The following is a 1,153,433-nucleotide window of genomic DNA, read 5'->3' as shown; positions in this document are numbered from 1 at the left end:
CATTTGTTGAGCACCAACTAAGTGTCAGGCATTATATACATATTAATTGCTATGCTCACCATAATATTATAAAGTAAATATTAAAATTCCAGTGTTTTGGGATTAAGGGACTGAAGTTCAGAGAGGGTTAATAACTCGTCCAAAATGACAAGCAATTCAAAGCTAAGTCTGACTCTTCGGAGCTCATGTTATTTTTACCATGCTATGCGGCCTCCTCTGAAGATTTTTCTTCTGAAAATAATGAGCCCATATTAAGAGCTAATATTTATCATTCACTCACTCTAGGCCATTTGCACATGCAATTTTATGTGCATTGTCTCATTTAATTCATTAAACATACCTATGAAATGTGGATACTCTTACATGCATTTGAAGTACAGTGGGGCCTTGACTCACGAGTTTAATTCGTTCCATGACGGAGCTCGTAACTCAAATTACTCATATGTCAAATCTTAAAGTGAACGAGTGAGACACGTGATGCTGGGCTGATGTTGTGCCATTCGCTGTGACATTCGCTGCGCCAACTAGCGGTGGGGTACCTGAAGCTGGCTCTTAACCCGAATTTTAGCTTGCAACTCAAAGCAAAAAATCGGCCGAGAGACTGCTCATATCTCGAAAAACTCGTTAGTCGGGACACTCGTAAGTCAAGGCCCCACTGTAATAGAAAAACGGGGGTTCAAAGGGACTATTACCTGAATATACAACAGCTAGAAAGCAGTGGAACCTGGATTCAAGATCTTGGTATCAGTTCTGATTTTTCTTAATTTTAATTTTTTAAATTTACATAGAATAAAATTGACCTTCTTGAAGTACAGTTCTAGGAATTTTAAGACATGTATAAATTCATGTAATCAGCACCACAATCATTATACAGAACATTCTCATCACCCTAAAACAACCCCTCTCATAACTCCTTTGTAGTCACACCCTCCTCCCATACCAAGCTCTGCATTCACTGGTCTTGTCTCCGTCACTGGACTTTTGTCCTTTTGAGAATGTGATGTAAATGTAATCATGTAGTATATAATCCTTCAAAATGGCTTTTTTCCACTCAGTAGAATGCCTTTGAGCTTCATCCATGCTGTTGCTTCCATGTCTGTCCCATTTTATCGCTCAGTAGTTTTCCATTGTATGGATGGGGCTTTTCCATTCATCTATTGAAAAAAAAATTGGGATTGTTTTCAGTTTTTGGTAAGTATGAATAGAACCACTATAAACATTTATGTACAGTTTTCTGTGTGAACATGTTTTCATCTCACTAGGGTAAATACATAGGCCTGGGGTTATTGAGGCACATGGTCAGTGTTTTTCTTTTAATCTTATATTTTTAAAAACCTGTCAAACTATTTTCCCGAATGGCTGTGTCATTCACTCTCCAGCAATGCAAGAGAGTTTCAGTTCCTCCACAGCCTCCTCAGAAGTTGGTATTGTTAGTGGTTGCTGTTCTTTACTTTTTTTTTTTTTAATTTTTAGCTATTCTACTAAGGGTGTCACGGTATTTCATGGTGATTTAATTTTCCTTTTCCTATTGCATCCCTTTATGTGCTTATTTGCCATCTATATTCCCCCTCTGGCCAAATGTCTGTTCAAGCTTTTTGGCCATTTTTTAAATTGAGTTGTTTGCTTTCTTACAACTGAGTTTTAAAAGTTCTTTATGTATTCTAAATGCAAGTCCTTTGTCAGAAATATGATTCACAAATATTTTTATCCAGTCACTAGCTTGTCTTTCATTATCTTAATAGTATCTTTTACAAAGTCCAAGTTTTTAACTTGTATGAAGTCCAATTTATCAACTTTTTAAATGGACCATGTTTTTGATGTCGTGTTTGAGACTGCTCTGACTGGAGGGTCAGGGGTGGAGAAAGAGAGGTTGGAAGAAGCTGTGGTGCTCGCTTTGACGATGAGTCAGGAGTCAAGAGCCAAAGAAAGCAGACATCCTCCAGAAGCTGGAAAAGACAGGAAAACAGTTCCACCCTAGAGCTTCCAGAAGGATTGCAGCCCTGCTGACACCTTGATTTCAGCCCAGTGAAACCCATTTAGAACTTATAACCTTCAGAAATGTAAGATAATAAATTTGCATTGTTCTAAACCACTAAAGAAAAGACACTGCCATACTTCAGGTCAAACATTTTTTTATCCGATGATTTCTCCCCCAGCCCCCATCTTATAGTTTTATGTTTTACATTTGGCTCCATGATCCATTTTGAGTTTTCTTTTGTATAAAGTATGAGGTTTGGGTCAAAGTTCAGATTTTTGCATATGGATGTCCAGTTGTTCCAAAATCATATTTTGAAAAAACAATCTTTTCTTTATTGAATTGTCTTTAGAACTTTGTCAAAATCAATTGGCCATGTTTGCATGGCTGTTTCTGGGCTCTGTATTCTGGTCTATTGATCAGTGTGTCTATAATATCACCAATACCACACTGTCATGATCACTATAGCTTTATAGGAAGTCTTTAAATCTAGATTTGTGCATTATTCTTCAACCAGTTCCTATTCCGAACCAACAAACTCAATAAATAGCACAGGTGGCTCAACTTCAGTGTTTTCTTTTCCTTTGCCACCTGGAAACAGTTAATAAAATATTTTTGGTGTACAATGGGGTAGAAAAGCAATGTGTCTGGCTTACTTTCCAGCTCAAGGGAGAGAGAAAAGGGCTGTCATTTGAAGTTTCTCCTCTGCTTGAACCACCTGGAAGCGCCCCCTAAACACACAGATAAACAAGTAAAACCTAAACACAAGAACAGAACCAAATGGTTATTCACCAGGGAACCAAAATTAGGTAAAGTGTAGAGAATGACTCAGGTATCTTAGATCGCATGCCCACAGAATGATTCTCTGAAGAGGTGACATCTACACTGAGATTTGAATGCCAATAAGAACCAGATGGGTGAACACTGAGGAAAAAAACTGTTCTGGGCTGTTAGTCTGAAGAGCCTTAGATGAAAGCGCGTTTCGTGTATTTGCAAAACAAACACGCAAACAGACAAATGCCTGATGTGGCTACAAAGAAGCGATGCAGAGGCAGGTTGTAGAAGGGCTTTGCAACCAAAGAGGTTGGGTTTATCTGGAGGTCATTAGAGAGTTTAAGCCTAGATAGGTCATGTGACCAAAGACAGAGCTATGCTCCCAAACAAATGGGGAAAGGGAGTAGAATGAGTCTTCCCAACCTCCATTCCCACACAAAAAAGTGCCCCGCCCACATTAAGCTAGTCTCTGCACAGGAGCAATGAGCACACAGTTCTAAATAAGCCATGCTCAGGGCTTCAGTCATCATAACATGCTTGTCACTTCTTCCTCACATAGACTCCAAGGCCACTGAGAGGAGAGGGAAGTCCCTCTCAGGCTCTCCCTAAACTGGTCATGTGCAGAGGAGGTGAGGCCCTGAGTGGGTTGGGAGACAGACATCTCAGCCCCATGAAAGGAAGAAGTGGAGACCTGTGTTTGCAGGTAGAATGAGTTCTTTCGTCAAAACTACTGCCCCGTGATTCCCAATCATCATAAATAATAAATTAAAGGAAATTGGCTTAAAACTACACCATAAAATAGTCTTGCATGGAAGGATTTTTCAATTATGAGGAGTCATAGCACTGGATTGTATTTCTGAGCAGGGGTGTGTACAGTGTCCCAGAGACCATATTCATTCTGTTTACCTAAACTCCACTTTGGATCAATAAACATCTGTGAGGAAATATAAACATGGCACCTCTTCCCCAGAGTCACATTTTCCAGCTCGATGTCATCCCTTCCATCACCAGTGTGTGTATATGTACTTTTTATGGAGTTATAACCCATGTGATGCTTGCTTCCTAGTGTTCTGGTTTTTGCTTAACATTGCTCCATGTAGCAGCATAGTCTAAATATTTACCATTTGACAGAATAATGCAGTGATACAGTATAATAAGAATAGTTCACACTTACATAGTAATTACTATATGTCACGCACTCTTCTAAGCACTTTACCTATTTTTACTCATTTACTGTTTCCTCACTACCACCCTCTGAGGTGCGTATTGTCTGTCTTAGTCATCTTCACAAGAAAGCAGAGCCTGAGGCCAAGGGTTCCTTCCACACACTACTTTATTCTGAGGGCAATCCCAATGAAGCAGGGGTGAGGGGAAAGTGAAATGAGGCGAGGAAAGGGAAAGAGTCAATTGAGGGTGTGTTGTCAAGCTGGTTACCACCAGGTATGATGGATTGCTTCATCTCAAAAAACCCTTCTCCTGTGAGACCACCCTGCAAAGAGCTGAATAAACTGCATCTCAGAGAGTCATACAGGGAGGGAGGGAGGAATTGTTTATCTGCCAGTTTTCATCTGCCCCGTGAAAGTTCTTATCCACACCACCACCACCTGGACACACACACACACACACACACACACACACACACACACCTCACAATTATTTCTGTCTGGCACATGCCACAGCTCAGTATCAGCAGGGAAGTGCCATGGGGCAAGTGACAAGAGGAGGGCATGAGTCTAGGTGCTCTGTAGTTTGCCTGCACAAAGTTGTGAAGTCGATCGCAGCCCACATAAACCTAGAGTGGAAGGCGTGCTAAAATACACAAGAGGTTCTATTATTGCACTGGTTTTACAAATGCAACACAAAAAGATTAAGTATCTGCCCTCAGCTAGTACTGGTGGAGTCAGGATTCGAACCCAGAAAGACAGATTCTTAATAAGGATGCTGAACTACTTCTTTGCTTTGGAGAGGTCTCAGTTGTTTTCAGCTCTTCAGTGAAATGCTTCAGAGCATAGTGGAAAGATTATTGGACAGGAATAGATTCCACCCCTGGCTCAGAACCTTGGGAAATCATTTAAGACTCAATTTGCTCATCTCTTTTTGAAAGAGCTCAGACTGCATGAACTTAGAGGTCTAAAAATTCTGAATAACACTATTCTAAAAATCATTGAACAAATAATATATTTTTTAAATTTATAAATTCTCAGCATGTGAATCCAGAAAATAGACTACTGGATCATAGGGTAGAACCATTTTATGGCTTGTGGTTTAGATGAGCAGATTGACTTTGAAAATGATTGTGTTAATTTAAAGCATTTATGACATCTCCAGTGCATGAGTGTGTCTTTTTCCTTGCCTCATCTTCATTGGTATTAAATTATATTTAACATATTTAAGTTTTGGTGACTTGATAGACATAGAGTAGTGTCACAAAATTATTATTTTTTATCTCTTTAGTGACTAAATAAGTCAAACATCTCTCCAAGTGTTTTATATCTTGTGCTAATGTATTTTTAGCAAGTTATTTCCCCCTCCTTCGGGGATCAACTCTATCATCTCGAAGATGGTAGGGTAGACTGAGATCTCTAAGGCTGTTTAAGGGTTGAGACAATATAGAGGTAGTGCCTTCTTACGTACAATCTCAATTCTCTAAATAAATATTGAGCATTTCTATGCGTCTAGAAACCGGAAAGCATGTTCCTTGAACAGACACCAAGAATGTCATCTGCCAGGTTCTCTTCCCTTCTCAATGGTTTATATTTTAGTCCTTCCTGAAAGAAGGAGAGATGAACTTCAGTGACCTGCATGTTTTTCCCCCAAGTCCAAACAGTTTGTAATGCTATTGCACACTGAGAAATACATACCAAATGCCTCTAGCAAGGTAGTGGGGTTTTTTGTTGTCTCAACTGGCTAACACTTCTAGTTTTGCTCTAATGAAACATCTGACACATTTGTTCTGAAGAGTGGTGCCCTACTTATTCTAAATTTCAATCTTTCAGCTGCTGAGATTTAAATGATTAAAGCAATTAAGTCATCATAGTCATCCTTTGGAGACTGAAGAGAAATAGGGCAGCACTCTCAGACACTAGGGGAGTTAGGGGGCTGGGGAATTGGGAATCTGCAAACAGATAACCATGTTCCCATCTTAAGAAATAACTACAGAAGAGGTTCAGGCTATCATACAGAATGAAAAGCCTCTTTATGAGTAAAAAAGAGTTGCAATTAAGAAAACACAGATTCAGGTAGCAACCCAAACTGTGCTCAGAAGAAAACTCAGAAAGGCAGGGTTTATAATGGCAAAACCCACAAAGTATAATTCTTTCATGCAAATGATGGCTTGCTGGCTAAATGAACAAGAATTAGTTAATTCCAATATGCAAATGAGGGAGGGGAAACAACTAGGAGGAGGAGGTAAAGGCTGTACGGTCCATGCAGCTGTTCCAGAATGTTTATGGCTCAGCCTGGAGCTGAGTTTAGCAACAGGTTAGCAACGTAATAGCCGCTCTGAGAACTGAGGCACCAGCTGTGCACTGGCCCCACTTCCTTAATCGCCTCACAACTCTATTTTAAGTGATTCTCTTAGCAATGCTTGTTCCATTTTATTTTGTCCTTTATCAGGACAGAGTTTAAAAAACAAAAACAACCCACAACATGCAGGGTCTGACCCTTGAAGATCCTTGAAGCCTCCTTTTTCTAAGCCTCTTTCTCCACCCACAGTCCTCCTTCTCTTCCTTCGCTTTTACTCTCCTATGAAAATCTGTCTTCAAAACTCGACTAGGGAGCAGGATAGATAGAGTCAAGACCGCTTTATACTCCTGTGGGTTTTAGTAAGTCCCCGCTCTTCCTTGAACCGGTTTCCTTGTCTGTTCACATTGATTATTCAGTCTCCACTAACTAGTATGTAAGATTCTTGAGTTAGGAGAGTAAATTGCTGATCTCCATGTCCCCCACAAAAGCCCACTGTGAAATTTGTCATACAAAGGTGCTTTATCCTCATTAGTGTACTTAATTTTTAGAAATCTTTCCTTGTCCCTGAGGGGTAACCACTACCATCCAGTCTAAGGTTGCCCCAGTAATTTTACATTAATTTTCTAGAGCTGTTGTAACAAGCTGCCACATACCTGGTGGTTTAAAACAGTAGAAATGTGTTCTCTTCTGGTTCCAGGGGCTAGAAGTCCAAAATCAAGGTGCCCACAGAGCTGTGTTCTCCGAAAGCTTTGGGGGAGGATCATTCCGTGCCCTTCCTGGATCCTGATGGTTACTAACCATCCTTGGTGCTCCTGGGTGTGTAACTGCATCACTCTGATCTCTGCCTCTGCTGTCACATTGCCTGCTTCCCTCTGTGTGAGTCTTTCCATGTCGCCAAACCCCTCTTACCCTTATAAGAGCACCAGTCATTGGATTAAGGCCCAACCTAATCCAGAATGACCACATCTTAACTTGATTATGTCTCCAACGATCTTACTTCCAAGTAAAGTTACATTCACACGTTCTAGGTGGACGTGAATTTTGGAGGAATACTATTCAATCCAGCACATCAGGACATCTCCATAGCCTTACTCCTCCCAGCGCACAGCTTTGGACCTTGAATCCTGCCCTCATCATGAAGAATCCTTCCCCCAGAATGACTCCCCATCACTGGCATCATGATGGTCATCTTCACAGTTCTCCTCAACGGGAGCTCTCCCTGCTTCAATCCATGTCCCATAGGACATGCTCTCAGGCTAATCTCAAAAAAAGGACAGCTTGGTTATCTTAACTTCCCTGCTCAAACTTTTTTTAAATATATATTTTTATTGATTTCAGAGAGGAAGGGAGAGGGAGAGAGAGATAGATCGAAACATCAATGATGAGAAAGAATCATTGATTGGCTGCCTCCTGCGTGCCCTCCACTAGGGATCGAGCCCGCAACCCAGTCATATGCCCTTAAGAGGAATCAAACCCAAGACCCTACAATCCACAGGTTGACGCTCTATCCACTGAGCCAAACCAGGTAGGCCCTAGCTGCTAGGGCCATAATGCATTTTGATGAATAAAAATTCCTACACATATTTTGGTTTCATTTGGTTCCCCCAAATTATATTAGTTTTAGATGCTCACTTTTTAATGGAAAAAATGTAGGTTCCAATATACTACTGAATATTCTACCTTTTTGTACACTGAAATGGCAAATAGCTTGTCCAGCAAGATCCCGTGTACATGCATCTTGCATATATAACCCAGCTGTAAGTCATTCTGGATGGAACACCTGGTGGTGGAATAAAACTTGCACCCAGCTTTGAGGATCTACCTTCGTGTGTCTCCCACTTCACCAAGTGGATGCTGCTGGAGACTTTCCAACTCTAATGGCCGAGTGTCATTACCAAGTAAGGGCTTCTAGCTGAGTGCTGCCACTGAGATACAACTTAGTTGTTACAACACCATTGTTCTCAAAATGAAAATGCATGTTATTGCCTGGCCAGCATGGCTCAATGGTTGAGTATTGACCTATGAACCAGGAGGTCATAATTCAATTCCTGACCAGGGCACATGCCTGAGTTGTGAGCTTCGATCCCCATTGGGGAGCGTGCAGAAGGCAGTCAATCAATGAGTCTCTTTCATCATTGATATTTCTATTTCTCTCTCCTTGTCTCTTCCTCTCTGGAATTAATAAAAATATTTTAGAAAAAAAGAAAAGAAAAATAGATGTTATATTAGTTTGCTAGGTCTACCATAACCAAGTGCCATAAACTGGGTGGCTTAAGAGAACAGAAATTTATTGCATCACAGTCCTATATCAAGGTATCAGAAAGGCCACCATCCTCTGAGACTCTGGGTAGAACTCTTTCTTCCTTGCATCTTCTATTGTAAGTTCTTTGCTGTGTGGTTACTAGAGCTTATATAAAACTTCATCTAGAAATAAAAGTCTATTTTACACTGACTACAACTTTGATTTTATACAATAACTTCCCTTTTATAACCTCCCCTTTATGTTTTTGTTTTTTTCTGGAAATACACAGACATTTTTAATGGAAGCAAAATGGGCAACGGCGTCACAGCCAAAAGGGATTGAGCTCCGGCAAGGCAGGGCCAGTTCTGTGCCTGGGTCATGGAAGCCACAGCAGCCTGGTGGCAAAAGGGCGGGTGGGGGGGGGGGAGGGACCTGGCCATCGGGGGCCTGCAAGGAGCCCAGGCTGCCAGCTTCATCCCTGGGGAGGAGCGCAGGCTCTGGCCCAGCTGGGTATGCGAAAACCTCAAGGGTGGGCACCTCCAGCTCCCACCCGGCCCACCTCCAGCTCCTCCCCAGGGATGAAGCTGGCAGCCTGGGCTCCTTGCAGGCCCCCCATGGCCAGCCTCCCCCACCCCCACCCCCGCTCCATGCTGCCAGGCTGCTGTGGCTTCCATGACCCGGGCACAGCACTGGCCCTGCCTTGCCTGAGCTCAATCCCTGTTGGCTGTGAAGCCGTTGCCCCATTTTGCTTCCATTAAAAATGCCTGTGTATTTCCAGAAAAACAAAAAACATAAAGGGGAGGGAATAAAAGGGAAGTTATTGTATAAAATCAAAGTTGTAGTCAGTGTAAAAGGGACTTTTATATCTAGATGAAGTTTTATATAAGTTCTAGTAACCACACAGCTAGAGGTGGGCCGGGTGCGAGCTGGAGCTGGGCCAAACTAGCTAGGGCTCTCTTACTTTATCTCTATTGTTATGTGTGTTTTAGAGGATCACTTTAAGTTGAGAGAGAGAGAGAGAGAGAGAGAGAGAGAGAGAGAGAGAGTTAGAAATATCAATGATGAGAGAGAATCATTGATTGGCTGTCTCCTGCCCATCCCACACTTGTAGGGGATCAAGCCTACAACCTGGGCAGTGCCCTTACTGGGAATCAAACCGTGACCTCCTGGTTCATAGGTCAATGCTCAACCACTGAGCCATGTTGGCTGGGCCCTACTCAAGCTTCTTGATGTTCCCTTTTATCTATGGAATAAGGGCCACACTTTCTCAGAAAGACATTCACAGACTTGACCACCTGACATCAACTCACCTTTCCAGTCCTCCTCTCACTACTCCCCTCCAAGCACAGCTCAGATGGATTGTCCTTTAGCTCTGTCATCTGCCCTATTTCTCCTCCATCATCTTGTCTTCCCCTAGCCATTCTCTTTATCACAGCTTGCATTATTCCCACCACTCTTGAAAAACAACCTCTTTTTCAAAGTCTACCAAGATCTGCACCCCATGCCCAGCCAGAATAATCACTCCCATAATATTTTGTACTTCACTTGATACTTTTTATCCTTAGATTAATTGTGATCATGCTATGTCTCTTTTGATTAAGACATGAGCTCTTAAGAGCAGGGTCCCTTTCTCATTCTCCCAGTTTTTGGTACTTAGAAGAAAATGGTTAAGTGCACCAACATTTTAAAGAGAGGGAAGAAGAGAAGAAGAAAGGAAGGAAGGAAAGAAGAAAGGAATGAAGGGAGGGAGGAAGGAAGGATTCTAAAGTAATACTTTTCAGAAGGTGCTTTAGGGTATATGCAAATATTTTGCATTTCATTAATAGTCAAACTGATAAAAAATTAAAAGGCCAGCTTTCTTCCTAATTTCTAATTTTCATATTTTTTTAAAAAAATAGCTCACTTCTTTCTATTCAGCAAATGCTATACATTTGAATTGACCAGGTAAATAAATGTACATTAATAAAATGTGTTTCTGTTTTATATGTAAGTTCTGGGTGAGATTGTATTGCATTACAAATGATGAAAACCACGATAGCAATGGGGCCATGCATTGTCCTTGGCAGATGAAGTATCTATGTTCCTCTTAGACCCTCTTAATCCCAGGAGCTATGATCATGACTGAGTTTTCTATCCTAAGTGTGACGTTAAAGGAGAGGGATGCTATAAGGTCAAGAAGCAGAGCAGAACAGTAATGAGTTTTGGAGTCACAGAGAGTGAAAACTCTGCCATTTATTAACTGTATGACTTGGAGAAATTACTTAACTTCTCAAAACCTGTGTCTTTCTTGTTAAAATAGAGAGTAACTCTAACTGATAGGATTGTTGAGAGGATTAAATAATATATGTAAAATGAATAACATATGAGGCACTTAATAAATGACATCTACCTCAATTACAAGGGTTAGTTCTGGTGGAGAGTTGTCGTATATTTTTCACGGGTTTGGTGAATTGTAGCAGTGATCCTAAAAGCAGCTGAGAAAGTGAATGAGTCTGGCTATAACCTCTAAATTGCCCCAAGGGAGAGTTAGCTAATGAAAAGCCACAGGAGTAAATTATCTGCTGACTATACCCTTTTGCTGAGGTATAAAATTACTTTTGTATAGATGTGTAGTTTGCTAGTTATCTTAAAAATCAAATGAGAGCTCTGTCTAAAGTCCTAGTGGTGACCAAGAAAACATATTAAAGAAAAAGCATTGGATTTTACCCAAGAATCAAGAAAAACTCATTTGGAAATTAAATAAATACTTATATACATAGTATTTGGTATGAATCTGGATTAGGTAAAACATTTTCTTGACTGTGCTCTCCCTTCTTAAAGATTTGGGTGAAAAAAACCACATATGACTCTGAACAATAGAAAAAAAACCCAAAGATTTTCTGAATCAATTTGGATCTTTTTAAAATATATATACATATTTTTATTGATTTCAGAGAGGAAGGGAGAGAGAGACAGAGAGATAGAAACATCAATGATGAGAGAGATTCATTGATTGGCTGCCTCCTGCACGCCCCACACGGGGATCAAACCTGCAACCCGGGCATGTGCTCTGACTGGGAATCAAACTGTGAGCTCCTGGCTCATAGGTTGACCGACACTCAGTCCCTGAGCCACACAGTCCAAGCTGACTTTGGACCTTTTAAAGGAAACCAGTGACCGATGTTTTTCTCTTACAAGTCAGGTTTCAAATCTCACAAATTTGGTTTCAAATGCTCTGTACTTTCCAGGAAAGGGCTCCTTCTAGGTTTGACTCATTAGCCCTAGAGGCTTTCACCCACACAGTCTTCTAGGGGTTTTCAGGAACCTGGCTCCCACTCTGTGTACCTTCCTAACAGTAAGTTCTTGGGCCATTTGTCAGGCCTGGGATCTTTTTATCTTCATTGCCTTAGACTTCAAATAACTTGCCCTACTGCCTCTCCCCTTCTACATGTTACCACCAGGCCCCACTCTATTCTTTGGCAAAGCCACCGTGGGTCTAATTTTAAAAGCTCTACTACCAATCAGAATAGGAAACAGATGTTAGCTAACAGAAACTGTATGGGAAAGATGGAAATTTTCTAGCTTCTTACAAAGTATGTAGAGCCAGTGTCCAGAGCTAGGATTGAGATTCCAACCCTTTGCTTCCCATCCTTTGCTTTCATTATTCCAGTAAAGCATAATCCAATTTCTACACTGGGAAATTCCCCTACCACTCCTACACTCACACACACACACACACACACACACACTGGAAGAATAAGAAAGACAAAATAGAGGCTCCTAGCTCTTAGGAGTATAACTTTGTTTCTGAAAACTGCAGACTGAGCATCTCTGAACTTTTCACAGGAATGGTTGACATAGGACATACTCAGTACTGTGAAGGTAATAAAAGTAAAATAATTAGGAGAGTCATATTATTTGGTGGAGGGTCTTTATTCTGCTTCTTCTTACACTCTGATCTCTTGCCATCCTGAAAACCCCACCATCAAGTTTGATTTTGAATCAAGCTGGTCCCTTTCTGATGGCTTTTAAGCTGCCTAGCCTGTGTCTCTGAGAGGTTTGTTGCTTTTCTCCAGACTTCAACTTGCCAGAGAGTGCTCAAAGCCACAGGCTGAACCTGGTCTTTAATTCTAGTCACAGATAAGGAATTTGAAACACAATCTTTATATTAAAATAAACACATGTATATTGTGAATAGAAAGTTTTTATGTTAGGCTGAAACATAAGACATTGCCAATATCCAACCACCATTTTGGCTTATAAAAATAACAATTTCATTGGCTTTATCTTAATACATTTTAAAGGTACCAGAAATGTATTTTTTCCTTCATCCACAGGCCCATGGATAAAACTTCTTTTTCATTGACATTAGGGAAATTGAAAACAAAAGTTTGAGAAGCAGTACTTTACGCAGTTTAATTTATTCAATGCTATTTGGAATATTCATTGACATTGGGGATAATTTGCTGTAATTCAGAAATGGTCATATTTCCAATTAATTAGCACTGCATTCTTAGGGTAAAGATGAAAGTGCAGGTTTCACTTTTTTAGTTATCTCAAAAGTGTCCGCTCCTTCAGAGTCCTTCACTCTTTGACCCCACACCAAAAGTTTCCCTTGTTTCTTTCACAGATCTTGATCATAGAGACCTATTCCATTTTTCCGATATTTTCTCCATTGCCAAGAGCCTAAGAAATGATCAAACATACACGAATCCAAATCATGTCCTATGTGTCTCCAGGGGGATCTCTCTTTCTCTCTCTCTCTCTCTCTCTCTCTCTCTCTCTCTCTCTCTCTCTCTCAGCTTTCTCCCGTGAATTAGGCAAAATATACTGTTTTTTAAAACAACTGAAGAGAGAAGCTGCGCTGGTGAGAAAAAAAGTCTTTATTAAAAGTTGATGGGGTTACTGGAAGAAATATAGAAAACCCTCATATATCAAATTCACATTTGCAGTAAATTTTATTCATGTAATCAGGAATCTGATACCCTCCTTTCTCATCCTCTCTCTTTCTTTTCCTGTATAAAATGCAAAATTTAACTGGATGAATAACTCTTCTAGGTCTGGTATTCTAAGATTCTGCAACTTAAGAATATTCACGCATGTTAATAAAGAACAAGGTAAAAATGCAGCCTTTTGGCTCACCATCAACAGAAGATATTAGCTATTGTCATTGGTCATAAAGCCAACATATTTTTTCATATTCTCCTGCGTATTTGCTTTATGTGTCTAGGTTTTGAGTTGATTTGCAAAGATTTTTAATCCATAATAGCCAATAAATGCAAAGCCAATGAAAGTATTGAAAATGCTAATAAGAAGAGGCACATGATAATTACCTAAATGAGGTAGGGTATATTTAAAAATTTTAAGTAGCATGATTCACTAGACTGCAGGAAAATGTTTAAAGACAAAGAGCTATTCATGAAGCAGTTGCAAGGATCTGTCTATACCTTTGTAATCAGCAATAATCATTAGGAGCAAAAGAAAGTGATCAATCAACCAGAATACCATTTAAGTGTAAATAGCAATAATTCAGAACAGAGAAGACCATGAGTTTGCCAAAGAATTTTAGGGTGAAGCTTGCTAACCCTGCTAATGAGACCTGTCACAAGCTATGAATAGTTTGTGGGTTTAAGAATCTTAGTGAAAATGGAGTAAGTGTAGTAACTAAAGCACTAAAGGATTTCTCATAATACTCAGAGGAATTACCAAGGGTGAAGGAGACCTGACTCAACAGATTTCGAGCATATGAAGTAAACTGGTTATTGTTGGAAAACATGTTGGAAGAAAGAGATATTCCTAAGGAGAAGAAGTGTGAATACTTGGATTGAACTATCGAAGGCCACACTCAAATGTGGGTGTAGATGATAAGACTAAACCCATCTGAACTTATTTAAGTAAGACTCTAATTCTCATTGGCTTCACATAATAAAGATATATTTTTCACGCGTGTAAGAATTCAATGTTAGTGATGCATTGGGCTGGCACTTCATGTGCAGGAAGCCAGGAACTCTCTATCTCATGGATCAGTTGTCCACCAGGTCCTAGGAACCTTTCCATTCACCTAACAGATAGAGAAAGGGGCTGTGGGTTTACAGAGATGAGTACAACTTCACTGGGCCAATCAGGGCACACTAGGGTGCCTTATCTTACCATCCACCCAGAAGGGACAAACATCACTCCTCATACCTCCCATCAGCAAGAACTAGCAGGAGCAGGAGCAGGAGAGGGAATTATCATCCTAGGCTGGGCATCACTTTCTAGCAACAACCCTGTACTATGAAAGAGTCTTCAGCGGCCTGCTACCCAGCTGTGCTGCACCTTCTGATTCCAGTTACCAATAAAATGATTTACAACCAACTTTCAGAATCTAACTTGTTTACATATAGAGACATAGAGAAACTTCTGTGTTAGCTGCTCAGAAATGGGAGCTATAACTCACAGTATTGAGTGCCTACAAAATGAAAGTAAAAAAGTAATTTTTAAAGGGGCAAGCTACATTTTAAAGAAAAGAAAGGTGCTCTATTTTAATTTGTAAATGTGTTAAAGTTAAGCTTGGGTAATGTGTGTGTGTGTGTGTGTGTGTGTGTGTGTGTGTGTGTGTGTAAATACAATATCCTGCCTTTGAGAAACTACTCTGCCCTCATTCTGTAAATATCTTGCTCATAGTTTGCAGTTAAAGGAGGTGGGGGAAGAACTGACCAAAGTCGCCTCCCTACCTTGGGGATTGCCTACGACTAGGTCCTGACTAATCAAATACCTTCACTCCCCGGGGTACTGTGAGTTTGCAGGGAGGAGTACAACCTCACTGGGCCAATCAGAGCATACTATCGTGCTTGTCTCCAGAGGCTCTTTCTCAGGGACCAAATCTCTGAAACCTACCTAAGACTGGAGCTGTTGAGAGCCATTTTACTACTGCATGAAGACAGCCTAAGATGAAGCCGATCAGAGAGCTGAGGGCATTAGTTCAATGCCTGGACCACCGTGACGAGGTCCACTACTTGCACTTTCTAGTTATATGATCTAATACATTTCTCCACTTACATTTATTTTTTTATTTGCTTCATTTGATTTATTTCTGATAATAAAACCTTCAAAACTAAAAAGGTCCTCAGTAAGATGCTTGATTTGGATTTTTTATATCTTTTCATGATGTTCAAAGGTTCTGTTCTAAAACTTTAATGGGCTCATTAATTCCTCACAAAGCCAAATTAAAGCTCCTCTGCTTCACTTTCAGAACATTCCACAAAAAGGATTCAGCATCCTAATCCACGAACATAACCCTTAGGATGCCCAAGCACTTATTTCTTATACTAACATCTGGTTTGAGTCCATTTCTGCCTTAACCTGTCTCAACCTCTAAAATCTCACATATGTTAGCACAGTTTGGTGGAAATTATTATCACTTTGAGGGTAGGGACCAGTCTTATAGACAATGGTGATCAACATTATCATCTGCACTTCTCCCCTTTACAACAATTTTTAGCAGGGGAAAGAATCCTTAAAGCACTCAGAAAATACTTGTTGAGTTACATTTCCACAGTGATATTTATTTGGGTAGTAAACTTTTAATTTTGTAGGCTACATTTTTTTTCTTTCTGAAAGGGGAAAAGCTACCTAAGTAGACCAGTTGGGGAGTAATTTACAGCTGGAAAAAGGTGCTAAATTGTCCAGAGCCTTCTTGGAGGCCAACATTAAGGTCTTTTTTAAAAATTTCATTTTCAACACAACTATAGCTTGGGCAGCAATTCAGAGATGATTTCCCAGTAACTGATCTAAGTGGTAGTCTCTTTTAAATGTGAAAAGGAGAAATTAAGTTCTTCACAGATCTGCTATCCTGAAGCTGTGAATACCTGTTCTTCATTTTTCCTGGCACACTATGGTACATAGCGTTTGTTGAGTGAATGAATGATAGCCTCCTTCCCTTGGATTCTTTCCACCAACCCCAGTCCTCATTAATTCCTGAAAATATTAGGAAAATGTAAAATTAAGGTGCAACAATCCCTCATATCTTTTAAGTACTAGGTGTACCAGTTAATAATGCAGATTTTTTTCAATAGATGGAGTTACACATATGTTGATATATATGCAATTTGTTACGTATGCATTTTGTTGTATTGACAACAAGCTTCAAAACTTCATATGTCAAATTTGCTGAAGGTGTTAACATCATAAATATTTTTACACTTAAAAATGTTGAATTTCATGCCAAAAAAAAAAAAGAGCATTTGTAGGAAGTTATAATTCATTACTTTATTTTGAAGGAAAAGTGCTGCTGAATACTTCGGGAAGCTTATGGTGAACATGCTCCATCTCAAGATACCTGTGAAAACTGGTTTAAACACTTTAAAAAGTGATGATTTCTACGTGAAAGACAAAAATGTCCAGGTCAACCAAAAAAGTTTGAAGACCAACATTTACAAGCATTATTGGATGAAGATGCATGTCAAACTCAAAAACAACTTGCAGAAAGATTAAACGTTGCTCAGCAAACAATTTCCGATCACTTACAAGCAATGGGAAAGATTTTAAAGGAAGGAAAATGGGCGCCACATCAACTGAACGCAAGACAAATGGAAAACTGAAAAGTCATCAGTAAAATGTTGCTTTAATGGCATGAAAGAAAGTCTTTTTTGCATCGAATTGTGACTGGCGATGAAAAGTGAACTTATTTTGAGAATCCCAAATGCGCAAAATCATGGGTTGATCCAGGTCAACCATCAATATCGACTGCAAGGCCAAATAGCTTCGGAAAGAAGACAATGCTCTGCATTTGGTGGGATCAGAAAGGTGTGGTGTATTATGAGCTTCTAAAACCAGAGCTTCTAATGGCAAAACCTTTAATAATGATCACTACCAACAAAATAATCAATTTGAACCACGCTTTGATCGTGAAATGACCAGAATGTTCCAGAAGACAAGGCAAAGTAATTTTGCTTCATGATGACGCACCATCACACACTTCAAAACCAGTTAAAGACATGTTAAAAAATCTTGCCTGGGAAGTATTAACCCACCTGCTGTATTCAGCAGACCTTGCTCCTTCAGATTGCCACTTGTTCTGATTGATGGCACATGCACTTTCTGAGCAGCACTTCAAAACATACGAAGAAATGGAAAATTGGGTCTCTGAATGGTTTGTCTCAAAACAAGAAAAGTTCTATTGGGACGGTATCCACAAATTACCTGAAAGATGGGGAAATGTGTAGCTAGTGATGGACATTACTTTGAATAAAGCACTTTTGATGTTTCTCTTGAAATTATCATGTTTTCTTTGATTACAAAATCCGCCATTATTAACCAGTACACCTCGTATTTGAACAGTTTTATTCACATTCCATCTTTTCACATTCCTTCTATAAAAACTTTGTAGATAAGAAGGAAGAGTAATATCCATTTTACAGAGAAGGAAACTGAGACTCAGAGAAGCCAGAAAACCTAAAGGTCATACAACTGGCAAACAAGAGACCCAAGGTGTCAGGCCTCATAACATAGCTGTACCACTTTCCACCAACACTCCACCCTGTATATTGTCAGAGATTCTGGAAGGCGACCAGGAAGGCAGACCAGGGTGGTGGTCAAGATCATAGACTTGGACTGAAGTAGACATAGGTGAGATTTCAGGTGTTCTGCTTACTACCCCAGGGCCTTGAACTAGTTACATGATCTCTTCAAACCTCTTTGTTCCTCTTTAAATGGGAATAATCCTACATCCTCTTAAGGAGATCCTGAGGATTGAATGACATAATGTCTGAAATTTGATAAGTGCTCAGAAAGTACTAGCAACTAAGGACAAAGTTGTCGGGACATTGGGGAGCTAGCCAGGTCAGAGAGTGATTACCACAGGTCTGAAAGTGACTTTCAGCCCCATTTGGATTAAATACACTAGTTATCTGTCTACCTGATGCACTGTGAAGGACCACCACTGGGGAAAATACTCCCTCTTTGAAGAACATCAAGAATAGATTGCTGGCATTTGGTCTCCAGCTCCATGGGTTTATCACTGAAATATTATCCCTGGATGAACATACAAGGGAATCACCTGAGTAAACCCAGACTAAAATCTCTCAAGGAGGGCAATGGCAAGATTAGAATCCCAGAGTGGAGGGAGGGGCTGGATGTCTGCTCATCCTGTGCCTCCTGAGATTTCCTGTTACCAAAGACATTGTTTGCTAATGCGCTATTGCACTCTCCCATCACAGCAGCACTTGCTCCTTTAATGGTCAGCCACACCTGCAGCGTTCCCAATCTCACTTTGTGGTGTGGTCAAGCTCTGGATGAAACAGATGGATGGCTCTCCCTGCTGACATACCTCCACCCACCCCATAGCTGGCCAAATGGAACCTGAAAGTGACTTTTGACTTTTCATGCTCTTCAAGTTCCAATTCAAGTGAGTGAGGCTTCTTCTTAGGTACTTTTCTGAGTCCCTGTCGCTGCCATGGTGCTTGTCTCTGAGGATGTCTACTCTTTTGAGGGGACACTTTTCTATGCAAAGTGATAGAAAAGTAGAGTGTCCATCCTGAGACTACAGTGAATCACCATAAACTAAGCCTTGTTATAATAGATTATTACCCACTCTTGGCGGGGGGGGGGGGGGGGAGAAGGGGGGAATTTTATTTAACAAAGCTCATCAGATAGTGTGATCACCATTTATCTTCACAAGATGCCCATGACTGCCTCTCCACATCTGCCCTCTGACATACACACAGGCACCCTCCTGGACACACACCTACCCAGGTGTTGTTCACATGCTGTGGAGGGATGACCTCTGCCCTCCAAAGTGTGATCCAGTAGTTTATGAATCTCTGGTTTCACTGTCAGGCAGGATTATTGTGGGGATTATCATTAAAATGACACCATATACAATAAATCTACAGCATTATGTAAATTAGAAGTAATGTGGCTCTTAGCTTTTATATACTTTCTAGGTGTCCTCACCCTTGGAAAAGAGAAAAGAACATCACCACAAGACAAATACTCAGCTCTCCTCTGAGGAAGTTGAACTTTGATCCCCCTTGAGCATTCCACACATCTGTGAACACCACTCCTTGGCGATGTCCGTTTATTTAATACCTCTGATCAATAACCTCATTTCTCCCTAGTGTCCCTTTTACTAGTCTATTTGGTAGATTTAATTCAAGTAATGTACTTTATGGAGATATGAAACCAGGCACTTGAAGATGTCATTTCCTGATTTGGGTCCTCAGCTTCCCTTTCATAAAGTGGAAGTAGAAGGGGCAGAGGGGGGAGGAGAGTACAGTTTTCTTCTGTCCAATTCACAGTGGTATGAAGCTGAATAAAGACTTGTGTGGAAACTGTCTGGAATTTCTCTAATTCCTATAATTATCATAATTGTTGAAATGTTACAGTATCCTCAAAGCCAGGCACATTGTTTTGAGTGCCATAAAACCATTAGTATACGGAACAAACTCATGGTTGGTTAGTTCAGTAGCAGAAAAACATAAATTCCTATGTAGGCAACAAGATGATTGAGCTTAATGCAGGGATGGGGGAAGCTGGCTATGGAATAAGGTGTGGGCCACATCTATTTAATACTAATTTGCTAACCCAACAGCTATTCCTTGAAATGAGGGAGGCACGTAGGTCATGGAAACAAGATGGCTGAAAGGCATTGCAATAAACATAATATACAAAGCATACAACTGCGAAATAACAGGAGCCCTAGATGAGAATCTGACTTTCTTGTGAACCCTGAGGCTCCTACATATCTTTTCTCTCTGCATACCATCCCCCAGACAATAGCAATTTAATTATAGTGCAAAAACAAACAACTACCCTTCCCTGAGTGGTGAAAGTGATGAAGTTTTAACTTTACAACATATCATCCCTGAGTCTCTTGTTTGGGGCATCAATACCTGTATGTTCATCGAAAGTTAGGGCCTAATAAATTTCTTTCATTTGTCAAAGAATAATGTGATTGTTTTCAAAGACAGTTAAACGGACACAACAAAGATAAAACATAGTCTCCTTTCTCAGGGATGGGAAAACTCATTTTTGAAGGATCAACAGTATCTAGAATCTGAAAGAAAATGGCACTGACTTGTGTGTGAAGGTTTTCTGTGTGACTTTGGAGGAGTCACTTGATCTCTCTGTTTCATCTGCAAATGTTTTAATGTCTTTAGAACAAGTACTTGAACAAGCACTGAGTAATCCCTGGCTCAATAAAAGAGGTTTTGATGAATGCTCTATATTTCCAGCCCAACTGAACCACTTAATGTTTCTATATGCATCACACATCTTCCTGACTCTGCACTTTGCCTTATGCCATTGCTTGCACTAGGAATTCACCCTCCTGTTTCCCTTGTTCTAATTTTACTTATTCTCCAAGGACAAGGTTAACTGTCTTTTGTGTTATCAGCTCTTCCTGATTTCTTTACCTGGAAGTATCTTTCTTTTTCAAAGCCTCAAATACAGCTGCTGTTATCTATCTCTCTTATGACTTTGTAGATCCATATATGTAGATTCTTCCTACTTTTATGTATTTACTTAAGTAATGACTTATGCCCCTCTTTAGAGGGCAGGGACTGTGCATGATTTATCCCAGAACTTGGCATGTGATAAGCACTAAATAAATGTTTATTGAGTAAATTGTGTGATGGTTATTTTTATGTGTCAACTTGGCTAGGCTATACTACCCAGTTATTTAATCAAACACTAACCTAGGTGTTGCTGAGAAACTACTTTGCAGATGTGGTTAATAGCTCCAATCAGTGGACTTCAAGTAAGAGATTACCCTCAATAATGTGGATGGGCCTTATCCATCAGGTGAAAGTTCTTTAAAAAAAAATACAAAAAACCCCAGAGTTTTGTAGAGGAAATTCTATCTCAAGACTGCAACATTAACTCCTGCTTGAGTTCCCAGCCTGCCAGCCTGCCCTATTGATATTGGATTTGCCTGCTCTACACATTTTGAGCTTTTCAGCCCTTACAATTGCATAAGCCAACTCCTTGAAATAAATCTCTTTATATATGTATATGCTATTGGTTCTATTTCTCTTGAGAACCCTGAATGATACAGATGGAGAGGTTAATTGTAGCTCAACATATCCAGTTTATCATTTAAATTAAGTGACTTGAACTATAAGCTCAGGAGGACATGAGTTTTTGCTTTGTTCACTGCTGCCTACAATAGTGCCTGACACATCATAGAAGTTTAATAGATATTTGTTGAATGAATAAACAAATAAAAAAGACACTTCATGGAAAATAAAACTTTGGCTATTTACTGGACTTAAATTTACCCTCACATACTTTGGCTCTTTTGTTAACATGTTATGACAGAGAAAAATCCCGGTCCTGCATCTGTGTATTCCCAAAGGCAAGTCACTTCCATTCTCTGCACCCCATCTTCGTCATCTGTATTCATAAGATTTTAATTAGGTAGAAATCTGATTTCCTTCCTACACTTCTTTGATGTCAATGACTTTTATGCGTGACTATGATATCCTTAATCTTGCATCTATTTTTGCCATCATCATGCTTAAATATTATTTATTGCACGATGATTGTAATTACTTTTATTACTAATCATGCTATCACCCATTACTACCTGAGATTTATAAAGTTACTCTTTTCCAAAGCACTTAAAGAAACATTTAGCCTAGATTGCTAGGATCAGACTTCATGGTTGTAAAGAAATGAAAGGACTCCTTAAAGCTTTTTGGCTAAACTACAATCCCTTGTCCCTAAGGGCTTTATAAGCTGGCTATAAAGGCCCATAAATATACATTCATCCTGAACCTGGGCTTCAGAAGATCAAACCTTGCTTTTACTTTTAGGGCCAGGAAATTATTTTATAACTGTTTTTCAGCTTCTTATAAATAAATACTTCCTGGGGTACTTTCTTTGGGTAGCCTTTGCTTCCTCTCATTCTGTGGGAAGAAGGATTTCTGGAGTCTGAATATACCTGCTGAGCCCTGGCTGGGCCTTAAGAACCCAGGGGCCATATACCCAAGGGCCAAGCTGCTGAGTGAATTTCAGCAGCAGGCTTTGCTTCATCCCCCACCAAGTAGAGAATGAGAGGCTATTCACCAAGATGTGCCAAGGAGGGGGTCTCAGTGCACTTGCAGATTCTCCTCTCTTGATTTGAGGCTAATTCTTTCAGAGCTGAGATCCTACAAAAATAATTCTTGGAACATCTTATTATGGAATGTCAAGATGTGCAAGGATAGACTGGGGAAAAATGAACAAATAAATAAAATGTGTTAAGAAATTGTACTGAGCACAAGATTGCTTTATTTGTCTTTTTATATCAGTCACAGTCTCAGAATGTCACACCTGAGTGACACCTTATTCTGTTCATTTACACTTGAGGAAAAGGAGTTTCAGCAAAAGGACAGGATTGTCCTCCGATCATGAAACTAACTAATGGCAAAAGCCAGGCTAGAATCAGTCTCCTGGCTCCCAGTCCACTGCTTTTATCTGAATTTATTTATTCATAATGTATATCTATATACCCCAGTCCCCCCCCCCCCCACACACACACACACCACCTTTCCCAAAAGAAAACAAAACAATTCTGAGTCAAGTCACAGTAAAATGCACAGACTCATATTCCCAGGATAGTTGATATAGACATGAATCATTAGAAATTAAATAGAGTAAGGAGGCTGTGTTTTTTTTTCTTTCTTTCCTATATTTCTTTTCTTGTCTGTTTTTCCACAAGATTATGTAGAACTGGGGAAATTAAGGGGACCGAGGTTTTATGGGTTTTTTGTCTGTTTGTTTGTTTTCGTTTTTTTTTCTTCTTAGAAACTAACAGAGGAAGAATTAGAAGGCATGGTCCAGAAAGTATATTTATGGTTGTGTGTGATAATGCTGTCAGAGCTGAAGGAATGTCAGCATTTTCCTCAAATGCCCTCCCTCCAGGTTTTGCAACTTAGAATTTCAAATGAGCTTTGAACCACAGCTCAACATACCAGGTCTCAGATCAGGGGAAACAACTCCTTCTATTCAGGTAGCATAGTTGCGGGGTAGGGGGGTGGGGGGGAGAGGGGGAAGAGAGGGTTGGGAAGGAGGGAAGCCAAGTTTTTCAAACAAACTTGTTATAGTATAGGATATAGAAAATCAGTTTTTGACAAGCTTTAGAAAACCAGCAGGCATTACTACCATTCCCTAGTCAATTGTATATTTCTGCTCAGAGAGCCAACTTCTATCATCACAATAGGAGTGTGTAAATAAATGTGTTATAGGGAATACCTTTTGTTTCTTTTCCTGAGAGCTCCTTTGAATGCGAATTTGGGTATAGAATATGTGTGTGATATCTGTGGCATGTGTTGGCACCACAGCACTTTGTATGGGGTAGAATGAAATAGCCCGCTAGAACTGGACAATAGAAAAGCCAGAAGCAATGAAATATGTTTCTATTTTAACCCTAGAAATCTTTGATCATGGGACCTTATGTGAAAATGGATATAAAACACTTTTTATTTAGAGTTCTGTTGTGAGATGGATGTTTGTAGGGAATTGATTCTCAATTATTACGTTCACTGAGAAAGAATCATAGAATCGTAGCTTCTCAGAGCTGAAAGGTACCTCTGGACTCAGAGTCTAAGCTCCTTACCGACTCAGGAACTCCCTCCAGCGTAAGCCTGACAGATGAATAACAGGGTTCTGAACACCTCCCGTGACTGGGAGTTTATTAATTCATAAGGCAACATATTCTGTGCACAGTAGCTTTCGTGTTAGAAAATGCTTCCGTATCCTGAGCTAAAGCCTGCATTTCTCTAACTGCCACCCATCTCTCCTGGTTCCATCCTCTATAGCAGGGGTGGGGAATGTGCACCCCTGACCCTGCCATGGCATTAAGGGTGAGTTAATTGAATGTTTGACCAAATACAGCAGGCGAATTTTTAAGTTGATAATTTTGTATGACCCTCGAATGATGTTATAAATATCTGAATGGCCGTTGGCAGAAAAAAGGTTCCCCACCCCTGCCCTATAGTCACCCCTGTGACAGCCCTTTGTTTAATTGCTCACAGCAATGCAAACCAAATATCTCCAGTCTTCACTGACAAGGTATTGCACTCCAACCTTGGCACCTGATCCAGCACCCAAGGTACATACAAGGCAAGATATGAATTGGTGTAGAGGACCTACACCCAGACTTTTGGCAAGTTCAAGGGCTAAAAAGGGATGGAGCAATGTCAAGGTTTTGGTAAGAGGCTCTCCGAAGTTTTCACCATTTAGTGAGGCTAAGGCATTCTAGAAAGAGGATTTCTAGAGCGATTAATCAATTTTCTTTTTCTCGTCTGATGTGTAGAAGTCAGGTTGACTGGGTTTCCCAAAAAGAAGGAGAATTGAAAATTTGGACTTAAATTTTTGTTATTTTCCCATACAGTTTATTGAGCAAATGACCTGAGCTGAGATTTTAAGGTAGCAAAAAGAGGAACAAAAGGCTTTGTTTGCCATTATGGAACTTGAATTGAGCTTTGGGATCAGCTTGTGCACGTGAAATGCTGGGCAAAGTGTATAGCTCTCCAAAATGTAAGAGACTGTTGGTGTTTTTCTGGATATTCAGTGGTTGCTAACAACAATCAGTGAAGTTTGATGAAAAGATCCTGGGTCATCAATCAAGACCCGAGTTGGGAACCTGAGCCAGCCATTTTTGTTGCATTCATTTACTCCGTCATTGATCAAACATTGATTGAACAGTTATTATGTTCCAGGCTCATGGGTATATATCTATGATCAAGATAGGCTGAAACCGGTTTGGCTCAGTGGATAGAGCGTCGGCCTGCGGACTGAAAGGTCCCAGGTTCGATTCCGGTCGAGGGCATGTACCTGGGTTGCGGGCATATCCCCAGTGGGGGATGTGCAGGAGGCAGCTGATCGATGTTTCTCTCTCATCGATGTTTCTAACTCTCTATCTCTCTCCCTTCCTCTCTGTAAAAAATCAATAATAAAAAAAAAAAAGATAGGCAAAGTCTCTACACACATTAAGCACACATTTGTTAAGGAGATATGAGTCATTAGGCAGCTACGATGAAGTGTGAGGAACATCCCTGCGAGAGTCCACTGGCGATGAGAGGCTACATGACCCAGACCTCGGTATGTGGGCCTAGACGTTGGTATGTGGGGTAGAGTTGGCTCAAGAAAAACTCTTTGCCAGAAATTACATCTAAATAGAGAGCAGAAAGATGACAATTATTAGCTGTTGACCTCAGAAAAATTACCATCTCTCTGAACTTTAGTTTCTCATCTCTAAAATGGGAATAATAGTAACAGTTCAGATTATCCTGCTTGTCTAGGAGGTTGTGATGATCAGATAAACAACAGATTTTTATGATAAGTCGCATTTTTATTTGTTGAATCCTAAAGTGCTCTATCCTTGTCAGGAATGACAAATTGTGAATAATTGTTATCAGATACTGTTATTGCCAATCCTAGAGTCTAATTTTTTCCTTTCTACTTCTATGGATTTGGCCCCCCTGAGAATAATAGGAGTAGAGAACCATATGGCAGATTTGGGTAGAGATTTATATTGCTACAGTTTCTTCACAGCTAGACTACCCAGGCCCTCAGCGTTGGGGAGAGTGTGGCAAAAGGTGATCCATGTGAATGTGCCAGATGGGATGGGCTTCACTTGGAGCTCACCTTGTTAGACAGGAATAGCTGTGTCAAGAGGCTTATCCCCACTGTCCTGGGAACCTCACTAATGTTACATGGTCTAATCTCACCAGAGGTAAAATGACCCAATTTGCCCAGAACAGGGCTGTGTGAAACTTGCATGACTTTGTGAGATACCAAGGAGATTTCAGCTCTAGTCCTGCTTATCCACCTACTGGTGGAGAAGGGTGGTGGTGTTGCAGGGGGTGGAGGGGGGGTGGGGTGGTGTTGAACAGGAGCCAAGTAATTCCAAATGTCAGAAACTCCAGGTTTATTGACATTTAACTGAGTACAATGAGTGCATTTGCCCAAGGCCCACTCTCCTCTTTGGTCTTTGCTAGAAATCTGGTTAAATTTCATGGCATTTTTCACGTTCCCTCTGGTGTTCTGGAAACACCATAAATATTTACTAAATTTGAAGTCAGCATGAAAAATAGAAACAGCACTGTCTCTCCTATTTAGGCGAGTCTCCTTTTCCTTTCTGTGTCTCAGTTCTATCTGCAAAATGAAGGTGGAGGATAAAATGAATTCCTCAAGCACCTTCTACTATCAGCATTCTACATGTCTATGATGTTTGCCTCTCTTTTTTCTACCTACATTTTTCAAATCATAAGAAGTTCTGGCCACTTTCTTTTGTTAGACTTTTATTGAAAATGTAACTGCCCCCAAAGGCCAGATCTTGTAGCCTGGGCTGCTATTTAAATCGCTCTGACCAGAGAATCCTTGTTTAAAATTACATTTTGTTAATTCATCATACGGATGTGGAATTTGCTATTTTTAATCCATGCTCTGCACAGTCCAGTTATTCATGGCTGAGAGTTTGCCACAGAACTTTAGAGCCGTATTTAAAAACAAACAGTTCCAGAGAAGCCAGAAGAAGGCTTCTTTCACAGGTTAATAAAATTTGGGAGTGGAAAGTAGAGGGGCAGTTCTACCTCTAAGTTTCTTGGTCTGTTTGATGTTGCAGGAGCAAGTTTAATGCTCATTTAGATAGTAGACTCCATTGACCTTTCCTGTGTCATCTGTCAAAACTCTAAAAATGTGCACTTTTATTGCAAGACCCAGACACTCTTTAATATCTTCTAATAATTATGCTCTCTCTCTCTTCACTTTTCCATTACCCTTCCTTCTCTTAGGCCATATAACATGCAGGTCCCCTGGGTGTAGGTCCTTTATACCAATTCATATCTTCCCTTGTATGTATCTTGGGTGCTGGGTTAGGTGCTGAGGGTGGAGTGCAATACCTTGTCAGTGAAGATGTTTGGTTTGGTTTGCTGTGAGTGTTTAAACAAAGGACTGTCACAGGGGAAAAAAGGCATAAAAATAGAAGCACTTAATTAAACTCAAGCATAGAAACCTATATTTATAACAACTCATAAGTTATTGTTGGGAGACCAGAGATAGCTTATATTGATATATTTAATTGTAGCAAATGCTGCCTAATGCTGGCTTCCTGGACTTTGAGAGATGGTATTAGTTTGTTCATTCACTTATTCAAGTATATTAATTAAGGTCATAAGATAGGCCAGAAACTCTATTAAGTGCAGTGTTTACAAAAGACAAGTGACGCAACACTTGCCCTTGAAGAGCTCATAGTCTAAGGGTCCAGAGGTTAAAAAGTCTCCCAAGAGACCAATCCAGGAAATTATGGTTTCTGTCTTACTTATTTTGCTTGTTTAACAAGGGATATTTATACCATCTTACCGGACTTCTATAAGAGCATATAAATTTATCTAGCTAACTATTCAGTACATTCTAAATATACAGGTTCCTGGAAGGCTAGTGATTCATAGAATTCTGATCTGGCTGATGGAGAATAGGACAGACAATGAAGAAGCACAGAGACTTACTCATTCAAAACATTCAAAACCTAGGACTAAGGCACAATCAGAAAAATTCCTGCTAACTACCTATTTTCTCTCTATGAATATAAGTAGAAACAGGGAGGAGTCATGCCTCATTCATGCTTTTGGAAATTAACAAAAAGTGTTTTGACCTTTTTACATGAATTATTTCAATTGTATTATGTAGGTTGGAGGTTGTTGCTTACATAGATGAACTAGGATCCTTTTAATTCATGGGAAGACTGGGCCTCAGCCAGTTGTCTCACAGATGTATTGATCATGAGAGAAGCATTGACAGATGGTAATGGATCAATTTCTGTTGAAGTTCCAACCACTTGTATAGCTTATATCCCTGCCTAAGTAATGGTAATACCCTCTCAGATGAAAAGCTATGGCAAGTGCAGCAGACCTACAAAAGCCAGAGGTTTTTAGAAAGCTTCCTCATTAGTTCACTAGCATTTATCTGGGTACATATCCCTCCTCTTTAATATTGAGTGGGTGAGAAAGCTTGTTTCAAAGAGAAGCATACCAAAAGCAAAATAAATTAATTGGTTATGCCTAAGTTCTTCACTTGTTTGATTCAACAAACATTCATTTAGCCCTGGTGCAGGGCTAAATGCTGTGGGGAAAAAGTTTATAACAACAATAGTAGCAGTTAACATTTAAGTACCTATTGTGTCAGGCATTGCACTGTTTTACCCATTTTAGCTCATGTAATCCTTAAAACAATCTATGAGACAGGGATTATTATTATTATTATCTTCATTTTATAGGAGAAGGCATAGCAGAAAACTGGACTAATTTCTTGGTCTAACAAAACAGTTTGTGTTCTTGGCCATGGGAACCCAGGTTAGAAAATAAACAAGGTACTATCTAAATCAGGGACTGTGGTAGAGAACAGATGGATATCGGAGAATTACCTTTATTTCTAAGAACCAAGAAGCCTCCTAAGTGTTTGAGTCAAAAACCTCATAAACACTAAAAACACCTCTGAGATCCTATTCTGTCCAAAGGACTGACTTAGATGGAACCTGCCTTGTCAAATACGTATAACTTATTTGCAAAAACTATGTTTTTTGACTTACCACTGTGCACCAGATTCTGGCACTCTGCCTGGCAAATAGTGGATGCTCAAATTGTATTTATTGAACGAGAGAGAATTTCACCTAGTCATTCAACATACATTGGCACCTGGAGCAATTCATCCTGTTTCCCCTCCCCCACACCCACACCTACACTTTCGTTTCTCTAGCTTTATATTGGAGCAGGTTGAATCTTATAAACTTATTATATGTTAAGTTGAATAAGCTGTTATCCAGGAAAATTAATTACCTAGGGCAAAGGTAAGGGATACTTTAGTGACTAATTAAGGTGTCTATACAGGGTGGCGTGGGCACTCTCATTTTTGAGGCGCTTAATTCTATCTTACTTGGCAACCTATTCGGAAAAGGGCAGAAGACTGGTTTCATAATCCTTAAGGCAGGTTCCTTCACCATCTAAAGACACTAGGGTTCTTGAGATGGAAACTCTCCCATAGAGATGTACTCGCCCAGGACACAGCCCTTAACATCAGGTTGAGGAAGGCTCCCTTCTCCTAGAATGCTCTTGGCCAGCCCAGCCAGCTCCCCAAGGGCGTGGAGGTAGAGAATGAATACGTCCACACCTCGCACGTCTGCCTGATCACAGATTGGCAAGTGGCATAGGCGCGCAGACCTCTGTCATTTATTTTTCTTTCCACTGGGTGCGCTGTCCCTTTAAATGGGGACGCTGGTGCTGGCTCCCTAACACGCGAGCCGGCAGCTTGTTGATTTCAGAGCTGGTGAATTTCACATTGTTTCCACTTCACTTTCCTCGCCCCGAGGGAGGCTCGGTTGGCGCTCGGGCCGCGGTCGCCGCTGCCAGCGAGGGCCAGGGGAGGGCAAGGACCTGCAGGACCGGGGCCGGCGTGGGGCGCAGGAGAGGGTGTCGGGGCCACACGCGCACTCGCGCTGCAGTCCAGCTCCTTCCGAAGCCGGGACGCCCGGAGCGCACGGAGCCGGGACCGCCCGCCTAGGCGCCCGCCTTCCAGCCCGCCCACGGTCCCGGCCGCAGCCCGGGAGCCCGCGAGGGGAGGAGGCCCAGGGGGCGGGGTGGGGGGCGGGGGTGGGTGCCGCTGCCGCCGCGGAGCTGCTGCTCGGCGCGTTTTGCATGAAGATGGCGGCTCCCACCGCCAGCAAGGCAGCCTCCCTGGGCTGCAACAACAAGCCGACGTTCCCGGAGCTGGATTTCAGGTCCGGCGCTCGGGTGGAGGAATTGAACAAACTCATCCAAGAATTCACGAAGCACGACCAGCGGGAATACGACGACCAGAGAGCGCTGGAGATCCACACAGCCAAGGATTTCATCTTTTCCATGCTGGGTAAGGAGGCAAAAGGGGGAGGTGTGGATGCGTGTGATGGCAAGCGGGGTAGAGCACCCGTTCCCCCTTCTCGCGCTCTCTTTCCCTCTTGGTTTCTTGCCCAGAGCCGGGCGCCTGGGCTATAACCATCTCTGTGCCGCCTCTCCTCCTCTTTCTCCGCTGCCAGCAGAGCTGCCTTATCTCCTCACCTTACTCTACTTTGCACCGGGTGCCTTTCCCCCCCGGTTCACTGGCTCTTTTGTTAATTGCTCTCCGGCTAGGACCGGTGGGCAGGTGAAGTGTTCAAGGAGAAAGGTATCCCTGGTGGGGGAAGCCCCTGGAAGCTGCGCGGTTCAGGTGAGACGCGGCGGCGCCTTTCAATGAAGGGATTTGACTCCGGAGGTTCGGACCCGCGCCGAGCCTTGGGTCAGCTCCCGAGCTTGGGACGTGGGGTGAGCTTGGGGCATGGGGATAGCTTGGGGCTCTGGCTCGGCGCCCGAGCGACAAGTTGCTTCTCTGGTCCTGCGGCGGGGAGCTGTCATGCCAAGCCCTGGCGGCCAAACTTGTTGGGTGTTCCCTAGTAACCCGCTCAAGTAGGCTGGGCGCCCGGAGTTGTTGCAACTTCGATCTGCAAAGCGACTGCCCTTTGAAGCGGTCGGAAGCATTTCCGGTGCTTCCCTAGGGTCCTGGCGGAGCTCGGAATGGCTAATTCCCTCCCCCAGGGAGCGCCAGCCCCTCCTCTTTGCGTGCTGTCAGTGCGCTGGCCCGGAGAGGTGCCCTGAGATTCGAACCCGGGAGACGTCCGGGGGCGGGGGGCGGGTGAGAAATATGCCGCCCACTGCTACCCCTTAACCCCGCACCGACGGGTCCTTAAACTGATTGTTGAATGGTGAGTTGAGTAAGAGAGCCTGGCCTGGGAGACCGCGCCCCTCCTCAGGTGTCCCGTCGTTGGGATTATTGCTATTGATCTTGAGTGTGAGTGGCCGCTGCCGGGAGCCTCCCTCGTCACCTGCGGCTCCACCAGCGCCGCCCTGCCCGGCACGCAGTCTGTGGCCTGGCGGGGAACGTCCCGCAGAACTGGGATCCCAAGTGTGGCGCTGCCCTGACGCGGATCTCTCCCCGTGCTCTCTACAAATACATCCTCAGCCAGTGTTCCAGGCAGTGGAAAATTTGATTGAAGAGGGAGACAGAACCCTTGCCTTTCTCCTGCCGTCTCCTGGCATTTCTGCCGGCTGTCTGTTGCTGGTTCTGCCCGGAGTACCTATTTTCTTCCTCTCCGCAGCCCAAGTCGGGGGTAATGCACATTGAACGTGTGGACTCCAGTAGTAGTGATGCGTTCAGAAGTTGGATAAAGCATGTTAAAACTTGGGGCTGCATTTTACCTTTTGGTCCCCACTCCCCACGTGTATCATAGATGGTGGATGGGGTTGAAAAGCTCTCTGTTGACATATTCAACCATTCGGCTCTTTAGATGAATTGAGTATGTTTTTATTTTTTTAAACCACGCTCCTGCATGTGGGAGTGAGCTTCCAGAGGGCAGCTTACAAGCTTACAAAGCTACCAGATCTGAAAACCAGCACAGTGATTGTCAGGAGGGCTGGGGACACACCGAGTGGGTTCAGAGCAGTTACTTAAGTTGCTTAATGATGGTCTTTCTCTTTGGCATAAATAATGCCAGTCTGCCACTGTGTTGTGACAGCCCCTGCATCAGTTCTGATGTCTCCTGCCCTAGGTGCTTCACTAGAAAGAGATGCTGGATCACCAGCAGTCAGGATAGTCTTGAAACAGAAAATGGGAGGATGTGGGGAGGGGTAAGTTTAAATGCCTAGCACATTAGGAACCTCTGTGTTAGCCCCGCAGCTGATACACTGACTTAGCAAAGCCTTTACCCAGGTATGTCTAATTCCTGGGTGCTTAATGGCTTGAGTGGCATTGTGTTGACAGGTGAACTAAATTATCTTCTATTCCTTTTTACCCATTTGACCTTGCAAAAGGCAGCTTTCTTGTTCCCTAGGGATTTGATAGTTCCACCTGCCGGAGACAAAAATCGGGAGAGTGTGTCATAGAAGCCTTTGGCCCCTCTGGACACCAGGAGGCAGATGGCCAAATGAGCTTGCCGGTCAGTGGTGCTGCATTCATTTGTGAGTTCCTTGCTTTCCCTTAATGAGGTGCTGGCTGCTCTGGACGGCTGGAGGTTTGGAGACAGCAAGGGTCCCTGTGTGGGTTTACTTTTTCTAAAGCGGATTTTCGCTTGGCTGAAAAACCAAAACCTCTTTTTGTGCACTTTGTCTCACTTGCCACTGCCTTGAGTCTCTCATGAATATGCGAATGAGGTGTCTTAATGACCCTCAGCTTGTTAAGGTGCCACTGGGTGGCACCAGGCCTTTTTTTTCTTGGAGAGTTTTTTTTTAGCGGGAGGGGTGGGTCCTCTTGGCTTTGTTCTGCCTTTGAGCTGTACCTGAGGATTGCCAGCAGCTTAAAGACTTTATCCCCTCACACGGAATGAAATGGCAGAGCAAGCCTCTTTAATGGAGCTGTGGATGAGCTTTCTCTGCTTTTTGGCAGTTGAAGTCACTCTTGAGCCACTGTTACGTATGACTGTTAGCCCCAGCTACAGCCCTCCCCCCCCTCTCCCCCCCAGCTTCCAAACCTTTTTTTGTTTCTAATTTGGAGACAACTATATGCAGAAGAGCAAAGTGGTGGTAGACATTTGTCACACTCAGTGACCTTTCAGCAGCAGCAAACTCCACTGCCCTGTCCGAGCTGGGCTCCGCATGGACTGTGCAGTTGATCTGAACCTGCTGGTGGTCCCTGTGTTCTCCGTGGCCTGTCCTGACAGTCTCTGTTTGTACAGAGATTCTGATTCTTTCGAGGGCAGGTCTTATCTGGAATCAGCTAGACTCCTTATTTCTCTACGTCTTGGTCTTTGAGGAGAGTGGTTGCTGTTATTATCTGGTTAATATTTGAGAGCCCAGATTGTGTGAGAGGCTGGCCATGCATAATACACACCATTTATCAAAATTCAGGGAAATTGCCAGAGTTCATTAATGTTTTAATAATATTTAGTATTTGCATAATGTCTCTGCCAGCTCCTTTGTTATCTTCATCCTCTGGCGAGGCTGGTTGGAGACTGGTTGTGTCCCCACTGAACAGATGCAGAACAGGGAGTGTGCAGAAGTTAGAGAAGCCAGGAGGGAGGCAAGCAGTCACTTGGATTGCCTACACTCTGAATGGATGGTCAGTACCACGGCATGGTGGTTAGAGTAGCTATAAATGACTGCTTGCCTTCTCGATGCCAGAAACGTCACACAACCTTAGGAGTAATGTTGAAATTTACTGGGGTTAAGAATCACCCAGGGCCCTATGGCTAATAAATGGTAGAGATGTTGCTAAAACATATATCAGCCTGACTGTGACGTGTTCCTCTCTTACTTGAGACTATTCATAATAGATGCATTAAGACCAGAGGAAGGTCTTTGTTTAAAAATTATTACTGCCTCTGCTTTCAGGATTTTGTTTCCGATTTCAGCTGTAAATTTTAGGATGATCCACGCAGCATCTAAGGTGATTTTTAAAGCCATCTGAGTTGAATTATTTTATTCAACAATAAAATTACTTGTTTGAATTCCTGGTTAAGAAATGATGGCCGTTATAATAAAATGTTAAAATCTGTGCCAATTCCACTTTGCCTCTTGCTGGCTGAGCAGTCTTAGTTCTTCCACCTACTGAACATGGATAACAATAAGGCATCATTTCAGAATTACGTGTGAATGTGAAGTTACTTTGTAAACTGAAAAGGAATGTATACATGATTTAAATATTTATTTCAAGAAATGGGCATTATTAGGAAATCTAGTGAACTTAATCTAGAATTATAACTCAGTTTGCTATCAGAAAGACTATGGAGTACAATTAGAGGTAGCCTAGGAGAATATAGGCTCTGGCTTTAGAGGGCGTGACTAATTCTAACATGCATTGCCACTTGTTAAGCTCATACTGTGTGCCCACCATTGTGCTAGTAGCTACTTTGCATAAATCCATTAGCTCATATAATTTTCTTCCTACAGCTTTGTAAGGATAAAAATTATCATGCCTGTTTTGGAGGTGAAATAGGTGAATGAGGTATTATCTCTTTTTTTAAGGTGAGACGCTGAGGTTCAAAGAGGTCTAGTTCTTATGCCAAGATCACACAGACTTTGAATTTGAACCCAAATTCTCATGTTCCTTCCACTGTAGTAGTAGTCAGTTTCCATGGCTTTTGGTTCGACAACTAAAAAGGCCCCATTCCTTGGGGAATGAGGTACCCAGTCGCTTACTTGGCCTCTAGAAGCAGGGAAGGTTACTCTTTGTCTACCTAGTCCTTTCCCTCTCTTACTTTCATGCATTGAACAAATATTTACCGAATGTTATACTGCCTACAAGCAGTATGCAGGGTCCTAAGGACAAAATACTGAGCCAAAACGTTCAGAAATTAATATGGGCCTTTGGAGACCCTTCTCTCTTTTCTGGTCATCAATTCAAGGAAAATGGTTTTTCTGGCTCTTGTCTTTTTTCAGGCCCGTACATACCACATGCCCACTTCTAAGTTCTAAACTTACGGTGTGGTACTTGGAGCACTGCCAGACAGACCTACCATATATTTAGACACCTTCTGTATTTTCAGAGTAGGCCATTTTGAAGCCCTGTCTTTCTAGTTTTTGAATGGGACTTTTCTCTTAATTCATTCAGCAATATTTATTTATTGAGGGAATTTATTGCGAACCATTGCTTTATGGGCCTCCAAGTCTTGACAAGTTCCTTAGAGTTCAAATTGCTAATGTGCTGTGTCTGTATAATGGACAAGATCATCTGTGAAGTCTGTTCCATCTCCGACAACAATATGTATCTAGGGCAGGGAGGTGCCTCAGAACATTTATTTTTGCTGCTAGTTTGGGTTGATTTTAATTATCCTCCATAGCTCTGGGCAGTTGCTGTTCTTTGTCCTTGACAGAAGAGCCTAGAATTGTTGATGATCCTCGTTTTCCCTTGATGTCCTTGTTGTGTTGCCCATTGGATAATGCTTTGCTCTAGATTAGACTGGGACCCTTCTGTATTCACAGAAATGTGAAATTCTCTCTTGTCAAACTGAGAACTCATTATTGAATGTTAGCTCTTTAGACCAGCGGTCGCCAACCTGTCAGATAGACCTCACGGACCACCAGTGGTCCACGGACCACTGGTTGGTGACTGCTGCTTTAGACCAAGCATGCCAAACTCAAGCATGCCTCATTTATTTGGCCTGTGTTAGCCTTTGAGTTTGACATGCTTGCTTTAGACCACCAGTGGTTCACAACCTTCTGGCCCTTTAAATACAGTTCCTCATGTTGTGACCCAACCATAAAATTATTTTCGTTGCTACTTCATAACTGTAATGTTGCTACTGTTATGAATCGTAATGTAAATATCTGATAAGCAGGATGGTCTTAAGCGACCCCTGTGAAAGGGTCGTTTGACCGCCAAAGGGCTCACAACCCACAGGTTGAGAACCACTGCTTTAGACTCCCCTGGAGCTTTTTAACAATTCGGAATCTCTGGTCCCATATCAGATCCATTGAATCAGAATCCCTAGCGATTCCCAAACTGGCTGGTCAGCGCTCTGACACCCTGTGTTAGCCTTACTGTTGTGCATTGCCCATTCAATAGAGCTGCTCCTAGCACAATGAGCATAATCCCAGTTGACTTTGGAGACTAGAATTAGGCTGCTGAGCCTAATGAGCAGATATGTCTGCTGGCTCCTGGAACTGGAGTTCTTGTACCTGGGGCAGAGGTGGGCGGGGAAGCATAGAGATTGAGATAATTGGAGTGTACTCTGTTTCAGAGGTTGTAATAGGTGTTTACATCACTGTGTTATTTAATCATAACCATAATGCTTAGAAGTAAAGAACTATATGGAACCATAGGAATGAAAAAATTTAGGAATTTCCTAAGTTTCCCAGCAAGTAATGGCACAGCTGAGACAGACTAATGGAAACCCTTGCTTTTAACAATAACACTACTATTCTTGCTCTCAGGAGTGGCAGGCGACCTGGATTCTAGCCCCAACTCTTCCAGTTACTTGCTGTGTGACTTTGGGCAAGTCACTAAACAAATTCTTAACAATGTCACTTAACAATGGCGTCTGTTCTGAGAAATGCATTGTTGGGTGATTTCGTCTTCATGCGAGCATCATAGAGTATACTTACAAGAAAGCTAGATGGCATAGCCTACTGCACACCTAGGCTATATGGGATAGCCTGTGGCTTCTAGGCTACAAATCTGTATACTCTGTTACGGTATTAAATACTATCGGCAATTGTACTTGTGTATCTAGACATACCTAAACATAGAAGAAGTACAGTAAAATACGGTATAAAAGATAAAATATGGTCCTCCTGTATAGGGCCCTTACCATGAATGGAGCTTATAGGACAGGAAGTTGCTCGGAGTGAGTCAGTGAGTGAGTGGTGAGTGAATGTGAAGGCCAAGGACATTACTGTACACTACTGTAGGCTTTATAAACACCCTACACCAGCATGACCACAAACACATGAGTAATGAAAATGCATTGCACTAACACGTTAAAACAGCTACGATGTCATTAGGTGATAGGAATTTTTCAGCTCCATTATAATTTATGGGACCACCATTGACTTAGACGTTCTTATGCAGCGCATGACGACCTACCTCATGTATGCAGGTACATTAAATTCTGAATCTGAAAACTTTTGTGAAGTATAAAAAAGGACATTTCTGAGGTCTAGTACCAGCTCTGTTTTGTACTGTGTGGTGTGTGTTACCCTGGATAAAGTCTCCTAACCTCTTTTGGGCCTCTTTTTCAATGATAGAAAATACAAAGATGAAAGTAAAATCACTTCCAAATTTTAATTACGTTAATATTTGATGTACATTTTTTTAGACATCTGTGTTTATAAACACCCTTACACCCACTCATTCTCATGTGCATAAGGTTTTACATAACAGTATTCATATTGGATGTGTGCTTTTTTTTGTCAATTTATGACTGTGCTGTCATCCACAACACTTTTAAAAAGAAGCTATAACTTGAAACCTTCTGAAAGATGTTTTCCTAGCTTCTCTTATTCCTCTTTTATTCCAAAAGAAGACATTGTTCTGGAATTTAGAGCACATTCTGTGATTTAATAATTGAGGATTATGAATCTTCATATTGGTGACTTCTGAAGGTTTTACCGTCTTTTCGATGTCATCTCCTATCTGTGTCTTTACATGCTCTGCATGGTCACAAAACACCACCATATTTTTCACTTTCTTCCTGTGCTTTAGGCTGTTTTCTCTATCAGGATTTCTTAACCTGGATCCATGGTAACAAGAGCATAAACCCTGTGAACTTGAATGGGAAAACGCTGCATCTTTATTTTTATGAACCTCTAACTGAAATATAGCATTTCCTTCCATTATAACAGTAGGTAACAAACCATAGAAGAACCTATGTTTTTTTGCTTTTGCTGCTTACAGAAACACAATACTTTCACATTAAAGCTGTTACTATGATTTGATATCTCCAATGATTTATTGCTGCTTTGAAATTATGGTGGCTATTAGACTTGCTATTGGATTTTATTTACTGCATTCATAAAGAATCACATGGAACTCCATCACAAATTTATTTTTTAAATGCATTTTGTGTTTCACTTCTATTTTTTTTGAAGCCCTGTGTAATTTTATCACATTAATTTAAATACACTTATTTTTTGCAGGGGTTCATTGGCTTTTCCAGTTTGTAAAGACCTGTCACAGAGGCAGTTAAATCTCAGCTTCGAAAGATGGCCTTCTGACACCTTATCTCTACTTTGTTTTTTTTTTTTCTCCCAGTTCAAATGCCACTTGACTCATAAGATTTCCTCTATCTCTCCGAGTGGAAAATAATTCACCTTTCCTCTGTTTTCCTAACGCCTGGACCCCTTTTGTATCTCTTAGCACATTCTTTCCCATGCCCTAGGTTAAAGAATCCCTGGCTCATTGATCTTTGTGGCACCCATTGGGTCATGTACATAGTAGGTGCTCACAGAGTGTTCAGTTACTTGATTCACTTTAAAAGAGCCCTTCTGTGTGAAGCTTATTTCAGGCTCTTTTTAAGGAATGAGCACTTTCTGATATTGTTTCTTTATGATTTTCCTTTTCTGTTAAGCCATGCTATTTCATCTTTGCTGGGGTCAAGAGAATCTTAATCTGATCTTATATAGTAGCGGAGTTTTTTTCTTCATTCCAAGAATAATGCCCTTAAACTTACCATAGGGCAATTTGAGAAATGTCCCAAGTGATTACTATAGTTTGTTGACTGAGAGCAGTAAATAGTAACTTGGGGCAATGTCCCTTTCTTGTAGACCCTGACTTTTCTACCACACAAATACAGGGTACTCGTGGTCTCCTGCATGCCTACATGTGAGGCCTTGCAGAGACAGTATAAGCCATCTTTCCCATGGAGGTGTTCCATGTGCTTACCAGTCCACCTGCAAGTTTTCAGTTGCCTACTCTGGAGTTCAAATTGTAATGATATGTGGAGAGCGGCCACAGTGTTTGGACAGGTTCGAGCCTCCGACTAATGAGAGGGCACAGTCCTCTCATTGCCACGTGCAAGTCCCAGCTTGGAGGGCAGAGCCCTCCCAGTACAATTATAGCCAACAGCTATAGTTGTAAGCTTGAACCTATGTGCCTGAGTGATGTGGGCTTGATAGAGTTCAGGTGCATGTAATTGAGTAGTATTGAAACCCATGAGAATGTTGTAAACATCTTGACCATTCACTTACTTTGCCTCGTGAAATCTGGCTATAAAATAAAGACATGGCTTGTAGTCCATGGCGCTGTCACTAGCTCTCCATCAGAGAGGACAGCGTCCCACCCAGACCCAGCTTTCTTCTCTTGTCTATCTTTTCTCCATCCTTCACCACCCCCTCTCAGGGTCACTGAACCTGGCTGAGCTGGCTCAGCACATAAGACGCCCTGGGGCTGAGTATGCCATGACCATTCTGGCTCACCACAATGATACTTCATTATTATAAACTACTATTACTTGACCTCAATAACTCACCTTTGTTCAGTGCTTTACAGATTATACATATTCACATCTGGTATGGCATGGTATCATTCTTTGGACAGGCCTTTGAGAAAGGTTGTATATGAACTCTGAACCCACATTACAGATGGGATTAGTTCTGAGACTGATATGACAGTTGGAGATTGTAGAGTAAAATGTAGAATTGGACTCCCCCAGATCTGCGTGTCTTCTGCTGCAGCACACTGCCTGCCAAGAGCTTGTAGGCTTTTTTATCTTTCGTGGGTTGCTGGGGTGTGTCTGTATTTTCAGACAAGGCCATGGTAGCAGCTTTCATTTCTCTCTGGGGTTTTCTACCTTCCCCCTGAACCACAGGTATATAGCCCTTGAGGCTGCCGGATGGTGGAATGGGTAAGTACATGCCCTAGAGGTATGCATTCTCCACATCTGATTGTTAGGCCCTGCCCAACTGGTTCTTAGAGTCCCTGTCAGTTTCACAGTGGACTTGGGTAAGCATTTGCCAGCTGAGTCATTTCTTTAAAGACTGCCTGTAATTATGCTATCTCTTCAGGAAACAGCTATCTGTTTTTTGTCCACTTAAGTGCCTTTTCATGAATTCCCTCTATACAAGATAAAGAGATAGATAACTAGGGCCAGTGCTGCTATGCATAAAGGTGGCATGGGCAGTTGTTGCTCAAATTGTTTATTTTTTATATTTTTTCCTCAATACGAGAAGCCATGATTACTATTTGTGAAATGAGTTAAATCAGTAGTGAGAGTTGGTATAAGTCTTGCTTAGATTTTTGTTTCTTCTAACAATTATTTGAATATCTACAATATTCATGGAATGTCATTAAGCATTCACTCTTTAATTCATTTATTCATTCAACTTCTGTTGCAGTGCCTGTCATGTACTGGTGCAATTACTGTGCCTCAATTACAAGATAAGCGCACAGAGTGGTGAGTAAGAGAAGCAAAGTCACTATGTCTATAGGACTTCTATTCTCTGGGGCAGTGGTTGGCAAACTGCAGCTTGAGAGCCACATGCGGCTCTTTGGCCCCTTGAGTGTGGCTCTTCCACAAAATACCAACTTCTGCGCATGGGCCACGAAGTTTCAATCACACTGTACGTGCGTGCCAGCACGTGATATTTTGTGGAAGAGCCACACTCAAGGGGCCAAAGAGCCTCATGTGGCTCGTGAGCCGCAGTTTGCCGACCACTGCTCTGGGGGAATTCAACAAGGTTTAAGCACACAAATAAATAGGGATGTGTGCTATGAAAAAAACAAAGCACAGAGTGTTATGATGGAGGATAACTAGGTAGAATGGAATGAAGACCGGTAGAGAAGACCTCTTTCAAGAGACATTGAAATGGAAGGCTAAGAAGGACCTGACCATCTAAAGACGAGATGGAAGAGTATTCCAGATGGACAGGGCACCATGTGCAAAGGTGCTGAGGTGGGCTTCAAGCTTTCAAGGCTGCTTGAATGATAGCAGGTCTGATTTGGCCTTACAGGGAGGAATGGTCTATGTTCAGATTAGGCCCAAGGTGGAAGGAATGGGCTGTGTGCCTTGGAATGTAGTGACCTTCTTGCAGGTGAAGGTTTTCCATACCAGGTGGGGCCACCCTTTGCTTGGCTGTTGTTCAGGGCATTCAGGGATTGGTGGGGAGGGAAGCAGAGTAGGAAGGTTGGGTTGCAGGTCCTCAGAAGGCCCTTTGTAGTCATGTGATTCTCTGATTTCACCTGATTGTCCCTGGCTAGAAACTGAGTGCTATATTAGATGACTTATGGGTCAAACAGCAGTTTTCATGGGATAATAATAAGACTTTTATCTAGTTTTCTACAGTTTACAAAATACTTTTATATGAATAATCTAATTTTGACTTCTCTCAACAACCATTTGAAGTAGATATTATTTTATCTATTTTAACATAGAGAGAAACTGATGGTCAAGAGAAGTTAAGGTCACCAAAAGGTCAAGGTAGGATCAAACTCAAGTCCTTTAAAGGTTACCCCAAATTCTCTGTGTTATGCTAATTCTAAGAACCTTCTCCCCTACCCACCTACTCTGTCCCAGAGTGTGGAAGAAGGAGGATTTCCGGTCCAGAGAGAGGCAGGGAAGATCTGTAGGAAGAACCAAGACAACAGATTACAAGTCTGCACGTGTCTGTTATTGGTATTGAACTTGTAAGCACTTTTCTAGGCTGCTTCAAGATCACCCTTTTAGCAGCTGCAGCTGTTCTTACAGCAGCTGCTTGTGTGGATTGTGATTAATAAAGGAGACTCAACAGTTTGTTCTTTTAACTGTGCCCTTGGTGTGGGCAGCCTGTTGTCATACAGGCTGTGGTTCTGATTTGGAATAACATAAACCTACTGGCATCAATACCCGAGGGGCTCATAGTCCTGTTGTGAGAAGGCGTGGTTCATCCAGATACGAGCTGGTGAGCCAAAGGCCCACCAGGGACTGGACAGTTAAGGAAAACGACAGTGGTGGACAGCCCCTACTGGTTTTTGGGTTCAGAGTCAAGGACACCTAGGAGTGGGGGAAAGGGGGTGTGCTGGGGAATGAGATCAACTTTTACATCTTTTTTTCTAAAAGGGGTCACTGCTCTCAGACCCTGCCAGCTGTTCCTTCACTGCAATGGCATTAAAACAGGTTGCCAACCCCACTTCTGGAGTTTCTGATTGAACAGGTCTGGGATCCAAGAGTTTGTATTTCTACTGAGTCTCCAGGTGATGAGCTGCTCCTGGTCTGGAGCCCACCCTTTCAGAACCATTGCTTAAAGGGGCCAGGACTGATAGAACTTTGGATGTTTTAAGAGACCCAATTAATCTGGATATTAATGGAAAATCTCCAGATTTTTAAATACTTAGAATAAAATCAAATCTTAAAGGAACACAATGTTCTGTAAAACTACAGGTTAAACAGAACACTGTGGCTGTCAGAATTTCACCTCTGATCTGAATACTTTTAGGGCAACCTTGTACTGTCTACTCTGGAAATTGAGGCCCAGAGAGGAGCTGTGGTTCCGTCCATAAGCATACAGCTAGTTTGGGGCAGAATCATAACTGGAACCTAGGTTTCCTGTCTGTCTGCCAAGTGTGTGTGAGCGTGCGCACTGGTGTTAGTCCTAGCATACTGTCTCCCAGATAATTCCCTTTGAATAGAAAACGATGTAACTTTGAAAATAATAGCCACACTAGGCACAGTCCTTAGTACATTATACTTTATGTATATCAACTGAATTAATCCTAACACCAACCCGATGAGGAAGGGTTATTCTTCCTATTCTTACTTACTGATGAGACTTCCAAAGCATAGAGAGGTTAAGTAATTTGCCCAAGGTCACAGAGCTACTGGTAGACTGGGGATTTGGACCCAGAAAGTCTAGGTTCAGGCAGAAAACAGCAAATAACTACGAATGTTATTTTTTATCATTTAAAACAAATCCTTTCCCCCTGCAAAATGGAAGTCATGGATAGGAATGTGACAGTTTTAATCCTGCTAGGAAATTTGGAAATTAGTTGAGCAGAGTTCCTCCCCGCTCCATTTTACAGAAGTGGAAACTGAGGCCCAGAAAGGAAAGGGGATTTGATCATCCTGAACATTGATCTTGCTTTTGGGCGGGTGGAGATGAGGCAAATGTCCAGCACGTAACTGCTTCCTGAGAAAGCTGCTTGTACCTGAGCCCATCCCCTCTAAAGAGTTTGCTCCCCAGGGAGGGCCGCCTGGGTTTGAAGGGGGGGTAGTCCCTCTGAGCGGACTGTACTTCAAGGTAAGGAACAGGCCCCTGCTCCAGAGCTGCCTGTGTAGTTTGAGGTTCTCTGAAAGACAAAGCATGCTAAATAAACAACCCCACGGGCACTGTGTTTCTGGTTTGTGGTGTTTGCTTTTGTCTTGATTGTTCCTCGTCTCTCCCTTTGGTTTCTTTCTGTGAAGTGTGTCCTTTCCTCACACCTGTGCTGTTTTCACAGCTTTGAGGATCACGACGAGTATTTTCATCTCTGAAAATATGGAAGTGTGGGCTGCAGGACCCCGGGGCCAACCTGTGGTTGGAAGGAGCTGAAGCTCAGAGGGCTAGAGAGCTTCTGGGACCTGACGGAGAGCCAGCACTACCTTCCCCCCCTGCTGCCGGTGGGAGAGCTCAGCCTGAGCAGGAGTTAGAGCTGTAATAGGATTCAAGCCTTTATAGAGGAGCTGAGCCATTGGGGATCTTCCTGAGATCAGTCCATCCACCCATGATTTCACTGGCAGGGAAATTTAACCCCCCAGTGGACGGTGACTTGCTGGAGGTCAGACTGATGGTGGTTGGTGGTAAGGATGACTATGATCTTGGGAAACTCTTCCCCACTGTGTGCCAGGTATTGTTCCAATTGTGCTAGAATCATTAACTCATTTATCTTCAAACAATCCTGTGATGAGGGCGTTGTTGAGGGGGTTGTTACTTTCCCTGGCTTTAGAGATAAGGAAACTGTAGAGGAAGTCACTTGCTCAGGCTGGTGATAGAGGCTGCATTGAAACCTAGGCAGTCCAACTCCATCCCTTCTTCACCTTTCAAAAACCTGACGAGAGGGTGGTTTTTCCTGAGCAGGATGCAAGGGTGATTTCTTTCCCGGGTTCTTGTCCAGATGGATTTGAAGAATGAAGCCACGGACAAAAGGTGGTAGCTGAAAAGGTGGATATTTATTGGAAACAAGTACAGACTCCCACACAGGGAGGGGGTCCCAAAGAGGGTGACCCACTCAGCTCCTTTTTCCTAAGGTTTATAAGGGCTGCCGTTCTTTGTTTCTGGATGCTGCCTTCCAATTGGTAGAATGTTAGCTCCAAAGTTCAGACCCCACGTGGTGCCTCCTTCCCTTTCTCCCCCTTCAGTGGTAGAATTCTCTATCTCCTGTGAAAATCTGTTTTCCTCTTTCTCCCATTTGTCAGCATTTCTCTGTCCTCTGAAAGTTTGTTTCCTCTTTCTCCCCATACCCTGTGGCTTTTCCCTATCTTCTCTGAATGGGTGTCTTCCTCTCCTCTTATCTGGTGGCACCTTTTGTTCTCTGTGAATGTATGCCTTTTGGCAGCTCCAAGCCCCAACCAACTATGCCCCCCTCCTCCATGGACCCCCTAATTCCTAAAACTCCCTAAACCTGCCTATTTTACCCCTAAAAACTCCTTTCAGTGAGTACCACTGCAATGCCAGGCTCTGTGTTGGTTGCAGGCATATAAACACAAGGTGGTGCTAAACCTTGAGGGGGAGGATGGAAGTGTGGGAATAGTGGGCAGTGTGGAAAAGATGATGGTTTTACTGTCCTGGAAGCCAGGTGCTAACATGAAACTATGGCTCCTGGCCCTGAGTCTTTCCATTCCATCATTTGGCCTCAGCAGCCCTCAGAGAAAATATTCTCTGGGTGATTGTGCTTTATGTTTATTGAAAGTCTTTTGTATGGAATCATATCTTAGCCACAGTCTCTTCATTTTGAAAGTAAGGAGGTGTGTCCTAGCTGCCTGATTGATTTAAGGCTGTATAAAGGTCAGTTGGGCCCTTGATGCTAAGTAAATTAGGGCAGTCTGATGACGCCAGGCTCTCTCCTCCACTCCTCCCCACCCCAAGGTGGGTTTCATTCCAGATTTAGAAAGTTTAATTAGAACATAGCTAATGTAGTCTACCATTGTGGGGAGAATGGGGAGCAGATCTTTTTTCAGTGAAAGGCAGAGGCGAAAATGTACTCTTGAGAAAGTTACTTTGAAACCAAAACTTATAAATTGAATTGGGGTTTATGTGAACTAAGGGATCTGCTTCTTTAGTGCTGTAAGTGCCTACTTTTGAAAAGTGAATATTTGTTAAATAACCCTGTCCAGTTGCCCTGCTTTTTAAAAAATAATATGTATTTTTATTGATTTCAGAGAGGAAGGAAGAGGGCGAGAGGGATAGAAACATCGATGAGAGAATAATCAATGGGCTGCCTCCTGCGCCCCCCACACTGGGGATCCAACCTGCAACCCTGCCATGTACCCTGACCGGGAATTGAACCGTGACCTCCCGGTTCATAGGTTGACGTTCAACCACCGAGCCACACTGGCTGGGCCAGTTGCCCTGCTTTTTAAGGGCAGACGCTGGTACTTTGACTTGTCTTAAAGCATTGAAGCACGTCGGCATCATGCTATGAAATCTGTTGCTGGGATGAAATAACTTCTTGAGATCTTAGTGCTGCTCATGATTCAGAGGCTTGGAATTGGAATGCTCAGAGAAGCCTCATTTCCAGCCTACTGACTCATGGTTTTCCTGCAATAAAATATCAGTGGGAATGGAAACATCTGGAATTGGCAAACCTATCTGAATAACGTAGAAAATCAAGGGAGGGAATTTTTTTTCCCCCCACATGAAAATGTTCTTCAAGTGTGTCTTTGTTCAAATAAATTTTAGCTGACATTTAAGTGAACACTGACATGTCAAAATAGTTAATAACAGCTACCAATTGTGTATCACTAATTTACAGAGTGCTTTTTGCAGGTTTGTCTCATTTGGTAGCCTATTCTATTTGGACAGGAACATTTCATGGAATGTTGTGTTTATAAACTGTCCCATACCACAGTTTGTTACTAGACTAGAACCATTATGGATATGGCGTCTGGACTTTAATTCTGAATATACCAATGCCTCTTCCATTTTGTTTTTGTGGATAATTTTTTATTAATTTCAGAGAGAAAGGGAGAGGGAGAGAGAGATAGAAACATCAATGATGAGGGAATCATTGATCAGCTGCCTCCTGCACGACCCCTACTGGGGATTGAGCCTCCAACCCAGGCATGTGCCCTTGACTGGACCCTTCAGTCTGCAGGCCGATGCTCTATCCACTGAGCCAAACTGGCTAAGGCAAGGGAGGGAATTTTATAATCTCTGGTTCTTGAGGAACAGGATTGGTGGGAAATGGTTTTACTAAGTATCTTTGTATAATTCAAGACCAACCAACCCCTGTTCCTGTCTCCTGAATCCCATTCTCTCTCTGCTCAGACACCCCCCCCCCCCCCCCCCCAGGGATTACTCCTGCCCCTTCACCTGCCATTTTTCCTTCATTACTTATTCCCTCCTAAACATTCCAAAGACCTTGAAGAACCTCCGTGCAATGAGTCCTCTGCTAGATAGTAGCAGCACAATGGGGTGCAAACCTTCATCTTGTTTATGCATGTCTTAGAAGAAGATGGACAAAGAAAAAAAAAAAGTACAAATTATTGCCTGGCTGTGTAGCTTGGTAGTTGAACATCAACGCATGCATGAACCAGAAGGTCACAGTTTGATTTCCAGTCAGGCTTGATCCCTGGTGGGGGCGTGGGGGGCGGGGAGGGCATGCAAGAGGCAGTAGATGGATGTCTCTCTCTTATCATTGATAGTCTATCTCTTTTTCTCTCTCCCTTCCTTTCTCTGAAATCAATAAAAAGGTATAGATTATGATCAATGCCTTGAAGGAAAAACCAAAACAAAACAGAACGCGGTGCTGGGTTTCTCATTCCTTCTCCAAATTGACACTGTTGACCATTCTCTCCTGAACTCCCCGCCTCTGGCTTCCATGGCAACATACTTGTCCTATTTTTCTTCTCTTCCTCAGTCTCCACGAAAAGGACAGACCTATATTCTTTTGTCCAGCCCTTGATGACTGCTTCTGTCTCTTCTCTCCTTATGCTTTTTCCAGTCCATCCTTTTATAGCAGCCTTTCTGCTGCTACCCCCAAACCTGTGTCCATCTGGACCTTTGACTACCTCTGTGACAGTTCCACTTGGATGTCCCAGAGGTGCCCCAAATCAGGTGTCCAAAGGGAATCTTTCTGCGCTCCAAACGTGTTCCTCCTTAGCAACCACACCACCATTCACAGAGTGCCCAAGACAGGAGCTTTGCAGTCATGCAGCTCTCCCCACCTTCCTATCCCAGTGCTGAGGAGGAACTGAGGCCCATCACTTCTGCCTCTTTCTTTAGACTCTGTTTTCTTCTCTCCATTCCCACTGTCACCACCCAGGCCAGGCCACTGCCATCTAGTTCCTGGATTACTGCAATAATCTTCTTCCAATCTTGCATCTGTTCAACCCATTCTCCATGCTAAGTCATCTTTGAAATATGCCTAAACCCTCCAGGGCAGCCCATCCTTCTTCACATGAAGTTTAAACTCCTTAGCCTATTTTATTAGGCCTTCAAAGACCCAGCAACTCCTGCTCACTCTCTCCTGCCACCGTTCAGTTTCACCGAATGTTTCTTGCGTACCTTATATGAGCTAGGTGCCACGTGAGGTATTGACATTGCCCAGACATTCTGAACATGATTAGAAGGCCCCAGTGCTCTGACTCCTGTGGCCTCTTCAGCCTCAGCTCAAACCTCAGAGGCCCTCACCCTCTTGGTTTCAGCCACACTGGCCTTTCAGTTTGTTGGAAATACCACATCCCCTCCCACTGAGGCCTTTGGCTGGAATGTCCCATCCCTTCTACCACAGCCCACACAACTTACTAACTTCTACTTACCCATAAGATCTCAGCTCAGTCAGATCAATATTTCTTAAAGAGGCCTTTCAGGCTGGCACAGAATAGGACAGTTTCTCCCAAATGGGCATCTTGGCTTCACAGGTTTCATAGTTGCACTGATCAGTTCTGAATTTGTCATTATTTGTGACTGATGTCTGACATGTCCCATTCCTATAAAAAATCAATTATAGTCTATCATGTATCTGTTTGTTTGTTTTTTTTACTTGCCTGAAATGTGATTATTTAATAAATATTTGGGAGGGGCTCAGTGAATATGGCTGGTCTTGTTGGTTATTTTGCTTTTGTTCTTGAACTTAACAGTTAGGTGGTGAATAGTTTATGATGACGGCCATGTGTGTACTGGGTTTTAAGTTTATACATTAGTGTGCTCAGGAGGCTTCTTTTCCTTTCCTAGTGTCCCATCTCTGCATCATTTAATCAAGGAATTATAAAAATGTGGACTTTAGAAGTTGTCTAGTCCAATCCTTTCCAACTTTTTCTAAATATAAGGAACTCAAATGATAGTGGTTATATTTTTACTGTCAGTTCAGTGGGAAAAAAGTAGTAGTTATAGAAAGCTACTATGAATTTAGTTAATCATGTAAGTGACTTTGAATTTTTTCATAATAGCATCTACATATATTTGAAAAATAGTAGTCTGTACTCATAAGAGACAATGCATGGTGGGCATATGGATTTATAGCATCAATAACTCCATGCCCCTGGGATCTCTATCAGGAACCAGCCTTTGATTTGGGTCTTTGTGACATCTACATCAGATTTAGAACTGGTTACCATGAGCTCCATTTCTTCTGTACATGCATTTGATTTGACCCGCATGGTGTTTTTAAAAATTTAGAGCAAACATTTCAAAAAGTTGGGAGATTTTTCACAGCACGAGATTTCCAGCTTAAAACGTTAGAAGAACTAGGCCTTATTTCCTGTGTGGCCCAAATCACCTGGTCTTGAACGGTAGCTGCCTCCTTTACAAATGCCACACTTTTAAGTTTGTCACAGTCCTCACCTATCTCTATTGCTACACAGCAAGTTGCTGGTATGAAAGGTAACAGGCAGCTTAATGACTTCACCCCTGAGTGGGAGGCCTTCTGTCCATCTCTCAGAGGCTTGTGAGCAGAGAGAGCTGTCCAGAAACCTGGGTCCTTGTATTCTCGCTGTTACTTGTATTCTCGCTGTTACTGACCAGCGTGGGGACCTTGAACAAGCTATGAACCTCTCTGAGTCTCAGTTTTGTCATGTCACCAACTTGTAATAAATACCTTCTGGCCCCCAGAGAGGTGTTTGATCTATTGAGGGAAAATTATATAGAATGGAACATGTTTGCTATTAACTACCCCATCTTCTCTTTTCTTATCATGTCTGTTTCTCATGGAGGGGATTTATTATTTTTGTTGCACCTTGATGTTCCGTTAAGAAATCAGGGTAGAAAGGAGAGCTATTGGTTCTCCCTTGCTTTCTCTTCCCACTCATTATCTGGAGGCAGCTCTGCTCCCTTCATCCCATGTCCTCTGTACCTGTGGGGGTCCCACAGCCATATGCAAGCACCTGCAATGATTCCCAAGACCCCCCAAAGTTGAATTCCGAATATCAAAGACTTGTAGCTTCATTATTTCCTGTTGAAATACTCAGTAATTAGCCAACTGTGGTGTTGCCAAAATCCGTGAAATGCTAACAGGACACCAGGCCAGTGTTCTGTAGGCAAAATGTTCGGTTCTGCGTAAATTTATTGTTTGAGAGGAACAATACCAGTGCTTTTGTCCTTCTGAATAGGGAAGGGAGGGCAGACATCAATGCCACAAATAGGAAATACACAGGCGTGTCTGTCTCAGAGGTGACGGAAGCAGGGTGGGGCAGTGGGAAGAAGGAATGTGGACTTTGGAATCAGGCAGATCTTAGCCTGTGAGGGGATAGCTGTGGGACCTTAGGGATAGCTGTCCTATCTGAGCCTGTTTTTTCTTTAATAAAACAGGAATAAAAGATGTCAGGGAGCTTCATGGTGAAGGTGGCAGTTCTGGAAAAGCTACTGGGGATGCGACTGGTGTTAAATTAAATCCCATTTATGATTTTAAAAAAAATGTGTTTTGTTTTTTAATTTTATACTGTTTTAGTTTTTAAAGATTTTGATGAGAATGCCAACTTCATGAAGCTTAAGGATTAAATTAGTGGGTGTGTAGTATATTAAATGAGCAACATAGTACGTGAAACTGCCTTTCCCATGTTTTTCTGAAAATCCTTTTTTCTTTTTTTCTTTTTTTTTACCTCCTTGAAATAGGCTTAGTGGGTCAGCTGGTGAACAGAGAAGTGGGTAAAAAGTTATCTGACTAATGGCCATAATGATCTAGTGTCTAGTGTGATTCTTTGTTCAAACATATTGGCTCAACATTGTCTTGTGTAGGTAGAATGGAGCTGCTACTGATTTTTTTTCCCCATTTTGTTTTGTAAATAAATGAAAGCTAGATTTTCCAGGAAACGGAACAGGTATTTCTTCTACCTTAATATTTTCCCAGACATTTCAGAAAAGTGTATGATTGACCAAGCAGGACACTTACCCAGTCACTCTGTAAACCCAGCTCAAGGGGCCTGCAGGAAGGGACAGAGCCTACCCACTCCCCGCTCCACAGTGATGGGCTGCATGATTGAAAACCTCTTCTCTGGCTGGATTAGAGTAATTGATGCTTATACTAATAATTGTCACTTAGAAGAGAGGGAGATAATTTAGGGAGACCTGACTTGGAAATGATGGTAGTATGTATTCAGGTGTGGGAGAATGTGGAATTCCCACTCTGAAATCTGATGTGGAGTTAAAGATTATACCAATTCTTGCCCTAGCCAGTTTGGCTCAGTGGATAGAGCATTGACCCGTGGACTGAAGAGTCCTGGGTTCGATTCTGATCCAGGGCACTTACCTCCGTTACAGGCTCCATCCCTGGCCCTGGTCGGGGTGTGTGTGGGAGGCAACCAATCCATGTGTCTTTCTCACATAGATGTTTCTTTCTGTCTCTCCCCATCCCTTCCACTCTCTCTAAAAATCAATGGAAAAATAGCCTTGGGTGAAGATTAACAACAAACAAGATTGTACCAATACTCTGAAGAATTTAGGGTGGGCTGGAGAGTGGGCACCTGCTGTTGAAATGAAGAAGGTGGGCCTCAGACCAGAGTAAAGGTATTAAGAAGGCACTCTGCTCTTCCAGGGCTCTTGAGAAGTAGAGGCCATGGAGAGTTAGTTCCCTAACAGCCCCCACCCACCACCCAGTTGCCTTCATTTCTTGTTTCTGTAGGACTCAGTGACTGGCGGGTTGTGTAGAGGGCGTTGGTGAACTTGATGATGAATTGGATACCAAAAAGAACCTTGGAAAGACTGAGAAGAGCTTGGGAATGTGTTCTAAGATGCTAGACAAAGAAGAGATTTCTTATTAATGCTTATCTTTCTTCTCAATCTATCTTTTTTATTGTGATTGGATGAGAACAAGCCTAAGGAATCTTTACCTGGAGGAATGGCTGCTCTGTGAGATGGGTGCATCACTATTAAGAATGCTTGTTCCCATTGCTCAGGTGGGAGATGGAAGGATGAGGTGTTGGGTGGAGAGAAGAGGGCGTCTTAAAGATGGAGTGTTGGAACTTTATCAGGAATAGAAGTGGAAGCTCTAACAACTCTCAGAAAAAATTAGACTATCCTTGTGGACTCTGGGCAAAAGTTTGTAAGATTCTGGCAGCTTTTAGATGTTCTTGAGTTTATTGCTCCAATTACCTGTTGCTTCTCTGTTGTGATGAGAGGTAGAGATCTCCAAGATGAAAAAGGCTCTGTACTTGTCTTCAGAGGGCTCAGGTAGAAGGCTGGACAGGCAAGAAAGTTGGGGGTGGGGGTGGGGACCATGCTCTACTCAAAACTCAGTTGGGGAGGAAAGAATCCGGGCATAGGGAATGCCTGGGCTGGGCCCTGAGAGATTGTCAGGGGAGCCTGCCTCAACAAGGCTAAGAATTTTTAGGGATGTTTCCCAGGTCTTTCAGGAAATGGACTATTGTCCTGTAATGGGTATTTGGGACCCTATTACATCATCTTGAGCAAGTTACTTCCCCTCTCCAGCCTTCACTTTCCCCTTCTGTCAAATGAGGAAATTGGGCTGTCTTACTCTATGATTTTAGGATTTCATAAGTAGAGTCATCTTGCTCTCAGTGATGTCAAAGCTTGCATCAAATTGCTATACCTTTGAAATTCCTGGAGTAGATAAGGAGATTTGCTGCAGTGATTGGTTTTGGGGGCTGTTATTTTTCGAGGGAATGTCTGTAGAACAGTTTCTGGTCTCATTTGAGGAAGTCATGGTGTCAGGTCATGAGACACAACATGTGGGGAAGCTCAGATCCTCTCCTATGGCTTTCAGCAGGATGACTCATTAAGCTCCAGGGGAGTTTGGCTCAGGCTAGGAGGTTGGTAACCTGGCCCCTGCTGCTACTGGTGATGCAGAAGCTCAGGGCTGCCCACGCAGCTGCTGTGACTGCTCCGTGGAAGGCACCGAGAGGGCCCTGAGCTGTGTACACCGACAGTGACAGCCAAATATTTTCGTGCAAATTAAATAGCACACCAAATGGGAAATGCTTCTTAATCTTCTTTAAATACTTACTGCTCATTTGCCAAGGTTTCAAGTAATGCAATTTCAAAGGTTCAGAGGCGTCTAATACAATTTCCTCCCCTCTGTACATAATTCTATGCCCATTGTGTTACTATTAGAACCATTAGGGAATTATAGAGTTACTTTCTGCTTTTTCAGTTGCTGTAACATTAGCCTCGAGTCAGCCTGTACTGGCCATATTAATAAGCAATGACTGATAATTAAAGAGAATTCAGTAGACTCCTAACTTAAGACTTTTCTGAGCCTTTCTACCTAGAGTTTATGGGCTACTACAGGCAGGTAGGCTGATATATGGGGACGTGCTTTGGGTTAGATGTTCAGGGACTCAGTTACTAAATTCACATCTATAAAATGGGGACAGAACTATCTGAACTCCCAGTCAGTGGCATACTTGAGTTCTGGCTAGGAAATAATTCAAGTCCCAAACTATAAGAGAACATCTATCTATATATATAAAAACCTAAGCAACTGAATGACTGGTTGACCAGTTGTTATGACGTGCACTGACCACCAGGGGACAGACACTCAATACATAGGATTGGGTTCCCTCCTGTCTGGATTGGGCCTGTGGGGATTTGGCTCCCTCCTGTCTGGATTGGGCCTGTGGGAATCAGGCCGAAACTGGCTACCTGACATCCCTTGAAGGGTCCCAGATTGCGAGAGGGTGCAGGCCAGGCCGAGGGATCCCACTGGTGCACAAATTTATGCACCGGGCCTCTAATTTATTTATAAAATCACAGAGGTAGAAAAAGTAATTTGTAGAAAAACAGGCTTAGGAAACAAGGTATAGAGGTAAAGGAAGGGCCCTTGGAGCTTGGGAGTAAGGAAGCTAATGGTAACTACTGCTACTAATAAAAGAATTAATATTTCTTATTTGCATACTAGGTGCCAGGTACTGTGTTAAGTAATGCCCATTTAAAAACTCATTTGGTGGCACACTAGCCCTGGGAAGGAAGCTCTTAGAAATATCCTGCACATGGGAATTCTTGTCATCTCCCCTTTCTCACAGTCCATTTTCAAATACTTGCCTTTTGCTTTTCTCCTGCCCATTTGGAAACAGCCAAAGTTGGTGCCTCTAGTGATGCTTTTCTTACTCTCCCTCTTTCAGTCATTATGCTAATCCAGCTGTTAACATTTTGACTGTCTGCAGCCTGAGTTTATCTTGTAGACCTGTCATATTTGGCCTTGACTGTATTAAAAACACACGCAATTGAATCTAATCAGCCCTGAGCTTCTGCACCACCAGTAGCAGCAGGGGCCAGGCTACCAACCTCCTAGTCTGGGCCAATTCTTAGCAGCATCTAAGAATTCAGGTGACTATTAGAAAAACTGGATGTATACTTTCTTATGGAAATGTGGCAATACAGATCTGCTTACTCACATACCAGCATCAAACTACTACTCCCTGTAGACAGGAATGATCTTCAGTTTTTCTCCCAATCTCCTTTTCTTCATTCCCTGTGTAACTACCATACTGAGATTGCTAGGAGCAAATACTCTTTGTAAGATAGAAAAAGAAATAACCTTTGGGAAAAAGAATAAATTCTGTATGTGTATGTTGAATTCAAGTTGGTGGTTTAAGAAATAGGCTTAGTTTGGTAACAGAATATTTGGTATTTGTGAAGTAACTTGTTCTCATGGTACTTTTTGCATCGGTGGGCATATTATCTTTTTAAAAACTATATTTTTATTGATTTCAGAGAGGAAGGAAGAGGGAGAGAAAGGTAGAAACATCAATGATGAGATGGAATCATTGATCAGCTGCCTCCTGCACACCCCCTACTGGGGATCGAGCCCGAAACCTGGCATGTGCCCTTGACCGGAATCAAACCTGGGACCCTTCAGTCCACAGACTTACGCTCTATCCACTGAGCCAAACAAGCTAGGGCAGGTGGGCATATTATCTTAATCTGTTATGCTTGGAAGAAGGGCTCTACCCCCTACTTGCAGGTTTGTGACTTGTCAGAAGTTAAAAGGTGACATACTTAGATCTACTCTTGATAAAATTATTTTTATTGTACTATCCTATCTAATAAAGATGAAATATGCAAATTAACCATAACTTCACAACAAAGATGGCAGCACCCACAGCTAATAAGGAGGGAATATACAAATTGATGTGACAAGGTGAGAGGCGGAAGGCGGCTCCAGGCCAGAGCGAAGGTGGTGCCAGCAGCCAGGGGAAGGAAGGCTTATTCTTGCACAAATCTTCATGCATCAGGCCTCTAGTTCAATATAAGGAAATAGGAGGAAACAATATTTTCTTTAAAACAAATGATAGCCCAACTGGTGTGGATTAATGGTTGAGTGTCAACCTATGAACCAGGAGGTCATGGTTCAATTCCCAGTCAGGGCACATACCTGGGTTGTGGGCTCGATCCCCAGTAGGGGGTATACAGAAGGCATCTGATTAATGATTTTCTCTCATCATTGATGTTTCTATCTTTCTCCCTTCCCCTTCCTCTCTGACATAAATAAAAATACATTAAACAAAAACAAATGATAGATTTGATGAGTTAAGTGAGATAATGTATATGAAAGCACTTTGTGCATTCTTGAGTATTGAATCAATAAGTTATTGGAGATGTTTTGAGAGCGTCATCACCTTATCATCATTTTAAGCTGAGACTTTTTATATCTTTTCTTTCTGTCTCTCTGTACCTGGCTGGACAAGCCACTTGCCCTCTCTGAGCTTTCTTCATATAGTACATATAAATGCGGCAGATCTTATCTCCAGCACCCAGTACAGTGCCTGGCATAGGGAAGGTTTTCAATATTTTTATGCTGAATGAGTGAGTAAATAAACAAGGGGATTTTTGTGGCCTAACTGAGCTAATGCACACACAAGATTAAGCAGGGTATCAGCATGTATTAAAAAGCTTGCAGCTTTTAGTTTAGCCTGTTTTCTAAAACTTTCCCCTGGGCACAGGCTGGAGGGTGCCCTGTGCTCTTGGACGGAGGGAACCCAGGGCTAGCAGGTATGGCTACAGAACTCCATACAGAACTCCATACAGGTGACAGGAGGCCACAGAACTCCAGCTATGTGTGAGACACTGGATGGATAGAAGCAAACTCACATATGTGCCAGAGCTGCCCAGATGCTCTGATCCTTCCACCCAGAGCATGCTGGAGGCAAATGATCAAGCAGGGACAAGGCAAGTTCCTATGTATGGGATTCTGGACCTGGAGATTAGGACCATCGGAAATAACACGTCAGGTCCAGAAGTCATCAGGCCAGCCCTTTCTTTTTCCTGGTGCCTTATAGAGATGTGGAAAGAACAAAGAGCAAGGACTTTGGAGTTGGGCAGTCCTCGGTCTGAATCCCTGCTTTGCCTTTTCCTATCTGTTACCATGAATCTTAGCTTCCTCGGCCCTCGTGGCTATTTATTGGCTGTTTGTGGGGCTTAAATTAAGTATAAAACATTTTTAGCATGATACCTAACATGCATCGTGTTAATGACTGCCATCCTGTCACAGAAAGGAAAGGGAAGCCCAGCGAGATAGGAATGGATGGTCAAAGGTCCCAGCTATGGGGAGTGGAGCTGCTGCTGACACCTCCTGATGTGGGTGTGTGGTGAGGAGAAGGGAAAGGGAGGGGAAGAGATGTGTACTTATGGCCAAGACTGAGCTGCCTCTTTCTGGGATGAGAGCAAAGACAGCAGGCTTAGGAATATCAGGGCAGGACCTTACCTCCCTCTTTGAGATAAAATAGCCCAGCCAATTAATTTGAGCAAGAAGCTTCCAGCGAGCTTTATGCAAGTCAGAAGATGATGTGTTTTGTATTCTAAATAAATCTTTGATTTCATCTTCCACAGAGTGGTGTTGTTTTTCTTTGAGTAAGCTGTTAAGAAATGATGAAAATGACCTCTAAAAATACAACTTTGAGCATGTCACTACCGTTTCCCCCCCCACTCAAGACAGATTTTGAATTTTTATTAGGTAGTATTTTAGGACTGCCATTCTTTCTCCCTCTCTCCATTGCTTTGCCTAGACCTGGTACTTAGGGACTTCCAAAAGGCACACACACCCTATATCAGTAACCACCTGCCACTGGGGATGTGAGGGCAGCATTATGACCTTATGCCATTGTCTCACCCTGTATATCATTTTTGCTGAAATTCACTTGTTCCAAGGGTTTTCACAAGATAGCTCCATGCCTTTCAGAATTTATGAGTTTGTACCTGTACAGTTAGGAAGCGGCATGGAACGCCAACTGCTAACGTTATAGGTGAGGTTTTTTCCTTTAATCATCGCTGACAATGCAGATTGCATGAGACTTTTTCAATACCTAGAAAATGACCATGCAGGAAGCTCCGATTTACCTTTTGTCACAATGCCTCACCAGGCATTGAAAGCTAAGCCCGCCATCTTCCCAAACCCAGGCTTTCTGTGAGGGGCAACTACAAGCTCTTTGTTTATTTTGAATTTTTAAGCTTCACTCACATCATGATCTCCTTAAACCTAAAATGTTGAAAGAACTAGGAAAAATATCCTTAGTTCTTTTATTTCTGCTGGGAATTCCCCTGGCAACTGCGATCTGGGGAAACAGACTATCTGCACACTGTGGAGGCTCTTGGTTTGTTTCTCCGCTTTACTGTTAACGAATTGCTTTTGAATATTTGATCCTCACACCTCCCCTGTGCTGGAGGCAGGGACATTCTTCAGTTACTGACTCCAAGGAGCTGTTTATCCAGAAACTCTGAAGGATGGCGGGAAAAGGTTGCTCTTGTTTCTGTGTATTCTAGGAATTAAAAAAAAAAGTCAAAAGAAACGTTTTTCTACTAGCTGTGGTCTCAGAAATAACATCAGCCATTTCTTATTCCTGAAATCCATCCTTCACAGAGACGATGTTTCTGAAATCCAAACTTTGGGTCTTTTGGGTTTCTTACTGACACAGCAGCATTGTTGTTATTTTACTTTTTAAAACTCAATGTTGTCTCTCTGGAGGCGGGTGCTCCAATCCCGAAGTCTTTCTGTCGGAGGGTTTGGGATTGCGTATAATGTTAGGAATGGTAGAGTTCTCATTGTGGATGAAAACCTTTATCCTAATATTTTACTGTTAGCTTGCACACTTGGCAAATTCTCTGTAAAACTCTTTCCAAGTCTTGGCCCTCTGGAGGCGTGTTTTTTGTTTTGTTTTGTTTTCTTTTCTTCTTCTTTCAGTAATGTGGATGACAGCATTGGCTTTGTGGCGAGCGACCAGGAACATGCCTATGGAAATTGTGTGTGGATGTGTTTCGCTATCACCCTGTGATATACTCTAGGCAGGTGGGTAGGCCAGGTAGGGCCTGGCTGGGCAGGTGTCATGTAGTTTTCCCACAGGCTACAGTCTCAAGGAAATGCTTCTGGGGCTAAGCACAGCAAAACTTTAAAAAAGTAAGCCATATTAAGTATAAATTAAGAATTAAGTGCAAAATTAGACATTCAGGGCCAAGAAACCTCTCAGGATTATCAGTTCATTGAATGCTCATCTCCAGGGAGGTCTGCAGCCCTAGTCTCTGTCTTCCCGTCATTCCAAGTGGCTCACTGGTCTAGGTCTCTCATGCTCCCGTGCCTGAGTTCATATTTTCCTTCTTATCTATTACTAGAGGCCTGGTGCATGAAATTCGTGCACTTGGGTGGGTCCCTCAGCCCAGCCTGCGCCCTCGCAGTCCGGGAGCCCTCAGGGGATGTCTGACTGACCGCTTAGGCTCGCTTCCCACTGGGAGCGGGGCTAAGCCAGCAGTCAGACATCCTTAGTGCTGCCATGGAGGCGAGAGAGGCTCCTGCCACCACTGCTGCGCTTGCCAGCCGTGAGCCTGGCTCAGGGCTTCTGGCTGAGTGGTGCCCCCGCTGGTGGTCAGTTCCTGCATTGAGTGCCTGCCCCCTGGTGGTCAGTGCACATCATAGTGACCGGTCGTTCTGCCGTTCAGTCGATTTGCTATATTAGCCTTTTATTATATAGGATAAGTACCTGCATTTTAATGCTCAGAATAAATTTTCTTGCTGGTGACTTTTCCACTGGATTAGATGTTTGTTGAAGGCAGGAACAGTGTGGGTTTCTTCTGTACCCCCTCCCTGTGGCTAGTCCCTGTCATGCCTATGTGAATGGTGAGAGAAGGGTATGGTGCTATCTATTTCTCTAGCCCAATGATTTTCAACCTTTTTCATCTCATGGCACCTAAATTGCAGTGTACATCAAAAATATATTTTTGCTAATTTGACAAAAAAGCTGGTATAATTTTGATTCATTCACACAGGACAGGCATTGTGTTGGCTGTTGTCATCTTTTTAAAATTTGGCAATCTAAGAGAAAAGAAAGAGATCAGTGCCCCTGGCTACATAGTCAGGTATTGCATGTTTTAAAAATTCTTGTGGCACACCAGTTGAACATCGCTGCTCTAGACTTTGTACAGCTTGTACTTTGAATAGGTTGGACATGGAGTTTGTGGGGCAGAGGGTATAGTGGCTTTTCAATTGCATCATACCCTGTTAAGAGAAGCAAGAATGAACATTTTAAGAAAAATGTTTCAAAGAGTGGAGGGATTTAGAAGTTTATAATTAGACTAGAGGCCCGGTGCATGGATTTGTGCACCAGTGGGGTCTCTCGGCATGACCTGCGGGGATCGGGCCAAAACTGGCAGTCCAATGCTGCCTGCTGCTCCTGCCTGCCGCTCCTGCTCATCCTGGCCCCTCTGCGCCTGCAGCCCCTTAGGCTTGCTGCTGCTCTGCTGTGGTCTCAGGGCTGCGGCAGCCAGCTGTGAGCATTGTGTCTGGCACCTGTCAGTCAGCTGAGTGGCGCTCTCACTGTGGGAGCCTACTAACTACCAGGGGACAGCTCCTGCATTGAGTGTCTGCCCTCTGGTGGTCAGTGCATGTCATAGCAACCGGTTCTACCAGCCATTTGGTTGCTTAGGCTTTTATATATATATAGATTTCAGAAAACAATGAGTAAAAACAAAGCATTTTGAGTGAAATAATTCACATAAGCTGTGTAGTGCTTACTGAGCATTTCACAAGCTCTCAACAAATGGAAACTGTATGATCCTGTGGCAACGGCTTAATCACATATTGGTCTGGCTAACTGAGGGAATCCTGAATTATAATCCCTGCCCTCTGAACATGGCTAGTCTAGCAGACAACAGAGCAATCTCTAAGGACAGAAGGTTTTGGTCCAGTCCACCTGATGACCATAACACCTCAGAGGAACTACTCGTGTTTTGTGGATAAGACTTTTCATGGGTAAAAATTCTTTTTTTGGTTCTTCAGAGATTTGATCATTGTTCAGGAGCATGCATAGATAAGTGGATTTTATTTCTTTATCAGGCAGAATTTACCAGAGTTTCTACAATATTTTGCTCTGTTAGCTTTCTTATAGTATGTTAATGATTCCCATGTCTTGCCTGGGCCTCTGAACTTTGCCTTCTGGACATGTATCTTTTGGTTTAGTCATTACTTAATAGATTTTGGAGCAGAGACTTTTTCATTGTTGGTTAATGAGTTTAGATGTACAAGGCAGACCCTGAATAAACAAACCCAGTTGCTAGGATTATGCTTCTGTGTATGTACCATCCTCCATTGGTAGTTGCCCCTGACTGAACAGTGATGCCTGGTGCTTGTGTGCAAAAGGGTGGGGAGACCTTTCTCCAGAACAGCAGCAGCGTCGGTGTGGTGCCCTTCCAGTCCCCAGAGAAGCGATCCTCAGAAAGCTTCCTTGGCTTCTCCTGTGCAAATAAATGCCTGCTCCCTGCCTGCAAGACCCCTACTGCCTCGCTACTTAATGGGTGACCCATGGCTGCAGCATCACCCAGGAACTTGTTAGAAATGCCACCCTTCAGGCGCTGCCCCAGCCCTGCTGAACAGCAGCCACATGTTAACAAGGCCCCAGGGTGAATCACGGCACATCAGGTTTAAGAGCACTCTCCATTCTGGAACTATAGCGGGTAAAGCAGGTCTCAGAACATTAGCGTTTGAAAAATATGCTGCTTTTTTATTTCTACCTAAAAGCCTAACAACTTGTTAATGAGATGAAATTATTTTTGTTTGTGCTAAACTCTTATTTAAGACGTTTTATTTTTGAGAACTTAAAAGTAGGGAGACTACTATAGTGGTCAGCAAACTGCGGCTCGAGAGCCACATGCGGCTCTTTGGCCCCTTGAGTGTGGCTCTTCCACAAAATACCGATTTCTGTGCATGGGCCATGAAGTTTCAATCGAATGTACATGTGCGCACGCACGTGGTATTGTATGGAAGAGCCACACTCAAGGGGCCAAAGAGCCGCATATGGCTCGCGAGCCACAGTTTGCCGCCCACTGACCTAGAACATAGCTGCAGCAGTTATCAGCTCAATTAATTTTGTTTTATCCATAACCCCCACCCCACCCAGGATTATTTTAAAGCAAATTTAAGACATGTAATTTACCCCTACATATATCTTTTGCCCTTTTAAATTATATTTTTATTGATATTTGAGAGGAAAGGAAAGGGAGAGAGATTGAAACATCAATGATAAGAGAGAATTACTGATCAGCTGCTTCCTGCACGTCCCCAACTGGGGAGCCTGCAACCCAGGCATGTGCCCTGACTGGTAATCAAACCTTGACCTCCTGGTTTATAGGTTGATGCTCAACCACTGAACCACACTGGCTGGGCCCATCTTACCCATTTTTAAGTTCATGATTAGTTTCATGGTGTTAAGTATGTTCACATTTTTGTGCAGCCAGCCTAAGAACTTTTCATTTTGCAAAACTGAAACTCTACAGATATTAAACAACATCTCTTTTTTTTTCATCATAACCACAGTGTTGTCACACTTCGAAAAAGTTCATGTTATTTCTTTAATAGCTTCCTATGCCTGGTCATTGGTCAAGTTTCCCAGATTGTACTTTAGCTTAAAGAATGGAGTTCAGTCCTGGCTGGTTTGGCTCAGTGGATAGAGCGTCGGCCTGTGGACGGAGGGTCCCGGTTCAATTCCTGTCAAGGGCACATGCCTGGGTTGTGGGCTCGTACCCCAATAGGGGGCGTGCAGGGGGCAGCCGATTAATGATTTTCATCATTGATGTTTCTGTCTCTCCCTCTCTCTTCCTCTCTGAAATATATATTAAAAAACAGAAAAAAGAATGGAGTTCAGCATCTTTCCTACAGGAAATTGGTGTCTCTGTTTGTTTGGTGAAGGACCTAGAGACAGTGGTGAGAATGGAAGCTCTTTTCCCCCTACCCTGTAGCCTGGCAGGATTTTGTATAAAGACTTTTTAATTTCCAGTCTTCTTCTATTTTTAGAAATCAAGTGTTTGGCTGGGAAAAGAGCATGAACTTCGTGTAAGAAGAACTAAGTCTGAGTCAGTCATTGCTTCTTAGAATTGGGTAACATATGTACTTTCATCATTTCAGGCACAAGGTTACTATGGAAATGGAATGAAATTGGAATATCATATGGCAATTAGAATGAATGAACTTGTCATATTTCCAACATGAGTAAATCTCAAAAGTATGAAGTTTAGAAAAGCAGGTTACAGAATGACTTGTACCACACAACACCATTTATTTATTGTTAAGCCAGAAAAAATACTATAAATTACTTATGACTACCTATGTATAGTAAAAGTATTAAAAAATGCTTGAACCAAAGGACTTGTATGCATGCATATTAGCATAACCAATGGACATAGCCACTGGGGTTGTGGGGGCTTGCCCGGGGTGGGAATGGTTGCGGGTGGGGGGGGGGGGTCGGTCAATTGGGAAAAAAGAAGACATATGTAAAACTTTAGACAATAAATTTAAAGAAATGCTCAAGAATGTTATCTGCACATTTCAGGATAGTAATCATCTCTCTAAATGACAGGAGAGTAGAACGGAATCATTGAATCTGTAGTTTTTTATTAATAAATTCTATTATTAAATTATTTTACCCCAAAGAAAGTGTGGCAAAGTGTCAAGATTCGCTAATGCTGTCTGATGGATACATGGGTTTCATGCTATAACTCCTGTTATGTAGTTTGGAAATACTGCAAAAGAAATACTTTTGAAAACTGATCAATTTGTGCGCAAATATTTTGTAAACGCAAGTGCGCAAAAATATTAGTGTGATTTATTTCTACCCTCAGCTCATCACGAAAACATTGACACTGTGTACAAAAATTATGAAACTGATTTAACTGGTATTGTTCCTGTTAGGATTAAAAAAAAAAAAAACAAAAAAAAACCAGACATTAAAAAGATTAAAAGGAGCCACTGTGAAGTGTTTGAGATGTCCAAAATTTGAACTCATCTGTGTGCCCTGCCCACCTTATCTATGAAGAGTCTGGTGAAGTTCCAGAGACAGGGCCAGGGCCATTTTTTGTTTCATTGGAATTTGTAGTTCTGCTTCCAAGGAGGAGTCGAGGTGCCAGCGTGCCAGCTCTGCTGTGGCCTGTGGCCTTGAAAGCACCTTACACTCCTGGAGCCTGCGCATGGCTCTCGCTTTCATTTGTTGCGGTCCCATCTGTGGATAGCACTACTTCAGAGCCATCTGAGACAGATGGTGGTTTTAAAGATGCCTGAGAATGGCATTCTTGGGGATTCCTGGAGGACTGTTGCGTATTTAATCACCTTTCCCTATACTCTGGCCTTGTGCACATCCTGATTTTCCTACTGTGTACGTGGAGACAACTGATCACCCGTCTCCTGATAATAATCCTTGCCTAGAGGGTGTGTTAAAGGTCACACATTGGATATTTATTCATGAGGATGGAACTGAAACCCCAATCACTGTGGATGTTCTTTTAGGCAATCAGGAAGATTTAAGCTTTTAAACCAATGTATATGTGCTGGGGGTGGGGAGCAGAAATGTTAATTAAGCCGCATTGACGAAAATAATAGAATACTCCTTGCCAAGAGGTTAAATGATGTGCTCTTTCTGCATCGAGATACCCTTGATTGTGGATGTTTTATTGTTAGTAATTAAGTTGAGCTTATAACCATAGTCACATCCGGTACCTGAAGACAGCCCAAAGGTCTGCCTCTGGTCTAATGTAACCCTTGCAATTATGATTTTATTTCCCTCACAGAACCGATTTCAGTCCCCTTAATCATATTTATTGCTCTTATCTCAACTCTCAAATATCTCTAATCTTCCAGAAACATATATAATTATCTTTTAAGGGTCTGGATTGTGCCAGATGCAGCAGAGGAATTGCTTCCTGGCTCTTGCATGGCACTAAATCTTCCTGCATCAGGCTTTACCTCTTTAGGAGTGATGCTCTGTCATTTTTTAAGTGATTCATGGATTTGTCCTCTCATCCAGGTATTCATCAGATATTTATTGAGCTCCTCATCTGTGTGGGGTGCTGTGGTGGATGCTCTCGGGGGACGGAGTCCTCAGTGCAACCACAGAGTTTTTGTTTGACTTTGATGAGGACGGAACAATCGCTGCTTTTGACACAAACCCATGTATCGCTATTTAACTCAACCTCCTACCACTGCTGTAGTTCGCTTTCATTTTCCATTGCAGATAGTTAAAAGGGAGAGAGGCTAGTGCAAAATCACAGAAGGATTTACTATATTTGAATGGTGGGGAAGTTAAGGATTGATTGGTTTGGGTTATAGCAACCAAGGAAATGCAGTTCAGTTCCATGCGAACATCATTGCATAGGCACTGGACCCTGACTTTGAAAAGTAAGGGAATGTCTCATCTGATATCTCTGATATATTCCCAGGCCAAGACTTTGAGTTTGGTTTTTCATGTGAGTGAATCTGTGTCCTTGGGAATCTAAGTGGCTTTGACTCATGTCCAGCTTTTTTGCTGTGACAAGGAGACTCAGATGCCCAGAGACAACCATACAAACAGACCAAGCCCGAGAGGAGTGAGATTTCATCCAGAATTGATTGATGCCTTTAGGCAGCAACATCATCATTAATAGAACTGATTTTTTTTTTTAAAGCAAATGAAAGACTCTCCCATCTCAGGTTAGCACAGTGAGATGCCTCTGCAGGGAATGAAGGTAGCTGCTCCAGAGGTGAATTAACTCCTTCAGTCAGGGAACTATTTAATAATCACATAGCTCTATAGCTGGGAACTGGGATTCAGAGAGAAGTGCCTCTCATTTTAAAACAGCATTTCTGAGCCCGGCCAGTGTGGGTCAGTGGTTGAGTGTCCACCTATGAACCAGGAGGTCAGGGTTTGGTTGCAGACTCGATCCCCAGTAAGGGGTGTGCAGGAGACAGCCGATCAGTGATTCTTATCATTGATGTTTCAATCTCTTTCTCCCTCTCCCTTCTTTTCTGAAATCAATAAAAATAAATAAATAAATAGCCATTATCAAAATAAACAAGCATCCCTGAGACTGGAACTTCAATCTACTGAACCCTCTCACAAAACCGAAGCAGAGATTACAGCTGCTGGGTAGTGTTTCTAATGGATTGCTTCCTTCCCTCCCCTCCCCCCCCTCCTTTTAGGGAATGTCAAAGATTTACACCCTTTATAATAAATGCAAAACTAGTTGTGAACTAAGCTAGAAGCAATTCTTTTAATTCCTTGTACTTTGGTATCTCTCTATATCTATCTCCGATACTACCCTTTTTAACCTAAAATGTACATGTTTATTAACACTTCCATGCTGGGCCAGAAACTAGATTTTTTTTCTTGCATTTCTTCTGTCAATGTATAGTGGTATTTTTTTAACTTATAAATATGACACGCATATAAATATAAAATTCTATAGCTGGGAACTGGGATTCAGAGAGGATCCGCAACCAAACCCTGACCTCCTGGTTCATAGGTGGACACTCAACCACTGACCTACACTGGCCGGGCTCAGAAATGCTGTTTTAAAATGAGGACGTCAAAGAAGTATTTAGCTTATAATTGAGGGAACCAGGAGGAAGGTAGAACTGGTTCAAAGAGCATTTGAGGAACTGTGTACTCACAGGAACTGAGGCATATTGGAAAAAGATTGCCAGGTCAGGTGCAACAATGGTTAATGACATGCAGGGCAATAAAACAATTACACTTGGGGCTCTCATTTCTAACATTCAGAAATCTTATGCATCTATAATGATAAAAATGGACAAGTTAACATGTAACTCTATAAAGTCTGAATCCAAATGAGTGGTACATTAAAACATCTCTTACAAATTAAACAATCCTTGAGTGTGTCTGTTAGTAATATTCCAGCCTGGCACTGAAACTGCCTTCCTTTTAAGCTTTATTTCCAAGCATTGCATAATGTTGTCTAATATCCTTAGAGTCATTGCACTTAGCCAAGGAGCCTCTGCATTCACTTATTTGTTTATTCTCTTTAGTAATTATTGAATGTCAGTTTTGTGCCAAGTAGTAGGGCAGGCATCAGAGATGAACCCTGAATGAGACAGATGCGCCTGCTCTTGGGCCTCAGAGGCTGCTCCATAAACACCTGAAAGGGAGGCAGGGGGTTGTTTTCAGGGATCAGAAGCAATGGGAATGATCTTTTGGGGCTCACAGTCCCTTTGGGCCCCAGTGTTTATAAGGCTAGGATGAAACGCAGATTCTACAGAGAATGACAACCAGAGCCCAGTACCCTCGGGGACAAGAGCAGACAAACACTGACGCCACGCCTTTCTATTCACATCTCATCTATTCCTTTTTAGTGACCACATTTCACAGGATCCGGATTTTGCCTCCCATGTGGGGGCTGCTCTTGGCCTGGCCTGCCAGGTTTCTCCAGAGGCCTCCCTCTGTTTGCCGCTGCAGGTACAGATGTGCTCACTCTTGATTTGACCAGTTTTGGACATAAACTTCAGCAGCGTCTGTAGCAAAGGCCTTCCAGAGCAGCGGCTTTTCCGCAGGAGGGTTTTGGTAACTAAGAGCTCAGACGGCCTGGCTGTCAGTACACGTTTCTTACAGCAAATATAGACATGCATTAAGGGTATTTTGGGTGTTTGTCAGTTCAGTTTATTATTTCAAAAAGTAATGGGGTGGGGGAGTAGCTGACATTGTCTTTGATCCATAAAACATTGAGCAGCAAGGAGTCGTGGAGCTCTTGGAGCTGCTCCCTGCCCCAGCTAACAGGTGGGGAAACTGAGGTACAGATCGGCCAGAGATTAGCCTTTGTTGCCTGTGGTAAGTCACTACTGGCTCGAGATCTCGAGATTTTACTGTAGGTTTGGGTTCCTTCTGCCGCGGAAGCTCTCACCTGGAGCCCACAGTGGGATGTGGAGTCCTCCAGAGAGGTTGCTGTGTTTTCAGTTTGCATCTTTGTGTCTGTTTACAAAGACTGATGCTTGTCACAGAAAATGCAATTAGTACTGAAGGTTAATAAGAAAGCAAAAGTCCTCTGAAATCACAGCTCCCAGAGATGATTATACTAAATAGTTTTGTAATATCCTTCTAGACCAGTGGTTCTCAACCTTCCTAATGCCGCGACCCTTTAATACCATTCCTCATGTTGTGGTGACCCCCAATTTCATTGTTACAAATTGAACATAATTAAAGCATAGTGTTTAATTACAAAACAATATGTAATTATATATGTGTTTTCCGATGGTCTTAGGTGACCCCTGAGAAGGGGTCGTTCGACCCCCAAAGGGGTCTCGACCCATAGGTTGAGAACCACTGTTCTAGACCATCCTCTATATAAATGTCTATGTCTGCATCTGTAATTGTGTATATATATATAATTGTGTAAATATACATATATGTGGTGTCCCCCAAAATGTATACATACACTTTGAATAATATAAAGACAGTGTTTATTAAAATACATTTCATTTTCAAAATTGAGCTATCAGCTGTTAAAGTGTGTATACAATTTTGGGGAATATATATACTAGTATATCTTTATAATTTTTAGATAATGGGACGAGCAACATTTTCTTATGATTGGTTTATTTTTTTTCTTTAATCAGAAAAATGATTGTCCACTTAAAAAGCACAAATGAAATTATTTCAGGTTATATCTCTGGAAGAGGTGAGTGTGCTGACCGCAGAGATGCCCCGCTCAGGCTTCCTCTGTGGGAAGGGCTTGCTGGCAGTTGGATGGCAGCAGGTCTGCAGACAGCCTTGTGCTAGCTGGCAGTTCCCTGAGGCTGCACCTGGGCTGCACTTGTGCAGAGAGCTGCTCACTGCTGACCGTCCCTTCCCGGGGCACCTGCCACTGGTGCCATCTGGCGATATGGAGTCTGAAGGCTCCCCGGACACCAGACGACCACACGCCTAGGCTCAGGCTCTGTCTGCTTGGCATTCTATCTCTTCTGCCCAGTCTGCTTCCAACTTCCTTTATGAAGGTCCATTCCTAATAAATATCTTGACTGAACACTCCATCTCAGTGCTGCTTCTGCACACCCAACCTGCAACAGTGGGTTTTGTCCTTGCTTGAGGAGTGGTTCAGTAGCCATTGGTGCAGAGAACTGGCTACTGCAGTCCCTCCTGCAGCAAAGTCCTGGGAGCCAGTGGCATCTGGAGCTTGATCTCCTTCCTAATCCCTCCTCCTCTCAGAGTGAGCTCACCCTGTCCTCCCCAGCCTTCCTCAGAGGTTTGGCATTTGAAGAATTTGGCCTCAGGCCAGTTGCTGAAGCTGACTGCCCTGGGGTTTTAAGGATGAACTTAAAAGGCTTTCTTGCTGTGAGCATTCTCTACAATAAATAACTATTTTAATTGTTTGTGACATTAATCAGTTAATGATTTATCTGCTTTGAGAGACATTTCTCTAGGACAGTTTGAAAGCTCCTGCCTAGGAGTTGATTAAGAAGTTTTTTTGTAGTTGTTTTTCTTTTTCCCCTCCAACTGATACCACTTTTTTTGGCTCTTACTTTCAACCTGCCACAAGATGAGTAGTTCCTCTCTTGAGCTCCCCTATTTGCATAACCTCTGCAATCACTCTTTAATTTCCAGCAGAAATTGTAATGTCACTAGCCAGCCTGAAATGCATAGGGTGATGGCAGGAGATGCCTTTTTGAAGCCTAATGGGGTTTTGTTCCAGTCACTGCATTTGCTCAGATGCTTTGTTGTCTTGGTTAATACTGGGAGCAGCAATGGACCCTGTCCCTGCATCTTCTCGAGGGCCCCAGGAGACCGTCATTTCCAGGCTGTTTGGGCTGCCAGCTCTTGTGCTGGTGGCATCTGGCTTAAAGAGAGCCACCGTGCTCTGGGGTCCCTTGGAATCTGTTCTCTCTCTTCATTAAGTACCATTGGAGGCAGAGAGAGTCATTCGTGATCTACACTCCTAATCCCCAAGACTCGGTTTATTTTGGTGCCTTTAACCTTCAGTCTTAGCCAGCAACTGCTGTGTGCATTTTAGAATCTGTGTAAGTTTTAGGGAGATAAGGAAGGCCTGCATTAGGTTTGGCCATTGCTTCTTTAGTACCTCGTTCTGTCCTTTGTGGGGGTGGGAGAGCTCCTTTAGGATTGTGCTGACACAGGAATCCCACTCTTCAGCACGAAGTGCCCACTTCATGACCAGCGTGCACGCTAGCTAGGACTTAAGAGGCCCGCAAGACACAGTTCATATAAATGCAGACATTCAAAAGCCTCACTTGCTTAATGGATGTTTTTTAAAGCTATAAAAAGTTATTTTTTCTTGAAAGGGCAAACTAGACCAGAAGATGCTGCTGAATAAGTTCTTATTCTGTAAAAGGTAATAGGTAAAGACCTGATATCAAAGAAGTTGTTAAGCTTTTTATTTCTTGTCCAATTTTCTCTACAGGGGAGAAAGGTCTATAAAGGCACTCATGTGTGTCCACCTTTTTAATGACTTTGTCCTCCTTGGAGGAAGAGAAATTGTAAGTAGATAATACACCATAGAGTCTAAAAGTCTTTTGAAGTCCTTTAGTTCACTGCCTTCATTTTGGGTGGTGGGGAAGGGAAGAAGGGCAGGGATGATAGAAGGCACACATTTGGTGGGGCAGTCCCTACCTCGGCCAAGTCGTCTCCTCACCATCATGCTGACACTTAGTGTTTTGTTTTTTGAGGTCTGTTTTCTTTTTCAGCCATAGGTTTCTGTAAAAGGGGAGGGTTATAGTTCACTTGAGAACCCCGGATTCCAGACAACACACAAAGATGTGCATCAGAACTTAGATATAGAGACTTCTGGAATGAAAGATGTGTGAAACACATGTGTCAATCTGGAATACTTCATGTGAGTTTGCAAAACCCTCACCCTCCAACCTGAGTAGCATGGTATCACTCAGTTGTTACTTATTCTTTTTAATAAAGATGCATTGGCCAGGAGTTTGAGCTAGATGTCTTGGGCAAACATTAGCTACAGATAAATCACACACACACACACACACACACACACACACACACACAGACACAAGGTAACTACAGATTAACAATGTATGTCTGAGTGATTACAGATGAACATATAGCCCATGGGAAGATCTCTGTTTGAAGAGCCATGGGAGGACAGTAAGGTAACTCTACTGTTAGTGTCACAGGCATGGATGGATAGGGGAGCCTTATATTTGAGATGGGCAGAGCTCAGAGTAGAGAGGTAAGTGTGGTGAGAAGAAAGGTTCAATATTGGGAAAGTGCATGCATGGCCTGTTTGGAGGGTACCTAGTTTGAAGTGGTTCTAATCACTTAGAATTGTTGTCAGATTTCATTACTTTAAAAGTTTAATTTCAGATTTTTAAAAAATTAGGACCTATATAGTTATGGCTGTTCTGGTAAGATGAGCTTGGAATCATCTGGAATGATTTGAGGCTAGTACAGCTGGAACACAAAATAATAAATATATTGGGGCTGTAAAATACAGCATAGGGAATATAGTCAATAATATTGTAATAACTATGTATGGTGTTAGGTGGGTACTAACCTTATTGGGGAAATTACCGCCTAAGTTATATAAATGTCCAGTAAAGGTTGCAATATAATGAAAATGGTTAAAAGAACAAAAATCCCCAAATAGATATGATGATATCTGGAACTCATTTCATCTCCTAAGTTAGAAAATTGAGAAAATGTAAGTGTGCAGTCAAGGCCTTTGTGGTCTCCTTGGGGTCCTGTGTAGTGCAGGGTCTTCGGCTTCCTTCCCTCTTTCTCTCCCTCTCATTCTCTTTGATGCATTCATCCATGGGCATATATTGATTACCTTGGGCAGACACTGTTCTAGGTCTTGGAAATAAACAATGAGCAAGTCTCTGCCCTCAGGTTGATTCAGAAAACAGACAACTACAATTCTGAGTAATTCGTATCAGGTGCTACAAGAGCACAGAGGAAGAGCACCTCGCCCAGTTTTGTAGTCCTAAAGAAGTTTTTGGAGAAAGCTGGAGCCCGAAGAGCCAGTAGTGGGAAATAGCTGGAACAAGGAGGAGACATGGGGAAAAGGAAGAGCATTCTAGCCAGAGAGCATATTATGTTCAATGACCAGGAGCCCAGTGAACACCCGCCCCCCTTTCCAGCCACATGTAGCTTAGCATGACTGACAGTGGAGGGAGTGGCAAGAAGTGAGGCTGAGAGTAAGAAGGGGCTAGACCAGGGGTGGGCAAACTTTTTGACTCGAGGGCCACAGTGGATTCTTAAACTGGACCGGAGGGCCGGAACAAAAGCATGGATGGAGTGTTTGTGTGAACTAATATGAATTCAAAGTAAACATCATTACATAAAAGGGTACGGTCTTTTTTTTTTTTTTTAGTTTTATTCATTTCAAACGGGCCGGATCCGGCCCGTGGGCCATAGTTTGCCCACAGCTGGGCTAGATAAATGAAGAGCCTTGTGCACCAACCTCAAAATATAGGTCATCATCCTCAAGATAGAGGGCAATTGCAGGGCTTTAATCAGGGGAGTGAAATGCACGTTAGCTAGAGCACTGTGGCTATAATGCAGAGACCAGACTAACTGAAGGCAGTGTGTAGCAACAACTGAAGGAGGGGTGTATTGCATAGTCCAGGAGAGAGATGATGGGAGCCTGTTAGGAGAAAACTGGACAGGTTCAAGAGAGAATTGTGAGGTAAAATTGATCAGTTGACTGTTTTTGATGTGAGTGGTAAAGGAGCGGCAGAAATCCAAGGTGGCAGCCGGGAGCAGCCAGGTTGCTCTCTTGGGCACAAGAACACTTGGAGGGGGCATTCACAGACCAGGAGTGGGGAGAGCAAAGGGAGCCGGTTTCCGGGTGCGATAGAGAACTTGGCACTGGGCTTGTTGAGTTGGCAGTGCCTGGGGAACATCCAAGAAATTATGTGGACACTCCACCTTTGCCATTGGGAATCCTAACACTAAGATAGTGAATATAGAATGTCAGAACTGTAGGGACTCCCAGGTTTGCCAAGGGACATCTGATTTTATGCAGAAAGAAAACACTTAGGGTCACACAGATACTTAATGCTTAACCTGGATCTCACGTCTCAGTCTCTGCCATCTGTCTCGGAGTGTTTCCACTCCTGTTTGGTGTTTGGTAGCATCAGAAAAGTGTGCGGAAATAAATGTATGTAGCCATGTTGTCCCTCACCTGGGAAGAACTGCTGACAGGAAAAATGTGGGCCATAAATCCGTGTGGGGACTGTGCCCCATTTACATATCATTTGATTCCATCTGCCCTGTGTTAATATGATTATGCCAACTTTGTTAGGCAAGTGGTTGCTTAACACAGTGGAAAGTCTTAATTACTCTTTAATAGCTTTGTACAGAGGGAGAGTCAACGTTCATGTTTAATCATTTGGTTGTCTCTTGAAAAAGTTTATTTTAAATGTGTTCTGTTTGTGTACCCGTAAAATATATAAATGCATCCTTTTTACATTTTCATTTTCATTCCAGATTTCAGTGACAAAATATTTTCTCTTTCAAGTATTATTGCTGTATAAACAAAGCAAATTTAATGAAAAATTAAAAATTAAAAATCCACCCACAGTCTTTACATAACAACAATAAAATTCAAGCTTTCTGGGTCTTCTTTTACAGCTTTTCCCTCTCCATATGGTAATCCTACTTTACATTCACTTTTCTAACATTTTATTCCCCATCAAATATTTTACCATATTATTTGTTTCATTTATTCATTCACTCATTCTTTTATTTGGCAAACTTCTGAATGTCTTATGGATGCTAGTACTCTGCATGGTATTATGAGGGTATAGTAATGTCAGTTTCTCATGAAGCTGACATTTGAAGAACAGGCTAATAATGGCTGGGTGGGTAACATATCCTATATTATAAAAGCCTAATATGCTAAGTGTCCAGTCATCCATTCAACCAATCAAAATGTAATATGCTAATGATATGCTAAGGCCGCTCACCTGCTTGCTATGATGTGCACTGACCACCAGGGCGCAGATAGTCAACCCATTAACCAGTCGCTATGATGTGCACTGACCACCAGGGGGCAGATGCTCCAACTGGTAGGTTAGCTTGCTGCTGGGGTCCGGCTGATGGGACTGAGCAAGACAGGCCAAACAAGCCCTGGAGCCCTCCCGCTGTCCCTCTCTGGCTGGCCAACCTCCCACGCCCCTCCCTGGTCCCCATAGTGCTCCAGTGGTGTCCCTCGGCCTGGCCTGCATCCTCTCGCAATCCAGGACCCCTTGGGGGATGCCGGAGAGCTGGTTTCGGCTCGATCCTGCAGGCCAAGCCAAGGGACCACTAGTTAACAGATAACAAGTAAGACCTAGTATTGAGTTAATAAATACGGTGCTTGTTGCTCTCATTGTTGATGTAACATAACTACTTTCTTGTTCAACTTTGTATCAGCCAGGGTCTCAGGGGCAAGCAGGTGGCACACCACATTAAGATAAATGGAGCAGGGCTTCCTGCAGGGACAAAGGTGTGGTCAGAGTGCAAGGAAACCTACCAGGATGGTGCAATTCTTAGTGCTTGCACCTATTCACCTAAAAACAAACACATGTGGTCAGTGCTAGAGAAGGGAGCTGATGCCTAGGGTAGTGGTCGGCAAACTCATTAGTCAACAGAGCCAAATATCAACAGTACAACGATTGAAATTCCTTTTGAGAGCCAATATTTTTAGACTTAAATTATATAGGTAGGTACATTGTTATAAACTTAATTAGGGTACTCCTAAGGCTTAGGAAGAGCCACACTCAAGGGGCCAAAGAACCTCATGTGGCTCACGAGCTGCAGTTTGCCGACCACTGGCCTAGGGGATCTTCCTCCTCCGGGGAGTAAAGTTCGCAGACCTAGACCGCAGGTCAGAGAGTGGAAGAGGAGGGATGATAAGGAAGAGGCACCAAGGAGGCCACCTGGTTCAGCTGTGAAATTGGCTGAACGGTGGGGTCGCTGAGGGGTGGAGGGGTGGGAAGGGAAGGAAGACTGAGTTGAACTCATTTGTTCCTTCAGGCAGAGCTTTCCGGTTTTGGGCAGTGGATGGGTGGTAGATGGGGAGGGGGAATAGGAGGGCGGCCTCCTGAGGCTGGTTCCTTCTGGCCTCAGAAGCCTCTTCCTCTTCACCCCAGTATCATACAAATGTCACTCTCTATGATGTGATAAAGTTGGGGGGCTTTGACATGATGAAGTTGGAGGTGTCCAGGGGCTCCTCCAGTTATCAAGTCCTGTCGTTCTGGAAATTCTCCCTTTAGTGTCTGAAGCTACACATGTGAGTACTGGTAATCATTATTCAACCCTAATCATAATCAATAGTAACTGTGTGTAGTGGCCATTCTGTTGTCAAGGTGTGGGGGAAGGAAGATGGGGCAGGGGGAAGGGTTTCATTTTGAAGAGTGAGGAGTGAAGCACATAAGCTCTCCCCGCTCTGGTTGGAGTATAGGACAGGGGTGGGTGTGTTCACTGGAGGAAATGTGTCCTCTAAACTTGTGAATTTCCTGTTTGTGTTTTGCTGAGTATTACCAATACTGGGATCTGTTGGGCTTGAGAGCTAATGAATCAGTCACTTATGCTGAGCTTCATAGGGGAAAAGGGAATGGAGGTCAAAATCCAATGTCATCCCCAATGGCGCTGTGTGTGTGTGCGCGCGCTCATGATTATGCATGTGTGTGTGCATGTCTTTGAATGAACAAAACCTTGGCTGTGTTCTCTGTTTTCAAAAGACATAGCGTTGTGTCTTGACTGCTGTCAAGTTATTCATTTTTCCATTGTTTTGTTCTCTTTGGGGGCTCTGATGGAGGGAGAGGGGCTTGTCCAGAAAGGAGTCTGGAGACTGATTCTTTGCCTTTATTTCATCCATCTCCTTACCCATGATTCTTTACTCTGTACTGAAACGTTTGGCCATAGACTCTGAGCCTTTTCCCTTTTGGTCACAAGGCCTCTGGGAGTGCAGAAGGCCAGCAGTGAGCTTCCCTTCACCTTGGGATACATTTGGTTGGTCTCTCTCTACCTTTTTTATTGTAAACTGCCTCAAGTCCTTTTTTTTTTGAAACCGATGGGGGTTTGAATAATAAATGAGTAAATTTTCTTTTATCCAAATCTAAACAGCCAGGAAAACTACGTAAGTTTTATTTCTACACTTCAATTTAATGAAAGATAAACTTGGATTATGATTATTAAAAATAATGAGTGAAATGTCTAAACTATGTCAGAAGATTCAGTCAGTCACAATGTTTGATTGTTTTTCTTCAGATCTCAGCACCTACAATATCTCTGTCTAGTGCCCAAAGGTATTTCTAGTTACTGAAGTACCTTTGAACCAGCCAAGACAGTCTAAGTTAATTGCTGTCCCTATCTTGTCACTCCTCTGCTTGAAACCTTTCATGGCTCCCATTATCATGAAATTAAAAATCATCCTGTTAGCGTGTCTTTAAGGACCGTCTTTAAGGACCGCCTGTGTCTTTAAGGATGGCCTCTGCCCATCTCCCAACTTCATCTTCTACCTGCACCCTCTTCCTCTGTCTCCGGACTCTGCATTCCTTCAGGGCCCTTTCACCTGACTGCTGGACTATGGACCTCAGACCATGGAACCTGCTCTCTTCCCTCTCCCTTTCCTTATTCTTCAGGTCTTTCCCTGACCCCATAGATGAAGCTAGATTTTTGTTAGGCTCCCAAATCTGTACCTCTGACTTTTACTTTTGTCAGTCCTTCTCCGTAGAAGATACTTCCCATGAGGACAGATTCTGTGTTCTTGTCACTGCCATATCCCTGGCATCCTGCTCAGTGCCTGGCAGGCAGTGTTTGCTCAGGAAAGATTTGTTGAAAAAAAAAAAAAGCAACATGAGCTTTCCCGTAGTCAAGTTTTTTGACATTAGTAGTTCATATTTAACAGATCCAATCAACTCCTAGATAACTATAATTTTTAACAAGTTAGTATCTCCCTTTTCAAATAAGTCTGCATACTTTCAATCTGCAGATATTTGTAATTTTTCCTGACAGAGGGTTGTCAGCAGGGTGGGGGTGTGTATGGAAGGTGAATTGTATGAAGTGACTGAGTCCGCCCGTGCCTTCATGAGCATGCTCACTTTCCGGGTGAACTAAAGCTTTACAATTGGGAATTTTCATTGGCACAGTCTCCATGACAACCTCATAATAACCTCTGAACTTGGCAGAGTTAAGGTCTTCATCTCCATCTCACAACTTAGAGATGTTTCCGATGATAGCTGAATAGTGTCCAGTCAAGAAGTTGCATGAGTATTAGCCCTGAGATGGAGATAACGAGTCAGGCCACACTGATTGGAAGGAGAAAGGCCCCGAGCTACAGCCAGAGGAGACCATTCTTAGTTTGGAAATCATGAACTTTGGTCTTAACAAGGCATTTGGACCTACCTGCTTCAGCGTGGATTTTGTGTTTTTTAAGTCCAAGGGTAGCGTGACTGAAACTTTTAGCTGATCCAGTGTGCTCACTCATTGCATTTATTATGCCTTAAATATCTTGGCTTATTTACCCATTTTACAGAGGAAGGTGCCATTTACTGGAGACTCAGCTGGGCAGTGGAGGTGGGATTCACATCCAGGTTTCCTGACTCAGGTTGGGGTGGTGCCCAGAGTGAGGGGCAGCATTGATTGCATGGTTTGGGGATCATTGTGTTCCTTAAGCATTTCTGGGCCAAGATCATCAGTATTTGATCGTGTAATTTATTTCGTGATGATTATTATTGGCCCTCTTCAGCAAGCCATTCTGATAAGTCTCAGGTCCTTGCTCCACTCAGGCATCATCCATCCATGTGCTGTTGCTGTACAATTTATTTTCCTTTAGGAATTGCGCCGTCTGCCTCTAACATAACGTGAGTTCTGCAGCTGCCCATTTCCTGCTGTTCGATTTCTGTTCTGAGCTCAGTTCCGCAGATTGTGGACAGTGCGGTGGTTGCCCGGAGAACAGCGGTCTTTTCCATTATTCACGGTGTTAGTGGCAGGTGGATGGCTTTGGCCTGTGCAGGCTGGAACAGGCTCATTGATGGCAGCAGGTGCAGCTACTCTTCCTTCCTGTGGAACTGGCCGTAGCCCCAAGTGCATGCTGAGGTCAAGAGCTGTGCGGGATGAGGTTTGCAGAGCAAAGTGTTTCATCTGGGTAGTTGGCAGCTTTCACTTTCCTTTGGCACTGCCAACAAACCCAACTGTACTTAGAACCTGGGTAGGGGCAGCCACATACTAAGTGAGTCTGAATAATTGTGCCTGGGGTTCGTTCTAGTGATGGGGAAGACAGGAGGTTTGCCCATCAGACCTCACTGGAGCCAGCTTTCAGATTCTGGATTGTTTCATTCACTGTGTCCATCTCTTCCACCACCCAATACTGCCATGTTTTTCTCCTTCCTCTTATTTTATTACTAAGTAAAGTACATTTATTTAACTAGTCTGTGGCATATTTAATCATTTAATGTTTCATTTTCTGAACACATTATTAGTTAGTAGCAGAGTCCCCAAACTTACCATTCATTCATTGGCTTCAGCATTTCCCACTGTGCTTAAGGTAGTTTACTTAGCTACCCATTAATACCAACATGCTGGGTTACCTCCAGTTTGACAGGATTATATGTGGCATGAATAGCATGGAAGAGTTGTACTCACAGAATCCTGGGGGTGTTAGAATCCTTTCTTCACTGGATACAGCTCAGTCTAGTCTTTTCATTTTGAAGACTAGAAATTGGAGCCCTGACATGCTTAAAATGTTCACCTGTAGATCTTTTCCTCCCCTTTAAGATTTCTTTCTTTGCCACTGATGACTGATTAAAGCCAAGTAGCAGAAAACACAACACAAATTTGCTTAAGCAAAATGTGAATTTATTGGCCTGCATCACTGACAAGTCCATGGGTAGGGCTGGCTTGATGAAAAGAGTCAAATGATGTCATCAGTCCTCATTTCTTTCCTTTTCCTGGCTCGGTCTCCCATTCATTATGTTGACTCTTTTCAGAGAGATTCTCTGCTGTTGCTCCCCTTGCCTCTTCTCTGTTTCAAGTCCGGTGGTGGTGGTGGTGGTGGTGTATTGGGAAGCTCAATTCTCTAGCATTCCTGGCAAAAGCCTCATTATGTCTCATTGGTCTGAGTAAGTCACCCACCCCTGAATCGATCACTGTCATCAGAGGGATGATCAGGCCAGTGGGCATAAGGGGTGGGATTACCGCTGGAGCAGTGGGAGGTGGTTCCCCTGTTATGTGGACTGAAAGTGGGGAAGGGGTGGTTCCTCACATGAAAATTGTGTTATATGGGGAAGACTCAGACAGTGAAGGTCCAACGTACACATGCACCCTGCCCTCTGACCTCTGGATCTGGCTGCCCTTGTGCGGATGGGGGAAGGCATGAAGGACCACAGAGATGTCTAAAGGTCATAGCTGTTAGAGCTGGAAGTACCTGTATAGGTCTCTGTGTCAGTTATTGATGGCTGTATAGAAACCACCCCAAACCTAGTGGCTTAAAATTACAACTTGTTAGGTCTGAGGCTCCTGTGAGGCAGGGATTCAGACAGGGCGTAGAGGAGTGGTGTGTAGTTGCTCTCTGGTTTCTGTACCTAAGCTGGGGGCTGGCAGACTTCTCTTTCCCTCACTCCTTCCAGTCTCTCCCGACCTCCAGTCTTTCTGTGGACTAGCTTGGCCTTTCTTACAGCATGGCAGCCTCTGGGTAAGTCAGACTTCTTATAGGAAGGTGAAAACTCCCAGAGACAATGCTTCAAGAGGCAGGGAGTAGAAGCTGCTAGCTTCTTAAGGTCTGGGCCCCAAAACCTGCAAAATGTCTTTTCCATGGTATTCTAGCCATCAGGCATTCACAGAGCTCACCTGGATTCACAGGGAGAGGGCCTGCTCTATTCACAGATGAAATACCCGAGGCCCCGAAAGAAGCAGCGATTGATCTAATTTCTCAGTGCCCTCTTTTCAGAAATAGCATGAAAACAAACAACGGCCAGGATGAAAGTCCTTACCTTATTCCAGCCAGAATTCCTGAACTCGCCACCCCTTTGCTCCTTCTCCCTTTGTTCTGTATAGTGAGCCACAGGGGCCCAGAGCAGGGTGAGCCAAGGTATAGATAGGGTTTCCTCTTTGCACATCAGATGCTGACAAAATGCTGCTTGTCAGTTTTTAGGGAGCTGCTTTGCATCAGCCCTAGGCTGCTTGACTCTGCCGGGACTCCTGCCTCAGCCAAGAACAAAGAGAACCAGGCTGTTTGGATTGGGTTGTGGAGTATCTCCCTTTGCTCATTGTATTTCTCCTCCATGGAGGTCCAGGTGGAAGGGGCTGAGGACTCCACTGCTTGTCTGAGCTGCTGCCTCCTCCTCTCTTCACCCCCGCCCTCCTCCCACAGGAACGGGCCGCTGGCATATTCCCGTTTGAAAGTCAATTTCATAACCTAATATTTCAATATTTTCTGGTTTATTGTTTCTCTCCAACCTGCAGGGTGATGCCAGCTGGTGTGCATGCATGCCCTCAAGAGAAATGGTGTTTTTCCATTCCTGCTCTGTTTCTTCTCTCTTCTGGGAGGAGGGAAAATTTACAACCTTTCCTCACACAGGACTTGATGTCCGTTTCTAGGTGTGTGAGGCAGGAGGAGAGACATGGTCAGAGAAGGTGATTGTGCAGGGCATTGAGGCAATTCCTCCAGAAACCAGTGAACTCTCCTCTACTAAAGAAAGCAACTTTCTTCTCTCCTCAGAGTTACCTTATATCTGGTATGAGGACAGATTGTTTTTTTATGTCCTTATGTTTCATGTAATCACCCAAATGCCTCAAAAGCGGGCACTGTCTTTGTGGAAATGCAAGACAATGAAATGAGTTGAGAATTCATTTACAACCTGGGGCACCTGGAAAAGAATGAATTACAGTTCAGAATCATGTGTGTGCATATGCATATGTGAGTGCGCCCAGGCATGCTGAGATGCACCATATAGTTAACATTATGGATCAGGAAAAAAGTCATCCTTTAAAACACAGATGTTGAGTTAGAGGGTAGGATGAGGTGAGGGGATTAATTCAATGTAACCTTCATTTATTGCCTTGAATTAATTTCCTTCTTAATCAGAGAGACATAACTAGAAGATGCTGTCTAATTTACATGTGTTGATTCTTGCAAAGTAAAGAGACAATGCCAGCAATGTTTTCAGTTCTTATGGGAAGAATATGATTCCTGCTTACACTCATGCCTTCTGTTTTTAAAGTTTACACTTGGTTTCTTTAAAAAATAATAATTTTATTGATTTTTAGGGACAGAAGAAGGGAGGGGGAGAGAAAGAAATATTGATGTGAGAGGGAAATATCTATTGGCAGCCTCCTACACACCCCTTACTGGGGATTGAGCCTGCAACCCAGGCATGTGCCCTAACTAGGAATCGAACAGGCTAGCTTTCGGTGCATGGGGTGTTGTCTAACCCAATGGTCAGCAAACTGCGACTCGCGAGCCACATGTGGCTCTTTGGCCCCTTGAGTGTGGCTCTTCCTAAGCCTTAGGAGTACCCTAATTAAGTTAATAACAATGTACCTACCTATATAGTTTACGTTTAAAAAATTTGGCTCTCAAAAGAAATTTCAGTCGTTGTACTGTTGATATTTGGCTCTGTTGACTAATGAGTTTGCTGACCACTGGTCTCACACAATGAGCCATACCGGCCAGGGCTACATTTGCTTTCTTAACCTGACCATTTGGGAGAAATTCTGAGTCCTGGAAATGAACAATTAGCTTAATATAATGCTATTTAAAGAAAAGTCCATAGGGTACAAGGGTCAGTGGCTTTGTTCTCTGGTTCTGATGCAAGAGTTGATTGCATCCTTACCCTTGATGTCAGCAACTTCTGGGGGCTTATTGTTTTACAGGAGGCAGATATATGTTGATAAAGGAAGAATGGTGGTGGGGGAGGGGGTCAGGAGGCATTGGAGGAGCCTGGTAGAGCAGGTCTCCTCCCTGAGATCCATCACCACTCACGCAGCCCACAACTTGAATTCCTATTTTACCCTTGACCCATTTCTTAAGACCCCCACATCAGGAATGCAGATGTGTGGTTATTTCAATCATGTGCATGAATGCCTCTTACTTGTAGGATGAAGGAAAGCAGGACTTTGCTCTTTTTGTCCTTCCACTGGAATCTTCAATCATGTGGTTGGAGTAGTTTCCATTTACTCCTGCTGAACTATTTCCCAATATACAATCCCAGAAGCCCTCTTACATGCTTCAAAAGAAATACACACAAAGCTATGATAGCAAGAGCATCCTGGGGGCAGGAGACTGAGATCTAATCTGGGTCAGCCTCTAACCTGCAGTTCACCTCACCCCTCAGCCTCATCGACACTGCTCAGCTCCCTGGGTTGCTATAAGAATAAAATCCAGCAGCATGTGAGAGCTCCCTGGAAGGGGGAAGCTCTATATGTGAGAGGTTGGATACTTGTGTGTTCGGAGGATGCTCACAGCTGTCAACTGTGACACGCTGACATCCCCTCATGCTCCTCCACTGTTGGGAAGCAGCTGTTAGTTTCATCTCCGCCTCTCCCTTCTCCAGATGCCGCAGTGAGGGGAAATGAATGGATTAGAAGTCTGTTGGGGGTCAGGGTACCATCTGATGTGTCTTCTGTCCAGCTTTGCATGAGCGAGTATTTTAATATTGAATATAAGTTTTGATATTCCCACTAAAACTGCAGGGTGGGCAAATAACCAGCGTAGGGAAAAAATGTAGAGGTGTCTGATTACTCTAAAATGAAACATAAAAGGGCCATGGTAGACTCTGGGTGAGAGGAGGAGTAACTGAACAGGAGTCTTAAAATTTGGACTCTAAAAGACCCGAGCACCTGTGAGTTTCCTGGACCAGTTCATGTACAAGTTGAGATGCTTCTACATAGCTTGCGAGTTTGATTTCTTTTCCCTCCTTGTACTCTGTATCTGCCTGTATCTGGAGGAGGTAGGCCAAGGCCTCTGAGCGTGGCGGCTTCCCTACCTTCTTCACTAGGAGCACACCTGTGTTTAAAGACCCAGTGCAGATGTAAAAGTCTCCCCTATGACGCACTGTCACGGATGGCCGCTCTTGTCTCTTTCTTATCTCTGTGTTTGTAAATGCTGCTGTTATAGGACCCATCACGGATGTGAAGACATCTGTTGTGTTTTGGTGGAAGGTGGGTAGTTAGCTCTTTGAAGGCAGGAATCATTAGTCCTTCATCCTTGTGTCCTCAGGAGGACTTAGCAGAATTTTTTGTCACGTACTAAGTATGCAGCAAATGTCTATTAAGTGCACGGATGAGTTAAAAAGAGAAAAAGCTTAAGCAGTTCCCTGAAATTCCTCTGATTCAAGAATTCATGCTAGTGCCTCAGCAAAATTTTCATTGAGAAAACCACCATCCATTCCTAAGGCTTAGACAGAAGGTCACCAGGTTCAGGTGCTGGGACATGTGTTAATTTCCCAGGGCTGCAGGGACACATTAGCACAAGCTGGGTGGCTTTCAACAAATGTATTCTCTCAGTTCGGAGCCTGGAAGTCCGACATCGAGGAGGTGGCAGCCGTGCTCCCTCTGAAGGCTCTGAGGGAGAATCTTTCCTGGCCTCCTGCTAGTTGCTGTGAATGCTGGCAGTCCTGTCTGGTCGCTGCATCACGTCAGTGTCTGCCTCCATCTTAACAGAGCTGCCTTCCTGCTGTGTGTCTGTGTCCAGATTTCCCTCCTCTTTGAAGGACACTTCTTCTTCCTGGAGTTGGGGCCACCCAAACTCAGTAGACCTCATTTTAACCTGAACATCTGCAAAGACCCTATTTCCAAATAAGGTCCCATTCACAGGCCAGGGAGTAGGGAGTTAGGCTTGAACGTATCCTTTTTGCAGGACACAACTCCACCCACAACAGCGCTTTGACCTGGCATCGTGGAGACTGGACTCATTCACTCCTCAGCCTCCCTCCCAGTGGTTGTCAGCCTTGCTTCAGCATCCCTAGCACCTAGGAGTTACCTCCTTCAGAGGCAGATTTTCTATATTTCAGTGGCGACTGTTGGGGAATTTTTGCTGTTATTAGACCCAATGCTACTTCCCTGTGGTCTCCTTCATTTTACAATCAGGGTGAATACGGAATAACTAGAGGCCCGATGCACGAAATTCATGCAAGGGGCTCGGCCCCTGCCACTGCCTCAGTTGCAGGACTCTGCCTCGGCCCCCTATCCGCTTTGGCTTCATCTGGATGGAAGGACATCCGGAAGGATGTCCGGTCTAATTAGCATATTATGCTTTTATTATTATAGATAAGCTTATTGCTTTTTAGGGAAGAGGGGGAGCTTTCAGATTTTGAGGATAGTGCTCCTGACCTTCAAGTCTCCTCCCCTTTAAATATCCCCAGTTTCTTCAAGTCACCCAGGATGTGATTTTATTACCAAGCTTCCTCCACGCGGATGGAACTGCCGATTTGCATATGTGTTGGGTGAAACTAAATGAGAATCTTCCAGGTGTGATATGAGCACAGATCAAAGCAGACTCATCTGCTTCTAGGAAACCCACTTCCTCAGGTCCACTATCTTGGTGCACACCTTGAATTGTTTGAACTTGCTCTTGGTGGCATGTGATGCTGTTAAGTTCTGTTTTTATAATTTAGCATTTTGACCCCAGGAGCAGGGCCTGGCCCTTGGATGGCTATACTTTTCTCTGTTGCCCTTGCCCTGTTGCACTGGGCTGTGACTGAAACAATTCTATCAGTGAGTTGTCATTGCAGGGATCATGATGGTGGGGGAGGGAGAGGGAGGGACACCCCTAGAAATGCGTCTGTGGTAGAGACCATCTTACTGCTTCTCTGTGCCCAGATAACTGGTCAGAAGAGAACCCAGCTATGCTTTGGGGCCAGCTGTGGGGAAGGCTTTAGAGTTTTTTGTTCTTACTCTGATTTGTACTGAGGTGGGGCAGCTCCCATTAAGTGGGAGGTCTCCTGTGACACGTGAGTGTTGGTTGGGTACCTGTAGACTCTGGTGGTCTCAACCCTTTCAATTTGAGTGAATTTACACAGATGAGTAAATGAATGCCATAGATGGTCAGAACCAAGGGGACTTGGAAATGATAACCTATTTATTACCAATCTGCTTTTGTTTACAGCAGTGGTTCTCAAGCTTCCTAATGCCGCGACTCTTTAATACAATTCCTCATGTTGTGACCCAACCATAAAATTATTTTTGTTGCTACTTCATAACTGTAATGTTGCTACTGTTATGAATCGTAATGTAAATATCTGATATGCAGAATGTATTTTCATTGTTACAAATTGAACATAATTAAAGCATAGTTAATTAATTCAAGCATAATTAATCACAAAAACAATCTGTAATTATATATTTTCCGATGGTCTTAGGCGACCCCTGTGAGAGGGTCGTTCGACCCCCAGGTTGAGAACTGCTGGTTTACAGAATAAAGAAAAATAAATAAAATCGGTATTTAAAGCTTTTCTCACCAGAACGGAGTTTCTCTGTTGTGTTTATGAATTTATTTCAGATGTGGATTACTGGTGGGAAATGGTTGTCCTCGGAGATGGGACATAAGTGAAGAAGTGGCCCCCTACCTTGGTAATGTTGCCCGCATCTGGTGGGCAGCCCTGGAGTGCTGGCCCCGGGGCAGGCACAGTGAGAGGCTGCCTGTGCAGGATCAGCGCCTGCCTGCGTCCTGAGGTCCTGTTATCTCCATTTACTACGCAACGTGGACTACATTTTCTCTCCATCTCCTGTGGATTGGAGAGGTGCATTGTGCCAGCTTACCTAAATTGCCACAATCAATATTGTGCTGCCTTCATTTTTTATGCATCCTAATGCCTTTTCTCCTTTGGAAGTGTACTTGTTTCCCAAACCAGTCTTTGTAACATTAAAAAAAAGAAAACTTAAAGAGAGAAAGAAAAGCCTCTACATCACCATGAGAGTTTCTGCCTGGTGGTTTGGGGCATGAATAGGGGTGGGAAACAGGACTCTGCAGGGCTGGGGAGGACCGACTGGCCTTTCTGGGGAGCCCAACCCAGAGCCAAGGCAGCTAGAAGAGGGAGGCGGGGTTTTGGCTCAGAGAACCTCTTGGCTGGATAACTTGAAGGCCGGTGCTACAAGCACTGGCATTGAGAAATCATTCCCCAAGGCCTACCCCTACCCTCCCAGCTGAATTGCTTTCTAAGGCCTCTGTTAGTTTGGGGGACACCAAAGTGGCCTCCTGAGATTGGGTGGTCACCTTCTACCCCTACTTATGCAGTGTCTTGTATATGTACTTTACGATCTCTGCTCTGGTTTTCTTTATGCATCATACATTTCAGACAAAGGAGCCCCTCACTGGTGTGATGTGGTACTGTTGCTGCCATGTGTGGCTTCTACTCTGGTCCCTACTTCATGGCAATGTCTGTTTTTTTTTTCTCTGAATACCATCTATCGTTAAGGATGAGATCAAATGTTGTCTTTTTCCTGAAGCCTTCTCTGATTTCTCTTATTCATTTATTCATTGTTTTCAATTATCATTTTATTGAGTGCGTAATCTGTGCTCCGTGCCGTGGATGAAACACAGGAGAAGACAAAGAACACTGCCCAAAGCCTTTAGCTTCTACTCTGGGGAGAGAGGGGAAAGGGGTATATATGGTTGTCCGATGGTGGAGTAGAATGTCCAGGTGGGAGGCTTACTGGGAAGGTGAGTTGAGTTAGGATCTGAGGATGGAAGTGCTGTCTTCCTCCTCTGGCTGACCTGTTTCTGGTGTTCGCTCAGCTCTGTTGTGGGCAGGGACTATGGCGGAGGGAAGGGACTGAAGGAGGAAGGAGAAAGAAAGATGTCAGAGGGTGTGTGTGTCTGTGCGTGCACACACTTTCTCATGGTGCTTAATGAATGACTCTGGAGCGAGCATTGTTGACCAGGCCTGTTTTACTAGTATTCCTAGTGAGGTGAAGCAAGAGTCATTCTGGACTCGGCAGTATTGCTCAAGGAGGGACCAGGGACTCCTCTGGGTCCATGGTCTTTGGTGATGGTGCTGCTGTTGCTCTCTGAGCCCAGCACCCGAGTCCCTTTGAAAGGCTTAGTCTTCTCAACCTTTAAATAAGGGAGTTGAATAACTGACTCCTAAGATCTCCCTCTGCTCTGGAATTCTTCCATTTTGTGTTATGAAATCCTGGTTCAAGTCTCATTCTGTGCGGGATCCTTTGCTGATGGGCCAGACCACAGCTGTAAGTAGCATCCGCAGGCGTCCTGTCTTCCCTGGGTCCTGGGAAAGTGGCTTCTCCAGCTAGTCTGTGAGCACTGATAGGACAGTCCAGGGAACATACCTCGTGCCCTTTATAATCTGCAGGAGAAGGCTGTGTTCAGGGTTAGTTGAGTCATAGCTCCATTCATCTCTGTCCACTACTTATTAAGTGCCTGGAAGGTCTGATTGGCCCTAGTAGACACTGGAAATACTTTTCTGGGCATTCTCTGAAGTTCACATGTCAGTTGAATAATATCTTTTGCTAAGCACCTCCCCCCCCCCCCCCATGGGACTTTGACATCTGTTTTACCATTTTGATCTTTAGACATCCCTATGATTGATGTAGGGCTATAATAGGATGCTATATTTTGTGGTCTTTCAATGATGGGGTGTGATAATATAACCTGGAAAAACTGAGAGAGCGATTTAAACGGTGCTGGTGACTTGGAGTGTGGAGTCCCACCATGAAGCAGTGTCCTTGGGAGCAGGAGGGGGCTGACAGGTAAGTCTGCTCTCTCCTTTGGCCTCAGGTCTCATGGGCCTCTCATGGCACATGGATAATTTTCGAGATTTCCAAAGCTTTTTTAAGCATATGTGATTTTTGTCTTACCCATTGACTTAGGCACTGGTTTCCTGATGTGATTCATTCCGCCTTTCCCCTGTCGCTGGTGAGGAACCTGTCGCAGGGGGAGGGGTTTCGCTCCCATCTCTCTGCATGAGAGGCAGGGGGAGAATTGACCCCCTGCCTTCGGAACCTGCAACGAGGGCTTTACCCTCATTAGCCTCTTGCTGTAATACCACGGGGACTAGGGGCATGTGGCCGAGTAATGCCTGTGGCAGGAAAGGAGACCAGAAGCTGGGTGAGATGTGCAGGCTGGGTGGGTTAACAGGAGGGGTTCCCTTCGAGTGTGTAGTGGCCCCCGTCTGCCTCGGGCTCTCCTGGCCTGGGTTAGAGATGCCTGTTCTGAAATCTGTGGCTGCTTCTCCCCTGTATCTAATGAAGTCAGACTGACTTTGAATGCTCCCCGACTACTGCAGTTCTTTAAAGCCCGTCTTCCACATGGAATTGGTAGGTTCACTTAATTGTCCGGGAGCCAGATAAAAATGCTCGGTTCTTTGTTCCTGCATTATGCCATTTCACAATATCTCTTCTCCCACAGATTACTGAGGCCGTTCAATTTGGGCCTTCAATTGCTTCTCTCAGAGCAGATCTTCCCATTTATATTCCAAGGCCTGTTCTTTTTGATTACACGTTTAGGATATCAGTTAGGTTTCTTAATCTATTCGTTCATATTTTTTTCTGCCTTTCTCATTTCTCCCTTTAAATGTGCTCTCTCCATTACGAAAAGCATGCGGTCATGTGGCTATAATGAAATGCAATTACTTTTTCTGTTTGCCTGCTAAAGTGACGGTTTTTTTATTTTTATTTTTTTGCCTAATTTTTCCTTTTGTTTTTGGGTTCTGGTAATAATTATGATTAACTTTTTTTTTTCTTTTTAAAGCAGTTCCTGGACTTAGATATCAAGTAGGCAGAGGTTATTAGTGGACATGAAAAACACCCAGGAAACCATGACCCAGATTTCAGAAAACGTGCGAAGTGCAATGCCAGCTGTGAGCCAGATACTGGGTCTCCGCTCATGGTGCTTAGAGTCTGGATTCCTGCATGTTTCCTCACTTCTCCGATGGGGCACCCACTGTGTCTCATCAGATCCATGAGGAAACTGGGAGTAGGGGTGCTGAAGTGATCTGCAGGGGCTCACAAGCTAAAAAGCATCAGCTGGGTTTTATTTTTATTTTTCATTGATTTTTTGAGTCACACAGAGAGAGACATTGACGTGAGAGCGAACCATCCCTGGGCTGCCTCCTGCATGCCGCCTTCTGGGGATCGAGCCCCAAATCTTTTGGTGCACAGTGACGTCCAACCCACTGAGCACACTGACCAGGTCTTAAACCCACAGGTGCAGGCTCCAGGGTGAGTGTTAGAGTCTGTTTGCTAAAGGAAGACATTCCAAGTCTTACCTGCTCAAACATCACCTCTGATAAGACTCAGTGGAGGCAGCCCTCCTGATGTAATCAGGGCTCTCCTGATTTCCTTTGTTCAGGGCATTGGAAACAGGACGGCATGTCGATCTCTGCTGCATTTGTCTTGCTTGACATCTTCTCCAAGCTCCATTTTTTTTTTTTAAATCCACTACATGGAAGGTGGTGGAGGCAGAGGAGGAAGAGAGGGAGAGGAGGTTAATATTCCAGAGAAGGGGTTCTGGAGTCCATCTACCTAGAGCAGAATCCGGGCACTGCTGTGAACTGACTCTGTGATCTTAGAAACTAGAACCACGGTTTACTTATTTGTAAAATGGAGATGATAGCACCTACCTGAAAGGCCACTTGAGGATTTAATTGAAAACAAATAAACAATAAAAAAAACCCGGAAACATATGTGAATCATTTAGCCTAATGGGAAGTAAATATTTGCAGGTATCATTTTTCTTTTTGGGGGTCATTTGTTCATTTACATACTCAGTGTGCGTATACCGAGCGGCACTCAGGTTGTCATCCTCTCACTATTATTATAACCCCAGTTCTGGCCCATCAATACAGGCTTTGTAGATAAGACATTGTTGCACTTGTGGTGACCTGAAACTGGGTGAGTGTCAAGTGGTAAAATGACATTGTATTAAAATGCAGTCTTAGTGTGGAAAACCGCTTGTCACAGAAGTGCCCTGTAAAGAAAGGAGTACTGAATTCTGATATGTCATTGTGGAACCAGTGACTGCTGGATAGCGTAGGGGAGCGGGGTGAAGTGGCCTGAAGTCGGACAAGAGCCTGAAGGCTGATGTGGTGGGTGGGCCGGTCCTAAAAGACAGTTTAAGGAGTTTAGGCTTCATTCCTTTGGGCATGCGTGCGGGCATCCAGTCATTTGTTATTTTGTTCTTTCTTCCACTTGTTCGATGGTAATGTTGGGGTGTGTGGAAGGTGGACAACGAGTCAAGAGACTAAAGATAAACGGGTCGGTGGGTATTAAAATAGTCTCAAAGGGAGAGAGCTGATGAGGGCTGGAGTCAGGGCACTGATAATGGGAAAGAAAAGTAGCTGAGAGAAATCAAAGATGATGAGGTGGTTTAAAAGCACTTAAAAGAACTTGGAGTTGGGTCTTGAAAGGAGAAATAGGAAGATCTGCGTAATGTGGAAAGATAGTAAGAGTGCTACAGGCAGAGAATATGTGCATCTTAATTAAAGTTACCGGGAAAGACTGCAGAGGGTGTACTTTGAGGATTGGCTGGACAATTGAGCTTCTCCTGCTCTTTATCCATCTCCTAATTATGTCAGTCTTACTGATACATTTTATTTTGTTTTTGTTGATTTGAATTTCCTATATTTACAGCCTTTCTAGCAAATGGCAAGAAAGAAATTTAATTTTTTTCTTCACCATAAAATGAAGAGACTGTTTTCCTTTTCTTATATGAGGCTATATCTCATTTGCCCTTCTGTTTTTCCCTCCTTTAAAAATCTCAGCTAAGGACATGTATATTGCACAGGTTGCAGGGATGGTTCAGCTGAGAGCTAGAATACAAAGAATTCTTTACTGTCTGCCAGCTCAAGCCAAGAAACAGTTGCTTTGAAATATGTGCCTGTTTGTTTCCCATGACATCCTCTCTGCTTACAGCCCTCCTTTCCAATTCATTAACTTTTGTAACCATTGCATCGATTAGAGAGAGGCTGTTGGAAATGGATGCTGTGCATGCCGATTGGATTGCCGTCTCTGGTTATGAAGCCAACTGAAAGGATGAGGTGGCCCCCCCACCCCCGCCCCGCCTTCTCTCTCCCTGAACTGGTTTGTCCAAGTTCTGCTTGATCACTTCCCTGTTGGCAGAACCTGCCTTTGCCCCTCGGCCACAGTGAACCAGTGTGCGCTGGCACTACTCCAAGTGCCTGGGGGAGAGACCTTTGCCCAAGTTGGCCAGTCCTTCCCCACAGCTGCTCAGTGGTTTAGTGTTTGTTGATATTTCCTAGAAAATTTTGGCTCCACATTTGTCATTGGTTACTTAGTTTATGTGACGCATAGATTGTCTTGCTTTTGGTGGGGGACTTTTGGGAACACGGTGATAAGGCTTGGGTACCGCCCTGGAGAAGCTTGGCGTGTGCGAGGAAGGAGAGGGATAATATAATTTTATTAAGTATGCAATTTAATGGTTTTAGTATATTTGCAGAGTTGTGCAGTGACCTCCATGGCCTAATTCCAGAGCATTTCATCACCTCAAAAAGAAAGCCCGTGCCCACAAGTGCGCACTTCCCATTCCCCCTTCTCAACAACCCCTGGCATTCCATCCTCTACTTCCTAAATCTATGGGCTTGCCTGTTCTAGGCATTCCATGTAAGTGGAATCATACAATACATGGACTCTGCATCTGGCTTGTTTAACAGAGCCTAATGTTTTTCAAAGTGCATCCATGTTGTAGCCTTTATTTCAGTACTTTATTCCTTTTTATAGCCAAATAGTATTCCACTGTGTGGATATACCATATTTTGTTTATGGGAGCAACATCTTGAGTATTTGCCTGGGTGTTTTCTGTGTTCATGTTCCATGAGCTTTACCTCTTTAAGTTCATTTGTCTTCACATTAAACCTACTTCGTTGGTACAGTTATAATTGCATTTCCTCGTTAAGGAAGTAGGCACCAGAAGGTCACACACTGATAATTGGCAGATAGACTTGGTTTAACCGCAGTCTGAACCACCACATAATCCCCACCCCACTTGCAAGTCAGAGGATATGAGACGTATTTAAAAATGATTATAAACATGGAGAAAGTTACAAAGGTCTTAAATGCAAGTCGCTCAGAGCTCAGGCCTGTAGGTGGGGGGGGGGGGGGGGGGGCTGATCCAATGTGATATTCTTACCTGCCCTTTGGATTTTGTGCCTTCAGGTTTCCACAAGGAGATGGGGTGGGGTTCCCAATCCACTGCTAGGGTTGGTCACAGCTGACTCAAGTAGTGGGCGGGGCTGAGCCTGCGCAGTCTGTGTACCTGGGTGGGGCAGGGACAGGCAGGGACTTGATAGCAAGTAGTGGTTTTCTGCTGGAATGTAGTGGAGGACCTGCAGGACTAAAGGTGGTGCCCGGCTCACCATACATGGGAGGAGTGACCGAATGAATGAGAGGTACCATGGTGGGTGCCGCATGAGAGCCTTACACCGAAAATTGAAGAGGGCATGCAGTGGGGTGCCTTGGAACGTGTTGAAACCTGCAGTGATGAGATACTTGCTTGTTCTGGTATATATCCTGCCCAGGTCTGCCCATATTTCTGTTGCCCTGCCTAAGCTTCTGTCCAGCATATGTCTGGGGTCCTTTCCGGGTCTTTCCTGTGGCATTCTAGGGTGAATGCCCTGGATATGGGACTCCTCAGGCCTAGCTTTTGCCCTAGTAGAGCCCCAGGAAATTTTTCTGTGATAGAATGCTTCCATTTCTGTCAGATCGGTTATTCATTCAACAAATATTTGAGACCCTACTCTGTGCTAGGAAGTGTTCTAGGTACTTGAGATACGACATCATTGAACAGAATGGAGGACTCCCACGCTCTTGGAAATTAGATATTTTATCAGGGGAAAGAGACCATAAGTAATTGACATGATAAATCATTATTTTATTTTTTATTTAATACAGTAAGAGTTATTTAAAAAAAGGAGAAGTAGAACAGGGTAAAAGGGGATGGGAAGAGGTGGACATTTAAAATAGAATGAGAAGGTGATGTTGAAGCCAAAACCTGCAGGTGGTTAAAGGTGGACTATAAGTGCATCGGGGAGGAGCCTTCCAGCCAGGACAGAATTCCGAGATGTTCATGGAAGAGCGAGGAGGCGAGTGTAGCTAGTGTTTGCATAGGGGCAGCGGTCGGAGCAAGGCTTGTCCCCCTCCGGTCATTGGGCGACTCTGGCTTTCCCTGAGTGGAATGGCAGCATTTGAGGACTGAACAGAAGACACATTTGCACATGTTGTTTAAAATGATCTCTCTGGCTGCGGCATTGAGAATCTTAGAATAATACTGAATCCATAGTGTGTTCAGCACACTTCTTAGAGTAAACAGATGAACTACTCATGCAATAAAAATCATGACTGTGGTGGATCCAGAATGTGGGGAATTCTGGAGTAGTCTGTTAGGCTCCCAGGGCCCTGTTTATTCATTTGCTTCTTTTCTTATCTTTGGTCAATCAGAGCATCAAGGGACAGTGACCACCTTCTACAGTAGAAGCTTAGCCATGCCATGGTCATACTGAGTGAGTTTTCCTGCTACTAGTTGGACATGACCAGGCCTTGAGTTTCATTTGTTCTAGGAAGATTTAGCAATTAGTATTGAATCAGTTATAGTATACTAGAGGCCCGGTGCACAAAAATTTGTGCACTCGGGGGAAGGAGGGGTCCCTCAGCCCGGCCTGTGCCCTCTTGCAGTCTGGGACCCCTCGGGAGATAACGACCTGCTGGCTTAGGCCCGCTCCTGGGTGGCAGAGGGCAGGCCCAATCCCTAGGTGCAGCCCCTGGTCGGGCTCAGAGCAGGGCCGATTGGGGAGTTGGGGCGCCTTCCCCTGTCATGCACAGAGCAGGGCCCATCGGGGGGGTTGGGGCTCCATACCCTGTCATGCACAGAGCAGGGTCAATCAGGGGGTTGGGGAGCTCCCCCCTGTCATGCACAGAGCAGGGCCGATCAGGGGGTTGAGGAGCTCCCCCCTGTCACTCACAGAGTAGGGCCCATAGGGGAGTTGTGGCACCGTCCCCTGTCACACACAGAGCAGGGCAGATCAGCAGATTGGAGTGCCGCCCTCTATCACCCACAGAGCAGGGCCGATCAGGGGGTTGGGGCGCCGCCACTGTCACACTCAGGGCAGGGCAGATGGGGAGGTTATGGCTCTACCCCGTCACACACAGAGCAGGGCCCGTGGGGGGCGAGGGGGTTGGAGCGCCACACCCTGTCACACACAGAGCTGCAGGGCGATCAGGGGGTTTGGGCACTGCCCCCTGTCACGCTGATCCCGGTGCCGGGAGGCATATTACCCTTTTACTATATAGAATAGAGGCCTGGTGCATGGGTGGGTCTGGCTGGTTTGCCCTGAAGGGTGTCCTGTATCCGGGTGGGGGTCCCCACTGGGGTGCCTGGCCAGTCTGGGTGAGGGGATGATGGCTGTTTGCAGCTGGTCACACACCCTTCAGGCTGGGGGTTCCCACTGGGGTGCCTGGCCAGTCTGGGTGAGTGGCTGAGGGCTGTTTTCAGGCTGGGACTGAAGCTCCTTTTTTTCTTTTTTTTTTATTCTGGGCCAGCTTTAGCTCTGAGGCCTGGGCTGCTGAAAACAGGTTTCTGGCCTTTGTTTACTGTCTGTATTTGATACAATGTTGCGGTCCGGCTGGCTGAAGCCCGGCTGAGTAAAGCAGGTTTCTGGGGTTTTTTTTAGCTTCTTTATTCGCAACATAGTTGCTTAGAGTTGCAGCTGAGAGGCCAGCAAGTCAGGCGGGGAATGTTGGAGTTCTCCGTCACTGAAGCAAGCAAGCCTCCCTGTTCGCATCTGCTGCCTGGCTGCCGGCCGCCATCTTGGCTGCCAGTTAATTTGCATATCTCAGCCCTACTCTGTGAGTGACAGGGGGATTAGCCAATGGGAAGTGTAGTGGTCGTACACCAATTACCATGTTTCTCTTTTATTAGTGTAGATGCTTTAAGAAATATATATGTGGCATGTAGCTTCCGGATGCTAGTGTATTAAACTGTTATAGGCTGGTTTATTTTATTTCACAAGGTTTTCTTCAGGTTAGAAATATGAAGTCAGAAGTGTACTTTTAGTCAGCAAAATATTGTGTCTCTTACACAGTGCCAACTTATTCCTTCGGGAGTAGGAAATGGGTCAAACACTAGTCACATTATCTACTATATGAATGGGCAGTGACAGCCGCTCCTGCATAAAATTATAGTAGTATTGTATAAGGCATCAATGTCACTTCCTTTATCTGCCTGGGTGTGGGGGCCTTCTCTGGGCCAAAATCTTTGGAAGATGCATTCACAGTATTTGAAATTCATGTTAGAGCTGTTGTACTCCCTTCTCTCCTCCCCATCCGAGATTTGTACGATAGCTCTTTGGCAAAATGTCAATTCAAATGTTTGCAGAGATGGGTGAATGAATTAAAAGCAGAGTAGGCATTTAACTGGCAGGCTAAACGGAAAATGTCAGTGTCTGTGGGTTAAGCAGGATCTTTGCGGCATATTTAGCACTTGACTTCTTACAAATTTGTCTACGTGAAATAATCTCTCTGTTTTCACACAAGAAATACTTGAATAACTTTAAAATATGTATGTAATGCTGGGTATGTGACCAGATGGAAGAGCACTTCTTGGCCAATAAGTGTATACAAGCTGCCACTAATGTTAATGTTAACAGCTGTGGACATAAATATATTTTTGTTGGTTATATTTTATTTGTAAGAGTGTATAGTTCTTTGAACCTAAGTCCAAATTGAGTTTCTATTTGAATTTTGTAGATGGAGCTTTCCTTTGTGTATTGATTTGATCTGCCCTTATTGGCTAGAAGATTTTAACTCCATGTGTAATGGAAGTAACTATTTACATTTTTCAGATGGTGTCCAAATAGCCATTTCTATCTCTAGTTCCTCTGGGGGAAATGCTTTGCAAACAGCTTTAGGATATTGTAGTTAAAGTAAATTGTCAGCTAAGGGGGTGGATTACTGAGTTTGCAAAGTCTGGCCACTGATCTGCTACTGTGTTGAACTGGGAATTGTTTGTCCTACAAGAACTTAGATTTAGGGTGTCATGTCATGAGGAATGGTGTCCCATTGTTGTAACTTAGAAATGAAGATAAAGGACTTACTATGTATCATGAACCATCTTGTCACCTGCCATCTCCTTTATTCCTAAATCAGTATGCCAGTTGATGTTATTCTTATTTTATAACTAGAGGCCCGGTGCATATATAATTCATGCACTTGGGTCCCTCAGCCTGGCCTGCGCCCTCTCACAGTCCAGGACCCCTCGGGGAATGTCCACCTGCAGGCATAGGCTCCCCTGGGGATCAGGCCTAAGCTGGCAGTCAGACATCCCTCTGGAAGCCCGGGAGCCCTTGGGGTATGTCTGACTGCGGCTTAGGCCTGCTCCCTGGGCCTAAGCCACAGTCGAACATCCTTAGAGCTGCCTACGAGGCAGGAGAGGCTCCCACCACCATGCTGTGCTGGGAGCTGTCAGCCCACTTGTGGCTGAGCAGAGCTCCCCCTGTGGGACACTAGGGGACAGCTCCTGTGTTGAGTGTCTGCCCCTGGTGGTCAGTGCATGTCATAGCGACCGGTCATTTCTGGTCATTCTGCCATTAGGGTCGATTTGCATATTACCCTTTTATTATATAGGATGTAAAAAATTAGCCTTTGAGAAACAGATTTCCCAAGATCTATAACTGCTAGTAAGTGGCAGAGTTAAGATTTGGACCCAATTCTTAGCTACTTAAAAGACTGAGCTCTTTTCGCTATCTAGTTGACTCTAAGGAGGGAAAAAGGTGATGTGTGTCAACATATCCCAAAGGATTGGGTTGGACAGATCTAGTATTTCTTAAACATCGATTGGTTGCCTCCTGAACATGACCCGACTGGGGATAGAACTCACAACCTAGATATGTGCTCTGACTGGAATCAAACCTGCAACCTTTTGGTTCACAGGAGGATGCTCCAACCAACTGAGTCACCTGTCCAGGGCAGATCTAGTGTTTCTTAACCTCATGGAGAACCAAAGCCTTTACCTGATGATTAATTTATTTTCAATATTTAATTGATGTAGTAATGTTGGAGCTGTAAGACCCAGTCACCTGGATCTTGTTTTGACAAGTGATTGTGTGATTATCTTGGGGACGAATGGAACCTTTAGCTTCTTCCACTCTGTGACCTGAGACCATGAAGACTCAGGGATGGCTTCTTCCAGGGTATTTCCAGAGCCTCTGCCTCCATCTGGTGGTTAGTCTTCCCCAACGGGCTTGAATTGCTATCTCCAAGTAAAGGGGTTCAGGGAACCAGATCACCTGGGAGATCTTAAATTAATTGGCTTTTAATAAAAATGTTTGCAGGAATTAAGGGTTGGTTCTGTCTTAACCCAGGTATGATAGAAAAGTGAAGATAAGTCCCAAGCAGACCACAGACTGAAAGGTTATAGTATTAGGCGCAGGAATGACAGGTGGTCTCTGGCTTTGTTATTCTAGGGAGCTCTTTGTAGCTGAGCTTGAATGTGGCTTGGTCAGGTGATGGCTATTTATCTCAGATTTTAAGTGAAACTGCATGGTTAGCTTGTTCAGGGGAGTTTGGCATGTTTCAATAGAAAGAGATTTGTCTTGGATCCCAAATCTCCCAAGTCTGTGAAAGAGAATGCTATGAGTGGCAGGGAGTGGGATGAGTAATACGAGGAACAGGGCCAGTGATGTGGACCTGCGTATGTGCATGGAAGCACATTGATCCAAGTTTGTGGTTTGTGGCATGGGGGAAGGAGAAAGAAAGAGTGGTATAAATCACAGGTTAAGGGGGACAAGAATTTCCTCACCTTTACGGCCCTTCTTTCTTGTGGTAGGAATTTATGATTAGGGCATATGGAGGATACTTACCAAGGCAGGGGATGGAGAGAAAACATTCTTCAATGGCAGTTTTGATTATAGACACAAGAAGGTCTCCACCTCGGACTCTGCACCGTGACAAGAGAGCCTTTGTGGATGCCAAGGCCACTCGCTCTGAGCTAGGGAGGGATGGTGCTTTGTTCTCCCTGGGAGTCGTAACTGATGCAAGTTACTTTGTTCCTGGCTCTTAATTATACGGGGAAGAAAACCTTACTCAGTAAATGATGTCATTTGAAGAAGACGTGGCGGTTCCCTGGAACTCGGTGCTTGTTCTCTTACAATTCTTTAGTGTTTTTTCACCCTTTGGTCTGCAACTTCCGAGCTTCCCAAGGAAATGGGACAATGAATACATGTGTTTCTTTTCATTCTGAATCAGATTTACTTAGCAGCCAAATCTATAGTGAGCAGAGGATCACTCTTGTTTAAGAGGCTGTTAATCACCGATTGTGTAAGTTCCAAGTGGGAACTACAGGCCTGAGCTTTAATCTTGTTGGCCTTCCTCTGGAGGAAAATAAGGACAGAGGATGCCAACCGCCTGGCTGAGGAATGGGAAGCTTCCAAATGAACTTTCTCCCGCAGATCAAAGGAGGGTCCTTTGCTTATTCCGGTGTCTCTTTTTCAGGCAAATGTGGCTGTGTGTGAATGGTGGGGCCAGGCCGGAACCAGGCCCTGAGAGTTGATGTGGGAAGGGGCCCTTTGGGGGGAGGGGTTTGGAAGCACTTCATCTCCCGCTGGACTCTCCACCCTGTTGGAATTTGGGAGCTCTGTTACAGAGATGTCGTAAGCCTCCACCAAATTTCTCTCAGTGGGTTTTGCCTGCTCCGTTTGCCAGCAGAGAGAAATGACCAGGAGCCCTCCTTGTAAAGAAGTGGGTGGCGCTGTTTTGTTTGCCCACAGCACAGGTTGGGTTGCATTTGAAGCTTGGGCATCAGGGTTGGTCGCTATGTGGCGTATCTGCTAATGTACCCATCGGTCTGTGGACGGGAAGGAGAGGGGAAGGTGGGGGGCACTGCAGGGAAACAGCTGGCTGGAAATTGCCAAAGCTTTTAGGGGAAGGGTGTTTCTGCCTCTGAAATAACATTAGTGTGGGCATCCAGCTCACTCCAGGGCAATGAAAACAGGGAGATTTAATGCCCATGAGCACTAACGAGCATTCAGGAGTAACAAACATTGTCTGAACGAACTCCCTCCAAGTCTGAAAGTAAAATAAAAATAAACTTGAATGTGGATGGGCACTGTATCCGGGCCCTATTATCAAAGAGGCAGGGAGAAGCTATGAGAGGGCCTGGCTGCATTAGTGATCGCTTCCAGCTGGCTGGGTCGGAGGGCCCCATTCAGGTGGCTTCTGTGTAGGTTTCTGGCCAAGGGAGGCAGAGCATTGAGCAGGAATCAAAATCTGGACAATAGCAGTGTATTTCATAATCGGCAGTGATGTGCAATGGTATGAAAGGAGGGGGTGTTAGTTCTGGAGTGAGGGTGGGGAGGACTTCTGGCCCAAGTCTGGCAGTTTGGACTCAGTATACAAATGGGGAGTAAGTTCCAGGGACTGCTAGTCTGGCTCCGCTTGGAGAGTGGCCGAGGCTACAGACAAGCCTGGGCTGGGGCTGGAAGCCCGTCTCTCCTGGAGTCTTCTTGAGTGGTGGGCAGAGTAGAGGTATTTGTTTTTATTTTTACTGATGGGGAAACCAAGGCTCAGAAAGTGAAATAACCTGCAGGTCACATGGCTGGGCGGTGGCAGAGCCAGGATGGGATACATGTTTTCTAAGCTTTTTCTTCCCTGACCCAGCTCTAGTGTTTATATGTACTGACGGATCCATTTCCTTTGACAGATTTCACTGTTTCACAAATAGATATGTTCTTATTTCTGTGAATGTATCAAGTTCAGTTCTTTTGAGCAAATGTTTCTACCTCTATTGCTTTTGAACCTAGAAGGATGCTTGTGTCTCTGTAGTCCCAACACAGTGGGTGCTTAGCAGAGCTGGCCCCTGAGCTGTGATGAGTCCTGCTTCATCATAGCAGATGGAGAGACAGGTTACTGGAGCTGGGTTTGTAGCGCCTTCCCTCATAGCAAAGCAAATCAGCATATTGTTCCGACATGTTAGCAACAGGAGGGAAGGAGGGAGCTTGCTTTTTGCTTTTAATTTTTTTTAATTATAGATTGCAGAGAGAGAGAGAGAGAGAGAGAGAGGGAGAGAGAGAGAGAGAGAGAGAGAGAGAGAGATTCATTTGTTGTTCCATTTATTTATGCATTCATTGGTTGTGTCTTGTACGTGCCCTGACTTAAGACCGAACCTGCAACCTGGCATATCCGGATGGTGGTCTAACCAACTGAGCTTCCTGGCCAGGGCTCAGGAGCTTGCTCGTGGCACTTGTCTTGGTAGTTTCACTGATATGACTCACTAAGTGGCAGTCCTTCAGCAAGTTCCAGATGTGGATGATTGAGCCTCTCCTTGTCCAGGGTTGAATCCTGTTAGTTACTGCCTAAGTAAAAGCATCCATGTCTCCTCACTGTCTGTGAGGTCAAGTTCAAACTTCTGGAATTCTCAGTTTCTGCATAAAGGCTTGGGCCTTCCTTTGCAACTGGGCTCCTGTTACTCTCCCTCCTAAGCCTCCCTAGAGCTAGGTTTCCAGCCTAGGCCCTGGCCTTCCCAGCCTTTCTGAATGATCTTTGCCACCACCGTCCTGTATCAGGACACTAACCACCTTTTGAATGTCACTTTCTCCTCTAATTCTGCTCCCTCTTCACTCTTGACCACTTTATCTGCTAAACGGATCCATCCCTGCTTCCAGAAGCTCATGTACTCATCTCTACCTCACAGGACCTAGCCGATGGCTCCGTTGATGCAAGTTTTGTTTCTGAATGCAATGGGTGTAAATCTCAGAGCATAGTGCATTCACTGGAGGCTCTTTGGGAGAACCTGCCTTCATCTTCTTTTACTCCATCGTGAGGTTAAGTGAAAGCAGAAAATTGCTGGGCTGGGGGTACAGAAACTGGGATGCTCGTCCTGATTGACTCCAGCCTGTGTCACCTGGGCTAGTAGATTTACATCTCTCTCAGCCTCATTTTCCCTAGCTGCAAAATGAGGGGGAGGGGGGCAGCCTACCCCCTATGCATGCCAAACCGGATAGACACTAGTGTTGGTGTCCAGGAAGGAGAGGCCACGTATGCTCTTTCCACCCAATGGCATGTTACTTCCTTTCCTCCAGGGCCTTACAACTCTACCAAAGACAGTCTGTCTGAGGACAGGGCCCTTATGTCAGTTTTCCTGAGAAAGTTTCACTAGAATAGCCAGACTCTCCACATGAGTAGTGGCTTTGACAGCCTCTGAGTAATTGGACAGTGTCCACTTCCCAGAGAACCTTAAAGATCCCCATCGAACCTCCATTGGCATTTTGATGATTTTTCTCCTGTTACATAGGGTGACGGGACAAGATTGATACTACTAATATTGTTTCTCAGTGCTTTCCTCCTCGGACCTGTCACCGCTGTGAGAGATTGGTTTTGGATTTTCTGTGTATCACTTCCACAGCGAGTCCTCTTTTATTAGTAGTTGACTTTACTTTATTAAAGATAACAGTGTAATTTGGAGTCAGTTCTTGCTGTTGAGGTGATCTAAGAGGAAACAAAGCTTGCACATTTACTCTGATTTCGTGTCTATAACATCTGCAGTATTTATGGCGTTAATTTTGTAGTGCGATATGTTGTATACCAGAACAGCATGTTATATGCATGAATGGTGGTGCTTTGGGGGAAGGATGTGTTCCTGGGAGCTTTGTCGTCAGGCATGTAACTAAAGATGCACACAGATTAAATAACCAAGGGAGTGTTCAGAAACCTCCAGCCCTGGCAGGCAGCTGTGGGAGGCCAGTGTGTGACATGGTGGACCGTACTCATCTCGTACCTCTCATTCATCTCTTCTCTCCATTCCTACTTCAGCTGCACTCTGGCTCAGCTCCTTATTTATCTCCTCTCCTCAGTCATTACAAAAGGCTCCTGTTTGACTCCCTTGCCTCTGTCTTCACGTAGCTAATCCATCTTCCACATGCCCACCATTGGGAATTCTCAGTCCTGGGCGCCGCCTAGTCATTTCCTCCCTCAAGGATCCTTGCTTGCTCTCCTGGACAAGCAGTGGTAGACATGCTGGCCTGGCATGTCTCTCTGCACTGCCCATGGAACTTGACTGATGTTTTGCTGCCCCTCTGCTTGGTTCACTCATGTCTGTGGCCTATCACCACTCCCTCACCTCTCACTAACTCCTCCTTCCTTCAAAACCTGCTTTTTTGACAAAGAACTTCCAGCCTCCAGGAATTTCTCCCTCTCCCGAACCTGCAACTCTTAGTGTAGCCTGATGTATTATTTATTGATTGATGACAACAGACTGTTTCACAACTTAAAACAGAGAATGTATATTACCACCCACAGTTTCTGAGGGAGTAGTTTAGATGAGTGGTTCTGGCTCAGGGTGTCTCAGGAGGTTGCAGTCAAGCTGTCATCCAGGGCTGCAGTCATCGGAAGACTTGCCTGTGGCTGGAGGAATCACTTCTAAGTTCACTCAGGAGGCTCTTGGCAAGAGACTTCAATTCTTCTCCCTAGGACCACTCAATGACATGGCAGCTGGCTTTCCCCAGGTGACGGATGAGAGAGAGAGAGAGAGAGAGAGAGAGAGAGAGAGAGAGAGAGAGAGAGACTGACTAAGATGGCATGTGTAATCTAATCTTGGAAGTAAAGACTATTACTTCTGTCGGTCACACTGATCAACCTGGCACATTGTGGCACACTGTGGGAGAGGGTCACTCAAGGATGTGACTACCAGAGGTGAGGTTATTAGAGGCTGGTTACTGGACCTGCCTTGTTTTTTGTTGTTGTTTGTTTGTTTTGTTTTTTATTTTAGAGAAAGGAAGAGAGAGAGCGAGAGAGAGAGAAACATCGATGTGAGAAAGAAACATCAATCAATGGACTCCCAAATGTGCCCTTACGGGGACTGAACCTGCCCTGACTGGGAATTGAACTCACCACCTTTTGGTGTGAGGGACAACACTCCACCCAACTGCACCGCAGCAGCCAGGGCGGGACCTGCCTTGCCTTTTGGCATGCATATATTCTCTTTTTCCAGATGCTCTGGGAACTATTTGAGATCAGAGGCTAGTCTCATTCACTGTATGACTCCCATAATCCATTCAGAGTGCTTTTCATGGACGTGTTTATTTTATCTTACCGTAACCTATTTGGCTTCTTATTTTTCATTTTTTTATAAACTGATACAGGAAAATAAGGCCGAGAAGAGTTATATGCAGAACATGTGAATTCAGTGCTAGGGTTTTCTGATCAAAAACCTATATTCTTTCCATTATCAAACCTGTACTCTTTCCATTATGATTAAGTCTGTGAGCTTTGGTGATAATTAAGAGGAGCAAATGGATGGCACCTAATGATGTGGGGACATAGTTGTATATTCTAGTTCCAAGACAGGAGAAGTTTCTAAGAAGTTGTTTAAATCAACTGAAACCTCATCTTCCTCACTTTTATTTATTCAGCAGTTATCTAATCAAAGCCTCCAACTCATCTAACTGTTCTACTGAACAGGGTGGCTTTGGAGGCTCCTAAAAGTATCATGTTTCAGCAGGATTTGTCATTGGTTATCTGGGCAGATCCAGTCTGTCACCTCCCACACAAGAAATTTCCTACCCAAAACCTTGCTCATCTGTTTCAAACAGGGAAGGCTCTTGGAAAGAGACTGGGTTTCCTAGATTTGGTGGGATTGGGCTATAGTTTAAATTGGAATATCTCCTGATAAATTGCCCTAGATACTCTGACTTAGCTTCAGAGGGAGGGGTGTGTGTGTGTGTGTGTGTGTGTGTGTGTGTGTGTGTGTGTGTGGTGTGCCGGGGTGTTTGGGGGGATGGGAAGAGAAGAAAAAAGGAAAAGTTCTTGCTATACCCTCAAGCTTAAACGTATGGTGATTGAATAAAAGGAGCTTTGATTTTCCTTTTGATTTTGAACAAAACTCTGGCCCCTTTCGTTGACTTTCAAAATGTGGGATGAGTATAAATGTTTCACTTTCCCTGTATTCTCTGTAGAAAGGGGGACACGGCAGGCGGCTTTCTAAAACTTGAACCCCTTGATTTTTTATGTTCCCTCTCATGATCGTCTTTTATGTCTGCAGGGGACATAAATGTCTTATGTTTGTAATTCTCCTTGGACTTTTTACGTCCTGGCTAAAGATACATTTTTAAAAAATTCTATTTGATTTAGGAATGTTCTCCACCCCTCAATGCTTCGAAAAGTAGTATTTTTCCCCCCCAAAATCTTTCCTTATCTCCGCATGGGCAGCCATCTTTTTCCCAGTAATAGCCATGGGGTACTTTAATATTACATGCCTTCCCACAGAGAGTTTCTCCCAAACCATGGGATTTCTTGGTCCTATAATTCAAAAAGTCCAAAAACACTGGGGGTTGGGGGTGGGGGGAAAGAGAATGAGAAGGGGATTTGAAAAAGAATTGGGGATGAGCTTTTTCAGAGACTTTCCTATTCCTGGGGGTCCTAGGGTTGTTTTGTGTTTTCATTGCCATCTTCTTAGCACTTGCACTCCAAACTCTTTTCTCTGGAGCTCTGAAGAAGATCCCATTCTGATGATGGTAGAATTCTGTCTCATTACTTACTTTTTATTTTGTGTATATCTGCTGATGGGCACTTGGGCTGTTTACAAATCTTAGCTTTTGCAAAGTGTGCTGCTATGAACACAGGGGTGCATATATTCTTTCTGATTGATGTTTCAGATTTGCTAGGATAGATGCATAACCCATGGACACAGACAATAGGGTGGTGAAGGCCTAGGAGGGGGGACGGGGGCAGGCTAGAAGAGGTCGATGGGGGAGAAAGGGGACATATGTGATACTTTCAACAATAAAGATTTAAAAACAAACAAACAAAACAAACAAATAAATATATTTTTTAAATGCAGGGGAGTGATTGTAAGTCCTCGAGAGGAGTTACCTTACCAGAGAGCTTGGGCAGTTGTGTAGGTATGTTTTGCAGAGCCCGTCCAAACATGATTGCTAGGAACACCACAGGTAGGACATGTCCACGAGGAAGCAAACAGTTTGGAGCAAGGAGGTGAGTGTCCCTGTGGGTGGGATTTCCTTAGAGACACTAAGGGGCTGCTTTGCCCTTAGAAAGAAGGTGCACTAGAGGGTATATGTAAGAGGACTTAAGGTGATCTGGTACAATGGCCGTCACCTTCTGATCTGTATGCCCTGGTTGATAATAAACATGTTAGTTCACAGTTATTAGTGTGTATAGCACTTAGTTATTGGTCCAGTCCTGGCATGGATCTCAACTTCGCTGGCTTCACCCAACCCCTGCCCCTAATCCCAACCAGACCCATGAAATAGAACGTCCTACAAATGGGGTTTTGGAATTTATATTAAAAAGAAAGCCCCCTTCGAAATGATTCCATTGCAAACAGCCAGAACGTGTCCAAGGAATACAATTGGGAACCATTGAAGGAGAACGCTTCCCTTTTCTATAATTCAGTGCTGATAATTAAGGTGTGCTATGGATAATTACACTTTAGTTCTTGTTCAGGTCCTCATCTTCACATCTGGTTCTTGGCATGGAGCCATCTGCTGGATCCAGCCTGTCTGTGACCAGGACTAGGCGATGGAAATAGGTTCCAATACAAATACTGAGTCTGATTACCTGGTATTAGTCTTGAAAACAGGCATGTTTATGTTTTAGTGTCTCTCTGTGTATACAGACTTCAGAGGCCCTTTGGGGAAAGTAAACATCATGGAGAGTCAGTGACTGTGGTGCCACTCACTGGAGGAACTTGTTGGCCTTCTGGGATGAAGGAAGAGGTCCTATACCTACTCTGGGCAGTAGATGCTGACAGAATGCTGGGCGCACACAGGGCATGTTTAAGTGTATGTTTTTTAGTTCTTTAATAAAATATCATAATCCTGATGTAAAATGAGTCCCTCCAACATTATGACTGCACACGGGGTAGGGTTTGTGATGCCCACCATTTGTACGTCAGTGCCAAGTTTAAGGTTGTATGGTCTGCATTTTATAAAAGAAAAGATTTGAGCTGTTGAGGGGTATCTGTTTCGCTCCACGAGCTCTGTTTTGGTAACTCTTCTGGCACTCAGTACCGCTGTGACTTTGGCAAAGTTACGCTCCTGCTTTAGAACTGAGTCTTTTCAATAGAGAAAGGAGAGAGAGAGAGAAGATGATCCAGTTCTCATCTAAACAGATGAATCAGCTCAGCATTGTCTTGATGGCCAAGGCTTCTGTAACAAAATACCAGGGACTGGGTGGCTTAAACAACAGCCATTTATGTTCTCGCAGGTCTGGAGGCTGAAATCCAAGGTCAGGGCGTCGGTAGGTTTGGTTTCTCCTGCGACTGCTCTCCTTCACTCGCAGATGGCTTCCTTCTCTCGGTGTCCTCACATGGTCCTTCCTCTGTGTGCTCACATTCCTGGTCTCTTTCTGTGTCTAACGTTCTGTTCTTACAGGGATACCAATCAGATTGGATTAGGGCTGTAAGGGGTTGACACTTTTTAAAGGTCCTATTTGACTTGACACTTTTTAAAGGTCCTATTTTTAAATACAGCCACATTCGGAGTCAGTAGGGGTTCGGGCTTCAAAATATGAATTTTGGGGGTACACAGTTTACCCCTTAACAAGCACCCCAATGATTTTTGTGTGTTAGAGGTCCGGTGCTAGTGGGTGCAGGGCACCTAGGGTGTCTATAACAGAGGTTGAACAGATAAAGTAAAACTGTGAAGACATTTGGACCTTGCCCTGATTTTCCAGAAACAAACGCCGAGATTATCTCTGTGTGTTAGAAGAGTGAAAGTTGGACTCACAGAATGCTGCTATAAAGGGGACTCTGAGTAATGCCCATATTAGTCTTAGAGGATGCTGAGTTCCAGGGAGGGATTGTGCTCTGTTTATAATTAAGGCTTTTGATTTGCAACCCAATTCCATCCACTCCAGGACAAATCAAAGCATGTAACCATACTTTCTGATCTCACTCCTGTCTCTCCAACACCGCTGAGGTACCCCAACTAGGAGTAGCATGGCATGTTTTCATGCTCCAAGGAGGGCAGGATATAATGGCACTTCACTGGGATTGTGCTAAGAACTTCTAAAAATAATGACATCCCCGAATCAAAAGCTTTTTGTCTGAGGGAGGGCTTCTTTTTTTAAAAAAAAAAACACTTTCTTGATCTTCCAAAGGAGTGTAGTTTTTTCATCCTGAGCTGTAGGATCAAGGCTAGTAAATCTTCAAACTGGAAGTTTTGATATATTTAAACAGATAAAGAACAGAGAAACAACAGTAGAAATGATCGACTTCTTAATTTCAGATTTAGGACCGGAAATAGTTTTTAATGTCTAAATAGTTGTAGATAGACCCAGTGGCTGTTACAGTGTTTTGAGAAATGACATCAAATTGTCATCCTTCTTTCTAGAATCCATAAGTGACTTAGGAATCAGAGATGTGACCTGACCCTTTCTCTGGGTTAAGTGGAATAAAATTTGCAGTTGTTGTGGGCTTTTAAGAATTTTTTAAAAGATCAATGGGGGCAAATCAAATTAGAACAATCCTCTCCAGTATCTGTACCTGTGGTCGAAAGCAACTGTCGACATAATCCCACAGATATTTCAGGTTTTTTTTGGAAAAGAAATGCTGTGAGCATAACATTGGTGGTCCCCGTTTGTCTTATGCTGATGATGAATAAGGAGCATTTCCTGTTACGAAGCCACTGAGAGAAGAAAGGCTGCCCACACATTTCCCAGGGTCTGAAACAGGGGCATCTGAGTTGAAGGCCACATGTTATTTATATAATGAATTACCTGAATGCAAAAACAGAAATAGCTTTCCATGTTGTACAAGAACAATTTGTGACTTTTATTGTACGTCAGTTATGCATGAGACAGAGTATTTGCACCACAAACCCACTCCCCAATTTTGGAGAGTTCTTAAATGATTCATTCATTCAATACATAATTCGTGAGGCTTCCTGTGCTTGGCACGAGGGATATAACAGTGAACAACAACAACAACAAAGATATGTTTCTACTCTCAGGGAGTTTTTATTTTAGTGAGAAAGCTAGGCCTTCAATTGTGCTTTTCAAAGTATAAGTGCATGTTGGGATAAATTCTCCAAAGGAATGTGGTTATAGCAAATGTGGAAGCAGATAACAAAGGAGCCTGCCCCAGCTGGAAGGCTTCCCCATGAGAACTGATTCTGGGTTGAGAAATGATGGATGAGGGCGATGCTAAGTTGCAATGTCTGAGAGGTGGTGACAGAAGACCAGGGTCGGACAGAGGAAACTGCACAGGCAAAGTGGTGACGTAATGGAAAAGCACTGGGCTAGGGAATGAGAGAATTGGATTTATTGGATTCTTGTCTGTCTTGTGTGTGTGTGTGTGTGTGTGTGTGTGTATAAAACTTTGGAGGGTGGGGAATCACTTACTTGGGCCTGTTGTCCTTATTTACATAATGAATAAATCTGAATCAGAGGTTTTTAAAGACTGCAAAACCCCTGAACTAAATTATTTTTTTAAAAAATATATTTTATTGATTTTTTACAGAGAGGAAGGGAGAGGGATAGAGAGTTAGAAACATCGATCAGCTGCCTCCTGCACACCTCCTACTGGGGATGTGCCCGCAACCAAGGTACATGCCCTTGACCGGAATCAAACCCGAGACTTTTCAGTCCTCAGGTCGACGCTCTATCCACTGAGCCAAACCAGTTAGGGCTGAACTAAACTCTTTAACTCACACAAATTGCAGGAGCACCGAGCTTGTACCAGATAATTGTATTGGTCCTGCAAGTCAGAGATGAATTAACTTGGATCCTTGACCTCAGGCAGCTTGGTCCAAGAGGAGAGACAAACAGATGAGACAACCAAATGAGGTGCCATGTTGTGAATGTCTGAGGGTCATGGGAAGACAGATGAGACTGGGAGGAGGGGGACCGTCGGGTGGACTTCACAGAGTGAAAGATCTTTCTCCAGAACAACAGGATGAAGTTAGATTGGGCAGCCAGGATGGTTTGGAAAAACTTGTGGAGAGTCAAAATATTCATTGGAACAACAATGAGTAACACTATTTCCTACTCCTAAAGTATTGCAATTAGTCATCTCCTTTTGGGACTATACATATACCTCGGTCTCCAAGGTTGATTATGGAAATCTTTGCCCTGGTCTCCTTGCTCCGTGACGCTGGGGAAAAGTGGAAACGGTTGACATGCTGAGCTTTGATTTGTTTTCCCATCTGTCAGGAAATGCCCTTTTCATAGTAGGGTTCTAGTGACTTAATTATATTGTTTGTGGGATATTCAGAAATGCTTGTCAAGGATGAATTTCTGGTGCAACACTGAAGGCACAGAGTAAGATGTTCAAAGTCAAAGTGGAAGGTTGTTTTGTTTTTGTTGTTTTTGCAGGGAAGGGTTTTATTGGTCTGATCTGCTGCCATAGTTGGGTCAAATTGTCAGAAAATTATTTTGTCCACCAGAGAAAGACAAAAAAGAGTCTTTTGAGGAGCTACTCTAAAATTTTCTATTGATTCTCTTAAGTATTGGGCTTGAGTAAGAAGTAGTTTCATTGCCAAGATAGGTTGGTGCTTTTGCAGTGTTGTAAAAGCTGACCAGGGGACTGGCATGAGCGGAGATAACCCACACAACTTGAAGAAGAGTTGCAGGAAATTGGGTCGTGGTTGCTTAGTCTAAATGTACTAGAAACAGAACAAAACAAAACTAACAGTATTGATTTTAAAATGTATTTCCTGCCTACTTCTAAAACAGTGGTTCTCAACCTTGGCTGCACATGAGAATCACCTGGGAATCTTTTTAAAATCCTGATTTCTGGGCCGCATCCTCCGGAAATTCTGTTTCTTTGTTACTAATGTTGTGGCCCCACCCCATAACAAAGAAACAGAATTTCCTGAGGATGAGGCCCAGAAATCAGGATTTTAAAAAGATTCCCAAGTGATTCTAATATGCAGCCAAGGTTGAGAACCACTGTTCTAAAAGGACTTAAAGGTCTTTAAAAAGCCATGACCATAACATGACCATTAAAATGCAGAACCAAACAAATACCTCACAGAAAGTTTTGTGTAGAAGCAACTGTGTGTGTATGTGTATGTGTGTTTTACCAAGGTATATAGCAGTAATATTTTTATTGTTTTGGGGCATACATTTTAGGTGAAAAATTCTGGGAAATCTAAGTGAAAAAAGAAATGCCCAGCAACTTTTTTTTAAAAAATATATTTTATTATTGATTTTTTACAGAGAGGAAGAGAGAGAGATAGAGAGTTAGAAACATCGATCAGCTGCCTCCTGCACATCCCCCACTGGGGAAGTGCCCGCAACCCAGGTACATGCCCTTGACCGGAATCGAACCGGGGACCTTTCAGTCCGCAGGCCGATGCTCTATCCACTGAGCCAAACCGGTTTCGGCCCCAGCAACTTTTATTAACTGATGAAAAAGGAAAACAGGCCAGCCTGTCAGGAGACATGTTCCTTAACATATTTATTATGAAGATTTCTTATAGTACAGAATTGAATAGTATAATTTTCCATTACTTCAGTAAGTTTTCCAGCCAATGGCAAGCTCTAGTTCAGCCATGGGCAAACTACAGCCCGCGGGCCGGATCCGGCCCTTTTGAAATGAATAAAACTAAAAAAAAAAAAAAAAAGACCATACCCTTTTATGTAATGATGTTTACTTTGAATTTATATTAGTTCACACAAACACTCCATCCATGCTTTTGTTCCGGCCCTCCCGTCCAGTTTAAGAACCCATTGTGGCCCTCGAGTCAAAAAGTTTGCCCACCCTTGTCTAGTTGGTAAGAGAGTTTGCTTGTTTGTTTTACATTGAATAAAATCTTATACTGAGGTGAAGGCGTTTTCTTTAAAAAGATTGAAGAATAGTTTATTGATTTTTAGAGAGAGAGGAAGGGAGAAAGGAGAGCACAACATCGATTGGCTGCCTCCTGCATGCCCGCCTCTGGGGATCGAGCCCTCAACCTGGGGGTGTACCCTGCCTGGGAATCGAACTAGCAACCTTTCCATGCATGGTACAATGCCCAATAACTGAGCCACACTGGCCAGGGCAGATGAAAGCATTTGTTTTATATGGGGATATTGCTAAGGAAACCAGGTTTATAGTTTTCTGTTATGATTGATGCAAGGAAAAATTTTAGTAAGTGGATGTATATTACCTTGTTTAGATCAGTGTTTTACAACTTGTGTGTTCATAAGAACTGCCTGGGGCTCTTGTTAAAATATAGATTCCATTGTCTGCCGATCCCAGATTTACTGAACCAAAGTTTCTAGCTAGGGGCCTGGGTGTATATTTAATAAATGCACTGGCTGATTTCTTATGGTCAAGCAAGTTTAGGCATTACTGCTATAGGTGTTTTCCCCTGACTGTTGTTGGGCTTCGTAGCAGTCATTATGAGCATACATTTTGATGGGAGCACGATGCAATAGCATTAACAGTGAGATGATGACCCCCAGCAAAACCAGCTTAATTAGCTGGTCTGAAACTGTAATGTCCTTTCCCTTTTCCAAGTTCTGGTGCTTCCGGATGCTGCCCATCAGGTCCCTCCAGGTGCCTTCTCATCCGTTACAACATTGAACCTTGTAGCATCTCTGTGTGGTGGGCAGGACAAGTATAAGGCCATATTTCATTGATTCTGTGATGTGCATCTTCCCACAATTTTTCTTCTCTAAATTGGTATGCATTTTAGAATCAATGATGTATAAATTTGATGACACCTTTTTCCTGTCTTAGTGATTTAGGAAATAATGATGCATCTGTATAGTCGAAGGTGCTGAAGATTTGATGAACTGTGGTTGCTCCTTTTACAGATGAGGAATCTGAGACACTAAGAAGGGGATATGACTGGAAAATCATTACTAATTGGAGGAGCCCAGTCTCAGACCCAGCTCTCTGTCTAGTTACTTATAGCTGAGTAACCAAGTACCTCAAACCTTAGTGGCTTAAAATAACATTAAGTGTTATTACACAATGTCTTGGAGCCAGGCATTTGGGAGTGACTTAGCTGGGGGGTTCTGGCTTGGAGGGTTCTTCGTGAAGTTGTAGATAAGGTGTTGGCGTGGCCTTTAGTCATCCGAAAGCTTGAGTGGGGCTGGTGGTTTCATTGACAGGCTGACTTACATGGCTGGCAAGTTGATGCTGGTGTCAGTGGGAGGGATTCCCCAGTTCATCCCCATGTGGGCCTCTTCACACATTCTTGAAAGTGCCCACAGAAGAGTGACCAGCTTCCTCCAGAGCACGTGATCCCAGGGACCAAGGCAGGAAAACATTGCAATGTCTTTTTAAAAAATTGTTTTTTTTTTCAATTGCAGTTTAAATTTAATTTTATTTTGTGTTAGTTTTAGGTGTACATGATAGTTGTTAGACAATCATATCCTTTACAAAGTGTTCCCCTCAATATTTCCAGTATCCACCTGGCACCATATATAGTTGTGACAATATGATTGACTATATTATCTATGTTGTACTTTACACCCCCATGACTATTTTTTGACTACCAAAATTTCTAGTTCTCAGTCCCTTCACCTTTTTCAGCCATCCCTCAACCACCCTCCCCTCTGGCAACCACCAGTCTGTTTTTGTATCTGTGAGTTTCTTTTTATTTTGTATGTTCACTTATTTTGCTCTTTAGATCCCATATATAAGTAAAATCATATAGTATTTGTCTTTCTCTGTCTGACTTATTTCACTTAGCATAAGAACCTCTAGGTCCATCCATGCTGTTGCAAATTGTAATATTTCATTTTTTTATGGCTGAGTAATATTCCATTGTATATACGTACCACAACTTTTTTATCCACTTGTCTATTGATGGACACTTGGGTTGCTTCCATGTGTTGGCTATTATAAATAACAAGAGGCCCTATATTCATTGCACTCGGGGGAGAGTCCCCTCAGCCCATTCTGTACCCTTTAGCAGTCCAGGAGCCCTCGGGGCCTGTGGGGAGCGGGCCTAAGCCGTCAGTTGGACATCCTTAGCACTACTGCAGAGGCGGGGAGACTCCCACCACCACTGCTGCACTTGCCAGCTGTCAGCCTGGCTGTGGCTGAGCAGAGCTCCCCCTGTGGTAGCACACTGACTACCAGGGGGCAGTTCCTGCATTGAGCATCTTCCCCCTGGTAGTCAGTGCGCTTCATAGCGACTGGTCATTCCTCAGTTCGGTCAATTTGCATATTACCCTCTTCTTATATAGGATTCTTGCAAATTAAATCCCACAGTAAAATGTCTTCCTCTCAGTAATATATAATCTTTCCAAATGGAATGAAATAGCTAAGTAAGACTCCTGTGCAAACTGACTTTGTGAACACACTTAGATGAGAAAAATCGGGATGGATCCAGTGTCAACTACACTATTTTATGGAGAAGAGATAATAAAATTCCCTTAGTCAACAGTTCCTAGCCTATAAAACTATGGGCTCATTTTAGAAAACCAGTTGTCAGATTTTCTTTTATTCCTATAAAAAGGGGCTTCTTTGGTAATAGAATATCTGCTAGTCAAGGAAAGAGTCTTCTTGTCTGGGCTCTGCAACTTACTAGTCAAGTGACCTTGGTTTCAAATTACATAAACTTTCTCAGCTATGATTTCTTCATCCAAAAATAGAGGAATTGTAGGAGATGACTCCTGAGGGTCTATGGCTCATCTTTCTCTTTCCCCAGCTCCTAGGAAAGTGCCTGGTACTACAGGGTGCCTGAAAACTGCTCAAAGAATTATGACACATGATACTGAGTGACTGTGATCTTTTCTGTCTTTTGCATTTTCATAGAGTAGCAACTATTGGCACGTAAGTGGAGCACAGTGCACTTTCATTGAAGAGGAAGTGATTTATTTGTAGTAGTAATAATGATGTTCAGATAATGTAATTCAAATTGTGGGTAATCTAGAGTAAAAATTTAAAATATATTAGTTCGAATGAATAGGTAAGAAAATCAAATAATTGTGACTTGCCCTTTCCTGATCTTTGCTCAAGAGCCCAGCCATGTGGTTTCTGGTTCATTGCCTTCACAAGGGGATTTTTTTTTTTTTCCTCACACAGAAGAGCTTCCCAAGTGAGCTCCAATCTGGAGATCTCCACATGGAAAAATCAGTGAGGAAGTGAGGTCTCAGGTTGCTCAGTGATTTCAGGGTTAATAATACAAGTGTCAAACCAAGAAGGAAGCTCTCCTACCACAACACAGGGAATAGATAGCGTTTATGATGTTCCATCTCCCTCCAGGAGAGGAGGGACTCCTGTGGCATTGGAGAAAGCCCCCCAGTGATCAGCCCAACCAGAGAACCTTAGAGCCCTCAGGTGGACGCAGTCTAGCCTAGAGTGTTGTGAAGAGAAACACTAATTTACAGTGCCTTTGCAGACACATGGTTTTCTTTATATGTCTTGATTTCTTGATATAACATATGGAACATCTTTGACTGTCAATCTTTTAGACAAACAGTTTCCCTAATAATGACCAACTGATTTGCAGATATAAATTGAGGACCTCAGCACAAAACCATTAATCTTTCTGTGTATGTTATGTGAGAGCAGCACATTTTTGGACTAAACTCTTTTTATGTATCCAACTGCTGCTTGTCATTCAAAGTCCGGCTCTCTGGTCAACCTCCTCTATAAAGCTTTCCCTAACTGAAAATGACTTTCTCCCCTTTTAGAACCCTACTCTCTCTGGCGGTCCTGAACATTTCTTCCTTCTGTTACAGTCACTTGGGCCTGAGTTTTTATTCTTCCACTAGAGGCTCAGTGCATAAAAATTTGTGCACTCAGTGGGGGGGGAGGGGGCGCGGATCCCTCAGCCCGGCCTGTGCCCTCTCACAGTCTGGAACCCCTTGGGGGATGTCCACCTGCTGGCTTAGGCCCACTCCCTGGGGGGATCAGGCCTAAGCTGGCAGTCAGACATCCCTCTGGCAGCCCAGGAGCCTTCGGGGGATGTCCACTTGCCAGCGGGGCGCAGGCCTAAGCTGCAGTCACACATCCTCAGCACTGCTGAGGAGACGGGAGAAACTCCCGCCACCACCGCTGTGCTGGCAACCATCAGCCTGGCTTGTGGCTGAGCCAGCTCCCCCTGTGGGAGCGCACTGACCACCAGGGGCAGCTCCTGCATTGAGCGTATGCCCCCTGGCTGTCAGTGTGTGTGTCATAGTGACCAGTCATTCCCAGTCGTTCTACTGTTAGGGTCAATTTGCATATTGCCCTTTTATTATATAGGATAGAGGCCTGGTGCATGGGTGGGGGCCGGCTGGTTTGCCCTGAAGGGTGTCTCGGATCAGGGTGGGGGTCCCGCTTGGGTGCCTGGCCAGCCTGGGTGAGGGGCCAAGGGCCGTTTTCAAGCTGGCCAAACACCCCAGTGACCCAAGCTCCCAGCCTCTCCTTTTGGGCTGGAAGCAGGTATCTGGGATTTATTTATCTTCTATAATTGAAACTTTATAGCCTTGAGCGGAGCCCAGGGCCGGCCAGGGCAGGCGGGAAACTTGGCTTCTTCCATCGCCGGGGGCAACCCAAGCCTCCTGCTCACTCCAGCTCTGTGGCTGCCGCCATCTTAGTTGGGTTAATTTGCATACTCGCTCCTGATTGGCTGGTGGGCATAGCTTGTGGGTATAGTGGAGTGTCGGAGTGATGGTTAATTTGCATGTTTCTCTTTTATTAGTGTAGATCAGGGGTCCTCAAACTATGGCCCGCGGGCCACATGCAAATACAAATATTGTATTTGTTCCTGTTTTGTTTTTTGACTTCAAAATAAGATATGTGCAGTGTGCATAGGAATTTGTTCATAGTTTTTTTTTTAACTATAGTCTGGCCCTCAAATGGTCTGAGGGACATTAAACTGGCCCCCTGTTTAAAAAGTTTGAGGACCCCTGGTGTAGATGCTGCAGTGAATATAAGGGGTGCATTTATCCTTCCTAATAAGTGTTTTGGGTTTCTTCAGATATATACACCCAGATGTGGAACCACTGGGTCATAAGACAGCTCCATTTTTCATTTTTTGAGGAACTTCCATACTGTTATCCATAGTGGCTGCACCAATCTGCAATCCCACCAACAGTGCACTAGGGTTCCCTTTTATCCATACCTTCTCCAGCACTTACTGTTTGTTGAAATATTGATGATAGCCATTCTGACAGGTGCAAGGATATTCCACTGTGGTTGCAACACCAAAAGAACAAACCAATTAAAAAATGGGCAGAGGACCTGAATAGATGCTTCTCTGAAGAGGACATACAGATGGCCAATAGATATACGAAAAGGTGCTCAATATCAGTGATCATTAGAAAAATGCAATACCTTTTATGGCCAGACTTGAGAAGCCTCACATTATCACTTCTACACATTTGATTTGCCACACAGACCACCCTGACTCAGTGTCCAAAGGGATGACACAAGGGCACCAGTATCAGAAAGTAAGGATTATTGGGGGCTGGTCGTTTCCTTCCCACCGCACTGCTTTTCCAATACAGTTTTATCTGGAGCTTGGCCATCTCATACCCTTAGGTCAAGTTCTTTTTTTTTTTTTTTTTTAATCCTCACCTGAGGATACTTTTCCCATTGATTTTAGAGATTATGGAAGGGTGGGGGTGGAGGGTGGAAAGAGAGGAAGGGAGAGGGAGCGGGAGAAAGAGAAGGAGAGGGAGAAAAACATCAATGGGAGAGAGACACGTTGATGGGTTGCCTCTCACATGCGCCCTGACTGGGCCAGGATGGAACCTGCAACCCAGATATGTGCCCTTGACTGGGAATCAAACCCATGACCCTTCATTGCAAGTGCCAACACTAACCACTGATCCACACCAGGCAGGGCCAAGCTCTTAAAATGCATGAATGCAAAGTCTGGGATTTCTATCCCATTCTAACACTTTTGAAACTTTATTGTGCCCACAAATTCCCAGACTCTGATTCAGGAGGTCCACAATTCAGGAGGTCAGGACACAAGCTCCCATATGATGCTCTTGCTTCTGGTCAGTGATCAACACTTTGAGCAACAAAATGAACAGAGGCAGCAGGCCTCCAGCAACACACTCTGCAGAGCTGCACTACAACCAAGTTCTCTCTCCTCAAGGGGTACTTGCCTCCCCCTTTTATTTTGGCAGAGAAAGAAATGGTTTGGGGAGAAGGAACCTGGGAGCCCAGCCTACTTCACAAGTTGGTTAAGGGAAAAAGAGGTTAAAGCAGAGAAGAGTCTATGCATTATTAGGCAGGCAGCCGCTGCAGCTGGCAGCCTCTTCACAGGGAAGGTCAGGTTTCAGACAGCAACAGCTGGGTGCTCAAAATGGGGAGGTAATTAGCTTGCAGGGGGTGGGGGTAGGATGGAACACAAACAGCGCTTAAAATGAAACGTGCCAATGCATTATTCAGAGCTCATTGCCATCAGTGGATTCCCCATCCGCCTTTCTTGCCTTTCTCTTGTTTCCCCTCTTACATGCGCTCGCTCTCTCTCTCTCTCTCTCTCTCTCTCTCTCTCTCTCTCTCTCTCTCTCACACACACACACACACACACACACACACACACACACACACACACGAGCACTCAGAACTCTAAAACCACAAACCCATAGATGCTGCCACACTTTAAGCTGCATGGCTGAGATCTAGAGGGCTGGCCCTGGCACTGCCTTTCTTCTGCCCATGCCCTGTGTCTTCCTTCACACCAATTAAGAGGGACATGTTGGACTGTAAGGTCCACACGAAAGGAACTAAGTCCTTTTTGTTATTTTCTCTTTTTCTCTGCAACACACACACACACACACACACATATGTACACATTACAAATAAATAGAACAATGAATACAGCAACATAATATGTGCTGAGCGGGGACTCCTGAACCCTGTGAAATTAGCTGGAAAACAAGGTGAGGTCTCCGCTGTGGGACACAGGGAACTTAATTTGCTCATTCTAGTGGTTGTTAGGGCCCTTGGGAAGGGGATCAAATTGATCACCTCCCGCTTCTTTCTCAGCCACGCCAGTCTACAGCTGTAGAAGCTAAAAGTGCTGTTTACTGAATAGGTACTACATGCCAAGCGGATACATGCATCGTTCACTCCAACAACCTGAGAGTAAGGTCATCATCACTTCCAATTCACAGGAAGCCAGGCCTGTGAGAGGGAAAGCATTTTCCTTACACAACTAGTAGGTGGTAGTTTTGCCGTCCATCTCAAACAGTTGTAACCTAAAGCTGGTACAGTGGAACCTTGACTTACGATTGTCCCGACTAACGAGTTTTTCGAGATACAAGCCATCTCTCGGCTGATTTTGAGTTGCGAGCTAAAATTCGGGTTACGAGCCACCTTCAGATACCCCACCACTAGTTGGCACGGCGAACGTCACAGTGAACGCCACAACATCAGCCCAGCATCACTCGTGATTTGACATACGAGTAATTTGAGTTACGAGCTCCGTCACGGAACGAATTAAACTCGTAAGTCAAGGCCCCACTGTATTTAGTGTGTACCGAGCAAGCTGTCCAGAGAAGGGAAAACAGAATAATGAGACAATCAAATCTGGGGGGGGCGTGGGGGGGGGGGCTCTCTCAGCATGGAGTGCAGGCACTTACTTTGTATCTGTCGTCCTGCTGGCAGAGGGGACGGAGATGCATTTCATGGGGCCTTTGCTCCAGAAGAGCCTACACATTAATGTGACATTGACAGGAATTAGTTATTATCTAAGCCTCCCCATTAAATATCAACCAGTGGGATGTTCCCACTATCGCTGCTGGGAATGCAAAATTATACAGCCACTTTGGGAAACAGTGTGGCAATTTATAAGAAAGTTAAACACATATCACACACTTAACAAATGGCACAGCTGCGGTACTCCTGAGTATTTAACTGGGAAAAAGAAGGGGGGGAATTTATGTTCACACACAAAGGCCTGTGTACAAATATTAACAACAGTTATTCATATTAGCCAAAGAACTAGCAACAACCCAGTTAGTGAGTAGATAAGCAAATTGTGTCACATTGATACAATGGGATACTGTTCCGCAATAAGAAATGGCAAGCTATTAATTTAATGAATTCAGTGACATGGATGAACCTTAAAAGTATCATGCTAAGTGAAAGAAACCAGTCATGAAATATTACATACTCTTTTATTTTTATGCTGTTCAGAAAAAGGAAAAATTATAGGGGTCAGAAATCAGATCAGAGAGTGCCTGGGACCTGCGTAGGCAAAAGGGCATGAGAACATTTTTGGAGTGTTGGAAATCTTCTTTGCCTTACTTGTGGCTATAGTTATACAACTGTGTTCCTTTGTCAAACTCAAACTGTATCTTTAAAAGGGTGGGTTTTATTGTATATAAGCAAAAAATCAGAACTTTAAAATATCTATCAGCAAGTTCAAACCCACCATTTTCTGAAGGGGGAAGTGACCTGCTACAGCAGGTGTGAGTCGGGAGGACAGGTTTGGCCCCAATCCTGAGGCAGAAGGGAGCCGAAGCCGAAACCTTGACCTCCTGCGTTGGTCCACCTCACATCTCAGGTAGGACTGATCCTCCATCTCAGTGTGGTTTTGTGGGTGACTTTTTAAAACTCACTGCGCTGTACTGCTCATCACACTGTTGACCTGCAGTTGGCTAGTGGGCGTCTAATTAGAAAAAAAGTAAATTTGCAGTCAGCCAGAATCCGAAGAACAAAAACTGCAGTAAGGAACGTCTATGTCCATATTCCAGTCTCCTTTCTTTGAGAGGAGGAATAAAGGCAAAACAGTGCCATTAATTTATTCAGAAGAGTGCCTTGTTGGACACTGCCACCCAGTTTAGAAAGAACAAAATGTCCCAGAGGTTGACATCAGCTTCTTGTCTCAGAAAGCAGGCTAGAGTTAAGGTGCGCCAGACCTGCTTGTAGTTTCCAAATCTTTTACTATCTGACTTCGAGTCCTCATGTAGCCACTTAACTTCTCTGTAAGATAGTGACAGTTCCTGCCTCCCAGGGTTATTGTGAGGTTCAAAACAGAGATTGGGAAATAGAGCACTTAGCTCACCTAAGATAGACTTCTCTGGGATGTTCAGCGCTGGGCTGCGCTTCCCATGCCTCATCGAAACCTTAACAGTCATTATCCCCGCTGTGGAGCCATCAAGCCCAGGGTGAGGAATCCATCAGAGAATAAGCTGGCCAGGGCCTTGGGCTGTGTGTAGAGTTCAGTAAATGATTGTGGACCTGAATCTATAAAGTAATCGGTTGGGGAGGTTGTAAGAATTGAAATTCTGTTTCTTAATTTGAGAGAGAGCCTTGTTTCGGTTTTGTTTATTTATTTTATTATTTTTATATTTTTTGCTTCTAAGGAAAGAATGGAAAAACAATTGAAGCCAAAATTAGAGCTCTGATGAGTGCCATACTCCAGGTTGAAGAGACAGTATCCTCTCCAATCACATCTTCACTCAGCCTCCTCTCTCCTTTTCCAGAAAAAAATATACCCCAAGGATCCAAGAGAACCTGTGCTACTTCGGGCCCAGCTAACCCAGAGAACCAGGGAGACTCCCCACTGCCCCCCAGCAGGCGACTCTGGGGACACGCTCTGTAATCTCAAACCCTGTCTGCCTTCTGAGATTTAGAGGCCAGTTTAACACTAACTGAAATAGGGTGGATTTTATGAAACTTAACCAAGTAAGTTTTCTTCCATTTTCACTTGAAAATATTTCTTACTCCATCACATAGCCAATAGAAGCCTGTATTTATAAAACACTAGCTAGTTTTAATAACCCAGGACACCTGGCAAATATCAATTGGCAAACTTACCAAAGACAATAGAATTGGTTTCTATACCGTGTATTGAAATCCCTTCATTACACACCGCTTGTGCCTGGGCTCAATTTTGCTTTCCTAACCGTTGTCTTCTAAGGTGAAGTGGCCAGTGCGACTCACAGATTCTAGTGCATCCTGTCAGGCACTGGGTGCAAGTTTATGCCATGCCCTCGTACTCAAAGGGCATAATTTAGGCTGAAAGTAAGCATGCTAGATTCCAATGTATAGAGAACTGGATAAACATTAAAGCGCTATATGGCAGGAGAGCACACATGGTTTAGGTGCCAGAGATTTCTCTATCGCCCGGGAGCGAATTATTATCCTCTTCAATAGCTTGGAGCCTGAGGACTAAAACACTGGAGTCAAGGCTAGTGGTCCAAGAGAGCCTTTAAAGACAGTCTCCCAATACCTAGCCCGGAGCTGTTTCCATTGGCCCACACCTCCTCTCCTTTGTGTAGGTTATTTAATAAATTCATTTCACAGCCCGCAGAGCACAGTAGGAAACAATGCAATTACTGAACCAACCGGAGGAACACAGCTGCCAGCATCTTGTTGATTCAGAATTGTCCAAACACTTCCATGTGGGGGTGGGACTGATACAACTTGCTGATTCAACAGTTGACATTGACAAATTGGAGTTTCATTTCCTCAGCCTTCTGTTGGAGGTGCTAATGAGCACTGCAAGGCTGCAGAAACACAGGAGGGAGAGGGACAGGGAGACTCCTTATCTACATGCTAACTAATTGAGCCTGGGTGATGGCAGACTTGACACCCTAGGTAATAGGTGGACACATTTGAAGCACTAATGAAGGCCAAATAAAATCAACACTGTGAACAGTTTTAAGTTCCACTTGCGGATTAAGTGGGCCGCTATCTTCATCTATTAGAGAGAATGTTTGCTTTTCCTAATATTCTTTTATATGTTTCCTGACACATTCTTTTGTATGTCTTGGGGCACTATGCCAAGATTCCTTGGTTTCTGGAAAATGGGGGGGTTGGACCAGATGATTTCTGAGGTCTCTTCCTGGCTCCATTTCTTGACTTGTTTGGCAAGAGAATTTGCCTGCAACGAATTGCATGCCCCTTTCTCCTCACACACATTGATCCAGACCTTCGCTTTCCCATTCATCTCCTCATTCATTCATTTTGGATGCTTACTCTGTGCCAGACTCTGTGCTAGGAACTAGAAATAAAATAGGGAATAGGCCAGAACACCACCAGATTCTTACTCTCAAGGGTTTACTTTCTAATAGGGAGACCGGTAAGTAAGTAGTGAATCAGGGACATGTTAGGAGGAGCCCCCACTAGTATGAAAGCTCATAGGAGAATCCCTACGTCAGACATACTCAAGGAAAGCGCCTCAACGATTTCACATTTTAAGTTGCTCCTTCAAATAAGAAGGTGAAGATTGGGAGGAAGATGGACTGTGCTCTTTGCGCCTCCCAGGAGGTCGAGCACCTTTTCTGTGTAGAGCAGAATGTGCTAGAACACGGGCTGTGCTTGGTGCGGAGAGAAGGAATGATGTTTGGAGAAGGGATGATAAGAGACTAACGCTCAAAGTGCTGACATTATAAAAGGTTAAAAATTTAAAATGAAAACTTTAAGAAGATATTTTATAATTTCCTCCTTAGTCTGCAGACCACAATTAAAGCCAAGCACACCTTTCTGAACATCAGCTAGTTTCATCAGATTGTTAGAGCTGAAAGGTATCTCGTGTCTATATTTATCATTTTACACATGAGGCAGCTGATGCTCAGAAAAGTTCATTCTTTTTTTCAGAAGTCAGATAATTGGCAGAACCAGCTCTAGAATCCCACCCACATCCTCAAATGCCTTCCTTCAAAGTTCAGCCAACGCTATCACCTCCTTTACGCTTTCTCTCATACTTGCTCTTTCTCTCTTATTTCCTAACAAAACCCAACTTTAAACTTTTCCTCATTTAAAAAAAAGTAACGTGAATTTTTTGCCAAAATATTTGAGGTCTTATTACACCTCCCAACATTCTTTCGTCATTTTTACTTTCTTCATCCGGCCAATGAGCCTTGGACTTTCACAGCGAGGGCCTCAGGCACTGGGAATATAGTTCCTGTCTTCAGAGAGCTTGCAGTCTAAGGGAGGAGATGGATGGCAAGTCTTAAAGAATGTCAAGTTCTCCCTTTGGGATTGAAGTCCCTCCATGATCTGACCCTAGTCCTGTCCAGGGTTCTCTTGGGAAAGCTGGACATATTGCCAACACAAGAGATTGCTGCTTACATTTACAGAGTTCTCGCAGAGACAGCTTCCTACTGAACGTATACCAGCATAGGGAGCAGGTGCAGTGATTTTTATGGTCTTTTGCCCCCAAGGTCATTAGGCTGTCACACGATATCCTTTTCCTAGTAGTATTTTTGTTATGTTTTGGCATAGGAGCCAACTAGTATTTCCAAGATTTTTATGTTTTCTCATCCTTTTGATCTGTCAATTTTATTAAAAAACAAATCTTATTTGAATAAGACAGTTTAGCCTGAGGACTGGTCTTTTAAAATTAACCTTTTACTTATGCAAATGTGTACCTAGTGTCCAAGCCAGCCAGCAGCAATCTTTTTCCTGTTTGTCCAGCTCTCAGAAGAGTGGACTTACCTTGGAGAAATGCGCTTGGTTGAGTTGGGAGTAGATAGACTCAGGAATTCTCCAGCTGCCAGACATTTCAGAGATTTTCAGATGTTTGTTTACTCGGCGTTTTTAAAGCAGATTGGATCCATATTTGTATGGCATTCATTAGATTTAACCTGTTTAAACAGATTTTCTTTACAGGTAATCTTGACTTTCTTTTTAAATGTGTTTGCTTAAAAAATGTGTTTGCCTAAAGCCATCTATAAGTAAGCCACTATAACACAGAATATTCAGTGTGAAAATATGTATAAAAATGCAAACTTAACTTTGCGTGAATACTATACTGGCTTATAAAGGTGTCCAGATGATTTCTATCATATTTTCATATTCTATCATATCTGTAATGGAAACTGTAGAAAGTGAATGTCATCTGATCGCTGGCATAATATAATGACCAGGCTGTCCTGTAAAGGATTTATGTTTGTACATTTATAGCCCATCCCGCCACCCCAACACTTGGCTCTTAGACCCCAGGGTATCAGAGCACTGGGGTAAGAATTAGGAGACCTTGAGCTAGTCATGACTCTGACACTCACTAGCTTTGTAGGTTTTAGCATTGTGTCCTCATCTACAGAGTGTAGCAGGTAGACTAGATGTTTTAAGGACCCGTGCACTTTTGAGACGGGTGAATTGCATCATAGACTATTTCCTTCCATTTTGCACACAGAAAATCAAAAGCCATATAGGATATGTGACCTGCTTATGGCCACAGAGAGTGTCACTGTCTCAAAAGTAATAGCTCAGGCTCTTTTAAATGTTTAGGGCCTCCCCATGCCTTTGGATCTCATGCACGGTCCCTCACTGTCACTCTGGTATTGAACTTTATGGTTTGGGAAGCCCAGTCATTTACATTTGCTGTTACATCTGTTAGGGATAACTTCTGGGTAGTTATTTAAAAGATGTGAGAGTAATAAAGTTAGATGGTACGATCCCATTTTATTAATGAATTCTGTCCCACAATGTAAATCAAAATTGGTGTCTAAAATGGACTTATATTACCTTTTCTATTGAATCTCATTTTGGGGAGAAACCAGAAATTGCAATGAAACACGAGAAGCCACTCTCCAGGGTGCTTCAGGCTTTCCTCTTCAACTGTATTTGGAAACAACTTCTATTTGGAATGAACACGGTTCCCACACCCCGTTCTCCTTTGGATTAATATTATTAAATAATTAATACTATTAAGCTTGTTTGTGGCTCTTATAATTAGCTTGTGACTTTCTGTGAATAATGTCCCTTGATAACCACACATTTAGGGATATTGTGGATATATAGGGTGGGGCAAATGTAGGTTTATAGTTGTTTGTGTGGGAAATAATACAATAATAAATAAGAATACAAAATAAACTCTGTTGTGTGTACTCACAACTGTGTACTTTTGCCCCACCCTGTATATTTGATTGCTTAGAAGCAGATCACATATTTCCATGTAAAACATCCTGAATCATTCGTAGGTTCACAGGTGCCACTTTAACTCAACTTGCAGCTCACCTGTAATACTTGTCTTATTAGCTTGTGTTTGGGGAGTAGGAGTCTACATAGGAGGAAGGAAGAGAACTGAGCACCATTTTTGAAATTAACAGGTCATCTCCTTGTCACTGCCTGACCTCTAACCTCTAACCTCTGTCCCCTGGGCCTCCGAGCACTCCTATGTCCCACTGCGGTCCCTTGTTAATCTGTAAATCAGTCCAACCTCCCCTTCCGGCAGGGCAGCTGGTCTCCATTGTGGTGAGGATAGGATGGCCCCTGGTGACTGAACACATTTATACGAAGGAGGAAATGGAAATTAGAACCTTAACTCCCAAGAAGCGATTTCTGTTTTCTTTTTTTGAATTGTGAAAATGAACCTGATGGGTAGAATGTCAGGCACAAGGAAAGGGGAAAGGCAGAAGATTCAGGCCTGAAAATGTCTCCAGGTCCAGTTCTCCTTGTTCACTTTGTATTTGCCAGGTTTTTTTCATTTCCTCTTTAAAAGCTGCAGTCACATTGCCGTCTCTCAGGGGAAAGAGTGAAGTTGTGGGGATGATGGGAGAAATGGGGGAAAGCAGACATGGACTGTTTTCACCACTTACCTGTGTGAAGTGTTTGTAAGTCAGCTCTGTCTTTTGAGTCAGGTATCTGGGTCCAAAGATCAGACCCACAGACTGTCTAACTTTGGCAAGTTTTTAACCTCAGAGTCTCCATTTCTTCACCATACTCAGGGCCATCATGAAAACGAAAGACAATTCATACAAAACCCTTCGACCACAGTAGATGCTCAGTAAATAGGTTGTTATTAAGAGGCCAGGAATGGTTGGATAGTAGCGTTAGCAATATCTGGAAGGTAGCAGCATCCAAGAGCATTTTCTAATAAATGATAGGTACAGTGTTATTTGAAGGATGGATGTCAGAGTTTTCTGTGTGTTTTGCATAGATTTCTGGGAATAGAAAACAGGTGGTGAAGCTGCATGATGTACAGTAGGTCCTCGGGTACGTCGGAGATCCGTTCTTACAGTGCGACCTAACGCGATTTTCGTTGTAAGTAGGAACCCACCTACATAAGCACCTACGTCACTCACATGGAGCACGTGCACAGCAGTAATGAAGTGAAACAGTAAAAAAAAATAAAAATAAAAATTAAAAGAAAGATAACAATTCCTGACCTTTACTTGTGGCAAATAAATAATAAAAAACATAAAGCACATATGTTTATACGTCGAAATGACAGAACTTTTTTTTTTTATAAATAAATGGGAGATGGCGGCGTAACCACGAAACGACGTATGTGGAGTCCCAGGTAACCCGAGGACTCCAGATGTGTGCAGATGAAGCCAGATGAGCTGCACTGAGGAGGGTGGGGCCTTTGCAGAGAGAGCCAGGCAGGATGCTGGAGGAGGTTTGCAAACCCAGCCAGTAGTCACCGGGACGTTGGCATTTTCATCAGCAGTCATCCATAGTGGGTCTGAGGCAAGAATCAATACCAGAAGGAGAAGGTGACAAATCATTCATTGCCCAGAGACTGGCTATAAATCCAGTGCCTGTTATTTTCTGTGTAACCACTTTAAAGAAACTTCCACAGGCACCCATTCCCTGCAACACAGAGCCTCACCTCAGGACTTGCAACGGTCCTTTGGGAAGATCTACAATTACCTAAGTGTTGTTAGTTGTTCTTTCAGGAGCGTGAAAGATGTACCCTGTTCCATTCTGCGTAAGCTCTATCAGCATTCATACCGTCTTTCCCTCCCATCTGTTCTTCAGGACTCATGGCTTTTAGAGAAATAATCTGCCTGGAGGTCTGCTTGCCTCTGCGTGTGTCGTAGGCATGTGCTTTACACCTATTGGCTCTGACTTACTACAGACTCACACTTGGTGCATCTCCCCCTCCTTCCCCTCCATGCAGAAACACGCTCTTTTTCTGTATAGCCTCTTGACGATCAGAAAGAACATGAAAGACTGTCTAGTCCAGTGACTTTCAGCCTTTTTCATCTCATGGCACATAAACTAATTACTCAAATTCTGCGGCACACCAAAAAATATATTTGTGCTGGCCTGACAAAAATCGGTATAATTTTGATTCATTCATAGCAGACGGCTATAGTTGTATTGGCTATTGTCCTTTTTTATTTAACAATCTAAGGGAAAAGAGGCCCGTACCCCTGACCGCTGCACACGGGTTGAAAATTGCTGGTCTTGTCCAGCCACTCCTGGTAGTGAGGCAGTGGCCAGGAGAGGGGAGGTGGTGCCCTTTCAGGGAGCACCAGGACTGGGCCCGGGCATCCTGCTTCAAGTTCACGGCTCCTGGGACTCCACCACTCCTCCCCAGAGCACAGGCTGCAGACCTGAGGCTCTGCTCCCCAAGTGCCTGCACCTCCGCAGGCTCCTGAGCTGCTGGAATGTCTGGAAAGGGGGTGAGATAGGCAAATGAGCCAGAGGGTTGACACAAGGTGAGCCTTTTTAGACAGCATTGGAATGATTAGAGCCGGGAGTTGGGGACCCCACAGCAGCGTTCTGTAGAGAGTAGATCTTTTGTAAGCACTGATTTATTTTTCTGCTGAAGGCCAGCCTCAGGCGGAATTGGGAAATAGCCAGCTAGCTGTGATGCAGTGATTTTCAAACCTTTTCCCCTCCCTTTTAAAACTGTCAGCCACTTACCTCAAATAGAAGCATCAGAGGAAGCCCAAGATGTAAAAGGAATAAAGGTGATTGGGGTGGGGGTGGGAGGCACAGTCTCCTTAGCTTCGCACCTGCCCACACCCTCCACTCATTGCAGGCTCTCAGGGAGGCTGGGCCCTTGGTACTTGTTGGGAAGCCACTGTTGCAGTGAAAAGCCAGTATCTGGAGCTCAGACCAGCCTGTTAGTTACCTTAGGCAAATCCTGAAACCACGGAGCCTGACTTTCTTTTCATGTCAATTGAGGATAAAGCCTCACATGGAAAGGTTTTTGCATGTAAATATTGATATAACAGACAATATACTTGGTTCATAGCAGACACTGTAAATGTTGACCCCTACCTTCCTTTTTATCTTTTTTCCCTTCTCCCCTTTCTGTGCCCTTTCCCTTAGATGTCCTCTGCCTCTTCAGGAGCCCAGCGACCTCTGGCTCTAGCGCTCTCCAGGGCTCAGCTCTCCAGGAAAACCACAAGTCACTTACAGTCTAGTGCAGGGGTAGGCAAACTTTTTGACTGGAGGGCCACAGTGGGTTCTTAAACTGGACCAGAGGGCCGGAACAAAAGCATGGATGGAGTGTTTGTGTGAACTAATATAAATTCAAAGTAAACATCATTACATAAAAGGGTACGGTCTTTTTTTTTTCTTTTCTTTTTTTTTTAGTTTTATTCATTTCAAACGGCAGGATCTGGCCCACAGGCCGTAGTTTGCCCCCGGCTGGTCTAGTGTCTGCTCAGGGCAGGTTGTCCTTCCCCGCCTGTCTGCGTTGCAGTTAGACCAGAGCTGACTTGAACAATTGACATTCAAAGGAATTGCCCAGAGGGACTTGACAATCAGCAATCATTCCCTTTCTGACCAGCAGGCTGACTTCTGTCCTTGGTTGAGACTAGTCTAGGCCTTTATGTAACAGTACAGATTTCACATTCCTGAACAGCGCACACATTCCTTAACCTCCTCATGTTCTGTGAAATCACCTTGTTAATGTAAAAACATTCGAACCTGTAAAGAATTGTTGTGAGTTTATTTGAGCCAAACTGTCGACAGTTGCTGGGAAGCAGCTCTGGAGAATGGCGGTTTTTCACCTTGTTTTATGCATTACAATCCAAGGAGGAGATGTAAGTGGGTTACATGAAATCCGTTGGTGGTAGATTAACCTCTGGGATTGAATAAAAAGTAAAATCATAGACACTTCTTTTACTTAGGGGGGTACAGGATAGTTAAGAGTCAACAATTAAGATGATAACAATAACAATGAAGGAATTTGTGGTATCTGTCCTGACGCCTAGGGCATATGGTTGTGTCCTGAGGGATCCGGAAAAAAGAGAAGTTACAAGTTATCCTGACATTTCAATGATATGTTATCTTAGGTGCAAAAAGACAGTAAGTTCAGTTAAGGTGAAGATTGACTTTATCAGGGAAGATACTACCAGGATGTTACCTTAGGCAATATACTTGGTTTCAGGATTTGCCTAAGGTAACTACCCACCTTAGCTGCTTTTAGTTAAAGTTTAATTTCAGACTCTCCTTTGTGATTACTTAGGTCTTTGAGTTTACAGACTGCCATGCAGGCCTTCCCTGAGCTTGTCAGGTTAGCATGTGGCCCTGTTCATCCACAGCTTTTTAAAAACAACAGTGACTGTGGGGAAAATAGGGTGATGAGCATATCACTCAAAACCCATTTGGAGTAATCCTGTTATTTGCAGATTTTTAATATTTCCTACAACTTTTGTGATAGTAATGAGGGCACCCTCAAAGGATTCTGAGCAGGTGAGTGATGTAATGAGTCATGCTTTAGGTAATATTATTAAACTTAAAATCCTTTTATTCTTGAAATATTTATGTATAGTGCATATTACACTAGTATATGTAAGATCATTTTTCTTGAATAATTGGTGTTTATTGCATGAAACATATTTAAAATGGTTTTTTGAGATATTAATGTTTATTGCATGTAACATTATTATATTTAAAATCGTTTTTCTTGAAATTAAAAAAAAAAAAAACTGAGGGGGAAAAAAAAAACAAGTTACCCTGACATTCCACAGCTGTTATCTTAGATACAAAAAGACAATAGGCTCAGTAATGATTGAGTTGATCTTTGTCAGGGAAGATACTGGCCCTAGGACATGACTAACCATTATAAATGGCTTTTGATGAAAGGTTTTAATTTCAGACCATCCTTTGTGGTTACTTTAGGTCACTGAGTTTACAAGGCTGCCACACAGGCCTTCCCTGAGTTAGTCAGGTTAGCATGTAGCCCCTTTTCATCCACAACTGACACTTCTTTTATTGTGCTGACATAATTGTACCATTTGCCAGTCTGGACAAGCCAGTTCACAGTACAACGTCACATTCTATATCAGGACAGTCTGTTCTAGATCTCAGTAGCCTAACCCCCAGATAGAGAGGACTCAGGAGGACACAGGTGAGTTAGGCTCCATCCCTGACCTCAGAAAACTCGTGCTCTTGTGTGCGACATAGGAATGTCTGTAATACAAGTCACACTGTAAATCCCATAAAATAGCAGGTGTTCCATTTGGGGGGGGGGGGTTAGAGGTAAAAGATTTAGGAGGAGAATTAGCAGGATTTCACCAGGCAAGGATGAAGGGCAAAAAGAAGAGTGAACCAAGGCTGGGAGCCAGAAAGCACAGGACATATTTGGGGAACCAGCATAGTCTGGGGGCTTCACCGTGGGGATGGAGCCACGGAGGGGCATGTAAAATAAAGGTTGAGATGGTAGTTGGCTCAGAGTGTGGGATGAGGGCACCATCAAAGGATTCTGAGCAGGTGAGTGATGTAATGAGTCATGCTTTAGGAAGCTCCTTTGGCAGCTTATGCTGTTATGCCCAGATTTCAGGATCCCCAAGAAACCACACCAGGGAGCCAGCCGTGTCCCTTGCAAAAGCATAAGAGTCTTTATTCAAGCCCAGGCTTGGCTCCCCTACCCTCCTTACTGACACAGCAGCAAGTGGCAGAGAGAGAGCTAGCCCTGTGGGAAGAGGGGTTTTATAGAGGGTTTGAGTAAGGGGAGGTGAAAGGACTGTGGGCCCTGCCGATTGGCCAGGCGCAAGTCAGTGTCTTGTTACACAGGATGTGGTCATATCTATGGCACGCACGTCCCTTGATTGTCATTGGTTAGTTTAAAGAAGTCCTGGGTGTGGCTAGCAGAGGCTTGGGCTTCCGGGAAGAAGCCTTGCCGAGCACATGGCTGCCCAAAAATGGAGGATCCATGGTAAGATGGAGGGTGTAGCCCTTACCCTGGGGCAAGATGGAGGGTGTAGTCCTTGCCTTTTCAATGCTGGTGAAGATGGTGAGGAGTAGAGTCCAATGAGGAGGTGTTGCAGTTGTCCCTGTGTGAGATGTGAGGGCCTGAGCTCAACTGTGACAACGATGCACAGTGGCAGCGGGGTGTGTGGGGAGGAACACTGTGCAGCAGACATTACAGAGACAGAACCTCAAGCATTTATCAACTGAGTGGGTGGCCTAGGGCTCTGGTAGTGCCTTTCTCGCGATGACAGGTTTGCTGTTTTTGCTTATGACAGCCAATATGGAGCTTGGTTTTGGAATGTTTGAGAGCTCATACTGAAGGCCAGCAGGGCCCACAGCACATTTGTGTGAGAAATGCTCACCTGTTCCAATTCAGATAACAGACTTGGAGACAGAAATATGGCGAAACGAGACTTTAATATGTTTTCGAGAGCAGAACGTGGGGCAGCGAACACAGCCTATTTATTCAGTCCCTTATCTGGTTGCTCATTGGCTGAGGACTATGGGGCCACCTGTTTCCTCATAGGTCACCTAGGAATTGCTGTCTCCCATTGGCCATTTAAAAAATTGGGCTGAGGCCTTTCTAGCTGCCTCCACCTTCCCCTGTCCAGCTGGGGCAGGCACCTTGGGGGTTTTCACCATGATTCTGGCCCCGCCCACAGTTCTTTGTTCCTATGTCCTCTTCCCTCCTCCCTGCATTCTGCTTGCCGGGGAAATTCAGCAAATTCCATCAAAAGCCAACCATGCTGGAGATGGATCACAGAGGTCCATTTCCTACACTTGGATTCTGTGATTGGTCTTTACTAAAATGTGGACAATCCTTTGACCCTGGGATTATTGCTGCGTGATCCATGCAAGCAGGTTGCCCTTGGTTCTGGGAGGGGAGAGAGGGTGTTCCATCTACTGACAGACCTGCCACCTGAGCCCCTATTCTTGGTCATGTCCGGATCATAGGACCATAGCATTTTTAAATTGGAAACACCTGAGAAATCATCTTATCTCTGAACCCTCTGCTAGATGTAAAACTATGGCCCCCACAAAAGGTCAAGTGTGTGTGCAGGGTAGGTAGTGGCAGAACCCAGACTAGAAACTAGGAAGGGCTGTCACTTCTGAGCTCCAGAAAATATTTTAAGTAATTTTGTTTATATTAGAGTTATCGAGAGAGACGGAACCAACGGGACAAAAAGGAGATTTATTATGAGCATCATGCTATTATGGAGGCTGAGAAGTCCCACTATCTGCTGTCTGCAGGCTGGAGACCCAGGAAAGCTGGTGGTGTCATCAGTCTGATTCCACAGGCCAGGGAGCCAGGGGAGCCAGTGGTGTGAGTCCCAGTCTGAGGGCAAGAGAGACGAGGAGATGAGAGGACCCAGCTCAAGCAGTGAGCTAGGAAAAAAGGGGGGTTGGGAGGGAGGGTGAATTTGAATTCCTATTCCTCTGCCTTTTTGTGTTATTCAGGCCCTCAAGCAATTGGCTGATGCCCACCTGCTCTGGAGAGGGTAGTCTACTGAGTCCAAAGATTCAAATGCTAGTATCGCCCAGAAACACCCTTCCAGACACAACCATGAATACTTGGCCAGAAATCTGGGCACCCTGAAGCAGAAAGTTGACAACTCACATGAACTCTCATAGGCTATTTGGAATTGTTGATCATGATATTTTGTTTTTACAGAGCATTTTCTAAGTTTGCAAAGCTTTAACGGACCCATTTCTTCTTTTGACCCCCATGTGACTTCACTGGTAGACAGACATTGCTCCTCCCTACAGGTGAGCAAATGGAGGCGTGACAGGTGTGACCTTTGCTGCCACACGGTGAATACGTGGGAGAAGATCAGGACCAGAGCCTAGGTTTCTTTTCTCACTATGATTCCAGTTCTTTCCCACAGCTGCATTGTGAATTCTGCGCTGTGGCAAACCAGTGGTTCTCAAAGTGTGGTCCTGAACCAGCAGCATCAGAGTCACCTGGAAACGGGTCAGAAATGCAGGTTCCCAGGCCCACCCATACCCACTGAACCAGACACTGGGGGCTGAGGCCTGGCAGTCTGTGCTTTAACAATTTCTCTGGAGATCCTGCATGCTAGTTAGAGAACCTTTGTGGTAACGGGGTGGAATCTGTTCACTGTTCGGGGTTTCACTCCATTTTGCTCATATATCAAATTGATCAGAGAACTGACCATGAAAATCTGCCTTTTACTCTTCCTCCTATTTTCCTTCCTCACCTTCTCCCTTTCCTTGTCACTCGCACCAGCCAACTACTTTGTGGTAACCTTTCATTAAAGTGTATCCTGTCCCTTACGAAGCTGGCAGAGTAGCCAAGTGCTCGCACTCATTCGTCCCACATTGGTTGACACTTATAAGCAGGGCGGGTACTAAAATCAAATGACAAAAACAAAGGAGGAAGGGAGGTGGTTGGATAGATAAACACTAGACTACTTCTTTTTTTAAAAAATATATTTTATTGATGTTTTACAGAGAGGAAGGGAGAGGCAGAGGGATAGAGAGTTAGAAACATCGATGAGAGAGAAACATTGATCAGCTGCCTCCTGCACACCTCCTACTGGGAATGTGCCCACAACCAAGGTACATACATGCCCTTGACCGGAATCAAACCTGGGACCCTTCAGTCCGCAGGCCAATGTTCTATCCACTGAGCCAAACCAGTTAGGGTAGACTATTTCTTAAAAAACAAAAACAAAAAAGTCACAGGCCCAAGTAGCAACATTAAAAACCAGTGTTACTGATTCACCTACAGATCTTTGAACAGAATGCTATTTTCTGAAAAGTACACTTTCTCAACATCTGTAAAGTTCCAGCAACTGTATTGGTAGCTTTATGTACCTGTCTCAGTTACATCTCATACTAGCCTTGTGAAAGAGGTAGTATTGTCGTAATTTTTTTTAAATGAGGGAACTAAGGTTTCAAAAAATCAACTTATCAAAATGTCATATAGCTAAACATCATGCAGCTAGGTTTTGAATTCAAGCTTTTCTGGATCCTCAATGCATAATCTCTCCATCACATTATCCACAGTATCTCTTAGGATATCTTTCTTTTCTATGTGCCTTTTTAAATCACAAAGCTATGGAATTTTATTAATGGTTATATGACATCCCCCTTTCCAATAGGATTGCTGCAAACAGCGTGTGGGCATTTGAGTTTCATCCGTGAGAAGCACTGTTTCTGAAACCCAAACTCATTTCTGACTTACTTTGAAAACATGTCAGTAAGATTAGGTATGAATTTAAAAATATGTATGCAGCCCTAGCTGGTTTGGCTCAGTGTATAGCGCCTCGGTCTTCGGACTGAAGGGCCTTGGGTTTTGATTCCAGTCAAGGGCATGTACTTCGGTTGCAGGCTCGCTCCCTGCCCCTGGACGCAGTGCGTGCGGGAGGCAACCAATCTATGTGTCTCTGATGTTTCTCTCTCTCTCTGTCCCTCCCGCTCCTTTCCACTCTCTCTAAACACCAATGGAAAAATATCCTCAGGTGAGGATTAACAACCAAAAAACATGTATTCAACCTTCAGGCCCTTTTCCTTTCTTTACTTTTTTGGATAGAGCCTGCTCAATAACTGAAAAGAAAAACTAGGAAGGCATCACCTCTAGTGGACTCACTGAGAACGTCGCTTTGGTTTTGTTGGAGGGTTTCTCTCTGAACACCCTTCCCCTGTTTCAGTGGAATTATTGCATTTTTCATCTGAACGTTACTCTCATGACCAGACTTGGGGCTGGGCACAAATGCCACTTTTTTCACGACCTTAAAAATGGGATTTCTGCATCTCAAATTCACACTGCACTTGTGTTTGAGTCCTTGAATGACCTTTCTCACAAGCGCCATCTTTTAACAGAATGCTTGTCAGTCTTTTTCTCACGCAACTATAAAACCTAATCTGACTGAATTTTTGGAAGGGACTGTTTGAATATGGGTGTCTGTGTTTAATCCATCGAGCCTAGGTTCACTTCCAGGCAGTTGATAGCTTTGGAAATTGTACACTTCTATTCAAACTGTGTGATCTTTGGTTTCAAGGACTGGGCTGTGCTTGTGCCCATCACCACAGGTTTATTGCTTGACTGCCAAGTCCGCCCCACAGCTGATACGCACTAACCCACATATGTGCTCCCAGGGGAGGGCTGGTGGGTGCCAGGAGCCCGTAAGGATTCTTGGTTGATTATGCAATTGCTTTGTCCAAGCTTAAGATGGAAGAGAAGGCAAAAATCAGCCTCTGTCTACTGGGTGGAGGGAGATAGAAGGTGTGAAAAAAAATATCTGGGGCAAAAAATAGATCTTTTTTATTCAAAGCAAAATAAATAGCTGGGGAGTGGGGATATTAATCTGTCTCCCGTTGTGAGGAATGAGAGATGGCACATCTTTCCTGAATCTCAATTACTGTCATGGTCCCAAAAGTTCTACCAAAGTTGTCTTTCCTGAGTTGAAGAGTATGTAATCTCAGCTCTTGAAAATTTTAGAGATTTACTGCACAGTGAGGCCTTCCCTCTAATTTGACAGCTTTGTCTTTCTTGAGTCCACCCAGTTATTAAACTTCTGCTTTGAAACTGAGGGAAGGAGCAGACAGTCTCAGTTTTTAAACACATTCATGTTGCTGGTTTAAAACACACATGTCTTCTTAGAGATGATGATGCTTGGGTCCTTCTGAGGTGGGCTATAGGACCTATGTTTTCCCCAGGCCCCTTGGTTAGAGATCCTTGGATATAAGCAGGTGGAGTGGAAAGAACCCTGGATTGGGGATCAGAATTTTGGATTCTCTTCTTAGCACCTGGGCCAGGTGATATGCTGTGTATGTGTCACCTTTGGCTTCTGGGCTTCGGCAACCTGGTCTGGACCATGACATTTGGAGTACATAACCTTGAAAGTCAGTTCTGGCTCCAGTAACCCATGATTCATTCATGTTTTGTGGAGGGAATATACTTCATCCACGGGAGTCCAAGAGTTACAGAATGGGCAACTGATTCAAACAGCATCCTTCAACGCTGTAAAGTTAAAAAGAATAACTAGGTACCGTTTTAGTACAGTTTCTGGCTAGGATATTGAATTCCCATTTTTACCCCAATCCTCTGATTCTTGGTCCATGTTTTGATGGTTGGAGGAAAAGTAGGAGTAAGAAGCCATCTCTCAAAATAACCACTCCCACTTCAGCATTAAGAGACTTTCTCTTTGACTTTTCTTATTGTGCAGGTGTGAGTTTAAAAAAGCTGCAACAATTAGCTCCTCTTTCAAATGCTGTACTCACGCTTTTAAACTGCAAATTTCAACTTCCCCATGGTGCTTTGATTGGTTTCTTTTGATGTGAACATTTTCAAGCTCAAACAATAAAGAGCTTTTTTGGCTCAGGAGTAGAGCCTGTTCTTCATTGGTCTCTCAGGCTTTCAGTACTTTTTTCCATGTCTGTTTTCCTAGGAAACACTTATTTGATCCCTTAGTCCTTCCTTTCATTTTGAGTATGGTTGTAGTTGCATTGACCTGAAATTTTATGGAGGATGTTCTAGCTTCGTACAGTGGAAAACTTTATGACCCCTTAACAGAGTTATTTTTTGAAATAGCAGACTTATTGGATGTTACTACTTTGTTGTTTGGAAATTTGATTGAGGATATTAGTGTTTGAAATAACATTTATTTAAATCAAGATAAAGACAATATAGGTTATCATGATTAATATACTAGAGGCCTGCTGCATGAAGATTCATGCAATAGGCCTTCTTTCCCTGGCTGCCAGCACCGGTTTTCCTCCAGCACCCGGGACCCAGGCCTTTGGTCCAGCAGCAGCAGAGAAGCCAAGACTTGAGGTTAGGCTTCTCTGCGCCAGCCACAACGAGGCTTGGCTTCTCCTCTGCAGCCGCAGCGGAGAAGCCAAGCCTCTTCATTCTTCAGTCGTCTTCAGTCTTCACTCCGTGCCTGCGTATGCAAATTAACACATTGTTTGTGGGTAGTTTTTATCGCGTGCTAACAGGTGGCGCGGGCCATTTTTGCTAATTTTTTGCACAAATGGCAACGTTCAGTAAAATTACGATAACTTTAGTTTACGTCTTTATACATTACCCGCATTCTACCTCTAGTCTATAAAAAACGTATTAATATGTGTCCCACGCTCTACCACCAGTCAACATAAAATGTATAAGTAAAACGTATAAATACGTTTCCTGCATACAATGTGTTAACCACCATCTTTGTTGGGTTAATTTGCATGCTCGCCCTGATTGGCTGGTGGGCGTAGCAGAGGGATGGTCAATTTGCATGTTTCCCTTTTATTAGTGTAGATTAGGTATTACAGCAATGTGTTGTATGGAAAATTGATTAATAACTGTTGATTTGACACATAAAACAAGTTATTTTCTAGGGGTGATATGTGGTTATTTTTCCAGCATAAGGAAAGAGTATCGTCTTGTCAGTAACCCAGTCAGTGAAGCCATACCTGAGACCTCTAGGTTTGCCATCTCTAGATTGTAACTTTGCATTTTGAGCCCTTTCTTGCCCTTTTCATTCCTCCTGCAAGAAACCTATTAATAACCTAGTGAAGAATCCAAGCGAAATGCTTCCTTCCTTCAAAATAATAGTGTGTGGTCAGACTAGTTGTCAGTCTAAGTTAAGCCAAAGAGCTATGCGGCTATTTTGTGCACTTAAGTGGCTAGTCGGTTTCCACATCTGTGCAGTGGGAACTATAAGTGTTCTTTGCAGAATTATTGCTGGGAACAAGTGAGAAAGTGACTGTGGTCATTCTCTGGGAACTGCAAAGCATCATGCAATGTAAAGCAGTGTTTGTTTTGAACTTATTGATTGAAGCCAGGTTTTAAAAAATCCATTTCCTTTTTATAATCATATTGGCTCCTAAAATCTTTCAGTGTATTTATTTGTAGTACAAATCAGTTTTTCAGAAAGAGTAGTGCCTCATCTTCATAACACCAGGGATTATTTCTCCTGCCTTTTCTCCCCCTTTTTCCTGGCACCTTTATTCATGTTTTTTTGTTTGTTTGTTTTTGTTTTGTTTTTTCATCTCAGCTGCAGCAAATGAGAGAGCTTGAAATTCTTTGTCTTGCGACAGGGTCTTCAATACACTCTGAGAATCAGTTGTCAACCGTACTACCTGCCCAGACAAAGCAGCTCTCAGTTTTGAGTCAGCTTAGTTGGAACCTGTCAGCTCCTGAGTTACTAAATTTCCTGTGGGAGACCAAAAGGCAAATTTGTGAGTCACTGGGTGGTACCTGGGGGCAAACAGGACCTTGGATGATGCTTTTAATATAGTCTTTGGTCCTTGCTAAGCCGCTTTCCCTGAGCTTTTATTCTAGGATTTTATGACTTTGGAGCCTGCTAGACTCTCCCAGTTAATGAATGGAGTGAGGCTGCCATCTCCTGGCAATTATTGGGAATTGCTTAGGAAGATGGAATCTGTTCTTGCACATCAAAGGGAATATGTACTGTCATAATCGTTTTTTAAAAATCTGGTATTAGACTTTGATCTCAGATCACTGTATAATTATATAGTCACTTTTCTCCTAGTCTCTGGTTATGATTGTTGACTGAAAATTGATGCTTTGAGAAATGTCCTGGAGTTATATTATTCTCAGAAAACAAGAGGAGATGCCTTTGTGTAGTTACCATAGAGGATCCTAGCTTCTCCCTTCTATCTCTTCTGAGTATGTAATATGATTGTCATATAATATGATAATTGCTCTGAAGTCTCTCATTATGTCTGGAAATGACAGTGTCATATTGACCCCGCCAATATAAGTATGTCACCCTGACAGTCTTCATTCTGGATGATTCCCGTAAACTCTGTCTTTATTTATTCCTTCAACTGACTTCTGTTGTGCTAGGTTTGGAGATAATCCACTGGTCATCAGACAGAGGGACGCTGACAGGTCAACAAATACAATACACTAAAGAAAGTATGGACAAAGGTCATTGAATGGAGAGATTAAATATGTCACTTGAACTGCCCCCCACCCTATACCCCCCACCACTGAGAGAAACAGGCAGAATAATCTCAAACAGAGGCTAAATGAGAATTGGTTATTTGGTCTTTGTATACTACCTGAGACGTTTACATATGAACGAGAAGGGTCCATTTGAACAATGCTTCACTCAAACTGGGAAGCTGGAGTTACCTATGTTTTAACTTCTCCTCAAACCTTGCTCCCCATTGTTTTCTTTGTAGTTTGGGGAAGAAATGCCTGTCTCTAAGTGATGTGTGAATTTACACCTGTCCAAAATTCTTCAGACCTGGAAGAGGTTTTAGAATGTCCTCTGGGAAATGAGAAGAATTGGGTTATCAACAAAGCAGAAATTGAAAAGGCAACGTGCTGACTCTGAATACATTGGGAAACACGTTTGCTGATTGGAGGAAGCTGATGAGCTCTTTTTGAGAACAGTGCTCAGAACTGGTTTTGTGAGATTCATATACTAGATCTATGACTTGATGTGAGAAAGAGCAAGTAATTCAGTACCATCGGCTTATGCTTCTGTTCTTATTGTCGATTATACATGAGAATTATTAGCAGAGATGAGCCTGTCTAGCACTGCTACACACACACACGCACACACAGAGTTTTAGAAACGAGAACCTCTATGGTGTGGCAGTTCATTTGGGAGGTAATACTGAGAACACAAGTGAGGGAGCAGAGCAGTTGAAACTGAGAAGCAAGTAAAGTCAGTAAAGGGCCTGTTGCTAAGCTGAGTGTACAGACCCCCTGGGAAGTTGTGGAGAGCCCATCTTAGAATTTTTCTTTTTTTCCATCTTAGACTTTTTCCACCAGAGTCCGGAGAAGCTGGGGCATTTGCCCACTGACTCCTGTCCTCTGGTGGTTGAGGGTTGCCCCCAGTGATGCCAGTTCTTCTGCATTGACTCCCCTACACGTCCTGGTTGTTCCTGGAGCAGAACCACTGCCATGGGGGAGAAGCTGCCAGCTGGCAGGTAACCACCTGCCCAACCTGCAAGTGGAGTCATGGGCGGGCTGGGGATGCAGGGCAGGGCATCAACAGTGTCTCCTCCACACACACCTGGACCACATGCATGGGTTCACATAAATGAGGAAACGGTAAAATCAAGTGAAGTCATTATAAGAAGGAATTATTATTAATTTTGTTTACATATGAGAGTGGTGCATATACATCCAATGAGAAGGGAATGTAAAGTGTAAACCACACTCAGCTGGGCCACAGGCAGAGGAGACTGAGAGACAGTTGACTTATTTGGAACATCTCCATCACGAGATTATTGCTTCTGAAGATGAGGAGAGAGGTACTCTGTTCATCGCCGATGCATTTCTGTATCCATATGAAGCCTTTTGATGCCATAATGGCATTACTCTTGCTTTTCACTTGCTATTGTTTTTTTTTTAAATCTTTATTGTTAACAGTATTACATATGCCCCCTTTATTCCCCCATTGACCTCTCCCAGCCTGCCACAGCCATACCAGCCTGAACGCACCTGATCTCAGCTGATCTTGCTATTGTTTTTATCTGTCAAGAATGAGCCTCCAACAGTGAGCAATCCTCTTGTAAATGGAAAATCTACCTTTTGTGTCCTGTCGGGACTGTGGGAAACTGCTAAGTGGGGCTCATTAGACTCCCCTTTGAGTCTTCACAGTAAGTTCTGATTGGCAGAAACCATTTGCTTTTAAACTATCCTAAGAGCTAAAAAGAAAGGAAAGGGCAAGGCTTAGGGGCGGGGAAAATATATTGACAGCACGTGCCCAGAACCCTCCACTTACTGACTGCCAGGTAAGCACAGGCCGCACACTGAGTGACTCGCTGTGCCTTTTCTTGTTTCGTTCCTGTGCCACCCAACCAACTTGTAGTAGTTATTCTCCAACTTTATTGAAGAAACGGAAGCCCAGAGCGGTTCATTATGTTGGCCATGGGTGAACTAGACTTGAATCCAGGCCTAACTCATGTGCACTCTCTGCAGAATAGCTTCGTAAACTTTTAAGAATGAAAATAATGAAAAATAAGCTTTTCTCCAAAACCTGACTTTTGGATTATTAGTAAGTAATTTTTTAGACATATGCTGACTAAAAAATTTAATAGTATACCCTGTAGCAAATTCCATGATCTCGGGGTTCTGGCTAAGGAGGTAGGTATTTGAGTTGCCTGAAACAAACGATACATTTAACAAGCAGTTGCCTTCTAACCCCAACTTCTGTATTAGCGGCTGCAGTAATAAAACCTTGACTATCTGGGCTTATAGACTGTTGACGATGATCATATCTTTCATCTGACAAGCCTCTTTGCCGTTTACTGTGCCAAATACTTTACATTGTTATCTCATGTAGGAGAGGAAATAAGCCGTGAACACAGCCCACTGCCATAATAGGTGTGGAAAGTGCAGTGTAATAATTCAGATCAAGACCCTTCACAGAGCGGGGCAGGTGACTCGTTCCACAGGGCAGCGGTCCTGAGGCAGCAAGGAGGCTGGCGTCCAGCCTGCCTTCTAGCATGGCCTCCACCAGAGCTGGCGTTCATTCCCAGGCCAGCGGCAGGCCGGGGAAAGAGTGCCCGTTTGTTTCCCTTCATCTAACCTGTTATGTGTGCCTATGTGTGCTGGAGGCTTTAGGTAGGTTGTCTTGTTCAGGTAAATCTTCAAAACCAATCTGGGGGACTAGGTGCTATTTGGTTAATCAGTTTCATCGGTCGTAGAGAAAGGGAAGAACATATGGGAAAATTAACCAAATATCTACCATGTGCTTAGACATTTTATATCAACCCTAAAAGGGCAATTTTGTAGGGTTTTTGTTTGTTTTAAATAGATGAGGAATTGGAAGCTCAGAGAGGTTAAATAACATGTCAGGCTTACGTAAGTAGTAAATGACAAACGTAGGATTCAGAGCCAAGCCTGTCATACTCTGACTCCAATGCTCTTGCACAGATATTAGTGTCAAAATGAGAAGAGATCAAGGAAGACTTATTGGAGGAGGCATCTTTTGAATCAGTTCTGTTTCTATATATAATTTGGTCAATCGGTCATTCACATACATGAATTAACACATTTTCTAAAAGATTTAAATTCCGTTATCTCAGAGACTATGCCAAATAAAACTGACTTTGATTTATAAAACACATTACTATAATTATTGATACTAATGTCTACGCTGCAGCTTATTGAAAACCTGGGAAGCTCTATGGTGTCTGTGTTCAGTATTTCTTATGTTTAATAGTACGTTTATTTGGGACCACAGTACTAACAGCTTCTTGCAAGTCAGGGCAGGCCCATTCTTTCTTATAGTAAATGCGGATGGTCAGGCATGTTCTGCTGCCTGTCCGAGGTCAGCTTTAACCAACGAAGCACAAAGCTGGCACTTTGCCTTGTGACCTCTGCCACTTCCCTTTAGCGCCATTCTGCATTCATGACAAGTTGGGTCATTGTCTTAGGAGAACAGTATGTATGTGCATTTTGACCTTTGCCACAAATGTGGAAATAAGACAACACTGTTAATCTGCCACTAGGGCTGTGTGACCTCGAATTAGTTATTTTTCCTCTTTGAACCTCAGTTTTATGTCACTTGTAAAATAAGGGACTTCATATATATGATTTCTGGTCATGACTGAGGGAAATGTTAAAATATTCCCCAAATTGAGGACATTAAAAACCCGTAAATGGGTGACTTTATTAGAAGAAGATGGCCATGCCTAATTCTCAGAATGTCAGGGAAGCTTGGCAAAAATATTTACCCCTTTCAATCATAAGTCATAATTTTGTTGTTGTTGTTGTTAATCCTCGCCTGAGGATATTTTTCCATTGATTTTCAGAGAGTGGAAGGGAGGGGGAGAGACCGAGAAGCATCGACGAGAGAGAGAAATATCGACTGGTTGCCTCCTGTACGCACCCCAACCAGGGCTGGGGATTGAGCCTGCAACTGAATTATGTGCCCTTGACCAGAATCAAACCCATAACCCTCAGTCCACGGGCCAATGCAGTATCCACTGAGCCAGACCGGCTAGGACCATAGTATTTTTATAGGAAAATTTTATATTGTCTATTAACAACCACGGAAACTGCTCCCTTGTGTGGGGATTGGTGGGGTGGAGAGTCAGAATCACAGAAGGACTTTGTCAGCATGGTCCCATTCAAGAGTCATTGTTATGATAGGTACTGTTGTTGGTATGCCACAAATTGGGGCAAAACAGCAAATGTTATTGAGCTATTCAGGTTTGTTTGTTTTTTTTAAAGGAATCTATATAAGCACTAATTTCATTTGGCTACTTAGTATTTATTAAGCTACCTGCCGGATTTCAAATATTACTTAGTTCTTGTGCTCTGTTGTTAGTTATCTGCATTCTGTGTTTGAGTGATGGAGGTTAGTAATTTGAAGTCAATGGAGTGTGCTAAAGTTTTATTTAGTAGCATATAAAGGAGTTAGGGACAGAGTTTCTTTCTGTACTTGATATTCTAAAAATAATCAGCAAAGGGCAAAGTGTATCACCAAGAATTCATTCCTTCAACTCAAGGCCCCAGTAATAGGAAGGTCTTCTTGAGTAGAAATTATGAAATAAACAGAAATCTAGGAATCAGTTACAGGAATTGAGGCAGTTTTACTTTGTGGTTTAAGAGCAGACATATGAAAATCCTTGAAAACAAGAGACCCACCCAGAGGAATAAGCTCTTTAGCCATATCTCCTTGTCTTTGCTGTAACAAGCTCAGTGGTCTGTGTGCGTTTTCCTTTTGTTGGGTAATTTACTAGTAGCCAAACAGGCAGAGTCACTTGATCTTACCCTCCTGCAATGCACAAAAATCCTTGGATCAGTTCAGAGGTGCACTTGCTGGAACTGATCACAGCCAAAGTGTACAACTGCATTTTTTCCCTCCTCTTTCTCCCTCCCAGCCCCTGGCTGTGTTTTAGTTGCATGGCAACCCATCTGCTGTAATAGCTGATGTCAGCTCATTTTCACTTAAACGTGGCCCAGGAAAGTTTTCAAGACGGGAACTTGAATTTGAATTTGCGTAACGCTGGGGAAGGCTCCAGCTTGTGTTACCAAATTATAAAACTGCGGACTAATGGGCCCTGGCAGGGTAAATGTGAATGTGGATCACAAGGGATTAGCTTCCAGAACAGTGTGGCCTTAGGGACTTGGTTTCTAACTTCTAGGAGCTTAGCAAATGAGCCTCAGCCATATTCTATTTGCTGCTAAAGTTCTCTATGTACTTTAAAGGAATAAGAGGCGTTTAAAATTACCCTAACTCCTCAGTGTTAGCATTTAGGCAAACACTTGATATGGCGTTTTTGAAAGAAGGGCCAACATGTTACCTAAATGCATCAGCAGCAATTGGGAGGAAAAGGAAGTTCTTTAGTGTGTAGTAAGTAGAAAAATGTAACTTCTTGAATCCAGCAGAGGGCAGAAGGGAGTTTTAGCTTTTCTCACCTGTGATAATCCAACTTTGTGACAATCCAAGGCAAAATTCAGAGGCACATTTGTAAACAAGTTATTCCCCAGCCGGTACTGCAGGAGTTATTCTGGTTGTAAAGGCAGGATCTAGCTTGTGTGCTCAGAGCCAGTTTGATCCCATCTATGCAAAAGGATGTACAGAATGTTGAGTTATTTATGCCTAGGGGGAGATGACAGTGTTGTACCCAAATAATACCACCACTTCTAATTGATTTAGGTTTTAATCACTAACCACAGGACAGCATTTTATGATTTTTCCCATTTCTGTTCATGGGACTCCAGATGCTAGAATGAAAGAATATTTGAAATAAAGAGGAGTAAATTATTTCATTATCAAATGTTTCTCTTTTAAAGGAACAGTACCTACATGTAACTCTATAAAATAGTGAAAATGATTCTCACAACCTATGCTGGCTTCTTAGAAGTCAATCTAATTTCTCCTCACATCGCTAAGCTGCAACTTGGGGTGGTAGTATGTGTGCCATTGTAAAGATGAGGAGGATACTGAAATATGGGGACAATTAAGAAATGACTCTTTGTCTTAGTGTTTACATAATTTTAAATCCTGGTTGTTAATGTTTGGCTTTTGAAAACAAGGAACGTAAATCTTCCATGACGATTTGTAGTGAAGGCTGTTTTGGGTTGCGGTATTTGTTAGTGTCTTTTTTATTTTGTGTGTGTTTTTTTTTTAAGTATGGTAGTGTCTTAAATCAGGTTCCTCAGGAAGCAGCCCCTGAGATGGAGTTAGGGTATTTAGTAAGGAGCAGCCCTGGGCTCTGTGCCTGTGGAAGAGAGGGGAGAAAGCAGTATCAGGCAAAGGGAGAAGCTGGATTTCCCTGCAGGCCCAGTGTCAGCCTTAGGGGAACTCTGGTTTCAGATGACTCTTCAGAGTACCCTGAACTGGGGATCCTCCCATGTCGATCAACTATTGGAGTACCTCCACCCCACCCCAATAGCAGGACAGGACTGTGGTTGCGGTGGCTCTTTGCAGCTGACACAGTCATTAAGGGGTTACACGGACAGCACTCCCAGTAGCTGAGATAAGCCATTCTTTATTGAAGAAGGAGCTGGGTGTGTGAGAGAGAGCCCAAAAAGTCAGGTACACTGGATTTTCTTTTTGATAAATTGTTGACTCTTTAACATTGGATAACATATTGATTGCTTTAAAAAGAAAGTAAGATCTTGCTATATATTTCAATCTGTGTAGAAGGAAATGGTACTAAATAAAACACTTTTTCATGGTTAATGTTTGAAAAATAGGATTTTTTTAATAAATGCGTGTTACATTCTGAAATACAGTGCTAGCATAAATACATATAAATGGTTTATTTATTTGCATTGGGATTGTCCTATGAATAACAAATGATGTTGATTAAAGGTAATTTCAGTGAATAATGGAATGAGTTTGTAGTAGTTCTTTGCAATCTGTGGGGAAAGTTGTTAAATAAATCACAGAGAGTGATGCTGGTAGTCTGTCCCTTAATAAAGCACAAGTAAAGGTATTATAACAGACAGGGGGCAGGGAGGGGACATTTTCATGTTGTTGGTAGAACCTTATGTCTAGCCTTTATCGAAGCACTTCAGGTTTACGCCCTGTTAATCCCATCTAGCCATTTGACGTTCAGTCAGAGCTTCAGTTGTGTGCCCACTGGATGCAGACCCCTGTGCCTGCTTAATACATATTGGAGACATGGTTCTCTTTCTCAAATAGCTCAGAATATCATAAAAAAAGTCACATCTGTTGCATTACCACCAGTCTCATCAGAAAAGTATACATACTATTTGGAAAGATGTTAAGTTCATGATGCGATGAGTTTTCTAAAAATTAATATTTTTATGGAAAGCTTTTTTTATGTCAATAAGTACTTAAGTCATTTTCATGAAGACAGGCTAATTGTGGTCATTTTAAATGAAAATGGCTATCAAATAACTGTCTGAATATCCATAGTTTATCAATTGTTTTTAAAGTAAAAATGGTGTTCCTTGAGCAAAGCAGCCAATTTAGGCCACAACTCAGAGTCACATGAGTGCTTTTCTTTTACTTTTAAAAATTATTTACAGATTGATTTTAGAGAGAGATGATAGGATAGGAGAGAGAGAGAGAGAAACATTGACTTGTTGTTCCACTTATTAATGCATTCATTGGTTGATTCTTATATGTGCCCTGACTGGGGATAGAACTGGAAACCTTGATGTATTGGGACAATGCTCTAACCAGCTGAGCTACCCAGCCAGGGCACATGAGCACTTTCCTTAAAGCAGCTTTTGTGTTTCAGCATGAAGAGGAAGTGCTTTACGGTTACTTCCCATTTCCTCACACAGGGTATCTGGATATAAGAAAGGTAGCTCAAGAGTTGGCATTTAACAAAACTAATTTTTTTGTTTCCATTGAGGATTTTCTTAAGTGCAACTGGATTTTTTTTATTTTTTATTTTTAATGCTAGTGCATGCCAATAGCACAGAATCCAGTGATTGCTCATGCAGTCGGGTGCCATTGTCTTGACTAGTACTAAGCAGCTTTGCCCTCCAATTGCTTTTATTCCATCAGTTCAAGTGTGACCACAGTGAAAAGACAATGTCTTAGCACAATGAAAAGAATTGTGACCTTCCCTAACTGGTTTGGCTCAGCGGATAGAGTGTCAGCCTGCGGACTCAAGGGTCCCAGGTTCGATTCCGGTCAAGGGCATCTACCTTGGTTGCGGACACATCCCCAGTAGGGTGTGTGCAGGAGGCAGCTGATCGATGTTTCTCTCTCATCAATGTTTCTAACTCTCTATCCCTCTCCCTTCCTCTCTATAAAAAAATCAATAAAATATATTTAAAAAAAAAGAATTGTGACCTCCCTGCCCTCTGAAAGTGTCCCACTTCCAGTGTCCACAGCCCACAGTGTCCTTCGCTGGTGTAGAGAACTTTTTAAGCAGGGAGAGCCTGGGGGAGGAGACTGCTTTGGCAAGAGACCGGAGAGCCTGGCTTTGTGTGATGGCAACAGAGATGGAGAACCGGGAAGGAAGAGTTGAAGCTTACTGAGGTTTTCAGCCTGGTCACTGAGTGTGGCAGTACCATTAGTCCAGGTAATGACTGGGGGAAGAGGAGTTTATGATTGAATGTGATACTGTTGCCACTGAGAGAGAAAAATCTATCATAATTCTCCCACTTGGAACAGAGTGGGCTCAAGGTGAGTCTGTGCAGGAGCCTAAGATTTCATTTTGTACTAAGAATGAGCAGTGGTTTTGGAGGCTCATTCTGTATTGATGCATAAGCCTATTGTGTCTGTGCTTCCTGTAATAGTACTTTCTCTTCCTGTTTCTAGGAATGGTGCAGAAGCTGGACCAAAAACTTCCAGTGGCCAATGAGTACCTGCTGCTCTCTGGGGGAGTCCGGGAAGGCGTGGTGGACCTGGACTTGGATGAGCTTAATATCTATGCCCGGGGGACTGACTACGATATGGACTTTACCCTTCTGGTGCCAGCCCTTAAGCTGCATGACCGTAATCAGCCTGTGACACTCGATATGCGCCACTCAGCCTTGTGCCACTCTTGGCTGAGCCTCCGGCTCTTTGATGAGGGGACGATCAGTAAATGGAAAGACTGCTGCACCATCGTGGATCACATCAACGGTGCCACCAACTACTTCTTCTCCCCCACCAAAGTGGCCGACTGGTTCTATGACTCCATCAGCATCGTCCTATCAGAGATACAGAATAAACCCCAGCGAGGGATGCCGAAGGTGGAGAAGGTAGAAAAGAATGGGACCATCATCTCCATCATCCTGGGTGTGGGGAGCAGTCGCATGTTGTACGATATTGTCCCTGTGGTGTCTTTCAAAGGCTGGCCTGCAGTGGCCCAGAGCTGGCTCATGGAGAACCACTTCTGGGATGGGAAGATCACAGAGGAAGAGGTCATCAGTGGGTTTTACTTGGTGCCTGCTTGCTCCTACAAGGGTAAGAAGGACAATGAGTGGCGGCTGTCCTTTGCCAGGAGCGAGGTGCAGCTGAAGAAGTGCATCTCCAGCAGCCTCATGCAGGCCTACCAGGCCTGCAAAGCCATCATCATTAAACTCCTGTCCCGGCCCAAGGCCATCAGCCCCTATCACCTGCGGAGCATGATGCTCTGGGCCTGCGACAGACTTCCCGCCAACTACTTGGCTCAAGAAGACTGTGCAGCCCACTTTTTACTGGGCCTCATCGATGACCTGCAGCACTGTCTGGTCAACAAGATGTGTCCCAACTACTTCATCCCTCAGTGCAACATGCTGGAGCACCTGTCGGAGGAGACGGTCATGCTGCAGGCGCGCAAGCTGTCCTCCGTCCGCTCTGACCCCGCAGAGCACTTGCGCACGGCCATTGAGCACGTCAAGGCCGCCAACCGGCTGACGCTGGAGCTGCAGAGGCGGGGGAGCACCACCAGCATCCCCTCCCCGCAGTCGGACGGAGGGGACCCCAACCAGCCTGATGACCGTTTGGCCAAAAAACTGCAGCAGCTAGTGACTGAGAACCCGGGGAAGTCCATCTCTGTCTTTATTAACCCTGATGATGTCACCAGGCCCCATTTCAGAATTGATGATAAATTTTTCTGAGCGTTTCTGCTGCCTTTTGGCTTTCCTGGTTCTAAAACTTGCATCATGTGTCTTGTGGTCCGTGCCGCTGTCTTTCCATTTTCTACACATCCAGCCTAGATCGGATCTGTTAAGAACACATCGGAAGTCTCCTGTTTTGCAGGGCGGTGCAGGCTCTGGAACAGTATATGACTATTTCATACGCTGCCTCTGGTTTTGTTTACTGTTTATAGTTCTTGTCACATAGTTCATTTTTGTTTTGTTTTTTAAGGAGACCTTGAGCCATAGACTGAGATGCCCATGAATTCTCTTGCTTTTTTTCTGTTTCATACTTTGTGCAAATTTGTTAATGGGGATAGGGAAACAGACCTCATGCTGACACGTAAGGATTCTATTATTTTTTGTTTTGTTTTATTTGTCTTTATTTTCTTTTCTTTTAATGAGCTATCTTCACTACAGATATTTGGGAGTCACCTGAAGCTGGGAACTACCCGGTATGCTAGCTGGATTGAATTCTTCTGACCAGTGGCCAGAGTAGTTTCCCCTTCCCACCTAGCAATGTCGACTTTGAAAGTGATAATGCTACAAATTCTGTTTTGGAGCAACTTCAGTGAATGTAATTGTCCTCAAATCAGAACTTCGGATGGTTTGGAGGGAATGTTTGACAGCTTTCCAAACAGAATTAAGGTTCCCAAATGGTAGTTTTAGTGTGCGTAATTATTTGAAGTCTTATTTAAATATTATTAAAGAACATACCATTATAATTGTTATTTGCACTAATGAAATCTTTGACATTGTCAGAGTTCCAATGTGTGTGTTTCAATATAAATTGACATCTTCTGTTGAAAGGCTATCATATTTTTTTTTTTTAAATTTAGCCCATTTCTTGCAATCAATGGAATGATTCTTTACATTTGTTTAGTCCTTTCATGATGGGCTTCTGTTTTGCCCTCTTTGATATTCCTGGTTCCTATCTTACTGAGAGAAGTTTTTAAAGCTTTATATCTGCTGAGTGACTTTATCTGAAGCTGGGTAAAATATATACTTGATAGAATAGGTGTCTTTGTATGTATTTCTTTTGGGGTTATAGAGGTTAGCTTTTTTTGTAAAGTCTCTTTGCTTCTACTGAGAGTTTTGAGGAAAACTGGCAGGAAGGATTTATAATCCCCAAATAGAAGATATCATGCCTGTTCCAAAACAGGTTTTGCTACAGAGCAGGAACCAGGACATGTCTGTGGGCACCAGCCTTGGAGGAGAGCTATCCTGTCTTCATGAACGAAGTTTCCTGCCGGGTTTAGGTGCCACATGGCATTGGCTCCGTTTTTGTATGGACTCATTGCCAGCTGTGGGGTTTGAGAGGTCAGGGGGCCTGCTGATCTCTCAAAGATGACCATGATGTCTACTACTGGAAAGGTCAAGCAACATTTTGACTTTGATCTTGAATGTCCAGACCTACAGGTTTGATCGAAATCAGGCATATGCGGTCCTGGGTTTTTGCATGGGAATTAATGTAATGTTTATAAATGAAAATGAAATCCTTCAACCATCTTAAGTCAAACACGCAAAAAAAAAAAAAAAAAATCATAATAAAAGAAACATACTGGCCTTGGAATTTTGTTGTTATTGCTGTTGTTAGTTTGTAATATGGAAACTATTTTTTAAAAATATATTTGTATTGATTTCAGAAAGGAAGGGAGAGGGAGAAAGAGATAGAAAGATCAATAATGAGAGAAAATCATTGATCGGCTGCCTCCTGCACTCCCCCTACTCAGGATCGAGCCTGCAACCTGGGCATGTGCCCTTGACCAGAATCAAACCCGGGACCCTTCAATCCGCAGGCCACTGAGCCAAACTAGCTGGGGCTGAAAAATGTTTTCTTATTAGTAATCCCAAGAGTAATTTTCAGTAAAGTTGGGGCTCACTATTGTCTTTGAGGCCAGATGCTCATGTAGGGAACACCCAGTGTTCTTTCTTCCCTTTCCCTATTTTTTACTACCAATACTACCTGTCCTCCACATAATCTATGTCTTTCTTGGGAAATGACTTTATCCCCAGCTCCAGACTCTACCCTGATTGGTGTAGGCCCATTGACACAACCATTTCCCTGGCCACAGTCATTAATTAGGGGTTGGCATGGAATGTAAGCTGCTCCCATCAGGAACATGCTCAGGATCCTCGCTTGGGATGCTGGGCAGAGCATGCATGCTGGACATGGAAGAGGAAGCACCTGGCCTCTGCCACTCTGACAGCTATCCCATAATCATGGCTAGAGCCAGCCTGAGGATGAAGCTGACATTGGATGATACTACTGAGAGATTGGGTGGGGTGGGGCGTAACATGAGTCACCAGACTCTGCCTCCTCCCTCCCAAGTCTGAGACCTCTCTCCCCACTGGACTTTCTACTTAAATGAGTCAACACTTAGTTCTTTTAGCAGTTTGAATGTGGTTCAATTCGTCAAAATTAATTTAAACAGGTGTACCAAACTATATCAGTGTATTTAAACTGTTTAAGTTACTGCGTGTGCTCTTTTTCTTTCTGGGGACATATATCAAGGGTATCCATATAGTTTATTTAAAAGCTGGTTTATACTTTCTGATTTCATTAATTCCAAAGAATAGCAAAGCCTCTATAACTAATAAATATATATCTGGTGAAAGTCTGTTAAAGTTTATTATACTTTAACCATTATGCTAGACTTCCTTGGTTAAAAGAAATGGTTACAAACTGCTGAAGTAGCAAGCATATTCAAAGGCATTGGCTCCTTTAGTCAAATATAAACTGCTATACCTGTGCTTGGAATTGGCATCTCAAATATGATTAGCAGCATTTTCAATATTTTAAGTGCTGTGTTTGCAGACAAAATTGAATTACTGATGTGTTAACCTAGCTTGAGTGATCCTCTTGGCACTTCCTTTCCCTTTGCACCTTAGTCCTAGTGAAAAACACTGTAGATTCTTGTTAAACTTCATGACAAGTCCAGAGGCCCCTGGGATCTAGTAAATTTTTGTAATCCTCACCCAAGGATATTTTCCCATTGATTTTTTTTTTCTTTAAGAAAGAGAATGGAAGAGAGAGGGAAAGAGAGAGAGAAACATTGATGTGAGAGAAACATATCAATTGGTTGTCTCCTGCATGTGCCCCAACCAAGGCCTGGGCCAGGAAAGAGCCTACAACCGAGGTACATGCCTTTAACTAGAATCCAACCCGGGACCCTTCAGTCCCCAGGCGATGCTCTATCCACTGAGCCAAACAGGCTAGGGAGGATCTAATTTTAAAACTTTTTAAATTCCTGGTACTATAAACCTAAGACTCTTAGGCCAGGCATTGTTGAAGGTAGGTAGAACTAGGATGGAGTCTGATATCTTTCCTTGTCCGAAACTTAGAAAATCATTGAACTACTAATTTTTCCTTCTGAATACTGGAAGATTGGTTAAAATCTCTTGTTTTAAGTACAATATAAAAAGCCTGAAGGATTCATGATTTCAGCCTTACTTACAACTGATTTCTTTGGTTGTGGGAATTCACCAGCTGGAACTGAACAGCTTTTCAATCCTCTGATGAGTCCTCATTTTACATATTTTAAGAGTAGATTATTCTCTGCCTCTCTCATCTGAACTGGAAGGTCCAAAGGTGCAAGTAAAGACTAGTTTTAGAGTGATGAAGCCAGTCAGGACCAGACATTTTAAAAATAGGATTATCCCCACAATCCTATCTAATAAAAGAGAAAAATGGTAATTAGCGTACATCCGCTACCCTTCCCATTGGCTAATCAGGGCGATATGCAAATTAACTGCCAGCCAAGATGGTGGCTGTCAGCCAGGCAGCTTGAAGTGAACATGAGGCTGGCTTGCTTCAGTGACGGAGGAAACCAACGTTCCCCGCCTGCCTTGCCGGCCTCTGAACTTGCAGTTTGAAACATAGTTACAAATATAGAAGCTAAACAAAACCCCAGAAACCTGCTTTCAGCCCGCAGGAATCTCAGAACTGGAGCTGATACAGAGTTTCGATTATAGAACACAAACAAACCAGATACCTGCTTTCAACAGCAGAGACCTTAGAGCTGGAGCCAGAGCTAAAGCTGGCCAGAATAAAAAAAGAAAAAAAGGAGCAGTTGGGAGCTTAAGTCACTTGCCAGCCTAAAAACAGCCCTCAGCCCCACACCCAGACTGGCCAGGCAACCCAGTGGGGACCCCCACCCTGAAGGGTGTGTGACCAGCTGCAAAAAGCCATCATCCCCTCATCCAGGCTGGCCAGGCACCCCAGTGGGGACCCCCACCCTAATCCAGGACACCCTTCAGGGAAAACCAGCCGGCCCCCACCCATGCACCAGACCTCTGTCCTTTATAGTAAAAGGGTAATATGCCTCCCAGCACCAGGATCAGCGGAGCCGCGAGGCCTCCCGGCACCGGGATCAGTGTGACGGGGCAGCGCCCAAACCCCCTGATTGCCCTGCAGCTCTGTGTGTGACAGGGGGCGGGGCCACAACCTCCCTATCTGCCCTGCTCTGTTCGTGACAGGGGAAGCCGCCCCAACCCCCTGATCAGCCCTGCTCTGTGCCTGATAGGGGGGAGCTCCCCAACCCCCGCCCCCCGCCACGGGCCCTGCTCTGTGTGTGACAGGGTAGAACCATACCCTTCCCATCGGCCCAGCCCTGAGTGTGACAGTGGCGGTGCCCCAACCCCCTGATCACCCTGCTCTGTGGGTGATAGAGGGCGGCACCCCAACCCCCTGATCCACCCTGCTCTGTGTGTGACAGGAGGCGGTGTCCCAAGTCCCCTATCGGCCCTACTTTGTGAGTGACAGGGGGGAGCTCTCCAATCCCCTGATTGACCCTGCTCTGTGCGTGACACGGTACAGAGCCCCAACCCCCTGATGGGCCCTGCTCTGTGCGTGACAGGGGGTGGCACCGCAACCTCCCCATCGACCCTGCCTTGAGTGTGATGGGGCGGTCCCCAACCCCCCAATCGGCCCTATCCTGAGCATGACTGAGTGTGGCATCACAACCTCCCAATCTGCCCTGCTCTGTGCATGACAGGGGGCGGCGCCCCAACTCCCCAGTTGGCCCTGCTCTGAGCCCGACCAGGGGTTGCACCTAGGGATTGGGCCTGCCCTCTGCCACCTGGGAGCAGGCCTAAGCCAGCAGGTCGTTATCTCCTGAGGGGTCCCAGACTGCGAGAGGGCACAGGCCGGGCTGAGGGACTCCTCCTCCCCCCCAAGTGCACAAATTTTTGTACACCGGGCCTCTAGTCTTACCTAATAATAGACAAACCTGTAAATTGACCATACCTTTGCTACACCCACCAGCCAATCAGGTGAGTATGCAAATTAACCAAACAAAGATGGCAGCTAATTTGCATATGTAGGTGCCCAGTGGAGATCGGAGCCTGTAATCAGAGCTGAGGGGTCCCCTGCCCAGGCCTAATGCCTTGAGGAGTTAGGCGTGGGCAAGGGTAGAGACAGCAATGGTGGGGATCAGGGGCAGAGTTGGTGATCGTGGGGAGCTGGGGGGTCCCCTGCCCAGGCCTAACGCCTCAGTCAGAAGCATTAGGCCTGGGCAGGGGCAGAGCCAGCAATGGCGGGGAGCAGGGGGGGGCGGAGCTGGTGATGGCAGGGAGCAGGGGCAGAGCCGGCAATCGGAGGGGTCTGGGGGTCCCCTTCCCAGGGATAATGACTTGGCCAGAGGCGTTAGGCCTGGGCAGGGGCCGAGCTGACAATTGGTGTGAACTACAGAGGAAACACCTTTTCTGACTGCTCATTGGCTAAGCTCCCTGTATGCCACTGGTAATATTCTTAGTAACTTGAGTAATAAGAATCCAATAAGGTGATCTAGGGTTTTTACCACACTCCTGGAGAAAAAAAGGAAGGTCCGCTGCTGAAGGGCTAAGAAATGTCATATCCTGCCCTAGCTGGTTTAGCTCAGTGGATAATACCTCAGCCTGCCCACTGCAGGGTCTGGGTTCAATTCTGACCAAGGGCATGTACCTAGGTTGCAGGCTCCTCTCTGGCCCGGGCCCAGGTCAGGGCTCATGCAGAAGGCAACCAATCAAAGTGTTCCTCTCACTTTGATGTTTCTCTCTGTCTTTCCCTTTCTCTTCCACATTCTCTAAAAATCAATGGAAACATATTCTCAGGTGAGGATAAAAAAAGAAAGAAAAAAAGAAATGTCATATCCTATGAAGGGCACACCTTAAAAATGCCTAAAGAAAGTTTTCATTTTTTCATGGTGAAGGGACTGGAGTCCGTGTTGATGAAAACACCTTGGTGACTGCGGTGACTGGCAGTGGCTGCAACAGCGGGGTGATGGGGCTGGTGCCTTCCCCTAATCAGCCCAGTCACCTCCCACAACGGGAGGCCAGACTGTGGCTTAGGCCCACTCCCTAAGGGGAGCAGGGACCGAGCCTAAGCCGTCAGTAGGACATCCCCTTAGGGCTCCCAGTATGTGATAGGGGGCAGGCTGGACGCCCCCTCTGCACAAATTTTTGTGCACCGGGCCTCTAGTTATCCTATATAATAAAAGACTAGGTGGCATCACGCCCTCGTGCGACGTCATCACAAGATGGCCACCTTCATGTCATTACAAGATGGCTGCCACAAGATGGCCAGCAGGGGAGGGCAGTTAGGGGCAATCGGGCTGGCAGGGGAGGGAAGTTAGGGGCAATCGGGTTGGCAGGGGAGGGAAGTTGGGGGTGATCGGACTGGCAGGGGAGGGCAGTTGTGGGTGATCAGGCCAGCAGGGAAGGGCAGTTGGGGGCAATCAGGCCAGCAGGGAAGGGCAGTTGGGAGCGAGATCAGGCCAGCAGGGGAAGGCAGTTGGGGGAAAGATCAGGACAGCAGGGGAGGGCAGCTTGGGGAGACCAGGCCTGCAGGGGAGGTCAATTGGGGGTGACCAGGCCTGCAGGGGAGGGCAGTTGGGAGCGAGATCAGGCCAGCAGGGGAAGGCAGTTGGGGGAAAGATCAGGACAGCAGGGGAGGGCAGCTTGGGGAGACCAGGCCTGCAGGGGAGGTCAATTGGGGGTGACCAAACCTGCAGGGGAGGGCAGTTGCGGGGATCGGGCTGGCAGGGGAGCAGTTAGGGGTGATCAGGCTGGCAGGCAGAAGTGGTTAGGGGCAATCAGGGAGGCAGGCAAGTGAGCGGTTAGGAGCCAGCAATCCTGGATTGTGAGAGGGATGTTTGACTGCCGGTTTAGGCCAAATCCCTACTGGCCCAAGGGGTCCCAGATTGGAGAGGGTGGAGGCCTGGCTGAGGGACAACCCCCACCCCCACTGTGCACGAATTTCGTGCACCAGGTCTCTAGTTGTACATAATTGCTTCAGAGAAAATGAGAGGCATTTTCTTACAGGGCTAATTTTATTTTCAGGCCGAGACATGGGGAAGCAGGGCAACAGGCAGCTTCTAGAGCTAGTTGAAGGATCCTTAGTGATTTCTGCACCACCCTTTACACACACACTGGCTTTCACATCACTGACTAGAAGTTGCTTTGCAAGGATAGGGAACGTTTGGCCCGTGGGCCATAGAAAGCCCATGAAATCACTTGGTCTGGCCCTGCCAAGGCATTTAGGGTGAGTTAATTAAATGTTTGACCAAATAGAACAGGCCAGTTTTCAAGTTGATCATTTTGTATGGCCCTCGAATGATGTTATAAATATCCAAATGGTCCTTGGCAGAAGAAAGGTTCCCCACCCCTGCTTCAGGGTGACTAACACTTCCTGGGAGGATTCCGTGCATTGGCTGGTTACAGCTAAGTGCTGATTATGTGGATCAGATCATTACCTTGCTGAGGAAAATTTCCTGACAAGATCAGCCATGGATGGGATGCTGGGAAGGAAAAGGAAGCTTGTGCTTGGCAGCAGCTGCTGGACTCTGAGGTCAGGCGGCTTCCTGCTGCTCGAGAGTTCAGCCTGGTCCTCAGGGAAATACCTACACTTTGTTCTGCAAAGCTCTCTGCAGAACCACTTCCTGGGAGCCGTCTAAGGCTGCTGGTGGGGCTGTCTCATTTCCAGCTGGTCATTCATAGGGGTCCGGGAAAGATTTTTATTACACACTCCCCGTATGCTGACCTGGAGGGTAAAACTTTTTGCCATTAAATGGAGCGTTAGCTACTACTTAGGCTAAAGGAAGGATGAGCATCACTTCCTGTTACTGTTACTTTGTTAATATCAGGTAAAAACACATTTTTAACTGATTGGATTGATGTAATTAATACTCCTCTCTGAGGAAAATAGCCAATTTAAAAAATGTACCTCTTATGCTGTAATTTCCTTAGTAGGTAAACAAAGAATATATGATCCAAACATTGTTTTGAAGAAATATTCGCCAGTGGAGGATTATTGGCAACTTGTCTAAAATTCTACTTTTGTTAATTAGCTGGAAAATAATATTTTTTACTTTTTAAGAAAACATGCATTGTATATGGTAGAAATCAAGCTGTAATAATTTACAATAATTGTGTCTCTCTGCTTTATAGTGATATCCTATTAGCAGTTCATTCAAAAGCATCATGTTTCATAGACTATTTGCTCCATGGCACTGAATTTTATACTAATGTAGTGTGATCCTGGTTTTCTGAGTTTAGATGGCAGTTTTCAATCTACAACTGGGTCCAGACATTCATTCATCAGCCATCAGAGAGCACATATGCCTGGGTCTATGTAGTTCAGAATAATATAGAAATTTCAAGAAGTCAAATGTCAATCTCCCATGTAAAAGCACTGTTGTTCAAAGATATTTCCAGATATGTTGAGCCTTATTTTGAAATGGCAGTTGAGATGAGAATGTTTGAATTTCTAGACCACTTTTCATTTGTTTTCAGGATAAACAAACTCTTCATGTGACTTGGGTAGAGACAGGCATTGAAATGTTGCATCTGCCATCTTCTGTTCCACCAGTTCATCATGGAAGCTAAAGGGGCTAGATGTGAGTAGAGGCTAAAACTTTGACTTGACATCCTTACCCGAGAAATTCAGAACTGAGGTAGCTGCTCACTTCCTTTCTGACTTTCCCAATCGAGGATTGCTGCTTCTGCCAAATAATCTCAACTTTAGATTTATACATTTATCTATTTACATGCCTGAAATTAATTAACGACAATTTATGACTTGAAAATGGGATTTGCAGACCAAGACTGAGGTGGATAGAAATGGCAGGGAGTGCTCAGCTGGGTGAATGAATGAGAGGATGTTGCTTTCGCTTATTCGCCTCCCCATCCTCCTCTCACTCCAGGGTGGCATTACTGTTCTAAGAGCTCCCCAAGGCCAGTCTCATGGTCATAGGTACAGATCTCTCTGTGCCCTCTGCACAGCTGCCTTTGTCACATTTTATAAAGCTGTGGCTTACAAAAGGATTTTACTGGAAAATGGAAGTTTTTTTTTTCCTCAGGTCACTAAGTATAGCCTGAGCATTGACCTTACTGAGCTCACACATCAGTTTCGTTCAGTATTTTTAATACAAAAATTTTGAGAAACAAAGCCATTCAGGGATTTGCATGATAAGACGGTAAGACTATGTTGAGTATATAATCTGCTTAAATTTGGTCTCTACCTACCAGGTGCACCTCGTGGTGGAAACCTTTGGGGCCATGTCTCCCATCATAGTCCTGTGACTCTGACAAGTCACAGCAGGACTCCAGCCAGCCAGATCCTTCCTGGCCATCTTATTGACCTTCCAGTCTTCTTGATTTTTTTTTTTTTAATGCTGATAGTGTGGAGTAGAGTCAAAGCAAAGTATAATACAGAATAGGACAGAGGAACATAGTCCAAGAATGGTTTTCTCATCTTCACTATGAGGGCCCTAACCTAGAAGATCCCTGAACATTGGCATTGACTGTCTGCTTATTTTCTATTCGCTTATGTCCAGACTCAATTCTCTATATTGTTTTAACAACAGCTTTGTAGGACATTGAAAGGCACCAAGTCATTACATGAAGTTCCCTGTTTAAAAAAATCCTGCAGTCTTTTGATAAACACAAAACCTCATGCTTCAACCTCTGCTAGTAAAATTCTCTTAGACGCCCCTTTTCATGTTCCTATTATTAGAGAATCACTGTCTTTTAAGTGTTCCTACCAACCAGCGAAAATATTTTGACATGCTTTCTAAGGTTTGTCTTAGGAAAATTATAGGTACCAGGGTTTGTTTTAAAAATAAATTTACAGACTATGTCAAACTATACATTCTCCTAAAACACTGTTTTGCAATAACATTCTTCCTATTAAGAATCATTTATCTACATGGAAGGACAAGTGGATATTAAAGGACTTCTCTAGTTTTTTTTCGGCCTAAATTGATTTTATACAAGTACCTGTCTCACTGGAAAGAGTGACTCGCGTTGAAATGTCTTTATACTAGTAGCTAGTTGATCCATAGATTTTGTTCAAGTCTTGAATCTCCATAGTAGAGAGGAGCCTCATGGAGTTTTAGCTAAGTGAAATGGAGGTGAATGTGTGTGCGGGGGATGGGGTGGGGTGGGGGCACCAACCCTAGATGCTCAGATGTATATGAGTTCTGACTACACACACATATGAGCATAGTATGTTATTAGGTTAGTTCAACAAAATAGGAACCTTTGTCCTGCCCTTGTCTTCCAGGGCACTTAATGAATGAATGCAGCTTCAGTTAATGACCTACCACTATCTAGCCTTGTGACTTGATTCTAGTTACCTTTGCTTTCTACTTCAGTTTTCTGAAGAGGTAGGATTTTCATTGTTCACTTTAGAGAATACCATAGAGTTATGGCCATTGGGCTCCAGATGATGGAGCATCTCTATTTTTATCCACTTTACATGTTAGAATCTCCCATAATAAGTTATTTAAAGAAAATGTGTCCTTGCTTTAAGTACCACAAAACATGTGATGATATCTGAAGGTCCTTAGATTTCTGAAGGGTCGGTAGTTCTAGATAGCAAGTGTTTAAAACAATGTGTTGTGGGGTGAGGGAAGAGTGGAAAACATTCCAAGACTCAGTTATATTCATTCAACAGATGTTTACTGAGCACCCAGATGAAAGAGGAGGACTGTTTTCCAGCCTGGTGAAGTTTTTAGTGAAATGGGAGTGAATGTTGAGGGAGAACATCAGGCCTAGATTTTCAGATATAAAAAAAACGAGTCACATGGAAATTTCATAATTAAGATAAAAACAAATATTGATAACTGTTTTCACATATGTCAGCCCATGCTGGCACAGTAAAATGGGGTTTCTCTACCTTGGTATTGTTGACATTCTGAGCCAGATGAATCTTTGTTGTGGACAGCTGCCCTGTGCATTGTGGGATCTTTAGCAGCTTCCCTGGAGGCCTGCAGCATCCTGTACCTCCCACTGTGACAAACACGATGTGTTCAGACATTGCCAAATGTCCCCTGGGGAGCAAAATTGCCTGTAGTTGAGAACCACTGCAGTGAATAATGCTACTTAACCTTTTATTTCCTGGGGGTAGAGACAATTTTAGGTTCATTTCTGTGTCTAGCTAAAAGTAAGCAAATACCTAGGATTTGTTGGTTGAATTAAATTTGTAGCAGTAGAGTGCGGATGAGTCTTTCCAGAGTTCTTCATCCATCACTTTCATCTTGCAACTATCAAAATACTTGCTCAAGCAGTTAATGAACCAACATTTTCCAACCTTTCAGCTATTGCCAACAGGGTCTATTGAATCGTAGTCTAAGATGTAGCTTTTTCCCTCAAGAAACTTATAGTGTTTATGGGGAAATATTGGTTGTGTAGGTGCATATATAATAAGCAGAAAAAGGTATATACAGAGAGGGTCAAATGTAATACCAGCAAATAGTTATCACAGGAATTGAGCTTAGAGACAAGTCTTGGGCTGGGATGTTTAGGGAAAGCTTTGAAGGTTACAAGGATTTATAAAACTATAGAGATGGTGGGAAAGTGTAGGATGAGGGAGGATCTTGGGGAAATACAGAGGGGCCACTATGGGAATGAAGTATAAGAAATTCAGGTAGTTCCATTTCTTCCTATATTGAGGTCTGAAAAATGCTGCTGGAACTGAAATTGAAACTTAGAAAATATATCTGCTGTAAATTTGTGTGGAAATGGAATCTCACTTCTTGTTTTAACTCTTGACAGCATGGGAAATCTATAAGCAGTTTGACAGTGCTTGAGATTCAAACATAAGTTGTCACTGAAGTGACTTTACAACTGAATAAGTTTCACATATAAGCACTGTTTTGTCTCATTATTTTTTGGTGGAATTTATTAAGAAGTATTATCAAGTTTGTAGAAACAGCTAATTTTCAAAGCCATTCAAAGCTCAACAGTAGGGAAGTTTTTCTCATCCAGAAAATTTGTAATCTCAGCCCTGTGCCAAAAAAGTCCCAGAAACAACTTACCAGTGCTGAGTCACTAACTTTCTGTGTGGTTGGCAGTTAAGACTATCCAACTTCTATTTCGGAACAAAAGTTCTCAGACTTGCCAATGGTTACATTTACAAGAGCACACGAAGTTCATGGTTCATGCCACTGTGTTTATAATACATGATCAATTCAAACATTGCCTCAGAATACCTGCTGATGAGCAGTACAATGAATAATCATAGATTTAAGTATTACATTTTTACAAGCCTTATAAATTTGTCGATCTAAGCTTTTGTTCTGCTCCACATATATTTTAACCTCCATTAGTTAACACATCTTGGCAGATTCCACTTCAGATTGTACAGAATCAATGTTTTTCTTAACTTCTTTGAAAATATTCTCCCTTATACTTTTTCCTTTTTCCACACAGACCAATTTTCAGTCACCTCAAACTCTGTGTTGATTCTCAAGTAAATAACAACTGAGCAGTATTGATAACACCTATGAACTCATCAAGAGCTAAATATTTTATCAAAATAAATTATCAAAATATTTTTAAATGACGATTGATTTTGTTCCCAATGTCATTTTGTCTTCTGTCTGGATTACCCATTCACATGTTTTCTCTTTGTGCTAGCATTGAAATTTCACATTAGGATACATCTTGGTTTGACCATTCTGGGAAATATTTAAGCAATTTTCTGGAGTTTCATTTCAGCATGATATTTAAGAACTTTTTTTTTTATTTAGAAAGTTTTCTGGAAAATATAGTTTTAAATATTTGTTTATGCTTTTATTATTTTTGTAGGGATTCTATTAATATCCATATTTCATTTCCTTTGCTGTTCCTTCATGTGTGCCATTGTCTTAAAATCTTATTTTTAAATTTTCTGTTTTTATTTTTTTTGCCACTTTTTATTTGCTTTGCTATGTGTCTATTCTCATCTCCCTTCTAATTAACTCTTCTTTTTTAAAAAACAGTGTCAACCTTACAGAAAATTTCAAAGTACACTACAAAGACATTTTTCCTCTGAATCTTTGGAGAGTAAATTGCAAATATGATGCCCCATCAGAACCAAATACTTGTGTATTTCCTACCACAATGAAATTTTCCTACATAACCACAATATAGCTGTCAAAATTAGAGAATTAACATTGATATATTGTTACTAGCTAAGCATTCAATATTGGTCAATTCAAGTTTGGTCAATATCCCTAGTAATGTCCTTTACAGCAAAAAAGTCCAGGCCAGATTCTCACATTGTATTTATTTGTCACATTTATTTAGTCTCCTTAACTGTCTAGAACCATTTTTCAGTCTTTTCTTAGCTTTTAGGGCCTTGGCACTTTTGAAGATTACTAGATAGTTAACTTGTAGAATGCCCTCAAGTTTAGACTTGTCAGTTTTTCCTGTACAGAATTAATTTTTGCTTCATTGGCAGTAAAATCTATGAGTTCTTAATGCACTTCATCCCGTGGTACATTATTTAGATTTTCCTATTACTGGTAATGTTAACTTGGCCATTTGATTAAAATGTTATCTGTTAGGTTTCTCCACTGCCAAGTAAATTTTTTTTTCTCAAAGTAAGGAGGTACATTCAAATTATGTAAGTATCCTATTACTCAACACATTATTGCTTAGGTCATTCGTTTAAATTAGGACAAACTAGTGGCTTTTTAAATTTAATGTCTTGAAATAGACACAATAAACTCTGAGAAAGTTTTAAAAAAATTTTAATGTCTTATAATATATCATTATCATTGTTTATTTTGATGTTCCAATTGTCCCAGATTTGGCTAGAGTACCTTAAAGATGGCTTCTTTGTCCTCTTGAATGGCCCCCAGTACTGGTTGAGCACTTCTTTATTTTCATGCTAATGAGATGTCCCAGGCTGATCTTGTCCTTTCCCTGTCCCAAGCAGGGAATCATTCCTGTCAACGAATTCTGGTTCCTTTTAGTAGAAAGTGGCATTTAGAAACCCAGATCTGAGTGCTGGGTGTGCTAATTGCTACTGATATGTCACTTTCCCCAGTCTCTCTCTCTCTCTCTCTCTCTCTCTCTCTCTCTCTCTCTCTCTCTCTCTCACACACACACTTACACACACACACACACACACACACACACACACACACACACACACACAAGCATTTATTTCTATATTCATCTATATTTTAAAAGCCATGAGGTCATTCCAATACCTCTAATTCCAGTCCACCTCGACAGGATTCATTTTAGTTTCCTACTTTTTTATCTTTTCATATTGTGTCTTTATTTCGTGAGAAACCTGTTTTTAATATATTTATGTATTTGATCAATTTCTCTGTTTATAAATAACCTTCTATTCCTTTTTCCACCTCTTGGCCACTCTTACTCCCCAGTGCGGGGGGCCATCCTTATCCCAGTAGAGCTCTGATATGACCCCCTGGGCTACTGCCCTCCCTCCACACTCTCCTCTCCTGCTAGTGCACCTTCTCCAAGCTAAATGCTCCCCCCTCCAAAAAAAAAACAAAAAAAAAAACCCCAAACAAACAAAAAAAAACACGCACAAGCCTTGTCTAATAGTTTTGAACTGAATTGTTTGAAGAGCGGAAAACTGTTTCTTATTTCTAAAGATCCCTTGGTTCTTGTTTTATTCCCTCCATATAATTTCCAATTAATTTCTGAGCTTTTCTATTTTTGATCTCTACTGTTCTATCAAAGGTGCAATAGTTTTTAAATCTGTTTTAGCACATTTTGTCATTTTAGTTTTTACTTTATTTCTGGGCCCATTTTTCTGGGTTCTCATAGTCAGAATTTAATAAGGTCCATTTTAATGTTTTTTTTTTCTTATAACTTGTATTTTAAGCAGTTAAACTGTACTTTTTGTGCCTTATGTTTATCTACTTCTTTTTTTAAAATATATTTTTATTGATTTCAGAGAGGAAGGGAGAGAGGTAGAAACATCAATGATGAGAGAGAATCATTGATCGGCTGCCTCCTGCACACACCCTACTGAGGATTGAGCCCTCAACCCCTTGACCAGAATCAAACCTGGGACCTTTTAGTTCGCAGGCTGATCCTCTATCCACTGAGCCAAACCAGCTAGGGCTGAACCTTATGTTTAAATAAGGTAAGTTTCCCTGGGCTAGCAAGAGTAGTTACTGTTGGTTGGAGGGATGGAGGAGGATATCTTTCCCAGCTTCAGAGCTCAATGGCTTCCTTCTCTTTTATCATGAAAAACTTAAAATATGGCCTCTCTGTATAGCTTTGTTGGGTACCATTACATTGTATTCAAGAGCCAAGTTGGATTCAATAACATTTTCTGCCTCTAGCCCTGTGTGCTCCAGCCTCCACTTCTCTGGACCTTGCTTCCAGGTTGATGCTGTCTGCTTTTCTCTTGCTTCCTGGGGTCTGCTTTCTCTTATTTTCACTGTCCCTGTTCTGCTCAATTTGTTCCCCATATTTTTCTTTCTGGAAAAGAATGCTTGGTAGTTATGTCTGAGATTCTCAAGGGCTCCTGTGTCCTTAGCACTGTTTGATTCACATGCCTTTTTTTTTTTTTTTTAACACCGCACCCCCCTCTTTATACATACCAAAACTCTGGCCTTGTCAGAGTATTTTCCTGTTGGTATTTCTCAGAACAATCTACGGTTGGCCATCAGGATGGTGTTTTCTCTTTTTGTGGATGAGCACTTGGTAAATTTTTTAGTTTCAATAGCATTTAGGATATGGTAGTGGATTTCCATCACACAACAATTCTTTCACGTGAGTCTTGCCACTATTGATGGTTTTCTACAAATGGCTTTTGGTGATCTTTAAGATGTTGTTCTTGTCTTTTCCCCCCTTGAATGGGTGAATGTGTTTCTCTTTCTGGAAGTTTTGGTAAAATTATAAACATCATGCAATGTCAACACATGGCAAATACCTTGGTTTTTTAATGCAGTGAATTCTTCCTGGGCTAGTTATATCCAATAGGATAGTTTGGAGGGGCCAGGAATTCTCTCTGACTCAGAATGAAGCCCCATAGAAACAGGGTTTGTGGTAATTAGGCATTAAGACCTGTTCTTCACTTTGGATGAGAAAGATTAGCAACTGCAGAGCTTCTTGCCTATCATAGATGCTCTCCTATCCACACTTAGTAGCTGGTGTGCTTGGTTAAAAGCTTCTTTTCTTTTGTTCCTTTCCTCAGTTATCCTTAATCAATATCTCTCTCTCTCTCTCTCTCTCTCTCTCTCTCTCTCTCTCTCTCTCTCTCTCATTAAAGGGGAGCCAGTGAGACTCCAAGATGCTACTTCCTCATCTCCAAGCAACAGGTCATTGATTTTGCCCCGCTTCACGTGCCTCACATTTTAGGGGCAACTGATCAGTGGCTTGCACTTGAGCTCTTTAAGGAGCATGCTTCTTCCACATCCTCCCTTCCCTGGTCCAATTTTTGCCACCCTTACGAGTTCTTCCTCAAATACACATGACTTGGAGCATGAATGTTTCCTAGTTCTTTCTCAGAAATGATTTATTTTTTCTCACTTCAATTGATTGCTACAAAATGTAAGCAAGGATATCTTTGCTTCACCGTTTACAACTCTTTAGCTGTTTATTGTTTTTTCACATACAGAAATATTGAGGCTTTTTATCTCAAATCTGCTAATCTTTTTATTTATGATTACTGATTTTACAGGTTTTCTTAGAAAGTTCTTTGCTTATAAGAATAAGTTCACATATAGTTCCCATTCATATTTTACTTTGTACATTTAGAAATATTTAATTTCCTAATCCTACTGAAGTTTGTTTAATGTAAGGGTTAACTTAAATGCACTTATTTTTATGAATGGTTGGTCTCTTTTCCTCCTACAATTTGTTTATATCTGTCCTTCCCCCACTGTTATGTAATACCACAAAATGTATTAAATTCTGATGTAGGTTTTCTGGAGCTCAATGTACTATTCTATTGCCATCATCTGTCATTCTGCTTCTATTTCATATCCATAGTGTTTTAATTATTATATAAAAAATAAGTTTATCTCACTCTGTTTCGAAAATTTGTCTTAGCTATTCCAGATATTTTTGAAGCATTTTGCTAAGTTGATTGATATTTTATACCCTTAAGATTCCTTTCAGACACATGGGATTCATTTCTTTTATGTCAATATATCAGTAAAGTTTTCTGATTTTCTTCATAGTTCCAAGTACGTGATTTCCACTCTTATTTCATTATATAGTTTTTTAAATAGTAACTATAGCTATAGAGAAAATTTAATATCAAGATAAAACTGACCTTATGAAATTAATTTAAAAGATCACCATTAAAATTTTATTTAAAGGGCTTAAATATTAAGAATGGTCTATTCCTTGAGTATTTAAAGAGATTCCATTAAAACCAACTAGGACTGATGTCATGTTGTAGGAGGACTGCATTTGCATTTTAAAAGGTTTTTAATAGGCTTTATAGGACATAAGAGAGACAAAACCATCCACTTAATTCAATCATATAATGAACATTATATGCCAGGCACTGCAAAGTATTGGGGTTATTGAGACAAGATATGTTTTTTGTTTCATAGTTTCTTGGGAATTTATTTTAACTTGTTAAGCTGGGAAAGTTCTGACATTAAATAACGGTTACACTGCAAAATAACCTGAGTTTAAAATTTTTGACAAATGCTTCTTTTGATGTTATCATTCCTTAAACTAATTCTAGAAGGTTGACTGCTATAATCCTAAAATGAGTTATTAATCAGCTTTCTATTTGAGTACCCACTATAACTTCTAGATCAGCCTTTGTTAGTCTCATCTCTATCCCAACCTAGAATATTCAAGGGCCCTTATACCTTACTATTAATGCCAGTGGTTCATTGGATTAATGTTTAAATTATTTGAAGAAACTCCATGTTGGTTTCCCACTACCCACCCCACACATGTGAAATCACCTTTGTGGAGTTTATGAAACTCACAGAAATCTTTTCCCTATGTGTAAGAGATACATATTTATATACATACTAGAGGCCTGGTTCATGAAATTCATGCACAGGTAGGGCCCCTAGGCCTGGCCGATTGATCAGGGCCAATTGGGGTCTTCCTTCGTTCCACGCTGCCCCCTGGTGGCCAGTGCACATCATAGTGAGCGATCGAACTCCCAGTCTCCCAGTTGAACTTCCGAGGGGGACAATTTGCATATTAGGCTTTTATATATAGAGATATATAAGATATTACCTTCTTTCCCATTTGCTTCTCAGAATATCCTATGGGATAGTTAGGGCAAAGATTATTTGCTTCACTTTGCAATTGACAAAACTGAGGCTTAAACAGAATGGATTTTCCTAGGCCACAGGGCTTGAGGAAGGGGGCTTGAAAGGTATTGTTGGAAGTGGTCATTGAGAGGAGTGGATTTGGGTTGACCTGAGAGCTGGGCCCAGGCAACGAGGCCATGATAGGAGGATCCTCATCTTCCCCTGTCCTTGAATGAGTATTCTGCCCAACGTTCCCACACTGGATCCTGATTTCAGAGACACAACCTTGAGAGAGTAACATGTTGATACCACTTGGATGGTATATAAACTGAATTCCATTAAGACCTCTAGTAAACTTAAGGTTCTGGCAAATGACTATGGAAATCTACTATCTTACTGAGCCAAACACAAGCCTTGACTGAAGTAAGTTATTGTGCTTATCAAACTTGCCACCTACCATCTGGAGCCCCTTTCTTCCAGTCTCTCCTTGCCCTTTGTGCATGAAGCCAGTTTTTAAAGCAACAGGCACAGATCCAGTTTCCTAACTCCAAATTTGGAAGAAAGTAACTTTCAATTGACATAGCTTCTACTACAGGGGGTGATGATATAATGGTTTGGGCCTAAATTCTATAGTGACTAAATTTGTTTTTGAATTCTCTTGTAACTGGATAGTTCTTCTTATAGGCCTAGTAATGTCTCTATGCTTCCTTTTTAAACATGAACTGAAAGAGCTGTTGGGTCAGCCTTCTAACTCAGCTATTGGGTCCTGAGAGGAAGTATAGGAGTTGCTTCCTCATGAAGATGTCTTGTTTCATCTTTCTAACCTTCTAGCTTTGTCCAATTTTATCCCAATTTGTTATTTGTAATATTTTTTCCTGAGGAAGATAGAGAAAATTAGCCTGTGTAATGAGAATAGTAGGGAGATGTAATTTTATGTTATTGAGATATAATTATTATTGAGATATAATTTTCTATTCAATTTTATATTTTATAATGAAAGGAGAACTTTAAAATTGTGTAATACCTTTGGGATTATCATCTCTAAATGAGTGAGATAATACTTCCAAGAGTAAGTGTGTAATTATAGGCAGTTAATGAAAATAGAGTTCATTTTTATGCTGTCTGTATTGTGAAATGTAATTCCATTCAGAAAAAAAAATGAATAAAGTGTAAAGATACAACCTAACTTTAACCAATTTTGATAAAAATACATACCCATATAATTACCACCCAGATCAAGAAATAGGGTGCCCTAGCTGATTTGGCTCAGTGGATAGAGCATTGGCCTATGGACTGAAGAGTCCTGAGTTCAATTCTGATCAAGAGCACATACATGGGTTGCAGGCTCAATCCCCAGTAGGGGGTATGCAGGAGGCAACCAATCAATGATTCTTTCTCATCATTGATGTTTCTATCTCTCCCTTTCCCTTCCTCTCTGAAATCAATAAAAATATATTTTTAAAAATAGGGTAACTTTGCTAATTTTTTTTATAATCTCTCCTTTGCTTTTCTTTATAGCTTTTTTTTATGCTACTGAACCATTAGATGATATAGTTTAGTTGGACTGTGGTTTTGAATTGTGTATATATGGAATCATTCTTTTGTGTTCAACTCTTTGTTTGTGAGATTCATCCCTGTTGTTTCAGGAAACTGTAATTTGTTAATTTCCAATGCTATCTGATATTTCATTACACAAATCCAACACTATTTATTTAATTATTTACCATTGGTAAATATTTAACTTGTCTCCAGATTTTAATTATTATAAACTAGAGGCCCAGTGCACAAAAATTTGTGCACTCGGGGGTTAGAGGGGGTCCCTCAGCCCAGCCTGTGCCCTCTCGCAGTCTGGGACCCCTCAGGAGATAACGACCTGCTGGCTTAGGCCTGCTCCCGGGTGGCAGAGGGCAGGCCCAATCCCTAGGTGCAGCCCCTGGTCAGGTTCAGAGCAGGGCTGATTGGGGAGTTGGGGCGCCGCCCCCTGTCATGCACAGAGCAGGGTGGATCGGGAGGTTGCGATGCCACCCTCAGTCACGCTCAGGGTAGGGCCAATTGGGGGGTTGGGGCACCGCCCCCTGTCACACTCAAGGCAGGGTCGATGGGGAGGTTGTGGTGCCACCCCCGTCATGCACAGAGCAGGGCCAATCTGGGGGTTGGGGCGCTGCCCCCTGTCACTCACAGAGCAGGGCCGATCAGGGGGTTGAGGAGCTCCCCCCTGTCACTCACAGAGTAGGGCTGATAGGGGAGTTGTGGCACCATCCCCTGTCACACACAGAGCAGGGCGGATCAGCGGGTTGGGGCGCCACCCTCTATCACCCACAGAGCAGGGCCAATCAGGGGGTTTGGGCGCCGCCACTGTCACACTCAGGGCAGGGCTGATGGGGAGGTTATGGCTCTACCCCGTCACACACAGAGCATGGTCCGTGGGGGGGCGAGGGGGGGGTTGGGGCACCGCCCTCTGTCACCCACAGAGCAGGGCCGATCAGGGTGTTGGGGCGCCGCCACTCTCACACACAGAGCAGGGCCTGTGTGTGGGGGGGGGGGGGTTGGGATGCCGCACCCTGTCACACACAGAGCAGGGCTGATCAGGGGGTTTGGGCGCTGCGCCCTGTCACGCTGATCCCGGTGCCAGGAGGCCTCTTGGCTCTGCTGATTCTGGTGCTGGGAGGCATATTACCCTTTTACTATATAGGATAGAGGCCTGGTACATGGGTGGGGCTGGCTGGTTTGGCCTGAAGGGTGTCCTGGATCAGGGTGGGGGTCCCCACTGGGGTGCCTGGCCAGCCTGGGTGAGGGGCTGATGGCCGTTTTCAGGCTGTCGGGTGACTGAAGCTCCCAACCGCTCCTTTTTTTTTTTTTTTTTTTATTCTGGGCCAGCTTTAACTGTGGCTCCAGCTCTGTGGCCTCTGCTGCAGGGAAAGCGGAAACCCTCGGGCCCAGACTTGTTTGTGTTCTACAATCGAAACTCTGTATCAACTCCAGCTCTGAGATCCCGGCTTGCTGAAAGCAGGTTTCTGGAGTTTTTTTTAGCTTCTATATGTTACTATGTTTCAAACTGCCCACTCAGAGGCCTGCAGCGGCAGGCAGGGAACGTTGGAGTCCGCCATCACTGAAGCAAGCTAGCCTCATGTTCACTTTAAGCTGCCTGGCTGCCGGTCGCCATCTTGGCTGTCAGTTAATTAATTTGCATATCTCGATGATTAGCCAATGGGAAGGGTAGCGGTTGTATGCCAATTACCATGTTTCTCTTTTATTAGTGTAGATAATGCTATATGAATATTTTTATCTATGCCTCCTGGTACTTATATGCACACATTTTTTTTTACATAAATCCAGTAGTAGAATTGTTAGTTATAAATATTTCATATATCTTCTCCCACTTTGTGACTTGCCTTTGCATTCTCTTAATCATATATTTTGATAAGTAGAAGTTCTTAATTTTATCTTCATATAAATTTATCAATCTTTTCATTCTGTTACAAATTTCTTTCTCATCTGATGGTTGAAGCCATTCTCTCATTATCTTCTAAAAGATTTATTTTTTTTTCAAATTTATGTCTACATCCATCTAATATTAGGATTGTTTCTAAGTTTTGCTTGTTTTCAATAGTTAAGATATAAAGCTCCAATGTACATTTTGTACATGTCATTTTATTGGATACTAGAGGCCCGGTGCACGAATTTGTGCACAGGTGGGGTCCCTCCACGTGGCTGTCAATTGGGGCCGATCATGGCCGTCTTGCCCAATCCCGACTGGGGCCAATTGGGGCCGATGGCTGGGGAGGGACCATGGGAGGGACCGCTGGAGGGCTCTAGGGTATGTCTGGCTCCATCTCGCCCAGTCCTGATCAGCCGGACCCCAGCAGCAAGCTAACCTATCAGTCGGAGCATCTGCCCCCTGGTGGTCAGTACATGTCATAGTGACTGGCCAGTCAACCGCTGAGTGGGACATTTCTCATAATAGGCTTTTATATATATAGACTAGAGGCCTGATGCATGAAATTCATGCAAGGGCTCAGCCCTTGCAGCCCGGCTGGCCCTCGCAGCCCCTTGCAGCCCCTTGCAGCACCTTGCACCCTGGCTGGCCCTTGCAGCCTCGGCTTTCTCTGGAAGGTCATTCGAATGGTCATTCTGCTGTTTGGTCTAATTAGCATATCAGCTCTTTATTATATAGAATTGTAACTCACAGCGCGGAATGCTCATCACGCACTTTCCCTCCAGCCCCTGGTCTTGGAGACCTCATGTCCTTCTAAGGCTCTGCTCAACCTCTTCAGTTGCCACATGAAGTAAATTGCATTGTGTGAGTGGAAACCCTTTGCAGGGTCCATGGGTGTGTCTTTACTTTGCTGCAGTTCCAATTACCCCAACATAAGGAGAGACACCCTCATTATCAGGTAACACCATCAGGGTAAGATCCCTGCTCAGCCTACTGCAACGGTTTTAAATAGGCCATGGGTTGCCCTAGATGGTTTGGCTCAGTGGATAGAGACATGGCCTGTGGACTGAAGGGTCCTGGGCTCAATTATGGTCAAGGACACATTCCTGGGTTGCAAACTCAATCCCCAATAGGGGGCATGTGGGAGGCAGTAGATCAATTCTCTCTCATCATTGATGTTTCTCTCTCTCTCTCCCTCTGCCTTCCTTTCTGAAATCAATAAAAATATATTAACAAAAATAAAAATAAATAGGCCATGAACCAAAGGTTGCTGCTCTCCATCCATCCAGTCCCCTCACACCCTCTTTTGTCTTCACCCCCCCCGACACACACACTCTGCTGGGGTCTGTAAAATGGGGTCAGGATTTCTACTTCAACCAAGGGCAATGCTTCCACAGGGCCCTCCTTCTCCGCCCATCTCTGTCCCCAGTCCTGTGGGGTCTCTCCCTCCCTCCCCTCCATCTAACTTGGTGGGGCTGCTCTGTCCCCTCCTCCTGCAACCTTTTTTCTGCAGCTTCCCCCTTTCTCCTCCAGGGGCAGAGCTCCCCAAAGTCTGTGTGAGGTGGGGGGAAGGGGGAGGATGGGGTGGGGCTGTGCAGGGCTGGCAGGGTGGTGCAGGCCAGGCAGTGCTGGCGGGGCTGTGGGGGGTCATGCAGTGGTGCTGAGCTGTGTGGGGCGAGCCCAGGCAGGGCCTCAGAGGAGAGCTGTGGTGATGGGTCACTGGGAGGAGAAGGGAGGGACCTGGAGCCTGTCCCATGGGAGATACTCTGGGCTCCTTGGCTGCCCCCACTGAGCAGATTTTCTAGGCCCCTGCGCAGCTGTCACCTTCTGCCCCTCGCTGTCTCCCACTTGCTTTCAAATTTTGGACTCAGTTTCTCCCACTCAGCCCCCCCATTCCCCATTCTGTTGTGTCCCCAGGAGCCTGAGGCCGCCCCTTGGCCTCGGGCAGGCTTGCCTGGCCCCTTCCCCCCTAATGGTGCTACCTACTCTCCTGGAGTAGTTAGTGAAACTTAAAGAATAAAAAGAAGCAGCTCTGAAGATTATAAATTGCGCACTGAGAATGCCACAGGCAGAGGAGGGCTGTGCAATCCAGCTCTCGGGTCACATGTAGTAGCCTCCTGTGGCACCCAGTCCCTCTTGGCTCCCGCCCCCGCCTGCCTCTGCCCTGGGCTCGGGTCAAACCCTGGGAGCTTCTTGACAGCTCTCACCTCACAACTCATTTTCCAGTCCAGCCCACCAGCGCCCGCAGCAAGCTAACCTACTGGTTGAAGTGTCTGCCCCCTGATGGTTAGTGCGTGTCATAGCAACTGGTCAAGAGGTTGAACTCCCAGCCGAGGGGACAATTTGCATATTAGGCTTTTATTATATAGGACTAGAGGCCTGGTACACAAAAATTTGTGCACTCGGGGGGGAGGGGAGGTCCCTCAGCCTGGCCTGTGCCCTCTCGCAGTCTGGAACCCCTCAGGAGATAACAACCTGCTGGCTTAGGCCCGCTCATGGGTGGCAGAGGGCAGGCCCAATCCCTAGGTGCAGCCCCTGGTCGGGCTCAGAGCAGGGCCGATTGGGGATTTGGGGCGCCGCCCCCTGTCATGCACAGAGCAGGGCGGATTGGGAGGTTGTGATGCCACCCTCAGTCACGCTCAGGGTAGGGCCGATTGGGGGGTTGGGGCACCGCCCCCTGTCACACTCAAGGCAGGGTCGATGGGGAGGTTGCGGCGCCACCCCCTGTCACGCACAGAGCAGGGCCAATCAGGAGGTTGGGGCACTGCCCCCTATCACACACAGAGCAGGGCGGATCATGGGGTTGGGGCACCGCCCCCTGTCACACACAGAGCAGGGCAGATCAGGGGGTTGGGGCGCCGCACCCTTTCACACTCAGGGTAGGGCTGATGGGGAGGTTATGTCTCTACCCTGTCACACACAGAGCAGAGCCCATGGGGGAGTTTGGGGTGCCGCACCCAGTCACACACAGAGCAGGGCCGATCAGGGTGCTGGGGCGCCGCACCCTGTCACATACAGAGCCGCAGGGTGATCAGGGGGTTGGAGAGCTCCCCCCTATCAGGAACAGAGCAGGGCTGATCAGGGGGTTGGGGCGGCTTCCCCTGTCACGAACAGAGCAGGGCGGATAGGGAGGTTGTGGCCCCGCCCGCTGTCACACACAGAGCTGCAGGGCGATCAGGGGGTTTGGGCGCTGCCCCCTGTCACACTGATCCCGGTGCCGGGAGGCCTCGCAGCTCCACTGCTCCCGGTGCTGGGAGGCATATTACCCTTTTACTATATAGGATAGAGGCCTGATGCACGGGTGGGGGCTGGCTGGTTTGTCCTGAAGGGTGTCCTGGATCAGGGTGGGGGTCCCCACTGGGTGCCTGACCAGACTGGGTGAGGGGATGATGGCTGTTTGCAGCTGGTCACACACCATTCAGGGTGGGGGTCCCCACTGGGGTTCCTGGCCAATCTGGGTGAGGGGCTGAAGGCTGTTTTCAGGCTGGTGGGTGACTGAAGCTCCCAACTGCTCCTTTTTTTCTTTTTCTTTTCTTTTTTTATTCTGGGCCAGCTTTAGCTCTGAGGCTTGGCTCCAGCTCTGAGGCCTTGGCTGATGAAAGCAGGTATCTGGTTTGTTTGGGTTCTATAATCGAAACACTGTTTCAACTCCAGCTCTGAGATCCCGGCTGGCTGAAAGCAGGTTTCTGGAGTTTGTTTAGATTCTATATTTGTAACAATGTTTCAAACTGCAAGCTCAGAGGCCGGCAGCAGAAGGCGGGGAACCTTGGCTTCCTCCGTCACTGAAGCAAGCAAGCCTCATGTTCGCTTCAAGCTGCCTGGCTGCCGGCTGCCATCTTGGCTGGCAGTTAATTTGCATATCGCCCTGATTAGCCAATGGGAAGGGTAGTGGAGGTACGGCTAATTACCATGTTTCTCTTTTATTAGATAGGATATGCTCTTGTTCTTCTTGGGCATATATCTCAAAATAGAATATCTGATTCAGATGACAATAGATAATTCCAAACAATTATCTAAAGTGTTGTGCCAGTTATACTTCTACCATCAATGTTTAGTATTTCCAGTTTTTCCACATATTTGCCAGCACATATATTGCAGTCTTTTTATTTGTGGTCATTTTGGTAGATCTGTACTGGTGTCTTATTGCCAATTAATTTACATTTTCTAATAAATAATGATATTGAATAACTTTTCCAATGCTGATTGGATATTTGTGTATCTTCTTTAGTAAACAGGCTTTTCAAATTATTTGCTCATTTTTGAAAAGTTTTTTTTTGGTTTTTAGTTATTATTATGTAGGAGTTTTCTAAATATTCCACAAATAAGACCTTTATTATATAAATGTAAACATATTTCTTGGTCTATATCTTGTACTTTCATTCTCCCAATGATGTCTTTGATGGACAAAGTCTTAATTATAACAAAGTCCAATTTCTCAAGCTCTTTTCTTTTAGGATTATTGTTACTTGTGTTCTGTTAAAAAATCTTTGCCTACCCCAAATGTCATGGACACATTCTCTTTTGTTTCTTATAGAAGCTTTATCGTTTCATCTTTTGCCATTTATATTTATACTAGTGGCCTGGTGCAGAGATTCATGCACTCTGAAAGGAAATTAATTAGAAGAAATATTTTAATGTCACTATTTGTCTTTTCTGTATAATAGAAGTGTCAGAGATGAAAGAAAATTAGTAAAATGTATATGAAAATAATATATAAATTGATTAATAAATAAACAATAACAACATGATATAACAACAAAGACATGATATAAAAATAACAAAAACATGATATAAAAACAACATTGATAAAATCAATGACTGATAAATTGATTAAACTTATTCTAACATCTCCCTGTATACCACATTAAGAGTAAAAACACTATCAGAGTGCTTGACTAATTTCTCTTGTGATGAAGTATGTACAACTTTAACTTAAACGTCACATGCTTTTCGAACTTGAGAGAAAGCAACATATAACTGACCATGTCTGAAAACGGGTGCAGGTAGGAATATTCCTACTCTGTCTAGAGTTTGTCCTTGTGATTTATTAATAGTCATTGAAAATGCTGGCATCACAGGAAACTGTCTTAGAATAAATTTAAATGGGAGGCCAGTGTCAGATGGGGACAAATCAAATTCTTGGAATCAGAACAACCTCTCCTTCTGCAGATCCTGTTAATACTTCAGCTTCAATTATTTTAGGTTGCAATCTTGTGATAATAAATCTGGTACCATTACAAAGACCCCATGTACTATTAAGATTTCATAGTAGCATGATGATTGCACCCACTTTCAATTTTAATTTATGACATGTCATTTCTGAAGGAGTAATACTATTAAGAAATTCGATGGGAAAATTTTCCGTTTCAGCATCATCCATTGAATTGATGGAATCATCACTCAATGCATGAGTCAACATTTATTTTTAAATTGCCAATGCACGTCATATGTACCAGCCCTGGTCGGTTGGATGCATGGGATGCCGCAGCTTTCTTTCAGCTTCAGAATGTCAACAAAAACAGCCAAATTCACGATCGACAATGACAGATAGAAACACACGTATGCGATTGGCACCAGCTTTATATGTGTCACGCATGCACGAGTCCACGTTTATTTTTAAGTTGCCAGTGCGTATCATATGTACTGGCTGGTTGGTCAGTCAGATGGTTGGACGGACATATAGCCGGTCACTTAGCCTTTTATATATAAAGATTATATCTCAAATAAAACTTGTAAGATAAAGGGGTTAATATTTATTTTTTTCCGTGTGACTATCCAATTGACCCAGTACCATTTATTAAAATATCATCCTAACTCCTCTGAATTACAAAGGTACAAAAATCAAGTAAACACACACACACAGATTTCTGAATACTTTATCCTGTTTTTATGGTTCATTTCTCTAACCTTGTGCCCAGTGTCAGACTGTTTTAAGTACTGTAGCTGAAATCTGGAGGTGTCTTTTATATATGTTCTTCTCTTTAAAACATAGTCTAGGTTTATGCATTTCCATATACATTTTAGAATCAGTTATGATCAATTTTCACACACAGTTTGCTGGGATTTATTAGGATGGTGTTGAATCTACAGATTAATTTGAGGAGAAGGACATTTAATAATTTTGGGAGAAGATGCAACTAAAATATTGCATCTTCCAATCTCTATGATATAGCTCTGCATTTATAAGGTATTCTCTAATTTATTTCAGCCATTTTCTTTGGTTGTAAGTTAAAGATCTTATATATATAGTTTATTAGATCTATTCATAGTTATTTGACTCTCTTGATGCTATTATAAATGATATTGATTTTTAAATCTAACTTTCCAGTTATGATTTTTATTATGTTTTTAGTTATATTCCTTTGGGCACATTAGAATACGGTGTTAAGTTGAGAAGAGTTTGTATTTTCTAATTTTTCCTAGCTTCAGTCCACTTTTATTTCATAATCTGCCTGTTACTTTGTTTTCTTCTATTTTGGGTTTTTAAATTTCTGAATTGAAACGCTCTTTCATGTCTGCAAATTTTTGTTTAGTTGTTTTAAGTTCACATTGGAGCAGTTTTGGTTCATTTTCCTTTACTTTGTCGTTTTTGTTTCATTTTGTAAATATTTTGATTATTACTTTCTGTTTTATACTTATAATTGCATTTTATTGGTGTGGCCTGCAAAAATTTGTTTATTTTTAAATGTCTTGTGTTTTCTTACATTAACTCAAAATATAGATAATGTCAAATTTAGAAGTAAAATATTTTCTCAGGTCCATATTTAAACATTACAACAATCTATTTAACTTATTTCTCTGCAAGTTTTATTGTGAAATTCTGGTGACATATAAGTGTCTCCACTCTATCTATATTCAATTCCTTTGTTTTTGTTCTTTCTGTGACAATTAATTGAAATGCATTATTTAAAGCTCCCAGTCCCCATAACAGTAACATATAAATTATTTTGCATTTCTGGACAGCAGTTACTTTTATTTGAGACCTTCAGAGCACTTTCTAGGCATTGCCTGATTGTTAATGTTATTAGACGGGATCAACAATTAAGATCCTCTCTGCATAACTTCATTGTACTTTTTTTACTTTTTTCTAACATGATAAGAAAAAGCTGAAATCTTAGGAAGGCTGAAAGACTAGTTGAGTGTTTTATTACTTATACTTCTTCTGGGTTCAAGAATTTTGGAGAAATTATTTTAAAATCTTGAATATTGACCAGAAAGAAAATATCTAGATAGGAAGTCAAACTGACACCAATTTATTGCAATACTATCTACAGAGTCTGAGATGCTCAGAGATAAACTTCATAGTATGGAAGCCAGTTTCAACCCTGAGGCTTAACTTACTATTGTATCTATTGCTTACAGTTGTTCATAGAAACAAACATTCTATTCTCACAGATCTATCCATCACTTGGATGCTTGCCTTGATGAAGTTCATTACATCACCAGTTGAACAAAGCCTGTCTGTGTTGGCTGAGATCCCCCAGGGGGCAGCAGAGTAGCAGTTGCCTTCTGCTTGACAGTAACTGGAGCCTGAAGGAGTCTGGTTGTGGAGAAACCCCTGCCTGAGAGGAAGCCCAGAAAACGAGCAGGAAAGTATCAGGATGTCAGGATCAAGGAAATATAGATATGCTCTGAGGGTAAAATTGTAACTGAGCTAGAAACGGGAGCTGGGTTTCGGCAGTTAAAAAGAAAATGTAGTATTTACTTTTCTAGGCAATGCTTCCTGAGGACCAACAGGCCCATGAAGGGTGTAGTAAGTTCTCTGCTCAATGTGGTGTTAAGACATATGAACAAGTAATTAAGTGCCATATATTAAGTGCCTTGAAAAAAAATGCACGAAGTGCTGTAGAAATCCAAGAACAGCGACTGCAGGGGTGGAGAGGTGGTGGTGAGGAGGGCTTTATTGTGAGTGACATTGATATCAGGCCTCAGAGAGTGCCTAGTGAGAGAGAACAGGGAAAGGCTAAAGTGTATCATTGTATATGTTGGTGAGCTGTTTGAGCTATAACCGAGTGTCCATGGGAGGAAGTATGGAAGTCAAGATATTCAAATTTTTATCTGTGCATCTCCCCTCTAAAGCATAATATCTCTGAAGAGAAGATCTATGAACTCCCTTCGCATCTCCCCTCTTAAAGCATAATATCTCTGAAGAGAAGACCTATGAACTCCCTTCATAAATATTGCTTGTTTTCATGCTTTTTGTGGTTTTTAAGAGAATGAAGATTAATTAAGTTTGTAGAAATTTGGGAGGCTTTATTATTTTGTTGAAGCCAAGGGAATAAATGAGCATTATGAGCCCTCACTCTACCACAGCATTGCAAGACAAGGATTTGGGGGCTGGGAGGAGAGTATGTGCTCTTATCCTACAACCTTTGTTCTTTGTTCCCGTCACAGCTTCTCTTTGTGACCTCTAGGAATCTTGAGGCTTAAATATTAAAGGGTTTGGGATTTTTCAGGGTCTTGACACTTGAGGACTTCCCTTCTCTTGGTATCAATATATCAAACAAATACTCAGAAAAGCATAGATCTTATATATCAGCTAATGGAGAGGTGACACATTCTATGAAAAAAGTAGGTGCAAATCCATCACTGATTAGATCGTTTGATATTTGATGTGATGCTTTATTCTAGAGTTAGAATTCCAGACTCCCAGTGCCTAAGTGAAGGATCCAGAACCTCTCCTCAATTCCATTTGCAACAATATTTAGACTGACATTGTGCCTGGCACAGACTAAGTACTGGGTCAATAGTTGTCAGATACAGAGATAATGAATTCATCAATCAGTCAGTTGGACTGCATGAAAAACAAAGGCATTCGTTCAAATTCTAGCCCTGAATTTGCTCTTTTGAGCCTTGTCTTTAAAAATTGAGAACATTTGTACTTGTGAAAGAAAGTCATAGAGATGTGGTAATTTTTCTCTGAAACAGAGCTTCCCAACCAGTGTACTCTGAACAGTTTAATGCATGTACTAGTACTGTGAGAAACTGATCAACTTACAACCGATCAAGCTCTGCAGCAAATGAGGCTACTAAGCTAGTTGCCTCAGGTCTGAGACTCCTTAGAGCAGTGGTTCTCAACCTTCCTAATGCCGTGACCCTTTAATACAGTTCCTCATGTTGTGGTGACCCCCAACCATAAAATTATTTCTGTTGCTACTTCATAACTGTAATTTTGCTACTGTTATGAATTGTAATGTAAATATCTGATATGCAGGATGTATTTAGGTGACCCCTGTGAAAGGGTCGTTCGACCCCCAAAGGGGTCGTGACCCACAGGTTGAGAACCGCTGCCTTAGAGGGTGGCATGATTGGTGAAGAAGTTGAGGGTGTGCCCCCAGGTGCTCTCAAACTGGAAGTCGGAAAGCCAGCATTCTCTGCTCTGATGGGCAACCCTGAGTGTCCAAGGAGGCCCTCCTCCACTTAGATTTCTATCTCAATTGCCAGTGTGGAGAGCGGGTGACCATTTTGGACAAAAGCAATATGATGATGCAGGAGGTCATGCTCCAATGGACTGAGAAGCGTTGCAGGTGTGGCCAAAGGTGCAGCCAGTAAGGTTTGTGGAGGGCTGATGATGGGCTCCTGGTGAGACAGCCTTCAAATCTGTCTTCCCTCATATCTGTCACTTTTGTCATTTTTTGAGGCCACCGTACCCCTTTAGTGTAGACCAAGCTAGCTTCTGTGTGCTGTTCTACAATGCAAGTGCCATCTACAAGTAAAACATATCACTATTTTGAAATATTTGATATGAAAACAATTTATTGCATTCAAACCCCACCTATAAGTCACAAGAAAATTCACTATCACACTTGTAATGGAAATTGAAGAAGAGTTGTTAGATTCTTTAAATGCAATTCAACTGTTTTAAATATTTAGATTGTTGTAAAAAAAAAGTGGTTTTAAATTTTTTATCATCTTCTTTTGCAAATGGTTTCTCATCAACGATGACTATCAAGAGTTTTGAGAGCTCATCATTAAGAAGTCTTATCAGGATCGGATGTCAGTCACCTCAAGCATAAAACCTGAATTATCCCTAGCCAGGTAGCTCAGTTAGTTAGCGTGTCATATACAGCAAAGTCACAGGTTCGATCCCTTGTCAGGGTACATACAAGAACCAACCAATGAATACATAAATAAGTGGAACAACAAATTGATGTTTCTCTTTCTCTCTCTTAAATCAATAAATCAAAATAAAAAAGAAACCTAAATTAAAAGTTTTTTATGCCCATTGACAAAATTTCAACTTTATCTTCAAATGTTTGAAAATATTTGATTCATAAATTTTATCAAATTTAATATTTTCCTAATATTTAATTGTATTTATCTTTTGATTATATCATTAAAAAGAAAATCTAACATTTTATTTTTACCAAACACTTTAGAGAATCTGCAAAAATAATTTTCTTTTTTTAGTGTGCCATACCAATATTATTACATACTATGAAACCAATATGTACACAACCACTGCTCCACACACAAAAAAGGAGGAAACCATGCTCTAAGTCTCTGAGACTGGTTAGGATGCTTAACTTGACTTTGTCTTTGGCCCCATGAGAACTGTCTTTAGGTCTTAGGATTTAGTTCTTGACATTGGGTTTATGTCAGAGATCAGAAAGTTGCTGTATTTTCAAGTGATTTAGATATTGCTTATTAAATTCTCCAGATTGCATGTGAGAGGAGCCTTTTTGAATGGCTTATCCTCCTAATGAACTGGTGTAATCTGATATGAATTTGTTTTATCATCTAGTGAGAACTGAACAACTTATAGGATTTCCTTTTCTCATTGGTTTCCATTATAGCAATCTCAATTGCAGTAACAGCTATTGTTAGTACATATTAGAAGTTTGATGTTAAAATAGAATAAATTATGCAGAAAACAGGCAGAATTTATAACCCTCTTTCATTGCAAAAACTTGATATTATCTGAAGATAAAAATATCCAGATTGATCTGCATACAGATTTTCCTTTTCTTTCCTCTGTTTTTCTACCAACATTTTAATATCTTTGCTGATGCCTACACATTGTTTTTGCCTGATATAATTTTTGATAAAAATAAGGACCACTGCCCTAACCTCCATGTATACGGAAGTCAGGCAACTTAGGATCTGTTCTAACCAAGCTGCTGGTTATGACCTGTGAGGGTTGAAATGGTCTGAAATATTGGAATCTCATTTAGCACTGTTACTATAGAAAGAAATGAGATCAAGCCTGGGAAGTTAAGGACATTGAAAGTCTTGTTTTCTACTGCACTTAAGGAAGTATTTTTAAATGAGTTTTATAAATGTGGGTCAGATTACATATTTGCGGCACACTAAAGATATCCCACTGTCACATTGTTTCTTCCACGGTGTCCCTCAATATAGGACCATGGCAATATTTTCCAAATACTTATGACCCAGCTTTGTCTTTTCTAGGTTGTTTTCAGAACCACTAGTTCTTCATGTCCTCTCCCTTCTTCTAAATTGTTTCTAATATATGCATAACCCGTGGACACAGACAATAGGGTGGTGAAGACCTGGGGTGGGGTACAGGGGCGGGCTAGAAAGGATCAATGTGGAGAAAAAGGGGACATATATAATACTTTCATCATTAAAGATGAAAAAAAATTAAATCAATTGTGTCTAATATATCGGGCTCTGTCCTTTCCTTTGTGTGGTATTTATTAAAAGAGGGTAATTGGCAGGGGTGCTTTTATAGTTATATTTCTTAGGATTTTATTATTTATTTATTTATTTTTCTTAAAGTACAGTTGGCATACAATATTATGTTAGTTTCAGGTGTACAATGTGGTGATTCAACTTATGAAGTGATCACCACAAAAGTGTGGTACCCATCTAAAGTTATTAGGATCTTATTGACTACTAGGGGCCCAGTGCATGAATTTGTGCACCTTGAAAGGAACTATGGGCCACTAGGCTGCAGTGGGCTCAGGGGCAGGTCTCAGCCCATCCTCCACACCTCTGCCCAGCCCCTTCCGCTGCAGTCCTGGTCCCCTGTTTGCCAGCAGCCCTGCTCCTGCAGGCACTGCTCTCACCAGCTGACGACATGCAGGGGCCAGTGCCTGCAGTGGGTGCAAGCAGGGGTAGGTGGAGAAGCCCTGAGGGGTGATCGGGCTGGTAGCTGCCTCTCGCACCTGCTGACAGTGCCTAGCAATCAGGGCCAGCGCAGGGCACCGGCAGCTGGTGCGAGTAGTGGCTTCAGCGCCAGCAGCGAATGTGAGTAGGGCTGGTGCCGGCAGCAGGTGCAAGTGCCGGGTGGGACCGTGGCACGCAGGAGCAAAAAATTTTCAGTAACCATCAGAGGTTTGCCCCAAAGACAGCAACCGACGCCCTTGGTCTCACGCCCCTGCTCACCTGTTCCACCATCTCACTGCGGCCAATGCCTGCCATGTTCCGCGCTCTGCCACCTGCTGCCGACGCCTGCCATGTTTCGCACGTGCCCCCTAGTGGTCAGCGCAGGGTTGTTTGGTTGTTCTGCTGTTCGGTCTATTTCCATATTAGGGTTTTATATATGTAGATATTCACTGTGCTGTACATTACATCCCCAAGACTTACTTATTTTATCACTGAAAGTTGGTTCTTCTAATCCCTTTCAAGTGCACTCCTATTTTCTTCCAGTTCTCTGAATAATTAGAAATAAACTGCTTTATATCGTGTCTTTTGCATGTGTCTACCTGGACTTTTATTTCAGACTAGCAGCCCGGTGAACGAAATTCGTGCACATTAAAGGGGAATTAATTGCCCCAACCGGTTTGGCTCAGTGGATAGAGCATTGGCCTGCAGGCTCAAGGGTCCCAGGTTCGATTCTGGTCAAGGGCATGTACCTTGGTTGCGGGCACATCCCCAGTAGGGGTGTGCGGGAGGCAGCTGATCGATGTTTCTCTCTCATCGATGTTTCTAACTCTCTATCCCTCTCCCTTCCTCTCTGTGAAAAAATCAATAAAATATATATTTTTTAAAAAGGGAATTAATTAGCAGAGATATTTTAATATTGCTATTTGCCCTTTCTCTATAATAGAAGTGTGAGAGATGAAAGGAAATTAGTAAAATGTATATGAAAATAATATATAAATTTATTAATATATAAACAGTAACAAAAGGATATAACAACTTACTATTGAGATTTCTCAATAGCATGATGATTGCACCCACTTTCAATTTTAATTTATGACCCAGCATTCCCGAAGGAGTAATACTATTAAGAAATTTGATGGGAAAATTTTCCTTTTCAGCATCATCTGTGGAATCAATGGAATCATCACTCAGATATGTATGGAAATCTACATCGAGTATATCCAAATTTTCTTCATTTAATTTTTGAACATGTTCATTTTTTGGACAAAGAATTGCACGTTTAGATATATTTTTAATATTATCTATAGCTATGGTTCTCAACCTTGGCTGCACATTAGAATCATCTGGGAATCTTTTTAAAATCCGGATTCCTGGGCCTCACCCTCCAGAAATTGTTTCTTTGTTATGGGATGGGAACACAACATTAGTAACAAAGAAACAGAATTTCTGGAGGATGAGGCCCAGAAATCAGGATTTTAAAAAGATTCCCAAGTGTTTCTAATGTGCAGAATCAAGGTTGAGAACCACTGATCTATAGATATAGTATTTCCAAGGTAGCTTCAATAATAGATCCATTGCAAATCATTTTACTTCCATGCTCTGCTCTGAGGGTGGGTTCCTGCCTGAAACCTCACCCTCCAGAAAACAGCTGGGGTAGGGCACAGCTGTTTCCAAGACGACTCCTGTAGGACTGACTTCCTTCCGGTTGGTCACGGTTCTGGCCATGATGTTACACCCAGGGTTTTTATATAAGTAGATTGTATTCCCTTTAAGGGCAGTACTAATATAACTTTAAGAAATCTAGCAACTAATGAGTCTAGTATATTCTGATGAAAATAATAGGTGCCTAGCCTACTTAGTTCTATTTTACTTAATGAAACTTGACTTTAAAAGAAGTCTAAGCAGGTTACAAGGCAGAGGACTAGGAATTAGGAGAGCCCTGGATTCCTGAGTCTAATTTTGGTGCTAATTTGCACTGTGATTTTGGGCAGAGTTTCACATTTTCCAGTATTGTTTTTCCAATTTGCAAAATTAAGAGATTTGGGCTAGACAGCCTCTAAAATTTCTGTCATTTTATAGTTCTGATGAAATTCTACATTTCTGCAAAAATGAAATATTGTAAACCTTAAAATATCTTTGAGTTAGCCCTGATTAAATTTAAAGTTAAAGCCTAAGTCTGAAAGTCTTTTTTTTTTTCAAAGCAGGAAACTTGAGAGCCTGATAAGCTGTTGACACAAGTGCTTTTGAGAATGGAAGGTGGAGTAATTACTAGCTTATGTTTAAATAGACAACAGAAAAGGTTGCTAAATGTTTACATATCATCACTTACACAATATTTGTGTAAATTTGTACTTACCTATGTCTAACCATTAAAAAAAACCCAAACAATGGAGTCTATATGTCAATTAGTTTACTAAAAGGGACAGGTAACCTTTTCTATATTATTAAAAATTTTATTCTAATAGTTCCAAAGGCAGTAGGTTTATATACTTGCAATTATATTTATTATAATTAAGTATATTTTATAAAAATATTTGGTGAAGAAAATTTTTATTTAAAATTATAAACTGTTCATCATGGGAGATTATGCATGCTCAAAACCTGTGATAATTAACCTGCTATGACTTCACTAATTTCCTTAATTAACTCAACTAGTACCAAAACTTTATATATTCTCTCTGAATGAGAACACATCTTAGGCATTTTACAGGTAAAATAAATGTCTAACAGATTTAACGTTAAAACTTAAGACATAATATTTGCTACAATTATTATTAAGAAATCTAACAGTCATCTCAACCTGTTTTTGAAATTTGAGCAACACAGAACTCTTTTTGTTGTTATTGTTGTTAAAAAAGTTTCACATTTGATGATATATGTTGTAAAACACCTTTTAAATACTTATTTGCCTTCTATATATCTTCTTTGGTGAGGTATCTGTTAAGATCTTTGGTTCATTTTTTAATATGTTTGTCTTCTTATGCTTGATTTTTAAGAGTACTTTGTACATTTTGGACAACAGCCCTTTTTCAAATATGTCTTCTGCCAATATTTTGTCCCTCTTTGTGGCTTGTTTTTTCATCCTCCTGACAATATTTTTGCTGAGCAGAAATTTTTAGTTTTAATAAAGCTTATCAATTCTTTTTTTAAATAATTTAAGATAGTATTTTTTTTATTTATTATTAGTTAAGGTATTACAAATGTGTCCTCATCCCCCCCCATTAACCCCCAACCTCCCCCCCCCCACACACACACACTCAAAGCTTATCAATTCTTATATAGATCATGCTTTTGGTATCATATCTAAAAAGTTGCCTCCAAACCTAAGGCCATCTTAGATTTGCTATCTTCTGGGGCTTTAATTTTGCATTTAACATTTAGGTCTATGATCCATTTTGAGTTATTTTTAGTGAAGGGTGTAAGGTTTGTGTCTAGATTCCTTATATTGCATGTGGATGTGCAGTTGTTCCAACACCATCTGTTGAAAAGGCTATCTTTTCTCCATGGTATTGTTTTTACTCCTTTGTCAAACATCAGTTGACTATATTTTTATAAGTCTATTTCAGGGCTCTCTTTTCTTTGTCATTAATCTATTTGTCTAATGCAAACTAAAACAACAATGAGATACCACTAGAAACCTATTAGAATGGTCAAATTTCAGACGCTGACAACACCAAATGCTGGCAATGATGTGGCACAACAGGAATTCCCATTCATCACTGTACAATGAAAAATTGTATAGCTATTTTGGAAGACAGTTTGGTGGTTAGTTGCAAAACTAAGTATACTCTTACTATATGATCCATTTTCACTCTTGGTATATACCCAAAGGAGCTGAAAACTTGTGTTCACTCAAAAGTCTGCATATGGATGCTTATAGTAGCTTTATTCATAATTGCCAAAACTTGGAAGCAACCAAAATATCTTTCAGTAGGTGAATGGATAAATTGTGGTACATCCAGAAAGTAGGGAACTTAAATTTATATTACTAAGAAGCCAATATGAAAAGGCTACAGTCTATATGATTCCAGTCATATGACATTTTGGTAAAAGGAAAACTATGAAGACTGGTTGCTGGGGGTTATGGGAAGGAGAAATGAATAGGCAGAGTGCAGAGAATTTTTAGGCTAGTTAAAATTCTCTATGTGACACTATAATGGTTGATAAATGTCATTATACATTTGTCCAAACCCATAGAATGTACAACACCAAAATAAACCCTAATGTAAACTATACACTTTGGGTGACAATGGTGTCTCTATATATATTCAATAATTTAAATGCATGTATCCCTATGATGGGATAAGTTGATAATGGGGGAGACTATGCATGTGTGTGGGCAGAGAATATATGGGATACTTCTGTCCCTGCCTCTCAATTTTACTGTGGACCTAAAGTTTGTCTAGAAAAAAAGTCTTTGAAAAAAAGTTTAACACTCAAAATATCTAATCATTTAATCTTAAGTGGTTTTATTATATTTCTAGAAAAGTAAAACAAATCTCATGTTTGATTTATGATTATTCAAAATAACTGGTAAATACTCATGACATGAACCTCCTTCTTCATTACTCGACTCCCAGGAGAATGATATTTTTCTTACTCTTGGCACAAGGGAAATAGTGTTGGTCTTCTCATCTCCTCTTCACACCATCCCAAATGCTAGTTGGCAGCTACTCTAACCCACACAACTTCAGGAGAAGGGTTAAGTGTTACTGAAAAGCATGGCTATTCTGGTACCAACAATAGCACATGGCCTCCTGTTGTCATGCTTAGAATTTTACCTCCAACTGGGAAGGGGGAAAGAAATTGAGAAAGAGAGAGCTAAGGTAAACTGTGACAGAGTATATGAAATATATGTATATATTTCTTATATATAATACTAGTGGCCCGGTGCATGAAATTCATGCATGAAGGGGGTTCCCTAAGCCCAGCCTACACCCTCTCTAATTGGGGACTCCCTGTGGGATCAGGCCTAAACTGGCAGTCAGACATCCCTCTCGTAATCCGGGACTGCTGGCTCCTAACCACTCACCTGCCTGCCTGCCTGATCTCCCCCTAACCACTCTGCCTGCTGGCCTGATTTCCCCAAACTTCCCCCCCTTCTGGTCTGATCACCCCTAACTGCCCCCCTGTTGGCCTGATCACCCCCAACTGCCCCCCCTGTTGGCCTGATCACCCCCAACTGCCCCCCCCTGCCCACCTGATCTCCCCCAACTGCCCGCCCCCCCACCGGCCTGCTTGCCCCTAACTGCCTCTGCCTTGGCCCTGCCACCATGGCTTTGTCTGGAAGGATGTCCGGTCTCCCAGAAGGTCTCCCAGTCTAATTAGCATATTACCCTTTTATTAGTATAAATTTTTTGGAATACATACAAGTATTTGCCACGTCACTTGAAATTGAACGTGTTGAAAATTAATTTAAAATAAGACAAATTCTATTTTCCACCATTGTCAATCATTATCAATTAAATATGTATTGCCAAGTAAAGCAGTGCTTTTAATATATTGAATTAATATTTTTTGTTTAGCAAAAGTTAAATTGATTGCAGTCTCCTTAGCATACTGGTATGTAAAATATGAGTAAAATGTGCTTGAAATTGAACTTCCAACCAGGCTACTAATTTTCTCATTGCAACATTATCCCAAGCCCACCATTATCTTTCAATTATTTCAGATACTTCAGAAAATAATTTTCCTCTTGATTTCAAACACCAACCTTGTATTCAGAAAAATCTAGAACTTCACTGATGGAGTGAAAAACATAGCGATGATCTACTAAGAACCCCCTTTTTTTATAACTGTATCTTTCTCATCAAATTGCTTATTAAAGTAATTATCACATTAATACCTTAGGCCCTAATCAATGACCCCAATAATTTGGTTTAGAAGTGGGAATACATAGTGCAAGCCAGGTCAGAGTCACTCCTCTATGAGATTTTTAGTCTCTCGGTGGACTGAAAGGTTAGCATGTAAAAACATCATTAGTATTGGCAGCCATGTTTCCCAAAGTGTGGAGAAAGATGGTCAATTGTAAGAAGCCTTTTAAAACACACACATGTTTTTATTGATTTTAGAGAGAGAGAAACATTGAAGTTAGAAAGAAATATTGATCAGCTGCCTCCTTGCAGGCTCGTCCTCTACAACCCAGGCATGTGCCCTGATGAGAAATTGAATCTGTGACCATTTGGTGAATGGGATGATGCTCAACCAACTGAGCCACATCAGCCAAGGCTCAAACCCATCTGTAAAGAGAGTCAGTGAGGAGAGGTTGAGGGCATCCTGAGAATCTCAAGTCCCTGATTCCAGCTATTCCCAAAGACAGTTATGGCTCTGTTGTTCCATCATTTTATAAGATACTTATGTATTCTTCAGATATAGTCTCATTTTGCTTAAGTCTTCTGAGATTTTGTCAGTTATACCAAATAGAATATCACACAGCTCCTTCTTATTAATTTGTATCTAATTACCAACAGTGTCTATGGAACTAGACTGAAATGCCAACTGATCCTATATAATAAAAGGCTAATATGCAAATTGACCCTAATGGCAGAACCACCAGAACAATCGCTCGACCAGTCACTATGAGGTGCACTGACAACCACTTGGTCCCTTTCCCTGGCCAGCAGGCTCTGATTGCACAATGGCAAAAGGGAACTGGGGTTGGGTGTGGGGGACACGGGTGGTGCCAGGTTAAGGCCCCTGCACTACCAGTCGCCTCACACACAGAGGGCAACCCGAAGCGGGGGCTGTGCTGGCGAGTGGGCAGAATGGCCGACCTCTCAGTTCCTCCCGCTGGCTGGCAGGCTCCGATCACCCAATGGTGAATGGGGAACTGGGGGTGGGTGGCGGCAGGGGGTGGGGCCAGCTGAGGGCAGCCGGGGAGGATGGCCCTGATTGCAGGACAGGCCTAGGAACAGAATCCACGCATGAATTTCGTGTGCCGGGCCTCTATTATTATATAATACCCATGGTCTCTTCAGAATGAGCTTAAGCATGCAGTTGAAGACTGTAAAAACTAGTATACCAATAGCTTCTTACTTATCAATAAGTTCATAATTTGGAATATTGAGTTAACTTGGAATAGTGGCTATGAATACTCACACAGAAAGAAAAATACAGATATAGATGTGAATCTATGTGTGACACAAATGCATATCTCTTTAGGGGTGAAGAAAATAGCGTAGAAGTGGAAGTTTCCTTTAGAGGTCATCTCATTAATTTTCAATTTTTTTCTGATGAATAAACTGAGGCAAGAATAGAAAATTGGTCTATAGTAATTAGCAACATGGCTACGAATTTTTGAGTTCTAAAGCAGTTCTTTATGGAATTCTCTGAAAAGAATACTAATTTGCTGTATGACCTTTTCTCTCTGGGTCTCAGTTTGTCCTCTGTAAGCTGAGTGGGTTATACCAGGTAATCACCACAGTTCACTCCAGCCCTAACAGCCTCTGACTCAATGTTTTAGGATGCATATAATCATTATACAGTGTTCATATAATGTCAGAGGACTTTGAAAGTCTGGATTGAAATTCTACCTAGAAATGATAAAGTAAAACCTGAAAGAGGAGAAAAGCTAGTCCCGAAGAACAAAAACGCAGAAATGAAACACATTAAGACCAAAAATGTAATTGATTTATTTGTTGGCAATTTACATGTTGAGTCTTTATAGGCTTTTTAGGAGTCATCTTGCCATTTACATCTGGCTTACAAATAGATTTTTCTATTTACTCTTTTGCATTTAGTCCAAGCACAATAGTTTTCAATTAAAAACATATCAGAATCGGATTCAGAGAATAATTCAGTGAAGAACATTAGCCTTGAGGATGAAATGTGTTATATTTTAAAAGACTTAGCTAGAAAGATACTATTGAATTAGTCATATCTTGAAGCAAGTTTTGGGGAGACTATTAACAATCATGTGCTCCTGGGTAATATAGAAATTTCTATGACATTTTTAGAAAGACAAATTTAAACACACACATTTTATTGATAGACTTTGGTTCTAGGACTTATTATCTGTGTGTCCTTGAGCAAGTTACCCAATCCTTCTAAAACTCAACTTCCTTTTGTGTAAAATGGCAATACTATTTATACTTAATTCAGAGTTGTTTGCATTAAATGAGATAATATGTAAAAAAGAGCTTACCATAGGGGTCGGCATGTAGCAAATTCAGTGGTTACTCCCAGTAGCAGGCTCTGTTGAAATATGACATTTAAACTGTAGATAAGTTTGATAAAAGGGAAAATCTTCAAGCAAGGTGGACTTCAGGTTTCAATTTGCATTCCCATAAATAAATGACCTTATTAAATCAAGTACATGAATCTTTAACAATGAATGGGAAGGTTTCAATGCAAGCATATATTTTTAGATCATTGAAAATAGCACTCAATATCTAGTTTGCAGTTTACAGTACTTTCAGATATACATAAAAGTGTGTGTATAATTTTGATTTTTTTTCCTTTTCACTAAATAACCATATTGTTATTTCCACTCTTTAGATGAAGAAACTGATTTAGAGAGTTGATGTTTGCATGGCTAGTCACTGTTGGTACCGGCACTGGAAATCTGATTTTCTGACTACTTCTGGCATAGTGCTCCACTTAACAAATGTTTATTGAGCATTTATTAGGAACTAAGCACTGTGATGGGCACTAAGAGAGATCTACACTAATAAAAGAGAAAGATGCAAATTGACTGTACCTTCGTGACACCCACAAGTCAATCAGGAGTGAGTTTGCAAATTAACCCAACAAAGATGATGGGGTAATTTGCATACGCAGGCGCTGAGCAGCTGGGGGCAAGGTGGGATGCTTGTGTCATTGCCATGACGATGACACAGGTGTTCCGTATTGCCCCAGCCACTCGGGCCTCTGGGCAGTGTTGGAAGGCAGAAAGGCGGCTCCAGGCCTGAACAAAGGCAGAAAGGTGGGCTCTGGGCTGGAGCAAAGGCGGTGCTGGCAGCCAGAGGAAGGAAGGCCCATTTTTTCATGAATCTTTGTGCATCAGGTCTCTAATATATTATAATGTGTACCCATTGTTTTCTCATCCATCACTTCTCCCTCCAACTCTCCTCTACAGGAACTTCACAGAGTGTTCTGAGAACTGCTGCTATTCACCAAACCCTAAGCACAGGGTGACTGAGAGAGCTTCCGTCTTAACTCAGAGTCATAGTTTATGGGAGAGAGAGAGAGAGAGAGAGAGAGAGAGAGAGAGAGAGAGAGAGAGAGAGAGAATATGAATATGTGCATGTATTTGTATTGTGTTTACTTTGAGGAGCAGGGACACCTGATGTTGCCCAATTCAAATTCTCTTCCTGAGAATCTGAACTTATAGGAGAGAAAGTTATCTGGGTATATGGATTAAAACATGTAGCATTTGGGAAATGCCTGCAGTCACATTCTGCCACTGAGGAGAGGAGGAAGCCTGGCTGAGTGAGAGGGGAAAACCAAGCAGAAATTCAGAAGCCAGTTGAGATGAGACAGAAGAGTCCTGGAGCTGACGTTCTAGTTGTTCTTGAGCCCAATTGCATTCTTGCTGTGTTTCATGATTCACTCCAGTGTAATTACAATAAATATGCCTTTTGGTTAATTTAGAGTAATATTTTAGCTATGTGCAGTAAAGATTTAGAATTTATATCAACATTAAGATTAAAGACATGAGGTCTCAGCTTCTTTGAGTATGAAGCCACCACTAGCATTTTCCAAATGGCTAATATTAGGCTAATTGCTTAAGAAGTACTGGGGAGCTTGTTAAGATACAGATTCTGAGCACCACTCCCACAGGTTCTCATTCAGGATGTCTGTTTGGCCTGAAAAAAATCTCTATTTTAAAAAGATTTTAAAGTGATTCAGATTCAGTCAGAATAGGAAATCTCTGGCAGAAATACTTTGATAAAGGCTTTGGGGACATGGCAATGTGAAGTATGGTGCATGTCATGACAATTATAATGCATCAGTTATATTGCAGTTTGAGCATTGATTGGATAATAAATTAAACATTTTCTCTTATGGGGTTACTATTGGTACGGAATTTTTGGACTAAAACCCGGATTCTTTGTCCGCTGGAATCGAAGAATGAATCCATGGACAGAAAGTGGTATAGCAAAGGTGGAGATTTATTGAAGAACAAGTACAGACTCCCACATGAGGAGAGGGAAAGAGTCCCACAGAACTGACTCCCCAGTAGGGAGTGGGAAAAGGGTCCCACTGAGTTCTTTTTCCCCATGGCTTATAAAGGCTGCAGGTCCTGTGTTCTGATATCCCCTCTGATTGGTTAATATTCCCCTGCGAATTGGTTACTATAGTGATTCCTAAGGCCCTCCTCCCTCATAGTCCTTCCATTTCTCTGGGCTTTCTTCTTTTCCATCTGAATGAAGGGCTTCCTTCTCTTTATTTGTAAATATAGACCTTTCCTGGCTGCTTCCAATTCCCTTGTCTTATGTAAATGCAACTGTTGCTGCTCCCTTGCCTTATGGAGATGTAACTGCACCTAGCTTCCTTGTGTTATGGAATTGTACCTTCTCCCAGTCTGCAGCCCTGCCCTTTTCCATGGACCCCAATTCTAAAAAATCCCTGAGCCTGCCTATGTTACCCCAACATTCCTGCTTCACTATCTCTTTGATGTGTCAGAAGGAGGAGAAGAAAAGGCAATGCAGTCAGACTTGGGGTAAAAGGGTTTGGTGGAGAAGGGGAAGAACTGAAGATCCACGTGGAAATGTTACACAGAAAAGGAGTACAGAGTGGTGGGTGGGCAGGGGAAGTGGAGTGACTCCTGCCTGACGCACAGGGGCAATCATAGCATTAGACTAAGAAGTCATTTCCAGATCTTTGTGTCTCCTTCCTTGACCTGGCCTCTGCTGGGAAGGCAGTTCATAGATGTAGAGGATATTTCCCTGATTTAAAAAAAAAATGAAATTCATTGGGGCAACGTTGGTTAATAGGATCACATAGGTTTTGAGTATACATTTCTATGATAAAGGATCTGTATATTGCATTGTGTGTCCACCACCCAAAGTCAAACCATCTTTTGTCATAATATATTTGACCCTTTTACTCCTAGCTTGAACCCCCTTCCCTCTGGTAACCACTCTATTATTGTCTGTGTCTATGAGTTTCAGTTTTATATCCCACATATGAGTGAAATCATATGGTTCTTAGCTTTTTCTCAGACTATTGCCCAGTGAGCATCATGGGAAGAATTACTTCCTACCCCCAAATTGACCCTGCTGTAATTTACATTTACCTCAATCTCTTTCAGAAATGCAGGTCATCAGCAATTCATGAGGCAGCTGTAACCACAATCAAGCTGCAAAGACACTCCTGAGTAGCTTTTCCATCTGAGAAACACAAACAGTTCCATCGATCTTACTAACACCCTGGAGGTAAGTGTGAGAACAATAAAAATGGTCTTGGGGGTGGAGCGGGGAGAAGGGATGCCTTAATGATTCTGTAGAGCTGTTTCCTGGATTTGCCAAAAAGCATTACTGGGAAATGCAAACTGGGTGTGGTTAAATTCTCAGTATTTGGGGATGTCATTGTAGGAAGAAAACTTAGAGATGATCCAGTCTGTAACTTTCAGAGCCCCAGAGAAAGGAAGGGACCTGTCTAGGTTCATACACCTGTAGGTGGCAGAGTCAAGACAACTATGTAGATCTCTGACACTGAGCTTAGTGCTCAACAAATGCTCCACAAGCAGCAAGGCATCGAACCGTGCACCCAAACAAAACTACTATGAGTAAAACTCATGACTGTGTATAAGGCATGAGAAGACAGCTAATATGAGAGATAGAATTATAACAATAATTGTATTCGTCAGCCTTGTCTGCAATAACAAAGTACCACAGTTCAGGTGATTTAACATAAATGTATTCCCCACAATTCTTGAGGTTGGGAAGTCCAAGATCCAGGTGCCAGTAAATCTAGCTCCTGGTGAGGGTGCTTCTTTCTTGCAGACAGAGGGCCACTTTCTTGCTGTGTCCTCACATGACAGGGAAGGAGATGGGAGAGAGAGAGGCACACAGAGAGAGGGAAGAGAGAGTGATCACTCTGGTATCTCTTCTTATAATGACACAATCCTCATCAAAGAGACCCCTACACCTTATATCCTCATCTAGTCTAATTACCTCCTTATAAGCTGTATCTTCATATACACTCTCATTGGGGTTTAGGCAACATATGAATTTTGGAAGGACACAGTTCAATCCATAGTAATAATCCTCTTTATATCCACCATCATCCTTCTATCTTTCTACTATCCCCCTGGTGATGCTGATGATTTAGGTGGAGGCAGGTACTCGCTCTCACTGCCAATAACAAAGATTTGTCTTTTGAAAGGAAAAGAGGAGGCAAAGTACCTATTTTATTTTCTGTTGCGTTTCTTTATGACGTTAGGAAAGGTCCATAGGACAAAATCAACTCAGTACATGTCAACTAACATTGATGACTCTCTTTGAGAGACATATAGAAATATCAACATTACTTGACTTGAACTGAGTAGTTCAACTATTGAGTAGTTGTACGATCCACAATTTTTTATCTGCAATTACAAAATCCAGAAAGCTCCAAAATCTTACCATTTTCTTTAAATGTGCAGCAAACTTACCTGGTGGCAAAACCTGACCTGTTCTGATGTGAGGCTGCTGATATATTTATTATCCAACTTAGTGAGCCTATTCCTGTGTTTTGCTGAAGAAATAGTAAAGCATTTGACTATGGGGTCCTGCCCCAGATCCTACTAAGGTATCTATACTAATAATAGAGGAATATGCAAATTGTCTGGGACACTGTCACAGTAGCAGTAATGACCAAACAGCAGGCTGCATGGGGTGACCAGGCCAGCAAGGGGGCAGTGAGGGATGACCAGTCCAGCAGGGGTGGCAGTTGGGGGTGACTAGGCCGGCAGGAGGGCAGTTAGGGGCACCAGGCCAGTAGGTGGGACAGTTAGGGGTGGCCAGGCTGGTAGGGGGACATTTAGGGGCAACCAGGCCAGTGGGGGGGGGCAGTTTGGGGGCAACCAGGTTGATAGGAGGGGCAGTTGGGGGCAACTAAGCTGGTGCGGGGGGGGGGGAGGAAGTTAGGGGTGATCAGGCCGGCAGACAGAGGCGGTTAGGGGTAATCAGGCTGGCAGGAGGGCAGTTTGGGACGATCAAGCAGGCAGGCAAATGAGCAGTTAGGAGCCAGTGGTTCCGGGTTGGAGAGGGTGCAGGCTGGGCTGAGGGGACACCCCCTGCCCCCATGCATGAATTTCATGCACCAGGCCTCTAGTTTATAATATATTAAGAAAGGTACTGGATTGTATTTCTAGAATCCAAATGAGTATGAATTCTTAAAACACATATGGCCCCAAAGATTTTAGATAGGGAAACTAGAGTTTGTAGTAAAGTAAATCTACTCCAAGGATTGAAATTATGTGTAATACAGTAGGAGGGGAAAAAGCAAGGTGAAGCAGAAGTGATTGTTTGGCCAAAGTTCCCAGGAAATGAGCTGTTGCTGAAGCCATCAAAACAGGTATGAGAAGAAAGTGACTGAGTTGTGCAGAATTGGCAATTCTACATCTGCCTGACTCCAATTACTGCAAATGGGGTCATGGAATTCTTCAAATGAAAATTTTAGGTCAAAATATGTGGATCTGTATTATACAGGATTCAGAAGAGAAGAACCAGGGTTATTTGAAACAGCAATAGAATGCAGTCATTTCAATCATTTGGTGATGTTGTCTCACCTGGCACGTTGACCTCCAGCCTACATTTGCAGTTTCCTTCTTATTTATCTCATCTTCTTGGAACTTGGCCGGATCACTCAATCTGTGCCTCATTTAGTTCATTTCAGCATGGATGATGTGAATAGCTTTCCTTATCATGTTCTGGCCCAATGCATATAATATCATTTTAAAAAGACTTCAAGTCCCACATAGGGCTTGTACGGGAGGTTACTTGATAACACAGCCTTTGGTTCCAATGGAGAAACTTCTGGGTTGGGGACGGGGAGAGTTGGGAGTCATGATGTTACTTTCAACCTTGGTATTAATTTCCAGTGTGACCTTGAGCATGTTACTTCCTCTCTCTAAACTTGTTTCCTCATTTAGAAAACAAGAGGCTTGGAACTTATAACCTCTGATATGATTAGATCAACCATGGTTATTATAAAAGGACCCCTGTTTGTTCAGCAGTTTATAATATATAAACAACTTTCACATACATTAAGTCATTGCATACTTACAACAAACCCATTAGTATATGTTGGGCAACTAGGTATTATTATTCCCTTCTAAAGAAGTTCAGAGAGAAGGGAAGTGACTTGACCAAGGTCACAGAGCAAACTAGTTCTAGTAAAGATAGAACCAAATCAGATTTTCTGACTCCCTAATTGTACAGCCTGTATTTTTCCACTCTGTCTCACTACTTCACTAGTTTCAGAGAATAGCTTCATGAAAATGCATGCACACCTGTTTGTTCACAACAGAGAAGAGCATTACTTATGACCAATTGTAGGCAGAAAAATTGCTTATACCTTGTTTGGATTTTAGTAGTTGTTGGCACCGGGCGCAGAGCAGGAGCTTGGGTAGTTACAGATGAGATGAAGAGGGACTGAGTATGACAGCACCCATGAAGTGCTGAACCAGAGCACACTGGGAGAACGCAAAGGAGGCCAGGAAACTGGGATGAAGTGCCTCGGTCAAGTGGAGATAGCAGGAGCATTCCTAGGGAAAACACACTTGTGACCAGCAACATGTCCAAAGCCTTCCAAAGCCTAGTTCGAGTCTAGGTTGATTAGCATTTCTTACCTTTAGACTATCTTGTATTTTGGTAGAAAATACCCCAGAAATGTTATATCTTTTGTAAGTCAAGATACTTGTTTTCCTTGTTAGTTGACAAGATATTGGCAGATGCAATTTCAGAAATGTATGGGACAGAAGAGCAAAAAGAAGAGGTCATACCTCTGTGAGCCTCGGTTTCTTCATCTGAGAATGAGTCTGCATTCAAGGCCCCCTGCCACCTGGCTCAGCCTCGTCTAACAGCTCTTCTCTGTACACTCCGCACCAGAAAACCCAGCTCTTCTCTCTTGCCCATGAGGCAACTCAACTCTGCTTATGCTCCTCTTAGCCCTCCTCTCCTTGATTTGTGTTCTTCGTGATTCTAATCCTCCTTGTTTTTAAGGCCAGCACAAGTGCCACGGAGCTTTCCCTGAACTTCCTAACTGATATTTGGCACTCCTCCCTAACTTACCATTCACTTGTCTGACAGGGAGATGATATTTAAAATTTTTTCACCTTGTACTATAGATGTTTGTTACATGTCCTATGCTGTAGATCCTTCCTTGATGACAAACACATCACTGTGTCCCATCCCTTCCCCCGAGCTGTGCACTTACTCCACAGTGAAGGAAGAGCTTAATAAATATCTGAATGAATGGGGGGATGAATGCATTCCAAGGCCCTCTTTAACACCAGCTCTCTATGATTTAGGAGACATAATACCTGTTTTGAAGCAATGCTGATGAGAATCCACTTATAAGTAAGATATTTTTTACAAAGTTATTAAATCAAAAACGGTTTTGGCTGAATGGTTGCTCTTTCTTTAAAGTGAGACCCACTTAAACGTAGGTGCCATGTCATAGAAAAAAATGCTGCCTGGCAATTTTCCTGGGAAGAGTTAATTTTGAGATCGTGTTCTGTTCTTTACTAGTTCTGTGATTGTAGACAAGTCACATCACTTTTGTGAGTCCTATTTCTTCAACCTGAAGGAATGAGATCTCTTTCTCAGGGCTTTTGGGAGGAGTTAATGTGATAATGGATGTGAAAGTGCTTTGCAAACTGTAAAGAACTTCACATTTAAAAGGGGTTATTATTATCATTATCATTATTATTATTTTAGCAGTCATTACCATGGAGCATAAATGCAGTCTCTGGAGCTCCTTTGAGGCTCTAAGGGTACAGACTGTATTTAGAAGTTCATATCATCCCCAATATGAGGTTGAATAACAGCCAATCAATGCTAATAGCCTTGGGTCCTTATTTACAGAGTGCCCTTCCTCTGAGCTCAAGAGCTGTTAAAAGTGGATCCATCATTCCTCAGTCAATTTCCATTCCGTCATCCATTCAGCAAATAGTTACTGTATGCCTACTATGTGGTGGGCAATATTTTGGACAGTGACTGGGTTGCTGATATTGTTAATGCCCTGTTACATTATGGGAGACTGAAGAACCATAGAAGAAAAGGGACTTTTACAAACAGGGTGGAGGTCAGGGGTGCCGCCCTGAGATTGGGGTAGGTAGGTAGTGGCCTACATTGTGCTGAAAATTACTGTTTTATGAACTGAAGTGAGCCCCTTTGGTCTCAGAGTCACAAATCTTCATCTAAAGCAAATCAGGCCTTTGCCTTATTTGCTGAGAATGAGAAATGATGTCATTGACTGAAAGGCACATTGTGTGACCCAAGTTACATGGGTTAGGTTTCTGAACTGCTTTGGTCGGCTCAATTTCAGATGCTTTGGAAAGAAAAGTTTAAATGTAGTTATTGATCGGGAGAGATTTGCCTCTGTCCCAGAGCTGACTCCTGCAGAGCCTGCACCTGGCTGCAGACATATCGCCCAGAATTGCAATTTCGCTTTTATCCTCCAGAGAGAATAGACTCTTTTTTGTTTTCAAGTGGAGGATTTTTCAGATGCTGGGATAAAAGCTCCCCTTTCATGTGCTGATGACTCAGAGAGCAGGGAGTCAGCAAGGATGTGGTAAGCCAGCCCAAGGTGCTATCAGGGAGCTGAGGTATGTATCCAATTTTCAGCTTTGTGGTCTCTCAAAGACATCTCCTTCCTCAGCTTTGGAATAGCCCTAGCAGTTTTAGCCAGACCAAGAACATACCATAGGTCATTTGTATCACTTTCAATGATATGATTGTTGATGGTCAATTTGATGTCTCTAGGGAATATGGACCTTGAGAAAGACACAGAGGTGACAGGACCTTCAAAGCTCACTATGGGACACTTAAGAACATACAAAAATAGCCTGGCTGGTGCAGCTCAGTGGTTTAGCATTGACATATGAACCAGGAGATCATATTTGGATTCCCACTCAGGGCACATGCCCAGGTTGCAGGCTTGGTCCCCATGGGGGAGAAGCATGCAGGAGGCAGCTGATCAATGATTCTCTCTCATCATTAATGTTTCTATCTCTTTCCCCTTCTCTCTTCTTCTCTCTGAAATCAATAAAAATGTATATTTTTAAAAAAATTCTTTATTATTAAAAGTATTACATATGTCTCCCTTTTGCCCCCATTGACCTCTCCCTGTCCGTTCCCACCCCCATCACATACCCTCATCCCCCTATTGTTTGTGTCTGTAGGTTATGCTTATATGCATGCATACAAGTCCTTTGATTGCTCTCTTACCCAACCCCCCACCCCCGTCTTCCCTCTGAGGTTGGACGGTCTGTTTGATACTTCTATGTCTCTGGATCTATTTTTGTTTATTAGTTTATGTCGTTCATTATATTCCACAAATGAGTGAGATCATGTGATATTTATCCTTCTCTGACTGACTTATTTGGCTTAGCATAATGCTCTCCAGGTCCATCCATGCTGTTGCGAATGATAAGAGTTCCTTCTTTTTTACAGCAGCATAGTATTCCATTGTGTAGATGTACCACTGTTTTTTAATTCACTCATCTGCTGATGGGCGATTAGGCTGTTTCGAAATCTTAGCTTTTGTAAATTGTGCTGCTATGAACATAGGGGTGCATATATCCTTTCTGATTGGTGTTTCTGATTCCTTGGGATATATTCCTAGAAGTGGGTTTACTGGGTCAAATGGCAGTTCCATTTTTAATTTTTTGAGGAAACTCCATACTGTTTTCCACAGTGGCTGCACTAGTCTGCATTCCCACAAGCAGTGCATAAGGGTTCCTTTTTCTCTACATCCTCTCCAGCACTTGTCATTTGTTGATTTGTTGATGATAGCCATTCTGACAGGACGTGTGAGATGGTACCTCATTGTCATACTGTGTTCATGGATTGGTAGAATCAACATCATTAAAATGTCCATACTACCCAATCCAATCTATAGATTCAGTATAATCCCCATTAAAATACCAATGGCATCTTTCACAGACCTAGAAAAAACTCTCCAAAAATTCAGATGGAATAAAAAAAAAAAGACTCCAAATAGCTGCAGCAATCCTGAGAAAGAATAACAAAGGGATCACAATATCAGATATCAAACTATATTACAAAGCTACTGTTCTCAGAACTGCCTGGTACTGACACAAAAGACAGACATATAGACCAATGGAACAGAACAGAGAACCCTGAAATCAATCCAAGCCATTATGCTCAATTAATATTTGACAAAGGAGGCAAGAGCATATAATGAAGTCAAGACAGTATCTTCAATAAATGGTGTTGGGAAAAATGGACAGATACATGCAAAAAGATGAAACTAGACTACCAACTTACACTACACACAAAAATAAACTCAAAATGGATAATGGACTTAAATGTAAGATGGGAAACCATAAAAATATTAGAAGATTCCATAGGCAGCAAAATATCAGACATATCTCTTAGCAATATCTTTACCGATACAGCTCCTAGGACAATGGAAACTAAGGAGAAAATAAACAAATGGGACTACATTAAAATAAAAAGCTCTGCACAGCAAAAGAAACCATCAACAAAACAACAAGAAAGCCCACTGCATGGGAGAACATATTTGCCAATGTTATCTCTGATAAGGGTTTAATTTCCAACATTTACAGGGAACTCATACAACTTAACAAAAGGAGGATAAACAATCCAATCAAAAAATGGCCAAAGGACCTAAATAGATACTTTCAAAAGAGGACATACAGAAGGCCAAGAGACATATGAAAACATGTTCAAAGTCACTAATCATTCTAGAGATGCAAATCAAGAAAAACATTTTTTGTTTAAAAAAAGGAACATATAAAAATAATGAGAAGGGGCCACTCATTCAACTAATAGTACCTGATGAAATTTGTTTACCCAATATACAATGAGTAAAAAAGGATTTATTTAGTGGAACCAGAAAAGGTTTTTCATTTTGTTCTATTTCTAGAATATGATATCTATACTAATAAAAAGATAATATGCTAAAGATAATATGCCAGGTGTCTTCCAAACTTCCTTCTGAACAAAGCCACGGTGGCGGAGGCTGAGGCAGAGGTGGTTAGGGGTGATCAGGCTGTCAGGGGAGAGCATTTAGGGGCATCAGGCAGGCAGGCAGAGTGTTTAGGGGCAATCAGGCAGGCAGGCAGATGAGCAGTTAGGAGCCAGTGGTCCCGGATTGTGAGAGGGATGTCCGACTGCCAGTTTAGGCCCAATCCCATAGGGGTCCCAGATTGGAGAGGGTGCAGGCCAGGCTGAGGGACACCCCTCCATGCACGAATTTCGTGCACTGGGCCTCTAGTTTAGAATAATTTTGTAGATAATTAAGAAGAATTTGAGGGAAAAAATATTGTTCAATTGATATAAAGTTTCAGTCATGCCAGATAACTAAGTTCTAGAGATCTACTGTACAACACAGTACCTGTAGTATATCACAGTAATATTGGATTGTGCATTGAAACATGTGTTAAGAGGACAGATCTCATGTTCAGTGTTCTTAACACACACACACACACGCACACACACGCACACACACATGAACACACACACACACACACACACACACACCAAACAACAAAAATAAAGAGATTCAAATAAACTTTTGGAAGTAACCCTGATTTGGTGTTGGTTTCAGAGGTGTATGCATTTGTAAAAACTCACCAAACTATATAAATTTAATATGTGGAGTTCTTTGCATATCAATTATACCTCAGTAAAGCTGTTAGAGAAAGATTAGTTGGTGAACAATGTGCTAGACATCGAGAGGCAGAAGCTTTTCCTGGGCACCTAGAGTGGTCCTGTTAGGGTAGTTGGAGAGTACAACAGGCAGGTGCTATGGGAAAAGTTCTTGTCAGTCACGTTAACAGCCAGCTTAACTTCTGCTTAATTGGATACACAAAACTGTAAAACTTTGAAAGAACTATGTGGAAGCATTTAATGATTACCCATCACAAACTAAGTCCTTGGTCTAGAGTTTCTATTTCACAATTCATCCAGTCTCTCATGTGTCATAGATTTCTCTGAGCAACTTGAAATTCTACCTCTTCTCGGAATATAAATGACATTAAAATTCCTGATGAATGAAGGCTCAGAAAAATCTACCATAATGGTCTTTCTAATCACTGTTTTAGTTGGGATTTGGTATAATTACCATTAATACTTTTCTTGCTTTGGCAAAATGACCCTAGAAACTCAATAACCATAATGGGTTATTAGTTTTATTTGATAAATAATATTTGGGCTTGAATGAAACAAAAAAATAAAAAGGAAACTCCTCTACCTCCCTTTTGATTATGTTCCCTTGAATCACAGAAACATTTCTTCTTGGTTTAAATGTAAGGAAATACATAGGTACATTTTTAGAAGTAGCTTCCCCTTTTTCTTCATTTTATATGAAGACTAGAGGCCCAGTGCATGATTTGTGCACCAGTGGGGTCCCGTGGCCTGGCCTGCAGGGATCGGGCCTAAACCAGCTCTCCAACATTCCCCAAAGGGTCCCGGATTGCGAGAGGGTGGTTCTCAGGTGACACACCCCAGTATTGGTCTCCCTCCTCTCTGGTTCCAGGTGCATCACCCCAGAACTGCAGCTGCCAAGTCACTGCAGCTCAGCAGCTCCTGTGTTGAGCGTCTGCCCCCTGGTGGTCAGTGCACATCATAGCTACTGGTTGGACAGTCAAATGGTCAGATGGTTGGTTAGGCTTTTATATATATAGACTAGAGGCCCAGTGCACAAAATTTGTGCACAGGGTGGGTGTCCCTTAGCCTGGCCTGCACCCATACGGATTGGGCTTAAACCGTCAGTTAGACATCCTTCTCACAATCTGGGACTGTTGGTTTCTAACTGCTCACCTGCCTACCTGTCTGTTTACCCCTAATCACTCTGCCTGCCTGTCTAATTGCCCCTAACCACTCTGCCTGCCTGCCTGATCACCCCTAACTGCCTCTTCCTCAGCCCCCACCACCATAGCTTTGTCCAGAAGACGTCCGGAAGACATCTGGTCTAGTTAGCATATTATTCTTTTATTAGTATAGATTGCAATATTGCTAGTGATTTAATATATTTACCTAGTTGTCTAGTTTACTTCCAAGTAATATATTCACTTTTAAGTATTTCTGTTTCAAATTCTTTAAGAAGTTCATCAAATGATTACCTGTATGTGTGTACATATATAGATCTACTTTTAAAAAAAATATCCTTGTCCCAAACTAGTGACAGTGAGAGAAGTGTGGAATAGTGGATTGGGTTTGGGCCAGGGATGCAGGAGGAATGGATTCTATAAGGACTCTGTCACTTACCAGCTTTGTGATAGTCAAGTCACATACTTGCCATGGGCCTCAATTTTCCTTCAGAACCACCCTCTCTTCCTGCCTTCAAGTAATATTTATTATTGTCTATTAGGTGCACTCTACTAGATATTGTGCCTATGACTCCACAGTGCTTTACCTCATAAAGGTTACAAAGTTTGAAAGGGGAGACCTAAGGTACCCAGAACTTTAAGTCACGAAAGAGGAATGTTCAGTGTTCTATGAGAACCCAGGGTGGGGAACATCAAATCACACAGGAACAAAGCTCCCTGGAGGGCCTGACACCTATGCTGATTTTTGAATGAGCTAGAAAAAAAGGGAGCATGAAGTTTGAAGTCTTCACTGGCAGGGAGAGCAGCACAGATGAACACAGATACATGACACAGAATGACATATTTAGGGAAATAATGGGAGATTCATGGTTGGAAAAAAGGGCAGGCACGGGTAGAAGTGGGACATGAGGCTGGAAATGTAGCAGTGAGAATGCTACTGCTGTTACATAACTAATTTTTTGTTATTGTTAATCTTCATCCGAGGATATGTTTTTCATTGATTTTTTTTGGTGGGGGGGAGAGAGAGAGAGAGAGAGAGAGAGAGAGAGAGAGAGAGAGAGAGAGAGAGAGAGAGAGAGAAAGGGAGGGAGGGAGGGAGGAAGAGAGGGAGGGAGGAGGAGAAAGAGACAGAGAGAAACATTGATGTGAGAGAGACACATTGATTGGTTGCCTCCTGCACATGCCCTGACTGGACTGGGGAAATTTAACCTGCCACCCAGGTGCATGCCCTTGACTGGGAAATGAATCTGCGACCCCTTCAGTGTGTGAGCCAGTGTTCAAACCACTAAGTACCACAGGCCAGGGCTACATATCTACCTTTTTTTATTGTATGGAAAATACAAGTTAAGCATATTTGTAGAGTTTAAAGATTGACAAAATTAGTGTTTCAGAGTGCCTAGGTTTTTACCAAATAGTCACTTCTAATACATATCACACCATTTCTTAAATGTAAAAAAGTTTTTAAAAGATCTGGTGGCTTAACTGAGACCTATTAACAATGTCAATAGCTGAGGGTATGAAACTGATGATATCCTTCCATTATATAAAATTTTACAACTGGTCATTTAAATATTCACCAAAGTGCTTTGATAAACTTCTCCAGCTATTAGCATATTCTTGAGAGTAATAGGAGTTCACCATCTTGGTAATATTTATCTTACTTTAGTTCTTCTGAGACTAGGCAGTCAGGATATTTTAATTTCTTGGCACAATTTCATGAGCATTCAAATTAAAACAATTTTTCATGTTTATTGTAGCAGTAACATATTAAAAAATAAACAGAAATGAATTGGAGAAAAAGTTAAAGTTAGAAATTGCATTGGGAGAGAAGCATTGAGATTCAGTTCACCCATGATTACAGATTCCAACCACATGTGAAATTCAGCCACATTTGTGAGCTTTACTTACTTGTATCCTTGTGAGCCTTAGGAATAATCATTCACAAACTTGAACATTTGTAGGATTAAATGTAATGTATACAAAGTGCATAGTATGCAGTGTAAGTAGTAAATAAATTATACTATCACTTTTCAGGCTCTGTGCCAAGTGCCCTCTTGACCATGCCTCCAGGGTAGGGCAGATGGAAAAGGTGAGCCAATGGGACTTCTAGGGGAGCAGACACCCTGGAAGAGGTAGAGCTGGAAGGGCTTTCTGAAGGTTGTTCTAGAACTCATGGACTTAAGGAAGAAAGATAAAAGCACAGCTTGGAGGTCAAAAGTTGGATCTTGCATCATGCTGATTAAGGACGTAATTAAATGCAAGTCAGATGGAAAGCTCGTGGCAACTAGCGAGAAAAAACCCAGGATCAAATTGCTGAGTGTATGAGGTCAAAGGATGAATATCTAAATTTGCCTGTGGCCACAGTTTGTTTTGTGCAGTTTCAAACAACTGAAAAGTCAAGGTTGTACCCTCAAAGAAACTGCATAGGAAAGGATAGGTCTGGAGGAAAACATATAAGCAAGATACAGTCTTTGAAGTCAAAGAGCTATGCCTGATTGATCAAATAAACATGAAAATAGTAAATGCTAAGTCCAAGGGAGAGCATACCAAGATATTTAATAGAGGGAAATAAGTTACCCTGGATGGCCCTTCCATTCAGACAACTCTGCTCCAACATTTGTAAAAACTACCTGAAATGGTCAAGGCCATAGGGGCAGAAATTAAAATTGATCTCTCAGATATGATAATGGTGATGTTCTAATCAGGAATCTTGAATGTTAAGGCTCCATCCTCAATTCAGTCCCTCTTTTAAAAAAATGTTTTATTGCCTTTAGAGAGAGAGGAAGGGAGAGGGAGAGATAAAAATAGATCAGCCATCTCCTGCACACCCCCTACAAGCCCCAACCCTGGCATGTGCCCTAACGGAGAATTGAACCAACAACCTTTTGGTGCATGGGATGACGCTCAACCAACTGAGCTACACCCGGCCCAGTACCTCTTTTCTCCACTCCAGCAACACCAAACTAGTTGTTCACATCAAATGTACTCTATAGCCTCTCTCTACTTAGAGTTTAGTGCTAAAACTTCTGCCAGAAATGGCTTTCTCTTCTTTACTGGAATGGCCTTTTAATCCTTCAGGGTGTCCTGCCCCTTCTCTAACTGCTAAAGAAATGCACTCCCTCTCTTGAGCTCCTGTAGCACTAGTTTATTCAAATACTAGTGGTGAGAGATGTCCTACCTACCACATATATGGCCTTGAGGCATGTGCAAAGATTAAACATTTAAATTCTGGAAATAACTAGTTGGGTTTCTAACTCTATAGCACGCTGACTCTTTACTTTGGGCAAATAACATATCATCTTGGAGCCTCAGTTCCTTATCAGTGTTATTATGGTGATTTAATTAGGTAGTGCAAATAAAGCACCCAGCATGATATGAGACAAAAATTGAGAAGTTTGTTAAATTCAATGTATAATATAAATACATATAAATATAAACTAGCCTAGTATCTTAAAATAGGCTTTAGGGACTACCTTCAACTTGAGAAAGAAGTTTGACTTCCTACATCGTCATACTGTCCTTTAGGTAAGTTTTCTGATGCCACACAAGAGCAAGTCGTTCTCCTCTCAGCAATTTTATGAGTGATAAAATTGTGACATTTTAATCTTATTGGATACATAATCCATGAAGAAAGATGCTTAACTTAATTTCATAAACTTATGTGATTTTTCTCAGTGTTGATATCTCTTCTGAATTCTGATTTTCAGCTTACAATTAAGATGGATAAACTATTACATTCAAAAAATTTCTTTCATTTTTGTTTCATTTATGTATTTAAACAATTTTTAAATAGTTTACTGAATTTTGAGAGAGAGGAAGGTAGAGAGAGAGAAAGAGAGAAACGTCAATGAGAGAGCATAACACCGACAAGCTGACTCTTGCTTGCAGCCTACCAGGGATCAAGTCCACAACCTGGGCATGTTCCCCTTGACCGGGGAACTAACCAGCAACCTCCTAGTTCATAGAATGATGCCCAACCAACTGACCACACTGGCCAGAGCCATTTTTGTTGCATTTAGATCCCCCTGGTTCTCCATTCAGGACCTAGGTAATACTTGTTGCATAATCTCCACCCTTTAAGATAATTAAGAAACAAAAGTCATAGCAGCATTGAACATACTGTCCAGCCTATGAGGGAAGGCAGTGGGTGAGGGGGTAAGAGAGCAACCAAAGGACTTGTATGCATGCATATGAGCATAACCAATGGTCACAGACGGGGGGTGGGGGTAGTGGTGAGGGCATATGCTGGGGGTGGGGGCAACCAGGGAGAGGTCAATGGGGGCGGGGGGAGGAGACTTATGTAATACCTTAAACAATAAAGAATTTAAATAAAAAAACACAAAAAACTCAATTGTAAGAAGGAACCATTCTCTTGGTGATTCTCCCATCTACATCTGTACTGCCCCCAAATGCCTACTTTCTGTACTTCTAAGACATTATCTTTTGGCACAATGATCTGGAGCAAATAATGCTGAGTATAATAATAGCAAATGATTTGGCATGTGCATCAATGTGGAAATGGGTTTACAAATACACAGTAATGTATCCTACAAGAATATGTCATCTTTTTAAATGTGCTTTTCTAACATACTTACGTTCAGTTGAGAAAACACCACATCCATTATTAGAAGGATAGAGTGGTTCTTTGTATTCTGGGAGGATTCTTGACAGATGATTGCTATATTTAGCCAGGGAAGCTAACATCTCACTTAAGGAGGGGAGGAAAAACTCTCTATTCAGGGATAAAACCAAGAATTTAGGTATTTTAAGTTTCCTGCTTAAAGTGAGAAATAATAAGTGGGACAAAATTAAAGGAAGTGGGTAACAGGATCAAGCAGTAACGTTTACTTATATTCAAAACTTGATACTAGAAAATAAAAATCCATGGAATATTTGCCATTCATGCATTCTTCTTTTCTTGACTGAGTTAGGATGCTGGTTCAGCTCATGAAGGTCTATGAGCAAGGAGATTGTTAATGAGGAGTGTGTGTGTGTGTGTGTGTGTGTGTGTGTGTGTGTGTAAGTGGTATTGGGGGAGGGGGAAGTAAACTGTTAGGGAGGTGGGAAATCCTAAGACTAGAGGGAGAAAAAAGAAAGAGTGAAGAAAGCTGAAGTATAAGAGACAGAAGTAGAGACCTCTGTTTCTCCAACCTGGAGGTTCAGAGAGAAAAAAGCAAGAATACGTAGATCCAGTGTAGAAAATCCAGTGATATTCAAAGCTCACTTTATTTGCACCTGGGGTATAATGAATGAATGAACCAACTGTATTAAAAGTTTTAGAAACTGGACCTTCATTCATTTGTCACTCACTGATTGGTTCATTATTACTTTCTGCGTATTAAGTTCTGGGCACTCTGCTATGTGATAGGAATACCTCATCTTTATAGAGAGACAGACATATAAATAAAAGAGAGATATGAATGAGAAATACTGAAAATACAATGAAGATTCAGGGGTTTCTTGGGAGAACATTTTAACTGGATTTTGAATAAAAAAGAAGTGTCCTAGGTTGAGAAGGAGTGAACCCGAAGGTTCCATCTAATTCAATAGCTCTATGAAACTGAGTTTGTCGTCCTTTATTTATTACAGCCTTGAGTCATCTGCCAGCTTGGATTATTGGCATGATGTACGGGGTGAAAAAGAAAGAAAAAAGTGAAAAGTTTAGAGGAGAAAGAGGCATTGAGGCAAATGGAAAGAGACTATTTGGGTAGGATTTGTAACTCTTCATTTAGTGGTTGAATGACATTAATGGGGCCTAGTAGACTACTCTTTCTTCACTTCAACCTAGTCTCTGTTTTGTACTCAACTGCTTTGTACTTAATCAACACAGGGAATAAAGAGATTGTAAGATAGCCGGCCAGTGTGGCTTCGTGGTTGAGCATCAACCTATGAACCATGAACCAGGAGGTCACGGTTTGATTCCTGGTCAGGCACATGCCCAGACTGTGGCCTTGATCCCTGGTGGGGGACATGCATGAGGCAGCCGATCAATGGTTCTCTCTCATTGTAGATGTTTCTATCTCTTTCTCCCTCTCTCTTCCTCTCTGAAATCAAATATATTTTTTAAAAAAGAGACTGTAAGATAATGGTTAAAAGGGCCGACTTTGGATTCAAGAAATTCCAAGTTCATATCCAAGAGTCTTATCCTCCATGGGTCTCAGGTCTCTCATAAATCTAAAGGAGCCCCAGTGGGTCTTTGAGCTCTGGCATTGGTGCCAAAAGGAATGTGACATCCTGTGTGATAGCCAAGGGATAGCATGCTTCCTAATGAGGAGTGACGCTGTGGTCCACAGACACAAACTCCCAATGTTAGGGCTGAAAGGAATTGGCAGACTGTTTTGTCCAACTCCTTTCTTTGACAGAGGAAAAAACCTGGACTAAGTCTCAACCCTCGCCAATATCCTTCTTGTAACAGCTCTTAGTTATTAACTATTAATACCTTGAAATTCTCCAGAGAGAAGGAAAAAATGTTTGTTGAATGAGTTTGAAAGTGATTGGGTAGGGTGAATGAAATGTTTGCCAGTCATAAGCTATAAGCATAAATTTAAAATCAGATAAAAAGCAAGAGATTTTAAATTGGGACGGACTTCAGATGACTGAGAGAAGGTGTGGGAACATCAGCAGCATCATGGTCTCACAACCTCAGGGTCTAAAAATCAGTACACAAAATAACCCTCTGTGCACAGCAGCAGTCTGGGTTCCACCTCTAACTACAACCCTCATCTTTGCTTTCTTAACAGATAGTCCAGTTCAGTCATCTCAGTGGGGTAAAATGATTAAAGAGGGAACAATGACAATGTAAAGAATTCTGGAAAATACTTTCTTAAAGATAGCAAATACAAAAATCCACTTGCATTTTAATTTTCTAAATTGTGGAGTGTCAATATTATCAACATGTGGTCATGATCCTCCAAGTCCCTTTTATTTATTTATTTATTTATTTATAAATATATTTTTATTGATTTCAGAGAGGAAGGGAGAGGGAGAGAGAGATAGAAACATCAATGATGAGAGAGAATCATTGATTGGCTGCCTCCTGCACATCACTGGGGATCAAGCCTGCAACCCGGGCATGTGCCCTTGACCAGAATCGAACCTTGGACCTTTCAGTCCACAGGTCACTACTCTATCCACTGAGCCAAACCGGCTAGGGCCCTCCAAGTCCCTTTTAATAATGCCCTTGGGTAATAGAGCTGTGGGATCCATTATACTATTATATTCTTTTGCTGTTATTTAATTTCATTTGGCTGAAATTACTCATTAATTTTTTCCTCCCCTTTTAATAGCACAGTTTTTGGCACTGCAATATGGTTAATTGCTTCATTTCTGCATTTTTCTTTGCCTAGGTAGCTCCAGCCACTAAGTGAATAGAGATTTGAATATAAATACAAACAAAAAAGGTTTTCACCAAGTAAGAGCACTGGTAGTGAAAGAAGTCTTTGCTACTATTCATCACACAAATGATACACTTGCACCACACATCAATAGGCATCATGTAGAACACATTATGGTGGTCGTTTATTGCAGGTGATACATTTAGTGTAATTACCATTTTTTAGTCCTCCAATAAAAACTTCTGGTTGTGTTTTCTAAGTGAACTGAATAGAGTTCTGAAATAATAGTTGTCAGTGTAATACAAACAGGGCAAGTCCTTCAACCAAAGAATGCACACAATGGGCATACCATTATGGAGAAAGCTGGAGGGAAAGGGGGCATTAGCAGGCTTGACGCATAATCTTGTTTGTAACTTGCCACTTGACTTTGGCAAAGCTGTTTTTCCCACTGTGAGCCTCAACTCAATTTCACTTTTGTATAATGTTTGGACTATAATATTTTTGAAGTTTCTTCTAGCTGTGAAACTTTAATGTAAACACTGTGAATCCACAGACTACTGGTATACCCCAACACCTAGAATAATATCTGGCATATGTAGGTTCTCAATAAATATTTATTAAATGAATTAATATTGACTTTTTAGAACTACTTATTCATGTGCTATTTTTCTCAGAAAAAAATATTGAGCATCTATGCATTTGAATGTGAGATGTTGAGAGTATAGTGTGAGAAAATGGCTTTTTTGCAAATGTCTGCATTCCTTCAAGGCAGCATTGTAATGGTGCATCTTTTGACTAACACAATATATATTTAGTCTACTCTTATCACAAAACTCAGGGATTGGGTGTTCTTCATAATAATCCCAACCAGATTTGAGAATTCACTTTTGCATGTCATTTTGTCACGTTGTTTCTTATCCCTAGAGTGGAAGGGGCAACTAGTTGCAAAGTGTTTGCCTCCTTCCCCCAGTATTCTGTTTGAACTGATTATTTCAACTTGTATCTACTTGGGACCTAAACATTAATGAGATTGGCACACCTCATTTCAAGTAGGCATCACGCCAGTGTAACAGATGGTCTTTGAAATTGTCAGTTGAGAGTGTATGTATAAATCTCTAATATTGTTAAGTGAACAAAGTCCTTAACAAGAAATGTCAAAAATGTTTGTCAGTTGGCCTCCAGATGCCTTACCTATGCATCATTACTCTGCCTCACCACTCTGCAAGTCTCTTTAGACTCTTAATAACTTTCAGAGAAATTATTGTTAAATGATATAGACAGGTGATTCCTTGGCAAAATACACCCAGATGATCTGCATCCTCTTTTGCCATTTCCCATCTTTTACAGGCTGTTCCTTACATCCATTGCATACCTGCATCCTGTATCATGGCTATTAAAACTTTATCACTTGCCATTTTCTTCTTAGGAAGACTGTTATTTCACCTTCACTCAAGGAAGAGAATAAAAACTTCACACATAGTATGTAATAAAGATAAGTTGGCTTTCTGAGAGACACTACCTAATCTTCACAGCATTGTTACTTTCATGTGGCTTTGCCATGTTGATTCATCATCTTTTTTTCTTTGAAAATTTTGTCGTCTACTTTCTTCTTTCTTTTTTTATGACTAATTTCATCCAACTTCCTAGACTCTTTGTGAAGGCATGGTCCATGTAGGACTCTGCCTAAGAGATACTTGAACCTAGAGCTGATAATTTATGTTTTGCCCAACAGTCAACACTGCACACTTTTTTAAACTTCCCCTTGATAATCTTCTGCTTCTTGCAGGTCATTTATAATCCTGTTTATGTCATCAGGATTGCTGATTGATGTCTCCCATTTGCCAAATGAACTGGCTTTGCAGCCATGGAGAAAGCTTTATTTCATTAAACTCATCAAGTATTAAATAAAACCTTCTAAGCCCCACACACTAGAAGCCAGAAATACAACAGTGAACAAATGGATCTGGTTTTTGTCTTTGTGGAGCTTATATTCTGGTGACAGCTTAGAACTGACAACCCAGTAGAGATGGTGTGTTGACCACTTCTTCTGTCCTACAGTGAATACTCATTTGTGGTGGTGAGTTGATCTTATTGTCATCACCAAAAGCAGTTCTCAATAGTCAACTGTTATTTTCTTTACAACAGATTATCCAATTATACAAGATGAATAGTAAGAAAATAATTGGGCACAAAGAAAAGGTCACAAATTCCTTTCAATTTATATTTGTCACTTGTGGAAAAACAGAGTGAGAATATGAAAAACCCCCAATATGGGCTTGTAATTGATTTGACATATTATTGAGACTCTCTAAGTTGTTAATTATAATGTAACACATTGTTGTTAATTATTCCCATTTATTTATATTATTTTGTACATTCCAGTAGGAACCAAAGCTAGAGAATCTGAATATGCACACATAGCCAATCAATTACATGGGTTAACCAGAATTAGGCTGGAGTGTCAGTGTTGGCATTGCTACTCTGATTCAACAGTGTAGTAGAAATAATATGGCCATATAATTTATTGCTGTAAGTAGGACAGTTTTGATGATGAAAGGGGACACCCCAAATACAAGGGGTCTAATCCTACCTAATCTTGGCATTTTGAAATAACAAATTACTGGGCTACTAGTCTATTTTCCCGTTTTAAGTTAATCATCAAGCAAGTTCATCATAACTAGGTCAAATGATTTCTTATTGACACTTTCATGAAGCAATTCAGCCCTTAAATCCTCTGCCACTTTGGTGGTGGAGGTGGTTGGGGAATAAGCCTCTATCTTTTTTAAGACAGGAGGGAAGAGTTTGAAGGCTTCCAGCCTCTAATTTTTAAAACCTACAGGCTGGCTTACTGCCCAGCCTTTTCTGTGCTCCCACACCAACTGTGATGGTTTCTTTATTATACCTTACTATATATTTTAATATTATTTATGTTTTTATCGCCTTTAATAAGGTTTTATGCTTCTGTAGGGCAGAGGTCATGTTTTATTCATATGTAACCCCTCTGTGCCTCTGGTTGCTCATCTTTAAAATACAGATAATAATAGTACTAACCTCATAGAATTTTATGAAAATAAAGTTAACTAAAACATTTGGAATCCTTATGATAGTGCCTGGCACATAGCTCTTAGTAGTGCTAGCTAAATGTTATCATCATTACTTGTTATTATAGTACTTATAGTCAATGTCATCTACACAAAACATGTATGCTAACTATTATGATACATAAAACATTTATTATTGTTTCCCATATTCAGGACACTACAAAAATATATGATATGCCCTAAACAGTTTGGCTCAGTGGATAGAGCATCAGCCTGTGGACTGAAGGATCCCAGGTTCGATTCTGGTCAAGGGCATGTACCTTGGTTGCAGGCACATCCCCAGTAGGGAGTGTGCAGGAGGCAGCTGATTAATGTTTTCTCTCATCGATGTTTCTAACTTTCTATCCCTCTCCCCTCCTCTCTGTGAAAAATCAATAAAATATATATTTTTAAAAAAGATATAGCATACAGGAACCCAATTTTAGTAATGATGGAGAACAGGAGTGAGATGCCCAATGATAATTATTGTACAAAATAGAAAGTAATAGGTGATGTAAGAGAGGTAAAGAGATAGCAATATTATTTTTAATAGGGAACATTTTCTGATTAAAAAGATCAGGGAAGATTGTAGGAGTTAGATTGTGATTTTAGTTGAATCTTGAATAAAATATAATATTTGGCTATGTAGACATTTGTTTTAGAGGTGAAGATATTCCAAGGATGACTATGTAAGTAAAGCTTTGTTTAGGATAATGACAAGTATTGTCTAGGAGGAAGCTTGGAAAAGACTTGAAAGATAGTCTGGAACTAGATAATGGAAAGGTCTTGAATGGCAGATCACAGATTTTATATTACAATATGATTCATTTTCTATTTAATAAAGCATCTGGGTTTTAAAAATTATGAATAAAAATCATGAACATTCACAAACTAGGAGGCTCTCTCTGTTCTTGTTCACTGTAGACAATGGGGAGGTGGTTACATAAGAAGCCACCCTGGAGTAGCTGGATCACCTCTGCCTGAGAGGCAGGACCCTCATTTCTGAGCCTGGTTCTGCTCCACTGTGTGACCTTTCTCAAGTCAAATACCCTCTGTGCCTCTCCATCTGTAAAAGAGTAAATATTAAGGGGGTATATAGATGGACTCTAAAAGTATCTCCTTTTCTAAAACTTTTGAGAGGAAAAGAGGATTTAATGGAGTACAGTGTTAGGAGCAGAAGATATTTATCCCAATAAAATAGGATATTGTTTTGTTTTGTTTTGAGAAATCAGTCTAAGTAGTTGCTCTAATATAATTATTTTTTTAGACAGAAAATATTTGCACACTATAGAAAAGAAGATGAGGAAAAATAAGAACATAAAACCACCTATAATGCTGTCCCTAACGCATCTACACACATTCTGCTCTGATAGTTTTTGTCAGTTGCCCCTTTCCAGGCCCAACGCTCACCCACCTAGTCCCCTTTTCTCTGTTCTCCTCTTCCTCACCTCTTAGTTGATAAATCTCTCTAATGTGTGTTTTGGGGTATATTTTTCTTTCTAACCATCCATCTTTCTGTTTTTCCTTTCTCTGACCATCTTTCTCTTCAGCCACCTGTCGTCATATATGTATATTAATCATAATATTTTACTAGATTGTGAGAATGAGAAGAAAAATATCAGATGAACTTCATTAAGAACAAGTTTAAGGAAATAATAGACTATTTCTTTTATTTTTTTAAAAAAATACTTTATTGATTTCAGAGAGGAAGGGACAGGGACAGGGAGACAGAAACATCAATGATGAGAGAGAATCATTGGTCGGCTGCCTCCTGCACGCCCCACACTGGGGATTGAGCCTGCAACCCAGGCATGTGCCCTGCCCGGAAATCGAACTGTGATCTCCTGGTCCACAGGTCTGTGCCCAACCACTGAGCAACACTGGCCGGACTAGACTATTTCTTAAGGAACAACTCTACTCTTACTCTTAGCCTACTTCCTAAACCTGTCAAAATTTAAAGAAATTCTGAGTTTTGTGATTTTTCCAAATATTTACTTTGGCATGCAGTATGAGAGCCCAAAGGTTAGTAGACCTTAGGTTGTGGCCTCTGTAATCCCACGCTTCAGTGTTTTAATTCCTCAGTGCTGCATGGAGGTAGGCTTTGCTGAACCACAGCCGTTCATCAGCAGGAGCCCTCTACTAATAAATGTCCCAGTCTAGTTGAACTGTCATGATTAATATTTGTAATCAAGGCCTTCAGACATTGGAAAATCCCAGGATGCCTTCTGAATCACCAGAAAACTGAATTGCCGTCAGCCTCAGGTTTCTGGTTGGGAGTACATTTTATTGTATTTCAATATTTTGACAATTGGGATTAGAAGTCTACTATGGAGGGATCTTTGTGTAACCTGAGGTGTGATTAATCTGCACATCTCTCTCCTTAGCCATTCCAGACAACAGAGTTTTCTAGATTTGTTTTTATGCCTGAGAATAAGACTATTATTCTCAAGGAGAGAATATTCTCTCAGGAGAATTTGGACTATTGAAAGAAAAAAAAGTTAGTGAACACACATTTATTTCCTTACACATTTTGCAGATAAACTAAATATAGTGTGGCTTTTAAAATACTCTGATATGGAAGTGGTACTTCAGGAATTTCTGGCTTTCCATCTTTTCCTATAGCCTTATACAGGAAAAGCACTCCTCCTCTGCACCTTCATAAAACGATGATATGTACAGTTTTAAAGTACTTATATCAATAAGGTGCCTCCCTTCCTTTGGGGTCTACTTCTTGGTTGATTGTTGGAAAAAAGCTAAAAAGAGCACCCTCCCCCCTCTCCCCCCAGTATCCTCAGTATCATTGTTTAGAGAACTTTCCAAGCCGTGGCGCCTATTCATGGGCGTTTGGGGATGGAGGCAAAGGGGATCTCAGGGAGGCAAGGAAATTCAAGTCTGAGCAGCAAAGAAGTGGGCGAATACTAAGCTTTGTTAGCTCCAGGGCTACTCCCATCCCACCCCCTAAAAAAAACAAAACAAGAACAGGAATGCAGGAGAAATATGAATCCAGTGGGGGAAGTGGGTCCTGCAGGGGGAAAGCGTTCACCTGGAAAGTTACTGCAGCAGTAAGGAGAGAAACCCAAAAGATGCCCCTCAAATAGGATTCCCAAATCCCCTTCTCTTCCTTCCTCCCCTTTCTGCCTTCTGAATAAAGCTGGAACCAGCTCGTGGACCATAGGTTTCTGTAATCCATCCTGGAAAAATCATATGAAACCAGGACACCATCCCAATCCAATCCATTTCTGGTTTGCAAAGGAAAATCCAGTCCGGCCTTTATTTTTTGCATTGCTTCCCTGGGCCCCAACGCTTCAGCTATTCCGTGGTGGGGATAACTAGGGAAGGTATTGGGGAGAGAAACGAAGGGGGCGGGTAGCAGGAGGCGGTGAAAAGGGGAGGGAGGATGCCCTGCGCATGCGTGCCAGCGCCTATGCAAATCGTACATCCAGAAAGCAAAGTGGGATGATCTGTCACTACACCTGCAGCACCAAGCTCGGAGGACAGCTCCTGCTTGCAGCTTCCAGACCCAGGTAAAAATCATCTGAGCGGGCACCGTGCATGCATTTCAATGCCAGATGTGCGTCGCAGTCTATCCCTCATAGAGGCAATCTGCTGCTGCTGCTTAGTGTCCTTTGGTGGCTGATTGCAGCTTCAAGGTTTAAGAAATCCCATCTTTCAGGAAGCCTGAGGGAAAGGAAGGAAGTACGGGCGAAATCATCAGATTGGCTTCCCAGGTTTGGGAATCTGAAACGGGCCCACATCTTCCGGCCAACTTCCATTGAACTTCCCAGCACTCGAAGGGGACCGAAATGGAGAGCAAAGGTATGTCTCTATCCCCTTCGGGGGACTTCCCGCTGCATGTGCGTGTGGCCAAGGCAGTCCTCCGCGAGGGGACTGCAGTGCTTGGGGAGCGAGCATCGGACTAGGTCGATAGGAGATGCTATGTCCGTTGCAGCAGCGGGGAATCCTGGCAGGAGGGCCACTTCTTGTTAATTCCCACAGCTCGGAAGACAGTGTTTAATACTCCGTCAGTTGCTTAGTGAAGTGTGACGAGTTGTTATTTATTATTTTGGGGGTGGGGGTGGGGAGAGTCTTTAGCTGGTGGGAGAGGAGAGATGTGTTGGTAAAGCAATTTCTTTTCTATGGAATCGATGAGCTCAAATAAATACAATTAATTTGCTTTAGTATTGCTGACAGGTATGTTTGTATCTGATATCCAATAATGCATTGCTATAAAAATGTTTGGGTTTCTCCACCCCCACCCCAGGAAGATGGTATTTTTGGGTGTGTATGACCACATCCTACTGCATTTTCAATATATATCAGCAGATAAATTGGGTCTATTTGAAACAGTGTGCGTTAGAACTGACCTCTAAGAAGAACAGTGTGCTGGGAGTACTGCTTGACTCCCAAACACGATGAATTTACTAGTTGTGGACATGTATATCTTAATATTCTCCTCCTAAGCAATTCTGTATGATGTGTACATACTAACTGGGAAAGGGACTATAAAAACCAACTTCTGATGGCATATTTAATACACAAAAACAAAATGGCTATTACAACTGTGAGACTGGATATCCTTCGGGTTTAACCCATCTATGCAGGTCTCTTCTTTCTCCTCCTCTTCCTCCTTCTTCAAACACCCACCAGATTGCAATAGCCTTGAGTGATGTGGTCAGATACCCAGGAGGAATATTGGATATACTTGATTCCAGTGGAAACAGAAGAAATGATGTCAACTTTTATGAAACTATATTCATTACCAAGCACTGGAGAAGCTATATTTGAGACAAGGTTTTATTTTTAAACCAGGAATGTCAGTCATTGTGCTAATGTGCTCAGGATCAGGGGATGGTGGTGGATTTCCCATTTCTGGGCTGATTAATAAAACTAGCATGCTGAATGATAGCAGGTCTATGTTTAAGGAAGTATTTTAAGTATTTAATTAGTAGAGTTAAGTATTTGAACCTAGGTAAGTATTTACAGTATGAAAATAACTGAATTAACATGAATTCAGACTAGCTGGCAATTTTTAGTTTAAAAAAACTATTGTTGTGATTCGCTGATGAGCACTTCAATGACTAACAGTGATGTACATATATGAGAAAATCCAAATACTTATATTTCTACATATACATATATAAGTATAAAGAGGCATATATTTATTAACTTCATTATAGAATCCATTTTAAAATGAGAAACCAGTCTTAACTCATAGAGCTTGTAATATTCCAGTTGATTAAGTATTTCTGGAACATAAAGTTAATGGCAGACAGAGAGAGTATTATTTTACTATGAAATAGATTTTTGTGTGCTTAGATGACACCTGCTCTATGGTTATTAACTTGTTTTTGTGTTTGTTTTTTTGGCAATGATCCTTGGTAATGTTTGGCTTCCAATTTATATACTAATTCCTGGCCCATCGTAAGGATGATGTTTCTCTTAGCAATACTTTTTTATTTTCCTTCCTTGCTCATTACATGTCACTCAAAATTCCAGTTGGTTTATATCTCAAATTGACAGTAGTAGAGTTCTAGATATTCTACCAGTCTTGGTTTTGAAAGGAGAAAGAATCTGAGAAATATATCTGAGAAGAATTAGGCCAGAACTCCTATAGTTATTCAGATAACAGTGATACAGGCATGAATCACAGCATTGACCAAAAGGCAGTGAAGATTTTTTCCCCAAGCCAATATTGTGGTTATTCTGCAGAGGTACCATATTGCCTCACACAAAACACATCATAAATGTTTTTATGCATGTTAGCACTTGGGTTTCCTTTACAAAGCTGAATTAGCTAGGTAGTGACCACATTAAAAACGGATACATTTTTTTACAGATTGGCTTTATTTTCTAAGTTGATGCAATTGGAACAGCTAAACATTGTAGCTAACTTAAAATTTGTATTAGTATATTAAGAGGTGTGTGTTCCATTCAAACTGGTCCATCTTTTATACTTTATGCTGCCATGTACAAAATTCTTTCCCCAACAGATTCAAATCAATTTCTAGGAAGACATTCTGAAATGTGAGTACATATAATTATTTTTTCTACTGGAAACTCTTTTAATATAGATTAGAAGAGTATTATGGTATGATTCAGTTGAGGGTTCAAGAGTTCTTTATCTCAGAAAAAAATCAAATGGCTCAATTATTATTGACTCCTGTCACTTGCGTTTGACAACCTTCACATTACCTCTAGCATTTGAAAATCTTTCTTTGAGCACTTGTCCAGAGTTTCTGGCAAGTTGGACTTCAGTTATTTACAGCTAAGATCAATTTTCTTTTGTTTCTTTCCTTATTGCTTTGCTCCCACTTCCTTTCATCCAGGGAAAAGAAGAGAGGAAAATAGATCAGCTGCCCTAGCAATCGAGTCACCATCTAATTTCAGTGATCTTCATGCGCCAGGGTAATTCATATAGCTTCAAAGGTTTGGGTTGGTTGGTGCACAGTCGGAACAACTTTGACAGAATTTGTGCCTTGCAGTGGCTCACAAACTTTGCTGTGCAGTAGAATCATCTGGCATGCTTTGTGGCCATCCTTGGGGCTAAGTGGCACCCCATACCAATTACATCGGAATATTAGGGTGCAAGACAGATATCGGTAGTTTTAAATGATCCCAGATCCAATGATGTTTGGGAACCACTGATTTAGTCTCTGGATAATCAAAATATGGTTTGAAAACTAACTAGCTTTTTTCAACTGCAGAATATTTTCTTTACTCCAGAACAATTGAATCAGAAGCTTATATTAACAAAATCCCCAGGTAATTTGTATTGAATCAGAAACTTCTTTTAACAAAACCTCCAGGTAGTTTGAGAAGCACTGATTTAGAGTGAGGAAAAATATTTGTCTATCATCTATCTATCTATCTATCTATCTATCTATCTATCTATCTATCATCTATCTATCTATCATCTATCTATCTATATATCTATCATCATCCATCATTTCTCTCTTGCTCTCTCCCCTATTTTCCTCCTCTCCTGACAATTGTATTACATCTGTCTTTGTCTAGCTATGTTTTTGACATCAAGCTGGCATATTAGGAACACCTGTAGAGTTTTTAAAAGCATAAGAATGCTTAGCCACATCTCTAGACATTCTGGTTTAATTGGTCCTGGAGTGGAACCTGGGCACAGGTATTTTGAAGAAGCTTCCCAACTGATGCTAATGGACAGCTAGAGTTACCCACTGGTCTAGATCCTTTGTACTCAAGGTGTGGTCCACAGACCACATTACCAGCAGCATTAAAGCACATCAACATTACTTGGGAACTTGTTAGAAATGCACTCTCAGGACTCACCCTAGATTTTATGAATCAAATGTGCAGTTCATCAAGGTCTGCTGGTCCTTTATATACGCATGCAAGTTTAAGAAGCACTGGTCTAGATCTTGGAGAATTGATTATATCTGAGAATGACATCACTTCAGGCCCCTCAGTAGAAAAGATTTGATATGATCTCACTAATCAATCTGGAAGCTCCTGGATATGTAATCATGATATAGGTCTTCTTGTTGCTTCTGGACAGAATGGAAATGAAAGGAAAATAAATTGCCTGCTTCATGGTTAGATCAGAAACAAACTCACTTTTTAAAAAATATATATTTTTATTGATTTCAGAGATGAAGAAAGAGGAAGAGAGAGATAGAAACAGCAATGATGAGAGAGAATCATTGATTGGTTGCCTCCTACACCCCCAAAACTGGGGATCGAGCCCAAAACCCAGGCATATGCCCTGACTGGGAAATGAACCATGACCTTCTGGTTCATAGATCAATGCTCAACCACTGAGCCATACCAGCCAGGCCAAACTCACTTTTAAATATCCTCTCTCTGCTCTTCCTCAAGCCATTTACTTTCAACCCTGCTTATCTTTAAACACTTATGTTCTAGGTCTATTCTGAGCTCCTGACAATGCCCTGATATATATCCATGATAGTGTGATATTAGACTTTTTAACTCAAGGTACATCTTAACAGAGTGAATATAGCTTTACCCTTTTCCTGTTGTCATATGTCTCTGCTCAACTCTTTTGAGATTCATTTGCTATGGCCCTTGTTCCATAAAATCTCCCCTGACCTCCCTATATCTAACTTGTCCCTTACATACTGCATTTTTTTTTTACAATCCACATTGTAATTTTATGCTCTTTATGTAAACAAATGTTTATTGAGCACCTGCTATATTCCCAATGTGCTAAGAAGCAATCTCTGATCTTAAAGATCCCACTCTCATATCCCTATTAATAGATTGTCCTTCTTGTGTAGCGTACCTGCAGCTACCCAGGAGCCTGCCTCATATAAAACATTTCCATGTACCTATGCAAATGTGTACTTGAGGGACTCAGATTGTGTATGTTGAACGCCATAGCCTTGATTACTTCATCATGCCTGTTTATGCACCAGGAGATTGTAAGTTAGCAAAGGCAAAATACATTTGGCTACCAGGAGGGCGACAGAAGCATAAATTTGATTTCAGAACTTGGAAGTCAGTAACTTGATCTGCTTTCTCTATAGAGAGCTGTATGTATGTTCCCAATGAATGTTCAGCTCTGTTCTGGGTTTCACACCATCCATTAGAGTCCAAGCAGAGCCACGAACTAATGCATTTAATGTATAGAGCAGTTATGTCTCTGAAAACAGAATGTTTCACCTTACAGGAGAGAAAGAAAATGTCTACGTAGTAACTCATTTAGAGAACTGGGAAGTGATTTTAAGAAAAGCTCCGTTGTGATTAAAAACAACTAAAACACTGAGGCCATGGTAGTGAGATAAGTAAAATAAAATGCAGTAAAAAACATAATGTAACAGAATAGGCATTGGATGGAGGAGATCCTCGTTCTTACTCCAGGGTTACTTTTATTACATCATTAGATATAGTTTTCCTGTCTGAGTCTCAGGATTCTTAACTGTTAGAGGACGTGCATTTTGTTTGATTCAGTATATTTACTGAGATGCCACATTGCTTCGGACACATTATTAAATTCTGGGGAGAGAGATATAAATAGTGCATTGGCTTGCCGTCCAGGAGCTTACATTTTAGAAGTACACAAACAGGCTGTGGATTTCTAACGTTGTGTATCTCTTATGCATTTCTAACATTGCATGTCATTTATCTTTCAGAAGTAGAGTAGGTTACCTAGCAGGCTAGGATATAAAATCATCCAGTAATTAATGACCACCAGAGAGGTACTTAACATTCTACAGCAATAATGTCTGTCTTTTGTTCCCCCTTTGGTTTCTTTAAACAAAATTGTTGTGTGGGAGAACATTTGAACTCAAGCTAAGTATCCACTCTAAAAGCTGTTCCAACTGACTCGATACCCAGCTAGTAACCCATCGTGTTATTATTATGAGGCTCGTTAGCATTAGCAACGAGTTTAGAGGTGGCCAGTTAGTTATCTCCTATCATTCTCTTATCCCTGTTCTTTTCTGCCTTTAAGCTTCTGAAGTACTAACCCTTCTAGTGCTGTGTGATCACGAATGGATTTGTGATTTTTCATGTATTAACAGCCATAAATAACATTGATGAGACACTTTGTATCTTTTTAATGGGCTTTTATTGTCATTTCCCTTAAAATTCTGAGATTAGACATTTTAACTTCATTTTGTAAATAACAAAACAGGCTCAGAAAGACTAAGTGACTTAGGCAACACATCTTAACTTTGTTTCTCTATAAAATAAGAATTATTGCACCCACCTCAAGCCCCATACCATAATATGCGTATGAACTTAAACTCATACCAATAAAGCATTTAGAGTTCTTTGGCGTCAGTCTTTCATCATGATAAGCTGTGTTTGTCTTTTCACTAGACTGTGAGGTCCTAGAGGGGAGAAATTGGTCCTTTGCCACCTTTGTAGTTTTAGCAGCAAGCATTCCACATAGACACTCAACATTATCTCCTCTGGTTTCCACAAAGGCTTCCATGTACAAAGAGGGACTTCTTTTACACTTATTTTATATGGTTTACAGTTACTCCTAGAATATCTAAATTTATTTCTATGTTGCTCAGGCTTAGTTTGAGGCAGTTATATAACATCTTGTGGGGTTGAAGGTGGAGATATATTGGGTCAAGTATTATATATCTTGGATGGGTTTAAAACAGATGTGTAAAATATGGCCACAAACAGATTCTTAATCAGGGGTGCACAGCAGAATCACTGGGTACCCCAGGATACGTGGGGCTTAGATATTTAAGGAGTACATCAGGTGATTAGGATGTGCACCTTCAATTATGAATCAATAAATGAGCTACAGGGTGGCTACTATGAAACTCTAACATGTACCTGCGTCCCTTATCAGGAACACTGCAGGACTCCTCCTGCCTGGGCCTTGATTTTTATTGCCACCCTCTTTAGCATTAAGAAGGTGTCCCCGTAGAAGAGAGGCCTGATTTCTGTATCCCAGGCTTGGGAGGCAACATGGACATGGAGCGTGTCTGAGGCTAAGGTGGCACCTGACCTTAGTTTCCCCAACATCTTCATCCTCATCTCCTTGTTAGCATCCTTGCAGGCAGAGCACGGTGGGGTTTTTCCAGGATCTGTGTCTCCAGTCCTAATTTTAGTTTGCTCTCCTCTTCAGTTACTTTTCCAAACAGTCTCTTTCTCCTTGTCTCTGGAATGTAGGACTCCCACCCAGGCAGACCATGGTATTTTGGGCTGTGATGCAGCGGATGGAGAGTGCCTTGGCAGAAGCCCCGAGGACACCTGTTGTCCCTGCACAGACACCGTCTTTCTTTCTTTAGCGCATACTCTGTCTTGCATTTTGCCTGAAACAAACCCTCCTGCCAGTGATTCAGAGAGGACAGGTCATTGAAAGCGGGGCTTTAAACTCTGTGAAAGAAACCAAGGGAAGTGGCTGTTCTGCGGTTAGGTTTTTGTTTCTCTTCTCTTTGTGGACAGGCCATTAGCCTGAGAAGCAGCCCAAAAGGGACGAGGCTGCAGGGAAAAAAAAAATCCAGAAGCTTGCAGAGGCCATTCAGAAGATGACCAAACACATCGAACACTGGAACATTCGTTTAACCAGCAGGCAGGAAGAAGCAGCAAGGCCAATCTCCAAGTGTCCGTCTCTCCCCATCCCATTCATGCCTACACTTGTCACCCATGTGAAACAATTAGGTTTTGCTGAAACCCTCAAACACTGCTAACATTCAAACAGGGTGAGCAAACCTTCGCACAAGGCAAACTAGGAAATGCCTTTTCAGCTTTTTGGAAACTGATCATCTAGATATGTTTCTGATTGTAAAAAAAAAAAAAAAAAGTCAGAATGTTTATGCCCTTCGTCTCATTCACGTACTAAATTGGGCTTAGAGGCTCTACAAATAAGAGAATGACACAAGATTTATTACATAATCATTCTAATTGTTAGAATCTGGATAGTTTAAAATTAGATTATTTAAGCAGTTTTCTACAAGGGCTCTTCTTTCATTTCAAAATATTTTCAACATTTCCAACACAATCTAAAGTTGAATTTGGTTTACTTCTTTCTCTCTTCTGGAACTTAGAGGAGAAATATGTGCTATATGTCAAAAGAAAGGTTGTCATGCAAATGTCACTGTATTTGCAAGCCTTCAAATAATTTAAAATGAAATGGCACAGGTACTTTTTATTTATGGACTTTGCATCAGCATCAGCATGAAAAGCAAACCGATAATGCAAATATAGCAAAACCCTCAATAATACTAAGGCAAAGGAGACAACCAAAGCAATTTTAGAACAAGATGATTGATTGCTTCATTTAATGAGTAGCATCTACTGAGTGTCTGCTATGTGTTAGAGTCTCTAAGGCCAAGCTTTTCAAACCGGGCTGTGCATACTGATGGGACTATGAGATTGTATATTGGGGTGACTCACAGAGGCACAGAAAACATGCGCATGTTCTGATGAAATAAAACTGACATTAGACAATACACTGGAGAACCTGGGTTCATGTTCTAGTCCCTCCATTCGATGGTGGAATCTGGGGAAAAAATCTCTTCCTTCTCCTCCTCGGAGTTCAGTGTCCTAAGCCGTTCTTTAGCTCTATTTGCTTATTCATTTCTAGTTTCTTAGTAAAGAAACTGCTTGTTTGTATTTTTTCTTTACTTGTTCCTCTTTACATTTGATGTCCATAGAAAATAAGTCAGGGTGGTCATAATTGCCACATTCATTTTTTAAGACCCACTGTAGATTTGAGCTAGCTGTTTAATGCTGTGAGTTGTGTGACTGAAGTTGTTGGGTCTATAACTGGGTTGAACAATTGAACTGGGTTGAACAATTAATTTGGTTTCAAGTGAGAAAGCATTAAGACAGCTGGGAAATTGCTACTTGGCTGTCTATAGACTTCATAATTGTGACCACAATAGAGGCCCAACTATGTCTGAACCGGTGAGTCGCTGGTGTGGCCTGGCTTAGGAGGCTGGAGACTTGGATTTGAGTCGTATTTCCTGTTCCAGTTCATTGTGTGACATTGAGTTGGTCACTTCCTTTCTCAGTCCTTGTTTTTTCACCTGTGAAACAAGGGTAGATTAGTGACAAGATTCTTTTCAACTCTGGAATTGTAAGAACAAGCATTTGTGATGTGTTTATGTAGGAATTACAGTGGATATGTTCTGTTTAAGGCTTTATATTTGGCACCTTGATCTCTCCTATTTCTTTGGCTAATTCAGTGTCATTTTTGCTCAGCAGATTGTACATTATGTTTCTCTAACATTTTTTACCCTCACGCATATCTTGTTTTTACAATTAAGATCAGTTTATTTATACATTAGTCATATGTGAAGTTGATTTGGTGAATACAGTTTTCTCCTCTCTCCCAACCCAAATCAGCATTCCCCCTAAAAAAAGAAAAGATAAACAGATTAACGCCAAGAGTCTAAGAGCTGAATGTCTTACCAACATTATAGAAAGGATATTTGATTTTCTTTCAGTTTTCTCAATCATTAGCAATATATTATTGAAAAATAATTGCAATCGATCCCTCATTGTCTTCAAACTTATAAACCAATAGTCATCTTTTCTGACATTTGATGGGATACTGATCATTTTAGATTGAAGAAGCATATTTTTTTGTATCTAGATGAAAGTTCTCAAGAGTATAAGAGCTTTATGGTTAGTAAGCTTAATTTCTTGATTGTGCAAATAATAAAAATGTAATGATGAGGTGAACTATTTAACAGACATTAACGTATTAGTGAACATGAGTTGTAATCAGAAACACTTGTGATCTGATGATGATTATAAAAACAGTGATGTGGATTTATGTATTGATTGCAATAATGTAAATTGGTATGATCATGAACAAAGAGTAGATGGTAATATGCAAAAATTGCCAATATTTAGTTAATGGTGATTGGATTGTGACTGAATTCTTTTTCATTTTCAAATCTTTTATCAATAGTTTATTATAGTTTTTAATAAAGCATATATCACTAGACCTTAGATTCAGTTACAAGCGCTTAAACAGTCTACTTAAGCTGAACTCAAGCAAATCTCTCCATGAGCCATGATTCCATGCTTTATTCCTGTGGGACCTTAAAGGGGCCATGAGGAGATAACTGAGTCTTTTGAATAATACTGATGTATCTTTTACTATGGACCAAACACTGCTTTATATACATTGACTCAACTAATCCTTAGAGCAATCCAGTAGGGGGGGAACTATTCCTATCCCTGTTTCAAGGAATGGAAGACCCAGGCATAGAGATATTCAGTAACTTGTCTGGATTACACAGCTAGTAAATGGCAGGCTGGCTTCAGAGCCTGTGAGCCTAACTACGAGCGAACACCCAGGGTATACTTTTTCAAGTCTGGTAAGTCAACTAGTTACTGAAAAATGAATCCAGCTGTTTACATATACTAAATTTAATATATACTTTATTACTCTTTAGTATATACTTTATTATCCTTTAGTATACACTTTATTGCTCAGTCTCCCCCAAACCCTGGACCAATGAGAGCCAGACTCAGGGAGATACCAGCAATTCCTGCCTGCTCTCAGGTGGGCTTGAGAAAGAGCCTGTTGCTCTCTTGTGCCTTGGCTTGGCTCCAAACCCAGGGCCTTAAGTAGGCATGGAATTGCAACTTCCTTTCCTCAGCGCACCTTGAATAGCTGCTCTGCCTATCTGGGAAGCTCATTCATGTGAGAGAAAGATGACAAAACTTGAAATCACATACATAACTAGCAACTTGTTAATCCCTGTGACTTTGGTAAGATATATCTCTGTGTCTTTGAGTCCTCTTTTGTACAACTGTTCTTTCCAGGAGAATATATATCTCCAAACATAAAATCAGTATTCAATAACAACAGCCTCTGCTTTGATAGTTATTATCTGACCCTTAGGCTTCTTACTTCCTATGTTCCTGTGTGGGTTTGGATTCTTGCCTTAAACTCCCCCATTATCATGGTAGCCCCCTTGCATAGAACTAGATGCAGGATTTGGTACCCCTCGCACCACATGTAACATTCCTGAAGCATGGCAGGATTTCTACCTGATGCTGGAAGCTGCCGTCTTGCTTAACTCTTACTACCACCATACTAGAGGCCTGTTGCAGGAACATTCCTGCAAGAATGGGGCTTCCTGAGGCTGGTGTGAAGCAGAGAAGGGAGCAAAACCAGCTGAGGCAGACTTCCCTCCCGCCTCTACTGCCCGGCTTGCTGCGCTCCCGCCTCCGCCACCTTGGCTCTGTTCCTGTCTCTGTCGCCTCTACTTTGCTCCCTTCTGCAGCGCTTCCCTTCCTTCTACGTTGTCTTCAGTCTTCACTCCCAGCCAGTATATGCAAATTAACCGCCATCTTGGATGGGTTAATTTGCATATAGTCGCTCTGATTGGCTGGTGGGTGTAGCGAAGTTATGGTCAATTAGCATCTTTGTCTTTTATTAGTATAGATTCCTTCCTTCCCCTACCATTTCCCCTCCCCAGTCCTTTGACACCAGCTGTGATTGGTCTAGAACTGGTTCCATTCCTTCATGCTCTTCTATGGACTGTTGACCCCTGCTGTTCTCCTTAGCTTTCTCCTTCACCTTTTCTGGTTCCAGTTCACTCATTATTCTCTGTTGCAACCACCAGAATGCCATGAAGCTGTGAGGCACTGTTTAAAATGATACTTTTTAAGTCACAATGGTTTGTCATGCTATAAAAACTAGAGTAGTGACACCAATTGGTTAATCCACTGAGCTTTTTTTTTTTAAAAATCAGAATCTGACTAATTTGTTCCCATTGTCTGGCCTAACATGAAATCCAGTTTCCTCAGGAGATAAAAGTTAACTCTCGTGATAGGAAAATTGACATCGTTGGTCTAGGAAACATTCTACTGTTCATGTCAGAATAGTGAGGACAACTTTCTGCCCAGGGTGCCCAGTCAGGGGTTTTCAGACATTGGTTGCATCACAATAACCTCATTAGAACACACATTTCTGAGTCTCACTCCCAGAGGTTCTGATTCAGTGGGTCTGGGGTGGGCCTGAGAGTTTGCATTTCTAACTAGTTCCCTGGGGCTGCCTATGCTGCTGGTCTAGGGATCATATTTTGAGAATCACTGGTGTAGACAACCTCGTCTAAGACTCTCTTGTACTTGGGTATTGTATCTAGAAATAAATGTGTAAGTATACATTTACATGTATATACAATATACATTTTTCTCATTATTGAAGAATGCCAGATAAGGGACCATGCCTTAGAATGCTCATGAGGAACACCACAGTTTGAAGGCGTCACCATGATTACCACTAGAAAACTACCCAGCACTGTCCACAACCACCGTGGCCACTTAGTTAATAAAAAAATCCATGTCTGGATGTAGACATTTCCATTTATCCACACCGTGCACATTGTTCGCCATTGGTGCACAACATAGAAAGTGACATGGTTTCTGACCTCACGACGACTAGCTTTTGAAGGTAGACCCAAACAGAATCCCAGGAAAAGCTGACCGTTGGCAATGCATGTGAAAATGTAGACTGCATTTTACATTTACTTTCACTATCATATATTCTGTGTGGGTTGCTCTGGATAGCGGTTATAGGCCAGGAACCGATGAGTGAAACAAGGTTTACATCCTCTATGATTACACCAGATAGGGAAATATGTTTTGTGGGAATACAGAAAAAAGGAGTTGGCATTTGAGGTAGGCCTTGCAGAAAAGGTGGTGTTGAAACATTGGTAAAGTATCCCAGGCTGACAGAATAGTATAAGCAAAGGGAAATAGTCACTGATATACATGTAGCAACTAGGGAAATATTAAGTGATTGGTTAATTCATTAATCCGGCAAATATTTGTTATGCTGGACACTGTTCTAGGTGCTGAATATGGGAGGGACAAGACAAAGTTCCTGCCCTCATAAAGCACGTAGGGCTGGAGACAGATACAGTGAATGATACATCGTGAAAAAGAAATTGGGAGAAAATCATGGAGGCCTGTTGCATATAAATTACATTTCAAAAATATTAATATAATTAAGGATTGTCTTTTAAAATTAGATTCTCAGGGATTTTAGAATTCAATTCTACTTGCAAATCGATTATTCCCTAGGTTTTCAATAAAACATCTACTGTACAAAGGAAGGTGTATCTATAAGCCCACTGCCATGGCCAGGGTATATGCTGTGGTCAGTATTTCATCCTCTGACTTTTTCCAACCTCTGCTGCTGACACGCTTCCTTTACCTAATGGAAGTGAGTTTTATTTCTGTCTCCTTTTGGCTCTCAATCCCTCCAAATTTTTATACCAAAACTTACAGATTGGTATTTTAGGAAAAAGGTCCAAAGAATCTTTTTGAAATGTGTTCAACTTAAAAATTGCTCCCTGAAGATCTTTAAATTATTATTAAGTCTCAGAATTATAATGATAGAGCAAAACTATTTAAGCAACTATTGATATGAAGTTTCTGACTCTCTTCTATCCTTAAGTATATGAAATACTATTTGCCTTCAAGTTTATTATCACTCTTTCAATGGCATGTTTTCATATTCTGGCTCTCTTTCTTTAGAGAAGCTAGAGAGATTAAAAATAGTTTTTAAACTGAATTCTGGTTTTGGGTTTTGTCTGTCTACTTTCTAGCTGAAGATATTCAGCAAGGTTACTAATTTCCCTGATCGTAGATTTTCTCATCTATATAATGGAGATAATAATAGTACCTATTCATAGAGTTGTTTTGAAGATTAAATGAGATAATATAGAAAAGTGCTTACCACATTGCCTGGCATATATTAAGTACTCACCGAAATATAGCTATCAGTACAACTCTCAAAACTGCCTTATTATAACCTCTGGTACAAAATCATAGCCCTGGGCTTTTGCTGCGTCTGATGGATTCAGGTTTACTAAACTGTTTCAATAAATTCCAAGTGTAGTACTTTCCAGTCTGAGCTTTTAGTGGCAACTCAACATAGAGCTGTAAAGTACAGGAACCTCACAAAGATACTGCTTTTGGATAAAAGTCTTAAAATAGTTCTAGGCAGACACTGTCAAACTGGAGAGCCACAATCAATGGTTAAAAATCCAGAAGACTGTCTTGTATAGAGAAGGTGTCAGCTGGCCGGTGAGAGATTTATGAACAAGATTGCGAAAATGAAGGTCAGCAGATGATTTTCATTTAATAACCACAAGGAGCAGTGAGACAGATGGCCAGGGCAGCCTTGTGTTTTCTCTGAGCAACCTCTTTGGATTTCGACTGACCACTGAATCGGGTCTTAGTAAAGGTGTGAGGGTGTCGCGGAGGTCACCCCGCAGCCTCCTGTGTTACTTAGTCCTTCAGAAATGTTTATGGAGCAAGACATGTATAAAGACAATTCCTTGTGAATAAAATTTGAGGTGATTTATTCCTTTTCTTTTTTGTAACCTATTATTTTTGTCACATAGAAAGTATATTATCGAAGTTCTTTGTTCTCTCCCTCAATTTTTTTTCTCTCCAGAGAGAAACACTTTCAACTCTTTTTGATATTTACCTCCGTATTCTAAATAAGAGTCTCTTCTTACGGCCTCTCAATTTCTTACCTCTATTTTTCATGCCTCACCATAAAAAAGAAGTTTTCATTCTCTCTCTCTCATAATCACATTCTCACCATAACAGGCATCCTTCCCACCGTCTTCCCGGGGCTGATACATTGCTCTTTTGTTGGGTCAATATTTAGTTGTGACATTATTTTGACTGGGTAAATACTTTCCATGACGAAGCAAGTTGAACTATGATTATTCTTATTTTCCTTTTAAGGTTTTGTCTGTGGTTGATAGTTGTCTTGTTTTTTAAAAAAATATATTTTTAATGATTTCAGAGAGGAAGAGAAAGATAGAAACATCAATGATGAACGAAAATCATTGATCGGCTGCCTTCTGCATGCCACACACTGGGGATCGAGCCTGCAACCCAGGCATGTGCCCTGACCTGAAATCGAACCATGACCTCATGGTTCATAGGTCAGCACTCAACCACTGAGCCAGGGTGACTGGCAGTTGTCTGGTTTTTTTTTGCTCGGATTTCTACCTTCTTTTCATTATTTAGCTCCAAGCCTCTGCTAGTGGTGTGAACCTCATCTCAAGGCATTCACATGCAGATTTTTTTTTTTAAAATCAAGTCCACCCTCTGGAAGTAATCTGTCAGAACCTTCTGACTTCCTTCTATATCTATGCCCCGGGCACTAGTCTTATTCTGGGACCTACCTTTCCATTACCCTGGAAAACTGCAGGATTCTGTTTGAATGTCTTGTTTCCCTGAATTCTCTGTATTCTTTCCTAGTTCACTCCCCAATTTGGTGGGAAAAAGACATGTCGTAGTTAATTTTTCTGTGCCTTTGCATATATAAAAATATCTTCATTTTCCTCACCCCCCTTATATTTGAACAATAATTTTGCTAGGTATAGAATTCTATGTTGAAATAATTTTCTTTCAGATTTAAATGCACCAGTATAATGTCTTCTCTCTCCTGGTTTTGTTGTTCTGGTCTGATGCCATTCTGATTTCTTTATTTTTGAACATGCCTGATTTTTTCTCTTTAAAACTTGTAGGATCTATACTTTTCCCTAGAATTTTGAAAAAGTATAACGATTTGCCTTGTGGGTTTCTTCTCACCCATTATGCTTGGTACTTAGTAGGCTTCTTTAATGTGGAAGCTCATATTCCTTACATCTAGATAATTTTCCTGAAGATTTTTTTCTTGGTGATTTCCTATTCTTATGTTTTAATTTTTATTTGGTTTCACCTTTTTGAAAATTTTGTTACTTAGATATTGATATACTAAATTTATTTTTAATGTTTTTATTTTTATATACTTTATTTCCTATTTTCCATTTCTCTTACATTTTCCCCTTATTTTCTAGGTAATGCACTCAAGTCTATCTTTTAGTCTTTCTCTTAGGTTTTCTTTTTTATTTCTGATATCAGATTTTGTTTCCAAGATCCTTATTTATTATTTTAAATCATTCCATCTTATTTGATTTTAAATTATTCCATCTTATTTTGCTGAGGCAACATTTTCTAATACCTTGCTGAGAATATTAATTATATATATAATTACATACATATATTTACAATTGTTATCTTCTTCCATAGCCTTTGTTTCCAGTAAGCCTTTTTTATTGTTTTGGTTCCTATCTTTCAGGTTAGAGACTTTCTGCAGATGTTTTTATATGCAATTACATGTTTATATTTAACAGTGGGTGTAGGAGGCTAAACAGGTTACTGGAATGGGTGGGGCTTGTTGACAATGATCATAGTTGTAGGGTGATTTTGGTGAGCTTTTCATTGTGGAGTTCCTGATATCAGTATTTTTAGGTCTTACCTTTACCTCTTATTTACAAGATTCCTCAAAGGAGACTCTTTCTGCCACCTGGATGGTAAAAACTTGGCTGCCATGATTCTGTGTGTTTCAGCAATCAGTGTGTAAATGTTCCCTTACTCTCCCAGTTTTCAATGTGGACTCACTCTGCCCCCTGGACAGAGCACTTCTGTTCAGTCCTCTACTGAGTAAATCTCGTCTTCTACTGGACTGGGGAGGGCAGTTGTCTAGTTGCTCAATGTTTAGGAGAGGGTTTGAGATTATAATACCTTCTTAAAAACAAACTTCCCACCAATCTTGCATATTTTATTTCTTTCCTCTTCACCCTACTTCTAGACAGACCTGGAGATTTTGCAGTCTCAGTTAGGTTGTTGATTCTCTTTACTCACTGCTGAGTTAGAATACAGCTTTCTCTGGTCTGCTAAATCCTTTATATCTTTACTAGCTGAATTCCCATTTCTAAAATTTGGTTTTCTTCTCTCCCTTTTACTTCATCTTTATAGATTTATCAAACACACACACACACACACACACACACACACACACACACCTTTATTGTACGTTTAATGGTGTTTCAGTTAGTAAGAAAATTAAAAGCCTGTGTTCAGTCTCCCCATCTCTACTTAGAATTCTTTTACTTTTAAAAGATACTAAGTAATCTTACAAAAACATAATCTCAACTCAGAGTTCCTAGAGATAGCATTTTGTGGAATTCTCAGCAGTGCCCTGGCTGGCTTCCTCTTTTATCCAACATACTTATATTGTCAGACATCAGGGTCATTAAAGTAGTTTTCCCATGAGAAAACACCCATAAATATCATAGAAGAGTTACAAGGTTAAGAGACTACCAAGAACATGTCAGCTAGCTTTATAAAGTTGCCTTGACATTCATTCACTCTTCCACTACCTGGGCATCCATTGGACACTTCCCTTGGGTCATGATGACAACACTCCTCAAGGTGCAATACGGTAAATGCCAAAATGGACATATTAACAACTGCTAGAGGCTCTGAGAGATGGGAGTGATTAAGTCTACATTCAATCATTCATGATTGGAAATGAGCCTCAGCTCTCACAATTCAAGCAATAATTTCCCAGAAAAACCCTCTTGTGAATTCAAGCACTGTAATAGCATCTTTATGCTCAGAAGAGACTTTGGAAGTCATTTTTTAGCTTCTTGATTTTACCTGGAAAAGCTGAGGCTAAGAGAAAATGTAACTCAGTCCTGTTAAATTCAGGTCTTAAAACTCAGGTTACTTGATTCCCATACTATTTTTTCTATCCACTAAATCAAATTGCACCCTATCCTAAAGCCCAGCTATCTATAAATAGGATTAAATTATTAAGTAGTAGCTCTGAGTCTCAGAGATCTGGAAGTACCAGTTTTGAAAATCCCTGAGGATTTCTTTAAAAATATTAATTCAAATGAAGGAGCTATGCTTTGGACATAGGTGTAGGACTCCGAACTCTTCCATGTAATGTCATAAAGACAGAATGGCTTGCAGTCCTCAGGTCTTAAACTGGAAGAGCAGGGCTCTTTTTATTTTCATGGGTTAATATTGATTGAATTCAAATTCACCCAGCAAATTTAGGGAGCATCTTCCAAATGAAGCTTTGATTATGCCATTCCGCAATATATTTTTGAGAGTTTTTCCATGTTTACATTGTCTCGAAAGCACACAACATAGAATTTAAACATTTTGAAGGGGCGGAGAATGTTGTCTTCAGTGAACACTTAAGAATGTAATGTATTTTGTTAAATTTATGGTTTCATGACTTAACTATTAGCAAATGGTATATCAGGGGGAAGCTAAGAACTATAAAAACACATTCAACAGCAAGTTCGTTATCAGTAATACACTGCTATTAATAATTACATTATTTATTCAAACAAAACACACCTGGGAAGAGATCTTATAATATCTTCCCAAAGTACAGGATGGGGCAAAGGTAGGTTTACAGTTGTGAGTATGCAAAACACAGAGTTTATTCTTGTATTGTTACTTCTTAGTTATTGTGTTAGTTTTCATACCAACAACTGTGAACCTACTTTTGCCCCACCCTGTGTATTACATTTTTATATCCACAAATAATGAGATTGCAATTTCCTCAGGAAAGTTTTTCTTGGTCCTTCTCTAATGAGAAAAGTCCCTTCTCTGGTCCTGTGACCCCACCCTGCAGCGTGGATTTCTTTCTACACTCTATTATCACCACGGGGGTGCATGTCAGAGCTTCTCTTCTGGGCTACAAGCCTCAGGAAGGCATCGACTATGTCTTTCTTCCTTGTAATCCTAGTGCCTTAACACATATTAGGTACACATACAATGCAAAGTTAATTGAGTTCTTGATATGTAATATTATTTATTTACTTGTTTTTGTACCACTTTTTATTATACCCACATGGACATAGACATACCTAGCACATGTGTGTTCTGACACACATGTAGCACACAGTCCCCACTTCTCCTTCCTTCTCTTTTGAAACATCACTCAGGTCTCATCCCAGGAGCTCAGATACCCTGCAAAGAAGGGACCATATTCACTGTGACTTAACTTCCTGTTGCCCATGGAAGAGAACTACTGATCTTCATCCCCAGGAAATCTAGTTAGGCATGAAAACTTCCTCCTTCACTTGGGCAGGAGCAATTTCTCTGCTGTTTCTAAAATGAGAAATAAAATGGTCTTTTCACCGTTGTTCTTGTCCTTGTGCAATGGGGAGTGGCACGATTCTTCATTATTATCTGTGCCTGTACCTTGTCACCAGTCTTCGGCTTCTCCTCGCTCCCATTAGAATGCGGCAGAGCCTAGAGTGCTGTTCCTTGTCACAGCTTTGTAACTAAATTCTAATGCTTGTCTTTAGTTACTTCTCTGATCTCAGTGACTCAGGGGTACAGACTGTACTTCTCAGGACCTTTTTGAGTATCAAAAGAGACTTCTGTATTGGTTCCTATGGCTGCATTTCTGGAGCCACAGCTATCATCGTTTTCATTCTTTAAGATAACTCTGGATTTCCACTTTCTGGGGCCTGGTGGTAGAGGTGCTCCAGTTCCCTCAGCTCGAAAATGGAGGCTGAAAAAATTGGTAAGGAAAGACTTTCTTGTCCTTGATATCTAAGTCAGTTTGAAGGACATGCATTTTGGTGGCTGTCCTGTCCTCTTTTTACATTCATCTGTTCCTTTTGCATTGGTTATTCATCTGGTTAGAGTTAAGGTTCTCTTGAAAGGAAACTTTACAGTTGTAAACCCTTCACAAAGCTCCTGGGGAATGCCCCTTAGAATCTTGTCTTAATTAGATGTAAATGAGGATTCTAGTGGAATAATTATTTTCCTTTACCTGAGTGTATCTTTGGAACAGAGATTGCTGTGTTTATGTACAGAGAATTACGTGTATAGTAAGAAAGTCTGGGCTCAAATTTGACCCTGTGACCTTGGACATATCACTTTACATTTCTGGGTCTTGGTTTGTTGTAAAAAGAAGTAAAGGTTCTGCCTCTGGGGTTTGGGGAAGGACTCCAGGAGAGAGTCTATGAAAGTCCTTTGTAAACCACAGAGTACTATGATGAAACGAGTTGTTATGAATAGAGGTCTGACTATTCCCAGTTGTTTCTGCTTGGTCAGTTAGTTCTGGATGAATACATTAGAGAGGACAGGAAGGAAGGGAATGGCACTGGGCTGGAGTCAGGTGATCCAGAGTCCATCTCGGGTTGTTCAGCGCTCAGCCACTGATCTGCTGTGACCTTGCCAAAGTCACTTTATCTCATGTGCTTCTGTTGCGTCATCAGTAATATGAGGTGGGTTAAAGGAATGATAATGTAGAGACTCTCTTCCGGCTGAAAAAACGTTTAGGTTTTTTGTTTTTGTTTGTTTTTTGTTTTTTGAGTATAGGTGATCCAAAAGTATTATGCGTTTAAAGATGTTTCTAAGTTTAGGTTATTTAGTCAGAAGCCTTCCCAATTATAAACCCACATGGTATATTTTGAATACACGATTTTAAGGAACTCGTTTAAAGAAAACAGCAAAGTTTACTGTTTTAAGCACTGAAAAGGAACCAGTGGAATTTCCTATCCACTAACTTTTTCCATTGTGTCTGGGAGGAATTTGAATGTTTAAAGAGGAGGCTAAGTATTAACTTCAGATGAAATTCTGTGTGAGAAATTATGCCTAGAACACCTAAAACACATTTGGTTGTGATAAATTCTCTAGTCACTTTAAATTTGTGTTTTCCCTTCATTCAACAAAAAATTATTGATTATTTGTTTTAAAAACTCTGGCACTATGCTAAGCACTGTAGATGCACAATTGAGTAAGACAATTTCAATTAGAAGAAATGGTTGATCTCATGTAGAAAAGAGCATGTATTAAAATTATAAGAGAGGTGAAACAAAATTCCAATAGTATAGGATAAGGAGAGATTAATTTTGCTAAGGAGATGGAGGGTAAAAATATAGCATCTTTAAAATGCTATGTAGAATATACATGCTTTCCCATATACTATCTTGTTTAAATATTACACAGAATCTAAGAGGTATAGAAAAACATACCATCTTTTGGAAATTAGTTTGGAATCCTTTGAAACTTCCAAAGTCTAAACAAGGTAGAGAAAATATCAATAGGATATATTCTTATTTTGAAAATTAATGTGGGTACCTATAATCAACTCTTTCAAATTTTGAAAGTTTTGCCCAAAGTGACTTGTCAGGACTATTTTTTACATTTGATCATAAGTATCATCCAATTAATCATCCATCCCCTTTTACAATGAGAAGCTATAAGAAACTTTCCAAGTTATGTGAGAATTTAATTCCATTTATATTTTAAGGTGAAATTATCTAATATTTATAGCACGTTAGTTTGTGATCATAGAGCTGGGGAAAAATCTTACTTCAATTAGCTAAATTTACAGATAATGAATACAATTCACTCTTCTTTTTAAAAAAGTTATTTTCACAAAAGAAATGTCTTGCTTAAGTATAAAATCAGGATTATAATCATGGTCTTCTGGAGTAGTTTCTTTGTCCCCATACCACAGCCTAGGGTCTGTTTAAAGATTGTGGCAAGTAGCCCTAGCTGGGTAGCTCAGTTGGTTGGAGTGTCATCCCATACACCAAAAGGTTGGGGGTTCAATTCCTGTCAGGGCACATACCTAGGTTGCAGGTTTGATCCCTGATCAAGGTGGGTACAAGAGACAGCTGATTGAGGTTTGTCACATGGCTCTCTCTCTCTTTCTCTCTCTCTCTCTCTCTCTCTCTCTCTCTCTCTCTCTCTCTCTCTGAACAATCAATAAAAACATATCCTCTGGTGAGGATTAAAAAAATGATTGCAGCAAGTGCACCTTCATTGGATATGAGAAATTACTAAAATGATCTCAGTCTCTGTTTTGCTGTTCACACTGTATTATTCCATGGATGCTTTTAAAAATAATTAATACTGTATCAGTTACTCATACTGTGCAGTGCTAATATTTCAAGGAAGCATGATTCTTTGTGATGCCAAATGCTTTTAATAATGAATCCACTCAAATATGTTAAGTGATTTCCACTCATAAAATGAGGAAACATGGTGCTGAGAAGTCTGCTTCATCTCTGCTTCCTTTTCAGTGAAACATCTTTTGAAAATGAAATGTATCTTTTTATTAGGATGCTACAAGACTTTATTTGTTGCATTGCAAAATGAAATTCTAATCTTATGTAAGCACATTAAATTTAGCAACTATTTTATTTTATTTAAAGAAGTATACTTTTCTGGGTTTGTGAGTGTGATATATTAGCTAACTTTACAGGTAATGAATGCAATATTCTGTTTTATTTTCTGTATTACTTGAATATTTTTAAAGCATTGTGTCTGTTTTTGAACTCTGCAGTTTATAAGGACCAAGTAAAAATGCAGAGTGTCCACATGTAAAATGAGCACTTTAATGACCGGTTAAGGAATTGGAGTTGCTTACCCTGAAACATAAAGAGCTCAGGAAATGTGCCAATGACCATCCTGCTTCTGAATTGGCTTTTTGAGGAACCCTGTAGCTTCCTGTTACCCTGAAAGGAGAGGTTATGGTTCTGTGTTAGTGGTGATGGTGCACAGCAGAGATTTAGCAAAGGGACTGTTGCTGAATCTTAATTCATGTCTTTAAGACGAGAATTGATGACCATCAGATTTTTAAGTTACTTTTTGTTGTGTCTGAATAAAATGATCTCTTGAGTTATCTTTAAGTTCTGTTGTTACTTTTGGAGCAGAGGTATTCAAGTGATTTTTTTTTTTTTGCAATGACAGTGATTAGGTACAATAGAATAACTGACTAAAAAATTGTGGGACTTGTCTCTCCAAACCCTCATCCTACAGAGAAGGAACTGGAAACCCAGAGAGAGTGGTGGAGAGAAAAGTTGCAGGAAAGTCTATTGACAATGAAGTCAGGGTGTTTTCATCTTTCTGCAATACTTCTGAATACTTCCTTGACTTTTTGATCTAACATGCTAAGGATTTGAATGGTCATGACACACAATGAAGGTGATGATTGGGATGGGAGGGCAAGCTCATGTTACACTGGGACATGCACATCTTCCTTCCAAATATTTCAGGTGATGGCTTATCTGTTGTATCAGTGGCTTTCTGTCAGTGTGGCTAAGGAAGAATGGATTTGTTAACTGTGGGTGCTAAGCAGTTAGAAATTATGGAAGGTTTGTTATGTGTCCTAGATCACTGTGCTCTTCCTTCCCTCGCTAGAAATAAATGAGTAGGAGTGGGTCTCTTACACCCACCACAACTGAGCAGTTATTACTTGAGATTTTTCTTTTTAAAAAAAATATATATTTTATTGATTTTTTTTACAGAGAGGAAGGGAGAGGGATAGAGTTAGAAACATCAATGAGAGAGAAACATCGATCAGCTGCCTCCTGCACACCCCCTATTGGGGATGTGCCCGCAACCAAGGTACATGCCCTTGACCAGAATTGAACCTGGGACCCTTCAGTCCGCAGGCTGATGCTCTATCCACTGAGCCAAACCGGTTAGGGCTTGAGATTTTTCACACCCAGGAGTGGTGCTAATGTCCACTAGGTATAGCTTCTCATGATCATCACTGATTCACTCCTCTTCTACACCTTTAAACTGTGTAGGAAATGAAAGAGCAGATTTCCTTGTTGTGGAAAACACCAAGGTATAACAAAATGACATGGATGTCATTTTGCCTAACCCCTCATCTTACATACATAAAACCTGAGTCCAGAAAATAAGATGTGGCTGGTATTTGGTGACAGATGAGGGTTAGAAACCAGAAATGAGAAAGAAAAAAACACATTTAAAAGTCACAAATGCGTTATGGAATGTCATTGGGAAATAGTGACTGCAATTTTTTAAGGACAAAGACAAAGTTATACATCTTTTTATAGCATGAAGGAAGACATCTCTCTCATGACATGTGATTCTCTTTGTAGCATTAACATAAAAACTTTTTCTGAAAGGGACAAAGGGACTAGTGTTTACAAACTCAGGGAACAATCTGATGGGTACCCTGAAAGGCTTAGGGGCTGTTGATAATAATGCTGGCTTCTCTTTGAAAAATGGGAGTGATCATCACCTTTTGGAAGAAGATTTAAAAAATAGTAAGAGCTCTGTTGCTATTTGTTCATCTTTGGAAAGTACCTAACCCTTTCAAATTTCTAGAGAACCAAAGGTAAATCACAGAGCTGGCAGGAATATTAGAATTTATCATTCCTGCTCAATGTAGGAATCTAATCTTCTTTTTATTGTATTAAATTTATTGGGATGACATGGTTAATAGGGTCATATAGGTTTCAAGTACACATTTCTGGTTCATGGTCTGTCCATTGCATTGTGTGCCCACCACCCAAAGTCAAGCCCTCTTCTGTCACCATATATTTGGCCTCTTTTACCTTGTACACCACCTTCCCTCTTCCCTCTGGTAACAACCATACTGATGTCAGTGTCTATGTGCTTTAGGTTTATATGTCCCATATGAGTGAAGTCATATGGTTCTTAGCTCTTTCTGACTGACTTATTTCACTTAGCGTGATATTCTCAAGATCTGTCCATGTTGTTGCAAATAGCAGTACTTCATCTTTTCTTATGGCTGAGCAGTATTTCATTGTATATATGTACCACATCTTCTTTATCCAACCCTCTATCAAAGGGCATTTTGGTTGTCTCCATGTGTTGGCCACCATGAAGAATGCTGCAATGAACATGGGGGTCCATAAATATTTTTGAGTAAATGTTTTGGAGTAGATAGCCAGGAGAAGAGTTGCTGGATCATATGGTAATTTTATCCTTACTTTTTTGAGGGACCACCAGGCTGTTTTCCATAGTGGTTGTACCAGTTTACATGACCACTAGCTGTGAATGAGGGTTCCCTTTTCTCCATAATCTCTCCAACACTTATTACTTGTCTTGTTGGTAATAGCCATTTTAACAGGTGTGAGGGGGTATCTCATTTTAGTTTTGATTTGCATTTCACTAGTAGCTAGTGAGGTTGAACATCTTTTCATATATATATTGGCCATTTGTATGTCTTCTTGGGAGAGGTATCTATTCTGGTCCTCTGGCCATTTTTTTCAATTGAATTGTTTGTTTGGTGTATCCTTTGGATAGATATTTAACTTTTTATTACATTTTTGTCTTTTCTATTCTTGCTGTTAGTGGTGTAAATAAGCCCTATTGGAACTAATGTCTGTTTCTGGTCTTCAAGTCCTAAACACACAGTTAATACTAAGTAAATATTTTTGTTGTTATTGGTGTGTATGAAATTAATGTTATTCTTAATTTTAGTATTACATGATGTTGGTGTTTGGAAGAGACTTAAGAATCTGATATAATTCTTATATTTGCAGTAGAGACCGAGGCTAGGAAAGGGACCACTATAAATTTATATAGCCACATAGCTCCAACCAAAAACAGAACTTAGATATACCAGCTTTGTTTATCTCCCAGAACAGAACACTAAATTTTTAAGTAATAAATTTGTTAGAAAATTATATATATATATTTGCATATATATAGTTATGATGAGCAGCCACATTATCTGATATTTAATATTTTAGTAACCTCATTATTAATTAATCAGGTAATAAATTAAAAGATTTATTTATTTATTTATTCACCAGTATTTGTCATACCTGTTATATGCTAAGCACTGGTCTACATAGAAAAGTTAAGAAAACAAAACAAAACAAAATTTCCTGATTTCATGGAGTACAATTTGATAGAAGAGAGACTACCAAGTGAGTCAAGCATTTTATGTCATACTACAGGCCCGGTGCACGAAATTAATGCACTGTGGTGGGTGGGTCCCTCAGCCCAGCCTGCCCCCTCTCACAGTCCAGGAGCCCTTAGGGAATGTCCTACTTCCCAGCGCATAGCGAGTGGGCCTAAGCTACAGTCTGTCCTCCTTCTGTGGGAGGCGACTGGGCTGATCAGGGGAAGGCGCCACCCCCATTATCCCACTGCTGCTGCCACTGCCGGCCTCTATAGCTGCCAAGGTGTTTTTATCAACATGGACTCCAGTCCCTTCACCATAAAAAAAAATGTCTGTGTCTGCTCCGGGCCTGCTCAAGCTGTGCTGTGGTGGCTCGGGCACATCCCCTGTCTGTATCCACTCCAGACCTGCTCAAGCCGTGCCACGGAGGCTTGAGCAGGCCCCCCCGTCTGTGTCCCCACCCACCAGCTCTTACCTGCGCTTCCGAGGAAGCGTGACGTTAGAGCTGGGAAGGCCTGTGGGTGCCTCCACTGGGGGTGGAAGTTCCCGCCCCCATTCCTGCCCACCAGCTCCTATGTGTGCGCAGCCTGTTTACCGGTAGTGACTAGGACACTGTTAGGATCAATTAGCATATTACCTCTTTATATATATACATAGTGAAAAATATCATGAAAACAATGTTCAGAAAAGATGGATAGGGAATGGTAGTAGCTACTGGGGGGTTAATTTAGGATTTTAATTCAGTAGGTCATGGAAGGCTTCACTGAAGAGGTGACATGTGGACAAGGACCTGAATAGGTAAGGAATCAAACAGTTAGAAAGCAAGGATCCATCTGAGAGAACAGCATTCCAGGTGGAGGGAACAGCAAATGCAAATATTCTGAGGTGGGAGTGAGCCTGGGAGGTTTGCCCAGCAGCAAGGAGACCTGTGAAGTCAGACAAAAGAGTGTTGGAGATGAGGTTTGGTGAGCCACGGTCCATCTCCATCCTCATGCCCTATTTCTCCTGACCTGTGGCTTCCATCACAGTCAAATCTCAGATTTCCAAGAGGACACCCCTGCAACTGGGCAGTACACCAACACATCCCTAACTTATAGTGCTTTGTATCTGAACCAACTCCTTCAGACAACTAACATCTGCATCTGTCAGGTTAACAGTGAGTGCTCTGGAATTCTGAGCTGAGGCTGGGAGTCAACCTGATGTGAATGCCCTTGTATACCAGAAATTTGGGACAGTACCAATAATTTCCCCTTAGAAAATTTGAACATCTCTTCCAATGTTACAGGAGCCTCACATTGCTGGTGGAAGAGACAAAAATGCAAATGAATTTGAAAAAGGTGAAATTCTTTTGGTCCTGTTTGCAAAAGCAGACACCCCTGAGAACTGTTGGGAGATTTTTAAAGGAGCTGTGTGTTTTTCCACAGGGCTCTTCAGAGAATGCCCCTTAACCCCCAAACACCTTTGGGGATTCACTGAGTTACTAAATCACTGCATTAACCTGCTGCCTTCTGGAAAAAGCTAATCCCACTGCTTCTGTCCGAGGGAGAAGTCAGTCCTTGGGGTGGAACCAACCACATTGGGAACAAACTAAGTGTTAGGGGAGATCTGGGAAGCCCTTAAAAACAGATTCAGATCTTCACGGCAGGGTGGGGTGTAAGCACCCCTAGGAAATGCAAGTATCCCTAGAGAATGCTGTAAGACCCAGAGAAAGCTCCTGTTTCCATTATTGCTAATCATAATAGCTTTCCTCAATACATCACAGTTTATAAAGCATTTTTCCATCCTCTCCGTCATTCAGTCTCCTTTGCAGTCCTATATGGCCTTGTTATCAAAATGAGATCTATAAGCCAGCAGATCTGCATCACCCAGGAGCTTATTGGAAATACCCCACCCAGTTCTACTGAGCTAAATTGCGCATTTACTGAGACTCTTAGCCCCTTAAGTTTTGGAGGCATTGCTGTAAGGTCCATCGGACAATCATTTCTCCCCATTACAGTAAGGAAATGAAGGACCAGCAAGATTGGGTGACTGAGGCAACATCACGCCCTTCAGTAACAGTGAAGTTGGGCCTCATACTCAGGCTTTGTGCCTCCTGGTCCAGCAATCTCTAGGCTGCAGTCACTTCTTTCCACTCCAAAATCCTTTTGTGGGTTACTTATGACATACTAGCTTTTGAAAGAAAACCAACCATTCTTCTCTGCATGCAGGCTATTGCCTCCTCTTAAACTCTTCATTAGCATCCCTGGTTCCCTCCCTCATTTACCTGCTGGTACTAGAAATGCAAACTCCCTGAAAAACTCCACAGCATTGCCCTAGTGGAGCAAATAATGAGTGAATCTGATAAGAGCTTCTGGCATCAGCCACTTGCACTGGGCTTTTTGCAAAACCTTTGCAGCTTCACTGAAAGAAAGGGGTAGCAATTGAGAACAAGACAACTGGGGAATGTAGCTGGAACATTCTGATGGGTGAAAATGGATTTTTCCACTCTTGCTCATGGTTATAGGATGATAGATGATGTTTAGCTAAGTACTGCAGGAAAACACTTGGATAAAGTTCTTGCATGTCTACAGAGAGCTCCCTAGCCCGCCATTCATCATGGCTTACTGTTATCTTGAAAATATTACCATTTTCAGGATGTAAAACTATGCCTTGATATCACTTAGATCAGTGGTTCTCAACCTTCCTAATGCCGCGACCCTTTAATACAGTTCCTCATGTGTGGTGACCCCCAACCTTAAAATTATTTTTGTTGCTACTTCATAACTGTAATTTTCTACTGTTATGAATCGTAATGTAAATATCTGATATGCAGGATGTATTTTCATTGTTACAAATTGAACATAATTAAAGCATAGTGATTAATCACAAAAACAATATGTAATTATATATGTGTTTTCCGATGGTTTTAGGCGACCCCTGTGAAAGGGTCGTTCGACCCCCAAAGGGATCGCGACCCGCAGGTTGAGAACCCTGACTTAGATGATAATCAGAAAGTAGGCGATTCATACTTTGCTGACTGATTACCCTGATAGTAGGCAAAACTGATTCTACTGAGTAAACAATTCTTAATGTACAGGAATCATGCTTTGGGTGAGGATAAGTTCTAACAGAATTTTAAAGATGTGACTCAGATCTTGAACTATAATTCTTTAAGTAACTAAAGCTCACTAATCTCAAATTGAATCTTCATATTTTATTAGTTGGCTTGTTCAGTGAAAAAATGATAGAAGACATCTACTATGAACCTACTCTGTGCATGAAAGTCACCATAGTAGGTGGTAGAAAGGGTTCAATAATGAATGAAATCCTCTTGAAGATCCTAAAGATTAATGAAATGTACACACATGCATAGGACAAACTAGAAAAACTAGAATGAGATACCCTCCCCCCATGCCTCCAAGAATGAAGGTTCAGCCTAGGAGGTGGCGTTTGAGTTCTTTCTGGACAGATGGTAGGCTTTGGACACTCAGAGTTTGCAGAGTAGGGAAAGACATTGGGGTGAGGAGGCAGTCTGAGCAAAGACACAAGATGAAAATGCTCTGTTTGTATTTAGAGCAGCAAATGAACATTGTATTGAATCTAACTTGTAACCTATTAACTCAGAGGCAAGAAATGTGCCTTTATTTTCTTTCATTTCAATCAACTTAAATCTGACTTTGATTCCCTATGCCTGGTGGTCAATGCATTATTGGGCCTTATCTTCTCTCCCAAGCGGAGTCAAGATCCTACCTGGGTCTTATGAGCCTCAGAGCACTTGTGGTCATAGGCCTCTGTTGTGGAGTGGAGTGGAGTGGAGTGTATGTTACGCCTGGGCATGTTAATATTTTTTGCTTCCAAGAACTATATTTTGCCCGGGGTTCAGCTTCCCAGGCAAGCCATGCTGCCATCAGTCCCCAGAATACAGCCGCTCCCCTCCACCCGGCTGCCCCTCAGCATTTTCTTCCATGTGTTTTTAGTCCCAAAGGAAAAACTTACCCCATTTAGATGCTCTTCAGAGACCCCTTTGATGGTCTCCTCAACGATTCCATTCTTTCCTACGAGCTGTGATCTTCAGATAGCTTCTGTTTTCCTTACTGGAAAAATTCCCGAGTCAAGGAAATACTACCTTAGTGCCCTACTTCGAACAGCAAAGGAAAAAGGGAACAAATAGAAGTGAACATTTTAATAAAAAGTTGCACCACATTCAGAGTATCTGGGGCATGAGGTGGGTGCAGGAGAATGTGGGTGTTCACTGTGGATATGTTGTTGGTATGGGAGAGAAGGGGGGAGGAACACCTTCCAGTGACTTTCTTTTCCTTTCTTTTATTTTTAGATCTATTAGCTTTTTTTTTTTAAAAAAAAAATCTTTATTGTTGAGAGTATTACAGATTTTCTTCTTTTTCCCACGTTGCCCCCCACTACCTGGTTCCTACCTTGCTTCAGGCCTTCCCCACCCTATTGTCTGTGTTCATGGCCAATACATGTATAAGTTCTTTGGTTAATATCTTCTTGCCCCTTCTACCCTTCCCTCTGAGATTCATCAGTTTGTTCTATGTTTCCATGAATTTGGTTCTATTTTATTCATCAGTTTATTATGATCATTAGATTCCACATATAAGTGAGATCATGTGATATTTGTCTTTCTCTGACTGGCTTATTTCCTGACTGAGAGCATAGGGCCTAGAGTTTGGTCTGAATTCCAACTTTCCAACCCCTTTCATCCTATAAGAACTTGCCTTTATCTATTCCTATCTTTCCCTCTTCTTTGTTAAGAACAAAAGTTGGTCTGTAGTCTAAACTGGTCAAATTTTACCCTGGATCCTGGCACTTTCTGTATCTTGTGGGATGGATGCTCATAAACCTCTGGTGTCTTCATCCTCTCTCTCTACTGACTTCTTAGCTTATTCCCATGTGCAAGTCTGCTCTTAAACACAAAACCAGCAAATGACAATCCTCTTTACCTTCTGTCTCTTTCTAGCTCCTTCCTTATCTTTCTCCTTTCTTCAAAAGATCCCTGATTGTGCCACAGACTTTTGCCTCTGGGACTGAGGAGTGTTGGAGAAACAGCCTGTGCAGATTCACTCTTGGAGACAGATGGGCTCTGCCATTTACTGTATATTCTCAAAAATATACTGTAAGCCTTTCTAAGTTTCAATTTACTAATTTCTAAAATGGTAACAGTGGGGCCAACCTTGAAGTTCTGTTGTCAGAATTCAATGAAATGTAGGTAATTAACTCAGCATAGTCTTGTATGTGGCAGTATTGTTGTTATTCATACATATTGCATCCTTGACCTGAAAACCTACTCCCTTCCTTTCATGTCCCTCCAGTTTACATGGAAAGTTCTAGCTCATCCTTGAATACCAGTTCCCTGTGCTGGTACCTTCTTTCCTTCCCTTCCCTTCCCTTCCCTTCTCTTCCCTTCCCTTCCCTTCCCTTCCCCTCCCTTCCCTTCCTTTTGCCATAGTCCAATATATTCCCTATACTCTTTCATGGTACCCAAGAAGTTGTTTTATACTTATTGGATCTTCTGCCTTCCTTTCAGCACTACCTTGGGAGGTCCTTGACTACAGCAACTGTGGTGTAAATTTCGTATTTCCAGTTTCTCATTCAGGTCTTCACTTGATCTTAGCCAAAAGGCCGAGAAGCAATCTCATTCAGGTCTTGATATGTGTGAACATTCAAATGCTTGTTGAGTTTAATTTTATTTCACAAACTTTTTTTTTTTAATTTTTAACATGGCATCTCTCCCTTCTTTGGCCCCATGTTTCCACAGTCTTAGCTGGAACTGAGTAGGAACTGCCTTATTTATTTATTTATTTATTTATTTATCTATCTATCTTCACCAGAAGATATTTTCCCATTGATTTTTAGAGAGAGTGAAAGGGATGGGGAGAGACAGACAGAGAGAAACATTAATGTGAGAGAGACACACGTTGATTGGTTGCCTCTGAGACACACCCAAACCAAGGCTGGAATCAGTCTGCGACTTAGGTATGTGCCCTAGACTGGAATCAAACCCAGGACCCTTCAGTCCATGGGCTGATACTCTATCCACTGAGCAAAACTGGCTAGGGCTTTCACAAACTACTTAATAGTGTTTGCTATGTGCCAGGCACTTTAGAAATATTAATATGTTAATCTTTATAACAAAACTATGAGGGGGGCCCTATTGTCTTTATTATTCAGATAAACAACAACAACAACAATTGAGATACAGAGAAGTTAACTTGCCTAAGGCCACTTAGCAAGTAAGTAGGAGAGCTGAGATTTTAATCCAAGTCATAGCTCTTGTCCATGTCTGGGTTCAATACTACCTGCCCTGAGGTTAAGTTATATGCCCATCTGTTTAAAGAATTATCAAATCTATGAAAGAGATAAGTGAATTTTGCAAGTTGCGTGCCATGATAATGACAGAAAAGAGAGCATTATAAATATAACACCATGCAAATGTGATGATTATCATCAAAATGTTTTTACCTTGATTTTGAATTACTGAAAGAAGACATTACCATTTGTATTTTCTTTTCCATCAAAGGAAAAAAAACGGAAATAGTTTAACATATGTCACCTCTGTAGTGCGATCCCCCAGTCATTTTTTTTTTTTTTAATAAGGGTCAATTCTATTCAAGGGTGGCTTGGAGCAGATGAACTTCCTAAATGGCCCTGGGAGGGTTGGGGCTGGGTGGGTGGGGGTGGGGGGGGGGTGGGGGGGTTGGGAGGGGAAGCAAACAGACAGCTGCTTGACCTTTTTCCAAGTGAACAAACAAGCCTGATCAGTTGGTCTTGATTGACATGTGCAGAGTCAAGGAGTCTTTAATCAGTTTTGATAATGAACCACTCTGATGATTACTCACTGCTCATTAACATCATACCACAGATCTGGTGGGTCTGATGTGTGTTTCCATTTTAGCTCCATGAACGCAGTCAGCTGTGGGCAGCAAGTGCCATGACAGTGGTGACCTATGGGGAGAAGCGCTAGAAAGTGTTTTAGTGTTTGTATAGATCACCTGTGTTAGGATTACGTGGAAGTATTAAGTCATACAGGTTTATGGGACTCAACATGGACTGCCTGATCCAGACCCTTTTTAAGATATTGCATTAAGCCCTGACTGCTTTGGCTCAGTGGATAGAGCGTCAGTGTTTGGACCGAAGGGTCCCAGGTTCGATTCCAGTCAAGGGCATGTACCTTGATTGTGGGCACATCCCCAGAAGGGAGTGTGTGGGGAAGCAGCTGAATTGATGTTTCTTTCTCATCGATGTTTCTAGTTCTCTATCCCTCTCCATCTCCCTTCCTCTCTGTAAAAAAAAAAATCAATAAAATATATATTTAAAAAAAGATATTGCATTGAGAACAAGCACCCTCAAGGTGACTTGTAGAATAACCCAATTTGAGTACCACTGTCTTAGTCAGCTTGGGCTGTTTTAACAAAATACCACACTGGGTGGCTTAAACAAAAGGCATTTATTTCTTACAGTTCTGTAGTCTGTGAAGCCCAAGATTAAGGTGCTAGAAAGATGTGGTTCCTGTGGGGTCCTGCTTCCCTGCTTCCTGGCTTATAGACAGCCACCACTTTCTCACTGTGTGATTACATGTCCTTTCCTCAGTGTAAGAGCAGAGGGAGAGAGAGGGAGAGAGAGAAACACACAGAGAATCTGTCTTCTTCAAAGGACACTAATCCCATTGTGAGGGCCCCACCCTCATGACCTCATCTAAATCCAGTTACTTCCCAAAGGTCCCAACTCCAAATACCATCACATTGAGGGGTAGAACTTTAACACATGAATTTCAAGAGGGACACAAACATTTAGCCCATTACAAACCACTGAGGTGGGATCATCCTTTACAGTGTCATGGAGGGATGGGCTCTAGAACTTAATTTGACTAATTCTCAAAGAATGCCAGATTGCCTCTCTCTTACTTGTTGTGATCAATTAATTGATGTTTATAACAGCAGAGGAGCTTAGAGATTGAGTTTGCATTAGAACAAAAAAAATGTTTGTACATTTGTTTTGGCTCAGTTGTGTCAGTGATTTCAATTCTGATCCCTATGCCTGTAGGACAGGAAAAAAGGAATGAATTTTCTGGATGACCAATATTTGAGTTGCTCGAGAATGATAAAAATAAGCCCCACAGAGTAGTGGTTAAAGAGATGATATATTAGGTAGGGCTTTTAGTCAACACCTGAAAGATGGCAGTTTCCCCCCAGAAAATTTTTTTAAACTTTATAATAGCTGTTTGTAATACCCTTTGTAATACTTTAAGCAATAAAAAAAAAAAATACAGCAGGGAAATGTTTCTCCTTTGAGCCCTGTTAGGAGGGGCTGGTGCAGAGGAGTGTGTCCTTTTTGACATCTTGGAACAGTTTTTCATGCCATTCATCACCCCAGCATAACCTGATTTCAAAACGATGGCAGCCACTGATCGCTTGTAATCACATAATGACCGTGCTGCTGCCAGAGCACACCACCAGAGCAAGCCAAAGAGCATCTGCAGCATTTGTCTAAGGATATATGAAAATTATAATTATTGTCCAATAGGTATATCATATGCAACATTGCAGTTCAACTCTGACATTTACCTGAAGTAACCTGGAGTAAGTGCAACTAACTCTATAGGTTAAGGGCACAAGCTCCAATAACACGGCCCCCACTTCTGAAGCCAGCCACAAATTTGGAGGAGGGTTTTTCATGAACCCCCCAGATTAGATAATTTGCTAGAACAACCCACAGAACTGAAGAAAGCACTGTACTTAGAATTATTGTTTTAATATAAAGGATATAAACCAGGACCAGTCAAATGAAGAGACACAAACAGCAAGGATCTGGGAGGGTCTGCTTTCTTTCCCTCTTTCTGTGGAATCAGGAGAGGTCACCCTCTTGGCACATGGATGAGTTTCTCAATAAAGGAGCTCACCTGAGTCTCAGTGTCCAGAGGTTTTAGGATTTCATTACATAGGCATAATTTATTGAATTATCGGTCAAGTGAATGAATTCATTCTCCAGCTTTCCTCCACTATTGAGCCCCAGCCCTCTAATCACATAATTGGTCTTTCTAGCACAGCCAGCCCCCATCATGAGTTATTCCTTAGCTTAGACTCAGTTGTGATCCAAGGACCCACAATGAATAACAAAGACATACCTATCATTTGGGAAATTCAAAGAGTTTAGAACCTCTATCCAGGAACCCAGGACAAAGACCAGACAAATTCTTTAGTACATACCATTTTAACTCCCAGAAAGTTATATTTCAGATAAAATAATCTTAGTCATTGGAACCTCATATGTAGTTAGAGGAGGAATGAATCTCTGAGGTGATTTAGTCCAAGCCTCTCCCTTGACAGATGAGGAAACTGAGCCCCAGGGTGAAGGGCATTCCTCAAATTCATAACTAGCAAGCAGTACAGGTAGAATTGGAATCAGAACAGGATCAGGTTCTCTTTTCCCAGGGCCAGAGATTTGAGACCAGAATGGAAAGTGTTTTAGGAGACCTATATATTCATGTGGGAAATGTTGGGGATTGGAAGCAGGTGGGGAAGGGAAAACATGCATGTTTGTGTGTACTAGCATGTATATGTTGAGGGCCTTGCAGTAAAAATATTGGACATCTGCTGTTTACTTTGCTTGTACGAGAGTTGCCACTGGCTACTAACAGCTCCTTAGACTACCCCTGAAACAAAAAACTTGAGGTGTCTGTCACCATTTCTCCTGGCCTATGGAAACCTTGTTATGAAAGATAAATCAGGGGTTAGCTCTGGCTCTGTTCCGAATCTGAGTCAACTCAGGAGAAAATGATCAGGAAACAATTCTACCTCCCATTGTCTTAACTTCTCCACTTTTATAAAACAAAAGAGGAGAGAGAAGAATAGTAGCATATTCTGACACTATAGAATGTATACAAAACATTCTGAAATTTTTGTTTTCGTAGACAAATAAAAATAAATTGTAAAGAAAATCAACCTGATCATTATATTGTGATCCTGGGCATGTCCCTTTTCCACCTTTTCCAGATTTAGGCATTGAGCTGACTAGACAATATTTACAACCCAATCAGCTTCTATATTGAGTATGTGGCTAATTGTCTTTGCTCCCAACATCCCTATATAGATACTTCCTTAAAATAAAAGGAGGATTTATGTAATACTTGGGAAAAAAAAAACTAAACTAAAGAAATGTGTTCCAGAAAGCTCCCATTTTTTCTTTCTTTTAAAGATTTTTTTATTGATTGTTAGAGATAAAGGGAGAGGGTGAGAGAAAAAGAAACATCCATGTGAAAGCAGAATATTGATCAGCTGTCTCCTGTATGCCCCCTGCTGGGGATTGAGCCTACAACCTGGGCATGTGACCTGACCTGGAATCAAACCAGCAACCTTTGGGTGCACGGGATGACACCCAACCAATTGAACCACACTGGCTAAGGCCATTTTTTTCTTCTTTATGAATTTCTTTTTCTTCCTTTTGAAATCTCTCTGGTCAAGGAGCAACTTTTAAAAGTGCTTGCCCTCTGCTAGGCCTTGTCTTTTTTAGAAAAGTAACAAGAAAAAGATAGAGGCCTCAGCTTAGCTCCTCTCTCTTAAAGATATCATGTACTCCTTGTACATGATATATCCTTTCAACTGTCTTCTATATTCCTATGACTTATACATCTCCAGCCCAGAACTTTCTCCTGAAAATCAGAACCAAAGCACCTCAAACTCTAGTGGCTCAACTGAGCTCTTTATTTCCTCCCCAAATATTTTTTTTCTCTGTTTTCTCAACTTGCCAAATGGCACCACAATCTACCCAGGCACTCAAAGCAGAAACATTGAGTCATCTTTAGTTCCCTCACCCCCTTTCCTCACACATTCTGACTTCATTTACCCTTTGTCATTTCCAGGTCAGACACTCATCATCTGTTTCTTTATCTCCTATGATGGAAACCTCATTGGCCTCCCTTCTTTGGATAGTGGCCCTTCTCCCTTCTACCATTCAGGAACAGTGCGGAATGAATGAAATATTTACAGGTGCATTTCTGAGCTGACTATATTATTGAACAACAGAACAACTTGAGGACCTAGTATCCAGCTTCAGACCCTTCCTAATTGCCTTTGTGTAAAGACCTCATTATTTAGCCTAGTTTAGGGCAGGCTCCTAGTCTTCCCATTTTGTGATCCTGACAGCGCATGAGCTTGGTCCTTAAAGGTAGGATCACTTTTGTGTGTTTTTATGGGTCTAGCTAGCATCAAACTACCACCAAATAATAGATGCTTATATTTTTGTGGAATGAATAAATGCAAGACAATACTTCTTCATGTACTTGAGAGCTAGGAGAACCTCACAGAAAAATTCAAAGGCTCATTTATTTATAAATGTAGAAGCTATGGTTAAAGAAGAGGAAGCAAGTCACACTGTAAATATGAACTTGTCTGGCTGGACTACTCTGATGCCCTCACATTCCTGTTGGGTTTCCTGCTGTGCAATCACTGGTCTTTTCTGTTGTTGAGTTTTCTTCTGTCTGTGTCAGACCTTTCCTCACAGGCTAACCTCTTTGGCTTTCACCATGTTTTGACTTGAAAATCCCTGCAATAGGCTTTTCTTCATTTTCCTACCACCACCTCCTGCTTCCCCAGCTGAGTCCACCTGGATGTACAGCTCCTTCAGCTCCTTTTATGTTGTCAACCTGGGCCCTGGGCAGAGTCTCTTGTCCCTTTTGCACCATCTTCTGTAATACTTACCACCCTTTCAGTCTTGTTTTGCTCCTTGATTCTTCTAATGACTCCTCACTCCCTCTAATTCTTTGATCAAAAGAAGATTTGCAGCAATAATACTTCTAGATTTTGCTGAGAGACCAATGACATCCTTGCCCTGCTACCTCGCTGCTTCTGCCTTTTAAAAACTGCTTTCTTAGCATTGAGGGAATAGGATGCATGGGCTAATCCATTTTTTTTCCATTGGCAGAAGAAGCCCACAGTATAGAAACCCTTTGCCAACACAAAAGCCAAATAAAAGGTTTGTTTTTATTATTTCCATTTTTTTTTAAATCATGCTGTTTTGTAAGCACACATGACCTGGTGGCAAAGGGAATGGGAGAGAGAATGTGATGCTGCTCCCAGCTCCCCGCCGGCTCAGAATTACTCTCTCCTGCCCACCATGCTAAAATGTAACTGCAAGTCCAAAGCCCCCCTGCATGTTCAGCTGGGCCCCACAACATTGTACAGCTATGCAGAGGAGCCAGACAAAGCAGCCATAATGACTTAGAAGCTTTAGGACAACAAGATGTTTGGTCCTTGGTTCTGATCCCTGGGTGTGGTGAGGGAGAAGAGGCAGGGAGTTGGAGCCTCTTTATATGAGGAAGTGAATCCAAATTTTTTTATGATCTGAAGATGGAGCAGAACTGCTTATATTTTGGGTTAAGTCCAAATTTTCTGCTTATCTTCCCATGCCCCACTTTGTACATTTCATGCTCCAGCCTTATCCAGTTGCTCATATTACAAATCTGGCCTCCCATGCCTCCTTTAGGTCTTCCATAGACTTACTCCACCAGCGAGCTGTTTACTGATCTACCTATTTCTGTTTTGCTTGAAGTACATACTGTTCTCTAAAGCTTGGAACTAGAACAGTACTTCTCAAAGTGTGGTTCCCAATTCTGCAGCATTTGTTTCATGGGAGAACTTGTTAAGAGTACAGATCTCATGCCTCACCCCAGACCCCATGAATCAGTAACCCTGGGATGGGGCTCAGCACTCTGTGTTTTAGTAAGCCTTCCTGGGGATTAGGAAACACACTCACCTTTGACAACCTCTGCTCTAGTTCCACATTCTCTCCTTCCCTACTGAGCACTGTCATAGGTCCCATTATAGTGGATGCTTGAAGGTGTGCCTAGGATGGTTTTCCACATCATGCCATGAAACTGACCCGATTTTCATTTATTTCATATATTTTTTATGGAAAAAAAAACCCCTAGCAAAAGCAGGATTATGGTGGGATTTGGGGAAATTTCCCACATGACTCAATCATGAATTTTGCCCATCTGTAAACAGTGGGGAAAGGAGGGAGATTTAAGATTTGCAAAAATCTACAAGGCAGCAATTGTCAAATGATCTAAGAGGAACTGAGAGTTGAGTGGAGGGGGAGAATGTTTCTTGTTAGGGAATAGGGACACTGATGAGTTTGAGTCATTCAACAACAATCATGAAATATGCAGGTGATGAGGACAAGGCTGAGAGAGGAGTAGTCCCCAACCTTAAAAAGCTCACAATGGAGAAAGGAAGATAAAACCAAACCATGGCTACTAATGCGAGAAGCAGTCTAGGGTGGTGGTTAAAAGTGGGAGCTCTGCCTACAGCTTGGCTTCTCATTCTGCACCTGCCATTTACCAGTTAGTGAATTTGAGCAATTTGCTGAACCATTCTGCCTCTGCTTTGCTTCCCTCCTCTGTGAAGGGGAATAATAAAAGTAATTTACAAGGTTGTTGTGAGGGTTAGCACACAATAATAAATAAAAGGCCTTTGGGACAGTTAGCCTGGCACATAGTAAGGGCTCAGTAGATGTTAGTTCTTATTTTGTCATTAGAATTGTGATAGAAACATCCAGAAGTGGGTGTTCTATAGTATAACTGTTCTTGTGATGTTTTACCCCTGATGGGATAGCTATAGAAAGCATTCAGACAGTAAGCCCACCCCATGGGCTCAATGCAATCACGTTCTATTGGTCAAGAATATAGTGCCAGAGCCGGCTTAATTTGGAAATGACGCCAGTGTTTCCTCTTTTAGTGAATGGATTCTCAATCAGTCTGCTCCAAACTTATAATAGTATGTATTGCACAATTCAGAACTTCTGATGCCAGGCAGTCCACTTAGGGTACAACCTCTGTGTGAGATGAAAAACATGCCAGAAGCTCTTTTGCATCATCCACAGGCCTCTGCTTGGGACAGCTTACATTGAAAAGAATAAAGAAGAGAGTGAGGTCACATTTCGTTTTCTCCTGTGGATCAAGAGGCTTTATTTTTTTAATTCCCAAATTTAGAGTTTCTTACTCTTTGGAGTCATTTGCATCTTCCTGTTAGAAGGGGGATAAAAGACAATATGTTGAACTAGCTAGTAAAATGATGGGAAACTATCTACACTAATAAAAGAGAAAAATGGTAATTGGCGTACGGCGATACCTTTTTCATTGGCTAATCAGGGCTATATGCAAATTAACTGCCAACTAAGATTGGCAGTTAACTGCCAACAAGATGGCGGCTAATTTGCATATGTAGGCACAATGCAGGGAGGTGAAAGGGAAAGCAGGAAGAAGCCCCCTGCCACTGACAGTGATCTGAAACCCAGGGGGGAGCTAAGAGCTGGGGGGCAGGGCAAAGGCGGCCCTGGGGCCGCCTTTGCCCTGCCCCCCAGCCATGATTGGAGAATCAGGCGCCTTTGCCGCCCTGGCCAGTGATAGCAGGAAGTAGGGGTGGAGCCAGCGATGGGAGCTGGGCACGGTCGAAGCTGGCAGTCCCAAGAGCTAGGGGTCCCTTGCCTGGGCCTAAAGCGAAGCCCACGATCGCGGCGCCCCCCGCTGCCACTGCAGGTCCCCGCTGCCCGGGCCAGACGCCTAGGCCAGAGGCATTAGGCCTGGACAGGGGCGGAGCCTGTAACCGCGGGGAGCTAGGGGTCCCCTGCCCAGGTCTGACACCTCTGCCGGAGGCCTCAGGCCTGGTCAAGGGGCCGATCCGGTGATTGGTGATCGGAGGGTGATGAGGTTCAACTCCTCTGGCCAAGGCATCAGGCCTGGGTGGGGGGCGGAGCCGGGGATTGGGGGGATATGATGGTCCCCTTGCCCAGGCCTGAAGCCTGGGTCAGAGGCGTCAGGCTTGGGCGGGGGTTTGAGCAAGCGATCAGAGGGAGATGGGAGTCCCCTGCCCAGGCATGATTCCTGGGCCAGAGGCCTCAGGCCTGGGTGGGGGCCAGAGCCAGTGATCGGAGGGAGATGGGGGTCCCCTGTCCAAGCCTGACACCTCTGGCGGAGGCGTCAGGCCTGGGCAAGGGGCCGATCAGGCGATCAGAGGGTGATGGGGGTCAACGCCTGAGGGCTCCCAGTATGTGAGAGGGGGCAGGCTGGGCTGAGGGACACTCTCCCCCCCACCCCCACTCAGTGCACGAATTTCGTGCACCGGGCCCCTAGTTATTCATAGTGAAGCAATTGAAAGTACAATTCAAAGAGAAAACAATTCTTTCTGTGTGTCGGATGCCCTAGGCCAGCAGTCTGAGAGCTTCATTGCATAGGCTAGAGTTTGCCTGACACAACTCCAGTTTCTTTCTGGCCTAGCCTTCTGCAGGGGTGAGATAAGGAATGGAGAGGCAGGGTGAAGTGATCTCAAACCTGAAGTTCACACATTATTATAAACACTAGGCTCAGGTTTATCTACAGAACTAGGCTCAGTCAACTCTCAGTATGGGAACTGAGGGAGTTTTGTGCTATTTGTTTGGAGGGTTATAATTTGAAAGGTGAGGAAGCGGTGAGGCCATTATTTGGAATTTCGTCTGTAGTGTGTGTGTTGGGCTAATGGACTGTTCATACTACAGAAAGTCAAGCAATCTCTTTGGCACGTGTTTGGTCTGGGAGCAGGAAAGCAGCCTGTTACTATGGAATGAGCAAATCCAGAAGACCAGGAGCTTATTAGGCATTGGAGAAGTACTGTGTGTCTAGTCTAAACTCCTTGTGGAAGTTTGCTTGGGTTGCTCTAACAAAATACAGCAAGCCGAATGGCTTAATAGAAATGTACTATCTGGCAGTTTTGGAGGCTAGAAGCTCAAGATCAAGGTGTCGGCAGGGTAATTTTCTTCTGAGGGCAATAAGGGAAAATCTGTTGCATGCCTCTCCCCTAGCTTCTAGTGGCTTCCTGGCAATCTTTGCAGTTCCTTGGCAGGTAGAACCCTCACTCTGTCTCTGCCTCCATCTTTACATGATGTCCTCCATGCTTGCATGTCTGTCTCCAAATTTCCCCTTTTTATATGGACACCAATCCTATTGGATTAGGGCCCATCCTCATGACCTCATGACTACCCTTGTAAAGATCCTATCTCCAAGTATGACTACATTGTAAGGTACTAGAGGTTAGAACTTCAACATATGAATTTGTTGGAAGCAGTGCAACCAACATACTCAGACTGCATCCACTCTAATCACACACTACTACACTGAGAAAACTGTGGTCCATGAAACAGGAAGCCTGAGAGGTGATGCCAACTCTACCTCTAATTAGCAATGTGACGTGGACACATAGAGTCTGAGGCCTTGCCCCATTCTATAAAGAGAGCTTGGTGTCATTCTCTTCAATTTCTTTCAACCCTGCAGTTCTTTCTCTGAAGTTCTCCTATCCTCTCTAGGGAGTCTTATATTGGTTAATAGCATTGTACTTACCCTTTTGGCTTGTACCGATGTGAGCTGGGCCAGGGACTGCCCCAACAGAGAATTCTAAGCATTTATCACAATGGGGAAGGGAAAACTGATTTATGCCTTTCCTTGAACTGTCAGGAATACTTGTGCCACCTTCTGGTTTTGTGGATGTTTGATGGGTTCCCAGCAATGCCTTCATGGTCTTCTACATTCTCCATATGAACAAGCCTTGTCAAAAGTGAAACCTTTCCAGTCTGACATTATCTAAGTTATGTAAACCTGAATGAGCCTGACCTGAGGTGGTGTCTTGGGTTCTGGACTCTACTGGAGTATGAACACTGCTGGATCTCACCATGTCTTCACAACCAAAGCAAATGATGAGCCACACCGCACAAATCTTAGTTGTTTCTATTGTTTTGCTTAGCCATTCTTGAGTAGCTTTTGAAGCACACCTGAGGAATATTAAATTTTAAAAATGTCAGTAACCTATTTTTATATGCACATATGACCTTTTGATTCTTCATTTGTTTTTAATGTTTTGTATGTGTATATTTATTTTACCAGAGCATTACTTATAAATTATTGTAAGCTTACTATCTGTGTGTCTTAGGCAAGGTGCTTTGTTCTCTGTGCACCAAGTTCCTCCTCTATAAAACAGGCATAAAAACTTCCATTCTTTCTTTGTATTAGGATTGTGAATATGGATCAGATGAAATTGTGGGTAGTGATCAAAGGACTTTATGAATAGAGAGACCATATGTTTCTGTTTATATATATTATCTTGGGGGTGATCATTACTAACATCTCCTTATACTGGACAGTTTCTGAGTTTACATAATAAATTATATCGTCCCTTAGAAAATAACAAATATAAGGATTCATGGTTTTATCATTCATGTCACTGTATAGATGATCTTAAATTCTGGGTTCTTAAATTGTTCTTAAAAAATTAGAGCCTTTCTTTTTCTGACTTTGAAGGACAAACTAACCAACTGATTATGAACTCTATACACTCATACCCATTCATGTAATTGGTGTCATGGGCCATGGTGGACCTTAGGTGGACCTTGCTGCTATTTGCTGCCCCAGGACTATCCCAGGCCCTGATAGTGCTCAAACTGTTCACAGGCTTCAGTCCCTCAATTGATTTCCCCCTACCACTTACTCAGGTCCTAGCACTGGCTACAGGATAATACTGGTAATTCACCTTTGTCTGTCTAAAGACAAGTACTCAGGCCCTGTCCATTTTGAGGATAAAACTATTGATCTGTTTACACTGGTAAACAGTTGATGATAAACAAAATAACACCATGGGGAGGCTGCAAAGCTTAAGAAAGGAAATGATGTTCTTATAAAGTCCTTGGTCTATATTTCTCTACTCTCTTGGTGATGATAGTAACTGCAAAGCCCAATGGGTTTCTCTCCTCTGCATTTATGCCCAAGGCTGGAATACATCACGGTGTTCCCTTTCCTTAGACTCCATTTCTTCCTTTGGGAAATAGCACAACTTCTTCAAAGTCTCATGTCTCCACCAATGCTGTATAGTAGGTTAAAGCCTTTCCCGGAATGAGCATTTGCATCTCTGAGGATTTACAGAGGATTTAAAGAAGACTTACTTAACAGGGACTTTTATTCATGTAATTGCATATTTTTATTACTATTATTCAAATGTTTAACAGTGGAATACGACGTAAGGATCACAAAATTTCCTGGGCCCCACTCCTCCTTTGTACAGTTGAAGGAAATGGATACTCAGAGATCAGCAACTGTCTTTTAATCACAGAGTAGGCTGCATGCTAGGTGTCCAGGCTTTAGATCTCTTCCCAACATACTATTCACAGTCATTTATTAATCATTTTGGCCTTTACATGATGTATTGAATATAATAAGTATTGTACAATGAATAATGAAATTCTAGATGGATTGTATCATTTCGAAATGCTCAGCCTCTTCCTTCTGTGGATTACAGTGGGCAGATTTGGCAATCAGTACTTTTAACATTCATGGTGTTTTGATTATTTACAAAGTAATTGACCACAGTTTATGGCATGTAATAATTTGCCATGTAATTATTATATAATTCTCATGTAATAATTATGGCATGTGATAATTTGTCACAAGGACAATAACTACCACTTGGGTTGTTCTAGGGATTAAATGAGATGGGACATAAAAAATCCTGAGCATGAATGTGAATTCCTTGGGCTAAAAAGCTGGATGTGGGAGTGATTACTTAGTGAGAGAGCCTTGTCATAAAGCACCCACATTTACATTTGAATTGGGTTCAAGAATTTGGTGATTTGGAAAGGTTTTTGGATGTAATCCTCATGAATGTAGGAGGTCTATTCTAATTTATATAACACCTCCCCCCCCCCCACACACACACACACATTTTCTTGCTAATACCATGGCCTCTTTCTGGTTGGCCTCTGTGGTTGCCCCTTTTCTGGGGCTCCTGGAGGCAACCTGCTGGCATGAACATGTTAGCTGCAGAGAGTGAATCAGGGATGAGAGCACATTCTTATGATCCGGAAGCCCAGGGAGGTGAATCACCTGGATTTACTTATTTCATTGACAAAACTACCCTTCTAATCCTTAATTTTCTACCAAGATCTGGTTCAAACACCATCTTCTAGCCTGCACCTTCAACCTGAAGTGATCACTCATTTCTCTAAACCATGGCAGCTGTATGTCTCTTATGTATGCATGCTTTTTTATTGCCTTTTATCCTGCTCTCTAGTATATATACATATGCCTTATATCTTTCTGTATCTCCCAGCATGTCTGGCACAGAATCTAACACACGAAATGTGCACTGAAATTGTGTTGAGCAGGGAAGATAAGGTGAGGGGGACTCAAGGGATCAGGGCCAGCCCATTACTTCTTATGGAACACTTTCAACTCTTACTAGTGCAGAACTTCATCTGGTACCTGGACTGCATGTTTCTATGGCTTTGACACCTTTCTTGGCAGCAAAGATGCTCAGAAACATGAACAAACTTGTTAACAAAGGAGAAAAAAAAAAGAAGCCCACACAATCTTCACCTCCTTTGCTCTATTACTTTTAAAGAAGTCTGTTTGTGTTATCACTTCAACAGTTTGGTAAATAGCTGTGCCTTCTTGGTGATCTGTCTTCTTGTAGTTGATTAGTCATGGGTAAAAGCTGTATGCATCTCTTCAAGCTGCTTGGCAATATGTATCAGGAATTAGAGGTAAACAGAGATGAGTACATGGGTAGCAGCTTAGAGTGACAATAGTAATGTGTTCATCAACTTGGAACTTTTAGGTGTATTCATACCAAACTTAGAAAGGAAAGAGAACCACTGTAGTGATTATATTTTACTTAATTTTTGGCAGCAGGAGAACCTTATTTTTCAACACTATTATAAAGAAAATTCATAGATATCCTTAAAGCAATTCGGCTGGGAGGTGTATATTGGAGGGTTTGCCTTTCTTTTTTTAATTATGTTTTTTTTCATCCTTATTGTTGAAAGTCTTATATATGTCCCCCTTTTCCCCATTGACTTCTTGTAGCCCGTCCCCGCCCCATCCCAGCTAATTATGTTTTTTAAAAAATTTTTTTAATCCTTATTGTTCAGATTATTACAGATGTTCCTCTTTCCCCCCAATTGCTACCCTCCACCCAGTTCCCACCTCACCCCATGCCCTCGCCCCCCCAACCCCACTGTCCTTATCCATAGCTGTAAGATTTTTGTCCAGTCTCTTCCCGTACCTCCCACACCCCCCCCCCCGCCCCGTGAATTGTCAGTCCACTCCCTTTCCATGCCCCTAATTCTATTACATTCACCAGTTTATTCTGTTTATAAGATATTTTTATTCATTTGATTTTTAGATTCACTTGTTGATAGATATGTATTTGTTGTCACTTTGTTGTTCATAATTTTTATCTTTACCTTTTTCTTCTTCTTTCTCTTCTTAAAGAATACCCTTCAGCATTTCATATAATACTGGTTTGGTGGTGATGAACTCCTTTAGTTTTTTCTTGTCTGTGAAGCTCTTTATCTGATCTTCAATTCTAAATGATAGCTTTACTGGGTAGAGTAATCTTGGTTGTAGGTTCTTGCTATTCATCACTTTGAATATTTCTTGTCACTCCCTTCTGGCCTGCATAGTTTCTGTTGAGAAATCAGCTGACAGTCGTATGGGTACTCAGTTGTAGGTAACTAACAGTTTTTCTCTTGCTGCTTTTAATATTCTCTCTTTGTCTTTTGCCCTTGGCATTTTAATTATGATGTGCTTTGGTGTAGTGCTCTTTGGATTCCGTTTGTTTGGGGTTCTCTGTGCTTCCTGGTTTTGTAAGTCTATTTCTTTCACTAGGTAGGGGAAGTTTTCTGTCATTATTTTCTCAAATAGGTTTTCAATATCTTGTTCTCTCTCTTCTTTTAGCACCCCCATAATTCGGATGTTGGTATGCTTGAAGTTGTCCCAGAGGCTCCTTACACTATCTTCATATTTTTGGATTCTTTTTTCTTTTTGCTCTTCCAGTTAGGTGTTTTTTGCTTCCTCATATTTCAAATCTTTGACTTGATTCTTGGGATCCTCTAGTTCACTGTTGAATCTCTGTATATTATTCTTTATTTCAGTAAGTGTATGCTTAATTTCTGACTGGTCCTTTTCCATTTTTTTGGCATTCTCACTAAGATCCTTGAAGGTCTCACTAAGTTTCTCAGAGGTCTCTAGAAGATTCTTGAGTAACCTTATAACTGTGATTTTGAACTTTATATCCAGTATTTTGCTTTCTTCCATTTCTTTTATTTGTGACATGTTTCTTTGTCTCTGCATGTTTCTTTCATTTGTGACATGTTTCCTTTGGCTGCTTCTCTGTGTTGATAGAGTGGCCTTCTGTTGTAGGTATCCAGTGGCTCAGCCTCCTCAGTCACCTGAGGTGGACACTCTTGGTGCACCCCTTTGTGGGCTGTGTGCATAGTCTTGTTGTGGTTAAGCCTTGATTGCTGTTGGTATCTCTGGAAGGAATTGACATCCAGGCCAAATGGCTGTGAGGACCAGCTGTATCTACAGTGGAAGAGCTGCTGTGTAGGAGACACCCTTATGGGGCTTCTTGGTATGGTGCCATAAGAGTTGACAGTTTTATTTTAGTCTAGTTATTTATTCTTTTAAAATTTACTTCAAGTCATATGACCTTAGTACTGAGTATAGGGTTGGTTAGCTTCTTATTTTTTACATGCTCTTGGAATTTTATTTTTTGTTGGCCAAGATGCTTTGCTGAATACCTCCACTTCACAATAGCCTTCAGAGTCTCACCTAACTAGAGAAGTGTTTCTTATCTGTAAAGGGCCATCTCATTCATCATCTCCTTTGATCTTTATAAAAGGTGTATGAAGTATCAGAGAGGGAATTTCACATGCATTTTAAAGTAGGGGAAAAGGTTAGAGCCCCAACTGGCTCAAAGTCACACTAGCTGGTAAGTGATGATGGGGTATTTTCACCTATTCATCCAGTGAGTCTAGGACTTGTTGAGTTAACTTTTGACTGCTAGAAAACTGGTGGTTAGATAACATAGATAACCTATGGAGTTTCATTGAAGGCCCATGAATTTTTGGTCTTTAATAATTGACTTCCATGGCTCCTGTTTTCCTAATCCAGAAGAAACCACAAGTGGGCATATAATCTCTAAGGAGTTTCTTAACCTTTCACCTAGTCTCCTGACCTCCACTCTCATCTCCTCCAGTACATTTTCTACTTTACAATCAGAGAGATATTTTCTAAAGCACAAAATAATCACATCTCTCTCCTTTAATGTTTTCCTGACAGCTCTGAAGGGTAATCTATATTCCTATACTCGATGTATAAAACTATTCATTGTTTGGTCTTTGCCTTCCTCAACAGCACCAACACCCCCTTCCAAGCCCTCCATTTGTTTGTTCAAAACCAACTTTCACACTTGTGATATTCCAGTTTTCATGCTAGGATGGAGATGAAAGCTAATGAATGAGATTGATCTAGGTGATGCCCTGTCTGAGATAAGCATCTACAATCCAGCTGAGCCAAAGGTTATACATTTGACATTGTTCAGTCCAGTTTTCTCCCATTTTCTTCATTCTTCCTCCATCTGGCAAACATCTACTCATCTTCAGAACTCAATCTCTATAACCTGTATGAAGCCTTTTTTTTTAGTCTCAAGGAGAATTGAACTAAACCATCCTTTTTGTTCCCATTGTGCTTTTATATATCTCCATGATAGCACTAATAATGCGTTAACCTTATTCATTGGTGTACTGGACTTCATTGCCTTGAAGGTAGGACATTCAGTCAACATTTATTTAGTACATTAACAGTCTGTGAGTCATAGCACTGCACAGTCAATACACGTAGGCCCAAGGACACAAAACCATTTACTGTGCTTATATTATTTTTTAGGAAGATTGATCTGCCTATAGCTATTATTCTTTATGTTAGATCATATACTAGATTATTTTGCCTTTCAGCAAAGTATGCTGAGACTCTTGACTGAAGCTGTTGGCTTGAGTTAAACTTAAGAGAACCACAGAAAGTGGTAGCTAATAGATAATTGAATAGAGCCTTACTGAGGCCACAGACATTTACATTTACAATTCACATAAACCTTCCTATTGTAGACATGTGAATGAGGAAGTCGCTACATACAAGCCATGCTTTGTGGCCAAATAAGATTATTTCATATCATCTACTATTATGTTTATTTAAAAAATAAATGAACATTTACATACAATTTCAGCTTTGTCAGTAATGAAAGATGTAACTTTAAAATCTGAAAAGTTATTGATTTAAAAAATAGCATACCTAAATATAAGAGAAAAGGATGGAAATGCCAGTATAAAAACACTGAAAATTTAATTCTGACCAGGTTTCCTTCTAAGCTGTTTTTCCTAGTGCATATTCATCAGTGAATCTATACAAAACTACCTACCTTCTATTTTCCAAAGTTATCAAAGAAAATTTGATAGCAAATGAATATGTAATTGCTATTTGATATCAAAACTCATGCTGTGGGTTTGTGCATTTCTAATATGTGCTTTACTCTATTCAATGCCTACATCAACTTTTCACATTCAGTTGAGAGGTAACCTTTTCTGCTACTCTCTAGACACAAGCCCAAAGTCACTTCATTTAAATGCCTTCCTAATTAACCCAGCCATTTCTCTGTGCATCCACATCTCCTTAGCACTTGGGCACTTTTTGAAATTCTGGCCATTTCTGCTAGTTTGCATGTTCAGTGTGTTTGCCTTCCTTCTTGTTTTCATGTTTATTCAATCAGCTTTTCACACTCCACCAGAGTGAGCTATATCATGCATCCATCTGTATATTTTCTCTTATTCTTAAACAAAAGTATGTCCCTCCCCATCCCAGTTAGTATATAAAACCAATCAAGATTTATAACCTTATGTTTAAATAGTGTATGCATTTGGTTTATTCTTAATTCCTTGGTGGACTATGAGGTCCATGTGAGGAAGGAATCATGTCCTTTTTGTTCACTACTGCTAGCCCAGTGCCAAGATGACATTTGTTAAATAATATTTATTACATAAATGTATTATAGAAAAATTGTAAAATTCAAATGCACATAAAAAATAGAGAGAAAAATCATCCAATGGCTAGTAAATATCAAAAAACCAATGTAAGCATTTTTGTCATGTATATATATTTAATATGTATATAAGATATCAATATGTTTTTTTAAAAAACAGGGTCATACAGTATACATGGGTTGACTTGCTTTTTATGAATCATATCATGACCTTTTTAATTGTATATCATTATATATTATTTACATTACCATTAAAAAGTACTGTTTTTAAATATTATCCATATTTAACCACCACCCTATCCTGGCTCCCATGTGGGTGGTGATAAACAGCAGTGGCAGTGGGGCTGAGAACTATATCACTATTATCAATCTTCTATCATCTATCTATCTATCTATCTATCTATCTATCTATCTATTATCTATCTATGTATCTATTATCTATCTATCTATCTATCTATCTATCTATCTATCTATCTAATCTATGATAGCATCTTTTCATCTCCAGTCTTCTAATACAGTATCAATCATATTCTTGGAAACCTCTAAATATTTATTTGATTAACTTTTAGACAACATTGCAGTATCAGTGAAGTTGAAGAATATTAATTGTGGAATTTTGCTGTAGATCATTACATGCTAGACCTTCAGGATGTTTGCACTCAATACCGACCTTGGACAAACCTCTTTCCCTTTTTTAGTTTTGTGGGATTTAAACAAAGGTTTTGGACTTGACCTCCAAGGCAGCTTCCAGCTCTAGTAGTTTATTTTCTTACTTATGAATCCAGTCTAGGTTAAACCTAGACCATGACCCCTATTCTACAAAAAGTGAGTGAGCTTGATGTTTCATAATAGCTCTTGCTTATAGTGTATTTTTAGAGCCAAAAATGGAGTCATAACACTTGTATTTGTGTTTCAACATACATCTGGAAAAATGAGTTATGCAAGTTCAGGAGCGAAGGCTTATAAACCCTTCTTGAAATATTTGGTCTGCAGATGGTGAATTTGCAAATGATAGCAAAAATGATAAAGACTTTGCTGCTTTTTAAAGTAAGTTCATAGAGTGAAAATAAAGTCTTAAATTAAGCAAAGCTGAATAAATCTGAGTAGAAAGCAGATACAAAACTCGATAGTATCTTAAATTGATTGAGGAATAAAAGATATAGAAGGACAGAATCCTTTGTCTTTATTCAGGAATTTATTTCCTGCATTCAGGACATATTTTGTATGGAGTTCAGTAAAAATCTCCAGCTCTCTCATACAGAAATCATATTTGTGATTATGCTTAGATCAACTGTGGACCTGATTTTGCTGGATTTTCAGGATGAATGTGCTAACAATCTCATTGAATGCTGGGTGTGGTTTTGGATACTTTGTTTCACTTCTTCATGTTTTTCTTTGTTTTTTAGTTTTTCTATACTAGGTAGGTATTATTACTTAGCTGTACAAAAATGCAATGTTTTTAAACTAAATTTTAAAAAGTAGACATCACTTTGATTTGTACTGAATTCTGTATTCCTTGCAGAAGAAATAACAATAGACAATCAAATGGATGAGGGGTTGGATTTTTGGTGATTTAAAAAAATTTGGGGGTGAGGGTGGGGCTATAAATTAAGGAAGTAATGCTGGTGGTAGTTTTAGTGCTGTGATCTAAGTCTTAAAATCACAAACTTTGTGGCCCTAAGACAACTGTGGGGAGTTTTAAGCACATGGCAACCCTGTTGCTCATTCAAACAGGAAGCACTCACTCTCAGTGACACTCAATTGCTACTACTAGTCTAATTTAAACAGTGCTAATTTTATTGGCTTGCAAGAGATCTTTGTCTTATTATAAGATGTCTTTCTTATCTCACGACGAATTTATTTGGTTGGCGCAAAATGCAATGAGGAAGAGACATTGGGCTAACTTCAAAATTCCAGTCACTTCCTGTCCCACGTATCTTGAGAAAAGTGGGGGCAGATAGTGTGTTGGAAAGCATGTTGCTGTCCTTGTTTATAGATCCAGGATCTGCTCTTTCCCTCGGTGGTAGGAATCTGAGCAGCTTCGTATCTAATGTAGGGGTGTTACTACCTGCTAGTCTATCTAATAGCATTACGTGATGCAAGGGAAAATGCCAAGGTAATTGCAAAGCACAGAACAAATGGATGTTGTTAGCATTATGGTAGGATCTATATCTATGGGCAAAAGTGAAATCCTTGGAAACAAGCTGGAAGATTTTTTCTTTAGCCTTCCTTCTGCCAAAAATGTATATTGATTGCAGCTGGAAGGAAACCTTTCTGAAAGGGAAAATGATGCTAAATAGGAGTCAGAGCCTGCTTAACATTCTAAAGTTTGAGCATGCCTCTTTATGTTTCATAATAATAATTCAGCTTCTAAGTGACTTCTCTGATGTGAGAGCCCATTAAATAGGGAGAGCTATAAAATGCTGAAAGTTTCCCCTCAGGGAGATGACCAGGAAGGAGTCAGTGAGACTGGACAGTGTGTTTGCCTGAGGATATTCAGCTTTCTAAGGTTCTATAGACTTCTAAGAGGCCAGTTATGTGGCAAGTGAAAAACCAAAAGAATTAGCCACCTACCAGCCTTGAACTTCATTTATTGAGACCCTACTATGTGCTAAACTCTCTGGAGGCTCTTTGACCAAAATATTAGATTTGACCTTCAGAACAACTCCTTTAGAAGAGTACTACTAAGTGCAATTGGGAGTACTTACGTGCAAAGTGGTGATGTGACATTCTCTACACTACAATTATGCTCAGGTCTTCTAGTTCTAAATCCCATACTCTGCCTCAGTGGTTGAGCTTCAGCCTATGAACCAGGAGGTCTTGGTTCGATTCCTGGTCAGGGTACATGCCAGGGTTGTGGGCTTGATCCCCAGTGTGGGGCCAGTGTGGGTGAGCAGGAGGCAGCCGATCAGTGATTTTCTCTCATCATTGATCTCTCTCTCTCTCTCTCTCTCTCTCTCTCTCTCTCTCAATCTCTTCATCTCTGAAATCAATAAAAATATATCAAAAAATAAATCCCATACTCTTTCATTTTATAGACTCACCCACTCCCCAACACATATAACTGTATTAGTAACTATGAATTTACAAAGTCCTTCCACACTGCCATAGACTTACCATCAGTGGCTATAATTTCCTGGAGTCTTTTCAGAAGAGAAGTTACTCTTTAGCTCATTTTTTTCTATCAGTGAAAACCTAGCATCAGCAGCTGACTTTAACAGTCTTATGGTGATTTTTAAACCTGATTTGTTCTGTCCCGTGGTTGTGGTTGGTCCACTCCAAGCACTTGGGGAAGCAGCTCAGTGTCTGGCTAGCCTGGTGAATCCCTGGAAGACAGGGGTCAAGTATACTTTTTTTTTTGGCAGTACTTTGCAAAGGGTCTAGTCTAGCATCTGGGTTTCCAGAATGTATAAATGGCCATTACTCTAGAGCAGCGGTTCTCAGCCTGTGGGTCACGACCCCTTTGGAGGTCGAACGACCCTTTCACAGGGGTCACCTAAGACCATCCTGCATATCAGATATTTACATTATGAGTCATAACAGTAGCAACATTACAGTTATGAAATATCAACGAACATAATTTTATGGTTGGGTCACAACATGAGGAACTGTATTTAAAGGGCCAGAAGGTTGAGAACCACTGCTCTAGAGCAAGTGCAGAACCTGTAAATATTTCAAGGGAAAACACAGCTACCATTTTAGTCATTATTATCTTCAGCCCCTAATTGGATAACTATTTTGATATGTAACCAATGAGTTTTTTGATCATCTTAACTGTAGTAGTCATGTCATACTAAATCTTCCCTTGGAGAAAGAAATTATTTTCATTGACAATCTAAGTTCCATAAACCCACAATTTAAGAGAAAGACAGAATTTTCATCTCTTAAGCCCACCCTTTATTTTCCAAATAAAACAAACACCCTGCTTTCTACGGTAAAGCTACCGCACTCTAAAATTTCCCCTGCTGGTTGGTGTGTTCCACACTCTGCGTTGCTCTGCTCTCCATGACCATCTTCTTGCAGAGGCTGAGGCTTGCTCAGCTTCAGAGTCATGGCAGAAGGCAACAAAAGCGCTGCTAGCAGCAGTCGGGACCCAAGGGGACTTTCTGGCAAACCAGCAGCTGAGTTGAAAGAGGCAAATGATGAGCCACAGCAGCAATGCAGTGTTCTGAAATGCCAACTCCTGGGACCTGACAACCGGCTATTTCAATACCAGCTTTCAACCAAAGTGTGGACATATTTTGTTGACATAAAATGATACAGAAAATCTTTTAAAATGTGAAATGTGATATTTTTAAAACAACTGACTGATAGATTACTTAGCAGTTTTGTCTTCTTATTTTTTTTTTCAATTTCCAGAGTCACTGATGTGTCTGCTTGTAGTTGTCCCAGTTAAACCTCATGGCATCTGTGCCGGTGCACGTTTTACAATTGCCAAGTGCTGACGAGGGTCCATTCCATTCTCCAAAGGAGCAATGATGGAGTGAAAACAATCCCAAATGGTCTGTGGGCCTCATGGGAGAAACATAGTCTGCCCCCAAGTAAAACAACCTTTGAAAATTCATATTTTGCCACAATTATTAGTTTTGGGGATTTTATTAGTATTTTAATCCTTTTTCTAATTGAAAAACTAAAGGCATTGTTTGGACATGTGTTTCTATTGATAAATTTGGGTTTAACTGTTAGTAGACATACTTAGTGTGGGGGAAGCATAGCACAACATTCTATTAAAATACAGCCAAGTGTAGGATTTTCTAAGTTATGATGAATAAAATGTCCATTATTGTAACATCTCATGAGTCTGATGCTCATAGATCAAACAAACTCAGCTGGCTGGCACCTAGCTGCAAGGCAGGAAATAAAGCCACAATGAATTTGGAAGAGATAAAGAGAGACCTTGAATTTTACGTGTTCTCTGTTTCCATTCCCCCACTGTGGGATATTCTTTTAGGATTTAATTTTAGATACAGTTCTAATAGACCTGGTGATATTTTTCATCCCATAAGAGACTAGAAGCCTCTGAAGGCAGGGACAGTGGTTGTAGTGAAAACGGCAGTTAAGACTCTGCTGGAAGAGGCAGAGAAAGAAAAGTGATAAAAACCAGCAGAGACTAAAAGCATTGGGCCATCTGGTGAGGGCACAGGAAGCCCTGACCACGTTATTAGCTCCAGAGGACATTGCAGTACAGGACAATGTGGATATCTGTCATAACCCTTGTGACATGTTAAGAAAAGATTAAATTATGTTCAAGATGGGCAGTATGCCTAATAAAGAGCAGAAATGCATAGTGCATTTTAGAAAGCATTCTGTGTGGGAAATTTAAGTGTTTTTATGAACATAAAAGGAGGAAAACCATCTTGAGTCACTAAACACAAGTATCCAGAATAGCAACAATTTCATGATTACACATTAGGCTTCCTGTGGTTGGTATATGTTGGGATTCTTTATTTATAGGTTCTATGACCTTGGACATGGGATTGTCTCTCTCATTGTAGAATTCTCTCTGGAAAATGATTACAATCACATCTATCCTTCAGGAATGTTCTGTAGATTCACGAAGATTTCTTTGTAAAGTTTCTTGCATTGTTCCTGCTAAATGTGTTTTAATAACTCTGGCTATTATTTATTTCTAGCCTTTTATAAGCAAGGAAATACAGTGGAGGCTCAGCAGTGCCAAAAAGTATACATCCCATTTTTATAATCCTACATTCTTAGGGGTTTTCTTATTAAATACTCTGGAAAATATCCATGAACAAAATAGGAACTAATAAATATTATATGAACTAGAAGACAGTCGGCACTGGGGAGATCACACCATCACCTTGAAGTCGCTGTATTTTGGGTGGGATAATTCTTTGTTGAGGTGAGAGTGGTTCTGTGCACTGTAGTATGGTTAGTTAACAGCATCCTCAACCTCTACCCACTAGATGCCTTCCCCCACACTGATAGCAACCAAAAATGGCTCAAGAGACTGGGAGAAAAGTCACCTTGGTTGGGAAGGTTTAGCAGTGGTCGGCGAACTCATTAGTCAACAGAGCCAACTATCAACAGTACTTCTTCAAAATAGACTCACCCAGGCCGAAAACCGACTTCTGCGCATGGGCCACGAAGTTTCAATCGCACTGTACGTGCACCCACACGTGGTATTTTGTGGAAGAGCCACACTCAAGGGGCCAAAGAGCCGCCTGTGGCTCATGAGCCGCAGTTTGCCGACCACGGCTAGAGAAACAAGTGTCACTATCAAGTGTAGTGTTTTAAAAGCAGTCACAAGTTAGTGCTGAGTGTTTTACAGCTAGCATTCCTTTTGTGCAATAAGGCTTTGATAACTGCTGTTTGCAATTACTTCTGTGTGTACCCTCTTCTTTTTAAAATTTTTAACTTTTCTTTTCTATTTCAGTTTGCATTGCATACTATTTTGTGTTAGTTTCAGGTTAGATAATCATATACTTTACAAAGTGATCTTCCTGATATTTCCAGTCCTCACATGGCACCATCTGTAATTAACCATTATTGATCACATTTCCTAAGTTGTACTTTAATCCTCATGACTATCTTTTCCCTTTTCAATTCAGTGTTCTTTGGTGATAGCTAAAGGAAGGTGAGAAAGGATTGGGCTGAAACAGTGTGTCTCAATGCAGACTTTGGAAATAGATAGAGGCTTCCCGGGTAAACTTCAATTACTGGCTTTTGGGATAGCTATAAATTAACCAACACACATTTATTGAACCTGTGCCCACGGGTTAAGTCCTGTGCCAGATATTACGAGGGAAATAATGTTTTTGTTTTGCAGAACCACTTGGAAAAGGGAATTTCTTTTCTGGATTCGTGTCTTTGCTGGCCTCTTAAGTTGCAAGCAGCTTTCCTTTCCCTCTAACTCCATTCATCTTTTGCTCTACATTCTCATGCCTTAATTCACCTCTCTACCCTCCACCCCACCTCCATTGCATCATTATTCAGGGTTCCAACACCATCATCTTCTGGCATGACTCAGACTCCTAATGAGGTTTCATTTCTTGTTGCCGATTTAGGGGAAATTATTTGCTTCTTTTAGTCCATCTTAGAATGGAACAATGGCCCATTTATTACTCAGTTGGTCTTTAATTATAAAATTCAGTCATACAATGCTTCTGACTCTTTATTCTCTCCATATTTAGAGGAATTCTTTTTTATTAAATTGGTTAACTAGCAGCAGAGATCAGAAATAATAGTGACTTAAACTAAATAGAATTAATTTTTCCTTAACATAGCAGTCAAGAGGTAGGCAGTCCAAGGCTGGTTGTTGGTGGTATGATTTTGTCAGTCTCTCAGTTTTCCCCTAGTCTTCTGTTCTGCCATTCCTATTGGTCAGCTTCCATCCTGAAGGTCACTTCATGGTCAAAAGATGTCTATCTCTAGTAGTTCCAATGATCACATCTGAGTTTCAGGCAGAGAGATGGAGAAAAAGAGAAGGAAGAAGGAGGACCTGCTAATGAAATACTTTATTGTTTCCCCAAGTCCCTCTTAAAATCATTTTGTTTAAATTTGAAAACCTATCTAAAAGGGGGCAGCTGGTATATGTAGCTGGGTACATCGCTGCTGCCAATGACCTGGAGACTGTGTTAACAAGCAGGAAGTGGGAATAGATGTTGGTCAGGCAGCAGATAGCTCTGCCACACAGAGAATTTGGAGAGGCATTCATATGGATGATGTATACATGGATGCATGAAGTAGGACTTCAATAAAATATTTTATATTCTGTATAGCAAATATTTTTTATGATGTTAGTACTGAGTTTCTAACCTGGAATACCTTAAGTACAGAATTGGAAGGATTCTTTATCATTGTCCCAGGGAAAGAGGTAGAAAACTGTAACATTCTTCTGAAACGTGAAAGATCTAGTTGACTATTTTTCCCTTTCACTGATTTGTCAGACATGGCTGGTGAGCTGAGGTGTTTTCTGCCCAGCTAGAGTTTATCAGAAAGCACAGTGAGAACACTCTTTCTCTCACCTTATGGAAACTGTGAACATTTTGACACACACAAATAGGAATGATACTCAGGTCTGTCACATCGTAGGAGAAGGAATGGACTATATTCACGAATACTCTGTTCTCCAAATCGACCATTTCCTGGCTCTTGCCCTTTTTCTCAGGCTTCAGTTTTTATCCGTAAAAGGGGGCTGATCATCTTTAACCTTCCTATTATTTGTTTTGTCCTGTCTCATAGATGTATTGAATATCTACCTGTGTCAAGAGACTGTAGTAGGACAGAGCTATTGTGAACCATAATCAAAATATCTATATATATAAAAGCCTAAGCAACTGGCAGACCAGCCAACTGGCCGGTGCTATGATGCACAATGACCACCAGGGGGCAGATGCTTAATGCACAGGCATGAACACATGGAACAGGCTAATAAATCTCAGAGGGGAGGGATAAGGGGAGAGAGCGGGAAGAGATTAATCAAAGATCTTATATGTATACTACAGGCCCGGTGTTGTGGGGTCCCTTGGCCTGGCCTGTGGGGATCAGGCCAAAACTGGCTCTCTGACATTCCCCGAGGGGTCCCGGATTGCGAGAGGGCACAGGCCAGGCCGAGGGATCCCATTGGTGCATGAATCCGCACAGTGGGCCTCTAGTCTATACTAATAAAAGGGTAATATGCTAATTAGACCAAATAGACTGATGTCTTCTGGACGTCCTTCTGGATGTCCTTCCAGACAAAGCTACGGTAGTGGGGCCGAGGCAGAGGTGGTTAGGGGCAATCAGGCAGGCAGGGGAGAGCAGGTATCGGGCCTCAACTGGCAGTCAGACATCCCCTGAGGGGTCCTGGATTGGAGAGGGTGCAGGCCGGGCTGAGTGACCCTAACCCGCTCCATGCACAAATTTGTGCACTGGGCCTCTAGTAATATATAAAAGTATATGTAAGTTTAAAATGTTATTGTATTTCTTGTGTTAATTTTATGTAGTTCCAGATCAGGTTTTAGCCACTCTTGGCAACAAAAGGCAACAAATAAAATCTATTTTTCCAAAATTATCTTTTAGCATTCAATTATTTCAAAAATAACCCTTCCTTCCTTGTGACATTACAACAATGTATGACTCATTAATACTCATTAATACTAGTGAGGAGGACTTAGGAAGCACAACCAGATAAATTACAGCTCACTTCTAGCCCTCTCACTCTTCCCCAAAGTACTAAGTTCTTTTTTTTTTTTTTTTAATATATTTTATTGATTTTTTACAGAGAGGAAGGGAGAGAGATAGAGAGTTAGAAACATCAATGAGAGAGAAACATTGATCAGCTGCCTCCTGCACATCCCCCACTGGGGATGTGCCCGCAACCCAGGTACATGCCCTTGACCAGAATCGAACCCGGGACCCTTGAGTCCGCAGGCCGATGCTCTATCCACTGAGCCAAACCGGTTTCGGCAGTACTAAGTTCTTTCATAACTACTTCCAAGTCTAAAATTCATAAGTAACAGAATTATCCTTTATCTGTTTATGCAATGGCAAAATCCTGAGGTGCTTCATATTTTTGTTATGCAACATGTAATATTTATAAAGTCTGGGTGGTATTATCACATTAAGAAATCCAAAATGAGGAACAGATATTGAAAGAAGGGGGTTTTATTTATTTACTCTGGTTTAATGAAAATTTGATCCATTATCTTTTTCTTAATTAGAAGTGATTTGCATCAAGGTTTTGTTATGGGGCATACAGGAATTAATGAGATATTTTTAATAATACAGATCAGTACTGTATCCCCAAAAGGCCACAGAGCTCTGTAAAAGAGAAATAATTCTTTGTGTTGTCTTAGAGGAGATTATATGCAGTTGAGGGGAAGACAGCGGTATTTGAGCCCAGGTGAGATGGGCAGACAGTAAGTCTAGGTAATCATTCTTGGCAGGAACTCCTGAGGTAGGAGCCAGGAAAAGTGAGAGTATTTTATTGATTTTATTTTATTTTATTATTTTATTTTTTATTGTTTAAGGTATTACAAATAGTAGTACATATGTCTTCTTCCCACCCCACCCCCGCCATTGACCTCCCCCTGGCCTCCCCTATGCCCTGGCACTTGCCCTCACCCCCTGCGCCCCCCGCCAGTGTCTTGCATCTATTAGTTGTGCTTACATGCATGCATACAAGTCCTTCGGTTGATCTCTCACCACCCACCCACCCCCAACTCTCCCCTGCCTTTCTGCTGTAGTTTGACAGTCTGTTCATGTTCTTTGCTTCTTTGCCTCTATCTATTTTTGTTCAACAGTTTATAATGTTCTTTATATTCCACAAATGAGTGAGATCATATGGTATTTATATTTCACTGACTGGCTTATTTCACTTAGCATAATGTTAACCAGTTCCATCCATGCTGTTGCAAATGGTAAGAATTCCTTCTTTTTTACAGCAGCATAGTATTCCATTGTGTAGATGTAACACAGTTTCCAATATTCTGCTGATGGGCATTTAGGCTGTTTCCAAATCTTACCTATTGTAAATTGTGCTGTTATGAACATACGGGTGCATGTATATCTTCTGATTGGTGTTTCTGGTTTCTTGGGATATATTCCTAGAAGTGGGATCACTGGGTCAAATGGGAGTTCCATTTTTAATTTTTTGAGGAAACTCCGTACTGTCTTCCACAATGGCTGCACCAGTCTGTATTCCCACCAGCAGTGAAGGAGGGTTCCTTTTTATCCACATCCTCTCCAGCACTTGTCGTTTGTTAATTTGTTGATGATAGCCATTCTGGCAGGTGTGAGATGATACCTCATTGTTGTTTTGATTTGCATCTCTTGGATGATTAGTGACTTTGAGCATGTTTTCATATGTCTCTTGGCTTTCTGAATGTCCTCTTTCGAAAAGTGTCTATTTGGGTCCATTGCCCATTTTTTGATTGGATTGTTTATCTTCCTTTTGTTAAGTTGTATGAGTTCCCTGTAAATGTTGGAGATTAAACCCTTATCAGAGATAACGTTGGCAAATATGTTCTCCCATGCAGTGGGTTTTCTTGTTGTTTTGTTGATAGTTTGTTTTGCTATGCATAAGCTTTTCATTTTGATGTAGTCCCATTTGTTTATTTTCTCCTTAGTTTCCATTGCCCTAGGAGCTTTTTGAGCATTCCAAAAAGTAGGCTGTAAATGCCTTGCAAACAAGAAGTGCAACTATTACCCATCACCACATCCTGCTTAATCCTGGTGATGACATAGAGAGAACCTGGTGATAAGTTATCAAGTTGTATTGCAACCAGTTCTAAGCTAAACCAGATGATTGAAGATTTCCCACCCTCTCCTCTGTCATTATCACCTGTGAATGTGACACTGGTGTTCCATAAAGAGTGATTTCCAATTCCCATGTGTGAGCTATTTGAAATATGGGGTTATAGAATGGCTGCCATTAAGTCCTGTGTCACAACAGTTTATCTCAGGGCAAGTGGTAGGGCCATAGATAGCATCTACTCAAATCAACAAGAGTTCTAAAGAGTGGTGATTGTACCTCAGCATGTTCCTAGTTCATTCCCAAATTTGGACACTGAACACACACACACACACACACACACATTTAGCCTGCAGACTTAGGGGGTGAGTCAGGTAATTTGGGGCTAGAACTGATGCCTTATGTAAAAGGTAGGCATCCAATTGGCAGAAGAAATCTTTTCACCCGTAAGACTGTTAGGACAGAATGCTGCGCCCCAGGCCCAGAGTTTTTTTTTTTTTAATATTTTTTATTGATTAAGATATTACATATGTGTACCCTCTACCCCCCCTCCCCCCGCTCATCCCCTCACCTCCCCATTGTCCGTGTCCATTGGTTAGGCCTATATGCTTGCATATAAGTCCTTTGGTTGATCTTTCCCCCTTGCCCCCACCCTCCCCTACCTTCCCTCCAAGGCCCGACAGTCCAATCAAAGCCTCTCCGTCTCTGGATCAGTCCTTGTTCATCAGTTTATGTTGTTCATTATATTCCACAAATAAGTGAGATCTTGTGGTATTTATCCGCTCTCCAGTTCCATCGATGCTGTGGCAAATGGTAAGAGTTCCTTTTTCTTCTTCCTCTTCTTAAAGAATACCTTTCAGCATTTCATATAATGCTGGTTTGGTGGTGATGAACTCCTTTAGCTTTTTCTTATCCATGAAGCTCTTTATCTGACCTTCCATTCTGAATGATAGCTTTGCTGGATAAAGTAATCTTGGTTGCAGGTTCTTGCTATTCATCTCTTTGAATATTTCTTGCCACTCTCTTCTGGCCTGCATGGTTTCTGTTGAGAAATCAGCTGACAGTCGGATGGGTACTCCCTTGTAGGTAACTGACTGTCTTTCTCTTGCTGCTTTTAAGATTCTCTCTTTATCTTTTGCTCTTGGCATTTTAATTATGATGTGTCTTGGTGTGGTCCTCTTTGGATTCCTTTTGTTTGGGGTTCTCTGCGCTTCCTGGACTTGTAAGTCCATTTCTTTCACCAGGTGGGGGAAGTTTTCTGTCATTATTTCTTCAAAAAGGTTTTCAATATCTTGCCCTCTCTCTCCTCTGGTACCCCTATAATTCTGATGTTGGTACGCTTGAAGTTGTCCCAGAGGTTCCTTACACTATCTTCATATTTTTTGAATCTCTTTTCTTTTTTCTTTTTCGGTTGGGTATTTTTTGTTTCTTTGCGTTTCAAATCTTTGACTTGATTCTTGGGATCCTCTTGTCTGCTGTTGGATCTCTGTAAATTATTCTTTATTTCAGTCAGTGTATGCTTAATTTCTAGTTGGTCCTTTTTCATGACCTCCATGGCCTCACTATACTCCTTGAGGGATTCATTAAATTTATCGACAGGCCCAGAGTTTTTGATTCGGTAGGTTTGTGACCAGGGCCTGACAATTTGCACTCCTCAAAGTTACCAGGTGATGCCAATGCTACTGATGCAGACACACACTAAGAACCATTCTTGAAGGATATTCTGAAGCCAAGAATAAGCAGGCAGCCTCTCAGGGAAAGCTCAGGAGGAGGTTTTGCTTTGCAGCCTCTGAGCTGGCCTGGCTTTGTCTGAACAAAGCTGCTGTCCACTCCATCTTTGTCTTGCAATACTGGCCAAAAGCACTGCCTCCCTATGTGAGCCTTGAACTCTCACCGTCTGAGCTGTCACTCATGGTTTTCTTTTCATATTGGCATGTCTTCCCTCCCTGTGTCTACCTATTGAAACACTTCTTGTTCATCAAGATCCAACTAAATACCCAAGACTCACTCTGATTCTCATAAACAGGATGCATTGTTCAGTGTGCTCCCATAGCTCCTTGCTTGCATCTTTATGTGGCAGTATAATATCTGCCCTAATCATATCTAGTTAATTCCATCCATTTTAATCCCTCCTGTAAGTGTAAGGGCTGGAAGTCCAGGAGGGTAGGATTGAGTGGCGTTTAATTTCCCTGGCACCTAGCAGAGTGTCTGGAATGGAATAGGTACCTGGCAAATATTTCTAGAATGGATAAATAAATCTGTCATTCCCTTCCCCTTTCACTGCACAGTATTCTCTGCATGAATAGTGTGACTAAAGGGAGGGAGCACTGATACAAAATAAAACTGAATTTGAAGTTCACATATTGGTAATTGAATCTTAGCTCTACATTTATTCATTGCCTGACGTGGGGCAGTGCACTGAACCTTTCTGCACTTCATTTTAAAATTTAGTAGGAGATCTATTATTTGTCATTTACCAGTAACTATCACTCAACCTCTCTCATCATTTTCTATAGCATGAAACAGTCCCAGGACTATAGGATGGGAGAGCTGGAGCCCCTCAGGGATGTTATCTAGGCTCCTTATCTTACAGATTATAGTTCAGACCAAAGTCACCTACCCAGGTTGGTACCCAGTTCACCCCACCTGAAAATGCCACCCCTATTAGTCTAAGAAGCTTAGTGTACTGACATTCCTCAGCCCTGGGACTGTGTCTGCCAGTTCATTATTCCAAGTAATTTGGATATTTTTTTGTATTGTCGGATTTTACTCTTTTAGCTACTAATAAATGTCTTTGTGAATATAAAGGACAAATAAAATATTTCAGCTGAGAACTCTTTTTTGATGTTTTTGTCACCATCTTTCTCTTAACTTGAGACATTAAGAATGAAATAAGTTTAACTTAATATCTTATTCATTGGTTTGGCACTGAATGCTGATCAATGAAACCTGTTATTTACATTTTTTTATCTACATTATTCACAAATTCTCAATAAAAATCAGGATATTCCCTAACCATCCTATAGTTGATGGCAGGAAATACTTTTAAAAGCCAGGGTTATCTCATTAGACATATATTAAGATGGCACATGTTATTTTATTTTATATTTTAGAAAACTTTACTGTTTAAACTATAATGTTTCTTCCTTAAGATCATGAATACTTCAGTTTCATTCAGAACCTTTTATGGAACATGTCCATGTGCCAGGGACATTGCTAATTACTAATGATACAAAGTTGAGCAATACACAGGTGGTCTTGTTTGGAAGAAACTTACAGATTGATGACAAAAATGTACTTAAAACAAATTATTACAGTGAAGTTTAAAAATGCAATGATGGAGCAAATTATAGGTGGAAGGTTGGCACATGCAAAAGCGGGTGGGCAGGTGGGTGGCTCAGGGAAGCACTACAGATGGGCGCTCTTTTTCTGAATGAGTGGGAGATCTTCAGGAGCCAGGGATCAGGGGAGGGGTTGGCAGTTTCAGTAGTGGAAATAGCAGGTGCAAAGGCATGGTGATGTGGAACAGTACGGCATCTTCAGGTAGATATAATTCGGTTGATGGCTCTGGAATGCAGAATTTGTGTAGGTAGGTAGAAGAAACCGAGGGAGAAGAGAACATAGAGGCAAGTTTCTGGGAGGCTTTGTAATTGCTAATCAAGGGTTCAAACTTCGTTTTGCAGGCAAAGAGGAGTTTTGAGTGTGTATAATTTGGGAGACATGTGACATGGTCAAATTTATACTAAAGATGGTCTTTTTTCTCTGTTGCTTCCCTATGACTCTCTTTGGCCCCTCTTTCTGGTAGTCTGTAACAGAGGAAAAGGTGGTTTTCTTAATGAGACATGCAAGGTAGGTGGGGGGGGGGGAGGTTTTTATTTTACCAAGGTTATCAAAGATAAACCATTTACTTCAAAACTAATGATTTCTCCCCTGAAACTGCCAGTAAGAAAAATATCCGGAATGGAATATACCACAGAGTAACCTTAGACTGATTTTTTTTTTTTTTTTTTTTTTTTACAAAAAGACTATATGAAAAACATTCATCAGTGAAAACATTAAAATGAGATTTCAGTATAATTTTAATAACACAAAAAACTCAGGATATTTATTACAAACGGAAGTTAAAATAAGAAGGAGAAAACTAGATTGTGAAGGTAATCTATGAGATAAGAATTAAAACTTTTTAATTAAGCAGCCAAATGCTTATGGGAAAGTTAATAATGGGGTTCAGCACTTTGGGAGGGCCAACTCTTACCTGCCCAGTGAGCTCACATTATCATTGAATCACACCATTTATTATAGTTGCTTCTATTGTGTGGAGTGGCTGAGGTTTTGGCTTTGGGGAGTAGTTCTCTGCTGATGGGTGGCGGGGAGGGGTAAATGAGATCACGTCCTGGGTCACAGTAATGAATTTTCCACTGTCTGGTGACTATGTGTCTAGTGGTCAGATGGTGGCCACTGATAGGTGTATTGATATAAGAGCTGAGATATCTGCAACTGGGTAGGACTGCTCAAATGCCTTTAACTTTGACACCTGGTTGTGATGGTTTTCAGTATGGTCTAGTGATCTCTTGAGATCGAAACCCCCCCTTCCTCCATACTCAACATCTATTCTATCTTCCAAAGATGACAATGACTTGAAATAATTCCAAGAGTGAGTCTATTGATTTACTTGAGAATGTATTTTGAAGATTAATCAAGTTCAAGGAAAGCCCTAACTACCTTCTAGCCCCACACTGAAAATTTAGTTCATATTGGATTATTGCTTAATTGAAAGTTTTATCTCCAGGATAAATTATTCTACTTTCTGAAAATATTACTTTTCCTCTCTATTTGCTCCCTTCTGATACTATTTCTCATTTTTCCCATTTCTTCTAAATTTTGGAACACAGAGCAGAATCATGAGTCAATATCTCAATCAATACAATTATCTTTTATTTGGGAGATGATTATTTGGTTGGAGAAGAAGGAAAAACCACAAAAGATGGAAGTTTGGTGGAACTAAAAGATGGAAATAATTTCTTTCTGGCCAAAGAGTAAACACCATATAATGTGAGAATGTGTAATTCCAAGAGATTAAAGGAATTCTAATTATTCTTTGTTCCTATAAGGGTGGATAGTTAAGACATGGCAATCTAGTTGGAGAATCACTCATCTCAGGTATATATGGATATCTTAGGGCCTATTTTTAATGAAATGAAAATAAGTAATGACAAAACCAACAAAATCAAGTATTTTACAAAATACATTATTTTCTAGGCTGTTAATCAGTTTTTATACCATAGACTATTATTCACTTTCTATCTGATACTTGTGTATATTGGGGTTTTTTTTGTGTGTGTTTTTTTGTGTGTATGTTGTTTTACCATTAATTATTATTATCTATAATAATAAAGCATAATATGCTAATTAGACTGGACATCCTTCTGGACGACCTTCTGGACGAAGCTGGGGTTACGAGGGAAGCCCGGGTCCCAGGTGCCAGAGGGAAGCCTGTGCTGGCAACTGGGGGAAGGAAGGCCTACTATTGCATGAATTTTGTGCATTGGGCCTCCAGTTTTTTTAATAATACTAAAAATAACGATAGAATATTTGGTTCTGTTACAAATGCACTGGACTTGATGTCAGAAGATGTAAGTTGGGATAAAATTTACTAGAAGTGTGACTCTTCATAGTGGCCTTGCCCTGTGAAGCTTATTTGTCTCTCTGAAAAAGAGCAGATATGATCAAACTTGTTAACAGATATGAAAATACTTTGAGACCTATAAAATACTAACCTGTTTTTATTTGTAATATTTTCAATCTGCTTTTTCTGAAAGAGCTCCTCTACTTAGTTTGCTTATTTGCCAATATAGAAAAATAGAAAACTTAAAAATTAATAAGAATACTTATTTCTCAATACTTCCTGAGTACTTGACATAGGACGATTCAACATCTTGATAAGTGACTGGTTACTTAAATTGGAAATATATTAAAATTTTAAAATTTACCTTGGCTCTTTTAAAAATATTTGGATAAATTTAAATCTTTGTCCATTTTCTGGACTGAAACAAGCTAGTAGGTTAGTACTGGAAGGATAAATTGTGTTGAAGCACATTTTCTGGTTCACTGACACATATGTCATGTGGGTAGAGTTCAAAGCCTCATTAAAGCCCTAGTGTATTATAATTCTGGCTCATTTTGTTATCTGTCATCCTCATCATTCAGCACACGGGGTGAGACTCCTTGACAGTTCCTTTATAGGGTGATGAGTGGCAATGTTTTATAAGACACATGGACTCTATCTTCTTCACATCATTTAGGTGATAGATTACTGATAACTTTTTCATCATCTTTGCAGGTAAAAAAAAATAATCCCGTGGAACTAAAACTCCAACGTCATTATTAAATGTAGACATAACTCATTCAGCCACAGATCACCAACTGTAATATCAGCTTTAAAAAAATTGATTTTGGTAAGGTCCTATATAAGCAAGCTATCTAGATCGCTCTATCTTCATGTCTGTCTATCCTCTATTGAGCTTAACAGAATGCAGGGAGGAGTTCCATGAGATTTTTTTTTTTTTAGTAACATCTTTAATGATATACAATTCACATCTCATAAAGTTCACCTTTTTAAAGTGTACACTTTAGTGGTTTTTAGTATATTCATAGAGTTGTGCGTTCATCACCACTATCAAATTCCAGAACATTTTTATCATTGCAGAAGAAAACCCCATATCCATTAAGCAGTCATTCCCTATATCCCCTTTACTCCAGCCTCTGGCAACCATAATCTACTTAGTCTCTAAGGATTTTCCCATTATGAACATTTCATATTGATGGAATTGTACAATGTGGCCTTGTGTCTGACTTATTTTACTTATTATGGTGTCTTTAAGTTTATCTATATTGTAATACTACTGGTATTTTGTTCCTTTTTATGTCCGAATAGTATCCCATTGTATGGATATACTGAATTTTATTTATCCATTTCATGAGACTTTCAGTCTCACTGAAGTACCTAATCAATCCCTCCTGGAATTCCCAGAAGAGAAGATTTCTTGTGGGGAAATTTGCCGTGAATGACAGCTCCTTTATTTATATTAATTGAGAAGAAGAGGCTCATTAGTACATACCATATTGTGTTGGGAATTATAAATGTTTCTTTTATAGTCTTTTTCCCCCTGTACCCCTAATTAAGTCTTGATTTCCTGTATCCCAGGATGATTGATTAATTGGTTGATATTGTGCCTCAAGCTAAGATCTTTCCTGGATGAATGGGTCTGCTTGAACTCTTCCACCTCTTCCACCTGGACTCATGCATTATGTTCCAATCACGTCCACCTTCTTTCAGTATTTTGAATACGACTCACTCTAACCTCAGGTCTTCACATATGCTGTTCCCACTTGGAGTGGTATTCACTTACTGAGCCCCTTATCAGGTTTTAGGTCTCAGTTAAGTGACTAATATCTTAGGAAGTCCTTCCCTGGCCACCCCTAACCTCCACCCAATACAGATTACATGTCCCATGTTATTATTTTTATAGTACTCTAGAGTAATTAAAATAATTTGTAATTGTGTATTTATTTGTGGGCTCTAAAATATAACTTCCAGTAGAAAGAGTTGTGGAATTGTGCACCTGAAAGCCGTGTAGTTTTGTTAACCAGTGTCACCCTAATAAATTCAATAAAAAGGAAAACATTCTAATAAAATAATTTTGGAAGAGAAAAATAAAATTTAACCTCTAGTAGAATGTTGGTTCAAAGAGAGCCAGGTTTTTTTTGTTTTTAAACCTGCTTTTGTAACTGCTTATTCCCCGGCATCTAATAGAGCTGTTGGCACACAATAGGCATTCAATAAATATTGAACAAACAATTGGCTTTAATTACCACCTGCGCCCTCATGACTCCCTACTTGGCATCTCGCTCCCAGATCTGACATTCCATTCTCTTGTGGGCTGCCATCTTGACACATCTATCTGAATGCTCCTCACGAACACCAAAGTCAGCATTTCTAAAACTGGGCTCATTATCTTTCCCCTCCACCTCTGCTTCTATCTGCCCTGTTTAATGGTTTCTTATTGTCAATTCAGCCAGAATCCTGAAAATCACTTTAGATTATTTTCTCTTTAACCCTCCATATCTAATTGGTCATAAAGTCCATTGGTTCATTCTGCAAACATCCCTTTAATATGTTTTATATTTCCACCCCCACTACCTTCGTTCAAGTTTTTTTCTCTTCTCACTCAGTTGTGCAGTAAAAATGTTCTAATTCCTGTCTCTCCCTATCTCTTTCTGTGTCTAGTTTTATGTAATACATACTCCACACCACTGTGATCTTTTAAAATATAAAATTTGACTGTGTCATTCTGTTTCAAACCCTTCCTTGATGAACCATTTTCTTCAGGAGAGGCTGCAACTCCATTGGTTGGCCTGCAAGGCCCTGCCTGCCTCTTCCACTTCAGCAGGAGCCATTTGATCCTGTATTCAATTATGCCAGGCTGCTTTCAGTCCCCCAAACATGCTATTTTTTTTTAAAGCAATGCACCCTTTCCCATAGACTTTCCTCTATCTACCATACCCCCTTTCTCTTGTCCACTTTGCAAACTTCTAGTCATTCTTTATGATTCTGCCTGAATGCCATTTATTCCTTAAAATTTTGTCTAACTCTCCTCAGAAGAATTAAAGTTCCCTCTGCGCTCAATGACACTGTATATTTACCTGAATAATAGCTCACACCATATTGCCTTAACCATTGTGGTAGATGTCTCCCCCTGATACTAGACACAAGTCCTTCAAGGGAAGCTCTGTACTCTCTTGAAGGCTCAGGCTTTGGACAATGAGAGACTTGCATTAAAATCTGATCCCTATTTGCAGTCCGGGCTTCAGTTGAGCATTTAACATTGTAAGTAAGGAGATGTGTAAGTGCCTCATACAGTACCTGAGATTCAGGAAACATTTAACATTAATAGGAATTATTGATTATACTATTTTTAATAGTAATAGAAGTGACTGTACTGTCCTAAGGGTAGAACAGCGACTGATATATAGTAACAACATTTGTTGAATCAATGATTAAATAAAAATCTATATTAATTTTGGTAAATCATAATCAAACTTCAATAAAATAAAATAGATGTAAACATAAAGTGAGCTAGGTCCAGAAAGACAATAGCACAAATATGAATGGAAGAGATATGTATCTACAGTGCTTAGAGAGAGGGCTGAATGAATTGGGCTCTCTTTCACTCAACTCTGCTGCAGACAAGATCTGAAATTTTAGAGAATCTACATAAGACTTCATGATCTTTGAGGTGTGTCCTGACTAATATCTTTAATGAAGTTATGGTTTCTTGAGGAATCTCCTAGAAATGTATGTACATGACTTTAACAGGAGCAAAGCACCCAGACACATATTTGTGTTTTGGCAATGGACATCACCAAGAAAGTGTTTTAGGAGGGGCAATATGATTGAAGGGGGAATGTATGGGCATACATTGCCAAAGGACCCACGTTTTAGTTCTGGGTAAGTGACTTTACCTCTTTAGAGGTCTATATTTTATGTGTAGGACAGAAAGCTTGGCATGGCAGGTCTTTTAGGTTCTTTTAAACATAAATATTCTAAGGTTACTTGAGTCACTCTTCAATGAGCAAGACGACTTCTGAGCAATCAAGACCAATTTATTTTGTGAGAACTAATTGATGCTGTTTATTACAGTGTAGGAATTCAACTTTTTAAATCTATTATTTCACCAAAATTAAGGTACCAGAAACCTTCTATCATATACCAGTCTTTTCTACTACTTAAAATTATGGTTTAGCAACAATTAAAATGTGTAAATTATTCGTAATCCTATCACTTATATAGAACAGTGAAAATTAGAAGGATGGATGAATAAAAATAAGTGCCATTGGAAATGGCCACCAATAAAGGGCAGTAGGAATTCAAGAGATAGAGCCTTGAAGAGTAGGGGCATTATGTGAATATGAAAAGTAAGAGGAAAGGACATTCATATCCTTTGGAAAGAACAAGGAGGGAAAAGTATAACATGAGTGTTTTGGGAGTGAGTTGAGAGGTAGCGAGTATAATTTGCATAAAGCAGAGCAGATAGATGGTAAGATTTAAGATGTAAATTGAGGCCAGATTGCAGGCCAACTGAATGCATGTATAATCTTTACTTTTAAGACTCACATTGGGCAAATTCCTCTTTGGTGGCAGTTTCCTTACTGATTAAGACAATTGGATTAGATAATCTGTAACAGTCCATTCAATAATAATGTTCTTTAATTTCATAATTCTCCAGGATGCCTGGTTCAACAAATAATAAATATTCCTGATACCTAGAGATAGATAGATAGATAATGTATTCTAGAGAATTCCCAATGGTTTTCAGAGAATTGAAAGAGTAAATAATTGTATTAATAATTTTAACTCTAACCCGAATTATTATTTTTTGATTGTGGTTTCCAACTATGTGCAGAAAACTCTTTTGCACAACATCATTCCTTCAAGAAACATGTATTGATTGTGAATATATTGGAAGACAATTTGTTACTGGTAAGAAAATGTAATGGACAGCTGGTCTTATTGTAAGTCATAGCATTTAGAAGTAAAAAGGAACAAAAGAGAAGGAAAAAAAGAGCATAATTCCAGATGGATTAGTCAGGACATTCCTTCAAGTCCCTCATCAGTTGCCTGCCAGGGCTGGCATGAGGACAGGGAGCAGTGATGTCCTCCATCATTTCCTTTAAGTCACAAATAAATGGCCCATTAAAATGGGCTTCATGGCAAGTGCTACACTGACCTGAGATTAACATTTAACTGGAAATTCTCTTTTCCTTGGGGCCAATTGCAACCATTAGCCCCAAGGAAAAGAAGTCCTTCCTCAAATAGAAAGAGACAGTTCATACTAGCAGGAAATGCTATCACTTGGTTATCCTCTGTTAGTTTGGAAATATAATAATAAACTTATTTTTTAATAATTAATATATGCACATGGCACAAATATCAAACAAAAATATAATAAGGACCCCTTAACTCTCTGTTCAGCCGACCAGAGACAAAATCCTTCTAGGTAGCCTTCCAAAGACAACTATGCATAGGCAAGAATTAGAACTTTTGTTTTATAATGTCATGATTATTACATTTTTGGCTTTTTCCGTTTCAGCCATGACTATGCCTGCTCCTTCAGATGGAGGGCTGCTCTCCCGGGGGTGCCTCAGTTCTGGGTCAGGGCAGGAGTCTTTTGCTTAGTGCTCCGCATTCTTAGGAAAGTCACTTGAATACTCTGAGCCTCAGTTTCCCCCTCTGCAGGAAATAGTAGTTCTTTCCAGGTGAACCTCATCCGGTTTTTGTGAGAGATTAACGGAATAATGGATGTTAAATGTTTTAAACAATAAAGAACTATATAAATATGGTTTGAGAAGAGAGTAGTGATTGTTGAGGAGTTAGGAAAAATTCTCCAATATTTGGTATCTTAAATGAAACTATCTGATAAGGTCATGGATTCATAAATAAGATAGAAAAATATCTAAATCAAATTCTGGTTATCTATAAGCAATATATGCTCTATTTGCAGACCTGCAAATAGGTAACATTTCTGAGATGTGTGCTTTAGAGAAGGAATCAGCAAAGTTTTTCTGTAAAAAACTGGAGAGTGGATATTGAGGCTAAGTGAGCTATATGTCCTTTGTTGCCACCACCTATCAGAATGAAAGCTGCCATTGACAAAGAACAAACAAGTGAGCAAAGCTGTGTTCTAATAAAACTTTATGGACACTGAAATTTGAATCTCATCTGATTTTTATTTATTGAAAAATATTATTCTCTTTATTATGTCCCAACTATTTAAAAAAGCAAAAACTATTTTTAACTCTCAGCCCATACAAATACAGGCTGCCGGCCAGGCTTGGCCTGTCTGTCATAGTTTGCCAACCACTAATTTAGAAAAAATTGTATCAAGAAAAATGAACTTTCACCAATCAAAAATTTGACTCACTTACCCATTTAACATGTTCTATGCAAGACTGGCCTGACTGGGTGGAAGTGGGCATCACATCATCCTCTGAGCCTCATTCTACTTATTGTAACACATGGGAAATATATTTGTGGGTGTTTTGGGGGAAGATTTTTCTTTTTTCAAAAAAGTATGTTTTTACTGATTTCAGAAAGGAAGGGAGAAGAAGAGATAGGTCAAAATATCAATGATGAGAGAGAATCATTGATCAGCTGCCTCCTACATGCCCCACACTGGGGATTGAGCTTGCAATCTGGTCATGTGCCCTTGATTGGAATTGAACCTGAAACCCTCCAGTCTATAGGCCAATGCTCTATCCACTGAGCCAAAGCAGGTAGGGTGGGGAGATATATTTGTAATTTCTTAGGAGCTTTCCTTCTCTGACATCTGGTGGTTGAGTGGTTCTGGATAACTGCTCAATATTTGGGTCCATCTTTACTTATATGTGAGCTATAAAATGTACCTGTGAAAGCCCTTCTCCCAGAAAGCTTTTGACTTCTAATATTTTAAATGCATTGATAACTAGCGCTTGATTTCTGCATCATGATGGGTTCAGATTTTCTTGGTCCTCGGGTTTCTCTGTATTAAACGAACTGTTTGCGATGGGCATTAATTTTTCAGTGGCCCCTGGGTATCACTTGGGTCACTGCCATGTTATCACTGCATTGCCCAGTGAATTGGAAAACATTTTAATTCAATGGAATTTTTCTTCCCCAGTACTCCCACAAACGTGGGCTGCAACTCATACGAAATGAGCACATCTATAAAACAGGGGATGAATCCCTACCTTGTGGGCATGTGGTGAAACTTAATTATTTAATGCTTCTAAAGAAATGCCAAATCCGTGGATAAAATGTATTATTCAATCGCTAGGAGCTATTATTGTTTATTATTTCCTCTAGGTATTTCCCAGTAGGTGCTCTGCTATTAGGATATGATGACAGTAATTTTGAAACAAGTTGACATTTGAGTTTGTTTGCAGAGTGTATGAAGCTACAGGTTAAATTTTAATGAAATCTTCTCCCCCTTCATCCCAGTCATTAGGTGCGCCATTACTGCCTTCTCTTGGATGTTCATACGTTTTATTAGTATTTAATAGAAACATCACTGTCAGTGTAGGAGAGAATGGGTAGAAACCCCCCCCCCCCAATTATATCAAGTGACTCAGTAACATATCTATGTTTATAATTTTCTTAATGCTAACTAAGGCTGTGTCTAAAGGGAGAAAAAAGTTGTATCTAGTGATTTGCTCATAGTTGTAATTGACCTTTTCTGTGGGCCCACTTTGTAGTTTGGATAAGAGCCATTGAAGACAGACCCCAAGTCTTTCTTCCAAAATATGTAAATGAGTTGGGAAGGAGTTGCAATTTTTAGATGTTGTATCATTTAATGCCCACTTGCAAACATGTGAAGGCCAGCCAGCATGCTCTAATAGAACAATGGGCTGGAGGCAGGCAACCCCTTCAGAGAGTCAGCTTTTCTTAGCAAGTTTCTTCTCTCTCTGGGCCTCAGGCTCCTTAGCCAGTTGGAATTACCACAGGTTTTCAAACTGTGCCCTTGCAAATTAAGACTCAGAACAGATGCTTCAGGGTTTCTCCCAACAGCTAAGAATATTCCAAGCAAACATTGAAGATTTATAAGCCCGAAGACCCCATAATTACTTTTTTCTTCTTATATAGTTAAGAATTATTTTAAATTTGCATCTGAACATTTTCATTACTGAGGAAAATATTCAAAGGCACTCTGTGATCCAAAAGATCCCCTCTGGCTCCAACAGCCCCTGATTCTGCATCTCAAATGAAGCTGAACAGCACACGTGTGTGTGTGTGTGCACGTGCGTGCGTGCGCACACACACGTACACATACACACAGCTATTAAAAACAGTATTTGAAGATTTCAGTCATAGACTCTGGGACCAAACACAAGTTTACTTCTTGAGGCCATTGCACGGTAGCTCTGTTACATAAATAAAATATTCAATTAATAAATAAACAGCATTTGAAAGGCACACACTCTGTGAAACTGCCACTGGAGTGCTTGGCAAATTACCTGCTTTAATTTTTCTCAATACCCATTCCCTCCTCAGCAGTTGGTATAGGAACATTTTCACTTCCAAGATCCGTGGACTCCTTTCAAGTCATGTAGGTGTGGCTCCAATGGAAAGAGCTGCAATGTGCCTGTGTAAGTGCCTACTGTCCTGGGGAGTAAGGAGAGGCACAGAGGAGAGTGGAACTCAATGGTCTGTGCTCAATAAATAGCATTTCTTATTTCACAAGGTACAGGCTTTTCAGGTGCCAGATCAAACATCAATTCATCTTTCCCCTTTGCATAGTTCTGACCCACAGAAATAGCTGCAAAAGTAACTGGTAAAGGCTGAGCTTTCCTTTTTCAAGTGCTAGACAGGATAAAATGGTAGGTAGATATGCAGTATGTATGTCACCGTGTGTATCTATACTTCCATATATATTTACACATGTATATTTAAAGGCAGAAATATTATTTAATTGTTGTCAGTGCAAGGGTGTTACGATTTCGTCAATAAAAAAGTAAGTGCTCCAAAACATGCTGAATTGTGTTGATGTGATAGCGTTCAATCTTGGGTCCTTTACCTTGAAAAATAACTGTGTCCTTAATATTTTGTGTGACATGAAGTTACCTATCCGAAAGCCAGACTTCCCAGGATGTTGTCATTGCCTGTTGCCGGAAGCAGGTCCATCCTTGCTGCTTGACACAGTCGCTGCAGGAAAGAAACATCTGCACAGCATATGTTTCAAGAGACCTGGCGTATGTAGCATACTGTTCTTAATATGTTTGCTCCCCTTAGCGCTGTGTGTTTTAACCAAGGTCACCTCTCCAAGAAAGGTTGTTTCCCCAGGTAGGAATTTTTCCCTGAAGTCAGGGAGGGGATGCCTCTCCTAGAAAGGTTGTTTCCCCAGGTAGGGATTTTTCCCTGAAGTTAGGGAGGGGATGAAACTCCTTAACTAAGTGCCAGGCGGGTAGTTAATCACTTTAACTACAAACAATCATGCTTAAGCTACATAATCTTTACTCCCTGGAATGGAGATAAGAAACGCCCTAACCTTTGGAATAGAAATTGACAGGATTGAATCAACTGGTATAAATACAGATGTAACAAGACAGCAAGAGACAGAGAGAGAGACAGAACCTAGGCACAGAACCTACACAGAACGTTCTCTAGGGACAGAAGAACTTCGCTGGAGAGAACATGGCAAAAGATCCTGGACAGAAACTGGCCTCAGAACCTAGAGACAGAACCTAGCGAGAGAACATGGCAAAAGATCCTGGACTGAACCTGACTACAGAAATTGGCAAGAGAACCTGACTAGAACCTGGTGACTGAACCTGGCTGGAGAACCTGGACAGAACCTGGCTGGAGAACCTAGCAAGAGAACATGGACACAGACCCTGGCAGGAGATCCTAAGCAGAACCTCTCTGGAGATCCAGACCAGAACTTGGCTGGAGATCCTGGCTGGAGATCCTGGCTAGGCTGCTGATCAACTGAACACTGTCTCCGTGTCATTCCTTCTTCGCCGACTCTGTCCACACCTTTGGGGACCCCTGGACCTGCTGGGGTTGGACCCCGGCAGCCTGTCATTTGGGAAGGTGAATTCACTGACACTGTGGCAGGGCGTGACCCTCTCTGCTGCTCTTTGTAGGCCTAAAAGGCTGAGTTGTTTGTGCAACGCAGAGAAGGCTTCACCCGGCATTGTCCACCAGGCACCGCCTATGGCAGGCTCTGTTCACCCAAAGGATAAAAGGGGAAAGCTGCCCCTGAGGAGCCCCTGCTCTGCCACTGGCTGAGTTATAAACTTGGGCATGTGCTGTTTTCTGTGTACTCTCAGTTTCCTCTTCGGTAGAAATGTGGATTTTGTGCAAGAAGATATTTAAGGTCTTCCTAGTATCAGGCCCAGGCAATTTAAGCAATTACTCCGTGTTTTTTTTTTTTTATTATCTTCTTTTAAGATTGGTGGGTTGTATCACTGTCAATATCCTGATTCTGCTACTGTATTATAGTTTTTTTTTTAAATACATGTTTATTGATTCCAGAGAGAAAGGGAGAGGGAGAGAGAGAGAGAAATATCAATGGCGAGAGAGAGTCATTGATCAGCTGCCTCCTGCAAGACCTTGACCAGGGATGGAGCCCGCAGCCCGGGCCTGTGCCCTGACCAGGAATTGAACTGTGACCCCCTGGTTCATAGGTTGACGCTCAACCACTGAGCCACACCGGCATGGCTGCTCTGTATTTATTTAATGCCCAACAAAGATTATTATGAGCATTGACCTTGTGTTATACATTGTGCTAAGAGCTTTATTTTCTTCATTTTTTTAACACATCACCATGACTTCCTGAGGGCACTATTACTCAGTTTAACAGAAGAAATAATGCTTAGAGCAGGGAGATCTCTCTCTCTCTCTCTCTCTCTCTCTCTCTCTCTCTCTCTCTCTCTCTCAAAGGCACAGTTACAAATAGCAGAGAAGAAATGTAAACCAAAGCAACCAGACTCTGGAGCACACAGTGCAATGTCAATGCCAGTTTGGCTTCAGTTGTTTGGGGCACTATGCTAGACTTGTCCTGGGCCACAAAGACCAATATGACACAGTTCCTGTCTTCCCAGAGCTTGTAGTTGTATTTTTTGCTGAAAGGAAATACAAGTGAAAGGGTTAAGAGAAATGCCAGGCAGCCTGTGCATTGGTGGCCAAAGGAGAGGTCCAGAACATGGCTATTATGGAAGTCCTACGAAGCGGGCAATAGGAACTTGGCACCACTGAGGTGTCATTACAAACCAGCCAAAAGCATTGTCAGCATTTAGCAAGATTTCCATGGCCTTTCCAAAGAAACAGGGGCAGGAAAGGGATGTTATGAAAAGAACAAAGGAAACAGCTATTTCTCAGATGTGTTCTCAGTGATCCATGGTGGAGCTGAGCTGACAACCTGTGATCATCAGGCCAGAGGTGGTTTGCCAGGTAATTCTGTGCAACCCAGAAGGTCTTTGGCTTCCTACCACCTCCCGCATCAGCAGCACTCTCTCATTGCTATTGCCTTCACCTCTCTCTGATTTTACAAACACCATGTCCACCTGAGATAGAACATAGTTTCCATTTGTGCTTTCAGTTTAGGATTATACCATGGCAGAGTGTTAGGGCCAGCCTCTCTGATAACATCTTGTTTTTTCCTTGACACCTGAGTCATTGGGGAAAAGTCCCATGAAGTCACTTCTGCTGACCATCATGGCTAAGTCACCTCAGGGCAGAGAAGGACTCAGCAGTCAGAGCAGCCAATAGCTATGACTCCTTCCCCTTCCCCACACCAAGTCTGACACACCCACATACATTTGCAAGAGACCTACCATTACCATATCCCTGACTCATGAAGGAGAGAAGAAATGTCAGCTTGGAAGAGATTGATGAACACATTTGTTAAGGATTGACCTGTGCAGACTTCAGAATCAAGAAATGGTGATGTCGTACTGTCCAATAGGGCTTTCTGCAGTGACAGAAGTGTGTTATATTTGCACTGTCCAACACTGCAGTAACTGGCCACATATGACAATTGCACCATTGAAATGTGGGACTTGTGGTGAGACAGAGGAAATAGATCTCAGGTTTTATTTAACTTAAAAAAATTTACATTTAAGCATCCAGGTAACTAGTGGCTACCATATAAGATGGGGAAACCATGGATTAAAATATCCAAATATTCAGATCTAGGAGGTCTAGTCTACCTGTGCTAATATTGGTATGGTGTCTTTCTAATCATACCATATATTTTATAAAGTGATTTTCTGTACATAATTGTATTCAAGATCTTGCGTGTATCATGGATTCAGAGTTTATAAATGTTTATTGAAAGTACATACATGCCATTTATCCTACAGATGTCAGCCTCAGGCTCAGAATCTTCAATGCATTGCTCCCAGTAGTTAGTGTCTGTTGGTGGAATTTGTCAAGAAAGACAAACCTATTTGCCATCCCTAAGATAAGGACATGTTTAGTATACTTTGAGACAGATATCTTCAATTAAGAGTTGATGATCGGATGATCTTTAAGGTCTTATTATGATACTAGAGGCCCAATGCATGAAAATCATGCAAGAGTAGGCCTTCCTTCCCCCGGATGCCGGCACTGGCTTCCCTCTGGCACCCAGGACCCAGGCTTCCCTCTGGCCACCAGCAGGCACCCGGGACCAGGCTTCTCTTGCAGCCTCTGCTTCATCTGGAAGGTCGTCCAGAAGGACGTCCAGAAGGATGTCTGGTCTAATTAGCATATTATGCTTTTATTATTATTGATTGTATGGTTCCTTCTATTTAAAGAGAATAAGTTCTACATCTCATCCACTTCTTTTTAGAAGTTCAGCAGAAAAACTTTTGTAGCACTAAGACAATGGCTGTTTGCTTCCAATAAATCCTGCCTCCCCACATAAAAATAGAATAGAAAGAAAAAAATATGTGTAGCAAAAATTTTAAAGAATCAATTTATTGGCTTACATGATATCAACTAACTGATTCTTCTCTTGTTTTTGGCTCAATGTAAACATAGCCTGAGGCCAAGTAATGACCATTATAAAAATGTACTAAGGTCAAGCACTGTGAAGTCCTGGCATGCCTACAGAATCAAGGTGAAGCTGTTAAGTGACATTGCAAAATCCACAGGGCTTACTAGGTTTAGTTAAGTAAAATACTAATGCTTCCTGATAAATTTGCATATGATCACATCAATTTTCGTACCACATCTGTGGGACTTTTAATGGTTTTGACAGTGATATTCTTAAATACAAGTAGGATTGCCTTAAAGAAAAAAGAGTTATGACTATGGATGTGCTTGAAAAATATTTCAAATATTCTAAATACTAAAATAGAGTCCAAGTGTTTTGGACAGCTCCAAAACCATGTTATAACTCTGATTTTTATACTTGTAAGAGTATTTTCCACTTATTTTGTGGTTGTAGTAACCAGCCATGGTATTTTTTGAAGTAATTCTTATTCCTAATTAATTACGAGCTTATACTTAAAATCCATTATTCTTTTAAAGTTCTCATAATTATTTCATTCATACACATATAAATTTGTTCATTTATTTATTAACTAGAGGCCCGATGCACAACATTTGTGCACTCCGTGGGAGGGAGGGGGCATCCCTCAGTCCGGCCTGCACCCTTTAGCAGTCCAGGAGCCGAGCCCTTGGGGGATGTCTGACTGATGGCTTAGGTGGCTTAGGCCCGCTCCTCATGAGGCCCCCTGCAGTCGGACATCCTTAGCCCTGCAGCAGAGGCAGGAGAGGCTCCTGCCACCATCACTGTGCTTGCCAGGCATTGTGGCTGAATGGCACTACTCCTGTGGGAGCACACTGACCACCAGGGGGCAGGTCCTGCACTGAGCATCTGCCCCCTGGTGATCAGTGTGCATCAGAGTGACCGGTCGTTCTGCCATTCGGTCGACTTGCATATTACCCTTTTATTATATAGGATGATTGAACACCTTCCTGGCAGAAAGTGTAGTGCTATATCCACTCTGACAGATAGTTAGATGTTAGCCTTCCTCTCAAAGAGTTTGGCTTCTACTTTTGGTGTTAGATGTGTGTATAAATGCATATATGTTTATATATACATGTGTGTATCTGCACATGTGTATATGTGAATAAAGGAGGAAAGTAAAAGAGGAAAAATGAACAATAAAGTCTTATTTAAATTAGATTTTGGTTAGTACCATCTTAAAGCAAAGAGGCAGTGCTTGGAAATTGAGGGGATAGAGAGATCTATATCTTCCCTAGGTCTTTAGGGATGAATTTAGACTTTGGCAGATTTTAAGCCTGCAGCAATGTACTGGTGGGAGGACATTTCAGGAGAAGAAACAAGGGTATAAAGTTATGAAAAGGCTAAATAGGATGGGGCAGTTAGATCATTTTGATGGACATAAAGGTTGAACATGAAGGGATGCTGAGATGTGAGAGAGATTACTGGAAGTGATGGTCAGGTACTGATCTGGAGTATCATGTGCATGAAGGCCATGAGCGTTCTGCTGTTGGCTGAAGGAGGTTGTTGGAAGCTCTGTAGAAACCTGTACAGATATTTACTTCTGTATTGATTATTGTAGTTTGGAACAAGTTGAATGAAGCAGAGGGTCCTTTGCAAAGTGATACAGAATGATTCCAGTCCTACAGCAGCACATCGGAACTTGTTTGGCCTGAGCAGTATAATCTCATAGAAGAAGGATGTGATTTGGATATGGCTTTATAGACTTTGTTTGGGCATCAACTCCACAGCTGATTAGCTGTATGCTTTTTGGAAATAATTTAATCCTTTTGTAGTTGATTGAATCATGTCCTCCCCAAACTCATGTCCTCCCAGAACCTCAGAATGTGATCTTACTTGGAAATAGGGTCTTTGTAGATGCTGTTAAATTAAGATGAGGTCATATGAGCTTAGATGGGATGCTAAATCCAATGCTTGGTGTCTTTATAAGAAGAGGAGAGGACAACACTGTATGAAGACTAAGGCAGAAATTGGCGTGATGCACCTACCACCAAGGAACACCAAGGATTTCTGGCAACACCAGGAGCTAGAAGAGAGGCACTGAGCAGACTCTCTCAGAGCCTCCAGGAGAAATAATCAATGCCTTGATGTCAGAATTCTGGCCTCTAGGACTGTAAGAGAATACATTTTTATTGTTTTGATCTGTCCAGATTTTAGTAGTTTGTTCTGGCAGCCCCAGGAAAGCAATATACCTTCACACCTTAACTTTCTTCATTGTAAAATGGGAGTGAGGATACTTACTCTCTGAGAGTTTTGGCAAGAATTAAATGAACCAGAATCGAAATGAGAAGACATTTACCAATTGTACAGTGGTCTACAAATATTTGCAAATTTCAATATCAATTTTCTAGGATTGTGAAGTATATTTAACAGTTACTGAGCATAAACTATGTGTCAAGGAAAATGTTGAGCACCTTTGCCTGTTAACTCACAGTAGAATTAGCAGTATTCATTGTCTAATTTCATGTCATTTTGCCTTCTTGGCATTTGAAACATAATAGCAATAAAATTTTATAGACATTTACTTACTGGGTGAAGAAGTGAATATTTTGGCTAAAATGGAAAAGTTAATGCATTTGTAGTCTCTCTGGCAGTGTTTTGCATTTAGTCAGAATCATTTCTTTTTCTCCACGGGAATACAAATTGTTATGCCATGGTTTAAATGAGTAAAATATGTGCATCTGGTTAAAGCGAAAGCCTACCTGGGCATTTGCATCCTGTGCTCTGCTTTTCAATTTCTACTTACTTTTCCTAATGAAAACAACGCCTTCGCAGTCCTGCCTGATCTGGATTAGATGAGGGTAAAGGAACTCCATGTACCAGAAGAAAACGAAATGTATGTGGAAAGCTGTTTAGCTCAGTTCATTTTAAGATGATTTGGTAAATATTCGCTAGTTTGTTCTCACTGCTCTCCTGAGAGATCTATGAGTTGTGCTCTTTTGTAATACAGAAACTGAAATAGAGCAATTGAGTGATTTACCAAATGAGTGAAAGGCATAGGTCTAGCAGCTGGAGCTGCATTTCTGGAATTTTAGAATTCTACTTTCTAATGAACTCCCTCCCCAATCCCTGCTGACATGGGAGGACCCTAGGCACACATATACTACCAGTTACCATGCTGCAGATGTTCAAAATATTTTCTATGCTTGCATTCCATTATTGCTAAACCTTTTGCTCTCTCTCTAGTCTCCCAGTTTCTATTCCATTGTCCTATACATAGAAACACAATGGTAAATATAATGGGTTCTGCTCCTTGCCTTCAACGTGCTATGTCTAGTAAGAGATATAGGTAATTGCAGGGCAGTATGGGAAGTGGCATGGTTTTTGTCAGAGTTTAAGATTAGTTAGGCAAGGTTACTAATTTCAGCAAGATGTGGCAGAAATTTGTAGACTGACACATGGTGGCACTAGACTTGTCAACTGGTGTGGTACAAAGGATTGGAAGAATTATCCAGCTTTGGGTGCAAAAAGGGGTTAAATCTGGTGAACAAATGAATATAGCAAGATTTTCAGTTATAATCATTTGCCATGGGAAGCCAGGACTGATACATTGGATGAAGTAGCATTATATTCCAACAGTTGAACTAAATGTAGTGGTGAACACTCTGGAGTGGGCCCATCTCAAATATCTCAACCGTTGTCATCAGAATAATAGGGCTTAGGCACTGGTCTAAGGTTTAGGAGTTACTTTTCTATATGAATGGGAAACTGAAAGGCAAATTAGGGCCAGCAAGTGGACAGGGGACTTTGGAGTATGAGGCAGGTTAGCAGAAAAGTATTCCTCTTATGAGAACAGAGGCAAAAAATGTGGCCATGTCTTGGGATGTGGGGAGTGAGATAAGGAATGGACTTTATACTATAAACTCCAAAATGGAGACTGAAGCCAATTGAGTAAATTGTGACATGAGACAAATTTTTTTTTTGTGTGTGGGGGAAACAATGATTGGAAATGAGCTTGCAGGAGTAAAACATAGCCCTAGCCTCAGCTGTGCAGTGGATAAAGGATAAAGCTTGGAATTGGGCTGGGACTTGCATAGTTTCTATGAAAGAAAAGTGGATTTTTGTCATTGTTATAAAGCATGTGTCACAAAGGGTTAGGTGCACATAGAAAATAGCAAGAGTTCTAGTTTCAGCCTTTGTTAGGTATTACATGCATGTCCTTGACTTACTGGTGAGATTTTTTTCTATCCCTAATTTCTCTGTCTGTAAATTGAGGGTGTTGCTCTATATTATTAGCTCCCAAATGCTAGGCCATCGGCTGACACTGGGTTGCCAGTAAGAATCTCCTGGTGAGCTTATTAAAAATGCATGTTCCTGGACTACCCTCTAAGACTGTGCTTGAAATAGTCAGTGATGGAGCCCAGAGGTCTGTGCTTGTAACATGTGCCCCATGTTATTCTAAGGAAGGAAACTACATAAGACTACACAAAATTAGTCACTGGGATTTCTTCAATGTTAATTTTTTTTTATTATTATTTTGTCTTTCCATCATTTGCCTTTGTACCTCTTTGTATTCATGGTCTTAGATGATGCTCAAATATTTAATAAAGAACTTTATTGGCACATTACTTCCAACTGACACTTGAAGTAAGGAGCCTAGTAATGCAGGAAAGCTATTTTTTGTTGTTGTTGCCTTCTCAACCCTAACAGCAACACCAGCCATCATAGGTCTGTGGGATCTGTTCTTATCTGACTCCAGAGCCCACTTTGGCAGAGGCAGAGTGGCTTTCTTGGGTCCCTCTTCTATGTCATGAAGCTTTTCTGAAGCCAAATTGGTAACATCAAGCTATTATTTCAAATTCTTTTGAGTAAAAGTATCTTCATAAATAAATATGGGATGAATTTATCATGAAGATTAGGTAATTTCTATTGCCATATAGAACGATGGGGAGACTTCCTTGAAGTTCATCTTAGATGAAGTAAATCAACTTGCTATGTGCAGTGGGTTATTTGGGGGAAATAATATATCTTTAGGCTCACATATTATCTGGTTCCCCAGGAAGATAATTTCCTACTCAGTAAGCAAATTAATTTTTTGAGACACTTTCTAGGTTCTAACCCTTCATAATCATATCAAATTAAAATAAAAAAGACTATTAGAAATTTTTAAGTTTATATACCAGAAAACCATGTCTCAGAGAGGAAATGGCTTATTCAAGATCACACAGCAACTTAATGGCAAGACAATCTCAATGGCTGGTTCTTAGTTCTGCATTCAGTGGCCAATAAAAATATCCTCCATGCCTACCAAAATTTTCAAAATGAAAGTATGATAATACCAAATGCTGGCAAGGATGTGAGGAAAAACCCTTAATTACTCCTATATTATTGGTGGGAGTAAAATATTGTGCAGCTACTCTAGAAAACAGTTTGGTAGTTTCTTATAAATTTAAACATTAAATTACCATATGACCCTACAACAGTACCCTTGAGTTTTATTCAAGAAAAAATTAAAACTATTTTCATTCAAAATCTGTACATGATTGTTCATAGCAGTTTTACCTGTAATAGTAAAAAACTGAAAACAGCCCAGATATCCTTAAACAGATGATGGTTTAACAAGCTGGTGAATCTATATCATGGAATAGCATCCAGCAACAAAAAAGAATAATCTATTGATGCATGCAACAATCTGGCTGAATCTACAGAGAGTTGTACTGGGTGAAAAAATCCAGGCCCAAAATATACAGATTAGTTTTATATAACAAAAAAAAAGACAACAGCCCTGGCCAGAGTGATTCTGTTGGTTGAGCATTGTCCAAAGGTTGCCCATTGGATTCCGGGTCAGAGCATAAACCTGGGTTGGGGGCTTGATCCCCAGTAGGGGGCATGCAGGAGCAACCAAACAATGTTTCTCGCTTTCCTTTCCCTCTCCCTTCCTCTCACTCTAAAACCAATAAAAGCATGATCAGATAAGTGAAAACAGGACTAAATATCCTTTCTATACATCACCTTAGTAGAGTTTTATTAGTTCTTGATTTGGTTTCATTTGGGAATAGTTTCTTATTGAAAATAGGGAGTGCCCCATATTTACCAACTGGATGTATGACTTATATATATTTCTATAAAGATCAGTTTTTTTAAAATATATTTTTATTATTTCAGAAAGGAAGGGAGATGGAGAGAGAGAGAGAAACATCAATGATGAGAGAGAATCATTGATCGGCTGCCTCCTGCACACCCCATACTGGGCATCTAGCCAGTAACCCTGGCATGTGCCCTTGACTGGAATCAAACCTGGGACCCTTCAGTCCACAGACCCATGCTCTATCCACTGAGCCAAACCAGTGAGGGCACATTCCACACATTTTTGCTGTAAATTCTTGAGAAGATATGGAGAAAAGGAGCTTAAACCACTGAGCCTCATAATCCCATCCTGATCAAGCTAGATAGTCTCATATTTAATTAACCTCTGTCAAACACTGTGATAACCCAATCTTAACATTAATTACATACTCTTCGGCACTTTTGGAGGCTCCATAAAATAATTACATTCAAACATATAGTTTTAGCAGCTGGTCATGATTACTTCTTCCTCTCCTAAGATCTGATGTCCCATGAGAAACCTGCAGAGCTGGTGACACTGGAGAGGCAGGTGAAGTTATCAGACATTACTACCTTTCTACTTTTCTGCAGTGTCCCATCTCGTGCTGCTTCTGAACCAGGAGGGACACATTCATGTTCTTTATGCTCAGGAGCCAGCATTCCACTCTGTGGAAACATGGGAAAAAATCTAGTGGCATCCCATATTCATAGAGTCAGGTGCTCTCTACGAAATACCAACTCATCTGGATAAAAAATAGAAAAATAGAATTACACAGTGTACAGATCACGTATCATAGAGATGTACACCTGAAACTTATATGATCTTACTGAACAATGTCACCCCAATAAATTTAATTAATAATAAAACAGAATACAAAATAAAGGAGACACCAGGCCCTTTTGCACAAAACCAAAGGACAGCAACATATTTTAGGGCATAATACTTAGAGGAACTTTGAAGGAATTTAGTCAACCATGTGGTTTCAACCCCTAATTGGTATGAGTATTACCTTACACTTGTGTTCAGCTACTAAGTATTAAAACATAAGTTGGGCAAACATTGTCATTCCCTGATCAGAAATTTGATCCTGAACTATTAACAAAAACCATATTTAGCTTACTTAAAATTTCTTTTTTCTGGTCAGAAATAGATCATACCCCCCCTTGGTCCTCTCCTAGGCCAGTTAGCACTTATTTTGTTTTTGCCTTGTGATCAGTGATTGGCTACCCTTCCCACTAGAATGTGAACAAGGAGAAGGCATGCACTATATGATTTCTCTCTTTATCCCTGTTGCTCTAGTAGGGAATATTGAACATAGCTAATACAACATAGGTTATATCCATTTGATTGGATTAGGAGTAACACTTGGGTTGTGCAAATATAAACAGCTAGAGGGAAAAGGGAAGAAGGGGTAAGCGAGGTATGAAATATAAGTTGGCTGTATTTCTAATATATTAAGCTGATACTGTGAGTGTCATAATCTAGAAAGATGTTTGGTCGCCCCTCAGTGTCTGTGAGAAGAGGTGCTACTGGTTTGCCCACCTGCCAGCCTCTTTGGTTAACTACGAAGGCCACCTGAAGAAAACAATGAAGCCCAGAGTTCTCCTGCCACCCACCAGTGTGTGTGTGTGTGTGTGTGTGTGTGTGTGTGTGTGTGTGTGTATTGGGTTTTCACCTGGTTAAAAAAAAAAGACAACCTTGTTTATTTTTGGATATGGGGCATCTCAAAGTTTACTAAGTGTACCTGTACTTGTTATTATCATATTTGAGTTTTAAAACAATATGAGAATACTTTCTCTAATTAATGAGACCAGTTAAATGACTTACCCAGGTTCTCCTAGTTAGTGGGAATGGCCCCTGGATTAGAAAAGGGAAGGATGGTATTTCAGAATTACCTAGAGACTCTTCAAACTCCAGATGCATCCTCCCTTAGTGGTGTTCCCTGCTCCCTCTTCTCCCCTGTCATTGTTCCAATGAGACCATGTTGCATCCCCTGGATATTTCAGGGCATAGTGAGGGCTGAAAGACTCTGCCCCAATCATTGGACTCCTAGTTCAGTGCTTTCTGCTCAGAGAATTTTATATGAAATGATTTACCCATTCTCCCATCCCTTAAGCAATAATTCTGAAGAATGGCTCCAGGAGAAGTTGAAAGGAGCACTCAACTAGGTGACTGGCTCAATTTTGTCCCCTTGCTTCCCTGGGCTCTGCTCCATAGCCTTCCTATCTCATAGTCCTTGCATTTTTCTCGGTGCCTTTGGGCTACAGGAGGGCATGCTGTGCAAAATGATTACATCTGCACTCCAGTTGGCCAAAGGAAGCCATGCTGTGCATATTTATTTGTGCCCATGGCACTTGACAAGAGTTAGATTTAAAATTTGGCTTGTATTTGTCAAGGAACTGGGAAGGAAGCCTTTTTCTCAGTGGGCTACTCAACAACTGCAAAGATCTGAGTTGTCAATCCTGGTCAGCTGCAGCTTTCTTCAGAGAAAGCTGACTTCTCTGCATAGAATAAAATGTAGGCTGGAAGGCATGTGCCCATTTCCTTATTGCCCCATAAAGAATTTGTGGTTATATCATTTCCACTTTTAGCAATGGAATAGAGTGCCAAGCATCTCACCATTCTTTCCAGATTTTTTGAGGTCCCTTCTGGTTCTAAAATCTGCAGTTCTTAGGGCTGGAGGCAGGATGGTGTGTGTGTGTGTGTGTGTGTGTGTGTGTGTGTATTCTGTATTTGATTTTTGCTTATGATCTTCTTTACTTATCAAGCTGAACCTTGCTACTTCCCTAAATTGGGGATGGAATTTTCCTGCCAGTAAGAATATCTACTTTGTGTCAGGCACTATGCTCCATGAGTTATCTACATTATCTCCAACCTTTAAAATGACCCTATGGTGTGAGGGCTATTCTTTCCAAAACCCAGTGGGGAAAATGAAAGACTATTATACTCTCTAAGAGCACAGCAGCAAAACTTGAATTCCAACCCTGGTTTTGTCAAAGCCCATACTATATCATATAAAATATTAGATAGCTAAACTAAATAGAAATTTAGTTTTAAAACTAACAATTTCTTATAGTATTTTTTACCCAACCCACTGTCCAATGGGGAAAACTCAACAATTGAGGAAAGAAATTTCTCTCTAAAATTAATTGGCTAAGTGCAGGCAGGAAACGTGAGGGGAAAGTGAACATATTATTTTGGGAGTGGGTGAACATAAAAACAATGGTTGGATTTAGCTTCAGCAATGGATTGCTTAAAGAGAATGAGAGGTTTAAGAGAATGATATTTGGAAATTTTCAAGTATAATGATATTCCCTTAGATTACCTGACCAGAAATACAAAATTAGTAAATTAGAGTCACATGGTGCTGTGAGTCCATCCCCCAACTTTGTAGATGGGGACTGAGAGAATGACGCTCATGGAGCTCATGTTGGGATGTGTAGCCTTAGAACTTTAGTTCCCTTATCTTGAGCCCAGTTCTCTTTTGTGGCTACTGTGATAAGTTTTGGTCACCCACAAAATGTAGGGAAGCAGACATTAAGTTTTTTTTGGTTTATCTCCAAGTTGAATCCAGTGCCCAACACATTGATATGGAGTTCAGAGCTGAGTGTGTGGCAATTTAGTTACGTTGAGCTTAACATTATATCTGGGAAATTTTCTGGGTCAACATGGGCCTCATAAATAAAATATAACAGTGGTACTTATAGACTAAAGTCCCCAGTGAATGAAACACCAGGGAGAACAACCCATTAGGTTTTGAGTGACAATGTGGCCTCTCCTACAGGCAGCTTGTCAGGCGAGGAGCTTGGGCAGCAGGTTGGCAGCATGCTGGCCAGCTTCAGCAGGGTAACATTTTTTGCTACCTTATAGTTTTTATGCAGAGCACACAGTAAGCAAATGATTCCCAGCAGGGAAGGATGCAGATTTCTTCTTGTGTATTACATCCATTGGGGTGAAAAAATATGGGTCCCAGAAGCCTTTTTGGCAAACTCACCAATTGCTGTGAGAAATGCTTATAAGGAAGAAGAATGTGGGCTCTTTTTTAGTCTATTGAAACCTTGAAATTTTTTTCAGCTTTGAGTGTGTGTGTGTGTGTGTGTGTGTCCATTTTATCTTTTTGAACTGAATCATGAATTATTTTTCTAAATTCAAAGCTAAAATAGATGTTCATGTCTCCCTCAGCTAGGTGTGTGGGGATAGAATAAGCAAAATTGGAGTCATAACAGGAAACCAATGCCAAGGAGAGTTCGTGTGTGAATCTGAGCAGTCAGAAGAGGGACGCCATTAAACTCTTCTCACCCGTCTCCAAAAATGACCACAGGATATCCAAGCCTGAAAAAATCAATTGTTTCTTCAATAGATTGCTTTTGTGTTTTCAACCCATCTCAACTCCCTCCCCCAAGAGTTACTGAGAAGCCCTGGCCTTCTGGGACTGGAGCCAGATTACCCCAGGTTGCTACACTCCACACCTCAAGGCCTGCTGAAAAATCAACCAGCTAGAGATGGTTTCCTCACTTAGGACATGACAAAATAAAGCATAGTGTTGAGATGTTCCCAATTTCTTCTTCAACACGTTGAGTTCATAGTCAAATAAGTTTGGAGTAGAGCAATTTATCTCAAATTTTTCTCATTATAGGAAAATTAAACAAGCAAAAATAAAGGACTTGTTCTAAGCAAGTGTCAGAATTGAGTTTAGTACTTGAATTCCAAAATCTCATGCCTGGGTGGGAGGGAGAGGGCATAGTCCTCAAATTATACCACAGCCAATGGCACCAGTGAAGTAAATAAAGGCTGTGACCTTGACAGCAAGATGTCAAAGATGTCAGCAGGAAGTGCTCAGAGGAAACTGGGCAGGAGAGACTGGCAGGGATAGCAGTAAGGCCTAAATTTATTTCTGTGGCCTCAGCCTGCACCTCCCTGGTGTACATACTGGTCAAGTACACCTTTCCCAGCTCCTACCTTGTGCTTTCATTCCCCTCTGTACAGAGCTTTAGTACATGCTCTGTCCTCTGTCAGGAAATGCTTTTTTTGAGACCAGGCTCATATGTCAGCTATTCTATAAAATCTCCTCTAGGTCCCTACCCTTGGGGGCGGGGGGGGGGGGGGGGGGGAGAGAAGGAGGCTTAAATTTTCCTTCATCTGTGATTCAATATTATATTTATAGCTTTATTTTAAGTAGTTAAATGCTATATTATTTTTAATTTAATGTCTCTCTATAACCTATATCAGACTGTCAACCAGGTCTTATCTGTGCAACGCCAGCCCCTGGCAAGTGCTTCACATCTAGGAGGGACTCAGTAACCTTTGTTAATTTGAAGTCAATTTTTTTTAATCCTCACCTGAGGATATTTTTCCATTGATTTTTAGAGAGAATGGAAGAGAGGGAAAGACAGATAGAAATCTCAATGGGAGAGAAACACACATTGATTCATTGCTTCCTGCACGCGCCCTAACCAGGGCCCGAGTGGGGGAGGAGCCTGCAACCGAGAGGTACATGCCCTTGACTGGAATTGAATCTGGGACTCTTCAGTCCACAGGTCCACAGGTCCACAGGCTGACGTTCTATCCATTGAACAAAACTGGCTAGGGCTGAGGTCAATTTTTAAAATAATTTTACGAGAGAGAGAGAGAGAGAGAGAGAGAGAGAGAGAGAGAAAAGCTTTGATATATGAAGGCAGAGAAGCCTTTGTAATTGAACAGGTTTATTACTTTTCTTTTTTCTATCTGTTAATCTGATCTAAAAGCTTCAGGGGCTTTCAATGATACTGAAGCTAAGATTTTGAAGGCTTCAATTTCTGGGCCAGAGGGATGGAGAGAATATTTTTGGCTCTACTTCTGGGGAATAAAATATTCAAATTTATCATTAACATGCTGCCTTTCTTATACATTACTTAACTCTTCTCATTTTATTGTATATCATACTCTTTGAGTTCTTCTCTCTCCCTTTCTTTCCTTCTCTCTTTCTCTCCTCTCTTTCTCCCTCACTTCCTTCCTTCCGTTTTCCTTCTTTCTTAGAAATAGTAACTAATTTTCAGAAATCCATCTCTTTATTATCATCTCTTACATCTAATGGCATTTATCTACTAAAAATTGGGTGGAGTGAAATCTAAGTTCATGGGATGCACATTAAGTTAATAGATGCCTATAGATTTGGAATTCAATTGTACTGGCAGCATTCTTTGCTTAATTAAGCATTTTTTCTTAGCTCCTCAAAATGAGCTCTCTTAAAAACAAGCAAACATAAACCATAAGTGTTCTTTATAGCCTGGGTGCTTCCATTGTAGAATAAGGAAAAGGTAGAATAAGAAAAGACCTTGTCAATCATCTCAAAAAATACTCTGTAATTCCTATAAGAGTCTATATAGCTTTATTGTGAACACTTACACTAAAAGCAATTTATTATTTTCCAAGTTCACACATTCCTTTGTTAGCCAGTTTTGAATCTTCTTTGCCATCCTGTGTATACAGATGGAGTCATATCTACATCAAGAACCCAGATATATTGTCCTTTCCAATCTATGTGTTCCTAAAATACCTAGACTAACTGCAGTACTTCTGGGAGTGTTTGACTTGTACGTGGAGGGTAGTTCCAGAATATTCATAAAACACCATGTCGGCTTCAGACCCTGTTTTTCAGCATCTCCTCAATTCTTCTTCTCCCACTCTGGCTGTTCCATGTCAGTTTCTTCTCATCACAAAACCTCTATCAAAGTACTACCCAGTGATTGCTGGACTAACACCATCAGCATCATCCGAGAGCTTATTTGAAATGTGGAACTTTGGGTCCCCTGGCTTAGTCCCACTGGATTGGATCGGCAGTTTCACAAGATCCTCAGGTGAGTTGTTTGTACATTTGAGTTTGAGAAGCATTGCTCCATCTAGATAGTGCTTTATGATGCTGTGGCCTTGCCCATTCTGATAACACCAATATCACAACTAAAAGTGGTCCTGCTGGATGATTTCCAGTTCAGAATGACATAGTTGAGGAACGTTTTCTACAGCAAGTTGGAGATGACATCTCCAATCTTATGACTCATATAGCCCCTCCCCCTATTCATCTCCCATGTCCTTTGTATAAAAACTGCTCCTCAGCCTTCCTCTCTTCTCCAGTTCCCTTCTCAGAAGAATAATCTACACTTCGGGACAGACAGCATCATGTCCTTTCCAATGATGCTTTGAAACTTCCCTCCAGGTTCCCAAAACTCTTGCCCCTTCTCCCTCATCCTGAAATCACAAAGCTTACCTAGAAGTCAGCTGATGCCAATAGACCCTAAGACTCATCAGTTGCCAACAGTACATACAACACACAAATATCAGAGTTTCTTTTGGATTTAACTGCACCACACATATTCATTTATATTGAACGGATATATACCTTCAAAAAATCTTCTCTATTTTCTAAATGTTGCCTTCTGGAGCCATGAAAAATAAGCTTTAAATCTCTCTCCTATATGACTATCTTTTAGGTATTTGAGGAGAATTTTTATGCCCCCGTTCTTCAAACCTTCTCATTTCTAGACTAAACTTTCCCATTTCTTTTACCTTTATGCTTATATTTGATTTTTGGTAATTTCCCCAGAATTTAGCTTAACAGAGGATTTTCTCATAAGGAAAGAAGGTGTATATAACACAGTAGAAGACTTCAACCAGCAGCCAAACTGGAAAATAAGTCTGTTACTTTATTGCCTCTCATGTATTAAGCAGAAGAGCTACTGGTATTCTCTTCTTAAAATATCATTGTCCATATTACCTTTCCCCCCGGTTTATTTATATTCTATATTTTAGTATCTCAGAGAGCATTCAAGCAATAAATTCTGGGAGTCTAGGCTTCACTGGCGCTGTATATCCAGGGCCATTCAAGTTATTGAATATAAGAAACAGTAAACTTAGGGATTGATTGTAATAAATCTGATGTAAGAATTATGATGGCTTAAGCTTTTGAGTCAATGAAATGCATATATAAGTAAACACTAAATTATGTTAGAATCATAGGCCAAAATTGCTTATTATATCTTTTGCTTTTCAGATTGTAAATCTTAATGTTTTAGAAATAAGACAAACAAACAAAAACTAAACCAAATAAATCATCAGTGCTTTGAAACTTTTCTGAGGCTGAGACAAGGTGGCATATTTTATTTTATTTTTTTGCAATGATTCAAATCATCAAGTGCAGCCTAATTTTACCCTTTTGATAAACTTGTCCCATTGGAAGAAATTACATATGGATAACTATACAATGTTGTAGTTATCAATAGAGTGCCCTTCAGGTTATATGTGTTATATTTTAAGATATAAAGTTGTTTTTTTAAACATATTTTATTGATTTTTTTACAGAGAGGAAGGGAGAGGGATAGAGAGTTAGAAACATCGATGAGAGAGAAACATCGATCAGCTGCCTCCTGCACGCTCCCCACTGGGGATGTGCCCGCAACCTAGGTACATGCCCTTGACTGGAATCGAACCCGGGACCCTTTAGTCCGCAGGCCGACGCTCTATCCACTGAGCCAAACCGATTAGGGCAAGATATAAAGTTGTTTTTACATATAAAATTAATAAATACATATTGTAGAACTTTAAAAATTATAACAAAAATTATTTAAAAAATTTAAAATTTTAAAATCACAAAGAAATTAAAATCATCTATAATGAAAATGATATTTAATACATGCCACTTAGGCGGAGTGGATAATAAGTTTTTATTGGAGGGGTAGGGAAAATAAGCATTACATTATTTCAAGGGAAGAAAAAATAATTTGTTAATAAATGGTTTCAAGACTTAACCATTATTTTTTACAATGGAAATCTTAGTTCTATAATTATAGGAAACCAACTTTTTGGTTTCTTAATAGAAAACACATATACACATAGAAATTTGTAATTAGTGGTTTATTTTTACACAGACTATAAGTATTAATAGATTCAATAATCTCTTTTAAATTCCTTAAAGGAGGTTTATAATATTTTTTATCATGCCATAAAAGCAAAAACACAGAAAAGCTAGACTCTAAACCTCATAAGGGCAGACATGACAGCTGTCTCAGCGAGTCTGTATTTCTGCCCCCAGTAGAGATCTTGACACATGGAGGGAACTTATTGGAACAGCATAGATAATCTTTTTGTTATGACTATTTCAGTGCAAAATAGATCTGGTCAAGATAATTTTATTTTCATAAAAAATTCTTAAGTGAAGAGCAATAAAATGGAAGAAAAATTATCTGTACACAAACAAACAAACAAGGATCCAAAACCCCAATTTGAAGTTGTGGTCTTCCAAAAGCAGGAAATGCTCCGCTAGCTAGAGTTTGAGATGGATGGAATGAAGAAACATACAGAATACACAAAAGACCTTTATCTCTCTCAGTTTTTAAAGGCAAATTACCTGAATCCCTGTTGTCATGAGTCTCTCTGTTCTCCCCTGGCCTAGTTACAGCATAGAAAATATTCAGCAGCACTTTTAATACTGTTTCCTTTGAAAATAAATCTAGTACTACTGAGAAAAAAAATGAAATTTAATTTAAAAATTTCTAAACCCTAACACTTATGGCAACACAAGGGAAACATATTTCGCTTTCTCAATGTATTTGAGGTAATGAGCAATTTTAAGGAATAATGCAGAAAAAGACAGAAGAATTCATTTAAACTAAATATTATATTTTCTGAACTGGCTTAAATTCTTTTCCAACCACCAGGGAAGGATTTTAGGGATTAAATGAATGCTTGGAGACTATAGGCTTCATCCATTTTGTCACCAGTTAAAAGCATTCTGAATACTAAAACCACCCATTCTGTCATCTTCATTTCAGTCTAGACGTAGAAATAAAATGGCTGGTGAACAAAGGATCTATAAGTAGATATTTTCTAAAAGGAGGGTTTATAGAAAACAATGTTAGCTTTAACCACAGTGAACATTGACCCTTAGGGGGAAAGATATCATAAAAAAGCAATTAAAGAGATAAGAAAATCATGCAGGAAATTACAATTTAGAAATAAAACAATCTGTAGTAGGAATACATGGAGTACCACAGTGAACACTCTCACGCCCCATATTTCAGGGAGCAAGCCTATATGTGTCGGGGAGATGAGTGAGACTGTCTTTAGAGGGAAGCAATGGGGAAGAAGAGGAATGTCAGGATGCCAGGGAACTGTATGGCATGTGACTTTGATCCAAAAAGTAGCCCATCCATCATCCCAAAGTTGACCATTCTTGCTACTGATAAATGAATTAATTTACATTCCTTCATTTAATGGCCGTATTAGGATTGTAAATTTATAAGGGGTGTTTCAGGGTCTTATGCTTTACTGACAAAAAGCTGGCATTTTGAAGCCTACACATGGTGTTGGAACTTTACTCATCAAAGATTCCATTTTGGACATTCCCTATAATATGACTATCAGTGGGAATGTGTATTAGAGGTTTGTTTATCCCATGTACTTGGGATTATTCATTTTCCACTTCCTTGCATTAGAAGGATAAGTGGGGAAATTGCTCCATACCTAATATATTTGAACATGCCACATTCTTGGCAAATATTTGTAAATCTATGGAAAACTGTATTAAAGGTCAACTGGTCACAGAGTATTTATCCCAGAGTCATTTATTGAACTGTTTATCTGTTGCATGTATTTGGAACCCAAACATGATCATCCATCAGATCAGAAGAAATTAATTGTGTCCCATATTGTTTTGCTTTTAGTCTTCAGTGTTATGTTTCTGCAGCAAACACATTCTTATCACACTGTTCTAGAAAAATAAAATAGCAAGGTATCTGTGGTGCACCTGTGAGGAGGCTGTCTACACTACTTCCTCTTCCATAAAACCATTAATATAAAAATGCTCATCAACAAAACGAGAAAGCACTTGGGGGAAATCAATAAGGCACAAATTACACAACCAAGTCACTAATCTCTTTTCTCAGACATTTTTCAGCAAGGAAATTGTGCAAAGAGTCTTCAAGGGATAATTGACTTCAACAGTTTTCTACTGGTCAGCAAAAACATTTTTGTTTCAAAGTAAAAAATAAAACAAAGGAAAGAAAACAAAAAAGATCAGCATAAGAGCAATAAGCAGGAGTAATGCATCTTCCTGGCAAGACAACTGAGCAGGGAGAGGTCTTCTGTTTTCTGTATTTTTTTTAAATCTATCTCACAGTTTGTGCTCCAAATTATTTTATGAGCATTAATTCTTTCTTTTAAAAAAAAAATCTGGAAACATTGAACTCAGAATAGTTATGCCAAATTAAATCTGAAAGTAAAATTTAGTCATCAAGTACCAAGTTTCTTGAAGGAGGGGTGTAAAGAAAACTGATTTCTCTTTATTTGCTTTACATTTTTATTTTATTTTTTATTTATTTCAGATATGAAGGAAGAGGGAAAAAAGAGATATAAACATCAATAATGAGAGAGAATCATTTATTGGCTGTCTCCTGCACACCCCACACGAGGATCGAGCCCACAACCAGGACATATGCCCCCACCAGGAATCAAACTGTGACCTCCTGGTCCATAGATCTATGCTCAACCACTGAGCCATGCAGGCTGGGCTTGCTTTCCATTTAAAACGTCACAAATTTATGGCCTTAAGTTGTCTTATTGTTTTCTGTTTTGAAATGAACATATGTTTACCTTAGAAGATTTAAGAAATATATAATAATCAAAAGAAGAAAATGAATAGCACTCAATCTTATTCCATAGATATAGCTTTTATGTCTTATTTTGTATCATATTAAAAATGGCTTTGTATCTTCCACTCAAATATTTTTTCTTACCGTATGTGAGCTTTTTTCCTATGACATTTCTAATACTGCAAAGTATGCCATCATAATTCATTTAATTGGTCTCCTTTATTTATTTATTTATTTATTTATTTATTTATTTATTTTGAGTTAAGAAGCATACTTTCAGTTGAACGAGAGATCAGGCAAGCCAGACATGGTGATGACATTCAGATAATGTCTGTTACAGATGCTAACTTAGCAGAATAAAGTAGGACTTGAGTTATCTCTCTTCTAAATTTCTTAGAAGGCAGGCAAAAGAAACCATATGCAAACTCCATAGATTAGCAAACACAAAAGTATGGTCCAAAACTGTGATGAAAATTCTAAGAAGACAGGTAGGTAGGTGTACCCAGGGGAAGTGCCATGCAAGGCAAACCGGAGCCTACTTCATCTGGCCAGTTGAAGCATATTTTTAAAAATGTAACCCTTTGTCTACTTCTTGCTGGCTTGTTATCATGGCATAGAACTGGCTTTGGCTGCAACTCTCCCTGCCTGAGATAAAGGGCATGCATAGAGCGATATGTGATTATAATCCCAGAGACCCTGCATGGCCCTTTTAGATAGGGGCTAAGCTTAAGAAGGGCTCATCTCCCACAACTCACTGGAGTGTAGAGAGGATGGCTGGGACACTGAATCTCCAAGAAGGAGAATGGGGAATAAGTAAGTCCCCACATTTATTCAAACATGGGGCTATTTTTTCCTCCAAACACAACTATTAACTTTTCATGAATGACTGCTATTCTTTGGACCAGAGTTGAGGAACTTTGCTCTTACTAGAGGTGATTACTCTCTCTCTAGTACTCCCTGAGCTCTTGTATTGATTGCACCTTCAACATATGTTATAACCTTTGTTAAACATGGGATGAATATAGAATCACTTGGGAAGTATTGAAAATTCTCCCCCTTGCCCTTCACATTTTCTGAAACTGGGCGCCACGCATTGGTTTGTTCTTAAGTTTGTTGGGTGGTTCTCTTGTGCAGATGTGTTGAGTACCATGGCCTGATGGTACACGTGTTCTTTATGTATTTCAGGGAATGTGTTTAGTATTGCTTCAGATCCCCTTATAGCTAATGTGGGGACTTTGTAGATAATAGGTTCTCAATAAATATTTTGTTCAATGAATTAATATAACCTTAACATAATAATGTCAAAAGTATTGAAGTGATCTAATATCAAAGATAGGGAAACAATCTTATTGTTGCCACTTTTTCTTGGCTATGTAGGTATTACAAGAGAAATAAATCTGAAAAGTAGCAATGAATGCCTCCAAAGGATGCTCTGATCTTTTAGAGGCCTATGGACTTTTAATTTTTCCACAAGTAAAGCAGAAAGCAGACTCCTTCTAAAATTCTTAGATACAACCCAGGAGGCAGCCTTCCCTCCTTCCCTCTTTCCTTCCTTCCTTCCTTCCTTCCTTCCTTCCTTCCTTCCTTCCTTCCTTCCTTCTTGCCTTCCTTCCTTCCTTCCTTCCATCCTTCCTTCCTTCCTTCCTTCCTTCCTTCCTTCTCTCTTGCCTGTCTTCCTTCTTTCCTTCCTTCCTTCCTTCCATCCTTTCTTCCTTGTTTACTTTTACACATAACTGATTACTGTATTAACTACTTACTATATGATAAACACTCATTTAGGCTTTGAGAATATGCTAGTGAACAAAAGTTCTCATTGTTACAGAAGTTATAATCTAGTTGGGGAAACAAAATGTATGTAAGATGACCTTAAAGGCTAAAGAGTTGGATAGGGCATAGGGAATTGTAGTGAAGCTGCAATTTTTAGATGGGTGGGCTAGCTGAGGCCTCACTGAGAAGGTTATATTTGAGTAAACCAGGGAAGGGGGTGAAGAGATAGCTGGGGAATAAGTTTTCTGGGCCAAGGGAACAGCAAGAGCAGAGGCTATGACCACACAGCTGGTGTATTTAAAAAAAAATAGCCCAGTGATTAAGAGCAAAGATAAATCCAAAGGAAAAATGTGAGGTCACATCTTACTGGACCTTCTTCTAGGTGAAGTATGGACATTGACTTTCATTCTTAAAGAGATGGAATATAATTGAGGGTTTTTAAACAAGAGTGACCTGACCTGATATTTTAATAGGATCACTCTGATTCCTGTGCTGAATAGACTGAAGGGGATACTGGGTGGAGGCTAAGAGACCAGGTAATGGTCATGATACAATCCAGATGAGAAGGTAATGGTTTGGACCAGAGTGTTAACATGGGAGGTGAATCGTAGTCAGGTTTTATGAAAATCTCTTCTTTGATCTATGGACCAATGTATTAAGATTGGAGAGGACAGACAGTTTCCTCCCTGGACATATGTTGTAGCAATTCTACCTTCAGATTTTCCTAGAGATCTGTGTAAACTTCTCATGATTCTCTCTTTACAATTGAAAAGAAAAGAAAAATAAAGGCAGGAAAATGTGATTCACTTTAAACAAGTCCTCAGTTTGCTTTGCTTGGGTACTTTTCTTGTGGAGAAGCTGAAGAGGGAGTTTCTGTACCCAGCAGAGGGTGGGAATAGATAAGCTTGAACATTTCTTTTAATACTGAGATTCTATGATTCTGTGATCCTTAGTAACTCTGAACATTAATAGTGACACAAATTGTCACAATAGGTTGGAAATGAATATTAATGATTGTGCATGATTTTCAAAATATTTACAACTGGCCCAGCACAGACACTGACCAAATCAGAACAGATGCCAGCTGTAAACAATAGGTTCATCTGGTTGAACATCAGTCCTGCTCATGTGTGGGTGTGAAGCAAAGCCTACTTTAGTGGACGTGGTTTGACAAAAGTCTGTACAGTTTAAGCCAATTGAGCAAGTGTCATGACCTCAGATTTTGTGCCTCGGTTGGTGTACACTTTGAGAATAATATAAAAGAATGATAAGTTCTGGTTGGAACCATCAGAGTGCTTTGAAGCCACTTCAGAAGGCTTCACCTTGCACTCAGAACAAATTGGAATCATGCAACATATGATGCAATAACAACCACCTTATAGGTTCCTACCTCCTAATAACTTAGCAAATGTGTTCTTGTTGAGGCTTCAGAATGGTACAATGAAAGATGAAACCAGCTGACCTACAAGATTTTAGGACATGTTGTTGACTTTGATGCTCACTTGCGGGAATCATGGGAGCAGAAATGCAAGGCTTCAGGCCAGTGTTCATCACCCCAACTTCAGCAACACTGAGATAGAGTGAGACCCCTTCTCCACGATCACATCCCCTCCTAGTTTAGGTAACTTCCCAGCGATGTAAGAATCAACAATCATAAGCCAAAAAATATGTGGAGTGTAGAAAGGAGTAGTCCTTCAAATGCAGCCTTTCACCCCCAGTTAACGATCTGCTTTAGGAACACCTTTGCTGTATAGGATCTGATTTCGTAAAGTCAAGGCCTGGATGAGATGCATCCATTCAGCACTTCCAGCGGATACCTGCATTACGGTTATGACGACTGTCCAGAAGCAACACACCAGGCCTATGTAACAAATATAGAGAATTTACAGAGTTTTCGTTTATCTGACCTACTTATATCTCAGTCATTAAAAGGCGCCTGGGGGCAGAATGGAGGAATAAAAGCTCTATCCGGAAGGAACACAGAGTTGCCAAAGTAAACTAACTACAGATTCTGCCCATTAGAGCTCAGCCAAGTGCCTTTTTTTAGTGTTTTTCTCTTTGAGCCTGCCTTGTAGAGCCAGTTAAGTGCCTGGATATGTGGAACTGGCTCAGCCACAATGGACTACTTCTACATTAAATCCTTCAGCACTGGTAAATCCAGGCATCCTAAAGAGCTGTGTTATGCCTGTTCCGCTTATCAAACTGGCGTAAGGGATACAGGTTTAAAAATGGGACCTGGATTTTCCCAGAGGCTGAATTATTGAATCGTGGGCAATTTTGAGGTTCACAGTAAAGTAGAAATAATGGAGTTACCTCCTTCTCAATGTAAAAGCATCTACCCAGAAGGTCAGAGGGAATTTGCAGCCTTTTCTGTTTGCTGAGTGGCCTGGGTCCTGCCCAGCATGAACTGTTTATCTGAACAGAAATGTGAGAAGATTCTGTCGTAGAGCAGGTTCTGTGAAAATCTATAAGGCAGGCTGTATTTCGCTGATTACTCTGAATAAGGTGGTACAACATCAAATTTGCTAATATTTCTTTCCTCTGGCAAATATTCTTTCACATAGCTATGGAGCTATGGAGTCATGTTCTGAATCCTGCGTCTCCCACCGACCAGTGGAGTGACTTGGGCAAATTGCCTTTTGCCACGGTTTCCTTATCTGTGAAATGGGAATGATACTGGCACCTCCCTAGCAAGGTTGTTTTTGCGAGGCTGAGTTTAGTCTTTTTGAGGTGGTGACTGGCTAAGAGCAAGCACTCAGGGAATGCTCACTATTCTTATTTGCTGTGTTAACATGGAGATGGCTGACAAAAGTTCTACTAACAAGATTTATGTCTTTTATCATTGTCAAAGTTATATTGAAATAGATGGAGAGCTTACATAAAGTTAATGAAGCATATACTTCAGTTACAAGTATATGACATATACTTCATTACAAGGGTAATGACCAACTTATTTTTAAAACGGTGGATTGAAAACAAAACAAAGCAAAATCCTTTACTCAAAAAATGAAATTTGTATATTTGAATAGCATGCTATGTGTTGGGAATGGGTAATAGCAATCACATAACATTTAGCCTCCCCTTACCCTGGTATTACTATCTGTGTTTTATAACAAAACTGAAGTTCTAATAAGCAGCCGGATGAAAACTCATTTTTTTATCTCTAAAACCCCTCCTTTTCCACCACCTCCAAATACTACCCATTCTCCTTCCTCCTCTTTGTTCTGAGCCTCAACTTCCTTTCTATGAGGTTAAAGAGACCTCTCCCAGTGTTCCCTCTCAATTACTCCTCTGACATGTCCCTAAAAGCCCTAATAGCCCTGGACACAGGTGGATTTCATGTGAGTTTCTCTAAGATGTGGCAGCGTGGTATGGGTTTTCTCCCCCAACTCTAGCCAGATAGCAGGCTCCTTATGTTCAATAGTCAATGGAGAACTAAAGACTCATTTTGTGGTCCCACAATGAAAACATTTCAAAAGTTATAGAGAAGCAATCAGAAGATGAAAGGTAAAATTGTAGACAAATATCTGTGTGTACACATGTGTGTATATGTGTCTGTACGTGTGTGCATGTTGTCCTTGAAGTTGTGTCTTTGCATTCTTATTACATGCCAGTAATAAACATTTGTCTTCAAATGGTTTGCTCAGCCTGCTACTGAGGTTGCTCTAAGATACAGCACACTGTTTGAGGAGGAAGATTTATGCTGAGTCAGAGAGAAGACCCAAGTTTGCTGGGCCTGGGAGGGGCGCGTGGGGGTGTTCCTGGTTGAAGCGGTTTGGCAGCCTGGACCTTTGAGTAGCACAGATCTGGGTTGAAATATTTCCTTTGTTTTTTAATAACTGTATGACCTTGGATAGTTTTCATAATTTCTTAAGCCTCATTTCTTCCTCAAGAGAGAGAGAGAGAGAGAGAGAGAGAGAGAGAGAGAGAGAGAGAGAGAGAGAATAACTGTATATTAGTTATAGGGCTCCCTGTGGCGATTAATAGTCAATGAGAGTCAAATACATGGTACAATTGATTAGTTAGTACCACGTGAGTGGCAGTTATTATTACTGTGCACCGATTTTAATGTAAAAAGCCAGATAGTCTTAAGCAACAATGTTTTGCCGGGTCACACACAAAATGGTCTCCTAGGTCATCTCCTCAGCAAGTACCTACTGAAATTCTGCCTTTAGATACTGAGTTTAGGTGCACACATATGGCAGCAACCTGTGCACCCCTGAGAGCAGACCCTTCCCATCAATGTAATTCAACTCCAGGCCATACCTCTGAGAATATGTGCAACCTTCAACACGTCCTCAGACACATCCTGGTTGGCTCCCTCTCATCATTCAATCTGCACAGATTCCACCTCCTCAGAGGGAACTTCCTTGACCACAATATCTCAGATACCCCTCACCTTACCCACCCCCTCCAGATGATCTCTGATTCCTTGACTCCCTTTCTTCCTTCTTTCCTCCCTCCCTTCCTTCTTTCCTCCCTTTCTTCCTTCCTCCCTCCCTTCCTTCCTTCCTTCCTTCCTTCCTTCCTTCCTTCCTTCCTTCCTTCCTTCCTTCCTCCCTCCCTCCCTCCCACCCTTACTTCCTTCCTCTCTTCCTACCTCCCTTCCATTTCTTTCTGATATATTTTTAGTGAAGTTTTAAGTTCATAGCAAAACTGAGCAGCAAATACAGAGGTTCCCATGTACTCCTCCTGGCATGCATGCACAACCTCCTCCACTATCAATATTTCATACAGAATGCTACCTTTTTTATAATCTATAAACTTATATTGACACATATAACCACCCCAAATCCATAGTTTACATATTGCCCTAAAAAAATCCTCTGGCCGAAACCGGTTTGGCTCAGTGGATAGAGCGTCAGCCTGCGGACTGAAAGGTCCCAGGTTCGATTCCGGTCAAGGGCATGTACCTGGGTTGCGGGCACATCCCCGGTGGGTGATGTGCAGGAGGCAGCTGATCGATGTTTCTCTCTCATCGATGTTTCTAACTCTCTATCTCTCTCCATTCCTCTCTGTAAAAAACCAATAAAATATATTTAAAAAAAAAAATCCTCTGTGGTCCACCTATTTATCCACCTCCCCCCACAACCCCTAGCAACCCTGATCTGTTTACTGTCTTCACAGTTGTGATTTTTCCAGAATGTCATATAGTTGGGCGCTTTAATATGTTTAATTATTTATTGTTTTTCTCTCCCACTAAAATGTCAGCTGCATGGAGACAGGATCATTTTCTGACTTCTTAAATGAGAGATCCAACTAGACTATACCTGGCTCAGAAGAGCCCTCAATAAATAGGTGTTAGGTTAGTAAATGAGTAAATATTTATTCTCACCCTCCTGCTAAGGTAAGAAACTAGTTATTGGAGATAGATACATAAATGACAGTGATAACATTGGCTGCTATTTCTGTTATCTCTCAGTGCCAGGCACTGTGCTATATAATTTAAGTATTTATTTAATGTAATCCTCATAACTACCTGCTGAGATGGGTGGGTTTAACAGATAATATAGATAGTATACAGGTAGTCTAGCCATTTTACAAGTAAGAAAATGAAGTTGAAAAGTTAACCTAGCCCCGTGGTCAGCAAACTGCGGCTCGAGAGCCACATGTGTCTCTTTGGCCCCTTGAGTGTGGCTCTTCCTAAGCCTTAGGAGTACCCTAATTAAGTTAATAACAATGTACCTACCTATATAGTTTAAGTTTAAAAAATTTGGCTCTCCAAAGAAATTTCAATCATTGTACTGTTGATATTTGGCGCTGTGACTAATGAGTTTGCCGACCACTGACCTAGCCCAAGTCACAGAGTTAGTAAATGACAAAATTAAGCCCAAACTAACACCCATAGGATTCCAAAGCTGACAGTCTTACACAGTATGTTGGGATTTTGAGGAGGAGGTAACCTAGCTAGTCCATTCTCCTCCTTGGATTTGAACATGGTTGGCTAATCTAAGTGAATGATATTCACTCTGATCCACTGAACATTTATAAAGCATCTGCTCTTTGCTGTGCCATGTGCTGTAGAGCGTGACCGAGCTATCCTTAGCGGTGCAGAGTCTCAGGCTCTACTCCAGATGTGTTGACATAGAATGGGCATTTGAACAGAATCCCAGGGGGATTTACACATATGAGATAGGCTGGAAGAGCACTACTTTTTAAGGATATCAAGACTCAAAACTCCTAAGCCCCCAGCTAATGGATTAATCAGGGTTTTAACTTTCAGAGAAGTTTGTACTTTAGAGGAGGGGACAGTCACCTATGTAAAGTGCTTATTTCACCCCTGAGTACCTATAAATAACACAAGGAATGAAATATCAGTAGAAGAGCTGAATGTAACCAGATAGAAGACCTGAATATAACCAAGCCAATCTCTAGGCATAAAATTGTTTCTTCCAATAATGCACAGGGCATGCTGCTTGGATCCTCTTGCCATGATTCAGTGGTGGCGGTGGTATCTAGGAGTAAATATCAGGCTTTTCTAAGTGTAGTTGGTTATGTTTCTGTAATACAATGCAGACTGTAGTGCATCTGCAATGACGTGGCAATGAGCGTTGGGCAGTGGGGCTGTTTTACTACAAATCAGAAATCCTACTGCATTTCCATCAGGGAAGTTGTGGGGGGTCAGTTTTAGCACTGCTGGAGGCTGCTATGTTCATACAACAGGGAACAAAATATTATGTTTTCTAATATCGCTCTTCCAATCAAACGCAACCGTCACGACACACCTTTCTGTTTATGAGCCTATACAGCACGGAAAATACATTTAGCTGCTCCAGGTATGCCATCTGTCCCAGCAACCTTTACATCAGAATGCCACGTTGCCATCCGTTGAGGCTCCCCGCTGACTTCTGGGCTGCGTTTGAGTCTGAGGATGAATTCAGCACTTTAATCAGTGCATTTGTTTTCTGCTTCGTCATACACGCAACTGGCAAGTCTAGCCAGGGCGCCGCCCGCAGAGGCAATCTTCCTGTGCCTGGAATGCAGAGCGGCCAGTTTATCCCATTTCTCTCCTTTCTCTCCCTTGCCACAGCCACCCTTTCCATTTGTTCCCAGTTCTAAGCAGACTATAATTATGCATATTTCCTTTCATGCCACTTATAATTGTACCACATTTCTGCATCCAGGATGAATGCAATTCCTCCAGTTTTCTTTCCCTCTCTCCTTTGTCATTCAAGCTGGCGCCTTGCTTCTCAGTGATTCCCAAACCACAACGCAATCAAACGAAAATACAATGCATTGCACCTGAGTTATCCATTTAAATCACCTGCCGTGTGCTAATAGGGGCTGACAATTTCTTAATGTAGCAGTCAATGGGGGATTGTGTCAGCACTCAATAATATGCCTGTATTTGTTTTTTTCTGGAATATGCTGTGGTTTGATGTTTCAACAAAAATGTGAGGATTCAGTGGGAATGAGCATTAGATACTCACCAACATCTTTCTTGATGTTTAAATCTTAGTAGTCCCAGTGGATTCTTTTGCCCTGCCACGGACTTAGAGTGAAGGTGAGCACTGGCCCTTACGGGGCACTCTCAGGGCCCAAGCCCTGGACTAGGTACTCTGTATGTTCAATCTTATTTTTACATGTATTTTTTGCTTAATCCTTAGAAGAAATTTAGGTTTTAATAATTACATATAGTTTATTTTATAAGCAAAGAAATTAAAATCCATAGAGGTAAGATGAGTTTTCAAGATTTTGCTGCTGGTCAGTAACAGAGTAGAGATTTGCCTGACTCCATTTTCACACATTATTTTCTCTCTTTGCAAAATTTTAAATTCCAGAAAGGTCAGTGCACTCCTTTGCTATCTGAAGCTGATTATTTGGGTGCATAGAATCTATTTTTTTATCTCATACTAAGTGGGTACTGCTAAACTGTTGTGGGAAATGATTTTTTTAAAAAAGAAAGTAGATAATTTCTGCTCTTCGTGACCAAAATGTTTTCATTGTGGACTCAACTGTATTTCAAGAATTTTTTAGTTTTCCATAGGCCTTCATGGTATTATCAATCTGGTCATTATTGGGTGTCAGTAAATAAATCTGCTGGGCAAAACTAAAGATTAAGTACTGGCCCTGGAGTTGTCACCCATTTGCTGTGCTTCCTAGGGAAAGCCACATGACCCCTCAGAGTGTAACATAGTGTAATACACATGTCCTATTTACCTCATGGGAATGTTGAGTATTGAATGAGATAATGACTCTGAAAGGCTTTGGAAACCACCTGCATACATAGAAATGTGTCAATGTAACTCATTAGGTATCTCCAAGAGTCATACTACATGATGTTAGGCACTGCCCTGGGGCGGCCACCAGGACTTTCTTGCTCTCAAAGAACTTAAAATGAAGATAAGCACAACATGGACTCATGAGCTGGGCCTTGACTTTATAATAAATTATAATCCTTGCTATTTTTGTTCCCTCAGTGCCATCAGCAATTGACTCTCACGTGGAGGAAGCATCATGCCAAAAAGCTATCCACTATATCATATTTTATAACTTACATTTTCAGATTTTTTTAAAATGAAACTTACTTTACTGTGTCTTGCTTTCAACTTGTCAAATGGATACACTGAAAATATCTTCTTACCCATCAAGACCAAGCTCTAGGTCCACCACTTACATGGCAAAGATTTTCCAAGTGTGGTCCCTGTACCAACATCTTTAGAATCACCTGAGAACTCACTAGAAATGAACATTTCAGAGACATGTGAAGTGAGACTCAAGCACTCTGTGTTTTAATCCTCCTGAAGATTCTCATGGGTGTTCACGCATAAGAACCACTGCTCCAATGGAACCTCAAGGTATAAGTCAGAAGTTATGAACAAATAGACTAATAGGCTAGGAAGGATGCATTGATGAGGGAGGGGGCTGGGAAGAAAATTTAAAGAGTGGGAGGTGGGGACTGTTGACCTGAAGAGCCCCCCTGCCTAATCGTGGCAGCTACTGATTACTTTAGCCACTTAGGAATGTGAAGCAGGTCCAAATATAATTTTCCAAAAGATAAAAACAGGACTCTCTTACAAACATATAGTGAATATATGGCAAAGATGAATTTAACTCATTAATAAGAAATTAACAAGATAAATCTTGTTCAAAGGAAAAAAAAATGAGACACTGGCATATTTATAGGGTCAATAGTAGAAAGAATACTGAAATAAGATTTAGTTACAAAACTGGTTAATAACCTACAAAGCAGTAAAACTCTTGTTACCTATGGGGTTATTTTTTCTACTGGACAAAAATAATTTGCAACCAATCTTCTACAAGTTAACATCTAGCTTTAATCTTGTCCTTACTCAATAGCAAATAGTAAAGCAAACAATATTGTATCCCTAGAATCTGGGACTGAGACAACTATATAAATCTTAGGAAGGCTTTTGAGACAATGTTCTGTTATGACTGAAAGAGCATGTAGGAATCTTTTTTTAGTTATTTCCAATGTTCAGATAATTTTTTTTCTTTTATAAGTAAATAATAATGGCAGACTTTACAGTTTTAAAATAAGACTAAGAATCAGTACTTGCATGTGAAATTTTTCCATTAACAAAAATAGACTAGATACAACATGCATGAGGACAGATAACTGTGGTATGCCACTTGCAACCCAGGTATAAACCATTATTGAATTTGCAAACTCCAAAAATACTCTTTTCATCAATTGATGCCTCATGCTATTCATTTTCTCTATTGTGTCCGGTTAAGCACTCTGTGTTTCATTATTAAAGCCTATTATCCAACTTTTGAAAGCAGAGCTAAAAGGGCAGTTTCTTGCACGAATGTCCTTACCAGACATTTCAGGCCTCAGCTCCCCATGTGTTCTTCAGAAAATCCAGCAGCTTAGCTTTCTTGCAGCTTGCTTTCTATTTTATAACTTCAACCTGAGATACAAGCTGCTTACCCTACCAATATTTAAGGAGTTCAAGGCAAGATTAAGAATGAAAGAAGTGTCTCGGCACAGTAAGACCAAAACAATTTAAATCCTTTTTACAAAATTCTTAGGTAGAGGGATAGGATTTGAGGATTTTCATAAAAAGATTTTTCTTCCTGCTTTTTTTCTTTGTGTGAGCCAGTCAGTATCTCTCAAGCCTCAGAGGGAGGGCAGTTGCAGTCCAGAACAAAGAAATCAATGCTCAGCTTTAAGTTACTAAATAGAATTTTAAAAGTGCCCAACAAGAGGAAATAGTCTTGAAATCTAATGCGACCTTCCTATGAGATTTTTTTTTCATTTTCAAAACATTGACTTTGCATAAAAAGGGTCAGAGTAGGGTAGACTCTTAGTTTAGAATTCATTCATTTATCTATTCACTCATTCATCTGACAATTAGTTATGAGTATCTAAAATCAAGTGGTGGGTGGGTGGGTGGGAAAATATGAACCAAAGAACTTGTATGCATATATGAACTGGTCAATGGGGATGCAATGGGGACATATGTAATACTTTCAACAATAAAGATAAAAATAAATAAATAAAATGTACTAGGCACTGGGCATACAGTAGTGAATAAAACGAAGTGTCATGGAGTTTACATTCTGATGAGTAGAGTTGGGCAATAAATACACCACAAATAAACAAATAATAAATTAGGTAGTATTAAGTGCCATGGGGGAGGAAAGGACAGAGATAAAGAGACAAGAAGTGTCACAGAGGGGGCATGCTGCTATTTTATGTATGGCTGTGAGGGAAGGAAGATCTCTAACTTTGGTGTGAGCAGAGGGAACAGCCAGGAGGTAGCTGGAGCCGAGTGACAGAGAGGCAAATCACACAGGTTTTCACAGGTCAATGTCAGAACTTCGGATTTGACTCAGTGAAGGGGAAGCCAATGGAGGGTTGTGTTGAGCAGAGATTTATGGTGTAGGTTATGTAACTTGCATTTTCAAAGGATTCGCTGTGGCTGCTGTTCTGAATACAGACTCTGGAGAACCGGGGAAGAAACAGATCAATGAGGGGTCAGTTGCAATAATACAAGTGAAGAATGATGGTGGCTCAGACCATCACGGTAGTGGTGGAGAGGTGAGGCATTATCCACTTCTGGATGTATTTTAAATAATGAGTCAGAACCATAGCACACAAAAGGGGACAAGACTGTGACTCAAGGGCTGGAAGAAGCAATTGGAGGAGCTATGGGTGGAGCTGCTGTGCACCCAGTCTCCAAGAATTGCCCAGCATGATTTTCCCTTTGCCTCAGGTCAAGCTCTGGAGGTGAAGGGAAGATAGGCCTCTTAGATACATTGGAGAAGATTCTAGAACAGAAGGTGTTTGTCCTGTAGGGGTGCCTCTGAGCCCCGTGGAGAAGTGCTGAGGCCTGCATGATGCTAGGATGGCATAGGAGCATCAGCTGGGTGAGGAGCCTGAGAAGATAGACAAAGGACCACTTTTCAGACTCCTATGTACACTGCATAATAAGCAAACAAAAATTCCCCATAGCCCTGAGAAGGAATAATGGGAGGAGAAAAGAAAGCCAGCAGACCAAAAGGATCTGTGGCTGGGACGAGGGAAAGATACATGTAAATATTGTGTCTAGAGTCCATGGCAGGGTTAGAGATGCTGGTAGCAGCAAAGGATTAGATTCTAACACCAAAAACCAGGTAATTCAAATGATGCCCCAAGGGATGCCACAAAAGACAGGGGCAGTTCACAAGGACAGAATATCCTCTTACAAAGCAGAGAATTTATCCCAACAGAGCTTTGTATGTAGCATGCAGTCTCTAACACACTAAGACAACACTGATGAAACAACAGCTCCAGACAAAATTCCTGTTTCCCCTATTAGGATTGAGTGGAAGGAGAAGCAGCTATAATTCCAGGGTTGCTCGCCCTAGTAGAGATTTTCCCCCCCGTGCCTAATCTATTTTTATTGCCTACATAGCCTATAGCAAAGTACAATGAGAAGAGTAGTAACTTAGTTGTTCTTATAAAATTTTGGGGCTAATCCATTGTGATTAGGCACTATAGCAAAAAAGTGCTTATAGCTTCCAATTTTACTTGTGGTAGGAACAGTCTGGTCTCAGCTTTGTGACTACCCACACACATACATTTATCCTTCACCCAGATCTTAAAAATCTCCATGGGTAACCTGAAGGCTTGTACAGAAAATCTGTATAATTTCTTTAACTCCAAAATTATTGGACTTTCTGCTACTAAAGATCTTTTCAGCCAACTGTATCCTTTCCTATCACCTGCCTCAGCATCTGGCACAGTGCTTTGCTCATACTGGGCTCTAAATGACTTTTAACTCACAAGTGAATGATGAATGAGGAGGGTGACCACACACCAAGCCCACTGCAGGGCCTTGCTTGAGATAAAAGCCTTGACTAACCTTGGCCTGAAGCCCACTGGGTGATGGGGATAATGAGATGAAGCTGGGAGCCATGGCCAGCTTATTTCATAACCACCATCTTGCTACTTTCTGGTTTAGTCCCTTAAAAAATGCAATAAGCACATTTGAATTTACTTAGTCTTTCTATTTCCTCTCATTCTTACCTCTTCAACGGTCTTAAAACTGAGAGCTGAAGACTCCATGGTGGTGGCAAACTTAGCCTCTATATTTACTCCATGTGAAAGGGTCTTATAGTCACCCAAAGGGCTGGCTAGAAACTTCCAGTGAGCATGATCATTCACATAGGGGGCAGATAGCATCCTTCTCACAGTAAAGCTGCCGCGTGGGCCTGATTGTGCCTGTGAAGGCCCCAGTGCTGCCTGGTCCCTGGATGCCAGTCACCTCACTGACCTCCCCTCCGCAGCTTTGGTGGAATTCTCAGGCTCCCACCAAGTGGTTTTGCTATGAGATGGGAAGGGATATGAGTAGAAAATAGAGAGAGGCGATTCCAGGGGACTGAGGAGATGGAGAGATGTTAGGAGGTGATATGGAAGGGAGGGAGGTGGAGATGCAGAGAACTGTCAAAGCAAGTGTGTGGCAGGGGAAGGAGCAGAGCAGGGCTACATAGGGAATAGCAAGTATCAAGCCAGAGACATACATTAATGGTGCCATTTTTTACAAACATTTAAAATCTGAGGCTAAGTCTGCATTTCACGAAGTTAATAATTCAAGAAAATGTGGCAAGGGACATGTGACTATGCCAGATGTGTGGCACAGAAAGTGGAACACGAGTATATGTGACTCAAACCTCTGTCTTTGGCCTTCAAGCAAAAGAAAGTTATTTATTTTAAAGATGGATTTGTAAATAAATTTTGACAAATTTCAAGCAGCGCTTGCCTTCTGTGGGCTTTTTTATTTGGGATGAATGTGTCTACATTATCCAGTTTCTTCATACCGCTGGACAGAAATGTTCTGCTGCTGAAAAGAAAAGCCTTCACATTTTTCTAAGCGTTTCTGAATTCTCTGCAGTTCCTATTGGCATATTACCATAAATTTTGGATAACAATAAATGAATTAGAATTGTAAAGATTTAATTTCCTAAAAACTATATGTGTTTTCTCAATGAATGAACTCATCTTTAAGGTACCAACACCAACAATGTGCCAGGCAGTTTAGGCTTTACATTATTTTTCATTCTTTTCTCTTTATATTCTCTCTCTATATATAAGCTCTTTCTATATTCTGATTATATATATATATATATATATATATATATATATATATATATATATATATATCTCCCTGGTTCTGTACCTATACTGGTCCCAGAACAAATCACTAAGACTTCTAAACTTGAACACTCAATCCATAATTTTTGCCTGAATTAGATATCTGTGCCTTGAGTTTTAGACTGAGCACGGTGGTAGGATGGAAAGAGTAACCCTGGAGATGGAAGAACCACTCTACCACTTTAATAAACTAGTGGCCTTGGGAAATTTTTAAAAACTCTCCCAAGATAATTTTTCTCATCTGTATAGTAATACAAAAAATGCCAACCTCCAGCTAGTAGAGCAGAGAAAGGAGAGTTTTTCTCAGTGTAGCTTGCATGTAGTGAGGGCTGAACAATGACTCCGTCTGGTCTCTCTTCTCCTTTCCAAACCCCTCTCCTTCCTCATAGAATGTAGTATTTGCTTGCTCAGTCTTTTGCTTAAAAACTTGCATTTTCACTCAAAATAATCACGCACTATACTCGTTGTCCTCTAGGCATCAGCCACTCTTTCATTGAAGGAGGGGACTAACGGTGACTGCTAACGGACCTTACTTCTATCACTATCATTCAGTGAGTTTATGGATCTCACCGACTTGACTTCCTGGCTCAGCTTTTCCTCGGTGGGCCCTTCCCTCCCTTCAGCCCATGAATCCCATTTCTTCTCCGTGTAACTTACATAACAGGTGCTCTGTCTCAGACACACCGAGCCTGCTGACAAGACTTACGCTTAGAAACAGGCTAATAGAATTTTCTGAGAGCTACATATGGAGCAGTTTTTCTTCTTGTGAGCTGACTTTCTGTTTCATTTCAAAACGTTGTGATTTGCAAGTCTCTGATAATTTTATATCTTCTAACAATTTAGCACAATCTGCTTGTATAAGTGATTTGTTACCCACTCCTGTAGCCATTATGTTAGTTTCTAATGTTAAGTTTATTTGTGTCATTATAGCTGACGTGTATGTTTTAAATGCATTGTATAGCTAGGCTTTGATAAATAAGCTAATAAAATCTGACATCCTTAACACTGGCACCAGGCTGACACAGATTTCCAGGAACCCCTGCCATACCCACTTCAGTCTCAGAACTTGGGTATGAGAGGTCCTGGTGTCAGATTTCAAGAAGGGATCACAAATACATATAACTGCAATAAGGTAAGATGATAGGAGGTTTCATTCTTTTAATCTCTAGAACACTGTCAATGACTGATTGACTTTCCGCATATAGAAAAATCTCAAGAATTCCAGGATACTTTAATGTAGTAAAAAGAACCCTGAACTCAAATCAGAAACCTAGATATAAAATACTCTCTCCCACTTTCTAGCCGTGTAGACTTGAGTGAGTCAACGTTCTGAACTTTAGTATTCTTATTTATAAAGTGGAGATAATAATCCCTGTATCCTAGGAGGCTCTGTGGATAAAAAGAGCTGATATATGTAAAATAAAATGAAAAGTATAAAGCACAGTTGTCATTATTACAAAATAACTTTTATCTTGTTCATAATAGCACCGTTATTACTATTATATTATTTTAATTTTTATTATGCAATACCATATGATGAATTTCTTAATATGACACTGTTTTCAAAAGCACTATAAAATCTAAGGAAATCATAAATGCCCCCCAAAGTAAATAAAAATCACTGATGCAATAACTAAATTAAATACCCTAAAGGGAAGGCAAAAGTAAGTTTATTTTTTATTTTTTTTTCAACCATCTACTATGAAGGTGGTACCCAAGATTTTAGGATTGGAATTTTTTTTACTTTCTTCACATTACAAGGGTTTCTTGAGTTACTTTTGTGTATGAAGTTTTTTATAATTATACCTAAACACAGACCTGATATTTAGGTGACATCCTTCGATACTACTGTCCTGAATGCTATAATATTGAAATACACCATATTCCACTGTTCCAAGGCTCTCCCATTACCACCACCTTAGCCTCGGCCAGGGGGGCTCTTCTCCCACCCTCCACAGTCCAGGAAATAAATGGGTTAACTCCTGGAACAGCTGAGGGCCTCCAGGAAGTCACTCACTTGAGCACTAAAGGCCTCCCTTCTGATTGATTGATGCGCGGTAGGCTGATTGGGAACCACTTTGAATACCACTCTTACCTAAGTTCTATATTGAAGGTCCAGTGACTCCATTACAACCAAAGGCAATATCTGTTCATTGAGCCAAGTGCTAGATGGAGAGAATATGAGCAGCACTTTCCCTTTGTATGCCTTGCTGGCATTAATCTTCAAGCCATAATATGATTCTGAAATTGATTTAAAACCTAGAATTTTTAAATAGGATTTGAGCCTATTTAAAATTAATATACTATATTAATGTGCTTTATATATTATATACATTATGTATACATATATTATATGTGTATATTGTGTGTCTATAATGTGTGTATATATAATGTAATGTATTATATTCAGGGGGGCACAAGTAGATTTACAGTTGTGAGTAGTGAAACAGTTTATTCTTATATTAGAGTCCTGGTGCATGAAATTTGTGCACTTGGGGAGGGGGTTTCCTCAGCCAGGCCTGTGCCCTCTCACAGTCCGGGACCCCTCGGGGAATGTCCACCTGCCAGACATCCCTTTCACACTCCAGGGCTCTCACAGTCCAGGACCCCTCGCTCCCTACCGCCCGCCCACCACTGCGTTCACCAGCCATAAGCCCAGCATCTGGCTGAGCAGGGGGAGTGCCGCTCAACCAGAAGCTGGGCTGGCTGCTCCTTAGCGCTGGCCCTGCCCCCGCTCACTGGTGGTGGTGGTGAATTGGGGGATGACTGGGGGAGGGGTTTGGGAGGTTGAAGTGCCATGGTCATGCCCCGTCCCACCTCTTTGGAGGCTCCAGGACCACCATGGCTGGCCTGCTGGCACAGGTCACTGGCCCCACCCCCTGCTCACTGGTCGTTCCAGAAGGTCGTTCATCCATTGGGTCTAATTAGCATATTAGCTCTTTATTACATAGGATTATTATTTATTAATTATTGTATTATTTTCCATATGAACAACTATAAACCTACTTGTGCCCCACCCTGTATATCATACTCATTATTCTAAAGAAACCACCAGAGGTCAGTGACTTCAAAACACTTTAAGAATTATTGTTAGGCTCTTTCTGAAGTAATACATTATTAGTTTTATAGAAGCAAGACACGGGTAAATGTGTACAAATGGAAACCACACTAACAAGAAGTATAGCTGTCAACATTTTAATAGAAAGACGTTTAATAAGACTTGAATAATTTAAAAAAGAGTTGAAAATGAATTTATTTTAATCTTCAGCTGAACATATGCACATTTCCATCAGAAACAAGTGGCTCTCTATGGAGTTACCCAGGCTTGCAAGTATATTAACTGAAGTTTCTCTACTAAAGTGAGGGGATGAAATTTATTCTTTGATACTTTCACCTGGAAGAAAATAGAGCTCATCTGTGGCCTTCCTGTTTTCTATCCAGCTCAGGTGAAGTTATATTGCAACAGGGAATATGTTATTGGCAATTAAGCTCCTCCAGTGATGTTAAAATCAACTTTTCAAGCACCATTTCAGAATGAACTAACAACAACAACAACAACGTCAATAGTAACAGCTACTTTTACAATTTTTGTTATTCAGTAAATAATTTTACTATTTATTAAGGATTTACTTTGTACCAAGTACTATACTGAGTACTTTATTTACATTATTTTATTTAATCTTTATAATAACCAATGAGATGGCTATTACTATATCTTAGATACAGATGAGAAAATTGGGGTTCAGGAAAATTAACTTTTATGAACTTATGAGGCTTGTCAATAGCAGAGCCAGGAATTCAAAGTAGACAAGTCTATCTGCCTCAGTATTCCAAGTGAAATGGTAATTCTCTGGATCTGTTGTAGGGGATGTTACCTATTATTTATGTGTTTGTTATCTATGCCAATCTCATTTGGGTTATTCAGCCATCCCGCTTAAACAAATAACAATCACAAGGACATAGTAAGCAATGACTGCCAACCTTATCATTTAATTTTTGTATGGTTGCTTTTCATACATGCATTTGGTAAATTTTGATGTAAAGTTATCATGATGATAATAATAATTTTTTTTCTTTTATGTTCCACTCCCCACTTTCCAATATTAAGCTCTTACCTTTTGCTAATTTAGGTTCAATACAATATCTTATCTTCATATATTATTACAACTATGATATGCTCTCTTCACTAGCTCTTAGAAATGTTGCTAGATTTCAACTAAATCTATATAAATACATTTAGCTAAATATAAGTAATCAAGGTGTTTCATCAGTAAATATTACCTATTAGACATAATATTCCATTTCTGTAAGAACATTTAATCCCCTTTCCCATCTCCATCCAAGGCAATTGATTATTGGCTCTGCTCTTCCTCCTGTGGTTATTTTGTTACTCATTGTTGAGTGGGAGTGGGAGTGGGAGGTGTGTGCGTGTGTAGAAAGTTCATGGAGGGCAGGAAATGACCCCTCCTTAGGAAGTGGGGAGCTGAAGAGTGGGTCCTAGAGTCTCCAGAATTCTACAGGCCATATGTCCTTGGGTCAAGCTGGCGAGACCAGTACCAGAATCTCTGCTGTTGTCTGTCTGGAAGTCCCAACCAGTCACTGGGCCTACAATCCCTATGGCATTTAAGTGGAACAGCAAAGTTATCACCAGGTGGTGCCAGACCACAACAGAGAGTTGGATGTAATTGTATACCTGAAACTGCCTCCACCCCCTCCCCTTGCCCCAGCTGGAAAGAGGCACATTTTCATAGAAAATACAGAGATTTGGAGTTGGACAGTCCTGGGTTGTATCCTCTTGCCCCCAAGGTTATTGTGAAATCTAAAATGACACAGTAGAACTGGTGTGAATAGTCAGGAAGCACAGTGCCCAGCATCTATTAGGCACTCTATGCATGTTATTCTGATGAAGAACTGACTTGGCCTGCAATTTGTTCCTTAAACATTGAATTAATTTTTGCCATTTACTACTCTCACTTTATTGAAAGTGGAGTGACCTTTCCTCAGTTGATGTTGAACCGACAAAATTGTCCTGCTTCTGGATGGGAATTTTACCTGCCAGGGGTTGACCCGTACCTTGTCTGTAATTGATCTACTGGCTTCCATGAGGTGCCCATCTAGGGTCTGGGACAAACTGCTGAGAAGCGCATGTCTGGAGATGGGAATGGCGTTCTCTGTGGAGGATCAGAGCTTTGCTGGCAGCTTTACAGGAGTCCATCAGAAGAGGAAAAGCAACATTGAGTAATAGCCCAAGAGAGACTCGGGACCTAAGGAGGCGCCTTAGCCAAGCAGAAGGAGCAGAGAAAGGAAAGAATCTTTAAAATTGATAAGACAGTTAGGGAGCAGGCAATGTGGGACAGACTGGCACACATCAACGGGCAGGGCAGGAGTATCAGATTTTGTCTACGAACTTTAGTGATAAGGTCAAGGATGGATGATGAGTAAATATAGAAAATGTGGCTGAAATTCTGGTATGTTACTAAAAGAATCCAAATCCCCTATGTGAAGCGTAAGGTGCTCTATTAGATGTAAAGAGCCTCAAGTTCTGAACCCACAGATTGGAGTCTATTTCTGGGCCCAGGGGTATTTCTGATTGGAATAAGGCCTCAGGTGCATCTCTAGACCTCTCTGGACCTATTCCCCATAGGATCTTTAATGTAACTACTAGATAAAGCTTTAAAAAATAACTGTGTATTCAAACATGGAAAAAATGAATGCAAATAATTATGCAAATAATAGATTGGTACAATTTCACATGAGGTAGAAGAAAATTGCTTTACAACAAAGAAAAATGGGATAGCTTTTTCATACATACAAGTGAGAGAATCAGGATGCAGGCCCTGAAGAAATGGCCAGTGATTTTGAAAGCTTAGCAAGGGTATCAGAGAAACAATAATTACTATAGCTAGTCTTTCAGTAATTTTAAAATTTCTTGTACTCCTTCTAACAAAGAACAGGAAATATCAAAGGAGATATAGGCATGGGGTAAAGCTGGTCCCAGATCCTTTATAAGGTTTCTTATTGAATTCAGAAACACCTTAATCACTCAACTCCATGATTCCATGGTACATCAGCTTGATGTTCCTATGTATTTCTGAAAAAGATTATGAGCTCAGATTTTTTTTTTAAATCAGTAGAACCTTATTATTCAGAGCAGCTCAGCAGGCTTTCTGAAGCTAGTTAGACCGAATTCTCCCCAGGATTTAAAATTACCAGAGAAAAAGATAAAATGATAATTTCAGAAATAGAATTCAAGGCCTATAAAACAAGCTAAATTTAAAATTCAGGGTTAGGAGAGATCATTTTTATAAAAGATGTCTAGGATTTTCTTGTATTATTGGGGCATCATTTTCTGCCTGATCTTCTAATCACCAGCTTTGGGGGCTGAGATCCCAACTTGCTTTAAAACTATTGAAGCCGTCTTGGCTTCAGACCTTTAAGGCGGCCCACACCTGTTATATAGCATTTAAAGTCTTTTTGCTTCTCTGTTCTAGACCATATCTTACAATACTCAGTAGCTGGAAGGCTTTATCCTTGTCAGGGGTCAGCTAATTCACATCATAGCTTGCTAAACTATGTATTTCATTGGGAAATAATAATTCAAGAATACGAATAAGTGACCATGATATGATACAAACTTTAAGAAGGTAATATTTTTCCACATTTGAAATGCCAGTTACTTCCATTTGTGTTTATGGAATGCACTTTGAAAGGATATAAAAAAAATTAAACATAATTATTTTTAGAAGCTGAAAGCTACTTTTAAAGCTGAGTAATTCTGAAATCAAATGGCAAAGATAATGCAAAGGTGCATTATGTTGAACTCAGTTTAGCATCTGCATAGTTCTTATATGTAGCTGCTTAACAGTAAAGGGTTAGGCATACTCTATTTTTACTGGACCTAGCATTATTTTATTTTTTCATAAATTCAGAACTAGTGTAAATGCAGTAGACACATCGTCAAAGAGTAAAGCATAGAGTTTATTTGAACATTTGAGTACCCTAAAGAGGATAAGGTATTCAGTGTTTTAGGCATTTTTATATCTGTTCATAATCTTTTAGTGAATTCAACATGATGGAATTTTTGAGGTAAATGTGTTCATTACATTGAAGGATTAAAAATTTACCATGCCATTTAGATTCAGAATGATGTGAGGAAATTTTGAATTATAGTTTTCTCAGAGGACTAAGAAGCCATTGAGCCATTTGAATTCTGAAGGATAGAAAATTTTGAATTCTTCTAAATTGTTTTCATTTACATTTTAATGAAGATCTTTAAAGGCAATAACAACATATCTAACATTTATCTTTTTTGACTTGCTAAAGAAATAGATGTTTATCGAAGAAAATGTGTATAAACCAAAAAGGTGATAAGAGGAAAATTATTTACTCTTTCCATAAATTCATTTTGAACATGAACCATGTGTGTTAGACCATGTATGTATGTAGGTAGTGTAGATTTAAGCACAGCAGTAACATTGTTGAGGAGCTAATTATCTCTCAGATGAGTGAACTAATCATTGAAATAAAGTGTGCAATAGTGGGGTGATGGCCAAGTGCAGGGAGCTGTGGTAGGATATAACAGAAGCACATGATAAGGTAGAGCCTGATGGGAGAGTAATGCAATCTGAGTGGGTACCTGGAGGAGGAATATGAATTCTTTCAGCGAAAAAGTAGGGGCGAGTTGAGTGTTTCAGCTAGAGGGGACGGAACATTGAAGGACCTTGATTAGAAAGATCATGACAGAATTGAGGAATTTTAGGATGTTCAATTGATCAGAGTTAACATTTTTTAACATTCTTGTCTATATTATTCCTTTTTTTAAAAGATGTGTTGACTATGTATGGTGCCAGTTTGGTACTGAAAATATTGGGGGAACAATCTGTAAAGTTCATGATTGCCCAACCACTATGGTGTTCACTGAAACTAATACAAAATAATATTGAATGTAAACTGCAATTTAAAAAAAATTTTTTAAAGGATGGGTTGATCATATAGTTTTCTACTTACTTTATTCAGTTAGCCATAGTTGTATTTATGACCCACATCATTAAAATTCTTCTATATAATGTTCAATGGCAGCAAAATGATCTGTGTAATTAAACTCATAATTAGGTATTCCCCTCTCATTGAGTATATTGTACCCATTTTTCTCTATAATGAAAAGAGAGTGTTTTAATAGAATATATATATATATATATATATATATATATATATATATTTCCTTAGTATCAGATATACCATGTATTTCAAGTAAATGACCTCACCCCCAATGAAACACTAACATAAATTAGTGTCTCTTTAAAAAAATCCTCATCAGAAGATATGTTTACTGGTTTTGGAGAGAGAGGAAGGGAGAGAGTCAGAGAAACATTGATGTGAGAAACATTCATTGGTAGCCTCCAGTACGTGCCTAGGTATGTACCCTGACTAGGAATTGAACCTGCAACCTTTTGATGTAAGGGACAACCTTTCAACCAACTGAACCACCAACCAGGACAAATTAAGTCTTTTCAGGCTCTTTATTGAGAAGCATTTATTGAAAGGCATCACACGTGGGATGTAGACCAGTTGTCCTCAGCACACATAAACTGACTTGGTGCCATACTCTAAGACCCTAGTATTTTAATATCATGGCACACTCCCTTAGCAATTCTTGCTCCATGGTTCAGCAATTTCTATCTGTATTCTAAAACAATTCTTGAGTTGGACTTCAGGGTAAGCTTAAAGTAGTTTTCATCTCTGATTACATTTTTTTAAAATAAGGACTTCAGTAACATTTGCAAAATGCAGAAATATTGGCTCTACAAAAAATTCCAGTAGTTTGCTCTAATACCACGCACTGGCAGTCACCTCTGCAGCTAGGGACATGGAACAGTTTGGAACTTAAAATGGTTCATTGCAATTACTTTAAATGGTTCATTGCATAAAGTGCCTTCACAAAAGCAAGTAAGTAAATAAATAAGCAAATAAAGAAGTTGGCTACAGCATTGCAAGTCTCAGATTTTTAAAAGAAAGAGCAAGCACTGAATTGAAAATCAAAAGACCCAGCACTGGTCTTCCTACCTCCCAGATTCCTTGAGGTCAGGGAGCAGGATCTGTCACCTCTGTCTCCCTCTACTGCCCATGACAGTGCCTAGCAAATCACACTTAGTACAATCAAACTGAATGAGTGAGTGAATAGAAGAGAGGAAGGAAGGGAGGAAGGGAGGGAGGATGGGAGGGAGGAGATGAGAGAGAGAGAGAGAGAGAGAGAGAGAGAGAGAGAGAGAGAGAGAAGAGAAGAGAAGAGAAGAGAAGAGAAGAGAAGAAGATAAGGAAGGAAGGAAGGAAGGAAGGAAGGAAGGAAGGAAGGAAGGAAGGAAGGAAGGAAGGAAGGAAGGGAAAGAAAGAGAGAGAGAGAAAGAAGAGAAAAGAGAGAAAGAATGAAAGAAGAAGGGAAGAAAGAAAGAAGAAAGAAAGAAAGAAAGAAAGAAAGAAAGAAAGAAAGAAAGAAAGAAAGAAAGAAAGAAAAAGAGTGAAAGAAAGAATTGGACCTGAGGCTTTCAGAAGAATCAAATGTGGTTTACAACAATGGGGATATAGCTCTTGTACGGACACAACTCAACAAGTACCTCTGCCCCTTTGTTCAGGGCCATGTGTGTAGTTTTTAATCTCTTAAATAGACTTGAGGGAATGAACTTTGACTAGATACAAAAGTTGTCTGCATATTTCCCCCCTCCTTTTTGTGTATTTTTATAGGTTAGTTTTCATAGTGCTATTGCAGCCAAGTTTTATACCTTGAGAAAAGAAAAAGCAGCCTAATTTTCCTTCTTGGAAACAGGCTCAGTACCAGGCTACAAAGTAGTGTTTTCCCAAATAGGAAAAAGTTCCTCAAAATGAAGACACATAGATGGAAGTAACATTGAAATCCTGCACTCTGAAGGTCATTGTCTATTACAGCAAACCTTAATCATAAGGTACTTGTAAAAGAATGACTGACAGACATGAAAAGAAAAGGGAGCGGAAAAAAATCATAGACTTAAAGTAGTCTTGGAATAAAGATTTGGTGATAGACATTTTACAAACCAAGGCAGCGTGGGAGTCTTCAATTTATATTTTTAAATGTGAGCAGATGGCTGAGTGTTCTTGTAGAAAGGGGCCGTGTATGTCTAGGCAATGAAAATGTAGTTCATGAAGGCTGTTCCTTTGCAGGTGGAAATAATATGAGCTTACTCATTTTGCACTGATAAGATTGCTAAAATCAATCCCCAAAATATTTCACATATGGTGACCCAGTTCTTATTTTCTTATTAATTGTCTGGCTCTTTATTGAGAGTTGTTCTTTCTTTACACTTGACAATTTGAGTGAAGCATGTAGTATTTTTGAAAGAAATTTGAATGTCAATCATGTAAACATTAGACATGTTATAGCAGAACTCTGACTATAGTGTGGCTTTACACCAATCTTGGATGTCATGGAAGTTAAGGATGGGGGTGGGGTGGCAAAAAATGAGGACATATTTCCTGCTTACAGGTTTACTTTGAGAGGCAAAGCTACCCTGGCTTAAGAAATAAGGACAATTGCTAAATATGTTTGTCATATATGCATAGGTGTACACATTGTTGTTGTTGTTTCCCCTTGAAAGACAGTAGAGGGTTAAGTTGTAGAGTCTGGAGCCAGAAGGCTTGAGTTCAAATCCTGGCTCTGCTACTTCCTAGCTGTGTGACCTTTTGCAAATCACTTAACCTTCCTGTGCTTCAGTTCCCTCACTAGTAAAATTAAGGGAATGGAAAGGAGAATAAGAGTACCTTCTGACAGGGACATTTGGGAAAAATAAATTAGTTATTATGTAAAAAGTGTTTACAGCAGTGTCTGGCATACTGTAATTGCTTTATAAACACAGTGATTGCCTTTATTTTTACCTATTCATTATTATTCTGATGTACTATGGGTAACTAGAGCCTGAGTTTCTTTTTCAGATAAATTTACGCAAACAATATTCTTATTGATCATCTTTCAAATATCCCTCCCTCAACCCCAATGATCCCTCTTACCAGATCTTGCTATCTGCCTGTACCTTTTTGTAAAATCAGATAGTTACTCACATTTACTATCATAAAATGACTTTTTACAAATTGCAACTTTTATTAGGGCTTCATCTAATAACTCATGGTAAATTTTAAGATTTATTGGATACATTCATGTTTATTCAACCTACAAACTACAACTCAGTTCAGGTACCTGCTATGTGCCAGTACTGTGCAAGGCACTTTGAGGTTAGAAAGTTGAATAAGACAGTTGTTGTTAGAGAGATTAAAATCCAGTGGGATTCAGACATTCCCATATATAACAGATTGTTTTATAAACTTCAATCTCTTCACTCATATCCCCTTCATCTTAGTCTACCTCCATTTAAGATAACTAATTTTAAATGAGTTCCTCTATGCCATATGGAAAAAATGCCTCTTCGTTTCTCCTCTGTTCCAGCTTTTTTCGAAGTTCATTCCAGCTTTCTCTCTCCAGTCTTGCCAAAATGCACACAGTATTCCAGGTAAATCTGGCAGCATCAGGTTTCCACTGTGTTACCAGTATCCTTTCTGAGAATTTTACTCCCGGGATTGCATACAGTAGTATAGTGGGCCAAATATTTAGGAAATCATGTACAGTGACTCTCAGAACTATGTGTTCATTAAAAAATAATATTTTTTAAATATATTTTAATGATTTTTTACAGAGAGGAAGGGAGAGGGATAGAGAGTTAGAAGCATCGATGAGAGAGAAACATCGATCAGCTGCCTCCTGCACACCCCCTACTGCAGATGTGCCCGCAACCAAGGTACATGCCCTTGACCGGAATCGAACCTGGGACCTTTCAGCCTGCAGGCCGACGCTCTAGCCACTGAGCCAAACCAGTCAGGGCATAAAAAATAATTATTTTTTGTAGTAAGAACAACAATATATGTTCATAGTTCAAAAGTAGGAAAATATAAAACAATATAAAGGAGCAAAAACCATTTATAGTCTTAACACTGAAAAAAGTATATTTTGATATTTGTCCATTCATTTCTCTTCCCTCCTCTGTCACCTAATAGATATGGTACTGAACTGTTGCTCTTCTCCGCTTTCAAACAGAACTATTAAAATGTGGGCATGTTCCCCATGTCGTTGCTAGTAAGTATTCTTAAAGGATCCATCTGATAGACTGAATATGACTTGCTTATGGTTTACTTAATTCCTCTCTTTTTATAAGCAGAGGACATACTATTCAAATAATTCATTGACCTGGTTTCCCCTCAGCACCTTTATAAAACATTGCTCTTTAGGTTGAGCCACACAGTAATTCCTTATCTTGTCTCTTCTACTCATTTGAGAGTTATGGACAATGCACAAGGTTTAGGGTCAGCTATTCTTATACTAGCTTGCGTGGTATTCAGCAAGTCATTTCCTCTGACTTTCCTTCAGCTCTCTCACCTAAAGTGGGGTAACATCCCTTTATTTTATTACAACACAGTTTCTGTGCAGATGGAATGAGATGGTGAATGGGAAATTGTTCTATAAATTATAAAACCAGGGATTCTTTTTGCCCTGTGTTTCACTTTTCTAACCCAAAGGCAACATTGATTTTTTTTTTTCTAGCAGAGAAAGGCTGCATTACGTGTTGAAAAAAAGCACTGTTCAACTGCCTAAGCTCCCAAAGGATTAGTTAATGTGTGACCTTAACTCACCCCTTTCCCACAGTGACCTGATTTATCTGACTATTTAAAACTAAGGTTACTTAGATGCTCAAAGTACAATTTTCAAATGTCCATTAGGACAAGCAAATACCAGTTAACTTTCTTATCCTTATCATAGCCAGTGATGGCGAACCTATGACACGTGTGTCAGAGGTGACACGCAAACTCATTTTTTTGGTTGATTTTTCTTTGTTAAATAGCATTTAAATATATAAAATAAATATCAAAAATATAAGTCTTTGTTTTACTATGGTTGCAAATATCAAAAAATGTCTATATGTGACACGGCACCAGAGTTAAGCTAGGGTTTTTCAAAATGCTGACACGCCGAGCTCAAAAGGTTCGCCAACACTGTCATAGACTATAGCTTTACAGTGATAATAATATTAACATAATAATTACAATCTACTAGGTACCTACAAAGTGACAGCTAGGTACTTCCTATATCAATTTATATCTTCTCAACAACCCTACAAATTATATATTGGGGTGAAACATCTATCATTAGGTCAAAATCACTTAGAAAAGAGATCCAGAGTATATCTTAAATGTACTAGTCATAATTAGAGAATAACTAGGCTTAAGAGAAGATACCAAAGGCAAACCTGATGGCTAATGGAACAAAAGAAAACACACACCAAAAACAAAGACTTCAGCATGGGCGCCACCTAGTGGGAGACAGAGAGCAAGAGACTTCCCACCCTTCTTCCCGTTGCATTGTGGGTATTGGCTCAATGACTGTCTTTCAATCCAAACCTGACAGTTCTAGGACAGTACCAAAGCCTTCATCACTTTCCATAATTTTTTAAATACTTTACTAAGGTATTATTGAAATTGAAATGGTGCAGAATGAAAAAGTGTAGAATTTGTTAAGTTTTGACATCATTGCCACAGTAAGTTCGATGAGTATAACAACCATGTCCAACCACACCCCCCACACGCAAATCCTTCCCCTCTGCCTCCTCCACATTCCTAATCCATCAATATCTGCTCTGTCATTGTTGATTAGTTTGGATTTTTAGAATTTTATGTAAATGGAATCATACAGTAAGTACTCTTTTTTACTAGTTTATTTCCCTCAGTATAATTATTTTGAGATCGTAAGCATAATGTACTTGTCCATAATTCACCCCTTTTATCACTTAGTATTCCATTGTGTGGATATACCAGTTTGTTTATCCATTCATTTGGTGATGGATGTATAAGTTACCCAATGTTTCAAAACAGATTATCACAAAACAGTGGCTTAAAGCAAGTATCCATTATCCCACAGTTTTGTGGGCCAGACACCTGAGAGTGGTTTAGCAGGGTAGTTTTGGCTCAGTGTCTCTCATAAGTTGTTGTCAAGATGGTACAATTATCTGAAGCCTTTACTAAGCCTGGAAGATTTACTTCCAAACTAGCTCTTATTTTTTTTTGGTCTACTGTCCTAAGTATTGTACCTCGCACTACTATGTATTCATATACATGTACTATAAATATGTGTGTGTTTGTTGCTAGAATAGGTTGAGCTCTTATTATAGACATCCTTATATTTCAGGCTAAGCAATTTGGACATTTGCCCCTTTCCTTCTTCCTTCTCCCACATCAAGCTATTGAGAATCAGCACAGGTGTTGGATTGGAGAATGGTATGATGACGTCTGCTATAGGAGTATGGTTTCAATGACAGGAGGTGGCTCAGTTTTTAGTGAATAAGTACTCTCAAAATGGGCAGTGCTGGTCAGAGAGGTTCGGAGTTTTATTTTCTTGGTATAATCCTTTAAGCAAAAGCTTTATGGGAAAGGGTTAGAATCATAGATTTTCATGAGGAATCTGACCAAACTCTTTTATTCTTTTTTAAATGTGTTTTTATTGATTTCAGAGAAAGAGGAAAGGAAGGGGAGAGAGAGAGGACAAAAACACATTGATGTGAGACAAAAACATTGAGTGCATGCACCCTGACTTGGGATCCCAGGGATCAAGCATGAAACCTGGGCATGTGTTCTGACCAGGAATTGAACCAGGGACATTTTGATGCATGGAATGACTCTGAACCAACTAAGCCACACTGGCCATGGTTCCTTTTTTATTCTTGAATCATAAAGACATGCTGAGAGTGTAGGCTTCATTACCTATGGTAATGATTGCTATGTGGTACAGACAGGTTATTTTTTTCTTCTCTGAGCCTTGGTTTATCCATGTCCAAAATAAACAATATTAACTAGCTAGTTTCTGCCCTCCTTTTCAGTTTTAGCATTATTTTAGGAGAAGTAGGTAAAATTATGCATTGCAGAGAAATCACCAAAATACAAGAGTCTCAAATATTTGATTCCCATGTGTGACCCCTTTCCAAAACAGAATGATGGAGCCACTGTTTTATGGCCCAATGGTGATGTTTAATCTGGATAGATAGAACTCCATAAGCTGTGGCTGTGCAGGAGCACTAAATGCCTTAGGCTGGAGAGGCTGGGAAAGGGGAGAAGTAGGTTAAACCTGTCATCATACATTTGCTCCTAACTCAAATGGAAACAAAGTGATGCTTACTGAAAGTGTAAGAGGCAGGACATAATCCGATGGCAATTAAACAATGCTGATCTTTTAAAATTATGACCTTTTAAAATGTCTTCTCACAATGTTTATTTTGTGTATCTTCACAAATTTCAATTTTATTAATTTTTTTTTCTCAAGTGTGTGAAGTGTGTACTATTACAAAACTTGTAGGTATTGTACTGAAGGTCAGGGTTCTCCAGGAAAACAGTACCAATAGAATATATATAAATAAATATATACTAATAAAGAAAGTATATATCCTATATAATAAAAGCCTAATATGCTAAGTGTCCAACCGTTCGTTTGACTGTTTGACCAATCGCTATGAGGCACACTGACTACCAGGGGGCAGGCACTCCAACCAGTCAGTTAGCTTGCTGCTGGGGTCCAGCTGATGGGGGCTGGACATGCCCTGGAGTCCTCCCGTGGTCCTGCACTGGTGTGAGGAACCCCACTGGTGCATACATGAATCCATGCACCGGGCCTCTAGTGTATGTATATCTATCTATCATCTATCTATCTATCTATCTATCTATCTATCTATCTATCATCTATCTATCTATCTATCTATCTATCTATCTATCTATAGATAGAGATATATATAGATAGAGAGGGGCCTCTAGTGTGTGTGTATATATATATATTGAGAGAGAGAGAGAAAGAGAGAGAGAGAGAGGGAGAGAGAGAGAGAGAGAGAGAGAGAGAGAGAGAGAGAGAGAGAGACTTATTAGATGGAATTGACTCATGTGATTATCAAGTCTGATAAATCCAAATCCACAGAGCCAATGTCTCAGTTCAAGTCCAAAAATGGGTTGGTACCTGCTTTGGTACAAGAAAGAGCTGATGTTTCCATTTGAAGTATGACTGGATAATTCTCTCTTACTCAGGGAAAAGGTGAGCCTTTTTTTTTTCCTTTAGGCCTTCAACTGATTAGATATGGCCCACCCACATTATGGAGGGCAATCTGCTTTACTCTGTCTATCAATTTAAATGTTAATCTCACCCAGAAATATCCTTGCAGAATCACTCAGAATTGTTTCACCAAATATCTGGGCCCTCTGTGACCAAGTCAAATTGACTCATAAAATTAACCATCACAAATGTATTGATTACGCTTTTTTGTTGTTTTGTTTTAAACTACATAGGGCTCCACCACCCTCCCCTCCACCCCCCCATTCACAAGATGATGTTTAAGGCCAATTCAGGGGTATGTTTTGTAAGCATTGGAGAATGAGAACCCCTGCACTGAAGAAAGGAACATCTTTCCCCAAATTACCTATTTCTGATCACCAAGTGTAGAAGGAGACTCTTAAATATAGACCTTTGTTTATCACTTCAGATCTTGGCTGATCGAAGTACTAAAAACACCTCTTCTAAATGCAATTCCTTTATTCCTAGAGCTATACATCATCCTCTCTCTCTCTCTCTCTCTCTCTCTCTCTCTCTCTCTCTCTCTCTTTCTCTCTCTTCCTTCTAATATTTATTAAATATTATTCTATGTAAAATAATAAAAGTATAAGATGACCATAAGATGTTCTCTATTTTTACTCTGTAGGCTATTTATATGTTCTAAAAAGTTACATTATGATGGTAGTGAGTCCCCCTATATTTTTTTATTTTACATAAAACTCCAGAATTTTGAATTGCTGTGAACCTGCCACTGTATGCTTTCATAGCTCTTTATAAAGTAGTCTAGTAGAGAATTTCTAAACTACTCTAAGAGGCCAGTTTGTAGTGCTATGTTACTGTGTGTTTGGACCCAATCAGTGGTATTCACTGAAGTGTAATTTTAGCAAAGAATCCTTGCATTTAAATAAAGGGGTTAAAATAACATACATGCCAACTTTGCACTTTTGGGGGGTTTTGTTGGTCATTATAAAGCTTAGTGCTCTTATATGGTGCATTTTCCTTTATGGTGTCCTTTTGGTGAGTTTTTGTGGTTATTGTTCTCTCCCCACTCACCTGCAAGTTCATCATCATCATTGAACATGCAAGGTACATAGAGCGTGAATCTGTGTGATCTTTTAAAATTAATAGGTGGATTCTCCTTTGTTACAAGAGTGCTCACTTGGGCCTCAGGAAGATCAACGGGGGACTCAGGGAAGAAAATCTAATTAAGTGTTGAAGACCAAGAGTCATTTACAGAACATTGTCAGTTATGTGACCTGCGAGGATGGAAGAATGAAAAGAGCTCATTCTGTGCAATTTAAAAATACCTTTTTACAACAAGAAATGAGCAAAAAGGAAGACGAAAAATAAGAGTTATACTCATTAATAACTTCCATTCCGCATCTGGATTATTATACCTGAGGATGCATGATGAATCTGTTTCCTAGTTTATTATTCTCATTTATTCGTTTTTCCAGTAAACAGCCCATCATACATGAGGCACTGTGGGTAACTCAGAGATGGAGAAAGGAGATTGCTAAGACTGGTCTGCTACACTGAATAGAAAGAAAACAGTGCTGGGGCCCCTGGCGCCCAAGGAGAGTTCCTGGGCGCGGAGATTGGCTTCCGGGTGGAAGAGCTCAGGGCAGACCTCTGGGAGGCGTGGCCACCGGCAGATGCGCAGACACTGACCACCCAGGTAGCTGCTGGGGCTGCGGTGGAGGAGGGTGGTGACCTGGCCCGGGGAGGAAGAAGAAGCCGGTGGCGTTGCTTTAGTGGTGAGCAAATTCAGGGACCTGACTACCCCGGGGGAGCAGCCTCGGAACACCGGGCAGATTCAGAGGCAGAATATGAACGCGACGCATTTCTTTTAACAAGGCCTCGCGAATCCTATTACGTAGTCTGCCCTCTACTAAGAGAGATCCTGAGAGCTTTGCCTTTCTTGGCTGCCGGGCGGGCGCGCCTGTTGCTGCGGCTCTGCTGGCGTGCAGGGCCGCTGGCTCTGGTCGGAATTCCCGGCCCCCGGTCCCCGGTCCGCGATCCGGGCTGCATCCCGAGCTGCATGAGTCAGTCTTGCGCCGAATCTCGGCAGAATGGAGGAAGGTGCTATTTTGGGATAACAAGCATATGATCAGCTCTTTTGGGGGGCAGATTTCCCAGGCCGCTCTGTTTGCAGAAAGAGTGACTTTCCAGAATGCCCGTCTTTCTGTTAGCACACAGAAAACCATTTCGTGAAGTCATCGTGGCCTCTGTGGCAGAAAGGGGTTCACAGTGGACATCCACAGCCCATTCATTGTGCTGTGGACAGGAATAGCCTCAGAGCAGTTTAAAGGAAGATGTTTATGTGTGGTTAATAAGCTACCCCCCCCCCTTTTTTTTTTCCAATGGCGGAAAGGAAAGCGGAGAGTGATTTGGACCCTGTGGAGAAGCTGGAACCATGAAACCCTAAACGAACTCGCGTCTGCTCCCCGCCCCTTTCCACGCCCCCTCATTTGCTTTCCTGGCCTTCCTCCGGTGCAGCCAAAAAGCCAGCTTCCAGCCTCGAAGAGTTACTAAGGGCGTGTGCTGGCTTTCCAACCAGGTTTTCTCTTTTTCTTACACATATCATTACCATCACTAACAGTAAACACATACTCTTTTGGTAATAAGCCAAAACTAATATAATAGTTTATGAAAGGATAAAAAGAATATGTGTGTGTGTGTGTGTGTGTGTGTGTGTGTGTGTCTTGATTTCAAGGCCTGTGAAGTTTGGGGACCTGCACCCTACTCGATATAGACAATATGACTGCTGTGAATGCAGTGGGTTTTAATCTTATTTCCAGATGGTGAACGCTCTGGTGTGTTTCTGTTTCACAAGCTTAGTCAGGCATACTTGGGAAAATACTTCGACTTTAGTGTGAAGTCCCTACCTTCAGGGAGATTTAAAACCTCTCTATTTCAGAGAGTCTGCTCCATCCTTCACTGTCATTTCTCTCTCTCTCCTTGGCCACTTCATCAGTCATATGATCTGGACTATCACCCTTGCATGTTTTCCCCTAGCTACATGTCTATAAATTAATCTTGTTTCGATATGTGTAAGATGCATGTGCTGAAGTGTCTCCTGGAGCTCTCTCCTTGGATTTGCACAGGCCACTCAAATGCACTAAGTTCAGATTTGAACTACCTATGTCCCTCTCCCCATTGAAAATGAAAGCAAACGCAGTCACGCTGATGGCTTGTCTGACATCCTGTCTTGGTAAATGGCACTTCCAATCCTCGTTGCCCAAGCTAGGACCCTGTTCATCATAATCTGTTCCTCCTTCCTTTGTCAGCATCCTTTATATCCACTTACTTATTAAGCCCATGCGCTCTAATTCTTAGTTACTTTCAGATCTGCTGCCTCCTCATAATCCTCAGTCTAGGCACTGCTCAGGGTAGGACCTTATCATGTCCCTTCTGGGAACTTTCATAGTTCCGGCCTCACAGCCTCGGTCTTATCCCTCCCCAGTCATTGTTTTCACACACATCTTTCTAAAATCCAAATATAATTTCCCATTCTCGCTATTACAACCTTCCAATAATTCCCTTTTCCCTATGGGATAAATTCAAGCTCATGTGTATGGCAGACACATTTCTCAATCAAGAAAAATTTCAGATCTGGAGTCAGTTCTGGGTTCAAATCTTGGTTTTGCCACTTACCAGCTGTGTGACCTTGAATGACTTCTCTGTGTCTCACTTTCTCCACCTGTGAAATGAGCATAATAAGGGTAGCTAGCCTGTGTTAAGCCTTACTTTTATTGCCCAATACCTGCTACTCCTCTAATTCCAGACATTACATTTCTCTCTCCCTTCAAGTTACCTGTGCCCAAATGACCTGCTGAACAAAAGAAATGTAAGCAGATGTGGGAGGTGTCACTTCCGTGTGGAGGCATTCAGTTACTGGTACTGGACTCTCCAGCCCCCTTTTTCTTTTGCTGAATTGTGAAAACATGTGTTGATATGTAGGTGCCATAAGAATGAAGTAGAACAGATGCTGAGCTAACACTTAGAAGACCACCCTGGAGAATGACCTAATCCCAACAGATGGTGTGGGTGAGAAACAAGCATTCATTGTATGAAGCAAGTGAGATGTGGGGCCGCATGCCACCTCAGTGCAGCTTAGCCTACACTGCCATTCTCCTCGCTGTTGTGATAATATATAATGCACTAAGGCAGTGGTCGGCAAACTCATTAGTCAACAGAGCCAAATATCAACAGTACAATGATTGAAATTTCTTTTGAGAGCCAAATTTTTTAAGCTGAAACTATATAGGTAGGTACATTGTTATTAACTTAATTAGGGTACTCCTAAGGCTTAGGAAGAGCCACACTCAAGGGGCCAAAGAGCCGCATGTGGCTTGCAAGCTGCAGTTTGCCGACCACGGCACTAAGGCATTGGCATGGTGCTTGGCTCAAAGCCAGTGTTCAGTTCATGGTAGCGGTGATTATGGTTATCTTTCCAGATGATACTCTTTTCCTTTCCTTTGGCATACTTTATTCCATAGGCACCTACCCCCTTGCTGTTTCACATGTTGGCATCTTCAGACATCTCGATTGCTCCGCATGTACTGTTTTCAAGGATCTTGCTCAGATGATGAAATGTATTCACCCCTTAAGAAGCAGCTGATGTGTGTCCCCTACGGGATGCTTTCCTCACACTTGTGTCCAACACACACATCCAGGGTTGACTCCCTGGCTGCTATATTTATGTATGTAGAGGACCTGTCCTTAGCATGTTTACCCTGGACTGTAGTCCGCTTACATGTCTGTCTCTCCTGTCAGGTTGCGGGGGATCCTAAGAGGAGGATTCTCCCTTGCTCATCTCTACAGTTCAGAACCTCAAATATGGTCTGCCTCAAAGTAGATATTGTGAAAATAAACAAATGCACAACTAAAGAGGGAGATAAGACAGTTCCACCATAATATGACAAGTGACTGGAGCCTTCTCTGTTCTTCATTTCCTCTCAGACTCATCATGCCTTTGACTTTGTGACCATTGGCTGGTCTAGCTTTCTTATATGATAGATGAGGAGACTGACCCAAGCAGAGAGTACAAGTGGCACAGCAACATGGTGTCAGACTCTGGAAGAGAAATGAGATGTTAGTGCCCTGTGGCAACTAAACCTGTGGGAGGGTGGGGTGTCCATAATAGGTAGGTCTGTGAGCTCCCCATGGGCAGGTGCAAGTACTAAAGTAATGAGAGCATTGCAGTGGGGTGAATGGTGGACCCCAAAAAGATATGCCCCAATCCCAACCCCTGGTACCTGAGAATGTGGCTTTGTTTGGACAAAAGGTCTTTGCAGGTGTAATTCTCAAGATGAGGTTATTCTAGATTATCCAGGTAGCCCTTTAATCCGCTGACAAGTGTCTTTATAAGAAACACAGAGAGAAAAGTCACGTGAATGCAGATGCAAGGATTGGAGGCCCAGAACCAGCAGAAGCTGAAGAGACAAGGGAAGGTTCTCCCTAGAGCCCTTGCAGGCACCTTGATCTGGGACTTGGCCTCTACTACTGTTGTTTTAAGCCACCCAGTTAGCGGTAGTTTGTTATAGCAGCCCTAGGAAATGAATACAAGTATCATTTGGAAGATAAATACGTTTTTTTCCCCTTGGGCATACTTTTTTTCAGGTTTTGCATTTTATAATTGTCTTGGTGAAATATTTTAGTCATTGTTTTTATAAAATAATAAAAGCCCTTTTTCTCTTTCTTTCTTTCTTCCTTTCTTTCTTTCTTTCTTGCTTGCTTTCTTTCTTTTTTCTTTCTTCTTTTTTACCTTTTCTTCTTCTAAAGTTTTACCAGTTCTATCAATTATCTTAGATTTTTCCCCTTCTAAAGTTGAAAGTATGGTATCCCCATTCATGTTCTCTTTCCCATGGAGCACTTCTTACTAGAAACAGGGACAAAGTTTTGAGCTTTGCCTTAACTTTGAGCCTCTGAGGCACTTCTGGTACCTGCATGCAGTAAAACTGCTTGGTTTTCTCTGCAAAAGTCATGATTCTCATGGATTTCACATAGGGGCGGTGAGGATAAGATAAGAGATAGTATTTGTGGGAGGTTTGTAAACTGTGAAGTGATATGTGGAGATGACAATTATATAGCTGGTATAAATGAGTGTGTACGGTATATATACAAAATATTGGAATCTGCCCTAACTGGTTTGGCTCAGTGGCTAGAGTGTCAGCCTGTGGACTCAAAGGTCACAGGTTCGATTCCAGTCAAGGGCATGTACCTTGGCTGCAGGCACATCCCCAGTAGGGGGTGTGCAGGAGGCAGCTGATCGATGTTTCTCTCCCATTGATGTTTCTAACTCTCTATCCCTCTCCCTTCCTCTCTGTAAAAAATCAATAAAATATATTTTTTAAAAAAACACCAAAAATCAACAACAAAATATTGAATCTAAGAATATTTCATAAAGGTGCCCTCAAGACTGCTGCTCAAACTGATTTTATGCTATACTTTGCTGCCACCTTGTGACATTCCTGGTAATTGTTGGAGATGATTTTTCTAATAAACTTTCAGAGATTTTGTTTTTAATAAAGTGATTTTTTCTTTCAGAAAGAAGATGCGGAATATGTCTCTGAAATTGCTCAGTATCATTCTATGTTCCTATTTGACAGAAGCTAGGAGACTTGCTTTGGAAATATTATTTGAAAAATTATGGCTGTCTGGCCAACGTGGGTCAGTGGTTGAGCTTTGACCTATGAACCACGTCATGGTTCAATGCCAAGTCAGGACACATGCCCGGGTTGTGGGCTTGAGTAGGGGGCGTGCAAGAGGCAGCCAAACAATGTTTCTCTCTCATCATTGATGTTTCTATCTCTTTCTCCCTCTCTCTTTCTCTCTGAAATAAATAAAAATGTAGTTTAAAAATAATGTAAAATTATGACTGATAAATCTAGAGATTAAAAGACTTGGGATGGTCAGAAAGACAGTCGACAGTGTTGAGGACTTTAGAGAGATGAAAGCACTGGCCCTATCCGGGGGGCCATCCACCCAATACTGTTGTTGGAATTTCCACATTAATTGCATATAAAGTGATTGTTCCAATATTCTGGGTTCCCAATGGCGGGTGGTCACTAGGTCTTATTAGCTCCTTTTCCCCAGTGTCTTCTTCATTTATTTCATAATCTCCAGCTCCATGATTATTGTATATTTCTGGTCCTTGTTTCTATTTCAATACCTGGTCTCCCTATCTCCATAATCTCTCATCTTCTATTCATCTTGCACACGGTGCTAGACACTTTTCATGAAGCCCTGAAAAAACAGTAGAGAATAGTCACTAAGAGTAAGATCTGGAGCCAGGCTGCTGGGATTTGAATCTAGCCTCCATCAGTTTGGTTCTACTTGCATCATCTGGGGAAAGTTCCTTAAGCATCCTGTATATCAGTTTCCTTACCTCTATAATGATGATAGTATTAATGCCTACTTCACATGTTGGGAAAAAGATTAGAGGAGCTATTCCATTTAGTGTTCAATTAATATTTGCTGGTATTTCTCCCTACTAGCATGTGAATTCCTTAAATACAAGACTCTCCTGGATTTGTTTTTGCACCTTCAAATTGACATGTCACTTTACCATTGTAGTCATTTGGAGGCATTTTTGGTTGTATAGTAGGTGAAGAATCACTAAGCATTTGATGGGTGCATCCAGTTCACTTGTTGGAATTCTCATATCATCAAAATACACCTAAGGCCATACAGTGATTTCCCGCTCCCCCTAAATTATACAGAATTTTTTTCAAACTTGCTATATCTAAATTTAATAAACAGTGATTAACATTTGTTTAGTATTTAGTATTTACTATGTGATAAGCTCTGTTCAAAATACTTTTACAGTAGGTAAGACAATAATTCCATTCCAATCGTATATTGTCTGACATATCAAAAACCACCTGCTACTCCAACTGCTGGCTTGTGTTGGAAAGTCTTCCCCAGAATACTTGAAGTGGACCTAGAAAATGCATTTCAGGAAGGACTAGAGCAGCCTGAGCTTCAGGATGTTGTAAGACTACATACATGGTCTAGTTGGGGTTTTTTTTATAATATATTTTTATTGATTTTTTTTTTCAGAGAGGAAGGGAGAGGGATAGATAGTTAGAAACATGGATGAGAGAGAAACATCGATTCAGCTGCCTCCTGCACACTCCCTACTGGGTATGTGCCCGCAACCAAGGTACATGCCCTTGACTGGAATCGAACCTGGGACCCTTCAGTCCGCAGGTCGACACTCTATCCACTGAGCCAAACTGGTTAGGACAGATGGTCTAGTTTTTAGACTTGGTCCCATTCTCCATATTTCTATGGTATACCCATTCATCTACCCTATAAATAATTATAAAGCATCCTCTAAATTCCAATGACATTAAGGTGACATAGAGATTGTGTCTTTCCCAAGAGTTTCTTAAGGGGAAATCTCATCTATCTGACACATAATGTCTTATATATTCATTCATTCAAAGTTTATTCAAAATTTTGTGATCATCTACTATACAAAAATGGTGAAAATGGTGTCAGGTGTCATCAAGAATATTAAATATGTTAAATATATTTTAAAAGTAGGTATAAATATAACCTAGGAATCATTTTACCTTTGGAGATGAAAGTTAAAATGGATGAAATTTTTATTCCTCATTCCTCATCTTTCTGGTGATTTTTCTAGGGAAGCTGTATTTGTCCTAGGCACCTCAAACTCAGAACATGGCCAAATTTTGTTGAAGATTTTGGAAGATGGGAAAGCTTTATATTCACAAATTACTTTTGCCAACCTACCACATGGAATTTCTCATTGACCCCATTTCTCTTTGGTATCTAGTTGAACATTACATGGTATCAGTTCTGCTATGTTCTGAATGTTTGTGTCGTAAATTCATATGTTGAGAACCCAATTCCTAAGGTTATTAGGAGGTAATTAGTTAATAATAGCAAAACCCTCATAAATAGTATTAACATCCTTACAAAGGAGAGCCCAAAGTGGTCCCTAGACCCTTCTGTGATGACACAGAGAGTAGTGCCAACTATGAACCAGGAAGTGGCCTTCATCAGAACTCGACCAGGCTGGACCCCTAATCTTGGACTTCCCAGCCTCCACAAGTCTGAGAAATGAATTTCTGGTTCTCATAAACTACCCAGTCTGTGGTATTTTGCTACAGTAGCCAAACTAAGACACAACTCCATTCTTTCTTTTCACATCTCCTCTCATCTTCTTCAGAACTACATTCTTAATTGCCTTTGGAACTGTAATCCTAACCAAAAAGAGTTGTTGTCTTAAGAAAACTCTCCTTCCTATTAAACCAGCTAATATTTCTTTTTGTGATATACAGAAAACTTGAACTTTGAAAAAATGTAGGCACACTAAGTGGTAATCATCCATTATTAATAAAAAATGTGTAGTCTTATTATACACATTTCTTAAACTTGAGATGTATTACCTCATTTAATACTTCTAATATTCTATAATATAGGTATTTTTATCATCCCTATTTTCTCAGATAAGGAAACTGGGGCATAGAGAAGTTAGGATTCCAATCCAGGCAGTTTGGCTCCAAAGTCCATGCTTTAACTACTAAGGTGTGCTACAGATCACTATATCTATTGACAAACTACCTACCACTACATTCATCTATTGATAATATCAGTTAAATGTTGAACAATTATGTAGTTTCTCTGTTTGTTTCAAGACACTAATGATATACACTTGCTAATAAAGCATCACCCATGCCCTTTATTTGGATGTAATTGTGTTCAGACATTTAAATTAGCCAACTTCTATCAGATGTCATCATCTGTGTGCTTTCACTTATATGTGGAATCTAAAACAAAAACAAAACAAAACAAAACAAAACAAAAACAGACTCATAGAAACAGAGACGAAAGTGATGGTTACCAGAAGGGAGAGGTTGGGGGATGGGTGAAAAGAGGAAGGGCAATACAGTCAACAATATTATAAGTCTACACAGTGACAGATGATTACCAGAATTAGTGGGGTGATCACATTGTAAGGTATTAAAATGTTGAACCATCATATTTTACACCTGAATCTAATATAATCAATAAAAGATTATATACAAATTATACTTAAATTAAAAAAAAAACTGTTAAAAAAATGCCATCCTCAAACATTGCCATTTTTCTTCTTTGGGTTTAGCTTCATTTTTACTCTTTAGGGAGCAATAATAAATTAAATTAACCTGGTTCTCCTCAGTCTCCAGTGTCAGACCATTGGCAATAGCTGGAACTAAGCTAGGAGGAAGATGGGATTGGCATGCAAAGTCATCATTGTATGAGCAACTGCTGAACATGTGAGTTGTTTATGTCAAAGAAGTAAGCTTTATCACAGGTACTTTGCCATGATTTGAAGCAGAAGTTCTAGAATTTTATCCATTATGTTTTCATTTAATACTAGAGGCCCAGCACATGAAATCATGCATGGGTAGGGTCCCTAGGCCTAGCCTGTGATCAGGGCCATCTTCTGCCTGCTCACCAGTCCCCAGTCTCACCCCACCAAGTCCACCCACCCCGGTTCCTGTTGATCTGAGCCTGCGGGCCAGGGGGAGGGACCAAGAAGTCAGCATTCTTCCCGCTCACCAGTCCCAGTCCCGCCCTGCTGCCTCCACCCACCCTGGTTCCCCTTTGGCCATCCAGTGATCGGAACCTGCGGGCTGGGGGGAGGGACCGAAAGGTGGTCAATGCACCTCATAGCAGCTGGTAGATCGGTCATTCCAGTTGTTACGCCATTATGATCGCTGGCCTTTTATTATATAGGATGGTATATATACTCCATTCTCAGCTGTTAGGGCTCCTGACCTAGCTACCTCTAAAGCTCACAGTCACATGTACTCTAGGGAAAGGAAACTAAAATCAGTGGAGCTATAAATTTTGCTTTTTTTCTTAAAAGAAAGAAACAAAAAGAGGTTTGTGTTCTTTAACATATTTGAAATAGTTTAATGTGCATTTTTTATTTTATTAAATCCATTGTAAAGCCTTCACTGACAACTGGTTTACTTGAATTAACTCTGAACCTTTCAGGCGTGTATTGGGAATCCTTCCCTGTGAGCTCTAACCTACATTTCTGACATGATGCTTTAGTTGTGTTTGACTATTTGTTCTTTCAAAATCAAGCCCTTTCCCTTTCTTTGTGGCCTAGCCAAGACACCATGCTATGCTCCATTTCCTTTTTTCTATTTGCAAATGTCATTTTACTCCCTTTTGTTTCTCATAGATGGCACTTCACATATTCTACCGAGAATGGCCATTATTCTATTATTAAAATAAGAAAAATTGTCTACATCTGTCTCCTTTTTGAGTTGAGCTCCTTTGCTATTTGGCATACTGCCAGGAGCTTGGACATCACTGCTTCTTCCTCTCTTTCAGTCTCACATGCAATCAGTTACAAAGTTCTACCAACTGCGCATCCTCAGCACCTCAACCTGTTCCCTTATCTCTATCTCCACTGCATTTGTCCTAGTTTCCTTCTGACAATTTAATGTCAGAATAACTCGGTCTCCTCCATCTTAATACTGGTACCAGAGTCACCCTTTAGAAATACATACCTGATTACAGCAAACCTTGAATTAAAATCTTTAAAGGGCTTTGATATAATAAAAGTCTAGGTTTCCTAGCCTGGCCAACTGTTAGTGTCATTGGCTTGCATGGTATGGTGTAAGGAAGCGTAACCTAAAACATCCACTTTAATGTCTAATAAGAAAAACAGTAGTAGTTTATAGTAAGAACATAACATAAAGATCTATGAAAGGCTTTTTTTCATGAAAACAAACTAAGTGAACTTTTTTTTTCAAGTTTCAAGAGTGGTATTTTAATGAGTTATTGCCATAGGGACATATTGTACATCAGGTATGGGAATTAGTTTTCCTTTCCAATATTTAGGTTAATAGTGCCAGTTTTTTAATTCATTTTAAATTTTCTTTTGTTAATCCTCACCTGAGGATATTTTTCCATTGATTTTTAGAGAGAGTGGAAAGGAGAGGGAGGGACAGAGAGAAACATCAATGTGAGAGAGACACATCGATTGATTGCCTCCTTCACATACCCAGACCAGGGCTGGGGAACCTGCAACCAAGGTACATGCCCTTGATTGGAATCGAACCCGGGACCCTTCAGTCCATGGGCCAATGCTCTATCCACTGAGCCAAACTGGCTAGGGTAATAGTGCCAATTTTTAAAAAAAACAGTTTGTTGTTATTGATGAGTAAGAATATCAGTGCATGTGTTTGGAGGGGTGTAAGTACAGCTGAACAAACACACGCCTGTCTTTCAATCTGTCTGCTTCTAATGCAGAATGGTGACATTATTAGAGAATAGCTATCACTGGAATTAATAATGCTCAGAACCTGACTAATGCATACTTTGATGAATCAGTTGACCTGTATCCTAGATATGGCAAATGAGACGTATTAGTAGCATTGAAAATACAAGTGATGGCCACACAGTTGGCAAACAAATAGAAGGAAATGAAGCAAGCCCCATTGGAAAGGGATATAGAAATGAAAGGTCTGAAGTCTGCTCCAAGTTGAGTCACTATATTATTAGTTGTAAATTACCTTGAGTGATTCATTTCCCTTCTCTGGCTCTCAGTTGTTTGGTTTTTGTTGTTGTTTTTTCCTTTGTACAATGAAGGAATTGGACTGTGTAACATCTGAAATCTCTATAAATTTGAATATTCTTAATTGTAGAACCAATTTAATTGTGCTCTGATGTAGTCTCAGGTCAGCTACTAGGTGTGTTGGTTCTGGGGCCTTTTGGGAGGGTCTCTGGGACATACCACCATCAGACACTGCCTGTGACCGGCGCTGGGCTACCTGTTCAGAGCTACAGAGTGATCCGTGGTTGGTGACTTTCTCTGCTGGGCCGGGTGTGTGGGGGAGAGGCCAAACTGCACATCGAGCCCAGCTTCCACTAGAACTAGGCCTGGTTTTTTCTTGAGTTAAGAAAGGCCAAGGCACCCTGAGTCCACTTCTGCCTGTTGGCTGCTCATAAGGCTTAGTCACTGAAAAGAGCTTCTGGTGGTACATGAGTTGTGTGAGGCAGGTTCGCAGTGAGCCACAAGGTAGGGGTGAGTGGTGTTTACCAGGGTGATACAAATTCAAACTCAGTGCCAGTACTGGGTCTGAGTCCACTCAGCAGAAGTCTTAGAATGCACCCAGGCCAGCCATCATCTGCCTTGGGGCATGTGGACCTTTGCAGTGAGTCAGGGTCTTCCATTCACCTAAATATTTAATTAAAAATAACTTTCCTTATTTATTATTATTATTATTATTATTCAGTCATATTAATTCATTCAGCAACACTTAATTGTCTTCCAAGAGCACTGCAAAGAATACAAAAAAGAAGATACATTTCTAATCCCCTAAAGAACTTAAAACCTGCTCCTAGAAATAATGCCAATATGATTAAGTAATTAGAAAAGAATAAAGAGTGCAATCTACAAGAAACTTGCTTCTTTGTCCCACCTTTCCTGAGTGCTCCACTCACTTAAAAGTGGTCCCTTTGAAGTCTGCTCCAGTGTGAACTGGAATGGAAAGCTAGCAGCTATACTGCTTATAGTCCTTCTTAGCATCGCTTAAAAGTATGGGAGCAGAAAAGAGAGACCCTGAAGTAAAACTAGTTTAAAAAAACTGTCTCGTTGTAAAAAACCACTTTGTAAAGAGGAATGGAGCTACGATACTGAGTGCTTTGGTTTGTGTTGTCAATATTCTTCATTTCAGTAGGCTCACTTCATTCAATCAATTTCCTTTTTTGAGGAAAATGCCCTGCCAGGAGTCACAGTTCGTATGACAAAGCAAATGCAGGACTGTTCCTTAAGGAGTTTCTACTTTAGAGGTAGAGAGAGACATGCTGACTTTTAGAGTTTATTAAACTAGAAGAGATGAAGTGAACACTCTGGGCTAAGGAAAGAAAATGAACAAAGTCTCAAAAGTTCAAAAGTCTATGTCCAAGTAAAGCAAGTATAGGCTCATAATCCATTATCCATAATTTCTAAATCCAAGAAGCTCTGAAAACAATTTTTTGGTTTTTTTTTCTTAAGTTTGTAGCAAACTTATTTTTTAGCACAACCTGACATGGATTTACATGAGGCTGTTTATAATCTTCATTTATTCCACTTATGAGAATATTTGTAGATTTCAATACAGAAATATCAATGTTTTTTTATTACAGGTGCTGCCCCAGTATACAGCCTGTGCTAATATTTTATTCATTTACTATATTACTTAAAAAATGCCATCTTGTGCCGCTAAACCTGAATTGCAATAAATTCCTTTTCCCAAGTGTTTCAGATATGGAACTGTGGGCCTAAAGTAATGATGAGTGATGTAATATTGTAGACGGTATAGTCAGAAAGCTAGATAAAGACTGTGCTGGCTCTTGAATGTCTCATGAAAGATGCTGGAAAGTCTACGTTAGGCTGTATTATAGGGATTAAAGAAGGTAGTGAAATATTCAACAATGTTTTATCAAAATTAGTTTGTATTCCTGAGCATACTCCACTTTAAATTTATTTCCCCCAAACAACCACTAACCCTGGGATATTTTTCTTTGCAGAAAATAGTGATGTCAGATGGAATGCCTTTCATGGATAGATATTTACATTCAGCGTTTGTTCCCTTGTGAAGGTGTGTGGGAGAAATAGGGTTAGAGAAAGCAATATGAGATTGTGTTTGCAGCTTGCGAAGTGTCATATTATATAAATATGGTCAGGATTTGGTGTCCCCAGATGACTTTACTTTGAAAATGCAAACATTGCTTTCTGGAAGAATAAATAAATAAGCAAAAATCCCACAAGAAACAGTAATAGACTTCATTTTTTATCATATTCCCTAAGAAATAAATAGATTTTAATTAGGCTAGGAAAATTATTTGAAAATCCAATATGTTAGTGTGTGTGTGTGTGTGTGTGTGTGTGTGTGTGTGTGTGTGTGTCCTAGTTAGTTTTAAACTCTGCTGTTGGAAAGAGGCAGTAAAAGTTTGGGAATTAGAAAATTGTACGCATCTCATTTTATTTTCTTTGCATATCTGGATAGTTGGTCTCTCTCTTTCCCTGAGTTTATAATTGATGGAGGGACCCCAAAAATGAAAGTGCATTTTATTTTTATTTTAAAAATATCACTTAAAGGGTCTGGAAGCAAAGATAGGCACATCTAATAAAATTGTAAATTGGTATACTTTTCTTTTCTTTTTTTTTTACAGAGAGGAAGGGAGAGGGATAGAGAGTTAGAAACATCGATGAGAGAGAAACATCAATCAGCTGCCTCCTGCACACCCCCTACTGGGGATGTGCCCGCAACCAAGGAACATGCCCTTGGCTGGAGTCGAACCTGGGACCTTTCAGTCCGTACGCTGATGCTCTATCCACTGAGCCAAACCAGTCAGGGCTAAATTGGTATACTTTTCAAAAAGACTACCTGGTAGCTGCCTTGGGAATATTACTAAATCCACTTCCTCGAAGTCATATTGCAATCCTTGTAAGTCTGTGTAGGGAATCAGAAAATTCCATCCAATTCATAGCTTATGCTTTTTTAGAAAATTTCAACATTTGATATTAGAAGTACTGAGAATAATAACAGCATGTTTACTGAATCCAAGCATGAAGCTCATATAGTAGGCTATGGAAGAAGTACTTTTTAAAAATACTTTTTATTGATTTCAGAAAGGAAGGGAGAGGGAGAGAGAGACAGAAACATCAGTGATAAGAGAGAATCACTGATCGGCTTCCTCCTGCATGCCCCCCACTGGGGATCGAGCCCAGGATCCCACAACCAGGCCATGTGCCTTGACCTGGAATGTAACCATGACCTCCTGGTTCATAGGTCAATGCTCAACCACTAAGCCATGCTGGCTAGATGGAAGAAGTATTGTTTGATGCTGTAACCTCAAGAGTTGTAGTTTGAATATTTAGCATTCTTAATTTAAAAATATGCTTATAGTAAAAAGAAAAGAAATATTTATTTCTGATTTTAAAAGAATTCAACATTAATTTTAGAAAATTTAAAAAATCCAGAAATACAGGAATAGAAATTGATGATAACATGTGTGGAGTGTTTAATTTTCACAGGTACTGTACCTTGTGGTGCTTTATATACATGACCCCAGTTAAGCTTTACTGTGTGGCATATTATTGTCCTCATTTTATATAAATAGAAAGTGATGTCTGGAGAGGCTTGTGACACACACAAAGGCGTCATTGGCCGTCAGTGGTAGAGCAGAAGGGAAGCCCAGCAAGTCCAATTCCAGAGATCATCCTCTGAACAAACTAGACTGTCCTGCCTCCCCCGCAATCGCCAGTAGCCACCATGTTCACTGAGTAATAGCCACTGTTGTATTTTTGTGCATATGCCTTCATTCTCCCCACCGTCCCCCTCCATATATCTCTTTTTCAAATATAATTGAAATCCTGATGCATGCTGTTTTTTCACCTTTGATGTTGGACTTTTTCATAGTTAAACCTATTAACTACTAAAATGGAAAAGGTTCACACCTGGCTTACTAATCCAGAATGGAGCCTGAATGCTGAGTGTCTAAGTGATGCCTTGGATTAAAGTCAAACCAACAATGGTAAAAAAAGGTATTTGTTTTTTGCATTTATAGATTATAAATTTTAAATACAGGAATGGTCAGTAGGTGATTTATACCATGTTATGATTTAATTTTAAAGCCATCATTTAAACATACACTAGTCCTTGTTAAGCAGATTTCAAACCCTGGGGAAAAGAGACAAGGAATTTGTTTGTGGGGAGTCTATAAGTGCTAAACTCGGCATTAAGCATTTTCTTCTTCTAGCCCCTTATACTGTGTTACCACAACTCTGCAAGGCAGTTTATTAGCCTCACTTTGCAAATGAGGAAAATGAAACTCAAAGAAGTTGAGAACTTTGTCCATGAACACACATAGCTGATAACTAGTAACATTGGGATTTGACTCAGGAATGTACGGCTCTAAGTCTCAAACATTTCAATCAATTTTGTAGTTGCACAAAAGGCCCACATATTTTTCTTATAAGGTTTTTTTAAAATTTAAATTGAATTCAAATATCATAGAATTCCACCCCTTTAAAGGCTATAGTTTAGGGGTTGTTTTTTGGTGTGTGTGTGTGTGTGTGTGTGTGTGTGTGTGCACTCACAAGGCTATGCAAGGATCATCACTGTCTATCTAGAACATTTTTATCAGCCCCCAAAGAAACCCCTTATCCATTCACAGTCTCAGAGAGTTTTGATGAAATAAAAATCTTCAAAACTGTTCTTCTATAAGTCCAATTTTCTTTGATTCTTTCCTCAAGCAAAAATGGTTCTTATTTAGACAGATGTTGTAGAGCAGTTATAAAAAACAACCTTAAATAGCAGATGGTTGAGGTTGCTGGACATATTTTTAAATAAGAAAAAGATTATTAATGGAAGTCTATTCCAGAGTTATCAGTGTCAATACAATCCCCACCACCTTCATAATCATTACCATCATTTAGTGAGCACTTACTCTCTGGCAGGTACCATACTAAGATATTCTACTTCATTTAATTGTGGCAACAGTCATTTTAATACTCACACTATTGTGCAGGCAAGAAAAAATAAAGTTTGGAGAAGTGAATCACTTAAATGTCAGGGTTGAGAAGTTAAAACCAGGTCTGGTTTGATTCGAAAGCACAAGTCTTAACCACTAAACTTCTCCAATTGAGAGGCATTGGATCAAGAGATAACATAGATCTAAAATGTAAATAACATTTGAATCCAAATGGAAAATTTACACAAGCCTAGGATACTGCAGAGCAGCGTTTCTCAACCTGTGCGTCGCGACCCCTTTGGGGGTCGAATGACCCTTTCACAGGGGTCGCCTAAGACCATCGGAAAACACATATATAATTACATATTGTTTCTGTGATTAATCACTATGCTTTATGTTCAATTTGTAACAATGAAAATACATCCTGCATATCAGATATTTACATTACGATTCATAACAGTAGCAAAATTACAGTTATGAAGTAGCAAGGGAAATAATTTTATGGTTGGGGTCACCACTACATGAGGAGCTGCATTAAAGGGCTGCGGCGTTAGGAAGGTTGAGAGCCACTGCTGTAGAGGTTATTCAGTCCTAGCTCTTAGACGCATTACCCAGTGACTTGCGTATCGACCGGATCAGATACAGTCAGCGTTCACTTGCTTAAAGCTGTAGAAACCAGATCATTTTGGACCATCCATTTGAAAAATGGTGGCAATTAACCTATCCAATCAGAAATGGAAACAATTGCAAATTCAGGGAGTAGGAGGCCTTTCAGATTGGTGCTCTAGAAATTTCTTTATCCGGGTCTTTGCCTGTTGGTCTTCCAAGAATATTTTTAGACTAGTCAAATAAAGGGTTCAAAACACATATTTTCTCTTAGCTTGAGTTTGTTTTCACTCGTTTCAAGACCTCCGTTATATTTCTCATACCTGAAACCATCTGGAAGGTGTGTCATTGATTTTCAGGAAAGAGAATGCACAATACATGTTGCTTTTATATATAATTGCCATATTAGGTTACAATACATTTGATTAAGCCCTTATCTTCAGATGAACTATATGGTTAATTCAATCTTGAAAAAAATAAAACCATGTAACTATTCTAAGACACTGGGTGAAACATTTTATTTAATCCAGCAGGTATTTGGTGACAATTTCTTATGTTCTGAACAGAGTCTGTGTATAGGGGCAGGTGGTAGTAATAGTATTATTATTACTGTTACTAATAGTACTAATACATTTTATACTTGCCATAAAAAGGAATAAATGTGTGTGTGTGTGTGTGTGTGTGTGTGTTTGAAGTGAGGAAATGTATATAAAAGATATGCCCAACTAATTGTGATACAAAGCATGAGATGACAAATTCTTCACCTTTTCTTGATTCTTCCAACTAGATCAATCCTCATCTCCTACTTTAGACACTATAGCATCATGAACTTTCCTTTTAGGCACCAATCATAGTTGCATGTTTGTATGATTATTTGGCTGAATTTTCAACAAATACTTTGGTTTTTCCACAACTCTATCAGACATAAAGGTTATAAATTAAACAAATGAAAGTTTGCTATGTGAAAGTTCTATGCTAAGAAATATACATAGATGAGCCCTAACCTATTCAAGGAAGGGTTTTGATGGAGGTCATGGTGAACCCAATTTTTTTAATGTTGAGTACATGTATTCACTGGGATATGAAAGAAGGCAGGGTGTCCAAGCAAGGGGAACAACATGTGCAAAGATACACACACATGAAACTCTGTGCCTCAAGGATATGAATGGTGTTAAGTTCATGGACAGAGATGGAGGAAGATGAGGCAAATTACCCAGGGTTTTTTGGGGGAGCTTAAGTTGTTGACTTCATCTTGAATACTCTGAAAAGTTTCTGAAGAGCAAAATCCTTCAGGGATTTGAGCTTTGGGGTGATTATTTTTAGCAGTGTGGAGGGTAAATTGAAGAGAGTTGACAGTTGGATTGTCTTTCATAATAATGTTACAGTAGTCAGGCAAGAAGTGATGAGGGCCTGAAAGAAGATAGGAACAAAGTGGATGGATGTAAGAGATGTTAAAGAAATAATATCTCTAATAGCCTCCGACTGATGGGAGGTGAGTTAGCAAGCAGAGCCTTGGATGGTTTACAGGTTTTATTATTTGGAAGCTGTATACATGATGGAATCTTTTACTAAAATGTGCAACTCAATAGGTTTTTTGGGAAAGGGATGTATCCAGATTTGCTGTTTCATAAGTGCCTGTGGATCATTTAGGTAAAGCTTTCCAGGAAAGCCTGGAAATATGCAACTAAAACTATGGAGGAGTCTGGTCAGCAGTCGTCAGCAGACTAAGACATCTGTAGAGGGATGCCCGAGAAAAGTAAAGAGAGTGAAAGGATTAGAAGCTGCAACCCTGGAAACAGTAGTACTGGGTGATGGCCAGACAGAAAACTGTGAACTTAAACAGAGAAGTAAAAAAACTCGTTCTAGAGATAAGGAGGAAGACTTTTCTGAAATAGAGAGTGATTAATAATTTTAATACATATAATTACAGTTTTCTGTATAATTACGACAAAATGTGCTAGAAACTAGAATAATCTAGTTAGTATATGGTGATTTTATAAGGAGAACATCAGTGAGATGTATGGGCAGAAGGCATCACTCAATAGGTTTAGGAAAGAATAAAAGTGGAATAATATAAGTAGATTCCTTTTTATGTGTTTAAGGAAGGAAATAAAGATAGAAAGAAAGTGCATAAAGAGGAGTTTTGAAAATTCTACACGAAGCTCTTGCTTGGTACATGGCAGAGTGTTCTGCAGAGGCACAAAGATATGCACATATGTGTACTTGTGAATGTATCTGTATGTATAATGAGCACCGTAAAGAGGGCTAAACTATTTCCTTACAAAGTACCACATCCCTATCAAGCCTTCACTACTACTCAAATCAATGGTTCCAGGGAGCAGTTTTTCTCCTCCTTCCTCTGTCCGGATCATAGATCTATAAGCATTTGTATGTGCACAGTTAAAGCTCACCATTATGAGAGCCAGCCTACTCCATAAGCCAAGACTCTCTCTTAGACCCAATTCTGAAAGTTGACACCAGTCAATACCAAATACTGTAAAGGCAATATTATGTTTACTGTTGTTGGGTCTTTAAATGAATGGCTGCCCTCTGCTTCTGGAAAGCAGAGAATTTGCAGAGAGAAAATTTAATTTCCACGGAAGGATGCCATGAAATCATTTCTATGCATTTTATAAAGTAAGTTTGATCTTTACATATCTCAAACCAGAAACCACACATGGTGTCAGGTAAAGAATGTTGCGCTGGAGGCAGTGTCCTCACTTGAGTGGTAACTCTGCCAGTAGGAGCCATGTGGCTTTAGGGAAAATCACTCTCCCCTTTAGGAAATCCTTATGTTGTTCATAAGGATTGAGCTGAATATTACCTATCTTGTTTTGATCTCTGTTGAAAATTTATTCCCTTAAACTCTGAATAAAGTCATTCCACAAATAAATTTTCTTTTCCTATCAGGTTTTTGGAAAAAACTCCATTCTTACAAATGCCACCATATTGGAGTTCCTTTTTTTCCCCCTTTTGTTTTGCCTTGTACCTCCCTCCTGGACAAATGAAATTGCTCCCTTTATCTTTGCTCTCACAATAGTTATCAGGCATCTCTATCCTTATCACCATTATTTGTATAGCTACCTGTTCTTCCTCATGCTCCCAAGATATGAGGTCACTGGGGCAGGGGTTATCTTTATGATATGCATGGTATGCTCACTAAGCATGCATTGAGTAGAACTTTTAAAACTTAACTCATTTAACAGGTAGACTTAATAGATACTATACAATTAAAGGAGATTTTTATTTGGAGAGAACAGATAATGTGAAATTTAATAAAAGGGGTTGGTTGACTGTTTATCGCTGAAGTGAAAGGGGGTCTTCATTATTATTTTCTTTTGTGTTTTTAATATTCAAGATTGTTGAAATTCCACAAGAGCACAGGGAAGTTTAATATAGCTTATTTCAATGATATGCTAATATTAACTATTTCCCCCCAATGTCAACTAAACTTAAGACCTCACTTTAAAAACATTACTACATAATTTAAAATTAAAACAAGAGTAATATCTCAGATTTATAGCACTTAGGACTTTTTTTGTTTTTATTTCATGTACCCCCTTCATTGCAGATGTCTATTTATTTATTTATTTATTTATTAATTTATTTATTTTAAATAAATCTTTATTGTTCAGATTATTACAGTTGTTCCTCTTTTTTCCACCCATAGCTCCCCTTTTCACTTGGTTCCCACCCCACCCCCTGCCCGTTCCCCCTCCCCGCAGACTATCCTCGTCAATAGGGGTACGATTTTTGTCCAGTCTCTTTCCGCACCCCCTCAAACCCCCTTTCCCCTGAGAATTGTCAGTCCACTCCCGTTCTATGCCCCTGATTCTATTCTATTCACCAGTTTATTCTGTTAGTCAGATTTTTTTATTCACTTGATTTTTAGATTCACTTGTTGATATATATATATTTGTTGTCACTTTGTTGTTTATAATTTTTATCTTTACCTTTTTCTTCTTCTTCCTCTTCTTAAAGAATACCCTTCAGCAGTTCATATAATACTGGTTTGGGGGCAATGAACTCCTTTAGTTTTTTCTTGTCTTTGAAGCTCTTTATCTGACCTTCAATTCTAAATGATAGCTTTGCTGGGTAGAGTATTCTTGGCTGTAGGTTCTTGCTATTCATCACTTTAAATATTCCTTACCACTTCCTTCTAGCCTGCATAGTTTCTGTTGAGAAATCAGCTGACAGTCGTATGGGTACTCCCTTGTAGGTAACTAACTGTTTTTCTCTTGCTGCTTTTAATATTCTTTTTCTTTTGCTCTTGTCATTTTAATTATGATGTGTCTTGGTGTGGTCCTCTTTGGATTCCTTTTGTTTGGGGTTCTCTGCGCTTCCTGGATTTGTAAGTCTGTTTCTTTCACCAGGTAGGGGAAGTTTTCTGTCATTATTTCTTCAAATAGGTTTTCAATATCTTGCTCTCTCTCTTCTTCTGGCACCCCCATAATTCTGGTGTTGGTATGCTTGAAGTTGTCCCAGAGGCTCCTTACACTATTTTCATATTTTTGGATTCTTTCTTCTTTTCCGGTTGGGTGTTTTTTACTTCTTTGTATTTCAAATCTTTGACTTGCTTCTTGGGGTCTTCTAGTCTACTGTTGGATCTTTGTATATTATTCTTTATTTCAGTCAGTGTATGCTTAATTTCTAATTGGTCCTTTTTCATATCCTTGAGGGTCTCACTATATTTCTCAGAGGTTTCCTGAAGATTCTTGAGTAACCTTATAATCATGGTTTTGAACTCTATATCCAGTAGTTTGCTTTCCTCCATTTCGTCCATTTGTGACCTGTTTCATTGTCTCCGCATTTTGGCTGCTTCCCTGTATTGATAGAGTGGCTTTGTGTGCTAGGTGTCCTATAGGGCCCAGTGGCTCAGCCTCCATGAGGCTGACACTTACCTGAGGTGGACACTCTTGGTGCACCCCTTTGTGGGCTGTGTGCACAGTCTTGTTGTAGTTAAGCCTTGATTGCTGTTGGTATAACTGAGAGGAATTGACCTCCAGGCCAATTGGCTGCGAGGACCAGTTGTATCTACAATGGGAGAACTTCTGTGCTGGAGACACCCTTATGGAGCAGGACTTGCTTCAGTGGGGCTTTGGCACTCACTGATTCTGCCCAGGTTTTTAGCCAGAGAAAGGCCAGGCCATTCATATGCAAAAGCCTCTGTGCACAGCTTGGGTGGGATTGTAAACTGGGTGGGGCAGGGAATCACCAGGGGGGAACAAACCGCAATGGCTGCCAGTCTGCTCTGCCTTGGAGAGGTCCCGGGGTCTGTGTCCCATGGCCCGTGCAGGAACAATGATCGCTGCAAGCACCTCTGCGAGAAAGCCGCCCTCACATTCTGGCCCGATGCCTGACAGTCCAGTTTCCCTCCATATGAGTCTGGGTCCCCAAATTCTCACCCGGAACTGGAGTTCAGAGCAATTGGGAGCTTGTGTCTCCCTCCAGATTGAAAAAGACAACACGTACCCAGCTGCCAGCCCCTTACGCACGGCTCCGTACCTCAGCACTTCCACACCTCTGCACCTCCTACCGGACTCAATGTGTTTTTCTCTTTCCTTCTAGTTGTAGAATTTCCATTCAGCCAGCCTCCCCGTGGTTCTGGATGATATTTGTTTTGTCTTTTAGTTGTACTTTTAATGTGGTTGTGCGCAGCAGCAAATTCAGGTGTTTACCTATGCCGTCATCTTGGTTGTTGTTGCAGAGGATAAGTCTTATCAATACCTTAAACTCTTTTTGATAGGAACATTCTGTTCTTAGGCCCTGAGCAGGTATGATTCTGATGAAGTATTCTGACTCAGGGCATTAAGACTATATCCTGTTGGCTACTTGGAAATGACATTTCCAGTTCTAGTGTATCTCCTTCACTGTCTTTATTTTGTATTTTAACCAGTCTTAGTAATAAATACTTCTTTAGCCAAAGCAAAATTTATATATTTAATTATATTTATTTCTCATTTATTTGGAAGAATTAATATAAATATATACTAGAGGCCCAGTGCACAAAAATTTGTGCACTCGGGGGGGAGGGGGAGTCCCTCAGCCTGGCCTGTGCCCTCTCGCAGTCTGGGAACCCTCGGGAGATAACGACCTGCTGGCTTAGGCCTGCTCCCGGTGGCGGAGGGCAGGCCCAATCCCAAGGTGCAGCCCCTGGTCGGGCTCAGAGCAGGACCGATTGGAGAGTTGGGGCGCAGCCCCCTGTCATGCACAGAGCAGGGCGGATTGGGAGGTTGCGATGCCACCCTCAGTCATGCTCAGGATAGAGCCGATTGGGGGGGTTGGGGCACCGTCCCCTGTCACACTCAAGGCAGGGTCGATGGGGAGGTTGCAGCGCCACCCACTGTCACGCACAGAGCAGGGCCAATGAGGGGTTGGGGCGCTGCCCGCTGTCACGCACAGAGCAGGGCCCATCAGAGGGTTGGGGAGCTCCCCCCTGTCATGCACAGAGCAGGGCCGATCAGGTGGTTGAGGAGCTCCCCCCTGTCACTCACAGAGTAGGTCCGATAGGGGAGTTGGGGCACTGCCCCGTCACACACAGAGCAGGGCGGATCAGGGGGTTGGGGCGCCGCCACTGTCACACTCAGGGCAGGGCTGATGGGGAGGTTATGGCTCTATCCCATCACACACAGAGCAGGGCCCGTGGGATAGGGGTTGGGGTGCCGCCCTCTATCACCCACAGAGCAGGGCCGATCAGGGGGTTGGGGTGCCGCCATCTCACACTCAGGGCAGGGCCGATGGGGAGGTTATGGCTCTACCCTGTCACACACAGAGCCACAGGGCGATCAGGGGGTTGGGGAGCTCCCCCATATCAGGCACAGAGCAGGGCTGATCAGGGGGTTGGGGTGCCTTCCCCTGTCAGGAACAGAGCAGGGTGGATAGGGAGGTTGTGGCCCCGCCCCCTATCACACACAGAGCTGCAGGGCGATCAGGGGGTTTGGGTGCTGCCCCCTGTCACACTGATCCCAGTGCCTGGAGGCCTCGCGGCTCCTCTGATCCCAGTGCTGGGAGGCATATTACCCTTTTACTATATAGGCTAGAGGCCTGGTGCACGGGTGGGTGCCGGCTGGTTTGCCCTGAAGGGTGTCCTGGATCAGGGTGGGGTCCTCACTGGGGTGCCTGGCCAGCCTGGGTGAGGAGATGATGGCTGTTTGCAGCTGGTCATACACCCTTCAGGGTGGGGGTCCCCACTGGGGTGCCTGGCCCGTCTGGGTGAGGGGCTGAGGGCTGTTTTCAGGCTGACAGGTGACTGAAGCTCCCAACCGCTCCTTTTTTTCTTTTTTTTTTTATTCTGGGGCAGCTTTTGCTTTGAGGCTTGGCTCCAGCTCTTAGGCCTCCGCTGCTGAAAGTAGGTTTCTGGCCTTTGCTTACAATGTTGCGATCCTGCTGGCTGAAGCCTGGTGGACTAAAGCGGGTTTCTGGGGTTTTGTTTAGCTTCTATATTTGTAACATAGTTGCTTAGAGTTGCAGCTTAGAGGCCTACAGCCATAGGCGGGGAACGCTGGAGTCCTCTGTCACTGAAGCAAGCAAGCCTCATGTTAGTTTCAAGCTGCCTGGCTGCCGGCCGCCATCTTGGCTGGCAGTTAATTTGCATATTGCCCTGATTCGCCAATGGGAAGGGTAGCGGTTGTACGCTAATTACCATGTTTCTCTTTTATTAGATAGGATATATACACACACATAGTACCAAGTTTTAAAAGTACGAAATAAATTGTAGCCTAAAGTAAATCTCGTCTCTCTCCTATTCAGCATCCTAATCCTCCCTAAGACTATACCCAATATCAGTTTCTTGTGTACCCTTTCAGAAAGAGTCCATTAATTTATAAACATAAGCAATGCACATTCTTTTATTCCATCACACAGATTGTAACATAATTTAATATTCTTATACATGTGTATAAGAAATATACATATATAAAAAATATAATTTTTTATATTATAAATTCATGTAATTAAATTTCAAACAATAAATTTCAGGGATCTTTCAGTACATATTGAGTTAATAATTTTTTAAAGTTCAAGACATTTCTTTGTAACAAGAGATGTGCCAAAATTCAATTAGTTCCCTATGAAAGGATTAGTATCATTAGGATCAAATAGCATGTAATCGAAGTTGTACTGATATGTTGTGCAATTGTCACTAGCTTACCGTCTGCAACCATATCAGGAAGCTAATATTTAGAAAAGACATTTGGGAGAAGTGGCTTTTTAAGTGTTGAAAGATGGAGACAAATTGCAATCCATAAATGTATTCAGTGTTTACTCTTTCCAAGAATGTAAGAGTTCCCATTTCTTTTACATTCTTTCTAGTACATTGGCCTATCAAACATTTTCATCTTTGAAACCTGAATAATTGAACAATGGTATCTTATTATTGATATATTTTATAGTTCTCTGAGTATGAGTGAATCTTATGAGTTAACATGTGTCTACAAGTGAATTATATTTCAGGCATAGGCCATATACTTACTCTAAATACTTTGTGGGTTATTGTTTTTGAATTTGGTGCATAATTGTAAAATATTCTCCAAATTAAAAATCCATATAACAGTCCCCATATTACTTTACTTCAGCAATATGAAATATCATCAATTTACTATTAATTTTATTATATCAATATTTAATTAATAAATTATTTATTACATGTTCTAGGTACTAAGATAAAATATGAAAGATAAAGATACCTAAAGTTGTAGGTATAGGAGCTCATAATCTCTTGGGGGAGGAGACATACGTACAAGCTGAATAAATCAGTTCCATATTATGGAACAATATAATCTGTTATAGGAGCTCAGAGGTTGTAATTGATTTGGGGCAGAGTCAGGAAGCATCAGAAAAAAATTTCCCAGAGGGAGCTGGTAGGTCTTATGGTAAGTCTTAAAGAATGTGTGGGATTTGTAGGGTCAGAGAGAGTTGAGGTAGTAGAAGTGAGAATGTACATTTGGAACTGTGCCTGTATTTTGGTGATGAGTTTTGACTAATGAGCAAATGTTGCTTCCCTGAAATTCACAAGTATTGACTATCTTGGATTGATTGACTTCATATTTCTCACAATAAACAACTGATACTTGGCTCATAGAACTCATATTTAAAGTTTTTTTTTAAAAAATAGATGATAAGCTCTGCATCTATTCAAAACAACTCATTATAGTGTAATTAGAAGAGAATGGAAAACCTCAAATTGTAACAGCAAACTTTGAAGTATTATTTATTTGAAGATTGGGAACGGGGGTGGGAAGGTTGGAGGAAAATGCATGGAAGGTTTATATATTAACTGGACCTCAGAAGGTTTTATCAGAAAAGAACTGTAAAAGTAACAACATTATTTCTCGCCCCCCCCCCCCTTTTTTTTTGGTCTGCTATAGGATGTACTTAAGTTAAAGAAGAATTATTGCTCTATTTCTCATAGAGATGTGATGGGATATAGGACAGGATTGGAGGTAAATACAGAGTCTGAATATGGGTGCTGTATTTTTCAAAAGTGGTTTGTCCTTTAGTGAATACAGTATCTACTGGTATTCATTATGGGCAGAAAGTGAGATGGTAACATTTATTAAGCATTGGAAATTGTATATTTAAAAATATATTTAATTGATTTTTTACAGAGAGGAAGGGAGAGAGATAGAGTTAGAAACATCGATGAGAGAGAAACATCGATCAGCTGCCTCCTGCACATCTCCTACTGGAGATATGCCCGCAACCAAGGTACATGCCCTTGACTGGAATCGAACCTGGAACCTTTCAGTCCGCAGGCCAACGCTCTATCCACTGAGCCAAACCGGTTTTGGCGGAAATTGTATATTTAAATAAGAGTACCTCCTTCAGTTTACCTCACATTTCTTAATCTATATAAAGCTTTTTCTAACTGCTTGTTTCTTCATCAAAAGATAGAATGAACTACCTTTTTTTTCTTTGTACCTTCACTGAGCTCTGCAGTCCTACCTGTATTGCAAAGCTGTGTTTTGCTTATGGTTGACACATCTCTCTTCCTTTACTGTCTTTTAGTGACTTAGTTTTAGTTTCAAATTATTTGTGGACTGTATGCATGGATGAGTGACTGAATAAAAAGTCATCTTAAAACCTTACTCCCTGTTTCTATGAAAATGACCTTGTTTTGAACTCCTATCTAAATAAATGTTTAAATTAGTATAATTTAATTCCAGGACCCTCCCTGGTGGCAATTTCTGGTCTTTTAAAAGTGGGTATTTTTTTCTAATAACAAAATAAGAAAGTAATGTAAACAGGCAATTCCTTTGAAAAATAAAAAATGTTCAAACTCATAATTAGAGACATGCAAATTAAGATGACATTTCAATTAAACTGACAAAAATAAAAATGTAGCATAATCCATTCTATGGGTGGGGCTGTGGAGAAAGCTGAACTCTCACACAAGGAATTTAGACAAGGCTCTTAGAAACATACAGATGTTTTACATACTCAAATAATAGAAAAATCACTAAAATTAATTTTAAATAATTAAAATCAACCAGTATGGAATATAAGTAATAATAAATACATGTAACTCGGTTACAAATGAATAAGCTACACTGAAAAGGATAAGGAACAAAGAACTAATCTAAGTCCCTTTGAAAAAATACTATTTTGACTAGCAATTGTAAAAAGCCTAAAGATAACTAATATCACTTCTGTGACATTCTCGCCAAAATTAATAACTGTTGACAAATCATTAGTAAACACCAGAGAAGCCCAAATCAAAAGACATTCAACAAAACATTGGACCATTATTTATTAAAAACATCAAGGTCTTGAAGTGAAGAAGAGATGGAGGATTTGTCATGAATTTAAGAAGATTAAGGAGACAACTAAATGCAAAGTAGATCCTAGATGGATCCTGAAACAGAAAAAGAACATTGGCTGGGGGTGGGGGTGAGGGAGGGGGGTCGGGGAGTGGGGAAGGCACTGGTGAAAGCTTGTAGCTTATTCAGTAGCATGGTGCCAGCGTAAATGTTCTGGTTTTGATAACTGTACACTGGTTATGTAAGTTGTTAACATCAGGAGTTGAGTGAAGAGTATATATGAACTCTGTATTATTTTGCAACATTTCTGTAAGTCTAAATTTATTTCAAAATAAATAGTGTGGAGAAGAAATAGAATTAAAAAAAAGTACAAGAGGAAGAACATAAATTTTTAAAAAACCCATGTGTTTTCATTTTTGATAACAGTTAAAAGTTATTTAGACTCCAAGTCATTAATAAAGTAAGTCAGCTGCTAGTGGCAGTTTTTGTCATATTATCTAATGAAATTGATTTTGTTGCTGTCTTTTGTGTCCCTGCCACTATCACAAAAAGCACCATAGACTGGGTGGCTTAAACAACAAACATTTGTTTCTCACAGTTCTGGAGGCTGGCAAGTCCAAGGTCAAGGCGCCAAGATCCTGCGTCTGGTGAGGACCGGCTTCCTAGTTCATAGATGACCATTTTCTTGCTGTGCCCTCCCAGGGTGAAAGGGGAGAGGTAACTCTCTGGAATCTCCATTTAAAGGGCACTGATCTCATTCATGATCTTAAAGCTTCCCAAAGGCCCCATCTCTTAATACCTGGGGGATTAGGAAATCAATTTATGAATTTGGGGATTCAGACAGTCTATGGCAGTTGCCTATTGAAATTGGATTTGAAGGTATTTCTAAGACATGCAGTTTATACCATAGCAGCCAGTGGACTATACATATCACACTGATGTTGATCTTTTAGCTTATGTGTTGCTGAAGTTTCTTTGTGAAGATATAAGTTGCTTTCCGTTTGATAGACATTTTGCTATTAGTATACTCATTAAGAGTTTTTGACCTGGCAAATTTTTGAAAATGTTATTACTCATTCATTGTAGGCTTCCAAGCAGAAAAAATGCACTGATTAATTGCACAGCTGATGCCAAGAGTCAACAGATTCCTATGTTTCATATGAACAGAAAATGTCTTAGATAAGTCACCACTTAAAAATCTCAGAACTCCCACAGACACTAATTCCTACAAACTGTAACTCTTTATAAAAAGGAAAAATTTAGATACTAGGAATTGAAACAAGCTCACCTATCATTATGTACCAGATTTTCTAATCCCTCTTAGAAAATTATTCTTTCATTTTTCAACCACATTGGTGAGTCACTTGCTAGAGTTGGTCCAAGGTCAATTCAAAAAGAGAAAGAAGGCCTAACTTAAGGAAACCTCAGTTAGAGACAGATACATGATTTAAAATTTGGGCATTAAAATAATCATATATCTTGAATTTAAAATTTAAAAATATAATTCCCAGAACAACTTTGATTTTGGGTTATAGAATAATACAAACAGAAAGGAGAAAATTTGGACGTTTTGCTTAAACTAACTTTTGCCACTTTATTACTATCCATTGTGCTTCGGCTACATCATTTGTTTTGTTTTGTCTTATGTTTGGATGTTATGGTACCTCCAAAAATGTGTTTTCCTTAAGTACTGCCCAGCATACTTTAGGAAGATGACATCTATGTACCTAATTGTGGAACTAGATGTCACCATAGGAGTTGCTTTAACAAGCAGGTACATTGAAGTTCTGATAAGGGTAAGAACCTTTTTTTATTTTTTTATTTTATTTTATTTTATTTTATATATATTTTATTGATTTTTAACAGAGAGGAAGGGAGAGGAATAAAGAGTTAGAAACATCGATGAGAGAGAAACATCGATCAGCTGCCTCCTGCACATCCCCAACTGGGGATGTGCCCGCAACCAAGGTACATGCCCTTGACCGGAATCGAACCTGGGACCCTTCGTTCCGCAGGCCGACGCTCTATCCACTGAGCCAAACCAGTTAGGGCCTTTTTTTATTTTTAACTAAGTTTGAGTAATAAAATTCTAGTGATCAATTCCCTTTTAATCTACTTTGATGACATGTTCATAATATATAGTCAGAAAATATTGCGCATTAAAATATTATGTGCTCTCTTTGGTTTAATCTGAGCTCACTTGAGAGTTCAATATCAACAACAAAAATCTGTCCATGTGAGCCCTCAGTCTGTTTTTACAACTACTGTGATGATTAATTTTCTTTGTGATGAATACACTTGACCGAAAGTATCACTTCAACAGCCATTTAAACAAGACAGCGGGCCACTTGAATATTAATTATGACAGCTTTCTTGTTCTGCCATCTAAGAGTTGACAGTCTTATTGAGGAGGTAGAAGATTTGCCTGCAATGACTAAAAGGGCCAGTATGTTAAACCACTGAGGAGCACCTAGAACCCGAAAAATTGGGAATAGCACCTTATCTTGTGAAGATAATAAAAATCTTCCAAGCACTTTCACACCTTTCACCACATTGAATCCTTGCAATGACCCTGCCAGGTAGGCAGACAGGAGGGGCTCGTTATAAATATGAAAAGTGAAGCTCTGGACAAGCATGTGTGTTTCAAAATCACACATGGACCTGCTTGCTCTGCTCTGCTTCCTTTGAGGGAATCGGGCCTTTGTCCTATTTTTATTGTTGTTATTATGTTCAAGGAATAACATTTATCTCAAATTAAAGAAATAGCTCTAGCACTGGGCTCCAGAGCAGGAGCGCTCTACCGGAAAGCTCTGCCTGTGCTGCAGCACCAAGGACTATTTTTAGGTGTTTTTCTTTTGCTAATTGCCTCTCCCTCTGTGGGGAATTTCTATGGTAGAATCCCCAGACAGCCCAAGTTTCTCACTGATTCCCGAAGAGACCAGAAAGAGGAGGGCCGTGACCCAGGTTGCCCAGTGATGACATCCTGGTGGCATTAGCAAGACCTTCCAGGACCTTGCAGCCCACAGAGCTGAGGTAGTTCCACTGAATAACAATTCGAAGAAATGACTGGAAGAAAGGCCTGGATATACCTCCTTGAGTCTTGGAAATGCCTCTAATGACCGTGCCTGGTTGGAGCTTAATTCTGAAAGGAAGTAAGAGAATGTGGAGCCAGGATGGTTGTGGGCTCGAGGCCCTCCAGATGTTCTGGCTTTCTTCTAACACCTTTGAGGGGAAGAAGGAAGAGACTTCTGAAAGAATAATTTTCCAGGCAACTTCAACCTTAAATCTCAACTATTAGGGAACATCATAGGAACTGTGAAGGTTTAGCCTACAGAAGAGAAAAAGAAAAGTGGTGATGAAAACCAGTTTTACTCCCTTGCCAGGAAGAGCTGACCAGCTAGTGCTAGGTGGCCTTGGGACAATGGGTAGAACAAATATGAAGTTTCTGGCTGAGTGTCAGTGTAAACCTTCTAACAGGTTTTATACAATGAACTACCTTGGAAACTGGTGAGTTCCTTTTAAGTGGATTTTTTTTTTTTTTTTAAATTTCAGAGAGGAAGGAAAGGGAGAGAGAGATAGAAACATCGATGATGAGAGAGAGTCACTGATTGGCTGCCCCCTGCAGGGCCTCACACTGGGGATGGAGCCTCCAACCCAGGTATATGCCCTGACCCATCATCCTGGTTCATAGGTTTAGGCTCAACCCCTGAGCCACTCCGGTTGGGGGTGGTAAGTTCTTGATACCTGAACTATTCACTAGTTCCTCATACCTGAACTGTGGACACTAGCATGGACCCTGCATTCATCGGAAAGTGAAAGTGATTGAAAACCCTACAGGTGGGGAGCTAAGCAATCGTTGTTAACACTATTATAGCACCTATTTTTTTTTAAATATATTTCATCGATTTTTCACAGAGAGGAAGGGAGAGAGATAGAGAGTCAGAAACATCGATGATAGAGAAACACCGATCAGCCGCCTCCCGCACATCCCCCACTGGGGATATGCCCGCAACCCAGGCACATGCCCCTGACCGGAATCGAACCCGGGACCCCCCAGTCCGCAGGCCGACGCTCTATCCACTGAGCCAAACCGGTCTCGGCTAGCACCTATTTTACATCAAGTGTTTGCTTAACCCTCACCAAGGGGTGTAGAAAATAGACACTATTAACTTCCTTTTAGAGGTGTGGAACTTGAGGCACAGAGAGGTTAAAAAATGTGTTCAAGGCCACATAACTAGTAAGTATTTGAATTTAAGCTATTTGTCTCTGGCATCTGTACTCTTAATCACCTGCTATATTGCTGTGTCCTCTCTGGCCCCCCTTGCCCTGAGATTCCAGGGTCCAGCCCTTCCTGCAGGCGCATCCCTTGCGCCGGATTATTTGTAGGCTTCACTTGTAAGCCTTCCAAAATGGCTTTGAAGGCCTCCTCTGAGAGCAAACAAAAGAACCAGCCAACCAACCAATAAATAAGTAAAGCCAAAGAGGTTTCTGGTGAAAAAAATCGTCAAGGCCTTTACACCTACAAGGAAGATCCCTGGTCATCTTGGGCCAGGTGGTTCAGTCAGAGCTGATCAGAATAGTGCGCCTAAGTGTAGTGTTATTTTCTGATTTCCTTCCTCCTCTGCCTCTCCCTCTGCCTTCCCTTCTGGCGCCCCCCCCAACTCCCCCCCACCCCCCACCCCCTGCACCTGCCTTCCCACTGCACCTGTGCTAAGCTTTTCCAGGAGACTGGAAGGCACGAAGCTAACAACTGTCTATCCCACACCCTCTCCCCGCCCTGATTTACACAGCGGGAGAGTGACTTACCCAAGGTCACCGAGCCCCATCACAAAATCCAGGTGTGCAGACTCCCACATCAGGGCTCCGCCCACACCCAGACACACCTTCGCTCTCCTCGCCCGCACCCCAGAGTTTTCTTTATTCCCCATCCCCTCCTCCCCATCCCCACCCCCCGGGTCCCTGGAGTCGTTTCTGACGCTTTGCAGGCTCCAGGGTCCAGCTCTTCCTGCCGGCGCATCCCTTCCGCCGGATTCTCACGCCGAGTCGCCCTCCGCACGCGCGCAGCCGGCTGGGGCCCAGGGTTCACCGCCCCACGCTGAGATCGGGAGCAGAAGGGGTGCCCGGAGCCACCGGGCCAGAAGGCCAGGCCCCTCGAGGGACCCCGCCCTCGTCCTCCGGGGTGCCGGCACCTGGAAAGGGCACCGACCCAGTCACCTTCCTGTCCGCAGACCAGACGCTTCCTGGAGAAGTCCCAGTGTCAGGTGCGATCCCACCGGGTGTGGCCGCGCCCGTGGCTCCCCGGGGGCTGCCCCCGCCCGCCGCACTTCCTCCGCCCGGACACCGCGCCCCCGAGCCCCGCGCCCCGGTCCTGCCCGGCCGCGCTGCGAGCTGCTCTCCACCCGGGACGCGCGCACCATGGACCCGGGAGCCGGCTCTCCAGCACCGGCCGCCTTCAGGTTGGACCATTAGCGGAGGTGGGCGGGGAGTGGCCGCACCCCACACGCGCGCTTCTCCATGAAGGTTCTTGAGCTTTCTTTGAGGAAAGGAGTGCATATGCTGCAGTGTCTCTGTGGAAGGAGCCTGAGGACCAGCAACAGCCTAAGCGGTGAGCCCGTGTTCTTTCCTTGGCCCTCGAACGCCCCCTCCCTCCCCCTGGCCCCTCTCCTTTCCCCTCCGCGCCTCTATTCCGCTGGGTCGGTGGTGGTGGTGGAAGGAAGGCGTTTCCTTGCTGGGGCCCGATGATGGCCCTGCCGCGAGTTGTCTTTTTTTTTTTTTTTTTTAAGCCCTGAAGTCATCAGCGCTTTATAGAATGCTTCAGCTGTCACCTAGCGCCCGCCCTGGAACCTCGGTCTCTGCGAGGGGTGCGTTAGGTGACCTGCTTTCCACCGCCTCGCGGCTCTCTCCTTGTGACTTGCGACTTGGAGTTGCTCTGCCTCCTCGGAGAAGTTGCGGGTGCGCCGGGCGGGAGAGGGGACTTTGAACAGGTGGCTGGCGAGGCAGGTATCTTTTCTTTTTCTGGCTTTGTCTGAGAAGGAGACTTCTGGCCATCTCCGGGGAGTGCGGTTTGCCCCGGAGATCAAGCAGGTTCTGTGCTCCTTGCGGAAACAGGAGAGTTCCAATTGGTTTGAGGCTTAACCGACCAGTACCCCGCCCCCTCCCCCCAGGGAAGGCACAGGGAGGGAAAGAAAGAAAAGCAGGCCCTTTAAATGACCAGCAGTATTGAGAAAAATAAATAAAAACAATCAAACTAAAACCAAATACGTGAAATTCTTTTGTGTGAAAGCCTTGGGGATGGTGCGCTGTTTCACATTTTCCATTGTCCATCTCTTTCTTTTAGGGTGTAAATTCCCTTTAAAATGATTATGTCTAGTAATTTTGCAAGTACTAATCCACTTTTTGTGTCTTGGATTTTCTCTTACAAAATGTGTGTGTGTGTGTGGGGGGGGGGGTTGGGCGTGAGGGCAGAGGAAGAGTACACCCCTTTCCTCTGTCTAAACAAATGTCTCTTTTTAAACTAAAGGTTTTGGGGACCATGAATTGCAAAAAGCTTTAATGTTCAAAAATTTAACAATGTTATAATAGGTGTCATGTTTAAAACTTCATTCCTATATTATTCTGGTGAATCTGACTCATTTGGTTACTTATCTATTTTCACTCTGATCTAGAGCTATGAAGACTGTATTTGGGAAGATTAGAATATGTATAGATTTCATTCATCCTTTATAAAACTTTGACTTTCTGGTTACTTATCACTCTAAATACAAAATAAAACCAGTTTAAAAGAACTAATTAGATAATTTAACTATATATGAGATATGAAAATATACACTTGTGAAATGAAATCAGCTGTGAGATCTCATGTTTTTACTTTCATTCAATTCAGAAAATTATGTAAACATAATTTTTTTTGCACCTATGTTTATAAGTGATTTCAAGCCACTACATTCTAAACTAACATGATCGATGTTGAAGTTTTGTGTTTTGAAAATACATATTTCAGGAGTCCAATAGAGATGTATTTTAATATTATTTCAATTTTCCTTTTCTACATTAAATGAAATGTGAATGGATTGTAACTTAATGTGTTTCCTACATAGGCTGCCCAATCACATATATTATCATTTCTGTTTGGATCTGTTATTATTTCAGAAACTGACTTTACAGGTAAATTGAATATGTTACCTCTTTTAGACAGGGTATGTCCTCATTTAAAAACAGGTAACATATTCAATTTACCTGTAAAGTCAGTTTCCCAAATAGTAACAGTTCCAAACAAAATTGATAACATATCATTTGGCACCATAGGTTGTTGCAAGATCATGAGACATACAGAAGACCTAGTTATAAAGCAGTCTTTTGCAACAGCATGGCTGGACCTGGAGATTATTATGCTAAGTGAAATAAGCCACACCAATACCCTAAGATCTCACTTATATGTGGAATCTAATGAACAAAATAAACTGATGAACAAAATAGAACCAGAGGCATGGATACATGGAACAGACTGACAGAGGTCAGAGGGGAGGGAGTTGGTGGGGGACTGGATGAAGGAAGTTGAAAAGATAGGCCAAAGAACATATATGCATAGCCAATGAACACTGACGACAGTGTGATGATGGCCAGAGGCAGGGGGCAGGGCAAGGGCTGAGTCCTGGTGGGTAAAGTGTGTGTGTGTGTGGTGGGGGGTGAGGGGCTGGTAGGGGGAGGGCAGGGATGCGGGACATCTGTAATAGTGTCAACAATCACAAAACTCACTAAGAGTTTTGAATTTAGTATTATTATATTTAAAAAAGTGGAAATAATGATAGCTGGTTTCTATCTTATTTAATCTTAGATTTAACATGTGATCCAATGGAAATTGTTGCACTTTATTTATACATGCATGTTTACTTAGTGGAATAATTGGTTATACTGGGGAACTATCACTCCAGGGGAATTCTTTTAAAATGGTGTAGTCACAGTAGTGAAGATAAAGACTCATTTACACCCTTCCCACAGACAGAGGTAATACGTAGATTATAGATTGTTTCTGGGAACTACATTGCCTTTGCTTAAATTGTGGCTTTTCTTAGTTTATGATCTTATATAACTTTTATATGTTCCTGCTATTCCTCATTCAGAGCATAAATTACTAAGGTAATGGTATGTACCTCATAGGTTGTTGTAAAAATTGAATGACTTAATAATAGCTAAAGCTTTATTGAGCTTTCACAATATGTCAGGCATTGTTCTGAGAACTTTGAGCTTATCATATACATGTCCTGTATATTTTAGATATTATTGTGTTCCATTTTAAAATTTATTTCATGTGACTTATGCCATTTGCATGACATTACAGCAATTCTGCATTATGCCCAGTGTGCACATGCAAATTGAGGTAAAGACATCAGCTACATTTCCATGGAGCAGTTTATGAGAATAGAGCTGGAATTCACTATTTCAATTTTTCAAACTTTCCTCAAGAGCCATACAATAATACCGGTATTTTGAACTGTGTCAGCATGGAGTAGACATTTTTATGCCAGCTATTTCTTCCCCGTTACTTTAGGGTTGAGGGAAGTGAGAACCACTGGAGAACAGTGACGTAATTTTTCTAAGAGACTAAGAGATTCTATTTTTGTGTGTGTTAATCCTCACCCAAGGATATTTTTCCATTGATTTTTAGAGAGAGTGGAAGGAGTCGGGGAGTCAGAGAGAAAGAGAAACATTGATGTGAGAGAGACACATCGATTGGTTGCCTCGAGCAAGCTGCCAGACTAGGCCAGGGATCAAGCCTACAACCAATGTACCAGGTATGAGCCCTTGACCAGAATCAAACCCAGGACCCTTCAGTACATGGGCCAATGTTCTATCCACTGAGCTAAACCAGCAAGGGCAAAGAGCTTCTATTAATGGATTGCTGAATTTTTGGAATTGTAAACAAACATTTCAATATTTTATTTAGCCATTATTAAACAAATAGAGTTAAAATACAAAATAATTATTACTAACATTTGAGCTTCTTAGTGTAATTAAAATGTTTTATTTCTCTTGTCTTTTCTCTTCATTTTCAATTATTAATATTTTGTCTAATTTATCTCCTTATATTAGTTTAGAAATGTTTTGTACTTCAGGAGGATGGAGCTAGCATGAGCTATCAAAGAAGACAGTCTTAGACAAGGTTAAGTGGATTGTTTAAGACTATTTCTCAGTGTCTTATGATTCTCTTTTTCTATTTTTTAAATTTATCTTTGTTGTTGAAAGTATTACAGATGTCCCCTTTTTTCTCCATTGACTCCTTCTCCACTCTGACCGCCCCACCCCCACCCCACCCCCGCCCCCGCCACTGCTGCCAGGCCTTCACTGCCCTATTTTCTGTCTATGGGTTATGCATATATGGATACAAGTTATTTGGTTAATCTCTGCCTTCCACCAATGATTTCTTTTGTTTTTGTTTTTGTTTTAGCAGGGGGAGCCTATCCATTAAAAGACAGATAAGTTTAAAATTCTACACAATTCTACTCATAGTATATGGCACTGCTATTAACCTGATACAATACTAAGTTTTTAGTTCAAAGGGAGAGTAAAGCAGCTTCATTTTTCTCTATAGATAGGGACCTTTGCAAAGAACATAAGCTCACAGGAGAGTAGGGATTAAAACAGCAGCTTACTGCCTGCATTCCTCTCAATATCTAATTGGGAGGAAAGCAGACACATTGTATCAAAGGAGGGTGGTTCTCATCACTTCTGTGCATCACTAAGGTATAAAAGAGGGGTTCCTGTCCTAACAGCCAGGCTCTTGGGAAAGCTGTGTTAGGTCTCCAGCTAATACTAGGCCCCTACAATAGTAATGTGTGTGTGAGTGTGTGTACAAATGGACACAACTGGACAGGGGGAGCACTGTGCTCATCTTACCACCTTAAGCTATTTCAAAAAATCAGCCAACTGGCTCTCCTCCTTCTGTGTACAGTCATAATTATTCTACAATATTTGGTCAGTTAGGGGCTACTCAACCTGGTAGCTTGGGGAATTATCAGATATCTTGAGATTGAACTATACAGTCACATTAAATGGCCTTGGTGTGGGATTGAAACACTCCTGGCAAAAGTAATTTATCAACCCGCTGAAAAACACATAACTAAAAAAAACCAGTTACAACCATACCTTAAAGTATAATACTGGCATCTAAATTGAAACTGCCCACTTACAGGTTGCATCAGCTGGTTGTATGTCTAAGGGATATAGGCTTTGATTACTCTAAAGGACAATGAAGTGATCTAAGAAAGAATGTTTGTAAAGTGGTTATTGCTTTATGCTTATTTCCCAGGGAGGGATTCTCTATAAAGACACAATTATACAATTGTTTTCAGCATCACACTACCTTTACTCCTAAGGATTCATATAGTCATTTAATCTCTTTTTTTTTCTTCGGAGATGTGGGTAACAGGTGCCCTCCAAAATTGAGACAAATGACAATAATGTATTTATAAATTGAAGATATTTTAAATTCAAATTCAATCTTCAGAAATCCACCAAATAAAGAAATAAATGACAAAATCCACCTCCTGAAGCCATGTACTCAGGTGCTCACACTGTTTTAATTTTGAAATATGGGTCACTTCAGTGTGTAGCTGCCTTCAATGATCCAATCTTGGAAAGCTTGATTAAAGGATAAATGATTTATTCATGGCAATTATCTTTGTTGTAGAATCACTTTTTGAGCTGTTTTTATGTCCTGAGCTTAAAATTTTTCACTATTTCGCCCTAACTGGTTTGGCTCAGTGGATAGAGCGTTGGCCTGCAGACTGAAAGGTCCCAGGTTCGATTCCGGTCAAGGGCATGTACCTTGGTTGTGGGCACATCCCCAGTAGGGGGTGTCGAGGAGGCAGCTGATCGATGTTTCTCTCTCATCGATGTTTCTCTCTCATCATGTGTCTAACTTTCTGTCCCTCTCTCTTCCTCTTTGTAAAAAAGTCAATAAAATATGTTTAAAAATTTTTTTTTCACTATTTCAATGATGCTTCAATGGCTACAATGATATGAATTATGTAATATACCACATATCCATAACTTTCCTATGGCTTTCATTTCCAAAGGGATTTTCTGTTGTTGTTTTACATGAGCTTTTTAATGTTAATTAATGTCAAAAAGCAGAACTTAGTGCTTCTTGTTAGTTCATTTGCCTTAAAGTACTTAATAAACAAGCCATTTGCTAAGTGCCTACTGTATGCAAATGTAATAGTCATTACAATTTTTCACCCAGTCTTTTGGATTGTTTTCTTGAGCATATTAGGATGTGATCATCTGACTTGCATTATTAGCCCATGTCATGTGAACGGAAGTGACAGGCCTCACTTCCATGTAGAAGCTTTCATAGAGTTAGAGCACAGTTCACCTCAGGCTTTCCTTCTGATGATGTTCCAAGGAATGGTTGCTCCATCAGCCTATATTCCTGAGTGTCTGTAATAAACAGAGCCCCACTATGTGAACCATGTTGAGCGTTTCGCATAAATGAGAAGTGAATACTTCTTTTTTAAGTAACTTAGATTTTTGAGTTCAATCATCATCTGACCTACCCCGATTGACATAGTCAGGCCAGAGAGTTTAAAATAATAAAATTAAATGGAAGATTATTGGGCGATGTTTAAAGGTCTTTACAATCACATACTCCAATTTCTCCATGATATCATCTTTGGTATATAACAAATAGATGTATTGGTTTTCTTTCATAACCTTAGGATAATTAATTTACCTTACCAAAGTATGAGGCTTTGTCATCAATCACCCTTGTAGTTAGTGTGTTTCCTGAGCCTAGTGGGTACATTGTTTCTTAAATGATGTTTATCTTTTCCCCAAAGATATAATGAAGCTCCACTGATGTTTCTGAGATTATTCTTTCAAAGTTGTACTTTCATTGCAAGGCCCTTAAAGTCTCAGTTGCTCCTGACCACTTATTATGAAACTAGAGGCCCGGTGCACGAAATTTGTGCACTGGTGTGGGGGAGGGGTGTCCCTCAGCCCAGCCTGCACCCTGTCCAATCTGGGACCCCTCAGTGGATGTCCAACTGCCGGTTTAGGCCCGATACCTGTGGGATCGGGCCTAAACCAGCAATTGGATGTCCCTCTCACAATCTGGGACTGCTGGCTCCCAACTGCTTCCCTGCCTGCCTGCCTGATTGCCCATAGCCGCTTCTGCCTACCAGCCTGATCACCACCCCCCCGCCCCCAACCACTCCCCTGCCAGCCTGATCGATGCCTAACTGCCCCCCTGCCAGCCTGATTGCCCCCAACTGCCCTCCCCTGCTGGCCTGGTCATCCCTAACTGCCCTCCCCTGCTGGCCTGATCACCCACCTTGTGGCGGCTATCTTGTGACCACATGGGGGTGGCCATCTTGTGCAAGGGTGTGGTGGTGAATTTGCATAATACCTCTTTATTATATAGGATAGCGACAATGCGACAGCTCTGGTCACTACTGTAGTTTTGCTTCTCCCAGCTTATAAACTAAGAACCACGTGCAGAGAAGAAAATCAGGTACTTTACAGCGATGGGGTTGGGCTGAATGTTCTCATCTGAGTCATAGACCATCAATCAATTTGCCTGGCTCTGGGTTAAGTACAGCAAAAGAGAAGAGGGAGGTGAGACTTTTTCAGAAACATAAGACATTTGTGTCATGCCAACTAGTCCTCCACAGTTGGCACCCCTTCTTTCTTTCTCCCCTTTTCCATCTGAATATAGAAAATTAAAGAAACATGTTTCTGTTTTCAGGGATTGCCATTTTTTCAATCCAGATAATACTTCTTAATCCTATATAATAAAAGCCTAGGTGGCATCATGTGCAACGTCATCACAATATGGCTGCCACAAGATAGCCACCACAAGATGGCTGGCAGGGGAGGGTAGTTGGGAGCAATCAGGCTGGCAGGGGAGGGCAGTTGGAGGTGAACAGGCCAGCAGGAGAGGACAGTTGGGGGCAATCAGGCTAGCAGGGGAGGGCAGTTGGGGGCAACCAGGCCTGCAGGGGAGGGCAGTTGGGGGCAATCAGGCCGGCAGGGAAGGGCAGTTGGGGGTGATCGGCAGGGGAGGGCAGTTGGGGGTGATCGGGCCAGCAGGGGAGCAGTTAGGCATCAATCAGTTTGGCAGGGGAACAATTAGGGCAGTGGTTCTCAACCTGTGGGTCGTGACCCCTTTGGGGGTCGAACGACCCTTTCACAGGGGTTGCCTAAGACCATCGGAAAACATATATAATTACATATTGTTTTTGTGATTAATCACTGTGCTTTAATTATGTTCAATTTGTATCAATGAAAATACATCCTGCATATCAAATATTTATGTTATGATTCATAACAGTAGCAAAATTACAGTTATGAAGTAGCAATGAAAATAATTTAGTGGTTGGGGATCACCACAACATGAGAAACTGTATTAAAGGGTCGCGGCATTAGGAAGGTTGAGAACCACTGAGTTAGGGGGCGTTCAGGCTGGCAGGCAGAAGTGGTTAGGGGCAATCAGGTAGGCAGGCAGGCGAGCAGTTAAGAGCCAGCAGTCCCAGATTGTGAGAGGGATGTCCTGCCGGGAGCCGGTCCATGCTTGCTGTTTCAAGGGACCTGGCATATATGGCATACTGTTCTTAATATGTTTGCTCACCTTCTTGGCACTATGTGTTTTAACCAAGGTCTCTGAGAAAGGTTGTTTCCCCAGGTAGGGATTTTCCCCTGAAGTTAGGGAGGGAATAAAACCCCTCAACTAAGTGCCAGGCGGGTTAATTAATCACTTTAACTACGAACAATCATGCTTAAGCTACATAATCTTTACTCCCTGGAATGGAGATAAGAAACGCCCTAACCTTTGTAATAGAGATTGATAGGATTGAATCAACTGGTATAAATACAGATGTAACAAGACAGCAAGAAAAAGAGAGAGAGACAGAAATTGGCACAGAACCTACACAGAACGTTCTCTAGAGACAAAAGAACTTCGCTGGAGAGAACATGGCAAAAGATCCTGGACAGAAACTGGCCTCAGAACCTAGAGACAGAACCTAGCGAGAGAACATGGCAAAAGATCCTGGACTGAACCTGACTACAGAAATTGGCAAGAGAACCTGACTAGAACCTGGTGACTGAACCTGGCTGGAGAACCTAGCGAGGGAACATGGCTACAGAACCTGGCTGGAGAACCTGGAGAACCTGGCTGGAGAACCTAGCAAGACAACACGGACACAGAACCTGGCTGGAGATCCTAACCAGAACTTCACTGGAGATCCTGACCAGAACTTGGCTAGAGATCCTGGCTAGGCTGCTGATCAACTGAACGCTGTCTCCGTGTCATTCCTTCTTCGCCGACTCCATCCACACCTCTGGGGACCCCTGGACCCGCTGGGGTTGGACCCCGGCAATGTCCGACTGCCAGTTTAGTCAGACACCCCACGAGGGGTCCCAGATTGGAGAGGGTGCAGGCTAGGCTGAGGAACACCCCTCTGCCCCATGCACAAATTTTGTGCACCAGGCCTCTAGAGTGTGTGTGTGTGTGTGTGCTTGTGTGTATCAGAGAGGAAGGGAAAGGCAATTGAAACATCAGTGATGAGAGAGAATCATCAATCGGCTGTCTACTGCATGCCCCCAACTGGGGATCGAACCTGCAACCCTGGCATGTGCCCTGATCGGGAATCAAACCATGACCTCCTGGTTCATAGGTGGACGCTCAACCATTGAGCCACGCCAGTGGGCTCAGCAAACACTTCTTGAGGAGGGATTGCATGCTAAGTTCTATTTTAGGTGCTGGAGACCAGCAGGGACATATATATGTACTTGGAAGAAGTGTAATACTAGGCAGGATATGATACATGCTCAAAGAGAAATACTTGGGAACCTCTGTTTGTCTCAAGTTTAACAACCTCTTCCCTAGGCCAATTTCCTACTGTAAGAATCACCCCAAGGAAGGAAAAATTAATTCTGCCTAAGATTTATGTTAATCTCCCAGTGTTTGAAAGCATTTAAGAGTTCAAAAAGGTAGGCTGAGTTAGGTCAGAAAGGGGCTCTAATGCAAAGAATAGTATCTCTGAATATTTTACTGGAATAATGTATTTGAATTAAAATAAGATGCTGGTATAATTTTTTTTTTTTTTTACAAAGGTAAGTTCCCTACAACTCAATTCAAGCCTACCTAGCCTTATTCATATTCAGGTCTCCTGCCTAGTTATTTATGTTATAACCTTTGCACTTACTTCAACACAAGTTTATTCATTCAACAGCCAGATATGATTCATCAGCTTCTAAGAAAGGGGCAAGTTCTATTCTCTGGTATCACTATTAGAAAGGGACAGCCAAGGAGTACTTATACATCTGTTCCCTAAATTTCTATGAAATATCTTAAAACAGTGAAATGTTTCTCTGTACAACTTAGTGTATGAAATTGCTACCTTTGTGACGTGTTGTTTTCATTGCACAATGCTATGTTAATCTCCCTGTGTTTGAAAGCATTTCTTTCAATGCTATTAAATGTTGGAGGGCCTTTGCATTTCGTAGGGTGCCAATCAGGAGGACACTGAGAGTCTGCCAAGACAATCTCTCTTGCTGAAATGATCTTTCTTGTTTATACATAAGCTTCTAGTACCTTCCTACCCCCTCCACTCGTTACTGTTTATAGAAATGATAGCATTGCAGTTGGTGTCACTGATTGCCCACGTTGTTGCTTCAATGAAGCCAGCTGGGATTCGATTGCATGGTCTTTAAATAAAACTTAGTGGCACAAAATCAATCTCCTTTTTTTTTTTTTTTTTTTTTGAGGGGAGAGGGGTTGTTGCTGGCTGTATCATTCTCTACAGCACTAATTATTGGCTTCACTTGGAGGAACTTGAGAAGCAGGGGATCGCCATGTTGGCTCAGTGTCTGACCTTGGCATTGAAGAACTTGTGGGTCGATAGCATAGTTAGACTTCATGAAACCTGTACCAAAATGATAGTGGTAACCTCCTCCATCGAACCCATTTTAGCACTCCGTAAATAAGCATTGACCAGAGACTGTGAATGTTCCAGCTACTTGGAGGAGAAGATTAATTGAGACAAGGAATTCTAGGCAATAATGCTCTGTACCAGCCTGTTAATGGTCCTGTGTTCAGGGGATGATCTGAAAATGGTAAGAAATAGAATGAAAAATTGGAGTTGCATTTTCTAAAACTGCCACATATGGAAAATGGAGACTCTCAATCCCTTTTTTTTTTTTTTTGGTCTTTTGGCTTCTAAACTTCACTGTGAGACAGGCAGGATAGCATTCCTCTTTATAGTTACACTAGAGGCCCAGTGCACAAAATGCGTACACTGGTAGGGTCTCTAGCAGTTGCTGGCTTCCGGCCAAGGCCTCCCTCCCTTCCCCTGGTCAGCCTCACTCCCTGGCTGAACTCCCGGACAAACTTCCGGCTGAGGGACAATTTGCATACTACACTTTTATTATATAGGATAGGACAGATTAGGAAACTAAGACTTATCTAGGTGAAGGTTTGTATTCCTAGTACATTTATGCATTTTCTCCTCAGAACTTTACATTTACATTATCTCTATCTAAAATGTCTATATACGTGTGTGTGTGTGTGGGGGGGGGGGGGCGGGGGGAGGTAGTTACCTTTAGAGAAGGAGGAAAGGCTTGATTTTTACTTTACAAATGTCTACATTTGAATGTTCATGAAAATATGCTCATTTTATAATAAGAAACTGCTAATATATATCAGATTATTACAGTTTTCTACTTATAGGAGGAACCTTTAAAAATATAAAATCTCTGTAGGATTATAGAATAAGAAAATCACTTATAAAACCATAACCCCAGTGTAATCCCTTCTGTTCTTTGTGGGTGAAATTTTTAAACAAATGTTATCACTTGAAAAGTATGTTTTGTTTGTTTCTTCCCTATGAATGTAAACAATTAAAATATGGAAATATATACTCATTTTGAAATATTTGGAAAATATTTTTTCCAGAAGGAATTACAAGAAACTGTTCATAGTGGGTGGTTGGAGAGCAAAGCATCTGGGGCAGTGAGGAGGGAGGATTTCCCTTTCTAGCTTTGTGCTTTTTTGTGCTGTTTCTAATTTTTAGACATACTGACTTTAGTTATAATTGGGTGGAAAATTGTGGACCATTTGTATTTAAAAAAATACTAACACATATGTCATTTTACAGAAATATTTTCTAAAAATTTCAATATGAGTATTTATTTCCATATTGAGAGAGAGAGAAAGAGAGTGAGAGAGAACGAATTCACAGCAGACTAAGCTTCATGTGCCCCATTTTTCTTCATGATCTCACCAATCAGAGAAATTTTTCCTCTTCTTTGGAAGGGAGTGGACCAAGGAGTCCACTGTGGACCAAGAAGTAAGCATAGGAAGTGGGAGTGAAAAGTTACTCCTACAAAATATAGTTTTCAGAAGCATAACTGTTTTTAAGCATGTTGATATGTTCTTTAGTAACTTACGCCTCTAACAACCATATAATACTTTCCTGGCTCTTAGTGACTGTGTTTCCTGGCTCCTTGGTCTTGCGTCTCATATGTAAAATGGGACTTAATGATAGTGCTTAGTGTTAGGGTTGTTCGGAAGATTAAATGCATTTCTGTCTGTGAGGTTCTTGGCCTATGAAATCCGAGTGTGTGGTCAGTACTTGGTGTTTTCTGCTCTTTCTTTTCTTGCTTTTCATCCCTCCTGGTGTCATAAAATATTAAAGGCATGCTGTTAGTGTATGATTTATCCGATCTTATTCTTTCTCTCAACTTAAGGGAAAAAATGTGCACCTTACTCAATGTTAGGATATATTTAAAATTTTGATCTGTATGTTTAGCTTCTCCTTATTAAGACAAGCCTCCCTCTGGTAAGAAGCAAGAGGAGTCTATAGCCAATTTCATTTCTGGAAAATCATGTTTGTTACCTTGTATCTGATAATAACCATATTTTCCACAGTGTTAAGAAAAATTGTGTATTTTATATCATTGATCAAAACAAATGTAAAGTGGTATGGGGGTAAGTTGACTGTAACAGGTAATTTGGGGGATACTCTTAAGTGATTTTTGATAACTGAGTTTTTGGAATTAAGCATAGTAACACAAATTTTATTCTTTTTACAAAATCCTCATCCAAGGATATGTTTCTATTGATTTCTAGGGAGAGAGAAACAGAGAGACAGTGATCTGCTGCCTCCTGTAAGCGCCCCAGCCGGAGGTCAAATCTACAACCTGGGTGCCCTGACCAGGAATCAAACCTGCCACCTTTGGGTGTATTGGACCAAGCTCCAATCAACTGAGCTACCGGCCAGGGCTAATTTTATTTTTAATAGTCCAGGATGCTCGGGTTTCAACTTTCTCCTGTGTTGGTAGATTATTTAGAAGATCAAGACAGGAGGCAGCCAAAAGTCACGTTAAATTTTAATGTTCTAGAATCAGTGTAACAGAAAAATTCTTCATCTCATCAGAACCAACAAGTAAATTTACTTCCATTTTCAAGTCCTTCAGGCAGGCTCATTCAGTAGATTGCTGATTTTCTATTCCTTTGCAGTGTTTCCCCTACCAAGTAATTCCTAGGATGTGGAATGTGTTTACACATTCCACAGGTCTCTCCAGGTGACCTCACTACCAATTTTCTTTACTCTGAGCCACTGAAATGCAAGGGTTTTGCCTCCTTCCTCTTTTACCCTTACAGGAAACCAGATGGTGGGTCTTCAGGAATCAGAGGTGCACAACCGTGTGGAGAATGGAAATCCACAGACTGATGTTATCTATAACTGCTCCTAGAGTACATAGATTCTTCCTAGGAGCAGTGATAGGTAATATCTGTCCTTGGACATCTCTCTTCCATCCCTAGCCTATCTCTGAACAATGGAAATTCTCTTCCCCCAGCGATTAGGAACTGTTCCTTCCAGTACCAGAGAGACAATGAGGTTCATTGCTTTTCTTACTGCAGGATGACATAGAATGGAGCATCCATATTGCTTTGGAGAAACAATCACTCTTAGCACAAGATATGGTCTGGCCACTCTTGCTCCAGAAAAAGCAATCGTGGTATCTATCGGTACATTTCTAAACATCGGGGTTATTTCATTTTGAATAATACCATATGAGGAATACTACGTATACAGCCTAGGTAGCATTGCACCTTTCCATCATCTCTCAGTCAAAATAGATTGCAAAGGGCATTTATTCTGGCATGCTGTTCTTGGCATGATCTTTTCTCAGAAACTCCTAGAGCAAATGGCACAGGTCCTCTAAGAATAAACACAAATTTTCAAATGGGGCAGCCTAAGTGTGGGGAAACTGTTTAAAATCTGCATGAACTTGGTTTTGCTCAAAATATATCCAATTTAAATTACTAACCCAAATACTTAACACCTCAGATGGAAGCATCTGCTTTAATGGTTTTTTTCTTTTTTTTTTTTTTTAACAGCAACAGAGAATAGGAAATGGACTTATTTTTGTATGATTAGAACGGCTCTACAGGGTAGTTCCTCTGAAAACAAAAGAGATTCTTTGACAAGGGAAAATTCTGATTTTTAGCCTATGAGCAAAATTACTACCCCCTTCAAAAAGAAGGCTATCTATTTAGTTAAATGATGGTAAGATTCAGCCTCACTGGCTATCCTATTGCTTGAAGAGTTGCATTTCTTTTAGTTTGGAAAAGCAGAGACATTATAGAATATCACTTCATTTATATATTTATTTAACTAGCATTTACTGAGACACACCATGTGCCAAGCAACAGGTCTGCATGAACTTGATTCTAAAAGAACTCATCATTTGATGGGGGGAGGGGGGGGTAATATGTCAGCACAAAAAATCGCACTGAAGGTATTAATGGTGTTTGTAGTGTGTCATTTGTGGTCAGCATTGTCATTATTCTAGAATGGACTGCTATGTTTGGAGTAGCAATAAATTCTCCCCAATGTTTTTGTGTTTAGGTTACCTTCTCTGATAACTACTGTGGCTTCTGTGATTACAGGTGCTCAGTTCAAGTTCTAGTTCAGTCAGTTGGTTGTTAACCTGTTTTCATCACACTCAGCTGGATATTTTAGTTGGTGTTATCATTAGGCTAACTAACCCTGGATGGATGATTATTATGGTATTGTTTTTCAAAATGCAATATTATGGATTTCATTACCTCAGCTGTAAATGGGTGTTCGTGGCATTGGAATTTGGATGGCTCTATAAAGGATAGAAGATTATATATATATGTATATATATATAGTTTGTTTTTAAGGATAATGTGGAGAAATGACCAGATATTAATATAACAAACACTAACATACTTAAGACTCAGAATGAACAAATTAACTTTATTCCATATGAATTTCAGATATTTAAAATAAAGTCCAACTTAAAAAATTAAAATCACTGGGAACTGTCCCCAGCTGCATTCCAGAGTCCTTCCTCCTCAGGTGTAACCACTACAGTGGGGCCTTGACTTACGAGTATCCTGACTAACGAGTTTTTCGAGCCATCTCTTGGCCGATTTTTTGCTTTGAGTTGCGAACTAAAATTCGGGTTACGAGCCAGCTTCAGATACCCCACCGCTAGTTGGCACAGCGAACGTCACAGTGAACGCCACAACATCAGCCCAGCATTCAATTCATTGTAATGGTGAAAATTGATTTGACATACAAGTAATTTGAGTTACGAGCTCCGTCACGGAATGAATTAAACTCGTAAGTCAAGGCCCCACTGTATAATGATGTTGACAGGTGTCACTATGGTCCATGTGTTTATTTTCTTAATACATGTCATATATAATATTGTTTGGGTGTTTATAAAATGTATATAAATGATCTTGAACTGTGTGCATCTCTCTGGATCTTATTCTTTCACTCAATTTCCTGTTTTTGAAATTCATCCTTGTTAATACAAAATTTTGAAGCTCAGAAACATGTACCTGGTATGAGGCAGTTGACTGTAGTGGGCTGAGAACAAGGACTGTGGTGCCAGGTTGCCTGGGTTTGACTTGACTTTGAGACTTAACAGTATGTGACTTTGAACAAGTTTCTTAACCCCTCAGGGCCTCAATTTTCTCATTTGTAAAATGGTAATAACAATAGCACCTGCCTATGGGGATTGCGGTGAGGAGTAAACCAAGTTAATATATGTGAAGCTCTTAGAATACTGCCTGAGACTAAGTGCAATGTAAGTACTTATCATCTGTGTGTTCATCCAGGAACGTGTGCTGACTCATAGTAGGAGGAGCAGCCTTACTTGGTTAATACTCCCTGATTTTTTTCATGTCTAGCATAATGCTAACGGTTAGATTAGGTTGTGTACAAGGCTGGATTCCTGTCAGAGGTAACTGGGCTTTGAATGGAGCAGAAAGAGAAGTACCCTGAGCAGACACAGTTAGTGAGTCAATATGAAACAGTCGTCTTTTGACTGAGATTGTTCCCCAGTGGGCTGGAGTCAAAGGAATTTGCAGTGTCTGCTGAAGAATTCCATTTGGGGGATTGGTTTCATTGTATCAGTGGGGCCACAGGGACAACTGCGAACCGTCTGAAGTCCAATCCATTTTCCTTTGATTGTATATTACACCTTCCTTTCTCTTCTCTCAGGAATTATAAATAGGTGCACTTGGTCATCTCACCTTTTGAATTGAGAGGGAGTGGTTCTTGGTTGAGCTGGAACTAGACTAACCTCTTAAGACTGAAGCAAATCCCTGGAGAGGTTTAAGAGGAAAATAAATGAAAGAATAGATAGAGCTGAGATTGTCCATTGACTTCCTATCTATAGCAGCTCTGTTTTCCAAGCCACCTGACCCTCCTTATCAGGTTCCTTATAGCTGAGAATAGCCAGCTTTCTCAAAAAGATGGAGTGCATTTCTAAGGCAGACATTAAAACTGAGCTAAGCCATTGTTCTGATTAATCTCTCTGCCTCATGAAACTTTTGAGCATGACCAAATTTCAGCGATTCTAATGAGTCTTGTTGTCATTATCACAACATACATATGAAGGAGCAAACATGAAACCTGTGTTGTAATCTCAAGAGGGAGGACCAATGATCATATTATACATAGAGCATAAGTGATTCAGATATTGAATCGTCTTTGGGTGCTAGCAGCAATTGCAGGAATAGAATACATACTTTTATTTGGCAGATGAAGATACGGAGACTCAGCAGGCTTGAGGCAGTTTTCCAAAACCCCAGGTCTGTGTAAAGTGGCTGGATCTTTGAATCCAGGATTTTAACTCAGTATAATTGGGATTTGTACTCTAAAGACATAGGTTGGAATCTGGTTCTTTCATTCACTCAATGCATAACCTTAGGCAACTTTCTTAATCTCTGTGGGCCTCAAAATTCTCATCTATAAAGTGGTTATGATCATTCTTGCCTCCATCTAAGCATTGTTTGAAGTCTAAATGAAATAGAAGGTCAAAGCAGCAATGTCTAAAAAGCACAATACAGATATAACTTATTTATTGCAGTTACTATGTTGATGCATAACTTGCTTATTGCTATTATTGTGTTTTGTTGGGAGATAAAAGAAAGCTCTGTTTTTTATTGTATTTTGAAGAGGGAGATAGCGGCAAAAGTAAATTTAAGCAACATGAAATGTATTTCTTTTTTAGAATATAAATTATATATTCCAATAGCTATCACATCCTGTTGCATACAAATTTTTCTGGTCTACATTGTTATGATTAAGAATGCTGTTCCTATCAATAATATAGAACCATTTTTAGTCCACATTGTGAAATGGGACATCATGATAGAGGTTAGGGCATTTTGTTTATTTAAGCTTACTCTAAATTCTTTCAATGATGACTAATAACTGGAGTATTGCACAGGGTGGAATACAATATCCATACTAACTTCTATTATGGAGGGCTTGGATTACTCTAGCTCTCAGTTAATGGTGAACAAATATGTACTATATTAGGGTGTAATTCTTGGGATCTATAGACACTTTTGTGTCTGCAGAGAACAATTGAACTACTTTTAAGTGTAGTAACCGTATTAATGAACAGAAAATGACTTAGCACAGACAGAGTAAATAGGAAAGTCCATGTGGGCACTAGTGATCAGACCTAGATTCCTATATGTGCTTGCCATTGGGCATATAAAGATAAATTAACTTCTGCCCCAAGGAATTCACAATGTGAATTGGGAGCAGAGGTACAAGGAAAAAACACATCTTGCAGGGTAGGTGCTAGTATAGAGGTAGGAAAAATTTATCTTGGAAGCAGAGAGAAATGAGAGAAGCTCTGCCTGGTGGTGGTGGTGGTGGTGGTGGTGTGTGTACTCAGAGAGGCTTATCGGGGAAGGCTTCAGGGGAAGATGTTATCTAAGATGCACTTTAAAGAATAAATAGACAACGAATTTGCATAGAAAACAAGGAATGGCAGTTTTGTAAGGAGGAAAACCTGTACTAAGGCATGGGACCAAGAAAGAAAAAATATTTCAGACTAAATTTAGTCATTTCTTCACTCATTTATCAATGGCCTACTCTTTACCTGGTACTATTCTAATTGCTGGGAACCCAGGGGTGAGTAAAACCATGTCTATTTTTAAGAACTTACTTTCTACTGCATAAGTAAAATAATAAATAAATAAGCAGCCTGCATATAATATAATGTGAGGTGGTGGTAAGTGCTGCAAAGAGAAATACATGTATTGAGGGGAAAGGAGAGTGAAAGGGAGAGCTCTTTGGAGAGTGCAGTCTTCTCAGAGGGAACAGCTATTTCCCTAAAGTCCCAAGGAAGTGAGGAGCAAGCCTGAAACCACGAAGGGAAAACTTGCTGTAGCTGGAAGGAACAGTGAGTGCCAAGGTCCTGAGGCAGGACTAGGCTTGGCATATTCAAAGAGGAGCAAGAAGGGTAGTGTGGTAGGAGTAAAGTGAGGGGAAATGTGTGGAAGGAGAGTGTTTATGGTCTTGTAGGCCTTTGGCATATATTTTGGGAATTAGTTGGAGGGTTCTGGAAAATCATGAAATGATTTTGAACAGGGTATGATAAGCCATTTACATTTCAAATGGATCACTCAGGCTGCAGAATGAAAATAGGCTGTATCAGGGAGACTATTTAGGAGGTTATTACAATATTCCTGGTGAGAGGCTTGGAATAGAGTCATAATGTGTTAGGTGATTTGAGGGAGAGCTGACAGGATTTGAAACTTGAGAGAAAAAGAGAGGTAAAGGCAACTCAAGTAATTAGGCCTGAGCAGCTAGATGAAGAGGGGTATTTTTGTTGAGTTGAGAAACAAAGAAGGAGGGAGTTGTATTGAGGGGATAAACTCAACTATAGTGTGTTCAATGTTAGATTTGACCTAGAATAAAGTGGAGCTATTGGATGGAAGGATAAAGGTTGGGATTTAAATACACTGGTGAATGAAGAAGTGGATCCAGAGACATGGAAGCAGGTAAAAGAGTGTGGAATCATAGAGGGAAGGCAGGGGCGGGTGGGTGGGAGGTAATCAACCAAAGACCTTGTATGCATATATTCATAACCCATGGACTCAGATTATAGAGTGCTGAAGGCCTGGGGCGGGGAGTTGGGAGTGGGCTGGAGATGATCAATGGGGGGAAATAGGAGACATATGTAATATTTCAACAATAAAGAATTATTAAAGAAAAAGGTTGGAATTTAGAGGAAGCCAGATCTAGAGATAAAAATGTGTGATTCATCAGCATAGAGATGGTTTTTAGAATTCCAGGACTATGTTCAGTCATAAGGAGTTAGCATTGATAGGAATAGAAGAGATTTAAGGACTGAGCCTAAGATACTCCTGTAATTAGCCGTCAGCAGCTACTAGTAAATCCTATCAAAGAGACACAGAAGGAGTAGTTTGAGAAGTGAAGGAAATTCAGGAGAGTGTGATAACAGGAGTTAAGTGAAGAAAGTGGCCAGAAAGTATGACAAAAGAAAGAAGGAACAACTGGGTCACATGCTGATGAGAGATCTGTAATATGCAGAGCACAGTTGTATCTTTCCATTGGGAAATGTGGAGGTCATCTGTAACCTTGTGGAGAAGTTTCAGTGGAAGGGTTGGGGTGTGTGTGAAAGTCTGAGTAGAATGGGCTCAAGAGACTAGAAGGTGAGATATTGGAGGCAACAAGCATGGAAAAATCTTTCTAGGAGTTTTGCTGTGAAGTTGTGTGGAGAAGTGAGGGAATGTGGGATCATGGTGGCGTTGTTTTTATGAAAAATGTTATGGCATATTTATATGCTGATGAGAGTGATTGCCTAGAAATATGAACGCTATTGTTGCAGGCAGTGGAGAGATGGGGGATATTGGAAGAGTAAATGGCTTCCCATGGTTAACAAATTCTAGGCTTGGACGAGCTCCATCATAGTCAGATCAGACTCTTGTTAAAAAAAAAAAACACACACACACACAAAAACAAAACAAAAAAGAAATCACAGATTGCTTTATCTTACACTAGACCTCCTATGTGTTAGAAAGGTCCAAAATGCTTATATTTTCAAAAGCTCCCCAGTGATTATAGGATAGAGCTAGATTTAGGAACATTTGTTTTAGGCAATGGTGGCAAGCGTCCATTAGCTTGAGGTGGCAGAAGACAGGGCTGTAAATTTGACTTTTTATAAATGTTTAATCTCTTAGCTTTAGTTTTCTTGCTTTTGGATTTCTCCTCCTAAGAATGCTATTAGCATAGGTGAGTGCAGGCTGCTAATAGTTTTCGGAGCCCATGTGGTTTCTCTGGGGGTATTAATGGAAGTGTGTGGCTGTAACTATTTGTGATTAGAAATACTTCTATTAATAGTTTAGGGAAATTATTTATCCATTGAAAAAGTGATGGTCTTGTGCTTTCTAACCTTGTAAAAATACACAGAACTAGCCATGAGATTGCCAAATCAAGCTCAAACGTGTTCAAGAAATTAGGGCAAAGGAGACCGTTAAGATTTATACCTGATGTATTTAGAGTTTAAGAATCAAACGAGGTGCTCAGACACCTAATTATTTAGGGAGAATAATACTGTGAAGGAGGACTAGATCTGGAATCCAAAGACCCAGAGTGTAGTTTTAGCTCTATAATTTACAGATTGTGTGAATTTTGGTAAGTTTTGTGTATTCCTCTGAAAATGAACACTAATCTTTCCCTACTTTCATCTTAGTCTTATAAAGATCAAATGAGTAGAAAATATTTCATGGGTTAGTAATGACATACAAATATCTATTTATTAAGGTGAATTATGAAAATTAAATTTTGTAAACACAGTTTCATATTACATGACATAAATATCTTGGAAAAATTACTTTTCACACCCCACTATCATTTGTGATGCAAGAATGGCTGATTGATTAAAATATATATGTATCTACATTATATATACATTTATATATGCATACATACACACACATAAATGTATAAGTAAGTGTCTAGTTTTGTACAGTATTATTTGTTAAAGTTCCTCAGGGATCAGAATAATTTTTGGATTATCCTTAAAGAGACTGTAGAAGTTGTATGAGAGCCTAGACCCCCAAATTCTTCCCACAGTGGTTTCAAATATGGAGATAAACCTCAGAACTTCACTGATACCTCTCTCTGCACTATAGCTGTGTTTCCCTCTGTGTCCCACAAATTAGGGGAAATAACTACAAATGAGAAAAGGAAGAGAATGACACCATTGCATTGTCATTGCAGGTTGTACCATTGCATTTCGTGCTGTTCACAAGATGCTTGGAGGTGGGAAGGACAATATTGAATCTGTTCTTGGGTCTAATGCTTCCCAAGGGATATTATTACACAGCAGTACATCTAGGCAATGGTAACCAGGATATTAGTGATTTGAAGTCATGTCTTATAAGGATTATGTAAAGACCATAAAGATATTTAGCCGAGAGAAGATTGCAGTAGAATATATAATATTCTGGATATTTCAAGGAAGAAGAAGTAGGTTTGATGGATTGAGCTTGAAAGGCAGCCTGGGATGAACAGGAAGTACAATGACTGCAATTATAGAGTCCACACATGAATGTTTTGGCTGCTGATGAGTCTCCAGTTATTGTTATTGTACAAACAGATGCTATGTGACTGTAGAGATATTGCAGCAGGATGTAAACATCTGATATGAAACAGAAATAGATGAGCTGTGTTGTCTTTTCTAGCTTGAACACTTTGTGTCAAATCTAAGTCTATGTGAGGAAGAGCTAGTTCATTTTCTGAGTTCTAATGGAAGGTGGGGGAGGACGGAGAGGAAGACAGATGCAAGGAATGGTTGGTTGTGCTAAGCAGTAGAAAGGATTTTGAGTTTAATTTAGAGGTTGCCAAGGAATACAATACTTGTCATTTCAATTCTCAAGTCCTCAGACAAACTCCTGGGTAAATATTGTCATTCTGTTGTGATCCAGAGGCCAGAACAGTGTCATTGGTGTGTAGCCTGATCTCTTCTGAATCTAAATGACAGAAAAAAATTGTCACCCTCTCAGGCTTCCTTAGATCCTCCTTCAAGGGGTAAAATTCACTGTAAAATAATAAAGCCCTAGAACACATAGCTCTGAAGAAGTACGTAAAGTGAGTGGAAGAAGCAACAATTTAATTTATGGTCCATCTAGTTACCAATAAGTCTAACTGACATATCTAATAAGTAACTCTGCTCCTAATGTAGAATTAATGTTTTATACTGTGACTCATAGATGTTGCTGGAAGGAACCTTGGAGACAATTTAGGCCTTTTATAGGTGAAGACGCTGAGGTTCAGGGAGGAAAATTGCTAAAAGGCACACAGTCTCAGAACTGAGACAGGGAACTGGATTCCTTCCACCCATTGCCTGAGGCATGCTTAGCTCCCCACACTTCCCATTTGTCTCTTACATTTGCAGTTTTCTTCATCACATTTTGAGATGATTATTTTTATATTTTTTCAGAATTAATTTAATATTATAGTATTACTTTTAATCTTTTTTTAAAATACATTTTTATTGATTTCAGAGAGGGAGATAGAAACATTAATGATGAGAGAATCATTGATTGGCTGCCTCCTGCATGCACCCTATTTGGGATTGAGTCTGCAAGCCAGGCATATACCCTTGACCAGAATTGAACGTGGGACCTTTCAGTCCACAGGCTGACCCTCTATCCACTGAGCCAAACTGGCTAGGGCTACTTTTTGTCTTTATAGTTCTGTGATGAAGTAGAGTAGTCTTTGGGAACTGACTCAGAGGAAAGCATCATTAAGGAGACTTTTACCACCACACCTGATATGTAAGAGGCAGATATTAACTAACACAGTAGCCCCCAAACTCTAGACATTCATGTATCTCCTGTATAATTTTGCTATAATTATGGTCCCTAAATTATTTTGATTTAAATTAACACATTCAAAAATCAATTTAGCCTTCACATAGTAATTATATCTGCAAAAGAAGCACAAGTTTTCCATTCTGTTATTTTTTCTAATATTAATACAATAATTTTACTAGAACCATAATTTCTTAAGGTTTCATTTGGATGTCCCCTAAAGTCATTTTGTGTACCATGCTTTGGGAAGTACTGAAAAGATGAGACTATTTCAACAAATTCTCTGCTGATGTAATGAATGATAGTCATTTCTTCCTCTCCAGCCTTTCCATTTTACTACTAATATCTCAGTAATTAAAGATAAAGAACACCAAATCCTACACGTGTGTGTATGTGTGTGTGTGTGTGTGTGTGTGTGTGTGTGTGTTTCTCTCTCTGCATGGGAATGAAGGAAGTATGAAGGACATACTTAATAAATAATGTTTTAGGAAATGAATGAATCAGGTTACATTCATGCACTAACTAATGATAAGTATCTTCTGACTAGAAAAAGTGATGAAGCATGTGAAAGATGTATTTTCTTCCTATTCAAATATTGATTAGTTGTTTACAAATTCTGATTGGAGATGTCAGATAAGGTAAAGTCTTCTTAGAATTTTCTTCCTGTAGTACCACTCACAGTCCCATATGAGCATAAATAAACACAGCATTGTAAGTTTCATTTCTGGCACTACCTTCCCAAGGGCAGCAGTTATCCTGTTCTGACACTATGGGTTAGTTTGCCTGTAAAACTTTAAATAAAATATGTCTGGATGTTTGCTCCAATGTTGTGTTTGTGAGATCTGTCCATATTGTTGCATATAGCTGTAGTTGCAGTTTTTAAATTTTTGTTGCTATAAATATATCATACATTCGTTATCCATTCTATTGTTGATGGCCGTTTGGGTTGTTTTCAGTTTGTGGTCATACAAACACTGATGCTATGAGTTATTTTCTACCTGTCTCTTTGGGAATGCATATATGCAGTTATGTTGGGAATAGTCCTAGCAGTGGATATTCTGAGTCATGGAACATGTTTATGCTAACATAGTTTCAAAAAAATCTTTATTGTTGAGATAATAACAGATGTCCCTCATTTTCCCCCTAAAATCCCCCTCCACCCAGGTCCCACCCCACCCCAGACCTTTGCCACCCTATTGTCTGTGTCCATAGGTAATGTATATCCTATATAATAAAGAGGTAATATGCAAATTAATCCTCACACCCTCACAAGATGGCTGCCTACGACCAGGTCGGCAGGGGGGTTAGTGAGGGACGACCAAACGACTGAACAGCAGGCTGCATGGGGAGACCAGGCTGGCAGGGTTGTTAGTGAGGGACGATGGCTATTTTTAAGATTCTCTCTTTGTTTTTGGCATTTTAATTATGACATGTCTTGGTGTGGTCCTCTTTGGGTTCCTTTAGTTTGGGATTATCTGTGCTTCCTGGACTTGCAAGTCTATTTCTTTCATCAGGTAGGGGAAGTTCTCTGTCACTATTTCTTCAAGTAGGTTTTCAATATCTTGCTCTCTCTATTCTTCTGACACCCCCATAATTCAGATGTTGGTATGTTTAAAGTTGTCCCAGAGTCTCCTTACACTGTCTTCATATTTTTGCATTCTTTTTTCTTTTTGCTCTTCTGGTTGGTGTTTTTTGCTTCCTCATATTTTAACTTGTTGATTTGATTCTCGGGATCCTCTAGTCTACTGTTGAATCCATGTATATTATTCTTTATTTCAGGCAGTATATGCTTAATTTCTGACTGGTTCTTTTTCTTTTTCTTTTTTCTTTTTTTTTTTTTTTTTTTGGCATTCTTACTAAGATCCTTGAAAGTCTCATTAAGTCCCTTGGAGGTTTCTAGAAGATTCTTGAGTAACCTTATAATTGTGATTTTGAACTCGGTATCCAATAGTTTGCTTTCTTCCATTTCTTTCATTTGTGACATATTTCTTTGTCTCTGCATTTTGGCTGCTCCTGTGTGTGCGTGTATGTGTGTGTGTATGTGTTTGTGTGTGTGTTTTATTATGTATTGGGTAGAGCTGCTATGTCTCCTTGAGTTGATAGAATGGCCTTGTGTAATAAGTGTCCTATAAGGCCCTGTGGCTCAGCCTCCCCAATCACCTGAGGTGAACACTCTAGGTGTACCCCTCTGTGGGCTGTGTGCACAGTCTTGTAGTTGAGACTTGATTTTTGTTAGTGTCACTGGAAGGAATTGACCTCCTCATTGTCTGTGAAGACCAGCTGAGAGTACAGTGGTAGAGCTGCTGTGCAGGAGACACCCCTATGAAACAGGACTTGCTTCAGTGGGGCTTTGATGCTTACTGAGTCTGCCCCTTGAATGTGTCAGTTATGGATGTGAAGAGTTTTAATCTGGCATGGTCTCACACTGACGACTGGGTACACTGACTTGTGGGTCTCCAGGCAGGAGTAAAGGCAGCCACTGCCTGGGGCCACCCAGCAAGTGCTACAGAGAGATCTGCAGATTCCTCCTCTTTGTATCAGGTTTGGAAGTGCCCAGATGAGGCTCAGCTGTGAAGGCACGCAGGCTGGTGCTGATGCTGGGTCTTGAGCCTTTTATTGATAGGTTTGGGGCTCCCTGACCCAGCTACAGCTTGTTTGACAATTTTACCCTGAGCAAGGGCAGACCATTCATATGCAAAAGCCGCTGCACACAGCTTATGTGGGTTTGTAAATTGGATGAGGCGGGGTCTCAGGGAATCACCAGGGCAGAGTAAACAGAAATGGCTGCTAGTCAGCCCTGCTATGGGGGAGGTCCCAGCATAGGAACAATGATCCTTGTGAGCACCTCCATCTGGGAGAAAGCCACCTTGAGTTCCTGCCCTGACGCCGGACAATCCATTTCCTTCTCATAGGTGTCTGTGTTCCCCAGAGCCTCACCCTGGCACTGGAGATCAGTGGAAATGGGACCTTGTAAATTGTTTGTGTGCCGGCCTTTTAAGAGGAGCAGCTGGGTCTCCAGCAGGCTCTGTGTCAGTGAGCCCCAATCCACACTGGTCTTTACAGCCGGTAGTTATGGGGCCTTCTTTTCCTAGCTCTGGGACCCTGGACTGGGCATCTGGTGTGGGGCTGGGACTCCTTGCTCCTCACGGGCAACCTCCACAGAGAAGATCTCCCTCCAGATTAAAAAAGTGGCCCTTGTGGGTGCTGGACCAGCCAGTTCCGCGCCTCTGCACTTCCTATCAGTCTCTGTGTTCTTTCTTCTTTACTTCTCTGGCTGTAGGACTTGCATTAAGCCAGCTTTCCAGTGGTTCTGGATGATGGTTGTTCTGTATTTTAGTTGTAATTTTGATGTGGTTGTGGGAGGCAGCAAGTACAGGCATATGCCTATGCCGCCATCTTGGTTCTTCTCTAGAATCATTCTTTTATAAGTCTTTTTTAAAATGAAGTTCTAAAGTCTAAGTACTTTATCATGTTATTTCAGGGTCTCCTACCATAGTTTTTAATGAGAAAAACCAAGGAGGGCAAGAGACTTTGCTAATAGAGGAGGAGCCATTCACAGAGACCCATGGTGGACCTCAGAGAGAATTCAGAGAGTAATGAGCAATCTGCGTGGCATGAGTATACTGTGTATGAGAGCTCTAGTAGAATATAGATTTGGAGGGGCCAGGAAAAAGGGAAGCTTGGAAAAGATCTGTGCTATTTTATAGAAAGATAATTGTATGAATTAAAAAGAGATTTATCTGAACACTAGAGGCCCGGTTCATGAAATTCGTGTGTGTGTGTGTGTGGGGGGGTTGTCCCTCAGCCCTGCCTGCACCCTCTCCAATCTGGGACCCCTCGAGGGATGTCCGAATGCCTGTTTAGGCCCACTGGGATTGGGCCTAAACAAGCAGTTGGAGATCCCTCTCACAATCCAGGACTGCTGGCACCCAACCACTCGCCTGCCTGCCTGCCCAATTTCCCCTAACTGCCCTCCCCTGCTGGCCTGGTCACCCCTAGCTGCCCTCCCCTGCTGGCCTGGTCACCCCTAACTGCCCTCCTCTGCAGGCCTGGTTCCCCACAACTGCCCTTCCCTGCAGGGCTGGTCCCCCCAACTGCCCTCCCCTGCAGCCTGATCACACACAACTGCCCTCCCCTGCAGGGCTGGTCCCCTCCAACTGCCCTCCCTGCAGGCCTGATCACCCACAACTGCCCTCCCCGCAGGCCTGATCACCCACAACTGCCCTCCCCTGCAGGCCTGATCGCCCACAACTGCCCTCCCCTGCCGGCCATCTTGTGTCTACATGGGTGCAGCCATCTGGGGTCCACATGGGGGTGGCCATCTTGTGTGTTGGAGTGATGGTCAATTAGCATATTCCCTCTATATTAGATAGGATTACAGGAAACTTCAGTAAGTATCTTAATCAACCGAATTGATATCTCTCAAATACCAAGAAGTCTGGAAGTAGGCATTTTGTTGGATTTCACCCAAAACTCAACAAAGCCATCTAGGAACTAGGAACTGTGTCTGCTCTGTGGCATCTTTAGCATGTTTCCATTCATCTTCTTATCTGCTACTTTTTAGTTTCAAGATAGTTCCTGTAGCTCCAGATGTCAAGTCTAAGCTCAAAGCAAAGGGTGAGAGAGAGTAATGTCAGCTACATCAATTTTCTTTCATTGGGGGAGTAACAGTTTCTCAAACATCTCCCAAACACTTAGTCTCATTAGTGTGTGATCCCTAGCTGAAAGTGAGGCTGGGAAGTTGGGCATAATATTATTAAGCTTGGCTTATATTAATTACAACCCATTGGATCTAAGCATATAATTGCCCTGAAGTACACTGGAACTCTCTTAGCAAAGAGAAATGGATATTAGACAGGCAATTAAATGAGCCTTCCATAGCAGTGATGGCCTTGGAATGAAGAATGGGATAGGAGAAAGGGTCTTATGTAATGTGCAATTTTAATTTTACATCCATATAGGAAATTTGAAAAATTTTAAGGAAAAAATTAGCATATAATTCAATTGGATTATTTAAATCTTACCAAGGCATTTTATTATTACCATTGTTTCTATTAGTATCTCACCTGAGGATATGTTTTCATTGATTTTAGAGAGTAATGAAAAGAGAGAGAAAGAGAGAGTGAGAGTAAGAGAAACATCTTTTTGAGAGAGAAACATAGATCAGTGTCCTTCTGTGCACACCCCACCTGGATATCAAACCTGCAACCTTAGTATGTGCCCAACTGGGAATCAAACCTGCAACATCTTGGTGTACATATGACACTCTAAGCAACCAAACCATCCGGCCAGAACGTTTTTATTATGTTTTTTAGGGAGATGATGAGGTTGAAAACTATCAGATAATATCTCTTAAAGTGAGGTTGCCCTAGAACATTATCAGTTACATAAAGTGTCATTTTACCAGCTTTTCTACAACAAAGTGAAACCAAAGAACAGGCAGGCATTATGTGCTGCTGCAATTACAGGCAGAGTGGTGTAAAGAGATTTCTATGATGCATAAATTAAAGGATCCCATCATGAGACTAACAGATCCAAAATAGCCCCAATTTGGTCTTTCATGTGACTTTCTTTCTATCTCTAACCTGCAGTTGTTGATTTCTGACAAATTAATTTGTCATGAAATGAGTTGAGTTAGTGCATAGAAAGAGAGAACATTGATTCAGATGTTGCAAAAACTCGTATGTGTGGCTGTAAAGGAAGAAAAATGGTCATATGACGTACTTTTTGTTTTAAGCAAGTCAGAAATCAGGTCAGTCTATAAATTGTTTCCTCACAATTTATTCCCTTCTAGCAGCAAACTAAGGTGTTATTCATTAAGGTTCACAAGACAAAATGTTTCTCCAGTGGTTGCTTACTCATTATTTTGTTGAGAGATATGGTGGAATATTAATTTAGCAAGGGTTAAAGGTTCCTGTGTTGGGTAGAACTAAAGAAAGAGAACAGAATCACAGAGTTATCTCCAATGTGATATCGATAGAGGTAGAGCTAATGGACTGAGAGATTTTCATTTCACATGGAGTGTGATGAATGTCTTTTCCATCCTAGAAGTTTGGCTTCGGGAGAGGAAGGAGTGGGAAGGCAATATGAGCGTGATTCAGACTTCAGTTCAGCAATATTTGGATAACTCTATTTTCATGTATGATTGTTAGTGATTATAATCACTGATGATTTGGATAACTCTCTTTCCACATGTGATAAATTAGTGGTTATTCCTAATATGGAAACATTCCCAGGATTGTTTCATCGTTTCATAATTACGGTGTACATTGGTCTGTTTCAAGGCAGTTGCAATAGAGATATTGCTTTCATCAGGAGGCAATTAATAGTCAGATTTTATTGTTTTGAGGGATGTTACAGATCCAGTATATTAATAGGCTTAGGAAAATAACGTGTGAGATAACAGCGAAAGCCTACAGTTAAGTAATTGCAGGTATTTGGGGGAAGCAATATAGAATATACTTCTATTATTTTGGAGATTTTTATCACAAAGCCCAATCATGTTTATTCATTTTATAGCCTCATATGTTTGAAGCACGATACTGGGCTGAGTGTTCAACAGCCTGGCATTCATTCACTAATTCAAAAGACTATTTACTGAGAAGCTTACCGTATACTACTGTTCTAAGTACTGGAGGTAGAGCAATGAATAAATTAAAATGCCTACATTCTTATAGAACCACATTTTTTTTCATGGAATTTTCAAGACTTTACTAAATTGCTGTGCTTTCTAAGCAGATGAAAGAAAGGAGATAAAATTAGAAACAGGCTTAAGCTAATCTCAACCTAAGAGGTTATACATAATATGTGATAGGAATTGTAAGTTCCCCATTTTTGGAGTTACAATTAAATCATAAATGAATCACTTTAAGCAGCATATATTTTGTCCTACAACACTTAATGGCACATAGAATACAACATCCCTCAAAGAGCCCAGCAATGACTTGCACAGTAGAAGTAAGCAGTGCAGAGTCCAAATGTGAATGCCTTCAGAGAGAAGTAAGGTCCAACAGATGAGCTTGAGCCCTAAAGTGATGGTTCACAGAACTGAAGCTAAGGACTAGATAGGCTGTGAATAAGCACAGAGACAGTATAAGCTGGTGTTTGGTGTTTAGGTGTGGTCTTGGAGCAGAAACAGAACCCAGAGTTAATAAACAAATTCAGATCTAGGAAAAAAACAAGATAGGCATGATCTACACCAAAATTTTGAGTCAGCACTTGGGACAGTTCCCAGGGCCTGTGACTGTTTCCATGTCACCTAAGAAGAGGTGACAAAATAAATGCCTCTAGATCAGTGGTTCTCAACCTTGCTAATGCCGCAACCCTTTAATACAGTTCCTCATGTTGTGGTGACCGCCAACCATAAAATTATTTTCGTTGCTACTTCATAACTGTAATTTTGCTACTGTAAACAATATGTAATTATATATGTTTTCCGATGGTCTTAGGCGACCCCTGTGAAAAGGGTCACGACCCACAGGTTGAGAACCACTGCTCTAGATTTTCGCAACAGGTGAGAAACATGAATAAAATAGGCTCCCTCTTAGTGAATGGAGGAGTTTAGGGAAGTGACAAACAGGAAATTACAGCATTTTCCAAATGGTGAAATGGAGCAGCTGCCACTCAGCTCAGACCAATTGGTTCTAGGCATGAATGCAGGCTCGGTGTTACTGCATTATCCAGGAAAAAAAAATCCCAGAGATGCAGAAAATTCAGATATTTTAGGTAAAAATCTCATAATTTTAGTAATTTTGACAACTTAAATGAAAACAAACAAACAAACAAAAAACCCTGTAAACACGGCCTTGGCTCCTGTTTCCTTTAAGGCAGTCTCGGTCCCCAGTGAAGGAGGCTGTGGTGCTGTGTCAGTGGTATAGCTAGCTATTTCACCCACTTTGGCCTAATATCTTAAAAATATAAATTGGATCTTATTTTTCTACTGCTGTACTCCTCAGTGGCTTCCTGTTTCACCAAGCATAATGTAAAAACTACTCTGGCTTTCAAGACACTAAATGATGCTCCGTGCCTACCTCTGCAACCTCATTTTATCCCATTCTTCCCCATGCTCGCTATTTCTTGACACATTATTTTGCTTTTAGTTCCTCAGACATCTGACACTTTTTCTACATTAAAGGTTTATAATTCTTTATTCTCTCTTCTGAAATAATTTCCCTCGCTGACCATGTGTACTCTTTGGAAAACTTATTATTCCATCCAGGGATCACCTTTAGCTATATGTTCTTCAAGCGGCTCCTACTGATCATCTAATCTTAACTGATCCTTCATGTTACTCCATTTATCATAGGACCCTCCTTATTTCCCTCACACCATACATTGATGGCAGTTTGGATTTTTTTAAAAATTATTCGTTCATATGTTAATTTTCTCTCTCACTCCTTTGATTTTAAATATGAATGAATGGGCCATTTTGCATAAGCGGACTGGAAAGGTTTGTGTCATTCATATGTTGAATTGGTGCCTGGCTGGTGTGGATCAGTTGGTTGAGTGTCATCCTGTGCACCAAAAGATCGCAGGTTTGATTTCTGCTCAGGCCACATGCCCAGCTTGTGGCTTGATCCACCAGTCAGGGTGTGTGCAGGAGGCAACTGATCGATGTTTCTCTCTCTCTCAAAAAAAAAAAAATCAATAAAAATACATTGAATTGTACTGAGTTCTTTGAATGTAGATCTTCTAGAGCAGTATTTCTCAAATTTAGGTAAGCAGTCACCTCTGTTCATGAAACACTATATTAATGGCTGCCCAGTGCAATTTAAATTTCTTTATTGCAAATTATAAACACATTTATATATAATAAACTTCTCTTTTTATAGCTCTTATAAAATTATGAAAATATAAAATTACAAATTAAGTTATGAACAAATCTATACAAAAGGAGTTCAATTCAAATTAATATTAATTTACTGTTATAGGTGATGTTTTGTTAACAAAAAATTGCCCCAGTTCAGATGCAGTTCTATATTGAATGTTTCTGTGCTTTCATTTCCATAATACTTATGCAGATAATACAGGTTACATAAGTATATTGAACAGATTTAATACTTTATTGGTTTTCTTTGTTAATTGAAGGTATATCACTTTATACTTAACCAAATCTCTGCCTGCTAGAAATGCTAAAATCTTAATTTTGATTCCATGTCACTCCAAACATTTTTTTCCCACTTGAAGATAAAGTTGATAAGCTAGTATTACTGAAAATGACATTGAAATGTTATGTGAACTAGTTGCTGGAATTGGGGACAGAGAAATTTTTTATTGCCCATTTGCTGTTTATTCTTACTGTAAGTGAGTTGTTGCAAGAATGTATGTTCAGAGCTGGGATTTCTGTGATACATCTATCTCACAACAAAATAAAGTTTCTTCTTATTGCAGAAACATAAGAACTTTTGAGTTTTCAAAAGTCACCTAATTAGTACATTTTTCCTCTATTTGAACTAGCAGAAACTATTGTTCATTTGATGCATGATGATTTCATCTGATCTTTACTTGGAGTGGAACAGATCATAATAAAAACCAGAAACATTGGTTCCAAAATTTTGTGTCAATATCATTTGTAAATCAACCAGATGGCTCAGAATATGTCTAACTGCAAATATATAGATAAATGTATATACATACACAAATACATATTTATATATGACATATGGATATATATGTTTGTGTTTATACATATAAAATATAAATTCTCATAAATACTTCCTAAACCACCCCTCCTTTAATTGGAGAAACAGCATATTAGGAGATCCAATTGTGTTTCAATGCCCAGATCTAGGTTATTGACAATGGAAGGTGAGGCTCTAGACCAGTCTTGAAACCTGTAGGCTTAAAATAAAAACATAAATAAGAGGGTGAACTTTCTCTAGTAAATGCATTGTTGTCTTTGAACTGAGCTCTGGTTTGGGGAAGGGCCAACAGCTCTGGGGACACCATCCATATGGGTTTCTGGAATTGTGTTTTAGGAGATGCCATTCACATAAATACAATATGGACAGTGTCCCCCTAGAGCTGTGCAAGGTGAGTCTGTCCATTCAACAGCGAGAGTGAATAACCATTTATCTACTTCTGTGGTGACTGTCTTCTCCTACTATCCAGAGAACCCTGCACTTTTCCCATTAAATGAGAATTCCCTCCCAGAGATATTCACATTCTAAAAGTTAACTTGTCTATATAATAAATATTTAACATCATAGAGTAATGATGGTAGAACAATAGGCTGTATTTTGCTTTTTGTGGGAAATGTAAGAAGTGTTCAGTATCACTTATACTTTTATTGTATGTAAGCCTAAATTTATAGTAGGCTCTAGAGCAGGGGTCCTCAAACTACGGCCCGTGGGCCACATGCAAATACAAATATTGTATTTGTTCCCGTTTTGTTTTTTTACTTCAAAGTAAGATATGTGCAGTGTGCATAGGAATTTGTTCGTAGTTTTTTTTTAAACTATAGTCCGGCCCTCCAACGGTCTGAGGGACAGTGAACTGGCCCCCTGTTTAAAAAGTTTGAGGACCCCTGGGATAGAGTATGTTCTAGAGCAATAAAAACAGATGGCTCTTTTTAAAATATTCTGATTGATTTCAGAGAGGAAGAGAGAGGGATAGAGAGATGGAAACATCAATGATGAGAATCATTGATTGGCTGCCTCCTACACACCCCCTACTGGGGAATCGAGCCTGAAACCTAGGCATGTGCCCTTGATCGAAATCAAACCCGGGTCCCTTCAGTCCACAGGTTGATGCTCTGTCCACTGAGCCAAACCAGGTAGGGCAACTGATGGCTCTTTTTATAGGGGAATGGAATGACCTCCTTCAGATTAAAAGAGCATCTGATAGTTGGGTATTCTTTTGCATGGAGATCAGAATTTGGCATCTCCGTGGTGGTAACAGAGGGCACTCACTCATGGACACACTTGTTCTTTCTCCCCAAGATGCCCTTCATATGTTCTCCCCAAGATGCCCTTCATCTTCCATTCAATAAGAACAAACTAGTTTGCCACCTCATCTGCTTAACCGGGCCCCTGTGGGCATTCTTCATGTCTATTAGGGATACCATCAGTTCTCCATTCTGCTAGTCTCAAATTCTTGGATTTGCCTTTGATGCTTGACTTCATTGTTCTTTGATATTGATAAACCACATATCATTAATACTTTTTTAGAGTGTATATTATGTTACAAGTGATCTATTAAGAATGTAATGACTTTCTTATACAGTAAAAAGGCCGAAGGTTTAGCTTTGGACTTATTCATAGTTTGACCTTACAGCGCTTCTTATTTCTCACTGCTGTCCAGGCAAGGGCACATGTGATTGTTATATGAGTACTTCTCTGCTTCTGCCACATACAAAACTAATTTTTCCTCTCAATATAGACATAGATATGGATATAGATATTGGTATAGATGAATTAGATATAACTATAACTAGAGATGATAGAGATAGAGATACCTGTAGTGGCTTTTAACATCCTCTCTCTTAATCCAAATACTATCCTTCTTTCAAACTATGCCTCAACCACAATTCTGCCTGTTAGCAATTGATACTGAAATGATCATTCGTCGGTGTGAATTCTTCTTATCCTTTACATATACAACATATAACACTAATTCATTCCTGTATTTCAACAACCATTTTCTCATTCTATTATTTGTGTATATCAAATGAACTGATACTTGCTAAATATTTATTTGTGAATTACCTCATTTAGCATCCTTAGATAGAACCTCATCAGACATAATTCTACCCTCAAATACTTCACAGTCTACTAAGAAAAATGTGTTTTCACATGGAGACATTATTTAAAGATTTTCTGTTTTGTTTTTGAGGGTAAGCAAGTTACATCTAAAAGGCAGTAGGAGTTTAGAAAATGGGAGATTACAACTAGTGATGGTATGTAAGTCCCCATGAAGAAGGTGGCATTTGGAGTGGGCTTTGAGACCTGGGTAGATTTTAGGAAGGCAGAAAGGGAGTCTTCTTAGAGGAGGAATAACTAGAATAAAGGCATGAAGGGGCTCTTTGTGAGGAAGGCAGAGTACAATGGCCGTGGAAGAATGCAGGACTGCAAGTTCATTGCCAAGTAGAGTTTGTAAAGATGAGTCAGTAGTGGGAGATGAGACTGGAAACATAAATTGAAGGCAGGTGTAGGTTGTACAATGCTCTAAATTTTATTCAAAAGTATTTAGACTTTATTCTTTAGACAATGGAAGGTTGAAAGCTATGACCATGGAAATGAATCAACCTGTGTTTTACCATGAACATTTTGTCTTTCCAACCAGGTTAGATGCTATTCATTTTGAGGAAATTATACCATGTAAATAATAAGGAACTTATTAAGCTCTTTCGCATGATCTCACTATTATCCTCTTACTAGCTTTTGAATATTACATCATTATATTTTTCTTTTGCCACTGAGGGGAGTAAGCCTCACCAAGTTTAAGTAGTCAGCACAAGGTCACATAGCTGAAAGGCACAGAGTCGGGATTTAACCATGTTTTAGGATTCATATTCCATGTTTTTTTGTTTGTTTGTTTTTGTTTGTTTGTTTGTTTGTTTTACCATGGAACCTGTCCTCTTCTCAGTTTAATTTTTAATTTTCCAATAAAAGCTTATATTCTCATTTAAAAAAATAGTTTAAATATGTAAGTATGTTTATATGCATTATATTTTCACATGCATTTTTTTTTTTTTGCGTAGTTCCTTTTGGATATTGAAACACTAAGGATGTAATCTCTTCTATGCTTGAGGTTCAAGACCCACTTTGGTTAACTCATAATGATCCCTGTAACAAGGTGCAGCATCCTCACTATTCTTGGCAATGATGAGGTTGGTATGTGATAATGACATAGGACTAAGCTCTTGGGCCCCAACGAACCCATTGGTGGCAACTTCTAAAGTCATCCTATCTTCTTCAGAGGGCCCCTTTGACTCTTCATATTTGGGCCAATAAAAATATGTTCAGCATGCTTTAAGAATCATTTTCTTGGTCTCTGACAAGTGTAGACTCAGAGGAATTGAACTACACAATAGTGTAGTGGTAGGGATGCTTTTGACTAGAGTTTACAGAAACTATGACTCTGCATAGTTTAAACACCAAGGAGATTATCTGGCTCATTTTACTGAAGAAATCCAAAGGGAGATCAGACTTCAGGGTTGCTTGGTTAACTGATATAACCTTCTCAAAAAGAACTTGGTTATTTCTTTTGCTCAGCCATCTGATGTGTTGTTGGCTTCATTCTTAGGTTTGTTCCACCCATGGCCATAGATAGAATGCTGCCTGAGGCAAACTAGGACCACACCCAGTAGGACAGTTTGGGTACCACTGAATAAAAAGTTTAAAAGTATCGCTGACCTCAGAACTTTCATTCATTAATTGGCATAGACTTAATGTACCTTAAACAAATGAAGTGGGTAGGATTACCTTGACGGATGTAGATGAATTAGGATTTTCCCCTAGAGCTGGGAGATAGTGGTAAAACCTAGCAAAACAAAAGGACTGCTGTTCAATGGTTACTAAAAAGAAGACTAGTGTCTTCTATATATCGGGATAACGTATTTTAACCCTTTCAAGCCGTTTGTACCTTTTATAATTTCAAAGAGATTTTTTAAAATTTATGTCAACATACCTTTATATGAAATTTATGTTGGATACGCCTGATGATATCATTACTCAGCAAACCCTAGAAGCCTTTGAAGTGAAATTCCTGTTATAAACAGTATTCTGAGCTAGACATGCAATGAGTGAAAAATGTCATCTGTCAGCATCAGTTACTTCATTTGGAGGGAGGTTAAATTCAGCATGCTCTTTCCGAAATATACCAGTAAATTAAGCACATGAAGCATTAAACAGTGCAACGCTCTTCCCTGCTCCTTGATTAGATCTAACTAATTACAATGCAATCTCCTTTGATTTAATTTTAAGTGGATATTGGAGTAATTAATCTGTGTTAGCACAACATGTAGACAAAGAAAACACTTTGATCAATCAATAGCAATGGAAAATGTCAAAAGATAATGCAGTTAAGCTGTTTTGGATTCCCTTCTAAGTTTCAAATGTTTTGTGCTGTATTTTTTAGAGGTTATCAATAACAGAATCTCTCCATGAGTTTTGCTGTGTCCCATATTGCCAATGATTGGGACTCTGGGCAGGAACCTTTCATGTTGGTTCAGTTTAGGAAGAGTTAAAGAGCTCTCTTACTGTTTCCCCATTGTGAGATACTCGTTTTCTGCATTTAGTGTTTACTGCACTTAATTAGAAAATTTATTTGTGAAATTCCTGGTTCTTCTATTATTTCTATAGTTGGCAGCACCATTTGTTTCAAAAGCCCCTTCGAAGACAGGACTACCTTCTCTATTCATCAGCATAATCTTTCCCCACGGGCAAGCACAGCAATCATATGTCTTTCCTACACTGAGTGACTTCCTAAAATTAGTCATGGGCTCTCATACTGACACTCAATACCTTAATTATGTCTAGAGGAGAACGGAAGGAGAACTTAATTGTGTCTAGAGGAGAATGGATTTTATGGGGAAGGGTGAAAAGAATGATGAGGTTCCTTTGCAGTCTCATGATTATTTCTTTTCTCTTTATTCTGCCATTATCATCATCAGTATTTAGCACTGAGGTTATTTCAGTTAAGTTGTCATTAGATGCTTTAATTCCCTTTCTTTATCCTCATCCCCACAGAAATAATTCAACCTGTTGGTGCCAGCTGAGTATTCCCATAGCACTGATGTCCTTTCTGCTATTATTTTTCTATGATCTGCATGACAACCCAGAAAATCCTTCTCCCTTCTTTTTCCTAATCCAAATCCTGTCTTTTAAATCCAACCTAGCTCATACCTGTGCTACCCACTCTTTCCCAATACTCTAATTCCTGAACTTATAGGCTATAGTCTTTTGGGTCTTCAAAACCCATATTTTTATTCTTTAGCTAGCCCATCTTGCTCTTTTTATAAACATTATGCACCTTAATAGTCTGGGGAGTGGGAATATAATTTTATTTTTTCAATCCCCGGAACTGATACACAGGAGGCACTCAATTAAAATGGACTGGATGAACCAGGAAGCATTATTATGAGACTATCAAACATAATTTTGTTTAACAAACTAGATTAATAGATTGATTCTTCCCATTTTACTCACACCCAACATTGAGCAATAAAGTTTTTATTTGTTTTGCTTTATTGGTCGAAAACAGAAGAGTTTATAGGTTTTTAAAAAATTACCTTTTTTTGGTGAAAAAGAAAGTAATGCTTTAAGTTTCACACAATTATTTTTTTCAGTTGGACAACTGATTAAAGATATTGACTAAATCTGTGTTATTGACTCCACTGTCTTTACCGGGGACTGGGACTTTGGGCAGGTGGGCATGTGTTCTGCTTAGGGACCCACCTTACTGCTCTATTTCTTGAGAGCTGCTCACTGAAGGGTGATGGTGTTAGAATCAACGCATAGACTGCACCAATATAGCCTTCTGCAGCCTTGAAAGAGATGTGGAAGTAGAATAATTCCATTTATTTATTGAATAGTTCCTTTTATTTATTCATTGTATAATTCCCTTTATTTTAAGGAGAATGGGGTGGGGGGACTCAGAAGTACTGCCTGTTCAAAAGAGAATGCATCCCCTGCATTCTGCAGAAGAGGAAATGGAAGGAAAGGAGAATAGAACTTAGACAGCGTAGCTAGATGTCTGACACTGCTCTTCAAACAGCATGCCTCTTTTAGGCTTCAATATTTTGATCAGTGTGCAAAACTAGGGGTTTATTCTGTTTTTTATAATGTCTTTTACAGAAAAGTGGGCTGAGCAGGTTCTGAGTAGAGGAATTTGTAGTAATAATAAAGATATGTAGCATAACATCAGGACAGTGTCATTGAAATGTATGCTTGCTGGAATATGAGAAAATGTTTCTTTTGAGTTTATTCAATACTCATACAGAAACAGTGACTTGATTCTCAAGAGCAACTACATAAATACTGTGATATTAGTAGAAAGTGTATATATTTTTTTGGTTTTCTACATTTTCTTTTTCTTTCAGGCATTGTTCACTTTTCAATTACTTCAAACATGCCGTCACACAGTCTAATAATTGAAAAGTATGCCTCAATCACAGGAAAATGGAAATTTATTAATGTACAATAAGATATTTATATGACAAGTGAATTGAATAGTCTCTTTGAAAAGTTTTACTTAGAAAGTGGAGATGAATGTTGGGATTCAAAAATCTGTACATTTAGCCCAGCCAGTATGGCCTGGTGGTTGAGAGTTGACCCATGAGCCAAGAGGTCATTGGTTTGATTATGTTAGGGCACATGCCCCAGTTTCGGGCTCAATCCCCAGTCAGGGGAGTGCAGGAGGCAGCTGATTGATGTTTCTCTCCCATTGATGTTTGTCTCTCTCCCCCTTCTTTCTAAAAATCAATAAAAACAAAAATATGTACATTTATATAATACTTAACTTTTACACATAACTTTAACAGAAGTTTTTTTTCATCTGAACCCCAAAAGACTATTATGGGTTAGGAGAACATATTGTTTGATTGTATAGTTTGGTGTGAGGGCAGGGTATTGGATCAATTCCTGGCTTTATCACTATCTGCAAGACTGGAGGTAAATTAGTTAACCTAACATAACAAGACTGAAGTTTCTTGTTGGTAAAATGGAGGTAATAGTAGTATCTACATCTTGGGTTATTGCAATGAATGAGGGAGATAAATGTGGTACTTGGAAAATAGTAAGTGCTCAATATGTATTTTCTGTGAGAGGTTAGATAGGGCAAAGATGTTAGGTTAAAAAGGTCAAAAGACTTATCCCAAGTCAGAGAGCTGAAATGGCCCACAGCCTACAAAGGATACGTTAATTTTGTCAATCCTTTGCAGAGCTAAATATAGAATTTTGGCCTACATTTTTCATAAGCCAGTGGGATAAAAGTGTTGCCTATGGTTGCCCATATGCAAAAGCAGTGATTAGGAATTGAATCAAATATCTGATTAAATTATATAAAGTAGTATCTCTTAGCTCTTCATTAGGTAGCACCAAAATGTCTGTTTGTGGGAGCTTTCTATTCTATCACAAACTTGAAAGGTAATTGATCAAATAGCATATTCAACTACTAATAACAATATGTGGCTTCAAATGAAGTTAAATGATCCAAGCTCAATTTGTCTACTGTTAATACTTCTTAGCTAATTTTTCACACTAGTACATCACATTACCTTGTGAATACTTCTAAGCCAGTCTTGACTCTTCCCCTTTCTTTGCCCCCACTCTCCATATACATTGCTGTCATACTTGTAGAGACTTGAACTACAATATAAATGAGTCTAATGCTTAAAAATAAATATAATTATGTTACAAAATCATTGGGAATAATGTATCTCATACACTGATAATAATTTCAGCTATTCTAGCATCATTTCTACTCACTCTTCATCTCTGTTAATATAGGTAAGTAAACATTGTAAACTGCTACAACAGGATTTTCTTTGTTATGTGGAAGACTTTGAGACAGAAACATTCCGTTTGTGTTTCCAGATCCCCTCTCCAGTCCCCTACTTCTGCTTTCTACCTGGGAGACTGACTTGTGTGAATTCTCTTATCTACTCTGGATGCCTATTGGGTTTGCCCAATGGAGAGCCTTGTCAGGAGATGGAAGGGAGAAATCAGAGTATTTATTCTGTTCCTTCCTTTTCTGTGAAGCTATCTCTAGCTAGCCAGGACAGAATGCCACTACTTGTTTCTGCATAGCCTGCTTTGCACAACTTTCTCTCCTGAGTTTGAGTAAACCCTTTCTTTTCTTGTCCTTTTAAGCTAGTACAGCTCTGCTGGAATTAGCCCTGGGATCCTACACTCTTCTTGTAGTTACCCTACATATTGCTCTCCTGTCTGTAATTAGTCCTTCTGAAAGTAAAACCTTCTGAAATTAGGAGTATAAAAAAAGAAACAAAAATATGTTTCTTTTTGGGATACAGTCTTATGCCAACCTTAAGCATTCAAAACCTTTTATTGACACTTGTTCATATATGGTTCCAATTATGTTACTCCTCCATTCTTGGGCTCATTCAATGGCTCCCTGCTGCTTTCAGAATAAAGATCATCCAAGCCCATTTACAATTTGGCTATAATCTTTCCTCTCACTAACCTCCTCCATAAACCATCTATTCTAGCAAAACTATATAGAACTTCACAGGTGAGCCCCAAAGCCAGTGTTTAGAAGATCGTTATCCAGTTTGGTGACACTGTGTCTGTCTCAGTGTTCAATTTCAGGTGCCACCTCACCTTGAGCTGGCTTCCGTGGTGATCAACTAATTCTATTTCTCTGATGTTTGATGATAGTTTGGGGAGTTCATAGATTATAACATTTTTTTTTCAAATACACTTTATTGATTTTTCACAGAGAGGTAGGGAGAGAGACAGAGAGCCAGAAACATCGATGAGAGAGAAACATCGATCAGCTGCCTCCCGCACATCCCCCACTGGGGACATGCCCGCAACCCAGGCACATGCCCCCGACCGGAATCGAACCTGGGACCCCCCAGTCCGCAGGCCGACGCTCCATCCACTGAGCCAAACCGGCCTCGGCAGATTATAACATTTGATGACTTCCTAAGCTCTGTTGAAGCAGGTGTCTATCTATATCTATCTACCCATCTGTTTGTCTGTCTATCATCTATCTATCTATCTATCTATCTATTTATCTATCTATCATCTACCTTCCTCCCTGCCTACCTACCTAGCTACCTAGCTAGCTATCTAGCTATCTGTCTATTTACTTTAATAATTTTAGGCTTGCAAGTAATGAAGGATATTTTTTATGTTTGTTCAATCAGGATAATGTTTCAGACACATAGAAGCCGTGTTATGTCCTTCCAGACTTTTCTGTCATAAGAGCAGATTCTGCAGTGTTTTGTAAACTTTCCATTTCTTTGTCATTAAAAAATCATGAAGTGAGACTATTGGGTCTAGAATAACTGTGCCTGTCCTAATGCTAGCCTAATCCATGATAACTGTAGGGATTCTGGCTTGTTCTGGTTAGTTTAGTTTTACAACTTCCCATCAATGGGTAAAAATATCTTTGAATTTGTGTTTGCTTCCCATTTCCTGCATTTATTTCAACATTTCTGGAAAAGAATCTGGAAATAGGCTCATATTTCAGGTCGTCTAAGGTTTGCAGCCATGATTTTTGTCTCTCCTTACGTACGTCATTGGAATTATACAAGTTACATCTTTTATAATTGCATCATTTAACTTATCAGCCTTTTGTGTCCTGATCATTGAAATTACAAGCTCTTCTATGGGTTGGGCTGGAAGCTCAGGAACAACCCATCCCCAGTCCTCACTGACTTCCACCTAGACCAGACCACTGATGCAGGTTCTCCAACAGGCTCCCAGCAGAGTCGTATCTTATAAGCCAAGTACCTGGATTTGGATCCATTTAACCCATTTAATGCTTTGCTCTATATTTTCTTTATGAAACTATGGGTTGAACCCAGCTAGCACGGCTCAGTGGTTGAGTGTCGACCTATGAACTAGGAGGTCATGGTTTGATTCCCAGTCAGGGCACATGACTGGGTTGTAGGCTCCCCAGTGTGGGGTGTGCAGGAAGCAGCTGATCAATGATTCTCATCATTGATGTTTCTATCTCTCCCTCTCTCTTCCTCTCTGAAATCAATAAAAATATATTTTAAAAAAATACAAGAAAAACCTCCACCAGTGGTTGAACACTACTTTAATTCAAGCTGTATCCAATAGCATTTCTTTCGTCATAAATGCAGAGCTCCCAATTTGAATCTATTTAAGTAAAGAGGGAATTTTTATAAATATACTAGAATTGCTCACAGAAAGAGGTTAGATATGGGATTTCAGGGACTTGGCAAAGGACTCAGAAGCCCTCAGAACATTCTGTCACGTCTACTACTCTCTCTGTTGGCTTTGTTTTTGCCCACCCCCTCCCCCTGGCTATTTGTGTATGGCTGCAGACTGTTGCATCTGTGAACCCAGAAAAAGAAAAAAAGATGGTAGTTTTCTTCATCCATTTTAGTATATGAAAATATAACATAGAGGTATTATCTAGGTCAGCGGTTCTCAACCTGTGGTTCGCAACCCCTTTGGGGATCGAACGACCCTTTCACAGGGGTCACCTAAGACCATCGGAAAACACATATATAATTACATAGTTTTTGTGATTAATCACTATGCTTTAATTATGTTCAATTTGTAACAATGAAATTGGGGGTCACTACAACATGAGGAACTGTATTAAAGGGTCGCGGCATTAGGAAGGTTGAGAACCACTTATCTAGGGTCATATTCCTATCCATGAATTAATCACTGTGGCAGAGAAAATGGGGTGCTATGATTGGCAAAATCTGTAGTATGTGCCTAGTACTGTGTCCTAGGAGGCCAGAGTCCTATTACTGGGAGCTTAATCACTTCCCCCTAAGAGGGATGGATGTTGCTGTTGGAAGTAGAGAAAGAGATTCTGAACTGACAAAAACAACAGATGTCCAAAGCACAAAGGGAAACTATTTTTTAAAGTTTTAATTTCTACATAAACAAAGCCTGTTCTACCTTATTGCAGTGAAATTCATTAAAAATATTTATTAAGTACTTTTTTGTGCCAGATTATAAAAAAGATAAATATGATATGTTCCTTACCCTTAAATTAAAAAGAAATAAATTTTCAATAATTTATGTGCTGGGTAACAAACAACCACAAACCTCTGTGGCTTATGAGATTCAATATTTCATTCATGCTTGCATTCCATGAGTGCTGCAGGTCATGAGTCCCAGAGTCAGTGTAGCTCCATATATCCTTTTATTCTGGAACCAGTGCTGAAAGAATGACCCAGTGTGAGACATGACATTCTCCTGGTGAAGAGAAAGAGCAAGAAAGCTTGAGACAAATACTTATGCTGAAATCTGCTTAATTAATGGCAGCAAACACACCTGCTTGCAATTCTTTTGGCCAATGCATGTCACATGGCCACACCCAAAATTGATGCCATAGGAATGTGGTCTTTTCCCACAGTGTCTGACAAATCACATGACAGTGAGTGGAGTTGTATAGTCCTGATATACAGAGGGGACAAATGGTTGAGGACAATGACACAAAGTACTTCACTTTACAAAGCAATATTGTCTTTACTCTTATTCCTTGGCATTTCTTTGAAATAATTAATAATTACCATCACTTTTCTTTAGAGTAGATAGACAGAGCGTAGTCAGCCTACCTAATGTCACCTCTATATGTAGTTTCCTGTCTTCATCACCCATGTATGCAGGCTTTGATGACTGTGTCTTCAGTTCCCTCTAATCATTACTCACGATGAAGGACTTCAAGTAATGCCAGCTTGTCTAGAAAACCGGTTGGAAGTAGGCGTGGGGATGTCAGTAAAAGCAGACATAAACCAGTCTCAGGCATTCCTAAGGTTAAGTCAAGTCTCAGCACTTTGCAGGGCGAGGTGTCGCTGGAAATTTCTCTTTAATGCGAAGTTCAGTCAGTTCAGAAACATACCCTGTGTCCTCAGTTTCCTATGCTCAAACAGACATTTATTCATGTATTGAACACATACTGAGAATCAGGATTAAAAAGATGAGTAAAGCCATAAGCCCTGCACTCAAAGAAATCACAGCAAGCAGAGTAAAATGCATGTAGATTGTAGACTTTCTTTTCCCAAGTACAGAAATAGCATTAAGAGAGTATAAATCTCTCTGGAGCTTGGCAGGAGAGGGCAGGCGTGGAGATAGGGAGAAACTGCCTGGCACAGGTGATACGGAGCAGACTTGTGAACGGCCAATAGGAATTATTTAGGTAAACACTGAATTTATGCTTAAGAAGTACCAAGTAGGGGGGGGAATAGCAAATAAAGACCTAAAATCATAGAGGCGGAGACCTTTTTGTTTACAAGTACCCTTGGTAGGAACAAGAGAGATTTTCTAGAAGGAGGCGAGGAAACACGACTGAGGAGCCACACAGATGAGAGAAGGGAGCTTGAGGGAAGGAGATCCTCTTCCTTCCTGGAGGAAAGGGTGTTAATCACCTCTTCTCTCCTCTCCTCTCCTCTCCTCTCCTCTCCTCTCCTCTCCTCTCCTCTCCTCTCCTCTCCTCTCCTCTCCCCTTCCCTCCCCTCCCCTCCCCTCCCCTCCCCTCCCCTCCCCTCCCCTCCCCTCCCCTCCCCTCCCCTTCCCTCTTTGGAGCAGCTGGCTGTCCTTTAGGAGTTCCAGGTTATTGGCCTTTGGGGAGTTCCTGGGAGATTTTACGTCTTCAAGCTTTTATTTTGGAGGCCCAGAGCTGTGGGCTTTTGAGATGGTAGGAATCAAAGGAAGAACAAGCCAATTAACACCATGGAGTGGCATCTAGGTTCCATGTGAAAGGAAGTGTTATTAAAGGAAACATTCTGTTTCATTCTCACTCTTGGAGCATACGTGATGGTGTGGCGAGAGAGGGGTGATGGGAGGTCCATCCCTGTACAGGCAACAAAGGGTGCAGTGTCTAAGGAAGATCTGAAAACATGAATGAAGCCAAATAATATCCCTATGCCTTTAATTATCAACACATGCCGGCAATTCTAAACCGTGTCAGAGATAACATACTCCTATTGAAGAGTCTGCTGCAGGTGCTTACTGTAAAGTTTTAAGAATATATATTTCAAATTAGCTCATTTTAAAATGACTTATCCTTCAAAACACAGAATTCTACATGGCTACTGACTTGGAGATCTCTCAGTAGCATAGTCAGCCCTAGATACCTGTGCGCTCAGCGCTACCTGTGCTCAGAGTAACTTTTAAGAGTAAGCTAGTGATGGCTCAGAAATACCAGCTGACTTTGGGTGCAGCTTGTGCCCGCATATTCCTGGATTTAGAAAGTAGATTTGAAATAAATAAAAGTAACATGGGGTTTGTAAAGATGAACAAAAACTGGATTTACTTCAATTGGAGAGGCCTCGTGCCCCCAATTGAAAACAGTGAATTAGAATGCAAACTATGGTATACATTTTTTGCATTTTCTAAGAAGTACATGAATGTAATTATTTTATTTTTATGATTGTATTATTTTTATATTTTTACTGGCTTGATTGTTCACAGGGGTCAATACAATAACATTTTTGCCATTTGCATTTTCCTATTGTTACTACTAAAAATAATTGTGTGGCCTATGGGGGGGAATTTTTATAAAGTCTGCTCTAGGTGTCACAAGTACTGGCAATGTGCCTGGCTCCCGAAGGCAGGACAGAGGCAGGTCCCAGGGCAAGCTCTGCCCCTGGATGAAGACTGTGCTTCTGAGGAAACCTCCCCCAGGGGGTACAGCTCTGCAGCTCGAGCAAGGCTGTGGAGCATCCAGCCCCTGCCAGGCACTGGTCCTGGGACCAGCAATGGGACAAAGAGCCATACATTCTAGTAGGGAGAGAGTGAACATAATCATGTAAAAAGAAAGCACTTTAAATGAGAACACGGAATAAAACAGCATGGGGTGTACCAAGCGGTGGAGTGGAGGTAGTTGAGATGGGGGGTCAGGCAAGGTTTGGGGAGCGGTGCTATTTGATGAGCAGCCAGCTCAGTGAACATACGGAGAAGAGTAGTGGCCAGTAGGCTTTGTTTGCCCAAAAGATGGAGAGAAGGCCTCAGTGCCTGAGCAAAACGAACATGAGGAAAGGAGATTCATTTTCTGTTGTGGACAGAAACTGACCTTTTAGAGCGGGGGTGGGGAACGTTCGGCCAGCAGGCCTTGGGAGGCTGGCGCAATCATTTGGTCTGGCCCTGCCAAGGCATTAGAGGTGAGTTAATTAAATGTTTGACCAAATGGAGCAGGCTAATTTTTAAGCTGATAACTTTGTAGGCCTGCGAATGATGTTATGCATATCCCAATGGCCCTTGGCAGAGAAAGGTCCCCCACCCCTGTTGTAGAGCCTGGGGGAGTAACAGATGAGCTCTGCTGATCACGCATGTCCACGATAGCCATCAAACTCCCCATTATAATGACACATTTAATAGATCCAATGTCGGATTTTCAAAGCATTGCAGTGTGTTTATCCAATTCTCTCCTGACACTTTGAGTTGAAAGGTCTTCGATGCTGAATTTTAAAAAGTCTTTCCTACCCTTTAATTTCTTGAGGCTTTACATGATAATAAGTTGAATACGGGTAAAGATTTTATTTTCAAATTGATTTATTTTGTTAGCAGCCTTTTTTTTTTTATTTCACTGACTTCTTATACATTACCTATATTTAATTTTACCTCAAGTGAAGAAATTAGAATGCATTGTACTCTTCCGTTCATCACACATTATCTTCTTGGTTGAGTGAAAATGCTCTCATTTTATTTATCCTAAAGTACTTTTTCTCTTTATATGTAATTTTCCCTTTCCCCGTTCCCCTTTTCACCATGATATGCGATATGCAGGATCTGACACAGGCCAAATATATATGTATATTTTTTAAACATGTATAAATTTTATGTAGTTATGTGCTGTATGTTAAGTCTAGGACATTGGTCTGGGAGTCAGAAGAGCTACTTTCTAGTTTGAGCTCTGCCATTATCCAGCAATGAGGCACTGGGCCTGGGGTAGCTCGTAGTATGCATAGTATGCTTATTTTTTTTACAAAAGTACATAAGCACTGAAGGCCTTTTCAGCTCCTATTTCTAAGAATTTACAATAATTCTATGTCTATAAATTTACAATCACAGTTACTCCTCTTTTAAATTATAAATAACGGAGACCTTCTCCTCTGTGAAAGTGGCTGTGTTTCCCGACACAGTAAGTGGGAGGCAGCTAACATGTGAATGCTTCTCGCTTAATGAAGGTGATTGCAACATAACATAACCTTCCATGGTTTCCCCTTCGGTAAATACTGTTTTCTGATGTCCTATCGCCCACTATGCTCAAAATCTGCTACTGGTAAAGTAATGCTGTGCTGCCACCCTGTGGCTAAGTGTAGGTACTGTAAGGCCAGGAAACTCCAAGAGAAAACAAATGCAGAAATTACATAGACCTTTAGAGATGGATGATCCCTCACAATTCACCTAAGTGAACCCCTTTGTTAATAAGGAAATTGATGCACAAAGAGGGACAGTGACCTTCCCTGTACTACTTAGTGGTAGAAGGAGGAACAGAACCCAGGACATTAATTTGTCAGACATTTATATCAAGGGGAGCCTGACAAGCATGGCTGTGTTGAGCGTTGACCTGTGAACCAGGAGGTCACGGTTTGATTCCTGGTCAGGGTACATGCCGGGGTTGTGGGACTGGCCCCCAGTGTGGGGTCTTGCAGGAGGCAGCTGATCTATGATTCTCTCTCATCATTGATGTTTCTATCTCTCCCTCTCCTTTCCTCTCTGAGATCAATAAAAATATATAAAACAAACAAACAAAAAACTAGGGGAAAAGATTCCAAGACTTTTGAATAACTGAAAATATTCTAATAATCTATTTGGAGCATATCTTCCAATAGAATATGATGTGAATTTATTCTGTGCTCAACGTTGGCTCTGAGTGTGCGTGTGTGTAAGCGCCTGTCTCAGGGATACTGAGAACTCTCCACACACGCTGGGGTCCGCTGTGCAAACGCACAGGACCAGGGTTAGTTGCGCTCACCACTCCAGTCCATTGCAGGGAGAGGATACACGACAGGATCCACCTGGAAAAGACAGGTGGAGTCTATAAAAAGCCGCATGCAGGCCTCTAGTGCCCTCTCTGTCCTGGGCGGGAACACACCCAGCTTGTCTTCCTCCAGCGGAGAAAAACGTAGTAAGCTGCTGCCACTTTTCTGCCCAGAGTTCACTGGAGACTTGGCGCCCAAGGATTTTCCTGTGGGACTGGTCAGGGAGGCTCCCTCTGTCCAGCAACTACCAAAATCCTAGGCTCTGGACGGAAAGCAGGGATTCAGCCCAAGGCACATTGTTTGAACAGGTTGTGTACCGTGAACCACGTTTATTCGTTAGAGAATGGAGAGCTCACTCTGAAAGCCAGTCCCCAGATGCCAGCCGAGGGCCAGCCCTGCCAGCCAGCCTAGCGGGAGAGGGCAGCCTCGGGCCTGCTCTGTGTCTCCTGCCCAGGGCACAGCACGGAGACCTCCTCGCCAGGACTGTTTCCACAGGTCCTGAGTGCAGGTAAGCCTTGGGTTTATTTCAGCTCGGTTTCCACCGGTATTGCTTGTAGATTTGCATGAGACGCTTTAAAATTTGGGAGTTTCTGAAGATCTCCAGTCTTTCACTGTCGCCGTGCTGAGTACTTTTTGAGAAGTTGTCAGTGGATTCTCACATCAGAGAACTTTTGTGATGCCTTCTTAACAGCTAATTTGCATTTTCCTTAACTGAAAGCTCTGCAGTGAAAAAATTCCCTCCAAAGCCTTTAGTGAATAATTGGGGCCTTTCCCCAGCTTTGGGATATAATTGTGTAAGTTGAAGGGCACAAGTTGTTGATTTGAAACCCTCAGATGCTGCAAAGTAGTTAGCCCCATAGAGTTAACTCATGCCTCCACCACATCTCATAATTACCACGTTTTTGTGTGTGTTGAGAACATTTAAGATCCTCTCTTGTAGCAACGTTTAAGTATATAATACAGTATTATTAAATATAACACATGCTGTATATTAGATCCCCAGAGCTCATTCTTCTCATAACTGGAAGTTTATGTTCTTCAACTGAGACTTAATCTCTTCAAATTTAGAATTCAGAAGGCTATTTACATTAATATACACCCACAGAAATGTCATTATACCAGTATAATATTAAATAGAAGTTATAATATGCTATATTAATTATGATATACTAGAGGCCCGATGCACGGATTCGTGCACTGGTGGGGTCCCTCGGCCTGGCCTGAGGGGATTGGGCTGAAACTGGCAGTCCAACATCCCCCGAGGGATGTAGTAGTGTGGGAAGTGGCAGGTGCCTGGGAAGGAGCCCGAGGCCGGGCCAGGGGCCGTGCTGCTCCCGCTCATCCTGGTCCCACTCCGTTGTGGTCTCCGCATGCCTGTCCTAGGGTGATAGCGGGGCGCCCATGACCGAGAAGCAGCTGCGAACTCGTGCCCAGTCAGTCCCGATGCTAGTCCCGATCCTGGTCCCAGTCCTGATGGGAGAGGGGTGTGCAGGGGGAGTGTCTCTGGGAGAGACTTGCGCTCGCCAGCCATGAGCCTGGCCTCTGGCACCTATTGGTCAGCTGAGCGGTGCTCCTGCTGTGGGAGAGCACTGACCACTAGGGGGCAGCTCCTGCATTGAGCATCTGCCCCCTGGTGGTCAGTGTGTGTCATAGCTACCGGTCAAATGGTGGGATGGACACTTAGCATATTATGATCTCTGAAAAGGAAACCCATGATTAAAAACCAAAGGCAACAGGAAAACAAAACAAAACAAAAACTTCCCAAACACTGGAGGCTTGGGCTTTTTCTCATTAACTATGAATATGAGCTAGAAACTCTTTTGTGCTTAAGCTTCACTCTTTCCCCTATTGGGCATGTCTCTTCACAGTGAGAGCTCTCAGAGGCATTTTCAGCACCCTGTCTTCACTTCCACACCTCCCACTCTTCAACATTAAAGGGGCTTGCACGCCCGTGGAGAGTGTTGTCATCCTGAGTGTAAGGCGGAGACCCTTTCTTCCAGAGCACACCAAAGAATAAAATAGATGGAGAGTAGCTGCTGTGGTTGAAACAGTCAAGGAACTAAAGCTCTACCCCCCGGCTCTTCTCCCTCTTCCTGGCCCTTTCAGGCGATCCCTTAATATGCCTAGAGCCTCTGGAAGCAGAGTTCCACAGCACCCACCTAGGCTAGACCACCCGCTGTGTTGGCCTGGAAGATGCCTAATGTCCACTGGAGATCAAATGTGTAACTTGAGTGCAAACCCTAGGATGTGTGGTGTGAACTTCCCTGCATGACTAGGTAAACGTGAAGAGTTCCGTCCCAAAGGCAGAGCCATAGCCAGCCTCCGGAGTTAGTGGGAACCAGGTTTGCTCCTCCAATGTAGGGACTACTAATCATTCAAAAAAGTTGACAACAACAAACAACATCTTCTGTCATTCGAAAGTGACAGCTTGGAGCAGTTTAGTCTATTTTTTTCAAGTCTTTTTTATTGTATTTTTTTCCTCTATATACCTGGGCTTTATTGTAGTTGTAATTTTGTAGCTTGCCCTTTCCATTTAACAAGATGGCACGAACATGGTTGCATATCTTCACAGACTCTCCCTATGTCTTATTTTTCATGTCCTGCAAGCTTTTGATAAGCCAACATAACAGTGTGTGTTCTATAAAGTACTTTCTTATGTGGTGGGGTGTTTTAATAGCATTTAATAGATATTATTTTAAATATCCTATATAATAAAAGGCTAATATGCAAGTTGTCCCTTCGACCAGGAGTTCAGCCAGGAGTTTGATCAGAGAGGACTGGCCAGATCCCACCCATGCACAAGTTTGTGCACTGGGCTTCTAGTCTATATATATAAAAGCCTAAGTGACTGTTATGACTGAACGACCGGAATGACCTGTCAACCAGTCTCTATGATGCACACTGACCACCAGGGGGCAGACACTCAATACAAGAGCTGACTCTGGTGGTCAGTGCATTCCCACAGCCAACCTCCCAGGGCTCCTCCCCCAGGCTAGCCCCCATTGGCCCCTGGTGCTAAACCATTCATAGATGACCTGCTTCTGGGTTGGGTTTTCATACGTAGCAGAGTAGCTCCCTTGCTGCGATCTATTGAAAGTCAGCCCTCAACACCAGGGTTTGTCTCGTTCCTGTCCTCTCCATTCCCTGGGGGCTGCCCACCCACTATGGTGGCAGTGCAGTGGCGAGGGAAGCGGGGGGGAGGCGAGGAACCATGTGGTGGTGGGTGCCAATGGCAGCATTGGCGTTCGGTGTCTATCCATTCCTTCTGCACCTGGTCTGGTGACCATCACCTCCTCTCCCAACCCTGCCGGGGCCTTCGGACCCCAGGCTGGGACAGGGAACTGGGGGTAGGTGGTGGTGGATATGGCCCCTTTCCCAGGGGGGCCAAGAGTTGGCTCCCTCCTTGGGGCCAGCAGCCAACCTCCTATGGTCCCTCCCCTCCATCTCTGCCCCTGGCTGACTGGCAGGCCCTAATTGCCTGATTGGGGCCTGCCAGCCAACCTCCCATGGTCCCTTCCCGCCCCCCCCCCCCCCAGTGCATGAATTCGTGCACCGGACCTCTAGTCTATTATTAAAATAATATATATTAAATGCTATAAGATATATTCTTAAGTAATATATCTTATTGCATTTAAATTATATATGTAATTCATATTATTATCATGTGCAACTTATACATAAAGTTCTTATTTTATTTTTATTTAAGGCTGTTTCCCCTGTTGACACCTAGATCAAAAGTTAGGGGCCTTTGCACTTAATACCCTCAGTGAACTCTTCCATTAGCAATGCCTTCTTGAGTAGGGAGGTCCCTGTCAGACCTCTCTTAACAGCAATTTATAATTCCAATCATTTGATTGATGTTAGGAATTCTTATTAATTTCAACATTTGAAATTATATCTTTTTTGTATATGTTTAGTTACTAGTGAGTTTTTAAAACCTTTAATTTCAAAGTGAAACAAAACCATATTTTTTATATAAATATATTTTATTGATTTTTTGCAGAGAGGAAGGAAGAGGGATAGAGAGTTAGAAATATCAATGAGAGAAACATCGATGAGAGAAACATCGATCAGCTGCCTCCTGCACACCTCCCCACTGGGGATGTGTCCGCAACCAATGTACATGCCCTTGACCGGAATTGAACCTGGGACCCTTCAGTCTGCAGGCCGACGCTCTATCCACCGAGCCAAACTGGTTAGGGCACAAAGTCATATTTTTAATTAATTAGTTCCCTCATCATCCAATAACCTTTAAATAAAAATTGTTTATTTTAAAAATTACACACACACACACAAACACACACACACACACTTCTATTTAGGATCAGGTAGTTGGAAAGTGAATTTAGTTTAATTTCAGTTTTATAATTTGTAGAGGTGAAAACATAATGTTTCTTTAAGAAATGAGAAGCCACATGGAATAAAAATATTGGTTAGGATTTATAGATAAAAAAAATTATAAATTCCTTTATAAATAAAATATAATTCCAATCACTATTAATCCTTCACAAGAACTTTTTGTTTTTCTCTTAATTTAGGGTTTTCAATGGAATTTGGGTATGTTCTATAGTACTAATGTTTTTTATATATCACAATGCCAATATTTTTAATGGTCACTATAAATTTGGCAAATGTGTTTCAGGAAAATTCTGTTAATTTTTTTATGATGTCAAGTCTACATTTTGTGAACTGGAAAGATGCATATGGGTCGTGCTTTTGACATCTTCAACTCTTAAAACATATCCCTACTGATGTAATTCAAGCCGCCTTTGTCATTTAAAAATATAATAAATATTTTATAATACTCATAAAAATATGCTCTCGTTTATATAATTAAATTTTCCAGGTAAGCTTCAACCCGGGGAAAATGTGTCCTTCATGGTGTATATTTTATTGGACTGGGTAAATGTTAAATTCCTGTTGACAGAGATTAGGGCTTATTGATTTTTAAACTGCCCTCTCCCACCCATGTCACTTAGCACAAACTCTGAAAAATACCAAGTGTTTAATAAATATGTGTATTTGGTTGAAAAGGAAAGCTTAGTAACAGCACTGCATGATGGGAAGTATGTAGGAATTAAAATGCTTGGCTTCTTGTTCCAATTTGATTCAGGTGACTGGAAAATTCATTTCATCCTTCTGAGCCCCGTAATCCTTACCCTCACCACCTCAGAGTGCTCTGCTAAGAAGGAAGTTAAATAATTGATGGGAAAGCTGTTGCCAACTGCAAAGCACTATCTAAATGCCAGGTAGATTTTTTTTTAGGGTAAGAAAAAATAGTGCTTTTCAAATGCTCAGGAGAGAGAAAAAGAAATTCTTTCCCAGTCCCATTTCCTTTCTAATGCTGGATTCAACGGTTACTGAGCATTGTGGAGTCATTGATGATGGGAGAAAGATTGCACACACCTTGAGAGGGACAGTCTCTGAATTCAAAGAGCCCAGAGCCCAATGGAGGAAGACTTAGATACACAGTGAGGTTAGTGCAGTTGCTACAAGGGCCCCAGGAGCAGGATAAAGGGGATAGCAGTGAAGATTCAAAGGGGGGAGAGGGGAGCATCTGAGGCCCACAGCTTGCTGCTTGGAGATCAAGAGTTCCACTTTGGGGTCTACGAACAGTATGCTTATGTGACATTTGTTCAACAGTGGATTCCCAGACCTACTGTTGGAGTCTTATGCTGCCCTATTTCCCCCCATTGAGTTTTAAGTGGCTGTACAGGTCATGCTGTATATCATTTGCTATTGAGCAAAAAGCAGTGAAACAGTTTTTATGCAGAAAGCTCCAATTCCTTCCACTTGATACTCATTCCATCTGCTTACAGACACCCCTGTCCCCCAAACCAGCCTTCCCAGATGCTACTTTGATGGCTTGGGCTCTTATAGGATTGGTGATTTCTTATAGGTTTAAAATCCTTTCTTTCTACTTGTATTGCTTGCTCCAAAGCAAAACTGTGTGGAAATATATACAGTCATGATGTCATAACGTTGCAACACAATGCACTAGTCATGGGGTGGTGGGATGCCGGTGTTAAACCTACTGCTCAGCCAGTCACATAAAAGTACAGCACAAGCACTTAGGGGTAGTACATAATACTCGGTATTGACAATAAACGTTTATGTATTGCTGTATTATACTTTTTATTATTGTAGAGTGTACTCTTTCTACTTATAAAAAAAAAAAAAAGCTTTGCTGTGAAAGAGTATGCTGTGTTCCTAGAAGCAGCCTCTTCTGTTCCCTGTTTACCAAGTCTCTTGATTTTTATCACTTTCTCTTTGCTTGATTGAATCTTACGTTGTTTTGTACAGTAATGTGCTGTACAGGCTTGTAGTCTAGGAGCCAGAGGCTATACCACCTAGGTTTGTGCACTCTATGCTGTTAGCCCAATGACAAGAAAATTGCCTAAGGACACCTTTCCCTGTGGCTAAGTGCCACTTATTCTCATGATCTGTCATGAATTCACTGGGGAATCTGATCTGCAGTTTCCTGCTGAGGCTTGTTGTCCCAGCCCACTTTGCTGAAAACCTCATGTCCCAGGGTAGGAGAGGGAAGATGCTGTGAGCAGATGGCAGTGGCAAAATGGAAGGAGAACATGCTCTCTCTCCTGAATGGCCCCATTCAGCAAGGGCTGTCATGGTAGCCCTGGGGAACTTGGCTCTGGGGACAGGGAATCCTGACAGTGATGCAAACACAGCAGGAGGTAGGGCCCTTGTTGAACCGGGGGAGGGGTGAGGGTGAGTCGTGTAATAGGAAAGGCAGAGTTTATTACAATCAAGGCTCCAATAGCCTACAGTTATTTATTCCCAAACTGATTTTCCTCCCAGCACGTTGCATTAGACAACCGCCCATCACTGGTTGGGATCGCTCAGGAAACTGAGTGAATGTCCTTGTTAGCCTAAGCAAATCTAAGGCAGGTGTAAGCTGAAGGTAAAGCTCATGTCTGGTGTGGGTAACTTTATGCTACTGTAGTTGAAAGCTGTTAAGGTCAAGGGTTAAATTCTCTTAAAAACACGAAGAAACCCCATCTGTAAATAGTCTCTGTGGTCCAGCATGTGGTTAAATCTGACAGATAAATTGGAGTGTTAGCTTGTGATGTAAGCAAGCATCACCTAGAACAGCGGTCGCCAACCTTTCGGACCTCACGGACCGCCAGTGGTCTGCGGACCACCGGTTGGCGACCGCTGACCTAGAGGACCTCAGGTATGACTCAAGTCAACGCTTGTGTTCTGTAGGCCTCCTCTTCACATGCAGATGATTTTACTTCTGTGTCAGATGACACCCTTCTCTTCTCTGGAGAAGGTACTGGATTGTGTTGCCAGCCGGGGGGCCCAGGAGGCCTGTGTGTTTTTCAGTGAGCATTCTGACCTTCATTGTCATTTGTGTAGCTCAGGTCTCAGGCTTTGGGCAAAGCTCAGACACATAATCTAGGCAGGTTTTTGAATTTAAAAAGAACCCTCTCTTCCTGTCCAACTTGAAGATGAATATGAGTACGTTTGTAGGATCCAAATGGCTAGTGCAGCTAGTTCTTTTGGGAAAGAAAGAAATTCAAGCAAGGAAGAAGATTGGAGCATGTTTTGTTGTCTTTGCCTACATAACTGAGATCTATGATTTTCTTTCTTATTAAGTCCCTAATAGCTATTGAGGTCTTCTTAACTCTCTCTAACACATAAGATGGAAGTGATTTCAACTTCCCTCTCATCTTCCCAAACTGTTCCTTGTATTTCTATTGTTGCCATATCGTTAATGCATTTGTTCTCCTTATCCTATAAGACATAAAGGTGGGATTTATTTAGTTTATCTCTGTAGCTTAAATATCTCACAGAGGCCTCCTTACATAGAAAGTGCTAAATAAAGGTTTTATAAATTTTGAAACACACACACACACACACACACACACACACAGAAGATTATCTTTAGGGTTAGTAAGATTTTTTTTTTTTTTTTTTTTACTATGCAGTACCAATTGTGAGTATCACCATATTTTAACTAGTCAGATAAAGTACATACATTTTCAAAATTAATTTATTTTTCCTTTTGGAAATCATGCAATCATTCTAAAATTGGTTCTGTGAATAATCCATTTCAATATTTGAATTAGTGCCCATGATGTGCCCAAGTGCAAGGCTCATGCAGAATGGTGCTTTTTTTCTTTTTAGAAACAAGTTTAAAATTTGTCTGGTTTCCATGGGAACCAAGCTATAGACACAGAAGAGATGAAATAAGATTCATGGTTTTGTGATTGTTGCTGCTGCATAGAATTTTTCCAATCATTTTGAAGGTGGCATTTACAATCAGCAGGCGTGCAACAACTTTAGTTGAGCACTTTTGTCTCCTTAGTACCAGGCAATTTCTTTGAAATGTAAATAAATCAGAAAATACCATTTTTTTGGTTTTGTCATTTAGCATTTGCAGCAAAACTAAGGCTTAACTTTTATATCTGATAAGAAGTTTATTAACATAACTGAATTAGTGAAACCAAGCAGCCACAGTATTTGAGAATTTAATTCCGAATGCCCATGAGATGTAAGAAATTATGGTACAAAAGTCAGTAAGATGATGTCCCTGCCTCCATGATTTTCTTATTTTATAGTCTAGGGGAGACTGATTGCAGTTCGCATGTGTAGGGCTCACGTTTTTCTACAGTGATTATAGCTCTATCCTTGGAGGATGCTTAACTGAATCCTCGTGATATTAACTCAGCAGCTATACTGGTCCAGACTTAGATCTAAAGACTGCAGGTTGTAACACTTGCTTTGTAGTCTTTGCCTGCAAAGAATTCATACACTAGTGTGAAAGAAATGCAAACTGACTTATAATACAAACCAGACTAGTAAGTGCCAGCGTGGATTTAGGAAGAGCGCACAATGAGCTGGCAAGGAGGGAGGGACTATTTCTAGATGACTAGATTGGTGCCTATAATAGAGTAAATGCTAAGTATTTGTCCCAAAAATGAATTGTTTAATCATAATTTTAATAAAATTTTTAAATGTTTTTATTAATCAAAGAAATATAAAAGTAAAACAGAAAAATAAAGATGAGATATTATTTTAGTTTGTATAGTTAGCCAATTATATATTTAAGGAATTTTTTAAAGTGTATATAATTAGAAAAATCTTTAAAATGAAAATGCCTGGTGCTGATGAAAATACTTTGTGCTGGGAGGTGGGAAGGACGAGAACAGGGGCGGGGGGAAAAGGAAAGAAATGAGAGAAGCGGGGGGAGAGAAGCAGAGAAAGAGGAGAGAGAGAGGGAGGATATATATTTATGGAGGAAGATGGAGAGGGAGCAAGAAAGGAAGAATGAGAGAGGGAAGTCAAAAGATATAAAAATGTTAAATGTTACTTGGCAGCTTATCTGCGACAATGCTAGTTATCTCTAGGTGGTATAATTTAAGTGATTTCAATTATTTTTTACCCATGCCCATTAAAATGTTTTATAATAAGTATGTATCACATTTACAATAAATATTTCTCTTTTGAAAATTATTTATTTACTTGTTTACTCAGACTCCCTAATTTTATTTTATTTATTTATTTTTTCTTTATTGATTAAGGTATTACACATGTGTCCTTATTCCCCCATTGCCCCCCTCCTCCGCTCATACCCTCACCCGCCTGGTGTCTATGCCCATTGGTTAGGCTTATATGAATGCATACAAGTCCTTTGGTTGATCTCTCCCCCTTACCCACACCTTCCCCTAACTTCCCTATGAGGTTTGATGGTCTGATCAATGCTTTTCTGTTTCTGAATCTGTTTTTGTTCATCAGTTTGTGTTGTTCATTATATTCCACAAATGAGTGAGATCATGTGATATTTATCTTTCTCTGACTGGCTTATTTCACTTAGCATAATGTTCCCCAGTTCCATCCATGCTGTTGCAAATGGTAAGAATTCCTTCTTTTTTTTTTTTACCACAGCATAGTATTCCATTGTGTATATGTACCACAGTTTTTTAAGCCACTCATCTGCTGATGGGCACTAAGGCTGTTTCCAAATCTTAGCTATGGTGAATTGTGCTGCTTTGAACATAGGGATGCATATATCCTTTCTGATTAGTGTTTCTGGTTTCTTGGGATATATTCCTAGAAGTGGGGTCACTGGGTCAAATGAGAGTTCCATTTTTAGTTTTTTGAGGAAACTCCATACTGTTCTCCACAGTGGCTGCACCAGTCTGCATTCCCACCAGCAGTGCACGAGGGTTCCTTTTTCTCACATCCTCTCCAGCACTTGTAGTTTGTTGATTTGTTGATGATAGCCATTCTGACAGGCGTGAGATGATACCGCATTGTTGTTTTGATTTGCATCTCTCGGATGATTAGTGACTTTGAGCATGTTTTCATATGTCTCTTGGCCTTCCTTATGTCCTCCTTCGAAAAGTATCGATTTAGGTCCGTTGCCTGTTTTTTGATTGGGTTGTTTATCTTTTTTTTGTTTAGTTGTATGAGTTCTCTGTAAATGTTGGAGATTAAACCCGTATTTGTGATAACATTGGAAAATATGTTCTCCCATGTAGTGGGTTTTCTTGTTGTTTTATTGATGGTTTCTTTTGCTGTACAGAATCTTTTTATTGTGATGTAGTCCCATTTGTTTATTTTATCTTTAATTTCCATTGCCATAGGAGCTGTATATGTGAAGATATTGCTTTAGCATATGTCTGAGATTTTGCTGCCTGTGGATTCCTCTGATATTTTTATGGTTTCCCAATTTATGTTTAAGTCCTTTATCCATTTTGAGTTTATTTTTGTGTATGGTGTAAGTTGGTGGTTTAGTTTCATTTTTTTTGCATGTATCTGTCCAATTTTCCCAACACCATTTATTGAAAAGACTGTTTTGACTCCATTGTATGGTCTTGCCTCCTTTGTCAAAAATTAATTGAGCATAGTGTTTGGGTTGATTTCTGGGTTCTCTATTCTATTCCATTGGTCTATATGTCTGTTCTTGTGCCAGTACCAGGCAGTCTTAAGAACAGTGGCTTTGTAATACAACTTGATATCTGGTATTGAGATCCCTCCTACTTTGTTCTTCTTTCTCAGGATTGCTGCTGATATTTGGGGTCTTTTTTTATTCCAGATTAATTTTTGGAGAGTTCGTTCTAGGTCTGTGAAATATGCCATTGGTATTTTAATGGGGAGTGCATTGAATCTATAGATTGCTTTGGGTAGTATGGACATTTTAATGATGTTGATTCTACCAATCCATGAACACAGTATGTTCTTCCAACTGTTTATGTCTTCCTCTATCTCTTTTTTCAGTGTCCTGTAGTTTTCCAAGTACAGACAGGTCTTTTACCTCCTTAGTTAAGTTTATTCCTAGGTATCTTAATTTTTTTTATGTGCGATAGTAAATGGGATTGTTTTTTAAATCTCTCTTTCTGTAAGTTCACTATTGGTGTATAAAAATGCCACATATTTCTTGGCATTAATTTTGTATCCTGCTGCATTTCTGAATTCATTCATTAAGTCTAATAATTTTTGATGGAGTCTTTAGGGTTTTCTATGTACAGTATCATGTCATCTGTGAATAATGACAGTTTTACATCTTCTTTTCCAATTTGGATACCTTTTATTTCTCCTTGTCTAATTGCTATGGCTAGCACTTCTAGTACTATGTTGAACATGAGTAGTGAAAGTGGGCAATCCTATCTGGTTCCCGTTCTTAGGTGAAATGGTTTTAGTTTTTGCCCATTGAGTATGATGTTGGCTGTAGGTTTATTATATAAGGCTTTTATTATGTTGACGTATGATCCCTCTATTCCCATTTTGCTGAGGGTTTTTATCAAGAAAAGGTGTTGGATTTTGTCAATGCTTTTTCTGCATCAATTGATTTTTATCTCTCAATTTGTTTATGTGATGTATCACGTTTATTGATTTGCGGATATTGTACCATCCTTGCTCTGCATGGGACCGGACTTCTGGTTAAGATTTTCCTCAGTTTCAGCAAACCTTTTGCTCTGAATTGCATGTTTGCTCAATGGTGTAACAAAGTTAGTTTTCTAGGTGGTTTTTTCTTTTAATGTTTGTTTGGGGTTTATTGTTGTTGTTATTTTACATAGCCCTGGAAAGCAGATATGAATTTCTGATATATCCACAGCATGATAATAATGGCTAATTTCATAGCACAACTAAATTCCAAATATTCTTACGTATAGTCCTCATAAACAATGAAATGACATATATATTACTATATTTTGGGTATCTCCTGACTTTTATAACCAGAAGTAACTTAAAAAGCTTTGGTCACACCATGTATATTCTGTCTCAATGTAGGAGGAGATATTGTCATCTAATGTATCAGTCCATTGTTTTCAGAGTTCAGGTACAGCGAGTCATGCTGAGCTGGTAACATTTTGTGGATCTGAGGACTGAGCAGTCACTGGCTGAGGGTGACCACTCTGCAGAGATCCACTTTGTTAGCCATTTGGCCTCTGTCTTGACCATCTCCTGAGTTCTGTCAAATATGTTTTCATCTTTGTGGATTGTTATGCATTTGTGTTAAACTGAGTTTGGTGGGCCAGTGGATCTGTGGACATGTAGTCTTATGGAAGCGTGCGGTTATTGAGTATATTCTCAATTCTATTTATTCATTCAAAAGAGAAAATTCTAGAGTTATTTATGATAGTGAAAACCAAAAACAATATAAATATGCAATAGTAGGGTAAAGACTAAGTACATTAGGAGAACTACTCGTTGGGCTATTCAATTATTGATAATTTTATTAAGATTTTGTAACAAAAACATTTGCTTATTATATAATGTGAAATAAGAAAGTAAAGTAAAATAGTATTCATTTCATAAGTACAACAGACTGAGCATCCTGCTGAAGTAGAGATCATGAGAGAGGAGGGGGCTAACCCTGACCCCTCTCTCTCCAAATCCATTGTTATAATTGCTGTTCTGCTGGAAGTGCCCGTGTTGATGTGAAGGTTCCTTGCAAGCAGTTTTTTTAGTAGCGTTTCAAACAAAAATTGGGGCCAAAGCCCTGTGTGCTTTCAGTTTCCTCCTCAGCAAGTTTTGATCTTCTTGCCTTCAGCTTATCCTGAGCTGAGATCAGAGTGGTGGAGGCACTGGGGCCCTAGAGTCCCAGCAAGCTTCTGACCTTCTTGTTCTTTCTAGGAAACTCAGTGTTTCTTCCTCAAAATGTTCCTATGTCCACTGATGTTCCTATTTCCAGTCTGTACCTGATATTTTCCTTTCCTACTCTCTAGACTTTTAAACTGGGAACACTTACCCACTTACTGCTTTCCAAGCAGTAAGTTACATGGTTCAGCCTTGAGGCCAGACGTTCAATACAAGTAAATTTCTTACCAGTAAAAGAAAATACATTTGGTGGAGAGAATATTTCAAAAATATACTCTCCCCTTCAAATTAATAACAACGAAAATAAAAAATAAATATGAGTACATATTCCAAGGAAATCAATACCAGAAAAGCTATCTGGAGCGGGGATCTCCAAGCCCACAGACGCCCAGTATAGCTGTATTTTAGTTGTGAGCTTATAGTCTCTTTTATCCCTGTGTTCACAATCAGTTGTCTGGTTATGTACTAGACATCACCTGAGTGTCACCAGATTCTTCCTACTGTGACGTCTTCCCCTTCTTGGAATTGCAGTATTCAACCACCCCTATTATTTCTTACTTTGGTGAAATCCTAGCTAATGGTTGGATTCCTGGTCAAGGCATATGCCCGGGTTGCTGGCTTGATCCCTGGTTGGGGGAAGGTAGCTGATTAATGTTTAGCTTTCACATGTATGTCTCTCTCTCTTTGTCCCTCTCCCTTCTTCTCCCTCTAAAACAATCAAAAAATATTTTATAAAAAGAAAGAGTTGAACTAGGATTCAAATTCAAGTTTTTTCTCATTTAAAAACCTATGCATCTATTGTAGAACCAAACATAGTACCTCCCATACTTAGGATGGTGTGAAAGTGCATAACTTGGGTAAAAGGCAGATTTACTTTGGACTTTTAATGTGTATGTGCAGCTTGCCATGCTGCTAAGGTATTCCTCCCTCTTCCCCTTTTCTTTAGGTGAATGTTTCCTTTTGTATTTGGTTGCTCCTACATATCTCACAAATTTGGCATTAAAAGTAAAGAAAAAATGAAAAGAAATTGATTTAAAGTCAGTTGTGTAGCTGAGTACAGAATAACTGGATGAAGCACGTTCCGGTAAAACAATCTTCCATGATGGTGGGTAGATTACTGCAACTCAATTCACTGAGATGTATTGTAGGCTAAAAAATATGACTATATTAAAACACAGCTAATTATAAAAATGTATTTGTAATAGGTCTAAGCAAGAAATAATCATGTGTCCATCAACAGTGGAATAGATGAATAAAGTATGGTATATTTATATAATGAAGTCATTTAAAGAAGTGAATATGAATGAACTACTACACACAACAGCTTAGATGAATCCCACAGTCATTGAGCAAAAGAAGTCAGGCACAAAATACTAGGAAGCTCAGAGACAGACAAAGCTAATTTAAGGGGCTATAAGTCAGAACAGTAGTTACCTTTGGAGGGTATTGCCTGGGGAAGGACATGTGGGAGGCTTGTGGGTGGTGTTAATATTAAGTACTGGATCTGAGTAGTAGTTATATGGGAGTAAATTTTCTAGAGAAGAACTGTTAAAATGTATGTGCACTTGACTATAATGTTTCAATAAAAATTTTTAAATGGTGAAAAACATAGCTTTAAAAAATAAGAAGCTATTAAGTAATATATATATATATATATTAATATGATTGAATGTTAGATAAGCCATTGAATGAAGCTTACTAAAGGTTTTCAAATGTTTCGAAAAAAGTGCTTAGGAAAGAAAATCAAGGCCAAGCTTTAGCATGTTATATCATCCCCATGGCCTAAAACAAGTGTCTATAAAACTACTTAAAAAATTCATATAGCAGTGTTGTAGAAATGAGTGATTTTTGTTTTCTCCTCTTCACTGATTTTTTCAGATTTTCTGCAATACATGCATAAATGCTTTTATTAATCAGCTGTAATAGTTATTCAGAACATGACTGTTTGGGGAGGCTCATCTTTAACAACCCCACGCTTTTCCCATTACCTGGACAATAATCAAAACCGACTTGTCTGAATGTTCAAGATCTCTAGAAAATGGTTTCAACCCATTTTTCTAGCCTGAATTTTCTCTGCTGCTGGAAGAATTCTCTGTGCCTTGGCCACATTGTACATTATCGTTTTAACAAATAACTTTTAAGCATCCTTTAGTTGCCAAACACTAGACCTATAGCTGTGGATAAGAATGGCAATGATTTCTGTTCTCTTAGTTCCCATTCCCTCTGCAGAGGAAGACAAACCATAAGCAATTGTCCTAAAGATTGATTAGTTGATGATGGGAGGAATCCAGGGTACTACAAAAGTGCATATAGCAGGAAGACCACATCTGGTTAAAGGGACAGGGTTAGTACCAGAAAAACAGTTTTGTTTAGACAAAGACTACAAAGGTGAGTACAAGTTTGCCAATTGTGAAGGGATAGGATGTGTGATGGTGGACAGTGGTGAGAATAATGGATTATAGATCTCAATAAGACAGGAATTGTGTGTGTTGGGGGGCGGTGGCTGGAGGTACTAGAAGTATAAGAGGCATGGAGTCAGAGTTGGATGACTGAGGTGGAAATTTCAGAGTACAAGTCTATGCGTGATATGGAAGTGGGTTGCTGGGTGGAGTGGAGGAAAAGATCATTCACGGTGAGGATGCCCATGATCTGAGAGCAGGTATTAGATGGGTTATGCATGTGGAGGTTGACCTCACCCAGAAAGACGAGGGAGGAAGAGAGGGATGGAAAGAAAGGAATGACTTTGCTTGTTGACTGCTGTTCACGCAACTTCCTCTGCCTCCACTCCCTACATTGTATATCCTTTAAGGCCAGCGTAAAACTTTGATTTATTCTTTCAGACCATCCCTAAATTATCTAATCTGATATGTGACCCCCTTCCTTTGATTGCATAGCATCTAGTGGCTCATTACATGTGTTGGTGTTCAATAAACGTTTGCTGAATTTAATGCTTCCATTAGCCATTGCTGTTAGAAACGGACATTTGGAGCTGAATGAACTCTCTGTTTACCCTGGAACTACTTTTATGTTCAGAAAACATAGTTCAGAAAAATTGACTTACCTATTCTGAAAGCAGATTTGTCTACATCAGCAATTTTCAACCAGTGTGCTGCAAGAATTTTTAAAACATGCAATACCTATTTAGTCAGGAGCACTGACCTCCTTTTCCTTAGTTGGTAAAATAAAAAGTGACAACAGCCAACACAATAATAGCCATCAGTGTGAATGAATCAAAATTATACCTAATTTTTGTCTGCTTGGCAAAAATATATATTTGATTTGATGCAGAATTTTAGTAGTTTGTGTGCCATGAAATGAGAAAAGTTGAAAATCACTGGTCTAAACAATAACAATTTGTGTTTTGCATTTTGTATACAACAACATAGCTTAGAAAACAGTTTTCATATGCAGGTGTGGCAAAAGTAGGTCTACAGTTATTAATATGAAAAATAACACAATAATCAATATGTAATAATACAAAAATAATGGCCAAGGGACATACGAAAAAAATGCTCAACATCACTACTTATCAGATAGACGCAAATTAAAATGACAATGAGGTTCCATCTCACACCTGTCAGAGTGGCTACTATCAATAAACAACAAGTGCTGGTGAGGTTGGAAACTTAAGTACACTGCTGGTGGGAATGCAGACTGGTGCAGCCACTATGGAAAACTGTGGAGTTTCCTCAAAAATTAAAAATGGAACTGCCATTTGACCCAGTTATCCCCCTTCTAGGCATATATCATAAGAATCCTAAAACACCAATCAGAAAAAAAAAATATATGCACCCCTATGTTCACAGCAGCATTATTTACAATAGCCAAGATCTGTAAATAGCCCAAGTGCCCATTAGTAGACGAGTGGATAAAACAGCTGTGGTACATTTACACAATAGAACAATATCAGCTGGGAAAAAGAAGTATATCTTACCCTTTGAGACAGCATGGGAGGACATGGAGAGTATTATGCTAAGTGAAATAAGCCAGTCAGAGAAAGAGAGGTATCACATGATCTCATTTATATGTGGAGTCTAATGAACAAACGAAACTGATGAGCAAAATAGATACTGAAACATGTAAACATGCAACAGACTGACAAATCTCAGAGGAAAGGGGGGAGGAAGTAGGAAGATTAACCAAAGAACTTATGTGCAATGGACAAGGACAATAGCTTGGTGAAGGCCTAGGGAAAGGGGCAGGAGCAGGGAAGAGGGGGGATATAGGGGGGACGAGAAAGGGGGACTTCTGTAATATTTTCAACAAAAAAGTTGAAATAAATGAGTGAATAAATATAAAATAAAACAGTAATGAAAATGTAAAAAAAAAATAAACTATTTCACATACCCACAACTGTAAACCTACTTTTGCCCCACCCTCTATTTGTGCACAAAGGCAAAAGTATGGCTTTTTAAGTAGTCACTTAATGGCTGTGCTTTTTGTTCAATGTCTGGCTATACTCACTTTTCTGTAGATAAACCTGCAACATCAAATAAACTACCCTATTCCAGTCAGATGCATCCAATGTCTGGAATCAAGACAAATTATATCACTTGACTGTCACAAAGAATGCCTCTTCTGACATTATGGAGCCATTTGTTTAATGACACAATTGCTAGTGTGAGGAACAGATGACTGTCTCCTCTGTAGCTCGGAATTCCTGGGGCGCTGCAGAGTGCCAAGCAGTTGCAACACGGTCGGTGTGTCTGGGTAATTCTGCAGTCTTGGTGCCTCAGTGGGACAGGGGCGATGGCTCTGTTCTGCTGGAGGCAGTTGATCTGCTGCTTTTAGGGTGGCTGCGATGCTGTTATCTAGTGGCTCTAGTCTTCTTGCTTGGCTGATTATTTGAAACCAGAAGATTCCAAGTGCAATTTCAAACCTTGCCTGTGGCACTAGGCCCCTGCAGATTGTGTGTGGATTCCTATAAAGAGGTGAGTGAGGGTTAAAAGGTGGAATAAAATTACTGCTTGTATTCATCCAGTATTCGGATTTGATAGGGCTGGAGGATTCAGAGGAGGCATCTGTTTGAAATTTCTGAAGTTAATTGGGAAAGCTTCCCAGACAAAGTTCCAAGAAACTCAGCTCTGAAAAACCACGAGTCTCACATGCAGGTACAAGGGCAATTCTCTTCCTAAATTGCTTACTTCCTGGATCCAATCCCAAGAGCATTGGGGTCTCTAACTGGAGTACACAATAGATAAGGGAATGAACTGGGGTGCCAATGTCGAATGCCCATTCCTATGTTCTAGCCCCAGAGATTCTGATTTAATGGCTGTAGGGTGGGGCCCAAGAAAGTGCACTTTAAGAAAACATTACAGGCGATTTTAATGTGAATAGTCCATAAACCATGCCTTTGACAATCATTGGTGTTAACGATGTAAAGATAACGGGTTGTGGCTGTTCCAAGAAAAGAAGAGACCTCCTCAGGGAAGATGTACTGGAAGAGCAGTAATTAGTGCTCCACTTTAAAGTGTGGGTGGAATTTACTGCTCAGATGCTCTGTAAATTTTAACTTGAATTCAATCTGCATAATTAGTGTCCCTTTCCTTTGAATTTCTGACTGCTCCAAATCCTTTGTTTAAAGAACAGAAGCTAGTGATTGTCCTTCACCTTAAATTTCAACTGAGGACAGAGTCACTGTACAGATATTTCGGCGGCTACTCAGAGGATACGTAAATTGAGGCTTTGCTTCCGTGACTGGAAGGTGTTCAAGGCATGTGAAAGTGCATTCTCATACCGTTTTGAGAGCTACACTGAAATTCGGTTTAGTTCACAGAATGAAGCATTTCCCATCAAGCCCACAAGATGGCACTGTCTTACCACTTCTGACCTCCCATGCCAACCAAGCAGGCCTGTTGGTGTGTCTAACAGCAGAGAATCTGGGGAAACCCTGTCAGCATTATGGAGCAGGCTTGCCGGAATTATTCTTAGAACGTTAGGAATGACAATAGACTCTGCTCTTTTCCCACTTGTCCCAGCCGTGTCTAATGCTGAAGGTCACATTATCCTGTTCCAGAAACAATGGTGGAATCAATTGGCTAAATAAAGAACACAAAAAAACAACCTCACACAAAGGCAAGGGGGAAAAAGACGAATGACAAAAATAACACCAAGAATGGAATGAGTTCTGAGAGTGAAAAACATATATTCCTTTAAAAAAAGCAACACGATTTCTAATAAACACGCTGAATGGGAAATACTGGGAGGTGAGAGGAGAGAAGGGAAGTGTGGCAGAGGGGGAATACAGGTTCAAAGAAATTGAAATCGAATCTTTCTTGCCCTTTTTTCCGAGGTCAGCTGTCAAGGTCACATTGGACAGCCCTGGAGGGAATGAGGGCGTTGACATGTTAGGGCAGCCAAATAGTTGGTCATTGTTCTGTTTCTTTCTCACAATCAGCTAGTTAAAGTGTATGTGGATGTCTATGATCCAGTAAAATCCTATTATGTTATAGGGACTTCTGGAACTCCAGGAATCCATGGCCTGAATTTGAGGATAGATCTGGGATTTCCTGGAGGAGCCTGATACCTGGTATTCTGTATCAGTGCTTCTCAGTTATTCTTTCTGAACCCTCTCATTGTCACCTGCCCACTTTGCTGCTCTCCTACCCCCATAAGCTGCAGAGCTTTGTGCTTATGTCATGGACCAGCACTTGACTGTGAGTTTTCATCCAGACTGATTTTGTGTGAAGCAAATGCAAATGCCTTAAATATGAGAATGAATGGTAAAGCAAAATCTACACCAAAATGCAGATTTTGTTGAGCTAAAAATGATCTTTAAGCCATTGTTGTTTCCTATGCTTGAGCATTCGTGAGATACATTTTGAACTCAGGTCCTAAACAAAATGTTATTTGAAATGTTAAGCCAAAATAAAATTATTAGGTATACACCCTAAAGCAGAACGCTAATTATGTCACACCCACTTTTCAACATCTTCAATAGCCTGAAAGATAAAGTCAGATACTAGGCTAAGTAGTCAATGTTCTCCATCAACCTTTCCAGCCCTATTTCTTACCACTGCCCTGCAATATTCCCAGTTATTTCTGTTTTTATAAATCTCATACAGTGTCATCTATATTTTCTGAAAATTTTTATGCAAGGGAAACAAAGACTATTTCATTCTGACTATCACATTCGGTGTTGACTGAAATCTGGATTTGGGGAGATACTGTAATAGATCTGCACAGAACAGCGAAAACCTCACTCAAGGTTATTTCTGAGTAACTGTAATGTTTACATGGGCTGCAAAGAATGTGGGTATCATTACAAATGTCTGAATTTCTCTGTGATAAGTCTTAGCTAAAATCCAGTCTTCCCCCCAAAATACTCATCCTTTGAGCTTCATGATAGACCCTATTAGCAATGGAAGGCACGTGGCTTCTGTCTTTCCATCTGATGTTAATAGTGGGTTCTTTAGGTTGGGCTCATCTCAATTTCCTGGCAGCATTATTTTGGCACCTTTCAGCCACACTCTGATTTTATCTGTGTGACATTCAGTAGATCAAAATTAGGCTTCTAAAATGTAAGTACAATTGGGATCAAGGCAGGTTAGCAGCTAAGACAGTGTTTTATTATCTTTCTCAGGTAAAAGTAGGTTTTGTTGAGTTGAGAGAACCCAGAGAATACAATTCTGGTACAACTATGGACCTCTGAACTATAAACATGACATGGAAATTCTCTGATGGCTGGAGAGAGATTTGGTGTTTCTCACCTGGAAACCCAGGCCAGTCTTTGTGAGGTAATTGGAATCTGGCTGTTCCTGCTCCACAAGGTCCTGGCTTTAGAACTGATGAGGACTCACTTATAAATTTCATCTCCTTGAGGAGAATTCCTCTTGCTATCTCTTGCACAAGGAGAGGGAGAAAATAATACAGACCTGATCTAAGAGATATATCTACTAGTAAAGTGCTGTCATTTCCTGTTTGAAGAGGTCTTTTCACACTGGAAATGAACGATGCTCTCAGTTTATTGTCCCTCTTTTCATCCCCAAAGGGATATAATTGAGTATTGAGTGGGTTCCTGGTCCTGGGGCTGTAATAGTAAGAAAACATGTGCAGCCTCCCTGAGAATGGTTTCATAGGGGAAGAAGTCAAGGCACAGACAAGAATGTGCCCTGTCACATATAGAAATTTTTTGATATTTGCAACCATAGTAAAACAAAGACTTATATTTTTGATATTTATTTTATATATTTAAATGCCATTTAACAAAGAAAAATCAACCAAAAAAATGAGTCCGCGTGTGACCTCTGACACGCGTGTCATAGGTTCACCATCACTGACCTAATTAATACTCTTGCTACCCACTGCATCTTCCCTCGGCTTCACATATTCATATAGGCATTCCTGTACACCTTTATTTATTCAGCATGAACTCAAGAAAGATAAGGAAAGCTGTCATGGCTTCTGTGAAACATGCTTATGTTTTATTTAAGGTCTAGGATCCTATTGAATCTTCAAAAATTGCTAATTGAAGCAACTAAAGCCCAGAGAAGTGAAACAATTTGCTTACTTTTGCGTAGGTAGTTAAGGGTGATTCAGGCATTAGAATTCAAATCCCCAAATATAATTCTATTTTTTATGCCATATACAGTTATACCCTTACCAATGCTCAACATAGTGTCAGGAATTGGGAAATGTATGGTACGCATTGTGTCTGGACGGAGGTACTTTATCTTGGAGCATTTCCTAGACTACCTTAGAAATGTAAGATGCAGTTCCTGCCATCAGTGAGCTCGCACTTAATTTGGAAAGATATTCTATATGCATTAAAATTTAGGTAAAACTCTAAGTCAAATGTCATTGTCAACTTGTATAATAGTGTATGAGTTGGAGAAATTTTATCAGCCTCCGGTTGGATGCTCATAGGGTCTGGTGAGTTAGATTATGTGGCTGGTGAGTAAAGAGTCATTTGTTTTATTTTCAATTTGTTGAGTGATTAACATACATTATAAAAGTAAATAGAGTTGGATTTTCAAATGTGGCAGATGCTTGAAATCCTCTTGCCATCTGCTAAACAGAAGATTTAAAGAGATGCTGCCCTCTATCTTTTTGCCCTCTTTCTTTTTAATTTGTAGAGATTCCAGAAGAGAAATTATAAGAGATTCTTGAAAACTAGAAAAAAGAAGGGGTCAGTGAAGAAAACTTTTGAAGCTCAACACATTGAAATTCAAAGTTATGATCTTCTCTGTGTCTGTTGGCAGTATTGGTGTGTTCAGGGAATGGTACTCAGGCTGTCCTGCTGTTCCAGAAATGTAGAGATCACCTTTGACTCATTCTGTTGCTCCCACCCCATCCTGACTAATTATGAATTGCTTCACTGTCACCACTTTAATCTTATTTGTTTCACCCAGGCTATTGCAAAATACTCCCAACCAGTCCACTTGGGACTAAATGCCTCTTCATTGGATATTTTCCCAGACTGTAGTCACTGTGACTCCTCAACATGCACAGGTTTTCATTTCATCCCACCCAACTCTTTAAAACCTTTCAATCGATTTCTTATTGCTTTTAAAACAAAGACATTTTTTCCCAATGGTCTACAAGACAACTTTTTTCCTTAAATTTTTTTGGTATTCTTTATACTCTCATACCACAGTCTTTCTACATAGTGCTCCCCCTGTACCGGAAAAAGTGTTCCCTTAGGTACCTCCATCCTCAGCCCTTGGACTTCAGCTCAATATGTACATCTTCAGTAAGTACACCCTTGGCTGGCCTCTCCTTGTACTCGACTCCCACACAGTCACATACCTCTCCTTCACAGATGCAGTTCCACGTTTAACTTGTGGGATTATTTCATTTCCATCTGCCTCTCCCAGCTCTAGACTCTGAGCTCAGTTGAGGCAAGAACCAGATCTGGTTTTTCCCGCCATTGTATCCACTGCACAGCACAATGCCCAGCACATAGAAGGGAATCAATAAACATCTACTGAGTGGACGATCCAAGAAAAAATGGGAATATTTTTGATTTCAGAAAGGTAGATAAGCATGTGGCTTAAAAGGGATCTGTGTGGGAAGCTGCATTATACTGAAAATACTGGGAAAAGTTTGAAGTTCTTTTCAGCTCTACTGAGAATGGGTAAAAGAGTTCTACACTGTGCAGGATGCAAAGCGATATTGGGATGAATGACCAGAGGAGGCTCTAAAGTCTACATAAAGTATATTGATAGTGGCAGAATGTATGTAAAGGGAGCATAGAGGCTGACTTGGTGGACTCCTAAAGGGACTATAGTAGAAAACAAAGTTACTTTTTCAATAAAAGCCTCTGGCAATTTTATATTCCTGCCAGCGCCTTAGACCTCAGGTCTGAATCTGATTGCCCTTTCCACTCATACATAAAGGCAGACAATCCTACGTTGGTTACACTGTGTCTTGGATGACTCTTGAAGAGTTGCTGCAAAGAACAATTACACTTGTGATTAGACCCCATACTTAGTGTTGCAGTTTAGGACAAAGTGGCCCACACTTTGTGACTCTCAGGCCAAATTTTTTTATTATTTCACATTTAAATTTAACCAGGTGAGGTGATTCTCTTGGGCCAGGCTCCATCCCTCTGAAATCAGAGGGCTATATAAAACCAGAGGGGCCTGGAGGCCTAAGATGCTCTGAAATGTTGCAGCACATGCAGACTGGTGTCTTAGCAACACTGCAAATGCCACAGTGATGAGATCCTGGCCAAGCATGAGCTTCTTTTGCAGGAATGTTGATAGGTTGTCTGTCTTTGACATGAATTTTTCTCTCCTTATGGGGTTACCTGCCTGATGATAGCAGCAAACCTGTCTCTCCTGTGGGTTCTCTGCTCTGGTTTTTACCCTTCTGAGCCTGGGGCAGAAGGAGACTCACTAACTAGTGATCTGACTGCACTGGCATCAGAAAACAAAAAGACTGGGAATCCCTGGTTCTGCCTCTTGACTGATACGGAGAGCCAACTCTATTGGGTTTTCCTGAGGATGGCTTCTTTTAGATTGGCTCTAAGTTTTCAGGAAGGCTTAAAAGTAGCAGGTTTACCTTCCCTCATCAACTTAACAAAAGATAAGGGCAAACCTCTTCATTGAAGATATGTAGACAAAGGAGTCATATTCCTTGTCCTCAATGATTTAGACATCTGAAAGAGAGGTAAAACCTGAGCCATCATTATAATGCTATGGAAGAAAGCACTGACATTAAAATTGTATCCAGTGAGAATCAGATATGCTTTCATAGTACATTTGAAAATTTTTTAAATGGTAATATCACATCAATGGGTGAAAATGAATAAAATATTACCCTTTAGTTTGAGGTGCCCTAGGGATAGCTTGGAAGGTACAGTATGTCCAGAAGACTTGGAAATGAAAGATTCAAACTGAGGATAGTTGTAGGTATTTGAGATAAAGATTGGATTCATCACTACAGAAAATATTCTTTTAGTCAATCGAGGTGAGATGAGTTCCAAAGAAGAATAGAATTCAGAGAGTATATTTATTCAAGGAAAAAAGAAAGGAAAAAGACAAGTGATAAAGCTGAACATGAGAGTGGAGTAGAGTAAGAGGCAGTGTTTGAAGCCCAAGGAAGGTGAAGATTTTACACAGAGGAGCTCTTCAGTAATGTTTCCAGATTATGGGAGGCTGAAGAAATGAGTAAATTTGGAATGGGGGTTACTAGCATATAGTCTCTCACTGTTCTCAGAAATTCCACTGGCTTTTCCTAAATATTTCTGGCTAAAGGCCGGTACTGTAACCCAGCTTTTTCTTTTTACAAGTAGCATTTTTTTTTTCTCATCACCTTGTATTTCATGGATGCCTTTGAATGACTACAGTGGTATTTTTATTTTCCTAGTGGCCTTGAGACTGGCATCGTCAGTCTTTTTCTGCAATCTTTGCAGCTCTGTCAGCTTCTTCCTCCAGTCACTAGTCTCTTTAATAATTTCTATTTTCTCCCTCCTTTCCCAGGGAGTTCTTCCTCATTCGCTCTGCTTACTTATCTATGACCCTTTCTCCCAGCATCTCTTGCTCCAAGGACCGTCTAATGAATCTAAGGTGTACACTACAAAGATTCAATTCAGATTACAGTGGAACCTCGTTTCCAGAAGGTCTCCCATCTCTAACAATTTGCTTCTTATTCTGACAACCCTTTCATGCTGATACCTGAATAATCAGTCATGCATCTCTCAGGTGACAAAGGAGAGAATGTGCAATTATGAGTCTGTTTGCCACTGTTAACATCTCAGGATATTGTGCTGTGAATATTTGTGTGTGTGTGTGTGTGTGTTTTGCTTTTGTTGCTGCTTAAAATTATTGTTAAATTTTCATTTTACTGTACATTTCTTTTCTTTTTTGTTAAATTTTTATTCACATTTCATCTCCTTTTTGTTTGTAACGTGTTTATTTATAAATTAAAACAGTTTAATAGACATCCTATCTAATAAAAGAGAAACATGGTAATTGATGTATGACCGCTACCCTTCCCATTGGCTAATCAGCAAGATATGCAAATTAACTGCCAGCCAAGATGGCGGCCGGCAGCCAGGCAGCTTGAAACTAACATGAGGCTTGCTTGCTTGCTTGCTTGCTTCAGTGACGGAGGACTCCAACATTCCCCGCCTGCGCTGCCGGCCTCTTAGCCTGCAGTTTAAACATTGTAACAAATATAGAAGCTAAACAAAACTCCAGAAACCTGCTTTCAGCTAGCCGGGATCTCAGAGCTGGAGTTGATACAGAGTTTCGATTATAGAACGCAAACAAACCAGATACCTTCTCTCAGCAGCGGAGGCCTCAGAGCTGGAGCCAGAGCTAAAGCTGGCCCAGAATAAAAAAGAAAAAAGAAAAAAAGGAGCGGTTGGGAGCTTCAGTCGCAGCCTGAAAACAGCCCTCAGCCCCTCACCCAGACTGGCCAGGAACCCCAGTGGGGACCCCCACCCTGAAGGGTGTGTGACCAGCTGCAAACAGCCATCATCCCCTCATCCAGGCTGGCCAGGCACCCCAGTGGGGACCCCCACCCTGATCCAGGACACCCTTCAGGGCAGACCAGCCAGCCCCCACCCATGCACCAGGCCTCTACCCTATATAGTAAAAGGGTAATATGGCTCCCAGCACCGGGATCAGCGGAGCCATGAGGCCTCCCGGCACCGGGATCAGCATGATAGGGAGCAGTGCCCAAACCCCCTGATCGCCCTGCGGCTCTGTGTGTGACAGGGTGACGCTCCCCAACCCCCTGATCGGCCCTGCTCTGTGTGTGACAAGGTGTGGCGCCCCAACCCCCCCCCCCACACACACACACACACACGGGCCCTGCTCTGTGTGTGACGGGGTAGAGCCATAACCTGCCCATCGGCCCTGCCCTGAGTATGAGAGTGGCAGCGCCCCAACCCCCTGATCTGCCCTGCCCTGAGTGTGACAGGGGGCGGTGCCCCAACTCCCCTAAAGGCCCTACTCTGTGAGTGACAGGGGAAAGCTCCTCAACCCCCTGATTGACCCTGCTCTGTGTGTGGTAGGGTACAGAGCCCCAACCCTCCTAATGGGCCCTGCTCTGCGCATGACAGGGGACAGCGCCCCAACCCCCTGATTGGCCCTGCTCTGTGCGTGACAGGGGGTGGCGCCACAACCTCCCCATAGACCCTGCCTTGAGTGTGACCGGGAGCGGTGCCCCAACCCCCTAATCGGCCCTACCCTGAGCATGACTGAGGGTGGCATCACAACCTCCCTATCCGCCCTGCTCTGTGCATGACAGGGGGCGGCGCCCCAACGCCCCAATCGGCCCTGCTCTGAGCCCGACCAGGGGCTGCACCTAGGGATTGGGCCTGCTCTCTGCCACCCGGGAGCAGGCCTAAGCCAGCAGGTCGTTATCTCCCGAGGGGTCCCAGACTGCGAGAGGGCACAGGCCGGTCTGAGGGACCCCCCCCCCCCAATTGCACAAATTTTTGTGCACCGGGCCTCTAGTATGTATATAAGAAAGGTTAAACAAGGACTCATCTGGGGGTCTGGAATATATTAATTCAATTTGCATTATTTCTAATGAGAAAACATGACTTGGTTTTCAAACAGCCTTCCAGAACAAATTAAGTCTGAGAAATGAGGTTCTACAGTCTATCATTCTCATCCTTAAAGTCCCCCAAAGCTTCCTCTTTTTACAGGCAAAAAGCCTGAGCTCCTTGCACAGCATAGAGTGAACCTTCAAGGGATGATCCTGTATAATAAAAGGGTAATATGCAAACTGACCCTAATGGCGGAATTACCAGAACGACCGCCCGACCAGTCACGATGAGGCGCACTGACCACCTCTTTGTCCCTTTCCTCGACCAGCAGGCTATGATTGCCCAATGGTGAACGGGGAACCAGGGGTGGGTGGCAGGGGACTCAGGTGGTGCCAGGCCAAGGCCCCTGCTCTGCCAGTTGCCTCACACACAGAGGGCAACCCACAGTGGGAGCGGGGCTGGCAAGCAGGCAGGAACGGCCGACCTCGTGGTCCCTTCCCCCAGCCAGCAGGATCCGATCGCCGGATGGCGAATGGGGGACCGGGGGTGGGTGGCAGGTGGGGGGCGGGGCTGGCTGCAGGCAGCTGGTGAAGATGGCCCTGATGGCAGGCCAGGCCTAGGGACCATACCGGTGCACAACTTTCATGCGCTGGGCCTCTAGATTTTGAATAAATAAGTTAACCTTTGTGTCCTTCAGCACCTACCCAGTGTGTGGTGGGTTCCCATCTTTGAGTTCTCCAGCATCCAATACATCACACTTTGTATGTAGTCAGTGACCAAAAATTATGGGCTGCATTTTAGTCTTTCCTGAGAAATGCCATCCTAAGCATAGCTTTATCTAGAAGTTTGAACCTACGTGAAAGAAATCCTTAAACAGGCAAGCTACTCAGAAACAGGTGTAAACTTAGAAGTATTTTGTAAGTGCAGTGATTGGGGGAAATAACATATCTAATCTAGTCCAGTGGCTCAGAGAGCTCATTAGTACACCTGGGGAGCTTTTGAATCCTGCCAGTGTCAGAGCCTCGTCACAGGCTAATTAGCTCAGTTCATGATCATTCTTTTCAACAGGGGTTCTCCAAGTGTGGGCCTCACATCAGCAACATTAGCATCACCTCAGAACCTGTTAAAACTACCAACTCTTGGTCCCACTCACACCTTCTACATGAGAAATCCAGAAGTAAGACCCAGCAATCGGTTTTACCAAGCCTTCCAGGTGATCCTGATGTGTATGAACGTTTGAGAACACTGATTTTCAGCACTAAACTGTGACTTCCAGGGGTCAAAGGTAGATACAAAAGACAGTATTAATCTTTGGTACCTCACTATAGCAAAATAGGTCATTTGGGGTCCGGGGTGGGGGTTTCTACTTCTTATCAGTTAATGCTGGATCACCATCTAGAAAGAGAACTTTTTTAAGACAGGGATATGACTATTTCAATCTGGGGTCATTCCCTCAGGACTCCAGCACTTAACACATGAAGAAAACTTTGAGGATGAATTGGGCTGAAAGTAGATGCATTAATTGTGATGTGTCATTTTTCTTAATTTGTGTTGTTTTAAAAAATTCTTTAAAAATTATTCTCTTTAGAAATGCCAGGGAATTATGAATTCAGTTAAGCAACTGGTATTTATCATGTGGGCCTCTGAAAGTGCAATTAGGAGGCTTAGCATGGTAACACATAGAAAATTGCTTGACAGAGAAATTGATAACAGATCGGATAAGCAAAGACCAAACAGAACAAGGAGAAGGAATGCTTATTTTGATGGATGCTTGGTACACTTCAGCAGCAACACTCGTTTATTTTACTTTTTAGAGTAACTTGCCTTTTAAAAAAGTAAAGAAATAAACTAGGTAAGCTCCCTACCTTTACAGATGAGGGAAGTAAGGCTCAGAGATGCACCCACAAGCCCCTGGCTGAGCAGTGCTGTTCAGGACCAGAACATGATTGTCAGGACTGCATCTGGCACCGATGGTGCCCTGACTCCCTGAAATTTGCCAATGGAGGAGAGCCCTGAGCCTGGGGAGGATCTCCGTGAGCAGCTCTAGAAGTAGGGGGTGGAGAGCAGGGGCTCTTTCAAGTACTTTTGCTAATATTTCCTGTTTTTTGTAAGGGAATTTCAATTTCAGAATAGAAGTACTCAGTTTTTTTTCCTTTAAATGTGTTTTCCTCATTTAGTATTTAAGGAAATAAAGTTAGTTGTGTGTTTTTTTAAAACTAGTGTTGCTGTAAATGAGTAAGAGAGCTAGAATAAACCCAGGATATTCCCCCAACTCATTGCCTTGAATGTTTTTTCTTCTGATGCTTTCGACTGATGGTTTAAAGGTAAAAACATAGGTCATAGAACATTGGAGCAGCTATGTAACCCCCTTTTCACCGAGGAAATAGACCCAGAGAGGGATTTAATTATCCAAAGTGTTATAGATGGAGTAATGGTGAGAAGGAGACGTAGAGCCATTTCTCCTAATTCTTTCCTCAGTGCTCTTTGAACCCTTCAGTGGGTACGATGTCACCACTGGAAGACTTGCTTCTAGATCTGAAAAGCAGTGAGGTGAGAGTCCCACTGCCCTTCTCAATGGAGAGAGAAGTCATCGTGAGTTAGTTTATCCGGGATACTTGTGATCATGGGGGTTTTAACTAATTTACTGTGGTCTGGGGCAAATGCCTAGAGATAGGCTTTTCAGTTACGGCTGAGTCACAGTTATTCTGGGTAGCAGTGAAGGCTGTTTATGGTCCCTAAAATCAACTCCACAACCCATTCTCTCGTTCTTTAGGCTACTATTGTAATCAAGTGGAACAAATAAGACTTCAAACAAAGTCAACTCCATGTTCAGACTGAATCACAGAACACTTACTTTCCTATCTGCCAAACACACACATACTCAGGTGCACACACACATGCACGGTCACAAGCTTGCTCCTATGGTAGCAGATGGTAAGGCTTATGGGTTCAGGCTGCCCAAGTTCAATTCCACCTCCACCCTTCACTAGCCATGAGACTTTGGGAAGTTATTTTATCTTTCCTTGACTTACTTTCCTCATTCTTCAAAAAGCAGGATTTCTCACACAGTTTTGGGGGTAAAGCTGATGTTTTGTACCTCCACCACCCAGAAGCTAATCAACCTTCAGCTTCCTGGGTTTCTCATTTGCCCAGATACTTCCAAGGTCCTGAGAGGGACCCTAGTAATGTGTTCACATATTCATATGTTTTTGTCCACTTGCAAAAGTAAGATATTTTGACCACAGCTGGTTAGGGGTACTAGCTTTTTCCTCTTAGCCATCTCCTTTGCCATCACTCATTCCCTGTTGAAGGATGGGGGAGTTGTCACTGCCATTTTTGGGATCTGTATAAGGAAGTTGAAAACTGTGTCTGGATGTTATAATGTTTATATTATTTGTAATCTTTTTAAATGTGTAATTTGGCCTGATTTATTTTTTATTTTAAATTAATACTGACTTGATAAGTAATTTTGTATTTGCTTCAAACTGCATGAGCTTCAGGCTACACAAAACTTGGCTGCATTCCTGCAGTTGCTAAAATGATTTAACCTCAGGAAGTTTACAAATGCTACAGACCACTCTGGCTCATTCCATTTAGGGGAGACACGTTAATTTACTCATGCTGCATAACAAATGATCATAAAGTTAGTGGTTAAACTACACATGCTTATGATTCTGTGGGATGGGACTCTCTTGGCACAGCTGAGCTGGGTCCTTTGTTCAGGATCTCAAGGCTGCAGTCACTGTGCCTGTGGTTCACAGTGGGAACCTGGGGTTCTCTTTTAAGGTCATTCAGGTTGTTCACAGAATTTAGTTCCTTGTCGGTCCGAGGCCTCTATTTTCTTGCTGGCTATCAGCCATGACCATTGTCAGGTCCTACAATCTGCCCTCAGGACCATACCACATGGCCATCTCCATAGGCAGTTCACAGTATAGCAGTTTGTTTTTTCAAGACCACCAGGTGGTTCTCTTTCTCTTGCTAAAAAGGAATCTTATATAACCTAACCTAACCCAGGGAGTGACTATCCCATCATAGTCACAGCCCCAACTCATGCTCAAGGGGACAGGAGGAGCCCCCTTAGAATTCCATCTACCACAGAAAGACAAAGGCATATTTTTTGAGTACTAACCATGTACTGCTTTATTTATGTTCTTTTAATTATTACAATAATTCTGTGAAACAGGTATGATCATATCATTTTTAATGATCAAGATATGAAGACTTTGAGGAATCAAGTAATTTGCCCAGACTCAAAAAGTCAGAGTCTGGATTTGAATCCAGGGCTATCTGACTCGAAAGCCTGAGATCTTTGCAATATAAGCATTGGCCTTAGGAATCGATTGCTTGTCTGCACAGAAAGACCTGTTATGGCCTCCCTGAGCCCATCAGCTCATGCAGAATATATGGTTATCTTGTGAAATGTCCTGCCTCTCTTGGCGGCCAGGGTTCCATAAATATAAGGTGTGTGTATCAATCAATTAATGTGATATATCAGGTACAACTTAAATGCTAAGTACTCCAGTACCACCTCCCCAAAGTTTTAAGTTGTCCAACTTTTGATTTTCAATTTAATTTAGCAAATATTTCCTGATCTTTCCATGTGAAAAGCAGTAGGGGAAGTAAACATTTATCAGGAACATGTTGTAGATGGTTGTTTTTATAAAAATCATCATGGAAGAGTTACAGAGCACTGACTGCAGTCTGGAGACCTGGGCTCAAGTGCCTTCATTCACCAATCACTGCAACTTCCTAACCTTCAGTCTCTCTCATCTGTAAAATTTGTCTCGGAAGGGCACTTGTAAGGATCAAGTGAAATTTGACATATGAGACAACATATTTTAAACTTTAAATTATTACAACTCAAGTTTCATAGGCTATCCCATAGGCTATTCAAGCTGCTATAAAAGCACTAGGGAAATGATTCTCCTTGACTGGGGGATTTGGGAGGTTTCTTGGATGAGGTTGAATTGAGGTTGGGCCTTGTTTTCAGATGTGATGACCCTGTATAGAAAGTAGGGTTTATGTAGAATGGAGGAGATACTCACCACTTAGTTTTTTATAAAAATATCTCTGGACATTGAGTCATTTCCACTGAACTGCAAACTTGTGTTTCATATGCTGCCATAATTCATTTAATGCCATAAAATTCACTGGGTGCCTTGCTATAATTACAATGATAATCACATAAGTGACTTTCTAAGCACAGGTTTTTAAATGTCCAAACTCAAATTATTTTTCAAGGAAGTAGAGTTTAAAGTAATTTATTTCTCAGTATCTTGACTAGTAAAATGAAGAAACAAAATGTTTGCTGGGGCTGACTAGCAGACCCTGCATAATGGATGAATGATTACTCTAACATAGGTTTGCTGTGAAAGAGAGGGCTAAGGGACTGCCTGGCTAAAGGAACCAGACAGCCTTGATTGCCTGCCTCTTCAGGCTTTTATTGTAACAGCAGTTTCAGATACAGTTTATCTTTTAGATACAATTAGTAGGGTAAGTAATGTTGGGAGGACAAATGTGTCTGCAACGTCCCTTAAGCAAGGACACCTAAAGATTAAACATAAAGATTCCAGTAAACACCTGAGGTCTGCACATGCACAGACTTGTTTGGAAAGGTCAAGGAATACCAGTAATTAGGGGTGCTGCCTTTAGCCAACTTTCCTTTTCGGAATTCTCTCCTTACAGACTTTCCAACCAAGTCTCCTGTGCTCCCCCACAAACTTCCTTCTTTTTGAACAACACATGACGATAGAACTGATATCTATGAAAGTTAGAGAATGTATTAACATATGAACAAAATAAAAAGCACACAAACAAAACTCAAAATTGGCTTTGTTTTGGTAGAGCAGGAAGAGTTACAGCACACCATTGGAGATTTTGTATATATATAATTATTATCTACATATATAAAAGCCTAAGCGACCATTATGATTGAACAACTGGAACGACTGGTCAACCAGTTGCTATGACGCGCACTGACCACCAGGGGGCAGATGCTCAATACAGGAGCTGCCCCCTGGTGGTCAGTGCGCTCCCACACCCAACCTCCCATGGCCCCTCCCCCTGGCCAGCCTGCCCCCATCAGACTCTGGTGCTAAACTACTTGTAGAGACCTGCTTCTGGGTTGGGGTTTCTTATGTAGCAGAGCAGCTCCCTCGCTGCAATCTATTGAAAGTCAGCCCTTGACACAAGGGTTTGTCTCGCTCCCATCTTCTCCCTTCCCTAGGGACCGCCTGCCCACCATTGTGGCGGCACAGCGGTGAGGGAAGGAGGAGGGGGAGAGGTGGGGAACTGCGCGGTGGCGGGCCACTAATGGCAGCATTGGTGTCTAGCATCCATTCCTTCCTCACTCAGTTCAGCAACTGTTGCCTCCCCCGCCAGGTCCTTAGGGTCCCAGCCTGGGATGGGGAACTGGGGATGGGTGGTGGTTGATGTGGCCCCTTTCCCAGGGGGCTTGAGGGCCAGCTCCCTCCTTGGGGCCAGCAGCCAATCTCCCGCGCCTCCCCCCACTGCACAAATTCATGCACCGGGACTCTAGTATTATTATATATATGAATACTACTTTCTACTTTATTTTTTTCGATTTGGTAATATGATTTTTAAAATATTGCTGCACATTTAATTGTGTAAATACAAACTTTGTAACTCATACTTTCTCAAAAAGATATTTAGATTTTTATCTTTTCACAACATCTCTTATCCCAAATTGTCTTCTAAAATGGTTGAATCCACCTTACCTCTTATCTACTATGCATGCCTCAGTACATCTAGCCAACTCTGGCGTTGGCTTTTGAAAACATGGACTGAGAGGAGCTCATTTTAAGTTGTGTTGTTTAGAATGTATCTTATTCTTGAAGGCCTGGATTTACTGTTTTCCTTTCCTCCACTTGAGTCAAGATTCTTACAGCACTTTGAACAAGATCCTGTGTGTTAATTCTTCCCTTTAGTACAATTACTGTATTTATTAAGTTCTGTTTTTTTCATTAGACTACTTGAAGGCAAAGATTATCATTCATTTTTAAAATCTCTGTTAACACTAAGGGCATGGCTTGAGGAATAACTGGTGTCAATAAACACTGAAAGTTGGCTATTGAAATAAGTCCCTCGAATAATAGGAACTAAGGGTGAGAAACCACACACAGGCAGGCAGACCTCATGTAACTGGTGCTGTCCAGGTGAGTGCTAATGGAAACCTGGATGGGGCGGGGGGTGGGGCAAGAGGAATAGAAAGGAGGCAACAAAGAGACATTATGGGGATAAAACAATGAGCAACTTATGTCTGTGTGCACATGTGTGTTGTGCTTGGGGTATGTGAAGGAGAGGCTACTATAGTCAAATAGAATGCCCAGCTTTCTTTTCAATGACCAGGTGAAGGTTAAAGCTGTTACCTGAGAGCTGATGGAACAACCTAGGCTGGCTTGACATAGTGAGTTTAATATCTCACCAACACCTCTAGATAATAAAAAAGATTAATTTAAGTTATACTTTATAATAATCATATATTAATATGCACTTACATAAGCAATTTATAGCCTTTATGCAGTAAAAAAAATTAGTTATTTTTTAGCCAGTTGAAATGAACTAGGACTCAGGACTAACCTATTTAGAGGTGACAGAGATGTTCAAATTAATAATGGTATTTAAAACCAGAGTGCCTTCAGGTGGGAGAGGAATTGCTGAAGGAACTAAGCATGCTTCATTCACAGAGACAGAGAGAAACAGAAAGGGTAACATTGCTCTCTGCAAAAATCTGAAAGGCTGCCCTGTGAAAGAGATGCTGGAATAATTCTGAGTGCACCCAAACGGTGGATCTGGGGCTGGGGGGACCCATTTTCTCTTATACTCAGAGGGCATTTTTATAGGCATACTGACTTAGAAGGTTGTGACAGTCCACCAGTGGAGATTTTCAAGAAATGCTTGCATTGCTGAGGAATTGGACAACCTGGCATTCTAACCCCAGGATTCTGTGCTTCTATCAGAACTGTTTTTCTGTTCAGCAGGCTTTGTAGTTTGGACTGATTTGTCCCTTTTTCCTGTCATTTTTAATTAAAGGAAGTAGAATGGTGTAAATACAGCAGCATCTTGTTTGTCCTTTGTTTTCTAGACATAAACACAATAGAAATATAGGATTAAAGTTGTTTTACTTTTGAAATTCTCCTTCACACTTTTTCTTTTTTTCTTTTTTTTAATATATTTTTATTGATTTTTTACAGAGAGGAAGGGAGAGAGATAGAGAGCTAGAAACATCGATGAGAGAGAAACACCGACCAGCCGCCTCCCGCACATCTCCCACCGGGGATATGCCCACAACCCAGGTACACGCCCTTGACCGGAATCGAACCCGGGACCCCTCAGTCCGCAGGCCGATGCTCTATCCACTGAGCCAAACTGGTTTCGGCACACACTTTTTCTTTTTAATGCATCTTTACCACCAGGGTATCAAGCTTTTTGCTTCTCCCCTTTAGCTAAGATCTAATCAGTCCCTTTCTATTTGGACTGCCAAGAAAATCAACCTGATACAAACTTTAAATTGAAAGGTTTCACCTACTTCAGGTGCCACCGAGGTTTCTCTATTCAGACCCTAGCTCCTGTGTAAGTAGAGAGCTTATCTCTGAGGTTCATTGTGGGTGGTAAAGGCAGTGTTTGCCTTTGTTAGAGTGATCCCAGTAATTTCTCCATTCAGATGGCAGTTATGTTGGAGTTTTAAAGATAACTCATGTCATTGTGTGTTCCTTCATTCCTGGGCCTTTCAAGATTTCTTCAAAATGGTATTCGATGCTTAAGGAAAGGAGTTGACCCCATTGTAGCCTGGGGCTGACAGGCAACCTCAGGTATCTCTTGAAATAAAAATGCCTTCAGTGGAAGTAAGACGTTGTTGATAATGTGCATAAACTCAACTTTTTGAAAAGCTCACATTTTCAGAAATTGAGATGTTCAGATAACAAATATGCCCCAATATACTAGTTATAATATAGTCAGGATTTTTTTAGTCTGTATCAATAGGACTCTTACCTTTCCTTACTTGTACTCTTTAAGATTCATCCAGCACTGCCCTCCTTAGAATGTTTTCTATTAAAAAATAGTAGTTAGCCCTGGCCAGTGTGGTTCAGTTGGTGGAAGCATTGTCCCTTGCATGGAAGGGTCATGGGTTTGATTCCTGGTTAGGACACATACCCAGGTTTCAGATTCAAACCTAATCAATGTTTCTCTCTTACATTGATGTCTCTCTCTCTCTCTCTCTCTCTCTCTCTCTCTCTCTCTCTCTCTCCTCTCTCTCTGTCTCTCTGTTTCTCACTCTCTTTTACTCTCTCTAAAATCAATACAATTATATCCTCAGGTAAGGATTAAAAAAAAACAGTAGCTAGTGAACTGCTTTTCTTTGTTTTCCTTTTCATACAGAGCCAAATAAATTTAATTTACACATAACAGGGCTAAATATACAGAAAGAATACCTTCTAGCCAACATGTATATTTGAGAAGTATTTGTGCTTCTTAAAGTAACTCTGTAGAGAGTGGCGATCAAAATCTAAATGGTGGGGTGGGGTTGTCATTGAGGCATTTTGTTTCAAGGAAGATCCAACTGAAAGGTTTTAATTGTGCTAAGGACACAACAACATATACCAGTTTACAAATTTTAAGTGTTCAGTTCAGTAGCATCAGAATTCCAGAACCTTTTCAACTTGCAAAACTGAAACTCTGTACCCACCAAACAACTCCCCATCCCCCCTTCACGCAGCCCCCTGGAAACCACTATTGTACTTTCTGTTTCTATGGACTTGACTATTCTAGATGCCTCATATGAGAGTAATCATACAGGTGTGTGTGTGTGTGTGTGTGTGTGTGTGTGTGTGTGTGTGTGTGTGTGTGTGAGAGAGAGAGAGAGAGAGAGAGAGAGAGAGGCTCATTTCCTTAGACTGGCATATATCCTTAAGGTTCTTCCTTTTTAGGCTGAATTGTATCTATATCACATTATCTATATCCACTCATTCACAGATGGACACTTGGTTTGCTTTCACCTTTTGACTATTAATAATGCTATGAATATGGATGTGAAAAGGAAGGCCCAATTGCTAAAGTAATTGTAATTTCTCCACAAATTGCTAGTAATATTTAATAAAAAATGGCATAGTGGCATCTGAGATAATTTTATTACCATTGCTATTCCACTGTGTGTGGCTTTGAAGGAGGCATCTGGAATGGCTATACTTTAGTATATTAGTTTGTTTAATTGTTGCAAAGAATATCTTAAATGCCTTTAACCTCATTTTATTTTATTTATAGTATTTTCTGACACAACACACCAGCAGTAATCTTTTCAGAACTGCATTAACAGGTGCCTTCTCAAATCCATAAATATTCTTATCTACCTTAACTCATTTGTTAAGGTCAATAAACAGCAAAGTCTAGGCCAACCTCCACAGAGAGCACTGTAGATTGTGTTTTAAACCAGCAAGCTTCATCACTGACCAGCTTTTCTTCTTACTTGCCTTCATGGTATCCCTCAATGAGGTAACCTGGTCTTTGGGGTAAAGGGCAGGCACTGAGTTCTAGAGAAGGAGTATTGGATGTGAAAAGTGGGGAGATTTCATAACTTCTTAAGATACACCTATTAATACTCCATCTTTATCAAAGGAGAAGGAGCATGTGAAGGAAGTGAAAGAGGAAGGAGAGGAGGAAAGAGGGGTGTTAAGAGAAGAAAGCATTGTTTTCTTTCAATCCGGTTCTCATTCAAAGATCCTGTACTATAGACAACCAGCTCCTTCCCCCTCCCATCATAATATAATCGGTTCTTTGAGTTATCCCTCACAAGCCTTTTTTTAAGAAAGTGTTTTATGATTGAAATGATTAGACAGTGAGAACTGTTAGATGAAAGTTGGGTGTCTTCAACTTCATGAAGAGGTGCTCCTGATGCAAGCCTCTCCCCCACCTCCCCCAGTGAACTTGCATATTTCTATTTAATATCAATTTAGGAAGTCTTTCTTTTTTTCTAGGTGTTTGCAGGTGGGCAAGATAAACATAGTTCCTGCATAAAAGGAGTTCATGGACTAGTTGGGAAAACCAACATATATAAATTATAAAGTAAGTGATAGAAGTGACCCATTGGGCTTGAAGGAGGATTAGTAACTTGACTAAGAGAAGCAGGGAAGGTGTCAAGGAGGAGGTGACATCTGAGTTGGGACAAACACAGGAGAGCTAAGTCCTGGCAGGAGGATTACCACGTGCAGAGTTGCAGAGGTTTCAAGGTCTATGAATTTCTTAAGGGAAAAGCCTCAGATTCTTCATCTAAAGTTAAGGTACTATGCCCTGGCTGTTGTGGCTCTATTGGTTGGGAGTTGTCCCTTGCACTGAAAGGTTGGGAGTTCAATTCCTGGTCAGGGCACATGCCCAGGTTGCAGGCTTGATCCCCGGTAGGGGATGTGCAGGGGGCAGCCAATGGATGTTTTGCTCTCACATCAGTGTTTTTCTCTCTCCCTCTCCAGTCCTCTCTCTCTAAAATCATCAATAAAAATGTTTTAAATAAATAAATAAATGAATAAATGAATAAATAAATAAATAAATAAAGTTAGGGTGCTGGAGTAATTGCTTCCTGAAATCCCTTCTTATACTTCCTGTAATTCTAAAATATACAGGTGTTGGCTAACAGCTTTTTCTCTCTCACATTTTTACTGTTTCAAATGCTGATATTGTCACCAGGTTGGGGAAGTGTGGGTTATGCCCAGGTTTGGAATTCCTTCTATCATACCCTGGAGTGCTGCTCAATCACGGGAACAAAAGGGAAGACTCACTGACAGGTTTTAGATTCTTTCTATGTTGATATCATCACAAGTAGTGTTTCTTTCTTTTATTCCTAATGTACTGACTATTTTTAATTTTAAAAGGGAACCCTCTCTGAACTATTTGGCGATTCAGAGTGTAAAAAAAATCACCATTATCAGAGTGGTTGTTTTATGTCATAGTAATTTGTTCCCATTATCTTCATACCTGTGAACTTTTCTTCCACTTTCCCTCCTGACACCCTGCTTTCTTCCTTCCAACACACAGTTAATTAAAACACCTGCTTCTAAATGAGGAACTCAGATCCCCTGCTTCTAGGAAGTCAGTCTAGTGGAGGAAAGCAGACATGACTTAGACATGTGTCAATTTAATGCAAGACGGGAAGCTGTCTTTGCTATGAGAAAGCCAGAACATGCCCTCAATACTCAGAAGTGTGTGTGTGTGTGTGTGTGTGTGTGTGTGTGTGTGTGTGTTGGTGGGGGAGTCCTGTTAGGAGGTCACAGGAGAGGTTGCAATTGGGAAGACCTCGAGGGGCTTGAATAAGGAATGCATTTTCCACCCGACCCAACTCTCTACACTATTAACTTCCTTCTGGTTTTGGTTGGAGAAACACAGTTGAGGTGCTAAGATGTTCTCTGTGACTAGTTATCTGCGTGCTTTGGGTTGGCACTCCGGTACACACAATATGAAATTAGTAGGGGTATTTTTTCAGATGCCATCAGGCATACGAGGAGGCCGTGTTCCCCATACCCGCTCCTCTGCAGGTGGCTGCAGTAAATGGGCTTTCCCTCAGTTTCTGGGAGATTGCCTGGGAGGCAGGGCTCTGCTTCCTGCTGCTGTGTCTCCATTGCACTGATGCTCTGTCAGGACTGTATCAGCGGCTGCAGTTTAAGAGTTTCTCAGTATCTTCTCTTGAAAGAATTTTTTTCTCAATGTGGTACTTATACTTCCTTTCAAAAACACATACTATTAAATGAAATGATGTGAGAACTAATAAGCCATTATTCATATTATCTTCCTAAATGAAGAAAATGCCCACCATGTTGATTATAACTAACTTTGCGTTGTGTTTCTTTTTCCACCAGATAACACAAGTTACCAATTGAATTCCCCCTGCTGATTTAAAATACTATTTGTGTTTTTATGTTTGTTGAATCTAGATTATGTTAAATACCACCACGTTATAAAAAAAAATGCTAGCCCAGCTAATGTAGGTCAGTGGTTGAGCATCAACCTATGAGCCAGGAAGTCACGGTTTGATTCCCGGTCAGGGCACATGCCTGGGTTGTAGGCTTGATCCCCAGGAGGGAGCATGCAGGAGGCAGATGATCAGTGATTCTCATCATTGATGTTTCTAGCTCTCTCTCTTTCTCCCTTCCTCTCTGAAATCAATAAAAATATATTTTTAAAATGCTACATTTACCTACTCTTATGTTATTAAAAAGTCCCAGATAATCATATTCTAATAAATAGTTGCCATTTATTCTGCGCATATTTTGTGGCATGAACTATTCTAAGTAATTAATGTATTTTTTCACTTATTCCTCAAAATAACTGTTACTAGTTTTAAATTTTATCTTTATGGTTGAAGGCATTACAGATGTTCTCCCTCCCCCTTCTTCTCCCCCTCCCCAGCCCCACTGACCCCCTCCTCACTGTTCCCCACCCCCCAGGTCTTCATTGCACTATTGTCTGTGTCCATGAGCTATGCATATATGCATATAATTTCTTTGATTAATCTCTTCCCACCTACCTGCCCTTCCCTCTGAGATTAGTCAGTCTGTTCCATTTCATTCTCATTTTTAAGGTGCCTGCCAAGCTAAAGGATAATAAATTAGTAATTAACCTAAGGTTCTATAGTTACTTAGTTAATGAATTAAGATTTCAACTCAGGATTCTGATTACAAGTCAAACACTTTTCTACTCTTAAGACATTTGGTTCTTTTGAATCCTGGTGCTTCTTATGTAAGTGTCTGTCTTGGAAACATAGCTAAAGATAAAAGTAAGTGCCTGTACTGTCTCCTCAGCTCTTAATATAGTTACTGGGGTGTTACCATCTTTCTTTTGTATCACACCTTTCATCACCTACAATTCTGAAATAATTTAGTAAAAATAAGAAAGAATATTACTATCCATACTGGATTGCCATCCTCTGAAATGGGTTATCTCTGGGGTAAAATTAAGCATCTAATTTGAATAGCCACACAAATTTCTAAAATTGAAGCCTAATATATGTTCAATTGTTGTAGTCCATTCAGGTTTCTATAACAACAATGCCATACATAACTGGGAGTCTTATGAACTACAGAAATGTACTTCTCATAGTTCTGGAGGCTGAGAAGTCCAAGTTCAAGGTTCCAGCATTTTGCCAGTTACTATAGATGGTGCCTTGTAGAAGGCATGACAAAAGGAATGGTCTAGGAAGCTCTCTGGGGTGTCTTTTATAATCACCTCCCAAAGGTTCCACCTCTAAATACCATCACATTGGATATTAGATTTCATTATATGAATTTGAGGTGGGAGGGCACAAACACTCAGACCAAAGCACCTATTAGCTTCCTGCTGCATCTTTTACTTTATACCTTTATTTGTTAAGTTTTAGATGAACAAAAAAAGAGCATGTTTTATTTCCCCTCAGAACATGTGGGGTTCATTACCCAACAGAGTATGCACACCTCCTGCTGTGCTAATTGTGGAAACCAACAACAGAGTGATGTCTCAGGTCCCCATCCCAACTACCTCCTTGGAATCATAAACCATCAGAGCTCATGCAGATGATGGAAGGCCCAAATCTACCTCCTCGTTTCTAAGGGGACTGGGTCCCAGAAAAAGGAAGAAGCACCCAGGGTCTTAGGGAAAGTTAATGGTAGAGGCAGGACTAAATCCAGGTCTTACACTATCTGTCCTGTACCATTTTCCATGTATGTCCTTGGAAAAGCTTTGGATATCTATACCTGTTTCCATACTTAGGAAAATAGACAAATGCCATCACATGGGACTTTGTAATAACATTCATAAAGTAAGTTAACACCATAGAATTTGGTCTCTTAGAGCTCCATTTCATGTGCTATGTATGCTATTTATATCCATTAAGAAAGTTCAGTAAGACACTTCCACCCCCTATAACTTTAATGTATTAAATTTTCATTTAATATAATGTAATTTTAATGTAATGAATTGACTCTGGTTACTACTAACTCTGTCGGATCAATATTTATTCCGATTGCTTTTATTAAAAGATGCAATAGTACAGAACTTTATTGATTAAATTGTATCACAGTCATTTTTAAGAACCTTCAGTATCTCTCTGCTGCCTGCAAGAGGAGGCACAAATTCCATAGCAATATATCCTATTCCCTAGGAAGTGTCCCCAAACATCCTTTGGAAAGTGATTTCTGCAATATGTTTTCATACCCCGTATTTTCTGAACCCAATGAACTGTCAACACTCTTCAAATACTGCTTATTCATTCATTGTTTTGTTTAATCAAATTTGTTTTATTAATCACGAGCTTGGCGCATAAGATATAATAATGCACAAGATACACAGCGTCCCTGTCCTGGAGCATTTCACAGCCTGCGGGATGTCGGACAGCTCTGTGCGTTTCTTCTCTTTTCTCCGATGAGAAGGCTTTCTTAGTGCCTTTTCTGGGAGGTCACAGCCTGCTTATCCATCCTTGAGTAGGCAGTTCTAATATCACTCACTCCCCAAAGGAATCTTGCAAGGTCTCTTCCAATGGAAAAGAGAGATAGTCTCCTGCACATCCAGCCCAGAGCCTACCATACGTGAGAATGTGTTTCATTCTGGCTGTTATCACATAAATTATCTGGCGTATCTACCAGATAGTAAGTTCTTTTCCAGATAAACAAATTTATTTTTTTTATTCCCTACCATGTGCTAAGCAGTTTGATATGTAGTAAGTGCCCAGTAAGTGAGGGATGAGGGATAGATAAAATATCTGGATAGATAAAAATAGAGGTTTAGATAAATGTAGAAAGAAAGGAAGTAAATGTTTTGGTGTAAAAGTTGGCAGTTGATCACATTTCATCCCTTCAGTGCCCTTACCTTAGCAGTAAAAAAAGATATATATATATATATTCATATAAATATATATATATATATATATATATATATATATATATATATACACACACACACACACACACACACACACATATGCTGGAGATGAGTTGTTACACAGAACAAACAGGCCATTTATGTATGGATTCTCCTCCACTGGCTTGTGATTCAAATTATAGCTGTTCAAGATGTAGGCGAATTCCTTTCTTCACTGAATTTTCCCTAAGCTGTAGTTGTTTTTAAAGATGAGTTACAAGCTAATAAACACTCCAGCAATGAGTTGCAAGTTTTGCATTTAATTTAATCTTCGAAGTCAAAGAGGCACCATGGGGTGAACTAATTAAAGAAATTATTTATGTGACTATAAAATGCTGCAGCATCTAATCCATATATTAAAGGCAGTGCCTGCCCTGAAATTACCTGATGGAGAGGATCCTGAGGTGAGATTAGTGTCCTGCCTTTCAGCTCACGTGCATTCCTGGCATGCTGCACCAGATGTTTTGCAAGCAGCACTATCTGGTGAAGAAAATTCTCATTAGCATCACAAAGAATTCTGCATCTTGATGAGACATCTAGGGTTACAAAGAGAATTATGAGTCCTTTATCCTATGCAATAAACCAGTAAGAGCAATCCCCATGGTTCTGAAGAATCCTGCTTTATTTGAAAATAATGTCCAATAAAGAAGATGAGGGGAAGTGGGCCTGGGCCTTGAGGCAAAACAGAAGAAATGCCTACTTTCCTGCTCACTGGGGACATTTGGGAGAAGCCATTAATGTTGCTTAATGAAGATTTTATAAATGATTTGATTTCACCTAAACAGGTAAGTTTAAAGGGAGGAGAGTGAGGAAAGGTCCAAAGAAAAAAATAAAGAATTTCAAATTGAGGATGTCAGAGAGAGGGAAGGAGAGAGAGAGAGAGAGAGAGAGAGAGAGAGAGAGAGAGAGAGAGAGAGAGAGAGAGAAAGAGAAAGAAAGCAAATGCCATCATTTATTAGGAATGTGACCTTGACCCACTCAGCAGTCTGGGCTTTTGTTTCTGCACATGTAAATCAGGCATATAATAATGTTAGTAGTAATCCATAAATAACTTACTGGGTGTTTGTCAGGACTGAATGGAAAGTTTGCTATGCATATTGGATTTAATTTCTTAGTCTTTCTTTAAAACAAAGCCTAAAATATAATCTTTAATTGAAAAATGAAATCTTATACGGAGAGACCACTGACAGAATAAAAAAGGCTGAGCTGTGTTTTGGCTGAAGCCACCAATAACTGTGCTCCAAGGCGTGCTACACCTTCCTCAGCCTTCAGCTTCGTCACCCCTAGAATGAGGGCATTGGTCTGGGTGATTTCTTAGGATCCCTTCCAGCGCAGTTCTTATGTCCAGTGATTCCATATCAAGTCTTTGTAATGAAAGACTACTATCATTTTCCAAATGATCCTATGGAACAAAAGAGCTGTTAGCCCAGGCTCTGTCAATAAGCAAACAGCAGTTATGCATTAAAATGCAAAACCCCAGCACTTAGTGACTTAATGCTGCATTAAGTTGCTCTTCTAGATACACATACCCTGAAAAGAAAATCAGAGGTTGGCATTTTATGGATACTTCTAAAATATCCATTTTTAAGTCTTTCACACATTTTATTGGCTCTAGGAGAATTGGTTAGCAAAGCCATACACATTTTAATTACATAGATTATGCAACAGGGGGCTCTCTAACAAAGAAGAAAATTAGTGAGATACACATTTAGGCTTGATTCTGCTTCAGAAGCAGAATGAGTCTTGCTTGCAGTTTTCAAGGAAGTAGAAGTGAGATGCTGTGCGATCACAGCGCTCAGTTAGGATTATAACTCCTGAGAATGTTGGTATTGGGGATTACTTTTTGATGATTGCAGGATGACAGTGCGATATTGGGTGGTTAGTGTTTCGTCTGGCAAAGGCGATCACACCATAAATTCTGGTCAATCATTCTGAGCAAGCACAGAGCTGCCAGCATCTCACCCTGGGTGAATATTTGGGTTGAGCAATAAGGGAAAATAGAGAGAGGAAGATTTGTTCAATGGATCAGGGGAAGCTGTCAGGCCTGGAGGCAGAAGAACCAATGTGGTTGAGTGAAGAGGACATTCCTTTGGAAGTCACCAGATATAAGTCCTGACTAAATGACTATATTCCTCTTTCAATGTTTTGTTCCATAATAGTATAATTTCTGTCATGCTTATCCACAGGATTATTGTGAGGATTAAATGATTGAAAACGAAAACACTCTAATCAGAAGGTGTGATACGACTTTTTCTCAATCTAACCTCCCAGTTCATGCATATCCTCAGCTATCCAGACAGAGAAAGCCTGGGCCTGCTCCCAACCTCTCTTAGTTGAGAGCACTTTTCATATCAGGCTTTTCACTCTGCCCAGCGACAACTTTTCTTTTCATGTAGGACAATAAAGAAGGGCTACACCAATGGTCTCACCACCCTTCCTTCTCCCCCACTACCACCACATCACATGACTGGGAGGTGACTGATGTATTAGTAAGACACTGGATCCAGACTTCCTGTGTTCAAATCCTGCTCATTCCCTTTGCTACCTTATCACCTTAGCCAAATTGCTTAACTTTTTTGTTCCTCTGTTTCCTCATTGTTAGTAACTATACCTTCTTCCTAGGGTGGTTGTGAGAATTAAATAAGTTGATACATATAAAGGGCTTAGACCAGTTACCGGTAAATCATTAGCACTTAAAAATATTTGCTTTCATTTTTATTGTCTTTATCCAGAATTATCGAGTAGCGCTTGGTGGTGAAAGGTAACCAGTCCATGTTTAGTTCTTCCAGGGACTGAGGGCATTTAGCCCTGGGCCAGGAGATGAAGGAGAACCAATCACTCTTTTTCCTCACCTGAGGATATGTTTTTTTAATTGAGAAAGGGGAAGGAAGTGGGGGTGGGGGGTTGGGGGGGCGGGAGAGAGAGAGAGAGAGAGAGAGAGAGAGAGAGAGAGAGAGAGAGAGAGAGAAGAAGCAGGAGAAACATCCTTTCACTGGGCAATGAGCCCAACTGAGCCACACTGGCCAGGGCACCAATTCCTCTTTTTACTTTAGTTAACTACCCTGAAAGTAGAAGGAAGATAAAAGGGAATATCCAAGTTTGTTTTATATAAGTTACATGCTATTGGTAATCATTATAGTTAGAGTCAGAGAATTTTAGAGAGGTAAGGGACCTTAGCATTCATCTCAGTTGAAGAGTGAGAAAATGGAGACAAGATTCCATATCAAGTAAGCAGCATGAGAATGAGATTTGAGCTCAGGTTAAGAATAGATCTATTTGGAACATATTGGTTCTGTTGACTCTCTTTACTGTAGAATCATCTCTTTGATCCAAATGATTACAAAACTGCTTATGAACAGTCATCTAAGATATTACACACCTCTGAAATCTTCATATGATGGGAACAGCTTTATTTTGTTTTATGCTATCTCTACAACTAAGAGACCACTTCATCATTTCCTATTTCTCCCGCATCACCACTCAGTCAGAGATAGAGGGATCCCGTTTGAACCAAATTTGGGATAATTTAGCAGCTTCAGAGAGTATTGCTGGGATGGGAGTCATTTGTTCTCATGACAGTCTTTGCTACAGCTATAAATGCTCTTTCTTTCTCAAGTAAGTGGTCACCTTGAACACATGTGTGTACTTAGAGCAGATACTTTTTCCCTTGTTGCTTAGAAAACCTAAAACTAAATGTCACTCTTGGTTCCAGGACCCTTCCAAAAGTAACCTTCCATTAGAGAACTTGAAACATATAGATCATTAGTTGTTCCTTTAAAGTTTTCTCCTTTTATAGATGTGTAACCTGATGCACAAAGGCTAACTGACCTCTCTCTGGACGTGCAACCTTCTTTTCACAAGTGCCTCATAGTGGGACACATGCTTGCTCTCCAGTTTTGAAGGTAATACTGTGTATACAGCAAGTTAAAAACTGTCCAGCAGGAAACAGGATGGCTGCCTTTTAAAATTCCTACCTCACAAATGTGACAACTCTCAATCCACCATCTAATACCGCTCCATCTTCCTCATTGTGCTTTGAAACATTTAGTTGAGAAACCAACTAAGAATTTTTCTTAGTTTATAGTAAGTTTTCTCAAATTTGTTTTGAGCTTCCAAATTTGTGATTATTATTTTTTCTTGCTAAAAAAACAAAATTTAAAGTCTATGTTAAAAGCTGTGAATGTGTACATAGGTGAAAATATTTCCTTTGTTCTACGATACATTTAGTCTCCAGATTTCTCTGTGATTACTAATAGTAGACATGGTGCATGTAACAACTGTAACTTCAGGCCAGTGTGTTTACTTTTCACACTCCATTATGAGCCCATATTTTACTAACAGAGGACCTTCTATTCGTGGAACCACCATAGAGCTCCTAATACGATTCTTTGCCCTCCTAACCATTTTTCATTGGTTCTGTGTTCACCTTTAAGCTAATTAGCTTTTGGTTACTTCAAAGTCTCCTACCTCAGTATGGGATCTTTCCTTCACAGGAATCTTGAAGGTCAAAGACCATCCTCCACAGAATCCACTGTGGTTTTGTTTAAACCCTAGGGGCTTTTTACACTGGCCTTTCCTGGGGAGCTTTCCTCACTTACGTTTTAATAGGTTCTTATGTTTTCTTTCCCTCACTCTAGATTGCCACAATTCAGAGGAATATTATCATTTAGCCTTTCAGCTGTTCATTCGGAAGCAAACCCTTTAATCAGCAATGTCAGCCTTTGCAACACACATTCACACCATACAAAAGAAGTGTTAACCCTGCACTTTCTTCACAGGGTGATCTCAATATGCTTCCTTGACATTCTCCTTGAATCTTGACTCTTGCTCTATTTTGCTGTTATTTTTTTCAAGTAGCAATCAGTTTCATTATTTATCCTTACCTTTCTATTTTATTTTTAAAAAGAGTTTTGCCAAGTATTGCTCTGGATGCATTGTATAGTGGTTTTGATTCTTTCTCCACCCTAGCAATGCTGACCATTACCATTTTATAGACTATCCTTCTCAGCTCTTGGGCCCCTGCTCCTGCAGTATTGCTCCTGATCTTGACTTGAATATCTCTGATGATGGGAAACTCACTTCTCTGTGGTGTGTACCAGTCTATTTCATGGTTGATCTGCACATCCATAAATATCACTGCTGAACTGAGTCCAAAATTTCCTCTGGGCACACAGGATACCTCGTTCTTTTTCAACAAGAACATGTTAGACACTTGAAGATAGATATCGCTTTCCTCAATTCCTCTTTCCCTGGCTCTTGTTATTAAACTGGGACTTCAAATGAGGCTGTGATCCCTGGAGAACAGTAGCACAATGGCTCTGACTTAGATTCTGCGTGGCCTTAACTCATGGGTTATCTTAATCTTTTTAACACTTCAACAATGTAAATGATCTCCTTATAAGGTCATGTAGTGGATCATCTAGAAACAGTGACTTAGAGAGTTTTGGATTTGGAGTCACCTAAACTAGGTTTAAGTTCTTGGCCAGAACCATACTTCAGACAATTAATTAACTTTCTTGACATTTGGTTTGCTCATTGTATGTGTGAATAACACGTAGCCTTATGGGATTATTGTGTACGGAAACTAGTACTGTGCCTGGTGCATAATAAGCCTAAGTTTTCCTTTTCTTTCCTACCCTATTCTTCCTCTCAACCTCTTCTCCATTGCTGTTGTCTTAGCATATTCAACCAACCAGAGACACATTTCTTATTTTTTAAAAGGTCTCTTTTCTTATGGTCTCTAGATGATTACAATATGTGTACATTATTTAGAATGAGCTGATCACCTCTTAAAATCTCTTCTAACTAACACTACAAGTTTAAATACTAATCTCCTGTCCAAAACATTAAAAATATTACTGTTCCTTACTGTGTATATTCTTTAAAGAAATATCCTTATACAATTATCTTATCCCTTTCTGGAACTCTGAGCAGTGAAATACCTATTTACATCTATCTATATCTACCTACCTAACTACCTACCTATGTATCCATTCTGGTTTAGATTTCATAGACACACAGCCATCTACATCAGTGTCCCCTTGACTTCCTGTTGCATATGCTGGTTTATTTGGACAAAATTAGGTGAGGGGGGTAATGTTTTAGGTAAAAATGACTGTTAAGTGGATGACAGAATGCTACTAAGAGCTTTTTTTTCTACCCTGGAATTCTTGAATATTTCTTGTTTGCCTCTCCAGTATTGTGAAAGAAAGCTTGCTAAATATTTTATTTTTTTAATTTTCATCTTGTGCTATTTTTCTTAACATAACAAAGAGAATTTGAAGATTTTTTAGATGAAAGATGCTATATTTCATCCATCCATCTGTCTATTTACTTATCTACCATCCATTTATTCATTAACTTTATTCATACTTTTTCTTGTTTCAGAAGCCAGTGCTATATTTTCAACATATTATTCCAGCTAATCTAGGTCCTATGTAGCAGTCGGGTTGTAGGCAAATAAACTTAGGCTCAGAAAGACTCAGTAATGTTATGCATGGACAAATTATTTACTCTAATTTGCATATGCTTTCTACTTTACATAGCATATTTAGAGAATTCTAAAAACTTAGGAGTAGAAATGATCTTACTGGTCACCTTGTTCAAACTTCCATTTGCTCCCCTGACAGTTTTCACTAACCAGTTGGTATATTTCAGTTATTTCCAGTAAAATCTTATTCAATATCAAATACCTATGATCACAGGATCATCAGAGTCTTTCACTAATTTTATTTTCACAGCACCCAGATCTGTGTGCATACAGGGGACCAAAATATACATTTATTACCATTTTCATAATATAGCCTGAGTGCCAGTCATGTGCTGGGTGCTGTAAGAGACTGCAATTTCAACAAGATCCATTCCTTGAAAATTTGGAATCTAAAATTAGAAATGAGAGCAACTAGGAATGGCCCATGAAGAAAGTAGCTCAAAAAAATGGGTGTCAGCATGAATGTTAAAATTATCAAACCATTTAGAGTCATTTTGATCATATTCTGAAACTTTAAAATTGACTACTCATTGTATCTGATGTCTGTTCCTTATTGTGATGTTCTTCTTTTATGAATGAGAGAAAGAGATGAGAGAGAGAGAGAGAGAGAGAGAGAGAGGGAGAGAGAGAGAGAGAGAAACTGAAACTATAGGCCTAAAATTGGGTGATGGGGGTTAGACTATAAATCTAGCTACCATGAATCCTCTCAGGCTATCAGATTTTAATAGATGGATTGAATTGAGGCAGATAGTTTTAGGGGTATTAATAAAGCAAAATGGTCTACTTGAAAATGAGTAGTTCACCCTTGAGTTAACTGAGTTTTCTTCTTTTTTGTTTTAATATTTTTATTGATTTTAGGGGGAGAGAGAGAGAGAGAGAGAGAGAGAGAGAGAGAGAGAGAGAGAGATATGAGAAATAAACACTGATTAGTTGCCTCCCACACACACCCTGACTGGAGGGTCAAACCTGAAACGTGGACATGTGCCCTGACCAGGAATTGAATCCTCAACCCTTTGGTGCACAGAATGATGCTCAGCCAACTGAGCCACACCAACTATGGCAACTGAGTTTGCTTCTGGATATTAGAGTAAATGTTTTCATTTTTAACTTAAAGGGATGGATGGATGGATGAATTAATTAATTCAAGTACTTACTGAGTACATGCTACATACTAAATACTATTTTAGGCACTGGAGATGGAAAAGAAAAAAATAGAACATCTCACCCAGCTGGTGTGGCTCAGTGGTTGAGCTTTGATTTATGAACCAGAGGGTCATGGTTCGATTCTCAGTCAGGGCACATGCCCGGGTTGTTGGTTTGGTCCCCAGTATGGGGCATGCAGGAGGCAGCTGATCAATGATTTTCTCTCATCTTTGATGTTTGTATCTCTCCTTCTCCCTTCCTCTCTGAAATCAATTAAAAAATACAACATCTCTCTTCTCATCTGGGTTTTACATTCTAATGGGAATCTTCTAACCACATGTCTCTTCTACAGAGAAGGGGTATCACTGGATTGGTGACAGTGGAAATCAGAGAAGGGCTACAGTGATGGGGAGTCACTTGAGACAGATTCTGTAACATCTTCAAGCCATCTGGGAATGACCATAACCAAGTACCAACCATGTGGTTCAAGCTAAACTGATGTACATTTTTTAGGAATAGGAATGGAAGTAATGTAATTTTACCCTATTTTAAATTCCTTTAATTCATTTTTTGATTTAATTTCCCTATAGTTTTCTTATACAACTCAACTTGAATTACTGAACTAAGGAGGGGAAAGTGTTTGAAGGCCACATCCTCAGAGCCAAAGGATACTCTCTTGTGGCCAAGAGTGGGATAACCACTACCTTAGTTAGTTTCCTGGCTGAGAGAGGCAAAAACAACAGAGGGAGAAGTTTTGGGACACTTGGATCCCCCTCCTTTCCAACATTAAATAACCTCTTCATCGTCATTTATAAGATGTGAAACCCTGCACTAGAGGGATGTGAATGAAAGGATAGCAGTTCCATTTTTTTCTCTACGTGACCTAGTTAGGATATGAGAGACATTGAGTTCAGAAGGCCTAGATTACACTCAGATTTTCACTCATCTGTTTTGTGACCTTGGGAGATTATGTCACTTATTGGAGTCTCAGTTTTTCTGTAAAATGGGGTATTATTATCTCCTTAACTTTACTCACAAGGTTGTCTCAAAGAGCTAATACATGGGGAGATGATTACTAAACAGTAAATAAATAAATAAATGCAAATGCTTATTCCATTATTTCTTTATTACATGATTATAATTGTTCATGGTACCATTTTTTATTGACACACAGGATTGGGAGTTGGTAAAAAATACTTTTCCTCCCACCTTCTATGTTCTTATGGCCAACAAAGATTAACAAGAGAAAAATAAATTTTAAATGTTATTATTGATTTTAGAGAGAGAGGAAGGGAGAGGGAGAGATATGTAGAAACATTGATAGGCTGCCTACTGGGGATGGAGTCCAAAACCTGGGCATATGCCCTGACTGGGAATTGAACCAGCAACCTCTTGGTGTATGGGATGGCACTCAACCAACTGAATGACACTGGTTGTGTGAGAAAATAAAATTTTAATACGTTTGCAGAGAATTCACATAAGCATAAGAATTACAAAAACAGTGAGGCAAAATTGGGTATTTATGTCATATTGGACAAATGAAAATAATAGGGGGACAAGTTCTTAGATTTCAAAAGTAAAAATGGGCAATTTAGGGGTAGCCTAAGAGAATGGCAAGCAAATTCCTGCTAGGCAATTCGGACACCATGGGTCATATGGGGGGTGGGGTGACCCAGTTAACAAGCTCCTGCTTGGAGCCTTCCTATCTACCATACTTAACTCAATTTAGGCTAAGTTGAATAGGCTAAGATTTTCTTTCTGGAGCAGGTCTTTACATCTGAATCTCTTGGGCAGGAAAAGGGGAAAATGTTCTTTCTGAGTCTTTTGTTTCTTAATAAGCAACTTAAAATCAATATCCTAAAAGACTGTTTTAGGGTGGCAAAATACTGTTCTCTTTCAAGTGTAACATAGAGGATAAAAGGAAGTAAATTACATGGGTTACATTTGAACTTGACCGATTCTTAGCTGAGTGACCTTGATAAATCAATTTAACCTCTTTGTGACCCAGTTTCTTCAGTTATAAAATGAGGATAATGGCAGAACCTACCTCAGAAGTGTTGTTATAAGGATTCAATATGTCTATAATTGCAATGCACTTATTACTGTGCGGGAAGCTTAGCATCGGCTCAATTTTACAGAAAAACTGAGACTCCAATTAGTCATATATTTCTTATCAAAAAGAGACATTCTCTAAGACATTGATAATGTCTCTACTTGAGCAATAAGGATACCACCATTAACATGTGTTATAAAGAAGAATTAAGTCTGTTGTCTTTCATATATTGAGAGATGACCAAAGCCAGAGAAACATAACCTGTAGTAATTCAATTGTTGAACTGTTGAATGAAACACCATAAATACATTTGTTGTATGAAGGAATTCACAAATTATTAGAAAGTAATTATGCTTTTGCTGACCTATTTTAACAGACAATCTGGCAGAGAAAAGAAAGTGGAAATATAGTTCTTGTATCGGATGCAATTCATGGAGAAATGGTCTTCTTCTGCCCATTGAGCTTGCTGTGTGAGAGCCTAGGGATCTCCTATTCACAAAGCTTTGAGACAGGGGCTGTTCTTAAAGAGGGATGATGTATGAATAGAGCTAGGTTCCTTTGTGTCCCCAACAGATAAGGACATTGACTATATTCTACTAATGAAAATTTTGTTTGCCATTACAATGTCAAGTTGATGTCTAGCCTTTGTTAAATGCATTATGTCCAGGAGTGAATGATGATGTGTATGAATTACACATTATGTTTTATATCATTATCACTCTTCTTTGAGCCTTGCAGCAGCCTACTTAGATAGGTACTACTAGTTTTATTTTCATTGGTCTATTTTGCAGATATGCTTTAGAGAGATTGAATAACTTGTCCAGAGGCATACAGCTAGTGGGTGACTAAGACCAGAGACAAATAAGATCAGGATGGTATGCACTCAAGCTTGCTGAGGCAGAGAGAATATACAGGTGTAGAGTTACCCTTAGTAACCAAAACAGAGCCTTGGATGCAATCTGTGCTCAGTTCAGAATTTGAAGTGAATGACTACAGTGGTCCTAGTAGTTTGGTTTGGGAGTTGGAAGACATGGCCTATGAATAAGAGAAAGACTATTAAATAGTCTGTGTTTTGTCATTTTAAAATATGGAAAAGATGGGCCAGCAGGTATGGCTCAGTGGACTGAGTGTCATCCCAAGAACCAAGATGTTGCTGGTTTAATTCCTGGTCAGGGCATATGCCTGGGTTGTGGGCTCATACCCTGGTGTGGGGCATGCAGGAGGCAGGCGATCAATGTTTCTCTATCATTGATGTTTCTATCTTCTTTCCCTCTTTCTCTTAAAAAAAATCAATAAAAACATATTATTTAAAAATATGCAGAAGATGAAGACTGTCCATGTTTTTTTGTTTGATTGGAGGTCAGAAATATAAATGTAACTATCTAATTACCTTTCAGTGTATACTGGCAACCTTCTCCAAAGTAATTAAAAATGTTTCCACCCACGATAGCTCCAGAATTATAAAGGGAAATTCTCAAGTTGTGCAAAGAAAGACAGTCTAAAAATCAAGGTATTATTGTCCCTCGGATATTCTCCTTTAAAATAACCTGATTGTTTTACCTAAATCATCAGTAGTCTGATTTAATTTCATTCCTGACCCCAAAATACAAATATATCAGAAGTGTCCTAGTAACCAAGGAGGAAGACTTATAAGATTTAGTGGCCCAGGTAAGAAAGTTATGAATTTCTGGATATAAAACAATTAAGTATTATTTCTGATCTCAATGGCCCTGTACATAGGTTCTACATAACTTCTTAATATTCCCTTTGCTTACCACCCCCCCCCCCGCCCCCCGCACACTGGGGAAATGGAATAATGATGTTGATGAAGACTTAAAGGACTACACAGCTGAAAAGCACTGCGACAGTAGCTTCAGAGTGCAGGGGCGAAAGTGAAGTCTTTGTTGTCTAATCACCATGTTCTTTTAATAGAGATCTAAAGACAGGAATGATGTCGCTCTCAAAAAGCTGACATTTATTGTTTTCGTTTTCTTCCTTAAATGCCTAATTTGATGCTGTCATGTCAAGACAGAGAGAACTTCAAACAGCCACTGTTACCTGCTTTTCCATCTTTCCCCCATCACCCTCTTCTATCTTATGACTGCTACAGTTGTTACCTGCTGCATCAAAACATGCTTATTTCTCATAAACTCACAGAAAAAAATAAACTCAAAGATTACATAATGCACATCCTCTTTCCAGGTCCCCTCCCCTTTTTTGAATGGAGGGAAGTAGGGGGCACTGTAATCTTGAAGAAAAGTGTTAGATTTTGAAAGTCTGAGTTTATTTCTTCCTTCTAATATTATCTTCCTTCAGTATATATGTATATATATATATTGAACACACACACACTAAACTCTCAAACTCTGACACCTGAGGAACTTGTTAAAAACTCAAATTCCTGGCCTGGCTGGTGTGGCTCAGTGGTTGAGCCTGACCTATGAACCAGGGGGTCAATGGTTCAATTCCTGGTCAGGGCACATACCTGGGTTGTGGGCTCAATCCCCAGTAGGGGGTGTGTAGGAGGCAGCCAATCAATGATTCTCTCTCATCATTGATGTTTCTATCTCTCTCTCTCTCCCTTCTCCTCTGAAATCAATAAAAAATATTTTTAAAAAACCGTCAAATTCCAGGGTTCTATTCATAGAGATTTCAACACATTGTGAGAAATCATCAGGAACCTGCATTTTAAAAAGCATCTCAGAAAAATAGTATGCATTTTCTTAAAAAAAAAAAAACCACAACACAAAAAACTACACTGTCATCATCTCTTCCACTCGTTTGGCATTTTCCAGTTTTCCAAATGCTTGCGCATACATATTTAGTTCTATGAGGTGGATGTTCGGAATGATTCTCACCATTTTGAGCATAAGAGAGAGACTCAGAGTTTAGCAATGATCTTCTCAAGGCCTCACCATACACCCACCTCTTGCTAAGATTTCTCACCTTAGCTGACCTTTTTCTTCTTGGATGTTGAACTGAAAAAGGCAAGGAACCCCAAAGACAGCTAGTACTATCTGTGCCTGCCTTCCTCAAGAACGAGACTGGTCTTCTGGTAGCCAAGGAAGGAAAACAATTTTATCTGTGGAATGTGAACATTTGCCTATTTGATCCAGTGCTACTTCGATCTTAGTAATTTATCTTTATTGCTGAAAGTATTAATTTAAAATGATGAGCCCCCTTGCCCCACCCAGATGTACTATTAAAAATGTATTCACACATTTTGTTCTGTAATGTTAAAATGCCAAGTTCTCTGTCCTAATTCAGCCACACTAACTACTGCAGGGGATCTCTGCTGCCCACCGACAGTTGGGATTCCCCCCTCTCGGACATCTTGCTATGGAATCTTCCTTCCAGCTGTCTGCCCCATAACCCCATCTGCCTGTGTTATGCCAGAGGTAGCATGAAAGGTCCAGACCCCCCCAGACACAGTAGAGTTGTTTGACATAGTAGTGCCTGGTCTAAACACCGTATAAACCTCAATCCTTCTCATTGCCTAGGTGAATTTCTGGTAGGTCCACAGGTTTGTGACCACAGGCAGAGAAGAGAGTTCCTGGAGCCTCTCCTGGGCCCACATACATTTTCAGTAGCTTCCAGGGCCTGCATTTCCCTTGCCTTCTACTAGGTTGGTTTCAACATACACCTGTTTCTGCTTGGAAATCACCCATTTAATCTCTGGGCACTACCTTTGACACTTAGCCAGGTGTCTAAGGGGAGGCATTAGGGATATCTGAAGATAAGTTGAAGAGAGAATGTAAATGTAACTGATAGCCACTTTGAGACCGTGGCATGAATGGAAGGTGATGACTCCTTTTGCATTTCCAAAATCTGGCATGCTGCACTTTAACTTGGGTGGCATGATCTCTGCTGCTGAGTTTTCTGTAATATCCAGCAGTCCCCACAAGCACTCCTAGAGACCCGATTGCTCTCCAAAGCTGCTTGCTGACTGCCCTTGTCCACAGTCTCCCTCGCACCTTACCTCCATCCTCCATTGTGCAGGGTGCTCACTGGGTTCCTCATTCTAGGGTGTGAGCATGTTTCACAACTTTCCAGATAGAACCAAGAAATCTGGTTCAAAGGAAGGGAAAACCCTTTTCCTATTCCAGGATGAGCTAAACGTGGGGCCCAACCTGGGGGCCCAAGAAAAACAGAGAATTCTACCTGCTCCAGATTATTGGAGAGAGCATGCACTGCCTTCTTTCAGCTCCCACACCCTTAACCCCTTCCCTGCACACTCGGAGTCCTCCAAAGCGCTGGGGTGGTGTTTTCTCTTGGGGGAGGGACCGGACAGAGCGGACCCAAGCTGCAGTTTCCTTGCTCTGCCTGAGAATTTCTCATCCAAACCTCAATCACGTAGGATTGCGTAGAGAGGAGAAAAGGGGAGAGACAGAAGACAGAGAAGGTAGAGAGGGGTGACAGGAAGGAGAAGAAGGGAGTCTGGGAGCAGAGGGCGCAAGGCAGAGGAGGAGGAGGACCTGAGCACCCGGCTGGCTCTTCCTGCACTCCTGGAGCCCGTCCCCCACCTGGCCCCACCTGGGCGCTCTGGAGCCTTCTGGCGGGTGGACTAGCAGCGCCGAAGGTACTCCCACCGCCAACGCTTTTGGTCCTGTCTCATCAGCAGTCGTCCCTGCATGGAGTTTCCGTCCCTGCACGGAGCTAGCGCTCTAGCCCAGCAAGCAGAGCTCACGGGGAGGCGGTGAGAGCGCACGGGAGCTGGTTCAGCTCCCGGTGCCCAGAGCCCCAGCTCATGAATGAGAATCCACCCTGAGAGCCCCCTCCGGGGCCTGGGTCCCCAACGAAGGAAGTCCCGCTAGCCCAAGGCTCTGAGCGGCCACCCGCGCAAGTTGGGCGAGTTGGCAGCAGCCCTCACCTGCCTCCTGGCCGGTGGGGCCCCAGAGTCTGCATCCGGCCTCAGGACCCTGTTGGACGCTCCGCCGCCTCCCGCAGTGGCCCCAGATGGCCCAAGGGCCCCGCCTGCGCCCCTGGCGCTAGACCATGGTGGGCAGCTCGGGCCGGAGCCGCAGCCACCTAGAGCCCAGGTCGCCGGCAGCCAGCCCCCGCCCCACCGGAGCAGACACGCGGGTGATCACAGCGCACCGGTTACTTCCGTCCTCAGCCGGGATGGGCCCCGCTGACTGAGCGATCAGCCTCCTGTCCGCCGGTAATCCCCATCGGATCTGCTGCCTGGGAGCCATCGACTGCCGGGGTGCGAACCTGGGGCCGGCCTGGCGGAGATGACCTGATCCAGCTCGCCCGCTGGGGCACCTCCTCCTTCCTCTGCTCCCTCCGAGTCTGAGTCTGTGCCGAGACCGGCTCTGCTGCCTGCGGGAGGACCATGGCGGGGAGCTCCAGTTAAAGGCGTGTGGGCGCCCGCTGGAGAGGACACCTTCAGCATCGCTGCCTTTTGAGGGGGCTTATTCCAACGACTGAGTCATTCCAGATTTAGGATTCCCTAAATACTCACCGACTGTGCCCGTTTCCTGCCAGAAAGCCAGCGGAAAAGAAAGAGCACCCGCTCTCGGGACCCCGGTATCCCCGCTCCCGCGGGTTGCTCCCTGAGGAGTGCCTAGCCCTCGAGGATCTCCCTCCCTCCCTTCCTCCCTCCCTTTCCCTCTCCTTCCTCCCAGCCCCTCGTTCCCTCCCTCCGCCCCAGCCTCCTGCCCTCTTTGCAGCGCTGCTGGCTGGCGGGGAGTCCGCTCACCGCAGAGGTTCCTAGCGGCCCCTCCCCGAGCCCCTGCCCTGCCTCCTGCTCCCCGCTCCCACTGCGCGCCTCTCCGAATGTGAGAAAGGCGGCTGGAGCGATGCAGGTCTCAGACCTCACCCCGCCGGGAAGGACCTCCTCATCTCCAGAACTGCGGGCCGCAGGGAGTTAAATTGCTGCCTTGCTCGCCTTCTCTCTTGCGGTTGGTGGCTTGTTCTCGAAAGGAACGTTTTATTCACTTTTTAAGTATTGTCCACGGGGGCAAGCCTCCGCGGCTGGGCCAGACCCTGCTTTCTAGCCGGGTTTTGTCTGATGTCTGTGTAGATAATACTTTGGACACCTTACAACGCTTGCGCCTCTGCAACAGGGGCACGGCTGGTTGTTTCGCATATCTTTCTTCCCTTCCACTGGGTACTCTGAAGGCGGGGTGACCAAACTCCCCGGAGCCCCTTGGACGCTGATCGCTCGGGGCGCACGAGTCTAGTTAGCAGGAAGGCCTGGGAGCGCCCCGCCCCCGCCCCCTCCGCCAGCTGTTGGGGGAAGTTTACATCTGGATTCTCACACGTTTTGGCGCTGCCGCCCAGACTCTGATAATCCTTGTGGGCGCGGGTTTTCGGAACTGCAGCCTTTCCAAACGTTAGCACTGCCTCCCGCGCCTCCAGGCCCCGAGGTCCTGCCCTAGCCCCCGCGGAGAGCAATCCTGAGGGCGCAGTGGAGCCCAGGGCCGGTGTCCCTCACTGAGCCGCTATGGCTGCGGCTATAGCCAGCTCCCTGATCCGGCAGAAGCGACAAGCCAGGGAGTCCAACAGCGACCGGGTGTCGGCCTCCAAGCGCCGCTCCAGCCCCAGCAAAGACGGGCGCTCCTTGTGCGAAAGGCACGTCCTCGGGGTATTCAGCAAAGTGCGCTTCTGCAGCGGCCGCAAGAGGCCAGTGAGGCGGAGACCAGGTCAGTAGAAACCCCGACAATGGGCTCCCCAGAGGCTGACACCCTCCTCCCCTTCCGCAAAACACCTGGGAACAGGCTTGGAAGGGAACCAGTATTCCCTTCCATTCTGGCCCCCCTTCTTTCTTAATTTTCAGACATCTGTCACCCTCTTTCAGTTAATAGCTTCTTATCCCATATTTGGAGAAACACCTTCTACCTTGCTGTACCTGTGGTTTGCCTAGGAGGAGAGTTCTGCACATGTAGCCTGTAGAATCCTTCAGCGCACCTCCTCATTCATTTTTTCTCCATCCATCCATCCATCCATCCATCCATCCATCCATCCATCCATCCATCCATCCCTTATATTACCTACTGAGAACCTAAGTATAAATAAGCCCTTTATCCCTATATCTCATCCTACTTAGCATATTTATGACTCATAATAGACCCTTAGTAGACATCAGACAAGCTTAAATTTATTCTCTTTTTCTAACTCTTTCTCCAGCAACACATGGTACTGCGCCATTCAGATCTTCCTGTCAATGTCTCACCTCCCCATTTTCCCACATGCCCTTTCACATAGACCTGCTTTCCCTATGCTCCACCGCCAGCTACTCTCATGGTTTCCAAGGACTCTGCTCATGAACTTTCCTGCCCTGTGACTCCCATTATTTGTACACTCACACTTACTTTTGCGACAGTAAGGGGGAAACATAGTACCTGCAGTTTGGTCGCAGGGAGGGGAAAGAAAACTTTAGACTTAGAGATTTCCTTGGCAGGCCTTTCTGAGGCCGATTCTCTTATTTGGCCCTTCATTCTAATGGCTGGTCCATAATGTGTGTCTGTTTACAAAGGGAAATTGGATCCCTGGAGTTTCAGAGTGATTGGTCCCAGTTCAAGCCAAGCCAGTGTCCCAGCTTGAGAGAATAAAAGCAGAATTGCCCAGGTCTGTGCCTCCACCAGACTTTTTTGGTCCTCTGGGTGTGGCCTGCTGGGTCATTTATAATCTTCACATATTCTGTCCATACTGTGGATGACTGACAGGAAGTGCTGCCCAGAAAGGAAGCTTCCATTCTGTGATTAGTGGACTCGTTTACGTTGGATCTTTGCAACTCCGTGATGTTCTCCTGGGTTCCAGGAATGAGGCATATGGGCCAGGTTCAATTGGGGTGAGGAAAATGCTTGGAAAGTTTAGACAGTTGGGATCTAACAATGAATTTAGAAATTTGGGATTAAATCTTGTGAAGAAGCCATCTCATCTCCTTCTTCCATTAGATTGTCATGACTTTATTTTCTTTGTAGTGGGCTCCTTTTCTTATTCTGTGATGTTGATAAAATAGTAAATTTCAGGAGTAAACCAAATCATTATGATCCCAAGGCAGGAGCTACTAAAGTCTCTGCTATTTTGCATCCAATTAATTTCATAAGTTGAAGCTTTATGCAAAAACCAGGGTTGCCTCTGCACAGTGAGTAATTTGCATTAGGGGAAAATAAACTCCCTGGTATTGTGCAGTGATCCTTTGGGGGCCATCTTCTCTCAGGGCTTATGTAGTCTACAAGGAACTTCAAGCCTCTGAATTCAATGTGATTCTTATGTCCCCGTCTCTGAAGTATGTTGTGCACTGTAGTTAGGACAATTACATGATATTTGTGAATAGATCCTACTCAGCCTCCTCAGTTCAAAACTAGCTAATAAAAATGACAGGTGGATTGTATGTATGAATGGATAAAGTAAACTCACCTCATCTTTGTTGAAGTTGATCTGCAGATGAGCTGTTTGCATGGCTGACTTTTGCATAGGGAAATTGCTTCCTGTGGCCCTTTTCTTAGCATCTCATTAGAAAATAGAGAATTTGAGGGAATTGCTGAGTTTAATGTTTTCTTCAGTGTTCATTTAATCTGCTCCTCTTCTTCATCTACTTAGTATACATCTTGGCAGAGAGGATCCTGATTGGTGACTTCCTTTAGCAAAAGTGTCACAGTAATAATCTGGCAGAAAGATGACAATACCTGTTAAGATGGGCCCAATGCAAGGATGACATGCATGTATCTGTACACCAGGCACTTCGTTTGCTGCAGCTTAGCTTAGCAGAATGTGAGTGTGCGTTACCAGAAAGCTTTCTGAGGAGACAATGATGTGCTATCATCTTTACTAACAAAGCCAAATAATTGATCTTCTGATTTGCTGGCAGCAACCATGATTCAGGTAACAGGGCATGAGACTATTTATAGGGAGATAGCACCTTCCACATCTCAATTTCAGAGAGGATTCTTTAACTGGATTGGGAGGAAGTTGCTAACCACCAGAAAGAAAAACTACTTGAGAGCACCTGTTTTATAAGGACTTTGATATTATGTTCACTTAATATTTAAGTTATTCTTGAACTCACTAACCCATATCCTTGTGAACTTCAAATTGAATCACCAGTGGTACCGTGGTCACATTCCGTTGCCCAGACTTTCCAGGGATTGAGGCTGAGACGGTGAAACTGAGCTAAGTATTGAATGGGAAAGGCCACGGTTGTAGATCTGATTTCAGGTCTGACACATTCAGTGTCTCTCAGTCTCTTGTATAGCTCACCGAGTTTGATATGTCCAATATTGAAACTTGATAAATGCAGGGGGAGTACTGAAATTACACGGTGAAGGTCTCAGCTTTCAGAATCATGATGTTGCAGAATGAAAATGTGATGAGGACTGGCAGGGTGGACCTCACATCACACAGTTACAGGGCCCCGGTTCACATCAGATACTTTGTGGATGTCATCCGTGGAGCACAATGTGATGGCTTACCCTGGGATTGTGTAGCAAAACTCTTGCTTATATGAGAAATCCTAGAGTCAGAGTTGGTGGTTTATACAAGCTTACACAGCTATACTGTGGCAAAACTGGGACTAGAACTAGATCAAATTGATTTTTCTTGCCTGTGCTCTTTGCAACACAACACAGGAAAAAAGTAAGATGAAGAACTAGGTGACCTCTCTCAAAGGATGGGAATAATTTTGTGTATTTTTTTTTACCATTAGGAATTGTTGTTCTGTTAATATTGTTGTTTTTAATTTTTAATAGATTTTTTGAGAGAGAGAGAGAGAGAGAGAGAGAGAGAGAGAGAGAGAGAGAAACATTGCTATGAAAGTGAAACATCAATCAGCTGCCCCTTGCAAGCCTCCTTTCAGGGATCTAGCCCTGACCAGGAATCAAACTGGGAATCTTTCTGTGCCAGGGATGCCCAACTAACTGAGCCGCACTGACCGGGGTATTATCATTATTATTTTGTAATTAGAATAGGAAAGGGTAGGATAGAGGAGGTTGCTTGTAGAGGGAGACATAGGTTAAGTCAGGCAATTGGGTTCTAAAATGGCCATCCTATAGCTCGCATGCATTATAGAAGTGGATCCAATAGCGAAGACATACGTCCAGCAGAGGAATAGTTAGCTCCCAGGCATTGTATGGGCTGTAGCTCTTTCGAAATGAAACGTTGAAGACCGTAAGCTGGCAAGTTGGCTGAGGTCATTCAACCATAAAAAAGCCTTTAGAACATTTCTCTTTGTTCACTTTCCAATATAGGAAGAAGCATTCAGCGGTCATTGTTTGAATCATTATGTATGTGTGAAATACCTGTATGAGCCAAGCCAGCTAGAATATTTTCTTAAATGTTGCTACTACTTAATTTGCTATATCTCGCCTATTAGTGCTTCCATGTGAATTACATAGCTTATTTGTTTCCTATATTTATTTTACTTTTGAATAGAAATACAAATGATTGACTTCAAAGTATTTATGTTTTGACTGAGAAGTTACTACAGGTAATGGCTAGCACTCACAATGAAAAGAAGGGTGTTGATAGAATCTCTGAATGTTGGAGCTGCCATGAACCTTGGATGGAGGTCATCCAGTGTCACACTTTCATTTTTCAAATGAGTGCCTTTCTGGGAAGTACAGAGTAACTAGACAAACCTAAATCTGTGTATTTGAAGTGATTTTGTGTTTTTATTATTTTCCTATAAAATTTAATTTCTCCCCTCAAATTAGAGCATTAAAAAACTCAGCAATCAGAAAATTCATTGGCTAAGTAAATTACATATTTTTCATAAATGAAGTATTTGGCTTTATATGCTCCTCCCTTTTAAAAAGTGATGTAGTATATTGCCCTGGCTGGTGTGTCTAAGTGGGTTGGAACGTTATCCCAGACACCAAAAGGTTGCAGGTTTGATTCCCTGTCAGGGCACTTACCTAGGTTGTGGGTTTGTTCCTAATTGGGGCATGTACTGAAGACAACCTGTCCATGCTTCTCTCTCACATCAAAATTTCTCTCTTTGTCTTTCCTGCCCACCCCCTTCTCTTCTCAAAAAAAAAAATAAATAAATAAATAAAAAATCTGTAAGCATATCCTTAGGTGAGGATTTAAAAAATACATATAAATATAGATGGTGTAGTATATTTACACTGAGTGGATGCAATAAATCCAAGAAGATATTATAATTTTTATTGTTTTTCATTGTCTATTTTTTCTGAGTTTTTGTTTCTACTGTAATAAAAATTATGGATACTCAAAATATTTCAGTATTATTCCAACTTGTATTGGTAAATGTATAGTATTTAATAGCATACTCATTCAACGTTTTACTATCAAATACATCCTTTTAGATAGAAAATCGAAACTTCAAGAAGAAGACGGATGAAAATGGGGAAATGATGCTTACTCATGTTATTTATGGAATATAAATTAGATTTTTATAAATTGAAATAATTTTGGCTCATATACACATCAAGAATAGATTCATATGACAAGTGATATTTTACATGAGTAGCAAGCACTTTTATTGCATTTTCTCTTTTAAAAGTGTGACTCCTGTCTGAACTACAAAGTCAGTATAATTAAATATTTGTCTTGCTGTCTGTTTAAAAATAACAACAAAAACCACACTTTTCTCTTCAGAAACCCACTCTAGGGTTTAAAATGATGTTTTGCATGTATTTTTAAATCCTTTTTTCTACAGTAGTGCATCTTCATCAACAAATTATGTTTCCATTATAAGAACACTATAAAATAGCAGGTACTGTGGTCTCTCCACCTCTCTCCCCCTTTTTTTTTCTTTTCTCTGATCCCACAAAGATCTCATCAAACCATAACTCAGGATTAAGTCTTTAAAGTTTTAATGAAGTTGATATTCTTGAACAGAAATAGAAAAACAATTTGCTGGAAATGAGGCAGTCTTTGTATTTGAAGAAGCAAGAGGAATATTCTTGTAAGACCTTTAGAAATGAAAGCTTTGTGTCATAAAATTATATTTAAAAAAATACTGGGCTTACTAGGATCCCACCACCTGCTTTTGTTCTAGGTGAGAACATATTTATGCACAGATATTATATACAATGTTGATGTGGTTAGGAAAATTTGTTCATAGTGACTTTTTTCTTGTCTCTTTCTTGAGTGCTTCAACAGAATATATATTTGCTATATATATTTTCCTTCTGGAATTATAATATAGAAGGTGTCCCCAAAATATATACACACTTTGAATGATTATAAGGTCAGTGTTTATTAGCATACAGTTCATTTTCAAAATTTAAAATAATCTACAGAATTGAATAATTTATTTTGTCAATGCCTGTTTTCAAACTGATGACCATTCTGATCCAAGCACTGCTGATTCGGGAAGCAATGCAATAGCAAACATCAAGAATTATTTCGTTCGGTATTTGTGCACCCTCAATTCCTTGGCTGTTGCCAGTTTTGTACCATAAACTTTCTCTTTTATGTATCCCAATAAAGAAAAGTTTAGTGGCACTTTAGGATAAATTTTCCTTGTTCAAAGCTTAGTCTGCTCTCACCCATTATTTCAAATCAGTTAAACCTGAGGAGTGAAAATTAAGTGAGTTATCAGCTGTTAAAGTGTGTATACATTTTTTGACACCCTATATTTGATGAAGACTCTGAAAGACAGACTCATTAAACATTGGGGACCCCTGTAATATACTGCATTTTTGGGTTCCATTCACAGCTTACCAATCACACTGCAGAGCTTTACTTGTTGCCCAAAAGGAAGATGCGCCTCATCTAAAGGGCTCTGATTCTGAGGCCACCTCCTAAGAGTCTATGAGGAGGAGCCTTAGGTGCAAAATATCTGTAAATTAGTCATGTATAATAATAGCTCCTAAATATAACAACTATAACAACTGACTACTGAATGGCATCAGGATGTATAGTTTCTTCACAGTTTTTTGTGCCTTTTATATTTTATGTTTTTGTTTGTTTTGAATTTTTATTTATATTTTACTCATTTCTTTTCTTTTTAAAATTAAATTTATTGGGATGAAATTGGTTAATAAGATTATGAGTTTTAAGTGTACAATTCTATAATACAGCACTGTATAGTGATCCACTAATCCTTTGTCCCATCTTTGAAATGAGAAAACTCAGCTAAGTGGCAGAAAGACTTGTTTCAGGTTCAAGGAGTCAGGAACTGCCTAAGCTGTGCCATGACACCCAGCCCCCACACTGCAGGTCATCTGTCTTTATCTTCCACCACCTTTAGTAAGAAGGCTGAATCTGAAGATCTCACTTGTTTCACAACGGAAATTGTTGTTGGGGGGAATCCAGTGAAGAGTTCAAGGAATTGTGGAGTGTGATGTCACATTTGCTTTACTGTGTGTCTGATCTAGAGCCTCCAGAGGGTGTCTCAAGTGAGGAGGAGGGGGGAAGTGGAGACTCATCAAAGTCTTCGGGCCAGAACTGAAGAAACAGTACTGAGGCTATGTTGTTATGTGCTGGTGCCAAGCACCTGGCTGACAAGTCTCTCTCTGCATGCCAGAGGCCTTAGAGCTATCAAGAGGTGCCACTTGGGGCACCTAAGCACTTGTTGTGAGACTTGGGTCCAGAGGGGCAGACTTTCTTGACTGTGAACATAAACAATTACCTCAGATGTTTTTTAAAGTAAAGAGGTTAATCCCAGGGTCAGGAGAGCCCTGTAGCATTTAATTTTTTTTTTTTTAATTTCTGTTTAAGTGACAGTGTACTAGAGCAATTAAATACATGGACTTTGGTGTGGAATCTGAATTCAAATTTTGGAAATAGTATTTGTAAGAACATTAGACAAGTTTCTTAATATCTCTGAGCTTCAGTTTGCTGGTTTCTAAAATGAAGATATTTCTAGCATTTACTGAGAAAATGTCCCTCTGAGTAAAAGGTTATCTAATACCCAATTCCAATGGAGGAGGGCTGGGGCAGTTCCCACACCAACAGAACTTCTCAGACACCAGCTGCGAGTCTTAGAATGAAGATAGTGTCAGGTTCAAGGCTCAGTCCCACAAGGCAACTCCTCCTGCCCCAATCAGACACCTTTCCCAAGTCTAGGCTGTCACCTGTGTTCTAACTAACTATGAATTGGACCCTCTCCTTAGACTTCAGAAGCTAGTTGCAAGTTCAGGTTCCCATGAATCCCTCCTCAGGTTCAAGTAATTTGCTAGATTGGCTCACAGAACTCAGAGAAGCATTTCACTTGCTAGATCATTCCTTTACAATAAATGAATATAATTCAGGAAGAGCCAGGTAGAAGAGATGCTTTGGGTAAGGTATGGGGGCAAGGTGTGGAGCTTCCATGCCCCTCCAGGAGCCCTACTCTCCACAAATCTCTTAGTACTCACCAACCAGGAAGCTCTTTGAACTTGTCCTTTTTGGGTTTCTATGGAGGCTTCATTACATAAGCATGATTGAATCATTGGCCACTGGTAACTGATTCAATCTCCAGCGCCTCTTCCTTGAGCTGTGGGGTGGACTGAAATTCCAACCTTTTCATCACTCGGTTGGTTCTCCTGGCAACTAGCCCCTATCCTTAGTTTTGGTCCAAAAATCACCTAATTAATATAATAAAGACAGCCTACCACTGTCATCACTTAGGAAATTCCAAGGGTTTTAGGAGCTCAGTGCCAGGAACAGGGTTGAAGACCAAATCTATATATACTTCTTATCAATCGCATGAGGAAATTATTTAAACTGAGTTCTGAAGGATGATGTAAGCAAAGAGGATGGAAGAATGTTCAAGGCAGAGAGAACAACTTGCATGAAGATCAAGGTGAGAAAGAGTTCAGTGCTTTTGAGGAAATTGAAGGACAGCTTGAATGATGAGAGCAAGGGGCACAGGTGATGTTGGAAAGATTGCCAAGGGCATAGTTGCGCAGGAGCTTAAAATCCTTTGGAGGGATTTCAAATTTTAATCTAGGATCCAAAGAAGAGTTAGAAGTAGGGGGATGATATAATGTGACTTGGATTTTTAAATAAATGCTATGGCTTTGGAGAGGAGAATGGGTTGCAAGGGAGCTCTAATAAAACCAAGGGAATCAAAAAGCTTGGGGGCATTAGTCTGGGTAAGCAGTTCTCAAAGTGTGGTACAGAGGTTCTGGGGGCAACTTGCAAACCTTTCAGTGTGTCCACAAGGTCAAAACTATTTTCATAATAACTTTTAATAATAATAATTATTATTTTTTACTCATTCTAAGTATTTATTGGAATTTCTAGAGACCCTATGATATATCCACAATCTAAAAGGGCTATTCTAATTTCCCTCCTTTTTCAACCATATATCAGGTTACATTTTCATACTTAAACGAAAACAAAATATAGCAGGAGATTAAATACAGAAGCAGACTTGAGAATCTAGTTGATTTCTATTGTCAGAGATTTACAAACATATAAATTGCTTTTCACTCATTTTTTTCTTGTTTTGGAAAATAAGACATTTTGTTTCCTTAAAACATGATATTACAGTTAACATTTAATTGCCGTATAATTTTTATTAAGATATAATTGACGTAAATAGCATTTCATATCTTATAGCTCATATACCAAAAATAATGATTCTGCCCAGCTGGTGTGGCTCAGTGGTTGAGCATCGACCCTTGAACCAGGAGGTCACTGTTCAATTCCAGATCAGGACACATGCTCAGATTGCTGGCTTGATCCCCAGTAGGGGGTGGGCAGGTGGCAGCCTCTCAATGATTCTCTCTCATCGTTAATGTTTCCATCTCTCTTCCTCTCTGAAATCAATAAAAAATGTGTATTATAAAAAAATAATGATTCCATTTATTAATGCCTTTAATGAATGGAATAATTATTTATGATGCAAGGAACACATTCATGAGGCCTAGAAACTGTGTACACCAATTTTAGTTATAATGATGATTCCTTCCTTTTGCTTATTGTTAAATCTTTCAAGTGTTTAATGGTGTCCAAAACCTGAACACCTATGTGATCTGCCTGTGTGCCTCATCTTCCTAACTATCATGCTGGTTCCTAAGGACAGGACCTGTGCCCTGTTCCTCACTAGTTTCTCTGTGCTTAGCATCCTGCTTGTGTCACTGCAGGTCCTCCCATCACTGGTAAATAAATGAGTAAATGACAAGCCGACTCAGTGAATCATACTTTTATGGCAAGAGGAAGAGGATTCTTACTAGTAAGTTAGTGTCTCCAGTTTTCATGTGAGGATGCTGAGGTCTAGCAAGCCTGGAGCTTCCCAAGAGCTTCTCAAGTTCACAAGACTAGTTCAAAGTAGATTCTGGGTTTGAACTCAGGCTTGTTTTTCCTAATCTGCTTGTTTTTATATTCTGCCAGCACTGGAAAATGGACCTCAGTTTCTTTCTATGAAAAACAGGAAAACTATATTAAAGGATATCGAAGGGCCTTCTTAGCATGAAAAGTCAATAAAATAGCCCCCTCTCCCAGGAGACACACTCATGACGAGAGACATGAAATACTCATCTGCTTCCTGCTTCCTGCTTACAAAGGAAGTGTAACATTTTTTCCAACTCTGCTGTTTAGGATGTTCCCAATGTATTCCATGGTTTAATGACCTGCAATGTACTATTAAACATGTCTTTGTCTAATATATCAGTCTTATTTCTTTTGACCTCAATTTAGGTCTATTCTCTTCCTTCAAGGATTAGTAATTAAATCCAACATGCTTTAGTATTTTAGACATTTTTAAGCCTAAAATAAAAAAGGGATTAACACAAAGTGTCAAAGAGATTCAGGAGAGAAAAATATGAGATTGTTCAAGTTATTATACAAGGAAAATAACTAATAATGTCTAGAATATATATTGTTATTGCCACTAGTGATATAAATGTTATATTTTAATTTGGGAATTCAAAAGATGACCCTGATTTCCTTCACAGTGCCCAACAATCAGCTAATACCCCTCAAATAATTAAAAACCTGGGATAAAATTTAAATAAGTACTAAAAGCAGGGAACCATATTCAAATTTCCTGGTTAGAATAAGTGACAGATTCTGCTTTGAGATAAATAGCTCTAGATGAGTTGTCCACATAATATTCATTCCACTTGTGATGTTATGTTGGGGAGAAGACTTTAAGAAAGGATAGCCACCCAAAATCACCTTAAAAGGCTAGAACAGAAAAAAAGGTTGGTTAGTGTATGAGAAATTAATATAAACTGATGGCAAATAAGAAAAATCTCCAATTCCATGGAAATGTAAGTTACTATGGAGAGAGTTAAAGCTGTGGTGTTGTCATGTTTTATTGCTTTAAAGGAAGACTGCCATGGATTTTTTGCAATCGGAGCATAGCCATGAGGAGGTGGGCAATTAGTATAAGAGGTGATGGTCTAGAGACTCTAGAAGCTCAGAATTTTAGGAAAGGAAGTTATATTGAAGAAACACGTTTCCTCTACAGTCCTCTTTCTGTGAGATATCCCATTGGAGCTTGGAGAAGATTTACCTTCTCTTCTGGAACAGTAGAGAGGGTTCCTGTTTGCCTCCTTGCTGAACCTGTCTTTCCCCAACAGGTCCCAGGGCTGAACCATTATTCTCTACAGCTTTTGCTCAGCCAAGTAATTGGCAGCATCTTGGCTGGGCTGCCTCCACATTCTGCAGCTATGGTATCCTGAGAGGTCTGCATACTCCTCTCGCTTTACCTACAGGTCACGAGGAAAGCAGCACCAAAGAAGAGAGTCACTTTAAAATAATGCTTTTCCTAGTGTTTACAAAAAATTCCCTTCTTTGAGGTGTTCATAAGCTGCATTTCTGGGTTACTATTGGGCTTCTATAATTAGAGTTCCATTAATATAGTTCTGTTAATGGGTCCACTGTCTTGGTTGAGAACCTGAAGTTGGAGATTCCAACAGGCTGGTGTGGCTCAACTTATGAACCAGGAGGTCACAGTTTGATTCTGGTCAGGGCACATGTCTGGGTTTCAGGCTCAATCCCCAGTGTTGGGTGTGCCGGAGGCAGCTGATCAAGGATTCTCTGTCATCATTGATGTTTCTATCTCTCTCACCCTCTCCCTTCCTCTTTGAAATCAATAATAAAAAATAATATTTAAAAAAAATATGGAGGTTCCTTGGCCTTCTTGTTACTTGCACCTAAAACACACTCCTGCCCACTCTCTTTCTCAAGCTCGGCAACTACTTTCAGTCTGAAGCTTGTTTCCATGGAACCGGTGGGGGAGGCTGGTGAGGCTGGAGAGCAGCAAGCTTCATGCTCCTTGATTCATTATTTGAATGCAGACAATGCCTACAATTTTTACTAAAAATTCCTGTTAGAATTGGCACTTTAAGACTTTGCCTCATGCCATTGCATATATGCACTTGAGAATGAATATCTGTGACCTCAGTCTTGAAAGGTCCACCTAGTGGGATATACAACTTAATGTGTGGTGGGTTTGAATTGGAAAACTCAGGGCTCATTATAAACACTTACCTTCTGGAGGGGGAACTGAGGAACTGAGACTTCCAAGGTGTAAGTTAGATTATCCCACTGGGAAAGGAGAGCAAGCACTGGAACTCAGCATAAGCCAATGCCTTACTGCTACGCCACAGCTGTCTCTCGTGGGACATTGTGAGTTGCTGGTAGCAAGATCTATTCATCCATTTTTGGTCTTGAGCAATTGAAATGTGGTTAGTCCCCTTTAAATATCTGTAGTCAAGTTATATTGCCAGACATTTATCAAATATTTGTTTGTCGTGTGCTTGGGAACAGGATACAGCAAGAATGAGGTAGTCCCTGTTTTTTTCCTGTGGGGCAGTATATAATTAAGATTTGCTAACTCTGGCCAGATTTGTTTTACTATGTCCCAAGTTGTAGTTTTGCTGTGTTCTTTTGGAAAGTTTCTCTTTTAATGTCTATATTTCAAGAAAAACAATAATTCCTTTGTTTAAAAAAAATTAGCCACAGTCTGTCTTTTAAAAATACATGTATGCATTTAAGGCCTGGCTGGGAGCAGGCTGTTTTAAGATATATTATCAACATGAATAGGCTGCACAATGAAGTTTTTTTTTTTCCTCCACCCCTTCTCTAACCAACGCTCTAGCCAACCCCGGCCTTGTTGACATTGATAGGACATGTACTGCATCTCTCCATTTCACTTCCTTTAGTTTGCAGTTGTTTCCACCAGGAAGGCCCTTAACCTCCACACCTAGTTTGACTTACCCAGACACAGCCCCTCATTTAATTACCCTGCTGCAGTCCTGCCTGCGCATTGTTCGAAGCCCAGCTCAACTCCAGTCTCTTCTGCCAGATCTTCTCAGATCCTCCCAAGTAGAATGAATCACTGCCTGCCCCAGGCTCCATTTGGCTTTGTAACCATATTCTCTGCAGTTCAGTCTGTTTTGTGTTGTAATTAGTGTATAAGTGCATGTCTCTGCCTTTGGAGTGTGAGTTCCCGGAGGAAAAGGATTCTATCATTTCCATGCTTTCTACATAGTAGGTGGTCAGAAATAGCTCTTTAAAATGAAATGAATTCTGCCCACGGCATCAGTACTAGTCAAGCTCCCAGGGAATTTCTGCCCAAATATGAACATGCTGAGCAAGAAAAGGAATTAGTGTATGAGGCTAATATTCATTTACTTGCATTTGATATTAAAGTACCAAAATATCATGAATCCATTTCATTTGACTTATAGCCAGTAGGTTAATAGAATCTCATGCCTTCCCTTCCTCCCCAACCTAACTTCCACTTGCAAGCCCTGTTTCACTCAGTATACCTTTCTCTTTCTCAGCAGAGTGAGTACTTATGAAGGGAATGCTCTATGGGAATGCTCAAAGAGGGAGCATCTGTATATTAGTTGATGTCTTTACCCCAGAAACCCAGGGAAAATGAGTGGTGTACCAATGTGAGAAAGGGCCCATTTCTATTTTGAATGGCTTTGGTTTCTTAACATTGGGTTTAATGATAAATAACCTTTGCCATTGATTTCAAATTCAACCATGCCTGGTCCTTACATTTACAGTTGAAACCAACAAGTCATTTTAGTATTAAATACCCTTGAGGAAACGTATTCACTCTGGTTTCACTTTCCTTGGTAAAGCTCCAAGTGATAGGGGAATACAGTATTGATTGGGTCTAATGAAAAAGCTTTTTTTCCTGTCAACTCTTTATTACCTCATTGGCTTTTCTTCTTTCCTCTTCTCTTACTCGGAAAGCTATTGATAGCACCTTTGAGCAAGTCTTTGGTGTATGCTATAGTCCTCTGTGTTTATTCTATCGCTTGCTTTGAAACCTAGCCTTTTTCTTGAGAAAATATGAACAAACAAGGCCTTTGATTCAGTCGCAGGTAATAGTGTTATAGAAACAACATTGGACTTGAAGGCAGAGTCTTTTTGACCTTGGGGAAGTCCCTTCAGTGTAATTTTCTCATTTTCAGAATAAATATCAGATGGTTTCTGAGATTTCTTTAAGCTTTATCATTCTTGATGTATATTTCTGGTATTAAAACTTGTAGAGGAAAAGTGTTCGGATTTTAAGGTATCTGCGTGCTGGATATAACAAGATAGCATAATAATATGTTGGATATGAAATTCTAGAAGATTTGACAAGTATATGAATTGGAATAGCAAAAAAAATTAACAAATATATTTTTGTTTAACTTCTCTCTCCTGTATTTCTTGTTTGTTCTTAGATCCTTTAATCTAATTGAACACAAATGGACTGTATTTCTAAATTTTCCTTGTATTATTTAGTTTTTAGCATTTCATTGTGCATTCAATGTAGACTATTACATAATTTTGAACTTCAGTACTGAAGTGATTTAATAAGATGGTGGAGCCATATTCTGTTCTGTTTATTTACTAATGCAGCTTCAAGATAACATAGCAATACAGAATAGACAGCAAAAGGAATCATGTGATATTGAGTGGAAGTTGATGTATTATTTTTGGATAAGCTAATATGAAATGTGTTTCACAACAATTTTAAATTAAACAGTGGAAATCTGGTATGCTATAGGGTGCCATAAGAATTGGATTAATAGTACAGAGCAAAGTCATGCCTTAATTATCAGGTGTTTAGATTTCCCAGACCTTGGTATACACCTTATTGACATATTTTCCACCAATACATTATCAATAAAGGAAGATACTGAATATTACTCTTATCATACTCTTAGGAGTCATTACATTTATATATATATTTTTAAAAAATATATTTTATTGATTTTTCACAGAGAGGAAGGGAGAGAGATAGAGTTAGAAACATCGATGAGAGAGAAACATCGACCAGCTGCCCCCTGAGCATCCCCCACCGGGGATGTGCCCGCAACCCAGGCACATGCCCCCGACCGTAATCGAACCTGGGACCTCTCAGTCCGCAGGCTGACGGTATATCCACTGAGCCAAACCGGTTTCGGCAGGAGTCATTACATTTATATTATGGACAGTTGCTGAAGTTTAATTGTGCCCAATAATGATAAAATCACAAGATTTAGAAAGGAGCAATATAATAAAAATATTGCCTAAAATGTGATTTTAGGGTTTCTGTGAGTTTCATTCATGTATAGTATCTGTTCTTATGGGTATTATTGGTATTCCTCCTTTCTCATTTTTAGTTTTTTCCATTTTTTATTTGTGCAATATGGTGACAATATACAAAGGGGGAAATTCAGTTTTATCTTTTAAAGCACTGATCATGTTATTTCACCAAAAATAACATAGATGCTCTATGAACATCTATCACTAGAGTTATCTTCTTATATACAGTACTAGAGGCCCAGTGCACAAAGTTGTGAACTGTTGGCGTCCCTCTGGGTAGCTTGCAGGGATGGGGCTGAAACCTGCAGTCCAACACTGCCTGCAACTACTACCTGCCCCTCCCACTCATCCTGTCTCAAGTATGCCTGCGGTGGGCTTGTGCCCAATCAGTCCTGATTGGGAAAGGCTCATGCTGGTGTAGCAGTGCTCGCTAGCCATGAGCCCTGCATCTGGTGCCCTCCCAAGGGGAGTGGCCTGCAGGATTGGGCTGAAACTGGCTCTCCGACATCCCCTGAGGGGTCCCAGATTGCGAGAGGGCACAGGCCAGGCTGAGGGACCCCACTAATGCACAATCGGGCTGGGGAGGAACCGTGGGAGGGCTCCAGGTCCAGTCCGGCCCATCTGGCTCAGTCCTGATCGGCTGGACCCCAGCAGCAAGTTAACCTATCTGTCGGAGCATCTACCCCTGGTGGTCAGTGCATGCCATAGTGACTGGTCGACCAGTTGACTGTCTGCCCCCTGGTGGTCAGTGCACATCATAGCGAGCAGTTGAGCAGCCTTAGTGTATTATTAGCATATTACGCTTTGATTGGTTGTTCGGTTGTTCTGCCATTCAGTCTATTTGCATATTACCTTTTTATTATATAGTATTGATCCTTTGGGAAATCTGAGTTTGTCAGGTGAACTTTTTTGACTCAGCTCTACCCCACAACTTGGGTAGACATAGGTAGGACATAAGCAGAATTAAAGAAAATATTATATATATTAATATTGTAATCATAGAATCTCAGGATTATAAGGGACTTTAAAGATTATCTAACTTGATATTTGAATGCTTTGACTCTATCACCATTGTTTATTTATTTATATTTCCATACAATTATTTGACACACATCCATTGTCTACTTGTAGTCTATACTCATAATCTATCTAGTACCATGGTATGGGACATCAGAGAAAAAGCCAGGTCTTTTTCATAAGGAGGTTGAGGGTTCATAGAAAATACAGCACACCAGGAATTTCACATGTAGTCTATCTTTTCACTTGGACAGTTTTAGAGTTCTTTAGTTATCTAGTTTATTTCCATTTCTTTATCTGTGCTGTATGGTTACAGTATAAATAGGGAAATTAAGTTTTTTTCTTTGAAACATTGACCACATTATTTCACTAAAAATACGCTGGTCTACCCCCTAAATTTCAAGTCTAACACAAAGTACTTTTTATGATTTATAGCACCTAAAAAGGATTGATAGTATCTAAAACTGCATGGTGTGCTGGTGATCCTGATTATGTGTCTCTGGACAAGCTCCAATTTATCAATATCAATGTAGAGGAGCTTGTAATAATCCCGATTTGGGCTAATAAACCCAGAGTAAAATACCCTTGGTCTAGTTTAGAATTTCTGTGAAGTCTTAAAGAGGTCACTTTAGCCCTCTGCACAGTCATATTTGGTTAACTTCTTGTGACTGCTGTTTATACTGTGTTTTGAGAAAAGAACTTCATAATTTCAAAGTAGGCATTTTCTTATTTTTTTTTATGCTAACGAAACTCTTAGGATTTTTTTCTGAGAGGTTTTTGCCTGCATTCTAAATGAAGTCTCCCATTGTCTAGACCAGTGGTCGGCAAACCACGGCTCGCGAGCCACATGTGGCTCTTCCACAAAATACCATGTGCGGGCGTGCACATACAGTGCGATTGAAACTTCGTGGTCCATGTGCAGAAGTCACTTTTCGGCTTGGGCAAGTCTATTTTGAAGAAGTGGCGTTAAAAGAAGTGGGGGGTATCGGTCAGTCGGGCTATTGGAGATGCGGTGGCGCAGGCGGGCCTTGGAATATGCAGCACGGAGGAGGTACATTGTTTTGAGGTACGTTCGCTGAGGTCGACTCCTTCCAACCCATCCACACTCCTCTATCTGAAACAAGTATACAAGACGAGTGGGGATGAAAGAATTGGAAGGGGTCGACCTCAGCGAACGTATCTCAATCAGATTGAGGACATTTTTAGCAAAGGCCAGTTTAGGAGTACCCTAATTAAGTTAATAACAATGTACCTACCTATACAGTTTAAGTTTAAAAAATTTGGCTCTCAAAAGAAATTTCAATCGTTGTACTGTTGATCTTTGGCTCTGTTGACTAATGAGTTTGCCAACCACTGGTCTAGACTCATTTAAGTTGATGCACTTTCACAGGTAGATTTCAACAGAATGTAAACTATATGCTCAAAGATCTTATTGTACTTAATTTTAAGAGTTTTGAGTACATTTTTGTTCACAATTTCACAGTTATAGTCTGTGCAGTAATATGATGGAGAGATATACTACTTTACTAGTCTGGAGATAGTAGTTCTTATTGTCCTTTTGGTGCTCATGCAAGCCCTATTCATCATATTCAGTTATGTACCTCATTGATTTGACCTCTGCAAAGTTTTATTTCTTCATTTATTCATCAAGCACTAACCGAGGACTTCCTGGGAACTATAAGGAATAGAAAATGAATCAGGTATAGTCACTATCATCACATAAACTGAAAATCAAAAATCTTAGTTTCATATTATCCTTTTTCCATCCCTACTTTCACTGCCAAGATTTAGGGGTTTCTTGTGACAACCTAGAATGTTGTAATCTCCCACCTAGTGTCTCAACCTCCCTTTTCTAGAATCCCTGATCATTTCTTACACAGAAATTTTCAAAAACATATTTAATATTATGTTAGTTCCACAAAAATACATTTATAGCTTCCTAATTGCTTACAAAAGCACCTTTAAATGGCTTAACAGTGGCTATGACTTCCTGAGATCTTGTTCTATCAATCTCTTTATCCTCCTCTCTGAGTCAGTGCATTTCTCCACAGCCCCCGCACTGAGTGCCACATTAGAGCCAGTCCAGGGATATGAGAAGGATTTCAATAGGAGTAAATGTGGGCGGTAAGCACATGAACAAAGGAACAGAGATGGGAAACTGTACGGTTGCATGTCCCAGCACTTTTGTGTGTTTTTTTGTTTGTTTGTTTTTCACTTTGTGAAGTCAATTAAACATTAAGCACTCAGAAAGCTTAGTTTCCTTTTTAAAATCTAGGATTAAGAAAGAGGAAGTTCTCATGCTGAAGGTATAGCATTAGAGTATATGTAAGCAGTTCCCAACCTTCACCTTGAGGAATTGCTCAGTCAGATGGTCCCAGACCTCAGAAAAGTGTGGAATAGATGTTAAATTCAGTTTTTCCCCTTTTATTATTCATTCAATTATGTTTCATTATAAGATTATTTCTTCTTTTTTGTTGGTTGTCTTTGTCTTCTCCTCCTCCTCCTCCTCCTCCAGGAAATAATTGACAAAAGTTTGACACTGCTTTATATTTCCTAAGATATGAGTAAAAGTTTTAGCTCATTCTGTTTTTCTTTTTTTTCTCACATTTCATTTTAAGAAAACTGAATATTTTAAAATACATTTTCCAAACTTGAGTACTTACTTATATAGTATTTTAGTCTGACAACATATAGCAAGCTGCTTTAAAAAATGTGAAATATCTGAAAAATATAAAGACTTTTATGATATTTTTAATTAAAATCCAATCTTCATTACAACACTTATTCCTTATCACTGTATTGAAATTATGTGTTTGTATGTCATATCTCTCCCTTTATAGACTGAATTGAATTAGTGCATGATTTCCAATTATAGTCCTCATAACACCTGGTATATCTGACCTTGCATTATATTTCATTAGAAAAATTATCTATTATATGTCAATTTCTATAACTTCACATATTTGTTTTTTATTTTTAAATATATTTTTCTTGATTTTAGAGAGAGAGAGAGAGGAAGGGAGAGGGATAGAGAAACAGAAACATCAATTATCGCTGTCTCCTGCATGTTCCCTGTTAGGGATACAGCCCACAATCTGGGAATCTAACTGGTGACCTCTTGGTTCATGAGCTACACCAGCTGGGCAACTTCACGCATTTTAAATAAAATGTACCATATATTCTGATACCCTCTAAAATAATTCATTTTTTTTGTAGTTGAAATTCTATTACAGTGATTTGGACTGTTTTTCTCTTTGCTTATTTTCATAAGCACTTAAGTTTTAGGCACTTTCAATTACATAAAATGAGTCATGCAATTTCTGTTTTGTTACTCTACTTACTGAAAATAACTCTCCTAATTTATTGAAAGAATGAAGTAAATCATAAAATAAAATCTATTTAAAAATTATGAAAGATCATTTAAGTAGAACTTGGTTTTGTGAATTGGTTTATTAATAAGCCATTTTCCTTCTCCAAATAATAAAAAAAAGACATTCTTGGCTGTCTAATCACCTAACAATATAGCTAGACATACTTTCTTCCAGTTCATTTGAATCTTAAAATTCTAAGTTTCTGAGTGACTCCTAATGGTCTTACACTTGTCACATCTGTTCTGTGAAATCACACAAGGGCCAACTGTGAGGTGTCATTGGAGATCCTCCTCTGATATATCATCATGAAATATTAACCAGCTCCTCTGTAGGGCTTTCCCGCGGGCAGGCCTGCCAGGGCACATTCCGATTCACTAGTAATAATGATATCTGATTACAGTCCTTGGATTTGCAGTGCAGTCGTCCCACATCTGAGACAGAAACACTTTCTTTCTGAAACACAGAGCAGATTCTTGCTAGCAATTGTTCTTTTTCATATTCATTTCATTGTTATTCATATTATTGTTACAGAATTCTGTGATGTCCTATAATTAGCTACTATGAGCATCTGCAGTATTTAGAGATACCAGAGCATATGTCAGCCTTATGGGAGACAATAAAGTTTATGAAGGCACTAGCCCTGTACCTGAAATATAATTAAGTGTTTGGTTCTATTTAGGTTCTTTTTTTTTTTTTTGTCTCCCAAGGGTTTGACTCTAATTCCAATGTTCTTTCCACTACACAAGGTTGTCTCTCCCAGTAGCGTCTTTACTGGGTAGATCAGAAATAGTTTTATTTCTGCACTTACCCAACTGGCCATTTTCAATTTGTGTTCTTTACATTCTAGTACTTCATGGTTTCTGTTCATACATTGTCATGTATGTAGAACTATAAAAAGAAAAATTATATAAATCACTCTCATAATGATTATATCAGAGCCTTTTTTAACTTTCACATTCACTTTTATTCTTCTGGATTTCAGTGGATCATAGGACTTTATCACCAATAAATCATCAATTTTTGTCTATAATAAATTTAAGAAAATGAGAAAAGTAATTTTTAAAAATATGTTTTATTGAATTTAGAGAGAGGTAGGAAGTGGGATAGGGAGATAGAAACATTGATGAGAGGGAGAGACATGGATCAGTTGCCTCCTGCATGCCCTCCACTTGGGATCGAGCCTGCAACCCAGGCATGTGCCCTGACCAGGAACTATACTGGGGACCTTTTAGTTCATGGGTCAATGCTTAACCTCTGAGCGACACTGGCTAGGCTGAGAAAAATAATTTTTGATAAGATTTGAATGTTGTTTTGGAGGGTGAGATGTATAAGCATTGCATCCCTGAGTCGTAAATTAGTCAGAATTTATGGCAGATGAAATTTGTGTAGAGAAAAATGAAATAATGAAATAGGACACTAGCAGTAATTTTTACAAATCATATTTTAGGTATGTTCCTGAGATACACTGCAGCTAGAATATTGTTTGAATCTGCAATGCACATATATACTTACACACTAACAAATGTGTGAGTAAAGGAACTATCAAAAAATACACAGATCCATGAAAAACCCAGATAGTAATATGTATTTAAGTCAGATTGGAACTGTAGAATTAGCTCTGGAGAGAAGGTAACTAGGTTCATGTTCAGACAATGTCTGGACAAGTAAAGGTCTTCTTCATTTATTCATCCCATACTGAAAGCTTGGGATGTACTAGTAATTGGGCTAAGTAACAGTTAATTACAATTAATTACTTCACCTTTCTTTCTTTTTTTAAAAAATATATTTTATTGATTTTTTACAGAGAGGAAGGGAGAGAGATAGAGAGTTAGAAACATTGATGAGAGAGAAACATCGATCAGCCGCCTCCTGCACATCTCCTACTGGGGATATGCCCACAACCCAGGTACATGCCCTTGACCGGAATCGAACCTGGGACCTTTCAGTCCGCAGGCCGACTTTCCATCCACTGAGCCAAACCGGTTTCGGCAAACCTTTCTTTCTTTTTAAAAAAATATATTTTTATTGATTTCAGAGAGGAAGGAGAGGGAAAGAGAGATAGAAACATTAATGATGAGAAAGAATCATTGATTGGCGTCCTGTTGCATGCCCCACACTGAGTATAGAGCCTGCAATCCGGGCATGTGCCTTGACCGGGAATCAAACGCTGACCTCCTGATTCATAGGTCCATGCTCAACCACTGAGCCACAGCCAGCTGGGCCTATTCACTTTTCTGTGCCTCAGTTATCTTAATGTTAAAATAATCAAATAAGTATACTCATGAGTCTTCTAATTCTTAGACAGAGGCCCTTGTCCTGATCTCTGCTCTGGACTTCCTCCATGGAGCCGGGAGGTCAAGGAGCTAAGGGTTCATGTTCACCAGGAGCCCATGCTTCTTCATTCTACACTATCTGGAAACCCTAGAATTCTCACCCAACTGCACTGAGCTCTTGTCAGGAGCTGTGTGGGCCTTTTTCCGGGGAAAATTACACTGCGGGAGGTGTACTCATAAACTTGAAGGGTCACCAAGGCTACAGGGGGTGTGGATGGTACTTGGACATGGAGGCTCCTGTGTCCACGTGAATCTATACCTGGCTCCTGTCAGTGTGGGTTGGCTAGAGCCTGGGGTGGGAAGATGAGGTGTGAGCTATGAGCTAGGGTACAAAATTTCTCAGTACTGCTCTTTTTGGCAAAATGTTCTGAGAAATTTAAGTTTGACCTTGGGTTCACTAGGAAGATATAATTTTCAGGTAGCAAAACCAAGCATGTTTTATTAAATAGTGTGTTACCTTGATTTATAAATTTAAATATCAGACATATGGTATATGGGTTTCTTGCTCTGAGCCCTGCAAATATTAGATAGCTGAGGCTCAGAAAGCTGAATATGCCCAGCTGGTTGTGGCTCAGTGGTTGAGTATGGATATATGAATCAGGAGGTCAGCGTTAGACTCTCGGTCAAGGCACATGCTCAGATTGCAGGCTCTGAGCCCTGCAAATATCTACCTTAAAGGTCTATCTCATGGGGCATATAAGATACATATATGTCCTTAATATCCTAACCTCTATAAAACTTATATTAGAAAACATCTCCATAAATTTAGGATATGTTATTACTATGCCATATTATAAAAACAAATAGTAACAGAAGGTGCTCAGTGGTCATGATATATTTGATAATTTACATACAATCTTAGTACATAGTGCTCAGGACCTTATAGAAACTCATTGGCACAGCCACAGTGAAATTTGTTAAACATGACAAGCCCATTCACATTTGTGTCTTTGCAAATGCTTTCTGAAAAAAAAATTCTTATATATTCTTCTTGAATCAATAAATCTATCTTCTATCATGTATTGCTACTCTATACAGATGAATACATTATAAAACAAAGAATCTAAGTGACTTGCCCAAAATGACAGTGTTAGTTCTCCTGACATTAAACTCTTCTAGCCTGACATAGGGATACACAGCTAATTGGTCTTCCAGTTTATCTGTGCAGATGGTGCTCTGAATGACACCCCTGGAACTTGGCAATGGGACATTTGTGGTGACTAAGTGAGGAAGTCATTACTCAGACTGTGTGTGTGTGTGTGTGTGTGTGTGTGTGTTTCCCCAGCATTCTCAGATATGTATTGGAAATCTTGAGAATTACCTGCTATAAAGAGAAGCCACCATATTTGTGAGCTCCTCCATACTTTTATATCTGAATAAGCAAATAAACACCTACTTTATCTTTTCCTCCTACCTGAGACTAATCTGTGTTCTAAATTTCATCCCCTTCCACTTTCATAGGAAGTTCACTTTATCTTAACTCCTCTCTCATGGATCCTTGTTGTTTTCAATTTTAGAGGCTCAAATCTTTCTTTTTACATTTAAAAAAATAGTTTTTAATTTTTTAGTTTTGAGACATTTATATAACTTAAGAAGTAATCACCCTGATAATTGTAGTACCCATCTGGCACCATATGTAATTATTGCAATACTAGAGGCTCAGTGCATGAAATTTGTGCATAGGTGCGGTCCCTAGGTCTGGCCTGTGATCAAAGCACAAGCATCTGGTGTGGAAGGGCAGGTCCCAGCTGACCTCTGGGCCCTGGACAGCACCTGGGACCTCGGGCCCCCCTGTGTCCCCCTCCATCTGAATCATCGGGCCCTTGCCCAGCTCCCTTAGCACCTGGGATCCAGGCGGCAGCCCTGCCCCACAACGCTGCTGCTGGTTGCCCTCTGTGGGGCAATTGGTGGGGCGATTGGGCCCCACTTGCACCCACCTTGTCCTGGTGCTGCCTGCTCACCTGCTCCACCATCCCACCATCCAGCTGTGGTCCTACTCTCATTGGGGTCCATCAGGGCCAGCAGCACCTCCACTGCTGGCCACTGCCATCACCACGTCGCCAACGCCTGTCATGTTCTGCACTGCCCCCTGGTGGTCAGTGCATGTCATAGGGAGCAGTCAAACTTCCAAACTCCTGATCGAGGGGGCAATTTGCATATTAGGCTTTTATTATATAGGATTATTGACTATTTTCCCTATGTTGTACTTTACATCCTGCAACTATTTTTATAACTGTCAATTTGTACATTTTAGTCCCCCCCCCCCTTTTTACCCATCCTGGAGACAAGGAATCTACCAGATGCAAAGTTAGAAACAGGCTTAAATCTTTCTCAATCAAACAACCTTATCACTACATTTAGTCATTTGTCAGTGTTTTTTTTTTAATATATTTTTATTGATTTTAGAGAGGGGGAGAGAGATAGAAACATCAATGATGAGAGAGAATCATTGATCTGTTGCTTCTTGCAAGCCCCACACTGGGGATCCAGCCCACAATGCAGGCATTTGCCCTGACTGGGAATTGAACCATAACCTCCTGGTTCATAGGTCGATGCTCAACTGCTGAGACACACCAGATGGGCAACTTTTCTTTTTAATTCATGTTCAAACTTAAAATCATCTCTATTTACTGTCAACTATTCTGCAGGTATCACTCAGACCTTATATCTTTCTAATCTGGCATTTATACTAGAAATACTGTTCTTGCCACAGTTACTAATGACCTTTATTTTACTACATCTAGTGGATGTTGTCCATTCCTCATTTTTGTGATCTCTTGGTAGCACTCAACACTGCTGGCCCATCCCGCCTTTTGAAATATTGTTTGTGCTCATCTTTCTGGATTTTCCTTTCCTCCTTAATTAACTTATCCTCTTTTATTCCATCATTGGAGATTCTCAAGGCTCAGTCCTGGGACATAAACACAATGTACTCTCATGGCTTTACTTCTCAAAAGTCAACTATTGCCACTTGTATATCCTTTGTAAAGGCTCCTATCTGAGCTTAAATCTGTATATCCAACTTCCACTCTGTTCCTCAAATTGAAAATGTCCCAACCTGAATTTGAGGATTTACTCCCAAATCTATTCTTCTGTTAATGTTCCTCTTAACAAATAATGGCATCGATATCTGTCTTGCTTAAACCAAAACCTTGGACTCATCCTTGACTTGTTAAGTAAGCTCTGACCACAGAGGCTTATCTGAGTCCAAAGATGGGTGAGAATGACCACTTTTAAGACTGCCTGTTCACCCTTTGCTTTACTTTCACACCAGCATCTGACCAGTACAAAGAGTATAGGATATAGGCTGACATGTACAGCTCCCCATTGCCACTCTAATATGTCACAGAGGCATCCTGAGCTCCATGTAGCTCACAAGGAGAGAGGGAGCTTCATTAGGTCAAGGAGTATAAACTCTTGGTTTTACCTTTCATGTCATGCTGAGAAGTTTATGTCATTTGGAGGGGTGAGATATATGCATTAAGGTCTATTCTATTTTCTTACTTGAACTTTCTATTTTGCTGTCCTCATGCATCTCCTTCTCTGCCCACATGAAATTAATAACAAAGTCAAGACAATTCTACATCCTAAACTACTTTCTGTTTCCAGAACACTGTAATCCAAATTGGCCATCTCTTGATTGATCTACTGTTGTTACTTTCTAACTCATCTCCCTACCTAGTCTTCTATCCATTCTTGAACTTTTAAAATATGAATTAGGTTTGGCCGGTGTTTCTCAGTGGTTGAGCATTAATGTAGGAAGTAGGAGGTCACAGTTCAATTCCCGGTCAGAGCTCATGCCTGGATTGCAGGCTCGATCCCCATTGTGGGGCGTGAAGAAGGCAGTTGATCAATGATTCTCTCTCATTATTGATGTTTCTCTCTCTCTCTCTCTCTCTCTTTCTCTCTCTCCCTTCTTTTCTGAAATTAATAAAAATATTTTTAAAAATGAGTTAGATTGTATCATCTTCTTGCTTCAAACTTTTCTATGTATTTTTATTACTCTGTGCAAAAGCTAAAAGTTTAAAATATAGGTATCTCTTCTATATGGGAATTTTTATAATCCAGATTTTATAATTGCATATATTGGATTAATACAGTTGGGAAGTTCATCGATATACATTATATAATTATAAATTATAACTGTTACATAATTATAATTTATTTGGGTTGGTTATTTGCTCTACGTTCATAATAGCAAAGGAGAAAGGAATAATTCCATTGCTTAGGCAAGCTAGCAGCTTTCTTTGAGCGACTTTGTGCTTTTTTTTTTTTTTATAGCAATACATCTTTTATTGCTACAGGCAATAGAGAGGAAGATAACACTAGTAATTGGTAAGAAAAAAGGCTATTATTCCTGGACAAAACATACATAAAATCAAGGACTAGATTTGTACTGTTCATGTTTTTACAGCTATGTATTTAAATTGTTGCTCCATTGACATATATAGGAAAGGGGTGGTCATCCTGGGTATAAATGAACCACTGTATCAGGGATTAATTGATGGGACAGTACAATAAAAAGTGTACCCTAAAATTCCTTTCCATTGTCCTATATACCATCTGTTTTATTCAGTCCAGAGTTTCCCAGATGACTCTGTGCTTTCTGACTACTTCTTTCAACATGGTTTGAACATTTCTGACTCACCTGGAACCACGTTCCATACTGTTAGTCTCTAACCCAGGGGTGGGCAAACTTTTTGACTCGAGGGCCACAATGGGTTCTTAAACTGGACCGGAGGGCCGGAACAAAAGCATGGATGGAGTGTTTGTGTGAACTAATATAAATTCAAAGTAAACATCATTACATAACAGGGTACGGTCTTTTATTTCAATAGTTTTATTCATTTCAAAGAGGCCGGATCCGGCCCACAGGCCGTAGTTTGCCCACGGCTGCATAGCCACACTTTCAGTTGTTTAAATTTACTGAAGTTTTTTCTGTCCTTGAACCTTTTCTTTTATACTGCTGCCCTTGTATGGACTGCGATGACTTCTACTTCCCACATTTTTCTCTCACCTTCCTGCTCCCTCAAGCTAATTCTTTTATTTTTTATTTTTGGGATTCATCTTCAGTGTTATGTCCCAATGGGACACATTGTTGATGCTTGTCTTAATCCATTCTGGCTGCTATAATAGAAATACCACAAACTGATTGGCTTATAAACAACACACATTTATTTCTGGGAGGCTGAGAAATCCAAGATCAAGGTGTCCATAGATTCGATATCTGGTGAGGGCCTGACTCCTCATTGATAGCCATTTCCAGCTGTGATCTCACAGGGTTGAATGAGAAGAGGGATTTCTCTGGGATCTCTTTTATGAGGACATTAATACAATTCATGACAGCAGAGCCTAATCAGCTACCAAATGTTCCATCTGCTTAACTTTGGAGGTTAAGATTGCAACATATTAATTTAGGGAGGTTATAAACATTCAATCCAGAGCAACTCCCTTGAGACTAAGTAAGGTCCATCCTTTATCCCTAATAGCAGCTAGGACTCTTCAGAGCACTTCCATATTTATAATTAATTAATTATAGAATTATGTAATTAAGACCTCTCTTTCCCATTACAGGGTCAACTTCACCAGGGCACTGACCCAAACTGTCTTGTTCACACGTGTATTTCTTGGCACCATACCAAGGCCAGAGTGTTTGTGGAAGGAATAGCCAGTGTGAGGATGCAAGGAAAGGAGGCAGGCAGGCAGTAGCTTAGGATGTAATTTTTACCTTGCATCTTCCATTAACATGTACTTTTGAGAACCTATATGGTCTTTGGTCATCTCTACCTTTTTATTCTGAGAATTCACCATACGAGTCACTGATAACGTTAGGTGCTGTTTGGAGAAATATGCCTATCACGGTGTGAACCCCTCCAGAGCTGTGCTGTCTGATATGGTAGTCACCAGCTAACGTGGCTTTTGAACACTTGAAATATGTTGTAATTGTAAAGTGCACAGTGGATTTTGAGGACTTAACATAAAAATATAAAGTATATCTAATACATTTTATGTCAATTACACATTTGGGGTCTATTAGGTTACATAAAATATATTGACAAAATAATTTCAACCATTTATTTTCATTTCTTAAACGTGAATGCTAGAAAAGTTAAAATTACCTAGCTGCCTTGCATTATATTGTCTTTGAATAGCCATGGCCTAATATAGAACACAGCATTCTTTCCCTTCTACCAGATCCTAAGGGAGAGGGAAGACATCCTGGTGAAATGAGCTGAATGCCTTCAACAATGTTGTGCTAAGAAGTCGAAAAAGTTCTACTGTATTCCTTAGTATAATTAGAAGCTGATTTTCCAAGGTTATTTTTACTTTCTCCACAGGATGAATAGAATTACTGGAAATGAACACCATTTTTAAAGTAACATCATCATTATTACCTTCTTACAGCGTTTCATAGTTCAGATTATTTAATTTATCTTGTGAATTTCAACTCTGATAGCTTCTACCTCTATTTCCTCTACCAGATTCTGGAATGTGGATTGGTATGTTTTCACTTAAGTAAATGAAAGTTAATACAAAGTTTCATTCTTTGAAATCGCTCGAGAGTTTCCCCGATGTGAAAGTGGATGTTAAAGTCAACTATAAATTATCTTGCAACAATATTAAATTGTAGAACTCTGAATTCCAAGAAGATGCCAGTCCATGATGAAATATGCTTTCCCCAAAAGTTTAGCTGCAGCATAGTCAATTGTAACTCTTAATAATGAGACAAGAAGGGAAAGTTTGGGCACCTGGAACTGATACTACACATTGCCCACTTAATTACTAGGGGATATTAATTATTATTGCTTAAAGATGGAACTGATTTAGTGTCCTTACAGATTTCTGGCACCACCTTTAATTTAAATCTTGTTCTTAAATTCTGGCTTTCCCCCGCTAAGCACTAAGCTATAAATGGTTTATGTTATATACCACTGTGGTCTTTGAATATGTTCAAATATGCATAATTCATGGTACCCAATAACTAAACCATAATGCAATAATAAGTCAAAAGCTATATGATTACCACTATCATTGTCTTAATATCATAGGATAAAATATGTAAAAATGATCTTGACAATCCAACTCCTTTAATTTTACACGAGAAAACAAGTAAATTGCCCATTTGGCAGAGCAAGGCCTAGAACTTAAACCTTCTCACTCCTAGCCCAGTGTTCTTTCTACTAACTTCTGAGAGTATATTGGTGCCTATGTATAGTGAGCAGAAATTAGCATTTTTTAACTAGGAAAATCAGACAGTTTCCTTGGGTATGTGAAATCTAAGAAAAATCCATAATTATTATTTGTGTATGCACATATGTGTGCATGCATGTGTGTGTTTGAGTGAGTGTGAGTGTAATGTATGTGTGTGAAAATATTAGTATTAGTTAAATGTGGAAGGGTGAGCTCATGACTATTTGAGAGGCAGTACAGAATTTGGTAGCCTGCATTGCGGGTTCTGGAGGCAGACTTCCCAGGCTCAAATCCTCAAAGCCCTTTTACTTATGAAATGTGGGACTTTGGGCAGTTACTTCACTCTGCACCTCAATTTCATCATCTATTAAAAAAAAAAGCAGTCTCATAGAGCTGTTGTAAAGATTGAAATGCATCGTGTTTTACACATACAATGTGTAAGCACTTATTGAAAGCTATTGTTATCTCTATCTTTTTCTCATGATTAAAATACTTCCTAAGAAGAGAATTCAAATAAATGAGAATGAATGAGTATGTAAAATTATAATAAATCTGCAAATTGTAGTAAAGGTAATCTTCACCATAACTTAAATTAAAATTACAGATCAAAATTATTTTTTGGCACTTCAGGAAGTTTTTAAAGCCTCAATATCAAAGTTAAAAGAGAAAATCTCATGAATATTCAAAATAATTTGGTTTCCCACTTATGACAATCAAATGATCCATATGGAAAATGAGTCATTTTGTGCGAATACATACTTGCAAAGAGATTCATGTTTATTCTCTTATCTAGTCATTTAGAAACAAAAGACAGAGATTCTAAAATTAAACCAGTTTCTTATAGAACAAAGTGCAAGGTTTTGAAACATTAAATATTAAATCTTTTTCTATTTTTGGTTCTGTAACACATAGACAAAATTTAATGTACATTTTAGTGTTTAGTTGTTTTTTCCAAAAAAAAATTAAAATTAAACATTTTATTTGAAAAATCATGTCTTTCTTATCAGTATGTATCACATATAAATGGCAAACTGCTGACAATTTTTTCAATAGGTGTTAAAGCCAAGCTGGCTTTCTCTGAAAAGTTTTGGAGAATCATTAGTCATGGATAGATCAATCCCTGTTGTATTGCACCCTGAATATACTTTCGTAGAGTTGGCCATGAGATAAGCAGGCTTTTAGGTCTCTGGAATTAGAGGATTGGCCACCCTTGAGAGTACTGCCTGGTGCTCTTGTCTGAAACCACCGATTCATGTCTTTTCCATGGAATTCTTTATCTGCATAGCTGTAATGGCCCTTCATCATCAGTCAGAGTGCCAGTTACTTGTACTTGTGTTGCAGTTGCTTTTAAGTTGTCTCTGAGAGGCTCCCAAAGTCAGTTGGGGTATAGCATACACTCGTTGTTTACACCACAAGTATGTCATCCAGTTCGATAAATGTTACTACTTCTCTTTTGTGTGTCGTGATGCTAGATGATAAGTCCATTGTGTTATTATAGTTTGTGTAGATTATATTTTATAATGAAGTTTAAATAACTTTTCTTAATATACAGTGGTGAGAAATGTAATCTATTAAAATACTTTCTCCATTTTCAGCTGTAACTTACTGAAAATAGCTTATAAGTATCTATTTCTACTTATGAGTCCCTTAAGTTTTTGGAAACCTAGACTTGCAGCCACTGAACTGTTCCCATGCTGTCATTTTACAGATGAAAGCTGAAGCCCAGAGAGATGAACCAGTTCATTGAACAAATACATGTTTACTAGTATTTCCTGTGCTGTGCTAGTGGGCTCTATGCTGAGTACTGAATAGAGCGTGATGGATAAAACTAACATGGCTTCACTCTCATGGATGCTACAATCTAGAGGAGGAAATAGACATTAAACAAATAAAGAAAAACAAATACCTAATTGCCAATCAGGATAAGTATTATGAAGGGGGAAAACAGTACATTGATAGAGAATATGAATATGAAGACAGGTTTAGATTGAGGGGCTAGGCAAGACCTCTATAAAGTTATATTCAAGCCTAGACTTGAATCTATCTTAGGGGGAAATAAATCCAGGCAGGGGAAATGCATGTATAAAGATCCCTAGGTCTGAAGAGAAAGAAGGCATATGTGCCCAGAGTTTCATGAGCCAGGGAGAGAGGACATTTAGATGATGATGGGTAGACAGGAGCCAGATGGTGCAAAGCTCTTCAGGCCATGCTAAGGGTTTGTTGTTTTCTTGTAAATGAAAATGAAAAGCTGTTAAAGAGTTTAAGCAGGAGAGTGACATGATCCAATTTATTTTGTAAAATATCTTCCCTGTAGTGTGGTTTGGGAGGGGAACAGAGTAAGAGTGTTAGTGAGGAGGCTGGCTGTTGGATGAATCTAGCCAGAAGTTGTTGGTGGCCTAGACAAAGGTGGTGGCAATGGGGATGGAGAGGGGCCAACAGTTGGTATCAGACCCCAGGTATCAGGATCCCCCTGGGCCATGCTCCCCACTGCAGCACACTGTCTGGACTGAGCTTGCCACTGAGTTGAGGCTGATTGATGTGCTTTTGGAGCTGTGAATTGTTCTTTTATGGAAACTATTATTACCTTTTCAACTCACTCTGGTTGATGCTGCAAATTTTTTCTTGGTGAATGCTATTAAAACAAATGATAGACTAAGGCCACATTTTACAACAATAGCATTTTACCTGCAGGTAATTTATATGCATGGTGTATGAGGGAATTCCCCAGGCTTGTCAATCTGGATGAACAGATCTCCTTTGAGATAAAGACAGTTCTAGGGCAGGTCCAACACTGCGCAGCTCCTCTCATCGCAGGGAACTGCCATGCCTGTGCTCTCCCAAATAACCCGTCCTGGCCATTTACTTCTGGTGCCAAAAGATGTGTCTGTGAAAAAAGCTTTAAGATCTTGAGAAGATTTTTCTATGCCAACTGAGATGCTCTTATTACAGAAGAGGTGTTGTATGCATAGAAGTGTCTACATTTCCCCCCCTTTTTTTTTTGTTTCAGGAGGCCAAAAGCCATGACTTCAACTCCAGTTTAATGTTTGCCAGTCCCTTTATTCCTGGTCTCTTGCTTCATAGGGTTTCTACCATTTTTGTGGGCCAATCACAGCTAAGGAAGAAGGAGAAGTATCAGCATGTTAGGCTTCTTGAAGAGACAATGATTGACAATGAGAAGGTGTAAGGAGCAGAGGGACCTGGTCCCACACCTGGTTCTGGCATTTATTAGCTCTGATGTAGAGCATGTCACTTAACCTCTGTAAGCTCCAGTTTCCTAGTTTATAAAAAAGGCCCAATGATAGGGCCTATTTAAATTATTTCTGTGAGAGTTCAGAGAGATGATCCACATCAAATCTCTCTTATGTGGTAAATGCTTGGCAATTATTGCCTGTGAATAAAACTCAGGAGAATTTGCCCATTGCTACTGTTCCTAACCATGGGTCTTCATAGCCACATAAATACTGTCTGAAAGGTAAATCTACCCTACAAGCATGATCACTTTCTGGTCATATAACACACTATAATGTGCACTCTTTTATAAATTAAATTTATTGGAGTGACATTGGTTAATAAGATTATATAGGTTTCCAGTGTACAATTATGTGATATATCATCTGTGTATTGCATCGTGTGCCCACCACCCAAAGTCAAATCTTTTTCATTCATTACCATATATTTGATCCCCTTTACCCTTTATTACCCTCCACTGGGTAGTCTTAATTTCTTAGACAGTGGTCGGCAAACTGTGGCTCGCGAGCCACATGCGGCTCTTTGGCCCCTTGAGTGTGGCTCTTCCACAAAATACTGACTTCTGCTCATGGGCCACAAAGTTTCAATCGCACTGTACATGCTCGCCCACACGTGGTATTTTTTGGAAGAGCCACACTCAAGGGACCAAAGAGCCGAATGTGGCTCACGAGCCGCAGTTTGCCGACCACTGTCTTAGAACCTCAGAAGCAGGTCCTATTCATTCAAACAATTTCACTAAAAGCCAAGTATGTCTGTGCACAAAGAAATGCAGTATTTTTCTGGATACTATACAGCTAGATTGGCTGAGGGCCAGGATATCTCTGGGAGGTATGAACTATTTCATTTTAAGGGGCACAGAACAGAAGGGCCCTGGTGCATTAAAAAGCCCTGACTCCTGGGATCATAAGATGTGTGCCATGGGGTTCCCCTCTCCCTGCTATTCTGTGTCTTCATCTGTAGAATGAGCCTGGACTTCGATCTAGGATTATCTTCATGTTTGAGATGCCGTGTGTTCTGAGTTCTCCAGAACACAGTTGTGAGTTGACCAGTAGGCAGTGTTCATTCCAGGCCTACTTCCCAGGGTAAGAAAGACTAGAGAGTTGCTAGAGAGTTGTGACTCAGTTTAGTTGACTGTAATCAACAGCCTCTTCATGAACAGAAAGCATTAGAAGGGCAAAGAAATAATTTGGTTTTCTGGGAATGCTCATGTTATGATTCCTTCACCCTCACCTCACATTTCAATGGCATTCCACACTTAACCAGGGCTTCCTTAGAAGACTAATGATTGATGTGAATTTAAAGACCAAGGAGTCGCACATTTTTCTGGAACTAAAGGGTGTCTACACATCTGTCATCTATGAAGCTCTGCTATGCACTGTCAGGCCTCAGGCTGACATTGTCTCTTCACTCAGTGCCACTGCCTGCCCAAGGCTCTTATAATGTGTGATGGGTCCTTAAGTGACTTCCATACCATGACCAAGTGCCACCTACTCGAATTCACCATCTGTATTGTTCCATAATTTGGCTTGCTAACATTCTGCTCTCGTAATATGTCCCCAGACTTAAAGGCCTTCAATGTTTCCCCATTGCCTCAGTCCGTGGTACCCAGGCTTCTCCTATCTGAAGTGGGTGGGGCAAGACAATGTGTGGAGATACACTATTTTAATTTTTGTTTATATTTACACTGGTCGCATTTAAACATTGATTTATAATATACACAATATATGGAGAGGTACATACATGCAATTTATAAATAATAAATATACATGTATGGAGGTGAGAGTTATAAATTTTTTACGGATAGGGATGTATGATTAAAAGAGTTTGGAGCTTATTGGTTTAAAGGATAAGTAAAACTTATATTTGCTTAAGGCAACCTGAGTATTCTGGACCCATATTACTCTTACGCTGTCACTTCCAATCACTGAGTATACCCCTTTATTTCCCCACACCCTGGCCACACCTATCTGCTTGCCCAGTCCCCCTGGGCCACTCCTGCCGATGCTGCCTATTTATTCAAGGTGAAGTCTAGCGTGTTGTTTCATCATCAAAGCTTTTCTCAACGGCCTCTTGTCCCAGAACCCACAATCCCGGGTAAAATTAGCATCCCCGCTCTGTGATGCCAAGGCATTTTGTTGATTCCTGTCTGACAGCACTGTTCATGTCCCTGCTGTAATAATTAGCTGTGTATGTGTCTCCCTGAGGAGGCCATGGGTGCCTTCGAGGCAGGAATTGCACCTTACTGATCTTTGTACCTAGCACCTAGTGCATGTTGAAAGTCGATAAATGGTGTTTGAGTTATTTTAAAATTTCATGAGAAGAAACTTGGAGGGAGGGGGCTAATGGTATGAGGAATAAAATTGGCTCAGTATCAAAATCCCGGCCTTATCGGCATCGAACACCCCAGCTCAATATCCCTGCCCTGCTTCCCCTGTCTTCTGCTGCTCAGACTGCCTCAGTGAAGAGCAGACTGGGGAAAAGCTTGTCCTTTCTTTCCATGTAGCTCTGAGGTAGCATGAAGGTTAAGGATTGCCCGTCTCAAGGTCATTTGATTCCCACTGAAGTTCCAGGCAGCTTGGGGCTTTGGAAACTATGCAGTTTATGAAGGATGTTGCTGTGCTTGTCAGACTGTTCAGTGTGTAGCAGCTGAGGCTGAAAGGATGAAAGAAACTTGCATTGAAGGCCAGAGGCATTATATGAAAAGGCAGGCTGTAACAGCTTTCTTACAAATGAGGAGCTCCTCTGAAAGTCACAGGTGACAATGAAAAATACTAGATATGACTTATTTCCTTTCTTTCAGCATGTGAACACTCCTCACCTACCCTGCGCCTGGCACTGTGTTAGTGGTGGGAGGGAGTGATAAATAATTCAAGCTCCCTGCCCTTGAGGAGCTCTTAGTTCAGTAGCAGAGACCTCCGCATAAGCAGGCAGCTGGAACCCTGTAGGGAGTCCTCTTCTAACCTGTGCCCAGGGAGCTCTGCAGAGGGAGTGATTAAATTTCCCTCAGGGTGTCAGGGAAGGCCCCTTGGAAGAAAGCTGAGCTCAGGAGACTGAGGAGTTCTGGGCTGAGGAGGGAGGCAGAGGTTGTGTTTCAGGGGAAGGAAACTGCATCAGCCAGGGTCTGAAACAATCATTGACAAGCTTTCTCTGTGAAGGGCCATTGGTAAATATTTCAGGCCTTGCAGGCTCTAGGGCCTCTGTTGCAACTACTCATCTGTGTTGTAGCATGAAAGTAGCCAATGAGTGAATGAATGGGTCTGGCTGTGTTCCAACAAAACTTTATTTACAAAATTGGCAGGGGCAGGGCTGGAGTTTGCCAACTTCTGGTCTGGAGGAAAGCTCTTCAGAGAGCTTCTAATCCTAAGCTTCCTAATCTTTTTAAGTATTAGGATTACTCTGCACTTGCTGTTTCCTGCACTTGGCATGCTCTTCTTTTAGGTATGCCTCGTGGTTGGCTCCCTGTCTTCATCCAGGTCTCTGTGATGTCATCTTCTAGCTACTCTGTCCATGCATCCCCTGTATGCTCCATCTGTTTTAATTGCTTTTGTTTTCATCAAAGCACTTGTAAGAAAACTGTGTTACATATGGATTGTTTATCTCTTTACTTACCTACTAGAATGTAAGCCTCCTGGCTTGTTCTCTAGGTTGTATTCAGTGCTGTGCTGGAGCTGATTATGCTCACTTCTTCTCAGCACCACCTCTGCATTCAGGGATGTCAAGCAGTAGTTTCAACTCTACAGTGGTAGGTGTATTTACACCATAGGAATGAGTCTCATGGAAATTGAGTTTTGGCCTTATTTTTTTTTTTTCTTGAGAGCTGATGTAATAGCACACCATTGGTTATCACCTGTACCTAGAGGAATACCCTCCACAAAGCCTAGTGCTCCACAAATACTTGTTTTTTTTTAATGAAGTGTGCTATTAGTGTCTGTTGGTTGAAAAAATAAATATGCTTGGTTGGATAGATGCAATTATTAACTGTTTGCAATGATTCCCACGGCTCATCATGGGTAGTTACTGCTCGTGGTATTTGTCACCTTTGATGGATGGAGAGACTGAGGACTCAGACAGGACAGGACTCTCTATCCCACAAAGCAGATTCTGCTAGACCGTGGGGACCAGTCTCTTCCTCGTGTTCTGTTCCTGCCGGTGCTCCTTTTGGTGTGTCCACTGCGGTCTGCTGAGTGAATGAGGAGCCTCAGGCTCTTTAACTGAGCAACATGTATTTGTAATGGATTCCCACAGCTCAGTGTGGTTGTAATTTTTGCAGTGTGTTCAAAAGCCCCGAAAATTTCCACCCTCTTTCAAATGCCTTCCTTTATCTTCTTATTTGTCTGGGAGTTTGATTTGTGTTATGTAAACGTGCTCTAGTCTCTATCCTTTAGCCAGAAACATATCTGTTTATGAACAACGTCTGACCCTAATAGTCTAATTTTGAAATCTGCAGCAGTTGAAGCCCCAGAAGCACTTGACAAGAATCACATTTAACAGCCTGTGCAATCTCAGTTCCTTTAAGTGGGTAACATTCTACCTTCAGACTGAGAGCCCATTTGTACACCCAGAGACTGATTAAAGAGCCTCATCAAATTGCTGCACAGTTCATGTGTAATAGTTCCAAAAAACTTTGCCGTTTTCATATGCCTGATTAACATCTTTCCAATTCTCTGTCCTAAACACAAACTAAAACACAGGGAAGTGAGCTTGTACTAGTATTTAGCAGGCCATCTGGTTTATCCCAATGCTTTTCAAGACCTTGGGTTGGAGAGGACCTTGCACGGTCATGCAGATGCCTTAGCCACTGTTGTGCTGACTTGTAGTTATTCTGTTCCCCACTGTTTGCGCCTGTTAAGTGGTATATACCCTACTCTTTCTTTAGACAGCCGGTTCTCTGTTTGCATACAATTTACGGAAAGTTCTCTTACACCTGCTTTCTTGTAACTTTCATCCTTTGGCCCTAGTTCTATCCCCAGGGAGCCACTTGGGACAAATTGCTTTTTTTTCTTACTTCTGCCTGCTCTCAAAAATAGGGACAGCTCTCAGGTGCCCCGGGTCCTCCCTCTCTGGGCTACATACACACTGTTCATACAGGCATTCTCCATATGACAGCCCATAGTCCCCTCTTTACTTGGCTCCCTTTCCTCTGGACATGTTCCAGTTTTGCTAATGTCCTTCTTAACGTGACGGAACAGTGCTGCAGAATGGCGAGGGCCATACACTTTTGAGCTAGATATTTCTCTGTCATAACTAGTTCTGTGACCTTGTGTAAGAAGTGTAGCTTTTCTGAGTCTCATTAATGTTATTTGAATAGTGAAAAAAAGTACCTTGCACATTCAGTTGTTGTGAGTACTAAAGAAAAATGTAGCAAAATCATCAGGGCTGAGTACTAACTAGATATACAGAGTAGATAGGTTCAAAATATGGCCTTTGCTTTCATAATAAGTACTATTAATTCTCTGAGCATGGTTTCCAGCACACAGTTTAGATTGCTATTATTTATTTTATCTTAGATTGGAGTTTACATGGGGGCATTTTCTTCAAGTTTGGGTGCAATATTATATTTTGCACAGTTTTATATAATGTTTTCTTTATCACCCTACACTCCAATAACTGATGCACAACCAGGTGCTCCTCCCCTTCCTTCTCCCTTCTTCTCTATGTTATTTCTCCTTAACCTCTCGCTTGCACAAGATATTGGTTATAACTTGACACTCACTTTGGGCCTCAGATTTTCTGTTTTTTAAGTCTTTGATGTTGATTATGGGAGGTATTTTGATGAAGAAAGATAGTGAATTCCAAGGTACTTTTCAATTTCCAATTTTACTTTATTTTCTGCCATATAGTATTCATCCTGAGATGTGTGATCAGGGCCCCATAGTTCCAACTCTGTTCTGAGTTTACATTATAACCAGAGAACTGCCCCTTGAAACCAGCAGGAATGTCTGGATAGCTGCTTCCAGTCTCAGCTTTTTTAAGTAACTTTGAATTCAAACATTTTGTTGAAATTGCTCTATCATCCTAAGCAGAAGCAGTGATGAATATGAATTCTTTTTTTTTAAAATATATTTTATTGATTTTTTACAGAGAGGAAGGAAGAGGGATAGAGAGTTAGAAACATCAATGAGAGAGTAACATCGATCAGTTGCCTCCTGCACACCTCCTTCTGGGGATGTGCCTGCAACCAAGGTACATGCCCTTGACCAGAATCGAACCTGGGACCCTTGAGTCCGCAGGTCGATGCTCTATCCACTGAGCCAAACCGGTTACGGCTGGATATGAATTCTTAACCTTTTTAAATTTTCAACTACAGTTTACATTTAATATTATTTTATATTAGTTTCCAGTGTATATAAGAGTGGTTAGACAATTATATAACTTATTAGAGGCCTTGTGCACAAAATTCATGCAGGCGGGGGTCCCCCCTCAGCCCAGCCTGCACCCTCTCACAATCTGAGACCGCTGGCTCCTAACCACTCACCTGCCTGCCTGATCACCCCTAACTGTCCCCTGTGCCAGCCTGACAACCCCTAACTGCCTCTGCTTGCCGGCCTGATTGCCCCTAACTGCCCTCCCCCCCCCTGCTGGCCTGGTTGCCCCTCACTGCCACCCCTGCTGGCCTGGTCGCCCCCAACTGCCTCCCCCGGGCTGGCCTGGTCACCCCTCACTGCTCTCCTCTGCTGGCCTTGTTGCCCCTTCCTGCCCCCGCTGCCGGCCTGGTAGCACTACGCAGCCTACTGTCTGGTTGTTGTGTGAGGGTGTCCCAACCAATTTGCATATTCCTCTATTATTAGTATAGATGAAGTGATCACCCAGATAATTATAGTATCTAACTGGCACTATAGATAGTTATTAAAATATTATTGACTATATTTCCTAAGCTGTACTTTACATCCTCATGACTATTTTGTAACAACCAATTTATACTTCTTTTTTAAAAAATATGTTTTTTATTGATTTCATAGAGGAAGGGAGAGGGAAAGATAGAAACATCAACAATGAGGGAGAATTATCATCAATTGGTTCATAGGTTGATGCTCAACCACTGAGACACACTGGCCAGGCCCAATTTGTACTTCTTAATCACTTCACATTTTTAATCCAGCTCCCCAGTAACCCTCCCATGTGACAATCATCATTGTGTTTTCTGTATCTATGAGTCTGTTTCTGTTTTGTTTATTTTGTCCTTTAAATGCCACATATGAGTGAAATAATATGTTATTTGTCTTTATCTTTTTATATTAAATTTATTGGGGTGACATTGGTCAACATATAGGTTTTAGGAATGGGTTTCTATGTTACAAGATCTGTATATTGAACCATGTACACACCACCCAAAGTCAATTGTCTTTATCTTTTTGACTTATTTCACTTAGCATAATACTCTCTAGGTCCATTCATGCTGTCCCAAATGGTGAGATTTCATTCTTGTTCATGGCCAAGTAATATTCTATGAACCACTTCTTCTTTATATATTCATCTATTGATGGACACTTGGGTTGCTTCCATATTGTGGCTATTTTATTTTATTTTATTTTTTAAAAAATATATTTTATTGATTTTTTACAGAGAGGAAGGGAGAGAGATAGAGAGAGTTAGAAACATCGATGAGAGAGAAACATCGATCAGCTGCCTCCTGCACATCTCCTATTGGGGATGTGCCCGCAACCCAGGTACATGCCCTTGACCAGAATCAAACCTGGGACCTTTCAGTCCGCAGGCCGATGCTCTATCCACTGAGCCAAACCGGTTTCGGCCATATTGTGGCTATTTTAAACAATGCTGCAATGAACATAGGGGAGCATATATCTTCTCAAATTAATGTTTTGGGTTTTTTTTAATATATATATACCCAGAAGTGGAATTGTGGGTCTTAAGGTAATTCTATTTTTAATATTCTGAGGAACCTCCAATTTGCAATCCTACCAACAGTGCAGGAGGATTCCTGTTCTTTACATGCTCCAGCTAACACTTATTGCTTGTTGATTTATTGATGATAGCCATTCTGATAGATGTAAGGTGATATTCATTGTGGTTTCAATTTGCATTTCTCTGATGATTAGTGATGTTGAGCATCTTCCATATGTTTTTCATATGGCCACATCTGTAGGTCTTCTTTAGAGAGTTGTCTATTCAGGTCATTTGCTCATTTTTTAAATTGGATTGTTTGATTTTTGATGTTGAGTTGTATGAGTTCTTTATGAATTTCAGATATTAACCCCGTAAGAGATGTATCATTGGTGAATATCTTCTTTCATTCAGTAGGTTGTGCTTTTGATTTGTTGATGATCTTTACTGTGCAAAGTTTTTTTGTTTGTTTGTTTGTTTGATGTGGTCCATACTTCATTCAGATTTCCTTAATTTTTACCTATTTTTTTTTTCTTCTAGTATGAGGATCCCATCCAGAATACCACATTAACATGTTTTCTTAATCTAGTCTTGGCTGTGACAATTACTCAGACTTTCCTTATTCTTGATAATCTTGACAGTTTGGAGGGGTACTGATCAGGTACATTTTAGAAAATCCTTCAGTTGGAATTTGTTTGATGTTAGACAAAGGTTATGAGATTTTGGAAGGGACATCATAGAGATAAAGTACCCTTCTCATCACATCATATCAAGGGTACATACTGTCAACATGATTTATGACTGTTCATGTGAACCTCAATTACGTGACTGAGGTAGTGTTTTTATTTGTCAGATTTCTCCACTGTAAAGCTACTCCCCACCACTCCACCCCCTTTCAATATAGGAAGGAAATCCCTGTGTACAATCAGTCAAAATTTATTTCTTATTCACCTAACTATTCGATGTGAGTATTTATGATGGCTATCTTTTCTCCACCAGTTTTTCAGGGGCTCAGAATTCTTCTATTTTGCTACATCCCTTACAGCTTTCTCATCTAAATCCAGGCAGTGTTAAAAGAGAGAAAATTTGGAGAAGAATATTTGCTTTTAAAATCCATGGCCTGAAAAAGACACACATAACTCACTTACATTCCATATGACACTCATGCATCTGCCAAACCTATCTGCAAAGGAGGCTGGGACATATGGTCGAGCTGGGTGCCTAAAAAAAATAGGAAATTAATTTGGGAGAAAAGCTAACAGTATTCGCTACGTCATTTCAGAGTACAAAAGATAACAAATCAACCCCCTCCTTATGATAATATAGTCATCAATGAATAAAACAACAAAAAAAAGTAATGGAAAAGCATAGTCTTAGAATCAAGAGACTCATAAATTGAAAAAAAAAAGCTTAATAAAAAATGTATTCCATTGAGCCTATTTATCTTATTTCACTATTGACCGGTGAACATTTGTTGAGAACAGTCACTCTACCTGCATGTAAGCATTTGAGAACCTCTGCCATATATTATGCCTATTCCAGACTCTGCATCTTTCCTAGAATCTACCATGCTGTTTTTTGCCTCCCTCCATTTTTTTAATGTCTGAAATGTCCTTCCTCTCTCTCTCTCTCTCTCTCTCTCTCTCTCTCTCTCTCGTCTCTTTTCTTTTTTGGCCTGTGATAATTCTACTCACTTTTTTAGTGACAGATGAGGTGCCTTCATCCAACCTCGAGACAGAATTATTCCCTTGCTCCTTGGTGCGATCATGTCACATTGCTTCTATCCATTATGTAACACCTATCCCACTCTAGTATTATATATCCATATGTTTCATGCATTACTTTGGGTGCTCTCTGAGGACAACCAGGTTTTATTAATCTATAGACCTCTATGAACAATCTGACAAATAAAAAGCATGTTTGGTGAGTGCATCCAGCATACTAGATGTGCCAAAAAATGGCCTCACTTTTGACATCCTTTCTTTAAAATACAACAAAACATATCCCCCCAATTATAAAAGTGATCCTCAGTTATAATCACCATGCTTTTATAGAAAAGTTGATCTTGAGCTGAACTTAGAACGGTTGTAGGGTTTGATAGATGCTAATAAGAGGTAATGCAGATACAGACCTGTCAGGTAGGTGATACTGTTTTCTATGACACATCCTAGGTTCAGGACATTTGTTCAATGGATAGTCAGCCCTCCTTTGAAACAACTATAGTGCAAGGCATTCACTTTCATAGATCATCACATAATTAAAATTCAAACTTGGAGTTTGTTCTGGCTCTGCTCTTGAGCACTGGGGGATGGTATAAAAGCCTAATGCTCATTATCTTGAACAGGAGTAAGCAACCTGAATTCCCAGGGCCCCAACAGTGGGGGTGGGGTGTGGATAGTTTCACTATAGCAAAAGAAGTGTTTAATTACAGCTACAAAAGAGGATTATGAAATAAACAATCATTTTCAGGCATTAATGACTCAGCTGCCATACATCTCATAACCAACAAAAACATGAGTTCTTAAAGTGACCATATCATGCTGAATAGGAAGAAAATATGAATTATAAGAGTTGTCCCTTTCCTTCTATCCTTTTATAGCCTCTACTCTTAGCTTTCTGTTTACTTTAATGACTTTGCAAACTCAATTACTGTTTTATTAAAACAGAAATCAGAAGACAGAGTCTGTTCACAGAATAGTCCTTTTATCTCACACTGCTTCTTTGATTTTGATGGTTGAAAAATTAGACCTTCATTTGTATTTATGCTCTTATGTTTTTTTTTTCAGTTCATACTACCACATATGTTTATTAATTTGAAATTCTCAATGATTATAGTTAGAATATGAATTATTTTCCCCTATACAGATGTGAGAACTAGTGCTTAGATGTTAAGCGACTTGCTTAGGCCCACTTGACAATTGTGGTTCAAAGCTGGGTCTTCTGACTGCTAAGTGTGCCACAGCAGGGCCTGCCTGGCAATCGGTTTGCTTCATAGCAGAGGCACATGGATCCTTTTACTTCCTCTGGTTATGAAAGTGAGAATCACTTTACGGCCTCCAAGTCTTCAGTGAGGAGGTGATCTTGAACTGAGCCTGGAAATGTTGGTAAGGTATGATAGATGGCAATTGGGGTACAGGATGTTTTTTTTTTTGTAGTGAAGTTAGCTAGCTCCATGCTCTTCCAACATGTCCCTAGCATGTCAGATTGGGTAGGACCCTTGGAAGCAACACATTGAAGATGCACGCATTTCTTGATTTCTGCCACCACTCAGGGCGGAGGATTCTAATGCACACAGTCAATAGAGACAGGAGGGACCTAAAGTTCACTCACTTTAACTTTTAGATATTATTGGTGAGGAAATTATGGTCCAAAAATTAAATAAATTTAACTTACAAAGATATAGTTATAAATCAGTATGGCAGATTTTCAGTTCAGTTCTTTTTTTTTTTTTTTTTGGCCCTCCTTCCTCATTTCCAAATTTTTAGGCATTTCTTCTGATTCTTAGGATTGCTTTGAACAGGACATGTTTATATAGGCATTGCCTCATTTCCCCAAATATGTGTGATCAAGTCATATGTGCAGAAGTGTAATCATAGACAAATGTTATAGGGAACAGATCTATTCCCAAAGAATTAAATTCATTGAATCCTTTACTAGAATTCTTATTTAGACCTGAATGTGAATAAATGTGTCTAGTTTAACACACAGTGCCTAGCATATTGCATGACAAAAAAGAGATTCAGAGTGAATATTGGTTGAAAAAGTGGGTGAAGGAATGAAGTTGATTGTCAGTTGAAATTCGGTGATTGTCCCTTTGAGGATAACATGTTTCCACTTCAGCAATCATATGTTTTCTATCCTTGCCTCAATCATATATTTTCTGTCTTTGCCTTGAAAAACAGAACTTTTTGTTCTTATTTTTATGAAATAATTAGGGCTACAAATGCACTAGAATAGTCTAATTTTTGCTCAGCACTGAAGTAGAGATAAAGATGGTGGTGATGCTATAGAAAATGGATTGTTGCTGGCAGTCAGCACCACAACAAGAAGCATTGAATATTTATTTTAGGGGATGTACAAAAATCCAAATGTGGTTTAAAGTTCAGTTTGATGGTATTCATCGGTAGGGAGTTTTTAAAAGTGAGGACCAACCACTTCAAGTTTGAAATAATTAAAGAAATATGCACAAATTGATTTATTTTGGGGCTGGAAAAATGACTGTAGTCCTGGGTCTCCACTCTGGTCATGTATTTACTGAAGGTGAAATCTGTTTCCACATACTTTGCTGTGACAACTCATGGCCATGGGTTTTGCTCTTTCCTATTGTTCTCATTCAAGCCATTCTTTATGGTTGAACTTGGCCAGCATTTCAAAACCTAGGAGTTTCTGATGGATAGTTGACATTCAGCAGAAACTGAGGTCTTCCAGGAGCCGATTATTACTGCTGGACGTTTAAGAACTACAGTGGCAGCTTGGTCTAAACCAGGGGTGGGCAAACTTTTTGACTCGAGGGCCACAATGGGTTCTTAAACTGGACCGGAGGGCCGGAACAAAAGCATGGATGGAGTGTTTGTGTGAACTAATATAAATTCAAAGTAAACATCATTACATAAAAGGGTACGGCCTTTTTTTTCAATAGTTTTATTCATTTCAAACGGGCCGAATCCGGCCCACGGGCCGAAGTTTGCCCACGGCTGGAACAGTGATTCTGGAATGGGAACATAAACTTGCAGTCAGACACTAGATGCATGGGAGAGAGAAGTAATTCACTTTTGAGTATGCCTCTGTATTTTGCTAATCATAATTAACTTTTATTTATTTACATTTGGTTTATTGCTGCATAGTATTATGGTCCTGCCTCTAGAAGGAATAAAAAGTGAAGATATGTTCCTGAAATGCTCCCTTTCCAAATACTTACTTTAATATTTAAGCCTTTGTCATTTATGCATTTACTTAGAAAATGTTTCTGGCAATTTTCAATTGAGCATTTTATAAACAAAATGCCAATTTGAATAATCATTTCTTTTTGTTTTGCAGAACCCCAGCTGAAAGGAATTGTGACAAGGTTATTCAGCCAGCAGGGATATTTCCTGCAGATGCACCCAGATGGTACCATTGACGGGACCAAGGACGAAAACAGCGACTACAGTAAGGAGCATTAGATTGTTGCAATCCAATCACAATGAAATGTATAGCCCAGTATTGTAGTCTTAAAGCATGGCTGGGCTGCCTTTGAACTATTTACCTACAAGTAAACGGGTGTATTTTCCTTTATTTTTCTTGCTCTGATTCCCTATAGCAAAGAGACAATAAGGGAGAAATGTTATGTACTGAATGAGAAGTTAGGAGGCCTGGAGGAATTCCAACTGGTTTTCCTTCCATCCCAGTGTTTGTAATCAGGATGATAAATATTCATAGAAACAAGTCAGACTTTACAACACAAGACAGTGTTTTCAATCCTAGAACTAAATAGTAAACATGTTAAAATAATTCTTAGAACATCATTTCAGGCAGACGAAAATTACTTCTTAAGATAAACATTGGATACATATGTATATTACATGTTATTTTATTTGGATTGAGAAAATATATATTAACCCTTTTTGGTCCAACCTCGAGGCTGACTCGACAGACCAGGCGCTAGGAGCAGGTTCAACGTCGAGCAATAAGAACATAAAAAGTTCAACATTCAATCCCGTCAATTAATTTGGACCAGACTGTTTGAATTCCAAAAATAATATCGGACTGCAGAGGGTTAAATATATTAAAATAACATTATGATTTATAGTATATGTGATAATAAGATAATTAATATTGGTAGGCCTGAAACTTCATTCTATTTTTATATAAAATTCCAGATATTAAAATATTATCCTATATAATAAAGAGCGACTGTGCAAATGGTTGTCACACCCTCATGTCGTCATGCTGTAATGGCTCAGACACTCAACACTGGGGAGAGAGGAATGGGGACCAGCCAGGCACAAATGAGCTCATGAGGAGGAATGGAGACCAGCCAGGCTGCGGCCCAGGAGAGAGACAAGCTATATACCCTGCAGTCCCTGGCGCTAACAACTACGCCTGCGCCTGTGGCCTGGGAGACAGACAATCTGCACACCCCAAGGTCCCACTTGTCCCAGACACCAGCAGCTGTGCCTTGCAGCCTGGGAGAGGGACTAGCTGCCTGCCCAGCGGTCCTGGGCGCCTGTGACTGCAGTATAGGCAAAGCCGCCCACCCACAGTCCCTTGTGGCTGCGGCTGGCCCAGGTGAAGCTGGCCCAGCTCCTGGGTGCCTGTGACTGGCCAGAGGGAGGGAAACCCGGGTCCTGGGTGCCTGCAACCAGCTGGAGAAGGGAATCCTGGGTCCCAGGTGCGGGGCAAGGCAGAGGTAGTTAGGGGCAATCAGGCCAGCAGGGGAGCAGTTACGGGCGATCAGGCCGGTAGAGGAGCAGTTAGGGGCAATCAGGCAGGTAGGCAGAGGTGGTTAGGGTCAATTAGGTAGGCAGGCAGGCAGGCAAGCAGTTAGGAGCCAGCAGTCCCGGATTGAGAGAGGTAGTCAGACATCCCCTAAGGGGTCCTGGATTGGAGAGTGTGCAGGCTGGGCTGAGGGACACCCCCCACCCCTGTGCACAACTTTCATGCACTGGGCCTCTAGTCTATAATAATAAAAGTGCAATATGCTAATTAGACCAGACAGCTGAACGACCTTCTGGACATCATTCCAGAGGAAGCTGCGGTGGTGGGGGCCGAGGCAGAGGCTGTTGGGGCGATCAGGCAGGCAGGCAGAGGGTAAGGGCAATCAGGCAGGCAGTCAGAGGCAGTTAGGGGTGATCAGACAGGCAGGTGAATGGTTAGGGGCGATCAGGCAGGCAGGCGAGTGGTTTGGGGCATCAGGCAGGCAGGCAAAGGTGGTTAGGGGAGATCAGGCAGGCAGACGAGCAGTTAGGGGTGAACAGGCAGGCAGGCAAGTGATTTGGGGCATTAGGCAGGTAGGCAGAGGTGGTTAGGGGCAATTAGGCATGCAGGCAGAGGGGTTAGGGGCGATCAGGCAGGCAGGTGAGTGGTTAGGGACAATGAGGCATGCAGGTAGAGTGGTTAGGAGTGATCAGGGAGATAGGTAGGCAAGTGGTTAGGAGCCAGCAGTCCCAGATTGTGAGAGGGTGCAGGCTGGGCTGAGGGGACGCCCCCTCCTGTGCACAAGTTTTGTGCACTGGGCCTCTAGTTAATAATATCCTTGGAAATCATTTTTAACTAATTCAACCTTAGAGTTGATAAGTGTAGTAATTCAACAAAATCATCAAGTTTTAGTAAAGTATATTTTAATTTTGGAAATATTTTGAATATAAACCTTAGCATAAGGAGGCTCACTGTATCATACCTTTCATTTTCTGCATAATGATATGCATACACTGAGGAAAATTTGGGTTCTAAAATTATGTGGGGTGCCATATTCTTTTCTAAATTTTATCTGTATTCACTACTAGAATTTTACTTTTGAGTATATAGTAAATATATTTAATTTTTAATTTTTAATTAAATATATGTCCAATTGAATTTGTCTTCTGATGGATATGATTTTGTGATGAGACTGACAATCTACCAAAACATAAATTGCATAAGGTAATCTAAGAAGGCTGATATTTTATGATGAAGTATATTTTCAATTAAAAATAAAGATTTGAGGAAAGATCTACAATGCCTAAAGTGTGAAAATGCTCTTGTCCAGCCCTTCCAAATTATTCTTTGTTCACTTCATATTATACACTACAAAATATGAATTACAATAAAGAAAAAATCTTATTATAAAGAATTCAATTCCAGTTTTCTTCAAAGTAGTTGATTAGCTTATTGTGGTTTGCATTGTTGGTTTGTGTTTGTGGGGATGCATTCTTTAAATGATTCACATTTTCAACTGAGGACAGAAGAATGAGGATGGTTCACTCTCCATGTAGGATTTCCATTTATTGCATCTGTACAAGAAAGTGGATTTAGTAAAGCAAGCAACAAGCATAGATGGAAAGAATCAGGGAGATCACCAAGCTGTGTCACCCATTCTATCTCTGAGGTATCCCTTGATCTCAGTTTATTTTTCTATGAAATGAGGTGACCAGAGAAGGTAACATTAACATCCTCTCTCAGCACTTTCCATCCCGCCTTTAAGAAAAAATATTAAAAAATTAGAAATTGCCCTAACCAGTTTGGCTCAGTGGATAGAGCATCGGCCTGTGGACTGAAGGGTCCCAGGTTCGATTCAGGTCAAGGGCAGGTACTTTGGCTGCGGGCACATCCCCAGTAGGGGGTGTGCAGGAGGCAGCTGATCGATGTTTCTCACTCATTGATGTTTTAACTATCTCTCCCTCTCCCTTCCTCTCTGTAAAAAATCAATAAAATATATTAAAAAAGAATTAGAAATTGAAAGATTCAATCTCCAAGTAAGTCAGGTAACCATAGTCAATTTCATAGGATGCAACTGCAACTCAGATAGGTGCCCTGTAGATGCATGTGATTTATCATGGGATAGAGGTAGAAGGCCGGATGAAAGTGTGGGCTCAGCTAAGAAAAATCCTTTCTTCACTCTTGCTAGAAAAATAATTGCAAGTGCTTTCTCTGCTGATGCTGGTTCAATGGCTAGTGTAAATACATGCCTACACACATATGTTATACACAAATACTTATATGCAGGCTGGGGCCAAAGTAGACTTACAGTTGTTTGTATGGAAAATAATACAGTAATTAATAAATAATAAAAAAAGAATAAACCCTGCATTTTCCATACTCACAACTGTAAACCTACTTTTGTTCCACCTTATACATGTAATTAAAAAATAAAAAAAAATGTATATATGCACATAATGGCATGATCTATAATAATAAAAGTGTAATATGCTAATTAGACCAGACATCCTTCTGGACGACCTTCCAGACAAAACTGGTGCTGCGAGGGAAGCCCGGGTACCGGGTGCTAGAGGGAAGCTGGTGCTGGCAGACAGGGGAAGGAAGGCCTATTCTTGCATGAATTTTGTGCATTGGGCCTCTAGTCTATATATGTATATATATAAGCCTTCGTGTCCGAACTAATGAATGACCAAATGACTGGTTGACCGGTTGCTATGACAAGCTTTGACCACCAGGGGGAGGATGCTCAATGCAGGACCTGCCCCCTGTGGTCAGTGCACTACCACACTGGGAGCACCACTCAGCTGACAGACGGGCGCCAGCCACCGGGTTCATGTCTGGCAAGTGCAGCTGTGGTGACACGAGCCTCTTCCACCTCTGCAGCCGTGCTACGGAGCGGTGGTAGCAGGTGCATTGGGGCCAGGATGAGCAGGAGCGGTGTAGTGCTCAGCCTGGGCTCGGGCTCCTCGCCAGCCGCCTGCTGCTTCACGTGCACTACCACATCCCATGAGGGATCCCCGATTGTGAGAGGGTGCAGGACAGACTGAGGGACCCAACCGGTACACAAATCTGTCCACTGGGCCTCTAGTGTATAATACACACACATCCACATTGAGGATGATATACTTTGTCAAATACGTTTACAACCTGTCTAAATTTACAAATTTAAAATATCTTATTTTTTATTAAGATATTGCACACAATTTTTGACATTTTTGGTATTAAAAATAGTTTAGACGTACAAAATAATAAGACTAAGATAAATCAACTGGATACCCAACCCTTGGCTTAAAATTTACTTAAAAATATCAAGATGTTTGCAACCTCTCTGTGTTGTCTCTGTTGGAGCCCTGTTTTTTTGTTTGTTTGTTTGTTTTGTTTTTTTGTTTTTTTCAGTACCAGATATAACAACTATCCTGCCTTTGGCATTTTTTTTTTTTTACATCCATGCTGTATTATAAATACAGTTTTTCACATATGTATACTTAAATCAAGTATTGCTTTGTATGTTTTTAAATGTTTTATTAAAAAGTGTGACCATTACTGTACATAAATCTTATGTCATTTTTTCCCAATATTATGGTTATGAGATGCATATATGGTTATATATTTGCTTGATATTGTTTATTTTTGTAGAGTAACCCATTGTATGAATATTCCCAATATATTTATCTATTCTCTTTTATTGTGGATAATCATCTTTTCTATTTTAGGGCAATTACAAACAGTGCTTCCAAGATATATCTTATAGATGTTAAAGCGACCTTCCCTGATCATCCTTTATAAAATGATACATCTCACCTTGGCCTTCTTTATTCTGATACCCTACTTGTTTTTCTCTACTCATAGCTGTAATTAATGACTACCTGGCATATATATTGTTGCTGTGTATTTGCTTATTTTTTATCTTCCTCCCAGGAGAATGTTAGTTTCATGAATAAAGAGATTTTTGCTTTCATCTTTGATATAGCTTTAGAACCTAGAATGATCTCTCAAACATATATATATATATATTATGCAAAGTATCCCCTCGAGACTTCGACCGGAGACTGGGAGTTTGATCACTCCCTATAACATGTGCTGACCACCAGGGGGCATTGCGGAACAAAGGGAGACCTCTGCTGGCAGCCGGAAGGAAGGACCTGGACAGCAGCCAGAAGGCCCTGATTGTCCCTGATTGCCAGCCAGGTCTAGGGACCCTACCTGTGCACGAATTTTGTGCACCGGGCCTCTAGTATATAATAAATACTCAACATAAATGGAACAAATGAATGAATGTCTCCTTGTGCAGACATGCAAAAGTTTATTTAGGTCATTGGCTAAATACTCTTCTTAGCCAAATATTTTTTATTTTTTCCTTTTGAAATAAATTTAGACTTTAAAACAATTACAAATTAATACAGGGAATTCCTGTGTCCTCTTCATCCAGCTCCCCTAATAGTACTAATTTATATAACAATAGTATAATTATTAAAAAAAACCTAGATAATTAATACTGGCACAATACTATTAACTGAGCTTTAGGCTTTGTTCAGATTTCACTAGTTTTTGGACTAATATAGTTTTTTCTGATACCCCTCCCCAATATTTTCATTGGAAAATTTTTCAATGAAAACATATATTTTCTGAGTGGGAATTTAAAACATCAGAGAAAGATTTAACTTTTACTCAACTTTTAATAGAAAATTATTGTAAGCCGCTAAAATGTTAAAATGCCTTTCTTTCTCCCCTTTGTGTGGGCAGGCGTAAAAGCATTTAATTAGTTTTTAAAAATCTTGTTACTATGAGCATCTGTCAGAATTATGCTGTTTGATTCACTAGACATCATTAGACTCAACGAACCTTACTATGGTATCTCACATAGAATAGATAAAGACACCTGTTCTTTTGTTCCTGAAGAAAAGACTAATTACATGCAATTGAGTGAAAAAACACATGGCTTTGTCAGCAGTAACAGATAAGAATCTCTGCAAATGTAATGACAACAAAAGATGCAAAACTGTGTGGGAACACTGGTACAAAAAAACCCAAAAAACCCAACCCACAAAAATTGCAGTTTGGAGAGTATTAATGGGGATATTTTACATAACATTAGAAAGGTAATTACTCTGCTCCCTGGATACTAGAGGAGAAGATGCATTTGAAGAGGTCAAATGTGCTGGGGTGAAAACAATTAAGATATTATAACCAAATGTATTGTTCTCTTTCCCTCTGAACAATACTAAGAGCCATTTGATGTGGAATGAACTGCCTGGTCTATTAGCACAAGAGTAACACTGGGAGATATTCAAGCAGATGCTGTACTGGCACATTGAGCTGATATTTTAAAAATCAGTCCTATGTTATGTGAGTTGCAAATAATTTTACTCTTTTTACTGTATTCATTCTTCATTTATTTTTTATTAAAATATGCTCTTATGCCTTCAGCATTTTTTTTTCCTATTTAGAAAAGGCTTTACTCATTCCAAGATTATTTATTTATTTATTAAAGTTTTGCTTTAGTAAAGTAAAAGGGTTTTACAAGAAAACCATTTTGGTGTGGGAGGGGGAAGAAGATGGTGGTGGTTGGGATAGTCTCAGAATTCAGTGGTTTCTAAGGTCTCCTTCAGTTCTGAAATTCTTTTTTTTTTTTTAATCCTCACCAGAGGACATGCTTATTGATTTGAGAGAGAGAGAGACATCAATTGGTTGCCTCAAGTTACATTACTTCCTTAGGACATCCAACAGGAGTAAGTCTACATTTCTTGGAGCCGCCCTAAAAATCACATAATAAATCCTGTAAGTCCTTTTTTGACAACTTCTTACTAAGCCATCCCAGTTCTGCCATGTTGTGTATTTTTCCTCTTTGCTTTGAGTCATTAATCCCAACTTTGTTCAATTGCGGGTGTGTTTTTATAGCTAGAAGGCACCGACTCAGTCAAAAGCAATTTTCTGTCCCTCTCTTCTCTTTTATCAGGTCACATTTCTTTGTTTTCTTCCATGTATAGTCTACGAATTTATCAACATAGATAGTACTATTTATCTATACTTCCACAGTATATATCTTGTTCCACAGCCTTTTTAACTCAATATGTTATATCAATAAGATTTTTCCATATTAGCACATATTTGAATGGAGCAATTTTCTAGCCAGATTTCCTGTTGAAGAACATTTCAGTTCTTTCTAATGTTTTGCTACTGCAAACAATGCTGTAAAGAATATATTTGTGCATAAGTTATTTTGGATGTGTGCAAGTGTATTTATAGGATGGGTTCTTAGAAGTGAAATTACTGAGTTATGGTTTATATGCTTTTATAATTTTGAAATCTATTTGCTCTTTGTCATACAAATTTACAGAGAGCATTTATTTCTTTATCTTCTAGTCTATAAAATGTGTTATCAAAATTTTGATTCTTTGTTGCCTAAAAACATAAACTTTAATTTTTCTTATCTTGTGTTAGGTTGAGCACCTGTACATCTATTTTAAGAGTCATCTACATTTCTTTTCTTTTTTAAAAATATATTTTTATTGATTTCAGAGAGGAAAGGGAGAGAGAGCTAGAAACATCAATGATGAAAGAGAATCATTGATTGGCTGCCTCCTGCACACCCTACAGGGGATTGAGGCTGAAACCTGGGCCTGAGCCCTTGACCAGAATCGAACCCAGGACCTTTCAGTCCACAGGCCAATGCTCTATCTACTGAGCCAAACCAGCTAGGGCTACATTTCTTTTCTATAAAATGTCTATTTATATCTGTTTTTATAAAAAAAAAATCTGTATTTTCATTTGTAGGAAGTCTATATTTTAAAAATCAGCTCTATGTTATATGAGTTGCAAATATTTTTACTTTTTTTATTCTTATCTGTAAATGCCATGCTTTATTTTATTTTTTTATTTAAAGTATGCTCTTATGCCCTCAGCTTTTTTTCCTATTTAGAAAGTCTTCACTCATCCCAAGATTATTTAAAATTGTTTTTCATGTTTTGTTTTTGTATTGTTTTATCTTTATACTTAATATTTAACTACTTTGGAATTTATTTATTGAGATTTTTTTAATTCTAGACCTCTGATATTTTGAGTTCCTAACTACCAATTTTAAAGACAAATGCAGTTTCTTCAGATTTTATGAATACACTAAATTGACCATCAGTTCAGCATAAAGAAAAACATTTCAAAATGGTCTCTGAGTTTCAGGAATCTGACTGGAAATTTGGAAAATTTAGTCATCCAGTTATGTCTTCTATATAATACCAAACATATGATATTTTGATATCACTAGTCACAAGTACATAGATATAGCCAAAGCCAACAGAAGGTCTGTATTGCTAAACTATGAACAGAAATATGCTCCAAATAGTTAGTTGGAAAAATTATCAAGGACATAAGGAGTGTTGCAAATATTTATAAGGATGTGTTCTCCACATAACATGGGGCATTTTTGGACCAGGGGTTTATCTCTTTCACCTACTTTAGAATACACACACATATTAGTACTCATGAGAGATTAAGACTATGCCATACCCAATTATAGGGACATTATTTTCTTCTAGAGTCATCTGTACTTTAAGATTATGATATCAACTTGTAGGTGTGAAGTCAAGTTGGATAAGAAGAAAAAGAAATACATGTGTTATCCTGCTGATTTTCTTTAAGCAAGATTATTACATAATCCTGAGCACCGCTCTGGTAGATGAAATGTTGTTACTTGTATAGTGGCATATCTTTTCAAGAGCAAAATTAATATTCAGTCTTAGCTCATAAATGCAGTTACTTCATTTGATTTTTTCAAAAGATAAAAACATTGCCTTTTGATTTGCATAGCTAGAAGTGAAGGACATTCGTTAGCAATGTGTCTTTGTTGATTGTGTTTTAAGTTTAAAGACTGTTCCTCCAAATAATATTTGTGGAGAGTGTGAACAAGCACAAATTATGTCCTTGAATAGTTTACCTGTTCACATAAAATTAAAAGGGAATTACTCTTCATGCTTATTTTTTTACCTTAGCCCCTTAACTTCTTATTGATCTTATATTTCTTTTTGATCCTAAGACTTCTGCCCTCCTGTGTTCCTCTGGTCAGTAAAGCAAAACAGGAGCAATTTGAAATTACCCTTCTTCCTACTTGCTCTATGACTATTTATGGGCAAATATGTATAGGCAGTACACATTGTGGGTGAGAATCTTATGGAAGTTATTTAACCAAGTGTATTCCTAGAAAGAGCTGAGTGACTGAGATTGTCTTTAGTTTGCCGGTGGCTCTGTGAGGTGACCAGTGCTTGGTCTTGGGAAAGTCACATACACTTTCTCAGATTTATATAATCTCCGAGTTTACAAAATGAGAGGAACATGGGGTCTCTAAGATTTTGATAGCCTTTCTTGCATTCTTATATGGAAATCAATATATATGCTCAGAAAAACTGATTCACAGATTCCATTTCCATAAATACCGAAAGGTATGTTACTGGCAGGAAATCTTTTTTTTTTCTTCAAATCCTGATGTGATATTTTCATAGAGTGTATCAAGATCTGGAAAGTCACACACATAATGATAGAGGCAGAATTGAATTCAGGTTTATCTGATTTGAGATTATATGCCTTTAAGGTAGAAAGGGGGAGTCATCATAACGCTTAGATAAAAGGGTCGTTGGGTAGAATAAATGAGTTGATTCTTGAAAAGTGCTAAAAATAATGCCTAAAACACAGTTCTGTGTTGACGGTTGTTTTTGGTTGTTGTTAGTCTCATCAGTAGAGGTGAGGGTCCATATTTACAAGGAGCTAGTAGAAGTGGCCATTGTCACAGAAACAAAATTCTTAGTGCTGGCAGTTACTGTACATGAAAGACTTTAAAGGCCCTTAAGCTGAGGGGTATTGCAGAGTACTCTAAGTCAGTGGTTTAGAAAGTGTCTAGTCCTCGTATCGCCAGTATCAGCATCACTTTTTAGAAATACACTTCCTTGAGCTACTGAAACAGAATCTCTGGGCTGGACTCGAAAGTCTGTTTTGACAAGTCCTCCAGATTATCCTCATCACTGCAGATACAACTGGTAATTCTCCTCTGTACCTTGGATTGAATGCAATTTCTGTTTTGAACTGTCATACTGAGTTCTATGGGTACCTGATTCCTAACAGAATAGGGGAAGCAGGGATATTGAAAAACATACTGAATTTCAGACTTTCTAACATCTTAAGCATCTAGGGCAGCCCTGGGCAAACTACGGCCGGCAGGCCGGATGCGGCCCGTTTGAAATGAATAAAACTATTGAAAAAAAAGACCGTGCCCTTTTATGTAATGATGTTTACTTTGAATTTATATTAGTTCACACAAACACTCCATCCATGCTTTTGTTCCGGCCCTCCGGTCCAGTTTAAGAACCCATTGTGGCCCTCGAGTCAAAAAGTTTGCCCACCCTTGATCTAGGGAATCGGTTCCACTTGACTTATTTTCAGGAGAGAGTGAGAGTTCCGTTCTAGACAGATGTGTGATCAAACATAGGTCTGGGGAATTACAAAAACATGTATAATGATGTAAGTCAGGTGTACCACATCGTTTTATGTCTTGGAGCTTTTACACATACCAATTCCTTTTGCTTGAAATGACTTCACCAGTACCCTTCTCAACTCTATTCCCTTTGTCTGTCTGAGGCCTTCCCCAGCGACCACTTCAACTGCCACTTCCACACAAAAACTCCACACTGATCACTCATATTACTCTACTGTGCTTGAACCCTGTGTGTACTGCAATTCCTTATCTGCATTTCCGTTTACCCTGTTAGAGTATAACATCCTTGTTTGCCTTTCTGGCCAGTACAGTGATGGGAATTGTCCAACATCCCAAAGTGGAGGGCTACACAGATATGTTTCATTTAGCTGGCACACTTTAGGGGGAAAATTAGTGCATTTATGTAATAGATGCCCCATATTTGACTCTTATCTGCATAGGCCCTGAAGACTTTTAAGTTTGGGATACTTGTAGCTATCATCCAATGTTGTGAAATCAAAACAACTCAATAAAATTTCAAAGGACAGGTTCAAACTGCTTAAATATCACCAAATGCAAGGCAAAGTAGCTTGGACTGTGAACCAGATGACCAGGTTTCCAGTGCAGGTTCTATCCTTTATTAGCTATGTGATGTTGTTTAAGTCATGCACGCTTTCTCTTCCTTGGTTTTCCACTCTTTAAAATGAGGTGTTTGGAAAAGATTATCTCCAATATTCCTGACAGATCTGAAACTTTGACAGCTGGAAAAAAACTTGAAACTTTATTTTTTAAACACATTGCAAAAAGGGGGAAATTGTGAGAAGCTGGTGCAATAATTTTTGCATTGAATTGGAAGACGTTAGTAAATTCAATCTGCATTAAAAATATATACAGAATTGGACCACATTTCAATACCCCTATTGCCACTACCTAGACCAAGCTGCTTTCATCTTTGGACTTCTGCAGTAGCCTCCTACCTTACCTCTTTCCCCCTTCAGTCTATTGTTCACACAGCAGCCAGAGTGACCTGGTTAAAACACAGGTCAGATAAATTCACCTCTACTCATTCTCTTTCATCACACGTTATTAAGGATAAAAGCCAAATTTCATCTTTTAACCAATGTTTTATATAAAACCCACCCATCACCTATCCTGACTGTTCTCTCTCCTCTTTTGATTAGCCTGCTTCCTGTTCTTCCAACACACCATGCTCCTTCCTCAAAATGTTGGTACCAGCTACCTCCTATGCCTACAATGTTCTTCCTCTAAAAATCACAATAGCCTACTCCCTCATCTTCTTTATACTCTTACTCAAAAGTGATGCTTTTATTCAGCCAGGCCTTTTCTGGTTAATCTGTGTCAGTTTCAATCCCTATCTTCAGCATTTCACTCCCCCTTGGCAATTGGAATTTTTCCTTCCAGAACACTTACCACTAATATACTTATTTATTTTATTACTGGAGGCCTGGTGCATGGAATTCATGCATGGGGGGTGGAGGGGGGGGGTCCCACAGCTCGACCTGCACCCTCTCCAATCCAGGAGCCCTCAGGGGATGTCCTATGGATGGCTTATGCCCACTCCCAGTGGTCTCCACTGTCTGCGGGGCCCGCTGGGCCACTCTCAGGTCGCCGCGGCAATGGCCAAGCAGGCCCTGCTCTCAGCAGCCACCCCCCGGGACTGGAGGACTCCTGCGGGGCTGAGAGGACTGGGCACCGCCATCTTGTGCTATGAGCGCCACCATCTTTGTGTTGGAATGATGGTTAATTTGCATATTACTCTTTTATTAGATAGGGTGTCTTTTCTCCTCTAAAATGCTCTCCGTATACACCCCACAGTTTCCTCATTCTGTACTTGCTTATGTTATTTTTCCCCACTGATTATATCATCCAAAACCAAAATGAACTGCCTTTTGTTTTTGAAAAGTTTTTCTGATTTCTTTAACTGGAAGTCCTGCTTTTTCCTTTGCACAGTGGTTCATCTTTTAGGATATGTATGCAGTTTTACCTGTATGTATTTATTATGCATGTGGGCTATTTACATTCTTTGAGTTACACAATTCTTAAGGACATTGACTATACCTGATTTATCTCTGAGTTGGCATGTATAAGGTCTTACCATTTAATACAGGTAGGTTAATTCATAGTAGCAACACAGTAATCAGCCTACCACTTAAATTGAAAGGCTAAAATAAAATATAAACTCCACAGGAGCAGGAAGCTTTGTCTGCAATTTACACCTATGGTAGTGCCTGGCACATAGTAGACATTCAATACCTGTTGAATAAATGAATGGAACTGAATTTGCAGAACAATCCCAATCAAAAATAAACGTGGCCCTAGCCACGTTTAGTGGGTAGAGCATCAGCCTGTGGATTGAAGGGTCCCAGGTTCGATTCTGGTCAAGGGCACATACCCAGTTAACGGGCTCGATCCCCAGTAGAGGGTGTGCAGGAGGCAGCCAACAATGATTCTCCCTCATCATTCATATTTCTATTTCTCTCTCTCTCCCTTCCTCTCTGAAATCAATAAAAATATTTACTTTTTTTAAAAAAAAGAATGAATCTGTTGAACAACACCCAGTTTGAAGAATTAATTCAAATTGGATCACATTTGTATTTTGTTTTGAGAATGACAGAGAATCTTAGAGAATCTTAGAGAATTCAAAGTCTAGGTAAGGTAGTCATTTTCCATTATGAAAACAGGAAGAACATTGAATATGCTTCATCTGGAAAAGTGAACATTCTAGCAATGAAAGTAGAAGAACACACTCTTGTGCAGTATTGACTATACTTTCAAAGTGAATACATAGTCCTGGTGATAATTACAGAGACATTTTCTGAAAGTATGTAAATGGTACATTTACCTAAGAGAGGGAGATGTTGCTTCTTCTTCTTTTTTCTTTTTTTCAAGTAGGACAAGTAGCATAATTTAAGCTTATTTTGCAAGAAAATAAATATATATATTCAGGTGCTTTAAGAATGTTTTAAAAAAGTAGGGGAGGGAGGTTCTTGAAGTAATGGTAAAGTGTATTAAATTAGAGTTGTAATGAGTTAGAGATAATTAAAAATCCCTCTGAAATTGTCTGATTCTGAGGCTCTGAGAGGTGAACTGATTTGTGCATGGTAAGAAAATTCAGTTCTATTATATCCATATCCTGTGTTCCCTCCTCAAGTTATTTCTTGGAAGACTATACAGATTTACCTATATTCTTCTACTTCATATAGATAGTAATTAATGGGAGTGGGATTTATTATATGTGATTCATTCACTTAGGCGTTCAGGCTGTAGCCACCAATTAAATAAGGGCTAGATCATAATAATTTTATTCTCATATGGACTGGTGTTTCATACAGACATACCACTATGAAGTATAAAGGAAGAATTATATATTTTCAATGAGAGATTCCTTAACCTCTGAGTTTGGGGTAAATTAGATAATAATGGCTAATGTTTACTGAGTACTTTCTAAGGGACTGATAAAGGTCTGAAAACTATAAATTTTACACATTTAACTATCACAATGATCCTATATATCAGTTCCAGTAATCATTTCTCCTTTTTAGGTGAGTAAACTGAGGCACTGGAAGTTTAACTTATTAGCTCATAGTCACACAATTACTAAATTGTAGACCCAAGATTTGAACTCAGTGAGTTTATTTGTTCCAGAGGTAATGCCTAGAACATTACCCACTTTATACTCAATCCCCAGTCTCTTTTCTGGTTAATATTTAGTGCATAATAAATATTCCCTAAATTATACCCCTGCATTCTTCTCACAACACATTTAAAAATCATTTATTTATGAAATATGGTGGTTTATTTATAAAATATGGTGGTTTACTTTAGAGAGGCTGAACATTAAACTTGAGAGAATTTTTCTTCAATGTGCTTGAGGTATTTAAACTGTAAATTGATATGTGTTTTGGATTAATTAGCCATTAAACAATAATTTTAAAAATCTTAATTAATGTGGTTTCCTATTTCATATATCTCACTTGGGAAGTTTGAGGTGTGTAGTATGTGTGTTTGTGTGTGTATATAAATATTCATGTATTATGCAGTAGGCTAGATAGAGTGGTACTGAGCAGGCAAGCATACAGCCAAGATTTAGTGAGGGTGCACTTTGAACATCTGCTTTCCCTGGCACTGAGACCGATATGAGGAGGAAACCAATGTCAAAAAGTGTCTGTACAGCAATACGAAGCCCACTCCATAGTATTATAATTTAGTTTTTAAAAAGTATTCTAAATAAAGCTTCTCTTTGCTCCTTCTTACTAAGGGATTGGCAGAAGACCTCATTTTTATTGTTCCTTTAGTGTATACCAGAAATCAGTACTGGTAAATGGGGAAGCAGTGTGATGTGTGAATAGCCCACAGGGTTTTAGTGAAAGACAGTTATGGATATTAATATGTATTTCTCAATTTACCAGCTGTATAAACTTGGTCCATTTGCTTAGCACTTTTAAGCTCATCTGCAAATTGGGAAATATGTGTAAAGACTAAAGTATATAACATCACATTTACCCTCCAGGAAGGGAATGCTTTGGAAAGTCTAAAGAGGAGCGATCAATGCTGCTGAAATATGATCAAGAATAATTTCAGGGGAAGTGTAGGACTTGAGTAGAGCTTTGAAGAATTGTATAACAAGCCTTTTTTTTGGCAACTTATCTTCAGTTTCAGCATTCTTTTCTGCTCGAGGCCCAGCCTTCATATCATTGGGGCAATTAGATGTAAGTCTAATTTAGATGCGATTAAGCCCCACTGCACTTGGAATTTCCCTCTGAGTGTGTTAGAATGAATACAGTTATATGTGGTCTGTCCTCAGCCCTTTGATTCTGCTGATAATCTGAGCAGGGGAAGTCCTACCAAGATGCAAAGGAAGACAGTCTACCTACCTACATCCAAGTTCTCTAGAATAATGGTTCCAAGGGTTTTGCATGTTAGAATCACTTGGGTACGTTTGAAAACCTGATGCCCAAGTCTTACTCCAGATCAATAAAAGCAGAATCTGTGAGGATGGAATCCAGACATTGGTATTCTTTTAAAATAACACCAATGATTCCAAAGTTCATTCAAGTGTAATAACGGTGATTTTTTTTTAGAATGTTGCTTCCCATATGTTTGTGTGCATCAGAATCACCTGGAAGGCTTAGTAAACTACTGATTTGGGAGATTTATCCCCAGAGTTTCTCTTTTAGCAGGTCTAAGTGGGGGCTGGAGAGTTGGTATTTCTAACAAGTTCTCAAGACCGTACATTGAGGACCACCCATCTAGAACTGTGCTTCTCAAACCTTAAGTGCATGGGGATCTTGTTAAACTGCAGATTTTGATTCAGTAGGTCTTCAGATTCTACCTTTCCAGCAAGTGGCAAAAGAAGCCTAGGCTGCCCACACTAGGCTTTGAACCGCTGACTGGTCAGGATTGGTAAGGGCCAGCATTACCTCGGAGCTTGTTTGAACTACCCCAGGACTACTGAATATGAAATAGCTTTTTAACAATAGGGCCCTTTGGAATCATCTGAGGAGGTTTTGTTGTTTTTGTTATTTTTTAATTGGTGGTTAGGTTCAACCCTGATGATGTTTAGTTAGCTTAGCTGGTATGGCTCAATGGTTGACCTATGAACCAGGAGGTCAGTGTTCAATTACTGGTCAGTGCACCTGCCCGGGTTGCAGGCTTGATCCCCAGTACGGGGTGTGCAGGAGGCAGCTGATCAATGATTTTCTCTCATCATTGATATTTCTATCCCTCTCTCCCTCTCCCTTCCTCTCTGAAATCAATAAAACTAGTTATTTTTAAAAAATATGCTTATTTAGTTGTCATGGGTATGGCAAGGCATCAGAACTATTTTGAAAAACAACAGCAAAAAACTTTGAGACAGAGTTATGCAATAATATATCTTTTAGAGTGCAAATCGGTGTTCTTTTATGAAATATTTTGTGATGTTTTATTGTAAAAGGATGCCCTCAAGCTAGAGATGACAAAGAAATGGCCAAGTGCCCCTCCGGTGTCTATGGCAGACATCATTAAATTTTCACATTCATTGTGGCCTAGCCTCAAATGTTTTCTTAAGACATGGTTTCAGGCAACTACAACAAAATGACTGGAGTTTCACATAGGACATTATATGAATACTTCATTAACTCCAACACACTGAAGGCCAACTCAGTTTTAGTTTCTGGATTACAAAGACAATTCCCATACTACTCATGCCTTCTAGCTGCTTCCAGAGCAGTTGAACATTTATGTAAGACAAAACAATACTGAAAAATCACAAGATTTCAGAGAGGAGAGCAATCCCCCAAAGCTGTGGTGCTCAGTGAGAGTAGATTTTAAATGGAATCTTGAAGAATAGGATCAAAGCATGTGACCTAAGATTAGGAGCACTGCATTTCAGATAAGGAGGTGCAAAAGCACCTAGCAGAGGAGACTCCTGCCCTGTTGGGGGAGAAAGAACTGATTAGTTTGGATGAAGCAGAATATACATGGAAGCATCACAGGACCATATTTTAGAGGTGGGGAACCAGTGAATGTTATTGAGCAATCACAACTGAGTGATAGGTGAAATGTGGTCCTTTGGAAAAAATAAATGTGTAACTAGGGATGTGTAACTAGAGATGATATGAAGGAGACGATTTTAAGTGAGAGAATAATAATGACAAAAATCATCATCTTATTTTTTATATTCTATTCCCCCCTCTATTTATTTTAAAAACAAATCTTACCATATTTAGTTCAATAGAAATATTTTTGGATTGAAGATACTATAGAAAGTGGGTAAAAAGTAGGTTTACAGTTGTTTGTGTGGAAGATAATACAATAATTAATAAATAATAATATAAATATAAACTGTGTTTAGCATACTCACAACTATAAGCCCACTTTTGCCTCCTCATGTGTATATTTAAATTGTGAGCAGGAAATATAACCTTTCAGTGTCAATGCCAACATAAATTGAGTGGAATTATGAGTGTTTTCTTTGTGGTATTTCATTGACTTTCTACTCTTTGATGTAATTGCTTATCAGTATTATGTGCATACATTTTCAAAACTGCCTTCTCATTTTGCTATTTAATGATAATGAAGTGCAAAGCTTTGGTTGAGCATGTCTAAACCATCTCAAGCAAGTTTGCTTGTGTTTGTGTGTAATTTTAATAAGGAAGAACTAAAGATTTTATATTTTCTGGGTGGGACATCTTTACTTGGTTGAAACAATCTTTTAAGGCTTCAATATATTTATTAAAGTTCTATTTTTTCCTCACTTTCTTTACAACTGCTTAGCTTGTGGTTACTAGAATTTCACTTTTACTTTTTAAGAGCAACAATATTTTTCCCTCGCTTTACAGACACCAGAACCTAGGTTCACATCCTAGCTTTTTCTTGGTGGACTTAATGACCTTGGGAAAATCACATCTTTGAGCTTCAGTGCCCTCCTCTGTAAAGGTGGATTCAGAGTACATGCTAGGGGCTATTCTTTTACAACTTAGACTTTCACCATAGTGATGGCTGGTACCATGTCTGCCTTTTATACCACTATATTACAAGTGTAGCACAACGTCTGGAGTACATGTGAATGATTTAATAAATAAACCTATTAGGCCACAGTGTCCATTTGGGCAACATAACTTGTGAGGAAAGATTTGTGGAAGATACAAATCTGAAAGCTTAAAAACATGCAGTGATTTCTTGGTGGGTGTTTTGCCCATTGATCTTATGGACAGCACCTGTGCTATTCACTGAGTTCTTGAAATGGACAGTGAGACAAATCTGTGTAAGATAAATTGGCTGCAGAGGATGAGTGATGAAAGGCATTTGCTTTCATTATCGATAGTGATATGCTTCATTTTTCATCTGAGGGTAAAAAGAAGAATCACATTCAATTGACTTGTTAATTATTCAAGTTTCTGAACCTCTCTGAAGTAACACAGGAAAGGTTATATGATGCTATCAGGAATAAAAGCCAATGGTAGGATATCTACTACAGCTAGGGCAAACATTTCTACTAGCTTTTTTCAGAAAAGGATCACCACATTGCTCATTTTCACTATGTAGAAAATCCACAATGTTTCCTATTAGCCAATGCTTACAAGAAAATTTTTAATTCTCTAAGCCCCAAATCATTAATCCATTTCATAAATCAGTAAATTCAATGCAAAATAAATCAGACAGTTGAATTATTTCAACCAGTTGTTTATAAAATAGGTCAGAGGGATTAAAAGCCACATAGTCAAATTATGTTGATTTTTTACATCCTTTTCATTGCTTTATTTTAAATTGAAAGTTGTTTTTGTTCTCTGAATCATCCTATATAATAAAGAGGTGATATGCAAATTAACACTCACACCCTCACAAGATGGCTGCCTACAACCAGGCGGGCAGGGGGGTTAGTGAGGGACAACCAAATGACTGACGAAGAAGGCTGCGTGGGGCAGCCAGGCCAGCAGGGGTGGCAGTTGGGGGCGACCAGGCCAGCAAGGGGGGCAGTAAGAGGCTACCAGGCCAGCGGGAGTGGGGGCAGTTAGGGGCAACCAGGCCAGCAGAGGGGGGCAGTTGGTGGCAACCAGGCTGGCAGCAGGGGCAGTAAGGGGTTACCAGGCTGGCAGGGGGGATGTTAGGAACGATCTGGCTGGAGAGGGGGCACAGATAGGGGTGATCAGGCTGGCACACAGAGGCAGTGAGAGGCGATCAGCGGGAGTGGGGGGCAGTTAGGGGCAACCAGGCAGGCAGGCAGGTGAGCAATTAGGAGCCAGCGGTCCAGGATTGTGAGAGGGATGTCCGACTGCCAGACATCCCCTGAGGGGTCCCGGATTGGAGAGGGTGCAGGCTGGGCTGAGGGGATGCCCCTCCCTCCCATGCATGAATTTCGTGCACTGGGCCTCTAGTAAATATATAAACTGAAAGGCATTGCTGCTTTTCCCCCCATGACATATTAAGGAATTCAAGTTAAAACATGGCATAATGATGACCCAGATTTCCCTGCCACATACGCCCTTTATGAATGCTCTAGAATTGGAAGTTTAACACCAGTACCAACAACCAACAACACCAATAATGATACTTTGTATTTTACTTTTATGGTTTAACAAGTGTTTGTAAAAAAATATTTTAATTGACCTTCATAATGTCAGTGAAACATTCAGAGCAGACACTAAGGGTCTGTGAGGTTACATTACTTTGTGACAAAGTTGTTAAATGTTAGGAGAAGAGATTATGATCAATAGCTCTGTTCTCTGGACTAATCTTCAGTCCTCATCCCAGTCTTGTTTCCTTGACTCAATAGCTAAAGAAATAGGACAATCACATGTTTCCCTTAATTTCTGTAAGAAATGCTGTTTTAGAAAATTAAATTTAGTGACCACACTGTTTAGGTTTCTACTGTACAATGCAGTCTGGATGAAATAAATATTTCATATTCTTGAAGAATTCTTAGTTTGCAGGGAGACTTAAGCAAACACATTAATATGAAAAAGCAATGTGATAAGTACTGTGTATGAAATGCTATGGAATTAGGATGAGGGAACAATTAATTTGCCTGATTATTATAAAATTATTGTTATAAAATATTTTTCAGATATTATTAATACAAAATAATGGAGAAGAAAAGTATTGATATGTATTCATCAAGTTGTTAACTAAAATATTTTATTATTTTCCAGATTTCATAATTTTTATGATAGCTTCCAGCTTTTTAAAATTTAATATTTTTGTGCCATAATTTCTATGACCACTTTTGTATTGGATTTAATCTCCTCAATTTTTGACTGTTCCTTAAGATCATTTTCCTATTGAAAGCAGAGAGGGAGAAAAAATTGACCTTAGTAAATGATAAATAATTTCCAGAAATAAATATTATTTTCATGAGTAATGGGAATTCAATTGAGTGGCCCATGAATATTATTATAAACTAGAGGCTCAGTGCACAAAATTTTGTTCACTCAGGGGGGGTGGCCCCCTCAGCCTGGCCTGTGCCCTCTCGCAGTCTGGGACCCCTTGGGGGATGACAACCTGCTAGCTTAGGCCTGCTCCCGGGGGATTGGGCCTAAGATGGCAGTCATACATCCCTCTGGCAGCCTGGCAGCCCTCGGGGGATGTCCAGTTGCCAGTGGGGAGCAGATCTAAGCTGCAGTCGGACATCCTTAGCGCTGCTGAGGAGGCAGGAGAGGCTCCCACCACCACCACTGTACTGGCAGCCATTAGCCTGGCTTGTGGCTGAGCAGAGCTCCCCTGTGTGGGAGCACACTGACCACCAGAGGGCAGCTCCTGCATTGAGCGTCTGCCCCCTGGTGGTCAGTGTGTGTCATAGTGACCAGTCATTCCCAGTCTTTCTGCTGTTAGGGTCAGTTTGCATATTACCCTTTTACTATATAGGATAGAGGCCTGGTGCACAGGGGTGGGGGGGCAGCTGGTTTGCCTTGAAGGGTGTCCTGGATCAGGGTTGGGGTCCCGCTGGGGTTCCTGGCCCGCCTGGGTGAGGGGCTGATGGCTGTTTGCAGGCTGGCCACACCCCCTTTAGGATGGGGGTCCCCACTGGGGTGCCTGGCCAGTCTGGGTGAGGAGCTGAGGGCCGTTTTCAGGCTGGCTGGCGACTGAAGCTCCCAGCCTCTACTTTTTTTCTTTTCTTTTTTTTTCTGGGATTTATTTACCTTCTATAATTGAAACATTGTTGCTGTCACTGGCGTTCCCACCTCTGAGGCCACGGCTGGCTGAAACCTGGTATCTGGGGTTTGTTTACCTTCTATAATTGAAACATTGTTGCTTTTGGGCTGAGAGCCAGGCCGTGGCAGGCAGGGAACCTTGGCTTCCTCCATCACTGGAGCAAGCAAGCCACCTGCTCACTTTAGCTGCATGGCTGCCGGCCGCCATCTTTGTTGGCAGTTAATTTGCATATCACCCTAATTAGCCAATGGGAAGTTTGGCAGAGGTACCATTAATTACCCTTTTTGTCTTTTATTAGATAGGATATTACAGTTACAAATGTCTTTGCAAGAGACTGTAGGATTAAAGGGGAAAACAATATGGTATCAACTTTAGGATATAATATCATTTAAACTCTAATGAAATATCTTTCTTGAGATTATTTTGACGTATGGGAAATGATACTGAATTTTCAAGATGATCTTATATTGGGAGTGCATAGATTATAACCCCAAATAGTTCCATTCTCTCTCAGTATTTTCCACTATAAATTTACTTGTGTTTTTAGTGGGCCATCAATGCATTTTTTCATTGCCTATTCAGCAAATTCAACCCAGAATTTTAAAATATAACTGCACTTTATAGTGCTTCATTATTATAAACAATAAGGAGCCTGCCCTTAGAAGTTTCTTAGGAAGATGCTGGATTTACCTGTTGAAAAGAAGGTTTTACCTGTTGGAATGAACTTTTTGCTCCTTCTCTTCCTTCTTTTCTTCTTCCCTTCTCCTTATTTTTCTTCTTTGCATCTTTATTGGTTGTCGCATTAGGTACTTTCTGATGTTCTTTGGGTTGTCACCATATTGTCACTGGAATAACTTTTGTGGATAATAGACAGGTAGAAATTAAGTTGAATAATAACATAGGAATTTTATAAAATACTTTTTTTGGTTCAGTATAATTATACAAGATGTCTAATATCTTGGGTGTAACAGATTCCCTAAACTTTTCCCTTCCTCTTCATTCCCACAAACCTGAATCCCCTTACACACACAAACACACACACACACACACACACACACACACACACACACACACACTGGCCCAATGCACCCTATGTTTATATCCTCTCAAACTTTGTATCATGTAGGGTTCTGGCTTTCCCTTTAAATTCCACATTTGAATATATACTATGTGTGGTAAATGTTATCTTCAATGCTTAATTATGGAAATGTGACCTAGAAAAGCTGTAAATAAGAAAACTTAAAGAGAAACCACTGCTGATTCATTATTTATTTGGCAGATATTGAGTAATGACTTCTATGACCAAGATGCTATGCAAGACATTGAGAATAATAGTACAAGTTTATAGGCCCTTCACTTGCCCATGGGATAGTAGGAGTCTCAAAAAGATTTACAGATGAAAATAATTCCCCAGAGACTACATCTGTTGGATACATCTATTTCCATGGCCTATGTATGACATGTGGCATACAGTAAGTGCTCAATAAATATTTGTGGAAAGAATAAATGACGAATCAGGGGCACTATCAAAATATTTACAAAGTTCTATATGAGAGTTCAACTAAGGCATTTTATGCCAACGTTTAATGACACTTCATTCCCTTTATTTATCCACTTTGTACCCAAAAAATAAGGTAATATTTTTATCCCTGAAATAAAGTGAAGTAGTCATATATCTAGTTTATTTTAAAAATGACATTTTGCATATCAAAATGCCTGGCACAATGCCTGAAAACAAAAGTAGACATTCAAGTAATATAATCTCTTTAGTTTTTTCTTTCTCATTTGTTACTTTCGTTCATTCTCTCCTTCCACTTAAACTTCATTCTGAGATGGACCTTAGTGTTATAGGTCCTAAAATTTATATGCTTTTGGGGACCCCCTTTGAAAAATAAATATAGTATGATGAAATGAAAGTTAAGTACAAAACTGAGTAAGGTAAGAAAATAAATCACAAAAGACTACATTTTAAAAGCTGAAAGTTATTACAAAGATTATAATATCTGGAGAATACTAAAATATTTTAACTATTTGATTCAATTCATTTTTTTTGCCTTATTTTGCATTTATATTCTCTGAACACACCTCCTCTTCTTATAACAATTTCAGATAAGACTCATGATGTACTTCAATAAAATAGGTCTTAAAGGATGAAAAGAGTTGACCAAATTTAGAAATGGGAAAATAAGTTTTTTCAAGAGAGCATAAAATAAAAAAAAAGATCAGCCTAGTTAAAAATCATGGGGGAACTTAGCAAATGTAAAAATCTCTTAAAAGCTGGTTCTAGTGGATGAAATGAGTGACAGGTGATAAAATAGAATATTGGGTTGGAGCCAGGTTGCAAAGGGCTTTGAGCACCAAAGTAAAGACTTTGGGTCTATCCTGTAGACATTGAGGAATCCATCGCTAGAGGTTGTAAGAAGGGAAATGGTAGGAATAGATGCAAGGTACTTGAATGGTGTGCCTTGGTTACACGAGTTAGGATATGGCTTTGAGGATGAAGAGAAAGAATGGAGACTTAGGAGGAATTCCCACTGAGTAGTGAAGGGCTCCAGTGGGTTATAGCCAGTGTGCTACACTGAAGAGAAAGAGTAGGTAAGGGTAAGTCATTTTCCATTTCTCAAGATTTTAGGAGGCAGATGCAGACCCTCCCAAAGAGAACAGTTTGTAGTTTTTACCACTAAAAAGTCTAATTACAAATTGGTTTTTGAACTGATTTTTTTAATGAACTTGTTAAATCTCCCAAAGCACACTATCTAAAGTCATTGTCACCTTGTGGTTCATATGAAACTTTCACACAAGTGTTTGTCCCTGCCTAACTTGAGTAGTTCTCTCACTCTCCTTAGATAGGTAAAGCTTCATAGTTGGTTTTCTATTTCTGTTTTAGCTAAAGGAACCAATGTCCCTGCGTTTTGCCTGGGAAATCTTTACCTTGGAAAGACATTATGTACAATTTTGGATTTCATTACTTTTCCCATAAGAATTGTCATTAAACTTGATATTGCCTAGTAAATGTGATTATTTACAATGCGTAACTATCTTGCATTAGTTTGTATCTTTCATGTTAACTCTGCTTTCATTACCAATCTCTATCAGTTAGGATTAGGATTAACTCTGTGTTGCACAGACTTATTTTCCTACAAAAATGGCAGACCTGGGACATTGAATGTGTGACTGGTGCCACTTCTCTACAAAGTCCTCGGGGACCCAATTCCTTTCAGCTCACCTGCTACCACTCCCTCAGGAGAAGCCCTTGTTCTCATGGTCTAGTCATGACCCAGCCGCCACTGTTAAAGCAGCAGTTAGGTAAAGCGTTGAGATCAGGGCAAGAGACACTTATGAGCTGTCTTTAGGGAAGGAGGCTTTATGCATTAAGAGACCCTTCTGCCTACATCTTCTTGGCTAGTACTGAATCTGTAGCCACGCTAGCTGCAAGTTATGTAGGGAAATAGCTAAATCACCTGTTATTTTGTAAGAACGTAAGAACAGATATTAGGAGAAATTAAACTTGAAATGGAAGAAGGGGGGAAATAGGATATTTGGGGCAGGTAACCACATTAAAGAGCCAGAAAGGCTTTGTTCAGATGCTGTTTTACCTGGCTTATCTCTTTGAACCTGTTTGCCCTTCTAAAATTTAGGATGATCATTCTGTCCTGAACTCTTCTTAGTGTTTGTGGTGGCAGGTCAAATACAATAATGGATTTATCAGCACTTTGAAAATTGTGTTGCACAAATATGAAATATTATTGTTTTTAAAGTACTAAATCATCTTCTGAATATAAATTCAATATTACTTGGGTGATATATGAGTTTTTACATCAGACCCTAGGCTAACCTTACTTGACACATGAACATTATATATTAATGATAAGTAACTCATAATATAAGAGAGACCACATCTCTGTTTATGAAAAATTTTAAGAACATGATAATGCATTTGCTTATTCTTTCAGTTTTGTGCAGTGAGGATTATTATGCCCATTTTACAGACAGAAAAATTAAAGCAGAAAGGTTAAATGAATAGCTCCACATCATGCAGTTTCTGAGTGGTGGGTTTTAGAAGCGATGTTGTCTGCAAGGCTCACACATTTTTGTAATCTTGCTGCTTGAATCCTTTTATGCCAACTTCTGGCTGCCCATTTGGAAAGTCCAGATCTCTAAGATTAGAATGCCAGAGTCTCAGTTATTTATCCCTACCTTATCTACATGGTGTTCTTTTCCATTTCTTCCCAATATGAAATAAATCCTCCAATCTGCCAGCCCCTTCCTGTGCACACCCATTACCCTGCAGAGCCACCTAATTTACTGCCACGCTAAATGTTCTTTTGTCCCTGGCTCACTCAACTGCTGTCCTTTCTTTAGGTGTCAACGCAGGTTCCATCTTCTGTGTAAGATATTTCCCGACTACTTCATTCCACACAGACCTTCCATTTTCCTGAACTCTGTAACACAGAGAATATATATAGAATGCATATATTACATTTAATTATAGACATAAATTATACACTGTATCAGATGATTCCATATGTCTTAGCTTTCTTTCCCCAACTAGATCTTAAGGTCTTGTACTTCTTAAGTTATTTCAGTAGCACAAGGACAGTGGTGAGAACAAAGGAAGAAGTCTGGAATTTGTTACAAAGATCATACTTTATTAGCATTTTTTTTTACTATAAATATGTTCCACTATTGAAAAAATTGTGGGTTAAATTATTTGTTATAAAACAAACATCTGATATTACGTGGTTTGAGTGTTGTTCATTTTGCGGAAGGGAGATCTTGAATTCTCAGATCCAGGTGGAGCCCTTAGAAACCTTCTAATGTAAACCCTTCATTACAGATGAGTTCATGTGGTTTACTTGGAAGAAGGGTAAGTTGTCCTCACCCTTAGACATTCATTCTCTTCCATGCTCCCTCTTCCTTTTTTACTCTTTCTCCCTCTCCCTCTCCATTTTGGTTCACAGTTTTTAATTCCCCAAAAAGTTATCTTAATAAATGAGATGATTTACTCAAAAGGTCACTGATCCCTTTCCTCTCTGTCTTTTTCCTTTCTAGCTCTCTTCAATCTAATTCCCGTGGGCCTGCGTGTGGTGGCCATCCAAGGGGTGAAGGCCAGCCTCTATGTGGCCATGAATGGTGAAGGCTATCTCTACAGCTCAGTAAGTCCCTGTGTGTGTGTGTGTGTGTGTGTGTGTGTGTGTGTGTGTGTGTGTAAACTGGCATTGGAGTAACCATCATTCCATTATTTCAGGGGGGAAAAAAGTGGCAGCTGACATAATTCTATATTCTCTGAGCCAGTATGTCAGGATTATTATGACGATTTTATAATTCAAAATGTTACAAACAGTGTCCTGTTGAGAAAGAGCTAGTTACTTTCCTGCAATGTAAATTCTCTTCATCTAGCTTCCACTTCTGTAGGATAATCTACTTTTTGAATTTTATCTTTATGTTTAATGTAAGAAGTGAGTCATTTTTCCTTTCTCCTGTTGCCTCTTCTTCAAGCACAGAGGATGGTTTGGGAAGCTAGATTCTTCAGTTTGTCTGGGAGTCTTCTCTGTCTATGGAAGAAGAACTTTGAAAATAGATTATGCTTTTGTTGTATTTAATAAAATCTGTGCAGTACCTGATGGGTCAGATTCCTGGGGTAACTGGTCACTTTGAAGGCAATGTTAATATTTGGGCTGAGCCCTGGATTAAGGGCTGGGATATTTAAGTTTAATCTGCATTCAGTTACTCTGAAGTTATCCCTTTGAGCAAGTTACCTCCTCTCTTTGACTGAATTTCTGGACCTTTAAAATGATGCTGTGTAACGTCATTTTTAAATCTGAAGCTGATAAAATTAGGTAACATCAGTGGCTACATTATCAGCACTAACATGTTGTAAAGAAGTTAATGATATTCTAACACCAATTCAATCTCAAGATAATAATTTATGCATTGAGAGAGAATGTGGTTGCACGAAACCTTGTGTATATATAATTTCTGTTCTCTTATAAGGGAGTTGTCTATTTGTAGTTCAAGAAGAAATATCCTGAAAATCATTGCTACAGATTTCCACTTTTACTTTCTGTGTTCTCAGTAAATAACACAAGGTTATTCAGGAAGTTCTCTTATCCTTATAAGATACTAAATCAGTTATTGAGTAACTGCCATTAAGCTTTTTAAATATTCAGTTAAATGGATTTCTGGTATATTATGCTTGATGTTAGTAATGTATCTGTCATTCATAGTAGAATTCTTTTTAAAAAAATATTTTTTAAAATATATTTTATTGATTTTTTACAGAGAGGAAAGGAGACGGATAGAGAGTTAGAAACATCGATGAGAGAGAAACATCAATCAGCTGCCTCTTGTACACTCCCTGCTGGGGATGTGCCCACAACCAAGGTACATGCCGTTGATCGGAATCGAACCCGGGACCCTCAAGTCCGCAGGTCGATGCTCTATCCACTGAGCCAAACCGGTTAGGGCTAAAAAAATATTTTTATTGATTTCAGAGAGGAAGGGAGAGGGAGAGAGAGATAGAAACATCAGTGATGAGAGAGAATCATTGATTGGCTGCCTCCTGCATGCCCCACACTGGGGATTGAGCCCACAACCTGGGCATGTGCCCTGACTGGGAATGTGACTTCCTAATTCATAGGTCAATGCTCAACCATTGAGCAATACTGGCTCTCATTCTTGGTGTGCCATAATTCTAACAGTTCTTAATGTCCAGTTATTGTGAGTGTGTGCTTTAAATGTAAAAATGAAAATAAGAAAAAGAAGATAGCAGGTTGTTATTTAAAGTAATTTTAGTTTCTTAAACTTAAAAAAAAAATTGAATGTATTCCAAGCTAAAACATGGAGAAGATCCTAGGGATAATATGGTTTAAGGATTTAATCAGTCATCCAGTCAACAGCTAAAGGTAGAGTGTATTACGCTCATATTTATATTTAGAAGGTGATTATTTAAGAGTTTATAATTAAGGGTGTAGTTCCATAGAAGCTGTAGAGTTTATTTCTCTGGACCAGAGTGATTTCCAAAGGTCTAGGAGGAGGAAAAACACCGAGAGTCTGGCAGTGGTAGTATAGGCAGGTGGCAGTTGTGTAAGAGCCTGTGTGTGTGTGTGTATGTATGTGTGTGTGTGTGTGTGTGTGTGTGTGTGTAGGGGGCGGAAGTGCGGAGGGGTCACCCTGTTGGATGCAATCCCAGAGTTCCTGGGAGGAGGCTGGATTTTCAGTATGAGATGACTAACCTTTATACTCTGCAGCATTTTCAGAGATTCATGGCTTGAGCCCATCAGAGGAGGTTTTAAGAAATTCTTGCCAAGAGAATCTTACTGGAGGTGCTTTATTTTTTTTTTATTTTTTTGGTAAAGGAGCTAATGACTTGGTAAAGCCAGTAGTCAGCTGTTGCTGAGTTACCTGTTTGAGGTTTCTAGCGTTTCAGTTTTCCTCTTCACTTAAATGAAACCTGCCTCATACCAAGAATTGCAATGCTTTTCCCTGTTTATGGTCCTGCCAGGCTACTGGGAGCAATTTTCCTTTATAAGCACTGGCATTGATCATGAGGCCTCCTCCTTTCAAAATCACCCTCTTTCTGGATAGGACCAATAGGTGTGAATGCTGATTTTAAATTTTAAATAGGGGTATAGGTCTAAGATGCTGTAATAGGGCTAAAAGGGACCAGTATGGGGGAAGCAGACCCGAAAGAGAATTGGGTATCAAGGCTTTATCAGCTTCATACCGCTGCTGTCTGTGCGGATTGCCTCAGCAGGAGAGCACTGATGCAGCCAGGAGCCCAGCCCTGTGGTGAATTAAAAACAGGCAGTTAACATAGGCTGTCCTGGGTGTTTTTGTATATATTAAGGTTTGAAGTTATTTGAAGAGCAGTTTTCTACTTTATGTGCAACGGTGTAGTTGGGCATACCAGCAAGGACCATAACTGAGTATATGATGGGGAAGGAGTGGGAGAGGGGTGTGTGACCCAAGACGCCCAAAGAAACAGAGACAGAGCATTCAAGGGAAATTCACAAACAGTATCATTTATCTAGTGCCATTTACCTAGTTTGTATTCATTTTTAGCCAGAAATTAATTCCCTTGTTACTTCCAACTTTCTTCTAACCAGGTGAGAGAAAGACAGAGTGATGTTAGGAAGTGTAGAGCTAAACTTTAAAGATCCATTCCAGAAAATGTATGTTTTAATAGGTGACGTTCATCCATATGTATTTAATGAGATTGTTAATGCATCTGTATTTGTTTGCATCATTAGAGTTTATATATTTTTGCTTCCATATTCTTTATTTCCTTACATTAGTGAAACATTTTTTTTAAAAAATTTTCTGTTACTTTGTAAAGGTAGGTTATAATTCTACCCCTTTAATGATTTACCCTTATTTTTAACATACACACGTACATAAGTATATAGTTTGCTAAATATTTTCAATGTTTCTATTCTTCCAAACAGCTGACAGATCTGAGGGTGTTTTCTTGCTCAGTGAGCGCCACCACCCTTCTTGGCAATTTGATTAGTTACACTTTAAAGTGAAATCATATGCACAATAGGTTATTATTCTACAGCTAATAGTTAAACTTACAGATCTTTAAAAGAATTTCCATGCACATGGTTTTTGTTTCTGTCTGTCTGTATCAAACCTGGCCCCTCTGAGTTTTCTTCTAAATGAAAACTTTGCTTTGTGTGTTAGAGTTCACTTCATTCTGGTGAAAATGCCTTCCTTTCACCTTCCCTCTTGGATTATAGTTCAGACAGTTATACAATTAGAACTGGACCAATATTTTTATATGGTATTGACTTCTGACATGTTACTGACCATGACAAGTATGCTGCCAGTTTGTTATTTTTTACTTCCTTGGTAACCTATATGGGAAACCTGAAAGATGTTTTACTCTTTATACATCATGTTCTGCAAGTTCTTTATAATAATGTTTAGTTGTGAATCTATCTTAATTTATCTTATTAGGAATTCAGAATTCCCTTCTAATTCAAAGAACCATAGTTCTTCAACTTTGGAAAATTTAAACTCTCAACCCATATACGTTTTATTTCTCATGTTTTCCAGCCTCTTGAGCTGCCAATACTCAAGTGACTTACATGGAAAACTTGCCAATTAATCTACTCTTAATTTTATGCCATCTGTTTAGTAATTTCACTATAATTTTTCATCTTTGGATGTTTAATGGTTTCTGTTTAATATTTACCTGTTCCTGATTTATTGCCTCCTATTTTTATTATCTGGCTCTTTTAAAAAACATTCATGAACTCATTTATCTTTCTGAGCATTATTATAATACTTTGTCAGACTTTTCCATAAGGTTAATTTCTTTTGTAATGAATTCATGTTTCTATTGTGGATTTTTGTTGGCTGCCATTTTTAGAAGCGGATTCAGATTATGTTAGAATATAGAATGAGTTCTCGATGTGTTTGGAATTTTGATCTGCAGGCACATTTATCTCCCTCTTTTCCTGTCCGAAATCTACTTCTTCCTCTGAGGTTTCACCTCCTATCGCTGTTTTGATTGTCTCTACCCAGCCTTCAGGGGCTCTAGTTTAGAGTAAGATTTTAAGAGTCATTTCAAGGCTCTGAGTGTAACTTGGGGGTTAGGGAAAGAGGCCTGGGCTAGGGTTGTGGCTAGGTCCTCTCATTGTGAGGCTATGTCTATCATTGCTTCGTGCCTAAAGTAGTAACTGCATACTTTATTTCAGACCTTTAAAAGTTGGAGCAGGAAAACTATCCCAGGTCCTGGTGTGGCACAGTAGCCTGCCTCTGGCCCTCTAGTGTACACAGAGGGCTTTGGTTGGCATTGACTTGAGCAGAGCAGAATTCTGGGTCACAAGGCCTCCTTCAGGACCTGGAGCTCAGCAGGCCTGCAGCTGGGACCTGCTCAGTGCTTTGTGTTTCTGTCCTATACAGGTGCTTAGCTTGCTTGGATCGTGGCTATGTCATATAGGCCTTATACAGGGTATCCCCCAGAAATGTATGCACATACTTTGAATGATTATAAAGGCAGTGTTTATTAAATCACAGACCTTAACAGCTGATAGTTCAATTTTGAAAATGAAATATATTTTAATAAATTACATACATGTAATAAATTACATATTACATAAATTTGTTACATATAAATATATATTAGGCCTTTTATATTTTATTCATCATTGCTATCTGTTTGGAGCAGAGAAGATGCATTATAGTTTGAACTCATGCCTCTTTTATTTGTTATCATGATAAAAGCATATAATATAAAATGTACCATCTTCATCATTTTTACGTGTACATTATGGTAGTGTTAACTATATGCACATTGTTATGTGACAGGTCTCTAGAACTTTTAAATTCTATAAAACTGAAACTCTATACCCGTTTAACAACAACTCCCTTTTCCCTTTCCCTCAGCCTCTAGCAAACACCATCCTTCTTTCCGTTTCTGAGTTTAACTACTTTAGATATCTCAAATAAGTGGAATTATGCAGTATTTATCTTTTTGTGACTAGTTTATTTTACTTAGCATACTGTCTTTAAGGTTAATCCAGTTATAGCATATGACAGGATTTCCTTCTTTAAAGGTGGAGTATACATATTGTTTATATATACCACATTTTCTTTGTTAATTCATTTGCTGATGGGCATTTAGATTATTTTCATAAGTTGGCTATTGTGAAAGTGCTGACATAAGCATGGGTATGCAAATATCTGTTTGAGATCTTGTTTCTAGTACTTTGTATATATAACAGGAAATGGAATGCTAGATCATAAGATATTTCTGTACTTAATTTTTGAAGGAAACTCCATACTGTTTTCCATAGCAGCTGCATCATTTTGCATTCCCATCAGCATGTACAAGTGTTGCAGTTTCTACATATCAACATTTGTTATATATATTTTTCTTTTTTTTAAGTAGTTATCATCCTAACACAGTGGTTCTCAACCTTGGCTGCACATTAGAATCAGCTGGGAATCTTTTTAAAATCCTGATTTCTGGGCCTCATCCTCTGGAAATTCTTTCTTTGCTATGGGGTGCGTCAACAACATTAGTAACAAAGAAACAGAATTTCTGGAGGATGAGGCCCAGAAATCAGGATTTTAAAAAGATTCCCAGCTGATTCTAATGTGCAGCCAAGTTGAAAACCACTGTCCTAACAGGATTGTATAATATATCTCATTGTGGTTTTGATTTCCCTAGGATTTGTAACTAGGCTAAAATTATTGGGTCTTTTTAATAAGTAGTTTGATACACTAGCACACATATCACTATTTCAGTGGCTAATGATTAAAATGTTTTGAAAAGGTTTATTTTTCTATGATTATTATTTATTTACTTTATAAACTAAAAACAATTATATTGACAATGTCATAGCCTTGAATCAATTATCTCTATAATCTGAATTAGATTGCTTATCCTATATAATAAAAGCCTAATATGCAAATCAAACGAACGACTGAGTGAATGACCTGTGGAACGACCGATCATTATGACACACTGACCACCAGCCAAGGCAGTTGCCAGCGGGGGGCCCCCCAATCGCCCCACCGGTCACCCTGCAGATTGGCCCTGATCGCAGGCCAGGCCTAGGGATCCTACCCATGCACAAATTTTGTGCACCGGGCCTCTAGTAAATTAATAAATGTTTTATTTCAACTGAGGGATACACAAAGTTCAAATAACATGAATATTAATTTTTATTGTTTAACACTCTCCTAACCCATTCCAATTATACATGAAGCTAATCAGTGATAAAGTGACTTTTTAAAGTCGATTTACATTCTGATGCATAAGTAATATTGTAAGTCTTCATAAGATTAGCTACACAGTGACAGCCATAGCAGCAGTGTTAATGATTGTGCTAGTAAAAATAATATAGCATGTTTAGTTTTTATTGTTTCTAAGTAGTTTTTAGATTTGTATTTAATTTTTACAGAAATTTGAGGAAGAACAGGAACTAACTACTAAACACTGATGAATAACTAAGGTTGTTTACTTAAATGAGCCCATCCTAGTGAGTAATAGACCTAAAACCTGATCTAGGTGTTAACTTCAAAAACTATGAGCTTTTGCCTGGCCAGTATGGCTCAGTGATTGAGCATCAACCTATGAACCAGGAGATCATGGTTCAATTCCTGGTCAGGGCACATGCCCAGGTTGCAGACTTGATCCTTAGTAGGGGTGGAAGGAGGCAGCCAATCAATGATTCTCTCTCATCATTTATATTTCTTTCCCCCACTCTCTCCCTCTCTAAAATCAATTTAAAAAATCTTTAAAAACAAACAAACAAACTATGAGTTTTTAATAATATTGTGCACTCCTTGGGGTTATTTACTAAGTGTATCGGTTAATAGTGAGGATTTTGTAATCAAAGAAAACATGATTATTTCAAGAGAAACATCAAAAGTGCTTTATTCAAAGTAATGTCCATCACTAGCTACACATTTCCCTCATCTTTCAGGTAATTTGTGGATATCGTCCCAATAGAACTTTTCTTGCTTTGAGGCAAACCATTCAGAGACCCAATTTTCCCCTTCTTCGTATGTTTTGAAGTGCTGCTCAGAAAGCGCGTGTGCCATCAATCAGAACAAGTGGTAATATGAAGGAGCAAGGTCTGGTGAATACGGTGGGTGGGTTAATACTTCCCAGGCAAGATCTCTTAATGTGTCTTGAACTGTTTTTGAAGTGTGTGATGGGTGCGTCATCATGAAGCAAAATTACTTTGCCATGTCTTCTGGCCCATTCTGGTTGTTTTACTATCAAAGCGTGGTTCAAATTGATTATTTGTTGTTGGTAGTGATCACTATTAATGGTTTCACCTGGTTTAGATGCTCATAATACACCACACCTTCCTGATCCCACCAAACGCAGAGCGTTGTCTTCTTTCCGAAGCGATCTGGCCTTGCAGTCATTGTTGATGGTTGACCTGGATCAACCCATGATTTTGTACATTTGGGATTCTCAAAAGAAATTCACTTTTCATTGCCAGTCACAACTTGATGCAAAAAAGGACTTTCTTTCATGCCGTTGAAGCAACATTTTATTGATGACTTTTTGGTTTTCCATTTGTCTTTCGTTCAGTTGATGCGGCACCCATTTTCCTTCCTTTAAAATCTTTCCCATTGCTTGTAAACAATCAGAAATTGTTTGCTGAGCAACATTTAATCTTTCTGCAAGTTGTTTGAGTTTGACACGCATCTTCATCCAACAATGCTTGTGATTGTTGGTCTTCAAACTTTTCCTGTTGACCTGGATGTTCTTTGTCTTTCACATTGAAATCACCACTTTTAAAGCGTTTAAACCAGTGTTCACAAGTATCTTGAGATGGAGCATGTTCACCATAAGCTTCCTGAAGTATACGATAACTTTTTCTTCAAAATAAAGTAATGAATTAAAACTTCCCACCAATGCTTTTTTTTTGGCACGAAATTCGACATTTTTAAGTGTAAAAAATATCTATGATGTTAGCACCTTCAGCAAATTTGACATATGAAGTTTTGAAGCTTGCTCTCAATACCACAATATAGCATACATATCAAATTGCATATATATCAACATTTGAGTAACTCCATCTATTGAAAAAGATGCACATTATTAACCAGTACACCTAGTATAAGAAAACATTTTCATTGTGGAGTGTTTCTCAGTTTTTTTCCTGAACTTTCATATGGTCTCATTTGGCTTTGCAATAACTCTGATATTGTAATTATTACTGAGTGACAGAAGCTACACCTTGGAAACAGAAATTAAGTGATTAAAAGGAGTTCATTCTGTATAGGTGAGATAAGTCAAGAAAGAGGAACTTGGAGTTCAGTGTTCATTTCTTTAATCAACATTGCTTATCCTATTTTCTGTTGCAATTAAGAGTGTGCTACTCTCTATATTTTTACAATGTAATGTCAAAAGCATGATTCTTTAAAACCAGGGCAGCCTATCCCCTGGTTTATGATGGTTTTCATTAAAGCAGCAGTAACAATAAGAATGAGAGAATGCTTGACTTATTCATGTCCTTTGGGCCATAGAATTTAGAATTCTATGGTCTGGTGCTTCAGCAAGAGTAGAAAATGTGAAGATTGCAAGAGGATCCTGACTTTATATTGAAACACTGTATGAAGAATTACTAAGAAACATGGAAGGAGTCTCTGAGGGAGAAGAAAAGGTTAATATTGAGAGCCATAAGAAAAATATATTTTATACCCACACGGTGGACAACAGGAGAAAGTACTTTTTATTTTATTCCTCTAATTTCTTTTACTTTTCCACTATCAGATTTCCAAAATTTCCCATCACTGAGCACCCAATACAATTTTTCTGTTTCTGCAGCCAAAAATAACTTTCACATTTTGTACTTTGATAAGATATTTATCTGTATATTTCTTTTCTTCCTTTTGTTAGATTTATGCCCTGTGTATCCTGTCGGATGCAAGCTTCTTGATGTTAGGCATCATGTCTAATATAGATCAATATCTCCCACAGCACTGAAAACTTACCAAATAAATATATCTGTTAAAATCTTGTTGATTCTGTTGATGGATGCATTTCGTGCAGCTTACTTCTGGTAATATTCCATTGGCCATCTGGTCTTTATGGTTTTATAATAATTATCCTGATTGTGACTCCACACACTTTCTAGCTCCTTTAACTCATTCAAATTTGAATACGATATAACTGTCTTGTTAAAATATGGAAAGTTTGGTAGAAGAATCACATTGTTCAGACATCTCTGCATTGAGGCTGATACTGTGTTGTAGTTTTATATTGTTGTCATGTTCTCTTTTTTTTTTTTTTTTTTTAACTAAGTAGGGCTTCTAAAAGAGAGGTGGGATAGAAGCAAAGGTTGGCCAGGACATTTTCTTGTGAAGCCACTGGTGATTACAGTTCATCTCTCAGTGAAAGATTTCCACTCCATGTTGAAAATAAATAGATTTTTAAGCATGTCTAGAATAGGGGTACAAAATGCTTGCTTTGGAATTTGAGTTTTCTCATCAACTGACTCCCTTATGGAAGATTCTGAAATTTGAGGTATATGCAAACTATTTCTTGGGAAAAGTGGTATCTCTAAAAACTCCCTAATATTGAAGAACAGTAAGAGGTCACCTTAGCCATTAATGCCAAATTAATCATAGAATGTTGAAGTTAATGGCACCAGAATAGAGAGAAGTCAAAGGCCAAATCACAACTATGGTTCAGTAATTAGATTGTTAATATTCAGTTTAGGTCATTTGCATATTTCTGTTCTTCCATATACTAATGGTTTCCTTGAATTTTATAACATTTCTTTCTCAATTCAGGTTAATTTTTGGCTATATAGCACTGAGAAAAAAAATGCTTATTTTTTTCTATGTCTTTTTACCCTCATATATATTAATTAACTGAAGTGAGGTATTTTTTTCAACTAAAAATAAAGAAAATATGGAATACTGCCAGCCCAAGAATCTGGCATTTGTTCCTTGCAAACATGTGATATGATTGTTTTATTAGAATTACTAGGGGCCCAGTGCACAAATTTGTGCACCTTTGTGGGCCACAAAGATGCAGTGGGCACATGGGCGGGTCTTGGCCCATCCTCCCTGCCCCCGCCTGGTCCCTCCCACCATGGCCTTCCCCTCCCCCCCCATCCCCTCTCTGCCAGCAGCCCCACTCCTGCCACCACTGCTCCCATGCTCTGATGGCACTGGCCCCTGCTCGCACCCACTGATGGCACGGAGTAATTGGGGCCGGCAGCAGTAGCGGGTGCGAGCAGGGCCAATGCCATCAGCGGGTGCAAGTGTGGCTGCTGCCCCAATCACCCCTCAGGAGCAAGGGGAGGTAGAGAACCTCTCAGGGGTGATCAGGGCTAGCAGCCGCTGCTCACACCCACTGACGGCACCTCAGGACTGGGACCAGGCACTGGCAGTGGGTGCAAGTGGGGCCACAGGACTGTGGTGGGTGGGAGCAAAGAACTTTCAGTAACCACCAGATGCTCGCCCTAATGACAGTGACGGGTGCCCCGCCTTGATCTGGCGCTCCCACTCACCTGCTCCAGCATCCCGCTGCAGCTGAAGCCCACCATGTTTTGTGCTCTGCGCTCTGCTGCCAATGTCCACCATGTTCCATGTGTGCCTGCTGATGGTCAGCGCACATCATAGCAACCGCTTGTTTGGTTGTTCAGTTTTTCGGTTGTTCTGCTGTTTGGTCTATTTGCAAATTAGCCTTTTACTATATAGGCTGTTGCCTTTCTTTAGAATGAATCAACAGGTCATTACTTATACTTTCAGTAAGGATTGAATAATATAAGCATACATTTTTATCTTATTATGATGTTTTCAGCTGTAGGTGGTGTTGGTTTTATTCTGAGTTTGTAACTTCTGGAAAATGTTAATACTTTAGCTCCAGGCCTAGCCTTAATTGTAAAAATTAGCATATTTGTTTGTAACAACATTTTTCATTGAAAAATAAAAGTAGGATTAAGCTTCTAAGATCAGCACTAATGAGGACCTTCAGTTGAATCATTTGAAAATGATACTTAATTTTATATTTTTACTTTCTATCTTACCCTTAGGAAAATTAAGCCAATGTGTAGTCATATATCCAAAATTTCGAGATTGTGTTTCTGTAGTCATTAGCAAATTAGGCAATATTAGACATTATTTAAGAATGCGAGCTTTAGAAATAAATCCTGGCTCTGTTATGTACTTTTTATAGTGCCATTACAGACTCAGTTTTCCTGTATGTAAAATGGAGATAATAATGAAAATGCCAGCTTTCTAGGATTATAGTGAGGGTTAAATGAAATGATGTATGTCAAGCCCTGGCACTGCCTAATACCTGGCCCATTCTCAGTGTTAGCTGTGAGTAGCAGCAACCTCAGTAGTAATAATAGCTACATTGAAGAAGATGCTCAGTGTATCCTCAATCGTTTTTTTAACCATCAACCCATGAAATTCATGTAGGGTTAATTCTACTCTTAGTGTCAGTAGGGACTACTCGTTTGCCTAATCCAATATCTTTAGCCACCCTGTCCATTCAAGGTTGGTGACAGAGTATTTGAGTATTTCTCACTTAATTGGAGCCAATTAGCTTCAGGCCCCAAACTTGACTTGATGTGTTGAAAGAGTTGCCTTTATAAACACACACACACACACACACACACACACACACACACACACACACACACCACCACCACAACAACAACAACAACTGAATTTAGAGCTGAGAGAATAAAAGGATGACAACCACTTTAAAAGCCCAAGGAGAAATCCTGTCTTAGAATGATTCCAACATTCAGAGGGCAGGAGGTCTGGGTGAAAAAATGGAGAAATCAGGACTTATTCACCTCCTGTAAAGCTGTACATGAAGACATACCTGAAGCCAGCCTTGCCTCTGAAGTTTTCAGTTTCATGAGCCAATAATTCCCCTTCTTGTGTGAACCAGTTTGAGTTGTATTTTGTTTTAACCTTACAAACTAATATAGAGATGAACTAATTTTCAGAGTAGTCAGATTTTCCAAGAAAGCTAAAGTTTTGTTCTCTCCATATTCTCCATGTCTTCCTGCTGCTCGGTTAGCCTGTGGCTCCTTCAGAAGAGTTCTGATGTTACAAGGCTTCCTGGTCTAGCCTGGTTGCCCAAGCAGAGTCCCTGTCCTTTTTCTGCCTTCCCTTACCTGCTCTCCAAAACCTATGTAAAAGATTAGTAATTATTATATGTAAATATGCTTTTTTGGTTTGTGATAACAAAAAATAATAAAAGATATGGATCAGTCTTTCTTTAATACCTTCCTCCCCTGCCCAAGTTTAAGCCAGTTTTTCAATATGTTTACTGCCCATGACTTTCATAGCCTTCGGGGACAAGAAAAGAAGGAAATTATGAGTGCTGAATGCAAAGGGAAAATCAGAAGGTTTTTAATTGAGACTCGAGTGGAATGTAGATGTGGTGAAGCAGAGAAACACAGGGAGGTCAATCTTATGACCAGGTCTGCAGGGAAATTGGCTCTTTGAACAGACAGCCTTGTGAAAGAGAACATTAAACAACAAAACAACAAAACACTGTTCTAAGCAGCCAAGTGAGAGCAATGGCAGGCACGGACAGATCACAGAGTGCTATATTTTGAGGAGACTTCAAGACTATGGCCTACTGCATTTATGATGCACCCAGTTTGTTTCTATAGCACACAATATTTAAATCTAGTAGTTAAAGTGGGGAAATGGATTAGATACATAGAAATGGATGTAAAAAGTGACATATATTTCAGCCACCTCCAACTGGAAAGAACTTTATTTTGAGGCCACTGAGAATATCGGTCTCCCATTAGGTAACTATATGTCATGGTTCCAGTTTATGTTTGATGTCTTAGGGTGGTTAATGAAAGTACCTATTGGATTCTTAGAAAAGCCCAGGATTAAGACATGGGCAATAAATATGTAGTCACTTTACACATGATCCTGTGTGTATGACTGTGTAATAATAGAGGCCTGATGCATGAAATTCGTGCAAGAGTAGGCCTTCCTTCCCTCAGCTGCCAGCACCGGCTTCCCTCTGGCACCCAGGATCCAGGCTTCCCTGGCAGCCCCAACTTCATCTGGAAGGTCGTCTGGAAGGATGTCCAGAAGGCATTTACATTTACTTGGCTTTTTTCTGTATCACCAGTTAATATGAATGTTCTGGGCAGTAGTACAAGGGGTACAGAGAAAGAGATGGTGACCTTGTCCAGAAAAGACATTTTTCCAGAAGTTCCAGTGATGTCCATTTTGGGATAGAACTGTGCCATATGATCACTTCTAGGTGGAAAGAGCAGAGAGAAATGTCTGAGTTTTTAGTTTTGTTTTTCATTTTAAGCTACTTATATTGCTTATATTGCTGTATTCGTGAGAACCAAGGTTCTGTTAATAGGAAGGGGAAAGTGGATATTGGTTAGGTACCTGGCAACTGCCAGACCTCTCCAGACTGAAGTTTAAGTGGACATAGTGTAAACCTTTAAGATGAGAGAGAGAAAGAGAAAGAGAGAGAACCAGAGCCCTGACCCATGTGGTTCAGTGGCTAAAGCGTTGGCCTACACACCAAAGGGTTGGGAGTTCAAGGGCATGTACTTGGTTGCCAGTTTTATCCCCAGCCCTCTCTCCCTCCCTTCCACTCTCTCTAAAAATCAATGAAATATCTTCAGGTGAGGATTAACAACAACAACAACAAAAGATGAGAAAGAGAGAGGGAGAGGAAGCAGATTGAAGAATAGATATTCATGTGTAGCTTTCTCATTAGGTTGCATATGATCTTTTGAGTCACTATAAATATTAGGTGAAAATTTATGAATTCAGAAGAGACTGGAGGCCATAAAGATTACCTGTGTTTTTTTTTTCCTCAGATCTAAATGGATTAGAACTCACCTGAGATTTGAGGCAGGAGCTTTCTGCTTGTTGCATTTTCATGGCACATTGATAGATAGTTCCTCTGAAAGTTCTTTCTATAGCTGGGGTGAAGATGAATAAGCATTACTACTTCAACGTCCATTCTTCTCTTTTACTGGATATGAAAAGGTCTCTCTGTGGGGAACCATAAGAAGTAGTGAGGGAACTGAAAACTACAAAGGAAAAGGACATCACATTGACTTTGTATGCGTGTGTTTGCCTGTGGTTTCTAGAGAGCTGCCTGAAAATCTAGGAATCAGAAGCTTTTCATGTGTCCATTTATCCAATACTTTACTACCTATTTATTTAGAATTATTAATGTGATGTACATTGTCTTAGGTATCCTATATATTAAAAGGCTAATATGCAAATTATCCCCTTGACTGGGAGTTCAACTGGGAGTTCAACCAGGGGGTGGGCTGGCCGGCCAACCACCTGCAGCCCCTCCCCACAGCCAGCCCAGCCTGATAGGCCCTGATCAGGGTGGGCCAGCTGGACCCCACCCATGCATGAATTTGTGCACCAGCCCTCTAGTTGAAAATAAAATGCAAAACACTTCCCCTGTAGTGGGAGAGTAAGACATGAAAACAAAAATATGAAAATTTATAATTTAGCATTAGTGCTATGAAAGAGATAAGTATATTTCTGTAATCTATAATAATAAAAGGGTAATATGCTGATTAGACTGGATGTCTTCCGGACATGATTCCAGATGCCCTTCCTGAGGAAACCGGAGCCTGAGGGAAGCCAACCCAGGTCCGGGGGACAAGTGATGTGATACCAGCAGAGGGAAGAATAAGGGTAAAACTTTCATAGGAACAAAATGTTTGTAAACCTTACTGGTTTTCACCCCTTTTGTCATACTTCTTGCATCTGAAGCACCAGTTCTCATGGTCATTCATTTTTATTTGCTCATCTATTTGATTTAAACTATTTTCGTTTATCTTGTGCTGAGTAGTATTATAGGTGCTCGAATCGTAAGAGAGGAAAAGGACAATCACTGTGCTTTCATACCATAATAGAAGATTGGCATTATTAAGGTTCTTAAAAGAATGAAGCAGGATTATAGAAACATGACACATGTTAGTCTTGGCGTTATATATATTTTTAATTTTAAAATTTGCATTAACTATCATCATGAATTTATGTTATTTTTACTATTCATATATTTTGATGCTTTTTACATAGAATCCAGGAATAAGTTATCTTTTTTTAAAAAATTTGTATGCTATTTAATGAAATTCTTTCTTTATTACAAATATACCTAAGGGATTTTCAAGAACTTCCTTAGTTATTTCAACAAAAAGACTTTGTTGGCATTGTCGTAATACCTTGAAGTCTGATTAATAGCATGTTGCCAATTGGCCATCTGTATGTCCTTTTTGGAGAAGCATCTATTCATGTCCTTTGCCCATTTTTAAAGTGGATCGTTTGTTTTTTTGGTGTTGAGTTTTATAAGTTCTTTATAAATTTTGGATATTAACCCCTTATTAGATATATCATTGGCAAATGTGTTCTCACATTCAGTGGAGGTTGTCTTTTTTATTTTGTTGATGATTTCCTTTGTTGTGTTAAAATGTTTTTGTTTGATGTAGTATCATTTGTTTATTTTTTATTTTATTCCCTTTGCCTGAAGAGATATATTAGAAAAAAATATTGCTACAATAAATGTCCAAGATTTTACTGCCTATGTTTTCTTCTAGTATTTGTATGGTTTCAAATCTAACATTTAAGTCTTTAATCCATTTTGTGTTTATTTTTGTGTATGGTGTAAAAAGGTGGTCTAGTTTCAATTTTTTGCATGCATCTGTTCATTTTTTTCAGCACCATTTATTTGAATAGGATATCTCTTTCCCACTGTATGTTCCCACCTACGTCATCACAATAAATTCAGTAAAAACAGCATGTTGCCAAAAATTTCATTTAAAAGGCCTACACTACATATAAAGAAGTAACTCAGAATGGATCATGGACCCTAGTGTAAGAGTTAAAACTATAAAACTCTTACAAGGAAGCATAGGGGTAAATGTTCATGCCATCAGATTAAGCAGTGATTTGATAGATATGACACCAAAAAGCACAAACAACAAAAGAAAAACAAATGTTTGCTTTCATCATAAACTTTTGTGTTTCAAGAGACACGATCAAAGAGGTGAAAAAAATAACACAGAGGAGGGGAGAAAAGTTGGCAAGCCATCTACCTGATAAAACACATGTATTTAGAATACAAGAAGAGCTCTTACAGCTAAAAGTAAAAAGGCAGATAACCCAACTAAAAGTGTGTGAAGGATCTGAACAGATATATTCTAAAGAAGACATACAGATAGTCAACAGCCATATGAAAAGATGTTCAATACCATTAGCCATCAAGGAAACGAAAACCCAAACCAAAAGAAGACACCACCTCACACCCACTAGGATGTCTGTATTAAAAAGATAGATAATACTTGGCTGCTGTTGCTCAGTGGTTGATCATTGACCCAAGAATCAAGAGGTCACTGGATTCCTGGTCAGGGCACATGCTGTATTGTGGGCTTGATCCCCAGTAGGGAGTCTGCAGGAGGCAGCCAATCGATGTTTCTCTCTCCCATTGATGTTTCTCTCTCTCTGTTCCTCTCCCTTCATCTTTCTCTAAAATCAATTAAACCATACTAAAAACAGATAGATAATAACAAGGGTAGGTGAGGACATGGAGAAAAAGCAATCCTCATACATTGCAGTGGGAGTGTAAAAGGATGTAGTCCTTCTAACCGCCTGGCAATTTTTCAGAAATTTAAACATAGAGTTACCATATGACTCAGCAATTTCACAACTAAGTATACATCCAAGAGAAATGAAAACATGTCCACACAAAAAAATTTTGTATACTATTAGTAACATTATTCATAATCACCAAAAAGTATAAAAAATATGCAAAGGTCCATCAAGTAATGAAAGGATAAATGAAGTATGGCATATGCATACAATGGAATATTTGGCAATAAATAGGAGTGAGGTACTGATACATGATACAACATGGCTAAACCATGAAAACATTGTTAAATTAAAGGAGCTGGCCCAAAAGGCAACACATTGTGTAATTCCATTTTTTATGAAATGTCCTGAATAAACAATTCCATAGAGACTGAAGTTGATTAATGATTATATAGTACTGAATGGGAATGGGTCACTGCTAAAGGGAGAGAGGTTGGTCTTTGAGGTAATGAAATGTTCTAAAGATTATTATGATGGTTGCACAACTCTGTGAATATACGAAAAACCATTGAATTGTACACTTTGAATGGGTGAACTGTATGGTATGTGAATTTTATCTCTATAGTGCTCTCATTAAACATGCTAATTCTATTTAAATATCAATTTAATCATGATTTAATAGAGGTTCAAAAGTAAATAAAATCATTTTCCCTACCAGATTCATGATGCATTGATTGAATTACATGTTTTGTTTGTTTAAAGTAGCACGAAGGTGTGAATTTCCTCGCAATTGGAGAGGTGTGACCAAATGTTAATTCTCTGGTATGGGAACAAAAGTGAAAAAGGAATGAAAACAGAGTAGAATTTGTGTTTTCATTGTGAACCGTGTCCTACACATGTACACACCATTAATTTTGTCCACAAAATACCGGCTATGAGAGAAGAGTTTGAAAGGAAGATTAATATTTGCTAGAACTGGCAGTATTTGAATTTACGCACCAAGTTGGACTTTTAAATTAATTTTGTCAGAGCTTTAAAAATTTATACATGTCTGCTAATGAAGTGCTACATTGGGATAGGTATCTGCTTAAATCATAAAATATATTTTTCTTCCTTTCTTTGTTTCAATTTAAAAATGTTGTGTGATATTTTCTTAAATATTTATAACTTAAAATTGCATCTTGGGGCTATTTAAAGAAAAAAGGTATAGAAATATAATTATCTATTTAGTAATGCACATCTTAGTGCCTTGCAGTAGAGCTTATTAATTCTTTATATACATTTGGAAACTTATGGTACAGTTTTAAATATGACTATTTTAAATAGGCTTTAACATATTTTGAAGCCCATATAAATATTTAAAGAAAGTTACATACAGATGTGATTTTTATCATTAAATACTTATTTTTATTGTACCCATATTATGACCAAACATGAAATTTGTGCACTCAGGGGGAGTCCTCAGCCCGGCCTGTGCCCTCTCAGAGTCCTGGAGTCCTCAGGAGATGTCCAACTGCCGGCTTAGGCTCGCTCCCCTCCCCGCCAGTTGAACATCCTTTGCACTGCCGTGGAGGAGGGAGAGGCTCCCACCACCGTGGCTGGCTGTGCTCACCAACCACGAACCTGGCTTCTGGCTGAGCAGCGCTCCCCCTGTGGGGGTGCACTGACCACTAGGAGGCAGCTCCTGAATTGAGTGCCTGCCCCCTGGTGGTCAGTGTGCATCACAGTGACTGGTTGTTCCACTCTTTGGTCAATTTGCATATTAGCCTTTTATTGTATAGGATTACTTGAAGATCACCTCCAACAAACTGAAACAGCATGCAGTTGACAGGCCACATGTATCATCTGGTCTCAGTTTAGCTTGTTTCACCTTTGAACATCATTAGACATAACAAGCACATCTCATGTCATAATAGAAGTCTATTTTGTGAAACGTGGCTATTAATCCAGCTTTTATCTCATGGCATTGTCACAATTACTTTACCATCCCTCTTTTGTGTTTATTGCAGCATTCATTATGTCTGTTTTCAAGGCCAGTGGCTGGGTCAATCAATATTACTTTTCACTCAGTGAATTGGATGAGGTTTTATTTTTAAAAGATTTACCATTTTAAATATTCTGACTCTCTCGTTAGCCTTGTATAGTTTAATTCAGTCCATCTGAAAAAGAAGAGAAAAAATAGAAATTCTTTAAAACAAATACCGGGATGCATGGAGTTTTCAGAGAGTTGAAAACTTGCAATATAATTTAGCCTAAAATAACATTTGGAGATCGATTTCTGTGTAGCCATTCAGTCTCTGCTTGAACACTTCACGTCCCATGTGGACACATACACCACCCCCCCCAACCCCCAGACTTTTCATGCTGCGGTCCAGGTGTCTGGTGTAGTGCAAAATGTCTGGAATCAGTCATACTGGGTTGTAGTTGCCTTCTGGCTGCTGGTTGAGTTTAGGTGACTTAATGTCTCTGAGTTACTGTCACCATTTTTTAAATTGAATACATTACATCTGCTTTATAAGTTTGTTAGAGGAATATTAAAAGGTAAAATAATTGCTAATATACTCAGCTCAATAATGAACATCCAATAAATGTAGTATTTTCTTTCTATTTCCTATAAGCGTCAAAACACTTGGCAAGACCCAATATATCTCAGAGTAGCATGGATATTTTGCATGTGAAAATTTTATTATTTATGTTTTGATTATAGTGGAAATATAGTGTGATGCGTTTACTTATGTTTATCTAACCTCATAACCTTATTACCTCTGTTCTCTGTTCTCTTCTCTTTCCAAATCTTCCTCTTGGACACTCTGAAAGGGTATGCTATGTTGCCCATGCTATTTTGCATTTTTCACCGCCTTAAAAATAAGCTAGCCCCTTAATGCCTCCAAAACGTTCAATGAACTCTAGTAACCCGTTCTATAAAATCAAAACTTCTTTGGCTGCCTTACAAAGCCCTCAACACTTTTACTCCTTCACCTTCATCTCTCTTTGATTTCATGTTCTTTTTCATTTCCCTTTATGACATGTGTTCCTTTCATTCTCTTTTTGTCTTTTCTTTTTGAGCCATTTCATATATCCATGCACTCAGTCCTAAGGTCTATTTCTGTCATCTTTGCTTATCAATACTAGTATCCTGTTTTACTTTAAGACTCAATATACCTCCACCATCAAATCTTCCTTATTGAGACTGAAGAAATCAATGCTGCCTTTCTTTATCCTTCCACGGCATTTTGCTTCTCTTTATCAGCTGCCCTTTTATGCCTTAGGTTCAGTTTTTACTTTTCTCTCCACATCTATCTTATCAGAATCTTCAAACAGCAAAGCCTGTTTCTGATTTATTCTCAAATTTGCACCTACTGGTTTCTTGTAAACTCTCCCATCGTATTATCTCCTCAACAGTACCTCCACGAAAGGGATGGAGTGTCTGTTACTACCACTGGTTAACCTTCTATTTGAAGAGGTCTATGGCCTTGCTGTAGCCACTCTCAAAACCACATCAGCTGGATGTTTAGGATTCTAATCTTAGTGAGAAGGACAAAAGCTGTGATTTCTGCTTTAGGTTTCCCCCTTTGTGGTCTAAATCACAGAGGCAGGCTTTCTTTCCATTACCAGCTACATAAGGTTCTTTATTTTTTTTCTCTTCTCTTTCCCTTTGCATATTGTATTCTGTAATGTATTTGATATACTTATGGTTTAAACCTTTGCTTTCAAATGGTGTGGTACCGAGAAATAATTATTTCCTGCATAATAAATTGAGTGATCTTCCAATTTAAAAAAAGCAAACAATATTTTTATAAATGAAACACAATATTTACATTGTCTTTTATGGATTACAAAGCATGTTTGCATTCATTGTTTTATTTGATCCTTACTCTTGTGAAGTAGGCTACAGCAAGGAATATTGTGCTTAGTTTATGGATTAGCAAGTGGCAGCTGAGGGGGCTTAAGAGATTTACCTAATGTCACAAGCTGGTGCCAGACCTTGGGCAAATTTTCCCATGCGTGTCCTAAGACACTTTTCATTGTATAATGCTGAGATATTTAAAATTGACTTAATTTGATTTCTTAAAATGAGTTACCTCTAGTTACTCCATAGTGTTCCATTAAGTAAAATGGATAGCTGCTGCAGGTTTAGTATTTGAAAGAGCCTTATTTGGTTTTAATTTTTCTTTGATATTTAAAATTATTTGTTTCACCCTTACACACTTACCCTCCAAGTTGATTAATACCATAGAAGTTGTGAATGCCTGGGTAATATGGGAGGTAGTATGTGAATGTTTTTCTCAGAGTTTACTTATATGCCTTTTTAATGCCTGATTTTTCTTTTAATTAAAAAAATCAATTATATAGTTTCAATTCAATATTATTTTTTAGTAGTGTCAGGTGTACAGTATAGTAGTTAGATAATCATATCTCTATATATATAAAACCCTAAAATGCAAATAGACCAAACAGCAGAACAACAGAACAACTGAACCACTGGTTGCTATGATGTGCGCTGACCAGCAGGGTGCGTGCATGGAACGTGGTGGGCATCAGCAGCAGGCAGCAGAGTGCAGAACATGGTGGGTGTTGGCTGTGGTGGGATGGTGGAGCAGGTGAGCGGGGGCACCAGATCATGGCAGAGCACCAGTCGCTGTCATCAGGGCAAGTTTCTGTTGGTTACTGAAAATTCTTTGCTCCCATGCACCACGGTCCCGCCTGGCACTTGCACCTGCTGCCGGTGCCAGCCCCGCTCGCACCCACTGCTGGCGCCTGGCACCAGCTCTGATTGCTTGGCACCGTCAGTGGGTGTGAGTGGTGGCTGCCAGCCCTGATCACCCCTCAGGGCTTCTCTACCTCCCCCTGCTCCTAAGGGGCAATGGGGGCCAGCAGCCGCCTCTCGCACTTTTTGCTGGCGATGTCCCCTTTCTCACCCACTGCTGGTGCCAGTGCTGCTACTTGCACCCACTGCCAGAGTCGTCCCCACTCCCACCCGCAGTTGGCACTGGAGCTACCACTTGCACCTGCTGCTGGTGCCAGGATTGGTCCTGATTGCTTGGCACTGGCAGTGGGTGTGAACAGCGGCTGCTGGCCCCGATTGCCCCTGAGGGCTTCTCCCCCTGCTCCTGAGGGGTGATCGGGGCATCGGCTGCTGCTCGCACCTGCTGACGGTGCCGGCCCCATTTGCACCTGCTGCCGGCGCTGGGCCCAATCGCTCCATGCTATCAGTAGATGTGAGTGGGGCTGGTGCCGTCAGCATGTGGGAGCAGTGGTGGCGGGAGTGTGGCTGCCAGCAGAGAGAGGATCAGGGGCCACGGAGGGAAGGGCCAGGTGGGGGAGCAGAGGATGGGCCAAGACCCGCCCCTGTGCCCACCGAAGCCTCATGGCCCACAGTTCCTTTCAAGGTGCATGAATTCATGCACTGGACCCCTAGTACTTTATGAAGTGTTCTTCCTGATACTTTCAGTACCTACCCAGCATCATATATAGTTATTACAATATTATTGATTATATTTTCTATGCTGTCCTTTGCATCCTCATGACTGTTTTGTAACTCCCAATCTGTACTTCTCAATCCCTTCACCTTTTTACCCACTCCCCTCAGCCCCCTTCGCTCTAACAACCTTATCTGCTAGTCTCTGTATCTGTGAGTCTGTTTCTGTTTTGTTTGTTCAATTATATTGTTCTTTAGAGTTTACATATAGTGAAATCACATAGTATTTGTCTTTCTCTGATTGACTTATTTCACTTAGCATAATACCCTCTAGGTCAGTGATGGCGAACCTTTTGAGCTCGGCGTGCCAGCATTTTGAAAAACCCTAACTTAACTCTGGTGCCGTGTCACATATAGAAATTTTTTGATATTTGCAACCATAGTAAAGCAAAAATTTATATTTTTGATATTTATTTTATATATTTAAATGCCATTTAATAAAGAAAAATCAACCAAAAAAATGAGTTCACGTGTCACCTCTGACACACGTGTCATAGGTTCGCCATCACTGCTCTAGATCCATCCATGCTTTCGCAAATGGTAAGATTTAATGCCTGATTTTTTAAAAAATGTATTTTTTATTGATTTCAGAGAGGAAGGGAAAGGGAGAGAAACATCAATGATGAGAATCAATGATCAGCTGCCTCCTGCACAACCCCTGCTGGGGATGGAGCCTGCAAGCTGTGCATGTGCCCTGACTGGGAATCAAAGCTGGGACCTCTTGGTCCATAGATGACACTCAATCCACTGAGCCACCACAGCCAGGCAATGCCTGGTTTTTGACATGGGTATTGTCAGAGTGTAGTTTTTAACTCTTGAAAATTTTAGCTGGATCTGCTTAATCATTATCCCAATAGCAATTTGGCATCTATGCTAATAAAAGGGTAATATGCTAATTAGACCAGGCATCTTTTGGACATCTTCCGGACATCCTTCCGGACAAAGCCATGGTGGCTGGGCCGAGGCAGAGGTGGTTATGGTGATCAGGTCGGCAGGGGAGAGCAGTTAGGGGGCAATCAGGCAGGCATGCAGATGAGTGGTTAGGAGCCAGCGGTCTTGCATTGCAGCAGTCTTACACAGGGATCTGGCCTAAACAGGTGGTTGGACATTCCCTGAGGGGTCCAGATTGGAGAGGGTGCAGGCTGGGCTGATGGACCACCCCACCATGCACGAATTTTGTGCACCAGGCTTCTAGTTATTATTATAATCCTATCTAATAAAAGAGAAACATGGTAATTGGTGTACGACTGCTACCCTTCCCATTGGCTAATCAGGGCAATATGCAAATTAACTGCCAGCCAAGATGGCGGCTGGCAGCCAGGCAGCTTGAAACTAACATGAGGCTTGCTTGCTTCAGTGACGGAGGACTCCAACGTTCCCTGCCTGCCGCCTGCCGCTTCAGGCCTCTGACCTGCAACTCTAAGCAACTATGTAACAAATATAGAAGCTAAACAAAACCCCAGAAACCCACTTTAGTCCGCTGGGCTTCAGCCAGCAGGATCGCAACATTGTAAGCAAAGACCAGAAACCTACTTTCAGCAGCGGAGGCCTAAGAGCTGGAGCCAAGCCTCAAAGCTAAAGCTGGCCCAGAATAAAAAATAAAAAGCAAAAAAGGAGAGGTTGGGAGCTTCAGCCACCCCCCAGCCTGAAAACAACCCTCAGCCCATCAACCAGACTGGCCAGGCACCCCTGTGGGCACCCCCACCCTGAAGGTGTGTGACCAGCTGCAAACAGCCATCATCCCCTCACCTAGGCTGGCCAGGCACCCCAGTGGGGACCCCCACCCTGATCCAGGACACCCTTCAGGGCAAACCAGCCAGCCCCACCCATGCACCAGGCCTCTATCCTATATAGTAAAAGGGTAATATACCTCCCAGCACCGGGATCAGCAGAGCCATGAGGCCTCCTGGCACCAGGATCAGCGTGACAGGGGGCAGCGCCCAAACCCCCTGATCGCCCTGTGGCTCTGTGTGTGACAGGGGGAGGGGCCACAACCTCCCTTTCCGCCCTGCTCTGTTCGTGACAAGGGAAGGCGCCCCAACCCCCTGATCAGCCCTGCTCTGTGCCTGATAGGGGGGAGCTCCCCAACCCCCTGATCGCCCTGTGGCTCTGTGTGTGACAGGGTGTGGTGCCCCAACCCCCTGATTGGCCCTGCTCTGTGTATGACAGGGTGTGGTGCCCCAACCCCCCTCCCCCCCCCCCACGGGCCCTGCTCTGTGTGTGAAGGGGTAGAGCCATAACCTCCCCATCAGCCCTACCCTGAGTGTGAGAGTGGCAGCGCCCCAACCCCCTGATCGGCCCTGCTCTGTGGGTGATAGAGGGCGGCGCCACAACCCCCACCCCACGGGCCCTGCTCTGTGCATGACAGGGGGCAGCGCCCCAACCCCCTGATTGGCCCTGCTCTGTGCATGACAGGGGGTCGGGCCGCAACTCCCAAATCAGCCCTGCTCTGAGCCCGACCAGGGGCTGCACCTAGGGATTGGGCCTGCCCTCTGCCACCTGGGAGCAGGCCTAAGCCAGCAGGTCGTTATCTCCCGAGGGGTCCCAGACTGCGAGAAGGCACAGAACGGGCTGAGGGACCCCCCTTCCCCCCGAGTGCACAAATTTTTGTGCACCGGGCCTCTAGTATATATATATATAGCATATAGACTAGTAGTTTATTATAAAAGGGATGCCTTTCTTAAGACTTCTTAATTGTACATTTTTGGTCCTCATTCTCAAATCTATATATATATAAACGGGCTAAGTTTTTGGTGTCTTATCGTTTACAAAATAAAGAGACACAGGCGAAGTTCCTACCACCTAAGATACATTATGTAAGAATGGAAAATGGAGTTGCACAGGCCTTAAGTCTCAGATGAAAAATGCAGAGGGAAGTAATTGGCCACATTCCAAACTCTTGAGAGACTGATCCAGTCATCCAAAATGGAAAATGAAGCTTCAAAAATGCATTCCCCAAAGAGGCATGATTCATCTTGTGTGGCAGTAAATATAGCTCTCTGAGCACTGTTATTTATTTTACTACTTCACTGGAGCCCAAGTGTCCTTATCTCTGCAAATCAGCCTCTAAAAAACTCTTAAAGCCTGGCTTTTCATTGTTGTTTGCTTTAATTTTCCTTCAGTATTGAGAAATCATCTTAATCTACCAGTCCTATATCTTCTATCTAGCACTGAGCCCACTGGCTTTATATTTTATGGACTCTTAGTTAGTAAAAATGATCACAGAGGTCTGATTAATTTTCTCTCTGAAGGTAGATTCTGGTGTATTCAACTAGCTTACTTGATTTTCTGATATACAGTAAACCTACAGAAATGCATTTTTTCCTTGCCTTTACCCTTGCCCAATAATAGTCTTGGTATTTATTATGTTTCAATGGCTATCTTGTGCTAGATCCATAAGCTGAATTCATGCTAAGTACAGCCATAATATAGGGGGACCAAGGGAGTGTTCCTGGCTGGATTCTTGTTATATGTGCTTTTACTTCCATTTGGTAGTGATTTCTGTAAGTCTATAGAAAATTCCCTGCTGTTATAAAAGATTTTCCCTCACTTATATTGACTCTTTAGGCCCTGCTTAAATGTGCATTTCCCCCCATTCCTTGACCCAACCTTTTAAAAATAGAGTTCTCCTTTTCTTTGCCTCTCATTACCTTACATGCCAAACAAACCCCTACTTTGCATTTTCTCTTGCTCTACTTATCATCAAGGCCTTTGGATAGGCTCTATCTATTTCTAATCCTTTCATCACATATGCACTGAAAGCTCTTTTCTAAAATGTCTCATTCTCTGCTTACATAGAGGGTATTTCCTATGCCTAATCTTTGCTGGTCCACATAATGCCTCTCAGAAAAAAATGATGCTCTTTCTCAGCTGGATGTTGAGCCATCTACACTAATAAAAGAGAAACATGCAAATTGGTGTCACTCCGCTATGCCCACCAGCCAATCAGAGCAACTATGCAAATTAACCCAACAAATATGGCAGTTAATTTGCATACACAGGCATGGAGCTAAGACTGAAGGCTCCGGCCAGAGTGAAGACTGAAGACTGGAGACTGAAGAGGCTTGACTTCTCCACTGTGGCCAGAGGGGAGAAGCCTAGCCTCAAGACCTGGCTTCTCTGCCATGGCCGGACCAAAACCTGGGTCCTGGGTGCCAGAGGAAAACTGGTGCTGTCAGCCAGGGAAAGGAAGGCCTATTGCACAAATATTCGTGCAATGGGCTTCTAATAGATATATATACACGCATACATACATACTTGATGGAGGTGGTGGGACTCGTAGAAGATTGGGGCTTCTATGACAGATGAATTTGTACAGGATTTCCCAACTTTTTCTTTTCTCCTAACATGTAATATAGATTATATAAACAAATACATGCATCCAGGAAATGTTTCTGACTGTGCATTTTTTTAAAAAAATATATTTTATTGATTTTTTACAGAGAGGAAGGGAGAGAGATAGAGAGTCAGAAACATCGATGAGAGAGAAACATCGATCAGCTGCCTCCTGCACATCTCCTACTGGGGATATGCCCGCAACCCAGGTACATGCCCTTGACCGGAATCGAACCTGGGACCCTTCAGTCCACAGGCCGACGCTCTATCCACTGAGCCAAACCGGTTTTGGCAGACTGTGCATTTTTTTGTATGCATTTTTTAAATTTACGTTCAAGAAACTTTAATGTTTGTAATATCATTAGATTCATGTAAAATTCCAGAGAGGTTGATCAGACCAGTGAATTACCACTTTATTATAAATATGATAACTTACTTACAGGTGATAGAAGTCACTAATTCCAGTGCCTGATCTAAGATTTACATAGTTTATACCTAAGCATTCTTTCCTGTATATGATAAAAGGAATGTTTCATTGCTTGCAGTATTTAAGTTTTCTATTTTAAAATTTTGCTTATTTGTGTTTTTTTTTTTTTTTCTCTTTTTCACTTGAGGCCAGGATACTAGCTTGGGTGTGTGTCTGGAAGGGCGAATAATGTGCTTTGAAGGCGTAGGAGCTGGGCATAGAGAGTCTGGCTCAGGGAGTGGGTGGGAGACAGAAAGGGCAACTCAACCTATATTTCTGGGAAGAAAAGTGAAAAAAAAGAATCTTATCTCTGCCTATTTTTTTTATATTTAGCTTTTTAATTTTATATGAGAATTAAGACTAAGTTTCCTGTTTTCTTTGGTAACCTGTAGCGGTGCTTATCATCCTAAGCATCAAGAAATGGCATATGAGAGTGGCAATAAGAAACAGTGTTATATCCTATGTGAAAGTGATCTGTGATCCAAGGATTTTATTTAAAGTAGTTAAGTGTTTTTGAGATCTCTACTAATGTGTCTTTATTATTCATGTTTTTTCTCTCTTCCATTTCCATCCTCCCTTCCCTCTCTTCATCCTTTCCTTCCTTTCTTCTTATCTCTGTTTATTTCTCTTGTTTTTCTTTCATCCCTCCAACCCTCTCTTTCATTTTTTTAGTATTTATTTATTTAATAGACATTTACTGAGCATGCACTAAGTACAAAGTGAGTTCTGCTTGTAATATAAGGAAGGATATAAAGCTATGCTCTCAGTGGAGCTTCTAGTCCAGCAGGGTAGGAGGGCTCTACAACAATCAAGGTATCCAGGGTGGAACCTGACAAAGTTCTAAGTGTGGAATAAGCAGGTTTCAAACTGGAATCCTGGGTTATGGAATGGAGAAGATATTTTAAAAAGTAGGCCTGGAAATGTAGTTTCTATCAATAAGTCCTACGGATTTGAGTCCAGGAAAATACAGGCCGTTGTAACTTGTTCTCAACTGTATAAAAGGTTATATATTATTGTACCATATAAATTGTGGTATATGTGATATTCCACACCTTTTAGTATTAAATTTATCATGTATAAATGGAGCTGTGACATGAGAAACTTACTATTGTAGGCCCCTTAATCAAAACCCCCTGTCTTCTCCTTCCTATGCAGGAGAGCAAATTAGTCGCAAGAAGCCGGTGCCTTGTTCAGAAAGACTCATGAGGAGCTATGTGCTTGGCAGGACTGCTTTATCAAACATTACAAGGACTAACTCCATATTTGTATTTATGTGTGGAAAAGAAGGGGAGTAATTTCAGGGAATAATAGAGAGGTTACATGGGGAGGAGGCAAGTGAAAGCAAAGTGGATAATTAATATCTAATAGGGAATGTAGAAAGCTTGAGGATAAACCTCGTGCATGCACATTTTTGTCAGGAAACTGTAGCGGGTTAAGAGATTACTGTGCAAGACACCTTGGAAGTCTGTGTTTGAGTTTTGAAGCTCATTGCTTTGGGACCATTTAGTAGGACTAATAGCTCTATCCCATTTAACAACCCATCAAGTTCTCACATTAGTAAATGAAGGAGGAAAATGGTCATAATGATTATTTTTTGAATGGTTGCTACATTTGAATGGTTTGAACTGTATAAATTCATTCATTTACTCTTTACAGCAACTTACAAAATTACATCCTAGCATTGTCTTCCTTGGACAAGTGAGGACATAAAGATGAAGTGACTTACCCAAGGTTACCCATATGGGAATTTAAGCTATTAAGTATATTACACTGATTTTTCTATTAGACAATCATTGGATATTTATTCCTGTAGTGCTGGTAGTTTCAAGGGCTTTGATATCCACCATTATGTATGAATTACACAGCATTTCTGTAAGGTATGTTAGGTCAGATTATTTATCCCATTTTAAAGAGATAAATAATGAAGGCCAGGAAAACACATGGATACTAAGTGAGAAAACTAATATTCACTTCAAGTCTACTTACTACAAAACCTAAGTATAGTCCACTGCACTCTGATGTCTGTGCATAATTTAAACCAAATAGACATGCTTCATTTTAGACAACTTTCCGATGAAATTGGCTAAAATCTAATAGTTTCTGGTGTTGGGAATGTCAATTTCAGTCTCTTGGTGATTATCTCATATATTACACAATCCTTCCCTGGAGTTGCCCGACAAATGAGATATCACTGAACTTAAGGTCAAGAATCCGTGCTGCTGGCTCTCCATCGACTTCATCTGTTGCTAGGAGGAGTCGCCGTCTCTCAGCAGCTGTCAGCAAGGCAGGCCCTTCTGAGTGGAGCTGAGCCCAGGTTGACAGCTAGCAAAGGACCGTGTCCTAACGGGGCAAGGACATCCTTCAAGTCAATGTTTTTGTCAACGAGGTTGACAGAATCTCCGATTTGGATGCATTTCATTGCTTTTCATGAAGCCTATTTTTGTTCTTTTCTTTTTTGTTGTTTAAATGTGTTTAGTTGCTAACAGACCATATTCATGCACCTTACAAAATAATAAGTAAATTCTAATTAACATCTAAAATGCAGAAGAATTTGGTTCCAGCTCTAGTGGGAGAGCGATATATTGTTTGATTAAAAGAAGTAAGAGCTATTTCTTCTAAATAAGGGTATACAACATTTTTCTGGCAATTACTAAAGGGAGTTTAAAATGTTCCCGTTAGGATTTGGATGAAAGAATAAGAATTGTTCAATTTGGATGGCTTCCCATATTTAAAATCCTGTTTATCTGCAACGTGACTGAAATAGATGCTGGGGACGGAAAAGAATTATATTCATTCTTCTGCTTTTTGCCTATACATATCATGATCTGTCTGCTAGAGTGTTCTTCACTTGCTTACTTAACTATTCTATGCTTATTAAGATCAGGCTCAAATGCAAGACTTGTGCAAAACTTTCCTCACGCTCCTACTTCTATCACTGCCATTTATTCACTCAATTTTTTTGTCTTCAAATGCTTCCTTTATATTTGTATTTTGAAAATTCCAAAAGTAAACTCTCTCTATAGTCACCATGTCCTGCTTGGCCATTTCCTTTGCTAAGTTGTTGAATGTCTGAAGGTTCAAAGACCATATTTATGCATGTTTAAATTCTCAGCACCTAGTACTGTCCCTGAACCTAACTGACGGACTCCTTAAACCCTCAACACCAGCCCCAGGTATTTAGTGAACATTATGATGATTCATTCTCCTCAATTTTCACGCAGCTCAATTCAAATTCAAGGGTCCCAAAAGCCAGACTTAAAAGGAAAACAAAGTCACACTGATACCTTTAATCTCTAAAATGTATTAACTGCTTCCAATCATACCCACAGTCTGAGGTGGCAGGTGTCGGAACATTCTCTAATGCCAATCTGGGAGATGGAGCACCGTCTGTTGAACCTGGGAGAGAGATTGGAGAGTCAGTTGGCCCACATGCTCTTTGACATGTGGCAAAGGAGGCCCCGAGGAGATGCAGCCTGCCCGAGGCCACCGTCTAGACTAGGGCTGGTGGCTGAGCTGTGCTTTGCTCCCCAATGAGCATTCTCTTAGATCAGCGGTTCTCAACCTGTGGGTCGCGACCCCTTTGGGGGTCGAACGACCCTTTCACAGGGGTCGCCTAAGACCATCGAAAAACACATATATCATTACATATTGTTTTTGTGATTAATCACTATGCTTTAATTATGTTCAATTTGTAACAGTGAAATTGGGGGTCACCACAACATGAGGAACTGTATTAAAGGGTCGCGGCATTAGGAAGGTTGAGAACCACTGTCTTAGATGGTTTTTCTCTCACACACTTGTTCTGTTCGGTGACACAAGTGTGCTTTCCTTACTTTTGAATTCTCCACAGCACTTTCCAAGTTGTCCATGTTGGGCTCTCAGTCATTATTGAAATGAAATAGGGTTTCTCTTATTCTCTTCATCACATCCTCCCATTTTCTTTATTACAAAGGGTATGAAAGAAAAAAAAAAATTAGCTCAGCTTTGGAGGCTAAAAGATAAAAGAGTTTGCCCAGTCTCCAATACAAGGATTGGGAAGCACTATTTTGCTTCTTCATCCTTGTTTCGTTCCCTACTCCCCTTCTTAGCTGCTTTCTACTCCTTTACTCTTTCTTTCTTCTCAAGGTGAAACATCTACCCAAATTTTCCATTAGGTAGAAAAGTGTAATTTAACAGAGTCAGAGGCACTAGCCTATTTCCCTTCCAATCTGCTCTTTGCCTTCCCTGGAACACCCCTCCCTCCACTCTGCCCAGCCCATTCCTGCTCATCTTACAGCTTCAGTTTCACTCCTTACCCGGTTATATATTGCCCTCTTGCCTCAGTACTCTCTTCCTCCATAGTATGTATGATTATTTTTAATGTTTAATTTTTGTGTGCTCAGTCACTTGATGTCTGTCCCTCCAATTAGACTCTAAGATCCAAAGAGATCATTTGTAGTCTTTTTTTTTTTAAATTATATTTTATTGATTTTTTTTACAGAGAGGAAGGGAGAGGGACAGAGAGTCAGAAACATCGATGAGCGAGAAACATCGACCAGCTGCCCCCTGCACACTCCCTACTGGGGATGTGCCCGCAGCCAAGGTACATGCCCTTGACCGGAATCGAACCTGGGACCCTTCAGTCCACAGGCCAACGCTCTATCCACTGAGCCAAACCGGTTAGGGCCATTTGTAGTCTTTTACACCATTCGATATCCATCACAAGCACATTGTACCTGATACATAGTAGGTGCTCAATAAAATTTTATTTTGTGGATGAATGACTGAAGCACTTATTTTTAGCTCTTGTCTAACTTTGCCTAGAGACTTTTTAGCAGGACCCAGTTTCTTTAAGACTCTACCTGCAAGATAAGAAGAACATTTACTATACAATACTTCCCTGAGGCTTGTCCTGGAAGGATTCTAATCCCTACCTAGGAATTACCTTATCTTTGCTTAGTTCTAACCTGCCCCTTCCTGATATCACAAACACTTTTTATTTCCCTTAGGTTTGTTCACAGTAAAAATTTAGAATCCTATTTCTTTGTAATTTTAATACCTCGCCTTATTTTTCTTATGGACAGTGACTTTTCTCATCTCTCTGCCTATTGCATTTGGCATGCTCTCATGTTAACTAACTTCTGAATAATGTTTAAGGATTCTCCACTTTTTTTTTTAATGCTGTGGACCATCTTTGCTGTTTTGTGAAGCCTGTGGATTTCTTTTTCAGATAAAAGTGGAGTTTTTTGTAAAAAATAGAGAAAAAATATTTAAAAGGAATCTGATTATACTGCAATATAATTTTATTGAGCACATATTGTGTATCTTCAATTCTCACTTCTCATGAATGCCCCTAGAGAAGACCTGGTTTGACCCAAATTGCCTTCTACCCACCCCCAGGCTCTAATCTCAAGCACAGGTGAAAGGTGGGTATATGTTTGGCCAGGATTGTGATATTGTTCTCACCTTTTTGAGCCTCTAGGTTTAAGCTAAAAATTGAGGTAACCTGTTAGGTAACCTTTCAAACAACTCTTTTGTTAAACTTTAAATAGACTTGAATAGTTAGCCTCAATGAGTTTCTGTTAGTTTCAGCAGATATCCAATTTGGTTCTAAAGTTGGTTACCCTGTATTTATTGACATTTAAAGTGGATCATTATCTATACTAATGAAAGGGTAATATTCTAAGTAGACTGGATAGACCGGATGTCTTCCAGACAAAGCCACAGCAGCTGCGAGGGCTGAGGAGGGCTGGCAGTGTCAGCAGCAGTGGGGGTGATGGGAGTGGCGCCTTCCCCTGAACAGCCCCAGTCGCCTCCAGCAGAGGGAGGCCAGAGGCGGCAGCAGCAGCAGCAGCAGTGGTGGTGTGATGGAAGCAGCTTCTTTCCCTGATCAGCCTGGTCACCTCCCACAGAGGGAGGCCAGACTATGGCTTAGGCCTGCTCCCTAAGCCATCAGTAGGACATCCCCTGAGGGCTCCCGGACTGTGAGAGGGGGCAGGCTAGGCTGAGGGACCCCCTCCCCGTCCAGTGCCCAAATTTTTGTGCACTGGGCCTCTAGTAATTACATAAGTACCACTGGTGGCGAATGCTGGGAAGAAAGCTGCCATGCAACAGAGGACTTAAGATTTTCCAACCCAGAACACTCAATCTGCAGGTGCTAATGGTAGTGGTACTGGTGCCTTCCTGAGCCATCCTGGGGTGACAGAGAAGATTGACTGGGCTCCCCTAGGCTTAGCTGAAGTTTTCATTGGCTTTTGTGAGGTGAATACCAACTATAAAAAAATATAGGCCCCAGTGGGACAATGAGTGAGTGCATGGAAAAAAATAAAGAACATCTTTGTGATTCCAATACTGAAATTAAGACACTCCCCGTCACTCCAAGTAAGGAAATATTCAATAGAATTAATGTATCTGGGCACATTGGAAAGAAACTTAGTCTTGGAGCTGAAAGAGTCAAGTTCAAATACTAACTCAGTTATTTGTGCCTTGCATATTGTGCAAAGGGCACTATTTAACTGCATTGGGCATTCCAGTCACTTTCATTGTCCGAAGTCACCCCTACACTCTTCAGATTGTAAACTCATCAGGGAATGCTTAATTTTATAAGCCTTTGTTGAGCACAATGTGTCAGCACTGTTAGAAACTTCATTTTAGGAACTATGCCATGTCCTGCATAATTCCCAGAGCAAAATTTATCATACACTGTGTATTTGAAGAATTCCTGCAGACCCCTTGCCATGTTTCCATATAAGTAATTATGGTGTCCTTCACTTATTTTTTTTATAATGTACATTAGAGGGGAAACCATCTTAGGAATACTTAAAGCATATGAAAGAATATGCTGTATCCTCAAGCACTATTGAAGCACACATTTACATAGAACCAATTTGTATGATAATCACAAGTCATTCTCAATCAGAATTTCTCAGCAACATGACTCCAGTTTAAATTTACAGGATGTAGTAAAAAACTATATTATTTGAGCTACAACTTTCCTCAGATTGGTGGGAACAGGAAAGCTGTTTCTATAATCGACCTTCCCTTAGTCTTCAATAAAATTCCCCAATTTCTTCTGCCTATCAGAACCTTTCTCATCCAAAATGCTTCTGTGAAGCATTATTCTGAATGTCAGCAAATACAAATATTTGTTCATTCTATTATAACTACCAAACCTCAATTGTTTAATCAGCTTCATTTTTCACTGTACCTGTCGGTCTCTGGTTGATTATACACTCCATGAGAACAAGTGAGAGATTTTTTTCTTTTTCTTTTCTTTATTTTTTATTTTTTATTTTTCTAAACCATCTATTTCAGTACCTCACAAATAGCAGTGCTCAGTAATGGTTGAGTAATGAATGTATGAGCAAACAAGTGAGTGAAGCTGAAAAAATATTAGTTCTTTAGCCAATAAAACTTTTGGAATGTCTCCTAGGCTATACACTATTTTCTGTCTTGGGGATATATATACCATGGTGCATTTGTATCTGTTGCCACAGTACTGATGTTCTAAGTCAGCAATTTTCAACTGGTGTGCCACCAAATATTTTAAAACATGCAATACCTGACTACTTAGTTGGGGACACTGACTTCTATTTTATTAGGTTGTAAAATAATAATAAAAAAAATTACAACAGCCAACACCACAATAGCTGTCCAGTGAATAAAAATTATACCCATTTTAGTTTTGCAAAAAATACATTTTTTGGTGTGCTGCAGAATTTTAGTAATTAGTGTATGTGTGCCATGAGATGAAAAAGGTTAAAAATCACTGGTCTAAGTTATAATAACATTTATAAATGTCCTCTCGGTGTGAAAGAATAGGTAGCCAGTAATATATGGATGCTTTTACTTTTGAGACTGTATGGAAAAATCCATGGCTTTTAAAAATGTAACACTCAAAGTAAAGAAATGAACTTTTGACAAATCTAGTGGGCATAAAGAAAACAGTGTGATACTGCTATCAGTGCCTAAGAAATATTAGACATGAATCATGTCCAAAGAGCACTGCTGATGTGGGGCATGCCTGAGATTCTATTTCAGCCTCAGAAGAATGACTCCTCTATGGCCTCATCCAAACCATTTCTTGCTTGAAATCCTCTGTTTTATAATCTACTTCTCCTCCCCCCAATAAATGACATCTTGGATCAGTAATTGAGGATTAATTACTGTAAAGCACTTTGCAAATGAAAGACCTATATAATTTCTAAGTGGTGTTGTTATATTGTGGGTGACATGCCAGTGAAATATTGACAAAAGCTCCCTTTTGCTAAAGCCTGCATTGTTGTATTAAACTCCTGCTGTAGAATAGTACCTCTGGGCACTCTTTTATTTAGATATGTGAATTGGCAATTAAAAATAATTATATGGCATTGCTTCTTGTGCTGCCAGTCAAGGAATCTGCAGTGAAGAACTGGTAAGTGGTCTTTGAGTTTCAATTACCGAAGAGCACACTTTTCTCTTCCCTCTTCATAGAGTATTGCATCTGAACCAGTGAAGCAACCCAAAATTTTGCTTTTTTTTTTTTTTAAATTGTTTTATTGGATATTTTTAGGAAAGTGAATGCAATATTACTGTTTGTGGACTAGCCTTCAGATTGCAGGAGAATTCTAGCCAATTAGGTTTCTTTTTTTTTTCTTTTTTTTTAAGCAGGCATACCTGAATGTACATTGAGTTTAATACTTTAACTGTACTTCATAGCATGTGCTGGTAGAAGGGATAGTAAAAGATTAGTAATATCTTTGCTGTGCTCAACAGAAGCCTAGATAATTAAATGTGCACAAAGCAGTTTGGAAGAAGTTAAGCTATCTCATTTTGGGCCATTCTGCTGATTACCTGGATTTTATGCTGTCTGTAAACCTGTATGTAAGCCTGTGTTCCCTGGTTGGGGCTAAACACTGTTCAAGGATAATGATATCAGGGAAAATGAGATAAGAGGATTAGACTGTACCACTTCAAATCTCCATCAGGTTTTCTGAAATGTAAGGTTTGGACTTTAACAATTTTTTCTTTTCTTTTCAAATTTGAATACATCAAATTTGCATCCGTTTTTTTTCTGGGATTATAGAAGCTTTATACAAAATTATAGAATATTTGTGTGTGCTATATTTGAAGGCAGTAGGGGAGGTCTGGGGAGATGCTCAATATACAATTAGTGCCAATGGTTAATCAAAAGTGATGGCCTAAAAAAAAAAAAACAGGTGATGGTCTAGTCTCATTTCTAGTTCTAGTCCTGCCACTGATCCAAGCCATTGTCAGAAGGCTCTGGGCAAGGTTTTCTTGGATACATTTGCCTTGGTAAGCCCGAGAGAGGGAGTAAGAGCTGGCAAGAGAGCAAGGGAGCAAGGTGCAGGGTTCATGCCACCCTTCCTTGGATCATTCTGAGTCTCAAGGCCCTATCATTTTATGTCACTAGAAACAATATACTTACATCTGCACAGACCACGAATCTCTGTAGGATATTTAACTGTTAGATTCCACTGCTATTATTTTCTGATAGAGCCTCGTGGCCATATTTTGAGGATCTATGTCCCAAGAAATCACGTTATTCGATGACTTCCTGTTCTGTGTGCCCAAAGGAATCCTCTTGGTGGTAAACAGTATGTATTCATGGAGAGATGTAGTATTTTATCTGGCAGTAGTTACCCAATCTGATTAATGTTCACTTGCCCTTATCCATTTTGAAAGATTACTTATTGTTACTTAGCTTAGTCTTCTATTTAATAGTTGAAAAACATTTATCTACCCAGTGATTACTGTCTCCTAACTAAAATATGTTGGAAAACCAGGAAGAAAGAAAGGCGAAAGAAAGAAAGAAAGAAAGAAAGAAAGAAAGAAAGAAAGAAAGAAAGAAAGAAAGAGAGAAAGAGAGAGAGAGAGAGAGAGGGAGGGAGGGAGGGAGGAAGAAAGGAAGGAAGGAAGGAAGGAAGGAAGGAAGGAAGGGAGGAAGGATACTCTAAACATTCAAAAGAGAAATCATAATATCTTTTTATGGAATTTCTTGTACTTTACTTATTAGTGAAGACATTATTCTGCTTTCATATGATCTGAAATCTTTAGTTCTACCAACCTAAGTTGTCTTATTTCTTTGTCTAAGGAGAAAGAAAGCTACATATTTAAAAAAAGGAGAAAGAGGTAAGAGTGGCAGCAGTAACAGGAGTGAGAGCTAGGAAAAGCAACCCTGAATGAAAAGAAAAAGGCAGGGGGATGTTAAACATATATTACAAAAGCTTCCATAGAAAAAAAAGAGCGTTTGAAAGGTGCAGAAACCTCCAAATCTTTATTTAATCGTGAATAGCAATTCAGTGTATTACATTGCTGAGAGGTCCAGTTTACTAAAGTTTTATTCAACTAAATTATTCTCTTAAAAATCTCATAGAATTTGGCACTTCTTTCTAATACAGAATATCTTAAACTGGAGGCAAATCAAACCAGTAGAATTACTTCTAAATCAAATTGCAATTGAAGACCTGGGGATTCAGTGACAGAAAGATATGTTAAGTTTTATTTTAGAAACCCTTTTAAATTGTGTTAGAGTACAACAGTACAGAGAGGCCTGCAAAGCCCTAGACACTTGAACACTTCACTTTCTCTTCTGTTCAAACATTGTCACAAATAAAATTTTATACAATTTTCTTTCATTTTCCAAGAGAAAGTGTTTTTCCTCTTCTACAACCTGCCTTTATTTTTCCTTTAGAAAGCATCACATGGACTCAGAATTAGATTAACAAGAGAAAACTTTGTTCTACTTAAATGAAATGTCTCTCCCCTACTTTTATCTCTCCTTATCTGTCTATGGAAATAATATAAATGAAATTTTGAAAGTTTGACCAAAAGCACTTTTTTAGAATCAGTTTTTTAGCTAATGCGAGTGTGCATGCATACATGTATGTATGTGTGTGTGTGTGTGTGTGTGTGTGTGTGTGTTCCACTGGAGAGGCTCGAGCTGCCTCAGCTGTGTTTGCCAGCTGTGAGCCCAGCGTCTGGCGCCTGTTAGCTGAGCTGCGCTCCTGCTGTGGGAGCACGCTGACCACCAGAGGGCAGCTCCGGCATTGACCGCCTGCCCCCCCCCCCCCCCCCCCCCGGTGGTCAGTACGCATCATAGCTACAGGCCTGTCATCTGGTTGTTAGGCTTTTATATATATAGACACACACACACACACACACACACACACACACACACACACACACATCTATATGTTTTTAGATCGATGGAGAGAGCCAGTTAGAGAGATTGACTTTAAAAACCAGAAAATTGTGTAAGACCTTTAAAATATTTCCCCCAGGCCTCTCCCAGTGCTTACCGCAGGCTGTGTTCTTACATTGCTTGTACAGAAAGAGAAGGCAGAGCACACCCAACCATATACACCTCAGCTCAGGCCCCTCGACAGATCTGTGTTGCAAATGGGGAAACATGGAAAAAAAAAAAAAAAAAAAAAAAAAACAAGATGAAACTGGAAAAAAAGGGGGAAAAAGAGGAAAGGAAGAAGATAAAAAAAGTTCCCCTATATTTACCTCACTACCTTAGACAAGTCAGTTGTATATATAATGTTTGAATAGATGAACAGCATGGTTTTTTTCTTTAATATCCCTCTGTTATTTATTTCCTTCACAAAAATTGGAAGAGAAAGATGATGACTTGGTAGAACATATTGTTTTCTGTCTGTGACTCTATGATGCCAGACGGCCCTGTGAACACTGGAAAGAATAGTGGTTGGTATTCTTGATACTCTGCCCAACACAAAGCTATGACACATTTGAAAAGAAAACTCATGGTTTGCCAATAGCTATTTGGGTCAATATTGAACAAGGTAAGCCTTTAGGAAGTCGCTCTTGTCATGCTGAACAAAGTTCTGATTCTGAGCAGTGACAGTGATGGTTTTAAAGTTAGCATGGGTATAACTAAAATTTGGTGTCAATTTTAGCCATTTTCATATTTTGTTGGGATATGCCTGCACATATTTTGAGCTTTGACTATGAAATCACATTCCCTTGCCTTCCTATTTTCACTTAAATGGTATTTTAAATCGGCTTACACACACAGCTCTGATGCTAATTTGATACAAATATTGTCAACCATAGCACATTTTTGCTTTTATGAGGACTTCGGGAAAATACTTTTTTTCCTCTTAAGATTTGCAGACTGTTCCTTCAGGAGTGTATTGTCAAGGGGTACATAAGATTCATATTTTGTCCTAAAACTTGGAAAAGTATATTTCCATGGCTAGTTTATTTCTGTGTATTTATTTTCCCTTATTTCCAAAGGTTTCTCATATATGTACCTATTAATATGTACCTTTTGATCTGTATTAGTAAGCCAATATTTTCCAGAGTATTTATTTGAAGAAAAAGACATATTTGTGGGATAATATCCTGGAACACTCCTCTGACTATAGTGCTAATTAAAAGAAAAAGTAACACCCACAGGATTCTAAAACTCTTATGTCCACAGAATAATTAATAAATTAAGAGTTTCATATGTCCAGATATTTTCAGATACTTTTAATATCCAAAAAAGCTCTCCTAGTCAATGGCATGAAATCACCAGATGACAATAGAAAAAGTCATTTATTCATATAAAAAATATGTAGTCCGTGAACTGGGGAGATGGTATTTTAATGCTATTTAATAAGCAAGGGCTAATGGCAGCATAGAGAAAGATAGAATGATGGATACACAAAAATGTAAGTACATATATAGATGCATTTATGAGTATATATATATGTAAATAACTTTATAGCTGATTCGGTGATGTACTGAGAAGCAACATGACTTTGTTTTTTGTTTTTAAATCACCAGTTATAAATAGGTAAAATTTTTTAGTAAATGAGAAGTTATATTCTAATAATTAAATCTGCCAATTATTGAATACTTGTTATATGCCATGTATTACATTAGGTGTTTTAATGCATTATCTTTTCAATCATTAGCACATTTTGGTGCTATAAATACTCTTATAACTGCAAATGAGTATTGCTAAATGAGAAGCTGAATTCCTGATGAGTAAATAAACTTATCTGGAGTTGCATGACTAATAAATTGTAGGCCACAGAGCCAAGCTTATCTAGCTTCAAAAAACTTTCCCTTAATCACATTGAACATAAGAGTTGTCCTCTACAAACAGATGTAACTACCACAACTTTCCTCTCAGTCATTATTTTATGAGAAGCTGTTGCCCCTTTATCTAAAGCCATATTGATATGTTATTTGACCATAGAGATCTAATTAATAGGCAGTGTAGTGTTGCCAAAGGTCTTGGAATGAGGTATTAGAAGACCTGAGTCTAAGCTCAAGCTCTTATACAGAGTCATTTTGCAATTGTCAGTTGATCTCTTTGAGCTTCAGTTTTCTCCTCTGTAATGGGAAGGTGATAATACCCATTTTTCAGTGTTATTGGAAAGTTTAATGAGGCTTAGTCAACAATATTATGAAATAAGTTGTAATTGGATCTAATATAACTTTTAATCTCTACCATGTAAATTCTAGTTCTTCCCCTCATGAAGAATGAACTAATATTTATTGAGCACCTGGTATGTGTCAAGTGCTTTGTTTACACTAATTAATATTGATTACAAACTTACAAATTAGATTTTATCACCCCAATTTTTAGTGAGTACACAGAGGTTTTAAAGTGGTTAACTCATGTAATGCGATTAATAAGAGGTAGAGTCAACAACCCCACTTTAGACTCTGTTCTTTTCTTCTGCAGGCTAGACTCAGGTCTCTGCAGTATCCAGCACGACCCGAGCTTGTTCTTCATACACTTTGAGTTTAAATGGTCTTTGTATTTGCTTGTTTGAATTCTCTACCTGGGTGGTTTTTCCCCATATGTTCCAATGGCTGCTCCTTCTTGTTATTCTTACCTTTCTTTTGACACAAAAGCCAAGCGGTACTGTCCTGTATTGCCTTTCCTACTCACCAGTTCTTTAGTACTTTAAGTGTTCTTTATAGTACTTGTCACTATCTGAAAATCATTTGTATTTTTATCTAGGTATTGGTTGACCATTCTAGTAGAATATAAGCTCCATGAAACCAGGTACTTTGTCTATCTTCTTTGCTCCTGCATCCCAGCACATCGAGTGAGCTTGGCACAATAGGTGTAAAATCAATGATTGTTGAATGAATGAATGAATGATCTTAAAATCTATTTGTATGTAGGCTGATCAAAACATTTTAAATGTAGTCCCATTTGTTTATTTTCGCTTTAGTTTCCATTGCCCTAGAAGCTGTATCGGTGAAGATATTGCTTTGGCATATGTCTGAGATTTTGCTGTCTGTGGATTCCTCTAATATTTTTATGGTTTCCCGTCTTATGTTTAAGTCATTTTTCCATTTTTAGTTTATTTTTGTGTATGGTGTAAGTTGGTGGTCTAGTTTCATTTTTCCCAACACCATTTATTGAAGGGACTGTCTTAACTCCATTGTATGTTCTTGTCTCCTTTGTCAAATGTTAATTGAGCATAGTAGTTTGGGTCAATTTCTGGGTTCTCTATTCTATTCCATTAATCTATATGTCTGTTCTTGTGCCAGTACCAGGCAGTTTTGAGAACAGTGAGGTAACCAATGGACACAGACACCAGGGGTTGAGGACATGAGTGGGGGGGGGGCAATGAGGGGATAAGGATACATATGTAATACTTTAATCAACAAAGAAAAAAATAAAAAAAACATTTTAAATGTAACGTTCAGTTTTCTGAATGATTATCAGTGTTTTCTCTGAATGTCACCTAGTTTCTTGAAGGGATTTTGTGGTACTAATAGGCTTGAGTATTGCTGAATAATTTGAATTTAGGCTAGGACAGCAAGGGCACTCTGATAATGGGGTGGTTCTTGACCATGATATAAAGCAAAGTATATAAAACACAGTATACATGAAAACTCATGAGGAAGATTTGTCTACTTTGCTATGAAAAGGTAAAAGGGCTGATTTGAGCTCTACTTGTTTGAGTGTATCTGTCATAACCAGAATTCTAATTATGAGTACTTTGTATTTGATGACTCAAGAAATAGGATGGCCATGGATGAACTTTCAGGCTTCTAGTTGAAAATGCAGAATTATTGATTAAGACATAAATCATTGGGCTTTGAATATAAATTTGACCTGGATTTCATCTATAACAAAAGATCATCTTATAATTTAGTGAAGCTTTAAGAAATTTAATCATAGCCCAACTGGTGTGGCTCAGTGGACTGAGCATTGTCCTATGCACCAAGAAGTCACTGATTGGATTCCTGGCCAGGGCACATGCCTGGGTTTCAGGTTCGATCTCCAGAAGGGGGCATGCAGGAGGCAGCCAGTGTTTCTATCTTTTCCTCTCCCTTTCTCTCTCTCTCTCTCTCTCAAACCAATAAAAACATCTATAGTTTAAAAAAAATTAATCATAGGCATAAATCTAATTTTAAAAAGAAGATTCAAGAATCCCTTGGGAGAAAAGATCCTCTGTTCTGTGTTCCTCTTAAATGACACCTAGCTTGTTTATGAGATGGTACTGCAGTTTTGATAGTATTTCTTGATAGCTAGGTACAGTCTGCATTATTGCTATCAATTGCTCTGGCTCCTTGCTGTGAAATATTTTTCTCTGTTACTTTGTGAATGCTAGATCATCGTCACACGGAGTAGCATTGCAATTCATAGGCTTATTTTTCAGTACCCACATTTTGTTTGAAAACTTGTCACCTCTGCCTAAAGTTATTCCTTTAATAAACACTCCAAATTGTGAAGTGGTTTGGGTAAGATGTTCCATCTAAAATCTTAACTTATTTCTAGAGATAATAATATGTTATCACACAGTGACTGACAACTTCACTTTTTCTTGGTAACTGTAGTCATCAAGGAAAGCTAGGCCACCAGGAAATTCTTTTTGGCTCAGGCTGAGTTAAGGAACTATCTCTTATTTGTGCTTCCATGGGGTGTTTAAATCTATGTATAGCGTTTACTACTTTGTTTTGAAAGCAATATAATGTGTTTTTACTAGTAGTGAGTTTCTCAAAAGCAGGTGATTCAGCTGCGATGCCAATCTTGGTAAACTCAGGTTCTAACATAGTTCTTGGCACAGAGTTAGTATTAAACAAATAGTTGTTGAACTTTAAACCTAGACGGATGCTTTACTCTTTTAAATTACATTCTCAGAGGCATTTAAGATTTACTTTCATTTGCTCCTCCCCTCGATGACTCTGCTCTATTCTGGGGTTAGTGGTTTTATGGCTTTGGCTGGCTTTTCCCATGTAAGCTGTCTTACTTGTGTTAGTTTTCAGAGCCTTATTTTTTTGTGGTTGCTGCTTCTAATCTTCTTTGATGCAACAGACCAGATAACTAAGCACATTAAAACAATAAGCTAAACTTTATGGACTGTTAAGTTCTGCGCAACTTCGAACAAAGCTATATGCTTAGCATTGTGTTAAGCATCATGGCGGTACAAAGAAAATATAAGACAGAGTTCCTCCCCATTTTATTTGGAGAGGCAATATGTAGAAAGAGAATGCAATGAGGTAATATGTATTCAGTACTGAATTGTGCAGTGCAGATGAGGGTAAAGGGAGTAAGGCTAATGGAAATAGGAAATAAAAGAAGGTTTAAATTTTCATGACAGGCTATTTCATTCTATCTAGACCTTGAATGTTAAGCCAAGAGAAACAGATAGGTGCTTGGCAGTATTTGGAGGAAGTAGTCTAGTATAGAAAATTTTTGATTTTTACAAATATTAGATCTAGGAGTTTCTGATTCCTTCTGGGTTACTCAGAAAATTCTATATATGTTTGACCATTAATTTTCTATTTAGTGTTATTTTTATGTAGATTGTCTCATATTTAGAATTGGGTAGAATGTAAATTTTAAAAAAATGTTTTGAAACTTTAGGATGGTTGATGATGTTTTACACAACAGTGCTGACTAACAGGCTATGAGGTTTAGGTCTCTGCAATAAGCAGTGATACTTCTATACGTGACAGGTGTGTGTGTGTGTCATGGCTCAGCAGCAGAAGTTTAATGCCTGAGAGTTCCCCATAAGTAGCCAAAACCCTACTCTGCTCTCATGGAACGATTGTATTATTTGGTTCTTTCCTGACAAAATGAAGACAGTTAGATAAAACATCAATCTTAGTAGCATGCTCAAAATAACAATAAAATATCCTTAGTGTTTTAAAATATAAATTTTTATAATTAATAAAATTATTTTTATTGGCTTTATGACTATGTTCAGCCCATATTCTCATATGTACTTTTTTGAAGACTGCTTAAAAATTCTTTGATGGAAACCTCTTTATTCTACATTAGGATGCATGCCTAGAACAACCAAAAGTCTGCTTATGGTTCCAGAAAGCTATCAATTCAACCAGACTATAGATTAAAAAGAGAACAGATTTCTGGGTGTTTTAATTCTCCATAACTTGGTAATGATCACCATGTTAACTGGAAAGAAGGTCTTTCAACCAGATTCTACTGTTACTGTACATTTGACTTGCAGTGTTTTATGATTTGCTAAGAACCTTAGGGCAGCTAACATATTGGAGAGAAAATAAAAAGAATTTTAATAATTCATCATAAAGTTCGGTTCTATTTAATAGTACCAGCAGCACAAATGATAGAAAATCCAGCCAGATATTTGATTACATACTGGTGGGAGCATTGAGATTAATCCTCTTCTCCTCAGCATCAAGTTCATATTGTAATCAATGAACTTATATGAACAAATGCATAACCTGTGGACACAGAAAATAGTGCAATGAAGGCCTGGGGTAGAGGGAGTCAATGGGGTGAGAAAGGGGACATCTTTAATACTTTCAACAATAAAGATAAAATTTGAAAAAGTTCATATGGTAACCAAAGCATCCTTACTTCCAGATTTGATTAAATTATCACCTCCCTTTTGAAATCTTCACTTGTGTTAGCAGAGTAAATGGCTTCTTCTCTCTAAATCAGCCATTCTGTGCTTATATCAGTGAATAGGATATCTTTTTGTTTAATTGAAGATATACCCATCTCTCTTAAGCTGTGATTTCCTCAGGGACAGGCACCAGGTGGTTCTCATTATTATATCTCCAGCACATAGTAGATACTCAGACATTTATTGTCATAGTATGTGAGCACACTTAGTTAATTAGTTTGCTTGATTGTCTCTGGTTATTTCCACTAAAAAAAAACATGACCTTGACATAGTACAGAATCTTAAATATTATCACAACAGGATGTATTGCATTTACTTCATGCAAGAAGTTTTAATTACTAAGGGCATCCATGAAAATAATTATGTTGGTCTGACCCAAAAGGTAGTTCACAGCATGAACACCAAAAATTGAAGTATAATTAGGTGATTGTACATTTTAGTTTTATTAAAGAGGGTTAGGAAATTAAGTAAGAGCTTCAGAATTTAAAAGAATTTCAGGATATAAAGTAGTTTTCTAAATGAGAAAATAGCTGTAACAAAACTATACTCATATAATGGATTCTTAGAGAAACACTTATTTATGACATTTGGAAAAACAGGAGTGAATTACACCTAACAATATTTCATTTACTTATTTCCTGTAATAAATTGATATTCTTCATAACTCATTGAACTAGAAAATAAGTTCTTGATATAAAAAGATTTCTTTGAGATTATAGTGGAAAGAGAACTAGATTTGGAATCAGGAAGGTTGACTTTTAGTACTGGCTTGACCCATTTAGAATTATGAGGTTATGGCCAAGTTCCTCTATTTCTTTGAGGTTCAGATACTTCATCTGTAAAATGGAGATAATAATTTCAGTCTAATAGGAATTCATCGCTTACCTTCCACAAAGGGCCACGGGGATTAAATGGGGTGGCATATTACACTTCATGTCACAGTGTATAATTCCAGGCTTGAATAGCTCCTCATTTGCCAGGTCAGAGTAAAATCCACATAGTAATTAGTATACTGGAACAACTTGTTATATATCTAGGCTGCAATGTATCTTTGAATATAGGCTACTTTCCCACTCACTCATTGGTGGAGCTTAACTATAGTAGCTCCCAGCCAGTTCGTTCAACTTGTTGGGTGTGAATCCTACTAACATGAGCTTAAGTGACGCCACCCATCTGGCAGGAGCTCAGAGCTCTCTGTATAACACCAGGGCCAAAGAATTAAAGGTCCAGTTTCCCAGTAGTTTTCTAAGTGGCTTCAGGAATTCATTTTAAGACTTATAACCCAATGATTCTCTCTGACTCTGTGAAAACCAATATATTACAATAGATTCTGTCCAGAGTTCATTGTTTTCTGAGTTACTGGGAACTTGAGATTTGGAGTTTTGTTCTTTTTACTCACTATTGATCTGCCATGAGAGTCATGACAAACATTACTCTCCTCTGTGGAGTAGGGGAGAAAAGACAGTTCTGCAGTGTGACCTGCATCTCAAAAATCCAAAATTAACTAATACTTTTTGTTTTTCATCTTTTAACCTCTTTCCCTTTTCTGTTCCCAGTAGAGATTCACATCATTGGGAATCCAAATTGCAAAGCTAGTAGATTTTTTAAAACTTATGTTGGAAACTTCTGGTATAAAGATTATTTGAAGGGCATAGAAGGGAACAACTGTAGTTGGAACATATTTCAGCCAAGATCTCAAAGTGTTTGAATAACCACATGGCCATTTAACAATATTAATTCATCATCCATGATGGGCAAAGTTCCATGTGATCACCAAGATATCATCAAGGGTAACAAGCAAGCTTCTTCTTGCCATCAAGAACTATGTAGTTTAGAAAGGATGTTGAAAGTTTGGAGTTTTGATGACTGACATTTCTTTTTTCTAACCAGTAGAAAATAGAGACAAGAGTGCAAATGAGGGCCAAATCATCATTTTTATTACTAGAGACAAATGCCTAGTAGTTGGAAAAGCTTCAATGAAGAATGCAGTGTTAACCTGAGACAAAAATGTTGGGTCACCAGTGGATCTTTAACGGTAGACTTTAGAGCTAGAGGCCACCTGTGAGGAGAGCTGTTCCAGGAAAGAATCCCACAGGCTCTTACCCGTTAAGCTACATGGAGGTTCTCTGGCAGAGCAGGGATGAAGGAAAGAATGGCGAGCCTCTACTTGTGCCTCGGATGAGAGAGCCTGGACTCTTTCAGAGGTGCTGATTACATGGGGATACATGGGAAGGAGGAACCTTACTCTTCATGGGAGACGGTGAAATAGACAAAATTGTGCTTTTCCCCTCCACACTTGAAACTAAGTAGCCCTATTCATTTTTTTATATGGCTCAGTGAACATGACATATTAACCAGTAAGATTATCCACTTCTGATATGAGGTAGACGTAGTAACTGAAAGTTCATTAATCTACTGTGGTAAGGTTGGGGCAGTGGTGAAACTTTATTCTAAAAGAAAGTGGTGTTCTCTCCTAACAATGAAGGATAAAATGTGTACATAAATAACTACTATAAATAAAGTTTCCTAAAATTTTGAATACTATAGCTACTTAATTATATGTGTTTGTGGAAATTATATTAAATCCTTCCAGAATGAAGCTGGGTATAAATAGTTGAGTAAATACTAGTCCTTATCTTTTAATGAAGAATTCAGTTGCCTCTCTGATGTCAACAAAATACAAAAATAATGTTTTCTTTGTGGAGAAAACAAATTGCATCACAAGGTTCTGTTCAGAGAGAATTGCAATTAAAAGAGAATAGTCCATATTTTTAAATATTGCAGGTAATAATAATAGGTGTAATGTACTAAAGTCCCATATGTTCTAGGCCTGTACTAGATTTTTCATGGTGGTTACATTTATCCAAAAACTTTAGGTAACATTTAAATATATGTTTTATGTCACCCTCCTTATGAAAAATTCTGTCATACTTATGTTGTTCCTTTGAATTATTTTTCAAGGTCCAAAATAAGAATAATCTCTTCTGGGAAGTTTTCCATGATTTTCCCTTACCTATATTATTTCTTAGTTGTCAGAAATCCTGTAGTACTTCCTGCAAAACATAGTTAGCACTTATTCAAGACATTCATTTTATCTCTTTATGTGTATGTGTCTTATGCTTCACTTACCTCATAGGCAGAAATAAAGCTCTATATGTCTCCATACGTTCCTTCCACAATCTATCTCATCTAATCTAATAATAGACAAACATGGTAATTGACCGTACCTCTGCTATGCCTCCCATTGGCTAATCAGCACTATATGATAATTAACCGCCAACAAAGATGGCGGCTAATTTGCATACTGCAAGCATGGTGGGACAGCGCCATCCCGCCTGTTCTGCTGCCATCCGGGCCTGCTAACTGCAACCCGGGGTGGTGGGCATCCTGTGTGTGACCCGACCTGTGGCTGGCAGGCAGGACCACTGTGATCCCCGCCACCCGCCCCGCCCTCATCTGGCCCTCCTGCGGGGGACCCGGGGCTGGCGGGCTGGAAGGCAGCTCTGGCCAGAGTGAAGGCCTGGGTCCCGGGTGCCAGAGGAAAACAGGTGCCGGCAGCCAGGGGGAGGGAAGGTGTATTGCACGAATCTTTTCGTGCAACAGGCCTCTAGTTTACATATAATAAATCTTCAATAATTATTGAGTAATGATTAGCTTCTGTGAGTTAGAAATTAGAAGGACAATTTGAATTTTTGTTTAAATGTTACTAACTCAGCTGGGCGGCTTTGCTTAGTAGTTGAGTGTCATGAGCATGTGCCCTGACCAGGAATCAAACCAGGAGATCATGGTTTGATTCCTGGTCAGGGCACATGCCCATGTTGCAGGCTTGATCCCAGTTTGGGGCATGCTGGAGGCAGCCGATCAATAATTCTCTCTCATCATTGATGTTTCTATCCCTCTCTCCTTCTCCCTTTCTCTCTGAAATCAGTAAAAATATATATTTTAAAAAATGTCAGTAACTGATATAAATCTCCTATGACAGGAAAATATATTTCATTCTCATGCACAACAAAATAACTTATTTCTGACAATAACTTAACATTTTAGACCTCTGTACTGGTTATTGAATCATAAATAAACTTTTCCACGTGACCTCAACCTAAATTGAGAAACATTAGTTTTTTTTATTTCAGCAGTTTTGTTCTCTAGTATTTCCATCTTCCAATATATGTAGAGTCATATTAGCAAGAGAGAATTTGCTGAGAAAAAGCAGCACATGAGTGAAAAGTCAGTCACTTGGAAATCAGGAACCTTGCTCTATTTCTACTTTGGCTTCTAATTCATAATGGAACTTTGGGAAGCTCTTTCATTCTTATTTAACTAATACTCATGGAATTCTTATTGTATATTAGTCACTATTCTAGGCTTGGGAGATGTAGTGAACAAAACATACAGATATTTTTGCTTCTGTGGGGCAAACATTCTAGTTACCCTTTTGAGCTTTAGTATCCTATATAATAAAATGATAATATGCAAATAGACCCTAACAGCAGAATGACTGGGAATGACTGGTCACTATGACACACACTGACCACCAGGGGGCAGATGCTCAATGCAGTATATGCCCCCTGGTGGTCAGTGCACTCCCATAGGGGGAGCTCTGCTCAGCCACAAGCAAGGCTGATGGCTACCAGCACAACTGTGGGTGGCGGGAGCCTCCTCAGCAGCACTAAGGATTTCCGACTGCAGCTTAGGCCTGCTCTCCACTTGCAAGTGGACAACCTCAGAGGGCTCCCAGGCTGCCAGAGGGATGTCTGACTGCCAGCTTAGGCCCGTTCTCCCAGGGAGCGGGCCTAAGCTGGCAGGTGGACATCCCCTGAGAGGTCCCAGACTGAGAGAGGGCACAGGCCAGGCTGAGAGACCCTCCCAAGTTCACAAATTTTTGTGCACTGGGCCTCTAGTATTTCCTATAAATAATAAACTCCCCACTTTATAAAATATAGGATTGAACCTGAAAACCTCTCAGGATCCTTTCATGTTAAGCATACCAGACTATGATGATGATATATAATGGTCGTGGCCATTAAGGGCTAGAAGTTATGAATGCTAAACTGGAAACATTGTGCTTTTCCAAGATATTGACAGTATAGTGACTAAGTACAGCTTTGTAACTGTAGGGGCAAGTATCTTCCTATCACCACCAGTAAGGAAGCCAGTCCCAAGACAGGGGATTTCTGCTTCATGTCTAAGCTAGTCAAGCTTTGGTTCAGAGCTCTCCGCCTGGTTTTTTTTTGGTTTTCTAAAGTAGAAAATAAATCTAAAGAAGGAACCACTAAAAACTGCAATATGAGTGATGTTAACTTACATCAATGTGGCAGCAGAATTTGAGATAATCTGCAAACACTTTTACCCCTATTAGGAATTTAATAAATACTAGGCAGCAGTAATTAATCTTCAAAATTTCATGAATATATGTTCCTAATTTGCATTATTATCTGAAACCATCTTATTAACTTTCTGTGGCCCTATACAGGAAATAAGACTGATCACAGTATTCCATTGTAAGCTCAAAATATATTGTCTCAGAGACTATCTAGTCTAGTTCACGATAAAAGAAATATCAGATGAATCAAAGCCAGACCTGAGAGAACAACACTAAAATCAATAAATCATTAATTCATATTTAATATTAAGTACACTATAACTATAGCCAGTCATTGCCAACAGTATGCACATAATATAAACATAATGTAATGTGATACATATATACTATATACCTTGTATTATGAGAACACATAGTTAAGGAGTGAATAAAATTTTTAAGTAACGACTTCAGAGTGGAAATAACACATGAACTGGGTAATGAGAAATGTTGTTCTGTGAAAAAGAGGAAGGGTATATCAGGCAGAAGGAAAAAATATACAAAAGTTGTATGGAATGACCAGTGAAAAATTAACTTCTGGTTCTTATCCTGCATGTTGAGAGCTGAGAAATTATCACTCCCATCCTCACAACAAGAAAAAAAAAGCTGAACAAACCTAAAATCAACTACTCTTCTTAGATGTATCAGAGAATTGAGGTCACTGGTCAAGCTGCCAGCTGAAAACTGGGGAACAGAAAAACTCATGGAGTCAGTGATTACTGGGAGCAAAAGCTGCAGCTAGATCCTGGAAGGAGCACTTAAAGGGTGATTGACTAATTGCTGGAGACTAAACATCTTAGTGTGGGATATAAGAGTGAAACATTAACTTGAGAGTCATATTGGGAAGGGCTATCTATATATGAGTGAGTTCTTTTAGAAAATGCTTTGCCTTATTACACAATAAATTTGAGGTGGCTTATGGAAATAGACAATAAAAAAGTAGCATCTACAATAATAAAAGATAAATATGCTAATTGACCATACCTTCGCTACGCCCAACAGCCAATCAGAAGAGTATGCACATTAACCCAACAAAGATGGCAGTTAATTTGCATACACAGGCGCCCAGCAAAGACTGAAGACAGTGTAGAAGGAAGCCAAGCACTGCAGAGGGGAGCCAAGTGGTGGAGATGGAAACGGATTGGAGGTAGCAGAGATGGGAGTGAATCTGAGGCAGCAGACACGGGACGGAGTGAAGTGATGGAGAAGGGAGGGAGCCAGGCAGCAGAGATGAGAGGGAGCGAGGAGGCCGAGAAGGGCGGGAGCGAGGAGGTGGAGAAGGGAGGGAGCAAGGTGGCAGAGAAGGGAGGGAGCGAGGTGGCAGGGACAGGAGAAAGCCAGATGGCGGAGTAGGGAGGGATCTAGGCGGCAGAGATGGGAGGAATTTGCTTTGCTTCGGCCTCAGGAAGCCCTGTTCTTGCAGGAACAGGCCTGAGGAAGCCCTATTCTTGCAGAAATCTTCCTGCAGCTGGACTCTAGTGTCAATCATAAATGAATTAAGCAAACCATCTTATAATAAAAGGCTAATATGCAAATAGACCAAATGGTGGAACGACTGGTCGCTATGATGCACACTGACCACCAGGGGGAAGACGCTCAATGCAGGAGCTGCCCCTGGTGATCAGTGTGCTCCCACAGGGGGAGCGCTGCTTAGCCAGAAGCTAGGCTCATGGCTGGCAAGTGCAGCGGTGATGGCGGGAGCCTCTCCTGCCTCCATGGCAGCACTAAGAAGCCATCTGTTGGACATCCCCTGAGGGCTCCCGGACTGCGAGAGGGCACAGGCCGGGTTGAGGGACCCCCCTCCCCAATCCCCGAGTGCTGAGTGCATGTTTTTCGTGCACCGGGCCTCTAGTAAAAAAAAAAAAGGTTAAAATAGGAGATATATATATATAAATCTATCTATATATATATCTCCTATTTTACACACACACTTATACAAAAATCAGCTTTGCAGAGCCTGTAGGCATAAAGTCCTATGGAGCTTCTATAGTTGACACAACAAATTGACCAGAGCTACTTGGAAGTCACAGTAAAAACAGACATATAGTCATTAACATAGCTATTATTATTTACTTTTGGGGCATAGTAAATATAGCTACTCCTTAAATAATTTTTTTTCAAACAATGTGTTATAAGGGGAGTGTTGAAGGCACACAATAGAAAATCATCCCAACAAAAAGATAACTCGAATAGTATAAATTATTTTTTGGCTGTAATAATGAATGGGACATGTTTTATATTTAAGAGTCTAGTAATTTTGTACTTTCCTCTTTTTCCTCTAGATTCAGTTCATCCATTTACTTATTTAAAAAAATATCTGTTGACCACCTACTATGCCCCAGATATTTTTTCTAGATATTAGGGATAACCGAGAATGAATGGTGCTTGCACTCTAGTGAATTTACTGACAATTGTTCAGGAATATTTAGCAGTGATAAATTTAAGAATAAATCTTAAAAAATTCACTCCATAATAATTTAAAATACACATTTTCTTATGGTATCATTTATTAAAAGAACTATATGTAACTTAGTAATCTTCTTAAAGCAAATAAAGAAGAAAGAGACTTATGGCAAGGGAATAAGTAAGCAGAAGTTTGCTCTTTCATGTCATGTCATTCAGATGAGTTTAGGTTAGTTCTTATTTCTATGTATGCTATTATTGGAAGTTCACAGGCACGGCTTAATGAAATCTCCGAGTAGAGAGCCATTTTTATACCAGCATCTGTGGTGTAGATGGGAGGCCATAACAGAAAGCAGGAGGACTGGAAACACGGAACCTTTCCACCCAGGATTGCGTGAGGACTGTAGGGAATTGATTTGGAAAGGCTGAAGCCACATATTTGTTATGTTTTAGGTGAGCCCTGGGTGTATTTCGCCCAGAGGACTTCTGTAGTCCCTCCACGCCAAAGCCTGTTTTCTCCAGGTGTCACTAATTGCTGAGGCTGCGGTCACAGTCTTACCCTGAGCAGATGTGTACTTGTTACATGGATGCTGTGTTTGATCAAAGGAATCTCAGAGGGTTACAAAGTGACAACCTACCGCCATGCCACAATATCTCCACACCACCTGTAGTGGGTTGAATAGTGCCTCCCAAAGTTCATATCTACCTGGAACCTCAGTATGTGATCTTGCTTGCAAATAGGCTCTTTGCTGAGTAAATTAGTTAAGACTCTCAAGATGCTAGCTTATGTGATTTAGGGTGAGCCCTAAATCTGATGCCTGGTGTTCTTTAAAGAAAAGGCAGGATGCAGAGGCACATATAATTAGGCCCCGTGGAGACAGAGGCAGAGATTGGAGTGTGTATTCCAGAGTCAAGGAAAATGAGAGTGTTGGGACTCCCCCAAAGTTTGGAAATGGCAGAAAAGAGTTCTTCTCTAGCGCCTTCAGAAGGAGCATGGGCCCTCTGATATATTGATTTCAGACTTCTGGCCTCCAAAACTTTGAGAAAATAAACTTAGGTTGTTTTAAGTTACCCACTTTGTGATGATTTGTTATGGCAGCCCTAGGAAGCCGATACAACCAACACAGACTGAATGTGGGGGACGGTAGAAAATACAAGGGAAATACCCAACCCAACGCTGAGGTCTCGTCATTCAGTGCGGTAAGTAAAAAGCTCAAAACAAAACCTCTCTGACAGGCAGGGTCTTCTCAAATCCTTTTTGTAATGAAACAGAATCCAATAGATAATTAAACTTCACAAAAGGCATACATTTATATACTCTTACGACAGTCCTTGAGAGAAATTCACCTGATGTATCACATCTAACCCTAAAACATTTTGACTAATAATTAGAATATTTTAGTGTGCATCCTTCTTTTTATTCCTTTATTGTCCATTTTCTTATACTTATTAATAGTCTGGGTCAGATCCTAGCTCTCCTGCTCACTAGCTGATTAACTTTGAGCAACTTACTCTTTCTGCCTCAGTTTCCTTATTTGTTAAATGGAGAGAGTAATAATTCCTAATTATAGGGTTGTTTTAATGAATAAATAAACCAACAAACAAAGCATTCAGAGCAATCCTTGGGATGTAGGAAGTTTCTAAAACCTGTTAGATATTATAAGAGTTAGTTCAGCTACTTGAGATTTGTTTTGGAGAGGTAGTAGCATCATAACTATGGACTTTACAGTAAGGAAAGTCAGGAAATGAAATTCTGAACAACACTATTATCTAATCATGGATAGTATCATTAACATATTGAGTTGTCTTCTAATCTTATAACTAGCAAATTCTATATTTTAAATTTTAAACACTGCATGCTTGCCCCATTTTTTTATTTAATGCTAAGCTCTGACAAGGAAATAAATGTATTATCTGCTCCATTAACTAAAATTTGTTCAGAAGAAATCCCCATTACATTTGCAAAGTAGGATTCACAAAACAAGCTGCCAAAACAGCTGTGCAGTTCTAAAAATAATACTAATAAATCTACACATAACAGATCACACTGTCTAATAAAGTTACATTTAGACTTCCTCGAACTTTGAAATTGTTTATATTTTCAGCGAGTTGACATGTTATAAATTTTTTTTATTTTATTCCATGTTATGTTAAGGTAGCCTTTTTCAAAGGAGGCTCTCTTAGGTAAATGTAAATTTTAAATGTCTCATCAGCCATATGCCTCAGATGCTAAGCTAAATTGCATACTTTAATATGCAGTACCTGCCTAACATATTTTTTCAGAGCTGGAAATGAAATCCAAAACCAGAAGTGGCCCGTGGAGACACTATAGTCCATTTCTCTAGGTCAATATAGATGTGGAAACTCAAGCCCAGAGAAGGAAAATTACTTACCACATAACACACAGCAAAGCAGTGACAGGCCTTCTGTGCTCCCTTCCTTCCTCTTGTCTTTTGCTTTGTTCTCTGTGATAGAGTTTAGTGCTTACTAACTGACATGGGGAAAGCCCATTAAGGATCTCTGGTTCAGGTTTTGACTTTGCTGCTTCTCCTCTAGGTCTTTGTACTTGAAATGTGATCTTGGGAGCCAGACTGGTCAGGTTTTATCACCAGCATTTCACTTGCTGGTTGTGGACTTCAATATCTCTGGACCTCAGTTTTATCATCTATAAAATAGGGAATATAATGGTGATTATCTCATAGTGTTGCTATGAGAATTAAATGAGATAAATACAGAAAATGCTTAGAAGAGTATATCATTCAATTTAAGTGAGCTATTAATAGTCTTATAGGACCTTTCCTCAGCTATGAAATGCAGGCATGTTTACCTCACAGAAATAGTCCCACGATAAAATAAAATACCCTGTGGGAAACTACATGGTATATATTCAGAAATATATGTGAGCTTAGATGAAATCAAAATACAATGTAACATTTTTCACTGTCCTTTAAAATTTTGTACACTGAGGTGAAATTTTCCCATCACTTTTCTTAAAGTTGTATAACACTTATTCATTTGATAAATTTATATTGTCCAGTTCATCCTATATAATAAAAGAGAAACATGGTAATTAGCATATGACCGCTACCCTTCCCATTGGCTAATCAGGGCGATATGCAAATTAACTGCCAGCCAAGATGGCGGCCGGCAGGCAGGCAGCTGACGCGAACAGGGAGGCTTGCTTGCTTCGGTGATGGAGGGAGCCAAGCTTCCCCGCCTGCCTTGCCGGCCTCTCAGCTGCACTCTAAGCAACATTGTAATGAATATAGAAGCTAAACAAAACCCCGGTCTTCAGCCAGCAGGACTGCAACATTGTTTCAAATACAGAAGGGTAAACAAAGGCCAGAAACCTGCTTTCATCAGCGGAGGTCTCATAGCTGGAGCTGAGCCTCAGAGCTAAAGCTGGCCCAGAATTAAAAAAAAAAGGAAAAAAGGACAGGTTGGGAGCTTCAGTCACCCGCCAGCCTGAAAATGGCCCTCAGCCCCTCACCCAGGCTGGCCAGGCACCCCAGTGGGGACCCCCACCCTGAAGGGGGTGTGACCAGATGCAAACAGCCATCATCCCCTCACTCAGGCTGGCCAGGCACCCAAGCAGGACCCCCACCCTGATCCAGGACACCCTTCAGGGCAAACCAGCCGGCCCCCACCCGTGCACCAGGCTTCTATCCTCTATAGTAAAAGGGTAATATGCCTCCCAGCACCGGAATCAGCGGAGCCGCGAGGCCTCCTGGCACCGGGATCAGCATGACAGGGGGCAGCGACCAAACCCCCTGATCGCCCTGCGGCTCTGTGTGTGACAGGGGGCATGGCCACAACCTCCCTATCCGCCATGCTCTGTTCCTGACAGCGGGGAGCTCCCCAACACCCTGATCACCCTGTGGCTCTGTGTGTGACAGGGTGCGGCGCCCCAACCCCCTGATCGGCCCTGCTCTGTGTGTGACGGGGGGGCGGGGGAGCTCCCCAACCCCCTGATAGCCTTGCGGCTCTGTGTGTGACAAGGTGCGGCGCCCCAGCACCCCCGGCCCCCCCATCGGCCCTGCCCTGAGTGTGACAGTGGCGGCACCCAAATCCCCTGATCCGCCCTACTCTGTGTGTGACAGGGGGCGGTGCCCCAACTCCCCTATCAGCCCTGCTCTGTGCGTGACAGGGGGGAGCTCCCCAACCCCCTGATGGGCCCTGCTCTGTGCATGACAGGGGGGAGCTCCTCAACCCACTGATCGGCCCTGCTCTGTGTGTGACAGGGTATGGAAGCACAACCCCCCTGATGGGCCCTGCTCTGTGCGTGACAGGGGGTGGCACCACAACCTCCCCATCGACCCTGCCTTGAGTGTGACAGGGGGCAGTGCCCCAACCACCCAATCGGCCCTACCCTGAGCATGACTAGGGGTGGCATCGCAACCTCCCAATCCACCCTGCTCTGTGCATGACAGGGGGCAGCGCCCCAACTCCCCAATCGGCCCTTCTCTGAGCCTGACCAGGGGCTGCACCTAGGGGTTGAGCCTACCCTCTGCCACCTGGGAGCAGGCCTAAGCCAGTAGGTTGTTATCACCCGAGGGGTCCCAGACTGCAAGAGGGCACAGGCCGGGCTGAGGGACTCCCCCTCCCCCGCGAGTGTACAAATTTTTGTGCACCCGGCCTCTAGTTATATATAAATACTTCTTTATTCAAAGGTTATTCATCTCATGCTCCTACCACTAATGGGCGATACTTACAGGAAGGTCACCCAACTTTGCATTCACCTCCACTGCCCACACTCTACCAGGGGTGGGCAAACTTTTTGACTCGAGGGCCACAATGGGTTCTTAAACTGGACTCAGAAGAAGGAGCTGTGGCTGTGTTTACCGACGTTGCCATGTTAACACTGCTGCTGGTGAAGGAGCGGGGGGCGGGGTGGGGGGGGTTGGGGGGGGCGGAGAGTAAGAGAACCCTCCGCTCTTTCGGCTCTGCGGGCCGGATAGAACAGCCGAACGGGCCGGATCCGGCCCACGGGCCATAGTTTGTCCACGGCTGCATCTAATGGTTAGAGCCAGGCAAACTTTTTGACTCTAGGGCCACAATGGGTTCTTAAACTGGACGGGAGGGCCGGAACAAAAGCATGGATGGAGTGTTTGTGTGAGCTAATATAAATTCAAAGTAAACACCATAACATAAAAGGGTACGGTCTCTTTTTTTTTTTTTAGTTTTATTCATTTCAGACAGGCCGGGCAGTCCGTAGTTTGCCCATGGCTGGGTTAGACTCTAACCACTATCACCCATCCCTTCAGGGCTAGTTAGAGAATGGAAGGGAGGCAGAGAGATCTTACTTGATTGCTGCTACCATTAGAAGATATGTGAGGGTGACTCTTCCTCTCCTGGGTTTTTAGGGGTTCTTCAGAGCCTTCTCCTACTGGTCTCTCCAGCTGCAATTCTGTCAGGTCGCTGAGGTTTCCCAGTCTTCAAACCACCACACCCCCATCCGCCACTGTTTCTCCAGTTTCTGCTCTGTGTAGTGTTTCCATGCTGAAGACCCATTACCTCCCATCTGTCCTCTTGTGACTGGAATTAAAATGACTCGAGGTGGTTTCTTTCTACCATGCAGCCCACACCTGGTTTGTGAGAAATGCCCAACCTTCTTTGCCTTGGCAAAGTTTGAGAATGCAAATCAGTTTAAATATAGCCACTCAATCACCTCTTCTTCCTGCTCTCTAACTGTTTCAGGTGGGGGTGATTTTGACATTGTTCTGCTACGCTGCCTGACAAGGTGGGAAGATGATCAAGGTCTCCAATGATCCTAGTGAAGTCTTTTCTCTAGGTTTGAAATGAAGATATTATCAAGCCATACCCCACCCTCTCTATATCCTCCTTATGGAGCTTAGAGCAGTGTAACCAATGTCTACATTACCTCTTTTTAAATATCCATACTTTAGGCATTATCCTCTGTAATTCATTATATCATATCCTGATGCCTTGATCAATTTGCAGCTTAAAAAAATCCTGTTTTATACACAATACCTATTTGATTGATAGTTGTTAGCAAATTGATGATTTTCAGTTTCCTAGAACTAGTTAATTAAGGTTGATGCCTGGAATATAGTTCATAGATAAGCGGAAATGTGTACGCGGGATGGGGTGGAGGACAACTGTGACAGCCAGATCCCCATACAAAGGCCAGGCATCCAGCTGCACTGCTCTGAACACATGTGAGGAACATTTAAATCCCTATGCAAACAGAAGTGACTGAATCATAGCTTTTGTAAGCAACACCTTAGTTACTCAATTACATTCAGCAAAAGGTTTTCCTCTTTGGAACAAAAATGAATGCAGATTTCAGGTGCTCTCCTCACATACATGTGCACACACACATACACAATGTTAACTATGTGAGTAGATGTTGTGTTAATTAGCTTGACTCTAGTAATCGTTTCACTATGTATATTCATCGCAAATCTAGTTTTGTATGCCTTAAATATACACAATTTTTATTTTTTAAAAAAGAAGCTTCCAGTGAAGACCCCAAAAAGGATTAGCCAAGCAGCTGCCCCCACTGCAGACCAACTGCCATTCTTTGTTCCCCTTTTTGAAATCTTATTCATCTGTTGGTTTTGCAGGCACAGTTATGCATATGAATGAAGATATCTACAGAGTATTTTCTCACTCAGCCAAGAAAAGTAATAGATCTTTTATGACTACCCTTCAAATTTGGTTTTCCCTGCCAGTTTATGGCTTTTTCCCTCTGGCCCAAGCTTATCTGTTACATCTGAATGAACTTGAGGCAACACTTTCAGTTAGAAACAACCTATTCACTAACAGGAATTATTGATAGTTCTAGAGTATTAAAATGAGGATCACTTTCACATAAGGCACTTTGGTTTTCTATGAGTTTATGAGAAAACATAAATTTAAAAACAAACCAGAACAAAAAAATTAGTGCATTCACACCCTAAAACTGTATCAGAATAGACTCAAGCCCTGACTGGGTAGCTCAGTTGGTTAGAGCATCATCCCAATAAGCCAAGGTTGTAGGTTCTATCTCCGGCCAGGGCACATACAAGAGACAACCTATGAATCTATAAATGTTTCTCTCTCTTTCTCAAGCAATAAATAAATAAATAATTAAAAATATATCCAGAATATTATGATTTTTTATGGATGATGGTTTAAACAAGCTTGTTCATTTTACTCAGCACTAAGTTTCTAGAATATATCTATGTTGTTGTGTAGACCTGGCTTTGCTCCATTTTCCCCAGACATTTCCTCTGTGAGGTATGCTGTGGTAAGGGAGACTTTCCCTGCTTACATGTGGACTACAATCCCTAGAGTGAATAGAGCACATCTGGTGAATCAGTCTCCTATCAGTGGGCATTTAGGTGGATTTAAGATTTATGCTTTTTAATATGCAAAAACGAGCCTCTTTTAACTCCAAGGTTTAATGATTCTTGATTAATTGATGGGTTTTAATATTTATAATCTAGAAAAGTTACAATTCTCATTATGAGGTACTGAGATTTATAGGATGGTTTGTTATATAAGATGCTCTTGGTGATATAATTTCTATTAATTTCAGATTCCAGGGAATCAGGGATGGCAATCAGGCCCAATCCTATCTAATAACAGACAAACATGGTAATTAACCATGACTTCGCTACCCTTCCCATTGGCTAATCAGGGCGATATGCAAATTAACTGTCAACCAAGATGGCGGCCGGCAGCCAGGCAGCTGAAGTGAACAGGAGGCTTGCTTGCTCCAGTGATGGAGGAAGCCAATGTTCCCTGCCTGCCGCTGCTGGCCTCTGAGCTGCACTCTAAGAAACAATGTTGCAATTATAAAAGCTAAACAAGCTCCAGATACCTGCTTTCAGCCAGTTTCAGCCTCAGAGGTTAGAGCGGCAGTGATGGCAACAATGTTTCAATTATAGAAGCTAAATAAACCGAGAAATCTGCTTTCAGCAGCTGAGGCCTCAAGCTGGAGCTGGCCTCAGAGCTAAAGCCAGCTCTCAGCTCCAGTGACAGCTATAGAAGGTAAATAAATCCCAGAATAAAAGAAAAAAGAAAAAAAGGAGAGGTTGGGAGCTTCAATCACCCGCCAGCCTGAAAATGGCCCTCAGCTCCTCACCCAGACTGGCCAGGCACCACAATGGGGACCCCCACCATGAAGGGGGTGTGGCCGGCTGCAAACAGCCATCATCTACTCATCCAGGCTGGCCAGGCACCCAAGTGGGATGCCCACCCTGATCCAGGACACCCTTCAGGGCAAACCAGCTGGCCCCCACCTGTGCACCAGGTCTCTATCCTATATAGTAAAAGGGTAATATGCAAACTGACCCTAACAGCAGAACGACTGGGAATGACTGGTCACTATGACACACACTCACCACCAGGGGGCAGACACTCAGTGCAGGAGCTGCCCTCTGGTGGTCAGGTCACTCTCACATGGGAGGAGCTCTGCTCAGCCACAAGCCAGGCTGATGGCTGCCAGCACAGTGGTGGTGGTGGGAGCCTCCCCTGCCTCCTCAGTAACGCTAAGGATGTCTGACTGCAGCTTAGGCCTGCTCCCCGCTGGCAAGTGGACATCCCCTGAGGGCTGTTGGGCTTCCAGAGGGATGTCTGATTGCCATCTTATTCCCCGGGGAGCGGGCCTATTCCAGCAGGTGGTCATCCCCCGAGGGGTCCCAGACTGCGAGAGGGCACAGGCCAGGCTGAGGGACCTCTCGTCCCTGCCGAGTGCACAAATTTTTGTGCACCGGGCCTCTAGTAGGGTAATAGTAAGGATACATCTTTAGGATGTTGGGATGTGGAATTATCTGGAAAATATGATCAAACCAGTTTCATGATTTATGACTTTTAGTGACTTCCCAGAGAACAAGAAGTGAAGTTCACATTCCTTGGTCTGAAATTAATATCTCTCCGTATTTTGTTCCCAAAATACATTCTTAGGTGTTCTTACTCTAAGCTTTACTTAAACTTTACTTAACTTAAAAGGATATCTGGCCATTGAGCAAACACTCCATTATTTTTCTATTGTATTTTCCTACATTGTTTTTATTAATCTTAAAGATCTCACTCAGAAAACACTGTTAGAAGCCTTTGCTAGTTCCACAGGTAGATATAATTCAACTTTCTCTCTCTCTCTCTCTCTCTCTCTCTCTCTCTCTCACACACACACACACACGTCTGAATCTTTATGAGAGCTCTGGTGTCAGATACTAAACAAAGGAGATAGTAGACACTAATCATCTTTAATCTAAAACATTAATATCCAGCTTTCTCATTCATGTTATTCAAGACTTTTTTTCAATTTTTAAGGATGTCTGTTCCTATTAAGAACAATCAAGGGGATGTGCCCGAGGCATCTTTTATTAAGACATCTCTTAAGAAAAAAAAAAACCTTAACTGTGCATTTAGTACTCATGGTTTTATTGGAAAAAAGAATTTGAAGCCTTTCATGGTGACTAATATGGAGAGAACAGAGTTAATTTGGAAATGGTCTACGTTTCAAGCAATTTCATTTCTTTATAGTCTCTCATATAATCATAATTGGAAATCAGTCATGCAAATTTGATCAAATGCTTTCATATATGTAAGGTATTCACATATTATTGGCCTTGACTTCATAAAAGCCAGATAGTTAGATACCAGCTGTAAGTGGAAATCAGTTATTCTTTTTATACTCTCATACTCTTTCTTCCTCACTCTTACCCATACCTCATCAGAGCCAAGTGCGTAGCCAGTGATGGTGAACCTATGACACACATGTCAGAAGTGACACGCAGACTCATTTTTTTTGGTTGATTTTTCTTTGTTGAATGGCATTTAAATATATAAAATAAATATTAAAAATATAAATCTTTGTTTTACTATGGTTGCAAATATCAAAAAATTTCTATATGTGACACACACCAGAGTTAAGTTAGGGTTTTTCATAATGCTGACACGCTGAGCTCAAAAGGTTCTCCATCACTGGCTTAGACCCTGAGTATCTTAGCTACCACCAAATGCTTGTTATGATTTTCCACCAATGTAAGCCTTTTCCAGTTTTTATTACTAAATAACTTTTCTCAAGTGTGTTAACAGACTTTGAAAAATGGTGAAGTATATAAATCGTTGGGAAATTTGAAGTATTGTATGTGTTTTGCTATGTCATTGATTTTTGGTATGGCACTAAATGCATCCTATATACATATAAACTTGTCATTGAATTTCTCACTAATGTTTCAATAAGTGTGCTTGCTGAGTTAACATGTTATTTTACACAGGTGTTGTATTGGGGAATTTTTCCCCTGTTTTATCTGGCTAGGTAATTTTTAGGGGAAGATTTATCCTATAATTTCAGTATCTCTGTGGATATAGGAAGTAATCACCATTAACTCTATTTCCTCCTATTTTTCCATATTTACCTTAAACTAACATATATGGAGTGTTTATAGGATATCACAAGAGGTAATTAGGATGTGTTAACCTTGAGGCATCTATTTTAGGTTTTATGTGTGTAACACTCTTCCTCAGCCTCAGTATCTGGCTAATGGTGATCAATCATTATAATGCTGATGACAGGCATTTTTCATTGTTTCCAGTTCTACTTTTTTAATCACTTACTTGACATCCTGAAGACTCAAATCCTTGAATCAATCCACCCAGCAGGAAGGTCACAGCAGCAAGTAGATGAACCAATCTCCCAGCTTGCTATCTCAAGGTTGCACTCAGAGATTGAATCCTTCCATCCATTATTTTTGCCAGCATTTTTTAAAGAAACAGTTTTATAGAAGTGAAAGTAAGTGTTTCAAACTCCTGGCACCCTCAGTGTCAGAAGCACTTTCATTCATTTAATGGTTACTGAGGGTTGGTCATGTGGGAAGTCCTGGGAAAGAATGCTCACCGCCTTGGGAGTGGTTTGCTGTCCAGTCACAGACAGAACACAAACAACCAATAATGTGAGGAGATGCCTCTTGACTCGGGAGCTTAAAGCTGAGCACACCATGGGCTGTTGGTGAGGTCTGACTCTACATAGAGCTTGATGTACCGGACTCTCTAAGAAGCTCCAAATTCGTGTGTGTGTGTGTATGTGTGTGTGTGTGTGTGTGTGTCTTCAGCACAAGGGAAACTTGGTCCTTTTTTTTAACCAGTTTTATTTTGTAAAGCTCTCTTCTTTTGCCTTGCATTATAATATGTTTTTCATATTTTCCCTTTTCCATTGGAAGCTTTTTAGTGTCAGGAATGTCAGTGTTTCTCAACTGTGTCCATGTCTGTAAATTTAGACTGCCGAGTGCAAGTGTTTGCATGGATTCCCACATTAACTCCTTTGTGATAGTGTGAGTGGTGCAGTAGCTTTGTTAGAAGAGGAGGTTGATAGTTTCATGAAGGGAGAAGATCCCTTCACAGAGAATTCCTCCTTGCACAAAAATGGTAAAACTAGCTTGCTCTTCAATCTATGGGAAGCATGGCCCTGTAAAATTCACCTGCTCTTTTCCTGCCCCGAATCCAATCGAGAGAAACTGGTTTTACAATGTATTCATCCCTGCTTTCTGCTCATCTTTGATGGCACTTGGGAAGAGATGACAATTGAGGTAGATGGTATTTTTCTCCTAAAACAAACTGGACAGGAGTTTGTCTGTAAACATGGTCTTAATGTAAAGGCTTATGAAACTTAGCAAATCACAAGTCAGAGGATGTTAGAGGAGGAAAGGCCCTTCCAGTCTCATCTGTGAATGTATTTGTGGTCATTCAGGCTTTTCTTGGACACTCCCAGGGATGGAGAGCTCTCTCTCTGTCAGTGTGCACACTTTCGGGCGTATAGGGAAAAAGCAAGTGACTTGCAGTTTTGTGATAAACAAGCCATAAGTAATCCTGCCTCATCTATCTGTAATTTCCTATTTGTTTTACTGAAATAGGGAAAGAGCTTTAAAACCAGTAGCAAGCATGTCATGTATACATATAGCCCCCTTTTCTTTTGTGGAGGATTTATATCTTGTTCCTGCAGTTGCTTTCTGATAATTGGGTTCAGGTTTCTATGTCTACAATCATGCAGCAATATTCCATAGATTACATTTTGACATAGCAATTTTACAGAATCAGATTATGCATGTATATAACCTCCTCCCTGCCCCTTTCCTGTCTGCAAGGGTAACAAAGGTAGCCTGGAAAGGAAACGAGCCCTCTGTGAGCTTAGCTGCCACAGAAAAGCAATAACAGTTATTGCAAATTCCTGGAGTAAATTGTGTTTATATGAAATGTTTTTTTCATTTTGGATTTGTCCTTCAGTGCCTATTTCATTTTCAGATGGCTCCAAGGAATGTGGGCCATTACTTCTTTTATGCATCACTCTGAATTTTCCAGGACTTGCTGGCATTTTTAGTAGTCAGTTCTTGTACAGTTACGGGGATGAGAGTCAGTATTATTTCTTCTCCTTCCACCTGGAAAACCCCAGACCTGGATAAGGGAAGTGAGTGGTCCCAAGTCAGATTCCATGCCAGAATTGTCCCCAGAAGGGCAGTTTTTAATAGCTTTCTTAAGGGTTCTGAGTAAACCAAGTATCAGTTCATAGCCTGGGAAACTGATTCCTTGATGTGGTTCTTCCCATAGTCCTTCAAAACTGATGACCTCAGCTTCTATGCCTCTTCCTTGGAACACACCGAGCCCTCCAGACCTTTACATTCAATTTGCTTTTTGTTTGTTTCTGAAACATTCAAAATTTGATACATGAAAGTAGATTGATCTAATTTGGGGATGGGGATTGGGAAAGACTCCCTCAAAGTAGCAATGTTTGAGTGGATACCTGGAGGGAAAGTTAGGAGTAAAGAAAGTAAAGGTTGGAAGGGGCCATTCGCAGAGAGAGGGAAGACTAAAGAGATGATGGGGTTAAAGTCAGGGAGATAGATGGAGAATGATAAGTTAGGTTTATAGGTTGAATTTCTAATATGGGTGGGAGGTCGTGATGGAAATTTGAATTCAGGACCTCAGGGTTCAATCAAGCATTTTCAGTCATGCTATTTATTGTAACTTTCAGCAAATGGACTAAGAATCGGTCACTAAACATCTGGATAATAAAGTAATTTTATACCATTCAACAATGCAGATATTGTTATAGGCTGGGGAAATGTTATAGGTTTGAAGAATGAATGATACTGCATACAGAGTAAAACAACTAGAAGATAATTTGAACCTCTAAATTCATATAAAGCCAGATCTTTGAATGTCAGCAAATATATTGACACAAAGAAAACCCTGTGGTTTCAAAGATGAAGTTTATTCTTCCTTGGTATTGCAGAATGATGCATAGATCTCTTATGTATAAAATGGCCATCATGTTTTGTGCTCAAAGTTAATGACTTTTAGATGACACTTGGAGAGAGATTTGTGGCAATGTCTAATTGATTGGTCATGGTCCAATTTTCTGAAGAACCATCTTCATGGCATGGAATGAGGTAGCCTGCCAATAATCCAGCTGAGAAACTCATAATGGCAAGAAAAATCTATTCATCACTTCAATTTGAATCGAGTTTAATGCATGTTTAGTGGAATTCTGCTATCCTGCCAATGCCAATTATCTCTCCCTGTTATTCTTCCCACTGAATTCGTGGGCCCTTCTCCAGCTTTTTAATTTTCATCTTAGCCTTGTCAGCTCTATACTCTGGAAGAATATATAGGTGATGTAAGTATAGGAACATATTTGTCACTTTAGTTTATCTTTGCTGAAAGTATGAAGGATATGTAAACTATAAGATGTATTCATTCTCATGAGCTTTTTGGATTTGGTTCATTCAGAATTAGTTCACTGGCTCCTGAAATATTCTCACTTTATCTCTCTCCCAGTACCTTTGATGAGTCCTGCTATGGTTCAATAATTTAGATTGAAGTTGTTATTTTTTTTTTATTTTTTAACTCTTTTTGTCAAATTATAGGAAGGGGAGTTGGGGGAATATTTATGAAATGTGCACATAATTGGATAGCATGAGCAGAGAGTTTCAAGAAAAGTTCAGTTTTTGCTCATGAATTGATTTAACAGTTGCCAACTAAGGTGCAAGAAAATTAAGTGTCATATTCCATATTACATTTAGCCTGAAGCTCTTTGGAGGGAAGAAAAATTACTTTCACTTTTCAGTGAGCTGTGGGAAATTGCTCCAAGATCATCAGGAAAACTTTATTTCTGTGAAAAAAGCTCTGTGGTCGTCAGAGCAGAAGGATTTTGCTTTGTGAAAGGTTTCTGCTGAACTAACCACTGGATTTTGACTCCATTGACCTTGGGAGGTGGGAGGATATGGAGCACAGAACTAGAATTGCAACCCCCACAAAAGTTATTCTCGTTTAGTAATACTGCAGTGTCACAAATATTCTGTGTTCTGTCTAAATGAATGAAACACTCAGCCACTGACCTGAATAAATGCTGTTTCTCTTTATCACATAGACTTAGTAATAGTGTTCATACTCTTTGACCTACTTATTCAACTCATAGAAACTTATTTTAATAAAATACTTTCAAGTAAGAAAAATAAAGTTAGATACCTAAATATATGCTTTACAGTAATAGCTATAATAGTGAAAGATGGAAACAATTTATATAACTAATGGTAAAGAAATTACTAAATAAATTCAGACATACAGAGGTAAAGAAATATTTTGTAGTCATTAAAAAAGTTTCGAGGTAAACTTTGCAACTCTGGAAAATTGGGTCCCATCTACGTAATGTTGTATAGCAAAAATGAATCACTAGTGACAAGGACAGGCCTTTCTCAGTGTGCCAAGCATTACGTGAGTACCTTACTTTTATTCATTCTCACAATAATTTTATGAGGTAGTTACTATTATTATCTGCAATTTACATACGAAGAATCTGAGCAAGGCTGCAGAGCTAGTAACTCCTGGGTCTGGAATTCAAACCTAGAAAGTCTGTCTCTAGAGGTTACACTTCATCATTACTTTAATACGATCAGCAAGCAAATGGGTATGTTCCTTTTAAAATATTTTTTATTGATTTCAGAGAGGAAAGGAAAATGGGAGATAGAAGTATCAATGATGGGGGAGAATCATTGATGGGCTGCTTCCTGCACACCATCCTACTAGGGATCCAAGCCTGCAACCTGGGCATGTGCCCTGACAGGGAATCAAACCTTGACTTCCCGGTTCATAGGTCAATGCCCAACCACTGAGCCACGCCAGCCGGGCTAGGTATATTCTTATTGATCATACCTGGTGACACTCTGAGACCATGTAAAAAACTGGAAGAGAATATATAGAAATAACATTAGTTAATACTATTGAACTTCGGAAGAGACACATACTAAAATTTTTCTTTAGAGAAGACGACCAAGATGGTGGCATAGGTAAACACCTGAATATGCTGCTGTGCACAACCACATTAGAACTACAACTAAAAGACAAAATGAATATCATCCAGAACCACAGGAAGGCTGGCTGAGTGGAAATTATACAACTTGAATAAAAGAGAAAAGCACATTGAGTCTGGTAGGAGGTGCAGAGGCATGGAAGTGTGGAGGTACAGAGGCGAGCACCAAAGGGGCTGGCAGCTGGGTATGCTGTTGTCTTTTTCAATCTGGAGGGAGATACAAGCTCCCAACTGCTCTGAACTCCAGTTCTGGGTGAGAATTTGGGGACCCAGACTCATATGGAGAGAAACTGGACTCGGACTGGAATGTGAGAGTGGCTTTCTCGCAGAGGTACTTGCAGCAGTCATTGTTCCTGCACGGGCCGTGGGGCACAGACCCTGGACCTCTCCAAGGCAGAGCAGACTGGCAACCATTGCGGTTTGCTCTGCCCTGGTGATTCCCTGAGACCTTGCCCCACCCAATTTACAACCCCACCCAAGCTGTGCACAGAGGCTTTTGCATATGAATGGCCTGGCCTTTCTCCAGCTAAAAACCTGGGCAGACTCAGTGAGTGCCAAAGCCCCACTGAAGCAAGTCCTGCCCCATACAGGGTGTCTCCAGCGCAGAAGTTCTCCCACTGTAGACACAACTGGTCCTCACAGCCAATTGGCCTGGAGGTCAATTCCTCCCAGTGATACCAACTACAATCAAGGCTTAAATACAACAAGACTGTGCACAGAGCCCATAAAGGGGTGCACCAAGCGTGTCCACCTCAGGTAATTGGGAGGCTGAGCCACAGGGCCCTATAGGACACCTTGCACACAAAGCCACTCTATCAACACAGGGAAGCAGCCAAAATGTGGAGACAAAGAAACAGGTCACAAATGAAAGAAATGGAGGAAAGCAAACTACTGAATATAGAGTTCAAAACCACAGTTATAAGGTTACTCAAGAATCTTCTAGAAACCACTGAGAAATATAGTGAGACCCTCAAGGATATGAAAAAGGACCAATTAGCAGGAGGTGAAGTACCTTGTAAAATATAGAATATATGATTGAGGAGAAACATGTGATTTATGTTAAGCTTATTAAAGATGCATTGTGGGAAAGTTGTGATTTGCAGTGTAAAATTATCAGCAATGTTTTGAATGAGTTTGAATAGCATAAACTTGTATTTTATATCTACACTAATAAAAGAGAAAAATGGTAATTGGCGTACGGCGATACCTTTTTCATTGGCTAATCAGGGCTATATGCAAATTAACTGCCAACTAAGATTGGCAGTTAACTGCCAACAAGATGGCAGCTAATTTGAATATGTAGGCACAATGCAGGGAGGCGAAAGGGAAAGCAGGAAGAAGCCCCCTGCCACTGACAGTGATCAGAAAACCCAGGGGGGAGCTAAGAGCTGGGGGGCAGGGCAAAGGCGGCCCTGCCCCCCAGCCATGATCAGAGAATCAGGCGCCTTTGCCACCCTGGCCAGTGATAGCAGGAAGTAGGGGTGGAGCCAGCGATGGGAGTTGGGCACGGTCGAAGCTGGCAGTCCCAGGAGCTAGGGGTCCCTTGCCTGGGCCCAAAGCGAAGCCCACGATTGCGGCGCCCCCCGCTGCCACTGCAGGTCCCCACTGCCTGGGCCGGACGCCTAGGCCAGAGGTGTTAGGCCTGGGCAGGGGCGGAGCCTGCAACCGCGGGGAGCTGGGGGTCCCCTGCCCAGGCCTGACACCTCTGCCGGAGGCCTCAGGCCTGGTCAAGGGGCCGATCCAGTGATTGGTGATCGGAGGGTGATGAGGGTCAACTCCTCTGGCCAAGGCATCAGGCCTGGGTGGGGGGCGAACCCGGGGATTGGGGGGATATGATGGTCCCCTTGCCCAGGCCTGAAGCCTGGGTCAGAGCCGTCAGGCTTGGGCGGGGGGTGGAGCAAGCGATCAGAGGGAGATGGGGGTCCCCTGCCCAGGCATGATTCCTGGGCCAGAGGCCTCAGGCCTGGGCAGGGGCCAGAGCCAGTGATCGGGGGGAGATGGGGGTCCCCTGTCCAAGCCTGACACCTCTGGCGGAGGCGTCAGGCCTGGGCAAGGGGCCGATCAGGCGATCGGAGGGTCATGGGGGTCAACGCCTGAGGGCTCCCAGTATGTGAGAGGGGGCAGGCTGGGCTGAGGGACACTCCCCACCCCCCCCACACCCAGTGCACGAATTTTGTGCACCGGGCCCCTAGTATTTAATAATCAAAAATAGTCTCATAGAGCTTTTTTAAAATTTGGAGTCCATGAGTGGGTTTAGATTGCTGCATCTTCCCCCTGAAGTTTTTCGGCACGTTTACATGTATACATATGAACATTTTCAAGGGGAAAACATCTATAGTGTTTGTTGAATATTCTCAAATATCTGTGATACCAAATTTATTATACTAGCATCTTCACTAATATGTTACAACAAAAGAGAAGGATGGATAGGGATTAGGTAGGTAGGTAGGTAGATAAATAGATAGATAAATAGATAGATTCTGTTGCATATAGTTGGAGAGGTTTTTTACTGTTGTTTTTTTAAATATATCTATATTTTAAAATATATTTTATTGATTTCATAGAGGAAGGGAGAGGGAGAGAGAGATAGAAACATCAATGATGAGAGAGAATCATGATTGGCTGTCTCCTGCACACCCCACACTGGGAATTGAGCCCGAAACCAAGGCATATGCCCTGACCAGGAATCAAACTGTGACCTCTTGGTTCATAGATTAATGGTCAACCATTGAGCCACACCAGCTGAGGCTAGTTGGAGAGTTTTTGTTGATTCCTCCTAATGTTGTGAATCTTCTAAATATGTTGTTGGAAACTCTCAGTTGAAATGAAAATAGGTAACAAATATTTATAGCATTTAACCTATGACCATTGAAGTAGAGTATAATGCATAGGAATTTTACACTGGGGCTACAGCTCTAACAGCTTGTGTTTGGCATAAAAGTGGATCAGGAGTTTGGGATGATGTCCTGGGGTTCTTCCTGTGGATACCATGCTGCTAGCCAGTCAACTTAGCTACTGAGGTGTATTAATCAGTAGCATTGCCTGTGATGCCCTCTCAGATGAAGTCGCTTCCCCAAGGACTAAGGCTCAATTAAAACTCCTTTGCATACTTTGGTGACATCTGTTCTTTGCATTGTTGGGAAATCTGTTTTCATTGTTTAGAAAGCTATGTTTCAGGTTTTAGGTAATCAAAACCTACAAGTACTAAAAATTTTAATAAGCGTAAGTCTGATACATCAAGGCACTAGTTTCTTAAAGCAAATAACCAATTATTTAGTCTCTTAAAGCAATAACTGAGATTTAGTTCTGATTTATAACTCAGGTTTTATTGCTTTTTACTCTAATAACAGCTTTATTGAGATGTAATTCACATTCATTGCTTTTTTCGAGTTCCTTTCCCTTTTTGTTAACTGTAAAAAAGTGTGTGTGGTACTTAAAGATAGAGAAAACTGACTTTTGAGATGAATATGGCTAATGGAAACACTTGTGTTTATAATATAGGAGGAGGTAAGATTGTATACAGCAGAAAAAATGGAATATATTCAAAATTTCAAATTAATATATTAATTTTATTGGTTACCTTTTTTTCCCCCTTTAATGCCTCCACTGACTAATAATTGCTTTTGCTCTAGCATTTTATTATTTAGCCCATAAGGCCTAGAGTGAAATATATGTCTTTGTTAGCAACATATAACATTATATACTTGATGGATTCTAGTATTTCATGTTGGTTGGTGACAGCTTTTCCCTGAGGTTTCTGTGACACTCTCAGCTCACATGTTGGCTTTTATTTGGGGGGACAATAAATCTATTTAATTATTCCCACATGGTTTTCTATCCAGTAGTGAATGCATTCAGTTTTTTGTTTGTTTAGCAAATAGTAATCAAATGTCATATATATGTATATATATTCACCTGTCTATATTTGATACTATGGGGGTTACAAAATTAATGAGAAATTATCCCCACTTTTAAGGAGGGATTTATAAATGACCAAAGTATAAGGTAGATTAAGGGTCATGCTATAACAGAATGGTCTGGGAACACAAAGGAAGCAATATAAATTGAGAGGTCATAGAAGGTTTCAGGCAAAGGTAACATTTCATCATGACTTTGAAGGCCAGATAGGATTTTGGTAGGTAAAGAAGGAAAAAGGGTGCTAGAATTTCCAACTTGAGGAAAACATTAGTTTATTGAGTGCTTCTATTGGTAAGGCCCTGTGCTAAGTGAACCCTTTTCTCTGAGCTGAGCTCTTTTCCCAGCACTACCGAGGAAGAAATGGCAGCATGTAGAGGTTCCCTTTGCTTTCAGGGGGAAAAGGGAGTGCAAGCAGCAGAGCCGTATTTCTTTTGTTCCTCGTTGTGTGTTGCACAGTGGTTGGCAAACATTTTCATATAGGGCCAGGTAATAAATATTTTAGTCTTTTCACATTTGCACAATCTCTGTCACAATTACTCACCTCTGCTGTTGTAACTCAAAAGCAAATCATAGACCATATGTAAATGAATGGGCCTGGCTGTGTTCCAATAATAAAACTACTTATGGATACTCAAAATTGAAATTTGCATAATTTGCACATTTTGTGGAATATGATTCTTCTTCTGCTTTTGTTCAGCCATTTAGAAATGTTAAAATAATTTCTTATTCATGGCTCTGCAGAATCAGGTGGTGAGTTAGATTTATCCTGCGGGACATAGTTTGCTAATTGCTGATGGCACATAACAGCTGCTAAAATAAATCTTGTGAAAAATAATTAATGGAATAAACAACCTGTTCCTTGTCCAAGGCCACTACCTGAAGTCACTCCTGGATCCTCCATTTGACTCCAAGTCCCTGTGCATGGCCCTGGCTGCAACGGAGGACTCCACAGCTTGAGCGGCCAGTGACCCTGAACTGCAGTTCTGAGACATATAATTGTGGACACTACTATCATGGATACTTTTTACAGGTGTATCTGCTGAAAAATAACAGGTCAGGAAATCAGCTGAGGTATCAGGCTTTGATTTTGTTATTGAACCAAGAAATATCTCCCAAGTCTGCTCTTGAGATGAGCAGGTAATCATACCTTAAGTCATCTTGTTTGTCCATCTGGAAAGAGCAAGAGCTTTTTGTGTTATCTCTTTGAAAAACTTTTGAGTTATCTTCAGTGTTCCTTTGATTAAAATTATATGAAAAAAATCCATAAATATATGAAGTACATTTTATACAAGTCTGATGATATCCTTAAGAAGTATCGACAAAATCCAACATATTTGAATGTACTTAACAAGATCCAGTACTCTTACAGTGACAGAGACAGAGCTTTTGGCATCAGAAAGTGGGCCCCAGGGACAGTCTACATTTTGCTGTAAGTTCCTAAAGGTTAGGTTTCTGGAATGCTATCCTTGTGGATCTAAAAGCAGAATCTGATAAGCCATAGTATATTCGAACTTTCATAGAAGTCTGTCTGATTTCAAAGGTTCTAAGAGTTTAATAACTATGATGATTTCACTTAATAAAGTGTAAAGAGTGGCCTTAGCAAGTTATCTCTCCTCTCTTTGCATCATTTTCTTCCTCTGGAAAGTGGAGTAATGGGAGCCATGACTTTGGGTTGATGCAGGATTAAATGAGATAATGAAATGATTTTAATTATTTTTAACTATGCTCTTTTTTAGAATTTCTGTTTAAAAAAATCTATGCCAAAATTAAAAATAGAATTGAAGTATTTTCCTGATATGTTGTTTTTGGTAGCCCAAGTTTTCTTCTTAGACTCTTTCAGATTGCCACATTAATGAAACCAAATCATATTCTAGCTTCATTTTATCAACACATGCCAAAAAATATGATGTGCCCAGTCAATCTTACTATGGCTCTTAAGAAAAGACTTTCTTCTTAAGAAGTTATTTTGTTGATGGGGCGAATTAACAAAAATATCGCTCATTATCATTTTGTTTACTGTGTGCTAGGAGAACATTCTTTCACTCTGCAGGCTTCTGATTATGCTATATAGTTATAATGATTTATGAAAACAAATCTGCATATCTTCTGCCAAATTTTTAGCAAGATCCTAACTCAAAATAAGATATTAGTTTACATGGTGGGAGGATTGATTGGTTTTATGTTCCCCAAGGGAAAACAGTGTCTTAGTCTTTTAATGATGAAATATAACACAGTGTTAGTGACTCTTTAGCCTTGGAAAGGAGAGTTTGCTGCAATTCCACAGAACTTTGCTCTAAAGCTCATTTCCACTGTGTATACTGATGCTTATCACTTAGGATAACTTTCTATTAAGGAAGAATAGGAATGGGATGTTTTGTTGGATGGCATAGGGTATCAGAGGCTGTCTTTAGACCAATATGTTTCTCCATTTGACCCTAATATCAGTATACTGTTGCGTAAAGTCTTATTTTAGTTTTTATATATTATAAGTTTATTTCCTCTGATTTGAATTTTAAAACTCAATTTCTTGTATTTCAATTCAGAGAATTCCACGGCAGCGCCAGCATTATGTCTTGTTTAGTTTAAATCAGTGCGTGTCAACTTGGTTGTACCAAGAACCAAGTGGAGAGTGAAAAGGAAAAAGAAAGCTCATCTCTGGACTCATGTACATATTAATTGGTTTGGCAGGTGGCCCAGACATAAGTTTTTTATTTTTTTCTCCCTTTTTAATTATTTTTAAAAATAACAGTAGAGGAGTTGAACATGTAGTTTTGGTTAAAAACCAGTGGTATCAATGCGCTCTTTTCAAATTTTCTTTTCTCTAAAGATGTATTGTATGTGGAGAGGGTGAGGCTGGTTCTTAGCTATTTTAATCTATTTTCATGATGAATGTATCTAAATTACCTAGAACAGTGCTTGACTAAAAAAATCTTGAAAAATGTGAGTGTAAATAATTAGTATCTTCCACCCTAGTATGTAGGAGCAGTGACTTTTGAAACAGGCCATGCGACATGAAACCAATAGTAAAGGTAAAGTCACCTAAACATATCATGTTATATCTAGAACAACTTCATCATGGAAAGCAGAGATGAATGGAAGGTATGTGCAGAGAAAGTACTGTAGATTAGGTACTTCAAATCCATAATAAGGACTAGAATTATCTGCCCATTTTACGTATTAGGTAATCAAGTCCCTGAAATTCACTGGAAACTGTGGTTACAAAAGAGACTAGTTTGTTTAAGCAGTTCCAGGCTGTGTATTTGAAAAACTTAGACCTCTTTTGGAAATGCTGAACCTACAGGTTAATAGAAGATCATGGGATTTTTATGAAAAATTTAAATATTTAACTTAGTCATTGATGAAAAGGTCTCAAAATATAGATCAGTTCTTCCAATTTATTACATTATTTTTTAAATAACAAGATATTTCTGTTTCAGCTTTTTAAATAATCAAACACAAGTAGCAGCATTCTCTAACATAATTTTAGGGCTTAGTGAGAATAATAAATTATAATATACAAGATTTTGATTACTATGTGAGAAAAATTTAATTGATCTTATGTCATTTAATACTGTATACTATAATTATGGAATATTATCTCCTGTCTCCAGCCAGATATAAAAACTGTTGTGAAAACTTCTTAGATTGAGTAACTTTTAGTGCTTAAGACATGCTCAATTGAAGGCATTATGTTAATCACTTCTTTTGTCCTCAAAAAACAGTGTTTGAAAATCTTTTAAAAAATTAACAAAGTGATCAGCAGCTCAGTTGCCAAGGGAATTAAAAGCAAAGTTCATTCTTCCCCACTGCCAGCATACTTATACAAAACAAATGTCAGAGGCAGCTCCTGGGGAACTTGTAATGCTTTAATTTACATGTATGGAGTCAGCACAAAATTAATCACAGTCTAGCACCAAGGTTTGTTAGCTAATTGCTGGGTTTTAATGTTAAGCATGGGAGTGTGAATTTTAACAACACTATTTAAGAGCCTCTTTGGGAACCTGCTCTTTCCATTCCTCTTGGAATACTGAGAGTTTCAAGCTATTTTCCAAATACATTTTCTAATTCTTAAGTATTCAGGTGGCAGCCTCTGTTGACTTTGGCATTGGACCCCCCCTTCCTGATAAAATTCACTGTTCACCTCTCAGCAACACAGTCCAGAAGGTAGTATTCCCATGGGCCACTGCTATTTTTTCTTCTTTACACACCTTTTTTTTCTGTAAAGGACAAACAATTCAGATTATCCCACCAGCTGCTGGAGAAATGACTTAATGAGTGTTCTATAATCTAACCCTATGTAATATTACTGAAGGTAGGGAAAATTCATTTTAATGATTTGAAGCCTAACCTATTTGTAACCAGTGTGTTAATACATGTTTTATTATGTAAACTAAACAGAATTCTTTTCTCCCACTGCCCCTTTACACTTGATTCAGTGGGGAATAATTTTTATTCATTCCCTAGATGTAACCTTTGGCAGGCCATTGGCATATCTACAGCCCTATAGACACTTTAAGTCACAAATACAGTGTCAGTCCTTAATTAGAATAGAGTCCAAGGTATTGATGCAAATTCTGAAGTTGACATATCAACAGTTAAATCTTTCCTTCTTAGGGCCTCTTACTATCCCTTTCACTCTAGCTGCTGTATTAACTCCACCAGGAACGACAGTTTGGTGGAGGGTGGGAAGGTATAAAAATAGTACCGTGTTTGTCTAGGTGGCTTCATAAACCCTGGGCCTTGGCAGATAGTTAGGTAGACCAGGCCATTATAAAAGCTGTCTTTTCTTTTCTTTCCTGAATACATTTTTTCATGGAATCTTTAAGGATTCCTTGCCATATTCTCTCACCTGGAGTTCCCTTAATTGGCATCTCTAGTGCAGATTGTTCCTTTGTAGAGCCTTTCTCAGCTTCTGCATACCCTGTGGTACATAGCCAACCTCTGTGGTGAGAACCCTCTACCCTGTTCAAGCTGACACATTTCTCTTCTCTCTCTCTCTCTCTCTCTCTCTCTCTCTCTCTCTCTCTCTCTCTCTCTCTCTCTTTCTCCCTCTCCCGCTCTCACCTCTCACTCTACTTGACACAACTTAGATCTTAATAAAATTTAACTTCTGTCTCTGTTGTCACGCCATAGTACTCTTCCCACTAGAGAGAGAGATAGCACCCCAAACCTTTCCTTGAGAGTGGGCCTGGGGGAGGACTTAGAACACAGTGACAGCTTTCTCTGAAGAAACCTGGTGGGTGGTTTCCTCCAAAATCTTATTTCTAACCCTTGGACCTCTGTTTATATCTTACCATAGCTAAACAGCCCAAGAGTAATGGAATATGTGCCTTTTAATCATCTATGCTAAATCTGCATATGGAAATTTGTGCAACACACAGAATGCATTCCTATAGCCAGTATATTGGTTCCTCAATTAAATTGGAGATAGGAAGAATAACATTTAAGTATTTTACATATTTTTAAAAAGTTGAGGATGGAAAGAATCCTGTTTAATGTGGCTTCCTAACCATTGCTTAGGCATTGTTAATTAAATAAAATTAAGAACTTTGTGGGAGATCAAAGATATATAAAATATAGCAGATATAGCAGTTGCCTTCATGGGTACACAATCTATTCGGTAAAGCCAGGTATGTGTACGTAGTTCAATACAGAGGAATATGCTTGATATCATTGATCAAATTACATTGATATGGCCTCTTGTAGTGTGACAGCCCAGATGATTTGGTACTTGACTAATGAAAGGACTAGTTTGCTAAGCATGGGATATTTTGATACAATGGTTTTGGTTTGGCAATTGAAGTTACTGATCTTTATCTTAGAGATGCTTCAAGAAATGGAAGATCAAGGTAGGGATGGAAAAAATCTAACAATCAATGTGAAATGGATTACTGATTATATAATAAACCTATGCTAAGTCTACATATTTTACTGCAGTTTTTGTCTGAAAAAAAGCTTCCATTTGAAGGCAATTAAGTATTAGAGACATATTTAAAGGACTATCACATAAAATCTCCCCAAGATGAACTAATGATTAAGAATTCTGGCAATAGATTCAAAGTCCTAGGTTTGAATCCCTGGCTGGAGGTATGAAACCCAATATCTGGCTTGTTTTCATTGTTATATCTCATGCTTTGGTAAACTTTTCCTTTAACCATTTCCATTACTTTGTGATAAAGAAAGGTTCATATTATTCACTTTATCTGATATGGAAAGAAGGAATATTTGACTTTTTTTTTCGTTTGAGGAAGACTTTTAACCTACTTTCAATATACAGGTGTCCTTAGAGAAGAAAGTTACAAACATCTCCTTGAAATCTTTTTTCTCTATCATCCATAGAATGTGCCTATTCATACATGGCATGTCAGGGACTCACTGCATTTTACCCACATGCTTAGAACTTCCTTTTTCCATTATAATGCTTTTGGGATTTTGTAATAACATGTTCACCTCAGTTAATTCCCATTTTTCTTCTTTATTTTATAGATGTAATGGTGACTACATTTTACACATACAAAGTTTCTTTAAACCAATTGAAACTATAGCTTCAACATCTATTTTCATTACACTTCTTACTCATCACTCAAAGGAATAACGAAATAAATAAATATAATGCAATTGTTAGCTTATTATGCAAAAAATTTATTATAAAGGTTTCCACTTTTCAACTTCCTGGCAAAACCTTCTTTGGTGCTAGACCAATATTTCCTCTTTCTGACTCTGTTTTGCAGGTGTATTAATTAAATTTAACTCCATGACCTTGACAAAGGGACTAAATAGAGGAATTGCCCCTGGGTATAATGAATTGACACAAGAAAAGCCACTTGTGTTGAATCTTAAATACAAAGTAATTTGCTTGGAATCTCAAGAGAATGATTTTGTATCATCTATTAAAATGTATTCAGCTGAATAATTGCAGTTACATAAGTGGTATTGATGGTAGTGCATGGACGCTTCAGTGGTCCAGAATCACAGGGCAGGTTCAGGATTAGAATTCGGTTCTAAACATTCGCTACAATACTAGCCCTCCCAGAAGTCAAGCCCAAGATTTAAAACAGAACATTTACTACTATTGTTTAGAATTAGCGCATCCTATTTAGAATCAGCTCATCCCATCTTGTGTAAAGTGCAACTGTGTAGTCCTTGTTATGAAATGTAGAAAAAGCTGGTATTTCTATAAACTGATATGTGGTTCTAAGAGAGACCACTGGCAAGGTAGCATTTTCTTGTTTAATCATGGGGGTGAGCGGGGGGGGGGGGGGGGGATCATAGTCATGTGACCAGAACATTTTGCTAAGCTAAACCAACCAATAAAATCAGCACCAAATATTCATGATATAGATCTAATGTAATTAATTATCACTGCACCAGAGGTGGAAACAAATGGCTCTGATGCAGAGGAGAAAGCTACTCACTGAGAAAGAAAAAAAAATAAAAGTCAGGATCCTACGATAATGTTGAATAAGAATTGGAGAAAAAATTACTCAAAAGTCTGAGAATACACATGATGACAAGAAATATGTGTGCAAATGATATAGGCATTAGGAAATTCTCTTTTTCTCTTACACTGATGTAGAGACCATTTAGGTGATAGCCACGCTGCATTTTGATTGCTATCGACTAGGAAGTTGAGTCTAAATAACACAGTTGCAAAACTGAGGCATAAATTGAAAATCCTGGTTCCATAACCAAATGCTAATGCTAAGAATTTTAATACCAATATGATTCCCCTAAAAGAGGATAAGATAATATTTACTGAATCTAATAAACTCTTGAAGAATTATAAAAGACATGTAGCAATAATATCACTGACTTAATATTTAAAGAATGACTGAATTAGTTACTGTTGCATGGTAGTTTATAGTTTAACGTGGACCAAGCACTAATAGGATCTTACATTTTAATCTATCAGGGCATGATTGCACTTTGTGAGCTTATGGAAAACATCTATGATCTGTGAGATTTTTCTGAGAGGCAGTATTACTTGAAATCCACATTAGGAGATTAGAGTTGGTAAATACTAATATTAACTTCCATATTGTCACTAAATAGATCAAATCTAATGAAATGAAAGTCCAGGAGCTCAAACTAGTATCTCAGTTCAGGTTGCCTGAGTTCAGGAATGTTTAATATCCATACCTTCTACCATCTATCCATCTGTGCATCTTTCAATAAGTAAATATATCACATAAAAATAAAAGAAATTATTCTCAAGTAAGAGTTTTAGAACTTTCTTCACTATTTTTATACTGTTAGACAAGGAATCTATTTCATTTTGATCCAATTAAAATGTTTTCAAGATAGAGCATATTGAAGGGAAAATTCAAGCAGTTTAAAAATGTTTTTATTAAATACAGTAAATATATAGCATATGCCATACTAAATGACATGCAAATTCATTTTTCTAATTTATAAAGAAACACAAATTTGTATGGAAATCTTAGTTTCTTTATAAAATGCATATACATAAATGGTTTATAGATGATTTATATTTATACCTAAATATAAAATATAAGAATATCCTCATATAAACAAGTCTGTCAGCTATAGGGGTGTGTGTATGTATGTGTTTGTGTCTATGTGTGAATGTATGAGAAAATGCAGCACAGAATTTGAATAGAGGGTACAAATCAATAAGAGGCTAGATTATTGCAAAAATTTCAAAGGATTTATTCTCCTTACATACAATCTCCCTTTAGAAAGAAAAAAAAGTACATTTGATCAGCTTATGAAAATTTCACTTGTTTGACTATTGTATAATGCTGTAAACTTATAAGTGAAAAGCTGGAAATCAAAGGAATGACTCAGTTTCATGGGAAGTAAGACTCCGCCTCCCTGTAGTTAGTTGGATATGATTATGTAAGAAGACAAGGATAAGACTCGGACCAACTAACTGGGTTCATTGTTCTTTGGCCTGACCCTGAATAGTTATGACAATTAATTCATCATCTGGGATAGCACAACCAGACAAGCCATAACAGAATTGACATGCAGCTTCCTTTTCCACCAGAACTCTTGTCAGAAAGCCCCATAAATCTCATTTAATGGGCTATCGTACCTCCTTGTGGAATACCAGCCAGAGTCCTGCCAGGTGGGTGTACTCATTAGATGCTGTATAACCCTGAGAAGGACATTAGTGGCCACTGGAGAGGTTCCATAGCTTTAATACAAACCTCTCTAGAAAAAATGTATGTAGTTGCCTATAGGTAGATTAGATGTAACAGATTTCTCTCTTATATGGTAAAAAGTGGCTGAGAGTCAGACATGAGAAATATATAAATTTAATCCTTGGCAAATAGAATTTTTAATGATTTATTTAAACAACTAAATTAGGTTTACCTTTAATGATTTATTAAAGGTTGCAATAAAAACTAGAAATAATAGTAGATCAAGTTGTACATAAAACAAAATCTGACTGAATCCAAATTTTATCACATTAAATGTGAGTTTAATCTATCATAACAATTCATGATATGATATGCATTTTTACATTAAGCCATTAGTGCATTGATAATTCAAACTTTCCTAGGCACCATAACTATTTCCCCCCCTATAAACTGACCTACCCACAATGCACTTACTATAGTAAAATTCAGAAATATTTTCTTTTCTCAGATCCCAATTTTAATATGTACACCTCACTCTGAGGCCTATTACAGGCCTTTGCTAAAAGAACATGAGTGGGAAAATTTCAGTGTTATATCACTAATAATTTTAATTTTTCTATTAGTGTAATTACAATAGTAACCCTTTATTGATGTCTTACATTCAATGTGCCCAGAAGTTTGATAAATACTCCATAGTATTTTTTTAATCCTTACCATATTCTTTTATAAGAGGGATATCTATAATAATAAAAGAGTGATATGCTAATTAGACCTGGCTGCAAGGGAATCCCAGGTCCCCAGTGACTGCCTGAGGTTGGAGGAAAGCCTGGGTCCCGGGTGCCAGAGAGAAGGCAGTGCCGGCAGCCGGGGGAAGGAAGGCCTACTCTTGCACGAATTTCATGCATTGGGCCTCTAGTGTTTTATAAACTTTCATTTTGCAGATAAAGAAACCAAGGTTTCAGTGGATAAATTATTTTTTTCCAAGATCTCACAGATGATAAATGGTGGAATTACAATTCATACCCGGCCTCCAAAATTCAATCTCTTCTTATCACTTCATATCAAAGCTTCTAATCTAAGCTAACCTATGACATGATATACATTTCAGGAGATCCTTAGCAAAAATTGTGCAATGTTACCTAATAGTTCAGATAATTTGGAGGAGTATTATGTGTTCAATGTAAATCAAATAATAAAGTATTTGTTTACTTGTCATAACCCCTTTTGATTTAATTGTTAAACTTTTCATAGTACAAACTGTTAAAAAAAAGTTTAGTCCATTAAAAAATTAATGATTTTTAGAGAGAGGGGGACAGGGAGAGAGAGAGAGAGAAAAAAAAAAACATCAAATCAATCCATTGCCTCCTGCGTACCCCCCACCAGGGATCAAGCCTGCAACACTGTTATGCGCCCTGACCGGAATTGAACCGGCAACTTTTGGTGCACAGGATGATGCCCGACCAACTGAGCCACACTGACCAGGCTAACTCATTATTTTAATGTAAATATTTAATATATTCCAATTTGAATTTTTAAAGTTTACATATTAGCTCAAGAATTTTGGCATGTCCATATTTGTATAATCAGATATTTTGTATTTAGAGATAAATTACAGATTATAACTAGTCACGTATCAGATCCAATTCAGTTGTCCTCTGTACATGTTTCCTAAATAGCCTCTGTGATTAAGTGATGCATTTTTCAGATATCCTATACTATATGTCACTATGCTGAAAACATCTGTAGCATACACATACAATTAATTACCTACCATTTCACCTACAAAACTGCATCATAATACTAAGATGATGTTACAATTGGCTGTTTAAAGCAGTTATAAATTAATAACAAATATTCTAACTAGAACATATAATTTATTCACTTTCTAAAGTGAGTAATTTTCATTGATAAAGTCATTTCGAGTGTGAATTTTTTCTGCATTTTTATGCTGAGAGTCTCAAGAAAACTTGAAACATTATCTGGATTAATGTGAGAGGGCAGAGCTCAATACATAATTCAAATAATACCACCTTCTCTTCCACACCTCAGGCTTTAGCCACACTGCATCTTTCCCCCCCAATCTTTTTTTATTAATTCCTTTATTGACTTTAATTTGTATTTCTGAATGTATCTTACAGAAAATCAATAGAACATCCTAATTTACTCAAGATCTTGGTTTCTCACCATTGGCTAAAGAAAAATTAATTTCTTTTCTACTTCATATTTCTGTCTTTTTTTCTCCTTCTTTGCTCTCTCCCTCCCTCCCTTTTGCCACTTTTTAATTAAATTTATGTAATATACACTGTTCTTGCCAGGATTCATGATTTGTCAATATTTTTCTCTCTTTTTTTTTCAATAGGATTAGTTCCATATCTAGGAGCAAAGTCCAAGATCAATAAAATGGTCTGTCTCCTCTCATTAATACCATCTTTTGGAGGTTAAGAGTAGGTGACAGAACACTTTTGTAAAGTATGCAAATGAGAGTAGATTCCAGGTCCCAGGAACTCTGGGAAATCAGACCATATTTCTTCATCCCAAGTCAGGGTATTTTTCTCTTCAGTGCAAAAGTAGGGAGATCCGATGATTTTTTTGATATATTTTATATGCTATTGGTCAGAAATGATCTAAGTTTATCAATCAATTTATAAATATGTTGTCAAGGGAATGCACTTCGTACTACTAAAATATTTACCAAACAACTAACTTGTCAACAGGATTTAGTTCCTATTTATTTATTGCTGTCTTTCATATTAAGATGATGTCAGTTCCCTGAGGGTATAACAAGAGCAATGTTAGAAAGGCAGTAATACAGCAGAAACCGGTTTGGCTCAGTGGATAGAGCGTCGGCCTGCGGACTGAGGGGTCCCGGGTTCGATTCCGGTCAAGGGCATGTACCTGGGTTGCGGGCACATCCCCGGTGGGAGATGTGCGGGGAGGCAGCTGATCGATGTTTCTAACTCTCTATCTCTCTCCTTTCCTCTCTGTAAAAAAAAAAAATCAATAAAAAAAATATATTTAAAGAAAGGCAGTAATATGAAAAGGACACTTGGTATAATGCTTTTTATTATCTTCAGTCTTTCTTGGGTTCTCTTTTTTTCAGTTTCATTGAGATATGTGTCTCATATGAATTAAGTAGTAGTTTTAGAATATGTTTTCCTGACACCCCATTCACAATTTTTACCATGGCTAACATTGATCAAAATAAAGATGATAATTTTATTACTTGAAGAAAGTGATTATTTCTGAAATATTTGGCAGTAAAAAGCATCTTGACAGAGCCATTGATTCTAGTTAGAAGCAACCAACCTTTTTATTCTGTCACTCGAGGGTTGGAAATACCTTATCCTTTCTTAAGCGCCTGGCTATTTTATCATCTTATCGATAAAGAATTTCTTCCTTGGCTCCATTTAAAATATATCTGGTTTGTTTATTGGGGTCATAAGGAATATCTGGTCATAATTTCTAATACAAAATAATTTCATGATTTGAAAGACAGGCTCATCTTTGTAACTGCATGTTCTGTAGATTCAACTTTATTTCTTTTAATAATCACTTTATAGGGTAATGTGTTGCTGTAAAATCATCTTTATTTATTTTTCATTTAGAAGTCAATTATAAATGTGAGAGAGGGTTTTTAATTTTTGTTTTTGTTTGTTTTTTGTATGCTGGTGAGCACATACAGGTAATTGTATTTAAGAAAATATACCAAGGGAATATAAATCTAATATGTACTTACTGACCCTACTGAATGTAGCAATAAATAATTCTTTCTTTTAAAATTCAAAGAGGCATTGATCCAAAGCATTTAGTGATTTCCTAATGCGTACCTGTTATTGTGCCAGACATATAGTATACAGAAATGAACCACAGTTATACTCGTCTCTGACTTTATATAACTCGCAGTCTATGTTAAAAAGGATCACGGAAAAATAATTGAACTTGTAATTATTATCTTGTTGACTAGTGTATCACCAGTTCTTGTATGACTACCTAGCACAGACTAGGTCCTAAATAATATGTGTGATTTATTTTTGAGACACACTTTGTAGACAAAGTGTTTAAATATTAAGTGTGAAACTTATGTGTAACCACCACCAGGTATGAGGAACCTTTCTCTTACTCCCAGAAGATCTCCCATAGAAATCATACCATTTTGCTACATAGTATTCCTTTGTATGACTGTACCACAATTTCTTTACCCATTCTCCTGACAATGGACATTTTGGTTATTTCCATTTGGGGGCAATTATGAACAAAGTTTCAGGCACATTCTAGTCATTGTCTGGACATGTATACTCAATGTCTGTGTAATTTTCATAGGAATAGAATTCCTGGGTCATAAGATGGATATTTGGTCAGCTTTAGTAGATAGGGTCAAATACCTTTCCAAAGCTGTGGAAACTATTGGTATTCTATAGTACAGTTAAATTTCAGAATGTAATAGTAAAGTAGATTTAAGGTCAGTACACAACGTGACTATGGCATAAAAGCACAACTTATTCTAAAGTAGAATCAGGGTAGGTTCTTATCACTGACAGTATAGTCATGGAACATTCACTTCTCTTAGTAAGAAAAAGCAAAAAGGTGAGAGTAGATTTCAGATGCTCTCATCACACAGAAAACTGTGAGGAAAAGATATGTGAATTAGCTTGACTGTAGTAATCATATTATGAATATGTATGTCAAATCATTATGTTGTACACCTTGTATGCATACAAGAGATCCCTTCTAGGAGAATTTTGTGCTAAACTGTGTGATTTGGATGGACCAGTAATATTTGTCAGCAGCAAATGTATGTTGTAAAAAAACAAAAAGTTTCCTGGGAGAGAGGAAATATATGCTAATTTTTGTCCCAATTGTTTTCAGTTATTAACGCATATTTGCCTTATGACCTTTAACTTCCTTTATACAAAGCCACTATCATAAGCAATGACATATTTTCTCCCAGAAAGAATAGCATCTTCTGCTTTTTCCCTTTCTAGATACTACTATCTGGACACAAGTAATTAAGTATGGTCCATTTAACTTGTATATCTATGAGAATTTTGCTTTCTCTAAAGAAAGACACATGGTCTTTTGCTCTTGTAAATGTGATCTTCTATGTTAGATTTTAAATAAATACTCATCCAAGTGGTATTCTTATTTTGAGCTCACCGTATATAAAAAACCTTCAAAGCAGACTTTTTGTTCCATAATTTATTGAACTATTTACAGCATGAAGAAAGCATCCATTTACATTGTGTCTAGATTCTTCAAAAAAATTTATAACTATAACCCTTTATTATTTTGTATATTTTTTCTATAAAGTTATTTTCTAAATATATTATAATGATCATTAAATGCATGTTGGCAGGGAATTAAAATTGTCTCATTAATTAGATCTATCAGATATATATCTAATTATAAAGCCATAATTAATTTCTGTAATATATTAAATTATTTACTTAAGGGTGACATAGACTTTATAATTACTTTTTGTAACACATTGATATTATTTACTTAATGAAATCACTTATACTTGTCATTGTGCATTATTTTCTCTTGAGGTATATAATATTAAGTGAATATTCTTTGGTGATCTAGTATGAAGGTGCCTTGTTTTCTTGTTCTGACTCCAACTGCTATCAAACCCATCAAAATCATGACTCTTATTTTTTCCGAGTGCCTATTTAATAAGCTAATGTTTAATGCTAAAAATACATCCCACAATCAAAAGCATATTTCCTGAAATGTTTTTTTCTCAACCAAATGTGGCATATTCAGGGCTAGAAAACAAAATGTAAAAGGTACATTTGGCATCCCTTCAAAACTAAGTTATGTGTCAGATTTAATATAAATCCAGATTTAATATAAATGTTATTTGAATTTCCATTGTTTTGGGTTATCCACATGAGTATACACTTTAGGTACTAAGAAGAATGGAGAATTGAGTGTATGTACTAATCCTATATCTAAAAGCCTAATATGCTAACTGTCTAGTTGTCCGGTTGTCAGTTCAACCAATCAAAGCATAATATGCTAATGATGTGCTAAGGCCACTCAACCACTCGCTATGACATGCACTGACCACCAGAGGGCAGTCATCTGGTCAAACAATCACTATGACATGCACTGACCACCAGGGGCAGAAGCTCTGACTGGTAGGTTAACTTGCTGCTGGGGTCCAGCCAATCGGGACTGAGTGAGACAGGCCAGACATACCCTGGAGCCCTCCCATGGTCCCTCCTCAGCTGGCCAACCTCCTGAGTCCCTCTCTGGCCCTGATCATGCACCAGTGGGGTCCCTCAGCCTGGCCTGCTCCTTCTCACAATCTGGGTCCCCTTGGGGGAAGTCAGAGAGCTGGTTTTGGCCTGATCCCACTCAACACAGGAGCTGCCCCCTGGTGGTCAGTGTGCTCCCACAGGGAGAGTGCCTCTCTGCCAGAAGCCAGATTCATAGCTGGTGAGCGCAGCGTCGGTGGTGGGAACCTCTCCCGCCTCTGTGGCAGTGTTAAGGATGTCCAGCTGACAGCTTAGGCCCCTTCCCCACAGGGAGCGGGCCTAAGTCGTCAGTCGGACATCCCCCGAGGGCTCCTGGACTGCAAAAGGTCACAGGCTGTGCTGAGAGACTCCCTGCAAGAGTTCATGAATTTTGTGAACCAGGCCTCTAATCAATAATAATGTTTTAAAATGTATGTTAAAATAGAGCAATGACATCCATATCTACAACATTGTCTAAAACATTGTAGAAATTTATAAAACATTTTCGTGTTCTGGCTAGACTTCAGCTTCTCTCTTTGGTTGGATCTTTTTGTCTTATAACAAATATGGAGGTGCCATTCAATGTCTTTTGATGTAAATGGTTTGAAAGGAGCCCACAGTTTCTTTGGTCAGTATTATGTGAAAAGGGACAGAATGGGAGTTATAATGATGGCCTGTTTGTTCCAACAGTATTGAGAAGTCACCTCACATACTTCTTTCTCCTTTTTGTAGTCATGTTGTTGCTAGAGGAGAAGGGTTTTGTTTTTGTTTTTAATTCTGAAGATTCCATGTGAACAGTCTATTTCAAGCAAATAGTGTCTTTTCAGCCACCACACAAAACAATCAATGTTTCCTTGCTCATAAGAACTGGAGTCTATGTGTGGAAAGAAAAAAATTCCTATTCCTAACGTCTTTGTATTGCATATCTAAAGGTAGTATTCCAGACACTACCTAGAGTTCATGACGTGTGGAGAAATTCTTTAGTGCATTACTGTATTTTAAATATTCTAGGAGAGCTGAGTCAGGAAATCGCTCTGCAAACTTGACTCCCAGCAATCATTTGATAAAGCTTAATCTTTTACTTACATATTGAGTACCTGTTGCATGCAGTGTCGTATGCAGTATAATTAGAGGCAAGTTTTTAAAATAGAATGCTTGATTACCTATTGCATGCAGTGTTGTATGCAGTATAATTAGAGGCAAGTTTGTAAAATAGAATGCTTGATTAACAGTGAAGGTTTCTATAATAGTAGTTTATTATTCAACTAGCATTTGCTGAACCATCTGCTTTGTGAAAGATACTCTGCTAAGGGCCCTGAGTGTTATTTTACTTACTCTCTCCCAAAGAGCTTATGATTATAATTACAATAGTATGGTGAGCTGCATTTACACAGACTTTACAATAAAAACTGCCTCTATATTTATTATCTTCTATATATTTATATGAAAGGCTAAGTGACTGACTGACCAGTCAGCAGGTAGGTATGATGCGCACTGACCACCAGGGGGCATACTTTCAACACAGGAGTTGCTGAGTGACAGCAACTTTGCAGAGAGCCCTCTCGTACTCTGGGATGCCTCAGGGGATGTCAGACTGCCGGTTTCAGCCCAATCCCCACAGGCCAGGCCGAGAGATCTCACCTGCTGGAGGGACCCCGCTCAGTCTGCAGACTCCCTTAGAGCCCTGGTGCCACCCCAGGTGTGGCAGGCTAGGGAAGGATCATGGGAGGTTGGCTCCAGGGCGTGTCCAGCCCTTCTCGCCCAGTCCCGCTCTGCCGTCCATCTCCTAATTAATTTCCTTTCAATGTGTGTGATTCCATGCATCGGGCCTCTAGTTTAGTAATAAGAACAGTTCCATTTTTGTCATGTTGATTTATCCTGACTTGTACATTTGCTAACCAAATCTCATGCTAAGTATAAAACAGTTGCTAAAACTGAAGTCCTGAATACTCTTGGCTAACCAATGAATAATCACTGATTGTAATGGTAGTTAAAGTGGCAATTATAAATATGGTTTATCAATTAGGTAGGATTTGACCATAGATCAATCTATATGTATAAAAGCCAAGCAACCAGAACGACCGGAATGACCTGTCCAACGGTCACTATGACATGCACTGTCACTGGCCAACTGGCCTGATTGGGGGCAGGGCTGGCCGGCCAACCTACTGCGGCCCCATCCCCCCTGCTGGCCTGGCCCCCAATCTTTCACAGCCCTTTGCCCCAGCCGGCCTGGCCCCAATCGGCCCCAATCGGGGCAGGCCAGCCGGACCCCACCCATGCACGATTTCATGTACCGCGCCTCTAGTGTAATTATATTAGCCAACAGTGCAGTGTCCTCTCAAAATTAACTTCTGAAGGATTTATAATTACTATTAGTTTAGAAGACTATTAAAAAAATTAAAGAGAAAACTTTGGATCATCAAGTCTTAACTATCTGAAATACTCAGGATAGCTTTAAGACACAAATCAGAGAATGTGGTAAATATATTTACTGTTAATATTCATGCAACATGAATAGTGATGCTTCCTATATTCCAGTGATGGCAAACCTTTTGAGCTCGGCGCGTCAGCATTTTGAAAAACCCTAACTTAACTATGGTGCTGTGTCACATATAGAAATTTTTTGATATTTGAAACCATAGTAAAACAAAGATGTATATTTTTGGTATTTATTTTATATATTTAAATGCCATTTAACAAAGAAAAATCAACCAAAAAAATGAGTTTGCGTGTCACCTCTGACACACGTTTCATAGGTTCGCCATCACTGCTATATTCAGATAACTTTAAGATGTCAGGATAGGTGAAAGCAGTTGCATAAAACACTTGAAAAATGCCATATTGGACTATATCTATACATTTTTAAATAGCTTCAGAAAATGTATTTGAGAATTATCAAGGTTGTCCTCCATGACAATGTTTCAAGTTCAATGTATATCTTAAACACTTCTCGGTTCTTTAATGGATGTTAATAAATTACCATTGTGATTTTTATCTCAACCCCTTTTGAACCTGTATGTCATACCTAATGGTTGAATGAAATTTATCGTCTGGGAAGTAGATGTTGTTACCAGATAGTAGTATGCAACATAATAAAGTATTGCTGAATCATTTATCCCTTCCCAGGAACTCTCATGACTGATCATAGAATATAAGTGGAGGAAGAGAGTCTTGTAGGACCACATAGTTCCATTTATTAAGCAGCATATGGATGCTAATAAAAAGTGTCTTTAAATGTTAATCCATCATCTCCATCATGAGTTTTACCCATATGGCAGGAACTCTACTTTCCCAAACTAAACATTTTCCATTTTCAACATCCCTTATCATTGGTTAAGTCTTATTTAGAGCCAAAATACACTTCATGCATTTGGTCTTTTTTTGTTTGTTTTAAGTTGATTTTTAAAAATTATTTATTGTTTAAAGTATTACATATGTCTCCTTTTCCCCCCATTGACCTCTCCCTGCCCATTCCCACCCTCCTATCACATGCCCTCCCCCTCTCCTACTGTCTGTCCACGATTATGCTTATATGCATGCATACAAATCCTTTGGTTGCTCCCTTACCCCGCTGCCCTGCCTTGCCTCTGAGGTTAGATGGTCTGTTTCATGCTTCTATGTCTCTGGATCTATTTTTGTTCATCAATTTATATTGTTCATTATATTCCAAAAATGAGTGAGGTCAGTGATATTTATCTTTGACTGGTTTATTTTGCTTAGCATAATGCTCTCTAAGTCCCTCCATGCTGTTGCAAATGGTAAGAGTTCTTTCTTTTGCCCTAGTTGGTTTGACTCAGTGGGTAGAGCATCGGCCTGTGGACTCAAGGGTCCCAGGTTTGATTCCTGTCAAGGGCATGTACCTTGGGTCAGGCACATACCCAGTGGGGAGTGTGCAGGAGGCAGCTGATCGATGTTTCTCTCTCATCGATGTTTCTAACTCTCTATCCCTCTCCCTTCCTCTCTGTAAAAAATCAATAAAATATATTTTAAAAAATAGTTCCTTCTTTTTAACATAGTATAGTATTCCATTGTGTAGATGTACCACGGTTTTTTAATCCACTCATCAGCTGATGGGCACTTAGGCTCTTTCCATATCTTAGCTACGGTAAATTGTGCTGCTGTGAACATAGGGGTACATATATCCTTTCCTTTCTGGTCGGTGTTTCTGATTTCTTGGGATATATTCCTAGAAGTGGGATCATTGGGTCAAATGGGAGTTCAATTTTTAATTTTTTGAGGAAACGCCACATTGTTTTCCACAGTGGCGGCACCAGTTTGCATTCCCACCAGTAGTGCATGAGCTTTCATTCATTTGGTCTTAATCTCTGCACTAAGCCACAGAGTTGTTGACTGTCTCACCTTTTAAGTTCTTTCCAGATTTAATGTCTTTAGTTTTTCATACATTCCTCATTAAATATGATAGGATCAATAAGCATATAATAAATTAATTTCTTGACCCTCAATTATTATCCTCCTGCCACCAATCTTGATCTCTAGTGTGGATTTCAGAAAGCTGTCCACAAAATATGCACCATCATACACCCGCATTTCCAGGATTCTCTCCTTGTACGTTTTTGACAGCATGAAGAGTGGATGACATTTAAATAGTATTGTGTGTGTGCCTGTGAGGGGAGCAGAGTGAATTGAACCAAATCTGATTCCATGCATGGGTAACCACAAAATACAATGACCTTTAAGCTAATAGACTCAGAATGAATATTTTTGTAGCCCAAATTACCTAGCAATTTAATGAAGAAACAACCCTTCAGTGCTGAGCTCTTGTTGGGATGCCAAATTAGTAAATCTTCTTGTTGAGTATTTGGGATTAGAATGGAAATGTGCTTACAAAATTGGGTGAGTAGCTCTTGTCCATATCTCAGCACCTCTCACATCACCACACTTATATCTTCAATAAAGGTTTTGTTTGTTGAAAGTTGCTTTAGGTTTTATCACTTCAACGTTTATATCAACTAGAACCAGGCTCTGCATGGAAAAGCCTGTGATAATATCTGAAAAAAATGAGCTCTTAAAATGTTCAGTCAAGAGAGTATGTCTCCATCTATAAAATATGAAGACTTTCAGAACTCCTTGGGTAACTCCACAGTGTTCAGTATAATTTGTATTTACAATGATTATGCTGGGGCTGACTCCCTGAAGATCCACTATATGAAAGGATTTTCTTCTTTCATATATCATGAACTTTTCAGATGAGATGAGATTCCACTAACTAGAAGTTCTAGACACTTTAGTATGAATTCTCCCAAAGCACCTCAGGTATTAACAAAGTCACAGTACTTTCCTAAGAAATTTATTGGAAGTCAGTGAGCAAAGTGGATATCAAATGGAAATCTCTGTGAAGTTGAAATTTATACCACTATCACATTCTTTGCTATTTCATTTATTAAGTCTTTCAGTATTCAAGTATCATGAAAAAAGGCTTGTTTTTCTCTCATCATTAGGAGGTCTGACAAAGGTATCATGTCTCTGTGAATCTCCAGGAATTATCATTGCATCTCTTTTCTACCTTCCCACTACACTTATTGTTCATGATAACTATTCTAACGAATAAATTGCATTAAATTCTACCTTTTCCTTGTCTCATTTTATGATTTTCATGTGAATATCTTAGGAACAGGGACCATGTCTTTGCCTCTTTCTGTTTCCAGTGGCTTCCGTTCTATTGATGCCCAATAAATGTGTGCTGAGTAAAAAGTAAGTTGTGTTCAAGTAAATTCATAATTACTGCTGCTTAAATATTTCTGAAGTTCACACTTAGAAGAAATGGGCATTGTAGTTATAACAGGAGCCTTGGAATTAGAATCTTCAAAAGGGGCCAACTTGTATATAGGGAATGTAGTCAATAATATTTTAATAATTATGGTGTCAAATGGGTATTAGAATTATTGGGATGATAACTTCATAAGATATATAAATGTCTAACCACTATGTTGTACACCTGAAACTAATAAAATATTGTATATTAACTGTAATTTAATTTTTTAAAATTCACAAGAGAAAAATGATGATATAGTTGGGAAATACAATCTGTCCAGGAGGGGAAAAAAACATTTCAGAGAAAACTCAGACTTGTGCTCTGGATCAATAGGGAACAGCTATACTGATAGCTCTGACTGTTGGATTGATCAGTCAACATCAATTTTAAATTTTAACAAATTATGAATGATGTAGGCTTGGATTCTGAATTTCAAATTCAGCATTTGTTTTGGCTTCATTTGATCTTTTTATTATTATTATTAGAGGCCTGGTGCACAAATTTATGCACCGGGGGGGGGGGGGCGTGGAGGTTGGGTGTCCCTCAGCCCTGCCTACACCCTCACCAATCCGGGACCCCTTGGGGGATGTCTGTCTGTCCTGAGGGATCAGGCCTAAACCGGCAGTTGGACATCCCTCTTGCAATCCGGACGGCTGGCTCCTAACCACTCACCTGCCTACCGACTTGATCACCCCTGACTGTCTCTGCCTGCTGGCCTGATTGTCCGCTAACTACACTCCCCTGCTAGCCTGATTGCCCCTAACTGCCCTCCCCTGCTGGCCTGATCACCCTAACTGCCCTCTCCTGCTGTCCTGATCACCCCTGATTGCCCTCCTCTGCCAGCCTGACCTCCCCTAATGGCCTCTGCCTCAGCCCCCACTACCGTGGCTTTGTCCAGAAGGATGTCTTGAAGATGGCCAGTCTAATTAGCATATTAGCTTTTTATTAGTATAGATTATTATTTAATGATTTCTTAAGGTATTACATATGTGTCCTTATCCCCCCATTGCCACCCCTCACCCCCACTCATGCCCTTGCCCCCCTGGTGTCTGTGTCCATTGGTTAGGCTTATATGCATGCATACAAGTCCTTTGGCTGATCTCTCCCCCTTAACCCCACCATCCCCTACCTTCCCTCTGAGGTTTGATGGTCTGATTGATGCTTCTCTGTCTTGGAATCTGTTTTAGTTCATCAGTTTATGTTGTTCATTATATTCCACAAATGAGTGAGATTATGTGATATTTACTTTCTCTGACTGGCTTATTTCACTTAGCATATGCTCTCCAGTTCCATCCATGCTGTTGCAAATGGTAAGAATTACTTCTTTTTTAGCACAGTGTAGTATTCCATTTTGTAGATGTACCACTGTTTTTTAATCCACTCATCTGCTGATGGGCATTTAGGCTGTTTCCAAATCTTAGCTATGGTAAATTGTGCCTCTATGAGCATACGGGTGCATATATCCTTTCTGATTGGTGTTTCTAGTTTCTTTGGATATATTCCTAGAAGTGGGATTACTGGGTCAAATGGGAGTTCCATTTTTAATTTTTTATGGAAACTCCATACTGTTCCCCACAGTGGCTGCACCAGTCTGCATTCCCACCAGCAGTGCAGAAGGGTTCCTTTTTCTCAGCATCCTCACCAGCACTTGTCAATTGTTGATTTGTTGATGATAGCCATTCTGAGAAGTGTGAGATGGTATTACATTGTCGTTTTGATTTGCATCTGTCGGATGATTAGTGACGTTGAGCATGTTTTCATATGTCTCTTGGCCTTCCTTATGTCCTCGTTGAAAAGTATCTGTTTAGGTCCATTGCCTATTTTTTCATTGGGTTGTTTACCTTCCTTTTGTTAAATTGTATGAATTCCCTGTAAATTTTGGTGATTGAACCCTTATCGGAGATAACACTAGCAAATATGTTCTCCCATGCATATTAGGGCTTTCTTGTTGTTTTCTTGATGGTTTCTTTTGCCGTGCATTAGATTTTTTATTTTGATGTAGTCCCATTTGTTTATTTTCTCTTTAGTTTCCATTGCCCTAGGAGCTGTATCATTGAAGATATTGCTTTGGCATATCTCTGAGATTTTGCTGTCTATGGATGCCTCTAAGATTTTTATGGTTTCCCCTCTTATGTTTAATAAACCATTTTGGGTTTATTTTTGTGTATAGTGTAAATTGGTGGTCTAGTTTCATTTTTTTGCATGTATCTAATTTTCCCAACACCATTTATTGAAGGAACTGTCTTGACTCTATTGTATGCTCTTGCCTCCTTTGTCAAATATTAATTGAGCATAGTGGTTTGGATCGATTTCTGGGTTCTATTCTATTCCATTGGTCTCTATGTGTGTTCTTGTGCCAGTACCAGGCAGTTTTGAGAACAGTGGCTTTGTAATACAGCTTGCTATCTGGTATTGAGATCCCACCTACTTTGTTCTTCTTTCTCAGGATTGCTGCAGCTATTCAGGGTCTTTTTTATTCCAGATGAATTTTTGCACAGTTCATTTTAGGTCTGTGAAATATGCCGTTGGTATTTTAATGTGGAGTGCATTGAATTTATAGATGGCTTTGGGTAGTATGGACATTTTAATTATGTTGATTCTACCAATCCATGAACACGGTATGTTCTTCCATCTGTTTATGCCTTCCTCTATCTCTTTTTTCAGTGTCCTGTAGTTTTCTGAGTACAGTTCTTTTACCTCCTTAGTTAAGTTTATTCCTAGGTATCTTAATTTTTTGGTGCAATGGTAAATGGGATTGTTTTTTAAATCTCTCTTTCTGTAAATTCACTATTGGAGTATAAAAAATGTCATAGATTAACTTTGTATCCTGCTACATTGCCAAATTCACTTATTAAGTCTAGTAATTTTTTGATGGAGACTGTATGGTTTTCTATGTACAGTATCATGTCATCTGCAAATAATGACAGTTTTACAACTTCTTTTCCAATTTGGATACCTTTTATTTCTTCTTCTTGTCTAATTGCTATGGCTAGCACTTCCATTACTATGTCCAACAGGAATGATAAATGTGGGCATCCCTGTCTTGTTCCTGTACTTAGTGAAATAGTTTTAGTTTTTGATCTTATTTTTCATGTTTATCAAACTAAAATTTTGTTGACTACTTTTAAATGATTTACTTCCTTTTGAAGATATAATACATTAACAACTCAAAACTATGATATTAAACAGTGTTCATTGAAAATTCTTCATTCCACCTGTCTCCAGCCACTCTTTCCTATTGGCTACTATAGTTATAATTTTCTAACTCTATGTATATGCTAGAGTTTATATATATACAGTCTGTGTAGTCTACTGTATAGAAAAAATCTTACCAATTCTTAACACTATCACTCCACTTTGCTCTTTACACTTAATTATATTTCTTGGAGATTATTCTCTATCAGTAAACAGGAAGTTTCTGTACTTATTAAGCCACAAGGTACTGCATATATGATTATATTAGTCCCATATTGGTGAAACTTTGCTTTATTTATTTATTTTTTATTTTTGATATTATAAACAGTAATAGCATCATTAAATGTGTTTATGCACATTTTAACATGTATCTGTAGAGTAAATTCTTAGAAATGGAATTGGAAGCAGAACATTGTAAGTTTGCTAGATATTGCTAAATTGGCTTCCACAGGAAAACTGCAGATTTACACAACCTAAAGCAATATATGACCATCCCAAGTTTTCCACAGCTTCACTACCACAGTGAGTAACTTTTAGAATTTGATGGGTAATAAGATGTTATTCATTGCAGTCTTAAGTTTTACTTCACTAGGATGTATGGATTTTAGTATATTATATGAGAATGACTAAGAGCTGCTTTATTTTAATGTTGGGCATTTTTGTGTTTTTTTTTGTTTGTTTGTTTGTTTGTCATGTGTCTGTGCCCTTGTCTTCATTAAAATCTTGGCCTTTTACTTAATGATTTAAAGTAACTCTTTCTTTATTTGGAAAAGTAGCCCTTGGAAATTTTTTTTTTAACCTTTGACTTAGTTTATGATGCTTTTTGTGATACAGAAGTGTTTGCATTTTCATGAATACCAAGTATTTGACAGACTCAACAACTAAAATGTCAAAATTGTATTAATTTTTATAGCCTCTGAGATTTAAAAAAAAAATACTGTACAGAAAATGCCTTCATTTTTCCAATGTCACTTAAATTCATTTAAAATGTCTAAAGTAAGTTTATGGTTTTTTATTTTATATTTAAAATTTATATATTTGGAATTCATCTTGAGCTACCCAAAAGTTTCAAAGTAACTTCTTAAATAATTTATTATGTGTAAATCTAAGATGATAGATATACACATATTCTTTATTTATTTGGATTTTTGTACTTTTAGACTATCTCATTATCCTGATTTTTAAGTTTCAGTATCACATGGATTCAGTAATTGCAGCTTTACATTATTTTTAATACCAATAAATCTACCCTCTCCATCCCCCCAAAAATTACTCCTTTTTTTCCCTTTTTTCCCTCATGATTGTCCTAGTTATTCTTTTTAAATTTATTTTTCAATATGAATTGTAGAATGAGCCTTTTCAATTCTTTCAAATTTTCTGTTGGTACTTTATTTCCAGGTTGACTATTATTTCTCATGTCCAGATGATTGTTGACATCTTTATTAGGTCAAACCTGTCTATTTAAGCCAGCGGTTCTCAACCTGTGGGTCGCGACCCTGTTGGGGGTCGAACGACCCTTTCACAAGGGCTGCCTAAGACCATCGGAAAACACATAATATGATTACATATTGTTTTGTGATGAATTACTATGCTTTAATTATGTTCAATTTATAACAATGAAATTGGGGGATCACCACAACATGAGGAACTGTATTAAAGGGTCACGGCATTAGGAAGGTTGAGAACCACTGAAATTTTAAGCAGATGGCATTCTTTCTTCTCCCTCAGAAGCATTTTGATATTTTCTCAATATACTCTAAAAATTTACTATCAGTATTATTCCTAGATATTTTGTATTTTCTCTGCATTATTACTTATAATGGAGGCTATCTGTATGTTGAAGGATAATTATTTCAGTATTAATTTTACACTGAGCCAATTTATTAAATTATCTGATTGTTTTTAATAGTTGCTCAGTAAAATTCACTTTTTTAAGTGAATAATTATATCAGTTGCAAAACGACATCAAAATAGTAATATTAATTGTATCTCCTTTATCTTTTTCCTAAGCTTTTCTATCTTCTTATTCAGTTATATGGCCAAGTGTATCTAGAAAAATGGAATGGTGTTTAAATAGTAAGGGTCAGTTTTGGTTTTTAATTTCTCTTTAAATGGTTAGATTTTGCCAGCTCACTTTGCTTCTTCTTTGGTAATCCATGTGTTAGATTTCAACATTTGTTAATTTTATTTTGCTATAATATTATCCAGGTTTCATATTAATGTGTAGAGTTTATTAAAATGTTTTCTTTCGATTCCTTTATTTTTCTTGAATCCTCATTCTTTTCTTATTATTCCTTGCACTAGGCATTTGTGCCTTTGACGCCAAGGGGACAATAAGCAATGTCCCTAGACAATTTTGGTTGTTACAGTGGGGAAAGGGGAGTGGCTGCTGGCATCTAGGAGGCAGAGGCCAGGGCTGCTGCTCAACATAAGGCACAGGAAAGTACCCACAGCGATGCATGATCTTCCCTGAGTGCCAAGGTTTAAAACCTGGCAGCTAAAAATGTATTCATATATTTTATTTTATTTTTCAAAGAAACCGCTTTTGTATTTTTACTAATTCTGTCATTTCCTTTCTAATTCATTAATTTCTATTTTAATTCTTCTAATAGTCTTTCTTTGCTTTGCTAGAGTTTAGAAATCTTTTAACTAATTTTAAAATGTTGATTATATATTTTTTGGTTTTCTTCCTTGTTTCCTTATGTAAATATTTAGTGCAATGAGTTATTTCTTTGAGCAGTGTCTCAGCTCTGTTCTTATGCAGTATCTTTTCATTATTGATTTTTAAATACTGCACAATTTTGGTATTGATCTCTTTTTTGACTGAAGATATGTGTTAGAATATTTTTAAAAATCAGATTTTGTTTTCTGGTTCCATTATTAATTTGCAGCTCTGTCACTATATGTCTGAGAAATTTTTCTGACCCTTTTTCCTATTTGATTTTATTTATATTTAGTGTGTAACCATAAATAAGTCAGTTTTTATGAGTGTTCTCTGGCCACTAGTGAAGAAGACCCATTGGGTTTTTATTTTGTTTGCTTCATTTATTATCTGCTTGAATTTGTGAGTGTTGCTACCGTGTTAATTTGGTATCTAGTTATAGATCTTTAATCTACTTGGTTTGATTAAATATTTATCACTATAGACAAGTTATTGCCTTCTTAAAAAACTTTTTTTTTCTTTGCTTTGAATTCAATCTCATCAAAATAATGACTCTGTTCTTTTGTTTACACTTGTCTAATATATTTTGTCATATTTTTATTTCAAATTTTCTGAAGTTTTATGTTTTAGGATATTTTCTTTTATCTAGTACATATTGTGGATACTTTTGTTGTTGTTGTTGTTATGATGGATATTTTTCCATTGCTTTTTAGAATTTGTGGAAGGGAGGGGGAGAGACACAGAAAGAAAAACATAAATGTGAGAGAGATAGATCTATTGGTTACCTCCTGCACGCGCCCCCACCAGTGCTGGGGATTGAGTTTGCAACTGAGGTAGGTGCCCTTGACCACAATCAAACCTGGGACCCTTCAGTCCGCAGGCTGATGCTCTAGCCACTGAGCCAACTGGCTGAGGCTGGGTTTACTTCTTTTTGCAACTTTTTTCTCTAATATGTAAGTTTAGCCAATATGCATTTTCCTTCTTTTATTATTTCTCTTTTATTTTTCATGGAATTTATTTGGGTGACATTGGTTAATAAATTCTATAGGTTTTAGTTCTATAAAACAACTTTTTATTCTAGTCATTAGCCAGACACTGTTCCAGGTGCTGGGACACAGTAATGAACAAAATGAACAGGCAATCTGGCCCTCTTGGAGCTATTAATAGGGAGGATATAAATTTAATTCTGTCATTATTTCATGTTGTGCTTTTCTGCCTTTAAAGCTTTTTGCACTCCGTATTTAGTTACTGGTGTGTGTGTGTGTGTGTGTGTGTGTGTGTGTGTGTGTGTGTTGCTTCTGATATTTGGGAAATTGACCTAATATAAATGTTGTGCTCTAAATACGCTTAGTCCTCTATTTCTTTATACAGTATCTGATTCTCCACTATAACTAATGATGGCATTAGTATCTTTCTTCTTCATTTTATCTCCCCTTCCTCTACTCCTCCACCTGATTTTTAGCTAATTACATAAGCTTTCTTAATGTTTTACTTGATATGTTAAATATGCTTATACACCATTAATTATTTTGAAGTATTAAAAATATTCTTTGAACTAATATTAGGAGTGAGAATATTACCATACTTATTCACTCTCCCACCCATGGTCATGGTCAGGGTGTGTAACATTTACATTCTCTGCTGTCACCTTAATCCTTGCATATGTTTAAATCTTTCTCCCATAAATAAGTATATTCAACTTTCATCACTGATCTTTTTGCATAGTCTTTCCAAAAATATCTTCTTGCTGGGTGAAATTCTTTCTCAAGAAGAACTCATGGAAATAATATTGTCTGAATTCTTGCATGTAAAAATTGTTTGTTTGTTTTGGGTTTTTTTTTTTTTTATAATGATTCTCTTGGGACAACACTGTGGCTAGACATTGAATACTTGGTTTAATCTTTTCTTCCCACAAAGATTTTGTGGGCATTACTCCACTGCCTTCAAGAATTGAATGTTGCTGTAGATATATCTAAGGTCAGCTTTACTTTTCCCCTTCTGGTATTTGAGTTATTCTTATTCCTAGAAAACTTCAAAGGATACTTTATCCTTGAGGTTAGTTGCTTTAAAAAATACATGTCTTAAAAAAATAAAAGATATGCATTTTTGCATAATGAAAATATAAAACGAGAAATATGCAATATAAAAAAGTAGAGATAAGGAGCTCTGAGAATTTGGAGGGATTTTTTTTTTTTCTGACAAAAATATAGAGGTTATTTTTCTCATAGGATTTAAGTTGAATATTGAAGTATTAAGACCTGGGAGCCTGGGAGAGAACAGGGTTAGTTGAATGGAAATGGGAAACTGTGTGACATAATCATTAGGCACCAAGTCTTCTATTTTACTACACTCTGAGCACCTTTAAGTTATCAAGTACTTATTAAATGTCTTTTTATAACTTGCAACTTCTAGGACCAACTTTACAAATAGGAGCTAAGTTAATATTTATTATTGCATATAATCATCCTTATTTGTAGCAGGATAATATATTTAAATTGGTTCTCAGAGTAAGAAATTATTTTGTCAACAGAAATCCATCTAAATTCAGTGAAAAGTCAATATTTCTAAATAGATGTGGAGTATCAGGGGATGTCAAGCAAGTCAATGTAGCCTCATTGTGACATTATTTCACTTATCTTTTTTGAATGACAATTATTTTTACTGTTGGGTGAGAAAAATCCCAAAAGCTCTCCAATATGTGGTAATTAAATATAGGATTCACCTTTCATTGCGCTTCTATTGAATAACAAACATATGGGAAAATCAAGCATGGATGCACCTGTTTTCCTATTTCCTCTGAGGCTTCAGCACACTAATAGATTTCCGTAAAGGTAGGGGTTTAGCTTGCATAAGGTCTATGAAAAATTTATAAGGCAAGTTTCCTTGTCGAGTTCTATTCTACCAGCAAGGACAGGTATTGGGTTTCCAAGAAAGGATTATTATTCCTGAGATCTCCACCCCTGCATGCTTCCTGCCAAATACAGCTCCCTTGTTTTTCATTGTACCCACTGCCACTGCCCTCAGCTATTCACTGGGGTTTTCCAACCTTAAGCGTGATTGCCACTTGAGTTACACGGTCATCAGGATTAACACTTGCAGGGCTCTTGCTCAAATAGGCTTCACATGAATTAAAGGTTTTGTCCCAAATTTGTATTAAAAGAGCAAGCTGAACTGCAGTAACTTCTCCCATCATCAGTCTCTTTCCTAAAATTTAGTCTAGGGCAGTGGTCGGCAAACTCATTAGTCAACAGAGCCAAATATCAACAGTACAGTGATTGAAATTTCTTTTGAGAGCCAAATTTTTTAAACTTAAACTATATAGGTAGGTACATTGTTATTAACTTAATTAGGATACTCCTAAGGCTTAGGAAGAGCCACACTCAAGGGGCCAAAGAGCCGCATGTGGCTTGCGAGCTGCAGTTTGCCGACCACGGGTTTAGGAGGTCAGGGATTTGTCTGTAGCTCCTCAGAGGGAAGAACAAGTCAATGGAAGTCAGAAGCTATGAGCCAATCAGAGCAAACAAAATAAACCCATTTGCATGTTTGTTTGTTTTTTCACCCTTAATGTTGACCAGTGCTGTCGTGCATGATTGCTGTCATTTGTATACAGGCCAGATAGAGAGCGGTATTTCTGGGGTTCTGTTGACATTTTGAGTGGTGCACACTTCTGGATGCTATATGTGGGTATTATGCTATTTTTCAAAGACTGGGAAATTTCTGCTGCTCATTCTTAGGGATTTGAACTTTTTGTATGACTCTAAAATCTCTGTTCTTTCCCAGCTATTGGGCGACCTTCCCAATTGAGTATTGTTAATAGAGAATTTACTTCCTGTCAGAGTGTGGAGAATTAGATTAGCATAGGCTTTACTCAGCATGACAACCAGCCATCCCAGACTATCTAAAGAGTTCCATTGATAATGTTCTTCAGGAGGATTAGACATGGGAGGGCCAGAGGGATTCACTGAGTTAGAGTAAAGGTTGGAACTGCAAGGAACCTTTGAAGCTGCTGTAGGATGTTACTTGTAACAGAAGAGCTTTGAATCCATTCCCAGCTCTGCTTCCCTCTCTAGAGATAGTTCGCTTCACTACCTGAGCCTCCAATTTACAGTTCTGTCGAGGGCAGAGTTGTTATGCAAGCCAAATGAAATAATTGAAGCTTTGCATTTATTTTTTAAATTATTATCTATTTATTTTTATTTTTTTAATTACAGTTGGCATTCAATATTATATTAGTTTCAGGTATACAACTTAGTGGTTAAACATATATAATTTACGAAGTAATCTCCCTATACGTCTGGTACAAACCTGACACCATCCATAGTTATTACAATATTACTGACTATATTCCCAATGCTGAACTTTACATTCCCATGACAATTTAGTAACTACCAGTTTGTACTTCTTAATCCTTCATGTTTTTCCTCAGTCCCCCAAACCCTTTACTCTCTGTCAACCATCATTTTGTTCTCTATATCTATCAGTCTGTTTTTTTTTCTCATTTATTTTGTTCTTTAGATTCCATTTAAAGTTGCTTGCTTGTTTGGTTTTTTTATTTCTAATTCAACTATCTTATTCTTGCCTTTTTTTCCTCTATCTTATTCTATAGGTAACAAACCTGAGCCCCAGAGAAAGAAAATGACTCATCCTAGGAGATACAGATCATTAGAGAAACAACCAGGGCTAATAGATTAATAAGTAAACTCATTCCCAATCCATTGCCTTCACTGTAGTAGGAAGGAGTAGCCATGAATCTCAAAGTCTGGGTTTCAAAGATAATGCCCTTGTGAATAGGAACTCACAAAGGGGACAATGTGTTATTTGTTTTACTGCTGAATTCTCAAGATATTCTGGAGCAACTTGTCAGAATTTATTTCAAATGAGTATTTGTTGAGAATTAATTCTGTCTGAGACATTGAGCAATGAAATAAACCTAGAAGTCTATCGAAGGAATTAGCTCTGCATATCATAAGCAGAAGGCAGTACTGAGTTTGAGCTCTGTTGTCTGCTGGCCAGTAATTTATATTGTATGAGCTGATTAATTGAGACTTGTATGGTTGTTTCCTAGTTTTATAGACGCCTTCCTTCACTATTACAGCCCTAACCTAAACACATAAAAATACAGGTTTAAAGTATTTATTTTGAGTTCCATGGAACACTTTGTGACTTACGTCCTTATCTTCTCTCATTGCTATTGATTCTCTGTGACTCTTGATTTTAAATATTAGTTTAGTAAAAAGGGGGGCTGTTACCTGTCCAAATAGCCATTTTCAGATTTTCCATGCAATTCAGGTTTGTTCAGCATGACTGAAAGCTTCATCAATAATATATCAACAGCATTTAAAATCAAGGGAAGAATTCAGAATTCTGTCAGATAATTGCCAAGGCCAGAGAGAACGGTGCAGATTTTCCTTTCATAGATAAAATTGATCAAGGATATTATTCCAGGTGAACTTTAACATTTAATCAAAATTGGCAATGCCTAGAGACTATAAATCTAAACTGTTTAAGAGCTTGAAGATCAGAAAGGTAAATGCCTTTCTTAAGTAGGTCATTCTTATCTTTAAGTGTTTAGTTTTATTAAAGCTTTCTTTACTTCTTTTGAAAATTCTGAGACCTTATCTACTGTTTTTACTTTTCAATTCTATTCCCACAAACTCAGAGGTCATCTTTCCTGATATGCTGAAATTATCTGATTATGTTGTCCCTTGCATTTCAGGGCTTCGGGCTGTCCTTGAAAAATCATACATTGAGGTTTTACTCTTATGACAGTAAAAAATAAAAAGACAAAAATGAAAGAATGCTCCTTTTTTTCCCACCTGAGATTCCAAGTCAGTCTGACATAGGATCTCACCAAAATTAGCTGTGCATGCTTAACAATATTTAGTAACAACCTTGTGTTTTTTTTTTTTTATTCTGAAATCTCCATCCCTAGTACATTGGAATTATTGTTATTGAATTTCTTACTATTAGCTCTGCATCAAAAGCATTTTTCTCTCTAATTCTTGCCAAATTTAATATTATTATCATCACATCTCAAGGTATGTTTTACATATTTTTTGATTAGGCAGTGAACTAAGTATTAAAGGCAAGTCAATGATATGAAGTCTAAAATATGCCACAGAGATGAAAAAAAACAACCACCACCATACATTTAAAAAAATATCAATATAGTCTTGATTTGTAAAGGAATGCCTATTAGACAATAAATGATATGTATGTAAATATGCAGCTGTAGGTTCACCAAAATTTCACATCAGACTATTGGGATATCCACACATTCCTAAAATTGGACAATAAGATTATTAAAATGTTTATTCTGATTCAGTAGGTCTGGATGGGGCCTGGAATAGCTCAGTTCAGTTCATTTCCCAGGGATGTTGATGCTGCTACACCATGGCCACAGTTTATGTAGCAGGATATTGTAAACTAGTGGCCCGGTGCATGAAATTTGTAAACATGAAAAGGGAATTAATTAGAGGAAATGTTTTAATATTGCTATTTGCCCTTTCTCTATAATAGAAGTGTCAGAGATGAAAGAAAATTAGTAAAATGTATATGAAAATCTCCCTCCTGTCAGAGTCTGGGGTGCACCATGGGGCCAAGTCAAATTCGTACCAACCGTGTGCACCTCAAAATCGTGTGAGGCCCAGACCCGGCTGGTTCCACCCCTGTCAAGCCCTGCCTGGCAGGGGGTGCAGCCTCACATCCCCCAGCCCAGCACTGGGCAGGAGGCACAGCCTCGGGTCCCCCATCAAGCCCTGTGGGGTAAGGGGCGAGCCTCAGGTCCCTTGGCCCAGCACCGGGGTGGGGGACACAGCTTGAGGTGCCCCAGCCTGGTACCAGAACAGGGGGCACAGCCTGAGGTGGCCTGTCAAGCCCCGCCAGGCAGGGGGCATGCCCTCAGGTACCCCGGCCCAGCATCAGGGTGGGGGGCATAGTCTGAGGTTCCTTGTCAAGCCCCGCTGGGTGGGACGTGCAGCCTGAAGTCCCCCGTCAACCCCTGCTGGGCAGGGGGTGCAGCTTGGGGTCCCTTGTCAAGCCCTACTGGGTGGGAGGCACAGCCTCAGGTCCCTGCTGATCACTCGTTATGGCTTGTTATGGGAACCCTGCCTCATCTATGGGCACAACCATCTTGTGATGGTGCGACGGAGTGAGGGTCAATTTGCATATTACCTCTTTATTTTATAGGATAAGCTACACCATGCCCACAGCACTCTAATTGTTTTCAATATTTCTTCTAACATAATATATAATTTGTTTCTTAAAACAGCTATGTGTAACCTGTAAAAGGAAGTGTATTTCCTCTACAGATGAGAACACTAAAGGGAATGTGAGTGTTCCAGGCTTTTCTGATGTGTGAGCTCCTAATTAGTAAATGCAGTACAAGACCTCAGTTCTTCACACTCTACAAACAGAAGTTTTTCATTTATATACTGTTCCAAAGCTGTAGAGCAGTGGTTCTCAACCTTCTGGCCCTTTAAATACAGCTCCTCATGTTGTGACCCAACCATAAAATTATTTTCAATGCTACTTCATCACTGTAATGTTGCTACTGTTATGAATCGTAATGTAAAATCTGATATGCAGGATGGTCTTAGGCGACCCCTGTGAAAGGGTCGTTCGACCGCCAAAGGGGTCGCAACCCACAGGTTGAGAACCACTGCTGTAGAGAATAATATACTTTACTTAGTTCATATCCCTTGATAATTCAGATTTTTTATAATATCCACTTAATATTTTTCATAGGAATTTATATTTACTTCATTTTATGCTGTTAAAAGTTTATTTTCTTAGTCTGCAGAACCTGATATTAATTTTAAAATCACTGTATTGCATCATTTAGTATAAGTGATGTCTGGCCTCTAACTTGGTAACACTACTCTTAAACGAATTTTAGAGTTTCTCAAATATCAAAATCTATAAACCAGGACATAAAGGGTTATCTAATGGGCAGTTATGAGGCAGTAGAAAAACACTGGATCCAAAACACCTGCATACTACAAACTTTAGTTCTCCCACTTCCTGTGTGAATGAGGACAGTTAAAAAACAAACGTGAAGGATTCCCTACACACAAGTAGAAGAAGATGTCATTTTTCTTCCCTTTTCTCACCAACTCTTATTTTACTCAGTAAATAGACATGCTAGTATGGCTTGGTATAGTGAAAAGACAGTTTAGAGTTCAAATCTCAATCCTTTCTTCATCCTGTGCACGTAAGCCTCCAAGGCTTAGTTTTTGTAATTTCATTTATTTAGACCCATAAAATGGATTGTGTTTCAACTGTGTGCCAGATGCTAGACTAGTTGTGCTTGATAGAGTGACATCCTTACTCTCAAAGAGCTCACGGTTGTATCATAAACTCTATATAACCTGAAATTATTTGATCCGCTATAAAAATGAGGATCACACTACCTATGTAACTCACAAAATTATTTTGAAAATTGAATAGGTTAATCTTAGAAACGTGATTGGGCTGTTTCACTGGAAACTTGCAGGCTCTCATAATGTAAGGTTTGCCTCCCTTCCTTTTTCTCAGACAGAATTAGACAGTTGTACTAGTAATTACTGCAATCCTGTAATCACAGCTGTGCCAGAAATTGGTGAAGCAAATGCTATTCTTTGTATCATTCTCCATGGTTATCGTGTCCTAAGGAAACATGGATTGCATATTCCATAAGAATATGACATTCAGTTCTTTAAATATATATATTTAGTGTATATATATATAATTGATTTCAGAGGGGAAGGGAGAGGGAGAGAGAGATTGAAACATCAATGATGACAGAGAATCATTGATTAGCTGCCTTCTGCACACCCCTTACTGGGGATCGAGCCTGCAACCTGGGCATGTTCCCTTGACTGGAATCGAACCTAGGACCCTTCAGTCCACAGGCTGACGCCTTATCCACTGAGCCAAACTGACTACGGCCGACATTCAATTCTTAGTATAATTCTTTCCTAAAATAGTAATGATTCTCTGGTTTTTATCTTGAAAAAAAAAATAACGTCATGTTTCTTTGTTTTTTGGTCAAAGTTAAAAAACCACACTGAAAGGTATTATGATTTTGATAAAGTTTCCACTGTTTTTAAGGATCTCCTGTGTACAGTGCAAGGGTCCTGAGCTTTGATGGGGTGACTTGGAAACCATGCTGAGCATATGGGATGCAGTTGTGGTGAGAGCAGAGTTAGTTCCATTTAACCCATTTCAATTTCTAAATACTGTTAATTGTAAGGAATGCAGTTGGCATGACTAAGTGTATATGCTGAGCAGAATGACAATGCCAGGCTCAGAGTGGATTTTTACCCTGCTGGTGAGTGATATATGTTGATGTCATGTCTAATCACTTATTTTTTATTTCCTAAAAACAAAAGACATTTTAAAGGAATAGGTTCCTTTGTAGAAAAGTAGAAAGACCCTAAAATTCGTTCATTTTTTTCCTCTCCAGCTATTTACAATTAGCTTTCATCCTTTTGAATTCTAAATTTTTTTTGGCATTGTTTTGAGCACACATTGAAAATAATGACTATATATCATGGACTTCAATAAGAAATAGTTGACCTGTATTTGTCAATGATGGGGTGTTGGGAAGGAGTCTCCATTCTTAGGTATTGCTTTGATTTTCAGTCTCTTCTTCCTTCAATTTCATATGCTTATTAGTTACTGCCTGTTCACTTACAGTGGTGTCATAGGTTTGTAACAAAAACTAAATGGAATATTAGCTTTACCAGGTGGAAGGGGGGAAAAATGCCCCTACTTAAGCATAGCTTCCAATATTCCAACAATCAGACAAAGGGGAATGCAGGGAGCAATCAGTATATGTTTTAGGTATTGACTCTACTTAACAGTCCAGTCTGGAGGCAGAGGAGATTGAACTGGCAGCCGCCTAAGAACAGAGGAGAGGCTTTCACGTAAGCTAAGAACAGAGGCACGAGGTATGGGGATTAAAGTTCTAAACTTGAGTAAGGACAAGAGTTTTGCTTCCTAGGTTTTACTTGTTTTGCTAAAGCAGCTGCTAAAATAGGTATTTTACTGATAGAAATACAAGGAAGCAGGGTAGTTGCAAGCCTTTATGAGATCTGACCATCCATTCCTGTATTGTACATGCATGTCTACTCATGAGTTTGTGTATGCGGTATGCATAGTGTGTATATATTTATGGCTGCAATGATGTTATTTTTATAAAAGATAGGATCTTGCTTTATTCACATTTTAAGGATTTCAACATGCTCATGCTTCAAATGGAGATTGCTGCATATAAAAATAAGGCACACTGTGTTTTTGAAAAAAAAATTGCTTTTTTACTCAGAATTTAAGTATGGAGTGGTGACACTGTGTGATACATTATAGAAATTGCATATAAAGCGAAATATGGGCAATATGTTTTAAATCAGAAGAAAACTCGGACTAGCTTTTGGGAAGAGAAATGGTTAACTTAGGCTGGGGAACAGGACACATGGAGAGGAGAGGGCCTATGGAAGAATGTCTCATGTACCAAGTTAAGAAGTTTCAGGTTTTCATTGCAATGAAGGACCATTGGAGCCCCTCCTTTTCATGTAACAAAAATGCATCCATCCCTTTAAAGTGTATGATGCAATGACTTTTAGTATATTCACAAGGTTGTGCAAATATCACTACTATCTAATTCAAGAGCATTTTTATCTCTCTACAACAACTCATGCTCATTAGTCACTTCCCATTGCATCTTACCCCGGCCCCTGATAAACACCAACTTACTTTCTGTCTCTATGGATTCGCCTATTCTGGACATTTTCTAAGTAAATCAGATAAGGTGTCTTTTGTGTCTGGCTTCTTTCACTTAAAATAATGCTTTCAAGGTTTGTCCACGTTGTAGCATGTGTCAGCATTTTATTCTTTTTCATGGCTGAATATTATTCCATTGCATAGATATACCTAACTATTTATCCATTAATCAGTTGATGGACATTTCGTCAGTTTTCACTTTTTGGCTATTATGAATAATGCACTTAGAAACACTTGTGGAGGAGAACCAAGATGGCGACATAGGTTAACGCCGGAGTTTGCTGCTTTGAACAACTACTTCAAAAGTGAAACTAAAAGACGGAGGGACATCACCCAGAACCACAGGAACGCTGGCTGAGTGGAAGTCCTACAACTAGGAGGAAAGAGAAACGCATACGGACACTCAGAGGAGGCGCAGTGCTGAAGTCAAATTCTGAGGTGCGGAGTGCGTGGAGCGGGCTGGCGGTGGAGGGCGCGGTTGGCGTTTTCAATCGGGAGGGAGTCGCAGACTCTGAGCTCCAGATACAGGCGAGTCTTTAGGGACCCAGACTCAAACGGGAGAAGCGGGTCTGCCTGGCTTCGGTCAGAGCGAGTGCAGCTTTCTCTCCGAGCTTTGCAGCGGGTGCTGGGACTCAGAGAGGCAGAGCCCCTGGGGACAGGACTGAGAGCGGCCATAACTGCTCTCTCCAGCCCATCCTGTTGATCCTGTGCGACCCGCCCCGCCCAAGCCCTGCACAGAGGCATTTGCCGGATAGCCTCAGGCAAACGCCAGATTAGCACCTCCCTAGAGGACAGAAGTTCTCTCACTGCTGACACAGCTGATTCTCATAGCCACTTGGCCTGGAGGTCAAACCCTCCCTGGAATTAGCTACAACAATCAAGATTTAACTATAAAACCACAAACAAAGACCACTAGGGGGTGCATCAAGGAAGCATAACAAAATGCGGAGACAAAGAAACAGGACAAAATTGTCAATGGAAGATATAGAGTTCAGAACCACACTTTTAAGGTCTCTCAAGAACTGTTTAGAAGCCGCCGATAAACTTAATGAGATCTACAAGAAAACTAATGAGACCCTCGATGTTATATTGGGGAACCAACTAGAAATTAAGCATACACTGACTGAAATAAAGAATATTATACAGACTCCCGACAGCAGAACAGAGGAGCGCAAGAATCAAGTCAATGATTTGAAATGCGAGGAAGCAAAAAACACCCAACCGAAAAAGCAAAATGAAAAAAGAATCCAAAAATGCGAGGATAGTGTAAGGAGCCTCTGGGACAGCTTCAAGCGTACCAACATCAGAATTATAGGGGTGCCAGAAGATGAGAGAGAGCAAGATATTGAAAACCTATTTGAAGAAATAATGACAGAAAACTTCCCTCACCTGGTGAAAGAAATGGACTTACAGGTCCAAGAAGCGCGGAGAACCCCAAACAAAAGGAATCCAAAGAGGACCACACCAAGACACATCATAATTAAAATGCCAAGAGCAAAAGATAAAGAGAGAATCTTAAAAACAGCAAGAGAAAGAAACTCAGTTACCTACAAGGGAATACCCATACGACTGTCAGCTGATTTCTCAACAGAAACTTTGCAGGCCAGAAGGGAGTGGCAAGAAATATTCAAAGTGATGAACACCAAGAACCTACAACCAAGATTACTTTATCCAGCAAAGCTATCATTCAGAATTGAAGGTCAGATAAAGAGCTTCACAGATAAGGAAAAGCTAAAGGAGTTCATCACCACCAAACCAGGATTATATGAAATGCTGAAAGGTATCCTTTAAGAAGAGGAAGAGGAAGAAAAAGGTAAAGATACAAATTATGAACAACAAATATGCATCTATCAACAAGTGAATCTAAGAATCAAGTGAATAAATAATCCGATGAACAGAATGAACTGTTGATTATAATAGAATCAGGGACATAGAAAGGGAATGGACTGACTATTCTTGGGGGGGAAAGGGGTGTGGGAGATGCGGGAAGAGACTGGACAAAAATCGTGCACCTATGGATGAGGACAGGGTGGGGAGTGAGGGCGGAGGGTGGGGCGGGAACTGGGAGGAGGGGAGTTATGGGGGGGAAAAAAGAGGAACAAATGTAATAATCTGAACAATAAAGATTTAATTAAAAAAAAAAAAGAAACACTTGTGCACAAGTGTTTGCATGAACATGTGTTTTCATTTCTCTTAGGTATAGATCTAGGAGTAAAACTACTAGTCAAGATCTCCGGAGGGAGATGCTACCTGTTTAGCTGTCTTTTTTTACTGTGAAATTTTGGCCTTGAGATGATGGCATGGCTTCATTTCTTTAACTTGAATTCATGCACATGTGATCTGTGGTAATGGGTGAGTGAGCAGGTGCCAGTAAGAAATTACAAGTCCTGGGAAACCTTCCAGACATAGAAAATCAGGATTCTGCATGTGGGTTTGAGAATTTGTATTTTAACAAGCACGTCAACTGATTTGTTTACATGTTAGAGCTTAAAAACAACCCCTCTAACCTACTAGCATAAGAAGCGTTTGTTGCAAGAAACTCATTAACAATACTAACCCTTATACTCTGGGGATTATGTACAGTTGAGAACTGACACTCACATTCAGGTTTGACAAGCATCATGCCAGACATTTCGCACTTTTTCTTTCATTATGAAACATTTTTTTGGAGTTAGAACTACTGTAATCTTCATCATAAAAATGATAAATTTAGTCTTGTAGTGTTAAACACACAGAACTAAGAAATGGCGGAATTGAGATTTGATGACTAAAATTAGTCTTTCCACTTTTCCAAACCAAATTAATATAATTTTTGTTTACGATAAGTACCAAGGGTTGCTAAGAAAAGAAAAGAAAAAAAAAATTTCTTCCAGCTGTGGATAGTGTATCCCTCACATTTGTTTTTAACTGGTTAGGGTAGAAATGTAGATTTATAAGAAGTGAAATTCTACTCGTTTTCATCCTCATCACCACCATCTTCAGCCAGAGGCACTTCTCATGCTCTATTTTAGTGAGCTATGTGTGCACTGCACCTTGAAATACTATATAAGTTTTCATAATAATGGATATGCTAATGGGATTTCAGAAAACATTACAACTCTCAGAGTCTTTTATAAAGTACTAACCCTGAGGCAGTCTATCTGTGGTAGATTTAGGATTGGGCAATAGCCAAAATGACCTTGATTTTGCTGCTAACAAGCTACTGATGGCTTACAGAACCTAATACCCTATTCTATATACACTTTCTTTTTCTTTTTTATGGGCTATAGGGAAGTTTTCCTTTCATGTAATGTATTACATTAGGCACAGGGATTTGTAAACTGTTATTTTTGTCACTTTGGTAATAGTGCATAATGTAACAACATCTTTATATTATTTTAGTAGTAAGCATTGTAAGTGATTAATATAGTTGCTACTTTTTATATTATTTCAAATTGATTATACATTTTTAGCTCCTCTAGGACATTAATTATCCTGGTTATATTTTTCGTTATATTTTACATGTAATAGATGATTAATTAAGGAAAATATATAATTTATCATCCAAACTTTGATAATTTTTAAGTAAAATGAGGCACCATTAAAGAATTTTACCAGGACCATAGGCAAAACTAGGATGGTGCCAGGAATGACATATATTTGGTGACCCTACACTAACAAGTGCTAAAAGGTCATAAAAATCATCACATTATCTACGTAACCACAGAATCAGATCTCTTTTACTGTATCATAGCTGATAATAGAAGCCACTGCTCTTGATCCATTATTACATTATTTAGCATTTTATTTTAAAAGCAAATCTGTGGTAGAAATAAGACACATGAAGAATAATGTGAGGAAAAAAAAACACAGAATAGTCTCTATGCAATAATATGTACTTGTTAACCATTTCCTTTACCCTTCCCAAACTAGAATTTTAAAATGGCATTCTGCTTCAGTAAGAGCACTTTGTGTTTCTTTAAGTGTAGTCACTGTAAGTTTCCAAGGTAACTTGACACATTCAGTGTTCAGGCGCATTGGATAAATAAAATGTGTTGAAGGTACATAGCTATAAGAAACTGTAGTGTAAATTATCTTTAGGTGATTCCAAGGTTCCTTTAAAGTGAACTTATTTGATCTGAAAATATTAATGATGTCAGATTTACCCTAGTTTCTACATACCTCTAGTGGAGGAGAAAGCACGGTCAGAGGTGCAGCAGGTGTAGGGAGGCGGTCCATTCAACTGAAAAGGAAAGAAAGGAAATGTCCAGAGGAATAAGATTCCAATTGTGTGTACACTATGCCTGCTTATCCATCCATCCATCAATGGACACCAGAGCGTGTAAAATCGGATGTGAAAGGATTATTATTTTTTCCTGTTGGGGACATTTTAGTATTGGAAACCCAAATCTGGAATCCAAGAATAATTGTATCCTAGGAGTTTATAAAATTCTTCAGAAGAGCTACAGCAGTATCTGCAATGGAAGCTGATTCACCTTTGGACATTCTAATCAGCTGCTGTCACTCAAAGAACCCTATCTGAGTCTCTCCACTGGTGTTGGTTATCATGGATATTTTGTCTCAGTGGTTTTTGTTGACTATAAGAAAACAAGAAAACCAGCTTTCATTGTTTTTGCTTTCCTTACCCAGTTATTAACTAACTTGTCCCCACATTCACATCCTTGTTAATAAGGTCCCACTGAGTTTTCTAATCCCATCTCTTACTTCCTCTCTCCAGATTTACGGCTAATTCCTGAATATTCATCACACTTGGCATTTCTATTTCTCTTTCTCCTGCATGTTTTTTTTTCTTTTAACTATCCATGTTTGGTCAGAATTGGATTTGAATCATAAGACATCTCAAATGCCTTTCTCTTTTATCAAAAGGTTTTTCCGTGTGTGTGTGTGTGTGTGTGTGTGTGTCTGCAAGTGTGTAAGTGTGTGTCTTATTTCTCAAAATGCACACACCATTTAGCCTTTATGGCATTTAAATTAAAACTGTTTTTTGTTTGTTTTTTGCAATTATAATACCTTACTATTCTACTGCTAGCCATCACTGGAAACAAGGATGGAATCTCAAATATATTTATAATTTTTTCTATATTTTTATGAATCAGTGAATGTTTGCTGACCTGAATTGCATTTTACTTTTAAATTTCTAAGACTTGGACTATATTTATTTATATATATTAGTCATTCACATTGTTCCTCCATCTTTAAGTTTTCCCAAATCACTTCATCTAAAATTCAGTTACTTGAAGGTCTATTTGTGATGTTCTAAAGGCCCAGGAAGTTGTTTCCTGTGCTGTTGGTAACTCTACCTACACCACCACTGGTGTTTGTAGATGTGCCATAGTCTAAAGATACTCAGTACCTCCTTGGGCTGTCTTGATACCCATAGACACACTAGAATCTATCATTTGAGTAAGGCTTATGGCTCATGAAACAAGCTATTTTAATTTCTAATTACTACGAGGTAAGCATAACATTTAAACCTGGTTACCATTTTCCTATTGACTGGTTTCTGGAACGATGAAAATGTTTAGGAAATAAAGAAACACTGATCATGAATTAATAGAGAGTTAGTATTGGGAGCAGAGCTATGTTAAAGAAAATATCCCCTTACACAAATAAAGAGAAAATCTGAAGAACTACATGTTCTTGATAGAATCCAGTTAGCCTCAAAGGTAGACAAACTGCTGGGTTTGGCTAAGACCCAGTCTTATCTGTTACCAGTACTCTGCCCTCCAAACCAATTTCTATTACTGTCACTTAGGTACTTTAATTTGGTTCTTTGTCTTTCCTGTGTTTGGGGCAAGACCTTTTAATGTACTGGTGGTTAACACATGGGCAGAGGGCTTCATTGTGTTTCATTTCACCAATAAAAAGAATGATAATAGAGAAACCACCTTGAAAGTGGAAAGGAAATGTTTTCCAAATTCTACTTTTCAGTAAATAATTGGAAAATTAAATATAAAATTTCCACTTGTTTAAATTAAATTTAAAATTTCCAGTTGTTTTTTTTTTTACAGTCTTTAATTTTTTTTTGGAAAATATATTTCTGCCCATAGATTTGTCTGGCATTATTTATTCAATGGATCAATATTTACCAATCATCTAGAGCTTAGAACAGCTCTTTGCACATAGAAGGCAATTATTATTATTAATTTTTGTTAACTGAAGGGGGAATGACAGTTCCTGATTTACTGTGAATATGTTGTGTGTGTATCAAAGTATGCCAAATGATGTGTGAGAGGTGGGATAAAAACATAAGGTAGTAGAGTAGGTAAGCACTACTTTAGATTTGATGCATCAGGAAAGACTTCAGGAGGAAATGATATTTGGGACAATTGCAGTGTGAGAGGAATTTGGAGTAGGTAAAGGGCAAAATTTGGCAATCCAATTAGAAAAAATGCATAAGCTAAAATTAAAGTTAAAAATAAATATGAAATAGGAAAGTTTAGGGTATTGTAAATTATTTAGAATTTAAGGTTAGAAGGAAAGTGGAATTATAAGTGCAAGAAGGTAGGTAGGAAGTAGGGCACGGAGGGTCTTTGATGCTGGATGGAGTAGGCTGTCTTTATTCAATGGTAAGTCACGGAAGAATTCTGAGCTGAGGGAGTTTATGTCCTGGCTTTCACTTTTAAAAGATTAAACTGTCAGCAGTATTTGTGATTGGAGTAAGGTACTAGAGGCAGGGAAGCTAGTTAGGAAACACTTCCAATGGTTAAGATAAGAGCCTGAACTGTTAATAGTGGCAGTGAGACTATAAAGAAAGAATGATTGTAATACTGAGAAGGTAGCATCAGCACCCAAAGGAAAATGATTCCTGTTGCTTGGTTGGTGTTCTTTTGTCATAATCAGAAACAGGAAATTCATCTATCATAAACAAAACAGAACAATTAGGTTTGAGAAAATGAGAATGAGTTTAATTATGGAGCATCTTCAAATGCAAATTAATATACTAGGTAGATCATTTGAGTGAAAATAGGCTACAATCACCAATAAAGAAATATGGCTTCTAAGTTATAGTTTAGTGGTTCTAAAATTATCTGGAAGTCTCATTAAAACATAGACTTCTGAAACCTGGTCCAAGAGTTTCTTGTGAAAAGAAGATTGTGTAGGTTTAGGTGTGGCCTGATAATTTGCATTTCTCACATATTCTAAGGTGATGTTGCTTGCTGCTAGTCAACAATGTGGAGAAGCTGTAGAATTCTGCCCAGCTAAGTGTACCTTGAGGTACAGTAGAATCCTCTGAGGAGCCTTAAAGAGCAACACATGGTCTCATACTACATCTATTACATAATTCAGGGTGGCTTTTTTCCCTTTAAGTTTTTCAGATGATTTCCAATGGGAAACCAGACTGAAAACCACTAGTCAGATTTTCTGATATTTAAGAAATTAAAAGATTGGATTGTATTTAAAGTTTTTTAAAAGTTTATAGCATTTTATCATCTATGTAAAACAAATGTGTGGGCTTCCAAGTTTGCCAACTTAGCTATATGACTAGCTATGATATCCAGGATAGGCACACAATAGGCAGCTGAAACACAGGACCAGCACCTGGAAAATAGGTTTGGACTGTGGCCGTACATTTGGGCATGTTTATGTAGCTTTATAAATGTTGAACAAATCCAGCATCAAATGAAAATCAGGAAGCTGTATATTGTCCCAATAAAGTGATTATTTTAAAAAAGCTCTTACTCTTTTCTGTCTTTGCCCTTTTTTTCTTCTTCAAGCACTTTGTTGTATATGCAGCCATGAATTATATCATCCACAATTAATTGGCCCAAAAGATGCCATTATCTCCTTTTATATCTCCCTACATGTCACAAGATCAACTCAAATTTAGTGTTTTCCATTTATCTGTGTACATTTTGGATTTTAGGTTCATTAATACAATTTGATTTTCTAACAGAGAATATTGGCCAGAACTCATTAATATGTTGCAAAGCATATATTACTCTTAAACATAATCAGAACTTGATCCTTGTAAAATAAGGTTGGAGGAGGAACTAGACTCATTGTATGTTCACTAAACTGTCTCTAACAAAGCCATTTAGGAAAAAAATCTTCAAATTTGATTTTACATCTTTTCTTAATAAAATTATGTTATTTATAAATACATTTTTAAATTAATAGTACCAATTTTGATAGTCTTTGAGACATGTCTACAGATGTTGTACAGTTCCATGGGCTTTCTTTGATTTCTCTGTTTGTTTGTTTTTATTAATAGAGAGCATTTCCCCACAGTAATTAAATCAAACTCCTCTGCCAACTAGTCTCTCTCTTACCTTGACCTGATATTGATATTTGGCTGATATCAAGTGAAAAAAAATGACAATTAAAACTGGATTTGAGACAAGTTTGGAAAAATTAATGCTTGAATCTAGAAATAATAACAATATGACAAAAGCAATAGCAGACACTTATGTAGACCTTACTGTGCCAGACACTGTTTTATGTATATTAGACATATTAACGCATTCATCAAGACAAGCCCATGAGGGATGAAAAAATTGACACTGAGAGTAATGACTTGTCCAGTGTCAAGAAGCTAGCAAGTGGTAGGGATTGTAACCCAAGTCTATCTTGATTCAAAGGAAATATTCTTGATCATTGTCCTACTATATTCATACTATAGAGTAGTACCACTCAATAATCATGTTTTCCTTGACAGATAGATTATAAAATATAATAAACACAACAGGGACATCAAAGTATTTGCTTCAATATATTTATCTTGTCACATCTTATTATTCAATTATTAAAACATTTATCACCTAGTGAAGTCAATGAAAAAATTATTGTGAAATGAAGAGATGGGTTGGAAACCAGAGTTTAGTTTACTATACAGTCCCTGTAGTAGATTAAAAAATAATGTCCTTTGCTGGGCCTCAGCTTTCTCGCCTCAAAATGATGGTCTCCAAGATGCTTTTAAGCTTCCAAATCTTATTAAATTTCATTTCTAAGATAAAATGAAAACAGGAGCATTATCTGTGAATTGTTTTCTACCCTGAATGCTATTGAAGAGTAGAAAAGTTGGTAATTTTTTGTTAATGAGAAAGCTGTGGTTCTGGCCTGGTAGATCAGTTGGTTAGAGCATTGTCTTGATAGGCCAACGTTGTGAGTTCTATCCCTGGTCAGGTCACATACAAGAATCAATCAATAAATGCATACATAAGTGGAACAACAAATCAAGGATTTTTTTTCTCTCTCTCTCCATTCCTCTCTCTAAAAAAAAAAGTCATAATATGAGAGTTTTCTGATTATCTGGCATTTTAAAAGTATGGTTTATTATAGGATATGAAGACATATTTTAAGAGAGAGTTTTTATACAAGTAAATTATACAATGCATGTTCCTTTATAAGGAATAATATGTAAATTCATTTGCTTTCTATGCAAGAGGGATCCTGTTTTTGCATTTCGGAATAAGAGCTGTGAAAATAATTTCCCTCTTATTGTTAAAGACAATGGACTGTGTAACATGAAGGGTCAAGGTTGAGAAAGAATAACCTCCATACCTGGGTACAAAGATAACAAATGGCTGGATGTGACACTGCCCAAGTTATAAGATGTTCAGGTTAACAGTAATTTGGGAATAGTTCTTTGTGTCAGGAAAGAAAAGAAATATTCACGTGGAGGAATGCAAATGGAAGAAGATTTTATGTAGGAAAAAATTAGGGTTATTCACTCACAGAATATAGCAATACACAACACTGTCTTTTTAACAATAGCCTAGAAATTGGCTTTAGGAAGGAAAGTAAATTTTATTAAACTTGCTGTGGATTGTGTGCTCCATGCAGAGTCTATTCCTAGAGTCTATCCTAATGCTTGTGCATAATAGAAGGTCAGATGTTTGCACAGTTAATGAATTGTGACTATATTTAACCTTTTAATACTGATATTAAGAAATAGTACTCATACAGAAAAGGTCAGCAGGATGAAAAGAAGGAGTCTTAACCTAAGCCCTATGAGGAAATGTTTAAAAATTTGGGGATGTTAGATGATGTTTTCAGGGAAACTAGAAAGCTGTTTTTGTATAGCCAAAGAATTACATCAAAGAGCTTGAAGTATTTCATATGAATTTAAGGCCTAGAACAAGAAAAAAATTGGCATAATCTCCTCTGTAGGGAAAAAAAATTTTGGAGGAAATAAGGAAGAGCAATCTAAGCTGTCCAAAAATGGCTCTGGGCTATTGGGATACCATGAAAGCTCTTAATTAAAGACCTGCTAAGAGGGAATAGATACAAGTCAACGAGAGTGTTGTGGAGGAGGCCCCAGCATTAAATACTCTTACATTTATTGGTGGTTTCTATTTATTTATTATTATAATTTTTGGCATTTAAGGAACATATAATTATGAATCAGGCATTTAACCTTAGGGCCCAATGCTATAGGTAATGAATAATGAGTAAAATCTTATTTTAAGAAACATAACTAGTCTGGTAAAATATTGCCATGTAAAGACTATCAAGTATAATGCTATGGGTTAGCACCTTGCAGTAGTGGGGTGAGAGTGAGAAAGGCTTCTTACATTTCTGGGCTATAAGTATTAGCATTCATCTTCTTTCCCTTCGTTATTGGCTCAGGAAAACAGACTCTGAATTGGAGATTAGTGGGCTGTGATCTTGTATTCAAGGAATTTCTCCCGGGACCACTCCCAGCAGCTGAGGAATAAGGTCTCCATTATTTAGGAGGAATATGGGTTGCAGATGATGCCATCTAAAGCATTTATTTTTATAAAACTAAATTCAAATTTGAAAGTATTGTTCTTTACAAAATGAAAGATCCTAAAGTCATTTATTTCCAACCATTCTAGCAAGGTCATACCTATCTATGTTATTTAGTTTTGTCCCAATGTTGATATTGAAGGTAACTGTTAACCATTTGACCCAGCTTCAAGCTGGATAATCTAACGATGCTTATGATTTGACATTTTAAACAAGTTTTAACAAGTCAATTACCAACCCATTTCTCTATGGTGATTTTCACTCTTGTGACAGTTGCTTAATAATAATAACCATTTGGGACACAGGAAAATGTGACTGAACTGGAAGTTGGTCTGTAGCTATGGCTTTCCTGTTATTATAAACATGAGTAGTATGTGATGATGCTGGCTTTGTGTAGTCACTTCCCTTCATTCCAGGTCTTCCTTTAGCAAAAATATTTGATAACATCATCACCTCTCCCAATAAGGGCAATTTCAAGTTAAAAAGTAAAACACACCAAGACTTGTAGAAGAAAATGTATTGTGCTTGCTCAAAAATTCACATTACCTTTCATTATTAATTTTAGCTTTGATTCTGAGTTACCTCACTTATTAAATATGAAACACTGGGTAAATGTTTTGTCTTTTCTGGACCTTAATTTCCTCATCAGTAAAGCGAATATAACATTGATTTCACATAGTTATTGTGAAAAACAAGTGAAAGTGAATTAGTAAGTGCTTGTGAAGCATAGCACACAATCATGTAGTTGCTTGATAAATGTTACAGCCCATCTCCACTGAAGAAAATGCATTCTGTAGACTGAGAAATATCCCATTTAAGAGGTTGACAGTCTAGTAATGTACATCATAATATGTGTAGGTTACTTTGACACATAGGAAGGAAAGTAACCATTTAAGGAAATATTCCACTACTTCTTCTTGACTTGGATTTGTCTTAATCTGGCATCCCAGCAATTCTCCCCTCTCCCCTCCATTCTGGACTCAGTTCCATCAGCCATCATGAGTTCACTTACAGTCGCACATGGCCACAGCCTCCACAGTGATCAGGGAACTGGAAGCTCCATTGGAATAATTGGACTATGAACAACCAATCTTTTGAGAGGCATCTCGGTCACATTTAATAGGGGACAGTTTAGTTGTATCTCGAGGTCTCTGGGTAGTCTGAGCTATGCTCTATCTATATTTTCAGCCACAGAGAGAAGAGTTCTTGTCATATTTGATAAATCAGTGCTTTGGTGTATAAAATTCTGTACTGATAGGTACCATAAGTTCCCTAAATGAAGCAGTTAAAATTTAGTGAAATGAGAGCTAGACTGAACCTACAACCTGGTCATGCCCCTTCCAACCTGGTGATCTTGGGTATGTCAACTTAACTTATTGAAAACTCATCATCATGAAAGTGGTATAATAATACTTACCCTAGCACGGTGGGTGTGGCTCAGTGGTTGAGCATTGACCTATGAACCAGAAGGTGATGGTTCGATTCTGGGTCAGGGCACATGTCGGTTGCAGGTTCGATTCCCAGTAGAGGATGTGTATGGGGCAGCTGATCAATTGTTCCCTCTCATTGTTAATGTTTCTCTCTCTCTCTCCCTCTCCATTCCTGTCTGAAATCAGTAAAAATATATTTTTTAAAATAAGAACAATACTTACCTTAAAAATGGCTTTGCAAATGAAATGAGATATTTATACATGCAAAAATAAAATGACATGAGCATTTGTGAAATACAAGAGCATAAGAGTACTTATCAGAAGATATTCTTACCAAACGTATAAGGTGCTCCCCTTTCAAAGGGCAATTTCTGTACTGATTCATGCAGAGCTCCCCACTGACTACAAATGCAGTTTCCAAAAAAGAGTCCGAGGCACAGCTTCATCTCTGGCTCCCTGGGAAAGTTATACTTCAAAGGAAGAAGGGAGGGTGACAGCATACTGAATTTTCTTGCCTGGAAAGGTAAGAATATTCTGTGTGGAGCCATCTAGACAGAACTTTCGACATTGATTAAGATTGACACATCAGATCCTGACAAGTTATGCTGGAGGAAGAACATGGGACAAAGAACCATTGGTGTCATCATGTTTCTGGGGCTGGCTCAGAGCATGCAGCTCTGCCTAGAGCAGTTGCCACAGCAGACAAGACAGTTGTCTCTATATTTCTCTTTATATTACATGCCATTGATGCTAACCATCGTATCTCCACTGGCAAAGCTCAGGGATTAGCTTTTGAAATTATTAACAGGAATTGCCATGCTATCTTTTCTCTCTCTCTCTTTTTTCCCCCCTCCTTTCTTTTTGTCTTAAAATTCCCTTCTCGGTGAATTTTTATGCTGAAGAAAATATGAAAGGAGATATTATCAGTCTACAGGATGCCACAAAAGAAGGCACATTATTTATGGCTTTTAAATGACAAGTCCTGAAACTGCTTTGAGTCCACACAGCTTAAAAGGTTGGTATTAAATGTGACCTTTGATTTCAGTGGTCTCAAGCTGAAACCTTCACTTTGGCTGTGCAAATTGTACTGTAAATTATTGGCCCAGTGCATTGCATTTTCAAGCAGCTAGGGAGAAGGGGCAGGCAGGCAGCAGCAAAGACCATTTCTTGTCACCTGCAGTCTTCAAAATAACAAGTTATTTGAATTTAACCATTTTTCTCCCCATATCATTTTTACATTACACTTTTAAATACCTTTTTTCCCCTGAAAGCAAATGACTGAGCTAACTCAGGCCTTGACATTTTGTGGCAAATCCCTTCTCTATTCCAGTCCTCAGTTTCCAAATCTATACAATGACACTGTCAGTCTAGATGACAAGTGTTTTTGTTTCCACCTCTAAATCTTATGACTGTGTAACCTTCTTCTTTTAATTGTCTGTGAAAGAATAACTGTTCATCATGGCAACAGCCCAGCAGCTTACAACCAAATAACTGCTGCAAAGAGCATCAATGTGTCTGAGATCTCAGTATTTAAAGGTAGGCCCTGCTGTGCAAGTCTGTATAAATGACAGCCATGCAACGTGAAGAGGATGCGTTTACAAAATAACTTAGGCACAACAGAAGTTAAATTGCAAATTATGTGTTGCCCCAGTTGCACAATGGGCTATTTGGGGGAACACTGTAGGCTGTTTAATGTTCCTGTGTATAACGTGGGAGACTTCAATTTGGAGCAAGAGTTTGAAGTTTTCTTATTTCTTTTAAAATATGCAGCTATGTGGGATTTATTATATTCTTTGGAAGGAAAAAAGAATTTTATAGTGACTTTTTAAAAAAATTGGAAAATAACATGCTGCAAATCTTATTCTTTATTTAGAATTAAAAAAAAAAAATCAGTGGCATCACCCACTCAGCTGTGACTGATTTCATGTGTCCAGAACTGATCTTTGGTACCAAATACACTCAGTCTACTGTCTTTTCCTTTGCAGTTAAAAGTAACTCTACCCTTCCAGTAGGTTAAAAAACAAACAAGCCACAGTAAGATTCTTGAAATCATCCTTAACTACTCTCTCCTTTTACACCCCAGGCATAAACAGAAGCATCATCTGACGACTTCTCACTTGGTCCACTGTTTACACACTTCCAAACAATTAGCACTTCTTCCCTAGAGTACTGTAATAGCCTTTGAGCTGGTCTTCCGGCTTCTACCATTGTAGCCTGATCCAAACAGCAGACAGAGTATCCTTCCAAACTATGTGAGTCATCATAGAGTACCTCTACTTGGAACTCTGCAATGCTTCCCCTTTCACTTAAAGGCAAACATCTTTACAATGACCTCATGGGATCTGATACCTCCTTTCTTTGTTGCCTTACTCTTTTCCTATTTCTTCCCAGCCAACCTGGCCTCCTTGCTGGTCTTTGATTTCATCTATCCTGATGAATCTACGAATCTATTAAAAATTGCAGTATATCTCCCCAACATATCTCTACACCTTATTATCATTTATATATTTTTTTATAATTTATTTTCTCCAGTATAACATTTATTACATTTATTGTCTCTTTTCTACTCTCTACAACAATATAAACTCCATGAGGACAGAGATTTTTATTTCTCTTCCTTGCTGTATCCCAATATGTAGAACAGTGCTTTGTTCAGAAATAAAGACTAATAATCATTTGGTTAACACTATGATAGATCCCAAGGTCGAGCAGAAGTACTGCAATTGTCACTTATGTTCAGCTTCATACCATCCTAGGAGGCTATGCATTCTTCCATCTGCTCTCAGTGACTGTAGTGTTGACTATTCTAAAATTTTATGAACATGATACATACAAAGTAATTTCCTTCTTAGAGCTCTCTCCAAAGCCTCTTGTATTACCAGATTCTTCCATTCTGTTGTGCGGGGAACTACTGCCAGTTCTGTGTGAGCTCCATCAATTGTTTCTAGTGGCTCTTGCGCCAGCCACGGGTGATTTCCTCTTACTCAAGTGCAGGTCAGCACCCATCCGTCTCCTTAGGGGGCTGTGCAGAAATGTGGTTTTCTTCCTCCTCTCTGTTCCTCTGCCCTGCAGGTATAACCACCTTGGTTCCCTGAACTCCAATTTCGGTTTCCTGAATTCAGTGAGCTTGTGGGCTGTTAGAGTTCTTCCCTTCGGGGCCGCTGTCTAGAAACTCCCTCCTGCAGCCGAGGTGAAGTGCACTGTTTGTTTCCCTTCTTTCAAGGGTGAGATTTATTTGCTGCATATTTTCCAGTGTCTGAAAACCATTGTCTGGTTTTTGGTTGTTTAAGGTAGGAAGGCACGTGTAGTCACTGTTACTACCACAGAAGCCCAGTGAAAAACCACTGAAGCCAAATCTTTGTTTAAAAAGTATTTAAATAAAGAAATAAACCAGGTAATTAATAGAATATAACAGCATAACTAATTTTCACATGTGGAACCTGCAAGTATTCAGCAGAAGAACAATACATTCTTAGTCAACGGGTTTGATTTCTAACTCCATCCATTGCATTGTTTGACCTTGGGCAGGTCACTCTGAGTTTTAATTTCATCATCTGTTTAGATGGGGAATAGAAATGCAGCAGCTTTATTACAAGTTACATCAACGATTAGATGTGGTCATGGACAGAAAAGTCCCTATCTCCAAAATCCTGTATTCATATGAAGGGATATTCTTATTGTCCTTCTCATCATCTGTCAAACTAGAAAACTCAGGATGATTGAACATTTCTCCTTATTCATTTTATGCATGCTAATCCTGATAAGGTATATAAACAAGATTATGTTCTATTTTGATATAATGTGTGTCAGGATTGATTTTCACTTTATAACAACAAAAATTCAGTACTAGTGGTTTAAACAAGATAAACATTTATTTCTACATAAAGGAGCTCTAAGGGTATACAGTCACAGCTGACATAGGATTTTTCAAAGGACATTGAAGACCCAGGTTTCTACTCTGCTACTTTATTTTTCTCAGTGAGAGCTTTCATCACTTCTTGATTCAAGATGGCTGTGGGAATTCTAACCATTACATTTACATCCCATGATGGCAGAAAGAAGAAGCAGAGGATAGCAAAATACTTTCCTCCAAGACAAATCAGCTAATTTTAATCAGCTTTTCTGAGAGTCCCATAACATACTTTTGTTTACATCCTATTAGCTCTACTTTAGACAGACAGCCACGTATAGTTACAAGGAAGATTGGTAAAGGATGTCTTTTGTTTATTTTCTTATAACGTACCTACTTAAAAATATGTATTTTGTTACCAGAGGGAAAAAAAAATAAGAATGCTGAGAGGCAACTTTCACTTTTTACCACATAACTTTTCTTTAGGAACAAGGGAGTCTCTGAACTCATTCAATATAAGCTTCTTCATGAAGCATTCTGTATACTTGTACTGTATGTATACACAACGAAGCACTCATAGACAAATAGCTAGGTTAGGACAGTCTAAAGTCTATTCTGAGGCCATTTCCCAAGGAGGTTTCCCAAACATGTTTTGAGCTGTGGTGGTTGAAATCTTTGGGATGCATTCTATGGAATATCCTGACACTCATCTTCGGAAATAGCTGTTTGTGTAAGTTAAATCAAAACATTTTTTTATAAATCAAATTCTTTCCCCCAATGATAAACAAAAACTTCAAAGGTTTTCTTTTCATCCCTTGATGGTTTTTCATCAGAACTCTTGAAACTATATATTTAAGATTTTCTTGACTTTCTCCATCTCTAATAGCCAATGAGCTGTGTAAGGGATGTTTCATGCACTAAGAAACGTGCTATTTAAAGGAACTCTGGGATCCTGAAATGAATCCTTTTGTAAAAAAAACAAAGCAAAACACGTTTTTGCAGTGGAAATAATTACCCTGTAATTCACCTGCCTTAAGTGGTATTTGTCTATGTTTAGTGTTGTGGTTGTGGTTAGTGCTGAATGTCCCTCAGGCACTTCCACTGCAGCGTGTCTGAAATGGTGGCACAGCGCCCAGTTAGAAGACAGTGGCTGTGTCTGGACACCAGTTTCTCTCCACTCTAATTCATCAGCCGCTCTGATGCCAGAGAAATCATTCCTCAAAGACAAATCCACTCATTTCACTGCCCTGTTATAAACCTCTGCAGGATCCCCATTACTTGCTGGGTAAATGCCAAGCCCTTTAACAGAGCACTGATGGACCTTGACATTTTGGCCCCAAATGTTCCTCCAGCAACATCTCCTGCCATTCCCCTCTACATGCCATATGTTCCAGCCACACTTCACTTCTCCCACTCTCCAAATGCACCGGACATTTCATTCTTCTCTGCATTTGCTTCTGGCTCTGTCTGGATTGTTCTGTGTCCCACACCTTTTCTACCTGAATAATTTCTTTTTCTGCAAGCCTCAACTCCAATATCTCTATTCCAGCTCCACAAAGGAAGTCAATCATCTGTCCCTTTATTTCCACAGCCATATGTTCGTGTCTGAGAATACCAGCTACATTTTATTGTAATTATCGTTATATGTCTGTCTTCACAACTAAACTTTAGGTTTAGACTCCTTGACATAATAAAGCTTTCTATAGTGTGAGTGGGTAACATTTTGGATGTTTACTAAATCCCAGATACTATACACTTTACAAATAATATATAATTAAAGTCTCTTGATGTAATTATAAAGTATTATTTATACCTCACTGATTAGTCGAGCAGATGTTGGAAGATATTAAGGAGCTTTCTCATGGCCATACTGCCAATAAAGTCTATAGGTTGTATTTAAACCCATGTCTGATGCCAAAGCCTAGATATATTTTTATTAATATAACATGCTCTGAATGCAGATTGGTAAAGTCATGGTGAGAAACAGTGTAGAAGTTCCGCAGAAAATTAAACATGGAACTGCCTTATGACCCAGCGATTCCACTTCTGGATATATATTCGAAGAAACCCAAAACCCTAATTCAAAAGATTATATGTATCCCTGGGTTCATTGCAGCATTATTTACAATAGCCAAGCTATGGAAGCAACACAAGTGCCCAATAGACTAGTGGATAAAAAAGCTGTGGCACATATATACAATGAAATATTACTCGGCCATAAAAATGAATAAAATCTTATCATTTATGACAATATAGATGAACCTAGTGGGTATTATGCTAAGTGAATAAGTCAGTCGGATAAAGGCAAATACCATATAATATTACTTATATGTGGAATTTAAAGAACAATATAAACAAACAAACATAACTGAAAGAGACTCATAGATACAGAGTGGAAATAATTACCCTGTAATTTATCTGCTTTAAGTGGGATTTTTCCTTAAGGCAGATAAATAACAGGGTAATTATCTAAGGGTTTCCATAAGGGAGTGGGGAAAACAGTAAGGGGATTGAGAAGTACAGATTGGTAGTTACAAATAGTCATGAGGTATAAAGCACAGCAAAAGAAATATAATGAATAATATTGCATTCATTTTACAGTGCCAGTTGGGTACTGGAAATATCAATGGGATCACTTTTTTATTTTTTAATCTTTACTCTTGAAAGTATTACATATGTCCCCCATTCTCCCTCCTTGACCCTTTCAAAGCCTCCCCAACCCCTGCTCCAGACCTTCATTACCCTATTGTCTGTGTCCATGGGTTATGCATATATACATACAAGTTCTTTGGTTGATATCTTCCCACCTACCCACCCTCCCTCCCTGTCTTTCCTCTGAGATTTGAAAGTCTGTTCCATGCTTCTATGTCTCTGAATCTATTTTGTTCATCAGTTTAGTTTGTTCATTAGATTCCACATATAAGTGAAATCATGTGATACTTGTCTTTCTCTGCCTGGTTTATTGCAGTTAGCATAATACTCTCCAGGTCTCTCCATGCTATCTCAAAGGGTAAGAGATCCTTCTTTTTTACTGCTGCATAGTATTCCATGGTGTAAATGTACCACAGCTTTGTTATACCCTCATCTACTAAAGGGGATGACCTTTTAAAGTATATGATTGTCTAACCGCTATGCTGCATACCTGAAACTAATACAAAATAATATTGAATGTAAACTGTTATTGAAAACATAAAAAAAATTAAAAACATGCTCCATCCTCGGAACTTAACACCATGATTGATATCTGACACATGAAAAAGATATAAAATTGAGTTTAGACTGTCTCCAAAAGCTACAGCCACCTTGAAAATTTCCCACCGCTAAGTTTAGTATGAAGAAAGTTCCAGAGGCAACTTCTCAAAGGGACCTTCCAGTATTGTGTAGAGAGAGGACAGTGCTTTAGAGTTAGATGTGACTACTTTTTCAATTAAATATTAATCTGTTGCCCTGGCCAGTGTGACTTAGTTGGTTGAGTGTCGTCTTGTGCACTGAAAGGTTGCCTGTACCATTCTTGGTCAGGGCATATGCCCAGGTTGCAGGCTCAATCCCCAGTGGCGTGTGTGTAGGAGGAAGCAAATGGATGTTTAGCTTTCATATCAATGTTTCTCTCTTTCTCTCCCTCTCCCTTCCTTCTCTCTAAAAATCATTAAAAATCTTTAAAAAATAAATATTAACCTGTTATTTTATTTTCCCCACCAAGTATCTGTTTCAACAGCATTGAGGGAGGTTTTTAAAAATAAAGAAATACAATTACAGATGGGCTCCACATTATCCACCCTACCTTATTGAAAATAGTTTGTTCTTTGTGTTTTTTTTTTAATGTACAGTAAATATTATTGACTTGTTATATGTTTGTGAAGATGTTTGTGATAATGGTTTGGAAACATTTCCTTACTAATGTAGCTCACGATTGAGTGCTATTAAAAATGAACCACGAGACATAATCAGGGAAGTGCATCCATACTTATTTAATTGAGAATTCTCAATCTGATGGATGTAAACATGAGCTATATTTAAGTTTGTTTTGCTTTGTTCTTCCTCTCACTACTTTTAAATTTACTCTGTCAATTCTCCCTTTCCTGCTTCTTAATGAACTCCTGGGTAGATTCCATGATTCTCCAACTGCTTGGCACACTTTAACATAAAACTGTAATAAACTCATTTGATTTCAGCCTATTGCTCTTCTATTTTAGAGACCAAAACTAAGATCCTTTGCTTTACAAAATAGTGGAAACGAGGGTTCTCTACAGAAACCTCTCCTATTACCTATTCTTGGCCTAGAGCAGTGGTTCTCAACCTGTGGGTCGCGACCCCTTGGGGGTCGAACGACCCTTTCACAGGGGTTGCCTAAGACCATCGGAAAACACATATATAATTACATATTGTTTTTGTGATTAATCATTATGCTTCAATTATGTTCAATTTATAACAATGAAATTGGGGGTCACCACAACATGAGGAACTGTATTAAAGGGTCGTAGCATTAGGAAGGTTGAGAACCACTGGCCTAGAGTGTTTAGGAAGGCAAGGATCTAATTATGACGAGACACATGACTATAGTAGAGTGGTGTCTGTGCCATTGCTTTGGGTTGGCGTGCTTCTAATGCAGTGGTCTCCATAGAAGCAATATGCATGGTTTTCTTGGAGTAATGTTCAGTTTCCAAGGACACCCTCTCAGAGGGCCAACTGTGTTTCCAATTAACCCCATCAATGGTAGACAATCATAGCAATTTCTCTGGGTAGAGTATCCCATTTTTGTCCACAGCCAATTTGGCCTTCAACATGTACGTAGACCCAGAAGGAATCCAGGGGTCTTCTTCTGTGCCCTCCACGGGATTGCAGAGACTGAGATGAAGTGTCTGTCTCCCTATATTCTTTCCTTTCTACATTATCTCCCCCATGATTTATTCTAGCTGAAAAACTAATTTCCAAATCTCTGTGTCTGAAGTGAATACCATTTCCTATATTCTCACAGGCCCCAAATGTCAGATGACACAAGTCACATTCTTCTAAGAATTCTTGAATCAGTTCTTACTTTAGCTACACTATCAGGACAAGAGGACTTATTTGCTCAATTTTGCAAGCATTTAGTCAGAGAATAAGATGCCAATCTCTATTTGGTAGGAATTTGAGCCCTCCTCATTTGGCTTCCAGGAGGGATGACAATTGATTGTCTTCATGAACACTGCATTCCTCAAAAGGGCTCTCCTATCTCTAGGCTCTCTCTTATATTAACATGGGAGGAAGGGCTGATAGGGTGGCTGGTGGCGACTTGGTGGTACTTCATCTCATTGTATGCACTATAAAGGGTGTATGACTCTTAAGTATAGGAAGCTTATTTAGAATGTGGTGCTTAACACTGAGTATTTTAATCTTTGAGTAACTATAATTATGGCACCACACAAAAAATATACTCAGTAACCTGTTCTATCTAGGTGTTCTAAATTAGATTAAATTATTTTTCTAATGACAAAAAGTTAATATAGGATATTCCTGCCAGTGCCCATTCTTAGAGTTCATCTGCATTAGGAGAAAGGAGCAGCCTAAGCTTAGGAGAATAGAAGGGTGACAATAACCATCACTAACCAAGAGAAATATAGGGGATAATGAAGCAAAATTGTCTGTTCTTCTGAGGAGTGATAGGAAGTTCCAGTGAAAGTCATGAGAAAGAAGGACCCCTGATATTATGGGGCCTAGGTTAGGGGCAATAGTCTGACTTCACAGGTTATTAAAAGGCAGCATATTTAACCAATTAGGGCATGGATCTTCCTAATTCTAGCTGTAAAAAAAAAAGAAAAGCATGATTAATTTCTCTTCCTTTAAAGCTGAACTGCCCAATATGGTCGACACTGCACATATATAAATTTAAATATTAAATAAAATTAAAACTTCAGTTTCTCAGTCATAATGGACACATTTCAAGTGCGTGGTAGTCACAAGGAGCTATGGCCACTGTCTTGGACAGTGCAGAATTCCATTTTCATCATTGTAGAAAGTTCTATTGGAGAACATTGCAGGTTGAGATTCTGACTTGTTAGGTGACGAGGAAATTTGAATAGTCCTCTGTCTCTGTGTTCAGGCCTATTAATGTGGGGCTAAAAGAAGAGCAATGGTTGACATGGTTTAGAGTCTTTAGACGAATACCTTTGCAAGATTTTAATTTTTTTTCAGCTTAGATTTTGGGTGGCCTTTGTTTGAAACCTCAACTAATTAAAAAGTGAAAATTCCCATATTTCAATGGTTGAGCATTTGGATCAAAAATTATAAATAATCAATTTGTCAAAGTTCCTTTATTGACTCTTCGATGAATTATTCAAATCAATTGACTGGCATGACTAATTCTTTTTAGACACATAAAGTTCTGTCTTTTATTTATTATAAATATAATTAGTTCTTTAGAAAAGGCTCAGAAACCCCTAAGTTTAAGACCATAGTTAAGAACATAAATGGACTCACTTATTAGAAATGCTTAAACTGTTCAAATGCAACATGCATCCATGTCCTTATACAGACATGTGATATTTACAGAAAAGTTCAAGTTTGTCTTCCAAGTCTTAATTTTGTTGATTCTTTATAAAGCCAGGTGCAAAGAAAAAAAATGAGGTTGTACCTCATTAGTTAATTTCACGTAATTCTAATTAATTTTCACTAGATAAAATCTTGTTTAGAAAGATAGTAAAACTAGGTCAAGGTGAAAATCAGGTTGTAGGACAAATGCATGTAAAGTTAGTTTATCAGGGGAAAAAATACCCAATTAGTCCTACTAGTCATTTGTTGTAGACTAAACAAAAACATTATTTTAAATTTATATAAAGTTTTTGAAAGTTTTGAAAGATTCCTATAACTGTATTGACTTGTGTTCCTTCCTCTCCCCCTAATTCCTAGACCAATTTTTAAAACTTAAAAAGTGTTGAATCAATGAAATACTTTAGCTTTCTATTGTCACCATCAAACATTATTTTCTTTTACTGACAAAAGAAACACTAGAAATATAGAAGATAAAAATAAAATAATCATAAATAATTTTAACCTTATTTTTTAAGTTCTTATCAGCTCCACACAGATAACTGTTCACCATGTTATTGGACTTCGTAACTTCCAAAACTCACATAGGCAGAGTGATGGAGCTTCCCATTACTACATTCTAACAATGTAGTCTTTCTGCTCATCTCTAGGGATGAGAAAAAAAAATATTTTCTTGATGTGTCTTTCCACTTGAAGAAAGAAGTTGTAAAAAACAAATATAAAAGCCCAATTTCCATTTTTAAATTTTGTTCAGAGTTGTAGGAAATCAGCAAGACTGTTAAGTGCTTCAATAAAGATAGTATTTTTGCACACATTAATTAGTGAGAACAGGCACATAGCAAATCTATGTCTAAGACCCAACAGAGAATGTGTTTAAACTTTAATGACTTTATTTTTGGAGCAGTTTTAGGTTCACAAAAATTAAGAGGAAGATACAGATATCTCATATACCTCCTGCCACTACACATGGATAGCCTCCCTCATTATCAATACTCCCCACCAGAATAGTACAACTGTTACAAGTGATGAACCCACGTTGACACATAATCACCCCAACTACTGGTACATAGTTTAAATTGTTTCACTGTTGGTATTGTGCATTCTATAGGTTTGGAAAAATGTAGAGTGACATGTATCATCCATCATTATGGTACCATAGACAGTATTTTCACTACCCTAAAAATCCTGCACTCTACCTCTTCATTCCTTTCCCCTCCCAATCCCTGGCAACTACTGATCTCTTTACCATCTCCATAGGTTTTTTTTTTTTGTTGTTTTTTTTCCCCAGAATGTCATATATCCTGTATAATAAAACCCTAATATGCAAATTGACCAAATGGTCACTATGATGTATACTGACCACCACGGGGCAGATGTTCAACACAGGAGCTGCCCCCTGGTGGTCAGTGCGCTCCCACAGGGGGAGCTCTGCTCAGCAGAAGCCAGGCTCATGGCTGGCGAGCGCAACGGCAATGGCACGAGCCTCTCCCGCCTCCGTGGCAGCACTAAGGATATCCAACTGATGGCTTAGGCCCACACCCCATGGATAACATCAGTCTGACATCCCCCAAGGGCTCCTGGACTGCAAGAGGGCTCAGGTCGGGCTAAGGGACATCCCCCAACCCCAAGTGCATGAATTTTGTGCACCAGGCCTCTAGTCTGTAATAATACAATATGTAACCTTTTAAGATTGGCTTCTTTCATTTTGTAATATGTATTTATTTATGGCTTCTCCATGTCCTTTAATGGCTTGATAGCTTATTTTCAGTGCTGAAAATATGGCATTGTGTGGATGTACCACAGTTTATCTATCTATTCACCTACTGAAGGATATCTTTGTTGCTTCCAAGTTTTTATAATCATGAATAAAGTGCTATACATCCATGTGTAGGTTTTTGTATGGGCATAAGTTTTCACCTCTTTGGGGTAAACATCAAGGAGGATGATTGCTGGACTGCATGGTAAGAGTATGTTTTGCTTTGCAATAAACCACTGAACTATCTTTCAAAGTAGCTGTACCATTTTTCATTCCCACTAGAAATATATGAGAATTCCTGTTGCTCCACATCCTTGTCAGCATTTGGTGTTGTCAGTATTCCAGATTTGGGCCATTTAGTAGGAGTGCAATGGTATCTCATTGTTGTTTTAATTTGAATATTCCTTATGACATATGCTTATTTATCATCTGTATATCTTCTTTGGTGAGGTGTCTATTAAGGACTTTGGACCACTTTTAATTGGTTGTCTTTTATTAAGAGTTCTTTGTATATTTTGGATAATACTCTTTAATCATATGTGTCTTTTGCAAATATTTTTCCATTCTGTGGCTGTCTTCTCATTATCTTGATATTGTTATTCACAGAGCAGAAGTTTTTTTTTATTTTAATGAAGTCCAGCTTATCAATTATTTCTTTCATGGATCATGCTTTTGTTATAGCTAAAACATCATTGTCATCACTCAGGTTATCTAGATTTTTTCTCCCATATTATCATATGGAGTTTTATAATTTTGCATTTTACATTTAGGTCTATCATCAATTCTGTGTTGATTTTTGTGAGGGGTATAAGTTCTGTGTTTAGATTCAATTTTTTACATGTGACTGTCCAGTTATTCCATCACCATTTTTTGAAGAGACTGTCTTTGCTCCATTATATTGCTTCTGTTGCTTTTTCAGAGATCAGTTGACTGTATTTATGTGAGTATATTTCTCAGTTCTCCATTCTGTTTCATTGATCTAGATATCTATTCCTACAACAATATCACATTGCTTTGATTACTATTGATTACTATAACTTTATAATAAGTCTTAAAGTTGGGTAGTGTCAGTCCTCTAACTTTGTTTTTCTTCAATATTGGCCATTCTGGTAGTTTGTCTCTTCATATAAACTTTAGAAGAAATTTGTCTATATCCACAAAATACCTTGCTTGAATTTTTATTGGAATTGCATTGAATTTATAGAACAAATTAGGAAGAACTAACATTTTGACAATATTGAGTTTTCCTCTCAGTAAACATGTAATATCTCTTTTTATGTACTTAATTCGGTTTTGATTTCATTCACCAGTGTTTTTTAGTTTCCTTATAAATATCTTGCCTATATTTTGTTGGATTAATACTTAAGTATTTCATTTTTTTCTTGCTATTGTAAAAGGCATTGTGTTTTTAGTTTAAAATCCCATTTATGCATTGCTAGTAATAGAATAGTGATGGACTTTTATATGTTAAAGGTACCCTGCAATCTTGTTATAATTGCTTATTGGTGCCAGGAGATTGTTTGTTTGTTTTTGTCAATTCTTTTGGATTTTCTACATTGACAATCCTGTCATGTAATTAAAAAGACAGCTTTATTTCTTTCTTCCCAGTATCCATACCTTTTATTTCATTGTCTTGTCTTATTGTAATAGCTGGTACTTACAATAGGAAGTTGAAAAGGAATGGGGAAATGGGACATACTTGCCCTGTTCCTGATCTTACTGGGAAAGCTTTGAGTTTCTCATTGGTAAGTATGATGTTAACTGTAGATTTTTTTGTAGATATCCTTTATCCAAATACAGAAATTTTTGAAAAATTATGTGTAGCTTCAAATACTTGGATATTTGCTATTATGTAGACAGAGCACCCATGACTATCCAAAGCCAGACATAAAAACTCTATTTGCCTTCCTCTAGCATTGTTATTAGAAACCCTAATCAATCTCTGTTCTTGAAAACTATGCTATATTAGCAATCTCTTGCTATATCCTTCATTTTTCATTTTCTCTATATACGATTAGACCTTTTTGTTGTGTATTTTACTTTTCTTTCAAGAGCCCATCTTTCACTTTAAATATTCTTGTATATCTCCAAATAACAATGAATCCAACTCTCCTAAGTTGCTATGTGTCTATTATTTTATCATTATCCACATTTGACTAGACATTATTTATGTATTTGGGGGGGATACAGTGATCATTAAAACATGGCCAATTCTTTTATGACTTATGGTACTTCTAAAAATGTATTGTATATGCTTGTTTGTGTGATTTTTTTTTTTTACTTTGTTGGTTTATGTGAATTGATTTTTTAGAATTTATTTGAGGGCATATAAATGTTCAATCCAGTTTTCATACCATTGGTTATAGAAGGATTTAAAGAGATTAATTTTAATGACATTAAGGTGTAAACATTTCAGATTTTCAAAATATATATGAATTTGTTAAATATAAAACCTCTAATGGAAACAGGTTTTTAGAGGTTATATATTAAAATTCCTTCTAACTTTACTACTGTGTATTTAAAACCCTAAGTGCCAACTACAGAGGAATGTCAGCAATAAAACTCTTTATGCATAGGAAGTGCCTTGGATATATCTCTTTATATCATCTGAATGAGATAAGTGCTAAAACTTGGCAAAGGATCCAAAACCAATTAGATTATTGATATTAAAGGTATGTGTATATGTAAGAGGTTATCAGGAATAAAACTTTTAAAATAATACATTTTTAATAAGTATTTATTATTGGTAAATAGTAGAGAAGAATATTGTTCTCCAGAGGTTCTAAGTGTATATTCCATATCTGAAAATCAATAGGCATGAACACAAAGGTGTTACTAGCAAGGTCATTAATTACTGTCCTGCTTGTTTTTCTGTTGTGAAGGCTATTCATCTATTTGCTATCTCTGACTAACAAGTAGTAATAACTTTAATAAACTAATGAGACATCAATTAAATAAATGTAATTTTAAGTTAATAAAATCTACATATGATTTTAATGAGCTTTTATGCTAATAGAGTTTCTCTATTTATGGGTCAATGTTGGTGGTATACTTAGAGGAATGAATATAAGATTGGGTTCCAGGTCTAGCTTTGTGGTTTACCAGATCTCCAGCCAGAGTTGAGTTATATCAACTCTCTAAGCCAGCCCTGGGCAAACTATGGCCCGCGGGCCAGATCCGGCCAGTTTCAAATGAATAAAACTAAGAGAAAAAAAAGACCGTGTCCTTTTATGTAATGATGTTTACTTTGAATTTATATTAGTTCACACAAACACTCCATCCATGCTTTTGTTCGGCCCTCCGGTCCAGTTTAAGAACCCATTGTGGCCCTCGAGTCAAAAAGTTTGCCCACCCCTGCTAAGCCTTAGTCTCGATGCTTACCCGAAGGAGTTGTGGTGAGGCTCAAGTGAAATAACAGACATTGCTATTGCGGTTTTTTTTAAAGGTGTTATTTAAATGCATGAAAATGAAATTTATAAGTCTGTGAAGTAGTTATAATTTGATGACATATTTTTAGCTTTGTTTTTACCCCTTTTCAACATATCTCATTTTAATTTATTTTCTATTCGCCCATTCATACAAGGAATATTTATTGGCCATCTTTTATGTGTCAAACCCTATGCTAAACTCTGCTTAGCTACTTGAGTCCTATGCACTCTTCATTCATTCTCAAAATGTTAACCAGCTAACTTGATAAACAAATATATACCAATGACCTTCTCTGGATGACCTTTTCACAATTAACAGAGTATATGGGGGATATCCTCTCCATTCATTTCTTATTCTTCTAGTTTTAGTAGGAGTCTATTATTGACCTCTGGTTAATAATACAGAGTGGGGTAAAAGTAGGTTTATAGTTTTTTTTTGTAAGGAAAATAATAGAGTAATTAATATATAATAATTCAAGACTAAATTCTGTATTGCAGGTACTCACAACTGTAAACCTACTTTTGCCCAACCCTTTGTAAAACACAAAACCTTTCTTTGACATCAAGGAAACTGAAGGAGCACAGACCTATAAAGAGACAACTAAATGTATTGTGGTATAAAGAGTCTAAATAAAACCCCCTCACCCCAATGTTCCTTATTCCAATTAAATGGCCAAGACAGAGAGGTAGTATGTTCTGTCCAGGATCACAAGACATATTACAGGTAGAATTACTTTCTCCTTATCAAATACTCATTGACCCTGTAATCTACATTTATGAGGCTTTGATAATTGCTGGCATGTGAACATGCTACAGGAATTACCGAACACGTGAGGGGAAAATAGTTTGGAAATTTATTTGGCCTCCTTTGTTGAAGTTTTTCTAGTTAATGTCTAACATGCATATCTCTACAGTCTGGTGTTTTGCCACCTTAAACTGGAGAAAAAAAAGTGGAATATAGCAAGTGTTTTTATTCCAGCTTGATTAGCATTTTCATTTTCATTATGACTTTAATATCAGTGTGTTCTAAAGCATGAGTAATTTCTATTGCTTCCCATTGCTTTCTTGCTTGGTCTCTTTAGCTTTGCTGTTTCCTAGAGTCAGGAGACAAGCCTTTCATCTATAAAGAATTTGCCTTATAATCCTGCAGCCAGTATGCATATACAGCTGGCCTTTACACATGCATTATTGTGATTATCAACCAAGAAAATACTCTTCATTCTATCTGTATTGTGATGTTATTATTCATGAGCTTAAGAGTACTTGATATAATTACTTTTAGAGAGAAAAAAAGGAAGCAGTTAGATCTCTAACTAATTAGACTGTCTTTTTTCTTTACCTTTTCAGATTGACAAGAAATATTTTTGTTTGCATTTTATAATAGGCACTTATAAGAATTAGCTTTCCATAGATGGTCAAATAATTTTCCATTATTTCTAAACTTTACGCACTATCAAAGTAATCACTGGTTAGGTGGGCTGTCTATATTCCAAAGAAAGGCTACGATACATCTGATCTCCATCTGTCTGCTGTCTTCAGAAAGCTACTCGGTATTTTCAGACTGTGCTATTTTTTTTATCTTAACCCCACCTCCATTCTCCCCACCAGTAAAATAAGGAGTAAGAAATCTCAGGTATGAAATACATGAGATCTGATCTACACCTTAGAAATGTTAGCCCTGGATGAAATGTTAAGGTGGATGAATAGAGAACAAGTGGGGAGGAGCACAACTGGGTGTACTCATCACTCCATTTTCCTCCCCAGCATGTGAGCGAGCATTCTATTTTAGGTTTAGAGGCTCCTATTACTTTGAACAGAGACCATACTGTTTGTTTTTTCTTCTTCTTCTGCCCCATTTTACAGATAAAGTGAATAAGGCCAAGAAAGTTGTAAAATCCCAATATTTTAAATTTTAATTAGCATCGTGACCGACTATATCTGGTTTCCATGTATAATTTCCTTAATACTGTGCTGGGACAAGCTTAACTAGTTTACTACTTAAGTTGATTCAAATTTATCTAAAAGTAACTTGTGTAAAATTTGGCAGAAGGTGGGTGGGTGGGAGGTAATCAACCAAAGACCTTGTATGCATATATGCATAACCCATGGACACAGACAGTGGGATGGTGAGGGCATGGGGCATGGGGTGGGGGTGGGCTGGAAGGGGTCAATGCGGGGGAAGAGGGGACATATGTAATACTTACTACAATAAAGATTTTTTAAAAAAGAAAAGGTGTGGACTTTTAAAAAAAGCACGTGTAAAATTTTACAGAATGGAAAGCTTACAAAAGTTGGAAATCATTTGTTAGATTATAGAACTATTTCCTGTAATAAGATTTGTGCCCCTGAAACTGTCCAAAGAGGGGTTCAGTAAAGCAACATAAAATTTGTCTTTGAGAATCGACATTAGCATGTTGGTCATATTTACCTATTCATTATAATAATTCGAGTTTTCAAAAAATATCTCAGTTGTTTACATATGTCTGGCTATTTGAGTAGTGAAGATGATATTGGTTATTATAAGCTTCTGGAATTATGGGAACATCAGGTCTAAAGAACTGATTTTTTTTTTTTACCTTGGTTGGTGTGGCTCTGTTGTCCCATGCACCAAAAGGTTGCTGGTTCAATTCCTGGTCAGGGCACATGCCCTGGTTGTGGGCTTAATCCCTGGTAGGGAGTGTGCAGGAGGAAGATTGATATTCTGCTCTCACATCAATGTTTTTCCCTCTCCCTTCCCCTTCCTCTCTCTCTAAAAGGGTTAAAAATCTAAAAAAAAAAAAAAAAAAAAAGACCTGACTTTTTTGAAATTTTATTATATGCTGATACCTCACTTTCAACTCCGTTTTCCTTTCCAATATCTTTACCACTGCATTTTAGACTCATAGGTGCTCAATACCTAGAACAACTACTAGAGCTAACGTAACATCTCAATATTTACAAATTTAATGAGCATTATTGCTGATTTTAGTTATTTTCCCTATCTATTCAGTGGTTTTCACTTTCATTCTAATGTGCAGTTTCATTTTTACTCAGGTTACCTGTTAGCAAATAAATATTAACTCAATAAATTAACGAGAAATATATATTGTCAGTTTTAAAGGCCATTAATTCCCTAAGGGCTATCAGTGAACATTTTACTTCTAACTAGGTGCTTTAAAATATTGTCTTAAAAAAATTGAATGTCTCCTAATCTTATGTGTGTGCTTAATTTGCTTAGCATATCTTCTTACCATAATGTAAATATTCGGCTCTTTGTTTTTGAAATCGATGTATTTTTCTGGTTTAGCTCTGGGTTCTTCCTTCTATTCAAATTTATAAGAAAGCTATAGAATTTTAAAAAGTCTGTTTACAGAAAATATGTAGATATTATAAAAGCTAAAATTAAACAGAGCATGGCTACCTTTATAGGTTGGCATTGAGAACACTCTGCAGGAAATTGCGAAGGACATAATCTTCCTCCTCTTATGAGCTCCCTCACTGTGCTGTCCTGATTGGTCAGCATGGGCACTAAGGTGGTCCCTTATATAGGAAAGAAGCCTGTGGCTTTCTATCTACTGTTTTCAACAAGAAGTCTCTTATGATTCCTATGGTGCTCACCTTAGAGTATTTTATAAAATCTTGGCAAGAAAGGAAAAAGATACACTGCTCTTCAAACGATATTTTATTTATAGTTAAATTTCATGTAATGCAGGCTTAGTTGCATCTCCAATGAAAAAACTCCAAATGAATATTAAATATTTTTAAAGGTTAGTAAAGGAAAACACAAGATACATACTTAAAATTGGTTTCCTGGTCCTGAGGTTAATAGTGACTGTCCATAGTGTTTTATTTAGGTACTCAGAAGAATGCAGAAATAAAAACAAAATTGATATTAAATATATAGTTTTCTTTCATAGTAAGACTTTCCAAAAAGATTTATCGAGAATTGCACATGCATGCTCAAAATATTCACAGCAACCAATAAGAACAGTAATTATTATTATTTTTAGATAATTAGTGCCAAGGGAAATATTTTTAAAAGTTACTTTCCTAGGATTGCTAGTAATGTATATCCCATTGGACAAAAGCAGAAACCCAAAGACCCCATATCTGATCTCTATTCTTAAAGCAGAATCCATTCAGTAGAAACTGATTTTTTTCCCTAAAGCTCAGCCCACTGTCATATTAAGTTATTTTTTCTAGAACTAGTGCTTACTTTATATATTGCAAAACTAGACACTTGTCTGTGCAAATGTAGCTTCTAAAATTAATCTATAATTTTACTCTGTATCCTAGTTTGTGTTAAAGAAAGAGTTCTGTCAAATTGTCACAGATAACTAGACTCAAAATGGGGAAGAGAATGTTATAAAATGCTGTCAAGTTTACTTTGATGGCTCACATTTAGAGTGTTATTCTTGAAGGAAAATAAGAAATGTGAAGCCTAGGATGTTTTCATTATTAATTCCATCTATATTTGCATTCTTAATGACTAGATGAATTGCTAACCATCATCATGTATGGATGAGATTTTTTTTTTTTTTTAATCTCCGGGCCAATTTAAAAATTCTTCTGCACCATCAAGTATTGTTACATAATAAGCTCTAAATACTAGCTTAAAAAGGATGGAGGCATTTTATCTCTCTATCGTTTATAATGATCTCTCACTTTCCCAGTTCTACATTTTGTTCTGTTTTAATATTCCCATTTAAAATCTGTGCCTGAGGCATTATAAAATGTGGTACTCAACAAAGCCTTTATAAAATAATCTAATTTTTAAAGTACAATCTTTGAAAGAGCCTTTTGCTATCTTTTACAATTAATTGACTCTAATTCTTTTTTAACATTTAAATGGTATCTGCTTTAGTTGAAATAAAGCCTTTATAAAAATTTAAGTTTAAGGCCAGTTATAAATTAAATGTAAAAGAAGAATTTGTTTTGTTCTTGCTTCAGAATGAGTACTGTGGAGGCCTTTTAGAAATAGGCAGTTGGCCAGGGAGGGTTGGGGGGCAGGAGAGAGGGGGTAAGAGACTTGTATGCATGCATATAAGCATAACCTATGGACATAAGCCACTGGGGGGTAGGAGAGGCCAGGGGATTGTCAAGGGCAGGGGAAAAAAAAGGACACATATGCAATACCCTTTGTAATACTTTAAGCAATAAAACAAAACAAAACAAAAAAAAAGAAATAGGCAGTTGGTGGACCCTGCTGGTCATATGTGGGACAGTGAGAAATCTGAAAGCTACCCTATATGATAAATGGGTAATATGCAAATTGACCATCACACCCTCACAAGATGGCTGCCCATGACAAGGCCGGCAGGGGGGTTAGTGAGGGACGATCAAATGACTGAACAAGCAGGCTGCGTGGGGCAACCAGGCCAGCAGGGGGGCAATTGGGGGTGAGCAGGCCAGCAAGGGGGCACAGTTAGGGACAATCAGGCTGGCAGAGGGGGGCAATTGGGAGCGACCAGGCTGGCAGGGGGTCAGTAAGGGGTGACCAGGCCAGCAGGGAAGGGGGCAATTGGGGATGACCTAACCAGCAGGGGGGGGCAGTTAGGGGTGACCAGGCGGACAGGCAGGTGAGTGATTAGGAGCCAGTGGTCCAGGATTGTGAGAGGGATGTCCGACTGCCAGTTTAGATCCGATCCCCGGGATTGAGCCTAAGCCAGCAGTCAGACATCCCCTGAGGGGTCCTGGATTGGAGAAGGTGCAGGCTGGGCTGAGGGACCCCACCCCTCTGTGCACAAATTTCATGCGCTGGGCCTCTAGTCTATAATAATAAAAGTGTAATATGCTAATTAGCCTGGACTTCCTTCCAGACGAAGCTGGGGCTGCGAGGGAAGCCTGGGTCCCAGGTACCAGAGGGAAGCTGGTGCAGGCAGCCAGGGGAAGGAAGGCCTACTCTTGCACTAATTTTGTGCTTTGGGCCTCTAGTGTTATATAAAATGATCAAATTCCTTAATAAAAAGCTTACATGTTGCTTTTTTAAAATGTCTCATGATAATTTATGGTGAATTCAATGGCGATCTGATGAGCTTTTACGTGTAGTACTAATTTTTAAATTGTTAAGAAAGGTGCATTTCTCTGATTATCTTCTCAGGGAAAAAACTGACACCCTCTCCAGATTCAACTCTATGATATTCATGAATAGAAACAGCCAAATCGGTTTGGCTCAGTGGCTAGAGCGTCGGCCTGCGGACTGAAGGGTCCCAGGTTCGATTCCGGTCAAGGGCATGTACCTCGGTTGCGGGCACATCCCCAGTGGGGGGTGTGGACAAGGCAGCTGATCGATGTTTCTCTCTCATCGATGTTTCTAACTCTCTATCCCTCTCCCTTCCTCTCTGTAAAAAATCAATAAAATATATATTTTTTTTTAAAAAAAAGAAACAGAAAAATTCCACCAATTATTCAGTATTTTATTTTTAGGATGCTAAAGATATAACTATGAGGAAATACGCCTAGCTGGGAATATCCTAATGTTTAGAGCTGTGAAGAAAAGTTTTATCTAGCATTATGTGAATGTGTAACTCTATGGTATTTTCAGTATCAGCTAGACTAGACTCTAGAGACCATGCTTTCATTTCACAAGTGGTTCCAGGGTTCCGTAAGTCCTATAAGGCTGATTCACTCACTTAGGTTACCACCTGGTCCCTCTAAGCACATGCATTTACTATCCTTGCACTGGATGAGGTCAGTGTGTTGGAAAGGCTCAGCTCACTCTCATTAAGCATGTACTTTGGCATTTTGGGCAGACCACAAGATAACCATAATGGGCTAAAACTCTTGTTATCCATTCTATGAACTTCTGACCTACTTGAGTGTATTTCTGCTTTGCATAAATCAACTTCTTAAAGTAATAATAGAAAGTACTATAAAAAGTATGTCTCCATTTTAAAATTCTCAAGTTAATTCTCAGTAATTATGTCAGGAAGAACACAAGTCCAATGCTATGTGAGTTGTGAGGAGTTCAGATATTGTTTGAGCAAGAAAGAGTCTGATTTTCTTTTTACAACATACCACACACACCTACTGGCCCAGTGTGTACCATCTGTAGAAAGGAAAATTAAAGTCCACCACTGCTGTTTTCTCACTGCTTAACTCTGGAACATGTGGGTGAACCAACAGCAGATACTTTGCATGACAGGGTGATAGTACTCCTAAGAGTCACAGTGACGGTACATATACTAATGATAACATTTGGAATCTTTCCTAAAAGGAAGGAATAAGGCCAATGCTAACATTTGAAAGTGTTTCAGAATGGATTGGGAATTCATCCCAAAATAGGTAGAGTCATGGTATTAGACTCAGTTGTGTAGAAAATGACAGATGACAAGGGATGAAACCATGTGGTATACATAGCCTTGAAATGTCACCCAATCTTAACCAAGCTAACTTTTACCACCAGTCTTTAAGAGAACAGGTGTGTTTTGTAAGAGAGTTAAATCAATAAAACCAAACTATAATACTAGGACTGTTGAAAAACTGGTTATGGAAACTTAAAAGAAAATAAAAGCTTGAATCAATGTTGAGGAGTGGGTTCTATATTGCATCAAAAAGAAAGCAAGCACCCTTACTGAGTGTGCCAGGACAGTGGTAGAGGCACAGTGTCAGGGTCCAAGGCAGTGGTAGAGGGACAGTGGCAGTAGAGGATTCAGGGTATAAGAGTAGAAGTCCTTCTTTCTTTAGATTATATCTAGATTAGACATTCTCTTCTTGGAGTCATATTTTATTTATTTATTTTAATATGTTTTTATTGATTTCAGAGAGAGGAAGGAAGAGGGAGAGAGAGAAACATTAATTGGCTGCCTCCTGCATGCCTCCTACTGGGGATTAAGCCTGTAATCTGGGCATGTACCCTGACTGGGAATCCAACTGTGACCTCCTGGTTCATGGGATAATGCTCAACCAACTAAGCCACACAAGCCAGGCTTGGAGCCATATTTTAATAGGTACATTGGCAACATTGAACATACTCAGTGCAAGACAAGATCATGAGTCTGTCAAACTGTATCAGGTGGAATAGTGGAAATATTGAGAATATTAAAGATATATGCAGCACTTAAGAAATCTTTTCTGGTCTCTGAAAAACATGAGCCATGGGAATCCAGATTATCAAGACAAAGTTTCTGATTTATCTTGAGCAGATTATATCCTGCTCTATGTAACCCTACCTCCCAATCGGGCCATTATGCCAACCAAATCTAATATAACTCCACTCACCATAGATGTGGTAAAAGTGTTCTTGATATTGTTATTTAAAAGATTACTGTGTTGTCATTGATTCTGTATTTTATTGGTGGTTCCATGATAAAAAAAAATGTTCCCTGTTTAAAATGGCAAATATCTCAATGCTGTATTTTTATAATGATTTATTCTATATACATGGATTTGTTATGTGGATAAAAAAATAATTGCAGGTGTTCATAAATACATGTTGGATCTACACTTAGTACACCATTATAAACTTGACATGCATCTTTCATATTGAAAATGAACTTTGAGGAAGGAATTCCTCCACTCTGGGTCTTATTTTCTGTATAATCAACAGGTTTTCCCTTTAAGTTTTAAAACATTGTGACTCTCTGATTTCATGAAGAAAATTCATAAAGTAAGTGTAGAGGGGGAAGTATTGTTAATAACATCAAAAACCTCTTGAGTGAGAAGACCTTTCTTGTTGCCTGCCTTATTTTTATATATTTATATATTTTTATATATTTTTAAAAATTTGTTCTGAGAAAAGCATGTGTGTGTGTGTGTGTGTGTGTGTGTGTGTGTGTGAGAGAGAGAGAGAGAGAGAGAGAGAGAGAGAGAGAGAGAGAGAGAGAGAGAGAATGAGAGAATAAGGCAAGAGAATTTCCCTTCCTACTAAAAGCCCGCAATCAGTAGTTCCATTCTGGTTAGCTTGTAAGAAAATTGCAAAATTAGTAATCATATGATTCGTTCCCCACCAAGGTGAAAGTTTGGGGACAAAGACTTAGAGCTCTAACCTGGAGAGGCCTCCTTTTAGCATAGAAGGTTTTTGTATTAAATGAGATTTAAACATGATTTCATTAGTTACTCCTGAAAATTAATGCCAAAACACCAGAGAATACCCATATTGTGTGCTCAGTGTGCTTAAAGCTCAATGTTAACCTATGCCCATGTGACAAATAGAAGAAAAAGGGTTAGAAATGTTTCAATATAATTTTCTTTTTTTTTCTGAGGAACCTTTCTCCTACCATGTTTGTACTTTTCTCTGTATCCCTGTTATTTGTTTAGGGTTTTATTATTTTATTTAAGTGAATACTAGTATACTTCTCCCTATGGGGTCAGGATAGTCACCAATGCTAGAAGTAGTGATGAGGAAGATGTACCTCCAGAAAATATGCTGGGGTGTCACTGCAACAATCTTCTATAACTTCACAAGGTCTGTTATTGCTTTTCTTGGGCTCCCTTTAATGGAAACTTAAAACGATGGACAGAAATAATAAATATTTTTGAAGAGGTCTTTGTTCTTCAGAATAATGGGCACAGATAAGAATATCTTGCACATCACTTTTAAAATTTAAAAGACCACCCCGCTGGCATGGCTCAGTGATTGAGCACCAACCTATGAACCAGGAGGTTACGGTTTGATTCCTGGTCAGGGCACACGCCTGGGTTGTGAGCTCCATCCCAATGTGGGGCATGCAGGAGGCAGTGCAGGAGGCTCCCAAGTAGTGATTCTCTCTCATCATGGATGTTTCTCTCTCTCTCTCTCTCTCTCTCTCTCTCTCTCTCTCTCTCTCTCTCTCTCTCCCCCCCTCCCTTCCTCTGTGAAATTAATAAAAATATATTTTTAAAAAATTTTAAAGACCTTTGTACTAACATTATCACATTTGTATTATTTTTCTGATGCTTTATGTGGGTGAGATATTGACCTACTGGTATTTAAGAAGAGTATTTCCAAAAGAGCATTGGGATTAGAATTTTTCAAAATCCAATCATCAGTATAAAGTTGTGAAATGCATATTATAGGTCTGTTAAATAATTAGTCATGATTTTCTTCTAAAATGTTATTGCCTTATACATATCTTCAGTGACCCTTTAAACTAGTTTTTGGTACATATGAGCATTTTTGAAACATAAAACTTCATGTCAGCTTCAATTTATATAATATGTTTTTATTTGTTTGCTTGTTACTGAGAAAGGTATTATTTGTATAATAATTGTAAAATTTTGACCACTGTGTTTGATCCTAGAGAAGTGAGATGGATAAAAAAGAAATATTGTATCTTTCTCAGGAACTACTTAAGAAACCAAAAAAAAAACCACCCCTTTTTCTTAACCCTCATAAACCATATACCGTACCCTAGGTGTTTCCATACTTTTCTTCAACCTGCCCTCAACAAAAAAAAACGTTGTAAACTCCTACTTGACCTCCTATGCTTCACAGACTTTTCCCCCACAATAAGGTCAAATGCAGATGTCCTTATTAATACAGTACGCCGGACCAAAGGAAAGTGGAATGGCGGAGACTGGGTAGCCAAACCAGAATCCTCTTCAGAGAGTGAATTAGTTTGCTAGGGCTGCCATAACAAAATACCCCTTACCATACTAGTGTAACAAAATACTACAGACTAGGCTGTTTAAACAATGAAAATTTATTTTCTCCCAGTTTGGGATGCTGGAAGTCCAAAATCAAGTTGCCAGCAGGTTGGTTTCCTCTGATACCTCTTTGCTTGGCTTGCAGGTATTTGCCTACTTGCTGCCTCTGCACTTGTTTGTCTCTGTGTGTGTGAGTACTGGTGTCTCTTTAGTCTCTTCTTATAAGGACATTGTTCAGATTAGATTAGGGCCCTGTCCTAAGAGGCTTGTTTTAACTTAATTACCTTTTTAAAGGCCATAGTTATCCAAATGCATGGCCTGTTTCTGAAAGAAAAATGAAAAGAAATGGAAATAAGAATCATGGGACCCATAACCTCTCTGTCACACCAAGCGAAGCTTATTGGAACCAAGTCGCCACCACCCCACCTAGTGGCAGCATTCTCTAATTGGAGGTTAAGTACCACCTTGAGAAAACAACTTAAAATTGGAAGATAATCCCACAGTAACCTTTGGAAAGGCCAGAATAGCTTTCTCCTAAATACACTAGGTCCTGTGGAGTAGGGACTTGGAAGTCCTGTGCCTTGAACTCATGCCATTTGACCATCTTTCACATCAGGCTATCTCATTAATGACTCTTTAGACTCTAGATTTCATTCAGAGAATCACATGATTACTAGAGTATTGGAATATTATAAATTGATTATTGAATTAATAAAATATTTTATTTCCTTCTCTTTCCTTCATCCATTCTCTACCTACTAAGTTCCATTGCATTACCCAAGAGTCAAATACAGCCTCTTTCGGGAAGATCTTGACTGATTCTCACTCAACCAGGAGATTGCATTCCTCAGTTTTATGTCTCTCAATATTTTAAACTCTGACTACAAGGACTGTCTATTAATTTCTATATCATTAACTGATTAAAACGAGTACAAAATTTAAATTTTAGCTGAAAGCATACATGAGTTACATAATTATTTCACTGAGCATCTGGGAATTAAACATCAAATATGATATTTTGTCAACCTCACAATAACCTTCCTTTTCTCTACCTACTTTGCTGGCCCATCTATAGCTGATTTTCATGTAAAATATACATTGAACTTGAACATACAGGCAAACATATAATTATAGTTTTATTAACCTATTTATGAGAAATTGTAAAAAATGTTATGCTATGTACATTTTTGCCCTTGCTCAAATGAAGACTGTCTGTGTCAGAAACTAAAACTTGTCCAATCTAGCATGATACCTCCTCCACATATTGTTCTGCTCGCCCACACAGTCATTTTAAATACAGCTTTGACAAAATTGAATGCTAGAAATTTGCATGCTGATTCCATTAGGGAAAATGGTCAGATTCTATTCAGACTGAATATAAGTTGAATTGGTGAGATGCTGTGACTGCCACTCGGCTTCCGGCGAAGAGAATAGCAGTGGCACAGAGGTTGGCTTCCAGGGCTGGGTCTTTCCATTTTATAAGTGGTTTAGAAAAATTCCAGGTTTCTTTTTAGTTTCATCTCTAATAATCCAGACTTCTGCTAAGGTGAAAATAAATTTAGAGTGCTAAACCGCAAAATATCTCTAAAGAGCAAGACTCTCTTTGAGTATGTTAGACACACTTCAGGGGAAACCAAAGTCAAATACTCACTGCTTATCAACAATTGAACCTTTGACTTTGTTTATCCAGGCGCTGAAAATAGTCTGATCCACGCTAATTTATCTTCTAATCACTTTTTTCATTTTCATTGCTGACATTTGTAAATATTTTATTGTATTTTTCATTAACCTTTCTTTAGCTATCAATGAATATAAATATTTTATTTATTTTCTCCACCTACTACCTACCCCTGCCCCTTTGGCAATAAACTAAAATTGTAGGCAGGTGAAGAGAATTTGAAACTAACAGAAAGGGAAATATGACTCATCCCAGACAATGTTTTTAAAATTATTTTTAAAATTGTCAACCAATTTTTCTATTTTTTTTCTTTTTTTTACATAGGGGCAGAAAAATCAAAACAGGAAATGAATACAAATTATTCTCCTTTCAGATAATGTAGCATTCCACAACATAACATTTAAGAGAAATTGAATTGATAGTTTTTGTAGTCAGTGATCTAAAAATAAAATTCTTTACTCATTTGACATTTCCTGAAAATGACTTTAATAGGATGAATATATATATGTATATATATATATAGTAGAAGTATGACCTTCTGACTACCCAGATTAACATGTGCAGAAAAAATAATGTATACATCAGTAAGTATTAAACAACATTTATGTAAGACTTTAGGAAAGTAGTGGTGGGGGTACACAGACATGGATTGGAGAGAAACTATGCCATATTACAGTACATCAAAAGAATGGATTTACTCTTAAATGATTCACATGTATTTCTGAAAGTATTAACATCAAAAGAACCATTAGAATTCTACTTATATTCTTCCAGGCCCAGAATAGCAGTTGTTTGCTTAGCTTAATACATGTTAATTGCTTTTAACAAGTTAAAATGTATTTGGATTTCTTTGTAATTAGTTGTCAATTCAAGACAGGAATAGTATCACTTATAAACACCTTCCATGAAATCTTTATGGTTTGTAAGCTAACATGGAATGTGAAAAGACTGTTGATTCATACCTGTGTTTATTGTGTTATATCTTAGGCTCCTTGAGAAAATGTATACTTCAGTTTATTTAAAAACATTTATATCTTTTTCAGGTATTTTCTGAAAGAGTAAATGATATTTCCTTTAGGCATTTAATCTGTTAATCTGTTGATTGTTCTCTGTAACTTTTATGTTTCGATTATAAAACAAACAGAATAAGAGAATGTAAACACTTGGATTCTGAATTTTGTTTGCATGTTGGTTGAACAGAAGCTTAGTTCTGGAAGATATCTGTACTAGGCCAGATGTACCCTCACAAAGGCTATTTCATCAAACTATTCCAGACACTTGGAACAGGCTGTATTCATCAATTCATTCACTTATTCACAAACATTTATACAGAAACTATCAGGTGCCATGTACTAAGCAAGACTGAAGGAGAAATAAGTGAGAGACCCTGATTTCAAAAAAGTTGTACTTAGTAAGGTCATATTTGCAAATACATATAATATGAAACAAAAAGTGAATATTGTGTTTAGAGCCATAGAGAAATTGCTGTGGTGGGGATCAGAAGAGGAAGAGATAATTTTCAGATGGTATGAGAAGATTTGTGAAGGGTGTTTAATCTGAAATAGGTCTTTAAGAATAATTGAAAAGAATTAAACATTGCCATTTGCAACAACATGGATGGACCTAGAAAGTATTATGTTAAGTGAAATGAGTCAGACAGAGGACAGTAGGGTTAGGGTTAGGCTTCAGTGAAATTATTCCTAGACTAGAGGCCTGGTGCACAAAATTCATGCACTGGGGCGTCCCTCAGCCTGGCCTGCATCCTCTCACAGTCTGGGAGCCCTTGGGGGGTGTCTGACTGACAGTTTAGGCCCACTTCCCCCAGGGAGTGGCAGTCAGACATCCTTAGCACTACAGCAGAGGTGGGAGAGGCTCCTGCCACCGCCGCTGTGCTCACCAGCCTTGAGCCTGGCTTCTGGCTGAGTGGCGTTCCCCCTGCGGGAGTGCACTGACCACCAGGGGGCAGCTCCTGCATTGAGTATCTGCCCCCTGGTGGTTAGTGCATGCGATAGCAACTGGTTGTTCTGCCATTCGGTTGATTTGTATGTTAGCCTTTTATTATATAGGATGATTTCACTTATATGTGGAATCTAAAAAACAAAATGATACAGAAACAAACTCATAGTTACAAAGAACACAAACTGATGGTTGCCAGAGGAAGTGGGGAGGATGGGAGGCTGAGTGAAAAGGGGAAAGAAGATCAAGAAGTACAAACTTCCAATTGTAAGTCACAGGAATATAATGGGCAGTATAGGGAATAGAGTCAATAATATTGTAATAGCTCTGTATGGTATCAGGTGGTCAGTAGGCTTATTGTGGAGATAGGTATATAAATGTTGAATAAGTATATAAATGTTGCACACACCTGAATCTAATATAATGTATGTCAACTATACTTCAAAATTAATTTTTAAAAAGAGTGCACTGAATTTTGGATTGACAGGCACAGGTGGGAGAACTTGCCATATGTGAAAGCACAGCAGGAAAAACAAATGAATTGCATAGGTAAATTGTGATGGAATTTGAGTGAGATGAAAAGGTCTATAATAAATATCCTATTATGATAGACTAGGGGCCCAGTGCACGAATTCATACACCTTTAAAGGAACTGTGGGTCACAAGGTTGTGGTGGGCACAGAGGTGGATCTTGGCTCATCCTCTGCACCCCCATTCAGTCCCTCTCACCACAGTTCCCGGTCCCCTGTCTGCCAGCAGCCCCACTCCCACCTCTGCAACTCCCACCTCTGCTACTCCCATGCGCTGATGATACTGGCCCTACTTGCACCCACTGATTGCGTGGAGTGATTGGGGCCAGCGCCAGCAGAGGGTGTGAGTGGTGGCTGCTGCCCTGATTTCCCCTCAGGAGCAGGGGGAGGTGGAGAAGTCCTAGGAGCAATCGGTCCAGCAGCCGCTGCTTGCACCCACTGATGGCACTGAGCGATCAGGGCTGGCATTGGGCACCAACAGTGGGTGTGAGTGGGACCTGTGCCGGCAATAGGTGTGAGCATCCAGTGGGACCGCAGCACGTGGGAGCAAAGAATTTTCAGTAACTACCAGAGGCTCTCCCCAATGACAGCGACCAGTGCCCCACCTTTGTCTGGCGCCCCTGCTCACCTGCTCCACCATCCTGCCACGGCCAATGCCCGCTATGTTTCACACTCTGCCTGCTGCTGATGCCTGCCATGTTCCATGCATGCCCCCTGGTGGTCGGTGCACATAATAGTGACCAGTTCAGTTGTTCGGTTGTTTCGTCTTTCAGTCTACTTGCATATTAGATTTTTATATAGAGAGATGCATATGTATGAGGTGATTTAGCAATCTGATGATAAAGATAAAGAACATAAATTATCATATGAGTTCAATTTTTTTCATTTTATGGATTTGTAATCAAACACTATACAAATAGGAAGATAGATAAACTTTCAAGTATGCAGAACCATTTTGTTGGTCTACCATTTTTGTTAGGTCTGAGAAAATGCTTTAAGTAACTTGCCACTTTCTAGTTTGCAAAAGAAAAGCACTCTAGGATTTGGTCATCAGTCCTGAATCAGGAATGAATTAAAATCAAAATGAGCATTAATAGAACCATTATGTGGTAGAATGGCTATGACATTTCAGGATTGGATGGGCCTATCACCAGTTTTTTCACCCAGTTGTTCTCTTTGTCCACACATGCCATTCACCATCCTTAGTTAAAACCATCCATCAAATGTAACTGTTTTTATCCTGCTTGCATAAAAATGGTCACCTCTTTTTGCCCTTTGGCTCCTGCTATATTACCAATGTCTGTTTTATGGAATCATAAGAGCAAAATACTACTTACAACCAAAATGGTTAAAAAGTAGTATGTTCCTGTGACAGGGAAACAATATAACAATAGTTATTACATTAATTGAAGCACATCAAAGTCATTTGATTAATAGAAAATATGCATAATTTTAAGTACGGTAAAAGCCTATTTTGCCTAGCCATTCTTATCTATGAAAAGGTATCAATCATAATCAGACCTCCTTGCCATAATGAGGGAAGATCTCAGGACTGGAGACTGTTCTGATCCTGAGTCTGCTACTATCTAGTGCAGTGGTTCTCAACCTTCTGGCCCTTTAAATACAGTTCCTCATGTTGTGACCCAACCATAAAATTATTTTCGTTGCTACTTCATAACTGTAATATTGCTACTGTTATGAATCGTAATGTAAATACCTGATATGCAGGATGGTCTTAGGCGACCCCTGTGAAAGGGTCGTTCAACCGCCAAAGGGGTCGCGACCCACAGGTTGAGAACCGCTGTGGCATGATGTTGATTTCTTCATCTATAAAATGGAGATTCCGGCTAAATATTTACTCTAAATTCCAAGACTTGTATGTTTACTGTAAAAACAGAGCTCATGGACTTCCTTTGTTTTTAGTACCTTTTAGGAAATCAAACAAGTGTGCTTGTCATCTCTTTTTCTGAATGATAGTGTATTCAAAACATGATGAAGGTAAACTGCCTTCAGTAACCTTTAGAAACATGCATAAATGAGGCCCTTCTCTCTTCGTTGCTCTTCAGTGGTGAATAATTTCATCATCACAGCAAGAAGATTTGCAGCAAATATTTTTTAAAAAATACACACTAGCTTTTTAAAACAATTCTACCTTTTAGTTCTATCAGGCCTGTGTCTAGCAGATTGCTCTTTAGGCTGTTGAAATGGAATTGGCTGGTGTGACAGCACATGCAGGCTTGATTGAGACTGAGGAGAACACGCCTGGGAGAGGTGGTTTTATAGCTCGGCTAGGGATATAATATCAGGTCTTGGTCTACTCACACCTGCTGGTACCTGCAGGGTACCAATCTTATTTCACTTTGCCTTTTTTAAAAATCTTTCATTCCTTCCAGATTAATAAAAGGGTTTGTGGTGTCGGCTGTACCTCACAGCAGCATCACAGCAATCCTGTATCACAAGGTGCTCTATAGTCATGGTGCATCCCCGCCTGCATTTCTCATTCATTGACCATTACAGTGGTTCCTCACTGAGAAATGTTTCAGTCACTGAACATTGTAATCACTGCCAGGAAGATGTTTAAATGGAAGTGTAATTTGAGCCCAATGAACAAGCCACAAAAGCAAATTCTGGGTTTGTTTCTCCTCAGTGACAGAGGGGATACTTATACAGCATGCTGCCAGAGACACATTACCCCCAATAAAAGCCCTTAACTGCATATTCACAGGTGAAATGTCATCATCATCTAGAAAGCCCACAATGTTTAATGTTTATGCCAGTTTTGATCAGAAATTTAGGTAGTACTGGAGTAGAAATTTGGGTCCCCTGGATTTGGGGATTGATCCAAATCATGGAAAGGCTAAAAAATGAAACAGTAAAAATAAGGAACAGGAATATATATATTCATTCCAAGTACTGAGGCCCAAGGTTATTCTGGTGGTCTAATTACCAGGACATGAAAGATGGGGCAAGGAATCAAGTTCATTCTCATTCTCTCTTTCACTCACCTAGTCCATTTGCAGTCATTTACTTAGTGAGGGTTTTATTGATTTCTTCCTTCAGTAGTTTTTTTCACAGGAAGTGCCATTCTTTTAATATGAGATCAAGAAATCTTATTCTTGTAGTCCTTAGGCTTTGGCTTGTTGTGTGAGCCTGTGTAAGTAAGTTCCCATTTCATAGTCTAAGTTTCATCGGATTTAAAATAGAACTGTTTCACAGCTATATTCTATATTAGTTTTTCGAAAGCCACATTTAGCTAGTAGGTCAATTTTACTGGACCAACAGGATTTCCCCCCTTAATTTAATTTACTGTTTGAGGCAGTGATATATGCGTAGAGAAAAGTAAAAGTTTATTTCTTACAGCTTTATTCTCCAACTACTCAAATCCCTTCCCAGAAGGCAAACACTATTGCCAACTTTGTGTGTATTCTTCAAGAGACTTTCTAAACCTAAGACAAGCAAATACCTATTTGTACAGCTGTGCATATATGCGCATATTTTGCACAAATGGTAGCAAGTCATGTACAAATAGATATGTGCTTGAATTATGGATGTGTATATATTTAATACAAATACTGGTATGCACAAATACGCACTTACAAATTGCTTCTTTTATTTAACAGTGCATCTTGGAGATTTTTCTACAGTGATATATAATGAGATGCTTTAGTGTCTTCAACATCTGTATAATATTCCGTTGTGTGGGCATGCCAGAATTTATTCAACTTGTCCCCTAATGAAGGACACTTGATTGTTTTCAGTATTTAGATGTCACACTTTTGCCATGAATATAATCTTCAACATACTTCATTTTGCATATGTGCTGCTATATCTGCAGGTAAAATTCCCAGAAGCCAGTCAAAGGGTATATGCTTTGTAATATGAACATTAAAACCTATTTCCTAATACCACTCCTTTGGCTGCATCCCACACATTTTGATATTTTGTGTATCATCATTTTTCAGTTAGAACTATTTTTAATACACTTTATGATTTCTCCCTTGTCCCATGGGTTTTCTATAAGTCTGTTGTAAACTCCAAATACTTAAGGTTTTTTAAGATATTTAATATTCATTTATTTCTACTTTAATTTTGTTGTTGTCAGTGAACATACTGTGTAAGATATCACCAGTCTTTTAATTTTTTACATGGGCCTGTTTTTATCTTAGTGAATGTTCTATACTCATTAAAAACATGCTTCACTGTTGTTTGTCATGGTGTTCTACAACATTAATGAGGTCAAGTTGTTTGATAGTATTCAGATCTTCTGTGTCTTTCCTAAGTTTTACCATGTGTCCTAACAATTGTTGAGAGAAGAGTATTAAAATCTCTAATTGTCATTGTGGATTTATTGGTTGTCTCCCTTTAGTTATGTAACTTTTTGCTTCATGTGTTGCAAAGTGCTGTTATAAGGCACATACATATGTGAGATCATTGTCTAGGTTCTCATGCACTGAACCTTAATCCTTAGGAAATGTTTCTTTTTACCTCCAATAATACTCCTTATCTTGAAGTAGCATTTATCTGCTATTGATATAGCCATGCCTACTTTTTTATGCTTACTATTGACTTGGGTATATCTTTTCCATACTTTTACTTTCAACCTCTATGAGACTTATAAATATAATATTGTTGAGTTTTGCATTTTTGCTCAGTCTGACAGGTTCTACCTTTTAATTGGAGTGTTTATTCTATTCACATTGAATGTGATGATTGATATGATGAGGTTTAAATCTATCACCTTGCTATTTGTTTTCTATTTATTTCATTTGATTTTTATTTTTTCATTTTCTCCTTTATTTTTTAATTGATGCTTATTATGTTCCATTTTGATCCTGATATTAGTTTCTTATATTTACCCCATTGTATTACATTTATAATTTTTATTCTAAAAGTACAATAAGGATTCTTACTTTATGACAGTATAGTTAGAATTAATATTAACACACATCACATAAGTGTCAGAACCTTAGTATATTTTAGTTAAACCCCTGTCCTTTCTGCAATGACATATATAGGGTGTCCCAAAATTCACGCAAGATTTGAATTTTGCGTGAGCATTAACAACAACAAAAAATAAAAGCCTAGTTTTACTTGGTTTATTGTATCAGATTCTAATATCTGTTGCCCTTTTATTTCAATCCCTTCAATTTGATAAGCATTACCAAGTACCAATTATGGCCCAGGAGCAGGGGCAATGAAGACCAATGAAGACCATGGCTTTGTGTCTGTGCCAGCAAAACCTCAGAGGCCATTTACCCGATGTGCTATTCCATACATAACCCTATACTCTATACTTTATGAATCAATAAAATATTTACAATTTATAATTATAAACCTGTGTTTTCTCTCAAAATTACTTCTTGCGTGAATTTTGGGATACCCTATATATGTTTTTGAATTATAAACCTCACTGCAATGCTATTATTTTTGCTTTAAAGTTGAAAGAAGAAAAAGTATTATATTTATGAAGATATTTATGATTTACAGTGTTATTTATCCCTTCCTGTAAAACCTAGCTTCCATCTGGTATAATTTCTTTTCAGCCTGAATAACATCTTTTAGCATTTATTATAATGCAAGCCCACAAGAAATGAATTAACTCATTATGTTTATCTGAAAATATTTTTACTTTACCAATTTTGAAGGATATGTGCACTGGATATAAAATCATGGGTTCAATTTGTCATCTATTATAGCACTTTAGTGACTTCATTCCATTGTCTTCTAGCCTCCAATGCTTATGTGTTTGATGTATCTTTTTCCCTCCTCTGATTCATTTTAATTTTCTCCTTATCTTCATTTCTCAGAAGTTTGATTACAATGTCCCTGAGTATAGTTTTGGTGTATGTTTCCTGCTTGGAATTTGCTGGGCTTCTTCTATCTGAATCAGTGGAAATTTTTATTTTTATCATATTTGATAAATTTAAATATTTATTTTTTCACCTTCATTCCATTTTTTTCTTCTTTGTGTGTTTTTTGAAATCTTTATTTATTTGTGTATTTTGGCCTGGATAATTTCAATCAGTCTGTCTTCAGGTTTGTTCGTACGTTCATTTGCCATCTTCAGTATGTCAATAAGTACACCCAGCATTATTCCCCCTCAAATATTTTTCTTTTCAGTTCTAAATGTTTCATTGATTCTTTTTTTTATCATTTCTATGTTTGTTGCTGAGATTTCCTATTTGCTTACTAATTATGACCTCTTTCTTTAAGTCCTATAACATTTATAGGAGCTGTTAATTCTAAATCTGAGTCATCTTGTGAGATCTTTTCTATTGACTGCTTACATTGCCTTGCTTATATCCATGTTTTGTAATTTTTATCTTGTGTTAGACATTTGTGTATGTCATAGAGGGTATTAGATTATCCTCTGACAAAGATTTCTTGTCATTTAAGTAAATAACTAGCGGGTCCTCTTGATCTTATTAGGTTGTGTGTGTGTGTGTGTGTGTGTGTGTGTGTGTGTGTGTGTGTGTGTTGGGGGAGGGTGTTTAGGTCTTGACTATTTTGTTTCTGTTTTTAGTCCTGGGGGTGGCAGTCAGGAGCCCTTAGTTAGATGTGATCGTTAATCTGAGACTGTTTTCTGAGATTTTCGGTGAATGTCCCACATGCTTATTAAGGTCTCTCCTTTCTGGCTTGTCTACAAGTTTAACAAATCCAAGCCTTGCACAACTTCTGGTATCTTCATTCAGCCCTCAGTCCTGCAGTGGCTATTCCGCACTAGGCTTTGAGGAATCTCATCTTGAGCATGTTGAGTCTATGGATAGACCCAGGGTCCTTAGGGAATTCTCATTGAGTCTTTACCCCATTCCACTAGGTTCCTTTTCTCTGAAACCTTGGTCTGCAAATTCAAGGCTCTTTGTCATCCCAAATCTCACTTTCTGCCTCCTAAGCTTAAGAAAAACAGAAGTGGTATATATACTTCTGCTTCACCCTTCCATTCCAGGGTTAAAAGGAGCCCTTTACAGAAAGCCAGAGTTAATGTGGGGCTTACCTCATATGTTCTTTCTCTCAAAGATGAAAACCCTGCAATTCTAGTTGACAAGTGCCAGGAAACCATTGCCTCATGTATTTGTACAGTTTTACCATAGTTTCCATCAGGAAGTTATATATTATACTAGTTTTTCTGACTTCCAGGATGTTGACACAGGGAGTTTTAAAAATAGGGATATTCCATGTAAAAAACACATTTCTAGCTTTAGTTGATCATTTCTGGGATCCTTTACAGTATTCAAAATGATTTCCCAAAAGGTATTGCAATGTTTAAATTGAAATATGGGAATCTGAAAACATCCCCCACTTCCATTCTTATCCCCAGCAGGGAAGACAGACACCGAGGCACGAGAGGCACACAGCCTCTTCCCTGAATGTATGTGGGGTATTCAGTGGAGTTGCCTTGGTTTGCAAACTCAGTCACAGTGGGGCATTTGGTAACATACTGTGTGCATGCTCACTTCAGAAGAACCAATGATGCTTTTAATGGAGAATTGCACTGTTCCCCCAATAACTGCTCTCTGTCTCCAGAACATTTGGACTCCAGGAAGTAACTTTGATGATAACAGTGAATTGTAATATGTTATATCCCTTCACCTACTGGCCTCCCACTTCCCACTCCCACCCCACTTCTATACTTGCAGACTTCTGGCTAGAGGCTAAGTCAAATGGCTGTGTGACTTATTAGAAGGGGTTAAGAACCTGAAAACACATCACTTATCTCAGATTCATGTAAAAAACATTTGTGTGTTCGTGCCATTGAGTTTGCTCCAACTCCTAGCAACCCTATGAATGAGTGATGTCCACAATTCCCTGCGCAGCTTCTGTAAACTCATGCCCATGCCTTCCTTTATAGGATAAATCCATCTCTTATTTTGTCTTCCTCTATTCTTGCTGCCTTCTATTTCCCCAGCATTATCTTTTCCAAAGAACCTTGACTTCTCATGGTGTGCCCAAAGTAAGACAGAATTATTAGTTTTGTCATATTTGCCTCCAGTGATGTTTCAGGCATAATTTGCTCTAGGGCTTGCTTGATTGTCTTTTTGAGAGTCCAGGGTATTAGTAGAGCTCTCCTCCTATACAACATTTAAATGAATCATTTTTTCCCTATTAATCTTATTCACTGTCCAACTATTATATCTGTACATAGTAATTTGGAATCCTAGGATGTGGAAGATCTTAGCCTTAATCTTTTATGAAGCGTCTTTGCTCTTGGTGATTTTTCCTAATTCATTCATGGCTGCCCTTCTGAGTCTCAGCCTTTTCTTGATTTTTTTTTGGCTACAGTCTCCATTTGAATTGATGACTGAGGTGAAGCAAATTCCTTAGCAATTTCAAAGTCTTCATTGTCTTTGTTAAAGCTATGTCAAAAACATCTTCTACCAGATAAAGAGAAATGGTCAGATTTATTTGTGTGTTCTATATGCAAATGATCAAATTAACATAAAGCAGAGTAGCCTTGATTAGCCTTTTATAGGGAAGAGAAACTTGGGATACAGTATTTGGAGTACACACTTTTCTCAGGATAAGTAACTTTTCTCAGGATAACTTTTTCTCATATCAAATATCACCTGAAAACTGTACCTAGCAGTAAAGAAAGTAAGTAATATGTCATATACCATGTAAGACACTCCTTTATTATCTTGTTTAATAATCACAGTTTTGTAGTGATGGTATCATTAGTCTCAACTTACAGATGATGATACGAACTTCAAAGAAATTAAATAACTTGTCCAAGTTATAAAATCAGGGGTTTGAATATATGTGTCTATCTCTCTTCACATTTATGTTTCCTATATACCACAGTTTTCATTATTTCTTGATGATAAAAATTTACTTTGTTGCTTGCAAAATACTGCAAAGAATATGTTAATGAAGAACCTTTATTGTTAGACAAATTAGCTCAGCAGTTTTCTAGTCAAAGTTATCTAAAAAGGATATAGATAAATATTTCTATATCTTCAGAGTATTTTTAAAGTTATAAAATTAGATTTGTTCTATATTTTTTAAACATGCTTCATTTGAGATAATATATTTTAGCATTTTCTTTGCCTCTTGTCGGGATGGAAAACAATAATTCTCTTGCTTGATTTAATGTCATTGTGTTTGATGATACACTTGACAACCCAATTGCTAATATACCAAAGATTTTCAAGTTCTGTGCATCTGAAATTAACTCCATTAATGAAGTTAGCAAACCAGAGCTTCACAGCCAAATATGCAAAGGTCATATAAACAAAGGAACTATCTATCTCTGGCATTGTTGGACATAAATTGTATTTAAGAATTGTCAAATGTTTTATTTATCTTTTTTATATCACTACAAAATAAACAAGTTTGTACAGAAAACAGGAAAGATGCTTTTGAAAAGACCTTACATTTTGTTTGTTTTTTTATAAAGGAAAGAGAACAAAATGACAGGATCCTTTGTATCTAGCATATGCTTGAAAAATCAGTAATTTTCACACATTTTAGAGAAAATCATTATTCATAATTACTTCCATAATTGTAAAGTTGTTTTCTCTGATTATATTTTTGTTTTTCATTTTGTTTTCTTAATAATATGTTATCACTATTTTTTGTATGTAAGCACTAATTGTCAAATAATATTTTTATATTGGCCCTTTAATGTCAAAATTATTATTATTTTAAATTTATTTATTTTTTAGAGAGAAGAAGAAGAGAGAGATAAAAACATTGATGAGAGAAAAATATCATCTATTGGTTGCCTCCTGCACGCCCCCTACTGAGGATTGAGCCCACAACCTGGACATGTACACTGACTGGGAATCCAATCTGTGACCTCCTGGTTCGATGCTCAACCACTGACCCACCCCAGCTGGGCAATATTTATTTTATATGAATGATAAGGTGTAAAAGACAAGTCAAAAGTGACATTTGTTATTGCCTAGTTCAACAAACAGTTCTCTGTAACATTTAGGGGAACTGGGAATCTAGGAAGGAAAATGGTCGACCCAATTTGAACACAAATTAGAGATATGCAAGAATAAAAATCCTGCCCACATGATGTTTTTTCACCAAATTATTTTGTTGAAGTAGATTTTATTTAATGCCAAGAAATGTTGAGCTCGGCCTGCGTTGCACAGTGGTTAAGTGTCCACCTGTGAACCAGGAGGTCACGGTTCGATTCCCAGTCAGGGCTCATATTAGCACAGCTTGATTTCTCACTTCAAGAGAGGTTTTCAGTTGTGAAGGACTTGAAATGTGTTATGCTTGTTGTTTTTGAGAAGCAGAAAGGAGGCCATTGTTGCAGTGCAATGAGAGTTTATTCATTCATTTCACATTCATCCTATGGATTATTACAGCCAGAGCTGTAAGGAGGAAATGGGGATCTGCAAAGAATGAGATAAAGATAAATCATGATTATGGAACAATTTAATTAAATTGAATCCTGCACAGGATTAGACAAGTCATGTATATCTACTTGAGTTGGAAAGCATACATTTTGCAGGTAAAGCTAGGAGGAGCAAAAGTGGTTGTGAGTGAATCGCATAACATTCTTTACTTATCAAAAATGTATTTCAGTACTGGCCAGTTTGGTTCACTGGTTAAAGTGTTGGCCTGTGGCCCAAAGGGGCATAGGTTCAATTCCCAGTCAAAGGCACATAGCTTAGTTTCAGGTTCCCCTGCCCCAGTAGTGGAGCTTGTGGGAGGCAACCAATCGACGTGTCCCTCTCATGTCGATGTTTCTCTCTTTCTCTCCCCTTCCTACTTCCCTTTCACTATTTCTAGAAATCAATGGGAAAAAAATATCCTCAGCTGAGGATTAAAAGAAATGTATTCCAAGTAGGTGTCACTCTAAAATGTAGAAATTTTTGAAGTTATGATGTCAAAGTATTCTCTGCAAAAGAAATGTCAAATAATTGTATGGGGTTTTGTAGGCATGAAAGAGCTTACACATGTGTTTTATTGGGTAAAAAAATTATATAGGTTTCATATGTGCAATTCTATAATTCATCATATCTGTATTGTATTGTGTGTTCACCACCAGGTTCCTTTTTGAACTAAAATCTCATTCTGTTTCATTGAAGATCAGACAATGTAATAGTAATATTTTTTTTCCTATACTTATTCCTGGGAGTATTTTACCTGAGAATTTGATTACTAAGTTAAAAGCAAAAACCAAGCCAAACAAAATGTTTCCAAGAAATTAGAGGGAAAGTTACTGAGATTAAGCAAAGAAGTAATATAGTGGTGATTTAGTGGAACAAGCCTTGGCTGTGTAATAGGTTTTTGTAATCTAGGATAGACCCTTCAAAAACATCCAGTGAGCCTGTGTGTGCTGTTGTTCTGTTTGATTTTGATTCTCAGGGATACATTTTTCATGCTTACAGACACTAAAATTTATAATGGCCAGTCTTTTAAACTTGCAAAACATAATGGGATCAGAATTTGGACATGGGAATAGTCTTAATATTAGCCCAACTAGTGACTAGCATAAGCTGTTGTGTTCTGAAGGGTAAAGGCTGTTTAGAAAGAAAATCTTGTGTGTGGGTTTTTTTTATTTTACTTGATGAATATTTATAACCAAGGACAAATATAAATTATGTGCAATTCCATCTCACTTGTTCTTAACAGCAGACCTATATTTCAGGTTCACTGTATTTCAGCAATTGCTGATTCATTTTAAAATCCTTTCTCTCTTTTGTATCTTTTTTTTTCCCCTGCAGGATGTTTTCACTCCAGAATGCAAATTTAAGGAATCTGTGTTTGAAAACTACTACGTGATCTATTCTTCCACACTGTACCGTCAGCAAGAATCAGGCCGAGCATGGTTTCTGGGACTCAATAAAGAAGGTCAAATTATGAAGGGGAACAGAGTGAAGAAAACCAAGCCCTCGTCACATTTTGTACCAAAACCTATAGAAGGTATGAAATGAACTTCTTTCCTTCTTTAGACTCTGATCAGTAGAGTTTACTTAGAATGCAACACATCAGAACAAAATTTCAGAAAACACAATAGCACCTCTTCATATTAAAAAATAAAGAAAATCATATTACAACTACTTGGTACTTAGAGAAAACTGCTTGAATATAAAAAGCTAGAAATTCATGAAATTAGAAAAGTAGTGGTAGTTACCATTTGAAATATAATTTTCTTCTTTTTTGAACACAATAATTTAATGTCGTAGGCTATGTCCGTATGAAACCAGGAATACTACTTTAGTGCTTTAAAGTTTTCAAAAGCATTTTAGAAATATGTTTATAACCTTACCCCTTTATTTTTGTGACTATATCTCACAATATAATCTATTAATATTTATTTGTATTTTTGAGGAAAGAAAATAGTATATTATACTATGATAAATAAGTATTCATTTATAGTACTAAATGTTATGCTCAGTTGAGCCTATAACTTTTCCTCCCTTCTTATTTAGGATAATTCTATTTAATTGACATTTAATATATGACTTATTTCAAATTGAGTAGTGGAATAAGTAATTTTATACTGAGGAAACTTACTTTTTGCAACTTCTTTCTTAAATAGGGTGAGGCTATATCATTGGAGTGACCATATTTACTGCATTACTGAATCCAGACAGTTTTATTTATTAAATATAGGCTCTGAGAGCAGCAGTGGTCTGGACATGTACCAACATAACATTATTCTTCTTTACATGTCATACACTATAATTACTTAAGACATAAGTTCAGGCTCCTTGTTCGAGGAAAGGAGAAAATTGAGGCAGTGCATTGCAATGCATTATACATTTTATTTTCATTTGATTAGTGGATATTTGGCCCTACGATGTCTCAGAGACATATGGTCTATGCCAAAAGGGCCTTGATATTTGGCCTTGTCCAAAGCATCTATGGAGACATTTGGTCCACACCGACCTATCTACCTCACCCCTTGCACCATTACCAGCTAGGCTACTGAGAAAAAGAGGGTTATTATTCATAGTGCGGCCATAACACAATTACTACATCAGTAAAATGATAGTATTTTTATACACTAATCCTGTAAACTAAAAGTCTAAATAAATGTTAGGAGCTTTCTGACCCAGAGATGTTTTCTTAGGTGTGGACATTTAGACGGGACCAAATGTCACGTCCTGCAATTGCGCACGCGCGCACACACACACACACACACACACACACACACACACACACAGGTTATACTGTGATATTGTTAGTATTGCTGTCCCCAAAATATCTATAAGGTATGATCTGGTCAACCAGTATAGGACTCAATGCCTGTTGCAGAGTACATATGACAGTAAGAGTCAACAAACATTAGTTAAATCAATACTATATTTAAAGCACAGGGGAAATGTGACATTCAAGGCTTCTGTTCTCTCTCAAACTTCCTTTCACACTCTGTACTTTTAAGCACACAAAACTGAACTTTCCTTTCTACAATATTTTTTCACTAATACGTGCCCCATGTACTTTTCTTTGCCCTTTCCTGCCCACAATTTCCATGTTCTTATGTGCCTGGAACATGTCTATTAGTCCTTGTAAAAAAAATTGATTTAAGAATCAGTACTTCCATGAGGGGCTCCCTGACTTCCTTCAAATAGAATTAAATATTCTGTCACCTTATCATTGTATACATTTCTCTCCCCTAGAAATTATCATATTGCATTCAACTTACCTGTTTTCTACTCCAGCTCCTCTTATCCATGGTTCACTCTTTCCCCCTTTTTCCTCATATCTCCTTGTATCTTGTGAGATACCTGGCATATCACATGAATGAACAAATGGATGAATAGCTAAGTATAGAGATAAAGAAGAGCTACCTGATCCAGAGAACTTTGTACTGTTCTTGGAAATATGAAATGTTTCCTAACAGCAATAGTACAGTGCAAAAAGAGATATGTCACACGCTGCAGGAAATGCTGTACAGACTTAGGGAAGGAGCTATCACTTCCACCAAAAGAACAATATCACGGAAAAGACTATATTTAAAGGTACCTCAGGCCTAGGCCTGGGTCAGACCATTTGAGATGCGAGGTGGGGATTTGGCAGGACAAACAACTCCAGAAGCCCCGTGAGTTAAAGGCAAGGATGTGCCTACTTGTAAGGTTCTGCAGAGGGTGCCTAAGAGATAATGTTTTCCATGGACAAACATATTGATTCTTAAGATGATGTTCTAGACAAATTTTGCTTTTATCTTTGCACCTTTATTTATGCTTTTAAGTTGATATTTTTTGTTGTTTTGCAAGTATTATATGCTCATTAACAACTTTTGGGAAGTTCAGGAAAGTATAAAGGAAAATGAAAATTTTGTTGTGTTTTATTCATTCCTTTTATGGCTAATATATTTCATACTGACCCCTCACCCCCAAAGAAAGAGAGAAACACCCATAACCTACCACCCTCATCACAACTGCACTGTGGCTAGTCCGGCTTCCTTCTGAGTCAATATGCATTTGGGAGAGAAACATACACAATGATCATGTTCCCAGTTCCAGAGCTACTTTCCTTCTACATTTCTTGCTACATTTCAGTACAAATGCAAAATGAGATGAGTAGACATTTCTAGTTGTATATGTGGAATAAGGTTTGCTGCATACAAAACAAAACCCATGTGAAGGGCAGTTTAATCATAAAACGTTGTATTTTCTCTCAAACTAAACCTAGATGTCATCTGTCCAGGGCCAGGGTGGTGTCCTTCCCATTGCTCGGGATCTAGATGGCATCTGTCCAGGGCCAGGGTGGTGTCCTTCCCATTGCTCGGGATCTAGATGGCATCTGTCCAGGGCCAGGGCTGTGTCCTTCCCATTGCTCGGGATCTAGATGGCATCTGCCCAGTTTTCAGTGCCTCCCCTCACCAGTGGGTGTACGTCCGCGAATCAGCACAGCCACACACTGTGCTGGCCCTGGATATGCACTGATTCCCATGGAACCAACCAGCGTCTTCATGCCAGTCAGAGGGCAGAGGGAGAGATGAAGGAGAGGTTGTGCCATGCTCTCTGCAAAAGGCTCCCTATTTGCTGCTCTATGATATCTCCTAGTCAGATGGCCACGCTTAGGTGCAGGGAAGACTGAGAATATACTCTTTTTTCTGGATGTCTACCTAACAAGTACATGTTCAGTGATTTGGGGAGAGTGGTGGGATGGAACTGGGACAACGAGGGGCCTCCGCTTCAGCCTGCCATTGCCTCATAGCTCTGATTTCCTAGCTTTCTCATTGACAGCTTTTGCTTGATTTTTTTGTTTTGATTTTTCTTTCTTTAAAAAAAATATATTTTTACTGGAGGCCCGGTGCACAGATTTGTGCACCAGTGGGGACCCTCGGCATGGCCTGCAGGGATGGGGCTGAAACCAACAGTCTAATGCTGCCTGCTGCTCTTGCCTGCTGCTCCTGCTCATCCCAGCCCCGCTGTGCCTGTTGCAGGCTCGCACCCAGTCATTCCCAATTGGAAGAGGCTTGCGCTGCCACAGCAGTGCTCACCAGCTATGAGCCCTGCGTCTGGCGCCCATAGGTCAGCTGAGCGGCGCTCCCACTGTGGGAGTGCACTGACTACCAGGGCCCAGCTCTTGAATTGAGCATCTTCCCCCTGGTGGTCAGAAAGCATCATAGCGACTGGTCAACTGGTCATTCAGTTGCTAGGCTTTTATATATGTAGATTGATTTCAGAGAGGAAGGGAGAGGGAGAGAAAGCCAGAAACATCAATGATGAGAGAGAATCATTGATTGGCTGCCTCCTGCATGACCCACAGTGGGATCAAGCCCACAACCCAGGCAGCATATGCCCTGACTAGAAATTGAACCCTGACCTCCTGGATCATAGGTTGATGCTCAAGCACTGATCCATGCCAGCCAGGCATGTTTTAATTTTTCTTATTTACTGATGCTTTAGGATGATTTTCCTATTTTTCTGGGGGAAAAATAGGTCCATTTTAAAGTCAGATTTATTAGTTCTTGGATTTACTTCCAAGGCTCTTTGTCTCTCTAGATTATGGCAAAGAACCTTAGGTATGAAGTATATGGAATATGATGAAAGCTGCTTCCAAATATGAGAACAAGAACTTAATTGGTTTCAGATCAAAGACCTTTTATTCCATAGAAATGTCTTTGTCTTTTGTCTTAGAAAGCAAGGTTCACTCCTTTGAACAATACTACCTAGCAGCTTTAGAAATGCTTACTTTGTACAGTTATTGCACTACACATATCTCAATTATTGCCTGTTCTATTTTTTATTTCATTTCTACCAAGTAGATTCTAGTACTCTCCCTATTTTACAAATGTGGAAAATGAAGCCCAGAAACATTAATTTTTCCCAAATCAAGCAGATTGTAACTGGCAGAGCCAGAATTCAAAACTTCTTTTTGAATCTTGCTCCTTAGAAATAAAAGCTGTTTTAGATTTATGGAGACCTTCATGCTCTTATATTGTAACTTACTTGATACACATGAAATTGGCCCGTACTCTTATGCCTCATCTAGATTTTGATATCATGAATATAACACAGAACATAAAAATAATTACCCAATAATTCTCCATGAAAGTTATGTTTTTATATCATTAAATGATGCTTACTGGTTACCATTATTTATCAGTTATGTACACTTATTCATAGGAGAACTCTTTTCTCCCTGCTAGGAACCCAAAACTACTCTTGCTACCACTATTAGTACTACTATTACTAGTCTTACTACTTCTATATACAATTTATCGATTTACCATTTGCGAGACAACATAAATACATTGTCTAATTAGATCTGACAACAGCCCTATGTTATTTATCCTTATTTTATAGATGAGGAAACTAATATTTAAAGTAATTAACCTGTCCAAGATCTGAGGGCTAGATAAATACAAAACTTGGATTGCAATCTAGGAAGCCTAATGTCAATGCTCATATATCTAACGCCTCTACTGTACTGCCCTTTAGTCTGAAGCAAGCCTATGTATATGCAAATACTCAGAAAAGTTACTGAGAGCAAAGCAGAAATTTTATCCCATGATACGACTTGAATAGTTAGATAGTCCTAAACCACACAAAATTGAGAGTGTATGCATGTACATGATGATATAAATTCCTATTGGTAGATGATCAGATAGGATAGTTACGGGAATGCCATGTTGAAAGTAGGCAAGAACAAATTAGGAATATGTCACTTTTTTTCTGATGAATTTAACAGGCTTCATTTCCTATTCTGTGAAAGAAGAATTGCGACCAGACGATTTCTAAAGTTCTTTGGCAATGGCATCCTGTGGTAGGCTTTATAAGCACTTTATTGTAAAACCATAGTCCTTCTTGGAACCCAGCATAGAATTTACATATAAAAAGATTCTAAACACATTTCCCTTATTGAATTATTGAATGAATAAAGTACAATTTTATGAGCTATTTCCATAATGGGTGGTTTGTGACTTTTATTGGAGGAGAGTAGAATGAAAGACATTCTAGCCATAACAATTAGCATAGAGATTTTTATATTTATCCATAGCCATAATCTAAAGCACATAACTACAAGACACTTGTAGAAAAGAAATGGAAAATGACAGCTTCATAAGAAGTTAGACATATTGCTGTTTAACCAGAAAGGTTGTCAATTCTTTTCAGTTTTGTAAGGAATTTTTATAAACCCATAAACCCACCGCTAATACTGATACCAGTGGAGTCCAGTCCCATAGACACTAAAGGTCCTTTCTTATGAAGGGAGCCGGCCCCGTATGGATGAAAGTCAGGGTAGGTTTGCCTTATTGTTTCTTTATTTCAAATAGCTCTGCCTTTTTTTCTGTCTTGCTGGTGATATCATTTTGAATGTCAGGATTCCCAAAATTAAGTGCTGCCAGCTTGAACACCTTTCAGTCCTACACTGATTCCCTGATAATACAGTAATTATCCACAGCCCTTTCTATGCACAGCTCCACCTGCCATGCTGTGTTTAGAACACAGGAGGTGTTAATGAGGGGTTGCAAGGGCATCTATTCAGATAGATGGGTGGACTCAATATTTAAAACCATTGCTATATGCCTCGCACATAAACCTCCACTTACATGGGTCCCCTCCCCTGGAATTTAAGGCAACAGTGCAGCCTTCACCATTCCCAATGTTGCCCTTTGAGAGCATTGTTCACACCACAGATAAGCAGCTCCCCATATTTAAATTGTCTTGGTGGTGACCTCCCCCTTCAGTTTCAGATACAGCAGCCAGATACTCTTTGACAAAGAACAAGACACAGTCTCCTCCTTTTCACCTCCTTCCTACTCCCTGAGGCTCATTACTCAGTTCCTACATGTGGTTTGGTATTCAGAATCTAGTTCCTTCCCCCTGAAAACAATGTGTGCACTTTCCAAAGATGTAAGCTTCAAGAACTTAATCCTGGAGAGAAGAAAAAAATAGGTTTCCAGAGCCATCTGGAGTGTTCACAGATTCTCAGAACAAATCCCCAAAATGTTCTGATTTACTTATTTATGACCTAGGAATCAACAGGTTTAAAAGCTGTTTAAGTGATTCTAATGGCAACCAGGTTTGAGACTTGGTATTCTCAACTAAATTTGTTGTTTCTAGGCTCATTTGGGTCAAATCTGGACATAAGCAAATACTAAAATGTATTCAGATTATTGTGACCAATATGTTGGATTTAGCCTAATCTACTGTAGTATAAATTGACACTCTGACACCATGGAATTAAATATATTAAACAGGTTACATTTTTACATTTCTATTCCAGGTTACATTTTTACATTTCTGTTTATCATATGGAGTTAGTAGAGGTAATGGCAATTATTCTTCTAAATTGATTATCAAGAAAGAGTAACCTAATATAAAAGAATCAATCATGGATAAACAGATGCCTAATTGTTCTGATAAAAGTTTTGCAAGTGATTTTCTATGTCATTTTGAGAAAATAATTTACTTTGTTCAACCTCAGTAATTTCTGAAGATAGAGGAAAAAAATAAATCCTTCATAGGAATAATATGAAGATTAAACATTGTAAGAAAGTTGGATTTCTAAAATCTGTCAGATCATTGAAAAGTGCCTTTTTTAATTTCTCTTGGAGATTGGACATTTTGTTACTGTGTTATGTACTGGAGAAATGCTATGAGGGGTGACATTGACTAAGGGATGAGAAATGATGGAAATTGAATCTGGAGGGAAAACAATAATCCCTTCAAAAACTGTGTAATAAGACACCAAAGAACAGAATAAATAAAAAATCCTAGGGTGAAGCTCCAGTTGAAAGGACACCAATGGCAAATTTATTTTGATATTTTCTTTTTTTTAAATATATTTTTATTGATTTTTTACAGAGAGGAAGGGAGAGAGATAGAGAGTTAGAAACATCGATGGGAGAGAAACATCGATCAGCCACCTCCTGCACATCTCCCACTGGGGATGTGACCGCAACCCAGGTACATGCCCTTGACCAGAATCGAACCTGGGACCCCTCAGTCCACAGGCCGACGCTCTATCCACCAAGCCAAACCGGTTTCGGCTATTTTGATATTTTCATTTCAATTAACTGGACAGATAACTAAATGGCTTGTTTTCCAAAATCTTTTCTTTGGACCCAACCATACTAAATGACAAAAACAGAAAGATGGAGCAAAAAGGGACCTCCAAAGCCCCTGATTGTTTTAATTACAGAAAAGATAACTGAGACTCTCTCTCCTCCAATCTTTTGAGTTTGGGATCTCTGCTAGCCTGTGACAACTTCTTCCCCCAAAGCATTTAACTCCTTCAGAGCAGCTATTTCCTGCCTTTAAATTTAGTCTTTAATGAAACCCTCTCACCTCTCCCGGATACATCCTTCTCCCACATCTTCTTCACTCTTACACAAATATTGCTCTGACCGCTTTCTAAATGAAGATGTAGGTAGCTCTTTTGTTTCCTTTCACAATGTCTCTTAATTCTTTATAATAAATATTTACAGCATACTGGGTAGATTCCCTTGGCAATGCATTGCTTCCAAACCAGCTCTTACAATTCCCCTCCAGTTCCAGAGGGATCCCATGTGACTTCAATTAAGGGGTGAAATTGCTTCATGTTAATCGCCCACCCTTTCATGATCTGTTATTAAGACAGTTAAATATCTTTAATGGTACATTAAATAACAGAGCCATCTAACCTTTCCACTTCTTGAAAATTACAGGGGCCAAGGAAAATGTCATTAAATTGGTAGTAATAAAAAAAGTTAGTCATATTTTTATTATTTGTTGATGAAAACTGATACAGGATGGGCGTTCTTTATAGAATGTCATTTAGGAGCTTTGTTAGAAACTGGAGTTGTTGCCTCCATTTGGAAAACAGAGTTTGTCAGTAACAATTGCCCCCCACAGTTTTCCAGCCCTCCATTCCAGAGCAGCATTGCCGCTCAACGACTTACACCTGGTTCCCCCCATAACTACCAGAACGCTCAAATTTTAAGTGATCTTCAAGGAGCTAGCAGTAATATAAAACTAATCATTAGTAGCAGTTTATTACTTTATATTTGATTTGCATGGCTCATTGTTATTGTCAGCATGCTTCCATAACCAGTGTCATTGGATAGTCACTAACACTCTGGGAGTTTGCATGTTAAGATTAGCATCCCAATTGTAAACAGAAGGAACTGAGTTTAAGAGAAGTTAAATAACCCCCCTCTAGGTCCATACTGTAGCTAAAAGGCAAAACTGTGACCAAAGTTATCTCCATGAAACTCTGCCCAGCATCCCATGTGCTTGCTGCTGGATGAGAATTGGCTGTCGTGTGGTAATGTATGGCCAGTAGTGACTTGACGATGTAATATGAGTGATTTTAGTGAAGGTAATGGGGAGTACGTCTAACTGAAGTGGATTCAAGATATCACAGGAGCCCAGCCGGTGTGGCTCAGTGGTTGAGCATCAAACTATGAACTAAGAGGTCATGGTTCCATTCCTGGTCAGGGCACATGCTCAGGTTGTGGGCTTGATCTCCAGTAGGGGGCATGCAGGAGGCAGCTGATCAATGACTCTCATCACTGATGTTTCTATCTCTTTCCCTCTCCCTTCCTCTCTCTGAAATCAATAAAAAAAATATTGTTTTTAAAAAAGCTATCACAGGAGGTAAGAAAGTGATATTCACTGACACTTTTGAAGAATTTTGTTCTGAAAGGGAATTAGAGAAATGGGGAACAAGAGGAGAGAACCATGGCGGTTACATAGTGGGATTGTTTTTGTTTTTTTAAATATATTTTATTGATTTTTTACAGAGAGGAAAAGAGAGGGATAGAGAGCTAGAAACATCGATGAGAGAGAAGCATCGATCAGCTGCCTCCTGCACACCCCCCACTGGGGATGTGCTGCAACCAAGGTACATGCCCTTGACCGGAATCGAACCTGGGACCGATCAGTCCGCAGGCCAACGCTCCATCCAGTGAGCCAAACGAGCTAGGGCCATAGTGGGATTGTTGATTTGTTTAATGCTATTGTAAGATACTTACAGACCGATGGGAATAAAAACTGCTATTATAGGAGAGCGGGTCACTGAGTAGAGAGGATGGGGAGTGCGGGGCCAGGTTCAGAGAGGAACAGGCCGCGCCCACGCATGCAGCAAGTGGGAGCCAGGACATGTGTGAGCAGATGTGCGCAGGTTAGTAATTTTTGTGGTGGAAATATGAAAACTTTCTCTTCTTGTCTTTTCTAAGTGTAATACAGAGTAGGGTCATTTATTGATAAAAAGGAAGAGAGGGAATGGGAAGGGAGGAAATATGGAAAGGGAGAAGGATAGGGAGAGAAAAGAAGAAGAAAAGCAAGGAACAAAGAAAGAAGGCGGGCCTGTTACCTGAGTATGAGGAGGGTTTGAGGTGCTACTGGAAGTCTAAAAGCAAAGAGAAGGTATGAGATAGTCACTTGGGAAGAATGGGAGTGGCAGTTGGCTAGACAAATGTAGTAGGATTCCAGAGTGTGCTGAGAACCCAGGCCCATGAGATTTAGGGTCAAGAGTTTAACATGAGACCAGTCAGAAAAGTTTTTTTGTTTTTCTCCAGGCACACTAACTATTGGACTATGAGCTTAGAACAGGAACCCTGGAATTAATTACACATTAATTTGAGTGCTGATTCCACCCTGTGTCAGTATACTACTAAGAACAAGCTATTGTTTTTGTTCTTCAGGTTCCTCAATTTGCCAAAGGGACCAATAATTTCTCTACCTTTTAAGGTCATTTAAAATAACCATAGTGTATATAAAGTGCAGATATATAATATGTGCTCAAATAATATTAGCTATGATTATGAGGGCAGCAGGTACCTGGCCCCTGGTTTATTATAGTTGCCTGATTAATAAATAACAGCAACCACTGAATTGAACTTTTTTTCAAACTTTTAAGAAAGGCATTATTTTAGTTTAAGCTTTCCAGGAGACATTTTTGATAACTGAAATAAAATTGATTGTTGAATATTAAAAGTTGCAAACAGGGAATATGAACTATTATAATGGCAAGGGATGCCTGCATATTCTGATAACTGCGCTTGCAACAGAGGAACCAGTGAAAGGATATAAAAAGAAAAATATTAAATGGAAAGCTTGCCTTAGAAACACCCATACCTAATCTTACAAAGATAGGATGGATTTTATTGTTAACAAGACTTCAAAGCCCAACAATATATGTTTGGGATTTTTTCTTTCCTAATGGCACAGTCTTGCATTTAAACATAAAGCAAAACTAGAGCAAACAGCATGTATTGTTACAAAATTCATAGTTTATGGTCTTGTTAGGGCCAAGTGTAGCATTTTATTTGTGATACCAGGACTGCAGGGATTGCTACAGACATGCGGCCTGTGTATCTCAGGCAGTTGTGAAAATGACAACCTTTGTTGTCAAGTCACAAAGTGACTGGTGTCCACCATACAGGCGTGTTCTGCTCATGTTAATGGGTTGAATTGGGGTTTCTGCTATGTGTTAAAGTAATACATGATGCGGACTGTTGTTAGAAACCTGCACTTGCCTTGTGTCTGCAAGTGAGCAAGAATACTCTCTCATCAAATCTCTCTACCTCATTTTTACTCCAAAATCTGAGGTGAACCCTTTGGCTTCAATGTATTATAGATCAAGAAAAGTCAAAAGAGGAATAAAAGGAAATATCTAGGAGAAGAGGAAGAGTGGTAAGATAGAGGGGAGAGGAGTAAGAGGATGGGAAAGAAGAGGAAGAAATTGAAACATATATCAGAATAGAAAAAAATATAGATAGGAAGAAAACTTATTTGAAGAAAGGGTATTAAAACCCAATCAGAAATACTTCCCTTTTCAGGACATTATCTCCTTTACCCCTTATCTAAAACTATTATGATATCACATATGCAAGAGGAACAGTGATATTTATCTCAAAAATATCCTGTGGGGTAAAAAACAAAGTATTTTTTCTACATTAAAGAGAAAAGTGGGCAAGAAACGGGATCAAAGACAAACCTGAAGGGCCAGATGAAAGAGTGGTAACATTGTTCATCGTTCAGGTATTGCATCATCAGGACAGTGACTAATCTCCAAATTTGTTGAAAAATAGTGTAAAATGACATCAGAGAGAAACCCATTAAGAAAGTAATTCCATACCCAGTGCTAGCGTTAAATCATGCCCATTGAAAATAAAATCTGTATCAAACACTAGCCTACAAAGTTCTGAATGAGGCAGGATTAGGCAGTAGCATCCAAAGTTGCCCAAATCAGAGGATTTGTTTCCAGCTGTTGTAGCTGGTGGCACTGAATCTGAGTTTCTGTTAACAGGATTGGGTGCTGGGAGGACAAGAAAGATATGGAGTTGGATTATTTTGTTTGCTTGTTTTTTCACTTAATTTCAAGTCTGGAAAATATTCCTCATCAAATGAAACTAGAATATCAGATTTTGATATCACAGCTATAGTGGATCAGAATGCATAAAGCAGATGGAATCAGAACATATTCAAGAACAAAGTATTTAAAAAAAATAAAAAAAAGAGATTCCTAAAGATCATATATATATATATATATATATATATATATATATTCCTTATGAAATAATAATTTGATAGAAAGTGATAGGAAAGACCTCTCTTTAAGCTTCACTGTACTATGAACTACTAGGGTTCTTTGCAATTAATAAAAAGATCCTGATTATTAGGAAGAAAAAAACTTAGTCTTGCATGGGATAGGGATGCTTTGAGGAGCACAATTTCAGAGAGATAGACTTATAGAAATATTGATGATCAGAACCTAGACAGTATCCTAGACATGCTTCTTAAAGGTTTCCCCGAAATGCTTGGTATTAGTACATGATTGGAAATTAATTCCATAACTTCAAATTCTAACTGGTAGCTGTTTAACATTGTGATTAGTGTTTACTGTACAGTAAAGTATGTTATTCTCACATGTGGGATTGGTAACTCTTGATTTATCATTTGTTGTTTAGTTTTCTTAAGTGCTTAAAATAAGCTCCCTACAAAACAAAAGGATAACTCTTCTCAACATGTCAATTAGCTTGACTGAGCGAACCCCACTTTCAATTGCAGTCAAAACTATAGTACTTGGAGTATATTAAATATCCTATCTAATAAGAGAGAAACATGGTAATTGGCATACGACCGCTACCCTTCCCATTGGCTAATCAGGGAAATATGCAAATTAACTGTCAGCCAAGATGGCGGCTGGCAGCCAGGCAGCTTGAAACTAACATGAGGCTTGCTTGCTTCAGTGATGGAGGACTCCAACGTTCCCCGCCTGCCCCTGCAGGCCTCTGAGCTGCAAGCAACTATGTAACAAACATAGAAGCTAAACAAAACCCCAGAAACCTGCCAGGCTTCAGCCAGCAGGATCGCAACATTGTAAGCAAAGGCCAGAAACCTACTTTCAGCAGCGGAGGCCTAAGAGCTGGAGCCAAGCCTCAAAGCTAAAGCTGGCCCAGAATAAAAAAGAAAAAAAGGAGCGGTTGGGAGCTTCAGTCACCCCCAGCCTGAAAACAGCCCTCAGCTCCTCACCCAGACTGGCCAGGCACCCCAGTGTGGACCCCCACCCTGAAGGGTGTGTGACCAGCTGCAAACAGCCATCATCCCCTCACCCAGGCTTGCCAGGCACCCCAGTGGGGACCCCCACCCTGATCCAGGACACCCTTCAGGGCAAACCAGCCAGCACCCACCCATGCACCAGGCCTCTACTCTATATAGTAAAAGGGTAATATGCCTCCCAGCACCGGGATCAGCGGAGCTGCGAGGCCTCCCGGCACCGGGATCAGCGTGACAGGGGCAGCGCCCAAACCTCCTGATCGCCCTGCGGCTCTGTGTATGACAGGGTGCGGTGCCCCAACCCCCTGATCGGCCTTGCTCTGTATGTGCAAGGGAGCAGCGCCCCAACCCTCCCCTCCGCAACGGGCCCTGCTCTGTGTGTGACGGGGGGTAGAGCCATAACCTATAACCTCCCCATCGGCCCTGCCCTGAGTGTGGAGTGGCGGCACCCCAACCCCCTGGTCAGCCCTGCTCTGTGGGTGATAGAGGGCGGTGCCCCAACCCCCGGATGGGCCCTGCTCTATGTGTGACAGGGGGCTGCGCCCCAACCCCCTGATTGGCCCTGCTCTGTGCGTGACAGGGGGTGGCGCCGCAACCTCCCCATCGACCCTGCCTTGAGTGTGACAGGGGATGGCGCCCCAACCTCCCAATCGGCCCTACCCTGAGTGTGACTGAGGGTGGAATCACAACCTTCCGATCGCCCTGCTCTGTGTATGACAGGGGGCGGTGCCCCAAGTCCCCAATCGGCCCTGCTCTGAGCCCGACCAGGGGCTGCACCTAGGGATTGGGCCTGCCCTCTGCCACCTGGGAGCAGGCCTAAGCCAGCAGGGCATTATCTCCCGAGGGGTCCCAGACTGCGAGAGGGCACAGGCTGGGCTGAGGGACCCCCCGCCCCCCCGAGTGCACAAATTTTTGTGCACCGGGCCTCTAGTTATCTATATTAGATAAACAGCTTTTCTCATATGTATTGGTACCTCAGCCAGGTTTGTTCCTAAAACATAAGATTGTGTTCACAGGGCATCAGAACAACTCATGAAATTTTCAAATACTCCCAACTTTTCCTATGGATTCCATGCAGTAAGATTCAGTTTGACAGATTCTTCTTGACTAATCTGACTGGCTGTATTCATATCGTGCAAACATAGTTAGATATTTTTCTAGATAAAGAGATTGACTAAATAGATTCCCCCCTATGCACTCATATGCTTGATGGACATATTATTAACTTTGCGTTTACTATCAAGTTGAAGCTGATATATATCATAATCACAGTTTCAATGGTCTAGCCAGGAATTCAGGATGTCTGACACAAATTAGCCCTGTCAGTCCTACCTCTCACCACGTCTCTATTTTATCCCATTCTGTAGCCAGTCAATGTTTTTCTTATACAACCAGCATTTCATCTCTTCATCCTTATTTATTAGATCATTCATCTCTCTAAACCCTCTGCATCTTTTAGGATAAATCAGATAGCTTTCTTATTTACTCCTTTCCATTTAACTCTCTGCTATGGCCCTTCCTACCCTGTGTTGTGTGCACTCTCTCTCAGCTTTGAGCTCCTTGAGGGCAGGAGTCAAGAGGTCATTTCTTGCAGATGACACAGAATCAGGCAGATTGCCTGGTACAAAGTAAATATTCACCTGTTCATAGAATAAATGAACAAATTAATGCTTGAACAAATTGATCTTTGGATATTAGTTAGCAAAGAGTAATTTAAATTTGAGAAGAGAAAAAATGAAATGTCAGTAATAGAAATAAAGTGCTGTAAGATTAGTTAAGCTGAGTTGAAAGGGTCAGTAAATGTTTTGTGAACCAGTTAATCCTATCAAAGACATCTAAGATGCCTTTAACCAAAATAAATGCTTAGGTTGTAACAAAGAATAAAAAGTATTTATTTGAACAAGGGTTTGCAATCCGGAGACACAGATTCAGGTAAATTTGCTCTAGAGAGGACAAAGAAAGTCAGGGTTTCTAAAAGCAAAAACCACAAGTGCAGCTGTCATTTAGGGCCTCCATGCAAATGAAGGATGTGGCTAGTTAATAGGGATTGGTTAGGTCCAATATGCAAATGAAGGATGCAAAAACTTCAAGTGCTGTTCCCATTTAGGCCCTTGATGTATATAGATGATGCTGGCTGGTGAAAGGATTGGTTCTTTTCAAAGTGAAGAATGTAGGTGATCTGGTTGCCATGGTAAGGAGGATGTAAAATCCATAATGCAATTTCATGGTTAGCCAAATGGTTAAACATTCATAAGTAGGACCTGCATAATGCAAAATCCTTTATAGCCTCCTGCCTTCACTTTAGTTCCCTCTACATAAATGGCTCTATCATGGCACTTTCCATTCACAACACTCTGCTTCTTCAAAGTCTTCATATGGAGGTAAGGTCCAATAAGGTCAGGAAGGTTTCTCAACCAACCTCCCCATCATATAGTGATTTATAGCTTTAGTTCTCATCAAAGTACTTCTCTTCCAGAGAACAGCAAATTCTTCTAAGATAGCACAGCCTAATAGAAATATTATGAGTTATATTAATTATTTAAAATATTCTAGTAACCACATTTAAAAATCAAAAAAGTGATATAAATTTTAATAATAAATTCAACCCAGTATATCCAAAATATGATCATTTCAATTTATAATCAGTACTAGAGGCCCAGTGCACGAAATCGTTCACTGGGGGGAGGGAGCCTTTAGCCCAGCCTGCACCCTCTCATAGTCTAGGACCCTCAGGGGATGTCCAACTGCCTTGTGTGGGGATCAGGCCTAAGCTGGCAGGCGGACATCCCTCTCGCAGTCCAGGAGCCCTTGCTCCTTACTGCCCTCCTGCTTGCTGCTTCTTACCGCTCACCTCACTGCTCCTTAGTGTTGCTGCAGAGGCGGGAGAGGTTCCCACCACCACCGCTGTGCTTGCCAGCTGTGAGCCCGGCTTCTGGCTGGGCGATGCTCCCCCTGTGGGAGCGCGCTGACCACCCGGGGGCAGCTTCTGCATTGAGCGTCTGCCCCCTGGTGGTCAGTGCGCATCATTGCGACCAGCCATTCTGGTTGTTCTGCCCTAACAGTCACTTATGCTTTCATTATATAGGTATGCCATTATTATTGAGATATTTTTGCATGTGTGTGGTCTTTAAAATATAGGGTTTATATGTACAGCACATTTGAATTAGGATTAGCCATATTTTAAGTGCTCAATGACCACATATGGCTAAATGGCTGCTGTATTAGACAGTGAACTCTTAGGATTTTCTCATCAGCTTCTGCTATCTTCTCCCCAGTGCTATACCCCTTCAATTTTATCTCAACTCTCTTTCATAGTACAGTCTTAAGACTAATATTTTTTACTATTTGGGAATTATTGGCTTTTCCCAGACAAATAGGACATCCCTAGCTTTAATAGTCACTTCTTTGTTTACAGCTTACACTCAGAGCATTGTTTTTAAACTATGTGTGATTTTTTAAATTATATGTAATTATTAATTGTGTTGTATAAAATGTACACAACACAAAATTTACCATTTTAAGTGTACATTTCAGTGCCCTTAAGCACATTTACATTGCTCTACAGCTATTGCTACCATCCATCTCTAAAACTTTTTCATATTTCCAAACTGAAACTCTGTACCCATTAAATATTAACTTCTCATTCTCCCTTCTTCCAGCTCCTGGCCACCATTATTCTACTTTCTGTTTCTATGAATTTAAGTACTGTAGGTATCTCACTTAAATAGAATTATAAATTATTTGTTGTTTTGTATCTAGTTTATTTCACTTAGTGTAATGTCCTCAAGGTTCATCCATGCTTGTGTCAGAATTACCTTTAAGGCTGTACAGTATTTCACTGTATGTATACATCACATTTTGTTTATTCATTCATCCATTGATGGATGCTTTGTCTGATCCCATTTTTTGGCTATTTTAAGTAATGCTGCTATGAACATGGGCATGCAAATATCTGTTCATGTCTCTACTTTTCAGTTGTTTTTGTTACATATCCAGAGGTAGAATTTTTGGATTATATGGTAATTCTAATTCAATGTTTAATTTTTTGAATAATCACCATATTGTTTCCTACAATGGCTGAGCATTTTCTATTCCTACCAGCAATGTACAAAGGTTCCAGTTTCTTCACATATTTGCCAACACTTATTTCTGTTTTTGTTTGTTTGTTTGTTTTTAGTTTTTGTAATAGCCATCTGCATTTGTTTTTATTAGCATTTTTGGATGACATTAGTAATAGTAGAGGTAACACCAAGTTGGATATTGATTGATATATGGGTATACTAATATTATCTGATATAAAACAGTCATTTGTACATTTATTTGATGAATGGCCTTTATGCTTTTATTAAGTTCTCTCAATTAGGCATTTTAAACCCTACATTCTTATTGTCTTGGTCACTACTAACCATTTGAATTCAGGGAAGTTGCTTAATTTCTTTGATATTTACAAAAACAGGAACAAAATTTTCTCATGGGCTTATTATAATTATCAAATAAGTTAATCAATTTAAAATGGCTTTAAAAACCTTTAAATAATAAATATATTAAAGGGATTAAAGTTGTCTTTAAGAGATTATCATTGTGGTTTTTGAGTACATCATAGTGATTTTGGTTTACATTTTGGATTTAAAGTGTACTTTATAGAACAGGCCAGGGGATATATGTGTTTTTACAGCCAATTAGGTGACAGAGTACTGAAAAACTGCTTCCTGACATCATGTGACTAACTTTCCAACTAAATCACTTCATTACTTCTTCCAGGTTCCCCTATGCACTAACCAGTTATAAATACATGGCTATATTTAGCACATATAAATATATGCTTTAACCTTAGAGATTTTGACACTATTTATAAGAGAAATACAGGTAAGAAACTTTAAGACTCCAGTAGAATCTTCCATAAGGATCTTCTGTCTTTTGTAAAAAAAAAAAAAAAAAAAGACAAAAAATGTAATTACCACTTGCAATATCTTAAAATTACACGATCAATTCTTTCTGAGTTAGTTTTCTCTGTACACTTTGCTACTTAGGTTAGGCCAAAGGCGATTAGTCCTTTAGGGATATTTGAGGACACACTTAGTGCAGTAATTGAAATATTTTAAAATCCCATTTAAAAATACATATGTATGATCATATGATTTTTATCCTTTATTTTGTTAATGTGGTGTACCACATTGATTGACTTACATATTTACATATTTTACATATCCTTATACACTGAGTAAGCCACACTTGATCGTGTTATATTATCTTTCTAATGTATTATATTCTATTTGCTAGTATTTTTTTAGGAGTTTTGCATCTCTATCCTCAAAGATAGTGGTCTGTAATTTTATTATTTCGTGCGGTCCTTGCCAGGTTTTAGTATCAGGATAATGTTGGCCTCAATAGATGCGAAAAAGTATTTGACAAGGTATAATATCCATTTATGATTAAAACGCTCAATAAGATGGATACAGAAGGAAGTTGCCTCAATATAATAAATGCCATATATGACAAACCCTCAGCTAATATCATACTCAATAGTGAAAAACTGAACCTCTAAGGTCAGGAACAAGACAAAGGGTCCTGCTCTAACCACTATTATTCAAGAGAGTTCAGGAAGCTCTAACCCGAGCAGTCCAGACAGGAGAAAGAAAGAAAAGACATTCAAATTAAGAATGAAAAAGTAAATTCTCTCTCTTTTGTTTTAGATGACATGATTCTTAATATAGGAAAAACCCTAAAGACTCCATCAAAATAAAATTATTAGACAAATACAGTAATGTTGTAGAGTATAAAGTCAATATACAAAAACTTATGGTATTCCTATGTACTAATGATGATATTTTAGAAAAATAAATGAAAAAAAAATTCCACTTGCAGGTACAACAAAAATAATAAAATACCTAGGAATAAACTTAATAAAGCATGTGAAGGACCTACACACTGAAATCAATACATTTCTGAAAGAAATTGAAGAAGACACAAAGAAATGGAAAGATAATCCGTGTTCATGAATTGGAAGAATTAACATAGTTAAAATGACCATATTACCTAAAGCAATATACAGACACTAGTGCCCTGGTGCATAGTGAAAGGAAATTAATTAGAAGGTGGCCAGTGGGGCGGCACTGGGCCAGATGATGGAACACTCCCTAGAGCCAACCTCTTGCAGTCCCTCCTCAGCCAGCCACACCTGGGGTGGTGCCACGGCTCAAAGGACATCTGCAGAGTGAGCAGGGATCCCTCCAGCATGTGGGGTCCCTCAGGCTGGCCTGTGGAAATAGGGCTGAAACTGACTCTCCCAAATTGTGAGAGGGAGGTTCTCGGGTTACACACCCTGGAATCGGCTCCCTCCTCTCTGGTTCCGGGTGTGTCACCTGAGAATCACCACTGCCAAGTCACCGCAGCTCACAGCTCCTGAGTTGAGTGTCTGCTCCCTGGTGGTCAGTGTGCATCAGAGCTACCAGTTGGAGCGTCTGCCCCCTCGTGGTCATTACATGTCATAACTACCAGTCGGATGGTCAGATGGTCACTTAGCCTTTTATATAAAGAGATAGTGCAAAAGAAACAAAAAGGCAACTGACTGAATGGGAGATGATAGGTGTAAACAAATCCAAAGAGGGGTTAGTATCCAAAATGTATAAATAACTCATAAAACTCAATATCAAACAAACAGTCCAATTAAAAAATGGGCAGAGGACCTAAACAGACACCTCTCCCAAAAAGACATACAAAAAGCCAACAGATACATGGACAGCTATTAGGGAAATGCAAACCAAAACTACAATGAGATACACCAGTTGTATCCACTGCCCTTCCACTTCAAACCTGTTAGAATGGCTATTATCAACAACACAAGTAACAACAATAAAAATGCTATTTTTTAGATTGAAAATGTGCCTAAATTCACAGAGACAGAAAGTGGCTGAATAATCATGTGGCCCCAGGCAGTGTGGCTCCCAAATTGGTCCTCTTATCCACATACAACATCTATTCAATCACAGCCACACTCTCTCAAATGCCAAAGCAAAGCCCAAGGGAAGAAGTATATTTGATTAGAAATACCATTCAGATTAGCTAAGCATTGTAGCGATGGTTCAATAAGTGGAGGTACTTAGCTGTTGTTTCTAAGTCAAGGATGAAAATAACTGCAGATATTTAAGTGAAATATTCCATATGCTCTTCTACAGTCACATATCTATCTCACAACAATATAATGAATCTTATTAAATGTGTTCAATATGCTGATCATATTTTATGAGAATAAGTATGACTTATAAAACACTGTTCTTTCTGTGTAATAATCTAGCAACAGCCATGATAATTTACAGATGAATGAGCTTCAGAGCCAGTCAGAACAATGGAGGAGAAAATGAACCGTTTATATAGATGTGAACTGAAATCACATGGTTGCATAATCACTTTTCCTATTGCTGAATAGCTAAGAAGCCATGGATTGTATTCATTACCTTTGGTGAAGGAAATCTGGAGTACTTGGAAAAATTGGGGGGGTTATTTTTTCTTTTCCTTTTTTTCTGACTTCTCTCCCATTATCATTTCTTACATAGGATACTCTGAAAAAGGACAATAACTATTTCAATTTACCACAACAGTGTCCTATATTTACAGTGGGGTAAGATTAGAAGCATGTATTAAGGATTTTTTTCCTACCCAAACTAAATTGCAGACTGAGGACTAAGAAACAAAATATAGTTTTCTATTCTCTAAATGTTATACCCTTAGTGTCTTCTCTAACTCTAAATGAAAATCCTGTAGTGTAGGTTAGTAGGGACTGAAGTAAGGACTGAAGCCTTATCTATAAGGGAACAGGAATCACTCATATATCTGCGGTCCAAGAAGACTTAAGAGGTTGTACTCATAGAATTGGAAGAGGATCACGTGTATTCATTAAATGTATTACCCAGTTAAAACTTGTTTTTACAGTGGGAAGAAGAGCTCGTGATGAGAATTGTGAATAATAAACTGTAATTTGAGATGTTTATAGAGGCCAAATTGATGCCTACAATTATAACAAGTAATTATTGCCATTTTGCTTTCCAGTGTGTATGTACAGAGAGCCATCGCTACATGAAATTGGAGAAAAACAAGGGCGTTCGAGGAAAAGTTCTGGAACACCAACCATGAATGGAGGCAAAGTTGTGAATCAAGATTCAACATAGCTGAGAACTCTTCCCTTTGTCCCTCTCTCATCCCTTCCCTTCCCCCTTCTCCTTTACCCATTTTCTTCCAATAAATCCACCCAAGGAGAGAAAAATAAAATGGCAACACAGGACCTAGTGGCTTCCAAAATCTTCCTTTGTTTAGGACAGGAAAATTGAACCCAAGCTTTCCTGTTGCAGCGTGGTAGAAAATGCACATGCACAAAGATTAGCACACATATAAGCAAGGGGAAAATAAATAAAGACTCCACAAACATTAAAGTAAATTGTGCATTTATTACTAGAGGGCTAATTGTAATGAAGACATAACTGTAATAAAGAAGAAATAAAGTTACTACCTTAAAGCAAAGGGCTTTGTAGAATTGAACTTACAAATTGATGTAATACCCTAAATAGCTTAAGCTCTTGGTAATGCTGTGATGAGTGCTTTGTTTTGATTTTGTATTTTCTTTGGGTATCTGAAATTGACACATTATTACATCCTGTTTTCAGGATGTTTTTAAACCATGATATTGAACATTTACTTATAGATTTTTAATGCCTCGAAGATATGTAATAAGGAATCACTTAACATCAAGAAAAATTTAAAAATTTATTTTTGAAGTTATTATTTAAAATTGTTTTAGACAAAGGATAGTCTTCTGTTGAATCTAATGGTATTAACAAATTTAATTCCATCATAAAAAGTTTCAGATTCTCTTAAGAGATTGTCATATTTTTATCAAAGATATTAACCTAGGATCTCATTTTTTTTTTTAGTAATTTAGATAATTTTTTTTCTAAGACTGAAGTAAATTTTTGGAATTATTTGTTATTACCATGCCTGGGCAATGATGTACAATTTACATGCTCTTACTATTTGGTCTTATTTTTGACTTTGTGGACAACTTTGAGAGTATAGGTGCATGTCTAGTTGTCTTAGAGAGAATTTTTATCATCTCTTGCAGCAGGAAAGAAGGAAGAGGAATTTTACATAAGAAAATACACCCTAGAAAATTGGTCAAACCATATTATGTCTGCCTTTGTAACTTATCAGAGTTTTATGTATACAGCATTTTCCAAGCTCTGCCATGATGTTGGGAGGCATGGCTGTGAAATTCCTAACTTACTATTTTATGAAGCAGACGGATACATATCCTTGTTTATAAGTCGAGGTGACAATAAGTGTGTTTCCTTGGGTATTTGTACTAGACTTAACTTTTCAGGGGTTTAGAGGAACAATATGGAATTGACAGCTATGGTTTCAACAGACAGGGTTGTATGAGCAGCTTAAAGTAGTAAAAAAAAAACTCAGTGTAAGGCAAATGCATAGTTAGGAATACTGAAGTATTAGAAAATATTAGGGAAGAAATTAACATTATTCACTTGCCTTGGAAAAAATAGATCTACTTAGTCCTACAAATCAGGAATGGTGTAGAGACACCCAAATTAAAGTAAAACAAAACAGAATGTTAGAAAAATGTATGCTGATTCATGGATATTATTGAGAAGACTTAGCATGTTACTTCTTCTGTAATTCTACTGTCTGGCATGTATTGCTCCAAATATTACTCCCTAAAATGTATACTCTTTGAAGACACTCTAGGTCCTCACTTCAATGACCTTGCCATTGGTTGCTGTATTCTTTCAAGGTCACCACAGTTTCTCTCACTCTACACAATCATTATTCTCCAATAGTGGTTCCTGTACTTCACCAAGTATTCTATTAATGTTATCAGGAGATTAGCAGAAAACAAAATGGAAGAATTTGCCTAATCAATTGCAAAGGATGAAAGTTATGTATCTAGTAGGCAAGGATTTTGAGCACAAATTTGCAAGAAATATTTGTTTAACCAAAATATTTGGAAAGTAACAAATAAAGACATTGAAATTAAAGAAAAAAGGGAATGTTGGAAAAGAATGCCCTTGTAAAAAAAAACAAACACATAAACAAACAATCAAAAACCTGGTTGTATTTCTCCTTGTCACTCTTGATTCAACTTGATTATAAATGCACCTGTCACTTTCAGGACCAAACAAATCCCAAGCACAAAGCCTTATTTTCTTTAAAGACATAAAAAGGAGACTTCTACAAAATGGGTCACAAGCTCATTTAGCATGAAATGACTTATGGGGCTATGTCCACACGCATGTATTCACTCACCACAAACTCATTAGTAACACCATTTTCACAAAGTGTTATCAATTACTCAGATGACTTCATGACAGAATACATTTAATCCAGTTAAATATTATGAAAAATATGATAGAGGTATGAATCTCCAATAGAATTCTTCCCTGTGTTTTCAGTGGCTGCTTGTTTATCATCTAGAGTCATTTGTTTCCTTCCTAACAGCAGTTAAAAAGCAGAGTTCTAACTCCCCAATTTCTAAATATTTTTTTCCTCTATAGCATTTAAGCAAATGTTCATCACAGTAAAAATGTTTGGATGTTAGCTTTGTCTTAGTTACAGTTAAGTTCAGAGGATAAGTCAGAAACATATTACATTATCACATGAACCTGACTGTGGTTTAGAGCACAGGTGAGCATTTGCTTAACTACTGCTTCCTTTGTGAGCACCCAAAACCTGTCATAGAAAATGTCAGTAGTCACAGTCTAGGTTTTTTTTTTTTTAAATTAGCAAATGTAAACATAATTATCTGGTTTTCTCCAAAAATATGAGCCAGTTTAAATAGTTTATTTTCAGGTTTATTCAAGTAAAATAATTCTTTACTTTGCTATATTCATTATTCCAAATTCTGGGTCTCAATTCATCCCTCAATTATTCTCCTATAAGTGAAGTAAGCTTTTTTTAAAAATTAATTCTCAGGAGAAACATGACTTCTAGCAAAGCTTTGTAATTGGCTCTGTACCTATATGTTAATACATGTTTAGCCCAAGAGTCCTTATTATAACATGTTTTGAAATCACTGGGCTTAAGAATGAGAACAAAACTTTTGAGACTCTCACAAAATAGTTTTCTGGTCAATATACCCAACTTGCTTGTTAAGCTAGAAGTTTGAGGTCTTGAAACAAAATGGTGCTTTAGCTCCATTTGCTAATTCAGAGACTTTTGTGACTCTGGAAACTGGAGGACAGCAAGCAAACCTATTCGTGATCGCAGTAATAGTTTGGGTTGTGGATTTTACATATGAATTTTATAGCACATTTTTAGCCACAAAGATCTGGCCCAATAAAGAGATGTCAATTGATTAACGTTGTGATGCCTTATGGACCTCCTTATAACCCAGATAGCTTTTTAGAAGAACTGTGTTGAAGACAATGACAATGCTGTAGATAGGTATTATATATAGATGGGTGAGCTTGTGGTGCCTCTAGAAAGAGATGAGAATATTAAGACAAAGTCAAAGGATCAAGAATGGCTTAACATGTATTGAAAAGTTTGAAGGTCCTAACTTAGGACCACTGATTTCTTGGTGAAGAAGCATGACTACATCAACAGTAATTTTTTTAAACACAGACCCAGAAATAATGAATCTATTATTGCACTTTTATGGCTTAATGTACCAGGCCTTGCTCTGAGAAAGGTTTCCATGAAGTTGCTTCATTTCATCTGCACAAGGTGAAACACATTCAAGCATAAAAAAATTCCCCGCTCATTGTAATATCATAAAAAGCTGAGATTGTAAATAGCGTTTTTTAAAAATCAGAATCACATTTAAAACAGTGGATTGTTCTACAAATATATATGTGTAAATATACATATGCTTCTGAAATAAGGACTTATTATATAGAATTTTTATTTGATTTGTGGTATTTAGTTATAGGTAATCAAAAATAAAGAGATTTGAATGTAAGACTTTATATATAAATGTATATTTCTAATGATAGTATAAATTGCCACTTTATAATAAAAGAAGAAACAGGTGGGAACAGTAGTCAAAGCACATGCTCCTTCAGAGCTTCATGATCTGAATCCCCTTTTTGATGCAGAGGCAATTATTTTTTTATTTCTAAAAAGTTATATTATAAACCTATACCTTCTGAAACAGATTCCATGATAAGTCATAGCAAATTGAAAATTTATGTTTGAGGGCAGGAAAAAGATGCTAAACTCTGATCTTTATTTTTTCGGGATTTTTTCCTGTAGCCCAAGTTAAATATTCAATATGTAAGATATAAAATAAGTGAAAATTGGTAATGTTCAGAGATGGCATGTTGATTTTTGGTATCAAACAGAAGCAAAAATATATTTGACATTATACTAATAGCATAAAATAATGTCATAGATTTCACCATTAGATGTTTTATTAGTTGGAAAGAATGAATTGATGCTTCTTTGTCTTCGCTCCAAGCACAACCTAAAAAGACAGTGACATTCATTTCACTTAAAGTTGTTCAAAAGTCCAAAATATACTCCCATGAGTAGAATCGGCATTAGCTCCATTACAAGGTTCAATGTTGCAATCTTAAGAAATTATTGACACTGAAATGTTTAATAAATATGTTGTATGAGAAACTGAAAAAATTCATGTTTTGTTTTTGCATTAAAGCACAGACTATTCAAATTATGGCTTTTTGAGATCAGATTTGTAAAATGTTTATACATCCCAACCTTCCTAAACTAAAAAGCAATTATAATCTTGAGATGCTCATGCATGTACATAAAATACTTGCACTTTTTTTACATTAAATTTCTTTGAGAAGTGTCTCTCCTTTTTTTAATGTGTTTATCCTATAATGTCACTAAAAAGGTGCTGTGCCTTATTAAAAAATAAAAAATGCCTTTATAGGTGGGGAATAAGTAAAATTTTTTTGAACACGAGTCAAAAGTAAAAATTAGTTTCTAAATATGAAGTTACTGTGGTAAATCTAACACTTCTCTTTTTTTAAGATTAAAAAGTAGAGCACATTCATTTATTCATAATTTACTATATACTCAGTTGAGTTTAGGGATCATACACTAAATTATAGTCTCTCCAAATCCAAAAAAGGCAGAAATATAAATAAATAATGTAATGATAGAAAGTGTTACAAAGGTATATTACTAAGATTTTGTTTTTGTTGTTAATCCTCACCTGAGGATATTTTCCATTGATTTTTAGAGAGAGTGGAAGGAGAGGGGAGAGACAGGGAGGGAGAAACATAAGTGTTAGAGAGACACATCAATTGTTTGCCTCCCAAAACTGAGATATGTGCCCTTGCCCGGAATTGAACCCTGGACCTTTTGGGTTGTGGGTAGATGCTTTATCCACTGAACCAAACATGCCAGGGTCCTTAGATTTTATATACAACCGATTATACAAGGACACCTAGAGGGAAGACAAGGATTGAAAAAAGATTAGGTTTTACTGAGTAATAAAAGACAATAAGTAGGGGAAATATGTTGAAGAAAAGGTATGGAGACAAAAAAATAGGACTTGCTTAAGAAACACTTATGAATGAAACAAGAAAAGAATGTTCAGATGAGGTAGTGGGAGGTGGGTGGGAAACTGAGTTGAGATTAATAAAAAGGAAAAGTTATTCAAAGTTTGGTCAATGCACTCTGGATGTGTTTGAGCCTTGTTATTTGTTAGGATGCTGGTTGCATCATAACAGAATCTCCAAAACAAATGGCCTTCATCGGGTTCACAGTATTATTGCTGAGACTTAATTTACCCATTGTTTTCTCAGCTCTGCTACATCCATTTATAATGCCTTCTCTCTTGGAGCCAGGAATTCTTTTACAAGTTGCAGACACCACATATTTATGACATCTATTTTCTTTTATAATCCCCCAGTGAACATCTCCTCAATCCTCCCAAACTGGGCTTTCAGTTCATAACTGAAGGAACTACTATAGGCAGGAATTTGAGATATGTTGACTGGTTTTAGTCATCTGGCGCCTTTACCTAGACTTATAGGTGAGAAGTATTTTTCCAAAGATACAGGTCTGCATAGATGAGCAGTGAATATTTGAATAAAATTCAGAGTGACTTATTAAGAGGAAATGAAAATGAATGATGAGTAACAAAAAAAACCAAAAACAACCAGCAAATCTCCATAATCTATTAATGAATATAATTCCTAGAACAGCTGATTGGATAGTCAAAAAACTGGCAGAGAATTTCAAAAATGTTGTTGACTCAAAGCCACTTTCATAGGCCAGGAGGTATTAACAGAGGCATTGAGGATTCAATTCCTTTAGCACTATGAAATGCCTGCTATGCCAAAGGCACTGTGAGGGTCACTGAGGAAGCTATAAACAGATGCAATTATAAACAAAAGTGATCCATTGGACAATAACTCAATATATCTAGTATGGCCAATGCATATAGATGACCATCACAAAGATGACTAGAAGATGCATTTTGGCTATTCTAAATCAGAAGTTTTTTTTCATATCTACATTTTCATAAGCATAAAAACCCTGCTCACATTAGGTAATTACAAAATGTGAAGGCTCTTTGGGACCTCTGAAACCTGGGACAGCAATACATGCCATTGTCGAGTCTTCTCTACAAATGATAGCATTCATTTGAACATTTTGAGTGTTGTTAAATATACTAATTTCCCAAAGCAGCCTATTCCATTTCTGGGCAATACTAGTTTTATAATGTTTTTACTTACATGAAGTAAGTTGTTCTGTAGCTTCTAACCATTGTTTTAAATTTCATCCTTAGGGCTCTTCAATGTCACTTTAATTCCCCAAGTACAAAAAAGTCTTAGATATTTGCAGATCACTGTCATTCTTTCTCACTCTTTTCTTCAAGTAGTTTCTGCTCATGTGAAATATTTTCAGTTCTTTTAAATATTTTGTTTTTTATTATTCTATTTATTTTACTCAAACTCTAATAACTTGGAGTGCACAATACAACATGATATTTCTGAAATAATCTACCTTGTCTGAAACACTTCCTCATTCTTGATATTATGTATAACAGTGTTCTATAAAATTACATCTACTTTATGACACCTCATCTAAAAAATTTTTAACATTCAAGTTAATTTCTATTTTTCACCTTTTCATCCCTATGAATTAAACTAAGGCAAAGGTGTGTCAACAGGCAGATAATGATAATTCTAAACTGAGTAAGTTTGATAAACCTAACTCCAATAGACACATATTAATAAATTTCCAGATATACTACCAAATTGCCATTCAATGATTAATCATGAATCCTTCAGTTAACTTTGTGCTACCTACCTAATTTTGTGTGACCCAATCAATCTGTTTTCAGGGATTAACCACAATGCATTTTCTTTTCTCAATTCACCTGGGGCAAGGTTTCAGAGGTGATCATTCTGATATAAAGTCTTATCCTTAGAATAGATGTGCTCTTATAGGAGACATGGTTTTACTCCATTTTAATTAAAGTTTCTCTCCTAGTTACTGCTAATTTAAACTAATAATCCCTTACACACAAGAATCAGACTTCTCAGGATTATTACTTAGTTTTTCAATGACTTGTTATTTTAAATTTTACTTACTTGTTTCAATACAAGTTGGGGGAAAAGCAGGTTTACTGAAAATAATACAATAATTAATAAGTAATAATATAAGAATAAACTCTGTGTTTCACAAACAACTGTAACCTTACTTTTGCCCTGACCTGTAATTATTTCCAGATCTCTTCAAATTCCTATTCAAAGTTTGCTTCTCTGAGTCAGCTTACAGTGTTCTGGTGCACATTCACAAAAGCTCCTAAACTAGTAACATTTCTGAAGATTTGAGGACCTGAAAATGCTTTCTGCTTGCCTTTGTCTAGGAGTGACTACTGGGTAGGCATCCAACGCTTGGGTGACCTTATTTCATAAAACTCCTTTGGTTTTCTGCTGACCTTTGTTTTTTTTTGTTTGTTCGTTTTTTTGTTTGTTTTGTTTTTGTTTTTTGTGGAGGGGGTTGCTCTATTTGAAAGTAATATGCATTCTCTGAGCAAAAGCTTTCATGATTATTTTTCCATTAAATTCTTGGGAATTTTAAATGTTATCAGTATTATGTTATTTTTTTTAATATATTTTATTGATTTTTTACAGAGAGGAAGGGAGAGAGATAGAGAGTTAGAAACATCGATAAGAGAGAAACATCGATCAGCTGCCTCCTACACATCCCCCACTGGGGATGTGCCCACAACCCAGGTACATTCCCTTGACCGGAATCGAACCTGGGACCTTTCAGTCCGCAGGCTGAGGCTCTATCCACTGAGCCAAACCGGTTTCGGCAGTATTATGTTATTTTTGACCGCTTTTGACAAGCCGATCTCAAAGAGAATATTGATTAGTTAATTACTGTGCCTTGTCCCTCATATACATATTCATACATAGTCATCTGCTGTTTAAATACAAGGATACCTTCAGAGAAGTGTGTCATTGGCGATTTTGTCCTTATGTGAACATTATAGAGCGCACTTACACAACCTAGGTGGTCTGTAGCCCACTGTAATTGCATGTGCTCTACTTTTATAGGACTCAGAGCAAAGTAGGCTTGTTCGCAGCAACTTCACCACAGAAAACGCTGAGTAATTGTAGCCTATACCTTGGTAATTGGCATTTCTTTTTGTCATGCCAGTGCCTGACAGAGCTTTGACTGCACAGACATCCACTACAATGAGGCTATTTGGAATAAACCCAGTGCCAGTCACAGGACAGAGTAAAGAGTCAGCCACCTGCCCCCACTGAGACCCCTCTGTTTTGGAAAACTTTCAATAACTGAATTTCTGGGTTATTTGTTTATTTTCTCTTCCCACATTTTAAATTCCCACTCTTTTTTTTATTATTTTAATTTTCACCAATGAAAATCCTAGGCCCCCATGCTGAACCCCAATGAAAGCAGAACTCCAGGCCTATGTTGGCTCCAGTTGACTCATTCAGCTCTCTCTCCCCACTGTGTGCCCTCTGGTGTGCTTTGTATGCTCCAGGGCCTATAATAAATTCATTTTTTCTTCAAAGTTTTCTAATGGTTATTGCTGAAGGCATCTTGCAATGATAATAAGAACCACAAGAGTCAGGTCCAGTTTAACATTGTCTGTGGGAGGTTCACTGGGGGCCCGGGAGAGTGCCCCAGGTATTTTTAGCAGATGACTTTACTATCCAAAGACCTAGACCTGAACAAAACAGTAATACATTGCACTAACTTCTCAGGAAGGCTACAATGTTACTAGGCCAAAGGACTTTTTCAGTTCCATTATAACCTTACTAGAGGCCTGATGAATTTGTTCACATAGAAAGGAAATTAATTAGAAGAAATATTCTTGCCCTAACTGGTTTGGCTCAGTGGATAGAGCGTCGGCCTGCGGACTGGAAAGTCCCAGGTTCGATTCCAGTCAAGGGTAGGTACCTTGGTTGCAGGCACATCCCCAGTAGGAGGTGTGCAGGAGGCAGCTGATCGATGTTCCTCTCTCATTGATGTTTCTAACTCTCTATCCCTCTCCCTTCCTCTCTGTGAAAAATCAATAAAATATATTTAAAAATGAATTTTAAAAAAAGAAAAAGAAATATTCTATAATCGCTATTTGCCCTTTCTCTATAATAGAAGTGTCAACCAAATTCATGATCAACAATGACAGATGGAAACACACGCATGTGATTGGCACCAGCAAGAGCTTTATATATAGAGATAAACTTGCTTAATTAGACCTGCTTTCTGATTTAGCTAAACTTTTTCCAGCTCAGTGAAGCACCCAACTTCTCTTTAGGTAATTGTCAGCGACACAACAGTAAATATCAACATGAAGCAGATTATTATTGTAGATCATGCAGGGAAAACAAAGGGTAAAATAATTAACTGCAGCAGTGTTTGACTATATTCCACGCAGTGAGAAAACCTGCAGTCATTTTCAAGGTCCACCGTTTCTTACTTCTTTTCAGGCAGGTCAAGTTTCTAAACTTTCTAAATCTCCATTTTCTGGCTAATGAAAAGAAAATAGGATTCCACCAAGTCTTCTATCTACCTACTCCAGGACTTCAGTGAGGATCAAATGGGATGAAGTATGGGAAAACACTTCACAGACATTTGGTTGAAGTGTAAAATATTTGCACCTGGCTATAAAGCAAGTCATGTTCCTGGGCTGAAGAAACTCCAAGGAAGCTAGTCACTAGAGAGAGGAAGCCTGGCGTTGCTACGTGGCGTCATTACCCGGAGCCCACAGCGACTGTTCGCGGGCTGGGCTGGGCGGTGGGCCGTGGGCCACATTTTGAGCCATGGGGTCTCAGCAGTGTTGGCTGCGATTTGGTGGGCTGTTGCTCCAGGGTGGTGGCAGGGCCTGTGTCTCACTTGGGAGAAGCCGAGTGTTGCTTTGTCGGTGCCAGGTATGCGGTGCCATTTCTTTGTAAATGGCCGGTGCCCATCACGGCAGCTCCTGCATTGAGTGTCTGCCTCTGGTGGTCAGTACACATCATAGTGACTGGTCGAACGGTCAGAGGGACACATAGCATATTAGCCTTTTATATATATAGATAGACCTCCACCTTTGGTATATGTGATCTTTCATTCACCTAAGTGCCATTATGTGGCACATGACTGTATTAGCTCTGCCTCTTAATTGCTATTTGTTTTCTTTAATAATATGTCCTTGCCAGGCTGGTGTTGCTCAGTGGTTGAGTGTCGACCTATGTGTCAGGAGGTTATGGTTTGATTCCCAGTCAGGGCATATGCCTGAGTCGCAGGCTTGATCCCCCGTGTGGGACATGCAGGAGTCAGTCAATGGATGTCTCATCAATGTTTTTCTCTTTCTTTCTCCCTTCCTCTGTCTCTAAAAAGTAATAAAACATGTTTAATATATATATATATATATATATATATATATATATATATATATCCATATCACATGATCTCACTCATATGTGGGATATAATGATCAACATAATTTTATGAACAAGAATAGATTCAGAAACAAATGGTAGGGAAGGGGGAGGGGGGTTAGAGAGTAACCAAAGGACTTGTATGCATGCATATTAGCATAACCAATGGACACAGATGCTGGGGCGGTTGGGGCTTGCCTGGGGTGGGAATGGCTGCGGGGGGGGAGGGGGGGGCTCAATTGGGAGAAAAGGAGACATATGTAAAACTTTAGAATATATATATATATATATATATATATATTCTATATATATACATCCTTGACTCAGAGAAGCATAAAAAGACCTACAAAGGAGAACACACTAAAAGGAAGTATTTAATACATGACATATACTTCAGCCAATCTATACTTTGGCTTGTCTCTGTCAATTCCATATTCATTTCTTGTTTCATCTTTTTGTTCCTGCATCTCCAAATTGTCACACCACTTGTTTAACTAACTTAGCTCCTAGTTTATTTTTCCCCCCTAATTGTTTTAGTATTTTCTTTGGGCAGATAACCCTGGAACAAGCTAGCACAAATTCTGTTTGCTCAGCATATCTAGTTTAGTAGGAGAATGACCATCTTAATACCCCTATTTGATGGGCTCACTGAAGTACACTCCCACCTACAATATTATCAGACAGCCTGTGCTAGCACTTTTGGGTACATATATAATCTTAGCATGGAATTATGGACAAGGGTGACACTGACCAACCATCCATCTTAAATGCTAGAGCTTTTTCTGACTTGACTCAAAATAAATGACTGTAGCCTGAAGGAATACAGCCTACATAGTTGTCTGTGGATTTGTATGTTTGCAGGGGGCAGGTGCTCTGAGTGAAAGTGCATGTGCCTTTTTGGTGCAGGGTATGTAGTTATCTGAACCTAGGTCGCAATGCAGGAATTGGAGGGGTTAGCTCTCTCCTCTTCCTGCTTCCCCAGTTCATTGTCTCTACAACTAAACCTAGATTCTGGTCAAGTGCTTGTATCTGTCCTCCAGGAGAAAAGTGCCATGATGAAATCATCAATCAGAATGCATAAGGTGATTTAATTTTCAGGTCTTTTCCAATTTTTTAAGGAAACAAAGGGATCTATTCATTTACTATTGTAGGATCTATTCAGTGGTTCTTAATCCTCATTGCATATTAGAATCACCTAACCTCAGGTCCTTTCTCTTCCCAACCTCAAATTGTGATGTAATTGGTTCAAAGTGAAGATAGATGATTCTCATCTGTAGCAATTGAGAACTACCCTACTAAATAAACTCCTACAAAAGAATTGTTAATATTTAGTAAGTGACTATTTAGAATGGATGAGTCTGGATTTCCACACAACTGGTGAGTAGTCAATATCCGTGAAGGTTATGAATAGAAAACTCCCTTTCTTTTTTTTTTTAAAAAAATATTTATTTACTAAGTTGATTGGGGTGAAAAACTCCCTTAACTCACTTTCTGAGGAGGATTAGACAGTTGAATAGCAGGTGATATTACATGCTAAGCCAGTGTAACGTCCGTGTTGTACTCTGCATCTTGCCTGATCTAGAGATGGTGTAATGGTATATTCAGAGATTTCTTGATAAGGAACTTTGTCTTACATTAAACTCTTGTCTACATAGAGTTGATTCAAGGACAATTACTTCTGAGTGTGGAAGGCTGTTTGTTTAAACTGCTCCATTAAATGGGTGCTTATTTCCGCACAAGATATTAGGATCTGGATGAGGTCAATAAAGTGTGGTTGCTGTCTTGAAGCAGTAGTTCTCAAAGTCATCAAGGGCATCTGTGAAGTACCTGGATCTTTGCAGAAAACTGGCTTTATTTCTTGTCTCTGCTGTCCTGACGCACAATGCCATTTTGTTTTGTGTGAACGTGCTAAGAAAGGCTTCTCTGTTACTTGGAAAGAAGTTCACTTTCCCCAGACTTTCTCCTGGCTGCGAGCTGTCTCTTAGCACTGTGACTTGTCTGATTTATCCACTTGGAACAGACCATCAATCCCCAGGACAGAATTAAATTTCAATAGCTTTTTCCTCATGTTCACTCAGAGCACCTGTCCCCTGTAAACAAAATTGTCATCCCTGATATTTTCTTCTCTGCCCAGAAATCAAGCAAGAAAAGAGTGCTCTGTGCTCCAGAAAGCTAAGTAATTCAATAGTTCTTGGTCCTGTGTTGTATCTTTTAAACCCATCTACCCTGTATTTCTCCAGTCCTTGCCCGTATCTTTTCCATCAGAAATACAGCTCCTTAAGGCTCATAAGCCCCCTGATCTTTCCCCAATGATGAGAAAGGGGAAAATTAGGAATTAACTTCAGGTTTTTCTGTGTTCCTGGGCTCAGAACCTGCTGAATGTAAGGAATGTGCATCGAAAGAATATACAGGGTGTTCCTAAAATGTATACACATGTTAACAGCTGATAACTCACTTAATTTTGAAAATGAATTGTATGTTAATAAACACTGACTTTTTTTAAAATTTTGTTTTATTGCTTAAAGTATTACAAAGAGTATTACATATGTCTCCTTTTTTTCCCCCCTTGACATTCCCCCGGCCTCCCCTACCTCCCAGTGTCTTCATTCAAAGTGTGTATACATTTTTGGGGACACCCTGTATGTACCTGAGAACCGGCACTTTCCCTGCCTTATCACAGTGCTAGCCAACTCTTCTCAGGAAAAGCATGAGAAAACTTGGTCCCTTATTTTCCAACAGGAGAGAATAGAAATTGGGTCAGACCTAGCCTGATCATTACATGGTTTAATGCTTTTTCATCCATCTTTGACTCTGTCCTTGTATGGGTATTAGTTTTTCAGTGGATTTCCTAGTATCACACAGCCCTTCCACAGGCTCAGGACTCCGTTTCCAGTGAATTCTTAAATCAGTCCCGACAGGATGCAGCCTAGTTGTTCCACTCTCCTCCTCCTCCTCCCCCTCTTCCTTCTCCTCCTCCCCCTCCTCCTCCTCCTCCTCCTCCGCCTCCTCCTCCTCCTCCTCCTCCGCCTCCTCCTCCTCCTCCTCCTCCTCCTTCTCATCCCCCTCTTCCTTCTTCATGTCAGCAGTATTCTAAAGGGCTAGAAAAGAGTAGTTAGTAAAGTAGTATGTGATGATACTTAGGAAGTTAAAAAAATTCTCATACATACAGTGGGGCCTTGACTTACAAGTTTAATTCATTCCGAGACCGAGCTCATTAAAGAGCTCGTTAAGGAGCTCATTAACTCAAGTTACTCTATCAACTCAATGCAAAAAAATCGGCCAAGAGACAGCTGGTATCTCAAAAAACTCGTTAGTCGGGACACTCGTAAGTCAAGGCCCCACTGTATCTAGTTGCCATGAGCTTAAGCAAGTTAATTCCCCCTCTGAGTCTTTTTTTCTCATCGTAAAATGGAGATAGTTTGCAAAGCAGCGACCAATTTGATTTTCTAATTTTTCTTATTCATTCTGAAAACCCATGTGTTTTAATTGGCATGTTTTGATCATTTGCATTTAATGTGATTATGGATATGTTTGATTTGGGTTTACTATTTTATTTTCTTTCTGCTTATTCCCTGTTAACCCTCTGTCATGCCTGTCTTCATTTCCCCATTTTAAAATTTATGTAGTAGTTTCTCTAAGGATTATAATATACATATCGAACTTTTTACAGGCTATTTAGAGTCTAGTATTTTCTTACTTTGGATGACATATAAAGACCTTACTAGCATATAGGTCCTCATAGCCTCTTCTTTTATATTACGGTTGTCTACAAACACTAAAATCTCTAGCAGAGGTTAAAACTTCTGCTTTCAACTCACAAGCCTACTTGAAAGAACTCAAGAACAGAAAAATCAATGATAGTAACCCAGGTGTTTGGCATGTTTGTTGCTCTTTCTTTACTTCTAAGGATCCAAGTTGCCTTTTTATAGCATTTCCTTCATCAGAAAGGTTTTTCATTTCACCTTGATGCCTGATGTACATATTCATTGGACGCAGAATTCTGGTTGACAGTTCTTTTCTTTCATCACTTTGAAACTGTTATGCGACTTCTTTCTGGCCTCCGTGGTTGTCTTTCTATTGTTAATGAGTCATTTTTCTTCGGGGGTTTGCAGGATATTTTACCCTTTCATTTTCAGCAGTTTGATTATGATAAGTTGGCACAAATATGGTTGTTTATCCTGTTTGGCATTCACTGAGCTTCTTGAATCCCTAGGTCTAGCTCTTTTACCAAATTTGGGACATTTTCAGATATTTCTTTAAATGTTTCTGCACTAAACTTTCTCTTTTCTCTTTTGGAGACTCCAATGACATAAATGCTAGATTTTTTTTTTGCGGGGGGTAGTTATCCCCCACAAATCTCTAAGGCTCTTTTCACTGTTTCAATCTCTTTTGTTCTTTCTGTTGTTCAGATTGAATCATTTTCATTGATTTATTGTCAAGTTCATTAATTCTTTCCTCTGTTATCTCTCTTCTACTACCGAGTTGATCCCAGGAGGATTTTGTTTTTGTTTCTGCTTGTTGTGTGTGTAGCTCTAAAATTTCCATTTGGTTCTTTTTTTATATATTATATTCATTTAGTACCTTTTCCTGTGGTTTCAAGAATGAGATAATCCCAACACCATTATCATCTCACTGTTGGCATTTATTGATTGTCTTTTTCCTTGCAACTTAAGAATTTCCTAGTAACTCATATGTCAAGTTAATTTTTACTTGTATGTTGAACATTTCAAATATTATATTATATTATATTATATTATATTATATTATATTATATTAATTATATTATATTATGAGACCACGGGTCTTCATTAAATCTTAGGAGAATGTTGACATTTTTTTTTGTTTCTGTAAGCAATCATCTGGGTGATGTTCAGACCATAAAGTTCCAATCAGCCTCCTGTGTCTGTGGTTCCAATGCCAGCATGTTTTTCAAAGCATTCCCAGTGCTATTTGGCTCTGTCCAGTGCGTATGCCACCTAGTGGCCAAACTCAGACATGGGTAATGGTATATCTGTTCAGTTCTTAGTCTTCTGTATGCTAAATGATATCAGATTCACATGTGCACCGCTTGGGAATGAGTCCATAGCTTACCAACATTTATTTGGGGTACATTACTGAGCTCCTTTTTGCCTGTGACCTCCTCACAGTTTCTTCTTCCTGGGGGCTCCTCTATCTCATTTCAGCTGGAGAGCTGGGATTTTAGTTATCCTGCTCTGCAATGCACTTCTGAAGTATGCCCACACGCCCAGTCAAACAATGGAAGGACAAGCAAGATGAAAAGCAGTGGTGGTTGGGCTTACTCTCTTGGAAATACAACACCTCAGCTGAATGTAGTGGAAGGTTCCTCTGCTCAGAGCTTTGGCTACTGTGGTCTCCCTTATGCCACAGAATTACTTAGGCCATGGCAAAACAGGAAAAAAAACAAGGCATGGGTACAACAGGAGATTTCCACATTCTCTCTGAACAGTATGATTCACTTTCCTGCTCCTTAAGCCAGTTCTAAAGGGCTTCTCCTGAACTCACTTGGCCCACTGCTTTGTACCCACGGCAAAGGGAGATATTGGAGAAAAATTGGTAAAGTCACTACCCTTCATTAGTTACTGAATTCTGGACTTCCTTCCCAGTTTGCCTGCTACTGTTCTTAGTCCTCAAGTTGCTGCTCTCTGTTTTCTGTTCAGATATTACTCAGTACAAAACACAGTGTGACCAGCAGTTACTCCACTTTATCCAAACTAGAACCCTGTTATTCTTTAATGCTCCAAACATTTAATAATATTTATTTATATTATAACTAGTGCCCTGGTGCACGGATTCATGCACATTGAAAGGAAATTAATTAGAAGGTGGCCAGCGGAGCAGGACTGGGAGAGACAGGCCAGACATGCCCTGGAGCCAACCTCCTGAGGTCACTCCCTGGCCGGCCATACCTGGAGCAACTCCGGGGCTCGAAGACCATCTGTGGAGTGAACAGGGTCCCTCAGGCAGGTGGGGTCCCTCGGCCTGGCCTGTAGGGATCAGGCCAAAACTGGCTCTCTGACATCCCCCAAAGAGTCCTGGATTGCAAAAGGGCGGTTCTCAGGTGATGCACCCCAGATGACACACCTCAGAATTGGGCCTCCTCCTCTCTGGTTCCAGGTGTGTCACCCGAGAACTGCCGCTGCCAAGTCATTGCAGCTCAGCAGCTCCTGCATTGAGCATCTGCCCCATGGTGGTCAGTGTGTGTCATACCTACTGGCCAGTCAGATGGTCGCTTAGCTTTTTATATGTATAGACTAGAGACCCAGTGTATGGATTCGTGCACCAGTGGGGTCCCTCGGCCTGGCCTGCAGGGATTGGGCCAAAACCGGCTCTCCAGCATCCTCCAAGGGGTTCCAAATTGCAAGAGGGTGCAGGCCAGGCCAAGGGACCCCAGAAGTGCATGAATCCATGCACTGGGCCTCTAGTGTGCAAATAAGGCCAAGGGACCCCACTAGTGTATGAATCCATGCACTGGGCCTCTAGTGTGCAAATAAGGCCAAGGGACCCCACTAGTGTATGAATCCATGCACTGGGCCTCTAGTGTGCAAATAAGGCCAAGGGACCCCACTAGTGTATGAATCCATGCACTGGGCCTCTAGTGTGCAAATAAGGCCAAGGGACCCCACTAGTGTATGAATCCATGCACTGGGCCTCTAGTGTGTAAATAAGATCTTTGGTTAAACTCTTTTCACCCTTCCCCCTCCTCCCTTCCCTCTGAGATTCATCAGTCTGTTCCATGTTTTCATGCTTGTGTTTTCCACTCCTGCACTGAGCATCTGCCCCCTGATGGACAGTGCATGTCATAGTTACCGGTCAGACGGTTGAAAAAAAAAAAAAAATATATATATTACCCTATCTAGTCAGTTTACTGCATGAAAGTCTGTCCCTTTTCCCCCAAAGGCCAGGTACCAAGTATAAATGTAAAACCCAGAGGTAATCAAAATAAAATATTCCAATACTCTACCAATCCTGCCTGATTTGAAGAAAAGTGAAATGTCCCATCCAACCCAGTTGCCACCTGAATATAAAATATGGTATTGAATGATGTTCAAAATATGAATTTTGAAATATAATTCTTAAAAGTAAGATGAATGGGGGATAAGGTCACATATGTAATACCTTAATCAATTTTTTTTAAAAAGTAAGATTATATAAATAGCTATTTTCAGCCTTTCTATTTGGTCTACTGACTCAGATTTATTAATTTGAGAGGAAACGATTTTTAATTTGACATTTTTAAAGGTTTTCATAGGGTCATCCTACAGGTCATAGAATTACTTCAAAAGAAATATAAAAACTGGCTACCTGGAGAAAATGCATCAAGCCAGAACACCCAACATCCTTTTTCCCAAACAAACTCTAAAGCACAGCTTAGAGTAAGTGGACACTAAGAGGCATGTCTTTAGTGATTGCCATTCAGGGTGCAATTCCTCTGCAAATCAGTAATAATCCATACACATAATCATGTCAGAGCCACACTGACTATGGAAGTCTGCAAAACCCTTTCAGAGAAGACTCAAAAAGATTGGAAAAAAATTACTTCTCTGATATTACATATTATTTATAAAATATAAAATACCAGTAAAAACACATTTGCACTGCATCCTTCTTGACAGATGCTCTGAAGAAAAAAATGTATTTAAATTAAGGGTCAGTTCCCATATTTAGCTCATGTGAGACAGTTTTTTTTTTTTTTTTTTAAGTAGCTAATACTTTTCTGAATTACGAGTTGTCATCTGGTTTTTAAGAAAAGATATAAACAATATAGGTAAATAATGTGCTTCTTCTCAGAATCAGATTACATTTTTACCTTTAAATATAATTTGATGCTTCAGCTTTTCACAGTATTTTCTTTCTTTGTACAGCAGCCTATTCTATCAGACTGTGAGATCCTTGAAGGTCAGAGATGAAGTTTGTTCAGATAGGTTGACACAAAACATAATTTAATAAATAGTCTTCAGATTGTTTCAAGTATGCAAAAGGTCAATCATAAAATTTCAATAAGAATAATGTTTTTGTTAAGCTGGTCATTCAAATAAGAGAAAATCCTAGCAGGACATTTAAAAAAGAAAAAACACTCATGAATAATTTATTGTATGCAAAATAATCCTTTCCATTTGCCTTCAGTGTATGCATTCACTGTACGTCTGCTAGTTTTTTTCTTCTTTATTCAAAGTTACATTACTGGTGGAAAAATTTAAGCCAGTGTTCTAAGTAGTGTGTGGGATCTTCTCTGAGCACATATCTTACTGGTATATAATGGGATATGTGCAAATATTTTAACTCCCACATAATCTTCTAAACTGCTCTCCCTAAATCTGTAGAACATATAATCCAGTTAGATGCTTTCTGCCTGGGATTCTGGTTGAAATCACCTCAGGGCTAAATGTAACCTTCTGTAGTGTTCAGATTTAATAGAAAGAAAATTCCTCCTTTTGATCAGCAAAATCTTCATTCCAGATGAATCTTCAATATTCTACAGTTACCTGGCAGCAAATGATTTAGAGCAGCATTGTCCAATAGCTACAAAATGAGAGCTGCATATATCATTTTAATTTTTCTATTAGCTGCATAAAACATGTAAAAATAAACAGATGAAATTAATGTTTACAGTGTAATGCATATAACCCAATATATTTTAAATATTATAATCTCAACAAATAATCAATCTAACAATTATTAGTAAGATACTTCACTTTTACTTTTTTATACTAAGGTTTCTAAATCTAGTGTTTATTTATACTTAAAACACATCTCAATTTAGACTTAGCCACATTATAATTGCTCAGTAGGTCACATAGAGCTTGTGGTTAACTTATTATAAGCATAGATTTAGAAAAAACAGAATGAAAAGGCTGGAAAAGCTCTCACTCTGCCTTGTATTTACTATTTGAATATTCCCATACTATCCATAGACACGTTTCTCTAATCCCCAGTGCTTTCTATGTTCCGAATTTCCCTGAATGGTTTGATACAACCCTCCTGCTTCTCTGAGCCCCTGCTAATGCCACTGTCTCTCTTTTTTTGTCAAAGGCACCTTCTCCCAATGATTGGATCCCAGCTTGTGGGGCATATTTCTCCATGCCTGTTGCACTTACTGTTTCCTGTTAGAATGTGATTCGTTCTTGCCATCTTTGGCCCAATAATTGTCTCTCCTCCCTACTTTTTTGACTGAGCAACTCTCCCAGGTCTCAAATTAAATTTATCTAGCTCAGAAAAGAGTACCCTAGGGAGAAACTAACATGGTGGCATAGATAAACACCGGGAAATTGTCGCCTCACACAACAATTGAAAAATACCGCAAAGGACGGAGAAAACATCATCCAGAACAACAGGAAGGCTGGCTGAGTGTAATTTCTACAACTAGAAGACAAGAAAAGCACGCTGAGAGCCAGAGGAGCTGCAGAGGCTGAGTGCAGAGGTACGGCGGCGGCTCGCGCGCGGAAAGGGGGTGGCACCTGAGGACGTGGCTGTCTTTTTGAATCACAAGCTCCCGACTGCTCTGAACTCCGGTTCCAGCAAGTCTCTGGGGACCCAGGACTCATACGGGGAGAAGCTGGTTGGAATAGCCCTTGTAATGGAACACAGAGATTAACCTAGACAAGATTAAAATCAACAGAACTAGATAGGGACAGGATTTTTGGCTAAGGTCAGATAAGAAACAAGGAATTGTAGAACGTGACCCAAAACATACCATGATGTAATTATAGAGGCATGCTTATGGGATCAAATAGTATAAATATAGATGTAATAGGACAATAAAGAGAGAACCTGGCTATGATGACCAACTGAACGATGTCTTCGTGTCATTCCTTCTTCGCCGACTCTGTCCACACCTATGGGAACCCCTGGACCTGCTGGTATTTTGTGGAAGAGCCATACTCAAGGGGCCGCAGTTTGCCAACCACTAACCTAGAACCATCTATATAATAAAAGCCCAGCGACCCCTATGGTGAAACAACCAGAATGACCAGTCGCTATGGTGCACATTGACCACCAGGGGGCAGATGCTCAACGCAGGAGCTGCCCCTTGGTGGTCAGTGCACTCCTACAGTGGGAATGCTGCTCAGCCAGAAGCTGGGCTCACAGCTGGTGAGCGCAGCTGTGGTAGCGGGGGATCCTCTCCCACCTCCAAGGCAGCGCTAAGGAGTGGTGAGCCAAACAGTAAGGAGCAAGCAGGCAGGCTGTTAGGAGCAAGGGGTCCTGGATTGCAAAAAGGCATAGGCCGGGCTGAGGGACCCCTTCTCCCCCGCACGAATTTCATGCATTGGGCCTCTAGTGTGGTTAATAAAATAGCAGATTCAGTGGACATAGCAACCATGCTGTTCATGTAAATAACGTGGCCTGACTATCCCCTAATAAAAACAGTGTTTATGCCTCACCCAGCTATTCCTTCTTCTTAACTCATCTCCCACCACTGTGTTATCAATTTTTTACAAGTGTTTATTTAATCCACTGTATTAGATGCTCAACCATCTAACAAAGGGCAAAATCATTCAATGAACAAACTGAAATAGTCACCATTCTAGGTGATAGACATATAGAGATTAATGTAATTTAGTTCCCAAATTCTGGAAGATCCCATTGCAGTGGAGAGCTTATAACAAATGATTTTATCATAAATGAAGATTTATAGATTTGATTATTTACATGACATTCTAATACAGTTATTTTAACATGAGCCATTTTATTCCCCTAAATTTAATACTTTTGTATGCTGAAATTTAATTCATATCCAGGGATCAAACAGCAAGGAGTTAAGAACAGACCACCAACCCCACAGATTCTTAAAAAGAAAGCCATCTATATATCAGGTTTTCCAAGATAAAGGGTGAAAAATTAAGATACTACCCAACCTTTATTAAGAAAAATATCTAGTAGAGGCAACCAATCTATGTGTCTCTCTCACATTGATGTTCTCTCTTTCTCTCTGTCTCTCCCCCTCCCTTCCACTCTCTCTTAAAATCCATGGGAAAATTTCCTTAGTTGAGGATTAAAAAAACATAATAATAAATAAATAAATAAATAAATAAATAAATAAATAAATAAATAATAAATGAAAACATATCTAACAGAGAGGCTAAGAACACATTTAAAAATAATGAAAATATAAGACAAAGGTAAAAATGATAACCCATCTGTGACAAATTATCTAATGTGTGGATCCAAAATAGACTTGTTTTGTTTCTCTCAGTGGATTAAGGGCTGTTTCATGGAGAAGTGACATTTGAATAAGTAAGACAGAACTGGGAAGAGGACACCAGGAACAGCATGCACACTAGCCCAGAGGCCAGAACATATATGATATGTATGAAAAATAGCATAGGAAGGCTTTATTGTAACTGAAAGAAAATGCATGAACACAGTATTGAAGCTGGAGAGATAAGTTAGAGACCAATCTTGCAAGGACATTAATAACAGAATGGATAACATGGAGTTCTGATAAATTTAACACAGATGATGACAGGGCTAGTAACAGTAACAGGGATAGAGGAACGTTTCTTCATTTACAACTGATTGACACACTTATTCACAGCACAGTGGTGACAAAGGGACTTTGGAAATCCTGATTGTGTAAACCACATTTAGTCATTATATTATACAGCATTTTGATATGGCCCAAAGCCTCCTTCAGAGAATATTCTCTAGTTGAGGTTTATTGTCATACTCTTGATTCCCTTCCCATGGGAAGAATGATCAGTGTCCTTTTGTGTCAGTCAATCTGTCTAAAGCTTCCCTTTTATCATACCCACCCTGTGATCACTAATCTTGAGATTTCTTGATCATTTTTTTAAAAATCAAACTGTTCTTTAGTGTTTTTATATTCAGTGCCTCAAGGATTGGCTTAAAGAGCATTTTAATTTATCTGATATTTGAAAGTAAAAATGTCTCAGTATGTGGTATTAATCCAAATAAATTGACATTGCCACTTACTGCTCTTAGATAAGTTTTATCTTACAAGTCTTGCTAATTTAGGGACCATTTGTTTCCAGTTTCCATGGTGAAAATTCAGAAATCTGTTCCCTAGTGAAGGCTGGTCCTTGGTTATAGATACATTAAACTGCAAGATAGGATTAGTTCAAATGTGGCAAACTGGAAAACTCAACATAAATGATTCAAACAGTTGTTTTTCTGTAATTATAGTGTTCTTTTTTTTTTTTTTTTTTTTTTTTACTATGGATTCCTCCTTTATTGATATAAATTTAGGATGTTGGTATCAATTTTTCTTTCTAATTACTACTATTAGTTATATCCACTGTTTAGTAATCATTTCTCCTGGCCTTAGAAATTAGAACCAAAACATTTTAGAGCCAAAATCTTTCTAGAACATATATTCTATTCACTTGATGAATTTGATACCTTAATGCTTTAAAAAAATTGAACTCAAAAAGTCTGTCTTTGTTTTATTTCTGAGTCTACTTGACTCAACTGGAACTATACCTTCTAAGATTCCTTTTCTGTGTACTTCTACATCAGAGTTGACAAAAATGAAAATTTGTGTGAGGTGGAAGATAGAAGTGAAGCATAAGTCGCCCCAAGGTCATAAGGGTTAGATGCATTGAGAGATAGATCAAGCGGTAATGGAGGTGTCAATATATCCTCACTTACCCATGCCTCATGTCCAGCTCTTTCTGACTGCTGGCCCTGCTGACCAACTGCAACCGTAGGCTCACCACAAGATGCAGAGGCAGCAGCCTCCATAGACTTTCTCATCAGCTCTCTGGCATGGTCACACACCAATGGATAGACATGCCTGGCTTCCTGAATGCCATGCAAATCCTGACTTGTCCATGATTGCTGGTGCTTCAAGACAGCAGCCTAAGCAATTCACTCTGAGCCTCCAGCATCTCCATTCTAAATCTTAATTTCTAGCTTCTCCCACTGTTCTGTAACATACAACCCCTGTAATAAATATGAAAGTTCTTATTCATAATATTCCTGGTGTTTCCACTTTTGAGGTTGAACCCTGACTAATACCGTACTTAAGGGTGATTTTATTCTTGCTTTTAATAATGAAAAGACAATAGTTTTCTTCTGAGCATATTCCTTTTAACTAATGCAGTAATGATCCCCTTTATAATTTTGACTTAGCAGAAATGTATTCAGTTCCAGGAAAACTCACTTCATCTTTGCAGCGGGGGGTGGGGGTGGGGTGGGGGGAAGACTATTAAACACATCCTATTAAATATTCTGGATATTTTCTTCACTAACTGACTTTGAGAAGAAAAAAAATGTAGACACTAATATGTATCAAATGCTTAGAATTAGTATTTAGTCATTAGAGCAGATTTCCAGCTTATAGCCAAACAAGTTTATGGAAGAGGATAAGTGTACATAATGTATATATGTTTTAAATACATATCTAAATAGGATAATTTAAAAACTGACTTTAAAATCATTTTAAAAGTTATGAATATTTATTTAGATAAATGGAACAGCTGATGGGACAGCCTTAATACAGAATCTCATCTATGTGTAAGATTGTTCTTCATCTTCATATAAAATTTGTTCTAAATCAGAGTTGATTTGTAAGTTAAGAGACTAAGATAAAAATTGAAAATCCACAAGACAAAAGAAGGCAGGAAGGCAAAAAGGTAACTTGGTATTGTATTTTTACTTTCATTTATATCATTTCAGAGGAATATGGGACTAGTAATTACAATAATAATACCACCATCTCCAATAATAATAATACCTAATACCTGTGTAAAATGATCCAGATGTGAAGAAAATGTAAGGAAATGATAAAATTATATTCAAATGTTCATCATGGCTGTGATGAGTTCCACTTTCTTTTCTTCCCTTTTATTCTACCCCACATTCATAGAGGTGTCTTGTTGATATGAGCTAATTTGGTAAAATAATCAGTAACACTCTTCCAGTAGGACTTGCTCTGTTCCTACACAATTAATACTTATTTTAAACATGTCTTTCAGAAGCCATGATTCATCATTGCCAAGTCTGAAGTGACATTTAACAGTGGATATCTTGAGGGAGCTGGTTCTTTCAGTGGTCTAATCTATTCAAATCAGCAAAGAGTAACTAAACACCTACACTGTACTTTAACATTCATTTTCTCCTTGGGAAACATGAGCCAGGCCCTCTGCTCAGAACAGACAGATCCATCAGGCACAGGCCCCTTCTCATGGTGTTCCCAACACTGCAGGAATAATGACCACACCAAAAATTATTTTAATACACAATAGAGTATATATTAAGTGCTACTATGCAGTATAAACTAGATGTTAGGAAAGGAGGTAATACTTGAGTAGAGGATACCAGAATTTCAGACAGAAGAAATGGCCTGAGCAAATACACAAGGTTATGAAAATGCAAGATATGTTCAAGGTTACTTGAAGGACGACCAGGTTTTGTTAGATGGTGACTATCCTAGGAATATCTTTTACAATGACATTTTCCAAACTTCAATGTTTAATGGCATTTACAGTTTTGCCCTATCCAAACATTTTGTCAAATATACCAGCATACTATTATTTACTCTTTATTTAATTAATTCTACATTGATTTTCATGTTTGTAGTTAAATTGTTATAAACATTTAAGTTTGATACACTAGTCACATTTTCCCCTAATGAACATTAAATATACTTAAAGCTATTAATATTAAAAAAAAATGTCTATTCTTCTAAAATAATCTTGAGCATCAACAGTGGTGTGTTACTATACATTGAGAAACTCCATGGTGGGAGATGAAGCAGAAAGAGGAGGCAGCATCATATCAAGGACTTTGGATTCTGTAATATGGACTAGACTTAATGCTTAGATACTAAAGGGTAAAAAGTTTGCAGTGACCATAACTCTATTTGAGAAATTTAATTCTAGAAGCACTGGTTTTAAGAAGTGAAAAAAAAACAAAAAACAGATTAGATAAAGCCAAGACTAAACTTTATGTACGCTTTATACTTTTTTACTCTTGATTAGATTAATTAATTTATTTACTTATGTTTATTTTTCATTACAGCCTACATGCAATGTTATTTTGTATCTGTTTCCGTGTACAGCATAGTGGTTAGACAATCATACTTTACAAAGTGTTTCCCCTGATATTTCCAGTACCCACCTGGCACCATCATATTGGCTATTATTCCCTATGCTGTACTTGACATCCCATGACTATTTTGTATCAGTTTGTACTTCTTAATCCATCCTCCTTTTTCACCTCCAAATCCCCTCCCCTCTGGCAACCATCAGTCTCCTCTTTGTATCTGTGAGTTAAATGTCACCTTTTCATGAAACTTTCCATGACTCCTCTGGGAGCTTAGTGACTTCTATGGGGTACTTCCTTATTAAGCAGTCTGAGTATATTTACCTATGTTACTTTGAATCTATTTCTTTACAAATATCTCCTGCTTCTCTGTGAATTTCTTGAAGATTTATCCTCTTCATAATTGAGTCTCCAGAGTCCCAGAGTGTATGAAAGTTACAGAGAACTAACATTTTGTAAACCGAAAGAAATAAGATATAGAAACTATATAAAAGCTCTTTAATAATTCAAAATTAAGTAATAGGGTATAAAATAGGAGAGGATGAATTCCAGAGGTTCTTATGATTAGGTGACTGGAGACATGATAGAAACAAAGATGGTTCTGAATTCCAATCTTGTTGGAGATTATTAACAGGAGGACAAATATTTCAAGCACAAATCCATCCAGTGGGAATTGGTGGTCTCTGAGCCTATAACACTATGTTGTGCTCCTCCAAGATGAAATTAAAATATTGTTACACATTTGTGAGATCAATGACATGCACAGGGCTAATGCACACGGTGGCTGGTTGGATGATTGCATGCTTAGTTGCCTACTAAAAGGCAGCTGTGTTGTAATGAAAGAACCAGTAAAGTTCTCTAGTTTCAGCTCTGTCTCTAATCAGTGTCCATAAACTGAGCACTCTATCTCAGCAAATTTCAGTAAGAGGATAAGTCAAATAATCATCTCCTGGCCTTCTTTGCATGTTCCAATGAGATGATGATTGTAAAAATAATTTTGGAATTGCTTTCACTCTTCTACCCACCATAGTCCATCATGTATAGAATTATCAAAGTGTGATCTTTAGAAAGCATAAACCAAATTATATTACTCTCCTGCTGAAAAGTTTCAATAATTTCCTATCCCGTTTAGGTTAAAATCCAACTTACTAGGACTATAGGCAGAGTCTTTGTACATATTGTAGTCCCTATAGTACAGTGCCTACCACATACTATATGCTAATAAGTATTTCATGAATATGCGAATGCATGATGGAATAAGTAAGTGAATGAGTTGACTGTGACCTCCTGGCTAACTAGTTGGTGGAGTCAAAGCTAATATTCTTATTCAAGACAGTTTCTTCTTTGACCTCTATGGGAAAAACATTAATTTTTGAGGTGTGTACTTAAGTTAACTGTATTGTCTCTGGCTAAGGATCAAATTACAACACGCATTTTACCATGCCTAGAGCTTGCAATCATAACTTTTTGGACTTGTTTATTCACCAACTGTTATATGTAGTACACAGAAACTGTTCACATATTTTCATCTCATAATATAATAATGTATATCTGCTTCTTATTTTACATTTTGCAAGATACTTCCATTTAAAATTTATTTTGACAAAATGTGATGCCATTCCAGGCTTTTATAAATTATAGAGAGCCAGGTGGAAGGGTGATTGGATTCATCATGTAAAGGTTAAATAATTCTGATTTTGAGCAATAAATATCAATTGCTTTTTAAAGATGTGTTTTCAGAATTCTTGTCATTGAGGAACACATTTATAACGGGTCTCTTGAAATCCATTCAAGTGCAAAAGAAGGGTAAAGAAGGTATGGTAAATGACTTTTTTACATATTGTTCTGAAATGTACTGTTCTTGCCATAGGAATAATGGATATCTCTGAGAAATACTATCATCAGAAATTCTTGAAAAATTGTAGCATAGCTTTGTGTTAGTCTGTAATGTTCAAAAAAAGAATAGTTGAACATTGGAAAAACAGGTACTCCCTTTTCCAGATGAATGTCAGCCATTCCACTTCTCAAAGTTGGATATTTCCTATATTTCAATCCATAATTGAAAGCAAAGGAAGACATTCATAAATCCTTTAATTGGGCTCACTACAATCTTATGCTATTATATGGTAGCTACTCTCCCAATGTTTCTTTTTTTCTCCAGTTGAGTATTTAGTCTATGAGAAAGTTTTTTCTACTGTCAAGAGTCATATTGCTACTCTTACATATTTGTACAAATGATTGGCTCCCTTGTATTAGGGAAAGCTCAAGGCAATTGGAACTTATTTTAGTGACCATTTTATTATATTTTATACATATTTTTATAAATTTACTAAGCTTCCCCCCATTTTTTCCTATTTTAAGAAGAGTAATAACCCTCCACTTTGGAATTTTTTTCTTCCTCTATTTTTATTTTTCTTGTATTTTCTCCTGATTTCTTAGTCTATTGAAATGTTCATATCTCTAATAGTCTTAAACAAACAAATGTATGACAAACCCTTATCTCTTATAGATACATTGTTATGTCATCTCTTCATTTTCACTTCTAAACAACTTGGGAGGACATTGAAGACTTGCTTTCTCCAAGACAGTTCACACTTGAGCCATCTTGTGTCCTCCTGACTCCCTCAGTTGTTACTATAGATTCCTATAATAGATTTTGTAAATCAGGTAATATGATTCTGTCTATATTTGCCCAAAACTCTCCTGCCTAATTTAAGATTACTACTAAACTTGCTCTTGCAAAGCACACTTAAATTAATCAAGGTGTTTTTGTTTTTCAAAGTTCATCTCATTATTTCTTGTAATGTTTGTCAGTTGACTGTTCTGCACTTTTCAACTCTTAAATATTCTATTGTCTTTGGTTTCCATGACCCCTTCTTGTGTTTTCATTATTCTACGTATTTAATATTTATTTTCTTCTACTCTCACACCTTTTACCCTACCTGCACATGGACATATGGATATTCACCAAGAAAATGTCTATGGTCTTCTTCTTGTGTTTCTCTTCATTCTCTTGATGATCTCATCCACTTGTATTCCATCAATCACTATCATATACATAAAATACTCAACTTGATGGCAACAGATTTCCCTTCGACTTCTTGGATATTTCACATGAAGTTTCTGAAACTGACATGTCTAAAATAGTAGCCCCCAGCCACATGCAGTTTTTGAACATTTAAAATGTTCCTAATCTGAGTTGGGATGAGCAATAATTGCATAATACACATTGGTTTTAAAGACATAGTATAAAATCCAATGTCAAATACCCAATAATTTGTATTGTATTGATCATGTGTTGATATAACAGTATTTTGAATACACTGGATTATATAAATTACTAAAGTGCATGAATTTGTGCAGGGGTGGGGTCTGGCCAGCCCACCCCCAATCGGGGTCGGGGGACTGATCCGGGGTGGGGCCAGATGGGGGTAGTTATAAGTGTCAAAGACCTTTGCAGGGTATATACACATTTGCTGTTGGCTTTAGGATGAGTTGAAGCTTCAAAGGCGCTTTAGTGTCAGGGACACTTACAGCTTCCGTTTCTAAGCCTCTCCCTAGACAGGTAATAGGGTTTAGTTCCCTGGCAACAAACCCTCTAAAGTGAAGCTGTGGTGTGATGTGCTGCCCTCTTTGGTAGCAAGCAGTGGAGAGAGAACACAGGAAAATGGTGGTTGTGCACCTCTCCTGGACACCTGACTGACGGTCCAGACCAGGGGTGGGCAAACTTTTTGACTCGAGGGCCACAATGGGTTCTTAAACTGGACCGGAGGGCCAGAACAAAAGCATGGATGGAGTGTTTGTGTGAACTAATATAAATTCAAAGTAAACATCATTACATAAAAGGGTACGGTCTTTTTTTTTTTTTAGTTTTATTCATTTCAAATGGGCCGGATCCGGCCTGCGGGCCGTAGTTTGCCCATGGCTGGTCTAGACTGTGAGCAGTTTTCTTCCTGATCAATTGTCATTCAGGTTTTTGGTCCATGAAGGCTAGAGAGCATTTACATACTTAGAATCACTGAAGATCACACTTCAGTGATCAGGGTGGGGAGGGGGTGATTGGGGGCAGGGCCAGCAGTGGGGAGGGGCCTCGGTGGTTGGCTGGCCAACCCTGCCCCTGATTGGGCCAGTTGTCAGCCACAGTGTGCATCACAGCCTCCGGTTGTTCTGGTTGTTTTGCTCATTTCGCCATTTGGTCGCTTGGCTTTTATATATATAGACTAGTGGCCCGGTGCACAAAATTTGTGCACATTGAAAGGGAATTAATTAGAGGATGTGAGCATGAGGCAGTCTGCATTACTGAAATTCAATGACATGAATTTTAGCTATTACTTTGCCAAATAAATGGAATTTACAGATATCATTTAAAAGAGCATTCAGTTTAATATTAAAAACGCTAGCTACCAAGTCAGGTCTGTTTTCAACTTTTTGCCAGCATTGTAAATTGTTTGCAATATCTGCCCATTTGGGGTTGCATGTCATGGTTATGAATAAATTGGGCTTGCCATACCTCGTTATAATTGCCATAGCATCTTGATATTGCTGCTGCATATTTCTGGAACTACCCTCAAAAGATGATGGAAGTATTATCATTTTACCAATTGACACATTGTCATTTTCAGATCTAGATTTGAGATAATCCATCAAAACACTGTATTTTTCAATTCTCAACTTAGATTGGTTTGCTTTGATGAGATGTATCTGATTGGCCTCCATTTTTTAGTATGAATCCACGATAAACTGTTGAGTTAATTTTCCTGCATTTAAAATAGGATTGAACGTGTCCCACACAGAGAGATGAAATCCATAATACTGCATTTGTGTGACTCATATCCTTACATTTTGTCTAGTATTATTGTCGATTACGCTGTTGTCTCCGAGTCTTAAGGTAGTATCTGTTCGCCAGCCTTGTTCACCATGTGGAAAAAGAATAGGATATGTCATTGCCTCTAATGTAGGAAACAGGATATTTATTTGTTTCATTTTAGTGGCATTTGGATTATTGGGATCTGGTTTACAATGAATGAGAAAGTCCCTTTCAAAAGGAGGTTCTCCATCTTTGTTTCTGAATATGACAACAACTTCAGTTACACAGGGAGAATTATATCTACCTGGGTCACTGTTATGATCATATTTAATTGCCATTGTTACTTCTGTGGGAGTAGTATCTTTTGCTGCTGCTTCAGATTGGGCTTCCTTTTCTACCTCATGTACGATTTTGTTAATTCATTTATTTCATGTATGAAGTTGTTGATGTTGATCATGAGTCTTTCTGAGCAGCCCTGGTTTTCTGGCATTGCTAATCTTTTACTTGTAGCTTTGGCTGTATCCAAAATATAGAGTTGAGCAAACTTCTGAGAAACACTATCTGAAGGATGTAAAATTCCAGTACAGTGATAAACTTGTCTGTGTATTCTAAAACAGTATGGCCCATATCCTGATGGCAATGCAATATTTGCATCCATGGAATCAAAAGCAAAAGAACTATTTATGGAATGAATATTTTCCATGAAATTTTTACTGTCAGAATCTTCGTTTGTCATTAATCTTGTTAAATATGCCAGGTAATCTGGAAAATGTACATCATTTGGACAGACTTTCCCTTTGCTACAACATAAAGTAAATTTCCCATTGGATGGTTTTTCATCAGAGAAATTTAGTGATAGGCAAAATTCAAATCTAACAGTCATTCCACCTCAACTATTTTAGAGAATTGCATCTTCATGAACTCCATTTTTGCTGAGAAGGCAGTTCCTACCAGTAGTGGTAGTACTTGTTGATGACTGTTCTCTAGACATATTCTGTCATTGCCACTGCCTTCTTTCAATTTCAAAGGCACGTTGCTCTTCAGACATTTTTTGTCGATAACGCCGGCATCTTTTGGCTGCAGAGCTACATTGTATCAACAGTTGTTCTTTAGACATAGTCCTTCTCTACTGTCACAGTCTGAGATGCAGGTGAATAAGAGTCCTGGCTGTCAGGCCGCTGAGAGCTGTCTAACCAACAGCTGATTCTGGCAGATTCTGTGGGGGTGGGACTTCCTCCTCCCTGCTGTCAGTTTCCACAGCTGTGATGAGGAAGCTGGGGTGACAGAGGGAACCACGCCCCCCAAGCCACCCTCTCTCTTGCTCTGCTCTATGCCCAGTAACCTCCTGCTCTGCCAAGCCCTCCAAACCTCCCATTCTCCACTCACTCTCCTGCTCTGCTCACCACCTGTGAAGGTCCCCAGAGCCTGTGGGCATGGCTTGGCTCAGCCGGCCTCGCCTCCCAGGCCGGCGAATGTCCTGTGAGCCTGCGGCCGCCATTGCCTATCTGGGCTCTTGACACCTGTGTATGCAAATTAACCCACTATCTTTGCCAGGTTAATTTGCATACTCACTCCTGGGCTGGTGAGCATAGTGGAGGGACAGTCAATTTACATGTTTCTCTTTTATTATATAGGATGTTATAAAATTAATTTTATCTACTTCTTTGTACTTAAAAATATTTGAAATGGAATATTTAAAATTAATATTAAATAAATAAACTTCATTAAACATAATATTTCTCTAAAAATTATAATGCTTTCTTATTGATTAATGAGTAAAGTTCAAACTCTTTAATCATTGTTTAAAACTACCATCTTTTCTCAAGATAATTGCACTTCCTTCCATTTGCTTTGAGTTATTCCTTGTCTTCATAGGTTTTCAAATATGCTACAGCTATCTACCTTTTCATTTCCATTTATTGGAACCAACCTAGTATTTGAGTTCTATTTTAAATGTTATTTTCCTCATTAATTTTGTCACAAATGATCTCTCCCAAGTCTGAATGTCGACAGTACTTTATCTTTATGGCACTTCCCATTTTTAACTGTTTTGAGTTTTCTCATTCATTATTTATTTTCTATTTATAAACTTTAATAACAGAAATCATAATTAGTCATGTAACCTCCAAGTGACTATCATGGTGCCCACCATTTCACATGCTCAAAATTATTTATTGGATAAATAAATACACAAAGGAATTAATAAATAAGTGATTACATAAAAATACTTTCTGCAATTAAGGATTTCATTTGGAAAAATTATTTCTAATTGTAATAATGGCCCAAGTTTTAATTATTGACTTATGCTTTTTTCTCCCAACTTAATGTGCAAATCATTGACTTTAGCAAAACAAGCATTTCATTTACTGATGAACAAAAAAGGGGCATATTAAGAATCAATGGAAGCTGCTACATCTGTATCTTTTCAATACCATCTGTCCCAACTTATTAGATGAATATAAATCCCACTCCAGTTTTGCTGGTCCGAAACAGTAAAGCATTCAATGGAAATTCCAAACAGATTGAACATATTTAAATTAGACAATTTAATTGTAAGAGCATTGTTTTGGTGGATAAACCTCTAGGGATTATAACGAAGATAGCTTAATTGGCTTATTAAATAAAATTTACAGAAAATAGGAGCCTTAGTTTGAAAACTTTTAGGCATCATGAGGGATGGGTTTAGCATATGATAAATGTGATGAACACTTGCTATTGCAGAAGGGTTAGTGAGTGGTTGTACAAGTTAAATGACTTCTCTAGCTAACTGAGAAGTAGCATCTGTAAGCACAAGCACATTTTTAAAGTAATTGAGACATGGTAAATATGCTCCTTGCACTAATGATGGAAAATAAGTCTTGGTATGGCACCTTGTCAAGCAATTCTGGCCTAAGAATCAGAATTCCCTGATTCTATGCCTAAAATTATAAAATTGAATTAACTCTCTTATTTATTCATCAAGGCCATAATAAAAATTAACATTATTTCAGAATGCTGAAAAATAAGAGCTGGTGTTTAATTCTTACATAATTATACCAGTATTCAAATAATTTAAGATTTAAGACTATATGGAACTATTGACAAATATATATATTTTGTGTGTATGTGTTAAGATCACACATGTAATGCTATGTGAAGGCATGGATGCACCATAAAAAAAATCACTTTGAGTTGGGAAAAAAAAATTATGTCATGTATTTTTAAATAATTCCTTTGACAAACAGGTAAAGAATGGGTCAGAAAAGCAAGAAAATCCTCTATGGATAGCTATTTAAAATCAGACGTCTAGTTTCACAACCCATGTAATTAGCTTCTCACTTGGCTACTTAGGGGACTTCTACAAATAACTAGCAAACTCTTGTTTTCAAAGCAGTGATATAGTGGAGAAAACCAAGATAACCTCTAAAGGTGAAACAGTGATTTGGGAGACTAAAGAAAACTGCAGAGAAATACAGTCTAGAATTTCCTGACTCCAACAATTTACACTCAATTTAACAGGAAATTAACCATGATTTCCAGAAAAATCCTTTTCATGCCAGTAGATAAATATAGTGACCACTAGGAACAGATATATTTTTTAACTTAGAGCTTTATTCTATAGTGTTACTAAGGTAATATAATGTAATTTATGTCATTGTGAAAATAAAAGTCAATTAAATTAAAATCGATATGTATTCTAATACACTACTGAGTTCAAAGCATTATTTAGGTAGTTTTTGGAATAATATTAATATCTGTGAAAAATAATATTAATATCTGTGTTAATATTATGCTTCCTAGAATGCCTTAATTATGTTGAATTATGTCCCCATAAAAGAAATTTTGAAGTGTTGAGATATAATCCTACTACCTGTAAATGTGTCCTTATTTGGAAATGAGGTCTTTGCAGATATAATCAAGTTAAGTTGAGGCCTTTAGGGTGGGCTCCAATCCAATATGAAGGGCGTTATTATAAGAAAATGCCGTGTGCAGTCATAAAGACAGATGGAGGACACCAGGTAACAAGAGGCAGAGACTGAAGTGATATAGCTGCAAGCCAAGTAATGCCAAGAATGTAAGGCCACCACTAGAGTTTGGAAAAAAGCAAGTAAGGATTCCACCTAGAGCCTTAGAAGGAGCATAGATTTGCTGACACCTTGAGATCAGAATTCTAGCCACCAGAACCATGAGAGAATAAATTCCTGTTGTTTTAAGCTATGCACATTGCAGTACTTTCTTATGGCAGTCCTAGGCAATGAATATATTCTGTTTAATAACTATCAAATTTTGAATCATTCAAGGCCTGCTTTAATTTAACCTTAGATTTCTAATGGCTACAATAGAGCATTCAAGAAAAAGGAACTGGCATGAGGAAGATGGGAGGGCAGGAATGAAAGGCTGGCATGGACAGAGCTTGAAGTCAGGTTGGTTTGGCACTGGGATGGGTGGGAGCAGTGGGAGCTGTGGAAAGTGAGCAGGACCACTGTCAACAATTAATGTAGCTCTTCCAAAGAATAAATACTAAAACAGAAAACAAATGGGCTACTTACTTCAAATGATTTTATTCATCTCCATAGTCCTAGGAAGAGAGGTAGACTGTGCCCCTGTATTACTACCATCATTTCTGGGGAGGAGGAGGGAGAGGATAAAAGTCATACAGTGTGCGTCATTTATCTGATTTTCCCCACCTCATTATAGTTTAAGAAATTGGAGAGTAGGTGAGAGAAACAGGGAAACCGGCAATTACACAATCACATGAATCTCTGGATTGTAAAAGGTGGTGGGTAACTCCTGACAGCAGCCAATGTAGGTCGTAAAGCTCTGTGTACCAGAAGCTTACCTCCTACTCCTTTCGGTAACTCCATTGGAGCTCAGTGGAGATTAGTCATTGAGTTTATCAAGGAGAAACTTGGTCAGATCAAGACAAAGCCAGAGGTTTCTGTGCTACCAAAGCTTTCATGATCAGATTTCCACTTTTACAGTTGTTTTCTGGGAACTGCTTTAATGTTATCCCCTTGATCCTTTATAAATAATAACAAAAACTCACACATATTGTGTGTTTTCCATGTGCCAAGAGCTAAGTGTTTTATGGGAATTAAATGTTAACAACCATTTTCTGAGGCTTTTGCAGATGATGAAGCAAATTGTAGATGATACAGTGATTTCGCCAGGTTCACAAACCTTAGTGGCCAAACCAATTTTCCCTAGCAATCTTGCTCCAAACCTTGTGTGCCAAGCCACTCTTCTCTTGTGTCTCTGAGAGCTGGATGTTGTATATGCTGAATACCAAAATTCCCAGTGTCGTTATTTTCTCTGACATCTATTGTTTTTTTTTTCAAGCCAAATGCTCATCTTCACCTATAGAGTTTCATCCGTGGTAATTGAGATTGTTTCTGATCCATTTTCTCTTAACTGCATTTTTTTTCTCCATGAACAGTAGGCGATATCTCCCTGCCTACTCTGTGAGTGTTCCTCCCTACTTGATTCACAATATCCACACAGGTGTATCTCTAACAAGCTTGACATGACATCATCTTTTACTGCAATGTTAAGTCCTTCATATCATGTTGGCAGGATCATGTCAGGTTCACTGCCAGGGCTGCCAGAGTGCCAGAGAGAATGCTTTGTTTTTAGCATATAAAGTATTAAGTTATGTTGTGTAAGCTAGAGAAGAGAAAATAAGAATTAGTCATTAAGGAATGAAGAGTTACTCAGATTACAGTATTGGAATATTTCTGATTTGGAAAGGAAATCTCCATCTTTGTGCCTTAGGAATTCCATTATCAGTAAGAAGGACCTTATATTATGTCCTGACAATGTCACACAGATGTGTGTAGATCAAACTGCACATTGATATATAAACAAATATGAGATATATCACCCACATTTTGCTACAATCTGCTGCTGTCTCCTTAGGACTTGCGCATATTGTATTGTCTTTTCCAACTTCATTCTTTGTTCTAAGCCAACTGTTAAAAGCGATTTCACAGGGTAACATTTCTCCCTACTTTATTTACCTTCCTATTATGACTCAAATGTGAATATGATAACAAATGTGACATTTTCTAGGCATTAGATTTTGTATTGCCCCAAATAACTGATCATTTGAAAGTTTATGTATATCTCTAGATATTTTCCTCTCTTTCATTGTTTGAAGTAAAATATAGTCTCTCGAACTGCAGGAAGTGGTAGCATAGGGGGAATAAAGTGTCCCAGCCAAAGAAAAGGTTGTTTAGCACAGCTGGTACGCCTGAGTGTCAGTAATCATCTAGGACAGCGGTTCTCAACCTGTGGGTCTCGACCCCCTTGGGGGTCGAATGACCCTTTCACAGGGGTCGCCTAAGACCATCGGAAAACACATATTTTCGATGGTCTTAGGAACCGAGACACCGCTACTCTAGCTATCTCCAGGCGGGTCCGCCCACATGCAGATACACCCACATATGAGTACTGGCGTATTAAAGGGTCGCGCATTAGGAAGGTTGAGAACCACTGATCTAGGACATCATTGAGCGAAGGCTTCACCCGCTGATCTTCAAAATACTAGTCCTTCAAGCTGCAGACAGAGAACATCAGCATCTGCTGCTTCATTCACTAATTAAAATTAGGGTATCTGTCCACCTAGCTAACAAGGACAATTATGTTTCATGTTCAGGAAGGAGAGAAACTTACAAATGAAAATGAGGCAATCGCTCCATTTTTCTCCAACCCTCCTAACTCAGGTTTGGTTTATTGCTTTTTCATATCCTCCTTTTCAAAAACTCTTGTGCTCCACAGTCCTATTCAGGAAAGAGATGCAGAAGAAAAAATGCAGAAACAAGTCCATTAAGGAAGATTCCTATGGACTCACTGACTTGAGGAACATTTGGTGTTCTTTCACCAAGTGTCAGGATTTGTCCGAAAGGTCTTGTGAATAATGGTCAGGCTCTCCCTCATCTAGTTTTGTGTACCTGTTGTATTCAGCTGGAGAAACTGAAACACAGCTTCTACCTCCTCCAGAAGTTTTTGCTAGATGTGCACAGAAGAGTCACTTGCTTTGGTCTGGGGGCGTGACTGGCAGAATAGAAGCAGCTTTCTTTATGTTAGTATTTTGGTAATGTGGCTAAGAATCAGCTTTGCTCTTGTATTTGGAGGGACTGATAAACGCCTTTTGTTAATTATCATAGGTGAACTCCTAAATCTACTAAATATTTGCCACACTAGGGGCCCTGCTGCTGTGGGGAAGCAACCTGTTGGATGTGTTTATAGAACTTCAATAAAGTGGACAACATGAACTTTTATTTTTTAACAACTGTATGCCTGCTAATACTAAACTTACCACTTCAGCAACTCATATTAAAATGAAAAATTCCTAAGTCTTTAAAAGACTAAGGCAGTCAACTTAACACTAGCCATTAACTTTGTATGAGGCCCTATGCTAAGCAATTTGGGGAAACAAAGAAATAAAAAAGACTAAATGATGCTCTCAACATACTATTATCTGTTCGAATTGTCAGCCTCTTTGCCAAAGAAACCCATATCTTAGGACTTATAGGAAGACTCCATGCTGTGACTTTGGGGGTGTGTGTGGGGGCGATATTTTAAATGTAATTTGTTTTGACATTTTTGAAGGCTTTCACAGTGATCTTTGACAAAACTGGAATGACCAGTTATTATAACTAGATACTAAAAAGCTTGACTTGAACATGGTTTAAACAATCTTTTATGCATAAATGTATTTCTTTATATTCATTTTGCACACTTACAGCACAATGACCAATGCTTTCATGTTGACTCTATGGCACTGAGCAATCTAGAGTAGCTTCTACTGGAAAAGACTGTGTAAAGTAAGTTAAAAAAACATAAGGAAAAGTATTTCTATTTGAAAAATAGGCAACCTAGATCTGGCATATACAGTTACCCTCTATTAATCAGAAGACTTTATTAGACTGAATATTCAATTACTGGGATATGCCTGAAGGTAGCTTAATGTTTTTGTGTATATATTTCCATTTTCCCTGAGTAGTCCATTTTTGGTAATTTCCTCAGCATAGATTCTGTTCAGATGATCACAATAAAGATTTTGGTTTTACGTTTTATTATTCTAGTATCTAAAATTCCAGCATTCAAGGCAGAGACAAGATGTGACAGTCACTTCGCTTAATTACAGATGCGGATCATATAGCCAACTTTTCCGTCTGTCTGTTAGTCCTCTTCATAAGCTGGGAGGTTATCGCATAATTATTCAAACCGTTCAGATACTGCACACACAGCATGACAAAGACGAGCACACCATGCTTCAGCAGTTCCAGTCATTTATCAAGATTAGAAATCCTCAAGGAAATCGTTTTAACTTTGAGGATTCAGTAGAAAGGGGAGAAGGCGATAGAACTAGGTAAATTAAAGTTTTTAAAAAATCTTGTGATTTTCATTAATCAAGTAATAGTGAAAAAAGTATTGCATAAGGAAAGAATATTCTGCTTAAACATTTTAAAATGGAAACAAATATAATTAAGTCTTAGCCCTACTTATAGTTGAATATATAATGTTTTTTTAACCTAAAGTCTCCATGAGGCTACAAAGTGGTGTGCAGTGCAACATAATAAAATGCATATTAATATGCTATACTAATGATTATACTAATATTAATATAACAAAATACTTATGATCCCATTAATAATCATGGACATTAAACTTGGTTTTAACATGGTTATGGTAAGAACACAATGTGAGCTACTTATCTATTCAGCTATGAAATTAGACTATCAAATGAATTTACTCTAAGGAGATTTCAAAATCAATTTTTCCAGATCGGGAAGTCTTGATAAAGCAGTAACAGTTGTTAAATATCTGAATATTTTTTCCAGAACATAATGTTGGTGAAATATTTCTTAGAGCAATACTGTTAGTGAGATACAGGTTGAAGAGCTCTAGACCTCAACATAGTGCTCTGGGCCCAAGTTTTAGATTCCTTAGTTAATAACCACAACATTAGACAAGAATTAATTTCTCAGAATATTAGGCTCATTTTTTTTTGAACATAGGAATGTTAATTTTGTCTTACAATGATACAATAATACACCAGCTTGAAATCACTTTGCAAACTGAATTGCAATGCACATATAAATGTAGTTTGTGTGCGTAGTTGATAAAAATAAACTGCAAAATATTGTTAAAATGGCAAGGAAGACTTTATTCAAGACTATTGCAATAAAGGGTTGAGATTATTGCCAAAACAAAGGCAGAGAGATTTTTAAATTCTGGGGTGCATGAATGAAAATGTACTGGAGAATGTCAAAGTGGGAGATTGATCAATGGGATTAGGCCATCTGTGTTTGCTAATTGGCACTTTATTGAAGAGAGGATTCTGTCTTCCCCACAGAGATTGGGAGACAAAGGCCCTATCTTTCTTGGAGATTATATTTAGGAGAAAAGAGGCTGAGGAAAGATTTACAGCTCAAAGAGGTAGAGAAAGACTTTCCAATGGCAATTTTTCTAAAGTAAATGCTTGAAGAAAATGAATGCTAGGGGGAAGAAGACTGTCTAAAATTTAGTCAAGCTAAGGGGAATTTTAAGGATGCCTTGGTCAATATGGTGAAATCAGCACTCACAGATCTACACTGTACTTGTTACTCCATTCACTGCTGACGGACTTTCACCACCATCACTATTATATTCCTAAAATTATTTTTCAGTGTTGGAGTTGTAAATGCATAACCAATGACAGACAAATGTTTAATGACATACCAAAATCTCAAGAACTTTTTCTGAGATTTATTGATATTTGTATTCAGATGAACTTATTTGGAGGTAAATATGTGCAAGATTTATACTTTGATTCAGGCAAATAAAGTAAGAGAAGCACACAGCATTGACAAATCCTCTGGACATTGCTGTCAGAAATATATATTTTCCATGCAGAGTGACATGCTTCAGGACAGCTTAGTTTTTCCCGCTCCTTGTTCTGTGGTTCTGTGGGTGGGGGAGGTATTTGACCTTCCGGATCCTTTTTTCAACAGCTTTGCATTTTGATTACATGGCTGAACTCAAAGTGGGTAAATAGGATTTGTTTAATAGGATAGGACTACTCTCTGAACATATTAAAATGTTGAATCTTGACAGTGTTTTCCAATATAGCCAGTGACCTGGGAGCTCATTGATTTAGTGCAATGAGATTCAGAATTTAAATACTAATAATTCATAATAATGAGAAAATGAAAAATAGCAATTATAGCAATTGTTTATGTAAGACCTTAGAATTATAAAGCACTACCACACTCATGAATTTGTTTCTAACAACCTTGTAAATTTGGTAAATTGTGACCTCATTTTATAGACAATAAAATATGTTCAGACAGAGTATGTGAAGCATGAAAATTTTCATGCTTCACATACTCTGTCTGAACATATTTTATTGAGGATTAGAGCTGAGGATTAGAGCTGGATCGGCACTTTTTGTTTTTCCCCCTTTATCAGGTAAGAGAAACAACAAGGAGAACTGTCCAGAATTCACTTTTAGAAACACACCAGACCTGAATTCAAATTTCTGACCTATGAATGGCTTTATGTAAATTTACTTAAAAGCTATAAATTCTTTCTTCTTTTGTAGAAGAGATTTTGTGAGAAATTGATAAGAAAACAGATGTAGCCGAAACCGGTTTGGCTCAGTGGATAGAGCGTTAGTTAGCCTGCGGACTGAAAGGTCCCGGGTTCGATTCCGGTCAAGGGCATGTACCTGGGTTGCGGGCACATCCCCAGTAGGAGGTGTGCAGGAGGCAGCTGATCGATGTTACTCTCCCATCGATGTTTCTAACTCTCTGTCTCTGTCCCTTCTTCTCTGTAAAAAATCAATAAAATATATTTAAAAAAGAAAAAAAAGAAAACGGATGTAAATCTCATTAACATCTTACATATAATAAGAGCTTCATATACATTGCCTTTCTGCCATATTCTCTTCTTTCTCCCTCTGCTTGTGAACTCATTGTTCTTTCTATGACATCATGCATTTTTGCTAAAAAAAATTGTTAAATTTGAAATGATTATGTTAAAATTTTAGAAACAGCTTTCTTTAAGTATAATTTGCATACAATAAAGTTTACTCATTGTAAGTGCATGTTAGAATAAGAGTAGACAGATGTACACAGCAGTATAACCACAAATACATTAAGACAAATACCCTATAACTGCATTTACATGTGGAATCTAAAGAACAAAATAAATGAACGAAAAAAATTGAAACAAATTTGTAGATACAGAGAAAAGACTGATGGTTACCAGAGGGGAGGGGATGGAGTAGCTGGATAAAATGGTGAAGGAATTAGGAAGTTCAAAATAGTCATGGAATACAAAGTACAGTATAGAAATATACTAGTCAATAACATTGTGACAATATTGTCTGTTATAAGATGGGTATGGGAAATATCAGAGGAACATTTTTAAAGTATATGATTGTTTATTCACTATGCTGTACACCTGAATCTAAGACTAAATAATATTGAATATAAACTATAATTGAAAAATAGTTTTTAAATGCTGAAAAAATGTTCAATAAGCACATTTACACTATGCCTATAAGTTTCCTCTGTGCCTCTTTTCAGGCAATCTCTATCCCTACCTTCAGCAATTGGCAACTTTATAGTTTTCCAGAATGTCACATAAATGGAGTCAAATAGTATGTAGCCTTTTGAGTCTGGCTTCTTTCACTTTGCAATGCTTTTGAGATAATTCCAACATCTATCTCCTATCTGAATCTGATTTTAATGATTGCTCTGTCTCTTTAGATTTTTTTTCTTGCCTTTTGGCATGACTTGTAATATTTTGAATAAAACTAGACATGTAGTATTAAGTAATAGATAAATAAACTTTGGTGTTACAATTCACGTTAATCGGAAGTTAGGCTGTGTTTAATGTTCCCTGAAACTTGTCAAAGGTTCAAATAAATTGATTAATATGTTAAGAGCTCTAAGGAAATTAGTAAACAACATATAAAAGAGGTGTGTAATCTAAACTGAGAGTTTCTTTCTAAAGCAAGAATCAAAAGGAAATGCTAGAAAAGAAAACACATTGTAACATAAATGAAGACTTCTTTTTAACTGCTTATCAGTAGACTTGAAACAGCTGCAAAAAATCAGTGAGGCTGAAGATATGTCATTAAAAACTTCCCAAACTGAAATGTAAAGAGAAATGAGGATGAAAAACAAACAAACAAACAAAAAACAGAACATTCAACAATTATGGGACAATTTCAAAAGGTGTAACACATGTACAATTTAAGTAAAAGAAGAAAACAAGAGAGAGAATGGAGAAGAAAAATATTTGAAATATTAATAGCTGAAATTTTTCCAAAATAAATGACTGACACCAAACCATAGTTCCAAGAAGTTCAGAGTACAAAAAAGCAAACTACATATGAAAAGAACTGCATCAAAGCATATCATATTCAAATTGAAGGAAACAAAAAAAGAGAGAACCTATAATAATAAAAGCATAATATGCTAATTAGACAGGAAAGCCTAACGACCTTCTGGACATCCTTCCAGACGACCTTCTGGATGAAGCCAGGGCTGCAAGGGCCAAGGGCAGATGCCACAAATTTCGTGCATCGGGCCTCTAGTTCTTATAAGAAACCATGGTGTATGTATGTTGAGTTGGAGGTTGGGGAACACCTCACCTACAGAGAAACAAGGAACATAATTACAGTGGACTTTTCATCAGTAATGAGAAATGAGTTAACAAGTGAGACAAGACATGGATAATTGATACATATAGGTTAATGTAAGAAGCCAGTCTAAAAAGGGTACAAACTGTATGATTACAATTCTATTTAACTCTGAAAAAACACACACAAAGAAAACCCTATAGATATGGTAAAAAGATCAGTGATTGTCATGGGTTTGGAAGGAAGTGTGGAGGATTGAAATGGTGAAACATGAATAGTGAACCTTGATATATGTAAACATTATTTAGAAAGATGAGAAATCCCAGGATGCAATGCGTTAAGTGGCAAAACAATCCACCTGTACTAAAAATGTGTGAATGAATCTCACTGAAAAGTGTTGGGGGTGAGGAGGAGTGCTGATATACATAACTTTGGAAATGATGGCGTTTGTAAGAGTAAATGTGAAAGAAACCGAATACAAACAGTGTACCCCAGTAGCAATGATCACACTTCCAGCCCTGACTCTGATTTCTAATATTATTACCCAGTAAAAGGAACCAGGGCTCCTTGGAGAAATTACTCATTTCTAGGACTGGGGCAGGAAACATACCAGAGGGACCTGGACCATCTTATAGTGCCAGATAATAAGGAAATCTCAAAAACAAAATGAAACAAAATAGCAGTAGTGTTATGCCAAAGGACATGTGATCCAACTGAAAGCACTTCCAATGGTCAAATCTAGAAAAGTTGAAGCAACAAAATAAACTAGCATTAGATTATAACTCAAGGTATAAAATTCATACCCATGAGTCCATACTGATATAAGTAAATTCTATATAATAAAGGTAATATGCAAATTGACCAGTATGCCCTTGCACAAGATGGCCACGCCCATGTCATCACAAGATGGCTGCCACAAGATGGCTGGCAGGGAAGGGCAGTTGGAGGTGACCGGGCCAGCAGGGGAGCAGTTAGGCATCGATCAGGCTGGCAGGGGAGTGGTTAGGGGGTGATCAGGCTGGCAGGCAGAAGCAGTTAGGGTTAATCAGGCAGGCAGGCAGGCAAGCAGTTGGCAGCCAGCAGTCCCAGATTGTGAGAGGGATGTCAAACTGCCAGCAATTGGACATCCCCCGAGGGGTCCCAGATTGGAGAGGGTGCAGGCTGGGCTGAGGGACACACACACACCCTCTGAGCGCCGCCCCCCCCCCCCCACCCACCCCCCAGTGCATAAGTTTCATTCACCCGGCCTCTAGTAATTGCATAAAATAAGTAAGTGGTGAAGATTAGACAAATCAGCCATGCAGAAGAACCATATCATTTATGTAGAAACTCTACCCATAAGGGAATGGACCTAGCTCCCCACACCATACGTAGTGCCTGCACACAGAGAATTCTTCCTAAAGAGTACAGTATGGTGGAGGGGAGAGTAACATTAGAGTGGAAATGTTGGGGAACACAAGAGACTTGGTTGGAAAGTTGTAAGGACATTCTGATAAAAGGGAAGTGTGTGGAAGGCTGCCTGCCCTGTTTATCAGATTTCCGACTTAGGGGAAACCTAGGGGAGTGTAGAAGGCGGCACCCTGATTATTCCTTGACCTTTCCAAACAAGTCTGTGCATGTGCAGGCCCCCGGGTGTTTACTGGAATCCTTATGCTTAATCCCTGGATGCCCTTGCCTAGAGGACAATGTAAACACATGTGTCATCCCAAGATTACTAACCCTGATTGTATCTAAAGATAAAAATTCCAATAAAAGCCTAATGAGGCAGGCCATCCAGGCTTCCTGACTTCTTCAGTTGGGCCATCCCTTTGCCCTCTCCCCCACAGTGAAACTGTGTCAGAGTAATCTGTCCATCCGTTGTTCAGGGGCTGCTGGTCAGCCCCAGCATGGAGAAAGGTGATCAGCACTACCTCATTCAGGCAACCAAATGGATTACCTGATTATAGTGATGGGCATCTGGATAAGATGGACCCTTGACATAATATGATATAAATGGTGCTTTACTTGAGGGGTCTTCCTTTTAAATTTTAATACCAGTCTAATCATGAGAAAAACATCTGACAAATCCCATTTGAAAGACATTCTACAAAACTCCTGATCATTATACATGTCAAAACTGTCAGGTCATCAAAATCAAGGAAAGATTGAGAAACTGCCACAGCCAAATTGAGTTTAAGGAGACCTGACACCTAATTATAATCTTGTATCACATGTGGAATCCTGGAACAGAAAATGGATTTTAGGGTAAAAACTAAGGAAATCAGAATAAAGTATGGATTTTAGTTACTACAAAGGTATCAGTAGTAGTTCAATAATTCTAACCAATATGCCATACTACTGTAAAACAATAATAGGGGAAACTGAGTGTGGATACATGGGAATTCTCTGTACTGTATTCACAAAAACTGTTCTAAGATAAATAGTTCATTAAAAATAAATAAATAAATAAACATTGCCCAGCTGGCATGGCTCAGTGTTCGAGCATCAATCTATGAACCAGGAAGTCATGGTTTGATTGCATATGCCCTGGTTGCAGGCTTGATCCCCAGTGGGGGTTGTGCAGGAAGCAGCTGATCATTGATTTTTCTTTCATCATTGATGTTTCTATCTCTTTCTCATGTTTTGCTCTGAGATGAATAAAAAATATATTTTAAAAAATAACTCAACATTAACTGTTGCAAAACATCGTTCATCCAAGCATCTTATTGGACATTGAGAAATCACTCTCCCCTTTCCCATCTTCTTCAATGACACAGGTATCATCAAGTTCTTATTCTCCTTTAATTTTTTTTAATCTTTTTTTCTCTTCATCTGTCCTGTTTACTCCAACTCTCATCATCTCATCAGGTCTTTCTGGACCATTTATAAAGCCTCCTAACTAGCACCATTATTACCTGTCTCAAATTAAGAATAAATAAATTAATGGATTAGAAAAAAACTAAAGCATAAAGTATATTAACAATTTTTATTTTAACGCTATAGAGTTAGTAAGATTGATGGCCCTGAGATCATTTGGGGGAAAAGGGAGCGGGGCTGTGAATATTAAGAAGAAAAGATAAAGCTGTTTGTTTCTTCCTTTAGTTTTGTTGCTACATTTAAGCTGCTTATATCATCCTCATGTTTTCCTAGAAATACTATTTCTCAAAGTTCTTTGCCAAAATATAATTTATGTGACTGTTTTACAATGTCTTCTGAGACTTGCTCTGTAGTTAGGGTCCTTAGGTGATTGACTTTACCTGTTTATGGTCTTGGTATTCTAGTCACTGACAAATAATGTGGAATATTTATATGTACATTTCACAGCCTATTGAACTTCCAGGAATTATTATTTGAGTTGTCCTTGTTTCCTGGAGCATGAATAAATTATTGATGAACTATCAAGGAACAGAATGATTTATTTGACTACGCATCCTTTAATGACTGCCCAACAATAATGTAGTTATCTATGATTGCTTTTGGGGGGTTTTGACATGAAAGAAATAAATACACATTGATTGAAAATTACCAAAGCCAGCTTTTTATAAACTGTATGCTATGATATTTAAATTGGGCCTATAATCCATTTTCAGCTTTGTATTAGGGTTCCAGCTTTGTCATAGTTATAGTGCAATCCTATGACAAACTACGGTTTACCCCATAAAAATTCATGTTCATTAATCTTTGTCTGGAGCTCACTCAATGCCTAAAGTGAAGTCAAGCTACACAAGTTAGTTGCTCTTATCCACAAAACCACACCTGTTCTCTAGGTACAATGTTCATTGATCCTTCTATGGCCAAAAAAATTTGCTTTAAGATGTGAAGCTTGTTGTTCCCAGTCAGTCAAAGAATTTGACAAGGAAGCCTGACAGAGTGGCAAGAAAATATTTGACTTTGAGGCTTAGACTTTTTTTTCTGGAAGGGAGCTAAAATGGCACCTACCAGGAACTGCGCTAGCTAACTTCAAAACTTCCTGGCTGAAAATGCAGCCTTTGATTTTTATTTTCTCCCTGTAGGCATGCTTATCAGAAAAGATGAGCATTGCAGAGTTCATGCTCCCAGCAGGACTGCTGTCCCTGAGGCTTTCACTAGCCCAGTGATGGCGAACCTTTTGAGCTCAGTGTGTCAGCATTTTGAAAAACCCTAACTTAACTCTGGTGCCGTGCCACATATAGAAATTTTTTGATATTTGCAACCATAGTAAAACAAAGATTTATATTTTTGATATTTATTTTATATATTTAAATGCCAGTTAACGAAGAAAAATCAACCAAAAAAATGAGTCCACATGTCACCTCTGACATGAGTGTCATAGGTTCGCCATCACTGCACTAGCCAGCCACCACGCCTATTCTTTTATGCAGTGAAACAATTAGTCAAGTGCTTTATATTTCTCAGTCTACCTGACACTTGTGAACATATACTTTAGAGACAAAACCAAAAACTGGAGTATAAATGCTGGGTCCAACCCCAGCGGGTCCAGGGGTTCCCAAAGGTGTAGACGGAGTCGGCGAAGAAGGGATGACACGGAGACAGCGTTCAGTTGATCAGCAGCCTAGCCAGGATCTCCAGTGAAGTTCTGGTGTTTATTGTCTTATTACATCTGTATTTATACCAGTTGATTTTAATCCTGTCAATTTCTATTGCAAAGGTTAGGGCGTTTCTTATCTCCATTCCAGGGAGTAAAGATTATGTAGTTTAAGTGTGATTGTTTGTAGTTAAAGTGATTAATTACCCTCCTGGCACTTAGTTAAGGGGTTTTATTCCCTCCCCAACTTCAGGGGGAAATCCCTACCTGGGGAAACAACCTTTCTCAGAGAGGTGACCTTGGTTAAAACTCATAGTGCCAAGAAGGTGAGCAAACATATTAAGAACAGTATGCCATATATGCCAGGTCCCTTGAAACAGCAAGGATGGACCGGCTCCCGGCATATAAAGAGCAAATATGCTTAAAGAAAAAAAAAAATCTTCAAGTAAATTCCAAGGAAAAAGAAGTAAAGAATTATGATGGCCATAAATAATATAATGGATGTAAAAGGATTGAATGGAGGAAGGTGTATCTGAGTAGAAATAATAAATTGTTTTGGCAAACAAACAAATAAACAAAAAAAGGAATGAGAAATAAGTGCAAACAAATGGAAGCGTAGAGGTAAATTAAGAAAGTGTTCAGAGAAAAAGAGAAGGGTAAAAAAGAGAACAAGCAATATGAGTAACAATGAAAAGTGGAAAGAAAAGGACCATTTCCTGGTTGCTATTAGAACTCTCAAAGAGAAGGGAACCCGCAGAGCCTGAAAGGCAAGGAGAATTGGCTGTGCTTCTTACTAACCTTCCCCTGCCTACCTCCCCCTGACCCCCCGCCCTCTACCTTCCAGCCTCCAGCCTCTAAGCCCTTCTGCTACCCCAACTAGTGTGGGTGTCCATGACTAGTTGGACCAGCTCAGTACAGTGAGTTACTTGCCTCAACATCCATGTTAACCAGGGTGTTGATATAAGTGGTTTTCAAGTACTTTCGTGGAGGAAAAAAAAATGATGGAAGAGGAATGGTAATGGGGGACAGGAGGGAAAAAAGACAAGTTAGGTCACCACTGGGCACCCTCCAATCATGGGTGCAGACTGAGGCATGATTGTTGTTAAGCAATCAATCCTACCATCCTCTTCTTCCCCTCCCCCTCCCCACCTTAAGAAGTACAGATGGTCAATTGATGGTCATTGGCACCATCTCAACGTCAATAAGAATCGCCAATTTGGGGTGAGGTGAAGAAGGAAATTTTATTCAGTGCAAACGGTGATACAGCATGGCTGTGAAAATAGCACCACTGTGGAACAGCTCACTAATGCTACAGTGTGGCTGTGAAAACAGCAAGGGTATATATAACAGCTCTGGGACCAGCTGGCTCTGGGGCCAGGACCCTCTCAAGCTAGGCAGCTCTGCTCCTTGAACTCTGGGCTTTGCACTGCAAGCTGCCCTGTGCTGCAAGCTGCCCTGCATTCTAAGATGGTTTCGGTGTTTATTCAGCTCACCAGGGAGACACAGTCTTCATTCTCTGGTGGAAAGGTAAAGCAAGCTCCCAGAGCCTTGAGGGGAGCTAGCTTGTATACACAGAAGTTCCTGCTCTTAGCTCTTAATTGGTCTATCTTCATGCAAATGAGGGCTCTGAATCCTCAGAGTTTGATTGGTCCAAAGGCACTGTCCTGATTGGTCAGAATAGAGTTGCTCTGATTGGATGGGGTCAGAGAACAATTACAGTCCTATTGATTGAAATAGGACTCCTGGGATCTCTTTAATCAAAGCTGGCTCAGAGGGCAGAATCCCAGTGCAGGCTATTTTTTAAATTTTTAAATTTTATTTTTAGCTCCATTAGCCACCAGGAGCCCTTCTTAATTATATTATTATTATTATTACTATTATTTAGCAGCAACCAAGCAAACCTTTTTCTAAATTCAAGGGTCTGATTAACAGGCCTGAGGAAATGCACTAACCTTCTACACTTCCAGTCATTTCCCGCTTAACTAAACAGGAAAACAACAAAAAGAAGTATGTGGGAAGGAACGCAGGTTGAGGTCGGAATGGTCTTTTCTTTTCTCTCACTTGGACTTTTACAGTCATGAGTCAAGGGGCGCTGTCATTCCTAGCAGATTAAACAGCCAGGGGCCACAGTTTGCCATTGCTTCCAGCCCCTGGAGAGGGTGGTGGAGAGGGCAGACTCACTGGTGCAGAGCCAAGGGGAGTGACAGACTGACAGGCACCTCTCTGCTGTGCAGAGCCAGGCTGCAGCTGGACCCATCAAACAGCTCCACAGAGTGCCTGCCTGCGCTGTGACAAGATAAAGGTAGGCTAGGCCGGCCAGGTTTTTCAGAAACTTAAATGCAATTTTCACGGTAGCAGAAACTGTGGGGCCTCTGAAAGAATAACATGGCCTGTCAAGGTTCTGATCACTTAATTTTATCATTGGATTTCCAAAAGGGACCCATCAAGCATGCAAACTGGAAACTAAAATAATACCAGAAATGATGAAATAACAGCCACGCTCAGCACACGGCAGAGCGATGCAAACCGGGCATTGCCAAACTGCAGAACTTTGCCAATGAAAAATAAGGTGAAGTTTTCTTCTCTTGAACTTTCCAGATTAAAACAAACAAACACATGTCTTTTGTCTGACCACAGCCCTGGGAGCTTGGCAGGGCAGGAATCATTTACCCTTTCATGCAGTGCAAGAACCCGGGATCCAGAGAAACTGTAAAACTGCAATTGCTCTCTGACCACCAGTCGGTTCATGGCTCTTCCTTACCACTCAGTCCTGCAGATCACGTTCTAAGTCAGTGGTTTTCAACCTTGGCTGAACATTAGCATCATCTGGGAATCTTTTAAAATCCTGATTTCTGGGCCTCATCCTCTGGAAATTCTGTTTCTTCGTTATGGGGTGGGGCCACAACGTTAATAACAAAGACACAGAATTTCCGGAGGATGAGGCCCAGAAATCAGGATTTTTAAAAAGGTTCCCAGGTGATTTTAATGTGCAGCCAAGGTTGAGAACCACTGGTCTAAGTAAAGTTGGGTGTAGAAAAGAATTACTTTTCAGCTGTGGCTTTTTCTAAAGCACTATCAACAACACATGGGCTGAAGTTAGCTGAGGCTTTAATAGGGCTCACGTCCCTGATTTCCTCGTCTTCCATGCTGATGCAATGTCTCAGGTTGGGCCTGAGACCCCTAATTTTCCAATGTGATCATTGAATTTCTGTATTAGCTTAGACTTTAGAAAATGGAAGGTCTAGGAAATTTGTCTCTCATATCTCACCCCTCTTTCCCCTTGTTTCTGCAGAGGCACACCAGCCGCTTCCTTGGGAGGAGTCACTGGGGCTTTAGACCCCACTTCACTCCAGCTTGTGCGGCCCTATATTTCTCTGTTTAACAGGTGGGTCTTCTGGGTAAATTTTCTTGGGGTGGAATATCCCATTCCAAACATAAAAGGTTTGGAAATGGCTGGGCAGTGGCTTTCTAATCTTCTGGCTTTGCTCTTCTGTGGTTGCATGACCCCCGGCAGCAGTTTAGGTTTAGATTGCGGAGTGCTAACTCTCAGGACACAATGGTCCTTTTCTGACTCTGATAAAATACAGTACAGTAAAGAATAAACCATCTTAACCCTTACAGGGGGGGAGGATGTCCCAGTATGCAGCAGCTGTAGAGCATTTTAATTTTATTCCCTGTTTTCTTCCTTTAATCCCTCCCATTGGCTAAGTCTGTGTCTGATGAAGTGGGGAATGACGAGTTGCCATCTTTGTCTCTGCTGACCTGGGCATGCATTCTCTTCCCGCTAAATTGGGAAGAGATAAATTGGAACTAGTAATATCTGTATGATATTGCAAACAGTAAGTAAATGGAATAAAATAGTTCATGTGCTTAGCACACTCTGTAGCACATGTTGGTGCTCAAAAATTGTTAGCTCTATTACTCATTCCTCTGACTTAATGCATCCTAAAGCTTTACCATGGTTGACCGTTGACCTATGAATCAGGAGGTCTGGGCTCGATTCTACGTCAGGGCGCATGGGGGGTTGTGGGCATGGATCCCAGTGTGGGGAATGCAGGAGGCAGCTAGCAGCCACTGGGTGATTTTTTTCTCATCACTGATGTTTCTATTCCTCTCTCCCTTCCTCTCTCTAAAATTAATAAAAACATATTTAAAAAAAATCTTTACCAGCACTTAAATTACCCTAGTCTTATTTTTTGTAGATAATACATAATTTTCATCAGCAAGGAATATTCACTCCTGAAGATGTAATCAGGTTTTACAAACTCATAAACCTATACTTACTGGACACATAATGTAAAAAATACAATGTCTGTAATGAAAATTATATACAGTGATTTAAACTGTGCCCAACTACTGGTTTTATCTGTCTGGATTTTTCCATTGAGTCCATTGGATTTAGAGGCTGGATACTTGCATTTTCTTTTTTAAAATAATATATACTTTTTATTTACTGATTTGAGAGAGAGAGAGAGAGAGAGAGAGAGAGAGAGAGAGAGAGAAACATAGATTTGTTGTTCCACGTATTTATGCCTTCATTGGTTGATTCTTGTATATGCCTGACTAGGGATCAAACCCACAACCTCAGTGTATCAGAACAATGCTCTAGCCAACTAAGTACTGCGCCAAGGCCTGGATATCTGCACTCTCATTAGAAAATGCCCATTTTAAAATGTTGGTCCATTTTCTTTAAACCAAAAACACTTCGATGGTGTGACCTTAGCAAGCCTACAAAGTTTATTATATTGAATTAGGACTTGGGAAGGCAGGTGGGAAGATTCTGAATGTATTTTATATCTCTCTATTTTACAGTTCTATGCAATTGTACTTGAAGTGCTTGAGTGACTGAATCAATCTAAGAGCCAAGGACTAACCCTGAACTTTTCTTCTTATCCACACTTGTGCTCCATTCTCCAAGCTACAGCTAAATAAAATAGAGGTATTTCAAAGCCTGGTTCAAGGGTCAAGTAGAATAGAAAGGAGTTGTCAATGTTGGAAAGATTTAAACCTGTGAAGAATTTTTGTCAGCTTATCTGAGCCAAACTGTAGACAATTGCCAGGAAGCAAAATCTCAAGGTATTGAGATAATGCTCCAGAGAATGGCAGTTTTGCATCTAATTTTATACATTACAGTCGATTACATGATATTCATGATAGATGAGGGAGGCAAAAGAAAGTAAAGGGGGGGGTGTGGAGAGAAAAACCGCTGGGATTGGGTAAAAAATAAAATGATAAACACTTCTTTTACATCGATTGTATATGGTAGTTAATAGTAAAAAATTAAAATGATAAAAATAACAATGAGAGGATTTGTAGTCTGTTTTGGTGCATTGGTTGTAGCCTGAGTGTCTGGAAAAAGGTAAATTACTCTAACATTCCAAAGGTAGGTTATGGAACATGCGGAAGATAAATAGACTGGCTCAGTTAAGGTAAAGGCTCACTTTTGTCCAGGAAGATTCTAGCCTAAGACATGACTACCTTCCATCCTATATAATAAATAGCTAATATTCTAATGAGACCAGACAGTGGAATGACCTTCCAGATGACCTTCTGGAGTGACAAGTGGGCAGGACCTCGGGGCCACAGGGCCTTGAGGCAGGTTGGGCTGTGAGGGCCTTGCTTGAATTTCATTCATAGGGCCTCTAGTGTAGTCATAAACTGCTGTGAGATAAAAAGTTTTAATTTCAGACCATCCTTTGTAGTAATTTTAGGTCTCTGAGTTTGCAAGGTTGCCACACAGGCATTCCCTGAGCTTGTCAGGTTAGCATGTGTCCCCTTTTAATCCACAGAGTTATGGTATTGACTTTGAATGGGTGTTTTCTAATAACTTATGCTGTCCAAAAGCGAAGCAAATTGCACAAATACATCCATTTTGAGAGAGTGTGGTTGTGCATATGTTAAATTTGGTATTCCCAAACTCAGACAGAGGTTGGGATTATTTCACTTCCTCCATCCAAATCTCTATGTGCTGTCCAGCAACATACCCCTGCCATGGCCAACCTTTAAAATAACTATTCCAGGGCAAAAACCCTCCAACATAGAGTGCATAAGAATCATTTAAAAAGGCATATATTTCTTTGTGGCTTTCATATTTATTTACCCTGATTATAAAATTAAGAATTATAAACCTGGTTTTGAAAGATATAAATGAACAGAAGTACTTTGTATGCAATTATAAAGACACTAGAGGCCTGGTGCATGAATTCATGCACTGGTGGGGCCCAGTCAGCCCGACCCGATGGGGGCCGATCAGGGACAGGGCTGGCCGGGGTGAGGGGCCACAGTTGTTCAGGTTGTTCTGCCATTTGGTCACTGGGTTTTTATTATATAGGATTAGTTAACTCTGACAGCCATAACAAAATATCATAAATTTGTGTGGCTTAAACAACAGAAATGTATTTTTTTCACAGTTCTAGAGGCTGGAATTTGGGGTCAAGTTACCAGTATAGCATCGTCCCATACACCAGGAAGTGGTGGGTCGATTGCCATTCAGGCCACATGCCCAGGTTGCAGATTCAATACCTAGTCCAGTGAGTGCAGGAAACAATGGAACAATGTTTCTCTCTCTCTCCCTTCTCTCTAAGATCAATTAAAATGAATGATAAATAAATAATGTTCTATCAGTATGGTTTTAATAGGAAAGACATATTGATCTATGAAGTGAAAAACTCGCTGTAACGTATATATATAGCATGACACCATTTAAAAAATGTTTATTGATTTCAGAGGAAGAGAGATGGAGAGATAGAAACATCAATGAGGAGAACCATTGATCAGCTGCCTCCTGCATGCCCCTACTGAGGATCAAGCTCGAAACCTGACTGGGAATCAAATTGTGACCTCCTGGTTCATAGATTGATGCTCAACCACTGAGCCCCACCAGCTGGGCCCCATTTTTATCAATTACCAGGCCATGAAGTACATTGGCAAGATCTCATTCCTAGACGAAAGTCTGAAATTGCCCAAACTCCTTTGCAGCTAGGTTTCTGGATATGAATTTGTTTCTGCCGATTGGATGCGCTTGCACAGTATTTTGAAGGCAGGAGTGGGGCAGAGGAATCTTCCTGCAGTTTGGGCTGTGTGCTGCTGGTGATCATGTTTGCAGAGATGTGGAGGTTTTCTGCTGTGGAATCCAGGCTGCGCACAGGCAGTTGTGGCAGAGGCAGTGCCCAGTGACCTGTTTGTGGGAGCTGGAGGGTACCTGGGGGGGGTGGGGGGGTGGGCAGCAGTTTCCCGATCCCTGGGTCACAGCTGTGCCAGAGTGTCCCAGAATTCAGTTGTGGCTGGGCGGGGGGCGGGGGGAGCTTCTCCCGCTGGGCAGGGAGTCTTTCCTGGGGGACCAGCCTAATACCCACTCCTCCAGCTTTCTGATGATTTCCCAAGCTAAATTCCCTGGGCTAAATTCTTTCCTGCCTAAAATAGCAAAGATCTAAAAACATTTTGGATCCTCTACTTTTGAGGAAAACAGTGCTGCACACGGTCAGGTCTGAGAAGTGGGTGAGGTGTTGCGGAAGGCTCCCTTCTTTGAGTCTCAGCTTCCTCTTCTGTAGAACGGAGACCAAAGATTATCTCTTCATAGTTACTGAAGACTGTGGCAGCTGAGTGTCCTGAAAATGGCCACAACGTTTCCCATCCCTCCTGTGGCTTCGTCACTTTCTGCCACGTCCTCTCTCTTGAAACGGGGCTGACCTCTGATGCGCTGGTAGCCAGTACACTGGTTGCCTGCAGAATTCCAAGGCCAAGGCTGAAAAGGCACTGGGCTACAGCCTCGCCCACTTCGCCAGGGTTTCCAGCTCCAGCCCGCCCACGCCACTTGCCACTGGGGCTCTGGCTGGGGTGGGCCTTGTCCTCCTGGCTTGCTTCCCCTCAGGTCGGTCCAGCACCTCGCTGCACATCATGGCCCACCTGCTGGAGCTGCTGGGCCCAGAGGGCAGGGTAAGGGCCCAGGTCGGGCCTCATGCCTCCTGGTTCCTGTGTGTCGCTGCGCCCTGCACCCTGTGCCCTGCAGCCCCTATGTTTTTATTGATTTATTGATTGATTAAGTAAGGTATTACATATGTGTCCTGACCCTTTATATTTCTATTCTCACTTCCTTTTTTATGCATTTAGAACACTGTGGTTAACCTTGAAAGACATTAGAATCAACAGGGAGCTTTAGAAAAATAATGGGCATCTAATTAAAAAATAATTTTAGGCATATGGAACAGTTGCAGAAAATAGCACAGAGAGTTCCTATTACCTTTTATCCAGCCGCCTCTACTTTCTACTTAATAAATATTGAGTATTAAATACACTGAGACTATACAAATTCTGTATTTCTCCTCAAACTTTAACCTACTGATTTTAATATTCTATAAGTCTTTCCTGAAGCAATTTTACTGTGAATTTTAAATGGTGATTTTCTATTTCCCTCTTAGATTCTGTATCGTATTAATGGTGATTCTTCTAGGAGAAAGAGATGCAATAGTCCTTTCTTCTGTATTTATTTAACCATTTGTTTATATCAGCATGGAATTATAGATATTGATTTTATTCTTTGTGTTATAATTTAATTTGATAGTTATTGTGTTGATCAAACTGTTCAAGTTTGTACTGCTCTTGCTGTTTGGCTCTGGCATACTTTTTTATTTATTTCATTTCTTATTTAATTTATTGGGGTGAAACTGGTTAACAAAATTATACATTTCAGCTGATAATTCTTCAACACATCATCTGTACACTGTTCTGTGTTCACCACCTCAAGTCAAGTTTCCTTTCATCATCATTTATCCCCCTTTACTCCCTTTTCCTCCCCTGTACCTCCCCCAACCTCTATCCCCCCAGCAATCACCACACAATTGTCCCTGTTTATAAGGTTTTTTCTCTTTTTTTTTTCTTTTTCACTGTATCCCTTCACCCTACTTCTCCCCAACAGCTGCCAGCCTACCCTCTATCTACGACTCTATCTCTATTTTGCTTGTTAGTTCATTTTGTTCATTAGTTTTCACATATGAGTGAAATCATATGGTACATGTCTTTCTCTGACTGGCTATTTAAATTAACATAATACTCTCCAGGTCCATCCATTCTGTTGCAAAAGGTAAGATTTTCTTCTTTTTAATGGCTGAATAATATTCCATTGTGTAAATGTACCACAGCTTTTTAATCCACTCATTTGCTGATGAACACTTGGGCTGCTTCCAAATCTTGACTATTATAAATAACAATGTGTTGAACATAGGGGTGCATATATTCTTTCAAATTAGTGTTTCATTTGGATAAACTCCAAGAAATGGAGTCACCTAATAATAAGGCAGTTCCATTTTTTTTTATTTTTTAAAGGTAACTCCATACTGCTTTTCACAGTGGCTGTACCAATCTGCACTCCCACAAACAGTGCACAAGAGTTCCCTTTTCTCCACATCTTCACCAACAGTTGCTGTTTGTTGATTTATTGATGAAAACCAGTCTGACAGGTATGAGGTAATAGCTCATTGTGGTTTTAATTTGAATTTCTCTGATGATTAGTGACATTGGGCATCTTTTTATCTGTCTATTGGCCATCTGTATGTCCTCTTTGGAGAAGTGTCTATTCAAGTCCTTTGCCCATTTTTAAATTAGATTATTTGTTTTTTTTGGTGTTGCGTTTTATAAGTTCTTTATAAATTTTGGATATTAACCCCTAATCAGAAGTATCATTGACAAATATGTTCTCCCATTCAGTGGATTTTCTTTTTATTTTGTTGACGATTCCTTTTTTCTGTGCAAAAACTTTTTAGTTTGTTGTAATCCCATTTGTTGATTTTTTCTTTTGTTTCCCTTGTCCAAGAAGATATATCAGAAAAGAGATTGCTACAATAAATGTCATACTTTTCAACATGCAAACACTTTCTTAGTGGTTGTTCTAAGGGTTACTTTATATATTTAGTTAATCAGTCTATCTTCAAATATTATGCTGCTTCATGATTTGTAAATACACGTTCTCATTGCCTAATTTTCCCATCCTTTGTGCTATTGTTTGTATGCCTTCTACTTTTACATATGCTATAAACACAACGTATGTTGTTACAATTTCTACTTTCAACACGAAGGTATATTTTAAACTAAAAGCAACAAAAGATTGCATTCCCTTTATTTGTGTAACTTTTAGTTATCTTTATCTCTTTGTATAGATCCAAATTTCTGTCTGGTAGCATTTCTTCCTGGCTAAATAAATTCCTTTTCCATATCTTATAAATTCCAGCCATAAATTCCCAGGGTGCTTGTGATTTTAAAGAAAGTATTTTTTCTTCATTCTTGTAAAATGATTTTTTTTGGTATGGAATTCTAGTTTGAAGGATTTTTTTTTCCTTTAGCACTTTGAAGCTGCCACTCCATTGTTTTCTGCATGATTTCTGAAAAGAGATGTCTGCTATCATTCTAATCTTTGTTCCTCTTTGTATAATGTAACTTTTTTTTTCAGGCCACATCCCATATTTCTCTGTTTTTCATTTTTATACATGTAAACGCAATATGCCAGAGGTGTGTGTGTGTGTGTGTGTGTGTTTGTATGAGAGTGTGTGTGTGTGTGTGTGTGTGTGTGTGTGTGTGTGTGTGTGGTGTTCCTGTCCCTTGCCTACTGTGCCTCACAGAAGCTCTGTTTATTGCAAGTGACTTGTTACTTGATATGTGCAAACCTGGGGAGGGTTAGAGGGCGTTTTCCTGTCACCACTAAGCCTAATCCTTAGCCAGTCACTGTGTATCTGAGACTGCCCTTTTTTCCTCTCAGGATTCCTGCCCCTCTCCCTTGCACAGTTCTGAGCCCAGCATGCCTTTCATTCTCATTACAATTCATCCATGTTAATTATAATAGTTGTGGGTAATTTCTTCTTGGTAGAAATCCCCATCCTATTTAGTATTAATGAGACACAGTGCTCTGCAATTATATATGTAAAGTACCAGACACATAGTACACATTTAGCAAATGATGGTACTTCTCCTTTTGTCTCCACTTGAAGTGTTGGGAGCTTAGGGGATATTTTCAGGGAGTCAGAATTTGGGCAAGGAACAGATTTTCTTCTATACTAATACTGTATTCAGCTGAGGTAGACCATGGAATCCCTTTGCTTTGTAACTCTATAATATTTGCAGGCTCAGCAATTGGCAAGGTCACTCTGACCTTCCTTGAGACAATATGTCCTGTTAGAAAGTCTACTGAGCTCTAGGTGTTTGGTTAATGTGGTTTTGGGGCTTTGGGAAATCCTGCCACATTTGTAAGATTGTTCAAGTTCTCTTTGCATTCTGGTACACAGCTAATATAACTCACATGCATATTACACAAACATTTACTCCAAAGAGTGAGATAAGTTGCTTTTTCAAATAAATGGCTTTTTAAAAAGTGGGTTGTTAAAGGCATATTTTAAAAGTGAGTTGTTAAAGCCATATTTAAAAATAATATCTCAAATATGTCCATTTCTATATTTTATAAACTTTTATTAAGGTATAGAACATTTACAAATGGTGTTGGTATATACTTGAGGATTTTCTTCTCTGTTATTTGCCTGTTAATCAAGTTGATTTCCCCAGTCTGATAGTATTTAAGATGAGTATAAATAAATGCAATTACCTAATTAGAAAACAAAGGCTTTCCATGTAGTTAGTTAATTTTTACAGTTTTCAGAATAATTTTGTTCCCTTTATTGTTTGAACAGTGGATACTTTCAATCATGACCTAAACTTAGAGTTGAAGGGCATGAAAAAAAATCAGAGAGATGGATGGAAGATGAATCATACACATTCTTGTATTAATTTTTAAGAATATGTTGTATGAGAAATTGTTCTTTTGAAAATAACATGTCTACTTCAAAACATTGAGGCTCAATGTGTGGCCCTGTGGTTACAGCACTCAGACGGTGTGTGTGCCTCTGCCACAGATAATCTGCTCCTTTGACCTTTGGCATGGCTGCTTCAAGGTCTTTCTAGAGCAAGATCCACTTCTTTGTCAGATTTTTATTTGATGCCTCTGCTCTCCTTTTACTTTGTTCTCATGGGGTTGTGTCCCTCATCGTTCAAAGAGTTAAGCTTTTTGTGTGTGTACTTTAATCTGTCTAAGAATTCTTGAATACATCAGTCTGTTAACTGTCCCTTTTCCTGTGCCATCATCCTTTTTAGCTCTGTTGGTTGCTGTTCCACAGCCTCCAATGTCCACACATCTTCCCTGTTAGTCCCAGTCTCCCACATACCCTTCTTGCCACACCTCCCCAACAACGGATTGCCTTTTGTGTGTTTTTCCTATTTACATAAAACTAAATCTAATTCCTCACTACTTATTCACTTTTTTAAGCTTGGATTTTGTAAGTTAACCACGTGCTCAGTTGACTGAGTCAGTAATTCTAACACAAACAGTAATCCCAGATCCTTTTCCCCATGTCTCCTTTTTCAGAGACGGTAACTTTCAATGAGTTCTTTTTATATGTATTTTCATATCTCTGTATCTTTTAATATCTATAAGTACCACAATGGTATCACTTCTTCTTTTCTCAGATTTGAATATAATCTACTGACTTCCTACTATGAAAAACAAAAATTTATCTTTCTCCTCACTATCCATCTCCAAAAACATAAGCAAACTTCTGTCTCAGCATTCTCCCAGTAGATATTTATTGGAATTTGGTTAGTCTATATACAATTTTGAACATTTTCCTTAAATGATTTAATTCTGGCTCTATTTTCTCCATCATTTAGACTGTCTTTTGAGATATCTTCAACCTTATCTTACAAAGACTCTATTGAGTTTGACATTTTTTTCTTCTCATATTTAATTTTTGTAGACTATCCTTTTGCTCTCTGGATGGTACTAATTCATAGTGTCTTAGAGTTGCTTAATAAATGCAATATGAAGTCTTATTTCTTTGAAAATATCTGTGATACCTAAATTTGTTTTTCTTTTCTCTTCATGGCCTCAATTTTCTCCAGGTTGTTTTGTTCAATCTATTGTTTTGGACTTTCTTCTGTCCTAGAGGCTTTCCTCAGAGACTTAGTGATCCTCATTATCTATTCATATTTGAGAGTGTCATGAACTAAAAGCTTGACTAACAACTCAGCATGTGAATAGGTCTTAGCTGACTAGAGGTTTCACTGTAAGATGATTGGGCCAATTCCTCATTTGTTGAAAAAAAACCCTGATGCTTTTCCTTTGTTGGGAGTTAGATTTCACGAGAGGACTCTTCCCATGTCTAGTCTGGACAGGAAAGGCCTCGTTGCCTGTGTTGGGAGCATTGGAAAAGAAGGCTGGGAGATCGGTACTTCATATGCATCAATTTATTTGATGCCCTTGTTTGCATAAGTTACATCAGCCATCAACCCTCCTTGCAGTGCCTCAGTGTAGACATCCTCAGTGGCCCACTTGGTTAAGCTGGGACATGCATTTGCTAGAATCACTTTCTCTGTATTGTTCCAGGTTAGCTTGATTGAAAGAGAAACTTAGTAAGATTTAAAAGGAAGAAGTAAAGCGTCACTCAATACAGTCTGAAGTTCTTTTGTGGTCAAATAGGTCAAACAGATATTGAAAGTTGATAGGTTCCCATGTACCCTCATTCTCCTGAGCTCCACATCTGGTTTTTCTTCCTGGGCATTCACCATGCTGACCAGAGATGCCCAACTGCCAGAGGCTTTGCTGAAGATTCACAGGTGTACTAGCTTCCTAGAAGCTCCCCATACACCATTCCATGAGCTTCCTCTTTGCTGCCTCACTTCATTGTTGGACATGGGTGGCTTCTCCGATTGATCATTTCTCTCATTCTCCAGCTCCTTCCTCAGTTTTGTGAAATCTAATTCCTATAATACACACCTAATCGCATGGCACATGCACCCACTCTGCTCCGCTGCTTTCATCTTGGCTGATAGACCCCAGCTTTATCCTCCTCCGTGGATAAACCTGCCATCTTCTGCTCAGAGGTGTGCTAAAATAGAGATCTTTATAAGCTACTTTGAAGCAGTTGGATTTCTAGAATAAGCTCATGTAATTGGAGGGGGAATTACTGCTACCCGCCCTCATAAACACACACATCATACTTCATTACCACCACTCCCAGAGTTAGCCCGTGCTGTCAATTCCTCAAAATGATTCCTGACTCTTCTCAATGTGTTCTTTAAGATTTGGCTTTCTCAGTGCGCTACATCATTTGTCTTTAGTCCATTTGCTTTCTAGCATCTACGATTTTCTTATTGATATCTCTGCTTCTATTCTCCCAATCTTTGTAGATTTGTGCCTTAAAAATTACTGAAAATTTCAGTGGGACTTTGGTTTTGGTGGGATTTCAGGAGAGGGTGAATTAGGTACATGTGTTTAATCCACCAGCTTTACTGACACTTTTACTTACTTTTTAAAGTTTTTTTTTTGTTTTGTTTTGTTTTGTTTTTGTAATCTGGCTCTGGCCTTCAACTCTGCTATTGCTCCTTGCTTATAAATAACCTAATTGTCAAATCAAAACTCCACTTTTGAAGTCAATGTTGTCCTTATATTTCTCAATAGTATTTGATATTACTGACCCTCTTGTTCAAGTATTTTCTCTCTCCCTACTTTCCTTTTATAATGTCTTTGCAACCACCGACACTTACGAAGCATTAGTTTTATGCCAAATTTTTAGTTATAAATCACCTTTCTCCTCCAGAAGATGCAGGAAACTGAAACCAAAAGGTTGGAGAGTAGAAAAACACTCTAAATTCTATTGTGCTTCATTGATAACATGTGAAGAATTCCTCCCACTCCGTGAGGAAATGACAGGTTGTAAATTACCTCATGCTACTAAGGTCTGAAGCAGATAACAACTCTGTCTGCATGAGTGCTTCCTTCCAACAGGGCCTGGCTGCCCATTATTTCAGGGTTTCTAATTCTCTGCAGAACATCTGGTTAATAGCATGTGGGCTTTGGTTCTGCTAGGCTAACCAATGCACAGAAAAATTGAGTGAGGGCATGGAGAAAGGTCCTTTTCCAATACACTGGAGACAAGTGATCAGTCTGAGGGAAGAGATGGCCTTCCATTTTTGTCACAAATCCTGAACTGAAGGACGAAAAGAGCAACAGTCACTGAGGGAGTAACCACCACCCTTGTCACTGTTCTGCACTTATAGGAAGATAATTTTTTTCTTTTGCAAATAAAAATCCTAGCATGATGTTTTAAATTGCAATGTTACCTTTTTATAAGAAAAAATAAAGTGTCTTTCTTTAGATTCACTTTAATTAAAAAATTGCTTTAGAGGTAAAGGGTATTTATAAAAGATTAGCAAATTATTTTTTTTATTATTTTATTTTATTTTAAATGTTTTTATTGTTTAAGTTATTACATATGTGTTCTTATCCCAACGTTAACCCCTACCCCCCCCCCCACTCATGCCCTCACCCCCCTGTTGTCTGTGTCCATTGGTTAGGCCTATATGCTTGCATATAAGTCCTTTGGTTGATCTCTTCCCCTTAACCCCCATCCTCCCCTACCTTCCCTCTGAGGTTTGATGGTCTAATCGATGCTTCTCTGTCTCTGGATCTGTTTTTGTTGATCAGTTTATGTTGTTCATTATATTCCACAAATGAGTGAGATCATGTGATATTTATCTTTCTCTGACTGGCTTATTTCACTTAGCATCATGTTCTCCAGTTCCATCCATGCTGTTGCAAATGGTAAGAACTCCTTCTTTTTTACCACAGCATAGTATTCCATTGTGTAGATGTACCACAGTTTTTTAATCCACTGATCTACTGATGGGCACTTAGGCTGTTTCCAAATCTTAGCTATGGTGAATTGTGCTGCTATGAACATATGGGTGCATATATCTTTTCTGATTGGTGTTTCTGTTTTCTTGGGATATATTCCTAGAAGTGGGATCACAGGGTCAAATGGGAGTTCCATTTTTAGTTTTTTGAAGAAACTCCATACTGTTCTCCACAGTGGCTGCACCAGTCTGCATTCCCACCAGCAGCATACGAGGGTTCTTTTTTCTCCACATCCTCGCCAGCACTTGTAGTTTGTTGATTTGTTGATGATAGCCATTCTGACAGATGTGAGATGGTACCGCATTTTTGTTTTGATTTCAATCTCTTGGATGATTAGTGACTTTAAACATGTTTTCATATGTCTCTTGGCCTTTCTTCTGTCTTCTTTTGGAAAGTATCTATTTAGGTCCATTGCCCATTTTTTGATTGGGTTGTTTATCTTCCTTTTGTTAAGTTGTATGAGTTCTCTGTAAATGTTGGAGATTAAACCCTTATCAGTGATAACATTTGCAAATATGTTCTCCCATGCAGTGGGCTTTCTTGTTTTTTTGTTGATGGTTTCCTTTGAAGTGCAAAAGATTTTTTTGCTGGTGAATTAAAAGACAAGAAATACTTTTTATATGAGAAAATTCAAGCAGCAGCAGTCATTTTATTTTAATTTTTAGTAATTTATTTATTTATTTTTAAAATGTATGGACTTCTAAATTGAATTAATTAGGGTGATATTGTTTAGTAAAATCACACAGGTTTCAGTATACAGCTCTATAATACATTCTGTGTATTGTATTGTGCAGCAGGCAATTAATAAGCATCAATGCAGCAAGTGATTCAAAGTCCTCTGTGTGGTGATAGAACCACAGCTGATACAGTTTATAATCATGAATGCTTATTCCTCTCTTGATCCTCTCTGACCTAATTGAAATTACCTCCACATGAAACATTTCACCTTTCCAGAGTTAAAAATAAACTCCTTGGTGAAGTAATGTCTTTTATAGTTTGGAAAAACACTGCTTGCTAAGAGAAGATAGGACAATTCTTTATGTCTCTCTTGGATAATCCAAACCTAGAGTTGGGTACAATTAATCCCTGTTACTCTGTATTTGCTAGTTTACTCACTAGCTAGAGTTTATTTGTAAGCCCAAATCAATACTCATTACTCTTATGTGGTCATTCTTAAATGTGTGCAGAGTTGCAAAAAAATTGAGTCCTCCAATATACATGTTCACAGTTGAGGTAGAACAAGGTGCCACTCTCTTTTTTTTCTTTTTTCTTTTTTTTTTCTATCATGCAATAAGCAAGTGCTCTTTCCTTGGTCTATTTCAGTGATGGCAAACCTATGACACACGTGTCAGAGGTGACACGTGAACTCACTTTTTTGGTTGATTTTTCTTTGTTAAATGGCATTTAAATATAGAAAATAAATATCAACAATATAAGTCTTTGTTTTACTATGGTTGCAAATATCAAAAAATTTCTATATGTGACACGGCACCAGAGTTAAGTTAGGGTTTTTCAAAATGCTGACATGCAGAGCTCAAAAGGTTCGCCATCACTGGTCTATTTAGTGCAATGTCTCTTGCATTTTGTACTTTTTGTTGGCGATTTCACTGTTTAAAATAGCCCTCCAAGTGTAGCGCTAACATGCTGTCCAGTGTTCCTAAGTGCAAGAAGGCTTCATGTGCCTTAGGAAGAACCTAAGTGTGTTAGATAAGCTTCACTGAAGATAACCTTCATGCAGGAATGGGTTATAGTAAGTTCAACATTACTGAAGCAACAATATATATCAAATAACGTATTTTAAAAGGAAACATATATAGAACATGGTTATGTACTGATTCATTGACAAAAATATGACTGGGCCTCACAAGAACCTATCTTTATATTTTTCCTAAAAGCAATTCAGTGCTAATTTAGTGTTTGCTGCAACTTAATGGAATATAACTATGTACTGTGAATAATGAGAACTGACTATGGGTACATAAAGAGGGAGAGATCAAGAAACTGATTTGAAACCAGTTTCAAATAAATACCTGTACTACATCAAATACTGTTTCCTGTAATATATGTTTCCATTTTGTTCTACATTTTTTAGTTCCCTCTGTGAGTTAATTCAGTATTCATTTTCACCTCTCCACCAGCCTCCCAATAAATGAGAGTGCCTTTACCTGAAACTGGAAGTTTTTTCTCATCTCTTTATTATTCTACTAGAGGCCTGGTGCACAAAAATCATGCACTGGGGTGGGGGGGGAGGTTCCCTCAGCTATGCCTATGCCCACTAGCAGTCTGAGAGCCCATGAGGAGTGGGCCTAAGCTGTCAGTGGAACATCCTTAGTGCTGCCAAGGAGGTGGTAGAGGCTTCCACCACCACCCATGAGCTCGCCAGCTGTGAGCCCGGCTTCTGGCTGAGCCGTGCTCCCATGGCACTGAGCACCAGGGGGCAGCTCCTGCATTGAGCATCTGCCCCCTGGTGGTCAGTGTGCGTCATAATGACTGGTTGTTCTGCCTTTGGTCAATTTGCATATTAGCCTTTTTTTATATAGGATTCTCCAAATTTTAGATTATTGCTCCTTATTGAACTATGCAAGACATTATTTAATCTTTCAGGAAGCTAGAGTATCATGAAAGATGTATTAAAACTATAGCAAGGGGAAATTTAAGGGAAAGCTCCTTACAATGGGTGATAGTTCAATTTAAGGATGAGTCAGAATTAAATAAGGGAAAAATGAAAGAAGAGAAGTTCCTAGTAAAGGAGTGATATTGGAGTAGGATAAGTTCATTTGGGGTGAAAGTGTTTGGCATGACCCCAGTATGGATGCATGAGAAGACATGGTACAAGTTAGGTGGGGATGTAGGCAGAACCCACTATGTGAAGGGGATTGACATTTGGCAAGGAATTTTGTCTTCACAGAAAGCACATAAAGTAGAGACATTATATCTTATTTCTAATTTCTTTGTCCATTTATTTACATATCTTACAATGATCTCTCTAGTTACTTTAGGAGGCTATTTTAATATTTTCAGCTAAAATGATAAAGGTCTTTACCAAAGCAGTAGCAATTGAAAGGAAGAGGAGAATATAAATTGTAAGGACATAAAAACCTTAGAATTTAAAATTCAAACAACTAATTGCATATTGAAACTAACTTGAAAGGAGAAATCTAGAATGACTCCCAATATTAATTTATTTATTTTTTCATTTTGAACTTTTTTGTTAAATAACATACATGGAGCTGTCACCACCTACAGTAACAATGCCTTTGGAACACCTCCTGAAAGTCCTGCCTGAGGATCTTCTTCAGGAAATCTCCCTCGTCAGAAAGATGTTCATGGTGGTTTGTTTGCTTTGTTTATTTTTTCCCCATTATAAATTTGCTTGTAAGCAAATAACTTATTATGAACATTCCTCTTCATTAATAAAAACCTTTTGGTGCTATGGCTTTCATGTTTTCTAACGTTTTAAGGAGCTTGTTGAGGTCGACAAAAGCTACTGCAAAACCTTCATTGTAAATATTCTTGGGGTTTCTTTTTATTCTTCTCCTGTAGTTTTCTTTTATCCTGCCCCTTCTGCAGCTATACTTTTCTTTTCCAGTCCTAACAACTCCTCATTAGTAAATTCAAGAGCCAAATCTAGGAGCTTCTCATCGTTGTTCTTATCCACACAGAGGTTAAAGTTGTTTGCCATTACAACCACAGCCTTGTTGATTTTTGCAAACACCTTTGACACCATGGATAAACCTCTTGGGTGTCTTCTTCCAGATATCATTCATACTCTTCTTGGTGACATCACCCCATGCTGGGGTTCAACCCCAGCAGGTCCAGGGGTCCCCAAAGGTGTGGATGGAGTCGGCGAAGAAGGAATGACACAGAGACAGTGTTCAGTTGACCAGCAGCCTAGCCAGGATCTCTAACCAGGATCTCCAGCCAAGTTCTGGTCTGGATCTCCAGCAAAGTTCTGTGTCTATGTTCTCTTGCTAGGTTATCCAGACAGGTTCTCCAGCCAAGTTCTGGTCTGGATCTCCAGAGAGGTTCTGCTCTGGATCTCCAGCGAAGTTCTGGTTAGGATCTCCAGCCAGGTTCTGTGTCCATGTTCTCTTGCTAGGATCTCCAGGTTCTCCAGCCAGGTTCTGTGTCCATGTTCTCTTGCTAGGATCTCCGGGTTCTCCAGCCAGGTTCAGTCACCAGGTTCTAGTCAGGTTCTCTTGCCAATTTCTGTAGTCAGGTTCAGTCCAGGATCTTTTGCCATGTTCTCTCACTAGGTTCTGTCTCTAGGTTCTGAGGCCAGTTTCTTTCCAGGATCTTTTGCCATGTTCTCTCCAGCGAAGTTCTTCTATCTCTAGAGAACGTTCTGTCTTCTTAGTTCTGTCTTCTTACATCTGTATTTATACCAGTTGATTCCAATCCTATCAATCTCTATTTCAAAGGTTAGGGCGTTTCTTATCTCCATTCCAGGGAGTAAAGATTATGTAGCTTAAGCATGATTGTTCGTAGTTAAAGTGATTAATTACCCGCCTGGCACTTAGTTAAGAGGTTTTATTCCCTCCCTAACTTCAGGGGAAAATCCCTACCTGGGGAAACAACCTTTCTAAGAGACCTTGGTTAAAACACCTAGTGCCAAGAAGGTGAGCAAACATATTAAGAACAGTATGCCATATATGCCAGGTCCCTTGAAACAGCAAGCATGGACTGGCTCCCAGCAACCCCAAGCCCAAACAATGTGCATGATACAGTCACAGATGTTGCAATCTCTCCAGAATTTCATTGGTGTCTTTTTAGTATCTTCCTCTGTTGCATCAATAACCCAGACAAAAGTCCTCCTCACCTAGTAGATCTTGAAAACTGTTACAACTCCTTGACCCATTGGTTGGATCAAAGAGGTGGTGTTTGGAGGGAGAAATACCACTTTGATATTGAGATGAAGATTACTAATCAAAGAAGAATGCCAGGGAACATTACCTATAATAAGTAAAATTTTGAAAGGTATGTTATTCTCCGAACAGTATTTCTCCACTTTACTGGAATTGCAAATCAGGAAGGCATCTTGGAAGAGAAGATGGGTCATTCATGACTTTTTATTACTCTTATAATACACTGGCAGTGGATGCTTATTGATGTTTGTAAGTACTGAGGTTCTTACTGTGCCAGATCACAAAGCATTTCAATTTGTTGCCTGCAACACATTGCCTCCAAGCAAGACTATTATCCTGTCCTTAACAGCTTTGAAAAGTGGCATTGACTTGGCCTTTTTATGGCTGAAGGTCTTATCAGGCATCTGTTTCCAAAATAGGGAGGTTTCTATCCATATTGATTATTTTCTCTGGCAAGTAATTTTCTTCTATAATGAGCTTATCTACTTTTAAAAAATTCTTCAGCTGCTTTCACATCAGCAATCACAGACTCATCACTCGCTTTCACATTATGTAATGAATAACGATTCTTAAATCATCGAAACAACCCAGAGCTAGCAATCAATTCAACATCATAGTTGAGACCAGCCTTCAACACTGCAAACAAATTTTTTGCTTTGTCTGTGACCATCCTGATGCTGAGAGGATGCGCTTCTGTGTCTGGTCTTCAAGTCATTAGAAGTTTCTCCATGTCTGTTATAGGCACTTCTTGAGTATGAGTATTAGGCTCATTGCCTTAAATGAAACTAATCCTTGAATAGCTTTCATCACTTTATTCTTGTTTTTCAAGATTGTAGCTGTGGTGAAATGGTACATGCGTGATTGGCTAGCAATAGCCATCACAGATTTTCCACATTTGTACTCCTTAATCACTTTTAATTTTTTTCCAGCTCCATCACTCCATGTAGCCTCTTACTGTCAACATTAGCTGTGGATTTTATAAGTTTAGGGGCCATGATAAACAACAAAAAAAACACCCATGAGATTAAATGAAGCATAAGAGAAAATAATACATTCAAGGATGATTACAATGTCACTAGGTGATAGGTATTTTTTGGCCCCACTGTAATCTTATGGAACCTGTTGTGTATGCAGTCAATTGTTAACTAAAAGGATATGCAGCTCATGACTTGTTTTTTTCACTTATCATTTTGTCCTCAAGCAAATGCTACTTTTTTTCTACCTTCTGGCATCTCGTTTTTTTTTTTGTTTTGTTTTGTTTTGTTTTTTTAATATATTTCTTTTATTGATTTCAGAGAGGAAGGGAGAGGGAGAGAGAGATAGAAACACCAATGATGAGAGAGAATCTTTGATTGGCTGCCTCCTGCATATCCCCTACTAGGGATCGAGCTGCAATCTGGGCATGTGCCCTGACCGGGGAATGGAACTGTGACCTCCTAGGCCAATGCTCAACCACTGAGCTATGCCAGCCAGGCTCTTCTCATATCTCTTTTATAGCAATCTTTGTTTTTCTTCTTCCTCCCGCCCCACCCCCCAACCCCCAAGGTTGACTTCTCCCTTTATTCCCAGGATTGTATGTTTTATCCATCTCCCCTTTTCAAGGGTGACAGTTGGGTCAGTTGTTTTCCTGAGCAGGATGCAAGGGTGATTTCTTTCCCAGGTTCATGTCCAGATGGATTCGAAGAATGAAGCCATGGACTAAAAGGTGGTAGATGAGAAAAGGGTGGAAATGTATTGAAATGCCGGGGTCCAACCCCAGCAGGTCCAGGGGTTCCCAAAGGCGTAGACAGAGTCGACGAAGAAGAAAGGACACGGAGACAGTGTTCAGTTGATCAGGAGCCTAGCCAGGATCTCCAGCCAAGTTCTGGTCTGGATCTCCAGAGAGGTTCTGCTGTTTATTGTCTTGTTACATCCGTATTTATACCAGTTGATTTTAATCCTGTCAATTTCTATTACAAAGGTTAGGGCGTTTCTTATCTCCATTCCAGGGAGTAAAGATTATGTAGCTTAAGCATGATTGTTTGTAGTTAAAGTGATTAACTACCCGCCTGGCACTTAGTTAAGGAGTTTCATCCCCTCCCTAACTTCAGGGAAAAATCCCTACCTGGGGAAACAACCTTTCTCGGAGAGGTGACCTTGGTTAAAACACACAGCGCTAAGGGGAGCAAACATATTAAGAACAGTATGCTATATACGCCAGGTCCCTTGAAACATATACTGTGCAGATGTTTCTATCCTGCAGCGACTGTGTCAAGCAGCAAGGATGGACTGGCTTCCGGCATTGAAAGCAAGTACAAACTCCCAAGCGGGGAGGGGGCTTCAAGGGGGTAACCCACAAAGCTCTTTTTTGTTGTTGTTGCTGAGGTTTATAAAGGCTTCAGTTCTTTGTCTCTTCATACTCCCTTCTAATTGGTAGAATATCAGCTTCAAAGCCCAAACCCCATGTGGAGCCCCCTCCCCCCCTCTTTCTCTCTCCCTTCAGTGGTAGAATTCTCTATCTGCTGTGAAAATGTTTTCTTCTTTCTCCCATTTGTTGGCGTTTTTCTATCCTCTGTGAAAGTTTATTTTCTTTTAATCCCCATACCCTGTGGCTTTTTCCTATCTTCTGTGAATGGATGTATTCCTCTCCCCTTATCCTGTGGCACCTCTTTTGTTTTTCCCCTGTGCGAATGTATGCCTTTGAGCAGTTACAAGCCCTTATCTATGCTTTCTTCCCCCATGAACCCTCTTTATTCTTAAAACTCCCTAAATCTGCCTATTTCATCCCTAAAACTCCTTTCACAGTGACTTTATATGAGAGTTAATGTTTTATGCAATTTTGAAAAGAGCCAAGAGATGACTCCCCTTAAACTGAGTTAATCTGTAATACCAAGGATTATATCTTGCTCAGTTTTTATCTATTACATCTCTAGTGTCCAGTAGGATAACTGGCACACAGGTGATTGTGATAAAGAATAATAACTGTTCCCTCCAAATTTTAATAAAGGAAAACTTAAAGTTTTAGGTGAGTATGTGAGAAACTTGCTAGGGATTGTGTGTGTGTGTGTGTGTGTGTGTGTGTGTGTGTGTGTGTTGCAGTAAGGTGTGCCCACATGATGAAGTCCGTACCTGTGCCATATGAAAGAGAGTAATGGGTACAACTTCCTGGACATCTCCTTTAAGATGCTTATCTTGGTCTCTGTTTTCGCCTCTGTAGCAGCTGAATACTGACTTAGAGCCAGATTGGGAACTTCTCTACCAGTCTTTAGTAACGTACTTCTAAACCATAATATTGAAGACAAAAATATCTATATATATAATAGAGGAATATACAAATTTTCCAGGACACCATAATGTCACCACCGAACAGCAGGGACCTGAGGCTGCATGGTGCCTGGCTGGGGCCAGGGACCTCAGGCTGTGCCCCCCACCCTGTGGGGCTTGATGGGGGACCTCAGGCCACCCCTCACCTGGCGGGGCTTGACGGGGACCTCAGGCTGTGCCCCCCAACCAGTAGGGCTTGATGGGGACCTCAGGCCATGCCCCCTGTCTGGCGGGGTTTGACGGGGGACCTGAGACTGCACCCCCCCGCCCAAAGGGGCTTGACGAGGGTAGGGCCTGCTGGGTCTGGACCTTACCCAATGGGGGTGGGGCCAGCTGGGTCTGGGTCTCCTGCATTTTTGAAGCGCGTGTGGGTGATGGGCAAGAACTTGACTCTAGGTTCTGTGGCACACCCCAGACTCTGACAGGAGGGAGATTTTCATATACAGTTTACTAATTTTCTTTCAACTCTGACACTTCTATTATAGAGAAAGAGCAAATAGCAATATTAAAATATTTCCTCTAGTTAATTCCCTTTTAATGTGCACGAATTTTGAGCACCGGGCCACTAGTTTTTCTTAAAAAACCATATTTTGGGATACCTTTCTGGATCTCTAATTGTTAAGCATTTCTTGAAGGGGGAATCATACTTGGAAGTGGGATGCCTTCCACGTATGATTGTATAGTACATGGACAAAATAAAGTACTCACAAATATCGTGAGTTAGAAACTGGAAAATGTCATTATGTTGTGGCAACATGCTCAATAAAGCTGTTGTTGCTATAACTTAGAAGGCAGACCATGTGCTCCGAAACTGTACCTCTGAGTTGGAAAAATTCAGAAGGATCCTCTGGGTTGGCTGCTACACATGCTTTTAGCAAGTTACTACAAGTAGAAACTAGACATGAAGAAAAAATGGCCAGGTTTCGTGTGGCAGACATCAGAACACCAAAGGATTTTAAGTGGCTAGAAAGTTAAAGTGATGAAAAGTCCAGAAATGTAAAGTCATTTAAAGTTAAGAAATCTAACTATATCTGTGTGTCAAACAGCAAGAGAGAGAGAGAAGATGGTCACCCAGAGTTATCCAAATGTAAATATCAGGTCAAAGACATCCATGTTTTTCTGTTATTTCAGTTGCCTTCATGGTATCACAGACAGGCTACTGGTGCGGTGCCACAGAGCCAGAAGCTTCATAGACAACCACAGTCTTTATGTCTGCCTTTCAGGAGGACAATGACTCCTAATCCTCTTCCCCTATTAAAATTCATTGGCTGTATTAAGTGTGTGTTTTCTTAATAAATGAAAGACACTTTGTTTTCGGAAGGCCTAACAAGAACTGATTCTGCATGAAGCGAAGGAAACCTGAGTTCCGACAAGCAGTCTATTAAAAATCCACCGTAAATGGCATACTATTTGCACATTTATAGTAGTCTGTGGAGATGAACCTGCCCAGGTAATTTAATTTCTTCTAAAGAGAGCGAGAGAGAAATAAAAATTATTTTATTTTCCAAAGCTGCATGGGTCCTTCAAATATGTAAAGGACCCATGCAGCTTTGGAAAATAAAATAAAATTTTTGGCCTAAAGTGTGGAACTAGTACAAAAGCCAGACAATAAAAAAGAAAGATTACAGTTTTAACAGTAATGACCTATTGAGATGTTTGGGTGTGCTACTTTTCACATGTATTAAGTGGAGGCAAATAGACTAGAAGTCCAACCCCCTGAGGGAATTGCATTGCCAATGAAACCTCAAGCCTCTCCCAGAGCTTATGTCTGATCCCCCAGAGTAACCATTGAGCTCTCAAATGTTAACGGCATAAAATGGGCTGTGAACTGGAAGCACTCTCCAATTTATCCTACTTCAGAGTTGGTTACACTGGATAAATTACCATAGCAGACAATGGATAAAGGAGGTATTCTCAGAAGGCAGAAACGAGGGAAAGACAGGTGGAAGAACAAAGTAACCTCCCCTACAGATTCCTTGTGATTTCTGTCCATTAAGCTTTATAGCTGCTATGGGACACTTTCCCATTTTTTTTCATTTTTCTGAATGTTAATTTTATTATGGTTACACTATTCCTATTCTGTCAATATATATTAGGAGAGAAGAATGCAGCTATCCTGTCATTTAGTTAACAGATTGCTTGATTTTAAAGAGCTAATTCCAGATATGATGAAGGGACTGCACATTATGAAATCCTGGATTTCAGGCTAGATGCAGCAAATTCATGATACTTGGGTAGCCAGAATAGTTAACTGGGGTAATTCTGAATGCCCCTAGTGTGCCTTTTTTCTGTACTTAATTTTAGAAACATATACTCTGATATTTTGCTGGGCTCTATCATTCAACGGTGACTATGATTCTTCGTCTCGCTTCTTGGCAATTGTGAACAAATTTTGGCCAATAGCATATAAGAGAAAATGATGTATGTGATTTTCAGGTCATCTCCTTAAAGATCCTTTTGCTGTACTTTTTCTCCCTCCTTATCAACTATGAAATAACAAAAATTGTAACTACTGTGAAAATGTTATGTTTGAGATGGCAAAACTTCTCTGCTATCCCAGGAACCCTGAATCCTGACATAGGTCACTCTGGCTGCTGGGTTAAGAACAAACTGTAGTATCAACTAATAAAGAAATCAAATCAGTGGTTCAAAATATTTCCATGAAGGAAAAAGAACAGATTATAAATTGGCAAGGATGGAAACAGGAACTGAGCAAGAGATTAAGATAGTGGCTTGGATAAATGTTGTAGCAGTGGAAGTGATGAGTAATAGTCAGCATCTGAATATCTTTGATTTTAGAGCCAACAAGATTTTCTGGCATATTGGATATGAAGTTTGGGAGAAGAAGTGATGTTAATGATGTATTTTTTAAAGACTTTGGCATAAGCAACTGGAAGGTGGAATTGTCATCATCTGAGCTTTGGGAGACCGCACATAGAGAGCTATGTTTTGGAAGGAAAGATCATGTAGTCATGTTTGGCCATAACAAGCTGGAGAGGCCTGTTAGGTAGATAAGTTGAGATTAGGGAAGTTGACAATATGCATCTGAAGCTAAGTGGGCAATCAGGACAGATGATATACATTTAAGAATTGTCAGCAATAATTTTAAATTAATCTCCCTAAATGTTTACTATAAAAATGTCCAATATACAGAAAAGTTATATTGCATAAGTAAAGTCATCCCTATAGATATTCAACTTCAATTTCTGAAATAAAGTGGCATTCTGTTATAAAAGTCACAATGTCACATTCAAGAAATTTGAAATGTCCCCAATATTATTTATCAAGACCATATTCATATATTTCCATTTATCCAAAATATTATTTTAGTACCATTTTTTTCTCCAAATTAGAATATAGTCAAGTTCAAACACTGCACTTGGTTATTATCTATTCTATATAATAAAAAGCTAATATGCGAATTAGACCAGATGGCAGAATGACCTTCTGGAATGACCTTCTGAAACAACCAGTGGTGGTGGTGGTGGGGGGGGGGGGGGGCTGGGTCGCGAGGGAGCTGGGGCAGTGAGGACTGAGCCCCTTGCAAAAATTTTGTGCATCAGGCCTTTAGTTTTACATAAAGAGTTATTTCACATTTTTGCCATGACATTGACTCTTCTAAATAAGCAGACCAGTGTACTTACAGAGTAACCAGTATTCCATGTTTCACATTTTTCTAATTATTTTCTCATTCAGTCATTAACTTGTTTTTATATTTCTTTTATTTCCTGTAAAGTGAAAGTTAAATCTAATGTCTTAATTCTGTTTGGATTAAAGACACATTTGCAAGATAACGTCATTGGTGAGGTTGTTACTTTATATTATATGATGATAATAAGAAAACACATAATTTCAATTCTTTTCACTACTAGTAATATAAATGTAATCACTCCTCCACGGGGGGTGATAAATAGTAATTTAAATCATAAAGATACACAGAAAGAGACACACACTTTTAAAGCTATTTATTGTCTCCCTGTGTGTATTTGTGTAGAGAAGGAGGGATGATTTTTTTTTGCATTGTATGAATATCCTTTTTCCAACAACTGTTTTTCCCCTCTAATGGTTTTAGTAATTAATGACCCTTGCCTAAAACAATTATTTTACTGTGGATTGAAAAATTGTAATTTCAATTTGTAGGATTATATGTAATACATATTTGCTACCATTATTCTATAAAGAGCTTTCACCAAAAAGAGAAAAAAAACCCCCACTAATTTCTTCATATAAATGTAAGGCAAACCCTCTGACTTTAATTAAAGTCTTAGTGAAATAGTCTAGTCCAATGATGGCATATTAGTTCCTTTGCCCATTCTCCTTTTAAGTGTCTCTATTCTTCACTTTTTATTTGCTCAATATTATGCAATAGTTAGAGTTAGTAAATTTTTTATATTCAACTTTTTCAAAATTTGCCTAAAAGGAGCCCCTCTAAACTAGGTTCTGTATCCCTTTGACATATCCTAGTTAATTTGGAGCGCTTCCTTTTTGTCTGGCAAAATAAGAGATGTCTCGACATCACCTGAATATTACCCGAGAAGACGCCATGTGTTCAAGAGTCCGTGGTTCCTTTACATGGCAAATGGCATTCAGAAACTAATGGCTGTCTCTAAGTATGCTCGTTCCTACTGATGTCTTTGTTTCTAGGTTCTCTCAGTGAATAAAACTAAATAAATATTTTTAAAATAATAGGTTTTAAATTTATATTTCTGATTCCAATATGATATTTCAGAACATCTCTTAACTGTTGTTGAGTTTTCATAAAGCTACTTACAACCTACAATCTATCCTATCTAATAACAGAGAAACATGGTAATTAGCATATGACCACTACCCTTTCCATTGGCTAATCAGGGCCATATGCAAATTAACTGCCAGCCAAGATGGCGGCCGGCAGCCAGGCAGCTGGAAGCTAACATGAGGTTTGCTTGCTTCAGTGACGGAGGAAACCAATGTTCCCCGCCTGCCTTGACGGCCTCTGAGCTTGCAGTTTGAAACATTGTAACAAATATAGAAGCTAAACAACACCCCAGAAACCCGCTTTCAGCAGCTGGGATCTCAGAGCTGGAGTTGATACAGTGTTTTGAGATTATAGAACCCAAACAAACCAGATACCTGCTTTCAGCAGCAGAGGCCTCAGAGCTGGAGCCAGAGCTAAAGCTGGCCCAGAATAAAAAAAGAAAAAGAAAAAAAGGAGCAGTTGGGAGCTTCAGTCACCCGCCAGCCTGAAAACAGCCCTCAGCTCCTCACCCAGAGTGGCCAGGCACCCCAGTGGGGACCCCCACCCTGAAGGGTGTGTGACCAGCTGCAAACAGTCATCATTCCCTCACCCAGGCTGGCCAGGCACCCCAGTGGGTACCCCCACCCTGATCCAGGACACCCTTCAGGGCAAACCAGCCAGCCAACACCCATGCACCAGGCCTCTATCCTATACAGTAAAGGGTAATATGCCTCCCAGCACCGGGATCAGCATGACAGGAGACAGTGCCCAAACCCCCTGACCGCCCTACGGCTTTGTGTGTGACAGGGGGCAGGGCCACAACCTCCCTATCCACCCTGCTCTGTTCGTGACAGGGGAAGGTGCCCCAACTCCCTGATCAGCCCTGCTCTGTGCCTGATAGGGGGGAGCTCCCCACCCCCCTGATCGCCCTGCGGCTCTGTGTGTGTCAGAGTGCTGCGCCCCAACCCCCTGATCGGCTTTGCTCTGTGTGTGACAGGGTGTGGTGCCCCAAACCCCGCCCCCCACGTGCCCTGCTCTGTGTGTGATGGGGTAGAGCCATAACCTCCCCATTGGCCCTGCCCTGACTGTGACAGTGGCGGTGCCCCAACCCCCTGATCAGCCCTACTCTGAGTGACAGGGGGGAGCTCCTCAACCCCCTGATGGGCCCTGCTCTGTGCGTGACACGGGGTGGCACTGCAACCTCCCCATCGACCCTGCCTTGACTGTGACAGGTGGCGGTGTCCCAACCCCCCAATTGGCCCTACCCTGAGCGTGACTGAGGGTGGCATCACAACCTCCCAATCCGCCCTTCTCTGTGCATGACAGGGGAAGGCGCCCCAACTCCCCAATTGGCCCTGCTCTGAGCCCGACCAGGGGCTGTACCTAGGGATTGGGCCTGCCCTCTGCCACCCGGGAGCAGGCCTAAGCCAGCAGGCGTTATCTCTCGAGAGGTCCCAGACTGCGACAGGGCACAGGCCAGGCTCAGGGACTCCCCCTGCCCCCCCGAGTGCACAAATTTTTGTGCACCGGGCCTCTAGTATATATATAAAAGTCTAAGTGTCCATCCGAATGGTAGCTATGATGCACACTGAGCACTGGGGGCAGATGCTCAATGCTGGAGCTGCCACGACAGGCACTGGCCATTTAAAAATAAATGGCACCACATACCTGGTGCAGACTAAACCAACACTCAGCTTCCCCCAAGTGGGACACAGGCCCTGCCACCTCCCAGAACGATGCCCTACCAAATTGCAGCCAATGCTGCCAAGACCCCATGGCACAAAATATGGCCCACAGCCTGGCCTAGCCTCAAAACGGTCGCTGTGGTGCTGGGTAATGATGTCCTGTAGCAACGTCTGGCTTCCTCTCTCTAGCGACTAGCCTCCTTGGAGTTTTTTCAGCCCAAGAACCCAACTTGCTTTATAGCCAGGTGAAAACATTTTACATTTCAACCAAATGTTAACCTGAAAAGAAATAAGAAATTGTGAAACTTGAAAATGACTTCAGGTTTTCTCACTGTGCAGAATATAGTCAAACACTGCTGCCATTAATATACTTTACCCTTTGTTCTCCCTGAGTGATCTACAATAATAATCTGCTTCGTTAGAGTTAGTAAATTTTTTATATTCAACTTTTTAAAAATTTTCCTAAAAGGAGCCCCTCTAATGGAGCCTCCTACTGCTCTGTTGGTGTCAATTATTTGAAAGAGAAATTGGGGTACTTCACTGGACTGGAAAAAGTTTAGCTAAATCAGAAAGCAGGTCTAATTAAGAGAGTATCGGTATATAAGTTGACTTGTGCATGAGCAATACATATAAAGCTCTTGCCAGCGCCAACCACATGTGTGTGTTTCAATCTGTCATTGTCGATTGTGAATTTGGTTGACACTTCTACTATAGAGAAAGGGTGAATAGAGATATTAAAATATTTCTTCTAATTAATTTCCTTTCAAGGTGAATGAATCCATGCACTGGGACACTAGTGTTCTTATAAAATAGAGCCTCCTACCAAGTGACATGTATCCCAATAGAGATCTATCTTAAGCCTCCCATGCCAAACCTGCCACTGCTTCCTTATCTTAGAGAAGGTTGATGAATGGAAGAGGGAGCAGGAAAGTCTGAAACAGATCGAAGTATATTGAGGTATTGCTGGCTCAATGGCATTTTTTTTTTTTTCCAGAGTGAGTTTCTGTAGGGAGAATGGAATAGGAGAGAGTAGAACAGGAGCATTAATTCTTTACTCTTTCAGCTGCTATAATTTTGAAAATTAACATAATACATATTTTATAAGTAAATATGCATTATACAAATAAACATTCTTTAACAAATTTTTAATATTCTATATTTATTAATCTCAATCTGATTGCCTTTCTTTTATTTCCAAGAAAAATTACTCTCAGTAAGTCCACTAGACACCTTCAAATTTCTGTATCTAATAGACCCTTTTTAATCCTGGTCTTGCTTGATGCCTATGTGACATTTGACCAGACTCAACTTTATAAGGAGTCATGCTTTTTGGATTTCCATGACACAACTACTTTTATCTGGGCTTCTTTCTATCTCATTGGCTGCTTTTTCTTAATTTCCTTTAAATGGCTCTCTTTTATGCCATCCCTTTAAAACCACGATGCTTTTAAATTCATCCATTGGTGTTCTCTCTGTTTCAATATTTGCGTTTCCTTCACTTTATCAAAATAGTTTAATTTACTATTCACTATACCTGATATAAGATAGTTATAATATATTACTTGCTTACTTAATGAAAACAAATAAACTGATGCAACACTGTTTGAGCACTTCAAAAATTGTCTTTTGGCTTATGTTTCTATAGAAGATTACTGGTGATTAGATAGAGGTAAGCCAGAATACTTGGGGCCTTTAATTAAAAAGAAAGTAAATTACAGGATCAAGTTTTATAACTATTTTAATTTAGATTTAGAAATTTTAAATATGGCTCCATCATCTTTGCTGAACTTATTTTGTGAGCAAAATATATTTAGATTCTAATCTGATTTTACAAATGGAAATATAACCAGAAAGAGGATTTTTAAGTTATCCTTTAAGAATAATTGCCCTTTAAATGCATTTAGAATAAGTGCAGAGGAGACAGACATGGCACTTAGAATGAATTCTTGTACATTGCATGAATAATGATAATTGCGGCGACACACTTTAACAGATGAGAGAAATTTAATCGACAAATGGGCTGCCAGGGAAATGACTTTCAGACCCACTTCTCATTTATTCAAGGTTATAACTATGATTTGTTTACAACCATAATTTATTTTTTCACCTTTGATACCATTTAATTTCCTCTTTATGATTCACACTAAAAAATCACATATAATACAATATTATCATCAAAATATGGTGGGTTATTTTTTGGGGGAGTGCATTTATACTTTACCTAATTAAGTAAAAAACACAATTTATGAAGCATCAAGAATAATTATGAAGCATCAAGAATAATTAAGTAAAAAATACAATTTATGAAGCTTTAAGTAAATATGAAATGTATCTTGAGAAATATTCCAATTGGTGGAGGTTAAAAAACTTTGAATTTAAGGGACTTGTTAAAATTCATAGCTATTAATATTTAGACTGTTCAGTTAACAGATTTAGTTTATTGATTTCCATTAGTGTCCAATCTATTCTCTTGCCACATATGTGACAGCAAGTATTATTAAAATCAATGCAAAGTATTTGCCAAGATGAACAAAACCGTTCTTCATTTCTTAGATACATTATTACAATTCAGTGAAGGTTTACATAACTTGAGAAAGGGAAAAATCATGCCATATTCAGAGAATCAAAATAAAAGATGAGATTGAAGAGACATGCTTTATAACAAAATTTCAAAGAACATTAGATTTCAAAGTTGATACTGAGAAGAATATCTTGCAGGTTACCTTAGTGATTTTTATATATGCAAAATACATTCATATGTACACTCTGAGCTGGCACATATTTATATATTAAATGTGAGCTCATTTGTTTAACAATATTTTTTAAGTATCAACAATATCTAACTTGGAGTTTGACTCTGAATTTATGCAATTTCTCAATACAAGATGATGTCTAAATTGTAGAGCCATTGTAGAAATGTCTATATGAGTCCTATCCAATAGAAAAATAATGGTAGTCTGTAACTTGACTATTTAGAATATTTCAAATATTCTACTAGCTACATTAAAAAGTAAAATACTGGTGGAACCCATTTTAACAGCGTATTTTATTTAACTCTATCCAAAATATTACCATCTAATCTAATAAAAGACAAACATGCAAATTAACTGTACCTTTGCTATGCCTTATGCCATACCCACCAGCCTATCAGAGTGACTATAAGCAAATTAAGCCAACCAAGATGGCGGCTGGGAGCCATGGAGCTGAAGTGAGCAAGAGGCTTGGTTGCCCCAATGATGGAGGAAGCCAAGCTTTCTGGCCGGCTCTGAGCTCCACTGAGGCAACAAATTTTCAATTATAGAAGATAAATAAACCCCAGATACCTGCTATCAGCCAGCCGTGGCCACGGAGCTGGAGCAAGCAGGAGCCGGCTCTGAGCTCCACTGAAGGCAACAAAATTTCAATTATAGAAGGTAAATAAATCCCAGAAAAAAAAAAGAAAAAAAAAGGAGAGGCTGGGAGCTTCCATCGCCGGGGGGCTTGGTCAGCCTGAAAACAGCCATCAGCCCCTCACCCAGGCTGGCCAGGCACACCAGTGGGGACACCCACCCTGAAGGGGGTGTGACCAGCCTGCAAACACCCATCAGCCCCTCACCCAGTCTGGCCAGGCACCCAAGCGGGACCCCCACCCTTCAGGGCAAAACAGCTAGCCCCCATCTGTGCACCAGGCCTCTATCCTATATAATAAAAGGGTAATATGCAAACTGACTCTAACAGCAGAATGACTGGAAATGACTGGTCACTATGACACAAACTGACCACCAGGGGGCAGGCGCTCATGTAGGAGCTGTCCTCTGGTGGTCAGTGCACTCCCACAGGAGGAGCTCTGCCAGGCTGACGGCTGCCAGTACAGCGGTGGTAGTAGCAGCCTCTCCCGCCTCCTCAGCAGCACTAAGGTTGTCCAACTGCAGCTTAGGCCTACTCCCTGCAGGCAAGTGAACATCCCCCGAAGGCTCCTGGGCTGCCAGAGGGATGTCTGACTGCCAGCTTAGGCCCAATTCCCCAGGGAGCAGGCCTAAACCAGCAGGTGGTTATCACCCAAGGGGTCCCAGACTGCGAGAGAGCACAGGCCAGGCTGAAGGACCTCCCCGAGTGCACAAACTTTTGTGCACCGGGCCCCTAGTTTAAAAATATAATCAATATAAAATTATTAATAAGACATTTTGCATTCAGTTTTCATACTCTTTTCTAAATCCACTATGTATGTTATGCTTTCATCTATTCTCAATCAAGGTTAGTTACATATCAAGTGCTCAATTGTCCCAGGGCACTAGTGATTACTATATTGGATGGTGCAACTCTATGTTGTTGAATTGTGTAAAATGAGGAGTTGCATACCTTTATCAATATCACCCAACAACAAAAAATCCTTGAAATTGCTTTACTTTTATGCCTTCATTCAGTTTATGCTAGGTACCCATATTAGTTTCCATGGCTGTTGTAACAAATTTCCACTTTTAAATTTAGTGGCTTAAACAATAGAAATTTACTATCTTACAGCTCCTGGGGTCAGAGGTTTAAACTGGGTCAGCAGGATTCTGTTCTTTCTGGATCCTGTCAGGGAGAATCTGGTCTTTGCCTTTTCCAGGTTCTAGTGTCTGCATTCTTTGGTTTGTGACAGCATCCTTCTAACCCCATGGTTCTCTACCTTTTTTTGGCCATGCCACACCTAAGCATCTCTAAAATCCTGATGTCCCCCTGTGACATATAATTCTTATTATTCAAAAAGTGAACTGCTATTTATGTGGAGGAAACCTAACAGGCCATTAACTTGGTCTAAACAAGCTTCCAAAGAACATGGCATCCATGAAAGAGAAAAATAAAAGAATGAAAGGACAGTTGAAGTACTGAGGAAGAAATCACTAGGAAATTGTTAAAAAATAATAATAATATGAAGTGATATGAAAAAAATAGCAAATAAATTTTCAAAACATATAATAGAGAACTTAACTGCATAAATATGTCACAATATATGTCAAATATGTGTGTGTGTGAGAGTTACCATAAGAAGTGCGAAAAATTCACTGTTAATAACTCATTCTTGAATTGCCCCCCTTAAAGTCAAATTGTCCCCCTGTGGGGCATGTGCCCCATGTTGGGAACCACTGCTCTAACTTCTCCTGCAGTGGCCACATCTTCTCTGACTGACCCATATGCCTCTTTCTTATAAAGATGTTTGTGATTACATTGCACCCATCTGGATAATCCAGGATAATCTCAAATACCCCAAATACTTAACTCAATCCCATCTGCAAATTCTTTTTTGCCAGGCAAGGTAACATAGTCACAGGTTTTTGAAATGAAGAAATGAACATATTTAGGAGAGATAGTCTACCTACCAGAGTACATACACAATCTTGTTCAAGGCAAGATTAAGTCTAGAAAATTCTCTAGTAACTATACACAGTATTAGTCTTAGTTCCAAAACCTTTTGTTTGAGTTAAGTAATGACACTGATATTAATGTAATCATTAACCATAGATAGCTCTAAAGTGATGGTAAGACTATCTTTCACTTAGGAAAATATAGTAATCCATTAAAAGCCCCCATTTATTAGCAATGGACAAATGTGTCAGTGCTTAAATTTTGCTCACTCAGTGTAACTCTGCTTATCAGTAGCCGTTCCTGTGAATGGTTTCATGCTTTGTCTGCCTCCAGTGTCTCTAATTCTAGTCTTTCCCTTGCTTCCTCACCTCCCTCTTCACTGGACCTCATTTGATTCCCAAAATATACCCTGCTTCCTCCTTCCACAGGGCCTTTGCCTATACTTTCTTTCTGCCCAAGACATATTTCACTTTCTTCTTTAATTAATGTCAGTTTTAATAAATTTTTTTAAAAAGTGCAGATCCAACTAAATTTCTCACATCCTTGTCCTTCCCTGTTGTTGAGGTACTCATTAGCCAGAATTTATCATCCCTTTGTGTGTGTGAGTGCCTGTGTGTGCATGTGTGTGTGTGTGTGTGTGTGTGTGTGTGTGTGTGGTAACGAGAGAGCTACTTAATCATCTTTGACAATATATACCTTATTTTTAAAGTGTAACTTGCACACTGAAAAGAATTTAAAATCTAGCATAATAATGTTTTAAGAATTGTATTTATTTCTATGCCGGTAAAATATTTTAAGTAAATTTTGAAAACATTCCCTTAAATTTCTCAGTAGTTACCCTTCTATGACTCTTTCTTTATTGCATTTCTGCTACATGTATAGCTTGAGCAACATACTGCAAAGATTAGCTATAAAAACAGCATACAAGGAATGCTCATGAACTGCCTCAGGAGCACACTAACTTGTGACTTGTTAGTGTTGAAGATTCACTCCCTTTTACTAGGACATAGATGTAACTGCCCTGAGAGTTCTGGACTAGGAAGGTTAACTACTAGTTGCCAACCATTAAAAAACACCATCCAAGTCCCCACTCTCTGTTCTCTCTCCCCCTGCCTTCAAAAGAACATTTTTCTTTCAATGCTAAACAACCTGTTCTTTCCACAATAGTGTGGATAGTATTTAGTTAGCTCATCAGAACAACACACTGGCTTTAAAATGACTGGCAGAGTAAGAGGCAAGAGATTCAGATGAACAGAACTAGCAAAATAAAGGTTCTCAGGGGAAGAGATATTTAAAGTCTGATTTTAGGTACAAATGATAGCTTATTCCAATTATGTATAATCTGAGAAAACAAACAAACAAATGTGTGTATTTTTGTGAGGCAAAAGTGAGAGTGAGAGAGTTGTACTATTTTTCTTTCTGGTATAAAAGGTAGGAAAAAAATTATTCAAATTTCACTTACTATTTTCATGAGTCTTGCCTTTCTTCCACATTTGAGTTGGAATGAATGGTATCTGAGTTTGCATTTTAGCTATGTGTTTAAATAGCTGCATGACCTTGAATTTGTCATTTCATCTTTTGAGCTCTTAGATTCCTAATCAATACAAGAGGAGAATTAGGTAAGATGGTTTCAAAGATTGCCCTCCAGCTCTAAAATCATTTCATGTTGTGGCAAAATACCATACTCATTTGTTTAGGCCTCAGCAAAGTGAAATGTTAATTTAAACAGTGACAGTTTATTATAGCCTAAATCAGTGCTTTTAAGACATTACTGTTCATTTGAATCATCTGGGAATTTTATTAAAATGAATATAATTATTCAGCAAGCCCAGGGTGGGGCCTGAGATTCCACATTTCTAACAAGCTCCCAGAAGACAAGGTTGCTGCAAATCTAAGCACCACTGTGATTAGCTAGAATCTAAATATAACAGAATTGAGAGGCCAAAAATAAAACCACATGTATAAGGGCAAATAAATTTTGACAAAGGAGCCAAAAACACACAATGGGGAAAAGAAAGTCTCTTCAATAAGTGGTGCTGGGAAAATTGAAAAGCCACATGCAAAACTAGATTACAGTTTGTCCCCATGTACAAAAATTAATTGAAAATGGATCAAAGACCTAAATATAAGATCTGAAACAGTAAATTACCTAGAAAAAGAAAACATGGATACTAAACTTATGGATCTTGGTTGGAGAGAACATTTTAGGAATTTTACTCAAAGGAAAGGAAAGGAAAGGAGAGGAAAGGAAAGGAAAGGAAAGGAAAGGAAAGGAAAGGAAAGGAAAGGAAAGGAAAGGAAAGGAAAGGAAAGGAAAGGAAAAGCAGAAATAAATGAATGGGACTACTTCAAACTAAAAAGTATCTGCACAGCAAAAGAAACCACCCACAACAAAACAAAAGGGCAACCAACTGAATGGGAGATGATATTTGCAAACAGGTCTGACAATGGCTAATGTCCAAAATGTATAAGAAATTCATAAAACTCAACACCAAACAAACAATCCAATTAAAAATGGGCAGAAGACCTAACAGACACTTCTCCCAAGAAACATACAACAGCCAACAGATACATGAAAAGATGTTGAATCTCACTAGCTATTAAGGAAATGCAAATCTAAAATACAAGATACCACCTCATAACTCTTGAGTGGTTATTATCAACAAGACAAGTGATAACAAGTGTTGGAGAGGTTGGAGAGAAAAGGGAACACTTGTTCATTGCTAAAGGAAATGTGGACTGGTACAGCCACTTTGGACAACAGCCTGGTGGTTCCTCAAAAGATTAAAAATAGAGGTACCATATGACCCAGAAATGGCTCTCCTGGGTGTCCATCCAAAAAAACTCAAAAACGTTTATTTGCAAAGATATATGCACCCCTGTATTCACTGCAGCATTGTTCATGATGGCCAAGGCATGAAGTCAACCAGGTGTCCTTTGATAGAGAATTGGATAAAGAAAGAGGGGGTACATATTTACAATGAAATACTACTCAGCCATAAGAAAAGATGAAGTACTGCCACTTGCAACATATATAAACCTTAAGAATAGTATGCTAAGCAAAGTAAGTCAGTCAGAAAGAGCTAAGAACCATATGATTTCATTCAAAGGTAGCATATAAAACTGAAGCTCATAGATACATACAACAGTATGGTGGTTACCAGAAGAAAAGGGGTGGGGGTCGGGGTGGGAGAGTAAAAATGGCCAAATATTTGGTGACAGAAGATGATTTGATTTTGGGTGGTGGACACACAATGAAATCTATAGATCATTATCATGGAAGTGTACACTTGAAACCTATATGACTCAATTAACCAATGTCACTCCAATAAATGTAATAAAATAATAAAATAACTTACATTAAAAAAGTAAAGAACAGAGTTATAGCTGGTTTGGCTCAGTGTAGAGCATTGGCCCATGGACTTAAGGGTCCTGGGTTCAATTCTGGTCAAGAGCAAGTACATGGGATGTAGGCTCAATCCCCATCCCCAGCCCAAGTATGAGGGAGGCAACAAATCGAAATGTCTCTCTCACATGTCTCACATGGTTTCTCTCTTTCTGTCTCTCCCCTCCCTTCCATTCTCTCTAAAAATCAATGGAAACATATCCTCACTGAGGATTTTTTAAATTTAAAATAACATAAAAATAAAGAACAGAGAAATAGCATTTCAAAAGTGAATGTTATTTTACTTAATACTAGGACTAGGAAGGATGTCTATGCTACATTTATGTTATTAATTGTACAACTGAATGATATAACAAGTTTTAGTCCTGTTTCCATATTTAGCCGGTGAGCAAATGGGTTTCTTTTCATCTCAATATATCTGGTAGAAGATATTTAATGTTTAGGAATAATATCTAATAGCTTGATTCAATCATTCCAATATTTATTCTGAGCAAGATTTGACCTTAAACTGTACCATGAGGGCCCATAATGTGTTCAGTAAGGAACTTGCTAAAATTATATTTGTGGGTATATGTATGGGTCATTCTTACCTTAAATATTTTTATTTTTTTGCTTAATATTTAGACATGGAACTTTATGTTTATTATCTTTTACACTAATATGTTAATTTACTGTACTTTTCTTAGCTTAGTTAAAATTATAATTTTTTAAAATCATAAGCAATAAGAAATGTCTGGGAATAAGACTGAATATAGTGGTTCAATGAAGCAGGCTTTAGTGAATCTTGAATCTATTGTATAGAATTATCTAGCAAATATATACTTTCAGTGAATGTTGGATTTTAGTGTTAATATTTATTATTCCTTCTGGACACATTTACTGGAATATTGCTATGAGATAGGGCGAAATTCACCTGTAATAGTTTTTGCAGCAATGAAGTAGTAAATTTAATTCTGGGGGCTCTAACTGCTGGAGACACACTAACACATGTAATCTCTCTCAAACATACAGATACAATTATGATAACCCAATGCTTTATTTTAAAGATTAAGGTGAATGTTTTTCCCCAGCTAACATCAAATCAAAACAAGTTAATATAAATTTAGTTACTCATCTGAATATTTTATTTGCATTCAGAATTAAATATATTTAATTGTAATGACTTTTTATGTGTTTTAGTGATGATTTAAAAAAACACAAAAAACTGGTTGTTCTGCCCTAACTGGTTTGGTTTAGTGGATAGAGGATTGGCCTGCAGACTGAAAGGTCCCAGGTTCAATTCTGGTCAAGGGCATGTACCTTGGTTGTGGGCACATCCCGAGTAGGAGGTGTGCAGGAAGCAGCTGATCAATGTTTCTCTCTCATCGATGTTTCCAACTCTCTACCCCTCTCTCTTCCTCTTTATAAAAAATCAATAAAATATATATATAAAAAAACAAAAAACTGATTGTTCAGTCTCCTGTTAATAGGGTAAAAATACACAGCACTGTCTCAACTTGCCTTTCCCCTCCCCAGGAAAGAACACCACGGTGTCAAATTCACTCTTGACAAAATCATCATAATGATGCAGCTGAGAATCGGTGTTACATGAAAAAGCCCAGTGTAGGTGCTATGGGACTTACTTTCAATTTCCATTAAACTTTCTCCTTCATCTCAGTCTAATTTATGTCAGGTTCTGGGCCTGTGAATCTCATTAATTTGGACAGATGGTCCCGCCTCCAAACCAAAGAGCTGGAAGATGTTTTATTAACCATTTACCCCTACCCCCCCCCCCCAACAATAAAACAGCACACACATCAACTTCCCTTAGAAATAATCAGTAAAAATGCAAGGCAACATGTTGCCGAGTCAATTAAAGTATTGCTTCTGGGAGATGTTTATATGTTTTTGATTTAATAATTATGCTCTATTCTCTAAGATAAAATCTTTTCTGAACTCAAACAAATAACATTACCAAACCTTTCTTGTAATTATCCCAATGATTCTAACTATGTAAGTACTTTCTGGATTCTTATTAGTAGGGATCTGCTAAGTCACTAAGTTCACAAGTTATGTTCAGTTTTTAATGGAGCACTGAAAATGTATGCTGATTTCAATTCTAGAATTATTTTGTTTTTATGGTGGCACAAATTTCAGGGGCTTGGATGGAGCCAGGGAGGAGATATGGTTTATTCTACTAGATGAAACATGTGAAGCAAAGGAACCATCTAGGAACTTTCCTGAAATGTAGTTCTCAGTTATTTTTTCCATCTTAAGCTCCTCCATGCTGCTATCTTCATTCATTAGATCTAAGTAAGATTTCCAAAACTCAATTTTTAATAAGCATCCTATGTGATTCTGATGCAAGTGTGAATAGTACCTATACTTTAATAATGATTTCACTACTCTAAAATGCTTTTGTTTTTGAATCATTCAATATAGAAATCAACATCTAAAAATGCATCTATTTAGAGTAGTAGAGGCTCTTAGTCATATAGACTACTGCTATTCATAGTCAATCTTCAAATGTAAAGCAAGTATGTTTAGATAGTAGCCTGGCATATATTAATCTTTCTCTAAAAAGGTGAAAATGAAGCCTGTATTGGCACTTAGATGACTTATTAGTGGCAAAAGACTGTAGGACATGTATAAATACATTTTTTGAAATCCAAGTTATCCTCTAAATCCAAAACATATTTTCAGCCCAATTTACTCTAGATACTCAAAGACCGTGATCTAGATTTTGCTTAGAATCACACACACACACACACACACACACACACACACACACACACACACACGGGATGGCTCTCTACTAAAGACAGCTGCTTGTGCTCAGAGCATGAACAGTATTTCCAATCATCCATTTTGATCACTCAAGCTTGTTAAATGATTCTTTCACACTTTCTAGAATTGATGTAACTTTCATTTTAGCATTAGCTACTGCTTAAATTCCTCTGGAGCCTTCATTATTACTTTTTAATTTAATTGCAGAGCACAAAAACATTTCAACTGGAGCGTGTGTGTTCTGCATACTTCAAATTCCTGGGGTGAGTGAAATGGTTTCTGAATATAGTATATGCACTTTTTGATGACAGAATACTCAGGGATAAGCATTCTCTACCAGTAAAGTTTCAAACCTCTTGGTAAAATGTAATGCTGCAGAAAGCAAATCAGAAAATAATCAAATTAAATTCCTAGAAACAATTATAAAATTGTATGTAATTAAACATACACTTGTATAGTCATTTATAGGGAAATTTTAAAATAATTATTTAAAAGTTATTAAAAATTGTCCTCATCTAGAAATTCCAATGTGGGTGAAATTTTGGACTAGAGAAAGCACTAAGAACGCATACATTGAATTTTAGAGCTGAATAGGATTATTTCCAGCCTGATTGCCCCTAACTGCCCTCCCCTGCCAGCCTGATAGCCCCTAACTGCCCTCCCCTGCAGGCCTGGTTTCCCCCAACTGGCCTCCCCTGTAGGCTTGGTTGCCCACAACTGCCCTCCCCTGCAGGTCATCTTGTGGCCACATGGGGGTGGCCATCTTGTGTGTTGGAGTGATGGTCAGTCTGCATACTGGTCATGGCTAATTAGCATATCTGGGCTAATTAGCATATCCCTCTTTTATGAAATAAAATATATATATAATCACAAAGGAAAGGCAATTGCAAATGGTGTGAAACATGTTATTTTTTCCAGTTATAAAAATTAATGCTGTTAAATTTTCTCTTATATTTTCATTGAGAATTTATCATTATTTGAAATATAATTCATCAATGTAATATAAATTTACTCTTCCTTTCAATAGAGTCACTTCCTCCAGAATATTAGAAAATAAGTACTAGTAGTCTTTCTTCTTAAAGAAGGGACAGATGAGGGGGAATGAGCATTTGAAACACAATGATGAAATTATATGCTAATGTATTAAGTGGAGGTGTTGCTATTAAATATTGAAGAAAAACCAGTGGAAAAATGTAGTTAATATTCTAAATCCAAGGGTTGATACAATATAAATTATTATTCCCATTCTTATTTTCGAAAAATGTTCATTTAGCATACATAAAAACAAAGCTGTTGTAACAAATTGTTTATTGGGAAAGAGAAAATGTTGCATCACATCAAAGGGTGTTATCTATTTTCTTGGGCATCAGTTGTAAGTTCCCAACTTTAATTCATGAAGAAATGATTTTCTGACTATTTTAAGAATATGAATATTACATAATTTTTATTGAAAATGTTTCCTTCAATTATGCTAAATACATTGGAAACGATGTATAAAGTGTCTCACTCTTTACTGACTCCCACTAAAGCATCCCTCTTCTTCAATAGCCATCCATTTCCCGCTTGAATCTATGTCGGGATGCGAAAACCCAATACATTCTGAGTCAGCTTATTCTGTTATTGGGCACTAATGTTCTTCCTTATACTGAGCTGAAATACTTAGCAGTATATATGTAAGCCTGCATATTATCCTCTACTAAGACAACATGTGAGTCCTCTGTCCATATGCAACCCTAGACCAGATGTGGTGAATGAAAGCCTGACCTATATGCACTCAAGTTTGTACAAGCAAACACCACTGCCAACAACAATTAAAAAACACACCTGAAAATGCTTCTAAACTATGATTTTGTTGAAACTTCCATTTTAATATTTTCTAGGATGTAAAAAATATAACAAGTTTTTTAAACTTTCTGTTGTTGAGATAATCATAAATACACATGCAGTTGTAAGAAATAATGCAGCGAGATCTTGTACACTCTTCACTCACTGGTAGTATCTTGTATTATCTGGCATAATACCATAACCAGAAAATGAGCATTGCTAAAATTTAATTTATTGTGATATCACCAGCTTTACATATATTAATTTGTGTGCTTGTGTACATAACTACAGTCAACATAGATAATTATTCCATCACAAGGATTTCTCATGCTATTCTTTTATAGCTACAGCTAGTTCCTCTCCTCCCCATCTCTAACTGCTATAACTGTGGCCACTGCTAATATGTTCTTTTTTGTCATTACAAGAATGCTATATAATGGACTACATTGGCTTTTTACATTGAATTTATTGTGAGTGATATTGGTTAATAAAATTATACAGGTTTCAGGTATACAATTGTATAATACATCATCTATATACTGTATTTTGTATTCATTACCCCAAATCAAGTCTCCTTCCATCACCATTTATCCTCCCTTTATCATCTTCTACTTCCCCCAGTCCCTCTTTTCCTCTGGAAGTCACCATACTGTTGTCTGTGTCATCTTTTCTTTTTTCTTTTCTTTTCTTTTCTTTTCTTTTCTTTTCTTTTCTTTTCTTTTCTTTTCTTTTCCAAATCCCTTCACCCTTCTCACTCAGTCCCTAAACCCCTCCCTTCTAACAGCTGTCAGTCTGTTCTCTGTATCTATGACTCTGTCACCACTTTGTTTGTTAGTTTATTTTGTTCATTATATTTCACATAGAAATGATATCATATGGTACTTGTTTTTCTTTGACTAGCTTATTTTTTCAACATAAAGATTGGCTTTTAAAAAATTCAGTACAAAGACCCACCTAGGTTGTTATGTGTAACAATAATTCATTCCTTTTTATTGTTCAGTAGTATTTCATAGTATAGATGTAGCACAGTTTATTTAAACATTCATCCATTGTAGGGTATCTGGGTCGTGTATTTTTTAGCTTTCATGAATATAAATGTTATGCATATTTTATACAGGTTGTTTTTATGTGAACATAAATTTTTCTTTTTGGGGGATAAATGACCAAGAGTTTAATTGTTGGGTTATATATAAGTAAGTTTATTTTTTAAAGAAATTATCGAAACTGTTTTCCAGAGTGTCCTACCAGCAGCATATATGTAACCCTGCATGCAGTCTTCATTTCTAAGAAGCACAAGATCTGTTAGATTTTGTTATTACAAAATGTTCCAACAATCTCACAACTGGAATTACACCACACTGTTAGTATTTTTCTCCCATTACCTCTTTGCAGTAGACAGTGTATAATGCTGTCCAGATCCTCCCTTCAGGACCAAGGCTTTCATTCCACCAGCTGCTGAAACTGTTTCCTGTTACCAGTTTGCTAGCAGAAGCTTTTCCAATAAGTACTCTGGACTAAAGAGAACTGCCTCACTCCAGGAAGACCATGTACAAATCTGGTTAAGGGGAGGTTCAACTAACTGCCTTCTCGTCTCCATCTGGGACATTTCTGAAAGGCCCATCCAACTCCAGCCTCAGAGCTGGATCCGCTAAGGACTCTGTTGTGACTGCATCACAATTCAAACTCCTTCTTTTGCCCAATCTTGCTGTTTCACCTCTGGGAGTTGATCTTTAGTGCACACTCCTAAAAAGATCTCCTACATCTTAATCCTACCAGACCTGAGGCCCTGAACCTAACTGTCCCCTATACCTGGGCTCCTGAGCATTAAAGAGAAAAAACCAACATGATATAGAAAAATGTTAGTTACATGCAAACAAGTTGTTAGAATAAGATGGAACTTGGAGACATTGTAGAAAATAGGTCTACTTTTCATCTACCTATCATCTAGTGCCAATATTCCACCTTTGTGTGGAAATTACCAAAAAATCGGTACAGCGGACTGGTAGGGTTAAGCTGTCTCCTTTTCTAAGGAACCCAAACCAAGACAGTTGATACCAGATGTAATACAAGAGGGCAGACACCACGATGGAATTGCGAGGTGCATCACCTACCTGGTGGTGGGTGGAAGACTGATAGACGTGACATGCAGCAGCAGTGAAATTGTTCAAAGTTCCACTGATGGAGAACTGAGAAAGCACACTGTATGAATGAGAATGCTCTCCTGGTGCAATACACCAGGTGATTGAGAGGTACAGGGAAGTAGTCAGTGAAGGGTTATGGGATTGAATGGCCATTGCTAGGTCTGATTGATGCACTGGAGAAAGACAGTGAAAGGCTAAGTGTGATTAATTATTGATTTAAGGTGAAGTTGAAAGTCAGAGGATGTCCTTGCTAGCTCATAATCTTATTTAATCAGAATAGATTAGTAGACTTTGACAAGTATGGTTAGATATGGTAAAGTACAGGAACTGTGAATGATGGTATATAAACCGTATAAAGATTCAGAATTTCTGCTGATTTGAAAAGTTATTAAGTGTTCAGAGGTTTTGGGCAGCTGTTGGCAAACCTTTCCTGAAAAAGGTCAGGTAGTAAATATTTTAAGCCTCGAAGGACAGTCTTTATCACAACTACTCAACTTTGCCATTGTAGCATGAAAATAGCCATAGATAATTCATATCTGAATCATCATGATTCTGTAAAAAATGAAACTTCGCTCACAAAAAAATACAGTAGCAGTCTGGATTTGGTCTGTGGCCTATAGTTTGTCAATCCTTGTTGTTGAGCATGTAATGGAACGTCCTATGAATAAATAAAGGGCAAATTAATCTATCTCTCAACTTCTACCACTGGGAAGGCAGCCTCTGGGATCTGGAGATAGCATATATCATACGTGGCTCTGGCCCATTTACCTGGCGACAATATAAGACTGTCAGTTTTGAGTGGGGTCCAAAGCATGAAAGGACGAGCAAGTCCAGGCTACAGTATACGCTGTATCAGTAGCACAAGATATATTTATAGTAAAAAAAAAAAAAGCCATATGGACTTTATAACAAGCTCCAATAGGGAAATCAAGGCTAACACAGCTAGTTAGTAGTAGAGCTAAGGTTTGAATCTAGGTTTCCCTGGAATGTAAGAATACTCTTAATTTTTCGTATACCCTTTAAAGCATCTAGCACAGTCTCACATAACATAGAAACCAAATAAAATGATACTCAAGGGTTCCAGTGGTTATGTGGTCTGATCCATTGGGAAGTATTTTTTAAGAACTGAACCTGCTCTGTACCCGATACACATTGCCAGTGAATAAGTTTGTGTTGAATATTATTATGTCAGATTATTTTTATGCATAGTCAATTTTTAAGTATACAACTTCAGGTTTAAAAGGCTACCTGATTATAGTAATAACCCATTGGGACTCGTGGTTAACTTTAGGTACTTTAATCATAGTAGGCATTTTGTTTTGTTAGACTCCCCCAGAGTTGTATGGATATCTAAAACCATACTTCTTATCACACTTCTTTTCCCTTCCTGATTAGTGGAAGTATTATGCCATGTTTTAGTCTGGTTTTCAACAGAAAAATCTTAGGCTTTACTAACAAGTAAAATCAAATATTTAAGAAAAATGTTTATTCACATCTGGAGAGTTTTCAATGCCCCTTTAGGAGAACCAAGGCTGAGCAGCCAAGTGACTTATCAAGTTGTCTCAAGTCTTGGCTCTAGAGAGACACAAGATCTGGTGGTAGACAATTTATGTTTCTTTTTAAAGAAATGTGTTTTCATTGATTTTAGAGAGAGAGGAAGGGAGGAGAGACACATGGATTGGCTGCCTCCTGCATGACCCGTACTGGGGATCAAGCCCACAACCCAGGCATATGCCCTGACCTGAAATTGAACCAGTGACCTTTTGGTTCATGAGCTGATGCTCAACCAACTGAGCTACATCACTCAGGGCCAGGTTTATGTTTCTGTCCTTGGTGGGATAACAGAACTATCTTAGCTGTCATTGATATGGAATTTGTATCACAGAGTAGCCTCAGGGTGAGGAAAGGAAGCTGAAGGGAGGAAGATATAGGCTGATAGTGTAAATTAACAACATGAATAGTTCTTACTAAGCCAGACATGCCTGAAGGTAGCATATGACAATCTAATTTTCACCCAGAGTTTATAAAACACAAGGGCTCTAATATCTGGCTTTGGGGTCCTGAGTGGAAAATGATGAGACAGGGAATATCTGTTGGAGAGCTTGTGTGCAAGGCACTGAGCTAGATATTTTACACAAGCTATTTCACTAAGTTCTCGAAGAATCCTATAATATTAGTTATTTTATACTTATTTTATAGATGAAAAATTGAAGTTTAGAGAGGATAAGAAACCTACGATTTCAAGTTTGTCTTACTCCCAAACCCATAAACATAACTACCATATTCTATGTGATGGTTAAAAAAAAAATAAATAGTTTGTTTTTTTTCTTTTTCAATCTACCTCTTGGCTACTTACAAGACTTCACTGCCTGGGTTGTCTTTTGTTGTTGGAACTGGCACAAAATTAAGAAACTTGCTCATATACCTTCAGAAGGAATGCATTCTATGGAGATACTGAAAACTTCAAAGGAATGACTGATGGGTCCTATCACTCAGTGGGCTGTATAGTTGTCAATCCAATGTGGACCAAAGTGGCTCAGATTTTTAATTTTAATGTGGTAAAATAGTAAGTATTTTGAATGAAAGAATTAAGTACAGAAGGCTTAGAACAATAAAAGCTGGGGGAGCTTGGAACTGGATACATATGCTGGGCTCTAGGGAAGCCCATGGTAGGACAAATGCAGAGGCCAATCTGAATCCAGAGAGCAGCCAAAGAGAGTGCACAGCCTATGCAGCAGTTCTAGCCAACAGGGGAGAGTTGCTGTAGGCATAAGAGGGGTTTATCAGAGCCCTCTGAATTAAGTAGTGAGTGTTTTTAACTTCAAATATGTAAACAACAGGGAGTTCTCCTAGTGCAGTGATGGCGAACCTTTTGAGCCCGCCGTGACAGCATTTTGAAAAACCCTAACTAAACTCTGGTGCCGTGTCACATATAGAAATTTTTTGATATTTGCAACTATAGTAAAACAAAGACTTATATTTTTGATATTTATTTTATACATTTAAATGCCATTTAACAAATAAAAATCAACCAAAAAATGAGTTCACGTGTCATAGGTTCACCATCACTGTCCTAGTGGGTAGCAAGGCACCAGAAAATAAGCCAAGGTTCAGAATCAATTCTCTGGTGGCATATAGATTTAAAAAGAGAAACTTTTAAACAATAATTATAGGTAAGGCATCATAATATTTTAAGAATTCAGATTAAATAAATATTTACTCAAGCCATACTTGGTTTCAGCATTATTTGTCTCAGAAGTAGGAATAGACACACACACACACACACACACACACACACACACACTCACACACACACACACACACACACACACACTTACTCACTCTTAATATGTCCTCACACCAGCAAGATGAGGTGAGTAAGATGTACTCCAACCTCATACCTCCATTGGGATTTCTGAGACTTCTTTGTCTATAAATTTCACTTAGATCAAGTTGCTTTATAATGTTATTCAGTTCAACTATATTTTTGCTTATTTTCTGCTTGATAGATCTATCATAATGGTAGAGGTATGTTGGAGTCTCCAACTATAATCGTGGATTTGGATTTGTTTATTTCTTATTGCATTTTTTTCATTTTTTGTCTCAAATATTTGATGCCCCATTATTAGGTTCATATATATTAAAAGTGCTATGTCTTATTTATAGTTGGCACCTTTATCATTATGCTCTTTTAAATTCCTGATAATTTCTATTACTCTTAAGTAAACTCTGTCTCAAATAAATACTGCTATTCCAGCTTCCTTTTGGTTAATATAGTACATTTTTCATCCCTTTACTTTTTACCTACCTAAATATGTGTTCTCATATTTAAGGTAGATTTCTTCTAGGCAACATATAGTTGGTTCTTGTTCATTTTATTTGATCTGATAATCTTTGTCTTTGAATTGGTATATATAGACATTTACATTTAAAGTTATTATTGACATAGTTATATTGATAATTACCATAGGTGAGTAGGCCTTTGGTATGGAGAATACTTTATGAATATTTCAAAATGGGTACTTTACCCTGCCAGATCTATAAGGAAATTTTTCTTGCTTCTTCCATTTAAAATTTATGGGCTTCTTAGAGGTAAAATCAAGAGTTTCTTCTACTCTGGAGTCTGTGGCTCCAAAGGATTTGCTTCAAGTAAACAGACCTTGGCAGTGTCTCCCTGAATGTATCTGTCTCCCCAGATTTTGAAGTGATGCCTCTGACCTCAATTCTCAAACACATCCAAGAAAAGAAATTGATTTTCAGTTTGTCCAGCGTTTTCTTGTAATGGGTAGGAGAAATAACTTCCAAACACTTACATGTCACAGTTAAAACCAAGAATCCAGACTTTTCCTCTATTGCTGAAATCAACCCTAATTTTATACTCCAGCTCTCATGGTGGCTATGATATATGGTCTTATGTACATAAGACACAGAGACCTAATCTCAGAGTGCAGATCAGTGTGCACTATCAGTGTGATCTGTGAGTAAGTTCTATATCCTCTTGAATTCATTCATCTTTGCCTAGATTAGTTGGTGAGTTAGATTAATGTGAGAAAAAGACCAACTCACTTTGGTTAAAAAATAACTATAGAAATATAGAAAACAATATTATTAAATATTTATTTATTCATTGTAGAAGTTGAAGTTCTGTGGTAATTTTAACCTTTAGACATTTAAGGAAATCATTCTCAGCATTCTCAGTTTTTGTTTTTTTTTTGTTTTTTTTTTTTTAAAATATATCAAAGGGTACTGGGCTCTGGTGTCATAGCCATCCAATAAGAAGTTCATGACAATTTAAAATTGATGCCTGCATGAAATATTCATCTGCACATCTTCTAATTCTTAAACATTTTGAATATTGCAAAGGATAAAAATATTACCCAGGATTTAAAATGTAATTAATTTTTCTAAGATCTTTTATATTAATAATTAATACAATATGTATAATAAAGAAGTTTTCTCTAGGTATTACATGTCATGCCAAAGGGAATTACTGTAATTTTAACCATGAGATACTTTTAATTACTTAATTCCTCTTTTCCATCTTCTTAGCCATCATTTTCTGTCTGCTAATCAGAGTGAAGGAGAAAACTTAAAATTTCTTTACTAGAGCTCTATTCTCTCCTTAAAACTTTATCTTGGCAACAGCACTGATTCTAAATGCTCTAGAGAAATTTGGATGATTAAAAACTCTTGGAAGAATATTTATAACATATCATACTAAATACTTTTTTATCTCTATAACTTAAACATATACAACTCACATTGAACTTAATCAATGTTATTGAGGATAAATGATTTGCCAGCCACTGATGCCCTAAAAAGAAAAAAAAAAAGATCTGGTTTCTAATTTGAAAGAGAGTAGATAGAACATAGAAGAAATATGTGTAAATTAATCATATTTGTGATGTATTCTATTCCAAAAGTACTGTGTTTGGATATAATTTAGACAAAGAAGATTGAAGGGAGGTCAGGGAAGCTTACATGGAAGAAAAATGTGCCTTAAGGAACCATGTTAGTTTTCCAGGTTGAGAAACAAATGATTGTAACTTCAGATACCATCAACACAACTTATATTGGTGGGCTTGAAATGTAATGATTGAAAGAAGAGTAGGTGGCCGAAACCGGTTTGGCTCAGTGGATAGAGCGTCGGCCTGTGGACTGAGAGGTCCCAGGTTCGATTCCGGTCAAGGGCATGTACCTGGGTTGCGGGCATATCCCCAGTAGGAGATGTGCAGGAGGCAGCTGATCGATGATTCTCTCTCATCGATGTTTCTAACTCTCTATCTCTCTCCCTTCCTCTCTGTAAAAAATCAATAAAATATATTTAAAAAAAAAAAAGAAAGAAGAGTAGGTGATAGTAAGTGAGGCTGGAAATAGAGTCAGGGAGCAAATAACAAATGGCTTTGTGTGAGATATAGATAAAACTGTTACAACCAAACATCATCAAATGTTTATAAAAAAAAGAGTTGAAGAAGAATGGTGATTATAGTTTAATATATTTCTTTGGACTACTATTCTTTATGGGATTTATTTTTTTTTCTAAGCAATAGCGGGCTGTTGCATTATTTAATTTTTAAGATGTTTTGTTTTTAAAGCAAAGGTATAAATTAACAATAAGAAAAAAAATCTGTATTTTAAGGTGTCTTCAAAGGACTACAATAGAGGTTATGAACTGTCCTTCCCCTGAGAAATCTGAGACAGAGAATCTTCTCCTCTGTCAGAAATGCTTTAAGGAGAACAGACTTGAGGAGACAGGTTGATGAACACTTAGTGAATGACTTTACTGGGTCCTCCAAACAAACATGTCAGTGATTCTTTGATTTTTAGAGTGTGGCAAACAAGCTTTGCAAATTCATGATAAAATTTGCAAAGCAGCTTATGGTCTGCAAGGATTAGCCTTTATGTTTTAATGTGCCTGCCCTCACAGACGAAGATGTCATTGCTCCTTCAGCTCCAATGGGCTATGCAGTGTCAGTTATTTTTGCAATCTTGGAAACACTGAACTCCTTATGAATCATCTAAGCCTGTTGTGGTCAAGGTCATATATAGCATTAGCTGACAAATATAGAAAAAGGTGAAGTAATTGAACCTGCAAAAGATGCTTATGAGTAATTTCATAAAGTCATAGAATCACTGGATGGGTAATTGAATGAAAGTTGTTTCATTAAATTTCCATTTGAATTCAGGAATCTGCTCAGGGTCTCACCTGACCTTACCTTTAGAAAGATGAACTGGCATGGATAATATTTCTAGGGAATTCCTCAGGACAATCTTTGTGTTTGCTCAAATAGATAGCACTGTTATTTCAGGTCACCCTTTGGAACTAAGAGTGTAGTTACTCCAAAAGAAGGAAAATAGGAGAAAAAAGGAAAGAAATTCTAAGTAGAAAAATAGCTATGAAATGAAAAGTGACACATATTTAATTACTAACATTCAATGACACTAATATCAAAGAATGTTCTACATTTAGCAGAAGTATAGGTATTCAAAAAATACAACTAATTCCAGAATCACTCAGATTTGTCCATGGATGCTCTTGTGGACTTCAGTATGGGAAGGGCATGGATCCTTAGTTTAGGTTTCCCACTGCTTTCAGACACTCAGTAGGAAGGGAAAGGAGGCCTGATAGCCACACAGGTTTTAATCCATATGTACCCTGGAGCTCCAAACTCCTACTTCATATCTTACTGCTAAAATGTATCATGAAACTGTGGGTCAGAATAGCAACCATTTGTGGCACACTCTTGAGATAGTGTGAGAGGCTGAGTTGTTTATGAAAGAAGCCTTGTTTGGTCATTACTCATAATAAAACTGTACTTGGTGATAGCAGTCTCTTACCATCCTTGTTAAAAGTGGCCTATGGACTTCCCTCAAGAGTTTATAATGATGTATGTAACTTGCTGACAGTGATGACTTATTTATACAGTTCTTCCACTGATCACTCTCGTCTTCCATCTGAAGAAGCTATGGGGGCCTGGACCATTTGCATTTTCTTTGATATCAGTCAAATAAAAATCATAAATTTTTATTGGCTTCTATTGTGATATGTATACTTTTTATTTTCCCCTCCTGAGTAATTACAAGTCATACTCCTAGGTTGATGTAGCACTAAAATTCACACATTGTAAAGATTCTTGAAGGTTTATAATACCTTCCATCCCCCAGCCTTTATCATCCTTACTGGATCTCACATTAAGCTCATTCATATACAGATACCTGCAGAGATTTCACATTCTGCACTTTGGTTCTCTTGCAGATCTGAAGGGATGATTGATAATATGCATCCTATATAATAAAAGCCTAATATTCAAATTGACCAAATGGCAAATGACTGGTTGCTATGACACGTGTTGACCACTAGGGGGCAGATGCTCAGTGAGAGGGGGCGGGGCTGCCAAGCAGGTGGCGCTAGGCTGGCAAGGCGGGTGCCAGCAGGGGCCCCCTGATTACTCTACTAGTCGCCTGACAGATCAGCCCTGATCGTCAGCCAGGCCTAGGGACCCTATCTGTGCACAAATTTCATGCACTGGGCCTCTAGTATAGTATACTGTCATATTTGTAACAATCCAAATTTATAAAATTTGTCTAGTTCAATTTTATTTTCTCTTTTAATATCAAGACAATAATCTTCTATTATACTTCCAATTTTGTTTTTCTCTTAATTTCCATTTGGATGGTTGAAATGTCTGATTTTTCTGCATTCTGTCACTAAATTACCAGGGTATGGTCAGAAAAAAATTTCATAGAAAAAAAAATTTAAGTAGTCTGCTAATTTCAGAACAAACTTTGGTGGCATTTGTGATATATATATATATATATATATATATATATATATATATATATGATTTTTTTCTAGCACTGATAATAAAGAGAGTCTTCCTGTCCTTCCCATCCTATCTAATAATAGACAAAGACAAACATGGTAATTGACTGTACCTTCACTACGCCTCCCATTGGCTAATCAGCGAGATATTCAAATTAACCCAACCAAGATGGCAGCCGGCAGCCACGCAGCTGAAGCGAGCAGGAGGCTTGCTTACTCCAGTGATGGAGGAAGCCAAGGTTCCCCGCCTGCCGCAGCCTGGCTCTGAGCTCCGAAAGCAACAAAGTTTCAATTATAGAAGCTAAACAAACCCCAGATACCTGCTTTCAGCAGGCCGTGGCCTCAGAGCTGGAGCAAGCAGGAGCCCGGCTCTCAGCTCCAGGATGGCAACAAAGTTTCAATTATAGAAGGTAAGTAAATCCCAGAATTACAAAAAAAAAAAAGAAAAGAAAAAAAGGAGAGGCTGGGAGCTTCAGTTGAAGGCCGACCTGAAAACAGCCCTCAGTCCCTCATCCAGGTTGGCCAGGCACCCCAGTGGGGACCCCTACCCTGAAGGGGGTGTGACCAGCTGCAAACAGCCATCAGCCCCTCACCCAGGCTGGCCAGGCACCCAGTGGGACCCCCACCCTGATCCGGGACATCCTTCAGGGCAAACCAGTTTGCCCCCACCCAGGCCTCTATCCTATATAGTAAAAGGGTAATATGCAAATTGATCCTAACAGTAGAAAGACTGGGAATGACTGGTCACTATGACACACACTGACCACCAGGGGGCAGACGCTCAATGTAGGAGCTGCCCTCTGGTGGTCAGTGTGCCCCTACATGGGGGAGTTCTGCTCAGCCACAAGCCAGGCTGATGGCTGCTAGTACAGCAGTGGTGGTGGGAGTCTCTCCTGCCTCCTCAGCAGTGCTAAGGATGTCCGACTGAAGCTTAGGCCTGCTCCCTGCTGGCAAGTGGACATCCCCCGAGGGCTGCTGGGCTGCCAGAGGGATGTCTGATTGCCAGCTTAGGCCCAATCCCTCAGGGAGCAGACCTAAGCCAGCAGGTGGTCATCCCCTGAGGGGTTTCAGACTGTGAGAGGGGACAGGCCGGGTTGAGGGACTCCCCCCACCCCCCCAAGTGCACAAATTTTTGTGCACCGGGACTCTAGTAGTTAATAAATGCCAGTCAAGACAAAGAGATAAAAAATAGGCTAATCTTATAGAAAGGAACTCTGGTCCTTGTCAATAAAGCTCAGATTTGGGGATAGGATTTACAGGTGTTTCTAGACTCCTTGCTTTTATTCTCCTGCCTCATCTTACTTAGAAAGTCTGTGAATACTAGAAGAATCCTCAAATCTTATGTCAGTAGATTTGACTAGAAGGGATTCTTAAAAGTGAGAATTGGGGAACTGTGGAATTTGACTTTGAATATCTTTGAGATACTGAACAAACTATATCAAACAATTCCTTTCTACCTCTGGAGTGAAAAATTTGCATCAACAGTGTGAGGCAGTTTTATGGTAGAATTTTCCTGATAAGGTACTTTTCCCCCTAAATTACCTTGTCTATAACTCTATTTGGGTATAAATTATTTGACCTCCACAGAATACACAACTGCTTCAGAGTTGTGTTTGGGGGATCTATATGGAAGGATGTGTCGAGGTAATTGTAGAGAGGACGCTTCATTGCCAGAAGCTGATTCATCAATTTCCAGACAGATTCATGGTTTGTGAATCACTTAGGACCTTGCAATAGGTTCATTGACAGCCATCTGTTATGTCTGTCATGGAGCAGTATGGTTCAGTGTTCAATGTTTTCATCCTTCATATATTTCTAGACTTGAAGGAAGATGTTATTTAAATTGGGTTGAGCTAAAGGAACTTCAATAGTAATTGTGACCTTACCATTTTTATCAATATTACTAATATAAAGTGTCATTTATCAGACTGGTATTGATATTACAGTAGTTTATTTGTATTGGACTACTTTCCTAACTAAATTTGATATCTATTAGCTATAACTGGTAGTTTATCTGCTGAATTGTTCGATTGTAAGAAACAGAAACCTACTATAGTTAACTTAGTATAAAATACTGTATTAGTAATATGGTGATATGTCTTTAAATAATCAAAGGAAAATTGATAAATTAATATTAAAAAAAGAAACATAAAACAGCATAGTCCTTTGGAATAGTTGATTGATTCAGATTTGTTGGGCAACCCTCTCCCCTCTAAGGAGTGGGTGAATTTGTTGCCCTTGCCTTCAAGATCACATGCAATTTGATAGAAGTAGTTCCCTAAATGAAAACAAGGTGTTTTTATTTGAAAGGGAGAGAGAGAGAGAGAGAGAGAGAGAGAGAGAGAGAGAGAGAGAGAGAGAAACCACAAATGTCTACAACCTAAACCTATAACTACAATTCTTGGTTAACTTCTGTGAGGAGGGTTTGACATAAATCTCATTATCAGAACATTCATTCATTCACTCATGCATCCATTCACTCTTTCATTCATTTGAGAATCATGTGAATGCCTATTTTTGCCAGATCCTCTACTATGTGAACTGTGAAAAAGAGAAATGTAGTTTCACTGTCATAGGAATATAGTTTCTCTGTATTAAACAGTATCAAAAAAAACCTTTATTAGGTAGAATAATAAAAAATATTTCAGATAATTGCTTTATTGTCAATTAATTCTAATTGGTAGGTATTGGGTTATCACTAAATTTTGGGGGGATAAAATAATAACTTAAATTAAAATGATTTGAAGGAAAATTAACCTGGTGCTGGTCTGACAAACAAACTTGACTTAGGTGTAGAGTAACAGAGAGGAAACAAGGAGGCCAACTGATTACCAGAAACTTATTAACTGCTTTGTCCAAAAAACATCAAAATAAAAATAATAAAATGTTAATATTTATTCATTAGTAGCTTAAGTGATTTATATACATAAATTTACTCCTTGCCACATATTTTCTTTACAATTGTACGAGGGAGGTAAAAAAAAATAAATTGCCTTAAATTGCATATCTAGAAAGTAGAGGAGAGAGGATCAATATAGATTAACCTACCAGGACTTTGATTCTTTAACTATTTAACTTTTGGAAAAGTGGAGAGAATTAAAATACATTATGCAGAAAGCAGAGCTCTAAGTCATATTTTTGACTGGGACTTATTGTGGAAGATAATAGATTTCCTTTCTCAGTGGGAAATAATCTTATTTTAGTATCTTTATAGGACAAATATTAACATGCATTTTATCAATCAATTTTAAAATATATTTATGCAAATTATCTTTATTTGTAACAGTTAATCAAAATTACCTCTGATGCAGAATCAGAACAGCTCAGATCTTTTGTCACAGTTACAGACTCATTCTCTAGAGAAACATGTGTCCTTGAAGTTTGAATTTCATATCTAAAATACCTTTTTTAATTTTTAAAAAATTGACGTCTAAAGAATAGGATTCTTTATACTGGTCCTTTTTGCATTTAAAATACCTCATTTAAAATAATTTGATTGATCTGTTTTCCTTTTTTGGAAGGTTATTTTAAAGTTTATTTTTCACCTTTCCTATTTCCATTTCCCATTTCCCTGCAAGTCACACTCATTTTTAAACAGGCAGGCAAGGATCTATTAAGCCATATTTCCACTTTTATAAAAATCAAACCCTTGTGTTTCCCTGAATGAAGTTGATCTTCTTTTTTGAAATTGATTTCCTACTGTGACATTTGAGAAGAAAAATAGAATGAGTATATGAAACATATTTATAGGACAATGTTTTTATATATACATAGATGAATATTGTAAATGTAATGACTCCTTATCAGCTCGCAATGCTGCAATGTGAGGGAAATATTCTAGTCATCCTGTCTCCCTAGTTTCCCCTCAACAACAGTGATAGAAAAATAAATTATGGACTTGATAGCAAGACTAACAAAACAAAATGCAAAACAACAGCTTTGCAACCTTGATCGATATCATCAATCTTTCTCAAAAATATAAATACTGTTTGGTTGCCTGAACAATCCTTTTCTCTACAAGATTTAATAAACATCGTCAATTAATTTTGTCTATCCCATTGCAAGGTGAAAAAAAATCCTCAAATAAGTTATGAGTTTCACATTTTTAGTATTTGTCAATCTATAAGTTTGATAATTTACCTTATGGAGAATTTATCTTGTGGAGGCCATTTAGAATAGAAAAAGTAATAATACCTTTTAATAAATATGAGAAGAGACTTAATGGAGAATAATTATTTAATAAACCAAAAGAATGGCTCAGTATAGAAAAAGATGGAGTTATATCATTGGAGAATGCAATGATCTTATCTGTTGCTTATTTGATATATGATAGTCAATGATTATACCTTTATAGTTCTCCAAGACTTTGTGTTTGGAATGTATTTGTAAACATATGCTACTGTTTCATTGAACTCACACATTGAAATTCCACAAAAACTCTTCAACCACCAGAAACTTAATATTAGTGAGAACTAAACATGTTTCTGTAAATTAATGTCATATAAGGTCAAGAATCTCAAACCATTATATTGACAGAAACTAAGTCATTTTAAATACTCTTCTGTCTAAATGGGAGCAAATTCATGGAACTACAATTTAAGGATGTAGACTGTGTAAACCAACAAGTCACAAGTAGAGGATAAATAACTGATGTTGAGGCCAAGAAAAGACCTAGATCCTCCAACTCATGTTTTTCCCTGAAATTAATACTTTTAATATTTTTCATTTTCAGGCTACTTCCCTAGGTAAAAACATATATTTAATTTTGCAAATAAAACATTATTTTTATGGAAGAAAACATTTTAATATTGTCCCACATTTTTATTTTGTTCCTGAACTAGTGGCCTGATGCATGAAATTTGTGCGGGGAGTGGGGGGTTGGGGGGCGGTGTTTCTCAGCCCAGACTGCACCCTCTCCAACCTGGGACCCCTCAAAGGATGTCCTACTGCCGGTTTACAGGGATCGGGCCTAAACTGGCAGTCGGACATCCCTCTCACAATCCAGGACTGCTGGCTTCTAAACACTCACCTACCTGCCTGCCTGCCTGATTGCCCCTAACCACTCTGCTGCTGGCCTGCTCACCCCCAACTGCCCCCCGCTGCCGGCCTGCTTGCCCCCAAATGCCCCCCCACCAGCCTGATCACCCCCAACTGTCCCCCTGCTGGCCTGCTCACTCCAAATTGTACCCCTCTGCTGTCCTGATCACCTCTAACTGACCCCACTGATGGCCTGCTTGCCCCCAACTGGCCCCCTTGCTGGTCTGCTTACCCCCAATGGCCACACCCCCCATCAGCCTGATCACCCACAACTGCCCTCCCCTCTTGGCCTCTAACAGCCTCTACCTTGGCCCCGCCAACATGGCTTTGTCCAGAAGGTCTCCTGGAAGGTCTCCCAGTCAAATTAGCATATTACCCTTTTATTAGTATAGATAGAGGCCTGGTACATGGGTGGGGGCCAGCTGGTTTGCCTTGAAGGGTGTCCCGGATCAGGGTGGGGGTCCCACTGGGGTTCCTGGCCAGCCTGGGTGAGGGGCTGATGGCTGTTTTTGGGCTGGCCATGTCCCCCGGTGACCCAAGCTCCCAGCCTCTCCTTTTTTTCTTTTTTTCTTTTTTCAGCACCTACCTCCTTGAGCGGAGGCCAGGGTCAGCTGGAAGCAGGTATCTGGGATTTATTTATCTTCTATAATTGAAACTTTGTAGCCTTGAGCAGAGCCCAGGGCCGGCCAGGGCAGGTGGGAAGTTTGGCTTTCTCCATCGCTGGGGGCAACCCAAGCCTCCTCCTCACCCCAGCTCCATGGCTGCTGCCATCTTAGTTGGGTTAATTTGCATACTCACTCCTGATTGGCTGGTGGGTGGAGCAGAGTGATGGTTAATTTACATGTTTCTCTTTTATTAGTGTAGATAAGTTAGAGTGTTGACAAAGTAAAGTGTGTCAACGGGAAGATAATCATTGTGGTGAAGGGTCAGCCAATTATCATGTATAGAGAACACACAAAGGGGCAAAGGGTATTCAGTTTGTAGAAGAAAATAGTGTATTATAAGCTATACATAAAGATTAGCCTTGGTAATATGAAGAACATTTATTTATGCAGGATAGTTTTATAAGATAAAACTAGTTGAATTATGTACAAGTTAAAGAGTGATTATTTGAGTTGAATATAAAAATATATCTAAACACACTGTATTGTTTTTATGCCTCCCACTCATTTGTTATTCATTCATTAACTAACGTTTATTCAGTGCTGGTTATGAAAATAAATAAAACATGGACTCTACTCTCACGAAATTTATAGTACATCCAGAGGAAAGACACAATATTTTATGTGTAGTATGGTGTGATTACTGCTGTAATAGACATGGGTATCAAGTTTTCCTTTGGTTCCTTGTGAGCTACAAATACCTTGACTCATGTAATCTGTCCCCCATCACAGCTTTATATTAATGGATGCTCAGTATTTAAATGAAGTACTTGAATTCACCCATCAAAGAAAACTGATTATCTTGAAGTATATATGAACTCTATCCCAGGACATGTTCAAGACACGGCTCCATCTGAGATGCAGTTAAAGACATTTCAGTATTAGGGGGAAGAAATTTGAAATAGTTGAAAAACCACTAAGAACTCTCATTGCTTTAAATTTTGGTTGGTCAGTGCCTAAAATAGTAAAATAGAAATGCATTCTGCACTTTCTTACCATCTCATTCTTAACATATATAGCTCTCTATAGAGAGCTCAGGAGATAATCTATTCATAAGAGATCTCCATATACCATCAAAATCATGTAATAATTTGAATATCAAGTGGGTAACATAAGAGTAATTGAATATTGATTAAGTCCAATGCTTATGTCTTCTTAATATCAAAAACATTTTCTCCAAATAATGTAATGCCTGTATAAAAATAGAATTGGCAACCAAAGCAGCCAAGTATTCCCCTAACATTGATTATGTTTGTAAAAGCTGCTTTATGAAATATGTTCTTCTTAAAATTCAGAATCCTAAACAGGGAAAGGTTAGAATAATGAGGCCATTAAAATGACTTATGCTGACGGTGATCAATTAAGATGTATTACAGCAATATAGATCTTCAGGGAACCTGCTTCATTGGGAACCCTACTTGTAGGACACAGCTCTTCATCTTAAATAAATGTCTTGTCTGTGTTTATGGATGTCGTTTTGTAGGTTTAGATGATGCACCAAATTCCACATTGAGGAGAAGAGGAGAAAGAGAGAGAGGGAGAGAGAGAGAGAGAAAGGGGGCATCCCAAAAAGTCATCTGCTCCTTGCAGGAAAATTCCACTTATTTGTAATATATTTGTGCTCAAAATGTAGTTTTATAATGGATGTTTACAAAAAGAAAGCATTTAGCAAAAATATAGAGGCTCAGGGAGTGATATGATGTAAAGAGTTTTGGCTAAATTAGGACTAGAAAGAAAATAATTTGAAGAGAAAATACTTTATTTTATGACTTTTTCAGTTTATATGGCATTTTAACAGAATAGGTCATCTCTCTCCTTAATCCTCAAAATGACCCTGTGAAGTTTTGAAAAAAAATATTTTTATAGATGAGAAAATAAGGGTCAGAGAAGTGAATAAATTGTGTATAGATACATTGTTAGAAATTGTCACACTGGAACTAAAGTCCAAGCCTTCTAGCTCCAAACGTTTTGTTCTTCATTACCCTACATTGATGGGGATTTCATCTTGAAAATTATACATATGTAAAGTCAGCAAACTGTAGTTAGAGAAATGACTCTATATGACAACATCTTCTGCACCATGTCTCCTGCATCCACCAGAGTGTGCCTTAAGGAAGCTGAGGAACTGGGGGATTATGCAAACAGAAGTGAGGACTCACTGAGGGTTTTAAGCAGGGGCTGACTGGCCTGAGCTGAATGAGAAAGACCCCTCTGAGAGCTTTGAAAAGGAAGTGGCTGAGGAAAGTGGGTGGTCCCGGTCATATGTCATTTACTAAAAGGCCCCGTGTGTCTAGACATTTGGGGGCTTATTTGCACTGTTAAAATAAATTTTGAAATAATGTATAGTGAAGAAATGATGATTTCATATTCTCAGGTATCTAAAAAGCCATTAGGGGGGTGAATGGAGGTAGAAGAGGGCATAGAGGGGATAAATGGTAATGAAAATAATAATAAAAAATAAATAAAAATTAAAAAAAAACATCAACATTAAAATGGGGGGGGGGGGGAGAAGGCATTCCAAAACAATATGTACAGAAACCAAAGGGAATGTATTTTCTTGTAGGGTGAGGAGCATTGTATGTAAAGTAAGAGTGAAATTGTTAAGAATGGGTAAATTTCTAAGAACATCTATAATAATAAAAGTGTAATATGCTAATTAGACCAGATGTCCTCCCGGACAACCTTCTGGACGAAGCTGGGGCTGTAACCACGGGATCGAGGAAGCTGCCCCAGCTTCAAGGGATCCAGGCAGCCACTGTGGCTGCAAGGGAGGAATCCAGGCAGCCGCCACAGCTGTGAAGGCCTACTCTTGCACGAATTTCATGCACCGGGCTTCTAGTCTATAATAATAAAAGTGTAATATGCTAATTAGACCAGACATCCGAACGACATTCCGGACAAAGCCGTGGCTGCGGGGGCCAATCCCTTTGCTCACATTTCGTGAACCAGGCCTCTAGAATTTAATAGATAGTCTAGCAAGAGGCCATTGAAGTTCTCTTTAGATATTTGATTAGTAGGAGAGTCTTAGGAGACTTGATGTATTAGGGTCCAGAAAGGAGACAGAAATCACACCAGTTATTTGAAAGAGAGGATTAAGAAATAACTTTAATTAGGTATACAAGTGCCAACTTTTAAAAAAGTAAAAGAAGAATTCCAAGGTATAAGAGAGGTGGCCAATGCTGGAAGCTGCTGCCATCCCTACAGCTGAGGACACAAAAGCACAAGGGCGGAGAGGTCCTGGGGTCCTAAAGCTCAGCCTTCAGGAGACGGGCCTCTGCTGCTCCACTGCTGGTGTCCCTGAGACTCAAGGGAGGGGCCTCATGGCCATGACCCAGCTGAGAGGCGTGTGCTGCTACCATCGCCGGGACAATGCTTTGCTTGGGTGCTACTCACAGGGACCAAAGGCAGACAGATCCCTCAGCAAACAAGCAAGGAGCAGTCTTCTCTTCCTCTTCCAACTTGCAGCTTCCCTAGTGCCCTCTATTGATGATGGCATCTGTCAAGGAAAAGATAGCAAAGCGGAAGTCTTCAGTCTCAGGCTCAGAATCCCAGAATACAGAGTGTGGTTATGGAGCTGGAAAATATCTGAATAACTGATATAGATTATTGTTCTGACTTGGATTAAATAAATGGATCATTGCCCTAACCAGGTTGGCTCAGTGGATAGAGCGTCAGCCTGCAGACTCAAGGGTCCCAGGTTCGATTCTGGTCAAGGGCATGTACCTTGGTTTGCGGGCACATCCCCATTGGGGGGGGGGGAGGGGATGTGCAGGAGGCAGCTGATCAATGTTTCTCTCTCATTGATGTTTCTAACTCTCTATTCCTTTCCCTTCCTCTCTGTAAAAAATCAATAAGATATATTTTTTAAAAAATAAATAAATGGATCGTTTCAGGCAATCATCTATTTAGGATAAGCTACTTGGAGCCAAAATCCCTTCCCTTCCTTTCTTCTTGGATTATGGAAATGAATTCCAATGAGTTCTGACAAAATTCCAATTACCATCTTCTTATGCTTTTAAAGAAAGAGAATTAAACTGAAAATCAGGATATTACATGGGTCAGAAGTCCCACTCTGCTTTTAGATTACCTATTAGGACTCTGAGTAAGCTAGTTACATCATTTAGACTCCGTGTAGTCTCTAATTAAATGAAAATTCGTTTTTTTAAGAATCTTATAAAGTTCTTGTGAAGACCAAATGAGATAACATCACAAAAGCACAATATATGTCACCAAATCATTGGTTTCCTTTCCAAGTCCAGACCGTTTCTAAGCATGACAGGGTGAATTTTTGGAACACCTCAAATCTATTTTTTTATTCTTATTATAACCATCTTAGTTTATATATATAATGGATAAACTTTTCCCAGTGGACTTTAATCTCTAGTTTTAATTCTTTTCTCCCCAATGTGTTTTTGAAAACCTTGATGAATTTTATGGATTAATCTTAAAATAGTATTGCTTAAAATGTATCAATTTCTTACCTCCCTATTGTTCAGTCTACCCTGCCCACCTTGGGGCCATACACTAATTAAACATTGTCTTATTACATTTTCAGACATCTTCACCCTCACCTATGTCTGCTGAAAGCTTTCTCCACAACATATTTTTGTATAATTGAACATGGCCATAACTTTCTGTGAGCTTCTACAACACAGTTGTTTATTCTGTGTGAACACACTGTACATGCAGGCTTGTATGGACATCTCTTTATTCAGTAGCATATTAGTCATTTGTCTGCTTATACTATTATTCTTTTGATATTTAAGCCTTTGAGAGTAGAGGTCATTTTCATATCAGTGCTTCTTACAGTGCCTGCAGGTCATCAACACATAATAAATACTTGTTGCATAACACATTTGCAGAAGATTTGGCAGGACTGTATGTTCAATTTGATATAAGAGGTGAGGAACAAAGAAACCAAAGATGACTCATCATTTTGACCCTAGGAATGATGGGACTTTTATGTAATATAGAAATTTGGAATGGATGATGGATTAGAGGACAGTTATGAACTCCACTCATCAGCATGCTCAGGTTTGGATGTTAGGAGAATGCTTAATTGAATTGTTTTATTCAATTAGGAGACTTTGATAAATTTGGCAAAAGGAGAATCAGCAATATTACAGTTACAGATTTGTAACTTAGAGGTTGGAATTGAAAACAAATCAGTGGCTGCTTTTCCTGGCATACCTTTCCTGTCATGGATATTTAAAGGTATGCCAAGTTCAGGAGTGTGGAATGCAGTAGGGAAGCAGTGCAGTGTGTTTGAAAGGAGAAGGCTGGAGAGAAACAGGTGAGATCATATAATGAGGGACTCAGTAAATTATTTTATGAAGCCATAACTTTAAGCATGGTGTGAAGCCACTTGTAGCTGTAACCAATTTATAGAATAAATTGAGCTCAAAGAGGGTATAAATAGTATGCCTTTATTTTCTCTTATGACTACCTCTAACTAAATCATTTCCTTTCCTTAAAAAAAAAAAAAAGATAGATTATGGGCACATATACCACTTTTCAGTGCCTTCTCCCACTCCCCAATTTTTAAAACTGCTTTACTGGGTTTTATCTCAATTTAAACATATGTACAGATTTTAAGTGTGCAATTTAATACATTTTGCCATATTTATACACCTATGACGCCACTATCACAATCAAGGCAGTGAATACATCCGTCACTACTTAAAGTTTCCTCATACGCTTTGTAATCATCCCATCTTCACACGCGTATTACCAGTCCTCAGCTGAAGACGTTGAGAGGATTCTGCACAGATATCCAGAGCTCTTTCTTTGCTCAGCTCTTTCTTCTCCAGTCCTCTGCCTTAAGCAATCTGGATGTCTAACATCCTGGGACCCCAGGTGTGTCTCTTAAGTTAGGGGACTTTTCCATGGTTGTCCTCCCTAAACTGTGAGAAAGGCACTCTCTCTGGACTGTAAAGTGGTGGCAATTGCACAGCTTATCTTATTTTTTTTTTTTCTCCCTAATCAAGAATGACTGTCTTGTGTTATCTAACAAACTGTTGTTTCATATATTTTTCCTATTTTTTATTGTTTTAGTTATAACTATAAATTATGATCTGTTTCACCATCTTGGCTGAAAGTGGATGTTTTATTTTAGTTATAAAGGTCTCATCTCATCACTACAACTTATTTTAAGATATTAAAATACAGTTCCAGTCTATTTCTTTGCATGGGTCTTCTTTCTAGTTGAGGTCTAGTTTGTGGCTCAGAGACCTGCAGTTGGACAGACATTATAGTTTTTTATTTATTCTTTGTCTGTCTCTTTCAATACTCCCAACCCCGTAACCTGCTGACTCTGCTGAGGTGGGGGCAGGGGATGAGAATAAAGGAGAGTGAGAAAACCTTATATGATTTGTACTACATGGTTTGATCTCTTAATATTTTGTGTCCTCAGTATTTGCAGATTTGTCCATTCGTTATATTTTTGGATTATTTGAAAGCCCAACCAAAACCACCATATGAGTTTTCACACATCTGGGAAATGTATTTCTTTCTTTTCTTTTTCTTTTTTTTTGGGGGGGGGGGTGGTGTTGTACTTCTGATAGGACTTTTGCAAATGCTTCCTCTTCTAGGTGCTACTTGGACATTTCACCACATTTATACCCTGAGGTCCATTTACCTCACCATCTTCCCCAGTAAAGTGGGTTTCCTTTAAAAGAGCTACTTTCCTTAACATCCATTTGCCAAGCCCATCAGTCTTACCGCACCCAGCAGTGGAACTGCAGATTTGCCATCCTAATGCTCTCTTTCTTTGCCCTGGCCTAACAAGAGCTGCTTTAAGGAACATCTGATCTTCAGAATTACTAATTGAAATGCAGACACCAATTTCCAAATTATGTATGCTCCCTCCCATCCTGAAGGAGACATGTTTCAAGCTCTCCACAAACACTTTAGCCTGATGACGTGCTTATAAGTATCTGGAGTTTAGTAAACCTTCAGGAGCAGAGGAAAAATCCCAGTTCCCCATTTTGGCAAGCAGCTCAGTCTCCCAAGTGCTTTTCTTCCCTTTGCAGCTCCTCACTTGGCTAGAGGAGGCTGATGTCCCTTCTCCCTTCCTTTTCACTTGGGAAGGATAAGATTAATACATATTAAAGAATATATTATTTCTCTTCCAATGGCTCAGGTACTGCTCAAATAAATTGGTAGGTATCGTCTTTATGTTACTGCCTTTGCCATGTTTTAGTAAGTCCTGAATTAAAGTGAATCCAGAACTTTTTAAGAATATAATTTATGCATTCATTCCTAGCCAGATTCAAGACAGTAATTTTTTTTCATCCAAAACCCTGTTGATATAGGGTCAAATTTTCCTGTTGGAATAATTCCTGTGGCTATACTATGGGAAAGAGTTTAGAAGGACCAATAGGACATTTAAATTACTATGGATACATAACATCAGGTGTCAAGCTAAAGTTCCTCCTAAAATACATGGAGAACATCCTAACTTTGGACTCATTAAAACCTTCAGAGATCTTGCAAGTAGGATCTAAAATCCTGGGGAACCATCAGGGAAGGCTTCCAGTGGTAGAGGTGATTATAACTAGAGGTTGCCTTCAATTGCCTTAGCCTAGGAAGTTTTTTTCTACTTGTCTTGGCTTTCTTGTGAGCAGTAACCCATGTTCCCTGGCCTCAGATATACCTGATCTAATGCTCACCTCTTGGGAGATAGTGTGGACAGTTTCTAGAAGAGTTATTGCTGGTTTAACAAGGAATATTTCCTGAATCCAGAAGATCCCTATCTTGATCCTTCACAGGATCTTAAGCTCTCTTCTTAGTATATATTTTTTCATACTTCAGGGGAGCAAATGGTCTGGACCCATCTTGAGCAGTTCTTTGGGCCTGTTATGTTTATCCTCATTGTTAAGTGTTATGTTTCTAGAGTTTACTTTAAAACAAGAGACACTGTTGCCTGACCAGTGTGGCTCAGTGGTTGAGCTTCAACCTGTGAACCAGGAGGTCACGGTTCTATTCCCGGTCAGGGCACATGCCCGGGGTTTCAGGCTTGATCCCCAGTAGGGGGCATGCAGGAGGCAGCCAATCAATGATTCTTTCTCATCATTGATGTTTCTCTCTATCCATATCCTTTCCTCTCTGAAATCAATAAAAATATATTTTTAAAAAGGGGAAAAAGAGACACTTTTGAATAAATAAATTGCTGTTCCAAAGCTATTTCCTCAGAACTATCTTTGTATAACAAGAACAGCTATCACTTTATCCTGCTTTATTCTTCTTTTTACATACCTATTTTTACATATATTTATTGTTTGTTTATCCATGTGAATGTGAGTTTTATGAGGATAGAGACCTGATATATTTTGCTATTATTTTATCTCCAATGCTTAAAACAATCCCTGACAAATATAGCTGTTCAACAAATACTTGTTGAATTACTATGTTGAATGAAAGTCTGATTTTTATTTAAGTTCTTTGTCAAAATATTATTTTTCATGATTTCCTCATAAATATTTGATGCTGCGGATTTTTCTTCACAGGATTATCTAACTCTTTTACACAAGGATCAGTCCCAGTAATTGTCATGCCTTTACTGTTGGACTTGGGGTCCAAACAACTAAGGTTGTGTTTGGGAAAGAGATGGTTTAGCATAGGGACCAGACACCGGGAAACACATTCAGAGTCTAGTTAAGTGAGTCAGTGCACATGAACCAAGAAGGGTCTCTTTTCCTGGAGTGGAGACATATGAATCAGCAATCAATTTGACTTGAGTGTGAGTCTCTTTTGTACCAAGCCAAAGCTTTGTACATTTCTTTTAACTAATGTCTGGATTGTTCATTAAGTCTAGACAGAACTAATCCTGAAGTAAGGCAAAGTGGCACCACCTTGGGGGAAAGGCAAATGAACTATGAAGAAGCAAAAAGGACACATTGGGTTCCTACGTAGCTGGGGCAATAGGAATCTAAACAACCAGTCGATTTACCAAGATATTCAAAGTTGATGGTGAGAGGTTACAGAACTTGCTTTACTAAAGTTAACATAAACCTAGGTCAAAATTATCAATTAGTAAACACTTCTTAAACATAATACAATGAATGGTCATATGTATGACCAAAGACTATGAAAAGATTTGTTTATAGAAGTTTCAGGAATCATTTCTTTTTAGCATTTAGCATTTACCAGGCATTGAGCAACACATTTTTTTAGTAGCAATATCGTTGAAATCCAAAGCCCATTAAATCTCAGTTGTATCTGATGCTTCCCTAATTACAGTCTTACTCCATTCTCAGTAAATACTTAATAAAGGAATGATGAAGTGAATTTCCAAACTACCAACATTTGAATATAAATACTAACTATGTTAGGGCACATATCCAAATATTTCATGTTGTGTGATCAATAAAACAGAAGTACAGTGCACACGAACCAAGAGGGGCTCTTTCTTGTCTAGTCAAAAAGTGTAACAGAAGAGGGTACCGCGCTGTTTATGGTGTATTTATAAGCTCATGGCTGCTGATTTTATTTATTCCGATGCAAGCCCATGGCTGCTGACTTTATTCACTCTGAGTTCCTTTGCTTTTAATTCTAGACAAGATTATCTCTGAGATGCCTTTCAATGTTACATTTCTTGCACCTTCAAATTGTGTTCCTTGGTGTCCTCTATGTTCCTCTGAGTGACATCAAGGCCCAGCATAGGAACTGAGGAGAGGATTCAAGCAGGCACTTCCACCAGAGCTGCTCTACTTTTACCTCTTTTAATATCAGATTTTGTTTATTTTCATTTGAAGGAAGTGTCTTGTGCAAAGCATTTGGGGGACAAAGCTGATACAATGGGATGAGGTACATACCAATGAACGGCCAGGAAAAGGACTGCTTTTGGTTGATTATTGATTTACCTTCCAATTTGATTTTTGTTGTTCCAATGATCACTAACCGCATTTAAATGTAGTTAGCTGTATTATCTCTATTACTCAATTCACTTTAAATATGGTTTGTTGTATCACTCAATTAGCAGTGCATAAGATCAGGACAGGAATTCATGTTCTGAGAAAAAGCATTTAATAAATAGCTTTCATGAAAACAGCAATTTTCTGAGAAAAGGAATATTGATGTATCTGGGCATGCTATCGAAGTGGGATAATTAATATATCTCTGGAATTAGCTATGCATGATAGACCCTGATGACTGTCAACAAAATGTAACCAAAGTCACTCCTAGGAATACATTAAATGTGTTTAAAAAACATTATGGAGACTAATTAATTTAGTGGGAAAGCTTGCTTCTTCATACTGACACAATACATTTAACTATGACAATGAGAATGCAAGGAAAATGGTATTTGAAGAGGAGAGTTAATGGGGTGAGGGAAATTTAGAATAATAAAAACCTGAACCCAAGTAAGGGAAAGCTTTTGAATGTTATATTTTAGCAACTATTTCATATAACACCTTTTAACACAGAGCCATTTAACTTTGCATTAATTATTAATCTTAGGTTCTGTGCCTTTGAGAGAGTATGGATCATAATGTGACATTCATAATTGGAGAATTACAAAGTAATGACTATCCTGGTAGGAACTGTGAATTTAAGAGGGGCATTGAAAAGTCATTGAGTTAGATGCCAAGAGATTGGGGTTTGGGGATAAGCTTTACTAAACATTACTGACCATAGATAATTAATATTTTCTGTCTAGGTCACAATTTTTCTATAATTTGAAGAAATTGAATCAGTGGCTTCTAAAGTTCTTCCCAGCTATATCACTGTGTTAATTAAAACAAAATAGAAAGCTTGGATTAACAGCACATGTGATATTCCAAAAGATTTATTTATAGTGGAACCAAATTGAGATAGAAAGAAATTAGATTTATAGCAACCTGTGTGCAAGGACAAAACAAGTTAAAAGCTAGGTAAATAGAGTTATTGTCAAAGGTTATTAATTAAAATATCTCTGAAAAGAATACATCTGGAGTTCATGAGGAAAATGGATCCTGACTGTCCTGAAATGATTTTTCTTGAGAAGGGAGTGGTCTTTTTCCCTCATTGTTTATTATTTTAATAACTGGGTTTTAAATTCCACAAAATTTGAATTTGTTTTTAAAGTTATCTGTAAGTTCCACTGCTTGAAAATATCTCCTTCCGTAAATCACCACTATGCACAATAGTTCACCCTTTGAGTCATGAATCATTCAGAGTTCTTAACTGCAAACAACAGAACTCACTCCATTGGTTTTAGCATGAAGACATTTGTTTGTAAGCCTATGAGGTAGCACAAAAAAGCTTGTATGGGCCAAGGGCCAGGCTGAAATGCTAAATAAATAGGTGTAATGTGCCCAGGGGGTACCACGGGAATGTTGTAGCAATACACCATTTCTACACTGGGATTTATAGCCGATCATGCACCTAGTTCTAGGAAAGCCACCTAAGAAAAAATAAGTGCCTCTGCCTTCCCATTTCTCAGCAGGTCATGTGTGAGTATCCTTGAAGGCTGAATTATTTAAATGTGAGGTGTACAATCTTTCAATTTCTCATGCTCTTTACCCAGCTACCAGTTAGATGAGGACAATGGAACTTTGATGTCAATAAATGGTAGAGCCTTAAGATGAAAGCAGCTTGGATTCTTCAAGTCTCTGGTAGTAGGAATCTGTAATAATAAAAGCGTATTGTGCTAATTAGACTGAATGACCTTCTGGATGAAGCTGGGGCTGCAAGGGTAGCCCATGTCCCAGGTGCCAGAGGGAAGCTGGTGCCAGCAGCCGGGGGAAGGAAGGCTGACTCTTGCATGGATTTTGTGCATTGGGTCTCTAGTATCACCTAATAATATTTCTGATTGACAAAGAACATTGGTATCTGGCCATACAAGTAAAGATCAGATCATTATTGTGTTAAATCATTGATTTAATCCATAATTAATGTATGGATTATCTGTTTTAAAAAGGTAATACAAGTTACTGTAATTAATACATAGGAAGAAAATGACAATTTATGAATATATAAGTAACACAGGAAAATAGTTTGAATAGCTTCTAGTCATCTTTTCTGTCACTGGTAACAATACTGTGCTTGGTATTCATGGATGGCTTCTTTCCTACAGTATCATTTTTGTGCCTGTGCTCTGAGTCAGCACCTTATCTTTACCTGGTAGGTACTTTACCTAGGGAGGTTTCCTAAACCCTTATTTTGAGGGTCTGAACCCATGGTTCCTGCTTGTTTTGGGTTATTATCTTTATCCCTGATCATAGAAGAAATAAGGGGTTACTAGAGAAAACTTTGCCTTTCAGACAAATTCTTTCCTGCCTGCGTTGTGTAGCACCAACCTTTTCTCCGCCTTAATAATCAGGATCAATTGCTTTTTTTGTTTTTTTTAATTTGTGCATTCAATGATAAGTGGAGCCTGAAATAATTCATGTCCATGCAATTAATTGAAATCATTATTGTTGACTCTAATGAAAAAATATTTTTTGTGTATTATAATATTTAAGCTAGCAAAGGCCACAATCAAGGAGGAAATAATTAATGAATACCACTTTCATTTGAATCCTTTAGTTTCTGTACGTATATACCTAGTGTCTGTAGGAGACACTAATAGTAGTCACCAATTCAGTGAGTGGACCACATTCTGAGAGAAAGCATCTTAATTTTGCATGGTGATGTCTTCCAGTTGGTACTGCATTCCTGTTTCCAATAGGCAATCCTGCATCCTATAAAGCCAAATGCTTCTGTTGATTGACTGACTTCCTAGTAAGGTAGCTATTACCATGAACATAGGTCTTTATATTGCTTCTGATGTGTGATCAAAGCAATTTTATATGTCTTCTCATATTATTTAATTCATTAAGTATACAGTGTTGCTATCAGAAAATAGAGGAAAGGGAAATAAAAAGTAAACCTAATAGATACCAGGATCTATTCTAGTGAGGACAAGTCACTGACCCTTTCATGATGGAATAGTCCAACATATTCAAATTCACACCAGGCAGTTTGTTAGCCCCTGTAACTCTTTCCCCTCATTGTGGGTTTAACATTTTCCTCTGATGCTAGCAGATTGAACAGTCAATATTGTCCTCATCTTCATGAGATGAAGGCCATGTTGTTGAACTTGTATTTAAATTATTTCCCTGATGTCATACCCATTCTGTCCATGAGCCCTTTGAGCAAATACTGGAATGAATGGGGAAAGGGATCAACTAACTATAATACTATTATCACATTTTTGTAAAGTGTCCTGCAGAGGAGTTATTTTTGGTGAGTATTCACATTAGATACAAATATTCTGATGTTTGGCTCATATCTCTTTTCAAAATATTTGTTTATAATTTTTACAATCTTATTTATTCCACATGCCTACCTAATGGTGCAAACCATTAGCCATGGCCAGTGAATCAGTAGATGTGTACCTTTGAACATGTCATTAAGAATATAGCACAGTTGCCCTAGCTGGTTTGGTTCAGTGGATAGAGCATCGGCCTGTGGACTGAAGGGTCCTGGGTTCAGTTCCAGCCAAGGGCACATGCTCAAGTTGCGGGCTTGATCCCCAGTAGGAGGCATGCAGGAGGCAGCCGATCGTTAATGTTTCTATCTCTCTCTCCCTCTCCCTTCCTCTCTGAAATCAATAAAAATATAAAAAAAGAATATACTGCAGTTTGTTTATTCATCCACTGAAGGTCATCTGTATTGTATCCATTTCTTGTCTATTTTAAATAAAACTGCTATGAACCTGGAGTACAGATTTTTGTGTGAACCTATGTTTTCACTTCTCTGGGATAAATGTTCAGTAATGCAATTGTTGGGTTGTTTGAAAGTTGTGGGTTGTATATTTAGACTTGTTTGTTATAGAGAAACTGTCAAACTATTTTCTAGAATGGCTATCCCATTTTATATTCCCACTACCAAAGGATAAGTAATCCAGTTTTTCCTCATCTTCACCAGCATTTAATTTGTCACTATTTATTATTTTAGCCATTTTGTTTGGTGTGTAGTAATATGTTAAACATTTTTATGAGCTTATTGGATATCTTTCCATGTGCTTATGTAGTCTCTTTGATGACATGTCTGGTCATGTCTTTTGCACAATTTTCTTATAGGATTTATTATTCTTATTATAAAATGTTCAGTTATACTTTGCTTTATATATTCTATGTACTAGTTTTGTTAGTTCTGTCAATGCTAAATATTTCCCACCCTCCATTCTATAGATTGTCTTTTTATGCTCTTTATAAGTCAACTTTATTCCAAAGGGTGAGACTTATAATGTAGGGTTTAATTGGCTTGTCAAAAGTGCTAAGCTCTAGATTTAGGCTTTCATGAGAAACTTTGATTTTCCCAGAATCACAAATGAGCCTTTGAAGTCGCTTTGCTCTGCTCAGTCGTCTGATTTCCCAGGGGAGCATACCAGCTTTGTGCTAAGTATTTTGATCCCCAAAGGAGAGCCTTTGGGAAATGCCAAACTAGTAGAAATCATAAGCTTGGACTTAAGTGCCTGCTGCCCCACTGCTACTACTTCATGTCTTACTGAAGTTTCTATACCTTATGTACAGCAAAGAGGTTGAAATGAACTAGAAAGCTGTAGCTGGGTATAAGGGTGAGGAGAAAGAGGAGATTACATTTTGTCAGCCCTTTTATTCTTTATCTCTAGTTTCTGGACTTTTGGACAAGTAGAGTGAGATGAAAGAAGGTCCCTGCTATCTTACCAAAAGACAAAATTGTAGTTCCTGGTGCTCAGGTACAAGCCCTGGGTTGAATACACCACCTCTAAATCTTGGTGGTGCCTTCGTTTTCTGCTGACAGATAAAAATGTTACTGTACATTTTTAGGGTGTGCAGTGAGACAAGAGAAAAACATTAAGATTACCTGAGCATTATTGTGGCCACAGATAATTCTGAGAGGACAACTGCATTTTTTATGATTTTTATTCAATTATTTCCACTCTTGTTGCCATATGTATTTTGGGGCTGGTTGAGCTATTCTTCAGTGTATTGTTGAGAGAATGTTGAACCAGGATTCATAGAACTGTCCACATTATGGCTTCCATATTCTTTACCTCTGTAACACTGACCAAATTTAAAAAAAAAAATCAGCTGTTTAACTGAAGCAAAATTCTATCTATCAAACCTAGATAAATCTAGGTCTTTCTAATAATTTAAATTGAGTATTTATATTGTAATAATTATTTGTTCATCTAAACTGTTTGTTATTATAAATATTGTTGTAACTAACATATAACTAGCATATAATGCATTATTCTCTCATGTTTAGATGATTCTGTTTAACCTAATTTCCCAGACAGTAATTCTTGGGCCAAAAAAATAGAACATATTTAAAGTTTTTTTTTAATATATTGGCAAATTGCTTCCCCAAAAGATTACGTGACTATCGTCATTCACAATGCATAATGTATCAATTCTCACATAGCACCAGCAGCACTGGATAATGTACTTTTAATAAAACTGATAATTTTATGAGTTTGGGCAACATTTTTGTTTATTTGTGTTTTTTTAATCCTTGCCTGAGGATATGTCTTCACTGATGAGAGAGAGAGAGAGAGAGAGAGAGAGAGAGAGAGAGAGAGAGAGAGAGAGAAAGATCAATTGCTTCCCTTATGTTCCCTGATTAGGAACCAAACCTGCAACCTAGGTATGTGCCGTGACCAGGAATGGTACCCGCAACCTTTTTGGTGTACAGGACAATGCTCCAACCAACTGAGCTATCCAGGCAGGGCTGTTTTCATTTATTTTTAAAATGACATTGCTTCATTTCTTTCAGTAATGATTCTTGTACTTTTTTTTTTTTTACTATCTAATCATATTTATGATTTTCCTAGGTCTTCATATTCTATCTTCACAGCTAACTCTCATGAGATTGTTATTAAGTGATAAATAGTACTAAGTCTAATTAAAGACAATAAAACATGTTCATTGTCTCTATATTAATCTGGTAATAACCTATTCCACCAGTTCACTAATTTTATAAACTTGGAAGTCAAATAGCATAGGTGAATATTTTTATTCCATTTTGTTAGCATTGAAGCATGCTGATTCGATAATGCTGATTTTTTTTTTTTTACTCCTTAACCTTGTGAAAATGTTAAAATACATAATAGACCCTCTTTTTATTGCTGAGCACCTGGCTTACCCCTTCTACAACTGGAAACTCGCATAATCCTAAGTGTGTATACTTTTTTGGATTTTTTTCTTTTTCCTCCTTCATGTATGCCTTCCTACTTTTGATATAGTACCCAAGTCCTAGAGTTACTTTTAGATGACACATATTTTCAGCTCTGAAATATAGAATAACATTTTCAGAGAAAAGCCCATTCTTGGAATCTTCAGGACAAATTTTCCTTTCCTTGAGCTTAAAAATATTTCAAAATGAGGGTAGGCCAAAATGTTTGTCATCTACTGGGAGATTATCTGCCTTCATCTGGTTCATTCATGTATTACACTGTTAAAGAAAGTGCTTCTCAACCCAACACCTCTAAACTAAATAAATTCTTTTTGTGTTTTCATCTTTAATTTTCAGTCATAGGCATTTAAATGATAATTTGGTATATAAGGCCAACAGCCACATTTAGTCATAAACCCTCAAAATTTCTAGTCTTAAAGACGCGAACAATATTTTAGACAAAAGTTAATGGTAAAAGTAATTTGAAATATGTGAGTATATGAAAAAGTGAGCTTTGAGAAATAGCAGTAAATTCATTTGCTATAATAATAATAATCTACACTAATAAAGGACAAACATGCAAATTGACCATACCTTTGCTATGCCTTAAGTCACTCCCACCAGCCAATCAGAGTGACTATATGCAAATTAACCAAACCAAGATGGCAGCCAGCAGCCACGGAGCTGGAGCAAGCAGGAGGCTTGGTTGCCCAGTGATGGAGGAAGCCAAGCTTCCCACCTGCTGTGGCCGGCTCTGAGCTCTACTCAAAGCAATGAAGTTTCAATTATAGAAGGTAAATAAACACCAGATACCTGCTTTCAGCCAGCCGTGGCCACTGAGCTGGAGCAAGCAGGAGGCTTGGTTGCCCCTGGTAATGGAGGAAGCTAAGGTTCCCTCCCACCCACCCTGATCGGCTCTGAGCTCCTCTCAAGGCTACAAAGTTTCAATTATAGAAGGTAAAGAAATCCAAGAATAAAAAAAAAAAAAGAGGAAAGTCTGGGAACTTCTGTCACCAGGGGGGCTTGGCCAGCCTGAAAACAGCCATCAGCTGCTCACCCAGGCTGGCTGGGCACCCCAGTGGGACCCCCACCCTGATTCGGGACACCCTTCAGGGCGAACCAGCCAGCCCCCACCCATGCACCAGGCCTCTATCCTATATAATAAAAGGGTAATATGCAAATTGACCTTAACAGCAGAACGACTGGGAATGACTGATCACTATGACACACACTGACCACCAGGGGGCAGACGTTCAATGCAGGAGCTGTCCTCTGGTGGTCAGTGCGCTCCCACATGGAGGAGCTCTGCTCAGCCACAAGCCAGGCTGATGGCTGCCAGTACAGTGGTGGCGTTGGGAGCCTCTCCTGCCTCCTCAGCAGCGTTAAGGATGTCCGACTGCAGCTTAGGCCTGCTCCCCGCTGGCAAATGGACATCCCCCAAGGGCTCCCGGGCTGCCAGAGGGATGTCTGACTGCCAGCTTAAGCCCAATCCTCCGAGAAGCGGGCCTAAGCCAGCAGGTGGTCATCCCCCGAGTGGTCCCAGACTGCGAGAGGTCACAGGCCAGGCTGAGGGAACCCCCCCGAGTGCACAAATTTTTGTGCACAGGGCCTCTAGTAATAATAATAATAGCCCTGACCTAAAAGTTTCATGTGCTAGAGGAAGCATCCTTTTTATGTATCACTGAAAATTGTTTATACTTATGGTCCTGCCTTCTGATATGAAAATTATTTATTTTAATGGGTTGTTAAGGTTTGGAGTAAAGTTATTCTTGGTCCTCTTAAATACATTACTTAAGTTTGCTGCTTAATAAGACTTTTCTCATCTGTATTTTGGAGTATCAAATTCAGGACCCATTCCTCTAGATTTCCAAATCTGCATAAAACTTTGACATCAATTACAATCTATATATAAAAAAAGCCAGGGGCCATCACAACTGAACAGATGACTGAAAAGGCTGAGTGGGGCAACAAGGCCGGCAGGGGGGTTAGTGAGGGATGACCAAACGACTGAGCAGCAGGCTGTGTGGGGCAACCAGGCCAGCAGGGGGGTTAGTGAGACTCAACCAAATGACTGAACAGCAGGCTGTGTGGGATCAGGCCGGCAGAGGGGGGCAGTGAGGGATGACCAGGAAGGCGAAGGGGTCAGTTGGAAGCGACCAGGTCAGCAGGGAGATGCAGTTAAGGGCCACCAGGCCAGCTGAGGGAGGCAGTGAGGGGTGACCAGGCTGGCCAGGGGGCAGTTGGGGGTGACCAGGCCAGCAGGGGGGCAGTTGGGGGCAAGCAGGTTGGCAGGGGGCAGTTGGGAGTGTCCAGGGTGGTAGGCAGAAGCGGTTAGGGGTGATCAGGCTGCCAGGGGGGTCAGTAGGGGTGATCAGGCAGGCAGGCAGGTGAGCAGTTAGGAGCCAGTGGTACAGGATTGTGAGAGGGATGTCCCGGATTAGAGAGGGTGCTTTCTGGGAAACTTTTATAATTTGGTTATTGTCTTTTTCCATTTTTAAATTTCAGTTTGGTCCTTTATATCTTCTATTTATTTGCTGATACATTATATTTTAATTTTTGTTTCCAGAGCATTTGCAAATTGCTCAAACATTTTTTTAGCAGTTTTTTTTTTTAAAAGTCTTTTTTGGAAAGTCCAAAATCTGTGTCATCTCTCTGTTGGTGTCTATTGACTGTATTTTCCCATTCCAGTTAAGGCTTTTGTGTTTTTTTATATGCTGAGCACTATTTTTATTATTATATGCTTGATTTTCTGAATATTAAGTTATGACTCTGATTATTGTAAATATTAGGGAGAATGTCCATATTTTGCTTTAGCAGGCAAATGGCCTGGTTCATTCCACGTCACATGTTCTAACCTGCCTTCTGGTGTCTGTGGTTCTGATGTCAGTTCAGCTTTCAAAGCTTTTGCAATGCTGTTCAGATCTGTCCTGTGTGTTCACCTCTCAGAAGCCAGTCTGGGTAGCTAGGCTCAGTTCTCTAGGTCTCTGGTATGTTGATTAGGATTAGATTCACACATGTACAGGTCAAGAGTACACCCAGGAGTTCGTAAACAACTTTGTTAGGCTGCTTACCAACGGTGACCCCCGTCTGCAAAATCCCCAGTATTTTCCAATTTGTGGGTGTTCAGAAAAGAGATAAGATGGCTGTCTTGCTATCTTTCAACAGAACTTCTTTAAAAGTTGGTCCTCACCTGACATCTAAAAACTTGGATTTCAAGAGGGTTCCCACTATTCATTGATACTCACTGTTCTTAAACTCATTATGAAAATGATACGGTTTATACTAAACACCTGCTTTCCTTCTGGGGGTCTGGAGTTTTGGCACATGCTGTGTGACCAACATCCAACAAAAACCATGAAGACTGACTTTTTAATGAGCTTTCCTGACAGACATTTCATATACATTGCCACAACTCATTGCTGGGGAACGCAGCATATCCTGTATCATTACACTGGGAAAGGACTTTTGGAAGCTTACTTCTGGTTTCCTCCTGATTTTATTCATGCATTTTTACTTAGCTGATCTAGCTGTACCTTTTTGCAAAAATAAATCATAGCTATGAATACACCTGTGTGGTGAGTCTGGTGTGGTTGTTTTTCTTCTTTGGTGGGTTTTTTAAAAGCTATAATTTTGTCATTTACCTGGCTTGTTCTTATTGTTAGGTGGGAGAAATTGTCTCTTGCAACTTTATACTTTATAATCATAGTAGAAATCATTAATTTTGTCTATTCTTGAACTTTAAGTTAAATAATACAGAATATAGTGTTTTATATTCAGCTTAATTTTCCTAGTATTAGCCAGTGAGATGAATCTATTTGTTGCAGTAGCTTATTCCTTTTTTATTGGATAGTGTCACATTGTATTATTATATCCAATATTTATTTTTAGAAGGATGTATAGATTCCTTTCACTTGGGGAGAGTTATGAATAAAACTTTCAGTAATATCCTTCCTCTCTCTCTCTCTCTCTCTCTCTCTCTCTCTCTCTCTCTCTCTCTCTCTCAAAATCAATGGGAAAGATATTCTCAGGATTAGCCAAAGAGAGAGAGAGAAAGAGAGAGAGAGAGAGAGAGAGAGAGAGAGAGAGAGAGAGAGAGAGAGTCATCAATGTGAGAGAGACACAGGGATTAGTTGCCTCGTGTATGCACCAGGACTAGGGCCAGGAATCCAACCTGGAAACCAAGTACATGCCCCTGACCTAGAATCAATCTTGCAACCTGTCAGTGAGCAGAACAACTCTCTAGCACTGAGCAACACTGGCCCTTTCTGTCTCTTGATGGACATATATACTTTCTACTCTTGGGAATGTGCCTCCAAGTAGAAATGCTGGGTCATAGGATTGAAGTATAATATGCCCTATTTAATATTGCAAGATAGTTTTCTAATATATTCATATCAATATATATTCCCACCAGCAATGTATGAGCATCTTATTTGCTCTGCATCCTCACCAACACTAGTATTATTGGTTAAAAACAATGTTATTCTATTGCAGTGATGGCGAACCTTTAGAGCTCGGCGTGTCAGCATTTTTAAAAACCTAACTTAACTCTGGTGCCGTGTCACATATAGAAATTTTTTGATACTTGCAACCATAGTAAAACAAAGATTTATATTTTTGATATTTATTTTATATATTTAAATGCCATTTAACAAAGAAAAATCAACCAAAAAAAAATGAGTTCACGTGTCACCTCTGACACATGTGTCATAGGTTCGCCATCACTGTTCTATTGAGTCAGTATTGATATCTCATTGTGATTTAAATTTGCAATTCCCTAATGAATAATAATGTCTAGTAGTTTTAGATATACTTATTGACTACTTGAATACCCTCTTTGTGATATAGTTATTCAGATCTCTTGTCCATTTTATAAATTGAAGTGTTGCTTTATACTTTATGATTTGGAGAATCTATCTATATATATAAAAGCCAAGCACACTGCAGTGGCCAGCTGGCCCAAGTGGGGCCCTGATTGGTCTCCCTGAACTTCCCGTAGCCCCTCCCCGCTGCTGGCACCACACCCTATTGGCCTTACCCCCTATTAGCCCCCATTGGGGCAGTAGGCCAAACCCCACCCATGCACAAATTCACACACCGGGCCCCTAGTTTATATATAATTGGAATAAGTGCTTTTCAGAAATTCATTTTGCAAATCTTTCCCAGTGTGTCATTTGCCTTTTCACTCTCCTAATGATGTCATTGATAAGATAACATTACACGTAGCTTTTAATAATTAATGTTTGTGTATATGTACAAATGTGTGGGGTGTGCAATATGTGTATGTGCTTAATTTCTCCTTTTTATTGTTCCTGTTTCTATTCTTTAGATAAAAATCCACAGCCTGTCTTGTTTGAAATAATATCCTTTTAATACTTTATATCTATTAGTGATTTAACAATTTAATTTTTATGTTCATATTTGATCATTTTTAGGGTTACATTTTGCAGAAATTGAAGTGCTTACCTGGGAAGTAACTTCTTCAAAATAGCACAGCAGTTGGTATTGGTGCAGATTTCAATTCAAGATCCTTTGTTTCTGCTGATATTTCTAAGTGCTTCCCATCAACAAAAACCTCTAAATAATAAATTAAGCACATCCACTAAAAGGTTTTTCTTTTTTTTCCTCACAGTTTTCTGCAATTTACTTCCTTAAAATGTAGGCTATTTAATTTTTTGGACAGTTCTAATTATTTTCCCATAAGTGACCTAATAGTTCCAAAAGCTTCCACAGACTGAGGATTTTTATCCTGACAGGATAGAATTGTAGAACATACTCCTTTGGGTAACTTTGCTTTTATGAGAATTGACAATTTATACATCCCTTCCCCCAAAACTCCTTATTTCTCCTTTGCTCTCAAGTTCTTTGTTTTAAGCTACTCAGATGCAAAGAAAAAGATAAAAGCAGATCAAAGCACCACAAAAAAATCACTGTACCAAAGAGGAAAACAGAATCTTGTGATTGTAGTCTTCAATAAACACTTGGTTTTAGAAAATAATAACTTAGAAATATGAAATTTCAAATAAGCTGGCAGATGCTATTTTAAGCAAGGCTCTGAAATCTTTCACATTTCATGTTAACATTGAAAAGCAATGTATAAATATTAACAGTGGGTATAAATATTTCTCATAATGAATTTTCACAACCAAAACTACACTATATTGGTTGACTAGGAAATCACAGAACTTTCTCCTACAATTGAATAGAGGTACTTCACATATTATTTTACACCCTGAATTAAAAGTTAATAGAGATTGACAGGCCCAAACAAATTTGCATCATAATGAATTCATGTAAAATGCCTTGGAAATAATCAGTATGACCTTACCACAGAGATGTCATTTACCTTTTAGCTCTTTAGAAATCATACATTTCATATCAGTCATAAGGTTTTTAATGGGGGTAGTTGTAATGGCAATAGAATTACCATTTCCTGTCACCCATCTTGCATTATTGATGTAATCTTTGACTTTCATCTCCCTTAAAGTTTAATATCTGATCAGTTGTCAAATCCTGTTCATTTAGCAGCAGTAGTGGAAAAGTACTAAAAGGGAATTTATCATTGGTTCTCCATTTCCTCAGCTGTTATTTTCACACACATGGATTCTAAACAGCAGTATCAAGCTCTTCTGATGTTGTTTAATCACTTTTTTTCTTTCCTTGCCACATTCTTATTCTTATCAGAAAATATCAAGCATGATATTAAAATGTAAAATACACAAATTTCTAAAACCAAAACTAATCATATTTGTTCTCCAGTGGGGCAACTCATCAGTATGAAGAGAATTTAATTTAATAGATCTATAAATTACCATCCATCTCTTTTATTTTCCTAATTTTTATTTAAATAACAAGTAATCCATATCCGTCTCTAAAGAATATATCTCCTACATAATTTCTAAGCCAAAAAGTGAGAATAATTCATCACCACTTTAAATAAAGGGAACTGGAGGCAGAAATAACAGGTTTTCTCATGAAGCTTATAATACAAAATTAGAAATAACTAATTAGGGTTGTAGATATTTTTAAACATTTCATAAAGAGGAAAAACAAAGAGAAGAGGTTTTAACTGATTAGAAGGCATTTGACAATAGGATTCAAATGAATGTAGTTGGTATAGGATTTTCCTTTTTTCAAGTGGTATCTTTCCATGCTGCTTCAATAACATTGGAGGTAATTGTACTAGTATTTCCTCAGGAATCTCTTATGCAGAAGAAGTTGCTCAGTATGAACGCCTGTTAATAGGCTATAGCTCATAAAGCAATAACTTACTAGATGCATCAACAAAGGAAATATAAAATTGTATAATAAAACATTCTGGTTGGACGCTAACAACATAGTTTATGACTTTGAAAATGAAACAGGAATTTATAGTTTGAAGTGTCCCCCTTCCCCCCGCCCCTAAAAAGCTTGTACCTGATTATTTTGTTCTCAATGAACTGATAGCATGTTTCCTATTTTGGTTAAAAGTCTAGAAAGCTTAATATATGTATAAGAGGCTGTCTCACATATGCCAAAAATAACCAAATTATTATATAGATCTTATTTCTGACAAATTTATTAAACATATTCATCAGTTGAAATTCCGGTGATCAAATGTATTCTGCGCATGCATTATGTACTATCCAAACATGGTGACTTGTCATCTCTGGGGAAAAGGCATGAAACTGATAGAAGGCTGGCAACGGTCTGTTGACAAAAATGTGCAAATGTTACTATCAAAGGACGAGAAAGATTAATCTCATCCGGGTAATTTGGAAAGGCTTTGAAGAGAGCGATGGCTTGAAACGCTGACTCTGAGGCAGGAGGTAAACAGAGCATTCTGGGGAGGAAAGTAAATTATGTCCAGAAACAGCAAAATTCAGAGTAAACTTGGATTCAGAGAAAGTAATTGGATGAGGCTGCAGAACAAACAGAAATAAAGAAATGTAGAAAGAAGGGGGACTCCTAGGTTGTACTTCATTTTCTGTCACTGTCAACCCAATGAATTAATTGCGTAGCAGTTAGTTGTAGGAGATGGTACACATCAAAGCTCCAGAGAGAGCTCCCAGAAGGGGCCTGAGCTTATAGACTGGGCAATCCTGTCCTTTAGTCTTGCAGCTAATTAGTAGCAGAGACTTCTCTATGTTGCTGGTGCCCTCATTTCTCTTCCTCTATCTATCTTTAGGCAGCAGTTACCTAAACTCAATCTATCCTAGTTTCTGGTTATGTCCAATTTATCTCCTCCGTTCCTTATATTTACCTGGTAGCTCATTTGTTGATGTCTTATGTTCACGCTGCTCAAGTCATTTCTCACTAAAGCATTCTTTATCCCTTGCGTGGCTTAGGTAGCTACTACTCATTCTTTAAGATCTGTTTCAAAGGATACTCTTTTGTAAGGACTTTTCTGACAGCACATAGATAGAATAATTTTCTAAGGCTACGCAGCACTCCTAAAAGATTCTGTATCACATACCTCTATAACAGTGTACTTGTGCTAGCTCAAAGAAGATATATCTGAGTGAAGTCCTTTATGGTCAAGTGATTCATTTAAATGATAATAAAAGATAAGCTTGTACCTAAATATTTTGTCATGAATTAACCGATAGAATGTTTTCTATTTTGAATAAAACTCTAGAGTAAAGCTTAATATATATTATAAAAGAGTGTCTTATATGTACAAAAATAAAATTGATATAGAGGCCATTTATAAGAATATGTTAACATCAGCAAAACACTTTAAATAAATCATAGAACATGTCAGCTTCATCAACACCTGGTGAGACCCAGGAGAACAGGGCATTTCACATCCCTCTGCTTCTGGAGCCTCACCTGGCTCAGCCTGGCTGCATATTGGCCAAATAAATGATTGAAAAGGGGAATTTGAGGATTTATTCTTATTTGGTTCCATATGCTATTTTCTCCTCACAAAAAGTCTACTGAACTGAAAACTCATATTTTAAAAGCTTCTGAGGATATAATATCCAAAGATGATTCTGTCATTAGGAAAAGTACAGAGAATATTTCTTTAATCATGTGCACCTCTGCACAGGCAATCACATACAATGATATGTATGTGAAAGCCTTCCACTTTAATTAATCATCTCAGTGAAGGGTGTTGTTCATTTTTATTGCTGCATTAATCATTTCTTGTCACTAGATTGTACCCTTCCACACATATACACACAGACTTAGGGTAGGATGATATTCTACCGACCAGCTTGGGGAGAAAAGCAGAGAAGAAGACATCTTTTGTTAGTGAAGAATAGGCAGTCGGCGTTTATTTACTATATAAATGTATGGAGTGAGGAATAAGCTACTAAGATATCTTAACATATTTACTTTCCTTTACCAAGTTCCTTATTCCTTCAGAAATGGCTCAGAAACAAAGCAAGGCATGTTTAAGCTTTGCATGTTGTATTGACATTTTTTTGGTCTAATATGTGGAATATTTCATTAACTTCTGATAACTTTTGCATGGGAAAGGTGGCATGGAATAGGTTGAGGGAAGAAATGTGGGCAAGGGGAAAACAGCCTCATAATCTACTATAATTCTAAGGCCTTTGGTAGGCAATTAAAAGTTCCCCAGGATATAGGACATGAATAAGACTGACTCATGAGTTAATAATAGAATGTAGCTGAAGCTGTAGATAATGGACACATGACTTCATTGCTACTTTTCTTTTTTTCCAGCCAGAATATGTTTCTGAAGCCAGAGTCATCTCTTCTCTCTGTGTCTACTTTGTGAAACATAGTGTTGGGAGAGAGAACTTTTCCTTTACAAATCCTTCCTTTGCTTTTTTTTCTTTTTCCAACTATTCCATTAAAATAGTCTTAGACTATTTAGGAAATGGAATCAACGTACTCCTAGGGAGCATATATTCTACCACCTACTCTATAATAAAGTATGGGGCTGGTGTTTGTTTCCACTTCCTGGGAGGTAACCTCTAAATCCTTGAAATTTCCCAGAGTCTTTCTGATTCATGGTAACCCTTCAGGCCACATCTAACAGTTTACACTAACAAGGTGACTCAAAGTGGGCCCCTAGTTAATTTAAGCAAAGAAGATGACTGAGGAGAGAGTTGGGTATGCCAGAAAGACAAATCATGTGATTAGAAAGTTGGAGCTTTGAGACATGTGATATCTGCCCAACCTCTTGGGAGAGAAGGGGGAGCTGGAGAGAGAGTTCAACTATGTGATCAATGATTTGATCAATCATACTTACATAGCAAAACCCCAATAAAAACTTTGGATACCAAAGCTCAGATAGGCATCCCTGGTTATTATTACCCTGAGAAATATCAATGTTCTGAGAGAAAGTTATGTGACCTGGAAACAAAGGAAGCTCTGCATTTAAGACCATCTGAGCCCTTGTTGGTGTGGCTCAGTTGTTTGATCATCGTCCTGTGCACCGAAAGGTTGCTGGTTCAATTCCCAGGCAGATCAAAGTTTCTCTCTCGTAACGATGTTTCTCTTTCTCCCTCTCCCTTCCTCTCTTTCTAAAAAATCAATTAAAACAAACAAAATAACCATCCTGTACCTTGCATTTTTTCCTTTGACTGGTTTTGATTGTATCCTTTTTGCTGTAATAAAACTGTACTCCTAAGCATAGTGCTTTCCTGAATTCTGTGAGTCTTTTGATCATATTATTAAACCTGAGAGAGTAGTGGGAGCTTCTAAATGTGTAACCAGCTGTTTGGAAGCGAGGCCAATACAAACTTGTGGCTAATGTTTGAAGTGGGGCAGTCTTATGGAGCACTATGATTTTACCTGCAAAGTTTGGTTATGTAGTTGGTTGGTGTCAGAAGTCATTGTACTTAATTTTTTGTAAGGGTGACTTTGAGCTGTGAGAGGCTTAGTAATGTCTCCAGTGTCATACCCTGTTACCAACTTGGGATGAGAGTCAGGACTCATTTCCCTCATCCCAGTGTTCCTTGTTATATCATGATGGATATCAATTCAGATTTTTATCTTCATCTTCCAAGTAGAATTGTGATAAAGAAATCAAAGCAAACATAGGAATGGGCTGCCAGTGTGGGCAAAATCCTATGTTATTACACTCTCTCATTGCAGCTGGTAATTACTCTTTATGGAAGGCTTAGAAAGTTCTGGGCACTTTGCTAAACACTTTCCAGACATATCTTTTTCAATCTCCATAACCTTTCAATATCTCCATTTAACAGATAAAGAAACCAAGGTTTATGGAATCTAAGTAGTTTGCCTCAGGAAGCAGAGATAATAAATCACAGAACTAAAGTTTTGGAGAGAGAATATAAAGTCTAAGAAAACAGATTCTGGAGGCAGCTAAGCTTGGTTCCTATTCTGGTTTGATCTGTACTGTGATATGCTTTACAATTTATATTTTGATCCTTTCTATAAATAAATATCAGATTTGAAATTTAGAAGATTTCTTTAAAAATAACTAGTACGTGAATGCAATGCAATGCCTTCCTCCCATACCTTTATCCACTTTATATTTTAATACGTTGATTTAAGGAATAAGGATTATGAAATACAATGAACTTAAGACTTTTTCCCTGTCAGTTAGGAAAAACTTTAAAAGAGTTATTGAAGAAATAACACACTCAAAATAAGAATGTAGAATGAAAGTTATGTGGCCTTGAGCAAACCCCTTTGCCATTCAGCTTTTTTATCTGTTAAATGGAGATAATAAATGGTATGTGCTGCATGAAGTTGCTGTGAGATATAAATACCTTAGCACACTGCCTGCCACATAGCAAATGCTGATGATAATTATTACTAGAGCTTGCATTGTCAGTAATTATTATTGTTAATAACAGTCAACTGTTATTGCTTGGAAAACACACTTCTGTTTTGTATCCTTATATGGAGAAAAAAGAATATCGAGGAAGAAATCAAATAACAGAGGACTTAGCATGGGACTAAACCAGATGTCTTCAAAGCTATAGGTACTTTAGAGACATCAGTTCTCTGAGTCAGCATGAGTGTCAGCTCAGATAAGGTATGTCTCCATAAAATCCTTAAAGTCAAATGACTCATGGTTCATGTTCACAGCATCCAATTAATTTAAATAAGTGACACAGAATTCATCTATAGCTATTGGAGGTGTGGAAATCATCCCATGAACTTCACCAATATGTGCAATATATTTGTGAGATTTGGTGAAAAAGAAAAAAAAATAATTTTAGATTAGAGCAGAATGCAAATTTATAATTTGAGGCAGTAAACATATGTGAAGAAAATATTAAGATACGGAAAGGGGCACAGGCAATGGAAGTTATAGGGGTAAAAGAGGATCCAGGATTCTTGGTCACTGAGGCCAGATTCATGCCACACTGCTACTTTACTTAGTTCCTTCTGGCATCTACCCTGTCATGATTAAGTAGGATAAATGTTTCACACTGAGCTTGGGAGTGTGAGATAGGAAAACAAGGCTGAATTACCAGGAATAGCAAAGAGCAACTCTAAATTACTTTGTGTCTCAAGGACACAAGGCTGTGTGCAGAGGTGAAAACAGATAAAAGAAAAAACAGACTACTCACAAGTTGTGAAATGTAACTTTTCCCAGTTGTTAGAAAGAGCTGAGAGAAGACCTATACATTGCTTTTAAATCACCTAATGCCTCTCTCCTTTTAAGGATATGGGTGACTGCTGGGTCCTCATTTATTTATAAAAGCTACAAAGCTATTAGCAGCCTAATGTGGGAATTAAACTTTTTTTTAATAAGAAGGCATCCCACTAATTAAAGATTAATTTATTAGCTGGTGTTTTAGTGAATCAGTTTATGGCTATTTCAAGGAAAATAATACTGTTGTCTAAAATATGGATACATTTGAGCACAAACTCTTAAAAAATACAAACAAAATTATCTGGCTAATGGGATTCATTAATCACTGGAATTGTGTATGTGTTTGTGGCTGTGAAAGGAAGAGTCAAAATCATCAGCCTGAGAAACACATTATTCACCCTGAATTGAGTGTGTCAGAACTGGTGTTATAATAAAACATACATGTGTTAAAAATAAAATTCAATCAAGTACATTTGAAGATCTAATTGGCTTTATGAAGTGAGCATGAATCTGGCAGCATCCCATCTAGCAACTTGAAGGGCACTCCAGTGGTTATAAAAGGTAGAAGGTTTTTATAGAAAAAAGGGCAGAGCAAGGTAGCTATTAGCAGAGAACACAAAGAATTGTTTTGAGGCCAGGAGAATTTTCCTCTGGAGGAAGAGAAAGGGAAGGGTTTTAGTCATGCAGATTGTCTCTTCTTCCTCTGGGTGATAGAAAGGGCCTACCTGACAAATGACCTTCCTGCTACCAGTATTTGACCAGAAAATTTCAAACTGGTTGATTAAGGTTACATTTCTTAGAGAGCTTGAAACTGTAATTAGATCAGGTATTAAATCTAGGTTTGACATCATGGGCTTTCCCAATAGTGATGCTTTTGGGGCCTGTGGGCTTTTCTTTAATATCTATAAGGCAGGGGTCCTCAAACTTTTTAAACAGGGGGCCAGTTCACTGTCCCTCAGACCGTTGGAGGGATGGACTATAGTTTAAAAAAAAAAAAACTATGAACAAATTCCTATGCACAGTGCACATATCTTATTTTGAAGTAAAAAAACAAAACGGGAACAAATACAATATTTGTATTTGCATGTGGCCCACGGGCCGTAGTTTGAGGACCCCTGCTATAAGGAATAGCATGGCTTCTGCTAGTATAAGATGCCAGTGAGGAGACAGAGGGAAGCTAGATTGACAGGGACTGGTACAATGGGGCTGGGGGAGTAAAACCCGGAACCCAACTAGGTGAAGTTACTAAGGGACCCCAACTGGGCAGGGAAGAAAGGGCACATGGGAAACATAAACTTTAAAATGTATGAATGTTGCTAAGACAGGCAGCTTGCAGCTAACCAATCATAATACAGTGAGGTGTATAACCAATCCCAAGAATGTTATTAAGGCAGAATTCTTTGGTAAGTCCAATTAGGAGTGAGCAAGGCTGTATCCACCCCCTAAACTAAAAGGTATGTTCTTCCTCTCACTTCCCTCACTTCTCCCTGGCATGCAATGGGTTCCTGACCTTTGTTCCTAGGGCAGGGGAGCACATCCCTGTGCCCACAAGGTTTATGGCCATGTGGGACTCTACACTTGGACTAGTAGTCTTTATTTTATTATTATTATTTTTTACATATAAAGCTATTTATTTTTTTAATTGTTTTATTGCTTAAAGTATTACAAAGAGTATTACCTATATCTCCTTTTTTCCCCGCCCTTGACAATCCCCTGGCCTCCCCTACCCCCCAGTGTCTTATGTCCATTGGTTATCCTTATATGTAAGCATACAAGTCCTTCAGTTGATCTCTCATCACCCCCTCCTGCCCCCAAATCCTCCCAGGCCTTCCCACTATAGTTTGACAGTCTGTTCGATGCTGCTCTGCCTCTGTATCTATTTTTGTTCATAAGTTTATAATGGTCTTTATTATCTATTAATGAGTGAGATCATGTGGTATTTTTCCTTCATTGACTAGCTTATTTCACTTAGCATAATGCTTTCCAATTCCGTCCTTGCTGTTGCAAATGGTAAGAATTCCTTCTTTTTTACAGCAGCATAGTATTCCATGGTGTAGATGTACCACAGTTTTCTAATCCATTCATCTACTGATGGGCACTTAGGCTGTTTCCAGATCTTAGCTATGGTGAATTGTGCTGCTATGAACATAGGGGTGCATATATCCTTTCTTATTGGTGTTTCTGTTTTCTTGAGATATATTCCTAGAAGTGGGATCATGGGGTCAAATGGGAGTTCCACTTTTAGTTTTTTGAGGAAACTCCATACTGTCTTCCATAGTGGCTGCACCAGTCTGCATTCCCACCAGCAGTGCATGAGTGTTCCTTTTTCTCCACATCCTCGCCAGCACTTGTCGTTTGTTGATTTGTTGATGATAGCCAGTCTGACAGGTGTGAGATGGTACCTCATTGTTGTTTTGATTTGCATCTCTTGGATGATTAGTGACTTTGAGCATGTTTTCATATGTCTCTTGGCTTTCTGAATGTCCTCTTTTGAAAAGTGTCTATTTAGGTCCTTTGCCCATTTTTTGATTGGATTGTTTATCTTCCTTTTGTTAAGTTGTATGCGTTCCCTATAAATGTTAGAGATTAAACCCTTATTGGTGATAACATTGGAAAATATGTTCTCCCATGCAGTGGGCTTTCTTGTTGTTTTATTGATGGTTTCTTTTGCTGTGCAGAAGCTTTTTATTTTGATGTAGTCCCATTTGTTTATTTTCTCTGTAGTTTCCAATGTCCTAGGAGCTGTATCAGTGAAGAAATACATCACATAGCAATGCTTGGCTTCTTCTCCCTAGTGACTAGCCTCCTTGGAGTTTCTTCAGTCCAGGAATATGATTTGCTTTATAGCACGGTGCAAACATTTTACACTTTAACTAAATGTTTATGAAGCATTTTCCAGTGCCTTTTTTCATTTGACTCTCACATTTGATCATCATGGGCTTTATTAGAAAATTCTAAGGAATGAGAGAGAAATGAAAGCACCCAGGAGATTCAAAAGAATAACATAACTTTGGAAAATGGGCTACAGCAAGATCTGAAAGGAAACTTCAAGAATCCATTTAAAGATCTTCATTAGAATCAAAGTAGAGAAGACAATCATGAGATCCTCTTCTCCAGCAATGGTAGAATTATCAAAGGGCTCAAATTCTTCCAGAAGCACCTCAAGATGGCAATACAGATGGGTTCAATGGAGGAGGCCATCCAGGTACTCATCGACCTGTACAACCATGACCTGAGAACCACCAATTGTTTATGTCCTTCTCTAAGTCCACCATCTAGGCTCCAACACCAAGTGACACCTTCCAGCATTCCAGAAAATAGCCACTTTAAAACCAGCTGAAATGACCTTAAAAGACCAGTGGTTTTATTTATTTTTTTTTAAAGAGAAATCAGTTGATTTTCTTTTTAAAAAAATTAAATCTAATTCACTCTGCTCACCTTGGGGAAATGGGGGTACCAGCCTCAGACTCTTAGTAACACATGGACAGTATGCCTGCTCCTTCTTGGCCCTTCTGCAGCCTTCAGGGTGGGCATTCCCAAACCTCCACTTGACTTTCTTGAGCCTTAAAAACCCACTGCTCTGTCAGGGCCCTCTTGCGGTATTAAATGCTCAGGGGTTTGGGGACTAAGGGGACAGCCTCCCACAGGGATCCTGGCATGGCAGGAGGCTGCCAGCTGTAGGGTCTGCAGCATCCCAACCCTCCCTTTAATCAAATGTGTGATTCTCCCACCCCTGGCTTGAGCTGCCCTTCCTGGGCTGAGACCCCTGAGTGTGCATCCCTGGTGCTTCTTCAGCTTAGAGCTTTGTTTCATCATAAATCTCTGTATTGTGCTTTCATGCAATTGCAGACAGCTGTGCCTAGCAATATTTCCAGTTGACCAAATACTCTAATCTTCATTTATATGCAAAAGAAAGAGTTTTAATTAACATTTTATATGGCAAGATGATAAAAATGGTATGAGTGTAATCTACATATCCTCTTTATATGACCTTGTATACTGGACTTTCAATTGTATTCCTTGTAATTAAGTGGCAGGACAGGATCTAGTTTCCAGGGCAGACCCAGTGGGGGCTGCTGAGGAGCCCAGATACTTCTTAGAAGGCTCCTGGCCTGAGCCCCCAGATGCCTGACACATAACCTGACCTCTGTCTCGGGGGACAAGGACTCTTAAACTTTCATAATTTCTGCAAATTTTGGATCAAAGTGTTCTGCTTTTGTCTGCCTCTAATGCTGGGGCCACTTAAGGTAGAAAACAGCCCTGGAGTCTCAGTTGCCTCCTTTACCTCGTGTGCAGTCACGGTTTAAGGGCTTCTCAGTGCGCAGACCTCATGCTGAACGGGGGGCCCTTCTTCCCAGGGCCTGGGCCCTGAGTGTGCAGGCCAAGGTGAGGACAGGGTTGAAATATTTATAATATTTTATACTTGATGGAAGACATGAGGGGCAGCACATGCCTTTTTTATTTTTTTATGGTGATGCAGATGTATGCTAGATACCAGCAATTACAGACTTAGTATTGTAATGTGGATCATGGCACCTTCCACTTCCCACCCGACGGGAACTATGTCATTTACTACTATATTATATTATTATACCCAAGGGAAAATTTATATAGATGCATGGAAATGTTAGATATGTTGTGTAACCTTCTTTAAATCCTATCATTGTAAAGTTTCACTTTTCTTAAGTGAACATTTCATTTAAAAGTATGGGCATATATTTCAGTAAAAAAGATTTTGCTTACAGAAGCAGAAGACATCAGATGTATAGTTTCAAAATAATTCAATTTTATTTTTACATTTGATGTGCAAAAAGCTACTTCTGCAATGCAGGTGTTCATGTCACTGAATAACTTAAGAAAGCCTTCAGTTGATTCTAGTGATCTTTAGTCCAAAAGAAAATACTTAGTGAAATATCTCGATTCTTGAGCCAAAAATAAACTGGATGGAAGATTGAATCTACTTTCATTTTGTTTTACATTTTTAATTATGTGAAAATGACAAAAATCATGCTTTGAAAAGTAAACACATGATAATCTTATCCTTAAAGTTATCTTAATGAGCATGGGAAGAAATGGGGAATAGCTATAACATATGAATGGCCATCACTGCTTGAATATTCTTTCCCTTCCTGACAAGTTATGGTTATGCAGCAGAAAAATAAATAAATAAATATGAAGGAAGAGTAAAAAGACTGCCTCCTCCCCATGTCAGCTTCACTTTCCCTGTCTGAACAATGGATTATTACTACATATCACACAAGGCATTGCATTTAAAACCACAGTTAACATGTGTTACCATATGGGATTGTTTCATGCACTTATCCATATATCCAACAGATATAAAAGTGATTACTTTGTGCAAACACTTTGAGAAGCAACACAAATACACATGCCATAAGATAAGTATAACCCCTCAGAAAGCTAATGTTATGCCTCTAAGGTCTTCTTCAATGTGTTGGATACCATCCTTTCTTTTTATACCATTGAATTGTTGAAGACATCAGGTCAGTGTTCTGTAGAATGACACAGCATTTAGCTTGAACCCTTTTAATAAGAATACTTAAATGATGCTGGCTGCTTCTTACTACATTCTATCAAAAGGTACATGACTTCCAGTTATTTCATTGTTAGAGATGCTGAGGTTAATTATTATGTGACAAAGTTTGTGAAGTTATACGTACCCCTTGTAAAAAAGATATTTTATCAGTTGGGACTTTATATCCATGCAAATATCCAATTCTCTGTCAATATTGTGCTTAATAATTTTAGCAACTTTTTATTATCCTTGTCTGAACGAATTTTTTATTAGGCTTTTAAAACACTCAATCTCTTTTGAATGTATATTCAATCTTTCAAACATTTCCCTACTCACACACACGCACACATACACACACACACACACAACATATTTTTGGAGTGCATATTTAGGCATATGAAAGGGCTGACCATGTACTTGAAATAAAAAAGAATAGAGAGCCTCAAACCTACATGGAATCTGCTAGATCTCTTTACTATAGGTATTTATCATTGTGCTTACTATTTGGTCTGCTGGCATTGACAGCTCAAGGCTGTAATGGTACAACTTCTTATTTATTATCTTGATTCTTAGACAAGGCCTGGTCTTACTACCCATATGATTTTGTCTCATCTGAGCTCTGGTAGATATAACATACCTTTTGCCGGTCTGCAACATGCCCCACGTTGCCCCTGTCTAAACTGTTCATGCCAAAATATTGCCATGAGATTTTCTTACTCTGTGTTACCATGCGAAGACTAGGGCAATTAAATCAGCTGAACTATGTGTACCATATCTCCATGAGACACAGGGATCTTGGGTCCTTTGTACATAGAGAAACTTAGTATGTCTTGGGAAGTAAGATGACCACTTGTTTTGCTCTGTCTGGACCTGAATTTTTCTCAGGAAGAGGGGATTTCAGTGTTAAACTAGAATAGTTCTGTAGAAACTAGGACAGATGATTACCCTTTTGAGAAAGCCTCTCTCCAACGGTGCCATGCTGTAGCAGATGCTTGGCTGGGGTTGCTCCAGGTTGGCTTCAGACTGACATACACAGTGGGCCCCTCTGCCTTTAGTATGTTCCCCAGTATTTCCAGCACATCTCTCTCCTCTGGCACTTTGGCCTAGAGATGGGCAGACCTCCTTTACCCTCAACTTTGCTGGCAAAATGAAGTCATTTCTTCTCCCACAAGGTATACAGTTCGTTCTCTCTCTCTCTCTCTTTCTCTCTCTCTGTCTCTCTCTCTCTGTCTCTCTCCTCTCTCTCTCTCTCTCTCTCTCTCTCTCTCTCTCTCTCTCTCTCTCTCTCTCTCTCTCTCTCCTCTCTCTCTCTCTCATTTTTCTTTGCTCGTGAGACAGGCTAGGTATTTCCTTCTTCCTGGTTACAACTTTTCTGATTCTAGCCTTCTAGCTAAACCTTAGTAGAGATTAGGGTACAAGAGTTAATGTAGCCTTCTTGATAAGGGAACCTGGATTGTGAGGTGTTTCAACATCATTTCTTCTCAGCTAGCTTTATTCCTCATAGAAACTAATAACTCTTTGGTACTTTAAAATATAATGTAAAATGTATTGTGGCCTTGAAAGTCATGTTACATTAGATGAGAAAAGGTTCCTGAAAAGATGACATAGAAAATTCTTCTCTTGCTACTTTTATTACATGAGTTGTTTTGTGATGGATTAAATGAAATTCAAAACACTTAGAGGATATTCTGATATTGGTACTACTAAAATAATTGTGAATATTTTTCTTTCTCAGACTTATATCGGCACCATGTCTGACATTCATTTATGTAGTAGGCGTCATGTGGCCAATAAAATTTTCTAATATTCTTTAAGCCATATGGCATCAATCTCTTAAATTAATTCAAGTGCTGTAACTACTGGGGGTATTGATATCTTAGGAAATCTGCACAGGAAGCAGATTGATTTATAATACACAGAAGTGGAATGTATACTCTGTTTTTAAAGTTTCTGTTAACATTGTTACCTGTTACAACAAACTGTTGACTAATTCCTAATGGATTGAGAGCTTCTGGAAGATAATGTGCCTCCTGGAAGGGAAAGCACATGGGAAGATAGAAAGATCTTTTTCCATCTTTTTCTCTAAGAACATAGTAGACAAAGAGGTAGGGCTTAGAGTTAGGTTTGAAGAATCTAACCAGGTGCCAAAAATCTTGGTAACCAAGTTAATATTTTATTAAAGAAAATAAAAAAATAATGTAAAAAGGCATGATATACCAAATAGTGACACTTACGTAAGCCTGGGATAAGTATTATGAATCTTTGTTTCTGTCTCAGGTCTAATACGGCTCTGCAAGGCACAGTGCAGAGAGTTCTTTAAGGAAGGACTTGCTGCCAAGCCACAGGGGGCCAGGTGTCAACTCTTGCAGTGTCTGCCTCAACCTCAGATCCATGTCTTACCTGAGCTCTTATCCTTCCCAGGCTGTCTTCATGCATAAATGAGTGAGGCAGAAGTAGAAAGACCCAGCCATTGTGGCTCTATCAACAGAGAATTGTGAGGCATGCTTATCTTCAGCACCCACTGCTAGATGGGCCAGGCTTTCTCTCCTATGCATCTCAGTTTGTCTTCTTCCTCGGTGCAATCCTGCTTCTTTCACTTTTCTTCACAGGGTTTGAGCCTTAAAACACCTGCCACTTCAATCTCTGACTTAGCATCTGCTTCCAGAGACCCTAATCCATGAGTGTGATGCATCCCACAGCCTGCCTCAATGAGGCACCATGGTTCTGATTAAATTTTGAGTTTGCTTGTTATAGTTATTCTTCTTAAAAAGCTAAAGTGGCTGTTATACATTAAGCTGCCAGGAGAATGCCAGAGGACTATAGACAAGCTTCAAGCAAATGACTGCACACATCTGTAGTTCTAACAAATGAAATAAATATTACTCAAATACTCAGCCATGATTACATTGTGGTTTCATTATTGAAGAGTCAATGCAACCTCAGGGTATAATTAAAGCCCTGTACTTAGATGTGTTAGACTACTGATTTCTCATGGTTATAGGTCACATTCTTTTTATTTTTGTTTATATTTATCTTTTTATCCCTCTATTTATTACAAGATCCCATATCAGGCTGGTTACCTACTTATATCATTAACTATTGTGATTAGTTCCCAAGGCTTTGGCCAGAATGTACTCAGAACTCTTTAATTTTTTTAAAAAAGTATTTTTGTTACAAATACAACATTTCATTACCTGTGTTTCTATTTGTCCATTATTCCTCCTCTTCCTCCTCCTCCTCTTCCTCCTCCTCCTCCTCCTCCTCCTCCTCCTCCTCCTCCTCCTCCTCCTCCTCCTCCTCTGTCTTCGTCTTCGTTTTCTTCTTCTTCACTATTGCACAGACCTGTGCAAATGCTGTCAATGCATGAGATATTTTCCCTTCAAATGAAAATACATTTAACTGGCCAAGAAGCTTCAGCAACTCTCTTTTTTGAATGACTTAGAAAAGGGTTACAAAGACTTCCAAATATATATATATTTTTTAAATTCTGATCTTGAGGCAGGGAACAGTATGATTTGTGATGTTACCAGAAGTTTGTCTCTATGAAATAAAATCTTTTTCATATATGATATTATTTCCTTCCTCCCTCCCTTCTTTCTTCCCCAACTACAGAACCCTGCCTTACCTAAGATATTGCCCACATTTGAGAAATGCTGAATTTTACTTTATATTTTTCAGCTTTAATGGAATTCTACTATTAGTTGTTTTGTGCTCACTCACTACATACATGTTCTATTTGATTCTAAGTAAAAAAAGAAAATCTTTTTTTTTTCTACCAGAATACCAAAATCTCTGGCATGAAATTTAGAATACTTTAGTTCTAGTTTGTGCCCCACTGCAATGTTGGGGTTTGATATTGACTAATAACTTTCCTTTTCTGTATTTCAACTCTTCCTTCTGGTATATGGAGACATTTTCTGAAATATTGTTGAAACTTTCATTATCAAATTACAAAACGAGATAACATTATCCATTGTACTAGTTCAATTATACTATTTAATATTCAGGAATGGTACATTCTAGGACTAGCTCGGGAGAATTGCTTGTGCAATTTTACAGATTTAGCAGGACTATAGAATGCGTAAGGGCTACTGAGTGAACTATAGATATGAATTCTAGGATTACTATTTAGTAGCCAGAAGGCCTTGAACATACTAAGCAACCTCCCAGAATCTTAGTTCATTCATCTATGAATAGAGATAAAGAAAATGATAATAATGAACTTGCATGGATTTGGGGAAGATTTAGAGACCCCTCTCCTCCCAAAAAAGTAATTCATGGCTTGTAGTAGTCACTGTAAATTGTTAGCTATCATTATCACTGAGAGAATTATAATATTTTTGTTAGCCCACTTTCTTGTTTAAGTTAACATTTGTGCTTAATTGTATTTCGTTTCTGACTTTATACATAGGTATTAATTTATACAACTTTGTAATATGTAAAGTACTTTCAACTGTCAGAGAAAAAATATGCAAATAAGGACATTATTATTCATTGAACTGTGCGTGAATGCTCAAGGGTTCCAGATACATTCATCTTTAAAAAAGTACTAACTTCAAAATCTACATGAACCTTAAAAATGCACACTTAATAAACACTGACAATTTATAATTTTAACCTTTCTGTTAAAAAGTAAAAGCAAAGACAAGAAGTTAATGTAACAGAATTTATGAAATGATTATAAAATGCTAGAATTCAATCTTTAACTGTGTGTTAACCTCTTGCAAATTAAATGTTGGAAATTATAACAAGAGATCTTTTCAATCATTGATAATTACAGTCAGCCCTGTCTGTGCATATTTAAGCTAAGTACATTTTCATATTATTATATTAGCATCTTACATTAACACAACATTCTTGTATATTTTTAATTTTCATAATTACCTTGTGAGAAAGAAAGCAATGGATAATTAGTCCTTTATTATAAAATACAGGCCCAGAGCACAAAATTCATGCACTCACGGGAGGGGGCAGTGGGGTCCCTCAGCCTGGCCTGTGCCCTCTCACAGTCCCGGAGCCCTCGGGGGATGTCCAACTGACAGCTTAGGCAGTTGGACATCCTGAGCACTTCTGTGGAGGCGGAAGAGGCTCCCACCACTGCCATTGTGCTCACCAGCTGTGAGCCCAGCTTCTCGTTGAGCGGTGCTCCCCCTGTGACAGTGTACTGTCCACCGGGGCAGACCCTGCATTGAGCGTCTGCCCGCTGGTGGTCAGTGCACAACATAGTGACCAGTCATTCTGCCATTCGATCAACTTGCATATTAGCTTTTTATTATATAGGATGAGAAAATAGAGGCAGAGAGAGCTAAAGTCACTTGTGTACAATCACATTAAAGATCTAAGTCCACACTATATTTACTCTACTGATGGGCATGTATAGAATATAGAAAGGGAATCATAATTTTTCCAATTTAATCAGAGTGTTGATTTGAGGTGGAGGTTGGAACAGGTTGAACAGACTCTTATAATAAATGCTAAGAAATTTGGGTATTTAAAAAGAATTAGAGGAAAAATTGAAGGCACTTCAAAGACTCTCGACATCAAAACTGTGCTCTGAGAAGATCAATATCATAGACCATGAGGATAGACTGGAGATAACCAGAAATAGAGGCAGGTATTAACTGAGTGATTGGAATAGTTCAGAAAATAAGACAATGATAAACAAAACTATTAAGGAAGTAGTGTAAATGCCGAGAAGGCTAAATTATTAAAAGACAGGGAAATAGGGATTGTAAAGATTAGACAGAAAATGATTAAACACCTCTCCTTTACTTGAGTTCAGAAGCACTTGTGAAATAAGACACAAAAGTTTAAAAGATGACAATATATAAGTCTGCTTAATGGCTGAAGTTTGTAGTTTTGCCAGATTATAGTCAATCAACTTGATGTATTTTAATTAAACAATCTTACACATTGAGTCATTGGCATGCCTGGATGATTTAGGCATCCCTAGTGTGGGCTGCCTTGGTAACCAGGCATGGGGAAACAGGGAATGCCTAGAATGCATGCATTTGTGAGCATTCTGTTTCTGAAAAAGGAGGGAGGGTGGATCTAAAGTAAACATGTTCAGTTCCTTCTTCAAAACTTGATAATCTGAAATCACCTCTTTTCCTATAATGAATGGAGACTAAAAAAAGAGGCCAAAGTTTGACCAAAGATGATTCTAGGGAAGTTCCCCCACAGGGAAACATGCAGACTTAGCAGGAAGTGAGTAAAAGCGTCCTTGAATGGCTTCTATTTAACTTATCCTATAGGAATAATCAGCACTAATGACATATTTGACCAGATAATTCTTTGTTGTAGGGGCTATCTTGTACATTATAGGATATTGAACAGCACTCTTGGCTTCTGCCAATATCATATTTCCAGTTTTGACATCCAAAAATGTCTCCACATGTAGCCAGATTTCTCCTGGAAAATTTCATCATTCCCCTCCCTCCCACTGAGAATCATTGGCCTAAATGGACATGGCTATGAACCATGGCATTTTGGTCATCTTGGGGATCTAAGTTTTAATCTTTCTAAATTGTGCATGAGTCTCTGCAAATGTATTACCTTACCTTTTTTTTTTTTAAATGACCATGTCTGTCATTCTGAAGAAAATATAATTTATATTAGACCTGAAATTTTAGAAGAGACATTGATCCCTGGGGTGCTGAGAGAGTGCTAGTAGGGATTTATTATACATAATTCTTTCCTAATTTGGAAGGATATTCTTTGGTTGGTAAAATGTCTGTAAAATCCTCTTTGTCAGAGATAAAAGACTATACTTATTATACAAGGATGTGGGTAGGAAAAAAGCATCCAGGTGCCACTATGATTAATAACACCCTTGTCATTATTGCCATGCTTCCACAGACATCCAATTGTGTTTTCTCTGAAGATGCTATTTCAGTTTTTAGCTATACTTATATCCATCCGGAGCAGGAGGGAATGCCATTGTAGGAGATATGAAATAAAAAAAATGTATATATAAAAAGCCATAAAATACAGGTTTCATCAATTCAGGTTAGTGCAAACAGCATTAGGATTAGAATAGCAAGACTTGGTTAAGACCCACTTTTACTTTTGACTTGCTGCTTCACCTTCAAGATTTCTCTTTCTAGGACTAAGGTCATCCTAGGAGCCAAAACAACCCTACACAATGGTGTGCAGTAGGGTTGGAAATATTTTTTTTTCCTTTTTCATATTTGCTCTAAAGACATAATTCTATCTTACTTAGCGGTTATCCTATGAGATTCCTCAACTTGGGTATATCTTGGGCTTTGGCCTCTGTTATTCTCATTACAAAAGTCAGTTTTCTATCTAGTTAAGTTAATCCCTCAGTGCAAAAGCAGCTTCCAGCCCCATAGGGATCTTGTGAATATTTAATGGACTGATATAACTTGAATAAATATGCTGTATGCAAAAGAGTTAATACAATAACTGCCTGATAAATCAGTAACAATATGAGTGTACTGTGCTAATAGTACACCCCCATGAACATTAATTTATGTTTTATAAAATGTTTGTTAATATCCTAAGTAAAAGTATATTCTCGTTTCTTATTTTATTATTTGAGTACTACTTATTTTCATATATGTTTTATTTTTATATGCCAGAAATCCATGCTTTTATCATTTAAATAGAGGGATGTTTTTATTCCTATGAATTTATATTCACTCCCTAATTAGCAAGAAATGTAACTGTTTATGCAATAAGTTTTGCAATTGTTTCTCCCATTTTATAATTTGTCCCATTTTTGTTTTAGACACGGATTTAAAAATTTTTAATGTACTAAAAGAGTTGAATCTGTTCTTTGTAGACTTCTCCCACTGATTTTATGTTTAGAATGTGTTTTCTCATCTTGGAGACAGTCTAGATTTTTTCTCAATTAAGTGTTTTATTTTCAAAATTAAATATACCAGGAATTTATTATGGCCTAAGTTAGTATATCATTCATGGCCCTCATTAATTCCAGAATCTTCTCAGAAGAAATTCTAGGGTCTTGAAGTAAAGAAGCTGCATATTAGAAAATGATAGTGGCATCTCCAAAACTAGAGCTCTTATTCATGTGCCTTACTGCCATTTATTCCAGAATTAATGATGTGGCCCCAGTGTTACTCTGTTAAGTGTAGTGTTGGCTACTGGATTTCAGATGGCAGACATTCTTTATTACATGAATACATGGAGCATTTTAATGAAGAATTATTAAATATTACTAAGTTTCTGTATGGCATTGTTAGCTATATCTTTTCGGAGGAGATAATCTGGAACTATGTGCTATGTTGAGTTTCTGAGGAAAATGTGCAAAACAAACATTTCAGGTAATTGCTAATTCTGTTATTAGCTAAGGCTTTGAAGTTAATGTCCTGTGTTTTGTTTTATATCATGTTCTTTCACATACTAGACTAAATTGTTGCTATTAATTTTTCCATACAATAATATTAGGGATATAATGATGATGATAACAATGATGACAATAATGATGATGACAATGGTAATGACTGTAATTAAACTGAATATTTACTATATACAATCTTCTGTGCTAGCTAAACTTTAACATGCTTGATTTCACTTAATATACTCATTAAGTGAAGAAAGAGTGGCATAGAGGGGATAAAAAATATCAGAAATTATAGCTTGTAAATGGAAAGGAATGTAAGAGCACATATTTGGAACTTGGACCCAAGATCCTCAACTTTATTTTTTTGGTGTGGCTTACTTCTGTAATTCTTCCTACCAAAGACCCAGCTTATAAGATTTTGTTTGTTCTGAGTTCTGTGTTTGGAGATCCAGTGTACCACCTTTCATATATTTCTATGTTCATCATTGTTTAGATAGCTCAAATCTCTACCAAGATTTTGAAAGAGAAGGATGATGGGGTATAAAGGGAAGGAGATAGGAAACTGAGAGTCCCCGCTGACTATAAGCTCATTTGACAGTTCCTGAGCAATTAGAGGGCTGCAGTTTATTTCTCAGATTAGTGAAGCCTTTCTATCCAAAAATTTTGAGGACAGTGAAGTTTAATGAATTTTTTTCCTAACTTCTTTGATGTCCATATATTTTCTATCAGAAGAGGGAACATATGACTGCTAGTTTATAAGAGTGTTTCTAAATTTTTCCTCAAAATTAATGTAATTAGGAAAAAGTCCCTCTGGATTTTGGCATATGTTTTTCTTCTATATTTAGTTTATAGTTCTATTGCTACTCTCTTTCTTTTGTTTCCTTTGATGTGCTTTTTGATAGGATCAAGGGCAGAGCTCTACCAAATCCCTGGTCACATAACCCAGAAATATAAATCTAGTTTACTCTTTAATTATAATGTAATAATGGATTTGTTGAGTCTTACATCTGGAATTATTTGGACAGATAAAATAAGTGTGTGGTTATATTAAAAAGTTGAGGCAAATATTCTTCCAATACAATGTCCAGAAATAAGGGACAATTGAAGATTAACTTCCCCTGTCACCCCCAGAATAACTTTAGTGCTGCTGTATTACTTGAGTCTTAAGACACTTCAAACTTCAAAAGCTTTATAATTTTAGTTGTACATTGAAATAAGAATTAAGTAATTTATTTGTGGTCATAGAAATGTTAACACCTCACAGTCTATAATTATAAGGGTATATTGGAAAGAATATTTGGTCATTTCATTATATATTTGAACTTTTACTCTGTGTATTATTCTTTTTGTCTGTTCAGTTGTTTCAGAGAGGAAAATAGAAACTATTTTTAAGATGCTTTTTTATTTCAAGTATCTGTGAGGATATTTTCATAATCTTGGAGTTGAAAAAATCCTAAACAAGATTAAAAAAAACCCTCAGAAAATATAAAGCTAAATTTTGACAGATTTCTCTATGGGGAATAGAACAAAAGTCACATAGAGTAAAAGATACAATAATCACATAGATATAGATATTTATGTGTGAGGTTGTAGCTAATATGCATATAATATTTTGGAGGGTGTCTTAGTCATTTTGAGCTGCTATAAAGAATTACCATAGATTGGATGACTTAAACAACAGACATTCATTTCTCACAGTTCTGGAGGTGGAGAGATTCACAATCAAGGTGTCAGCAAATCCTGTTTCTGGTGACAACTTGTTTCCTGGTTTACAGATGACATCTTCTCTTTGTATTGTCAGGTGGTGGAGAGAAAGAGCAAACTCTTATGTCTTTTCTCTTAAGGGCACTAATCTCATTCATAATGCTCTACCCTAAAAACCAAATTACCTCCCAAATGTCCCACCTTCTAATACCATTACATTGGGGATAGAATTTCAATATATAAATTTGGGAGGCCCACAATCATTCAGTGCATGACAGAGGACATTTTGCAATTATTTGTTAAAGCCAATACCTTTAATCCAACAAACTTTGACACTCAAATTCTACATCTAGAAACCCCTATTATAATAATACTGACACAAGTGCAAGGAAGATAGATATATACATATAAATTAATATTGAAGCACTTTAATAACAATGAAAAATTATAAATATCCTAAAATGTCCACAGATATGAAATAATTATATAAATAATAATAATACACACATAACACAAAATAATATGGAAAACCTTGGAAGGGAGGGGTTTTTTTTGTTTTGTTTCATTTTACAGTTTTTTGGGCTAAGACGGATGGATCTCTTTGAAACTTTGACAACAGTAGGTTGAAAAAAATACTTATAGAATATGGTCATAAAAACTTTAACAAACTACCCAAGAGAGGAAATAAACTTTTTATAGGTATACTATATATGTGCATGTACTTAGAAAAAAAATCTGGTTTTACACATATTAAATTGGGAATAGTGGTTACTTCTGATGAGTGTGTGTGTGAGATAGGAGCTCAATTTTTATTTTTTATATTTTTGTGTTTAAATTTTGATTGAGTGTCTTTTATATTTTTAATTAAAAATAATAAAGGGAAATGTGCATTATACACTTACAATATCCTCAAACAAACAGACAGACACACGTGAAGCCCATTCCTCTTCCATAAGCTGCTACCTGACTCTGGGCACATCCTCCTGTCCCTCTGAATTGTAGAAGTCTAACCTAGAGGTCCAGACTTGTGGCAATCTTCTAAATGCCCTTATTCCGTTTCCACATTAACTTGTTAAAAGTTATTTTTTGTGCTTGCATGCTGGGCCCCCACCTTACCTTCTACCCTTGTCTGGAACCCACCCCCCCTCCCACCCCCATCCTGTTAACTCCTAATCATCTTGTACAACTGAGAAGTAACTCAATGTAAAGCTTGCTCTGACTCAGATCAGAATTTTAAAAATTCCATTTCTCTGATTCCAAAATTGTGTTGGTCTATTATGGTATCATTTTATTTTCTAACCTTTTCTTTGGTTTTGCCTCGACTAAAAAGCTATATGCACTCTGATTGGAGGAAACTGAAAAAAGAAAGGGCGAAAAAATGTTACATTTAATGACCAAAAGTTTTAAATTGAGCATTTCAATAAATCCCAGCAATATGAGATTGTTATTGTTCCCAAATCCCATCACAAGGGTCACAGTGGTATCCTGAATGCAAGTAGATAGAAAGTAGCAGAATCAGGGTCTGAGACCATAACTGATTTCAGAGCCTATGGATTCTTATCACATAGGCTACTTGCCCTTATTCTGTGTTGTCAAATCTTTTTAGTCCCATGACCTTGCGCAGTAGTTGATTCAAGAGGTTCTCAACACACGTCTAACAGATGAATAAAATGCACACTAAGCTTCATGATATTGTGAAGCTTAGCATTCTTTCATATGAAGGAAAGACAGAGTTCTGCCCTCCAGGGTTTCATCATCTATAATTGCAATAATCACAACACAAGACATTCCACATTGCCTAAGAATAAGGGATTGAGAGATAAGAAAGAGGTAAACAATAAGCAAGTCTAATTAGAAAAGACACTCAAGTAAAAGAGATGTTTATAAAATTGTGAATAGTTAAGTCTGTTTGCAAGAAAACAGTGGCTTTAAAATCAGGTCAGGGAGATGGAGCCTTGCTCTGTTGGCAAATGGAAGAATTTGAAGCGTTGTTTGTACCTGGGGAAATATGAGCACAGGCTGCGCTTTAGGATGCTTACCCTAGCAGGAGTGCCTTGTGTGGGCTGAAGGGGAGGAGAATGTGGAGACAGGGGAAAAATAAGCTGCTTAGAAAGTGGTCTCAATTACTGATTGGCATGAAAAGCAATTGAAACTGAAACCAGAGTATAGGTAGTAAAAGTATAGGAAGAGAGACTCAGATTAATTAGAAAGAGATGTTGAGAAATTTTACCTTAATATCTTCATTTCAAATATCTTTTAAATCTTGTTGTTCAGTAGTAGCTGTTATATAAACTATGGTTTCTAACCAAGAATATAAGAATTTGGTTATTGAGGTAAAAGGGTCAATAATTCTCATCTAATCATGCCAAAATATGAGCTTACTTTCTGAAATATTTTACTCAAGAGTACAGGTTTTGTACTATCTAACAAAAAAAAAATCCTAAAAGACAAATTAAGATGTGCATGTTTCCATAATTGAGGCATTAAGTCATTTTTAATTAACTATAAAGACAATTGAAGTCGTTACTTTTTATATTATGTGTTATTTACATCAAATGTGCTCCTTTCAGATAGACAGTCAGGCTTCTTACAAATCTGATAGGAAATCTTGGCCAATAACAACTGAACAGAAACAGATGGGCTGGAGGTTTTCCAAAGGCCTTGCATAAAATATTTTTTATAAGAGCATGAAGAGAATTTGCCCAGAACACTAATTTAAAATTTACTACTTTCATGATGCTTAAGAAATAGCAGATTTTAGAACCAAAATTTCTTTGCATTTTCTCCTGTTTTCTGTACTTACCAGATTTAAAATGAAACCATTCTAAATACAGATCAGACTACGGTACTAATGCATTAATTTTAGCACATGTATTTTGTTAAAAGGGCAGGGTAAAGAAGAAGAGGAACTATTCTTTCAGTGCTAAAACATCAGAGGACATGCATTTCATTCTTTTTGTTCAGCTATTAAATCCATTAGATACATATACTAACAAGTCATTGCAGACATTAGAAAGAATGAGTAATATGATTTGTACCCTTGCTGAGAAACATGACTCAGTTTTGAAAACACTAACCTATATCCAGTAATTAGTTCTGGTAATGCGATGGGAATTTAGTGAAAGCTTTATGTGGACTGGCCAGAAAAAATGAATCTTTTCTTGCATTTTTAGTGTGGATGAATCATCAGCATCATAGAGCAGCTCAGAAATGCTGATTTCAGGGAAATTTTGCTTCAGTGAATACTGGCTGTTAAATGTGGGAAAAAATTTACAGTGAACCTTAACAAATTAAAAGTTAATTAAATCACTGAGTATTAATGACCCATTGGCTGGCCCCCTCACCTGGAGTTAAAATATGACCTTGTAGCCACTGATATCAATTGGGTCACCTCTGGGAGATGAGAAAGAAAAGCACAGATGCCTAGAAAAGCACTAAATGAGAAGAAGAGGCGAAAGGAATGGGGGTTCTCAAAGGGAAAGAGGGATAGTTAAGTTGAAGATGATGCACAGAAAGAATGGAGGCTAATCCCATACTTTCTGCTTGTCTTTCCTCTCAACGCTTCTATTACAGGGGAAGGTTCTCTCTTCTACACCCTGCTGAAAACACACAGGTATGCATGTATGTATGTATGTATGTATGTATGTATTTAACAGATACTTAAATGGAGCTTATTATGTATCTAGTACTATTGAAAGCACTGCACAATTTCTCATCAATATCATTTCCATAACAGTCCTAGAAGTAGATAATATCATTCCCCTTTTATAGTTGAGGAAACTGAAGCACAATACTTTAAGAAACTCGCCCATAACACAATCACACAAGTCAGGTATTTTTAAAAAGAGGCCTTCACATTGACATCAAAGGCTCCGTTGAAATAGCTGCAACATAATTGCTTATTCTAGCAGGTGAAAAATTTCAAACCACTCTACACCTGCTATTTTCTTTGACCTTCACAATACCCCTTGAGATAAATAGGCCAGGAATTATTATCCCTATTTGAAAGATGCAGAAATTGAAGCCCAGAAGATTCACAGGGTGTGCTCAAGGTCACACAGCTAGTGATGGATCTGTCATTCAAACTTGAGCTGCAGTTGTCATTCAGATCTTCTCATATTTTTCATTCCACCTCTAACGTTCTTTCCAGTATACTTTCAATAACAAGTGAAGTTTATTGCTGACTATTGTCTACCTGTGAGCACCCCATTAGCTCCCTGTGCTTTGCAGTGCAAATCCACCCCACATGTTACCCTTAGAGGAAAAAATTAATACTGATTCTTCAGGTTGTCTCAGCCAAAAGCAGGCCATCTTTGACGTTTTCATGTCTCACATACAGGATTTCCCTGAAGAATCTGCCTTGTGCAAGTCAGTTCCAAATCCTCACCTCTTTGATGCCAAGGCCTAACCTTAGCCTTACATCAGACACTTATGGGCTTCACTTCTCAATGATCTTCTAATGGGAGATCATTTTTATTTAATGTTTTGGGTGCTACTAACACAATCTCTTCCCTACTTTCACTGGACAAAACCTTGAAAACTTAGACATAAAAAATAATGAATTGCATTGTTCATTAAAACTATCCTTAAGAGAGAAAAAATGGAAAAACCTATTATGATTTTCTTCTTACCTTTTTATTTTTAATATAGTTTTTATTGGTGTAGGTATTATAGATGTGCCACATGTCTCCCAGTTTTGTCCCCCTCCACCCAATCCCTGCCCCATGCCAGGCCTTCAGGACACTATTGTCTCACCAATCAGAAAGAATATATGCATCCCTATGTTCATTGCAGCATTATTTGCAATAGCTAAGATCTGGGTACAGCCCATCAACAGATGAGTGGATAAAAAAACTATGGTATATTTACACAATGGAATACCATGCAGCTGTAAAAAAAAAAAGAAAAAGAAAAAAAGAATGATCTCTCACCTTTGAGACAACATGGTGGGAGCTGTAGAGTATTATGCTAAGAGAAACAAGCCAGTCAGAGAAAGACAAGTATCATATGATCTCACTCAGATGTGGAATCTAATGAACATAATAAATTGGTGAACAAAATAGGTCTGAACCTTTTAAAGATTCAGAGACCAGGGGCTTTGTTTCTTAAAAAATTGAGAACCAAAATTTTAAGTGCAGGAGAAAAATAATATTTCTCAACTTATCAGAGTCACATAGAGACCATCTCCTTTCTGGCCCAATTTTCCAAGGATTTTCTTGACACCACTCTCTGCTCAAAACCTAAGGATATGTGTTGCCTTTACAAATTGCATTTTATAGTTCTGTGGATTTTCCATGCTACTTAATCCATCTACAAATCACTCTCTATTCTATTTCCCATTTTAAATATTTGAAACTACATTTAAGGCACCCTAAGAGCAAGCCATTATCTCTGACCTCTCAAAAAGTTTACAGAACTGTTTTGTGGTCATTATCACTTTCATAAGTGTGTCATTGTTATTACACAAAGGTTCTCCCTCTACTAGGTTCCAGCTCTTCAAAGACAGGGTTTGTCTAGGTTCTTCCCAGGATTTGTGCAAGGCCACAGCTAATCTATTGACTCCAAGTATGAAGTGAAGTCAGACATTTAGCTGACTCAAGTTTTGGATTTTTTTTATTACTCTGGATTTAAAAAATAAATAAATAAATAACAAATGGAAGAAAGAAGGAAAAAAAAAAAAACCCACCAACACACACATTAAAAAAACACCCAGATTCTAAATTTTTATTCAGAATATTGCTTCATGCATATTTTCATTAATCCATTATCTGAAGACCAACTGGCTGTAGATTTTAAGACTGATATTATCATTATTGCTTTGCTGGACCCAGAAAATAAAACATTTACCTGAAAAGTAACAGCACATAAATTTATTTAAGTCTAATAAAAGTGTACTCTAAGTTGGTTTAACTGACTTTTTTTTTTTTTTTTTTTTTTTACCTTTTCACAAAATACAGACTAAATTTATGAGCAACTTTCAGTCGTCAAGATATAAGCCAAGATGATTCATCCTCTGACTACAAAGCATTAAGAATCACCAGTACTCGTGGGGGATTAAAAGTCTCTAACGGGATACCTTAATCAATAAAGAAAAAATAACCAAGGGGAAAAAAGTCTCTAACGCAAGGTAAAGAAGTTTGAAACACATTTTTGAGAATTCAGATTAGTGCAATCATTGGGGGCTGGACATTATGGTGTCTTTCTCTCAAAAATGGTGTTTTCCTCTCAGAAATAGATTGCCTTTGGGAAAGAAAGAAACTGCAGTGGAGTTTGGTATTGATTTTAGCTGAACTCCATGGAGCCTCTTCTAAACATTCCATTAGGACAAGTTCTTCAAAGGTCAGACTTTCCTCCCACCTTCTGAAAGTCAGTACAACTCACACTGGCAATTTCCACAGATGTTCTTGACTGCTAGACTCTTCTTCTCAAGTGGGCCATGTATCCAGTGGAAATTTTTATCATATTGTATTTGGTTAGGAGGCAAAAAGTATAACGTGGCAAAAAATACTTAGGGAATATTCTTAAATATATATTAAGTATTCTCTTTAGATGATTTGTATATTTCAGCCTTTATATAATGCTTTGCAAACATAAATTACTGTCTAATTTTTATTCATTATTCCTAAAACACTGCATGATATTCCATTTCCCTGCTTATCAAGGCAAATTAGTCATTTATCTTAGGGACATAAATAACTTTCATAAATTTCAAGTCTCTAAACTCCAGTCTGGTTACCTATGCTGTCTCTCATTTACATTTTCACATTCAAGAAATTTTTCTTTTCTCTAAAATAACAAATTTGACCCAGATAGGATTCTTCTTTTGATTTTAATCAGAATAGTCCATGTGCGCGCGCGCGTGTGTGTGTGTGTGTGTGTGTGTTATACTGCAGCATGTAAGGGGGTACATATGGAAGGGGCACATAAATGAAAGCATAGATTGTACCTACAAGATGGAAATATAGAAATATTTTAATAAGTTCAGTTCAAGTGTCAGAGAAAATGCAGAACCAATTTTAAAAGTGCGTCATTTTCTCTGATTAAAGTAAATGTCAAAATCCCTTTGCATTTTTGTTATTAAAGCAAACGTCTTAAAAGCTAACTGTGACTATTCAGACTTTTGAAATGTACTCTGATATGAAAAAGATATCTTTAGGAAAGATATATGTCACAAAGTATGAGTTTCCTATCTTTAGGAAACTCAAAATATCAAATTCAAATAAATTAAAATTTGTACGTGCTATGTACCTAGCACCATGCTGATGAGAACAGAGATGAAAGAGAGAATTCCTCTACATTTGAGGCACTTTATGACATTTGTGAAAGTTAAAACATGCATGCAAAAAAACATAAAATGAACATATAAATATAAAAGCATTATTATACAAAAGAACTCTAAATTCCCCTTCAACTCTTAGAGTCCAGGCTTCCATAACTTTGAAAGGCAGAGGTTCACAGTACAGCTTATGGTTACTTATAGAATTATAGATTTTTTTAAATGGGAAAGTACTCTAAGTTAGTATAGGAATTATTAAAGACAAATGTAAGTGAATATAAAGCTAGAGATAGACAAGGTATTCAATGAACATTTGAATTTAGAAATTTTGCTTAATCCTTTAGGAGGCCAGCCGATGATGGGGAGCCCCTAAGTACACTGTTACATAAAGCTGGGAATCCAAAAGCTACAACATCAGTGAACTACTGTTCACCACTGTTCCCCATTCTGCTCATAACACAATGCAAATAAAATTGCCTTGGGACCCAGTTAAACAAGCGGAAAGAACAAAACCAAATAATACCTAAAAGAAAGTTGATAGATTGTGTTAATATTGCATAAAATGGCTTCAAGGAAAAGAGTATTTTTAAATAAAAATAGAATAAATAATAATAATAATAATAATAATAATAATAAATACTTATTTTATCAGAAAGATATGTTTATATTTGTAAGCTTTTGATAAAATATCTTCAAAATATATTAGCCAATATGGACAAGATTACAAGAGAATATATACAACTAATAGTGGAGTTTTTAACAAATCTTTCTTAATAATCTATAATAATAAAAGTGTAATATGCTAATTAGACTGGACAGCCGAATGACCTTTTGGACATCATTCCAGACATCCTTCTGCATGACGCCATGGTGGCGGGGGCTGTCGCAGAGGTGGTTAGGGGCAATGAGGCAGGCAGGTGAGTGGTTAGGGGTGATCAGACAGGCAGGCGAGTGGTTAGGGGTGATGAGGCAGGCATGCAGAGTGGTTAGGGATGATGAGGCAGGCAGGGAGAATGGTTAGGAGCAATCAGGCATTGGGTTGGGGCAATCAGGTGAGTGGTTAAGGGCAATGAGGGGGCAGGCAGGATGGTTAGGGGTGATGAGGCAGGCAGGCAAGTGGTTAGGGGTGATGAGGCAAATAGGCAGGCAGGCGAGCAGTTAGGAGCCAGCAGTCCTGGGTTGTGGAAGGGATGTGCAACTGCCAGTTTAGGCCTGATCCCTCAGGGATCCCTGCAGAATTGGAACTGGGCCTAAACCAGCAGTCAGATATCCCCCATGGAGTCCCAGATTGTGAGAGGGTGCAGGCTGGGCTGAAGAACCCCCACTCCCTGTTTATGAATTTTGTTCACCGGGCCTCTAGTCCTATCTAATAAAAGAGAAACATGGTAATTAGCTGTACATCCGCTACCCTTCCCATTGGCTAATCAGGGAGATATGCAAATTAACTGCCAGCCAAGATGGCTGTTAACCGCCAACAAAGATGGTGGTTAATTTGCATATGTAGGCTCAATGCTGGGAGGCGAAAGGGGAAGGAAGGAAGAAGCCGCCTGCCACTGACTGCAATCAGAAACCCAGGTGGCAGCCAAGAGCCAGAGAACCGAGCTGCATTTGCTTGGAGAAGCCAGGCCGCCTTTGCCGGCTTCTGTGATTACTCTGGGCCAGTAATCAGAGAAGCTGGGTGGGGCAGGGAAGAGGCAGATGTCTGCCTCTTCCCTGCCCCACCCGGCTTCTCAGATCACTGATCACCAGTGATGGGAGAACACCCAGAGGCAGGGCCAGAGGCCAGGCTGCATAGCTGCCTGGGGACACCATCTGGACCCCAGGGGCAGCGCAGCAGGAGACCCAGAAGGCGACCAAGGTGCCGGGGCTGCGTTGCCTCTGGGGCACGCGGGGGTGACGCAGCCAGGCCCCAGAAGGAGACCCAGGTGCCAGGGCTGCCTTGCTGCTGGGGCACGTGATCCGGTGCCTGGGCTGAGGAGACCCAGAAGGAGACCCAGGGGCCTCCCAAGAGGAGAATCTCCATGGTCAGATGGCGGTGTCGGGACAGGAATAAAGACCCGAGGCGACTCAGATGCCTGGCCACAGGGTTAGACCAGCCAGCAGGGCCTTTCAGTTGGGACTGGAGTGGGGGTGGGGCGAGGGAGGCAAGCCGGAAATAGAGAACTACAACTCCCAGGAGGCTTAGCAGCCGGGCCTGGGTGCCTGGCTGTGAAATTGGATGGGCTGTAGTTTTGCAAGCCACTTCATACTAGAGGCTTGCAAGGTTGGAAGTTCTGCGCCAGGAGCCAGGGAGAAATGGAGCTGGAGCAGAGAGAGGGGTCCATGGCAGCCATGAGCTTTGAGGAGTTCTCAGCACCTCCCGGCTGGGAGCTGGCGCTGCCTCCGCTGAAGGTGGTCACATCGTGGAGAGCGAGCTTGAGACCGAAGTAGAGTTCGTGTCTGGGGGTCTGGGCAGCTCCAGCCTCCAGGAGCGAGAGGAAGAGGAGGAGGCAGCCTGAGGCAGGCAATGGTGGCGCCAACTGGAACTCGATCGCAGGAAGTACCAGGCGCTGGGTCGGCGCTGCAGGGAGATCGAGCAGGGGAAGGAGCGGGTCCAGAACAGGCTCCATCAGATATAGAGGATAACACGGAGACTCCAGCAGGAGCGGAGGTTCCTCATGAAGGTGCTGGACTCCTACGGTGACAACTACCGGGCCAGCCAGTTCACCATCTTACTGGAGGACGAGGGCAGCCAGGGCACAGACACCCCCACCCCAGGCCACGCTGAGAACGAGCCTCCAGAGAAAGAGGGGCTGTCCCCGCCCAGGAGGACAGCAGCGCCCACAGAAGCCAGCAGCCTGGCCCCTGGTGAGGGGCCCAGCGGGTGGAAGAGGCAGCGAGCGCTGCGGGAAGGGGGCCGGGCGGGAGTCCCGCTGACTACGGAGCTGGCCCCCATGCAGACAAAGGTGGAGGAAGACTTTGGCTTCAAAGCGGTCGAGGCTCTGGACTCAAGTTGGGTTTCTTGGGGGCCAGACAAGTAGCTGCCCTACCCCACCCTAGCCAGCTCCCCCTTTGACTGACCCCCCAATAAATGGACCCCATGCTCTCCTCGGCAAAACAAAGCTTATAGAGGCATGCTTATAGGATCAAATAGTATAAATATAGATGTAACAGGACCATAAAAAGAGAACCTGGCTACGATGATCACCTGAATGCTGCCTCTGTGTCATTCCTTCTTTGCCGACTCCATCCACACCTTTGGGGACCCTTAGACCTGCTGAGGCAGGACCCCAACATTCCTCTTCTTATAATGACTTTAGTGAGATGGGCTAAGGGTCCCACTGGAACTGCCTCAATTTAATGTAATCCCCTCTTTAAAGATCTTATCTCTATATACAGGTACATTCTGAGGTTCGGGGGATTAGGATTTTAACATACATTTTGTTGATTACCCAAATCAGCCCTTAACAACCAGCATGTTTCAGAAAGTAGATTCCTACAGGGTTATTTACCAAACATTCAGAAGTATTTTTAAAAGAGCTAAGCCCCTCGCCCACTGCGCGGGCCCCTCCCAGCAAAGAGCGAAGGCCTGGGTTCCAGGCGCCAGAGGAAAAGTGGTGCCAGCAGCCAGGGGAAGGGGCCCCCAAGGGGCCCCAGATTGCGAGAGGGCACAGGCCGGGCTGAGGGACCCACCCCAGTGCACAAATTTTTGTGCACCGGGCCTCTAGTCCTATATAATAAAAGGCTAATATACAAACTGTTCCCTTTGGCGGTCATCCAACCTGGAGTTCGACCAGGAGACCAGGAGTCGCTATGATGTGTGCTGACCACCAAGGAGCCGCACGGAACATGGTGGGCGTTGGTGATTCTGTGCTGGATCAGGTGGCAATGGAGGCGCTGAGGGCCTTGATGGGCCCCTGTGAGAGTGGGACCGCGGCAGGATGGTGGAACAGGTGAGCGAGTGGTGCCAAGCCAAGGCAGGTGCAAGCAGGGGCCCGATCGCCCCACCAATCACCCTGCACATGGCAACCAGCTGCGGCGGTCGGGGGCTGGGCCACCACCCAGCTCCCAGGCACTGAGGGAGCCAGCTAGGGGGCCTGACTCAGATGGATCGCCCCACAGGTGGGATGATGGAGCAGATGAGGGGGCAGCACCAGGCCACTACGGGGTGCCAGGTGGGGCTGTGGGGCTGTGGGGCTGTGAGCCTGGGGGCGCAATCTGGGGCCCAATCTCCACAGGCCACCCGAGGGACCCTACCCGTGCAGGAATTCGTGCACCAGGCCTCTAGTAGATAAAATAAGCAAACAAAAATTTTAGTAAGGCTACTACAATTGTTAACAGCATGACCAACAGAATGAACTTGATGGATATATATCAGACATTGCGCATACTAGCTGCCAAATACAGGGATTGTCACTTATAATTGTGTAGATAAAAGAGGCCAAATTTATGGTAAAAATATGAATGGTGCTCCCTGCCATTTCACAATTAAAAAATGCATGACTACACTGTTTTTAAGCACACACTGAATATATATAACTAGACCATATCCTTAATCATTTACTCGCTGTTCTATTGATTTCAAAGAATAGTTATGCCTAAGCTCCCGGGCTATAGGATTGCTGTCTTAAATTACTTCAGAATGAGTATCGTTTCTAATCTGTAAGGCATTATCATTTCCTGAAGTTTATTAGTTTTATTTATATGCAAATAGTAAATGAAGAGCTCTGTAGTCTGTACTCTACCCTCTTGAGTTAAACATGTCGGAATGAATAATAATGACCAGGTTTCACATTTGTTATTTCTGCCTTCTAAAAATTTAAATAAGAATGGGGCAATATAGAGGAAACCATACACACTACAGGAGCCTGCCAAGTCTTGGTTATAATCTTGGGCTTGATTTTATATATACTGAGACTCACATAAAGTTTCCATTGCAGGGTATTAACATGGGCAAAGTTATATTTTAGAAAATCTAGAATATATTAGCTTCAGAAGAAATGGGAAGGAAAGGAAATCAGTAAGGAGTCCATTACAATATCTGCATGTGTTTAGCTGGCTTGCACTTTTCAATGGAAATAAGACATAGTCTATCTTGAATAAATAAAAATTGTCCCCATGTAACCTTGAGGAAAAATTTTAATGTTACCATTCCATAGCAGATAAAAGAGAAAACTCACAGTAATTGTCAGTAAAGAGAAACATTTGGTTTGTAAGTAGACACCATCAAGATAAGACACTTCTCTATCAACTGAGAAAGAATGCATGGAGTTAACTTGAATGCACAAGAGACAGTACATGATCCTGGTGAGCCAGTCCACTTTGTCTTGAACAGAGAACAGGATCATAAAATGACCTACCTCTCTGGAACACTCTAGCCTGGCCAATGTTGCTTAGTGGTTGATGCTCAACCTATGAACCAGGAGGTCATCGTTCGAGTCCAGGTCAGGGCATATGCCTGAGTTGTGGGCTTGATCCCCAATGTGGGACATGCAGGAGGCATCCGACCAATGATTCTCTCTCATCATTGATTTTCTCTCTCCCTCCCTCCCTCCCTCTCCCTACCTCTCTGAAATAAATAAAAATAGAAAAAAATATGATAGGGCCCAAAGTAGATAATTTTTTTTTTGGGGGGGGTAGAAAAATTAATATCAATAACTGACATCTCTATTTGTTTATACTACTCTAGCAAGTAAAAACTAAGTGCAGTAAAAATACAGGATGTCCCCCAAAATGTATATATACTTTAACAAGTGATAGCTCACTTGATGTTTCCTTCTTTTCAGATTTAACTCAATGGGATTAATAATGGCAGCCAAAGTGTATATATACATTTATTTTTGGGACACCCTGTATATACTTTCAGGATGATTTTGGGGACAAAGGGAGTTATTAGACCAATGGTTTCCTATCATTCAACCCAATATAGATAAAAGGAGAGGGAATACAGCTTTCAAGGTACAACATCAAATGCAAGCAGTGAAGTCAAATAATTAGCATGTCATGTATGTGCTGCCTTCATATTTGTTTACATGGTCAGAATTAATAATTAAAGCTACCTATCCCTCTCAATATAATGACCCTTAGAAATATAACGGATAGAATAATGCACCTTTGTATATTATATTGAACTTTAGATAATGGGGTATTTAGGATCAAAGACTATTTTATGTATACTGTAAAAAATAAGCTGTATTATTTATTTGAAACTAATTTGTGGAAACATCTCTATAATGTTCTTATTAAATTGCATCTACTTTTTTAGCCATTGCAATATCAGTGTTCCGTGGTTTGAGGAAATAAGAATACCATCTAGAGGAGAAGCATGGACTTCAATTTAAGGAAACAAGGTTCTAATCCTGACTAATAGGAAGGTCAGCAATCCACTTTTCACCCCCTTCACTCATCCATAAATGGGACTCATAATGTGAAATCAGTGTACACATGCTATATCATTTTATACATTTATATAAGTATGCTTATTTCAGCATGGGTGTAGTTCCACTCAATGCGAACTATGTTATATTTGCTGCTGGATCTCCTGTTCTTCCATAGTTGAAAACATGTATACTGTAGATTAAACTGGTTGGTTGTATTTGAAAAGGAAAACCTGAATTTTCTAGTAAGAAAATATGCATAACATTTGTGGAACTGGTTGCTGTGTTATTCAGGGTTTAAATAAGTGTCTGAAAATGGGCCAGATGAAGTTCACTGTTCATTTTCCCAAAAGGGAAAACTACTAAAGGCATGTTAGCAGGTGTCTGTCCAACCAGCCCATTTCCCTAGGGAGAGTCTATATATGATCCTGCCTCTTTAGTAGTTTCCCAATAATGAGCACTATGGTACCAACTCTATATGAATGAATGGACATTTTGCTTTATTTTTGTTTTGTTTTTTTATTGATTTCAAAGAGAGTAAAGGAGGAGAGAGAGAGATAGAAACATTAATGATGAGAGAGAATCACCTACCTGCCGCCTCCTGCATGCCCAAACCTGTAACCCAGACAATGTGTTCTGTCTGGGAATCGAACCATAACTCCTGGTTCATGGGTCAGTGCTCAACTACTGAGAAGCACTGGCCAGGCAACATTTGGCATATTTTAATCTCAGTGTTTTATTGTTATTTAATTTTATCTTTTAGAAAAAAAAAATCTCTTCCTCTGAGAAAGTTAGAAAAGATTTTGATATGCCATATATTAAATCATTTTATTATGCCCTGTCTTGCATTTAGTCAATGTATACAGTGAACACCCTAATATGAGCAAGGCAATGTACTTTCTGTGAAGATCAATAAGACAATTTTTGTCCTTGAAGAGCTTACAGCCTAATTAAAAATCACTAACAGCTAAACAATAGGGCTATGTTCAAGAAGTAACAGCATGCCCTAGAAACAATTAAGAAGAAATTACTAACTCTGCCTGGGGATATAAGGTAGGCAAGACACAGGGTTACATTTATGCTTAATTTAATTTAATTTTTTAAAATATATTTTATTGATTTTTTACAGAGAGGAAGGGAGAGAGATAGAGAGTTAGAAACATCGATGGGAGAGAAACATCTATCAGCTGCCTCCTGCACACTCCCTACTGGAGATGTGCCTGCAACCAAGGTACATGCTCTTGACCAGAATCGAACCTGGGACCTTTCAGTCCACAGGCCAATGCTCTATCCACTGAGCTAAATTGGTTATGGCCATTTATGCTTAATTTTAAAGAATGGGTAAGAGGTTGACAGAGGAAAAGAAAGAGGAGGGAAGAAATATTCATTCAGAGGGAACATCATGCTTAGAGATACCAGTTAGAGAAATTTGTTTTATTAGAAAAAGAGTGAGATAATGCTAATAGCATCCATGTGCAGAATATATTAAAGAGAGAGACTATAGGTTAAGAGAACAGATTAGAGATAAAAGCAGGTGAGATACAATGAGGGTTTAGAGTTTTAAAAATGAGTATAATTGACAAAATTTTGTAATGGTCTTAAAATGATTCTGGTATAGACAGAGGTTGTTTTAAGAGCTGAATTGTTTTTAAGCTGGCTCTGATGTTGGTATTGGGACTACTATGGGAGAAGAAAGTTTTCCTTTTATTCACATTCTCCAAAAGTATACTTTCTAAACATAGGGAGAGGGGGGCACCCATAATACTCTCAACAATAAAGATTAAAAAAAGACATTATGTTGATTTATAAGGATAAAGTCTGATGAAAACATAATAGTGAAAGCAATATGAAAGAGAGCTTTTCTGTTTAGTGTGTGATTGAAACATCAGTGGTTGGAATATATATACAGAATACATGAGAATTGTTGGTGCCATGTTATGGGCCTCATCCATCAGTCTCCTCCTACCCTATTAACAGGATCAGTTTCAGAGCCGGTCCCTGCCCCCTGACTTCCTCCCACTGATATCGGAATCTTGAAAAATATTCTGACTGATTAGTGCTTAATAAATGCCTGTTAAATTAATGGGTTTAAACATTAATGCATGATGGCAAAAGGCCAAGTAACTACATTGAATATTATGTAGAGATCTAAAAGAAGTAGTTAAAGTACCAGGGAATTAATCTCAGCAGGTGAAGATAAAAGTATTTCTGCCATTTGTGTGTAACACGGTGCTGATCATTACAACAACTTAGGGGTTGATTGCATAGTCTACCTGGGAAAACAAATAGGATTCTATGAAATATCATTCCTGCAATAAGAAATGTATGAGTTCTCTTTGCAGGGTGGCTGGGAGAGGGACAAAACTGGTATAGGCCAAGGCTGAAAAGGTAGGCAAGGGGCAGACCACATTAAGATTTGTCCTTTATCCTGAACAGAATAGAAAGATACTTAATTCTTTTAAGAATATGGGTAAGCTGATAAGATTTGTGAATCAAAACTGTCTATATAGAAGAGACCTTGATAGACGAGGTCCAGAGGATGACAGAGAAACCAATCAGAAGTTTTTGCAGAGACTTGGGTAGCTTACTAAGGCTAGCTAAATTGGTGGCCTTGAAGATAGAGAATAAAGGATGGACCTAAGAGATTTATAAATTAGAATAGACAAGAGTTAACAATGAATCTGTGACAGGGTGCAATGGTTAAGGAAAAATAGCTGTAAAGATATTCAGCTTGCATGAATAGATAGATGGTAGGTTCTTCTATTCAGGGAAGGGAGAATAGGATATAGGATGGAGGCAAGATTATAATTTTGATTATGGAGACATTCAAGTGGAGATGGCAAGTATATGAAGAGGTCTAGGATGAAGATATCAATGTGAAAGTCATTTGCACATATGAAGTAGCCAAACAAAATTCCCTAGGCAAAATGTTTAGTAGAAGAAAAATAATCTATGAATAAGCCTCTAAGAATTCCAGATATTAATGGAGTGGTTGAGTGCAGAATCAAAAAGGCAGGGGCTAAATTAGGAGTGTTCTGGGTTATGGAATCCAAAGAAAACAAGAATTTCTAGAATGAGGAAGTGGTAAATTGTAGCTAATGCTGTCAAATTCATATAACACATGGACTGGACAGTGTCCATTCTGTCAGGTGACTTAGATCTCCTTGGTGACTTTAGGGAACATTGTTTCAAGAGAGTAACGAAAGTCAGGCTGGAATGTTTGTAACAGCAAGTAGTAGGAGGTGAGAAAGTGATTAGTGTAATATAACTAGGTTTTTAAAATATGACATTGAAGAGGTAGAGAAGGAAGAGGAGGGCGAGAAATGACTTAGATTCAAGGGAAGATCTTTCTGTTCTTGTTTCTGGGACTTTATTTGTTCTTTTATTAGGAGAGATATAACCATGTTTCAATACCTGTGAGAGGAGCCCTACTGAGAGGCTAAAGCAGCCATGGGCAAAACCACAGGCCGGATCCGGCCCGTTTGAAATGAATAAAACTAAAAAAAAAAAAAAAAAAGACCGTACCCTTTTATGTAATGATGTTTATTTTGAATTTATATTAGTTCACACAAACACTCCATCCATGCTTTTGTTCCGGCCCTCCGGTCCAGTTTAAGAACCCATTGTGGCCCTCCAGTCAAAAAGTTTGCCCACCCCTGGGCTAAAGAGTTAAAAGAGAAAGTTTTTTTGAGGAAGCACAAGGAGGTGATTTTCTACATTAAAGAGAAGTAAAGAGAAAATATGGCAGTTGACATGCACACAAGAAACATATTCCATGAGTATACCCACAGCTTGATGAAACAAGCATAAGGTTTTGAAGAAAAATAAAGTAGAAATAAAGTACATGGCCTGAAGTCACTCACTGCTGGCTATAATATAGGTTGTGGATGTATTCAATTCTAGAAAATTCCATTCGTTGTGGGAACTGATTAGTACTTCACCTCTTTGTCTCACACACGTAAAGCTGACTGCAATGCAAGTAGAATAGCATTATTATAGAGATAATTTGAACCTTTGAAAATTATTTTAAAAATATGGACTTTCTCCTTAGCAACAAATTATTTGTAATGCACTTCAAAACCACTGAAGATAAGAATGATATCAAAACACTGAATGCAAGAATTTCCTCCCTAGATTATAATAACTCCCATATGCAAGTGTATTTTACAAGAAATCATCTTTAATGAAGGAATAACTTCTGCTATAGAATAGGAAGATGGTAAGACTAGAGTAAAAAGATATGTAGCACACCCTTAAATACCCTCTTTATGACAATTGCCAGTTATAAAAGCAATCACATGAATGTAAAGCATAGGGAATATAGTGAATAATATCAGGTACCAGGCTGGTCAGGGTGATTGCTTTCTAAGTTATATAAATATCTAATAGCCCTAGCCAGTTTGACTCAATGGATAGAGCATCAGCCTGCAGACCAAAGCGCCCGGATTCAATTCTGGTCAAGGGCATGTACCTCAGTTGGAGGCAAACAACTGATGTGTCACTTTCACATCAGTATTTTTCTCTGTTTCTCCCTCTCCCTTCCACTCTTTCAAAAAATTATTGGAAAAATATCCTAGGGTGAGGAGATATATATGTATATATGATATAATATATATATATATATATATATTATATCATATATACATATATATGTGTATGTATATATATGATATATATAATATATATGGTATATATGTATGTATATATATAACTATGTACTATGCCTGAAATTAATATATTATATATCAACTGCAATAAAATTTTTAAAATTCTCTTTATGCTTCTAAAAAGCTATGTCATTCTGCTTTATAAGATTTATCAATTTAGGCCATCCATTGTTCCTGGGTATAAATATCCTGCTTAGGTAACTTTTCATATTTCTTTGTTTGAACAGACTTTAACCCTTCAATTTACTAGTATTATAGAATCATGTGCACTAATCTATGAGGGTTTTAGTGGACTTTCTCAAAAGTACCAAGGAAGAGCAGAGTTCCACACAAGGACGCATGGTCAGATTTGGTCCAGAAACTCATATGTCAATTGGAACATAAATAGTTTGTTGAGTTGAAAGGAACTTCTGTAAACACAAGGTCTCCCAGCCTGAATCAATAGTGTTTTTAGAAACACTGAGTGTGACCAAAAGAACCTGAGGGCTAAGTTTACCTTTATCTCTTTATTTTCCCAGCATTGAAACAATTCTTTTAGCTCAGTCATGCAAAAAAGCTATATTTTATGGATAGAGCTCTAACATTCAGTGATTATCCATTAACAAAGAAGCAGGATTATGTCTCTGCTTACTTATTCCATGTCTGAAAGAGATATGGAGACTAATTATTTATTATTTTATTTTACACATATATTTAGATAATGTAAAGAAAAATAGTTGGTTGTTTCCCCAAAATTTACAGTGGCATAATATTGTGGTGCCTCTAATATTGAGGAGTTGACATTTGTGGGGAGTCTTGGATAATAAAGTTGGAAGGTATCTGAGAATATGTTTCTAAGACCAAATTACACTGGGGGACCTATAGGGAATGGGGTGGACTTATATAACCAGTTGGAGGTACAAACATTCCCACAGGACTATGCCATAACTTTGAGGTTTTTAAGGATACTAGACAGATACTAGAATTTAGGCTCCATTACCTTCTAACCTATTCTATAGGAGTAAATATGAAACATTTTACAAATTCTAGACACAGTGGCAACATAATAAAAGTGGATTATTTTTTCAGACACACTATTGCAATCCCCCATTTGGTTAAGTGATTATATGTAAGGTTGTCAAAACCCAGAGGAAATGGACCAAAGATGATAGATGAAAATGTCAAGTGAAATTGTCAGTCTATAGCTGAAGCATTGATCAAATGGCTGAATAGCTAACAGAGCATACTTAAGGAGATGTTGAAAGAGAGATAACCTAGCTTTGAAGTTTTCCATACATTATTCTAATGTATGAATTAAAAAATTTAACTTATTATCAAACTTGCGTGAGTCTGGCCTTTTTAACAAGAAGACAACTACTTTGACTACGTTCCAGTGGTACCAACGGGGTGTATAAATGCCACCTTGGACTCTCTTTGACCATTTCTTGGGAGAATGGTCAAAACTTCACTCTATTGTTGAAGGAGACCATGAGAATATCTAGAAGTTGAACATACCTGCATTTGCATATATAGGACAATCCAAACCTATGCTTTTCAAACAAATATATTTATTTGTATTTTCAGAGTTTAGATGCACTTTCTATTCTAAACAAATATTCATATATCGACTGATTTATGTCAAAGAAAAAGTTACAGATATTGCAAACCTTCACATGGATGTTTATGGCAGCTTTATTCATAACTGCCAATACTTGGAAGCAATCAATATGTCCTTCAGTAGGGGGATGTGTAAATCAATTGTGGTACATCCAGATAATTATTCAGCACTCAAGAGCTATAAAGTCATGAACTGGCATGGAGGAAACTTAAATGCATGCTCCTAAGCAAAGGAAGGCAATAAAAAAGGCTATATACTATATGATGCCAACTATGTGGCATTCCAGAAAAGGCGAAATGAAGACAGTAAAGAGATCAGTGCTTGCCCAGAGTTGGGGAGTTGGTGGAGGGATAATAGGTGGAGCAGTAAAATACTTCGTATGATACCTTAATGATGGATACATATAGTTATATATTTGTCCAAGTCCATCGAATGCACAATATCAAGATTGAACCATAATGTTCAATGGACTTTGGGTGATTATGATGTGTCAGTGTAGTCTCATTGATTGTAACAAATGTATCATTCTGGGGGGAATGTTGATTGTGCCGGGTCAGCTCAACCAAGGGTTTTGGTGAGCCTGAGGCAGGGGGGTGGGGTGGGTGAGGGTGGCGGCGAAGGATGCAGAAAAGACAGACAAAGAGAATAAGCTGGGTCTAGGTGGATCTCCTGTGCCTGGTTGAGGCCACAGAGAGAGAGATCCAGACAGCAAGCTGAGCCTTTATTTTATAGCCAGAGGTAAGCAAGGTGGTGGCCATCACAGTTACAATATTCTTGTGAGTTTCACTTGTTTTGGCAGCACTTGCTGCATCTCCCTCAGTCCATTAGCTACCCAGATAAGATCTAGGGAGCATCAAAAGGTCAAGCCTAATTATGCTAAGAGGGCTGTGCCCTCTAAGCTCAATCTTGTTTGTGGCTTTGCCAACAGGTCAGTCCGAGGCTTAACCCTATAGCCGCTCCCTACCATTGATAGTGGGGGCTACTGTCCATGTGTGGAGGTAGGGCATAGATGGGTACTCTATACTTTGTTCTCAATTTTGTTGTGGAACTAAAATTGCTCTAAAAAATAAATTCTATTTAAAAGGGTAACAAGTTGCAAGCCTTTATGACTCCTGTGGCTCTTTTGTGATAGATTATAGAGGAGAGAAAAAGAAGGATGGGGAACAGTGAGTACTATTTGTGAAAACTATAAGCATGTCTTGTGTTTCTTCTTTTTTATAGCAATTATATTTGAATTAATTCTAAAGTTCTGTGTTTAGTTATTCAGGAAAATTTTAACTCTAGAATGAGCAAAAGTCGGAGAAGCTATAGATGAAAAGTACAGGAGCTTAGAGAAGTACCTTTAATTAATCAAAATTTTAACACTGGTTCTGATTCATTATCATGAACTGAGTATGCATATTTTTTCCTTTTGCCCTAAAATAAAAAATAATTAAGAAAGTAAATGATAATAGTGAGAAAATTAGAAAACAAAATATTTCAATATACCATTTAGCAGACAAAATAAAGATGGAAACATATTGACTGATAAGTAGTGGAGAAAAGTGAAAGATGGACTATGCCCAGGGTGACCTGAAGGCTGAAGGACTCAGTCTGGTCTATCAAATATTAGTGAGGCTCAGAACTCGAAAAGACCGATGAGCCCAATAATGACGGTAACATGCGGTAATGAAAACAAGTAGTTTAACTGTAAATCTTTAAAAAGTAAGCTTTTTTAAAAAGTAATGCCACATAATAGTGGTCAATTAATCTGTGTTTAAATATTTAACAATGAACACAGACCTGCAAACCTTAAGCCCTATGTCACAGTGTCTAGTAAAAAAATTACTCTGCTCTGGGCATTAAAAGAAAGAAAGAATAAGTGAATAAATGAACTATTTTATGGAACCCAAATTTTAGCTGGTGATTGATCAGAAACTTATATCAGAATAAACCATAATGGAAATGGAAATACTTCCATTCCCCTCCCCACGGGAATCAAAAGAAATCTAATCCCCTACTTGATAAAATAAAATGAGAAGATGAAAGTAATTCTGGCTAAAAGGTGGAAAAGACTTTGGGGAATCGGTTTGTAATAAATAAAAGCTGTATTGAGCCAAAGACCACCGGTATCTTTTTGGCAAATATCAATGTCTTTCTTCAGATGGAGCCCCACCTATGACCACACATCATCCTAGGAATCAAACTCCAGCCCTGACCCAGTCCTGGCTTTGTTCCCCATGGGGAATCTATGGCACAAGGATCAGCAGCACTCCTTCCACATATCCACACCCTCTCCTTTCTCCCTCCCCTCTCTTCCTTTCTGCCCCTTTCTTATTTTGCTTCCTTGTAGTATATCGAGTACATTAGAAAGGTTACCTACAGAAATAAAAATCTTTGTACTAAAAACACTTTCCTGAAACACACTGGATGGAACAAGTGTCCCTCTCCACTTTTCCTTAAAGCCCCACTAAAATGGAAGAAAGGGATAAAAGTATCCAAATACATAACATCAAAGAGAAGAGGAGACAATGACAGTGAATGATAGAGATCACAATTATTTAAAGAAAGCAGAGAGACAAACAGTGGCTGGCATTTCAGGTTTCTCAGCTTTAAGTGCTTTTAAGGGGGAAAAGGCTGAGAATGAGGGCTATGTAGATACCCCTGACCCCCCTCCCACAACCCTGGTAGAAGAGAGATTTACCCTGTGAAGAGGCTAAGCCAGAAATGTTCTGAACCAAGGATTACCAAGAATGGCTGAGTGCAGCATCTTACAGAAAGGGGAGAGAGAAGTGTATACTGAGAGGACCACCAGCCCCCATCCCCACTTGTGTCCCAGAAATACTGACTTCTAGGCTCCCTTTGTAGCAAGATCCAAAATTAAATGACAGAGGGAGGGGGAGAGGGAAAGAGGGGGGAGGGGAGGGAAGGAGAGGGGAAGGGAGGAGAGGAAGTAAATGTGTTCTGGCTGAGCCACAGTACAGAATGGAAGGGAGAAGGAAGGCTTCAATGCAACAATTTACAAATATTTTCCAGAACTGAAGGGTATGAATTCGCATAGTAAAGCAAGTACTGTGTGTGTTTAGCACAAAGATACAAAAACCAAAACACACCATAGTATATCATCATGAAATTTCAGAACACAAGAGACAAAAAGAAGATCCTAAAGTATTCTAGACGGGAATAAAACCGATGATTGAGAATCACAATGGCTTAAGTCTTCCCAGTAACACTGGAAGACAGAAGGTAATGGAATAATAACTTCAAAATTCTGAGAGAAACCATTTACAACCTAGAATTCTATAGCCAACCTTATTATTAATTGAGAATAAAGGCATTTTCAGATACACAAAGTGTCAAAGAAAAGCTTTGTAAACTTTGAAGTACTTTATAAGTGGAGGTTTGAGCTCATTGAGGCTGCGGACTTACAGAACAGACCTGCACGTAGCCACGGTGTGACTTCGGGACTTCACATAGCTCAGTGAGGTTCTCTAATCCTCCCTTCACCCCACTGCACCTACATCAAGTGAGCGGGTTTTTGGTATCTATGTGAACATAATTTTAAAAAATAACAAAAATAAAATACTAATACTATTAACTATGTAAATAAAGGTAGAGAATTAAAAACAGCCAGGCTTTCACTTCTCTTGGTTTGTATAAAAAAAAAAGAAAAAAAGTAAGCTTTTTTCTTTCTCTCTTCATAATCACTTAGAACACCCTAGAGCTAGCTTGGGGAAATGATGAGTAAGTTCAAGACATCTCATACAGTGCATCGTAGAAGAATCCTATGAAATTTGGTGTTAAGGACTGAGAAGTTTAGGAATTGTGACTTTGGATCCAATAAAGGATAATTCCAGCATAAATATTGACTTTTCAGTGAATAATATTTACATTGCCATAAAATATAAATAATGTGATTTGGTTGCTAAATTTTAGTAAAAATCTATAGTCAAATGTTGAAGGTTGGTTATGGTTTATCAATATTAGCCTCTCTAAACGTGTAAGAATAAATGTATAAGAGAGTTTGGAAAGTGCCATTGGGGATGCTTACTAAATGGAGAGCCATTTTGGTGTCTCTGAATGGGGAGACAGATGGGAGTCTATGGGTGATGAAATGATTAGTTAGGATTTAAGTATATTATCTAAACTTAAATAATTATGGCAAAAAAAATGTAGGCTACTGACATAATTACTGGGTTTAAAGTGATAGGGTGGTAGTATAAGCAAGGTAAATTCTAACCTTAGTACAAAATTAAGAGACGAGGTCTAAATTCATAAATCTGTATTTATTTTGAAAAATTCTTTAATTGAATTTACATTTTCTTTATAGCTTTGCTACTTTGACAATAATTCTTGCTTTTAAATTCTGAATTGCAATAGAATGTATTTTTAAGGCAATCTGAGATTTCTAAAATTTGAAACTTAACTTTATCACAGAACAAGAAAATGATATTGCATCATATTGCTTTTATTACAGAGTAAACTTAAAATTTACTAATATAAAATCCAATGCACACCTTTTATAAAATAACTCCAACTAGTTTTTTCTTTACTAGGCATAGTTGTCTATGCCGGCTTTTGAATAAGGCTGTGTTCATTCTAATCTTACCTCTGTCATATACATGTTGTATGATCTTGGGTAATTTTTATAACCTCTGGGTATGAGCCTTATTATACATTCAGCCTTTAGTCTCTCCTTTTTCAAAATGGGAATCCTTATTGTTATTAAAAGTATTATTTGCTAAATACTTAGCACTTTATCTGGCATATCAGAAATATTGAGTAAATATTAGGTATTATGAATAGTATTGAAATGTTTCATCTACAAAATTTTCTTTATTTAGCACACACTATATTCACATTGTTTTACTCACATGTTATAATGCATTCTTTTTTTGTAGCTTTCTGCTGGTATCAGCAGTTATTTAACACTTCACTTTTATTTGTTTGAAGATCTCTCATTTAGAAGTATAAATTATACCTTTTTGAGAGTATAAAGCAGGTTATATTCAATTTTGTATCTTCTAACTCATGACTATTTTGTCTAATGCATGAAATGGGTATCAAAATAAAGTCACTTAAAAAGAAAATAATAGAAAAAAATGAGGCATTATATGAAAATCTTAATTCAAATCTCAAAATATTGGTTTTAGAAATATACATGTATTTACAATACCCAGCTGTTTAAAATTCATGAACTCTCTTAATCTTCAAATATTTGGTAAGGATATTTTTAAAGAAGTCAACAGAGGACAATGAGGGTCCCTCCTATTTACTGATCAAAAATTAGAATAATTAATAATAATAATAATAATAATAATAATAAAATTCCTCTCGTTATTTTTTTTTTATAGTGCGCTCTATCTATTTGGAAACTGTTTGAAAGTGGCTAACCTAGGATGGAAACACATAATTCCTAAACTAGTATACTATCACCAAATCTCTCTGTTCTTTACCTCTACTAAAAGAAAGATTAAGGAAAACATTGCTTTACTTGCTCATGATGCCAAAAATAAATAAATAAAAGCACTTGCTTTTTGAAATTCAGAATGACATAGAGCATAGAATGCTGCTAAAGATAGAGGATTAGGTGTATACTGTAGAAAAAATATGCATAACATTGATGAAATCAAATGGCTTGAGGATGTTTGGGTAGCTCTTAGTCACAAAATAGCAGTTTCATTGTTTAGCAGCTAGAAGTTATTGTAATCACCGCCATCTATATTGTGCCATTTAGTAATACAAAGCAGCAATACCCAGGAGGGAATTGAAGCTCTGCCACCCCTTCTCTGTCTGCCCTTGGCTAAATCACTCCTGTCTCTTTGCTTCAGTTTCCTCATTGGCAACATGATGCTCTCAGTGTTCCTGTCCAGTCTCACATCCTTTTATTCTATGAAAATCACTGTAAAATAAAATGAGCAACTGAATAGCAGAAAACGAGGGAGACAGGAGGTTACTAACCGCCCTGAGGCAGAGCAGTAGCCTTACCCAAGGTAGTAGTTTTCTGTAATTTCAGGATGACTTGTTGCTTTTCACAGTTACTAAAACTTGTCAAATGAATTTTTTTAAAAATGAAATTGATATGTTGTGACACTGTAGCTATAAAAATAAAAATTTTTGAGCTGATAAAAAGACTTCACACATTTACAATGATTTCCATTCGAAATGACCTTGTAGAAAATGGTTTGCACTTCTTCACTCTAAATTGCAGTGCATTCTCCCATTGCACTAAGAAAATAGATTTTTAAAGTTGAAACTCCCTTTGGGTGACTGGACTGTTATACATCTGTAAGACTCAGAAACTGCCAGAAGAAGGCTGTCATGGAGAGAGGAAGATGAATAGCGGTAATAACAGGCCAGATGTGACCCTCTGATAATCTGAGATCTCAGTGGAATGGCTCTCAAAATTACTGAACCTAAAATGTTCTTACAGCGAGGACGTAGGGCAGTGAGTGGAAATTTCAAACTCTAGCCAAGAAGTATGGCATTTGAATTTCTTTAATATTGAGAAATGCGGGTATATATCAAACCATGTACCTTTTTATTTGAAATACATTTCTACAAGAAGGAGACAGATTATAGTGTTATGGGAACTCCTAAACCGTGTAGTATTTTATCAGATTTTTATTTTGAGATTTCATAAAAATAGCTTATCACAGCAGCCTCTAGTAACCTGAAGAGTGAGAAAAAGCCTAGGAACATCCCTGGTAAAAAATATATATATATATATTTTAGGCCTTTTGGATGCACCATATGTCACTGCTGAATCTGCAGCTTTCAAAATGTTATGACCAAGTTATAAATAAATACAACGTATTCATTCCAGCAACAGGCATTTTTATTTGTCATAAAACATTTCATGTGGATCCCAAGCTCCAGATTTGATCCTCAGTTATAGGCATTCATTACTGACTGCAAAGTTTTCCACCAAGTATCCAACAAGATCCTGCAGAACTATACTCAATACATTTGGGGAAGCAAATGAGCGTTGTGCAGCCTGCTGCTGCTTTTGGAACTGTCTTGCTTTTCAGAGCATTGTCACTGTGGGACTGAAGCATATGCGAAAATTCTAATGGTGGCACCTCACTCTCCTCCCTGTTTATTTGTTACTTCTGTTTCTCAGCCTGCTTCAGGAGAGCCCGCAGCTGAGGGGAGAGGAACACAGAACTGCTAGCAGCTTGGCTTCAAGGCAGCAGACAAAACACTTGTTTCCACAATCTCCTGTGACATTTGATGGGATCTGGAAGTTAGAGATGGGTGTGGAAAATAGGAAAGTTTAGTCTATCAAGTATTTTTGGATCACATGCAGAAATAACAAAGGAACGGTGACTCTCTTTTAAGGCATTTTCACAGCAAGATGAAGACTAGCGAAGCAATGGATTACCCTTGATTATATGCATAAGCATCTGGTGAATAGAACACACTAGCAAGATACCTTTAAATTATGTAAATTAAATTAATTAAGATATGCTTTGCATACTTTATGAAACTGGTGAAAAATATCTGTGGAAAGTAACATTTCCTATTGTTGGTATCTAGAACTATTTTTAAAAACTCTATTGGGGAATAAATAGAAAGTTATTTAAATAAATAAAATAAAAGCAGGCTAGATTATTTGTATGGAGTGGGGTATTTGGGGAGGTGGAAGGTGGCAAGATGTATAAACTGTAGAGAGCACTGATTAAATTAGAGCTGGGCCTGACAATTGAGTGACATTCACCTTTTGCTGTTTGGGATCTCACATTATTTGTTTTGACTATGATAGCCTGGAAAAATGAGCCCAAATTCCCTTTCACACCCTATCCGGTTGGGGTCAGTGGATAGAGCATCGACCCTTGACCAAAGGGTCCTGGGTTTGATTCCAATCAAGGCCAGGTACCTTGGTTGAATGCTCAATCTCCAGCCCCAGTCAGGAGTGGGGGGGGGGGGTGCTGGAGGCAACCAATCTCTGTGTCTCTCTCACATCAATTTTTATCTCTCTGTCTCTCCCCTCCTTTTCACTGTCTCTAAAAATCAATGGAAAAATATCCTCAGGAGAGGTTTAACAACAACAACAACAAAAATGCCCTTTTACCATAACATTGTAGGGTTCTATAAAAAGTATAAATTTTAAAAAAATGTCTATACTAACTGACTTCACTATTATGGGCAGCATTTTCTTTAGAGGCTTCTTTGTTTGTAAGGTCAATTTATTATATGTATATATTGTTATCTGATGTACATTTCCAAACAATTATAATCGTACTAGAGGCCCATTGCAGGAAGATTCCTGCAAGAATAGGGCTTCCTGTGGCTGGAGCGAAGCAGAGAAGGGAGCGAAACCCGCTGAGGCGGGCTTTGCTCCGGCTCCGCTACGCGGCTGGTTTGTTTTCCCTCCCGCCTCCTGCCTTCGCCGCCTTGGCTCCATTCCTGTCTCTGCTGCCTCTACTTTGCTCTCTTCTGTAACGCTTCGCTTCCACTTTGTCTTCAGTCTTTGCTACCAGCTGGTATATGCATATTAATCACCATCTTGGTTGGGTTAATTTGCATATAGTCGCTCTGATTGGCTGGTCGCATAGCAAAGGTACACTCAATTAGCATCTTTGTCTTTTATTAGTGTAGACTAGAGACCCAATGCATGAAATTTGTGCACTGGTAGGGTCCCTAGCAGCTGCTGGCTGCCGGCCGGGTACTCCCTCCTTTTCCCCAGCCAACCCTGTCCCCTGGTCAAACTCCCAGATGAATTCCTGGTCGAGGGGACAATTTTCATACTACGCTTTTATTATATAGGATGCACACATACACAGACTTTATGTTCACTTGGAATCGGGTTCTAAGTTGACATCTCATATGAATTATTAGCAATATATTACTGTAATATCAGTATTTTAAATACCAATAAAAGACAACTAATTAGAAATTTAAAAATTTCTCTATAAAATTTTAGCCAACTATTTGCAATGTTTGTATGAAAAGAATATTGTTAACATAATCAATTTTATTATTAACTCCTATTTCCAAAGCTAATCTTAATATGTTAAACTAAACCATTTTATTTAAGGAATCCTCTAAATAGTATGTGTTTAGATATGACCTTCAGAATAATCTGAGGAAATTATACTTTTCTGAGTCTTCTCCCTCAAGCTCCCATTATATAAAATCATTTATAGAGCATCTGCCGTGTGTGAATAACACCCACTCATCTCTAAAATGTGCTTTGACACACTCAAAGCACTTACCCAACAATCCCTAATCATAAGGATACCCCATGGAGAAGGTGAAAGCCAAAACCCATTCATCTCAACGTGTACTAGAGCTTTTCCCAACTTACATAAGTGCAGGACATTGGGAAGAAGGATAACAAGCTAAGGATAAAATGGCTCTTTCACAGATGGACTGAGAAAACTTACAAAGGAAAATGTAAGCAAAACAAAGGAAATCACTGAACAGATGAACCAAGCATTTTTGAGCAACATGAAGAAATTTTTCTTCATGCATTCCCTAATTTCATTTTGTTTTGCTTTGTTGTGTTTTGTTTTGTTTTGCCTTCCTTGCAGTGTTCATAGGCAAGAGCCTGGGGAGACAGGAGATGCTGCTTGCTTCTAAAGCTCTTTCTTATATAAGCTTTTTTATTTCTTTTTTTAAATTTCTTTATTGATTAAGGTATTACATATGTGTCCTCTTCAGGGGCATATGGACATTTTATAGAGATCATTCCTTAACAAACTTCAGAGTATGGTGTTGATATTCTTACTATCTTTAGTTGCTTAGAGTAAAAAAAAGTTATGTGTGTCAGGTTGATGATGGCACTAATCAATCAGCAAAATGCATTGACCATGTTCCCTATATCTGGTAGTTTTAAAATTATTCTTCACTCACACTGTGCCCTGGTATGGCCTGGGGTATTCCTGAAAGTAGAGTGTATGACATGTAGGAATTTAATAGATATATGTTAAATGGAATATTACAATAAATGAATTGGTCTTTTCAGTTGTATTATCAAATGTCTATGTTATACCCATTTTTCTGAACCATTTGGTTTCACCTAATGTTTACTTCATAGATTAACATTATGTCCAGCCTTCTTTAATAATGTGTTCTGTTATTTGTTCAATTATTGATGGACTTAAATTGATTTATTATTCAAAATACAATTATGAATATCTTCTAAATATAAAATACTCTGTAAAATGAACAATATATATTTCATACAACTGAGTTAACAGACCATTTTAGGGAAACCAAGATTAAAGCAATCACTTTAAGATATATAAGCCACCTGTCAGTGTGTAATCATTGGTTGAGTATTGACCCATGAATCAGGAGGTCATGGTTTGATTTCCAGTCAAGGCTCATGCCCGGTTTGCAAGCTAAATCCCCAGTATTGGGCATGTAGGAGACAGCCAATGGATGATTCTCTCATCATTTATGTTTCTATCTCTCTCTCTCCCTCTCCCTTCCTCTGAAATCAATAAAATATATATTTAAAAAGACATATTGTCAGAGAGGAGAAGCAAACTGATTTTTATCTGTGGATCAGAGAAATTTTCAAAAAGACTGTAATTACTATTCCATAGAATAAGAGTGGAGAATAGACATTTCTTCTATAAAAAAACAAGGCATGAAATAACAAGTGTATTTAGAGAATTGCACATATTTTTAAGACAATGGTTAAAAGTATAAGATACTAGACTGGTTGAGCATAAATTGGGAAACTTCTAATAAAAATTTAGATGAGAACTATAATATTCAGAGCAATTTGTCTAAGGCAGCCGTGGGCAAACTACAGCCCGCGGGCCGAATCCGGCCCGTTTGAAATGAATAAAACTATTGAAAAAAAAAAGACCGTACCCTTTTATGTAATGATGTTTACTTTGAATTTATATTAGTTCACACAAACACTCCATCCATGCTTCTGGCCCGGCCCTCCGGTCCAGTTTAAGAACCCATTGTGGCCCTCGGGTCAAAAAGTTTGCCCACCCCTGGCTAAGGGATCTTCTCTTGTCTACACATTTTTAAAGACACACTTTTATTGATTTCAGGGAGGAAGTGAGAGGGAGAGAGAGATAGAAAGATCAATAATGAGAGAGAATCGTTGGTTGGTTGCCTCCTGCAAGCCCTCCACTGGGGATCAAGCATGAAATCCAGGCATGTGCCCTGACTGGAAATTGAACCGTGACCTCCTGGTTTATAGGTCGATGTGTAACCAACCACTGATCCATGCCCAGCCAGGCTCTTGTCTACACATTTTAAGTTTTAATTTGATTCAAATCCTATATAATAGAGAGCTAATATGCAAATGGTCATCACACCTTTACACCATCACACCTTAATGGCTCAGACACTCAACACTAGGGAGAGAGGAATGGGGACCAGCCAGGCACAAATGGGCTCACAAGAGAGGAATAGGGACCAGCCAGGCTATGGCTTGGGAGAGGGATAAGCCACCCGCCCCACGGTCCCAGGCACCAGCGGCTGCCCCTGTGCCTGCGGCCTGGGAGAGGGACCAGCCGCCCACCCCATGGTCCCAGGTGTCAGCAGCTGTGCCTGCACCTACAGCCTGGAAGAGGGACAAACCATGTGCCCCACAGTCCCAGATGCCAGCAGCTGAGGCTGTGGCCCGGGAGAGGAAACAAGCCACCAGCCCTGCAATCCTGGGCACCTGCGACTGTGGCCCAAGTGAAGCCACCTGCCCATAGTTCCCTGTGGTTGTGGCCGGCCCAGGTGAAGCCAGCCTGAGTCCTAGGTGCCTGCAGCCAGCCAGAGGGAGGGAATCTTGGGCCCTGGGTGCGGGGTGAGGCAGAGGTAGTTAGGGGTGATCAGGCCAGTAGGGGAGAAGTTAAGGGCGATCAGGCAAGCAGGCAGAGGGGTTAGGGGCAATCAGGCAGGCAGGCATGTGAGTAGTTAGGAGCCAGCAGCTGGATTGCGAGAGTCAGTCGGACATCCCCCGAGGGGTCCCGGATTGAAGAGGGTGCAGGCCAGGCTGAGGGACCCCTCCCCTCCATGCACAAAATTCTTGCACTGGGCCTCTAGTTATATTATAAAACCCTGTACTTTTACATACTTGGAACATGTTGGTTTCTCCCCCTCATCTCATATTTCTTATACAAGCCACCACTGAGATATTTTGAATGTATTGTTCAGCCTTACAGAAATCATTAAAAATTATTATATAAATCAGTTATTGTATTTGTTGTAAAATTTTAATCAAGAATTTGAACTTTCAGAAATCAATTCTATAACATACTCAAATAAAATGTATTTTAGTATTTAGTTCTAGTAAATTCTTTATTTTTTCCTGAAGCAATGGTAAGTTAACTCTTTTGTATAAAAGTCTATCTAACTTGCTGTGTTTTATTTTACACAGAATACCAGGTAATTCAAATGATGCTTTGTAAATTAGGAAATTGATTTCTTTCTGTTAACATTGGCTTTATTTGTATTTCTCTTTTCAGATGTCTATTGCTTATGTCCTTAGATAAAATTTTCTCCAAATTATTTATGCCAACACATGTTTCTATTATAACAATTATAACTCTGATTTCCCAATTAAAATATTTATTCCCCCGTAATTCTTCAAATTAAAATGCTCTATATAACATTAACCTGTTTTATGTTTTTTTTGAGTATTTGTAAGACTATAGACATATTTGAATATGTTTAATATCCATGCCCATTTGAATAAAGTATTGTTTCAACAATGGTTAGCTAGCATGATCTGAATCTGTTTTCAAGTTATTTTCTGTTCTTTTTAATCTTTTTGGAAAATTAAAATTTTAATTATGCTAATACACATTTAATATAAGAAATGAATAGCAATAACTAGGCTTCCCTTTAGCAACTGTAGGAGACTGGGTGTTCTGCTTATGATCAAATAGTTTAATTAATTAATATTTCCTTTTGTTTGTCCCTTTTTCCCCTTGCAGCCTTTGAGAGGCAAGAAGAAATTCTAATAGGGTTGCTATTTAGTACAGAGAACACAGTTTTTCTATATACATTAAAAATATGAATTACTTAAATATAAGGAAGAATTACTAAAGTACAGGTACTACAGAGCAGCATAGAGACTATCAGCAGGGATAAAATACACTGATCACAATACTGCTCACTATAAGGATGTTAGTAGAACATAGCGTTAATAATTTGGTCTTTAGAGACAGATGGTACAGACTTGGATCCCACCTCTATCAGTTTCAAGTTAAGTTCCATTGGGCAAGTTATTTGACCTTTCTAATCCTCAACTTTCTCATTATCTTTTTTTAGGGTCAATGCAAATATTAAATAAAAAAAACAGTTAAAGTATTTAACATTTTACTATTTTATTGGTATGAGAGACATAATAAGGATGATCTAAAGTGCTACAGGAAGAGAACAACAATTATTATTAAATGAGTTTATTATTAAACAACAATTATTCAAGAGATAGCAATTGAACTGGGCCATAGGATTTTTCATTTCTGACAGGTTCTGATTGTCATTCTAGGCAGTCAAGGGCTTGGAGGCAGGAGAGCTGGCAGTCAAGATTGCATTTACAGGGAGTATGGAGTTCATGTCAGGAAATACTGAAAAATGGAGCTGACAATGTAAAGACTAGTGGGGAGAAGGCCTTATCTGTCACTCTGTCTCAAAGACTAATAGTACTATCTCTTAGATATTGGATCATTTTCTCTACATTTTTAAGCAGGGTACTATATTATTTATAGTCACATAAACTTTACAATATTAAGGAGACTTAAAGTCCTACACAAACACTCAGAAATTATTACATTAACATCCTCCAGGATTGCACCTGTGTATACGCACACACACAAACATACATTTCAAAGCAAACATTTAGTAGCATTGGTTAACAAATATTGCAAATTAAATGGATATTATGAAGACAGTAGACTGCATAACCACATTTTGTAAAGGGCAGGATGACTGTTCAATATTCAGAATAATGACTGGGTGAGTAGGTCTTATTTTGAGTAAGCTATCTTATTGTTGATTTGCCCTTTTCTCTCTACACAGACTATCAACAGCAGTAACCATGGATGATAATGTAATGTGGGCAATGTTGCTCTGTATTATTAAAGTCCACGAAGTAAGAGAGACAGCAGAGTAAAGAGCTGTCTTCTACCAATTGATTCTGTCAGCTATAGTCTCTGTAGGGGATAAGAACATTCTAATTTGTGTGTATCTGCCTGGAATATCAAGCTTCCAGTAGCTTAAGACTAAACAACTCACTTCAGCAAACTTCTGTGGAGCATCTGTTCTAAAGCAATTGTCATGCAAAGGTCTGGTAGACAGAGCAAGGAAGACAAAAATGACTAAAGCTATAGTCTGGGTCCTCCATGAGTTCAAGACAGATGATGCTAAGTGCTGAGAATGGGTACCAGTGGATTCAGGAGGGAGACTTATTCTTTAGTGGCAGAGAAGATATGGGATATGGAGTGACAGAGGGAGTGAAACTTAAGTTGGAAATTAGATGATAGTTAGGATTTTGATAGCTTAAAATGTTTTCCACATAGGGAATATTTTGAGAAGTGATTTAATTTGAAAAATCTTCCAAGCAGAAAAAGAGAATAAGACCTAAAACTGAAGAAGTCCAGGTATATTCAGAAAGTATAGCTAATGTGGTCCTTTTGATTAGAAGTTTATTTTATATACTAGAGGCCCGGTGCATGAAATCGTGCACAGGTGCAGCCCCTCTGGGTGGCCTGCAGGGATCAGGCTCAAACCTGTAGTCCAACACTGCCTGCAGCTCCTACCTGCCACTCCTGCTCATCCTGGCCCAACTGCACCTGCCTCTGGCTCATTCTCAATCAGTCTTGATTGGGAGAGGCTTGTGCCTCCACAGAAGCACTCACCAGCCATGAGTCCTGCATCTGGCACCCTCCCTAGGGGAGTGGCCTGAGGGATCAGGCTGAAACTGACTCTCCAACATTCCCCGAGGGGTCCTAGATTGCAAGAGGGTGCAGGCCAGGCCGAGGGACTCCATCGGTGCATGACTGAGGCTGAAGAGGGACCATGGGAGGGCTCCAGGGCATCTCTGGCCCATCTCGCTCAGTCTCGATCGGCCAGACCCCAGAAGCAAGCTAACCTACTGGTTGGAGCATCTGCCCTTTGGTGGTTAGTGCATGTTATAGTGACTGGACAACTGGTAAACTGTCTGCCCCCTGGTGGTCAATGCACATCATAGCAAGAGGTTGAGCAGCCTTAGCATATTATTAGCATGTTACTGTTTGATTGGTTGAACAGTTGACCAGTCACTGGATGACTGGACACTTAGCATATTAGGCTTTTATTACATAGGATTCTTTCATTTAAACACACAGTGACATGCAAAAAAAAGAACTCCATCACTCCAAAAAGGTGAAATGATATGCCCTGAGTGAGACAGCAAGGAATTTGGACCCAAGTATACCCATCTTCTAAGGCAATGCCCTTACCAGTACCATAAGCTGCCTGAATGGAATAAAGGGAGTGTTGTGGGGATGGCTGGAATGCACCAATGTGAGAGCCATATGCTGAGTATAAAAGCAAAAAGGATTGGTCTTAAAAAGAAATGGGAATTCAGGAAGCTGCCTCTGAATAATGCCAGGTTTCTGAGGTCACTTTCACCTTATACATGTAGGCTCTAACAGTACCCCTCTGACTTTTTTAAGTATCTAAATTAATTAAAACTATTTTGTTTGCAAAATTATTAGAATGCATAATTTGGTGTGCAAACTAAGTGGTCCTGATAGTGGAATGTCAGCCTTATGCAAGAAATCACCACCTAGTTATGGTCGACCAGAGCAAGCTGGCCACATGGGATGTCAACTTCCCCTGGAACAAAGAGGAATTTGTGCATCTTGTGTCAGGCTGACCTAGTGAGAAAGAAGGTTGGAAATGAGTCAAAGATATCCTGTCTATTTTGCTCCTATTTGCCAAATATGTAAGTCACTCTACTTTCCCTGAGAAAAGTACAAACAGAAGGCCAGAAATCAGGCTAATTGAATTATCTCTAAGTGGAAATAAATTTGTGTTTTCTCTTAGTCAATTAGTAGACAATTTATCTTTCAACATGATTCACATATGTGACAGTTGGTGCTGGCTTTCAGCTGGGTTGGTTGTCCCTCATGGTCTAGCCTGTGTTTCTTCACCTAGTGATCCATGTTCTAAAAGCAGAGAGAGACAGGCCTAGTCCCAATGTGCAAGTACTTTGTAAGCCTCTGATTATGTCACACTTGCAAATATTTTGTGAACAAGTCACATACCCAGGCCCAGTTGATATGAGAGGGAACAATACAGGGATGTATCAATCTAACACTGGGGAGATGTCTCTATTTAAATATAAACTACTATTATCAAATCCCAAGGAGACTTTAAAGTAACAAAAATTTAAATAACTTTGACTTGGTTACTACAAGTTCATAGAAATCAAAGCCCAAAATTAGTCAAGACAAAATCAAATATCCTTGCTTCTGTGAATTAAAATTTGAGGAAAATAAACTCCTTTCAAACGTCTTTTTCATTCCATTTCAGACTCATCTCCCTGTAATGCAATGGTTCTCAACCTTCTGGCCCTTTAAATACAGTTCCTCATGTTGTGACCCAACCATAAAATTATTTTCGTTGCTACTTCATAACTGTAATGTTGCTACTTTATGAATCATAATGTAAATATCTGATATGCAGGATGGTCTTAGGTGACCCCTGTGAAAGGGTCGTTCGACCGCCAAAGAGATCACGACCCACAGGTTGAGAACCGCTGCTCTAATGCCTAATTTAATTTTGGTCTTTTTTATCACTAAAAATGAGCCATCTTCCACATAATTATTTTTAATTACCCAAGATCTCATAAATTAATTTCTCTCTGTATCTTACTTTTAAGGAGTCCAAAAATTTGGAACACAAAATTTTACCACTATCAGTCCCAAATGCATAGAAATTTAGAAACAAACCTATATCTAGCCTGTAGAGTGATTTTCCAAAGCAAAATATTCCCATAAGCTATAACACAGTGCAGTTGAGATATGCCTTATTTTATTTTCATAAATTACTAGAGTCCCAGTGCACAAAATTCATGCATGGAGGGGAGGATGTCCCTCAGCCTGGCCTGCACCTTCTCCAATCTGGGACCCTTGGGGGATGTCCAACTAAACTGGCAGTCGGACATCCCTCTCACAATCCAGGACTGCTGGCTCCTAACTGCTCACCTGCCTACCTGCCTGATTGCCCCTAACCACTTCTGCCTGCCAGTCCGATTGCCCCCTAACCACTCCCCTGCTGTCCCGGTTGCCCCCAACTGCCCTCCCCTGCCAGCCTGGTTGCCCCCAACTGCCCCCCCTGCCGGCCTTGTTGCCCTAAACAGCCTGCTGTTTGGTCGTTACTATTACTGTGATGGCATCCCAGACAATTTACATATTCCTCTATTATTAGTATAGATTAGAGCAGAGCCTCTGTAGTAATCCTGGAAATAATAATTGGTCAGCAAGTCTTGGTTTCAACATCATCAATCTTTGCCAATCTTACCAGGTATCTTTGACCTGTGGAAGAAAGTTCTCGTCAGCAGTTTCACGTTGGCAAGGTGTGTGCTCTTTACCTGAAAGGAAACCCACCTATGAAACCCACCTTGTGCCCAGTAAACACACTGGTGCTCTGTAGTGGCAAAGAACAAGGCTGTGTCTGAAATTTAAAGTTGCAACTTTTATATGTGCCCAAGAAACACAAGACAACCAGCCAAATTTTGTCACTTGTCAGTGTCTTAAAGCCTGTTATATGTGATGCCTGTTTTGAGGTAAGCCCTATGAAAAAATAATTTTAGTCAATTAAGGCATGTTATCTGAGGTAAAAGCTAGTCATGTCTGGGTCAAATAAGATGAGGAAGCTTTTGTACAAATCTAAAGTGAATCTTTGCTGTGTCTTCAATGTGACATTCAATACTTAACAGGCAACCACTAAATTGTAAAGAGCAGCAATAAGTTGTAGACACTACATCATTCATTTCATTGTCCAACAAAAGTATTAGGCTTAAAGCTCAATATGTGCATGAGGGTTATACTAGGATTCTTTTTTTTTTCTTTATGGATTAAGGTATTACATATGTGTCCTTATCCCTCCATTACCCCCCAACCCACTCCCATTCAGCCCTCACCTCCTGGTGTCTGTAATGACTTGTATGCATACTAGGATTCTTAAGCACTGTTTGGTGGGTTCACAAATGCTGGTCCCATTTCTCCAATTTCTAATGTTTGCACAGATTTAGGGTTTTAGCCAGCCATTACATGATTCTCTTTTTTTCCTTCCTGAATTCAGAATCAATCGAGCAAGAAGGCAGACCAATTAAGCAGATGTAAATGAAATGACTAGATTTACTACTGAAATCTAGGCTAGAAAATGTGACATTAAATCTGTGAAAACACTCTCCAGAATTAAACATACAGAATTAAACCCTATAACCCTTTCCACTGAAGAACTTGAGTTTTCTCTAGGTCTAATACTGCTAAACTTAGAACATGGAGGATCAGAGAATGCATTTATTTAATCCACATACTGGCTCCTCAGAAAGAGTATCAAAAACAAAGCCAAACCTGCTCAATTACTTGTCCATGGAAAATGAACTTTAGAAGAATGACAGAGGAACAAAAGGAGAGGGGAGCTGTCTGATTTTGCTGCAGTGCTGCAAAGAAATCATTTCAGATGTCCTTACTGAGACATGTGCAGATCTTTGTTTCCAGCTCTAGCTAATATTTTTCCTTCAAGGTCGACAATGTCTAATACTCATTTTTATGTTACTCAAAGTTAATTTACTTGTAGCAAAATATGTGTATCCATGTGTTTTCTTTATTTGTTTTGTTTGTGTTTTTCTCTCTAATCCACTTGGAACATCTTTAGTGAATGCTGTAAATGGAGGCCCAAGATTTACATATTTCAAGTAACTAAACAAATTTTCTCAGTATTACTTATTAAATATTTCTTTTCTATGCCACAACTGTAAAAAGATTTTAAAGGAACATACTATTCTTATGATTTGGTATTATAATATACTTCTGTGAATTTGAAGGTGTGGAAAATAAGCTTGGTCTCTGAGAATTAAAGAGAAATTATACTATCTGATGAATCTGACTATAGGTCCATGGGGATTCAGGGGATGTAAAGCCATTTGGAAGAGGCAAGACTTTTCTCTGATCAGCAAAATATATGTAATCTTCATTAGGGTATTAAGTATATCTAAATAAAATTTGTGATTCAGAGCGAGTCTTTCTTAGTCACAGAATCTAGAAAACACAGTCATTGAAGCAAACATAAGCAGTGTGTATCCAAGTACTGTGCAGAGACAATGAAACTTAGGTCACTGGACTACACACACTTCCATCCAAGCCTATCTATTTGGACAATGGTTCTCAAACTGTAAGGTATATCAGAGTTATCTGGTGGGCTTGTTAAAAAACAGACTATTGCCCGGCTGGCGTGGCTCAGTGGTTGAGCATCCACCTATGAACCAGGAGGTCACAGTTCAATTTCTGGTCAGGGCACATGCTTGGGTTGCAGGCTCAATCCCTAGTGTGGGGCATGCCGAAGGCAGCCAATCAATGATTCTCTCATCATTGATGTTTCTATCTCTCTCATGCCCTCTCTCTTCCTCTCTGAAATCATTTAAATATCCTGTATAATAAAACTCTAATATGCAAATCGACCCAAGAGTGGAATGATTGGTTGCTATGACACACACTGACCACCAGGGGGCAGATGCTCAACACAGGAGCTGCCCCTTCCTGGTCAGTGTGCTCCCACAGGGGGAAGCGCTGTTCAGCCTGAATGTTGTGCACCGGGCCTCTAGTATATATATAAAGAAACAGATTGCTGGGCTTCTATCCCTGTGTTTTATTTATAGATTTAGGGTGGGATTTATGCTGTTGGACCAGGTAGCATACCTTGAAAAATACCCATTTCAGAAATCGAAAAATCATTAATAACTACAATAGTTGGTTTCTCTTTTAGGAGGCCCTAGGAATCCTTTCTCTTTATATTAATTGCTTTCAATTTTAAAGGTAAATGGCTTTCCTCATCCTCTACTACTTGTTTCAACTTCTATTCATAGACATCAATAAATCTGAAGAGATTTTGTACTTCAGCTGACTGTGGGTGATTTACAACAGTGGATTTACAATTCCAGCCTCTGTGAATATCAAACAAGCCTCTTTCCCTCATCCGCTAACTGGGCAAATTTAAGATAAAGAATCTGCCTCCATGTTAATTAAAAGTTTTCAGTATTTAAATCCATCAATCTAAATCTGATTCATTTTAGCAAATAAGATCTTTGCTAAAAGTTCTTGAGAAAACAGGGAAGGTTAAGAAAAGGACTCCACTCCTATTAGTGAATTCTGTACAGTAGCCGACCTTGACTACCATAGACTACTGAAGACATGATGCCCAGAATTATTCATTTCTCTTGAGGTGCATTTATGGGATGGCAAAGGATGAGCTGGTGAGGATGATTATCTTTTCTAATAGAATTTATTGGGGTGACATAGTTAATAAAATTGCATAGGTTTCAGGGGTATAATTCTATAATATATCATCTGTATTATGTGTTCACCATCCCAAGTCAAGTCTCTTTCCATCACCGTTTATCCCCCATTTACCCACTCCTTACCGTGCGCCCCCCTTTTCCTCTGGTAACTACCACACTGTTGTCTATCTATGAGGTGGTTTTTGCTTTGTTTTGTTTGTTTATTTCTTTTTTTGCTTAATCCCTTCACCTTTGGTAAACAAATGAAGATTGAAGAGTATATATATATATATATATATATATATATATATATATATATATATCTGTGATAGGAATTGATTCACATTTTGTTATTAATGTTGCTTAAAATAACAAACCCCAGTTTGTTTAGGCACCCAACTACCCTCTGAATTAACAGTATCTTAAAAATATTTTCCATCATCATGTTTAATCATTTTTTAAAAAAATATATTTTATTGATTTTTCACAGAGAGGAAGGGAGAGAGATGGAGAGAGTTAGAAACACCGATGAGAGAGAAACATTGATCAGCTGCCTCCTGCACATCCCCCACCGGGAATGTGCCCGCAACCCAGGTACATGCCCTTGACCGGAATCGAACCTGGGACCTCTCAGTCCGCAGGCCGACGCTCTATCCACTGAGCCAAACCGGTTTCAGCATGTTTTAATCTTCTTTGCATAACATAACTAAATCTGATATTCAAGGACTGTAAGAGTAGCAAATTATCCATTGTACAAATGGATAAATTAGGTCATTAAAAATGTTCTCAAGGTCATAAACCAACTCAGCAAGAGAGATGAAACTAAAATAATTGATTTATGATTCTCTAATGCTCCTAGACATGTGCTGAACAAAATTTGTCCTCTTTCTCCTTTAGTAAAAAATAAAGATTTAAAATACTAATGCCAAAAATTCATTAATCATGCTAATTAAAATAGAAGCATTAGAAAGGGCCCACTTTTGTTGTTGTTGCTGTGTTGTAGCATTTTCCCCCAAAAAAGTACATAATGTTATTTGAATTATATTTATTTGCTTGGTACAGAGATGAGGGGAATGAGGAACTAGTGGTGAGAAAGCTTTTGAAATGTCCTTGTGCATCAGATTTGGGGAAAGAATTTTAAGGTAAACAAATCCTCAGAAGAAAAACTTTGGCAGGTATGGAAACAACAACAAAAAAGCCATTCATAGGACTTGTGTATAAAGGAGTAATGGGAGATAGGATTTAAAATGAAGCAGGCTAAATCTTGACAAAGAGATGGAAGAGTTTGGATGGTATTAAATCCCTCCCTTGCATCTCTCCATATCTCTGATTGCAATACTATACTTAGAAATTGGGCTCAATAGATCTCATTGAAATGTTCAGTCAACTCATCTGTTCTTTCTTTAAGTTTTTACTTCATATTCCATATTATTCAGTCATTTCATTTGCATTTTGTGAAATGCACAGTTAGGTAATGAGAATTTAGAGATGTGTAGGAGATGGTTCCTTTCTTCAAGGAACTTGCAGATAAGTGAGATGAACCCCTGTATAAGCAAATAGCTAAAATGCAATTTAACAGAAGCTACAACGTACCTTTGTATAGGCTTCTGAGAAATTGCGCTGTCCTCCACCCACCCACCCCCCACCCCTGCCCCCTGCAAGACTTCCCAGTGAAATGTACATGCAATTTAATGCTTGAAGAAGAAAGAGATGTTTTCCAGTTGGCTAAAGGAGAGGAAGAACATTCCAACACAACATTCTTTACAGGGCATGTGTCAGAGGTTGAGTGAAATAAGAATATACAATTATGATGATCATAAGTATTTAAATACTATTAGAAGAGGGGTGTTGGGATTACCACGTCTGCCTTATCCATAAAGACTAAGTCCTCGTAAGGCCCCTGAGTAAGAAATGCACAAAGGAAACAAAGGCGGGTAACGACAGACTTCCTTATTAGCTAGGCCTTTGACTGCACACCCCAGTACTCCGTTAGACTCTCCCTTATCTCAGTGTGGTTTCTTTATCTGGCCTAGAGGCTGAGACAGTTTTCTTCTCAATAAGTTCAAACCAAAAGTGTGAGAATTTACCACTTCAATGAGACAAAAACGAAACGCCAGCTTTCACTGGAGGAATAGAAGCAGAGAACTACAGGGGAGACCTGTGCCTGCAGATTGGAATCAATGGCCAACACAGCCTGCCCTTGGGCTCCTCAGGCAGGGGAGGTGGCATCAATCCTGCATGGGTGCAAAGGAGGGAGAGAAATCCATCAGAAAGAAGGAAACCTGCTTTGGTAGGAGCCCAGGCCTCTTAATGTAGCTACAGAAGATGTAGGAACTGAAAAAACAATACAGCTGGCCTCTGGATTTGATCTGTTCTGCATTTATCCTGCAATGATTAGATTTGTATTTCAGAAATATAACTCAGGTACCAATGTGGAGGTTGAATAGATTTAAAAGTACAAGTAAGTAATAGATATTTCTGTAAGAAAGATTTTAAGTTTTCCACAATGTCAGAGTCTGGACACTTTTGTCAAGGGTTTTATGTGCATTGCTTACCCAGCCAAAGTGCTACAGGCGGGTGTTTCTGGGTATCATTAGCCTCATGCAACCCCACAAGGATATTGGAAAATCCTGCATAAATTGCTATGGGGCCACCAGGCCACAGCTAATTTGGCGCATTATGAAAATTAAATTGAATTTCTGCAAAACCCATCAACATTTACTGGAAATATGACTTTGTAGAGAACCTTTAAGTTTTATTTATTTATTTATTTTTGTTTCTCTCTTTTTTTTCTCTCTAAATTTATCGAGGCATAATTGCCAAATAGAAATTGTAAGATATTTAAAGTGCAAAATGTAATGATTTGCTATACATATATATTGTGAAAGGATTCCCCATCAAGTTAATTAACACATCTATCTCCTCACATATCTATCTTTTTGTGTTTGTATGAGAATATTTAGGTTCTACTTTCTTAGTAAGTTCCAATTATAATTCCATTTTTATCAACTATAGTCAACATGTTATATGTTAGCTCCTCAGACCTTATTCAATTAATGGCTGAAAGTTTATACACTGTAACCAATCTTTCCCTATTTCCCCACCCTCCAGGCCCTGGCAAACACTTTTCTACTCTGTTTCAATGAGTTCGATGTATGCAATTTTTAAGATTCCTCAGGGAAGTGTCTTTCTTTTTAATTTCACTTAGCATATTGCTAATTATACTTAGCATAATGCCCTTTAGGTTTATCTATGTTATTGCAAATGGAACTTTTCCTTCTTTTCCTTCTTACTTAAGGCACACACACACACACACACACACACACACTTGCATATATATACCTCACATTTTTTAAAAATCCAATCATCCATACACAGACATTTAGGTTGTTTATATACCTTGACTACTATGAATTATGCTGCAATGAACATACAAGTACAGTATCTTCTTGAGATAACGGTTTTATCCTTTGGATAAGTACCTAGATGTGGGGTTGCTGAATCATGTGGTAGTTCTATTTTAAAATTTTTGTGAAGTCTACAGACTGTTCTCTATAGTGACTGTGCCAATTTCCATTCTGAACAACAGTGGACAAGGGTTCCCTTTTGTCCACATTCTCCCCAACACTTATTTATTATCTTTTTGAAAATGGACAGCCTAACAGATATGAGGTGATATCTCATTATGGTTTTGATTTGCATTTCCCTGAGTATTAGAGATGTTGAGCACATTTTTTGGTACTTGTTGGCTTTTGTATGCCTATTTAAGAAAAATGTATATTAAAGTATTTTGCCCATTTCTTAATTGGATTTTTTTCTATTGGGTTGTATTAGTTCCTTGGATATTTTGTATAGTCACCCATTATTTAGTTTTTGGTTTGCAAAAAATCTTCTCCCATTCCATAGGTACCATAGGTTGTCTAGCTTCCACAAGGTGTCTTTCATTTTTGAACGGTTTTCTTTACACTGCAGAAGTTTGATGTAGTCCCCTTGTTTATTTTTGCTTGTTTCCTTTGCTATTGATGTCAAGATCTAACAGTTTGTGGTGGATACATTAGGTTTTTTACATATAATGTACAGTCATTTGCAAACAGAGACCATTTTACTTCTTACTTTCTGATTTGGATTTTATTTATTTATTTATTTATTTATTTATTTATTTATTTATCTTACTCTGGCTAGGACTTCCAGTACTATCTATACTAATAATAAAGGAATATGCAAATTGTCCAGGACACCGTCACAGTAGCGACCGAACAGGAGGCTGTGTGGGGTGACATGGCCAGCAGGGGGGTTAGTGAGGGATGACCAAATGACTGAACAGCAGTGTGCATGGGGTGACCAGGCCGGCAGGGGGAGCAGTTGGAGGTGACCAAGCCGACAGAGCAGGGCAGTTGGGGGTGACTAGGCCAGCAGGGGTGACAGTTAAGGTAGATCAGGCCAACAGGCAGAGGCAGTTAGGGGTGATCAGGCCGATGGGGGGGCTGTCTGGGGCGATCAGTCAGGGAGACAGGTGAGCAGTTAGGAGCCAGTGGTCCTGGATTCTGAGAGGGATGTCCAACTGCCGGTTTAGGCCCGATTCCAAGTGGCCTAAACCAGCAGTCAGATATCCCCCGAGGGGTCCCAGATTGGAGAGGGTGATTGCTAGGCAAATTTTGTGCACTGGGCCTCTAGTGTGGAATAAAAGTGGTGAGAGTGAGCATCCCTGTCTTTTATTTGAGCAACTAAGGAAAGGAAGTTTTCAGTTTTCTACCTTTGAGTATTCTGTTAGCTGTGGGATTGTCACATATGGCTTTTGTTATGTTGAAGTACATTCTCTCTATACCCAGTTTGAGAGATTTAAAAAAAAGGATGTTGAATTTTGTCAAGTATTACTTTTTCCGCATGTATTAAGGTGATCATATGGGGTTTTTTTTTCCTTTATTTTGTTAATGTGGTTTATCACATTGATTGATTTGTGGATCTTGAACCATTCTTGCATTCTTGACATAAATCCTACTTAATTGTGGTGTGTGATCCTTTATTGTTGAATTTGGTTAGATAATATTTGTTGAGGATTTTTGTATCTATGCTCATCAAAGACATAAGCCTGCAATTTTCTTTATTTTGGGGTGCCTTGTCTGGTTCTTGTATCATGGTAATCCTGACCTCATAAAATGAGTTTGGAAGTGTTCTCTCCTCTTCTATATTTTAGAAGAGTTTAAAAGGGAGTCATATTAATTGGTCTTTGAATGGTTGGTAGAATTCACCAGTGAATCCATCTGGTTCTGAATTTTTGTTTGTTGGTAGATTTTTGATTACTGATTTAACCTCCTTACTAGTAATTAGTCTGTTCAGATTTTCTGTTTCTTCATGATTCAGCCTTGTCTGCCTGTTTTTTTTTAAAGATATTTAAAGCATTTATTTAAAATAATTTTAGAAACATAGGAAATTCTTTTCAATATAATACAAAGTGAAAAAGAATTGAGTTGCAAAGCCTATATGTGCTTATGTAGAAACTGGTAATATGCCTGAAATATGAGACCTAGTAGTATGGCTTATTTTGGAATGATGTTATGATTCATTTAATTCATTATATTTTTCAGTTTTTAAATTAGTGTGCTTTACTAAAAACTTTTTTAAAGTTTCAATTTCTTTGAGGAACCAGTTTACATGATACTATTAAGATTGAGTGGTTCAATCAACTTCCCCATTCCTGCCTGTTTTGATGTAGGTATTTTCCCTTTCTCTCTATGTGTAGGAGTTGCTCAGCTAGTTTCTTGATTTCTTTTGGAGTGAATTGCTCCGTGTATAGCTATACATTTAGTGTGTCCTTCGCAGGAGAGAAATTTGGAAGACTCTCTGTTGCCATTTGGTTGATTCCATGGAGAGCCTTAAAATTTAATTGGCCATGATGTGATTTGTTCTTACTACTTAGTTGAATGTTCTCAGTTTGAGTGAGTTTGAAAATTAGAATAAACTTTTACTTCTTAGTTGGCTTCAGTGAAAAACTAATGCACTATAGATGCCCTTCAATGTACAATGGGGCTACATCCCTACAAACCCATTCTAAGTTAAAAAATACCGTAAGTTAAACTGCATTTAAAACACCTAACCTGCTGAATATCATGGCTTAGCCTAGCCTACCTTAAATATGCATGAACACCTGCATTACTGTACATTTGGGCAAAATTATCTCCCTACTGCTACCCGGCATTTGAGAGAGTATTATACCACATAGTGCTACCCCAGGAAAAGATCAAAATTGCAAGTTCCAAGTATGGTTCCTACTGAACGCATAGTACTTTCAGGCCATCATAAAGTTTAAAAATAGTAAGTCAAACCACCTTAAGTCAGAGACCATTTGCATTTATTTGCCAAAATTCCAAAATGTAATGAAAATTTAATATAAAAGATTAATAGAGTCTATTCCTAAGGCCAATTTTATTTTAGTTAATTTAGAGTTCCTGCCAACCTGAAGGAGAATTGTAGACTTATTTCCTATCCAAAGAAGGACATCTCCTGAGGGCTCCTAGACTGTGAGGGGGTACAGGCCAGGCTGAGGGACCCCCTGAGTACACAAATTTTCATGCACCAGGCCTCTAGTCTTTACATAAAATCAATTATAAGATCATCTCAGGAGAGAGAATGTCAATAATCAAATTAGTTAAAAAGTAATTAATCTCAGGTATATTATTTAATTTAATGTCCATAATATTGCTTGAACATCTGGAGATAAGAAATGGAGTTGAGAGTCTATGTTTTAATTATGAATTTTGGACTTCATATAAGTATGATGATTGGTTCTACTGACAAACTTTCATCTTCTGGTACTTGACTATGAACATATAAAAATGGCTTCTATTAGAGGTTAGTCCAGTCAGCACTCAAATTAGAATAACTCATAACAGGGTGAGCAAGGGAAAGAAGGAGAGTACTTATAAGAATAGTTTGGCCCTAGCTGGTTTGCTCAGTGGATAGAGGGTTGGACCTCCGACTGAAGGGTCTCAGGTTTTATTCCAGTCAAGGGCACATACCTCAGTTGCAGGCTTTATCCTTGGCTATAGTCAGTGACTGTGCAGAAGGCAAGCAATTGATGTGTCTCTCTCACATCAATGTTTCTCTCTCTGTGTCTCTCTCCCTCCCTTCCACTCTCTCTAATAATCAATGGGAAAATATCCTTGGTGAGGATTAACAAACTATTAACAACTATTATTAGTTGGTTGTGTGAAACTTGTTTTGGAATGTTTCTTTGATTGTAATCAGTGTTGCATGGTGCACGCTCCTGTTTCATAATGTTGGACACTACTTCAGTAGGAAAACAATTTCAGTGTTAAATTAGCTACCTGGTCCCCCTTAATGTGGAAGAAGAACAGAAAGGTCCTATTGAAATGTTTTATTGTAATATATAATAAAATATTCAAATACTTATTAATGTTTGATCTGCTGATTATATTATATCCCTCAAATATCATTCTTCTCCACAAACCTATTGCTTTGAACCTGAAAAATTAAAATTTCAATTCCCACCTCTCTTCCCCCCCACCCTCAATTGAGTTAAGACAGCATATCTTTGAAGTTTGCATAAGTAAAAGGCAGGCTATTATCTAGTGAATATTCTTTTGTTAGCACAATGATATGTAAGTATTTTGTAAAAGCCAGTTCAGAGAAAAAGATAAACTAAGAAGATAATTTAGTAATTATGTCACTGCATTAAAATAGAATAGAAATGAGTCTTACATGTTTAGATGCTACACCTTATTTCAACACATTTAAAAATCTGTTATTTCTTTCCACATTTCCTTTTTTTCATTGTACCCCTCTACCCTGCAATTTTAATTGATTTTATGTATATTTGTGTTCCGGTAGATTATTCATTGATTCGATAGTAGCAATAATCACAGTTGAAGTCCTGGGTCTGGGATTGTAATAGACATTCACACTGTTATTTCTCTTCAAACATCAAGATCCTCAGGTTTGGCAACTTAAAGCCAAACATCCTCCTCACCTCACTATCATGTAGAATTTTATAAAACAAATCTCAATGCTATCAATTCAAAGTTAAATGGATATTGTTACAGGTTTTGTGACCTTGCAGAGGTCAATTGGTCTCTCTAGTATTTTGTTACTTTGTTTATAAAAATTATCCTATACTGGAGTCCTGGTGCACAGGATTCGTGCACTGGTGGGGGCATGGCTTGCGGGGAATCAGCTCGCTGTGGGAGAACTGCTCATTTTAGTATGCTGAATGGCTATGGACCCGCCCTCTGAGCGGCTGCTCCCTGGTCTAGCATCTTCTGTGAGGCTGGAGCACTCGCCTCTCTAGGGGATCTGGTCGGGGCTGGGCCCAGGGAAAATAGCACTGAGAGGCAGCAGAGTAGGCCTCAGTCCCACAGTGGCTACAAACCTGCCTCCCAGCCTTTGGGGTCAGCTCTACAAGCCCAGCAGCAGCACTGTGGTCTGGAGGAGGAGCCTGGGGTGAGGAGGCGACGATTGCAGCCCGGGTCCTTGTCCGTTGGCCCGGGTTTTGCAACAGGAGCAGCCGCTCATCCCAGTCAGCTGAGTGGCACTCCCACTATAGTAGTGCACTGACCACCAGGGAGCAGCTCCTGTGTTGAGCATCTGCTCCCTGGTGGTCAGTGCGCATCATAGCGACTGGTCAACCAGTTGTTCTAGTAGTTCTGCCATTTGGTCCTATATAATAAAAGCCTGATATGCTAAATGTCCAGTTGACCAGTTGACCATTCAACCAATCAAAGCGTAATATGCTAATGATATGCTAAGGCCATTCAACCTCTTGCTGTGACATGCACTGACCACCAGGTGGCAGACAGTCGACTGGTCAACCAGTTTCTATGATGTGCACTGACCACCAGGGGCGAGGGCCCCGATTGGCCCCGATAGAGACTAGGCAAGATGGGGCCAGACATGCCCTGGAGCCCTCCCATGGTCCCTCCCTGGCCCTGATCGTGCACCTGTGGGGTGCCTTGCCCTGCCCTGTGCTGTCTCAGAATCTGGGACCCCTCGGGGGATGCTGGAGAGCTGGTTTCAGCCTGATGCTGCAGGCCAGGCTGAGGGACCCCACTAGTGCACGAATTTGTGCACCTGGCCTCTAAGTAAAATATAAAGGAATCCAGACAAGATAAAGATCTAGTCTTTTCTTAATCTAACAACCTATCAACAAATTATTCTTTTTATACTAGTGTTACTGAGCAAGAAAGTCTGTCACTAATAAGCTGGCATGAAGCCAAGGTAATTTTGAAAATCACCAGGATAAGGTCACAGCAAATTGGAATTTCATTGAAATTCAAGTCATTTTCTTTGAATGACATTTTAAAGTACACAATGAGGAACTAATATAGCAAGCTTATATGCTGGTGAATCTTAAAATTTTGAATTACTTTAGAGAGAAAAAAATCCTAAATCTTGTGGCAATAATTAATTTAGGTTATTTTTGTGACATGAAAAATTGTCTGTTTATTTAAATCAATTAAAAAAGTACCTACAATGCAAAGTTTTGTTTCCATTACTCCAAAAAGTCTGACTCAATGTCTTGCGTGGCTAGATCTTCCTTTAGCTTCTTTACCTAGATTTACCACATTTATAGAGAAATATATATTTTTCCATTTAATTCTATCGAAAACATAGTCACTGAGGATCTTAATTTCAATGCTGATAAAACTAAAAGATATTGGAAAAATACTGAAATTCTTTCAGTAACAAGAATTAGAAAAATTACAAATGAGATAATACTTTGGCACAATTAAAGTTATTAAAATGATCTCTACAGAAATAAATAGGAACATATTCTCTAGACTGCTAATCTATTGATTGGTAAAGTATAAGAAAAAGTGTTGATATCATAAATTTATACATTTTGTTCACTTTATTTTTTTATTTTACATACCGGAAACATGCCAAAGGAGAGGTAAAAGTACATATTGTATTCTCCAAAGTTCTGGAAATATTAGTGGAAGTTGACTCTATGTAATCATGATATACAATTTTACAGAATTAAAAATAAAAGACAATAACATTGACCTGATAAAGAGAATCTTAAAAATATCATATAGCATGTATTACATTATTGATGAATTAATGACAGCTTTCTGATAATATAAGAATGCCTGCAGAAACACCACTTATCAACACTTTACTGGAGATCCTAATAACTACAACTAGAAAATAAAATAAAAGGCATAAGCATGGAAAAGTATAAAAAATTATCATTATTTACAGATTACATTCTTTTGTATGTAAGAAATCTAAAATCTCTACAAACTAAGTATTAGAAATGATAAATGAATGCAGTAAGATTGCTAGACATAAAGTCAATAAAGGTTAATTATATTGAAGCACAGTGACAACATTTAAAATAAATTTTTAAATGGATACTATCTGTAATAGCATAAAAATGCTTAGGAATAGACATAACAAAGAATATGCAATATTATACTAAAAAACTACAAAACATTATAGGCAAAATGAAAGTAAACCTAAAGAAATAAATGAGATATTATGTTCATGTATTGGAAGACATAAAACATAAAAACATCAATTTCCTATAAATTGATATACAGATTAAAATGCAGTGTCAATCAGAACCTCAAAACCTTAAAAATTAATTTTAGTGGGGAGTGATTCAATGTTGATTCTAAATTTATATAAAAACACAAACAGCAAAGAATTACAAGGCAATTTTAAAGAGAGACCCAAGTTTGGAAGGTTTTCATGAATGAATATAAATTTTTATTATAATGCTATCATAATAATATTGTTTTGATACATGGATAGGCAAATAAAATGGAGACTCCAGACCATACATATATGGCCAACTCATTTGTGACAAAGGCAACAATACAGTGTAGTGAGGGCAAGTTGATTCTTCTCAATAAATAATACTGGGACAACTGGATACACATATATTAACTTAAAATAGATAATTTTCAGATATAAATATAATCGAAAAATAAAGGTTTTAGAAGAAAATACAGATGAATTTGTTGATGAATTAAGGTATGCTTTTATAAAGAACATACACAAAAGTTGGTAGACAAAAAATAACTGAATTAGAAAATTAAAATTAAGACCATATGTTCATTAAAAGACATGTTTAAGAGAATGAGATGGACAGACATTGAGTGCAAGAAATATTTGCAATACATATATGATAAAGTTCTTTTGTCTAAAATACAGAAAGCAAAATAATGATAAAGTGACAAACAGTAGAAAAATTAGCATGCCTGAAAGGCATTTTACAAAAGAAGATAATTAAATGGAAAGATTCTCAACATTTAATCATAAATGAAATGCATATCAAAGCCAAAATGTAATAAATAGTTCTACATAACTGTCAAAATTGATTCATTTTTAAAAAATAATGCTACATTTTAGTTAAATTATGAACAACTGGAAATGTTGTGTACTGCTGGTTAGGAGTATAAATTTCTATAAACACTTTGGAAAACTGTTTAATAACATGCAACCTAGAAATGTAATGCTTAGGTATGTATCCAACAGAAATGCATATTTATGTTTATTTTTAATATTGTACATGAATACTTATAGCAGCAGGCTTTATTGAAATACTCATCAACATTATTGTGTATCTATCCAATGGAATACTAGATAGCCATAAAAATGACAAATCTCAAATACAACATAGGTCTTTCTCATAAACAAAATGTGGAGCAAAGGAAGCCATGTTTAAGAGAGTGCATGATTTAATTTACAGAAAATTAAAAGCAGGCAAAACTTATCTCTGTTGGAAGCCAAGAGAATTGTTCATCTTGTGCACTGTTATCACCAGAAGGGTAACTGAGGGGAGCTCCTCAGATGCTTGTACTGATGGGTGTCTTAATATGGATGCTGATTACATATGTGTGTTCAGTTTATGGAAATATAATTGCATTTCATACTCTTTACTTTTGCAGTTTTTGCTATTAAACTTGAATATAAGGTTGAAAAAAAATGATCTGTCTGCATTAGAAAGACAGAGCCAAGCCAGACAGGCATGGCTCAGTGGTTGGTTGAGCACAGACCTATGAACCAGGAGGTCACAGTTTGATTCCTGGTCAGGGCACATACCTGGGTTGTAGGCTGGATCCCCAGTGTGGTGCATGCCGGAGGCAGCCAATCAATGATTCTCTCATCATTGATGTTTCTATCTCTCTCTTCCTTTCCCTTCCTCTCTGAAATCAATAAAAATATATTTTTTAAAAAAGATAGAGCCAAGCCCTGGCCAGTGTGGATCAGAGGTTAGAGTGTCATCCTGGTCATGGCACATACCGAGGTTGTGGGTTCGAGAGCCAAATATTACCACAATGCATATCTTTATCTATTTAATTTTTATTTTGAGTTATTTATTTAGTATAAATTGCTAATGGTGAATTTCTAGATGAGAGATGTAAAATACTTTGCAGTTTTCATTGCAATATTGCCAGAATATTTCCCAGAAAGTCAAATTTCTATCCAATTTACACAAAGGAGAAAAAAAAAGATATGGTGCTATGCTTGTAACCTTAAGTATATTTGATTTTATCGAGTTTTCTTCTGTAATTAAAAAGCATCTGTTAGTAATTTTTAAATGTTATTTCATTTTAAAATATCAAGTTTGTTTTTACTTTGGAAGAATCATCTGTTAATATCATTTGACCATAAAGAGGCTTGGAATTTAGCTTCACGTTCAAATATCAGTCTGCAGAAATATCCCTGCCCTCATCTTCAAACAGAAGGTATAGCCTGTGTTGCACTGTTACAGATAGTCTTACACTGAGAAAGCAATCTAATACAGATTCTAAGCTGCATGATTATTAGTCCCTTCCTGCTGAGTCAGAGTTCATTAGAGAAAACATTAGGGGGCTGCTTGTCTCTCCCTGATTCCATGTGCAGTGTCTCTGAACTTTAATGGGATTTGCATGCACATAATCAGGAGAGTTTCACTGGGCGAATTTAAAAATAACCATTTTCTAGCTGCAGTGAAACTTCAGGTTTCCCAGTTCTAGAGAACACTTGGGGACCAGATTCATTTAGCCTTTGACTTCATGTAGCACGGCATACCCACAGGAAACATTCAGGGTATTTTGAGTGTGTTTGTATCACTCTTACACAAATGAAGATAGATTATGCTTGCATACTCAATTTTTAAGGCCATACTATGTTTCAGTTTTCATCATCAGACTGGTTTTATGTGGTTGCTTGGATTGGGGAAAATTGAGTTTTAGAGTTTAAGTAAGTCTCTAATTTGCCTGAGACTTTTCCTTTTAATCAGAAGGTTTTATTTAAAAACTTTTAATTGGAAATTTTACATCAAAAACAGCATACAGCCTTCTCTTCTTGCCTGTATCTTTCTCTGTGAAGCTAAGTGCTAGATCTGTGGAGTTGTCAAAAGAGATGACCCATAAAATCCGGGCCTCTAATGCCATTAGGCTTGTTAATGGCAAATTGCCTTTCCAGTTTTCAGTGTGATAGCTCTCTGAGAAAATTGTAATTACCATGTCCCTCCTCTCTCTCTCTCTCCAGTGGCTCACTTCAGCAAAGAAAAGTGCAATGGACTTCCAGCATTTACACAGAAAGGGCATGGTGTCTTAATAAGCAGAAGTCAAAGTTTCTGATAAATAAAACTAATAGTGTTGTATGTTTAAATTTTTGGTAGGAAATCATAAATGTACTTTTTAGCATGGCAGTATTAAAAGTATACCCACATTAGGCAATCACTACAGACTGGTAGATAAATGGTTCTCAGATGAGTCAGGATTACCTGGAGGACTTATTAGAACAATAGAGGCCTGGTGCACAAGTTCATGTGCACCAAGTCTCCAGGTGATGGCAATGCCGGCTGGTCTGGAGAGCTCACTTTGAGAACCACTGATATTGAAAAACAGTATTCCAGCCTGGCCAGCATGTCTCAGTGGTTGAGCGTTGACCAGGAGGTGATGGTTCCATTGCTGGTCAGGGCACATGTCTGGGTTATGGGCTCAATCCCCAGTGTGGGGCGTGTAGGAGGCAGCTGATCAATAATTATCTCTCATAATTAATCTCTCTCTCTCTCTCTCTCTCTCTCTCTCTCTCTCTCTCTCTCTCTCTTCCTCTTTGAAATCAATAAAATTTTTTTTAAAAAAGCACAGATTTCTAGATACAATTTCACAGCCTCTGTTGCATTCTATTGAAAGGCAAAGTTTTTAGTGAAATGTTGTTTTAGGAATGGTCTTATGTTTATTTTATTTAGAAGATAAATTATTGAATAAGTATGATATCCTATTGGTAACAAATTCTGGCACAGCCCAAGTGTACTTGAACATGGTGGTTGAGATAGGCTTGTCTAAAGACTCCACAGTGGAACAGTTTCTAGTTGCTGTGTCTCCAGTAGCTCTGCTGCTGTCTTCTTCCAAACTCTGAGCCTTTTCTAGCTCCATCATTCACTCCAGTCGCTCTCTGGATTCTGCCCATCTACTTCACATGTTCTCTACAGGCAGAAGGTTTTGAAGTTCTTCTGCACCATACTGCATATTCCAGGCCCTTCTCTTCAGCTTCTCCTCTGGGTCATTGCTGAATAGTGTGCCAATCATTTATGATAAATCCACACACCAGTAACCTACCTCCTCTGAGGCTTCCTGGCTACAGCATGAATTTAAGCTCCTCCAGAAAACCGGAGAGATACTCATCATCCCATTTTGAAGGATCTCAATTCAGCTTAACTAGTTGAGTGAGAGTATCCATTCTCCCTTTCACAGAGGTACTCACCCTAGAGTTTCAAACATGAAGTTAAGCATATATCATAATTCCCAATGCATATGTTAAATATAAGCTCTAATAATGACTCTGAATTATGGGTAGAATTAATAACATATATTCATACCAAAGGGTAATTGCATGCCCAGCTATTTATCTTAGCCTGTCATTTACATGATCTCACTCATTTGTGGAATATAATAAACAACATAAACTGATGAACAAAAACAGATCCAGAGACAGAGAAGCATTGATCAGACCGTCAAACCTCAGAAAGAAGGTAGGGGAGGGTGAGAGTAAGGGGGAGAGATCAACCAAAGGACTTGTCTCCATGCATATAAGCCTAACCAATGGACACAGACACCAGAGGGGTGAGAGCATGAGTGGGCAGGGAGGCAACGGGGGGATAAGGACACATATGTAATACCTTAATCAATAAAGAAAAAAATAAATGAGAGGCTAAAGCATGCCATCCCAATGTTATTCTATTTTCCTTGGCAACTTGTCCAAATTTTGGTACTTAAAGTTAATTTCAAACTACACTAAACCCATTTGGACTCACAGAGGGCTGTCTCTAGTTTTAATCTATTTTAACCTATTATGCATTATTTGCTTTAAAGTCATGCAGTTTTATTTACATTTAATAGAGTCTACCTTTAATGCATTTTAAGAAAGCCTCCTATGAAATCTGCTGTTGCCTCAGCCTAGAATGGTCTTGTCTCTCCCACTCTCTTCCCCACTTCTTTTCTGTCCATTGAAATTCTTATATTTTGAAGTACAACTCCGGTTCCTGCTTCAATTATTCTTTCCATCCTGATATCCGCTATCCCCCGAAGGGATGCTTGTATAGCACTTGATCTTGTGTGAGTCATTTTTATTCTCTAACAGTGCCTAGTAAGGTACTTTGCATATTGAAGTGATAAAAGCTTTTTATTATTTAAAAAAATCACCAGTTCATTAAGTAGTTACTCAATATTGACAATGTTTCAGGCCCTATGGAAGAGCCTGGCTTTATAGATTAAAAAATAATCATGGTTCTTCTCCCAGAGGAACTCGCCAGCATGCAAAACAAAATCTAAGGAAAGACACAGGTGTAAAAACCAAAAGTATAAAGTAATGGAACAATTGTATGAAAGAAGTACCTAGAGCCGGGTTCGGCAAACTGCGCTCACGAGCCACATGCGGCTCTTTGGCCGGTTGAGTGTGGCTCTTCCTAAGCATTAGGAGTACCCTAGTTAAGTTGATAACAATGTACCTATCTATATAGTTTAAGTTTAAAAAACTTGGCTCTCAAAAGAAATTTCAATTCTTGTAGTGTCGATATTTGGCTCTGTTGACTAATGAGTTTGCCCACCACTGAGTATTCTGACAGCATTATAAAAGGTACACTCCTTTAATTCTTGTGAATTAGGAAGTAACATATGAGTTGTCTCTTAACATTTAAAAATCACTGGGAAGGCGGGAAAAGAAAGATCCAGAGTTAATGGCATGTATGAATCGCAGAGTTGCGCGTCAACACAGGAGAGAGCGGAAATGGCAAGTACTGTTTGATAGAGACTTTCATGTGTGAGGAAGGTTGCAGGACATGAATTCATGTCTTCAGCACCAGTCAAATACTTTGATTCTTTTTCTTACCTTTCCAAAAGTGTAGTCTCCTCTAATAGATGTGCAAATGATAAGAATTAGTGAGTGGAAAACAACAACCCTACTTGTCAAGAAAGCTCTCATTAATCTCTCATACATCTCATCTCTAAAAACAGAGAAGTCATTCAGCCTCTTTGAGATTCAAGGCAATAGTCATATCTCCTACAACAGTGATTTTCAACCTTTTTCATCTCATGAAACACATAAATTAATTACTAAAATTATGTGGCACACCAAAAAACATACACTTTTAATAATAGTAATTACCTACCTTTTTTTGCTCCAATGTGACTTTTTAAAAAATCAGGTGCCAATGCTTGTATATAAAGATTTCTGGTACCAAGAATTACCAATCAGATGCCACCTTATGCAACATAACCATTAAAATGCAACTCTGTTATATGACCTATACATTTATGATTCAAGACAGGGTATTCACACCAGATAGCTATTGTTGTATTGGCTGTTGTCATTTTCTTTATTTGACAATCTAAAGGAAAAGAGGTCAGTTCCTCTGACTAAATATTCAGGTATTGCAAGTTTTAAAAATTCTTGTGGCACACTGGTTGAAAATCGCCATCCTAGAAATATGGCATCATTTCTCATTTCCATTTATACCATAGGCACTTATTGAGGACTAACAATTTACATGATACAGGGCTGGCTACTATAGAAGGCACAAAGATAATGCAATCACTGTAATAGAGGAGAAGGCAGGCAAAATTATAACAAACATATTTTCTTATACATAGAATGTAAGTATAGAGCTGGGAATGATGACTCACAACAGGAGCAATATAGAAGTGCTTCAAGAGATAGTTGGCGACTTCGGTGAATTTCACAGGCAGGGCAGCATTTGAAATGGGGAAAGGGAATCTTAAAGAAATTGGAGCAAAAACTGTCAGTGGGTTGTAAATGTGTATAACAAGTTCACCACTCCCAAAGGCTCATCTTGATTTGGAAGTTGCCTTGCCTTTCAGGTTTATATGCACTAGTAAAAACAGTAATATTTGTCACTGGCTAATTTTTCAGCATCTGAAGACTGACAAAGTGAAAGAAGTTTTCAGGTCAATGTAAGTGCATCCACAAAGTCTTTAAACCAACACTTAAAGGACATAAATAAGCTTATTTAAAAAGAAAGGGAAAGAAACAGTACCTGGGAACTTTCTTAGAGCAGCATGGAAACTGCTCTGCTGGGGCCCATGAGACGTAAGTCATGTAGATGTATCTTAATAATTATAAATGAGGATATTATTCCAACGGAGCAGGGGCTTCTTTCAGAACTGGCTGAGCCAGCATCATTAGTGTTTCTGAGAAGCCAAAGGGTAAACCTTGTTTAGGATGTTATTTATTTATGACCAGGCTTCCTTGGATTTGCAAGCACTGAGGCAATAGCTGTCAGGTCAGTTCAACATGGCACACAGAGTAAGCTGGCTTTGCTTTTCCTTGGAGTGAGAAATATTTATGAGGTTAAATGTTCTCTCAGAGTGCAAAACCTTGAGGAGAACCATTACTCTGATCTTTTCATTCAATACAAAGAACAAAGATATAGACTTTGGAGTCAGAAGATCAGATAGCAAGTAGAAGTCCTATTGCTTACAAGCTGTTGGATTTTGACCAAGAGACTCAAACTCGCTGAGGCTCCTTTTCTCCCTTTGAATACATGGATACCAATATCTGCCTTGTCTAAAGGTTTGCTGTGAGGATGATGGGGAAAAAAGGTGTATTATATACTGTATATAATTGTCCAATTCATATTATTATTATAGCTGAAACTGCAATAAGATAAAGTGTGCTATAACTAGGTGGGAACAATCCAGGGATCTTCTCATTTTTTTCATTTCTTACTACATGTTAAGATGATCTGCCCAGAGATCTTTCTCATGAGATTTTTCTTGCTTGTATTCATACCCCCCCCCCCCCCCCCGTTAAGCTTTCTTCTAAAGAAAGGCCATTTAAAGTGACAGTTTCTATCTCTTAAGACTTTTGCCATTTGTTCAAACTGCAAGACTTCTCACATTACCCCATCTGGTATTTGTTATAAAATATACACCCCCACAATGTGATAATTGTCTCCTGAAAGAAGCCTCACAATTGCAATTACTTCTTCTTACACAGTTTCTTCCTGCCACGGATAGTACTTTTCTGAATAAATGATAATATGGGATTGTCTGTATCAGAACAACAGCTCAGCCCTAGGTGGTTGGGCTCAGTGGATTGAGCGTCAGCCTGAGGACTGAAGGGTCCTGGGTTCGATTCCAGTCAAGGGCACGTGCCCCGGTTGCAGGCTCAATCCCCAGTAGAGGGCGTGCAGAAGGCAGCCAATCAGTGATTTTCTCTCATCATTGATGTTTCTATCTCTCTCTCCCTCTCCCTTCCTCCCTGAAGTAAAAAAAATAAAAAATAAAAAAAATAATAAAACCAACAGCCCATTATTTTTAAGAACCTACAACTTGGAAGGTAGGAGTTTACCTTCTGTAAAGGGTGGCATCTCTCCTGGCACCCCATTGCGGTACCCTCAGTAGAAGCAATGTAAACATGCACCAGGAGACATGCTTAGGAGATCTGCATATGAAGGAAAAAGCAATTCAGTTTTGGAATCGTTCTCTTAATATATATATATATATATATACTAGAGGGCCAGTGCACAAAAATTTGTGCACTCAGGGGGAGGGGGGTACCTCAGCCTGGCCTGTGCCCTCTCTCAGTCTGGGATCCCTCGGGAGATAATGCCCTGCTGGCTTAGGCCCGCTCCCGGGTGGCAGAGGGCAGGCCCAATCCCTAGGTGCAGCCTCCGGTCGGGCTCAGAGCAGGGCCGATTGGGGAGTTGGGGCGTCGCCCCCTGTCATGCACAGAGCAGGGCGGATCTGGAGGTTGCGATGCCACCCTCAGTCACGCTCAGGGTACGGCTGATTGGGGGGTTGGGGCACCGCTCCCTGTCACACTCAAGGCAGGGTCCATGGGGAGGTTGCGGCGCCACCCCCTGTCATGCACAGAGCAGGGCCAGTCCTGGGGTTGGGGCACTGCCCCCTGTCACGCACAGAGCAGGAACCATCAGGGGGTTGGGGAGCTCCCCCCTGTCACACACAGAGCAGGGCCCATCAGGGGGTTGGGGAGCTCCCCCTGTCACTCACAGAGTAGGGCCGATAGGGGAGTTGGGGCACAACCCCTGTCACACACAGAGCAGGGCGGATCAGGGGGTTGGGGCGCCGCCACTGTCACACTCAGGGCAAAGCCAATGGGGAGGTTATGGCTCTACCCCATCACACACAGAGCAGGGCCTGTTGGGGTGGGGGGGGTTGGGGCACCGCCCTCTATCACCCACAGAGCAGGGCCGATCAGGGAGTTGGGGCACCGCCACTCTCACACTCAGGGCAGGGCCGATGGGGAGGTTATGGCTCTACCCCATCACACACAGAGCACGGCCCATGGGGGGGTGAGGGGGGCGCCGCACCCTGTCACACACAGAGCAGGGCCAATCAGAGAGTTGGGGCACCGCACCCTGTCACACACAGAGCTGCAAGGCGATCAGGGGGTTGGGGAGCTCCCCCGTATCAGGCACAGAGCAGGGCTGATCAGGAGGTTGGGGCGCCTTCCCCTGTCACGAACAGAGCAGGGCCAATAGGGAGGTTGTGGCCCCGACCCCTGTCACACACAGAGCCGCAGGGCGATCAGGGGGTTTGGGTGCTGCCTCCTGTCACGCTGAACCCGGTGCCGGGAGGCCTCTCGGCTCCGCTGATCCCGGTGCTGGGAGGCATATTACCATTTTACTATATAGGATAGAGGCCTGGTGCATGGGTGGGGCTGGCTGGTTTTCCCTTAAGGGTGTCTTGGATCAGGGTGGGGGTCCCCACTGGGGTGCCTGGCCAGCCTGGGTGAGGGGATGATGGCTGTTTGCTGCTGGTCACACACCCTTCAGGGTGGGGGTCCCCACTGGGGTGCCTGGCCAGCCTGGGTGAGGGGATAATGGCTGTTTGCAGCTGGTCACACACCCTTCAAGGTGGGGGTCCCCACTGGGGTGCCTGGCCAGTCTGGGTGAGGGGCTGAGGTCTGAAGCTCCCAACTGCTCCTTTTTTTCTTTTTTTTTTTATTCTGGGCCAGCTTTAGCTCTGGCTCCAGCTCTGAGGCCTCTGCTGCTGAAAGCAGGTATCTGGTTTGTTTGTGTTCTATAATCAAAACAATGTATAACTCCTGCTCTGAGATCCCAGCTCGCTGAAAGCAGGTTTCTGGGGCTTTGTTTAGCTTCTATATTTGTTACAATGTTTGAAACTGCAGGCTCAGAGGCCGGCAAGGCAAGCGGGGAACGTTTGTTTCCTCCATCACTGAAGTAAGCAAGCCTCATGTTAGTTTCAAGCTGCCTGGCTGCCAGCCGCCATCTTGGCTGGCACTTAATTTGCATATCTCGCTGATTAGCCAATGGGAAGGGTGGCAGTCATACGCTAATTACCATGTTTCTCTTTTATTAGATAGGATATATATATATATATGCATATATATATATATATATATATATATATATATATATATACAAATTTTAAGCCAAATATAAATTATCAAAATATTAATGCAAATGTAATCAGGATTGTAAAGTAGCATGTCTGACTGTAAGATTTTTAAAATCCAGTAGTCACTAGATTTAAATACTACAGGCTTTGAGTGACACTTAACATGTATTTTAAATTATAATTTGCTACTAACATCATAAAAATGAGAAGATTCTGGCAATGAGCATAATCAGACCTTAGCAATACTTGGGATGGGAAAGGAGAATATCTGAGAGATAGTTTTCCCGGGATTGTTAGAAAGTCACCATAATGATAGGGCCAAGTAAGGGGAAAAAATGTTCTTAAACACACATGCAAAAATGCAGTATGTTAAAATAAGTGATGTTGGAGATATAGACACTTTCTGGAGGTTAAAATTATGAACTAAGCCTGTGGCAATGGGAGTGGTGAGAAATAAATATACTAAAGAGAACTTGGGGAAATGAAATGAATAAGAATGACTAAATGTTTTTATATAGAGGTTAAAAGAGTAAATAAAGGTTAAAAAATAAATAGTGAATAATAAAGAATAAGTTGCAGGTATTGAATACTAATTGGCACCAGTAATTCATATTGGAATAATGGTGAAAATGGGATTTAAAAAGAGAACAGGGAGTGTATTGATAATTTGAACATTCTGAAATGGGTATGTTTTGGAGCATTGAAGAAGAAATATCCATCGTGTCAGGGCTAAATTTGCAGATTTGAAAATTACTTATTCATAGATACTAATTAAGACTATGAAGTGGAATAGCAGTGAGAAGAGCATAGAAAATGAAAAATCCTGAGGGCATGAGAGGGGGATGGGGGAAAATGGGGGGATAAGGACACATTTGTAATATCTTAATCAATAAAGGGGAAAAAATGAAAAAATCCTCTAAAGGATACCAAGGGTAGATGAAGAAAAATTAGTGACAAAGGCTTAGAAGGAATAGTTAAGGAAAAACGCTGGGAAAGAAGCGATTGTTATTGAACTCAATGGAGAAATAAGTTTTAGGAGAGAAAAATTGAACAATAGTGTCCATGATTGCCAAGAGAATGATTATAGAGTATTCATTGAATTTGGCACCTGGGATGGCTTTGTTGATATATTGAAAGCCATTTGTTTCAATGGAGTAGTTTTGGTAAAGATACCAGTAAGCTGTGAAATGTTGGAGGGAAAAAAATATTAGAAATACAACGCGTAGGCATGGCTGGCAAAAGAGAGAGAGAGAGAGAGAGAGAGAGAGAGAGAGAGAGAGAGAGAGAGAGAGAGAGAGAGAGAAAGTGATGGTTATGTAGGGATAAGAATGCAGATTCAAATAAAGTTAGCTGCTTCTTTTTATTCCACCCCCCCACCCCCAGGAAGGAAAAGCATGCAGATTGGTGTCGTCAAAGGCAAACAATCCAATGCAGAAAGGGCATGAAAGTAAAGGAGATGAAGGAATAGTAAGTGAAACAAGAATCCTGCAGTATCAAATTCACCTTTAACATGAAGAGAGGCACTGCTTCTGGATGGAAAAGTAAGGCAGTCCACATATGTCTGTTCATGTTAGGGATATTTAGGCATGCCTGTACATGTAAACAAAATAGGCTTTGGGGGAAAATGTGTGCAAACTTTGGTTAATCACATTAAAAAACATGGATTTATCATACCTGTTAATGCTATCTGTGAACTCTATCTAAGGTACTTTCCTGTCCCTGAATCTATGAGTCTAGACCTGAATTAAGCAATTCACAAACTTATAACCTATCTTCTACTTTTCATCCTAAGTCTGTATGGAATTGCTTTTCTTAACAAATAAAATACATGGGATAAAAAATCCAATAGTTTCTGCTTTGGAAGGCCTCTCTAGCACATTAAAATAATATTGGCAGATAACTTTCTAGAGATAAATCTTAACATTTGCAAGAGGAGTAGAGATGCATTTGTTTTCGTATGAAGAAGAATGGCCCTTCAGAGAGGTCTATTGATTTCATACAGATTTCACAAAGAGTAATGGCTCACTAAAAATAGCAGTGGGGGTGAGAAATGTAACTCCTTAGTAAACATAAGAAATCAGATTAGGCAATGAGACAAATAAACCTGATTCTTGCATTCCTGAGAAATATCCTATGCTGTACATTCAGGGCTGAGATAGCACCTTGGTGATTTCTAAAGCTTCAGAACCTAGCACAGTGCTTGGCATAGGAATAGAAGAAAATTGTAGAAAACAGGTAAAAGAAAAGAATTTGCATTTAAGTTAGAATATATAAAATAAGTAATATTTTATATATTACTAAAAAAAGAAAACCCATAAAGTTATTGACTAAACAGCAAGACAAAGAGTAAGCACTCTTGCCCTGGCAGGTGTCGCTCAGTAGTTTGGGCCTAGTCCCGTGCACTGAGAGGTTGCTAGTTGGATTCTGTCAGGGCAAATGCTGGGGTTGCAGGCTCCATCTCCAGTGTGGGGAGTGCAGGAGGCAGCCAATCAATATTTCTCTCATCTATGTTTCTTTCTCTCTCTTCTTCTCTCTCTCTCTCTCTCTCTCTCTCTCTCTCTCTCTCTCTCTCTCATCAATAAAACCATATTTTTTAATAATGCATTTTTATTGATTTCAGAGAGGAAGGGAGAAGGAGATAGAAACATTAATGATGAGAGAGAATCATTGATCAACTGCCTCCTGCAAGCCTCACACTGGGAATGGAGTCTGCAACCTGGGCATGTGCCCTGACAAGGAATGGAGCTATGACTTCCTGGTTCATAGGTCAATGTTCAACCACTGAGCCATGTTGGCTGGGCAATAAAAACATATTTTATTTAAAAAGAGAGAGTAAGAATTCTTGACTCAATAGATATAAAGCATCCAGATGAGATCACTGCTGACCAAATCACATCTGGAAATTACATATGATTCTGGATGTCAGATTACAAAGGAGATGCTGGAAAACTGCCAGCAGAGGAAGACATTCTAGAAGAGTAAGGAGTCTAGAAAACATGCCATGAAGGTAACAACAGGAGTTAAAGTAATCATGGTTATGTAAACAAAAAAGAGAGAGAGAGAGAGAAGCAAATACTGTTAGGACATTCATGTGGGAGAATTAGACATTTTCTTGTAATTTCAGAGGGATAAAACACAATAATTTTATTTGTTTGTTTTTCTCTTTTTGTGAAATTGGAACTCCAGGGGGTTGAGTCAATTACACTTTGCAGTTTTGTCACTGTTCTTTGAAATAGCTTATCTATTACTTATTCTCTTTATCCCCATAACATGGCCTTCTCTTTTCCTACACTATAGGCAATCCTGTTTAATATAAAAGGGGTATTAAATATAATTCTGTTCTTAACATTTTTAAGCTTTATATTTCTCATAATATTTTCTATGCTATGTATATGTATATCTGTTTTATTTTTAATTGCTGCATAATGCTCCCTAGTGGATATCTACCATGCTTTACCTTTGTGATGGCCGAATAATAGACACAAAGATTGACTGAAATCTCCACCCCTGCACCACCATCATGGATAAAGCTATGATAAACATTTTTGTACATGTGACCTGTGTGAGAATTTATTTGCTCTATATACTCAAGAACAACATTGTAGTGTTACTGGGTATCTCCATGCCTAATGGCCCTGAGTAGCAAGGAATTCTCATTAGAATACCTACCTTAGTCTCTAATACCAATAATACTATTATCCATTGTTCTAATTTTTATAAGTCTGTTAGAGAAAATGGCTTTTCATTGTAGTTTTAATTTGCATTTTAAAAGATTATTATATATTTTGAACATCTTTTCTCATGCTTTTTAGTTATTTTTAATTACATTTTTATACACTTCAAAATTTCCCCATTGAAGTATATATATACATATATATATATATACTCATACACATACATCTATAATAATAAAAATGTAATATGCTAATTAGACTGGATGTCCTCCCAGACGACCTTCCAAATGAAGCCAGGGGTGCAAGGGAAGCCTGGGTCCTGGGTGCCAGAGGGAAGCTGGTGCTAGCAGCTGGGGGAAGGAAGGCCTACTCTTGCATGAATTTTGTGCATCAAGCTTCTAATTTATATATATAAAAGTATAAGACATAGATGAAAGAAATTGAAGAAGACACAAATAAATGGAAATGTATCTATTTTTACTACCCAAAGCCATCTATAGATTAAATGCAATACTTATCAAAGTTCCATTGTTGTTTTAACAAAAATAGAAAAAACTGTTCTAAAATTTGTATGAGACTACAAAAGCCCCTGAATAGTCAAAACAATCTTGAGGAAGAACAAAACTGGAGGCATCATACTTCCTGACTTCAAATTATATTACAAAGAATTGAGAGCCTAGAAATAATTTTGAACTAATACTAGAGGCCCGGTGCACGAAAATTCGTGCACTCACAGGGGAGAGGGGTACCTCAGCCCAACCTGTGCCCTCTCGCAGTTCGGGACAACTCAGGGGATGTCCACCTGCTGGCTTAGGCCTACTCCCCAGGGGATCAGGACTAAACTGGCAGGCAGACATCCCTCTGGTAGACCAGGAGCCATTGAAGGATGTCTAACTAAAGGCTTAGGCCCACAAGGAGTGGGCCTACGCCATTAGTCGGACATCCTTAGTGCTGCCGCAGAGGCAGGAGAGGCTCCCGCCACCACTGCTGCGCTGGCCAGCCTTGAGGTAGCTTCTGGCTGAGTGGCACTCGCCCATGGAAGCTCACTGACCACCAGGGGGCAGCTCCTGCATTGAGCGTCAGTGCATGTCATAGCAACCAGTCATTCTTGGTCACTCGCTATTAGGATCAATTTGTATACAGACAATCCTTGGGTTACATCAGACTCAACGTACATCATTTCGTGGTTACATTGCCATCTCCCATTTATTTATAAAAAAAAAAAAAATTTCCATCATTTCAACATATGTACATATGTGCTTTATGTGTTTTATTATTTATTTACCACAAGTAAAGGTCAGGAATTGTTATCTTTCTTTCTTTATTTTTTTTACTGTTTCACTTCATTACTGCTGTGTATGTGCTCCATGTGAATGACATAGGTGCTTATGTAGGTGGGTTCCTGTCAGAATGGCTATCATCAACAAATCAACAAATGACAAGTGTTGGTGAGGATGTGGAGAAAAAGGAACCCTCGTGCACTGCTGGTGAGAATGCAGCCTGGTGCAGTCACTGTGGAAGACAGTGTGGAGTTTCCCCAAAATTTAAAAATGGAACTCCCATTTGACCCAGTAATCCCACTTTAGGACTATATCCCAAGAAACAAGAAACATCAATCAGAAAGGATATATGCACCCCTATGTTCATAGCAGCACAATTTACAATAGCTAAGATTTGGAAACAACCTAAGTGCCCATCAGCAGATGAGTGGATTAAAAAACTGTGGTACATCTACACAATGGAATACTACACCGCTATAAAAAAGAAGGAACTTTTACCATTTCAACAGCATGGATGGAACTGGAGAGCATTATGCTAAGCAAAATAAGCCAGTTGGAGAAAGATAAATATCATACGATCTCACTCATATATGAGATATAATGATCAACATAATTTGATGAACAAAAATAAATCCAAAGACAAATTCAGGGAAGGTGCAGGGGAGAGGGGGGTTAGACAGCAACCAAAGGACTTGTATGCATGCATATTAGCATAACCAATGGACACAGAAACTGGGGCGGTGGGGGCTTGCCAGGGGTGGGAATGGCTGGGGGGGGGGGGTCAGTTGGGAAAAAGGAGACATATGTAAAACTTTAGACAATAAATAAAAAAAGAGAAATTTTAAGCAAATAAAAAATAATAACTGTGAAATCTAGAAAGGAGCTTATACACATATATATTCTATATGTTGTTTTCTATATGTTTAAAATATTTCAAAATGTAAAAAATAATTTTTACAAATAAAACATTGAAAATCATCTAGAATTTATTGAAACACTGTTTAGAAATTGAGAGTTATTAAAATGCAACTGTAAGTGGTTAATAGACCCAGTTGTCTAATTGAATTCTGCTGCTTGACTCACTTTTAAATGAGATTTTTTGTTCAGATATTATAAAAGTTACAGCAGAGCCCAGGGTCATGATGTTTAGGATTTCAGCCATCAAATTAGTCTTTGAGGCATGTAAGAAGATTAGGTACATTAACTGGAAAGTAAAAAAAAAAAAAAAACTCAATTAATAGAAACTCTTCTTCAAAAATATGCAGAAAAATCTGTATATTCACAAGAGGCATTCTGAGTTTCACATTATGAAGCAATTATACATGTAATTAAATGTTACAAAACCAGATGAGTTCTCCAAAAAGATTTTAAAAAATCTTAATGTCTGTCAGTTCTAGAAATTTACAGGCTGGGAATACTGGAAAGATAGTTTTGCCTCCTATAATTACACAGATCCCTAGTCACCTCATTCACTGTCAAATGCCCAAGTCCTCCAGGATCTAAATTATTAGAAGTATTTATTTTTCAAAATTGTCATACACAAATTGTACAATGCAATACACCACATTCACAAAATAAAGGATAAAAATTATATGATCTTATCAATAGATGCAGACAAAGCACTTGAAAAGATATAGCATTCATTTATGATTAAATCACTCAATAAAATGAGTATAGAATGAAAGTACCTCAACATAATAAAGACCTTATCTTATAAACCCTCAGCTAATATTATACTAGTACTCAGTAGTGAAAAACTGAAATATTTTCCTTTAAGATCAGGAACAAGACAAGGGTGTCTACTCTCATCACTCTTATTCAACATAGTACTGGAAGTTCTAGCCAGAGCAATTGGGAATGAAGTAAAATTGTCATTTTTTTTTGCAGATGACATAATTACTTATATAAAAACCTTAAAGAACCCACCAAAAATTATTAGAAACAATAAACAAGTACAGTAGAGGTGTTGGATACAAAATTAAGGTTCAAAGACCCACTGCATTCCCATATATGAACAATTAAATTTCAGAAAAAGACATGACAAAGCAATTTATTTTGCAATTGCCAAAAAACAAGATAAAATAAGAATAAATTTAACAAAGTATGTGAGGTGCCTATACACTGAAAAGGCAATAACTGTATTAGCCACCTTGAATGCTTTTGAAACAAATTGTTTACCAGCTAGTTTGTCAGTCACTCACTCATTCACCACATTATGATCTCACTTAATATTTCTCATCATGTGAGCTTTTCATTCAATCTCCCAAATCTGTACCTAGCTCATACCTTCCTTTGGACATTGAGACCTACACAAACACATAAAGACACAAACTGGCCCTAACTGGCTTGGCTCAGTGGATAGAGCGTCGGCCTACAGACTGAAAGGTCCCAGGTTCGATTTCGGCCAAGGGCATGTACCTTGGTTGCGGGCACATCCTCCAGTAGGAGGTGTGCAGGAGGCAGCTGATCGATGTTCCTCTCTCATCGATGTTTCTAACTCTCTATCTCTCACCCTCTCTGTGAAAAATAAATAGAATATATTTTTTAAAAAAGACACAAACTGTCTTTATACCTTTCCAAATACATTTGACTTTCAAGAAAAATCTGTTACAGAATATATGGTGGTTATTTTTAATCAATTTTCGTGAGACTGAGATTTAGAAGAAAGGATGTAAGATAATCTAACACACATAGATAAGAAAACATGCTCTTGTTGGATGGACCTCCTAGGGAAACTGAAGAGGAAATCTGGGCAACTCTTTGTATTAGCACTAGAGGCCCAATGCAAGAAATTTGTGCCAGGGGCTTGGCCTCTGCTGCCATGGCATCCATCTCATCCCTCACAGCCCTGTCTTCGTCCAGAAGTTTGTCCAGAAGGATGTTCAGAAGGATGCCTGATCTAATTAGCATATTACACTTTTATTATTATAGACTAGAGGCCTGGTGCATGAAATTCGTGCATGGGTGGGGTCCCTCAACCTGGCCTGCACCCTCTCCAATCTGGGACCCCTCGGGGGATGTCCAACTGCCGGTTTAGTCCCGATCTCATAGGGATCGGGCCTAAACCAGCAGTCAGACATCCCTCTCACAATCTAGGACTGCTGGCTCCTAACTGCTTGCCTGCCTGCCTTCCTGCCTCATCACTCCTAACTGCCTCTGCTTGCCAGCCTGGTCGCCCCCTAACTTCCCCCCTGCTGGCCTGGTCACCCCCTAACTTCCCTCCTGCCAGCCTGGCCGCCCCCTAACTGCTCCCCTGCTGGCCTGATCACCCCCTAACTGCTCCCCTGCCAGCCTGATTGCCCCCTAACTGCTCCCCTGCTGGCCTGATCACCCCTAACGGCCTCTGCTTTGGCCCCTGCCACCATGGCTTTATCCGGAAGGATGTCCAGAAGATGTCCAATTAATTAGCATATTACCCTTTTATTAGTATAGATTGTTCTTCAGAATTTACAGAATATATTACATCCAATTTCAGCCTCATCAGAATTCCATAACTCAGGCTAAGTACACAAAGTCAGAGTAATTTTATAAATCAAGACTGTAAGGTACAAGCAGGGCCAGTTTCATGGGCATACAATTAGGACAGTGCACATGGCCCTGGGCTTAGAAGGGTCCTGAATTAGTTTTAACAATCTGCTGTTGCCATCTTAAAATTGTTAATACTTTTTTTTATACACGAAATCCTACATTTTAATTTTGCACTGTGCCTGTAAATTATGTAGGAAATCTTGAGAAGTGAGATTTATGCAAGGATACACAAAACATCACTGGAAAATTCAAGGATAAAAAACGTCAAAGTACTTTATTTGCATTCCAATGTGTTTCTCATAACTCGGTGCTGCCTGGAATCAGAGATTGGATACATATCTTTTGGAGCTAGCTTTTTCATGTTTATAGCTCATGAAGGCTCAGCATCAACCATAGCCTTTCAACACTGTAGCTAACATCATTTAAGAGACAGTGACAGACTCGATCTCTTTAATAAGAACAATATCCTCTCTAATTTTTGCCAAGTGTTTTGCCATGGAACAGACCACTAGCCAGAAAAAAACACTCCTAGGGCATACTCATTCATATGGAAGATGTTTTTGCTATTAAACAGATGGACTTTCTGAGCCTGACTGCTTTGCTCTGAAACAACAGGGCCATTACCAAAACGCAGGGAGCGCATGGACATGTAGAACAGTGGCCAGGTTGCTTATCTGTATAAATAAAAATTAGAAAGGCCATTAAGAACCTGTATGCAGATACTATGCCCCTCTAAATGCTATCAGAAATTAACTGGAAATTTTATGCTTAGAAGACAATAAGGGGGTTATATTGGCTTGCTTCTGGCTCTTTAGAATATCTACTTCCACCAATGACATACATATGCATCTTTTCACTATAGTTAGAGAAGCTCTCTTCAGGCAATGTGTATGAAAATATGTTTTAGAATATCTATCTGGGCCATAAGTACTAGGTTTAGACAATGTACATATCACCCATATATCCTTGCTTTTAGAATGTAGACAAAAATTAATCAAATAGGGCAAAATTAAAGCCACAAAGTATTTTCCAATTTTTCACTTTACTTTCTAGAGCTTCATCAGAAACTCTTCTCAGTTTTTTTATAACTACAATATCAATAACTTTTATTAAATGTTCATGTTGAAAAAATGTCTTAAGGGAAAAAAAGCTATTTTAATTCTGTAGTATATGTAAAATTCTATTAAAGGTAGGACCTGTCTCTTTTGTCCATAATGTATCCTGACCCTATAGACCAGTGATTGCATACAGTTTATTCAGTAACTATCTACTAAATGGGTGAATAGAATTGAGTTGAAAATAAAAGGGTCCAGGAAGTTATATTAGATATGACAAAAAATTATGATCAACAAAAATGTTTGTTCAGAATTGTAAGATTTGGGGGCTTTGGAAAGCAAAATTCTGATTCACTATAAATGTACATGCAATAGAATGAGTTTTCAATTTCACTATATCTGCTTATTCTGATTAAATAAATTCAAAGTTAATAAAGCTGTTTTAAACTATCTGGTACCCAAGAGTTGTATAAAACCATCAGTGTGTGTGTGTGTGTGTGTGTGTGTGTGTGTGTGTGTTTTAATTGAACCCATTTCTTAAAACAATTAGAAGATATTACACAAAAATATGACTTGTATAGAAATTTCTGAAGATTTTAATATTGGATATATATTTCTACACAATAAGTCACAATTTGCTGAAATTAAAATGATGTTGCCCATACATGCAAGTTTTCCATGGTGCCCAGCTATCACTGTTGGCTGTCTGACAGCTTATCTAGCCTAGTCATTAATTTAAGTTCTTTAGCCCCTATATTGCCTTCAGCTGGTGATCCAGCTTTAAATTATCTGAAAATTAATTGACATGCATCCTTTGAAGACAAAGACAAAATTATGTACCTTGATAAAGTGGTAGAATCCAAGTGTATTAAAATTTAATATTTTTTCTGTCACTCCAATGACTTCAAATGCTAAAAATTAGTACTGTCAAAAACTGACTACTTATCATTTAAAGTGATTTCTAATGTAGAGAATTACCCATTTTATAGACTAATTAAAATGAACTTTACCCAGTAATCCCACTTCAAGGAATATATCCCAAGAAAACAGAAACATCAATCAGAAAGGATATATGCACCCTATGTTCATAGCAGCACAATTTACAATAGCTAAGATTTGGAAACAGCCTAAGTGCCCATCAGCAGATGGGTGGATTAGAAAACTGTTGTACATATACACAATGGAATACTACCCTGCTGTAAAAAAGAAGGAATTCATACCATTTGCAACAGCATGGATGGAACTGAAGAGCATTATGCTAAGCAAAATAAGCAGCAGAGGAAGATAAATATCACAGGATCTCACTCATTTGTGGAATATAATGAATATAAACTGATGAACAAAAATAGAGCCAGAGTCATAGAAACATCAAGCAGACTGTCCAACCTATGAGGGAAGGCGGGGGTGAGGGGGTAAGAGATCAACCAAAGGACTTGTATGCATGCATCTGAGCATAACCAATGGACATAAACAGTGGGGGATGAGGGCATGTGCTGGGGGGTGGGGGTGGCCGGGGAGAGGTCAATGGAGGAAAAAGAGACTTATGTAATACTTTAACTCTTACCTAAACAAAATAGTATCATATACAACAGAAAAGATAGACTAAAGAGAATTAAAATCTTGACTCCAACAGCTTTAATAAATTTTACTTTGAGACAAAAAAGATCATATAAATACACTTATAAGCCTAGAAGGCAACTATTAACCAGATAAGTTTGTAAATAAATCAAGCAAATAAAAAGATTGAAAAGTTTTTAGTGCATCAAAGCAGCTAACAAGTGAATGGTCTTTGGTTGGACAGGCTGAAGGCTATATTCAGTGATAAGTGGAACTACAGATTAGATTGCCTGCCCAGATGCAGGGGGAGAAACAGCTCTATAGTCAGTAAAGATGTTTGTTGTCTTTACTCAAGTTGACCCACACCCCACGTTTCCTGGACAAACAGGGCCACTGGTTTTGCAGACTATAGGCTCTTCCTGCCCTTCTCTCAGCTCAAGCACCTCTGAGCTGCACAACTTGCAGGAGGTGTCTCCACAGTGTGTGGGTCTGTGGCTCAGCTCCTTTTGTGGATGTGGGCAAACCATGCTCTAGGGCTGGCAAAACTCCTCGTTGAGGATCTAAATCATGCCGGTCTCCACTCCGCTGTGCTCCCTGGTCAGAGTGTGTCCCAAATTGGTTCTGCAGATGAGCAAAGCTGCTGCTTGGGATTACTTTTTGGTCACTACTGGTATGAATTTTGTCTGCCAAGACCCATGTACTGGTTGTGTCAAACCCCTCTTCCCTTCTGCCTCATAATCAGAGTCCTTGTGGTTCATCCCCACAGATTCCCCTGCAGTCCCTGTGGTGTGAGATAAGAGAAGGAAATCCTACAAAGTGACCCCAATGCTGGGAAGGATTGGTGGTTCCTCCTGTTTTCTCCTGTCCCACTGGAGGAACCAGAGGCTCAGGGAGACCTCTCTGCATGGCACTGCCCTGGCCTGGGGGAGGGGCAATGTGTTCAACACCCAGCCGCTTCTCTTACCTTTCTAAAGCAGTCTTTCCTGGTCCATGTGGTGCAGGGCAGTGTGCTTCAGCCTCACCCTCAAGTCCAAGTGTAAGGATTTTCCCAGTGGTGTCTTATTCTTGAATAGCTGTTAATTGTTCTTGTGAGGGGGAGCTAAGTCAGGAACTACCTATGTTGCCACAATTTTTAATCAGTGAACAATTCAATTACTTACATAAGGTTTAAAAGTTTAATTATTTCAGGTATAGACAAGAAAGTTATATATTTGTGTTGTTTAATTTTAAAGACAATCTTCTTAAATGGATTAAAAGAATAGGTTGATTTTTCTACAAAGATTTAAAGCATCTTGAAAATTCATGTTAAAATTCTTTGGATTCAAATAGTATACAGAATATATTCATATCTACTTACTGCTTCTATTTCACAGTTATGTAATGCTTATAGGAGACCAGCAAGAAATTGCTTTTACTTTTGTTTTGATGATGAGCCAGAGGGGGGGGGGGGGAAATGACTTGTTTAAAGTAACAAAGCTATGATGAATAGGATCAGAATTTGAATTCAGGATTGAAAAAATTATGTGAGAATTTTCAAACTAATACAGGACCCAGGATTTCTATGTTCTGTTAATAAGATTTGAGAAACACGATATAAAGTTCTCTATATAGCTCTAGTGTCTGAAGATATGACTTCAATTCTGGTTCTGATTATTGATGCATAAATCATATCACTACTAGTGCAGCTTCTGCCTACTCCTCTCCATTCCTCCCTGCCTAGCTTCGTCTTTTTTTTTTAAAGAATTTGAGATAATATATTATGATAAGCTCACAGGTATATTGCGGGGATTTAATTAAAGCAATGATTGGGAAAGAATTATGAAATGTAAAGAACTACTCAAACGTAAAACATTATAATTGAGTTTTAACAGCAAGATATTACACATTTCTGATTGCATTTTCTCTAATATATGTATATTATGTTATATGACATATGTAGTGAAATGCAAATATTATGTTATATGACATGTAGTGAAATGAAAATATCTTAAGCTCAAAAAATTACATATGTGCAAATCATGATAAAATTTTGCCAGCAATTCTGGTCTTTCTCAGGCTTAATCCCAGTTGATATCCAAAAATAATCACTATGGTGACCTCTATTACCATAAGTTAATTTTGCCTGTTTTTAAACTTTATATAAGTGGACTCATATATTATCTACACTAATAAAAGAGAAAAATGGTAATTGGCGTACGGCGATACTGTTTTCATTGGCTAATCAGGGCTATATGCAAATTAACTGCCAACTAAGATTGGCAGTTAACTGCCAACTAAGATTGGCAGTTAACTGCCAACAAGATGGCGGCTAATTTGCATATGTAGGCACAATGCAGGGAGGCGAAAGGGAAAGCAGGAAGAAGCCCCCTGCCACTGACAGTGATCTGAAACCCAGGGGGGAGCTAAGAGCTGGGGGGCAGGGCAAAAGCCTTTGCCCTGCCCCCCAGCCATGATCGGAGAATCAGGCGCCTTTGCCGCCCTGGCCAGTGATAGCAGGAAGTAGGGGTGGAGCCAGCGATGGGAGTTGGGCACGGTCGAAGCTGGCAGTCCCAGGCGCTAGGGGTCTCTTGCCTGGGCCTAAAGCGAAGCCCACAATCGCGGCGCCCCCCGCTGCCACTGCAGGTCCCCGCTGCCTGGGCCGGACGCCTAGGCCATAGGCGTTAGGCCTGGGCAGGGGCGGAGCCTGCAACCGCGGGGAGCTGGGGGTCCCCTGCCCAGGCCTGACACCTCTGCCGGAGGCCTCAGGCCTGGTCAAGGGGCCGATCCGGTGATTGGTGATCGGAGGGTGATGAGGGTCAACTCCTCTGGCTGAGGCATCAGGCCTGGGTGGGGGCGGAGCCGGGGATTGGGGGGATATGATTGTCCCCTTGCCCAGGCCTGAAGCCTGGGTCAGAGGTGTCAGGCTTGGGCAGGGGTGGAGCAAGCGATCAGAGGGAGATGGGGGTCCCCTGCCCAGGCATGATTCCTGGGCCTGAGGCCTCAGGCCTGGGCAGGGGCCAGAGCCAGTGATCGGGGGGAGATGGGGGTCCCCTGTCCAAGCCTGACACCTCTGGCGGAGGCATCAGGCCTGGGCAAGGGGCCGATCAGGCGATCGGAGGGTGTTGGGGGTCAATGCCTGAGGGCTCCCAGTATGTGAGAGGGGGCAGGCTGGGCTGAGGGACACTCTCCCCCCCCTCCCCCACACCCAGTGTACGAATTTCGTGCACCGGGCCCCTAGTTATATTAATATTTTGTGTCTGGCTTCTTTTGCTTAATGCTATGTCTAAGAGATTTATCCATGTTATTGCATATAGTAGTAGCTCATTATTTTATATCAATCTGTAGACCTTCACTGAATGACTATACCACAGTGTTTTTATCTATTCTACTAATGATGCGTATTTGTGTTTATATAATTTGGGGCTATTGTGATTAATATTGTTATCTATACATGTGTCCTTTGGTGAACATAAGCACTAATTTCTGTTCAGCTCAATGTGTCCAGAAGTATGCATAATTTTAACTTTAGTAGATACTGCCAAACAGCTTTTTTGAGTGGTTTTAAAAACTTTTTTGAGTGGTTTTAAAAACTTAAACTCAAACCAGAAATCTAACACTGTCCTTTTTGTGTTAGCACTTTATTTTCTGTCTTTTTTATCAAAGTTGTTTTCATGGTACCTCAATGTGGTGTTTACTTTCCTGAAGACTTTAGAGTTTACCTATTTAGATGTCCTCTTTTTTGAAGTGCCTGTTCAAAAATTTGACCCATTTATTTTTTGTTTTGTTTATACCTATTTTTATTTGTTCCTTTATTTCTTCTTTACTCATCAGTTGAAATTATTTGCTTGTTCTGAAAATGAGTCTTTTGTTAAGTATATGTGTTAAAAATAATTTCCTGCCTTTTACTCTCTTAAAGAAAATTTAGTGAAATTCAATTTATTAATATTGTCCAATATGTTTAGTTCATTTTGTGTCTTATTTAGAAAATGTTTGCCCATCCCAAGATTATAAAGATACTCTAATTTTCTTTTAGTCTCTTACTTGATGGTTCAGGATATGGTTTGGTTTAACATCTGGCCTATAAACATTTGCAAGCAACTGTATTTTGTAGCTAGTGGATATTAAAAGAGAAAAAATGGAAATAATATAAACAACTTATGCTAACAAATTCTAAAACTTTTATGAAATTAACCAATTCCTTGAAAGTCACAAAATGTCAATATTAGTGCCAGAAGAAATCTGGATTATCTTATATTTAGTAAAGAAATTGAACATAGTTTGAAATAATCTATAAAAGTAAACACCAAGCCAAGATGGATTCACTGGCAAATTACACCAAATATTTAATGAAGAAATAATTATGATTCTGCACAAGAATCTTAGTTGTTAAGTCAAAGCCTACATATATAATTTCTCCATCAGTCAGAAATGTGTCAGAAAGAGATTATTGGACAGTAGTTGAAGGCCATGGCACCTATTTTGAAAAAGCATTATTGAAAATGAGAATGTATGAATTATTAAAAAAAACACAGTGTAATCTAAGATCGAAGAGATTATTTGGATTCAAAATATATGCAGCCATTAATATTTATGACGAGGAATTTTTTCAGTGCACAATCTTGTGAGTTTCTATACAATTTTCTTTGAGTAGATTTTTTTACAATATTTAACAAAATAACTTTATTGAGTTTATGGGGGTGACATAGGTTAATAAAATTGCACAGGTTTCAAGTGTACAATTTTATAATACGTCCTCTGCATTTTACCAAACCATTGTCTGTCTATGAGGTTTGCTTGTTTTTTTATTAGTCTTTCAACTTTTTCACCCAGTCTGCCAAGCTTCTTCCCCTCTGACAATTAGTCTGTTCTCTGTCGCTATGAGACTGTGTTGATGAAGATGTGGAGAAAAGAGAACTCTCTTGCACTGTTGGTGGGAATGAAGATTGGTGCAGCCACTGTAGAAAGCAGTATGGAGTTACCTTAAAAAAATTAAAAGTGGAACTACCTTATTTTCCAGAGACTTCACTCCTGGGAATATAACCGAAGAAATCTGAAACACTAATTTGAAAGAATATATGCACCCCTATGTTCATTGCAGCTTCATTTACAATAGCCAAGATTCGGAAGCAGCCCAAATGCCCATCAGTAGATGAGTGCATAAAAAAGCTGTGGTACATGTACACAGTGGAATGCTACTTGGTCCTAAAAAAGGAAGGGAATCTTGAAATCTTGAAGCAGAAGCAGGAGGAGGAGGAGGAGGAGGAAGAGGAGGAGGAGGAAGTGGAGGAGGAGGAAAAGGAGGAGGAGGAGGAGGAGGAGGAGGAGGAGGAGGAGGAGGAGGAGGAGGAGGAGAGGAAGGGGACAGGGAAGGGAAGGGGAAAATTTTACCTTTTGCAACAGCATAGATAGACCTGGGGAGTGTTATACTAACTGAAATAAGGCAGTCAGGGAGAGACAAATACCATATGAACTTACTGACATGTGGCTCCAATGAATAAAATAAACAAACAGATAATATTTTTAAGATAAATGGAAGTGGTTAAAAATGACTATATTCACAGAATAAAGTTAGAGTGCCTAGTCTAGGATAGCAGCAGAAAAAAATGAAAAAATAAATGGATGAGCACTGAGAAAAGGATTAACATACCTTGTTAACTAAAGTTAAGGAGAGATATATAAGATGGAGATAATTCAAAGTTTTATAGCCTGAATGACCGAGACAATTGAGGCTGAACTGGGGGGTTAGTTTTTGGAAAAGAAAATGAAATTGGTTTTAGATTTGTTTTAAATGCATGTGAGATAATTTAAATAACCTATACAGAAATGTAATGAAGGAAGAATGTAATGAAATTGAGAGCCTGTATAGTCAGACTATTTCAAGAAGTACAAAACTAAACTAAATTACATTTAAAATCTCCAGAGAATGGGTATTTTATATATAAGACTAAAGCTAAATCTTTGGTTAACTGCTGTTAGAACTGGGGTAAATGAAATTCATTTTTAACAGATCCCTGGGTCAGCTTGTATCACAGAAGCAGACAAAATAGAACTGGACAAAATAAAAGTACATAGGAGCCCTATTTGTCAAAAGACTGTCCTGGTCCTATTACCATTTGTAGGAAACTCATGCAAACACCTGATCAAAAAACAAAACAAAACAACAAACTAACCCATTCTTCAGGAAGGAAAAGCTGTCTGCGGGAGCTCTAATCAGAGTATGCTGGATGTTCAAGGCCAGTTTGAGTGTGGAGGCCCTGTCCAGAGTATACCAGATGTTCAAGGCCAATGCCATACTCAGGTGCAAAAGCAAGGACACAGCAATCTTGCTGTGTGCACTGTGCAGGCGTACCTTTCTATAACCCTAATACTGATGTCACTATTTGGCAAGAAGCCTCTTCTGCCTAAGTTGGTAATAAGATGTGTTACTGACCAGCCGGTGAGAGGCTGCCTTTATGTAGGGCCGGGCTACTTGGCCGGGCTGCTTTGTTAGCAATGGCTCCTATGTTTGCAGTGACTGCTTTGTGAGGTTATTTTGAAGAATTATTTTTTAAAACAATTTTATTGATTTCAGAGAGGAAGGGAGAGGGAGAGAGAGATAGAAACATCAATGAGGAGAGAGAATCATTGATTAGCTGCCTCCTGCGCGCCCCACATTGGGGATCAATCCCGCAACCCAGGCATGTGCCCTGACTGGCAATCGAACCGTGACCTCCTGGTTCATAGGTCGATGCTCAACCACTGAGCCACCCTGGCCGGGCGAACTATTTTTTTTTTTAATAGCTCCTTGTTGCAATGGCTACTTGTTCTGCAATAAAGACTATTCTATATGCCTACAACTTCTCTTATGTCTTCTTCATCTAATACTCAGCATCCAAGGAGGTCCAGTGCTCCCACACTGTCACAGCATCAATATAAGTCCCCATAAGAAAATCAGAAGGAAAGAGCATGACGGCTTACTAAGAAATAAAGAACATATGCCAGAAAAATGAAATTGCAGAGGAAAAATTTAAAAAATAAAGTTGTAAGCAAATATTTCATTATAAATATAAGTAAAAAATAAGTAAATAAATAAATCTCAATGAAGCAATTACCATAGCTGAAACAATCAAAAATGGAAAATCTTGGTAGTCATCTCATTTATTATTTATTTAAAATATTTTCCCCAAAGAAAACCTCACACTCACATGAATTCCCCAGTGAATTTGTCTAGATATTTGAGGAAGCAATAAAATAATTAAATAAAAATCACTTCTAGAGAACACAAAAAGACTGAACACACTTTCCATTTCATTTTATGAGGTCAGCACAACCTTGATGTTACAACATGACAAGATTTTGCTGAAAAACAAAACAAAACAGAGCTCAGGCTCATTTATTTTGAACATAAGTACAAATAAATCACTTGCAAAAGTAACATCAAATAGTATTCAGCAGTATATATAAAACCATACATGACTACTAAATTATATTTATTCCAAAGAATACTAATTATCAATATAAATCATCACATTTTATTTCTGAAGGGAGAAAAGCATACGATCACTTAATAGATAAAGAAAAAGCATATGATGCAATTTAAAACCATCATGATTTTAAAAAATTGAGTTTTAGTCAACTAGGGATTTGGGGATCTTCCTTTGATACAGAGAACCTTATAAAATAAAACTATAGCAAATCTCCTATTAAATGATACAATATTAAAAATCTTACACATGATTGGGGACAAAACAGGTATATCTGCCTCTGCTCTCCTATGCAACATTATCTGAAGATCCTAACCAGTTTAACTATAAAATATATGATATAAGTATTTACATAAGTATGTGTATAATCATAAGTATATGCAAGGAGGAAATGTAATTACCATAATTCACAGAAAACAATTTGATACATAGAAAGTCCAAATAACCTATAGATAAACCACTGGATTTAATAACTTAAGTTTGCTAGGTACAAGGTCAATGTGAATAAACTAATTATATTTTTATAAATCATACAAAAATTACTAGAAAGTTATTTTTTCAATGATATTGTTTATAATTGTATTTGTGAACAATGTAATAAAAATATGAAACATATACACAGCTATAAAATATTTTGAAAAAAATAGTCTTATATAATGTAGATATAAACTATGTTAATGGAATTAAAGATTCAATATTCTAATGTGTTCAATTTTGTATCAATAGAGGCAATAATGTTCTAATCAAAACCTAAGCACCTTTTTCTTAAGGGGGAGGTAAGAGCATTAAAGCTAATAATAAATCTATATGGAAATGAAAAGGATCTATAGTAGATAAACCAATTTTGATTTAAAAATATAATAAAAAAGATATCAAACTATCAAGATTTACAAAATGGCAGTAATTAAGACAATGTGGCTTTAGTATAAAGATCATAAAATAGATTAATGCATCAAAAACAATTTCTAAAAGCAAACTATATATGTATAGACCTCTGATTTATGACAAAAATAGGTCCTGTGGAAGAGTGGGGGAAGAATAACCTTTTCAGTAAATAATTATTGTTTAATTGGATGGCTATATGATAAACAACTATGACCCCTGTTTTACACCACATTAAAAAAATTAATGTCAGGTGGTTTGTACTTTTACATGTTGAACATAAAACAGTAAAACTTCTAGAAGATAACATAGTAAATATCTTCATCACCTTGGGATAAAAAGTATTTAATCAGATATATAAAAAGCATTCCTTATAAAGGTAATTATTGATACATTGGATTACATGAAATGTAAGAGCTGCTAATCACAGGAAATAACTTGTGAATAACAAAAAGTAAGTTACGGAGCGTGATAAGATATTTGTTATATATAATACTACAGGCCTGGTGCACAAAATTTGTGCGCTGGGGGGGGGGGTAGTCTTTGAGCCCGGTCTGCATCCTCTAGCAGTCCGGGACCCCTCCAGGGATGTCTGCCTGCTGGCTTACAGCTGGACTCGCTGCTCCTTAGTGGCAGGCTACGTACCACTCAGCTTGCTGCTACTTAGCACTGCCGTGGAGGCAGGAGAGGCTCCCACCACTACCACTGCACTCAGCAGCCATAATCCTGGCTTCTGGCTGAGCGGTGCTCCCCCAGTGGGAGCACACTGACCACCAGGAACCAGCTCCTGTGTTGAGCGTCTTCCCCCTGGTGGTCAGTGCGCATCTTAGCGACCGGTCGTTCCAGTCATTCTGCCGTAATGGTCACTTAGGCTATTATATATATAGATGCAATTCAAATATAAATCTTGATACATGATAATTTTAAAAACTCAGACAATTCAATATAAAAATGAGAAATGTTTTAAACAAGCATTTCACTAAAGAGGACCTCCAAATAGCCAATAAATACATGGGAAAGCATCTACCTTCATTCAAGAAGTGCAAGTAAAAAAGTACAATAAGATATCACTACAAACATGCCAGGGAGTTAAAATGTAGAGATGGACAAAACCAATTATTAGCAAGAATATGAAAAAACTGGAAATGATATACACTTTTAATAGAAAGACAAATTGGTACAACTACTTTTGAAACTCTAGGGTAGTATTTATAAAAGATGATATAAACATATTCTCTTTTTTTAAGTATTTATAGTGTTTAATAAAACCCTGAATGTATAAAAAGGTATACTGTACATATATATTCCTTTAACTTATACACTTATAAATTGTGCTTCAGATTCTTTTTTAAAAATCTTTATTGTTGAGAGTATTACAGATGTCCCCTTCCTCCTGTGGCCCCCTAAACCTGGTTCCCAACCTGGCCCAAGCATTCATCACCCTATTGTATGTGTTCATAAGTAATGCATATAGGCATATAATTTCTTTGGTTAATCTCCTCCTGCCCCCTATCTCCTCTTCCCTCTGAGATTCATCAGTCTGTTCCATGTTTCCATGCCTCTGGTTCTATTGTATTCATCAGTTTATTTTGTTCATTAGATTCCTTGTTTGTTTATTTTTATTTTTAGATTCAATTATTGATACATATGTATTTATTGGCATTTTATTGTTCATATTTTTAATCTTTTTTTTCTTCTTCTTACTTACTGCTTTTCTCTTGCTACTTTTAGGGTTCTGTATTTGTCTTTAACTTTTGGCATTTTTATTATGATGTGTCTAAGTGTAGGCCTCTTTGGGTTCCTCTTGCTTGGACTCTCTGTGCTTCCTGGCCTTGTCAGTGTATTTCTTTAGCTAGGGAGGAGAAGTTTGAAGTTTTCTGTCATTATTTCTTCCAATAGATTTTCAGTATCTTGCTCTCTCTCTCTCTTATCCTTCTGGCACCCCCATAATGAGAATATTGGTATGCTTGAAGTTGTCCCAGAGACTACATACATGAACTTCATATTTTGGGATTCTTTTCTTTCTTTTTGCTCTTCTGATTGGGTGATTTTTGCTCCCTCATATTCAAATTTGTTGATTTGATTCTCAGAATCCTCTATTCTACTGTTGAATCCCTGTAAATTATGCTTTATTTCAATTAGTGTATGCTTAATTTCTGACTGGTCCTTTTTAATGTCTTTGCCATTCTCACTAAATCCTTAAAAGTATCTCTAAGTCCCTTGAAGCTCTCATTAAGATCCTTGAGCAACCTTATAACCATTGTTTTGAACTCTGTATTTGGTAGTTTACTTGCTTCTATTTCATTTAGTTGTTTGTTTTTTGATATTTCATCTGTTATTTCATTTGTGACATGTTTCTTTTTATCCACATTTGGCTGCTTCCCTGTGTTTGTTTCTGTGTATTAGATAGAGCTGCCATGTCTTGGAATTGGTAGAGTGGCCTTGTGTAGTAGGTGTCCTGTAAGGCCCAGTTGCTCAGTCTCCACAGTCACCTGAGCTGGGCACTCCTGGATTGTGAGAGAGATGTCCGACTGCCTGTTTAGGCCTGATCCTACCAGAATAGGGCCTAAACAGGCAGTTGAACATTCCTTGAGGGGTCCCAGATTGGAGAGGGTGCAGGCTGGGCTGAGGGACACACACACACACACACACACACACACACACACCCATGCACAAATTTCATGCACTGGGCCTCTAGTTATTCATAAAAAAATCAATTGTTCTTCAATATTAGACTTTCAGAAAGAATGAAAAAAGTGAACTTCTGTTATAAACAACAACAAAGATTAATTCTCACAGGCATTGTATTGAGGAAAGGATGGCAAATACATAAGAGTACAGTTGTAACATTCCATTTACTTGCTTTTAAATAGCAGATAGAAAATCTGTGAAGAAATCAGTTCCTCTTTGAGGGGCATATAACTGGGAGGAAGTATGAGGCGGCCACTGGGTTGTGAGCAGCATTCTATTTACTGGTCTGGTTGGTGGTCACACAGGTATGTTAATCTCAAAACCCATAAAACAGCTTAGATAGTGTTTGCATTTATGTTATGCCCCAATAAGTATTATTTTTATAATTTTTTTTCTATGAAACTCATCTTTTCATCCTGCATAGCACTTCATAAAAAGTAAGTACTATGAATATGTATTTAATAGATAAGTTAGAGAAAAAGATATTTTAAATTATATAACAAGGGCCACTTTCTATTCAACTTTTTAAAAAATATTTTCAAATTATCATTATTTGATTTCTCTAAACAAAATAATAAGCTGAATATGTATGCATGTATATATAATATGCACAATTATGTAGATATATACACACATATATAATTTTAAATGTTAATTTTAAAAATTTACTCATGGTTTAACAAAAAAAGGGTAGCAATTTTATTTTATAGTAAGAATTTTCCTACTTTAACAATTTAAAAAATTATATAGGTTATGTTTAAAGTGTATAAATAAACACATTTGCAGTTGCAATTTAAAAACTTTTAGAATATCTGATTTTTAAAACCACTAACAGCTTCTTGGGACAATTCAATAATTGAAGCTCAAATTAAAATGGAATTTTCTATTGATTTTTTTTATGCAACTGTTTGACTCGTGACTTAAAATGAAAGTAATTTATAAAGCTTAATGAATTTTTAGGTGTAACTCCAACTGTCTCAGCTTCCGCTTACCACTAATTGGCATCCAAGTCTGCACAAGTTACTTAAACCAGTAAAATTAATGTCATTCTTTTCTTAAGTTATACACATATGTAACAAGAAAAAAAATAAACAAACCTCAGATTAGAACAACTCTCTGAGCCTGAGGGAATACCTTTTCTCCCACATTTTCTGTCATTTCCTCTCCTTTCAAAAGAGAAGCTATGAATCTTATAAACTTGAAATTACCGTGCTCACATTATTCTACATATGAAAAACATCTATGATAATAAAAATTCAAATACATGAAGATTGCATCAGTATCATAAATCAGTTATATTTTAATTATGTTTACTTCAATGCTAAAGTTACATCTCTTCGGAGAGCACACACTTGCCTAGATTCATAAGCATTATGGCAGACTCATACATCACTTATAAACTGTCATGCACAATTATCATTTAATTATATAAACAATGAATCTTTGCTTATTCAAGAATTAGGTGACCACAATCTACAATCATGTAGGATGACACCAATTTCCAGAGTTACTAAAGGAGACGTCTGCCTAAAGGTATGGTAGGATAGTATGAAGCTGGGAAAATTCCTGGGCAAATGGAATGAGGAAACTGAGACAAGAAAATTCAAACAAAGCCACACAATTTGAACATTTTATAGCCAGATGGTGAATCACAAGACCTTATCTTCCCCTGACCAAGGACACTTGAGAGCAAATGGTCTACACCTCCCTACCCTAACCAGAGAATACATAGCTTAAATCACCCTGACCTGGGAAAATAGCGAACAGACCCAATTAATGTCATTTGTGTCCTCTAACCCAAGAACAGATGAAGTCAGGGAACAAATAACAAAAACCCCATTAAGACTTGAGATAAAAGTAAACAATAAAGCACCAATAATGCATCAGCGTATTAACAAATGCACCTGGAAAGCAAAAGGATAAAAAGCCCTCAGGGCAAAGACTCAGTTTGGATCACTCTAGATCATGCCCATGCCCCTTCCTGGGCATGAACTTTTTATTTCTTCCTTAAATCTAAGGGTCCCCAGAGGACTTGCAACCAGGCATCTCGGCTAGGGCTCATACTAGGTCTTGTTTCCAAGAACGCCCCACCCCCATTTTTTCTGACTTCCCATTGAGCTAAAAGCAGTCCTGCCTTGTCTCACTTCTTTCCTATAACATACCTAGAGAAGCAGAGCACTGCCTAGGCTCTCTCCTGTTGCTGCTTCTACCTATGACCTTCCTTTGTTTCACTGTCCCCAATTCTGGTAAACATGCTCTCAGAATCACCTGGACTTGTATTGTGAAATCTTTCCTAAGAAAAGTCAAGAACCCACACACTGTAGGCTGGCCTGAGGCAGACCCCCTCCAGCCAGCCCCTATCCAGTAACAGAGGCCCACTTGGACGGCCTGTAACTGGGACCAATGACATGGACATAAAGTGTACATTGATTCACTAAACAAGAGAGTGGATGAATCTAATTGCCTAACCATTACATGCTCATATATAAGTGTTTATGGCTACCTATTATAAATCAGACCCTGCAGAGTGTATGGGAATTGAAAATGGAATAAAGTATCAATCTGGCAGAGGTAAGCAAAGCAGAAGAACAAACACATTAGACAGGGGTGTAAAATGAACAGCACTTTGATAAGTGCAGACACAAAGGAATAAGTGAGATACTGTGTTTAAGGAGTAAAAGGAGGCTGAGCAAAGGAGGGTGTTCAGGGGGCAGGAGGGAGATATTTTAGGAGTAGTGAAAAACAACTGCAAAGGGTGAATGCTGGAAACATCATGGCATAATGAGGCATCTTCTAGCAGTCCCTCAAGGGAGTAGTGTTTGAACATCAGCTGTGACAGAGGAAGGGACAAGAGCATTAGGCATGGTCAATGCCATCAAAGACTTTCTATGCCTCACTAGGGAGCCTGAACTGTATCCCATAGAAAATGATAAACCATTAAGACTAAGGAAAGCTTAAAATATAATTATATTTTTCAAAGATCCTCTCTTAGCTAGGTTTTCCACCTTGAGGAAGGACATATGATGGATTTTTTTTTTTTTTTTAATTTTCAAGATGATCCTGGAGAGCCAGAGTGGCCTTCTTTGGAGACTAAGGCAGGAAATGAGGAATAAAGGACATAAAGATTTAGTATTGAGATCACCATTGAAGGCAATGTGAGCTTAGTTTTTCTAGACCTTCTGAGAAATGTACAAATGTTTCCCAGAATTATCTGCCTGAATGCTAGGAGGTAGGAACATGTGTTCCCTGGCTCCCGTGTGTCCATAATGGGTCAGGAGTTGCCCTTGGGAGTTTTAAGTCTTTCCCACTTCTGAGGTCCATTCACACTCCCACAATGAAGTCCCAGGGATAGCCATGGAGCAGAAGGTAAAGAACACATGTGTGCAATACTGTCAGGAGAGACCTTCTTTCCAGAAGATGAGAATAGGGACACCAAAGGCATCTAATATAGATCTTGGAGCACAGATTCTTTGATGGCTGAGTAGCAGCAAGCATAGTACCTTAGGATAGAAATGTGAGAGAAAATGGTAGATGCTAGGAAGAAGAGCAGCCTTCCTGTGTGTGTAACATGCAAATAGGCAAGCTTGGCATTTCTTTTTAGAAAAGTTCACCAAATGTTGCTTTTGGATGAGTACTTGGCCTTGGGTAATGTACATTGCAAATCCTAACAGAAAGCATCATTGTCCTTGACTGATATTTTAATTATTATTTTTAAATTAAATTAAATTTATTGGGATAACATTGGTTACTAAGATTATATAGTTTTCAAGTGTACTTTTCTAAGATAAATAATCTGTATAATGTATTGTATGCCCACCACCCAAAGTCAAATCATTGTTCTCACCATATATTTGACCCCCTTTACCCTTTACTATCTCCCCACTCTCTTTTACTCTGGTAATCACCATATTGTGGACGGTGTCTATGAGTTTTTGTTTTTCTTGTTTGTTTATTCATTTGTTGCTTTCAGTTTTATATCCCATAAGTGAGTGAAACCATGTGGTTCTTAACTTATTCTGTCTGACATATGTTGCTTATCATGATATTCTTGAGGTCCATCCATGTTTTTGCAAATGGCAGTATTTCACCTTTTCTTATGGCTAACTCAAGACCAAACAACAACAACAAACTAAACCAATTAGAAAATGGACAGAAGTCCTGAACAGACACTTCTCCCAAGAAGACATACAAATGGCCAACATATAGATGAAAAGTTGTTCACCTTCACTAGCTATTAGGGAAATGCAAATCAAAATAGAATGAGATACCATCTCACACCTGTCAGAATAGCCATTATCAACAAGACAAGAAATAACAAGTGTTGGAGAGATTGTGGAGAAAAAGAACACTCATTCACTGCTGGTGGGAATGTAAACTGGTATAGCCACTATGGAAAACAGTATGGAGGTTCCTAAACTAATTAAGAATAGCATTACCATATGATCCAGCAATCCCTCTTCTGGGTATCTACCTGAAAAATTTGAAAACATTTATTCACAAAGCTATATGCACCCCTATGTTCTTTGTACCATTATTCACAATGCTCTCTGAAGAGATTTAAGTTTAGCATTAAAGTAAACATAATTAAAATGTAACTGATTTATGAAAAAAAAAACACAAAGTGTTCTTCAATAGATGTTTGGATAAAGGAGATGTGGTGCATATAAACAATGGAATACTACTCAGCATTAAATATTTTTTAATGGAAGGAATTCAGGCACACAGGTTGGCTGGTAACTAGTAAACCTTTAACATGGCGGTAATTCAAAAGTTTCCATTTACTTTACATTATAGCTCAGGACATGATTCTATATGTGCTAAAATTTTAGTAGTTTTAACAGTTTTGTGTTTGGTATTCTTGTTCGTTTGTCATTAGTGTTATCCAAAGCAACAGTAGTTTCCTGTAATGAAGTGTTTACATCAGCATTTCTTACCACTCTGGCAAGGCTTTTATATGGCACTGTAATTTATTTACTTTTATGGTTCAATTCTTTTATTTCATAAACATCAATATGGAAAATCCTTCAAAATTTGACAGAAAGCCATTCAAACACAGAAGGACATGTTAGTCTTTTGATGGTGAATATGTTTTTAATTTGAGATAGAGTTTTGATAAGAATCTTCACTGTGCAGATTTTAAAAATGAAACACAGCCAAGGTAATCTGGACATCTCAAAAATAAATGCTTCTATAGAGACAAGGAGTTTCATGAGACTTGATCTAAAGTGATTTTATTTAAAAATTAATGACTCCTGGTAAAATTCTGTAACATCCATCTTATAAGAACACAATAGAAAATGCCTATGAAATTTCAAATGGAACTGCTTATCTTTTTTATTTAAAATAAGTCAATGACAGAGTTAAGTGAGATATTGACATTTTGAAAGTATTCTTTTCATTTGCTTTCTCTATTTCATTTAACATGAAATTGCTTTGTAAAATGATATTAGAAATATGTAAACTCTCTAAAAGTGCCAATGTTATAAATTTGGTAAACTGAAAATTTCAGCAATGAATTGCCCTCTTAATCTAGAGTACTAAATGAAATATTTTTATCCAATAGTCATTTATATTTGAACATTTATGTACTTAGGAAGAGATACTAGGTAATGTCTGCATGCTATACATATTCAATAGAGAAATCTAGATACAAAGCTCCATAATAATTCATAGAAGATATAAACATTACTAAATGATTCTCACCTTATAAAGCTATCACTTATACTACAGTTGTCATCAATATAAGTCCATTGAGCACCAATTAGTCCCACCTTATTTTAAAAATAGATTCTGGGCCCAGACAGCTTGGCTCAGTGGTTGGGCATTGACCTATGAACCAGGAGGCCATGGTTCAATTTATGGTAGGGGCACATACCCGGGTTACAGGCTCGATCCCCAGTGTGGGGCATGCAGGAGGCAGCCAATCAATTATTCTCTCTCATCATTGATGTTTCTATCTCATCATTGATGTTTCTATCTCTCTCTCCCTCTCCCTTCTTCTCTGAAATCAATAAAAAATTTAAAAAAAATAGACTCTGGCAAAATAAAATAAAATGTGATTATATCAACAGAGTAATATTTATATTTACTATACTAAGTATCTCCTAAGAACCAAGAAGTACAGATAATATAGTAAAAGAAAAAAAAAAAAAAAACCTCCACGAACAACATCTTTAACAATCTAAGAGTCAGAATATCCCACAATACTAGAATAAACTTAAGTATGGCCAAACCACAAATATCAGGAGGTCTTGCACACGATCAGTAGCTCTGTGGTGGGAGCACCTCAAAGAGGAGGAAAGCACTCGAACTCAGTATCCAGATGGTTTATCTCAGGACATGAGTGCAAATCAATAATGGATGGTGGCTCCCAAGGGACAGAGCTGTAAATAATGTACTTAGCTATTTTTGTAGGGAAAAAAGCAGTTTGAAGAGGAAAAAAAAAAAAAAAAATATATATATATATATATATATATATATATATATATATATATATATATATGAGGCCCGGTGCACAAAAATTTGTGCACTGGCAGGGGGAGGGGGTGTCCCTCAGCCCCACTTGTGCCCTCTCACAGTCTGGGACCCCTCGGGAGATAACGACCTGCTGGCTTAGGGCCGCTCCCGGGTGGCAGAGGGCAGGCCCAATCTCTAGGTGCAGCCGCTGGTCGGGCTCAGAGCTGTACCGATTGGGGAGTTGGGGAGCCAGCCCCTGTCATGCACAGAGCAGGGCGGATCAGGAGGTTGGGGCACTCCCCCCTGTCACACTCAGGGCAGGGCCGATGGGGAGGTTGTGGCTCCACCCCATCACACACAGAGCAGGGTTCATGAGGGGGTTGGGGCACCACACCCTGTCACACACAGAGCAGGGCCGATCAGGGGTTTGAGGAGCTCCCCCATATCAGGCACAGAGCAGGGCCGATCAGGGGGTTGGGGCGCTTTACCCTGTCACAAGCAGGGCGGATAGGGAGGTTGTGGCCCCGCACCCTGTCACACACAGAGCCGCAGGGGGTTTGGGCGCTGCCCACTGTCACGCTGCTCCAGGGGCCAGGAGGCCTTGCTGTTCCGCTGATCCCGTCACTGGGAGGCCTCGTGGCTCCACTTGACACAGGGGCAGTGAGGTCTCGCTGCTCCACTGATCCCGGTGCTGGGAGGCCTCACTGCTCTGCTGATCCCGGTGCTGGGAGGCTCCGCTGATCCCGGTGCCGGGAGTCCTCATGGCTCTGCTGATTCTGGTACTGGGAGGCATATTACCCTTTTACTATATAGGATAGAGGCCTGGTGCACGGGTGGGGGCCGGCTGGTTTGCCCTGAAGGGTGTCCTGGATCAGGGTGGGGGTCCCGCTTGGGTGCCTGGCCAGCCTAGATGAGGGGATGATGGCTGTTTGCAGCTGGTCACACACCCTTCAGGGTGGGGGTCCCCACTGGGGTGCCTGGCCAGTCTGGGTGAGAGGCTGAGGGCTGTTTTCAGGCTGGCAGGTGACTGAAGCTCCCAATCTCTCCTTTTTTCCTTTTTTTCCTTTTATTCTGGGATTTATTTACCTTCTATGGCTGTCACTAGAGCTGAGATCTGGCTTTAGCTCTGAGGCACGGCTCCAGCTCTGAGACCTCGGCTGCTGAAAGCAGGTATCTGGCTTTGTTTGGCTTCTATAATTGAAACTCTGTTGCAACTCCAGCTCGGCTGGCTGGCTGAAAACATGGGGTTTGTTTAGCTTCTATAATTGCAACATTGTTGCTTAGAGTACAAGCTCAGAGCCCAGCAGTGGCAGGCCAGGAACCTTGGCTTCCCCCTTCACTGGAGGAAGCAAGCCTCCTGTTCGCTTCAGCTGCCTGGCTGCCGGCCGCCATCTTGGTTGGCAGTTAATTTGTATATCACCCTGATTAGCCAATGGGAAGTGTGTTGGAGGTACGGTTAATTACCATGTTTGTCTATTATTAGATAGGATATAATAGCCAATGGCCTGGTCATCTGCTGGAGAGTTCAAAGGAAAAGGACTGGGTGATTGGTAACAAGGAAATTAGGGATATAGGCATGTGAATAGATTAAAGAGAGTGAGCATAAAAAGTAAAATTATCACACCACCTCTTAGCAGACACCATAAAAGAATCACTGAACAATCAGGTCAATAAAATGGCCTGCCTGGGTGATATCACCCAATGCTTGTCATTAGCCACCCCAGAACTGGCATTATTGATGGTCAAATGAATGGAGTGGCCATAGTGGCAGGGATAGAAGCTACACATGGATCCAACATTATAGACTCCTATTTAAAAGTCACATCTAGCCACATCTGACTCTGAATAATGAACTGTAAGTAATGAGACTGATTTTGAGCCTCTAATATAACACAACTCCTTCAGAAGATTAATTGGCCACTTGGAAATAAATCCCCCCAAAATAAAAAATAAATAAAATAAATACCCATGTTGCTGAAATGTGTAGGGACCCATTGATCTGGGGCACATGGAGATATTTCTTCAAAAGTAAAAAGACAAGTTCCTGAATCAGGACACTTAGAAAAAGGCACAATATGTAATGACCTTCTTTGGAATTTGGGGTAATATATACCTCTTTTGGGCATCCTGTATAATAAAGAAGTAAAATGCAGATTGACCATCACTCCAACACACAAGATGGCCGCCACAAGATGGCTGGCAAGAGATGGCAGTTGTAGGCGATCAGACCAGCAGGGAAGGGCAGTTGGGAGGGACCAGGCCTGCAGGGGAGGGCAGTTGGGGGTGACCAGGCCTGCAGGGGAGGGCAGTTGGGGTGACTGGGCCAGCAGAGGAGGGCAGATGTTGGGAACCCAGGCCTACAGGGGAGGGCAGTTGGGGGTGATCAGGACTGCAGGAGAGGGCAATTGGGGGGACACAGGCCTGCAGGGGAGGGCAGTTAGGGGTGACTAGGCTGGCAGGGGAGCAGTTAGGCATCAATCAGGCTGGCAGGGGAGTGGTTAGGGGGTGATCAGGCTGCCAGGCAGAAGCAGTTAGGGGCAATCAGGCAGGCAGGCAGGCGAACGGTTGGGAGCCAGCAGTCTTGGATTGTGAGAGGGATGTGCCTAAACAGGCAGTTGGACATCCCTCGAGGGGTCCCAGATTGGAAAGGGTGCAGGCTGGGCTGAGGGACACCCCGCCACACACACATGAATTTCGTGCACTAGGCTTCTAGTGCTATGATAAAATGACTAATAAAAAAAAAGTGGCCATTTTTGAGTAGCTTTCAGAATAGGAGAAAAAATATGCAGTAGGTCCAGGCTGCCATGAATGCTACTCTGCCACTTGGACCATTAAATCTGCTGGTTCCTCTACAGTCTGTGGCAGATATAGAGGAGATATGGATTATTTTATAGGCATGTATGGGTGACCTCAGGCCTTTAAAGAAAATCTGTACAGTCATCTACAGATAATTGTTCTTTTGGAAAAAGCAGCTTTAGGCTTACTACATGGTTTAGTAGAAACAGAACTCTTGACCATAGGTCAACATGTTATTGTGTAACCTGGGACAATCATTATGAATTGGGTATTATCTGACCTACCAAGTCAGTTGAGTCTGCACAGTTGCATTCCATCATCAAATGCAAGTGGTATATGTGAGACAGTCTTGAGAAAGTTCTAAAAACATAAATAAGTTTCACGAATAAATGGTAGCAATGCCAAGGGTCCATGCTTATGTACCAATCCCCTGCCTCTTATCCTGTGTCTAGTTCTCAAGGGGAATTTCCTATGACCAATGATTCCAGAGGAAGAGATCTAAGCCTGGCAGGATATCTAGCACTATAATCCCACCAGAGTGTACCTGAAAAGCAGTCCTAATGGGAAATTCTCCAAATAGACATAATTCTTTTAAATTAATAGATAATTTGTCATGCAATTTTAGATTTATAGAATATTGAAGGGAGAGTAAAGAAAGTTCCTATTAACTATTCTCCCCCACTCTCAACCCCTTTCAGTTTACCCCATTATTAACATCTTGCATTTGTGTGATACATTTGTTACAAGTGATGAACCAATATTAATGCATTATTTTTAACTAAGATTCATAGTTTACATTAAGGTTCACTCTTTTTGTGATATACTTCTAGGGTTTGACAAATGTATAATGTCATATGTCCATCATTACAGTATTATATAGAACAGTTTCAATGCCCTAAAAATCCCCTGAGCTCCACCTATTCACCCCATCACCTTAAATCCCTAAAAATCACTCATATTTTACTGTCTCTATAGTTTTGCTTTTGTGCATACAGAGAAGACTTCCCAGTCTGCATTAGGGACATATAGTCTTATTGGGAACTAAAAATGCAGAATGATTATTAAAAAGCCAAAAGAGTGCTTTTCTTGATTTGGCCCTGCTTATTACCTTTATTACTAACTTATCTCTGCTTTGAGTAATACCCTCCACATATCTGTTATATACAATACTTTTAAAAAATATATTTTATTGATTTTAGAGAGCAGAAGAGAGAGGGATAGAGAAATAGAAACATCAATAAGAGAGAACATCGATTCGCTCCCTCCTGAAAGTACCCTACTGGTGATTGAGCCCAGAACCTGAACATGCTCAACTACTGAGCCACATTGGTCAGGTTATAATTGCTTGTACAAATTCTATTGTTTCTTGCCTGTCCACCACAGTTCGTACTATCTTCTTCCTGAAACATCCTTCTGCCCTAATCCATAAGCTAAACTTAATTTATTGTTTAAGACTTTTGAAGAATTACCTTCTCCAAACTTATCTTCCTATCATCACCAAGTTTGGATTAGCAATTTGATCTCAGTACTTCCTTAATATTCTGTGCATGTATGATCATCTTTTTATTTTTGCTTGTCTCATCCTTTTTATATTGATGAAACTCAAGGTTAGAAATTTCATCTTACTTCCCTATATCCATAGTGCCTAGAATAGTGTTTGGTACATGACAGGATATCAGTAAAAGTTTGTTGAATGAAGAAATGAATGAATATTTAAAGCACCAGTCAACTGCTTGGAAAATCAATTTGCTTTACATCTTACTTTATGAATTCCTTTTAACAAAAACACATTAAAACGATATTTATATATTTGGGACAACACAATAAAAGTATTGACTACTAATTCCTAGAATAGCCTCCTATTATAACACAAAGCATCTATTATATTAAAGTAATGTGACAAATTAGAATAAAAAAATAACATACAAAATGTGAGGGTTTTTAATATACTGGAGCATCAGTGGCAATTTTAATTCTTAAGATAAAGATAATAATTAATTGACTTAAAATTAACCATATGGTTATTAACTAAAAGATACAGAACTTTTCCTTGACTTTAAATTGCTCTTGTGATGTATTTTCTTGATTTCTTAAAGTAGCTCTTTTGTGTATCAAAGAGCACAAGCATAAAAAGGTGTAGAGAAACCCAAGACTAAACTTCCCCAAGTTCCAAACTTTTATACCACACCCCACAAATTGTGTTATTCAAGGTCAAATTATTTATAAAGAAGAAAGCTACTGCAAGCAATTTTTAAAGGTATAAATTAGTTAACATGTGCTGTGTTAATAACATCTAAAAATATTTCAAACATTTTTTCCATTAGCACTTAAACATCTGTTGCTATATGCAAAGATTCTGTTGCTATATTCAAAGATCATTTTATTTCACAAAAATTAAATGATGGTTTCCTTGAAAAGTCTTGAATATGACAATAGACTACTATAAATATAATTACCTAAAATGTTAACTTTGGTATTGAAAAATATTTTGGTATTTGTAGGTTTTATCTTCTTGACATCAGTAAGCATTCTTAAAAGGCCTACAAGTAAAAGGCAAAGACTATCAATAAAAAATTATTTGAGATTTAATATTAATATCAACCATCCACAGAGTGACCAAAACACATATGTAGCACTAATGCCATAAGCAGAGCCTTTCAAAGAGTTATGTGGCAATATGTAACTATAGATAAATCATTGCTCATATTCTCAATGTCTGTTGATTGCAAAATAATTTAGTAAGATACCATCTACAATGGCAAAACAATGGATTGTTACAGTTAATCATTATAATGAACTAGAGGCCCAGTGCATAGATTCATGCACCGGGAGAGGGGGGAGGGGTGCCTGGCCGGCACCTTCTTGCAAGGCCAGGTCTGCAGGGATCAGGCCTAAACCAGCAGTTGGACATCCCCTGAGGGATGTAGCAGCACGCCAAGCAGCAGGCGGCCAGGGAGGAGCCCGAGCCAGTGCTGTGCGACTTGCGCTCATCCCAGCACACTGTGCCTGTTGCTGCCACCTGGTAATGCTGCCGCGGAGATGGGAGAGACTACCGCTGGAGCAGCTGCACTCGCCAGCCATTAGCCCGGCTTCTGGCTGAGCAGCGCTCCCCCTGTGGGAGTGCACTGACTTCCAGGGGACAGCTCCTGCATTGACTGTCTGCCCCCTGGTGGTCACTGTGCATCATAGCAACTGGCTCTTAACAGTCGCTTAGGCTTTTATATATATAGATAATTAATTTATTCTTCAAGCAGCTCCTCAATATCTGCTAATGTCAGGCACTGTGCTAAAAAAGTGGAGAGAGAGAAAGAATGAGAGAGAGAGAGAGAGAGAGAGAGAGAGAGAGAGAGAGAGAGAGAGATTGAAAAGTGACAGAGATTTTTAGATTTAGTGACTGGATTTGATGAGATGATTCTCATATTCACAGCTTGAAAAGCCGGGTGAATGGTGATGCCATTTACTGAAATACCAATTATTAGAGAGAGATGTATCTGGATGGAAAGAGATGATTCGGATGTGATCGCTGCCTAAGGAAACTCAGTATTTGCAGACCAATAGGCAAACAAAAAATTTTGGAGAGAAGAACAAAAATATTAACTTAGCCAATAAATGTAAGTATTCAGTGAAATTGAAATAAAAGTAACTATGTAATAATGGAGAAAAATCTATGTCACATTAAAAAAAATATATATGTATGTATTTTTCTAAAGTTAGTCATTAATCAATTATGTAACAAGAATAGCCAATGTTAAGAGTATATTCTTTTGTTGGGAGTAACCTTCCTGTTTCTGCAACAGGCATACTTAAAAGTCGTGGGAATAGCACATCTCTGTGGTGTTGAGAAGCTCTTGAAAGACCAATGCTCTTTTTAGGAAACCTAGACCCTGAATTTCAGCCTTTAAAGTTATATTCATCTTGGGCAAACTTTTTTTTTTCAAGTAAACTCTTATAAACTATACTAGAGGCCTGGTGCAGAAAAATTTGTGCACTCGGGGTGGGATGGGGGTTCCCTCAGCCCGGCCGGTGCCCTCTTGCAGTCTGGGACCCCTCGGGAGATAACAACCTGCTGGCTTAGGCCTGCTCCCGGGTGTCAGAGGGCAAGCCCAATCCCTAGGTGCAGCCCCTGGTCGGCCTCAGAGCAGGGCCAATTGGGAACTTGGGGCGCCGCCCCCTGTCATGCACAGAGCAGTGCAGATTGGGAGGTTGGGAAGCCACCCTCAGTCACACTAAGGATAGGGCTGATTGGGGGGTTGTGGCACCACCCCATGTCACGCACAGAGCAGGGCCAATCAGGTGGTTGGGGCGCTGCCCCCTGTCATGCACAGAACAGGGCCCAAGAGGGGGTTGGTGCTCCGTACCCTGTCACGCACAGAGCAGGGTCGATCAGTGGGTTGGGGAGCTCCCCCCTGTAATGCACAGAGCAGCGTCAATCAGGGGGTTGGGGAGCTCCCCCGTGTCACTCACAGAGTAAAGCCAATAGGGGAGTTGGGGCACCCCCCCTGTCACACACAGAGCAGGGCGGAACAGGGGGTTGGGGTGCCACTCTCTATCACCCACAGAGCAGGGCCGATCAGGGGGTTGGGGCGCTGCCACTGTCACACTCAGGGCAGGGCCGATGGGGAGGTTATGGCTCTACCCCATCACACACAGAGTAGGGCCCGGGGGGGGGGGGGCGGTTGGGGTGCTGCCCTCTATCCCCCACAGAGCAGTGCTGATCAGGGGGTTGGGGCACCGCCATTCTCACACTCAGGGCAGGGCTGATGGGGAGGTTATGGCTCTACCCTGTCACACACAGTGCAGGGCCCGTGGGCGTGGGGGGTTGGGGCGCCACACCGTCACACACAGAGCAGGGCCGATCAAGGGGTTGGAGCTCCACACCCTGTCACACACAGAGCCGCAGGGTGATCAGGGGGTTGGGGAGCTCCCCCGTATCAGGCACAGAGCAGGGCTGATCAGGGGGTTGGGGTCCCTTCCCTTGTCACCAACAGAGCAGGGCGGATAGGGAGGTTGTGGCCCCATCCCCTGTCACATACGAGCTGCAGGGCAATCAGGGGGTTTGGGCGCTGCTCCCTGTCACGCTGATCCTGGTGCCGGGAGGCCTCATGGCTCCGCTGATCCCGGTGCTGGGAGGCATATTACCCTTTTACTATATAGGATAGAGGCCTGGTGCATGGGTGGGGGCCGGCTGGTTTGCCCTGAAGGGTGTCCTGGATCAGGGTGGGGGTCCCCACTGGGGTGCCTGGCCAGTCTGGGTGAGGGGCTGAGGGTTGTTTTCAGGCTGGCGGGTGACGGAAGCTCCCAACTACTCCTTTTTTTCTTTTTTTTTAATTCTGGGCCAGCTTTAGCTCTGGCTCCAGCTCTGAGGCCTCTAATGCTGAAAGCAGGTATCTGGTTTGTTTGGTTTCTATAGTCAAAACACTGTATCAACTCCAGCTCTGAGATCCCAGCTCACTGAAAGCAGGTTTCTGGGGTTTTGTTTAGCTTCTATATTTGTAACTATGTTTCAAACTTTAAGCTCAGAGGCCGGCAAGGCAGGCGGGGAAGGTTGGTTTGCTCTATCACTGAAGCAAGCAAGCCTCATGTTAGTTTCAAGCTGCCTGGCTGCTGGCCGCCATCTTGGCTGGCATTTAATTTGCATATCGCCCTGATTAGCCAATGGGAAAGGTAGCGGATGTATGGGTAATTACCATGTTTCTCTTTTATTAGATAGGATACACAGGAAAGAGGGTGGAGAAAAATAGGAACCTTACAAATTTTCTTTCATCTTCCTTATTTCTTTTCATCCTTTTTTTCTTTTATCTTTTTTTTCTTCTTTTTTCTTTCTTTCTTTTTTTTTTTTTTTTTGAGGTATTTATCAACTTTTTTTTCCCCTCACTGTAGAATACAAGAGCAGGCCCCAACCCTAACAAACTAGTTCATTAGTGGTAAAAGGAACTAGACTCTGAGTTTTGTGTGTTATTATTAATGGCAGTATTCTAACCTTCTAGGGATGATATAATACCTTTGTACCATTTTGGGGGTTTCAATTTGAAGAAAGTATTGATTCAGACCTTATATTGAAGTTTTAGTATAAATTTTCAAGCTTGCATTGCTTCATATTTTGTGTGAATTCTACCCAGAAGCTGGCATCATGTGTCTGATTTGTGGAAATTAGATTAGTTTCTTATTTTCTTGTACCTATATGGAAGCATTAGAAAAGCTGATTTGGTGTTTAGCAGGCAGAAATTATTTTGAACTTGGGATATTGATTTGATTTCGTATGCTAGCAATTTCAATTGTATTGCTCAGATTGTCCATATTCCTATGATTTTTTTTTTCTCTTAAAATCTCCCATTGAATGTCTGACACAAAATTTATAAGTGTAGTGGTATTGGTATATTGAACTGTCATAATTTATTATACAGCAAAAATAACTATCATGAGCACCAATTTGAAGATGGTGTAACCTACACGACAGTTTCTAGGAGGCTTTCTCTCATCAGTACTGGAGTACCTAAGGTGGAGATTTAGCATATATTTTCAGAAAAAAATCATGGAAATAGTTATGAGAAAAATCAGAGTTTTTATGGATGCTTTACATTTATTTTTTATTTAAAATTGTATTTCTTTTGGGCTGTATATGGCAGAGTGTGAGGGGAAGCATGCATATGTAAACTTTAGTGCCAGAAAAAGTATTAATCCATTTTAGAATATAGTAGGTAAGAGCATGACAAATGGATGGATCTGGAGTAAATGTGTTGCAGATAAAAGCAATGGATGAACAAACACAAAGTTGAGGATTTTGGCAAACAAATGAATAAAAAGATCAGCATTGGAATCTTGGCTGAATGACAACCAAGGACTTGGTTAAATATGGCAGTGACTAGATGGTGGCAATGAGGACAGAAGATGTGAAGGTCATATGTCTCAAAGGAACAAAGTTTTTTTGAGCAAAACAGAAATGTCCTAGAAATATCACTGTCCTTGTAGAAAAATGCTGATACCATTTCCTTACCCTGGTTAGTATGGGGTAGTGGGGAAATGAGCACCATCTGCTTAAGACAGATGCAGTGGAAATAGTGTTCTTCGAAGAGAGCATATTTTCTGTTAAGGACAAGAAATAGCAGAGTTGGTTACCAAAATCATAGACCTAGAAGATACAGTGGTAATGTTTGAAAGATTAAGAGAGTAGTGAGAGTTTGAGTCAAAGGAAAAGAAGCTTGAATAGTATGGTGATGAGAATATATCACAGAAGAAAAAAATAGTTATAGAATGACGGGCTTAATTAATTAGACCAGCAATCTTCAACCTTTCTCATCTCATGGAATGCATCAACTAATTACTAAAATTTTGTGGCACACCAAAAATATATTTTTTGCCAATCGCACAAAAAAATAGGTAGAATTTTGATTCATTCATACCAGATGGCTATTGTTGTGTTGTCTGTTGTCATTTTTTAAAATTTGACAATTTAAGGAAGAAGAGGTAGTGCACCCCCAACTAAATAGGTATTATATCTTTTACAAATCTTTGTGGTACACTGGTTAAAAATCTCTGAACTAGACAGATGCCAAATTTCTGGTCAGTGGATAAAGTTGAGGGCTTGCAGGAAGTCAGTTAGGGTCTGGATAAGTTGTAGTTGTAAGTCCTAGAATAGACATGGTGAAACCATATGATAAATATGATGCCAGGGTGTGATCACAGGTTGAAAGTCAAGTTGCCTATGTTGAATGGTGAGATGTTAGGTTCTTGGATAAATCTTCATTGCTAATTATATCTTTTATGAATATAAGGTTATTATCTTTGCCTTGAGAGCTTTGTTTGGACTTTTTTCTTTTGTCAGTATCACTAGTAGCCCAGTGCACAAAATTTGTGCATGGAGGAGCGTTCCCTCAGCCAAGCTGGCACCCTATCCAATCAGGGATTGCTGGCGTCCTGCCCCAGCAGGTCCAGGGGTCCCCAAAGGTGTGGATGGAGTCGGCAAAGAAGGAATGACACGGAGGCAGTGTTCAGTTGATCAGCAGCCTAGCCAGGATCTCCAGCCAGGATCTCCAGCCAAGTTCTGGTCTGGATCTCCAGAGAGGTTCTGCTTTGGATCTCCAGAGAGGTCCTGTGTCCATGTTCTCTTGCTAGGTTCTCCAGGTTCTCCAGCCAGGTTCTGTAGCCATGTTCCCTCGCTAGGTTCTCCAGCCAGGTTCTGTCCAGGTTCTCCAGCCAGGTTCAGTCACCAGGTTCTAGTCAGGTTCTCTTGCCAATTTCTGTAGTCAGGTTCAGTCCAGGATCTTTTGCCATGTTCTCTCCAACGAAGTTCTTCTGTCTCTAGAGAACGTTCTGTGTAGGTTCTGTGCCTAGGTTCTGTCTCTCTCTCTCTCTCTTGCTGTCTTGTTACATCTGTATTTATACCAGTTGATTCAATCCTATCAATCTCTATTACAAAGGTTAGGGCGTTTCTTATCTCCATTCCAGGGAGTAAAGATTATGTAGCTTAAGCATGATTGTTCATAGTTAAAGTGATTAATTACCCGCCTGGCACTTAGTTAAGAGATTTTATTCCCTCCCTAACTTCAGGGGAAAATCCCTACCTGGGGAAACAACCTTTCTCAGAGACCTTGGTTAAAACACATAGTGCCAAGAAGGTGAGCAAACATATTAAGAACAGTATGCCATATATGCCAGGTCCCTTGAAACAGCAAGCATGGACCGGCTCCCGGCAAGGTAGACCCCTTGGGAGACATCCCTCTCACAATCTGGGACTGCTGGCTCCTAACCACTCACCTGCTTGCCTGCCTGATCGCCCCTAACTGCCTCTGCCTGCCTGGCTGATCACCCCTAACTGCCCTCCCCTGCCAGCCTGATCTCACCCCCAACTGCTCTCCCCTGCAGGCCTGATCTTGCCCCCAACTGCCTCTGCCTTCCTGATCACCCCTAACTGCCCTTCTCTACCAGCCTGATCTTCCCCCCAACTGCCCTTCCCTGCCAGCCTGATTACCCCTAACGGCCTCTGCCTCAGCTCCCACCACCATGGCTTTGTCCAGAAGGAAGTCAGATGTCTGGAAGATGGCTGGTCAACCTGGTCTAATTAGCATATTACCCTTTAATTAGTATAAATTATATCTTGCATGTATTGCTTACTTTCAAATAATGCCCAATTTTTACATTTCATATTCATAAAGCTTTCATTTTGACATGGCTAATGTAAACTTCAAATGATTTTAATCAATTAGAAAGTTTCCTTTTTATGTCATGTTGAATTTCATTTTCATTTATCTTTTGAAAACTTTGCATGTATGCTTATTGTAATCAGAGTTTATGCCATAGTGTCCTTATCATCCTGGGTTTTTGAATTTACTTGATCAGTTATTTGGAGTAAATTTTCAAGTTTGTGGGTTTTTTAATAATAAGAATGGTATTCAGATGGCATATTTTTCTGAGCCAATAAAAGTTTGAGTCTCTGTTTTCTTCATACAGAAAGAACTACTGGCTGCATATAAAAGTCATCAATGACAAAAACTTTAATTTTCCTCAAAAATGGATGTGTTTTCTTCTAGTATTTAATAGTGATGAAAATCAGAGTATGCACTTAAACATTATGTTTTATATACTTTCTAAATTATCAATGTAACTAACTTTCTTTTGGCTGAAAATGTCTTGGTGTTAATATCTTTCCCATTGTTTAACCTTAAAGATATTATTTGCTTTTGATTTGCATTGTCAGGTCTTATGTCAAATAAACTTTCTTCCACTATCGCTTCTGATTGAGTGCTTGTTCAGTACTTCATTCAAAAATGCCCAAAACCAGCGTTTTAGCATTCCAATCTAAAGTTTCCATAGTTCTTATCTTCTCTCTCATAATTTTAATATACTTTTTTCTTTCTACAGCATTTTAAAAAAATTTCCCAAATTTGTACTTCATGTTACTAATCCACAGGCACTCCTAATAAGTTGATTTTTACAAGGTCCAATGCCGATTTATTTCTGCTATGACATTTTAGTATTTTTTTAAATACTTTTCTATCTCATCCATTTCCCTTCTGTATAACATTTAGTTGCCCTTTTAGTTCAAGACATTCTTTCTTTATGACTTTGTTCCTAATCCATGGAGTTCCATAACCTCATGTATTATTCTGAGGTCAAATAATTTTCTAAAAATTTCTCTGTCTTACAAATGAAACAATTTTAAGAGGAATTATGTACCTCCAAGTAATCCTCTCTCTGTTCTGTAGAAATTTTCCATTGGCCCTTCCAAAACAATCTCTATATGTCCTTAGACAATGTGGAATTGCGATAAACTTGGTATTTGTCAACAGACAGGGTAGTGAATTGTTTTCATCTAACTCTGTCTATTGATGTGGCTGCTAAATGCCATTTACAGACTTCAAGTGGAGAACAAATTAAGATGTATACCTCCAGCCCTGGCCGGGTAGCACCGTTTGCTAGAGCATCATCCAGGAACAACAAAAAGTTGCTGGTTCAATTTCAGCACACACCTAGGTTTCAGGTTACGTCCCTGGTCAGGGCCCCTGTGCGAGGCAACCAATCTATGTAGCTCTCTCTCTCTCTCTCTTCCTTTCTCTCTTTTTCACACTCTCTTCCTCTCTAAAATCAATAAACATATCCTCAAGTGAGGATTTTAAAAAATGTGTACCTCCAAGTTTCCATTAACCTTCCACCCAGGGTAAGCCTGCTCTTTGGTAGTCCTATCTTCTTTTCCTCACAACAGGATTATCTAGCAGTCTTGAAGGGTTATAATTCTTAGTGGTCAGTGCAACCAGAGCTTTTCATGTGTCTGCCTCTGCCTACAGTTCTTATTCAATACCCAGTAAATATTCCACCAATATTTAATTGTAGCTATATTTAATTACTACAAATATTTGATGTGCCAAGTGTTCTGCTTGGTACTGACATATAGCAGTGATCAAAATAGAAGCGGAGCTTAGCATGTCTCTATCCCAATGGGACTTACTGATCAAATAGAGAAACAGACAATCAAATAACCACAAGTGCAAAACAATTAATAACAAGTTCTGATGAATGTCACTTAATCATTAATCAACAAATATTCATAGAGTGCCTTCTTCAAGCCAACCAGTATCCCAGATTCTCTTGATAGATCAGTACATAAAGAAAAATGTCCTGCCTTAACCGGTTTGGCTCAGTGAATAGAGCATTGGCCTGTGGACTGAAGGGTCCCAGGTTCAATTCCGGTCAAGGGCAAGTACCTTGGTTGTGGGCACATCCCCAGTAGGGGGTGTGCAGGAGGCAGCTGATCGATGTTTCTCATCGATGTTTCTAACTCTCTATCCCTCTCCCTTCCTCTCTGTAAAAAATCAATAAAATATATTTTTTTAAAAAAGACTAATTTCCCACTACCATTAAGTATATTTTCTTCTAATTGCTAACTCATTGTCAAGAGACGACATAAAAATGGATCTGACCTAATCTAGCCCTCAGCAAAGGCTTCTCTGAGGATATGACATTTGCACAGAGATCTGACGGATCAGTATGAATCAACCTACTGAAACTTTCCTTTAATATATTTTTATTGATTTCAGAGAGGAACGGAGAGAGAGAGCTAGAAACATCAATGATGAGAGAGTATCTTTGATTGGCTATGTCCTGCATGTTCTCTACCTGGGCATGTGTCCTTGACCGGAATCGAACCTGGGACCCTTCAGTCTGCAGTCTGACATTCTATCCACTGAGCCAAACCAGCTAGGGCAACACACTGAATCTTTAAAAGTGAATGAGTGAGGGGACAAATATTCCAAGCAGAAGAAAAAGCAAATGCAAAGGTCCTGAGGCAGGTTTGGAGGAGAAAGCTATAAAGCAATTTTTTTTTTAATCCACTAAAAGCATCTCTTAATTATTTTCTCCCTGATTAATTTTCTATAAATAGTTCTTATCAACATTGCAAAAGGCATTTCTTGAAGAATTTTCTTCATAAGAAGTTTAGTAAAATCCATTAGGTTTTTCTAGCCAGACACATTTAAAACCAGGGATACTAAGCCCTGCTGTAATAGCAATTTCAGTTGCTTCACATTCTGCCTCTCAGCCAGCTGCCAGTCAGCTCAGTCTATTGTCTCAGATGGTTGTTTTATCTCATCTTTGAATTTGTTTCATAGTTCCTATGTTGTACTGAGAGCAAGAATCAGAGACTGTGAAATTGATTTGTATTTCCTAATACAAATCTACAAATAAATGTTTTTATTCTATTTCTCTTTAGTATTATTATAAGCATCTCATTCTTTGAGATTGTAGAATTTTTTCATGGGTCCCATATCAGGTGCACCAGCTCAATTTCTAAGTATTTACTAGTAGAAAAAAAAAAAAAAAAAACAACAGCAAGTAATTCAACAGAAGTTGAATAATTTAGGACCAGGGTATCAGAGTCTCTTGGAAGGTGAATTTCAGTCTAGCCCCTAATCCCATACGATGAGCTGGCATAAGACAAAAAAGCAAGGTAAACAGCATGTTTCCCCAGTGAATTGGAGTAAAGTATTTTACAGTGGTTTTAACAATTACATATATATATTTGTGTGTGTTTGCATATATATTTGCATACACATGCATATTGGAAAAATATTGTATATGTTTATACTTGTCAAGTTGTTATAATAACTCTAGGCACTAGAATGAGGTACTTAAGAATTCACCTCGCCCTGGCCAGTTTGTCTCAGTGGATGGAGCATTGGCCTGTGGACTGAGGGGTCCCGGGTTTGATTCCGGTCAAGGGCATGTACCTTGGTTGCAGGCACATCCCCAGGAGGGGGTGTGCTGGAGGCAGCTGATCAATGTTTCTCTCTCATCGATGTTTGTAGATCTCTATCCCTCTCCCTTCCTCTCTGTAAAGATCAATAAAATATATTTATAAAAAAGGAATTCACCTCATTTAACATCACATGCATTAAGCCATGTCAAATCATTTTTAACAAAACAGTAAGAAGTAATAAATGCACATAATAAAGTGTATGCATATAAAGATATCTATAGTGGAACAAGTTTGAGTCTTTTCAATCTAATGAACGTAGAAAGACCATCTCTAAGTAATCCCTATCCAAACACTCTAATCAGTGCTCTAAAAGCTAATATTATGACAAGTATTCTTCTTTCCTATGTACTTTGAATACCAAATCTTTAATATAAAAAAGTCTTCCACTAACTGGAAAGTTAATGTTATTACATGTATTTGCTTTCTCTCCATTTCCAATAGTTTTGATTAATGTAAATCAATCTTCAAAATTTGTAATTTTGAAAGAGCATAGTTGTCAGCACTTGAGAAATTAAAGATAAAACTCTAGGCCATGATGACCTCACAGAGGAATTGCGCCTAGGAGGGCAAGGCAGCCTTTCTGTATGTCATCCTTTTAGTTATAAAACCTGGAACCACAGCCAACTTAGACATCAGATGGAAGTTGTAGCTCCCGATGCAGTCACAAGCCTTTAACTCCGAGATATCTCTCCCTTTAAAATTACCATGAAAGTCGAAGTGCCACTTTACAGAATTAATTGATAATACATCCAAGAACCCATCTAAAAAAATTTTTTTAAAAAGAAAGACTAGTTTTGAATCTATCTGTATTCTTTAAGTCAATCTGTTAATAAATAGAACACCACCACTCAGTAATTTCAATTAGTAAAGAGATGCTAAGCTCAAAATAATAGAGTCCCACACCATAAAATTTTAGAAATGGTGGAGTGATATAGATTTCTAAAAAAATTTTTTAATGAATTTTGGGAAAATCAGGTCTCAAGCCATGCAGCAGTCTTATGTACCCTAATATCTAGGGGGAAGATGGATAGAAACTCTCCATCCATATACAGTGGCCATTGGAGTAGGTAAGATATGCAAGTTTCCAAACAATCATATTAAAATTATCATTTATTTTAATACATGAAAGTCTGGGGGTTCTACCTTTAGATATATAATATTAATTTATAGGGGATGCAATAAGCCATGTTTTTAGTGCCTAAACAATATTAGGAGTGCTTGACTGACATGAGGCTGGACTTTTTCTCATTATGATAGAATCCTTGGCTTATTCAATCATGTTCCCAGGAGTTCAGAAGTATATGCTTTGCCATAACAGGTTTGGCTCAGTGGATAGAGCATTGGCCTGCGGGCTGAAGGGTCCCAGGTTTGATTCTGGGCAAGGGTATGTACCCTGGTTGCGGGCACATCCCCAGTAGGGAGTGTGCAAGAGGCAGCTGATCGATGTTTCTCTCTCATCGATGTTTCTAATTCTCTACCCCTCTCCCCTCCTCTCTGTAAAAAAATCAATAAAATATATATATTTTTAAAAAGAAGTATATGCTTTATGGGTCACTGTAAATTCTAAAGGAGTCCATCACCACCAAAGCATTATTACATGAAATGTCGAAGGGTATTCTTTAATAAGAGGGGGAGGAAGAAGGAGAAGAAGAAGAAGGAGAAGAAGAAGAAGAAGAAGAAGAAGAAGAAGAAGAAGAAGAAGAAGAAGAAGAAGGAGAAGAAGAAGAAGAGGAAAATATGAACAATAAAATGGCAATAAATACATATCTATGAACAATTGAATCTAAAAATCAAAATAAATAAACAAGGGATCTAATGAATAAAATAAACTAATGAATAAAATAGAACCAGAAGCATGGAAACAAGGAAAAGACTGATGAATCTCAGAGGGAAGGGGGGAGGGGAATTAGAAGATATTAACCAAAGATTTTATATGTATACTAGGGGCCCAGTGCATGAATTTGTGCACCTTGAAAGGAACTGTGGGCCACAAGGCTGCAGTGGACACAGAGGCGGGTCTCAGCCCATCCCACCCAGCCCCTCCCGCCATGGCCCCCAGTCCCCTGTTGGCCTGCAGCCCCACTCCCACCACTGCTGCTCACACGCGCTGATGGTGCCAGCCTGCTCGCACTCGCTGACAGTGCGGAGCAATTGGGGCCAGTGCCAGCAGCGGGTGTGAGTGGGGCCAGTGCCGGCACTGTCAGAGGGTGTGAGTGGCTGCTGCTCTGATCACCCCTCAGGATTAGGGGGAAGTGGAGAAGCACTTAGGGGTGATCGGGGCCGGCAGCTGCTGTTCACACTCACTGATGGTGCTGAGAGATTGAGACCAGTGCTGGGCACCAGCAGCAGATCCAAGTGTCGGCTCCAGTGCTAGCTGCCGGTGCGAGTGGGGCTAGTGCAGGCAGCAGGTGCTGGCAGCAGCTCCGGCACCTGAGCAGGTGTGAGCACCTGGCGGGATTGCGGCATGCGGGAGCAAAGAATTTTCAGTAACCACCAGAGGCTTGCTCCGATGACAGCGACCAGCGTTGGCCTGGTGCCCCTGCTCACCGGCTCCACCGTCCTGCTGCAGCCGATGCCTGCCATGTTTCGCGCTCTACTGCCTGCAGCCAATGCTCACCATGTTCCGTGCATGCCCCCTTGTGGTCAGCGCACGTCATAGTGCCAGGTTGTTCAGTTATTCTGCTGTTTAGTCTATTTGCATATTATTTGCATGTTTTATATATATATACTAGAGGCCTGGTACACAAAAATTTGCACTCGGGGGGAGTCCCTCAGCCCAGCCTGTGCCCTCTCGCAGTCTGGGACCCCTCGGGGGATGACCATCTGCTGGCTTAGGCCTGCTCCCCAGGGGATTGGGCCTAAGATGGCAATCAGACATCTCTCTGGCAGCCTGGCAGCCCTCGGGGGATGTCCACTTGCCAGCGGGGAGCAGGCCTAAACTGCAGTTGGACATTCTTAGTGCTGCTGAGGAGGCAGGAGAGGCTCACACCACCACCGCTGTACTGGCAGCCATCAGCCTGGCTTGTGGCTGAGTAGAGCTCCTCCCATGTGAGAGCACCCTGAACACCAGAGGGCAGTTCTGCATTGAGCATCTGCCCCCTGGTGGTCAGTGTGTGTCATAGTGACCAGTCATTCCCAGTCTTTCTGCTGTTAGGGTCAGTTTGCATATTACCTTTTACTATATAGGATAGAGGCCTGGTGCAGGGGTGGGGGCCGGCTGGTTTGCCCTGAAGGGTGTCCCAGATCAGGATGGGGGTCCCACTTGGGTGTCTGGCCAGCCTGGATGAGAGGATGATGGCTGTTTGCAGCTGGTCGCACCCCCTTTAGGGTGGGGGTCCCCACTGGGGTGCCTGGCCAGTTTGGGTGAGGGGCTGAGGGCCATTTTCAGGCTGGCGGGTGACTGAAGTGCCCAACCTCTCCTTTTTTTTCTTTCTTTTTTTATTCTGGGGTTTATTTACCTTCTATGGCCGTCACTGGAACTGAGAGCCAGCTTTAGCTCTGAGGCTTGGCTCCAGCTCTGAGACCTCGGCTGCTGAAAGCAGGCATCGGGTTTGTTTGGCTTCTATAATTGAAACACTGTTACAGCTCCAGCTCTGAAGCCCAGTAGGCTGAAAGCAGGTTTCTGGGGTTTGTTTAGCTTCTGTAATTGCAACATTGTTTCTTAGTGTGCAGCTCAGAGGCCAGCAGCATCAGGCGGGGAACCTTGGCTTCCTCCATCCCTGGAGCAAGCAAGCCTCCTGTTCGCTTCAGCTGCCTGGCTGCCAGCTGCCATCTTGGTTGGCAGTTAATTTGCATATCGCCCTGATTAGCCAATGGGAAGCGTGTTGGAGGTACAGTTAATTACCATGTTTGTCTATGATTAGATAGGATAGACTAGAGGCCTGGTGCATGAAAATTCGTGCACTGGGGGGAGGGGGGTCCCTTAGCCCAGCCTGCCCCCTTTCACAGTCTGGAATCTCTCAGGGGATATCCTACTGAGGACAGGAGGCAGCCAGCTGATCAGAGGACAGCACCGCCACCATCACCACACTGCTGCTGCCACTGCCAGCCACCGGGGCTCACAGCTGCCTGAGCCCACAACTTCCTGAGCCCTGGGCCTTGCAGCCACTGCCATGGCTGCCTGCCTTCGGCCCTTGCAGCCACTGCAGCTTTGTCCGGAAGGACATCCGGAAAATGTCTGCTCTAATTAGCATATTACCCTTTTATTAGTATAGATCAGCCATGGGCAAATTACGGCCTGCGGGCCGGATCCGGCCCATTTGAAATGAATAAAACTAAAAAAATAAAAAAGACCGTACCCTTTTATGTAATGATGTTTACTTTGAATTTATATTAGTTCACACAAACACTCCATCCATGCTTTTGTTCCGGCCCTCCGGTCCAGTTTAAGAACCCATTGTGGCCCTTGAGTCAAAAAGTTTGCCCACCCCTGTTATAGATAAACATTACCTATGGACCCAGACAATAGGGTGGTGAAGGGTGGGGCATGAAAGAGGTGAAGAGGGGCAATGGGGGGAAAATGGGGGGATATCGTAACACTGAACAATAAAGATTTTAAAAATAAAATAAATTTTTATTTTACATTGTTTTAACTGTCATATTTCATTCTGTGTATCTCTTAAGTCAATGGCATTCTATTATACAATGTAATAAAACTGCCATAGAATTATTGTCATTTATTATATATATATGCTAGAGGCCCAGTGCACGAAAATCATGCACTTGAGGGGGTCCCTCAACCCAGCCCACGCCCTCTTGCAGCCCAGGAGCCCTCAATGGATATCTGACTGCCGGCTTAGGCCTGCTCTCCATGGGGAGCGGGCCTAAGCCGGCAGTCAGACATCCTTAGTGCTGCTGAGGAGGTGGGAGAGGCTCCCACCACAGCCGCTGCACTCACTGGCCATGAGCCTGGCTTCTGGCTGAACAGCACTCCCCCTGTTGGAGTGCACTGACCACCATGGGGCAGTTCCTGCATTGAGCATCTGCCCCTTGGTGGTCAGTGCACATCATAGTGACCGATTGTTCTGCTGTTTGGTTGATTTGCATATTAGCCTCTTATTATATAGGATATATATATGTATATACATATATATATATATGTATATGTATATACATATATATATATATTACTAGTTACAAAATAATTTGAATCAAAGTTTATTAACTTTCCTTTTTTGAGTTCTATAAAAACATGAAAATTATGTTGATATAAAAATAATTGATTTATTTGGGGTGATTATAGAATCTTCTTATGCATAAACAAAATATTTATTTATATGTGGTGTGTCCTTTCTTTGAAAAGTTATCAAAAATTTACAGAAATATTTACACAAATCATCTCATTAATAGAAGTCTAATTTAAAAACTATTATTTCCATTGTGGTGAACAAAATATTAAGACTAGGAAAAATAGAATGTGGTATCTCTATTTAACAAAGCTTGTAGATGAAAGGGAAAACGTAATATAATGTAGTTTCTATTTTATTCAACTAGCACATACTATCATCAATGAACTACACTCATATTCCAGGTCACAAATGAGGCAGTGGAAGGCTAAGAGAAGGATGAGGGGATTTTATCAGAAGAAAGAACCTTTCTTCATCACAGTTGTCAACCTAGGTAACCTTTCAAATTCTATTTAGCAATTCCCTTCTGAAACACCATCACTCCAAATCACTTCAGTGATATTTCTCACCAAACTGATTTTCCTTGATGACATTCTCCTGCAGTGTGAAGACATCTTGCTGGTACACTACCTGGGCAGCTATTTCTTTGTCATACTTCAAAGCTATAGTGAGAAGGGCTTGCTTGGATGGCTGCCCAGGAAACCAAATAGGAGTGGTACTTGTTTCCCTCTAAATCATGTTCTGCTTCACCCTTGAAGTTGGGTAGGGTGGGAGTAAGAAAATATAAAGTCTAAATTTGTAATTACTTGCACAGTGAGACTGAATATTTTCTGCTTTGGAACATCAACTATAAGATGTAAAACAAAACAAAACAAAACAAACAAACAAAAAAAACCCAGCAAACGAACAAAAAAACCCAACCAACTTTCATATTAGATTCCAGAGGCAATGCTTATTGGATTAGTGTTCAAATTCCTAAAACTTAAGGAATGATCAATATGGCCAACATTTTGATCAGCGCTTACTGCCACTAAAGAGAATAGGATATTAATACTGCTTTCTTCTCAAGTTAATGATTTGATCGTTTTACTTGGTACTATTGTCTTGAGTGGGCTTTCTTAGCACAGTTTTCAAAACCCAAAACATTTAGCCTTGAAACAATAGAATAAATATTGCATATTGCCTTAACAGAGCATATAGAAGCATATAGATGCATATAGTTAGGACAGAATGTCTGTGGTTAAAAACAGAACAGAATAATGGATTGCACATTGAAATGTAGCAATTACACAAACACATGACTGAAACATACTGCCCTTCTTCCTAACAAATGTGCAAGAGTCATCACCGGCAGTTGAGAATGCATGCTCAGTGTGTCTCTGGGTACACGTGAAGTTCTTATATGCCCCTTAACATCTAGATCTGCTCATGTTCAGTCCTGGGTGACCCAGTACTTCAGTTTATTACCTCCTCTGGCAGAGGAAAATGTGGACATTTTGACAAAAGACATCATCAAATGAGCTTTTTAAATCATGAAAATATAACCAGAGGAAGCAAAATAGAACTGGGCCGTTTATTGTTCTTATTTACATTGTGTAAGAAAGGCAGGGGAAATACCTTTATGGGTCATCAATAGATGAGGGACATAAATTAAGGACCTTGGATGGAACAAAGAAATATATTATTCCCCTCCTGTAAACACTTCAGATAGAAAAGGCCTTCTCAACCCAGCTGGTTCCAATTCTCCTGACAGAAATAATTTTTACTCTCTCTCATGAGACTTAGAGTATTCCCATCAGAAAAGGGAGCGGCATCTACCAGCCTGACAGGAATTGTGCTCTACCTTGTTAAGAATCTGTTAGTCTTCTGCCAACAATTAAAATCTGGGAGAAGTGACCCAGATCTCCCAGTAACAGAGTTACTAGAAATCTCCTGATGAATGTCACTCAATTAGAGGATCAATGACCCCTAGAGTTTGGTAATTTTCTCCAGTTAAACTTGAACAGGAACCAAGATCTCCTCATCTAATACTATTTCATTTAAACCTTGCTGCTTTGTCCAGGAAAGTCCCCTGAGCTGGGAACAGAAAGCTAACACACTGCAATTCTGAGGAGCTTAGTTTAAAACTTAAATCCTGGGGGACTCCCCTCAGAGAGGGGTGATATGATATGTTGAAATCAGCAGGAGACGAAAGTCCAGCCAAAAGCCTCAGCTCCTCCATTTATTTAAGGCAAATCATTTTACCATTCTCTGTATTAGTTGCCTTGATTCTATAATGGAAATAAAATTCCCTGCTTTATCTGCCTCCCAGGACTGTTGAAAGGATCAAATAAAATAATTACATGAAGGAATCTTGAACACTTAGGAAACACTATCTAAATATGATGAACTGTTGTAGAAAATCCTACAAACTACTAGTGGCTGTTTTATTAGCAGATGTGTTTCTCTGTCAGGTTGTAAATCATTTTCCATTAAAAAAAAAAAAAACAACTAGAAGAAAAAGAAAAGCACCTATTGTAAACACAACCTGATTTATCATCTCCTTTTCTAATTCATGATGCCCAAAGGCAATTTTAAAATGCTAATGCTCTGTTTATCTGAATCCAAGGGCTTTCATCCTGCTACTCTACAGTGACTGTTAATATGGTTACTGTGTCAGTTAATTTTTGACTCAACACTTATTTCTTTGAAAATATTTTTAAAAATATATATTTACTGATTTGAGGGAGGAAGGGAGAGGGAGAGAGAGATAAAAATATCAATGATGAGAGAGAATCATCCATGGACTGCCCCCTGCATGCCACACACTGGGGATCGAGCCCCCAGGCAAGTGCCCTGCGGGAATGAACTGTGACCTCCTGGTTCATAGGTCATCACTCAACCATTGAGCCATGCTGGCAGGCTCTTTGAAAATATTATTTTTTGTTATTTATTTAGTTAATTATTTATTGTTTAAAGTATTACATATGTCTCCATTTTCCTCCATTGACCTCTCCCCTATCATTCCCACCAAAAATATTTTTTAAAAGAAAACTTCCTTTTCAAGTTTAGGCACAAGGAGCTATTTAATGACTTTGTACAACCATTATAAAGCATCAGCCATAGGCAGACCCAGATTATTAGCAGTAGTAACACAAACAAGGCCTCAGGGGAAGGAGGATGGCTACAATTCTCTTCATCTGGATGCATTTCAAGGAGAGGCTCAGGTATCATGTGTTTCCTTGCTATTTTTCAAGGAGAGATATTGATGTTCTTGATATCTCATGAGATAAAATTTATCATTCATTGTGAAAAGCCACATCCTGTGTGGTTTGGGTTCAGGATGTGGAGAAGAGCCGCTTGCAAATGATGAGTCTAGACAAGAAATATGAATTTGGAAACAGGGGGCCAGGAGGAGAGTCTTTCTCAAGAAGAAAGGTTTTGCTGGTGTCGAGGCCCTTTCAACCTTTTATTCAATTTTAGATATACATATTGCCCTTAGTCAGGCAAGCAATTCTGGTAGCAGACACACTATCTTAAAGGTCAGTAAATATTAGCAAAGATTTACTTTGAGACTATTTGGTCAGGAAATTGATTGAGCCACCATTGTCTCTACTAAACAGTCGTTGCATAGCTTTGGCCCTTGCAAGAGCTCAAGGTCCACCAGCATTCTGGGTTCCTTGTTTACACTTTTCTGATAGTGAAGAGAATAGGTAGCTTCCAACAATGCAAGAAATAACTAATATCTGTATTTTAAGTAATTGTTTCTTTGGTAGACTTTTAAGCATCTTTTCCTTTACTGAAATACAAACTATGATATTCTGAGATCAGATCTCTAAAAAAAGTAATGCAGACTTTCTAAGGAAACAGGAAAAGTTAGAGAAGAGTAGCCTATGATCAACATCAGAACAGATTTTTTTAAAAAAAATATGTATTTTTATTGATTTTAGAGAGTCAGATGGAGAGAGAGATAGAAACATCAATGATGAGAAAGAATCATTGATCAGCTGAAATCATAGTGAAATCAACTGAAAATCTTGCACACCCCACACCGGGGATCGAGCCCACAATCCGGGCATGCACCCTAACCAGGAATGGAACTGTGACCTCCTGGTACATAGGTCGATGCTCAACCACTGAGCCATGCCAGCCACATTCAGAGCTGATTCTTATCCTGACATACTACCAGTTTGCTACCTGACCCTGAGAAGCAAACTCTTATTTGTAAAATACACAGCTTGAAATTAATGATGATAAATTGAGTACTACAGTGATTTAAAGTTCTAAGTTTTATTTCTCATCTTTTATGATTATAAATATCTGGGGAAATTATGCAAAACACTTAAAATTATTCTGCAAAAATTGTAAAAGTGCAGAAGAAAGTTTTTTTCCCCTTCCTTTTTAGACAACTATCCTTGTGGTTCAGTCATTTATTTTTTTCACCTGTTAGTACTTAAGCATGAAGATAAATAGTTGCATTACTTTTCTCTGCAAGAGCTAATGACCTCTTAATTGTTTTTAATGGGGCATGCTGCACACATATCCTATATAATAAAAGCCTAATATGCAAATCAACTGAATGGCAGAATGACCCATGGAATGACAAGTTCATATGGCATGCACTGACCACCAGGGGGCAGATACTCAATGTAGGAGCTGCCCCCAGCCCAGGGACCCCAGGCCAGCTAAGGTGGGTGCCAGTGGGGGCCCTCCTGATCACCCCACCAGTTGCCCCACAGCTCAGCCCTGGTTGCCAGCCAGACCTAGGGACCGTACCAGTGCATGGATTTCATGCACTGGGCCTCTAGTATAAGTATGAGTCTTCTGAATTAAAACAGAGCTCAGCAACATGTGGGAAAGCAGATTATTTTTCAAATACTGAATGGTTTTAGTCAGGCAAATGTGTAATTATTTTCACCATATAATTTTGGTTCAGTTGTGGGTAACATTCAGGTTGCAGTTGAAATACTTGTGTCCTCAAACAAGGGGACAGTTTTATGCCAGAACTTGGATGCAGTTTTCCTAGGACTATAAGCCAAAATACTCCTGCCTTATTTCTAATGAATGTCCTATAACATGGAAAGAAAGGAAGTGATACCATAGTGAAATCAACTGAAAATCCAAGATGGGTAGAGCAGATTAGCAATAAGATCATTTATTTTCTGCAATTCTAAACATAAAAATGTTCTTGTCACCAAGTCCCAGGAGCAAATAAGGGCCAGGAAACACATGGATAAATCTGAGAAAACTATGGCCATATTTCAGTTACTCATAACTAGGACTGTGCTAGGAAAAGAATAGGACTGAAAAAAAAAAAAAAGTGGCCTCATTTCCAGTCCAATTTCATTTATATAAAGAACAACATGGGAAATCACCTGCTTTTTAAAAACTCCCTTTCCTCCTCTGTTAAGAGAAACATGTATTTTATTTTTTAAAATATTTTGTATTGATTTTTAGAGAGTAAGGGAGAGGGGGAGAGAGAGAGATGGCTGTGAGAAACATTATCGGCTCCCTCCTGAACACCCCCTACTGTGGATGAACCCACAACCTGGGCACGTGCCCTGACCTGGAACTGAACTGGCAACCTTTTGGTGCATGCAACCATGCTCATCCAACTGAGCCACACTGGCCAGGGCTGATAAGAGAAATATTGATTCCTCATATCTCACCACAGAGACTCACCACCAGACTCCAGGGTTTGTCAAGCATTTCCCATCTCAGGAAATAACACCACCATGTCCAATTATCATATTCTACAAGAGGAGCTAAGTCATTTAGCCCCTCTCTCATCCCCTTGTCATCCCACCCTCCCCACACTCCACATGGTTCAGGGCACTCCATCCACAGTGCCCTCCTTTCTGTTTCTTATATAGTCCAAGCTCACTCATCTCACAGCTTTGTATGTATGCTTCCTTTTGTTTAAAACATTTTTCCCTAGCTGAAAATATGGCTGACATCTTCTCATTACTTTTGTTTTACTTCAAATGTTTCCTGTTAGAGAGGTGCTTTTTATTTACTCTATTTTAATTATTTCTCTGTGTTCTCAAGTTACATGCAATTTTATTTTTAAAATCAATGTGATGTGTCTTTGCACTCAAAAAAGTATAAGCTTTACCCAGAAGTGGGTGAAGAGAGTCAAAAGAACAAATTCCCAGTTAAAAATAAATAAGTCATGGGTATATAATGGTAGCTATAGTTAATAATATTGTTTTTCATAGTTGAAAGTTGCTAGGAGAATTAATCTTAAAAGTACTCATCACCAGAATATATTTTTGTAACTATGTATGCAAATTGATGTTAACTAGACTTGTGCTGATGTTTTGTGACATATACACATATTGAAGCATTACATTGTACATCTGAAACTAATAGAACATTATATGTCAACTAGAGGCCAGTGCACAAATTCATACTTGGGTGGGATCAGGCCAGCCTGCCCCAATGGGAACCATTGGGCCAGGCCAGCGGGGGAGAGGGCATGTGGGAGGTTGGCCAGCCCCACCGCCAATGGGAGAGAAGGGCCTATCAGGGCCAGGGCCAGCTGGGGGGGGGGGGTGGCAAGAGGTTAGCCGGCCGCCCAGCCCCTGATTGAGGTGGGGGTGCTGATCTGGGGCCAGGCCAGACTGAGGTGGGGCTGCGGAAGGTTGGGAGGGGCGATCGTGGCCCCCAATGGGCCAGTGGCCATCACAGTGCACATCATAGCAACTGGTGGTTCAGTCGTCCGGTTGTTTGTTGTTCCAGTCATTTGGCTTTTATATATGTGGATTATAGCTCAATAAAATTTTTAAAGAAATTTAAAAAATATCAGCTATATGAGGGCTTAACTCTCTCTGTCTTTGTCAATAATATATCACAGTGCCAATGAACACTGTCCAACATAAAGTAGAAAATCAGCATATACATTTTGAACTTTTTATTTAAAATTGTTTTTCTTATTTTTCAATTATAGTTGACGTTCAATATTACATATTAGTTTCAGGTGTACAGCATAGTGGTTAGATATTTATATACTTACAAAGTGATCTCCCCTATATGTCTAGTACCCAACTTACATCACAGATAGTCACTATAATATTATTTACTGTATTCCCCATGCTGTATGTTACACCCCCATGACTAATTTTGTAACTGTCAATTTGTACTTCTTAAACCTTTCTTCTCCTTTTTCACCTAGCCTGTAACCCCAAATTCCCTTCTGGCAACTATCAGTTTGTTCTCTGTATCTATGATTTTGCTTCTGTTTTGTTTGTTCATTTAAACCCAACTGCTAATTTAAAAAGATATGTGCATCCCTATGTTTGTAGCAGTATTTACAATAGTCAAGATATGGAAGCAAACTAAGTGTCCATTGATAGATGATTGGATAAAGAGGCCGTACATATGTACAACTGAATATTGGCTGGACATAAAAAAGAATGAAATCTTACTATTTGTAACACTATGGGTGGACCTAGTGGGTATTATATTAAGTGAAATAAGTCAGACAGAGAAAGACAAATACCATATGATATCACTTTTATGTAAAGTCTAAATATAAACATATATCTTTGATTCACTAAAGGAACTGAATAACTTCTAAGATTTATTTTGGCTCTGCAATTTTTAAGTTTTTGATATTTACATAAAAAGGAACATACCATGTAAATGGAAATATCTTTTCTATACCCATGCATTACATGAACTCTTTAAAGTGGCATTTAGCTCTGAAATTCTATAATTGTGAAAAGACTTGCTATTATATGTTTTCTTTCTATTATCATAAGCTTGTCCATTTTATTATTATTTTCATAATAATAATAATTGATGTTGCAGTGTAAAGGGTGGGGAGACAAAGAGGAAGCAAGATCATGAGAAGATAAAGTAGGAGTGAGAAGCATTTCTGACCAAGGGCAGTGGTTGAGAAAAGAAAACAGAATTAAAGACCAGGTCAAGATGGCAATACTAGTGACAGGATTTAAGATTCTGTTTTATGTTTTGTTAAAAAATAGTTGATACTACTCTATGGAGCCTCTCATTGCAATGACTTGGAACAACAAAGGTGTTTACTGATGGCTGGCGGCTTTCAGGAGTTAGAAAATGAAATTAAAAAAGCAGTCGAGAGAAGAAAGGCAGAGGTAGAATTGAGCTAACACCACATCCTACCTTTTTCCTAGTCACATCACAAAGCATAGAATCCTGGAGAAAATGCACAAAGACTAAATTTGGGAGCTACTGTATTCTAAAACTTTATGTACCATAGAGGACAGGAAAATAAAATGATAGTACTATGGTTTAGGTAGATAGATTCACATCCCAAGCTTCACATCCCTGAATCGTCACTGTCCATACGCAAACTGCATACTTAAAAGTTAGTGTTTGTGCCTTTTCTGTCATCAAAATTAGGATATCATCCAGTTAAGTGGCCTTACTCAGAAATTTTGGGGAAGGGGACTGTGCCACCTAAGAGCATCCCGGGGAACAGCTTCCTGGAAGGAATTACTAAGTCCGACAGGAGTGAGTAAGCTCCCTTGTTAAAGAAATCTTAAAGAGAGTGCAAGTCACAAGGCTGCAGGCAAATCCACAGGCAGATCATCAAACACTAATCATAGAGGGCTTTCCTGAGAGTAGAACAAAAATAACAGTTTGCTGAGGAGAAAAAAAAAAAAAAATGGGTCACATTTTATCCTTTAGGCTTAAGATTCTATTTTAAGCTTTAGAGCATTCATGTTCCTACTGTTGGAATGTTGTGTGCTTTGTGTGGAAATATTTCTATCATCCATAAGCTTACGTTTTTATAAGCCATCAGAGGTCCCAAAACAATTATAATACTGAATGTTTGTGTGTTTCTTCAATAAGAACTCACAGTTACTGAGAGTCTAGTGTATATGGCATTCTTTTAAATATATACATACGAACACATTTTATCCTAAAAACAACCCTTATATGTAGGAATAGTACAGGGTTGGGGAAAAGTAGTTATAGTTGTGAGTATGCAAAACAGAGTTTATTTTTGTATTATTATTTTTTAATTATTGGATTGTTTTCCATATGAACAACTATGAACTTACTTTTGCCACACTCTATATTTTCTCCACATTGTGGATGAGGACACAAAAGCTTAAAAAAGGTGAATTACCTACCCAAGTTTATACAGTTCTCCAAGGCCTGCATCTTAACTCTTAACCACTTTGCCAGATTTTCTAACTTGCATATCTATAATAATAAAAGTATAATATGCAAATTAAACCAGACAAAGCCAGGGCTGTTAGGGAAGCCTGGGTCCTGGGTGCCAGAAGGAAGCTGATGCTGGCAGCTGGGGGAAGGAAGGCCTGCTCTTGCATATATTTCATGCATTGAGCCTCTAGTATATAAATATAGGATAACTAGAGGCCTGGTGTATGAATGCATTCATGGGAGGGGTCCAGCCAGCACGCCTGGATGGGGACACATTGGGCTGGGCTGGCAGGGCAGTAGGGCCACGGGCCATTGGCTGGCTGGCCCCACCCCCAATCAGTCGGGGTGGCAGGGGCCAATCGAGGGCAGGGCCACTCCAGGGGAGGGGCTTCAGGCAGTTGGCCGGCAGGCCCCACCTCTAATCGGGATATTGAGAGCTCATCGGGGTGATCAGGCTGGTTGGCTATTGCAGTGTGCGTCATAGCCACCAATTGTTGTGCCATTCTGGTCTCTGGGCTTTTATATATAGAGAGACTAGCAGTGGTTCTCAACCTTCCTAATGCCTCCACCCTTTAATACAGTTCCTTGTGTTGTGGTGACCCCCAACCATAAAATTATTTTCATTGCTACTTCATAACTGTAATTATGCTACTGTTATGAATTGTAATGTAAATATCTGATATGCAGGATGTATTTTCAGGGGTCGCGACCCACAGGTTGAGAACCACTGGTAGAGGCTTGGTGCATGAGATTTGTGCACTCGGGGACGGGGGGTCCCTCAGCCCGGCCTGCACCCTCTTGCTGTCTGAGAGCCTTCAGGGGATGTCTGACTGACAGCTTAGGCCCGCTCCCCACTAAGGCCTCAGTCAGACATCCTTAGCGCTGCCGGGGAGGCAGGAGAGGCTCCCACTACCGCAACTGTGCTCACCAGCCATGAGATGTGAGCCCGGCTTCTGGCTGAGCAGTGCTACCCCTGTTTGAGAGCACTGACCACCAGGGGGCAGCTCCTGCTTTGAGCACCTGCCCCCTGGTGATCAGTGTTTGTCATAGCGACCGGTCATTCCCGCAGTTCAGTCTATTTACATATTACCCTTTTATTATATAGAATATTTTCCCATAATCCTCCCCATATGAGGGAATCAAAGAAGATTTATTATCTTTTTACAGCTGAGAAAAGGAATAAATATTCTGGGGAACAATAACTCCCCCAGCTGGTTACTGGCAGAGGCAGATATCAAAAGTTCTAACAAAATATTTTAAATCTTTATCTACAACATTGACCTATAATATCTAGAAATCTGCTTTTTCTATTGAGACAGTCAGCTAGGTCAATGTCATGGGATTTGGTGAAGAAAAACTAATACAATGTGATTGTCAAATCCTAGAGAATTGCTGAGCCATGCAGTCTGCAGTGCTCTCCCTGGCTGGCATGCATTATAGAAATAAATAAGTCAGAGCATCATCCTGTGTTTGTTTATAGAAGGGAAGCAGAGGGAGGCAGTGATCCATTTTTGCATTGTTTCCCAATGTAGGACCCAGGTCAGCCAGCAGTGCCAGAGTCAGATTGGAAATATTCATGAGGATTTGGGTGGCTGCCCAGAATAACATGCACTCCAGGGAAAAGGATCCCACCCCTCTGGTCTCATGGCACACTAATTGCACAGAGTTGCCGAGACTACAACACTTTCCAAAAGGGAAACCTGGGCCCCCTTAACAGAGACTTTGGTAATTTCTGCTCAGAAATAGCAGCAAAGACTGATGGAATCTGCATAGGAATTTCTTTTGCACTGAGCTGGATAGATGATGAAATTACTATTTCACACTGGGCTTTTGCCTCTGATTCTCATTATTTGCCTTGTTTGTAAGTCTAAAGCAGCTCTCAAACAGATTCAGCAATAAGGCCAATGTTCATGACAATCTCTCAAACATTGCTGTAGATATTACTTTTGTGATTATTGTGATTTTGTTATTTTTCCTCAAAGAAATTGTTTTCTAAAATAATGTATTTGGGTCCAAATGACAGTATTTATAACTCCATAAAAATCATATGGGTACTTTATAGAAACTCATAGAATTCCAGTTTGTTCAAGTGAGATGGATTGTTCTTAAAGAAACATATTCTAAGACCATGCAAATAGAAAAGATCAGAAAATGATCGTGTAATATCCTACTAAAGGAAGATTCAATATATTAAATGTGCTTTTAAAGTTATTGGTTTCAACACACAATAAAATATGTATTTAAATCTGAACAATGGAAAGAAAGACAGAGAGGGAGGGAGGGAGAGGCAGAGAGAGGCAGAGATAGAGGGGAGAGACAAAGAGAGGAAGAGGAAAAGGTGAAGAGGAGAAACATTTTTTTCACAAAACAATACTACCATTATTATACATAGTGTATTTTCTATTCTATTTCACTTCGTTTTATACTCTTTCACTCAATTTTTCAAAATATTCATCATGATTCGTTAAATTGATTCCACTCATTCTCAATATGCAATTTGAAAGAGATATAAAAATTCTCTCAACTAAAAACAAAATTGCTGAATCATATTAAAGATATGTACATATTTCTGTTATTTAATATAGTAATAATTATCTTATTTAATTTTTTTATATATTTTATTGATTTTTTTTTTTTTTTTTTTACAGAGAGGAAGGGAGAGAGATAGAGAGTTAGAAACATCGATGAGAGAGAAACATTGATCAGCAGCCCCCTGCACATATCCCACTGGGGATGTGCCCGCAACCCAGGTACATGCCCTTGACCGGAATCGAACCTGGGACCTTTCAGTCCACAGGCCGATGCTCTATCCACTGAGCCAAACCGGTTTTGGCTATCTTATTTAATTTTAAAGAAAATGTGGTTAGAACCAAATTCTGAATCACAAAAGAATGTAAGTTGGAAGAGGCTGATATATCTTCAAGTGTCCTTGGGCATATATTTAGGGGAATTGGTGTTAGATTTTGTTAGTATTACTAGTTACATGCAAAGGTAATGAGGTAATCTCTAAAGTAAAAGGTAGAAAGTGCGTGGGAAAACATATTTGCCAATGCCATATCTGATAAGGGCCTAATCTCCAAAATTTATAGGGAACTCATACAACTTAACAAAAGGAAGATAAACAATCCAATCAAAAAATGGGCAAAGGATCTAAATAGACACCTTTCAAAAGAGGACATTCAGAAAGCCAAGAGATATATGAAAACATGCTCAAAGTCACTAATCATCTGAGAGATGCAAATCAAAACAACAATGAGGTACCATCTCACACCTGTCAGACTGGCTATCATCAACAAATCAACAAACGACAAGTGCTGGAGAGGATGTGGAGAAAAAGGAACCCTCGTGTGCTGCTGGTGGGAATGCAGACTGGTGCAGCCACTGTGGAGAACAGTATGGAGTTTCCTCAAAAAACTACAAATGGAACTCCCATTTGACCCTGTGATCCCACTTCTAGGAATATATCCCAAGAAACCAGAAACACCAGTCAGTAAAGATATATGCACCCATATGTTCATAGCAGCACAATTCACCATAGCTAAGATTTGGAAACAGCCTAAGTGCCCATCAGTAGATGAATGGATTAGAAAACTGTGGTACATCTACAGGATGGAATACTATGCTACTGTAAAAAAGAAGGAACTCTTACCATTTGCAACGGCATGGATGGAACTGGAGAGCATTATGCTAAGTGAAATAAGCCAGTCAATGAAGGAAAAATACCACATGATCTCACTCATTCATAGATAATAGAGACCATTATAAACTTTTGAACAATAATAGATACAGAGGCAGAGCTGCCTCAAACAGATTGTCAAACTGCAGTGGGAAGGCTGGGGAGGGTTGGGGGCAGGAGGTAGGGGGGTAAGAGATCAACCGAAGGACTTGTATGCATGCATATAAGCATAACCAATGGACATAAGACACTGGGGGGTAGGGGAGGCCAGGGGATTGTCAAGGGGGGGGGGTGGACACATATGTAATACCCTTTGTAATACTTTAAGCAATAAAAAAGAAAGAAAGAAAACAAACAAACAAAAAAAGAATTCAAACATTTTATGGAAGTCAAGGAAGAAGATAGAAGCAGACAATTAAAAAGTAAGACATGAGATCATGCCCTGGCATTTTGATATAAATTAATCAAAATATACGAGAATCTTGTGAACAGGTTTCTATTGGATTACTATACAGGATAGAGGCCTGGTGCATGGGTGGGGGCCAGCTGGTTTGCCCTGAAGGGTGTCCTGGATCAGGATGGGGGTCCCGCTTGGGTACCTGTCCAGCCTGGATGAGGGGATGATGGCTGTTTGCAGCAGGTCACACCCCCTTCAGGGTGGGGGTCCCCACTGGGGTGCCTGGCCAGCCTGAATGATGGGATGATGGCTGTTTGCAGCTGGTCACCCCCCCTTCAGGGTGGGGGTCCCCACTGGGGTGCCTGGCCAGTCTGGGTGAGGGGCTGAGGGCTGTTTTCAGGCTGGTGGGCAACTGAAGCTCCCAGCCTCTCCTTTTTTCTTTTCTTTTTTTATTCTGGGATTTATTTACCTTCTATAGCTGTCACTGGAGCTGAGAGCCAGTTCCAGCTCTGAGGCCGTTGCCGGCTGAAAGCAGGTATCTGGGTTTGTTTAGATTCTATAACTGAAACTCTGTTGCCATCACTGGCTGCTCAAAGCTCTGAGGCCACGCTGGCTGAAAGCCGGTACCTGGGGTTTGTTTAGCTTCTATAATTGCAACATTGTTGCTTCCAGAGCTCAGAGTTGGGCTGCAGCAGGCGGTGAACCTTGGCTTCCTCCATCACCGGGGCAACCAAGCCTCATGTTTGCTTCAGCTGCCTCGCTCCCGGCCACCATCTTGGCTGGCAGTTAATTTGCATATCTTGCTGATTAGTCAATGGGAAGTGTAGCGAAGGTACGGTTAATTACCATGTTTCTCTATTATTAGATAGGATGATTATAACACTGGATTAACAAAAGCATATTTTGATGACATACTATGTAAAAGAGATATCTTTGAAACTCAGTTTATTATATGCTTTTCTGAGCTATACATTCTTCTACTCACATATATTCATTAAATCTATACAGGCCTATGACATAGCCATGTTATCCTATTTTACAGAGGAGGAAAACACAGAACAGAGGGAGTCATTTAACTTGCCCAAGATCACCTGGCCCTACTTTCATGCTTTGTTCAATGCATTTCTTCAGTTCTGTATAACATGAAGCATGTAGTCTTCTCATTTGCTTCTCTCCAAGGGAGATCCATGCCTTCTCTAATTAATAAGTTTCATAAATATCCACAGCTGTCATGCTAAATGTATTTCAGATTACTTTTCTTGCATATAACCCTACCCTAGTGGGGAACACTTACAGAGATAGGTCTTTCTTAACATGTATGTCTTAGCTTTTTTCTAGAATAGTTTTTAGACTATTTTGTTTGAATTGATCAATTCATTTAGTAGATTGGTAGCTAAGAAATACATTTTCATATCTGATTCATGCTTTATTATCTATTACTTTTACCAGTTATGGAAAGATGGGTTGGTTCCTGTCTTAGTCAGTTTAGGCTATTCTAACATTGAGTGGGTGGTTGATCTACAACAGAAATTTATTTCTTAGAGTCCTGGAGGCTGGTGCCAGCTGTGTCTGGTGAAATCCTGCTTCCTGGTCATAATACTGTCATCTGGCTCTATACTCACATGAAGGGAAGGGGAAAAGAGCTTAGTGGGATCTCTTCTATTAAAGACATTAGTCCTGTTCATGATGGCTTTATCCTCATGACCTTCCAAATGCCCCACCTCCAAATATCATCACCTTGGTCATTGGGATTTTAACATATACATTGAGGGAGAGGTATACAAACATTCATCCTAACAATCCCCTTTCATTTATTTCAGATTATATGTTACTAGAGGCCCAGTGCACAAAACTCATGCACTTGGGGAGTCCTTTAGCCTGGCCTGCGCCCTCTCGCAGCCACAGAGTCCTTGGGGGATGTCTCCCCATGGGCCTAAGCCATCAGTCAGACATCTTTAGTGCTGCTGCAGAGGCAGGAGAGTCTGCCCCCACCACCGCTGCACTCGCCAGCTGTGTGTCTGGCTTCTGGCTGAGTAGCACTCCCCCTGTGGGAGCGCACTGACCACCAGGGGGCAGTTCCTATGTTGAGCATCTGCCCCTGGTGGTCAGTGCATGTCATAGCAACCAGTTGTTTCACTGTTAGGTTGATTTGCATATTAGCCTTTTATTGTATAGGATTATAATCCTCAAATGCCAGCAGGTTTCTTTAATAAAAATTTAACATATTTGTCTCCTCTGTTTGTTATGCTATATTAGACTTTAAGCACCTTCAGTGCAGCAAACATGATTGCTACTATTGAATATTTAATGACCTAACCAAGTAACCAAACATGGTAGGCACACTGTAATTTTTGATTGAAATGGAAGGCAATCTTCTTATGACAAAAGAAAGAAGAATGTAGAGATTTCAGAGGCAGGCTTCCACTTCCTTTGTTTGAAAATGAGTTCTCTGTAAGAAACTGCTGAATAAAGCAATATGCTATAAAAACAGCTTACAGAAAAAAAGATAGATATAGCAGAAACAATAGATTGATCTAGTTTCTTTCTATGACTCCAAATAAAATGTCAGGGAACGAAGAGCCTTTACAAATCATGCATTCTGGTTATTAAAAAAAAATGATTACCATCTTTGCATTTCTCTGATGCGATTTTTAGTATATATTGAGAGTGAATAAATAAATAAAGGTGTAGAAAATTTATATAATATGCCACTGCTTTTATAAGTATTGGTAAACACAAATATATGTAGGCATATATTTATATTAACAAGATATGTAATAAAAACTTGACAAGTAAACATATAATAACCTCCAATTAACTTATAAAATTTCCCTTACCTGCAACCTTGGTTGTTTTATTTTTCCCCAACTCAAGTATAAACTTCCCTTAAAAAGAAACTTGAAAAAAATCCATCTTTTCTGATCACATTATTATCTACAAGAAATGTGTGATCTCCTTGAAGAGTGTCGGTGTTTGCATGTGAGATATGACACTTGGGTTGCTAGGATTACAGTTTTCTCCTTGTTAATAAAAAATAAATCAGTACTAGAGTAAAATGATGTGAAAACAGAGCAGCTACAAAGTTTATTTGAAAAAAAAATATGGCTTATTCCAATAATGAATGAAACACAGGAACTGGGAACTCCCTGACTCATATTTTTAGCTTCTCCCTGTCTCTGAGGGAGCTCCTTTCAGGCTACCTGCCCTCTGTTCCTGCTTGCTCTTTCCCTCACAGGAAACTTACTCCTTTATTTCCTTAAGGTGTGAATAACTTCACAGCTTGTAAAGTGTAACATTTCCCCCAAAGTGATTCTTTCCATGCTGAAAAGGTGAAAGAGCATCCAAGCCCCACTTCCTCCTCCTCCATCTGCCAACCCAGAACTTCCCAAGAGATACTAAGATACTATTTGCTATTTCCACTTACCTGCTCTTTCCTCAATCCAGCTATTTAGTTCATTTCATTGGTTCCATGATATCCTTGCCTATTACTATCCAAGTGTTACTTTCTGAATTGATAATATCGATTCTGAAATCTAGAAAATAATTTCTAGTTTAAGGAAAAAAATAAATCAACTGAGTCCTAATGTCCTAAGTTTATTATTAATGACATGCAATCAAGGACAAAATGATACTTTAAAATATATATTTTTTATTGATTTCAGAGAGGAAGTGAGAAGGAGAGAGATATAGAAACATCAATGTTGAGAGAGAATTATTGATTGGCTACCTTCTGCATGCCCCTGGGGCACTGGGGATAATGACCATAACCCTGGCATGTATCTTTGACTAGAATTGAACCCAGGACCCTTCAGTTTGCAGGCTAATGCTCCATCCACTGGGCCAAACCAGCTAGGGCAAGCCAATACTTTCATAATTCAGCCAAATTTCTGAAATGAGGTAGAGGGTGGAGAGGTTGGATTAAATGTTTGCTCAATCAGGTGACCACACCTACTTTCTCAAGTAATTTATTTTCAATAATTCCTTTCACTTAAATTTTCATTCAGATAATGTGGATTGGATATTTTCCAAGTTGAATTTTACCCTAGCATTTTTGTAAGTCACTTTTTACAATAATTTCCTTTTAAATAAAAGAACATTAAGATGTGATTTGTCCTATGTGATATTATAATATACTAGGGGTCTAGTGCACAAATTCGTGCACCTTCAAAGAAACTCTGGGCCATGAGGCTGTGGTGGGTAAAGGAGCTGGTCTAAGCCCATCCTCCATGCCCCAACCTGGCCCCTCCCACTGTGGCCCCCAGTCCCCTTTCTGCTGGCAGTCCAGCTCCCACTGCCTCCACTCCCACACACTGATGGCGCCAGCTCTGCTCCCACCCACTGACAGCATGGAGCGATTGGGCCAGTGCCAGCAGTGGGTGCGAGTGGGGCCAGCACCATCAGCGGGTACTAGTGGCAGCTGCCCCAATCACCCCCCAAGAGCAGGGGTGGTGGAGAAGCCCTCAGGGGTGATCAGGGCTGGCAGCTGCCACTCGCACCCACTGACGGCACTGAGTGATCAAGACTGGTGACAGGTGCCAGCAGCAGATGTGAATGGCAGTGCTGGCTGCAGGTGTGAGCGGGGCCAGCACCAGCAGCAGGTGCAAGTGGAGCAGGCCCTGGCAGCAGGTGCGAGTGCCAAGTGGGACTGTGGTGCCCAGGAACAAATAATTTTCAGTAACCACCAGAGGTTCACCCTGGTGACAGTGATCGGTGCCCCGCCTTGGTCTGGCACCCTTGTTCACCTGCTCCACCATCCCACTGCGGTTGACACCCGCTATGTTCTGCATACCCTGGTGGTCAGCACATGTCATAGCGACTGGTTGTTTGGTTGTTCTGCCTTTCAGTCTATTTGCATATTAGGGATATATATATATATATATATATATATATATATATATATATATATATGAAAATCAAATAATTTAGTTGTGATATTAATTCAAGAAAGTTGGAACAATGCAGCAAAAGTTCAATGCAGAAATTGAGTGTAGTTACTTTAGAAGGAGTCAATGGGGGGGTGGATAAAGGGGGACATATGTAATACTTTCAAACAATAAAGATTTAAATAAAAAAAATCAGAAACCCACTAACATGACAGTCATAAAATCCAAAAAGAGCCGAAACTGGTTTGGCTCAGTGGATAGAGCGTCAGCCTGCGGACTGAAAGGTTCCAGGTTCGATTCCAGTCAAGGGCATGTACCTGGGTTGAGGGCACATCCCCAGTAGGAGATGTGCAGGAGGCAGCTGATCGATGTTTCTCTCTCATCGATGTTTCTAACTCTCTATCTCTCTCCTTTCCTCTCTGTAAAAAAATCAATAAAATATATTTTTAAAAAAATCCAAAAAGATATAAATTCATAAATGTGCTGAGATGAGCAGGGGAGGATACTGAAATCCAACAATTCTTATAAATGTATGGAAGACATTAGGAGAATAGAATTATTTGACAGGTGAAATGAAACTAATTAGTGAACAATAATGCCTTCTTAAAAGTTAAAAATACAATTTGAATTAGACTTCTTATATCAACACTAGACAAAGAAATGCCTTCAAAGCAAGAATAAGATAAAGTTGAGAAACTAAGATGGCAGCATAGATAAACACCGGGAAATAGTCGCCTCCCACAACAATTGAAAATTAGCCCAAAGGACGGAGCAAACATCGTCCAAAACAACAGGAAGGCTGGCTGAGTGTAATTTCTACAACTAGAAGAAAAGAAAAGCACGCTGAGAGCCAGAGGAGCTGCGGAGGCTGAGTGCAGAGGTACGCAGCGGCTCGCCCGCGCGGAAAGGGGGTGGCACCTGAGGACGCGGCTGTCTTTTTGAATCACAAGCTCCCGACTGTTCTGATCTCCGGCTCCGGGAAGTCTCTGGGGACCCAGGTCTCATACGGGGAGAGGCTGCTCTCTCAGGCGGCAGCGGGCAAACTTGGGGGCAGATTTCCCTCGGAGGTGCTTGCAGCCATTGCCGGGACACTGAGACGCGCGACTCCGGGCGCGGAGAATCTGCCATTGCTTCTTTCTACGCCCTTTGACTCCCTGAGACCCCGCCCCACCCGGGCTGCGGCAGAGGCTTTTGCATGTGAATGCCCCAGAACTTTGCAACCTGATAATTACCTAACTGCAGCCGGGCCAGCCAGACCCGGAACTTCCAAGAGAAGGCCCAAGGCCCCGCAGTGGCTTGCATTGCTTCACAGCTGAGCCTCTTCGTGGTTCCTGCTCTGTGGCCTCAGGCAGGGGCTGAATTAGCACCTCCTTAGATCCAGGAGCCACTGTACCCAGTGGTCAGAGGGGGTCCATTCTCCCACTTCAGACACAGCTGCTTCCCACAGCCAATTGGCCTGGAGGTCAATTCCTCCCAGTGATCCTACAACAAGTGAGGCACCAAGAGTGCACCAAGAGTGTCCACCCCAGGTAACTGGGGAGGCTGAGCCACTGGGCCCTACAGGACACCTGGCGCGCAGGCCACTCTATCAACACCGGGAAGCAGCCAAAATGCGGAGACAAAGAAACAGGTCACAATTGGCAGAAACGGAGGAGGCCAGACGACTGGATATAGAGTTCAAGGCCACGTTTATAAGGTTTGTCAAGAATTTTATGGAAACCGCCGATAAATTTAATGAATCCCTCAAGGAGTATGGTGAGACCATGGAGGTCATGAAAAAGGACCAATTAGAAATTATGCATACACTGACTGAAATAAAGAATACTTTACAGAGCTCCAACAGCAGACAAGAGGATCCCAAGAATCAAGTCAAAGATTTGAAATGCAAAGAAACAAAAAATACCCAACCGAAAAAGAAAAAAGAAAAGAGATTCAAAAAATATGAAGATAGTGTAAGAAACCTCTGGGACAACTTCAAGCGTACCAACATCAGAATTATAGGGGTACCAGAAGGAGAGAGAGGGCAAGATATTGAAAACCTTTTTGAAGAAATAATGACAGAAAACTTCCCCCACCTGGTGAAAGAAATGGACTTACAAGTCCAGGAAGCGCAGAGAACCCCAAACAAAAGGAATCCAAAGAGGACCACACCAAGACACATCATAATTAAAATGCCAAGAGCAAAAGACAAAGAGAGAATCTTAAAAGCAGCAAGAGAAAGACAGTCAGTTACCTACAAGGGAGTACCCATCCGACTGTCAGCTGATTTCTCAACAGAAACCATGCAGGCCAGAAGAGAGTGGCAAGAAATATTCAAAGAGATGAATAGCAAGAACCTGCAACCAAGATTACTTTATCCAGCAAAGCTATCATTCAGAATGGAAGGTCAGATAAAGAGCTTCACGGATAAGAAAAAGCTAAAGGAGTTCATCACCACCAAACCAGCATTATATGAAATGCTGAAAGGTATTCTTTAAGAAGAGGAAGAAGAAAAAGGAACTCTTACCATTTGCCACAGCATGGATGGAACTAGAGAGCGGATAAATACCACAAGATCTCACTTATTTGTGGAATATAATGAGCAACATAAACTGATGAACAAGGACTGATCCAGAGACGGAGAGGCATTGATTGGACTGTCGGGCCTTGGAGGGAAGGTAGGGGAGGGTGGGGGCAAGGGGGAAAGATCAACCAAAGGACTTATATGCAAGCATATAGGCCTAACCAATGGACACGGACAACGAGGGGGTGAGGGGGTGAGCGGGGAGAGGGGGGGTAGAGGGTACACATATGTAATATCTTAATCAATAAAAAATATTAAAAAAAAAAAAGAATAAGATAAAGTTATTTTCAAAAATAATATTTTAATAAAGCTTCTATACCTATTAAAAGGAAATCTCCCATAAAATATTTATAATTCCACATAAAATGCTCAATAGATATGATTCCTTTTTAAAATTCCTGGACCATTGTACTGATTTGTTCAGCCTCCCTTGGCTTTCTTCCTCCTGCAATGCACAGGAGATGATGCTATTAATGTGACAGATCGTGTTCAAATTCTCCAAAGTCTTCCCATTGTCTATGGGCTGAAACCCTGACTCCCAACGTGGACTGCAAAGCCCTACATGATCTGTCCCCTCTGAATGACTAGCCCAGTATTTTCCCACTTAACTCCTCTTCCTTCAGTTTCATGCATTGTGTAGTTTCACATCTAAGTCATGCTTTGTCATGCTTTGTCCCAGGTCCTTTACACAGATGGTTTTCTTTGTCTGAAACATTTCCCACCTTTTCCACTTGTTCCTCATTGCAGCTGGAATGAAATAGAATAGAATGCATAAAAGAGAAAATATATCTGATGAACACCAGTCAAGAAGTAAGAAAGGGTGAGAGATAAAATGGTGGCCAAATAGGCAGATGTGTCCTAGGGCTTATTCCGGAATAGATAGAAGGAGCATCTAAATCAAATAACATCCACCTGGAATTGGTGAAGTAGAAACAGCTGGTGAGACTTTGCAGCTGGGAAGGGCAGAGGATGCCTGGAGAATGGTAGGATCAGGGATCTGGTCTGGAGAGAGTTTCAAGACCTCTGAGCCAAGAAGGTCAGAAGGAAGCTACACGGCACCAAATCTGCGTCCCTTGGGGACAGGCATAACATCTGACTGTGAGATGCAAGTCCACAGGGCTGTTGGCAGCAAGGGATTCTAGATCTAAGTCCACAGCTGCTAGAGGCTGAGCCCAGAGGGGGCAGCCTGAAGAACTGCCCAAGCCACACAGTGCCAGGGGGGAGAGAAACTCACAGTGGCACAGTTGTTTCCCCCTCTTTTTGGTCTTTGCTTTTATTTTCTAAACCTGGTTCATAGGACCTTTCAAACACAAACACTCACCTGTGGCTAAGATACAGGTGGAGGTGTGGACTTGTGAAGTCTAGGGAGAGGCTGTGGAGAAGAGAAGGTCAGGGAGAGGTACCCAAGAGTCTAGCACTGGGACATGCCTAACACCCCAGATCTAAGCAGTCATTTTCTCCTGAAGAGCTAGCCCCTCCCAGCAGTCTCCACACACAGACTATACCCTGGGTGGTACAAAGAACACAAAAAATCTGATTAGCCCCTAAGAGCCCTCAGGGACTGGGTTGAAGAGGGGTCATTCAGTCCTGGAAAGTGATACAGCAACTTCCCTAACCATAGCCCTGTCAGAAACAGCCACTTGAGAGATTAAGATTGATGGTGGAAAGACAGGATAAGTGGGCAGATTGGTCCTTCCTGTGGGCAATCAAGGTGGTATAGATAGACACAAACAAAGGAGCAGTGAATAGCTTGGAACTTCAACACAATGCTGACTACCTAACAGGAAACTAAGAAGCGGCAGATAGTACAGAAGAGTGGGATCTTAAACTAGCTCCCATGGGGCATTAAAACTCAGCTGAAACAAATGACACTTCACTTTTATTTTACTATTTTATTTAGAATTTTTTTCTTTTCTTTATTTTGTTTCTTTACTTTTTATGTTTTCACATTTTTTCTTCATTCTACTTTATTTTTATTATTATTTTATCTTATTTTTTAATTAAAATTTTGTTCTCTTTCTTTTCTTCTTATCCTCTCATCCTCTTTCTACCTCTTCTATACTGAACCAAGGACCTCCCCATATTCAATATCTTAACCTTACTTTCTCTATATAAGCTCTGCCTCTATAAATTCTACCTCCACCCTCTTCTCTGAGTGTTTGTTGTTTGTATTTTTTGGTTTATCTGTTTGTTCTGTGGTGTTTTCCCTCCATAGATATTTTCTCTCTTTTTTTCCTTTTTCTTCTTTTTCTTTTCTCTCTTCCAATTTTTCTTTCCTCAATAGCACTTTTGCTCTCTTGTCTCTACCCTAATTCTATTTTCTCTGGTGGTCACATATATTTGGGTTATCGATGTCATGAGTACATTTGTGTTTTGTTCTCCTTGAGTTGTGTCTTGTTGAGTTGCATTTTGGACTGTTTGATCAATGTGGTAGAGAGTGAGCCACATAATCAGACACCCTGAGAGGAGACTCTATCCACAAAAGGGACAATAACACTCAAGACCCAACTACACCAAGGGAACAAAAACATCCCAAGTAGGAGACATCCCTAGATTTATAAGTCCAGAACAGTGGAGAGATTGCACCATTGGGTCCCACAAAACATCTACTATATAAGACAACCTCAAAAAATCTGGTTGGCATAGCAGTTTAATCTGATATGTAGAAAAAATCACAAAGGAACAGCAAAAATGGGGAGACAAAGAAACAACCCTCATTTGAAAGAAAAGGAGGAATCACCAAAAAAGGAAATAAATGAAATAGAAGCAAGTAATTTGTCACAGAAAGAATTCAGAGCAATGGTTATAAGGACACTGAAAAGGATGGAATACAAATTCAATAAGATGTGTAAGAATCAAGAGGAAAAGAGGAAGAATCAAGAGAAAATGAAGAATGGCATCGCCACAATAAAGAACACAATGGAAAGTTTCAACAGTAGACTAGAAGCTGAGGACCACATCAGTGAGTTAGAAGAGAATGTTGGAAAAATCACCCAAGCACAGCACCAACTGGAAAGAAAACTTAAAAATCCTATAGGGAACTTTGGGACAAAACTAAACAAACAATATCTGCCTAATAGTGGTGGCAGAAGGAGAGGAAGTGGAGCAAGGAATATAAAACATATTTGAAAAAATAATGACAGAAAATGTCCCTGATGTTGGGAAGAACAAAGCCACACAAGTCCAAGAAGCACAGAGTCCCAAACAAGATGAACCCAAAAAGGCACACACCAAGACACATCATAATTCAATTGAAAAACATCAATGACAGAGTAAAAATCTTAAAAGCTGCCAGAGAGAGACAGAAAGTTAACTACAAGGGAACTCCCATTAGAATATCATCTGATTTCTCAACAGAAACACACCAAGTCAGAAAGGAATGGAATTAAGTATACAAAGTGATGAAAAGCAAGGGACTAAATCCAAGAATATTATACCCAGAAAGGCTATCATTCAAAGTTGAAGGGGAAATAAGGAGCTTCACAGATACAAAAGGGCTAAGGGAGTTTATTACCACCAAGCCAGCAAAGCAAGAAAAGCTAAAGGGACTGCTGTAAAAACAAGAAATAGAAAAGGAAGAAGGAATGCAGGCATAAATAATAAAAATGACAACAAACAAGTACCTATTAATAATAACCTTAAACATAAATTAATTAAAAGCTCCAATCAAAAGACATAGGGTAGCTTAATGGGGAAAAAAAAAAAAAGCATAACCCATATATTTTCTGTCTATAAGAGACCCACCTCCGAACAAAGGATTCACACAGACTGATGGTGAAGGGATGTGAAACAAATTTTCAGGCAAATGGAAATGAGAAAAAAGCTGGGGTAGCAATACTTATATCTGACTAATTAGTCCTCAAAGTGAAGGCCATCACAAGAAATAAGGAGGGTCACTTCATAATACTAAAGAGAGCAATTCAACAAGAGGATATAATTCTGGGAAACATAAATGCACCCAATACAGGAGCACCCAAATACAAAAAAAAAAAAAAAAGAAAAGAAAACTGGAAAATATCAAGAGAGAGATCAACAGCAATACAATCATAGTAGGGGACCTTAATACCCCATTGAAACCACTGGATAAATCCTTTAAACCAGTGGTTCTTAACATTGGCTGCACATTGGAATCACCTGGGCATCTTTTTAAAATCCTGATTTCTGGGCCTTATCCTCTGGAAATTCTGTTTCTTCGTTACTAATGTTGTGGCCCCACCCCATAACAAAGAGACAGAAATTCCGGAGAATGAAGACCAGAAATCAGGATTTTAAAAAGATTCCCAGGTAATTCTAATGTGCAGCCAAGGTTGAGAACCACTGCTCTAAACAAACAAACAAACAAAAAATCAGCAAAGAAAGAGCAACCTTAAATGACTCACTAGATAAAATGGGCCTAATTGACATCTTCAGAACATTTTACCCCAAAACTACAGAATATACATTCTTCTCAAATGCACAAGGGGAATTTTCAAAGATAGACCACATATTAGGACACTGGTAAAGTCTCTTCAAATTCAAGAAGATAGAAATCATATCAAGTATCTTCTCAGATCGCAATGACATAAAATTAGAAATCAGCTACAATAAAAACAATGAAAAAAAATCCAACACTTGTAGGCTAAATAACATGCTATTAAATAATGATTCTTACCAAAGAGATCAAAGAATAAATAAGAAGAATCCTGGAAACAAAGAACAATAAAAACACACAAATCCAAAATCTATGGGACACAGTGAAAGCAGTCCTGAGATGGAAATTCATAGTGCTACAGGCCAACCTCAAAAAACAAACAAAAAAATGATAATAAATTATCTAATATGCAATTAAAAGAATTAGAAACAGAGCAATAAGGAAAGCCCAGAGTAAGCAAAAGAAAGGAAATAATAAAGATCAGAGCAGCAATAAATGACATAGAGACCAAAGAGACAATATAAAAGATCAATAAAATCAAGAGCTGGTTCTTTGAAAAGATAAAGAAGATTGATGAACCTCTTGCCAGGCTTACCAAGAAACAAAGAGAGAGGACCCAAATAAACAACATCAGAAATGAAAGAGGTGAAATAACAACTGACCCCAGACATACAAAGGATTGTAAAAAAAAATACTACAAACAACTCTACTCCAACAAACTGGACAACCTTGACGAAATGGACACATCCCTAAGAAAATACAAGCTTCCAAAACTCAATCAGGAAGAATCAAATAACCTGAATAGGCTGATAACTACTGATGAAAATGAAAGAGTAATCTAAAATCTTCCAGCAGACAAAAGCCCTGGAAATGTTGGCTTCACGGGGGAGTTTTATCAAACATTCAAAGAAGAACTAAAACCTATCCTTCTCAGACTATTCCAAAAAAATTCAAGAGGAAGGCACACTTCCAAGTTCTGTCTATGAAGCCAGCATTACCCTAATCCCAAAACCAGATAAAGACACTACAAAGAAAGAGAATTACAGGCCAATGAACATACATGCTAAAATCCTCAACAAAATTCTAGCAAATCAGATTCAGCATTGCATTAGATAGATCATACAGCATGACCAAGTGGGATTTATTCCAGTGATGCAAGGCTGGTGCAATATCAGCAAATCAATAAAGGTGATACATCACATAAACAAACTGAGAGACAAAAATCGCATAATCATATAAAATGATGCATAAAAGGCTTTTGACAAAATCCAACACCTTTTCCTGATTAAAACTCTCAGCAAAGTGGGGCTAGAGGGATCATACTTCAACATAATAAAATTCTTATATGACAAACCTTATAGCCAACATCATATGCAATGGGCAAAAATTAAAACCATTTCCCCTAAGAACAAGAACAAGACAGGGATGCCCACTTTCACCACTCCTGTTCAACAGAGTATTGGAAATGCTTGCCATAGTGATCAGACAAGAAGAATAAATAAAAGGCATCCAAATTGAATAATAAGAAGAAAAATTGTCATTATTCACAGATAACATATTGTACGTAGAAAACCCTAAAGAATCCACCAAAAAAACTAATAGACTTAATACATAAATTCGGCAATGTAGCAGTATACAAAATTAACACCCAGAAATCTATGGCTTTTTTATACATCAAAAATGAACTCACAGAAAGATAAACTAAAAAAAAAAAAAAAAAAATCCCACTTACCATTGCAACAAAAATATAAGATGCCCAGGACTAAACTTAACCAAGGAGGTAAAAGACCTGTACTCAGAAAATGACAGGACACGAAAAAAAGAGATAGAGGAAGACATAAACAAATGGAAGAAGATACCATGTTCATAGATTGGTAGAATCAACATCATTAAAATGTCCATACTACCCAAAGCAATATATCGATTCAAAGCAATCCCCATTAAAATACCAACTGCATATTTCAAAGACCTAGAACAAACTCTCAAAACATTCACCTGGAATAAAAAAAAAAAAAGACCCCAAATAGCTGCAGCAATCTTGAGAAAGAAGAACAAAGTTGGAGGGATCAAAATACCAAATATCAAACTATATTACAAAGCCACTGTTCTCAAAAGTGCCTGATACTGCCCTATCCAGTTTGGCTCAATGGATAGAGCATTGGCCTGTGGACTGAAGGGTCCCGGGTTCGATTCCAGTCAAGGGCACATACCCAGGTTGTGGGCTTGAGCCCCAATAAGGAACGTGCAGGAGGCAGCCAAACAATGATTCTCTCTCATCATTGATGTTTCAATTTCTCTCTCCCTCTCCCTTCCTTTCTCAGAAATCAATAAAAATAATTTAAAAAAAACTGCCTGATACTAGCACAAGAACAGAAATATAGCCCAATGGAACAGAACAGAAATTCACCCAAGCAATTATGCTCAATTAATATTTGACAGTGGAGGCAAGAGCATACAATGGAGTCAAGACAGTCTCTTCAATAAATGATGTTGGGAAAATTGGACAGATACATGCAAAAAATGAAACTAGACCACCAACTTACATCATACACAAAAATAAACTCAAAATGGATAAAGGACTTAAAACCATAAAAATCTTAGAAGACTCCATAGGCAGCAAAATAGCAGACATATGTTGTAGCATTATCTTTACCGATTCAGCTCCTAGGGCAATGGAAACTAAGGAGAAAATAAACAAATGGAACTACATCAAAATAGAAAGCTTATGCACAGTAAAAGGAACTATCAACAAAACAACAAGAAAGCCCACTGCTTGGGAGAATATATTTGTCAATGTTATCTCTGATAAGGATTTAATCTCCAAAATTTATAGGGAACTCATAAAACTTAATAAAAGGAATATAATTCAATCAAAAATGGGCAAATAATCTAAATAGACACTTTTTGAAAGAGACATACAGAAGGCTGAGAGACATATGAAAACATGCTCAAAGTCACTAATCATCTGAGAGCTGGAAATCAAAACAACTATGAGGTACCATCTCACACCTGTCAGAATGGCTATCATCAACAAATCGACAAATGACAAGTGCTGGAGAGGATGTGGAGAAAAAGGAGCCCTCTTGCACTGCTGGTGGGAATGCAGACTGGTTCAACTACTGTGAAAAACAGTATGGAGTTTCCACCAAAAATTAAAAATGGAACTCCTATTTGACCCAGTAATCCCACTTCTAGGACTATATCCCAAGAAACTAGAAACACCAGTCAGAAAGGACATATGCACACCTATGTTCATTGCAGCACAACTTACAATAGCTAAGATTTGGAAACAGCCTAAGTTCCCATCAGCAGATGAGTAGATTAGAAAACTCTGGTACATCTACATAATGGAATACTATGCTGCTGTAAAAAAATATAAAGTCTTACCATTTGCAACAGCATGGATGGAACTAGAGGGCATTATGTTAAGCAAAATAAACCAGTCAGAGAAAGATAAATATCTCATGATTTAACTCATTTGTGGAATGTAATGAACAACATAAACTGATAAACAAAAATAGAACCAGATGCATAGAAGCATGGAACAGACTGTCCAACCTATGAGGGAAGGTGGAGGTGAGGAGTAAGAGATAAACCAAAGGACTTGTATGCATGCTTATAAGCATAACCAATGTATAACAGACTGTTGGGGGGTGAGGGCATGTGCTGGGTGGTGGGAGCAGCTGGGGAGAGATCAATGGGGAAAAAGGAGACTCATGTAATACTTTAAACCAGGGATCCTCAAACTACGGCTCGCGGGCCACATGCAAATACAAATATTGTATTTGGTTCTGTTTTTTTTTTTGTTGTTGTTTGTTTGTTTGTTTTTGTTTGTTTGTTTGTTTTTTACTTCAAAATAAGATATGTGCAGTGTGCATAGGAATTTGTAAATAGTTTTTTTTTTAAACTATAGTCTGGCCCTCCAATGGTCTGAGGGACAGTGAACTGGCCCTCTGTTTAAAAAGTTTGAGGACCCCTGCTTTAAACAATAAAGAATTTAAAAAAAAGAAAGGGAATACAATACAAGTTTTCACCTCATCTAAAGGCCCTGAAAGAACTAGTCTGTATTCAAGGCTTTACTCGTTTCAACCTACTCCTCTTGCTCCCTAGTTCCAGCCATATAGTTTCTTCACACTCTTGTAGACAACATGTTCTTTACCATCTTCGGTTTTCCACATATGCTATTTTTCCATCCTAGAAGTTTTTTCTTTTCTCTATTTGTCAACTATTTAACTTCTATTCATCCTTTAGGTTTCATTTCACTTATCTTTGCCTCAGGGAAAATCTCATCAAATTCATCCCTACAGTGGACCAAGAATACTGTTTTATGTTTTAAGGCCACCCTGTATTTTTGCTTCATAATTTTTATTATATTTCTAATTAAGTGTATTTGTGTGATTTTTTTTAATCCTATCGTGCTCTCAGCCTTTACGTTAAAATCTCATGATAGTCTTTATGTCAGATCCAGATATAGCTCCTCTTGGCCTGGAGACTTGTGAATTAAAAAGATAATTTTTTGTTCCCCCTTACACTAATATACACCCCATTTTGAAAGGGGGAAAAGGGAGATTGCCCAGAAGTCACTGGGATACAGAAGTTTTTAAATTCTATTGGGAAAATATTAAATTTCTCACACTGAAGTTTGGTAATGTGCCTTACTTGGATCCAGATCCTACCTCTTATAACTGACTCCACAGTTTATTATTCTCCATGACTCTTTAATCTCCCCTCTGAAAGGTCTTTTCTTTTCTATTATCATCTTTTTCCATATCTTACAAAAGCAATGAAGAACATGACCTCCATGGAAATAGAGAAGTTTTCTGTCTACTTTTTTTTCTGTAGATATTTGAATACCAGTGATTGCTTCACATCACAAATAGTCACAATATCTTTTAATTCAGATTTGATTTTAGTCAACTGTTTATACTGTATTTCACATCCACAATACTTTTCAAATATTTTATCTCTCTACACTGGACACTTCTCTGAGATAGTTTCAATCCCCTCTTCAGGAGCCAGTAAGTCCAGATAAAAAGATATATTGGTATCTATAGTGATATCTTAATGAGAATCATGATTATGTCCTTGATTTGGTTTATGCCTTGAGACTGTCTGATTCTTTTAATAATGTCTCTATTTGAGTAGGAGTTACAAATCTTAGCCCTTAGCAAGATGGAGAATTTCTGGATTCTTTCTTTTTATTTACATCCCTGCTTACAATGAGCGAACTCTTTGCTAAGCATGTATAGTAGTAGTACTTGTCTTGTATTACTTACTTAATGTCGTTAATAAACAAAAAATATAGTAAAATTTTGTATCACAAAACCTATTCCCCTAAATCCACAAATTATTGGGTATGTTGTTAGCCTTCCACATTCAAAATACCTTCAGCATACCTAATGTTTACCACTGCTGATATATGTTGACATATTTTTTACCCCCCAGTAAAAGTTCTATCACTGTCCTGCTACACATTTCTAATGACATAGCTTGGGGTATTTTCTTAGGGCAGCACCCATTTCTGGTACCCCTTTTTGTATAACAGTAAGCTTTGCTGTGTAACAAACAACACCAAAACCTCAATTATTTACAAAAATAAACTTTTAATTCATATTAATAGTAGTTGACTAGCTGCTATGGCTTTGCTTTTGTCTCTTCCCGTATGAGTTTTCATTCCAGGAAATAGGCTACAGGAGTAGCCTTTGTCTCTAGAAGAACATGACCTCCTTGGAAAATGAACAGTTTTCTCAGACTACTTTGTGCCTATGGATATTTTGAAAACCAATGATTGTCTCGCATCACAAATAGTCACAATATACTCATTCTCATGGCAGAGAAAAGAGCAAGAGGTATTGAAAGGAATTCTAGGGACAAAATAGGCAGGTTTAGGGAGTCTTAGGAATAAAGAGGGTCCATGGGGGAGGAATGCAGAGGTTAGGGCTTAGAGCCACCAGAAGGCATGCATTCACAGAGAATAGAAAAGTGCCACAGGATAAGGAAAGAGGGAAGCACATATTCACAGAGGATAAAGAAAAATCACAGAGTATGGGGGAAAAGGAAACATACTTTCACAGAGGATAGAGAAATGTCGACAGATGCTGGAAGAAGGGAAACATGTGCACAGGAGATAGAGGAATGTTGCAAGATAAGGGGGAGAGGTAAAAAGGGGCAGTACATGGGTTTTGGATTTTGAAGCTGATATTCTGCAGAAGAGCGACCAATTAGAAAAGCACTTGGTCATAAAATGGGGAAGGGGTCCAATTAGAAGGGAGTATGAAGAGACAAAGAACTACAGCCTTTATAAACCTTAGGAAAAGGGGCTTAGTTTATCATCCTCTTGGGAACCCCTCCCTACATGGGAGTTTGTACTAGTATTTGCTTCCAATAAATTTTCACCCTTTTACTAACAAGTCCGCAAATTTTATTCTTCAAACTTCATGAGGCAAGAACACACAAGGGGAAGATCTGCTCCCCGAACACCATGTTTCAGTATCATAGCATTTTAAGCATAAATGAATATCTTACCTTGCAGGTATTGGATTTCTTTTCAAGACAATGTTCTTCTGTTATAACAGAAGCTCTGGTGGTATCATTCTGCATGCCTCACCACAAAGAGGCTCTGCAGTAATTACTGTAAGCTTTATTGTATTGTTATTCATCAATTCTTGGATTTGTTAGATCTAGCAGACCTTCAGAGGTTATGTTGTAACTTTATTATTATAAAAATTGGGATACAGAATGATAAAGATGTAAGAATCTTTCAAAGATTTATACCATGAGGTAGTGTCTAAGCAAGGGGCAGACTTTGGCTCATCTCACTTTTAGTGTAGTTTTATCTACTACTATATGCTTATTCCTTTTCAAGAAGGAATGTAGTAAAACCAGTGCTGTTATTATTCCTGTGTATGCTGTTGTTAATATGTATAATGAGGTATTCTATCTTCATCTCCTTTTTTTCAGTCTCATGTCCCTATGTAATATCTGTTAGCTTAGGCAAAATTATGCAGAGTATCTATATCACTTTTTATAGGCTGTTATGTTATAGGAACAAATGACCCCAGAGTCTTAGGCTTAAAGTGATAAAGATTTATTCCTCACTCAGGATGATATGCATGTCAGGGTTGTCAGGGCTGTGCTCTTTGTCCTCTTTCTTCCATTACTGAGAATGAAAAGAAGATCTTATCTGGGCTATAACTGCTCCATGGCAGTAAGAAAGATGATAAGGCCATGCAATGGCTCTATTTTGTGGTTTTTATTTATTTATTTATTTTTTACTGGAGAGTCATCCAAATAACTTCTGCCCATGTATGAGTCACTAAGACAGATGTTGACAGAATAGATACAATAATCCCCACAGGTAAAGTTTCTGGGGAGAAAAAGAGGGAGGGCAGGAAATAGTATAATTTGCATGCACATACAATATCTCAGAGAAACATAATTTGTCCATCTTCATGACTTATATTATTGGAATAGTAGATTTTAAGATATGTTTGATTAGAAAAAGAAATATGTAAAAGATAATTTTTGTTGGTTTTATCATGTGTATATAAAGATTCTGCAGCCAGCGTAGAAGAGTAGGTTCCTAATAAATCTTTCTACAAACCACACTTATTGACTCTCAAAAACCAACTACCCGAGGGCACTGGAGATGGAGGCTGAGGAAGCATCCTTTGAAAGGAAAATGAACTTGGAACATGTAACCAGCAGGGAGTAGGAACATTTTTTTTTAGCTGCTGTACACAGAAAATAATCATAGCAGCTGTATTGGGCATGGGAGCATACTAACTCTGATAGAAAAACAAGACACTTTCATTCTGTCAGAGAAGTTAGGAGGGAGAAACCAGGGCTTTAGAAAGGAAAAAAGCCAGAAAACAAGAATCCCTAAAACCTGAGTCATTGACATTTGAAGTGTGCAGGCCCCGGGAAGCTGAAAGCAATTAGGTATTAAGGCTAAAGGACTAAACTGCAGTCTGAACCACTGCCACTACTGTCTTTAATTTGAGTCTAAGTTAATTTTATGCTAAACAAAAGCATCAGCACTATTTAAAACACTATAACAAAATTTAGAACCTACCAGCATAACATTCTAATGCTTCAAATCTTAAAATCACCCAGAAAATAAGAGCACTTTACATACTGTGGAAAGATCACTCAAATGATGGTGGATATGGCATCAGAAACTATTAAGGACAGACAACAGTTGAACAACATATTTAAAATATATAAAAAAATAATAATGCTTAACCCAGAATTCTGTATCAAGGAATAAATAAAATAGAGGTTGTTGTTTTTTTATTTAAAAAAGGTGTTTTTAGATAAAGTAACACTAAATAACATTCTTCATGCCCAAAGAGAATTGGTATTAGAGAGGAACACAAATATGTGGGAATGAATAAAGTTTAAGTGAATGAAGATAAAAATTATGAATAGTTAAATATAAAAATAACAATACCTCATAATTTCCTTAATATATAAGGTTATTATATAAAATATTGACCTGGTTTTACATTTATACAGCAAACAATGAAAAATGAAATTTTTAAAAGTTCAATTTTCATTCATCTCCCAAATCATAAAATGCTGAAATAAAAACTTAACAAAATATGTGTAAGACTTTTATAATGTAAAACTACAGAGAATGAAAGAAAGTAACAAAAACCTAAGTAAATGAAAATACATTACATATTTATGGATTGGGAGAATCAATACTACTTAGATTTAAAATCTCTCAAAAATGATTTACGAATCATGAAATCTCTATAAACAGTCTAGAGAATTCAATAAAATGTCTAGAGAGCTCACCTAGAAATTGGCAAGTTGATTGGAAAATGTATGCAGAAATGAAAATGGCCCAGATTAGTGAAATCAAAGTTTAAAAAATAGAAAATCTGGTAGACTGAACATTACAATAACAAATCAAATAAATCAAAACAATGTAGCATTGGCCTAAGGAAAAATATATAGGTTATTGGCACAGAACAGAGTATCCAGAAATAGACCCAAGCATATATGGTAAATTGATTTTCAACAAAGATGCCAAGCCGATTCAAGGGGGAAAATTATATTTTCAAAAAGTAGCACTAGGACCACTATCTATCAGCTAAAATATATAATAAAAATAATCCCAATCCTAAATCACACAAAATTAACCTGAATGGGTCAATTAGAAAAATGTGCAGAGGACCTGAGTAGACACTTCTCCAAAGAGGACATACAGGTAGCAAATAGACATATGGAAAATGCTCAGTGTCATCACTAATTGTTATAGACATGCAAATCAAAACCACAATGAGATACCACCTCACACCTGTCAGCATGGCTATCATCAATAAATCAACAAACAACAAGTGCTGGCGAGGATGTGCTCTATTGGTGGGAATGCAGATTGGAGCATCCACTGTAGAAACCAGTATGGAATTACTTCAAAAAATTAGAAATGGAATTGCCCATAACCCAATGATTCCACTTATGTGTATATATCCAAATAAATCCCAAACACAATCAGAAAAGATATATGGGCCCCTATGTTCACTGTGTCATCATTTACAATAGTCAAGATATGGAAGCAACCCAAGTGCCCATCAATGGACGAGGGGACAAAAAAAGCAGTGGTGCATATGTATAATGAAATGTTACTCAGCCATAAAAAAAGTGATATCTTACTAATTGCTATAACATGGATGGACAGAGGGTGTTTTCCTAAGTGAAATAAGCCACTCAGAGAAATACAAATACCATATGATTTCACTTATAAGTGGAATCTAAAAATAATATAAACACACATAATAGAAAGAGACTCATAGATACAGAGATCAGGCTCATGGTTGCCACGGAGTAATAGGATTGGGGATCTGGGTGAAAAAAGTAAAGGGTATAAAATAATGGATAGTTACAAAATAATCATGAGGATGTAAAGGACAGCACAAGGAATATAGCCAATAACTCTATGTGATAAAAGCCTTAAATGCAAATCACCTGAACAGCGGAATGACCAGTCATTATGATACACACTGACCACCAGGGGGCAGATGCTCAATGCATGAGCTGCCCCCTGATGGTCAGTGCACTCCCACAGGGGGAGTGCCACTCAGCCAGAAACCGGGCTCACTGCTGGCATGCACAGTGGCAGTGGCTGGAGCTTCTCCCAACTCCAAGGTAGCGCTAAGGAGCAGCGGGCTGGCGGGCGATAAGAAGCAAGGGGTCCTGGACTGCAAGAGGGCACAAGCCAGGCTGAGGGACCTGCCCTCCCCAGTGCATGAATTTCGTGCACCAGGCCTCTAGTATTGTAATAACTATGTATGGTGCCAAGTGCATACTGGAAATATTGGGAGAGGTGAAACACTATGTAAAGTATATGATTGTTAACCACTATGCTGAACACCTGATGTTAATACAAAATAATAATAAATGTAAAATATAATTGGAAAATAAAATTTAAAACATTTTTGAAGAAATAAAAATACTAGTAGTGTCATGTGGAGATATGGTAGTTTTCTTATCAGATTGAAAACATAAGAAAAAACAATTGGCCCCCAGGCTTTTGGCACAGCATGAGAACATATAAATATATCTACAGAAATATTTATTACTATATTGTTACAATAATAAAAAATCATTCTATATCTATCAATGGGCCAATAATTAAATTTCGGTACATATATTTACAATTAAAAGAAACACATGACTTTCAAGCTGCACCTGAGAGGCAGAGAATCCAAAGTTTTTGATCATCAAATGAGATTCATTGAAAACAATGGATCTCAAGAACCACCAAGTAAGTCCCTTGTAAATATCCTGGTTTGCCTGTCTTCCAGGACAATTTCCATGTGCATTGAGGGCTAAAACGAGTGTTGGGAAAGAAGCAATAATTCTACTTGGGGGGAAAAAACACCTAAAATAGCTGATATTGATCTAAGCTTTGAAGGTGAGTTGTACCTTTCCCACTGAAGTAGTGGGGAGGGTATTTTCTAATAACCAGTTCTCCATGTGGTTTCTAAGAGAGCTTCCTTCTCTTTCAGCACAAAGCAGGAGGGAAAGACAACAGAGAGGTTCAGGGAGGTACTGACGAGGTGCTAGCCTTTTCTCAAAAAAGATCATTATTGTCTCTCCTTGCTCAGTTCCTATTCCATGGTTAATCTACATTCTTTCAGAAGCAAAATAAATCCTTCAGACTGTCATTTTCAGTAAGTAGTAGCTGTCAGGAAAAAAATTTAAATACCAAGTGCGTGAGGATCCCTCCTTTATTTTAAAAAAAATTAGCACCCCCTCCATTAGAGCCTTTTCATTCTTCAAAATGACCTAATATTGAGCAGGGGGAAAGTCAGTAGCTGTCTTTTATCAACCTTGATGCTGACCTTGGGGTCAGAAAATGACATTTTATTCTTGTTCTGCTAATGCACAACCTTGACCAGTTATTTCACCTCTCTGAGCTTCAGATTCTGAGAAGGCCATCAGACTAGAACATTACAGCATGAATGGCATGCCTAAAATGACAGAAGAAACATTAAAATGCCTATCAATATATTTGGTATGTAACATGTTGACTGCAATAACAATCAGTAACACATTCTGCATACTACATGAAAAGTTCCACACTAAGCCTGCTATCATTGAAGGGTTATCCAGAAACATCATGATAATTCCTGTGAATCTTAAAACATTTCTGCAGGTTTTCAGTATTGAACATTAGGATCTTGTCCAAAAAGCTGCTTCTCATAACTTTTCTCTGAAAGTTTCTCTCCTTAAACTTTCTCATTAACGTTGCTGTCTCCTTCCCTGGATATAAAAGCAGCTGAGGCAAAGGGCCACATTTATGGTCTGGTGATGAGTTTTACAGAATCAGTTTTTAATTTTTTAAATGCCTAATTTGGAAGGCAAGAGAAGCATGCTACTAAAACAAATTACAACAAATAATGATTATCTCTAGGGAAAAAAAATTCCCAGTATCATACATCTCTTACAAAACTAATTTCAGGTCCCTTCAAATATACTTGTCCTATATAGATTTTCCTGCTTAATATTCTCTTTGAACATGAATTTTAAATGCTTTGGCAAAGATCAAGTGTGTGATATGGATCTTGAGCCATACATTATGGTTTATTCTAATTTCGTGTCTCCATAAATTAGAGACATTTTATTAAAAACTAGAGGCCCGGTGCACAAAAATTTGTGCACTCGGGGGGGCGGGGTCCCTCAGCCCGGCCTGTGCCCTCTCACAGTCTGGGACACCTCGGGGGATAACCCTGCTTCCCGGGGGATTGGGCCTAAGATGACAATCAGACATTCCTCTGGCAGCCCAGGAAATGTCCACTTACCAGCGGGGAGAAGGCCTAAACTGCAGTCGGACATCCTTAGCTCTGCTGAGGAGGCAGGAGAGGCTCCCACTACCACCGCTGTACTGGCAGCCGTCAACCTGGCTTGTGGCTGAGCAGAGCTCCCATTGTGAGAGCGCCCTGCAGGGAAGCTCCTGCATTGAGGAGCACATTAACCTACCCTCTGGTGGTTAGTGTGTGTCATAGTGACCAGTCATTCCCAGTCTTTCTGCTGTTAGGGTCAGTTTGCATATTACCATTTTACTATATAGGATAGAGGTCTGGTGCACGGGTGGGGGCCGGCTGGTTTCTCCTGTAGGGTGTCCCAGATCAGGTTGGGGGTCCCGCTTGGGTGCCTGGCCAGCCTGGATGAGGGGCTGATGGCTGTTTGCATCTGGTCACACCCCCTTCATGGTGGGGGTCCCCACTGGGGTGCCTGGCTAGTCTGGGTGAGGGGCTGAGGGCCGTTTTCAGGCTGGTGGGTGACTGAAGCTCCCAACCTCTGCATTTTTTCTTTTTTCTTTTTTAATTCTGGGATTTATTTACCTTCTATGGCTGTCACTGGAGCTGAGAGCCGCTTCCAGCTCTGAGGCCTGGCTCCAGCTTGAGGCCTCAGCTGCTGAAAGCAGGTATCTGGGGTTTTTTTGGCTTCTATAATTGAAACATTGTTGCAGCTCCAGCTCTGAGACCTCGGCTGGCTGAAAGCAGGTATCTGGGGTTTGTTTAGCTTCTATAATTGAAACATAATTGCTTTTGGAGATGTTGCTTTCAGGCTTAGAGCCGGGCTGCGGCAGGCGGGGAACCTTGGCGTCCTCCATCACCAGGGCAACCAAGCCTCATGTTTGCTTCAGCTGCGTGGCTGCCGGCCACCATCTTGGTTGGCAGTTAATTTGCATATCACCCTGATTAGCCAATGGGAAGCGTATCAGAAGTACGGTTAATTACCCTATTTGTCTTTTATTAGATAGGATACCTGATAGTCACCTACACACACAAGCACATATACCCGTACACACATGTCCATCAACATGAATACATTCTGCAGAGTGTGGTGAGAGATTTTGATTGACATTTTTATTTTCAGTGTTTCAACTATGTTTATGTTTTCACCCAATACATAATTTCACTTTTAGTTGCCTCCCACAAGACATCAACTGCAAATCCATGATTAAAAGCAGTGGAAGGAGAGTAATTTCTTTCATTAACTCATTTGGGAGGAAAATCAGTCCAATAAGAAATAGGAAGCCTCATCTTAGCCTCCTTATGGAAGATTTTCCTCTCTAAATATGAAAAGCCCTCTGCTTAATTGTCTTGGCCCATTCTTCCTGCCTTGAATGCAAATGTGTAAACCCTTGCTTCTTAAAAATTAGTAAGGTCTAGATCAGGGGTGGGCAAACTTTTTGACTCGAGGGCCACAATGGGTTCTTAAACTGGACCAGAGGGCTGGAACAAAAGCATGGATGGAGTGTTTGTGTGAACTAATATAAATTCAAAGTAAACATCATTACATAAAAGGGTACGGTCTTTTATTTCAATAGTTTTATTCATTTCAAATGGGCCAGATCCAGCCTGCGGGCCGTAGTTTGCCCATGGCTGGTCTAGATACTTGATATCATCCAAGGTAATCCAACCTGGAAGAATTTTTAGAAATTATATTGTTAGATGTGTTTATTAGATAGCTTCTTTGCTTAAACTCCAGTTTCTCAGGGCTTTTGATATCTGAAGTCAGAATGCATACTAAACATTAAGTTAGTTGATACACACAGAGTATTTAGACCTATAGGCCTGGCATGTAGCAAAAGTTATGTGAATTTATTCCTTGTTGTTGTTTTTGTGACCTGAGCTCAAAATGCTTATCTATATATATAAAGAGCCAGGATCCATCACATCCAAAACGACCTAAGTCTCAACCTAATGCCCAGGCTGTGCACAGCAGACTCAGGTGTGTGGGGCCTTGTGACAGCGGGGACAGGGCTAGGGAGGCGGGGCCAGCACTCACACTCACTCACAACCGCACACACACCACACATAGACACACACAGTGCCCACCAGCTCACAGCCCTTTTCTTCCTTTCTTTCCTTCCCTCCCAGCTCACTCTCAGAGCCTCTCTCAGAATGAGGCTCCAGAGGGTAAAGCTGGCCCCACTGGCCCCACCCCCTCCCAGCCAAGAAAGAGGAAGAAGAAGAGAAGGAAGCAGGGTGGCCTGGAGGACTGCTGAGGAAAACAAAGAAAGACAGAGAGTGGGAGAGACTGGGATGGAGAGATGGAAACAAAATAGCAATATTAAAATATTTGCTCTAATTAATTTATTTTAATGTGCACAATTTTGTGCACCAGGCCACTAGTCTATCCTATCCAATAAAAGAGAAACATGGTAATTAGCCATACCTCCACCACCCTTCCCATTGGCTAATCAGTGCGATATGCAAATTAACTGCCAGCCAATATGGCGGCCGGCAGCCAGGCAGCTTGAAGCGAACATGAGGCTTGCTTGCTTCAGTGACGGAGGACTCCAACGTTCCCCGCCTGTCGCTGCCGGCCTCTGAGCTTGCAGTTTGAAACATTGTTACAAATATAGAAGCTAAACAAACTCCAGAAACCTGCTTTCAGCCAGCCAGGATCTCAGAGCTGGAGTTGAAACAGTGTTTCGATTATAGAACCCAAACAAACCAGATACCTGTTTTCAGCAGCCGAGGTCTAAGAGCTGGAGCCAAGCCTCAGAGCTAAAGCTGGCCAAGAATAAAAAAAAAGAAAACAAGGAGCGGTTGGGAGCTTCAGTCACCCGCCAGCCTGAAAACAGCCCTCAGCCCCTCACCCAGACTGGCCAGGCACCCGAGTGGGGACCCCCACCCTGAAGGGTGTGTGACCAGCTGCAAACAGCCATCATCCCCTCATCCAGGCTGGCCAAGCACCCCAGTGGGGACCCCCACCCTGAACCAGGACACCCTTCAGGGCAAACCAACCGGTCCCCAACCATGCACCAGGCCTCTATCCTATATAGTAAAAGGGTAATATGCCTCCCAGCACCGGGATCAGTGGAGCCACGAGGCCTCCCGAACCCGGAATCAGCGTGTCAGGGGGCAGCGCCCAAACCCCCTGATCTCCCTGCAGCTCTGTGTGACAGGGGGCAGGGCTACAACTTCCCTATCAGCCCTGCTCTGTTGTGACAGGGGAAGGTGCCCCAACCCCCTGATTGCCCTGCAGCTCTGTGTGTGACAGGCTGTGGTGCCCCAACCCTCTGATTGGACCTGCTCTGTGTGACAGGGTGTGGCATCCCAAGCCCCTGATCGGCCCCGCTTTGTGTGTGACGGGGGGGGGGTGCCCCAACTCCCCTATCGGCCCTACTCTGTGCATGACAGGAGGGAGCTCCCCAATCCCCTGATCGACCCTGCTCTCTGCGTGACAGGGTACGGAGCCCCAACCCCCCTCTTGGGCCCTGCTCTGTGCGTGACAGGGGGTGGCGCCGCAACCTTCCCATTGACCCTGACCTGAGTGTGACAGGGGGTGGTGCCCCAACCCCCCATCGGCCCTACCCTGAGCATGACTGAGGGTGGCATCACAACCTCCCGATCCGCCCTGCTCTGTGCATGACAGGGGCGATGCCCCAACTCCCCAATCAGCCCTGCTCTGAGCCCGACCAGGGGTTGCACTTAGGGATTGGGCCTGCCCTCTGCCACCCGGGAGCAGGCCTAAGCCAGCAGGTCGTTATCTCCCGAGGGGTCCCAGACTGTGAGAGGGCACAGGCCTGGCTGAGGGACACCCCCTTCCTTCCTGAGTGCACAAATTTTTGTGCACCGGGCCTCTAGTATATATATACATATCCAGTGACCATAATGCCATAATGACCAGAAGGACTGGGTGCTGTGATGCCCACTGGATTCAGTGAACCAGGCTGATTGGGGGGTGGGGCTTTCCAGCCAACCCTCTGAAGCCCCTCCCCCCGGCAAGCCCCACCCCCAATTGGGGGCCAGTTGGATCTGCCCTGATAGGGCTGATTGTGGCGGGCTGGCTGGCCTAACTCCTTCCATCTCCTCCTCCCGACAGGCCATGCCCCTAATTCGTGCACTGGGCCTATAGTATCCATATAACAATGCAACATCTTCATTTGAATATTTAAAACATCACACTTAATATATACAAGACCAAATTCCTGTTTCACATCCATACTCACTTCTCCCTATGTCTCTCCAACATTAGCATTGTTGTTCATGCCGAAAACTCAGACAGTTTTATTACTATTTTTCTCTCAATCTTTACATTCAACAATTCAATATAATTGTTGGCATAACTCTAAAATACATCCAAATCTGATTATTCCTTATTATCCCAATGGCTGTCACCTAGTTCAAGCCACTAGTGTATCTACACTGACCGCTGTAATGTTGTTGCTGTTTTCACTTTTATCCTGCTAGACTGCATGTTCTGCAAAGAAGCTAGAAAGATCCACTTAAAATATTAATCAGATCATATCGCTTCCCTGGACTGCAATGACATTTCTTTCTTAGAATACAATTTTTACCATGATCTGCAGGACTACATGGTCAGACAATGTCAATGTCTTTGACTTTTAGCTCCTTTCATTTTCTCTCTCTCATTCATTTGATTCAGTGTCACTGGATTTATTGGTTCCATGAAGACAGCAATTCTTCCCAGACTCAAAGCCTATGCACCTACCATTTCCTCATCTTGGAACACCCAATGCTCACACCTTAACATGGCTTGCTGCCTCACTTTATTCTGGGATCTACTAAACTATCATCTCAACAGATACTGTCCCGTAAGACCCAATTTAAAATAGAATAGTAGAAGCAGAAAATATATTTGAACTAAATTACCACAAAATCTTGAGGTTTGATTAGTATTGCTAAGAAAAATTACTGAAGAGTTTTGCATCTCACTTTTCTCTTCAGACGAAGGAATGGGGAAAATAATGAATGATCATTAGGGAATGGCAAAATTCAGAGGACACACCTGCATGATAATGGTTCATTAATTGCACAACACAGTAAAGTTGTAAGATTCTATTTCTTGAGTGATTGAAAATAATTGGAAGCAATATTTGTCTGATAGTGGTGAGATGGAAAAACTATATACATAACGCTTTGGGTTTTACAAGTTTACAAATCGTTATCAAACCAATGGTCATCAAACCAATCCTATGACAATAAAAAGATATAGAACCATTTTCATCACGTATATGAGAAAAAATGTGACACTAAACAGTGAAATAACTTGCATTCATAGCCTACAGGCATTCAATTTTATATTTAACATTTATATATAATACAAATTTAGTAATTTTTGCATAATGCCATACTAAAGAAGATATAAATATCAAAGAAGAGAAAGATATTTCTAAATATTCTATCTAGCTAAGATTCATATTGATAAATTATTCAGTAATTTCTAATGTACTGATGGAAATACTGAACCATTCTGCTTACAGGAGGAAATACACTTTTTTCATTATTACAGTTATAAAAGCAAAGAAATTCAAAATGGTTTAGAGAGAGTTAACAGAACTCTTTGAGTTCCTGAGTTTGTCATCGCAAATGAGAGGTTTTCATAGACCATAAAATTAACTTTCTCTGTTGCCAGTTGTCGAGCTGCATGACAAGACAGCCTACACGTATTTGTTAATTGGATGAAGCAAGCTTGCTATGTTTTTCTTTCTTCCTCACTAGCAACACAAGCTGTGTGAAGTTTTCCAAAGGGAAAACCCTCCTTGACAAGATTTACTCCTGACAAGCTGTCAAAGCAGTGTAGAGCCAGGGTTCCAAGGAGTGAATATAAATGAATATTGCCAGCCTAAACACAACATACGATCAGGAAACTTCTTCAGATCATGGATCCTTGAGGATTATATTCTAGAGATTAAAAATTACATTAGTATTCTAGACAGAGAAATATTGTGGGGCTACTCAAATCTTATTCTGCAATTGTCCAAGGATCATCCTACTTTAAGTCAAATGTTTTACACCATCCTTTAATAATCATGGGTTTAAAATTTATCACATTATTATCAGAGAAATAAGCATACCACACAAAGTTTTCAATTTGCAAATATATGTCTTTGCTCCTGGTTCAATTTTTCATTGACCCCTACTATGTGCAAAGTTCTGTATGAGAAACCAAGGAAGGCACAGAGGATAGTGTTGCTTTTCTGCCATGTGGTGGTTATGGTCTAGTGGGGTGATGAAACATTTATGTAGATGATCATAGTGTAAATACAAAAGTAATAATTTCTATAAAAGCATAAGAAAGTATCAAGTTTGGAGAGTTTGGAAGAATGACTCAGCGTAGATTCTAAGTTCTAGAGCTGAAAGGTAGATAATTATTTAGTCTAGTCTCCTCATTTTTTATATGAAGAAATCAGAGCCCTGGGTGGAAAAATATGGGTGGAAAAATAATGTCTCACAATTCAGAGAGACAATTAGTAACAGACATAGGAGGAAAATAAGTTCTCTGAGTCCCCTGTTTCTGATGCTTATAGCAATGGATGTTGACAATGGTTAAGAAAAACAGTCTTGGTGTTGAGGAGAATTGAACTCCTGGATACATCGCATAGCAGGTGGCCAACTAGTTGCCACATTCATCATCTTGACCAGCTTCTCTTGCTATATCCAGCTCTGACTGTTCCAGGGGGAGCCCTTCAGGGAAATAGACCAGGACAATAAGAAAGAAGTAAAAACCAATTCTAGCCTTCAACAATTCATAAAACATCTAACTCTTAAACTGTGTTGTAGGTAAGGATTCTGGCTGCACTACCATTGTGACACATAAATATCAATTTACTGGCCAGTCTTCTCCCCAGCACCCAGGTTCTTACAGTTAGTTACATGTGGATATTCAATTCATACCTGAATAAAATATTTAAAGCTGATCATTTACCTCCCTTGCCTTGATGTGTTTCCCCTGTTTCATTCCCTCTCTCATTATAATTAGAAATTTAAGATACTAAAATAACTTGTAAACTGTTTCTTTATTAATAATTCATTTTCTCTCCTAATAATTTTCTCTGTGAAAGCTTCTCTGGCTCTTCTTTCCTCTAACCTCTACCACTTCCTGAATTTGTTAAGTTTCTTAAAGTCATTGGGGATTAGCATCTTCAATTGTGAAATGAGCATAGTAACTTTGCTTACCCTGATTGTTATGGTGGTACGATTGGGGTGACTGGATGACTTTTTCTGTTTACTTATTTTTATCTTATTTTCTACATTTTCTATAAAGGACATGTGCTTACTTTAATAATAACAAAAATAGTTAAAACAAAAGATACATGATGAACATTGTCTCATGTTATTTTTGTGATTATATTTATGGAAAAATAATATAGACCCATTGTTTTACATTCAAGCAGTAATCACTGGTTATATAATCATAAGTAAGTCCCTCCATCTGTGGCAAAAACATTGTGTACAGCAAAATCCATTTCCTCTTTTTCTCGGCACAGGTGAATAACTACATTTCATCCTCACAGGCAGTGAGGTGTAGCCATGTGGCAGTTTCATAGCCTAGATGTAAATATACAATGTGTTACCTCCAGTCCTTCTCATAAAAACCTCCCACTTGCATTTCTCCATAATTGTTGCCCTTCTTCCAACAAAATTCCAATTTCCAGGTAAACTTTGGAAGACATAGGAAAAACATATTATAAAGTTGATCACCTTGACTTCCTGAATGACGGTGTGAATAAAAGAGACCCAGCTCCATCATTAATTATTGCAGAATCTCTGTGTTTTGATGTGAGCAAAAAAATAAATAAATAAACTTCAGTTACATTTGAGCCCTTTTCAATTTGAAGTATATGTATTACAATGACACATCTTTCTAAAATACATTTGGCTTTCCAAATTAAATGCTGATAGTAACTAGAACAGACTAAGTTTGTTCTGTGATACACAAACCCACACATCCACAATGGTTTAACACAGTAAAAGTTTACTTCTTGCTCCTGAAAACTTCTTGCCAGTCCTAGTGACCCTCAGGCAGCTGTCTATGTGAGTCAGCCATCCAGACTGCTTTTATCTGGTGGCTCCACCTTTTCCAAAGACCTTCTACATGAATACAGACAGAGACTAGACATTTTTTTTAAAAGTCTTTTCATTTTTGTCAGCTCAAATGTCACTCCCAGTCACATTTTATTTACCAGAACTATGTTTGTGGCTCTAGGTAATTGCCTTGGTTTGTGTGGTTCAGCAGTTAGAGCATCAGCCCATGCATCAAAGGGTTGTGGGTTTGATTCCCAGTCAAGGGCACATACCTGGGTTGCAAGTTTGAGGCAACCAGTCAATGTGTCCCTCTCACATCGATATTTCTATCTCTCTCTCTCTTTCTATCTCTTTCTCTACCCCTCTGTTCTTTCCACTTTCTCTAAATAGGTATTTTTAAAAAATTATCAGGTGAGGATTAACAAAAAATATTATTTTAAAAAATGATCCTAGACATATGCAGGCACATTCATGAAATTTATTAGATAAACTAGAGGCCAGGTGCACAAAATTCGACACTGGAGGGTGTCCCTCAGCCAAGCCTGTACCCTCTCCAATCTGGGACCCCTCAGGGGATGTCTGACTGCTGGTTTAGGCCTGATCCTCTGTGGGCCTAAACCGGCAGTCAGACATCCCTCTCATAATCCAGGACTGCTGGCTCCCAACTGCTTGCCTGCCTACCTGCCTGATTGCCCCTAACCACTTCTGCCTGCCAGCCTGATCACTCCTTAACCACTCCCCTGCCAGCCTGATCGATGCCTAACTGCTCTCCTGCTGGCCTGATCACCCCCAATTGTCCTCCCCTGCAGCCCTGGTCCACCCCAACTGCCCTCCTCTGCTGGCCTGGTCATCCACAACTTCCCTTCCCTAACAGCCATCTTATGGCAGCCATCTTGTGATGACATGGGGGTGGCTATCTTGTGCGAGGGTCTGATGGTCAATTTGCATACTACCTCTTTATTATATAGGATGAGAGTGTTTTTTGTTATGTTGGGACTATAGACAGTGTTTTTTCTTGCTTTTTTATTTAATACTAGGGGCTCAGTGCACGAATTCATGCAACTTGAAAAGAACTGTGACCGTGAGGCTGTGGTGGGCACAGGGGCGGGTCTTGACCCATCCTCCACACCCCCGCCCAGCCCCTCCCACTATGGCCCCTGGCCCTCTGTCTGCCGGCAGCCCCACTCCCACTACTGTCACTCACACTCACTGACCTCGCAGAGCAATTGGAGCTGGTGCCAGCACCAGCACCAGCAGTGGGTGCGAGAGGAGGCTGCTGGCCCTAATCGCTCCTCAGGAGCAGGGGGAGGTGGAGAAGCCCTGAGGGGTGATTGGAGCTGGCAGCTGCTGCTCTCACCCACTGATGGCGCCAAGCGATTGGAGCTGGCAGCGGGTGCAAGCACTGGGCAGGACTGTGGTGTGCAAAAGCAAATAATTTTCAGTAACCACCAGAAGCTCGCCCAATGACAATGACAGGTGCCCCGTCTTGGTCTGGCACCGCCACTCACCTGTTCCACCATCCAGCTGAGGCCAATGCCTGCCATATTCCACATGCGCCCCCTGATGGTCAGCATACATCATTGCAACCAGTTGTTCGGTTGTTCGGTTTTCCGCTGTTTGGTCTATTTACATATGAGAGATATTTTGCAGATTCAGATATATATTATCACTCTTTTTCTTTCTTTTTTTAAAATATATTTTTATTGATTTCAGAGAGGAAGGGAAGAGGGAGAGAGAGATAGAAATATCAGTGAAGAGAGAGAATAATTAATAAACTGCCTCCTGCACAGCCCCTACTAGGGGTTGAGCCTGCAACCCAATCAAACTATGACCTCTGTCTGGTTCATAGGTCAATGCTCAACCACTGTGGCACTTGGGCTGGGCTCCCACACGAATTTTTAAAACATGCAATACCTGACTATATAGTCAGGGACATTGACCTCTTTTCCTTTAGATTGTCAAAAAAAAAAAAATGACAATAGCCATCTGGTGTGAATAAATCTAAATTAACTATTTTTTGTCAGATCAGCAAAAATATATTGTTTGGTGTGCCACAAAATTTTAGTAATTAGTTATGTGTGCCATGAGATGAAAAAGGTTGAAAATTGCTGCTCTAAGGGGTATATATTCTTCTTAATCTTGCATTCTTTTAGAATTCAGTATCCTTCTGAGGGGAAATTGCACTCCATTACATGTGGCTTTTGTGAAATTGTTAATCATATCATCCTGTTGCAGGAGTTCCCTATTCCCCATTGTGGCCAAGTGCCCCAAGCTGCGCCAATTCTAGATCTTCTTTAATGCTGATAGAACCTGGAGTAAAGTAGTTCTCACTTCCTTTAGGGATTGCTTAAATGAGAGGAAAGAATGCTGGAGGTGCCAGGGACCATATCTTATTTTAAATATGAAGAATGAGGCTTTTTGCATAATTAAGTTACGGGGGGGGGGGGGGGGGCGAGAGAAATATTTTAGCAGTGCTGAGTGCATAAATCCTTCCCTGAGATTCTTTGTTTTTCTATAGCTCTTTCTTTTCACTTATACACTATCTTATGCTTCCCGGTCAGTGAGCTTTTTTCTGTATGAACTAATTTGAGTTCCTGCAACTGAAATAATCCTAACTATTATACACACTAAAGCAGTACACTTACATCCTTCTCGGCTAATTTGCATTCTGATAACCTGAATGTCATTTAGCACATGCAAGTCAAATCTCAGTAAAATTCAGAAAGAAAGCAGTATTAGATCTACATGTGCCTCCCAAGTAATCACAAAAATTGTTTTTTCAGATCAAGGTATAACTTTCATAATATTTAATTTCAAAGTAGTGTTAAAAGTGGACAATTCTTTTTGAAATAAACAATAATTTAAAATTTGATAAGCCAAAACCTATTAGCCTCTAATAAGGTTGGGTACCTGTTTCAGGAAATTGCTACTGGGTGCCTTTCCAGAGAAAAGTAAGGGCAGTGGGTTCTATTTGGGAGTAAGCATTTAACTAAGAAGCAGAGGCTTGCATCTGGACCACTAACCAAGTTTAAAGGATTCACTAATACAAAGTAGCTAGTTGCAAAACATTGAGTAAGAGCAGTTTACTTCAGTCTCCTCAACTATAAAGTACAGTGAAACCTCACTTCTCAAACCTAATTTGTTCCTCAAGGTTATTCGAGAAGCGATTTATCTGACAAACCAAATCACACCCCCCCCAATAGATATAATGGAAATTAAATTAACCCATTCCAGACCCCCAAATGATTCCTCGTTTTAAACTTTTTTATATACAGTGCATGACCAAGCTCTAGCATTGTTCTCACAAGTTTCCTTTTCACTTTACTGCTATCATTAATCTTCTTAGGACCCATGTAACTTAGTGAACATGTTTAATAATGACAAGCAGCAACAAAAGCAAAAACAAAACAAAACATTCACAGCACAACTTCCTGAGATGTTAACAACATGAGGTTTAGTGATAAACGGATTCATACTCATGCATTCTCTCCTTTGTTTGTTGCCTGAGAGACCTGCGTGTGACTGATTATACAGGTATCAGCATGAAAGTGAAAGGGAATTTAGGGATAAAATAGGCAGGTTTAGGGAGTCTTAGGAATAAAGAGGGCCCATGGGGTAGGAATGCATATGTGAGGGCTTTGAACCACCAGCAGGCATACATTCACAGAGAATAGAAAGGTGCCACAGGCTAAGGGGAGAGGAAGACATACTTTTACAGAGGATAGAGAAATGTTGACAGAGGCTGGAAAGAGGGAAACATATGTTCACAGGAAATAGAGAAATGTTGCAAGATAAGGGGGAGATATTGAAGCTAATATCCTGAAAAAGAGTGACCAATTAGAAAAGCACAGGGTCATAAAATGGGGAAGGGATCCAATTAAAAGGGAGCATGATGATACAAAGAACTACAGAATTTATAAACCTTAGAAAAAAGGAGCTTAGTGGCTCACCCCCTTGGAAATCCCTATCTATGTGGGAGTCTGTATTTGCTTCCAGTAAATTTTCACCCTTTTAGTAACAAGTCCTTTTAGTCTGCGAATTTTATTCCTCAAACTTTGTGAGGCAAGAACCTGCAAGGGGGAAATCTGCTCCCCACACCTCACATTTCAAAAGGGTTGTTAGGTTGAGAATCAAAGTTTTGTTTGACAGCTAAAACATTTTTTCATGAACAACTTGGTCAAGAACCGAATTATTCAAGATGGGAGGCAGAGAATAAAACAAATAAAACAAAACAAAAACAAAGCAAAACAAAACAAAAGATGAGAGACATTTGAGAACCAAGGTTTGACTGTATACATTTGAGTAACTTCTAGAATGCCTCCTGGTTCCCACATTGTAATTAGTAGTAATTTCATAGTAGATTTAATTTCAAAGTGGCAAGTCTATTGCTAATCCAATCCAATTTATACCAAAAGAATAATGCATTGCTTTAATTTATTACTCATTTCACATTAAAATAGACTAGAGATTTTAGAAATCTACTTTTATCTACTACCTTTAAGTCACAATGTGGTCTTTCTGAATAATCTAAGGCAGTAGTCGGCAAACTGCAGCCCCTTGAGTGTAGCTCTTCCACAAAATACCACATACGGGTGCGCACATACAGTGCAATTGATACTTTGTGGCCACACTCAAGGGGCCAAAGAGCCGCATGTGGCTCATGAGCCGCAGTTTGCCGACCACTGATCTAAGGCAATTAAACCATAATATATAATTCAAAAATTTAAAAACATTACTAGAAAAATAATATTGCTGGTCGATTGACTGTTCTGTAATCAGGCCACATTATGCAGAAAATTTCCTAGTTATATTCAAAACAAGTAATTGTACTTTTAGGTTTCTTATAAGAACTCTGGCTTTAAATATATTTTATTTAAACTATCCCTCCACTTGCTAAGTTTCGATTGAATAGATATAGACAATCCTGTATAATAAAAGCCTAATATGCTAAGTGTCCAACTGTTTATTCGACTGTTCAACCAGTCACTATGATGCACACTGGACCACCAGGGGGCAGACATTGCGGCCAGTAGGTTAGCTTGCTGCTGGGGTCTGGCCGATTGGGACTAGGTGAGACGGGCCAGATATTCCCTGGAGCCCTCCCCTGGCCCCTCCCTGGTCCCTCCCTAGCCCTAATTGTGCACAGGTGGGGTCCCTTGGCCTGGCCTGCATCCTCTCACAATTTGGGACCCCTCGGGGGATGTTGGAGAGCCAGTTTTGGTCCGATCCCTGCAGGCCAGGCCGAGGGACCCCACTGGTGCATGAATCTGTGCACTGGACCTCTAGTATTTTAGAAAAGAATTAAATCAAGTTTCCTTTGGGAGTATAATGGCTTTTTCTAGAAGGGGAACAGAATATGCCACCCCAAAATGTGCCATTTGGCATGTGGATTATTTTGAGTTGAAGGCAATCAAGTTTCAGTAGACTCAAGAAAAGCTTTGATCTCTCCCTTAACTACCTGGAAATGGGATAGGGGGCCCAGATTAGAGACAGAGCTATTACTAGAGATAACTTTTTTTGACCTATCTGTATGGCAGGGCAAATATCTAATTACCAAATATCTGCTCTTTCTACTGTCCTGCAAATTTGGTTTTGAATAGCCAGGCCCCTATCCCATTTCTTAACTTAGGATGGCAGATAAGCCTAAACTGCCCAACTTGCCCTTGGGTTGCATATTTTTCTCCTGTTAATTTGTCTTAAAGCAATTTAACTTAATTATTAGACCAGCCAAAGAAACTAGAAGGGTAGAAGAAGAAATTTTCCCCTTCAACAGCCTTGATATGAATTTTTTAAAGTAAGCATACTAAAATATAGAGTTCTTTATTTTTTATCTAACCAAGTGCCCAGGAAATAAAAATGGTTATAACAGAAAATACATATTGCAGAGTGAGAAAAACAGTTCCAATTATCTACTGGTTTTTCAGCCACACTAATACAATTCTATTAATTTTAAAAAAAATCTACTATTTCTGGAGTGCAAGACCATGTGACAGATATTACTGAAATTAAAAGGATAGGACAGCAGGCACTTTATTCTCCAGCTGATGCACTATTCAGCAAAATGGAAAAATTAATAAAGACCAAAAATTAATTCAGTCACTATATATTTATTATCTGTTGTTTCCTGTTGTCATTCTAAGTGCTGTGAATATAATAGTGATATAGACAAGGTGTCAGCAGACAGGGAGAAGACATATAATGAAGGAGACATAAAATAGGTAACTTCAAAAACCAGTGCTGGAAAGTAAACCATGATGATAAAATTGCCAGTGACTGGGTGATTACCTTGAATGATTAGCGATCTCTTTGCAGTGGTGGAATTAAGCTAAGACTTGAATGACAAGAGAGAGTTTATGCAGAATGAACTGGAGAATGTATTTCAGGATGAGTGAACAAGTAGTGCAAGGATTTAGGGCCTTGATCATATAATATACAATATAATATGCAGTAAAAGGAAGAGTATACTAAGGTGCCCTAGGACAGAGGGCCCTGGGAATTCAGAGGTGGAAGAAGAACATATGTGGGAGTAGAGATAGGGGACTCATAAACTAATCCAAATGAATCTCGTTTGAGTAGGTTTTCATCAAATAGACACATGCCAATGTCAAAAAATAGAACTCAAGTTCTAGAGATCTGCTGTATAGCATATTGCCAATAATTAACAATATGGTTTTATGTACTTAAAATTTATGAAGAGGATGGATCTCATGTTAACTGTTCTTACCACAAAAATTAAAGGCATGAAAAAATCTTTTGGAGGTGATGGCTATGTTCATTATCTCAATTGTGGTGAAGATACTATGGGTATATGCAGATATAAAAATTCATCAAAATGTATACATTAAATATATGCAAGTTTTGTTTAACTATAACTCAATGAAGCTGGGCCACCACTTGCCAGGGCTGACCAGCAGACCCTGAGCTAAGGATGAATGATTACTCTGACACACGTTTCTGTGACAGAGAGGGCTAAGGGACTGCCTGGCTAGAGGAACCAGACAGCCTTGTTCACCTGCCTCTTCAGGCTTTTATTGTAACAGCAGTTTGAGATAAAGTTTATCTTTTAGATAGAATCAGTAGGGTAAGTAATCTTGGGAGGACACATGTGTCTGCAGTGTCCTTTAAGCAAGGTCACCTAAACATAAGCATGAAGATTCTGGTAAACACCCGAAGGTCCACACATACACAGTCTTGTTTGGAAAGGTCAAGGAACAGTTAGGGGTGGTCACCTTCAGCCAACTCCCCTAGTTGGAATTTTTTCCTTACAAACTTTCCAACCAAGTCTCCTGGGGGGGCGGGGAGAGAAAAAAAAGCATAAACTAAGGATTTCTAACAACCACAATCATACACTGCTTTATGTGGTGAGGTTTAACTCTTGACAAAACAAAATGAAAGAGTTATTTCAAGAGGTTTTTATGAACATTTCCAAACATTATCATAAAAGAACACATAGTCATCTTTTCCAGAATCTCAGCTCAAGTAATTCTCCTTAATATTCAAGATATTAAACATTTTATGAAAGAAAACTAATTTTAATTTTTAGAACGTGGAATTATGTCTCATTTTTACCCAATCCCATGAGATTGATATTTTAATATTCATTTAGAAAAGACTTCAATTTCAGAATTTTCTAGGGAATAACTGTGATTATCTGAGTACTGCTTATGAAAGCAATTATATAATTAAAAGCAAGAGACTTTAAAGCTCACTAGTTTAAAACTCTTCATTTACATATGAAGAAGAGATCCAGAGTGGTAGTTAACATCCAAGACCACAAAAATAATTAGAGAGATAACCAGCACTTGAGCCCTGTCCTCATGATTCCCCGTCAATGCTTTTCTATATTTTCTTCACCTTCATTCCTTAGTTTTCTGAATCCTTAGTAGTCTGACTTTCACAGTCTATTTCAGAAACAGAGATACATTCTCATTATCTGAAACATTGAAATACTTGAGAGAACCCAGGCAATGACAACACAGTAAAATGTGAAGTGTATTATATGTAGCTTATTAAAATAAAAATTTTAAGTATCAAAATATGTGAATTATTTTTATAATTGCAATTAGAGATGATTCAAGGTCATTTTGTTAAATAATATCACACTCATTCATTTGAATTCAGATATGCTTTCTAAAGAGGTCAGAAAAAGGAAGAATGCAGTAATCTATCTAAAATATTATACTCTCCTACAGTTCACTCAGCATTTTTGAATTTTAGCCTTAATTTTGACTAAAAACACAGTGTAAATGCAGCTTTTGAATATTTCATGCAAAAACATCTAAGTATCTGTAGGAGTTGAAGAAGAGGCTATAAGACCCTTTTATTTTACTTTACTTTGACTAGATTAAGGATGATTGAGAAAAATACACGTTTTTAATTATTTTTTTAAAATATAAGGATATCTACATGAACGCACAGCAGGGAAGTGTTCTCAAAGTAATAATTGAGTGAATTCTATTAAAATAAATCTATATCTTTTTAAAAGCTTTTCAAGTTGTGAAACTTATATATAACTACCTAATTTTCATCTCATTGGATGTAAAATAGACCTGTAAAATGCTATTAAAATAGAGGACAAAATGGCTATATAGCATATACATGTATATTTCATTTATTCAGTTCATTAATTGCCTTAGAAACTGCAATTTGTATGTGAATCACCTTATTAATCGCTTAACAATTAATTACTTTTGAATAGAATATCTAAGCTCAATGGTGGAAATAACATCAGAATTCAATTTAATGAGAATTCTATGGTGGAAAGACAGTAAAGCAAGAACAATGAACACTTTAGTAGGTCCTAAGAGTGCATATAATTTCCTTTGGATGCTGGCTAATTGAATATTAAATGTTGCCCTAGATCTCTCCTTTATTCCACTGATTTGATTTTCCATTTCTCTTTCTTTTCTGCATCAGACTGTTTTTGATGTGAGCACCATTATGGCAGTTTTCAAAGCCTGCCAAGTAGAGATTCTTTCCAGTGAGTTAGGCAGTTGGCATTGGTGGCTCAAAATATGAGAACAAATGAAAAGATGAGCAGCATTTACTGAAATTTAATATGCCAAGTAGGGAGAGGACAGAATAATAGTCTAACCACGGACTGTCTGAACACAAAGAAGAAACCAAAATTCCCAACACTCTATTGGCACAACTATAAAATTTGCATATAGGACTCATCCTTTAGCCTAAACATTGTTTTGATCTTAGGACTATAAACTTTTAGAATTTCAACATTAGGTAAATTTAGAGATTATCTTGGATTTATGGACTACAAAGTGGTCCATAAAGCTCCTGAATTGGATGAAAAAAATCTCCATCATTTATTTCTATGGACTCTCCTTAGAAGTTTTTTCCAGAAAAAAACAACAACAAGAATTACTCCTTAATCTTTCAATGATTGGCCCACATATAGAAAATGAATTCTACAATTCAAGTGTTCAGGAACTGCAATTGAAAACCTCATCTTCTGAATCACAGATGAATGTTCTTCACATGACATCAGATGGTATCTAGCCCTCTTTCAACTACAACAGTGTGTTGGCAATACTCAGACTCTTCAACATAAATTCAGTGTATTTCAGTATCATTGCACAAGATCTTTGGCAGATTTTAGATAAAAAACAAACAAACAATAATAAAAAACACCCTCTTATTATTAACCCAGGCTGGTTTCTCTTAGCACAAACTACTCATTGGGCCTTAGAATAACAACATTCTGAAACAGTGCCCATAGATGTGAATAATTTCTTAAGCTTTCATTGGTAACAGTGCACTTCCTTATTTTCCCTATACTCAATTCTTTGCCCCATTATCTATCTAATCCCCAGCAAAAACAAATATCTATAGTTAAGATCAATTATGATGGGTCTTGCTTTTCTGGGTTCAGAGTTAGTGAGGTTTTCTTCAGAAGCCTCAGAAGATGCTTAACATATTTTTCAAGTAAATGCAGCAAGTTAAATGTTTCCCGGTCCCCATAAGCTCCCTTGTTGAGCAGATCCAGTTACAAATCCTCCCTTGTGATTTACAAATATCTACCGTTTTGAATTATCAGTGTTAATTGTGTTTTGCTTTAGAAGTACTAAAAGGAAGGAAAAACAAAGGGAAGAAATTAGAAAAGCCTAATTTTATTTTTAAAGACAGTAATGCTGGGAGGTTACAATTAATTTTTCCTTCAAATATTCCCCATTAAGAGAGACAAAAACATAAGTAGTTAATACACATTGTCTCCAAAATAAAAAAAGAACTTTCAAAAATCAAAATGTTTGTGATGCACTCCCAATTGTTTCACTTTAAAGACAGGAAACTGTATGCCTGGCTCTCTCAGCCTACTTGGTGATGTCTCACACAATGTCCTTGCTGTGTTCAATAAATCCGACATTCATCCTGCTGAGTTGATGTAATGTCACATCTCACCTCACTTCAATTTGTCTGAATTCCTTTGATCATAATTGCCATCTATTTTGATGCTTTTATTCATAGCTAAGAATACATTTTGGATGTTATCTTCAGTTTTTATCCTAAATGCCAAGAAGACACATTTGAATCCAACAGACAACCTCTCTGTAGCTTAATTATTTCAAGTACATTCTGGTATTTATTTTTAAGTTGCTAATAGTTTTCTAGCCTTTAACAAGAGGTACTATTTTTCTTCTGGCAATCAAATCGCCTGTCTTTCACGCTGCCGTAAGTTGTTATTCATCCTCCTATAAAGAAAGCAAGGAGATTCAAAGGTAGGACAGGCAGCTTACACTTTGATCATATCACACTGACATTGGAAATGTGCTGCCTTAAAAAGGCTTTAAATGATCTGAATACTTCAGGTAAAATCTTGGGGAAAAGTACACCTACCACTCTTCTGCTTAGGTCACAATTTTTTCTTAATTTTGACCTAATCTTTTAGGTAGATTCTGGATCTTGACATTGTATAAGTTGCCCAGCTCTTGCTATTGGGAGAAAGATGTCTTTTATAAATCTCTTCTAGCACTTGGCAGTTTAAAATGTTAGAACTAGAAATTGTGAGATGTAATTGTAGGATTATATGCTCAATGAGTGATTCCTTGTATGACCTTAGGTAAATTACTTTACTTTTTCATCTTCATCTTTTTTTTTACTTGTGGAGTGAATGGATATTACAGTTTTTCTTCTGTTCTTGCATGGGATATACTAGAGGAATAACATAAGAGAAACTTCATGCTACAGTACTATAAGTAATTATTTAAAAGGAGAATGTAATAAAGAAAGTAATAAGAGCAAGTAGAACCTAAACGTTCTCCGAAAGAGGTGATAGGAATGTGGTTAATTGCGCATGTTTCAGCTGAGTGTAATGTATATGATTTTTATCTATGAAATGAAACAGATCTGCATCTTCTTTGATTGATGGGACTGTACTGTGGTAAACATCTCCAATCTTAGCTTACAAAAGTTTTCATCAAATATGCATTATTATTTCTACTTCAGAAATCATCATGTTCCAGGGAAAGAAATAAACCAGATTTAGATAAATCCTAAGACATTTTGAGAATTAACTAGCTTCCTTAATTCTAATATGCAGATATTATTTGTCTCATACAATAATTAAAGAGCAAATAAAGGTATATATGGTGGCTTTCTATACCAGCATTTGTAGCACTGGTTGCGTTAATTGTCAGGATAAGATACCAGGCCAGAAAAATTTCCAAAAGGTTTTAATTTACTTTGAAAATAAAATTGAGTAGAGTACATAATGGCCATTGTCATTGCAAAGAAACTTGATAATGGTTTTCTCCATCTTAAAACATACTAACATGAGCCATTGTTGTATTTCCTTTGATTAAAACAAATGACTTCTTCAACCTCAGACATTACATGCCATCATATAAGTGTTTTTACCTACTAACTGTTACTCTTTCTATTGATGATTCTTAAAATGTACTAGATTAAGTCCAACAATTACAAAACTAAAATAATCAGAAAAATATAGGGACATCCACTTTTAGCAACATGATGGAGTAAGCATTAATTGAAACACCTCCCACAATAGTACAACTAAAGTTGAATAAAATTCAGAAACAAAAATCCTATCTACCACATAGGATAGGATTCTGTGAACACTGAAGCATGCAATAACCTGGGGCTAGTTGTCAAACCCGTAAAGGCTGCAGATATTGGAATTATAAGACAAGAATATAATGATGATATATTCAATCTATTTGAAAATAAGGATGCTTGGAAAGTATGACCAAATGAATTTGAAAAAATAAAATTTAAACTCCAGGCATGAATGTCGTTATTGAATTTAGAAACTTAACATGTCAAGTGCCATGTCAGTCACTGGTGACTGACACTATACTTTCCATCTGGAAGACAAAACAGGCTTGGTGCATAACATGTTTTAATGGACAAAAAATATACTACAGGAGGAAGATCTGAAGATTCGCCTTGCATTATCATAAAGTAAAATAGAAATGATGAAATTAAACAGACAGCAGAACATAGGATAATAACATGGAAAATAAAAATGGAGATTATAAAATACATTGGTAGGGTAAGAGGATCTCACATAACTTATTTAGAGTTTCCGAAGGAGATAAAATAAAGAATGGAGAAAAAGAAATAGTGGAAGAAAAATGTCTGAGAGTTATGGATAACTGATGAAAAACATTACCGCTCACTTTTAGTACCATGATTAATCTAAAAAAAATATATATTTTAAAAACCCAAACTAAGAACATCATAGTAAAATGCCAAAGGCAAAATTAAATACAGTCAGTAAGAAAATATGGACTAAGTCTAAGACTAGGTCTATAATTAAATATTGGCAAAACACTAAAATTCAAAAGACATTGTAATTATATCTTCATAGTGATGACTTATAAAATAAACTATAACTCTGGATATCAATAGCTGGTGAAATTAACTTTGAGAATTGAGGGTAAAAGAAAAGTGTTTTTAGACACAAACCTAAAACATATTCTACTAATAGACTCCAGCTAAAGAAATGCCTAGAGCATATTTTTTATAAAAAAGGAAAATTAATTCTAAAGTAAGGTCTAAGGTGCAAGAAGCAATTGTGAACAAAGAAAATAACATATGTCAGCAAAATTAAAAACAAAAATTAAACATATTAAACAACAATGATAGTATCCAAAATATAAAATTAATCAATTAAGATAGAACAAGTCCTGGAAAACAAGTGGAAAAATAGTAATTAGGGATCATATTAGTAGGGTATTGGATATAATCAGTTCTACCCATGAAATGTTTGATAAACAAATCACTGTGAGATTTATTACAATGTCTATGTAAATTTTACAAATTAGAGAAAAGCAACTAAGTGTTAGATATAGATTTTATATGAATTCTAAACCAGTAGGTGGAAAGATTATGACTAAAATACAACAAAAAAATATTTTAAATGGACTAATAGAAAGTACAAACAAATTATAATCAATGCATAAATAAAATATAAATTTTCAGGTTTTTTAAAATTTATGAAAAACAAAGTATAAGAAGTCTAAGAAGAGAAAAAGTATGTCAGGCAAATTCAAGCAAAATAAGTATTTTGGACATATCTATAGTAATATTAGATAAAACACATTTGTTAAAAATTCCAATAGTCATCAGATATTATGAAGAGATTCAATTAATCATAAAAAGTATAAATTTATCTAACACTAAATTTCATAATATGTAAATTTAAAAAATGACAGAACCACAGGGAAAAAATTTTAAATCACCATCACAATAAGAAATGTTAATGTATCTCTCTCAGATATTGATAAAGGATACAAGACCTGAAAATGTTCATAGATTTTTCTATGTCTTTTTTTCTTGCCTCCTTTCAGAGATACAACTAAAATTATACTAATGGAATAAAATAAATGGACTCATGACAGTGAAAATAATGGGGCTATTACCTGTAGTGGGTGAGTTAATTTAACAAACTCTGGAAGACAGAAATGTAATAGAAGAAATAGACTAGCAGAGTAACAAACTAGAATACCTAGAGGAAATGGAATGGGAGAAAGGAGATAATTTTCCAGGTAGGAACCCAAAGACGCCCATGTCTGAAAGTCTAAGGGTATAGAAACATTCCAGAGAAAACTGGAAGTTAATTTAAATTACCTGAGTAATCTGACGAGGTTTAAAAAATATTCTATTAGGTTTTGTAATTATAAAATCTCCCCATTATTAATTTAGGAAATAACATAATAAAGAATGTGCAGAAAAAGCATAAAACAAACATGATAATGATTTTGTAAGTGGCATTTCATTAAAATGAGGAACAAGATACATACTATTCAGAATATTATAAATGATACAACCTATTCTCACATTTTTCTAGAAAAATATGCTGAATATAAAATTATACTTTCTGCACTTTGTTGCAGCTAGTAATATGAATTCAAGATAGAATCTGCCAATTAAGTATACTCCCATAAAGTTTAAAAGACACAATCAATTAGAGACCATCTTTCTGCACTTTTGGGTTCGCTGGTAATCAAATATTGTCAAGAGAAAGTAAAAATATCCTGTTGTAGCATTCTAGCGTGTTAAGAAACAGTTACAGTAGTGAGATCATTGGCACTCATATCAGTGAAGTTTCTTACTCCAGAAATTGTACCACTGTCTCTCAGCTAAGGAAACCCGTGCTTCTCTTTCTGAGTGTATATAAGAAGTATGGCAAGTGCCACTGCAGTCAGTGATCAGCTGTGGGCTTAGAAATACTACTCCTAGGTAGAGGGAGTTTTGCCTTGTTATGAAGGGCATGCCTGAAGGCTTAGCCTGAAACATAGTCCTTGAGCCTTTCCAGGGATTTTGTGAACTACCATCTCCTTTCATCAAATTCCTTTCTCCTTAAAGGATAAGGAATATTTTCTGTACATTAGAGCCTCACAACTTAATCATCTTAGACTGTAAGTTTGTCCTCTATGACAAACATCTCCTCATTTCCTCTGTCCCCAGAGTCCTGACAACCACCATTCTACTCTGTTTCTGTAAGTTTGATTCTTATTTTTTAGATTCCACATGAAAGTGAGATCATACAGTATTTGTCTTTCTCTGTCTAGGTTATTTTATGTAGCATTGTGTCCTTCAAGTTCATTCATGCCTTTATATTATTTCTGAAAATTGCATGTAAATACACAATTGTACCCAAAACTATCCAAATTAATTTACAAAAGATAAGATGCAGCTAAAGATGCAAATGTGTATATTGGAAAAGAAGAATGGTATGATGAAAAGGGGAGAAATCAGTGATCCAAGGAGGATCCACTTTTGGAAGCTGGAAAAAGAATACAAAAATAACACCAAAGTCACTCACAGAATCAAAATAGCAAAGAAAAATTAGAAATAAATAAAACTAGAAAACTAAAAATAATAAAAAATGATCAAAATCTATTTTTTGGACAGATAAACAAAATTAAAAATCCTGTAAGTAGACTAATCAAGAAAAAATGAGAGAGAGAAAATCACCAATATCACAAAGAAATGATTCTACAGATATTTTAAAAATGATAAAATAGTATGAACAGCATTATGCCAACAAATGTGAAAATTTAGACAAAATGGAAAAATGTCCTTAAAAAACAAAACTCACAAAAGATTACACAATAATAATGAGAAAATCTGAATAGTCATATAGTATTGCATTTTTAAATTACATTATCAAGAATATTCACATATATAAAACACTGTGCCCAAATGGTTTCAATTGTTAATTTGATTAAAGATTCAATAAAGCAATAACACTGATATTATTCAGACTTTTTCAGAATAAAAAGGAAGAAATCACTGCCAAATCATTTTACAAAGTTAAAATAAACCTGATGGTTAAACATGACAAACATATTGCAAACAATGAATGATTATGACCTAATATTCCTCATGAACATAGACAGAACTATTTAGCAAAATATTATAAAATTAAACCCAATAATATGTAAATTATAATAAATATATTCAATTCCATATTATCCCAGAAATGCTAGATTGATTTAACAATCATACATAAATCCATTAAATTCACTATATTAACAGAATTTTTATGAAAGTGACTTTCTTAATATATGCAATTGACAAAATTCAACACCCATGCATGATAAAACTCGTAGCAGAACAGGAATGGTTCTATTCAATGCTGTCTGTATTAAAGATCCTATCGATTGGAATATGAAATGTAAAAGCCATAAAACATAAATTTCAGAAATAACAAAAGTGAAACTATTCCTTTTGGGAAATGCAATTTTGCTTATACATAAAAATAAATTTATAAAGCATCTATTAAAACTAATGTGTGACTTTCACAGGGTTATAGGCTAAAAGGCTAATGTAAAAATATTTTGCATTTGCACATACAGCAAAAATGTAAAATAAAACTTTTTAAAAAGCTATTTACTATGAAAATTATAACAAGGGAAACCAAAATCTCCACACTACAATCATAAAATATTGTAGAAAAAATAAAGATTTAAATAAAAAGAATGGTATATTTTGTTAATGGATTGGAAGTCTCAATATTGTTAAAATATCAATTCTGCACACAATGATTTACCCATTTAATGCAGTTTCAATCAATATCCCATAGGCAGTTTTTTTATAGAACTTGAAAAGCTGATTTAAAATATGTATGGAAATACAAAGGACATGGCATTGCCTGGCTAAGCATTTTCTCACAGAAACCAATGCTAGTATACGTACCATACTTGATTTCAAGACTTAAAAAATAAAGCTACAGAAATCAAGGCACTTGGTAGTGACAAAAGGATAGGCATAAAGTTAGTTGATTTTTTTCAAAGGTGTCAAGATAATTCAATACATAAAAATTATTTTAATAAATATTGCTAAAGCGATAATATTTCCATGTGGATTTTAAAAATAAGTGATCCTTATCTAATACCATAAGCTAGAAATCACGCACAAACCTACATCTATATAATAAAAGTCTAAGCGACCATTATGGCGGAACAACCAGAACAACCAGTCACTATGATGCGCACTGACCACCCAGGGGCAGACGCTCAATGCAGGAGCTGCCCCCTCATGGTCAGTGTTCTCTCATAAGGGGACCACCACTCAGCCAGAAGCCAGGCTCATGGCTGGCAAGTGCAGCAGCGGTGGCGGGAGCCTCTCCCACCTCCATGGCAGCATTAAGGAGTAGCGACCACCAAAAGGTAAGGAGCAAGGGGTCCTGGACTGCGAGAGGGAGCAGGCCAGGCCAAGGGACCACACTCCCCCCCCAGTGCATGAATTTTGCGCACTGAGCCTCTAGTATAAAGTAAAATCTAAAATTATAAAATTTCTAGAGTGTTAAGCAAAGGTTTCCTAGAACACAAAAATCATGAACCATTATAAAAATATTGATATTAAACTTAATCAAAAAACCTACTTTTGTTCTTCGAAATCATCTATAAAAGCCTAAGTGACCATTACAACTAAATGACCAGAATGATTGGTCACTATGATGTGCACTGACCACTGGGGGGCAGAAGCTCAATGCAGGAGCTGCCCCCTGGTGGTCAGTGTGCTCCCACAGCCAACCTTCCATGGCCAGCAGCCGGCCAACCTCCCATGGCCCCTCCTCCCAGCGTGCAGGTCCCAATTGCCTGATTGGGGTCTGCCAGCCAACATTCTGCAGTCCCTCTCCCTGCCCAGCCTGGCCCAGATGGGCCCAGATTGGGGGCTGGCTGGCTGGCCAACCTCCTGTGGTCCCTACCCCCCACACCGGCCCTGCTGGGTTGGCCAGGCTGAGGGAACCAAACTGTGCACAAATTCGTGCACCGGGCTTCTAGTTGTTAATAAAACCAATAGTACTGAGAGACAATATCCATAACACATGTCAGACAAAGGCCATGTATCCAGAAAATATAAAAAAATATCATAACTAAAAAATAAAAATGCAAAAGAAAAGCAATAGACATGGGCAAAATATTTGAAAAACACGTCAGCAAAGAAAATATACAAATGACTGATAAACATTTGAAAAAGATTTTCAACATCATCAGTCATTAGTGGAAAGCGAATTAAAACCACAATGAAATAACACTAGACACCTTTTAAAATGACTTTGATTAAATAAAGATAGGAAAAAAAAGTTCTGGTGAGCGTGTAGAGCAGCTAGACCTTCCACACACTGCCGGTGAGAATTACAGCCAGAATTACAGTAGGAGAAAAAGTTAGAAGACTTCAAGGCCTTTTCACAGAGAAAACAGGTTTAAAAAGAAATATCCTTATATTCCAGTTCAAATATGACCTCTTCTACGAAACTTAATTTTCCACCAATCTCTTCTGCAAAGCTAGAGGAAGTATTCCCTCATCCTCCTTTTGCAATACATACTATACATTATCACCCTGCTAAGCAATAAAGCTAAAAGCAGTAGCCAAGCCACATGTTTCTGGCTGTCTGGGGACTTAGAACATGTGTGTTTACATGATACTTTGTTGTTATTTCTATTATAGCATAATTATAATTCTACATTTAGCGTATGGATGTCTGTATTCTCCACTAGATTACTAGTAGACTATTAAGAAGCTGTATGCTAACTTATCTTTTTGACTTTCTTTCAATTTTTCATTCAACAGCAGCCAGCACAGTGACTGGCACACTTTAGGAACTACTTGGGTGGGCACAAATTGAAGGCGGGAGGGTAGAACAGCCCGTTGTGTTTCGTCCTTTATGTTATACTAGAGGCCTGTTGCACAGAGATTCGCGCAACAGGCCTTCCCTTCCCTTGGCTGCTGGCACCAGTTTTCCTCTGGCACCCGGGACCCAGGCCTTCGCTCTGGCTGGGATCCGGCCGGCCTCGTGGCTCCGCTTGGTGTTGGGGCTGTGAGGCCTCGTGGCTCCACCCATCCCAGGGCCATGAGGCCTTGCGGCTCCACTTGGCGCCTGAGTGTGAGGCCTCGTGGCTCCGCTTGGTGCCGGGGCCGTGACACGTCGTGGCTCTGCTGATCCTGGGGCCATGAGGCTTCATGGTCCGCTTATTCCGGGGCTGTGAGGTCTCCTGGCTCCGCTGATCCCGGGGCTGGGAGGCCTCGCTGCTTGGCAGGCTTCGGGGTACGTTTGGCTTCGCTCCACTGCTTGGAGACTAGTACGCAAATTAACCGCCATCTTTGTTGACAGTTAATTTGCATATCACCCTGATTAGCCAATGGGAAGTGCAGCGAAGGTACAGTCGATTACCCTTTTTGTCTTTTATTAGATAGGACTAGAGGCCCGGTGCACAAAAATTTGTGCACTCCGGGGTGAGGGGGGTCCCTCAGCCCAGCCTGTGCCCTCTCACAGTCTGGGACCCCTCGGGAGATAACGACCTGCTGGCTTAGGCCTGCTCCCGGGTGGCAGAGGGCAGGCCCAATCCCTAGGTGCAGCCCTTGGTCGGGCTCAGAGCAGGGCCGATTGGGGAGTTGGGGTGCCACCCCCTGTCATGCACAGAGGAAGGCGGATCGGGAGGTTGCGATGCCACCCTCAGTCACACTCAGGGCAGGGCCAATTGGGGGGCTGGGGCACCATCCCCTGTCACACTCAAGGCAGGATTGATGGGGAGGTTGCGGCGCCACCCCCTGTCACGCACAGAGCAGGGCCAATCAGGGGGTTGGGGCACTGCCCCCTGACACTCACAGAGCAGGGCCCATCAGGGGGGTTGGGGCTCTGTACCCTGTCACGCACAGAGCAGGGCCCATCAGGGGGTTGGGGTGCTGCCCTCTATCACCCACAGAGCAGGGCTGATCAGGGGTTTGGGGCGCCGCCACTCTCACACTCACAGCAGGGCCGATGGGGAGGTTATGGCTCTACCCTGTCACACAAGAGCAGGGCCGATCAGGGGTTTGGGGTACCTTCCCCTGTCACGAACAGAGCAGGCGGATAGGGAGGTTGTAGCCCTGCCCCCTGTCACACACAGAGCCACAGGGCGATCAGGGGGTTTGGGCGTTGCCCCCTGTCACACTGATCCTAGTGCCGGGAGGCCTCGCAACTCCACTGATCCCGGTGCTGGGAGGCATATTACCCTTTTACTATATAGGGTAGAGGCCTGGTGCATGGGTGGGGCCGGCTGGTTTTCCCTGAAGGGTGTCCTGGGTCAGGCTGGGGGTCCCCACTGGGGTGCCTGGCCAGCCTGGATGAGGGGATGATGGCTGTTTGCAGCTGGTCACACACCTTCAGGGTGGGGGTCCCCACTGGGGTGCCTGGCCAGTCTGGGTGAGGGGCTGAGGGCTGTTTTCAGGCTGGGGGGTGACTGAAGCTCCCAACTGCTCCTTTTTTTCTTTTCTTTTTTTTATTCTGGGCCAGCTTTAGCTTTGAGGCTTGGCTCCAGCTCTTAGCCCTCCGCTGCTGAAAGTAGGTTTCTGGCCTTTGCTTACAATGTTGCGATCCTGCTGGCTGAAGCCGGGCGGACTAAAGTAGGTTTCTGGGGTTTTGTGTAGCTTCTATATTTGTTACATAGTTGCTTAGAGTTGCAGCTCAGAGCCCTGCAGCGGCAGGCGGGGAACGTTGGAGTCCTCCATCACTGAAGCAAGCAAGCCTCATGTTAGTTTCAAGCTGCCTGGCTGCCGGCAGCCATCTTGGCTGGCAGTTAATTTGCATATTTCCCTGATTAGCCAATGGGAAGGGTAGCGGTCGTACACCAATTACCATGTTTCTCTTTTATTAGATAGGATATTTTAATATTTCTCGGAATCTGAGAAAAACAGCATTTCTATGAGATTATGAAGTCAGCTCCTGCAGGGGCGCTTATAGTTCACAAGCATTTGCTGATTGCAACATCTCAGACCTGAGCACAGATGACTTGGACCCATACCCTGAACAGCAGAAGTCAATGATAAAACACTGCTGCATTGCCCTAACTGGTTTGGCTCAATGGATGGAGCGTTGGCCTGCGGACTCAAGGGTCCCAAGTTCGATTCTGGTCAAGGGTATGTACCTTAGTTGTGGGCACATCCCCAGTAGGGAGTGTGCAGGAGGCAGCTGATCAATGTTTCTCTCTCATCAATGTTTCTAATTCTCTACCCCTCTCCCTTCCTCTCTTTAAAAAATCAATAAAATATATGTTTTAAAAAAAACTGTTGCATTTCTTTTCTTATGCTTTTTCATTTTTCATTTTACCTTAAAAACCCTATGATAAGATAGTAAAATATGAAATATGGGATGGTGCTGAAAGATAAAACTCCCAGGACAAAAAACACTCAAACAGTTATTGAGGAAGAGCAGGGAACAAGTAGGAAGAGCATTGTTGCCAAAGCTGGAAGGACGTCTATTGGCTGTTGTGCACAAATGCACTAAAGGGAGAAGAGAGCACAATGCTGCAGAGCACATTCGATGAGAACATGACATGTAAGAGGCATGAATCAAGGTAAACTGGAAATTGTTAAGTGAGAAATGGAAAGTCCAAACATTCCTGTGCTTGGTGGTAACGAAGTAAAATGGATTGCAATGGGATATTTCCAAGCAGCAGCTACGAAGTGCTCTGTTCTGGAAATGACCAACTCTTATACTGAGGCAAGGTGTAGCACAGGCAATTAGGGGCTATCATGTAAGGTTAGACTGGATAATATCAAATAATATTAATCATATTTCTAGGGAAAACCTATTAACATAACATCATTTGAGTCTATGCTCCAACTACAGAGGCCAAAGATGAAATTGAAAGCTTTTATAAAAGTATCCAAGAAGAAACTGATTACACACTGAAATAAGACACACTGGTAATTATAGATGACTAGAATGTATAAGTAGGAAATCAAGCAGAATCAAATTTTGTTGAAAAAATTGGACTAGGAGTCAGAAATGAAGCAGGAGACTGGATCATGAATTTCTGCAAAGCCAACAACTGTCCATTGCAAACACATTCTTCAAACAACCAAACAGACAACTGTACATATGGACATCACCAGAAGGCCAATATAGAAATCAAATAGTCCATGTAACTGGAAGCAGGCATTGGAGAAGTTGTATTCTCTCTGCCAAAACAAGATCAAGAGCAGATTGGAAGACTGACTGTGAACTGTTAATATCAAACACTCGAGTAAAGCTGAAGAAGAAACTATAAGTATTGCAATGCCAAAATATAACTTAAATAACATTCCGGATACATTTAAAGTCCACACACACACACACACACAAAATTATTTGCACTGTTAAAACTTAATTGACAAGGACCAAAACAACTGTGGAGTGAAACTAGAAATATTATTAGGGGAGAATGTGAAAAGTAATGCCAGAGTTAAAAAGAAAGAAAAACAGAGATGAATAACAGAATAGATACTAAAAATTGCTAGAGACCAGCACGAGGCAAAAGATGATAAAATCAGGATTAGAATCCTAAAGGCAGTTTTCAACAACTGTCAAATGAAGATAAAGAGAGCTATTATAGTAGTGAATGTAAGGAGAAGAAAACAAAATGATAAAAAATTAAAAAGGAAAAGTAAATATCTACCAGAAGATTCAAGAAATAAAAGGGAAATTCAAACCTAAATCAGGAATACTGAGTGACCAACAAGAAATCACATTATCTGACCAGGAAAAAAAAAGGAAGGTATAAAGAGGATACTGAAAATCTACACAGAAGAGACAAAATGATGGCAGATACCTTTGAGGAAGATTCCTATGCTTAAGAACCTGTGATTCTAGAAAGCTGCCCTTAATGAAATGAAAGATGCCCTTAAAGTACTGGGAAGAAATAAATCACCAGGAGTAGATGGATACTGATGGAATTATTTCATGCTATGGGGAGTGAATCTGTCAAAATCTTAACAAAAACATGTCAACAAATATGAAAAAAACAATAGTCTAGAGATTGAAAACATTCAATATACATCCCAATCTTAAGAAGTGGGATGCATTAACTATAAGACCGTTTCTCTAATTTCCCACACAGGTAAAGTAATGCACAAGGTGATGTAGTGAAAGGAGTTTTTAGGAGTAAAATAGTCAGGTTTAGGAAGTTTTAGGAATTAAGGGGCCCATGGGGGAGAATCACAGGGCTGCAAATCTGGGAGCTGCCCAAATAATAGAGCTGCAGAAGGTATATATTTACAGAATCAGGGAGCTGCCAGAAGGTATACATTCACAGAATAAAGGAAAGGAAGCCACTCATTCAGAGAGGGAAGAAGAAGGCCAAAGGAATAGAAAAACAAAAGTGAGAAGAAGAGGGGAACCTCACGTGAGGTCTGAGCTCTGAATCTGTCATAGTGACCAATCATAGGAGATATCAAGACACAAATAACTGCATCCTTTAAAAACCTTAGGAAAAAAGGACTTAGTGGGACTCTCTCCCCCTCCCCAGGTGGGAGTCTGTGCTTGTTTTTTCAATAAATATCCACCTTTTCCTATACCACATTTTGTCCGTGGTTTCATTCTTTGAATCCACCTGGACAAGAATCCAGGAAGCCATCATTGCACCCTACCCAGGGAAACATCACGCGTTCCAGTTCAATTTTCGTGTTTCAGAAGCAAAAGCTTTTGCTTTACATGGACCCCGAAATATGGGATATTCAAGCTGGATTTAGAAAAGAATGAGACACTCAAGATCTAATTATGAATATTCACTGAGTGTTCCAAAGAATTTCATAAGAAGGTTAATCTGTGTTTTATAGACTATAGGAAAGCCTTTGATATGTGATCATAAAAATTACAGGTTGCTCTGAAAGAAATGGGTGTGTATTGGAAGTTGATTGTTCTGATGCATAACCTGTATTGTGGATAGGAAGCCATGTCAGGACACAGGTATGGAGAGACAGAATGGTTTCCTATAGACAAAGGTATCATACAGGGTTGCGCTTTATTTCCCAGTTTTTTAATCTATTTGCAGAACCTATCATATAAAAACTGGGCTGGACTCAGCACTTTTACAGGGAGAAGCAATGATTTAAAACAGCTTCTGTTTTTTTGTTTTGTTTCCTTGATTTTTTTGATTTTTTAAATTTATTTATTGATTAAGGTATTGGATATGTGTCCTTATCCCCCCCATTACCCCCTCCCTCCACGATGCCCCCACTCATGCCCTCATCCCCCTGTTGTCTGTGTCCATTGGTTAGGCTTATATGCATGCATACAAGTCCTTTGGTTGATCTCTCCCCCTTACCTCCACCCTCCCCTACCTTCCCTCTGAGGTTTGACCATCTATTCAATGAAGTGAAAGAAAGTACCAAAGCAGGACTGCATTTAAACAACATGAAAAAGAAAATCATGACTACAAAAGACATACTCAACTTTAACAAAGACAATGGAGACATTGAAATTATTAAGGGCTTTGCTTACCTTCTGTCATCAATTCAAATAGAAGCTGTGGCCAAGAAATCAAGAGGCAGCTGAGACTCAGAAGGGCAGCAATGGAAGAACTGGGAAAGATCACTAAGAGCAAATATGTGTCATTAGAGACCAAGGCTAAGACACTTGACACCTCATATTCCCAATTATTATGTACAGATGTGAAAGTTGGACAGTGAAGAAGGCTAATGGGGGGAAAATAGATTCCTTTGAAATATGGTTTTGGAGGAGAGCTCTATGGATACCCTGATGTGTCAGAAAGATGAACAAGTTTGTCCTAGAGCAAATTAAGCCTGAAACATGGCTAGAGGCAAAAATGACAAACTGTGCTGTCCTACTTCAGGCACATTATGAGAAGCAGGATTCTCTGGAAAAGACAATAATTCTAGATAAAATAGAATGCAGCAGGAAAAGAGGAAGACCTAATATGAGATGGATGGACTCCATAAAAGAGGCCATAGGCACGAGTCTACAAGAGCTGAGCAGGGCTGTTGAGAATAGGACATTTTGGATATCACTTATTCATAGGGTCACTGGGAGTCCGCGATGACTCAGTGGCATGTAACACACACAAGAAGGAAGCCAGTTTAAAGGAAAATAAATCTTCCTCCCAAAAACCTAACACCAGTCACAGGGTTCATTCTGAAGTGATTATCCAGTTCATTTGACTTTTGTGCAGAAGCCTGATTACCACACTGAAAGCCAGTTTAGACAATATTAGCAGCTATTTCACAGGGATTTTCACAAGTGCTCATTTGTGCCTGTATGTGTGACATTCCTGCTGAGAATTTCATTTCGGGACCATCCATGTGCAACATCCCAGCTGGGCCACCATCTTTCTAAACCATTCTTCCAGCCAAACGCTTAAGTGAATGCAGCTAATTGCTCTAGGTTGAACAACTGCCTTATTCTCCTCTCAGCCTCCAAAATCACAGCTGGTGTGTTGGTTCACAACCTCGGGAGTTTCCTGGGTGAAACTAGCCCCTATACACAAACAGAGACCAGAAAGGGGCAAACCACTTTAAATTGGTTGGTGGCAGGTTTAATACGCAAAGAAACTTACATGTAAGGCTTGTCTTGGGCAAGAACCTTAACATTTATTTAGAAGCCTTAACAGAGTTCAGTCACACAGAGTCCAGATGGTCCCAACAACATATTGCTCTCAAGGTTGGGTTTTAGAAGTGGCTCCTACTGCAGGGACAGTGGGCAGAAAGGGGAGGAGTGAGGAGCCTCTAATTGCTCAGGTCAACCAGCAGTCATGTCCTCTTGATGACCTCCTTCAACAGGGTGACATGGACAGCCTGTGGATGTCACACTATGATTGTACAAAAAGCAAATGGCTGAGTCCAACTTATAAATCTCTCCTAATGTTTCCAGAAAGATACTCTTTTCTTGATGCACTGGAGTTGTGAAGGGAGAGAGAGAACCTAACTCTGCAGCATATTCCTGGCCACTGTTATTTTAGAGTTGTATAATACTGCCTCAAAATTAGTCAGAACTGAAACAGAAACAGCCCAGCTATCACTGCTTCAGAAATCAAGAGATAATACTACTAATAATAACAAACAGCAATAACAGTTTTTACTTTCTAGTGCCATAACCATATAAATTCAAAATAAATTTATGCAATAAAAATATTACACTCACATTCCAAATATAGAAAGTGAAGCTAAGAGAATAGAGAATTCAAGTCACAGAAGTATAGCAAACTGGATCCCACTTTAAAGATGAAAGAAGAGGCCCTAGCCGGTTTGGCTCAGTGGAGTCAGCCTGTGGACTTCTGGGTGCCAGGTTTGATTCCACTCAAGGGCACATGCCCAGGTTGCAGGCTCAATCCCCAGTACGGGGCATGCAGGAGGCAGCCAATCAATGATTCTCTCTCATCATTGATGTTTCTATCTCTCTCTCCCTCTCCCTTCCTCTCTAAAATCAATAAAACTATATTTTAAAAAGAAAGATGAAAAGAGGCTTGAAGGAAATAATAAATATTGTATTATAGAAATAATTAAAACATTTTCTTTGCTATATAAACACTAAAAGTGGCTTTGCTTTTAAGAGGGACAGGCTAAGTTGGTTCCATATGAGAGGTGAGCCTGAGTCACATTCCTTTGGGTTTCTCCTAGAACCATTGCAGTGGCTGTTTCCTCTGCCTAGAAATATTCTTTCTTAGACTTTGGTTCAATTCCTCATCTCATTCATGTTTCTTCCTTAAGTGAGCCTTCCCTGATCCACTCTAAAATAACATCTTCTGTCACTTTCTTTCTATTTGCTCCCATTTATTTTCTTTATAATGGTTATCACATCCTAAAAACATAGTTTGTGTTTGTCTACCTGTTTATTTTCCATCTTTCCTCTAGAATGTTAGGTGTCCTGATGTCAGGGACTTGTCTTATATCTGTATGTCCAATTAATAGATAAATGAGTTTTCTAAACAACTCAGAAAGGTACTGTTTATAACAGTGCATAACAGTATCTCCACATCCCCTATATATGCAAACACACACACAGCAGCCACATTAACACACATGCACACTGGCACACATATACAATAATTTTTTTCTTTATCAAATTCAATCAATAGTATCAAGGTATCCAGTAGGTTCTGTTCATTTGGGTACTCTATGTTATGGAAGAGAAATGAGCTCAAGATAGGATCTTGGCCTTCAGAAAACATGCCTGGTTATAATAAAGGAGGAAAAAATGTTCTCTGATCTAGGTGTGACCATCATTCACTGTTTAATATATGTTGTCTGATGACTAGAAATATAAACTATTTTATAGGTAACAACATGCCACCTTATAACATCTTGAAAGGATATCTGGAAAGGTTTCCACAGAGGTTCTGGAAGAGGTAAACGAGCCACATTTCAAATGAGAAAGACATTCCAGATAGAGGCAACAATGCAAGAAATGATGTAAAGGATGAGAACGCAAGGCGTGTGCAGAGACCATGTCTAACTTCATAAAAGACTGAATATGTGAAGGCAAGTGCACAGAGTGAATATGTACAGGCCAATTGTTGGCAATATTCGAAAGTCATTGTAGACATTTGGAGTTTATTTTCTTGGTAATAAGAAGCCATTGATGATTTTGCCTAGGGGAGAAACATTAAACATCAATTTTGTAGTGTTTATTTAATATTAGACATCATTTTAAAAATTTGACATATATTATCTTATTTAATCTCCTCAATACGTCTGAGAATAGATTGTTGAGTTAAGGAAACAGATTCTCAGAAAAGATAAATAACTTGAAATTGGTAAAACAGCATGTAAATGAAAGGAGTAGTTTTAAGGCAAGTCTCCAAATTTTATCAGGTTTTGTTTCATTTCACCAACTTTGATTAAATCTCCAGTTTAAAATATTTTTTTGGAAACAAGTTTTATGAGAGACTATAGTGAGGAAAATAATCTAATTATGAGTTTATTTAGAAATCTTCTGTTAAAAAAAAATGAGAGCCTGAACTAGAACAAGGGAATGAAAATTAAGGGACAGATGGGATAGGTAGTGTGAGGTGATTACACAGACCACTGGACAACTGGGTAGTTTCCCTCTGGGGTTAGTTCCATTTTGAAGAAGAAAAGTAAATTGCATTTCATTATTATTTATTTATTTGGTCAACTAGCTCAAGGGAAGAAAAATGAAATGAACAGAATGTAAAAGCAGGTGCTAAAATATTTTTAATAAAAATGGGTTTTATAATTTATTTATCTCTCTACTCTTTTAAAAAGGGACATGAAAGCTTTCAATGTTTTTAGGTTTCCAAATCCACCCACTTACACCTGTTCAGAAACATCTGTTTTCTTGTAAAAGGGAAACTAAAAAAAAATATAAAGGCCAGCTAATAATAACATCATGAAGAGAAAAACTTTTTTGTTAGTTTATTTAGTTTTATTTCTGTGTGTTTTTTGTAGGCTAAAATATATAGTATTAAAGCGATACTTTTTAGCATAATACTGTATATTACTGGTTAGACCTACACATGCATTACTGACTTGATCTTATTTCTTTTTGTAGTTGGTGCTTCCATTATTTTTACACAGCTTTACAGACATGTGGATATTTGGGGTATTTTATGTCCTTGTTCTAATTTATTAAGAGAGGCAGATAGATAGATAGATAGATAGATAGATAGATAGATAGATAGATATAAATAGATATGAATTCTATTATCTCAGAATATAGTGAAAGCTGATGACATCTTTTATTTTAGGTCTACAAAGAACCTAGCAGCTCTAAATAAATTGTAACCTAGTAAAACAGTGAATATTAGCATGAATATCGAGCTAAGGACCATATATTTGACTTAGGAAATGAGTAAAGAAGACAGTAATACTAAAACCTGAAGAGAGACCATTCCAGACAAAGTTAATAATAAGAGTAAAGATTCTGAGGTCAGAATAAGCCTAGAATTTTCAATAGATAGTAAAATCCAGGGTGACAGAGCTGCTAGAGAGGGGAAGGTAGAAAGGTCACCAGGAACAAGCTCATGTTTGCCTTGGGAGCAATGGATGAAATATTTTTCCTACTTAATAGGAATTTATTGGACTGCTTTATTCAAGAGAGTAACAGGTCCAGTTTATGCGTTTGGAAATTTGTTCTGATGACTGAATAATGAACATAGGAAGGCAGGGGTAGAAGCAAGGAGACCAGTTAAATGATTTTAATGATGATCCAGATAAGAAATTATTAAAGTTTTGGACTGGAGCAATGAAGATGATGGCAAGTGTTCATATTTGAACCATACAGTGGAGGAGTAAGTATATCTGCTAATAAATTAGCATGAAGTTTATGTCTCTAAATTCATATCCAATTGGTCTGTGCTATACAGAATCTCCTTTATTTTAAGGAATTAGAATGTAATCTTTGATATTTTGAATAATGATGAACTTATTTAAATATTTAAAATATTTTTAGGTGTGGAGAGATTCCAAGATGGTGACCGGGAGGATGGCAGTGAGGGAGAGAGTGTGAGTGAGTGAGGGAGCAAAAAAGGAGTGTGTGGACATGGTGTGGTGTGTGTGTGTGTGTGTGTCTGAGTGAGTAACAGCTAGATCTCGCAGGACCTTTGGGGGCTGGTGGACCAGGCTTGCATAGCTGGGAAGCCTCTGCTACTGCTTTAATCTCTCCTGGAGCACTGGCTCTGCTGCAGAGGCTGCACCATTTTGAAGGGGAGAGCTGCTGTGACTGGGAGCCCAGCCTCACCTCCACCCAGGGTGCTCTCAGACACCACCTGGGACCCTACAACCACTCCAGCCAATGGTCTGCCGCTTCAGCTACTGACCCATGGACACTGGGACTCCAGCTTTCCCAGTTGAGGGCTCCTGTGAGTTCTAGAGGGTGGTCCCCCCTCACCAGCCAGATGCTTTAGCCCTGGGCATTGTGTCTGCACATGCAAACAGTTGAGCCTTAGGAAGAAGCCCTGGGCTTTGTGACAATGCACGTGAGGAGCTGAGCCTTACCCAGCAGTTCCAGGCACTGCGACCACTCCAGCAGCAGTGTGAGTAGCTGCCACCTCAATTGCTGTAGAAGCAGCTACTGCCCACAATCACATGAGGAGCAGCCTCCCCGCAACCCCCTGAGGAGTAGCTGCCACCCATGACTGAACGAGGAGCAGCTGCCCCACGAGCACGCAAGGAGTAGCCACCCCGTGAGCAACCACTAACTGTGACTGTGTGAGGAGCAGCCATCCCACAAACAGTTATTGCCCCATGACTGCAAGAGGAATGGCTGCCTCATGACCATCCATGATCTCCTGAAGAGCAGGCTGCCAGTGACCACCCATGACCACACAACACACCACCAAGCCCACCACTGCAGCCACAGGCCCCGTGCAACTCGACACCTAGATCCTTTGGTAAGAGCAAAAATGAGGAGCCAGAAGAACAACCCCCCAAAGGAAAGAAAAGGAGGAATTGCCAGAAAAGGAACTAAATGAAATGGAAGTATGCAGTATGTCAGAAAAATAATTCAGAATAAGGGTCATGAAATTCATAAACCAGATGGATGTGAAAATCAACAACCTACGTAAAAATCAGGAAGAAATGAAGAGTGATATAGCTACAATAAAAAACAATATGGGACCTTTCAACAGTAGACTAGGAGAAGCAGAGGACCAAATTACCAAATTAGAAGACAGGGAAGCAAAACACTCCCAATCTGAACTGCAATTGGAGAAAAATATCAAAAAACAGGAGGAGAGCCTGAAGGAGCTTTGGGACAATATGAAACAAAGCAACATACATATAATAGGGGTGCCAGAACGACAAGAAGAGGAGCAAGGGTTAAAAAACCTATTTAAAGAAATAATGTCAGAAAACTTCCCTGATTTGGGGAAGAAATAAGTCACACAAGCAGAGTCCAAAACAAGATTAACCAAAAAAAACACCCAAACCAAGACACAGACACATTGTGATTGCAATGGCAAACATTAACGACAAAGAGAGAATCTTAAAGGCTGCAAGAGAGAGACAGAAAGTTACCTACAAGGGATCTCCTATTAGTTTATCAAATGATTTCTCAACAGAAAGACATCAGACCAGAAAGGAATGGAATGAAGTATACAAAGTGATGCAAACCACGGGACTGAATCCAAGAATACTCTAACTAGCAAGGCTGTCATTCAAAATTGAAAGGGAAATCAGAAGCTTCACAGAAAAAAAAATAAAGCTAAGGGAGTTTATCACTACCAAGCCATCAATGCAAGAAATTCTAAAGGGACTGTTGTAAAAAGAAGAAAAAAAGGGGGGGGGGAAGCAGAAACACAGGCACAAAAATTAAAAATGGCTACAAATAAGAACCTATCAATAATAACTTTAAACGTCAATGGCCTAAATGCTCCAATAAAAAGACATCAATGGCTGAATGGATAAGAAAACATGACCCATATATATATGCTGTCTACAAGAGACCCACCTCAGAACAAGAGACTTACAGTGACTGAAAGTGAGGGGATGGAAAAATATCTTTCAGAAAAATGGAAATGAAAAAAGAAATCTGGGGTAGCAATACTTATATCTGACAAAATAGACCTCAGAGTGAAGGTCATAACAAGTGATAAGGAAAGCCACTTCATAATACTAAAGGGATCAATACAACAAGAAGATATAACTCTGTAAACATATATATCCTACCAATGCAGGAGCACCCAAATACTTAAAATAACTTCTGGAAGATATCAAGAGAGAGATTGACAGCAATACAATCATACTAAGGGACTTTCATACCCCATTGCCATCACTGGATAAATCATTTAGACAAAAAATCTGGGGGGAAAAAACAAAAACCAAAACCTTTAAATGACTCTTTTAGCAACCCTAAATGGCTACAGAATATACTTTCTTCTCAAGTGCACATGGGACATTTTCAAAGATATACCACATATTAGGTCACAGGCAAAGTCACTCCAAATTCAAGAAGGTTAAAATCATATCAAGCATCTTCTCAGATCACAATGGCATGATATTAGAAATCAACTACAATGAAAATAATCAAAAACATTCAAACAGTTGGAGACTGAGTAGCATGCTATTAAACAATGATTGGGCTAACAAAGAGATCAAAGGAGAAATTAAAAACAACCTGGGATGATTGAGAGTGAAAACACAACAATCCAAAAACCTATGGGACATAGTACAAGCAGTCCTGAGTGGGAAGTTCATAGCATTGTAGGCCTACCTCAAAAAATAAGAAAAACTGATATTAAATTATCTAACTCTACCTTAAAGAATTAGAAGGAAAGCAATAAGAAAAGCCCAGCGTGAGCAGAAGGAAGGAGATAAAAAAGATCAGAGCAGAATTAAATTAAATAGAGACCAAAAAACAAACCAACAAACAAACAGAAAACAACAACAACAACAAAAGAATACAAAAGATCAATGAAAACAAGAGCTGGTTCTTTGAAAGGATAAACAAGATTAATGAACCTCTATCCATGTTCACCAAGAAGCAAAGAGAGCAAACCCAAATAAACAAAATCAGAAATGAAAGAGGTGAAGTAACAAAGACCCCACAAAAATACAAAGGATTGTAAAAAAAAAAAAATACTACAAATAATTCTACTCCAACAAACTGGACAACCTCAATCAAATGGACATATTCCTAGAAAAATATGACCTTCCAAAACTCAATCAAGAGGAATAAAAAAAATCTCAAACAAGCAGTCATCAAAAAGCTTCCAGCAAACAAAAACCTGGGGCCCGATGGCTTCATAGGAGAGTTTTACCAAACATTCAAAGAAGAAAATCCTATCCTTCTCAGACTATCCCAAAAAAGAGGAAGGCCCATTTCCAAGCTCTTTCTATGATATCAGAATTACCCTAATCCCAAATCCAGATAAATACACTATGAAGAAAGAGAATTACAGGCCAATATTCCTGATGAACATAGATGATACAATCCTCAACAAAACTCTAGCAAATCAGATCCAGCATTACATTAGAAAGATCATACATTATGACCAAATGGAATTTATTCCAGGAGTGCAGGCTGGTACAATATCTGCAAATCAATAAATGTGATACATCACATAAACAAATTGAGAGACAAAGATCACATAATCATATCAATTGATGCAGAAAAGGCATTTGACAAAATTCAACACCCTTTCCTGATAAAAACTCTCAGCAAAGTGGGAATAGAGGGATCATACCTCAACATAATAAAATCCTTATATGACAAACCTACAGCCAACATCATACTCAAAGGGCAAAAACTAAAACCATTTCCCTTAAGAACAGGAAGAAGACAGGGATGCCCACTTCCACCACTCCTGTTCGACATAGTACTGGAAGTGCTAGCTATAAGCATCAGACAAGAAGAAGAAATAAAAGACATCAAAATTGGAAAAGAAGAAGTAAAACTGTCATTATTTGCAGATGACATGATACTGTACATAGAAAATTCTAAAGACTCCATAAAAAACTAGAACTAATAAATGAATTTGGCAATGTAGCAGGATACAAAATCAACATCCATAAATCTATGGCTTTTTTATACACCAATAATGAACACACAGAAAGAGAAACTAAAAACAAAACAATCCCATTTACCATTGCAACAAAAAAATTAAGATGCCTATGAATAAGTTTAACCAAGGAGGTAAAGGACCTGTACTCAGAAAATTATAGGACCCTGAAAAAAGAGATAGAGGAAGACGTAAACAAATGGAAGAATATACCCTGTTCATGAATTGGTAGAATCAACATCATTAAAATGTCCATACTACCCAAAGCAATCTATTGATTCAATGCAGTGGTTCCCAAACTTATTTGGCCTACCGGCCCCTTTCCAGAAAAAATATTACTCAGCGCCCCCTGGAAATTATTTTTTTTTTAAATTTTACTAGCAATTAAACAGAAAGATATATGTATTAATGTTTCTACCTTTTTCGTAAAATATAGTAAAGAAAGGTGTAAATTAGAAACATTCAAGTTTGAAATTATGAAACTATTTATTGAACTCAGAATAAAAAGGTAATACAAAAGAAGTTAAAACAAATGCACTTGTGGCCATCACCGCCCCCCTGGATCGCTGCAGCGCCCACCAGGGGGTGGTAGCGCCAACTTTGGGAATCACTGATTCAATGCAATCCCCATTAAAATACTAACTGCATTTTTCAAAGACCTAGGACAAACTCTCCAAACATTCATCTGGAATAAAAAAAAAAAAAAAAGACCCTGGATAGCTGCATCAATCTTGATAAAGAAGAACAAAGTTGGAGGAATCACAATACCAGATATCAAGCTATATTACAAAGTCACTGTTCTCAGAACTGCCCGATACTGGCACAAGAACAGACATATAGACCAATGGAACCAAACAGAGAACCCAGAGATTGATCCAAGCCATTATGCTCAAAGACTATTTGACAATGGAGGCAAGATAGTCTCTTCAGTAAATGGTATTGGGAAAACTGGTCAGATACATGCAAAAAAATGTAACTAGATCACCAACTTACACCATACACACACACACACACACACACACACTCACACACACACACACACACAAGCAACAACAAAAACAAACAAACAAACAAAACCCCCAAAATGGCTAAAGGACTTAAATGTAAGACAGGAAACCATAAAACTCCTAGAAGAAGCCATAGACAGCAAAATAACAGACATTTATCATAGCAATATATTTACTTATAGAGCTCCTAGGGCAATAGAAACTAAGGAGAAAATAAATAAATGAGACTACATAAAAATAAAAAACTTCTGCACAGCAAAAGAAACCATCAACAAAACAATAAGAAAGCCCACTGCATGGGAGAACATACTTGTCAATGTTATCTCTGTTAAGGGTTTAATCTCCAAAATTTATAGGGAACTCATAAAACTTAACAAAAGGTAGATAAACAATCCAATAAAAAAATGGGCAAAGGACCTAAATAGACACTTTTTGAAATAAGGCATACAGAAGGCTAAGAGATATATGAAAACATGCTCAAAGTCACTAATCATCTGAGAGATGCAAATCAAAACAACAATGAGGTACCATCTCACACCTGTCAAACTGGCTATCATCAACAAATCAACAAATGACAAATGCTGGAGAGGATATGGAGAAAAAGGAACCCTCTTGCACTGCTGGTGGGAATGGAGACTGGTAAAGCCACTGTGAAAAACAGTATGTATGGCGTTTCCTCAAAAAATTAAAAATATAACTTCCATTTGACCCAATAATCCCACTTCTAGGAATATATCCCAAGAAAAAAGAAACACCAATCAGAAAGTAAATATGCACCCCTATGTTCACAGCAGTGCAATTTACAAAAGCTAAGATTTCAAAACAGTCTAAGTGCCCATCAGCAGATGAGTGGATTAGAAAACTGTGGTACATCTACACAATGGAATACTATGCTGCTGTAAAAATGAAGGAATTCTTAACATTTGTAACAGCATAGATGTAACTGGAGAGCATTATGCTAAGTGAAATAAGCCAGTCAGAGAAAGATAACTATGACATTATCTCACTCATTTGTGGAATATAATGAACAACATAAACTGATGAACAAAAATAGAACCAGATACATAGTAGCATGGGACAGACTATCCAACCTATGTGGGAAGGCAATGGATGAGGGGCTAATAGATCAACCAAAGGTCTTGTATGCATGCATATGCATTTAACCAATGGACACAGATGAGGAGTGGAGGAGGGCATGTGTTTAGAGGGTGGAGGTGGTTGGGGAGAGGTCAATGGGGGGAAAATGAGACTTATGTAATACTTTAAATAATAAAAAAATAAAATAAAAAATAAAATATAGTTAAAAACTGGAATTTCTCTACTCAATACATCATGATTTTTATACCAAAATTTCTCTAGACATTATTAACAAAGTCATTTTGCCCATAAGAGAACAATGACAATATAACCCTTATACCAAATGCAATTGCTCATTTATGTGATTTATTCCTTATAATAATTACTCACAGTTTTATGTCATATACCTGCTTTTAAACTCATTGAATTGCTGTTACTTTAGCAGAGGTTTTATTTAAGGAATGTGTCATACATGCGAATTTCTACAAAATTAGGTCATTATAAACAGAGAACTGTTTAAGAGTTCATTTACTTCCCATGTATATGAGACTTAGGTTATGGGTTTCTCTGTGCATGAGTGAAATATAACTGAGCCATTTGATGGTGAACATGGCTGATGTTTTAAATAAAAGCCTATTCTCAATCTAGAGAAATGCTTATTTGGTTGGAATTATGTGAACAGTTTATATTTACTCTTGAAGTATGTTCAAACTCCAGTAGTGCTTGTGTAATGAGATGGTCTACATTAAGCTCTAATAATGGTTTGCTGCGCGATCATCACAATGATAATGGGTGTAATTTATCACATCTGCCATTGAAGGAGCTCAACGAATTTCACAAACAACCCCTCATTAATCTATTCACTTGGCTCCTTTCCTATTGAAAGTTTCTAAAGCTATTTAAGAAATTATGTAGCGACTATGGGAAAGAGAAAGGTTTCGTAGCATTCGGTAAAAAAGAAATACAATGAGACACAGGGTCACAAAGAAGATCCACTCCAAGTGAAACTGTCTGGAGAGCTGTCACAATCACATATGTGATTGATTCTTGTTTTGTTAAAACCAAAAATACCCTAAATTATTTAGATCAACGTTAGCATTGGACCTCCCTGTCTAGGTTCTTACTCATCTGCTCTCCCTGGAGGTTTGAAGCATGCTATGAAAACCTGCATGTCTGTCACCCTAAGACAAATCCCTGCTTCAGTGCTGCATAATTTTATATTTAAAGATTGTTTCTCATGCAACCAAATTCTATGTTGCATTTAAGCCTAATACACTTGATGTTCTAAAACAATATTTATATCATTTAATAATTAAGCATTCTGAAAGTGTGTTCTGAATATATTAGGAAAGGTATATATGTTCTTGGTTGTCATAATATGTTAGGCTAGGTAGAATGTTAACAGACAACAAGAAATTGTTCTTTAATCTTATGACTCTTGATATATCAATTTATATCATTAGGTGATTGTTTTTAAGTACTTACAGAACACTTTTTTTGACAGATGTTATATAATTTCCCCAAAACGCTGCATCTTAATCAAATATTTCTTCAAGGATAATAAATACACTGAAAAAAAAATATTTTAAGGGTTTGGGGAAGGGAGGGAAGGATAGATGGGGCACAAAGGATTTGTAGGGCAGTGAAAATACTCTGCATGGTACCATAATGATAAATACATGTCATTGGACATGTCATTATATTTTTAGAACTCACAGAATGTATAAGACCAAGAGTGAACCATGATGTCAACTATAAACTTCGGGTGAATATGATGGGTCAATATAGGTTGCTCAATTGTAACAAACGTGCCACTTTGGTGGAGGATTTTAATAATGGAGGAGATTATGCATGTAGGGGACAAGGTATAATATGGGAAATCTATGTACCTTACTTTCAATTTTGCTGTGAACCTCAAACTCCTCTAAAAAGTAAAGTTGTACATGGCTGGGCCTCGAGCCCCGTACGCAGGCACCAGGGCTTCAACGCCAAGGCAGATCCTCAGGGAAGTGTCTGGAAAAAGTCAAGCATCCAGTGCTTACAGACTTAGGCAGCCAAAGCAAAGCTGGAGGATGCCTTTGCCTTTGCTGATGGTTCTGCACTGTGGACAAGGTTGGGGTGCAATCCTCTGAGTAGTGCTGGAGGACCAGTGTTTGTAGTTGAGATCTGACAATGCGGTAGAAGGCAACTGTGCTGATAACTACAACACAACTCCCATGGAGTTATGGAAGAGCATTTTGTGTCCTGCCCCAGCCCCCCCAATATATCTTCACCAAAGCTGGATGAACAAAAACCCTCTCACAAGGCTGAGTAGCTGATCTGAGAAGGGGTACCCTGTGAACACGTGGAGTGGTAATAATAGCATTTGTTTGTTATATTCCCACTTTCTTCAATCACTTGAAAAAATATGATGGCTAAAATACTTTTTAATAACTAACCCATCTGACGACAGAATTGGGAGAGATCTAACCAAAACAAGGCAGTCAATTCCTGATGCTAATACAAGTATAAGGTATTGTCAATTTCCAAGGAAATGGACCAAGTATTTCCTCATAGGCTGTTCAGTAATAAAGTTGTATCGCCTATTATCACCAAAAAATACACTTAAGTAAAATTTTCTATTTATGTAGCTGTTAGGTATTGCATTTGATCATTATGTGACAACCTGAGTTAACCTTTTTAATTGCTATTCCTTTCACCTGAGTAGACCTTTATCTTTACCCATCACACTTGAATTTGTTTTTGGGTACTCACTTTGTTCCGATGAGAGGATTAACTTTCTGCTAAGATCTGAAAACCACCTCTGGGGAACTTCGAACCTAGAACCATCCCCCATCCAAGTGATTAAAAGCAAAAGGGACACTAGCCACACCCATAGTTTCTCTTTCTGGAAAAAGTATTATTAAAAAGCCCTACGATAACTAACAATATTGTATTATATACTAAAAAGTTGTTAAGAAGGTAGATTTTATGTTACAGTACATGTTCTTATCACATATCTATCTATACTAATAAAAGGGCAATATGCTAATTAGACTGGACATCTTCCGGACGTCCTTCCAGACAAAGCGATGGTTGCAGGGGTTGAGGCAGAGGCAGTTAGGGGCAATCAGGCCAGCAGGGGAGCAGTTAGGGGCATCAGGCCAGCAGGCAGAGGTGGTTAGGGGTGATTAGTCAGGCAAGCAGGTGAATGGTTAGGAGCCAGCAGTCCCGTATTGCAAGAGGGATGTCCCAGATTGGAGAGGTTGCAGGTGGGGCTAAGGGCACCCCCCCAACATGTACAATTTTCATGTACTGGGCCTCTAGTATTTATGTATATATATGCCTAAGTGACTGTTACAACAGAATGGGTGCAATGACTGGAATGACTGGTCAACCAGTCGCTATGATGCACACTGACCACCAGGGGGCAGATGCTCAATACAGAAGCTGCCCCCTGGTGGTCAGTGCACTCCCATAGGGGCAGCACCACTCAGCCAGAAGCTGAGCTCACAGCTGGTGAACACACTGCGGTGGCAGGAGCCTCTCCTGACTCCGCAGCAGTACTACCAAGTCATGGTAGCAGGTGCAGTGGGCTGGGATGAGCATGAGAGGTGTGACGCCTGGCCCTGGTTCTGGCTCCTCCTTGGCCACCTGCCTCTTGGCACACTGCTGCATCCCTCTTACAATCCAGGACCCCTCAAGGGCCTAAACCAGCAGTCGGACATCCCGTGAGGGGTCCTGGATTGCAAGTGACTATGTCATAGCTTATAAACTGCTACATCCCACATAGTTAAACAAGGAAGGTGGCTTCTGCAGTATTTGAAAAAGAGATCTGTGGCTGCTTAATTCTAATTCATCAGAAGAATCTCCAAACTGTCCACATCCTGTTTATTCTGTATGGGGATGAAAATGCATTCCTATATATTCAGAACAGTCTCTTAGATTTAAAAATTAAAACCTGTCAAGACTACCCTAACACTGAAAAAAACAGGATGATGCAGTGATGACATGCATGGACTCTGGCTTGCACATTTTGTGGTCAGCCCTGATTCTAACACTTACACCTGTGCGACAAAGCCAATTACTTAACTTCTCTCTGCTTCAGTTTTTCCACCCATAAGATGGGGAAAATAGTACTACTGCTTCAGAAGGATCATGTTATGTACTACTTTTTATAATCAGGTCAAAAAAATGTAGCTGCCCATACAACAGCAAAATGCCTTTCATCTGTATGAAAAGTATGGTCACTGGTGCATGCAGCATCCCAGATTGCGTGACAGATGTCCGACTGTGGGTTTAGGCCTGATCCTCAGGAATCAGGCCTAAACTGGCAGTCAGACATCCCCTGAAGGGTCCCGGAATGTGAGAGGGCACAGACCAGGCTGAGAGACACCCACCCAGAGCACAAATTTTATGCACTGGGCCTCTAGTAAATATAAAGAAGTAGGGAGGAAAGTTGGGAAGGTATGCCATGGTTACTACCTTGATGATGGTAATGGTTCATGTGTGTCTACTAACCCCTAAACTCACTGAGTTGTACACATTAAATAAGTACAACTTTTTCCATGTCAGTCATACTTCAGGTAAGTGGTTTAAAAAATAGAGTCAATTAAAAGCAAATTTAAAAATGTAATTTGAGAATAAAAATAAATTAACATTCTTGATATAAGAAAACTAAGTTGTAAAATAGATATAATTATGGTTTATATTTACAAAGAATAATTCCCATAAAACAAATATATTTCACTTTACAAAAACATTTGATACAGAATCTGTAGAGACATCACTTTAGATGTTCCTGTTTAAACTGCATATTTTGTGTTGAAATGTTATTCAAAGTTCATATGATGAGGAATAGTTTATAATGGGGAAATATTTAGATTTTTCTTTGAAAGTAATATGTTTAGATGGAGTTGAGAAGCTGAAAAGCTTTGTGAAGCAGATGCAGCCAATTAATTATGTAAATGTCAAATCAAGTATCCTTCTAAGGGTGAAGTGGTTTAGACAGAATAAATGTCCTCTTAATTAGAAAAGGACAGTACCATTTGGAAGTGACACATATAGATACAGATATCTTACTGAATAAATGGAATCAGAGCACTAGTTGAATTTTTTAAAAAAATGTTGCTTAAACCTATCTCAGATTTAGCACAAATATTTAAAGTGGTTATTTTCAATGGATATCACAATCGTCTTTTATTTTAAAATCAAAGACCTTAGGAAACTTATCTGTTTATCTCTACCACATTATATATATTTGTTGTATTGTATCAATATCAATTTGCTTTTATATTTCCAAAATAAATCTTCACACACACTCAGACACATATTTGTTTAGATTTATCTATATGTTTACCATTTCCTTTATAATTTCTATTGCTTTTCACTCTTTCCTCCTGAGATCAATCTCCTTCTTCCCAAATAACTGACTTTTATTTTTCATCAAGGATTAGCAGAGTGGGTTAAGGTAGAGATGGTCACTTCTCTCTGACTCGAGAGCAGTGACTTCATCATTTGTCAAATATTTTTGTGTTTTTTTTTCTGAACATTCATCTGTTATGCTATTTACCTATCCCTTAACAATATAATATAGTTATGGTTATTGTTGCTTTAACATGTTTTGTTTTGATACTGGGTCGGAACTTTGTTTTGATACTGGGTAGAAACATGTGTATATGACATGCGTATTATAAATTTATATGTAACCTTTATATTTTTACTGGGTTATTTTCCAGATACACTTTTGGGATAACTTAGTTAATCTTCTTTGGACTTACATTTACTTAATAGGTCGAGTTGGTGAGAGTTAACACTTTAAAGTTTAATCTGCTTTTATGTTCATTAAAAAAATACTTGTGGTTAAATTCATATAGATTCAAAATAATTCTTCTTGAGTTTATTAAAAGAATTTATGCATTTGATTCATAGGGTGAATTAAATTTTTCCCTTGTCTATTTATTCTCTAGCTGCTAACTGCTTAGAAAGAAAGTTTTAAATTTCTAGATGCTTGTTTTGTGATTAGAAGTGTCTTGACAGTTCTTTTTAGTTTTAATTGTTTTATCTGTTGATTCCATAGGCTTCCATATATATAAAAAACCCTAATATGTAAATAGATTGAACAGAGGAACAACCGAACAACCGGTCACCATGACATGCACTGACCACCAGGAAGTGCACGCAGAACATGGCGGGAAACAGTAGCAGGTGGTAAAGTGCGGAACATGGTGGGCAATGGCCGCAGATGGTGGAGCAGGTAAGTGGGAGCACCAGACCAAGGCAGAGTGCCAGTTGCTGTCATCGGGGTGAGCCTCTGGTGGTTATTGAAAATTCTTTGCTCCCTCATCCTGGGGTCCCACCCAGCACTCACACCTGTTGCTGGCGCCAACCCTGCTTGCACCCGCTGCCGGCACTGGCCCCAATCACTCAATGCCATCAGCAGGTGAAAGTGGCGGCTGCCGGCCCCAATCACCCTTCAGGGCTTCTCCACCTCCCCCTGCTCCTGAGGGATGATTGGGGCCAGCAGTCACCTCTCACACCCACTATGGTGCCAGCCCTGCTCACACCCACAGCCAACACCAGAGCCTCCGCTCACACCGGCTGCCAGTGCCTGGCACTGACCCTGATTGCTCGGCGCCATGAGCGGGTGCGAGCAGCGGATGCTGGCCCCAATCACCCCTCAGGGCTTCTCCACCTTCCCCTGCTCCTGAGGGGTCATCGGGCAGTGGCCACCACTCGCACCCACTGATGGCACTGGGCCCAATCACTCTGCACCATCAGCAGGTGCAAGCAGGGCCGGCGCTGTCAGCACATGGGATTGGCAGTGGTTTGAGTGGGGCTGCCAGCAGAGAGGAGACTGGGGGCCGCAGAGGGAGGGGCCAGTTGGGGGCACAGAGGATGGGCCGAGACCCACCCCTGTGCCCATAACAGCCTCATAGCCCAGAGTTTCTTTCAAGGTGCACAAATTCATGCACTGGGACCCTAGTTTTATATAAACAATTACCATTTGAAAAAACAATGGTGATATTGCCTTCTCTAATTCCATTACATACACCTCTTTTTCTTTGGTTAAATCTTGTGTTATTTTAATGGCCAGAACAATTTTGAATGAGTGAAGAGAGTGGTTCTTTTGACTTATTCCCATCTTTAAAGAAAATGTTGTTAGAGCCTCATAATTAACTGTAATGTTGTTGCCCTAGCTGGTTTAGCTCAGTGGCTAGAGTGTCAGCCTGTGGACCGAAAGGTCCCAGGTTCAATTCTGGTAAAGGGCACATGCCCAGGTTGTGGGCTCGATCCTCAGTGGTGGGTGTGCAGGAGGCAGCTAACCAGTGATTCTCTCATCATTGATGTTTCTATCTCTCTCACCCTCTCCCTTCCTCTCTGAAATCAATAAAAATATATATTGTTTAAAAAGAGTAATGTTGTCTTTGGGTTTGTGATACAAATTCCCATGAATTGTACTCTTGTTATTTTTAACTTGACTTTTTAGGAAACATACATTTTGTAGGTTGTGGAGTAAGGCTCTAAAATATTTTTAAAGCAAATAATTGACTAAATATGCAAAACAACATATTAAATGTATGTTGCTGCCATTGATTTATGATATGTACTATTTTTATCACATATTTAATTATTAAATGTACTACTATTTATTTCTTAAGTATATAATTCCTTAGCCTTCATGTTACTCTATTCATGTGCTATACTGAGACTCTGAAAGCATGAGCATTAGAATAATCTTATATAATAACGAGGTAATATGCAAATTAACCCTCGTGCCCTCACAAGACCAGGCCAGCAGGGGGGTTAGTGAGGGACGACCAAACGACTGAACAGCAGGCTGTGTGGGGCGATCAGGCCGACAGGGAGGGCAGTTGGTGGTGACCAGGCCAGCAGAGGCGGGTAGTTGGGGTGACCAGGCTGGCAAGGGGGGCAGTGAGGGGTGACTAGCCCAGTGCGGAGGGCAGTTGGGGGCAACCAGACTGGCAGGGTGGACAGTAAGTGCTGACCAGGCCAGTCGGGGGGAGAAGTTAGGAGTGACCAGGCCAGCAGGGAGGGGACAATTGGGGGGGTGACCTGGTCAGCAGCAGGGGGCAATTAGGAGCGACCAGGCAGGCAGGCAGGTGAATGATTAGGAGCCAGTGATCCAGGATTGTGAGAGGGATGCCTGACTGCCAGTTTAGGCCCGACAGTCGGATATCCCCCGAGGGATCCCAGATTGGAGATGGTGCAGGCTGCACTGAGGTAACCCCCCCCCCCATGCACGAATTTCATGCTCCAGGCCTCTAGTAATAATGATAACAATAAAATAGTAATAATGAATTGAATAAGCTATAATTGAATTAGCATTACTTTGTCTCAGATTCTGATCTAAGTGTTTTTATATGCATCACTTGAAATAATATTCAAAGCAATCTTAGTTTTTTGGTTATACAGAAGAAGTAATTTCTCAATAGGCATAATGCTAAAAATGGAGAGAAAAGACTCTAATTCAAATAGAAGACTGTTGGATTTAAGGTTAAATATAATAGGTGATCAACCATCACTATCCACCACATGATAGGTTATTTAAATGTAAGAGAAAATATACAGCATCACAAATTTGCCTTCCCTATAACTATAGGCCCATCAAGTATGGTGAAGGCTATAAGTTTTCTTTTAACTGAATATGGTTATTCAGGGTATTTACATCCCTCAGGTCATACACATCTATTTTTATCAAAACCTTTTAGAAGCACAGGTATATTTTTTGTACACAAAATGCATGTAGCAAGTATGGTAGCAAGAACAATACTGTTACCCAGGCATTTGCTTATTCTCCATTCATTGACAAGAATATGTTTTTCATTTCTACACTCTGTGCTCTGGTCTAAGCCCTGCTAGCTTATGCTATAAAGTAAGGGGGCTAGACTAGATAATTTGAGGATCTCTTTAAATGTAGAGAACTACATGTAGAGAGCAATTTATAATGGAAAAAGGCAGCACAAGTCAGGCAGAAAATAATTATCAAAAACTGATTCTGAATCCACTGTTCCTCCACACATGGAAGTATATTTTCTACTTTGCATTGGATACACAACATAGATTCCAAAATAAAATCTTTAAAATAAGTCTTCACAATTTAGAAGAAAGTATTTTCTCTTATCTCAGTATAGGAAGGGATTTTAAAAAACAGGAGTTAGTATAAAAAAAAGGACAGGTAAATTTGACTACATTAAAATTGAATCTATAAATATGTTAAAATGTAAATTTAAAGAATATTAAATTATATTATAAACTTTAAGTCTATCACAATACGTAGAAACAAATGCATACATTTGTTAATATATATACATTTGTAGAGATCTATGTCATGGGTATCTTTTAATAATAGATATTAATATTATGTGTACACATAACAAATTGAAAAAAGATGCCAGAGATTAGGAAAAAAATACTAGTATCAGGAAGTAAAAGAGGAAAAAAAAAACATCAACAATGCAGAAGGAGAGATATTTCTGGTAGACTTTAAAAACAACTAAGATTTTACACACAACTTGTTTTAAAAATCAATTATAATAAACAGTTTTCTGCTTAGTGAATATGAGGCTTGCTTTTGGAGTGATAAAAATGTTCTGGAACTATACGAAGATAATTGTGGCACAACATTGTGAAGGTACTAAATGCCAATGAATGCTTCACTTTAAAATGGTTAATTTTATGTTATATAAAATTTTGCTCAATAACAAAATTCAAAGATATTAGATGATGAGATTTGAACATATGTGCTAATTTGGTCCCTGAAACTATTATTTCCTTAAGTTAAATCCTACCATAAAAACAAAGAAAAACTGATTATAAGTTCAAATATAGGATATGGTCATTTTAGCATATGAAATATAAAATGAAAATTGATGAATATCCTGAAAAGATCAAGGACAGGAAAAGTTTGAATATAAGTCCTTTTGCTGGATGTGTGGCACAGTAGAGTACTATTTGATAAAATATTATGCACACTGGAGACAAGTGTTTGTTTTCCACTAAGACAAGGTTAGATGACTATCAAAGAGGCTTGTTTATTCTCTGGCATCTGCACATTCAAGGTACAAAAGTTCCCATTTCCTCTTACTTTCATCACTTTCCTTTTATCACCAATTTATCCTAATCCCTAAGCCAAAGTTAACTCCAGAGATAATCCCATTATCTCAAATCTCACTCTTCTAGCCCACTATCTGACACAGAAGTACATCAGATTAGATGGTTCAGAATGAGCTTTGAGGGTTAGACTGGAAGGCTCATAACACAATGGTTGGAGCAGGTGTATGGTACTTGACTCTGGTTTCCCATCATAGTGGGTGAGGGGCTGATGTGTGTCCCCTTACGTGACATTGGAGATCTGACTTAAATTCCATATACCTCAGTTGCCTTTATATGTATAAGAATGACAGCTATAGCACTTTCCTCCAGTGTTATTGTGATACTGTAAAAGAAATAGTTAATATAAAGCACTTTGAACATTTTTGTCACATGGTAAAGACAAAGCAACTTTTAACTATTGTTATGAACATCATCGTTAGTACAGACTTAACAAATCCCTTGCCTATTAGGACACCAGATTCTGCTGGTATGAAATCCAATACTTCTTGAATTATGAATTACTGCAGTGTCAAGGGAAGAAAGTGTGCCACCAGGAAACACACACACACACACACACACACACACACCCCAATCAATTGATTGTAAGTTTTGTGAGGCTGCTGTCTTTGTGTCTGGTACTGGAGCCTGAGGTGGGAATGGGAAGTTACACCAGCAGGTGGGTGCAGAGGCACCATGCACTGTGGCAGCTCACTCACACTGCTGCTTGTAGCTGGCTCACTTTGTCAGTGCGAGGCCGTAGGTGAGCAACTCTTGCTGCAGTTCCCACCAGAGAGAGTCTCCTTCAGTTTCTCTGATTTCTCTCTCAGGTGCTGTCTACCAACAAAGGACTGCAGCATTTCCTGAAGAACAAAAACGTCATTCAAGTTGGAAGTTTGAAGCCGAGGAGAGACCAAGATGGGGCTCAGCCCCATTGTGGGTCCAGTTGATGTTCATGGGTTTATTCTGACTCTTATCAGTTTACATCCATCTTACATTTCCAACTGCTTGTTGATTGACTAAGCCTTCCAAATCTTATGCAAAATATCTTTTGTGGCCCCACTACTTGGGGAATTCTCAGAGAAGGGGATTCTTAGAAATATAGTCCCAGTTTAGCTAAACGTAAATAGTCAGCATCTACTTACACCTTTTTTAGCCTACTGAAGTTAATTCCCAAATCAAGACAATTGCAAAACCATACTTCCACCTAACATAATGCAACATTTCCTCACAAAACCAAAAACATGCTGACCTTCTTATCCAAAAAAGACTACACATTTCCTGATTCTATTTTGGGGTGATATTTGTTCCTCTTCTAGCTGAGTCACACTCCATCTTTGATATTCTGAAATGTAAGTACTGAGTTCTGAGATATAGAATTCACTACTGTTAACATGTTTTATTGTAGATAGTATAAAAATGGGAGTGATGAAGAGAAAAAATAGTTGATATATACAGTATATATTCATATCAAAATAAAGAAGAAATGTGTATATCTAATATAGCTCACACTTCTGCAACTGGTCACATAGTCTTAACTGGTACTTATTGCTTCCTTCTTCCTTTATTCCCAGCAAGGAATTTAACTGGTCGCTGGTCATATTACTTGCTGGGTAAGATGTTCCACACCTTCAATCTTGAAGGGTCTGAACCATTAACAGACCTACTTGTATCAGGCCATTAACATGTAATCACAGCATATATAAGTATGAAGAGGCATCTCAGAGCATCTCTCTGGATTATTATAGATATATTCCTTCTTTTCCCCATTGTGTAATAGCAATATATATATATATATATATATATATATATATATATATATTTGAATATACTATGTACACATCCATATATATTATATATGACATATGCATTCACATATACATATATATGTATACAATCAAACAAAGGATTTAGTATAGGAATCTGCAGGAGCTGATTAACTAGTCAATGTAAGGCTGTTGTATACAGAGCAGGCAGTATGAAGGGAAGATGGATATGCATTGGTGAGAACGAATTGAAGTCCACGAATACAAACTGGAACCCAAGAGCATGAATGGGACCTCATCCTCATTAGAGAGGCCCTTCTTCTTAATGTAGATGTATCTGTTTATTTTGAGCTGTTAGTGCTTAAATTTTCAAATGAAGTGGCCTGTCCAAATGTTGTAGTCTTAAGTATAAATTACATTTCTTTTACTTCTAGAAAAAACTGCAGCATCAGTTAAGACAGTAGAGGGTAGTAAAAACAGACTTACATTTAAAACAGAATGGAGAAAACACAATTACAAAGCCGTAAGTACAAATAATTTTTGATAACAAAAGCGAACAAGAATGAAATACAGACATTTATATCTTTTTATATTTGCATGCATCATAGAGATAACAAAAACAGTAAGTTTTAAACTTTTACTAGACATGAAATAAACATACAGTGGGGCCTTGACTTATGAGTTTAACTCGTTCCGTGACGGAGCTTGTAACTCAAATTACTCGTATGTCAAATCAACAGTGAACGAGTGAGACACGTGATGCTGGGCTGATGTTGTGGCGTTCACTGTGACGCTCGCTGGTTGTGGCATTCACTGTGACGCTCGCTGCACCAACTAGCAGTGGGGTATCTGAAGCTGGCTCGTAACCCGAATTTTAGCTCGCAACTCAAAGCAAAAAATCGGCCGAGAGACGGCTCGTATCTCGAAAAACTCGTTCGTCGGGACACTCGTAAGTCAAGGCCCCACTGTATAAGTAGGAGAAATTTTCCCTGTATTTGAGCCCCATTTTGTCTATATTTACCATCCCCAAGCCTCCAACTTTGGTGCTGCGGGTATTCTGCAGGATGGGCTGCTGACCTTCACCTGGAGCTAAACATGCACCTGGCCTAGAAGTTGAAGAAGCCAAAGAGTGATCCAGGTGAACTACACTGATTAGGAAATATGCATAGAAAGGAATTCTGGAAAACCTACTTTCAGCTTCCTAAATTGGTGCAATACAAATCCACCAAGGCAAGCAAAATAATTTTTTTTTTTGCTCTGAATTAGAATATAAGAAGTTTCTAACCTAGAATTCATCCCCAGTGGCTTATTTCCCCTAAATTTAGAGGTGTACTTCTTTTGTAACAATGAAGAACACTCTTAGAAGTCAAAGTTCCACATTCCGACTTAGTTTTGCAACTCAGTAAGTTCATGACATTTAGCAATTTACTTAACTCTAAGGCTCTGCTTCTCCACTCATAATTGGGACATGTACATCCAGACACTCCTCATTCACTGACTTGTTGATATAAATAAGTGAAATAATGGATGTTGCAATATTCTCTAACTTATAAAGAGTAATGTATACACAAGGAATAGAAATATTAAACCTGTTTTTGCTTTTGTGAACAAGGACAGATGATATCATCAGAACTACAGAGGATATATCTGCCATAAGGCCTCAGCCCAGGTCCTTATGACATTTTCCCAACATTTCAGCAAGCTTCCTACTGTACTTGTGAGTCATTTTCTTTCCATGTGGCCAGCAGCAGGAAATGAAATCCATTATAGCCCCATGTAGGTGGTTAATTTGTTTGAACTGTCATTCAGCTGGATTTTCAGGACCTTCCTAATGATCTCCCTGGTGCAATGCAGTGCAACTCTTGCATGTTTTCTGTCACTGAAACAGCTGTTTTAAAAGATGCTATTAGCTTCTATTTTAGGATTAGAGTTCTTCAGTACTTTAGTGAAAACCACACAGTGCAAGTAAAAATCCTGCATAACAATGCAGGAGATAAGTTCCTTGACATTAGTCTTCCATGGATTTATTTTTTATTTGACACTAAAGCAAAGGCAACAAAAGCAAAGATAAACAAGACTACCTCAGACTAAAAGCTTCTGAACGGCAAAGAATTTTTTTTTTTTTTTTTTTTTTTTATGCAATGAAAAAGCAACCTACCTAATGGAAGAAATTATTTGCAAATAATGTATCTGTTAAGGGGTTAATATCCAAAATGTATGAAGAACATACACAACTCAGTAGCAAAAGGAAAATTTATTTTTTCAAAAAAAATAGAGGAACTGAATAGACAAGTTTCCAAAGCAGACATATAAATGTCCAATAGGTACATGAAAATGTGTTCAACATCACTAATGATCAGAAAAATGCAAATTAAAACCACAATAAGCCCGGTCGGTGTGGCTCAGTGGTTGAGCATCGACCTATGAACCAGGAGGTCATGGTTTGATTCCTGGTCAGGGCACATGCCCAGGTTGCAGGCTTGACTCCCCCAATGGGGGGCATGCAGGAAGCAGCCGATGGATGATTCTCTCATTATTGATACTTCTACCTCTCTCTCCTTCTCCCTCCTCTCTCTGAAGTCAATAAAAACATATCTTAAGAAAAAAAAAACACAGCACAATGAGATATCCCCTCACACCTGTTAGAATGGTTATCATCAAAGACAGAAGAGAAAACTACGTGTTTGTGAGACGGTGGAGCAAAGGCAGCCACTGTGCATTATTGGTGAGGACGTAAATTGGTACAGTCACTATGGAAAACGGGATGGATGTTCATCAAAAAATTCAAAATAGAATTACCATATGAGCCAGAAATTCCACTTTTTTTTTGTATATATCCAAAGGAAATGAAAACAGAATGTGTATGTATATACTAGAGGCCCGGTGCATGAAATTTGTGCATGTGGGGAAGGGTCCCTCAGCTCAGCTTGCACCCTCTCAAATCCGGGACCCCGTGGGGGAATGTGTGACTGCCTAAACCGGCAGTTAAACATTTCTCTCACAACCGGGACTGCTGGCTCCTAACTGCTCACCTGCCTGCCTGCCTGATTGCCCCTAACCCCTCTGCCTGCCTGCCAATCACCCTTAACCACTCTGCATGTATGCCTGATCATCTCTAACTGCTTCTGCCTGCTTGCCTGATCACCCCCAACCCCTCTGCCTGCCTACCTGATTGCCCCTAACTGCCTCTACCTGCCTGCCTAATGCTCCTAACTGTTCCCCTGCTGCCGGGAGCCGGTCCATGCTTGCTGTTTCAAGGGACCTGGCATATATGGCATACTGTTCTTAATATGTTTGCTCACCTTGGCACTATGTGTTTTAACCAAGGTCTCTGAGAAAGGTTGTTTGCCCAGGTAGGGATTTTTCCCTGAAGTTAGGGAGGGAATAAAACCTCTTAACTAAGTACCAGGTGGGAAATTAATCACTTTAACTACAAACAATCATGCTTAAGCTACATAATCTTTACTCCCTGGAATGGAGATAAGAAACGCCCTAACCTTTGAAATAGAGATTGATAGGATTGGAATCAACTGGAATAAATACAGATGTAACAAGACAGCAACACACAGAACTTAGAGGACAGAACTTAGAACACAGAACTGAGAAGACAGAACTTAGAAGACAGAACGTAGAAGACAGAACCTACACAGGGCCTAGAGACAGAATAACTTCGCTGGAGAGAACATGGCAAAAGATCCTGGGCTGAACCTGACTACAGAAATTGGCAAGAGAACCTGACTAGAACCTGGTGACTGAACCTGGCTGGAGAACCTGGGCAGAACCTGGCTGGAGAACCTAGCGAGGGAACATGGCTACAGAACCTGGCTGGAGAACCTGGAGAACCTAGCAAGAGAACATGGACACAGAACCTGGCTGGAGATCCTAAGCAGAACCTCACTGGAGATCCTAACCAGAACTTTGCTGGAGATCCAGACCAGATCTTGGCTGGAGATCCTGGCTGGAGATCCTGGCTAGGCTGCTGATCAACTGAATGCTGCCTCCGTGTTGTTCCTTCTTCGCCGACTCCGTCCACACCTTTGGGGACCCCTGGACCTGCTGGGGTTGGACCCCAGCATATGGCGCCCGAACAGGGACCCCTAGGTAAGCGCCCCACACTCGGGATGGATAGGACTCCACCGTAGGAAGAGGGTGGATAGTCTTTGCCCCACAATCGGGACGGATCGGACTCCACTGTAGGAAGAGGGTGGATAGTCTTTGCCGACTCCGTCCACACCTTTGGGAATCCCTGGAACAGGATTCCCCTAGGTAAGCCCCCCCCCCACCCATTGAGAACCCCCACATTCGAGACGGATAGGACTCCACCAGGGTACTGCAGACCCCCCTATAGAGGATAAGTAGGGTAAGAAGGTGGATAGTACAGAACTTAGATTGAGAAGATGTGCCATACTGAGTCCAAAGAAAGAAGACTCTGTATTGATCTTTAGATTAAGAAGATGTGCCATACTGAGTCTAAAGAAAAAAGACTCTGTATTGATCTTTTAACACATATGCTTGCTAGCAGAGGAATTAAGGTTACTCCCAGTCAGACAGAACGTTTTATACAAGAAGTATGTCCATGCTTTTCTGAGGAAGGAAAGGTGCCGGAAAGGTAAATGTAAAGGCATGGGAGAAGGTAGGCCCAAGGAGCCTTATCCTTAACCCCACTGCAGCCTTTCCACCCCGGGAAAGTGCAGGATTGGCAAGCTCTCCCTGGGGTGATAGATCAGGACTCAGGTAATAGCGGAAAGCGCCAATCCTACTCTTAAAATGGATACAAGAGAGCATTTGGGGTTTTTTCTTTTTAATGCCTGCTTTTAAAAAATAAAAAAGGGGGAATTTGCCGGGAGCCAGTCCATCCTTGCTGTTTCAAGGGACCTGGCATATATGGCATACTGTTCTTAATATGTTTGCTCACCTTCTTGGCACTATGTGTTTTAACCAAGGTCTCCTCTCTGAGAAAGGTTGTTTCCCCAGGTAGGGATTTTCCCCTGAAGTTAGGGAGGGGATAAAACCTCTTAACTAAGTGCCAGGCGGGTAATTAATCACTTTAACTATGAACAATCATGCTTAAGCTACATAATCTTTACTCCCTGGAATGGATTTAAGAAACGCCCTAAGCTTTGTAATAGAGATTGATAGGATTGGATCAACTGGTATAAATACAGATGTAACAAGATAGCAAGAGAGAGAATTTAGAACACAGAACTTAGAACACAGAACTCAGAAGACAGAACCTACACAGAACCTACACAGAACCTACACAGAACCTAGAGATAGAAGAACTTCACTGGAGAGAACATGGCAAAAGATCCTGGACAGAAACTGGCCACAGAACATAGAGACAGAACCTAGCGAGAGAACCTGGCTGAAGAACCTAGAGACAGAACCTGGCTACAGAACCTGGATAGAACATGGCAAGAGAACCTGACTAGAACCTGGTGACTGAACCTGGCTGGAGAACCTAGCCAGAACCTGGCTGAAGAACCTGGCTACAGAATCTGGTGACCGAACCTGGCTGGGGAACCTGGGGAACCTGGCTGGAGAACCTAGCAAGACAACATGGACACAGAACCTGGCTGGAGATCCTAAGCAGAACCTCTCTGGAGATCCAGACCAGAACTTGGCTGGAGATCCTGGCTAGAGATCATGGCTAGGCTGCTGATCAACTGAACGCTGCCTCCGTGTCGTTCCTTCTTCGCCGACTCCGTCCACACGTTTGGGGACACCTGGACCTGCTGGGGTTGGACCCCAGCATCTGGCGCCCAAACAGGGACCCCTAGGTAAGCCCCACTCTCAGGATGGATAGGACTCCACCATAGGAAGAAAATGGATAGTCTTCGCCGACTCCGTCCACACCTTTGGGAACCCCTGGAACAGGATTCCCCTAGGTGAGCCCTCCCCCCCCCCCATTGAGAACCCCATACTCGGGACGGATAGGACTCCACCAGGGTACTGCAGACCCCCCTATAGAGGATAAGTAGGGTAAGAAGGTGGATAGTACAGAACTTAGATTGAGAAGATGTGCCATACTGAGTCCAAAGAAAGAAGACTCTGTATTGATCTTTAGATTAAGAAGATGTGCCATACTGAGTCTAAAGAAAAAAGACTCTGTATTGATCTTTTAACACATATGCTTGCTAGCAGAGGAATTAAGGTTACTCCCAGTCAGACAGAACGTTTTATACAAGAAGTATGTCCATGCTTTTCTGAGGAAGGAAAGGTGCCGGAAAGGTAAATGTAAAGGCATGGGAGAAGGTAGGCCCAAGGAGCCTTATCCTTAACCCCACTGCAGCCTTTCCACCCCGGGAAAGTGCAGGATTGGCAAGCTCTCCCTGGGGTGATAGATCAGGACTCAGGTAATAGCGGAAAGCGCCAATCCTACTCTTAAAATGGATACAAGAGAGCATTTGGGGTTTTTTCTTTTTAATGCCTGCTTTTAAAAAATAAAAAAGGGGGAATTTGCCGGGAGCCGGTCCATCCTTGCTGTTTCAAGGGACCTGGCATATATGGCATACTGTTCTTAATATGTTTGCTCACCTTTTTGGCACTATGTGTTTTAACCAAGGTCTCTGAGAAAGGTTGTTTCCCCAGGTAGGGATTTTCCCCTGAAGTTAGGGAGGGGATAAAACCTCTTAACTAAGTGCTAGGTGGGAAATTAATCACTTTAACTACAAACAATCATGCTTAAGCTACATAATCTTTACTCCCTGGAATGGAGATAAGAAACGCCCTAACCTTTGAAATAGAGATTGATAGGATTGGAATCAACTGGAATAAATACAGATGTAACAAGACAGCAACACACAGAACTTAGAACACAGAACGTAGAAGACAGAACCTACACAGGGCCTAGAGACAGAATAACTTCGCTGGAGAGAACATGGCAAAAGATCCTGGGCTGAACCTGACTACAGAAATTGGCAAGAGAACCTGACTAGAACCTGGTGACTGAACCTGGCTTAAGAACCTAGCGAGGGAACATGGCTACAGAATCTGGCTGGAGAACCTGGAGAACCTAGCAAGAGAACATGGACACAGAACCTGGCTGGAGATCCTAACCAGAACTTCGCTGGAGATCCTGAACAGAACTTGGCTGGAGATCCTGGCTAGGCTGCTGATCAACTGAACACTGTCTCCGTGTCCTTCCTTCTTCGCCGACTCTGTGTACACCTTTGGGGACCCCTGGACCTGCTGGGGCTGGACCCCAGCACCCTGCCAACCTGATTGCCCCTAACTGATCTCCCCTGTGGGCCTGGTTGCCCCTAACTGCCTCTGCCTGCCTGTCTGATGCCCCTAACTGCATCTGCCTTGGCCCCCACCACTGTGGCTTTGTGCAGAAGGATGTCTGGAAGGACATCTGGATGACGCCTGGCCTATCTAGTCTAATTAGCATATTACTCTTTTATTAGTATATATATATATATATATATATATATATATATATATATATATATATATTTCCATGCATTCCAATGCATTTCCATGTTCATTGCAGCATTATTCACAATACCCAAGACATGGAAACAACCTAAATGTCTGTCAATTAATAAATGGATAATATATATATATATATATATATATATATATATATATATATATATAATCTTCATGGAGTAATATTCACCCATAAAAAAAAAAGAAATACTGCCTTTTGAGACAATGTGAATGCACCTTGAGGGTAGTATTCTAAGTTAATGAAATAGGCCAGAGAGAGAAAGACAAATGCTGAATATACATATGTCACTGATGTGTGGAATCTACAAAAACAAAGTCCAACTCCTAGAAACAGAGAATAGAAAAGGGAGTTTCCAGGGGCTAGAGGGTGGAGGACAATAGGGAAAAGTTGATTAAATATTCAGCTATAAGATGAATAAGGTGTGAAGATCTAATGTATAACATGATGACTACTAGTATAGTTGATAATACAGTGTCATACAATTGAAATTTGCTAAGAGAGTAGAGCAGAAATGTTCTCACCAAAAAAGGAAAGATATATATGTGAGGTAATGAATGTGTCAATTAACTAGATGGCAGGAATTCTTTCACCATTTTGAAAACACACACACACACACACACACACACACACACACACACACACACCCCACATAGGGCACTACGCCAAGAATTGTGAAAGAAGTTTGGGGAGGTTGGTGATTGTTGAAATGGGAAGAAACAAAGGAGATAATTATTCTGCCTATAAAAACTCAAAGTCTAGTAAGAAAAGAAACACATAACAGAACATATTTGATAAGAGAGAAACTGTAATTGCAGTCCAAAGAATGGGGGTTTAGTACAAGGGCAGCTAGGACAGATGACATCATAAAGAAAGATGTACTTGAACTATACCAAGAATGTTCAGAATTTTATTAAGTAGAGGTGGGATGTGTGTGTGTGTGTGTGTGTGTGTGTGTGTGTGTTGGAGATATGGTATAGGGCAAAATGAAGAGAAAAGATTATGTCTAGAAATATTGTCATGAACATATTGAGTATGGACTAGAATAACTTAAGAACATGGTTTGTGTATGTCAGATAATGGAGGACTTAGTGCCCACCTACTCAATTAGACTTATCCAATGAGAAAAAGTGAGTCCTGTGAACAGGGCTAGGGATACAATCAGAACCTGTGGGTTGCAAACAATGAAAATACATCTAGCATATCAGATATTTACATTACGATTCATAACAGTAGCAAAATTACAGTTATGGGGTAGCAACAAAAATAATTTTATGGTTGGGGATCACTACAACATGAGGAACTGTATTAAAGGGCCGCGGCATTAGGAAGGTTGAGAACCACTGGTAGAGGATTGTTCTATTAGCTATTAGGTGGGGAACCAAGTCTGGGAAGATGCTTGGCTTGTATTAATGCCTGTATAGGGGGAAAGACCTACTGAGGGTGGAGACTGGTCCAAAAAGGGAATGAATGGGAGATGTAGGCAATAAACAAAGAATAAAATTAAAGACACTGTTGCATCAGATCTGTGTCCTTTCAAAATCATTACCTGATCCTGTCTGAAGTGACATCTATTTCCTTGATAAAATAATAATAATAATAATAATAATAATAATAATAATAATAATGTGTCAGGATTATTCAGTGCAGCAGCATCTTTTTGAAATATCACTTCTAAAACAAATACAAAAGGCAACCATAAAAGAATTAGGATTCTGTGAATCCCCCAAGAGTCTTATCCCCATCATTTCAGTTCTGAAGGGTTTGCATTTAAAAGGTCATTTCAAGATATAGAAAGAATAAATGAAGGCGGAGCCATTCTGGGGATGGTTTCAGGCTATCCACAGGTGAGCAGGACCATTATCTCACCTTTGTGGCCAATCATAAAAATAATGGCATGTTTGAAAGTTGAATGATTCACATATTTTCCCCCAAATGTAACTGAGCCACTAATCAAACTGTCTTCACTGAGGTGCACCATGTTTTTCTGTTGAGCCCTAAATTAATGTAGCACAAAAATTGGCCAGAGGCCCACTTCCTATCTTACTTTCATCACTTGCGTTTCCCATTTCATCTTTATACTTATAATTCCCTAACATCCCATGCTGTTTTAATTATTCATGCTTCCATAATTTTGCACATGCCACATGTTTACTTTTTGCCTAGAGTATTGTAACCCCCAACTCAATTGTCCAAATAATTATTATTCTTCCTCAGGAATTCAGGATAAATACTATTTATTCTACGACATCTCCAACTCAATCAAAATCTCTTAAGAAATGTTTAGAAATTTATTCACTCCCTTATAATGAAAACTGAACCAGGTGAATACTTCATGTTACACTTAACAACACATTGATTTATAATGATCAAGTCATATATGTCACTTAGCAAGTATATACTATTCCATAACCTGCATTTTATGCCATAACCTCTCTAGCAATATTTTATTGTTCTACCCTTGTTTATCCTTCACCTTATCTTCCTCACCTCCCTCTAATTCATATTGCTTTAACAGTGTGTAACATTTTATAGAATACTTTAAATCTTTTTGGCAGCAAGATGAGGTATATATAAATTAATAAATGTGTGAATAAACAAAGAAATAATCTCTCCCATTGTTCTGTGCAATCCTTGAGGCAACCACTATGTCTTGGTGACCTTTGTTGTCTCAAAAGGTAACAGAATAGATGGCATATGGCAAGTACTCAATCAAGTTTGCTTCAAACACCAAAGTGTAACTTTTCTTTCAGAGCTACTTTTAGATATTTTGAAACAAATAAATTGGCACTTCCATCTTAACTGATATATTTGTTAAATGAAAATCCACATGCTTGTAAATGTGAATAAAGTGTTATTCTGGTTATGTAGATAAGCAAGAATATTTTTCAAGTGTTCTTCTCAGTGACATTACATAGACCAACTTCAGTATATTGTTAAATCCTCATGCTAGAGAAAAGGCATAAATAACAAGGAGAGGCATTTTAGGCTAATGTAAACTGACAACCTCTTGACTTAAAATCACTTCCCTGAATACTTCTGATCTCATGACTCCATTTCTTTACCACAAAAAAAATTAAAATGTATTTAAAAGGTACACATGTCTTTAAAATAAATAAAACACTGAAGAAGAAATAGTGTGTTGTGTGTTTTTTTTGATGAACTGCTTGGCTTAACTAGGTTATATTGTTTGTTTTCATAACTGGTTACTTTTGCAGATATATCTGATGGACTAAAGAGTGTATACCTGCACAATTGTGTATTGGAACTTTAATAAAGGTGATAGATTGAATATTCATCATAATGGTATAACCACATCATTAATAGTTAAAAAATAATCTTTTCTGAAGGACCCATATTATATTAATTAGTTAATTCAACAAATATTTATCAAGAACCTTCTTTGTGCCAGACCCCTGTCTTAGGTGCAGTGAACAAAAGAGGTGAAATCCCCACCCTCAGTTAACTAATATTCTAAGTTGATAATTAACAAATACATGTGCAATGCAATTGTGGAGTAATAATAATATGAGAAAACCCAAATCAATATGAGGAAAGCAAGTGAACTGCTGTGTGCTTTAATTCAGTTGCCCCAAAACAAATCTCTCTGAAGAGGCAACACAAGGGCAGAGGAGCACCATGGGAAAGAGCTTTCCTGGCAAGGGGAACAGCATGTGCAAAGGCTTGGATATTGTTTTACTAAAGACTCCCTGAAAACTATCTCAGTTCACTGAAATGGTAAAAATTGCAGAAACAGTTGGTACACACAGACAGCCTCCTCAAATAATGATAATTTCAATATTTTTATCAAGAAAGAAACTCTTGATTTTCACTAGCTTTTTTGTTTGTTGCCTTTGTGTTGTTGCTGTTATTGTTGTTGTTATTCTAAAGGTCTCCCAAGAGCCCAGTTGGCATGGCTCAGTGGTTAAGCATAGAGCTGTGAACTAGGAGGCCATGGTTCGATTCCCCATTGGGGCACATGCTCAGATTGCAGGCTTGATCCCCCATGGGGAGGGGGGTGTGCAGGAAGCAGCTGATTGGTGAGTCTATCTCATTATTGATGTTTCTATCTCTCTCTCCCTCCCCCTTTCTCCTGAAAGCAATAAAAATATGTTTGTTTGTTTTTTAAAGTCTCCCAAGAGATATTTGTTAAAGCCAATAATAGTGTACTGTTGATATGAACTTTGAAAAACATCTTTTCTCACTTTTGGCATCTTACTCACTTTTTGTTAGTTGTTAACATATTGAACAATATAAAAACCAAAATAGAAGTGGAGATAAAATGAAATGATAAAGCATAAAATAATCAAATGCAATATAATGAGAGAGTTGGTGTTGGGCCAGGACATTGACTATGTGGAAGTCTTGAATGAGCAAGTATTTTCTTAAAGGAGAGGTGAAAACAGTTAGAAGCATATCAGAATCAATTCCCCTCTCCAAACTCCAGCAAGCCTCATCTGTAATTATTGTTTTTAAAGAAATCAATAGATTCTATGCTAAATAGATTTTATTATTTATTGATAATTATGAAGTAAAAATAATAAAGAGATTGCAAGTTGCTTCTTTGATGGATAAATATGCAGGGCTGAAACTTTAAAAAGTTATCACAGTATTAGAACACACTGAAAACAAAATCATTTTGGAGACTGGTGACATGGCATTACAGGCTTGAAATATTTTCCTATGCCTTTATTTTTATTTTTTTCTTTATTGATTAAGGTATTACATATGTGTCCTTATCCCCCCATTGTCCCCCCCCCTCAGGCTCTCACCCCCCTGGTGTCTGTGTCCATTGGTTAGGCTTATGTGCATGTCCTATGCCTTTAAATTCACATTTTGATCAACCACTTAGGCTGGTGACATATTAAAGTCTGTTAATCTCAATGATTCTGTCCTCTAAGTAACTTTGGGTACTGCAAGAACAAATTTAAAATTAAATGGATTTCTTTCTGCATTATAAGATATGCTATGTGACCTTTTATGTTTTTAACAGAAATGCTCAGTTATTCTTAAAGTAGTTTGATATGCCGTTACATTGGCTGTAAAATATTTCTTCCTGTAATGTCCCTTTTGCCCTTTCTTTCATCATTAGCATATACTGTATACTTTCAATCTAATGCCTGGTATTATTTCCATGGGGAGACATTCCTAAGATAATTTGTGAAATTGAAATACTATTTCCAGGTCAAATTCATTGATAAGAAAAATATTTTAAAACTTGAAACATCTTTTTATTGATCTTCCCTAGGCTCAAGATGTCAGTGATAAGGGATATGCGCAGGAAAAGGTATTAGAGGGAAATACCTTTGTAGAAGAAAGGGAAAACCTACCGAGGGAAAACCTGGTAGAAGACCTATTGAATACAGAGGCTGTGGGAAGAGCCCCTGGTTGAGGCAGGCACAGGTTGGCTGTAGGAGAGGAAAGAGCCAGGGTCCAGCGTGGGCGAGGGCAGCACAGGCCACTGTGTTTTTAGACAGAGTGCAACTTCTCTCTATGTCACCAACGTAATAGTGGTGATGGCATAACATTCCCTTGAGAAATAATTTTAAATGTTCACTTTATGAGAAAGCGAGCAATCATACCCTACCTTTACTGTAGTTACACTGTCAGCTACTTCTGGAAGCAGATCAGGCATGGATCAGAAAGGCTAGCTGTCAAGTGTTAGGAGAACAAGAAAATCAGTTTTCTAACTAGTCCAGGGAACAAGTACTGTAGCCCTGAATGAACTCAAAAGGGAAGAAAAAGTATGACTGGGAAATCCAGGGTACCTACAGATAAAAGCTTTAGAACAAGAATCAGAAACTCAAGGTTCTACTGGGAACAGTGAGGTCACATGTATCATAAGATTGATTGGGTGGAGTGGAGGACACACACATCATCAAAGCTTCAGGTGCTGGGTCAGTTCAGAGATAGGGCAGAAGGAGCCAGGAAACTAGATTTTGTGTAAATATTTCAAATTTATAATTGAACAATCAATTAATTTTACATTTAACACAAGTATAATTTGTATTGCTTTGGAATGCTTTTTTCTGGCTTTACTTAATATATAAAGAGGCATACTTAATATATAAGAGGCATACTTAATATATAAAGAATTGTACTCTTTTAGTATATACATTTAGGTAAATTTGGACATATGCTATAACTGTGATGGCATCACCAGAGGGGGGTGGAGGGGAATGGGGAAGGGGACTATTGTCAATAATATTGTGATTAGTTTACATGGTGACAGGTGATTACTAGAATTTGTGGGGTGGTCACATTGTAAAGTATAAAAATGTTGAATTACCATATTGTACACCTGAAATTAGTAAAATTAATATAAGATTGTATACCAACTGTACTTAATGTTTTTTTTTTTAAAGCGCTTGGAAAACTTTTCCATTTTTAGACTGACTGGCAGCTAAAATAGTTTCCAATTAACATAGGTGTATTTGATGAATTCATTGAAGAACATCTGTTTATACTAGCATATGTGAGCAGATTTTGCATATATATAATTATACCATTATTTACATATGAATATAGCATTAATAATAATATAATAATAATATATCATAATATAACTAAATTGTGTGTATATGTGCTTGTTTGCGTGTGTGTTAGGAGCATTAGCATCCTGAGCTGGATTCAGAGGGACATTCTTAACACTATGGAAGCTTAGGCAATTTACTTCACTTGTTTAATCCTCAATATACTGCTCAATTAATAGCACAATAATGCCTGTCATTGTCTAGCAGGATTACTGTAATAAGGATTAAATTACATACAGGCAAGAGTGTTTTGTCAAAATCCATAATGTTTTAAGTAAGCCTTAACATTTGGTAAATGCACGCTAGAATTTTTCAGACACTTTCTTCTTAGAACAAAGGAGAAAATATAGGACCTGTGATAGTTGACATAACTTAGGTACAAACCACAGCAAGTAGAACATTACAGTGTAACTGAACTCTTACCAACTTGTCAGTATGGAAGTTACCTGGCTGTCTTTGCCAACAATAGCTCTCAGTACATTTGCTGCCTGAAATTAATAAACTAGCAGGAGAATTAATAGAATACTTTTGTGATTTAGAAATAATATCCTGCAAATTCGCCATCCTCTACGTAAAAGTCTTTAACATAAAATACAGCCGGTAGTGAAACCATATTACACAATTATCCTAGTTGAGTAGCCTCTTTCCAAAATCATAATAAAGAGAAACTGAGCATGAGTTTATATAATATTTATTATTCAATGGTGTCAACATGGTCAGCAAACTCCAAAATATAGTCACAGCAACAGAGAGAAAGCTCTGCTAGTCCTGGACATCATGGAAATTTCTCCTCAACCCCTCAGAGCTCACTGGGTGGAACACCATAATAATACTTAGAATTTTATCCAAGGCTGTATAACTAATCCTCATTCATATAAAATCCCACCTCAGTATGAATTAAGTCTGTATTTGAAAATTTTATTCCTTCACATTAGTAAGGATTAAAATGAAATTATTAGTTGGGAAAAGATTAAGAACGCTCTATATTTAATCCCAGTAAGACTACTTTTAAACTATTCTGTGACCTCGGACAATTTAACTCCCATTTCCTCATGTTAGTGTCCTAATCTATACAATTAGTGGGTTGGATTAGGGATCTCTGAGGTTCCATAAAGTTCCAATTTTCTATTGTTTATATGGGCTCATCAGATATTTCACTTTGGAGTTCAAGAACAAAAGGTATATACCAGAGCCAGGAACGCAGTGAGCAATGAAAAAACATTTGTTACTATTATGTCATTGTTATTCTAAAGAACTAAATGTTATTTTACTACCTTGTTCTCCACCTTTCAAAAAATATTTTAAAATCATCGTTAAAATTCTACTTACATGCATGGTTAAGATTGCTTTTCAACCAGTTATTTACTTGGTACATGTTACATTTTTAAATAGTCTGGTAGTGGGAGGGGTGTGAACTATAAGACAAGTCCTGACCCTATCATGTGCCTGGGAAGACAAAGTAGTGCATGAAGAGGTTAAAACACAGAAATATCCGTGAAAGATCACTATTAAGGAACTCTTTTGAAACAGGTGGGACTTGAAAAAAGACATAAAGGATGGCTAGAATTTGGAAAGGTAGAAAAGAGAGTGGAAGGACATTCTCAGGAAAGACAAGGAAAAAATGCTCAGACCATGTGGAGCCAAGCCTGCCCAATTTGTTGAAAGAGAGGAACTGCCAAAAGAATTGTGTCTACCTTTGATCAGAGTCTCATACATACATTGAACAATAAGGAGGTGTCAAAAGACCATTCGTACTGGGTAAAAATCTTCATCCAATAAATAATATAGAGTTAGTAGTATGGTAACAATCCATTAAAGGTAAAATGCAGCAAAGCCATGAAGGACAGATTAACTGAAAAACAAGCAAAAAGCTCGGAGACCAGGTAGGACAAAAATCTCAGGACAAAGTGAATATGGTTCACAATGAGCCTAGAAAAAAAATTGACAAAACATGGCATTTTATGAAAAGCACTGCTGACATTTAAATGCATAACTGCTTCAAAATGTAAAGTAGAAAGAACCTTGAGAGACTAAAGGGAAAGCAGCAGTAAGAAAGAAATAAAGTCTTAAGGAAGAGGAGCCAATTTGGGGTAGATGTTGACATAGAAAAACCAGGAGTGTTGAGTTTAAATCTTAATGTGACAAATACATAAATATAGGATGCAGAAGATAATTTGAATATGATGAATGTATTTGAGAACTATCAACTCAAATCCATGAAACTAGTTGTACTATATATAAAAATAAGTATGGTATGCTTTGTAATATTTTTTAGGTTACAGAAATTTGGAGAATGTAATGAAAAGTATAAATCTTTTCCCCAGGTAAAAGAAATACTCATACTAAAAAACAAAAGCACAAAATTTTTTATATAATTTCAAGAGGCTTGTAGACTCTATCAATCTTATCTAAATCTCAGGATAGCAAAGTTTGCTTTAGATAACCAAGACCATGGGAAAATAACAGTTGAAAACAGATAATATCTACTATTTTTTTAGCATCTATTATGTGCCAAGTATCTATATATATAAAAGCCAAGCGACTGTTATAGCAGAACGACTGGAATGGCCAGAATGACTGGTCAACCAGTTGCAATGATGCACACTAACCACTAGGGGGCAGACACTCAATTCAGGAGCTGCGCCCTGGTGGTCAGTGTGCTCCCACAGGGGGAGCACTGCTCAGCCAGAAGCTGGGCTCATGGCTGGCAATCTGCAGCAGCACTACCAAGTGGCAGCAGCAGGCACATCAGCCAGGATGTGAGCAGTGGGGCGCCCCACCCCGGTTCGGGCTCCTCCCTGGCCACCTGTCACTTGGCGCTCTGCTACATCCCTTGGGTGATGTCTGACTGCTGATTTAGGCCCATCTAGGGGGGATCAGGCCTAAACTGGCAGTCAGACATCCCCTGAGGTGTCCCAGATTACAAGAGGGCACAGGCCCGGCTGATGCTCAATCTAGGAGGAGGGGGAGGGGGTGCAACAAGACCTGGAGGCACACGCTGTGGCCCAGGGATCCCAGGAACCACAAGTCCAGAGCTTGCTTTCCAATAAAATATTTTGAAGGAAAAAAAAAGTGGCCAGACATCACCACCCTGGGAAGAGTGGTTCCAGGAGGGAAATCCTCCCCAGGCCTCACCCAGCCTGGCTGGTATGCCATGAGGACAACACACAGACTACGACGGTGCCCCTCACCCTGCTCCCCTTGGTCCCGCGGCTCGCGACAGCTCACTGGTGACATGCAGGAAGCACAGCCCCGCCGACTCCAAAGCCAATTGTGCCAACAGCTGCTCCCTGTCCCACTCCATGGTGGACACAGCACTGCTGGGCTGTGCCGCCTCAGCTCCAGCTTCTGGCTTCCTGCTTGCCCCTTCATATACTAAATACACTCAGGGACACGGCTTCAGCCTCCCTGCCAATAGTGCTGCAGCACAGCCAGAGAGTGGCAGGATTGATTTCAGAGAGAGGGAGAGAGAGCTAGAAACATCAATGATGAGAGAGAATTGTTGATTGGCTGCCTCCTGCTTGCCACCTACTGGGGATTAAGCCTGCAACCCAGGCATGTGCCCTTGGCTGGAATCGAACCTGGGACCCTTCAGTCTGCTCTATCCACTGAGCCAAACCAGCCAGGGCAACACTGTTGACATTTGTAGGGAAGCAGAGCATCCTGCTCCTGCCACCCGCGTCATCTTCTAGGCTAAGAAAGGCTGGTTGATCTCCTCCCATCCAGAATCAAAACCTCTTGGGGAGGAATGATCCCAGCAATGGCCCCAAAACATACTCGGAGTCACTGTCACAGACATTCCCAGTCATTACAGCCTGTTCCTCAGCCCTCAGTACCCTGCTCCACCCACTGCCACTCCTCACCTGTTACCCCCTGAGGACCACCTATGTTATCCTATTTGAAATGTGAGGAAGATCTCAAATGCCCCCCGTCCTTTTTTATTTTTCAATAGCTCCCTTGCCCTACCTTTCTTCCTTAAAAAACCTTGCATTTTAAAAATATATATTTGATTGAATTCAGAGAGGTAAATAGAGATAGAAACATCAGTGATGATAGAGAATCATGTATCAGCTGCCTCTGAACATTCCAAACTGGAGATCAAACCTCCCATGGCCCCTCCCCCTGGCCAGCAGGCCCCAATTGGCAGTGAGGGAAGGAGGGGAGGAGGTGAGGAAGCGGGGAACCTGATCAGCCCTGATTGCTGGCCAGGCCTAGGGACCCTACCTGTGTACAAATTTCGTGCACCAGGCCTGTAGTCCTATATAATAAAAGCTTAATATGCTAACTGTCCGGTCGTCCAGTCGGCCACTCAACCAATCAAAGCGTAATATGCTAATGATATGCTAAGGCTGCTCACTATGGTGTGCACTGACTGCCAGGGGGAAGACAGTCAACTGGTCAACCAGTCACTATGACATGTACTGACCACCAGGGGGTACATGCTTTGACCAGTAGGTAAGCTTGCTGTTGGGGTCCAGCCGATCAGGACTGAGCGAGATGGGCTGGACATGCCCTGGAGCCCTCCCGTGGTCCCCCCTGGCCCCTATCATGCACTGGTGAGGTCCCTCAGCCTGGCCTATGCCCTCTCACAATCTGGGTTGAGGGATACCCCCCCCCCCATGCATGAATTTTGTGCACCGGGTCTCTAGTTATTTTAATATTTTCATACAGTAATTCTGTTAATCTCCATAATAATGAATGATGGAATAATGTTATTTTCTTCTTTTACAGAAAATTGTGAGAGTGAGAAGAAAATAGGTGAACTAAGGGTTCTTGTATCTGAGCTTGCATACATCTATCTTTATCCTGTTTAAAATATTTTTTATTGATTTCAAAGAGGAAGCTAGAGGTAGAGAGAGATAGAAACATAAATGCTGAGAATTATTAATCAGCTGTATCCTGCATGCCCCCTACTGGGGATCTAGCCCACAACCGGAGCATGTGCCCTGACTGGGAATCAAACCTTGACCTCCTGGTTGATAGGTTAATACTCAATCACTGAACTACACTGGCCAGGCTATCTTTATCCTTTTTAAAGAGAACTTATTCTGACATTTGTTAAAATGGTAAAAAAAAAAAAAAAAAAAAAAAAAAAAAAAAAAAAAAAGAAAAAGAAAAAGAAAAAAAAAGACTTTATTTGAAACTATTGCAATGGGAGAGAGAGCTTGACTAAATTTCAAATACAGCAAGTATAGCTGGGGATTTATATCCAATCAGCAGAGTGAGGGAGCCAGCAGATTAAAATCTATTTATTAAGGAATTTGATTACATATTAAGGGTAGGATTATTGCTAAACTGTATTATTTATAAAGGCAGCCCAATATGATCAGATACCAAGGTTGGGGGTTTTCTCAATTAACTGGCTTAGAAGATTCTTTGATAAAATGGCTACCGGGCCCAAGGCAAACCCACAAATGAGATGCTGTCAAAAAAGAGGCCTCAAATGATTCTGACTAAAGTTTGGTCAAGGTGGGAATCTCTGTCAACCTCTTCACTTTGCATTCATACCTTCATTCAGGAATGTTTATTGATCTCTACGTAAATAATAAGCACTGTGTTAAAGATACTAAGGTCAATTCGACAGGTATATCCCTATCCTTATGAAGCTTAGATAGTTGCTACTCCTCCTGTATGTCCCAGCTCAGAGATATACTCCCCAAGAGTATGAAGACTTCTCTGATTCGACTTCATTGGGCTCTAGGTCCCAACAGCAGACTCTCCTCCCCAAGCTATAACCCTCTCTATCTTGTTGTCTATGTGTCCTATTAAATTGTCAGCCCTATGAGGAAATTTGCTATGTCAACCTGATTCACTCATTCCCAATAACTAGCACTAAACCTAGTGGAGTAGTAAGTCAGAGTATAGTTTACAAAATTTGCAAAATATAGATAATGGACCTTACTTTTCTATTTAGTAAAATGTGGCCTGGGGATATGTGGAATGTTGGGAGTAAATACATGCACACACAGTGCAATACATGGGAGCAATAATTCTGAGAGTGTAGGATTCCATGGCCAACATGTGTGCTTTTTAGTCAAAAGGTTATTAAAGGAATTAATTAAAGAAAAGGTGACGTGGAGGTTGTAGTAAAGAGTGGGATCTAATAAATAGCATACCATTTCTATCGTTGTATAGCCAATTTCCAGCATAGCTATCATCTCTTATTTTCAAACTGAAAATAAAATGATAAAATAACTTTGAATCAGGGAAGAAGGATAGATGGTTTAGTGAAAAACACATAAGCTCTAAAGACCAGCTGCCTGGGGTTGAGTCCCAACTTTGTCAGCTAGTAGCTATGTGGCCACAGGCAAACATTTAGATTCCCTGTACTTTAAGTTCCTCTTAAGATAAATGGGAATGATCATGCCTTCTTCAAGTGGTTATTAAGATTATCACACAAACCAATACCTGTGAAGGGTCAGAGCATTGCCTGGCCCATAATAAAAGCTCCCCCAAATTGATTATCATTATATAGAGAAAGAATACCAAAATGGGTTGAATAGCAAGTGTCAAGCAATATCATGGGCATTTTTACATAAATTATATCATTTGATTCCAGCTATAAAAAGGTTGATGATCAGAGGTCTAACATTCAAGTATTTTCATGTATCTTATATCTGAGTATCTCCCCAATTCCTGTCAACTGAGTACCCTTAGTGCTGTACTGAGTGCCACTCCGATTCTGAGTATTTGAATCTTATAATTAGTAGTATGAGGTAGGTATTGAATTAAAAACAAAAAGAAGTTGGACCTGAGGAGGACAAAATGGCAGCAGTATAGATGGACGTGTCTCAAGCCTTGTCCTGGAGCAGATAGGATGAGCAGCTGAAATGAATAACATCCACCCCAAAATAGCGAAGGAGACTCAGCTGGTGGGACAATTTGCAACCAGGAAGAGCAGAGGACCTCTGGAGAAAGCCACCCCTGACAGGGACCTGCTACCTCAACTATTGTCCCATGGTCACTGAGTCTCCAGCCACCCTTGGTGCAGGCTCCTGTGAGTTCTGAAGCACACTCCCCTCTGACTGGCCCAACGTTTTAGCCCAGGGCACTGAGACCATATGAGCAGAAGACATGTGACCAGCCCGCTCCTGTCCAAGGAGCAGCAGCCCCGTGACCAGCCTGACCCAGGCCGAAGAGCAACAGCCTCACGTGGCCTGCCCCTGTCCAAGGAGCAGAAACCACGTGAGCAGCCCGCCCCCGTCTGAGAAGCAACAGCTGCACAAGCAGCCTGCCCCAGTCCAAGGAGCAGCAGCTGTGCAAGCAACCTGCCCCCATCTGAGGAGCAGCAGCCACACGAGCAGCCTGCCCGCATCTGAGGAGCAGCAGCCTCAGGAGCAGCCCACCCCGTTTTAGGAGCAGCAGCCATGCACAGCCAGCCCCCATCCAAGGAGCAACAGTCACATGAGCAGTCTGCCCCCATCTGAGGAGCAGCAGCCATGCAAGCAGCCTGTCCCCATCCGAGGAGCAGAAGCCACATGCAGCCTGCCCCCATCTGAGGAACAGCAGCCTTGTGATCAGCCCACCCCCAACTGAGGAACAGCAGCTGTGTGAGCAGCCTCTCCCCACCAGCCAGAGGAGCCACCACTACTGCGAACAGCACCCACCAGAGGAGCCGCTGCCAACTGAGGAGCAGCCACTGCTGCAACCACCCAAGAAGCAACCACAGCCCAAGGAGCCACTGCCACCCAAGGAGCAGCCCCTGCACAATTCGACATCTAGACCATCAGTGAGATCAAAATGGGTAGACGAAGAAACCCTCAAAGGACAGAAAAGGGGGAATTGCCAGAAAAGCAGCTAAGTGAAACAGAATTCAGAATAAGGGTCATAGAGTTCATAAACTGGATGAATGAAAAAATCAACAACTTATGTAAGAATCAAGAAGTGAAGAGTGATATAGCTGCAATAAAAAATACCATGGAAAGTTTCAACAGTAGACTAGGAGAAGCAGAGGACCGAATTAGCGAATTAGAAGACAGGGAAGCAAAACACACCTAAACTGAACTGCAGTTGGAGAAAAAAATTAAAAGACAGGAGGAGAGCCTAAGGGAGATATGGGACAACATGAAACGAAGCAATATTGAATAATAGAGGTGACAGAACAACAGGAAGAGGAACAAGGGTTAGAAAACCTATTTGAAGAAATAATGTCAGAAGACTTCCCTAATGTGGGGAAGAAAAAAGTCACACAAGCACAGAGAGTCCAAAACAAGTAGAACCTGAAAAGACCCACACCAAGACATATCATAATTACCATGGCAAATGTTCAGGACAAAGAGAGAATCTTAAAGGCTGCAAGAGAGAGACAGAAAGTTACATACAAGAGATCTCCCATTAGATTATCAAATGATTTCTCAACAGAAACACATCAGGCCAGAAAAGAATGGAAGGAAATTTACAAAGTGATGCAAAGCAAGGGACTGAATCCAAAAATACTCTATCCAGCAAGGCTATCATTCAAAATTGAATGGAAAATAAGGAGCTTCACAGACAAAAAAAGGCTAAGGGAGTTTACCACTATTAAGGCAGACATGCAAGAAATGCTAAAGGGACTCCTGTAAAAAGAAGAAATAAAAAAAAAAGAAGGAACACAGGCACAAAAAAATAAAAAAAAAAATGGCTACAAACAAGTACCTATCAATAATAACTTTAAATGTAAAAGGACTAAATGCTCCAATCAAAAGACATTGAGTGGCTGAATGGATAAAAAAAAAAAAAAAAAATTATATATATATGCTGTCTACAAGAGGCCCACCTCAGAACAAGGGACTCACACAGACTGAAAATAAAGGAATGGAAAATTATTTTTCAGGCAAATGGAAATGAAAAAAAAAAAAGCTGGGGTAGCAATACTTATACCAGACAAAATAGACCTCAAACTGAAGGCCATCACAAGAGATAAGGAAGGCCACTTTATAATACTAAAGGGATCAATACAACAAGAAGATATAACCTGATAAACACATATGCACCCAATGCAGGAGCACCTAAATACATAAAAAAACTGGAAGATATCAAGGGAGAGATTGACAACAATACAATCATAGTAGGGGACTTTAATACACCACTGACATCACTGGATAAATGATCTAGACAAAAAATCAGCAAAGAAACAGCAATCCTAAATGACTACTAGATCGGATGGCCTTAATTGACATCTTCAGAACATTTCGCACCAGAGCCACAGAATATGCATTCTTCTCAAGTGCACATGGGACATTTTCAAAAATAGACCACATATTGGGTCACAAGAAAAGTCTCCCCAAATTCAAGAAGATTGGAATCATATCAAGCATCTTCTCAGACCACAATGGCATAATATTAGAAATAAACTACAATAAAAATAATCCAAAAAATTCAAACACTTGGAAGCTGAATAGCATGCTATTAAACAATGATAGGCTTAACAAAGAGATCAAAGAAGAAATTTTTAAAAATCCTGGAAACTAGTAACAATAAAAACAGAACAACCCAAAATCTATGGGACACAATGAAAGCAGTCCTGAGAGGGAAGTTTATAGCTCCTCAGGCCTACCTCAAAAAAAACCAAGAAAAAATGTTAATAAATCATCTATCTCTACAACTTAAAGAATTAGAAAGAAAACAACAAGAAAATCCCAGAGTGAGCAGAAGAAAGGAGATAATAAAGATCAGAGCAGAAATAAATGACATAGAGACCAAAAAAACAATACAGAAGATCAATGAAACCAAGAGCTGGTTCTTTGAAAGGATAAACAAGATTGATGAACCTCTAGCCAGGCTCACAAAGAAGCAAAGACAGAGGACCCAAATAAACAAAATCAGAAGTGAAAGAGGAGAAATAACAACAGACCCCACAGAAATACAAAGGATTGTTAGAAAATACTATGAACAACTCTATCCCAACAAACTAGACAACATGGAAGAAATGGACATATTCTTAGAAAAATACAACCTTCCAAAACTCAATCAGGAAGAATCTATAAATCTCAATAGGCAGATAACTACGGAAGAAACTGAAGCAGTCATCAAAAAGCTCCCAGCAAACAAAAGCCCAGGGCCAGACAGCTTCACAGGGGAGTTTTACCAAACATTCAAGGAAGAACAAAAACCTATCCCCCTCAGACTATTCAAAAAAATTCAAGGAGAAGGAAAACTTCCAAGCTCATTCTATGAAGCCAGCATCACCCTAATACCAAAACCAGGTAAAGACAACACAATGAAAGAGAATTATAGGTCAATATCCCTCATGAACATAGATTCCAAAATCCTCAACAAAATTCTAGCAAATCAGATCCAGCAGTACATCAGAAAAATCATACACCATGACCAAGTAGAATTTATCCTGGGGATGCAAGGATGACATAAAATCCGCAAATTAATAAACGTGATACATCACATAAACACATTGAGAGATAAAAATCACATATTCATATCAATTGATTCAGAAAAAGCATTTGACAAAAATCCAACACCCTTTCTTGATAAAATCTCTCAGCAAGGTGGGAATAAAAGGATCATACCTCAACATAATAAAAGCCATATATGACAAAACCACAGCTAACATCATACTCAATGGACAAAAACTAAAACCATTTCCCCTAAGAACAGGAACAAGACAGGGATGCCCCCTCTCACCATTCCTGTTTGACATTGTACTGGAAGTACTAGCCATTGAAATTAGACAAGAAGAAAAAATAAAAGGCATCCAAATTGGAAAAGAAGAAGTAAAACTGTCCTTATTCTCAGATGACATGATACTGTACTTAGAAAACCCTAAAGACTCCATCAAAGAATTATTAGACTTAATAAATTAATTCGGCAATGTAGCAGGATACAAAATCAATGCCAAGAAATCTATGGCATTTCAATACACCAATAGCGAACTTACAGAAAGAGAGACTAAAAAAGCAATCCCATTTACCATCACACCAAAAAAATTAAGATACCTAGAAATAAACTTAACTAAAGAGGTAAAAGACCTACATGCGGAAAACTACAGGACACTGAAAAAAGAGAGAGAGGAAGACATAAACAGATGGAAGAACATACCATGTTCATGGATTGGTAGAATCAACATCATTAAAATATTCATACTACCCAAAGGAATCTATAGATTCAATGCACTCCCCATTAAAGTATCAATGGCATATTTCACAGACCTAGAACAAACTTTCCAAAAATTCATCTGGAATAAAAAAAAAAGACCCCAAATAGCTGCAGCAATCCTGAGAAAGAAGAACAAAGTAGGTGGGATCTCAATACCAGATATCAAGCTGTATTACAAAGCCACTGTTCTCAAATCAGCCTGATACTGGCACAAGAACAGACATATAGATAAATGGAATAGAATAGAGAACCCAGAAATCGACCCAAACCACTGTGCTCAATTACTATTTGACAAAGGAGGCATGAACATACACAATGGAGTCAAGACAGTCTCTTTAATAAATGATGTTGGGAAAATCGGACAGATATATGCAAAAAACTGAAACTAGACCACCAACTTACACCACACACAAAAATAAACTCAAAATGGATAAAGGACTTAAACATAAGATGGGAAAATATAAAAATACAAGAGGAATCCACAGGCAGCAAAATCTCAGACATATGCCGAAGCAATTTCTTCACTGATACCACTCCTAAGGCAATGGAAACTAAAGAGAAAATAAACAAATGGGACTACATCAAAATAAAAAGCTTTTGCACAGCAAAAGAAACCACCAACAGAACAATAAGAAAGCCCACTGCATGAGAGAACATATTTGCCAATGTTATCACCGATAAGGGTTTAATCTCTAACATTTACAGGGAACTCATACAACTTAACAAAAGGAAGATAAACAACCCAATCAAAGAAATGGTCAATGGACCTAAATAGATACTTTTTGAAAGAAGACAGAAGGAAGGCCAAGAGACATATGAAAAAATGCTCAAAGTCACTAATTATCTGAGAGATGCAAATCAAAATGACAATGAGGTACCATCTCACACCTGTCAGAATGGCTATCATCAACAAATCAAAAAACAACAGGTGCTGTCAAGGATGTGGAGGAAAAGGAAACCTCGTGCACTGCTGTTGGGAATGCAGACTGGTGCAGCCACTGTGGAGAATAGCATGGAATTTCCTCAAAAAATTAAAAATGGAACTCCCATTTGATCCAGTGATCCTACTTCTAGGAATATATCCCAAGAAACTAAAAACACCAACAAGAAAGGTATATGCACCCCTATATTCATAGCTGCACAATTTACCATAGCTAAGATCTGGAAACAGCCTAAGTGCCCATCAGCAGATGAGTGGATTAAAAATCTGTGGTACATCTACACAATGGAATACTACGCTGCTATAAAAAAGAATGAATTCTTACCATTTACCACAACATGGATGGAACTGGAGAGCATTATGCTAAGTGAAATAAGCCAGTCAGAGAAAGATAAAAACCACATGATCTCACTCATTTATGGAATATAATGAACAACATAAACTAATGAACAAAAACAGATCCAGATACAGAGAGGCATCGATCAGACCATCACACCTCAGAGGGAAGGTAGAGGGGGTGGGGGTAAGGGGAAGAAATCAACCAAAGGACTTGTATGCATGCAACATAAGCCTAACCAATGGACACAGACAACAGGGGGGTGAGGGCATGAGTGGTAGGGTGGGGCAATGTGGGGATAAGGACACATATGTAATACCTTAATCAATCAATAAATTAAAAAATTAAAAAAATAAATAAATCAAAATAAAAAGAAATTAAGAAGACTCTTCATAATGAATCTCTATAGTTCTTTTAAATGTTTTGTTTTGTTTCTCTGTAAATTCAGTAGAATGAAATGACTGTCCTATAGCTGACTAACCTAGGTGAAATGACAACTCAGTATATTATTTCCCTTAGTAGCACTAAGTGTCTAGAACAGCGGTTCTCAACCTGTGGGTCGCAACCCCTTTGGGAGTCAAATGACCCTTTCACAGGGGTCGCCTAAGACCATTGGAAAACACATATATAATTACATATTGTTTTGTGATTAATCACTGTGCTTTAATTATGTTCAATTTGTAACAATGAAAATACATCCTGCTTGTCAGATATTTACATTATGATTCATAACAGTAGCAACATTACAGTTATGAAGTAGCAATGAAAATAATTTTATGGTTGGGGGTCACCACAACATGAGGAACTGTATTAAAGGGTTGTGGCATTAGGAAGGTTGAGAACCACTGTTCTAGAATGATGTTGAAAGATAAATACCTCTGTTTGCTAAATCTGAGTCCAGATGGATTTCCTATTCAGTTGTTGTCTAAGTTAATAAACAACTTCAGGTTTATGTTTTTACCTATCTATTAAATACGAAAAACACACATTTTTGTCTTGTTAACCCATGTCTGAGTAATAATTTCAACTTTTAATTATTAGTGATATGGTGATATCCTATAGCCCCCAAAATAACAGCATCTTGACCACATAAAAAGTAAAGTAAGATTGGATCAAGACAGAAATTTTGGTCAACTTTTCTCCTGTCTCTGATTTCCTCCCAAATGATCACTTCGACATTGAGAACTGTTTGCCAAAGCCTCAACAAACACTGAGAGTTTCAAATGCCAATATCAAGCGCCTGCATGCTTGAGAGTAATGATTACAGAAAAAAAAAATTGGACAACAAGAATATTATTTGTCATCACTCTTGGAGTTCTGGATATTATGTGCCATTAATTGTTGGCACTTGTATTGCACATTCCAGTTTACAGCAGAATATTGTGTCCTTATAAAAACCCTATAAGTTGCTGTCAATTTTCTTCTAGTTGACAAATCATTAAACTGAGGTGCACATAAATGAGCCAATCCTTCTGCATGCGTTACTGTCCTTGTCCCTCTGTCTGGTCCTGTCCTGCAAACACCACTTTCTTTTCACAGTGCTAAGTGCAGAATCACATTCTACAATGATTTCATATGTATTATCTGGATTTCCAGTGAGACTATTGCAATGTGTTAATAATACAGACATGTAAGAGTTCACTAAGCTCATAAGCTCTCAAGAAAATAATGGTTCCACCTTCATTGGTCTATTTATTCCTCAAAACCTTTCATTTCAGAAAACAAAATCACTTTTGTTTCTTTACCCTCAAACCAAAAGCCCTAGAAAATTGATCTTATTTGTATTAATGAGCTACATGCAGAATGTTAATTTTTGGTAGATTTGACAATTCAAGATTATGTGCACCTTGTTCTATAAACAGCTGTTAAGAGCTAGAAATGCCTAAATTCTTCCAGGTCAGTGATTCTCAACTTTGCTGCACCTCAGAATCACCTAGCTTTTGAAAAATACCAATGCCCAGGTCCCACCCCCAGAGAGTCAGTTTTAATTGGTCTGGCATGCTGCCTGGGCACTAGGATTGTTTTTTTTAATTAATTGGGGTGACATTGATTCACAAAAACTTACACGTTTCAAGTGTACAACTCAACAAACCATCATCTGCATACTGCATTGTGCTGGACACTAGGGTTTTTAAAACCCTCCTGAGTGATTTTAATGTGCAACCAGGGTTAAGAAAAACTAACGTAAGAGATAACCCAGAGCAGTGCTCCTCATTATTGCTATACATTAGAATTCCCTAAAGGGCTTTTTAAATACTGATACCAAGGCCCATCCCAGGCTCGATTAAATCAGAGGCTCTGTGAATAGGGTCCAGGCATTGGTAGTTTTTAAAGCTTCACAGATGATCTTTCCATGTAATCAAGTTTGGAGATTTACAGCTCTAACTTCCTTACAACTCAATAGGGGTTGATAGATTAGCAAAGACAAACAAACAAATCAAAAGATAACAAAAGCACACAAACATACATACTGTAGCACCTGAAAGCTTGCTAGAAATGGAGGGTTTCAGGCTCTAAAGACATAGTAAATCAAAATCTGCCTCTGAAACTACATCCCCAGGTAATTAGCATGCATATTACAGTGTGAGAAGTTCTGTTCTGTATTGCTTTTCTGAAGACCTGAGGGCAAGGTTAGCTTTGCCCAATCCTCCTATTTCTTCTCACTTTGATATTATTCTCTCAAGTACCATGTGAAAATGTACTATTGCTTCTGGTCATTGGGGTGAATTGCTTACCATGCCTAATTGCCACACAGTAAAAATATAGTTCCTTATACTTTATTATCATTAAAAAGTTATCTACAAACTAACTCTGGAACCTGAAATCCAGAACCCTTTATAATATAAACTGAAATAACCACTTTGTTTCCAATCTCTCACCATCTACCCCCACCCTGCCCAAATATAGAATGCTGTTTTCCCATGCATGATCCCAATTTTCCTGTCTCCTACCTATGTATACAACTCTACCGGACATGCTTCCGTTCCATGTTCAACTACATGCTTTGCAGCTCAGTTAATGTTATTGCTCATGAAGATTTTTCTCTGATTCCACCCCATCCACAAATGGTAATAACCTCTTCTAGCATTGAATATTCATAGCAACCTACCTGTAATTCTCCTGCATCTCATTTTGCATTCTTCATGTCAGTGTTCCAGACTTGTTTTATATTCTCTATTAGGTGATACGTTATGTTAGGAAGGGATCCATGCATAATTCACTTCTAAAAAATTCACACTACTATTCTCAGAACCATATGTATAGAATGTATTTTTTTTAATCTTACTTCTTATAAGTCTTTATTTTTAACCAGTTCAAGCCAGTCTTCTTAGTAGAGTGCCATGTGTTTTTCCGTCTAAACTTACAAAGTTTCCACTTTTCCCTGCTCATCAACTCTGCCCTGAATAGATCAGTGTTTCACAATCTGTGGTCTTTGCAGAATGTGAATAAGTGACTAGGGAAGATAATTTATGGGACAGTTTGGAAACTTTATTCAACCAAACACCTTTTCTAAGCAACTTTTCATAAAGATTGCTTTCTCTTCATGATACCCTTTGGGATATTTTTTAATAACAATGAGTGATAAGTCATTCAAGATAAATTCAGAACTACTGAGGTTTCCAAGGCTTTCAATATCTTCCACATTTCTTCCTTTCCAACAATAACATGGGAGGCCTGGTCAAAAGAGAATATCACAATAGTATGATTCTCAGATTGAATGGGTGAAAATTTGGCATCAAACACCATCATAGGAAGAATACAAGTAAATAATAACAAAATACTGTGTTGTTTTTCTAGGAAAACTCCTGTGTTATAGGTGGACTAACTAAGGACCTTAGCATACCACTGTTATGTCTGAGAAATAATGAAGTACTTATATAAATTCAAACTATCACAGGAAAAACTTGCCCAGTGATGGTCTTGGATTTAGTGCATTCGACTCTTCTTCCTTGAAAAATGTTAAATAAAAGGGGAAGAGGATATTAGTAGAAAAACAATTTTATCATTTTCAAAAGTGTCAGAAGCTTCTTTGATTTTGAGAAACAAGAACAAAGAAAGCCACAGAACCAGATGACAGATGGTACTAATTAGTACCGTAGAATTCATTAAAAACCATGTCAAAGTTGACTGGGTATTTACAAAAATATTTCATAAATATACTGGGATATTTCACATTATTGTATAAATGTTTAAAAATCCAAAAGGATAAGACAGGGATGTAGACACTATTTTGTTATTATTTCCAAGTACTGACAATTCCTTGATTTTCAAATGGAGGGATAAATAGAATGCAAGAGATAAGTAGCTTAGTCTCTCCATAAATAAAGGCCAAGTAAAAGAGGCCATATCTATTTATTTTATGTCTTTTGGTGTATATGGTTATCTCTATTGACTCCATATTCCAGGCAATCCCTATGACTATATCCTTTTTTTCTGCTTCTACCAAAAAAAGTAAAAAGATATTTCTTAAGTGCCGGGGTCCAACCCCAGCAGGTCCAGGGGTTCCCAAAGGCGTAGACGGAGTTGGCGAAGAAGGAATGACACGGAGACAGCGTTCAGTTGATCAGCAGCCTAGCCAGTATCTCTAGCCAGGATCTCCAGCCAAGTTCTGGTCTGGATCTCCAGAGAGGTTCTGCTTAGGATCTCCAGCCAGGTTCTGTCACCAGGTTCTAGTCAGGTTCTCTTGCCAATTTCTGTAGGCAGGTTCAGTCCAGGATCTTTTGCCATGTTCTCTCGCTAGGTTCTGTCTCTAGGTTCTGAGGCCAGTTTCTGTCCAGGATCTTTTGCCATGTTCTCTCCAGCGAAGTTCTTCTGTCTCTAGAGAACGTTCTGTGTAGGTTCTGTGCCAATTTCTGTCTCTCTTCGTTCTGTCTTCTTACATCTAAGGAAAACCTGTTCGGGCGCCAGATGCCGGGGTCCAACCCCAGCAGGTCCAGGGGTCCCCAAAGGTGTAGACGGAGTCGGCGAAGAAGGAATGACACGGAGACAGCGTTCAGTTGATCAGCAGCCTAGCCAGGATCTCCAGCCAGGATCTCCAGCCAAGTTCTGGTCTGGATCTCCAGAGAGGTTCTGCTCTGGATCTCCAGCGAAGTTCTGGTTAGGATCTCCAGCCAGGTTCTGTCCAGGTTCTCCAGCCAGGTTCAGTCACCAGGTTCTAGTCAGGTTCTCTTGCCAATTTCTGTAGTCAGGTTCAGTCCAGGATCTTTTGCCATGTTCTCTCGCTAGGTTCTGTCTCTAGGTTCTGAGGCCAGCTTCTGTCCAGGATCTTTTGCCATGTTTTCTCCAGCGAAGTTCTTCTGTCCCTAGAGAACGTTCTGTGTAGGTTCTGTGCCTAGGTTCTGTCTCTCTCTCTGTCTCCTTACATCTGTATTTATACCAGTTGATTCCAATCCTATCAATCTCTATTTCAAAGGTTAGGGCGTTTCTTATCTCCATTCCAGGGAGTAAGGATTATGTAGCTTAAGCATGATTGTTCGTAGTTAAAGTGATTAATTACCCGCCTGGCACTTAGTTGAGGGGTTTTATTCCCTCCCTAACTTCAGGGGAAAATCCCTACCTGGGGAAACAACCTTTCTCGGAGAGGTGACCTTGGTTAAAACACAGCGCCAAGAAGGTGAGCAAACACATTAAGAACAGTATGCCATATATGCCAGGTCCCTTGAAACAGCAAGGATGGACCGGCTCCCGGCACTTAAGTTTTTAATTGATGATTACAGAAACACAAGGGCTAAAATAATAATATTGTTGGTATAGAAATGCTTCACACTGATTTTATGTCTTTTCAAATGATTTTCAAATAAGGACCCACTACCTCTGTATCATTGGTTACAATGACATTGAAAATTTTCATGTATAACACAACTTTCCCCAGCCATAAGCTTTTTAAAAAAATTTAATTACTCATAAATATCTCTGCCAATTGAGTTGTCAGAGGATTTAAAATTATTTTTGCTATCATTCAAACCAGTGGTTCCTAAACTTAAATATACACTGAAATTACCTGGGTGCTTATAAAAATACTAGAGGCCTGGTGCATGAAATGCGTGCACAGGGGGGGTGGTCCCTCAGCCTGGCCTGCACCCTCTCACAATCCGGGACCCCTGCGGGATTGGGCCTAAACTGGCAGTCGGACATCCCTCTCACAATCTGGGACTGCTGGCTCGTAACTGCTGGCCTGCCTTCCTGCCTGATCACCCCTAACCACTCTGCCTGCCTGCCTGATGCCCCTAAATGCTTACCTGCCTGCCTGATCACCCCTAACCGCCTCTGCCTCTGCCCCCACTGCCGCGGCTTCATCAGGAAGGACATCCAGAATGACATCCAGAAGATCATTCAGCTGTCCAGTCTAATTAGCATATTATGCTTTTATTATTATAAATTGATGCCTGGGTCACACCTTCAGAAATGCACATGTAATTAGTCTTGTATATGGCCTGGGACCAGTGTTTTTAAAATCTCCTTATGTTATTGTAAGATGCAGTCTAGGTTGAAAAATAACAATTTAGGCCATGGATTTCAATATCCATTTTAAACCTCTGTGCATTAATGACATGAGTCCTAACCTCTACTTCATCATTTTATTTCAGATTTTTATTGGATACTCTCAAAGTTCAGAAATTTTTCTGAACACTAAACTCCAAATATGAACATAGATAATCTACTTAACAGGGCATTGACAGATAATTAGTAAATGGCCTATGAAAGCCCTTCCCAGGAAGAGAAGGAAAGATAAATGCCTAGTTACCACCAGCTACAGATGCTACTCTCATTAGTTCTACTCATCTGAAATGCTGGCTATTTGTTCCCAGTCACTGTGAATATAGTCCTGGTAGCCACATTTTACCTCCATCAATTTTAGACACTACTAGTTATCTTAGAACATTTTAAGAATGATTTCCAGCCCAGCTCTGTGGCTCAGTGGTAGAGCATCGACCTATGAACCAGGAGGTCACAGTTCGATTCCCCATGTCAGGGCACATGCCCAGGTTATGGGCTTGATCTGTAGTGTGGGATGTGCAGGAGGCAGCCGATCAAAGATTCTCTCTCATCGTTGATGTTTCTATTTCTCTCTTCCTCTCCCTTCCTCTTCTGAAATCAATAAAAATATATTTTAAAAAAGAATGATATCCATTTTCTTTGCTTTTTTGTATTTTCATCAAAGTCACAATAATAAATAATCCTATCTAATAAAGAGGTAATATGCAAATTGACCATCACTCCAACACACAAGATGGCCACCCCCCATGTGGTCAAAGATGGCCACCTCCATGTGGACACAAGAAGGCTGCTACAAGATGGCCAGCAGGGGAGAGCAGTTGTGGGTGATCAGGCCTGCAGGGGAGGGCAGTTGGGGGGACCAGGCCAGCAGGGGAGGGCAGTTGTGGGGACCAGGCTGGCAGGGGAGGGCAGTTGGGGGCGACCAGACTGGCAGGGGAGGGCAGCTGGGGGGACCAGGCCAGCAGAGGAGGGCAGTTAGGGGCAATTGGGCTGGAAGGGAGGAGTTAGGTGTTGATCAAGCTGGCAGGGGAGTGGTTAGGGGCAATCAGGCAGGCAGGAAGGCGAGCGGTTGTGAGCCAGCAGTCCTGAATTGTGAGAGGGATCGCTGACTGCCCATTTAGGCCTGACATCCCTCAAGGGGTCCCAGATTGGAATGGGTGCAGGCTGGGCTGAGGGACACACAACACCCCATGTATGAATTTCATGCACCAGGCCTCTAACTTAAAATAACAAAATGCTGATCAATACAGGTATGAACTTGTGAATCAAGCAGTAAACCTGTTTAGAAGTCTTATTAATAAAAACCAATATATAAAAATGTAAATCAATGCCAAAATTGATTAGCTCAATGTGACATTCATGAAGCTTTTTCTTCTGGGTGCCACGTTCTCTCCAGTGAAACATAGGCTGTATTACATGCCACATGGGCAATATCCAAGGCAAATGGCCTTGTAAGAAATAGTTCTATCTGCTGGGAAATAACTGGCTTGCTGCAAAAACAGCTCAAAAAGTTAGAAAAAGTGTTAATCAGGGATAGTTTCAATACCACAATGGAACCATAATTATGAAATCCAGTCTTCACTGGTGCCTATATACAGTCTCTGCTCCCATGCTTAATTATACCCCCTTCAAACTGTAGGAGATGCTTTTTGTGAACTGCCTTAAGCCTATCTGTCACACCCAAGTCCAGAGTCCTTTGGCAGATAACTAGTTGCTGAAGAAGTTTGGTACCCCAATAACCTTGCTAGATTATAAAGAGAGAATGTGTAAGGAAAAAATAAAAAGCCTAAATAGAGACATTTATTAACTAAACATCTCTGAACAAGTTAGTGCAAGATAAATTATATGATCGGTGCCTTAAGACAGCCTAGCCTTATGATTATTTCAGGGATCAAAATACCACCTTGCAGGAAAAATTCAATGGAGATAGTCATATCAAGATTCCAGAGGCAGGATTTTGGTACCGTATAGTTATTACAATTATACTTTTACCAGTAAGAGTTTGCAGCTAGATGCTAGATAATTGGGAATTTACTTGATGGAGGGTACAGGCCTTGCTAGATTCTTTGACACTGTTCATAAAAATGTGTGGAGTGTCTCTTAAATATTTCTGATGATTCATCTTTTTAAGAAAGTTTTAATTTCACCAAAAAAGAAGCATTTCTAGTATCCATCCACTCACTTATTGTATTAACAGAATACTAAGTTCACCCATGTCTGGCATCAGAAAGAAAACTAAACAAGTTTTGATTATAGCTGTAGAAATATAGACATCATAGCTTCCTCTGGGGTAGATGCTTACTAATATTCAAAATGTGTGTCCCTGAGTAGAATTCTCGATGCACCTGAGAATTACTTACACAACAACTAAAATTATATCTATTTATATATATGTATATAACATAATATGTTGTGACTATACATTATCTATATCATAAAAGGCCTGTGGTCATGACGCCGTAATGGTGGAGCAACCAAACAACCAGTCACCAAGAGGTGGATGGAGCACCTCTCATGGGCTGGGACTCCCAGCTCGCATGGCAGGCAAGGCTCGTGCAGGGCTGGCGTGGCTGGCACGGTAGAGGCGGGGCCTGTGGTTCACATGGCGGAGGTGGGGCCCACAGCTCGTGTGGCAGAAGCGGGGCCTGTGGCTTACACAGGGTAGGTCTGGGGTCCCATGGTTCGCTCAGGGTGGGTTTGGGGTCCTGCAGCGTGGAGAGTCTGGGTCTTGTGTGATTTCGCTAGCTGGGCCTCTAGTCTAATCTAATAAAAGACAAATAGGGTAATTAACCGTATCTCCAACATGCTTCCCATTGGCTAATCAGGGCGATATGCAAATTAACTGCCAAACAATATGGCGGCTGGCAGCCACGCAGCTGAAGCAAACAGGAGGCTTGGTTGCTCCAGTGATGGAGGAAGCCAAGGTTCCCCGCCTGCGGTGGCCGGGCTCTGAGCTGCACTCTAAGAAACAATGTTGCAATTATAGAAGCTAAACAAACCCCAGATACCTGCTTTCAGCCAGCCGAGGTCTCAGAGCTGCAGCCAGGCCTCAGAGCTAAAGCCAGCTCTCAGCTCTGTGAAGCCATAGAAGGTAAATATATCCCAGAATAAAAAATAAAATAAAAAAAAGGAGAGGTTGGGAGCTTCAGTTGCCCACCAGCCTGAAAATGGCCCTCAGCCCCTCACCCAGACTGGCCAGGCACCCCAGTGGGGACCCCCACCCTGAAGGGGGTGCGGGCAGCCTGAAAACAGCCATCAGCCCCTCATCCAGGCTGGCCAGGAACCCCAGTAGGGACCCCCTCCCTGAAGGGGGTGCAGGCAGCCTGAAAGCAGCCATCAGGCCCTCATCCAGGCTGGTCAGGCACCCCAGTGGGGACCCCCACCCTAAAGGGGGTGTGGGCAGCCTGAAAACAGCCATCAGCCCCTCACCCAGGCTGGCCAGGCACCCAAGCGGGACCCCCACCCTGATCCGGGATACCATTCAGGGCAAACCAACTGGCCCCCACCCATGCACCAGGCCTCTATCCCATACAGTAAAAGGATAATATTCAAACTGACCCTAATAGCAGAAGGACTGGGAAGGACTGGTCACTATGACACACACTGACAAGCAGGGGGCAGACGCTCAATGCAGGAGCTGCCCTCTGGTGGTCAGTGAGCTCCCACATGGAGGAGCTCTGCTCAGCCACAAGCCAGGCTGATGGCTGCAAGTACAGCGGTGGTGGTGGGAGCCTCTCCTGCCTCCTCAGCAGCGTTAAGGATGTCCGACTGCAGCTTAGGTCTGCTCCCCGCTGGCAAGTGGATATCCCCCAAGGGCTGCCGGGCTGCCAGAGGAATGTCTGATTGCCAACTTAGGCCCAATACCCTGGAGAGCAAGCTCAGCCAGCAGATGGTCATCCCTGAGGGGTACCAGACTGTGAGAGGGCACAGGCCAGGCTGAGGGCCCCCCCGCCCTGCCCCCGCTGAGTGCACAAATTTTTGTGCACCGGGCTTCTAGTCCTATATAATAAAAGTCTATTATGCAAATTGACCTAACAGCAGAACAACTGGTGAATGACTGGTCTCTATGACGTGCATTAACCACCAGGGGACAGATGCTCAACGCAGGGGCTGCCCCCCTCCCTCCCCCCTGCTCGCAGGCCCCAGGCCAGCCAAGGCAGATGCCAACAGCAGCCCCCTGATCTCCTTGCCAGTTTCCCCTCAGATTGGCCCTGATCACCGGCCAGGCCTAGGGACCCTACCTATGCATGAATTTCATACACTGGGCCTCTAGTATATACATAATATAACTGGTGTTTACATACATAGTATTGTTTTCACAAAAGTATTTACATAGTCATTATATCAATGCCATTTCTGCTTCCATTCTGGATGTGGTTTCCTTCCTCTTTCATAATTATGTATTGCACATCTGCCTCTCTACTGAATTAAAAGCTCCTTGAAGACATAAATATACTATTCCATTTCTTCAACATTTAGCATGATACTTCACAAACAAATATACTTAACATATATTTGGAATAATAAACTCTCTTCTAGAAGTTCTAATTCTCTATCTATGTTTAACATTTTAGCTTTCAACTTTTTTGAAATTCATCTTCTTTGACATTATGACTTGATATTTTTAGCTGAAGAATAAAGGACGATCTGGGCAGAATTGGTCTTTAAGTGCTTGTTGGCCATTAGACGTCAGAAATTAAATGATCACTCTTTGCCACTTAAAAAAATTAAATAAAAAAGACTGCAAGTGACCTTACATGACTCAGCAACCCAGGACAGAACAGCTTTTCCAAACTAAGACCATACAGTTGTCATTACTAACAAAACACCCCATAGTGATCGCAAATCCCAGGCATTTATTTTGTGAGGGAGAAGGTAAATTGGAAAGAGGCAATCATCATTACTCATCTACCTGGATGGTGTTTCCATTTTATTTGCTCCAGTTTCTTCCTCATAGGCATGTTGAAAGATAAATGTGAAATGGTTTGCCAGATTCATTTTGAGAAATCACTGATTGAGAGATTAAATCTATCATTTATTTTTGCTTCTATAAAGGCTGAATCCTGAGCTACCTAATCATTAAAGTATTTTAAGATTGAATAACTCTTCAAAGACCCTGTCAATTTGTGCAGCTAATTGTACCTCCTACAGTTTTACCCATAATCTGAACGGGGTAGATTTTTCTCCCAGCAGACACACTGTTCCTCAGAAACAGTATAGAAAGAGAGAGCATGGATCACTAAATTTCTCTGCATGGTTATCGGAGTTCTCCGCGGACTGGGGTTATTAGGCAAGGCACGAGGGCCTGGCTTCCCAGGACTGCAGCTTCTGCAGTCTCTGGATACACTCCCTGTCAGAGCAGTTTTTCAGAATTGGATTTCCAAGTTAACCTCTCAGGGACTGTACCGTGTTTAAGTTGTCCCTGAAGAGGAATGCACAACAAACAGTAAGAGACATCATTATCTGGCTCAATTCTTGTATTGTTCCATGTGTCACCAAACTTTTTAAATTTTTGTCCTTGATTTGTCCTTGAAAGAAGGATGAGCCAGAGCCTCCATTGTGACTAATAAGCAACCCAAGAGCTAGAGAAACTAGCAAAATGATGAAAACTGTCCTATTTGTGAAACACTGAATTTTTCTGGAGCTTTGAATCATTTCTCTGCAATAAACAGAAAGACTTCAGCTTAGTTATATATAGGGAACAATGCATATGACTGGATGTGAATGTCTGGTGAATTATATCAGTCTGATTTACCTTCCGGGACAATTTCCAATATATTGAATTTTCAATACTATATATTGAAGGGTATTGTGTGAGAGACTGTATGAGACAAACATAAACTAAACAGGTCCTTCTGATAGGGAGAATAAACATAAAGAAAGTGGATTGGTTTAAGCAATTGTAGATATTTGGAAAACACAAAAATTTAAAAAGTTTGGGATTCACCCAAGTGAAACTATATAGGAAGCATCCTTAAATATAATTAAAAGAATGAAAAAAGGAAATGCATACTATTAGAAAGCTCTAAAAGGATAATAGAGAGAAGTGAAAACTGAAGATCTTCGCTTGGGTCAAATAAAGTTGACCTCTGAAAAATAGAAACCATTAAAGCTGCTTTCACCTCCTGAGTCATAGCACATGCTCCTGATTCTTGATAAGTGGCTTTTTATGGTTTGCCCCTTTTTATAATAAATCGGAACAGACATAAAAGTTCTCTTTTGAAAACTTCCATCACTCTCTTTTTAACTTGTGGGAAACAGTTGCTTCTGGGGAGTTGCCCAGACTTATCCAGTAGAGGAACCACAACAAAACACAAGAAGCAAACAGCCAATGCACCCACAGAAAAGGCCAAGAACACCTCCATGATCAATATGGACTGAGACAGAGAGATGAGATGTGGTAGCGTTAATCAACACACATTGTAACCATGTGATACACATATATACAATTCAGAGATGTTCTCCTACAGAAATCATGCTGGTATTATCTCTTTACTTTGCTGAATTTGTAAGCCTCATGGAAACATATGAGTCTGATATGATTATCTCTATTTTATTAATAAAAAGTATGTGGATTTGAGAATTTAAGAAAGCTTACTTGATAAATACTTCGTAGACAATTGGGGTTCAATAAAAAAGTCTACCTATTATCAAAGTCAATGATGTTCTCCATAATGCCTTCTATAATGATAATGGAAGTTAGAATATGAAAAGTGCCACAAGAAGATGATAAATTAAGAACTATTGGATTGGGAGAGGAGAGACATCTCTCTGAGAAGGATTCATAGAAAAGTCTTTTGAAAACACAGTAGGAAATAAGGATATGAACCAAACTAGCTACAAGTCATCGTAGAGTTCCTGTGTCTCAGTACTTTTTTGTTCAATCCTCTCTGTCTCTCTCTCGTACCAGCCAAATTACCAGTTGAATTATTAGTGTGGCACTGCCTTTGGGACTCACACACATTTACTGAGAAGATAAGAACCTAATGTGGGAACTGCCATCCTCTCATTTTCTGCAAGAACTGCAAAATTCTGCAGAGTCTATCTGAACCTCAAGAAATCATTTATAATGTGTTGTTTTCTTTCTTCTGGGCTTGAAGGAACATTTCATTTGCATCATTGATTGAAATGTAATTTAAATTGCCTTTGTGTTTATGTAGCTTGTGAAGTGGGAATCATTTTTTAAAGACTGTCTTGAGAAAACAAAAGAAAACTTCCAATTCTTATTACCATCATCAAATAACAAGACAGATCATATGTTCTATGCCCATCTTCAGGCTATACTTGAGTTTCCTGTGGGTTGAAGGAATAGGGTCATATGCTTCTAAGTAAGTCAGGGCAGCTTCAGACCCACAGGATGAGTGCCAGAGCTTCTCCAAGTCTTGAGCAGCTCTAAAACGCTTGTGTTTTTTAATAGCTTTCTTTTTCTACAGAGATTACCACTCATTTAATGATCAAAGTAAAATCAAATCCTCTTTTCCTTGTAGTCTCAGTTGCCAAAAGGGTAAAGCTATTTTAAAGTGTATTTATTACATAAATTAAGAAAATATATCACAATTTTATTTCCTCAATTTCAAAATTCCTCTTTTTGCTTTTTCCTTGGTTTTGTATATCTTGCCTTAACAAAGACTATTTTAATTTCATTATATTTAGAGTATACATGTTATTTTGTAATTTACTTTTGTTGATTATAGCAAAAGCATTTTTCATGTTTCTCCATACCTTTCATAATTAACATTGTAATAACTAAGATGTTACTATTTATTAATGATTATTTGTTATTATACGTGAAGTTTGTCTTTAAATTTCAAAGTAAAATATAATATTCAATTTTAAAACTGTCATATCACAGGTTTTTGGAATACTTATTTTGTTTTACTTGTCTGCATGACTTCTAAACCCTCCATTGCTATTTATACCTTTTTCTTACTAATATGTGTATTTGAGTATTCCTAAATTATTCTGAAAAGTTTAAGGGGATATATAAAACTAAATGAGATAAACAAGCTAGTAAACATATCCTAAAAATCACACGCTTGAATTTTGTTCTAGATGAGGAAAAAGAGCAGTGACAAGGAGAAATGAAGAGTAGATTATTATTCTTTTCAATCTATAGCCTTGATCGCCTTGCTGGTGCATCTCACTGTTGTCCCTTAGTCTTGTCTGCTTATAGTGACATTGAAGCTTTTGAAATAGTTACTTTTCTAATGGTGAAATCTCCAGCAGTATTTTTCATGGGGAAACACTTTTCAGAGGACTATTCAACCACTGAAATTTGGCTAAAACTTTGTATTCATTACTGGGGTGAATTTAGAAAGGTTTTTGTAGTCATGAGGTCTCCCAGGCACTTCTCAGAACATAATTCTCAAGTCTACTCTTCTCTGTGTCCCACCATATGTTGGGTCTATCCCTACCACAAGATAAAGCACACATTCACTCTGTGTAGTTCTCAAATTTCCACTGGTACTTTTTTATAGCTTCTATTTCTTCCCCTGAGACATCCTATCCTTTCATTTATTGTGTTTGTTTTCCTGTATCTCATTAAGCACAGTTTATTAATTGACTTAAGTACTTATCTGCTATTCTAACATGTGGGCCCTCTCGGGGTTAGCTTCCATTGACTATAATTTCTCTTGAGAGAATGGGTCACATTGATTCTTCCAAAGAGTGATAGTATTTTGTTTAGAGGGCAATTACTTGGTCGGACATAAATTACAAATGTTGTCCTAGGCAGCAGCTCAAATTTCAGCCCAGCTTTTGCTTGTTTGTCTGGTTTTGTCCTTCCTCAGGGAGGTTGCTTAGAATCTTCCCTCATGCATGGTTTAGGAGTCAGCTAGAGATCTGAGCAAAGTTTATACACAGATTTGGGGTCCTCCTCTTTCCTCTTTGAAACTCTACCCTTACCATTCAGAAGCAGTTCTTACCCTAAACTCTGTCTTCTGGTTCGTCAGGCCAGAAAGTCTTTAAATTAGGAATTTCATTCCTTATTCATGTCACTACGTGTCACCTGCTTTCAGGCTAAAAAAGTAATAAATTACCCTGTGCACTTCCCTTCTTCCAAGTTTTTACTCTTCTCATCTTTACAGATGCTTTAGGTAGCTACTTTTTTGTATTTCTTCCAGAGTTTATAGCTGTGTTTTTTGTTTTTTTTGGTTTTTTTTTTGTTTTTTTTTGTTTTTTTTTGTTTTTTTTTTTTTTTATGGGGGAGTAGGTCTGTTATAGGCTCTCTTAGCCATCACAAAAGCAAAACCTTGCCTGATAAATCTCTTTAAAACCAACAGTAGGAGCAAAATAGAATACCCAGGAAGTGTAGTAACTGAACCAATCATATGAATATCCCTGTATTTATGCCCAACTTGAAAGAGGCTCGTTATGAACAAAGAACACGTTTCTTGAGGGTAGCTTCAGGACCTTACGGGAGTCAGCCAACCATAGTTTGACCATAGCCTGATCCATTGTCTGACCATGCCAATGGTTCTTCTAGAACAACTCTAATACAGATCTCAGCCACAAGCATCTAGACTTCTGCAATGGCTCTCTAAATTCTTCTCTTACAGCTTCTCTTTTCTTCCAATCTAGTATGAATATTAGCTTTTAATATCTCCCTGCCCAAAAAATGTTATGGTCCATTTTTTAATTAATTCCAAACTTTTAAGCCTAACTTTCCCCCGACCCCACCCCCACTTTTCCCCTTATACGTGGTAAGTAGAAAGCACTGATTGAGAAAATTAGTACTCTTAAACACATGTGAGCTGAAAGAAATAATTTATACACTGAAGCAATGGATCCATCCTACCTGGTTTAAATCCAAGCTTAATGTTTCATTATGTAAATTTGGACACGTTTTTTAACTTCTCTGCATCTAAGTTTCCTAGCAGTAAAGTGGGGTTAGCAGAGTACTACCTCATACCCTATGAGGGTTAGATGAAATGAGGGAATATTTGGAAGGCGTCTTAGAACAGTTCCTGGTAATGATGCCCAGTAGTGTTAGCCACTATTAACATTATCTGTGTTTTGTTTTTGTTTTTCTCTAGAAAATGAAGGACATAATTCTATTTGAAAAATTAATGGTTCACAGGCAACAAATATTAAAAAAAACATAAATCTGTTCAAATATGAATAAGCAAAAGAACTTAGCTTCAGCTATATAAAACTACTTGCCATTTCTTGATCTGCACATTATGCAATTTATACCTTCCCACATCAAGATGACTTTCATATGTGTGAAATGACCCTCTGTTCCATTTCTCTCTGTTGAAATTCTCTCCATCCTTTAAGGTTACACTAACAAAATACCAACCTGTCCTAAAACAATGCCTTTTCTCACCCAACTAATCATCTTTCTTTACAAAGAGGTACTTATCACATTTCTTATGTAATTTTTTCATTTATACCATATTCTTCATCATAGATTGCATGCTGCCTGTTAACAGTAACTGCTACTTACCTATCCTTGCATCCTTAGTAGTTCTTTAAGAAGTACCTATTCATAGTAAAATGTCAATAAATATCTAATGAATCAAATTAAAAGCTAATGTTCAATAATTATATTAGCAAATAAAAATAATTTTTAAATGTCTATATTTATACTCAGAAAATAAAAATGTCATATCAGTTGTCATATTTTTTAAGTGACAACCAAAATTGGTGATATCAACTTTAAAAAGGAAAATTTTTCTTTGGAGAAATTTTTGGACTTTGGTTAACATGCATTTAAATATCATGGTATAAGTAATGATGTTATTTCACATTCCCAAGTCCAGCTATGTAGCCTCTTTGGCTCAACTCAATTCACAGCTCTCAAAAACTGCTTGGTGGTGATTTTCACACCTGGTTTCCTGGGACCAGATGGAGGAGCAGTAAATAGTATGAGAAAGATCGTACAGACGCCTGAGAGCTCTCTGTGCAGGGTGGTATAAATGACAAACCAAAGCATTTCATCTGCCTGCATCCCCAAAGTGAACCTCCTACCTAGAGGACTAAGACATAAACAGAGGCAGCCTTTCATTCTGCTGGGCTGGCAGAAGGTTAGCCTTCCCATCTGACTAAATGCAAAGGCAAAGTGTGCAGGCAAATAAAGCCTGTCCCATTATCAAGTGTTTGTTCCTGTTGCAGTGGTGTGATTCTATAAGGCTGCCCTTTCAAGCTGTTTTTTGGAGAGCCATCTGGAATTGTTTACACAGTGCAAATCTTTGTTTTCTTCTAGACATTGTTTCTTGTCCTCTACCTAGTCTAAATGCTGCTTTGTAGATCTAGGTAGTAAAAGAGACTGCCTTATGGGGTTTGTCAAATACAATTTGCTTGTGCTTCTTAAAACTCGTCAAATGTCAAACTAGTTAACCTAGAGTTGCTCTGAGAGATTGGGTATCTATCCATTTGTTTTATAGTCTTGGAAATAAGCTTCTATGCCTCAATAATGGCAAAAGTTCAAAGCAATGTGGAGTGCAGGGCCTGGCTTACTCATTCACCAACTAGTGATCAGTGGTTTTACATCTCCAGGTCCTGGTTTCATTGTCTATTAACAAGCAGATTGTTCTAAGTTTTTGAAGGCCCTTCTAGCTCTATCTCCCTAAATTGAATCAGCTATGATCGTTCCAAGAATATACAGGGTTCTAGGGCTGAAGTTTTATTTTTCTGCTAGTTGGCTAGGAAGAGCTCACAGCTTCTAAAGACTTCCCCTTTCTATTGGTAATTCATAACATGTGTGTCTGCATTTTCCAGGCCAGCCAGAGTGTCATCTCTTCTACCAGCTGGAGAAAACACTACTTTTATAGGGCTCATGTGATTGATTTAGTCCCCCTGCCCCTGTAAGATCCTCTGTGCCATCTAATCTAATCTAATCTAATCTAATCTAATCTAATCTAATCTAATCTAATCAGTGAGTAAAATCAAAAATTTTCTTGGTCTGGAGCATGTACACTGGGGTAGGAAAATATTGGGGGCATCTTAGAATCTTGACTAATACAGCATTTCATTTCATTATAGCTATAGCAAATAGTTACTCTTCTATTACATTTTCTAATTGGTTGTCACTAATGTATAGCAATATTATTTTTAAGAGTTCATACCACCAATTGAGAGGGGGAAGGACTATGTATGTAGTGATTTCACTCCCAGAATTAGGTTTTTGTTATTTGCAAAGGTTAAGAAACTCTACAGCTCTAATTATGGTTTCAAATCAGTTGAATTTGAGTTCATCAAAAGGGAGATTATCCTGACTGGGCCCTTCCTGAAAAAAAGAGAATGGAAACAGGGAAGGCTCTTGTGCTGATATGGAAACCACAAACTGTCATGTGGTAGAGAGACAGGGCCATGTGGCCAGGTAAAATGTGGCCTCTAAGAGCCAAGAAGCACCATCAGCTGACAACCAGCAAGAAAGCGGTATTCTCAGCACTCTAGCCACACAGAACCAAATTCTGCCAACAATTGTTGAGTTTGGAAAAGAACACAGCCTCAGAATAAATCTCAGCTCTGTCCAGCACCTTAATTTCAGTCTGGCCAGACCCTGAGAAAAACACCTAGTTTGTATTTTTTTATTTGTCTTTGTATTTTTATTTATCTTATTTGATCATCATTGCATACTTTAAACTTCATGACTCATCTGTTTCTTCAATTTTAAGAAATTGGCAGCCAATATCTCTTCAAACGTGGCTTCAATGGTTTTCTCTCTATTCTTCCTTTGGAAATCTGATTAGACATATATTAGCTAATCTCAAACTAGCATCCATCACTTTTTTTAAACTCTTTTAAAATCAGCTCCATTTTGAATAAATATATTAGTACTATAACAACATTGAATTATTAGCACTAAATAATGTGCTTATTTAAAAGTCTGTCAAAATGTCCTATAAAAAATAATTTTATGTAGAGTAAATTAGTAGTCAAATTGTTGATTTTATTGCTATATTTATTAGCATAAGTAAGTTCATGAATTTGGAATTAAATTCCAGGTTTATTTTAAGGTTAACAGTCGGTGTGTTTTTTGTGGTGTTTTTTTTTTGTTGTTGTTGTTGGGGTTTTTTTTTGCCAAACTATCTTATTCTTATATGGTTTTTTTCTATCCTTCTTTATTTACTTCTCACTTTCTAGCAGTTTCCACTTGTATTCTCCAGCCCATCAATCAAGAACAACATTGATAACATGCCCCAGATACAACCCTGCAAGTATATAGGGACCCTACAGAGCACTTAGCTGCAAAGTGGTTTGATTTGGTTCCTATTCTCAAAGCTGTATCTGTACCCCTCCTTTCAACTCCCAAATTCAGGATTCCATATATGCTCTGGCCCTAGGCAGCCATGGGTAATTGTTATGTTCTGCCTCCTTAGATAAGGAAAGAAGGACACACTCCATCTCTGTTTCCAAGTAGCAAGATGTGTCTCCAAGTTCCCAATTTGTGTAGAACATCCCTATCCTTTTTACCATTCAGGAGCAAGCCTATTTGCTTTTAAATCAAGACCACAGCATTCATTATAGTTTGTCTACTTCTAATCAATTTGCCTCTCTCTCTGTCTCTGATCCACTGAGATGGATTAGCTGTTTTTATTATTCTGGTTATCTTTTGTGTATCTTACTTGCTATATTCTCTCTGTCTCTCTATTATGTCTTCTATCTATCTATTTATCTATAATCTATCCATATTTTTATTTTCTATCTACTATATACAATTTAATTGCTAAATATTTAGAGCCAAGGAGGTTTGAATTATGAACATACTATACCTTTTGACAAGAAGACACCATGATTTCTTAAAATCCAGAAATTATTTAGAAGAAATTTTTATTATTTGTTTGTTTAACTTCTGGTACCTTTGTTACCTATGACATTAACAAAAATTGATTTTGTTTTACTCCATTTAGTTTTTATTTGGACAATTATACAGGGTGTACCCCCAAAATGTATACACACTTTAACAGCTGATAGCTCAATTTTGGAAATGAAATGTACTTTAATAAACACTGCCTTTATAATTATTCTAAGTGTATGTATACATTTTGGGGGAACACCGTATATTATTCTTGCCTAGGATTTCTATTTGGTTTATTAACAAATTTATTTTTTAAGTCTAGTCCTGTGATGGTGAACCTTTTGAGCTCGGCGTGTCAGCATTTTGAAAAACCCTAACTTAACTCTGGCGCCGTGTCACATATAGAAGTTTTTTGATATTTGCAACCATAGTATAAAAAAGATTTATATTTTTGATATTTATTTTATATATTTAAATGCCATTTAACAAAGAAAAATCAACCAAAAAAATGAGTTCGCGTGTCACTTCTGACACGCGTGTCATAGGTTCGCCATCACTGATCTAGTCTCTATTTGAAATCTTGTTTTTGATTCATGGATTTTCTTCCTTTTTTTATTTTTCAACATTTAAACATAACTAAAGTCCCTGTCAGTTCAGTCCACATCTCTGGTACTTTGTGTATCAGTTTACTTATATGTCACTAGAGGCCTGGTGCACAGATTCGTGCACCGGTGGGGTCCCTCTGCCTGGCCTGAGCCTTCTCACACTCCGGGACCCCTCAGGGGATGTCGGACTGCCAATTTCAGCCTGATCCAGAAACCGGCAGTCCAACATCCCCCAAGAGATGCAGTAGTGCGCAAAGTGGCAGGCGGCTGGGGAGGAGTCTAAGCCCAGGCTGGCCACCACACCTCTCCATTCATCCTGGCCCTGCTGCGCCTGCTACTACCATGGCTTGGTAAGTTCGCTGAGCAGCGCTCCTGCTGTGGGAGCACACTGACCAGCAGGGGGAAGCTCCTGCATTGAGCAACGGCCCTTTGGTGGTCAGTGCACTTCATAGCAATTGGCCAAACACTTGACTGGTCAAACGGTTAACCAGCCACTTAGGGTTTTATATAGAGAGAGAGAGATTCACCAACTGCTTTATATAACTGTGTATTGTCTCCCATGTGGTAAAATGTTCATCTACAATGCTATCTTTAGAGGCCTTTCTCTTCCATCATGAAATGTGGTTTTGCAATTATCTTTACATATCCTTACTGGGCTCATTGGTTCCATTACATTCCTTAAGTTTTCAATTTTTATTTTTCTGTATTGTTCTGCATCTTCATTTAATACAAGCCTGAGCTTCCAAATGTCCCTTAAAGAATTATTATTATATCCAAAGACAGGGGCGGGTAAATATATCCTTAGTCTTTTGGGCTACATTTCTCTAGTACTAGTAAATAAACATGAAACAAACAAATAGCATGCCTTGCAGATTTCAGTTTTATGAAGGGACCCTGATATGAAATTTCCTAGTTGGCATGACCCTAGTCTCTGTATGGACTTTAAAATGCTCATAGACACAATGGCTTTGATCTTGCATACTATGTGAAATGAGGTTACCACTCCCACTCACTTTAGAGCTATGCACTCAATCTTCATCTTTGACATCTGAAATTCTCCCTTTCTTGCCTCACTCACAGCATCATTTTGAACAGAAGCGCAATATTTTATTTTTATTGCTTCTAAGTATCTGGAGGTGAGAAGTAGTTGAATAAATGAGAGAGAACTTTAGGCTATTTAAAGCTGTCTAATAGTGAACCTGTTCTACAAAATAGCAAGTTTCCCTTTACTGTTTGTGATAAATCATGGGGTAGATGGTTATCTACCAAGGGTGCCTAAAGCAAATTCTTTTTTTGTAAGAAGTTGGATGATGCTACTTAAATTGTTAAGTTAAATGATCTAAAGGTGTATATGTTCCATAAAGACATTCAAGAAGCTGAATAAGGTGTCTTCAGAGGTTCAGCGCTCTCACCTATAAGCCATATGACTTTGAGTAAGTCACTTTACTTCTAAGGGTCTTAGTTTCATCATCTAGAGACAGATAAAATATCTCTAAGCTTTAAAATTCTTAGGATTCTATGACTATCACATTTCTTCATATTGCTTTATTTAAAGAATATTTTTTTAACAGAAGTTTGACTCTTGAACTGCTGACTGGAATACTTTTATGACTCTGCAAGCCCATAAAGTACATTAAACTGCTAGGAGAAATGGTTTTCTCTGACCATGGGATTATGTGTTACACTCATTTAACGCTAATATAAATTCAGAACTTCTATATAGCTCCTCAGTTAGAAAGTTTAGACTGCTGTTAAACTGTTGGCCAGAAAAGCAGATATTTTTATGATCCTAATGATCAGCTTGTGTTGGCAAAAATACATGAAGTTGGTGGCTAAAAGCAAGATGCTTGTTGTCAACAAACCACTTAAGCACCCACTTGATCACATGAATTCTAATGGTCTGTTTTCTTCTCTGTGCTTTCAACTAGATTGCGAGATGTTTGAGGACAGTAGTTGTCATTTATGCACCAATATGTCCCTAGCAACTGATACAATAGACATAATAGCTGTGTGGCATCATGCTGATTTGCTCACATGAATTATCTTATTTAAGATAACATCTTAAATATTATCAGGATTATCTGGCAACCACTTTTTAGAGAGGTACAAATGCTATTCCAGTGTTACAGATGAAACATTAAGGAAATGAAAGACAACAATTTATTCAATCTATTTAAGTGGTAGAGATAAGATTCTTATTTTATGTTATCTGACTCCAAAAGCTGAGCTCTTTTTTTTTTATTTTTTGGTATTTTAAGTCGCTCATAAGACTTTATTTTACTTGAGTTCTTTTGGAAATATTATATTCTCCTGTGGATGCTAGGTTAAATGCAACTCTGCCACCATCGGTAAAGAAATGAAGTTCTCTACTGCAGCAATTCTATAGCCACACCCAAATCCATATGGCACTATCTTTAATGCTCAGTGCAATATGTTTACTTATATTCTTTTTTTTCTTTTTTTTTCTTTTACACCTCCCCCTACTTATATTCTTAACCTATTAAATGAACCATCAATTAAGTTGAAAATTTGGAAAAATTTATTAAGAATGTCATTCAATTTAATAATAATAATAATAAAATGTTAGAGCACCTGCCAGGAGCCAGGTGCTCGCTAGTCAATTGGGATGGAACAGAGAGAAGTAGAAGACAGTTTCTGCATTTAGAGTTCAGGGTCTAGAGTAGCCGTGGGCAAACTACGGCCCGTGGGCCAGATCCGGTCTGTTTGAAATGAATAAAACTAAAAAAAAAAAAAAAAAAAAAAAAAGACCGTACCCTTTTATGTAATGATGTTTACTTTGAATTTATATTAGTTCACACAAACACTCCATCCATGCTTTTGTTCCGGCCCTTCGGTCCAGTTTAAGAATCCATTGTGGCCCTCGAGTCAAAAAGTTTGCCCCCCTGGTCTAGAGGAATGAATAAAATTGAACATAAATGACTTTAATATAAGTCAGAGAGATTAGAGAGTGCATGAAAGGCACCAAGACCAAGTACTTTGGAGGCTCATATGAAAGGAGTTGTTTGAATCCCAATCAGAATAGATATTAAGAGGAGATGACATTTGAGAATGTCCTAAAGATATATAAGAGTTTGGTAAGAATAAATATGGTAGTGAAGAAAGAAAATGGCATAAATCATCATCAAAAAATAGTGTATAAGTAATAGATTGGCTCAAGCACAAGGTGACTGCACAAAAGTAAGTGGATAGTCAGCCTTAAGAAAGGTAACTAAGGAATTCAAATATTGTTTTCCTCCACTTCATCCAACTCAGAGCTTTATTGGTGCCCATTACTATTTGGGCAAGAGTATCAAACAATGTCAGCTAAAGTTCTGTTCTAGTTGTATCATCTTTAGAATTAGGATGTGGTCTTTGTGGCCCTAGAGAGTATTATATGCTATTAGCATTGACAAATAATGTTGTCAATAAACTATATTGTTTTCTAAAAGATTTCCTTTCCTGAAGATTTGGCAAGAAAAAAAAAATCTGCTTCTACCCACATCCTAGTATTCTAGTAGCTCGCAAACTCACAGACTAACAGCAATGGAGGAGGCCTCCAGCAATCATAGCCACTCAAGGTTGAAAGCTTCTTTGAATGCCTTCTAACTAGTTATGTTTCCCCATCTCCCAGGGATTTTTCTGTGGGAAGGCTAAAAGGCTGTAGAGTCTCTTCTTCTAGCTTTCCAGAGGAAAAAACTCTCTAAGGCATCTCTAGGTCATATGGTCCTTCATCTTCAAGTAATAAGAAATGATCCGATTGCCCTGATTTAGAGTCATGCATTAATGCTTCCCTCTACCAAGAAGGGCCAAGTGACACCAAGGGTATCAAGAAGGATGGATTGCAACCTTGAGATTTGTGACAAGTAGAGAATGTTACTTAGAATGGCAGACGATGTAAAGGGTGAATGAGAACTTAAGGGCTAAATATCAAGAACTTTTCTTCTCTTCATTAATAATAAGGCCAAGTTACTCAATTTGTTAGTGCCTGAATTTTTTCAGTCTCCAAAATGGAAAGATTGGCTCTATATCATAAAATTCTTTGAAATTGTTCCATAAATTTGTCAATAATAAAAATGAAAATTAAGTAGCAATAAAATATAACTTATACATATATAATTCTACTATTTTATGTGGATCACAGTTTCTGAAATTAGTCCTCACTCTTGTTTACTTACTTTTCATTACCCAATCCTATATAATAAAAGCCTAATATGCAAATTTCCCCCTCAGGCAGTCATTCGACTGGGAGTTTCACCGCTCGCTATGACATGTGTTGATCACCAGGGGGCGGTGCAAATATGATGGGCATCAGCAACACCACGCTGGCAGTGTGCGGCAGTGGAGGCACTGCAGGCCCCGATGGGCTCCAATGAGAGCGGGACCACAGCAGGATAGTGGAGCAGGTGAGTAGGTGGTGCCAGGCCAAGGCAGGTGTGAGTGGGGGCCCAATCGCCCCACAGAAGGTGACCAGTGGCAGGGGCAGGGGATGGGGCCGCTGCACAGCTCTCAAGCACTGCAGGAGCCAGGTGGGGGGCCCAGCCCTAATAGATCACCCCGTTGGTGGGATGGTGGTGCAGGTGAGGGGGCAGCACCAGGCCAAGGCGGGATACGAGGCAGGGCTGTGGGGCTGCGAGGCAGGGGACACAAGCTGGGGCCCAATCACCGCAGGCCACCCCAAGGGACCCCACCTGTGCACAAATTTGTGCACCAGGCCTCTAGCTAGTATATAAGTTCCATGAGGATGAATCCATACCTCTTGGGAGTCTGTTTCTTCCCAGCTTCCAGCACAAGCTTTTGCCCACTCAAAAAACATTTTAATAAATGGAAGTTTTGCATTTTTTATCTTGCCAGAATTGCCATTTAGAATTATTTTGTTAAATCTGCAGTTACTTTATTTGATTTTTCTTCATTTTTACTGTAATCACAATGATTACATCATTACTTGACTATACAAATCATGATTCAATGGGAGAATAAATATCCTACAATTTGTCTACTTGCAAATAACTAAAAACAAAAGATTTTATCCCCAAGAGATTTTTTAGAAATTTTCTGGAAGCTAAAATAAAAATAATTTTATTAGAACTCTACACACACACACACACACACACACACACACACACACACAAATATACACACAAACAATTTACTCCTTAGGATGAAACAATATCTCCTTGAAAAAGGGTTGTATAATGAACCAGTAAAAGGCAATGTGTGAATCAGAAATATCAAAGTTCAGTAAAGAAAACTGATTTGTAATATTTAGGCCAAATGCATTTCTAGGATGCCAAGTGATTTTGGCTTTTGAAAACAACACATCACCCCCCCCCTTTTTTTTTGCTTATGCAATTATGCATATTTGCATTACTAGTATAATCATTATCTTCTAAGGTACAAAAAAGAATATTAAAGAACATAATAAGTTCTCATTTGTGTAGAATTCATCATGAATTCTATAGAATTTTATGATTATAAATATAATTTTGGGAGTGTCACCCGCTCTGATGTACCAATCCCCACCTGCCTGCATCCTAGGTAATGGTTGGAGGTGGGCCAGGTACATGGGAACCTCCATCTGTTTAGAGGTGAGCACTCATTTAAGAAGACCCATTTCAATCCACATATTTTCAGCATGCCACAGAAGCCAGAGCATGCCTAATGCTGTGCTAAGGTAATAGGAATTAAGCTGTCAAACAATAACCCTTTGTTTTATAGGGCCCGAAGTATTCTGAGGCAACCCCACCCCTGGACATATTGAACATCCAATGGAACTTCAAACATTACATTACATGGCTGCTGAAATGCATAACAATATTTTCGTGTCATTTGATTTGCTATTAAACAACAACTAATATCCGTATTATTAACAGTGATTATCTCTGGGTGGTAAGATCTGAAATGAACTTTATGGTCTTTGTGTGTGTGTTCGTTTGTTTGTTTCTGTTTTGTATTTTAAAATGCTTCAGCAAAGAAAAAAGGTGACACAGCTTTTATTGAGAGACAGGAGTGCATAGTGAGGAGGATCACAGACAGTGGAGCCAGACCACATGGTTCAAATCCTAGTTTAAGCCCTTGCCAGCTGTGTGACCTTCAGCAAGTTTCTTATCCTCTGTGGCAGGAGTTTCATTACTTGCAAAGTATGGATAATGGTGACGGTAACTACCATAAATTGTTGTAAGGTTCAATAAGTTAAAATAGGTAAAGCAATTAAAAGAATGTTGCCATAAAATAAGCACTTTGTAACAGATAATAGTTATTTTTAAAGACACATCTTCAACACTGATTCTGCTTATACATAGCATGATATGGTATTGTCTTTCCTCTAGATAGCCATCTCTAACTTCTGTATCAAAAAAAACAAAAAACATCTCCAATTTTGATAAGCGATTGAATCATTCTTTTAATTCTCAATATTGATCTATTTCTAAGAAAAGGACAATGTGAACACTAGACACAACACATGAAGTAGAGGCTTGAAATTTCAGGGGAATAGGGTAATAGATCAAAGAACATTAACACTGGAACGAGGGAACCTTATTGTTAGTGTCAATTCCATTACTAACTTTGGGGCAACCTCAGGCAAGTTACTTCCTTCCTCTGGGCCTTCTCAGTTTTTTATCTGCCAGTGTTGTCTATTCCAGTAGTTCTTTCTTATTCATCACCTCTATTCCTCTACCCTTAAAATGGGGAGAACAATACTGACCTATTGAGTAAACAGTAGCAATAAAATATTCAAAATAACTGTATTTCCATGCAAAATATTTTAGAGTCTTGCACTATACAAGCTGATCCTTACAATGTTTCTGTGATGAGAGTGATACCTCCTCCCTACCTTAGGAGTTAAGTAAGCAACACATTGGCAGGTTAAATTTAGACACCATGCAACTCTCATCAAAGTCAGAGGACAAAGGGGAGCAACTGAGCATCTGCTAAGTGGAATTGTGTTGTCTTCCCTAGAGAGAATTTAAATTACTTGTCTTTGTCTTGTAGTCTAGCACTATATATTCCCACTCTTCATCACTCTTGCTTTTTTCTAGGGAAGGGGATTGTCTAATATGACAATAAGAAGAGATTCTTGCACCAAGTTGGTTATCTTTAATGATTAAATAACAATACTAAAAGGGAAACATTCAGAGATGGCCCTGCCCTTGAGGAACTTGGCATCCTGAAAAACAGGTAGGTGGGTACACTGAATACCAAACTCCAAAAGTCACACAGGGAAGGTGCCATATGACATTCCAGGCTCTGGGGAGCCTGAAAGACTATAATAAGAAATGACTGTACTTCAATTTACATGAACTCCAAACGACTTTGGTTCATTGTTATTATCTTCTAGAATAGTGCTTCTGAATGGATCTATGGAGAAGCCAGATTGTCTTAAAGTTTCTCATGAATCAAAGACAGATAGTTTTGTAAAATATAATACAAATGAATTCCTATAAATGAAAGGAAAGAAAACAAAGAATTATAAAAAAAAAACATTCATCATATGACTATCTGTGTTTCCAAACTGGGTGGCTATCCTATAGAATGCCAGAGATTCAAAGAATCTTGAAATCTTCCTTTCCAATTAAGCCATTTGATACATATGGGCCCCAAGAATTAGAGATGTAAAGGGAATTTACATAATCTAAGTTGAACAGAATGGCTACCAAACTCTGATGTTCGCCATTCTATGTGAGTAATTTGGGAATTCCTATTATATCCCCTATGTGGCTGCTTTTGTTCTGTATACTCTAATCTTTCCTTCAGAGAAGTTGATGCTAACAGTTGCTCTCTTCTAGCCCTAGCTTCTTTGGCTCAGTGGCTAGAGAGTTGGCCTGCGGAATGAAGGGTCCCAGGTTCGATTCTGGTCAAGGGCACATGTTCGGTTGCGGCTCGAACCCCAATAGGAGGCAGCTGATCAATGATTCTCTCTCATCATTGATGTTTCTAACTCTCTTTCCCTCTCCCTTCCTCTCTGAAATCAATAAAAATATATTTAACAATGCTTTCCTCTGAATGTCCTATTAAAAAGATGTTCTACTTTATATAAAAGCAAATTCTTACCTTATTGAAAAAATACTGTTTTATTTTAAGCTTAACCTTAAACTTCATTGTGATCACTTATTAATGTTGGTTTATCTTCCTTTAGCTAAATCCATAGTAAATATATATATACTAGAGGCCCGGTGCACAAAAATTTGTGCACTCAGGGGGGGGAGGGGGGTCGCTCAGCCCAGCCTGTGCCCTCTCGCAGTCTGGGACCTCTCGAGAGATAACGACCTGCTGGCTTAGGCCTGCTCCCAGGTGGCAGAGGGCAGGTGCTGGGGTCCAGTCCCAGCAGGTCCAGGGGTCCCCAAAGGTGTGGACGGAGTCGGCGAAGAAGGAATGACACGGAGACAGCGTTCAGTTGATCAGCAGCCTAGCCAGGATCTCTAGCCAAGTTCTGGTCAGGGATCTCCAGCGAAGTTCTGGTTAGGATCTCCAGCCAGGTTCTGTGTCCATGTTCTCTTGCTAGGTTCTCCAGGTTCTTCAGCCAGGTTCAGTCACCAGGTTCTAGTCAGGTTCTCTTGCCAATTTCTATAGTCAGGTTCAGTCCAGGATCTTT

General features: G+C 39.6%; 2 protein-coding genes across 10 annotated transcripts; both read left to right on the top strand.

The window, feature by feature from the left end:
- Positions 1-30,091: 30,091 nt before the first annotated feature.
- MB21D2 (Mab-21 domain containing 2) lies at positions 30,092-148,901 on the top strand (the record flags this gene model as incomplete). Its single annotated transcript, XM_081088167.1, has 2 exons — positions 30,092-30,302; positions 146,053-148,901. The coding sequence occupies 2 exons, from the start codon at positions 30,092-30,094 to the stop codon at positions 147,315-147,317; spliced, it is 1,476 nt and encodes a 491-aa protein (XP_080944293.1). The 3' UTR covers positions 147,318-148,901.
- A 67,104-nt stretch (positions 148,902-216,005) lies between these two features.
- Positions 216,006-744,947, top strand: FGF12 (fibroblast growth factor 12). 9 transcript variants are annotated; one of them, XM_081087036.1, is made up of 6 exons: positions 216,006-216,219; positions 216,369-216,511; positions 531,153-531,263; positions 557,674-557,777; positions 721,650-721,848; positions 742,920-744,947. In XM_081087036.1, exons 2-6 carry the CDS (start codon positions 216,499-216,501, stop codon positions 743,036-743,038), a joined length of 546 nt encoding a protein of 181 aa, XP_080943162.1. In that variant the 5' UTR covers positions 216,006-216,219; positions 216,369-216,498; the 3' UTR covers positions 743,039-744,947. The 9 variants fall into 9 exon arrangements, with proteins under 9 accessions (XP_080943162.1, XP_080943163.1, XP_080943167.1 ...); XM_081087039.1 differs by lacking the exons at positions 216,006-216,219; positions 216,369-216,511 and adding exons at positions 345,954-346,150; positions 346,847-347,032; XM_081087038.1 differs by lacking the exons at positions 216,006-216,219; positions 216,369-216,511 and adding exons at positions 346,120-346,229; positions 346,847-347,032.
- The last annotated feature ends 408,486 nt before the right edge of the window (positions 744,948-1,153,433 follow it).

Source organism: Myotis nattereri, assembly GCF_964212035.1.
Source record: "Myotis nattereri genome assembly, chromosome: 3".
NCBI classification, from domain to species: Eukaryota; Metazoa; Chordata; class Mammalia; order Chiroptera; family Vespertilionidae; genus Myotis; species Myotis nattereri.
Note: the sequence above shows the minus strand (reverse complement) of the source record. Positions and strands in the feature narration are given on the sequence as shown.

Coding starts and splice junctions, on each gene's coding strand:
- FGF12 (XM_081087034.1), top strand. CDS start 486,174: ATGGCTGCGGCTATAGCCAGCTCCCTGATCCGGCAGAAGCGACAAGCC. Junction 486,373..531,152: donor GCCAGTGAGGCGGAGACCAG/GTCAGTAGAAAC, acceptor TTTGTTTTGCAG/AACCCCAGCTGAAAGGAATT. Junction 557,778..721,649: donor AAGGCTATCTCTACAGCTCA/GTAAGTCCCTGT, acceptor TTTCCCCTGCAG/GATGTTTTCACTCCAGAATG.